This window comes from Fringilla coelebs, assembly GCF_963513975.1.
Source record: "Fringilla coelebs genome assembly, chromosome: 21".
NCBI lineage: Eukaryota > Metazoa > Chordata > Aves > Passeriformes > Fringillidae > Fringilla > Fringilla coelebs.
In genome coordinates, this window is record NC_140047.1 from 4,137,029 (window position 1) to 5,290,461 (window position 1,153,433).

Consider the following 1,153,433-nt stretch of genomic DNA (forward strand, 5'->3'; position numbering starts at 1 on the left):
AATCCTTTAGGTTGGAAAAGACCTCTAAAATGGAGTTCAGCTGTTTACCCAGCACTGCCACATTCACCATTGAGCCACAGGTCCAAGTGCCACATCCAAGTGATTTTCTTAACATTTCCAGGTGTGATCATTCCACCACGTCCCTGGGCAGCTTGTTACAATATCTGACCGCTCCTTCAGCGAAGAAGTTTTTCCTTATATCCAATCTCAGCCTCTCCTTGCACAACTCCACAGAATTCACAGAATGACCAGGTTGGAAGAGACCTTCAAGATCATTGAGTCCAACCCAGCCCCAACACCTCAGCTAAACCCTGGCAGCCAGTGCCACATCCAGGCTTTGTTAAACACACCCAGGGATAGGGACTCTACACCTCCCCAGGCAGTCATTCTAGAACTTTATCACTCTTTCTGTAAAAAACCTTTTTCTAACATCTAAACTATATTTCCCTTGGTGCAGCTTGAGACTGTGTCCTCTAGTTCTGTCAGCTTGAGGTCATTGCCCCTCATCCTGTAACTTGACTCAGGAGAAGACCTTGACACCAACCCCACTGCACCTTCCAGCTGCACTCTGAAGGGAATTATCAACCCACAGCTCCTACGTTCAGCATAAAATTGCTGCTGGGGCAGGAGAAAAAATGAGACCTTGGGTTCACCAGACAAGGTAAATAATCCTTAAATCTCTTCAAGAGAGTAGAAAACAGAGCCTGCTTTGTGGGAAGGGCTGAGCAGAAGCTGCGGAGGGGATGGGCAGAGGTGGCGATGTCCCCTTGTGTGGAAAATGGATTTGTAGAGAATTCTCAAAGCCTGACAGAAGGCTCACACTGTGTGCATCTGTGTGCAGACCTTGAGATAAGAAATGCTGACTTAGAAATGCCATGGAATAGGACAGACATTGTTGGGAGAGAAATGGAACTAGAAATAACTTTCAAAGGATGACCTTGTAAAAAAGACTGGGTACTTTGGAGACATAGAACTGTGAAAGATGCATTGTAGTGGGACCCACGAGGGGTAATTTTAGATGATTGGCTTTAAGGCATTTACAGCATGGTGTGGCTAAAGCTGACAGGACAAGAGACACTTATAGTGTATTGTAATTAGGAAATAGTTGGCTTCTGATTGTGATGGAGTGAATTATAACATCTGTATTGTCTCACCCTGCACATGAGACTGAAAATAGAATAAAAGTTTTTTAAAAACCTCTCAGTAACCCCATCTCGGGGCCAGAAAAGGGCACAATCTGGGTCAGCAAAGGGCTCTGACCGACACCCGCCTCTCCGGCGGCGCTCGGGGCGAAGGGCGCTGTCCGCGGTGCTGAAACACCGAGCGCGGCACCGACTGCGCACCCAGGAGCAGTGCCCTCATCAATCCTCATCAGTCTTCACTAATCTTCATTAATCTTCATTAATGTACAGCCACCGTGACCCAGAGTCGTGTGTCCAGTCCACTCCAGTTTTAAAAGAGCTGTATCCCAACATCTGCCCACAAAGAAACTGCTGAGATGAGACAAAATCCATCTTTCCTCCTGTCATATCTAGAAAGGGATTCCTGGGACTCATCACCAAAAGTAAAACCGAACCTTGGAGCTTCATCCATACCCCCAAATGACCTAGTGCACCTGAAACTCACAATTTCCCCAGGGCTGCAGAGGTTTTGACACCAGGGAATCACAACATCAGAATGTTCTTTCAGTGTGAAATTTATCTGTGTCAGCTTTAATGTGTGGCACTTGAGGTGACGCCTCAAGGGCCGTAAGAGCATCAGTAACAAATGAAATTGTCTGATGCATCTTCAACATGAGGAAAGCAGAGACTAAAACCAGTCCAGCTTTTCAACTACTGTTCACATTGTAACAGTAGAAGTAGTTATGGAAACAATCCCAATTTACCAAAGATCTTAATGAATCTAATCACAAACATTAAGATTTAACTGAAAACAAGGCGTTTTATTAATTGGCTAAAAAGTCTAAATTGCTTTCATTCCATGTTGTGATAAATTTTATTTAAAGTTTTGCTCTACAGCTGAAATATCTGTTGGACTAAAGATGAGTAAAACACAAAAAATCCAGGATGGAAAATCAGCTCAAGCAAATACACAAGGCAGTAAATGTAAGTAAAATGTACTTCTGTTCACTCCAGTGAAAGCACCAGGAGCCTGACCAAGCACGAACTCTTTGACACTGCAGCAACTGTGGCTTGAGCAAAAGATTCATTAAAACCATTCATGGAAAATTCACATCTGCTCACAGCGATAAAAATAGAAAGGCAAGAAACAGCTTGTTCCTAATTCTTTCCCTGTTTGCCAGCCAAACCCTCTGTAGTTGAAATAATTTCTCTGAACTCTGCCTTTAAGCTGGATTTTATATGTTCTTATATCACAACTGCTGAGAGGCTGTTTTCAATATGATTTAAATGAACAGCTGAGTGGGTCCACAGGCTCCACACGCTGCTGAGGGGTTTCTCTTGCTTTTGGGCTTCAACCACAGCATCATCACACAGCTCCAAACTGAATAGAACAGGATCCCCTTGTCTTTCTCCTGTCCCTCGATGTTCCTTGGCACCACTTAAAGGGGCTTTAAACACAAGAAGTAGATCTGGAAAGACAGAAACTCCTTCAGAGACTTGAGCCACTGAAATTAGAATCTCTGAAGAAATGAAATAGAGATTCTAATGAGTTTTTTCTCACCAAAGAAAACAGGGCTCCTGCTGTGGTAACCACATGCTAAGGGCTGGGATGAAGACATCTGTTATCTGACAGGTTACATTTGCACCTAATTTCATTATGTTCTCTTTCTCCAGCCATTTTACCCTCTCATTACTGCACACCTGAACATCTGTCTCTGCAGAAATAAACCTTGCATTGCCATGGAAAATAAAAGGCAATAGCAAAATATCCCAGCATCATACACATATTGCCAGGAGGGTTTTAAGGAAACAAAAATTCTGTATAAAATGCCATTGAAACTGATTCTTCTCCCTCTCCAAGAATACACCTTTTGGAAAAACAGAGATTTCTCAGGTGTAAAACTCTTTCTAGTCATATATATACACATATGTGCAGATCAGGAAGGAATGGAATTGATTATGTCACATGTTTGACATGTCATAAATGAGGTACACTCATAAATCTGTACATTTATACATCTGTACATAAATCTGTGGTACATTTGTAAATCTGTAGAGCTCTTTTTTTTCTTTTACTTGAACTTTACAATGAGGATCAGAGTCCCAGAGATGAGGAAAACCATTTTATCATCAATTCTTAAGATCTCTATACCCCAGACAGTCCCACACACTTGGAATGGTTGAGAATTCTTACAGTAAAATTGAGAACTCTTACAGTAAAAGGAAAGGAGTTATAGAGTGTTAGACAAGAATTTCAGTCCAGGTTTGAAGGTCAGAACTGTGGGTGCTGTGAAGAAACAAAGCCCCAGTGAAATTCTAGATTTTCAGATTTTTTTTGTCCTTTATATCTTTACTTTCCTTCCTAAGAGTCACAGTAGATCCCTCTCTCTACACCACCTACATATGTTCCAAACCCTCTTCCATTGGTTGGTTTTCAATACCTCAGCTGTGTCCCTAAACACAGATACTGTTTAATTTTTCTAATCAGCCCTTCCTCCTCCTGTTGGTTAATTTGCCACAATAATTACTCACCAGATAATCTGGCAGACAAATCCCAGAGTCTCTCCTGGGTGTGCTGCCTCACAACAAGAGAAGAGCTGGGAAGCCAACAACAATAATTGTTTTTCCACAGGCAAGATATCAACTGGAAGTCAAGCCAGTTATCTTCTGATAAACAGCAGCTTCTCACCCAGAAGTGAGGAGTTTTATGGGACTTTATCTACACCACTGAAATCACTGCATTTACTTCATCCCAAATTAGTTCTGACTGGGAAAATTAACCCTTTCAAGATAACATTTGTGGTTAGAACCACACAATCTCCAGGACCTCACACATTTTGGTTTCTTTACGTTTCCTCCTGACTTGGGCACTGTTTGTGCTGCCCAGGCAGCAAAGCTGCATTTGCCAAAAGGGCCAAAAAATGGCCAAGCAACATTGTCAAAAACAAGGATCAACTTTTATTGCTCTTTATGGGGCTTCAGAGCTTGAGAACATCTCTAGAAGTGGCATAAATAACTTTGTGGTAGAAAAAAACCCCCATAAATAGTTATTCCTGTGGGGCTTTTTAAATTTGCCTTATTTGTTTTAGGGAGGTGGGGGAGTGTTTGCTATTTTTGTTGTTGTTTTCCCTAGAGAAGAAATTCTGTGGCATCCAGGGCAAAACCCCACAGCATCAAAATCTGGCCTAAGAACTTCCAGTGAAGATTGCGCTCAGAAACTGCACATTTATATTTATTATATAACAACAGCTTCTGACCAAACTATGCAGGACTAAAAATAGCTGATCCCTGCCCCCTCTAAAAAAAGAAAAGTAAATGGCTTTTTATGAGCTCTTCTCCCCACCTCATCTCTCCCTCCCAAACTTCTACTTTTGAGATAAAACTCCCTCCAGCTGCACTAAGGCTGTTCTGTATGTCTAAAAATTGGATTTTTCTGCTAAATCCAACAGTTGCATCGAAACCAGGCAAGGTTGAATTCCATCATCTTGGAGATCTCTTCCAACCTTAAAGATTCCAGGATTTTCTGAAGGCCCCCAGCTCCCAGGAGCCAGTTAATGATCCCAGCTTAGATCCCAGCTTTTTAGAACAGTAATTGAAGATCCATTATGGTGACCAAGCTTGCTGCCATTAATATGTTCACTCAAGCCATGAAGTTAGACAGGAAGGAAAAAAGGAAATGTAAACAGTCATGGGTGTAAATAATTCCTAGAAATTTCCATGCAGGGCTTTCAGCCACTCTGTAAACTCTGTGGAATAAGAAAACTTGTCATTTGGCACAATGGTATTTTATCCTGATTAAAAAATGAGTAATTCTTGATTTACCTACAAAAGCAAAAAAAAAAATCCTACTAGAGCAACACCAAAACAAGCAAACAAAATAACCAAATAACCCAATAACTATATTTTTTGCTGCCTGGGAGAAATATTGAAGTGTTGAAAAACATTTAGCCATTGGTCACTGTAACAATGCTCTGAGGGGCTGGAGCACACATTTTCCAGTTTGTCAGGCAGTAAAACCACACAGGCTGAGGTTACAGATGTCAAGTTTTGAAAGTACTTGGTGGCATTGCTGTGATCAGACATCAGTGCAGGTGGGAGGGAGTGACAGGCTCAGGGACATCCTTAGAACTGCACACATTTACAGAGACCAAAGGTCCTGAAAATTCATCTACTTCACTTATTTCAAATTTCTGCCTCCAAACTGCTTCTGTCCTTCAGAGGTTCCAGCATTTCCTTTATCTTGAGAATGGCAGCTCTGTGGAGGTCATTCTTGAGCTGTTTCTTTTTCAATCCACAACAGCTGAGTGACCCTGATTGCTCCCTCTCCTTTTGCTCCAGTGGAATGGCTCTGGGCATATTTTCATGGCCCTAAATAGCAAAAAGCTTCATCTCATATATAATAATTACATTCAAATCTAAGGAAAACTGCCTTTGTCTTAAAAAAAAAAACCAAAACAGATCAAAATCAAGAGGCTTTAGAATTATGAAAATGCCATTAAACTCCTGCTATTTTCAGTTATTAGTTATTAAAGGAAATTTATTTTGTCAGCTGTAAAAGTAGCCCTATGTGGTTTTGCACCAGTTGACTCTGACAAATGGAATAGAGAGCTCAGAAATTCTGATCTTGCAGGGCTGCAGACTGGAGCACTGCTGAGCTCCCCCAGTTTGGGTTTAAATTGCTGAATTTACCTTTGCATTCCCCACCACTGTGTATTCCTGTGACAGAAGAGTTCACAGCTCTACTTCCTTTTCCACAGGAGAATCTCTGCTTTGCACACAATTCCCAAGGAAAAACCATCTCCACACTGCTTCTGCAAAGCAGGAAGGAAAATATACATTGGAGTTCTAAACACCTAAAATCCTCAGAGTGACTGGGAAATGTATTTCTGGTGTCTCATTAGATGGTAACAAACTGGGCCATCACTTGCCCTATTAAAATTTATCACTGACTCTGAAGACAAAGTACACAGGAATTGAAGAAATTTGTCTGTTTCCAAGGTGAAATTCTAGCCCAAAGTCACAAACAAAAAATTCTGACTAGAGTTCAATGGAATTTTCTCCTTTTAATCTCCACACCTTATAGATATGAGAAGGATTTCTTTCTAGCAATTCCACATGATTCAATGTCATCCTCTCTGCAGAGGAGAGAAGCCCTTGGAGCATTAGCAGGATTTACAAAGTGAATATACTTTACTCCTGCATTCATGATGGTATAAAATGTTTAAAAGTCCTCACCACGAGCTTTTAAAACTTTTAAACCCAGAGACAGCAGACATCAACCCCTGGGTATCAGGTTTTCAGGATGCTCAGAAGGGAATGCTCTGAAGTGTTTTAGATGGAACAGGGAGCACTGAACTGGCTGAAGAGAGTTTTATGTGTCAGGAACAGTCTCCAACCAGACTCCCTGTGACCTTGTCATTTATGCAGCAAGAAATAAAAGGAGGGAATGACAACCAAGCCAGGCAGGTTCTCTCCTGAAAGACTGGGCTCATCCAAAGCAACATAAGACCAACACTGGTCTAGCAAAACCAAAATATTTACCTAAAACTAGTATTGGCTTTGATCTCAGATTGGGTTTTGATCTCAGCTTGTCATGATCTGGTTTGGAATATTCTTTTTTTAAATGCAGCTTCTGATTTATGTCGAAGAGTGAAATAGTTTTAAACTCCTAAAACATCAATTCTATCTGAATCTTAAGAGTTTCTTTATTCAAATGGACTGTGTGCTTGCTAAAAGGCTTTTTCAGCATCTAAGAGGTTCCTAAAGGTAGTTCAAACATACAAATATGGGGTATCAATTTCTAGGTAGAACAAACAAGGAGAACTTGTATTTTTTTTTGTTGGTTTTGGTGTTTTAAAAACTTGGATCTGCAGCCACAGTGGGTCAGTTGATGAGCTGCATAAAAAGCAGAGTCAAAATTTTAGGAGAGGAAATAGGTGGAATGAGTTTGTTCAATATCCACTCAGTGTCTCACATAATTTTACTGTAGTAACATCTGATACATCTGACACTGGGAACATCTGATGTGAGTCCAATTTTTTAGAGGAATTTTAATCTTAAGGGTAGACAGTGTGCATTAATGAACTCATACAAATCATAATTTTCTGGACAGAAGCAGTCTGTGGTATTACTGTAACCAGTAATATATATTATTATATATATCATGGATATAATATGATATATAATGCAGTTAACTCTCAAATGAATCACAATAATTAATTTAACTTTAAGTCCATATTAGCAAAGGCACGGGGAAATCTGGCCTCCAATTTTCACCCTGGCTAGGGAGATATAGAAGCTCCATAACCAAGGTGAGAGTCCACTGCAATAAACCAAACCAGTGGGTCTGGGATTTTTAACTGCATGGAAGTCCAGACGTGGTGGAATCCAGTTGGAGCCACTCCAGGCTCTGCTCCCTCACTCAGGCTCTAATCAGCCCCAGCCGAGGGGACCTGACTGCCCAGCCCTGACTCACGCCCCTGGCATGCACAGAATAAATAAAAAAAAGCAGCAAATTGTTCATTTAGGGGAAAGCCTTTGCTAGAGGTGATACCTTAACAAACACAGGGGGTGTCTGTGTGTAAATTCCTTGTTGCTAAGGGAAGGACACAGCACAGAACACGGCACGAAAAGCTCCAGGGCTCAGCACACCTATTCCTTCCCCTCCCTCTCCCTTCCTGCTAATTGTCTGACTATGTGTGGCTGAGGCAAGAGCTTGTCACACTTTCCCATGCCAGGAGCCAAGCTCAGCAGCAACACATACGAAATATTCGGGATATTGCAGCGAAACTCGCAGGCAAGGACGCAAAAATTCCAAACCTGAAAGAAATATTTGGACACAGAACTTGCCGACCAAACATCAGAAGAGCTTTCTACTAATTGGGTGATTGCTCTTCTCATCAGTCATAGTGGCCCACAGGAACCTCAGGAGGTTCCAGCAGGGCTGGGGCTGCCCCCAGGACCAATCCAGGCTGGGATGAGCAGCTGGAGCAGCCCTGGAGAGGGGCCTGGGGGTGCTGAGAGCTGGAGCTGCCCCAGCCCTGAGCCCCTGCCCTGGGCTGAGCCCAGCGTGGGCAGCAGGGCAGGGGGGATTGTGCCCCTGTGCCCTGTGCCCAGGTGAGAGCCCACCTGCAGAGCTGCCCCAGCCCTGGCCCAGCACAGGGAGGAGCTGGAGCTGCTGCAGAGAGCCAGAGGAGGCTCCAGGGGGATCAGAGGGATGGAGCAGCTCTGCTGGGAGGAGAGGCTGGCACAGCTGGGATTGTTCACCTGCAGAGGAGAAGCTTTGGAGGGACCTCGGTGTGGCCTTGCAGGGCCTGGAGGGGCTGGCAGGAAAGATGGAGAGAGAAGATTTGCAAGGGGGGATAACTTCACACTGATAGAGAATAAGTTTGGATTAAATAAATGGAAGAAATCCTCCCCTGTGAGGGTGGGCAGGCCCTGGCACAGGGTGCCCAGAGCAGCTGGGGCTGCCCCTGGATCCCTGGCAGTGCCCCAGGCCAGGCTGGATGGGGGTTGGAGCAGACTGGGATAATGGAAGGTGTCTCTGCCCATGGCAGTGAGATGAGCTTTTAAGTCCTTTCCAGCCCAAGCCATTCCATGATTTATGATGCTCCCTACAGTGTGCTCACAGCTGAAGCAGTGCAGGGAGGGCTCTGCAAATTCTCTTCAGAGCTTCTGTAGCCACAGCAGCACCTGCAGTATCCTCATTGCTCAGGTTCTACTGACAAGTGATCTCCAAACCTGGCTGTCCTGAACTGGTATCTGAAAGCAAAGAGATGAACCTGAAAATCAAACCAGTTCCCTGATGGAAATGAGAATGGAACAGCTTGGCACAGAATTCAATCATTCTCCCTACCTCCAGCAGTGATTTTGTAGTAAATGAATCACATCCCAGCAGAGTCAGATCCAAACTGGAGTTTGAACTCCACTCTTTTTCCCACAAGCCTCCCTACTGCTGGAAAACTGTATTTCCCCCCACAGCTACGTGCTGTTCCAGCATGTCCAGTAACTGCAGATTTCCACATGTTCCTCCTGAGTGTCCTGATGTTCCACTGCACCCTTGGCAGGGCCTGCAAGGGACACTGCTACAGATGTGTGGGAGTCCTGTGTTTGCCTCCAGGGGACACGGCCAGACAGACTAAATACACACATAAATACAAGCATATGCTAATTTGGGATTGTACACTCTCAAATATCTGTGCTAGGCAGAAGGGGAAGTCACTTCAGGAAGCTCCCTCCCCAAAGGAGTGAACCTGGCTGAAAAATCTTCAGCCTGGAAAGAAAAATAGATTCTCACCATCTCACCTAATTATAGGAAGCCAGATTCAAAACTTCAGAGAAGGAAGACAAGTTTCCAAAATTGGGGGACCTGAAACTGAGGATTTCAGCTGGCAGTGCTGGGAGTATCTCCGGTCTTTCTTGTCACTACTGATTTCTGCACTGACTGGAGCTGGCTGACATGGAAACCCTGAAACAGGATGGATCCTGTTGCTAGGGCACACACACGTGTAGGTACACACACTTAGATCCTGCAGAGCCCTCACTTGTCTGGCAGGCTGGAAAATATGGGACAATGGGGGAATCTTCCTGGATGAGTCACTGCAGGCACTGCTCAGAACCTTCCAGGGCGGTCTGGGTGCTCTTCTGGCTTTTAATGTATTCCAGCAAAGACTGGAGGGCTTGGGGGAATCTTAATGAGATTCTTTCCCTTGGCAGCTTTCCACCTTTGTGAGGTAAAGACTGAGGTCTGCAAGAGCAGCAAGGCAAGAGGGATTAGTAAAGTTATTCTCAGTAACTCCCTAACCTCCTCCATTTCTTCTCCTCTTGGCTCTCAGCATTTCTTTCCCCCCACCATTCCTCAAAATGCACTTTAATTACTCCATCATTGCCAAGCAGACCCACAAAATCCCTGCTGACTGATCTTCCACAATGAAACCCAAACACACACATGTATAACTACACACACACTCTGTAACAACTCCTTCAAACCTAGAGCTTGCAGTGATTTAAGACTTTCTAAATATAGCACCGGCTGTGGCTGGAAACCCCAGGGGTTTTATATTTTCCAATCTGGGAAACAAAGCTTTCATCAGTCTGAAATGCAGCCCCATAAAAGCAGGGAGTGCCTTTCACTTGACATTCCCACAGTGGCCCAGGTGCTGCTGAGCAGGGAAGGGTCAGCACGGGCACCTCTGGGTGGAACCTTGGGAGATCCACAGCTCTGGAGGGAACCTGGAGAGTTCCTGAGCCTGCTGGGATGTCCTGTGCTGGCTAGAGCAGAGGCTGGGCAGAGCTAAAGAATAAAGCAGGGATTTATCCAAAGGATCTCCTCCATGGATCCACCTTGGGCAGCACCAGAGCCCAGCCAGGGCTGCACCCAAGATGACCCAAAATGGCCCCAAAATGCCCGGCCGGGCACGGGGTCTCTCCCTGGGATCAGCTCTGCTCCATTTGCACCTTGCAGTTCATTGTCCCATCCCAGCTTCAGCCCCTGCAGTCCCACCCTGCTTGTTTTTCTCTCTCCAGCCCACGGGGTTTGTGCTCCTGGCCTGAGATTTGGCTCATTTGTCCTTGGTGCCCAGCTGGAGCAGGAATTGTTTTGTCTCCCTGCTCTGTGCACAGAGCTCAGCATCCCCTGATGTGAGCCCAGACCCACAGACTAAAGCAGCACAGAATGTGAAAAACAGAAAAGCTAAACCTGAGGCATCAGGTGAGCACAGTGTGACATGAAGATGCTGCTCCACTGGGACAGCAGAGATATCCCAATCACTGCCCTTGGAAGGGAAGACACTTCCTTGGATGAGGGATTGCCCTGACAAAGGATGAGCAAAATGACATTGGTGAACCCACCAGAGCCCAGCCTACCAGTGCTGCAAGAACATATAAAGGCACACTAATTAACAGCATTTATTCTTGAGAATCATAATGAGCAGGAGCACTGCTTAGCCCAATTTAAATCTCCTGAGCTGCCTTTAGTAGGAGACTCAGGTGCCTGCTACATTCTGCCCATCCTGTCTGGGCCCTGATCATATTTTCACCATGACTCTCTCATTCCACATTCTCAAAAATCCCTCCAAAGGTGGAGATGATCACATGGGATTAACAAGAAACAATAAGCTAACAAGAAAAAATAAGAAGTGTAAATGATTGGGATGCTCCCCTTCACCCCCTCTTATCAACTTCTGTAAATGCATCCAACTAATTCATGGATCTGTGCTGGGGAAGAGCTGTTAAGGAACAGAAAGGACCATGAGGCTACTGAAGACTCAGAAGCTGTTAAATGAAATCATGAGGATGGGCTGTCAAAGAAGAATTAAGCTCTCAGGGAAAGACAGTGCCCAGAAAGTTAATGGTGAGTGACACTTCAACCTTCTGAAAACACACTGTAACTTAAATTTTCATGGCTTCTCCATCTTGCTGTATCTAAAGGGTCACATAGGACTGATTTTCTACACTGAACTAGAACAGTGGACATGTGCTGACCTAAAATCCTCCTCTGAAGCAGAGCAAGAGAGACACCAGCCCTGCAGGCACTGAGCTCTGAGTGGCACCAGAAGGGCCAGCAGAGCAAACGCAGGAAGAGCAAGGAAGAGCTGCCCTGAACCCTGCTCCTTCAAACAGGGCTGAAAGCAAAGCTCAGGCAGCAAAAGGCTTCTGCAGGAGCTTTGAGAGGCCTGACTTCAAAACCTGAGCCTAAGCCCCACCACTTGCCCCACAGATCTCCCAGCACAGAGCAAACCAGCCAAGCCCTGCAGCTCCTGTGCCTGCAGCAGCCTCCCAGAGCCAGCACATTCCCAGATCTCATCCTGGCTTCTGGTCAGGCCCAAATGAAAGCAGGATGCATCCTCCTGCTGCTCCCAAGTGTTTTGTCTGTCTGCTCCTTAACCTCACTGATGTAAACTCTATTTTCCCCCTCCTTCAATGTTTAATTCCTCTTTCACCCTAATGACCAGCTCAGATGAGTGTTTGCTTTTACTTTGATTTATTGCCAAGCTGTGTCTGAAAACGTAGAGGGGTGATGGAAATGTTTAAAAACATATTAAAAGCTATTAAAGCTCATTGCTTTTGCATGTTCCATGGGTTGTTTCCTTCTGTGAAATGAAGTTAACATTGTTTGAACACTGCTCCCCCTCGTTCTGCCTCCTGCCCTGGTGGCACTGCCATTTGCAGGTGTTGTCCTTTGATGAGATATTTTGAGATCAGACCTTGTTTGCCTAAAGGAAAAAAAAAGAAAAAGACAAGGAAACCTCATTTTCCCCTCCAAAATACAAGAGCTTTACAGTTCAAAAGGATCACTGCAAAAAGGTGATTATTTTTACCCATTTGGGGCTTTTATGCAGCAATTCCTGAACTCCAACCCATAAATATTCCTGCACCAGCCCCAGTTAGGGGACACTTGCACTCAGAATAGTTCTGAGACATCCCAATCCCAGATATCTCTATGTGGAAATGGCCAGGGCTCAGGAGGAGCTGCACATGTCCACAGAAAGCTGAACTCAATCTCAAAGCTCTCTTCCAGCCTGATGGATTCTGTGTTTCTGTTCCAAATCTTAGGGTTTTAGACATAAATGAGGATGCAGTGACAGAATGATGCCAGATTTCTCACACGAGGGATGACCAGAGGAAACCTGCTTGGGAAGAGTGAATACATAGAATTTTACAAAGCAAGTTCCAATTTCATGTCCCTTTGTAGGAAGAGCAAAGAGACCTGGAGGGCTGTGGCATCACTCCACTGACTTCTGAAGTTTTTGATTTACAGCCAGTGTGGGTCAAGATAGAATGAGGAAAGAACAAAAAGGTGAAGCTTTAGATGTAATAACAGAGCTGCTGTTATGAAGTGAGTGCACATGACAAAGGTTTAACCTAAAATTTTAGCTAAAAAAAGTAAAATTACCCTTTACAGTCAACACTGCAGCCCCAGGACCGGCCTGAGCCTCTGGTACACCCTTAGAAAACCAGGAAAAACCTTTCTGTGTAGCCTTCTCTTTGAAGCACCACATTTGTATTGAAATAATGCAAACAGAGCAGGAAACACTCCCAAAATCCACACTCCAGTGTGTACAGAGTGCTGCCCCTGGGGAGAGGATGAAAGAGCAAACCATCCCAGAGTCATCTGTCATGTAAGGCAGTGACACTGCTTGGACACTGCAGGAGTGCAAGGGCACCAAAAAGAAGCTGTTGGACTTGCTTTAGAGAGCATGCTGTCCCTAAACAAGGTCCCTCTTCTTCATTTCTCATCCCCAAAGGAAAAAAAGGACCAAAATGAAGGCAGGCTGGGGTCCAGGATCTGCAGATAACTGAGCAGACAACTGGCTGTGAGCACATGAGGGAATTATCAGAGTGTTGGTTCTTGTTCTGCTGGGAGCTCATTGATGGGCAGGGACAGTTGGGATATATTCCTCATCAGTGTGTAATACAGACATGGAATTCAGAGAGGGGGAATTCCCAAATAGATGATTCTGACTCTTCTTCAAGAGTTCTGGCTCTTGAAATTTCCTTTACTGGGGGTAGATGCCAAATATTGGCTTGTTCCAGCCAGGTGGAAGGGAAGCTCTGTCTCCCAGAGCTCTCTTAGGACAGAGTGTCTGGGCTGGAAGGATGGCAAAGCAGCCAAAAGGGATCTCAGAGCTATTCCTTTAATGCCAACTGAGTCAGAGCGAATTTCAGGAGTGATATGGTGGTGGAAAATTTCTGGAATTGAACCACATAAGAACCTCCAATAGATAACAGCAATGCCAGTTTGGTGCTACTCCCCATTCTCCCATCCACAGTTGTAACCTGAGGTATTGAAAGTGCTTTGAGGCAAATTTGGCTCCATCAATTCTATACACGCACATAAAATCCAGCCTTTTATTGCCTAAATTCATTCTGTTTGGAAATATTTCCTGTGGCAGGCCTAACTTGAGTCCATCTCACCTCCCAGGCAGTGCAGGGCCCAGAGAGCCTCATTTAAAAATTGAGTTGCAGCAAGAAAAGAAAGTGAAAGGAATGGAGAGAGAGAAAATCACTGAGACTGAAAAGACCTGAAAGATCATCAAGTCCAACCAGCATGTTCACCACTAAGCTGTGTCCCCAAGTGCCACATCCACGTTTTTGTCAATGGCTCCAGGGATGGTGGCTCCACCACTTCCCTGGACAACCTGGGGCAATGCTTTACTGCCCTTTCTGGGAAGAAAATTTCCCTAAAAATCAAGCAATGTGTTACAAAATAATGCAAATTAATTATTGCAAGCGTGATCAGCTGATAGCAGCAGAGGATGGCCCAGTGATTATTACAACTTGTAGGAGCTCAGTAAAAAAAGCACAGAGACCTACCTAGATGACTGGATAGGGTTGTGTGAGAGGCACTGAGCAGCCTGAGGCAAGAAAAGTGCAAAGTGGGTCAAATCCACAAGGCCACTTAGCCTCTCCTGTGCCTTTGCAGTGCTGTTTCAGCACTTTCTCACAATATTTTTACCAGCTAGCCCTCCCTTCAGCTTTAGCAGCATGCACTGGTGGTAATAAACACCAACTGTCTTTGGAGAAAAGTGTTTTCCTGGGGCAAGCACATTGCTTAATTGGAATAACCTGAATATTCACCTCCTCAGCAGAACCACCAAGGCCAAAGCACCTCTGCCTTTGTGCACTCCCAACTGGGAAGCAAAACACAGCACTGAAAGGCAAATCCTGCCATAATGCTTCCATAAAACGTTCACAATTCCAAGTGCTATTGCTAAAACAGAGTTATGACGGTAAAACACGTGGAAAAAAAGAGTCAAAGCAACAATAAGCTGTTATGTAAAAGCAGTAGCAAGTGGAAAGTAGCAGGGGTACATCAGGACAAGCACTGAGCCACGTCCCTTGAAGCCACTACGTGATACAGCTTGAACACAGCCCAAGCTCTCTGTTCCCTGTTGTCAGGGCAGCAGCTGTTTAGCAGCCCTAGGTATTTTTCCACAACAATTCAGAGGAGCAGGAAATATCCAATCTCCTCGGAACAAATTCTTCACCTATTCCACTCAGTTTTTCAAAGAAATTCGGCACAGATACCTTCTTGTCATCCCCTGTCCCTCCTGAGCCTGGACATGCTCCAAATTAAAACCTGTGAATTGAATCCAGCTGGATTCTTCCTCAGATCCTCCCTCTGGACTAAACCTCCAAAGCATTGACTCTGCACCAGGGTCCTTCTAATTCCTGAGGGAATTCCACTGCCTTAATGCAAAAGCTGCCAGGTGTTAAATGGCTTTAATCTGCTACAAGAACTGAGAGATCAATGTGAAGGCAGGAAAAAAAGAATGTTTAATAAAAGACAACATGATTTCTTAGCAGAGGTGGTGAATGAATTTCAGGACAGCACATCCAAGCAAGTGGCAGGATTACTGCCTCGGTGCTCCAGGGGTGGGGTCAGCATCTCTCCCTTAAAAAAGAATCCCAAAATGGTTAAGGTTGGAAGGGACCTTAAAGATCACCTCATTCCAACCCCCACCATGGGCAGGGACACCTTCCACTAGAGCAGTTTGCTCCAAGTTCCACCCCTTGAATGCTTCCAGGGATGGGGCATCCAAAAAGGTTAGAGATCAAATGCCTTCGGAAAAAAGTACTTTAGGAAAAGAGGTGAGAAGATTCCAAACAGGAGGAACAGGGAAATGCCCAGCCTGCAACGTGCACCATCCCTGAGCTCTTGCAGCAGCTGAAGCCTTCCTGCTGCCTTCCTTCTTTCTGCTGACTTCCCTCCCAGCTCAGGCATTTGCCTCTGGAAAGAAAAGCCTGGACAAGAAGGGAGTAGAGTCATGAACTGAACAAACACAAGTCTGGCCAAAGCAAGGACTAGTTCCTGGTTTGCAGCAGCAATTATGGTTTTCCTGAGGATTTGGTCAGCTTTGGAAGGCCTCACTATGTACAAGTCCACCTCCTCAGGCTTTGCCAGCCAAATTATGCTTCTTAATCATCCCTGGCCAGTCCATGGGCAGCTCCCAAAGCCGCCCAGTTGTCTGGTGCCATGTCCCCTGCCAGCCATAAGTAAATGACAACCTTGTTGCTGGCATTTCCATTTCAGCCCCATCAGCAATTCCCGAGTCTGCCTGGCTGGCCAGGCTCCCAGCTGGCCAGTCCTGTGCACATCCTGCACGTCAGCTGGGCTCAGAGCTCCGTGCCCACACGTTTCCACCGTGCCCACAGCTGGAAAGCACATTCCCAGAGAAACCAGGAGGGCAGGAAAGCTCTTCACCTCAGCGTGCAAGCTGGAGAGCAGCAGGGAAGTTGAATTGCAATAGCATAGTTTGTTCATTTCTGCAGAGTTCTTTGGTCTGGCCTCCTAAAAACTCATAATGAAAGAAAAAAAAGAAAAAACGGAAGTTTTCTTGAGCTAAATTGAGAAGCTGTATAGATATGGCTGCCTAAACATAACTGTCATGGTTTGAAAAGCCAGGTGTCTGCTAAGGAGGGCAGGAGCTCCCCTGAAATGGAAAATGTAAACCCCCTCCCTCCGAATTATTATAATTTGGAAATTAAGGGGCTCTCAGGCAAAGATATGGGAGCAGGAATAACAGTTCTCTACTAGGAAACTTAAAAATTCAAATGGAATAGTACAAAAAAAAAAAGAAAACAAACCATTGAATATGACCTGTCCCCCTGTGTGTCAGGGTGGGGGCACAGCCCCATCCCATGGGGGCTCAGCCCTCCTGCAGTGCCAGCTGTGGTTCTGCTGCAGCAGGATCCTGCACAAGGGGGGAGTTTTCCTCTGCAGCTCCAGGGCTGCTGGAGATGGGCCTGCTCTCCCTCTGGGAATGCAGGGCAGGAGAAAGCTGCTCCTCTGGGAATGCAGTGGGCAAAGGCTGCTGTGCTGTGCCAGGGCAGATTGTATCCAGGTAGGAATGCTTGGCTCCTGCCCTGGGCAGAGCATCTCCCCATGGGATGATGGAATTTGATCAGCCCTGCAGGGACACTCAGTGGCCATGGACAGCAGAGATCTCCTGGAGGGAGGATTGGCTGTGGGGGAGAGAAAGCAAACTGCCCAGTGAACAGAGAGAACTGCCCCAGCTCTGACAGATGAGGACAGAACACACACCCAGCTAAATCTTTCAACCTAAGACAATGACTTCAGACAATGCAATGATCTCGAGCTGTTCTGAGTGCCCAGTGCTCCCAGGCTAACAAAGGAACACTGGCTGGACTCTCCAAACACCCAGGGACACAGCACAGCTCTGCCACATCACAGTGCTGGTGGAACATGATTGTCACCAGCCCCTGACCCCACAAAAGGCACCTCAGACACAGATCAGTGTTCTGATCTATCCACACCTCATGACAAACCCTGTGACCACCTGCACAGATCCTGCAGGTGCTGCTCTCTCCGAGCTAACAGGAATAAAAGGGATTCCTGGCCTTGCCCCTTGCAGCTGTGTTAATGCAGGTTTTGTCTCCATTTACAAGAGCAGAACTTGTCAATACAAGTCAAGTTGTTCCATGTTCCATCTGCTTCACAACAGGAAGTTCTGAAAACCTGAAGCCAGTGCAGCCAGACCAGTGTGCTTACAATTGGTCCATGTGCATCTATTAATTATTTTCCAATTAGCATTCACCTACCTGATTACTTTTTTCCTTCTTTTTGTCTATTAGCACTTTAATCTCTTAGATATGACACTGCTTTTCATTCACTCGAGGAGGGCAATAGATTTTGCTTTCTCTTCTCAAACAGTCACTGCTTTATCCTTTTATGTATTGTGCCCTACCTGCTCCAGGAACACATGGCATTCCAGTTTTCTGCTTAGAGACAAGGGCTACCCTCTGTGGCCTGAACATATATTGCACAACAAAGCAAAGCTGCTGAGATGATTTCAAACTTGCTTGAAACCATCCCAGACTCTCACATCACTCCTGCCTGATTGAGGTAAGGGCAGTTCATGTGTCTGTGTGGGACAAAGTCACCTTGGGCAGGCAGAGCTTCACAGAATTCATGGAATTGCTGCAAACTTCTACCTTAGACCTTTCCTTATTGACAGATGCTGATGCCTCAGGTTTGAGCTTTTCTATGTTTCACATTCTGTGCTGCTTTAGTCTGTGGGTCTGGGCTCACATCAGGGGATGCTGAGCTCTGTGCACAGAGCAGGGAGACAAAACAATTCCTGCTCCAGCTGGGCACCAAGGACAAATGAGCCAAATCTCAGGCCAGGAGCACAAACCCCGTGGGCTGGAGAGAGAAAAACAAGCAGGGTGGGACTGCAGGGGCTGAAGCTGGGATGGGACAATGAACTGCAAGGTGCAAATGGAGCAGAGCTGATCCCAGGGAGAGACCCCGTGCCCGGCCGGGCATTTTGGGGCCATTTTGGTTCATCTTGGGTGCAGCCCTGGCTGGGCTCTGGTGCTGCCCAAGGTGGATCCATGGAGGAGATCCTTTGGATAAATCCCTGCTTTATTCTTTAGCTCTGCCCAGCCTCTGCTCTAGGGCAGCCTGCACAAGGCATCAATGCAAACACCTCCTTCAGCTCAGGGGAGATGTTGTCATAGAATAGAATCACAGGGTATTTAAAGCTGGAAAAGACTCATAGGGATCCCAGTCCAAATTCCTGCTCCTCACAAGAATGTCTAAACTAAACCATATCAGCAAGAGCATTGAGCTCTGACAGGATTCGTCCTGCTGACACATGAAAGAAATCTTAGACTGGGGGGTAGATTTTGAGAACAATCCTTTTTTTTTTTTTGTACTGCATTTGACAAGAGAGATTTTTTGCTCAAGAATTGTAGTGAAGCATTTTAGACCCAGAGCACAGCAGGTAGGCAACTGTAGCTCAGAAGTGGTGATTTCAAGAACAAATACTCCCAGAGTTTAACAGAAATTTTGGGCAGGGCTTTCAGGTAGGATTGACTGAACCTCAGGTCCTGCTGCCAGTGAAACCAACTGGAGCTGACTCACCCCTCAGGGGAGATGGAGTTTCACCTTCAGACCACGAACCTGGAGGCAGGATGGAAAGAGTAACTGACTCCAATTCAGGAAAAGGATGTTCAACCACCTGAAGATTAAGATGGATTTGAACATTCCCCCTGTTCAGCACAAATGCAGCTGTTTGAGAAGTCAAATCACAAAAGGAAATACAAATTTCAGCTCTCATCTGAAGCTCCTACTGAGCCTGTTCTTTTCAAGACCTACTTAGAAAAAATGTCTCTAAGCAACAGAGTAGTGATTCAACTCCAGTTAAAATAAATTGAAATGTGACTTTCTGCACCCAGTTTACATTGGATTGGGCTCTAACCTGGATAGCCAAGTGGCCCAAGCCCACACTTGCAGAATCCCAGAATCACTGAGGTTGGAAAGGCCTCCAGGACCATCACATCCAACCTGTGTCCAACCCTCACCTTGTCCCCAGCCCAGAGCACTGAGTGCCCCTTTGGCCTTCTGTGGACACTTCCAGGAATGGAGACTCCAAACCTCCCTGGGCAGCCCCTTCCAAGGCCTGACCACCCTTTCCAGGAAGAAAAATTCCTGCTGGTTCCTTGATTCCATGAGGAAATTCAACCTGACCCTCCCCTGGGACAGCTTGAGGCTGTTTCCTTCTGTCCCAGAGCTGGTGGCCTGGGAGAAGATCCTGACTCCCATCTTGAGAACCTCTCTCTTTTAAAGAGCAAATTTTTAACTCCCACATGTATTAAGCTCAATCAGAGCTATTGAATAGATTTGTAAAAGAGCAGGGCTGAAGAACAGCCCTATATTTGGAAAGCTCCTGCAATGCAGATAAATAATTTTCCAAAATGAGAGGGTGGCTGGGCAGCCAGCAAGAACTTCCACAGAGATCTTTTGTGGAAGGGCAGTCATTTATCTCTATTGTCTCTCCAGAGCTCCAGGAGGAGCAAAATTCCCTGGGATTTATAGGTGGCCATAAATCCACTGAGAACCATTCCACTCCTAATGCAGCCCAGGAGGATCACACTCAGGTCTGAGACTGCCCACAGCAAACTCAGAAATCCACACAAAGGAGGCCCAAACATGCAACAGCTCAGACACTTGAAATTGCTTATTCTAACCTGCTGCCTCTGTGATAACATTAAACTACCCAACAGCTGCATTTCAAAGCTTTTTGGAGGGGCTCTCTTCCCCCCATCTCTTTTAGCTTTTTTTTTCCCCTTGGATAACAGCCAAGGTCTCAAGGACAGCACTAATGAAGCATTAACTCAAGTGAAAACAAATTGGCCCTGAACAAAGGCACCCTCACAAACTGCCTTCCCCAGTGGGAAGGAGCCAAGGTTTCCTATTTCCTCAGTGACTTCCAACTTATGAAGCTCCCACAACAAAACAAGGTTTCTTTCAACAGTACCCAACTACTTCCACCAGCTCTGGCCACCAGCCTTGCCTTACAGCTCACCCACTGCCCAGCCTCTCTGTCCACACTGATTTTCCTCATGTCTGCTTTTGTTTTTCTCCAGCTTTAATGTTACACAAGTCCCAGGTTTTGCTCTTATTTCAGGATTTCTGTGTTTCACGTCCAGCTGTCCACTGGCCAGCAAACCCCTTAATCAGCAAAAACACACAGGCATGGTCTCTTAGAATCCCAAAAAGTCCTGAGCTGAGAGGGTCTCACAAAGATCACCCAGCTCACTCCTGTCCCTGGCCAGACCCCCAACAACCCCACCCTGGGCATCCCTGGCAGTGCCCTGCACCCTCTGGGCTGTGCTCTGCATCACAAGACTGGGCTGTCAGAGATGGTCAGCACTTACAGCTCCTCTTGCAGTTGAGGACAAAAGGGAGAAGAATAACTCTAGGTTTGTAATAATCACATAATTAGTGATGGATTTAAGCAATGAAACAACTCAGATTTAAACTATGAAACTGTTCAGAAGGTACAATCTGAAAGCCTACTGCAATTCTCTGAGGACCAATATCACTCAGTGGATTATGTCTCTAGAACTTATATGCATGACAAAATATCAAAGGGTTTCTTCCCATTTAGATTCTACTTAAGATATCAGTAAAAAACAACATTTCTGTTCACAACAGGAGCTCTGTGCTTTTCTCACGGAGAAAGTGTTACTGTTGTTCTCTAAGAGCCTTCCCAGGGCTGCTTTTAGAAAACAAAACTAATCTAACTTTACTTTAGCCACTAATTCCATTGTCCTAGAAAGAAGTCGCATTAGTAGTAAATTACTGCTTCTATCTGGGGACTTGTCTGGATCAATTTTCTGTTAAAACACAACTTGTGCAGCACAGAAGCCTGCCACTTCCACTTAAGTACCACTTAAGTCTTCTAATAATATTGTGACAGGGGTTTGTGTGCCCAGAAAAACACACAAATAAACCCGTGGGCTGCAAGGGAAGAATTCAGAGCAGCTGAGCTGACTAAGAACAGCCTGCAGCTCTCCCCAGAATTGAGAAATAGATCCTTGTGTCTGCACCTACTATTGCTGGGCTCTGCTGTACACTGGTGCAATCCAGAACATTTCACCTGGAGAGAGAACTTAGGTGTAGATAAATCAGGTTAATTCCTAAATGAAAAGATTGCCTGCAAATGCATGCAGTGGTTACGCGGCAAAATAGATCCCACTTTGAGAAGTTTGACTCAATAAACTCACTGAAAGGTTCTGTCACCTTACCCAGCTGTGGATAATTATCTAGAAAAGTGTTTTGGCTTGTAAATCAGGGTAAGAAGCAGGAGAACACTTTGGATGGACAGACAAAGCTGACCAGACAAGGCTCCATCATGGTCAAACAATGCTGTTCCATCAGTGAAAAAAAGTTTCATTTTCTGGCCAAGCCATGGAAGTAATTGTTTTCAGAGTCAACATTTATTTACATAATTCTATGAAAGCTCTTTTCAGGAAGTCTCCATTTTACCTCTTCAGATTTGTTTCTACTCCTGTACATCCTCTCCCTCCCACCTTTGGTTTGTTTTCCCTCGTAAGTCTTGTATTTTCTTCTCTGCTAATAAAATAAACAAGAAAAGACAGAGCAGCTTGTGACTTTGTCAAGCTTTCCAGCACTCGAGTTCCATGACAGTCCAAAAATGAAAGAGAATCTTTTCTAACCTAAAAATCCTTGGAGAAGCTTTCCAAGCCTGGGATCAGCAGGCATTATTGTGCCAAGCAAGGTAACAAGAGGCACGCAGCAGGCACTTCCTTCAGCTTCCCCTATCACCAGCTCCAGAGGGGAATGAGGCTTTTCCTTACACATCCAGCAGCCTGCCAGGGCAGGAAACTGAGCCAGGCTGCTCAAGGGGGAAGAATCAGCCCTTGGAGAAGGTGACTGGCCGGGCTGTGCTCAGGAGGGAGAGGCAGGAGCGGTCTGAGCTCCTGTTCTGATGCTCCTCGTGAGCGGGCTCTATGTGCTGCTCCCACCCTGAGGACGGGCTGTTCCCACCCTTCCCCGCTCAGGATGGCATGGCCAAGGTTGCACAAGTGTCCTGGAAGGAGAAAGAGGGAGGGCAGGATGACTTATGAATAGAACTATTCACCACATCCCACCGTGGGCACTCTGCTCAGCCTGGAACAGCAGCTGGGCTCTCCAACCCAACCACAGATGGAGGCTCTGCCAAAAGAGATGCTGAGAAAGGGGAAAAAAAGACCTCAAAATACCTCCTGGTTAATTTGTATTTAATCAAAGTCAGCTTCTGCCAAGCCTCACACCATGAGGCTTCAGATGCCTCTGTGTGTTGAACAGTGGACTTTGCTGTTGATAACCAGGCCTGGATTGTTTTTTTTTTTTTTCCATGCAAAAAGAAAAGGAGCCCAAGGCCAACCAGAACCAGATAAATGCCAAGCTCTGGGAGTAGCTGTGGACAATTCTATTTTTAATTCAGAATGTCAATCTGTTCTCTGGTTGGAGAGCTGAAGCCAAACAAGACAGCACACTAATGTCAGGGTGCCTGAAATTTAAAGGGCAATAAACCCAGCAGCAGTTCTTAAAAGCCTGAGATGTTTATCAAGAACAGTTTGATCCCAAAGGATTTTCATTTCAGTTGAGAAATAAGCCATAAAGGAACCAAGTGATTTGTACAACTCAAATACTTCACCAAGGCATCAAGAGCCAGGGAAGCAGATTGCCGAGCACACAGCTCCTTCCCCTCTTGCACAGGGTCTGAGCAACACCCCTGAAAGACATCATGTTCCTTGAGCAGCCTCTATTCTCTCCAGAATTTCTGCATTTCTCACCAAAGTCAGGCTCTTTTGCACCTCCAAGAGCTGAAAGTTCAGCTGTTGGTGACATGTGAACAACTGTGCTGCTCACAGGGACTTGTCATGGCCTTTGGGGACCGAGACATCTGCTGCCTTGCGTAAGTCCAGCCACCACAAGAGTGATTTATAAGTTCCCTTTGCCTGAAAGAATGGATTAATCCAGCTGTTTCCAGGGGATATATGGACAGTGCCAAAATGCCAAATACTTTTCCTACAGAAAAGCCCAGTGCAGAGCTGGGAGTCACTGCCACAGCCCAGGAGCAGCTCAGATGCGGCCACATTTCTCCTCACAGAGAAAAGCAAGGCACAACTTCCCAAGAATATTCCTGGGATTCACATCCTCTGAACCTCAGAGAAAGGAAAAACAATTCTTACCTCATTTGCTGCTCCTGTGTTGTTGACAAGTGGAATGCATTGAGGAGGATTGTTTACCTGAAGGGAATTGGTGATTGGATTCTGTGTGAGTGTTTGGATTCACTGACCAGCTGAATCCAGGTGTGTGTGTCAGGAATGGCAGCTCACAGCCATGAGATGCTGGGCAGTGGAGCTGGGTGCTTGTGCAGGTTCAGTTTAGATGTAAAGTAATATAGTGTGATATAGTCTTGAATAATATAGTATAATAAAGTAATTAATTAGCCTTCTGATAAGATAGAGTCAGATGCATCATTTCTCCCTGACATGGGGGTCCCTTTGACTCCAGTACTCAGATCCACCTCATCTGGACCTTGCTCAAAAACTACATATATAATAATTACCTATAAAGTTAATTATTATAACTATAACTATAATGATATTTTGCAATGTCCAGATTTAAGAATTCAAATAAATTTTCCTTGGAAATATCTGGTTAGCTCAGATAGCTAAGTGACTGAAGTGTGATCTAAGCAGAGTTCTTCCTGTTCCCTATTTATTGTGCTGCAATATAAGCAGTTTTATCCAAAGTGAGCAAATTGTGAGCTGGCAGCAAAATAAAATTGTTTCCTAATAACTGAGATATGTTCTGTCAACATGTTGAGATATGCTCTGTCACCTAGCTAAGGTCCCAAGCCACTTTAGGGTCCAACTTAACACTGAAGCTCTTTAGAAGATTTCAAAGAGCTTGAGAGCAAATGTCAACATTGGAAAGCACAAACTGCTGCACCTTTAGCCACTCCAGGATTTCCAGTTGTGTTGTTACCACTTCACTTCTGATCATGGCTCAGCAGAAAAACCCTGAACCAGAGTTCTAGAGCAACAACTTCAATTTGAGCTGTATTTTTTATTAATAAGAAAGTTAAGGTTGAACAGCAGAAGCATTTGCTTAAGAAGGCACAATCCTAAGCTATCCCCTATGATATATCCCATGCCATATCCCCTGGATGCAGTCAGGAGCCAGGGATAGAGCATTTGAAGGACCTGGTAAAGATCTACAGGACTGGAAGATGCTGAATTTCCATTTCTGGGTGGGGGATTTATTATAACAGGTTTCTGGCAAGGAATTTGCCTCTTAGGAGAACAAAAACCTTGAGGTAAAAGTCTCCAGAGGTTTCCTAGTGAGGACATGGGGTATAGGAAATTACTGCACAAGGAGATCCAAACTCCCATTCTGGTGGTTTTTCCAGGGAAAATCAGCTTCCAGCATGGAAGCCAGAGGTGGTTCTGCAGCTGAGATCCTTGAGCTGCTCCCTGCTCTGAGCTGCAGCCTCAGCCCCAGGGCAGGCAGCTCTAATGAGCACAGCCCAGATGGACCCAGGCCTCCCATCGGATGGTTCATGACCCAGAACACAAACAGCTTCAACAAAGTACCAATTCCACTTCAAAAGGCAGGGCCTTTAATGAATTTATACAAGCCTTGGGGCTACAATTACCATCCGAATATTGCTGCTCTTAAAAAGAAAAGAGGAAGTGAAGGAGGGAGGAGGTTGCAGTAGGGTAAATCATAGCCAGGAGCACTGGCACCAGACTTGCACTTGAGCTGGTGGTTGGGACAGTGAAGCAGCTGGGGAAATAAAGCAGGATTGCTGTAAAACCTCATTGCAGCTTCACCAGAAGTGCAATATTGCAGCACTGCAGGCAGATTGGAGCTGTCAAAAAACATGAGTGGGGTTTAGAAGGGCTTAAGACAAAAAATGACACAGCTGAGAAAATGCCTCCCCTGAGGGTTTTGATCCCTGAGTGAAGGGAAAACACCTCTGCAGGTGATAGCAGAGAAGAGCCCAGGGCAGCAGAGCTGAGCAGGGTCCTTGGCTGGGGCTCCCAGCCCTGTTTCTGCCAGGGACAGACCAGCAGGGATGTTCAGCTGGCAGGCAGCAGGGTCAACACCAGTTTGGCACTGATGAGGAAAAAATAGAGACACCAAGGAGAACCAAGGTCTCATCTCTGCCTACTCTGCCACTGCCTGATCTAGGACATAAAGGCAAATTCTTGTCTTAGAATCACAGAATCACAGAGGTTGGGAAAGACCTCCATGATAAATGAGTCCAGCACATCATCGACCCTCACCTTGTCACCAGCCCAGAGCACTGAGCACTTAAAGACCTCCAGGGATGGGGACTCCAAACCTCCCTGGACAGCCCCTCCCAATCCCTGACCATCCTTTACATGAAGAAATTCCTGCTGATGCCCACCCTGAGCCCCCTCTGCCCCAGCCTGAGCCGTTCCCTCTCCTCCTGTCCCTGTTCCCTGGAGCACAGCCCGACCCCTGGGCTGTCCCCTCCTGTCAGGAGCTGTGCAGAGCCACAAGGGCCCCCCTGAGCCTCCTTTTCTCTAGGCTGAGGTACCAGGCAGGCAGAAGAGGCCAGAAACCTCATGGAGGTGATGAAAGTAAAGCTAAAATCCTGGGAACAGCAACAGCAGTGCAGGCAGAGTGAAGGATTAAATACCAGCAGACATTGTCAAACAACTCCTAAGTCTTACTGAGCATGAAATTTGAACATCACTCTTCTGGGATGTTGGAGCTGGCCCTCAGTGGATGGCAGGTTTAGAGCCCATCTGTCCATAAAAATGTTTCTTCCCAATGCTGCTCAGGAATGTTTGCCTTGTAAGGTAAAGGCAAGCAGGAGAAAACAGCTGTTACATGCAACAGATTAATTGCACTCTGAATTGTCTGCATGGGCAGTCCAGGCACAGCAGGGGTAACAAGGTAGTGAGGACACAGCTGCTGGTGAGGCTGGTTTTACATTCAGGAGAAAAAAAAAAACCAAATTCCATCCATGTATGGAAGGAACTTCACTACCTACTCCTCTCCAGGGCAGTGCTAAGATGGGCTGCTGGTGAATGCACCTCTTTTTCTTTCCTGTTTTCATCATGCTTTACCCCTAGATTGTTTTAAAGAAAAACTTCCTTAAATTCCTGGTCTCTGGTTGCTTGGCTTGCCTTCCTTTCCATGGGAGAGCCCTGAAAGCTGCAGAGTTGTGTCCACAACATGTTCAGTGATCTCTCTGCAAGGTCATTAATAATCCAGCCATTCCTCTGCCTCAGCAAATTGCATCTCCCATATCAGCTTCACTTTCTTACTACTAAACTCGAATCAAATTTGGCCCCAAACTTCAGGGATTATCCCCAGTTTAATTTCTGTTAATTCTTGACACCATCCCTATTAATGCAGGCCTTGCCAACCACAGTATTGGATGTGTTGCAACTATTGAATGCTCATACCAATTTCACCAGCAGAAAATAAGATTTTTTCCTTAAAAAAAAAAAAATTAACAATGAATTCAATTTAGTCTTAAATTAAAGAGATGGATAATAAGCTGGAGAATAAGGTGGAACCCCTCAATCCCACTGAAAATACACACAAAATAATGACTTTAGGGTGTTTAATTCTCATGCAGCAACCACATTTTCTCCAAGCTCACAGGCATGGGTATCCACAAATATGGAATTCTTCCAGGCTGCTCAGGGGCCTAAAATCAGCCACATGCTCAAAGTTGGTGGTAAGAGACACCCCAAAATATTTCACACTTTTTCTGAAAGCAGCAGTGAAAAATGTACAAACTCCTGTCAATCAGGGACCAGGAAACTTTTCCTGCTGCAAAGGATCCCAGAGCAGCATCAGGAGCAATCCATGGGCTGCTCCCAGTGTGGGGTCACATCCTGCACATCCATGGCAGAGAGGATTGCCCAGGGTGGGCACTGCACACTTTTAACCCTGGCACCCAAGTACAAAATATCTGCAGGGGGCAGAGACAAGGCATTGCCTTTCAAGACATTATTTCACTCTGCATCTGATCAACACACCATGGCCTGAAATAGCTCACAAAGCTGGCTGACTCAAAGATAAATTTTCTAAAAAAGCCCTTTATAAAGGCACATGCCTTTGTCAGACTCTTCCTGGTTGCAGTGCACATCTCCCAGGACTGCTCTTTATGAAGACAAAAGCAAACATAACGTTGGCAGGAATCCCACCCAGCCTGTATCTGTCCAAATCATCAGCTATGTTTTTGATTTAGCTGCAGTTTAGACAGCCAACCTCAACATTCTGAACAAGGCAGAGTTGTTTTAAAGATGCTCTGCAAGCAGAGGGAGAGAAAGACAAACCATTCAGAAGCAAGGGCAGCGTGGTCAGGGAAGGCTCCCGGGATCTTGATGGAAAAAGAAAGTGTTTGGTGTCTTCAGCACTCAGAAACTGCTTGGCAAGGTGGGGAAATGAACAGTGCTCTTCCTGTAAAGCTGGGGGATTTTTCTTTTATTTTGGAACAAACCCAGCATTTGTCTTTGTATTTGCCCTTGAAACTGTGCAAGCCCTCTTTGATCAAGAGTTTCTCTTTGCTTTGTTTCCTTCAGTGTTGTCAAATTCTGTCTTTTATTCATAAAACTCTGCCTATTTCTGCAAGAGCAAGCAAGGGGCTCACATGTCCCTGGGAGCACGGAAAAGAGGTGGTGTAAAAGTCTAAAGCACTTGGAAGAGGTAAGAAAACTCACCTCCAGGAGAATGAGGAGGTGAGTGCCACATATTGGATGCTCTTTACTCCCCAAAGCTCAGCTCTCATCTTCTACAAAAAGGTTTAAATTCACATTATGACCAAAGATTAGTGAAATAATTGCCTTGAAAAGGAGCAGGGAACACCTTGTTCTGAGCTTATTTTCTCTTCTAGGCTATATCTAGGGTGGGTACAGCACAGGAGAAGACTTGCACTGCTTGCAAGGTCTGACATTAATGTTGGACGTGAAAGAATGGCAGCATTGAAAGGTAGAGCAGGAGAAAGAGCATTGGAATCATGGAATCATGGAATGGTTTGAGTTGGAAGAAGCCTTAAAGACCAACCAGTTTCAACTCCTTGCCATGGGCAGGGGCACCTTCCACTGTCCCAGGTTGCTCCAAGCTCCATCCAGCCTGGCCTTGGGCACTGCCAGGGATCCAGCGGCAGCTTCTCTGGACAACAACTCTGCACTCACACTGGTGATCAATCAAGTAGAGTCTCAAAAAATGATAAAAGCTCTCAATCAATCTTAGAAGAGACTAAAAATCTAAGGCAGAGAACTGGATGTGTGAGGGAAGAAGATTTCACCTCAGGGCACGGCTGGGGCTGGGCCAGGGCAGCTCAGGCTGGAGCTCAGGGAAAGGTTCTTCCCCCAGAGGGTGCTGGCACTGCCCAGGCTGCCCAGGGAATGGGCACGGCCCCGAGGCTGCCAGAGCTCCAGGAGCCTTTGGACAGCGCTGCCAGGGATGCCCAGGGTGGGATTTTGGGGGATCTGGGCAGGGCCATCCCTGGCCAAGTTACTGAGCTGGGAACCCCAAACCTCAAAGCACCAGCACAGCCCACCCCTGCAGTGGCAAGAGATGGCAGCAGTGATTTAACTGCCCAGGCCCTGCAGAGGAGTTACCAACACTCATCCCAAAGTGATGAATGTTAAATACTCCTGTTTTTTCTGAAAGCATTAGGGACTGGCCGTTTAATGAAACAGACATTCCTAGATTTTTATCTCACTGCTCTCTCTTTACTGATCACTTTCATTTTACAGCATAGAAGCAACCTAAATGCACCAACAACTGAATTAAATTTAGGACCTGAAGCAGAACTTCACCCACTCTAAAAAGGCTTTTAACAAGGAAGAATTTCTTTTTTTTAAGAAAAGCTTATAAAGATGGTCTTAATATTTATTGGTTTTAGTAACAGGAAAAGGAGCCAGATGCATGATTTCAACATGGAGAACTCAGCCAGAGCTTTGGGGCATTTCTGAAGTGGAGCAATGGTCCCTCCAACACTCTCAGCTCTATCAGATCAGAAATTAAGTCAGGCATCCCCTCCTGCACCCAGCACCCCTTTGAAGCAATGGGCCCTGTTCCAGCTCAATAGGCAGAACACAAAGAGACGTTTATAAAAGGTGGGAGGTCTGATATCTGCTCAGCTGTGCCACTGCAAACCCGTGTGTCCAGCCCTGGAGCACTGCTGCCCTTCCTGAGCACACTCTGCTCACAAACCTGCCTGCAACGCCACCTTCTGATCCCTGATCCCAAGGAGAACAGGATTTGCTGGCAGGACAGACATTCCTTTACCATTTCATCTCGATTTCCTTCCTCCCAAGTATCAATCCTCTCGCACACTTGTCACAGCAACACCTGCCCAACAGAAGCCCCCACATTTGGGAGTCCTGACACCTGAGTTTTACAAGCCAGTGCTGCCCAAAAATACTGGGAACACCTATTGGAGCATGTAATTTGTTCCAAGATAACCCTACAGAAAGTAAAATCTGACCCTGTTCATCCCTTGCCTTTCAAAACCCACCAAACCTTTCACACTGCTTCAGACCAGAGGCTCATCCAGGCAGAGGGAAAACAAAACCTCCCTGGAAGTTCTTCCCTGCAATGCAACATCCTCTGAAGGCACTCAGGGATTCTTCTGCCAGGATCCCATCTGAAGATTCCAAACTTAAAGAGGAAAATCATTGCAGGGGCTGGGCAGGAGAAGGAAAAGCCAATCCAGTTCTAAGACACCCCAAGCCAGGTACGAGCAGAGCAGGAGGGTTAGAGGTGCCCAGGAGCTGGGTGGGATCAATCCAGCACTTCCAGAATGCCCCAAGCCCCAAAAGGACTGATACCAGAGGTACCAGCAAAACAAAAAACCCCAGGGCTTTCCAGTAGTTCAGTCTCTCAGACTAACCTGGGTGTTGGCCTTTTGGATAACTTCTCCACTGTTCTGGCACCAAGTTTTACAGGGTTTTCCAGAAATGACTGGCTTTGTTTGAAAAACCTGCAGTCAGCCCAAACAAAGTAACTGGAAGCAACATCTTTGTGCAAAGTGATGAGTCAGCCACTGGATTTCAATACTCAAAAAAATTGGATTTGGTGAGTGCTTCTTGAATTTAACACCTGGGTGTGCTCAGAAGAGAAGCATTTTTCAAGAAGAGGGAGTTTGCCAGACATGAGTGATGAGGTACTGCTGGGGCTGATGAAATATTGTCTAAATCAGGTAAAGAAGCAGAAGTGTCCCACAGAAGGGAACCCTGACAAGTGAAATTGAGAGGTGAGATAAAAACATCTCCACCATGCTCACAAGTGAGGCCACAGGCACTTAAGGAAAAGGCGAGCCCTTTTAGCATTTCTCCCCAATAGTGTCCAAAATCCAAATTCCCCAAATTTCTGCACCCCAAACCTCTCTGAGCTGCCTCACACTGCTGCTGAGTTATTGTGGCTTCTGCCCTGCACACAAGTTGTTTACAAGGGGAATGATGTTTGTAAACCTTTTAATTTCCTCAGGTCTGTTTTTCTTCTCACTCTGCAGCTCCTCAGAATCCAGTGATGTGTGTTTGCATGCTGGCCTGCCCCTCCTTGGAGGTTATTCCCAGAAGTTGCACACTTTAGACTCTTTCATCCTTGAAGTTTTCTATGTAAAACTGAAGATGAAGCAGTTTGTTTCTCCCTCTAATTGATGTTTACTTTCTGTTGCTTCACACACATCAGTATTTCCTTCGGTCTAATGAAGAATTTCTAATTCTGCCATGAGGAGTCACGAGTCTCTTATTTACACTGAGGCACACACATGTCACTCATTTGCAGTTCTCTGGTAAAAAAAAAAAAAAGAGAAATCAAAAAAGGCCCATTGAATAAACAAAGTGTCCAGTAGCATAAATATTTCGCCTCCAGGCCTTCAAAATGTTTGACTGTGAGATAAGAAGCAGCTGTCAGTGCTCTCCACAGCCTTCACTTGGAGCAAGAGATGTGGTTCTTCAGACCTAGAAATGTTCTGCTTGCTCAGGGGATGGTTCCCTGTTCCTTCCCTGCCCAGGCATCACCAACCACAGTTAGCAGGCACAGAAATGCAATTTTTAGCTGTACCCACACTGAGACATGCCCAGCTCTAAGGATCAGCTTTCTGAATGACTTCACTACAGGGATAAATTACTCTTCCCAATGCCAAATAAACCAGATTTAATGAAATATGCGAGTAAGATGAAAGTTAATAACTGGCACAAGATTTAAGGGAAGTAAGGAAACCCACAGGATAATGTAGCAATTCTTTGCACAGCCCCCACTATTCAAAAAAAAAAAAAAAAAATAAAACCACCCCTAAGAACTAGTGCTCTTCTCATAGCCAGTGCAAATGCCATGAGCAGAAATAAATTAAGCTCTTTCCTCTCTCAAAATTGATTTACCACCACGAAAATATTCTGAAGACTTAAAAGAAGCCTTGCTCATTTTCATGCATCTCTTCTGCTTCACCCTATGCTACTGATGGGGGGCAAAAGCAGCCAAGTTTTACTCAGGTCTGTTGGAAATAACTTCAGCTATCTCCTCCCTGCCACAGCCATGTCATTTACTCTGGAATTCTCATAGCTGGGACCTTGGAGCTCTAGCTGGTAATTTTAACCACACATTTTATGGCTAAGTTCATTTTTGCCCAAAAACCCACACACAGACTGAATTTTTATTAAGGATTCATCTAGAAGGTGTGAACAAGCCTGGGGCATTTGGGTCACAGCAGCAGTGATGTAGTCTGGCAAATAAATGATAAAATAGTTCTGAAGCACCAATTCTGCCTCTTCAGACAGCAGCCACTTACCCAGTGTGCTCATCTCCAGGCTGGGAGAAGTGATCATTGTTTTCCTTGGCCTTGAAGTCATCCAGTAAATGCTATTTTCTTATTTTTGTTACAGACTTCAAAGACAAACTGTTCTAGAACTCCCCAGTTTTCAAATAAGAGGCTCAAAACCAACAAGTATCTTTTCAGCTTCAGCTTGGAACAATTTTCCCTTTTCCCTGTTTGCATCTCCAGTTCATACTGCAAGCCATAGAGGATTCCAACAAATCAAGCCCTTAATTCTTCCCTAATTGGGTAAAAACTGGTTGTGTTGAGGTTTCTCCATGAAGTATTTCATAACCATGAAGTAATGAGTAAATCTTGATCCAGGTGGGAGGCAGAGAGGCTGAACATGCACAGCTTATATCAGGATTGAGCTCTTTAATGCTTAGAACTGCCAAACAATTCAAATTTACAGCCTGGTTTTGGACCCACACCTGGTGTTTAGTGCAGCAGTTTACATGACTTGAAGTTTTCCTAAAATCAGCTTCCATGGAGATATATTCCATGCTCACTTGGAGTATCCCAGGGCCACATCCCAAACTGATTTATTGGCTTGAGCCCCAAATTGCATTGCAGCACTTCCCAATGTGTGCCTGCAGATGGGAACAGGAGGGATGCAAACCTGCCAGTGCCCACCTGAGCTGTGCCAGCTGTCCTCAGATGCTGCTGCTGAAGTATTTCTGTGCTGACAGATGGTCCCACTCCTAAAAAAAGAGGAATCAGCTGTGAAGAATCCAGGGATGATTTTCCAGAAGCTTGAGGCACACAGAAACATTTTAATCAGCTTGTAAGTAATTATAATATAATTACAGGAGTCCTACTCCCATTTGTCTGAGTCACCAGTGGCCGTGTCCTTGGAAACTGAAATTTGGGACAAGTGCTGAGGATGTGACCAGTTCCCAGCCAATCCCATCTACACAGTACCCTGCCTAAAATTGAGGAGGGAGAGAAACACAGAGCTCCAGACATCCTTCCATGCTGTTAGAGCTATTCCCACCTTGCTCTCAGCACGGGGATGGGGCTGAATTGTTCTCTCCAGCAAAGGAACTCCAATTCCTGACTCTGTGTGCTCTGGGGTCAGAGCTCTGGGATGTCTCAGCAGTCCTCCTAGGAGTTCCTGAAAGCTCTAACAGCAGCTAATGGATCTGCCAGATTCTTAAAAATATCATCAGGCTGGCTGATGGAAACTCCAGCCTTCCTCTCCTTCTTGTTTCAGACATATATTGCAAGTACAATTTCACTTGTGTTAAGCTTAAACCACTGTCCCTTCCCTCACTTCTGATTTGGTGCCAGATCTCCAGTGCTACTGCTGAGGCAATAAATTAAGCATTGATCATGTTGTGTTTTCATTACTTCCTAAGGAAACATATGTGAGAAAAACCAATAACAAAATACAGAGTTTGGTGTCTCCAGCAGAGCTAGGCCTTCCCCTGGCCTGGAATAATATCTATAAAATAATGCTTTGAGCATTATTCCACTGGCTGGAGGAGAAACTTTTTGTTATTATGGCTACATACACTGATTTATATGAATACCTGATGTTGGTGCCTTCTGCAGGCTGCCCTAGAGCAGAGGCTGGACAGAGCTAAAGAATAAAGCAGGGATTTATCCAAAGGATCTCCTCCATGGATCCACCTGGGGCAGCACCAGAGCCCAGCCAGGGCTGCACCCAAGATGAACCAAAATGGCCCCAAAATGCACGGCCGGGCACGGGGTCTCTCCCTGGGATCAGCTCTGCTCCATTTGCACCTTGCAGTTCATTGTCCCATCCCAGCTTTAGCCCCTGCAGTCCCACCCTGCTTGTTTTTCTCTTTGCAGCCCACGGGGTTTGTGCTCCTGGGCTGAGATTTGGCTCATTTGTCCTTGGTGCCCAGCTGGAGCAGGAATTGTTTTGTCTCCCTGCTCTGTGCACAGAGCTCAGCATCCTCTGATGTGAGCCCAGACCCACACACTAAAGCAGCACAGAATGTGAAAAATAGAAAAGCTGAACCTGAGGCATCAATGTGAGCCTTTACCTGAAAACATCCAGGCAGTTCTGCTGCATTCCCTCCACCTATCACAGGAAACACCAAAATTTCTCTGTGGAGCTCACCTGAACCACAGCTGATGCATCAGAATGGAAATCCAGGCTGCCTGAAGAAACCTGCCCTTCCAAATTCTTCTCAGCAAATCTCTGGTCCAAAAGGTTTTTAGTCCTACTTTTATAGCTTTGTATTTCAGTGTGCAAAAGAATCAAAACAAATGGAAAACTCCTGAATGCAGCAAGAAGCCCCTGCTGGCACAGCCTGCTCCAGTAGCTGGCCTGCATCACACACACAGAAACCAATTTATTGTACTTTTATTTAAGATTTTTCCATTAAAGGAGACCTCAAGAACCTCAAGTTTCAAGAAGTTGCACTTCAGCAGAATTCAAGTTCTCAACATGGATATACCAACCATGAAAACTTGAACCCAGACTCTAAATGCCCAGGTGATCTCAAGGTCACAGCTTTTGATTTAAAATGTGTTGCTTCAGATTTTGACTTGACATCCTCAAGGACAAACTGAGTTTCCCCTTCCTCTTCCTTGAAACACTACAGCTGAACTAAGAACTGCTGCCCACAGCAGAAGCCCAACAAGCAGCTTTTAAAACCTCTGTGGTGATTCCATCAAGCTCTGAGTCACTGATTCCCTGCCACTCACTGTCCCAGGTTTGCTCAGAGCCCTGTCCAGCCTGGCCTTGGACCCTTCCAGGGATCCAGGGGCAGCCACAGCTTCTCTGGGCACCCTGTGCCAGGGCCTGCCCTCCCTCTCAATAAGTTGTTTCTTCCCAATATCCCATCTAACCCTGCCCTCTTCCAGTTTAAAACCATTCCCTGTCACCCTCATTTTTTAAGATTTTCTCAGCCTTTGGATGTTTGCATTCTTGTAACAAACTTTCTCACACACTTCCTGTAAATAACTTACTGTTTTGCATTCTTTTATGGAGGAGGAGAAATTTGATGGGCTGTTGGTTTGTCCAGTGTCATTGGACAAACTGTCACCCTCCAATCCACTGTCACTTTTGGAAATCTATAAATGTTGGAGTCAGAAAATAAACTTCCCTTTTCTTCACCTTGAGAGCAGCGGTGTGTGTGCTCGTGTTGTTTCGTGTCCTATAGTGACAATTCTCCTTGTCCTGTCACTCTCTGTCCATATAAAAAGTCCCTCTCCCTCCTTTTTATAGCTCCCTTAAGATCCTAGAAGGTCCCAGTGGCCTGGATGGTCACAAGGACAGACACCACCTTTGCTGAAGGAGCTTCTCCATCTCAAGGAGGGAAAAAAGCATCATCTGAGCAGAGAAAACAGAGATTGTGTGTGACGGTTTGCAGGGTCTTAGAATGAGGGAAGAGATGAGAAAGTTGACTCTATGTTCAGAAGGTTTGATTTATTGTTTTATGATATATATTATATTAAAAACTATACTAAAAGAATAGAAGAAAGGATTTCATCAGAAGGCTGGCTGAGAATAGAAGAGGAATGAATAACAAAGTCTTGGACTGACCGAGACAGTCTGGACAGCTGGACTGTGATTGGCCATTAATTGGAAACAACCACATGAGCCCAATCCCAGCTCCACCTGCTGCATCCCACAGCAGCAGACAATCATTGTTTGCATTTTGTTCCTGAGGCCTCTCAGCTTCTCAGGAGGGAAAATCCTAAGGAAAGGATTTTTCATAAAACATGTCTGTGACAATCGTGCCTTTCTAAAGCGCGACCTGCCTTGCCACATCCAGGAACTCATGTCTTGTGACTGCTATCTGTGTGCAAACCCTGCCAGCTTAGACACATGGAAAAAACAACTCTTTCAACACTCACTAATCCAGAGTTTATAGTTCAAACCTCTCCTTTTTTCACCACTAACCACCTCTGACTCCTTGCCATGGGTGGAGCCCGGCGAATCCTTCCATCACTGCCGGGCTGAACCTGGAGCTGTGGGAGCAGCAGCTGTGGGCTCATCAAATATCAAACCAGATGGAATCACCTCCTCCAGGCCAGTGAAAAACGGGGAACACTGAACACTGGATGTGCTTCAGCACTGGGGGTTTCATTGCTGCACTAGGATCACCCTCTGGAAAAGCAAGGATGGTGGTGTAGGGAGAAAATGTTTCTAAAATCATGGGATATCCAGGGGAGTTGGAAAAGGTTGGTCCTGGTAGGCCCTGGGAAAATGTTAAGGTTTGCAAAACTGCACCTGTGTAATCGTTTAATAGCTATGATAAATGGTGTGATTGTTAAATGCCATGTTTGTTTGGTAATTGGATATGATTATTGTTTAATAGAATCATGAGGAACGATGTTTGGAGGGGTTGGTTGATGGAAATTACAAAATCCATGCTTGGATGAGGTCAATGTATACAACAGAACAATATAAGTTTAATAATTAATATGTGGTTATACAATGATAAGGGTATAAAAACGTGTTCATCCTGAACCCATGCTGGAGTCAGATTTGGGTCTGTACTCAGTTTTTAAGCCTACAAAACTCAGGTGTGCTCTCCTTGCTAGTGTTCAGGAACACATGATCACAGAGTGATTACATGCAGGTGCTTTTATTGAAGAGCTCTGGGTGTCAGGGGTACAAACAGAAATTCAACATCTTGAGGCAGGGTTTAGGGGGTGCAGTCTAGAGTAGGGCTTTGTAGGCCAGACCTAATTCCAAAACAAGATCTCCATCAGTACTCAAGAGGGACACAGTGCCACAGGGATCCTCACAGACCACATGAAGGATGGGAAGGAAAGCACTTTGAGGAGTTAACTTGTAAGTACATGGAACTTACTGACTGCAGCGATGGCAGAAGATAACCCCATCCAAATTAAACAAAACAAACCCCAGAAAACGAACAAAAAAACCCAACAAACCATCCCTGTTCTATGCACCCCCCCCCAAAAAAAAAGAAAAAAAAAAACAAATTAAAAAAAGCCAACCCAAAGAACATCAGCACAAAGCTTCCAAGCACAGATCTCTGGAAAATGTGACCGTTCAGTTGCATCAGACCTTCTGGCTGAAAAAATGGAATTTATTGAGAACTGATGACAGAACTGATTAAACATAATTATCTTTCTACCTGAAAATGATAAGCTATTGAGATCAAGGCATTTCCAGTGCACATTTACATTTATTTATATTAAAGATGTGGATCTGAACTACCTGAAAAGCAATAAGTAATAAAACAATTCTATAATCAAGTTAGGGGAATGTATTCATTCTGGGCCAACAGCATTTGAAAAACCTCCCTAACTTTACCATGGCACAATCCTCCACAATCCCCTCACAAATAATACACTGGAAATCATAAACAACCTGCAAATAATTGTCTAAAGTTCTGCAGTTATCCTTCATATCTGCACCAGGTCACCAGGGTGAGCTCTAGCAGAGATGAGGGGGAGTTCCTGACAGAGCTGGAGCTCCCCCTGAGTGAGCTGTGAGTCCCAGGCAGAAGGAAGCTCACAGGCACTTGTGCCCATGGGAGGATCTGGATGTGCCATGGGGACAGGAGAAAAGAGGAGGAAGGAAAAAATTAAAGGTGTCGGGTGAGCTGGGACCCAGTAAATAGAGAGTATTTTGATTTTTTTCTGGATTAAGGCTTAAAAGACTCCCTGAACCTGAGAAGTTTCTGCAGCTCCTCTGGGCAAGAAGCTGATGAAAGTTCCTCTCCCATGAACAAGCACATTTGCAGGATTTCTTCTAAGTCCACTGACTGAGCATCACCCTGCTGCCTCCTGGAAGTCTGGCTTTTAGTTCTGGTGGAAGCAGCTTGTTGTGAGTATGGCCAGGAAGAGCTGAGTTGATTTGCTGTCAGCATCAGTCTTTGAGCTGATTTTTAAATAAAAAATAAATAAATATAAAATAGAAATGTATAAATAATATATAAATAAATAATATATAAAATAAAAATATAAATAAATGAATTTTAAAAGCCTCAAACCAGATCTTCACCTGCAGGAGCATTTGAGGCTTTTCCTTGTCTCCTGTACATGTGCAATGTGCAAACCCCCTTGCCTGGAATGTTGGTGCCATCACAAATCCCCAATTCTGCAGCAGCAGGAACCTCTCAAAAGGGAGAGGAGGTTGCAAACCCACCCCCAGCATTTTTCACATGTGGCTGAACCCTCCTGCACTGCAGCCAGCAGCACTGAGCTGCCCAGAGTGTTCTTCCAAGGGCAAGCACTGTCCTTGGATGAGCCTGAGAAACCACAACCTGAAAAGCAATCATTCCCACCTTCTTGTGTTTATATATATGGATAGATTAAAAAAAAAAAATAAAAAAATCAGCTGCATGTGGGTTTTGTTGTGCCAAAACTGCCACCAACACAGTGAAAGAAACCAAGTAAATATCATCAAAACTAAGGAGCCTCCAACACATGCAGCTCCCAAAAGAACACTCTGTGCTCCTCCTGGAAAGTTAGAAAATACCACACATGCACCTCTTGAAATGCAAACCAGGAGTTTCCAAGGCACACAAGTGAACTCTGCTCAATATTTTATGTAAGGTCCTACAGCCACTCCAGCTTCTTATCACATCTGTGGCTCTAGTCTATATCATATTCTGCTTGATAAGGTAATTTTAAATTAATATATGCAAGTTGTGATTTCTGTCACCTTTGCTCTTGCCCTGACTCTCCCATCACACATAGAGCAAGGAAACCTCTCTACCTACTCCTGCAACAAAATAAAGAACATCTCCAGCAGGTTTATCAGCTCTGATAGCTCAAATCTATCTATCAAAATAAGCAAAAGCAGGCACACAAAGCCAGCCTTGCATTATCCAACTTAAACAAAGTAATCTGAAGTGCAGTGATAGTGAAAAATAAAAAACTAAAAAAATGTTTACATATTGGGCATTGTGGAAATACCAGAGTAGTAGAAACTACACAGTCAGGAAGTGTAGAGGTGTGGTATTTTTGGGGTTTTCAGGATGAAGGTGGATGATGAATCTTACTCTATGTTCTTAGAAGGCTAATTTATTATTTTATGATATTATATTATATCAAAGAATGTTATACTAAAATCATGCTAAAGAATAGAGAAAGGATACAGACAGAAGGCTTAACAAGACACTACTGAAAAACTCGTGACTGCTTCCAGAGTCCCAGCACAGCTGGACAGTGATTATTAAGTTAAAACATTTCACATGAAACTAATTAAACACATACATGCTGGATAAACAATTTTTAAACTACATTCTAAAGCAGTAAAACACAGGAGAAGCAAAATGAAATCATATTATTTTTCTTTTTCTCTGAGGCTTCCCAGGAGAAGAAATCCTGGTGAAGGGATTTTTCAGAAAATATGACATTGACATAGAGGTAAGAAATGCCAGAATTCAGGAGTTTTCCCCTGATTTGTGGGAATCAGGGAGTGGGGAGTGTGTGAGTGAAAGAGAGCTTCACAAACATTGGGGTTATCTCCTCTCACCTCTGACAAGGCAACTGAAGCTCATCCAGAGCTGCTTTAAAAACAAACCAAACCAAAAAAGCCCAGACAACCAAACAGAGACTGGGCTTGTCTCAGTTAATGTCATTTTGTGACAACAGAGAAGCAGCCTCCTGATAATCAGGTAGACAGGCAGGTGTTCCCTGAAGGTTTAGAAGGGAGACACTGATTTCCAGGAATAGAAACAAAACAGAAGATGTTTTAAGACATTTTAAGACAAGACATTCTGGGACATTTTGAGTTTTAAGACACATTGGTAGTTAGAAAATAGAAAAAGAGGTTTTAAAATAACACACTTGATAGATAATTACATAATTAGATATGTTCAAGTTTATAAGAAGGTAAATAGAAGTAAGGTAAGTAAGTAAATATAAGTAAGGCCTTCTTATATGCAGCTGGTTGTCTCAGCTTCATTTAATTTAGCACAGCCAGTGCTACCAGAGCTTTAGAAATGCAACCTGCAGCAAAAACTGAGGGTGTAAGTCTGAAACCTCATTCTCTGCTGCTCAGGTCACAATAGACACACACTTTCTAACTTTAAACTGTTGGAGAGTTTTTGGATATCAGTACTAGATCAATATCCATATTGGGAATGGGATGTACCAAAGTTATGAATATGCATTTGTATTTTGGGTATTCAATACCTGTACAGATAAAAGGGCTCTGTAATCACCTGTAAATTGGGTGTGTATTTGGTAGCCATCCCACAATAAACATACACTTTCTAACTTTAAACTATTGGAGAGTTTTTGTCCCTCACTGTTGGATATCAGTACTAGATCAATAGCCATAATTTTAAAAAAATCATAATGACACTTGTTGTGGTCAGAGTAACTGTAATAATGCAGGGGACCACAGAACCTGCTGCATTCCCAGCACAGATGCTGCAGTCTGGCACCTTCAATCCTGCTGCCATTCAACTCTCACACCAAAGCTACCAGGAAGAACATTTTGCACCTACTTTATCTTTCCTTTAGAGTTTCCTTTAGAGTGTTATAAAGTTGATGAGGATCCTGCTCTCCCCTGAAACACTCCCATTACTGTCACCATCATATTTTCTGAAAAATCCCCTTGCCCAGGATTTCTCTCCTAGGAAGCTGAGAAGCCTCAGAGAAAAAGGAAAACAATATTATCTCATTTGCTTCTCCTGCATTTTGCTGCTTTGGAATGTGGCTGGAAATTGTTTATCCAACATGTGAATTGATTTTACTTAATGAGCAATCACAGTCAAGCTGTGTCAGGACTCTGGAAGGAATCAGGAGTTTTCATTATCATTCTTTGTAGCCTTCTGTAAGTATCTCCTCTATTCTTTAGTATAGTTTTAGTATAGCATTCTATAATATAATATAATAATAAATTAGCCTTCTAAGAACAAGGAGTCAGATTCATCATTTCCTCCCAACAACAGGGAACCCCAAAAATACCACACACTACAATTTTCAGTGCTGAACAATGCTCACAGCAGCAAGCATCACTCTCTGGACTGAAAACAAACATCTTTCAGAGCTAAAGAGTCATCACCACATGAATGTGAAAGACTGATTGGCAACTGCTGGGGCTCTGAAGGTTTAAGTCTAATAAAAACTCCAGGAAGGAGATGTTTATACTTTGGGGAGAAGCACATCCTCAGGCTGTGCCCCACTGAGGCTGGAGCAGAGCAGACAAACCCCCTCGGTCCTGCCAGATAAACAGAGGAGAAAAATGAGCCCAGGCGGGCAGGCAGCACACAGCTCCTCTGTTCATGTCTGAATTCAGGGCTGGCTACACGTTGTGAGAATAAATCACCACTCAGAACGGGGCTGAGGACACAGATTTTGAGAACAAAACACAAAGCTGCTTTACATGGAGCTGCCTGGTAAAATAGCACCAGGCAGGGGTGGGAGGGAACACCTGGCTCACAGATGCTCGATGCCCTGTGGAATATTGAGGAGTTTTCCTGCAACACTTAAGGGTTTGTCCTACTGATATCTGGTGAAAATGAAAGCTCTAAATGCAGCAGAGAGACTTCTGGAAGTTGCTCTGGTGTTGGGATGCCTCAAATCCAGTTAAACTCCATGAGAATGAACATTGTACCTTGTTTAATGTTTTTGTATATTTAAGTGATGTCAGACACAGAATGAATTTAATCCAACAGGGAACTGCAGAAATATGGAATCCAAAGCTGGGAACATTTCCAGCAGCACAGTGATTTCTTGGAAAGTCCTGATTGAAGAGGTGACCTTAGGTGATAATTCCTGAGAACAAGCACAACCTGAACATATTGGATGCTAGACTACCCAGGGAAAGCTGACAGTCTGCTGTGCCTTCTGCCACCCCCTGAGAACGCTCCAAAAGGTGAAATGTAATCAAATCCCTTGAAACAGAGCTTAGACACCACCCCAAGGGAGTTCTCAGTCCCCCAAAGTGCTGCAGCTGAAAGCTAATGAATTACTCTGAAACCAGCTGCAAATTCATGGTCACTTTGCCTGCTGGATTCATCCTTGGTGTTTAATGTCAGCAGAAAGAGTCAAACAGGCTGGGGAAAGAAAAAGCTCCCTGATAGTTTCTTGTTTTATTCATTAATATCAGTGCCATGGCTTTGGATAATGTACTCATCCCTGAGCCACATTCAGATGCACTAGTGCATTATTTTACATAATTTTACACACACCAAGAACAGAACCTGAACCACAAACCCAATGAAATATGATTTAGCACAACCAATTCTGGCAAAAGCAATCAAGAATAGCTGTCATCCCAGCTTGGTTCTAAATAATATCCTGATACACCTGGGAAAGTACCAGAATGAGAATTTATCAGAATTACAATTCTAGGAGGTTTACCACCTAATTAATGCTCACAACTCATTTTACTCAAGACAAACAGAGGAAGCAGCAGGCAGAAATAATAAGAAAAATTTCTACTGTATATTCCCAAAGTAGGAGGAAGAAGGATCACAAGGAGTCCTGACATAAAGGGGAGAAGAAACCTGCTTTGGGGAAGGCACAGTACAGAAACTTACACCAATAATTAACACCTAAACAGAGCTAATTCATCCAACCTTAGGAGAGAAAAACATTTCTCCATATGCCATCTTTCAGTATATGCTACTTAAATATTTGCAAGAAATTTAGACGTGGCATTGCCTTTCCACAAAAGGCTTCTCAGATCACTAAAGGCAAGGCAAGGACAGAAATTCTAAATTTATAGTCCTAACTGGAAAGACTTTTGAACAACTCTGACAGATCAGTAATAAATTACCATTATCTGGCTGCACATTCCCACCTACTGTCTCATGTAATGTGGAAGGAATGAAAAAGAATCCAGGCAGAAAGGAGCAGCACATAAAAACAGCTCCCTGGAGTCCCCGGAGAGGAAAAATGAAATGCCTCAAGAGTTGTTTTGCATGAGCAGCAGCCATGCTAAATGCAGCATCTCATCATCCTGATGGACACTGTAAATCTTCAAAATATCACCCCAAGGGAGGCCCTGGATCCCCCTCCAAAGCCAACATTTCCCTCTGTGTGTCAGGGAGCAGCCAGGGTCACTCACCCCACACGGCACAGCCAGGGGCAAAGGGAAAAGGGGCAGAGATGGGTCTGGAAATGAGGATTCAGCACAGGCACTGAGGGCTGCCAGAGCCTGGAGACAAAGCCAGGTGAGCAGATAAACCATGGACACACAGATAAGGGCCCTGCCAGACGGTGGACAACTGTCAGGAAAACTGTCAGGGGAAAAGGTGAGAAAGATGAAAAAATGTCGTTTGTGTTTTCCGACCAACTCAAGAAAATTCACTTTGCATCAATCTACACCACTTTTCTCAGACTTGAATCTGCTTCTTTTAGTTATTTCCTATTTTGAATGCAAAAAAAACCCCCAAACCCTAACAGTGACTTAAAGGATTTCTGTTGAGTCAATACATATTTATTTTCAAAGCAGAAAATACAGAAAATGCTGTTTAGAAAACAAAGGAAAGCAAATCAGGGTGAACACACGACTTAACAACATTTTAATCTTTTTCAAAGGTTTTTCCTGGCTCAAACTACCTGCAAAATTCAAAGTGCATTGGCAAAGAGCTTCAGCATCCCCTGAAAATCTTTTTCTTCTTTAATACTGGTCCCCTCACTTAAGCAGGGTCAAAGGCAGATCTTTATTCCAGCTCAACCACTACAAATGGAAATTTTAAACCCTCTCAAAGTCTTTTCCTCCTAAATCACTGATTAGAAGGGAAGACAGAGAAAAACAAAAACTATTGAATTTATGACGAGTAATAGGCATCAAATAAAAAGTTTTCTTGTTATCTGCAAAAGTGTTTGTATGAAAATGTCATTTGGACTGGAAGCTTCTCCATGCTGAAGCTGGGTCAACATAATTATTATAGCATTTTTCCCTTGGTTGGGGGACCCCTGAATGTGTTGCCAAGTGTCCTTGTCCCAGCCAGACATAAACCCTGAGCTGTTTTCCTTGCAGAAGGATTTCCTGTAACTCTTTCCCCTGTCCTTCACAGGTTTGAAGGATTGGCTGTGTGGCAGAATGGGTGTGACAGGTTATTACTAAACCACTACATCAGCAGGCAAACTTCTGGGTTCTAAAGTTCAGAATTTAAGTTATTTTTCCTGAATTTACCTAAGTTCCCAGCTCCCATAATCCATCCCACATTGCCTGTTTGAATTTTGCTTTCCAGCCCCAACTGTTGGAGTATTTGAACATTTCTCCCCTGATTTGAGGCATTAAAGCTGCAGGGAGAAATCTTGAACATGGAAATCCTAAAATTTCAGAAGCTAAAAGAAAAAAAAAACCAACAACTGTGTGATCAAGGCAGGCTTGTGATTAAGTTGTTTTAATGCTTGGGCAAAGCAACACTGACTCATTGTAGCCATGTCAAATATCCCCAAACACCCCTGAAAAGCCTGGCCAAGATTTGTGCTTAAAAGTTCCAGCTGTTTACGAGGTATTTGTGTGGGGGAAGGATGTGGCAATAATTTTGCGTTGCTTCTAATTGAAAAATGGGTGAAAGGATTTTCCTACAATTTCCCCAAAATAAGTGAGCGAAACCAACTGTGGGCAGAAAAAACATCAAGAATAATTCACAACAAAAATAAAGTTTGTAAGAGGAATCTTTCTGCGCCTTCAGCTGTGGCTGGAGCTCCCTGGGGTACTCTGGGGTAGCCTGTGGAAATAGGGGGTGTCAGGTTTTCACCACAGAGCTGCCTCAGTGTGAAATTCACTGCTCTGGCATCGTGGACTGGTAACATTTGGCAGAATTTTCAATGCCAACACCAAGGGTAAAACAGCAGTGATTGATCTTTAAAAGATGGAGCCTAAAATGGTTCCTGTCTCATCTGATTTGGATACCTCAGGTTCAGCTTTTCTATTTTTCACATTCTGTGCTGCTTTAGTGTGTGGGTCTGGGCTCACATCAGGGCATGGTGAGCTCTGTGCACAGAGCAGGGAGACAAAACAATTCCTGCTCCAGCTGGGCACCAAGGACAAATGAGCCAAATCTCAGGCCAGGAGCACAAACCCCGTGGGCTGGAGAGAGAAAAACAAGCAGGGTGGGACTGCAGGGGCTAAAGCTGGGATGGGACAATGAACTGCAAGGTGCAAATGGAGCAGAACTGATCCCAGGGAGAGACCCCGTGCCCGGCCGGGCATTTTGGGGCCATTTTGGGTCATCTTGGGTGCAGCCCTGGCTGGGCTCTGGTGCTGCCCAAGGTGGATCCATGGAGGAGATCCTTTGGATAAATCCCTGCTTTATTCTTTAGCTCTGTCCAGCCTCTGCTCCAGGCCAGCCTGCACAAGGCATCAATTTCACCTCATCTGTCCCTGTCCTTAAATCCCAGCATCCTGCAACAGCGTCTTGGTTCTCTGGGGAAGATCAGGAGGAGAGACTGTAAAGTGCATTGTCCCAAGAGATTGTCCCAATGGATTTCCATGGTCCAAATGCTTCTGTTTGCTCCCTTCCAGGCCAGAATAAGGTTGTAGCTCAATCCTTCCCCATACACAAAGGCAAACCAAGATAAGCACTCACTTTAATCATTAAGAAATTGTTTCATCTCCGCAATATTTTAGTTCTTCAAAACATGCTCATGGATCTTTTTGCAAAACTCAGAGATATCTTTGGAATTTTTTCTAGCTTTGCTCATTTGTGCCTTTGCATGTTCATTTGGTTTACACTTGCACAAGCTGTGCATCCTTCCTCAGCCCAAAATAGATTCTCCACAAATGCTGAAGCCCTGAGCTGCAGATTTTTGGGGCACAAGATGGGATTAACCTCAGTTTGTCGTCTAGAAGTCAGGTATTGAGCCCAAGTGGAATGTCTGGTTTGTTTTCCTGCCAGTGAAGAAACAAGTCCATTAAAAGAATGAAACTCACACTTCTACATTAAATAGGAGTGAATAAAAATCAGTTTTCTGCTGCAGATTACCCAGCACTAAGAAATAATGTCACAGTGGTTTAATTTCCAGATGTACAGATAAATATAAACCCTCTTCAAGGATCCCTTTAATCCCACAGGGACCAGTCCACCCTGTTGTTGGATGTGCATTTTAAGGGTACATCAGGGTTTAAGAATCCTAGAGTGCAAATAAAGCAGTTTGGCTTCAGACTTGCAGGCAGAAATCCCACAGCATGTTCACAGCAACAGCTTTTTGGCTCGAATTTCTCTGAAGGGTCCCACTTTTCGTTTAATTACATTCTGTGTAAATCACAAGTAAAGCTATTTTTAAAATTGAGAGTTCTTCTAATGTAGGATGTTTTCAAGGGAGCTGGAGTTTGTAGAGAAGAAGCATCCACCAGGCAGGGCAGAGTGAGGAAAACAAAATCTGAGCAATAACTGAGACCTCTGAGCAATCAAAACTCATTCCAGGTCCTGCTGGCTGCACAAAAGGCCCAGAACCAAATACTTCAGAGTTCCCTAAGGAAATGTAAAATATGATGAAGTCTGTGATTACTGGAGGTGCATTTCTTGCCTCTAAGATGGAAACAGAGTCCTCAGACTGTTGTATTGTGGAAGCTGGAAGGTAAAAACCAGGAGTAGAGTGGGAGAAAGTACAGCAGGGTGCCTTCACAAGGCTTGCTGTCCTTAGGGCTTCCAGCTCAGCACTCTCAGAAAATCATAAAATCAGAGAATCATCAAGGTTAGAAAAGATCTCTTTATTAATGTGATTGCTCAGCATCCCATCAATGACAATTAAATATTTCCACTGTATTTGTTATAAATATGCATAGAAATAACACAGAAGTGGCTTCATTTTCTGCTGCCTGGTACCATTTACTTTTTCCTATGCAATCAAAAGTGCAAATGCACATGAGACTTTACCACACCACTGTGTGAGTGTCCAAGATCTAATCTGAGAGTCAAAATGCAAATGGATCTAATTGCTCCTTGCACAATACAATTGTATGTTTACTGTCTTTAATTTCCTTTAACAGGGTGCCCAGAGCAGCTGGGGCTGCCCCTGGATCCCTGGCAGTGCCCAAGGCCAGGCTGGACAGGGCTGGGAGCAGCCTGGGACAATGGAAGGAGTCCCTGCCATGGCAGGGGGGTGGAACAAGATGAGCTTTAAATCCCTCTAAACCCAAACCATTCCATGACTATAAAATATAAATCCCTCATGTATGGCTCAGAAAAACCTGAAATGCAACATCTCACTTTGAGAAGCTGGAGGGACAAAAACCCCCAAGCCTGGTACTAAACTAAGCTGGCCTTTCTCAGCAGCTTAGGCAAACAGAGGCCCAGGGAGAAGAAGCAAAGCCCTGGGAGTGACCTTGCCCTGGCTGGAGGTTGTGAACAGGAGCTCAGGAGAACTGGCAGGGAGATGTGTAGGAGAAAATCTTGGACAGGACTGCCCTGGTCAGGGTGAAGGCACAGGGAAGGGGAAAAAAAAGGTGACTCAATGAGTCAGTTTGAAGGCAAGCTTTGCTCTTTTGGCTCAGAAAAAGAACTAAGCACAGTTGTTGCAGTTAAGACATCAATGTTTTGGGAAGAGCCAGTGGAAACTTGGGAATGAGGAGCAGTGCAGAGGGAGCTCAGAGGAGTCAGGCTGGTGGGGAGGGAGGTGTTGGGGCTGCCTGGTGAGTTGAGGTGAATGGCTGCACCACCAGAGCCTGCACAAGTGTTTGCAGAAGTCCTCCCTTCAGGAAACATCCCTGCAGGAGTGTGGCATTCACATTCCCTGAACATGATCCCTTCACCCAGGGTTTTTCTCCTGGGAAGCTGAGAAGCCTCAGAGAAAAGGAAAACAATTCTTCTCTCATTTGCTTCTCCTGTGCTGTGCTCATGTGGAATGTGTTTGGAGATTGTTCACCCACAGGTGATTGTTCCATTGCATTCTGCTGGGAGTTGTTTTCACTCTTTGGCCAACCAGGGCCAAGCTGTGTCAGGGCTCTGGAGAGAGTCAGGAGTTTTCATTATTATCTTTTTAGCATTCTGCAAGTATCCTTTCTGTATTCTTTAGTATAGTATAGCATTCTTTAATATAATATAATCTCATAAAGTAATAAATTAGCCTTCTGAGCACATGGAGTCAGATGCATTGTTCTTCCCTGCCACAGAGCTCACTGTGCATTTACAATACAGGAGTGTGGATGGACACAGAACTCCACTGAACAGGCACAGTCATGGTAAAAATTGTTCTGTGAAAAACCCACACAAAAGTGGCTTAAAGCTGTGATGCCTCTGTGAATGTCTTTAGCAGAAGAAAGGCGCAATTTTATGTGAAAAGTGTGGTTTTCTGCCCCTCTTCCTTCTCTTTCCTGGTGCAAGCTCAGTTTGATGTTAAATGTTCCAGGGCTTTCTCTCCACTCTGTGTCTGTGGAGCAGGAGAGCCACGGGGTCATGTCACCCAACCTGAGCAGTTTCTCTCATGTAAATGGAGACATTTCTGCTGGGAAATGGCGCCCACAATTTCCTTACCCCTAAACAAGGTTTCCTTTTCCATTGCCTCATCTTTGTCTCCTTTGAGGAAGAATGTTTTATTTTCAGAAGAGGAACAAATAGAAAATCGTGAGGAGAAACTCATTCTGGGGTCAGTGGCCTCCACATTTTGCTCCTTCTCTGAAATCTGCTGATATTTGCTTTATGTGTAGACAGTGGGGTTTGACCTTGCAGGTTTTCTACGTTTTTTAAATCTCATAAAAATGAATAAAAAACAGATGATCACCTTGCTTGTCTTATGCTTGTTCTATGTTTATTTATTTCTATTCACATCTCCTGTCTTTGTTATTCACTCATTCACCTTGTTTATAAATCCTGGTGTTACTTTGTGGTTTGTTTTTTTGCCTCTCCACACCCACTACAGCAAAGTCTCCACACCCATTAGAGCAAAGAAAATCAGTGAGACCTGGTCTTATGTTCTACTTTCTTAAGGAAAGAGAACTCAGGGAAGATAAATTGCATGGTTAAAGCAGAAGAAGGGGAGAGGAAGGGAAGCAATAATGGGACAGACTTTTGTTCCAAAAGTAAAAGGTTGACTTAGCCAGACCTATCTGCTGTTGACTTTAAAGAATTTAAACTCATAGAGCTGGACTCTGGTTAAAGGAGGTTTGAGTCACTGCTAAAAATGTGCAAACACTCAGACAAGATAAGAACCCTGAGCTTTTCCTTCCTAGTCCTGAGTGCTGGACCAGAAGGAGAAGTGCTGTGAGCAAACATCCTCCTGATGGCACCCTTTTGTTCTGAGCTTTTATTTGTCCCACTGCTCCCCTGCCTTCAGATCTTCCATCTCCTGGGCTCCTTCCTTCCTGCTGGGCAGGACTTCAGGGATGCACTTGAGAGAAGATGAAGAGCACTGGAGGCACCCTGGAAGAGGAAAACAAGAAGGATCAAAGGTTTAAAAACAACCACGACCTTTGGTGTATGAATGGGGTTTATGAAATGTGGAGAGGAGCAATGAGAGACACATCATGTTCTTAAAATACTTAAAAGTTAGAGGCCAAATCTGAAAATGTTCCCCATGTGCAGCGTAAATAAGAGCAGTAGTGAAAGTTTTAAATCACAGCAAAGGAAATGTTGTTACAGAATGTTCTGAGGAGACGGGGGAGCTGAATTGCCGTGGGGTGGGTGGCGTTGCTGTCACTGCACAGTTTTAAGAACAGAAAACTCCAACACTCTTTGGAAATGAGGTTAATTAACTCCAGTACCAAATCTCGAGGGGAGAAAAATCTGACCCTTTCAAATCAGTGGGATATTATGAAGAACATCCTCGTGTGGTTTCCCTTTTCAGTCTCCCCGTGCTAAGCAGAAGAATTTACTATAATAAAAACATTTGACTGGCAAAAAGCCCTTTATAATATTGTCATATATTATCCCAAGCTTCACAAAGATGGTGTTTTGTGTGCTCTTCAGCTTTTGGTGACAATTGAATAATGTCTATTTTCCTTTCCTCCCTGAAATAGATGTTGGGTTTATATCCAATTGAGAAGCACACGAGTACTTTCTTTCCAGCTCTCTTCATGCTAAGAGAACAGCCCTGGAATTTAAAAAAGTCCTGTGTGCTCTTTTGTGCTAGTGCATAAAAATCAGTGCTTGACTGAAGCAGCACAAAGCAGAGCTTTTTCTGACGTGCTGGTCATCTTCACACAGCAAACCCAGCCTTGGGCATAAGGGGGCTTGGGCTATGGATTCTGCCCCAAAAGTCAAGGTCTTGATCTTGCAGGGTGAGCTACTGACACAGTTCCACCAAATATCCCTTGGCTTGGGATGATATGAAGCTGTCAAGGACCAAGAGAAATGGAAAAAAAAAAACCTATTTTTCTTTTCCTCCAAACATTTCTGGTTATTGGCCAAACCCTCCAGACCAAAGCTCCATCTTCCCTCAGTGTTTAATGCCCCCTCTGATGAAGGAGCTGTTGCTGAATCCTTGTCTTTAGGCCAGTTTTGGGTACACTGCCAAACCCAGTTTTGGTTTTGGGATTGGTGTGCTGTTTGTACTTGCTCAGGGCAGCAGCTCAGCAAAGAGGGAATTTTCTTCCATCAAGGATAAGGCTGGTGAGCAGTTGGCAAAACCTGTGTTGGCTCCTGTCTGCTCCCATAGATCTGTAAGAGCCAAAATGCATTTTATTTATTTCATAATTTTTTAAAAAAATTATTTAAGTTCAATTTTTATATTTTAAATTATTTAATAATATTGTATATTTTATTTTTTACATGCAACCGTGTTAGAAAGTCTGGCTGCTGACTCAGCCCCAATGTAAATAAATGCTATATGCCTGACCAGTGTTTATGGCATGAAGGATAAACTGCAAGGCCCTGCTCAAAGCTGAAATCTGGTGCTCTTCATTAACTCTTTGATGTTTTAGCAGAGGTAAAAACATATCTTGAAATCAAATCAAATCAAATTTTAAAAAAAACTCAACTATATCTTGAATTTACCCAAGGAAGAGAAGAATTCTCTGCCTGATTGTGGTAAGGACACTCCAGAGCATCAAGGTTTGTTTGTGCATGGTTTGATGAGGCACTTAACTTCCACTGCAGTCCTGCTGGGGAATGCTGCTGCCCACAGGGCTGCAAAACACAAATTTTACAAATCATCCTCCTCTTGGGATGGGCAGCAGCAAGGCTATGAAACCAAACAGTTGTGACCTTTGCTGAAAGAGAAATTGAAATGAAGCTGTGGAAAGAGTGTGACATCTGAAACTCGGCCCTTCCTGGTGGGGAAACCTTTCCAAAACATTGCTAAAGTTTGGTTTAGGGAAGATTTCAAGCAAAGCCACCCTGGCTGCTGGATGAGAGGCCTTTGGGTCTTGCATCCAAACATGAAAGAAGGGCTGGTGCATTTCCTGTAAAGATGATTTTGCTTTTTACTCAGCTGGTGGACATGTGATGCCCTTTTGGGGCTACCTAAAACCAGAGGGCAGACAGAATGAAGGCAATAAAAAGCAGGGATATTTATTGAAGAGCCTTCAGGTACATTTAGGGCAGACAAAGCCCCCCAGGGGTACACCCAAAATGGATGATAGGTCAGGGGTTTCACACCTTTATAAGTTTGGGCCATTATTGGGGGTTCATCTGCCAATTACAGCTTCAGCTAATGAAGTCATTGACCCCAAGTTTGCTCCCCCCCAAACTCCCTTTTGTTTCCATCTCTGGCCCTGAGGCAGTGAGGTGTCCTTGAGTGCCAGGCCTGGAGAGGAATTGTTGTGTCTGCCCAAAATGGGAGAGCAGCAGCTCACACTGAGTGTGGAGTTTGGAGTTACACACTAAGGAACTGCAGGGTTACAAATGTATGGAAAATATAAAAGCTCAAATCCTAGGGGATCACATAGAATAGCTTCAGTGGGGGGAGTTGGGAAGAGCACAGTGCTGGGGTGGACACAGACAGTGAATGATGGGATGCTGCTGGAGGAATGAGGGAAAAACTCTTGAAAGGTCTCTCAAGGTCATGTCCCATCTCTATCAGGCATCCATATCATAATGGCATCCATAAATGCATCAAGATTTTCAAATCCAGGCTGAGTGCCACTGCTGCTGTGAGATTGTTACTGTAAAATCTTATCTGTAATGGTTAAAACTCTGCTTATCTCCAATTTATTGGCGTTGCCCAGCTTATGGCCATGTATTAATGAAGACTTTGAGCAAGGCTCCCGAACTTCATTTAATCAAGATAAAGTTATTGTGCCAACAGCCTTTATTTTTTACCTGGCTCTCTCCCTTTCTGACATTTATACTCATAAATGCCACTCCAAATATTATTGCCACCAAGTTTCCATTGCCAAATGACATTCCGTGCCAGAGAACTGGATTAATAGGACAACAACCTTCTTTCCTCTACCTTCCCCCTAAAAACAGCTCTTTAACCCTCTCCAAAAATTTATTTTTCCCTTTTCCTCGTTTATTTTATCCATGTTTTCCTCATCTGTTTGTGGTCTGTTGCAGGCCATCCTTTCTGGGATATGAAGCATCCCTATCACATTCCTCTCGCTCTGGCTTTGCCAGACCCAACTCCCCCTGGTTCTGAGTCACTTGTTTGCCCCCTTTCCTCAGCTCATCTCCAGGAGTCCTCTGGGAGGGAGAAACTCCTTTCCAAATGTAAAATGAGCTCCTGCTCAGTAATTTTTTTTTTTAATTGGAAATTTTGCTAGAAGGGATGAATTTCTTCAAGGCATCTTTTACAAATTCCAGCAGATCCTTCCAAGCTGTGTGTTTCATTAGCTGGAATATTCCTTTGGCACTAAAGGTAGGATTTTGTGATGTTTGCTGCCAGCATCTTGGGAAATTCTGGATTTTTCAGCCTCATGGATTTACTTCTAGAGTTCTTTGCCACTGTTAAGTCAAGCTGGAGTAGTTTACCTTCCTTTAGGCCGGCGCTTCAAATCTTATTTGTTATTTCCAGAATACCCTGGGGATATCCTGTAGCTTCTCTGGATAAAGTGTTTAATTTTGTTGATATTTTTTTTTTCTTTTTAAAAAAATGTGTTTTTATGCACTTTCTCAGTTTTTCTCCAAAGCATTCCCTCCAATATTTGATCATTTGTATTAAGGTGGGCAACGTGTTTCTGATGTGAGCCTTCATTCCCAAAGATTTCTCATTAACAAGGAGAAATTACAGTTACACCAGAACACTTCTCTACAGCAGAAGATCCCTTTGGATTCTTGCCTGCACTTTGCATTTTCAGAGGAAGAATCCAAATGCTGCTTGTCCTGATGGCATGGCAGATGGAGCTGGGAGCCTTCTGCTCCATTTCCTTGCACCACATTGCAGGAGAAGCTTCTCCACCTCACATCTGCCACCTCCTCGTGAAGCTGCAGAGTTCCCTGGGGAAGGAAACGTGTGGGAGAGCAGCCTCTTCCCTTCCCCTCACCCCAGAGATAGGGAATATCCACCAGGATCAGGCTCAGAGGGACAGCAGGACCTGGTGGTGGCATTCCAGAGGTATTTATGGCATCCAGCTGTTGGAGGTGGCATCCAGCCCGGCTCCATCCTGGTGTGGATCCTGCCTGCATCCCAGCAGATCCCTGTGCCAAAAGGCAAACAGCCTGTGGGCCAGGCTACCAGGATTTGGGGTTCCAAATATCCACAGATTCCCACCAGCTGTGCTCCTGGGGAGCCCCTGCACTGCCAGGTGGAGATCTCCCCTTGCTCAGAGATCCAAGGACACACTGTCCCCCTTGTCCTGGCTCTGGCCTGCCTTGGCTTGTGCAAATATTAACCTTGGCTTTTCCCTGGCCCAGCCTGGCTCCTCAGAGGGTGAGACACCACTGTGTGAATAATGTGACAAGAATTTCTTATGGTGGGGCTGGAAAGTGCAGCTTTCCTCGAGTTAGATCCGGAATTGGCAAGAGCCGCTCGGGTTTTGGACTTGGCAGAAACCTCTTCTCCTTTGGGGCAGATGGAAGGGGGTCCATGGTCACCAGAGAGCTGCATGTGGAATGATTTCCTTTAAAAACACAAGGAACTCGTGCTGCTGAATGAGGCTCCCTTTGTGGGGTTCAGGCAGTCCCAGGGTGGCTCCTCAGAGATGTCCAAAGGACAGCTGGGAAGAGTCCCCTGCCACACTGGGACACTAAAATTTGTATGTGGATTTTATCCTGACAAAAGATGTCTCCCTTGGCCATACCAGTTACAAACTTTGCTGATGAAATGGAAAGATTGTTTGCTTAATAAGAAAAAAAAAAATCAAAAAAGCATATCAATATTGTATTCAGGAATGTAGAACAAATCTTGACATCTCATCCTAAATCTAATTGCAGCCCTCTTTTTATAGACTGTTTAGAGCTTACTGAAAATGAAATTAAAGCAGCTTCGATTTTGGCCCAAGCATAAAGCTGAAATACTGAAATAGCATGAAAAGACATTTTTTCTTATAGTAACTTCTGACCACATGAAAATAAGGAAGCACTACAAATCTTTCAAGAAAGCCTGACTTTATGAGCTTTCCAGCATCACTTCCAGATTAAACAGTTTTGGCTCAGTGTTCAAGTCCAGGCTCATCTGAACCAGACACATTTGCTGAGATTTATGGCAGCTTGAGCTTTACCCCTTTAGTACAGCTTTTGGAAAGCTGTTTATGGGTGTATTTAGGGGAACTGCAAATGGATCAGCCAGAATCTCAAAAACCTGGAGTCAGCCTCCAGCAGCACACCTGGGATCACTGACCAGGTCAGTGAGAGCCTGACAAACCCTGCACACAGATCTGTGGAAAGGTGGCCCAGGCTGAATTTTAATTTTGACTTTTCTCGGTTTAGGGAAGAGGGAATATTGAGGAATGGGAATGCTCTGTAAAGATCCCTCGCTGTGTTTGATTTCCAGCTGTCCTGTAACTCCCACAGGCTCTTTGGGTCCCCAGAGGCTGCTGATTTTAATCAGAGGCAAGGAAAATCTGGGGATGGTGCTCTGTGCTTCCTGAGCTGATGTCAGTGATGATGCCAGGATAACAATTCCATTTTTATGTGGCTGGGATCCTGCTGGGATCATCCTGCAGAGGTGCTGCATTGTTTTTGTCTGCACAGAACCAAATTCCAGGTGCTCAGGAAGACTCTGAGGTGGGGTGAGGTGTAGGAATTTGGCTGAGGGAACTCCAGCCCTAAGGAATTCTCACTTCTCAGCTGCAGTTCAGCTCCCAGTGGGATGGTGGGTCCTACCAGAAAGGCTGTGAGGTGCTTCTTTATCAGCAGGATCATTTCAGAATTTTTATATTCCTCTCAAGAAAAAGCAGCTGAATTAAGACCAGCTGTTACAAGGGAGATTTTTTATTTTATTTGAATATCAGTGATACGCATAATCCTGAAGTTTTATCTAGGAAATCAAAATACTGCTTCTTTTGATGTCTGTCGAGGGTTTTTTTGGTTTTTTTTCTTTGCTTCTGAGCTCTCTCCAGGTTCATTTGAATGTGAATGCACCGAGGTCACTCCATGGAAAGGCTGCATTTACCTGTCCTAGGCAGAGATCAGCAGTGTTTGGTTCTCAGAGCAACTTTCTGGGCTGCAACAAAGGAGAGGAAAATGCTATTTTCTTATCACTCCTGAACTCTATCTGCTTTCTTTCATGCTGCTTTTTACAAGGTTCAGACGAAGCTGGACAGGACGTTTTGTTCATTTTGTGGGGAAAAAAGATAAAATAACTTAAAATCTACAGCAATTTTAAACAGCAAATTAGATTGTCCTAACTCAGGGAAAAAAGGACTTTCACCATAGTGCCCACATTTCTGAAAGCAATATATGTACCAGACTGGATTTTTGGGGATTTTTTTTATCATTAAAAGCAAAATAAGGTTTATAAAGGAGATCCAGCAAAGAAGTTACCCACGACAAAATCGAATCACTTTGGATATTTTTAGTATAATGAGATCCATGCTTCTTACAGGAGGCTCCTTGGGCTCCCAGTGGGGAGGATGTTTATAGTTCTGGACCTTCACGATTTTAACTTGATTATTTGCAGGCAACCTCATCTGCCTACTTATATAAGAGCCCAGCAGTTGTGTAATCACCAGTGTGAGATGAAAAGTCCCACGGTTTGGGGTTGGTTTCTGCTCAGCTGGCCCTGGTTTCTTGCTGGGTTGCCACTCTTGTCTGCACCCTCCAGGAGAGGGAGTTGGATAATTTAAAGCAGCATTTCATCTTGGGCTTTTTCATGCTTTACAACTTTGTTATGTCTTCCCAAACCTCCCAGCCTGCTGGGGAAAGAGCTTCCAGGATTAATTCCACACTTCTGCATGGGGCTGCTCTGTGTGGATGGGTCAGCAGGAGTTTTTGCAGGTGTGAGAAATAGCTACTCACTTTTCATAGTTTAGGGAGGTTTATTAAACCTTATCAAAAATACAACAGAAGACTGAATAAAGAGAAAAGGTTATGGCTCTGGGAGCAAAAGATTTTCCCTGCCATGTGCTCAGCCCCCCACAATGGAGGTTTTCCCTTTTTAACCCTTTAACCTCTCCCACAGTTCTGTCCATCAACCCCTTCTTCACTGTCCAGTGGTGGGGATCTCTTGCTCAGATCCTGACTGCAGGTCAGATGTCCCCACAGTGCCAGCCAGCCCTCCCAGGTGTCCCAACCCAGCTGTCCCTTGATAACACAACTATAAATCTATAAAACTTTTCTTAACCTATATCCATGATATTTGTCTGTTAATTGTGAGAGTCAATCATGGCATTACTCATCTGTCACACAAGGAGCTGTTTGCCCTCGTGCTTCCCACAGATCAGTTTGCACAGTCCAGCTCCTACTGAGCCCCAGTGTCAGAACCCAGGACATTCCTCTGGCTGCCCTGCAGGACTCGAGACCCTGGCAGGGGGCTCAGAGCCAAAAACACCTGTGCCTTTGATTTTAGCCCATGGAAACAATCACCAACTTTGTGTGAGGAGTTACAAGCCACAAGGGTTTGAATAGAATGACAGTGAATTTGCCACAGGGTGAAAATGCAGAATTTTGGGGATTTAGAATGGGGGTTCAAGAGGCAAGGTGGAGAAATCTGGGCATGTTCTGTCCTTCCTCCTGCTTGTTCTTGTCCTCCATCTTCTGCTGGGATGGTGACACTTCTGGGCTGGTTTAGAGTAGAGACAGACTGTCAAACATAGGTGATAGGTATTGGGAAATTATTGTAAATAAAGTACACATAGTTTTAATATAAAAAGTTAACACCACCCTGAGGGCAGTCAGTGTGCCTCAACCCAACCTGCTGGACAGACCTCAGCAGGTCAGAAGGACAATGAGTTAGATAAGAGCAAATAAACAACCTTGAGAACCAGAGCCAAGGAATCCTGTCTTCTTCTTCAGTCTTGAGACTGGGAAAAAGAGATTTTCTAACACCTCGGGGTCATCTCAACACCAGAGACCTCATCACCCCAGGGCCCTGGAGAGCTCTCAGAACAACGTGGATGCAGCTCAGGGGATGGAAGGATGGATGATCAGAGGCAGCATTCACAAGCAAACACGTGTATGTGTGCACGGCAAAATGGATTTCCTGGAGAAAACAAATCTGGCTGATGTTCCTGAGGGATTGGGAATTCAACAGCTCCCACACCAGCATCAAAGGGTTTTCACTGAGTGCATGGTTAAGCATTCAGACCCTGCAGCATTTAATGCTCATGTTTTCTGCCATGCTAGTTCCTACCAGCTGTTCTTCCAAACTGCAGCTCCTGGAAATAAAAGAACAGGAGAAGAACATCTAATTTGTCCCGGATAAGAATTGGTTTATTTCCTGCAATATTCCATCTGATGACTCTTTGTAGCTGTAGTAAAAACCATTGTTTGGGAGACAAATTGAGAGTGGCAGTAAACACAAAAAGGTTAATGAAATACATGATTTCTGGCTCACTTGTTGGAGCAGGGAAAGCATGAGGGGTTTCAGTGTTTGGAATTCATAACTATTTCCATTATCTACCCTGTGCCTCATTTTTCTTTCTCTCTTGGCTCTAAGATCCTCTTCTTTCTTTATTGTTTCTTCATCATTCTCTTTTTTTTATTTCTCCCACTGCATTTCCCATGGCCTGAGAGCTCCCTTGCCCACACCCCAACTCAAATTCCAGAAACTCCACTTGGGTTTTTCTGCTCAGTCTTGTGCTTCAGTGCCCTTTCTGGCTGATCTTTGTTAGAACGTATTTCAGATTGCTTTTCTCTTCAGAACTGTACGAGGAGAGCTAAATATGTATGGAAATGGAAATATGTATATATGAAGAGCTAAATTTGTATGGAAAACTGTCCTAGACTGGCTGGGGCACTGCAGGGGCTGCCCTGGGATGTCTGCTGGTAGAAAAGGAGAGTGGAGGTGATCTCCCAGCACAGGCTTTGTCTCCTGGAAGGTGTGAATCCCTGTTTGAAGAGCTGGAAATTGCTGAGCTTGGCTCTGTCCCTGGACAGGCTGTGACATCTCAGCAGGGTGGAAGTGGCACCTCCACAAACTCATCCTTCCCTTCACTACAAGAATAAAACTGCAAACATTTCCAAAGTTTCTGTGCCATTCTCCGTGTGGCTGTTTCATTTTGTTGAGTGATGGTGATGGCAGTGTGAATGAGCAAAAAGTCTATTCTTTAACCTCTGCTGTAAGCTGGTTTGGATTTCCCTTAACACAAAACAAGCAGAGAACAATGGGTCGTATTGTGCCTGATTAAATTTTCTGAGCAGAAGTCTAAATGTCCCCTGTGCACTATCTTAGCCAGGGTTACCTCACTGTAACCACAAGAGAAAGCTGAGTCAGCTGTGGATTGAGCCACAGGTACTGTCTGAACCAGCTGCTGGTGGGAAAGGCATTTCCCCCTCTTCCCAAGCCTTTTCCTGCAGCAGAGTCCATGGGGATGGCTGTGGGGGCAGGATTCCACCTCCAGGACACGTGTCTCATTCTCTGAGTCTTCCATGACTTCATCACTTGTAGTATAATAAAGTGAAAATCATATGTTGCAGTCACTCCTCGAGGTGGGCACGACAGCCCAGCACCTCTGACTTTAAAAAACCATTTGGAAAAAAAACCCCAGAGGACATTAAAATTAAAATAACCCAGAGGATTGTTAAGCATTATTTATGTGGAAAGAAGAGGAGTCACTATCAAAATGACAAGAGCAATCTACGAGTGCAAAAAACTCTAAACACAAATTGCCATTTGGTGTATGTGCTTGAGAGAGGCTTTATCCTTTCATTCCTTGTCTCTAAAGTCTGAGGAGTAGTTTTTAATGGAATGGGGCAGACAGGGTCAAGCCAAGACATGGATTTAATTCCTTACATCCATAAACAAAACCACATTTCATGCTGAACTCTGCACGATGAGAGGGAAGAGTTGGGGACAGGAATTTCAGCATTACCCTGTCTGTAGAGAAAAAGGACAGGAAAATGTTGACAAAGGTGATGCTGCTTGCAGGAAATTCTGTCTCTGCCTGGGCACTGGAACTGATGGGTGTTGGCATTTCTGCACTTGGCCTGAAGCACCACAGAGGGGATTATCCAGGGATCTGCTTCCCCTGGGACACAGCCTGGAGGCACAGGGTGGGAAGAGCAGCCTGTGGCTGAAGGCAGAGGTGACAGGAGAGGTTTTTGCTGCCCAGAGGAGCTGTGGCTGCCCCTGGATCCCTGGCAGTGCCCAAGGCCAGGCTGGACAGGGCTGGGAGCACCTGGGACAGTGGGAGGTGTCCCTGCCAGGGCAGGGGTGGGATGGGGTGTTCCAAAGTCCCTTCCAGCCCAAACTATTCCATGATTCTGTGATTTGATCAATTACAAAGTTGGAACTCAGCAATCACTTCAGATTTGTCCAACCAGTTGGTCTTAACAGACAGAGCAATGCCTTAGGAATAAAAGGATAAATAACCCTTTAGCAGACTCACACTCAGGAAAAGGCAAAAATTTGGGTTTTTTTGAATGTTTGTGGACCTGATAGATTCTCTTTTCCATCAGCCTTGAGTTCTGGAGTCCCCCAGTGTTACCAGCCAGGGGGGACTGGAGGTGCTGCAGTGATCTGGGGTACCTGGGACTGAGTTATTTACCAGAACCCTGCTGTACAACTTCTGGTGTTTGGCAGCATTGTCGTGCACCTTCACGAACAGATTTGTGCCAAATATTCCATTTTATCATACACCTGTACTGCAGAGCAAATGTGAGAGGACTCTATTTACTATTGCACCTCAAATTATAACAAACAGGGTGTTCAGATTGGGCTGGTGCAGGTTTAACAACTGCTACCCTTGGCAGCAATTTTCACCAGGCTCAGGGGCAGGGAAAAGAGCCATAATTTTAATGTGGAATGGTCTGTAGGGATAGTTATTCCACCCCTATCTAATTTTCATCTAACCCTTGACTAACCTCTGAACACAGCCCCATTTCTTGTCCCACTTGGGGCATTTTGAAGGGGTCTCTGAGAACTCTGGAGTTCAATCCAGCTCAGGATTTCCTCAGAGCAGGGAGCTTCCCATCATGGAGCTTGCTTGGCTGCTCTCTTCTCTCCAGATATATTTCAGCTGCTTCCCACTTCTTAGCTGATGCAGGCTCTTGATAATTTCAGAGTTAAGTAAAAGAAGCCAGAAAATCCTTATTCCTTTTGCCTCCCCTTCCTCACACACAGAGGACTGACAGGAAAATAACACTAATATGTCATCTTTAAAATAAGAAGGGGACATGCTTTCCTTATGAAGCAGTGGAAACAGTGACATCATGCTTGGAACAGCTTTTTTCCCCTTTTCCCTCCTAATTGTGTGGAGGTTTTTTAAAGCCAGGGAATCAAATCTTCCCCTCTGGAGTGGGGGGAAGGTTCCCCATAGGCTGCTGGTTGTCTGGGTTTGGTATGAATCACTCTGCCCCTTCTGCAGTTCATTGACAAATTACCAGAACCAGGAGCTGGGAACTGGGGCAGCAAAAGGAAAGAGCAAAAATGAAATCAATTGGTGAAAGAACACGAGGAGGAAACATTATTTATGGAAAATTCACTGACTGGTTCCTTATTTCTGCCTTATATTCTCTCTTTTTCCACTTTAAAGGAAATGGCTCCTATAGCAGGAGTGACTCACTGGTAGGAGTTGCCAGGAAGGAGGGTTTGCCAGTTTCTTGTTTTATTAACATTTTATCACAGCATGGTGCCAGTGCACGTGCCAGATAAGGCCACGGATGCCAAGGCAGAGAAAAGAAACAGCAGGGGGGTGGAAAAAACATTTTATTTTTGGTCAAGCACCAGTCCTGTGTGTCTGCAGCAGGAAGCTGTTCTTTGATGGCTGCTTGAGCTGACCTGAAATAGCATTGAAGGGTTTGTCCTGACTTCCACAAGGCAGAGGAAAATCCAGCAGGCACACTGACAGGCCAGGTACAACACCAGCAGCTTCCTCTGCTGAAGGTTTTTTTGGCTGTGCTGGCACCTTCTCCCCGCTCTGCAGAGCTCCTCACACATCCCCAGAGGGACTCCAGGTCCCAGCTCTTCCCTAAAAGAGAATTTAGCCTTGTGCTAATAGAGATAAGGGATGGAGAGAAGCAAGAGACATAAGGAAATCATCTTTCTGGTTTCCCCTATTTCCTTTCTTTCCACCTTTACTTAAAAAAAAAAAAAAAAGAACAGTTAAATAGAGGAATAAAACAGCTACAAGGTCTGATAACTCAGTCTGTGAGGCTTCAAAATGAGTCTGATCTCAGCAGGAAAAGATAATAGGAAAATACTTTAAATCCAGATGATTTTGCAAATCATACTTGATTTTCCCCAATCTGAAATGATGCAGAGAGCAGGTTTTAGACACAGCAGCTAACAAGGCAGAGGCTAAGAGGGTTGGTGCTGGAGATGTGATTTGACATGATCCCAATCAAATCAATCCCAATGAAACCTTCCAGCAGAGCTGTTCTGCAAGAGGAGAGCAGCTGACCCCTCTTGCTGACCCCTCAGTTACAGATCTGGAGAGGTCTCAGGGCACAGAATGCTCTGTTGGTGCAAACCTACAGCTCATTTAATCTCTTTTGGAGCAGTTCATCAAGCTCTGAGATAAGTCTGCCCTACAGAGGCCTGGCTGCCACCAGGGTGGGCACAAGCCAGGGAGAAAATCTGATTTTGGAGCTGGGTGTTGGTTCCTGGTGCGCCCTACCCAGCAGGACAAACACAGCATCTGGAAGAGGGGGTAGAGTTGGGCTGCTCTGCCTCCAAACAGAGGCATCCCAAGAGTGGTTTGGGATTAATTTGTAGTGATTTTCTCTCTGAAGAAAACAGAGTTACTCAGGAGCCTCTGTGCTTGTTTTTATAACGATCTCAGACACACAGGGGTGAAGGAACAAAAAACAAGTTCAAAGTTTGCCACCTCTCAGATGTGGGAGAAGCTCTCTGGAGTGGATCAGGGAAGTGATTTCTAAATAAAAGCTACTAAAATGCTCTTAAACCCAGGTAATTTCATTTATTTGCTTTTGAGACCACACGACCTTGAACACATCTGCAAAGAAGGTACAAAATGTTTCTCTCGGTGCTTTAGCCTTAATATGATTTACACCATGATTAGAAAGGGGTGGAGCATGTGAGGCCATGATTGCAGCTAAATATCCTACAGAAAACCCCCCTTAATTAACTTCTCAGCATGCCCCAGCCCCAGCAGCATTAGTTCATGGCTCAGATCTTGCACACATGTCAGAATCCTGCAGAAACCCCTTGGTTTAGACAAAACAACAGGAGACATGTAAGCAGGACACAGCTCTAATCCCTGCATCCACTCCATCCAAAGTTTGGGGTTGTTTTTCTTTCAGTTGATGAAATGGAAATTCAAATGTTGCTTTGACAGGGCCATAGGAAAGTCTAAAGAAGGGGCTGTAAATAGAGTTTGAGCTGACATTTCAGCTTGGAAGTTAGGGGAAGGAATGAAGCCAGCATGAATACTCACTTCAATCTTGAGGGAAAACTTAACATTTAAGAGACTTTTTTTCCCCCTACTGATAGTGTAATTTGTAAAGCCACATCTGAAGGCCATTTGTTTTGGCACTAAAGATACCAATTCAAAACACACTCTTATTTAACACAAAGCTTCTTGTCACCCTCTTTTCTTACCCCCTCTCCCCATTCCCCCCTTGGAATTCTTTGGAGTGATTCTTCCTGAAGCAGGTTGGAAATGAAGCTGTTTACCAGGCTGGAGAGATGAAAAGGTTTGCTAACAGAGCTTGACTTGCAGAGCTTGGTTGGGAGAACTCCACATCACTGCTTTGTGTGCTGGCCTGGAGTTTTTAATTAAATCTGATCTAGTGCTGAGCCAGGCAGGATCCAGCATCCAGAGGCAGCTGCTCTGCTGTCTGGGGCAGCATCCTGAGCAGCCTCTGCAGGGATGTTTTTGGTAAGAACCTGAGAGCAAAGCTCTCTGAGGTGACTGAGACACAGGGTGCGTGTCAGAAAACTCTCCAGGACTGGAAATCGGGAGAGCTGCCCATGGATCCTTTCCTTTGCATTCCCATTCCCTTCAGTATTACAAACAATCATTAGTGCCTTTAGTCTTGTGGCAGCTCTGGGAGATATTATCCTCATTTTGTGCATAAGGTCCTGGATGATCCATCTGTCTAGAGAGGCACTGGTGATGCTGGGGAACATTTGACCAAGCCAGGCTGGCAAAGAGGAGCTCAGGGCGGTTAGTCAAGCTGGCAGCCACATGAAAGGCAGTGTTGGTAGGAAATAACCCTGATTTTCTGCTCTTTGTGCTGCTGAAGCTGTGTGATCCTGAGCTCTGAGGGGGAGCCCACTCTGGGTTGTTCAGATTGCTGTGGCAAAGCTCTGTGGGTTCACTCTGCTCCTGTCCAGCTCTTTTCCACTTTCAGTTCTTGTTGTAACAAACCCATTTTCAGTGGAAAGAGAAATCTGCATCCAAAGCAGCGTGGGCAGCAGGGCAGGGGGGATTGTGCCCCTGTGCCCTGTGCCCAGGTGAGAGCCCACCTGCAGAGCTGCCCCAGCCCTGGCCCAGCACAGGGAGGAGCTGGAGCTGCTGCAGAGAGCCAGAGGAGGCTCCAGGGGGATCAGAGGGATGGAGCAGCTCTGCTGGGAGGAGAGGCTGGCACAGCTGGGATTGTTCACCTGCAGAGGAGAAGCTTTGGGGGGACCTCAGTGTGGCCTTGCAGGGCCTGGAGGGGCTGGCAGGAAAGATGGAGAGAGACAATTTACAAGGAGAACAAGGGGAATGGCTTTAAGCTGCCAGAGGGCAGGGATGGATGGGATATTGGGAATTGGGAATTGTTCCCTGGCAGGGTGGGCAGGCCCTGGCACAGGGTGCCCAGAGCAGCTGGGGCTGCCCCTGGATCCCTGGCAGTGCCCAAGGCCAGGCTGGATGGGGTTTGGAGCAGCCTGGGACAGTGGGAGGTGTCCCTGCCATGGCAGGGAGTGGAACTTGATAATCTTTAATGTCCCTTCCAACCCAAACTATTTTATGATTCTATGATTCTGTGACAGAAACAGCCACAACTTCCTCTCTGCAGCCCCAGGTGTATTTTCAGAACTGAAATCTTCCTCACTGTGAGTTTTATTTCCAGTTTGATCTCTTTTCACAGCGCAGACACAATGCCTGGGATAACCTGTGCTTCCCTTCAGAGCAGCACCTTGGGCAGCCTCTGAAGTTGGTGCTCATTGTGCTCTTCAAGCCCCCTAGGATTTGTTATCTTCCTAAACAACGACCAAACTCTTGTCCTCATTGATTTAACTCTGCTCTGACATCTCCTCTCCAGGGGAAAACACTTGTCTGTCCCAGCTGGAAAGGAAGTGGGTGATTTGTATCAGGCTATGGGACACATCATTCATTCTGCTGCCAGCTTCACCTTTCTGTTGGTGATTGCAAACACATTTAACTTGCAAGTGAATTTCCAAGGAAAAGGCAATTGAATATTCTGTTGGCATGTGTGGAGCAAGGATTTCAAGCATTTTCACCCCATTTTAACTTTTTAAACACAGGTAGTATGTCAGGAGCTCCCTGAAGTGGGAGGAGCTGGTCTCATTTAGGCTTGGAAGCACCCAAGTCACATTCTCTGCTGGTTAAAACCCTCTATCAAGTTGATGTGCAACACTTCCTTACAGGTTTTTCCCCCCTCAGCTGCCTCCTTCTCATGGCATTTCTTATCCAACACTTTATTGACTATTTTTCTCTTTTGACTCTTTTCCCAGTAAGTTCAAAGCAGCCTTCATTCCCAAGCCCTCACTCCAGTTTCCATGACTTTTGGCCTTGCAGCTCGAGGCTTTTTAGCCTTCATAAAGCACTTGACATTTTTAGTCAATGGAGACAAGGACAATGAAAACATCAACACATTGATGGGGCTTCAAAAGGGTTCTGTGGCACAATTCAATGTCTGACTGCTTTTTGGAACACCTACCTTTATTCCAGGTGATTCTGGATGCTAAAACTACGAGCAGCTCCTTCTCAGGATGTTGTTTTTTCCATGGATTGGTACACTCCACGACTGCTTCCTCTGAATTTTAATGATGTGCTGTTTGTGAGTCTTTCAGTATCAGAGAGTTCAGCGCTGTCCTGGCAGCTCATCCATCATAGATCTGTGGGTTCACTGATCTCCCTGCTTATTTCAAAAAACAAACATGTTACTGCATCTTTCAGGAGAGAAAAACACACTGAACCCTCTCAGCCCTGTGCAGAGTTCTTTCAATTCTGCCTTAAGTATCCCAGTTTAAAACATGTCCCACTGGGGCTGTTTTTTGGGGGGTGAGTGGGATTTCTTTTTTGCACTGCTGGGATGAGTTTCTGCCATCCTGGAAATAAGAAGTTTCATTCCCAAAGTCCATGGATTGTTAAGGTAAAGGAATAAGCTGTCCTGGTTTTGACTTTTGCTGGATGTTGATGTCATGTGGGACTTTCCACCCCTCAGGTCACCCTAAATGTCCTTCAGTACTGCAGGCAGCACAGATCTGTGTGGGCACCAGTAACAATTCACCCCCCAGACCAGCCTGCAGCAGAATAACCCACAATTATCATCCTTTTGCCCTCATTAAAGAAACCCCACACACATTCTGGTGTTAATTCTTGTGCCTGGCTCCATGCCTGGGTCACAGCCTGGACATTCCTGGCTGGGGACCCCGAGGGTTTCCCACCTGCAGGGCTGGAGAGTGGGTGACATCCATGGGCTGCTGAGTGGGACCCTGCAGGATCTGATTCACTGTCTGCAGGCAGTCTGGGAGGGAGCAATGGGCTCCTGCTGCCTCCTGCCTTCCTGGCTCCTGCTGGCCTGGGAGTCCTTGAAGCACATTCAGATGTCCCCTAGGGAAATCTTCTTTACTACTAAAATAAACAGATGTCCTGGTGGTTTCTGATATCATAAGTATCCTTTCCTGTGAGCTCATTCTACTATAAATAGCAGGTTTATGTCCATTCAAAGAGCTCTTTTATTCCTCTCTCCTCCTTTCATCCCACATCCTTGCTGGTTCCTGGGATCTCTTACACGTGTAAAGGACATCCCTTTCCCTGTGGTTATGTCAGCACATGGAGCTGCTCCTGATGGGCTTTCAGGGCCACCATGTGGGTCTGGGCTGTGCCTGCTCAGGGCTGTCCTGTGGCTCTGTTAGGAGCTCTGCTGACAGCTGTAGGCTGCTGGATTTCCTGAGTGCAGCTTTAGGCATGAACACATCCATCAGGCCAATGTAAGCTCGGATTCCAAGCTGGTGTGACCCAGAGGTGTCAGAAGCCATTCCTTCCACAACCATTCCAGGCAGGGAACTTGCTGGTGGGCAGGGATTTTCCTTTTCCATCTGTTTAAATGAAGGAAGAAATTAGGGATGGAGTGAGAATAATCCATGACCCTGCTCTCTTTAAACTCACACAATCACAGCTGAAAATTGCCTGAGGCTCTGTTTTTCCAGAATTAGAACAGTATGAGAACCAGCTCATCTAGGAGGACCCTGGGATTGTGACACAGGCAGCAGACACCTGGACAGCATCCTGCCTATGCATCTGAGGCCCTGAAAACCTTGCTGACCTTCCAGGGTTTGGATTCAGGATACAGCCTGTATGAGTGCAAGCTCCTGGATTTCGGCTCCAGGTTGGATGTGGTGATCTGGGAGGTCTTCTCCAACCTTGATGACTCTGTGGTCCTAGAGGGGCATTTCCTGGGGCTGGAGTTACACTGTGCTTTGGGGTGCACACCAGGTTTGTGAGCTAAAGACAGACCCCAGCTGATGGCACAGGGCAATGGCACTGCAGAGACCTTGCCCTGAGCTTGGGAAGAGCTTGCCAAGCTGAGTCATCATCACCCCTTCCCTTCCCTTCCCTTCCCTTCCCTTCCCTTCCCTTCCCTTCCCTTCCCTTCCCTTCCCTTCCCTTCCCTTCCCCTTCCCCTTCCCCTTCCCCTTCCCCTTCCCCTTCCCCTTCCCCTTCCCCTTCCCCTTCCCCTTCCCCTTCCCCTTCCCCTTCCCCTTCCCCTTTTCCTCTTTCCCTTTTCCTCTTTCCATTTTCCTTTTCCTCTTTCCATTTTCCTTTTCCTCTTTCTCCCTTCTCCCTTCCCATGTTTTCCTTAGGAGAGACACTTTGCCTTGTACAGTAAAACAACACTCTCTGGTCAGGGCTCTCCTAAATTCTTTCTCTCTTTTGTAAAACCCCTCTGCTTCTGAAAACTCCTCCTGTGTGCTTTGCTGTGACCTCTCTCCACTGAGTCACCTTCTCTCCCCATTCCCATCTCTCTCCAGCCCTGTTTTTTCCCTGCACTGTTCTGCTTTCCAGCACATGCTTCCAGGCACCATCTCCTGGAGTTGGCCAGCCCTGATCTCTGCTCCCAGCCCACCCACTGACAGATGAAGCTGCCCTTGGGAGTACCTGCTGCCCTCTGAGCAGCTTCCTTGCAGACAGACAGACAGACAGACAGACAGTCCCCTGGGGAGCATCAGTGATCCTCTCAACATCAAATCCTCATGCTCTCTGTTAGGAGAGAGCCTCCTACCAGAAGGAGAAATAAACACTTCTCTTACAGGCAATGTGTTCATTATTTGTGCCTCCTCGGGGTTCATTCTCCTGGTACTGGCCTTTGGGACACATAAATCATTAGTTTAACTTGATCTGTGTATTTTCTTGTCTTCTACTCTCAGGGCAGTGAACATGCTGGCATTTATCCAGCCAGCCTCCCCACAGCAGAGCAGTTATTTTGTTCCTGCTCTCTCGAATTCAGCATCTGTACATTTGGTCACATATTAGATTATGGTAATGGTGAAATAATTCCTTTAACCTCCTTTGAGTCGGGGCTCAGAAGAATAGACTGATTTATCTGCTTCATGGGTGGTACTTCAGGCAGTTAATTAACCCACATATAAACGATGTTATTTACCTTGACTGTCTCTTTGTGTTTGCCAATAACATTTAACGATTCCAATTGAATTGGCCAGAGAAATGGAAGAATGTTCTCAGTGGTTTATTATCCTCTAACAGGACATTCCAGGTTTGTACCTTCATAGCAAATCATGTTCCAGTCCTAACCCTGATAATCCTGGCCATAGGACTGACACTACAGCTGATAAATTAGATAAATTGAGACTACTATTGAGCTGATAAATTAAAACAAATAGTAAAGATAACCTTAAAAGAGACTATTTTATCGAACAAACAGTAAAGATGTGATACTAAACTTGACAAGTGCTCCACTCTGACCAGATGGAAGCAGCCAGGAATGGAGCACCCCTGGTTTTTAGGGGAAGGAACCAAAGCTGTGTGAGATGCCAGGGGCATGCCCAGGTCGCAGCCCCTCCCAGGCTCCTACAGGGAAGCAGCAGAAGGTTGAGATGCAATTCCCTGTCTCAGGGAGAATCATGACAGTAAATCAGGCCTTCATTTTGCAAAATCATGGGACTTTCTTCTCACATTTTGGCTTGTGTCAGCATTAGGGAAAGGAGCCCTCTGTAAAAAAGCAGTGGCTGTTACAGTGAAGTGCCAAATAAGTGTTTGGGAAGAGAGTCTTTCTTACATGGTAACAAAGTGGAGATCTACTGATGTAATGGGAACTGAACTGAACTGGAACTCTGATCTTTAAGTATCAAAGTTTCCTTTAAAATCCAGTTTGTGAAAGACTGGTTCCCATGTCCCTCAATAAAATTTAACCCTTCAGAAAAAGAAACTGGAGGAGGCAGATTTCTTCCTGTGGGAGTTGATTCTCTAAACACAAGCTGCAAGGTATCTGCTCCTGATTGTTTATCCTCAGGGTGGGGCTGCAAATAGTCCTGCCTTCAAAAATGTCCCTTGATCTTGTGCAGCTAAGGAAGCCTCATCCTTCTGGCAATTTTGCTTCACATCATTAGAAAAAGCAACGTTTCCAGCACAGCTCTCAGAAGTTCCAGTGGTCAGTAAGGCTGCCTTGGTGGGGATAATGAAAAGGTCAAACCCCATTTCTTTTAATCCCTAAGACTGAACTTCTTAGAAACGACTAGGAAATAGTCCATGTCATCAGAACAAAGAACAGCTGAAGTGGATGGGAGCTGCACTGCCACCCAGGAGCACAGCTGGATTCATGGCTCAGACAGTGACTTCTGCAAGCCTGGCTGGGCAGCTTCTCAACACACATAGCCTTGGTGACTATTATTATTATTATTATTTAATTATTATTATTAATTTGTTCAGCCTGGAGAAGAGCAGAGTGAGGGCAGAGCTCCCCGGGGCTGCAGCTCCTCCCGAGGGGCAGCTCCCATCTCTGCTCTGGGGCAGGGACAGGAGCCAGGGCACGGCTGGGGCTGGGCCAGGGCAGCTCAGGCTGGAGCTCAGGGAAAGGTTCTTCCCCCAGAGGGTGCTGGCACTGCCCAGGCTGCCCAGGGAATGGGCACGGCCCCGAGGCTGCCAGAGCTCCAGGAGCCTTTGGACAGCGCTGCCAGGGATGCCCAGGGTGGGGCTGGGGGGGGGTCTGGGCTGGGGGATCCCTTCAGTCCCTTCCAGCTCAGCATCTCCTGTGATTCTGTAACTGTCTTCAACAAGTTCTTTGAGAAGAGAAATGTGGTATTTTAGGGGTAGGTGGACCCTCTTTTGCTCCTGTATCTCTGAGGTAAAATAATGATTATCCATTCAGGATAACTGCAAAAAGCAGGGATGTTCACTGCAGAAATGATCCATTTTGCTGTGACAATGGCAGCAGTCCCTGACTGGCACTGTGCCAGTCTGGCCAATGAGCCAGAGTGGTGTTTTCCTGTAGCCAGCACTGCAAAAACCATCCAGTCCCTCTCCTGAGGAACCTTCCAAAACCCTCATGTTAGAGTTGATGGTTGAGCATGGCCTAAAACCCAAGGCACCTGTACAACTGCTGACTCCCCTGCTGGCACCCTGGTGCTGTCTGCCTGCATGGAGCAGTCTCAGGAGCAGCAAACTGGGTGCCTCAGCTCCAGCTCCTTCCATCCAGAGCTGCCATCTCCTCTGTGCTGTCACCTGCACCATCTCAGTCCCACACTCAAAAGGAGGGGAGAAATAAAGGCAGACAGAACAAGGGCAGAAAGTCCCTTTCAATGCAGAAACCAGCTGGGTACCACGAATTCTACCAGGAGATCCAAATAAGATCCAAGAGAAGGGAATCATCATCACCCTGACAAACAGTTGGATATCCATCTGGGATGTGTCACTTTAGCTGGAGAGGCTTTGGGATTGCTCTGCTCTCAGAGCTTGCCAAGGCTATGGGTGAAAGGACAGCCTGGGAAAAGGATTGTTTGGGTTCCTTTGCTAACAGCACTTCAGAAATAATGGGCTGTGAGTGATGCAGGAGGTTTGACCAGGCCTGTAGAGCTTCAGTCCTCTGATGTGGAGTCTTTATGTGCACAAGGTCAAATCAACACAGAGCCAAAGTGCTAAATGTGCCTTCATGTCCCCCCAAAAAAGGGTTAACTGGATAAATTAAATTTTTTTTGAAAGCACTTGAAGTCTGGCTGGGACTTGAGTCATAATAACACAACTGGCCTGTGGTAGAAATGCTCACAAGCTATTGTGTGTTATCAGGTACTGCAGAATTAATTTTGGTGGAGTTTGTGGACAGCAAAAATCAGCTTTGAAAATGCAAAAAAACCACCCCTCCCTCCAAATTTTAAAAGTTTAAGTAGACTACTTCCCTATAGGTTTTATAATCCTCTTTTCTTGGTTTTGAAACACATTAAATGAATCCAGCACAGCGCCTGACATCTGAACAAAACTGATTGACCTAACACAGTGGGGCTTTTCAGACTGCAAGTTTCAAAAATTAATTAGGATTTGTGCTTTTCTTTCTAATTTTCAATAGGAAGAGCATGAAATTAATTTAATGTTTTGAATGTGCAGCAAGGGGAAATTAGGGGAGAAAAACCAAATTTCTCATTCATTTCTGGAAAGGGAAAAATAATCAGACAGGTCTTCTCCAACAGGAAAGCTCATTGAGAGGAATTCAAATGCACAGTGCAGTTTTCCTGCTTTCAGTAATGCTGAGAAAAGAGTGCACAGGGCTTTGAAGGAGCATGATGGAATCATCTTGCCTAAAAATAATTTTAAAATAAATTTCAGCTTTTAGCCAGGTCAGTGTGGTTTCTGAAGGCATTGCACAGGCACACAAATGGAATGGGAATGGGAATGGGAATGGGAGTGGGAATGGGAATGGGAATGGGAATGGAGTGGGAATGAGAGTGGGAATGAGAGTGGGAGTGGGAATGGGAATGGAGTGGGAATGAGAGTGGGAATGAGAGTGGGAATGAGAGTGGGAATGGGAATGGGAATGGGAATGGGAATGGAGTGGGAATGGGAATGGGAATGGGAGTGGGAATGGGAATGGAGTGGGAATGAGAGTGGGAATGAGAGTGGGAATGGGAATGGGAATGGGAATGGGAATGGAGTGGGAATGGGAATGAGAGTGGGAATGAGAGTGGGAGTGGGAATGGGAATGGGAATGGGAATGGGAATGGGATTGGGGATGGGAATGGGAATGGGAATGGGAATGGGAATGGGAGTGGGAGTGGGAGTGGGGATGGGAATGGGAATGGGAATGGGAATGGAGTGGGAATGAGAGTGGGAATGGGAGTGGGGATGGGAATGGTAATGGATTGGGAATGGGAGTGGGAATGGGAATGGGAATGGGAATGGGAATGGGAGTGGGAATGGGAATGGGAATGGGAATGGGAATGGGAATGGGAATGGGAATGGGAGTGGGAATGGGAATGGGAGTGGGAATGGGAGTTGGGAAGGGGAATGGGAATGGGAGTGGGAATGGGAATGGAGTGGGAATGGGAATGGGAGTGGGAATGGATTGGGAATGGGAGTGGGGATGGGAATGGGAATGGGAATGAGAGTGGGGATGGGAATGGGAATGGGAATGGGAATGGGAGTTGGTAATGGGAGTGGGATGGAGGCAGCAGCAGGGAGCAGGCTGGGTGAACACAAGACCTTCCTAAATTGTCCAGAAAAACCACATATTGTCTGACAAAACTGGAAACTTCTCATCCTTATGCAACTCTGAGCAAGTGGTTTCTCAGACACGTGTCATAACACTGGGCTTTAATGGTGGTATCTTCATTTTCCTGATCTGGAAAAGTCATTAAAGTCACCTGCATTGTCCCCATGGGCTGGGGGTGACCCTGTTCCCCACCACTGACCCTGATGCTGCCCTGCTGGTTGGGAGGGACCTGCTCCTGCCATGGTCTCAAACCTGATCCACCACCAGGGATTTGTGGTGTTGGGGACTCCTGGCAGGACCTGGTCACCAGCCCTGGCCTGTGCTGCTCCCCTTACTCAGGGATGGGGAGGTTCCTGCTGCTCCAGCCTCAGGATCCCTCCTGCTGCCCATCCCTTTGGGAGCAGCTGATGCTCCAGAGAGGGCTGCAGAACACTGGATACCAGTGCCAGGGTGGCCATCACCTTGTGGGCACATGGAAAAGTTTGCTTGCAGTAGCAGGGAGCCAGCCTTGATCCTTTCCTGGCTGAGTGCTGGTAAAAGGCACGTGCAGATGTACTGAAGGCAAACTCTGAATTACCTGGAATGTTCTAAAGAAATGCCCAGTGAAATGAGGGCACTGGCTATATTGAGAAGTACCCCTTTAAAAGTGTGTGTTTGATAATTCTTCCTGGTGAGATTATGGGATTTTTTGGGAATAATTCTGGCTTGCTTAGAAAGCAAAAACTCTGGAGAGGGGATTGGCAGGAGCTGGTTTTGCTGTTAGCCTTATTCAGGTTGCTAAGCTGATTAAACAAGGCTTTGGATAACGTGTGTCATGTCTCAGCAGCAGGGGGATGAAGTGTTTCATGGCTTTTGGGAGCCAGAGCAGACTTAGTGACATCATAACAACTCAAATTTCACTTGCAAGCAGCTCACCTCTGCCTCCTGCTCCTTGTTCCTGCCAGCTGTGTCCTCCAAAGCCATTTCTGCCCGTAGGTGCTGTGCTCCAAGTTCCAGCAGGGACTGGGGATGCAGAATTAAGGGCTGCTGCTCTGTATTTCACAGCATGGAAAGGCTTTGATGCTTCACTGTAGTAAATGCAGGCAACTCCAACTCTGGGAATGACTGACATCTGACTCCAAGGCTTTGGAATGCTGAACACTCACTTTATTAAGACTATATTTTATTACATTTTATTATACTATATCATACTTCTAACTACTGAAAAATACTACAGAAAACTCGTGACTGTCTCCCAACAGTCAGGACACAGCTTGGACCTGATGGGCTAATTAACATAAACAATTCCACCAGAATCCAATTACCAAATTCCTTCAGGTAAGCAACCTCCCCAACACATTCCACATGTGCACAAACACAGGAGCAGCAAGTGAGATAAGACTGGTTTGATCATTCTTTGCTTCTCTCACTGCTTCTCTCTATTCAGAGGGCATGTGAATATCACACTTCACACCTGAGAAAGGGGGGAAAAAGCTCTGAGCAGGGAGTTATCCTCCAACAAGGCAGGAAACACTGGGGACAGGCTGTGCTTCACATCTCAAAATCTTGAAAGAAGGTTTTTTTCCAAGGAAAATGAGCTGTTATTCCTTTTTTAATTTGTTTTTTTATTATTCTCTTCTTCACTTAGTGTCCTCAGATTGGACATTGCAGTAGAGACCTGATTTCCTTCTCTAGCCACGAGGCAACAGCTCAGCCTCACCCCCTCACCTGGGTGATCAAAGCACTGGAAATGTCATCTGCAAAGTGGAAACACCTTCAAGCAGCAGGAAGGTGAAAATTCCTGGCCTCTCCACTGTGGAGCAGCCTTGTGTTTCAGGCACTGTCCTAAGGAGAGACAGCTCTGGTGTTCAGACTGCTCAGGTGAAATGAAAAATAAAGATCAATGAAATTTGGGAGTAAAAGTGAGATTCAATTCATTAAATTTTCTCCTTTCACTACAGAATACCTCACATCTTCATTAGTGAGTGTGCAGGAAGGAAGGAGACAAACAGAAGAGTAGAAATGAAAAAACATGGTGGTGTGTTCCCCCCAAAAAAATAATTATTTAGATAAGGTGCTTGGCAGAAAAGCCATGCATGACCTAATCTACCAAGCATGTCATTATTTAGCCCCAGTTATCTCCCAAATACTATTTTAAAATATGAACCTCCTGGTAAATTAAGAATAAAGACTAGTGCTGAATGTCACTTAGTGACACACTGCTGGCCTGTGGGAGAGTCACAGGATTTGCTGTACAAGAAATCCACTTCTGCTATGCAGATTTTTATACAGAATGGATTGTTTTTGCCAAACTGGACTGGGCTTCAGAATGATAACCAAAATAAAAAGAAAAACCCTGCAATTACAGGCCTACACCCATTTCTCTGTGAGTATTTTGCACATAATTAATGTGCACATTTTATCTACTGAGAAAATAGAGTGAAACCAGCAGTTCAAATAGGCCACCAAAGCACTGTTGGCTCATTTCTGTGTTCATGTGTTGTTTGCCTGTAATAAATTCACTGAGAACGTGCCTCATTTTGTTAATTCTTCTCCTTTAATGTGTTTACAGAGCTCTGTAGTTGCACAAAAAGGCCAAATTGAGATATTTCTCTTTATTTTTTTCCAGTGAAAAAGTCGAGGTCTGTTTTTTCTGCTTGTTAATCACTTATAATGAAAAGAGACTTTCCCTCTGATCCAGGAGTGTCTCACTTGCCCTTTGTACTTGTGACAGAAAAGGCGGGTTCACAACTCACTGCTGGGTTTTGAGACCTGATTCTCTACTTAGGCTGACTTAAGTTAGTCATTTCACCAGGATTATTCCTGATTTATCCTGCTCTTTCTGAGGGAAGAATCAGGATGGGTGATGTTTGGTTAAGCTGAGACATGTGGAGGAGGAGAAAAAGCCAGGAGAATAGGCTTAGAGAGCCAATACTCCCTGAAATACTGATCAGACCTCAGTGCAGTCACCTCACCTGCCACTGCACCATCAGTCAGGACAAATCACCCGAAAATGAGATTATAATGCTCTGCTGGTTTTTTAAATACTCTTATCCAAGAAATGCAAAGCCAAAGAAATTCCTTGCTGGAAGACTCCTAATCCCCAGAGCGATCTGCATTGTGTGTATTTCCCCACAATCATTTTCATATGAGTATTGGAATGCTTCATAAAATCCCTCCATTTTGCCTTTGGGGGTGTTCCAAAACTCTTCCAGAGAAAAGTCTAGAGTTTCAGGGATTTTCTTGGGATTATTTTGACTTCAACTGGAACGTGCCTCGCTTGACTCCAGACAGAAGAGAAATAAAGTCAGCCCGCGTGGGTAAACACGGCTCTTCCCCTGGGAGCCCTGTGCTGGAGGAGCCTGGGAGTGTCTGTTTGTGCACAAGAGAGGCCCCTTTGTCACTCAGGTCAGCAAATCATTATCATGAGATGGAAAAATTAATAAAGCACGAGGAAATGAGTTTATAGCACGAGGAATTGCTTTGCCTGAAGGCGGTTCAGCGGCCGGTGGTTTTCCTGCTAACAAGGATGTCCTTGTCAGAGCTGGGTTACAAAATGGAAAAAAAAATGGGGAATGGGGAAAGATCTGTGGGAGTGTCCTGGTTTCGGGCAAATTTGGGAGGAAACCTCCAAAAGGGGGCCCCTCCATAGAGCAAACCCAGATGAACCCTCCTCCCAACCAGTTCGGGAAGGATTCATTGGAGAGAAGTGGAAAGAACCTGATTATTGAACAGGCACAGCACCCCCAGCACACAAAATGAACAATGCTGGGTGACAGCACTCTGTCACTGCTCTGAAAAAGATGACAAATTCAGAAACCACCCATTCCTGGGGGTGGTTGCTCTGTTATCAGTCCCTCCAGTGCTGGGGCAGCTGCTACAGCCACAAGGTGCAAACTCTCGGTGTTCCCAGGGCCCATTCAGAGCAGGCTCCAGTGGTTCCAAAAAGGGAAAGGAAAAACAGTCCAGGGAAAATTCAGAGTGCTTAGCTAAAGTGACTAACAAGCAGAAGCAAAAAGCCAGAGCAAAGCAGGAGCAAGAGCAAAGCCAAAAGCAAAAGCTGCGCTATGAACTGCCCTGTCTGTGTGTCCCACCAGCCGTGGGGGAGCGGCTGATAACAAAACCAAAACAAAACATTTGCTCTTCAGAGCCAGTCTGGAAGGCACAGAGCACAATATCCAGCATAAACAGAACACACAAATGGGGGTGCAAGCATCCTAACGTCACCCTAGGACAAGAAGGAATAAGACACAGCTGAAAATTTCCGTGCTGGTGAAGTCCAGGGTGGTGTGTGGGGCAGTTGAGTGACATCCCTTGCCTGCCAAGACCCAGCTGGGAAAGCCACTCCCATGGGAGAGGATGTGACTCCAGCATTTATAAGCAACGTAACAAAGCCATGGTATCACCAAAGTCTTCCTTTGTAAGGAGGGATGAGGCCCAATCAATGAGCAGGAGAGGGGATGGATTTTCAGGTAAAACTGACTCTTTGAGAGGAAAAGTTTTCCTGTGAGGAAGACACATCAGCAAGGGATGGAAATGTCCACAGAGAGATCCAGAGGAGGCTCCAGGGGGATCAGAGGGATGGAGCAGCTCTGCTGGGAGGAGAGGCTGGCACAGCTGGGATTGTTCACCTGCAGAGGAGAAGAGCCAGGGTGACTGAAGGAGCCACAGGAAAGATGGAGAGAGACTGTCCAAGGGCCTGGAGGGGCAGGACACAGGGAATGGCTCCCACTGCCAGAGGGCAGGGCTGGATGGGATATTGGGAATTGGGAATTGTTCCCTGGCAGGGTGGGCAGGCCCTGGCACAGGGTGCCCAGAGCAGCTGTGGCTGCCCCTGGATCCCTGGCAGTGCCCAAGGCCAGGCTGGACAGGGCTGGGAGCAGCCTGGGACAGTGGGAGGTGTCACTGCCATGGCAGTGCTGGGATGAGATGATTTTAAGGTCCCTTCCAGCCCAAACTATTCTGTGATTTTTGATCCAAAAAGGGTTTTTTTAGCTGAAACCTGCCAAAATATTGATGTATTTAGCCAGAAATTCTTACTAGCTCTCATTTTGAAATGAATACTCCTCAAGATGAAAGCAGATGAAATTATTTTTTAAATTATCTTATTTCTCTACTGAACAATTGAAAACCACCCTGCACAGTGAAATGGAATTTTTTCACTGCACCAGGAACTGAAACTCATCAAGCAGAAGGTAAAACTTACTGAGTGATCAACAAAGGAAAACATCTGATTTAACTATTGGCTGCTCAGTGCAGATGTGTGGCCCTATCTAATTCCCTGAAGAGCTCTGTAATGCTGTGCTGATTGCCTGGAGGATGAAGTGGGATGAATCTTAAAGTCCTTCATCACAGGAATAACCGGGACAAATGATAAAAACTTAATAAAAAGGCTTTTCTGTATGTTAAGACATGATAATTGAAACTTTCTGAAGGAGATTAAAGTTTCTCTATAAAGTCTTGCTCCTGCAGAATTCCCTGGTCTCAAGAAAAATGGGGAAAGGATATACAGATATGAAGAAAAACATCTCCTCTTTGTTCAGGAGTGGATTATGTTACAAGATAAATTTTGGCAGCCGATTCATTTTTCACCTGAATGGCTGCAGCTTTCACCTCTTATCCCAAAATATGTGTAAAAGGATTTCAGAGCTTCAGAACTCCTATCTGAGCTGCACCTACTCTTTATCACAGACTAAAATACTGAACAAGCTCCTGTGTCTGTGCCTTTGGGGTGTGGAGGTCACTGAAATGATATCAGCACGGTTTTGTGGTGATCTGGAGATCTGAGCTGTCGTGTTTTCCAGGGAGCAATTGCAGTGACTGAGCAAAGCAAGGGTCTGTTCCCCCTCCCTCAGTATCTCATGGGACCAGAGGGATTTGAGGAACCTTTGTGCTGCTCCCACAGGCTGTGTCAGGGAGTCTTTAAGGTTCTTTGTTCTATTTGAGGCTTTGGGAAAGCTGCGGTGTCACAGAGCTGTGAACTCAAACTCAACCAGCAGTGAAGAGCTACGACCAAGTGTAGTGGTTTGATGATTTACTTCAAGAGCACTCAGAGAACCTTGGATTTTGGTGTTTTTGCAGATTATTTACCTAGTGGCTGATAGGGGAAAGGGCTTTGATGTCACCCTTAAGGTCCAGCTGAAGCTGAGCTGTTCATTCCCAGATCCATTACAAATTCACACACACCAGAGGAGAGGCACACATGGGGAAGAATACTTTGAAGAACAGCAGAAAACAGGATTACAAAGGACTCTGTTGGAGATATTTCACTGTATGATGGGTCCTGACCAGTGCACCTCTTGATTCCAGCCTTGCAAGGATGATGTTTTCTGGTCTGGATGATTGGCATGAACCAGGGATAGCCCAGCCTGCAGTAAAGGCTGAGGGATTGGTTATTATCACCAGGAGACAAATACAGATTTCTGTGGGCAGTAGCATTTCCAGTGACATTAATGGGGATGGAGAGAGTCTCCTTTCTAGAGGAACCTTCAGCTTTGGCCTCTGAGCATTTCTTAGCCCTGGAATTTTTCCCAGAACAAGGCAAGTGGGGCATAGCTTGTTGCTCTTTCTTGTTGGACATACTGGTCTCCCTGAGCTGAGACTCAGGATGTGAGGAAAACAAACCCAGCTAAGGTTTGTTTGCCTTACTGAATCAATAGCATAAAGTCTGGCACAAGTAACAGCTTCCTGTAGCTTATTCTGCCAAGTTTAAAATCCTCTTCCTGGATGCAGCACGCTTCCTTTCAGAGGGCATTCCTTCCTCCCAACCATTCTAATAATATTTACCCAGAGGAAGCAGTGTGTTTGCCACAGAGTGGTCCCAAGTCATCCCTTCATAAATCCATGGATTTCAATGAAATTGTGTCGTCAACAAAGAAAATGATGATCACCATTTGTTAATTACTGAGAGAAAATTGCCTACTAGTAGGAGAGAGATCAGGATGTGATCACTATGGAGAGAGTCCACTGGGCAGATTTGCTCAGTTTTTTACTCCCTGTTTCTTTGTTAGCACTTTCTACCATATTATTAATCCTGTTGTCCTTCTGTATTTTCATTGGCTCCTTCTTAGTCCATATTTATGTTGTGCAATATATTTCTCTGAGGGATGGAAAGATGGTTTTCTCAGAGATGTGGCAATTCTTCAAAGTGTTCTATTCAAAGTTCAGGATTTGGGGTAATTTAAGGCATGCACAAGGCCTGCAGGGATTCTGTACAGATGTGGGAGGGGAGAAATGTGGAGGTCAAGCTGGACTTTCTTAAGGTGCTTCCAGAGCAGTGTTGGCTGTTGTCACCGTCACATTTTCTGAAAAATCTCTTTGCCCAGGATTCTTCTCCTGGGAAGCTGAGAAGCCTCAGAGAAAAATGAAAACAATAATTATCTGATTGCTTCTCCTGTGTTTTGCTGCTTTGGGATGTGGTTGGAGATTGTTTCATTGGTTTCATGTGAATAGTTTTTACTTATTGGCCAATCAGGGCCAAGCTGTGTTGGGACTTTGGAAGGAGTCATGAGTTTTCATTATTATCTTTTTATCCTTCTGTCTGTATCCTTTCTCTATTCTTTAGTATGGTTTAGGATAGTATTCTTTTATATAATATAGTGTCATAAAGTAATAAATTGGCCTTCTAAGAACATGGAGTCAGATTCATCATTCCTCCCCTTGCCAGGGGTCTCAGAAAATACCACAGGCTGTGGCTGAAAGCTTTGTTCTCCACTCTCAAGCTTGAGTAGAAGACTGCACTGGCAACCTGTGAAAGTCTGGTTCCTGCTGTGGTGAAGCTGCAGCTGTTCTTTAAGATGAGTTTTTTTAATTAACCATCACAGACAATCGAGGAGGATGATCCACACCTGGTCCAAGTGGCATCGTTGCCTTCCCAGATCTGAGCCCAGGCTCTGCTCTGTCACCTGTCACTTCTCTTGGACTGTTGGCTTCTAAATCCCAGCTGGTCACAGGTGACCCAGGTTTAGTCACTCAGCCCAACCCCTCTCTAGACACTGCAGACAGCCCAGTTGGGCCTCCTACCACAGAGGCTGCCACACCAGCCAACAAAAGTAGGTCACTCAGCTGTCACAAGCATGAGAAAACAGCTCTGCCAGCATAGAAAATGTTTGCAGTTGGGGTTTTAAACTTTGTTAGATTGCTGCACACAAAGCAACAAATTAAAAATAATTTAAAAAAAAAACAAACAACCCCCCCTGACAAACTGGCAAGTAACGCAACCAACAGGCTTCATGGGTTTCATTGGATGTTTTAATGAGCTTTCTTAACTCAGAGAGGGAAAGCACAGACGTGTTTCCCCAAGATCCTTAGAGAGAGCCCAGAGTACTTCCAGTGGAAAGTACCAATCCAGGGATCACTCCCTGAGGTGCACTTAGGAAGACTTGCTTGGACTGACATCCTGGAAGTTGTCTGGGGATGCAGAGATCTGAGGTCAGCGGGGCTCCTTTGGGTAAGGAAGTGTTTTGAAATTCTGCTTTTGGGAAACTAACCACAGCTGGCTAAGTATTAACATCTATTTCAAAGGAGGGTGCTATCAGAAATAATTAGGATTAATATCCTTGTCTGCAGGCCATTACCTTATCTCTTACTGCTGGTTATTTCGGATGCTGGAATTTAAGTCAAGTGATTTGTCAAGCAGAGTTTACTAAACAGAAAATGGTTTATAAATGTGTTATGAAGGCAGGCCAGGAGCACAAGCACTGTGTGGGTGTGGGGATTGGACTGGTTCTAAGTTTTGCTACAGATTCATATTTCAGACACTGAGAAGCTTTAAAGCTCCTCAAATTTGATTCAGGTCTTTATAGACTGTGTGGCAAGGTGTTGCTTCCAGAGGGGGGAGGAGAGAAAGAAAATCTTTTTAAATGGGAATTTATTGAGCTCCTCTGTGCCCTGGGGCTCTGCAGAGCAGGAGAAAGGGGGGCTCATCGCTCTCCAGGCACAGCACTGAGCTCTTTGACAGCCTGCAGCCCTCTGACCAGGGACTACCCCACACTCTGTGCCTCAAAAACCTCCCTGACAAATCTCCCTGCCTCGGATTGTCCTGGGAGAGGATGGATTTCCAAAGGCAGCACCAGCCTGAAGCCTCGGGAGAGGAGCTGGTGGCAGCAGTGATGCATGGCCTGAGCTGTGCAGAGGGAGAACTGCTGGGGTTACAGAGCTCTGCACCTCCAACTCTGTCATTTCAATCCCCTTCATGCCTTTGGTGCTCTGGCTTTCAGAATGCTGCATGTGAAATCTGTGATGGAGCAGTGGATCAAACCTCTCTCCTGGCCTAAAATGTGCTTAACTGCCCCCACTCCTCAGTCAGCATCTTCCTCTTCTGTCCACTGTGCCTGGGAAAATATTTTTAAAGAAAATCTTTATTGTAAAACCTACAAAAGAGAGTTGAGATACCTTTCCTTGTTTTCCTAAAGTGTTAAAGCCTGAAGATTAAGGATTTATCTAAGAGATTTAGCTACACTACAGTTACTCTACCATCAAAGTACTCTGCTAGCACATGCATTTTTTGAGCCATTTTTAATGCAAGTGCATTAAAAGATGCAAGGCCAAACTTTCAGAAGTTTGCAGAAGTGGGAATTAGTTCATAAGTAACCTGAATTTTATCTTTTTATCTACATATATTTTATTTTTCTTTATACCTGAGTCATGTACTTTACTTAAAACAATAAATCCATTCTGAGTTTCTCTGTTTGTTATTTCCCTACTCTACCCATCACACATTTTAGCAAACACAAACCCCTCTTATATTCCTTTCCCTATTGTTGGAAACCATGGGATGGGTGAGGAAACAGGGACACAGGATGGAATAACCTCTGACTTTTGGCTGCTTATGGAGAGATCCCCAAGGGCTGTTTTCTCCCAGCAGTCTGGAGCATTTATTAATTCCCAGCTCCCACTGAGCTCAGCTGGGGCACACCAGGAGCACACAAAAAGTGGCCACCTGGCTGAAATAACTGAGCTCAGCTTGGTGGTGACAGGAGCTGATTCCAGCCTGAGTCTGCATCCAATAGCCTGAGCCATGAGCTCATCTCTTCTTTTCCAGGAAATCCTTCCTTGTGCAGCATTTGGGTCTTCCTAGAAATGAAGAAGGAGGCTAAAAGTCCCTATTGTTGTGCAGTACTAATTCAGTGCAGGGCACGTCTGGGGGGGTTTTAAATGAAATGAAATATTTTAGAGTAGGGAGGGAGGGGCGTGTGGTCATGGCAGAGAGAGAGGGAACTCAGCAGCTTTGAAGAAATGTGGTTAGAACAGCAACAGGATTGATGCATCTTTCTGGTAGGATTTGCTAAGAGGAAGGAAGGAATAGGAAGGAATAGGAAGGAAGGAATAGGAAGGAAGGAATAGGAAGGAAGGAAGGAATAGGAAGGAAGGAAGGAAGGAAGGAAGGAAGGAAGGAAGGAAGGAAGGAAGGAAGGAAGGAAGGAAGGAAGGAAGGCTTCCACTCATTTCTTGTAGGTGCCTTATGACTCAGGGTATTCTACGATCTCTGTCTTGTTAATGTTGGGTTTTTTCTACCAAGTCTTTGTTAGAAATATCTTCCTTTTCCTGATCTATTTTTCTTCCTGGGTTTTTTTTTTTTTGGGAGGGGAAGGTTCATCAATGCTCAGAGATGGAGGGCTCAGGAACACTCCCTAGAATCATAATCATCTTCCCAGAATGAGAAAAGCCAAGGCCAGCACACACCAGCTCCTGCAATTCCTTATTTTCCTTATTTCTCTGAGTTCCCACCACCAAATGCTGATGTGAAGGACACGTTTCACTGAGGACAGTGACACTTCCAGTGACTCTGAGAAAATTCACAGTGACTCCCAGTCATTTAAGTCCAGACAGAAATAGAGGAGCTATTTTGCTAATTCCCACTGTAGTGATTTTAAAAAGGTTTTTCTCTAAAAAGGATGGAGAGATATGTGGACAGAGAGCCAGAAGGTGACAAGGAGAAGAGGCAACTCCCTTTCTAGGTAAAGAATTGTGGATAAGAAAAGTTCCTATAAAATTTCTCCTCCCTGCCTTCTCTGTGTCTGTTTTCTCATGGTTTAATCTTTTGAATTAAAAGTAGGACATGGCAATGATATGGAGATGAGCTGAGAAGGCTTCTTTTATTTTTAAGATGGTTTTAACAGATTCCTCCTAATCACCAGGCTCAATTAGAGCTGTTGTAAGAAATCAGCTCTGCAGGTTTTCTTCAGGTATTACTAAAGTACCCCAAGTATTCCTTCTTCTGCAAAGATGTCAGCAGAACAAGGTGAGTCTGATGCTTCCTGAAGAAGGACTGCAGGTACTGAAGGGGTTGTGTTGGTCACTCACTTTAAGAATACTCAGAAGTTTGAATGAATACTTGTTAAAGTGTCTGCTTTCATGTGGAACACAAATTAATAGCTTTGAGTTTTCTGTCCTTTTTTTAACCAGCAAGGGGCACTGTGAGTCATCCTGATGCCTCAGGTTTCAGCTTTTCTATTTTTCACATTCTGTGCTGCTTTAGTCTGTGGGTCTGGGCTCACATCAGGGGATGCTGAGCTCTGTGCACAGAGCAGGGAGACAAAACAATTCCTGCTCCAGCTGGGCACCAAGGACAAATGAGCCAAATCTCAGGCCAGGAGCACAAACCCCGTGGGCTGGAGAGAGAAAAACAAGCAGGGTGGGACTGCAGGGGCTGAAGCTGGGATGGGACAATGAACTGCAAGGTGCAAATGGAGCAGAGCTGATCCCAGGGAGAGACCCCGTGCCCGGCCGGGCATTTTGGGGCCATTTTGGTTCATCTTGGGTGCAGCCCTGGCTGGGCTCTGGTGCTGCCCAAGGTGGATCCATGGAGGAGATCCTTTGGATAAATCCCTGCTTTATTCTTTAGCTCTGCCCAGCCTCTGCTCTAGGGCAGCCTGCACAGGGCATCAATCCCAGTATTCAGTCTGGACATCAAATCAAATAGGGCAGAAAGGTAAAAATCCTACCTGTGGTTCTGTACCTTGCAATGTCTGGTTCCATACCCCAATGCCAGCCCCACTGTTCCCAAGGTGATAACACCTTGCTGCCTGCTCTTTGGGTTTTTAATTCCTAAGCCTTTAAAGCCATGACTAACCCACCTCTTTAGTGCTTGTCTCCTGGAGTCTGGGCTCCTGTGTGGGGAAGAACTGATGAGTCAAAGTGATTTTAAGAGATAACGGTGGCCATGGAAACAGAGTGAAATGAAAACACTGGAAAGGCAGGAGTGCAGAGCCTGAAGAGCTCTTCAGAGAACCTGTGTTTTGTTTGGTTTAAAACTACTGATAAACAGGAGCCACAATGAGGCAAGACTGGATTGAATGTGTTGTGCAGTGCTCTAGCAATGAAGCAATTAATCTGCTTCATAAATTACCACTGATTGCGGTTGATTCTTTCCCTGGTAACCTTAAATTAAACTCAAGTTTGCTACTAATCATTTTTAACTAAAATTGCAATTAAATTGTGGGCAGATGAGAGCTGATGAGTGCTTTCAGCTGGAGTTCAGTGTTTAGTAGCCTCAGACACTCCCTTGTTCAAAGGCAACAACTCCAAATCCAGGAAGGGTTTTTGTTGGCTTTGCACTCAGGTAAGATCAAAGGTGTTGGGCTGGTCCTGGAGACCCAAAGCTCTGCCTGTTTGCAGAAGGGGTAAATCACTGGGTGTTAATAAAATATTGCTCGCCCCAAGAGGCTCATTCTATGCTAGAGGTTACCTAGAGGTAACCTCTGCTTTGATTAACAAAATATATTCTGAGACTGTGACTGAGGCCTTTGAGCTGATGTGAACATTTTCCCCCAAAACAGCCCAAGGAGACCTTTGGCTCATTGTTCAGCAAATCAATTATTTTCCAATGCACAGTCAGTGCAGTTACTTAGAAGTGAAAGCTGTGTCTTACTACCTGTCCCTCCTGCAGTCCATTCCTTCCACAAACAATATGAATTTGTTGGGGACAATCCTGCCATGGGGATCCTTGTCTCAAGGGAGTGCTTTAACGAGCACAGACCGATTTCCAAATCACAACCACGGTGTTTGCACAGCTGCTTTTCCAACCAGGTATCCCAACCACATTTGAACACAAAACCTTCCTAGTTTGCTTATGTTTGTGTTTTGATCTTCAAAATATCCATCTTCACAAGTGGTTTGACCTGTGGGGAAAGTTTCACCTTCTAGGTGCTGATTCAGAGTAGGTGATAGTGTGCTGTGGTGGAATAATTTCTGCTGATAACATCCATGACTTAGACAAGGCTTTGTTTTTGTTTCATTTCCATCTTTTCATGCAAAATTGTACTCCTTGAGAATGGAGACTTAGTGTGAAGACCTGACTAAAGCTCCTGCCCATTCAGCTGCTGAGTCCATAAATCCTGAGCAAAGTGGGCAAATGTGGCTGATTCCCCAGGAACCTTGGGGAATGCTTGACTATTTGCAAGATTTCCAATCTATTCTATTTTCTCCAGTACCCAAGGCTGTGAAGAGCTTGAAAAATCAGGATAAAACTCATTTCTAGTCAGAACCAAGTCACAGGGAGCTCTTACCCAACATGTTCCTCTGCGTAGGAGCTTGGATCCATTCCAGTGTTTTGTCAGCCAGTATTTATGGTCTTCCAACCTCTTCCCCATGGCAGCTGGCTGAAGTTTGAAAGCAATTACAAGTCTGGGCTGATGTTTGTCAGTTTGTAGGAGGGAGTAACTAAGTGCTAACCCTAACAACAATTCCCTTGCTCTGCCTGGAGGGCTCAGTTGGGAGCCGACCCTTTTCTCTGGGTGAAATCGCTCACCCAGTGTGAGCACCAGAAGGAGTTTGGGTGCAGTTCTGAGGTGGAAAGAAGCCTTTTCCCAACTTCTGCCTCATGTTTTCTTCTCCCAGAGTCTTTCAAAGGATCCAGCTGTCCCCTGAATATTTTCACCAAACCTTAGATACGCCCTTTTCTGAAATAGCAACCATAACACTGCCTTCTCTGAGAAGTGTCCAAATAAATGTCTTTGCCCAGGATGTTTCACAAATGACCCCCTCACCAGGCACACAGCACCATTCCTGAATTTAGAACTGGGTTTCGAAGGAGTTGCTATCACCCCTTCATTTCAGAAGTCATTTGGGTGATGTGTTTGACAGCCATGGCTGGATTTGGATGGTTAGACAGTTTGAGAGTGTGCAAACAACTCTTAACTTTTATTCCATTCCCCTTCCCCTGTCACTTTTTCAAATCACTTTTCCCTGTGTCAATATTTCTCCTCCATAAGCAGAGCTTGCTCTGAAAGAGGAAGGAGCTGTTACTGCTTCACTGTGCAAAGCAACACTGATAAATTCATGCCAAAAATGCCTCATTTCAGCAAGCCTTGAGACTGAAGCCCTCTCCTCTGCAAAACACAGGTCCAGCTCATGTATGAGCAGCAAAATATCCCTTGTTTCTCTCTTATGGCTCTTCATTCTTGAAAACAATATTGAATCACCAACAGAACAATCCTCTCCTACCCTAATTCCCTATGACACCCTCTTCTCATTTCTCACAAGCTTTGGAGTGACTTTTGGAGTGGAAACAGTTCTACATTGAGGATCTGCATTCAGGATTTCATCCTGACTTCATTTTTAGTGCCCCTTTCCTGCAGTCTGGAGTGATGGCAGTGTGAGAGCTGGTGGGTACCACTGCCTGCCCTGGTGAATCAGAAATTGCTCCTTTCTCTGACATCACCATGTCATGGTCCTGGGAAAGAAGCTAAGCATGATTGCAGGGTATGAAAAAGCCCTGAAAAAAAAAAAAGAAATTACATTGGTTTGAGGTTAAATCCATTTGTAGTCCAAAGATGCCCTGGAACTGACTGTCCCTTGTAGCAAGATGTGGAGGGGAATGGTCACGCACAAATCTGGCAGACAGAGAAACCTTGAGATGCTTTGTGATAACCAGACTGAAAAATAAGGGAGTGGGGCTGATGGAAGCTGGCCTGGAAACATGCAATCTAAAAATCCCATGTGATTCCAATAAGTTCCTTCTCCTGGCTGCATTCTTTACATGCCTCTTGATTCTGTGCTGCATACACAGCTCCACATGCTATACATAACTTATCCTGTAGCCTGAAATCATCCTGCAAGGAAAAATGAGCCCCCAAAAAACACTGACAGATGTAAAACTGCAGTCTGTGGATTAAGGGCTTAGCACCAGGCTGCTGGGCCAGACCACCTTGCCTGGAAGCTGGGAAGCAGTTTGCAAAGTTTCATGTTGTGTGCTTTTCTCTCCCCTTGCTGTGACCCTATAGCTTCACATCTGGACCCCACAGCACCTCTGGATGCCTGTTTGTGTCCCTCTGAGGAACACATTTTTCACATCTTTATTAAGAACTCCTGCAGTGGACTGAGAGTGAGGAGTTGGTGTTTTATGGTGGAGCTGACAAGAACTTCACACATTTTTTGGAGGTGTTTTTAGCCCAGCCAGTTTTTTGGGGGGTTTTATGTTTTGCTGGTGACTCCTGAATGTTGCAGGGTCATTCCCAGAGCACCCACCAAGGACTGCAGGTATGGGAATCCTTGTGAGTCCCAAACCTGCCCTCTGACAGGCTCCCTCACACACAAGGCTGCCCCCCAGCCAGTGCTCAGGTGGGGAATAACATGGGTGAGGGGTGATGTGTGCTTCAATCCTCCACAGAGCTTTTAAAGGGCTGGAGGACCATATGAGTAATGAATTGTTAAAAATGGTTCATGTCAAGAGGTCGCTGCTGCCTCTGCTGCTGCTGCAGGATGTGCCAGTGACTCAAAGAAAAGGCAAAAGGCTGATTTCTCTGAGTGAGCAGTGACTCATTGACATCTGCCTTTTTCTATTTATCCCCATGAATTCTCTCATTGACTTGCAGATTTTCCTTTCCATTCTTTTTTACAGTAAGACTGTTACTGTGTCAGTCTAATTTTGCTCCTTCTATAGGCAACTTTTTCCACTGCCCTCCTCCATGTCTTCCCTGGGAAGGATTTGCTGCTGGAACTCCTTTTCAGAGGGACTCTCTGAAGCCAGCCTGTCTGGGAGCTCTGGGGCTGTGAGATCCTTCAGCACCAGAGTGCAAAGCATTTCACAGACAGCTTTTCTTAGAGATATTTGGAAGATGGGGCCTGTGGGAGAGGTAAATCTGAAGGAACTGAGCTCCTGCACACCCCTGTCTCTCCTTGGAAAGAGGTTTCCAGCCAGGCTGTCCAGCCCTGAGTGCTGCTGATGCTGTCAATTTGCTCAGATCTATGTTTAGCTTCCCCATCTGTAGAAATCAGTTGGTTTTCATGTTTTATCAAAACACCCTGACTCAAAGTCAAGCCTGTGATTTTGGGTTTGTGTTCTTGGTTGCCAGCAGGGTGGATTTCTTTAATGACAATTTTGGGTACACGTGGTTGTGCTGTGGTGTTTTCCCCTTCCAAGAAATGCAGTGTGCTAGGGCTGGCAATGTCTCAGGGCTGACAAGGCAGTGTCTCTCCTTCCTCTGTGCCACTGTGGCCCAAATTATGGTGGACAGTTCTCAGAAATCAATCTGCTCCAAGTCTGGGCACTGGTGGGGGTCACGATCCTTAGGGCAGCTCTACATTTCATTTAGATTTCTTTAGTGCTGATGTCCATCATGAAATGGGCAAAAAGGGTTTAAAGGATAGAACTGAAGCTTTAACTCAACTGTCTGACGTATAAAGGATCCCAGTCTGCATCCCCAGCACTTTCTGGACTCTAAGCTCCATGCAGTTCAACTTTTCCAGACTCTTTTACATTCCTTCACTCCCTCTTGTCTTGGTTGACTTTGGCCAGGACCTCTCTTCACTTCCAGTTCCTTCATTTCAGACCCAAACCTCAGCCAGAGCTTTAAATGTTTTCTTAGAGATGCTTACAGTTGTGGCCACAACAAGGAAATGGTGATCTCCACTAAAATAACAAGAATCTGACAATTGATGTCTATATTTTTAGACACCACAATATAGCAAAGGTTTGTGTGGGTGGGGGGCAGGGAGGGATTGTGGGGAAATGGAAGGTACAAAAGTCACAGCCAGAGAGGAGTTTAAGCACACCCTGTCCAGCCATTTTTCACTTATTCTCCCAATAAAAGGAGAGATTTGTTCATTTTTGATGATGGTTTGTGAGTCGGTAATCAGTGCAGCTTACCCTCAGAACTGATATTCTTTTTTTCCAGGCTCCTTCTGCCTCCTGCTCTCATGCCCATCCAAGTCTCCTCTGTATGGGGACCACACTGTGGTTTTGGGAAGAGCAGGACAGCAACAGCACAATTTCTGTCTGGGAGACACAGCCTGACCCATAATTTCCAGGGAAAAGGAATAACTTAAACTGTGGTTCACACTGCCATGATGCTTTCTTTCCTTTCACTGAATGTTCTGAGCATGTTATAAAATAGTTTTAGGATGTCTTGGTGATTCAACACACTCACAGTTTAATCCATAAAAGAGAATTGAGAGTGGGGCATGGCAAAGCCTTGTGATCTCCAAGACATATTTTTCAAATGTCGTAGAGCCATAGAATTGTTTAGGTTGGAAAAGACCTTGAGATCATCCAATCCAACCTTTCCCCAGCACTGCCAAGTCCACCACTAATCCATGTCCCCAGCAGCAACATCTCCATGGCTTTCAAGCACTTCCAGACATGGTGACTCAAGCACTGCCCTGGGCAGCCTCTTCCAGAGCTGGACACTCCTTTTGGTGAGGAATTTTTTCCTACTCTAATCCAGTGATTGGCTGTTGCTTGGTGAGATGAGGCTGTGTGTCTTGGTTTGCAAAGCCAGGTGTCTGCTAAGGAAGGAGGAGCCTCCCCTTAAATGGAAAATGTAAATCCCCTCCCTCTGAATTATTATAATTTGGAAATTAAGGGGCTCTCAGGCAAAGACATGGGAATAGAAATACCAGTTCTTTACTAGGGAAATTAAAAATACAAATTTAATAGTACAAAACAACACTGCCAGAGTCAGAGCAGTCCCTGTCCCCCGTGTGTCAGGGTGGGGGCACAGCCCCATCCCAGGGGGGCTCAGCCCTCCTGCAGTGCCAGCTGTGGTTCTGCTGCAGCAGGATCCTGCACAAGGGGGGAGTTTTCCTCTGCAGCTCCAGGGCTGCTGGAGATGGGCCTGCTCTCCCTCTGGGAATGCAGGGCAGGAGAAAGCTGCTCCTCTGGGAATGCAGTGGGCAAAGGCTGCTGTGCTGTTCCAGGGCAGATTGTATCCAGGTAGGAATGCTTGGCTCCTGCCCTGGGCACAGCATCTCCCCATGGGATGGTGGAATTGGATCAGCCCTGCAGGGACACTCAGTGGCCATGGACAGCAGAGATCTGCTGGAGGGAGGATTGGAGGGAATAAAGAAAACTGCCCAGTGAACAGAAGATAACTGCCCCAGCTCTGACAGATGGGAATAGAATTCACAGCCTCAGCCACATCTTGTAACCAACTGTGGCATTTGGTTTTATCTACATGGCAGGACCCACTGGCTGTGGGGTGGAGACCTCCAGGAAATGGCTCCAGTTATCCCAGAAACACACCCATGGGAATGCACAGGCTGCTTGTCAGGGTGACTCTTTTTACCAAAGCTAAACTAACCTCTGTGCTGCTCACCTACATTAACCCCTTAATGAGCATGTGTCTGTATAGATGACAATATTGTGAGAATACTGAAAATATTGCAGTTTTGTTTGATTCAAAATAATCATTCTGGAATATACTTGGAGGTCATGTGTTGCTGGTCTTTGTCCTGCTGTTTTCATCATCCTCAGCCTGAGATGTGAAAAATCAGGACTTTCCCACTGCAATTCACTTCTCCCTGTGGTGGAAGGTGGAATGTCCTGCTGGAAACCTTTAGAAGTACACAGAGATTGAAGCAATGACCAAACAAATTATCCAGTACAGCCAGGAATTCATAGAAGTTTCAAAAGGATAGAAAACTTAACCAGCATCCCTGATTTCCAGTGATATTCTGGGACTTAATTCCTGTACACTCAAATAAATATTTGGTCTTAGTGATCCAGGAAGGTCAAAAAATCAGCTCCTGACACTCTGCAGGCATCAGCTGCAGCTCTGTGGAGCCTTCTTTTTGTTCCAGTGTGGGGTTGTTATTTACTTGAATGCTCCTGAAATGAGATACACCTGCTTTTCCTGGACTCCTCCCAGGGCCTTGGTACAGATGGGAAAATTCATCTCCCATCTGCTGACTTCTGCTGCAGGTTTGTTTCTGCTCTTTAAGACCTCTCTCTCAATCTCACAGCACCAGAGAAAGACCTGCTTCACAACAAAATGTTCAGTAAGTGGTTCTGAGGAGGGGAAGTTGAGGAAATCCCAAAGAAATGGTTTGGTTCTTCCCAGCAGGGAACGCTGGGTGCATCCCTGGGCTCACCCTGCTGAGCGCTGCTGCCTCCAAACCAGGGCTTACATAAAACTTCCAAGGAGAATTAATTCATCCTCTGCTCTGAAGGACTTGTTTTGCTTCAGGAAAGATGACAGCATCACCCAGAAATGTCCTCTGAGCTGGTCCCAGGGATGAGCTGCTGGCAGGAATCAAACATTTACAGCTCCAGAGGGACAGAGAGGTTTGTGCGGGGTGAGAGCTGCAAACACTGCAGGCATTGCACACCCCTGAAACCAGGGCAGGTGTTTATGAGGGATTGATGAGCTAAACAAGGAGTTTGGGCAGGAAAAACCTGAGGGGCCAAGGTTTTGCCTGGAGTAAAGCAGGGGGGTTGTGCTGGAATTCCTTCCTGATGGCTCAGGGTTCAAGGGCTGGTCCAAGGGCAAGGGGTGAACAGACCAGCTCCAGGGATCTGGGATAGATAATCCAGCTCTCTCTTCATACAAATCTCCTGCAAATGTTTTCACACCTTTTTTAGGTGACAAAACAAAGCTGGGAAACCCAAACTTTATTTTAAAAAAAAATATTATTTGCTTTTTTAATTCTTGGATTTTCCATGTGCCCAAATAAGCTGATTGATTCTCAAAGGTGCCCTAAACTCTTCCAACTGCAGCAGTGGGAAGCACCTGGAATGTCAGAGATACCCAAAGTGAACTAAAAAAAACCCTTCCTCAATCAAGCAAGGCAGTTAAAGAAAATTAAACATGGAAAAAGCAACAGATTAATTTAAAAGTCGCTGGCTGGGATTTGGAGAATATTTTGTACTTCCCCAGTAAACACTCCAATAGACTTGGACCCAAAGTGTTCCTAGGCACTGGCCAAGCTGCCACAGTCTCTTTTAGTTTCCATGATCCATCTCCTCTGCAGCTAATCCAGAATGTATTCCTTGCCTTCCTGACAGCTCCATCACCTTTGGACTCCGAGTCTGTGGTTGCCATGTGTGCACATTTTCAACTTTCAGCAGAAGCACCAGGATTTGATATAATGCAGGAGGAGACACTTTTAATAAGATCCTTAATTGAGTCCTCTCCCTGTCAAGGCAGCGTGAAAACAGATGCTAAAATTGCTTTGGTCCTTTCTAAAATCCTGAATCATGTCATTTTAACCAGGAGATATTTTTTTTTTCTCTCAAAGGAAAGGAAAAAAAAACCTAAAAGACAACTTATTTAGCTGATTGAATGTGAAAATAGGGATAGAACCGAGTGATAAAACTTGGTGCAAACTTTCAAATATGAACCAAATGTATCAAATAGGGATTTATCTTTTCAGTAATCTGAACCCTACAGCTTCTCTCTGTTAATCTAGTCCAATGTCAAAGGTAGTCAAGCTTGGTTTAGCTCATTATATTTTCCAAAACTTAGGTAGACTGCAAATGCCATGTGCAGGCAAATCAAGATCTGACAGCCAAGACAATGCCAGCTGCTTGGTTTTAGTCTGATTAAACCTCTCTGCCCATGTCTGTCACCCTGTGCCTGGTGTGAATGACATTAAATAACCTGCATTTTGTTATGGTGCTGCTGGAATTCAGGCTCTGCAATGCTGCAAGTCACATTGTGTTTGCACTCCCTTTGAGTGTCCAGGGCATCTGAAAAACTCATTTTGCTCTCTTCTGCCTGGAAGGTCTCAAAACTCCCTTGGCTTTTGTGTTTGGAAGGGTTTTAAGCCGCTGTGAACTCAGCAGAGGGTGAGGGACATCTCTGCCCTGGGTGTCTCTGTCACTCCTTGCTCAGCCTGCCCACCTGGGTTCACCTCTGAGCTGGATTGAGGTGCTGGACAGAGGTCCTGGGGTCGCTCTGAGACCTGTAGGGAGGCTCCAAGTGCTCTAAAAAATAAATCAAATTACACTGATAATGTGGCCTTCTGCCCAGGAGTAACTTCCTAAATATCTGCATTTAACCCGAGCTTTTTTTTAAGCAAATTATCACTGGAAGGTCAGTGGTTCTGTGAGGAAATTCATTTTGGTGCTGTGAAACAGGAGCTCAAGGTACAGTTTCCTTCTCTCTGAGGAGGATGAGTCAAAATCCAGGTTCTCCTCCTCTGTTCACAGATAGTGTTGGATCACAGAATCATTTAGGTTGGAAAGGACCTTTAAAATCAACATGTCCAGCTGGTGAGGCTCATCTGAACTCTACAAATTCTCTTCTCTCCTGGCAAGGCCTGATGGAGCCTGTATAAACTGGAGTCTTTGAGTCTATAAACCACAAATTATCTCCCAGAACCATATAAATCACATACTTAAAGACCAATAGTCATAACCAGCCCATAGTTATGTCTGTGGAAGAACTGAAATGTGAGGTCCATCCTGCGCAATCCAGCTGGTCACAAACAGATCTCACCTCCCTGGAATTATCCAACCGAGCCCATGTAGAGGTTGAGGCAGCATCAAAATTCAGGTCTGGATGTGAAATCCCACCCAGCCCTTGATGTAGTTTGGAATCCCTGCAGCACCAGGTGCTCTGGGGATGGATTTAGGCAGGAAAATGGCCCAGTTGCCTGACTGTGAGCCTCTGGGCACAGAGTCCCCCAGTGCTGTGACAGCCCAGCCTCCAGCTGCCACCTCTGGCTCTCCTTCAGCACATTGCCTTCCATTCACACCACTGGCACTGCAGAGAGCACATTCACACCTCACCACAGTGATTTGTCCTCCTTATTCAGTCTTTTTTTCACCAGTTTATCAGTGCCAAGCAGGACCAGCCCTTTGAAGGCTTCCTTTGAAAACCTTTGGATTGTGAGCGTTGGGTGTCCCCCTCCAGAGCTGCCCATGGAGCACCACACAGGGTCAGCCCTGCCAAAACCTCACCACAGTGATTTGTTCTCCTCCATTCAGTCTTTTTTTTCACCAGTTTATCAGTGCCAAGCAGGACCAGCCCATTGAAGACTTCCTTTGAAAACCTTTGGATTGTGAGCGTTGGGTGTCCCCTCCAGAGCTGCCCGCGGAGCACCACACAGGGCCAGCCTTCCAAAACCTCACCACAGTGATTTGTCCTCCTTCATTCAGTCTTTTTTTTCATCAGTTTTATCAATGCCAAGCTGGACCAGCCCTTTGAAGGCTTCCTTTGAAAACCTTTGGATTGTGAGCGTTGGGTGTCCCCTCCAGAGCTGCCCGCAGAGCACCACACAGGGCCAGCCCTGCCAAAACCCTCTGAGAAACTGCTCTTCCCTTCCCTCAGTCCCCACAGTGCCTTTTGTGGCTGCCTATTTAGAGATGTGCAGGGAAGAACAGATGGAATAAATCATCTGCTGGTAGCCAAGGGACCGAGCCCCTTCTGGGAAAGGCCGCGTCTGTCTCGGCCGCGTTTGTGCGCGAGGTGCCCGGCGGTCACTCTGCTGTCAGGAGCGCTTTGCTCTCCAATTGCTGTAAATCTCGGGGTCTGCTGTGCTTCCTGCAGGGCTCCCCAGCAGAGAGGCCTGGGTTCTGTTCACAGGGAGTCTCCAGGCAGCTCTCCTCCCGTCCAGCACCCGGCGGAGCAGCCAGCAATGAGGCCAGCCCCACCGTCCATAGATCACCTCTGCGGATGTGGAAAACAAGCAGGGGGAAACACACATTAAATCTCACAAGTACCATTTTGTTTTCCCTTCCTCCTCCTCTTCCACCCTCCTCCCCTCTCCTCCTTCCAACCCCCTGCCTTTTTTTTTTTTTTTTCAGTAGCTGATGGGGGTGGTAAAATTCCAGGGGGCCAAGACAAACTGTTAAACATTGTGATTTCTAATGGTTCCTCTTGAAAATTGCTGACAGATGCTGGTCCTGAGATCAGAACAGCAGAGGCTGCCAGCATGAGGCGTGGGGCCAGCCATTGATTCCCTCCTCTAACAGTGAAATCTAAATCTGTGCTGACTCTCCAGGCAGACACCATGTGCCACTTTTCTTAGAGTTTCTCCTTGTCTTCCTATTCCCTTTCCTCCTTCACCAGACTTTACCCTTTCCTCTCCATTTCAAAATTTTAGTTCATAGCTTTTTGCGTCCTCCCCTGGCCCCTTCCTTCCCTCCTTCCCTGCTCCTTTTTTCTGTCCTGCTCCTGGACTCTATGGACGCTTGCCCAGCTACGACTTAGAGAAAGAGGAGTGCAGGAATTTGACTGATGCAGCAAGTTTCTCTCTTCTTTTTTGGAACCTCCAGCTCACAAGACAGCTTATTTGTGTCTCAAAACGCTAGCTGGATAAAGCCAAGGAGGGAGATGGGATGGGGTTGGGGTCAGTCAGGGTCTTGCAGGAGGAGACAGAGGGGAGCTGCCAGCTCAGGGCAGGAATGTGTTCTGATTCCAGCCAGACATGGAGCTCTGTTTGAGCACTGTGTGCATCCACAATGTGCCCCAGCACCTGACATAGCAGTCTGGCCTTTTTCCTCACTTAATACCGGCTCCTTGTGACAGAATATCCTCCAGTGGAAGTGCTGCAAAGGAGGAGATTAGCCACGGTTTTGGGTTTGCTGGTAAAGCTTGGAAAAGCACTGACACAGCCCCAGACATTGTCAGGAGTTTAAGGAACAATACCAGGCTGTGGAGGAGGGGAGGTGTTTGTCCCTGGAAAGGTTCATGACTTTGGGATGGGATTGGAAGCAGCTGTTCTGCAGGGCACACACTTCTGGCACTGTGCAGGGTGAAGTCCCCAGTTCACCTCTTCCCTGCTGTGAGTGGGGAAGCACCAGAGCTGCAGGGAGGAGTACCCAGAACTGAGTCTGAGGTCTTAAGTTCAGATAAATGGGCACAGTCAGGGGACCAAATCTGCTTTCTTTGGTTCTTTCTGTGTGAGTTGGTGTGGATGTTTGTGTTGTGCATGGGGGAAAATCCTCCCTGAGAAGATGCTGCAGCATGGGGCAGGTCAGAGGCTGTGCCACTGCTGTCCCCAGGGCTCAGCCTTGGCTGCCCTGATCTAGTTGAGGCAATAATTCAACAGCTGAATGGGAGCTTGGATCAGGAACCTTCACAAATCCTTTCCAGCCACACCTCCTGTGATGGTCAGTGTCAGCTGGCCAGGCCAGGGTGCGAGCACCAGGAGGCAGAGCTCCTCCTGTGAAAAGTGAGTATCAGCCCTGAGGTACCCAGCAGGGGTATCCCTGCTCCAGCCACCTCATCATAACACCACTGATGGCTGTTCTGTATCTTTGATCTTCAGCAGCCCTGTCCATAAACCTCCAGGTAGCTCTGGGCTAGAAATGACCCTCTCAGAGCTGTGCTGCTCCTCCAAGCCTTCCTCTCACCATGCATGGAAACTCATTTTATCCCCTGTGCTGCCTGAAAGGCACTCCAGTGTCTCCCCTCCAGCTTCTCCAGCAAACAAATGTCACAGACCCAGCTGTGCCAGAGCTGTGAATGCCCAGCTCCTTGGCTGGCAGCACCAAGGGTCAGGCTTGGAGTGTTTTCTGTCTTATTAGCAGCTGTCAGCACCACTAAGGGAATGCCTCTCCCTCTGAAGGGCAGCCACGGGAGATTAATGGGTGTGATCCTGCAGGAATTGTTTCTTCTGGCTGCTGATGGGCCACAATTAGCACCTCCATCTCTGAGCTGGTACTTGCTTTCTCCTTAATACAATAATTAGGAGGATTTCCTCCCAGAGCTGTGAGAGGGAGGCTGTGGTGATGGATGGGCTGAGCAGAGGCAGAGCCTGGGAGCCCTGCAGATCCTGCATCCCTCATGTCACCACTGCCTTGCTGGTGATGGCTGCATGGCACCACCAGCACTCAGTTCAGGCAGGGAGCTCTCAGCACCTCCCAACCTCCAGGACCTCCAAAAGACATCAGCAAAGCAGCCAAGGAGGAGTTGGAGCATAAACATCCACAGGACAGGCTCTGCATCCTCTTCTGGAAAATTACAATCAGCTTTTAAAAGAGAATCTCACCTCAAAAATGGGGCTGTACAACACTAAGGTCCTCATGTCTCAGGGCTCCAAAGCATGAGAGACAGCAGGGGCTGCAGGGTGTGCCCTTACTGGTGCTGTCTGGGAAGAATGATGTGCAGAACTCCATGATATCAGAAGGATAATTAATTACTTTATTATACTATATATATAATACTATATAATATATTATAATTTATATATTATTTATATATAGAGAGAGACAATTATACTGTTACTGTATTATTCTGTATTATACTATGACTGCATAACAGAATATTACACTAACAAGAACTATCACACACTACAAGAACTATCACACACTAACTCAAAAGCCCATGACTCTCTGCCCAAGAGTCCTGGCACACACACAGGTGGATCCAATTGGTCAATGAATCAAAACACCACCACCAGAATCCAACCAAGCAATCACCTCGGGTGAACAATCTCCAGAACACATTCCACACGTGCACAAACACAGGAGCAGCGAGTGAGATAAGAATTGTTTTGATCATTCTTTGCTCTGCTCCTCTCACAGCTTCTCTCTGTTCAGAGGGCATGTGAATACCACGTGTCCTGTGAAATCCAGGATTATCTCATCTTCATCTTGCCCAGATTATGGATGCCCCAGCCCCAAAATTGTCCAAGGCCAGGCTGGATGGGGCCCTGAGCAGCCTGATGTGGTGAGTGGCCTCCCTGCCCCAGCTGGGGTTGGAAGGGGATGATCTTTATGGATCCTTCCAACCCAAACCCTCCTATGCTTCCTACCATCACCACTGTGGAAGGCAAGTTCTGCATTTTTAACAGGGAAGGTGTGAGAGGAGAGGCAGCTGCACAGGGGCATCCCCATGAGTGTTTGAACAAAGAAACTCAAGCAACTGACTCATTGGCTTGAGCTTGTTTTCACGACAGGCTGACAGACTTCCAGCAGGGGACAGCCTGCCATTCTGCCTCTTCCTAACTGTGAGTGCAATATAATTCTCTCCCAGTTTCATGGGGACCATATTCATCCTGTCACACAATAAAAAAAAAGGCAGGAAAAGCTGTGTATGCTCTGTGTGAGTGTTGATTGTCCTTCAGTGCTGTGTCACCTGTGGGTATGGAGTTATTCTCTCTCTTCTGTAGAAAATAGAACTTTCTGAGGTCACTCAGACTGTGGCAGTCACAGATATTTCACTCAGAACCAGAAGGAATTCTGTTGCTTCAACTCACAGGCTCCTAGCCACAGATGGACAGTTAATAGCTAATGACAGAAACATGATTTGAGTCTTCCACCTCTTAAAATCCAAGTGCTACTCAGAGACTGAAAGCACTTGCCTTGCTTGTGAGACACGATGAAAACATATCAGTTGAATAATTTAATTCAATAGGAACAGCAGTGAAATATACAAAGAAATTCATTGCACTTTGATATTTTTGGCAAAATACAGGATGTGTGTAATTGTGTTTTTCATTGCTGAGTTCACTGCCCGATCATAATGAATAAATAATGTAAGAGGAACTGAAGTATGGTTATGTATTTCTCTAAATGTCTCTGTTGTTGCTATTTATTATTTATAGTGTGGTAACACCTAAAAATCCCCTCAGGAGCTGCAGTTCTGTTGTTTCAGGCACTGTTCCCACCCAGAATGTCTGACACACACTTTGTGTTGACACCTTAGGGCCTGAGGAGTGCTTGGACTGGGATGATGATTATTCTTTTGATGCCTTTTTGGGGCTACCTAAAACCAGAGGCCAGACAAAATAAAAGCAATAAAAAGCTGGAGATGCTCATGGCAAAGCAACCTGTGATGGGAGAGAAATGGGGAAGGGAGACACAAATAGCCATGGTTATTTATTTAAATGGGTACCTATTGAAAGGTCCAGAATACATAAATAACCATGGCAGGGCCTCTACAGAGCCACATGGGAAGAAGAATGGGGTGAAAAACCCCTAGAGGTTAAACTCCAGGAGATTATCTGTGCTAAGGATGAACAAGACTTGTCAAAAATAATTCCTTTCCCTCTCAGGGAGCATTGAAAACACATTGGCTGCTAAAGGAGAGAGAGCCAAAATGTTTTCAGTACCTATTATAGAAAATGTAGGAGACCCCCAAGCAGGAGATTTCTGTGCAAGGAGAAGGGAAAGGTTTGGCTTTTGCCCACCCAACAGTCAGGGAGCTCTGCAGGTGGAGGTACCAGGCAAGAACTCCTTGCTGGCATCTGTTGGGAGCCACCAGTGTCCCCAGAGCTCACATTGCTGCTGTGCACCAAAGCAGGGCCTGGGGTGAGAAATCCCAGGGTGAGATCAGCAGCCTGCCTTGGACCCGAATTCTGTGTGTGAAGGAATGAGCAGGCAGCTCCCTGCCCCTGAGCAGCCCTGAGCGTGTGCTGAAGTGTGTCTAGACATCCTGCCCTCCCTCCTCTCCCCCAGATTTCCCTGGCTAACCCCCCTGCCTTTGTTCCCAGCTCCAGATGGAAGAGGAAGTGTTGAAAGGCGGCCCCGAGGAAATGGTGTTAATGTCACTCACATCCCCGTTATGTCACTGCATCTGTTTGGTGCCCAGCAATAAACTGCATTTCTTGTCCCCCTCAGGGACCTGCCAGGCACAGCCCAGAGCATTCCCAGCCTCGGGCTTGGGTTTCTCCACATGGAAACTGGAGCTGGAAGGGCTGAGCAGGGTCAGGCTGGGTTCCTCCCAGAGTGGGAGCTTTGCCAGCGCTCACACTCAGAGCCTGGAGCATTCCTGGATCCTGGTTTAATCACCACAGCCCCATAAACCTGTTTGTTTCATAAAACACCTTCTGAATTCACACCTGAGTCATGGTGAGGGAGTTAAGATCCAGTGGAGTGATATTAGAGGGATTCCTCAGGTTTTTGGGTTGCAGGACAGTTTGGACGAAGCTTGCAGAGGTGAATTCTGTGTGGTCCTACCTGGTTTTGGTGCTGATGGGATTTTTAGAATTCCAATGAAATACTGAAAAAAACCCACCCCAGTATTTTAAAGGTAAACAAAACAAGCCCAGGGGAAAAAAAAATAGGTTTTACATAGGAATTTATATTTCCCTCTTTTTAGTAATCTCTTTTAATAGCTGTCTCACATAAACACTGTGGCTCATGATCTCCACTTAATTTATCAGGTATTTTGATCAGTAACCTAAAATCCCACAAACACCCTTGGGTTGTTTCCTTTCCTTCCTAGAGCTGGTGGGTGAAGGGGCTGTTTCACTGTGGTGGTGCTTGGAAAGAGCCTGTTCAATTCCAGATTTCACTGGAGATTTAGGGGACTTCAGTGATGCTCAGTATTTCAGTGCTGAGCTGAGGTGGATTTCTGTGCAAACCCAGGGCAGTGGGAATATTTCTGTGTCTGCTCTGGGGTGCCCTGACCCCCAGGGCAGCACTGACTGTGACCCTCACTCATGGAGGAAGTTTCCTGGACTTCAAGATAGACTGAAACCCACAAAAGTGTGAAATGGATTCTAGAGAGCAGTGTGGGTGTGTCACTGGTGAGAAATTGAGGGTTTGGGATTTGGGTGTGCTGTGGATGGCAGCAAGGTGGAGGGCACAGGGTTTGTCCTGGGTTCCTTCTTCATGCTTCTTCTTCCTCCTTCTCCATGGGTTTGGGTGGCATTTTGTGACTGGGCAGAAAAGTCCCCATTGCAGCTCTGTGGGATCAGTTATTGGGTTAAAAGGGAAATAATCCAGGTGTCAGCTCTTCATTGGATAGTTTAGTCTTAAAAGCCCTTGGAACAAGAGATTGTTGGGCATTTTGTGCCTTCTAAGGAAAAGCTGCTGAACTCACAGCAGTGAGACTGTTTCACTGATCAGAAACAATAAACACCTGAGTCCCAACATGAATTACTGTCCCAAGTGCCTTCAATCCAGCCCCAGAGACACCACAGCTGGGACCCCCACAGATTTCCATGGGAATGAGGTGCTTAAATTCCTTGCAAGGGAGCAAATTGCAGGAGGATGCCTGGCCTCATGTGCTGTAACAGGAGAGTGGCTGAGGAAACCTTGGTGGGTCACCTTCCACTGATCAGGCAACACAGCAATTTCTTGATGTCTCTGAGCCCTTGGATTGGTTATTTCTCTGTTTCATACGGGCAAAATGAAGATTTCCTCTCATTTCCTGAGAATTAAGATGAAGTTGATAAGTTTGACCTACATTAAGGAATTAATGAAACAGAGGGGTATAAAACAAGTGCCAGCGATGCAACACCAAAGGGGTTGTGTGTGTGATTTATTTCATGTGCCTTGGTGCTAAAAGGTGAGCCCACATGTTCATCTGGAGAGAAAAGCTTTCCTTGTTCATAATTAGTAATTTTCTACAGATTATCAGATCTGCCCAGCACCTTTTGGAGATAGATGAATAATTCCCTTAGAGGATCACAAGTCAAGTGATTTATGTTTGCTGTTTCCCTCTTACACCTTGTCCTGTGCTGCATTGGTAAGGTTTAGAAAAGTGAGTGATGCCCTCAGCAACCAGCCACAGCTCCTGGAAGGGAGTAGTTTGGAGTAGCTTTTCCCAAATTCTTGCTTTCAAAGAGCCTCTTGGGGAGGCAGAGGCTGTGGGGGACCCCACACCTTTCAGGAGGAGCTGGGGGTTCCTCACTGGTGCAGCCAGGGAAGGTGAATCCAAGGAGTAACAAAATGCAGAGCTCAGAGGGGCAGAAAGGCAGTGTGGGGTGAAGCAGGCCATGGTGGAGGTCTGCCTGTCGTTTTTGGGGCAGCACAGAGGTGCCTCAGGTGTAGTAGGCACAGGTGAGATGCTGCAGGACAGAGGCACAGTGGTAGGTCAGGTGGGGAATAGATAATTTCAGATTTAGAGACAGTTTGTGTCCTCCTTGTTTCACAGGCAGGGCTCAAATCTGTCTGAACAAGCCCTGCTTTGCTGAATTCCTCAAGAAATTGTCCTAAAGTCTTGTAATTGTCAGAGTTATTGTGCAGGAGCTGCCCCTGGATCCCTGGCAGTGCCCAAGGCCAGGCTGGACAGGGCTGGGAGCAGCCTGGGACAGTGGGAGGTGTCCCTGCCATGGCAGGGGTGGCACTAAAGGACCTCTGAGATCCAACACAAACCATTCTGTGGCTGCACAATTCAGAGCTTTTCATCACAGCCTTTGACAGCACCTCTGGGTCTTCTCCTCGCACACAACTCCCCCAGCCATCAGGAGGAAACTCCCCCGACCAAAAGGACTCCCTTTTGTTATTCCCCTTGAAAATCCCTCCTGGTTTCTCTCTGAGGCAGGGCTGGGGACCAGGACAAGCTGTGATGGCTGTGGGGACCACGCCGGCTAGTGCCTGCTGCACGAAATGCACTCCCTCCCTCGCAGCTGCATCCTCCCCTCCCTCCTCCTCCTCCCCTCTGCCGTGCAATTAGACAGGAGAAAATTAACCGGTAAATCACGGGAATTAAGGATGTCTCCAGAGCAGATGGATCCTATTAAGCTGCACTTTCTGAGCCTGCAGTAGTTTTCCAGCGCTTGGGAGAAAGTTTGGAGTAGTTGGATTTGCAGGCGTGTGTTGATGTGGCACAGGGCATGGCAAGTGCCAGACCAAGTCTAGGAGAGAGAGAGCATATTTTATTTCATCTTCAGATTAGGAATAAATCAGTTTAGACAGACAGATCAAAAGATTACCCTCAGATTGAAAGCACAACAGAACAAAACTGACAAAATCCCCATCTCACTTTTTTCTGTCCCCACAGCTTTTGACAGTCTCTGTAAATAATAAAAAAAAACCAAAACCAAAACACATTCCCAGCCCCTGTACAATCAGATATTGCCAAAGTGATGGATTTCTCTGAGAGGGTCTTTTGGAGATTCTGTGGTTTTTCAGCTGCCAATCATTTCTCTGAGCCTCTTTAGGGCTCCCAGTTTTTTGGGTCAGTTTGATAGGTATAACATCGTGCTGTGCTGCTGCTGCCTTGTGAAAGCTGACCTAGAACAGAAACTGGACAGAGCTAAAGAATAAAGCAGGGATTTATTCAAAGGATCTCCTCCATGGATCCACCTTGGGCAGCACCAGAGCCCAGCCAGGGCTGCACCCAAGATGAACCAAAATGGCCCCAAAATGCCCGGCCGGGCACGGGGTCTCTCCCTGGGATCAGCTCTGCTCCATTTGCACCTTGCAGTTCATTGTCCCATCCCAGCTTCAGCCCCTGCAGTCCCACCCTGCTTGTTTTTCTCTCTCCAGCCCACGGGGTTTGTGCTCCTGGCCTGAGATTTGGCTCATTTGTCCTTGGTGCCCAGCTGGAGCAGGAATTGTTTTGTCTCCCTGCTCTGTGCACAGAGCTCAGCATCCCCTGATGTGAGCCCCAACCCACACACTAAAGCAGCACAGAATGTGAAAAATAGAAAAGCTGAACCTGAGGCATCACTGCCCATCCACAACTCAGTGGTACTGTTATATTAGTTTAGCTCAGTTTTATAACAGTTATAGCCACTTTAATAACATCTCATCCCCTATGATAACTGTTCATACCCACTCCTGACAGAATGGGAATGCATTCACTCCTGGACAAATTTGAAAAAAATAAAAACCAAAGAAATAATGGGATCCAAAATGTTAATCAAGTGGAGAATTCACAGAATCACTTGGAAGAGACCTTCAAGATCATCAAGCCCAACTCATGCCCCAAAACCTCAACTAAACCCTGGCAGCCAGTGCCACAATTAATTTCATTCTGTGGTTCTTAACTGGGGAAACCTCTCCTTAAACAAATCCCCTGTGAGGGGTGGAAGGCATCCCTGCCCATGGCAGTGGGTGGAACGAGGTGATCCCTAAGGTCCCTCCAACCCAAACTATTCCAAGATTCTGTGAAGTGTCTGTGCTGCAGCACAAGGCCATGGGGATGGGCACACAGGGCTCTGGGCAGGGCTGGTGGTGCTCTCTCTCTTTCTCGGTGATATTTTTGCCCCATGTCCAGGAGGAATGATGAGGAGGACTCCATTGATATCAGCAAGAGCCTGAATGAGGGATGTGGGACTCCAGGGGCTCTCCAAAATGCAGTTTATTGTACCCAGGGTGTCACAGCAGTCCAGGGCCGTGGGTGACAGAGCTGTGCCCACAGCTGTCAGCTCCAGCTGCAGGCAGGCCTGGAGACCCTTTGGTTTGGTTCTATTGCATTATAGACTTTTCTTTGCTGAGCATCTTAATTCAGTAGAACCAATCTATGCCTTGACTATTATCTATAGTCTATCATAACTGCTATCATTACCATATTCATGCTACTACTCTCCAATCACTAAAAGTCAGTACATCACAGTTTAAGCCAGAAGTTGTTTTTCAGTTTTCTTGCAGTGGAAAATTCTGAGACCTTTTTTCTACTTGCCACATTTACTGACTTGCTTGCCTGTGCTCTCTTTCTGCTTGGTAAAAACATCTTCTTGTTTGGGGTGGGTCTTTCCTTTGCTCTAAGTCATAAAAACCCCTTCTAACTAACACACCCTTTGCCTCCTTGGTTGTCCAGCAAGACTGGCTCAGCAATTCATTTCTTCTATATCAAAACTTGCTTTCATCTCTATTCCTTCTTCAGATTCTACATTCAAAAATCTTTCTGCCAAGCACACATATCTGTGAGACTTTCTTGTCAAACTTTCATCCTTCCTAACAGATATCAGAAGGCTAATTAATTACTTTATTATATTATATTATTCTATGCTATATTACATTACATCTAAACTGAACCTGCACAAGCACCCAACTCAACTGCACAGAATTTTGTGGCTGTCAGCTGACAGTCCTGACACACACACCTGGATTCAGCTGGTCAGTGAATCCAAACACTCACACAGAATCCAATCACCAATTCCCTTCAGGTAAACAATCTTCCTCAATGCATTCCACTTGTGAACAACACAGGAGCAGCAAATGAGATAAGAATTGTTTTTCCTTTCTCTGAGGTTCAGAGAATGGGAATCCCAGGAATATCCTTGGGAAGCTGTGCCTTGTTTTTCTCTGTGAAGAGAAATGCAGCTACACTCTCTGCTCCTGTGTGTGCTCCCAGACCCAGTTTGTTCCTCTGTTTGTTTGGATATTCCAGCCCAGCCCTCGGGGCTTGCTCAGCCTCCTACAGCAGCTCATCCATTGTACAACATTAGCCTCAGCTGGAAGAGGAGTCCAAGAGCTGAATCAGGAGAGAAGTAATGCTCAGAGAATAACTCAGGGAGTGCTGGACATGCCAGAGATCAGAGGGAGCTCCACAAGAGTTTAAGAAGCCCAGAAGACATGACAGCTCTGGATAGCAGAATTTCAAATAACCTTTCTGGCAGAAAAGAAGCTGTCAAAACTCTTCAGCACACATTTTAAAATCTTCCGCGCAGATCTCACTTTTCTGCCAAGACAAACTTTCTCCCTTTGAAAAGCAGAGGGAGTTTTGCAGGAGCATTTCTCCCATCATCCAGTGACTGTGATTGATTCCCACATCACCCAGGGCACTGTGCCCTTGGCTTTTCTTGTACCCATGGTGACAGGCAGGGCAGATAAGGCAGAAGAGCATCTGTCAGTGTCTCCAGAGGGACAGACTTCATCCTGCTGCTTGTGCTCAACTGCAGCCACAGCAGGATGATTCAGTTCCTCTGTACAGCAGCAGAGGGGAACTTGAAAACCTAAAATAATCCTGTTTGTGAAACTTTTTCCTTCTGACTCCAGTGGATCTAATTAATTACATGATTCCTTCCCAGCAAATCTGCCTCTTTGATGTCTTGTGTCATCACATCCCCAAAGCTCTGCTACTGTGACATCAGTCTGGCTCTGGAGGAAATGCAAAAACTTGTGAAGGAAGGTACAGAAGTTACATGAGGGCTGAGAAAATGCTTCAGAACAAGAATATATATTGTTTAAATATATTTAACTTGTAAAAGAAAATACTGAGGGGTGAAGTAAATACGTAAGTATATTACTGGGTGAAAAATAAAATACTGGGCTATGTGGAGCTCCTCAGTTATTCAGCAAAGCAGGAAAGAGCAGGTAGATCTGAAGCTGAATCAATTTGTGTGAGAAATCCTGTGCTGCTGGATTAGTTTATATGCAAAGGCTTTCTGGAAGAGACCTTTTAGGTGAGCACAAATTGTTTTATTGGGAATGATGAGGTGAAATGTAGTGCCTGGCCCCTGTGAAGTGTGGGAGTTGGTGATCCAGGGATCCCCCTGGTCACCAGGGCTTTGTGGCTGCCCACAGCACGGAGAGGGGCAGTGGGGGCAGAGGCTGAGTGATGTGCCTGAGGTCACCCAGTGCAGGAGGAAGCCCAAGCCTCTGTCTCCTCCTGCCTGACTCCACTCTGTGCTGCCCTGGCTTTCCAAACTGCATCTCCTCCTGCACACATCCTGCTGGGACACTGAAAAAGGACAGGCAGTGAAGGGGATTGATGCCTCAGGTTCAGCTTTTCTATTTTTCACATTCTGTGCTGCTTTAGTGTGTGGGTCTGGGTTCACATCAGGGGATGCTGAGCTCTGTGCACAGAGCAGGGAGACAAAACAATTCCTGCTCCAGCTGGGCACCAAGGACAAATGAGCCAAATCTCAGCCCAGGAGCACAAACCCCGTGGGCTGGAGAGAGAAAAACAAGCAGGGTGGGACTGCAGGGGCTGAAGCTGGGATGGGACAATGAACTGCAAGGTGCAAATGGAGCAGAGCTGATCCCAGGGAGAGACCCCGTGCCCGGCCGGGCATTTTGGGGCCATTTTGGGTCATCTTGGGTGCAGCCCTGGCTGGGCTCTGGTGCTGCCCAAGGTGGATCCATGGAGGAGATGCTTTGGATAAATCCCTGCTTTATTCTTTAGCTCTTTCCAGCCTCTGCTCTAGGGCAGCCTGTACAAGGCATCAGACACAGCCAGAAGGGCTGAGGGAGCTTCCTGCTCACTTGATGATTTTCTGAGCTGTGGGGCTGCCATCCTGTCCTTACAACAAGGGGAAAATCTTGATGGTCACATCATGTGATGGTGGCTGGAAGGTCAGCTGGGGTTCCTGCAGGTCTGCAGCCCTGGCAGCCCCCAAGGACCCTCACAGAACTTGGGCTGCTCCTGGCTGTGACAGAAAATGTGTCAGAGCAACACGTGCTGCACACAGCACCTGTGAGTCTTTATTGACACACAGCCAGTGGGGAAACTGAGGCATGGGGCAGTGTTTGACCTCTCTGAGCTGTTAGAGCAGGTCCTGCCCAGACCTGCACACAGCAGCTCCATCACATGGGCCCTTCTGTGAGATCTGCTCACTCCTGATCCTGACAGGAGATCTGGGACTTCCTCAGCAGAAAGGTTGGACTTGATGATCTCAAAAGTCTATTCCAGCCTAGTTCATTCTATGATTAGTTCATTCTGTGATTAGTTCATTCTGTGATTAGTTTGTCCTGTAAAAGGAGTAGAGCTGGGAACAGAAGAGTCAGACTTCTACAAGCCACCATGATTGAGGACCTGGGATTAGTTTGCAGTGAGTTTGTGGATGACTTAAGCCATTTCTATTTTCTTTTCAGCTATTTCCCATATCTCACAAGTGAAAGCTGCCAGACATGCCTGACAAATGAAGTGCCAATGCCAAATAATATGTGGTAAATAATCACCTCAGCATTCATCCTTCTTTTCTGTTTGGAAGAAAGGTACTTTCTTTTTCTTGTTTTAAAGTTAATTGAACTTGAACTTGCTTGGAATTTTGTGCATTTCAAGTTTGCAAAGGACCAGTGTCTGTGAAGTTACAGCTCACAGAATTGTGTATTGCAGTCATGGGATGGTTTAGGTTGGAAGGGATCTTCAAGCCCATCTCATTCCCCCCCTGCCATGACAGGGACACCTCCCACTGTCCCAGGCTGCTCCAGGATCCATCCAAACTGATCCTGGGCACTGCCAGGGATCCAGGGGCAGCTGCTCTGGGCACCCTGTGCCAGGGCCTGCCCACCCTGCCAGGGAAGAATCCCCCTGCTTTGCCCCACATTTCCACTCTCAGTCTCCACAACTTCCCAAACAAAGGCCAGGCTTCAATTTTGGAAATGGAAAGCACTCACAGAGCCCTGCTGAAGTGGGCTGAAAATTGAGCTTTTTGTGGGAGTTTTGCTGCCTGTGCTGGGCAAGGGGCTGAGGCACATCCCAGCTCCACAGGGTCCTTCTCCTGAATTCCTCACACCAGACTATTTATAGTGAATAGTTTTGACTTTATAGTGCACAACAATATTCACCAAACAGTTTCTCAAAAGATGCTTGAAATCCTGACAGGCATCACCAGAGCTGTTGTTTTCTTTCCATTTCTTTTTGTAAACTGACTTAAGGCCAATATCAATATTTATCTAGAGCAAGGGAAGTGTTTTGCTGCCAGGAATTTGAGTGCACTGTTTTCTTTTGACTATAAATGGGGCAATTACTAATGAGGATATTTCTAAAATGAATGAGTGGAACATTAATTTCCCCTTAGCCCCAGCCTCAAGTCACCCCACAAATAACCCTTTATATGTTTGGATCTTATGGTTAAGTTGCAGGTTCCATAAAAAAATTATGATTTTATGATGATATTTTGGGTATTGCTATCCTTCAGATCTAAGTATCTGGTTGTTTTTCCCATGTTAACTGTTGTTGCTTGGCTTGTTTCTTCTGGAGCAACAGAAAAAATTATTTTTTTAAATTACAGATCATAGAAAAATCTGAAAGGTACCTCAAGGAATGGTTTAACCAGCCCCATGCTCCGGGCTGAATTTGCTATATCCAAACTGTTCTCTGATAACAGCCCAGCCTGCTCGGAAACTGCAACCCTGGCAAATCCACAGCTTTCCTAAATTATTCAGGAAACACTTTATTCCTCTCTTCTTGCAATTCCCTTCCACATATTTGAGCACTGTTATCACATCTTCCCCTTTGCCTTCTCCAGGCTTAAATGGACCAAGTCTCTTCCATCATTCATCACAGGTCACATTCTCCAGGGCTCAGATCACTCCTTTCTCTTTGCTTTGGAGCTGTTCCAGCTGATTTTCCTGTCTCTTTTGATGTGTGGTGCTTCCAGCTGAGGAGTTCTGCCAGCTGGAGTGATGTGAGCAGCCTGGCAGGTGATCCATCAGCTCCCACTAAAGAGCCAGGAGGTATCACAGAGGGGCTGATGCCTGCATGGCATCTCTTCTGTCCCACCGTGGCCGTCCCTGTGCCCTGCCCTCGTGGGCCAGGTGACACCAACAGCCCCAGGGAGCCTTGGGTCCCTCTGTACCTGCATGTTGGCCACCTGTGCCGTGACTCATTTCCTACAGGGGGAGGTGAGATGGGTTCCAAAGCTGTTCCTGCACAGCCATCCATCACTGCTCACCCACCACGCCAAACCCAGGCATTCTTTGGTGATGGCTCATGGCCCTGGGGAGGAGAAGGTTGGAAGCAAAAATGGAGAGAATGAGGCCTTCATTAATTATCCCATAGCAACTTGGTGGGAGGCTGGATATTTTCCTAAACTCCCAAGCTGTTTTTTGCGCGCGTCCTCCCCCACATTTTTGTCTGTTGGTCCATAATTTCCATCCCTCTGCTGAGCTCTGGGTGCTGCCAGTTGCCGAGGTAAGATCCTGCAAATTCTCCCTGGCTGCTGAAATCGGGGTCAGTCCTGTGAATCACTGGGGCTGAGAGCAGCTGTCCCATGCCAAGATGGACAGACTTTAATGGAAGCTGTGACTTCACATATTTACATGTATAGATCAGCCTCCAGCTGGGGAAGGATTCCCTCTTCCCTATCAGCTCAGCTGGGGCTGTGATCTCACCACGCTTTGCTTTCTCATGGACCACCTCCAAGTCAGTCCTGGTTACTGTGGGAAGCTGTGTTGCAGGAATTGCTGCAGGAATTGCCCTCCTCCAGCCCAGCTCCCCAGCCAGGCCCTTCCTGTAAAGTTTGCACGGGGTCCCTATAAACCCCCCTGCTCGTGGTGGGGACTGGGCCAGCTCCCTCAGCACCAGTATCCCAGATCCCATAACTCCTGCAGCTTAACCCAGCAGTTCCACTTCTCTTTCTGAAACACCCACCTAAAGCTGCTGAACAAGTTTCTGATTTCCTATAAAAATTGCTGCATTAGGAGCAAAGTTGGAGCAGCCAGAGCCCCAAGAGTCGATGCCAGATTTCTAACATACTTCACTAAAGCTCACCATAAATCCCTTCTTGAATAACACCCTGAAGGATGGGGATGATCCAGGCAAGAAGGAGTCTGAAGCTCTCTGTTCCCTGCCCTGTGTCATCCCTGAGCTTCTGTTGGATGTGAAGTGTCTCCTTGATTTTTTAAGTTTTTCTGAGCCTTCTGATATTTACATTCTTGTAACAAACTTTCTCACACACTTTCTGTAAATAACTGATTGTTTTGCACTCTTTTATGGAGGAGGAGAAATTTGATGGACTGTTGGTTTGTCCAGTGTCATTGGAGAGGTGGCACTGTCACTTTTAAAAATCTATAAACGTTAAGGTCAGAAAATAAATTTCCCTTTCCCTTTTTACCTTGAGAACAGCAGTGAGTTTTCATGGTGTTGTTTCATGTGTTATACCAACAGTGAAGCTCTTCCTTACCTTCGTCCTTTTTCAGTTTATCAGGCATTTAAAGCAGGAGAAGGATGCTATTGTTAAGCATTTTCTTTCTTTAGGTATCTGACATGATGTACAGGGTAGGCATTCTGCCCTGACCAGGTGAGACCCCACCTGCATTGCACCTGAAAGGGCTGACAAGAACCATGGAGAGAGGCTGTCCAAGGGCCTGGAGGGACAGGGCACAGGGAATGGCTCCCACTGCCAGAGGGCAGGGCTGGATGGGATATTGGGAATTGGGAATTGTTCCCTGGCAGGGTGGGCAGGCCCTGGCACAGAGTGCCCAGAGCAGCTGTGGCTGCCCCTGGATCCCTGGCAGTGCCCAGGATCAGTTTGGATGGATCTTGGAGCAGCCTGGGACAGGTGGAAGGTGTCTCTGCCATGGCAGGGGTGGGATGGGATGAATCTCAGGTCCCTCCCAACCCCAACCAGTCCATAATTCTATGAAAACACTTCTGTTGTTCAGTGTATTTGCCAAAGGCTGGGAATTGATGCTTTCCCCATGCAGGAGGCACTTTATGTGTGTCTGGAACAGCCTTGGCTTCCCCTGGCTGTAAAACACAACAACATCTCCTTCTGCCACGGCTGCTGCCTGCCTGCCTCTGAGCTGCTGCAGGTTCTGGGAGGCCACAGGCATTTGTTGGCATTCCCAGGGATTATCACCAAGGCAGACCCAGGCTGAGGAGGAATCAAGGCCTGGCTCAGACAGTCATGGATTCTTCACTTGATACAAGCTTGGTCTCCAGCCCAGAACCCTCTCTGAGCCCACCAGAGGTGATAATGTCCCAGAGCTGAAGGGATATTTGAAAACACATAAATAATTAAGTTTTCCTGCCCTGGTAAAACTCCTCTGCCATCCACAGGAGCAGGCATGAGCCCTGTCAGGGAGGACAAAGGGCTGCCACCTCCTCAGGAGGGCTCCCTGGAAGAGCAGCACTAGAGAAAACAAGGCACAATCTTGTGATTCACCCTCTGAGCTCCCCAGGGTCTCAGCCAGGCCTGGATCACTGCATGTGCAAAGAGACACTAATTGGAAAGCACTTATTAATAATTTCAGAGTGGGCTATGTGCTCATCCCTGGCAGGTTTTTCACACCAGCCATTCAGCCAGGCCAGCTCCAACGTGTGACGTTTCACAGAGGTTCTTGTCTGCTCCCAGAGTGGGAAATAATGCAGAGAAATGCACCAGCCTGAGGGGAGGGAAATGCAAAGCACACAGACTGACTCTGGCACTGCTCCTAAACCCTCACACAGTGTTTGCCAGCACTGGGGATAAACCTTGGAGCTTTTCTGAGGATCAAGCTGGAGCTGCTCCACACTTTAGCTCCTCTCAAACCCAGCCTTTGGGCATCTGGGAAGTGGGAATCTGCTGCAAAAAGCAGGAGAGCACCCTCTGGTCTTTATCTGTGGAGACTGCACTCCACAGGATCACTGACTTCTCTGACACTGGGATAAGCTGGGGCTGGGCATTGCGGATCAAACTTAAGTTGCAGTAGCAAGGGTATTTTTGTTCTCAGATTGGGGTTTGGATGCATCTCATGGTCACCTGGAGATTTTCTGAGATTGTGGAATCACAGGATGGCCTGGGAGGGAGCTTAGAGAAGATCCTGTTCCAAGCCCCCTTCCAGGGGCAGGATTCCTCTTCCTTCTTCACACCTTCCATGTCCAGGTCGGCTGTTGTCTGTATGTGCCCAGACACACGTGAGATGGGTTCAGATCAGGCTTCAAAGGATGAGACTGGACTCTCTGATTTCTGGTCTTGCAGAGGAACACACCAGCCAGTCCTGGGGCAGGCCAGGGCACAGGAGAGGGCAGGATCAGCATCCCTTCCTGTGCCTCGCTGTTGGCAGAGCAATATTTAAACCACAGGGGCATTCTTTGTGCTTTCTGTTCTCGTTGGATTGTGAATGGTCAGGAATAGGGGAAGGTCTCTATGGAGGGGCTGGACAGCTGGCCTGCCAGCAAAGCTGAGTTAATAGGAGAAATAACACCTGATGATGTTTGAGTGTATCCATAGCAAGGAGGAAGACAAGGCTGCCAGCATGGAAACCATTTAGAAAAGGTACATGACAGTTTTTGTAAACTGATCTACATGCATAAGCAGATGTGTATAGGTGCCTTATTAAATTTCTGTAAAACTTCTGCCAATTATATTGACGTTAATTGCTTTGCACCAATGAATAGAATGAGTTATTGTGATGTAGTTGATGATTTCGGATGACGCTTTGTTAAGGGTATATAAGCTGGAGAACACACAGAATAAAAACTTTTTCTTCTTAAACCCTGATCCTGTGCATGTGTCATGTCTGACCTAACAGTAACAGTCTCTCTATATTTATTATTGTTGTTGTTTCATCTAGAACTTTAGAGGGGAAGGGGTTTCCAGGGTGAGCTGAGATGCTGGTTCAAAGCAGACCCCAAAACTGCTTCCAAGCCTTAAAAAAAATATTATCACTTCCCACTCCAAGTGATGGATGGAGAATAAGACAAACCCTTCCCTATCACACAATGATCTCTCCCAAACTCTGTTTCCTTAATGATGTTTTGTTTCACTGGCGACTCTCCCATTTCCATCTCCCCCACTTGGCACATTTTCTCTGCCTCCCCAGTGCCTCAGGGACTGTGTTATCACAATCAAGCAAGGAGGAAATTACCAAAATGGCATCCTGTAATATTTCATGCAAGAACCAAATGCTGCTTTACCATGAAGTCATTTGGTTTAGTCTATAAAATTCAGAGCACTTCAGGAGTTGGTTTCAGCTCCTGGACATCACTTTTACACTGGCAAATAGGAGTGATCTGGTCCCACTTTGAAGAGAACTCCATGGTTTTGTGTCAGAAATCCCCTCCAGAGGCTTGGGGTGTGTCTTTCACTGCAGGCAGTGCCAGATGTTGGGATTTGGCTCCTCACTCCCTGTATCCCTGTGGCTCTGGGCCCAGCAAAGTGCAGGGAGATGCTGACAGCAATCCCTGCCTGTAGAAAGGTGTCTGGGCATTTTAACTAAATCCTCTTGTTCACTGCACAGGGAAGTTCCCAGCTGTCCTTGGCTGAGGGGTGGGGAGCAGAGGAGATCTCTGCCAAAGGGATGAGGCAGTGAGGACACCAAACAATTCCAGCTGGGATCTCCAGACAGACTGACCTGAGCACAGTGAGCAGGGGCAGGGATCTCCCCTGACACAAACACCAGGGCTCATCTGAGGGGCTCCAGGGACCTTTCTCCAGGATTTCCACCTACTCCAGGCTCATCTCAGAGCTGAGAGTTCAGAGCTGAGAGTTCTGGAGAAAGTCTGGAGCCAGCCAGTGCCCCTGTGCCTGGGCAGATGCTGAGGCAGAGGAAGGGTTTGTGTTGGGCTTCCCCAGAGCCAGGGTAACATTTCAGCTGCTGCCTTTAACCCACACATTCAAAATTCCCCCTCTGGGTCTGCCCAGATTTTTCACTTGCCATAAATAGGCAGCGTTGCCTTCCTGTGGACAGCCTGGCTGGACTGGCTTCTCACTGAGGACAATTAATTCTGGGGGCAATCATTTGCTGATATCCTGATGGCTCTGTCAGTCACTGATGCTGGTACTTGGATCTGTTCCACGTCTGTCAAGAAAAAGCTCAGAGTCCATTTCCCCTGGACACAGAGCCAGACCCAAGGACAGACAGAAGTGCAGACACTCTCAGGGGACACCAGGGCAGAGTCCCACCAGCCCCAGCCCCTCAGATCCACCCCAAATTCAGGCATGTGCAGGGAAAAGGCACATTCAGCACCTTGCCTTCCCTTCCGTGGCAGCTGTCAGATGAACTCAGCCTGCTGCTGAGCTTTACCTCGGAATGCAGATGGGGAAGGACAGCTGATGTGTTTAATTCTCTGCTGAATAACACAGAGGAGCAGATTTTTAACAGAGGTTCAAGCCTAGGCCAGGCAGGCAGTCCCCAGCAGCTCCATCTGTAACATTTCACGGGCAGCATCTGAATCCATCTGAAATCTGAGTTTGAAACTACCGCGGGCCAAAACGACAAATAAACTTTTTGACAATCTTTGCTCCCTTTGTAGCTAAAAGTTGAAACTTGCAGCCTGGCAAATGCAGATGGCAGGAGCACTGGCACAGCTGGAGCCATGGCTTCTCCTCCTATTTTTTCCAGCCCCTCAGGGGCGAGTGAAGGTGAGCAGAGCTGTGAGGAGCCTGACTTTGTATCCCTGCTCTCACTCCTGTCATTGTCACCCCAGCAGGGTTCACCTCACAGCTCTTTCAGCTCCATCCACTGCTTTCTGCAGGACTTGGGCTTCATCTCTGGAGTTTTGGGCTGACTCCTTCTGTGGGTAATCTGGATAGAAAAGTGGGGAACAGCTCAGTGAGGGTCTGCTCAGGGGATGAGGTTGTGCTCCCCGCTTTCTGCTCTGGGGATCCTGGGGCAGAGTGTCACCCAGAGCCCCTGGGTGATGCTGCTTCCTCTGGCTCACAGGCTGCTGTGTGTGGTGAGAGAGGCAGCAGGGAGCCCTCCAGGCACAGGAGGGAATGTGAGAGCTGCTGGAGGGCTGCCAGGGCTGCTCCCGAGTGTCTCATACAATTAACAACCCCTGTCTTGCTGCCATGAATAATCCCAGCTCTCAGGCTGGGATTGTTGGAGCAGTTCTGGTGAAAGTTGCCCCACACTGGTTGCTTTTCAGTCCAAAGGGTGATTCCCTGCCTGTTAGCAGCTATTTCCTTTGGTCTGTCCTGTTTATCTCTTTGAATTGTGTATTTAAATACCTCTTCCACCTGGGAGAGATTTCATAGAGTGAGGGAAAGGATGAAGATCGAAGGAAAATAAATTCTGTGGCTGCAGGAAGGGAAGAAGAGCAGCCTGGGCTGTAGGCTTTACTGACCATGTAATAAATACAATTATGCACCCCAAGTGCACACAAAGGCTGTACCAATATTTTCAAGTGTCTCCAGTTGCACTCCTGTGTTCGGTGATGTGACCAGCAGCTTGCAGTAGGTTAGAGGCAGGAAAAGAAGGGAAATGGTATTTTTCCTCCTCATTTGGATGATGCAGGGAGCAGGAGTGTGTAAATATGATTTTTGGCATGGTGTTTTTGTTGAATGTGTGTTTGAGGCAACCTGAGCTGCACTCCATGAGTGCCTTGTCAGCCTCTTGAGGCTTAACAAGACCAAGCTCAGGGTGCTGCACCTGGGTCAGGAAAACCCCTGGGACCAATCCAGGCTGGGATGAGCAGCTGGAGCAGCCCTGGAGAGGGACCTGGGGGTGCTGGGGCTGAGAGCTGGAGCTGCCCCAGCCTTGAGCCCCTGCCCTGGGCTGAGCCCAGCGTGGGCAGCAGGGCAGGGGGGATTGTGCCCCTGTGTCTCACTCACACGCTGGGGCACAGGATTCCACCCCAGCAACAACCAGGGCTCCGTAGCCCTTTGCTTCCCGCGAATCCTCGGCTTTGGGAGCGGAGGGGGAGCTGAGAGCGATGCGAATCAAAAGCTTGCCACCTCCTGGCCACTGCGAGTGCCGTGCCTGCCGCTGGGAGAGAGAAACCCAGCGGGTGTGGAAGGGCCCGGGCACGAACTTAGGGGAGGAAAATGGGGATGGGGAAGGGATGTGATTGTAGAGTGAAGCACTCTGACCCGACCTGGGCTGCTCAGTTTATCTCTTTATGTTTGTGTGTGGTGCTGAGCTTGTGAAAATTGGGGTACAGCACGTGCCAATAATGCCAGTATCCATCCATCCATCCATCCATCCATCCATCCATCCATCCATCCATCCATCCATCCATCCAGTCTTTGTGTTCCCCCCAGGCAAAGGCAGGAATGGTGAATCTGACTCCATGTGCTCAGAAGGCTAATTTATTACTTTATTATACTATTTTATATTAAGAATGCTATACTAACTATACTAAAGAATACAAAAAGGATACTTACAGAATGCTACAAAGATAATAATGAAAACTCCTGACTCTCTCCAGAGCCCTGACACAGCTTGGCCCTGGTTGGCCAAAGAGTGAAAACAACTCCCAGCAGAATGCAATGGAACAATCACCTGTGGGTGAACAATCTCCAAACACATTCCACATGAGCACAGCACAGGAGAAGCAAATGAGAGAAGAATTGTTTTCCTTTTCTCTGAGGCTTCTCAGCTTCCCAGGAGAAGAATCCTGGGCAAAGGGATTTTTCAGAGAATGTGAATGCCACATATCCATCCATCCTTCCATCCTCCCAACCCCACCAACATGTGCTGATACCCTGTCCCCTCCCTGCACTATTCCCAGCAACAGATTCCACACCTGGGGGAAAATGCACCTGCCCAGGTGATGCCAGGCTGAGGGTGTTATAAATGTTTAGGTTTTATTATAGGTTTTTGTCTATAGATTTTTAATAAACAGGAATGGAAACCAAAATCCCATGGTGATAAAAATAATAAACTGCTGTAACTATGGGGCTTCAACAAGGGACTGAACCATGGGCACCTGAGGCACGTGTGCTAGAGCAGGGTCCAGCACTCCCCTCCCTCCCAGCACAGCTTCTCCATCAGCTTTGGAGGCAAGGTGGTGATTGCATCACACATGCAAATGAGGGAAGTCATTTAATCTGGTCTGGCATCACCCTAATTACAGCAGTGCCATCAACCTCTCTGCCTTCCAAAGCCACAGAAAGCTTGAGGGCACATGGGGCAGAGCCCTGAGAGCTGCAGGGCAGGGAACCCCAAGGGCAATGGGAACGTGTCAGGTGACTCCAAAAATTGAGTGCCCAGGCCAGGTGGTGATTTGAGCATCCCCTCCTGGCTGGGGATTCCCATTATCCCCCCAGCATCAGCCCTGCCCATGGCACAGGGACTGGAACTGGGATCTCTGGGGGTCCTTTTTCCCCTACACAGCTTTGAGAGCAGCTGGAGTAAAGGTGATAACCCAGCAGAGGCTCACAGGCACCCTGATCAGGGAGGAGAAGGCAGCTGCTGTCACTGGGCACTGTTACAGCAGGCCCAGGTTGTTTTTCCCTTCTGAAGTAGGCAGGAATTGAATATCTGTCTCCCAGTGCTGTTCTCAGTGATCACCAAATTGCTGTCTGCTGTCAGCACAGGCAGATCCTGTTATCACTCACCTTTTAGCAAGATGCAATCGATCCTAGCCATAAGACTGGCAGCTTTTGGGTTTTCTCCCACAAAATCAGCTTCAATCCCAGGATACAAATGCAGATGTAACCAGCTGGAGCAGCATCAGCCCTTTGACTCTTATTTTCAGTGCCTGCAGTGGCATCAAGGTGTCCCTTTGGCTCATCAGGCCACCACAACACGAACCTGAGGCCAACTTCACACCTCTCAGAATCAGGGCCACCCTAAACCTGCTGGCACTGCTGCTGAGCTCCATCACACAGCTGACCCCAGAGCCAAAGAGCCACCTTGCCCTGCAGCACTGCACTGATCTCTGCAGCAAAACCCCAGGAGAGCCCTGGCAATGCACACCAGACCAGGAGCCTCACCATCTGCAGGTGTCCCCTAATTAGTTAATTGCCTGAATGGGCAGCACCTGTGTCCCAGCACAGCTGGGATGGTCTGACTGGTCACTCTGGCCCAGGTGGTGTCTGGTCTGTTCCAGGCTTTCACTGAACTCAACACAACTGAAGAATTGTTGGAATTTTCCATTTGTTGCAGAGGAGACTTTAGTCTGAATCCTTGGAGTTCCTTTGATGTCTCTCTTCGGGAGGCACCCTAAAATTACCAACATTAACCCTGTTAGAAACACTCTGTCCCACCAATACCAGCTCCTGAATTTTGTGACTTGCAGCTAAAGCTCCTCACCTGTCATGAATCTCTCCCTTGTTCCCAGGATAACAAAGTAATCTCCAAAGCCTTGGAATAAGCCCGTGCTGTGCAAGGTTCAGGCTCACACCAGAGCCCTTGCAGATGTACTTGGTACAAAACTGCAGAGCCAGGTTGTTGCCTGAAATAAAACCTGCTTTTGCAGCAGAAACAACATATTTACGCTGTATAATTCTCGCACTTTTATCTTTTATCTTTGACATCCTCTCCATACAGCTCTCTCTAAAATCCTACTACCAAGCACAGTCTCTTAATTACATCCATTTTTCTCATGACATCTGCCTTTCTTTTAAAATTCCACAGAATTTTACACTATTGTCTAGCTTTTCCAGGAAAACCAGACACTTACCTGGACTCAGCCATGGAGCCCTGGAGTTTGGGTTCCTCTGGTGACACCAGTCAGTTTTGGGGACCAAAGATTCATAGAATGGGGTGGTTGGAAGGAACCTCAAAGCTCATCCAGTGCCACCCCTGCCATGGCAGGGACACCTCCCACTGTCCCAGGCTGCTCCCAGCCCTGTCCAGCCTGGCCTGGGGCACTGCCAGGGATCCAGGGGCAGCCACAGCTGCTCTGGGCACCCTGTGACAGGGCCTGCCCACCCTGCCAGGGAACAATTCCCAATTCCCAATATCCCATCCAGCCCTGCCCTCTGGCAGTGGGAGCCATTCCCTGTGTCCTGTCCCTCCAGGCCGTTGTGAACAGCCCCTCTCCATCCCTCCTTTGGCTCCCTCAGAAGGGATCCTATGTTATCCCACACTTTAGAAATGACACAATTATCTCTCATTACCTTTTTTTTTTTTTTTTAAGATGCAGCTTTCCCTCTTGTGTCTTCTCCTCAGGCCATCAGCCTGGGATTACAACTAGGATTTAACCTGAAAGAAAAAAAAGGAGCACCCACCATCCTCCTTGGGCATGACAGCAAATGCCCTCTCCATCATTTCCTCACCATTGCAATCAAACCTTGAGCCCCACACCTTCCACATTCCTTACCACGGGAATCAGGGCATTTTCTGCTTTAAGGAGCAGCTGTGGGAGATGCCCAGCCCAGCTGTCTTGGTTTGGAAAGACAGGTGCCTGCTAAAGGAGACAGGAGCCTCCCCTGAAATGGAGAATGCAAACCCTCCCCACCCCTCCGAATTGCTGTGAATTTTAAATTAAGGGGCTCTCAGGCAAAAGATACGGGAGCAGGAAATAACAGTTCTTTAATAGGGATAGTAACGAGCTGACCCTCCCAAATGTCCCAAACCCAGGCAACCCCCTGATAACAACACAAAGGGGGGTAAAACATAACTATAAATCTATAAAATTTCTCCTAACACATATACAGGATATTTGCCTTTTAATTTTGACAAAACCTAACTATAAATCGACAAAATTTTTCTTAACATATATACATCATATTTGCCTTTTAATTGTAATAAAACATAAGTATAAATCTATAAAACATAAGTATAAATCTATACAACTATAATTATAAATCTATAAAACTACTCTTAACATATATACATATTTGCCTTTTAATTGTGATAAAAGATAACTATAAATCTATAAAACATAACTATAAATCTATAAAACTACTCTTAATATATATACATGATATTTACCTTTTAATTGTGATAAAACATAACTATAAATCTATAAAACATAACTATAAATCTATAAAACTACTCTTAACATATATACATTATATTTGCCTTTTAATTGTGATAAAAAAGAACTATAAATCTATAAAACAATAATTACAAATCTATAAAACTACTCTTAACATATATACATTATATTTGCCTTTTAATGGTGCTAAAACATAACTATAAATCTATAAAATTTCTCTTAACATATATACATATTTGCCTTTTAATTGCGATTAAACATAACTATAAATCTATAAAACATAACTATACATCTATAAAACATAACTATACATCTATAAAACTACTCCTAACATATATACATGACATTTTCCTCCTAATTATGAGAGTCAACCATCGCATGGCCCATCGATCACAGGGTCTATCAGACCCACTAGATGGCGGCAGCTCCTTAAATTTGTGTGTTTGGTGTGGAAAAAGCGGAGGATGGGGCTCCCGTGGCTCCCTGCATCCTGGGCAGGCCCTGCCCGGGTGTCCCCGCGGTTCAAATCAGTTCCTTTCGTGAGCTGGAATGTGTAATTTCTCCAATAAGCGCTGCCTCTGAGTGCTCTGAACCCTCCCCACTCCTCCAGACTGGGCTTTACTGGGGGGTCTGGGCTGTGTGCGCTCCCTGGGGTGCTGCTGTGCAGGAGTTGCACTTAAAGCCCTTGAAAAATGATCAAAAAGGTGAATAAATATTGTGTGTGTGTGGTTTCCACCCGGGCTGGGCAGGGCTGGAGCAGCCCTGGGTTCTCAGCTGAAAGCCAAAATGTTCCAGCAGCCCCAGGGGCTGCTCTGTGATTTCTGCTGGGGTCAGGATTCATCTCTGGGTTATCAGAGGGAGCTGCAGCCCAGGTGGGAAGGAGATTTGAGGGCTAATTCCAGATTTGTGGCAGTGTAAATCAATCCCCCCTGTTCAGGGTGAGGAATGTTGTTCCATCCCAAACCTACACAGGCTGGGTGGTTCCTGTCCCTCAACTTCTGTCAGGCAGATTTTCGAGTTATCATTAAGAACCCTTTCCTGGGAGGGGCTGCCAGGCTGCTAGCTGCCAGTTTGACCAAGAGAATGAAGGACACAGGCTTTCAATGCTGAAAGGGGGTTCAGGAGAGCTGGGGAGGTGTCAGGACCCAGGACATCCTGAGCAGCCAAGACCTCAGAGACCCTGGCACAGAGCCCAAAATGCCTGTGGCTTTGGTTATGACCCATGGAGCAAGTTACCAACCTTAGATGATCTGCAAGCCACGACAAATTAAGTAGAATGATAGTGAATTTATCACAAGGTGAAAAAGATTTTGGGGTTTTTAGAATGGGGGTTCAGGGGGGCAAGATGGAGGAGTCTGGGTGTGTCCAGCCTTTCTTCTTCTTGGCCTCCATCTTCTGCTGTGATGTTGGCTTATTTAGATTGGTTTGGAGTAGGAGCTCACTGTCTAACACAGGTGATAGGTATTGGGAAGTTATTGTAAATATTGTACAAGTAGTTTTTAGTATAAAAAGATAACACCACCCCTGTCTTGCTGAGAGGACCTTGGCAGTACAGGAGAAAGAATTTTATAGATAACATACAATAAACAACCTTGAGACTGAGAAATGAAGAGCTCTGACTCCTTCTTCAAGCACTGGGCTGGGAAAAGAAGACTTTCCAACTTTTCTTGGGGTCACTCTGACAAGCGACAGAGAGGGGATTTTGACAAGGGCATGGGATGATGGGACAAGGGGTAATGGCTTCACACTGATAGCAGGTAGGGTTAGGTTGGATATTAGAAGGAAATTGTTCCCTGGCAGGGTGGGCAGGCCCTGGCACAGGGTGCCCAGAGCAGCTGTGGCTGCCCCTGGATCCCTGGCAGTGCCCAAGGCCAGGCTGGACAGGGCTGGGAGCACCTGGGACAGTGGGAGGTGTCCCTGCCAGGGCAGGGGTGACACTGGATGGGCTTTGAGGTTCCTTCCAACCCAACCATTCTGCAATTCGTGAGTTTTTTTGAAGCAAGCATCCAGCAGTAAGTGAGGGAGTTTTGCAGCCATCTGTGGCCACCATAAAGTCCTCTGCAGTGTTACAGGCTACTCCAAGGTTAACTTTGTCCTAATTATGCTGCCTAGTAAATGGGAGCACTTAGCCATGCAAATTGGTCAGCCTTGCCTCCTGCCCTTCCCTGGAGTGGTTTTTTTGTGGTGGAGAGTGTGCTGTACTGCTCCAGGGCAGAGCAGCTCCTGTGCCTGGAGTTGTGTGGAGCCTGGCCATGCTCACTGTGTGAAATCAGGGCTGGCTGAGCCCTCCCCTCTGCAGAGGCAGCAGAATTGTCACGTTCTGCTATTTATAGACAGGGCAGAAATGACTCCATGAAGGTCAGGTGAGAAAGTTGTGGCAAAGCTGGGAGGAAAATCAGCGCTTGGTTCATGGGCAAGGAGAGGGAGGACAGCTGTGTTGGCTCAGACATCTTTTAATTCCCTTCCCACAGCTGCTGCTGTTGGAGTTGGCTCTTCCTTTTGCAGGCTGGTTCGATGCTCAGGTGTTTTCATCTGCTGCTGCAGCTGTGCTCCATTTCAGGGGAGGGAGCATTGCTGAGTGCCTGCCTGCTGTGCTGCTCTGCTCAGGTGCAATGCTGGGAAGGGAGCAGCATCCTTCATTTCTGATTGGTTCCAGGCTTGCTGGGAAACCTCCAGGAGCTGGGCAGATTGCTTGTGCCTGGTGTTTCAGTCTCATCTGTGTGGTTTGTGGCAGAGTGTGAAGTCACCTGGGCATGTCTAGCAGTTGTAGTGGGTGACAGGAGCCATGGCTCTTGCTGCTGCCATCCCTAAAGGAGGCAATGTGCTTCCTTGCAGCACTATTACATGGAAACTGCTTTTGCTGTGATGTTTTCCTGGTGTTAAAGGTGGCAGGTTGTGTCCTACTGAGTCCACAGATGTGACAACACAACCTGGAAGTCACTTCTAAGGTGTGCAATCTGCTGCTCACCAGAGGGAATCTCTTCTGTGCTGCTCATCCCACTTCTGAAGTGCTCACCCAGCTGTGCTGGTGGGGCTTGTTCATCCAGGTTCTGCTTTTCCTGGAGCAGCCCTGTGGAATTGGGGACAGCTATTGCCCAGAGTTCATTTGTGCTCAGCCTCCTTTCCATCCACGCCGTGGTGCAGTTTAATTGGGATGCGGACTTTAACCTTTTTCTGAAATGTCATTTCCTTCCTGCTTTCCTGCTATGGCACTCAGAAATGCTGCTGTCCTCTGGCAGCAGTTACAGAGCCAGCTCCTTTCTGGAAGGCAGAAGGGAGCTTGTTAACAGCTACCTTTGTGCTTAATTAATGATCCAACGTGGTGGGGGAACTGCTCCCTCCTGCCCAGAGCAGCTCTGTCACTGTCCCCAAATCTGTGCTTTCTGCCAGTGTTAGAGTGGTGACTGTGCCTGATACCGACATAAATGGGACAAATATTGGTGCCTTGCATGGAGCTCCTGATTCCCCTCGTGTGTCTGCTCTGTGAAATGTTTGGAGGGCTGAGCGAAGGCAGGGAATTGTAGGATAGTGAATTTGAGGCCTTTTTTATTCCATTTGCTGAAGCCAGATGACTGGAATTAAATGTGACCTGTCTGAAAGCCAACCTTGTTTCCAAATCCTGCATGGGGAGCCGAGATCAGAAGACACATTACAAACATTGCAGTAGCATAACTTGAGGCAAGTGCAATCATTTACTTGACTAATGAATCCCCTGGGCTGCTAGCAAGAGAGAAAATCTCTCATTCATCTTCTTAATTTAATAAGCAGAGGGGCTGGCCTTAAGGGTAAATGAAATGAGCAGTGATCCCATGAATGTTTCAGCAAATTGATGTACAATAAGATAAGGGAGATCCAGGGAACGGCTTGCTTTGTTCTGAGAGACTGTCAGTGGGCTTTAGGGGAAGGGAGAGAAGCTGGAGCTGATGGCTCTGAGCAGCTCTCACTGCATTTCCCTCCCAGTCCTTCCCATCTGTGCAGGCTGGGACACGGGGATTTTGTTGGGATAGCACCGAGTGAGCTGAGCTCGGCGGTCAGGGCTGTTGTGCTCGGTGTCACAGGTAAATCATCATGGGAGAGCTGGAGGAAAGCTGCAAGCTGCATTCCCTGCTCAGCCTGACACACCCCTGGGTACCCAGGGAGAGCTGCTGCACCTTGGAAGGGTTCTTGGAGGAGCTAGAGGATGCCTGTGCTTGTGGGAGCTAATGAGGCTCGTTCCTGTCTTTCATGCTCTTAATTACTCCGGAGGACAAGCCCGAGGTGTGAAACAATGAGGTGCTTTAATGGCCAGAAGGGATCTGCCACCACAGCAATTACTGAGAGATCACCTGAGTGCTTGGTGCATCAGGAAACTGAGGCAGAGATTAAATCAGAGCACTGCTGTAGATAATAAAAACAGGGTAAGGAAGCTTCTGACACAGGCAATAAACTTGGTAATTTTTTAAACAAAACCCCCAGAAGGGAATGCTGCTTAAACTCCTATTAAACCGTGAACCATATAAAGTGACTTTTGGGAGGCTGACTGAAGTATAAAGAAGTTGAAAATGGGAATGCTTGTTCTTGGCTTTTGTTGGAGAGAGGATTTTTAGGATTAGATGGTCCATTGCTATTGAATGCACTTTGATAAGTACAATCTTCCAAGGCCCTTTATGACGAACACACAATGGAGAGCAGCAAACTGAGTTATCAAAAAATGAATGGCTTCTGCAGTGTCCTGAATCTCAGAGTTCTTGAGATCAAACTGGGAGGTCAGGGGCTCTGTTACTGAAGGTAAAGCACACAGTTATAATGAGGAGCATTCATTGCATTGCAATCTGAAATAATTACATTTGTCAACTCTGCCTAATTTGATGGGATGGAGGCAAAAGAATATGGATTTGTGTTTTGAATCCTCATGTATATGCATTAGTGTAGGTCTGTTATAAGAATGTTTATAGCAGAGTGCTTTTGGATTCTGGCCAGTATTTGCAGGGCTGCTCTCCCAGAGGTTGGTGACTCTAATAAGAATGTGTAGAAAATTGCTCTTTTTAATTGAGGTAAATAGTTGTCATTTTGGCATAATGTGAGCTGGTTTTGGCCCCTAATTTCAGTTCTGAACATATCAAGGATTAAAAACCTTGGAAAACCTCAATATTGCAGCATTTCTGACAGCACAAAGCAGAATGGCTCAGAAGCATTATGTTGGTGACTGGGTTTGCTGTGAACACATAGATTCTTGTCACTTGGAAGTCAAGCCAAGAGCCAGCTCTCATGCCATGAGTTCAATGTTGAAACAGTGAAAACCTGACTCAATTGGGCTCTTAAAGCCTTGTGCCCTTTGCAGTTTTGTAGCTGTGTGAGATGGATGTTGCAGGAAGCATTTTTAGTCACAGGAGAGAAAACAATAACCAGGTGTTTGAGTTCCAGCGGGCTGGGGCAGGGAGGAAGCTTCCAAAGGGGAACAGCCTCATTTCCACTGTGATTAAATAAGAGACTTGACATGAAATGGTCTGAGCTGTCAGACCTGTCAGGGAGCTCAAAGGTTTGGGCAGATGTGATGTGGTCAGGGGTTCTGCTATTCAATGGAACAAGCCCTGCCAGGTGAGTGGTGCTTCCTGAGCTGAGAGGTGACTCTGAAGGCCATTCCCACCCCCACACCACATTTCAGACATGAACACTGCTCAGGGAGAGCAAACAGAAGTGTCCTGGTCCTGTGGGCAGGTGCAGAGGGGGTGGATCTGTGCCCCTGCCAGCAAGGAGTGCCCATGGCCTGGAGCATTCCCAAGGTCCCTTGGCTGCTCACTCCTATTCCAGCTTAGCTGTTGTATCTTCATCATTTCTTGAGACAGGAACGTGGCATTCACATTCTCTGGAAAAATCCCTTCACCCAGGGTTTTTCTCCTGGGAAGCTGAGAGGCCTCAGAGAAAAGGAAAACAATTCTTCTGTCATTTGCTTCTCCTGTGCTGTGCTCATGTGGAATGTGTTTGGGGATTGTTCACCCACAGGTGATTGTTCCATTGCATTCTGCTGGGAGTTGTTTTCACTCTTTGGCCAGTCAGGGCCAAGCTGTGTCAGGGCTCTGGAGAGAGTCAGGAGTTTTCATTATTATCTTTTTAGCATTCAGTAAGAATCCTTTCTGTATTCTTCAGTATAGTGCAGTATTCTTTAATATAATATAGTATCATAAAATAATAAATTAGCCTTCTGAGAACATGGATCAGATTCATCATTCCTGCCTTTGCCTGGGACATTCCCAGCAAATCCAGTACAGGGAGAGTTTTATCACAGGAAGAACTTGGGTTTAAGGCAGGGACATGCAGTAGCTGAGCCTGAAGGATGCAGTGCTGCAGGCAGAGAGCAGCTGATAGCTCTGTTCTTGCTCCTGGTTCTAAAGTCTTCCCCTTCCTTGAAAGCTCATCAGGTGCATTGGGATGGGAATTTTAACCTTTTGGGGTTTTTTGTTTGTTGAGCAAACCAAATTATCCCTCTTGGTATAGACACTGATTCTGGATGTCCCTGGATAAAGAATTTCCTTCCTTGACCCCTTGGTTTTTCTCTTGGTGGGTATTTCACAGCCACTTGCTGCATCCTGCTTCGGCCAGACCAACCCTTGGGTGCCTGAGCCTGTTTTCCTGTGGGAATGATTTTTGTGCTGTAGAATGATGAATTTTTTTGGCTCTACTGGCAGCTGCCACTTCTTTCTGAAGAGTGCAGCATTTCCTTGGCAGTGCTGGGTGGGGAGAGCAGAGAGTGGGAATGTGAAGCTGGGTCAGCTCTGAGCTCAGCTCTGCACACAGGGCTCAGATAATGCCACAGCTCCGGTGTGAACCTGGTGAGAGGGGCTTGGCTGAGACTTGGAATTTCCAGCTCAGTTCAAACTGGGAATTTGTCATCAAGCTGGTGTCAGGCTCACAAGGCACAAACCCTTCTGACTGACAGACCCCAGGCACTGGTCTCCAAGTGTCCCATCTTCCAAGCACCTCTCTGTGTCAGGAAGGATCTGGAGCAGAGCTCTGTGAGTGCTGGGATGGAAGATGAGCTGGAAGAGCTGACTGATAGGCACATGCAAGTGCTGTAATACCAGCCAGGCCTCAGTTTGCACATTCTGGTGTCTCTGAGGGTGGCCAGTGCCAGATGTGTCTGAGAGAGGTGCCAGAAGCTCCTCAGTGTGCTCTTTTAAAATGTCAAGCCCTTCTGTCTGTTCCACAGGGTGAGGAGATCTTTATGTCTTCAGCTGAGCCCCCGTAATAAAAATGGTGGTTGTGTGCCTCATTCCAGAACTTGCTGGGTTTTCAGCTGGCCAGAAGTCCCAAGCTCTCCTGCACTCCTGCCCCAGGAGGTTTAGCATTAATGCATTTATCTGTGTGTACAAGGAGAAGGGAACATTTCTGTTTTTACAGATGGCGTGGGTTCAGGAAATCCAGTCAGCTGGTGTGGGTCTGGAAACCATTCTGCCCTTATTAACACCCTCCAATGATATAAACAGAGAATCCCCTAAGCAAGGAACAGTCTAAATAAAACTCTGGGCCAAACCAGAATGTCTAAGGTGTGCCAGATCTTGCCTCAGGGAAAGAGAGAGGATAGGAAGTGCCAGGAAAGGGAAGATCTTAATTTCTGAGAGAACAGCCCCATGACTGAGGCAATTTTGTATTCTTGCCTCTCCCAGAAGGGAGAGAGGAGAGCTGGGGAAGGGATATCCTGGGGAAAGGGCTTTTTTTGTCACTGCCTTGTCTCTTCTCTTGGAAAGGACTGGTGAGATCTAAGCCAGGGATTGTCTAAAAACAGAGGTTGGAGGCCAAAAGCCTTTGTAGATCTGAGCCTGTATTTTCTGTCTGCCTCAGTTTCCTGTCTGTAGTGAAGGGAAATCAACTAAAAATACCCAGCAGCAGAGCAGGACCCGTGCCTGAGGTCCTGCTGTGTGGGATGCCCTTCCTGGGTGCTGGAGGGGATCTGGTGGCTGCAGGAAGGTGACAGCAGGGCTTGGGGACCTGCCACTTGCCCCTGGGGACAATGCACCCGCTCAGAATGGACATCTCTGCTGTGTCCCCTCACCTTGTATTTGCCATGGGCACTGTGGGGCAGAGTGATATTCAAGGGGGTCTTTAAAGGCTGTTCCTGTGTCATCCCAAATGGGCCAGGACATTTCTTCTGGGGCTGGCATCTCTGATCAGGACAGACATGGTGAAGGGGTTGGGAAAATGTCTTGTGATGCAACTTTGAGAGCTAAATTAAAAAAACCAAACAAAACAAACAAAACCAACAAAAAGCCCTTCCTTTTCCTTTTCTTCCACTCTTATCTCTTTCTACATTCCTTTTATCTCCCCTCCCTTTCTGTTTGTGTCTGTTCTTCCCCTGTAATTCTTAATGTAAGTAAGGAAGAATTTAATATGCTGAGACAGGAGAGAAGTTGCTCCATGCGTTGCAGACGCACAACATGTCTTCATTAACTCCCCATGACATTCAAAATAGCTCGAGATAAAGACAAACTAAATCTGGGAAGACAAATATAAATACTGTTCCCCCCCTCCCTCTCGCCCTGCGCGGCGCTCCCCCCCAGGGCACGCGTTCAATTACTGGAGATGAATGGAGCAGAGTGGAGCAGCCTCGGGGATGGGGATGGGGATGGGGATGGGGATGGGGATGCTGAGCCTGGCGCTCCTGCTCCTGCCATCAGATGGCCCCACACTTCACGGAATGCGCTCCCGGCCCCGGCTCCAGCCTGCCCGCTGCTCCGTGGGCTCTGCCATCCCTCCGATGAGCTCTGGCAGCCCGGAGACGCTCGGGAAAGGCTGAGCAGGGAGTGCTGCCTCTCCCAGATGTGTGCCGGAGGGTTTTGTCCTCCCAAGGTGTGTGGAAGGGAAGGTCTTGGTGTTTAAGGTGCCAGATGTGGGGGGAAGTGAGAAGCTGAGCTTGTTTTCCTTCACAGAATCAGAATATCCTGAGCTGGAGGGACCCCAAGGATCCCCCAGGGCAGCCCCTGTCCCTGCCCAGACCCCCACCCAGCCCACCCTGGGCATCCCTGGCAGCGCTGTCCAAAGGCTCCTGGAGCTCTGGCAGCCTCGGGGCCGTGCCCATTCCCTGGGCAGCCTGGGCAGTGCCAGCATCCCCTGCCAACCACCTTTTCCCTGTTGCAGAGCTGGGAGCCAGTGATGGGGGCTCTCCCCTGGAGCAGGGACACGGCCAGGGAGCAGTGGGGAGCAGCAGAGCTCACTGGGAGAGGCTGCACCTGTGGTTCCTTCTCTCCAGAAAATCTAGATCCTATATGGGGATTACAGATCTTGAGATTGAGGTTGGGTTTTGTTTTGCAGGGTGCAGGCTGGAGTTGTTGTTCACAGAATTCACAGAATCCCTGGGTTGGAAGAGACCTTCAAGACCATCGAGTCCAACCCAGCCGCAACAGCTCAACTCACCCCTGGCACCCAGTGCCACATCCAGGCTTTGTTAAACACACCCAGGGATGGGGACTGCACCACCTCCCTGGGCAGCCATTCCAGAACTTTATCACTCTTTCTGTGAAAAGCTTTTTCCTGATATCCACCCTGAATTTCCCTTGGTGCAGCTGGAGGCTGTGTGCTCTGGTTGTGTCAGTGCTGCTGCAGACAGAGCCCAGCCCCAGCTGAGCACAGGCACCTTTCAGGAGCTGTGCAGAGTGATGAGGGCACCCCTGAGTCTCCTTTTCTCCAGGCTGGGCACCCCCAGCTCCCTCAGGGGTTCCTCTCAGGGTTTGTGTTCCCAGCCCCTCTCCAGCCTCGCTGCCCCCTCTGGATGTGCTCAGGTGTCCCAAAGTCACTCCCAAACCGAGGGGCCAGAGCTGGGCACAGCACTCCAGGTGTGGCCCTGGCCTGGGTGCCCTGGTCTCCCCAGCACACAGAGGTTTGAGCCTCGGAGCTGAGCTCCTGTGTAAGGGGAGGGACAGGGTGAGGATTGTGGCTGCCCCATCCCTGGAAGTTCCAGGCCAGGTTGGATGGGGCTTGGAGCAGCCTGGTGGGGTGGGAGGTGTCCCTGCCCATGGAAGGGGGTGGAATGAGAGGAGCCTTGAGGTCCCTTCCCACCCAGACCAGTCTGGGGTTCCATGGGGCTGATGGGCACGGGCAGGGCAGGAGCAGAGGGTCTCACTGGGGAATGTGCTTGGCACAGGCTCTCACCCTGGGAAATGGCTGTTGGCACTTTATGGCTCCTGGGGTCTGTGCAGAGCTTCAGCATGCCTCGAAGCTCCAGGGGGATTTGGGGAGAAGTTTCTGTGCCCTGCTGTTTGCAGCTGGGTCCCCTGAAGCTCTGCACGCTCTGACTCAGAGGTGCATAAAGAGTTCATGGATCCTTTCCTGCACTCCAGCTCCACTCCTGCTTTACTCGTGGAAGAGTCTCTGTGATCTCTCAGAGCTTTGCTGCTGCTGCAGTGCTGCAGGAGTTGGGCTTGAGCTCAGATTGCTGCGATCTGGGACGAGCAGCTTCCCAAGGAAGGACTTGCCATCCCTTCCCATTAAAGCCTTTCAGTTCCCTGCCTCTGTGCACAGCAGATGATTATCTTGCAAAAGCATTCTGTTATTTTTTTTTTCCCTGTGTAGTTCAAATTATCCCTTCCTAAGTGCATTACCTGGCATTTGTCTGCACTGAACTTCATCTGACTTTATGCTGTCCATCCACCTAGCTTTGTTAAATGTAATTGAAATTGAGTTTGGGCTGGGGGAGGCCTGGGGTTGATGTAGCAGAAAAGCAGTGGCCTGTGCTTCCAGGACTAAAGAACAGCGCGAGCTATTGCAGTTGTTGAGTCCTGTTAAATCCAGTTGTGTTCATGTTACAGTGAATTAAGTGAACATCAGAAAGGAGAAGGCAGGGCAAAACCTCTTCTGTGCCATGCCAGGCTTAAAATCAGAATAACTGAACAGCCTTCCTTGCATGGATTCATGTTTTATGTGAGGTCAGAATCTGTCCCTTGGAAATTGCCTGGAAATGACAACTTTCTCTAGCAGGAGCAGGCTGGGAGTGCAAAGTGGGGACTGTTCTCTCCTGTCAGAGGACACAACCCCTGAGGCTCCAGAGCAGCCTGAGCAGGGATCTGGACACTCACAAGAGGAGGATCTGCTTCTGAGGACTTGAGCCTGTTCATCTACACAGATGAGCTGGTCACAGTTTACTCTGGTTGTTTCATGGTTTAATTTACACCAAGGAAGGGGCTTAATAGGAATAGTGGGGGTAAATCCCACAAACTGCTGCTCCTCATGGACAGAATGACACAGCCCAGTCCAGAGCACAAGTGGGGACTGCATTCAGCCACCCTGAAGCATTCAACACCTGAGCAGCCCTTGCTGCTGAAGGCTTTTGTGGTGTAGGGTGACCCAGTCTTGAGAAGGACCCAGATTTCCCTTTGGAGGAGTGAATTCAACACTGTTTACCTGTGGCTTGCCTATAGGGTGGATGAAATGACGTGTACACTTTTTTACCTTTTTTTTTTTTTTTCTGCAAAGATTCCATCAGAAATAAATGCAGAGTTCAAATTCTCCCCACTGTAGGCATTTCAAAGAGGGTGCCCCTCTGATCCCACCTAAAGTGCACCCCTAAACCACCTGCTCGAATGCTGGGACCAGCTTGATGCTGAACCCCCTTGAAACTCCTTTACTCTGGAATTTTTAAGCCTTGCAGCCCCACTGTGAGCAAGAGGCTGTGCCACTGGACTGTATCTGCAGCGTGGACACCACAACTGTGGCCAGGTCCTGCTTTGCCCAGGGATCCAGAGATCAAACAGGGACTGTGGGGGATGTTTTGCAGCAGTGACCAGCCACGTTCTGCTGGACATGCCCCTGCTGTTCTTTGTCCTGTACCTTTCCTTGTGTTGGTGTTAGAGGATGTGCTCCTCTCTCTGCTCCCTGTGTTCCTTTTAATGATTTATTATGGCCTTAGTGGGGTTTTCCCCTCTTCCAGTGCCTGTGACTCTCACCATGAGCAGCTCCAGCATCCCCATACAGAACCAGCATCTTCAGGTAATGTTTAGTGGCAATTAAAAGAGATTCTCCTCCCCCACCCGGCCCTTTTGTCAAATGAATCTAAAAAGGCTTTTATGGGGGTGAGATGCAGGGGGGAAATTAAAAGGGTTCATAAAAGTGGATTTTAAGAAAAGCCTAATGAAGGAAATGAACCTCCTGAGAGATCAAAGCTGAACCTGCTATGCCAGTGCAGAGAGTTTCAGCTTTTTCTCATGTTTCCACTGGCATGAAAGCAACATGCACAAACATTTCTTCCAACAGCTTTAACTTTTAAAGTCCTGTGGGTTTGGCATTAATGGCCTGTTTTGGCTTTGTCTGGTGCTGGGGCTCAGCTGTTTCATTAGACATTGGTGTGATGCCTCCTCACGTCTGGAGAAGAGCTGGGCATCCCCGTGATCCATCAGATCCAGCAGAGCTGGCATGGCCCCTTCCCTGAGAGCCAGCTCAGCTCTGCTTGGCTTTGTGGCTTCTTCCTGCCCCTCACTACAATGAGGGAAGTGATGGAATCTTTCAGGCTGGAAAGCCCCAAATGCTGTCCCAGGTAGGGGATGTGAAGGTGGTTCCCCTCTGTTGCCCTGCTCTGCCCCGTGAGGGGGATGGTGTTTGAAAGGGGAAATGGCCAATCACCTGCTCCCAGCAAGTTATGGAAATGCTACAAAGCCTTAAAATTCCATTTTCCTTAAATTAAAAAAATAGGGGGCTCTCAATAGGCTCTGAGGGGGATGGAAACGTTGACTGAGTTACATGTAGGGGAAGTTCCATTAATCATGGAAAGCAAAACTGAAGGCTCTTAATATTACCCAATTTTTGTAGGCCAGACTCCCCATACCCATAATTTTTCCATTACACATGTAATCTCCTCTCTGGAAAAGGCAAGGCTTGTTTAGCATCAATTTTTTTTGGGGGGGGGGGTTGTTGTGGATTAAAGCCTGGATGGTTCAAATTTGTCAGGGGCTGGCTCTGGTCTCCTCTCCTCATCTCGTCACTTGTCGCCCTTGCACAGGTCCCAGGGCTCTTACTTTTAAAGTGTTTCCATGTGTTTGGGAGGAGAATGGGATCAGGGCTGCACAGAGAGCCCTGTGCACTCACAGCTTCCCCGAGTGCTAATGAGGAACACATTGGCTCTAAGTGGCTGAGTGGAGCAGTTTAGCAGGAACAACAACTTGCACGCAGCCTTATTTATTGCAGGCCTGTTTCTCTGAGAGAGGGAATGTCAACCTGGATTTGGACTTTCACCTAATCTTCCCTGAAAGTGCCCAGAGATATTAAGTGACCACCTACTTGGCTGCTGGACTTGGGTTTAAGAGCAGATCCTGCTTCTACCAAAGCAAATTGCTCCCAGGCACAGTGGTGGCTGTAGGTCGTGGCTGTAGGGCCTGGGCTTGGTATAAAACCTTTGGAGCTGAGCCTTTTGTGTGGGAATGGAGGTGGTTTTGCCATGGTTGGAGCGCTGCTGGTGTTGGATTGATGGCAGGGCTGGGAGGAATCTTGTCACTGGGAGGTGATCCTAAAGCTGCTCCAAGAGAGCTGGCCCAGAGTATGGTCTTCCCATAAGCTAGTCCAGGAGGAAACAGAGCTTTCCTCATGTCTGCATGTCAGGAAACAACGCTGCTGGCTTCCACAGGAGCCTGTCTGAGCAGGGGGGTGGGGAAGGAAACAATTGGGACCCAAGTCCAAGCTCAGTGATGTGCGCCCAGACTCGGGGAACATCATGGACTCGTACACACCCACGAGCTGAGCTTGATTTGTTGCCTTGTAGCAGGAGAAATGCTGCCTGAGTGGCCAGAAGGGAGGATTTGTTCATGGCCCAGCACATGCTGCATTGCTCAGGCTCTGCCATGGCTGAACCCCAGCTGGCAGCTCAGCCTCCCTCAGTGGGACAGGGAGAACATCAGAGGAGTGGGAAGGAGAACTCGTGGGCTGAGCTGGAGGCTGATGGGCAAAGTGAAAGCCATTCAGGCAAGCAGAGCAAACCAAGGAATTCTTTCCTGGCTCCCCACGGGCAGGAGCTCAGCCATCCCAGGGCAGTCAGGCTCCATCCTGAGCAGTGGTGGCTTGGGAAGACAAATCCCATCACTCTGCACATCCTCCTCTTCCTCCTTCCCTGCCTTTATGCATGTGCACGAAGCCCTGTGCTGTGGGATATCCCTTGGATCAGCTGTGTCCTCCAGCTCCTCGTTCTCCAGCCTCTGCCCTTCGCCTAGTGAGGGGCAGAAAAGCCCTGGACTCTGTGTCAGCACTTCTGAGCAAAACCCAACATCCCTGAGGTACCAGCTCTGCTCCCAGCACAAATCCAGGCACAGCCCTGTGCCAGCTGCTCTGAGGAGAACCAGCTGTGTCCCTGCCCAAAGAGAAGGTTCTCATTCCTCTCAGAGTTCTGAATGCAGTGGCAGTGCCCTGCTCTGTTCTGGGTTCTGAATGCAGTGTCAGTGCCCTGGTGTGTTCTGGGTTCTGAATGCAGTGTCAGTGCCTGTTCTGTTCTGGGTTCTGAATGCAGTGTCAGTGCCCTGGTGTGTTCTGGGTTCTGAATGCAGTGGCAGTGCCCTGCTCTGTTCTGGGTTCTGAATGCAGTGTCACTGCCCTGCTCTGTTCTGGTTCTGAATGCAGTGTCAGTGCCCTGGTGTGTTCTGGGTTCTGAATGCAGTGTCACTGCCCTGCTCTGTTCTGGTTCTGAATGCAGTGTCACTGCCCATGTCTGTTCTGGGTTCTGAATGCAGTGTCAGTGCCCTGCTCTGTTCTGAGTTCTGAATGCATTCTCAGTGCCCATGTCTGTTCTGGGTTCTGAATGCAGTGTCAGTCCCTGCTCTGTTCTGGGTTCTGGATGCATTCTCAGTGCCCATGTCTGTTCTGGGTTCTGAATGCATTCTCAGTGCCCATGTCTGTTCTGGTTCTGAATGCAGTGTCAGTGCCCTGTTCTGTTCTGTGCTCTCCATGGCCCTGCTCTCCAGCAATAGTTCTTGCTTAACACACAAACCAAGGAGAAGTTATTCCTGCCTGCTCTTAAATCTCTATTTGTGGCAAAAGCTGGAGATGGCAGACCATCTCTGGTCTGGCACTGAGGTGCTTCCAGGAACCTGCAGCAGTATTGAATTTGTCCCAATGAACTTTGTTACACTTTAAAAAGCCAGTTATTGAGTCAGCCCTGTAATTAGTTACCTGATGGGAGTCATGATTATCCACGTACCTCATAATTGATTGAAATACCTTTGCACTGGGCTTTCTCTGCTTTTTTCCATCTACACAGGTTCAATCAAAGCTGTGATGGAAACACTTTGGCTGTTACAGCACTGACCAGGTAGCAATTAGCTGACAGTTGCTGCAACCTAAAAACAGTATATAGCTTTAAAGGAAGCTTCTTCAAGGTGAACAAAAGAAATTTTTTTAAAGAGTGAAGTTTTTTTGTTAGAGGGCTGACCCAGCTGCTTCAATAGTGTAAAATTGACATTGCTCTGATTTACCCTGGCTGAGAACTTCATCCTCTGCATTAAATTACACAAATTACTCTGAATATTGCAAACTACAGTCAATCCCTTCCTGCCAAAGGATGAGCTCATGATTCCTCACTTCTCTTGTGAGGGTAATGATGACCTAACCAGCACTGAGGGTGCAAGTTTTTGCAGCATCTTTTGACTGCTGCTCATAGCAGGAATGGTGACTTGTCTGCAGACCAGCCCTTTGTCAGCAGCGAGGTGGGAATGGCAATTCCTTTGTTCCTCCTGGAGCAGGATGGGTCTAAAGGCCAAGTCCACAAGTGTCTGCTCAGGTTGTCTGGCTGGCAGAAGGTAATTTCTGATTCTGTGCTTAGCCTGTTACCTGTTATTGCTTCCTCAGGGGCTGGTGATCCCCTCTCTTACCTGGGCAGGAGATTTGTCCCTGCACAAACTCGTTTATTTGCCTTTTACTGCTTATGCAGGGAATGAGGGAGCCAAGGCAAAGCCATCACCTCACTCGTGCTGAAAAACCTTGGGGTGAGGGAGGAAACAGGCTCAAATTGAAGCAGATGCTATGGTGGGAACAATTACCTGAGAGAAACTCTGGGAGGGAGAGTGGAAGAGATAATGAAACACCTAGGGATTTGGAAGTCAGCTTTCCAAGGAGCAGAGGGGTTAGCAGCTTGGAGCTGGAGCTTGCAGCTGTGGTGAGAATCAGCCTTCCTTTCTCTCTGCTCCTCCTCTTCCCCCATTTTCCTCTCCCTGGGCTCAGGGAATGGAGGAGAAAGTGGCATTTGGAGCAGGAGTCACGTTGCCAATGCAGAACAGGGATGCAGTGGTGCTGGAAATGCAACTTGCTGAGCTCAGCTGCTGCCTGCAGCAAAGGCCAGGAGCTGGGTGAGGGCTCAGAGGGACAGGTCTGGGCCCTGAGCCCCCACTCCCTGCCTGCCACAGGACAAATCCCTGTCACCAGCTCCAGAGCAGCCTGAGCTCCCCATGGCTGTGAATTTAATGGTCCAGGAGAACAAGAGCAGGGTGGATGCCCAGAAATGGTTCAGCCATGGGTTCCCTGGAGCCTGAGGCTTGGCTGGCTCCCCTTCCCTTTCTCCTGCAAGCACTCCTATTCCATCAGCTCCTCTGCGTGGTCCCCAGCTTTGTTTCCAGTTTACCTGCATGGCTTCCAGTGCTGTTGATGGGAATTTAGCAGGTATTGACAGCAGGCTGAGCTGGGTAACACTCCCTGGGTGTCTGTACCTGCCCTGCCACAAGCCCACTCCTGGGGCTGTTTCTATCCAGCCCAACAACAAAACCAGAGTTTGGATGAATCTCCATCCCTGCCAAAGATCCTGCCCTGCTCAACAGGAGTTGCTGTGTGGGGTCAGGCAGCATCAGTAGCTCAGAGGTGCAAGCAGCCACCCTTGCAGTGCACCTGGAAGCAAAAACAGGGACAAATTTTGGCAGCTGGAAGCCCTCAATAGCTCCACTCACATCTTGGAACCTTCTTCAGTTTGGTGTAAGGCTCATTTTTTCCTCCATCCTCCTGTGTATCAGTTCCTTTCTGTGTCTGAGGGTAGAAATGCCATTTGCCAGGGAGTTGGGCACTAGTCTGTCATTTTGCTGTTGAATTTAGATCCTAGTTTGAAGGTTGGCTGATGCTGAAAGGCTCCTTTTCCCAGGGAACCAGTGATAGGATGAGGGAAAATGGCCTCGGGTTATGCCAGGGAGGTTTGGGTCGCATATTAGGAAAATACTCCTGGGAAGAGTGGTTAAACTTTGGAAGAGGCTGCCCAGGACACTGGAGGAGTCACCAGCCCTGGAAATGTTCAAAGGATGAGTGGATGTGGAACTTTGGGATATGGTTTTGTGGGCATGGGGGTTTCTGGTCAAAGGTTGGACTCTGATCTGGGAGGGTTTTTCTAGCATTAATGACCCCAGGATGCAATTGTATTTGCAGGGAATGCTCTAACACAGGCAGGAATGGTGAATCTGACTCCATGTTCTCAGAAGGTTAATTTATTGCTTTATGATACTATATTATAGTAAAGAATATTACACTGTACTAAAGAATACAGAAAGGATGCTTAGAGAAGGGTAAAAAAGATAATAAAGAAAACTCCTGACTCTCTCCAGAGCCCTGACACAGCTTGGCCCTGGTTGGCCAAAGAGTGAAAACAACTCCCAGCAGAATGCAATGGAACAATCACCTGTGGGTGAACAATCTCCAAACACATTCCACATGAGCACAGCACAGGAGAAGCAAATGAGAGAAGAATTGTTTTCCTTTTCTCTGAGGTTTCTCAGCTTCCCAGGAGAAAAGCCCTGGCTGAAGGGATTTTTCAGAGAATGTGAATGCCACAGGCAGTGCTGGTGCTGCCTGTAGGTAGGGGTTAGGGTTAGGGGGCTGACAGCTCACTCTCAAGCACAAGGCAAGAGCTCAGCAGCAGAAGAAACAGGCAACCATCTGCATGGTGCTTAGTTGCTATCTGGGCTTAAACCATGACACAGATACCTGTTGTTTGTCCTGTAATTTCAGCCAAGTTTTGGTTACATTATTGTTTAACTCCTTCTGACTTCAGTTTTCCTTAGTTTTGGCCAAGTGTGCGGTTCTCACCCAAAAAATCCCATTGCACATCAAGAAAAGTATTAAGGGATTTAGAGCAATCACAGCAATGACTCACCCACCCCATGGACAATCAGCAGGAGAGAACAGCATGCAACTCATTAATAAACACAGGGTTAAAACAGACACAAAACAACCCCAAGCAGCTGCAAGAGCAGGAGGAACCAAACCCCAGAACCTTGCCCAAGCAGGATTCTTTGTCTTCCAAACTGTGGCTCCTTGGAGCTGCTAAGAGAAAGCAGGAGTGTTAAAGGTGGCTGATTTGTGGGAGATGGGCTGTGGCCAGAGGTTGGATGGATTGAGAGACAAAGGAAAAGAGGCCAGGAAATAACTGAAACCTCTGGTTTTCAACCTGTGGTTTGTGGCCACTTCTCAGGAGTTGCTGAGAGATGTTTAGAGGAACCTGTCACCAGATCTGCTTTGTGGGGGAAAAACCTGTGCTTGAGGAACTGGAATAATAACAATAGTAATACAAAAAAGAACCCCCTAATTCAGTTACTTAAGTCTGTAATATGAATTTTTATATAAATCCTGTCAAAAATGTCATGTCTTCAATGCAGAGAGCTTCATCTTGTGTACTAAAACCCAGATAAAATGGGATGTGCATAGTTTGCTGCTGCCTAGGAGTGTTTTTAACCCCTGCCAAGGGGTTGCAGAGGCTGTGCTGCCTCTCAGCCAATATGCAATTTGGCCCAATTCATACCTGTTTTCTGTTCTCCCATTTGAAATCTGAGCAGAGGCTATAAAAGCCTTATTGGGTGCATGCTGGAGGAGGTTTGAAATGCTGCTTTCCAGTCCAGGAGATTACACCCTCATTTCCTCAGCTGTGATTAACTGGGGCTATCACAGGCTCACCTTGGCTCTGGGTAAAGTGTGTCCAGTGAGCAGCAAGCACAGGGAGTGCATCAGCAAGGGCTTGAAACATCTCTCTGTTCATTATTTGTTATTGTTTCACCTGCCTTGAAATGGTAATTGCCAGCACTTTGATTCATGGATCACAGTGTAATTTAGCTCCAATTGTTCCAGGCCTGTCCTACAGCCCCTGAGCCAGGCTTTGGGAACTTGCCTATCAGCACTGGGCAAATCCAAGCAGATCCCCCACTCCTGCTGCAGCCACGTGCCTTCATCAGGAAAAGATATGGGGAAGGTTATCCCTGTTAAACTGAGGCATTGTGGTGATTTTGTATTCCCATTTTCCTTTTTAATTTTTTTTTAGCTTTGTTATTTAGTATATTTTCTTTAGATTTCATCCTCAGCAAGGCAGGGGCCAAAGCTGCTTTGAGGGAAGCTCTGGCACTGTGCTGACAGCAGCAGCTGAGGATCCTGCTTGCTATTTAATCTATGGATTTAGGTACTTCCCTGTACCTGAATTATTTTCTCCGAGCTGTAGCAGAAGCAGCTTTAGCTCAGGCTAAAATTTGCAGTTGAGGCAGTGAAATGTTTAGAAATGTTGTGTTTTCACAGAGATCAGGAGCTGCAGATCAGCATTAGCCCAGCGCTCCCAGCAGGACAGAGGCAGTGCTGGGACTGGGGACGTGATTGCCAGAGAAGCACTTTGTTATTTAGCTGATGGACAAGCTCCTGCCTGATGCCCTGAAAAACAAACCTCGGTGTTAATCAGAGAGGAGCAATTCCTGAGCTGAGCTGAGCCTTGAGAAGTCATGTAATTCACTCTGCTGCTTGCAGGATGCGTTCTATCCCTGACATACCTGCTTAAGCTGCTTTTAATTTGCAATGAGGGACTACCTGAAGAGACTGATTGAGGAGATTTCTTTTGTCATCCTAATATTTCACCTTAATCTCCCATGGATCAAATTAGCCTTGTTATTCCTTGTCCTATCAACCCAAAAAAATGGGTTTTGTTCCCTCTTGCCTTGTTGAGGGCTGAGGGGAACTCGTTGATCTTTCCTAGGCAGGACAGTCCCTGATGGTTCTGCCTTGACTCTGGCAGTGTTTTCTATACATCTTATTCTTATTCAAACTTGCTCCTGTTCCTTGCTTTGCTTAAAATGCAGCACAGACACCGAACATAGCACCTGAGGAAAAAATATATTCCTCTGCCTTGGCCTCCCTGAGCAGGGGATGAGATATTCTTGTTTTATAGGGATCCTTTTTTGCAGGTTTTTATAGGGATCCTTTTTGTAGGTTTTTAGCTCTTTCCTCTCCTAGAGAACCCAGAAAAGGCCAGCTCAGGTCTGGCCAGGCAGATTTGTGGGATGCTGGATCTACCAAGGAATTCTGCAAAGTTTTTGACATCATTGAACACCCTGAGCTGGGAGGGACTGAAGGGATCATTCAGTGCCACCCCTGTCCCTGCCCAGACCCCCACCCAGCCCACCCTGGGCATCCCTGGCAGCGCTGTCCAAAGGCTCCTGGAGCTCTGGCAGCCTCGGGGCCGTGCCCATTCCCTGGGCAGCCTGGGCAGTGCCAGCACCCTCTGGGGGAAGAACCTTTCCCTGAGCTCCAGCCTGAGCTGCCCTGGCCCAGCCCCAGCCGTGCCCTGGCTCCTGTCCCTGTCCCAGAGCAGAGATGGGAGCTGCCCCTCGGGAGGAGCTGCAGCCCCGGGGAGCTCTGCCCTCACTCTGCTCCAGCTGAACAACCCCAGAGCCCTGGGCTGCTCCTCACGGGCCCCTCCAGACCCTTCCCCATCCCTGTGCCCCTCCTTTGGACGCTCTCTCACACCTTCAGATCTTTATTGTGGTACACAAAACTCCCCCAGCACTTGAGGCTGCCCCAGCCCAGAGCAGGACAATCCCTCCCAGCCTGAGCAGTGATGCTGTCCCTGATGTCCCCAGGACAGGGATGTCCCTCCTGGCTCCAGGGCACTGCTGACTCAGATCCAATTTGCCATTTGTCCAACAGAGTCCTGAGGTGACACATGCAAAGCAGACACAGGGAATCCCCAAAAGCCTGGAAGTCAGCGAGATTCCCGCTTGCACAGAAAACCAGCTCACCACATTTAACGTGTGGCTGCTACACCACTGCACATATTCCCCAAGTTCTGCTGCAGGAGAGTGGATTTGAAGGTCAAGTGCTGCAGAGCAATTCATTTCCAGCCAAGCCAAAGTAATTCTGATGCTGTGGCACAAGAGGGTGCAATAGGTTTGTGATAAAACCTAGCCACAAGGTGGGTTTGTCCCTTCTGCTGCCATGGTGTGAATGGAGAAGTTTTTTTCCCTGCTAAGACTTGCCTCACCAACCTAACATCCTGTTAATTGGTGGAGTTGGAGCTGTACACGTTTGCCTCATTATTTTCATGTCCTATTCACTCTGAGTATTCCCATAATTATGGTAATTAAACTCCGTGGGTTTTTAATTATTATTTTTTAAAAATAATCAGAACTATAGTTGAATTATGAGAGTGCCAAAACGAGCCTGGCAAATCGTAATTTTAGTTTGCTGGGTTATAAATCAAAAGCAGACTTGATTTCCCAGCTTGCTGGATGTTTTGTTAACCAGATCACTGCAGCTCTCCTGAGGACTCCTGTGCCAAGAGCTGTCCCTGAAGGAACAATCAAGCTTTATAAATAGCAGCCTTAACAAGAGCATCACTGCCAGATGCTGCTGGATGAATTCAGGGACTGGTGCACGAGGGAATCTCCCTCATCTGGGGCAGCTGGGCTGCCATCCATTACCTGGGACAGACCCTGTCTGTGCTGGGATGCTGCTGGGATGCCTGCAGATGGGCTCACAAGCTCATTCCCACATTTCTGGGCTTGCCAGCAGCTCCTCCTGGAATGCTCTGAGTTTGCTGCAGGAGTTCAGGAGCTGAGCTTGGTCTGTTCTGCCACTCAGGTGTCACTATCATGTTTTCTGAAAAATTCCTTCACCAGGATTTCTTTTCCTGGGAAGATGAGAAGCCTCAGAGAAAATATAATATTGTCTCATTTGCTTCTCCCTGTTTTGCTGCTTTGGAATGTGGCTGGAGATTGTTTACCAACAGGTGCATGTTTGATTGGTGTCATGTGAATTGTTTTTAATTATTGACCAATCACCACTCTTGAGGAGTCAGTCATGAGTTTTTCATTACCATTCTTGTTAAGCCTTCTGTCTGTATCCTTTATTTTTCTTTAGTATAGTTTTAGTATAGCATTCTTTAATATAAGTACATAAAATAATAAACCAGCCTTCTGAGAACATGGAGTCAGACTCATCTCTCACCTCATCCTGGGGACCCCAGCACACTCAGCACTCAGGGACTCCTGGTGTGGAGCTGGGCATCCTTCAACACCACAGGGACTGAGCCTGCTCTGAAGGAGCCCTCAGTGTCCAGCCACAATTCCAGGGTGTGCTCCAAGCTCCTGCCTGCCCTGAATCAATTTCTTAGCATCCTTTCTCGTGCCTGTTACCAGATTTTTGGTTGATAACACTGTCCTTTCTAAGCAATTAAGATGTGTGATGGACACCACACTCCGGGGTTTAGGTAAACACTGATCCTTAAGTCATAGGATGTTTCTGCAAGTCCCTGAAGCAGCATTATTTAAGGAGCACTGTGTGCCAAGATCTGTATCAAATAGAGTCAGAAATGTTGGTTTCTTTGGGCATCTGGGTGAGGTGATAACTGGTTGAACTCTGGGGTTTGGAAGCTGGCAGGAGTCTGACTGTCTTTAAAAGACTGAGCAGCTCCTGGATGGCTGGAGAGGGAATTTTCCTCAGCACTGGTGTTCACTCACCAGCATGGCTGGCAGGGCAGAGCTGTGGCCTGCCCAGAAGAGTGCTCAGGCAGGAAAAAAGGACAGGGGAAACATGATGGAGATGGACTCTGGAGGGTCAGACAAGTCATCTGGGGCCAGTGTCAGTTCTGTCTCTGAACTGAAGTGTGGTTAAATACTCTGGGCGAGTGCTCTACCCAGGATCTGAGTGAATGCAGAGTTTCCTGCATCCACCCCTTCCCTGAGGAAGCACTTTGGTGCAGAGGATGGAAAGGAAGAGCACCTTGCTGTGGAAACAAGTGACTGCTTAGCACAAGAAAATTCTCCCCAAAATTCCTTCTGAATGTACCATAATATGTACCAGCTGAATGCCTCTTGCTCTGTCTCACCAAAGACATAGAAATAAAGGGGCTGGGATGGCAAAATCAATTTAAATTTATACACTTCCTTCTCTGGGCATCCCTGTGCATAGGAATGTGTTGGTTCACCCCCATGTACTGAAAAATGAACCCCTTTTTTATCCAGAGAACTGAAAGTTTTGTAGTTATTTTGGTAGCTTTTTTCTTGATTTATTCAAATGTATTCCATACTGTGCAAGGTATATAATTTCTTCTATTTCCTGACTGTTCCTCTGCTAACTTGAGTTTTCAGATTTCTAGGCAGGGCAGAAGGGGAATCATGGGGGAAGTCATCTCTAAAAAAGGAGGATGATGCTGTTCCACATCTGGAGCTGTGTTTGTGAGTGAAGTCAAACAGTTTGAGGCTACCTGATTCCCAGCATGTGGCTTGTGAGGCTCCAAACATGAGAGGCACAGTCTTTCCCAAGCATCTGCTGGTCCTGAACCACAGGGTGTGTAAACACATCACCTCATGGGTGGAAATATTTGGCTAAGGAACGCTTATTTGCAACCCTTAAATACGTGCAATAAGCACACCTTGTGTTCAGCAGCAGCTTCTGTGCATCTCCTGTCTACAGGAGGCTATCAAAAGGATCAGGAAAACAAATCTCATTTCAGATGAAAGCCTCAAATGAGGTTTAGAGATGTGTATACACATTTGGGAAGCTCCAAAGAACTTTGTGTGTACTGGGGATCATTTCTGGGAAGCTGCTGTCACCAGCAGTGCTCCATCCTCACTTACTCACAGCCACTGGAGCTGGGCATGTCCAGCTGCTGGGCCAAACAAGAGCAGGAATGACCAGCTGGGGCACCACAGGGCTCTCACAGCATCCTGAACCAACCAGCAGAGCACTCCCTGCCTTAATTCACCCTGTGCTCATCCCTGATGCCTCTTGGAGAGGCAGTGCCTGCCCAGAGAGCTGGCTCTGTTCTGAAAGGGGGGTCAAACCCAGAGATGTGACACTGTCACTGTGCCTGAATGTTTATTTCAATGAAACTTTGCACTCTGCAGGCCTGGTGTGGGCACAGAGTTTGTGGTGATTGGAGTGGGGCTGGCCCAGCCCCATCCCCATGGGCACAGCTGTGAGCAGCAGGTGAGCAGCATTGACAGCAACGAGCCAGGGAGTGCCCAGGTGTGCTGGCCCAGCAACAAAGGGAGCAGAGGGCACACAGGTGCAATGCATCAACAGGAGGGGATAAAGGCTGGGCTCAAGAGCAAGAAGGGCAGATACTTGCAGCCTTCTGAAGTGATGTTTCTCTGCATGGGCAGGTGCTTGCAGCCTCCTGCTGTTGTTTGGTGGCACTTTGTGTATCCTGCCATCTCAGCTCTGATGTATGCTGCAGCAGCCTGGGAGATCAGGTCAGGTGCGTTTCAGTTTTTCCTTTCCTGTTTATTTTTTCCTGTACAGTTTGCCCACTGCAGTGACCTACTCAAACCTCTTCTATGAAGTGAAATTCCTGAGTGCAGCACACAAGGGAGAGGAATTCCATGAGAGAAACCAGGGCAGGGAGTAGCTGGGAGCTGCTGGTGTTTGTTAATAGGGGCTGCACTGAGGACAGGGAGGAAAACAGACACTGAGCTTGTAGCTGCCACGGGCTGAATTGGGCATTACTAAACCTGTGTGTCAGCACTTCTGCTCTGGGAAGACTGAGCAGAGCAATTCCTGGCGTTAGTAAAGAGCAAATGCCAGCCCAGCCTGTCTCTCCAAACTCTGGGAGCTTTGTCAGTGTGAGTTTTGCAGGGAATGCATGCACGTGTGAGCCAGAAATAGGAGAAATGTATTGGCAGCTCTTAATTTCTCACCATTAAGAATTATATATTCAATGAAGGGCGTCTAACACTTTTTCTGTAGCTGCCTCAGCCTTCACAGTGCTGGGCTTGAGTGATATGAGCTGGAAAGTTTCTGGTTGTGCCCCTTAGCTCTCCAGAATTGTTGTCATGGTCTGGGAGATGTGGCCGCTTTCAAATTCTCCTTGTGTTCTACTTTGTCCTTGCCTGTCTTCCTTCAAGCTTGCAGTGCTGTGCCTCTGATTTAGGGGTGCTCTTAAGCCTGTCTGGTTCAGTCTGAGCTGGCTGAATATGGGGAAGTGAATATGGGTGGCTGCAGGAATGTGCTCATCTGTCTTTGGTGGGGAATTCCAGGAGGTTTTTACACCATTGTGTGCTGGGTTGTGGTACAAGATGCCCCTGTACACCCTTCTCAAACAGCTCAGAGGTGGGGGATACAGAAAAATGAGTGCTCCAAGGGCTCAGACTGAGCTGCAATCCTTCCCTTCCCAATGGAATAAATCTGAGACAAACTGCAAAGGTCTCTGCTGCATGTGTGGGTACCTCAGCCTGTCCCTGCCACAGGTCTCTCAAATATCTCACCAGGCAGCAGATCCACTGCCTATTTTCCTGCCTTTCAGCATCCCCAGCTCCTGGGACACTTTTTCTTCTGCCACCCACCTCCCCATTGGCTACAGAATTTATCTCACTGGAAAAAACAGTGACTGAGCTCATCTCAGTTTAGGGCTCTGCTCCAGCTGCCCTCTCCAATCTACCTGTGCAGCTCAGACTCTGCTCATCTGCCCTGCACATTCTGTGTCCCAGGAGCAGAAGGGGCTGGGTGAAAAAGGAATTTATTTAGTAATGTAATCCCCAAGCTCTGCTTTTAAAGGATAAGATGATGGGGACAATAAAAATGTATTGACCAGGTGATGCAAGTTTTGATCAGCTCATGGTGGGTGTTCTCTGCTTTCTTCAGGCCATCCAACTACCACTTCTACTGCCCTTTAACCTAAACTCCAGCCTTTCAAAGCTCCCTAAAATCCCTCAAGTGTTACTGCATGCTGCATTCTTTTGTATACAAAATATTCTTAGCTAAAAATACACTGAGTACTAAAATTATACAGCTCTTTCCAGAGAATCCTCCTAATTTCTGTAGATTTAGTACATGTCAAGAAGCAATTTAAAGGTCATCTTATTTCCTCGTGTTTGTTTAAAAAGAAGTGCTGAGGGCTAACATTTTGGAAAAAGCTCGCTGTGAGTTGTACAATTTGTCCTTGTTTTTTTAGATAATGGTGGGTTTCAGCTTGTGGAAAGGGAGCAAAATGGAGCTTGATTTGAAAAATAGGGGGTATTGCAAGTCTTGTGCAGATAAGTAAATATAATTCCTGGAAAGGCAAGATGTATTTTGTCAAAGTCTTGAGCTAGTTGGAAAGGATTATCTTTACCAATTTTTGTCTTCCTGACTTATTTTGAAACAAATAGACTTTCTAATGGCTTGAATTGCTGCTGTCCAACACCTGACTGGACAGGTGTGGGGGCAGAGCAGTCGATTCCTGGAGGAAGGAGGTGTACATGGAAGTCAGAGGAGGCTGTTCCCAAATGTGGAATCCTGCCCTGAGCCCCTCTTTATGCCCCGTGTTTGGGGTGCACAGATGTTCCAAGATGTTCCATCCAGCTGGAGTGAGAGGTGGGGATCTGCCTCTGCTGCTTTGAGTGGCAAGAGGAAAAATCAGGGAATTTATGGACTGCTCAAACCCTCTGCAAGCAGGGATGGAGATGCAGAAGTGAAGGAGTTTCCTGCAAATTCCCTGTGCCAGACCTGGCAGTGCAACAGGACCACGGGCAGCAGGCTGGGGCAATGAAAGGGCATTTTGAATTTGGTGTATTTCAGGGGGTATTAAGGCAAATTCTCCTCTCCTAGTGGATCTGGAGTATAATTCCACTTGTCTTAATGGAGATGGATTCCAGATTTACAGTGGTGCTGGAGAGAAGAGGGAAAAGATTATGCACAGAGTGGGTGGGTCGTGGGAAGAAACTCCCCCTTCTTTTCTTTTCTACCGCAGTTTTCAATGAGAAATTATATAGACAGAAGCTTCCAGCCTGCCAATGCAAATTGAGACAAATTAGGGGGTAGATTAACTAATTATTGTAATGTCATGGTAGCAATGCTACAGTTCAAGTTGCAGATGGCTTTCAATTATCAGCTTTATTTTTCACAGTTACCTTTTTATCGGTAGCGTATTTGTGTTCAAATTAAGTCAAGGAAGCCTCTTGCCTTTGGTTTTATAGTCATTAAAGAGCTGCCTCAGTGGGTTTGGGACTGGAGAGGGAGAGGGACCCTTTGCAGTGATCAGAGCAGACGGTAACGTCCCACCAGGGGCACATTTGTAAGGCTGGAAATTCCTTTTTAGACCCCCACGGTGGAATAGGAGTTAGATACACATCTGATAAACATGCTATTTTCAATCTCTGTTTGGGGAGATGAGAAAGTGAAATGTGCAGCTGGCAAGCTCCAGCTCCTCATGTTTCACTCCTCAGAAGTAGACAGTCGCCAAACAAAGGGCCTTAGTGCAGTTATTTTAGCAATAACTAATATACATACCTGTATGTGTATGTATGGCTCCCTCCAGAGCACAGCTGCAGGAAGAAGCTGTGCAAAAAAAAAAAGGACAAAAAGACAGTTTTGTATCGGCAGTGCTTGGGATGGGACTGAAATTCTCCACATCCCAAAAAACTTTGAGGTGCGCTTTAGGTGTAAACTGAATTTCAACTTCTGATGAAAAATCCGTGGTAAATAATTAATCTGTGTTTAATGCTCTGTTTGAGGGGTGCTATAGCCTCAAAGATAGCTTTTTTTTTTTTAATTTCATTTTTTTAATAACTGTAGAAAACCTGTGCTGGAATTTTGATTCTGTTCCTATGTTGGGTTGTCTTACCTGTGTTCCTACCTTGCCTTATATTAATTATAAAGGCAGGTAGGAGCTTTGAAGCCTCACCAGTGTGTGTGTAAATAGATATATTCTATATTTGTACCTATATCTATTATGTATGTGTGTGTGTGTTGAACTGGGCTCTTGGGACCATCAGGTTTTTTTCTGAAAAATGGGTTGAATAACAGCAGGATGAGGAAAACTTGTGTGAAGAATGAAGTTTCCCTTCCAAGTGGAACCTCAGTGTTTTGTTTGAGCTTTCCAAGAGGTCTGGAGGGGCTCTGTGCACCCTCCCTGTCTGTCTGGGGAGAGCTGGTGCCTTGGGCTGCCCTGGTGCCACCTCTGGAGAATTCCTTTGGCATGGAGCACTGAGGACTTGTTCACGGTGAATAGATCATAGGAGGTGAAACTTCCATACTTGTCTAGGATTCCCTCTTGCTCTCAGCCCACCAAATTCTTTCCAAGGCATTGGACCTGGTCATCCCACCTCTCTCTGGTGCATGGGAATTGTCTTGGGACACCTCAGTGGACCAAGGACTGAAGACCCAAGGCTGCTCTGAGTGGACACTTCCTTGCTGTGTCAAGAGGAACCATTGATTTTTTTTTTTTTCCTTAGGAAAACAACAAAAAGGCTCTCAGCCCCATCCAGGCTGTGCTTGCACTTGAACTGAAAGCACTGAGACCCCTTCCTGCTCCTGGGAGCTTTCCATTCGCTGCTGTAGGAAGGGCTGTTAATTTAAGTATGCAATTGATATATGTCATCCAAATCAAAACATCTTGCACGAATGTGATTAAATGAAATTCCTCAAGTATGTTCTTGCCATCTGGAACAACTTTCCCGTATTTTGTTGTCTCATTGACTTTTCAAAATTTAACTGAAAATGTATTTTCACTTCTTTTTTTTTCCCCCCTCCTTTGGTAATGCTTAATTTTTCCTCCCCACTGCACTTCCATAAAAATCTGCAAATCATTTTGGAATAAACATTAAGGGGAGGGAGCCCTTCAAAGTCAGAGCACAATCCTGCTGGGTATTGGAGCTTCCCCTGCACTGTTATCCCATCATTGCCTCGGGGGGACTGGGCATCCCTTTGATTTTAGCCCAGCAGTCCTAGCCAATGAATTCTCCTCAGAATTCCGTGGGGAGGATGTGTGGCTGCTGTGGTGGCCCCATCCTGGCAGCTGATGCCACTCCAGCCTTGGAGGGGCCCCACTGACTGACATTTGTCAGGTCCATGTGGCCTCCAGAGGAGCAGGAGATGTGGAGTTCCCATTTGGGATCCCATTTGTGCCCTCCTTGTGTTGGACCATCCTGCTGGGGACAGAACCTTCCCAAATCTGCTCTTGTGGAAATCAGGGTAAAGCACCTGTAGGAATGCAGAGCATAAGATACAAATGAAATTAATTCCTAAATCCATGGTTAGCTTCAGCCTAGTTAAGATTGGCTGCAAACAGAAGCTCCGTGCGAGATCAAAGCTCAGCTAAGCAGAGGTGAAATCCCAAAGCAGGATTTTGGGGTTCCAAAGTTGCAGGTCACCACACTCCTCACTCTGTTTTACTGATCCATTTAAACACAGGAACATGGAGAAATTGTTGCACACACAATGCTGACTGTGAGCTGGAAATGTGCTTCTTCTCAGCTACCCAGCCTGGGATTTTCAGATTTCCCTGCATTGTTTCCTTCTCACTTTATTTCTTAATGGCATCTGATTATCTGACTGCCTTGAGACAATGCACAATTGCAGATTTTCAAGTCGCCATGTTTCTTTTTGCTAGGTTTTGCTTTGGATTATTTTCATTAAAAAACCAATGCCCTCCCACTTCCCAAGCTTGGTTTGCCTGGGCTGCTGTGTGAGTGTACTCTGGAAATAACAAATAAGAGACCCAGCAATCAGTCATTTAACAGATTTGAAAATTCTGAGGGATTCTGGCCTGTAACATAAGCAGCTATTTAAGTACTATTTTTGTGGCTTGCTACTCCTGATGTGAATAATTTACAGAAATAATAATGAGGGAAGACTAAATAAGGAGAAGTACAAGACATGAAAAGGAGGAAGCCAAAAGTTAGGGTCAGCTGGAAGTGTTTGCAATTTGCAGCGTCTATGGGTTTAGGCAACTAAACATTTAAACCACAAAGTGATGAAGAACTGACTTGAGAGTACTTGGAGCCTAATGTAGCCCAATTAACTCTTGTTTGAATTCTAGTCTTGGCCTAAATCTGATCCTGCTCAACCAAGTAGCAACATCCCCATTGCTTTATGCCTGGGCACTTAAAACTGGGTCAGTGCTGATGGTATAGATTCAGAAAAATGTTAATTTTTTGCATGGCAGAAGGAGGAATTAATTCCATATCTGCATTAATGAAGTTTTTGGCATTTCACTGCTGCTGGGTGCTGTTGGGGTGCTGGGAGAGATAAGAGGCATGGGGTAGGTGTGCACATCCTGACCTTGGGGAAGGTCCTTTGGGAAGAGGTTTTGCAGTGACCAGTGAAGGGGTCTAAGGGGGAGGATGGAATGCCGACCTGTGCTGAGGTGGTCTGGAGCCATCCCTGCCCAGGATGGGATTTCCCAGGGATGGGATTATTTCCCAGGGATGGGATTTCCACCAGAGCCATGTTTGCCTGCTGAGGAGACATCCTTTGATCACTGCCCAGCCTCTTGGCTGCAGAGATTGATACAAATAAGGCAAACATTTTTTGCAAGTTTTGGCCCACTCTCCTGCCTGTGACCCCAGTGGGTGTAGGGTGAGTGCTTCTGACATTCCCACTCTCAACATTCCAGCAACTTCCTTTCTTTTCCCTGGAGCCCTCACCACAGATCTGCTGCGAGGAAAATGATGAGAAAATGTTGCTGCATCCAAGTTCTTGGTGGTGGTGGTGGCAGTGCTGGAGATGTGCTGGCTTCCTGACAGGTCCCACCTTGCATCTGTGAGCTTCCTAACTGGGAAATCTGCTTGTGTCCCTAAAACAGAGATGGCCAAGATTGCTTTAATTAAAATATCATTTATGGGTTGAAGTCTCCTGGGTTTGGAAAGCATTCAGCCAGTTGGAGTAGCAAGTTTTCCTGAAATCTTTCCTCAGGTTTGGGGCAGCTCTGTGGCAGCTGTTGGCCTGGGAAGGGTGGGCAAGAGGCAATTCCTTGTCTGATTAAATAGACTCAAGTCTCTGTTCTCAACCATTGCAATCACCCTTGCCTGTCCCTAAATCTCCTGCAGAACAGTTCCCCTGCTCCTGCACCAGCGATGTGAAGAGAAATTTCAAAATCTTGGAGGATTTAGGGGGGCAGAATTGCTGTTCTCTAGCCAGTCCTGCTGCCATGCAAGTGGCTGAATCCTGGGGGACAATAAATGTCCATTGTCCCCCTCCTGTGCCCTCCCCTCCAGTGCCTCACTGAAGAACACCATGGAACAGGAAAACATTGTGGAACACAAAATACTTACTGAAAGACTCTTAAAAACCAGGTTCCATATTACAATTCCTAAATTGGGATTTAGGTGGCTAACATTGAACACTCATTTCTAAATCTCTGGCCTCAATGGATGGGCTTTAGGTTGTTTTTGGTTAACTTTTTAAGCTGCAGGGAGTTGAAGTGGAATTCTGTTTACCTGCCTGGCATCCCTGAGGAAATAGGATGGCAAAGCCACAAAAGGCAAAAATTGTCCCATCATTTGAAGGGTGGCATCACCAAAGAATGGTTTTCTGTTTAGGAACTTGCACAAATGTTAGTGGCTGTTTGGCAGCCCCTGAAAACAGGCTCTGGATCCACGTGGTCGCTGTTCTAGATTTGCTCTTCCCCTTTTTAAAGGAATGTTCTTCTATAGTCAAGTTGAGCACAGGCAGTATTTCTCATTTTAGATATTTTATTTATTTATTTCTCTGAGGCTTATGGACACTTTCACCTTGACCAAGCTGACTTCCTACTATTTCTCATTTTAGATATTTTATTTATTTATTTCTCTGAGGCTTATGGACACTTTCACCTTGACCAAGCTGACCTCCTTTATCAAAATTCCATGAAAAGCTGGGGAAGTTCTAGCCCAGAACTCGATCTCAGCTTTACAGCTTCATCCCTTTGCCAGACAGTGTGAAGCTTCTAAGCAGCACAAGTAGCTAGAATTTCCCTGTCAGTTCCTATTATAAGAACCTGATTTTAGTTGATTATAACTTTGCCAGACTTGTTCTGAGGAGCTGACGTTTTCCATACTTGATTTTTTTTTTCTTTTTTGGTAAGCTGTAGTTAATATGGCTCATCTGTCTCCTTGCAAGGGAGGGAGCTGGAAAATACCCTGTGCTGTTCATGTGGTCGTTTTTGAACTGGCAATTTTAGAAGTAGGGATTTTCCTGGTATAAGGAATTAATTCAGATGTCAGCTTTCTCATTTTACATGGCACTGGTGACTTCAGGAGCTGGAAGTTGTGGCTCAGAGTATTTTATATTGCTGGTGTAGAGGCTTAGCTATTTTCTGAGGGGGCCAAATTCTGGTGTGGCTGCTGCTGTTATAGAATATGAAATTTTTATTATGCTTGACTAAAGAACTTCAGCCTTACTTGATGTTTTCACTTGAACTCTGGATTTTAAAGGTTTGGGCAGGAGTCTTATCTCTTGATTATTGGGTGTAAAATATGAAAGCTGGATTTTTTTTTTGTATATGTGTTGATGTAGCCAAGTCATAAACAATTTATGGCCATAATCATGATCTTGCTTATAAAACGTGTGTGCTTTTAAATCCTATTTTGTTTCTGAGTACTTTTTGTCTTGACTACGTGTTTTGGTGGTAGACAAATCCACTTTACATGTCTAGTAAAAACTTGAGAACAGCACCCTGCCTAGAACAATTCTGAAATGGATTTGAACCATATTGTGTTTACTTCTGTCTCTAGGTTTTATTGCTGAATGCAAACACTTGTGAAAATGCAAAGCAGAAATAAGAAGGAAGTGAACTTACTTGAACTTTCAGGAAAGAGCTTAAGCCCCATTTAACTTATATAAAACGTGAGATGAGTGCCCAGGTCTGTTCTGATGCAGTTTGGACAAATGTTCCTCTCCTTAATCACAGCAGAGATCAGCCACTGGTGCTTTGTGTGTAAACTTTGTGCACCAGGGCTTACATTGGGGGAATGATGTTCCTGGTATAAAGCAATTAAACTAATGTGGCCTGGAAGAGGATAGAAAGGAAGGGGGATGTCCTTTGGCAGTTCCATCCCAGCTCTGTACATTATATGAACTGCTGGCTTTGCACCACACAGCTTTGTTGTCCCTCCACAGTGCTCTTTAAAAGCTGAGAATAATTTATCTTAGCATATGTAAGTTTATTTTTTATGTAATTACATGTACCATCATGTTAACTTTGTGCAAAGGTTGTGCCTATTGTCCTTAGGAAACCAAAGTGATTATCATTGGTTTGTTTTGTTACACAATTGTTTAAATTATAATAAGTTACCATCATTGTTTCTTGAGTCCAGCTGTGTTTATGGATTAAGATCTACTGACTCAAATATTTACAGTGTTCCAAAAATTATGAGAACATGCAGTGCTGGGGGTTTTCCATATGCTGCTTTATTTGACTTAGAGAGCTCTCCATCACCACTGGAAAAGGAGCCTTGGTCCAGAATAGTTTTGTAAGAGTTGGGTGCCTCTTGTGTCTGCCTGGGCCAGTGCTGTTTGTCACTTTGGTGCTGCTGTGGACACACAATTCCAGGTTTACAAATCACATTTCTGCTGAATCGAAGCCTATGGAAAGCGTGCCTCAGCTGAGGGCACAGACTGAGCCTTGAAATCTGGCTAAAGCCAGTGATAACCACCTCAAATTCTACCCCCAGACCACTCCAGATGAAATATCTCTTTGTGGGTCACCTCCTGCTGCAAGGAGCGTGCATGCAGGGATGTCCAGCTCCCAGGCAGCGATCTCTGCAGAGCAGATTTGTGTGTCTGAGTCAGACCAAGAGCTGCCTTTGCCTCTGTGCTGTCATTGTGGGCCAGGAACGGGTGTTCTTCACACAGGAGCTGTATTTCTGGTGGGGAAAGGCCCAGCCCTCGTGCCCTGAGCCCCAGAGCTGTGGTTCAGGGCGGTGGCTCTGTGCAGGGAAATGCTGTTCCCTGCAGTCTCAGATGTGAGCACATGCCCACGAAGCCCGTGTTCAATGCTGTGTTTGTCTCCAAACCCTTCCTTGGGCAGGCTCTAAGCCTGCTGCTCCTGAAGCCATAAACCAATCCCAAAAGGCAGAAGGGGACAAGGAGGAGCCTTTCCCCTGCCTGGAGCTGCTGTGCTTGGCCCCTGCAGCCCTGAGCAGCAGCTCCTGCTGACAGCAGCTCGTGAACGTGCTGGCCACCAACCAGCCACCGTGGCAATCCCGGGGCTTCCAGGAGGGGAGAGGACAGGATGGGAGAGGTCTCTGTCCTGCTGCCGTGTTCCTGCTGCAAATAGAGCAGAGAGAGTTTTTTTGGAAGGGTTGAATCACCCGGTCTGGTCCTGCTCCTCGAATCCACCCCGTCCAGGCTCTGGGCTTGTGCTACTGCCATTGCACACAACACATCTCCTGTTATTCTTGGCACCTCCTTTGTGTTTTTTGTCTTAGCAATAATAAACTCCCCATCATTTCCCTGTCATTCATAAGCACGAGCTGTTAAAGAGCAAAGCTGTCATGGGAAGCAGATGAGATGCACGCCTGGCTTCCCAAGGCACTGCCCCAGCATCTCTGTGGGCACTGTGATGGGACCAGAGCCTTGCAGATCCTTTCACAGGGGGTTTTTCCATGTCCTGGTTACACATCAACTTTTAAACTGAGTTCAGGTGACCAGGGTGGTCACTCTTGTGCAGCCTTTGAGTGTTCCAAGTCTCTTGAGCCAGGTCATACAAGGTGTGGGCTTTACCTTCAGGTCTGAAACCACAAATATCTTCATTACTGTGGCAAACGTTGCTTGTTTGGTTGGTTGGTTGGTTTTTTCCCGTCCTGTTTATATACTTAGTCTCAAGTGTTTTGCCACAAACTGGTCTTTCTCATGTGTTAGCACCTCAGTCATGAGCAAACCCATAGAAGCAAAATGTTCTCAAGGTGCTGGTGTCCAGACCAGCCGTGCACAGCCCAGAATCTCAGCAGGTCAGCCCCTGGGGTGAGCCCTGTTTGCACATCCTTGTGCCCTTCCCAGAGCTGTTTCACTGGCTTTCCATGTGGGATTCCCTGTGAGTCAGTCACTGGATCTCCTGACGTGTTCTGTTCCATGGCCCCAGCTCGTGCTTGAAGTTAGGGAAGAGTTAAGCCTTGCCTAGAAAGGAGACCTTGTGTGTTTTGTTTCACTAATAACACTGCAAACCCTGGGTTCTGTCTGTCTGAGGGTTTTTAAAATCTCATCTCTATTGCCTGTAGTGGGATAAAAGTTATTCCCTTGTGCATTGGGAATATCACTAATGGAGCTACAGGCACTTTATATCCCTCTGTACCTTGCTGAGAAGTCACCTCATTGTGTCTGCCTAATTATAGAGTGAAACACAATCCCCCGTCTGTCCCCATTGTTCATCACTGAGTTTGGATTAAAATATTAACCCAAAGCAGGAAGTTGTAGAAGTATGAAAGCAGCATGAAGACAAAGCAAGAAAGCCATCTGTTCTCTCCTTTTCTTCCTTGGGCATATGGAGGCATTTTTTTTCTTTATTGCTGAAGTCCACACATTCCCCATGAGATGTTTGTTTTTCTTTCAGTGATATTTAATTTTTTAATCAGCAGTGTTTGTGCGGCTGTGTAGGTGTGAATATCAATGTGGTGATACAGTGGAAGGTGGCTGGTGGAGCTGACGTGCTTCTTTTTTGAAGACCCCAATGCTAAAGTGTCCAAAATGTTTTCACTGCCTCTAGGGCTTTGCTTTTGGTGAGTCTGTGAAAAACTTCAAGGTTCAACTGAATAAAAAAAAATAACATCAGCTCTTTTTAAGTTGTTCAGTACTGTTACCAGTGGTACCTTGTGTCTGGAGGCCAATGAACATCCTGAAGTGGCAGTTGTTTGGAGGATATTTTTCAGCAATCTTTTGCCAGCTCTTCTATTTGTCACACGGACAGAGAGAAGTGGTTTTGCCCCAAAGTTAAAATTGTATTTGTAACTTTGGGGGTTGCAGTAATTGAAACAAGTAGAAGGCCCTGACAACTTGTGACAGGCTCCATCCTGCAGATGTACAAACATTCCCAGCTTCAGCCTCACCAGAGCAGGTCTGAAGCCAATCCCAGCCCTACACAATTTCTTCTTCCAATTTAATTTAATGGAGGCTACTGCTGGTGATGGGTATGATTTTCTCTCTCAGTGCCCAGCAGGCCTTTTCTGAGGTGCAGGAAGGTGCAATTTGTGAGCTACCACTCTCTAAACTGATGATTTCCAGCAGAAAAAGCTGGGATGAAACAGAGGATGGAGGCTGATGGGTGTGGAATAGATAAATGGAAGGGGGAAAGTGGAGATCTGAAGGAGGGCAGAGGAATATGTGAATATTGTTAGCCCTGAGCCTGATCCTGGTGACAGCCACTGTGGTCATGTGAGAGAAGCATTTCACAGGGGTGAGCAGGGCTGGAGGTGTGAACAGTCCAGTGTTCATTAACAGCAGTAGCTATAATGTCTATTTTTGCATGTGGTATTAAAAATAAAGACTGTTCTTGTGAAATCTGGTTCTTTCATCTGGGGGATTACAGAGAGAAATATCAGCATAACACTCCAGTAATTATCTAGCACACTTGTATTTTGCTGATTAGAGCTGTGAAACTTCTGAAAGTTTGCATCAAATTTGACTTGTTCATTAAATCTCTGTTGGAACCATGGCACGAGTCGAACCTGAAGGTGACAGATACAGCAGCTCAGTTGTGCTTGTGTAAAACTTGTTTGGCTCACCTGGAGGATATCAAAGGGTATGTATTTATTAAAAATATGGATATTTTTAACCCTGATGAATGTGTGAGAAACAAGCAGCTTAAAAAAAAATAATAAAAGAGCTATTTGGGATGATTCACTTAAACCTGAACACTAATGAGCGTTATTGTGCCAACAGTGCAGATGAGATAAAAGAGAAAAGAAAATAAGCTATAAATATCAGTGATAATTCTTTAAACCCCTGTTTTTATCAAGTTGTAGTGGATGAACATTTGACCAGCAGTTCTCTGTGAACATAAGACAGAAATAGCATTCATAGAAATCTCAGATGATAACACATCACTAGCTTCATTGTATATTTTCTGTTTCATGGTGACTACAGAGGACCAGAGACCACAAAACAGTCTGTGCTCATACAAAAGGCACCCCTGTATAGCAAATGAACAAAATGTTCTTGGATCAAACTCCAGTTTTTATTTTATTTCTTTTTTAGGCCAGAAAAAGTTATTTGAATGCTCCCACAGCTTTCCTCTTCACCTCTTGTACTGTTACATCCTCTGACATCATACTGTGCTTCCAAGGAGAAGTTTATGGTGTCACGAAAAGGGTCTCAGAAGTTCAAGACGTTGTGACACTGAGAGAAAGTGTCTGTGTGTTTTCAAACATTATGGAAATTGTAAGCTTGCTTTCCAAAGCTGTCAGGAATATATGCTTTGAAAAGATGAATGCCTGTGTGGGATTAACTCCTCATGTTACACACGGACTCTGGAGTGTGTTGTTTTCTCCCACTGCTCTCTGGAGCCCAGTATCTCAAATGGAATCTGACACACCACACCAGATGCTGAATGAGGCCTTTCCAAGCTGAGGTGTGTGTGTGTTTCGTGTGCTGAAGGTGCTCTCTGCAGACCCACTCTCTGGAAGTCTGATGGGAGCTGTCCTGCTGCTTTGGAGGGGTTCACCTGGCCCAGCCACAGCCCATCCTGCTGTGAGCTGGTGCTAACAAATGTGTGGGGATGGGTCCCCCCTCCCCCTGCCTCCCAGTCAGCCCAGCTGAGATGTCACTGGTGTGGAGAGCTGGGTGTGCACATGGAGAGTGTTTCTAGGAAATGTTATGTCAAGCAGTTCCAAAAAAGAGACAAGCATAGGAAAATGATATTAATTCTATCCCTAAAGCAGATAAAATCCATTTCATATGTTGTTACTCTTCTTTTTAAGAAAGGAGAAGTGAATAATTCTAGCAGCTGTTTGTGCTAGAAAAACCTGGCGCTGTTTATTCCTGGTTAACACTGAGCAGCAGAGCTGCTGCAGATCCCAGGACTCTCCAGAAGATCATCTCCACAGTCAGGTTTGCCTGGATAGCAAACAAGAAATGCTTCACTAACACTGGCACTCACTCACTGGGAGCACAAATGGCAAGCAGAGATGAGCAAACCAGCTAGGACACACATCTGGCTTGAGCAGGAGATGTCCCCTCTTGGAGAGGGCAGGAGCTGGAACTCACAGGTTTAGGCAAAGGACTGACCTGGTGGGTGGCACAAGGCTGGCAAAGCTCCCTCCTTCACATCTGACCCAAACACTTCTCTGGCCCCTCTGTGGAGAATTTTTAGGATAAGAAAGGAGGGGGATGGATGATGGTGATTTTATCTTTATTTTTTTCTCAGTGTTCTCGCACTGATGATTTGGGTTCTCATCAGTCTGAGCTCAGACCCACATTCCAGGCTCTGCCCCCCAGGAGCTCCTAAACACTTACAATTCACTGATATTCGAGCAGTGCAGTGTTTCTGCCATGTTCAGTGGGGCACTGCATGAATCTGTCACCTGGTGATGCTGAGCTGTCTGTTAGGCTGTCTTCTAGATAAAGTGCTGTTAACACATCATCTTTTAAAGCATGAGAGTCTCCCATGGCTCTGACAGGTAATATATACTTCTTTCCCTGGGAAAAAAAAAAGTCTTTTCCGTTAGCAATGACTTGCTGATTGCCTATTTATTTTCACAAATCTTCTCATGTCAAAATATTTTGATAAAAGTCTGGCCCACATTAAATAATCAAGAAAATAATTACTACTTCCAATTTTATTTAATTTTTGACTGTCAAATAATCTAACAAGCTTATTTTTAGATCTCAGGAATGCATCTTGTAAGGTGCTGCAGTGAGTGAGCAAAGATGGTTTGTACTCAGATTGGGGAATGGAGGGAAGAGGCTGATTTCCAAGCCTGGCACAGATGAGGAATGAAAGGGAGAGAAGGAAGGAATACTTTGTGTGCAATCTTGACCCAGCAACATTGGGTTAATGATCATAAAGTGGCAGCCAAATTGGTTAATTAGAGAATAAGTGCCTGCTGTTTGCATCTGTCTCATTAAGTTTGAAGAATAAAGCTGCTGAGGAGAGGGACTGAGCAGGGTTTGGGGTGTGGGTTTGGGGACTGGGTTTCTGGAATTGGTTCTGCAGTGGTTGACTGACTTCTGTGTCTTGTTGGGTACAAGGTCAAGCACTGACCTGTAAAATATATTTATCCTTAGTTTGATATGATGGCCTGAACCATCACTGTGAAACCTCTTCATCTGAGCACACAGCAGGAATTTCCTGGATTTATGGCATCAATGTTGAAAATGAAGGGCATAGGGTACAAGGAGGGAGGAAGAGGAGGTAGGGCAGGACAGTGGAATGGCAGAGTAAAGGTTTGATATTTAATCATGGATGTGGGGTATTGAAACAAGGCTTTTGAGGCTGTCCCCAAATGCCTGCCCCTCCTTCAACACTAGCCTGGCACTTCTGGTATTGGTGAGAGCACAGAGATTGTGTGAAATAGCCAGGGTGAGATCCACAGGGTGACTGGAGGGACTTGAGCAGCCAAAGTGCTTGGGCTGGATTGTTTTCTTATTTGCTTTGCTTTTGTGGCTGTTTTTGTTTTGTTTGTTTTTCTTGAAGATGAAATCCAATGAAAGGAGAGAGAATCTGCCCAGATCCCTGTAACCTTGCCAGGTTATGGGGTGGGCAGGGGATAAAAAAAGGGGAAGAAGAATGGGATGATACAGGTAGAGAAGAATGATGTGATACAGGTAGAGCAGGGCAGGCCAAGAATAAAATTTTGGGGAATGATTGTTGTGTTTTCCCTGCAGTCCTTGCATGCACAGGAAGCATGGGGCAGAGCTCAGGCATTTATTAGATATTCAAAGTCTGGAAAGGTGATGTGGCACTGGGGAATCCAAACTGGCATCAGGAATGGCAAACTGAGGAAAACCAGTCTGGAGAACTGGACGTGGGGCTATTCCACTGACATCCTTTTCCTTCCAAAGGCTGAGCATTAACTGTGTTTGGAGGCCTGATATGGGCAGAATGATATCCTGCTTTAGGAGAAAAAATGGTAATTCAGGGCATTTTCTGAGGCCATCAGGGACCTAATCCAAATGAGTGCCTTTCTCAGTTGACTTTGAATCAGGTTGTTGCATCCTACAGCTGAAATTTCCAACCCCCTCACAAGGATTTTGGACACTTAGTCCCCCATGGAAAATTAAAATGAGATTAGGAGAGCTCAGCCTGCCATTCTAAGTGGATTGAATCAAAAGTAGGAACAGGCTTGGGGTTTTGTTAACAATCAATTGAAACTTAATACTGCAATCCCTTTCAGCATCCACAGGGAGGGAATGCAATATCTCTGGAAAAAGACAGTATTGTATATCACAGAACAGAATATTCTGTATGGAATATTTATTGGAAAATGATTTACATTCCCTTAATTTTCCCCAACAAATGTCTGCTCTTTTCTGCCTGGAATTGTCTTCCTAGCCACATTCCTGTTTCTTAAACTGCTAATAGAGCTGATTTAAGTTGTTCACAGAAAATGCTTTTTGTGGAGAAAAAGAATTGTTCTTAAAGTGCATCTGGCTAAAATATGCAGAGGTTATTGGTGCTTCACATTTTGCAAATGAATTCATATATTATTTAAAATTTTAATAGAGCATATATGGCTTGCTTTTTTTAATAACTTTCCTGAAAAGATGATTCTCTTCCCAATAAAAACCAGACTGTGTTCACTAAAGAAAAACCCAAGGAAAATTTGAGCTAAATTACCCTTTCCCTCAAAAAAGATGTTTGAAGAAATAAAATAGAAAAATAGGTCCCTTTGGGCCCTTTTAAAATGCAAATATCTCTTAATGGGCAGGTTTTGCTTGGCTGTTAAATAGTTGTAGCTGTTCTTGCTTCATTTGGTTTGCATAAACATGGCCTAATTCAAAACTATTTATTCCTCATGTACCTCTTTGTTTCTGCTATCGCTGGATGGGTTGGAAGAAACCCTAAAAACCTTCTCATTCCAACTCCCCTCCCATGGACAGGGACGTTTTCCATGGACCAGGATGCTCAGAGCTCCATCCTCCCGGCAGCTTGTCCCCCTTGCTGTCTCCTCCTCTCTGTCACAGAGTGATTTAGGTTGGAAAAGGCTCCAAGATCATCAGTCCAACCCAAACCTGACACTGCCAATCCACCAGCAAACCACATCCCTTCATGGAGGTGCTGTCCCTGTAAGGACAAGGGACACAGAGAATGGATGAGGTGACAACCCTGTGCCCCAAAGGATGGTGGAGGGACACAGGGATGGGGGAAAGGCACCAGGCAGTGAGGTTGTGTGCTGGCTCCTTGGGCACCATCAGCAGGGATGATGGGCTTGGACACCTTGCCACTTACCCCAAAAAAAACTCATTTTGTTCTCCACCAGGACTGTGGGGGCTGAATCCACCCTCGTGTTAGCTCTGCTGGCACAGCAGTGTTGAAGTCCACTCACCCAGTCCCTATGAAAACCCAGCAAGATTAAAGCAAGGAAAGCCCCCAAAAGCGTTGATGGCAAAAGTATGAAGTTTCCAACAGAGTGGTTCTGGATTTAATTCTTGCCACACATAAACAAGGGCTCCACCAGTTGTGCTTTGGTTTTGGAATTAGCTTGATTTGAAATCTACCAGAACACTTGTCCTGACAACAGATCACTTTTATCTTGCATGTGGCTCCATTAGGAAAGATTTGATAACACTGTCAGGGTAAAATTGCTGATTTCAATCTCGTCTGGTTTCCCTCTTTGCACTTTGGCAAGTAAAGAAATATTTTGCTTTTCTGTGTGTTTTCCATTGAATAACTGGGGCATCTCAGTAGTATCTTAAAAAAAAAGGATGCCAGCTGCTGTCTTAATGTCCTCAAAGGGAAGCATCACAAACCTTTTTTTCTGCCTCTGCCAATTTGCAGCTGCTGTGTTCATTTATTAAGGTGGGACTCTGTAGGATTTAGTCTCTTATTAAATGTTGAGTAGAATGGGTGCTGGACACTTTGCCAGGATGCACAAGACCTTGCCTTGCTGGGGTTGGACTCCAGCTCTCAGTTCCTGTAAAGATGTTAGAGAAAAGGGGACAATTCCTGCTCTGGGGCCTGGGTTGGACTGCAGAAGGAGCAGCTGGAGAAAGGTGGTGTGATGGCACTGAAATGTGGTCCCAGTTCAGCACCAGACCCTCCTTCCTGAGATGCTGCAGGGCAGCATTTCATCTTCACACTGACTTCTTTCCTGCCTCAGATGTACAAAGGGATTTAGTGAATGCTCATGCGGCGTTTGGTCACTGCACTGCTGTGACAACGTTGGTTTGTGTACCCTGAGCACCCAAAGCTTTGTTTCCTGCCCCACACAAAAGTTAACTCTGTCCTGGGTGAGATCTGAGCTGGTTTTCCACAGCTCACAGGCACAGGGGAAGCTCTGGAAGAGCTGGAGAGGGGTCATGGCTTGGGACACCCCGTCCTGAGTGAAATATTCCGGTGTTGACAATATCTCTGTTAAAATTGTTCAGGCAAATCTATGTGGAATAGAGTTGGTTTGGATTTACATTTAAAACACAAAACTGAGTTGAACTCTGAATTTCTAATCATCTTCTAGGCCCTGATGCTTTCTGACTTGGGCTTAGCTCTTACGTGTCCTGCTATTATCAGTGATATGTTAAAACTTTACAGCCAAGTACCATATTCCCTGTGATATTGAAATGTAGAACATACTTGGAGTTCTTTGCTTTTCCTTCTAATCTTTCAGCAACCTAATACTTTCTGACTTGCCTCTCTCAAACCAGGGACAGCCTTTTTTCTTTATCAGGGAATTCTGGTTTCAATCAGAAGGTGTCAGCAGCTCAGACTTCAGGGATACAGTCAAGTAGTGTGAGATTATTGATAATTTTGCAAGAATGACCACACCAAAACGCTGTAAATGGTTGCAGATACTCCATGGCAAGCACAGGAATAAGTCTTAACATGCCATGAGGTACATATGGGAGATGCTTTTATTTAATAAAAAGTAAAGAAAACTAGAAGCCACAAGACAAGAAGACAAGTTATTTCTCTAAATTTCTTTTTTTTTCTAAAAGCCAAGTGTAATATTGTGAGGTTTGGATCTAATAGAGACCCCAAATCTTTGTAGATAGGGTGGATGACTTTCTTGGAGCTGAGTATCTCTTGGAAACCCATTTATTGTTGAGTATTTCAGCCAAGCCTCCATCTCCTGCAGCACTTGTGCTGTACAGAGCCCTTTTGCAACTGCTCCTTTGAAAACACTGGAATTATTTCTCAATGCAGGAGCTCCAGACCTGTTTCACACCTGTTCCTCTAAAACACCTGTGCTTCCACAATCCTCATGGAATAGGCATAATTTATACTGACAGAAACTGCTTTTGCTGATGCTGCCTGATAACCACCAGTGTATGAGAAGTGCTGAGCAATCTGCTTTTCTAGAACTGCATTGGAGGAGCTTTCACTGACAAACACCACAAAAACTGCTCCTGTTCCTCATTGATGGCCAGGCTGGCAAATTCCCTGTGTGGATTTAGAATTTGTGCTGGAGTCAGGCTTTTCCCAGACTTCCACCATGGTCCCAACTCTTAATTATTTGGTGTTTGTTTTTGTTTTTGTTTTTTTTTTTCCTGGAAAGCCAGGATTTGGGCATGGTAGGTTCATGTGTGGCAGTCCCTTGCTTGTGCCAGGCAGGTTGGCTCCAGCTCTGCACCTCCCTGGAGGAGCTTTGGTGGGTTTGAATTCTGCTCTTGGAAAATGCTGTGCTGGGGAGTGGAAGAAAAGGAGGAGTTGGGCATTTAAAGGGCCTTGAAAACAAAATGCTCCTTTTCACAGGAGGATTTTTAGGATTGGTTTGGGGGAGGGCAGCAAGGAGCTTGTTGAGAGGTAAAGGGAATATCTCATTAATGATTTACTAATGAGCTGTAAAAGTTCTGACTCTTTATAACTTCTGAGGATGGAAAATGTTTCTTGGAATGCTGCAAGCCCCACAAAGGCTGGGGCAGATCCTGGCTGCCTCTGTGTAGGGTCTTTGATAGAGTCTGACTTACCTCTTTCCTCCAGTCCCTTAGGCCTTAGAAAAGATTAATCACAGTGTGGTGGGAAGCACATGGAAATAGCAGAGAGATGAGAAATGAGAGAGGGAAAGAGGAGGAAAAAAGCCCCAACATGAAACACTGTTTTCTTTCTGGTAGGGCTCGGGCAGGAATAAATTGCCAATGATCTCACTTTGGAGCAATGTCAGTTTATTTGTACTGACTCTGAACTGACCATTTCACAGGGGCTTCTGGGCTCTGCTGTGCGAGGGAAGAGCCTTGGAATGACACAGATTTTATGGACAACAGGCCCAGGACTCTGGGCTGGGGAGGTCCAGCCTCAGCCCAGGGAAAGGGCTCTGGTGGAAGCCTTAGAGCTGTCCCTGTGAAATCAGCTTGGGTGGAAAGGTTGTGCTGCTCCTGTGCCCTCCAGAGGTGGGCACAGCACACCCTGCCCTGGGCTCTGCTGGAGAAATGGGGCAGACCAGAGAATTAACTGAAACCTGACAGCTCTGAAATCAAAATCCCTGGGCTGTTCAACAGCAAGGGCTTGGAGAGAGTCCAGGAAGGGCCAGGCCATGGTATAGATTTGCCTTTGCTGCAGTTCTAAGGCTTCCCTCTGTGTTATGTCTCTAGCTTGGAAGAACGCTAGTGTTTTTCTGCACCAGCTCTCGAGGCCTTTGTTGCTCCAGCAGTAGCTAAGGAGAGTGCTGGAGCTAAGGAGTGACTCTTGGAATTGGTGCACAATGATCCAGACCCTGGTGCTGCCTGTGACCTGGGCTGCCATCAGTAAAGTCATTTATGCCCTGGGGGTTTCAACTTTCCCCCTAGGAAATGTGGTCAATGAGCTTTGCTTTGCCCGTTGTCAGCACAGGGATGGGGCCACTCATGACCTGATGCATTTGAAGCCCCTCACAGAACCAAGGCTGTTGCTTTGTCCAGGCCTGGGGATGTTTTTCAATAAAACGTTACCAAGAACACAAGTGGAAACTCCTGCTAGAGGGAGTTGGGAAGTCTCTGTGGCTTCCAGCTCATGAGCAACCTTTGTCAAGCCCAGAATGCAGGGAGGCTGTGACCTCCCCAAAGCCCTGCCTGCACCTTTCCTTGCAACAGATTTTGCCTGGGAATGGCTCTAACCCCATAAATCCTCCTGCACGAGGCAGCACTCCCACCCTTTGCACAGAGAGGGAGAGCAGAGGCTGCACAGAGGTGCTGCACATTCCCAACCTTGTCCTGCTAAGAGCTGGAAGGTGCCCAAACATCTCAGTGAGCAGTGTTAGCACTTTGTGTTTTCTTGGTCATAAAGCTCAAGTGTTTAGTTAATGTCTGCACAGGTGGTTAAATACAATGGCTCCCTCTGCCAAGTTACAAACCTGAAATTTACTGGAAAGCAAAAAAAAAAAAAAAAAATTAAAAAAAAGAAAAATCATAAAGTCCAAGTTTATTCATGGTTTTTGCAGGTTGTAAATGTAAGGAAATGAGACCACTCATGCAGATGGGCATAATGTATGCCTAGTGTGACACCTAAAAATGCTACTCAGTAATTACACACCCTGAGACTCAAAGCAGTGGGCAGTAGTCCCCTGCAAGTGTGTGGTTTGACACACAGTTTGTTTTACAGACCATGTTCAGGCAGTGTGACTATTCTGCAAGCGCTCTGCAGGAAGGCTGTGCACAGCAAAGCATATTTTAAACTCAGCCCAAATACCTTTCTGAGGAAGAGCTGTCATGCAGGGGGAGGTGAGGCTTGGAGAGGATTCTGTACTTGGCTTGTGACAGCCTGAGGGGTGGCACCACAAATAACAGTGTTGGGGCAAGCACCAAAGTAAATCCACTCCCACTTTTGTGGTTGTGTTGACTTCATGATCCTGGAGAGATCTGAGTGATCAATACCAAGCTGAACATCCTTGGAGCAGCAGGCAAATCTTGATCTGTTTCTAGATGTAAATGTAGTTTACTATGAGTAACCTGGGTAGTTTTTTCCCATACTGTCTTGGTTTGGAAAGACAGGTGCCTGCTGAAGAAGACAGGAGCCTCTCCTGAAATGGAGAATGCAAACCCTCCCCACCCCTCCAAATTGCTGTGAATTTTAAATTAAGGGGCTCTCAGGCAAAAAATATGGGAGCAGGAAATAGCAGCTCTTTAATAGGGAAGGGAAAAAATAAAAGGATAAAATAAACCAATGCAATATACTAGAACAACACTGACAGAGTCAGAACTCAACCTGACACCCTATGGGTCAGGGTGTTGGTACCAGTCCAGTTGGAAAAGGGGCTGCAGTCCTCCTGGAGTGTCAGGCATGGTTCTGTTGGAGCAGGGCAGTCCTGTAGGAAAGGGGTGAATTCTTCCTCCACAGATCTGTGGAAGCAGAAGCAGCTGCTGTTCCTCTGAGGAGTCCAGGGGAGCAGAGCTGTGCTGGTGTGTCAGAATCTCCAGATTATATCTGGGTAGGTATGCTTGGCTCCTCCCTCTGGGCGGAGCATCTCACAATGGGATGTTATAGTTCTTATCAGCCATGTGGGGACATTCAATAGCCTCTTATCAGCAGATGTTCCCTGCTGAGGGACCTTGATTATGATCACTCAGGGAGAGAGATAAGGAGCATTGCCCACTTGACACCAGACAACTGCCATGCAGATGGCAATAGAATACATCTTGCCCTGCAATCTGGAACACATACTGATCACTCCAGAGGTGAGTTCCCTCCCTGCAAAAGAAGGCCCTAGAAATTTGTGAGTAATGGAGCCCTGCCCTGTGTTCAAGAAACAGGGCTGGGGTGTGTCCAGTGGCTGAGCAGGTGCTGGGACAGCAGTGTCACAGCCTGCAGCAGGTGACAGGACAGGGGCAGCCAACTTCATCTTCCCCAGTTTAGCACCATGGAAGGAGGAACACGAAGGTGCTGGGGAGGTGTCCCCTCAGGAAATGGTCTGAAAATCACTCCTCTGAATCATGGCTGGCATTGCTGCTGACCTGCTTCCAGCTTTGGGAGCAGATCACTCCTCTGGCTTGCTAGATAGAAAACAATAAAACCAAATATTGGTTAGGTTTGCTTCTTCACCCCAGTTTCCATGTAATTTTTAGGTTCTTAGCAAAGAGAATTTGTATTCTGCTTCTGCAAACTCTGTATGTTCATAACCTTCCTGCAGCAGAAGTGCACTTAGATATTCATGAGGAACACACGTGGCTGCCAGGCCTTTGGAAGCAAGCCTTAATTTGGGAATGCTTGAGGGTGGATGTGAACAGAGCACCTTGACTGGCTGAGTTGCTCAGGGGGCTGAGGGCACCTGTTGTTGTTTTTGTTGTTGTTGTTATCAGCAGTATCACTGCTGTATTTTCTGAAGGTAAAGTGCTCAGAGGCTCTGTGGTGTCTCTGAGGTGGCCCTGCCACCCCCTAAATGCCCAGGGAGGAGTGTGGACAAGCCCCAGTGCTGAGACAACAGCCAGGAGTGTTTTAATGATCCCCCTTCTCTGTGGGGCTGAGCTGGGAGGTGAGGAGGTGCCTCCTGTGCCCTGCTGGACTTGTGTTGTTTGGATATCAGGATCTATTTGAAGCACCCCCAAGGAAGGGATGACTAAAGCAGCCCCCAAGTGACACATGTTCCTCTCTGCTGCTTCACAGGGGAAGGCTCCAAGGTCTGTTGGTGAGATGGAGCTTCCTGCTGAGAAGACAACTCAAGCTGGCTAGAGATTAAATAACACTTTTAACTGCCTGATACTGTGAAGCTTAAAAGAAGGGGGGAAAAAGACATGCAGTGTCACCTAGGGAGTAAACCAAAGCTCGCTGAAGCCCATTGAAAGGTTTCCATTGAATTCAGCAGGTATTGGAGCGAGCTGCCAGGATCACGCTGGTGTGACCTCAGGTTACAGCTGTGCCACTGCCACCAAAGGAGACTGCTCAGGTTTGGAGCTCAGCATCTGTCCCAGCGAAGGCAAAAAGAAAGGGAAGGGGTGGGATCGAATGTGGAGCTCGTTTCTGTTGCTTGCAGTTTATAGAGTGGATTTATCACCCCTAGCTACAATGATTTCTCAGTGTTAGACACCTGCCCTTCCCCACGGCCAGCTCATAAATGACACTGCTCTTTAATATAATGCCTTGGAAGGTACAAAGGGTAAGTTGCAGCTGAAGCAATGTTTAATTTGGCTTTTGTGGCTCAGACAGCTAAGGAGCTGTGGGCATGTCAGTTCGAATTTGAGCTGCAGCCCTGTGTCAGGCACCCAGCCCCAGCTCTAGCATGTACCACTGTGCCCCCAGCCAGGGCCTCGCGCTTCAGGCAGAGCTGTACTTCAGGGAGCACTTAACATATGAAAGAATTCATTCCTGGTTTGAATTTGAGCAGCACTACAGCGTATTGTACTTTATTACAATGCTTCTGAATTGCTTTCATAATTTCCCCTGTGCCACCACCCGACTGTAATTCTCCTCCCGTGCACAGGGCTGGGGATGCTTTGCATTCCCCATCATCTCTGCACCAGCCTGAAGGAATTTCAATTCACACCAGTCCTGTGTGGGGAACTGAGTGTGATTATGTCCTGTAAGTGAGGAAAAATAGGAGGGAGAGAGAAGAAGGCTGTGCATGAATTCGGTGGCAGCCCATGGCAGGAGGGAGATGTCTTCTCAGCTGCCTACTTGATTTTGGGTTGGTTTGTACTTTAACTGCATTGTAGGGGAAAAAATGATTGACTGAAGCTCGTGGCCATCCTGGCAGAGGCAATGGACAGCCTTCAGCGCTCACATATGTTCCAGTTTTAATTACAGATTTTTTGAGTTCAAGTGTTTCCCTTGAGATGTGCTTATTCTTCTGTTTGAACCTCGGGAAAGTGAGGTCAAATGAGAAGATGAGTTGTGTTCAAAATAAATATCCTTCTTCTTGCTGTCTTTTCTGGAGCTGCAGAGCCCTTCAAGGTGTTAAGCAGAGCTATCAGTTAGATTTACTCTCATCTTGGTTCCATGAAGAAGTTTGGATTATTTCATTAGTAAAGGTGCTCAGCATCCAGAGAGCCCTATCCTCTGCTGTGATTCCAGAGAAGAAAATTGGATGCAAAGTTCCCTCTTAATGAGTCCTCATTTATCATCACTTACTGTCCTTGGAAAATGAGAGATTGTTTTTCCAAGTGATCCTGCAGCATTGGGAAGACTTCTGCAGATTTGACTCATTGTGATTATTCCCAAGTGTTGTCATCAGTTCTTCCTGTATTTATGTGAAATTGCTCTAAGCCTGTGCTTAGCTCCCAGAGTTGATCACAGTGCTTTGAATAGGAAAAGCCCCACATCCCCAATCCCTGCTTCTGCTCTAAAACATGAATTATTTCATTCACTCTCTTACTGCTGGGAGATGCCAATCTGAACCTTCTACAGAGCCTAAACATTCTACTTCTAAATATTTTTGAGGCTGTTGCTCATGGTATAGGTTATATACATTGGTTATAAATAGGGAGAGGCTGAAAAGCAAGTCCTAGAGATCACTGTACAATTATCATTAAACCTGGACCCTGCTGTTCTGTTCTCTGAATGCCTAACCATGCTCTAGCCATGAATTTCTGCTGCACTGCATGTAGTAGTTGTATCCATCAAAGCAGAAGTGTTTCTAAATTTGACTGTGGATAATTAAACTCACTTTAATGTAAATGTGCTGCAGCTCCCAGGGTGAAGATGTGTCACTTACACTCCCTATAAACATTAGGGAGAATCAGCCCCACAGAGCAGATCCTGATACAAACTCCTACACTCCAGACTCAGCAGAGTCAGGGATTATCAAGCAAAGGGGGAAATTTAAGGTCCTTCTCACCTAAACCATTCCATAATTCTATGAAAACAGGAGGTATTTTAACCCCTTGCCTCCCCATCCCTCCTGCTGCCCAGTGCCAGCTGCTGCTGTTCCATGATCCTGAAGCACAAAGTGCTGAGGCAACAGCTGAAGCCCTGTGCAGAGCCACACATGAAAAGTGAAATTTATTTCTGTCAGCTCAGTTTAGTTTGGAGCCTGAGTGTATCTGCCTGGGGCAGCCATAATGTGAGGGTGGCAATCATGATTTTCTGTATGAACAGGGCATAAAAACTCGCTGTATTCTCTTCAGCAAGTAAACACTCTCATTTCATGCCAGGGTTTGTAATAAAGGCTCCTTTCTCTGATTCCTTCCCCATCCAGATGTTTCTCAGTTACCAGTGTAACATAGAAACATCTTCAGCTCTTATGGCCACCATCAAAATATTCCCTGCACCCCTGTCTTAATGTCATCTTTTCTGTTCTATTCATTCCATTCCAAGCATGTACTGTATTTTTCTTTTTAAAAAGAGTTCAACTTCTTCTAAGAAACTTTTTCTCCCACACTGAATATCCTCCCCAAAGCATGAGAACATTCTACCCTTTCATTTTGCTCACCAGACACTGCACGATTTGCAATGGAAACTGGCAAGAACATTTAAAATAATAAAAATAAAAATTGTGCTCATCTCAGAGCTGGGAGATGAGTGCATTTGCTGAGAGATGTAGGGGTTTGGAGCCCTGTGATTGAAGTCTCCAGGAATGTTAACTGAATTTTAATTTGTGTTTTACAGAACGATATGTATGGAGAGAGTGTAGGAGAGGTCAGGGGAGGGTAAGAGAGACTGAGCCACGCTGGGTAAATGCATCATTTAGTGCACATTGAGCAGGTTTTTGGTTACTGCAGTTTTCAGATTTGTGCTCTAATCTTTATTGATTTAACGAGGGCTCTCACACAGTAATTAATGCGGCATTAGTTGTGCCCAGTGCTCTTGGAAAAGCTGTGTATTAGCACTGCTCCTGCTGCTGGGGCTGCAAGGGGCAGAGGTGTGCCTGGATCTCTGGACTGGACTATAAATTGTGGAAATAGGAGGTGAAGGGATGTTTGCCTCCTCAGCTGCCTGCTCTTTTTACGAGTAAAAGCTTGGACACCTTGTGGGTTTTTTTTCTTGGAATGGTTGTTGACTTTCTGAGTCTTTCAGGATCCCATATCAGACCTCTGGCCTGGCTTTGTGCAGGAATTTTTTTCCCTAACATCTCACAAATCCTGGTCCAAGAGCAGTACATAATTTTAGCTCCACTCAAAGGGAAATAAGGAACTCAAAGGAAGTATTGGAGACGGCCCCAAAATTGAGGATTCCTTTTAAAATAATAATAGAAAATACTTGATTCCTCTCTTTTCCCTCCTTGGGCCACAAGACTCAGCTGATAACTGCAAGCCAATTTTTAAATGCTGAAAACTTTCCAGGGAACCATCCTGTGTGTTGACTGGTGAAAGCAGCATTAGTTGCTGCGTGTGGGACCACTCAAACCAGTACTGAACTGGTTTTTAGTGGTTTCCCCTAAGCATGAAGCTGAGCTATACCTGCTCTATTCTTTAAAAGTAGTTAGTCTACAAATATATGTATAGAAGATACATTAAAATAACTATTCAATAGAAAATAATTGTGCTTTAGCTGGTCTTTCTGTAGGTTTTGGGTTTATAGCAGGGTGAGGAGGATGGCAAGGAATCCAAAGGGGAGTTCTACCTGAGATCACCCCACTGAATCAGGCAGTGGCACTCAGATTTTGTGTCATTATTTTGGACAGAGACTCTTTGCTGGGGCAGAACTAGGGGAGCTCTGGGTTGGTTGGTGTAGGTGGGTCGAGGTGAGTGACCCCTCCAGCTTTTGTGCACAGCATCCTCCTCAAGTGACATCATCTCTGAGAACACAAAGGTGTTTGGAGCCCGGGCATTTCTCCTGCTGTTTGGTGTCCCTGGAGTGTCTCCTGGCACGGGGCTCCAGCTGATGGAGCAGTGAGGAGCAAGGGTCACGTGGCAAGTGTGGATCTGAACTGATGCACAGAGATCAAGTGGAACAAGGGTTTGGCTTCCCCAGCGCTGTCAGACCTTGTTGACATTTCTCACTCAACCCTTAATCCATAAAGTGAGACTGAAAAAACCTCCCTAAATGCCGGCAGAGGGTGATTTCAGTATCATTTGTGAGGTATTTGCATCCAGATCCTTGAAGAATCCCAGCATCTTTTTCCTATTTTAAAGCTGCTGAACGAAGCATCGAAATAAATCAATCACATGGTTTGGGGCTGGCTTTATTTGCGAGGGTTTTTTAGCTTTTTGGTTTGGTAAAACCCCAATAAACTCGTTTTGGAGGAAGGCCAGGTTTCTCTTTGAAGTCCTGTGAAGCAGCACACAAAGTTATGCTCCCTTCTCCTTGCTCCACAGTAATAAGGGAGTGATGGACTGGGAGCTGTGAGCAGCAGTCCAGCTGTTCCCACACAAATCCTTCATTTGGATGAAAGGAGACTGTGGCTGCAAAAATCACAGCAGAGAATGGCATCAGAAATACAACAGACAGATGGATGTTACTGTAACAGCTGTAAAAGCCCCATATGAGCAAACTGGGATAAAGACTCATTTATTCCACTTCAGCTCTATTGCATTGTTTTATTCCTGAATGGACTGGGTACATGGTGATCCAACGGCAACATAATTCCAATTGTAAAATGATAATGCACAATTAGCAAACTGTCAGGTACAGCCAGCTGGAGGACTGGCTGCTGGCATCCTGCCTTTGCCCAAATTAAAAAGTGGGAAATTTGTTAGTGAGACCCAGTTTTGGGGAGGGGGGAGGGCTCTGGAAGTGAAAGTGCTGTTTCCTTCCTCTTCAAGTGAAAGTGCTTTCTCCTTCCTCTTCAAGTTTTTCCTGCCCTTGAAAACAGGGAGCTGCTGTTCTCCAGGTGTAAGGGAGAGGATCCAGGTCAAAGCCATTGAGGTTATCAGAGACAAAAGGACTGGGCTTGATGCCTCAGGATGGCTGCCTAGAACAGAGGCTGGACAAGATTAAGACAATAAAAGTGGGTATTTATTAAAGGTCTTCAATAGATACACCTTGGGCAGTTAAAGGCTTCCAGAGGCTGCGCCCAAGCTGGACAATGGTCATGAGTTTTTCACAGGATTATAAATTTGGTTCATTTACATATCAGGAGTTAATCCTCCAATTACAGCTTCAGGTATTGAAGTAATTTACCCCAAGTCATCCCCCCCAATTCACTGTTTATGTTTCTCAGGGCCTGAGCCCTTGAGGTGTCCTTGAGTTTCAGGGCTAGAGAGAAATTGTTTTGTCTGAATAAAATGGGAGAACAGTAGCTGACAGGCTATAGAATTTTAGAGTTATAGACTAAAACTAAAGGATGTGCAAAATATAAAAGCTAAATCCTGAGGCATCAGGCTGGGCTGGGAGGGGATGGAGCAGATCCCTACGAGCACCCAGAGCTCCTTGGAGGGGTGTTAGCCAGCTGGGGGAGATGCTGCAGTGCCAGACAGTAAAACAAGAGTGCAGGGGCTGTAAAAGAGCTGCTTGGAAACTCAGAGTTGAATATTAGGAAGAGAATTTTCCCTAGAAAGGAAGGCCAGGCCTGGATAGGCTGTCTAGACAGGCTGTGGAAGCGCCATCCTTGGAGGACGTGGAGCCTTGGCTAAACCTGAGCCAGCCTTGGCCAGGGGCCCACGCTGAGCAGGACAGGGAGAGGGCCCTCATGGCCAATAATTCTGTGATAAGAGAGACTGGAAGGGAGCAGCTGCATCTGCAAAAACATTTATTTTAATCCTCGCCATCGGACAGAATCAGTCAAGGGAGGGCAATCCTGAGGAAAGCATTTCTTAGAAGCGTGGACAAAAGAACACCTTAAAAATCCAATAAAACAACGAGACATTCAGATGCTGGATTGTACTTTAGGCTTCTTAAAAAAACCCAAACAATTCTGCAGCATCTCAAGTGATACCCATCCATTTGTGTGCACGTCAAACACCAGTGGATCTGTCACAGCTTTTCTTCAATTTGGGACAATTAAGCATAAATTCCACGGGCTCCTTATTTCCAGCACTGTATAAACAAAATTTGTTTTATTATGTTTACTCATTTGGAAAACAGCTAATACTTTGGGTGTGTAGTCTAAGATTTTTTTGAACTCACTTCAATATTTTTTCCTGTGTCATAAGAGCTGGCTTGTAGCAGCAAAGTGGAGTAATCAGTGGGTTGTGGCTGAAATCAGAACCACGTACCAGAGGCTGGTTTGATCTTGTACGTCAGTTGTTACTACAAAAAAAAGAAAAAAAAAGAAAAAAAAAGAAAAAGACTGGTTGAATTAGAAGATAAGAGGAAAATCTCCTGAGGAAAAAAATATAAAGGAATACTTGCAGGCAGTAGCAGTTATTTTGCTTTCAAATGATCAGGGTTTTTCAAAGATGTCTCTTCTCCCAGGAAAGCGTGAGCTGGCCCTGGTTTTGTGGACTCACAGGAGCAGCAGGTGGGCACAGCCTGGTGACATCCCTGTCCCTGCAGTGGCACTCAGAGCTGTGACACCCTGAAGGGGCAGATCCCCAACCCAGGACAAAGAAACCCTGCCCAAGCTTGGTGCTTGTGCTGGGGAGGTGGTCTTTGTAAGAGCTGAAATGAGGGATGTGGGACTCCAGGCACCTCTCCAAAATGCAGTTTATTCTATCTATGAGATTGCAGCAGTCCAGGGCCATGGGTGACAGAGCTGTGCCCACAGCTGTCAGCTCCAGCTGCAGGCAGGCCTGGAGACCCTTTGGTTTTGGTGCCATTGCATTATAGACTTTTCTTTGCTGAGCCTCTTAATTCAGTAGAACCAATCTATACCTTGACTATTATCTATAGCCTATCATAACTGCTATCATTACCATATTCATGTTACTGTTCTCCAATCACTAAAAGTCAGTACATTACAGTTTAAGCCAGAAGTTGTTTTTCAGTTTTCTTGGCAGTGGAAAATTCTGAGACCTTTTTTCTCCTTGCCACATTGGCAGGCTTGTTTGCCTGTGCTCTCTTTCTGCTTGGTAAAAACATCTTCTTGTTTGAGGTGGGTTTATCCTTTGCTCTAAGTCATAAAAACCCCTTCTAACTAACACACCCTTTGCCTCCTTGGTTATCCAGTGAGACTGGCTCAGCAATTCTTTTCTTCTATATCAAAACTTGCTTCCATCTCTATTCCTTCATCAGACTCCACATTTAAAAATCTTTCTGCTAAGCACACATATCTGTGGGACTTTCTTGTCAAACTTTCATCCTTCCCAACAGTCTTTTTCTGCACATAAACTTCCTAAAAGCCTCTATTGGATCTTCCCAAGCTGCAGAGCAGAGAACAGGACTTTAGGATCCCTGGGAAATGGCAGAGCTCCTGGGGCTTTGGCAGATCAGGCATTCCAGCTGTATTTTCAGTAACTCCTGTCCTCTCTGTGATGTTTCTCCTACAGGATCGCATCTCTCGAGGGCATGCTTGTCATGCCTGCCATGGGGAAATTACCTTGAAGGTGCTCTGCCAGAAATCTCATTCTAGGCTGTTCCACTTTGCTTCCTAATGGCTGAATGGTTGAGTTATCGTGGGAGCTTAGTCACATCAAGATACTGCTCAGAGCAAGCCCTGATTCATTTAGCTGCATAGGAGGTTTTGGGAGATGATGGCTTCATCATGAGTCAGTTCTTCATTATCACATTCCTGGGATGTTACACAGCAATATTGGAGCTGCCACGAGCAGGGGCAGATGAATGATGGCAGAGGAGATGGACCTTGTCTCTGATAATGGTGAACGTGTCACGCCTCAGACGGATGCCAAGAGCCAAGTGCTGCATCAGGCTGCTCATGCAAGGAGACAGGAGCCTTCCCCAGCCCTGCCTGCACTCAGCTTAAATATAGAAATGGGAAAGTGACTTTGCAGCTTGATTTCTGCTACGCCTAACCATGCCTAATCATTCTTTTTGAAAAGCTTGTTAAGGTATTCTCGTCAATTAGCACTTGTTTCAGTGAGCTTCACGGATTAATTAGATGTTGCATTACAAAAATAATTATGCCTTTTAGCCATTTTCGGTTATTTACTTCCTTAAATGTTGGGTTTGTGAGGCAGAGGCTGGCTTGGTGCCACAGTCATTTGGGTAGAATCTAACACAGATTAATGAGCAAACTTGAAAAGCAAGCAGTGAGTTCCCCAGTGTTTTGTAATTAAGCAGTTTGATTAAAAACAACTGGAACAACTCTGTGCACTGAGAAACAAAGTGGGAACAGCTCTCTGTGCTCAGACCTCTGTAACAGCAAGGATCAAACCCAGGGCTGAAAGCAATTTAGGGAGCTTGAAAGTTTTCTTGGCTACCTGATGGTTTTGTCAGAGAAGTTTTTGAAGAGTAGGCATTGAGGCAGTGCAGATGTTCTTCCCCAGCCTTCAAATCCACAAACACAATGACAGAGGGATACACTGGCTTTTTTTTGAGGCAGGAACTCAAATGCTTGTCTTGACACTTGTGCTGCTCCATGGGCACAGCTCGGGTAGTTAAAAGGAGGTGGCCTTTGAATTTGAGCTGGAAATTTGTGCAATGAGCTTTAAGGGAGTTCTGCCTCACTATGAGCCAGTGAGAGCTGAACCAAGCCCAGAATGGGTTCTGTTACCTGTGCTGGCCCAAAGGGCTCAAACTGCCCCAATTTTGGGGAAGCTTTGCTAATTTACACCCCCTGCCAGGCTGGCTCAGAGTGAAAGCCAGGCATTGTGAGAGCCCTGACTGTGATTATCCCATGGACTCATCCTGCTGGTCCCTGCAGGTGTGAGCAGGGCTGGGATTGATGTGAGCAGGGCTGGGCTGAAAAAGCTGACCCTGCAGCTGGAGTGTGAGGCAGAGCTAAATGTTGTTCACCTTGCGTTAAGGGCAAGGCAGGTAGACAGAAAAATACACATGTTCTTCTCTTGCTGGCCCAGCATTACCTGCCTGGCTGACATTTCTCTGGAAATATGCCTGTCTGAAGCCTCAGACATCAATTTTTTCTTCTTTCCTAGCCCATTTTAGCTCTCTTTCACAGGCAGATCTTGTTTAGAATCAATAGCTCCCCACTATCAGCCCCATTTAGTGTCTATTCATTTATTGGATTTTGAAAATGGAAAGTAAGAAGACTTAAAAGAGAAAATATGGGGGGTTTTCATTGAAGTGCAGTTTTTGAAATGCAGACTCTTCCTTTCAGCTTTAAGTATTACTGCATTACAAAACACAGTTGAAATGATTCATGCCCTAGCTTGACTTATAAAATCCATAAGCAGATTGCAAAGATCCCTTTTTCTAAAATGGAGGCATCAAAACTTGTTTGGACTGAAATTTTAGTCAGCTCCTTGCTCAGATTTTCCCTAAATTTGAACCAGGTTATAAAGTCTTTCATACCTGGCTTCTACCAAGCTATGGCACAGATTGAATTCCTGGAGACCCTGGCAGTGACCTGTCCCTTCACTCTGCCCTTCCTTTGCTCAAGGGTGGTCAGCTCCTGTCCTGATGGCATCTGTGGGGTTATCAAGGCTGTAGATTTGTCAATTTGTCAAAGGTTTTGTGAGGCAAAAGGGTAATCAGGAAACTGCTCTCTGCAGTAAAGCAAACATAAACAGCATGTACAGCTCTCTAACCTGGTTTGGGGATGTTCCTCCTGATTTGCCTGGATAAAGACACAGCAGTGAATGCTCTCCCACTGGGAATGGTGACAGAATCCACACTGGAGATCCAGTGAAGTTGGAACTGTTTGACAAGGGTCAGCAAGACGGGAGAGGATGTCTGCAGAGGGTGACTTACATCACATGTGGCTCCTTTAAAGCTGTCTGCTGTGTAAGAGGTTGAAGGAATAATATTAGTAATGGCACTGTCTTAAATCTCTGGGGAAGATGTGTGCCTGTCTGTAGAGCTCCAAAAAAAGATGCCAGGAAGGATCCAAAAATTCCATGGTACCTGCATGCAGTGCAGAGCCTTCCCCAGGAAACAGGCAAAAAGTTTTATTGTGGTTGTCAGAAAGGGCCAGCACAGCTCCTCTCAGCAGCCCTTCTCCTCTTGGACAAGGATAATTTCAGGGTCCAAGGAGAAGAGCTGCTTCTGCACCTGCCATTGGAAAAAGGCCTCATTCAGACCCAGTGCCCTTTCTTTCTTTCCTTTCTTTCTCTTTTAGGTGTCCAACCCAGCTGCTGGGCAGGTATTTGCTGTTGGAAGCTCCCTGTGTGTTAGGATGGTTAGTAAAAAGCAGTCTGAGTTTGGAATAGAGAAATAGAGACATAAAAATAAGTGAATGGAGGGTTAAGTAACTGAGTTGGCAAAATATATTCAGCACAGTTAGTGCAAGTCCTCTTTTCCACCCGTGGTGAAAGGGACTCAGCTCTGGAATCAAACATACAGAGTGTCTTTAGTCCAGGCAGCTCAAGGGCTGATAAATCCGTGCCTTAGTGGTCCAGGCCTCAGTGCCAGGTGCACAGAGTGAATCTGAGAGGCTTTGTGCATGTGCAGGATTAATTTTGGCAGCTCCTGCTTCGCTGCTCCCAGTATTCCAGCAAACCAGATTAAGGATACCGTGTGTATCTCAGCTCCAACACCTTCCCCCTCCTTGTAACAGATACACTTTCATGCAGACTTACAGTGGTGATTACTGTGAAGCAAATACTGCCACCTTTTCTTTCTCTTGTGTCTGACATATCCCTTTATGTTGTTCAACTGTGAATTTCTCAGAGCCGGGCTTAATCTCCCTGAATTCCTGGAAAACATCAGGCAGATCATGGATGCAAGTGTGTACAGACAGAGATAAAGCCCACCTGGGTGAGACTGCTCCCCTTTCAGTGCTTCCTACTCAGGATGGGAATCAAAACCAGGCAACATAAAGCTTCCTAACTCATGTTTTCTTCCTAAATTCCAGGCCTGAACTCATGGCTCTCAATCCTCCTGTTCCCTGCAAAGCCTTGGGAGTGCCAGGGCTGGTCAGTGTCTTGGTTTGAAAAGCCAGGTGTCTGCTAAGGAAGGCAGGAGCCTCCCTTGAAATGGAAAATGTAAACCCTCTCCTCCTGAATTATTATAATTTTGAAATTAAGGGGCTCTCAGGCAGAGATATGGCAGCAGGAATAACAGTTCTCTACTAGGAAGAATACAAATTCAGTAGTACAAAAAAGAAAACAAAATCCACTGCCAGAGCCAGACCATGCCCTGTCCCCCTGTGTGTCAGGGTGGGGGCACAGCCCCATTCCATGGGGGCTCAGCCCTCCTGCAGTGCCAGCTGTGGTTCTGCTGCAGCAGGATCCTGCACAAGGGGGGAGTTTTCCTCTGCAGCTCCAGGGCTGCTGGAGATGGGCCTGCTCTCCCTCTGGGAATGCAGGGCAGGAGAAAGCTGCTCCTCTGGGAATGCAGTGGGCAAAGGCTGCTGTGCTGTTCCAGGTCAGATTGTATCCAGGTAGGAATGCTTGGCTCCTGCCCTGGGCACAGCATCTCCCCATGGGATGATGGAATGTGATCAGCCCTGCAGGGACACTCAGTGGCCATGGACAGCAGAGATCTGCTGGAGGGAGGATTGGCTGTGGGGGAGAGAAAGCAAACTGCCCAGGGAACAGCAGAGAACTGCCCCAGCTCTGGCAGAGGGTGACAGAACACACACACCAGGCACAATTTATACCCTGAGACACATCACACCAGGGGCTCTGCAGGCATCACCATGAGGACACCGGTCAGGGCCCAGCCAACAGGAGCCTGCCACATGCAGATGAGTGTTTTAGCACAGTAAATAAAGGGAGTGTGCATGAAAGATGCAAGATAATGCCCTGCAGCAGCTCCAGTGTAGGAAATTAAAAAGCTGGAGTGGGAGCTGTTCCCGAGCCAACAGCAGTGCCACAGAGCATGGCTCACCCTGCAGTGAGGCTTCCCCTCCTTGTGCTGGGGGTTCTCCTGCCTTGGGACTATTTTAATTCTTTTCAGCTTGGTCAAAACCATTAGAATACTCCAACTAAAATACATGCAATCATTTCTCACAAAGCTTTTTTTTTTTTTTTATTTCCTACTACACAGAGGACCAAGCTTATCTGCTTTACAAAGAGGAGTAGCTGAGTCAACTCTGCAGGGATTCAACCCTCTAGGCTCAAACATCATGAGTGCTTCCTCTCCCTCATTATCTAAAACAATTAGTAGGGAGGAGAGAAAGCTGCATTAGAGCTGGCACTTCCTGTGCTCATCCCCTGGTAAGACATCTCTCAGCAATGCCTGTATTTATGTAAGCTGATCTTAAGACCCAGATATTGGATCCAGACACAGATTCAGATTGCCATCAATCCCCTGAGCTGGAGGCTGGGCAGGAGAAGTGATGCAGTTCAGGCACACCGGTAAAGGAGGCCTGAAATTCAGTGATTTGCTCCAAAGCTGGCTGGCATTTTTGGGAGAGGGGCTTTCTCTTCTCCCCTTGGGTTCATCTCTAATGAATCCCCCGTTAGCCCACATTGTCAGGCCACTAAAATTCACTACCTTCAAACCCCACAAGCATTCCAGGGAGAGAAAACACAGCGACAGCTCTGGACCTAGGAAAACACTACAGCCCAAAGGCTTTGCTCTTTGGGTTTAGCACACACCAGCTTCACTTAAACTCTGTTCTGAAGTTAGGAATAGAACAGCTTGGGCTACAGGATAATATTCTTGATGAGGTATATGTTGAGGATGCTTAGAGACGTCACTTCTCTGATAAAAAGTGAATTTTAGTCCCATTTAGAGCAATAAAACCACTTAAGCAGTATCTTTCTTGGAAGGCTGAATCATTGCTCAAGCTAAGCCAGATAAGTGTATTGCTTAAAACTGCCTCTTTCTGCATTTAGAGTTGGTAAGCAGAAAATAGAGCCTTCATTTCTCACTGAAGGCTTAATGTCCAGTCCTAATTTACTGCCTTGGAAACTGTTGTCAGGAGAGCATCAAAGGGAGGCAATGGGGGCTGTCAGAGACTGTCAATCTTCAGAACATCTCATTGACTGCCCTGCTAGGACAGGAACAATACAATTTATTCTCAGGCTCGAAGGAAGGGGATCTCCAGGCAGATCTTTAGCTGAAAGGTAGCAGGTTTTGAGGTCTCTCTGCTGGGCTTGGGAAGACTGGACAGAGTTACCTTTCCTTCAGAAAAGGGCTGATGAGGCAGGGAGCAGGATATGGAGTTGGCCTGTGGTTTGTTAATTATCTGCAGATTCCCCAACCTCTTTTTATTACCAGGACTTAAAACCTGCAAACCCAGAGCCAAAGGAGGTTTGAAGTTCACTCAGCTGACTTTGATGGGAATTACTTAAAGTTCACATAAGGGCTGCAGGACTGGACAGAGAGAGGGGGAAGCGTGGAGGAGGATATTACACTCTTGGATGTGAGTTCTGGCTGAGGAACACATGAGAGGTGAATAGGCACTAAAGAGCACATTCAGGCTGCTGAGATTTCTCCCGAGTCCCTTTGCCTCTTGGCTGGCTTCAAATTCAGGTCTTCAGATCTTCCTTTGGGTCTCCTGAGGATTTCAGTAGTGCCTGGATTTTGATAGAGCTTAGGCAGAGAGATGGAGGTGAAATTTAAACTCTGAATAAGCCTGTATGTATCATTATTTTAACCTCCCCATGAAGGGCTTTTTGCTCTTGAGGGAATGCTTAAGAGCAGAGCCTTTGCACATTTAGCAGCTTCATGTGCTTAGCAAAAAGGTGAACTTTTTGCTGGTCTATGCAGACTCTACTGTTTTGGGAGAAGCTTTGTTGTGGCCATTCCTACAATATTTTTCACACCTCTGCTGCACGTTAGTGTATTCCCTAGAAAAGGAGCAAAATATAGCTCATATTACCCATAAGAAAGGTAGAAATAAAGCAGAATACAGTCAGATTATGAACAAAATAAATAAAATAAGGCACTAACCAGAGGAGTTTATGCACAGCCTCTGTGCAAGCCTTGCCTGCAGCCTCAGACTTTACACACAGGCACTGACCCTTAGCCTATGGGGGCCAGGAGCAGCAGCACTGAAGCACAAGACATGGTGCAATCCAACATTCCTGGCTGTCTCAGGTTGGGAATGGGGCTGTGTAATCTATTTCTACCTGTCAGAGCTGGGGCAGTTCTCTCTGTTCACTGGGCAGTTTGCTTTATCTCCCCCACAGCCAATCCTCCCTCCAGCAGATCTCTGCTGTCCATGGCCACTGAGTGTCCCTGCAGGGCTGATCAAATTCCATCATCCCATGGGGAGATGCTGTGCCCAGGGCAGGAGCCAAGCATTCCTACCTGGATACAATCTGCCCTGGAACAGCACAGCAGCCTTTGCCCCCTGCATTCCCAGAGGAGCAGCTTTCTCCTGCCCTGCATTCCCAGAGGGAGAGCAGGCCCATCTCCAGCAGCCCTGGAGCTGCAGAGGAAAACTCCCCCCTTGTGCAGGATCCTGCTGCAGCAGAACCACAGCTGGCACTGCAGGAGGGCTGAGCCCCCCTGGGATGGGGCTGTGCCCCCACCCTGACACACAGGGGACAGGGACTGCTCTGACTCTGGCAGTGGGTTTTGTATTACTTCTTTTTTTTTAATTTTTATTTTTCCTAGTAGAGAACTGTTATTCCTGCTCCCATATCTTTGCCTGAGCACCCCTTAATTTCAAATTTATAATAATTCAGGAGGAAAGGGTTTACATTTTCCATTTCAGGGGAGGCTCCTGCCTTCCTTAGCAGACACCTGGCTTTTCAAACCCAGACAGATGCCAGGGAGAGGAGTGGTGTGATGCTGGGTGACAGGAGCCTGTCCCACTGTGTGACACACCTGGGTGATCTGTCCTGCCCAGAATGAGCTTTTTAAGGCTCCAGAAGAGTTGTACCAACACTGCCACAAGCAGATCATTGCTGAGATCTGTGTTACTGTGTGCAAAGGGTGAGTAACCACCAGCTGCACCACAAGAGGTGATGGTGCAGAGTGGGCAGTGCAGCTTTGCATCCTTGATCTGGTCTCACACTGGTGCAGAGCAGTAATTCCAGCATCAGAGCAAACTGGAGTAGGGAAATGTAGATTATACATGGCTGAACTGAGGGCTTGCTGCTCAAGGGATGAAATTATGCTTGGCCACACTGGCTTGAAGCTGTGTTATGTGAGGTTCTCCCTGGTGTGGGAGGGCAGAGATGAGTTCTTTCCTCCTCACACAGGTATGGATGTGGTTTAGAGCAGCTCTTTCAAGCCTTCAGGATCTGGCCATCATCAGGATGGCAGCTAGATGTAATGATGAAATGAGTTTTCTGTATATACTCAGTTGTGCAGTCCTCTGCAGAGAATGGGTCAAAACCTGGGGCTTCCTCCATGCACCTTAGGGTTATTTTAGCATTTTTTTCCAGAGATTTTTTTTACTAAAACCTCTCATTTTATTTGCACTTTATATTTGTAACTCCATTATAGGAAAACTGGGGAGCTTTTCCAGGCATCTCTCTCAATGGGCTGCTGTAGGTCAGAGGGAAAGTCCTTTTCCCTATATATTTTTCTTTATAAATATCTCATTCTGGTTATGTTGCCTTTACCCCCGAGTGCTGACGTCTCATATGTGTTTATTTTTCCCCCCATTTTCTTCAGGGACTCCCAGGAATGTCAGTTTTCAATGAGGAGAGGTGCCACTGCAGCAAGTGTCGTGCTTACCCTGTGACTCTTGTTTCTGAAAATGGAAGACTTTCCAGGGAGGAGCAGGGATGTCACTGGGGGAATCCACTTGATTTGTCCCCATAGTTTTCATGTTTTCATATCCTCTGGGAGGGGGGTTCTCCCTCTAGTCAGTTGATAAAGCTGTTTGTTATTTTTAGCTGGTTTTGAGAGAAGCCAAAAACGGTTTCCATTGCTCATTTCCCACGTTGGCCATGCAAAGGCCATGGCAGGGCAAGAACATGACCCTCAGCCTCTTGCCAGGATCCAGAAACGTGTGGGGGACTCTCCCTGCAGACTGTACATTGAGGGGAACTCCTCTTCGTGGGTGAGGGTTCACATTTTTCCTCTGGAGCTGAGGAATTTTCCTGTTTCCTCATTCAGAGGGTTAACTATGCTGGGCACCTTCCTCACCTTTGCCACGTCAGGGGCTCCCAGAATCTGAGGGACTTTTAGAAAGAATCATCATGGGTATAAGAAATACAGAGTTGGGCTGCTCCAGAATGGGGATCACCTCCTCTCTTTCTGTTTGGACTGTTTGATATTCATTATTTCTCTGTTTTACTTTCTCTGTAGCTTTTCAGTTTTTTAGGAATGGGAGACAGGCACTAAAAGGCAGCTTTTAAAGGTTCTTTGTCAAAATCTTTGCTGACCAGTCTGGCAGACAGGGATGGCATAAGGGTTGGGTGAACATTCAAGTGTTTTAATTCTGTGAGCCTGATGATCAGTGATCATGGATCATCCACCTCAGCAAAGGCTTTATTTGTTCCCTGAAGTGCTTTGATGCTCTAAAACAATAATGGCATTCATAACAATGGTAAAAAAAAGGTATTTTGAGTTGTGGAGATGGTCTCTCTAAAGCAGGGAATACACTGAGTGTGGTAGGGACAGTAGTGTTGCCAAGTGGTAGCTTGGGATGGTTGTTTTTGCATTACTGTCTGTACCTTATAGCTTTGGCTGTACTTTTCTTATTTATTGCTGCTTTACCTTGGTCTGGAATGTGCCAGGAGGCCTTTAGACAGCTCATATTATTCATAGCTGAGCAGAATCCTGACACTCACCTTCATTTCTTCACATGAGCTCGAGTTGGAGCTGAAGAGGCAGAAGTGCTTGGCCAGCAGCACTCAGTGACAGAGCAGATGTTGGAGTCACTGGTGTGTTAGAGCAGCTCCAGGCAGCCCTGGGCAGAGCTGCCCGACCTGTGCTGCTCCTGGGGGCTGTGTCTGCCACGAGAAAAGGTGAATTTCTCCCTAGGTCTCAGTCCTACCAGAAAATTCCTGATTCTTTTGTGTTCAGTTGCATCATCACAGCTCTGGAATGTTTTTCCCTTTCCCTTAGCTGTGTTTAATGTGTGATGTTACTGGTTTTGGGTGGATACTGAGCCCCTCTCTGCACTGAAATTTAGACACATAAAGCTCTGGAATAACATAAAACTGAAAGCCATAAAAGGTGGCTCCTATCCTGGTACACAGTTCTCTGCTATGAGAAGCATCTTAGCAGTGCTCAAAGAATATTTTTTTTTATTAATTCAGCAGTCTAATTTTTTTGCTAATTCTATGTTCTACAGAAATTGTAAGGAAATTTCCAGGAAGATCTAAAACAAAGAAGCTTGCCAAAAGAGCCCCATACTGAAATAGACAATTTTGAGTGCTTAACAAAAGGAAAAAAAAATCAATGAAGAGTTACCATGAAATCTCTGCAGTCAAATATATGATTCTCACTTCCTCCCCTTCCCATCCAGGCCTTTCTTCCTATTCATTTCATTCTTGCCTGCTCTTTCTAATTCCTTTTAATGGCATTATTTACCTAGCCCTGTGGCTTGCCTAACAACTCAGAGCCACAGAAACTCTGGGGTTTGCTGTTTTCCAGGCTTTGGCTGAAGCAGGATGAAAACTGATACCCCGTGTAGAAGTGAGAGCTCCATCACACAGCGAGTTTCTTTCAGCCTCCGTGGTTCCAAGTCACCTCTGTGGTGAGCACAGCACATGTGCCAGCTCCACTGGGCTGTGAATAAGGATATCCAGGGAAAAAAAAAAAAGAAAAAAAAAAGAAGTGGGACGTGAGCTTTAGCTCAGTGAAAATGCTTCAGATTTTCTGGAAGTGCAGAATAGAAGAAGTGATGAATATTTTACGTTTTAAAAAAGCCAGCACTGGTTCTCTTAATTTAAGTCATTTTTCATGTAGTTACCATTTATCACAGAGAGCAGAGACTTCAGCTGGTAAAAATTAGTGTATTTCCATAAACGAATGGATCTGGTCTGGCTTATTCCAGCTCAGCATTTGACTTACTACAAATAATGGAATTGGGAGGTAGGGATGTAAGGAAGAAATTAGCAGAGCTGCAGCTTGGCAGGGATCATGGAGCTGTTTGCAAGAGCTCTGAATGCTCAAGCCCAGAATGGGCCAAACCCCTCATTACAACCAGGATTAACAACTTTTCTTGTCGTTAAGAGGTTGCAAATCAGGGCTGCTTTGCTTGCAGAGCATTTGTTGTGCAGTTGCTGGAGGCAGCTCCGAGGGGTCCCATTCCTGCTCGGGGGCCCCAATGTGTTTCCTATTCCCCTCTCTGACTGACTGTGGAATCCTTTTTGCTCCCCCATTGGGCAACCAAAGCATTCCAAGCGTGACAGTAATTAGTACCACACCTCCCCGTTGTGCTAATTGAAGCTGCAGGTGCTTGACGTTGCTGAAACCTGGACTTTTCTGGGACTTTAACCTCCATTTGTGCAGTCACTCTGAGGGACTTTGGCCACGGACAAGACCCCCACGTTGTACTTGGCACAAATGCCAAAGAGATGCCCCCTGCTCCAGAGTTTTTACGATCGCAGTGATTTTTAATCCCATTGTTAAAAGTCACAATGCCTCGTGCCTTAGAACTGTAACACAATGTTCATGGACAGAGACAAAGATGCGCTGAGAGACACGGAGCCCACTTGGAAATCACACATCTGTCAGAAGCACTTTGGTCTGCAAATGTTACACAAATGACCTTCAGAGGTGCTGCCATGGGTTAGGGTTTAGAGGGAAAAGGGGTTTTGCCTTTTTAGTTTGCTCCTGTTCTGTCTCTGGAATCAGTTTTATATCCTAGCTCTTGGCCTCCCACCCTCGTGATGTCCATCAAAGAAATTTCTTAGCAGTGAGCTGCAATTCATGATGCATCTTTTCCAGCCTGATGTTGTGTAAACTGACTCCTGCTTCTCATGAGTGTCTCAAATTCTTTGTATTTCCATAAAAATCACAACTTAAAAATTCCAATCGATTGCTTTTTTCCTTGTTATCATTATTGCCGATATGTTTAGGAAGCATTGTGACAAATAGTTCTGCATGGTTTTTTTGGTTGAGTAGACATGAGGATTTCAGATTTGCTAAAAAATGTCCCTCTTAGTTGCCTTGGAAAGGTGCATGGGTAAATCACATTCCCATCTCTTTATTTCCTGCAAGTCTGATGTATCTAGTTACTAAGCTGCTGCTCCTCAAGTGGTACAACCTCAATTTTCCCCTCCTGAGACAGAAACAAACAACCCCAAATGGAAAAGAAAAAGGGTAATTTGGGGAAGATTTCATCTTAGATGGTTTTGATTAAAAGACCGACCTAAAGGAGTGTGTGTTGAAAGACTCACATCTGGTCATCACAATCTTCTGTAGGGAAGAAACAGATATTCTACTTGTTCCATTTCAAAAAGGTTTTTGGCCTTTTGTATTTTTCACAGAAGCATAGATAATTTCTTTTTTTACTCCTGACTTTTGTAAAAAGCTCTCTCTTCCAGAACCGTGTCTTAGAGACCAGCAAACTGAAGATGGAGGCTCTTGAGAGTAACCTGTAGTTGGGAAACTCAAAGGCTTCCTTTAAGAAATACAGTTGTGCTCCTTCATTTAATTAAATGCAGCACTTAAAATGAGGGAATCGGCTCTGTGAAGTATCATTTATCTGTCATGGCTTTGTAAAGAAATGAGACAACTTAAAGGTATGCTAATCTTTCCCATTATTCTGAAGCTCGGTTTTCAGCAAGAAAAACTGCCCTTCATAGGCAAGTGTCATAGTTAACACCTCTTTATAAAAGATAAATGATAATGGAAGAGGAAAACAATTACCATGGTGCTTTCAGCCTCCAGGAAAGCCCTGGTGGATGAAGCCGAGGTTCTTAGTGGAAGATCATAACAGACAATGCATCATAAAACAAACAACCAAGAATGAGGAAAAGCTAAACTTAACAGAAAATTATTTCCTTTTATTTTCATTTCACTTGACTTACTTTCCCGTGGCAGTCGAAATTAATGTCTCTGGTGGAATTAGCATGGTTGGGACTATCTTTTGCTGTTGTAAATGTACTTTTTAAAAGAGATTTAAGAGCCCACCAGAGCTCTGAATCACCCCGTGGACAATCTTTTCTCTTTCTCTATTGACTGTAAGGCAGAAACTTTCTCTGGTCCAGGCCAGTTTGATGCCTCTGTTGTGCCCTGCTGTGCAATCTTTGAGCTGAAATTTTCAAGAGGCCCAGTGGGGATTCCACACTTTTTTGGCAAAAATTGGCCATAAAAATACTTTAGCCCCATTTGATGTTTCCAGCTTTTGTGTGTTTCATTCTCTGTTATCTCAGCACGCAGCTGCCAATGGCAAGGGTCAGTCAGGAGACCCAGATCCAGCAAAGTGCTCTGGCATTTGATTGCATTTAAATAGTGAAAAGCAGTGGCATCAAATCCTAGGAATTAGGAGGAGGGATGATGTTGCTCAAAGCAATGGACACCAGTGCCTTGGAATGGATGGAGGGTCTGCCACAGAACCCCTGGGTGACCTTGCACAAGTCCCAACCTTGCTGTGCTCAGCTGTTGATCACTGCTTTCTCTGTATCTTTGTTTGTGAGAGATTCAAACCCAAGTATTGAGTGAGCTGTATTAATTTAGATGTTTGTCACTGCAATAAAGCACACAGATTTTGGAGTGTCTGCTACCACCCAGACCCCCCCTGCCCTGGGCTGAGCCCAGCGTGGGCAGCAGGGCAGGGGGGATTGTGCCCCTGTGCCCTGTGCCCAGGTGAGAGCCCACCTGCAGAGCTGCCCCAGCCCTGGCCCAGCACAGGGAGGAGCTGGAGCTGCTGCAGAGAGCCAGAGGAGGCTCCAGGGGGATCAGAGGGATGGAGCAGCTCTGCTGGGAGGAGAGGCTGGCACAGCTGGGATTGTTCACCTGCAGAGGAGAAGCTTTGGGGGGACCTCAGTGTGGCCTTGCAGGGCCTGGAGGGGCTGGCAGGAAAGATGGAGAGAGAAGATTTGCAAGGGGGAATAACTTCACACTGATAGAGAATAAGTTTGGATTAAATAAATGGAAGAAATCCTTCCCTGGCAGGGTGGGCAGGCCCTGGCACAGGGTGCCCAGAGCAGCTGTGGCTGCCCCTGGATCCCTGGCAGTGCCCAAGGCCAGGCTGGACAGGGCTGGGAGCACCTGGGACAGTGGGAGGTGTCCCTGCCAGGGCAGGGGTGGAATGGGATGATCTTTAAGGTCCCTATCAACCCAAACATTCTGTGCTTCCTCAACCCCTTCAGTTCTCTGGATAGATTAGAGATACATGGAAGTTGGTCTCTACCATAAAATCCAGGCAGACAGAGGAAGCTGGAGCTGTGCAGTGGAACTCCCTCACCAGGAGCACAGGGGTGTGGCAGGATGAGCTGCAGGTAGAGATCTCACCTGAGGTCAAGCCAGGTGTGCTCTTTGGGAAGCACTGGAGCAGGCTGGGCTGGATCCAGGCACCTGCTGAGGGCTGTGCCAGGTGTGAGGCTGATGAGGGAATCACAGTTCCCACAGGGTTCAGCCCCTCTGCTGCTGTGTCTGATGCCCTGTGCAGGCTGCCCTAGAGCAGAGGCTGGACAGAGCTGAAGAATAAAGCAGGGATTTATTCAAAGGATCTCCTCCATGGATCCACCTTGGGCAGCACCAGAGCCCAGCCAGGGCTGCACCCAAGATGACCCAAAATGGCCCCAAAATGCCCGGCCGGGCACGGGGTCTCTCCCTGGGATCAGCTCTGCTCCATTTGCACCTTGCAGTTCATTGTCCCATCCCAGCTTTAGCCCCTGCAGTCCCACCCTGCTTGTTTTTCTCTCTCCAGCCCACGGGGTTTGTGCTCCTGGCCTGAGATTTGGCTCATTTGTCCTTGGTGCCCAGCTGGAGCAGGAATTGTTTTGTCTCCCTGCTCTGTGCACAGAGCTCAGCATCCCCTGATGTGAGCCCAGACCCACAGACTAAAGCAGCACAGAGTGTGAAACATAGAAAAGCTCAAACCTGAGGCATCAGGTCCTTCTCCCCTTCTTAAGTTCCTGCTCAAGTCTTACCTTTAGTTTGCATCAGCTGGGAGGCAGAACACAAACAGTGTAACAGGTTATGGAAATGTGTAAACACTTGTGATTTCCCCTGAGGTTTTCCTCAGTGCAATTCGAGAGAGTGACTGAAATGAAGGAACATTGCTCAGTACCCTTAAGTGTGTGAGATCTGACCAATAATACATTACCAAGATAATACTTCCTTATCTCATATGTATGCTGGGAAGATTGATCAGATCTTTGCCTGTAAAATTCTGGGAAACTGGGAAACGTTATTTGCCATAAATGCAAAGTACAGCTCTCACTGTGGCATCTGTGACTCAGTTCCTTAGTTTTAAATAAATAAAAGCCCATGTCATTAAAAACAACAAAATAAATGCGTAAAGGCTTACTCAGCTACGGAGCTGTAGCTGACAAATTTGAATTGACAAAGCTTAAGTAATTAAAAGCATGAGCTGGAAAAAGATCCTCAAATTTCTGAATAGGTCTGAGACCTGGAGCTCTGCAATGCTGAGGACTTTGAGCTCTCTATCTCAATGTACGTTTTTCCTACCATTTCTCTGCAGCCAGGATTAATAGTTTGGCTTTCTTATCTAAACAAAGGGATATCCCAAACTCTGTGAGCATTGAGGGTTTCTAAGGACCCCAGAGCCATAAGCAGTGAATATCTAAAGGAGCCTGTATGGTTTTTTTCCATGTACAGAGGTTAAATCTGGAGCAGTGTTGTGTTGAACCCCTTCCCAGCATCACCAGCCTGGAGGGGGAATGGGATGGGCTCAGAAAGAGATGATTTTATTTGATTCATGAAGCTTTGGTGAGCAGGGAGAGAAATGCCCCCAGTGGGTTTCTTAGGTGGGGAAAGAAGATGAAGGTGCTCAGAAAAAACCTTTTCTCTGGAGCTTTTCCCTCTCTCTAGGCTGAGATTTTTAGAGAGGAGCAGAGCTGGGTGGGCAGACTTCATTGCAGATCCTGTGCCTGTCCAGCTGCTCCATATCTCCAAGAACAACTCATCCCTGTGTTCATTCTGCAGGCACCACTTGCTGCTCTCTGTTGGCTTCATGGAATTTTGTACTTCTCTGCCTCCTGCTTTGTGTCCTTTACTACCACATCAAGCTGTTAAGATCTAGTGGATTGTTTTTCCATTTTAATTCCACAGACGAATTGAAAAACAGATTCTCCACACTCTCTCACGAGTTTTTCAAGTGAGGAGATAAGCTCAGCATCTTAATGTGGTATTGATCTGAGCCCTGTGGAATTTGAATTTGCTTGACTTTGTGAAGTTTGCATAGGTAGGATATCTGAACATCAGATGCCTGTCAAGCCTGAGACTGGCCTGTTTGATCTGGCTAACTCATAATTAATTGAGCTGTTAATGTGAGTATTTGATAAGAGCACCTGGGGGTGTTTGGCACAAAAGGTGCTGGCGATGTGGAGCTTGACAGATGGATGCTTTCCAAATTTAAATCAGGTAGGTCTTAACCAATGATTTATAGCTGGGGAGAGTGGAATGTAAAGTGAGGTGATATTTTCCAAGTGAAGCACAGTCTGATCTTTCATGAAATCAGGATACAGGGTGGAAATGATCTGTCTATCAACAGCCTTCATTTCAGCTGGAACTGGCCTTGCTATTGTGCCTTTTGTGCTGAGAGCCTCTCTAAGCACTTTGCCACGACAAAACACACAATAGCTCAGCTATGGGGGCAACAAATGGAGCAGTAAAAATGCACACAGCCCCTCAGTACTGGTTTAGGGGTACACTGGGACTTGCAAATTTCCCACTCCAGGAAAACTGACTGCAGGCCCACGAGGATTTCATCTCCAGTGACAGAGAGGGGGGGAAATATGAAGAGCTGTTATTCTGCCTGAGTTGCATGCACAGAGATCATCCCTGAGGCACTGCCAGGGTTTCTGTAGCAGCCACAGTGATGTGAGCAGCAGCACACTTGCATGTTAACCAGGCCAGGCAGCAGCACCTCTCTCCTGCAGCATAATAAGTGGGACTGGAGAAGGAGCATCACGTTTTCTCTAAGGGGCATGGCTGGCTGGTGAAACTGAAGCACACAGGGGCTGGAATTCATGGCATGGTGTGTTTGGGTGTCTCCTTATTCCTTGCTGATGAAACAAGCTGGAAAGCTCTTTCCAAAGGCTTACTTGGTTATTCTTGCTGCTCCTGGTGTGAACAGCCAGCACAGAAGGGCACCCAGACAGTGCTGGGCTATCACAGAGTTCCTCCTTCCCTTCCCTTCCCTTCCCTTCCCTTCCCTTCCCTTCCCTTCCCTTCCCTTCCCTTCCCTTCCCTTCCCTTCCCTTCCCTTCCCTTCCCTTCCCTTCCCTTCCCTTCCCTTCCCTTCCCTTCCCTTCCCTTCCCTTCCCTTCCCTTCCCTTCCCTTCCCTTCCCTTCCCTTCCCTTCCCTTCCCTTCCCTTCCCTTCCCTTCCCTTCCCTTCCCTTCCCTTCCCTTCCCTTCCCTTCCCTTCCCTTCCCTTCCCTTCCCTTCCCTTCCCTTCCCTTCCCTTCCCTTCCCTTCCCTTCCCTTCCCTTCCCTTCCCTTCCCTTCCCTTCCCTTCCCTTCCCTTCCCTTCCCTTCCCTTCCCTTCCCTTCCCTTCCCTTCCCTTCCCTTCCCTTCCCTTCCCTTCCCTTCCCTTCCCTTCCCTTCCCTTCCCTTCCCTTCCCTTCCCTTCCCTTCCCTTCCCTTCCCTTCCCTTCCCTTCCCTTCCCTTCCCTTCCCTCCCTCTTTCCCTCCCATCCTTCTTTCCCTCCTTTCTGTTGCTGGTTCTTCACCAGTCTTGGCTGGTCCGGCCTAATATGGCAAAATTCAGAGCTGGTGCTGGCCCTTGAACCTGAGCTCAGGCTTTGGGTAAGGAGAGACAACCAACAACCTCCACACAGACCTTCCTTCGAGGTGGGTGGAGGGGAATATACAGTAACTACTGATTATCTTTATATGACATCATTCCCAAATATTTTTAACCTCACTTGTGCTAAGATTGCACCCAGAGCTGATTGGAACACCTGTTTTAACACATTCTTGGCTTGTTTTGCTCCTTAGACTGGAAAATTCCTCTGGGGAAGGAAGGGCTTGTGTGAGAAGGAGGGTGCAGGGAGCAGGGGTTGTGCAATGCACCCCCAGCACCACATCCCTCCCTGCACAGGACTTTATATATAACATCAGAGCTCCCTGGGAAAGCTTGCTGCGGGCCAGCCTTGAGGATGGAAACTTTACCGTTTGCTTTCTGATCAAACTCATCAGATGCTGGGCCCCCAGAAATGTTCATTTACTCCCTAAATGTCCTCCCTTTGTGCTGGCTGCTGTTGAAGTGGAGCCAGTGCCTGCCCAGGCAGTTTTGGACTTTGTGCTCTCGCTGTTCAGAGAGGATCTGAACTAACCACTGAGCCATTGTCAGGCACATGTGAGAGCTGAGCTTCTCTGCCAATCTCTCCTCAAATTGCTTTTGTTCGCCCTGTCTGTATCACCAAACCAAAGGCATCAAATTGCACTAGAAAGAGAATCCTGATTTCACAGGAGGCTCTGTTCAGTGTACTCACAGTCAGGGGCACTGCTGTTCGCTGAGCAACATCAGAGGGCTTGGGGGGGGCTGGACTCAATTGTGTCGCATTCGAGTCAAGGCATTTTCAAAATTCATTTCTCTCGCTAAAAGACCGACTCCCTCCTCTTTTAGGAAAAGTACTGTCTCAATAGAGGATGAAATAGAGTGTAACTAGGTTGGGTATGAGGGGGGAGTTTGGTGTTTCTGGCCCCAGCCCTCCTGCTCCCAGCAGGACCCCGTGAGGCTCTGTGGGCTCGCTCAGGGCTTTGTGCAGCTGGGGTTGGGTTGTCTTTAGGGACAAAGGTTGCAGTCTCTCTGGGCAGATTTGTTCCAGTGCTTGCTTTTAGAGCTGTTACCCCTCCTTTTCCAGCTGAACTTTCTCTTGCTGCAACCTGTGTGCATCTCTAGGAAGAGTTTCACTCAGTTTCTCATCATTTCTCCCCTCTTTAGTGCTTGCAGATTGAAAAGATGTGCCTTTAGCTCCAAGAGGGCAAACCTACTGCTCTCTGTACTTCTTGTCATGGAGGTGACTCTAATTTCACACAATTCCAGAATCATTTGGGCTGGCAGAAATCTTAAAGATCATCTCATTCCACCCCCTGCCATGGCAGGGACAACTTCCATTATCCCAGGGTGCTCCAAGCCCCATCCAACCTTGGCACTGCCAGGGATCCAGGAGCAGCCACAGCTTCTCTGAGCAACCTGTGCCAGGGCCTCAGCAGGGGCAAATTTCTTCTAATATCCCATCTAACTCTCCTCTCTGTTACCATCCTAGAACCTGTCCTCTGACCTTGGTTTTCCCTCTTTTTCCAAGGCTATGCCTGAGACCCATTTCTATCCGAGTATAAATTGAGGCTTTCTCTTGTCCTTTCGTTTTGCCAATGCTCAGCTCCGCTCAGATTGTTTGAAACTGGCTGTTGCTGGGAGTAGAAACAGAGAAAAGAATCAAATATAGAGGAAAATGTGCTCAAACTGTTTGTTCTCATAACTCAGTGCAAGCAGCCCAGGGAAGTAGGGATGAGCTTGCAGAAATACTCTGGGGTTTTGCACGTATCCAAACACATCCACTGTTCTAGCTTGCTTGTCAAATTCTTATGTTCAATATCCGAAATATCTCTTAATCTGATCAGATCTATCCTAAAATGTTGACAGTCTTATTTCCTCAGGCCCAAATGAGGTCAGTGGCCATGTATCCTTCTTGGAGACAATTGGGAAATAATTAAAATCTGGAAATGATCATTCAGGCAAGGATGGAAAATATTTTCAATTTCCTAAGTAGCTGTGACACTTTTCACATGAGTGCTCTCTTTCTTCTGAAACCCCTCACTTTTCTCTTTGGCCTCTCAGTGCTCTTTGTTTTCCCTCAAAAAAAAACCCAAACCAAAACAAAACAAAAAAACAACAACCAAAAAAAAATCTATATCCTGGTGGAAAGCAGAGGCAGGGCTGGAGGAGTGTGTCAGTGAGGCAGGAGGCAGCTGCCTTCTGCCCTGGCCATGCTGATCTGCTCTCATCTTCCTCCTCCCTGTAATACCAGTGCTGCAGAATCCTGCAGCTTTTCTCACTGCTCCCCATCCATCTCCCACCTCCTGGATGACAGTGGGGTTTTCCCTCAGGTGCTCTCAAAGGTTGGAGGACAGAGGCTGAAGCCAAGCTCAAGAGCAGATCAGGGACTTGGATCAGGGCATAAATGCAGCAAAATTCAGATTTGTGGGTGTGCCCTGCTGCCCCAGCTTCAGCTATCCACAGGATAACCTGGAATGGGATTCCTGTGTGCAGGCATCAGCCTCTTCTGCGGTCTCTGCACAGCAGCCCCACCTTGGGACTCACTCAGGATCCCACTGAAATCATGGTACAAACCCATAAACTCGATTTAGGGACCTGGAACAAATTTCTATCTATATAACCTTTATTTCTGGCTCTGCTTGTCAAGAGTGGTGGAAGGTGCTGTTATTTTTGGAAGTGACTTGGGTTGTGCAGAGCTCAAATACAGCTGTCCCTTACTCCAGCTGGAGGCATTTCCATAGAAAACTTCTTTAACTTGTCACTATATTCCAAATTTATTTTGGGGTTTTTAATATCACAGTCTGCCCAGTACGGAATATTAGCAAGAGTAAAATGACATGAATGTGAAATGGAGGAATTTAAACAGTCAAAGGGCACTAAATTAATTAACTTTCATTCTCTCACTGAAGGAACTGTTCTCTGTGTTTCTCCCCAGCCTTTTATGCCACACATACATTATAACTTCACACTCAAGCTACTTTAATGCATTCAGGCACTGTTTCCAGTTCCTCCTTTCCTTCAGCTTGCTTAGCTAAAAATCAATTTGTTATTATGTGAATTGCTGCAGGACATAAAGCTGTCTATGTAACTAGCCCAATTAATTAATATTTTTGCACTCTACTTTAATCAAACATAATCACCAGACTTTTAAATATGACCACTCATCAGTATTTTCCAGTGGAGCTTATTTTTCATGATTAAATTATTACTGCAATCCATCCTTGTGCCATTCATATTGAAATGAAGTGTTCTCAGCAGCAGCAGCAGAGATTGGGGAGGGAGAATAGTGAGGAGATGGTGGAGATTCTGCACAAGTCTTTCAAATGAATGAACCAGTCCTTGGTAAATATGTCATCCAACAGGGTGTAGGTGTCATGGAGGGAACTCTAATTTCACAAAATTCCAGAATTATTTGGGTTGGCAGAGATCTTAAAGTTCATCTTGTTGCACCCCCTGCCGTGGGCAGGGACACCTTCCACTGTCCCAGGCTGCTCCAAGCTCTGGCTTTGGGCACTGCCAGGGATCCAGGGGCAGAGGGGCAGCCAGAGCTGCTCTGGGCACCCTGAGCCAGGGCCTCAGCAGGGGAAAAGTTCTTTTAATATCCCATCTCACTCTCCTCTCTGTCAGTGGGAAGCCATTCTCCCTGGCCCATGTAAATAGTCTCATTCCATCTTTCTTGTCAGCTCCTTTTAAGTTCTGGAAGGCCACAATCAGGTCACCCCAAAACCTGCTCTTCTCCAGGCTGAACAATCCCGATTCCACAGCATTCAAAGGGGCACAATCCTGTGGCAAAACAAAATCTCAGAACCCTCAGGTCCTTCCATTCCTCCTTGTCTCTTGTCTCTTCTGAGATCAGGGCTGAATTTACCTGGTACTGTGCAAGCAGAGGAATAGAGAGTTTATTGCACCCATTTGGTTGTTTTCCTGTCTCTTTGGAGCAGAAGGGCTCAGACATAGTAACATGTTCTATAAAAAGAACATTTTTACCTTTTATTGTGCTTTCTGCTGCAAGATGAAACGCTGAGTTGGAAAATACAGTTGTTGGGAAGCATCTCCCTTAAATCTCAAGGCAAAAACAAAAAGAGTTCAGGGCCAAGGATCCTGCCCTTGGTGGGTGCTGGCAGCTGCTTGAAACAAAAGCAAACTGGATGTAGAAACAAGTTCCTGGAGACTGTCACAGTAGTTTGCACTTCAGCCACAGCTCTTAATGACTGTCCTCAATAACCTGAACGCTTTTGGATGTGCTAAACCCATGGGCCAGAGTACTGCAGGAAACCAGGGCTAGAGAGGGCTTTGGGAGCTTTGAGCTTGACAGTTCACCCACTATTTTAACTCGAGGACTATCTGGACTACTTCAAGAAAATATAAAGTCTATATTAACCAGCTTTGCTCCAGTTGTTTATTGCTCAAGTCAAGCAAATATTAGTCTAAACTACAAATATTTATGTATTGCTCTTGATTTGCGTGCAGATGTGCGTGTACAAGTGGTTTTTACAATTGGTTTTACCTACAGCTTCCAGCACTCTTGAGACACTGACCAAGTTTGGATTGGAAGGATTTCCTTGATGGTTTCTTCTGGTTTTGCTTTTGCTGTTCCCTGTCTTTATTTCTGCCATTTTAGGGAGAAAGAAGGAAGAGATGCATTGGTATAAAAATAAAATGGGAGAAAAGAGAAGGAATCTAAGCCCAAACTAGTAAATGCCTAGAAGCAAAAAATCCAATTCAACCAATTCCTCAGGGTGTCCTATGTCTCAATGTGTTCCTCTTGGAAACAAAAAGCAGTTCTGATTTTCAGGAAATTTGATGTTGGTGTGTTGAAACCATGAATAAAAAAAAAAAATTCTGGGAAGTGGAACTTTTTTTTTTTTTGGTCAAAAAGATGCTCTTTTGAAAAGTTTCTGGATGGTGAGGGATTCACCTGCTGCTTCCCCAGAATCACTGGGTGCAGGAGTGATTCTGTCAGTCTCAGGTAGCTGAGCTGGTGGTTCAGGTCCTTGCTGCTCCTCACACCCTCCCCAAACCCAGTCACAGCTTTTCCCTTAATTAAAAAACCGCCCTTTCTGCTTTCTCCAAAGTCCCCTCGGTGTGCACACGCAGCCTGAGGGATATTTCATTTTCCCCCTCTCCCAGAGAAGATTGCATAAGGATTGCTAGCACGTGGCTGCAGTGCATGGTGTGCGGCAGCCAAATAATCCTGGATTTAAGAGTCCCTCAGCTCTCATTCACACGCCAGACCGTAACCGCTCTGATTTTCCCCTTTCAGCAGCTGCAATACCCAGGCACAATGGGGTGACTTAAGGTTAAGGATGTCGTTTCAGCTTTAACTTGGAATGTCCTAGCTTTGATGGCCCCCAGCCAAATCCTTAACATTATTTTAATGTCGTTTTCCTTCTTCGTTTTATGTTTGCATACATTTAAAAACAGAGCAGGGGTTACTTATGTCACAGCTGTGCATACTTTCTTAGGCCAGTGGATAAATACAGGCTTTATACTCCAAGAGGAAATTTTTTGCAGGACCCAAAATGCAAGTTGGTGGAGAGTCTGGTTGGTGGATGAGATTGGCAGCTGGTGCAATGAGCTGTGTCTGCCTTGATTTTGATGGAATTGAGCTGATTTATCTCTGCTAAGGATCTGGCCCCATGCTCTTCTCGGAGCACAGAACTTTTTTCTGGCTACTTGACATATATTTGTGTTTGTATAGAATTATCTATCTCTTCCCACCCATTTCCCTCTTCCTGTCTTTTTAAATTTAGGGTTTAATTTTGCACAGACTGTATCTATTTGCCTGATTTTTCTTTCCCAAAGAAAAAATATGCATTTATTTTTAAGCCACACAAGTGCTGTGTGTTCTGCATTGGTACCCAGGTGGCTAGGTTGAAATCTCAGCTGAGTGAAGTTTTCCAGTTTGTTTACTGGAGTCGTCCCCAGCAACTTGTCTAATTTGTCCTTTTCTGATCAGGATTGATGATGTGCTAAAAGGTGTTTTAGTCTATTTTTCTGGTATGGAAGCACCGAGCCAATACTATCTATAGTATGAAGTGTAAAAGCACAAAAATACTTTAGGAGAACCTTTGAAACCAATTCCTTAGCCAAATACCAGAGAAAAGAATTGGTTTATTTTCTTTGGGTTTGTTGGTTTGGGTTTTTTTAAATCTGTTTTCTTTGTCACAGAAGGGAGATTTTTAGGATTAATGTCTATTTTTTCCCTTAGTTTTCTTGTTTTTATCCTGGGTAAAAGTTTCAGCTCTTTGCTTTCCTTACAACCAGGATGCCTTTGAAAATCTGGAAACCATTTTTTTCTACCTAAACAACTTGGAATTTTAGCTTAGTAAAGTCACGAGAACGCAACAACTACAACTTGAATTAAATGCATGAAATCGCAATGGCAAAAATAAATTATAGTGATGGTAGTTGAGATTTAGCACATTGCATACCTGGACCAAAACTCAGAGACATCAGTGGAAGGTTTTCCACTGACCTTAATAAGCTTCAGGTCAAGCCTTAGCCTTGTAAGACGAAGCTTAATTCTTTGGCATCGCTCTCCACAGCGCGCAGCCATCTCCTAAGCTTAGGGGCTCAGCCCCAGCACATCTCCCCCCTGTTTTGGGGCTCTCTCTGGTTCCCTGCAGGCCCCTTTGGAGCAGCAGAAGGGTTTGAAGGCAATGCTCATTAACAGCTGCTCCGCGCGGTTCCAGCCCGCAGCTCCCGTGGTTCCTCCTCTCCAGGGCCGCAGGGAGATGAAACATTCATGGCTCCGTGGCCCAGCTCGCTGCAGAGCTGGAGGATTTTCTGCAGTCACGCCATCCCTGCCGTGCACAGACTGTTCAGGTGAGCACTAATGCTCAGCCCCAAGGCATAATTGCAGCGTTTATGGTCAATGTAATTCTGATTTGCCTCTCCTGGCAGATGGATTTCCAACGCGTTCTCCTCCGTGTCGGCGTTAGTGCCGGGGCTGCTGCGTTCCTGGGGGAAAAGGAAATGTTGCATACTCAGTTCTTTAGAAATCTGTATTATTAAAAATACATATTCTCTATTTCTGAAAGTATGAAAGGGAGGAAGAGAGCACAAAGCAGCAAGAGGGGGAGAAGTCCTCTTCTGAGCACCAGGAGGGTTTATTCCTTTTGGATGTTCTGTGCACAAAGAATTCTCTCTGAGCCAAAGAGTGCAGAGCTGAGGGAAGTTGCAGCCCTGCTTGTGAACTGCCTGCCACTTTCTGGGGGCTGCTAATCCCAATCCCTGCATTTTCTGAGAGTCTGTGCACGAGGCAAAGCTTTGGAGGGCAGTTTCCTGCTTTGCTGGAAAGAGCCAGACAGACTTTCTGTATCCTGTCAGGCTGTTTCCCTTTGTCCTTGGGGTTTTTCCCTCTCTGGTGCCTGAACTGCATCTTGCTCACAGGCCAGTCCTAGCCCAGGGACTGAAGTGTCCCCAAGCTCAGGGCAATGATGGCCAGGCAGCCTTGCCCAAGCTGGTTAAACCCAGGCTGATTTCACAGCAGTGCAGGGTGTTGTCAATGAAAATATTCCTGTTTCCCTCATGAGCTGTGCCCTGATTTCCCCAGCAATTGCCCTGTGGAAGGGCTGGGAGCTGCGAGGCTGGGCGTGCTGGTTATCCAGAGATGTGCAAGAGCTCTTGGCTCCTGCCACCCTGCTCCTCCTGTGCCTCGGGGGGCTTGTGACCCGAGCAGCACCTCTGACAGCAGCTTTTTCTTCACATGCTTTAGTAAAATGCACCAAAACTTTGATTTCTAGTGCTGAGCTGTGTGCTGAGAACTGCACAGTTTTTTGTGATCTCAAACTGTGTTCTGGGGGATCTTACTCTGAGGCTCCTGCCCATTCTGGCAGAGAGCCTGGAACATTTTTTATATTTTAATGTATACTTTGGTCATCTATGGGGCTCCTGCCCACCACCCAGGGACTTCAGGGGGGGCACCAGGGTGATCAGAGGGATGGAGCACCCTGTGCTATGAGGAAAGGCTGGGAGAATTGGGATTGTTCAGCTTGGAGAAGAGAGGGCTTTGGAGTGGTCTGATTGTGCCTGATGGGAGTCTGCAGGAAAGGCAGAGAGAAGAAACTGGATGCAAGGAAGTGACAGGACAAGGAGGAATGGCTTCATGGTGCCAGGGGGGAACTTTAGAGTGGATATTGGGAAGAAATCCTTCCCTGTGAGGTGGGCAGGCCCTGGCACAGAGAAGCTGTGCCCAGAGAAGCTGTACTGCCCCTGGATCCCTGGAAGTGTCCAAAACCAGGCTGGATGAGCTTGGAGCAGCCTGGGACAGTGGGAGGTGAGGTTGGGACTGGTTGATCCCTTCCAGCCCAGGCCATTCTATGGTTCTGTCTCATGTAAAGCCACAGCTTTCAGTGTCTTGACCCAGCAGAGGTGGGTGAAAGGTGGATATAAAGCCTTTTCTACACATATGTGCATATTCACAGATCTTCTTAGAGGTTAGTTTTTCTCACTTCTGCAGATACCTCAGCATCTCCCAGTAGTGGTCACAGCTTGGGCGTGGATCTTCCATCACACTTGCCACTAAACCCAAGGAGGAGTCCAAGCAGTTAAAAGCAAAACAGTCCAAAATGAGCCGAGTGAAACCTTTACAGAGCTTTGCACTTTGATTTCAAGGAGTTGAAGCTGCAATTCTTCTTCCCAATGAAAACATTTAAGTGTTAAAAATTTTGCACAATATAAAACATTTATGTTTGGAAAAGCATTTAGAATCACAGAATTATTAAGCTTGGAAAAGATATTTAAGATCATCAAGTCCAACCCAGCACCACCAGCCATAAGAAAAGTGTTTAATCTGAGAAATCATTTCAGCCCTCTCTGGTATGATACAAACCTCACCCTGCAATAACCTGAGTGTCTGGGTTTGAAAAGCCAGGTGTCTGCTAAGGAAGGCAGGAGCCTCCCCTGAAATGGAAAATGTAAATCCCCTCCCCAGAAATTATTGTAATCTTGAAATTAGGGGCTCTCAGGCAAAGATATGGGAGCAGGAATAACAGTTCTTTACTAGGAAAAATAAAAATACAAATGAAGTAATACAAAACAACACTGCCAGGGTCAGAGCAGTCCCTGTCCCCTGTGTGTCAGGGTGGGGGCACAGCCCCATCCCAGGGGGGCTCAGCCCTCCTGCAGTGCCAGCTGTGGTTCTGCTGCAGCAGGATCCTGCACAAGGGGGGAGTTTTCCTCTGCAGCTCCAGGGCTGCTGGAGATGGGCCTGCTCTCCCTCTGGGAATGCAGGGCAGGAGAAAGCTGCTCCTCTGGGAATGCAGTGGGCAAAGGCTGCTGTGCTGTTCCAGGGCAGATTGTATCCAGGTAGGAATGCTTGGCTCCTGCCCTGGGCACAGCATCTCCCCATGGGATGATGGAATTTGATCAGCCCTGCAGGGACACTCAGTGGCCATGGACAGCAGAGATCTGCTGGAGGGAGGGTTGGCTGTGGGGGAGAGAAAGCGAACTGCCCCAGCTCTGACAGATTCTGATAAAATACACACCCCCACCCACATCTTGCATTTGCAACCTAAGACACTGAGTTTATTGAAAACTAAAAATTCCTGCTATCTCTTCTCTGAGACTACTGCATGTTTGTTTAAAAAGAAACAGCAATTAATTACAGAGTGCAGACAACCAGGACAGAATCCTGCAGCAGGGAGGGGTTTGAATCCTGAAACATTGGTTAAGTTAGTTTTTGGGGTTTTTTTGCTGTTAGTTTTTATCTGTTTTAGAGCCTTGCTGTTTATCCTGTATGAACAAAACCACTGGTGATGTGAGAATCAAATGGAAAAGCCATTGGTGATGTGCAAATGTCGCTTGTGAATAGTGGGATTTGGGATCAAAATTTGTGTCTTTGCGTCCTGATTTAGGAGGTGACTTTAGCTGCTGTGACTGACTGAGATTTTCCATGGCACATGGTTTGTGGGGGTGGGAGAAAATATTTTACAGACATTGGAATTATTGCTTCTCTTAGGCAAAAGAAATTAATCCTAATTTACTGAATTCCACAGCAATTCTCTTTCTGCAACAGCCACACTTGTGATGGACACAATTTGAGCTGTTAGTAGAAATTGAAACTCTGTCCAAAAGCTTGAGGCCATAACTGTGAAGGAGAAACTAAAACCATGAATTACTTGGCTTAAACTAATACCCTTTAGCAGGGAACAGGAATGGAATTGCATTTTCCATGGGATAGCCAAGTTTCACTAGGTAGCTCCTGGAGCAAAGGTGTTTGAGGTAGGAATAGTCAGGATTCACAAATAAATCCTGTCCTTAAGTGAACTAAAAAGCACTAAAATCAATCTCCAGTGTCATCTTTTACTTGAGGAAGCAGGACCAAGGACACACTGGAGATACTTCAAACATGGCAATTCCAAATGTAAATTGTTTTAGTTGCAGTTCTTTGAGGTTGTTGAACTGTATCATGAATTAAATCAAAGTCTGAACAAATGCTGGGAAGGAATACTATGAATATTTCTAAACATGAAGAAGCATTATTATTCACTCCAATAGTAGCACACAAATAGTATAATTACTGTGGCAATACATTTTTTTTTCCTTAAATCATTTCTTGTGGTGGTGAAAAGTGCCAATCATTTGCTAAACTAGTCAAGCCTTTTCACAGAATCTGCTCAGATTTATGGCTATGGAGGGAAAACTTGACTTGATGATTGAATAAATAGCACCAGCAAACTTGCTGTCATTATAGTCCTCATCAAAACCTTAACATTTTCCAGGAGGAGAGGCAGATGGATTCACCCAGAGCTCCATCCTTTTGCATCAGAGTTTAAAATGTATCAGAGTCAGAAGTTCAGTGGACAGAGAAATAACTCAACTTCTTTTTTTGACCAACAATAAAGTCATTCAGCTGAAGTGGAGACAAGTCATATCTGATATCATATTTTTATATCCTTTTTGCTTATTATAATTTATTTTTTTCCAGATTGGTATTGCACAGAGAAATATGCTGCATTCTTCTGAAATTAAATTTGAATCTGTATCAAGGCAATTTAATCCCACTCAGAGTTGGTGGATAAAGGAGCAAGCATAACCTTCAGTAATTCCCTTGCTCATTGCTGGCTTTTTCTCATGCACAACAATTTAAAACAAAATCACTTTCTCTAATGAGAGACTATAAATTACTTCTTTAATGAGACACATGAAGTTTGAAGAGTTGAATTCCCACGTTTCTCTTATCTGTAAGCCTGGGCACCTCCAGGGATGGGAAAAGATCCATCGTGCTGGGTTTCTGTGTTATAATATCGCTCAGTATTGAGATGATTATTACAATATCATTGAGTCCCAGATGGGAATCTGGCCTTTGGCATGCTGAGTATTGTTTTCATCTAATGTTGAGAGTCTTAAAATGCTTAGAATTGAAACAAAAATTGGGAGGGGAACTTGGAACTGCCCAAAACCAGAGAGCAATGTGGTGACATAGTTTCTCACAGTTCCTCCTACGCTGTTCCTACAAGTGCACTGCTTTGTGTTTCAGTAACTTATTTTTTGTATAGATATTGACATCTGCATTCTCTCTTGGAAAAAAAAAAGAAATTCTCTGGAAAGGATTACTTACTTATTTCCTTACATAACTTGCAGGTTGTAATGGGGTATAGAGAGGCAAGGATCAAACCTCCAAAAGTCACAGCATGGTTTGGGTGAGAAGGGACCTTAAAGCTCATCTCATTCCAAGGCTCTGCCATGGGCAGGGACCATCCACCATCCCAGGCTGCTCCAAACCCTGTCCAGCCTGGCCTTGGGCACTGCCAGGGATCCAGGGGCAGCCACAGCTGCTCTGGGCACCCTGTGCCAGGGCCTGCCCACCCTCACAGGGGAGAATTCCCTCCCTATATACCACCATCCCTGTTCTCTGTAAAGCCATTCTTTGTCCTGTCACTCCAGGCCCTTTCAAACAGCCCATCTCCATTTGTCTTTAGGCTCCCTCCACATTCTGGATGGATAGTTAGGTGACCCCAAACCCTTTTTTCCAGGCTGTTTTTTCCAAGAGTGCTAGTTGTGCAGCCAATCCCGTGGGTGTCCCACAGCACAGACTGTCAGAGCTCCACAGATGGGATCCTTTCTCCTCAGGAACTGGCCCCAGGGCAGCAGGAATCCTGTTCTGGCTGACAAACCGGTGGATCCTTGAAGAGGGGCTTTAGAGCCCTTGTGGCCAAAGAGGCATCTATAAGAAACCAGTATTTATGCACAATTAAAGATTTATATGTATGTTTATATATGAAATAAGCAGCACTCAATATATTGATCCTGCAGATGCTGTGCTGGTTTACCCCAGTGTGTTCTTTGCTGTTACTCCTCACTCCTAAATGCAATCAGGGGTTGGGCTGTGATGGCCCAGCCATTCTTCTTTCATAAGAAAAGGCAGTTTGTTCCATTTATCCTCTGTAAACCATCAAGTCCCTGCTCTGATAGCAGCACAATTTAAGGTATTAGCATATTTATAAGCCAGTGTGTGTTCTAAGACACCATTTCTGTTTGGAGTCACATTTAATACCAGTCCTTTGCCTCTGCCAAGCCCAGCCCAAGGCAGAGCTGTCTCAGCAGACATTCTGTGTTTGTGTTCTTTCCAGAAGATATGTTCTTTGCAAGGTGGGCTTCCATTTATTATGTATTTATACAGCTCTTAGCGTAGTAAAAATCCTGATCAGATTGATTTCTAGGACTGGGGTTGAAAGAAATGTTGTGCAATAACAATCATTGTCCCTCGTTGCCTTTCAGACACTTCAAATTTTAAGCAGACTACATTCTTAAAAGAGGGCTAATTAAATTGAGTTGTTCTGCACAGAGAAACAGTGTTTCTCAAATGCTTTCAAAACTGTAAAACAAGCTGTGAGTAGCCAACAAAAAGTATGTTAACAATGGCCAAATCAAACAGTGATTCAGAATTTGAATTAAAGGTCATAAAAACCCTGTATGCATTAATCACAGAGCTCTGGTATGAATATTAATAGCAGCTGAGAGCTGTTAAATAGCTGGTTTAGCTTAATTTTAAGCAGTAATTAAACATTTATTAGAACTTAACTCTATAAATACTTTATAGATAAAAAGCCATAATAAGGGTGAAGCTGGATCAAAGTATGGGCTTTTAGTGCCATTTCTTTTGAGTTAGATGTATCACCAGGAGGACTCAGATTGGTGTGAAAATATCATTTAAGAAATCATATTTGAAATATCTCAACCCTATATCTGGCAGAAAGGTCCTTGCAATGCCAGACTTTCAGATATTTGTGAAAAAGTTGAATTTTCAAGCTACTCCTGCTGCAGTTATCTAAATTATTTCTGCCCTAAGGTTATATCAGGACATTTTCTGTCTGCCTTAACCCAGCTCTCAAGAAATTCTTTGTGGCCAAGATCTGGTGGAAGAGATAAATGACATCTGCTCAGAATGGATGGCTTAATGGCTAATTTACTTCTCACCTTTAATGCCATGAAAAATCCAAACGAAATGCCAAAAAATGTGAGTCAAACATTGCCCAGTGTTGTTTAGGTTTATGAATCTCCTGAAAACAGAATTCCAACTGGCTTTGCAGGCAGTGAATGTTTTTCAATCTGTAGAAACATAGGCCTTAAACTCTCCTATAGGAACACAAAGATCACCACCTCTTTTTATTTCTGCTGTTCATTGTTACAGCAAACACTTTTGCTTGATTTTGATATTATGGTTTTACATATAGGTTGGATATTAGGAAAAAGTTTTTCACCAAAAGAATAATAAAGTACTGGAATGCTCTTCCCAGGGAGGTGGTGGAATCACCATCTCTGGATGTGTTTAAAAAAGACTGGACATGGCACTTGGTGCTGTAGTCTGGTTGAGGTGTTAGGGCACAGGTTGGACTCGATGATCTCAGAGGTCTCTTCCAACCTCATTATTCTGTGATTCTGGGATTCTGTGTTGATATATCAAAAATAGGGTTGATAGCAAGTTAGATCAATTTGGGTAATAGATGGAAATGACCCAGGAAGGTAAAGAAAAGTAACCAGTGGAAGCTTTCTTTAAGGTGACTGATGGAAAATGCTTCTGAGGGCTCTGGGAGCCCTGCAGCCCTTCTCACTGCACCTCTGAATTCAGAGCCAAGGGCTTGTTCTGGGAGTTGCACTCCTTGAGGATAACAGTCAGTAGAAATTACCTGACATTCCCTTTTCCCCTGAATTCCTCTGTCAGTTACTAGCTTGTTGTAGGGCTGTTTTAGCAGTGTTTCCTGATGAGCTGGGAGAATGCAAAGGGTGCAAGTGATTCTTGGTCGACCTCGTTGGCCTGAATTCACATTTGCTGGAGATGTTGTAGAGGTCAGAACTCTGTTTCATTTCAGGAACTGCTCAATAGCAGTGTCAGTAATTTACTGCTGTGAAAAGATGATTTAGTGCTTCAGATAAAAACACCTTGTCCTTAAAATGCACTGGATGCCTCTTTCTGGACACTGTGTGATTCCAGGGCTCAAAGGCTTGCTTTAGGAAGCAAGGGATTTGGAACATGAGGGATTACGTACCCAAAAGTCCGTATGCATCTTGAAAATCTCAGCTCAAACATCTGCTGGCACATGGCTGGAGCCAGGAGAAAATGTGTTTTGTTTTGCCTAGCTTGCACATGAGCCTGAACCACGGCCAGTGCAGGACTGGGACAGGAGATGTTTGCAGCATGAGCTATGGATGGGATGAGGGGAGCACGAGTTACTGAGCAGCAAAACTATTTTCCTTCTTGGTTGGGTGCTCCATCAATAGACCTGGTGGTAGGAGTTACCTTGGAAATCTGTAAAATCAGAATTCGACCTCTTGGTTGCAGAGAGGTCTTTCCAAATGTCAAGGATTTAGTCCCAGGGTACCTGCTGAGTTCCAGAAGGTACAAACTATGTTTTTACCATGTTTCCTTGGTGCAGTTTCCAGTGGAGATGATGGACTTGACCCATCCTGTTGTACCTGAGAAGCTGCTGCACTTGGCCTTTGTGGCAACTATGTTTTGATGGAAAAATGCTAAATATGGGAGTCCTTGCAAAGAAAAATACCATGGAAATATATTCTTTACATTAGATTTCTATATATCCCAGCTGACAGGATAGCAGGGAAGTGGATCCTCAGGAGATGGAAGTTAGGGAATGCCCATGTCTATCTGCCAAGAGTCCCTCTAGGATCTCTTCAGTGGTAGTGCTCAAGGTGTGAGCAGGCAGGACCTGCCTTGTCAAGCACTTGCTCATTCATTTGACCCATCCTCTGAGTCCAGAGGAGGTTTTCTTGGCTGGCCTAAGAGACAGTTACCTTTAAAATTGCTCCTTGTTCTCCACTTGCCCCTTGTGTGGTGTTGCTGTCCCCCGGGCTGTTGGGGCAGGCACAGGGTGGACTCTGCTGTGTGGAGGCTGCAGCATCCTCGTGCCTGGGGACAGCCTGGCAACGTCCTAGAGCAAGGCTGGCTGTCAGCCTCCCATGGCAGCAACAGGAGCAATCAGAGTCACAGCCTCATCCAGGTTGGAAAAGACCTCCAAGATCGAGTCCAGCCTTTGGCCAATCCCCACCTTTGCCACCAGACAGTGGGACCACAGCACCAACCCTGCAGAGCTCAAGAAGTGTTTGCACAATGCCCCAGGCACAGGGTGAGGTTGCTGGGGGTGCCCTGTAGGGCCAGGAGCTGGGCTTTGATGATGCTTCTGGGTCCCTACCAGATCAGGATATTCTGTGATGGCCCTCAGGGCCATATCCAGTTGTTCCTTGGATACTTCCCAGAGAGGGGAATCCAGCCCCTTCCAGTCCTTGAGCACCCTTTCCATGGGGAAATTCCTGCTGCTGTCCACCCTGAGCTGCTCCCTCTGCTCCTGTCCCTGTTCCCTGGAGCACAGCCCGACCCCTGGGCTGTCCCCTCCTGTCAGGAGCCACAAGATCCCCCCTGATCCCCCTTTTCTCCAGGCTGAGCCCCTTCCCAGCTCCCTCACCCTCTCCTCACACGATTCACTCTCCAGAGCATCATCCAGGGAAGTCCTGGCTGCCTGGAGTCCCCCAGGTTCCCCAGAGCTGCAGGTGAACCTGCACAACATTCAGTCCCCTCCACCCCTTTGGAGAGGGTTTTATTGACAGGTTTGCACTGTTTAAATAACTTACTGCAAATAAAAGCCTGAAGAACTGAAAGGCCATGTGGGCTTGCAAAACTGAGCTTATGAAGAGCTCTCCCTCTGCCTACAGAGGCAGGGCTGGTTTGGAAAATTTTCAGTAAAAATATTAATATCTTCATGGGCAGGAATAATCTGGATTTTTCCAAATTTCTCTTGAGAAGGGCTCTGGTTTTTTTATAGATATTCTTTTATCCCACAACAAAGAATTCTAAATTATATAATAGCTGAAATTAAGCTAAATATAGAGAAAGAGACATGAAGTAAAAGTGATCTAAAGCAAAACAGGATATCTTTAAACTTTAAAAGGAGAGCATTCTACTTTAGCCAAACTGCATTTTCTCCCTTTCCTCATCAGCTTTTTTTCCATAGAAACTTTCTGCAATCTCAACTTTTTTGGGCATGGGAATGGGGGAATCTTCAAAATGCTGAAACCCTTTTCTGTCCAGAGCCAAGAGCAAGAGAGAATTCACTTTGGCTTACAGAGAGGAGACAGGTAGGACGTGTCCACTGCCCAAAATACTCCACAAAATCTTGTCTACAGAATGGCAAAGAGAATTAACTTCCCTCTTGCCTTTGATGCTGGTTGATGGACTGCATTTCCAGCACTGCAGTTTTATTTGCATTTTAGCTTGGTGAAGTAGCATTACAATTAGTTCTTCATCTTTCCTGTGCAAGTTCCTTCAGTCTGAGGTCAGAAAATCTTCACTGTGCTGCAAAGTTTCTGAGGAAAGGGCAGGCAGCAAAGCAGGGAGCTCGTTAGCAAGGCTGGTCTATGCTTTGGATTGATTTTGTTTTCTCTAATGGCTTGATCATAACAGTTGCACTCTAATTTTTGTACAGGGTTGTGCACATTTCAGGCAATGTAAATATATACATTGGCATGCTTATTAGCTCTGCTGTTTAAATTAGGGATATTTGATAGTGTATAATAAAACCAAGTGGTCCTGTGTACCATTTGTCATGCTGAGCTTGGACTCATCTCTTTGTACTCCCACTCCACCCTTTCCAGCTTCATTATATTCCAAAGGCTCCTCCTTGCTTGGAGCAAAATCAATCCTCGTTTTGCATTGGGTGGAAGAGGAGAAATGTGTGCTGGGATTTTCCTCAGTGCACAGAGCTGCGTGCAGACTTAATTCTTGGTTAAAGGATAAGTGTGGGGCTTCCCCAGGGAGGGGGAGCATTGTAAGACAGCTGAGGTCATGGTCACAGCCTCAGCCCCCGTGTATTAAACTGCAGAAAGAAGGAGAAATATGAGAGGGCCCTTTGCACTTATCAGGAGAGAATACTACTGTGAATGCTTCTTCCCTGAGCCTCCAAAGCTACAGGCAAAATAGTAAATCCCTGTAGCTCTGAGAGGTGATTTTTTTATCTTGTTTAATCATCCCTTCATTTCAAAACCCCAGTTCCTCCCCACTGGCCCAATCTGTATTTCCCTTGCTGAGGGCTGGCCTGTGTCACTGGCCAAATGCATCAGGTCTGTGCTGGAATGATTGCACTGGATGTAATTTTCTGAGGATGAAAGTCTCTTGGTGGGATTTAAGGGATGGGATTTTACTCCACCACTTCCCTGAATGGCACTGGAATGGGCTGCTCAGGGCAACAGAGGAGTTGCTGTCCCAGGAAGGGTCCAAAAGCTGTGAGGATGTGGCCCTGGGGACACGATTCAGCGATGATTACAACAGGATTTGGTTCACCATTGGGCTTGATGATCTTGGAGGTCTTTCCCAACCTAAATAATCCTATCATTTATATCCACAGGACCTCAGAGAGGTTAAAAACGTGGCTTTCTAATTCCCCTGGGAGTCAGGTGTTGATTTACCTGTACAGCCTCCTAAGGGGAGGTGCCAGTGGTGAAGCAGAGACAGGAGAAGCTCAGGATAAATGTCAGAGGACTTTGGTCCCCAGAGGTCCTGTCTGGCAGCTGCTCAGGAGCAAAGATGGCCCATAGACCATGTCCCTGCCACTGTAGGAACAGCATGTGCAGCCTACTGGGGTGTTTGTTCTCAGGGGTGTCCTTGGTCCTCACCCCTTTTCTCCCCCAAAGACCAATGGCTCAGGCAAACCCTCAGAGTTTTCCTCCGAAGCTCTTGAAATTATCCAGCATTGCCAAAAGAAAGGATTTGCTGACAGTCAGAATCCTATTGGCAAACCTAGGTGGATTTATGATGTTGGGTGGAAACCAATTTGAACTATAATTTTACATGAATCTGATCCCTCTCCTGAGCCAGGCAAAACTTCATGATTCTGGCTGATTTTTCACACTCGGTTTTGAGCACTTCTGTTCTCATTTGAGCCCAGGATGAAACTCTGGGCCTGCAATCCTGAACAACCCAAAACTTCCAGCAAATGGATACAGCTTTGTTCCCTGTTTCCTGATGTCTCCAGATGTAGATTGGATGTCTTGAAGTCTTGGTTGCCTTTTCCCCCCAGGAGCCCATGTATGCTCACAATATAAATTGTCAGACATGTTTAAAGCATACATCACCATCTCATGTTATTCCAACAATTGTTATAATTATTAAAAGCTTTGCAGTGTTACTTCCTCTACTCCTCATAGCTCCTTCCACCATTTGAGGTTTGTGGGCCTGGTGTTTGGGTCTTTGAGGGTGTCACAGGCTGGACCAGGCTCTGCTCAGTAGGACAAGAGGAATGGGCAAGAACTGATGGCCAGCAAGTTCCACCTGAACAAGAGGCAGAACTTCTTCCCCGTGCAGTGCCCAAACCCTGGACAGGCTGCCCAGACAGGGTGTGGAGTGTCCCTCACTGGAGATATTCCAGAACCATCTGGACTCAGCCCTGTGCCCTGTGCTCTGGGATGACCCTGCCTGAGTGGGGAGTTGGACCAGATGACCCATTAGGGTCCCTCCCAGACTGACCCATCCTGGGATTCTGTGATCAGTGTGACCATGGAAAATTACTTGAGGCTTGCCCACATGCAGGCAGAAGAGTTAAGTGGGTGCAGTGAAGTTGCCTGCAGATTTTCTGCATGCTTCTGCCACTGTTTGTAAACAGGAATACACATAATAGGTTGAGAAATCAGCTCCAAAACAACAGGCATTGTTTGTGTGCTGAGTAACTCTAGTGATCTGTTAGGATCTGGAAAAAAAAAACCATATTGTGTCCAGATGAATGTAAAACAGAGTCTCCCTGCCAAAAACCCCAACTGATACCTTGGGAAGTTCTGTAAAGATTACTTAACTTTTTTCCCTCTGTTTGACGTGACTTCTGAGATTTGATGTTGGGGTTTTTTTGTTTTGTTGTTTTGTTGGGTTTTTTTCCCCCTAATTTCAGTAAACGAATGAGACATATTATAAAAAATAATGGAATATCAAGTGAGTGCTGACTGGGTGCACCTCTCAGTGTCATGGCAGGAGTGCACCAGGGTTGTGTTCACACTGCTCAGGGCTAAGCCCTGCGAGCTGCACTGGTTGGAGTTTTTTGGGCAAAGGTGGCTTTGGGCTTGATGTGTGCTGTGAAAGTGGGGCTGTGCCCATCAGGGTGGGTTCTGCCATCCTGTCAGTGATGAGGGTGCAGAAAGGGCATTACACAGCATGTCCCCTTATCAGCAGGGTCTGATTTGATAAGGTGTCGAGAACCAGAGATAAGCAGTGAATTCTGCTGGTGTAATGGGAGCCCACTGGTAGCTGGTGAGGTATTATCTCTGTCTGTATCTATTTCTGCCACTGTCTATCTGCAAACTGATGGAAATTAGTCTCTGAATCACCTGACAAGGTCCAGGAGATCTGCAGATCACCTGTGCTAAAGACACAGGTTCATACAAACTGCTCAGCTCTCATCTCTCTATTCCCTGTAATAAGATTGAACATATCAAAATTCCTTCCCTGTCCAACCACCCCTGGGCACTGGGGCTTTGTCCCCACCTTGCTGAACACCACAGTGGTTTCTGCCTGAGCTGCACCTACAACAGCTCCTTCCTCAGCTGCCTTGGTGCCTTCAGAGCCACTCAAGGTCAGTGACCATGCAAGGACAGCAGCAGCATTGTTTGTCATCTGGGGAAAGCACTTCAGTTGCTAAATGGATTTGAGTTGAGTTTGTTTTTTATCATCCTGAAATAACCACTGCTCAAACAATTGCAATTCTTCTGATGTCTTTCTGGGAAACATTTGGCTTGTTTGGCAGCGCAGTGTTGTGTAAATAAATATGTACCAAGCATCAAAGTCAAGGAGGGGAGGGTGAATTCTCAAATAATTATGTAAATAAATCCACACAGCACACTCTGATATTGGCTGCCATGTGCATTTATATTAATCAGTACGGACATTACTGACAAGTGAATCTAGCCTGCTTCATTCTGCTGAAGGTTTCAGAATTAATGCTTCATTTTGCTCCGTGCTTTGCTATAAGGGATGCAGCAGAAGGCCAGGGCTGGCTTATCTCATCATCCCCTTCAGGTGTCTCTGGGAGGCTGAGACCAATCAAACTTCGCATAAATAAGTGCACTCGGCATGAGAGAGTTTACAAGGCTGATCCAGCACTTAAAAAAAACCACATTGGGAAAAAGTAAATAGGCTCATTTGCTGGACTGGCGTTTATTTGTCGATCTCATCTTGACCTCTTTGGGGAGGCTAAAGGACGTTCAGTGACTGTAAAGTGCAGAGACTTTTGTGTATAGCCCCAGATGCACTTTTTCGATGCTTCATTGACAACAGCTGTAATTGAGCCAGTTTGAGTGGCTCTCGATTTTTCTTTATCCAAATAACTCATATGTTTGTCTAGGATTTGGCATCTATGCCTAATCACAGAATAAGTGAGAAAAAGCAGTTGCTCTTGCTGCTTCTGTGATCGCTCTGAAAGATGAAGCTATTGAAGGAGGTTGTAGGGAGCTGGTAAATATTTCAGTTTGGTGGTGCACATGTCACCTGAAATGGGAAGCTGGATCCTGGGGCTGAGCACTGCCTACCCCTGTCCCTGAAGAAAAAGAGGGCTTGAGCAGCCTGGCAGGAGGTGAGGATAAGGAATAAAGTGTGAGGGTGCTCTTTAGAAAGCAGGGAAATAATGAAAACAGTAGCTGAAGATGATTTTTCATTTGTGAAGTTTAAATTAAATGGCAATCAACCCCCTTGTTGAAAAGCCAGAATGGTCAAAGCGAGGAGTAGGTGGTGGAGGAAGAAAGGGCAGTTGCCATCTCAGAGCCCTGGAAAACAGGAGCTTTACTCATGTCTAGGGCATAAAATCACAGTAAATGGGTGAGCTGAACTGAATACCTTACTGACTTTTAATTAGAGACGAGATGTTGCTCTCTTGGAGAGGAAAATTGCTGCAGCACCAGTGAGGTGACTGCAGGGGTGGCTGCAAGGAAAATCAGAGGGGCCACCTTGGGACCACAGGAGTCTTGTTAAAAGAAGCTGGAATTTACCCAGCTTTCCTTTTCTTTCTTGACAGCCTTGTGGCAGTTCCAGGTGACACAGGAGATTGCTGGTTCCACTACAGCCAGTGAGATTATTTGCATCTGAGGAGGGCAAGTGGAATAAGCCTTCAAAGAGTAGTGTGACTCCTCATGTTTCAGTTCTGGATTGATGCAGAATAGTTTGACAAAGACCATGTGCTCTTTTAAATTCAGATTCCTTTCATTCCTACTCTTGGCCTTTTCCTTTTCTGTGGATCTGGGTATCCAGTGTACCCTAAATGTGGGCAAATTTCCTTTTAGTATCTGAAAGGGGCCACAGGGAAACCAAAGAGTGGCTCCACATCAGGAGCTGCAGTAACAGGACAAGGAGTGATGGATTCAAACTGAAAGAGGGGAAATTGAGGTTGGATATTGGGATGAAATCCTTCCCTGTGAGGGTGGGCAGGCCCTGGCACAGGGTGCCCAGAGCAGCTGGGGCTGCCCCTGGATCCCTGGCAGTGCCCAAGGCCAGGCTGGACACTGGGGCTGGGAGCAGCCTGGGGCAGTGGGAGGTGTCCCTGCCCATGGCAGGAGTGGAATGAGAGGAGCTTTAAGGTCCCTTCCGACCCAAACCATTCTGTGATTTAAACATTCACTGTGTGCATTGTTAAAATTCACTTTCCCTCCAGTTGTTCAGATGCTCAGCAAGAATAACATTGGTAAATTGATTAATTACATCAATTACTTCAGTGGGGTTTCCCCCCCGCCTCTGCTCTTGCACAGTTTGTTTCCAATATCAGTTCAGAATGCCACTGCCTGAGTTAGGGGTATGACTGATTCCTTCTCTGGGGAGGCTTCTCCTCTGGCCAGAGCACTGCAAGCTGCCAGTTTGAAGCTGTTCTCTGTGTGTGCCTAACAAATGGCTCTGGCAAACACTGCACCTTTACAAAGTCATTTATTGGTGAGCTGAGGCGCTCAGGTGTGCACAGTATCACCTCTCACTGCTCCTCACCCCTGTTCCTTCACTCCTCCTTGTTAAGCATGCATTGCATGTCAATAAAGGTTTATTGATTGTATGCCATTTATAGGGACAGTAAAAGCAAAACAGGTGTAATTATATGGTGAAAAATCACAGCAAAACTTAAGATAGCATTCACCAGCAAAGAGTAACTGGAACAGATTGTAAGAATCAGGAAAAAAAAAATATCTCCTGAGAGGGTGAGCTAAGGGAAAAGTTAGATAAGGAAAACTGGCAGAGCCTTAGGGAGCCTGAAGGCCCCAAGTTCAAGGTATCCCATTCAGAAGCTATTGCAGGTGACCAGAGAGGTTTAATCATGAGCTCATCGCTGACCTCAACTGAAAGAAATAACTATGCACTAAGGAGAAACTAGGTCAGGCTCCCAGAATGAGCACAGAAGTGGAGCAGGGGCATAGACAGAAGCAGAAAGGCCAAAGAACTAAATAAAGATACAGCATTCAAGAGCCATTGGCAATAAGGAGATCCAGCTCTGTATCAGTGTCACAGGAGGCTGTTCTGCTCTACAGCCGGGAAAAGGAGATATCAACACATCAGCACTGCAGATAATTGTTTAATGTCTTCTCTTCATTCGAGGTTCAACACTAATTAGATGATTTCTGTAATTAGGACTAGTTATAAAGCAGTAAGGTCCCAACCTAGGTGTGGGAAAATGGGTTAGGGCCAACCTGGATGATTTAGGTGTTTTCAGATGGGTTGGAATTGTGAATTTAATTTTAGAATACTTGAAAAAAAAAAAAAAAGAAAGAAAGAAGAAAAGATATTTCAGTTCTGCAAGTGGGGTTAACTTGCAAAGGAGAGAATCAGAAGCCTGTGAAAAGACCAGCACAGTGAGTGTTCCTAAAAAAGAAGAAAGAGGAGGAGTTGGGGAGCTAGAAAGCCACCAACTTAACATCAGTTTCTGAAAAAGTACATGAACAAGTACTCCAGCAACCTTTTTAAAATGCCAAAAAATCTCATCAAAGCCATCCAACTTCCTTGTGCAGGGCAGCACTCGGTTCTGTGGACGGAGGAGCAGCAGCAGATTTGTGTATTGAGATTTCAGTGAGGGCTTTGGCAGCCTCTCAGTGACATCATAAGTTACAGAAACATTGTCTTAGTCTGCCTAAGATCTTAATTACTTTCAGGAGGGCTATTGTCTCTTTATTGATTAGAGTGGGGATCTAGGAGGCTTACCCCAGGCTTTGCCTCATGGACCTTCCACTTAAAGGCTTCAGGAAGTGTATAAAGTAAAAAGGGATAAATCCAGGCCAGTATTTAGTGCTGTCACTTAAAAGGAGCTCCCAGCAGAGCCATGAGTGGAGATTTCCTCCTGCTCCATCCTTCATACAGTGTGCTGGATGCTCCCCAGGAGAGAGGAACCCTCTCTGTGGCTGTTCTGTGCTTGCCCTGCTGCCAGGGGCTGGAGGCACCTTGCTTGGGTAGAAATTGAATGGAAATATCTGTATTGAATATTGAATGGAAATCATCTGTACCTGCTGCTCCCCAGGTGCCAGGAGCTGGGAACGAAGGCACTGTTGGATTAGGGATCTGGAGTGACACCGAGGTGTGAGCTCCCATTTGTGTAAATGCCCTGATTTGCACTCTGGCTGAATTTAGCCTTGTGCTGCCTCTTGTGCCCCAGCAACCCCGAGCAATAGATTGGTTATTCAGTCTTAAAATCAGGCCTAATTGAAAACCAGGCCCAGTGGTCAAAGGACAAGAGTGTTCCAAATGCCAAATGTTTGTGAGAAGCCAGCTTGTCCCAGGGAGGGACAGCTGCTCCTAATTTTCCTGAGAGAATCATATTTTAAAGCTTAAAAATACAATAATTTTTGTGCATAGCAGGGCAGCTACTCCCTACCCAGAAGGGTTTAGTATTTGTGTGCCTTGGCCTGCCAGCCGTGAGAGGGGAAGAATACTTGTCTGCTCAAGAGGCAACTCAGAGACATGCTGAATTATTTCAAAATATGCCTCTGAGGCCTTCAAAAGAAAAGTGCTGAATTGTACTCAGATTTTTAGATACTGGACCCTGCAACAGGTTCGCAGTGTCCAGCTGGGATTAAGCCAGGCCTTGCAGTCCAGAGGGACCCAGGGCTTCTCCCAGCATAGGAGAACAAGGATTAAGGTGGTTTCTCTCAGTCTGGGATTGAGGGAACCATTAATGAAGGAAAAAACTCGTTAAAAATTAGGCTGTTTTCAGAGAGGATGGAGGAAGGAAAGGTCCAGCCTTGCTGATGGGACAGCCTGCACCCAGGAGGAGTGGGGAGGACTGGAGCTGGAGCTTTCTGTACCCCACAGCTAAAAGCTGTGTCTGTCATTGTTGCTTTTACAGGTGGAGCATCCTTGGGCAGCAGGGCAGGGGGATTGTGCCCCTGTGCCCTGTGCCCAGGTGAGAGCCCACCTGCAGAGCTGCCCCAGCCCTGGCCCAGCACAGGGAGGAGCTGGAGCTGCTGCAGAGAGCCAGAGGAGGCTCCAGGGGGATCAGAGGGATGGAGATGGGATTGTTCACCTGGAGAGGAGACCAGAGGTCTCTTCTGTGCCCCTGACAGTGGCTGAAGAGGCTGATAGGAAATATGGAGAGAGATAATCGATGAGGGAGTGCCAGGACAAGGGGAATGGCTCCCATTAGGCTTAGATGGGATATTGGGAATTGGGAATTGTTCCCTGGTAGGGTGGGCAGGCCCTGGCACAGGGTCTGGTGCTGCCCCTGGATCCCTGGCAGTGCCAAAGGCCAGGCTGGACAGGGCTGGGAGCACCTGGGACAGTGGGAGGTGTCCCTGCCCATGGCACTGGGGTTGGAAATAGATGACCTTTAATGTCCCTTCCAATCCAGTCCACTCTGGGACCCCATGATCCCATGCAATGCAATCAGCCATCCCAGGATTTATGTCAGAAGCTGCTTTTCCACGTTCTGCTATGAATTTGGGTCACTGAAACCCCCAAACCCCAGCTTGGGTAGGACACAGCCATTCTGAGGTGACCAAAGTCCCCCTCCATCAGGGGCTTCTCTTTGCTGGAATCTGTGTTCAGAGTGACCTAGAATTTTGTTCTAAGCGTCGGTGCCTCTCCGTGTTCTCGTTGTTTAGAGCCACAAGGTGGCATTGCAGATTAAAGGGAAAACAGATCTTGTTGTTCAGGGACGCGGGAGGGAGGTGGGAGACTTGGGGGGGGGAAAAAAAAAATCATACAGCCAGGTTGAAATTCCTTCTAGCTCTTGGAGAGAGGCAAGGAAGAGTTCTGCTCTCAACTCCCAGGCCTGCAGTTTCGATGGCAGCGAGTGGGATGTCTGCTGTGTTATGGTCATGAGGTGTTTCAGCTGATTCTGCATCTGCAGACACCTCGGAGCTGTTCGGAGCTGTTCCTCCCCTGCCTGGGGAGCTGACGCAGCTTCAGAGCTGTGACAAGGGTGATGGTGGCACCTCGCAGCCTCTCTTGCTTCAGTTTGTTTAAATCCAGAAGAAAACTCATTGCTTTCTTCCCCATCTCCCTGCTCTCCCCTCCTCCAGTCACATTTCCCTCGGTTCCCATGCATGCACAATTCTGGCTAGAACTGGGCTTCTCTGGAAGGATTGACCCACTCTAGAGAGTGAAGTCAAACCCTCTAACAAAGGTTTGGATCTCAACAAAGCTTTAAGGGCTGTTTATTTGTTGTCTTGCAGAGAGGAAGGTGAATTGAGCTTGCTTAGCTGGACATTCTCTGTACTTTCCAGGTTTTTCTGTGATCCAAGGCTCAGCCTGTTTTGTTCAGGGCGAGAAGACTCAGAGCAGGATATTCAAAGATTTTTGCTCCTCTGAGTCAGGATGAAATAATAAGGCATTTAGGAGATCTGAGTGAATCCTTAGGAAGCCTGTTCTGCCCCCAAACAAAGATACCAAGTTTCTCACTCTGGAAATACTTCTTACAATGAGAATGGGCTTCACTGTTTCATTTCCTTGTTTCTTTTTGTTACAAATTCCTGTCCCAGGAATTTTTTGGTTTTTCCTCCATCCCTTCTATGTTGCTGTAATATAAATGCTGAATTTCTGATAGAGTCTTCCTCATCCCAACTCTTCTTATCAACGCTTGTTGCTTTTGTCTGTATATACTTTCCATGTAAACCAGGAAAAGGAGCTCTGCTGGAAGATGGATCTTCCCAGCAGTGGAAAAAAATGCTAAATGGAGTGGGGGAGCACCCAGCCAGCAAAGGAAAATCTTACCTGTTTTGGAAAGACAGTGAAAATAATTTTATTTTTACCTCTGCTTTGGAGAAGGAGCAAAAGGCAGAGGAAATAAAAAAAGCTTGCTCAAAACCCACTAGAAGTGTTTGTTACGAATTTTGCAGACAAATGGAGGGTAATTGACAGTGTTTAACTGTCAAGGCAAGAGAAATACCCAGTTCTAACTTTTTTCTAAGAAGGAGGAAAGCAGCAAAAATTTTTCATCAACATTAACATGCGCATGACAGCAGAGAAAAACACCATGAAGTTTTGCTTGGACAGTTTTCACCTGGTTGAGAAAGCCAGGGCACATAAATACGTATAGATTCAGATATACACATGCACACACGTGTGTGCATAGGAGTTTCTGGATATATTTGACAAGTCTGATTCCATTTGTGACCAGCTTTTTTCAGAGCCCTTTCTGAAAAATATTCCTGGTGTCTTAAACCTCGTTTGCTTTGCCAAGTTGTCCATAATTCCATCCCAGTTTTCCCTGCCTGTCTGCCTCGAGGTTGCTGCACAGGGTGGGAAGGCTCTTGCACACTCCAGCTGTCCCCAGGCTGGGAAACAGCTCTCAAGGACTGTGGTGAGCCGGCCACAAAAAGTGTGCAAAAATGTTGTTGGTTTAGATGGCGTGGGAAATGCTCTTCTTGACCAGTTTCTTGCTGTGTGAAGAGCAGATCCTGCCCAGAATTTTCCTGTGCCTCCTTTCTCGACAGGGGTGGTGCTGCTCGGCCGCTCAGGCAGGACAGTTTATTCCTGCCTGAGCAGACACTGTCTCCCACTCTGTGGAGAGCATGGCCAGACTTGGACTGGGAGGCCTGATGGAATATAAACACTTGATGTTTATTAAATATTGTGAATATTCTGCCCCAAAATGTAAATAAGTAGTTGGCATTTTGATTTCTAGGACGATCGACCACGATAGAAATGCGTAAGCCTAATGAGAGAACATCCAATTCTTTTAGGACCATTTCAAAAGGTGTATATGCTCCTTCTGGATGCTGAGGACTTCTGGGTGGAAGCCAACTCCTAAATGATAGGGGTTAGGATGAGGCTAGCAAGAAAGCTCCTCTCACCAAGGTTATTTCATAACTGCCTACTGCAGAGTTTCACATTTACCACTGGAGCAGCTGGTGCTGGCTCACCTCATCTGTCAGGCAGGGAGCCGAAGGAGATGTATTGCTGGACTGACCCCAATAGTGAATCCGATGTTCTTGGCTCTTTTTTACTCTCCCGACCTGAAGGGAGAAGTGAACCTTTTGAAAAAGAAAAGTTTATGCATAAAAAATTCTGTGCAGTGCACATTTCCGGATGAATGTTCAGGCCAGCATTACTTAATGCTGAAATCAAAGCTTTGGGGATTCATGGACATTTCCAAGGCTGCTGTGATACTGCAACCCCTGTGTATAACCTCATGCTTAACACAGGGCTTTTATTCACCTTGAAGTTCTCTTTTGTTCTTCAATCAGCTCTGTTCTGGAAGGAGAGGGGGGAAGCAGTAATAAGATTTAGCAGGATCTCTGGAGATGAACAGATCCAACCCAGCTCTCCTGGAACAGAGACCTTTATTACAGTGTTTGTATTCCAGAGGAGGTGGTCAAGGAAAATGTGGGACAGGATGAATGTTTTCTGTGGAGAAGAGATGCTGTTTAAACTACCATCTGTGCGTAGCTTGCATTGCAATAGGAAAACAAAATTTGCTGCATCCTGGAGAAAATTATGTGAATGTGTTTGGTAGAAGTTGTCCAGTAATGCTGGGATCTCTTGAGTGCCTGGGAGCACCTCGGGGCAGTCTCAGCCTTGCTGAATTCCCAGGGACTGCCCTCTTAATGGGAAAGTTGTGCCTCTGCTCCAGGGGATTGTTGAACAACACATGGTCTTGCTGGGTGTCACAGAGGTTCAGACGTGTTCTGCTGCAGAACGAGATCACAAACCAGATTTCTTTTTTCTTTTCCATCCTTTTATTTCCAAAGAGAATCTTTGCTCTTTTCCCCCACTCCCCAGCCCAACAGGCTCTGTGGTGGCTGTCAGGACATTGACATATCATGGTGAACACTTGAATTCAGGTGTTTTCTGCAAATCTGACAGATCTTCAACCTGCCCAAATTTGAGTATTGTAATTGCTCAGCTACTGTTGCTTAATGTGAATGCGGGGGCAGGAAGGAACATCTCTCTGCTTCTGCAGAACCTCAGGAAAATAGCTTTGGTTTTGACAAATTGGTATTTTCTTTCAAATATTTCTAGTGAATGTTGCAGAGGTCAAATGTTAAGGCCTTCCTCTGGAATGGAAGTTTGAAAGATTTATGTTGGTCTTCAAATCCTTAACCTGCTGACACACTACAAAGGCCTGAGATGGCTGCCAATACCTCAGCACATTTTCAAAGCACAAACAGTGGCTTTAGTCATCATTAAGTTGCATGAATCAGACCATTCTTCCTTGGGCAGTCCTCCTGCAGAGGAATTTTGTTTAAGTTTCTATTGTGCATCTGCTGTTCATGCTTTCATATGGGAACAATTTTTTTATGTGCATCAGAGAGGGGTGAGTAAGGGAACAGTGACACATTGACCTCAGAAGCTCTCAGGGAATTTTCTAGAGCCTTGGCCTGCTTGCAGGAGGGGGTTTTGTGGGCTTGCTGCACTCTGTGCTCGTTCCTCTGGTTCTCCTGTGGGCAGGTCCCTCTGATCCACCATCCTGTGGGGGTTTGGGAGCACAGACAAACCTTCCCTGCACAGTAAAAACCCACAGGTATTTTGAAGGTGAGTGATGAGGAGAGGAGAGTTGATGGTTAGAGCTTCCTACTATTGCTGGTTTTGTCCTGCCTGCTGTGTAGGTGCAGAGGAAGAGACTCTCATCCACTCCTAAATTGGCAATTTCTGTTCTTGCTAGATTCACTTCAAGTTTGCAGGCAGAGAAAACTTTGCTTCCTTAGCAAGAAACCAGAAGTCTCCAAGGCCCTGCTGATGCCCTCTTGAGCAGAAAGTTTCATTCCCAGGGTGTGAAATAAAGCTCCTGTTGGCATTTGGGATGTCTCTGCCCATGAACTCTCCTCTCTCTCTCAGGCACCTGTTCAGCTGCTGTTACTGAGCTCCTGCTCAGGCACTGGTGAGCAGAACACATTGTTCAAAACTCATCTCCCCTCCTTCCTGTGCAAGCTGCAGTTGACTAAAAAGGCTATTTGTTCCCTCTTGTACTGGTGGAAGTCAGGCCAGAGGAGGTCTGTCTGTGCACACCCAGCTGGCTGGGACAACACCTGGGGCTGGGTCCATGAGGAGCATGGGGATGCAGCTCTCTTTGGGTAGTGGCAGGTTCAGCTCAGGAATCTCAGATGGACAAGAGTTACTCTGAGGTTAATAACTCTTAGGTAGGAAAGCCTTAAGGGAAGGAAAACCTGCATCTACTTTGGACCAAAACTATAGAAATTTGAAATTTTTCATGGAAGACAATTGCTCCCATTTTACTTCCTCCTCCCCATGTGTTTAAATATTGGAGTGAAATGGAAACAAGCTGGAAAACTCCTGGCTGGTCCTTAAGAAGCTAAGCAGGAGCTGACAGCATGGAAATTGTGGGGTGACAGCTGAACCAGAGACTAAATCATTTACTCCTGAACTTAGAAACCTGAGCTGAGGCATGGGCTTAGCTGTGCAGGAGCATGAAATCCCTGCTTTGATTTTTTCCTTGGTTTTGCCCATATAATTTTAGAATTGCAATTAGGAAACACAATAACTGTTCTTGCACACTTCACTGGATAATTGCCATTCGTTCAATATCACCCATTTCTCCTGTATTTGATACTCCACAACTTTGGAGTGGAGACTTTGGGCTCTCTCTCTCTTTGCTTTCCTTGCTCTTTCCAGTGCTCATGGCTCATCTGGGACAGGCTGTGTTGTTGTTTGCAGTCCCAGAGCCCCAGAGGAGGATTTTTTGGGAGCTAGTCATGACCGCAAACCTTGAGGCCTCTGAGTGACCCCATTTGTAATCCAGGGATGCTCTCAGAACTTCCCAGGCCACAAGACACCCAGACACATCCCTGAGCTGATGTCTGCCCAGCCAGTGGCTGCTGTTGGATAACTGAGTTCACCCCCACAGCTCTGCCTGTAGGAATATGGCATTGTTCATTTGGGTGACTGCTCTTGTGGTGAGCAAGGCTCTTTTTGGAATGGCCAGTGCATCAGAAGATCTCCTCTCCTCTCTCTCCCCTCCCACTGACCTTCCCCAATGTGTCCTTGACTAAATATGTAGTGCTTGCACACAAAAGGAAGGAATTTAGGAGTGTGTGAAGTCCTTGCAATTAAATGTCACGCCAGCCACATGTGGTTTTGCTGCTCCAAATTCAGCTCAAATAAATGGAAAGGATTACAAAATGAGGGAACAACTTGGGTCAACCTGGAGTGTTAAACAAAATATGTTTTCCTTCAGTAGCATCCAGGAGTGTGTGGTGCATTTTGCCAAAGAGAGAAGACAGTGTGAAGTCTAAGTCAGGGGCTCAGGTGAGGTTTAACCTACACAGGCCTAAGTAAGCCTTGCTAGTTCTGGTGCTTGAAATTAGCTTCTCCTTGCTTTCTTTGGCCTGTGCTGCTGCAGAGAAGGGAATGTTTTCCATGCCTGCTGTGACAGGACAAGGAGGCATGAAGGTAGGAGTTGGAAGTGAGGTCATGGCTCAGGCTCACTAAAGGGAAATCAGGCAGAGAATTCATGTTCAGGTTGAGCCTTCGCTAAGCCAGGCTTAGGGGTCTTTAAGACATTTGGGATTATTTTCTCATGCTGGACCATACAATCAATGAGATGTCCCCATATGGGAGGTTTTATTTCCACCTCTCCCAGGGAGATGAGTGGTTTCTCACTGAACTCACTCACATCTCTGCCATTCCTGTGATCTAGAAATCAGTTTAATCTCCTGATGAGGAAATCTTCCACTGGTTTTAATTGGGAATTGCTCTGTCCTGGAAGAACTGCTCCTCTTATTTTGTGAGCCAAAAAGCTCCAGTAAACCTGACACAGCTCTGTTGTCTTCTCAGAGGGGTTTGGTGGCATTAACTGATGGAAGGATGTGTGCCTTTTCCTGAAAAGCTAAGGAGAATTATTTTCTCTATCAGCAATGCCATTGCCTTTCCCAGTCAACCACTGCCAGCTGTGGAAGGCACGTTCCCTCCTGCCAGCCACTCATTGTGCTTTTGCAGTAGGAAGAGGGGGGATGAAAGAAGGGGGGATCTTAATTGAAAAAATAGGCCTGGGGCTTCAGGGACATAACAAAGTCAGTGGGAGTGTGTGAACAGCAATTTATTTTGTCAGTTCAAGTTACAGTCTTTCTGACATGTGAAAATTGCAGATGCCAGTTTCTCAATGTGTCACTGTGACACACAGCATCCCAAATAAATAATGAAACTCTGGACTTGGTTTGCAGAGCTTCGGAAAGCCCAAAGAAATGGGATATAAAAATTGACAGATAAATTGAGAGAGTTTTCTTTGACATATGGGACATGATCTTAGTTCAGCCTTTCGCAAGATGATCTTCATACCTTTCATTGCTGCAGCAGAGTGTTCCTTTCCTCAGTGTGGTCTTCACAGAGTTTATGGCCTTCACAGCCTCTTTGGGCTTTGAAAATGGAGCTGTTTTCATGAAGAATCAAACAAACCTTTTCCCTTGAAACTGCAGAGGATTGGATAACGTGTAGCTGAAGTGTTGATCTGAGACTGAGTAGATCACCAAAGCAACTTGTTAAAGCTTGGGTCCAATTAGGAAATTACCTGTTATCCTGACTGCCTACAAGCCTTTTAAATGTTCCATTGTTCTTCACCTGCTAAATTGGAGTGATGATGATGTTTAAATCTCCTGTGTTTTCTGACTTAGTTTAAATCTTTTAGAAGGAGCTCTCCTTTCCATGTATTTTGACAGCACTTAATATAACTTGGTTCAGCCTTTATTATGGTATCCATTTATTATAGCAGTAAAATCTCATTTTGTGCAGATCAAGTAGTTTCTATTAATGTTTGTTCATTGGGCTTACAGAAGTAGACAAATGGCCATTAATGATCAGGGGACCAAGTCAGAAGCATGAAGAGTTTATTAAAAGTTCAATTAGAAAGAAACTGTTCTGCAGAGACCTTTAGCAAGAGCCTGAGTGGCAGCAAAGACATTAGAAATCCTTAATAACATGGCAAAAAAGTGAATGGTTTCCTATCCCATTTCCCCAGTTAATCTGGTTTAGTCAGCAGGGTCGTCAGACAGAACGTTGATTTCTGAGGAAATCCTGAAAAATTAGGTTTGTTTTATCTAAGGGAAAAAAGAGGAAGAAAGAATATGACAAGCCTTCAAATGCATAAAAGGCTTGTACATGCAAAAAAACCCATGTTATCTTTGGATAAGATGAACAGGGCAGGAAGCCTGCAAATTTAAATTGCAAAGAGGTCTGTGTCCAGAAGCTGAAGGAGGCATCACCAAGGCCAGTGAGGGTGAGAGCTGGTGCTCTGCCTGCAGCACAGGGTCCTGGCAGGCTGGCATGGAAGGGAAGACACTGTCCAGCCAAGCCTTGCTCTAAAGCAGCATCTAAAAGAGAAATGCTAATCATTTTGCACAGTATTTCAAGAGGCTGAAAGTCAGTGCAGGCAGGAAGGTTCATCTGGGTTCATGACTTTGGAGGAAGTGTTAAGCTGGCACTTCTCACCAGCAGGTAGGTTGCGCCCAGGAGTGTTTGCTGGTGAAAGAGGATCCTCCTGCTCGTGGAACAGGACATTACCTTCAGCTGCACTGCTCTGTCTCGTCATGTAAACTTAAAAATAGGGGACAGATCCTCAGGAATTCAAAGCCAAACTGCCCTTCTTGTGCAGCAGCCAGGGCCAAAAGTAGAAATGCGAAACAAGCTGGACAGGGATGAGCACCTGGTGACAGATGGGGGAGCTCAGTCCGTACACTTCCCAGGACACGGTTAAATCTGAGTTCTTTTCCATGGAAAAGAATCAGTTGACTTTGCACCAGTGCTCTAAGGGGAAGCACTGCACTGCCCTCCTCACACTTTGGAGACAGCCCTCTCTGTTTCCTTGGGAACTACGGAAAGGAGCTGAATTAGGCTGCGAAGACTTTGACTTCATCCACAGCCGCCCTGGTCACACTCTTCTGAGAGCTTCCCTGGCTGCACAGACTTGCAGAGAGCTGATGCAGTTCCTTGAGAGCCCACTTACCCTGATCTTAGCTCAGTGCTTGTCTGTCCTCTCAGAACATGCGTCACTGCACACGGTAATTACGAGGAGAGCTAAACTGCCAGGGAAGGATGATTGCATCATTAAGACACTGGAACAGGAATAACTAATTCTGCTCTTAACTCTTCGTGTAGCCCTGGTTATGACGCTCAAGATCAGTTTCCTCATCTAAAAGGAATTTTTTTCCTACCTTATTCATTTTACTTTATTGCCTAATGTTGCTGTGTCAATTATATTTTGAAAGGACAGAGCTGTAAGGAAGTCGTGTCTGTGGCACCACTTGTGAGGATCACATTCAAACTGGGATTTGTGCTAAAACTAGAAGTGTCCTGCACTAAGAATATTAATGTCAATCGTGATGTTTGTAATAAAAAAACACCTACAAGGGTTTGGGAGATTAATCACAACAGAAACATCTCAAAGAAAATCTGTAGTGAACAGTGGAACCTGGTCCATTCTTTGTGTGAATTTGCAGCCCTGACATCTCTTACTGAGCATTCTGGCAAGCTCATAGCACTTTCAAGGAAAGATTTAACAGCCAAGCTAGAGCACACATCTCATGTTGCTTTTAGTTTATTATTATTGCAAAATGCACTATTGAACACTTACGAGTGCATCGCAAAATAAAATGCTGGGGAATTACAAATGAATTTTGCTCTTAAGATGAATGAGTCTGTGATTTAGAAGCTTTGACATCAATAGCACTGATGCTTTCATAGTAAGAAAACACTGCAGTTGTCAGATTTTCCTTCTACTTTGGGAGTTTGGCACAATTTTTAGAAAGTAAGTTTTGGTGAGATTCTTATTAATACTTTTTCAAAAGTTCAGCTAGCTATGAAGTAAGAGTGATTTTGTGCTTTTTCACCCAGTTTTGCCTATTTTCCCCTCTTCTAGATCTAACATCTTTTAATGAAGTCAATCTTTTTCTATCTCTGCTCCTTCCTCCTACAGCCTACCTGTCATGGACAAAATTCTACAGACCCCTGTGACTCTGTTACCCATCAATTCCCTTGGCACAAACGCCTTTGTCCATGGAAGCTCCACTTTTGTGTCTGTCACATCATAAAAAACTATTTGTGTTATGCAAAACTGTCACAGCTGAGGAGCCAAGTCACTCCTTTCAAATTTGCACTGCAGAGCAATAGGGTGGGGTTTTTTTCTTAAATATTTCAGACAATGCTTTTATCAAAATGGGTCATTCTTCTGTCTAATCAGCATGTGCTCCTGGCCATGACCAGTTCTAGGTGCAAGAACTGCTGCAGTGGGCAGTAATGGATTAAATATGTCCACTGTGAAAGATTCTTCCTTAATTGCATTAGTTTGAGGTTTATTTTATGCTTGAAATGTGGCGCTGAGCCAAAGAGACCACAATCCACCTTCCTTTCCAAGGTCCGAGCACCAAACAGTATCCCTTTACAAGAAGGGTGCTTAAGTGCTTTTCTGAATCAAAGCCTGAGTCAGTGCTTTAATGTACTCTGTTCATGCTAGGAAATGGCTTATATTCCACTGAGCAAATTTCCTTTAAAGAAGCTAAGCCTACTACAGTGTCTGAAGAATTCAATGTCACACTGAAAACTTATCCCCCAGATCTGTGTCCGAAGAGATCCTGCCTAATGGATGCTGCCTATTGCTTACTGCCATGCAGCATTCCTGCTCCAAGCACTGAAACAGTCTGTTCTCTCTCCAGGCAACGTGACAGATTTTTCTCTGGTCACCTCTGGTGTTTTACATTTATATTCAAGGTTCTAGGGAAGGTCACTCCAGTGGAGCACCAGTAGCACCTCCGTACCTGTGATCTCATACATAGGTTTGAGGCTGGCTCTAAGGCTTGAGCTTGATAGGACTCAGACTATCCAGCAGAAGGTTTAGGCAGCTGTTTCATGGAGGAATATGTGGAGATGGAAGGACCCAGAAGGATCATTCAGTCCAACTCCCTGCTCCTCCAGGGACTGCCTAGGGGAATCATAGAATGGTTTGGGTTGGAAGGACCCTCAAAGACCACCTGGTTCCAGCCTCTGCCATGGTCAGGAACACCTTCCAGTATCTCAGGCTGCTCCAAGCCTGTCCAGCCTGGCCTTGGACATGTCTGGCTATGGAGCAGCCACAGCTTCTCTGGGTAACCTGTGCCATGGCATCCCTACCCTCACAGGAAAGAATTTCTTCCTAATCTCTAATCTAAGCCTGCCATCTGTCAGTTCCATTCCCCTTGTCCTGTCACTACATGCTCTCATCAATAGTCTCTCTCCATCTTTCTTGTTGGCCTCCTTAGATAAGAGCATCATCCAAGATGCTCCTTGACCCTTGGACAGGGCCAGTGCTGTGGGGAGCCTGTTCCAGGGATCAAGCACTCTTTCCCTAATGTCTGCTCTGAACTTTCCCAGATGCAGTTCCACTCCTTTTTCTCATGTCCTCTTGCTGGCTCTAGCAAGAGAGGGGATCAGCAGCTCCTGCTCTGCCCTCGAGGGAGGTGTGGGCTGTCCTGAGGACATCCCTTGCCCTTTGTCACTGCTCTTTCAGAGCCCTGGGCCCTGTTTTCCTTTCCCCAAGTCAGAAGCAGGTGCCTGACCTGCCTTTATGCTTTCTTGTCGTTCATTTCCAGCCTTACTGCTGACTGCTGCTTCCTTGTCAGAGCTCGAGGAAGATTCATCCCAGGCTGGCTGGGCTATTTTAAGGCCAGGCTTCTATGTATCTGCACGAGCCCGTGTGCTTCAATTAGCTTTTGTCTGGCCTGAGCTGTTTTTGTTATCACCCTCGTTTTGCTGATAAAGCAGGAACATTTTTAGAGGTGATTTTTTTCCCCCTCTGCAGGAGCCTTGGGATGGATGGGAATGAACTTTGTCAGGTGCTCAGAGGGAAAGGAATTGTCAGGATACCTGGCTCCTCTGCCTGTCCTGACAAACCACTCGGGGGCCTTGTGTCTCGGGTTGTTCCCTCTGCAAAGCAAGGCTAATATTTATTTCCATTATATATATTAATAGCACTTAGTAACTTTGAACAAGGTCAGGCCTTCACTGCATTACACACTGTGCTAAGACATGCATATATTAGTGCCTCTCTCATGCTTCCTTCGAAGGAGTGATGTCAGAATGCAGTGCCTGAGAGGCAGAAATGAACCATAACGCCTGATGTGTTCCAGGGCTCTGTCCTGGCACTCTGGTTCATCCCAAGGAGTGCATTATGGACAGGAGATGATCTGGATTTGGCCTTTCATAACTTGATTATCCTGTTTCAGGTTTAGTACCCCAGATAAGGATCTGTGACTAGAGGGAGGCGATGGCTGAGGAACCTCTGCAAAGTTTTGCTGCTGGAGTCATAAAGAGAGAATAAAGCAGGACAGCCAAAGTATGGGCACCTCCAGCCCAGCTGACACGGGTTTTGTCTAGATTTAGCCTCTCATTTTCATCACAGCTCAGTTAGAGGAGTCACTCTCCAGATGATCCCACACTCCTTCAAGTTCAGAGCAGCATCTCCCTGAATTGACAGATTAGCAGACAACAACTCTGTGAACTTCCAGTATGAATTCATAAATAGTCTGTCTCCAACCGCCATTAATGCATCCCAGATTTAGGGCTGCCTGACAAATCATGTTCTCCCACTGCCACCATAACTTTGTTCTACACTTCAGATTTGAAAACCATGAAAAATAAATAATAGTTTGGAACGTCTGGTTGTTAAATCATCGCAAGCTCCTACTGGGGACTCACAGTGACACCACAATTGCCAATGTCTATTAAACTGCTTCACAGGGCTCAGTTGTTCTGGTGGGACCCAGTTCAGCGAGTGCAGCAGGGATGTGTTGGGGTAGCATTGCTGAGGTTTTGGAGATGGGAGTTTGGAGATGATTTTTTTGGCTTTTTCTACAAATGAATGTTATTGAGAAATGGTGTGTTCTGCGACCACCACGTCCGTGTATTCTGGTTTCATTCTTGGAGGCAGGAGTTAAGGGTCAGGGTGGGGACTGATGGTGGTCAGATAACTGTTGGTGACAGCCAGAGTGCACTTTGTCCAGGGCTAACCTGAGCTGGAGTGGGTTGGGTGCTTGTCTCTGAAGTATTAAAGCAGGAATTGTTAGCACTTGATGAAAAAAGTGACGTCTGAGCCAAATTATGGTATATTCTCATCCTTTCTTAGGTGTAGAGGTGGAGCTGCAAAACCAGGGCAGCAGCAGATCCAAAGCTTTGTGTCAGCAGGACTCAGGGAGACTGACACCAACTCCAACCACTTCAAATGGAGTGTTTGTCATGGGCAAGCTCTAAAACAATGAATTTGAGATTAGCAGCACTGTGGGGAGAGTTACATCTTAATCCTATATGAAAAGGTACAAAATCATTCACGAAACAAAGGCCAATTTGTGAGAGGCTAGCCAGTTGCTGAATGGTGATATTCTCAAAGTTTGTTTAATGTAGAATTAGTCAGAAGTCTAAAATCTGTGGTGATTAAAATATCCTGCTGGATTTCCGTATCTCTTTTTGTTATAGAACCCCACCTCATAAAGTTTGAAAGTCAGACAGAAGTTTACTGAAATCACTGAGTACAGTTTGAGAGAGGCTGGGTCATCATGTGGGGCAGTACTTGGGGAGAGAAAAAGGAAAATCATCCACAGCCTTCATTCCAAGAGAGTCTAGACATTAAGCCACTACATAGAAAGCTGTTGGAAATTCAAGGATTTCCTTACAAGTACTTGCATCTTTCTTTCCTGGCTACTTCTGGAAGTTGCAAAGAGGTCCATTGACTTTTTGGAGATCCATAGTGCCACATAAATTAGGTGGAGAGACTCCATGGGAAGTAGGCCAAAGGGAAAGATAGCTCTTAAATGCATTATCTATCTCACTCTTCTTCTTTATACACTTCTCCCCATGGCAACTGTACTTAGTCAAATATGCTTTGAAGTAAGTTGGATTGCCAAAAAAGTAGGATTAACTGCCAGAAAATAGTTAAGTTATATTTTTATTCTCCATTCTGTGCGAAATAATACACCAGAATTAGTAAATATGAGCATCATGTTATTTCCAGTCTTGTTGCAGCGGCTTCAAAAATCACCTCAAATTGTTTTGCCCGTCTCTGTAAGGTAGGAGGTGACAATGACACCAAAGAAGCAGCAAAGCAGGCAGAAGGTCCTGTGGAGCAGTTGGAATAGTGGGTCTATTTTAGAGCTGCTGATTGTTTGGGTGCAGGAACTCATCCTGTACAGCTGGTACCCATGGAAAATGCTGTGGAACAGAAATAGGAGAGTCACGAGTGAGGTGTCCATGGCTGGTGGCAGGCAGGGTCTGTCCATGCCTGACAGGAATGTCACTGCAAAGGTGATTTTCCCTGGCTCCCATTTCAGGGTTTCGGGGTGTCGAGTATGGCTGTCTGATTGTTCGTGTTGGCCAGTTCCCAGCTGCTTTTTGAAGATATTTATTTTTGTAACTGTTGCATTTATCAGGGTGGATTAGCCAAGTCTGTTGACTTCAGTTTTTTGGCACGGGCTGTCAGAAATTATTTTAGCAATGCTCTGCCCTGAACAAAGTGCATTTACTTTTCAACCTCTGCTCTTACTTCCAAGCAATGAGCTACTGAGGGTTTCATTTACAGTCAAACATTCAGTGGAGTTCCTATCCACGGCTCTTTGTTGTACATTGGATTTCTGTTTGTGGAAACCAAAGGGAAGGAGAAAGGAACATCTCCACCTAATGGCTTCTGGCTACCAGTAAATGGTGGCAATTCCACAAGGAGGTATAAAGCACAGGAGGATGTTTTCAGAGAAGTAATAAATTTGCTGGGATAGTCACAAGGAGTGCCAACATCACTTGAGAGCGAGGAATTTGTGGGCATTTCTTCTGTTCCATCTCGGGCATCTTCTTCAGGCTTGAAGGCTTGAATACACAGATCAAATCCTCTTCCCAGCAGATTTACCATTTTCCAGCACCAAAGAATTGGGTCCTTTCTCTGCAAACTGTTTAGGGTGGAACCATGCTTTATTTTCAGTGGTTTAGGGTACTAAAATATCATCTTTTATTGGGTAAGCTGATTGGCCAGTGAGAGTACCTTCAGGGCTGTGAAGAAGTTTTAATGGAATGTATTCCCCCTCGTGCTGGACAGGGTAAGGAAGAATTAATTCTGAATTAAAGGCTCACTGTTTAAGAGACTTTCATCAGAAACTGAATATCCAGCAAAAAGTTCCTTAATTTTCTCTCCCAGAACTCAGACTGACCTTTGTATCCATATGTAGCTTTAAAGGAAAAGCAACAACTAACTGCAGAGAGTTTTTCACTCACCTGAATTAGTCTGTTCATTCCCATAATATTCCACTTGAATGTCACCGCAACCTCTGTGCTGCCACCCCCAAACCTGATCTCGTCACTCACTTCAAAGATGCAATTCCCTGCCAAATGCCTCACCTTCATCCATCTCAATCTAAACTCAGCAAAATGACCTCTCAAAAAGTACTCTACAGAGGCACTCTTTAATCAACATCTGTTTAGAGCTTTCCCTGTTAACTTCCCATAGGCAGATTGTTTTCCATAATTAGGCACAGATAGGCTGTGATATAACCAGCTGACATATAGAATACATATTCATTTCTCCCTCTGACTCCTTGAAGGATCTGAGTAATGCACAAGAAACACCTAGTGCATTTAATACTAGTCTCAAGAGCTTCAGACTTGTCTAAGAGAGTCGCTGAAGCACTCCAGGTAAAACTCATGCCGTGTTAAATGAGAGGCTTAGGACAGTGTGATGCTCTTGATGAACTAAGAGGCTGCATTTAGATAAGAAATGGAGAGCAACTGGGAGCTGGTGTCTCCTTATTTTCCTTTGAGAAGTGGGCTATGAGGGGCAGAAATGTTCTGTAGGGGCAGGAAGATGGTGACATTAATAGGGTTTATGGGGTTTGCATTAGAGTTATGGGGTTGCTTAAGAGTTTATGGGTTTGCAATTATAGCCCTGAACAGCTACCTGGGGCTCTGTGCTGTGGACTTTGCCTGGTCTCTATTGTCCCTTTGCAGAGAGTGGTTTAGACAAACGCTTAACCAAACGCTTAAAGTTCTTCATATGTAAAATACCCGTTAAGCTCTTTCTACTAAACGTGACCTTGATCTCTTGGTGCTGCAGCTCCCCAGTGAAAAATGGAAATCCGATAACAGCTTTATCAGTCTGAAAACTCCCAGCAGTCCCATGCTACTATTTCTCATGTAGCATAACAAAACATATCTATAAACGTGATAGTATTTACTGGCTTGATTCTGCCCTTTTCTCTTCGGTGAAATTAAATAACAGCCAGCTCCAGGGGCAGCCTGATTGATTTCAGTGAAACTAATGCTACTACTCAACTAGACTGAGGGCAGAAGGAGCCGAGTCAGGCACCGAGCAGGTTTTGTTATTCTCCTGTTACTGCCACAGAGATCTGGTTATTTTGAGAGAGCCTGTCCATATTTTCTCTTTCACCGTCTCCTCCTGATCTTTTTGCCTTTTCTCAGCTTCACACAATAGTCTCAAATCTTATCAATTGACTGTCAGCTTTAAAAAATCTCCTACTTCTGGAATTTTCAGGTTCCCCTCAAGTGAGCATTTAAAGCCACTGTGTCTCAAAACCATCTGCTGTTACTGGGGAAAAAAAAAAACACCACAAAACACTTTAAAAACTGACAGCTGACTTTCAGAAGTCTTTAGTGATTGCAGCCCCAGCTGAAATTATTGAGACTAAATAGCCTGAAATGTTTTAGAAAGTCAGGGCACGAGCTGCATTCTGCTACCTCCAGCCCCATAATTTTCTACTCTTTTCAATGTGTTATTGTTGAAGGTATCAGACTTTGAAGGTGATTAAAACTCTATAGTTCATTTGGTCCTTAGCATATTGTTTTCAAACATTTCCAGCAGAAGTAAATGCTTAAATCCCATTAAATTGGAGGCTAAATGCCTTAGGTTTCTTTACAAATCCTTCTGGTAGGCATCAGATATCAAACAGAAAAAACAAAAAAATTAAGTTGAAGCCAGGGTATTTTTCTTTCCCTATGGGGAAAAGGGCATCTATTATGCAATGAATCTTTTGTAATGATTTGGTGGCTTTGACAAAACCCATTTTACTTCATTGTCCTTTTATTTTACATAATATCCATAAAATGGCAATGCAGAAGAAGTTATTACTGATCAAAACAATTAGGATAAAGTACTTGAGTTAGAATAATGTTACAAAAAAAAAAAAGGACCTTTTTGGGCTAGAGCAACTTTCTCAGGGACTGTATTCTACATGAAAGGGTAGGACTTGTCTTGCAGGCCTTTAAAGCAGATTTTGTCTGCTGTCTCTATATAAGAAACAAAAAATAATTTAAAAAAAAAGTAGAAAAAAGGAGAGCATGTTGCAAAATAGCAGAGCAAATGTTACAAGACAGTTAAAGCTTAATCCTACCATGATCATAGGGGATGCTGGAAACTCTAGTAAAATGCAATTTTATGAAATTCCAACAACTGAATAATCTTTTTTGACATTAGGCCAAGGAAGACCTGAAATAGGATCCATTTGGGAGATCCTGTTCTCTTACAGATTCCTCTGCATTTCAGAGAGGACTTCCAGCCAAGTGCAGGTGTGTACCCAAATATACCAAGTTACAAGGAGGCTTAAAGATTTTTCAAAGTGAAGAAAAAACGAATCAACCTGTAGTTTGTATAACTGGGTTTACCTTGTAGTGGAGAAGCCTTCTGTAGGTCAGTCCTTGTGCTGTAGAGGGCACATTTAAGGACAGCAGAGCCCATGCCACAGTTCTCATTGATGTTTATTGGGAGCCTGACTCTCATTTGCTTTGATTGTTGGCCCTTGGTTTCCAGTGACTGTAACTGCCCCTCTTCCTTAAAATCCCTGCAGTGTCCCGTGTGGACTGTCCTCTTCCCTGCTAGAACTCTACATTTTCAAGTAATTTAATCTTCTAAAAATTACACCTCTGATGAGGAGGATTCTTGTTCTCCCTCCTAAGCAGAAACACAAAAGAACCTTAGATATTCAAGGGTAAAGTGATAGCAAGCAACTTCTTTAAAAAAATTGCAGGCCTAGAAAGGAGGTACCGTTATTTCTAGTAGAAATATTAATTAAAATTATTTTCTATTTTCACACATTTGGTGCTGAAGAGCTGCACTTGATGACTGTGTGACCCCATGGCCCAGGGACAGAGGTGCTGGCAGGGATCTTTGGCTGCCTTGGTGTGCAGAACTGCAGCAGCAGAGACAGGAGATGCTGAAATTGTTACAGGAGGCCCTGCAATCAGCACACGGTTCTGTAGGTGGGTATTCCTTTGGAGAGCAGTCCTTAATTAATCCCCAGCCTCCAGAGCACGCTTTCTCATCTTCCTTCCCCTCATCTGGTGTCCCTGCTCATTAATCAAATCGCTTTTCTGCTCTGGCCATGGTTTGAACACTGGGTTCCTTGCCAGCCTGTGCTGGAGTGAAAGCCAAGGTATTTGGTGTGTGAGAGCTGCTGAGTGCTGCACTGCAGCTCCCTCCTTCTCCCCATCCCGAGCCCTCGGTCCCTCTGACCTCACCACTCTGATTTAAGCGCAGGGGCCGCAGAAAAGGGCAGAGATTTGTTTGGCTTTTGGCCCGGCGAGCTGGGGCCTGTCTGGACATGCCCGCTGACCGTTCGAGAAGAGGGAGTTTCTCTCTCAACTCGGATTTTTCCTGCCCCCCTCCCCGGCACAAAACTCCTTGGCATGAGCTCACCCTCCAGAAACCTCAGTATTTACACAGGCTGGGATTTACTCAGGGCCCAGCTGCTGGTGCTTATCTTCAGTTTTCTGAAGTAAAAGGGTGAAATCCAGAAATACAGGAGGGCGCTTCTGCTGGCTGTGCAATCCCCCAGCTCGCTCCACAGTGGGTCTCCCTAAACCACCTCCAGCAGCTGGCAATGGGATAAGGTGCCCTGAGGAGGGAAAAAAAGGTGTTTGGAAAGGGCATCTGTGTGCAAACAGGGCAGTTCTGTCCTTAGGAGATCTGGGAATGTTATCATTGATCGGAGATTCTTTAGATCCCAGGTTCTGCTCAGAGAACGAGAGAGCAAGTTTGTAAGATACAGATGGCCCTGAAAATCATCAAGCGCAGCTCTTCAGAACCAAAGGGCTGTGTGAAATTAGCAAATAGTTTTCATTAATATTTCTACTAGAAATAACAGTACCTCCCTTCTAGGCCTGCAATTTTTTTTAAGAAGTCATTCACTAACTATCACTTTAACCTTGAATATCTCAAGTTCTTTTGTGTTTCAGCTTAGGAGGGAGAATAAGAATCCTCCTCATCAGAGGTGTAATTTTTAGAAGATTAAATTACTTGAAAATGTAGAGTTTTAACCAAAAATATTAAATGCTTTTGTTCGGGACCCTTTAATAAGGCAAATCTTCCAGACAAGTAAGAAATCCTATTTTTAGATAATAGTCTGGAAAAACCCCACCATATTTTAATTAAATTAAATCACAATGAAATGCAGAAGACTTAAATAGATTGGCTGTCTGGTGTAGCTGCTAATCTGGCCCATGTTCAGTTCACCCTGCATAAACATCATTTATTCTGTGTGTGCTTTTCCAGACACACTACATCCCAAAATATTTTATAGACCTAATCAAATACAACCTGAAATTCAAAGAAGAGGAGAACAGTTAAGATGTTCATGCAGGAGATAAATGTATTGATTTCAGGTACAGCTTGGAAGCAGGGGAAAAAAATCATCAGATCCATGAGGGAATTTTCTCAGAGCTGCTGTAGCACATCCAGTGACTCCTGTGGGAGCTGCAGCCATTTCAGGGGCTCCTCAGCTTGGTTCCTGGATCTGGGGTCTGTCAGTTAGCAAAGAGGAGATAGAAGATGTTCCATCACCCTGCTGCAGGCCAGCAAAGCTCAGTTGCCAGATTCCCTCCGTGCCTAGGATACAAGCTGTCTGAAGGAATTAGCAGGGCTGCCTTGGAAATCAGCAGGGTCTCTCTTGCCTCCCTTCCAGCAGCATCAGTCGGCACCACTTTGGAGGAGTTCAGCCTGAGGACCTCCAAAGTGAGGCACCTCGCTTGTTTTGAGAATCTGGGATTTTTTCCCAGATGTTTTTCAGAGCTTTTGTGATTGCCTGACTCTTTTCCATTTCTCAAATTCCACGTTTTCCCCCCTGGCCTCCTCTGACCCAGCCTCATCCTTCTTTCCTTTCTCGGTGCCTCTAACCTGCTTCTTGAACCATTTACCTGTTTTCCTGATCAAAGAATATTTCAGTCTGAGTTTGGGAAGAAATTATTTTTAGTCAGTCTGTATCAGAAACACGTGGCCCTGTGCTACCAGACCACTTCACCATCATCATTCTTAGCCAGGTTTATTCAAATTTGCACACATGCCTGTTTAAAATAGGAAATCAGGCAGAAACAAACCTTCTGTTTCCAGCCAGACACAGTGTTCAGAAGTCCTTAGTTCAAATTTCAGCCATTTCTAATTAAGAGCTCATCAAACCTCATAAAACCCTCAAGGTTTCCAAGGATCTCTTGCTAATGGCCACGCTTGGAAGAAAAGAAAAGTACTTTAAGTTATTTTGCTTTCCAAGTGCACTGTGTACTTTTTTCCTCATCTTCCTTTACTTACTGTGACATCTGTGGACAAAATGTGTTTGGAGATGATTTGGTCAGTTAGATGAGAAATTATATATTGAGTACATTAGCGTGTAAATTTGGGTTTCCAAATGCTTTGGGTCATCAGCTCATACAGAGATGCAAACACACACATGGGCTTGTGTACACTGGTTAAAACAGCACGATAAACTTTCTTAAAGAACAGCAAAAACTTTTGCTTTTGTATTTATATTGTTTAAACTTCTGTTAATTTCTAAGGAAATGTTGTCCTTTTTTTTTTTTTTTAAATTTAAATGGCTCTGAGTTAATTTTGAAGCCAAAAATCGAGCATAAACTCATCTGCTCACAGTATCTGAGTTTCAAGATAATACACATCCTGCTCTCACATTACATTACCCCCCATAAATCTGTCTCTGAGTCAAAACCCTTTAAAAACATAAATGCAAATATAAAAACAATGAGAGTTAAGAAAGTTAGCCCGTGACTTAAAAAGGAAGGAGAGGAAATAACAAATGCAGAGAATGAAGTATTCAATGCCATTTTTGGTTGCTTCTCCCAGAAATAAAAAAAAAGGTTGATTGTGGCTGTGTACTAATGTATTAAGTTTTAACAAGGGGGTCATCTGAAATAGCTAAAGACTATGCTGGCTAAAATTTGGGTAATTTAGATGTTCTGCAATTCAGCAGGACCTGATGAAATCGACCCTGGGGTACTTCAGGCTCTAGCTGCAACAATCCCAGAGTGATTAGAGATTATCTTTCAGAGTTCAAGATGACCAAGGTAGAGCCAGAGGCCCAGAGAAGGGTAATCACAAGGTCTATTTTTAAATGGGGGGAAAATGAGAACCAGGGGGATTATGGAACAGTAAAACTGACTTCAATACCCAAAAAGTTTCTAGAATTAGCTGTTACAAGCACTCAGAGAATTAGAAGTTAATAAGAAACAGCAAATACAGATTTGTCAAGAGCAAATCCCGTCAAACCAGTACAATTTCTGTGCAGGGGAGATGAACTGGTAAATAAAAACCAAGAGGTGCATATGATGTTTGTTGATATTTTAGTAAGAGTTTGAATTCATGGCATCCTCATAGTCTAAGCAGAGGGACATACTCTGTTTCAAACTGAGAGCACAGCCAGGTGTAAATTAAGGCTCAAAAAGTAGTTGTGGATTGTTTCCTGTCAAGGTGGGAGGGCACAGCAAAGGGGGTCCCTCAGGGGTCTGCCCTGGCCTGGGAAGAGCTCAGGGTTTTAGTGGCTGTCTCACGTGGCATTACAAAGTGCACATTAATAAAACTACCTGAGGTCATGCTGGGTGGCATTTCAGCATTTTGGAAAAGAGAAGCAGAGCTGTGAATAATTTTTATCCCTGGTTATGTCAGATTTGCAACCTGAAATGGGATAAAACCAAATCGTTGTAGCTAGTGAAATAAATGCAAGTGCAGAATAGAATGCAAACCAGAAAATACTTTGCAAGAGAAGCAGTGTTTAAGAATGAAGAGAGTGCCGAGCGATGGAAAATGTTGAGCTGAATATAACATCATCAAACTGCTTCAGAAATTACAATTAATACAACAGAGAGTCTGAGTGGGGCTTGTGGGTTAAAGAAAAGAGGTAAATTTTACTTTTCAGGCAACCTTCATACAGCCTTGGCTATGCTCTCCTTTGGTCGTGCAGTTCAAGAAAAATCTTGACAAATTGGAGAGGGACTAAAGGAGAGCCATAGGAATGATAAGAGGTTTGGAAAACGCAACCTATGAGGAAAGATTGAAGGAATTGGATTTGTTTAGTCTAGAGTAGGGAAGACTGACAGGATGTGAGAACATTCCTCCAATATGTAAAACATTGCTAGAAAGAGAATGGTGATGAATTGTGTCTTCAGAGCAGCAGTGAGGAGAGAATTCACATAATTTTCAGCAGAAAGGATTTAGTTCAGATATTAGAAAAAGCTTCCCAGCTTTAAGGCTAAATAAGCTGTGTGAGAAGGTTACTGGAGCTGCTTCCTTGGAGGTCTTTAAAAACAAGTTACTCATCTGTCAGGGATGGCCTGGGAGGATTTGGTGTTGCCCTCTGTATGAAGGAACAGGCTGCAGCTTTGGCTATCTGCTGGCTCGTGTATCTTAGTTTGTAAATACATTTAAGCTGAATGTAATATTAGTAACTGACAGGTAGCTGGAGGCTTGAGTGTTTGGCCACTCTGCTTTCCAGGGACATGATGCTGGAGTTGCAGCTGAGTTCATACAATCATGAAAGGTTTTATTCAACCAGCATCTGTGCGAGGGGAATTCTACGCTTCTCACAGCGGGTGAGGAACAAGGCAGAGTAAGTGGTTTCATCAAGGTTAATGTGTATTATATCATCTCACTGGTTTGTGGAAGCCAGCCACGTGCCTTTTGATCTGCGTAGCCTCAGGTTTGGGAGAAGAGCTCTGCTCTTTATCTCTGGTTATTTGGACAGTAGATAATTGGGAATAGTTGTTCACTATGTTCATAGCCTTCCTTGGCAGTTGCAGTTTCCTCATGCTTCTCTACCTTTGTTTTACTTCTTCTTGTTGCTGTGATTGGTAATTAACATGGTTATGTTTTTAAACAGCTTAATTTGTTTTTTAAAGTTGACTGTGAGATAACCATGGAGAGTAGAAGGGGTGTAGGGATACATAAACAGAGAGCTACAACTCCCTGAGCTGGAGGAACAGCTCATTGCTGAAAGGAGGATAATTTAGGATGTAGCTGTGTTTTAGAACTGTAGGACTGTGACTAGAATATGTATGTTATGGGATGGGATTTGTTGTTCATGCCCCAAAGTCTAAAACGGGCACAAAGGAGACGTGGGCAGTTGTTGCACATGGTTTGGAGTCAAACCACAGGAGCAGCCTCTAGAAAGGTCAGATACCTAAAACCATCAGCACTTGAAATTCCACGATGCTGTTGAGAAAACAAACAAGAAAACACAGTTGTGACCTTTCAACATGACATGTTTGTGTGGTGTTTCCACCGTGGTGGGGAGGATCTCCAGGTGAGGTGGAGCTGAGCTGGGCTGGCAGGCTGGCACTGTTATCCCACTCCAAACTGCCTTTCCCCAGGGATCCCATGGCTCTGTGAAGCAGAACCTGTGCAGTTATGGGAAACTGAGACACAGCGAGGCTTCCATCCCCATGAAATGCCTGGAACAGCCCTGGGAGGGTGCTGGATACCTGGATGCTGGAGTTAATTTATTTTTGTTAAGAGATCACCCTAAGGACAATTTGGGAGAAGCAGCAGAGGTTTGCAGCTCCTCTGCTTTCACAGCACCCTGTCTCCCCTTGGTGGTGTTATTTGTGTGTCTGAGCAGCAGGAAGCATTTGCCTGAGGAGCAAGAGCTGAGTGCTCAGCCCTGGTGTGTGTCTTTAGCCTTGGGATCGCTGGTTTTGTGCCTGGGGAGCTGGGATCCAGCCTTAGGTAGCCTGATGGTGGCTCGGAGGGAGGTGGTGCAGAATTTCTGGCTGCCCCAGCACGACCCTCGCTAGGGCTGGACCAGCAGAGTCCAGGCAGGGCCTTTTCCAGCTGTGCTGACCTGTTCCCAAATTCCAGCTTTAAACCTGGGACCAGCAATATCCAGCATGCTCCCAGTTTGGAGGGGTAGCACTGAGTGTTCCTGGGTGTTTTGCTGCACAGCTGCATCATCCCAGAATAAACTGCCCTCACTGGAGACAGGGACTGTGGACAGAGCAGATCTCTGGATCCCTGCACTGGTGCTCCCAAGCTGCAAGACTCTCTAAAATAATCCAATAATCCCACCTTCATACTTTGCCTGGGGAACACAAGAGGTTAAAAGCCAAAGCTGTGTGTTACTTCCCTGTGGTGATTTACTGCTTTTCAGATAAAGATAACAGGCGAGATGTTCCCCCTCCCCACATACACCTTTTTTTTTTTTTATTTTTTATTTTTTATTTTTTCATTCCTCCCTGCTGATCCCTCCTTCTCACCCCGCTGCTGCACACATCCCTTCTGCTGCACTTCACGTTGGAAGTGGGGGAGATTTCTTGAACCAGGGGCCTCCTGCTTAATGCACTGAGGATTCAGCCAGGCCAAAAACGCCTATAGCACATGGGGAAGGGAAGGGCCAGCAGTGAGCAAGCTTGGACAGATGTGCTAGAGGGGGAGAGTGGTGCTGGTGGGGGTGGAGAGAGCTCTGCCCCCCTCCCAGCCGGTTCAGGGGGTGGCCAATCGGGAGAAATGGACCCTTTTTAGGACCCCAGCAGTCAGGGAGAGCCCCTGAGGCATTTTTGGCCGGGAGGTTGTGTGCACACACACACTCACACACGGAACAGTTCAGCAGCAGTCCAATCCCCAGTGACATGGAGCTTTTTCTTAATTCAGAGCATATTTCAGGCTTCAGTTTAAGGAGGGGGGGGGGGGGGAAGCAACACCAAAAACCAACCCATAAACCATAAAGAATCTATTGAAACAATTGTAAGGGGGAAAAAATAGAATGTGACTGCAGCCAAGGTTGTTAGGGAGGAGATGTATGGAAGAGATGAAAAATAAAAGGAGCATTTACCATGTTCCTCACTGCCCTCAGATCAGCCTGGCAAAGTAAGGACCTGGGAAGGCACTTTCCAAAAAACCAGAGAGGTGGAGGTGTCTCCCCCAGCATCATCACTGCTCTCAGGGGAGCTCCTGGTTGAACAGGGCTTTGTGGTGGCTGTGCTTCTGCTCTGTCCTTCTCCCTCATATGGCAGCATCTCCTGTGCTCCTCAGAGCTGGATTGCAAGCAGAAAGTTAAAGCTGATGAGCAGTAATTTACCCTCTTGTTTGTTTGTGCACTCTGAGCATCTTTATTTGGGGAGCTCAAAACATATTGGGAACAAAAATCTCCCAAGATTTCCAGTGGAGTGATGCCATCTGATGAGACTGCACAAAAATATCTTGTTCAGAGTGTTCACATGTTTTTTAAAGGGTGCCTGGCAGGACTGGGAATGGCACCTCCAAAACCCCCAACCCTCCTTCACAGAATGTCTCACAGTGGGATTTTTTTGCTGATACCAATTTGTTTATTTGTTTGTTTGCAATTAGGAATTAATGCCTGGACATCAGCATCCTTATACAAAGAGCAATTGAGTCAGTCCCTGCCCCAAATATCTTCCAGTCTTCGCTCTCAGGGATAATTTTCCTCTAAAGGCAATTTAGATGCACAAGACTCTTAGCACAGCTTGTTCATTACTGCCAAGGACCTGCAGTGCAGGATGCTTCTCCTCAGTTAACATCTGTTTTTTTGACCAAATTGCCTTAGTTGCTGCATGGGCCCACAGCTGATATAAAATGCTGAGAAATTATGACTATTTTTGTTGTTTGGGTGTTTTGATTTTATTTATTTATATATTTCCCTAAACCTGCAGTTCATTTTGGCATACCAAGCTGAATTTACTCGCAGTTGTACCCAGGCAATTATGATGTTTAAAAAATTACTCCCAGCTTACCCCAGTGCAAGGAGGTGAAAAGCAGGGGAGGGGGTGTGTGTGTGTGTGTCTCCTGAGGGGGTTTCTGGCATCAGACCAACAGGAGCAATCGGCATTTGGAGGGAAAAGATGCATGTGCACATTAGGAGGCAACATCTGGTCCTAGGGCCACATGTTCCTGCCACAGAAGAGAAATGCTGCCTCTGCACTGTCCTCCTGCATGTGGGGCTGGCTCTCTGGGGGCAAACAGGGGTCTCTGGGGAGGTTTAGGTACCCTGAGCCAGATTTTAGTTGTTATTCACTGTCAAACAAGTCGAGAAGAAAGAAGGCAGGCAAGCAAAATGCAGTTTGGGCAGGGAACTGGGCACCTGAGATTTCCCTGTCCCCATGTTTGAAATGTTCATTATGCACTCGAAGCTGAAGGGACTCTTGGACTGCTCCCTGGGCTCTGATTCCAATTCAGATCAGTGAGAAATCAATAGGGGTGAGATGCCTGGAAATTGCTCTCCTACTGAGGGCTTGGAGTGGCTCGTGTGCCACTGACAATGCAGAAGCACTTTGTCACTCAGCATTAATTGTCCCATCAGCCCTACAGCTCTGTTCCAGGCAGCTCCTGGTATGGCTCTTTCCAACCACATTTTACTGCTTTGCTGTTCTGGGTCTCTTTCTAGTTCTGACAAGGGTTGTCCAAGGCAGACAGGAAGAACTTTGAACTAAAAGCAGTAGCAGTAATTTCCTTTACTTTAGTGGCAGCCTTTGGGGGATCTAACATGGGTTGTTTCATCTGCAGTTAAACTTTGGATCTGATGGCCCTGATTTAGGAATCTAGACTCAGCTTTGAGTTACCTAAGGCAATAAAAGGCCTGGAAGACTAATCGTTGAGATTAAAAGGAGACAATGTGGCTTGCTGCCTTTTCCAGGGGATGCAAGCCATGCAACCTCAAACCAAAACATCATTTATTGTCAGAGTCTCTCTCTGGTGAATTTGGAAAGCTTGAAGGCAGGACAGAAAGAGAGCAAAGTGCAAGAACAGGGGAGCTCTTTTCCTTGCCCCTTATTTGATACTATAGAAAGAGTTGTTAATTTTTATACTCTGTATTTCCTCACACCTTTGGGCATATTATGCTGCTTTGCCTAGCTCCCCTTGGACCAAATCTGAATTACCTGCCAGACCTCCTCAGCTTAGATTTAACTCTGTGTTGTGTTTGTAGCATTAAGCTGAACTCTAACTTTTGTTTTGCTTATTTTTTCACTGTTATTTTTTCACTGTTAAGCATTGAGACAGTCTGCCCAGGGAGGTTTGGAGTCCCCATCCCTGGAGGTGTCCCTGGATGTGGCACTGAGAGGTCTGGGCTGGTGACAGGGTGGGGATCAGTCACAGGTTGGATTTGATGTTCTGGGAGGTCTTTTCCAAGCTCAGTGACTCTGGGATTCCATGACTGCTCCCATGCTGAGCTCAGACCATGAGGTGAGCAGTGCTGGCTCCTCCTGGGCCGTGGAGCTGGATGGGAGGGCTGGATGTGCCCTGCAGGTGGAGGGGAGGCAGCACAGCAGGGAAAAACATATAAAGGTGCCAACATCTTCTAGTCCTGTGCTGTGAGCAGTCCAGCCATCCTGCCACTGTTGGGCAGCAAATGTGGGTCCTCCTTGAGCACCATAAGCCTTGAGCCACCATCTCCTCTGGCAGGAGAGGAGCTGAGCCCACGGTGCTGCCAGTCCAGCACTGCGGTCACACTGCTCTTTATTACAAGAATATCTCCATTTTCTTGGCCAAATCTACATGTGGGTAACTCCATACTTCCTTGCTAAATTCCTCTTGGAGTTTTGTTTTGATTTGTGTCTGCTCCTCGCATGATATAAAGTTTTAGTTAGTCTTAAATAGCACTTGCTGAAAATCCATTTTTTTTTCCTCACTGTTGTAAAAGCCTGAGTTTGGAAAGGGGGAGGTTTTGGGGAAAGTGTTGCAGAATATTTCCCTGTTCCCAATGTGTTTAATTTTCATCCACTGTCAGGGAAGGGGTTGGGGAGCAGACTAAATGGGCCCAGTGGAGTTTAGAAAAGTCAAAGGAGTTAAAAAGCCACTCCTTTTCCCAGTTAAGGGGTGAATTTGGGTAGCCACGTATCGGGCTATGCTGGTGAAATCAAAGAGCTGTAAGTTCAAGTGAGTGTTTACAGCTCCCAAATTCAGTTAATTTACGACATGTTTAATATGTTTTCACAAATGTTTGTTGTACTCATGGAGTGACGATGCTGTATTTGGTCAGTAAAATTCCATCCTGCCTGCAGTACGCAAAGACCTGAATGTCACAAGGATGTTCTGTGTCTGAGGAAAAATATTCACTTTCATTTTAAACACTCCAAATTCCTCTGCTTTTCTTTTTTTTTTTTTTTTTTAGTAGAAACTTAAACCTGTCACTAAAACCACCAACAGGACTTTTCTCACTAACATTATGGGATATTTCTGGTTTTTCTGGTTTGCATTCTTACTCTTTACCTTCTTTCCTTTTTTTTTTCCCCTTCACCCTCTTTCTTCAGCATAACAAGATTGGAAATTAGGGCTGGCTTGAGGCCATGGCTGCATCTATGAGGCCATTTAAAGTTATTGCTCTCTAGTCCCCCTGGACCAGTAGGAAATTCAGCTGCGATCACAGAGAAAGAAACCATCCCAAAATTCTACAAATAATAATTTAAAAAAGCAAGAAAACACAGAAGAATATGGAATTGCTTTTATGCATTTCAAGTTTGGGATGAAAAGACTTGTGAAAACAGGTAGAAATACTGAAAGGCAGCTTTTTGTGCTGAGGTGATGGGATTGCTCTGGAGAGATTTGTGGTCAGAGCCAGAAGGGAAAGTCTGTTTTACTTTGGTCTGAGTTTAGGCTTCTGGTCTTGGACTTTTATCTGGGTGGAATCAGGATCTGTCCCCACTGAAGCTGGTGGGGTTCAGCTGCTGTGCAGTTGGAGTGAGGGAACGCTATGAGCATCCCAGCAGGTGGGGAAGGATTTGCAGCTTAATTCCCATTCTAGCTCTGAATTTTGCAAATCATCTTATGCAGGATCCTGGTCTGAAACAAGATTTTCAATGCAGCAGCGTGGCCTGGGCTGGGATTAGGGAAGGTGGATATAGGACAGGTTCACATGGGTTAGAATTTTAGTGAAAACCCCTGCCTTCTTAGAAAATATTCTCTTGTGCATGGAAGGTTTTTTTCCCCTGCTAACAGGGGCTGAAGGTGAAGAAATACCAGCATAAATAACATTTTTCATGTACAAGTTTGTGGCTTTTCAAACACTTTGTGCACACCTCTCAAAGCATCTGGCATGATCTAGTTGGTAGAAAAAAAGCAGATCCTGACTTATATGAGTGACAAACTCTCACCCTCTTTTCTTGGTTGTTCCTGAAGTTGAGGGAGCTGGTCCTGTGAAATCTGTCCACACAAACTTTCTTTGCATTTCTGTACAGCAGAAGCTGCTGAGCAATATTTGGACTAGTTTCTCTTGGAATATAAAGGAGAATTTTTTGTCTTTTCAGGCAGACATTTTCTAAGTGGGAATGAAAGGAAACCTCAAGCACCTTGACTTTCAGTGAAATGGGGAAGAGATTTTCAGGTACTATGGGTGAAGAGGGAGAGGTGTTTTTTAATGGATTTAAACCTTCTCCAAGCACCAAATGTACAAATTATGGCCCAGATCCATGAAGCAGGTTGTGTGCCATGGAAATGATGAAAGTTGTAAAGAAATGATCTGCTAGAATACTTTGGGTCCTTCTGATTCTTTCCTTGGAGTAGCTCTGGATTTTTATTTCTTTAAAAATTTCAGCTTTCCATTCAATTCTGAAATGATTAAATACTGATGGAGTTACTGGAGGGTCTATGTGACATTGCCCATCCAAAAGATTCCCCAGCTGGAAAGCAGAACAGGACAGTAGGTGGTGATTTAGTATTATTTTGCTGGTTTTTACTTCACAGAACCCCCACAGACTTTACCTTGGTGGCAGTCTCATTCTTGATGCTGTGCACATGAAGCTGATGTTCTTCCTTGCTCCACAACTTACAGTCAATACAGGTAAGGCAAATTTATGACATGTCCTTGGTTAATAGAAAATTCCAGCTGTTCCTCTCTATCCTACTGCTCAAACCATTGCCACATCCTCCAGCTCAGCTTGGTGCCATATCCATTTCTCAGAGTATTTTAAATGAATGCAGGTCCTTCCCTTCACTGAACACAGTAATTGTTAACATTTAGGAAGATTCCTTGAATTTCTACCCTAGTGTTTCCCATTTCTCCTGTGGTCATTCCCTGGGCAGATCCTGCATAAGAAACTCCCTGCTCCCCTGTTTTTCATGAAGGGTTAAAGCACAAACAGCGGCGTTATGTCCTGGGGTGCCAAACTTTTTCTTCTTCTCCGTCTCCTTTTGATTTAAAAGCTTTGTTTATCTCTCTGTAAAGTCACTGGCAGGCCATAAAGAGATATATTGCCTTGGTGCAGACAGCACAGACTCCGCTCCTGGGAAAGCAATGGGCTGTGAAGTTGAGTGTGTGTGTGTGTGTGTGGGCCCTCATAATTCAGGAAGGGTTCTCTTTTGGGAAGCTCCCAGTGGACACTGCCTGCAGCCGCCCGTGGCTCCTTGTAGGAGAAGCCTGCATGTATCCAGGAGGCTTGGTCAGGCTCAGTGCTTTTGATGTCCTCATAAAGCCATCACTCCAGAGCTTGGAATCACAGAGCTATTGAACTTGGTCATAATAGAGTGGGTAAAGTGCTCCCAGTGGTTTTGATTTTATGATATTTTTATTTTTTGATAGACAATATAATGTCATGTCAGATCCCAGCTTGCTCGGGCATTCCCCGTCATTGTGCAGTGAGATACAACATCAGAATTATTGCTTGGCTTCTAAGTTGCTGCCAGGAGTTGAACCTCCAAGTGAACATTCCTTGATAGAAGCTGTATTTTGTTGAGTGTTTGCAAACTCTAAATCCCCCTGCACAGCCCATGACTGCTCCCAGGAGTGCAGGGAGCAGCACTTCTGGCTGGGATGAAAGGTAGGGTGATCTAGTGGAAGAGATGGAATAGGGGAATTATTTCTGGCTGGCATTTAGACTGAAGAAACTGCTGATTTAGCTGAGCTGAGGGTGATTGGGTTTAATCTGCAATGGAATTGGCTTGTAATGTCCTTTTTACTTATCACCAGAGGAGGAATCTACTGAAAAAGAGGGCAGAGCACCAAACTGAGCTGAACCACTGCCAGCAGAAAGGTTATTGATTCCCTGCAGGAGCAGAGAGGGAGCTGCTTTCATAGAATCACAGAATGGTTTGGGCTGGAAGGGATCTTAAAGCTCAGCTCATCCCATCCCCTGGGTGGCAGGGACACCACGGCAGGGACACATTCCACTGTCCCAGGTTGCTCCAAGCCCTGTCCAGCCTGGCCTTGGGCACTGCCAGGGATCCAGGGGCTGCTCTGGGCAACCCCTTGGAACAGCAAGTCATTCTTTGCAGGAATCCCTGACCTGGAATCACAGATTTCCAGAGATCTCAGTCCAAACCTTGAGAAATGGAGCTGGGAAGCAGCAGAACCCTCTTTTGGAGAGTTTTCTCACGTGGAGGATTGGCATGAGAACAGCAGATGATTGCATTCTGCTCCTCTCAATGCATGAAGTGACACACAGCCTCGAGCAGGCCCCTGGAAATGAATGCTTTCCACAGATTCAGTTTGTTTTGGGAAACTCTACCAAGATGAGCATGGCCCCTCAGCCTGCCACCTCCTCATCCCTGGCAGGCTGTACCCACCCTGGCCCAGAGGGGATCCAGAGCCCAGTGTCCTGCACAGGGCTGGGGGGCTGCACTGCAAAGGTTGTTACCTCCAGCCTCTGTGGGAGCTCCTTTGCCTGGGGAGAAATCATTGATACCTTTTTACAGCCAGGATAAATCTGAGAATGGCCTGAAAATCTGCAGGAAATTGCTTTTCAAGTGACCGATGATATGACCTCTAATTTCCTAATGATCTAGGAAGAGTTCAAGCCCAAGTGCTTGTATATGCAGAATGCCAAATTTATATATACAAAACATCATAATTACTGTCATGGAGATTTACAGTGCTTTACAACTCATTAATAACCATAATAATAATATTTACCATAACTCTTTCTGGCAGATTAATTGCAATTCTCTTTGACCATTCTCAAACTACTCTTCTCACAACATCTTTCCCATCGGCATGAGAATGAAGTACACAAAATGTAATTTATTGACATTAAGGGTGGCTTTATTTCCATGTGTTTATTTGAGACAAAAGGAGATATTTGCTATTGAAGGGAAAGCATAAGCATTAATGAATCAGAAAATCTTTTCAGACAGTGCTGTGTATTGCTCCACTTCAATCTGGCATTAGCAGGTAATGTGTTGGTGACAGACAGGTGGGATTCTTGCTGCTCAGTTAAGGTATCATTTTCAAAATTAAGTGTATAAAAGAAAGACATAGCCATTTGCATGAGAATCTTTTAGGTCCTTAACATCTGTTTTAGGAGGAGGGAACATTCACAGATGAAAAATGTCAAGTTTAGGCTACACTGACTGTTGTTTAGCTGATGAGCTGAGGTGATAGAAATTTCTCATTCTTCTAAATACCATCAAAATGATGAGATCTCGAGAAAAGAAAAAAAGTAAGAAAATATTTTCCCATTTTCTCTGCTTTCCTACTCCTCAGTGTACAAAATTTGTAAGCAGTGTCAGATGGGATAGAAAATGTTGGCGTGCAATTGAATTTCTTTGCTTTAACTTTTGTATGCTGTTGGAATTTCTTATATTTCCTTCTATTTTTATAAGATAACAGTCTTTAAAACTGCTGCAGTAACATAGCTTATATGCATTTTACTGCCCCTTTTTCAACAGCCTATACTATTCCTACCAGTGCCATGGGTTCCTCTTTAATGAATTGTTCTGTCTAGGTCTGATTTTATCCAGTACTAGAAATTTGGGGCTAATAGACCTTTTTTCCATGGCAGATTCACAGAAACATTGAATCCTAGAGTGGTTTGGGTTGGAAGGGACATTAAAGCTTGTCTCATCTCCCTTTCTGCCATGGGCAGGGACACCTCCCACTGTCCCAGGTGCTCCCAGCCCTGTCCAACCTGGCCTTGGGCACTGCCAGGGATCCAGGGGCAGCCCCAGCTGCTCTGGGCACCCTGTGCCAGGGCCTGCCCACCCTCCCAGAGAATATTATTTTCCTATTACCTAATCTAAGCCTACTCTTTTTGATCAATTCATTAATCTGAAACGGCAGTTAAACTAGTGTTTATACTTATTGACATTGTTCTGTTGTTTGTTAAAAAAAAAAAAAAAAAAAAAGGTCAGGCAATATTAATATTTTGTATCTTATTTTCATGCTTCTCTTTGTTTACTGCTCCAAAGCACATTTTGGGTATAAAATGACCATTCCATTTATTGTGTTGGCATGACTGGGGGGTAGAAGAAATGATCTGCTGTTGTTCATAAGAATAGCACCCACTGAGTGATGGTTTAAAAAAAGTCTGGCTCCAAGACACACCAAGCACTCACATCCCTGGTTGAACTCATCGTGAGCTGGGAGCACCATGTGTGAGTCAAAGTCACAAAAACGCGTAACCTCATGTTGAAATCCTGCTTCAAATGTATTATACAATAATTGAATAATTTGTCAGACCAACACAACCTTTAACAGCATCCAGTGTTGCGGAATCAGACTCCCCACTGAGATACAACAACCTGGATATTAAGAAAACTTCCTCAGGATGACAGGCAGAAACCTCAAACACCCCCAGCCTCGGCTCTGTCTCATCAGACTTTCATCTCTGGGACACAATTACGAAAGCTCATGTGTTATAATATAAAGCACTGAACTATTAGTGCCTGCTGACATGGAGAAAAATGGTAATAGTATTTCTCTCCCACCTGCCTGTCCTTCAATTTAATTTTATAGCAGTTGTCTCATAATTTTTCGAAGTTTCCAAAAAAAAGACTTAATGAACCTTTTCTAAAAGAAAGTGCCAAGCAAGCTAAATGTAGAAGTTGCTGCCAATTCTGCCTTTTTAATACTTTTAAAACAAATACAGATTTAGAGGCACACTCATAGCAAAGCTGTGTGCCAAAGGCCATCGGAACTGAAGACATGTTTTAGAATATATACATATAAAGTGGGTCTGATGAGTCACATAATTTGTTGCCTGGAGACAGAATACATTTACACGATGTTCTTTAATCTATTTCTAATTTATATGATGTTCCTTGGTCTAATGGGTTGGTTCCCTGTGCCGAGTGTCCAGCAATAGACTCCTAACAAGGACCAGTCTATGTTTATTCATATATTCTCCGTTACGTTCTCCGTAATTCCAGAGAGATAATTACCCATGACTGTATTCTGCTTTCTCAAGTAAATTAAAGGGTTTCCCATGCAGGGTGTCCTCCTGGGACCACAAGGAGTTTTCTGAGGGTTCGTGATGGTTCAGGTACAAGGAGACTCCCAGCTTAGCTGTAACTTTTGAGGTCCTTCCTATTTTCAAACTGACACCTATGTCATCACTCCCATTACAGAAAAATTCCTCTAATCTGAAAAACCCCGCTGGTGGAAAACCTGCCCTCATCCCATGGAAAGCAAGAGGTACCATGGGGATGTTTTTGTTGTCAGTGAATCATATCTGGTAGGAGTTGTTTCTTTTCCTTGTGCCACAGCTCCAGCCCCCTCCGAGCCTCCCAGCCAATTGCTTTGGCTGCAGAAGCCCTTGGAAGCCCAGAGTACAGTAATTGCTTCATTGTGTTGCTTTAAGAGGAAAGGAAAATAGTTATTACTGTGAGCAAGTGCTTCTGGTTTTTTTCCCCTATTGCAGTTGTGTGTTTTGGTTACGAAACGTACCCTCCTCTGAAACGGGTGTTTTGAGACTTTCTGGTGTTGAGGTGGAAGGTTGAGAATGGGCATCTGATTATAATGCAGCCACTGGTAATGACAGAAAGCATTGGCTTGGAGAAATGCTCTTCATTTATAAAATGGGAGAGAAACTATTGCTGATTAATCTTTGTCCTGGTTTGTTTATGGAAGGTAACAAAAAGCAGCACAGTTATGTTCCTGGAAAGCGTGCTGAGAATTGATGCTGATGTGCTTCCATCTCATCTTCAATTACAGAAAACTTAATGGAGATTTGACTTTTCAAAAGACTGCACTTGCCTGTTTATCCATCTGGATATAGGTGCAAATATGGAATTTATGGTTGGTCAGTGGCTGAGATAAAGCTCCCCTAAATTCTTGGTGCTGCCTGTGAATAAGTTGTTTTTCCATCAGACTGTTTTGAAAAAAAACCTAACAGACAAAAGCCCAGCTCCAGTAAACTGAGATATCCCATTATTAGACATATCTAGAAATTTATGACTGGAAAAGGTATTAGGTTGTGACCTGATGGTCTCCTGCTGCTGAGGCTCCAATGGTGATTAGGAAGAAGTGATTTCATCTCCATGGGAAGGCTGCTGCCCTCATCCCTGTTTTATTTCTCATTGAGAAGCTGAGCATGGCATTAAGAATTAAGAGGCAAAAATGCCTCCCCACACATCCACACAGAGTGTTATCACTGCCAGCTCCTCTCTTCAAAGACCCCTTACTGAAGCTCTGTGTGACTAAGTCCACTTAATTCCCCCCCTAAGAGAAAAAAAAGTAGAGTTCAGAAGTTCAAGGAGCTCTCCTGAAAACCACACACTTGTGGTTGTCTGGGCTGCAGGCGGAAGAGCTCGGCTGAATCGCTCGGTGCTTGGGACGTGGTCACACTCATGTGATGTCTTCATTCCAGGCAAGCAATGGCCAAGAAGGTGGGAAGTGACACACAGTGCTGGTGGGACATGACTACTCTTGGAAATGTTGCCTTAGATGTCACCTTGGGAGCTGTTTTAGATGAAGTATCTGGAAGCCTCATCCCAAGTTCTGGGAATGTTTAGCATAAGATTGTACATTCATGGCCTTGACAGGCTCGTATATAACCCTGAATAGCATCTCCCTCTCCTCCCAACTTGTGGAACTGTTAATAGTGGTAGTCTCCTGTAAAGCTTAAAGTACATAGAACATTTAAAGCTTGTAACATTTATAGATTGCTACAGCAGCAAGAGAATCAAGCTAATGAAAGGATTGGGTGGGTGCCCTGAATTAATATGACCATAATCTAATTCATTTTAACTTCTTTCTGCTGCATATAAAACCTTTCCCTCTCCTCCAGCAGCACAATTAGGACCCAATTCACAGCTCATGACAGATAATGGGAGGGTTCCTGCACAGTGGGGCTGAGAGGGTTTGAACAGCAGGCCCTGGGCAAGGGCAGAGGGGTGATGGTAGAGGTGGACATCCAGGTCCTGATGGTAGAGCAGGACATCTAGGAAAGAAAGACTCAAAGTTTGAGGAGTCAACAGGAGAATCAGAGCCACGGGGTAAAGATAAAATGCTGGGTTTTGAAAGGGGTGCACTGCTATAATTTGAATTAGAGATTTTCTTTCCCTTTAAATGTCCATAGTACAGAGCCTACCTGCACCATGATAGAGGCTGCTCCTTTCCATATGGCATTTTACCCTCCCTTCACTGCTCTTCCTATTCCCTGGGGAAACTGTGTTTGGAGAATACTTCTTGTAGTTTTTAAGTGCAGTGAAAGACATTTGACTGCGCTGTCTCCTTTTGTTCTTTGTTTCATCTCCATCTCCCAATCCGTTTTGCTTTGTTTCAGCCCAAAAGGAAGGGCTATTTCATGTTCTGTAGCTCATCCTGGGAAGCTCAGAAGGTGGGAGGGAGATGAGGACCTGCAAGCAGTCAGGTGGAGATGCTGTAGGGGAAAGCAGGATTTGGAGAGCGAGCAACGCATTGTGGATTGTTCTGACAGAGTTTGTTGAACTGTGTTAGTGGATCACTGTGGCCAAGAAAATATTACAACATATGTCAGTGTAACAGCCAGTTCATGCTTCTGACCTTTTCATTTGCTTCTCAGAAGAGGAGTGTGACACTGGTTTCTATGTACGTGCTCTGACAGCCTTCCTTGTCTACTGGAGAGTTATGGAAAATAATACAATAACGTAATAAAGCACTATCAAATCCTTTTCCTTAAACCAAAACCCATGCATTCCATGCTAGGGTTTCAAAGCTTCTGAGTGCTCATAAGTTAAGGGATGGGCCTGTTCTAAGATGTGGAAAATTCAGTGAAAAACAAGGCGTTAAAGAAGGTAATAGCTGGACACGATTGAATGGGGAGCACTGTTCTTCACGGACCTGTCCTGAACCCGTGCACCAGCACAGTTTGAGGGCTGCTGTTGTGCTTGGAGTAAACCTAAAACCAAAGCTGAAGCCACTTGCACTCATTAAAGAACTCGTGGCTGCTTTCACTGTGCTGGATGAGCAAACCTTGCCCTGGTCAGACACATATTCAAGCGAGTCTCTCCAATGTGTTGATGGCAGCTATTTATAACACCTTATTTAGGAGGCTCTCTCCATCACTTTCTTTCTCCATTGAGTCTATGAAGGCAGAGTACATCTAAATTAAGCTTCTTTTCTTACTTCTCTCCTGGAAGTTGTTTGTTTTTTGGTGATTTTTTCCTGATCACTTAGGTTACAAGAGTCTCACAATGGAGGCTAAGGTAGGTGTCTAAATGTAAGTGGTGTTTACACCCTCTAATCATGTCCTGCATCCTCATTCAGATAAGATACATCTTGTCCCTTCCTCCTCAATTGCTGTGCCTTGTTAAAGTGTTTCCAAGGTGGCTGCACATCCATCCTGATTCCATGTGCTTCTGTGAACACCTGGGTGTGCATGGGGGTGATAAAATCTGTTTTATCTGAAGGAGCAGGAAAATACTGCCTTAAATAGAGAAATGCTTGCAGGGATTTGTGTCTATAAGAGGTTAAGAAATAGCTGCAGTTGAGAAAAATTGTGGATTCCCCTCAGGTAATACAAGGGGCAACCAGCACCTGTAGATTTAGGGCTGAATTAAAGTTTAGATGGATGAATGCAGTTGTGCTGCCCAGAGCTCCTGCTTCCATCCAGCCAAGATCTGGTTGATGGGCTCTGCAGGGACAGAGGTGTTTCCCTGCTAACAAGGGCACTACAGACATACAGCTCACAGAACCACAGAACCATTCAGGTTGAAAAAATATTCATGATCAAGTCCCACCTCTCTGGGCAGCTTCTCCCTTTCCAGGCTCCACCTGCTCCATCCTTGGTCCCACTGTGAGGTGCCCGTGTCAGATGATGCCACCATCTCCTGGAGGGCTCTGTGTGCTCCCTCTGGGGCTGCTGCTGCTCCCAGCTGACCTGCAGAGCAGAGGTGCTCCTGTGCCAGCCTGCCTGCTCCATCTGGTTGGAAGGGATGTGGTTTAGGATGCCAGCAGTGCATCCCACAATTAACATCTGCTTTGTCAGCCCTTGGTGCAATCCTGCAGATAATGCAGAGACCTCACTTGGTGCCTGCAGGGGAAAGGAAACCACAGTGCTGAAAAGGGCAGTGTCAGGATTCATGGGAGAGTCCCCAGGAAAACTCAGTGTGCTGTGGTGAAATACACCCCTGCTGGGCTGAAACCTGCTGAGATTCCTTGTGGAAGAGCTGTATTTCAGAGCCTTCTCTTAAAATACCTGCAGGCAAAGCTGATGAGATCCCATCCCTGAGGAGCACCTGCAGGGCCAGGCTTGTGCTCTCCAAACCCCTTTGGGATGAGTGGCAGAGCAAAGCTGGGCAGGCTGTAGATACAATTATTTGTTTATTTACACAGAAACTCCCTCCTGTTCCTTGCAGGGCCCTGAGGGCAGAGCTTCACTGGGGTCTGTGTATGCTGGTTTGGGCACAAAGCATGGCACAGGGGGCACCTGACCTGGTTGAAAGACAGCTCCTCTGACTCATCAACTGAAAGCAAAATGAGCTGTATATATTTAAAGCAAAGCCCTATTTTAAAAATTAATGATCTGCAAGGGAGAGAGGAGAAACTGCTTCTCTGTAATGCAGAAAAAGGCCCTGATGACCACAGCCTGGGTCCCTTTCCAGATGATGTCATCATCAGTCTAAATAATAAATTTTTAACGATGTGGAAAAAAAAAAAGGAGGAAGAAATAAAAAAAAAAAAAGAGGGGGGACTCTGTTTCAATGAGGAGTAAAAGTAGCTGGTGGCAACAGGGTCTAAGGAAAATATATGGTTGTGTGAGGTTTCTGCCCTGTGTAATTAGATTATCCCAAGTGTAGGAGTGTGCTGCAAAAGGCACATTGAAATGCCACTAATTGAGTGCTCTGTGTCTTCCCCTGCCACGTGCCCACGGAAAACTGGGGTACTTGGGATATATAAGGCAAAGGGGTATTCTATAAATGGGGTTGCTAATAATAGGCAGTGGAGATTAGAAGGGAAAGCAGAGGCTCTCATCAGCCCAGAGAATGGGGGAGACTTTCCCCTCCTAAATAAAAGGCCACAAGAATTGCACTCGAATGGATTTGTGTTGGGTTGACAAACCTGAGCAGTGTGTGACCAGTGCAGTGTTCACATGGGCTCTTTAATGCAGTTTGCATTCCTAGCAACACATGCACCTGAGATGTGCTGGGTTTTTTCCTTGCACACCCCTGGGAAGGTGCTGCCCCTGGCTCTGGGTGTGCTGTGCAGGTGAGAGGGCTCGGGGAGGCAGCAGCACGGTGGCTGTGGAGGGGCTGAGGCACTAGTGTGGGCTCAGGGATGATGGTTTTTTTTCATTTCACGCTGACTCCTCGTCGTGGGGAGCCCTCAGGCATTTTCCGTGAGACTCCAGCCAGAATTTTCACCAAAAAAAAATCCTGATCCAAACCTTAGCTAACACTGGAATTCTGTGGGATATCAGAATGTGTCTGAGGTCATTTCAAGCTGTATTTTAAGTGACCTGACTCCCAGATCCTCCTGTTCAGGGCTTGAGCTCTGGTGCCTGTGTATTCCTGCAGGGATGAACCTCTCCATGAAGAACTAGGACCTAAGGAGACAAGACAGCAGCTATTCCAACCTGGCAGGAGAGGGGGCTCACTTGGCCAAAAGCAACACAAGATTCATGCCAAAACTGTGGACCAAAGCTGCATTTCTTGAATCTCAGTCTTGTATTTTCCAAACGTATTAACTCAAATTAAGTTTTGTGTGGACCTCAGTGATCTGAAAGTCAGGCCCTGAGAGGAGCAGATGGGTTTCATGAGGCTTGGGGGTCTCTAATGGGAGATTTCAATGGTTTAATACCCAAATCCACACCTTCTCCTCAGACTGTAAGGGACAGATTTATGCCATGTTTTGTAGTGGGCTGATCCTAATACCCTTGTCGTGAGACAGATTTACTGGAGTTGTCAGGGCTGATTTGCTGTAGAAGTCAATACCCCAGCACGCCGGTGCCTGAAGGAAAAAAGGCCTGGGCGTTTAACACCGTAAATATTTTATTCTTGCTCTGCCATACAAACCTTGCATGGCCTTTCAAAAACAACTCACTTCTATTACGCCCCAGTTTCTCACGAGTTAAGTGGGGATAACAACATTTCTGAGAGTGGAGTGAGTAAGGCCGATGAAATTGGGAGAACTCTGCCCAGGAAGATGGAAAAAATTGTATTTTCTCTCCTAGGCCCTGTTATTTTGTTTAAATGAATTTGTTCCTTTTTTGCTGTTTTCATTGCTCCTGAAATAGTGACTGAATTTCCTTTCAGTTGTGTTCTGGTATGCAAGGGCACACACCTAGTAGACAACCTCCAGCTTTGTGGGTTGTTTAGTGGCTCTCTGTGTTGATGCTACTGTTCCCAACGTGAAGGAGAAAGTCACCTGGGGCAGTGTTTGTTGGGGGTTGAGGGTGACATTTCTAGGGCCAAGAGGAGATGCTGAACTTAGCAAGTATGACATGGGTCTTTCTGCAGTTACCTGGTGGTGATGCAGAGGAAGACAACAAATATTCAGCCTTTACTGTCAAGGGTTTGTGTCTGCTCTGGGCCCCTGGTGAGAAGAGCAGAAACTGCTGGGTTTTTGTTTTCTGCTGGCCAGGCAGGACAGGATCAAGGAGAATCTGAATCCTCAGGTCACTGATACATCCTGTGTATTCCACCACTGGGAAACGGGCATTGAGTGTGCCACAATCTAAACAAAACTCACATTTTACTGCTCCAATGCAGGTATTTAAAGGCTCTTTTTTGTTATTAGCTTGCCCAGAGTCTGCCATGGATGGACAGCTTGGTAAACTTTGGCTCAGCTTGTGTGTGCTGAGCCTTTTGTTTGGTTTTGTCCCCATCAGGGGTACGTGTCTCCCTCTGTACAGGGTGGCAGTGATGATAAAGATAAGCAATTTGGATAGAAAAAGGACACCAAGCTGGCACTGAAAGCTGACACTCCAAGCTGCCCCTCTTTGGTAGAAACAAACAGTGCTGCTGGGAGGACTGGAGTCACCTCACCATTTCTTGTGTGCATGGCACTGGCTGCAGTGGAAATTTTTTGGCAGCACACTGGATGCAGAGCTGGGAGAAAAAATGGAAGGAGCTGCCAGGGGTTGTGTGGAGGGGCTGAGTCCTCAGAGGAAGTGTGAGCCATCACACTCGTCTGCAGGAACCAGGCCTGCTCCAAAATGTGAGTTACACCATTTCTCAAATGCTGGATAGAGCAAGAAATGACTGGGAGGCCAGTGATTCATTCTGGGTTAATGTAAAGGTACCAGAGGGGCTAATAGAGGGGAAGAAAATTGATACTGGCTTTGCAGTGTTTGTGGTGCAGAAACGTGTACAAATGCTTCCCAGGGAAAGAGTGAAACAATCTGATGCAATATTAAAGCCAAAAAATACCCACCCAACAACAAACAAACAGCCATGGGGACACAGGGGCTGGTAACAGTTGTTTGCAGGGCTGTAAATCAGAGCAGACTACACAGGTATTTGTGCTTAGTGATACATTTCACTGCAGCTGAGAGGAAAGGACCCTTGTGAGATGGTAGGAATTGTATGGGAAGATTTGGGTTGAATTGTAGCAACATGATTATTGTGTCAAATACACTTTGGTGCTCATCCCTTGAGTCACAGGAGGGACAGATTTCACCCTTTGGGATGAATACTCTGGGCAAATTAAAGCTGGCTATTAAAGCTATATATAGTTGAAAAAGGCAATGGTAACATTTTATACACTATGAGCATGTTCTGTTTGTTACAGAAACCCATATCTGTAAAAAAGCAATTAGAAGTGCTTCCCCTAAAAAGAAAAAGGCAATTGAACACAGTGAATGAACTGCAGGAATTGTACAGTTTCCAGAAAATGGTGGTAGTGAAGCATTTGTGGGATCCATAAAGTCACCATAAATTCCTAACTGAATATGGATTCACTCTCCAACTCTAAAACCACAAGATTTATTTCCTGCTGGCAGGAGAGGTGAAGTTCTCGGAGCTGGATCTGCCTGGAGCATGCCAGCAGGTGGGGGAAGCACCAGTCTGCTCCCAAACCTCCAGTGTTCCCAACACCACCTTGACTGGCCACGTCCTTTCAAGATGAGACGACAGGGCTGGGGTTTGGTTCTGTTTGAAGACCTGTCTGTACTCTCAGTACTTACATGGGAATTTGTTAATGCACAGTATGTGCTACTGGGAAAGAGGATGAGGACACCAGGAAGAAGTTTCACTCAGGAAGATCAAATTTTGGCACCAGAGCTGACTTTGAAGTCACAAAAGCTCTGTTTGCACATGGGGATGCTCGAAGGTGCTTTCCTTGTTGTGTGGCACAAACCTGAACAGTGGACAAGGACACACGAGGACATGGAGTGACAGGACAAGGGGGAATGGCCTCCAGCTGATTTTAGGAAGAAATAGGAGTGGTGACGCCCTGCCCAGAGCAACCTGGTCTGGTGGAAGGTGTCCCTGCCCATGGCAGGGGTTGGAACCAGATGACCTTTAAGGTTCCTTCCAACCCAAATCACTCTGTGATTCCATGAACGTGGTAATGCTTTGTTTCCTTTCCATGTCATCCCTTTGTCCCCAAGACTGGAAGTTTCATGCTCTCAGGAGGGACAAGCTGTGGAAGGTGGAGGCTTTCCTTGGGTTTTTTTCCCCCTCTCTGCACATTCCCACTGGGCCTTGGCTCCAGTTCATTTCCAGCTCCTCTTCCAACTGTGCTGTGCTTCCACTACAGAAGGTAAGAGGGACACCAGCTGGGACAGACAGAGCTTTGAGTCTCTGACTGCATGCAATGGTGATGAAAACATGCATACTCCTGTGGTCTGGGGGTGGGCAAACTGCAGAAGAAGTCACCACTTCAGGTTGGATGAAGTAAGACAGGGAGATACCAACTAAGAGTTTCTGGATTGCAGTGGAGAATTCTGGGGCTGCAGAAATGTGTAATTATTTGCTCCCTGTCAGAGATGAATGGCTGTGTCTCTCTCTGAAGTCATTTGCATAGTTGGGTGAATGAGATTGCACTGATTTAATGTGTCTTCATGAGTCTTTTTACAACCACGGGAGCCAGAAATGGCTTTTGTTGTTGTTGCTTTTTTTAATGAGAGCTGACGTTCTGGAGCACAAGTCAGCAGGAAGCGAGGGTAAGTTTATTGGCTGTTTTGGTGGGGCCTGGAGAATAATTTTGCTTTTCTCCTGCCTTTTGTCTATTCAGACTGTAAATTCATTGAAGCAAGGACTGCTTTCTACTGTGTCTTTATAGCACTTGCTGCAATGGATCTGTGCTCTCAGCTAAATCCCCTAAGGCTTAACAAAATATAAATTAGGATAATGGTATAATAAGTTAAATGTTAAATGGTCATGAGGGGTGGTTTATTTACATGAATTATCACGTTAAAAAAAAAACAAACAAAGTCCTTCTGAAATCCTGGTGGGAGTTTTAGCTTTGTGGCAAAACCTGTTCATTATTCTGCAGTATTGAGAAGACAGCACAGTCTTAAAGAGGTTGTGCCCTGTTTTAAGGAAGAAGTTATGGGCTGGTTTCTTATAGCTTGGAGCACTTTTCAGTACTTAAAAGGGCTACAGGAGAGCCTGAAAGAGGTGTTTAACAAGGACATGGAGTGATGGGACAAGGAGGAATGGCTTCAAATTGACAGAGGGCAGGTTTAGATTGGAAATCAGAAAGAAATCCTTCCCTGGCAGGGTGGGCAGGCCCTGGCCCTGGTTGCCCAGAGCAGCTGGGGCTGCCCCTGGATCCCTGGCAGTGCCCAAGGCCAGGCTGGACAGGGCTGGGAGCACCTGGGACAGTGGAAGGTGTCCCTGCCAGGGCAGGGGGTTGGAATGAGATGATCTCTAAGGTTCCTTCCAATCCAAACCGTTCTGTGATTCCATGATGATTTCAGACTTCCTGTACTCCAAACTTCACTAAGCTGAGTTTGCTGTTAGCAGTGGGAAATCACTCCTTGCAATTCTTTTCCACAGACTTGAGTGATTGCTTTGTCTTCAACATTGCCTTGGGCAGAGCTTTGGCACCCAGGAATATATCCTGGAAACATAAAATAAATTCTCCCTCCTTCATGCTCCTATACAGAGTAATCTTCCATCTGTTTTATTAAGAGAGAATGCAACGCTCAGCTGGGCAGATGTGACAGAGGTGTGCAAGAGAGCTGCAGCAGTCCCCAAAGACCTAGGGCAGATTTGCTCATTTATGTTGTGTGAAAAATAATAATCCTAATCCTGTTACACAATCTGCCCAATCTGAGCCCCCACCAGCAGCTCGTTCTCCTGCAGGCAAACCCAGAGTCTGTCAGGCGCTTTGCTTGGGGCAGTGCTGACACCCGTGGGCCCAGTTCAAGGAAAACTGGTCTGCAGCTCTTGTTTTTAGTGTAGTTAAGGTTTTAAAGGAGATGATCAAGAAGAGATGACTGAGAGGGGACCTCATCAGTGTCTGTCAGTGTCTGCAGGGAGGGGTCAGAGCAGGGACCAGGCTCAGCTCTGTGGGGCCCAGCAGGAGGACAAGAGGAACCTGCAGGAAATTATACCCAGCAAGTTCCACCTGAGCAAGAGGCAGAACTTCTTCCCTGTGCACTGCCTGAGCCCTGGACAGGCTGCCCAGCAGGGTGTGGAGTCTCCCTCACTGGAGATATTCCAGAACCATCCAGACTCAGCCCTGTGCCCTGTGCTCTGGGATGACCCTGCCTGAGTGGGAAGGTTGGGCCAGATGACCCATTAGGGTCCCTCCCAGACTGACCCATCCTGGGATTCTGTGATCAGCAGCAAACCTTTCTTCCATTCCCAGATATTCTAGGTCCTCGTATAAATCAGTGGCCTGTCTGTCTGTCTGTCTGTCTGTCAGTGCTGCTGTCCCTGGCAGCCCTGGCTGCTTCAAGGTGACCTGCCAGCTGTGTTGTCAGGGCAGCTGGAGGCCTGCTCGAGGCTTTGCAGAGTGAAGCAGCCCTAAAGCTGGTGTATATTCCTACCACAAACCAGCCCTATTTGCAGCTTTCTCAGTGATGGGGTGCACATCCTGCATCCCACCCCGCTCCTTGATGGCTCCTGGAGGCCAGGATACCCCAGCTGCTTTCTAGCACTCTTTGATTCCAACTTTTGTGTACCTGCCCCTCTGCAGCACCCGTTTCTGTGATAGATCACCCTTGTTTTTCCATTTCCAGAGCAGACAGCACAGTTCAGACATGCCAGAGAGCCTCACTCCAAATATAGACCAGTGTAAGAGAGCCAGACTGAGGCCAGGGGTCTGTCAACAGATAGTCCAGCTTGGGAGGAGGCAGGAACAGGATTTGCTGTCAGCTCCATGCCAGTGACAGCACCACGGCGTTACTTGTTGTAGATTAATGTGGGAGAAGGTCTTTGCCGACAACCCCTGCAAAACAGCTCAGCTTCAAGTGGAATTACAGTGGTCCTTTTAGATCAGTGTACTTTTGCCAGCTGATCCCCAACAGCACTCCCAGCGGTGGGGAAAGCTGAGACTATTACTGTAAATACAAAAGGAAGACATACTTGGCATCCCTTTACATTAGAGCTGGCTCAGAAGAACGTCTGCGTAGCTGCTCCACTGCCAAGATGGATTGTAGTCAGATAGTACACATTGCAAAGGAACCAGAGCACACACTGAGATCTGTTGGGGTTTTTTAACAATAGTTTATTTGTGTTTCAAAGGGATAGTTACAGGAATCCAGATCAATATGCTTGTCCAGAACTGTGCCTTCCTATTTTAGGGCCTGGATGAATAGGAGGTTACTTGAGTTCACATGCATATTGAGGGACCCGTGCCTGCGGTAATGCAGCTTCCCAGGCTTGTTACTTTTCCTTTTTGAAAGTGAACGTGAAAGAGCTGCAAGGCTGAAGTTGGCATTGTTCTGGTTCCCAAAGTTTTTTTTTTTTTTTTCCCCAGCAAAGTCCGTGTGGCATTGCATGTTTGAGGCTCTTTATGAACGTGAGGTCGTGTCTCAACAGGAGGTGGTAGGAGCTGAGCCGGCCGATTTGGACCGCATCAAATGCTTCTGAAAGGGAAGGAAGATGGGGGGCTTCCGTTTAAATTCTGATTATTTCTTTTTTTTTTTTAAGGGGAAAATTATAAAAGTTGAACTGCTTTGATGAAAATAAGTTTGGCGTTTCCCAAGCCTATGTTCTGAAAACATCTGTGTGTTTTCATGGTTTCAGCACTCGACACCGTTTGCTGGGACAAGAAAAATGGTTGACTAATGGAGTTGGTTGCATGGGACCAAAAAATGAGATGTCTGGTTGTTTCCAAGATCTTTCGAAAAAAACAAACAATGAGTTATAACTTCTTGAAATTAGACCTGGAAGAGCTTTGAAAGTCTTGGTTTGTGCCCTGTTTTTCTCTTCTGATCTTGGTATTTTTTTAAGGGACAGAGGCAAAACAGGAGTTTTAATAGAGAGAGGTTTGTAGATGCTCCGTGTAAGAGGGGGATATTTTCCTATCTAGAATTTCAAGCCCTGATTTATAGCTGGCAGTACATTTCTGACAGTTTTATTCAAGCGTGTGCCACTGCTGCACCTGGGTTTGTGGGGGCAAAATCATCTCCTTTACTCAAGCATATGCTAATGATGGATTATTCTGCTTGTGCTTTGAATGGTGCCACTGCATATTTGGCGAAGTGCAGACCCAACAAAGGATATCAGCAGACAGAGCCAGTTTCTTCTGAATTTCAACCTATGACAACTTTCTCAGCACACACTGAGCCACGTTGATCCAAGGGACTGTCTTGGGGGGTGCCTGCCAGCTCTTCAGAGGTCAAATCCTGGTGTCATCTGGCACATTTCTGATGTCTCTGGCCTTACTGATGACATCCCGGTACATGAAGAATTTTGGCCGGTGCATGGTGTTCTCCTTTCAGCTGTTTTGCATAGCTGAGGAAGACACCATCCTGACTAAGTGCAGTTGGCAGCAGCGTGTCTGGTCTTTGTGTGAGAAGGGTTTCTTGGCTCCTGGCTTATTTTTCTGCATTTTTTTCCCTCCTTCCCCCATGTGTTTGTGCATTGCTGATGGATGATGGGGCAGTCACTGGTGGTGACACTCTTGGAGGAGCAAGAAGCACTGTGGCAGTCCCAGGGGAAAGCAAGAGAAAGGAATTGTGATCCCAACAGCCCTCACTGTTAATAGCATTACAAGGTGAATGGTTGGGAAAGTTATGAAAAGGATGTGGATTATTTTCTTCAATTTGGCACTGATTTTATTGATCTGTTTTTACCTGAGCTGATGGGATGGGGGAGTGTGGAAGCCTTCTTAGTCACCCCAGCACCGTGAGGAAAAGCAATGGCCTTACAGGCTTTAAAGAAGCAAAGGAAGATTTCCAGATATGCAGGAATTAGGAACCAGGCATAATTGTAGGGGATATTATGAGAGCAGAGCTCTTCCCAGATCCAGGTCACTTTAAAAAGAAACTTTTAGCATATTTCTGACCCCAGAGAAATAAGGGGCTGGTCCACCAGTGCTGTGATGAGAGGGACAAAGTGAGCACGGTCCAGAGGACTCTTGCACAATCCTTTCTGGCCCTGGCTTAGGACTTGAAGTCCCTTGCTGTCCTGAGCACAGTAGAAAACTTTGTGCATTGACATTGACTCTCAGATAACTGGCTGGGGAAAGATTTCTTTAGGGCTTATTCTCCACCTCCACCCACACTTGCAGTCCCAGAGTCACCAAAGAAAGTTTTAAAATATTCTGCCAAATGTTTTCTCAGTTAATTTCTTTAGGCCTTTTGGTATTTAACCCCTGTTTTGATTATTGATTTGCTTTGTCTCCTAAGAAAATTTCCCTTCTGGGGGATGATCCTTAGGCATTGGATGTGTGGGAGACTTGTACAGAGACTGCCTTAGCAGTTGTCACCTTGCAAGTACTCACAGGCAGTGCTTTTCTCTGTGCACATTTGTGATCTGGGAGTTCTATTTAGCACTTCTTGATGGGAATCAAATCAGGTTGGATTTCAACACCTCTCGAAGAGAGGGAAGGCATGGCACTGACTGCATTGCAGGGAAAAATCCCAGCATGTCCTGTGCCTACTCAATGCTTGTTCCTCACTTTGTTTTTACAGGACTCTGCTCCTGTTCAGGAGTAACATCACTGAATCAGAGCAGTGACTAAAAGTCAGAGAAGTTCTTGCTTTGGTGTCACAATAAGCCTTTTGCTTTCTTATGCTTTGCATAACTTTTGGTACAAACAGTAGCTCAGGATTTGTGTGTTGAGTCCACCTGTGCTTTTGGCTGAAGAATGAAGAGAGGATATTGTGCCACTTCAGGCTCAGCCCAAGTCACCTAATCAGTCCCTCACCCTCAGAGAAACCTGCTTGGGACATGCTTCCAGCCCCTCCTGGCTTTTGGATGTAGACAATCATCATCTGTCCCAGCAGTGGCTCCCCCACCCTGGGGTGATGGAACTCCAGTAACTTTGATGTACAGGCAGCAGTTCTTGCAGGAAGTTTACAACAGCATGTTCATTTATCAAGGTTTCCTATGTCTGCTTGGCTGAAGAGGGATAAATCCAGCACATTGATTCCTTTAGGAGGTGGGTTAATCTTGCCTCAGCAGTTCCTGGGCTGGGGGAAAGCAGGAGAGCTGTTCCTGCACACCCAGGGCAGCTTGCTGTGAGGTGCATTCTGATGAGCTTCACCTCAGCTCTGCAAAGCCTTGGCTTCCTTAGCAGCTCTGCTCTTCAGCATCCCAGGAGAACCCCCAAATAAATTACCAATTACATTTGGTGCCTTAATTAAACAGAAAGGTGGGCATATGCTCCAGCTTCGCTGGGAACCACAGCATTAACTAATCTGAATGATGTCAGAGTCAGCAAACTGGGCCACTGCTCTCTGCTTCTCTTCACACAGCAGCGATTTGCCTCACAGATCCCCCTGTGGGTGGCGAGTTCTGCGTCCTCCTAACCTGCCCAAGAGAAGTTTTGAGGCTTGGGGATGGTATGAAGAGCCTTGAGCACCTGGTGAAGTCACAGGGTACCCAATGCCATTAAGGGCTGCCTTGAAGATGCTCAGGATGCTATGGCATCTGAGCCCTGTGTGTAATTCCTGATATTAAAGCAAGGAGTGTATCCAAAATTTGCGCCACAGAGGGAAGCATTGGCAACATGACAGGAGCCCAAAGGTTGTGTTTCATTTGCATGTGTATTTGCATAATTTCAAATGCATGAGATGCACGTTAATAATCACTCCTGCATCTTTATCATTCTCAATAAGTACAGAGAAAATTTCTTGCTCTTGGAGTGCATCAGCAATAAAAACCTGCAGTGTCCTCATTCTGTAATCGCAGGGAATTAGGGACACCTTGGGAGGGACATGTTTTATCATTCTGTTGATGTGTTTGCCCTAAAACCTGTAGTCCATAAAATTTAACTCTGGACTAATTTTGGATAAAAGAAATTAACTGTGAAAGAAAAAGTACACTGAGTTTTTTATACTTAGAGGGGGCATTCTGAGGAGCCTAAAGAAGTTGGGACCTGAATCCTATTGAATTTTAGAGGAATTTCCACTGTCTCTGTTCAAAGCCTCATCAAAACCTCATGGGACATGACCAAGCATGTGTGTATATTTTTGGGCATATAAAGACTTCTTGGGATGGACTTGGAGTGTTGAGTTGGATGGAGCTGTTTGCTCCAGATGTATGGTCTGATACCCCAGCCACAGACCTCATTTCTCAAGTAGGCAGAACCCAAAAAAGATTGGAAGAGGGAATGCAGAGTCAGAGGGTTTTGCATATTGGAAAAAGCTCTTCTTTATCAGCTTGCCTTTTTTTTTTTTTAACCTTATCAACTAAATTTCTCTAACTCTTTAGCTTTGTAGTCATTCCTTCTGACACCTCTGCTCTGCATTTTACTGTGATGGTGTCACTCAGCTGCTGACAATCCCAGTGGCTGTTGTTTGGAGAAGGAGAGACTTCTGCAGGTGAGTACATGATGCAGTGTTGCAGGAGAGACTGGACTCTGATGGCCTGGATTTGATGGACCAGTGCTGTCTTCCAGCCTGAAAATCTTGGGCTTTGCTCATGTACTTCTACAATGTTTTTGTTACAGTTGGCCTGAAAATGAGAACTCAGTTCAACAGAAAACATTTTTTGACTTTCTAATGTTTGTTTTCATTTTTTCTCAGATTTAAATCTTTCAACATTTTTCAGGTTGGGGGAGATGGAAGGATCCAATTACATCCATCCAAAACCATCACTGTCCAGTGGCTTGGACTGAGATGACTCAAATTCAGAGTCTTCCTTTTCTTTATCTGGGCCTTGAGTCAAATCTAGGTGGGTACCTTAATCACATTAGAGGGCATTCTGGAATAGATTTATGAATTCCATCTTGATCTTCTTTTAAAACAATAGTGTAGCTGAAACTTATTGTTTCAGGAAATCAAGATTTTCTCTAAAAAACAAATAAATGTCAACAGGAATCATTGATATTCTTCCTTTATCTTCTCTGCTGTAGATGTTGTAATTATGGAATATCAGCTTAATTGGTAGAGACAGGATAGGTTATGAATTCACTACTGCAGCATCTCAGTCTAATTTCTCTCTTGGGATATTGGCTCCAGAGTTTTCTCAGTGAAAAAGGAAATCTTCATTAATTGTCCAAGGAAGCAACAGGCTGTGCAGAAGTGTTCAAGCCACTCTCAAGCCTTGTTCTGCATGAGAGGAGTCCCATGATTTTTCAACAAGCAAAGCCATGTTTCAGGCACCTGCTTTTCCTCAGGAAGATGAATTCGCTGCCGTTGATCGACTGTTCCACTGCACAGTCTCTCAGGGATCTGGGAAATTGCTGAGCTTTGGCAGAATTGTCTTTGCACTTCCATTTCAGATGTCTTCAAATGTTTCTAAACTTAACACGTAGGAGACTGAGAAGGCATTGATTGGTTTCTGTGAGGCAGAGGTCTCTCATTTTCCTTCAACGGGATTTTCGCTTTACCCTTCAAATAATGTTTGTGCCCTCAGAGTCATTGTGGCTTCTGTGCTTACTTAGAAACTGTATTGATCATGTAATTAAAGTGTCTTCTGCCCACCTCAGGAACCCAGCAAGATTGAGACCCAGGCTTCCTTGTCTGGTTTCAGAAACCTCAATCTGTCCTTCATTTTAGTCTTAACTCCCAACGTGATTCTAGCAGTTACTTGCAGGTCTTGCAGCCTCCTCAGAGTCTACAACCACGCAGAATTTAGTCAGATTTAGATGGAGCTCAGTCTGCTCTGTGTTAATTCCAGTCTTGCGTTGCAACTGCCTCATTTTAGTGGTAGTAGACTGCTGCCCAAGGGAGATTTGAAAAATCACTGTGCCAAATGCATGGAGATACATTCCCTTGGCTTTCACTCGCTTCCAGCAATGCAATGGGAATGATTCTAGTACTTTTTTATTTAAAATTATTCATCTGATGGAAAGATGAATGCAATAATCATCATTCACTCCTCAAACCCAAGATTGGGTCACTTCATATCATCTCTGGATGATGCCAAAGGTGTTTAGACAAAAAGCCCTATGGAAAAATGTCTGGTTGATTGACTAAATTAAGTACAAAGTGGGCCAATAAAAAAAAAAAAAGGCAAGACAGTCAATCATACAATCTCTTTTCATCTCTGCAATATCTTTAACAGCTGCTACTTCAAAGCCCTTCACCAAGTTATCAATATTTCTAAGAGCTGTTAGGGATAGATAGCACAATTCCAGATGCAACTAAATTATTTTGGGAAAGAAAGGGTTTAAAAAAGATGTTTTAAGGAATAAAATACACACTAGTAACTAGAGGAGGCAAGTCCAGAGTGAATGTGAGTGCACTCTGGCAGAGAGCTGAGGAATATAATGCAAAAAGCCTATTGGCCAAAAGTTTTTTGTCCAAGACTTCCAAAGTCCAGCATTACCTATAATCATGTCCAATCTCTTGCTGATCCAAAAGTCAATTTTTCAACTCAATTCTGAGTGAAATTAGAAACCCATGTAGAGATCTCAGATTGGTGAAAAAAGCCTGTTACCATGCATGCCAGAGATCATTCCTGCTGCCACATTCTGGACCAAGTGCAATTTCTTCTAATAAAAACATTTCTGGCAAAGCTGTGCATTAAGAGTTAGTGTAATCGAATCTGGATGTGAGGAAAGCATGCAAACTTGCTTCCAAGTCAGCAAGAGTTAGGCAGGATTTAATACTCCATGTATTTTTATTATGATATAAAAAGCTGTTATATTGGTATTTTTAATACATTTATCAAAAGGAAACTGCAAATCCAAAGTCACTTCCAAATTTCCCACTGATACAGGAATGAGTAGCTGAGACAATTCTGAAGTGAACTGAGGCAATGGGATTTTGTAATCCATGTTCAGCTGCCAGGAGAGCAGTACTTGGGTTTGACTTTTAACCAGTTCTCATTAGACCTGTGCAAACATTTTCACTGAGCATTTGCTGTAGCGTGAAGCTGATTTTTCCCCCCCGTCTGCTCCGTCCTTGCACATTTTTGTTGGGTTTTTCTTTCATGAACGTTTCAGCAACCCAGGAGAGCTCCTGGGATGACAAAGCCAGTCACCAGTCATGCACCAGCAGCTCCCACCACAGCCAGCACCACTTACTTAGGGGCCTAAGAATAGGAGGCGGCAGACATTTCTATTAAACCCTCTTTTTTAAAAAGAGCTTGGCTCTCATTTACTCGTCTAAATAAGGTCCAGATTTTCAGAAGAGCTCCACAGATTGCGTGCTGAACACTTGTGAAAATAGAGTCTACATTTCACGTCTACTCTGGGGCTCGAGGCTCGCAGAAAACTGGCCTCAAATTTCTTGTTCTTGGACAAACAGGAATGTTTGGGGATACCTCAGGGCTGGTTCTGCCTGTTGGTTGTGGGGTTTCCACCGGTGTGACGCCATCCAGGGAGAGTGCTGGGGCTGGTGTGGCATCCTGTGGGATGCTGTGGGAGGAAGTGGTGAGGGGCCTCCAATAGAGGAGAGATGGGCACTTCCTTCCCTGCTCTGCTTTAGGGGTCTTTGGCTGGGAGTCCCAGGCTGCTCAAGGGATCTTTTGAGGGTCAAAAGGAAGAGAGGCAGCTCTTGAGCCCTAAAAGTAAGATGCTCTGCAAGGACGTGTCTTTGAGACCTACCTCTGCTCTTTGATGTATCTCTCAAATGAGGCGGGGGAGTCAAGACACGCGGGCATTTCTCAGCCACTTCTCACTTGGTTTTTCTGACTTCTTGGGGTGTTTGTTTGCCTTCTAAAATTCTTTCCCCTGATGGATTTGTGCAGGCATATGCATGAGTGCTATAAATGTTGTTTGGGAAATAAGCTAATAGTGCAAATCCCATGCATCCCCTTTAGAGCAGCCATGGGGTATCTCCAGCTTTTTATTCCTCCTCAGTGCCAACTACTTTTGGGTGCTAAATGACCTGTCCAAAAAGGCTGCGTGTACTCCAGTAACTTTCATCCTGAAAACCCTAAAACTACACAGCAAATATATTACATAAACCATAGAGGGATCGTTTTACCCATCTTTAGAAAGCAGCTTTTGTGGGTTTGGAAACTGTGAGCTGAGAACAGCAGTGTTATGCAGGAAGCATCATTTTTAATCAGGATGTTTCATCTACAAAGTGAAAGTCCCTTGCCAAAAGCACTCTCATCTCTGACCCCTTATGCAGTGATATAATATAGTTCCTCCAGGGGTATGAGAGATACTGAGGTCAGTCTTGCCATGTAGTCTGAATTACTGATATTAAAGAGGATTAAATGGTATTTCTACCACCTGGTACAGTTAATAAGACAGCATCCAGATCAACTGTCTTGAGCCCTGTAAAATAATCATAAGGAGTATACAGTTCTTTAATGGCAATAAAAGTATAATAAGGTCTTCTAAATAGAGCAACAAAAGTTGAACAAACACAGTATTAAAACTCTATATATTATTAGATTTTTTTTTAGAAGTCCATAACAAGGAGATCCTTTGGCACACAAGTACAAAATCAAATTTAACAAGCAAGTTAAATAAGCAATTAGGAGTGGGGATTTAAAACTCCTTTCCAGTCTCAGTTGCTCTAATTCAGCACAAGTGGAAATCTGCCTTGTGTTTTGCAAACTCTCACTTGTGATGGCTGTACCTGAACAGTTACCAGAGATTGGTATTTTTACAAAAAAAAAGGGAAGTCCTGATTCTCATAGTGTGTCAGATTCCCCAAAGTGACCCCTCCTTCCATACCACCCTTGTGTCTGAGAGCTTACCCAGGATGTTGGAGACCCCCATTCAGCTGGGAGAATTCAGACCTAAATCCCCATTCTAGAAAGATCTTTGACCAGAGAGCTATTTCCTCTGCACTGGGTGAGTTTTCCAGTATGGCAGTGGGTTTTACTGGTCCCTGAATCAGAATGCAGGAGTCATTGGATAAGGAGGAGGGGAAAAAAACAAAACCTGATGCCTTGTAAGAGTGTCTTTGCCAATGACAGGAGACCTGAGTTCCAGCTGTAACTCCGAGGTTGCTAAAGCATTTCCCATGGCACAGCTGAGCATGTAAAGAAGGAAAACCAAGAGGAACTTGGGGAGTTCAAAGGGACTGAGTAAGGTGCCCTTAGGGTTGGCAGAAATGTTTTGTGCGTAGGGATCCAAATTCAGAATCTAAATGTGAAGATCCAAGTCTTATTTTGGCCTCATCCTGACGCACTCAAAACATTGCCATGGTCTTAAAAATGCATATAGAGCAAGACATATTTTCTGTTGGATGAACTCTCCCAGGAAACCATAGTATCTTCCTAGCTCAGCCAGTGGTATTTTACTGGCAAATTGCTACTCAATGTGTGAGGTCCTCGGATGCTGCACGTTGGAGGAGATCCATGACTGATACTGCTGCTATTTGTATTTGCACCACTGCCATCTGAGGAATTTGGTCACTTATAGCCATAAAAAAGATGGGCTATCTTCTCAGCTTTTCTAGCTGTTGAATCTGTTGTGGACGTCCTTAAAATAAGGTGGGAGTTTTAAACCATTCTCTTCAAATGTTGTTACAAGAGGGATTTTAGAGGGATTTTGCAAAGCTGGACTGGTGTGCTGCCATCCCTGGCAATTCTTTGTTGATAATGGACTCCGCCACCTCTGAAGTCTCTGTTTCTGCAATTATTGGAAATGTCATGGATGGCAACTGACAGACAAAGTAAAGACAACCAACTGTTTTGGAGGAGTGTGGTGCTTAAGCCACATTTTTGCTTTGCCATTTTCATACAGCATCTGTCTTGCTCAGGAGCAAGTCCTCATTTAACTCTCTGCTCAACAGCAGCATAGCAGCGACGCTGGCCCTGCACTCAGCTCTAGATGTGTCCCTTTTCATTCTGCTTTGTATGACCGAATACTTGCCTTCAGTTATTTTATTTTTCCCAAAGAAACTTTTATCTGTAGCCACATGTGCAAAACTCTGAAATGGACTGTTTCAAATCTACTCAAGGTCACTGAAAAAAGATATTTTTAAAGTGGCTAGGGCTCTTAAAAGTCCTTTTGGATTCCCCAGAAGCAAAAAAGCAGCATTTACCCTGTAAGCCTTATAGATCAAGGACTTGAGTATCTTTCAACATCCTAAGGCCCGTGCAGACTTTAAACTGGTATTCCCAGCTCATTTGCCAAAAGAAGAAGAGGAAAATGAAATGAACTGAAAGCTTTTGCCTTGAGGTCTGCTGCAATGGGCCTTCTGAAGTCTGGAGTCGGAATTGTTTCAATCTATGTAAATATCGGGAAATTAAATTCCATATGTCCCATGCCAGATGCTCCCAGCTGCTGCTGCTGTGTGGGGAACGGTAAGTAGACAGTTTAGCCTCGTCAAGGAAGGGGGGAATGAAAAATAAAAGGGGGGGAATTGTTATTTTGGGGTCGGGAGGGTAATGTGCACAAGTGGCTATGCCAGTGAGCTGACAAGCCAAATCACTGCACAGTTGTAAGTGCTGTGTGAGCCTTAGAACTGGGAGATCCCAGTGAGAACTCTGCAGTTCTTGGCGTGAGAGCTTGGGCCTAATGCACATTGTTTATTTCACAGGGTACAGAAATCGTGTGCATATGGGAAACAGTCAGGTTTGGACCATGAGTGGCTTGAGTGGGTAAATCTGACTTTGTTGTGGCCTGGATAAAACAGGCCAGAGAGGGGAAAGGTCCATCACTGAACCAACTGGCTATGGCCAGGGACTGCACATGGCACTCATCATCAGCCACTACCACCCTGTCCCTGTGCCAGGCCATACCCCACTGTCACCCTCGTTCTTCACCCCGGTTTTGCCTTTAGGCCAGGCCTTATCCCTGCTCTATGTTGGGCTCACACATTGATTTCATCAGTTTGTTATTTCTATTCCGAGCCTTGCGCCGAGGAAGGGAAAGAAGTAGAACGGCGCAACCACAACTTTAAACGACCTGTTCTTAAAAAAGCCCCACACAGCCTAATGAAACTAGAGATTTAGGAATCCTCATGGAAACTCCAGCTGCCTAAAAATAGGCAGTGCCCCTCTTGCGTCCACAGGGATCCTTTGCCGCGCTCCTGGCTGGCAGTGCCGCCGTGCCCCATCGCGGCTGGAGGCGTGTGGCAGGGCTGGGCTCTGGCTGGCTGCTCCTGCCTGCCTCCCCCTTTTTGTGTTTTTTCTAAGGTGGTGACAAGGTGGAACGGGCTCCAAGAGAGAGCGGCCTTGTGGCTTTGCCCCGCCATCGCTGCAGACGTTCAGTAAACACGAGGGAAGTCAGAGTCCCGCGGCCGGGGCGCGGGAGGGAGCAGGCGAGGAGGGCTGAGCGGTTACTCAGCATTTGCTGTCTGAGGTGAGAGTTACTGTGGAAAAACCCGGCCGTTTTATTGTTCTAACCTTTATTTAAACACAGAATCTCTAACCTGTTTTTCCACAGAATTTAAAATAGAGGGGTTTTTTTCTGCCTTGCAATCTCCCCATCCAAATTCTGAGGTATCGCATACTCATGTATTACTTTATGGAGGTGACAGAGGGGGAGTCTAGGGGAAAGAAATAGCCAAAATAGCCAATGGCAGCATGTGGAATAAACCCATGTGTGTGTAGGTCTCCTGAGGAAGGTCAGCTGCCACCAGCCTGCCAAAGCCTGCACTGGCTTTTGACTTCTCCCTCCATCCTCCTCCCAGCACGAGGGGCTCAGACCTCGGGGCTGCCAACAAAAACCACCGTTTTCCCATGCAGTGCCCGTGAGAAGGGCTTGGGGTGGCCACTGTCCCACCTGAAAGAATGATTTGTAACCTTCTGTAGCAGAGGAATATCGTTTGAAGTGATGTTTTGTAATGGTGTGCCTGGAAAAAGAAATGTGTGTGTGGCAGGGCACAGGATGGTGAGTAAGGGGTTTCCTCAGTGATGCTGGAGCTGCTGGGCCTGGAGTGGCTGTGCTGCTCTGTGTGGGGTTTACTGTGCTCAGGGATGCAGAACCTCCCCACCACTGCCCTACCCGAGACAGGCAGCAGAGCTTTGGCTTCTGGCACATCAATGGGAACTGATGTCTTGGTGTAAAATAGCAAGGGAAGGTAAAATCAAGGTAAAATTACCAGACTTTGGCAGTCTGTTTGATGGATGAAGTTAAGGAAGAGGGTTGCTCATGTTTATTATTCACTGGCCTCCTGTATTGGGTAGTAAAAAAATAAAATTTCTTCGATGCTCTCAGAGCAAACTTTCAGACTGTTTCAAATAGAGACCAAGGCAGCAGGTTAATCAATATGTTCTGGTACAGGTTCTTAAATCAGTCATGATTTATGATGACCATATACAGAAGGATTTAGAGAGTACTGTGTGCTTTCTGAGGAACAACAACCAGGCAATGAATCAAAGGAGATTGCTAAGGATCTAAACTGAACAGAAATAGAGAGATGGGAATGATATTTGAAGATCTCTCCCTCTGTGTTTCCTCTGCTGCTGTCCAATATGGCATCTAAGGTATTCACAGGAAAAAGTGACTTTTTTTTAGGTGTCCTTGTATGAACATAAGTTGCTCCAAATGTGAATGTCTTTCTGACCAAGGTCTCTAAACTTGTGGAATGTTAACTGAGCTTTTTTCAACCTCTGTAATCACACGGTATTTAGGTTTCCTTTGAAGTCCTCAGTGAAAGTTCAGGTTGGTTTTTATTTACCATAATTTATTTACCTACTTTTAACTGTGAAAAAAGGGCACTTCTACCGTGATGTCAGGGGCCCAGCCTTCCTCTCTGCTCCCCTCCCACAATGTGACCATTATATCAACATATGGCAAACATTTCTCCTATTCTGTGTTTACTCCCAGCAGTAAAAATTCAGTAAAAAGCCAAGGGCCTTCCATAGAGAGAGGAAAACTCAACTACAACCTTCAGGACAGGAAAGGCAAATACACTTTTAACAAGAAAGTTATTGGGACGTTGCTAAATATTTCCAAGAAATAAAATAACAAAGGAGCTTGTATCCAAGAGGAGTCACATATCTTCAGAAAGTATAAGCATCATGGAAAAAAAATCTTGAAGGATTATTATTGAAAGGTTAGCTGAAATTAAAAGCACGTTTATGCAGCCAAAGGAGTTTTTGGGCTTTAATTCATTAGCTCAGGTTTCATCTACCAGGATTCCGCCCCCGGCACGTGTAATAAGATTAGTTCATTAATCGTTGAGTCCTTGGGAATTAACATACTAGAGGTGCTTTGCTCCCCCTCTGAAAAGTCCCCCTGGATATATAAACACAGCAGAGATTTTGTTGAACGTGGGATCAGAGTTAGTCGTGCCAGGTTTGGCTCCATGAGAATGACTGAATCCTATAAACAAGTGAACAGTGGGAGAAATGTATTAAGGAAAAAAAAAAAAAAACCTTGTTTTGTCTTTAGAGTTGTACTGCAATGTTTGGCTGACGGCAGATGGAAATCCAGTGAATTAACTCTTTAAAAAGGGAGGAGGTGGGGGGAAAAGGAAGGATAGATGGTTTGTTTTACTGAATAATTACCTTGGGAACTCAGCTCCCTACCTGCCATCCCAGGAGAGAAGCGAGGAGGAAAGGTGGGAAGGGACCCAAGCAGCAGTGGGAGCAGTGTGGGGTGTGGGGGTGTGTGGATCCCTGGAATCAGGCAGAGCAATACAGAAGCATTTCTGCCTCCCAGATGTGTTGTGGACACTGCTGGAAGGGACACAGTCCTGGGGCAGCGCTGGCCTTGCTCCAGGGGCAGGACAGAGCCAGATCCTGCAGCAAATCCCAGGGTAGGTGGAGGCAGCACATGGTCAGCAACGTGAACAAAGGATTTGGGGACTTTACTTTCCATCCCTCAGTCAGACCCTAAACAAGGCTGAGCCAAGATGTGGCCCAATCCATCTCACTGACCCAGAGGGAAAGAGCCACCTTTGTAATAAGGCCTTTAAAAAATCCCCTGGGCCGGGCGCCCATTCACACTGTGCCATGTTTTCATGCAATTTAAGCAGATTAAAAACACATTTAACAAAGTGCAAGGAAGGAAGTGCCCTGATCTCAAGTGGCAAGGGTCAGAAGTGACATGAATGATTAGGTGCCTTATTGGGTATTTTGAGATGCCGGTGCTTAGTTCTGAGGTTCTTTAAGGATTTTGAAGCAGGGAACATAAGGCATGAGGCTCTGGGCTCCTGGGAATTTTACCTGCCAGAGGATATTCGGCTTTCCTTTTCTTGTAATTTCTGAATTGATTTTTTCTTCTTGCTGCAATCAGATATAAGCTGTTTTGTAACAGGGGCATATTTCTCTCTTGGAACTGTAGGAAAACATTCCTGACATTGGTAAAGGAGACCAGGGAGGGATGATTTATGAGTAGGAGATTAAAAAGAGTTAAATATTGTTAAATTTGGTTTAAAATGACTAAGTAGGTATATGATAACTATCTTCAAACACATAAATACTAGAAAGAAACAGAAATGTCTCATTTGAGCCAACAGAAGCAAATCTGTAGGCAGCGGAAGGAAAATAAGTGAAACTCAGGCCAAATATCAAGAGAAAACTCCTTGCAGTGAGACCTCTAAAAAAATCTCAAGGTACAACAATGCTCCAGTTGTAATAATGTCGTAAAAGCGTCCCAGTGCTACAAATATTGTAAAGAGGGCTGGGGATTTCCCATTTATTGTGCCCAGGTGGGATTAAATAACCCAGGCAAAGGAAGGCTTGATTCAGTCATTAGCCCCCACAAGGATCTGGAAGCGGTGCAGGAGAAAACAGGGTAAAACCTCTCAGTGCCAATAAGTGGAGGGAGACGATGACCAAAGGAAAGGTGAATGTGAAATTATCCTATTTGGGCTCCAAGTGCGACGTGAATGGTGAATGCTCTTAATGAAAGCGTGGCTGCTTTAGTAACCTGATCCCCCCATTACTATTTTAGGCTGTAATTGTAGCTAATAGGAGGAAATGGATTTATATTTTGCTGGAATGCATTATTTATCAGTCAGAGTTTGAGGATTCATACAGCCTTGTGGTGAGAACTGCTTGATAAAGTGACTGAGGAAGCTGCACTGTGTGGGCTGGCCTTTTGGGTGTGAACTCAAAATCCAGAGCAAAATTAGGAAAAAAAAAAAAAGTTTGGGAATGACATGGCCAAAGGAGGCTTTGTAAAGTAAAGACACCAATAAATACAAGGTGAGAGTGTAATGTCCCGTGGGATATGGATATATAGGGAAGAGAAGGAAAAGCTCCTGACCATCTTGATCAAGGGGGCAAAGTGTTGAGTAGGACTGAAAAAGCAATTGCAGAAACCTTTTCCAGACCTGTTGAGCTGATGACCAAGCTCTCCTAAGATCACAAAGGTTCAGGGGATATCTGCTCTTCTGGAGCAAAATCCTCTCCATATTTCCTTAAAAGAGAAACTTTGTCTTGCCATGGGATAAAGCGCTGCCATCCCAACCAGGTAACTCCTGAAGGATTTTCATTCTGTGCCATGCCCTTGCCAGAAAGGGAAGTCAAGAAAGGAGCAAAATAGGGGAGAAACCCAATTTTGATTATTGGGAAATGTTTACAAGCGAAGGGTGCTGGGCTATGAGGCCGTCACTGCAGCAGCCTGGTGGAATCCCATTGCTTGGGACTTCTTTAGAGCAGCTGGACAAAATCCTAGAAAACGTCCTTAAAGACAAACCTGTGCTGGCAGGGAAGCCAGCTGGATGCTCGTGCAGCTCCAGGAGGGGAGCTGAGGCCCCGCTCCCTGCCGGAGCTGGGGCAGACCCAGAGCTCCCCACGCTCCTGGCTGGGTCCCAGCCCCGCCGAGGGGACACGGCTGTGCTGGGAATTCTTCCCTGGGTAAGGAATCATTGCACAACCCGGCCCTCCCCTTCGGAAGTGAGCCACCCTTGTGAACAATCAGCCCTGCACACACTGGATGTGATTTCTACACCATCACTGAGGGTTTATCATCCCTCTACCTACGTGTTTGTGGCTGCTGCTCCTTTCAGAAAGCAAAGGAAACAAAGCGAGCTATTCTATATTTTGTTTTTCTTAGTAATTTATGATTAATGGGGTAAATCTTGGAATCCCTGCTCAGGGGTTTTCACATTGCATTACCCAGGCCTTCTGTTTATACATGTTTTGTAACAGAAATAAAAAGTATTTCCTTTTAGCCCAAGGCACCTAATCAGGATTAGGCCTGGAGCGGAATATTTGGCATTCTTGTGTTCCAGAAGTACCTTGATGTGGAGTTATCTTTTGTTAACTGTAGATTGAATATTCAATTACACTACTCCTTTTTTAAAAAGGTATTTTCGGGCCTATCTGATCAACTGATACTGAATACAGTTATTCTCTGCTCTGCATTTGGTGGATTTGGGTCATCCTATGAGTTCTCCAGCTGAAAGTTGATAATTGTAGAATTTGGTTTGTGAAGCTGCCTTACTAAGGGACTGAGGGATTTGGTGTGTATATACTACAAGCTGTGCAGCATTCTGCTCATGTCTGGCACTTAAGTTCTGAGTCTCAGTCCTGCACTGAGCTCAGACTAATAAGTTTTAGTCCCTGGTTTACCCAGTCTCTGCAGCACAACAATGTCCTTATCCCCTCCTACCTGTTGGCACTGGTTCCCTCTCTGCAGACCAAAGGGCACTATAATATTCACAAGGAAGTGTGATTTTTGTCCAAAATCAAAGCTCTCTTGCAACAGCATCTAGTTTGCGCTTGCTTGAAATAGCAGTCTTGTTCTTATTGTGAAGGGGCTGCAGGGAAGCTGGAGAGGGGCTCTGCATCAGGAATTGCAGTGACAGGACAAGGAGTAATGGGCTCAAACTGGAAGAGGGGAAATTGATGGTAGATATTGGGAAGGAATCGTTCCCTGGCAGGGTGGGCAGGCCCTGGCACAGGGTGCCCAGAGCAGCTGTGGCTGCCCCTGGATCCCTGGCAGTTCCCAAGGCCAGGCTGGACAGGGCTGGGAGCACCTGGGACAGTGGGAGGTGTCCCTGCCATGGCAGGGGTGGCACTGGGTGATCTTTAAGGTCTTTTCCAACCCAAACCATTTTATGATTCTGTTCTACAGTGAGTGAAGATGAGTGACTGGGAGCAAGACAGATGTCAAATCATGGCAGTGTGCCCTAAATGCTTCTCAGGCAGAGCCTCTTCATCAAAGCCAAGCTGCATTGTAGAGCTTTTCTGCAATTACAATAATAAGCAGCTTTATTTAAGTGTAATTGCCTTAACTGAAAATATCTTAATGTGAGGTTCTTTGTTCCATCTGGTGTTTGGAAAATTCTCCATAGCTTTGAGTCACCTATTTTGAATTTTTAAAAGGTTTATGTCTAGTTACAGTACAGACATATTATTACACATCAGAGTCTTAGTCATTTTGTTCTGCTCTTGTATCCTGGTGTGCTTATTCACTTTGGTTTATCTGAATAGAGAGGGAGGGAACCTGGAGGGAGTGGGAAGGGTACACAGATTGAAGGGAAAGACCTGCTTATGTTTAGAAACAGTTGGACTTTACTATTTTAGATTCTTACTTCATGGACTTATTTTAAATAGTGATATGATTGTCAATTGATGAAAAGTCCAGAAAAACCCTGTTTTTCCTTAGAAGCTTTGTAAGCTCTGCACTGGGCTGGAGGATCCCACTGAGTTATAACATCAGATCTCACCTCACCAAATAGCTTCTACAGCGCATTATTTGCTGTTATTTTTATATGAAGGGATTCCTTGTTTCTGTTTTATTAATCTTGGTTTCCCTTTTGCATTACCGTGCCTGCAACATCCTCAGAAAGCAGCGTTGTTACAGCAGTGCTTGGCAGACCTCAGCAGGAGCCGAGCAAAACTTCCAATCCCTTGACCTTTGGTTTTCCAAAATTAAAGTTTGCAGCAGAAGTGTGTACCTTGGGCTTATCGCCTAAAAACCCAGGCTGGTGCTGCTGGGTCTGGGCTGCAGTGAAACTCCTTCTTTTCTGCTCCCCACCCTTCCTGTTTGAGCTGTGGTCTGGTCAGCCACACAAGAGATCTTGAATCAGGGCTCCTGGACCTCCCTTTGACCCTGTGCAGGACTCTCTGTACAACATGAGTCACTTCACCATCAGCAAAGTTTGGCCTCATTTTGTCTGAATGTCGGGCAAATTACATCAGATGACATCACCGGGCTCTTGAAGGGATTGCTGCAGTCTCTGGGTCTTGCTGGCCTGGTGAGAGGACATGGAGGTGACACTGCTCAGCACAGCAGTGGCCCTGAGGCAGCCTGTGTACCTGTGTGCTCCTTGTCACAGCCTCTGCAGGCAGCGGCAAAATTACAAAGTGCAGAAAAAATTATTATTAAACAAATCCCATGTGTCAGGAGAACAACTTAAGTGCATTGTATGAAGGAAAAGCATTGGCCAGGTACAAGGATAGGACACAGGAAAATGGGGAAGGACACAGTGTAAATTAATATGAAGAAAGGAAGCTGGAATTCCTTTCAGCCTGTCCTGAACACAGCTCTGTGTTTACTTGTTGTTGCTTTTACCAACAGGGAAGTCAGCCTTTTAAATCTCTCTGCTGTGCAGGTGGCAGTGTGAGTAGAATAAAATAGAACTTGTCAAATCCAGGAATCTGGCTTGTGGAGAGCAGATCCCAGAAAGAATGAAAAAAACCCCAAACCCCTCAACCCCAAAACAAAACAAAAACACGATACCTAAACCAGACTTCCACTTCTGGGATCAGATCAAAACAACAAAAAGCCCAGAAAGATTACGCTAAGCTCAACTCAAATTAGTTTATTGTGTTGCATGTTTCTCGAGGCAAAAGAGTTTACTTTGGAATTAAAGCACACCCAGAGAACACAGGCCTCGACTGGACATTCAGAGCTAATAGCTTGCAGAGGAGTTCAGGCCAGTTGACTCTAAAAAACAGATGGGTGTCGAGAGGCACCGTCGAGGTCTCCGCATTCCTCCCCGCGCATTGACTTGGGGTTGTTATGCTGAGATGGTCAGAAACTCTGCAGCTGTTTGATTGCTCTGCCTGAGCAGCTCTGACACCCCAAGGGCCCTACAGACCGTGCAGAGCAGCCTCTGCAGGGCCCATCCTGCTGCAAACGGGGGCACAGGACAGGGAGGGTGTGGGAGCGGCAGGGGGTGGGACGGTGGGGACAGACGGACACGAGAGATCTCTGGAGCCAGGACTGGAACGTGGGGTTTATTGCAAAGGGCCAAGTGCAGGGCCCTGCTGGGGCTGCCAGGCACAGCTCAGAGCAGGACTGAGAGAAGAGAGGGGTAGAGAGGATGAGAGGGTGAGAATGTAAAAGGGTAAGAGCGTAAGGGAGGGACAAAGGTAAGAGAGCGAGGTTCCCGTTACAATACAATAAATCTTCTTCTGTGCTGAATATTCTATTTCTCACTAACCAATCTAGTACATGATACAAATCCTACAGCATTTACATACAGCCTATAGGAATCATTGCATTACCATACTGAGTTACATTTTAAACCCTAAAAACTCCTCTTTGGGCCCCTTCTGCCAAGCTGGCGCGGTCTGCTCTGACCCTTGGAGCTATCTGCAAGCAGAGGGTGTTTTTTTCACCAAAAGTAGATTACCTTCAGCCAGCCATGCCATTGTTTTCCAGTTGTTCAGTAACTAAGGTATCTCAAAGCTTGCTTTCATTTCAATCTCACTTATAGTTTCTGTATTCCCAAAATCTTTTACCAGGCAATCATATTTATAAAGCTTTCCTGTTTCATCTTCCCCAACAGGAGGGCACTCCATGGGCTGGGGACCAGCTTTGGAGAGGTGTCCAGGGAGTGGGTGGCTCCTTCAAAGTGTGTCTGTGCTCATTGTTCCTTGTGGCTGTGGGGTTGTTGTGTGAGAATTCCCCCCAAAGATTTCTCTCCTAGCACTGGTTGGTAGCATTTTGTAAGGTCTTGGCAGGCAGGATCCTGGCCACAAGCAATTAGTGGAGAGGTGGCATGAAATTGAAAAATGATTTCTGAAAATATTTGCTTTTGAACTTTCAGTGGGAGCTTCGGTGTCATGTTTGGGAATAGTTCCTGGTTTATCCCAGCTGGGCTGAAGTTTTTGTGCTTTTCTGGGTCATTCCTCTTTCGAGGTGAGAGAAGGGCATTCCTTTATGCTGGGGGTGTCCCCAGAAGTCCAGCCCCCTGTGCCCTTTGAGAGCAGGGAATGGGATGCCATGGTAAGAAAGGGTCACTGTGAACTCCCTGTGCACTGGTCCCAGGGGAGGTTGGTGTGTTCTCAGCAGATCTGGCACAATGGGTGATCATAAATCTGGAACAAGTTCCCATGAAATGATCCTTCCAGGTGGAAGTGAAGCCAATGGCAAAACATCTGGAAACTGCTGCCCCAGCGACCCTCTTCTACAGTGTGGAACCTTCTCTGTTACTCTGAGGGCTGGCCAAGGAATGGAGATATGGCCAGTCTCAGGTTTCTATTTTATTTACTTATTTGTCAGGCTGCAGCCCTGGTGATAGAAAAATGCCAGTGGCTGTTTGTGCAGGAGCTGCTGAGCTCCCTTCCAGATCATCTCTAGGCTGTCTGCCCTGGGAAGAGCATTTCTTTCAAGGCCATCTTCCGAGGACCAAGGATTCCTGTGTTCAAAGGAGGACAGTCTCTTCTCTTTCCTCCTCCAAGGCTGCTTGGCTGGAGGCAGTGCACTGAGAGCTTCCCAGTTTAGCTTACTGATAGGGCTGGGACATGATGGCTGTGAACTCAAGGACACTTTGAGGAGCTGGAAGAGTGGCTGAGATGGAGAACCAGCTGCTCTTTCCTACCACTTCTGCTCCAAGCTCCTCCTTTACCCCATACCATCACCCAGGACACAGCTACGATCCCCTTGGAGGAGGCACAGGAAGGATTACGGGGCTCTCAGGGAGCAATTAGAGGCAGCCCTGAGGTCTCTGACACCCTTCCCAGTTGCCTGCAGCAGCAAATCTCCTTGCTTCTCCAGCTTCTCCAGGTCTGAGAGATCCTGGGCAGCTGTCTGTGCTGGCTGGCAGCTGGAAGGAAGGTAAGAACCAGGGGGTGAGCAGAGGGTTGTTGGGAGAAGAGTAGCTGAGAAAAAGAGCAGTTCAGAGTCCAAGAAGAAGGTGTCAGAGGACTGGGATGCTTGAGGAAAAGACAGCCTGGTTTTCCTTAGTTTATTTTCACATTTGACCTTTTGGTTAAGGAATCCAGTCAGTCCAATTCATTCCAGCATAAAGAAAAGACGCTGAATTTAATTGATGACTGGCAGTGGAAAGTCACATTTTTGGGCTGGGGCTATACACTGAGGGAACCTATTCATCAGCTCCCCTAATATTCTGCCTATTAGCTGCTGCTGCTGCTCTCTGATTCTGGTTTCGTGTGAGCAGTGTTTATGTGAGCTCTCTCTCTGCTTTGATGGCACTGGATGTATTCCCCAGGAGCAGCCCCCGAGGTGCAGTGAAACAAGGTGGAACAAGCACATGATAAACACAACCACCTGACTCTGCTCTGGCCTCACATGCCCTCACCTCTCTGTGCAGTCAGATGAGGTGTGAGGTGGGGTTTCCTTTGCACTAAATCTTTGTGTCCTTATGCAGAGTTTGAGGTAAGAAGGGGGAAACTGCTTGGTTGGGTTTGTTTGTGGTTTTTTGGTTTCTCTTTCTAAAGGTCTCTCTCTAAATAACACGTAAGACTCAATAGAGCTGTTAGGAACTGTAGTGGGGATTATTAATCCCACTTTTGCAGAGCAGTGGCAACTGTTAAGAATGGGTGCATGGCTGGATCCTCTCTAAACTGCAGCTGGGATAATCTGAAATTTCAATTCTCAAAAGTGGTTTGCAGTAGTTATGGTGTTTTCTCCATGATTTTGTTCCTTGCTAGGACTTGGGCACACAAAGGGCTGTACTTACCAACTGGTGTGTCCAGTCCCAAAGGAAACAGAAAATATTGAGGAATCACAAGAAATCCATCCAAATCTCCATTAAATGAGAATCAAGATAGTGGGGAACAAACCTACTGATTCTTCCTAATATCACATGGCTGCTGGAGAGGTGGTCCCTGAAATCAGTTAGAAGTTGATAGAAACTGGTGGATTTGAAGCTGGAAAGGGACTTTAGTAGGGCTCTAAGGAGCAAGAATGAAATGTTTCTTTCTCCTTTACATATCTCTTTGCTGTATATTCAGAATATCATCATATTCTGAATATGGACATGCCATAGCATGTCATCAGGGTTTTTCTAATTCCTCATTGATTTGAGGGAGGATTCCTGTTTGAAAACCTCTGGTACAGGGTGGCTTGTGAGTAACAGAGAAGGAAAACCCATTTTGTGTTTGTGTAACATTTGCTAGAATTGGTTAAACAGACACACATCAAAATAAATGCTGTAACCTTTCAATAATGTTTAGTCTCCCAGAGAATGAACATACTGTAAGTATGTGTGTTAAGTACACACCATTAATAGTTTCAGTGACATTTGGGCTGGCTCCGCAGGGGAGATGAAGGGCATGCACTGAAAATGGTATCAAAAGGGAAAAATAATCACCTCAAGACACAGAAATAAAATTTACCAGAGGTTGCAGGAATAAAAATAGGGTTTTTTTTGGGTTTCCCTAATTGGGTTTGATCTCTGTGATGTCGCCATCAGAGGACACAGCTTTGGTCCTTTCAGAGCCTGGGTTTCTTCTCTGAAGTTGTTAGAGGAACGAGTCCAGAAATTCCTGGAGGAGCATCACAGATGGTGGATAATTTTGGTTTAAGTTACTGCCATTACTTAAAGGCACTTATTTATTTATTATTTGACATTCTGGCTCTCTCTGTTGGTCTTTTCTGTCTCTGTTTGGAATGATATAACTGCAAGCAGAATTACCTAAGGGCAAATTCCCACCCACCTGGTGGTCTTCATCCCCAGCTCATTCCACAAGTCAAAGCAACCCAATGGTCTGCCAGTGGAAAGAATCTGCTGCCCTAACATGAACAACAGCAGGAGGTGAGGCTGGCCTGGGTGCCAATTAGGTAATTCCATGAAGGAAAAGCAATTTTGAAGGAAAGGATGATAAAGTCAGTGAAAGTTTTGTTAACATTGATGGACTTGAATGTAGTCTTTAAGGAGCATAAACAGGATTTGTTTTGTTTTGTTTTGTTTTTGGGGTTTTGGGTGGTTTTTTTTGTTGTTGTTTTTTTGTTGTTGTTGTTTTGGTTGTTTTTTTCTTTAAGAATCAGGCTTTACTGTCCTCTGCAAAACATCCTCTGCTGCAATTATTTTGGTTTTTATTAACTCAGTGGCACTCAGGTTTATTTTCTCTTAGACTAAAGTAGAAAAAAACATTACTTAGCTGAAACTCTGAGTGGTATCAAGCTTTGCTTAGGCTCCAGAAACCCTGGTTATCCTCTTATTATCTTTTCTTGTCTCCCTTTATCTCTCAGTGATAAGAATGGTTATTATTCCTGGACTGTTGAGCTAAGAATATTTCAATTGTTTATTGGTCTTTGAGGGCTGCTGTGATTTTCATGGTGGATCACATCATTGTACAATAAACAGATAAAGAGAGATGGGAGCCCCAACGTGGTGGGTTACTGGTGAGTTTTAACAGAACAAGAGATCCACGTGATGTTTTTGGACAGTCTCTAGAGATAAGACCATGAAGATTTCTCCTCAGAGTGAATACACATTTAGTTTGGAGAAAAACTTTCTTCTCATGGTGCACTGCCCAGCCCTGGGGTGTAGTTGGGGTGAATGTCATTGTTCATCACTTTATATAACTCTCTCACATCTACATCTTGCATCAGTCACAAGGTTTGATTTGATATTTTTTTTCTGTGGCTCTTAACATAAACTGAACTGACAGAGAGGTGCTGCAGGTGAAATCTTATGGCCTTTCTGGAATACCCCTGGTGACAGCAGGACTGGGGAGTCCAATGCAGATCTATTAATTTTGTATCACCTCTGCATCAGCCACAGCCTTGGGGAATGTTCCAGGGTGGACTGGAATAGGCTGAGATGGGAGCAAACCGGGGCATGGCTCAGACAGACCTCATTTGGCTGTGGCTCTGCCAACAGACAAAAGTGGTTTTCTAGAAGATTTTATCATTGGTGTGACTCAGCATCATTAAACTTGAAAGCAATGGCCAAACAGGTGATCAGAAAGAACTTGAGGACCATCTCTCAAAGTTTGATGGTCTATAATAAGTCAGAGTGACATCCAGATGACTCATGTTCTTGCAAGTTTTCAAGCCAATGTTTTTCAAATACAGAAGGCGTTTGGATAAGCTTCTGAATTGGACCCAACCTTCCAATGGTTTGAGGTTCACCTCTTACTATTTTCTGTCTAACTCAGGCAAATGCTTAAATTTAGAAAAAAAAAAAAAGAACTTAGTGTGTAAACATTGAGCACTTTGTTTAAATATTAAGCATTAAAGTTACATGTTGGTTTTTTCACTTGAGCATGGAAATACGTAACTTAATTTGCAAAAGTGTGGAGGCCAAATCAATTTTGGGACTGGATTGAGCTCAGCTCTTATGCTGTGTGTGTTCTTTAGAGTTATAACTCCAATGTTTGCAATTTCACTCTGTGGCTTGAAATAGTCAATATTTGTGATGAAAGAGAAATTATTTGCAATTGTAATGCTCCAGTGGTAGGAAATGAAACTGATAATGTCTGATTGCATTTGAATAAGCACAGAAGAACACAAACCCCCAATTCTGGAAAGGCTTTTGTGTGTAAACAAAGCTCTGCACCCTGGGAGTAGCTGCAAGAAGCAGCAATCATAAGGTAGGTATTAAGAATGTACATACACCTTTGCAAGACTGGGGATGTAGATATTCCCCCTCTGAGAGCCAAAAGAGTATGAAATGAAAGTATAGATTTTGCCACTGCAATGTTTGTTTGGGGGAATGTTGGAAAACAAGGAACTCTTGCATAAACCCTTTCTCCTTGTTGAGGCTTGTGGTTTTTCCTCCTCCCTCCTCCAACAATTGCAGTTTCTCAAGAGCAACCTAAGAATTGTTGAGTAAAGGTCATTTATCTAGCATGGCTTTCCCTAGCATTGCTTTTCACCCTGGCTGTCACAAGGATTTGATGCCAGAAACTGCCCTAATTCATTACAGGGATGATTTGCTAGCACTGAGCTTGGATGTGGATGTTTGGAGGCAGCTGGCTGGAGAGAGGAAAGGCCTTCTCCCCTGTGAAGAAGCCATAGCCTGGTTCAGTTCATCACCTCTTTGCTTGCCATGTCAGTATGCAATGAGAGAAAACATTTCTACAAATAAGAACAGGAATGACAGCAAAATGAAAAACCCCCCTCATTTAGTTGGAATATCATCCAGATCTTCCCAGTTTGCTCAGATGTGCTGCTTTCTTATCCTGTTTGCTGGATTCTCTGCATGCATTCAACCTAACTGATGGCATTTTGAAGTGGGATTTGCCAAAGCAGACCTTCCAGTGCTGCCAGCAGGAGAAAATGTGTCGGTTCAATTTGTAAAGAGGGCTTTGCTAGCTCAATGCATTTTCCAGAAATGCCTTTTCCACCTTTCACCTTAACCAAGTGCTTTCTCACAAGCTGTCGTGTCTCCTGCAGGGTGGTATTGTTCTCATGAATGCATCCATCTTTCAGTATGTGGGAATGCCCAGGAATGAGAGCTGAATGGGGAGTGAGGTTGTGAGTCAGGGACTTGGACAGCTTTAGCAGCACATGCCATTGGGTTTCCTGTAACCAGTTTGTCATTCAAAGGCATCTTGGGTTGTTGCTGTCTGAAAGATGTTGCCAGCAGATGATTGTCCAGGCACCCAGGTGGTTTCAGCTCTGGATGTGTCAGAAGCAAACAAATCCCCTGTCATTTGTCTGGCTGCGGTTGTTGCACTTTTAGGCAGCTTTAACCAAAGACTTTTTTCCAACTTTTAGGCAGTTTGACCAAAGACTGTTTTCCATGCCTTTGCCCATTCTCAGCTGCAGGTGTTTCTCAAGGCCTGGCCTTCAAGACTAGGCTGAGGTCGTGGCTGTTTGCTTGCAAGTGGTGAAAGACACAAAAGCTGTCAGTCCCCAGATGGTCAGTGAGCCACAGGGACTTTGTGAGCCTAAAGCCCCAATGCTCCCTCAGTGCTCCAAAGGAGATGGATAAGACAAAGGCAGACTCCTGCTGGCTTTTCTGAAGGGTGAATCATTATATAAATATATACATATATAAATATACCTACATATATAAATAACTGCCTTTAAAGGAAACCCAAGAAGATTAACCTGACAAAACCATGGATGCCCTGTGTGAGCACCTTTCACCATCACCCATCCAGCTGTGCTTGAAGCCACTCTCCAGTGTTCAAGATGACTCTGCAAGGTGCAGGAGCCAGAGCCTGTGGCTGGGAGGGAGCCATGCGTGCACTGCAGCTGTCTGGGCCATACCTATTATGTGGATAAGCAATCAGCTCCTGTCTCCAGGGCTGTCAATCTGGAACCTTTCACCAGCACTAAATTCACTTTAGAAAAATAAAATAGAGAGACAGCGAGATTAGTCAGACTTCTAAAATGCTTCGAGAAACTTTAATGTTATTATCTAAGCAGAAAGTTATCCAGCAATTCCTCAGCTATTTAACATAATAGGCAGTTGCTGACAAACGACGTTATCGAGAATACGCTCCTGAGTGAGGAAGAATGATACGATCTTGCCTAAATTGTATTTTAACAAACATGCCTATCTAACAATTAAGCTGGAGCAATTTTACTCTAATAGATGCTTTTGCTGCTTAATATAGAAATTTACATGTTCATTTGTAGCCCCCAGAGATCACACAGCTGCCAGACTCCCAGCTGCCACCACCCCATTCCTCCCCCTCCGACTTCTCTCGGCTTTGGCTACGAGCGCTCGATCTAGCAAAGCACTTTAAAATACAAATCCCACTGTTTTCTTGGCCGTGGAGCTGAGCTCACTGGGCTGTATTTGAAATAGGCTGCCTGCCAGCCAGACACCCTTACTCACCTAAGCTAATTTTATTCCAGCTGATGGCAAAATAGCCATTCCCCCTCCCTCCTTATCAGGATCCTGGTGCGTTACACGTAAAGCTACAAAAGCCCAGAAAGGGCAATCCTCCTCCCCAGAGCTGTCCCTTCACCCTACCCCTCCTCCTGTGGGGCTGTGGGGTCGGGACTGTCCTGCCTGGGGTCACTCTGATGCCGTGGGGGACGGTTTTGGGCAGGATGGGCACCAGAAGGGGCAGTGGCTCGTCAGTTGAAAACCTGCCATGCGATTCACGAGGCATTTTCCCAGATAAGGAGCTTACAGTGGGAGGTGGCAACAGGCAACTTGGGTGCTGGCAGCATTTTTCCATTCTCCAGTTACTCTGTAGTTCAGCCTGGGACAGGCGCGAGCCTGATGTAATACGCTGTGTGCTATTTCAAGGAGACGGAGCCCGTGTCCTTCAGGCCAGGCCTCGGAATGTTTGGGAGATAAGAAATCCCTCTCTGAACGTTCCTTGCAGTCTCTGATGAGAGGAGTAGGTAATGCTTTCTTTTAACTCTGCCAGTGAAATATGGTTGCTCCATCTGAGCTCCCAGAAGTGAGGGCCCGTGGCATTCCATGGGTGCGCACACAGATTTTTTGGGCATGGGTCTAGCAGAAGGTGACAGGTAGGAATGGAAGTGTGACTGCTGAAGGAAAGTTGGTGGGGAAACATGGAATCCAGTCCCTGGGGGCTGCCACCCCAAAAGCCACAGTGTGTTGCAGGTACTTGGCTCACTTTTCCTTCAGGATAAAAAGCAGAGGGCTTTGGTTTACCTTTGGTCTCACCTGCTGTTCTGTCATGTGGATGAACCTTCTGGTCCTTGTGCTGGGCAGAGCTGGGTGTGGGGTGGAGCCTGGCTCTGAACATGAGGTTCCTTTTATGCAGGAACCAGCAAAACTATCCCAAAGCAGCTTCTCCAGCAATGTGAAAAAAGCGCCCAAACTCCTCCATTAACTGATTTGGCATGAATAACTCTGTGAGCTACAGACAAAGGGGCATTTTCTTCAGTATAAATCAATTTATGTTTTCTAGGGATTTGGCCTAGAGTTCTTTTCTGACTTGCATACCATTGTGTCACTTTTGTAAAACATTGTCAGAAATAATTCATTGTGGAATACCTTGTAGCATGATCAGCTGTCCACAGCATAACAAGGGGCATCCAAAAAAGTTATTTCCTCCCCCTCACCCTTGCTGAGTGATAAACCTCCTACCAAAGGTTCCTGTGAGGGTTGGAAGGCCAGGGGATCTATTCAGTTTGTTTTTCATTTGAAACAAAAACACTTTTATATCACTGTAATCAAGGAGGGAGGCAACACCACTCCACTTGGCAAACAAACTTATAAGAAGTGCACTTGCTGGAAAAATTTATAGTTTGTCCTGAAAAAGAGACTGAGTGCATTGATAGTGGAGCACAATCTGGCCAGTGCTTCCTGCATGGCAAAGGGAAGAAGCATCCTCCCTCAGTCTGGAGCTGAGCTCTCTCCTGCAAGGTGACAGATGCCTTTCTAATAAATAGCTCAAATTAGAATCAGGATGATTCAATGAATTTGGGAAATTTCTCCCCTCCCAGAGAGAAAGAAATGAAATAACTTCTGATGTAGCTTTTGGAAGACAAGAGGCTACCCCTGAAAGAAGAGATTTCTGGGCTGCTCCAAGGACAGGCCAAACACCACACTGACATGTTTTTAATGAATATCTTTTCCCCAGTCTCCTGGAAGCTTCCCAGAGATGAACCAAAATGCCCTTGCAGAGAACAGCCAGTGCTGCATGTCATGGAATGGTTTGGGTTGGAAGGGACCCTAAAGATCATCTCATTCCCCTGCCATGGGCAGAGACACCTTCCACTGTGCGAGTCAGGAGTGGAAAACTAACTTCCAGAAAGTACCTTGGACCAGCAATTCAGCCAAATATGGAGGTGTTAATGCAGATAGCAGTGCCTGCAGGATTGAGGAGGATGCCTCTGGAAAGCATCTTCCAAACCACACCCAAAGAGGGAAAGCAGAGCCTCAGATAACCAGAGTCTTGGAAATATTTCTCTCTCCTTAAGATGTGTGCAAAAAGTCCTGGAAAGAGGCTCCTGCAGATCTTGAAAAGATTTCAGCCTGCAGAAGAGTTCTGCTGATATTTGATGCAATGGCCTCTTGTCTTTGCCACCTTGTGAAGTGCCTCTCCCTCAAGATAGGGAGGGCATCTGGTCAGACAACAATTTTTGTGTAGCTCCAAATAAAGCATTGAACCTTCAGTGCTGTAAACATAAATGGAATAAATTTGGTCTCTAAACTTCATATGGACTGAAAAACTGATTCCCATCACTGCGAAAAGTTGGAACTGAAATGTTTGGACTCTTTCAAAAGCTTTTGTTTTCTTTTAATTTTCATCTCTTTTGGCCAGAACGATTAGTTTAATATTATATAGCTTTAAGAGGAATTGTGAATGGTCCAGAATTCCACTTGCAGCTTAAAACTCCCAGCAAACCAAAGCAAAACCCCAAACCTACATTAAAACAAATGCCTTCAGGTGTAGCTGCCTCTGAGCATGGGCCAGGTGCAGGACAATGGCCAAGGTTATGATTTTCTAGTGCTGTCAATATAAAACTATGATTTTTTTTTTCAGTTACTCATGCAGGCTGAAATTTTTCCTTCTGGTTCATCTCTTAAAACGTTTGAGCCAAAGTCATCTTCTCTTTCCAGGAACAAATTGGGAGGAAATTATTTTGTATTACCCATAAAAAAAAAAAAAAAAAAGCCCAAACAAGTTCACAGCTGTTTGAATGTGAAACTCTCAAACATCCACACAAAAATCCTTGACATTTGTTAATAGGTTGTGGGGGCCTCACTCTTGTGACGTGCATTTCTCTCATCCCGTATCTGCAGCTAATCCTCCAACTGTGCATTGTTGCCTGGATTTGGAGCCCCTGCTCCTGAATTATCAGTGCATGGCAGAGGAAGAGCCTCCTGTCCATGTTCATGTGCCAAAAGCAGCTTCCTTTGCCCTGCAGTGCACTCCTGGATCAGGGATCTGTGCAGGGACAGGGGCAGCCTGAGGCTGATGTGAGATCAGAGCACGTGGTTGTTGCGTTGGTGATGTCGCCGGAGCGTGGGGAACAAATTCTGCTTGAGCATAATTCAGAGATTTCCCAATCACTGAAATCTTGACTCTGCAGCCTTATGAATTTTCTCCCATCTGTGGTGGTGTAATTCAGTGCTGTAATTGCAACAGATGGCTGGGCTTTTAAACCATGATGAGGCAAAAAAAACTGAGAGAGGAAGAAATGGAGAGTCTTGGGGACTGTAACGTCATGCGCTGTGGGAAGTGTCAGGCTCTGGTGTAAACACACATTTGGCATTACCTGGCTGTAAGATGCAATCCTCTTAATCACTATTGTAAAAATCCCTGCTGGTATTTGTAGACAGCTCACAGTCTACTAGTTTCTCTTAGGTAGTGGCCACTCATTGCTGCAATAACTCTTGCAGCTCTGCCATGGCAGCTTCGTGTGGATCATCATCATCCTTAACCTGCACTGAGCTGACACAGAGCACAGGAGGAAGGTCTAAACTTGTCTATCAGCTAAGGATAGGTGGTGCAAGTTTGGAGAAAGGAAATGTTTCTTTTACCCCAAATCTTTGCTTTAATTTACTTTGTGTTTTAGAGGAGATTCATGTTACCTTTGCAGAAAGCTTCAGTTTCCATAAACCAGTGCAATTCCTGGCTTCTCAGCACCAGGAATGTCAAAACATCAGAGGGTTTTGGATGATGTCAGAATTAACCAGGGGCAATGCATGAATCAAAGGAAAAGTTTTTTGCCCTCCTTTGAATTTTGAAGAAGTGTGGAGAGCCTATAGCAGAGGCAGCGAAACATCTGAATTTTGGGGATGGTCCTTCAAACAAAATTCTGAACTTTTGGGTATGGCAAATGATTTAAGGAAAATGTCCTTATTCTCATATAAGGACAAGCAAACTAGAGAAAACTAGAGAACAAAGGTGGGGTGCAACCCCTCCCTCCCAAGTTTTGGGAAGAAATGTTCCTGCCCCAATGACTGCATGTCATAACTATCATTAAAATAAACTTTGCATTTTACCTTTGCAGAGCAATTGCTGAGAAATGACAAATTAATTAAAGATTACACTTTTTCTCACCATTAATCAATCTTCTCTCAGGCGACTAGTAATAGGACAAGGGTATCAAGTTGCACCAGGGAGGTCCAGGTTGGATATTAGGAACATTTTCTTCATTGAAAGAATGGTTAAACATTGGAAAAGGCTGCCCAGGAAGGTGGAGTCACCAGCTTTGGAAGTGTTCAAAAAATGAGTGGATGTGGCGCTTTGGGTTATGGTTTAGTGACAAAGGAGAGTTTGATCAAAGGTTGGACTTGATCTTGGAGATCTTCAACTTTAATGGTTCTGTGATTCTACGAGAAACTTCAGGCTGACGTTACCCCTCTTCTGATATGGGCATATCAGCCTCCTGCTCTTTTCCACAACTGCAGAGAATAATGTTATAAAGCCAACATCATTATTTTAAAGGGTTTTTTTTCAGTTAATACGATCACTTGAATTTATCATCAAAGCTGCCTGTGACATCCTTTTAATCTAGTAATGGTATAACTGTCTAACAGTCTGTTTGGAACGTCAGCATGAGGGAAGGAGAGAGAGACAGACAGCCAGAAAATGCGCTCATCCCTAATGCAATCATTAGTACTTCTAAATAACTCGTTCAAAAAGAGGGAGAGTCAGTTGTTGACTGCATGTTCAAAGTTCTTTCCCACCTTGGGATCCATTTTCATCCCTGGTGGAGGTGTGGAAGAAAGGAAGTCAAAGCAATGACATAACTTTTGCCTTGGCCCTTTCTGGGAAAACATCCTGTTACACCTAATACCCTTCACAGCAATCCCTTCCTTGGCCACAACCCAGAAAACTCCTGCACAGCACTCAGAGAGCTTGGGGACAGCCCCTTGTGAGGTGTGGCTCTGACTCACCCCTGGTGTTTGTGTCACTCCCTCCTGCTCCCCCATCCCCAAACACATCCATGGAACGGTGCCTTTGGCCACCTGCTGCTGAAGGCACACCTGGGGCCTCTTCCAGCATTGTCCCCCGTGCCTGAAGCTGCTCCTGGGCTTTCTCCTGGGCTTCCTTTCTTTCTCACTTTCTTGAGTCCCTTCCCCTCCGTGATCTCTGGCCAAAAAAATGGATGGGTGCCACTCCAAGGCGTCCTGGTGGGAGGCAGAGGTTTGGCTGGACACCTCTGTGGTGCAGGACAAGGGGAGAGGTTGGGAGGGTTCCATCTGCTCCTGGTGCTGGGCAAGGACTGGTAAGCATCAGGATGGATTCAGGAGTTGTCCTGGAGGCTCTGCTCTCTTCTCCCTTTGGGCATTGCTCTGAAATTTGGGGACAGAGTGCTTCTTATATGTTGATTTTTTTTTTTTTTTAACTAGTTAAGAGGCACAGGAGGAAATCAGTAACGGGAGACAGTTGGGATTATTTTTGAACCATGTTTTATTCCCTCAGTCAACTATAATGGGACTGCAGGAGGCTTTATGAGGAGCTGTAAAAACTCACTGCTGAGTGTGGTGGTTTAATGGTCACAGAGACTTTTTATTTTTATGGAGCATCCTTAAAAAAAAAAAAAAAAGAAAGAAAGGGAGAAAAGTTAGGAAAAATTTTACAGGGAGAAGGTAAAATAGGCAAGGAGTGCTTCCAAGGTCTGGATGGGGATTTGGAGGGAGAAAGGGCAAAGTGGTATCTAAAGAAGGACAGATAGCATTTACCAGTGGGAAGGATGAGGGGGGTAGAATGGAAAGTGAGAGTAATGGAAGGAGGAAGATGAATGTAGAGGAATTGGACAATACAAGACTTGAAGGATGCAATTAGAGAACGGGAAAAAGAGGAGAAGTGAATGTTAGATTTGGGGGTGGATGTGGAAGAACAGTTTTTGGCAGGAGTGGAGAAGGATGGGGTAGTGGGAGGTGGCTGCTGAGAGGGGAGGGAGAGGGGCAGGGCTGGGAGAGGGATTTTGCTGACAAAACTGGTGGGTTTCTCTGCTTCTCCTGAGGTGATGGCTGTACCCAGCTATATGATTCATGGGAATTTAGGAAAACACCATTCCAATATTAGGTTTGTTGGTGACACCACTAGTTTCTGTACCAGGAATGCATTTTCCAAAGTTGATCTCTATATGGGGTTTATATGCAAAGAAAGATTGATAAGCAGAAGAACCCTCAGGTAGACCAAGCTTCCAGACTCTTCTCTCAGAGATAAGAATACCAAAAGTTAGCCCTCTCAAAAACAGGCTTTTGTGGGTTTAAGACTGATGAAATGGCTTCTGCAATGTGCCTTGTGATGACAAACCTCAAAGAAAGGCAAGAATGCTTTTGATCAAACAAATTTTCTTGTATCCAGAAAAAATGAGAAAGTGACTCTTGTTATCCCCCCGAGAATGTGGGCCAGGAATATCCAGACACAAAATCTTGGCATGTAGCAGGATTAGAAGGACACAGAGATGTGGTGTCTCCATCTTGGCATCTCCTGCTCTTTTTATTGGATAAGAATTCTTTTCTTCCCTGTGGAGGTGGTGAGGCCCTGGCACAGGGTGCCCAGAGCAGCTTTGGCTGCCCCTGGATCCCTGGAAGTGCCCAAGGCCAGGCTGGCCTAGGATCAGGACAATGGGAGCAGCCTGGGCTAGTGAAAGGTGTCCCTGCCCATGGCAGGGGGTTGGAATTAGATGTTCTTTAAGGTCCCTTCCAACCCAAATCCTTTTAGAATTCTGTGAATCTCCCATCATTTTAAAGTCGGCAACCAACAACTAATCTGAAATCCAGCACTGGAGTATTTCAGCTGCAACCTGTGTCCACCCCTGTTAGAAGTTGGTGTTGATAATGCTGCCCCTGTCTTGGAAGGTCTGGAGCCATTGGCCAATTGAGACAGGAAATAATTTCCCTTCCCCTGAAGAATGCAAGTGAATTAATTTTATGCAAATTTTATATACTCAGTTTAAAAGAGCAACACCACCCCCTCAACCAACCAACCCAAATCCCCAAACAAACACCAGGATGTCTCATGAGTGGGGAAGGAAAGAGCAAGAGAAAATACCAAGGAGACTAAAGGCTGAAGAGCTTTTCTTCCTTGCTCTGAAGAAGAGCAGCGTAGGTTTAATGGTCTCAGGAGGAGGGATAAGGAAGCTCCAGGCAGCAGAAGTAATTATAGTAAACTGTTGTGGTTTAACCCCAGCCAGCAACTCAGCCCCACACAGGCACTCCCTGCCAGCCCCATGTGGGGATGAGGGGGAGAATGGGAAGAGGAAAAGTGAGAGCAATGCCTTTTTCAGGCTACCTAAAAACAGAGGCCACACAAAATTAAGAGAATAAAAAAAGGTATGTTTATTGAAGGGACTTCAGGTACATTTCAGGCAGGGGCTACACTCAAAAATAGATCACAGGCTCTCATACTTTTATGAGTTTGGTGCATTTGTGTATTGGGGGTTAATTTGCCAATTACAACTTGAGGTAATGAAGTCATCCACCCCAAGTTTGTTTCCCCCCCAAACTCACTTTTGTTTCAGGGCCTGAGGCAGTGAGGTGTCCTTGACTGCCAGACCTGGAGAGGAATTAATGGGTTGAGATACAGACAGTTAATAGGTAAAGTAAAAGCCATGCAGACAAGCAAAGCAAACTGAGGAATTCATTCCCATCCCAGATGGTTCAGGCATTCCCCAGTGTGTATAAGGTGAAGACAAACTCCATCCCTTGAGTGTTCCCCTCTTCCTCTTTCTGCCCCAGCTTGGTGTGCTGAGCACGATGCCCTGTGCTGGGGGATGTCTCCCCAATTCCCTGGGCACCCCAGGCTTTCCCCTGCTGGGGTGAAAGGCAGGAAAGGCCTCTGTGGAAAAGAGTGAAAGTGTAAAAAGGCCTTGCTGGGTAGTTGCTGCTTGGCCATACCAAATAAAAAAGTTTTCCCGGAGTTATTGACACCGTTTCCAGCACAAATCCAAAACACAGCCCCACACCAGCTACTATGAGGAAAAATAACTCCTCTCCCAGCCCAAACCAGCACAACTGTGCAGAAAATCAGCTGTTCTGAGAGGGGCTTTGTTTTGACAAATTGTCGGTGAATGTTCTTAACTTTTCCTGTGGTTCCTCCCAAGCAGAATTATTTCCTACAGGGTGAAACCTTTGACAGCCCCAGGCTTTCCTTGGGGTGCCACAGGGTCCCTTCAGCTCAGTGCCTCTGGGGAGCCTCGTGCAGGGACACCCAGCAGGGGCCAGATGGACGAGGGGTGAGCCGTGGGACAGCCAGGGAAGAGCCTCTCTGGATTTCCCTTCAGTGTCATTTTGCCTGAGATGAACCACTGGGAAAGAAAATTAAAGGAAAAAAACAAACCAAAATAAAAAAAAAAACAACCAACACAAAAAAAACCAACCCCAAAACAATAAACAAAACCCCACAAAACCAAACAAAATAACAACACAAAAAACCCCACCCAAAATAAAATCAAAAACAACCCAAAAAAAACCCCACAAAAATCAGAAACAAAAAGAAAAACAACACCAAAAAATGGGGAAGAAACTATCCAGGAGGGCAGCACTGTATTCCTCTGACCTGCTTCCCACCTGGGTATGTGCCTCCTGCCACCACAGGCATTAAGGCTGTAAAAGCTTATTGTCAAATCAATTCTGCTCCTACCGAGCCCAGGAGTGTGCCTTGAAATGCCTCAAATCTTGCCCCTCCCTGATGATTTGCAAAGTTTAATTTCTGTAATGGGCTCTGGTGACAGAGGCATTCGCTGTTTTTCCAACAGGAATTGCTGAATGTATGAATGAGTCATTCTGGAGGCGGGAGATATAATGGCAGCCTTCGATATCCTGATCTAAGGGTGGGGAGCTTGTGTGGGAGGGGAGGAATGGGATACTTGAAGTTAAATTATCCACCTTGCTTCCCCTTCATCAGGCAGCCCCTCCTTCCCTCCAAGTCCCTTCCTGGCCCAGGATCAGGATAATGCTGAAAGAAGGAAAGGGAAGGCTGAGGGACCTCCTGTGGGAGATGAAGTTTATAATATATGCATTTGCCTGGAAATGCCATAAGAAATTAATATTACAGAAACAGTGGGTCTGCATTAATATTTTAATATTAAATGAATATTTAATTTGAAAGCTTTGATTTGAAAGTGAATGAGACAGCCATGACATGAACAGTCGTGCTGTTCCTGTTAAGAAATGTTAATGATTTATTGACAATGTCGGTAGCAATAACTTTACACTGTTTCAGTTACATAATGCCTTTGAAATATTGGTAAAGTGATTACTGAGAACAAAAAGCAGCCTGGCTTCTGCAGCCCTTTTGGGAAGGGCTTCTGTTAGAGAAATTTGTATTTCCTGTGGAAAGAGGATCCCACCCTGTCCCTCGGAGCAGGGCTGGCTGGGGCTTTGCGCCTCCCTCTCCCCAGCACCAGCATCCCCCACCAGTTTGGGGCATCCCTCTTGTCTGGGGTGCCCCAAACCAACACGGTGCTCTGGCAGTGCTCCCTGAAGGTTAGGGCTGATCCTGGAGGAGCTGAGAGCTTCCCAGTGCCAGTTTTCTCAGCCAGCTTCTCACAGTCCCTCCTGCCACGGACCTTGGCGCCTCTTAAAGCCAAAAACGCTTTGCTCCAGGGTTTCTGATGGCTCTTCTGGCTGAAGACAACTCAGGGCTATCTGTTAACTTTCATGTTCTCGGTGATCTTCAACATCAAAAACATCTCAATAGCTCGAGCAGGTTTATTTTGTGCATTTTAAAGGGCTGTTGGAGCTGTACCTGTAGTTTCTGGGAGCTCTCTTAGGGTTTTACTCTGGGAACAGGAACACAAACAGGTCTGTTGCCTCATGAGCATCCTGAATTTGATCTTAAATTGCAGCTGAAATGAGAAGTCCTTGGCTAATTGGGGCTCCAGTGAACCTGAAGTAGGTGCCTACAGCCTGTAGGCAATTGTTCCAAGGAGACTGTATTTTAGACCCCTTGAAAACTCTTAGAAAAAGCTCTCCTCTGCTGAATAAATAGGGATGTGGAATATTTTTGTGACATGGTCTGTTACCCATTAGCTCAGAACAAGGAAAATTCATCTAAAAAATAATTAAAGAGACACTTTGGCATGGTGTCTTGAAAGCTGTACCATGCTGTAGGTTCCCAATTCCAGAAATGTGTTTCTTCTTAAGGCCAATCTTTGCAAAAAATTAAGAGAAAAATGAAACCTAAATTCACAATGTGACCCAATCTAAACAGACAGAGTGCTTTTTCTTCCTTTTCCCCCCCTTTTTTCCCTCTCCCTCTCTTAATTTCATGCTGTTGTTACAATCAGCCTTAGTAGAAGTAAGCTGGTGGAATGAGGAAACGAAACCTCAATATAGGATGCAGTTTAAAGAATTGGTTCTTGGGCCTGCTAATCTTTCTCAGTTTTCAATTGCATTTCTATGATGGCAGCCTTGGTGAATTTCAGCCTTGGTGGCAGAAGATGCTACATGTGGGATGGAGGCCTGAAATTGTGTCATAAATGTCAGCACAGGTTTTTGTCTGCTGCACCTCTGCCCTGGTCCCTCTGAATTGCAGAATGGTTTGGGTTGGGAGAAACCTTAGAGACTGTTCACTTCCAACCCCTCTGCCATGGCAGGGACACCTTACACTACCCCAAATTGCTCCAAACCCTGTCCAGCCTGGCCTTGGGCACTGCCAGGGATCCAGGGGCAGCCCCAGCTGCTCTGGGCACCCTGTGCCAGGGCTTTATTACTCTCTAAAGAAATAATTTATTCCTAATATCTGGTCTAACCCTATTCTCTGTCAGTGTGAAGCCATTCTCCCTTGTTCTGTCATTCCAAGCCCATGTCAAAAAATCTCTCTCTGTCCCTTTTTGGTTCCTTCAGGCACTGGAAGGACACAATTTGGACACCCCAAAGCTTTTCCTCTGCAGGTGAACAATCCCAGCTGTGCCAGCCTCTCCTCCCAGCAGAGCTGCTCCATCCCTCTGATCCCCCTGGAGCCTCCTCTGGATCTCTGCAGCAGCTCCAGCTCCTTCCCATGTTCAGGTGGACTCCAGGTGGTGTTTGGAGGAGGGAAGGCCCTTGATGTTTTCCAACAAATGGGGTCACACAAGGCAATCAAAAAAGGTCAGATCAGCTCCATCCCCTTGTCAAGCACAGCCATGGTTAGCAAAGACCAACTCTCACTGTGACCTGGTGGAAAATTATACAGAATATGTAAATGTCACCTTCTCCTGTTTAAATTCTTCACTTCCACTGACAGAACTGGGAAAGTAGGCAGCAGCATACCTTGAGTTTGGTTGATTTGTCCCAACCTGTGCAGCAGGACTCATCACCCCACTCACCTTTAGTGAGAAAGTTCCCCACATTCCCCGTGAAGTCATTGCTGTAAATTCCTCAGGCAGCTTTCCCTATTAAAAGCTGGCAATGCACTCCTTGCCACAAAGCTTGTGCTGAATTGGAGCACATGACATTTTAAGGGCTGAAATATTGTGAATACTCCTAACAAAATTGATTTCATTTGTCAATAAAAAGCCTCACTGTTTTTCATAGGGGCTGCTCAGTAAACTATTCTGACAACAACTCAAGGCTGATCAAATTAAAATCAGCCCCAGCTCTTTTTAGAGATGAACTGCTCTGAAAAGGTTTTGGTATCCTAGAAAGAGTTTCTAACCTTTCTGGGCAGGTCCTGTAGCATTTAATAACAAAGGGTACCTTCTTGTATAAATATTATGAACTATGGAATTTAATGAGATTTGTATTGCACTATAGAAATGTACTTTGGAGAATTAATTTTGAAGTCTGTAGGTTTAAATGTTTTCTAAAAATAGTACTGAATATATACAGGGCTTTGTGCCTCTGTGTCTATTTAGTTGGGGAGAATGTTTTCATGTATTATTTGGTGCACTTTTCATTTTCCTCATCCTTTTTTAAAGCATTGGTGGCAAAAGAATGAAAGGAGGCTATTTTTCGCTCCAGGATAAATTTTGATATTTCAATTCCAGTTTTTGCCTCCTGAGGAATTTTCTATTTTCTTGAGATTCTTAACCAGGTCATTCACTCACTGATGGGTTTAATTACCTGCCTGAGCAGCAGAGCTGAGCTGCCTTTTCAGCAGCACAGCCCGTGCAGCGTGTCCAATTCTGCACACAGATGTGCTCGAGCAATAACCATCGGCTTTAAAAGAAGGATACAGGAGATCTCCTCCAACACAAACAAGGTTGTAGCTCTCTCAGATCCCGTTCTCTGCAGCTTTTATAGCTGTCCATATGATGCTTTCTGGTTTTCTATGCTCGTGGGCAAACAGGGTCTGACACCCACTGGTGAGCTGTGCTGCATCAGAGGGATCTCGCTGCAGACCCGGGTGTCGCCTCCGAGAGCAAAGGGAATTTCTGAAACTGCTGTTAAATGCATTAACAATGAGCTGGGGATAAAGTCAAAACCCTGCTTAAACATCTCGACTGAGAGTTGCCATACAACTGCAGCCAGTGGTGGGTCTTGGCTGAAAATGTATTTATACATTTAGACAGATAGACATGGACTTCACTTGTTTAAACTCAGCCTTAGTGCAGACGAAAGCAATAGGGGGTGGCGGGGAAAAGCACAGGCTGCCACCACCCTCACATATGGCAATTGTTTCCTATAAAGCTTGCTATATTGTATTTATGTCATCCCCTGACATATCACAGGAGGCCACAGATGCCAAACTTTTAGCCAAAAAAAACCCCCAACCTGCAGCTTTTAGTGAGGGCTGTCCTCCAATTTATTTGTGTTTTGTTGTTGGTTTTCTTTTCCCTTCTGCTTTTCATCTGTCTGGTTTCTATTTCCACTCTTTCTGTTCTTCCCTCCTCCGTTTTGTTTTGTCTTGTTTTGTTTTTTTACCATGTTTGAGGAATCTCAGTTGCACTGGGAAGCCCGGGAGGTATGAGTGGAATGCTCAGATTTAATACATCCTTGCCTGAACTCTCTTTTGGCAAATCAATTCATATCTGTGGGCTCTGGGGGCAGAGCATTGGGGGGCACAGGAAGATGAAGCAGCTGGGGTGCAGGGCTGGAATGAGGCTGGGCTGGGATCAGGAAGGGAGGACTGGGGAGGGGCTGCTTCAGGTGCAAGGGGATGACACAGAAAGTTATGAGATTTTTCAAATTCTGGAGCTAAGCACATGACTGCAGAGACTGGCTATACCTTCCAGGCAGGCAGGCAGGCAACCACCTCTCTCTGCAGTGCCAGGTGCTGCCTTGCTCTGAGCTCCAGGCCTGAGGGATGATCCTCAGCTGGCAGAGGTTGGTTCCCATGCCAGGAGTGCTGTTTGGTCTGAGGGAGCCCCCTGTGCCAGCTTGGGGCAGAAGCTGCCCTTTGCTGATTTATGGGGCATCTCAGGGTGCCAGGTCTTGCTGGGGATCAGGTGCCTGGGAAGGTCTGGGAAGGTTTGAGGGAAGGGCTTGACTTGTGCTCTGGGTGCTGTGAATTCAGGACAAGCTGCTCCCTTCAGATCTGCTGCTGAGGGCTGGGAGGGTTCCCCTCTTGGCTCCATCCCTGGTGTGCATGGGACTCTGCAGCTGTGTTTTTCAAATGCCATTCAAATGAAAGCAGAGAGGGGAAATCCCATTTCACTGGGAATAGCTCTCAAATGCCGAGCAGCTTTTCCTCTGAATTCTGTCTTTTGGCTTCCTTGCTGCAGACTGACACATGGTGTCTTTCTCTTGATCAATTTGTTTATCGTTTGCTTGGTTATCATCTCCAATAGCAAGACATGGCAGGTCCCTTTTGTTAATCCTGTTAGTACTGGCCTTGAAGCAGAAATCTGGTGTAGGAAAAACATTTGGGTATGTTAAACTTTCTTGAAGATGCTGCCTGTGAATACCAAATCATGAATACCAAAGCATGGCCTGATGTATTTGAATTGTCTAGATTATTCCTCAGCCTTGCATTTCCATCTGTTTGGGTCCTGCTCCTCATCTCTCCCTGTGTGTACACACATGCCAGCACCAAACCTCCCTTCTGGCTTTCAGAGCTGCTTGTGTGGCTCTTCTGAGAGAACAGCACAAGCAGAATCCCTTCTCCATCCCCATCTCCTGGATCCAGCTCTCCCCCCGTGATGCCACTCTGCCCCATGGAGCCCACCCTGTGTGGGGGGCTGGAGAGGCACCCACTGCTTCTCCTGGGTTCCTCCTCCAGGAGAACTGCTGCTGACCTCGCTCTCATTAATGTTGTTCAAGTGATGTATGGTTGGAGGAAGATGTGAGAGCAGAGCCCTGGAAGAGGGATGACCTCCCATGTATCTTCTGCACAGGTACCCAGACAGCAGAGGCTCCCTGTGCCTGCCCAAGGCAGTCCCCTCCTCTCTCTGCACCCCTGCAAGCTGTTAATCTCGTGGGGAAGACATTAGCAGGTCCAGAGAGAAGAGTTCAGGCTCCAGAGCCCAGCCAGTCCTTGACCTCTGGGCTGAGGCTCGCTGTGGGGAGGTGACTGGTGCCCAGTGACTGCAGTGGTGTGGGTTGTGTGTGGAACATCTGCTGATGCTCTCTGTGCTTACAGAGCCAGAGCACCCCTGGGTAAAAAGGAAAACCACGTTTTTTCAGTTGCAGGGTTACTTGGCTGTCTGGTGCTGTCAGATACACCTTTGGTCCAGTGAAACAGTCTTTACTCTGACAAATCCTCACGATTTGGTCTTGGCTGCTGTGGGAGCCTGGCTACTCCTGTGCATTCCAGAGGTGGATTTGAGGTGGCCCCAGCAGATGTGCGTCCTGTCATGGACACAGCTCTCTCAAGGGAGCCCAAACACAGTGACAATGCTCATAAAGAAGGGCTCTGTCCCTCTCCTGCCAGCCATAAACTAGCTACCAGCAAACCTCCAGGAGATGGAATTCACCAGGAGTTGTTTCCTTCCTGGGCAGGTGTCTGCTTGTCATGTTCCCTATTCCATCCCAACCAATCCTATTCTCTTCAAGCTTTTGATCCAGGTCCAAGTACTGGAGGATATGTGGCTTTCAGGTGAGATGGTTTGGGAACCACATAGCACATCTTGCATGATGGAAAACCAGGGGATCTCCTCATGCACTCCATAGGGTTTTCCCTGTTTTTTCATGGCATCTCCAGAATTCCTCATGGGGCAGACAGTGCAGAAGAGATAAACACAGCATTCTGCACTTCTGGCTCGCACCATCATGATTTCATCTGGGAAACTTAAATCTCTGGGTGAGCAGACTTTTAAAAGAGTCATCATTTTAATCTTCTTAACTGAGAGGGGAGAGCAAAAAGGTTTTGTGTTCTTGTTGGGATTTTAAACTTGTGTGAGAGGGGCAGGTGGCTCCAAGCAGTGCCTTTGATGGAGGGGCCATGCCAGGAAGGCCTGGGGAGGGTGCTGAGAGCTGGTCCCTGCCAAGGGCAGAGAGGGATGCCCTGGGCTGGGGGGTGTGGGGCTGGCTGGGCAGGGTGCTGTGGGCACTTGCTGAGACCCACGAGGTCCTTCCTCCTCTCAGCACCTTTTGCTTTAGGCTGTGATTTTGCTGCCCCCAACAGTCTGCTGGTTTTGAACCTGCCTGGTGCTCTCCCACATCCAGATGTGGCCCTGGAGAAGTGGGATGTGAAGGTTCTGGTCCAAAACTCACCCTGTGGGACACACTGGAGCTGATCCCATAAACCTGGTGCATCCCCATGAGCAGGTTTTGGGTGGCAGGGACGTGGCCTTGGGGTGACACCAGGCAGGTGAGGTCACATTTGTTCTCTCTTCATGCCTGAGCAAGGATTTCAGGCAGGGCAGGATTTCAGTGCCAGGATTTCACCTGGACAGCCCATCCCGAGCACCCAGAATTAGAGTACTCAGTCCAAATCAAAATCGATCCACTAATTGAGTCAGCATTTACATGAAGCATTAATTGAAGGTTGTGCCCATCATCTACCGTGGCTTATCACTCTCACCACAATGTAGAACAGAGAATTTTGCCCCACCCACCAGAATGTATTTCAAGAATGTGGTGAAAAAAATACAAAGGGTATGTAACTTTTTCTGGAAATACAATATTTCATGAGGGAAATTTGAAGGATAAAGTAACTGAATTCCAGGCAAACAGGCATCAGTGCTGTTAGGAAATACAGCTCTCTGCAGGGCAAAAAAGAGTGGCATGCCAGGTTTAAATAGGAATTTATAGCCATTGACTGCAAATTGCCTTATAAAATTACTGAAACCTTCATAAAGTCATCAATTATGCCTTTAGTCTTGATTGTCATTTATTGCACTTCTTAATTGTTCAGTAAACTTTTCTGGATTAAAGGGTGTGTTTCAAATTGACATGGGGCTGGTTTATTGATGTAAATTAACAGAGTATTTTACATAAGGGGCAGCTGAGGGGCCAGCAGCAGAAGAGTCTCTTATCCACTAATAAAGGCAACACCGGGCTGGTGTTGGGATTTCAAGTGAGTGGAGTTGTGTGGAATGATGAGTGTGCAGGCAATAGTTATAAATCCTTGAAATCAGGATTGTTATCAGTACGGAGTGCGACAGCGGAGGCAGAACACAGACTTTTAATCACTCTGTTTAAAATAAGAGGAGGAATGACAGATAGAGAAAACAATGAAAAATCTGGTGGATTTACACTGAGTCCACATTAGGTCTTCTGTTAAGTCTTTTCCAGGACAGAACATGCCTCACATGTTTTCACTGTTGGTTTTTTTCCATTATTAGTATTTCATTCATTAGTTTTTCCTCAGGCTCACAAGGAGCTGTGGCCACACTCCACCCAATGCAACCCCTGCACCACCATATGTCACCAAGCAAGTGACTCTATTTCTCCTAAAAGGTGCTGGACTTCATGGGATTGGCAAACCAGGGTGCCCAAACCCCCTTTTCTTTGAAGCTATTCTCAGCTCTTTGGGTTTCATTCCGTGCTGTTCTGTGGAGGCAGCGTGATTCCGATCATACCATTGCTGATTGCATAAAATATGCCCTGAATCCAACACGTTGTGTTAAAATCTGGTGTCTGGGCCCTGTCTGAATCTGAGCAGAGTAGCTGTTGGATTGTGTTCCAGCCATCCTTAACCCAAGCCAAGTTGGGAGAGACTTGATTGGGATATCGGTGAGGGGTAAAGACTGTGAAACCTCTGCTGTGATTGATGGAGTTGTGCATGGAGAGGACAAATATGCACAAATACTTACCCAGAATAGTAGGGCCTCAATTCAGTTGTATCTGGCAGACTTTTCAGCTCAACTTTCAAGAAATATTGTTTTTAATTGACCTTCGTGTGAGTAATTTGAAGAGCCAGCGCCGCTTTTCGCAAGGAGAGTTTCAAGCATGGAAACTCCCATCGTATGTAAAATTAGTAATTTTACTGTATCATGAGTGATTAAACCTGACCCCCCAGGGAGCCAAAAATAATGCTGTGTGACTTCCTTGCCCAATTAACACAGAACAAATGTGAAAATGTGTACATTACAGCAAATTGTGTGCTAATTGGCCTCGGAGAAATCCTAACGACAAGGAAGAAATGGCCATGTAATTTCAAACATATTTGAGAGGTTTCGCAGTCTACTTGCAAATAGAGGGGAAAAAAGTCGAAATTTGACAAAACCATTATTTGTTATGATTTATTCACTCAGCTCCAGTCTTGAACCTGGGAGTTATTGGCAGCTTCAGCTAAGATTCCTGCTGAGTATTTCTCCTTATAATGACTGCATACAGCATTTAGCTCAATGCTATTTTTTGGCATAGTGTCATAAATATCTATTCTAATACTTCTCTCTATGTGTGTAACTAGGGTTAGATGCTTTTTTTTTTTTTTTTTGCCTTTTTCTCATGAAAATACCTCTAGATGCAAGACAATCTCCCTCTCCCTTTCCTAGGGAGAATATTGCACTCAAGTGCTGCACTAGGATTATTCTCCTTGGGCAGGAACTTCTCTGCCAGGTCTGTACATCATTTAAGTACTGGCTTAAGCAGAGAATAAATGTCCATCTGTGCAGGGGAGAATTTCATCTGGTCAGGGAAGTTAGATCTGACCCACAGACTTAAGGAATCCAAGATTTACTGACTATTCCTAAAATCAAATCTCTTCCACTTCATTTTCTATCACATCTAGAGCTTATATATTACATTTTCTCTATGCTTTCACTATGTCTTTGGAGTAAAACTGATTGAAGATGTAATTTGTGGGCTAGAGGTAAATCCCATCTTTCCATACTTTTTTCCTGTCTTCCATAAGCACAGGAAGCAGAGCTCTGGGCTTTTCCTCTGCAGCAAGAATATCCCAGAATTTGTCACTGGAGCTGCAGGCTGATGCATTGAAGTGTGATTTGGTCACAGTGAAAACCTTTTGTAAGAGATAGAAGGTCAAGTATGTCCAAAATTAAATGATGCAGTGCTATCAAACTGAAGTGTTTCAGTAATTTTCCTTGATGATTTCAGCCAAATCGTGATGTCCCTAAGAAACACCACGATTTCACAGAATTAGCTTTTTCTCCTGGAAAAAGTGGAACCAGCATTATTTTAAGAGCCTGCCCTTCCAGCCTCGACATGTGCAGAGTTCCCAGGGCCCTCAGAGGAGTTGTCATGTGGAGGAAGCAGTGTCCTGGCAGAGGGATTCCTCCTGGTTTAGCTCTTGCTGAAGTTGAACAGGTTCACTTTAAACTTTTGGATTTTTTTTGGTTGATTTGCAGTGTCCTCTACAAGCTAAGTTAGAACAGTGCAGTGCAGCACTTAGCTCAGATCTTAAATTGCTTCTGCCAAACAGGCACAGAGAGAGAAGTGTCTTTTTCATATCCCTGAGAGTTCTTCAGGACATTTATAGGAGTTTGTACCGTTTATTTCCCAGTTAAACATTTCCTCTCAGCTGTTGAGAGGCTTAATGGCTTGGAGGTCTTGTATTATAAACTTTGTAGATGCTCCCAGTATTTTGTCTTTTTTTGTAGGAAGAGCTGTGTTGGAGGGATGGGCTGGAGAATAGAGAGGGGCTCTAAGGCTGTGCTTCTAGTTGACTTCTGGTGGGACTTTGTGGGTAAACCCAGCACCACTGAAAATGCCAATCGTGTATCATGGAGTGCTCAAATTCGCAAGAAACTTAAAAAGAATTTTTTTTTGAAGACTTGTGAGCATGAAGCAGCCCTTTCTCGTTGGAAAAATTGATTTTCCCTACTGCTATAATGTATATTTTAAGTGGAAGTTGTCAGAACTAAGCGATGCTAACAGGGGAGCCTGCAGAAGCAGAGAGATTCCAGTCCCAGGAAAACTCTGGTGCTTGATTCCTGTTGAAAATATATAGGAAAGTAAGATGTGACAATAATCGATTTACAGAGGGAAGAAGAGGATGATGTGAGTGGTTTGTGACTGGGTTTGGTGTGATTTAACTTGGTTTTACTAGATTTCTTCAGAGGAGAGCAGTGGCCCGGACACTCTGTGAGCGCCACTGCCAAGTCATTTCCACTGATTAAGGACTTAGAAAAATCCTTTTTGTTGCCATCAGGGGGAGCTTTTGAGATCTTTCAAGAGTGAAAAAAAATATTAAAAAAAAAAAAAAAAAAAAAAGAGGAAAAAAAAAAGAAACGTCCCAGCTCAGAAACAGAGATCTACAAACCAGCAAGCAGCCAGGAGCTTACCTGTGGCTACAACCAAGCCAAGGAAACCAGGGGAGCTGAATTCCTCAGGCTGAAAATTAGCAATATTGAGAGAGGATTTTTTGATTCAATCCACCAATAAAATGAATAATTGATTTTTTTTTAAATTATTATTTCCAAAAAATAACCCAGGAGTCTTTGGAGCACTCAAAAGCCAAGTCCTACTCTGTTGCTACAGCTTCTGGAAGGCAAATGCTCTTCAAAAAGCTTCTCTCCTTTTAGCTCCTGATGATTCGATGGGGACCTTTGATGCAACATTTGGATTAGCTGCACACAACTGCACTGAGGGGGACCACAAAAGGGGGAGCCTGGCTGATTGCATAACTTTGAGAAAATAATAAGAGGAAAAGAAGGAATTAGAAAAAGAGAGAGAGAGAGAGAGAGAGTGGAAAAGAGAGAAAGAAAGAAAGCAATTAAAAAAAAAATATCTGAGACTCAAGTTTCAAGACTCTTTATGTGCTGCAGAGGAGCATAAGGTTTACCAGCAAAGTGCAACGGGGAGTCTGAGAGGAGAAATAGCTTTCTCTTTTGCCAAGAAAAAAAAAAATAGGAATGTGTGTTTCGGACTGGACTGAGAAAGAAAGCTGGGGAGATTGCAAAAAGGGGGGTGCAGGATTTTTGTCACATTGATCCATTCATCTTGATTGTCTTCTTTAAAAAATAAATAAGGGGGGGGGGGAAGTGATAGGGGGAAAGAGAGGAAGAGAGGAAAAGAAGGGGGGAAAAGGAAAACAGCAAAAGTGTTTGAACCTCTGGAGCTATCTGCTCCTTCAAGCTGATTGATTAGTCATGATCCCTGCAGTTTTAATGGGAATCATTCAATTGGGAAGGTGGAGCACCCTAGAGTAGATTAGCATATTCTTGTTTACTCATCTTCTGAGGGGCTTTTTCTCTTTTCTTTCATTTTGTGGAGAAGAAGGGAGGGGGGGAGGTAGGGGGAAAGGAGGGGGTTGTGGCTTATGTTATAAAGGAGGCCAAAAAAATAAATAGATTAGAGCATCTTTTGGGGGGAGGGAAATCAGTGGGTCTGAGTCTTGGAGAAAGCTGGGGGGTTGTTTTGGTTTTTTGTTTTGTTTTGAGTGTGTGTGAGTGTGTGTGTGTGTGTTTTTTTTAAGAAGAAAAAAAAAATAAAGGGAAGAAAATTCAGCAGAGAAAAGAAGAGAGAGAGGAGTTCCAGCTGTGGAGGAATAGAGGAGAAGAAGACAGATAGAGAAGGAAGAACAGAGAAATACATTTCAACCAAGAAGGAGTTTTGATTTATTTGATTTTTATTTGTTTTAAGGAGAAAAAAAACCTATAAGCAGGAAAAAGAAAGAAAGAAAAAGAAAAAAAGAAAAGAAAAAGCAACTGAGAAGGGTTATAAAAAGAGCAAATACCAAGAAGGGTGAACAAGAGAAGAAAGTCAAGGCAAGGAGGAGCCCAAAGCTGGCAGATCGGGAGGATTTGCAGGGGAGAAGGGGGGGGAAGATTGGAAATGCAGCTCTGGAGTTTGCTGCTGCCTCTTGCGCTTCTCTGTACAGCCCTAGCCAGTGGACCCGAATGTGGGATGGACGAGCGCTCCCGCAGGGCACGAAGGGACACCAGGCACAGCCGCCAGCTCCTCCACACTGCCCCGGGCACCTGTGCCACCAGGTTAGCCCGAGGAAGGCGCTCCACTGCTGGGCTGGAGCCTGGGCATGTCCCCCGCAGGAGGCAACAGCGGGAGGTAAAGGACGAAGAGGAGTCCCTTACCCCGAGCAGGGCGCTCTATTTCAGTGGCCAAGGTGATCAGCTGCGGCTGAAGGCAGACGTTGAGCTGCCCCGAGATGCCTTCACTTTGCAAGTGTGGCTGAAAGCCGAAGGCGGACAGAGATCTCCGGCTGTCATTGCAGGTAGGTCTGGCCGTGCCTGTGGCTGCAGCATCCCCGCTCCGTGCCGGGAGCCGGCTGGAGGCGTGCGTGTGTCCGGGAGCGGGCTGTGCACACCCAGCCCCGCGGGAGCGCCCCGCGGCACACGGGGGATGGATGGATGGATGGATGGATGCGTGCAGGGATAGATGGATGGATGGCAGCGCCTCTGCCAGCACGCCGGGCTCGCCTTCGCCCCGCCAGATATTCCGGGAGATCCCGGAGCTCTGCGGACCGGCTGGAAGTATAGGCTCGCAGGAAAAGTTATGTAAACTTTTGCATAGGGGAAATGGCAGTGCCCTGGGGTGGTTTCTGTCTTGCTGGGTGCGCGGGTTGAGGCGCAGGTAGAAGAGGCAGCTCTTACGGTGGGGTTTTGTCTGATTTTCAGGTTGGAAAACTGTAAGTAGAGCGTTTGAAAGTGGCTTGTTTGTAAGTATGGAAAGAAATGTGTGTGAGTGGTGTGTGGCTGCAAAGAAACGCATATCTAAGGTCCCCCTACGATTTCCTTGGTTTTATTGGCTTTTTAGTGTACTCCACTGTTCGCTCTTTAGATGCAGTGTTAGCGTGTGGTTTCCAAAAAGCTATAAAGGAACTTTTTGGCTATTGTGTAACCTCAAATGAATCAAATGAGTTTATAAAGTTCCCAACCCCTCGACACTCGGCTACGGCTGGGACTCGCACTGCAGCTAGAGGATGTGTGGAGTATTTTTGTCTCCCCTTAGAAATGGCAAGTGTAACATCAATGATTCTAAGGTCAAACAGCCCTATAAAATCATTTAGTACTCAAAGCAGCTACCAGTCTAAGCTGTCTGAGCTGGACAATAACAAGGAGTATTGCACTTTTCTTATTTAAATTTTATGAGCCCATCCTGAATTTGGGTCCCTCTCCCCGCGTTCGCTCCCTCTCCCCCTCCCTCCCTCCCTCTACCTCCCGCCCTTTCCTCGCTTTAGTGATAAAGTGCAGCGAAGTTGTCGTGAAATCGGATACTTTTCGGAGGGTTACAAACCCTTATAAATGTCGCCACATCCATCTTTGCTCTGAAGGAAGTCATAGAAAATGGAAATGCCCTTAAAAAAAAAAAAAAAAGGAAACAAGTCAGAAAGAGAAACGGGTATTGGGGGGCGGGGGGGAAGACATGTTTTACAGTTCTTTTGGCAAGGAGATTCCCTGAAAGTACAAGGTTTCCATGTCCTAGGATGCCTTAAAGAGACAGGGAGGATTTCCCCTTTCCCTTTAAGTGGAGTCACCTCCTCGCAGGAGGCAGCGCTGCCTGTGCCGGCGGCGCCGCTGCCCCGCCAGCCCCGCTCGCTGTCCCCGCTGTCCCCTGCCACCCTCCCTGCTGCCACATCCCCGGCTCCGCTGCCCCATCCCCGACCGCCGCGGCTGCTGTCTCGCAAGAAAGTTGCTTTGTCCTAAAGAAAACAAAACAAAACAAAAAAAAAGCCAAAAAAACTGAGATGAACTCAGCCGTGCTTTTCCTTAACTTTCCCTGATCGCTGCTGCTCCGCTCGCTTGGGAGGAGGGAGACGCCGTTTGTGCGGGGCTGCCGGGGTGGGCAGGAGGTGCCGGGCATGGGCTGGTCCCGTGTGCCTTCAGAGCAGTGATTTCATAGGTGAACCACGTTATGCCTTGATTTATTCCCCCTGGCTTTCTCACACTCTGCTCTTCTGGTTCCCAACCCTAACTTAAACCCCAGGGCTCAAAGTGCTTCCCTTTCAAGTTGGGGAAGGCAGAATCGGGGTTTACACAGATCTCATCGGTACCAAAACAGGGTCAGGGTATTTTTTAATGTGTTTAATGCAACACCTAGGACCCTGTGTCTGTCTTTGGTGCAAGTACCTCTAATTCTCACGAGCGGGAACCTAGACAAACACACACAAAGATCATTTGTAGTAAAACACTTTAATTGGATGGGGGAGGTTAGGTTGTTGCCTGTATAAAACACTTGACCCATTTTATGCATGGAAATAACATTCCACTGTGAAAAATGAAGAGAAATGCCCCAGTTTTGCACCGTACAGCTTCAGCTCAGCTCGGGAGGACTTTGTGATTTTTATTTTATTTTTAAGCTCCCCCTGCCCCCCTCGCACGCACTCTTGAAGAGGAGCCAGGTTTGGCTCTGTGTGTAAACACCTGGAAGAGGTCCAAGAGGAACTCACTTGGAGTATCCTCTGCACACCACAGCTTCCCAGACCTGCAGCAAGCTTAGGGAGAGATTACGCTTCCCTCAATGAGGAAATCAAGGGTTCTGGCTGCCAAAACTCTTGGCTTTCACATTCTCACTGTTTTGGGATGTGACAGACTGAGGAGCTCAGTTCTGCTGTTGCATTTGCATCTGTAGGACCCCACTGAAATCAAGAGCCCATCTGGGTGTTTGGAGGGGAAGGGACTGGGGCGCATTTGCTGGCAGTACCAGAAGTGAATTTCTCCCCAACTTTCATCCCAGTTGCAAAGTGGGAAGCCGTGTGGCTGTACAGATCTCAGGGAAGGGGTGGGATTGACTGGAATACACCCCTTTTTCAGAGTTGCTCTTGTGTCTTCCCCTACTTTCTGCCCCTCATTTTCTGCCCATGACAACTGCTCCCCTTGCCCCACTCTCTGCTGGCATGTAAGAAATTACTGCAAGTGGTGCAGGAACAGCCCCCTGTGTGCCTATAGGGGAAACCTGCTGTGTCTGTTAAAAATCTCATGCAGGACCCAAGTTGTTATCAGCTCCTGTGCCTGAGCCCTGACATAACGGAGTTCTTCTGCTAATCCAGGCTACAGGAGTTTCTGTCTGGAGCCAACTCTCCTTACGTCACCCTCTGCTGCAGTATTCAATTTGTTTTCATAAATGGCTAATTTTACAGCGCTGTTAAGTGGGTTCGTCATTGTGCCGGGCCGTGCCCTGTGTCTGATGAGAGGCAGTCCTGGTGCCAGGCTCTGCCAATTTTCACGCTGCTTGGCAGCGATGTTATTGCCGCCCTGTTTGACTCCGCTGCTATCTGCTCTGGCATTTGTCAGAGGGAAAGCTGTTGGGAAACTGGAAGTCTGACCCATTGATCTGCGTTACGCAAAAGCTCAGGAGCCCTGTCGGGGCCGGGCTGCGCTCCTCGGAGCGGCTCCCGCGGCGCGGCTCCCGGAGCAGCTCCCGGCTCCTGCGCACTCACCCTCCCTCCCTCCATCCTTCCCTCCCTCCCTCCCGGGCCGCAGAGTTCTCGGACAAACCCTGCTGGGATGTGCGCACCCAGCCCGCCGCTCAGCACATCCCTCTTGTAAACACGCACATGTGCGCCTGGAGCCGCTCAGCGGCTTCGGGCACCTTCCCCCGCGCCGCCTGTGGATGCTGGGGCAGGAAAGGGTTAAGGAGGGGCTGTTCTGGGTTAGGTAATGCACACACACCATGCGAAATGAGGGGCTTCAAAGCGCTGCTGACCCTGCTGCTGTTGTAATCAAAGGTGTTTCGGTGCCACGGTGAAAACTCAAGCCCATCCTAAGGAGCGGGATGCTCCCGAGTCCCTGTCAGGGTGTTTTCGTGTTTTTTGGGCTCTGGGGTGGCTCGTGTTTTCACAGGAGAGAGATGGTGACTCTTTGCTGGCTGGGAGCTGAGAGGAGCGGGATGAATGATCGGTAGCGGGAGCCGGAGTAAGAAGGCGTGCCTGCTCTGAAGAGGGAAAGTTTTTGTTTTGTTTTGTTGTTGTTTTTTCCCCCCCACTTCTTGGTTTCATTCCCCTCCGTCTCTCTATTCCTCAGCCTGCCAACAGGGAGCATGATCCCAGCTTAATAAGGCTTCATATGTAAGGGAGTGCCTATGTTTTCCCAACTTCAGTCCTTGATGAACATACAACTGCAGCAGAATCCAAAGGGAAAGAAAAGCCAAAATCAGCATGGTGGAGCTCACTCAAAGCCACAGCTTTTGCATGTAAGGGACTGAGAAACATCCATGTCAGGGTCCAATAATTAGGCAATTATAAAATATGTAATTGACACTGCACAGGTCTAGTCTCTCCACAGAGTTAAAGAATACATGTTTGGTTTGGGGACTTGTTTGCTTCTGAAGTTTCGGACTTTGATATTGGTTTAATACACTTCAGGTAGAATTGGTGAGCTGGGTCCTATCCCCAGAGCTGATCCTCGTGCTGGGTGTGCTGAGAACTTGAGGATGTTTTCAAAGAGATTTTATTCAGAGTTTCACTGGTGTTAAAACAATAGGCAGGTAGATTACATGGCATTTTCCACAGCCTGTTTTTCAATTGTATGAACTTTCTGGTTGTGTTGTGTAATGAAGAACTGCAATGAAGGAGAAGTCAAATATAAAACGTGCAGTTCTGTTGTTTAATTAGTGCTGGCATGTGCAAGGTCCCAGGGTGCTGGCCATGGTGGGCAGAGTGGAGTGACAGGAGCTGGAACACCTGCACAGATGTTCCTGCAAGGTGACAAATCTCTAAAACACCATCCTGAAGGGTGGGGGAAGCTGTGTTGCTTTGGCTTCCCTGTGGAGGGGTTCAAATGATTATCCACTTCATGACTATGGATCTGGACATGGCTTGACTCATAGGTCACTGCACAAAATACCCTCACAGCTTGTCATTTATTAAATATTTGCATTTGAACAGCATATTTCCTTCAGCCTGTGGAAGCTGGGACAAAAATCAGAAGCTGGTTTTTCTTTCTATAGCATTTTCAATTTAATCTGGTCCCATTCTTTTGACCAGCTACACTCTAGAGTCAGAACAGCACAGTTAGAAGAAAGCTTTTTTTTTTTTCCCTTAAAGCACTTACACGTAGGCTGCTCTAATTAATTAAATGGTAATAAAACAGCGAGGACAATTTGACTCTCTGTGTGAAGGGTGGCAAATTTAGATTCCTAAATGACGTATGGCTGTGTCCTGTAGGCACAGGGTTGTGTCCCAGGCCGAGTTTGTCTCTCCAAGCTTCATTTCAGCCTGATTTATTTCAAGCCAGGCTGTTTCAGTTCGAACAACTCGCGTGAGGCAGAAAGCAAGAGACAAGGACGGTGTTTGGAGAGAGAGAAGGAGCAGGGCTGTCCCCAGGGACTGCTGGGGATGTCTGGAGGAGCAGAGAGCAGAGCTGTGCAGGGCGGGCTCGCTGCTGAGGGCGAGGGGAAGCCCTTGGAGAGCCTTTGCACGCGAAGCCGTGGCCACAGCCAGCCCTGGGCGGGGTTGGAGCGCCCTGGGAATCGGGCTGGGGCTGCTCTCCAGGCCCCCACTGCCAGCCCACGAGGCCAGGAGGGGGTTGTAGGTGGCCAAGGGGTGCTGAGGCTGTGGCTGCACTGAGCACAGGTGGCCCCTGTCAGCCCCAGCCACACGTGGCATGGGGAGGGATGAGCTGAAATCCCAAATCCCAGAGGGGCTGACTGATGCTGGCTCACTGGGAACCCTAACCCAGACCCTCCACACAGGTAGGGGCCACTTTCCAGTGCCAAACAGGTCTCTGCTTGCACAGCTGACCCAGGTGTTTGCTGAGGCAGCTCCGTGGTCTTGGAGTCCACTCACCTTTGCCAAGGGTGGGAGAAACCCTTGGCTGAGCACTTTGACCAGCAAGGACCCAAGGGCCAGTGGACACCTCGCTGGCCACCGGGGCCTGACCCAGCTTATGGGCAGCCAGCTGAGGGGAGGAGGAGTTTTGGTGCAGAAATGCCTTCCTTGGAGCTTGGGTCTGGCTCTGCCAGGATGTGGGTCTGTCACAAGAGAGGTGAAGCCACAACGCATCCAGGAGCACCTTTAACTCAAAAGTGTTTTGTGCCCTGGCAGCCCAGGGTGCCAGTTTTGTCCTGGGGTGTGTCAGGAGGAGTCTGGGCAGGGGGATTGTGCCCCTGTGCCCTGTGCCCAGGTGAGAGCCCACCTGCAGAGCTGCCCCAGCCCTGGCCCAGCACAGGGAGGAGCTGGAGCTGCTGCAGAGAGCCAGAGGAGGCTCCAGGGGGATCAGAGGGATGGAGCAGCTCTGCTGGGAGGAGAGGCTGGCACAGCTGGGATTGTTCACCTGCAGAGGAGAAGCTTTGGGGGGACCTCAGTGTGGCTTTTCAGTGCTGGAGAGGCACAAGAGAGCTGGACAGGGACTTCTGACAAAGGCCTGGGGTGCCAGGACAAAAGGGAATGGCTTCACAGTGAAGAAAACAGGTTTGGATCAGAGCTTAGGAAGAAATTCTCCCCTGGCAGGGTGGGCAGGCCCTGGCACAGGGTGCCCAGAGCAGCTGTGGCTGCCCCTGGATCCCTGGCAGTGCCCAAGGCCAGGCTGGACAGGGCTGGGAGCAGTCTGGGATACTGGAAAGTGTCCCTGCCCATGGCAGGGGGTTGTATGAGATGACTTTTAAAGGTCCCTTCCAACCCAAAACATTTTATGAAAAAATATTGCAGAACCAACAGGGTTTAGGTGCTCTCAAGACCACAGGATTAGCCAAGTGCTTTCACATTGGGTTTTCATGCTGGCCTGAGCCAGGAAAAAAAGAAAAAAAAAAGAGCTACAGTATAGTGTCTTTTTTCAAAAAGACATATTGAAAAAACAAAAATAAACCCTTCCATGACTGGGGTCAACTGAAATGCTCCCATATAATAGTTTTGCTTCTAATTTTATCTGTTGCTTTTTCCTCCTTTTTTCTTTTCCCCAATAGAAATTACAGGAGCAGAAGCAGAGGAGGGACCACCTGGGTTGCCAAATTCAGTCCCCTGCAGTGTCAGGGATATAACAGCAGATAATTAGTCCAAACATTCACAGAAAATCCACTTTGTAGGTTCTGATATAGCACAGGCCACAGAAGATTTCCCAGTGCTCTACTATAAACCAAAGCTCTTTAGCTAAGACTGGGAGTCACCATTTTAATGTAAGACAGGAAAAGAGAAGGACAGATCCACAACATCTTAAGTACCTAAAATCCAAAACATTGGTTGAGAAAACTGTTAAGTATGAGAAAGAAAAACATTGGCTGGTAAAAGGTATCAGCTTTGTTATTTTCAGAGAGTTAAAATGAATCAGGTGTTTTGACAGTTATGAAACTTCTATTGAAATTTTAAGTTGGAATATTTGCCAAAACTGATCCTTTCCCACAGATAGTCTGTTTTGATTAATTTCCCCTTTTCCTGAGAAAAATATTTTATCAAACATTTCCCACCCTTCTCTGGTCTTAGCCTGTGTGGCAGTTCCTACATCCCTGCAGTTGTAGTAGGGATGAATGCTTGATTGTGTTTTTACTTCTTCACATCTTATATTCCAGATGATTGAGAAAATGCATTAGAAAATACTTGTTTGATCAAAATCCTCTAGGTTTTTTTCTCTCAAGCGCATCAGCAAGTCTAATATAATCTTTTTCTTCATTTACCCTCCTCTCTCAGTGCTACCCATTTTTCCATCTAGTACTGTTTACGTGGGCAGTATAGATTAATCTTCCTATTTCATAAATGCAAAATCTATTGGACCCTTCTCTTGCCTGGGTTCTGGGCATTTGCTTCATGCATTGTTCTGGGCACAGTTGCTGTGCTGTGCATTTTGGTTCTTTGTTTTCCCAAAAAAGAGGCTTCTGAAGATGAAGATGGACCTTTTCCCTGACCTCACCCTTGAATTGCTCTGTGCCCACCTCCCACCTGGGGGTTGCTGGCATCTGGATATGATTCTTGATTTTGTTTCACCTTTCTGTAGAGAAGGAATACTTGATTGTTGTGCTATTTTCTCTGTCTCTCCACATTTCTCTTCATTTTCTCTGCTGTGAGCATGCATGCACACACACACACCATTTCCAAAGCCCCTTTGATTTTCTTCCCAGATCAATAGAGCATTTAAACTCCAATGATCAAGGAGGAGCAGCTTGTTTATTTCCCCACATATCCTGACACAAGTGGCACATCTTGTAAACTGCTTTGATTTGATGTTAGTGCCTATTATAAAGTTTACTCTCCCCAAAGCCATCCATGAAGTTAAAGTACTCTTACTCTGAGCAGGAGCAGAGCAGAACTCAAAAAGGCGAGGTAAAAAGAGGACAGGAGTGAAATATCTCACCACAGAAATTTTTCTTTCTGCTATTCTTGTTGACACTGATCAGAACAATTTGAGGACCATTGAGCATCCATAAGTTTGGCAGCACCAAGTGAGGGTACATTGTGTATCACAGTTAAAAGTGAACAAATATGAATACAGGTCAATTATCCCTTGGCAGAATGGGGCTGGATTACACAGGAAGCATGGACTTGATCCTAAACCTGGTCAAGATCATGAAAAATACCACTGAGCTTGGCTGAATCTGGCAAAGGCTGGGATTTCAGAGAGTTTTCCACATCCCTCCTCTACATCCTGGACCTGTCTGTGGTCCTTGCTTCAGTATCCTTCATTCTGCAGACTTTTTTTTTGCTTTAGATATGAGAGAAGCAAAACTGTCAAGCCCTAACATCAGAGGAAGGAGACATGTTTATTCGGTTTTGCTCTACTCCAAATCTCAAATTGGCCTCTCTTTCAACCTTTCCTCTTTTTCTTCCCCCTCTCCTTTTTCCTTTTTATTTTTTTAACGTTAAAATCTCCCCTATTCCAAACCCACTCTCCCATCTTCTGTTCTGCAGGGTGATGTCATTGTGTGACTTCCCCGTCCAATCCCTCCACCCTCTCTTATCACCATCCAAGCCTCACTTTTTCCCCTTCTATCTGGTGTCCTTGATTCCCCTGCTTTCCCTCCTTCCCTCTTGCAGTGTCCCTGCTTTCCTGCTCCTCTCCCGCTGCCCGTGCCGCGGGAGGGTGGCGTCCCCTCCGAGGGCGGCCGCAGGTTGGTGGCTTTGGCCAGCTGCTGTTGGAAGCGCTGTGGGAACACGGGGTAAGCAGGCAGTGTGCTCGTGTGCTCGGCCAGGCTCACGGGCTCGCCTATTTTCTGGGAATTATTGATATTGTTCTGTTTAATATCCATCCTCGCCGTGCGCAAACAGGGAGCGAGCGCGAGCGAGCGCAGAGAGGGAGTGAGGGGGAAGTGAAACTGAGAAGCATCTGGAGTTGGCCTGGTGGAGCAGCAGCTAAGAGATATGATACCAGCTCATGAAAGTAAAAGAATTGCTGTGTTAGAGAAACAAACCGCTCTGTTCTGTGCTGGGCACCTCCTGGGGCCTGGTGGGCTCTCCAGTCTTCCTTTTGGGTGATATTTCAGGCTTTTTTATCTCTTCTCCTTCCTCCCCTCTGTGGTGTTTTTCCTCCTTTTCCTTATCTAATTTATTGTCTCTCTGTTTGCTTTAAATCACTTTCCCATATGGATTTCTCTCTTCTGACCCATCTTCCCCTCCCTCATCTGATTCCCAGGAGTCTTCTGTCGTCATGGAATTGGGAGAAGAGCAGCCCTGTTCTCGACACCGAGCATCAGCTGCAGGCTCCTTTCCCCCTTCGTTCTCTTCCTTGTCTGTTCTCTGCTGTTAGTGTTGGAAACATATTCGCAAAGATCATCCACTGGATTGAGGAAACAGATTTTATCACCATTATTTTGTTTGTTTTATTTAAGACAGGGAATGAGATGGAGAGGAAAGGCCTTTGCTGTAACCAGTGTTACTTAGTTTTGAATGGAGGTTTTTTTTCTCCTGTACTAATGTATCCTAGTGCTGTTATTTCTCTTTATCTTTTCAGCAAGGTTATGGTTTTATAGTGTTGAACTTGTCACAAAACTTTCTGATGCTGATGATGATAAATCTCAGGTGTGAGAGAACACATCCCTTAAAATCAGGGAAATTGAGGAAAGGAGGGATGATTCGATTTGTCTTGGGTGTGGCAGTGTGCTGGTGACAAAGTCAGCAATCAAACCCACCAGCAGCCCTTTTGTTACTTTTTATTATTGTTTTTTAGGGAGGATGATGGTTATTCCTCAGCTGAGATTGTTCTCCATGTGGAGTCACATGCCCTAACTCCTGTAGGATGTTTCCTTGTAGCTGTTGATGGTTCTTCAGTGGATGATGGCAGTACTGAGTGGTGATGGAGTCTGTCACCTGCCAGGTGACATTGTGCTGGTGACAACAGAGGCTGGAGGAAGAAGGCACTTGGAATTTGTGACATGAGCTCTTTGGAGATGGCAGAAAATCAGATGGTCTGGAATTTATATCTCTGAGCCAGACACACTGGTGATGGTTGAATCCACACAAATTATTCTATTTCTCAGATGGAACAGTGCGTGCAGCCCCCAATGGGAGAGAAAAAACAAATATCAGCAAAGCCCCTTAGTTCAGACTACTCCAATTTAAATTGGAATACTTTGATATTTTTTATCTGCCTGCACATTGATTATTGTATTGACTTGCTGAAATGGCTTGTAAAACATTGAAGTTGTAACTGCTTATCTTCTTAGGAAATGCTGAAAATCTGCCGCTGTATATCTCAAGTTATTAAATTAAGGACAAAAGCTTACCCCACAGTTAAATCCAGACCAGGTGAGAGGCTGCAGGAGGGGCCCCAAGGGATTTTTGGGGAGGGATCCCCACCCAGTGCACACCCTCATGGCTGAACAACCGGTGTTTCTGTCAGGAGCATCACCAGGGAGGCTGTGCATCCAATCCACGGGAGTTTGTTCTGAATGCAGCAGCATCTGTGCTTGTAAAGTCTGAGGTGCTAAAGTTGAAATCTGGAGCTTGCATTACTACTGTCTTACATGTCATCTGTCTTGTGGATAAACAGAGCAGCCCCTTGGAGGTCAAAACAGCACCTTTCACCAGTGATAATTTAATGAGAATTATTTTCAGCGTAAACTAGACAAGAATTGGAAGCCTCCTGTGCTGCAGCTCGTGAATGGAGATGTTCAGGGAGAAAAGGAGTACTGGGAGAAAAAGCAAATGTTAACTAAATGGATTACACACACAGTTTTGAAACATACTTGGCAGAGGGAAGGGCGAGCAATACAAGCCAGATTCTGCTGTTGAACACACCAATGTAAACCTAGAGTAACTCCTTTGGAGAGGAAATCAGGGAGGGGGGCTGCTCCAGACCTGTGAATGTGTAAAATCTGGGGCACAGACAGAGGGCATGCAATGGGGAAACTGACCCAGCTGAGAGGTGAATGTTGTGGAGAACAGCCTCCAACCACCGTCACCGCTGTTGGTGGTTTTATTTGGGTGTGTAATGGTTATGGTGATGCAGTGGGAAACATTTGTACAATGTGGGGTTGTTTTTGCTTTTTGAAGTATTTTCTGCATATACCTATATCGTAATCCCTGCAGACTGTGGAACTGGGCCGTGTACCAGTGTTACAGTGAGCCCTTTGTGTTTCCGGCAACAAACACTCCTGAACTCTGCTCTCCAGGCTTGTGGCCTCAACTCCTTCACCCCCGCCCGTACTGTCCCATCTCCAGCAATAATATTCCCTCCTCTGTTTATAAACAAACACCCTCAGAGGAAGTTCACGGGAAGAAAAGTTAGTTAGTGAAAATCAACCACGCACCCAGGCCCGGGCTGTGGGTTGGAGCCAGCAGGGTTGCTGGATGTTTCCTACCCTGCATCTGCTTGTAGGAGTTTCTTTGATGAGATGTTTGCCTGTCTAACTCTGTGTCTTCCTCATCTTTTCCCATCGTTGTGGAAAATATAAAAGAAGTGGGGAAAAATTGTGGTCTAAATTTGCTTTGAAATCAGCACGGACAGCATTTGGGAACCCCAAGCAGGAAGGTTGACTTCAGTAACCCTGTAGATTTTCTTCTTGGTAAATCCACTGATTCTGTTTTGTTGTTGTTGTTGTTGTTGTTTTAACATCAAAATCTAGATTCTGGCTCCTGGCAAAACCGTTGCTCTTGAGTTGCGCAAAGGCTGTAAAAGGACTAAAATAGCCCAAAGGAAAATTGTCCACTCTAGTCTGAGCACAGGGCTGATGGTACATCTGGTGTTGCACACCATTCTCACAGAACCACCCCTTCAGGAGGCAGGAGAGGGCAGGACCCAGGGGAGTGGGTAACACGGGACTGTGGTCATCCTGGGCATGAGCAAAGCATGCTAATGGTGCCAGCAGCTGGGAAACACAGGATGTTTTTTGACTCCTTCCAGAGGTCCCACAAATCTCTGACAGCACAGGGGCAACTGAATAAATAGTCCAAGTTCTTGTGGCTGCTCCTGGTTTGTGTCTTTAGCACTGCACCTTGGTCTCAGGTACAAGGTGAGTGGATTAGATGTTTGTTTCCTTCCAAGAGAAAATTGGATCCTCTAATAAATCTTTCTGACAACTCAAAATGGACAGGAAGGCCATCAGATATAGAAAGGCTCTGTCAGTAAGGGAAGCAGCCTGGTCAGGGCCATGGTTCTTCACTTGGGCAGAGGTGGGGTGTCAATGCAAGGCTCGTGCCACTGTTCCAGGCTCCCTCTTTTCCATAAGGAGTGTGTTTGGAATTTGGGGCTTTTACAGGGAGCTTTTACAGATATTATCAATGTGGAAGTTGTGGTCCCACTTTTAGTTCCGAGAGCCTCAGAATTTTAGAAGTGTATTACAAAAGGTGCTGGCAGAATCTCCAAACCTTAAAATGGGATGGTTTAAAATAGTCTTATCTATTGATTTTTTTTTTTTTTTAAGAGTAGTTTTTCTTACTGAACAAATATTTTCTGTCAAGCCTTCACTGTAAGACTACCCCAGTGTGGTCTCTCCACCTCCCATCCCAATGGGGGGAAGATAATCAGAAGTGAGCATTTTGCATTACAGCATGGGCAGAGTTTATCCATTGTTGCACAACCCCTTTGCCTGCGAGCAGGTTAAATAAAGGAGCAGGGTGGAGCAGTGGTGGAAATGGACCTGGTTTACACTGCTGAGCTTCCTCCAAGAATTCCAGCATAACTATCAACAGTTTCTCCTCGCAGGAAAGTTGAGCAATTCATTCTTGCCCTTTGAGGAGCTCTGAATTATTGAAGAGCAGAGGATCTTCTGCTGGGAAAGGCTGGAATTCCCTGCAGTCCTCTTGCTAGGGATGGTTTAATCAAACAGACTGTTTACATTCTGTGTCTCAGCAGAGGCAATGCTCAAACAGCAGTGGTCTTCAACTGGATGTTGTAGCATGGGGGGGTTTATTTTATTTTGTTTTAAACATCGGCATACCACCAGTTTTACTGGGAAATGGCCATCTGCAAACACCTGCAGGCTCCAGCAGCTGTGTCTCACCGAGGCAAAATGAGACAGCAAGGGGGCCGTGTTTCTTCTCCAGAGGTTTCTGCAGGGCTGGGATTTGGCAGCAAAGGTGGGCTGGGAGCACTTGCACTCCTGGAGGAAGAGACCTTGCAGCAGGAGGAGGCTGAATGTTGGTCCAAACTCTTCTCTGAGCCTCAAGCACTGATGGTAGAGGCAGAGAAGCAAAATTCTTTTTGCCAAAACCTTGTGTTTTGCCTCACGCTGTGAAGGCCAAACTGCTCTGTGAAGAGTCTCTGTGGTCTCAGAGTGCTCAGCCTGAATGAAATGGGAGTTGTGTATTCCATGAGAGAGGGAAGAAGGAAGTGAGATTAGGACAGTTCTTCCTACCACTGCCCAAATATCCATTCCCTCAGGAGGAACATCTTTTGCACCTATATCAACAAACCAACAACCTGTCACACTTCTGTATGTCCAAAACTGGTCACAAAACTCGAGTTGAGGTTTTAACTTGCGTTCAGATACTTTCTTTTTTTACTCCTCTTTGGTATATTCTGGGAGTGATGTATTTCCTCTCCCCACAGGCAGGATTTTCAGTGCCTCACCGAGGAGGACGCACGCAAGTAGGCAATGTGGCCAACATTCTTCCAAACCCCAGCAATCCAACCAGCTGTTCAGCAGGGCTGTTATTTATTGAGAGCTGTCAATGTGTTCAACACATGGTGTCCTTTGCCCTGTCGAGCCAACAGCCTGGCTTTTATGGGTTTCTCTGACACTTGTCACACACTGGTGACAGGACAGGCTGGAACAGGCACACGGGTTTATGTGAACATTATTCTAGCAGAGCATTACAGCAAGATGTTCTATAAGGGAAGGAGGGACAGAGACCAGTTGGCAGAGGAGAAAACAGAGGCTCTTGCAAAGGGTAGAGGTTCCTTTTTGGCTGGTGCTTTCGGAAAGAGAACAGAGATTTCCTTCAGCGATAAATTAGATGCTTGGGGAGAAAGAAAGGGTGTTTGTTTCAGCAGTGATGCAACTCCTGTGTGAGAGAAGCAGACTCCCTCTCCTGCTAATTCCAGCTGCTGCTTCTGTGGCAGAGTGGAAGTGCACAGGAGTTGCTTTGGGGTTTTAGTTGCAGCTCCGCAATTGCTGCGAGGTGCCTTCAGCTCTGTCCTTTCCATCTCCAAAGGTGGGATTTGGCTCTCAGCAGCCTGCAGAGAGATGCTGTTGTGAGGAAGAGGAAATGTCATTAGTGCAGTGCTTCATGGGTGAAGCAGTGAATGACAAATGCCACTCCTTTGCACCAACAGGTTGGAATGCTCGGCCAAGGAGCCCTGTTGGGCAGGGTCGTGCTGGGTTCCTGTGCTGCTGTAAAGGGAAGACTGAAGTTGTGGAATGCCAAAGAGACAGAAAGACAGGGGGCACATCTTGCCAATCTCCTACTTATCTATTTGTCCCATCTTTTTTCTCTTGACTTGTGTAAGCTCGTATTCATGAGTATCACAGGTATTTATTTTCCCCTGGTGAAAAACAGAGCCATTGCCTGAACAGTGTGACTCTGGCCACATTCCCTCCTATTCAGCACAATGCAATCTTGGCTCTTTACTAGTTAATATTTTCTGTCAACAACCTGCAAGGAAACAAAATCAGTGCTGATAAAATTTGCAGATGTTGCAGAGTGCAGGGAGTGGTAAACAATGACCAAAACAGGACTCTCAGTTGGGTGTTTTCAAAAGCTGAGAACATGAAAACTATGCATTAGAGTAAAGCCAAATGTGAAGTCATTCATATAGAGAGAGGGGCAGCAGGTCACACACAAAGGATGGATGGGAGGAAAGGATCTTTCACCTGGAAGCTGAATGTGGAGCAGCAACTGCCTGTTGGAATAGATAAAGCATGTAAATGTGAGCTGCCAATGTGGGGCTGTGGCCAAAGGTTTGGAGTCATTGTTGGCTGGGTAAACAAGGAGATATTGAACAGGGCTGGGGATGTTGTGTTACCCCTGTAATGACACTAGAGTGGCTGTTGCCAAAGCACTTTGTCCCATTCTGGTGTCTGCAGTTTAAGAAGGATGTTGTATGGAAGAGGATTTAGAGAGAAAACAATCAATGGTGACAATAATTATATGATTTGTGACAAGTCTTGAAGTGTTGGACTCAAGAAGATTAGGAGGTGACTTGATCACCATGATCTTTAAATGAGTGTTTTGGGAATATGAAACTGATAATTGTGGGTTGGAAATGAATACTAGAGGATATAAGTGAATCCAGTGGATCCAGTGGAGACTAAGCAACTTTAGAACAGAGTATTTCAGCAGTGTTTTAGCCTTGAGAGCAGTCAGTAATTGAAAAACCTTTCTGAGCAGAGTGGTGGAATATCTGTCACCATAGCTTTCAATATAGAACTAATTGTTTTTCCAAACTGCAAGGTCTTTAAAGAGAAATTAATTCAGTGATCACCCATATTGTGTCTAAGAACTTCTAATGTCAGAGTATTCTGAGGTTTTTTTTGCTATTACTGGAAAAATGGTTGAAGCCAACAGTAAAGTACAAACAGCACTAAGACATTAATTTAAAATCTTTTAATTTCTCTCTTTTTAATTTTTGTGAGCTCTCCTTGACACTGGTAGGCTATTTCTGATCACCACAATAATTCCAGCTGATTGCAGTGTTTCCTCACCATCACTGCAGTTGAATTGTAAGGCTCTGTTTCATATGGTATTTTTCATCCTGTTTAGATATTGTCACCTTTTTCCAGAATGATGTGCTGAGCAATGACTTGACTTCTCCCCTTTGAAACAGTCCAGTGCACTGTCTGAAAACCACCTGAAAAACAAGAATGAAATATTTTCTTACTGAAGGTTGTAAGAGTTTTATTGTTGACCTCAATGATGCTGAGAGTTTACCTCCAGAACAGATTTGGGTGAGCAAAAGTTGAGGTTTCCTTCTGGAAGGGAGACCATTGACAATGCCAGGAATGTGAAGCCAACACAGCAGACCCTTAAAAACAAAGTGGATGAGAAAGCAAAGAATAAGTTGGGGGTGACTTTAACTTGTCATCCCTTTGCTGGGTGGTCTGCCTCACTCTCAGGGCAGAACACCAGTCCAGGGGATGCAGGATGCTGGAATGACCTGTTCCTGTGACTTTAGCTGAGTAGCAAACATTGACCAAACCCCTGTTGAAGCTAATTAGTGTTCTGAGACAGGATTTCATTTCATTTGAGCCATCCCCAGCTGGAGATTGTTCCTCAAAACTCAGATTTAAGCCAAGTGCTCTAAATGCCCCAGTCTGCTCCCTCCAAGCCGTGTGCACATGTATATATAGGCCCCTACACAGAGAAAATCGTGCCTGTACATGGTATTTTGTTAGTCTTCATTGCTCTGCTTCCAAATTTAACCAGAAGTAGAAGGGCTGAAATAACATAAGAAAGGTTGGACATATGATATTTCCTGCTGCTCAGCTAAATACAAGAATTGCCAAAAATCTTCCAAGGTAGCTTGTTTCTTTTACATTTTTCTCCCAGTTCTGCAGACTTGAGAAGGTCAATTACTTTCGAGAAGGATTTAGCTTTGGCAACACTTATGGAAAGCGAAGCAGAATTGTGACCTTTTGGAGGTTTGCCCATCGCTGTCCCATCTTGTCCTTTAAGAAATAAAGGCTGAATTTTCACAGCTACAGTCTTCGGTTTAATAGGTGTGAATTTGTTTCTGTGCACTTCTAAGACGTCATGAGTATCTGTGTGAGAATTTGCTTTTAGATGTCTATTTATTTGTGCTCACAGATCAAGTGATCACTGGTATTTGTAGAGCAGAAATACAGGCTCAGGTATTTCCAGGAGGAAAATCATACCAAATCAAATGAAATTGGATTCAAACCGAGCAGAATAATAAAGCTCTAAAATTCTATACTTAGGTTAGTATGTGGTGACTCCAGCCTATCTGGAATGCATACTATAATAGTTATATCATGTTAGAGAGGCAGGTTTTTTTTTCAGTAGGACGTTTCCTAGAAAGCAGAAATCTCTCTGTGGTTTGTGTATGGGTTTGGAACTTGTGTGCAAGTATGGAACAGGGAATTTGAGGCATGAAATAGCCAGGATTAGTGAAGGCCCAGATCCCTTTCATAAGCGACAGCAGAAAACAGGCAGGATCAGCTCCCTTCTCCCCACTGCTATTGCAGCCTCCTCCTCTGTGGATTGTTTTGGAGTCAGTTCTTTGAAGGTTGATAAATGCCTCAGTTGTTTCTATTAGTAGAGGAAAGATGCAGTCATATGGGAAAGCCAGATGCAATAAGATATTTGAGTCTGGATAAGATCTAAGATATTTTTACAATAAGATATTTAATTTTCACAAGGCAAAGTCCTTGCAGGGTATAAATCAGCGTAAATGCACTGGAACTACTCAGTTTTGCACTCACAAAGTGTCTGCCCAAGAATGTTCTCAAAATCCAATTAAATAACTAGAACTGTTTCATGTGGAAATGCCCCTCAATTACAAAGACAAGTCTAAGCTATCATGATGTGATTTTTACAGTCTCCTCGCAGGGTGCCCTAGTTTGCATTCATGGAATTTTTTTGTTTTTGTTTTGTTTCTGTAATAATGTGGATGTTGGCCATCTGTCTGATCCTGGAAAGGTTGTAAGGTTGTTCCTGCTCCCCAGGTTCTCTTCCCACTCCCTCATTGATCATAATGTTTGATTTAGGTGCCACTAGATTTCCTCCTTTGTTCTCCAGCCCTAACCTCCCCCCTGCAAACACACAGGCATTGTGCAATGGTGTAAAAGCTCTCCTGGCTGCAGCTGGGAGTAGTAACTGCTCAGCTGGTTCCAGCGCTGCCCTAAAGCTGCCGTAAAGGTCAGAGACAAGGGAATTCTAAAAGGCAAAACAAGCCATGTTGTTGTCCCCCCCTTTAATCCTGGCTGTGTGTTTTGATCAGCACCACAAGCCACCTCGAGTGCAGGGCTCCACTTCTCCCAGCCCTGTGTTTGTGGCCGTCCAGGGCAGCGTGTCGGGCGCGTTTCCAGCCCCGCTCCGGGCTCGGGCGCTGCCACAGCTGATTGACTTGCGCTGCTTGTCAGACACAAAGCACATTTTGAAAGGAAATGCCATATTGAACTCCCCGTGAGCTGATGGGTATTGTGCACGGTCATCTGATGGCACAGATGTGCCCCTAATAATCCTTCCAGGAGGATATTTCCTCCTGGGATGCTCTGGCCATCTGATCTGCTCTGAGGTATGCTGACCTGTCTTGACCCAGTTTATGATCAATTCTCTCTGCTGTTTTCTAAAAGGAGCCCAGGAATATCTCTTTATCATTTAGATTGCCTGGAAGTTATGGTATTATGTGTCTGTTCTTTCCACAGAAGATACTCTGTGGTTGTTCTCAAGCATTAACTCTTACAAAGGGGAGGAAAGCCACTCAGTGTGAGCAAGAGTAAATTTCCCTGTAGAGCTTTGATAGCTAATCACTGTTTGGCAAACAGCACAGGGAGGAAGAGGAGATGTGGAAGCAGTGGTGACTTGTGTTCCACCAAACATTCCCAGGTACCTTAATCTGTGTGAGTCCAGTGACCCTTCTGCTGCTGTGCCTTTATCTTCGTGTCCTTTTTCTCAGGTCTGTGTGCTGTGCATGTGTCTGTCAAAGAGGAATGGTTTCCATGCATTCCTCCTGATGTGTATCCATGTGTTTTGCAACACCTGCTTTTCAAGTGGGAATGGTGCTAATGCAGGATTTCTCTGGAGGTGAATCAGCTGCCTCAGGTACAATGGGAGGGTTAATTTGTAATCTGGTTCTGCTGGGCAGTGAGCAGAGATAAGCTTGGGAGTTCAGAGGTGTGTGATGATGATCCCTTTCAGCCAAACCAACAAACAGAGTGCTTTCCATTCTGATGCTTGAAGGCTATCTGGGTTTTCATAAACACTAAACTCAACTTTTTAATAAGGCAGTGCTAGAAGGTCTAAATTGGCAGCCTAAAACCTGAATTCTTGTCTGAATCAAGCTGGATGCAAAGCCTCCCATATTTGTGGCACATAGCAGTGATTCCCTGATGGAACATCAGAGTTTGACTTCAAGCAGGATCCAAGAGAAGCCTGTCTCTACTATCTTCACTGTCCCTATGCCTGTGTGTGTTAAAACCATCTCTAACAACATGGACACATACTGGTTTTCCAAGCTTCATCCAAAAATGTCCAGTTGTTTCTCAGAACAAGGCAGGAGAAATAAATAGTTTGGCAGGTATTGCAATATCCTTACCTTTGTCTGGAATGTTCCCATGATCCCAGACTTCCTAGTGGGGACTGAAGTTTGACCCTTGTGAAGGATGTGCATTTTTCTGTCCATCTAAAAGGCTGCCTAAAGCTGGTTATTAGATCATAAACAGTTTATTCACCAAGCACCAGTCTCCACTGGTCCTGCAGCTTTATTGTGAAATGCTTAAGGAGATCTAGATAAGGAGCAAACCTCCCCACTCACCCTTGTTTACGCTGAGGCTGTAGATGAAGGAGCCCTTGGAAAAGCCATTCCCAGCCCTGGGCTGGCCCTGTTATAACACTGCAAGGACTCAGCTCCATCCCTGCCCTGTGCTGTGTGTTCACTTACACCTCAAAACCCTCGCAATCTGTAATTTCTCACTAAGCCCAGCCTACCAGATGTATTTGCAGTAAGCTCTTCTATACTGTTAGCGGGTGTATTCCCACAATAGGCTCACTGGAGTGTCACTAATATGATTGTCCATGCCAGTGGCTGCTCTCTTGCAGCCCACATGATTTTGTTATCAACAGGGAAGGATTTATGTAATGTTCAAAACTAACCAGCCACTATAAATTCATGTCTCGCTGCTGTAGTTGTTCTCACCTCCCTGTTTTCAGACTTCAAGGTATCTCATTGAGCAAATGAGTGACTGGGAATTTGAGAAACAGTACACAATGTATGCTTAATTTGATGCTAAATTAAACTGATATAAAGATTTTGATTTTAAAGAGCCTTGGGCTAAATTCTCAATGTTAATTAGGCATGGTTGTATTAGACTCTATATTTCTACACGATGAAGTTCTTGTCTTTCACAGCAGAACAAAGAGAACTCCCTCCTTCTCTCTCAGGTCTGAATCCTCTGGCATAGCTTGTAAAGGATAAAGCCTGGTGTGAATTCAGCTAGATTGATAGCAGCAGCAAACATCCCCTTTTTGCTCTTTAAGTAGTACGTTGCCACCTGAGCAAGCCTTAGGTGGTTTTCTTGAACCACTCCTTGTCTCAGGGGGTGACCTCAGGAGGCCTCTTAGCTGTGTTGGAAATGGTATAGACAGAGATGTTGCCTTAAGTACTCTGGACTTTGAATTATTTAACTGTTGTGGAAGGAAGCGGGGCTGGGGGAAGCACAGCAAAGGAAAGGAGAGATTATTTCTCCCCTTTGTAAAACTATATTGGGTTCAACGTCACACCATGAAATATCCAGTGCAGAACTCAAGAACTGCTCCAGTGGATCTTCACTGACTTATCCAATTGCATGGAACATGGGGATACTTAACCCAAATCTGTCGGTTTTAATTATTTTCCTCTGGACAGATAAAAGCTTTCTATAGGTTCCTGTAGAATATTTGCTCTTTCAAGCGTTCTTCTGCGCTTTGATACTGAACGATTAAAGCATGCTAAAGAAAAAAACAGCCCCAACCTTTAGCTCCCTGTTCTTGGGCCCCCTGACTGCAGCTTTGATTGTTGACCTAAATTCCCCTTTCATAACTGAGTCCTGTCACCTCTGGTTGGAGTCTCCCAGCAAAACAGGCACGGCCAACTTTCAGAAGTGCAGGGCACTGTTTTCTGTTCTGCCTTGCGTGGCTCTGACGGCTCCGCAGCACCTGATGTGTTCAAAGTCAAACTGAGCTCCCTCTTCCCCTTCCCCCACCTGGCCCTCCTGGAAATGAAACCATAACAAGGTTTGTTGTTTTTTTATACTTTTACTTTTGCCTTTCCCCCTCTCACTCTCCCCCCACTTCCCATTGCTCAGCAAAGAGAGGAAACTTTTCCTGCATGGAGAATGAAATTCTTCATTCATTCTATGGCTGGGTTGATTGCTGCAAAGATTGCTGTTATCAAGACATAAGAAATGGCACTGAAGTGAGAGAAGGAGGCCCTGGAGGATGTTATTTATAGCATTACAGTGGGTTACAGCAGCTTGTATGGGCTACTCCAGCCTCTCTTCTGTCAAACTCTGCCCACAGAGGGCTGCTTCTGGCTCCAGCAGCCTCCAGCTGGGAGTTCTGCTCCTCTGCTCCCATCCCAGTCACGGCAATGCCTCCTGTCCTCACCCAGGGCTGTCTCCCCCAAGTTCAGCTGCTGATGATCCATGCTGTGCTCATGCTGCCAAACCCTACCCAGTGCACAGAGCCCACATAGAGATGTGCTTTATTTAAATCCCCAGAAAAGTCCTGAAAACAAACTGGGTCATAAATGCTGGCGTTGGTTAGGGGGTGCTGGAAGAGGTCAGATGGACACGGATGGTGGAGCTATTGTGGGTCAGTAGCCAAAGAACTGAGATTTTGCTTGTAAAAGGAAAGAATGAGACTGTCTTTCTCATTTTCCATGTTTGGCTTTGAGCTGCTGGAGTTGAATTATCCAGCTTTCCCCACTCTTTTGATGCCTAGGAATTTACTTTTCCTATAAGGGACAAACATCATAGGACTGGAAGAAGCCTTGTGGGCCATTGAAGTCTGTCTCTGGCCAAGCATAAAGGAATGTGGCATCTTCCTCTGTGCACTTCTCCAAAGTCCTCCAAGAAGTGACTCACTCCTTTGTGGGGAAGAGAGGCTTCCAGAGCCTCTTGCTGGAAAGCTGAACTAGCACCTCTTCTTTTTTTTTCTTTTTAATTAAATACAAAATTCCATTTCAATCCCTTGGGCTTCAGGAACAAGAGCTTTAGAGGGAAAAAATCATTCAGACTAAGGAGTAAGAAGAGCTGTCAGTGTTCTCCTCAGCTGGAGCTCCATCCCTTTCTAGCAACTCAGGGCAAGCAGAAGTGAAGAAAACAGTTTGCTGCTGTATGAAACTTGTACATATTTTTTTAATCTAATTTCTGTGGGGAAAACAAACATCAGTTTTATTTCACACCATTTCTTGGCTCAGAAACTTCAGGCACATTCGCCAAATTGTGGTTTTTCAGTCATTGGCTGTGTCTCATTTACCATGAGGCCTCTTTGGTTGGTAAAGAGATATTAAGTAGCTAAAAATGTCCTTTACTGCATTATTGTAAAGAATTCTCAGTGTAAATGAGAATTGAAACTCTGTACATTTTTCATGTAAATGTTGGTTGTGGTCACAGCTGACTTGAAATTTGGAGTGTCAACCATTATGTGCGGTGATTTTGCTCAAAACCAGCCTTGTTTGGGGTAAAAGAGGCCTCTTCTTGTTTAAAATGTTCTTAATTATGTCTGAGAAATAACTCACGGCTATGGAACCTTTTACTAAATTGAAATAAATTGTGAAAACATCAAATTATTCAGTTTTCAGAAGTTCTGGCAATTATTTCACATGTCCCTCTTCCAATGGCTTTGCCCTTATTAGTTGTCATAGAAGAAGTAATAAATTCTTTTATTATGACATCCAGTGTCCCAGCTGAAATTAGTTTCATTGTGCTGGGGACAAAACGGAAAAGTGACACTCCCTTAGCCGGAGGATCCTCAGTCCAAAGCCAAAAGTAAAGGGAAGGATTGGGAAAATAGGTGAAGCATTCAAGCAAAAGAGGGTCATAAGGAACTGGTACAACTTGCAAGGGAGTTGGGTTTCTTATCCCAGCACAAGGGAGTGTGGGTTTCTTGTCCCTTTTTTTTACATTTTTTCATTTCTCTTAAGAATGAAACAAACTCTTGCTGCTGAAAGGCTTGTGCTCAATCCATCTTTTCATCAAGAGTTGGATGTCTGCAACAGTAAAAGTTTGAGAAAATAATACTGTACGTGGCATAAGGATTCAGTAATGACCTTTGCCCTAAACTAGAAAATGCAAGGAACTGGAATAGTAGAGTGTTTTAGTTCATCAGCTTTCATACTGGTGTGTTCAGTGGTGTCCCTATTGTCACTGGATTTTTCCTTTTCCTGTCCTTCTTTGGCTCCCTGTAAATCTTGAATTGATGGCAGCTGTTTGAGCCCGACTCAAGACACGTTGCATCACATCAGGGTTTAAAGGCTCAAAGGCAAGGGAGGATTGCTACTATTCTGTAGTATTCCTCCAGCAGCTTCTCATGCTCAGCTGAGGTCAATCACCAGCATCAGGCAGCACTTCAGAGAGTGGAAGATGTTCTTTAAATGCTGCCTGGGAAACTGGATTTCCATTCCACAATAATTTCAGTTCTTTGGGGGGAATATTTCTAGCCCTGGTCAGTGTAAAGAGCAAGAACTATTGACCCTTAAAAACTATCTGGTGGACTTTCCTGGAACTGGAGACCTGTTCCAGGACTTCCTGCTGTCCGTCCAACCGTGGGGATCTTGGATGCCTGAAGAAACAGGTGGAGAAGCTTATGTGTGTGCAGCTGCTTTGTGATCCACAGACCTGGAGGATTTGCTCACTGGAGATGGCAAATGAGGCTGGAGATGGTGGGGATTGTGGCAGGGATGATTTGTCCTTCTGTGCCTCAGTCAAAACAGCCCAGGGAGTCCCTGGGGTTCCCCTGGCCATGTTGAAGACATGCAGATTCTCAGAGGGATTTGTTGGGACAAGCCCATTTCTGCATCATTTTTTCTTCTCTCACCATGCTGGCATTTCCTGGCAGGCAAAAACTCTCTTACAAAATGCCTGATCAGCTCTAATGGTCTTATTACAATAAGCTGAGATTTTTATGACTTATTTGGGAGAGAGACTTGTCTTGCCAGCTGTCTTCTTATTCATTGCAGTATTATCCACCCACTATCACTGGACAATACCTTCATTTGAGATGCATAAAAATACAGACTTTTATGGGCTCTCATCCATCTGAAAATGAATGCTATGTAAAAGCATTTATTTCCTAAAGAAAAACTTAAAAATGCTTCAAAAACAGATTCCAGAAAGTTATTGGTGGCTTTGGCTCTCGTATCACAAGTTCCTGGGGTAAATACCCATCCCAGCAAATGCCATTTTTTTCTGTAAGCACATTTCTTTTTTCCTTGCCTGGTTCTCCTCCTCTCCTTTCTCATGATCAGAAGTAGCAGTATAAACCAGAAGCTGGTCTTGAAAAGGTTTTGAACTGAGTGCACCCTACAGATGAATAAACACATTACCTTCCGAACTCTGGGATCTCTCTTCCAAAGGAAACAGGAAAAGGGGGAGCTCAGAATCCCTAGCAAAATACCAGCGTGCAGAAAAAAGGCCCGTTTAAATGTTTTTAACTTTCCCATCAGAAGAGTTTTTTTTACAGGGGGAGGAGGTGCAGAGGGGCAGGGTGTGAGGAGAAGGGGAGAAGGTGGGTGCTGGGAGAGGGGAGGAAAAATACAGTGAATGCTCCTGTAACCTTTGCTCTGTTGATACTAGACAAGACTGCGCTGTTAATGAGTGATTGTTAACAGATGGCTCTCGAGCAACTTAGTCAGAAGCAGAAGATGTTATTTGGTTGTAGTGAGGGGAGGGTGAGGGTGCAGGGGTGAGGTAAGGGGATATTTAGTCTTTTCACGAGGACTGAACTGTCAGAGATTTATGATTTTCCTTTAGGCTTTTGGAAGTGGAGGCTCTGGGGAAGGATTGTTTTCTATGTGCTGATAGTAGAAAGGCCATTTGGTGCTGAAAGCTCCAATGATTTTGTTTTTGGTGAGGGGTGTCCCTACAGCCCTTGGCCTTTGAGGACTGAAGGATGGAAATGTCTGTCTTTAACTTGCTTGTGTCCCAAACTGGGGAGGAGTGGGCTCTGTCCATTGCTTGGAGCTGTCTGAGGGCTGGGTGAGAGAGCTCTAAGTATGGATCTACCCTTTGGGAGAGAAATCTTTCCATGGTGCATTGGGGTGTTAGGAAGTGTGCCTGTGAGGGGGCAGGAACCTTTCTGAATGTCCATCTTTTTGGGCATGTCCATCTGTGTGTATTTCTTGCCCTTCCCCAGTGTGGTGTATACCAGTGTATGCCATGTGCCCACTGGCTTTTATTGGGTATGACTTTGAAGGCAGCCTGAACACATCCCATTCACTCTCTGTAGGATTTGCATGCTTGAACTTAAGGTGACTGCAGCTGCTCAGTGTTTCTCAAAGTGTGCAGAATTTAGATTTTGTATATATTTCCCTTCTGGACCTTATTAGACACACAGTTCAGGGGTATGAGGGATGAGTGACATCAGCAGGGATTGGTTCTCAAGACTGTTTTTGTTTTCAACCACTGATGAATGGCTTGAGGGAAGGGAAGTACCGAATGCACAGTCCAATGTTTTGCTGATAGGAATTTGCAGAAAAGTGTTGGACTTTGGTCAGGAAAAGGGAATCCCATTTGTACACGCCACTGGCAAATCTTTACCTTTAATAGGAAGTCTTGACATGACCTCCCACAATGGTGCACTAGATGATTTAAAGTCTTATTTAAAGTCTTCCTTGTGCACTAACCATCTAACAGATGTAGGTGAGTGTGTGTATATACATTTAGAGAGATATATTTACACAATTTAAAGACTAACGCCTTCACTCTGTCATCCTTATTTATTCATATTTCTCTTTTGGGGGCACGTAGGACTGTATGACAAATGTTCTTACACCTCCCGTGACCGAGGCTGGGTCCTGGGGATTAACACCGTCAGTGACCAGGGGAACAGAGACCCCCGCTATTTCTTCTCCCTGAAGACGGACCGTGCTCGCAAAGTCACCACCATTGCAGCACACCGCAGCTACCTCCCCAACCAGTGGGTGCACCTGGCTGCCACCTACGACGGGCGCCTGATGAGACTCTACGTCAACGGTGCCCAGGTGGCCACAAGCGGAGAGCAAGTGGGCAGCATCTTCAGTCTGCTGACCTTGAAGTGCAAGGTGCTCATGCTGGGAGGAAACGCCCTGAACCAGAATTATCGGGGTTACGTGGAGCACTTCAGCCTCTGGAGGACAGCCCGGTCTCAAAAGGAGATCTTGTTGGACATGGAGCAGGCGATTCACAGGCAAGACACGCCCCTACCTCAGCTCGTTCTTCAAGACAGTTTACTGAATGTGAAAAGCACCTGGTCTCCCATGAAGGATGGCAGCAGCCCTCAGACCAAGTTCAGCTACCACCACGGCTATTTGCTGGACACCAGCCTGGAGCCCCCTCTCTGCGGGCAGACGGTGTGCGACAACACGGACGTCATCTCCAGCTACAACAAACTGCCCAGGTTCCGCCGCAACAAAACCGTGCGCTACCGCGTGGTGAACCTGTACGACGACAAACACCAGAACCCCACCGTCAGCCAGCAGCAGATCGAGTTCCAGCACCAGCACCTGAACGAGGCTTTCAGCCGCTACAACATCACCTGGGAGCTGGAGGTGCTGGAGGTGAAGAACTCTTCCCTTCGCCACCGGCTCATCCTGGCCAACTGCGACATCAGCAAGATTGGGGACGAGAACTGTGACCCCGAGTGCAACCACACCCTGACGGGCTACGACGGCGGCGACTGCCGGCACGTCCGCCACACGCTCTTCAACAAGAAGAAGCAGAATGGGGTGTGTGACATGGATTGTAATTACGAGAGGTACAACTTCGATGGGGGGGAGTGCTGCAACCCAGAGATAACAGAAGTCACCAAGACCTGCTTTGACCCGTATTCTCCTTACAGGTAGGCAGTTTCTTTTTATGATCGTATTGATGAATATCTGTCTGGGTATCGATCATCTTGCTGGGCTGTTGAAGCTTTTCCTTATTGCTATTACGGGCCTTGGAGTTTAATGAATTTATTTTTTTTTTCTCAGTGTTTGGCTCACATTGCAGTTCTCCAAATGCAGTCTCAGTTATGGTCTCAGCAGTGTCTTACCCCTGAACTGGTATTCTCCAGCCAGGCTAAGGAAAATCTGTGCTGAAGACTGAAACAGCCAATTTTGAGGGACCCATTAGTTGCTGGCTATGAGCAGCACATTGTAACAGTGCACAGTTTATTTTAACTCCAGACTCTGAGGAGTGGGGATTAGATGTCACAGAAAGCTCATGTGTATTTGGAGAGAGAAAAGGCCCTCAGGCATGAAACAGAACATGAATGCTCTTAGGTAGACTTTAATTCTGTAGCACTTTGAAGGTAGGTAGGTAACTCCATACTCTTACTGCTGTGTACAGCTCTCTGGGCTCTACTGTGGAGGTGCAGCTGAGTCTGGGGGCTGTGAGGAGGGAGGTGGGTACCAGGCTCCTGTTGCACACTCTGGGTGGGTAATGAAACTCTTCTGTGTCCCTTTCTACATATGAATGAGAACAGGGGTAATGCCACTTCATTGCAGGGCAGCTTTCTGTGGGTAGATGTGAGCTCATAAAATCCTTAGCTCCTCAGCTCAGGCTTCCTTGGGCTGCAGTTTGAGGAGTGGCATGGTCAAATAACTTGCATCAGCTGGGTACCATGTACCTACAATTACTCCAAATTCAGACAAGTTAGCATGTTAAAGTAATAAGGTGTTTCTTGTGAATGAGTTAGAAGTATAAGCACAGAAAAGGTGAAGAATAAAGCTGAAATTCTGTTGTCTGAATTCCATGTTACAGCTTTTTTAGGGCAATTCATGGAGCGATAAAGGGTAAACTTCTAAATGGTCAAAATACCCAACACTAAAGTTCAGGTAAAGGAGGAAAGTACAAGCTCTTCAGGAGTCCCTTCCATTGCAGCAATTCAGGCTATATTTATAGCTTCCTTAATAGAGAGAAATTTTTAAACAACATTATCAGCTCTACTGGAGCTTTAAATACACATAATTAAGTTGGAAAGAAAAGCCTTTATTTTTTTACTCCAGCAAGGTTGTTGTTTAAAAAATCCTTCTAGCTCAGTTTGACTTCAGTCACTTACCAGTGAACAAAGCTCAAATGAGGAAGTTCTTTAAATATTAATGCTTGAAAACATTGAAAGGAAAAATAGCAATTTTTAATACTGTTCAAATGCAGAGGAATTCAACTAAGCAAATATCATCAAAGGCATAATGCAAATTGGATTGCTTTAACACTGTAGTTCTGAGAGTTCAAGGTGTTAGCTGTAGCAACTAATACAATTTTTAGGAAAAAAATACATTATTTTTAATCTGGTAGTGCCCTTTTATCTCTTGTTCTGTGACCAGCATAATACAATTTGGAGACAACCACCTGGCTGAGCTTGTCTGGAGGACTTAGATCTCATGGTCTTGATCTCACAGATCTTCTATAGGTTCATTTTGACTTGAGAAAAACCTCCTCTTGACCTGAAAGAGTAGGGGAGGCCTGAAGATCCTCTTTCACAGTCTAGAGCCTCAGAAAATCCAAAGATGATGCAAAGATTTTTTTTTTTTGGTAACAGACAGATTTAATTTATCTACCCTTGCACAGACATGGTATTGCAGCATTGATCATTGGCAATGAAACCACAAAGGGCAGTAGGAGAAATTCCAAAATTCCATGTCTCTGGAGCCTTTATTTGGTGGCTGATGTGCTTTGGCTGAGCCCAAACTCACTGCTGTGATGAGTGTTTGTACCCAGCAAGGCAAAATAGAGCAATTAGGCCTGTGGATTTATCACTGAAGTTTGTAAGCCTGACTCACACTGCTTTGGGAATTTAGGTTAACAAACACAGGTTTAGGGCAGTGATTTTGGCAGCAAAGCCTTTACTGACTACAAGGGTGAAGATTCAAACCCTGTGTTTGGCTTTGGTATTGCTGTTAGCCTCATCCCCTGAGAGAGAGATTTCCATGTCAATTAGTGACAAAGTAAAAATTTGGTTGGCACCATCTGGGCCCATTTTGCATTCCCCAGCCCCTCTTGTCATTGCTTGCATTGGCCAAGAGTCCTCAGGCCCCTCTGGTGCAGACCTTGCACCACAGCAGTGAAGATGTTGCAGCCATGGAGAATTCACATCTCATTTCAGGTATTTCCTCCACCAAAGTTCAGTCCAAAAACAGCAGAAGAAAGGGCAAAGATCCTTCAATCTGGTGAGGAAAGGGAGGGAAAAAAGATGAAATGGTACCAACAAAAATTTTCCTGAACTTTATTTATAAAGACTTTTTAGAGTCTTCCTTGGTACTGGGATTTGTTCCTTCACACCCTCAGTGTCAGCAGTTGCAGCCAGCTGTTCACCAGGCAGAGCTTATTCATGAAATAATTCTGTCCTCTGGAACCAACCAAAAAGTGCTAATGCTTGGTTAATGCTGTAATAAACAGGAACCCTCCTCAGTGCCTCTTTATCCCCAAAAGATGATTTATCTCTTCCCAGCCACTTTCCTTCTTCTTATTACGAGTCCCAGTCCATGAAGCTCCATCCTGGGGCAGAGTTGCTCTGAGCCTTGATACAAAAAACACTGTGGGTGCTTTGTGACTAAGTGATACCACTGGAACAATTCCAAGACACCTCTGATCTGTGTTACAATTTTCTTGTGATCCTTTTGGGCACCTGGGACAAAGGGCTCAGGTACTTTGATGGTGTCATTCAGTCACTGGGGTGGTAAAACTGTGGTGGCTTCAGAGCTGATCCCAGCACAGCTGGTTGGTTTCTTTTCTGTTTCCTGCCTGTCTTTGTGGCACCTCTCCAAAAATATTTAACTCCAAAAAGCTGATGTTCCATGCCATAGTGAGGTGGCAGAGATTTAAGTTTGTCAGAGGGGACAGCAGTAATAATGGGAATTCTGCTCAGCAGAAAAGCTGTAAACATTGTGGTACCAACTAGATCATCTCTCCTCTTTTTTAATAGCCTGCAGGGAAAAAACAAAGGACTGGTTATCATTAGCCACACAGCAGGCTTTATCCAAGAATATCTGCCTCACTTCTTTTCATTAATTTCATGAGAGTGGGACAAAATGTATTTTGTCCCAGCAGAAGGTTTACAAATATTGTTCTGCTTTTCTGCAATTCCGGGAAATTAGAACATGCTAAGATCATACAGTTTGGCCCAATACAAAAGGGAAGGAGCAAGAATAAACACCCTTGCCAGAAAGACTCATTCTTTGTGTTATTTGGTATATTGCTGGTTACAAAACAGGGAAGACTTTGAGCTCATGACACCTACCATGGCTGCTTTTCAAAGAACTTGAAAGAAGCAGCAAGGGATCATAGGAAACCATGCTCGGTAAATGCCATTTGATGTGGTGAGTTCTTGCACCATCCTATGGTTAACTGAGACGTTCCTTTTATGTAATATTGGGCTTGCACATCAGGCTTCACCACAGGATTCCATGGACAGATAAGGAAGCATTCCCCTCGGTGCCTTCTTAGGAAAACGTTGATGAAATTCCTGAAGCAGTAAAAGTACTGGAGTCTCTTCAAGCTCCCTTGATCCATATGGTCTAGCAAAGAGTTGCTGGAAATCACCCCAGAATAGCTGTCCTGGGGACAGGCTTTCTCAACATCTACATGTGTGCCCCAAAGGCTCACAGCCCTTAATTTCTGCCTGAAAGAGGGGCAGGATGAGCTGCACAAGCTCTGGTCCATTTGCAGCAAACTCAAGTTGGCACCAAACCAAGGAATCACAGAACCACAGAATGATTTGGGTTGGAAGGAACCCTAAAGATCATCCACTTCCAGCCCTCCCTGAGAGCTGGAGCCTCTGTGTCCTTTTCTAGCACTTGTATTGGACAGTTCAGCTCTGTTCATATCGTGTCACACCACATCCCAGGCATACATAAATTAGATTTAAAATACATGCCTGACCCATTTGTAGGAATTTCCACAGTGGTTTTGAGCAGCAGTGGGTGTGACAGAGCTGTGTGTGGGCACACTGGGCTAGGGCATGTGGGCCAAAGCAGTAGCATCAGGAGGAGGAGGAGGAGGAGGTGGTGGCTAATCCATAGCCCAGGGCAGCCTCAGACAGGTGACTGAGCTGCACTTCAGGGCTCTTCTATGGAGTACCAGCTCAACCTCTTTTACTTCTCTTCTGCTGGAAATCTCTTCATGAGATGCACTTGAAAAATATGGTCAGCTTACTCTGGAGGAGGGAGGCACACTGAATGCCCTTTTTCAGGAGCTGAAGTTGTAAGAAACACTCCTTGATTCCCAATAAAGCACTAATTTCCACTTAATCCTAAACACTAAAAAGAACAGAAGAAATTCTTCAAAGCTCTTCAGTTCCGGGAGCTTGAGAACTTAATCCCCTGCCTCGAAGAGACCATTGTGCAGCTCTTGACATCAAGGATGCCTGCATTCACATAGGTATCAGACAGACATATAGCAAATACCTGAGTTTTTGTCTAGGGATTCAGTGTTAAATGTCCAGTTCTTTAATTAGCAGCTCCAGGGCTGTTTAGGAGGCGAAGAGTAATGCTGTCAAGGACGGAGCTGCTGTATCTTGGTAGTTGTCACCCAAAAGCCAAGTCCCAACAGGAAATCCTCTGTTCTCTCTGTTTATTCTGTCCTCTGTTCCAGATGTCAGGGATGTTAATCAGCTGGGAGGAGTTGCATCTGTTCCCATGCTAGCAACTGACATTTATAAGTCTAGTATTGAATTCTGATACAGACAGGACTGCAGTGCTAAAGAAACTATTTCTATACGATTCCACACCCTAGAAACAGTAGGAGTTTGCTCAATTTAGCTTGACCCACAGTCAACTTTTCCAACAGCTTTTTTCAAGAAACATTTTTTCGCCAAGACTCATAGAACTCATGGTTTCTTTCATGGATGTTATCCATTAAGGAAAAAAGATCACTGTCTGGTCAAACTGCAGGATGCTTGGGATGAAGGGGGCCTATAAAATCTATGGAGTAAACTACCAGAGATCATTAAGAATCCCTATGGGAGACAACAGATTAAAGTATTATTACACCCCCAGCGCTGATGCAGACCTGTTTGTCTCTGAAACATCACGTGGAAGATTTGCAAGTGCAGAGTCTGCAGAATGGACAGGGATTGAATTTGCCCCTTGTTGCTGGGCAACACCACATCCTCTAGGATCAGCTGCCCCATGGATGCTTTCCAGCAACACCTTACCAGGCTCTGGTTAAGCAAATGAGGTGGAGCTCATCCCTTCCCACAATCCACAATGTGGCCATGGGTATGAGCTGGTTTATTCTCTTTGCTGATCAATTCAAATTGTAGCACCTCTCACACAGACCCACAGTTTGATCATGTCCAACAGTCCTCCTTCAATGCTGTGGGGCCTTGTATTAATCCCCCTGGTTTTCTCTCACAGCCATTTGTGTAAAACCTCTCTTCAGCTCTGGTTGTGGGGTGACCTTTGGGTTTTTAATTACCGTGAGCTGAACCTCCTGTATAAATTCAGGAGGATACAGCTTTCTGAAAAAGATGCATAGTACAGTTCTGTGGCAAGCCTAACCAGGTGCAATTCTTACATTTGCAATTCCCATTCTATCCCTCAGACTTCTTTTCTGACAGGGATTTTAGCCCAATTCTTGCAAGCAATAGCTGTCCTTGGTGAAATGCAGAGCAGCCACCTCCATTGTGCTCCTTTCACAGCACCCACAAACAGGGCACATTTGACTTTGCCTCTCATGGATTGCTAGACCTGGGCAAAGAGTATTTCAGCTGGGCTTTTTCTTGCAGAGGCTGGTGAAACTGAGTGGATGTCTTGGTTAATCTCTCTTAACTGAAGTGAATTAATTGTCCCTCAAACACCCCAGGGTCACTGTGGAGTTGTGCCATCACTTTTGTACCTGCCCACCATGAAGGCATGCTTGTGCAGAGTGACTGGTGGGGCAAATTTCACACTATATGTGATCTATTCTCCATTAGATGTAGGTCAAGACATCCCCTGGAATCATCATATACTCCTAAAACTTTGTTTGTGGGTGATTTGAGAAGGATGGAGGGGCTTCAGAAAGATGCTGATCATAATTTCTGTAGAGTTCTGAGGGGATGCAGTGACACAGAGCCTCAAACAGACCTGGCAGGGCTACTGAGATATGCAGGAACCCCTTCAATATTTGCAAGGTGTTGGTGAAAACTGCTGTAAAAAAGCATGATGCTGACAGCCACTGTCATGTTTCCTCTCTTAGAGGCAGATTCATTGGGAAGTAGGATGGATACAACCCTACCCCCTAACACAAGAGAGTGTTTAGAGCAGGAATACAAACCACTGCTGTCAGGAGCAATTGTGAGATTGCTCCATTGCAGCTGGAGCAGAGCTCCAGCACCCACACACTGTGGAGGAAGATTAGGAGCATGTGCTCTGCTGGGGTCAATGAAATCCTGTCCTTCTGTCTGGTTCGGAGTAGATTTGCAATTTTGAAGTTTCTCAGGGTAACTCAACTGAGACTACCTAGTTTGCATGTAATTTCAGCACTCCAAATTACCATAAATTTGCAAGAAGTTGTTTTTGGGTTCATTAATAATGGATGGGTGGCTGCACCATCAGAGTGCTTGCTCTCAGCTTCCAAAAAGATCAGGGTGAGCTGCAGGAAACTTCTTGGAGTACTTAAATGCTTGGGGTATGAAACTCTAATAAACCTCCAAAAAGCCAGGAAATTTGGAGTGAAGGCTGAAACTCCATACCTAGTGCACCCTACTGGGTCTTTGTATTTCAGAACATGTTACGTTTGTTCACTGAAATATCTCCAATATGGAACTCTTTAGGGTGGAGTTTCACCTTTAACTCTAAATTTCCTGGCATGTGTGAGTTTGAAGCACATGCTTAACTTCTCCCCAGTGCTGTTTTTCATTTTTAATTTCCTTTCTCTTTTAAAGGAGGGACCCTGCTAAAAGGACCCCTACTAAAAAGGGACCCCACCGAAACCAAAATTAGAAGGTTTGCCCTAATTTGATCTTTCTGAAATTCTTCAGGAGAACAAGCTTCAGCATTTTTTTTCCCCTACCATTGTTTTAAAGACTCTTGTGGCGAATCCACCCCAGTGAAAAAGATCAATAAAATCCACACCTTGCAGACCAATTATTTTAGAAGGTACCCAGATGTTTGAGTAGTATATAAGAAATCTTGGAAATACAGAACATCTCCTGTAAATTGCAGTTAAAGATCTGGCCGTGGCCATTGACAGGGGTGAGCTGCTTGTTGTGAAATGCACTATTTCCATTAATTCAGTCATTGCAGAGGCAGGCCATGTTTGCTGTTGACACTTGTTGGTTACATCAGGGATGGTAAAAGAGTGGAAACAGCAGTGGTTTGGAATGAGAGCAGTGGCAATTACCTGCAATGCTTTTAAAAATAATTTTGGCCGTAGATGTTGAAAAGATGTGTCATCGCTGATTTGTGTGAGGGCAGCTTCAGCAGGCTTGAGTTACAAGGCTTTGGAGAATAAAATTCTTTCTGCTGCCTCAAAATGCATCTTTGGAGCTACATTGCCAGTAGATAATACAGAATAAATTTGCTTCTCATTCTATAACCTTGTTGTGTCAATAAATTGTGGGCTTCACTGCGAAGCTGTGGCAGTCAACTTTCCCAGCTCAAAATTTTCTTGGTTTTTCAAATCACTCCCATCAGCTTTCAAGGAGAATTTATCTTAGCAAGATGCCTACAGGGAAATTGGCAAAATACTGAATTTATGTGGCATTGGGCTTGTGAGTTCCTTTGGCCTCAGGCCAGGTGTGCTGGGAGTGTAGAGAGCCCCAGCCTGACTTCCCTTCCCTTCCCTTCCCTTCCCTTCCCTTCCCTTCCCTTCCCTTCCCTTCCCTTCCCTTCCCTTCCCTTCCCTTCCCTTCCCTTCCCTTCCCTTCCCTTCCCTTCCCTTCCCTTCCCTTCCCTTCCCTTCCCTTCCCTTCCCTTCCCTTCCCTTCCCTTCCCTTCCCTTCCCTTCCCTTCCCTTCCCTTCCCTTCCCTTCCCTTCCCTTCCCTTCCCTTCCCTTCCCTTCCCTTCCCTTCCCTTCCCTTCCCTTCCCTTCCCTTCCCTTCCCTTCCCTTCCCTTCCCTTCCCTTCCCTTCCCTTCCCTTCCCTTCCCTTCCCTTCCCTTCCCTTCCCTTCCCTTCCCTTCCCTTCCCTTCATCACTGTGGCATTGTAGATTTTGCATGGATAACCCTGAAATTCAGAAGTTCTTGAGGATTTTCTACAATTTTAGTTTATTCAAGTGAAAATTCAAGTTGAAATCTGGGGACAAGTCCTGCCACAGGCTCTTTGTCACCCAGCAGCAGCTCCATGCTGGGACTGGTACCCTGCAGCACCAGAGTGGAGGAGCAATTCCCTGTATCTTTTGCTAAGCTGAGTATTTCTCATTCCAACACATAAAAGCAGTTTGTCACTCCAGCAGGAGATGATATTCCTCTCCTTTCACCCTCTCCAGTATGGCCCCATCAACATCCTTGTGTTGTATTTCCAGCCTCGACTTTGTAATACAGATCACAGCTGGTTGGTTTGAATTTCCCCTGAGTTACCCAGGACGCTGCTGAAAGCACAGGAAGAGCAGAAATGCTTTAATCAGTTAAATCAATCAAACAAACAACAACAACAAAAAGGTAGAGTAGACCTTAAAATTTACCCTGCAACCTTTGCTACTCGCTGCGGTGACGTCTTTGTCCTATTTCTTTAAGTGCAGGATTTTATTGGGACTTGGCAGAAGGGCGAAGTGAGGAAGACACGGGAGGGGGTTTGCTGAGTTAAAAAAGGAAAAAGAAAATGTCAGTGAGAAAATGGAAATACCCTGATGCTCTCCAGCCTACTGCTGGAGCCAGTCTCTCTCTCCCTCTTGCAGGGAAGGGGCTCCTTTTCCATTAGCTTTCCATGGCCATATTTAATGGGTTTGCTCTGACACGGAGCCAAGAAAGGGCTTTGCTGTGTGATGCTGGGTCCTGTGTGTGTTCAGGCATCCACAGCTGCTCCCTACCAAGGGCTGCCTTTTGACTACTGAGGTATTTTTTTATAGCCACACAGGGCAACTATTAATAGATGAGATTTACCAAAACACAGAGCTACGCAGTGTGGTGTGGAGGGGAAGAGGGAAACCTGTGGGATTTATGTCAGGAAAATTCCATGTTGAAGTTATGCTGGAAGACACAGTAAAAATGAATATGCCAAGAAGGGGATTTAATCTGTAACTTTGGGCCATGCCAGCGTTTCTCCTCCATTAAGGATCTGCCCCATCACATCAAACATGTTGCTGAATTATTTCTTCAGCATTAAACAGCACAAAGTGTACTGAGGATGAAGATAAGACACATAGACATGAAATATCAGCTTTTCTGAGATGTGATTAAATAGCAAAAGGAAGCGGAGGCATTCCTGACCCTGGAGACATTTCATTTTGATCAGACATGGGATTAGGGGTAAAATGTGAAGAATTCCACATGTGTGGATGGAGGGAGGTGATCAGGACTTTGCCTCTCTGTTTATTGATTCATTTCTAATTTCCATGATACAATGTAATGAGACTGGTGGCCCTGTCAGACTCACAAATTATATTTGCATATTGAAGACGACAGGTTTGGGAGCACAGAGCAGAGAGGAGTGAGACAATTAAAGCTGCTCTTAAAGTCAGAACTCAGACATTGATTAAATATCATAAAATCCAGATGATATCAATTAATAGACCCATTCCTGTAATCATCTGCACATTTTTTTTGTGCACCTTCCAAAGACACAATGGGGAGTTACATCCCAGGCTGAGAAAAGATCTACTGACTGTTGGGAGAGTGTGGGCATCAAAATCCCCTTTACACTTTGAAAAGCTTTGCTTTAAATTGCTTTGTGTTCCCTTAATTACTTATTTTGATTTTTTTTAATTGGAAGAGAGACAGTGAGAGATTAACTGGTGACAAATTTCAAGTAAATAAAGAGTGCTACACTCATTTAGGGAATGTGGGCAGACACCAGAAAAGCCAGAGCTTAGTTTGATTCACGTGAGTGTGAGAGAGAATGGAAATATTTCCAAACTATCTGAACTGCTTAGGTTTGCACAACTGGCTGAGAACAAGTACAAAACAACATTTTTCTGTGATCTCCCGTTTCCCATGAGCTTGATGATGCTCTATTCCTGTCCTCAATCCCTGAAAATGGATCTGGAGGCAAACACAGGCATGCCTGAGGAATAGTCATAATTGCATAAACTTATATTATTCAAAACACCTGAATAAGTTTGGGCTTGGCATTTCTGGTTAAGGGGTTTTATTTTGCCTTCATGCTGATTCCTCCCAAATTGTGAGGTGTCACTCTTACTGCTCTGAGAGCTGAGGATGAGCACTGGCTATTTGTAGTTGTTTCTCAGTTCCTTAGGGAACTGTTCCTGCCATCTGTTCACTGCAGGTATAGACATGATTGAGAGAATTAAATCTTAAAAGTCTTTATAATTGCTGGGAAAAGGTAGATCCTTCCACTAGGATTTAGAGCCCAAAAACAGGAAACCAAATTCATGCCCAGTTCACATCAGGCTCCCCCATCATGCTGTACTCTTTAACAACCATTCCACATTTCCTATTTTTAAGTACGTAATGTTGTTCCAAATGGATGTTCTGCTTTCTGCCTGGACTAAGCTGCATATCCCAAGCTCTTTGAAGTCCTCAGAAAGATTGAACTCCCAAAGACCTTGGTCTTTGGCTTGGATCTCCCCATCCAGAGAACATGAGAGGCTGGGAGCCTCCCTGAGACAAAGGGTGATAGCTCAGAGCAAAGCTCCTGTAGAACAGAACTGCACTGGAGTAAGCAGGAGAAATGTTCTGGGTAAGGATTGATGGCAACAGTTCACAGCATTATAAAAATCACTTCCCTTTTGCCTCCAGCATTTTTACCACGACTGTGTCAGTGCCAAAACCCAGAACACACTCACTAATTCCTCCAGAATTGATCGGTCATGATAAACTTCCAAACACAGAGTAAAATACTTCCTTCAGACACATCAGAGTGTTTCTCCCAGTTTGCCTGGAGAAATCTGTGCTGTTTGATTTCCCTCCCTGCATCCAATTTGATTCAGAAAAGAGCTGCAAGTTCCTGGCTCCCTCCTCATACACTCAGAATTCTTCTGACAGATTTACTTTTGGGGATAGATTTATTCTTGTCTTTGTGCTATAAAATGTCCTATTTATAAAGGGTGATTAGACACTGGAATGGGCTGCCCAGGGAGGTGGTGGAGTCACTGTGCCTGGAGATGTTTAAGGAAAGACTGAAGGTGGAATTTAGGGCCATGGTGTTGTTGACAAGGTGGTGTTTGGTCATAGGTTGGACTCAAAGACCTCAGAGGTCTTTTTCAACTTAATTGGCTCTGTGATAATGTCTTAATTCAGGCTCAAACCTTCAACTATTCTCATATTGATCAGACACAAAGTTATTTTTACATTCTGCTGGGAACAATACCTGAAGAATTTCTAGTTTTTGATTTATAAAACCATCATGAGGAGGTAGTCCAGTAGGGTTGGCAGGATGCCTTCTCTTCCCCCCCTGCTGAATAAGGCAGGATGTCAGGTTTTGCAAAGTGCTTGGGCTGGCACAGAGTTGTGGAAGTGAGGGAATTCATAAGAGTCCCCTCTGCCTATGACAGGGAGGTGCAAGAGATCTCACGCTAACAAAGGCTTTGTAAGGATGGGTTTGTGTAATTCGGGGTCTGTGTGCAGGGACAAAAATCACAATCTGCAGTTTTTGCTGGACCCTTTGCAGAGTTGGTCTTGCAGCCATCGAGATCTTAAGTGCTGTAGAAGTGGTTAGTGACACATCACCAATAAATTACAGGAGCAAACCGAGGCAAAAGCTGATTTGTGGCTGAATGAGCAAATACAAAGCAAATTTTTGGGGAAATTAGACTGCACGGCCCGTCCATGGCAGTCAGGATCAGGACAAAAGTTGCTCAAGAAATTTGCCATAAAGGAAAATTAGAGTTTTCCCCCTTTTGTGCTATCACTTGACAGCAGAGAACAGATCTCTGCATTCCCACAGCCCTCTGCAAGAGGTCTGGGTTTGATTCATGTGGATCCACAGGCTTGTGGTGCCAAAACAGGCAATTTCTGCGCTCGTGTCTGAAGGCCAAATATATGGGTATGATTTCCTATAGTTTACAGTTACATGCTGGATCAGAGCTGTGTGTTTCATAAGCTGCCAGTCCAATTTAGCAGGGTCTGGGGAAATGTGTCCCCCAGGGAATGCTTACAATCAGCCTTGTGTTTTGGGCTGATAGTGCCTGTTTTCTGGTACACACGTTAGCAGATCCATATGTGAGGAAATCCAAACGTCCTTCCATCCAACTCCTGACCTGAGCACTGGCTCAGGCTGCTGCCCACTGCTGATTTTCTGCTGGCTACTCCCTCCACTTCAGGAACTGTCCACTCTGGGAAGGCCAAACACACACCAGGGATCTGTGCAGGAGCTGTGGGTCCTGCACAGGTTTAAAAACCAGACATTCTGAACGTTCTTGAGTGTTTGGCAAATGCTCATTTACATCTTTCCTCCTGCTCAGCAGAGAGATTTCAATGTCAAGAAGTTCATTATGTTTGTGGGGTCTGTTACAGACGCTGTTGGCATGTTTCTCTTCCCAGCAGTCTCCTTGACAAAGGTATGATCTACTACATCTCTCTCCTGCTCTTTTATTCATTTCTTTCTGTTTTCCTAGAGAGCAAGAGTAGAAATTAAAAAAAAAAAGTTGGCTTTAGGAAGTACACTGTCCGCAATATTTTCTTTTTGTGACTCTGAACCATTTTCACTGCAGGTGTGTTGTTGTTTCTGCCAGATCACCTGGCAATTGACTGTGGATTCTGGGAACTTCAAAGCTAAATATTCTCATGTAAAATTTCTGTTTCAGTGACTGACATTTTCTATTTCCTTGTAATCTCATCATGGCTGGGAAAGAACAAGAGTAACCAGCTTTTGTAAATCTCATAATATTTAGTAGTCCTTTGCATCTGACTATTCAGTTTTTTCTTTTCCTTAAAAAGTGTGTTCAAGGCTTCACAGCTGAAGATAAAGATTTATTGTTATGATCCATCAATATCCTCTGCAAAAAACTCCCTAGAAACCAAATAGAGAGAAATATAATTCCTTTGTTGTGACAGAGATAAAAGATCTCCTGAACCTTGAAAATGTGAGGTTTCTCTTGCAGGACACTTGGTTTCCTTGAACTGAAGTCTCCATCACCAGACTGCATTCTTTGTGATCTCACTTGGGTGTCTCCTACACTTTTCTGCATAAGATGAAATAAGAGGAAATTTCAGCCAGCCTCATTTGAATCAGATTTTTGTTTTGTTCTCACAAAAGAGGAAGATTGGAATTATCCTAACCATTGATGGTCTTCCCACTGCAGCAGGACCCTCTTCATGCACAATCCTGCCAGGAGGTTAAGAAAGGAGACTTGGAAGTCCATGGGTTGTAAAAATGAAAACAGAAAAGAAAGCGGCATCTCCAAAGCAAAAGGAATGTTTTGCAAGCTGCATATTTGGAGTGGTTATTTTGGCCCATCAACTCCAGAAGGATCTGCAATAAACATGCTAGGTCCTCTGTGATTTTATGTGATTTTATTTTATTTTTTATGTTGATGTCGGCCTGATTCCAAGTCGCTTTTCATTCCAATCTCAATGTATATCTGCCTTTGTGGCACGGGGTTTATGTGCAGGGAGGATTAGTGTCAAAAACTGGTATGAAAGGAGCGAAGAATTTGATCTTTTTCTTTTTTCACCCTGCATTTTTTGCTGTGTGGTAATTAGGGAAGATGCTGAAGGAGCAACCTCTTAAAGTGCCAGCAGCACTGGCAGGGACAATGCCACATGTCCCCTTCTTCAGGAGCAATAATTGCTCTGTGAGCACCCCATGGCCACAGTGCTCCCAACCCAGACCTGTGTGCTGCTTTCTAAAAATCCCAAATATTCAAATATGTGAAAAGAAATCCTAGAAATCCCAAATATTCCCACATATGTCACCCACGGAGCCTACCCAGCATCCTGTCCTATCCCACTCACAAAAAATTGCTGCTGCATGGGCAGAGGGCACAGGGAGCAGGAGCCCAGGACAGGGCTGTGTCTGTGGGGTAATTCCATGCTTTTCTGCACTCTTCAGAGAGGACACAAAGCATTCCCAGTGTTCCAGAAGGGACAAACCAAAGTCACTCCAGCTGTGGCTCCCACGGGTCCCACCAGCAAGGCAGATGTTTGGGCAGGCTGGAAATGGGATCTCAAGCCTGACCTAGAGAGAAATGAGGAAGACAGGCTGGAGTTGAGTGTTAATATTATAAATTTTTAGAAAATGTTAATATAGAAGTTGCTCTGAGTTAGTATCATAGTTAAAGAAAATTCAGTCTTAAAGTCACAAGTTTCCTCTATATCTCTGATTTACAGAGGCTCTACCTTACTCTTGCTCCAGTTCAATGGAGTTATGACAGGCTGCATTCCTGATTTCTGATGTTTTAATAAAAAAATTCAGGTTGAGTGAAACCAAAATGTCCCTTACTTGAGCTGTTTTGCAGTGTTGTTGTGCCCATATCAGTTGGATGTTCTTGAAAGCTTTGGGTTGAGAGGTGGTAGATGCCAAATATTAGAGCAGTGGCTGCTCCCTCATTGAAAGCAGAGCCTGGTTCCACAAGAATGAAATTAATGTGCTGCTTTGTCCTCAGGAATGGTGAAATTGAGGGATTTGGGAAGGACCAGCTCATTGTAGGGAGCGCTGGTGTTCCATCTGCAGAGCACCAGACCTTCAGGACTTTTTTGGAGATTGTAAAATACAAGCCAAAGATTGTAAAATATGAGTGAAGGCTCGTAAAGCATGATTAGTGGCCACCAGCAGAAAACTTCAAGTATCTGCAACGCAGGACACCACTTATTTAAAAGAAAGATGATCCATATTATCAGAGAATGCAGGCTCAAGGGATAGAGGAGCAAATCCTTGCTGTCAGTTTTCCCATTCAGAAGACAAGGAAAAATATTCTACTTGCCTACTTTCATGACTTCTTCACTCATGGTAAAGTTTCTTGAGGGGAGGCCCAGCAGAAGGGGTTTTGTCCTGCTTCAGCATCCCTTCGGCGGGTGGATGGGGTTTGGAGCAGTGCAGGGCTGGTGTCAGGGCTTTGACCAGAATGGAATTTCTCTCTTGATGTTTAGGAAGCTTTCTGAGGCCCAGAGGGGAAGCAGTGTGCAAGTGCCAAGCAGCACAACTGAGAGTTAAACTGGCCTGAAATTTATACACCTTCCTCCACGGGTTTAAATTCTCCTGAGTACGTGAATGAGGTTGGCTGCAGCCAAAAGAGGTTTTCATGAAGTGGCAAAGGAAATCTGTTTGAACAGAACAGGTTCCCTGAAAATATCCTTATGCTGCTTCTCTCTTTATGGTTTGACTTTTCTCCTTGTTACGATGGTTCAGGCTGGAGAGTCTGGAAAAACATCAGGGTAACCAGGGGCAGAGGGAATATCAGATGGAGATGAGGGATAGATAAGAGGCAAATTACAGTACATTTCTCATGGGTCATTTGGCTCTAGTCTTGAAAAGAAGAGAAAAAAATACCAAAGTTGTAAAAGAAAGAAAAAGAGACAATCAAAACAAATAAACCTGCCAGTGTTGCTGATTTCAAAGGCCTGTGAAATGTGCATATATGCTTCATAATGCTCTGCTCTTTTAAATGAAATGTTCCATCCTTTAATCCTACTCACTGTCTCAGAAGTTAATTGTACAGTAAGATCACAACTCTCTCTGCCAAGGCTTTCCCTTTGTTTTCTATTTTTTTTTCCTCCCTGCAAGTTGGTCAGCCAGAGTATCTTTTCCTAGTTCTGTGCAGTTGATTATTTTCTGTAGTGTATTATGGAGTTCTGTGTAGTTTAATAATTTGTTATGGTCATGCAAGGAAATGGGGCTTTTCAGTTTTTGCTGCTTGAGGGAACTCAAAAGTTGCTCCACTCTTGGATGTAGACCCTGCAAAAGCTTTAGGCTCAGATCTTTATGGTCTGTAGCACTGCAACTCTTTCTAAACCAACATAAAGGTTATCTAAAGGTGGGGTGTAACAATTGGTCAGTAAAGCCTGGAAGGATGAAGGATAAAGAGAGAGAAGGAACCTATAATGTTATATACATGAAGAGCCAAGTTTTTGCCCAGAGCTCAGACAGAACATGTTAGACATTTGAAAAGTTTTGCATCATCTTTTTCCCTGAGCCTCTGCTCTTTCTTATCCTGGCCAGAACCAGCAGCAGAAGTGCCGGGGGGGGGAAAAAAAAAGGAAAAAAAAAATCTGTTTTCACTGTATTTCTGAATCTGAGCCCAGGTTTGTGAAGGATTTGGCAAGGATTTACAAACCTTTGAGAGAATCCGTGTGGAGATCTAAGGAAACCCGCCTCCCTCCTCTAAAAAGCAAGTTGCCTTGGCCAAAAATTGGGCAAAAATTGGTTGTTTCAACTGATGTTTCCTTTGAGATTTTGGATTTGAACCTGAAGCTGCACTTTGAGAATCAAATTTTGCTCTAACTCTAGATTTACACTGGAGCAAATACATCACAGTCAGTGCTGATATTTGTGTGCAGCCCAGTGAGAGCAGAGGCTGGCTCAGAGTGCAGGCTCACATGAACAAACCAAGAGAAGACCCAGCACAAAGTCTGGACTAGTCCAGGCACCAAATTTATTCCAGCCTGTTGCTGTGGTTCAGCCTGTTAAGGAGATCCTGCATTAACAATCTCCAGGAGTTAAGTGATTGCATGAAATAAAGCTGTACCATTTATTGAAAGTCTTTTCTGAGGTCAGAGAGGGCTGGGCAGGGATGCACACTAAGATGATAATCCTGATTTTAGAACATAACAGAAAATAATATCCTTTATATACCGTGTGTTTTTCTTTCCTCTAAGTCCTATGGATTTATTGTTACAGTAGAAATTTGTGTATTTCTAGGACTGTCCTGCTGGAAAGCCTGGGTTTCAAAGCAAATGGAATGAAATTGATAACCTTACAGTTGTAAAAATTCTCTACTTTCAAGAAAGGAGGTGCTCTTAGACTCTGTTGCAGGATAAAGAAAAACCAGACCCAAAGGATTCCCATTGTACAGTAAATGTCTTATTTTCCTTCTATAATTTTTTTTACATATTTGTTTAATTGGGTGAGTAAAGCCTGAGTCACTATCCTAGTGGTAGAATTCCAGTTTGAAAAAGGGAAACCTGGCATCAATGAACACCCAGAGTTTTGTAGCCACTTTGGCTTTTATTTTGCATTATTTTTTTACTTAGGGGTCAATCTTAACTGTAAAACCTGTCAGTGATGTAAAAACCCCTGGTCCAGGTTTAGCAGGCTCAGAATGCATGAACAGTGTCACAGAGTGACACAGAGCTCAGCAGGGGCTACAAACCTTCCCAAGGAGCTGGATTTACATTTGAACAATTATCCTAAGGGGTTTTTCTTGGATCCTTAACCTTATTATATTTTTTTGCCAAAACATTTCTTCTCTCTTTAAGGGAAGATCAGATTTGGGGCCTGCAGAGGACATTTTGCTACAGCAGATAAACCGAAATACTTTCAGGGCTGCCAAGCCTGCATGTGCTGACAGTGCTTTGCAATTTATGCTTGTGGACATGACCTAGCAACTGCCTGGGTTGGATGTGGCTGGAATTACAGTTGCACACTTGGATTTCAGTGTGAACACAGGCAGTGATCTGGACCTAAACCTGGACCTGAAGCCTCTCACTTGGAGTATTCTGGTTCTGCTCTGTTTCAGGCTCTGTCCCAATTACTGAAAGATTTATACCTTTATCAATAAATTATCATGACTTTTACTACACTTACACCAGTGTCTTAAATTAACACTAAACTCAGTGTAGATGAGGCACGCTTCCTGCTGCACATGATTTATGGTGATCCATCTGAAATGAGGAGCAAAATTGAATTTGCCAGCAAAGGCAAATCTTTAACATCAGGTCAGACACAAATTTTATTGCACGTCCACTGCTAAAGAGAGTTTGTAGATTGTCTTTTTTTTTTTTTTTAATACAGGTTTTTTATAGACCTGTAACACTTCAGGTTTAAAGAAAAAAATAAAAAAGAAGTTAGAAATATTTGGAGGTCTGAAATCTCTCCTGTGTCTTTGTGTCAGGTTGGAGGTGACAGACAGGACAAACGTAGCAGTTACATGGCACTGATAAACTCTCAGCTTGAGGGCTGTGTCCCCTTTTGATGACCTGCCTTTGGGAAAGATGTGGACAGCACAGATAAGAGCATCAGAAACAAGCTGAGGTCTTAAAAGCAGTGAGAAAGGCTGAGGAAATAAGATAGTTTTAACCTAAAAATGAAATTATACACAGGAGATATAGGCTTTCTCAAATAAGTAATAGGTTTGTTAAGGCAGAAGGGAATCCAACCTCCCTGTCAGTGCTGGAATGGCACAAATACTCCTCTAATAGAGCAAAAAATATTTAGGCTGACCTTTAAAAAAAACACCAACTTTCTGACCATAAAGGAATTGAAACAAGGGCTGCAGGTTACTGGGACAGTGGCATAGTCCCTGTCATGTGTGGTTTTAAGTGAGCTAAATAAAACTTTGCTTGGTGACACAGGGAGATGCCTCAGCTCAGGGGTGAAGGGCTGGCAGCCGTGGTCTCTGGACATCCTTTCCAGACTCACTTGTCTGTGACCCTACGACAGAGGGCAAAAGGCAGCTCTCACACTGGCATCAACACTGCCTCTCCAAAAGGGCACTCAGCTGTCTAAGCACCCAGGACTGAGAAATCACAAGAGGAAAAGATAAATTACAGCTGTGCACATCTGCCAAATGGCCCCATTTCAAGGGCAGCTTTCAGGGCTGTTGCAGTCGTGGGTCTTGCCACTATCTTCAGGAAAAATATCCTTTATCTCAAAACTGTTCTTGTTTTTCACTGCAGATAGTGAGAATCTCTAGGTGTACACTGCACCCTGAAACCTTGGGCACTGTGTGGGTTGGACAGCCAGGACAGACACGTGCTGGGTGCCTGTGCACACACTGACTGCTGTGGTCACTGCTGCTCCACTGAACCCTGGGGCCAGGATCAGACCTGGGGGGACACAGGGAACACCTCCAAGACCTGCCAGCCACACCATGCTGGGAATCACACCAGGATCTGTCACAGGGTGATGGAGAGTGTTCCAGGGCTGTCCAAAAAAAAAAGCTTTCTCTTCATCTAAACCATGCACCATGGTTTGGGCTGGGCTGGCACTTCTGAGGAGTCTTGGGAAGAAGAGTGATTCCCTGGGGCCCTGTGACTCCTGCAGATTTACCCTGTCCTCCTGTGTGCTGAACCCAGTAGGTAAAGCACAGGACACTGTGTGTCAATATTGAAAATTCAGATATTTTGAGGCTGACTTCCCAGTTCCAGAGGTGCTGTTGGTTTTTGGCTGTTGTTGGTTGGGGTTTTTTTTAAGGATGAAATGCAATGCCTTCTGTTCCTAACAAACTCACCAGGCACTTGCAGACCATACTCCATAGTGAGCAGGTAGCAAAGTTCCTACTCTGTGTTTGGATGGGATCTTACAAATAATCTCTTAAGTATACTGTTTGTTTTCTTGCTGTAAAGTGACACTTTGAAGGAAAAAAACAAAACAAAACAAAACAAAACAAAGGCAAATAGAGAATAACTGGGAGCAAACAGTAGGAAATTTCCTAACAATAAGTCTGGAAGACTCTGTGTTCCTTGCAAAAACAACGAGGAGGGCAAGAGGCTGCAGCCCAGCCACATCAGGGAAACTTGGGGAAGCCACTCTCTGACCTAGAAGAAGAGAAGAAAAGGAGGAAGAGTTGCCAACCCCCAACAAAACTGATCCACTCCAGTCACCGAAAGCAGGTTTAATATGATTAAATCTGATATCAGCTGAGTTTAAGAGCCATTGCCAAGTGTGTTTGTGGCTCAGCACAGGGGTTTGTGGCTGGGTTTGGATGTGGAGCTCAGGTCCAGCAAAGGGAGCTCCTCACAGTGGCTCCCACAGGCAGGTGGGGCTGGTGGCCAAGGGCTTCACCTCATTGCCTGGGGACGAGTCACAGCCCAAATGGACAGGAAATGGGTTTGACAGATGAGACAGGCACGGGGATAATGCCTGGGTGACTGATGGGGTGGGTTGTGAGATGGGTAGGGCTGCCTAGAGACACTGCTGGGTGAGCTAAAAACTCCATTAGACTGAAACTGGAGCACTGCATGGGATCCATATCCCTGGCTGAGGGCTGGGGCTCACTGGATGACAGTGAGCTGCTGCCCAGGACAGTTTCAGAGGGCTCTTTGAAATGCAGCAGAGGGAAAAAGAATGCAAAAACTGCATTGAACAAATAAGTCGATGAAATGGGTGGGAATGTGAGCATTGCCTGATATGATTTGGTGTCCCAAATGGCCTTAAACAGCCCATAGAATTTCTATGTCTAAAACAGATTCCAGCAAAGGAGACCTTTTATGATGCACTAATAGGCTCATTAGGCTTTCTCCAGCAAGGCATGCTCACAGCATCGTATGTTTTTTCCATTACAGGAATTACACGTGTTTTGTTGTGCTTTGGGTTTTGTTTTGTTTTCCACATAGACTTGCCCTGACAGTTCCCCCATTCAGGTTTATGTTGGAGGTACCATCCCCAGCCAATGAATTTTATTAAATATGTTGCTGGCACTCACAGAGAGATGCATAAAGGAAATATTCTAATGACAGTTGGAAAGGCTTTGATCCCTTTCCAGGACTGCACTCATGTCTTTGAAATGCGAGTTTGGCAGTGCTGGAAAGGCTGGGCTCTTTGGCTCTCTCTGGCACGAGCCCATGTGACAGACATAATGTCCTCTGTCAGGGGACCCACATAACCTTGAGAAGTGTAAGCAGTGCTCACAGATTGCACTGGGTCAGATAGTCTGGGCTGATAAGGAAGCAGGGGGGAGTCAGCCTAGTCCAAAGCAATAACTGAAAGCTGTTTTGACCTGGTAACTGTTGGGTCTGCTGCCTGCGGCTACGGAGTTGGACATGAACTGCAAAAGCAGTTAATTTATGCCTCCTTGAGTGTAGGAATGTGGTGATGATGGATAGGGATGGGAGGTTATTAGAAACATGGGGAGGAAGGAGAGGAAGGAATTCCAGCTCGTGTTTTTATCTCTTACACACGCACACGCTGGTTCCTCACATTCTCCTGCCTGCCTGGCGTGTGTGCAGTGTCCAAGCCCTCACTGCCACGCTCACATCTCAGCTCCTGCACACTCACATGGGCACACTCACACACTGCCAGGGCTCTGCCAGAGCTCAGGGCTCGGGTGTGTTTACGTGCTGGGGGCTGCTGGCTGTTTCCATGAAGGAGTTTGCATTTATTGCCTTCCAAGCATGATCTACTTACACCCGGGCAGATCCTTTGCTAAAAATCCTCTTGGCATTCTGGTCTTCCACCACTGAATGCATTCTGCTCACTCACAGCCTTCCCCTGGCCAGCAGAGAAAAGTGGTCAGAGAAATATGAGAAAGTCAAGTCCAAAGGACTTAGTAGGATGGATTTGCATAAGGCATGAGTCCAGTCTCAGTGAAGCATTGCCATCACTGGACAATTAGTTAAATGTTGTCTGCTCTGGATGGTTTTTGCAAGTAATAATCCATGTAGCCCTGGATGTTGGAGCACATGGGCTGTATGGAAGAGAAAGAGCAACTGTGGCCGTGCACTGAGGAGATAAATGGGGATTGGATTGTGTAAACGATAAGCAAAGAGACAGCTGAGAATAAAGAAATATTAGTTTAGATTATTTGAAGCCATGAGGGAAGAGGAAGGATAAAAATGGTAATCTCAGGAGGGGAGTTGGATTATGGTTACTCCTACAGGGATTTGCATGTGCATAAAGCATCTGCATCCAGAGCCAACAGCACTGTCAGTCCAGGCAGCAGGACCTTCCTTCCCACTGGGATACAAACACACAAACATTGTTCTAATCAGACTAGGGGCTTCTGTTTCTGCCCCTCTTCTTGCACAAAACATCACGTCACTCCCACATTGTCTCTTACGCTTTTGCTCACTGTCAGTGATGCTGCCATGGGTGCAGGCACACACTGTCCCCTCCCCATGGTCACACCCCCTGTCACACATTCCCCCAGTGCTCTCACAATGAGAATATTTGGAAGTGCACATGAGGTCTCACATGGAATTTCAAGCTATTGCTCATGGATGTGTCTATGTAGGAGCCCATGCTTGGAAAATATGTTTTCTAAGGCACAAAGAAGATCCTGGGAGTAGATTGAGCAGAGCCTCAGAGCACTGTGCAGATCCAGGCAGGACAAGCTTGAGGAGCTAAGGGGAAGGTCTGTGTGTTTTCCATGGATGTGTTGAGAACACTGGAGAGATGAGAAATGTGTAAAGGGTCACAGTGCTGACCTGTCCTTCAGGACGTCATCCCCATTTGATTGGAAGATAAACACTGTATGGAACGGAAACATCCCCTTCCAGTGGTGTCCCCAAAGAGCACATCTTCCTCCATGAGTCAGCCAGGGCCTGGGGACACCCAGCCGTGATCTATTTTGGAGGCAATGACTTCAGCAAGTGGCAGGGGAAGCTATTGTGGAAATATGAATGTGTTTTCCATTTGGGAGTCCTCCGGGGAAGGACAAAAAGATCTTGGTGTTGAGCCAGCTCCCCCCTTTTTTATTTCACCCTTCTGGGAGCAAAAGCCTTGCAAAGTATGCAGGGAACCCTTCTGAGAGCTTGTGGGGGTGTGTGGGTTGGGAGAGCTGTGTGAGCCTTGCACACATCCATGCACACTCACAAAGGGGGACTCCAGGAAGCAGGAATCAGCCTGCTCATGGCCATGGTGGTGTTTGTTCCTTTCAGCCTTTGAACCATGCTTGGCTCAGTGGGATCCCTCTCTCTAGGGTCTCCACCTGTCAAGGGAAGATACTACAGCATGATCCCCTTCTGGCTTTTCTCTTACCACAACACTTCATATCAAAAACCAGTGAGAGCTGGAAACGGAGAACAAACGGGTTTAATCTTACATTTTGTTTTCTCCAGCTTTACTGGGAGTTGGAGCAGTGTGAACAGTGTGGCACCATGGTCTGTGCACTGGCAAATAGCTCCTGCATTCCAGTATTAGAAAATCTACTTCTTTAAAGGAGCAAAAAGTACCTCCAAGAGCCATCAAGCTTAAGGGATTGGCTCAGCTTGCCTGCAAACAGGTTGCTCTGTGATTTCCAGGCATCCCAAAAGCTAAGGAGAAATTCTGCTCACCCTGGGAGGACCCAAGGAGCCTTAGGAATTTATGTCATGGTGTGGTGGCACTCCTGGGGAGAGCTCATGCAAGGAAACCTCTTGGCACAACTTTGCCTGTTGGGAACAGCAATTCCAGCTATGGGATGTCAGGGTTAGGCTCATGGGTTTCAGCACCAGTGACTGCCTCTGGTGCTAAAGGAGTGGCTCTGTGAGCTGGTGTTAGTTGTGGTGCCAGCCTGAGGATGTGGAACTTGTTATTGTGAAGGAAAATTAGAGGTAGCAACAACAAACAGCTTAGAGGAAATGTGCAAGCTAACTGCTGGTGTAAAAAGATTTACTGACCATAATACTTGGTTAATTACATTCATAATAAATAGATTCCTATACTTATCTTGAGAATGTGGACAGCTTTATGTATTTACCTTGGATTTTGTGGCCTTAGTTAATCAATGGGTTGAAGTTTTAGATGAGATTCACTACATGAATGCAAAGTAATCAAAGTTTGGGAGTGGGTTATTAAAACATTTCAGGTGATTGATATGCAGGGTATTATAAGACCTTTGCCTGGATTGCAGCACTTCTTCAGTGTTCTGTTGCTTTCGTGTCACCTTTAGGAAAAAAATGCTTTTCTTTTTCTACAGGGCATACTTGGATGTCAATGAACTTAAGAACATACTCAAACTGGATGGATCCACACACCTCAACATCTTTTTTGCCAATTCCTCTGAGGAAGAGCTGGCTGGAGTGGCAACTTGGCCCTGGGACAAAGAAGCCTTGATGCATCTAGGTGAGTGATAAAGATGTTTCTTCTTTGCAAAGCATTCTTTTGAGGCACTAAGAAGGAAAGACAAATATGCGTTAAGCTCTGTTCTGATTTCTTATCATTCCTCTAATATATAGTCAGGGGAAAAAAAGTATTTCACGATTCCCAGATACTGGCTCACAACCAGGAAAATATTAGGTTATAAACCCAAAGCATATTATGGTATTTGTAGATGATGTCAAGCTGAAAGTATTTCACCTTTTCAGTGAAGCTACTTTACAGGGCATTCACTCCATGGGAGCAGTTTGCAGAAGATTGGGGGATAGGTGTGGGGATGAGACAGAGGTGAATCTTTAACCTCAGCCTGTTACATTCTGATCTTTAGCTCATTAGCAAGTTTTCAATTAGCTCACAGACTGTAGCTAAAATCTGCTGCTATTTTTCTCTACCAATGTGCAAAAGAGCAAACAGCTGAGGGATTGTATTTCTAATGTTCACTTGAGTGGAACTGGAAGGAGTTCACTACCCTGCAGCTTGCCTGGTGTGTTTCATAACCAGGTTGCTGCTGGAGCCTGGGGATCCAGACAAAGCTCTGCAGCTCCCAAATGACTCACTGCCACCCGCAGTGCCACTGGACCTGTGCTCCCTGCAAAACGTCAGAGGAGCCTCAAAAGGTTCAGAAGGCACTGACTGAGTCAGTATGAGCTTCTCCTAACTTCACAACCCTCCCTCAAGCTGCAAACCTGGTCTGGTCATCTCCTCTGAGCAGGAGGTCTTTTTCCAGATATTTCACCAGCTCATCCAGACCTTCCTAGGCTGGAAGTGAAGTCCAGTTTTAGCCAAGTTAAATCTTTGTGACAGACTGTTTCAGCCAGTTTTTATATTAGCCAACTCCATCTTGAGCTAAATAAAAAAGATATGGTGACTATAAACCTTCATGAGGGGAACAAGCAGAGTTTATTATCCTAAAACACACAATGGAAGTTGAGCTGTATGGAATAGCCATCAGTCAGGGGGGGCTTTTCCAAGGTCACAAACACCCCAAAGATGAGATGTTACCTTGTCTTTATGGTCACCTGTCTCTGCAGCAGAGGGAGTCTCTGTGGTCAGACCAAGCAGTTGGCACTGGCTGCCTCCTTCAGTTTATTGGATGTTTTATTACAACATCCAGCTCTGCAGCTGCTCTGGAAGGAGTGTGAGCAAACTTCCCTTCCCAGGGAGCAGCACTTACACACTGACACTCCTGCTGAGTGCAGCTGGAACTGAAACCACTTCCACTCTTGCCTGCAGCCTCCTCTCTGCAGGCTCCTGCTGGGAGCACCCACACCAGAAGGTTCTGTAAATGCCCACCAGTGACCACTCCCCAAAAAGCACCTGGCCAAATCTTAACCCCAGCCTTGACCAGCAGCCACAGTGATGGGATTTCTATCATTTTGGGATGGTGGTGGGTTTGATCCCTGTGTGGGCCATTTCCTGAAGAGTTGGACTTGATGATTCTTGTGTGTCCCTTCCCAGCCCAGAAAGTTCAGAGATTCTGTGAAACATTAGCCCCAGTCACTGCACAAGTGGGATATGGCTGCAACAGAGCTGCTCCTTCCCTAAATGAGGATTTCACAGCTTCCCTTGGTGTTGCCATGGGAGGGAGCAGAGAACAAGGGGAGAGCTCCAGAGTGCCAAGAAGAACCTTCTGCAAGAGGGCTGGGGCTCGCCCAAAGCCCTGATGAGTTCTTCTGTCACTTCGTTAAGCTAATTGTCAGCATCATGCCTGAGCAAAACAATTTAAATTCAGCTCCTACAGAGCATTGACAGAGTTCATTGACCAAAAAAAGATCTCACAGAAAAAAATAGACATTGGACAGCAGATTAAATTTGACTTGCTAGGGGGGAAAAAAAAGTAAAAAATAAATAAATAATGCTCATAATTTCCTGTCTTAATAGCCCTCCCAGACCTGTGCTTGGTTTGTAAGAATTCATCTTTAATCTTTTTTACTCTCTTCTATAAATCCAATATGTACTTAATAAAAAATATGAAATATGTCCTGTGGTGCAGATCTAAAGGCTGGGATAGAGATTGTCTGGGTGAGGGAGTTTATCTTTTCTGTAAAACTGCAATTGATTTAGATTCTTGACAGCTATAAAAAATATAAATTTTCAACAAAGGCAAAAATAAAATCTCCCTCTCCAGCTGCCTCAGGGTTCTCCAATGCCAGAACAATTTAACCAGCCTGTGCTGGAGGCACATCCTGCTGAGGAATTTCACCAATAATCCTGCCACTAGGAAAAAAAAAATCTGGAATTCTTTTTGGGATAGAGAACCCCAAAAAACATGTCAGGGTACTCTGTGTGTATAAATGGCTCCACCTGGGTAAAGAGCAAGCACCAGAGCAATCAGAGCTTGTATTGTGTAGAGGAGGAGAGAGAGGAATCATGGGTTTATTGTTGAGCTGCATGCTGGTAGGTCTGTGTATAATTAATGGGGAATGTGGAGAACTGGTGTGAGGAACAGTTCAGTGCTGTGAAAAGGAGGTGCAGAGACTATGTGTGCCATAGGAGACAAGATGCTGCAGTGTGGCAGATTTTATTTACTCCTTTGTGTACGTGTTTAAATTTTCTATTCTTTTTCTTTTAAATGATATTTTGTATTTTTACCTGCCCATGGGACTCCTCTCCACCTTGTGCCCCTGCTCAGAGGGAAGACCTCTTTTCTCCTGATATTTTGTGCATGTGTCCCTTGAGGACATCCAAAGTGCTCCTTCAGCACCGACTGTCACAGCCTCAACTGAAGTGCTGCATGTTGTGTTTTGGGCATTGTTCTTAGAGGAAAACCTGAAGTAATGGGGAAAAATCAAAGCAGAACCACAGTCAGGGAGGTCTAGGAAAAGGGTTGAGCTCCAAGGAAAGGCTGAAGGGGTTACAGTGATTCAGGCTGAAGGGAAAGAGCCTGAAGTGGGGATGATGACATTCTCATAAAAGCTGATGAAAGGGGAGGAGAATCTTCTGCTCTTCATATCTGTGTGAGGAAGGACTCGAAGTCATGAACTTATATTGCCAAAAAATCAATTCAGATTAGATGTGAGTTAAATCCTTGCAGCTGTAGGGATGCTGAGTGCTGACATTGATTGCTGGGGCAGTCATGTCATCAGGGGTTGTGAGGAGGCAACAGGCCAGAGCGTGTGAGGGATGGTATAGACCTAATTGCTTTGAGAGTGGAATTTAGAGGACTTCTTAAGAACTTCATGGTCTCATTTTCCTCTAATTTCATGGTTTTTACAACCACGTCTCCAGGCAGATGAGGATGAAGGGTCTGTGGTGCATCAGAACCCAGTGATCTCATCTTCCCTGTACTACAGCCACTGATAAAGGTCCTGCTGCCAAAACCTTTTCTCTCCTCATTGTCACTAAATTATTAGAGTACCATGCCCAAGATTTATATTCCCACTATAACTTTTACAAAGCAGTGTCCTCTTCTCATGATAGGCAGGACACAAAAAGGGTTTTAAATAAAGGGCTTGGAAAAGTTGAGATCAACAAGCTAAATAATGAAAATATCAAGCATATATTAAATACAAAGGTACATCTAAGTGAGCTAAAAATATAGTTCATATGATTAATTCAATGTACTGCAAATCCTCACTAATTTGCCATTTGCATATTTGCACATCCCTTAATTCATACAACAGAAAACACCGTTAGTTTTCTTCGCAAAAACATTTAATAACCACATAGTTATTTCAGGGTTATCACATTCCAGGATTTCTTTTTTTTTTTTTGACACTTTAGACTTAATGCATATTCATTAGTGGACTGTGCAGTTCAGATCAAGCCAGGCTTGTCTGAGTACATGAACAGCGTGTTTCTGACAGTTACTTCAAAGCTGCCTCCATGACACCCTGAAAAATCTGCTCCAGCCTTGGGTGTGCACACTTTGCTTTGCTCAGCTCTTAATTTGCAAGTATTGGTGGAGTCTTCTGCAATTCTCAGGGTGTTTCAGAAGTTAATAGGCTTTTCTCACATTCCTACCCTGGGGAATATTATACACAGAGTGTTCCAGGTGTGTTTTGTTTGACTCTTGGTGTCAAATATGTTGCTTACACGTTTCTGGGCAGAGTCACACTCTTTAAGCACGTGAAATTATCTAAAATAGCATAGTAAGAAGTAATTTCATGCAGGATTTTCCTTTAAGTTAACAAAAAAACCCTACATTGAAAGACTGATTGTTGCAGCGTTTTTCGTTTGGGATGTTGAGCTTTGTCCCACGGTTCCTCCTCCTGAGAGCCCCAGATTAAGGATGAGATGAAACTTTGCCAGGCAGGAAATGAGTCTGGTTCTGCTACAGAAGATCCAACGAACTGCAGAGGACCTACCCTTAGGAAGGTGTTCTTTCCTTTTTCTCCTGCCATCCTGAGGAGCACAAGGCAAACCCAGAAGCTGTTCTCTTTCCCCTTGCAGGTGGCATTGTGCTGAATCCCTCCTTCTACGGAATCCCTGGCCACACACACACCATGATCCACGAGATTGGGCACAGCCTGGGGCTCTACCACGTCTTCAGGGGCATCTCTGAGATCCTGTCCTGCAGCGACCCGTGCATGGAAACAGAGCCCTCCTTCGAGACTGGGGACCTCTGCAGTGACACCAACCCTGCTCCTAAGCACAAGCTGTGTGGGGACCCTGGGCCTGGCAATGACACCTGTGGTTTCCACAGTTTCCTGAACACGCCCTTCAGTAACTTCATGAGCTATGCAGGTATTGGGATTTGCTCGGGCTGCTGGGGGGATGTCGGTGGCTGAGAAGGAACAAAGAATTGTGGTATTACACCTTATCATAGAGACAGGTGATCCCCCAGCCAGGGAGTAATGTGCTCTGACTCCATGATTCAGAAGGCTGAAAAACTGCTTTATTAAGCTATTCTATATTACACTAACACTATACTATAACTATACTAAAGAGATACTCAAGAAAACCCTGTGACTGTCTCACGGGCAGCAACAACACAGCTTTGACCTAATTGTCCAATCAATCCAAACAGCCATCACCCTCAGTAAACAATCTCCATAACAAATTCCACATGTGCCAAACAACAGGAGCAGCAAATAGAGGTAAGAATTGTTTTCTCACTGCCTTCCCCAGGAAAAATCCTGGGAGAGAGAATTATGTCTCTCTCTGTTCAGAGAACGTGAATACCACAAGCACTGATGTCTTTTTGCTGATAAAGGTCTAGATCCTGGCTTGATGAAGGATCAGACCTGATAGATCAGAAATCCCTTTTCTTTTATCCCAGTTTTCCCCAAATTCACAGGGTTTCATGCGAAGACCAGGCAGAAGGTTTGGGGGATGGAACAAATGAGATAAGCATTAAGAAAACAGCTTCTAAAGGCTCTACAGCAAACCTGACACCCTATTTCTCTGAGATCTGGATGCCTGATCTATGAGGTCTTTGAAAAACTCAAATCCAGAGATTGTTTATACTCTCCCAAGGAGATATAGAATGTCATATGAATATTGATACCATCAAGGCTGTCAGATAACCCTGTGACAGGTGGACAACTAATGAGGCACTGCCCGTGCCTCCAGGTGTTTGTAAAAATGCCATGTTTAGGTTTGATTTGGAATCACACCCCAGTTCCATCTTTAGAATGTGAATAGTGGGATTCTGCCTGGGCAAGGACTGCCAGTGTGCTGTGCTGGTTTGTACTGGGAGTGCAACAACAGAGGCTCCGTATCACTGTGGTAAAACCAGCCCTCAAAGCAAAAGCTGATGTGGTTACAATTCTGCAGGCACAGCTCTGCTGCCCAGATGTGCCCAGATGAGCATTCTCCCAACAGAGCACATCCCAAAGAGGGCATTTGTTCCATTGGATGAGGCTGGAGTGGGGTCCTTGATGCACCTCTGGAAGCTCAAGGGAAGCTGAAAGTCGCTCTGTTATTTCTCAGAAGGAACAGGGGATACCCTGACTCGTATTTTCCCTTTTTTTGGGCCGCAGGGTCTCTCTGTGGTGACAATCTATGACAGTGAGCTGACAGGATCAACAACATTTTAAAGGCAACCAGTATACTAACAGACACTGAAGGGCACCTTTATACTCCAGGCAAAAACATAGATTTCCCACTCAAAAGGTCACAGGAGTGCTTATTCTGTAATAAAACTGTAGAGAAGCAAAGTGTTTAATGTCATCTGGGGCATGGATTGCAATGATTTATAACCAAAATGATTTTATGCCCTTTGTGGCACGAGCTAAAAGCAATGTCGAGTTTTCTCTCTATTTTTCTATTTGTTTAGAGGGTGCTTTCAGGGACAAACACACCAAGTCAGCTCCTCAGTGCTCAGTACTGTGGTGCCTGTGGTCAGGCAGGGAGTCTGAGCACCAAGTCCAGCCCCATGGTAACATCCCTCAGATAAGACAGGGCCACTCCAGATGACAAAATCCCCCCACCAAATCGCTCGTGTGGATGTGGTGAGGGGTGGGAAGTGCCTGTTTCAAAACTCTGAGCTCTTATCTTCCAAAGAGAACTTGCCCTGCCAGCTGACTCGGGAGCTGAGGCAGACCACAGAGATACCCATCTGCTCCTGGGAGCTACATGTGTGCTGGTGTTCTGAGATGAAACCTCTTCTTTTTCCTTGAAAAATGAAGTGAAGCGACATGATAGATATCTCTAGAGCTCAAGCATGAATCTGTTTGCTTTTCTGTTGTTGCCAGTGGAGTAAAATATATCAGGATATCAAATTGCTGTCAAAATACCTTTGAAACATGTAGGTTGAGGTCATGCAGTTCTAGGAATTGCCTTTCTTTCATTTCTGTTTTGCTGCTCGTGTACAGCTTGATCCTATTGTATTTGTCTGTCTGTTCCTGTCCCATCCATCTGTCCAGCTATCCCCAGCCCTCAGCAAAGCACAGACTTTGACTGATAATTTTTATTTTTCCTGGAATAACAAGTTACAAATGGCCAAAAGATTAGGTAGTGTGAGAAATAGGACTTGTAAATTATTTTTACAAGTCCAAATAGCTGCGGTGTTCCCAAATAAAAGATAAGTTAGTCTTTTAGATGACTTTTCATGAAATCATTACAAATTCTTCCTCTGAATTCTGTTGGAGTAATCATCCCAACAAAGTATAGAATTTCTCTAATTATTGCTTTATCTGAGGATCTTGAACCTTTCTTGATATTGAGTGGAACACCTTTCTCCCTCTCCTCTCCTCCCTTCCCCTCCCCCTGGACACAGGCTGTGCTGGTGTTTAAACAGATTGAGAATGCAGGTCATCTTTCTCCTGTGCCATTGTCCCACTGCTTTGTCCTATATATATTTTATTGTTCTTTTATGATGGCTATTAAGGGCCTTTGTCTCCTTCTGTGCTTCCGTGAAGAATATTTATGGCTTTTACAGCATGCTCAGGGGTAGACCATCGATAATTATTGAGGAAATCCAGAGATGTCACATTAAAGCAGCTTTTTGCATCCCCACAGGGATTTGTAGATATTATCAAGCGGGTGCTGTGTGTCTATCTGCTGTGCATGTTTGATCAGAGGAGTGTCACTGCTCAGTGGAATTGGGAGAACAGGAAAACACGTGAGCTGGGGTGTCCCTACTGTGGGAGGGCTGGAGTCTGAGCAGGATCCTGACCAGAGCCATCTCCTTTTGCCTGCATCTCTGGGAAGATGTGGCCACATTTTAAACCAGACAGCAAACACTCATTTGTCTTTAGAAGAAATTCATATTTTCTTCTTCCTCTGGAGTACCACAGGGCACGGACTTGCAAACATCAGGGCACCTCCTAACGCTGTCACAATGCTGAACTCCCACGAGCAGCCTCCGGTGACCTGCATCTTCCCAGAGAAGTGCAGCACTTGACCTGTGCAGAACTGTCACTGTTGTTTGGATCCCAGCTGGGACCGAGCTCTGCTGGGCTGGGAACTCTGCAGGCACATGTGAAGAAACACTCTGTGTTTTCAAGAGCTTTTCATCTGATGGGAAGAACACCAGAAAAATGGTTGAAGTGCTAAGCGTCGAGTTCCTCAGCATGGCTTTGCTGGGTGATTTTGCACAACATATTTATTCCCTCTGGGATCTGCACAATAGAGAAACAGCAATTTTCTGCTTCTCTGGGGCATTGTAGTTGTAAAGCTGTATGGTGTTCAGAGGGCACTGGATGTGTTCTTGTTGCCAAACCATGTTTGAGGAAAGCAAGATGAAATGAGAAATGGGTATTTATGGGAAGTCATCCAGCATAATTATTCCTCCATTTTGAATGAAAAAGAAATAAGAAATATCAAGAAATGTTTGTGAAAAGTTCAGAAAGGGGTTAGAGTCATAGTGGTAATGGGGGAGAATTTTATAGAACTGAAGTTATTTTTTTTGCACCAAAAACGTTTTTATCAGTGTTTGAAATGATATGGTAAATTGATTTTTCAGAACATTCTTATTTGCTCATTAGAAAATTTAGGAACTTTAAAAGTTTTGTATTTTTAAATTCTGTTGTGTTTTAATCTAAGAGATCTGACAGCCTGTTGCCCATAGTTTGCATGACTCCCAGTCAGTGCTTTTTCCTTACTCTACCATCCTTTACCCTTCCATCCTTTCTCAGAGATATTATTTTATATGTGAAATTCTTTTAAACCCAGATCTCCACTGGTGGCCCAAATCCTGCCCAGAACGTGCTGCACTGAAGCTTTCTGTTTCTTCCCCTCTGTGTCTCTGCCTCATTTAGAGATGATCTCTGGGTACTTCAGGTGTATCCCAGGTCAGGGGGAGGGAACATTTATTGATTTATTTCCTTCCTTTTTAACCATTGTTTCCTTTCACCTGCCTCCACAAGTGATGGCTGCGCTAATTCCTTCACAGACCATTAACTCTGGAGTGCTGTGGGATCCCAGCCCGGCCCTTCCAAGGAGCTCCCATTCACCAGGTCGTAATTCTTCCCCTTGCTCCCACCTCCTGCCCCACGTGGCTGACGAGGCTTCTGTTTGAATTCCAGACGATGACTGCACCGACTCCTTCACGCCCAACCAGGTGGCCAGGATGCACTGCTACCTGGACCTCGTCTACCAGAGCTGGCAGCCCACCAAGAAACCCGCTCCCGTGGCGATTGCCCCCCAGATTGTGGCTCGCACCTCCACCTCCGTCACCCTCGAGTGGTTTCCACCCATCGATGGCCACTTCTTTGAAAGGTGATCATGCTCTGCTCTGTACTTTCATGCTGGAAAAACGGGAAGGGGAGAGCTGGAGGTCCCACTCCAGGAGTGCAGCTTGGTCATGTGCTGTGCTCAGCCTGGCTTAAGGCTCTTTCCTAAATTGGTTCATACTGAGGAGGTTATTGATCTGTTGTCTGCTCTTCCTTTCTCAGCCTGTAGCGCTCAGTTGAAGGCCATTGATTTGCCATGTAAAGGGCAAATCTTTCTCCATATGTTATGGGAGGAATTTTCAATCAAAGATTCCAGCCCTGTGGTTCCTGCTGTTGTTGCTGCTCATGAATACCTGTGGGCTTCAGCTGTGTCTGCACGTTCCCCCCTCCTCCCCTTGCACATTCCCTTTGCAAGGACAAAGTGGATCTTGTTTCTACAGCACAGAGCTCATGGGCAAGGAGGTGGCTGGACTGGGGACAGGGACAAATGCTGCCTCCTCCCCTGAGCTGTAGATGTGAGATGGGAATGGAGTGAAGCAGATCAAAGTCCCAGACCCCTGGATGTGATGTGAACATCATCCTGTAGGTCAGTGTAGAGGTGTGTATTCCTGCCTGGCAGGCAGGCAGCTATGTGATACCAATAATGGAAAATGGAGGGCTTTGGGCAGGAGTTGCACCTCATTGCAGCCCACATTCAGACCAATTCTGCCCCAGCATGACCTGAGTAACTGGGTATTTCATCTAAATGCTCTTGTGCAGCTCTTGGATGAGCTGCAGGAGCTAAGGGAGTCCTGGCAGAGAACTTCCCAAATCAGTGACCTTCTCGCCTTACCGTTAGCTCCCATCCCCGTTTGCACTTCTTCTCCACCTCTTGCTTTGTTGTTTTATAGAGAGCAAACTTGGAGTGTCCTTCAGGACCGCAGCAGTTCAGAGCACAGGAGGCCAAATTTACAAGCATATTAGCACCCAAAAAGCTGCCTCAGCACTGCTGCTTTGTGCTGGGAGAGCACCTTGAAACCACTGCCTCCATCAGGGATGAAACTCCTTCCAGCACTGCTAGGACACCGTGGCCATTTCAGTGGCCAGCTTGTGCTTTATCCCACTGGGCAGAGAGCTGTTATTTTCTGCTCAGATGAGATTTTCCACCCTTATTGCAGATTAATATGGGGAGGGAAATCAAATCCTGTTAGGAATTGATAAAGAGAGGTCTTGTGCTCTGAACAGTGTTTGCTTTAATTATGGTTTTGTAACCAAATCCTTTTACTCCCTACCTGCAAAAAGGACTCATATAGTTCTGAAAATTAATTCAGAATTTTTCAGCCCATAATCATTTTTAGGTAAATTAAGTTTCTCCAATTTAATTTAGATTTCAGAAGATGCTTATTGTGTGTTAAATAAATGCCATCTGCCTCTAAAAAACACATTTATGCAGAGTTAATTGTTATGTAACCAAATATGACTTTATTACATATTTCTTATAACTCAATCAATATGTTCTTAATAACCTCTAGTTACTTGCTTCTTAAATAACACACAGTGGATAGCCTGTTAAATCTAAAATTTCATAACAGAGTTATCATATGTTAAATAAAGAGTGATTTTCCAGGAAAAAAAAGTCCTTTGGGTTTTCAAATCTGTGTGCTCAGTATTACTGAAGAGATTTAAAGAGACAGCCTCAAATACTTCGAGTCCAATTCCTTGTTAAAATGAGATTCCCACTGCTAACAGATACAGCAATGTTGCCGTGACCATTAAAAAATGTCACTGAAACATAGAAATGATCCTGTCTGAGACATGCCCAAATTTTTGATCTGCTAATCAAAACAAGGATGATAGTGTTATTCTAGTGACTAATCCTGGAAAAGCCCACGTGCTGAACTTCCAGAACCGCCGTGTCCAGCACTGCTCGGTCAGAGACTCATGCCTGTATCAATTTGTGAAATTGGGTCACTGTGCAAGACAAGTAGGAGGTAAAATTGGCCAAGTATAATCTTATCTGTGTGTGGGAATACTGTAAATCTTTGCAGATATTTTTACACAAAGTGCACACCATTGGCCCAAATTTTACTTGCCTCACTTGAATGAATAAACTCATTCACTTCAATGGGACTATTCATGTAAAAAACAGAAGACTGATACTCAGCTGCTGAGTGCCTTGGGCCTGGTTTCTAATGCACAGAGGCCCCTTCCTTGCTGTTTTGACAGTGTAAAAGGGCCTTCAAAGGATGAATGGCTCTGGCTACATTAGCAAGTGTTGTGGCCCAATAGAAGGAGATCTCCAGCGCACAACAGTTGTTAATGAGGACCTGACGTCAGGGGGCTCCCCCAGGAGCACATCAGGTGTGGTCCTGCAGCACACCTCCACGCTGGGTGAGAAAAAGCTGGGTCCAGCTTCCCTGCTCCAGGACTGCTGGGAGCAGGGAACAGGAGGAATTTCACTCCCAGAGCTCACTCCTGATCCCAATTACAATGCTGCTGTGGGCGTGCTCGGCGTAACTCAAGTTCCTTTTATGTCTCTTTTATTCTCCAGAGCTGTGCACAGGCAGTGACCTCTGCTTAATGAAAGTCAGGGAGGGAAAATTTAGCCTTCTGTTTAAAAACGTAGCACTGGGCTGGCTGTATCTGTGGGAGGTCCTGACAGGTTGAAGGGAGATGAGGTATGGAAGTAAAGAGTGTGTGTCTGTTCCCTGCTTAGATGCAAGTCTGTCGTAGGTAAATTAGATGCTTTCCTCATAAAGTGTTCAAATTACCTGATTACTTACATGGATTTAGGGGCAAAGAGCAATGTTAACTCCTAGCTCCTGTAAATTTGGGGGTGGCTCTCCTGTGTTCTCACAATTTAGCAGAAGTAGACGCAACAGTTGTGCAGAGCAATAAAGTCTTCTTCCTGATGGACCCTCCTGGCCTCTTCAGAGTGTTCCATTGATATTTGCTCTCACACTCTAGAGAGCCATGCTTAGACCCTCAGCTCCAGCAGCTGGTTGGGCTCCCAGACATCCCTAATAATCAAATATATCAAGAACCAGCCGTTCTTCTTGTAGCTCCTGTCCACAGGATTGGAATCCTTCCCGTTCTCCATCCTCCCTTTCAAAAAAAGCATGAAAAAATACACACACAATAACATGTAATAATAAAATAACAATAAAGTAAATGAAACAAGTGAAAACAAGCCAGAAAAAGAGAAGTCTCTTCATTTCCTGGCTGCATCCACTGGATGTGTTCATCTGCTGTCTCTGAACATCCATTCATGCACCTCCTGTCTGAGATGCGTGGGCAGATGTGAGCAGTTATTGTCATGGGGCTCTGCAGCAAATTTGGGCAGAAATCTTTGATTGCATCTTTCTCCAAGTTTTCATTGAGGTGACTGCATTAATTTCCATGAATCTGATTCTATCTCATTCTTAGCAAGCAAATATTTTGGTCAGTGTGGTGTCCCAGAGATGGCTGGGCTTGATAATCACTCTGTTAAACCTCACTGGAAAGTTTCAGTGCCTTAGAGGGGAGAGGACCAATCCTGAATTTCAAGTACAGCAGCTCAAATTTAGTCTGTAAACAGGCACTCTTTACCCAAAGGAATGACAGATTTTTAGTGGTTTTGAGTTGCCTACTGAACTGGTGCTGGCCCTGAAGGAAATGGTCTGTTTTTCACTAGTAATCTTTAGATTTTGAACCCACTTCACTGAAATATCATGCTGTAGGAATGAATTCCTCCTGTGCTCTGAACTTCATGAGCTGGAATTTCCCCAGTACTTGGCCTATTAGAAAACAGAGAAGTCTAGATTTTCCATTAGCCTGCACTTTGGGCAGTCATGTGCCACCGTGTATAAGGTGGCAGATATGGCTATCATTCCTAATTAATAGTGTTTTTTGAACCAATTTATGATCATTTTTTTTCCTTGTTGTCTATGGCTTCATAAGGTATAAGGACCTGGCTTAGGTTTTCATAAGCCTGTAAATGCAGCTCCATAATTAGGTTTGACATTCATGGCTCTTTATAGGATTTGTGTGCAAGAGTCTGCAGACCAAAAACTTTAACCCAGGAGTCATCCCCTGTGTAAGTCCTTTCAGCCAGTGGAGTTACATCAGGGTTGAGTTTGGCTCCCAAACTGGAAAAGTAAAAAGAGAAAGTTTGCTCATAGCCTTTCCCACATGATGCTCCTTGTGATTTCTTTCTTACCTCCAAGTCCTCACTGGTAAAAGGAAATGTTTGTCCATAAGCCTACAGTTTTTTTCCACCATGGCAGCCTGTGATGAAATTGTATAGCTGCTAATTTGAGTAAAAAGCAGTCCTAATTGTGGAAACTTGGCTTCCAGAGCCCTCTCCTCATCCAGGACCAAGTGCTAATGCAGGAGTCTCTTTGTAGAGAAACTGAAGGATTGTTATTGCAGGGACTTCTATCCTGACTGGTCATGGAAGTGTCTGAAGAACAACTCCACAACAATAATTCTACATTTTATTTCTCAGGACCATTTATTCAGGTTTCTTGATTTTTAAAAATTTTTGGTTTTGCATGGATTATTCAGGCAAGCTGAGTCAGACACCTAAACCTCTGCTAAATAGGCAGCTGAGAAATGAAATAGGGAGGCAGTATCATGCCAGTGGTGCAGGTGGGTGAAGTGAGACACGAAGAGAAGTTACTCACAACATGCCCACATTTTTTCATTACCAGTGTTGCAGACCATGAAAGGAAGAGAGGGCCACCTTTGTCTCCTTCATCTTTATTCTGCCCCATTGCCATGTTGTATTTTCCAGGTGTTTTCAGCAGGTGCATCCCTTCCTGAACTGCACAATTCAGCCAGTTACTGTCTCTCTCAGGGTGACTCAGCCACTGGGGATCCCAAATAACCTCTGCCTTAGCCCCACAGCCCTCTCTTCAAAGCAGTGCTGAAATAAATCATGTAGTGGTGACTATGATGGTTAAAATTTGCATAGCTAATTATAACAGTTGATATAAATTATTTAATAATTGACTCAAGCTGTTCTTACTAGAGTAGCATAGAGAGTACACTGTGTTACACACAAATTGTTTGCCTAAAACTTCTGTCCTTTCCGGTGCATTTGATCATTAAGATAATTAATTTTTAACTTTCCATTTCAGCAGAAAGTGTTCCTTAAAGCAAAACAATTAATTCTGAATAGTAAGCAGCTTACTGGGGTAAATAACCATGTACTTTGGGTCATTCAGAGTTCCAGATTTGTGACCCCAAGGAACGTAGGGCCGAACTGTATGAATTGCATCCTTGGCTGACATAAATCACCTTAACCTTATGGAGGATATTAGTGTTACTCCAGTCTACATCAACTTAAACCCTGATCTTGTGAATGTATTAGCAAAACTATTTAAACTGACTGAAGGTAGTTTTGGATTAGATGTTAGGAAGAAATCACTCCCTGTGGGAGTGGTGAAACCCTGGCACAGGGTGCCCAGAGCAGTTGTGGCTGCCCCTGGATCCCTGGCAGTGTCCAAGGTCAGGTTGGACAGGGCTTGGAGCAGCCTGGGACAGTGGAAGGTGTCCCTGCCATGGCAGGGGGTGGAATGAGATGAGCTTTAAGCCCTTTCCAACCCAAACCAGTTTGTGATTTGTGAATTGGTGTTTAACTGGATATCCCTGCTCAGCCAATCTTGCTGGTAGGACAATCCTAAAGATGCTACAAGTTCAAGCAATAGATAAATCCATGGTGAGAGCAGAAATAAATCTGAAAACTCCTGAGACAATTTTCTCTGCTCTAACCCCTTTTATCATGGTTTGCTCCTGTGCAGGGGGAAAAAAAAATAAAATAGGTGAATGTGATTCCCCAGGTTGCTGTCATTTTGTGTTGGATAGAGGGCTCAAAAATGCTTTCTACACTGGTTCTTGAATTAAATCTACAGAAGAACAGCATCAGAAAACACTTTTGTCAGTGCCTTGAGAAAAGGGGGTTAAGTGGACCTGAATTCTAAGTCTTATTGCTTTTAATATAGTTGAATAAGCAGCTCATTCAGCTGTTACTAAGTTGGTGTGTTTTCCTGTTTTCCTGGCCTCCTAGAGAAGTGGGATCAGCATGTGATCTGTGTGCAGAGGGAAGAGTCCTGGTGCAATACGCCTTCAGCGCCTCTTCTCCCATGCCCTGCGATCCCTCGGGGCACTGGAGCCCACGGGAGGCAGAAGGTGAGTCAAAGGGAGGGGAACAAACACATGGTGGCACAGGAGGTGGGACAGAGCAAAGGGAGAGCCCAAAGACAGTGGGAAAATCTGGGAGTGATTGGTTATACCTGCATGGAACCTGGACAGAGCTGGCGGGCAGAGGAGCACTGTGCCCTGAAGGAATGCCACTGGCTCAAACACCTGTGTTTTGGCCCTTGAGTCCTGCCCCTGCCCATGAATTAAGTGAATTCCAGGAGCAGAACATGAATTTCACAAAGCAGCAGAGTGCCAAGAAATGCTGACCATTCACATCTGCCAGATGAATTCCTCAGGGGAGCTGTTTTTTCCCTCTACTCCAGCTCCAAAAGTGAGGAGCCATTATTTATTTGGGCCTGATTGGTGCTGCCTTCACTTGTGATGAATAGCAGTGGGCTGCAGCAGCAGCCAGGCTGGAAGGAGGTTGCCCTTTGGGCAAGTGCCCTGCAGCAGGAATGCAGGTGACCACGTCAAGCCCTCTTGTTCAGGGTGTTTTGCGAGTCATTCTCTTGGAGCCTGTTGGAGGGAGAATGGTCTGCAGGGCTGCTTGTGCAGCGCCATTAGATCTCCATCATTAACTCCTCCACACGTCCCTTCCGTTGTGTCCCTGGGTGTGTGTGGTGGAGCATATTTAAGATTGTACCAGGCAAAGGTCAGTCATCCCAAATCACAGTTTGGAAAGAGCAGAGTGTTATTTCAGCCTGTCCCTCGCCAGCTTTTCCTTCCGGAGCAGCCACGCTTCACCGTGAGCGCGCAGGTGAGCTCACTGAGCCCCAAGGACAATCCTGGATTTTGCAAACTCATTATACAAATACCTCCTTATGTTAAGGGTTTATTTGTCCTGCAGCTAAAGCACACGGGAGTTAGTCTACAAGGAATATTATTTGGGCTGGTGCCCAGGAGCTCTCCCTTGTCCTAAGGTCAGCACATGCAACAAGCTGTGCCCCTGCTGCTTGATGGGACAGTGGTCAGTGTCCTCTGCCCCACACACCTGTGGGGCCCAGCAGAGGTTGTGTTTCACTCCAACTCACCCCCTAAATTTAGAACAGGTTGCCCAGAGCAGCTGTGGCTTCCTAATTCCTGAAAGAATCCAAGGCCAGGTTGGATGGGGCTTGGAGCAACCTGGGATAGTGGAAGGTGTCCTTGCCCATGGCAGGGGTGGAGCTTTAAGGTCCCTTCCAAACACAAACCATTCCATGGTTTTAGGACATCCAAGGCTGCTGGGCACAGCTCAGAGCACACCTGGCCTGTGGGTGGAAGCTCCATCCTGGGAAGCAGCACTCTGGGTATGAGGGTCATTGGATCACCCAGTAAACAGCATTAGCAAAGTTTGGATCGCTTGCAGTAGTAGTTCAGGGTAGAAGGTAAAATTTACATTTAGCCAAAGATTACAAGCCTTTGAAACCTGTTTTCATTTGCAACAAAACTTGAAACTTTTGAAATTCTCCACGAAGGAAAATTAAAAACAAAAAGTGTTTGAGGCCGGCCAAAATGTTTTGTTTAGCTCGTATGAACTTTGGTTAAATTATGACATTTTAAAATATACACTTCTAGTATAGAAACTAGGGCAAAAGCAACTTTGAATATCAAAATGGAAAGTGTTTCAAGGTGCAAAAGTGAAAAGGTTTCTCACAGAAATGTCAAAACACCGTGTTCCCATAGTGTTAAAAATTTCTTGCCATTTTCTCTTCCAGGATAAAATTTTGGCCAAATAAACCCAATTTTGCAAAGTGTTTTTATTTTGAAGGACTGTGTATTCCATTGAAATATGCAGTTCCATCAAAATTTCTCCACCGAGCTTTGATTTGAAAACTTCTAGATCTCACGCGGCTTGCCAGAGGCATCATTCCTAGAGAAACTAAGCTACTCTAAGATTTATTACTCAGCAGCATTTTGCATTTAATTTCCTCTTCTTGCTGTGTGTGCCTGCATGTTCTTAACTGTGAAGGGTGCTGTTTGATCCTTATCTGTCTCATTTAGTTGCTCCTGTGCCACTTCTGTGGAACAAAAGTTTGGTAATCATGTCCTCAGGATTAATGAGTTTTTGCCACTTTAGGGTAGAAAATATACCCAGTGTATGATGTTTGTTGCTCCATGATTTTCTGTCTCCAGTACCACACTCCCTGACATTCAGGCCCTCTGCCTATTTGCACTTGGTCTGAGTTACAAATAGCAGTTAGATCATTGCCTGGCTTCTTTAATTGTCTATCTGTGAGCACTCAAGCCATCAAGCTTTAAATTCACTTTCTGCAGGGGTTCTTGGGTGTAAATCTCCACTGCTTGAATGTCTGTGTAAAACAAAGACAAAGGAGGCACAAGCACAGCCAAAATGAACTTGTTTTAAAATCTGAGATGACACTCATGGAAAATGTTCTGTAGGACTCATCCAGCTTCTGAGCAGAAAACCACACTCCCCATGTGTCTCTGGAGCAGCTCTGCTGGTCTGATCTCATTTTCCTGAGATGTCCTACCCCAGGCAGCTGCACCAGCAGCGGTCTGGGCCATGTGGGAGCTGTGCCCATTGCAAAACCCTGCTCTGGGCAGTGTCCTTCCTAATTCCCTGTTCATTCCTGAGCATGGTGGGATCCAGCACTGAGCCTGAGGCATCTTGAGGTTCTTTCTCAGCCAGTTGTGGCCCCTGCACGAGGGGCTGCTTGCTCCTTGACAGGGGTTGTTGGAAGGCTCATGAGATCAGGCAGCTCTGATTTACTCTTTATCTTCACCGTAGAGCCAGAAGGCTCTAACCTACCTGGACTCTCACCAGCAGCACCAGCTAGGTCAACAACCTTACAGCACCTCCATAACTTTGTCAAAGGGGGGTTTTATGTAGGAAAGGTGATTTTGGCTCAAGCCCAGTGGGTACCTTTGCTTGCTGTGCAATATGTGCATATATCAGTCAGTTCCTGCTGCCTGGCTCACTGCTGACTGAGAGAAGTGTGAGATTATTATAAAAATGTTGCTGCCTTGTGCTGCTCTAGAGCTCAGCCTTTTCCTGGGCCTAATATTTCCCTGGAGAGCAATTCCTTCTGTATCTTACTTGTCCCAGCTGGACACTGGAGTCCCCTTGGGTGGTTCCTTTATCTTGACCACCTAAGAAATGTGGCAGGTGAGTTGCATTGTAGCAGGGGTGATATTCTGAGTGACTCCTGATGCCAGATGGCCTCTGAGGCTCTGTCCTTGTGCTGGGGATTCATCCCAGGGACTGCACTTAACTGCACAATGAAGGATTGACACACCAGGCTGTAGGACAGCATTTTAGGGAAAGGCACCCTCCCAACCTGCCATCCCTGCTCTCCAAACAGGACATGGGGTTTGGCTCTTCCTCACGAACCTCACACTCCTGTTTTGTCTCAGGCAAGATGTGATGCTGCATGTGATGCTGTACTGTGTCTGATCTGTCTTAAAAGGCAAAGGATTTCCAAAATCTGAGCACAGAGGGAAGAATAACTTCTACATCCGTTCTTTATACATACAAATATTTGTAATTTTCAGAGAATTTACCTGTCTCTAGAAGTCCAGTTATATGAAATAAGGTTTTTGTCCTCTTCCGTAATTAAATGAATCTTTCTTACCCAGGTCTAGCTGTTGGATAATATTTAAGAAAGAGTCTCTTTATCTCAACTTCATTGAGGTTTTTAGTTTATGAATGACTACAGTCTGCCACCTGTTTTGGGGTAATACTCTGTGTGCTAAGCTCCCTGGAGGCTGAGTCCAATTCATGCATCTCCAGGGATCGCACTCTGATCTACCAAAACGTGCAGGTTTGTTTGGAATTTAAGTCTTACTGAGCCTTGAACTGACAGAGGTGAATTTGCAGGATCCCAGGTGGGGACCTACTGGGCTGTGAGCCATTAGCTCCATTTTCTTTTCTGTGAGAGGGCAATGGTAAAATTCACACATCTTTCCAAAGCCCTCTGAGATACTGGAGTTAAAAAAGACCTTAGGGCTGCAGTCAGGAGTTTGCTGTGGGTCTGAGAAAGTCATCAGAGGGCTCAGCCAAGCACACCCAGCTGGCAGTGAGGGTGAGATAACGTGAGCTGAATGGGGTATTGCTGCTCACAGTGATTATCCACAGGGCTCACACACTTGCCAGGGGGGAAACTCGAGCGTGTTAAATGGACCTCTGGCTCTCTTCAAAATGTATCACTGCTGTGGTCCCTCCAGATGCTGGTCTTAGTGGCATTCCTGCTGCTCTGTGCCATGTGAGGAGGAGAGAGGGGCTCTGGGATATGGGAGGTGAGGGGGAAGCATGAAAAGTTGGGCATCTGCAGGACAATAACATTGAATCGCAGGAAGGCTGCCAGGAAATCTATCCTGCATCTGGGTTCATTTGGTATGAACAGGAGAATTCCCTGAGCTGTTTATCCTTGACAAAAGAGACACATTTCTAACACTTCATTGAATCACAGACAATCAGAATAACCTTCACACGTTGCCCTTTTCTCTTTAAATTAGTAGTGATGTCCTGTTTGTCCATGTATGACCAGTAGTTTATCTTGCTTTTTCCTCAGTTGCAAACAACTGTGCTGTCCTTTTTTTCCCCTCTGCCTTCTGCATTTCTCTCCTCTCATTACCTTTCTTTATCTTCTTTTCTGTACTTTGCCTTCTCCCTGTCATGCTTGCCTCCCTTTCTGTGTGATTATTTGGGAAGGAAAAGGGAATTTATAGCTCTCACTGGATTCTGTTACCAACTGTTCCACCCGTCTGACCCCTCTGGATCTTGCAGTCCATGACTCCACGCCAAGTTGTAATGTTACCATAGTATTTGGGAACCCAGCAAGCATTGTGGCTTTCATTATTTTTTAGTACTACCTCCCATGTAGTTGAACACAGCCAATGGTGAGAAGAGTAAAAGCACAAGTGCCTGTTGTTCCACCACAATGAGAGCAAAGAGACAGCTCAGACCTGTGCTCCATGTGCCTCCAAAAAAGGGGCCTTGCACAACATGCTAGATCAACCTGTAAATGCCACAGGAGTTGCCCCTGAACAGCACAACTGCTTCTTGGAACAAACAAAGGCTCTTTTCTTGTCTTTGTTAAAGGGAAAAAGATTGTATTTTCGAATGAGAGGCAAGGGAATAAGTAGGAGGTGAACTGGAGGCAAAGTGACTCTGTTTATCAGGTAAATTACCAAGGGGAAGAGGTAGAAAATACCATTGTTTGGCACAGGGAAAAACACTAGAAATAGGAAATGCAGGCCCAGCTGCACTGGCACAGAGTGTGTTGTGTGGTGTCCAGTCCAGCTGGGCACTTAAACTGGGTTTGTGTCTCCCACCTGGCCAGGAGACACTGGTGCTCTGTTCCTCCTCCCCGTGCTGGCCACACCTGTTCTGATGAAGTAAATAATTGGTTTCCTGGACAGATATGTTCTCCTGCCACCAGTCTGCCTTTAAACTGATGCCAATGAAAACTCATGTTCTCTAACTTCTACTTCTTCTGTGCCCTCTCTTTGCTTCCTTCTTCCTTTCCAGGGCACCCTGACGTTGAGCAGCCCTGTAAATCCAGCGTCAGGACGTGGAGTCCCAATTCAGCCGTCAACCAGCACACGGTGCCCCCAGCCTGCCCCGAGCCCCAGGGCTGCTACCTGCAGCTGGAATTTCGCTACCCCCTGACTCCAGAGTCCCTCACAGTCTGGGTGACCTTCGTTTCCCCAGACTGGGACTCCAGTGGAGCAGTGAATGACATCAAGCTGCTCACCGTCAGCGGGAAGAACATTTCGCTGGGGCCACAGAACGTCTTCTGTGACATCCCGCTGACCATAAAGCTGGATGTGGGACAAGTGGGAGAGGAGGTGTATGGGATCCAGATCTACACCTTGGATGAGCACCTGGAAATCGACGCTGCCATGCTGAGCTCTGTCCCCCACAGCACCCTGTGCTCAGGCTGCAAACCCATCCAGTACAAAGTGGTCCGGGACCCCCCTTTCCAGTCTGGATCTCCAGTGGTCATCTCAAACCTCAGCAGGAGATTTGTTGACACGTAAGTAGCTGCTTTCCAGAGAGCTGGTTAGATCAAAGCAATGTCCTGTTCTTCTCATCCTTTTAATGTCCAGCACTACAAGTGGTTGTTGAACTAGACAGACATGGCAAGGTGTTGAACCAGACAGACATGCCAAGAATTACCAAGATAGGATGTCCTCACAGTTTTTCTCTGAAACCAGGAGCATTAAACCCAAATGAGATAGCCTGAGATTTCATGGAGACTTTTTGAGAAATTTCGGGGATGGCTGTACAGGGATGTGTCATTCAGGCTTTCTTTAACTGGAAAGGGTAATGCAATCAACCTAAGATATGACAAATTAAGTGTTTAAGCTAACCTAAATGAGGACCTCTGGAATAACATGGTCATCATTTCCTTGGCAATCTTTTGAAAGTAACGTTTTGGTGGAGAAGGAGAGAGCAGGGCTTTCAGTGCTGGAGCACAAATTAACTGCTCAAGAAACTGCAAAGAAATACACATGCATGTTCATGTGCATAAATGGGTTTCACCCACTTCCATTTTCTGCTTTCATGGGTCACTAATCCAAGTTGTGTTGGTGTGAGATTGTTCTGAAATGGGAAACATGGCAAATGCACCAGTTTGTTTTAGAAACTGTCATCCCATATACAGTTACAGTCATCTAGTAAAAGGATGCATTACTGTTGAGGAAAGTTCAAAATATTTACTAATTTCAAGGAGATCCGTGATCTACCCATAAGCATTTGCCAGGAAGGAAAACATCTTTTGCATAAAATGATTCCCTGGAAATGATTCACTCATCTGTGGGAGCAACATGAAGCTCTTTTGAAAAATGAACACCAGATAAAAGGAAACCTGCTAAGAAAACTGCACTCTAATTTAGAAAAGATGATCTAATTAGTACAGCTAATATCAAGGAAGCATACATCATTATGGTCTTCTAAAGCATATTTAAATAGAATAAAAATGATTAATTAACAATTCAGTAATCACAAGCTACCATCCCTTTTCATAGCCCAATTATGCATCTCAGAAGATGCAAATTGTCCCTACAGATTTACAAATTTAAGGTAACTAACAATAGTGAACCTAAAAACAAAACCCAGGACATCACTAAGATTACTCAAGTGCTGAAAGTTAAGCATGTGCTTAAGTGCTTTCTTGGGTTGTAGCCTTGTTCAAACAATTGCTGGCACTTAGCATGAGATGGATATTGGCATATTGGAAATGTGGAAAGCGGTGAATTTTCCCAAGATTTTGCTGTGAAAGCATCTTTGCCTGAAACCTAGCCCACTCTCATTGGAAAATGGGACTGGTTTGGTTTGAAATATTTGCATACCTTAGCACAAGTTCCCACAGAAACAGGTCCAGTTTTGACTTCATAACACAATGTGAAAGAAAAAAAGAGAAACCAAAAACATAACTTGCATTCTGAATTCTGTTTCTTCGTCTTTTGTTATGATTTTGTGGGTCATTTCTAGCTTACAGCTAGCTCAAGTGGATGAGTGCTCTAAGAATTAAATCAGTAGCCAGGAATTAATGACAGTTTTCCTGAGGGCCATTGATTAAATCACATTAGGTAAGAGCACTGTCCCTGTCTCAGGTAGTGACACAGCCAGCTAAAAATTTAGTCTTTCTGGGCTCCACCTGTGATAAGTGGACAGAAATGGATGCTCCTGGAAGCTGGCACAGCCAACCTCAGAACCAAATCCCCTCCAAACCCTCCAGGCTAGCTGGGCTCACGTCCTCTGTGTCCTTCTGGGGACCAGAGGGAAAATCCTGCCAGTGAGCTTGGGAAGTGAAGTTTTAGTCACGGGCTGAGGAGATATGCAGATTCTTAAGCACTCATAGATGGTTTTGAGGCTGTTTTGGCTGAATGAGGGTGTGAGCCCCTGGAACAGAGTGCCCAGAGCAGCTGTGGCTGCCCCTGAATCCCTGGCAGTGCCCCAGGCCAGGCTGGACAGGGCTGGGAGCAGCCTGGGGCAGTGGGAGGTGTCCCTGCCATGGCAGAGGGTTTGGAGCAAAATGGTCTTTAAACCATTCTGTGATTGAGTGATTCAAGACTTCTGCATGGGTTTGAACTTTTGAGAAGTGAGATGAATTTTTTATCATATCATCTGGGCCCAGCACTGATCTGTGTCCCCTGGTGATGGGCAGATCCAGAGGCTGCTGCTGGACCATACCTCGAGACACAACAAATTCCTTGAAACTCTGCATGTGGTTGTGGTTTTCTGGTAGGGGCAAAAGCAAGATGAATTTCCCCTTGGAACCCTGTGCAAAGACTAGCCAGAGTCTCTGCAGTCCCTAAGCAGGAAGGAAGGGACAAGGGAATGCAGGGACAGAGGCACTGGGCTGTGCTCCTGCCTATGAATGTGTGTAGAGGTAAATGCTGTCTCTCTCCCCTGTTCACATCTGCCTGTTTACCTCATTCTGCACCGCTGGAATTCAGCATATTTGTGCTGCCAGACTTTGCAGCCCCTTTATCTCCCTGTGAGACCCAAGCCAGTTGCCCCTCCTTGGTGCCCTTGCATGTTTTCCATATTAAATGAAACAACACCCCCACATGTTCTGTGGAAGGCTATTTTGAAGGCAGTCACATATCTTTGCTCTTGCCTCCTCTGACCTTGATCTTTACTTTCTCTTTTTCTCCCAAAGAAAATATTTGCTTGCACTGTTATCTGTAAGCAAGATCCTTTCCCCAGGTGTGGCGATGCTGAAAGAAAAATTAATTTCTTCTGCCTTCTTCCTGTCAAAGAGAGGAAACTTCCTTTTAAGCTGAGAGGAGAGACAGCCTTTAATGGATAGGCCTTGCCTAGTCAGCAGTGGGTGCTCCAAAGAGGAGAGTAAATAACTACAACAGTGGAAACATTTTATTAAGAAATGCAAAATAATGCCAGACCTTCTGTTCTCAAGCAGAATTTTAATCTCAACTCTTGGCTCAAGTTGAGGGTTAAACATTAATTTCTGAGGGACAGGACCTTATCCAGGACCTTATCCTTGGACCTTACAGAAACCAGGCAAGATACACTCAATTCCACTGCGTGTGATCAGCCAGAATTGCTGGTATCTGGGGTACAAAATGAGACTCAGAGCCTAGGAGAAGAGAAGAAACCTAAATAAATCGGTGGGGGGAAAAAAGAGGTCAGGCCAGGTGCAGCAGAGAAGTGCTGAGTCTTCACACCACAGCAACTGATAAGGAAGGAACCTCATCTGCAAGTCTCAAAGTCTCAGCTCGCAATTTAATCCCATGTGTGGGTTGTGCACATGCTCAGAGGCTGTTCTCTAGAAATACTGAGTGACATGGTCACAATGGCAATTGAGGTAGTGGCTTTTTGCCATTACTGGAGGTTTTTTACCCTCACATTGGAGAGTTTTTATGAGTTCAGTGATTTTTTTTTTTTTTGAGCTTTTTTGATTTTTTAATTTTTTAAGAGCTCAGCGAGCAGGCAGTGAGCAGAGCTCTCTGGATGGTGTCAGTCCCACCAGGGCAGTCTGGGGTGAGCAGCCCATGCTCCCCATGGCACTCCCAATGTCCCAGTTATGAGCAGAGAGGAGCTGAGCGCTCTTACAAGACCTACGTGCTCTCCTCTGGCAGACCAAGCCAAGACACACTGAGGTTGGTTCTGGAAAGTTGTCAGATTAACTGAAAAACTTTCAAAGAGTTGGAAATTTTCCCAAGTTTTCTTCCACAAACTTTGCAAGAAGCCTCAAAGCATGGTGGACAGCGCTGGATCAGGTTGTCTTTGTGGTGTTAACCAGTAGGGTTTTTTCAAGACAAAGGCATTGACTGAAATAACCTGAGAAAGAATCTCAGCACGAAGCCCTGCTACAAGGTTTGGGTTTGCAGAATTGAGCTTCTCTGAGAGGCAAGTTTGCAGTCCTGTGATATGTTATTCTGAGCCCTTCCTTCCAGAGCTTTGGTACCGAGCTGACACATAGAGATCCTGCATTCAGACTTCAAAAAAGAAACCCTCAGAGAGAAGCTTGCATTTTCTTGTACAGGGAATAGGTTTTTCTTCTCAATTTTGGCTATTTTGCACTGACATTCTATGGCTAAACCTTTTCTGTTGCTTGATAATACTTGGAGGGGACTGATCATCATCTGTGTAAACAGCAGTTTTTGTTCAAGTAAGTACAATATTTTAAAACACGTTGTTAGAATCAGGACTTCCATTCAGTGCTGAACTTGTAAAATCCATGTCATTTCTTCAGTTTTAACTCTGTTTTAACACCTCAAGGTGGTGGACTAAGATCTCACTCTGGCTTCCTGGAGTGTTTGCAGAATGACAGAGAAATTGCCACCCTCAGGATGGCAGGTGGCTGTAGGGCTCCTGTGGCACTCTTTGTGGGTCCCTGGTGTTCCACTGCTCATGGATCCTCAGCAGTTCCCGTGCTTTAGCCCTCTACTTCATCCAAGACAATAATTTGTTTCCAAATTTGCCTTATTAATGCATATAGCATTTGTTAATGGTCCTCACTTGGAAGGGGCATACGGTCAGTGACTTGTCAGAAATCCCAGATGAGGAAAAATTGAGACAAATGGAAAGTGATTTTTTAGTCTGAAGGCTCCTACAAATATGAACAAGCAGAGAGGCTGGAGAATCAGCAGTAGCTCTTCAAAATGAGACGAAGGATTTTCTTTTTCCATGGACAAAGCTATTTTGAGCTTTCCTAAGAAGCAAACACCTTTCTGTCCCACCAGGTTTCTCTTACCCCTGTAATTTCCTTACAGCCATTTATTGGCATGCCTTTTAGCCTCTGACCTCAAGAAGAAGAGTGCATTTACCTGACCCTGGCCCAGCTGAATGGGACTGGGAAATGAATATCACACTGATGATATCTAAACCCAAGTCCCTGCAGAATGCAACACTAAAACTTGCCAGCAACATCTGTCCTTATTATGGCATTCCTTCCTTCACCTCAAAGATCTATTATTTCTCTTTTTTTTTCTGAAGGTCTACCAGCCAGAGGAATGTATGATCTAAAGCAGCTAAAATGAATTTCCAAATCTATCTGTCATGAAGATAATTATCACTATATTTCCACCCAAACAAGATACAGATCACTGGGTGCTTTTTCTCCCAACACCAAAAGCTGAAGCCCATATTACCACCCATCTTCTGCTCATCCCTCCTCCACAGTTACTATGCCAAATCTCTCTTGATATGCCAGGAAATACTGGGGAGTATCTAAGATGGGACTGAAATATTAAGGAAACTGTTTGCATGCCCAGATGTATCTGCAAGGTTGTCCATTTGTCCATGTGATACCGGTGTGCTTCACATCTGGATTCTCAGCTGGCTTTAGAACTGTAGGTGGCATTCCAGCTGTCCTTGTGCAGGAACACTCACCCAGCCACCCTGGAAAGGCCTTGCCTTGATGTGTGCAAGCACCTCCTATGCTTCTTCATCCCCCTGATGCTTCATCCTTGCCTTGCAACTGAATAAAACAGAGAATCATAGAAACATGGAATGGTTTGTATTGAAAGGGACCTTGAAAATCATCTCATTCCAACCCCTGCCATGGGCAGGGACACCTTTCACTAGACCAGGTTGCTCAGAGCTCCATCCAGCCTGGCTTTCCAATTAACTGCTTTCTTCCCCTCTCACTTGCAATAAAAGGTTTCCAGTTTATTCTGGCTTTCCTGGTCCTAACTAGTGTAATATCGTCTTATACCAGCATATGGACCATTTCAAGACACCCAAACCTGTAAGTTATTCATTTCTGCATTATAACTCCATCATTCTCTGCATTGACTGGACCTATTTACCAATTCTGTATGTCTCTGGATACTGGAACTTTTGGGTTTCTGATTTTTTTTTTCCTAGGAAATGTTTTTAGTCAGCCTCAAAGTGATAACTGAATGAAAAAAAATTCCATTTTCATTCAAATTTATCTTTCTATCCAACCTATTGCTGCTACTAGATGCAAATTCAAAACTCTGTGTCTGTTGTTGAGTCACTGAGCATTTATTGCCCACTCCCACATCACACACTACCAGGGAACTGCAGTTATTGAAAGCATTTTTCACTAGTCTCCAACTAGGAGGTTTCTTTCCCATAATTGCACAATTCTCCATATTATTTTTTCTTTAGTAATAGGTTAGAGATCCCTGGCTATATCCATATGACATTTTACAGCTCCTCTCCAGTAGAAACACTTTTACCAAGCTTCAGCAGGAACAGATTTACTCTTATTCACACTTTCTCACTCATTTCTAAGAGCTTCCCTATCATTAGATTTCCACACTAGCTTTCCATGGACAAAGCTATTTTGAGCTTTCCCAAGAAGCAAGCCCCTTTCTGTCCCACCAGGTTTCTCTTACCCCTGTAATTCCCAGTTTCAGGTTCAAGAACTTGCCTAGTTCTTCATCCAGAATCTTTTTGTTAAGGAGTAAATGTTTCACTTTTCCCTTGCAGACCCTACTTTCCCAGCAGGAATAGTGACCATGCTGTCACTGCAGGAAAACCTTGTCAGTGAAGAGTTTTGAGTGTGTTGGAGCTGCCTGTGGTCAGTTTTGGCGAAGTTGTGATGTTTGATATGCTGGTGTAGGACAGTGCAACAGTCCTGGTGCTCAGCAAGGGGCTGGCATTGTCCCTGTGCTGCTCTGAGGCCATGCCTGCCCTTGGCTGTGTCATCAGCTCCTTCCTCATGCAGCCAGTATAGATTGCTACCCCTGCTTAATGAACCTGGAAATCCCCCATGACGCAAGAACAGAACAATATGGGACAATTGCCTGCCCCACACCTTCCCTCCCAGCATCAGGAAACTGCTCATAGGTTCACCTGCCCCTAACAGAGGTGACGTGCTGTGGGAAGGAGACTCCTCCACACAGTAGCAACTGCACTGCCAACACCCCTTGGGGAAATTCTTTCCTTTCCCAGCAGTGGAGCCTCACCTGTGGCTTGCACGGGTCTGGACAGGGAGGCGCAGGGGTGAGTGATGCTGCTCGCTGTGCCAGGCAGGAGCACACAGCCCTGCTCTGCACTGAGGGCTCAGTGAGCCAGGGAGAGGAAAAGGATGAGAACTGCTTCTATTCCATCTCCTGTTCCTGCCTCTCTCCTTCATGTGCCGTGCTGTTAAATCCTGAGGTAGTGGTTTGTTATTGTTTATAGCTGCCAGCGGCGTGCTGGGTGTTTCACAGAGGAAATACACAGAGTGCCTCCATCCAAAGAGCTCCCAATGAAGTGTTGGGGGCCAGTGGTGCTGCTGCTCTCAGGGGTGATGCATCTCCACTTGGCTGATGTGATTTGACAGCTGGAAGCCATGTTCTGATGGCTTTCCTTCTTCCCTGCTTCCTTCATTAGAGGTGCCAGGTTATCTTTGCAACAGAAGAAAACCTGCTTCCTGACCTCACACACAGAGCAGATAGAGCAATTTTTTCCCTTACCACCCTCTGCCAAATTGCCTTAACCCTGCCCTGGAGAGGAGAAAGAACAATTTGACACTCTTTGCCCATTCAGGAGGCAGCTTTTCCGCTGAGCCTGTGCAGAGAGGCCGTTTGGTGCCAGCTGTAGTGATAGATTTGTGGTTCCTCGCTGTTGCGGTTTCTTACGTAACGCTGTAACTAAAGCTGGCACTTGACAGAATCCGTAGCTCCTGTTCTGGCTCGGCTGCACATGATGCAAGAATAAAGGTAGTAAGGGAGGGTTGATATCATTATGGTTTTGTGATCCCAAGACAAGGCACCCCAGAGGAATTTTTCAGGCTGGGTCCAGGTCTATTTTTGAAGGATGGGATTGCTCTAAATGCCCCACAGCCGCCACTCCTAAATAAATGATTTCAGGAAAGAAGGACTGCCCCATCTGGGGAGTGACACTTGGCTTTGGGATCAGCTCTGCTTCAGCCAGGGACTCCCCAAGGACTGCTGCTACACTGAATTCCAAATCTCCAAAGTACCTCTTGGGAAATACACGGATGCTGTAGAGAGATCAACCTGTAGACTGCAACTTAGCCATGTGCAAATGTCCCTAAAAAAGTGAACATAAGCAGCTGTCCTATTATTATCCAAATAGATACTATTAGAAATTGATATATTTAATCACTCCCAGGCAGGGTGGAATTTGAACTCATGACCTAGAAGTAGTAGCAGAGTTTTCAGCTGCAGGAGAAAAAAAAAAAAATAGAAGGTCAAACAGGACTTTTCCTGCTGGGTAAAATAATTTATTGCAGGTGAAACAGTCTCAGATATGAGGTAAATTAGACTGTGCATTATCTCACGGATAATAACTTCTCTCTGATGTTTGGCTTCTTGTGTGCATCTTTATTTTGGGCTCTAAATAAGATAAGAAGCACCAGAAATCTCCCAGGAATAACAAATGCATTTTCTTTGCTTGATTGAGGAAATAAATATTGGACAGACATGTGTTATGCAACAATTTAAAAATAACTCTCTTGTAAAACTTGGAGTGAGCCTCAAATACCGCAGAAGTAGCAGAAATGTGTTACCTACCTTTTTATCAGCCAGCCAATATAGCTTTTCTCAGCTACTTTTGCTGAACTATTGGCCTGATCGTTTCCTGGGCATTTTATTTTAATATATTTTCCTAGGAAAGGCATTCCAAGTCTCTGTTAAATTTGAATCTACACTCAAGCAGGCAAGGGTTTGGAAAGAATGCTGCAGTCAGACTGAAATCCCCGTGCTGTCCTTTATATCTTGTGGGACCTGGTGACACACGAGACAAAAGTGTGTCCAGGCTATGTTGGACAGGACCCTGGGAAATATGGTCTAGTGGAAGGGTTGAAATCAGATGAGTTTTAAGGTCCCTTCCAACCCAAACCATTCTGGAATTCCATGATTTTAGATCTACCACTGCGTGGTGTACAACCTGCTGATCCTGCTGCAGGCCCATCTTGTGATTGTTTCACCCAAACTTCTCTCAGTCTTTTTGGTCAGGATCTCCTTCAATGAATGGTGGCATTGGACATCTCTGTGCTGATATCCCAATTCCAGCATTTTCATGGCACTTTTGTGATTGGAAGAGCGAGGTAGAAAGAAATCTCCTTCTTTTCACATTGTACCTCAGAGATGGTGCCTGGAATTTGATACCCCAAATTATCAGTCCCTGAAAGCCCAGTGCAGTAAACCAGATCATTTATTCACAGTGCCACAGCATTTTTTTTTTAAACTGTAAGACCAGTTGCAGATGTAATGACAATAGAGGAAATTAGCTCATGATGGGATTTTAGGAAGAGGCTAGTGGAAGTATGTTCAGTAATGTTCAGTTATTAAACCATTAGAGATCCCACTGGAGACCAGCCAGTAGGATTTCTCATAATCTGCAGTGGTTTACGGCAAAACACAGAACCCCTGAGGGGGGAAATGACAAAATGTTCCTCTGGAAGAGTTGCCTCATCTCCTCACCCATGTCTGTGCTCTGCTCTGCTCTTGGTGTGAAAGCACATCCCTGTCTGTTATCCCTCCCTCCTCCACAGCCCTCCTGCCTGGAACCCCCAAAATAGGTCTTGCTGAGGTGGGATGGTGGATGTGAAACCAGAGAACTCTGCAAACATCTGTGTTCACTTGAGGCCCAATCTAAGCTCTACTGAAAATGCACAAAATAACTTCCACTGGCTCCAGGAGCCTTCGGATCAGACACTGTGAGTGTTTGCTCCCACGGCTCTGTTCACCATTTTGGTGGGATTACAGAGAAACAGGAGGGTATTGAGTTCTGAAAATCAGGGCTTGGCTCAGGCCTGTTGTAAATAAATCCAAGAACTCAGGTCTGATTCAGAGAAGGTGAAGAAGATTATTCTGCCAATCTGACCACCCTGAACTGGGTAGAGATTTCTGCCCAAACTCAACGGATTGGCACAGGGCTGAGGGCAGTGCTCCTAGTCCCAGTGGTGGTCCAAAAGCTGAGGGGTGATCCAAAAGCTGATGGGTGATCCAAAAGCTGGCTCCTTTTTGGTGATCCAAAAGCTGGCTCCCAGGGTGTGCTGGGCAAGGTGTGCCATCAGGCACTTCTCCTGCCCTGTGTGCAGCCAGGCTGGCGCAGTTACAGAGACACCACATCACAGCTGGGACGTGGGTAAGGGTGTCAGGAGCCAGGCAGTGCTCTCAGAGAGGCATGATGCAACAGGCAGAGCCTCATCAGTGACAGTGATGGCCTTGACAGCAGTGATCCTGCCCCAGCCTGCCTGCTGGCTGTGTTACTGTTTTCTCTCTGCTGCGCTGCGACACCGAGCACTGTCCTCAGGTGGAGGATACTGGCAGCATTCCCTCAAAATCAATGGAGAGCTGCTGGCTTCTGCCTGGAAATAGGGTTTTCTGCATTTCATGTCCAGGCTTCTGCCTGGAAATAGGGTTTTCTGTATTTCATGTCCCCAGTCGTTACTTCCTCAGCTTAACCACACGAGCTTCCCCTCCTGTGGTCACCACATCTGAGCCTCACCCTGAGAAGTGCTCCTATTTTGCTCAGGGTCTGAGTGCAGCAGTGAAGAAGAAAACACAATAAATTTTTTTTCCTTCCTTCATTCCCTCCTTCTAATAGCAACCAGGTGCTCTGACACTTAACCTGTGTGCTGCCGTGAAATTGCCTGTCTGGTGCAAACTCCCATGTGAGGCCCAGGGCCTCGAGGATTTACTTTATCCCGGGATTTGTAACCTAATCTCAGTGAGATTGTCCATTTATATCAGCCACCTTAAAAATTCATATTTTTGTTGTTGTTAAACATGAGAGGAGAAACCATCTCTTGACATTGTTTCTTTTGTTTCTGATTTTTTTTTAAGAACTATCTTTAAGGCCTTGGCTGCAAACTTTGTTTTTTTACTAAATATGCTACTGTGTTTTAAACTGATAGCAGGGCAAATGCTTGGAGGATTATATCAAAGTCTGCAGGAGTTAATCAGTTGCATTCATATCTATAGGTTTGCTACTTACAAAACTTAACAGTCCTTGCATGAAAGACAGAGGAGAGCAGTATGTGTAAAAAAAAAAAGTTCAAAATCAAGTATGTTTAAGGTTCTAAACAGGACCTGGGTTTCAGAGCAGAGGTGCTACAGGCAGACATGTCATCCTGCCCCAGGGCATCTTGTGCAGGCATGGAGCTGCTCTGAGCAGGAAATGCACCTCAGAGGGACAGATGAGCAGCTGAATCATCAGTGGTTTAAACCTGCAGTGTTTTGCTGAGTGACTTGAGATTTACACCAATGGAAACGAGAGCAGAGCTGCAGACTAATTGCCTGGTTTGGATTTGTAGTGATTATGAGAGTTGGTGGTGGCTCTGGTTCCTAGAAATATTCCATGGATCAAAGGATATTTTCCTTTTCTAATGCATTGGATCCTTTAACCTCTGCCTTCAGTCCCAAACCTATGGGTTATTGCATAAGTGGGTAAGGTGGCTGGTTTAGGTGTTGGTTAAACTTTCTGACACAGCCAGAAGCAAAAGTTGAGTCTGGGCTTCAGAAAGCGCAGAGTGCTGCTGGTACAGAATGTACCCACCAAGTGTCCAGCTGAGATTATCTGTTCAGGCTGTTGGCTGCTCCATGGTCCTTCCTTGAAAACACCCAGTTCAGGTTTGAGTTTGGGAGCAGAAATCCAACACACAGTCCCCAGTCTCCCATCCAGCCCCTGAGTGTTCCTTTAGTACTCCAACTCCCTTGTTTTGTAAACAAATCCTGTGCTTGTAAACAAATCATAAAAAAGCTGAAGGGCGCAGAGCGAACCCATGGCCCCTGTTGGCACCATTCTCCTCATAGAGAGAGAGAGAAAAAAGCCTCTCCAAGGCTGTTTCCTTGGCATTTGTGTCTTCTGAGTCAGCCCAGTATCTAAGAGAGAGGCAAGAGAGTTGTTTTGAGGCCTTTGCACCTGCCATGTTGCTGGGCTTATCCAAACAGGGAGAGCTTGGACCACAGCTGAAATAACAGCCCAGCGCAAGAGCTCGGGATTTTTGACGTCCTTCTGGTGTTTACAGCATCCCACCCCTCCTCTCTCCAACTGCAGAGCCAGGCAGGAATTCTCTTCATTATCTTCTGCCGTGCTTCTCATGCCATTTTTATTAAAAAAAGGCAGAGCAATGGGGAGCATGTGTGAGAGGAGAGAAAAAAGAAGAAAACATTTGTATTTGTGCAGTCAGTGGCAATGAGGGGAGAAGAAGGGAAGTTGGGGAGCAGATCTGTTTGGGTTGTCCTAAAGCGACCTCGTCCCCTTGGCTTACTCTTTATCAGCTGCTTTTGGAGCACCTGAGGATGGTGAAACCTGTGAACACCGTGGTGTTAGTGGATATTTGCAGTAATTCAGGACCTCTGGGACTGGCACTTTTGGAGGCTGTGAGCAGCATGTGGGGACAGACTGGACAGCTCCAGGCTGTGTCTGACAGGGCAAGGGATGGTGTAGACCTTCAGCTTTTCTGTTTGTGGTTGTAATCCAGTCCACCCTGGCAGCTGATCTAAGGCATTGCAATGAGGGAAGATGTGGGGTTGGTGCTGTTTGCTGCCAGCAGATTTCCTGTTTTGCTCGGCAAGGCTTCCTTGCTAGAGGAGAGGAGCAAAGGTGAAAGTGTTAGAGGGAAACAGGGCTGTCACCAGCACACCAGGGCTCATTCTGGGCTGCAGAGAGATGGCAAGGAAATGTCATCTTTTGTCTCAAGTGTTCAGTGGCTGTTTAAGGTCAAAGACAGATGGGTCCTTCATGAGGACACTTCAGGTGTAGAATTCGCCTGTTTCACACAACACTGGCTAATTATTTGGGGATGCTTAAGCCTGTGTCATCTTGTCCTTAAATAAGAGGAACACTGTCTGCTTTCATTGCTGTCTGACCATTTGTCTTTTCATAGGGCAGAAGCTGGGCTCAGCCTTAAGGATATTTTCAATTCTGTTGGATACAGGTCTTTGCTGTATAGGAAACCCTCCTCGTGTTATTTGTAGTAGGAAAAACATATATGCCATGGTAGTAGGAAAAGAGGCATAGGATGTTTGCTTTCCCTCAATGCTTTCACTGCATCTCAGGTGTGTCCTCAGATGCTGAAACCCTACAGCATGCACAGAGCAGATGTGTTTGGGGCAGTGTCAGCCCTTGCAGGTCTTCTGGAACTCAAGGGCATGAGTGTTTATTCTGTAAATTCAATGATCCTTTAAGCCCACCTTTGTCTGAGTAAAAAACAACTTCCCACAGGTATAACTTTTCCCATTAAATTTTTCAGGAGCACCCAAACTGAGAACAGAGGTCCCTCGCCTGGGGGGGAGAGAGAGAGCAAGATTATCTCCACTGCCCAGCCTCCCCAGTAAAAACAGGAAAAGAATTAGAGGGTTCTATATTCCTGACCCTAGATCACTGGCCACAACAGACAGGAAAGTTGCCCTGGTGGTATTTCACACGGCATGTCCTAATTCCCCCTCTAAGCAGAGGGCTTGAGTCATTGCTTTTTAATAAGGCTGCCTCCCCACAGGCGGATGCTGCAGCGATCAATGCGGCTTACTCAGTTCTAGAGAAGGTCATTAAAAGACCATGGATATACATTTGAAGAGTGTTTGTTCACATCCTTGATGTTAAAGATGTTTTCTTCTCTCTCACTTCCTTAAGTTGCATCTCAGAGAGCCACCGTGTGCCGGGTCCTGCCCGGCGGTGGAGTGGAAAGTGCCCCTTGTTGCTGTCACTGTGCCACCAGTTCCCAGGGAAGGTGGGAGAGGAATTAAATGGTCAATAATCACACTTTTATCACCACTTGGAGCACAGCTTGTCTTGCTGACATCTCCAGATACAGTCTGAACTATCAACCTGGGTGTCCTTTAGCTATAGAGAGGGAATGAACCCTTCCCCTCTCTGTTCTTGCATTCCTCCCTCCCTCACTATGGGACTGGATTACTGCCTGGGGTATTGCACATCTCATCCCTTCAGCAGCTATATTTCTCCAAAATGTGGGCACTGTGGAGGACTGCTGAAACTCCCAGTTGCTGCCAGTATGACACATTTAGCAGTTCATGAGGATATAAGCATCTCACGTTCCAGTTGTTGAATCGTGAAATGCCACATGCATCTCCGTCAGCTTTTTGTCACACCTTGTGTCAGGCCAGGGTTAGTTGAAAGCATGATGGCTTCAGTTTTGAGTTTCTGAGGTGTTTTTTTGATGTTCCAGTCCATCCACATCCTCAGCTCTGCCTGTGTGGTGCTGAAGAGCCCCTCTGGAGCAGACATCCCATTTCTGAGCTCCTCTGGGCACAGCTGGTTTGTTGGTGCTGCCCTGGATGTCACACCATAGGGCTCCCCTGCTGTTCCCCAGTGCAGGGAAGCCTGTGAAGCTTCAGGTTGCTCAGAAGGGGATTTGGGATGTGGATGAGGAGGATTGGCCCCTCTGGACCAGCCATTGCTCTACAGGGACCACGTGTCTCCAGGCATTTGTCTTCCCTTTCTTTGTATTTTAACCTAAGACAAGGATATTGGGGTATCATGAGCATAAATAACTTAATGGCTCTTATTTTCTACCCAAACTGCAGAGCAGTAAGGGGAACCAGACTGTGCAAATAATGTACATGGAGGCAGAGATTTTGTTCAAATTGTTTTTGGAGAATAAATGGGTTAGGTTTGTTTTTTTTTTCTTTTTTTTGTGTCACTAAATTTGAAGGGCCATTTGCCTGTCACAACACAAAGTTCCAAGAGCATTCCATCTTTGAGCACGTTGCAGTTGGATATCTCCCCTCCCTGATGTGCAGCAGGTGACAGGGTTAGAGCACAGCCCAGTGCCACAGAGCCAGCAGCCAATGTACTCCATACAAAGTTTTCCATGGTTAATCCATACAATTAAATAGGTCAGAGTTCTCCCCACCTAATAACTTTAATTTCCAGTTTTCTGTCTTATTCACTCACGTACATATTCACTCCAGCCACCTCATAATCCATAACCACCACATTCTCTCTTGTGCTTGATTTGATTCCAGGTTTTCCTCCACTGTATTCTGCAAACTTCCAAACAAATGTGAGCTTTTCCTGTTGTCCCTTTGCTTACATGTGCACACAAATACTTCCCCCCAGTAAAACCCATGTGCAAGGCACACTCACTGCTCTTAGCCTGCCTCATCATCTGGAGGTATGGGTGGAAATCACACCAAAAATCAGAATCTGCTAACTCCTATTTTTCACTCAGTGCATCAGAAAGCGGCGTGGCCTTATTTATTTGCAGCTGCCCCAACTGTTCATTTGTTACCATTTTCAAAAATTGAATCCTTTATTTTTTGTGGTTAGCAGATCCCCAGTGACAAAATCCACATTTCTGCAAGAGTACTTGTTAATCTTAAATATTTTACAAATGGTTTTGAGATGTTTTTGAGACTGAACTTAAGAAATAACTGCTCTTTAATAACCAAATCTTGGCTCTGCTTTGATTTCATCAGTATATATGAAAACCTCCTATCTTAGTAAGTGGATTTATCTGGGAGTGGAATCTAGAGGAAAACCCTCATTGTTTTACTACAGTGTGTGTTTGGCCACTTTAGTTACTTCCTATAATTTTTTCCCCACCCCCCAGAAAAACAGTTGCTTTAAACAAGCCCCAAGGGGCAGAAGTTTGAAACTTTTCACTTTGATTGAATAAACAGTCTTACCAATATCTGGGTAGACATCTCCCTAGCCTGCAGGTGAATTAAGATACAGTTTGTGCTACATGAACTCTCAAATTTAGCTAATAGGAGCCACGGACTGTTGCTGACAGGAATCAGGTGCAGAAGGAATGAGAAAGCCAGTTCTGTTTTCCTTCCACAGAGTTGCACTCCCATTCCATTGCCATGTGCAGAAACAAAGAGTCAGATCCCAGCGCTCCTGGCGTGCGATTCGTTCAATGCCAGTTTTTTTTGTAGGCACAGTACCCATGAGAAACAGCTTTGTTGTAAAATATAATGTGGGATATTGGAGTTTAAGTCATGCTTGTTAATTTAATGAATGTTGTAAGGAGATACTTATTTCATGAACCTGAAGATTTCAGTAACTCATTGATATCCACTTCAATGGCTTTGCTGCTCTGAGTAGTAGATTTATCTCCTCGTAGTACACACTTCATTAGTAGATGCTTTTTGACCAAGTTCCTGTGACAAAAAGCCATGTATATTGCTGTCAGTAATTGGGGCAATGTGAGCACAGTGAGCAGAGGACTGGGGGCTTTGGGAAGAGCTGGGTTGCCTTTCCTGCTCTGCAATTAACTTGATTGATGACTTTGAGCAAATCATTTTGCCTTGGCCACTCCATGGCTTTACAAATCGGCACAATGAGGACAACAAATAAGTTTCTTTGAGGAAGGTTTTGAGTCTTGATAGTGCAAAAGACATTGTGAAAGAGCTAAACATTTTTATTAGGATTATATTATTCCCATATTACACATGAAAAATATTATTCCTCATTTACAGATGCACAGGTTTTAGGTAATTATGGCTTTGCATAAATATGTAACAGTTTGCTAATTCTTTCTGTGAATATTTCAGTGCTAATACCCTGATCCTGTGCTGTGGTGTGGATCCTATTTTTTGCTCTGGAAGAAACCAACTTTTTAACTCTTCTGTTTTAATGCCCATATGTGATGTGGACAACTTACTTGTCCATCACTGAAACATCCTCAGCTTACACTAATCCAGGCTCCAGGTGCAGTTGGATTGAGCTCAGGGCTGCTCAGGAAATAATGAGTATTTATAATAATAATGAATAACAGTGTTTTTTTAATTCCTTAAATGAACAGACTTGCTGGTAGTACTATCCTTGATGTGGAACAGAAGTGTCCAAGGCTGAACACAGTGAGGCACAGGGCTGGTTCCTCAGGTGTTGGAGTACTGTTGACTCTTGGGGATGCTCTCAGCGTTTCCCACTGTTCATGGTGGGGGTTGGCACTGCCACAGTGTCACTGCATTGCTGTCTGTGCAGTGGGTGCAGGTGTAAGCAGCAGCTCACCAAAATGCATGGTTTCCATCAGGAAATGGTTTAGCTGTCGGGTGGTCAAGAACTGCACCTATTTCAGAGTCATGCATAAGTCAAGCATAGACAAAGGCAGTGCTGATTGTGCTCATAAAAAGAAGACACCCAACCCAAGGTAGGAACGCTGGGAGGAGCTGATTGAACTATACCTCGCTTTTTTGGCAGCCAAACCCCACTCCAGTCCCTCTTTCTCTGCCCTTTGCTGCTGTGGTGCCTTTGTTGTACCAATGACCGCCTTTCCTTTTGTCTGGCAGGGAGCTGAGCGACGGGAGCACTTACAGATACCAGGTGGTCGTTGTGTCCGGGCTGGAGGAGAGCGAGCCGTCCCCTGCCCTCGTTTATATCTCTGGGAGTGGATACTGTGGAGATGGGATTATCCAAATGTAAGTCTGGAGCGAGCAAACAGATAAATCTGGGCACGTCTCCTCAGCCAGAATCTGAGGCTAGGAAGGAATTGATGACCTCTGATGTCTCCTTAGGTTAGGCTGGCTCTCCTCTGCAGATAATGACTCACGTGCTTGATGATTACCGGGATGATGACATTTAATTGTACCGTGGGCCCTTCTCTTCTGGCACCAGGAGATACAGACAGAGATACAGATAATGGAGTCCAGACTGCAGGATCGATAGGCAAGGACGCTCTGTGCTGTTTATGCTGTTTGCCCATGTATCTGTATCTTTATACATGGATGTGACATTTCCTGCACAGACCTGGAGCTGGAAAAATTCACACAGCCTTCGATGCTGTCCCATGTGTGTGGCAGCTGGGTAAAACCCTGCCACGTGTTGGGGCCAAGGTCCTGGTGCAACCTCTTGTTTGACTGATCACCAGAGCTGGGATGCATTTGGAAGTGATAGATTTGGCCTCGGAGGGAGAGTGCTGGGAATTGCATGTTCTCAATCAACTCCCCTCTCTCACCAGTCCCCAGGCCACTGAAAATGTAAAACAATCCTTTTCAACTATGTGAGAGTTTATTCCTTTACTATGTTGGCCCTTAAGGCTGCTGCTTCAAAGCTTCCTGGCATTAGGTAATTTAATTATTTAAACTATGGAAGTAACAACAAGCAAGTGCTTAATCCAGCCAGTATTATTTGCTTGAAATAATGCTGATCAGCAATCACACAGCACAACTCTGTCAGATGATATACCTGGCAGCAAATATTTGCAGGAAGAGGCCCAACAGGCAAGGAAAGCAAAGAAAACAACCAAACAACATATGAATCCAGGGCAATCCTGGAAAGAGAGGTGGAGAAAGACAGATTAATTTTGCTTTACATAACTTTTCTGCTACTGTTATGTTTGCACATTCCTCAAACATCACTTGTGGCTTTGCAGCAAGTGTCAAACAATAGCTGAGCTGCCTCAGGAGCGAGCAGGAACCAGACAGTGTCACAGCTTGGTTGGTTGTGGCCCCACTTGCAGCTGTGGCAGCCCCTTTCTCATCTGGCTCCCACTCTTCTCCCCACACGCTGCCGCAGCCGTGTGGGTTGGCGTGAGGCAGGACTCCATCCCCAACACCCCCTGCTCCCAGTTGGCTGCTCTCCCCCGAGTGCTGCCACCTGGAATAGCCACACTCCAGGCTTTATGCCTTGTTATTCCCATGCTGGGTCACAGTCTGGCCCTTCCAGATTTAATACAAAGAGTTTCAAAGATTCCTGTTCTCTTTTTCCCCACCTGCTGAGCTACAGCCACACCAGCTATGAAGGAAGTTGCTCATATCCTCATCAGAGGACAGCAAGTGGTATCCACATGTGCAGGAGGGAACTGGCGAGCCTGTGAACCAGGAATGATGAAAAGGAGGAAGCCAGGAGGCTCCCTTAAGGAGGAAGGGAGAGCTGTTTTAGGGGTGGGCACACGAAGCTGCTGTAGCAGATATTAGGGCTTTGGGGTTCTTCGGTGGGGTTGCACAGACCGTCAGGTTGATGCTACTTTGCCAGCTGACTGCTTTTTGCCTGCAGAGAACTGGGGGAAGAATGTGATGACATGAACAAGATAAACGGCGATGGCTGTTCCCTGTTCTGCCTGCAGGAGCTGTCCTTTAATTGCATCGGTAAGTCTGACTCCGAGCCCTCAGACCCACGGTGGGCAACAACTCAGTGCAGAGTGCAGGGGGAAAACCAGCAGTGCTCTCAGCATTTCCAGCTGAAGAGTTGTCATGGGAGAGAGAAAAAAGGTGGAATTTGTAGGTTTGAAAGGTGAACATATCTTCCCAGCTTCTGGTCATTTTGATGGGAAATTGGTTCTGCTGGCTTTGAAACAGCCCAGGACTTAGGGCTAAGTCAGCCATTGTGGGACTGATCCAAAGCCCATTGAAGTCAGTGGGTGGTTTTCCCCTGGCTTCAATAGGCTTTAGATCTGACTACGTGAGAAGACATGAACTGATTTTTTCTGGTAAACAGGAGGAGGAGTGAAAGGGGAAGGGACTGAGACCAGAAGCAAGTCCAGCTGAGGTCACACCTCCTTTGAGTTGCAAATCAATATCTGAGGATCAAAGGTCTGGCTAATCCCCTTTTTCAGAGGTGAAAACTACTTAATCAGATTTCATTTGCAAGCCTGGTTTGCTCTGATTAGCAAAACCTGTAAGCACAATGGCCGGAAGATGCTCGAGCTATCGGGGCTGCAGTTTCGAGCTTTACATATTTATTAAACTCTCTAGGAATGCTGGGGACAGAGAAGGGAAATGGAGACCAATTTACACTGCACCTTCTGTGGAGTAACCCCAGGTTATGGGGTTGCTTTTTCCGTCCAGAGGTCTGTGAGGTCTGGGAAAGAACAAAACATGCAGAGCTTCAGGAACCAAAGTTAATGTTTATAAAGGGTCGGCTTTTTCTCAAGGCATTTTATGAGATTCCTTCTCTGGACTGCCCAAGCAAACACCCTTCCCCATGTAGTGACCCCATGCCTTCAGCTCAGGGCATCAGTCCTCAGCAGATACTGTAACATTTGCAAGTCTGAAATTTGCTCTTTTTGGCAATTTGACTATTATCTCTTGTGCCTGGAGCAAGGTAGAATGGACCTCACAGGCACCATGTTTCCCTTGGGTGGTAAACTGGGGACTGCTTGGCTCATCACAACAGCTACATTTTAACTTCAGCTTCCCACGCTGTGAGTGAGACTTGAGGCCTGATTTGGTGATGTACTTATTTACATATGTAAATTGTCCTATTGAAATCAGGGATATTTATGGCCGAGGCTAATTGTGACAATTGGTGGTCTTGAAGTTACATTTGTGTTTCAAGTAACTTGCTGCCTTAGAGCCTCAAGCACTGCAAGATTTTAGTCATAATATTTTGAAAGTGGGATAAACACTTACGCAAATGTTTTGGGTTCCCCAGACATCAGGCGTGGTGTGAGGCCGGTTCCAGCAAGGGTTTGGGCTGGCGCTGGATGGTTGTGTCTCTATCACCCTGCTCTACAGCAGGGCTGAATTCCTTGCTCCAGGTCTGTGCTTTGGCCATTTCCCAGCGTTTCATTAGCAGGTTGTCCCCTGTGCCTGTCAGTTTTCCAGGAAACCAGGTGATGTGGGCTGGGTGGGAGCTGCAAATGCTCCAAATTAGTCCATGGACAGGAGTAAGAATGGGGTATCCCAAGCCTTGGACCACACAGTGGTGTCCTAGGGGTATGCCACACTCTGCTTTATGCCTTTTTATATCTAATCATGGGATTGGTTATGTTGGGAAAACCTTTAAGGTTATGGAGTCCAGTCATATCATCCACCCATGATCCTCCAACCATTCATCCCCCATCCAACCCCAGGAGCGGCAACAGAGCTTCCTGAAAGTGTGGGACAAAGCTGTCTGACTAGAAAATGAAGCAACTAAAACATACAGATTTTTCTACTTCATGACAGAGGAAGTGGGTTTTCAGATTTGCTTGTGTTGGAAAGGAGAGGGGAATTCCAGGGGCAAAAAAGTTGTTTGTTTGTCATGGGCTTTGGAAGGTTGTGGTTTGCACAGATCCTGGATTACAAAACAAATGATATCAAATTCCTTGTGAAATATTGAATATAGGGACTCAGATGAATCAAATTAGCTGAATCAAAGGGAAGGTGCAGGAACAGAGACCTTAAAAATGTTTGGTTGTGTGACTTTACAGTTGTGCTGGGGTGACTGCTGTGGTAGTGATGGGCTCAGTGTTTCTGCAGAGTCTGTGAGGGCAGCCCCACTGCTGCTTTCATGCAAACACTGCCTTCAGGTCCCTAGGACAGGTTCAGAGGAGCTAATACCTGTGAAACACATCCTGTTGGCTCTTGTGGTAGCTGGACCACCATGAATTATGACCCCAAGAGCTCAGGAGACACTGCCAGTTTGTCTTTCAGACAAATGAACACTGCTGATTTATATTCTGCTTGGTATATCAAGCATTAAAATCTCACCAGAAAATATAAAGATGTTGGGGAAGTGAGTGGCTGTGCATATTACATAATAAATAATAGTAAAAAAGAGCAGAAATTCAGCATTCTCCACAATCTAACAATATCACACCTAATCCTCTGCCTTAAGCTGAACAAAAGTCTTCTTTGATATTGGTGGAGTGTTTTCCTGGAAAAGGCAGAATTCTTGGGTGCCCGTTTCAGGAGCACAGAAAAATAAGCGTAATTTATTTCCATGTTTACAAGGCTAACACATGTTATAATCCTGTAGAACAACAAGCAGTTATTTCAGAGAGTGTTATTTTTTCAGTGATGTTCTTGTTGTATTATGTAGCTCTTCAGAGCCCCGGGAATCACTCCCCTTCACCAAAGAATTCAGCGAGCCTCAAACACATGTTCAGAGGCTTTGTTGAATCGGGGGCCTCAGGGTTTGATCTTGCAAATGCTTTCTTCCAGGCATGTTTCTGAACTACCACAAGGCATTCTTTAGACTTCAGCAAATCTAACCACAACAGTGAATGCAATGCTTGTCACAAATTGTCTGCAGGATTGGGTCCCACGTGGCTGGAAAGAACTGCTAAACATTTTGTTTGCTAAAGATGGGGCTGAAGGGGCGTCGTGGGCGGGTTCCAGAGGAGGAGGTTTGATAGCAAAGCCCAAGTGGGCTCCTGCCTCCTAAAGCAGAGACCACGCAAGTCACCTCGCTTGGTAGGAGAAAAATACAACAGAGCCCGCAAGCACCACCAGGCTTTAGATTCAGAGCCATGAATCACAGAATAATTTAGGTTCAGAGGAGTCTCTGGAGGTCTCTGGTCCAAGGAGGGCCAACTTCAAAGTTAGAGCCAGCTTCAAAGTTGGAGCATGTTGCTCAGGGTCATGTTCAGCTGAGTTCTGGATATTTCCAGGGATGGAGGCAGCCTGTTTGCAGGTGTCCCTTTGCCTCTCTCACTCCCTTTGCCTTTTAGGATCATGGGGTTTATGGGCTTTTTTAATTGGTCCAACTTTCCTTTGACTAAATGGCACAAGGCTCTCAAGACACTTTGCACTAGTGCCTGTAATAAAATTACACTTCTTTTTATTTTTTTGTCTTGCTTTTGTTTTTCCTCCTTCTTTCCTCTCTAATCAGATAACAGTGGATCAATCTGCTCTGCCAGGGAGGAGGGGCGCGGGAGAAGGAAGGAGGGAGGCAGGGAAGAAAACTGTGTGGTCTCACTGTCAGGCTGTCCTGGCCTTCTCCAAGCACAAAGCCGAGCAACAGAAAACAGAAAAGATTAATAGCATTTTCTTCCTGCAACATGCTGAAGAGCGACAGTGAGATTAATTAATTAATTAATGGGAGCATCTGGCAGTGCTCCGTTTTTTAAGTTCTGCAGCACTCTCGCCCTTCCCCACTGTGAAATTTATCATCTCTACCTTTTCTCCCCCCACCCACGGCCGCTTCCTGTAGCGGATTTTGCATATTTTTATCTTTTCCACACAGAATTTGGTCCCACGGGGAAAGTTTCACTTTGCCTTTTGATTAGCAGGAGACAGGTGATTCCAAGCCACGTCTGTGTGACTGATGCACCCCTCTCCTACCTCTGGGCTGCTTCCCTTTCACCTTGATCACTCCAGGGATAACAGATTTTTGCGGTTACCGTGGATCTCGGCCAAGTTCAACCCAACGTGTCCTGTGTAAAACAGACCCCATTTGTAAGAGTTATGATTCACAGTGGTGGGAACCCGGGGCTTAGCACTTGATCCATTCCCAGAGGAGTGCTGAGAAATGGGTGTCTGAGGCACAGCTGAGCACCTTGTCCTTGGCGTGCACTCTCCCACACACCAGCGCCGCACACCCAGATAGATGTGGGACATTGAAAAAGAGCCCGGCTTTCATTTGCATTCCTTTTGTGGAGTGGGATGTGCATTATGCATTGATTTAGCTCACCAGTGCTGAAGAAAGAGAAGGATATAATAAAAAAGATGCAGAGATCAATAAAAAGGGAGGGAGGGGGAGAGAAAGTAATATGAAAAGAGATGAGTAAAGACTGATAGACACATTGAAACACAGCTGGGAAGTAGCTCCAGAACTTCTATCTCCCCTTAAGTTTGCCAGGTAATTTATAGGGGTTTCAGCCACATCTTATTGGTGTTATTATTGCTATAGTTTATCTCCTTTGCTTATAAGGGACTCTTGGCTAAAGCCTTTTTACAGCAAAACAGGGCAGCGCTTCCACTGACTTCCAGATGGGAGTGGTCACCCTGAAGAATGGGAATGTTTCAGGTTAGACACACATCTCAGTGGTGTGTGGGATCAGGGCCTCAGGGATATAAAATACAAAGAAAAGACACAGAGCAGAGGCAGAGAGAAAATAAATATATCTAGCTCTTGAATTTACCACCAATTTCTGGCATGCTTGAAACATTAGTCACCAGCGGTTATTCAGGGAGAAGTATGATTTTAATTTGACAATGATCTTTAAACACCTTTTCTTTTGCTCCTGCTTGGCCCCAAATGTTTTTCTGCTACCTTACAAATCTGGATCTGTCTTCCTCCTCCTCAGAGGCCTCTCTCTCCAGCTGTGAGCCTTACCTTTGTGGGAGCTCTATCCTTTACCTCTCCCATTATCCATAAATTAAGCATAGCACTTTCCCCTAATCTTATTGTTTGGCGGGCTGCATTGCATTCAGGGAAATGATTAATATTCATGAGCTTGCTATCTCTGTTTGGTGCATAATCCTCTGGGGAAATTGCAGTGTTAAATGAGTGACACAAACCTAATTTTATATGTCTTTTCTTTCCTTTCTTTCTTTTTCCTTTTTTCCCTTTCTGACAGAGAAATAATGTGCTTAAAATAAATTGATGGATGACCATCCATATTCATTGTGGGCATGCTTTGAGAGCTCTCCCATCCTCTCCCCCTCCCATCCTCATACTACTGCGCAGGAACACAGCTTTGGCTGCCCAAACCGTGGCCCCATGCAACAGCTAATGGTGATTTTGCCTTCTTTCACCAGCATTAAATAGGCCTTGGCTGACCCTGCCGAGGGCTTTCAGTAGAACAACAGCATGGGAGAAACAGAGCCACCTTGCAAGAGAAACTCAGCATCTCCCAGGGCATCAATAAGGTGAAAGCATTGACCAAGGAGCTTGGGAAAGAGTGCTGCTGTTGTTAAAGCAGCTGAGGTTCTATAACAGAATTTCATGGCAAATAGTCATGAATTTACTGGCCGGGGTTATTCAGATGATATTTGTGTGACTCCTTCAGCTTAAGGCAAATACTTTGAAGCTGACTGTTTCCTGCAGCTTGCAGAAGTGTGGCTGCATGTTCTGAAATGTCTAAGCACTCATTTGGCAAGTTAGTAATCACAGCATCCTCGTAAAGTCTCTTAAAGTGATTTTCAGACTGTCATCATTAATAGTGCAATCCTAGGAAGGCCAGCTGAGCCACAGAGCAGAGAGAGCAGACATCTCGGGCAGCAAAATACAAAGGACAGATGCTTTCTTGTGGGGGAGAATGTGGGCTGGAGTGGTATTTGCCTGCATTTTTCCCTAGGCCAGTGACTCCAACCCAGCTCAATCCAGCTTTAGTTTTTAGGACACAGCTACAATGAAAGTCCAGCAGGAGAACTACTCTGCTTGTTGCATCCCTCACACATTACTCTCCGTGGATCTGAGAGGCTTCCACAGCTGGTCATGCTCCCATCCTGAGAGCATCCTTTGTGACTCAACAACTGTGCTCAGAGGATGAGGCTGAGCACAGAACCTTCCTTTGCACTAACATCCAACCACATGTACAAACAGGCACTTTGTTTGCCCTGGGAAATGGCACCTTTGGGTTTTTACTCTTGTGTTCCTCCTCCCAGTCAAGTGTGCCAGGTCTCAGAGGGCCATGCTGGCCACCTTTCTCATGGTCATAATGGTTACTCCCTTGTGTGGCAGAAACCTCAAGACTTTCAGTTGAACAGTTTCCAAGTTAAGCTGATAAATCTGCATAATATCAAAATCTTCTTGGCACTGTTTTATCCAACCATCCAGGGAAGGAAACAAGGTGACGTAGGAAGAGAACACATGTGTTAGTGCTCTTGCAACAATACCTGGTTGCCAGGGCTGGGGAGGGCTGTGCTGGGTCCTGTTGGCCATGCCTGGTTGTCAGGGGTTGGGGAGAGCTGTGCTGGGTCCTGTTGGCCATGCCTGGTTGCCAGGGGTTGGAGATGGCTGTGCTGGATCCTGTTGGCCATGCCTGGTTGCCAGGGGTTGGAGATTTGGAGATGGCTGTTCTGGGTCCTGTTGGCCATTCCTGTTTGCCAGGGTTGTGGAGGGCCACTTTGGCAGTGCCAGCTCAGACAAGGTCTTGCTACCACTGCCAGCCACGTGAAATATCCTTTCTCTTAAGTGACAAAGACTCATGTTCTTGGAGGTGAAATATCAAATTTCAGTGCCGGGCTCTGCGAGGGAATTGTAATTGTATCTGTCTGCAGCAGGCAGATCAATTGCATAATTCTGGTGCTCCGACTGCTATATCATTGCGAGGAGCCGAGTCCCACCACACAAAGAAAGCCAGTCACACCCAGGAATGCATTTCCACAAGCAGCTGAATTACCAGGGAGCCTCACTCTGCAAAGGCATTATCCCTGCCCTCTCTGCTCAGGAGATGCTCAGACATGATTGTCATATTCCATGGAAAGAAAGCCTCCTGCGAGGCCCCTGGATGTTCCGCAGTAGATTGCGACACCCACGCTGCCTTCATTTCCAAGGTGTCTGTTTTATTTCATTGGAGGAAGACGTCACCATTTATTGATATGCGACTTTATTCTGAAAGGTCTGCCCAAGCTCCATGTAATGGTTTTCCTCCTTTCAATCAGAACATCCAGGAAGGAAAGTAACTCTTGAATATTTTACTGTAGCAGGAAATATCTCTGTCTCTGCCTTCTTCAATATTAAAGAAGAGATTAGCAGATATCCTGGAAGCAGGCCATATTATTCACTCTCTTCCCACTGAAGCCAAAGGTGAAACTCCCATAGAAATAAATGGAGCAGGTTCTGCGGTCACTCAGCCTCCGAGTTCATGTGATCTGCAGTGGAATTATTTCCCTTTTTGTGATAGAAACCTCTGGATAAATTTCTCCTCCTCTGTGTGAACATAAACACCAGTGCTGGAGATGCCGATTAAGTGACGTGGTGGTAAAACCCTACTTCTGCAGAAGCTGCTGACTTTGGTGAGCCTGGGATTTGGCCTTTGCTGTGTCTGAAAGCCTGCACACCTCAGGACAGCCTTTGAGGGGTTAAAATGCAAATTTTGTTCTGTTCCAAGAATTTGTTACTCTGAGACAATGCTTCTGCAATTTTGCCCCTCCTCCCCCCCTTTTTTTTTCCTTTTTTTTTTCTTTTTTTTTTTCTGGACAAATAGTTATGTGGCATGAGGCTTGTTATAGTTGGAAACATCCCTAAGTAAACAGCTGATCTTAAAAATACTCCTTTTTTTTTGTCTGGCCTTTAAAAAAATGGTAGTTACTGCACAAAAGAAGACTATGCTGATGCCAATCACTGCATCCTGGCTGAAAACAGGAAACTGCCCCCAGTGTCTGTCCCCAGCACTCTGACAGCCCTGCTCAGACATTCAAAGCCTTTTTTGAGGATGTGCCCTGTGCTATGAATTAGATCTCTTTACCTCTCTTTTTTCTTTATTTCATGAGGTGGAAGGCTGACTATCACAGATAAGTGTATATCCTGCATCTCTGCTGGTCTCTATAAGGCTTCACTCATTTTGCTGATGATTTCCCAGCTTCTCCTCAGACTGGTAAAGGAGATGGGGAGCTACCTGCTTATCCAGACCTGCTCTTGTAGGTGCTTCCCAGTGCTCACTAAACCATCTGTGTTATCTCAGGCATCCTTTCATTTCTGAACCCCAGAGGAGGGATCTGTATTTCTGTACAAAAAGCTGCCTCTTGCACTGTGCTCAGGCAGCTTAGGAAGGAAGGAGAGATGTAGTTTGCATAATTTTCTGGTGCAACACACAAGAGCCCCAAGACTATTTTGGATCTTAAGCCTGCTTCAGGAGTTAGCAAAACAGGTCTTGCCAATTTGTTTCCTCAAGTCACACTTCTCCAGGCTGATGCTACCACAGAGCCTCCTTCAAGGTTTCCCAGACGTCACAGAAATCTTTGCTGAACTGGAGACTGTCTTTTCCCAAAACAAGGGCAAGAAAGGAACTTTGGTTTGGCCCTAATGTTTTTCTGCCTTCAGTAAGAACTTTCTAAGGGAAAAGGAGCTTGGGCTGCCTGAATGAAAATGTGTTCCCCAAGTTCAGCCCAGCATCCTCCAGCATCTGTTGTTAATCCCCCAGAGATGCTCCCTCCTGCTGCCAGGTGCTATGCCTGCAGACATTTTACTGTTCTAGATTTCAGCTGGATTTCCAGGCAACTGCTTTTTAACTTTTTGAAGTCATTTCTTCCTTGAGGATAAATCAGATATCCTTTATGTTCCTTTCTTCCATATCTCCTTCAAATCAGCTCCATCTTTGGAGTGCAAAGTCCGCAGCATTGATGAACACAGTCCGTGGTGCAGGTCATGCATGACCAATCCTTGACCACCACTGGGTCTTGGGAGCCTCTGGACCTCTGTGGAGACAAAAATTAGCTCATGTTTCCAAGGCCACAGATGCATTTAGTGCCACAGTAGTTAAGAAGAGAACAGAAAAAGCCTTTTGCATCATTATAGGAATAAAGCCATTAGCTACTCATTCCTAGAAATACACCACTCCTGACACTGTCCTCTCTGGCTCTGAGCCTGTAGGACTCTAAGAATGTAACTGAGCTCTGTTCCCACCACTGAAGAAAGGGGAAAAGCCTGTTAGTTTTTATTTTGTAAGGGCAGTTTTAGGAAGAAACATTCTGGTTGTTCTTTCCTTTGCTTATGAAAATGTAAAACTCAACATGTAAACTGCCAGTCACCCAAGACCACCAGCAGAATCCAGAGTCAGAACTGGTGCTTAACTCCTGAAGGAAGAACCTCTGCTAGTTTTTGGCAGCCCACAGAGCAATGCACCACATTTGGCTGTTGAAGGTTGGTGCCCTTGTGTCTGGGAAGGATTTAATGCAATCCCTGTTTGCCATCACTCAGAATTGGGAAGCCCACTGGCAGGAAAGGTCTTCCCCTCTTCTCACCAGCACTCCCCTCAATGCAGAGCACTGCACATTGAGTCACTAGTGAGACCAACAGATCTTCCTTAAAAGTAACTAGGGTTGCAAAGCCAGTTTCATCATTTTTCAGAACACACAAAGGACAGTGGGTGCCTCAATTCTCAGCTTCTGTGCACGGTGCTGTCCCACGGATGTGGTGGCTCTCCAGGGCCAGCAGAGCTCCAGAGCTCATGACAGCGCAGTTCAGCAGGACTTGGTTAATCATTTAGGCAGCCCCCATTTAATTCAGACATCTCAGGCTCTCTGTTCAGTTCCTCCCTCGGGTTTTGCAGACTCTGAGCAGACAGATTTATTGGGGTCTTAGGCATAATCAGGAACAAATTAGCCTCTGTAAGGATCACACACTGTCCTGGTTCACAGCTATTCAAAGGCTGCTCTCCCCTCCATGTGAGTATGAATTAAGTCATTGGGCTGAAGTAGGCCTTGAGTATTCTTTTATCCCAAACACATGATCTTATCAGAAGCCCATTACGTTTATCATCGCATTAGGAGGGAGCATTTGGAGCCAGTGCAGGAGTTTGTTGCTCTATAAATGCTGTGCTTACTTCAGTGCCTGTCGTGAAAAGAAGTCAGTGCTTTGGGAAGGCCGGGAAACACTGTCTAAATGCATGTGCCTAAAATTAGGCTGTGAGTTAGTGGGTGTTTGCATGGGGGGTGGCTGAGTCGGGGATGTGCAAAGGGAGCGCCCGTGCGTTTGTGTGTCAGTGTTTCTGTCAGCGTGGGTGTGCAGCAGGCTGGTGATGTTTCACTGTACGTGTGCATATCTGACTGTGCATATGTTTATAGGCTGAAGGTCAGGTCCTTTTTAACAGGGTAGGTATTTTCCTTTCATCCCCCCACCACTTTTTTCAGAAATAAGCCTCTTTTCATAAAATGACAAAGAAATGCTTTTTTTTCCAAAAATACATATTTGCATCTGTTTGGCATTTGGTTTGGAGGATTTTTGATTGCTGATCTCAGTCTTTTTAGGGCTGAACATTTCTCAGAGATTTCTGTTGGGCCTCTCACTCTAACTGAGACACGGTGGGTAAGCCAATTAATTGTATCCTAAGTCAGGTCCTGACACCTGACTTACGCCTTGATATGGGAGAGGAGCAGAACAGGAGATGCAGAAGGATAAGGTGATGGAACCAAGAGTTTTGTCTCCATGGCCATCACAGTGACATTCTCATTCTACCCATTTCTTGAGCTGGCCAGACACAGGGCATGGCTCTCCCAGGGATGAATGAGCCCCATGGGAGTAGCACTGCTGGGTTGCCTTAGGGCCCATCAGCACATCCACTCAGACACCCCAGGAGCCATTGTCATCTCTTGTCTGGGAAAACTCCCCCAAGCCCTCCTCTGAGCTCTTTGAGGGGTGGGATATGTGTTTGGTGGCTCCCAGACAAATGAAGATGTTAAGATGTGACATGTTAGGGCAAGAAATTTGGCCACCCTGGGAATATTCATTCAGGACTGCACTCATACTGCTGAAACACTTCCAGACTTGTGCTCCTTTTCACCAGCTCAGAGCTCTGGCCTGTCAAATACACAGTTCCTACATTTATCCATGTACACAAGTTGTTCACAGAGGCTGTGATGAAATCAAACCACAATGACATTTTGCCCTGATAGACTTCTCTATTCTTTTAAAGCCCTTTTAAAGACCTGGAATCTTGCACAGGAGGAAAAGGAGTGAAAGTCATTAAATAATTGAATAGCAATAAACTGGTGTTTTCTGGCTCATGATGGTATTTCACTGTATAAACCAGGAGAAAAAATAAACAGGGGATTTAGTAGATGGAAGTAGCTCAAAGTTGAGCAGCCCTTGGATTTTCTGACACCTAGCTCATGATAGTCCAGTACTGCCGACAGGATTCTCCTTAGGGATCCTTTCCATCAGTCCAGCTAGCAGCTCTGGCTAATTTCCTACCATTTTTTTCAACAGGCTTATTTGCCAGACAAAAATACAACAGGCTGTCAGAACTGGATACCTCTGGGGACTGGCAATGATAATACAATACAAAATAGGATACCAACAGGTCAAAGGTTTCCATTTCACAGAGTACTCTAATGACTGAAAGTCATTATTGCTATGCAGTCTGTTTGAAAAGAGTAGATGGATCTCAGTTCAGTTTTTAATGGGCCAGTGTTACAGAAACAACCTCAAAAATTTGGCATCTTTGTTGGCAGTCTCATTAGAGAAGCCACAGAATAAATGGGCAAGGATAATAAAGTCTCCTGCTGCTTTTGATCCTTTCAGGTCAAATCTGAGTCATGTTGGTTGAAGCTGTGTGTTTATGTGGCAAACTCACCCTCACACTGTGTGTACTGTATCTGCCTTGGATAAACAGATCTGTTTGGCCCTTTGGTCACTACAACTGTGAACTTGGCAGTTTTCACCATCTCTACAGCCACAGTTGCTGTTGTTGTTGTTGATTTGCAGATATCTTTTAAAAACAAAAAGGGAAACATTTTAGACCAAACCCTCCGCTGGCATTTTTCCATCCCAGCTGGTGGAATTATGCCAACACCCACATTTGCCTCTCTATTTATTTTCTATCCCTGCTTTCTTCTATCTCTTTTAAAAGGAGATAGATGAAAATAAGCAGAACCCCCCTAACATTAGGAAATATCTTCAGGGAATTGCCCAATACAAAAGTTGTCTATTGTTGCTTGGCTGTATTTAAATCACCTCGGTATGACCTAGAAGTGACCAATGCTTCCACTCAAGGTGACCTGACACGGCAGATACACGACCACTGATGCTATCAGGCCCTAGGAACTACCCTGCAGACACGTGCAGTTTGTTTTCTCTGTTTCCCCTTGCAGATGAGCCCAGCAGGTGCTATTTCCACGACGGCGATGGAGTCTGCGAGGAATTTGAGCAAATGACCAGCATCAAAGACTGCGGCGTTTACACTCCCAAAGGCTTCCTGGATCAGTGGGCTTCCAACGTCTCTGTCTCACACCACAGCGACCAGCAGTGCCCAGGGTGGGTGGTCATTGGCCAGCCAGCAGCTACCCAGGTAAGGACAGCGTGTTCCTCTTCCTCTCCTGGAAGCCCAGCAAGGAGCAATGCTCTCAGGTGGAGCTCAGTGGTCAGCGTTCAGGGGTGCTCTCACCCCTGCCTGTTCACTTGTTGCTTCACCAAGGATGGCCCCTGGCAGCAGCTTCTCTCTTTCTGAGCCTGATTAGTAGTGGTGAGTTGAAATTCAGTGCCAGTCACCCAACTGGAACTGGCTGAAGTTGTGGCTGGGTTGATTCAATGAGCTGTGCAGGAGTCACCTCTCCCAACCATCATCACCTCAGAGATAGACGGGCTCTTCACAGCAAGCACAGGGAACGAGCTTGTGGCAATGAGTTCTGAAGGCTAATGCCGAATAATACAAAAGAGTGTTCTTTCTTTTTTAATAGTTTTGTGTTTTCTGCCTCCCAGTTCCATAAAAGCACCCTATTGTTCTATTCTGAGAAAGGTCCTGTCCATTCCCAAAGCCATTCATTAGCTTTAACCCCCTTCTCCTATGTCTCCTTTGTAACATAAATAGCTCCAGTTACCATAACTTTACCTTTTGTCTCTTTGAGAGACAAAATGAGTTCAAAAAACCATTAGATCGGTGTCTGGAAAACAGAGCTGTACATGATGCAGATGCAGCAGTTCAGATGCATCCTGATTTGGGAAAGCCCACATTGCTTGTTGATGATTTTTAGAGGGAAAGGATCTTCATACGTTAGAGCTGCTTTGTATATTCCTCCTTCAGCCCCCACTGTTATCCCTTACTACAGACAGAGAACTTATCACACTAATCAACTTTGGCTGACTTCTGGTTGGATGCAGAAAAGTTTTTCTAAGAATCTAATTATCCAAGAGGTGTCTTGAGTGGGCAGTGCAGAGAGGAGTGCCGTGTCACAGATATGACAAGCAGAACTCTCTGTGAATAGTAAATGTTAAGCATTTCCAGTTGGCTTGCAAGAGAAAACATTTTTATGCAAGAGACTTGGCCTTGCTCACATTGCACAAGTCTGTAACAAATTAATGACCAGGTCAGTTCTAAATGCACAAAGCATGGTTAGCTGGCAGAGAATCAAGACAGAATCCCGAGCCCAGTATTGACTTTTTGTCATTGTATCTTTTATTATTTCACACTGTAAAAGGAACTTTCCTGTGGACCCTTGCTTGTACCTTCACAACTCCTTTCTCATTCAAGCTCTGTGCAGACCAAAGGCCAGTGGCTCCAACTCAGGTGCTGCTTTTTGGGCTTGTCCCCAGGCATTCTGTCCCCCTGCAGCTGCTCCAGAGCTACCCTGGTTTTCTCTGAAGCACTGGTAGGAGCTCAGCCCCACCACACAGTAGGTAACATATGGTGCTGTGGTGGAAAAACCACCACCATGCACACAACACAACACAAAGCCCTGCTGTGTAGCCACAACTCAGGCGTGTTTGTTGTACCCAGATGAGATGAAGTTGTCACAGCCTTGTTTAGAAAAAAAAAAAAAAAGGCAAAAAAAACCTGCTGTATTTATAGGCAGAGCAGTGGCATATCACACACTGGCAGAGTGAATGGGAACATGCCTCCTGTTATTGCCTGGCCCCTGGGGAGATAACAGTGCGCTATTTACTTCCAGCAAAAAGAATTTTTGCTTTAGCTCAGCTGGTCCTATTACACCAGTTTGAGTGCATGGGGTTCATTGACCTTTTTAATCATATAGATGATGGGAAAGTTTTTGTTTCCCCCAGGAACAAGACAGTTGTCTTGGGAAAGCACCTGACTTGTCACTCTGGAGAGGTTAGGTGGGGCAGCAGGTCATCAGTCTGTTAGCTTGTGGAGATGAAAATTAACCTAAGATCTCCTCTAATCGCTGCATGTAATGATCACTGGTGTGTAAACATGTTTGGCTTCATTATCTGCACAAGCACTGAGCCTTAGGGGTTTTCTGTATTGATGAAAAGAGCACCTTTCCTCACCCAGATACCTTTCAGAGTAGGTTGTGTGCTCGTTGGTCTTGTGCAAACTTTTCGTGTTGTTGCTGGGTAGCTTCCTGATTAATCAGAGTGGTATTTGTGTTGGCTTCCCATCAGGAATGCCATGAAAGATATGTTTGAGTGCAGTGCCCAGCAATGTACAGAATACATAAGCTGCCTGTTTGTCAGCCATCCCCGCCTCTCATCCCTGCCCCAGCGTTCTCAAGGCGCTTTAAAACATTTTAAGCATGTCCTGACTTAAAATGTTTCTCATCCTTAGATATCTCAACGCCAGGTTCTCTGCATGACTGTCATAGTTCTGTCAAGGCTTTTTCTGAGGAGTTTGCATCCCAAGTTGGTTGGTTGTTGTGGTATCTCTCAGCAATATCTGCCCATGTGCCTTGTTTACCTGCTGGGGGATTGCTGATAAGCACAAGCTGGAGAGCATTTCTTGTTTTTGTAGGGCTGTTTCTGTGACCCCTTTGCTCAGTTCACTGCAGACATTGCCCGTGTCTGCAGCTGGCTTTTCCTTAGATACTTAGTTATTAGTTTGAGATGGCTCTTACATCACTTGTTAGTGTGAGGCTGCCGACTGGCAACATAGTAAAGGAGATAAAAAAGAAAGTTCTCAGTATAAGATTTGTTTTGAACAATAAAACGCTTACAAAGAATGACACAGTCTTGGCGAAGAGATACAGATTTGAAAAATGGAAAGGTCAAACAGCCCCCCCTTTAAACAATCGCCCTTTCTGCAGAAGCAAGACTGAGAGACAGCCACTTCTACTTTCCTGGCAGCCACCCTTCAGTGCTGATTAAGAAATATTCTCAGTACTGACAGCATCATATTCAGAGCCAAAGAGGGCCAGTCAGCAACATTGCACCAGCACAGAAATGCAAGCACCAGTGCAGGGTAGTTTTGCACTTTTATTTCTAATCTCGTGTCTTCCACAGACCTGGAAGCAGATGCTGCTCAGTACCTGCTGTCAGCTGCAGGAGGAATTCAGCAATAATGGCTTTCCTCACTCTTGAGCTGGCTTTTTTCCCCTCCTGCTTCTGCTGTGAGTTTGCAAAGAGCCTCTCCTTGCACATAAGTTTTCTTTTGCCACAGTTTATGCTGGGTGGCTGCATTAGCTCCTGTTAGTTTCTCTTGCTGGAGTCAGTTGTACTGAGCAGGGGGGATTTGGGTATTTTGCTAAGGCCTCTGCAGGAAGCCTCTGACAGGTCTGTTCCAGGAGGGATGCTCCAGCTGGGGTGAGCAGAGCACAGGCAGATGAGTGCAGGCTGATCACAGGACACTGGAGATGCCATTTCTCCTTTCCTCTTGCTGGTGGCACTCCTGCTTTTGGAGAACTGATTCATCTGCAGCTTCCCTTTGGGCCTTTACAACAGAGAATTGTAGGAAGGGACCAAGGGGTCGTTAGGTGGCTGATTCCTGACCCTGTTACTCCTGCCACAGCCATGTGTGCTCAAGGCTTGGCTGTTGGTGTGGCTTGGTGATTTGGAGGGACAGTGCTTCAGGAACTGCCTTTTGTTGCATTTCCTCCCAGCTGTGAAGAAGTTGATTAGACAAAGTATCCATACATCCATATGTGGATACATACACATATATATAAACTTTTTTTTTGCTCTATGCCATTGTTTGAGCTTGGTTTTCCAGTGTGTGGAAAAAGCCACACAGCTCAGGCACAGTTAACAGAACGGGGACTCTTTCCCAAGGCTGCTGGGCACAGACAGATCCTGGGATTCGTTTTCATTCCCGGACTAAAGAACACACCCTGTTCTGATCTGGGTACCCCACAGGGGCTTCTATGGAGTAAGAAGTTGTGGAAGAGGATTCTTATTACATCTTTCCCACAAACAGAGGCCCCCTCCTGCCCCATTACCATTCCCACAATTGCTCTCCTCCAGACTTGCTGCAGCAAACCTTCCACCAGCAGCAAAGATGTCTAGAATTGCACTATGTCTGGAATAGCCCACAAAAGGAGAAGACAGGAGCACAAAAACATCCTGACTACTAAAAGAAATAACATGGTAGAGCAAGGGCTCCAAGAGTGGTAAGAAAATACCATAAGAAAATTAAAGAGAAATATGATGAAGTTCTCTGCCATGCAGTTTTATTCTGTCTAATAAATATAATGCTGAAGATAATTCCCCAAAGATCCAGCAGAGCCAGCAAACAGAGTAATCTTGAACAGGAGTGGAAAGAGAGGAAACCTGCAACTTTTAATGGAGAAGCCATTCCTTTCCTTTGGGGTGATCTTGCTGAGAAGAGGGAGGGTGTCTGTCTGTCGGCTCTGCAAGTGGCCCTTTTTGAACTTCCCAATTCACAGCCAAGTCCTGTTGCTCTTCAACGGTAAGAGTTTTGTTGTGGTTGGAGGGATAAAAAATCCCCATTTTTAATAAGATGATTTGCTTTGCAAATGTCTTTGTTATTTATAGCCGAGCCAGACTTTGAACCACTAAGCTCTGGAGGATGAGGGCAGAATCCCACTAAGCAAAACCATTAATGGAGGAACCATGAGTGATCAGAGACCAGCTCTGGAAAAAGCTGAACTGGACACTGTGCACAGGCTGTCACAGGAGGAATGTAGGTTTGCTGTGCATGGCTGAGCTCATTTCCAGTACTGGCTGATCCACTAAAGGGCTTCAGCTTAGGTTACACTGTCTCCCAGTCTAAAGTTAGTTCCAGGGGTCCAAAATTTTGTCTTCATTTCCCCTGGAAACTACAGACCAGCCAATTTGGTCTTTTGCCTGAGGCTGGAGAGCTGCGTCATGAGCCTGGCCCTGACTGTCAGGCAAATTCAGGCTGGAATGCTCCTTCCTTGGATGAAGTGAAGATACTTTTCATATTTTTTTTTCAATGTGCAGTGATTAATTAAGCCTTATCACAGCCACATTGCTTGGTTTCTGTTCTGTTTAATAGAGGTGGAAATGGGAGCACAGGAAGGTAAAGCTACTGTTTGAGGATTAGACCTCAAAATCCTTCAGAGACATTGCAGGCACTGGGCATTACTGAGCCTAAACCTCCCAAGGACTAGGAAGTTCAGGATGTCTTGAAAGGGAAATGTTCCTATCTTGGATAAAAAGAAAACTGTTCAGGACTTGCTGAGAGTTGCTGCCTGGGAGCAGAGCCCTGGAGGGGTTTGAGGTCATTAAATCTGCATTTTAGCTCTGTCAGCCCCCTCACATCATCCTGTTTGGGAATTAATCAGACTTGATCCTAGCACAGTTTGGCTGCTCATTCCCAGTACAAAAGGACTGGAAAACTGTCCCACCATCTCCTTGCTTTAATGGCTGGAAACTTGCTGGGAAAGCTGGATTCTGCAACCTTTCTGCCAAAGGAACTCCACTGCTCCTCATTTGCACGTTTGCTTTGCTGCTCTGCCTCACTGGAGGAGGTGGTCCATGCCCAGGGTCCGAGGTGAGGGATGCTACAAGGATGTGTCATATGCCATCAGTGCCATGACTCAGGAATGATCTCAGCATTCTGGGGAGCAAAATGAAATGAGAAATGGGATCTCATTTGCAGAGAGTTGGCTGAGGAAGAGCGTTACCCTGAAAGTCAGTTCAGATCTGGCTGGAGGATGCTGCCCCTCACCTGGCTGCCTGCTCCCAGCCAGGACAGACAGGGATCCCCTCCACCCCCGTGGCTTCCAGTGCTCCTCTGCTCCTGGCTGGAGTAATGCTCAGACCCCATGGCTGATGTTGTAGCCTCTGGCTGATTTGTTTAAAGGGAGGATGGAGAGAACACAATGAGATGTCAGAGGAGATTCCAAGCAATTTTGACAAACACTCAAGGGATTTTTTTTTTTTCTTTCCACTCCCTTCCCCCCCTTGGTTTTTAGAATAATTTTTCAAGAGCACATATGCAAGTCATCTAAGGGAAACAGAACAGTGAGTACCAGGGGCTGGTACACTGTGTTCCCTTTGTGTACTGTAGAGAAAATAGATAAAAGAAACAAAGAATGATGCAGAGAGCAAAGCAGCCAACCGTACTCTCAGAGAGGTTCAATCTGACTTTTTCAGAGATGAAGGTCAAACCAAAAATCCTCAGGTGCCGGAAATTGGTCCCATCTTCCTAGAACCAAGAGAGATTTACCACTAATGAAACGAGAGCAGAATTCCATGCCATTTGTTGTTTCTAGAAGCAAGAAGAAAGGCAAGAAAGGAATATTGTCCTGAGCAGCAATAGGGATTATGTGCTTCTTTAGGAAGTAAATTACCATTTTATGATCATATCTGCTGTACACCCAGCCACCCACCCAGATTAGAGGCATCAATAGAGAACAGCTTGGACCCCCCTGGCATCGGCGAGCCGGGCAGCCAGACCCCCCGACAGAGGCACTGCTCATTAACATGCACTCCTCTGAAAGGAGACCCCCCCTCCTCGGCCCTTGCCCCTCAACCTGCCACTCTCCCCGTCTGCTGCTGCTGCTCACAAGCCTTGGGATGCAGAGCATGTCCAGCCGTGAGCGTGGGATAGCTCCCCTGCATCCCATCCGGGTTGTTTGTCTTGGGTCCCTCTCCATTCAGAGCAGAATGATTTTGCATAAATGCATCGACACGTCTGCTTTGTTCATGCACCAAGGGTTCTCGGCATTTCTCATCCCACCCCCATCTTCTCCCTGCCTCCCTGGCATGTGGCTTCACCAGTTTTTCCTTGATTTCCCTGTACAACAGCAAATAAACCTGCCTGAAGCGGTGCCAGGAGATCCGGCACAGTTAAAAATGCCCAGATAGATCTAAACCAAGCAATGGGAGAAGGGGATGGAAAAGGGTGCAAGAGCAAAGCCATAATGGCTTTTACACTGTAATTTGGTTTCATGTTCTGCACAAGGAAACATGTCAAATATGTAAACAGAGCTCTCCAGGGTTGTAATGTAGCTACAAAACCACGGATGTACAGGCAGGCAGGGTGCTGCTCTCCGGCAGAACGGAATGCCATCCCCAAAACCACATGGTCATTTCTTTAAGCTGAAAGTAAACTTTCTCATGCCAGGAGCAAAGAATTCCTTTTTTTCTTGCAAATGAAGGATTGTCTGCACCACTTGTTTGGAGTACCGTGGGCATTTTAGCCCACATTGTCATAAGACACCTCGTATTTTGAATGCCAGTGAATTTCAGGGTGTTCATCTTAAGATGTCTCTAAAAGGCATGGTTTAGGAGGATGGTGTTTACCCAGTACTGTCCTGAAAGTGTCTTGAGTCAATCCCTCTGTCACCACCTGAAAAAAACAACCAGAAAAAAAAAAAAAGAGGGGAAAAACCCCAAAACAACCAGCAAACAACAAAGTGGGGACCATTTGGATACCCTGTTGAGCTGCTTCAAGACTCTCCTGAGCTGTGCTGCCTTCGTTGGAGCTGTAGCTGTGGAGGAACCCCACACCTGTGCTCACTTTTGGAAGTGCTGCCTGCAAAGCGGGAGGATGGCTCTTTCCTCTGAGGTCATTTCAGTGGGGAATCTGATAAGAAGACATGATTCACCCTGGTAATTCAAATTCACATCTGGTAAGTGGCCCAGCTCCCCCGTGCTATCAGCAGGAGTCTCCTGGGGACTGGGTTTCCACTGTCGTCTCAGGGTCTGGCTCCAAGCTCTCACACGTGCCAGGAAATGGTTATTTGCAGGATCAGTGCTATTATCTGTCCCCACATGTACCTCCTCTCTGCAAGGAGCCCTCAGCTCAGGAGAACATCAAGTTCTGCCCAGCCATTTTGGTAGCTGGGCCAAAATCCAATGCGCTGCTGGCTGTGAATGTCATTTCTCCATTTTTTTTTGGTAATTAACCCTTGCATCATCCCTCTCAGAAGAGACAAATCCCTCTTCAGAGAGGGGAAGGTGAAGCACAGGGTAGAGATGACCTTCCTCACACCTCTCCATCCAAAGCACAGGGATGACCTTCCTCACACCTTTCTCCATCCAAACCCCTTTGAAACATTTGGCCTTCCAGCAGAGCTGCTCCGTCACTCTGTGAGCACACACAGTGAGCTGGACCAGCTGGAGAGGGAAAGCCTCACTCTGTGGAAATTTACCTGTTTCCCAGAGGTTGTTCCTGGTGAGAAAGGCTGAGCCTTGGCAGCTGGGTGTTCCTCCACCCCCTCTGCTGCCAGTCCATCTCCTCAGAGTCTGCTCCTGGAAGGCAGTGAGGCTGAAGAAGCTGAGTTCCTCTTTCACACAGTACTTTAATTCCTCCAGTAATTTCTTCTGGGAGCAGTTGGGAGTTCCTCTGAACTCCCCTACAAACCTGGGACATCAAGGACTAAATGCTCCAAATATTTTGGCTTAATTTGTTGGAGTTTGGGGTTTATCAGAGGTTTTGGGTTTATCAGAGCAACCAGGGTTGCTCCGAGGTGAGAGGAGAGTGACAGGCTTCCCCAGACAAGCCTTTTTCTTGGGTGGACATGTGCATGGGTTGCAGGCAGCAGCTGCTCTGTGGATCTGCCTGGATGGTCCAGCTCATTCAGAGGAATTTGTTTGCATCATGGTGGTTTCATTACTCTGCAGTTCAGTGGGAAAAGCCCAGTGAAGCAAGGGGGAACTTTTTGATTTGCATACTGCAAGCCATGTCTTTAGGTATTGAAAAACAAGCCAGAGGGTTTAAATCTCGATTAATACCCATTGATGTAGGGCTGATAGGTGGATGGGAACTGAAAGGTTTTTCCAGCTGAGGTGTGACTGCTGCCCGGAGCACAGGGCAGCTCCTCCAATCCCCCCTCCACATTGCCCTGGTGCCTCTCTGCAGCCTCCCTTTTCCTATTAAATTCAGGGCCTCTTCCCAATGCATCATCTCCCTGGATGTATCCAATTAAGGCCTGTTGACAGCCCAGAGCAGACTTACACCCTTAGGATTAGAGGCATGTGTACATCTTCATATAGGGAGGGACAACAACAGGGTGTCTGGCTGGCTCCCTGGGAGCGCAGTGGGGAAAGCTGAGCAGCCTGGAGAGGGAAAAGGAGCCAGGGAGAGGGAGATTTGCACCCCCAGTTATCCCTGCCTGTGGAAATGCTGTGTGCTGAGTGTGGTGTGTGGTTTACACAGCGTGTTTACACGGGCCATAACCCTAAACAAAGCTGAGAAGCACGGCTTTAACTCTGGAAATGAAAGGACTGGAAACCCCTGGTTTTCTGCACATGAGAAAGTTTTGTTCTTTAAACACACAGATGTTTTTAAATGAAAAATCACTCTTTTGACCTTTTCTGAGTGTGATCATGTGGTCAGGGCTGACATTAACCACTGCACGTCTGCTTGCCTCAGGCACAGGCGAAGCTTAGGGAGGGGTCTGCAGGGCTCAGGTTGGCACCTGCCTTGGCTCACATCTCTGGGAAGTGGCTCCTGTGCCCCCTGAACCCTCGGGGTGGTGCAGGGAGTTGGGGTGAGGCATGGCAATCTTTAGGGCTTCCTCCTACTATACTGGAAACAAAAGCAGTGGGGTTTTTTTCCTTGCCTGAGAGCTGAAAATTTTGTGGCTTAATTTCTTTCTTATGTATCTCTCTTTTTATTAGTGTCATTGTCCATGTGCTTCTGAGCATCTCTGTCCACCTCAGCCAGTGTGTTATCCAATGGAGAACTCAAGCTCTTGAGGGATTTGTTGTTGTTGTTTTTGTGTTTTCTCTACCTAGCTCTGTTTTTTCTTCATCCAAACAAAGGTATGGCACCAGCTCTGGGAAGGAAGGAGGGGATGTTACCAAGTGGATTGTACCCTCTTTGCCTTACAGGAGCTGCAAAAATACAATGAATCTAGTGAGCCAGAACTATGAATATAACAACAAAAATATATTTAAGATCCTCCTAAAGTGTGGCACACATTCTGCCTTTGACAGTTTGATTTTCTGGTGCCAGCTGCTCCTGAATGAAATGCTCCAGTCGAAGGAAAAAAAAAAAAAAAAAATCACTTTTGCTCTGTTCCTCGGTGATGAAAGCTGATGGGATGGGATTGTTTTGCTTTGCTGCAGCACCCCACAGCCAGCCTTGGCCTGCAGCTCCACAAAGCTGTGCTGCAGTGGACCTGGCCCGCTGGAGTCAGAGACGGGCAGCTCGGGAACCCGAGCGCTCAGCCAACAATAATGTTCTGGCTCCTGTATTTGTTTAACCTTGCTCTCCAGTGGATGGATATACAGTCTGCTAAAGCACTTATCAGTCTATAATGCCTTCACACTTCTGTGAGCAGTAATGTGGAAGTTGTAGACCGGGAGCTTGTGCTGCAGCTTGAAAATGTCTTTTAGTTTTAATGAGGCTGATACTTGCAGAACTGAAGGCATAAGTTCTTGTTTGGGTGCTGCTGCTTGATCCTGAGGTGGGATCCCAGCAGTGCTGACGTGGAAGATGCTGTTTTTTGAGAGCAGCATCTTTATGTCCTACTGCCAGGCTGAAGAAATAGCAGAGATCTGGCAGGAATAAACAGGAGCACATGTCAAATTGCTGGATTGCACTTTCATGTGCTGCACAGGAGACTGTGTTGTGCACTCAGAACCATCTCTTGATTCTGCATCCCTTCAGTTTGCATCTCTGAATGGCAAGAGAAGCAAGGGCATGTGCAAATTGCACCCAGGAGCTCCAGATGCTGGGGTTTGCTTGTGAGCTGCTGTAAAAGACGAGTTGATTTTTAAATCCCGTTAGTGCAATTATTTCTTCTTTTTCTTGATCTATTTTTCTGTAGTTTCTGGCCTTGGCTTAGCCAGCATCCTCGTGGTGATCCTTTGAACCGTGCAAAAATCATCTGGTTAGGGTTTTGTTGGAAAATCAAAACTCCATATTGTTTTTTTTCCACGAGTCCAGCAAGCATCCTGGATATTTGATTACACCTGGCTGGCTGTCAAAGCCCATGTGAGTTTGGGATAGGGCCAGTCAGAAGTGATTTACAGTTTTTTCAGGTATGCCATGTGAAGTTTATGGTTTGATGTGATTTTGATTTGAACTCACTGGTTTTAAATGAAGTTTGCTTTGAATCTGGAGATAACAGAAATTCAAAGGGAAGCTCAAAGAATGCAGGTCTGCACGATTTAAAAATGGAAATATATTGTTCATAGCAGCTCTTTGGAAGTGAAATAAGTGCATTTTTGAGAAAGCTAAAGTTAATAACACACCTTGAATACACATGCAATCTGGGCCATCATCTAATGGAAATCCCTGTAGCTCCTTTTCGCTTGCCTCGAACTAAACCAACTTATATGACAAAATGAAATAGCCCTTGCATCTCCCACTCATTTCTGAATCGCAGCCCTGTGTTACATCCAAAACTCTGAGGAAATCTCCCTTTGGAGATGAACACTATTGTTGTAAAGTAGAGGAATTTATCATCATGTCACATTGCAGGCAAACTATTGGTGCCCTGTCCGTGGTGTTTTCACAGAAAGGTCACTTTCCAGTTACTAAAAAATCCAGCCAAATCTTTAGCTGAAAATCGTGGCTCTGTGCTGAGGAAGCTGTAATGTCATGCTAATGGGATACTGAGTCTGCAAGCTCCAGACACATCAGCTGCTCCAGGTTCAAAGTGGACGTGGCTGTGCTGAGACTGGACACAGGGACAGGCAGCAGGGCTTTATTTCATCCTGCAGGAGATGTAAGCTGCTTCCCAATCCCACAGCCAAATCCTGTTCTTCATTACACAGGGAAAATTGACAGATGAGATTTCCTCTGACTTCTGAGCCAACTGAATCTGGGAGTAATATAGCATCAGTGTGTTACCCCGGGAGTTTCATCAGCTTCCAGTTGATAAAGCTTTTCTGTGGATCACCTGCCCACAGGCCTTTGTCCTGGAGCAGGACACGCTGCAGTTTTTCATCTTTTGCCATCAGACCTTTAGGGACCCCAATGAAAACTAGCAAAAGTGGACAAAGGACATGAAACAGAAAAATTGTGTTATCTGACACAGAGGATAAGGAGAGTTTTGTGGGAGAAGATGCAGTTGATGAGCATCAGAGATGAGGGGAATTTGCTGCTGTGGAAGTAGCAATAGACTGCAAGGTAAGGTGGCTGTTGAAAGAAAGAGACTCAGGTTTCTCCCCATGTTTTATGTTTAGACTCTCTGCTGCTCAATCTAAGATTTTGGTTTAGCTTTTTATTTTATTTTCTGCAACAGAAACCCATTGGTAGTCCACATAAAATTAAATATATGCACCAGTTTGGGAAAAGCAGCTTTGAATGTTTTCCTTAAGTTTTAGAGGCCAGCCTAGAATGACCCAAGGCTGACATTCATAGTTGGGCAGGCAACTCTGGACTCATATTTCTGATGGGATAAGTCCACTGACAAAGACATCTGATAACAACACTTATCCAAAAGCACTTCTGACCAGAATCTAGAAGAGAACCCAGGGCAAAATTCCTCGTGCTGCTGTGTGTACAATTTCCATTTGAGCTCCGTGGGTTTGGAATGGTCAGAGAAATTGGCTGGGGTTTGAGGTGTTTGTTGGAGGCCTTTTAATGGTTCGGTGCTCACTTGTGGGCAACTTCATTTTTCCCTAATTCCAACCCAATTCCCAGCCTAAATGAGAAAAGCAGTGCAACAGCTTTGAGAACAGATTGGAGGTCTGTGCTGCAGTCGGCAAACTGGGTGGTGTCCATGTGGCAGTCAAGCTGCCTTACAATATTGGGCAATAAACAAGCAGGAACCTTCTGATATTTAGCAACTGCACCATAGTTTCTCATCCTTGGGTAAGATTAACCTTAGGTCAGCAAGAACAATAACATATTTAAGAATAAAACCCTGGGTGACTGCCAGCACCCTGGTCTGGCAAGGGAGAGAGAAAGTTTTCAACTGTAAGGGATGTGTTAAAATGCTGCTTATGTCATGGTTAGGATCCTCTGGCATGTGTTGAGTTAAATAAAAATAACATTCTGCAGAGCAAACAGATAAATATTGTAGATTACTGTAGGTCTCAGTATTACAGCTGAAATCTGTTCTTTAGCTGGACCTTCAAACAAGAGAACATGTTCTGTTTGTGCCTCCATGGGTTTTGTATCAGTCTGTGAGTTTTCTGTGCATTTCCTCAGCCTTACTGAGGATGTTCTGCACTCAATAAATAGCTGGTACTGTGGGTTTTACCAGGAGATCTTGTTCCTGCCTGCTCCATGGTTGCAGTTTTGCCAATAGGACAGGGTTCAGCCCATTTCATCCCAGAAACACTCTGAGTTGTCTGTCTGGGTGCAGAAGTATCAGCAGCACAGTCCCCTGTAGAAAGGAGTGGGGAGAGGAAGCTCTTGGAGCCCAGTCTCCACTTCCACCCTCCTCTCCAGAAGGAGGATGCTTGCCACTGCCTGACCGAGTGCCCACGATGCCCCTCGCAGCCAGACAGAGCTCGAGGACACGGTCTGGAGGAGGCCCTTCCATGGCTCACCAGATGGGATTTTGGGAGCAGACAGATCCGTGCACTGGAGGCTTGCTCTGTTTCCAGCCGCCCCTGGGCATGCAGACAGGCACGTCCGCTCCAACCACGGTGCCAGGGCTGAGTAGGGCAGCATCCGAGCTTAAATAGCAGCTTTTCTGTCTGCATTTAGGATTATTTTGATGTTACAGTGCTGAGAACCAGCAGTGTGTGCAAAGCCTGTGGTGTCTGACTGTGCTGGCTCGGTGGGCAGGTCAGAGTGGGATGGGATCTGTGTTTAGGGAGCTGTATCCCGTGTGCTCTCAGTGACATCTGAGCATCCTTTTGTGGCTCATATCTTTCATCTTCAGCACACCTGTGTGGTGTGGGGGAACATCATCCTCATCTCCTAGACAGGGAGCCCAGGGAGAAGCCAAGTGCTGCCCAGAAGGTTGTACTGGGGCAGTTGGGCTGGGATCTAGTCCAGTGCCCAGTCCAGGGGATTTGTGATCCTTAACATGTCGTTCAGCTGCAACAGGAACCCATCCACGCAAATTCACATTGCCTGCAGTCATGGGATGGCTGGGAATCATTCACAAGGGCGCCTTCCAAAATTTGCTCTTCAGCAAATTTTCCCATATTACTTTGAAGGAAATGGAGTTGATTGCGATAGTAAATGTGTTTTTGATGTGGCAAAAAGCTAAGTGCTCCCAATATATCACTTTTCCCTTTCTGCTGACACATTCCTCGGTCCCCCTGAGTAAGGGAAGGAAAACAGGAGAGGCGGTTTGAAGAACATGTTGTGCCTTTGATTGACAAGAGGTTGTATAAATCAGTCAAAGGGAATCCTCCAGGCATTCCCTCTTGTGGGAAGATCCCACAGTGCTCCCTGGCCTTGATCGTTCTGTCTGCCGATGTTTGTGTACAAAATGTGTGGGTGGGAGACGAGCTGGATCTGAACCTCCGAGAGGAACAGACATCAGCTCTTCTAATTGAAAGCAGCTTCCTCGGGAGGGGGATGACATGGGCTTCCAGTAACTAGACACAAATAGTCGCTGCATACTTTGGAGCACACACTAAGCTCCTGTGGATATCCCACTTGCTGTGTGGGGCTGAGAATCTGGATAAGCCCCAGTGAGTGAAGTTTGGAGCGCTGTGCGATGCTGTCATTCTTCAAAGCAGACACTTCAGTGTTTGGTAACACCCTGAAATGAGAAGGCTATCGATGTGTTCTTCCCTCTGCAGCTGTCAGGTGCTTTAGCTGCTGCTTTGCATCACTGTAGCAAACTGGAGGATGTTAGGATATGGCCTGTTTCTCATAAATGTGAATTCCTGCGAATAGCAATGACGAGAGATGATATTCTGTCTTCCAGGCCGTTGGAACTTGTAGTTCTAGAAGTTTTGGTACTGCAGTAATCACATAATCATTTAACTTAGAAAAGATCTCTAAGATCATTGAGTCCAACCATTAACCTAATTAATTAACTGGGAACTTCGGGCTGCTGCCACAGTCTAGGGATGCCTTAAAAGCAGAGGTGTGAAAGTCTCTTCCAGCAGGTGTGATGTGACATTCAGTGCCTGTGCAGAATTGAAACTGGGATGGATTTACCAGGTGGGTGTTGGAGCCTGGTGAGATGGTGGTGTCTGTCGGTGACAGGAGTGTTTATCCGACCCAATTGTTTCCAGAGAAACCTAAAGAACTTTTTTTTTTTGCCATTAGCTAAGTTTACTGGCTGGCAGTGAGTGGAGAAGAGGCTCTTGTAGCCATTCATCTCTCCTGGACTTTTCCCACACTTCTCAATTAGACTGTTCCAAAGGAATCTTTTACCCCAGGACCACTTTGAAACACTTGTCTGGGTAGCGATGGATCAGCCTCAGCAGGGGGAAGCTTATCTAACCTGCTCAAACCAGGCCAGTCTGACAGCCCACGTGGCCTGAACACAGGCTCTTTATGCAACGCTCAGATTTTTGCTAATATTCTCCAGCAGAAGCAGAAAGTGCTAGGGTTCCCATACTCACACAAATCAAACAAGGCATTTAAAAGTTATCAGAGATTTCCAGCCCACCTCAGCAGGGGTTTATTTTGGGTTAGAATCAAACTTTTGGTGAAGGTCTGGGTGATTTCTTAATACAAGTTTTCACTCATCCATTAAGTGGCACTTAAAAAGCACCAAAAGTCAGTGCTGCATTTCTTTCAGCCACCTTTCTGGACCAACAGAGCAGGAGGAGAAGCAAGAATAAGAACAAAATCATATAAAAGTAATGAGACCTTTGTTCATGTCAAAGAGCTCTCTGACCATATATATTGCAGATGTGGGCAAGATAAATTCCCTGGCTGGAGAGGTATTAAAATAAAAACCATGCTCCCAAGAAGAGACAGGCTGCTGAAAACGCAAGAAGGGAGAGTTGCGAAACCGAACATGTCGAATTGCTGGCCTGGATTTCAAATGCCAAAGATAGTTTATGTAAAGCCTTGCTCTGCTGTAAAATGTAACACTATCCACTGGCTAGCCTCAATGAAGCTTGGTCCCAGTTGTTTCAAAAAATAAATAAACTAAAAATCTTCTTCCAGCCCATTAAAGCTGATTTATGTTTTGCCTGTAAGATTCCTCTGTGCTGGATCTTGAGGGAGTCAGATTTTAAAGGGGATTACCTCACTTTTAGCCAATCTGGTTTCTCATTCCCAGGCATCCCAAGCTCTCTTTGCAGTGCCCAGACTTTGCCTGCTGAGACCAAGAGGGCATTTCTATAGAATTATCAGGCGGGCATAGGATTTTGGATGGCTGCTAATTTTCTTGTTTCACTTCAGGGTTCTTTTTTTTGATTTAATAATTAAATTGCTGATGGGAACAGATTTACTGACAGCACATCAGCACAAGGAATTCTATGTATTCCTATGGTAATAACAGTCAGTGAGTTCACCAAAGGGCTGTGAATCCAACAGGTACCTTTCAGATGCTCCAGGAGCCTGTAAGTATCCTTCTAATGCAGCAGTAAACTTTCCCATGGTGGACATTCCCTTTTTTTCTGTTTGCTGGGGAGATGAAGGCTGTGGTCATTCATGCTTCATTTTTGAAGCAGCTTCACTGAGCAGTGTGTTTTCAGGGTAATTCTGACTATTTCTTGCAGCTTCATTTTCACATCTGACATATTGGTGGCACTGCAAGGCTCTCTGGTGTTTAGATTCTGTTTTTTGGGGTTTTTTTTTAGCTTTTCATCCATAACAGGACTTGGGAATCATGTACTTCATTGAGAAGAGCAGTTTGCCTCCAATCTCACTGCTGCCTGCCATGGAAAAAGGTGATTCCATTTGCAGAACTGATTGGGGAAAGAGGAAATCAATTTGCTTAAACTGGGTTCTAGAGGCAGGACTTTCCTGGCTACACCTGGTTCCAAGTTTGCAGGGCTATGTGTGGCTCCTCAGGGGTTACAGTAATGTCAGGTTTAAATGGGGCAGTGCTGGAGCACCTGGAGGCACCTCCACACTGTCTGTGCTGGGGTGTTCAGAAGTGATCCTCACCTCCCTCACTGGGAAGATTCCTGGTCCATTTGGGTGGGAGCAAAGTTGTTCTAAATGCTGTCAAATACCTGGTACCAAATTCAGAGGAGATTGTTGGCTGCCATCCTGCTGCTGTGAGTCTTGAGCTCCTGTTGATGTTTTAGTTTTTCTTACTGGGGTGGACAACCTGGAAACATAATTTTGGATAATCTCATGGCATTTAGAATCACAGTTATTGTGCATTGCTTTATCCTAGGAGTACATCTGGACTTTGTTTCCCCACTTCAAGCAGTCAGAAACCTTCCTTGCTGTCCTCTAGGTCAGTTTTGGTGTTTCTTTTTTTCCTGCTGCAGACGTGTCGTACCAAGGTGATCGACTTGAACGACGGTGTGTCCCAGTATGCCTGGTATCCCTGCACAGCCAACTTCCAGTACTCCCACATGACACAGACCATTTTCTGGCTGAAGGTAGGAAGTGCACACATCATTCAGAAATTTCCTCTTTGCCTCTACTAAGATTCTCCAGCAGGCAAAATATTGTAGGCCAGCCTTCCCAGGGCCAAGCTGCTCCTTTCTGAAGTATGTTTAGAGCAAAACAATGTTTTTGAGTGCTGCCTAGAGAGTCAGTAGTGAAGTCCCCTCATGTGGGACAAGGCTATTGAATTTCTGAGAGAGTTCAGCTTCAGGGCTGTTTGACTTGAGTTTATCTAGTTTGTGTAGGAGAGACTGGAAGAGAAGATTTCCGTGTGACCTGGGATGGGAATTCTTCTTTTAAAAGTCCTGGACTGTCTCCTGGGGATTTTTAAAAGCCCACCACAGTTCTCCACCTCAGGCTTTGTGGGGTTTGTGTTTTCCCAGGCTTATTTTTCCCAGCCTATGGTGGCTGCAGCAGTCCTTGTTCACTTGGTCACAGATGGGACCTACTACCTGGACCAGAAGCAGGAGACCATCGGTGTGCAGCTGTTTGACACCAAAGAGCAAAGCCACGACCTTGGTAAGACTCTGTTGTATTAAACTCCCTCTTTACTGCTTGCTTAATCTGGTAATGCCCCCATTCACCAGTATTCCTCCTCAGTTTCTTCTCAGAATTAGACAAATAAGGTGCCTGCTCAATGCTCCAAGCCCTGAGTCTCACTAGGGTTTGTTGAAAATGATGTGTTATTTTATACAGACATTACTCCATAGCTGTTCACTATCTGTTCAGAGGTGATTAGCTCCTCTTCAGTCACTAAAATCAGCACTGCCTCAATGCTTCACACCCAGCACTGCCCTGGAGAGACACAGATACGTGCTACAGGTGAACCCCTGGGAGCAGAGAGTGAGGGACCTGCTCCAGCTGCTGCACAAAGGCTTCTGTTCACAGGAGAGCTGGGTGATCTCCTGCTTGCAGGGAGGTCTCCAGAGCCATTTAATGGCCAACATTCCCCAGGTGAAGTGCTTCAGCTGGTGAAGGTCCAGCCCCAGGGCCCTGCCAGGCTCCTGGCATGGCCTCGAGCAGATGTTCCTGACAGAGGCAGGACCAGCTCTTGTGCTGAAGTGCTGGCACAGGCAGGTTTTGTCTCTGCCCTTGGCACAGCGCCCTAAACTGGGGACGTTGTGCCTGGTGAATTGATCCAGGCTGCATTTAAGCTCCAGAACCCAGGAGCTCTCCCTAGCTCCCAACTCTGTGTCAGAGTAGGACTTGCATAATCCCTTTCCAGATGTTCTCTGCCCTTTTTTTTTTTTTTCACTGAGGAGAAAGCTGGCCAGGTCACCTTGAGAGCAATTTTTAAGGAAACAAAGCTCCCATCCCCCTGCTTTCTGCTTTACCATAGCTTTTCAGTTTTAACAAACTGAAACTCAAATGAGCTTCCCACTAGTGATGAGAAGGAGAAGGGACAGAGAGTGACAGGTGTTGGATGAGCTTCCAGGATAATTCAGAATTTGGTGGGGTGTGGAGGAGAACAAAGGAAATACGTGTGGTGTCTGTTGTCCAAGAACAAACTGAAATTTGCAGCAAGTTGTACAGGTTGAGTCAGGATGGCTCCCAGTTTGCCAGAGCCCTTGGATTAATCTTACCCTCCTTTTGCAAAACAGTGGCACATAGCTCTATCCCTCTGAGAAATAAATGATGGAGTCACAAGCATGCCAGCAGTACTTAATGTGACATTTTATAGGGACAGACAGGGAGGCTGGGAGAGAAAGAGAACAAGAAAGAGGAGCAAAGAGGAAACTGAGGGTTAGGTTTTGAAATCTTCAATGAAGTTGCAACATGAGTTTGGCATGGCTCAGCCTGATGTCTGGATGTCCTCCCAGCTGAAATGCTGCTTTCATCATGGAAAAGCCCTTTGACCTTTCAGAAGAGGCTGCCTGGAGCAGAGGAGAGGTGTAGGTGGGCTACCCAGCAGCTCTCACTCAGGCAGAGCTCCCCATTGCTGTTCTGTCTGACTTCTGACAAGGACATGAAGTCCTTTTCCTGGATATTGTGTTTCATGTGTTTGAGTTATCACCATGGCAAGCTGGAAACTGCAGCTGAGATGCAAATGTTGGCATGCACTGGGGGCAGGACTGACTGAGACACTCGATGAGCCTTAAGTAGGAGTTCATGGCAAACTGAAAGTACATCCAAAAGGAAGTAGCAATAATTTAAATCTCAATCAGTCCCCAGTGTGCTGAAGACACTGCCATGAGCAAAGAATAGCCTATCCAGACATGCAGTTTCCTGCCTTGATCAGAACAAGTGGGCTCCCAGAAAATAATGTGAAGCTGCTTCTACGTGCTGGTAGGAGATGGAGAGGTTGGGATGCCAAACAGCTCAGAGCTGTTGGTCCAGAGCCATCAGAGACACCGGGATGCAGCTGCTAAGCTGAATAGATGGGTGCAGAGCCACAGAAACTGGGGGGACCCTGAGACAGCTCTGACTGCCCCCATGGGCACCTCTACCATCTTTGAGGGTATTTCAGGGGAATTAAGAAACCTTCACCTGTCCAGCCCCCGTTTTCCTGGTCAGGTCAGAAATAACCAGCAGTGCAGCACAGCTCTGAGGGTCTGCTCTGTTGTGGACAGCACCCGAGTGCAAGGAATGAAATAGAAGTGAATAAACAGCCTCATACCATAAGGTCTTGGCTTTCCATCAGAGAAGGCAGAAACTTCCAAGGAATTTGGGAACCTGGGATTTTGAGTATTAACTGCACCTGTTTGTATGTGAGAAACGTGCACCGTTCCACAAGGAGCTGATATCAAAAGACTTCTGGGAGGCAAGTAGACAGGGAGGTTATTTCAGGGTCAGGTGAAGACCAAAACAAAAAGAGGTTTGCTTTTTTATATTATTTTTTTTTATTACAGGAAGTTTTTTTTTTTAAGTAGAGGGTGGGAGATAGATGTTTAAAAAGCATGTCTTAATTCACAGGAAATCACTTTCTAAGGAGAAAAATGAAAGCCTTTTTATTCCTTCTCTTTTGAGTCAAGAAATCCGAACTGAGGAAAAAAAAAATAATAACAGAAATCCCTGAGCCAGTTAAACATGCAAATAGAATTTATTTTATTTTCAAATTCGTAAGTGTATCAGGGTAGCCAAGGGGCCTGGGCCAAAGCCATTGCTGGGGGAGCTCCAGTGAAGCAAATGGATCTGGAGCCAAGCTGATCCTCGGAGTGATGCCATGGAGCTGTGGAGGCAGAGCCTTGCAGGCAGCCAGCAGGCCATGAATCTCAATTAATGAATTTTGAGGGCAGCCGACAGCTGTCCGTCCTCTGCCTTCCCCCTGAGGTGGGTTTGGCCCGTCTGAATTCAGGTTGCTTCTACCTGAAGGTGGGAATTTCTTCCCAGCTGTCACTGAGTGCCTTATCCACCGGACAAAAGGGACTCAGGAGTGTCTTTGCCACCTCTCTGGTGTTTCTGTGCACCACAACCTTGAGATGCTTTCATTTCCCCAGAACACAATTCTTTTCTCTTCTAGTGACATCACCTGTAAAATCCTCAGTGGCTCCATCACCCTCATTTCTATCTCCAGGACCAAATCTGCCTTTTCTTGCAAAGAACAAGATACCCTAAGGCTCAAAACTACCAAAGAAAAAAAATCATATCTGGCCAAATTTAGTGGAAAACTCATGCAAAAAAAAAGTTTTACACTGAGTGCTAATGACATGCACAGCTCCAAACAAGCTGCTGGTGCCCCAGCCCCGGTGCACAAAGCCCCCCAGCCTGCCGGCACCATTTGATCCTGCATATAAAGGCTCCAAGTGTCCTCCAGGACCCGTTGTACAATGGTGTGACTCTGCTTCCCCCGTGCTGGTGGCTCCTGATTTACCAGAGCACAATGGGGACGTAGCCTGGTCTAAAGGAGCGGCTCCGAGGGCCTGCCGCGCTGGCAGAGAGAATGGCAGCCTTTCTTCAGCTGTCTGGAGGGATCTGCTTCTCTGCTAAGCTCTCTGCAGCCTTTTGGGAAGCCCCTCCAGGCAGCTTACCATAACTTTTCAGCTCTATAGGGCCGTTCCTCTGGGTGAAATGCCTCTGAAGTGCCCAAGGCTTCGGGAAGCAATTGTGTTAAGCCTGACCCTTCCTCTGATCTTGTCTCTCCTCTGGCAGGTGTCCACGTCCTGAGCTGCAGGAACAATCCCCTGATTATCCCCGTCATCCATGACCTCAGTCACCCTTTTTATCACACCCAGGCTGTCCTCATTAGCTTCAGCTCCCAGTTTGTGGCCATCTCCGGGGTGGCCCTGCGTTCCTTCCACAACTTCGACCCCATCACCATCAGCAGCTGCCAGCAAGGACAGACCTACAGCCCTGCGGAGCAGAGGTGAGCGTGTCAGCCCTGCTTCCCTCTGCCTCACAGCCACCACCCCCAGCGTGGGCCAGGGCTGGGGAGGAGGCAGGAGGGGCACAGCAGCTGAACCCTGCTGACCCCTTTGTGTCACGGGTAAAAAACCGGCAGTGTTCTCATTGATCAGGATGGATGGGACATTTAACCCGCACGGGATGCTGTTAGTGAATGATTTCCTCTTCCTTTCTCCTCCCTCCTTTATGCCAAGCCTGGAATTGGGGCCAGTTCGCTCTGCACACATTCCCCAGCCTGGTGTTGGGTTGGCCACTCACACAGCAGGTCAGCCTGAGCCCTGTTGTGCTGCCAGTGCCAGGGCACCTCCCAGGGAAGGGACTGCATGGACACAGAGTGACGCCTGTGCCCTGCAGGGGCTGCATCCTGCCAGGTGCTCAGCCCCGGCCATCAGCGTCTGCTGTGCTTTTATGGCTGGGTGAGGCCCTCAGCACCTCTCTGGATCCAGCCCCCATTCTGAAAAGCTCTGTGGGACCCCCCAGGATGAAAGGTTTATGGCTACCGTTTTATTCTTGTTGTTATTACAGACACATCAATAGATCACCACCAACCCCTCTCAGTCTCTGCTTTACAGCATCCCACAGAGATTGTGACCTTTCATGGCCTCTGGTGCAGCAGCTTCATGGATCCTTTCAGCGAGGCACTGAAAAGAAGAGGAGAGAATTTAGCAAAACCCCTGAAAGAATATTTTTTTTTCTTCCTTTGTGAATTCAAAGTTGTGAGCAGTTGTCATACCGTAGCAGCAGCAATAGTAAAACAAGTAGCATACCCCAGCAAACCTCTGCTCAGCCTCCTAAGCAAGCTGTCAGGTTTTTTGATAATGTTCTGCCTTGTTTTTAGGACCTGCTTTTATTCCAGGAAAGGCGGGAGAGTGAGAAGGGGGAGAGAGAAGGGAAAATAAAATTAAAAAAAAAGGAGTATATCTATAGCTAAATCAATCCAGTCAGTGTGTTCTGACCTAGATTCAAAGCGTCTGATCGTTGTGTGCAATAGGTTGTATAAATTCAGAGGCCCAAAGACAGCAGGATCAAGTTTCAGATGAGAAGTCTGGTGGTGGAAATGTGGCCAAATCCCAGTGCAGTGCAGGACAGAAAAAGGGCAAGAAAGCCCCACTGGAAGGAGATGGTGAGAAGCAACAGGGAGCTCAGGGGGACTGAGACTCAGGGCCACATTCCACTGCCCTCTCAAGTTTTCGGTAGGAATTGAACCGTTTGTTCCCTGATTGAGCTAGAAGTGCTCTGTGTTTAGAAAGTTATTTCCTTAATAAAAAATGCATCCCCCTTAGGCCAAGCTTCAGCGAGTCTCAGCAGCCCAGCAGCCCAACCTTTAGAAACCCCTTGAGGAAGAATCACCTGCCTTTTGCCTCTTTTGTTTCTTCTTGATTTTTTGGCATCGTTTTGTTTTGGAGATGCACTGAACCCTCTCAACCCCCTGCTCTCCCAAACCCCCATCTGAGCCTCACTCTTTCAAAGTAATGTTTTAGGTCTTGCAGGTTCCAGCACTGGACTGATCATAAAGCTTCCCATGTCTGACAGGGAACTAGAAACTCTCCAAAGTAAAGCCCTGGTGCAAAGGCAATTGAAATCAGTGGAGTTATTTCCACTGATGAGTGTTTCAGTGGAGAGTCAGTCCCCAGTTTGCCTTGTGCTGGGGTCACTTGGGGTGCCCAGATCTGTTTTCTTCTGCACAGAAAGCTCCAAGCAGGTCAGATACCCAAAATGTAGAAAAATTGTGCATTAAGCTGTGCAGCCAGGAAATAGATGACACCTTTGCTGTCACCTGCTGTCTTTTTCCTTGGTTATTTTACCCAATCTAGGAAGAACAGAGAAAGAGAGATTTTAAAAATGATTTCTTAACCAGCTCAGAGGCTGGAGGGGGTTTTCTGCCTCTCCTGCTCACATCTGCCCATCAGATTCCCTTGAGGTGCCAGTTCCACACTGCCCATCTTTCCCTTCTCCCTTTCCCCACTGGTAGCATTTGCCTAATATGATTTTTAAGGTATTTATTGATTTTTTAAAGGAACTTGCCTTTCTATGTGTGATCATCTCTTTTTCCCCCTTTCACTTTCCTTAGGTCAGCATGGATATTTTTGCCTGCTTTTTGGCTTCTCTCTATAAGAGGTATTATTTCTCTCTTTCAAGGAGAATTATTTTGCTTGGAGAGGATTTATAGCCAGATACAGATATTTCTAGGCAAAGGTGCAGATTTTGAAATTGTGAGGGAAAAGAAATATATTGTCCCTTAAAAGCTAACACAGTTTTTATTTTGAGGGTGAATGGATCCCTCCCACAGGTTAGCAACAACTTAATGACTGAAAGTAAAACATGCACTTAGTCTTCTTTCTTAAAATATGTATTATAGTTAATATTTTAGAAAAAATGGGCTTAAATCTAAAAGTCCAATTGAACTTTATAGGTAGTTGTCCTCAGTCATCATTAGTTGTTTTGAAAATTTTTCCATCCTCCAGAAGACATTTATAGTTTGAAAATTCCTACTCTGTCCTTTCCAGTTTTTTTCTTCCAGTTGTTGCTTTTATTCTGCTGCCAGTGACTACAGACTCTTTTTTTGTTTTCAGCAGAAGTTTACCTCACTGCTGGAGATGTGCTGTAAAAATGACACTCTTTATTTCCACATTGCATCCTGAGAGCAGATATAATGGCCTGGTTAGTTCTTCTCTTGTGCTTTATAGCTGGAATTATTATACTTTTACTATTTCCTGTGTAGCCTCATGCAGTGGACGGTGAAATTGGGTGTGCAGAAGCAGAGGTGTAATTTCCCACCCTGCAGCCACTCGAGCAGCAAGAAGGCCTGATGTGCTGTGGCTGCCTTTGGCAGTGGTTCCTCAAAAATCAGGTTTTTGTCTTTTTCACTGGGTAGGAAACATCAGCTGTGGGTCACCCATCCCTGGAAGAGCAGCTTGTGGGAAGTGCTGCTTTACTTCCCTGCCATGGTCACCAGACCTGTCACTTCCACCACCCCTCCTGCAAACTGCAGGCAGGAAAGCCAAATTTACTCAATCAGAGCTGTGCATTTCAGGAGTTTCCATCTTTCTAATCCACCATTACCTCTGTGTTCACACTGAAGACAGGTCCCCCCTGCCTGCCCACAGCTCTCCAGTCTTCTTGCCTCACATTGTCACCACCTCATGCTTTCTAATGAGTGGAGCAAAAAGATTTTCCTTCCCTTTCTCTGGTTAAACCTTGGCACAGCCTCACTGCTACGGCTTCAAAATTGCTTCTGCAGGGGAGATTTTGGGTTTTCCTCCCTCTGTAAGTGTGCATATCTGGGTGTTTGACACTGTAGACCAAGACCCACCACACCACCACCTGCTCTGGCCTCTGTGGAGAGGTTCCCTTGGAGCTGCACCCTTTGCTGCCCCAAACAAGCCCCAGGGAGTTGTAGCCCACTCCAGCTCTTCTCTTTGTCTTATTCTTGCCCACTGTCAGCTTCCCCAACAAGAAATGATGAAGATAAATCTTCAGCAGCAGAACAAATGCAACCGTTCTTTACAATTCTGGTTATTTTTAATTTTTTTTCCCCTTTTCAAAAGGGGGAAAAAAGGGTTTCCTCGTCTCTTTTTGTTGTGAATTAATGCAGCTTTCTCTTTCCCTGTTCGGTCGCCTTTCCCCTGCCCTGCATTCTGTCATTAAGCACAATCTCTGTCAGCTTGCTTCGGGTGAAATTAATGAATTTCTCACAGAACTGTTAATCATAGAAGCTTTGGTCCGTGACATGTGTTATAATTCAATGGGTTTTTAACCTTCGCCCCGTTTTGGTAATTGGCAAACGGCATCATTTGGCTTTTATTAAAGTGGAAGGCAATGCATTTTCTTTGTTTGCCTGGACAGGCTCTGGCAGGGAGACCTGTGGGGCTGCTGACGCCCAGGGACACGGTCCCACTTCCAAGCTGGCAGGGTGATGGGGCTTTGAGAGCTTTATCAGTTCAATATGGACCCCCCTGGCAGGAGCAGCTGACACCACGGGGTGCAGGCGGGCTGGAGGCAGAGCCCGTCCCCAAGGAGAATTTGCCCTGCCAGTGATGGGGACAGTCAGGGGGATGTGCTGGCTCGTGCCTCTCCTTTCCCTCAGGCTTACCTTGGGTTTTCTGTAAACATCTGGGTTTAGCTTCATTTTGACCCTTTTGGTTTGAAATAGGGGTTTGCTGGGATTGCTGTCAGACTCAAACCCAGCAGGGCTGAGGAGACATTGCTGAAGAGACCAAAGGTGACACCACTCCTGTTGTTGCTCTCATGGATCAGGTTTGAAGGAAAACACCTTTTGAAGAAAGGGCTCCATCCTTCTTCCAGTCAGCACAGGTTCACCAGTCCCCACCCAGCCCCATGGATTTGGGCAGATATTCAAGATTTTGTGTTAATACAAGGAGGCAATGTGTTTTAGCTGAAGACTGAAGAAGACAAAGTCATTGTCACCTTTTCAGTTCTATTTTTTTTTAATTTCTATAACAAGAAATATGGCTAGCAGCCTCTGCATATATGCAGAGAGAAAGAACCTGCACTTTCCTTTAGAATAACCCTTAGAGAGGAGAACACAAACCCATTGTAAGGATAAATATGTTAGAAAAACCATCAGAAGGCTACATGTATGTGATTTGTGCAGATGGTGGCATAGGACAAATCCAAATTGCACTTCAGATCTGCAGCCCAGGCTGGGGAAAAGGGAGTTATTTGCTCTGTCCAAGAGATAATGTCGTAGCCCTTCTCCTAAAAAGTGCCCACCATGAACTTTTAGGCTCACCTGAGCTTAGATACGTGTAGGAACCATCACAAAGGAAACAAATTATTAAGGCACCATGTTAAGATGAGTTCTTGGAAAAGTGCTTGACCTCAGGGTTAGGAAAAGAAAGTTTGGCTGTTGTAAGCTTTTCGAAAGAGGAAGTCCTAGATTGTTTTTATGTGAGGAAGGAAGAGCTCCACTTAATTGTTATAATTTTCTATAAACATGTTAAAATACAAATGTTTCTAGGATTGTGTCACTAAAGCTCCAATTTAGCAAAGCCCTGAGCTATTTGCTTACATCCCCCTGTAGTCAAATCTATCAGTGGGACTTAACTGTGCTTTTGAAGTTAAGCACATATTTAAGTGCCTTGCTGAATTGGGGCCAATATTGGCACAGAGAAATACAGATTTAGAGCCTAATGACTGAGCTCATTTAGATTTGGGATGGGCAGAATGGATTTGAATCAAGTAAGAACTGGCTCCGAACTTCAGCCTACATGTGGAAGCTAACTCAGTCCAGGGCTTTTTGCATCATTGAAACAGCCTTCCTTGATCTGCTTTGAACATGCAATGGAATGTGTGCAAGAAATCCACTGTTCCTTGCACTCACCTCAGCGTGAAGATGTTGTTTTAGGAAATTGTACACTGCCAGGGCAAGAAGAGGACTAAGTGAATCCTGAAGGGGACCTAGTAAAATAAACACTTGTCAGGGAATGTCCCAGGCATCAACACTTGTTCAAAAAAATCCTTAGAGTGGTCCTTGAGTCCTTTATGTAGCTTTGCTCCAGACTACTTTGTATTTTGGTGAGGATTTTTGGGAGTTAGGGTAGACCAGGGATGATTTGAAATTGGCAGTTTTGATGAAGTCGCATGATTTTGACTGCAAGAAAATGGGATAAACTGTCCTATACCAGAAGTCAACATGAGTTAAAGCTGAAGCAATTTCATTCTCAGATGCCATTATATTGTTTCTTTCCTGAGGAATGCACATTTTCTGGAACATGTGATGATTGACCACTGCTAAATGGCAGTACCCATGCAAGAGCTTCTGTAATCCACAAATGGATGTGATGGGTTCTTTGTCTAAACTTCCTACTTGGAGATATTAATTTCTCCTTCCTAATTCTGCCTTTGCAGAGCTCAATTCAGGATCATGACTTCAAAATTCATTGGGATTTATGGGTGACAGTAGCTGATACCAAATTGGAACCAGTAGCTAGAGAACCAGAAATATTTAAATTAGAAACATTTGGTGGCAGTGGTTGTTTTTTTACAAAAAGTGAATGGTTGTATTGTTTGTCACTGAAGTCATTCATATAGAGTTACAGACAGAGAGAGCTGCCCAGATGATCTGCTAACCAAGGCATAATCTGGAGCCTGGAGGGGGTGGCTAAAAATGTTCCCTGGCCATTTCAGAAGACCACAAGGGGACTTGTAAACAGAAAGAAGAACATCACAATAAGTGTTTCTTAATGCCTTTGTCTGTGGAGTTTCAGTTCTGTAGGACTTCTAAGCCCAGGCTTGCTCATCTGGTGTCCTGATCTGAACTCCAGAAACCAGATTATTTTTCTCCTTTACATTGATGGAAATGAAAAGCGATGCCACTGGCTGCGGTGACGTTGCTTCAGATTTCCCTCTGTGCAAATTACAAGGGTTTTCTTGGGCTCATCCTCCCCTCTGAAGCCATTCAAGTCTGAATTCAGTGCTCCACTAATTCACATAAGTATTAGATTAAATAAGTCTGCCTTTTTTTTCTTTTTTCCAACTTTGAAGAAGGCTTTCAGATTCTGAAGCAGTTTTGCAACGGGCAGTCGAGGTTTGCAGTATGTGCTTCTGACAGTGGCTTGGCAATACTGCTCTCTTTTTTTTCCCCAGTGAGTCAACTTCCTCAGCACTGCAGCCCTGGCACAGGAGACACTTGTGCTGCTGCCTCACCATCTGAGAAATGGAGGGGAGCAAAGTGAGAGTTGCCTCTCATGGGCCAGTCTGACTGGGATGTGTAACAGGGAGGGTTCCACAAAGCATCATCCCATCATTTATACTCTCACTCAACATCCAGCATCAAATATTATCACTGATGTCAGCTGAGGACTCAAGCAGCAGGACCATGAGGTTGGTAGGGTTAGGAAGAGGCTGGAAAGGTCCTGCTCTGCTTGAGGACCTGCAGGGTGTGAGGCTCGTGGTGTGTAAGGAGTGTGTAAAGCCTGTGGTTCACACTTCTGGGTGATTCCTGTTGGGCATTCATAAGGCAATAGCACCTGGCTGTTCTCCTCACCTTGTTTCTCAGGTGATGGCCACCTGGGCACAGGGATGTGCTGCTCACTTGTTCTGCTGCTGCTTCATCCCCAGCCCTGTTGATCCTTTCAGAGTGAAATCCATGGCAGTTTAAATCTGTACCCCAGGCTGTGAGATGCAGTGTCTGGAAAATGTGTGAAGCCCTTGGTTAGTGGGTGGGAATCCTCCTGAAAGCAGGATCCCCCTGGATAGGCCAGCTCTGGCAGAGGATCATCCATCCTGCAGAGGTGATGAGCATCCCAGCTGTGCTGATAGCCAGGGGTTTGTTGCATACAAGGGTATGGAGTTGGCCAACACAGAGGTGGAATTCTCCTTCCTCAGCTCTTTCAGCAGTGATGCTTTGTGCACCATGAGGAAACAAAATATTTCAGAATGTACAAATTGTTTATGGCCCATCACACTCCAGGGAAGGGCTACACTGAACAAGCAACCTTAAATTACAAGCAGTGGGCACTTCCCATATAGCACCAGTCGGGGATAGAGAAATGAGTTGTGCAGGTACATAAATACTGTCCTTTAATCTGATCTAGAGCTCAGTAGAGACATGTGCAGATGTGCTTCTCTATCAGTGACATGGGGATAACAATACCAGCCCAGGTGTCTCGCAGGGGTGTCACAAAAATTAATTAGATAATGTCTGCACAGTGCTTTGAACACAGCAAAACACCATGTGCATGCTAAGTCAGGGCTTACTCAGCTGAACAGGGTTTTAGTGACTGTTAACCCTTTTTTATAGTAACCCTTTTTTCTAGTAATCAATTTCAAAATATGTATGTTGATACATTGCTTTCCCTTCTTTCTATAATTTTCTCTTTCAGGTTCTTCCCTAAACAAGCAGATGGTGAAATAAGTTAATGTTTTCCCTCCCCAGAACTAATTTAACTGTATTAAAATTAAATTAATTTCTAATTTCATCAGAGAAATATCACCTTGTAGGGTTCCTTATCCCAGAAATTTGGTCTCTACTCCAGAAACACTTTGCACATAGAATCATGGAATGGTTTGTGTTGAAGGGACCTTTAAAGGTCATCTGCAGTAAACAGAGACATCTTAGATCTGATTGCTCAGAGCCCTGTCCAACCTGGCCTGGCCATGAATGTTTCCAGGGATGGAGCATCTCTGGGCAACCTGGGTCAGTGTTTTACCAGACTCATTGTAAAAATATTTCTTCCCTCTCTCTAGGCTAAATCTCCCCTCATCCTTTAAGGCCCTCAACATTTCCATTGCTGTTTTGTTGAGGGACTACCCCATAGTCACATTTGAGGATGTGCTATAATGTTTGACTCAGATCATCAGGGATAGGGAAAGATTTTGTGTCAATCAGACATCTCTGTGTATATAAAAATTAATCAAAAATCTCTTTTTGCAAGTTGTGCTAAATGTTACAATAATTTTCCAGAAAGAGAACAGACAGTTTCCATGGGGGAAAGATTTTATGGATGGCAGGAGAGCAACTGGAGAGATCTGAAATGACAGCATGCTGCTGAGTTTGATAAGAGCTTATCAACACAGCTACACAGTTGATGTTTGGTGTTCCTCGTGAAGTGGAATAAAATGAATGTGATGATTTCAATCGAGCTTCTCCAAGATAAGAGTGTCTATCACAGAAACCCCCCTCACATGTGCCCACTTATCACTGCCAATATCAGCACTCATGGATTCAGCAGATTTAAAATTGGATGGGGCATGAGGATTGCTCTTGGAGGGAGTGTTTTCACAGGAGAGATGGATGGATGGATGGATGGATGGATGGATGGATGGATGGATGGATGGATGGATGGATGGATGGAGAAATGGACATTAATACAGGAGTAGGGAGGTCATAGTGCAGTTGAATATTGCAGAACAGAAGATACTTCTGCGGGCTCTTCCCTTTTGCTACAAAAGCTGTAATTTGCTGTCATTGTCACCCTGTGCCCCCTGCCTCTGTCCTTCAGGACACTCACCAAGAGGCTGTGGAGCCTTTCCTGAGCTGGGCTCAGAACTCTCTGACCAAAGTCTGTCAGTCAGACCCTATCTTGTGGAATGGATTGAAATAATCAAATGACAACACCACCCCTCCTTGTCTCCCTCCCAGCTGTGTGCACTACTCCTGTGAAGCCACCGACTGCCAGAGGCTGGAGATCGAGAACGCGGTGCTGAACTGCACCGGCGGCAGCGGCTGGGACAGCGGTGCCCAGTGCAACGTCAGCTGCAGGGCTGGCTACATCCTGCACATCCACAGGGATGATGATCTCGTCAAGAGCCAGGTTTGTCCTGCCAGGGCATTCATTTTATGATGCACAAGACCAAGATGAGCTAACAGCTGTGGGGAAATTGAGGAATAACTCAAAATCTGAGCCTGGCCTTGGGACAAGGTCTTGTCCAAATGCTTGTCGTCAGAACACGAGCCCTTTGACTGTATAGGAAGAGTTTCTGGCAATGGGCAAAGCTCAGGTGTTCCCCAAATTTAGAAATTTTCAAACCAAAATATTTGTGTTCAGTTCTTGCTTGATCTCACTGGCTCTGCTCAGCCAAACCGCTTGGTTTGGTGGAGTAGAGGGGTTGGTGTTTTGGGAGTAGGATGCTTGTGCTTTTGCACAACCAATTCCTGGGTAAAATACCTAATTGTGAGTCCTCAGATTGAGGCTAACAACATGGTAACTCCTTTGCATCATTTCAGTCCATCTGTTCCCAACCCTGACATGTACAGCATGGAGGGAACAGAAGCACCCAAACCTTTTTGCTCCCAGACAAATCACCCAAAAACTCCCTCAGCAGGGCAGGAAATGCTCCCCATCCTCTCTAATCTGTGAATTAATAATCCAGTCCTACAAAAGCAGAACATCTTCATGCAGTGAGGGGGGTATTGAGGAAAACCAGCAAGTTGTTTAAACATCAAAAGATGGGGAGGTGGATGAGGTGCACGTGCCAGGGGAGGCGGATGAGGTGCACGTGCAGCATGGCCCTGGGAGCAGGATGCTGGGGACAAGGGGATGCAGGGCTCATACCCCACTTTGTGCCCTCATCTCTACCACTGCCACATCCTCTGAGTGAGACTTGGGGGGGAGTTTCCCCCATCAGCACCTTCTCTCCCTGGTTGTGGGGGCAGCACTCACATCTGGGGCAGCACTCACATCTGGGGCAGCACTCACATCTGGGCCGGGGGCTGGGGCAGCCACACTCAGCAGCCTGTCTGTACTTGTGAAATACTGTGTTCTTCATAAGCTCACAGAGGGGGCAGACAGAGTGGAGGGGAATGAGTCAACCCTTTCAACTCAATTACAAAACAAATACAGGACCCCGCGAGCTGGGGCCTCTTCCATTCTAATTGGCATCAGCACCAGAACCCCAGCTCCAGCTGAGCATTTTTACAGAACAGAAAACCAGTTCTCAAAACGAGCCTGAGTGGCTGAACCAGGAAATTGTTGGAAGGGATCTGTACGTGGGGTACACGAAGCACACAGGGATCACAAACCAAATAAAACAGCCTGAGCATGCTGCACTGGCCCTGTGTTATTTAAATACAAGCATTACCTTTTGGGGAGGCTCAGCCAGCTGGGCTTGGTTTTGCTGGGAGAAGTTTGGTTTCAGAGCCTTGATCAGACTCATATGACAGGAGCAGAAGATTTTAGCACCCCTCACTAATGTGATTCACTGCCTATTACAACACGCTTCCTCTCACCCTGCTCTGCTATTGCACTTCGTTGTCTTTTCCACCAATAAAACCCCCTGAGGCCAGTGGCTTTGTTTTGCTCAGTGCTGTGCATTCACTGTTCAAATCAGGGAAGGAGTGGAGCATCTTAAAGATACCCATGACCAGCTAAGCACATTAAACACATGCTTTTAAAGTTTTGTTAGTGTGCTTCAGACATCCGCTGGAAAGGAACGGACAGATTCTTTCACTATCATCTTGATAAATTTCTTTGTGTCAGGTGCTTCAAACTAGAACTTGTGGAGCATATAGACAAGAAATGAATTATCTGAGAAAGTCCAGAATCCATGGTCTGGATTTCTCATATCAAAAGGCATTGTGTTCCTTCCTTATTTGCTTCCCAGCTTCAGTTCCTCTTCCAGTCACAAGCATTTGGGGGTGAGAAAGGGCGTGTGATTTTTTGTTTCTGTCATGGCTGGAGAACCTTGCACAAAGCTGTTCCTTGTTTCATTTTTGTCACTTAATTGGTAATTTCACTTGTTTGACTAATTGGAGGGTATAGAGATACATTTTTTCTCATTTAACTGTCAGTGGGGCTGCCTGAGGAAGAGGAGGAAGGAAGCATCTTGCACATGTTGATGTTTCACACATTTGGGTTGGAAGGAGGCTGGGCTGAGGTGCAATGTCTGAAAGAGCAGACTGACCACCAGTGGTCCACAACCACTGCATGCTGGTGAAGGTGATCCACAGACTAGTGGAAACACCTTCAATTGGCATCTGAACCACATTTGTCTTCCCTATTTCATTGAAAGATGGAAAAAAAGGGGAAAGAGAGCGACAAAAAGTGACATTTTCAAAAGCACCTTGGTGATGTAAGGGCACAAGTCACATTTCAAATCAATCTTTTACATCTAAAGGGTCTTTGAAAAATCTTCTTAACAGTTTCTGCACTTTCTAGACTCTGTGTCTTCTGAAGCCACCATTTTAATCAGTTTTAGGGCAAAACATTCATTCATTCCCTCTCTGAGAAACTCCCATTCCCAAATGCTGTCAAAACCCTGTAAAATCACCAAACCCTAAAACTCGTCAGCACTCTATGCAGCAGAAACTCTTTGCTGCTTGAAAGGAAAAAAGAAAGCTGAGCTGTTTACAGACTCTTGGGCTCTCTCTCATCCTCATTTAGGGACTTCAACAACAACAACAAAGGGGTTTGCATAGTGATGGAGCAAAATCCTTCATGTATCTTTCTCACAAAGAAGATCTTGGGGATGTTTTCATTCTCCCTCCCTGATTTCTTCCCACCCCCCACCCTTGACAACTCCATTGCTCTTTCTTGTCTTCTTCCTCTTTCCCCCCTTTGTCTTTCACTGCTTTCCTCCCCCTTGTCCTTCACTGAAAGCCCTGCTCATTCAGTGACTTGTTGTCGTCTCTCCTTGAAGCTACCACCACTGCTGCTCTGGTCAAGAGGTGTTATTTAAAACCCAGCAGCTCCCTAATGTTGTGCAAAGGCATCATCAATCATGCCAGGAAAAGAAAGCACGGCTCATGTGGGTTCAATTAGAGGCACAGTAGTGGGCAGAAGTGGAAGAATACTTAGAGGGGAGGGCACAGCTGTTCATTTTTAAGGAGAGGAAACTTCACACGTGAAGCATCGCTTGAAGAAGGGGATGGCTGGGATCTTGGGCAGCAGGAAGGAGACATGAATTCTCCCAGGCTGTTAAAAAGTCCCGAGAAACAAATCTTTCTGGCACCAGATTTGTTTAAGTTTGCATCCTCTTCACTGTATCTTTGGAGGCCCCTTTTCTCTCCCCCCTCTTTCCTCCTTGCCCACCCTCCCTCCTTGCTTAATCCTCTTTTGGAAGGCAGGACATGAAGGCAAGCAGTTGCTGTGATGCCAGTCAAAGCAGCACAAAGTGCCCAAAGTGACAGCTAATAAACCAGATGAGAAAGCCAAGTGCTTCGTGTGGGCTGCTGTGAGCTGGGTGACCTTGTCAGATCAGACAGGCGAAACAGGCACGTGCCTGCTCAGCTCCGGCTGGGAGAGCTGCAAAGGCAGAGGCAGAGGCTGCCACTGAGCCCCAGCACCAGATCCAAGGCTGAGTCTATCAGAAATACCTCCAGGGTGTGGCATGGAGCTGGGGAGGGACAGGATCCTGCTCAGCAGCCAGGGGTGCTGTCCCTGGGTGCTGCAGGGATTCCACCCTCAGCTGTGACACTGAAAGAGGGGGAAGTCAAAAGCTGGTGGGTGCCATCAGAAATGATTTCTGTGGTAGGTTTGTCCTCTGTGCTTCCAATCAGAGCCACTGGTCTTTGTTTCCATTGCAGGGAATGCTCTCTGCTGTGTCCTGCTGCAGAATTACATGTGCTTCAAGTGATGACATGATAGACATGCTCTAAAATGTGCCGTTATTATGGCTGACCTTGAAAACCTCAGCTTCCATCATACCAAACATGGAACAAATTACTGGGAAAAGCTGAGTAGCCAGGGCCTTACCTCCATGGGCACAGCTTCTCTGCTGGGGAATGACCTTCCCAGTGTGCCAGGAAGAGGAAAATCCATAGGGGTCTGAGGGGACTCTTACAGATTAGGTATGGGGCTTTGTGGGGAAAGCACCATGGGCAAAAACCCAGAGAAAACGTGGAGACACTGATTATTAACATTTTGATATCAAGGTCTAGAACAGGGGCACAGACAGAGGACAGAGGGGGTATGGCTGTGGAGAGGGATCCCTCCCAAGAGAGGGGATCCCAGGCCTGTGGCACTTCCAGCAGGCTCTGGTATCCTGCTGCTTTCTGCTGACAAAGGCCACGGGCTGCAGCTGAAATGCTCTCACAAGTGGTAGCTTTGGCAAAACAATCCTTTTGTAAGGTGTGCCTGTCATGCACAGGTATTGCTTCTATTTAAATTTTTGTGTTATATTCTGGTTTCTGTTTATTTGGAGCTCTGCAGAGGTACATCTGATGTGCAACCCTGTCATTAGAGAAACTTCCTCGTGCACCACTCTGTGTTTCAGCAGTTCTAGTAGGAACGCTCATTTATTCCTAAACCAGATCACAGCAACTCCAATAACTTAATTCCTGGAGCTGAATCTCTTATTGATACAGTTTCCCTCTGTTCATCATGGATCCAGTATCCAACATGAAACTATGCAAGACCTGTGTCTTTTCCATAACATTTGGATAGCCCCTGACATCAGTAGCTTGAGTTTATTGACATCAATAACTTGGGTTTATGTTTTAAGTTCCAGCAGCCACGTTGCTGCTGTGTTATTTGATAATAGCATCTGTTAAAGGGAAATGGATGAATAGCTTTTCTGGATGCTGGAAGAGCTCATCCTGGAATGCTGATGATTTGCAAGACATGGGAATATTCTGTATTATCCCTTCTCCTGTGGCCATCACACTGCAACAGCCTGGAATCTTCAGGACATCAACTGCCTATGGTTTATGTACACTTTTTAATGGTACAGATATTCTGATAAACAACAAAGGCAGAATTAACAGCCACTGGGGAGTGAAATTATTGGGAATGTGAACACACAGTATCACTTCACCTGATGGCTCTCAGTATCCCAGAATGTGCTACTCTGAGTTTGTAGAAAAGACATTTTTTTCCATCAGCAGTGCTCCCTGTTTAAATAAACTCCACGGTCTAGAAAAGGGGTTTTGTGCCCACTTGGGAAGTGTCCAGTTTCCCAGCTCAGGGACTGCTTTTTCCATTCTGAATGCAACCATATATCAAAGGGAGACAGGTCTGAACTTCTGTTGAAACCATTAGGGTGTTTTTGCAAAAAGGGAATCCAGGTCCCTTTGATGTGTGCTAGAAAAATTCCCTTTCCTTTTATAAACCCAGATCAATGGCCGGCGGTGCAAATCTCCTGTGAGCATACCAGCCCTGAATAAAATATTCCCTGGAGGCAGAGGAGTGCTGCTGTACGGCTTGGTCAGATTCCTCGCCAGCATCTTCCCCTTCTCATGTTTGGGTTTCTCACATTTCTTAACCTCTGTCCCTCTCTTTATTCTGGCGTGAAGGGAAGAGTTAGATTCTTCACTTCTAGCTTTTAATAATTTTCCATTTTTAATTAGAAAGTGGATATGTTGTTTACTCAGTTCTCTTTGCCAACATCTGTTTGTCCTTCAGTCACTCAGTAAATTCTTCTTAGCTTTAGATGGGTGGCTTCTTTACTTCCCCCCATTTTTCCTCTTTGCCCCTAGCACTCCAGGATTCCAGCGTGCTGTGCAGTTTGGATTATTCCTCAGACCCACAGAAGTTTAGTTCCTGTGTAGCTGTGATGGTAGAGTGACTTTGGGGTAGTCGGAGCACAGGCTCTGACTCTGTGTACAACCTCTCAATTTCCAGGTGCCAGTTATGGGCAGGACACTCTTGGGTCTGCCCATGGCAAATTCCTCCTGGAAGAGGTCTGTCCCTCAGGCATTCATGTCCGTGGTGTCAGGACAGCAGGGCCCTGATTCTATGGAGCCTTGGGGCACTCTGCCAGAGCAGCCACAGCAGCAGCTCAGCTGTCAGTGTCTGCACACAATGCTGATGTGGCCCGAGGCGCTTCCCCTGAGATCCCCATCCAAGGGTGACTGACACCTCTCGGGAGAGCCTCGGATGAGAGTCCCAAATGGCTTCGTGTCAGCTTGGCTTTTACTTCAAACCCAAAAACAAGTTTGACTACTTGGAAGCACAGGGGGATCCCTTTGGAGTGGCTTTGTCACCGCAAAGGTGACAGGGATGGGGGACTGCTGTCAGCTCCAAACAGCTCAGGCTTGTGCTTCTTTCTGATGGCAGGGCAGAACAGCAGGTTCCCTCCTTGTCTCAGGAGGCCAGACAAGAGTTTGGATTATTTGTATGGAAGCGCTTTGGTGTCTTGCCCCAAAGGTGGCAGAAAATCCTTTTTCTGACACTATTCCTCATGAGCCTTGGTGGGTTTGGTAGCTGGTGTCCAAATGATGATGGTAGGGACCAGATATGGCTGTGCTTAACTTGTGAGCCAAAATAATGGCTATTAGGCTTGAAATGGTTTTGATCTCTCCCTCGCTGGCTGTAGTGGCTGTAGCTGTGTGTCTCTTTCCAGACGGAGTCCAGTGTCACCATGACTTGCATGGATGGGAAGTGGAACAAGCAGGTGACGTGTGAGCCCGTGGACTGTGGTGTCCCAGACCAGTACCATGTCTACCCAGCCACCTTCAACTGCAGCGAGGGGACCACCTTTGGCAAGAAATGCTCCTTCACTTGCCGACCTCCTGCTCTTCTGAAAGGTATTGGGGGTGTCTGTGCAGTGACCTGAGAGACACAGCTAACACAGACTGCTCCCAGGAATACATGTAGCTCTTGCTGTTGGCTTAGAGTTATTCATGATATTTTAAGTAGGAAGAATTATGGGACTCTATGGAAGGTTTATTTATATTAGAAGTTAAGTTCCTTTGCATCTCTCCATTACCTTGCTTTGACCTTTCCTTGATCGTGGCTAGCCAGGCAGTAATGACAGGGAATATTGCTTCCATACAACCAAAACATGGGAAAGTCTTGGGGATAAATCAGATTGAACTCTCTCACCTTCTTTCCCATGCTTTGTCTATTTCCACTGTTTCCCTTCTATGCCTCCTCCATGTATTTGGAAAGCCAAGGGAAGACTGAAAAGCCCCATGTCCCTAATGTCACAGACCCCCATCACTGTTTTTTTCTAATCCACCATCACTCTTCTTTTCCACACTTATTTTGCTCTACTCTGACCTTCCTGTCCTCTTCTTGTTTGGGACTCATTACCTTTTCCTTTTTTCTTTTATTTTTTCCCCTAGAAATTACACAGCTTGCCACCCTCTCTCCTTTCCTCCTCTATTTTCTTCCCTGCTACTTTTCTGCTAACATCCCCATCCTCTTCTCATCACCATCAACTCTTCTGCTCACTGGCACATTTCCCTTTTTGATCTGGTCTCAGGAAAAAAGAAAATTGTTAATTTGAAGGAACTTGTCCATCTTGTAAATGAACTTAACTGCTGTTGTCAACTCAGGTACAAACACTGTATAAACTTTTATTGTACCCATGGTATCTCCTTCTCTGCTGGGATTCATTGCAAACCCCAAAAAGGAAGGCATGGGAAGTATTCTTCATTTCAGGGAAAGGCTATATTGATTTCTTCATATAAAAGCAAATTGCTTAATTCTTTTTAATTCTGATGGGAGATAACTTAAAAACAGCCAACACACAGTCAAAGTTATGACTACTCAAAGGATAGTTAAGAGAAAATTCACAGGCAAAGTTATGACTACTCAAAGGATATTTAAGAGAAAATTCACAGTCAAAGTTATGACTACTCAAAGGATGGCTAAGAGAAAATTAAGATTACTTTTTAGCAAAAACCTCCCTTTTTCTGTTTATACATCTCACAGGGCTATCTTCAACAAAAGGTGTTATTTCATTTTAAGTGCTTTAAATATTTTTGAGCGGGCGGTGAAAATAAGTATAGTCATCATGACCAACAAGAGCTGATGACTCAGGCAGGGGTAGCTGGAGGGATGACAAGCAACCCCAGATCAGGGGCTGCAGCTCTGGTGTGTAGCATCACTTCACTTTTGTCCAGAAACACTGAGCTGTGAGGTAAAGGCTCCGTTTGGTGTAGAGCCATCACTGATGACTAATAAATGTTGCCACTGAGCTTCTGGAGAACAGCGTTGGAATGACTCATGCCTAATTCAATCGCTGACGTCATGACAGCCACTGTTGGTAATGTCACAGCTTATCGCTTTGCAGTGGCAAGTATGATATCACCACGGCTGGGCTGGGAGCTGCTGCATGAGTCAGAGCAGAGGAACATGCTGGTGCTCCAGAAAAGAGCTCCCTTCTGCACAAAATACCTCTGCAATCATCTGCAGTTGGGGAGGGGAGAGAGAAATCCGGGGCTGATTTAATGTGGCTTCTCTTATCTTTGAGGCCAGGGCAGGAGGGCTCCTCCACATACCTTCCTGAGCCCTCCAGAGCCTTTTGTTTTCTTCTTCTTTGAATTCCAGCCTCATGCCCCGGCTCTCTTCCTCCCCTTGCAGAGAGATGGCATTGCTCCGGGGTTAGCAGTTTGTCAGTATTATTTCGGATAACTCCGAAGTTGGCTCACAGCTGAAAATATGCCTTGTGGGTTGAGAAGAGTTCCTGCAGCAATGCTCAGGGATTTCAATGGAATATTAGGGATTTTTGAAGGGTTAGTGGCTCATAGCTGTGCTTTGTTTCTTAGGAAAAGCTTATTCCTTTTCAACATATGGTATAAAATAACAAAGAATGTAAAATACACTGAGACTGGGCTACTTTTAGCTTAACCTTCTGAAGTCAAGTAGGTCATAGCAGAGGCAAATAGATCTATTGTACCTTTTACCTTTGAGGTGTTGGCTAAGAAAGCTTCCTGAGGAAAATGAGTCTCTAATGAGTATTATGAATCATATTTATCACAGTAGTCCCCAAGGACTGAGAGTCCCCAGCTGAGAATGGCTCCTCATTGTGTTGGAGTAGTGACTCTAATACTAACAGATGCTGCTCCAAAAGACTCCAAATTGAAATAAAAGGGACAGATTCAGGGAAAAGATATAACACAGAAGCAGAATGAAGAATGTGATGGCACCAAACCCTCTGTTAAAGCCATGGCTTTGGAGAGGAGGGGGTTGGTGTATGAAACAAGTTTCCTTTCAGAGAGGAACAAAATAAGAAAGAGAAATACAAAAGATGACAAAGCCCGTGTGGCTTCCCCTATGCTATAGCATTTCCTGAAATAAGCACTGCCTGCCTGTCACCTGAAAGCAGAGTCCTAAATGATTTAATGACATCATCCAGAGCGAGAGAACACACAGGACATATGAATGTTCAATGCAGCTGAATTCGTCAAATCGGCTGAGGGGGCTTTTGATATCTTCTGGGTGTAACAACATTTCAAAAGAAAATAGTCCTGCTGAACGTTGTTAACTTTGCTCACTGTTCTTCTCAGGAAACAACAGCAACTTGACCTGCATGGAGGATGGGCTGTGGTCCTTTCCTGAGGCCCTGTGTGAGCTGATGTGTCGAGCACCCTCCATCGTCCCCAACGCGGATCTCCAGACCTCGCGCTGCCGGGAAGACAAGCACAAAGTGGGCTCGTTCTGCAAGTACAAATGCAAACCAGGTTACCACGTCCCTGGATCCTCCAGAAAATCAAGAAAGTACGTGAAAGACTAAAGCTATGCCATCACCTGGTTCAGAAAGCCATGAGTTGCAATGATTTTGGGAAGGGGTTGTTTGTCGCAGACTCCGTGTGCCATAGGGAATAGCATGGAGCAATTCCTTCGTGCAGATAGCTGTGCAGTGTAAGTTTAGGCACCCAGCTCACTTAGGCTGCTTTAAAAATCCTGACCTGGTCTCAAAAAACAGACTTTACCTTAGAAATACCCCTTTGATACGCAGCCTGGGGAGTCCCCTTTGAAACCCTGCAGAAAAGGGTTAGTGCTGTCGTATACTTCTGACTCTGCACAAACCCACTTCAAACCAACCACAGCCCACAAGCCTGGGAAGTTGAGTTCTTAGGAGATGTGTCCAAGGCCAAAAGAGGAGTTTAGGCTGGGCAGCTCAGTGTTGGTTTTTCAAATAATCGTTATTTTTGCTCAGAGACCTCATGACGCAGATTCACAACTTGTTCCCCAAGCGTTAAAAGCTCGAGCACACCCATCTCCTGCAACCTGCTAGCAGAGCTTGGAGGCTTTAGAGGCTCCCAGCTGACTCAGCCACTCACTAAAATATTGCTTTTTTCTGCACAAAAAGGCGAGCCTTTAAGATCCAGTGCACGCAAGACGGCACGTGGCTGCCAGGCGCCTGCGTGCCTGTCACCTGTGACCCGCCACCTTCCAAGTTCCACGGGCTCTACCAGTGCTCCAACGGCTTCCAGTTCAACAGCGAGTGCCGGATCAAGTGCGAGGATGATGACAGCCAGTCGGTGAGTCTCCCTTACCCAAACCACCACAGCCCACACACGTCTGGCTTTTTCGTATCTTCCCTAAGGACGCTGATCTTGGAGAGGTCGAGGGGCATTGAGCTCTTCCAAAACCAGAATGCAGAAGGGAAAAACATATTTAAAGTTGAGGGAGAGCCTGGAAAGATTATTTTTGTGACAGGAGTAACAGTATTAACTATTACCTGTAAGGATTAGAAGTGACTGACTTAGTGTTTCTGGACAGTAAGTGGCAGAAAAATCTGTGTGGCTTTATGACCTGGCTAGAAAATCAGGAGCAATAAATGAAAGTAGAATGTGAGTTATCTACACTTATCCCATTTATTCATTCTGTTTTACCTCGCTTTTCTCTCCAGTTCTTACCATTTTATGTCTGTGTGTCATGTGATAATTTAGCACCATAGGGTTTACAACTGTTCAGGTACATTCTTTCTAAACTTCCATGTTTTTCTGGCTGTGAAGTTGTCATTTGGCATCAGAGGTCAGATCCCCATCTGGCACAAATCAGCGTGTTGCCTTTGACTTCCTGGGAGCTGTGTTCACTGATATGAGAAGGTCTGGCCTCTACTATCTCATTTGAAATGCCTAGTTTTCCTCACCAGAGGTAATTATAGTTTGTGAGATAAGTAACTTCTCCCAGAAGTGCTGCTGCTGCTCCCTCTGCTTGGGAAGAGAAAGTGGGGATGTGGAAGCTGCAGCAACTGCAGGCACTGCTTGGAGCAGGGTGTGCTCTGACAAGGGCTGTTTCATATCACCAGAATTCAGATCATCAGATCAGAATCTGAGAACCTTTAAAAAGGTACAAACCCTGCTCTAGGGTTGGTATGTGAAAGACACTTCTGGTACCTGTAAAAGCCTCTGTTCCCTGTCCTCTGGCCTGCCTTCTGCATGGTGACAACAGAGCCCCAGTTCCTCATCAGGGCACCTGGGAAAGTTTTCCTTGTTTAAGGCTTGGAGTGAGGTTTTGAGCAGTGTGAAATGAGAAGTGGCAGGCATGGGTGCAGAGGGGGTGGGAGCTCTGGGACACAGCAGCTGTGGCTTTGTGCACCCACCACTTGCTCAGAGGGGCAGCATGGCCTGTGCTGTGTTCCAGCACTGCCAGGGTGGGGAACTGGGACATCCAGGGCAATGACAGCTGGTGGAACGAGCTTGTGTTTGCTTTTAAAAGAGGTGAACACGAAGAGAAGCTCTGGGAAGGGAGAGATACAACTCTGTCTATTCACTGTGAGGGAGAGGAGTGACTGCTCAGCTGCAAAAGCACCTTGGGCAAAGGAGCAGATAAAATCCTGAGAAAGGTATTTACAGTGAAAAGTATTTTCAGATATCTCAGAAAATAGGCTACAGAAGAAGAGCAAGGGCTCCTGGCACAAACCAGAACCACTTGAGAGGTGTTAATTATTTAAGGATTAAACCCCACTAAGTCTCTCTCAGCTATATAAGGTGATAATACACGCTGCATCCAAGCAAGAAACCCAGCAGGGGTTTTCACAAGAGATTTTGCAGGTCAGGGAATGATGGACAGTATGTTACTATAGCAATGGATATCCTGGGATCTCTGAGTATGTTGCTGAAACTATACAAGAGTACCCTCAAGCACAGCCAGCTCCAGGAACATAAATCAGGTTTCATGGCTCATCTTTGAGAATCACATTTGAACCCTGGCATGGAAATTGCAAGGGAAGTGCACCACACTTGCTAAAACAGCAAATTGTGCTCAATTATTATTTAGCAATTTATTCCTGACTTTGTCACCATGCTGGAAGACCATTACTTGGCTGCGCATACAGCATCTCTTAATCACCAGGAATGTAATGGTCATTTAAGCAGGTACCTCCCCTGGCACCAGAGCAAGAGTCTTCCATTTCTGCATATTGTACACAAATCATATCAACAGTCGGATCTAAATTAATCAATCTCTGCCAAACTGGCCCTTAGGTGAGATTCACCAAGCAGGATCTCACCCTGAGTCCATCTGCTCCATTATTCCTTTCATATGATTTCCTTATTACTTCTGGCAATGGCCAGATGTCTAGAGAAGGGGAAGCAGGTCCCACACCGTAGTCTGCTGCTAATACCACTTTGCATCTCACTAAACACTGTGTTCATTAACAAAGCTGAGCAAAAAAAGGGAAGCATTAGGACATTAAAGACGAGACTACCACTGAAGGCTGAGCTCTCTTCAAGGATGGTACCAGGAGCTTGTTCACCCCCTGTGAACAATGGGTGTGAGTTGTGGGGCAGAGCTCCTCCAAAAAGTTCAGCAGTCCTGCAGGGATCCCAGCATGGACAGCACATTAAAGAACCCCCAAGATATCCAGCACAGCATCCAAGAGCAGGGTGGGTAGATTGCAGGCAATGTGTCTGGCACAAAAAAAAAATGGGTGAAGAGAAGCAGAAATCCTGCATGATTCTCCCACCCAGTAAGGCCCCCACAGGAGTTTTGGAGCCCAACCACACCAGACATCCTCCTGTTGAATGTCCCACATTGCCCCATGGCAGTTGGGCTCGCAGATGCCACAGAACAGCTTGTTTGCACAGAAATCCCCAACGCCGTGTGGATAGATCTGACAAAGATTGCCTGTGCACTCCTTTGTTGTTTTTAAAGGGCATGATATTTCCCCTTGGACTTTGGTATTCATTCTTCAGTATCATACGAAGAATCTTTTCTGTAAGAGAAATGTCATATTCTATTCCTTGCCCATTCCCACACCAGAGGATTTTTTTTGTCCTTCCCACCTGCCTCTGTGCATGTCTGTCTCAGCCCCTTCGCCTGCTGTCACTCAAGGCAGCCAAGCTCTAAAGAGCACGTCCTGCCCTGCTAAACTCATGTCCCACTCTCCCATTCCTCCTTCAGATGGCCATTGGGGATTCTTTCTTTTTCAAGAGAGATGATGTAACTGGTTTGAAAATGCGAAGAGGAAAAAGGCTGTCTGCATTTGACACCAACCTCTCTGTAATGAGGAGGAAGGCAAATGGGGTGAAGGCACCTTTATTGCAACAGGAGTGGGGCTGTTCTGAGGTGTAAAACATGCAAGAGGCTTGTGAAGACCTTGAATTGCACAGAAGAGAAGAGATGTGTGTGTTTCTGTGTGTGTTTCTGTGTGAGTGTGTGAATACTGGAGGTTTCCTTTTCTTTATTCTTTGGAAGAAAACTGCTTGCCCCTCCTAGGACTTGCAGTCCCAACAGGGGCTTTTCCAGCTCCAACAGAACTTTGCTCCAACACCACAGCTCTGTTCTCACCTCTCTGCCTCTCCTTGCTTTTTTTGTGCCAATCCTCATGATCTCCTTCCCTCATTCCCAGGGCCGTGGGAGCAACGTGATCCACTGCCGGAAGGATGGCACCTGGAGCGGGTCCTTCCACCTGTGCAGGGAGATGCAGGGACAGTGTGCTCTGCCCACCCAGCTCAACAGCCACCTGAAGCTGCAGTGCGCCGGTGGCTACGGCATAGGTGGGTGACACCCACACCTGCCCCAGATGGGAGCAGGCAGCAGGAGAGCAGGAAGAGGATAGCAAGGAGGGAGGGAGGAGTCCTTCAAGTAACCTGTTTGCCCGAGTGAGAGCCTGCTGGGGGAGGCTTTTCAGGGAAATGCTTTTAGGAAATGTGAAGCTCTGAGAGGCCAGGCATCATGTAACATGCTCTGACTGCAGGCTCCTTGCAGTTTCATGGTGTCCCTTCTTGGCCAGCTGGTTTTCAGGGGCAGCAGCATGCCAGGCTGTGCCAAAGACACATCCAGTCTGCAAAATACAGGGAGGGATTGAACCTGGTTTTGCTTTTACGCTTTCATAATGCCCCACTCCTTCAGCCACATGCACAAACCCAGAAGCTAAAGGGCACTCCAGAAGCTAAAAGGCAGGGAGTTGACAGGAGAATGCAGCTCTGGGATAATTCAGGTCTCCCCAGAAACAGTATGAGACCAGCTGAGCATTCCCTTTGGTATGACAGTTGTTCAGGAGCTGTTTTAAAGTGTCTGTTTTTCTCCTTCTTTCTGGGGTACCTGTTCCCTGTGCAAGGGGTGATGACCCCTGCGCTCAGCTTGGCTTTGTGTCACCCAGGCACAGGGAGGGACAGACAGCCTGAGCTGTACACACTATATTGTACTTTCAGCCCCCATTTTGGGGGTCTCCCTGCTGTAAGGGCTGCAACAGGAGCTGCACTGCCTGCAGCCCACACAGGTTTGCGAGGCCCCTTCCTGCAGCCCCCCTCCCAGCCCCTGCCATCCCCCTCCTGCCTGCGCCTGTCCCTTTGAACTTGGAGAAATTTCCTCCTTGCGCGGCTCCCTCATTATATCGCAGCCATGCGCAGGACTGGGAGCCTCCTTGTGTTCCCTCCCCGGGGAGGAGAACACGACCTGGATGAGATCACCGCTCTGTAATGATGCCAATTACAGATCATATATCAAAACAATTCCGACCCGCTCCTCTCCACCAGCGTGGTGGAGCACGGGAGAGCGAGCGGCGAGGAGGCTGCGGCGACTCTTAATGTGGAGAGGCGTTTTACCCTTGAGACGAGGTTACCTCCAGGGCCAGACAGGTTTTTGCAAGGAGAGAAACCCCAGTTCCTGGTTTGGAGGGCAGCATCTCGGTGCTGGGCGCCTGCCAGCTCTGGCTCCTGTCACAGTGACTGTCAGCAGGTGCCAGTCCCAGGGACTGGTGGGTCCGACCCCAGGATGGGACCACACAGCATCATGGAGATGAGGGATTCATGGGACAGACCCCCCACAAGAGTGTGGCTCTCTCTGGAGAGGGATTTAGAGCTCAGAGAGGGCACAGTGACCGCTGGCTCTCATTCTCAGCAGATGGAGACATACCATACACTTCACAGGCTCACCCAGCACCAACTTTTGGGATCAGATGTTGGGGATTTCCTCTCTCCTTTGCATTTCTGAAAGCCTGACCAATGTCCTATTGAAAAAGCGTCCACCACACTCATGGAGAGGGGCCAAGTCATTCACTCTGGGAGTGGTGTCAATAGACCTCATCCAATAGGTCCTTGGAGCCACTTCCAGGTGTCCTGGGAAAGCAAAACAAACCTCAAGCACTCCCCATCTTCCCAGCCTAGGTCTGGCTGCTCCCACTGACTCCTCCAAGTGGAGAATGTGAGAAGGCAGAAGCAGGTGGGAAAAATAATAGCAACCAGTCGTGGTCACTATGAATCCCACACACCTTCAGTAATTCCTCAGACACCTAATCTGCCCTTCCAGGCTGAGGCGTGTGTTGAGCCAAAGGTTCAGCTCTCCAAACCAGTGCAGAGATTAATTCCTCCCCCAGCGCTGATTGGAGTGCAGAAATCCTAATGACATGTTTGCAGCAGCTGTGCCATTCAAGAGTGATTTTCCAGGGGGGAAATGGTAATGGTCCAACACACAAGGGCTTATGGTTGTGTCACCACAGGGCTCTGGGATATTGCTGCAGAGTATCACAGCATGTTTTAATAAAGAAAGGACAGGATTCCCACTGGGCATGACAGTTAATCAGAGAAAAAGCAGGTTTATGTGTGAACAAAGCCATCATTACCTTTCTGCGTACTTCTTATTGACTGTGGGACTTGGGTGATAGCTGGTCTCCAATATCATTAGGTTTGGTCACCCTTTGGAAGATTATTATTGGATGTTTGTAAATCTGGCCCATCAAACAATAGGTTTCTGCCATGTCACAGGTGAGATGAGTTTGACAGCCTCTCCCTAATCGGCCCCACTGCTTGAAAGAGCAGTTGAAATGAAAAAACCTTCACATTGTCTTGATGATCTGAAAGTGCAAAACCTGACCCCCTTCTTGGAGCTAGTAGCCAGAGAAACACTTAGATTTGCAGCTTGTTCAAAAAGGCCCTGGAAAACCTGCCACCCCCACGCTCTCCTGCTCGGTACAGGGTTGTACTCAGCACTTCACGTGTGGCTAGGAGATATGTGATAGTTATGGTTGACTGCTAATTGCAATTTAGGAAAAACGAGCTGTAATCCTGTCCTTCAGCTGGAAGGATGCTGGAAGGGTCAGAAGCTGCCTGCTTTATCCTTTAGCTTTATCCCCTTTGTGTTTTGAGCAGGCACGGAGTGTACCACCTCCTGTCTGGATCACAGTCACGAGCCCATCCTCCTGCGCGTGAACGAGACCGTGCAAGACATCCAGCACTGGATGAACCCTCAGAGAGTGAAGGTCAGTGCCTGGAGACTGCACGAACCACGTCCTTTGTTGCATGTTTGTGAGCAGCGAGTGATCAGTGTTACCTGTGGAAAATGGGGAATTTGGACCTTTAGGAAAGAATTCCTGATTTTTCTTGTGTCCGTTCCAGTAACACAGTGGCTTTCTCTCCAAGTGGCTTTCTCTCCAAGTTGCTTTCTCTCTGTGTTTACCAAGTGAAAGTCAGTTCAAGGTAGAGGCCTCCCATCAGTGGGGTTGGATCTGGAAATCCAACAGGAAGATGTGATGGACAGCCAGAGAAAGGGCACTGGCCAGGCTTTATTTTCTTCCTCCTGTTCCGTACTTTGCATTCTTTGGGTGGCAGGGCTGGATTTTTCTGTGCCGCTTCTGGATGACAAAAGAAGCTGATACAGAGGGTTTTTCATTTCCCGACCCCGCGGAGCTGGCTGAGCGCTCCCCCCGCCCCTCCGCCCGCATGCGAGAGCTGCCTGCTCAGCACAGCCCCTTCCAGAGGTCACCACTTCTCCCTCCTGCCTGCTGCAAATGCAGAGCCAGCATTAGCTGCTCACAGCTCCCCATCCTGCACACACCAGTGGCAGCGTGCACACCACGTGCAGTGCCTTGCACACACACACTCAGCCCTGCTGGCAGCAAACAGCTGCTGGGTGTCATGCCCACACTTGGGTGCCAGTGGGAGGCACACTCACCTAACTCTTCCTGGAAACCCTCATGTTCCTACAAACAAATCAGGTGTTTGTGGCTTTATGGCATTTCTGCAGGTGTGGAAGTCTAACTGGACACGCTCGGGCATGTGGTGGAAGACGGTGGCACATCAGATGTCACCAGGGTGCAAGTTACTGATGGTGCTTGAGCAAACACCTCTGGCTTCTACATACTTGGTCCTGGCTTTGCAGGAGTCTGTTTTGCACACCTGAACTCCATTAAGAAGGAGAGCAAGCAGCCAACACAGCCCCAGCATGTCTTGAGCAGCTTTGACAGTCTATTTGCTTCTCTACATGCCTAAATGTACGCCTAGGGTTTGGGATTTTTGAAATCTGGCCTTGGCTGTGGGTAGCAAGTGGCTCCAGAACTCTCCACCACTTTGAACTTCACTGTTTCATGCAGAGCAAGAGAATAAATCTGGGAAAGGAGTGGGAAACCTGAGTCCAGAGAATATGACAAGCTTATAATGTCCTTCCCAGCCTCCCATTCGCTCCAGACGCTGAGGTTCTGTGACTGCCTTAAGCCAAGGCTTTGCCAAGTTTCTGGCATGAAACATAAAGAAAACCCCTATCTCTGTATGAGGGGCAATTTCTCACTGGCCCTTTCCTGAGTGCCAGACTTTAAAGTGGTTTGTAATTCATGGGGAAATAAAGTGACAGCTTCCCTCCTGTTCTCTCTGCACTCCTTCACTTATTGATGCGGGTACGTGGAGGGAGCTGTAACGAGTTTTATACCTGCAGGTCTCTGGAGGGCTCATTAGGCAGCAGGGAAAACATAGAGTAGTAAAGGGGGAGACAAGGGGAGTGAGGGATGGAGGAGAAATCATGGTTTCCAAGAGCACAGCAGTAAATAAGCCCTTTTTTTCACCCCTGATGGTGGTGATCTCGCAAGAGCTTTAGGTCCTGAGCAGATAGATACAAGTTCCACAAATGCTTTGCGACTAGAGGGTGAGATTTGGGCTGGAGAACTCATGTTGGGAGGGAAGACATGCTGGAAGGGATTAAAAAAATCCTTAATTAAAAAATTGGTAGCTGTAAAACACCCATCTAATCCAACTCTGCAGATAATGGGATGTCACCCTTGGGAGAAGTTCCTCTTGGGTCACCACCAGGAGAAACGCTGCCTCTGGAGGGAGTGGGGACATCCTGGAGAGATGGGACTGGGATGCCTTGGGGGAAGGTCCCCATGGCAATGTGTTATATATCATTAATAAGCCTTGTCTCTGTTTATGGCCAGTGACAGCTTTGCTGCTGTGCCATATGAGCACAGGGAGCAGCTGGTTGCATTTACACGAGTCTTTGTGCACCTCAGAGCACTTGAATGACGCAAAGGAAACACTTTTTGTTGCTTTAATTTCAGGCACAAGTAAAGTACAAATGAGGGCAGGATGGGAAGAAGATAAAGGCAGGACTGATCTGTGGTGCTTACCTTTGAGGGGATGGAGACAGAGAAAACACAGGCAGAGCTGACAAGGAAAAATAAATAATTTGTCTGTAGCAGCTCAAGCAACATCTGTTATGGAAGCAAAATGGAAAGAAGGAACTATCCCTTCTCTGAAGGTTGTTTAGAGCAGAGCTGTGCAAATCACTTGATTTTTCGGTTCACTCAAAGTTCTCCTGAATTGAAAAAAAAAAAAAAATCCCTAATCAAAGGGACCCTTTTGTTATTGTGATTTTTTGTGAACCAAAAAATTGGAAGAAAAAACATGTTGGTTTGAACATAACGTAGCATTTCATTTCCAAGGAGATTTTGTAAACTTTTTGTTTAGTGAAAACGAAGGAAAAAAACAAAAACACAGCAAAGACTTAGAAATTAAATGTCCTCTCAAACAATAAACAACAACAGATATTTCATTTCACAAAATGTCTAAATATTTTTGTATTTTTCAGAATTCATTTAGGTTGAGTTGCTTTATTGGGTCTGAAACATTTTGCTGAAATCAGTATAAGCTGGCAGTGTCTTCCAAATCAGTATTTTCACCAAAAAAAAAAAACCAAAAAATAATCACCTGAAATGTTCTGTGCCTCTGCTCTGCTGTGGGATGTGTTCAGAGCACCCAGTGCTGTCCCCAAGATTTTCCCTTCACTGTGTGTGGCACATGGAGCTGCTGAAGACACCGATGGATAGAGCTGCCAAGACTGACTTTGCAGGCAGTGGGGAGAAAAAAGGGAAATATCTCCAAGAGACAGCTTGACAGCTCTTTCCCATTGACTGCAGAGAAACAGAGCAGACACCTCATTTCTTAGGTTGTCTGAACTTGGGTTCTTGCCTTAGTGCTGAGTAGGGACAGGCTAAATAGTGTGCAGGCATGTGCATGCCTGGGAGAGCCTTCAAAGGGTCTGCACGTCCCAGCTCTGCTGGGCTGAGCGTGACCATGGCCCCTCTTCCCATGCAGACTGAAAGCCCTGGGATTAAAAATGTCCAGAACTCGTTAGTGGGAATGCTCCTTAAATACTCCCATAATCACTAAAGCTCTGCACTTTTCCTCCTTCCTTCCCCTCTCAGTATTTTTTTTTTGTTTGGTTTTGTTTGTTTGTTTGTTTATTTGTTTGTGGGGGTTTTTTGGGTTTGGGTTTTGGTTGGTTGGTAGGTTTTTGCTTGTTTGTTTGCTTGTTGGCTGGTTTTTTGGGTGTTTGGTTTTGGAGAGTTTCAGGCTCATTTTGTGGCAGGGAAACCGAGTCACGGAACAGTGATGTGAGCTACTGTGGTGCAGCAGCTCCCCTCCTGGGAAGGAGGGGATCCCATTCCATCTGTAGCTGCAGGAGGAGCCCCCTTTCCTGGCAGCAGTGGCTGATCCCCTCACTCATAAAGCCCACGGGTAATTGTCCTGCTCCTTTAGTGCCTGAGGAGCGAGTTAGCTGAGAGCAGGAGATGCCAGTCCCTGGGCTCCAGCCTGGGGGGACACTTGACCCATCTAAGGTGGAGGAAAGCTCTCCACCAGCCTCTCTGGGGGAAACCTGATCCCCTTGCAGCCCACAAAGGGTTGACATCATTGTGTTAGTCCCACCACGGGAGGGAAGCTGCCACTGGAGGCACCGGGTCTTCCTTCACAAGGAGAAAATGACAGCTTGATTTGCTTCCTTGGCTCTTTGTCACCTCCTGTGGGAGCACAGCCCCGCTCCCTCTCCCTTCACAGCAGATGGAGCCCCAGCCACCCAGTCAGATGTGGCAGGGTGGCGTTCCTGGGCTGGGGACAGTCACCCCACCGGGCTGCACAGCTGTGCCTCAGGAGCTGGTGCACGAGGGGAGCCCATGTCACCGTGGGGAACTGGAGCACAGGGCAGCACGGGAAGGGACAGGGCTCCCAGGGACACTGGCCTGATGGGTTTTATTCCCCAGGCACCAGCTGGCATGTGGTGGATGTGGATGTGGCGCTTCCATGCACCATTCCATCCTTTGTTGGCATTCTGAGTCTACCTGTCTGTGCACACCGACTCCATCAGATCGTGCTCGTGTCCCACCTTCACCCATCTTTGCCTGCTTTCTATACATTTGTTCATTTCAGGTGCCCCATCCTTGCTTGCTCTCTATACATTTGTTCATTTCAGGTGCCCCATGCAGTGCCCTGTGGCACCTGTATGCCTGTTTGAATTGCAGGAGGCAGAAACAATGCCCAGCAATCCAAATAATTCCCAATTTCTTGGTTTTCTAACCCAGTCTCTCCCTCTATGCACATCCTCTCTCCCAGTGCACAGGACAGCACAGCAGCAGCCTGAGGGTACAGACAGGCTGGGTGGTAGGAACTGAGGGCTTGGAAAACCAGAAAAAGGAGTCAGGACTATGGCCTAGGGTCCTTCCCTCTGCTTCCAGCTCCAGGAATGTTAGCAGGATTGAATTCAGCTCTAATTGTCTCTGCTAGCAAAGGAAAATCCAAGAAGATGACAAAGTAGCTGGTGTGAAGCTGTTGGCAGGTGCCTCTCCAGAGGAATGGGAATGTCCAAGTGACCCAGTGATTCACCTGGCTCCTGGCTTTCCTGTGCTGTGGAGAACATGGCTCATTCCCATCCCCTGGAGGATGCTCAGCCCAAGGCTGTGTTTGGGATGGAAGATGACCTTGAGTGAGCACTCAGAGAGAACTGTCTCAGAAACTTCACCTCCCATCCATTCCTTCACGGGAGGTGCAGGTGCTTTAATACTTGGATGAGGAAAACAGTCAGTGCATCCTCTGCGAGGGATTGCTCTCATGTGGAAAGCTCCTTTCTGAAGAGCCTGGTTCAGGGCTATTTGGTTTCTTTTGTTCACTCTGCATGCTCACATACTCACAGACTGTCAGGTTTTGTAAATATTGATGCTTCTTACCAGGGGAATGTGAGGTGCTCTTTGGAAGTGCACTTCTTCCACTTATTGTCTGCTGGCCTTGGATACAGGAGACAGACCCCAGAGTTTTTCCACTTTGTTCTAATTCTTGGGTTCAAACGCTCTTGAACTGCTTCCTTTCCTCTCCCCGCTCCCACTCTGTTGGTTGGCCTTGTTTATTTTCAAACCTAGAAAAGTTTCCTTTCTTTCCCCTCCGAAGTGCAATAAACAGAAGGGGGTGGGGGGAGAGAAAAGCCCTCACCATTTGTGGCAGGCAGCCGCCTGGAAATCTCCAGCTGTCTGTCAAGAGCGCGCCGGGGGAACGTGTGACACCGCGGGGCCCCCGCACCTTGCAGCCTCCCTCCCTCCCTCCATCCCAGGGGATAAACAACATCCTCCCCTCCCCAGCCACTTCTCTGCTCACACAGACAGGCCCTGTTGCGAGGCAGGTGGGGCAAGCTGGGCTTGACTAATAGTGGAAAATCCAAGAGCATCGGAAAGATAAACAGCCCAAGTCAGATAGTATAAAAGTCCTTTTTTCTAGCACACGCCAGGTAAGCCTCAAATGACAGAAACTGTAAAAACAAGCTGAGGTTCCCCTGCAGATGGAATAAATTAGCCCTCAGATGAACAGGGGAAGGGATGGCTTGTGCGTTGGGTCTTCCCAAATGTTAATCCCTTCCTTCCCCAGGCCTCCATCCAACCCCAACCCCGCACTTTAGGTGAGTCCCTGTGTGTTCATCTTTCTTAACTGGACACTGTAGTGCTTCATCCATGGGCAGCAAACCCAAAGGAACATTGTGCCTGATGTCCTGCTGGATGGACTCCTGCTGGGAGCCCTATCTCCAGGACACCCATGGTGTGGAACCACCATCTCCACTGATCAGCCAAAGTTTTCATCCACTCTTTAAATCTAGGTGTCCCTATCTGTGCCATTGTCTAGGAGGCTGGTCGTCATTTTTGCCCAAAACTGAGTGTGCAACTTTTTTTCTAAAGACCAAGTTGGAAGAGAAATTCTTATACAGCTCATAAAATGTAGCCAAGGATGCTGTCCTGTCTGGGGGTTATTCTGAAGGTGGGTGGTGGGAGGTGCTTTTATTTAAGATGGTGCTAAAATGTGTCTGAAAATCCACCTTTAGCTGCTTCCATCTTCAAGAATCAAAGGTAGGATGGGCAGTGAAAGAAGGCAATTCTTGGCAGCAACAAAGAAATCCCTAAGCTAATTCCTAGAATGTCTCCCCCCTACCCAAGAGCAAAAGTGGACCTGTGCCTTTGCCTTTCCTTGCCACGTTCCCCCACCATGAGTGAAATATTGGGCATGACATTTTAGGAGAACCTCAAATATTATTTTAATCTCAAATGCTCTGTTATTGCAAGTGTCAAGTCCAACACTTCTTGTAAATACCTGGAGGACAGCCAGGTTCTGAGAACACAAGAGGTGTTAGGAACTGAACTTCATTGGTTAAGTACTGGAGAGCCATAGGAGCCAGCACACTGACTTTCTGTACACTGATTTCTTTGTCTTAACCTGTTGCTTTTTTTTTATTTCTTCCCTCCAGAGTGTTGTCTGCACAGCAGGACTCAAGTGGTACCCTCACCCTTCCCTGATTCATTGTGTTAAAGGCTGTGAGGTGAGTTTGGCTTTAGCTCAGGTGGTCCATGGTGACTCTCCTAAATCTTACAGAAACAATCACTGCAGGCACGTGGGCTGTAAATTCTGGTTTTCAAGTGGGGCAAGCAGGATTTTGCCCTGACCACCCTATCACACAGACTGATTGCCTGCATTGGTTCTGACACTCAGTAGGGAAATTGGTGGTTTTCCCAGAGATGATGGTTGGTGACTCTCACAGGAGTTAAATGATCAAACAGCTCAAAAACATTGGTTGACCAAAAGAATTTCCCAGAATCTGGGAGTTTCTGGGAAGTTGCAAAAGCCTTCTCTTGTTTTAACTTGATCTTGAATTATTTGAGGGACAATTCTTTCCAAGGCCAGCTAAGCTTTGGGCATTGGTGTGGGCAGAGAAAGTTTAGGAAAGCCAGAGATGATACCACTGGGTGGACAGCACAGCTGGACATGGAGCAAATCACACCTCCCTCCACTGGCCACCTCTGTCTAAACCAGAAAAGAATAATCAGAAACATGCAGTTTCATTTCAGCTGTGATAGACTTTTAGAGTCTTGCAAGTTACTTGAGAAAAAAGTAATTATTTTGAAGGATGTTGTTTCTGCCAGCAGCAATTTTTGAAATGTCTGAGAAGACTGAAGATGCTTCTGGTGGTTAAACAGGGCTGGAGCACCTCAGTCTGTGACATGGCCCTCATGTGGTTTCCATCATGCCAGCCCTTGAGTATCTCACCCACAGCAAGAAGTCAATCCTTGTGGCACCTCTGGAAGGTTGGGAAGCTCATTTTGGAAAGGCCCATTTTGGAAATGCTCACGGGCAGTGGCAGAGCTGTGTCTTCCCTCCACGTGTCCTGACTTTCTGCCACACTGACCGGGCTCTCAGCACCCAGTAACCCAAGCACTCTGAAGTTATTTGCCCAGAGTGTCAGAACATAGGGCTGAATTCCTGAATGTGACACAAAGCTCCAGACCACACTGCTGCGGGATGTGATTTGTCTTGAAGTGAAAGACAGGTTTCCTTCGCATACAAATGTTGGGCCCAAGAGGGTAATAACTCTCCAACAATGTAATAGTTTCTGTCTAGCTGTTCCCTAAATGAAAAGCATTCTGCTGTCAGTGCTCTGAATGTCATAAGCTGTCTCACGCATCGCATTCATGCAGGCTGGCTGGGTGCCCCCATTCTCCAAAGAGAGCTGAAATAACATCCAGCCACCATTAAAAAATGCCATTCAGGTGCTGATGCACCGCTGGGTATCCATCCTCCTGCTGTTTAAGGACAGTTGTTACTGAGACAAACTTTGCAATGATGTAATAATTTACCAGAAGCCATTATTACTGACATGCTTCTTCTCAGCATTTTCTTCCTTTCCATCACTGCTAATTGCCAGAGCCCTCTGCATCAACAGGAACTTTCTTCTTTTCAACATTCATTCAGCAGTGTCACTGCATCCTAATCCATCATCTGGGAAGGCTTTGCCCAGACAATTGATAATGGCCTCTAGCATCATTTTCAGAGCAGGATCCACAGATGGGCCAGAGCTTGGCATTAAGATTTCAGAAGAAATGCCATCTTCACCAAGCCTCTTTTTTTTTTTTTCCCCATGACTATGGAGACAGGGACTAATAAGCCAGTAGGTCAATAATGCTGGGCCATTAAGCTGATACAAACCCTAATGTATGAACATCCTTAGCATTAGGGAGGCTTCCCCGAGCAGGAGGCTGTAAGTGGGGCATTATTTGGCTCTGGGTGATCGCAGTGGGAACCCCTGCAGCTGCTGCAATGTGATTTTTTGTCGCTCCCTAGTGGCAGGAACAGAGGCTTATGAGTCAGCCTCGTACTTGTCCGCACCTAACTTGGGTGTTTCAGTAGCAAACGAATCCCTCTGGACTTCATGCATCGTCCTCCAAAAATATCAGAGCACCAAGACGTGCATGAAGAGCAGCAGAGACCTCACCCTCCACAGCCAGGCCTCCAGGATTTGGGTCCCAAATCAGAATAGATGCTCCCAAGCAAGGATTTTGGTCCCAAATCAGAATAGATGCTTTTTGTCCCATCCTTCTCCTCCTCCAAAGGACTGGTTTGTATACTCTGTGCCAGAGCAAATTCTTCCACGAGTTTCTTTATGGATTTTCCAGCATTCATAGGTGTAGGGTACAGGCATAGGGATGGAAATTTAAAGTCAAGATTTCCCATCAAGCAGGCACAGCCAGGCAACACAAGAGAAACATGGAGAAGCCTGCAGAATTTCCTGTGAGGTTGAGCAAAGTCCACAGTTTTAAATAGGACCAGCTTGGCCTCAAAATATCTCTTCATGTATTTATAAATCATTCCCTTTTAACTCTTGGAATATTAATTAAATTGGAAGGGGGCTTTCAAGTCAAAGCCTTTGCCTGTATAAATAAATCAATATCTGTGGAAATCTGTGGAGTTAAGACAGTTTAGAGGGTCAGGAGCCTCCCACTGTAACTCTGATTTCCTTGTCAGCATTTGCAGTATTTGCACGTAATTAAACAAGTGACATTCAATGAGTCTGTCCCTTCCTGGTAGCCCTGCTGTGGTCTGATATTGCCATCATTGCCTGGGTTTCCTCTACCTGATGGAAATATTTAAATCTGCAGCACATCAGCAGTAAAAGTGTGCATTTGCCCCGCTCCATTGAGTTCATTTCAATTCTGATGAGTGTGGCCATGGTGAGCTCTGGGGAGAGCACGGTGAGCTCTCATGGCTGCTTCTTCAGGTATCCATCATCTGGGACACTCTGGGTCTGCAATTGATGCAAAATCCTCCCAGGAAACCTCCCCAAGACATCCCACCTGCTCTGCAATGATGTCTTCTTGCAGGAGAGTCCCTGGTGTGTATTTCTCCGGGCAAAATAAGTGAATTTTTCAATGAGCAGATAAAATGGGAATGGCCTCATGAGCCTATGTGTGGAGAGTTACTGAGATATGACTCTGCTCTCTGCTGAGCATCCATTTTTCTGAGCTTTTATTGCTGCCTGCAATCCTAACACCTGGTATGGACCTTTTTTACTGTTCCTGCTTCCAAGGAAGACTTCTGTGCTTGCAGACCAAAAGGGCTCCAATGTTCAATGAAAGAATTCAGGCCTTTCCTTCAGAATCGTGGTTATTATTCAGGCCCTGTGCAGCACGTGGACTAGGGATCACATTGCCCAGCCTAATGAGCACATTTTCTTTTTCAAGGTGATTTATGAATTTCACTTAACAGCTCTCCACAATGTCCCTCTGAATAATTGCCATTATCCCAGCTCTGGGCTGTGGAGTGGAGGAAGAACACGGGCCATGGCCAAGGTCCCACGCAGTCACTGCTGTTCAAAGAACAGGAGAACATGGTCCCTGAGCTCATGGTGCTGAGCTCAGACCTCTTCCATTCCTCCTGGTGATTTGTTTTGTGCCCTCATTGCTGACACGTGTTGCAGAGTCAGGAGAACTCTGGTAAAAAGCTCGGCTATTAAAAGCAAGCTCATTTTGCTGCAATACATAACCTTCTTCTTATCCCACACAGTTTAGGAAGGTTAGCTTAAAATTATCAAAGGTGCCACAATTTTAGATGCCTGGATGCTGTCTGTGGGCCTAGTGAAATTAATATTCCTGAAGCATCCTCTTATGTGGGATGTGAAGAGGCAACAAGGGCTCATTTCCCTTCCATCTACTGTCCTTTTTTTTCTGTCTGTTTTGAAGGGAAAGGGGAATAATTATCTCTTGCTTTTCAGGGCAGCTGGTATGTTACAAACTATATGGCTCCTTCAAATTTTTGTGGTTTTCTTCTGAAATATTGTTACAGGTTTCAGGATTATAGAATCATAGAATGGTTTGGGTTGGAAGGGGCCTTAAGGTCATCCACTTCCAAACCACCTTCCACTGTCCCAGGCTGCTCCAAGCCCTGTCCAACCTGGCCTTGGATGCTGCCAGGGATCCAGGGGCAGCCACAACTTCTCTGTGACAGGGTCTACTGCCCTCACAGGGAAGGATTTCTTCTGGACATCTAGCCTAAATTTCCATTCCTTCAACGTGAAGCCATTTCCCCTCGTGCTGTCCCCACAGTTCCTGATGAACAGTCCCCCGTAGCCCCTGCAGACACTGGAAGGTGTGTGGAGGTGCTGTCTCCACACAACCTTCTCTTTCCACAGCCCTGTCTCCATAAGGAAGGGGCTCGTTTTATCCATGACCACACTCTCAGCCTTTTCCTGCTTTTTCCTTTTTCAGCCTTTCATGGGGGACAACTACTGTGACTCCATCAACAACAGAGCCTTCTGCAACTACGATGGTGGGGACTGCTGTGCCTCAACAGTCAAGACCAAAAAGGTAGGGATGCCCCTTCCACTTCTCATGGGAATTCCTTGTTGAGTGCTGCTTTGTGCCTGGAAAAATTATTTTTTCTCAAAAAAGGAAGGTCCAAGGTCTCAAAAGGAACTTCAGCCCAGGCATCAGCTCATCGAAGGCACCGAGTTCTTGCTTGTTCATTTATCATCCATCCTCAAGGCTCCAAAGGGAAACTAAAGGGTAAAAGTCATTAGGAAAACAGGAGAGAGTAAAAGGAAAACATCATTGGGGATTTGTTGTTTGATCCATGTGTACCCACATGTGCCTGGCTCGCTGCTGACTGTCCCATCCCAGAGTGGGACAGAGAAGAATGAGGAGCAGGGCAGCAGGGCTGGGTGGAGATGTCAAATATTTTTTGCACAGAGACAACATAGACCAGAGCCTTGCAAAAAGAGACAAGCTAGTGACACAGATCTATAAAATCATTACTTGAGGTAGGGATGATGCTTAGGAAAGTAAAATCCACTGGTTTTTATCACTCAGCAATGAGGGGGTGAAGTGGTAATTTCCTTGAAGCAGGATCCAAACAGAGGAAAGAACATCCTTATTGGCACAGTGTGTGTTTGAGTAATAGGATGAGTTGCCACAGAGCATTATTAAGAACAAAAATATATTTGAAGTCAAAAAAAGAACAGGCCTATTTGTGGAGCTTTGCTCCTTCAGTGGCTATTAGACACTGTGATCTGGATGCAGCTTCTGTCTGAGGAATATTTGAACCCTTGGCTGTTTGAGCCTGGGGAAGAGTCCCTCCACACACATTCCCCCTTTTTCTGCTTCTTTAACATAAATTTCTGAGCACTGTTAGAGACAGTGACTGGAGTGATAGAGCTTGTGGCTTGGAGCAGTACAACATTTTATAGGTTTCTAACTGGCAGGGATTTGGAACTAAGTTCCTCTGAAAAAAACCCCAAATTTTAGCCTCTGCCAGGTGAATATTTTACCTTATCTTCCAGATTTGTGTATAGAACAGAATGAAAAATCCAGTTGCTTTGAGTATCTGATATATATTAATAAATAACAAAACATGAGGCAGCTTGGGCTCAACATACGACACCATCCATGTTACCCAGCTGAGGAAGGAGGTCCTCTCTCCAGCTTTGGCTGTAGACTTCTTTTCCTTGGTTCTGGTCTCTGGTCCATCTGGGAACACCAGGGAAGGGAAATGGGCATGCCCTGGGCAAGTGGCAGGAGTTCATTTCTCCTCTGGGGAAAATGCAGGGGAAGAGGTTGTTTCCCTAGCTGTGCACTTCTTGGAGCTACATTCCCCTCTATTGTGGTGTTCCTTTTGAAAAAAATTCTGGCAGCCACATGCAGGGAAGCCTAGGCAGGGTAGCTCCTCAGTCCCCCATGGGTGGAATAGGGCATGGAGACCCCAAAAGGGACTCCCTGGTGAAACAACCTCTGAGGAGACGAGTAGGATGACAGACAGAGGCTCATCAGTTGTCTCCAAGAAGAGATTCCTATCTCTGGCTGATTTTCCACCTCCTTGGGAGGAGCAGCCCAAGAGCAGCACAGCTTGCTCGCTGACCTCCCACCAGCCGGGAGGGCAGAGCTGGAAGTGCCCGGTAGCTCAGCATGGTGTAGGTCTTCTCCTCCCAAAACAGCCTGCCTGGGAAACTTTATCTCACTGCCTGCAGGCTGGAGAGCAGGCGATGAAAAATCCCAAACAGTGTCAGAAGAACGAAAGCGAGGTGCCTGGGAGGGGACCAACCCAAACCAGCCTCGTCAAGACAGGAGCTGAGGGCACAACTGAAACAAGGGGAGTGTGAGAGCTGAGATGAAGGGGGGTGGGGAGGAACAGGATTAAGGTTTGGGAGCAGAATTTATTGCTGGGCAGGGAGTTGAGACCAAGTGGGATCTGCACAAAGTTGTGAACACTTACCAGCCAGGCGACTCACGCTCAAAATATCTGCTGCTTCCCTGCCACCCAGAAACCAAGTGACCTCCCAAGGAGGGGAAGCGCTTTGTAGCCCAGTGGGTTGCTGTGCTCTGTGCTAAAACTGCTTGATGCAAAGGGCAAATGGTCAGAGACGGGCAGCTGGTCACACGTCTGATGGATTTTCTCCACGGGGGGGGAGGTTTTGTAGCTTTTTGGAGATAATTCTGCTTTCACAGGCTTCCCTGGGAGCTGGATCGTTGTGACTGGGGAATTAGACTTGCCCTAGCTGGCAGTTTAGAATCCCCCATCCTCTAGATCACACAGGTGGAGGGCTGGGCCATGGAGCCCATCACAAGCCTGGCATGCATTCAGCTTCCAAAGTCTCCTCCTCTCTCCCAGAACACCACCAACATCCCAGGAGCAGAATGAGACGCCTGGGAGAAGTGAGGAAAACCACCTTCTCCTTGGATCTTCCACACTGAAAGCGAGATGCTAAGTCCCAGTTTATTACATTTATAGGGTAAAAGGGGGAATAATAACCCAGCCAGGGGGGCTGTGGGGTCAGAGTCAAGGAGGCAGCAGGAGAACCTCGCTCCTGCAAAGCGGCTGCCGACACCTGCGGCAGCAGCCGTGGGGCCGTGGGGCTTGGCTCTCCCAGTTATTTTCCCATCTGAGGCCTTTGACTGAGACCAGATTTCAGGCCAGGCTGTTCAAATACAGCCCTCCCTTTGAAGAGGTTTATGAGAGGAGCATTACAGGAGATATTCCAAAGGGAAAAACAATGAAAGGTGAGAGAAAAAGGAGCTGAATAAAAATACTCCGCATACCAAATCCTTCCAGCACAGTTTGCCACCTACTTAAAAAGGCACAGTTTTAAAATACACATTGGGTGTAAAAGCCAAAAACCTGGAGGAGACATAGGGAGGGGCGAGTCCAGCTCTGTTAATTCCAATACCAGATGACGATGTATTTTCATACACTTGTAGAGAGAGTGAGACACATGAAAGAGACAGCTTTGCTCCTTTTCTTTCAGGGTTACATACTATGTGGCAGATGTGTCAGTCTTTTAAAGCCCCTGCAAGTTTGCCCATAAATGTCCAACATTTATGCAACACCTGTTTTTCTCCCAAAATGTCACAGGACATTTTAAAAGCTTTAGATTTATCATCTTTTCCCCGCAGCAGCCATTGCTGAGGTGACACATGGTTCACATTTAAGAGAACATAGCAACTCCACACATTATTTTGGGAAAGGGCTGAAGATTAACATTGCACTATGTGAAGATTCAGGAGTTAACAGTCGAGTAAGAGCTGGCTTCAGATCTTTAGTGTCCGCAAACTGTCAAGACTTAAGTTTCACTGCAGTCCCACTACCCTCCCAAACACACTTTGGGCTGCACTGAGTGCTGTGAACAGGCTGCCTGAAAGCAAAATACTTCAAGCCAAGTTCACTTTAAATCCAAGCCCTCTTACTTAATGTGAGACTTTGCACGCTCCTGTTTTGTTGCCCTGAAAATGCACAAGGGACTTCCATGCTTATCCCATGTTTTCCCTTTGCATTTGAGCATTAGCAGGGAATGACCTTGTGGATTCTGTCAGCGAGTGGGGAATGGAGCAGTGTGACTTATCTGACCAAGCACCAACTAATCAGCACTGCTGCTTAGATAGGAAATAATGAGTATTTGCCCTGCACTGTTCACAATCAGGCTGGAGAGCTTAAAAGAAATCATTAACGGCCTCTTTTGAATGCTGCAAGTGGCAACGAATAAATTCAGTCATAATCTGGGCATAAATTCGAGGCAAGTGCAGTCAGAAAGCAGGAAAAAAAGAGACATTCATCAGCTTAATTATTTGTTGTGTGCTAATTGATGAGCGGCGCCCTGCAGTGGGAGAGGAGCCAGGGCTGGCAGAGGGACGAGTGCCACCCAAGGAAGCAGGGACACGGGCAGGCAGTGTGGGGAGCAGGGGGCTGATGGCAGATCTGTTCTGGGGCAGGGGACGGGGCCCTGCTGCTCACAGCTTGCCCTGTTTGTGACCCAGGAGCAGCTTTGAGAGACAGGAAGGCCATTGCTGGCCAACCTCCAAGGGAGAGAAAGCTTCTGTTGTGTGTCTGGAGGGGATAAAGTCTTCCGTGAAGGACAAAGCAAAATCCCATCTCCTTTTAATCTTCCTCCCCTCCTGACCCAGCACAGGTTGCCAGCTCCCTTCTGCCTGGCTGCTCTAGGAAGCTGCTCCTTGCTTTGTATCCTGCTGCAGTTAAAAGAAGACACTATTTTCTAAAACATTACCTACGTGACACTGCCAGAGTGAGGGAAATAAATAACCTGGGCATTTCTGGCTGTCTCTGGGCTCTTGGCCACCGGTGACGAGCTTGTGGGGCGTGCAGCATTGCTGAGAGAGGTTCTGGCTGTTTCCTCCGATTCATTTCAGGAAATCTTCTCTCCAGTAACTGTCTCCTCCACTTCTTTTCTTCCTCTTCCCTTTTATAAGTTTTCCCTAGACAAGACTGTCTAGAAAGGCCTCGCAGAAATCAGAAATTCTTTCTTTAGGCTCTTCTTACGTACTTTGTTCCAGACTGGGATTGCAGATTTGCCTGGTTGAAGGTCCTGCAGTCTGATCCCTGTAGATTTAAATACATTGAATTTGCTGTTTTAAAATTCCCTCAACTTCAACCATTTGTAAGGGTGAACTCTCATCTGTCTTTCCTTTTTGTCACATTTGGGATAAACCTACAGCTCCCATGAGAAAAACCTGCCTCACTCAATTATCACTCAGGTTTTCCCTCAACTGCTTTGCCCCATAGCACTTGGTAAAAAAAGAGAAAAATTGTCCTGTCCCTTCAGCCTCTTGACATTTCTGTCCAACACCTTGGAGAGGAAAACCAGCAAGTGCCTTGGCGGAAAACAAATGAGGACTTGTGGTAGATAGAAGGCTGTGTGGGATTCATCCAAAGCTTTGCTTATCTAAAAGATAGGTCAGTTATCAAAACCTCTTCAGAAACTTTATGGCCGAGAATTCAAGGCCTAAAGAAAAGAGCTTTGAACTGAGGGGCTGCTGCTGGCTCCAGCAGGGATTTCCAAAGGCTGTCCCTGTCTCCGTGGGAAGGGAGGGGAATGAGTCTGCACTCCTACCCCTAAGCCAACAGAAAAAACCACTTCTCAGTATTTTGGAGAAATAAACACCTTCTCCCAGCTCTCTGACTGCAACACAGACCTGTCTTAGGCAATCTCAGATCTTTCTCCATTGCCACAACATCTTTCTGAGGCAGTTTGGTGTCATTAGAAGCTTAAGTGACCACCCCAGCTGAGGAAATCCTGTTTATCCAGAAGAACTGATGCTCCTGCCACGATGCTGCGCCTAACTACTGGCCTGTGCCCAGCTGGGTGTGTTCGTCAGCTCTGTAATTAGCCAGGGAGATAGAATGAATGGTGGGTGAGCAGGGAGGAAGGCAGGATACAATGCTGAGTGTTGCTTCATGCCTCTGGAAGCGGCTGGGCGCTCCGAGCACGAGGGTTCTCCCCAAAGTGTGGGTGAACTCACTTCCCCACCAGCCCTCGGTCACAGGCTCAGCGGCTGTAGCTGTTTGCCATGTGAGAGGAGCATTTCCAGTCAGGGTTGGTTGGGATGGGAGCTTATTTTGGGGCTCAGAGCTTGGTTTCATAATCCTTCAGGGAGGCTTTCCAGGCGTCAATAAATTAAAAGCAGTGATGGTAGCAGCACATGTTGCCTATCCTGAGAGAACTGTTCTTGGCTTCAAGGGACATGGGGCTTCCCACAACATACGGCGTTCCCAGGGGATGTGCTGGTGGAGGGTGTTTGCTTTGCTATCCGACCTCACTTCATTAGCAAGTGTTACAAAAAACAGCGAACAAACCTTCCCTGCTCCACCGCCAGCTATTTGGCCTCTGGGTGGTCTGGCTCCTATTAAATCTTTGGTGATTATTTAGACTAATTACATTCATGTTTGCACAATCGGTAGCACGAGAGTAGGAAGCACAGCTGATTGCTGAGCAACAGAGCTCCGTGTGGTTTGGCAAGCGGGCTCCCTCGCTCTGCTCCGCGGGCAGGCGGGGATGCGGGATCCGTGCGGGCTGGGCTTCCCCGGGAATCCCTGCTGGCTCCGGGCCATCCTGCTCCCACTGGTTCTGGTGAGGCAGCTCCCAGTTTGCACACGATGGAGAGAGCAGAGCATCTGTCGGGCTCAGCTGAGCTACGGCTCGATGCGCCACAGTTTTGCTGGGGGAAAGTTTCGTTTATGGTGGGGTAGTTAACAAAAATTCAGGATTTTAGAAGTGCGTGTGCTGCATGGAGAGGAGGTTTCCTGCCAGCTTTGTCTTCCCAGGCCCTCTGGAGCAGTGCCCTAGGTGTGAACCCACATACCAGTACTCAGAGCTAAAAGGGGGTTCACTCCTGCTCCGTTATCTCAAACTGGTGACCTCAATGCTGAAAAACACTGGGAAGACCCTTCCAAGATGCTTTTTTATCCCACAAGGGCCTTGTCAGGGAACAGAATAGTCCCTGGTGTTTGAGCTGGGAGGCTCTGGGGAGGCACAGGGCTGTGACACTCAGCACAGGCTGCCACACTTATCTCCCAGGCCACGCTGGCCGCCGAGGCTCTGCCTGCAGCAGGGCCTCCGCAGCCCCAGTGAGCCTGTCTGGGAGATTTCGCAAACACTTCAGGGCTGAAATCTAACAACAGCCTGTTTCCCAACACTTTGCAGCCCTCCTCCCCTGCTTCCCCCTCCATGGGCCCGATCCTGCCTGCCCTGGTGCTGCTGTGAGCCAACCCCAGGCACAGCCAGGTCAGCCTGATACCAGACTCTGTGAGAGTCTGTGACAAGCTTGCAGCCTTTGCAGAGCTGTTTTCCATCCCTCCCTCTACCTGTCTGGGATTTCTCCTGTCAACGTTCCCACCAGTTCCCTACAGACTGGCCTTTCTCAGCTGGGATCAGCCTGGGGATGTCACCAGCCTCTTCAGATAGGTGCATGTAGCGAGGAGTTGTGACCTCTCACTCATTCCATGACCTGCATCCCAGTTCTGCATTGCTCTGTCGCATTTTTACCTTTGTTCCCACAGTTGGGAGCGCGGCATCCAGCACAAACCTAGCCCTGTTTCTAAGAGGCAGCTTGAGTTTTATCCAAAATCTCATCACCCAGTGTGGGAGAGGATGCTCAGGGCTCCCATGCCTTGGTGGAGAAGGAAGTCTGAGGTCATGCACTGTGCAGCAGTGGTGGTGAGTTGGTCGAGGTGTTTTGGATCCCCCATGAGTTACACCTGGGTGTCTGTGCCAGCCTCCTGCCCCACCTGTGAGCCCACACCTGCTGCCCTTGCCCCTCTAGGTTCAGAGCAGGATGTGTCATGTCCTGCACACTCCAGGTGACAGGAATGAGGGAGTTTGTGTCTCTTTTCTCTGGATGATGGATAGTCTGTGGTCCAGTGTGGTTGTGGTGTGACTCACATTCCCCTGAGCGTTGTTGATCCAGTGCCATGACTGTTCTGGATCATCTCCAAGAGCTGTGTGTGTAGGTGTGTGGAGCTGTGTTCTTCACTTATGTCTTTTTCAATCTACTTTAGCTGCTGTGAGTATGCAGTGTCTTGCATTACTTTATCAAATGTCCAAGACAGGCCCTAAGTTTAATTTTTAGCTTTTTCTTCTCACCCTCCTAGACATTTTGTGGGTTTTCTACAAGGGGAGATGGACATAAGTCAAGTGCAGGGCTTGGTGTTTTGAAGGAAGAGGAGCTGACTCCTTACTTCTGGCTCTACAATGGGTCCATCTGGAAATTTCAATGCAGGTCATGTATTCTGGTAATGAGTTGGGCTTTCACAGACCTATTTAAAAAGAAAAGAGGTAGTTAATCTTGGAGTATGTATATCTGGGCTTCACACCTAAATGGGCTATCATTCAGTGAAAGGATCAGCATTTATTATTTCTAGCACATCCAGCAGCTCTATTTCATGGCTGTGTACTCCAGTGGCTGTCACTGTGTGAGCCCAAGGCAACAGACAGTTCTTCTTCTAAGGGCTTTCACAGTTTTTCTGAGCTGAGTACTTCAGACAGTCCCAGCAGATTCTGTGTGTGGGTTAAATTCCCTAAATACCTATGGAAATCAGGTCCTCCGGGAACTCAAATGTGTATTTGTTGTAAATGTTGTTTAAAGTGGAAAACCCTGCATTACTGCTAAGTTTTTGGAGAATTTTGTCATGACTAATGTGACTGTGACTGTGCTTATTACCCATAGAAATCTCTGCCTTTTCACACAATAGAAAACTGATCTCTGGAGCTCACTGCCATAAGACAAAACAATTCATCTATCTGGACAATAGCACTGTAAAAATCAAATTGCATAAAAAGCCTCCATAAGGGACATAAAGTGAATAAGACTGATCTGATCAGGAAGAAACCCTTCTCCATCAGGCTACCCACTGCTGGGAACTGCTGCTGAGCCACAAAGCTCTCTGCTCTGGGGGCCACAGCTCTGCCTCAGAGAAAGCTTCTGCTCCTCTGTCCATGACCACTATTGGGAGACAATAAACAGCCAGACATTTCTTCTCTGGTTGCTCCATCTCCCCAGGAATTGGCTGTAATGCAGCAGCAATGCGCTCTCCTACGTGCACCTTTTCAGGGCGCTCCAGGGCTGAGCACATCCTGTGAGAAAGCAAAGAGGAAAACAAGGGATTCACGAGGAGAAATGGGAGGAGAGAGAATGAAGGAGGCAGAGCACTTCAGGCAACATCAAACTCATGCCAGTTTGGTGTCTAAGGCTGCTGTTTCAGCAGAAAGTAGATGAGGGGAATGTGAGCTGGTGGTTTGGAGACAGAGCCGTGCAGGGCTTTCTCTCCTGGCTCTGATGTGCCTGCAGGTGAAATGGGAGCATGTTTGGGATTTCTGTGCCTGCAGCACATCCTGCTTAAGCCTGGACAGCAGCAGAGACAAAGTGCAGTAAGCTGTCACCACTAATTTCAGACGCTTTAGCGGAATGCCTGAATTGGGTGTGTGGCTGACCTGCGTTCAGTGCAAAGTGTGGATCCATCTTCCCTGTCTCTCCTCTGAATGAAGGGGCTCCTTAATCTCCTTTGTCAGGTTGTTACAGGCAAACACAGGGAATCCAGGCCAGGGAGAGGAAAAAGCTTGATCAAGACAAATGAAAGAATCAGGTTCGCAGGTCTCGCCTCCAACCAGTAGCTTCATTGTACATCAGGGAGGATTTTTTAAGTCAAAATCATTGCCAAATCCAGATTGAACTGAATGATTCAGGATAAAAAAAAATGAAAATAGAGGAGAACTCCAGGCATACTTAAGTGTTTTGTTTGAGCATTTTCTAAGTGAAACAAGTTTTTGTTTCAAGACATAACTTTTGCTGTGAAATAGTCTTTTTTATTTGTTTGTCTTGAAGGGAAAGGTCAAACCCGAAATGTAGCAGATAATCTAAACCAAAATGTTTCCTTCTACACTGAACACAAAAAACTCAATTTTTATTTTGCATGTATCTTTTCTTTTTTCCTTTCCAGTATTTTAACTCAGTCATAAAACAATCCCTCCTCAGCCTCCTCCCCAAACCCCATTGTTTACAGACTTCTCTGTTTTCCTATCTAAGAATATTCATAACACTGTGATATGAGACAGTCCTGCTTGGGCTGGCTTCTGTTGGATCAAGTGACCCTTAAGCTCCTATTGTTTTCTGCATTTTATAAACTTATTCAGTTGCCAGTTATTTGGATTCATTAGCTTCTAACTTTTTGGACTCTTTCTTCTCTTTGCAATCTCCATATGTGTGCAATTGTAGATTCAGATTATTCACCGATTATTTAGTGCATAAGTCACAGAGGGCATGGCTTGAGGAAGAGTCATCATCCTGTTCCACCTGGAGGGTCGGGTCTTCTGTGAATGGAATCAAAAGCAAGGGGAGGAGGCTCCCTGAACTGTGATTTGGTGATGAACGTTGGCTATTTAGTGTCTCTGTCAGCATGTCCTTGCCTTAGGCTACCCAGTTGTGAAATAAAGCTCCACACCCCTCCTTCCCAAACTGTGTGCGTCAGGAGAAAGGCATCCTGGAGAGGGACAGGCAGGGACTCGTGTGGAAGGTCTAGCTGGAGATGACAGCACAATGCTGGGTCCACATTCCTAGATGGGCTGTGGGTGATGCATAGGGAACAGGCAGACTCAGGCATTGTAGCCTGGAGAGAAGTGTTTGAGAAAGGGAGAGTGAACGTGCGGCAGCAGAGCCGGGGGGTGCAGACAGAGCCTGTGCAGCCCTTGCTGGGAACACAGGAACAGGTTGTGGCACTGCCTTGGAAGGAGTGTAAAGGAGGGGAATGAGGTCATTTGTTCAGTCTGTGCAGATGGGAGAAATTCTTGGGAATTCACTTCAGGGCAAGTGAGACACTAGTCCCACTGCCTTTTCTGCAGGTAAATACTGTGATGCAAGAGGCCCAAATCAGCTATCAGTGGCTAAGCATTGCAGGCTATTGTTTCAGCTCCTTCCCACACTTCTCCAGAGGGGTCACAGGGAGATGACAGATGGTGAATGCAGCAGTCTCCCACTGCATTCCTCTGCTGTGCCTCAGTGCCTGTTAGCCGCATCTCCTGACCTCAAACACAAGAGGTGTTCTGAGAAGTCTCTGCTGGACTCTGGCTGCACTGATCTGTGAGACAGTGCTTGGTTCTGCTCCTGAGGAACTGAACCCAAGAGCATCCATAGCTGAGTGCACAAATGGACTCAAATAAAGCAGCAGCACCCAAACCACAGGCCCATAGGAACCTCTGTGCAGCACCAGCTCAGCACTAACACAAATCACTGTAAAAATTAACATGCTGAAGATTGCAGCTGATCTCTGAAGACTTCACCCCAGAGATCTTTTTTTGTTCTCCAGGCTGCTGTAGGTGTGTTCCTCCCTTCATGCCTTTGTGTTTTTGGCTTCTTTCCCAGGTGACACCGTTTCCTATGTCCTGTGACCTACAAGGAGAGTGTGCTTGCCGGGACCCCAACGCCCAAGAGCACAACCAGAAAGACCTCCGTGGCTTCAGTCTTGGGTAAAGCCAAGTGACGTGGAAAGGAGGACCACACTGCTCAAGGCAGGCTAGGAGAGACACCACATCCCTTTTGGTATTGTTTTTAACATTTAGCTGCTCAACTGGATAGCATTTCTGCACCAGGGACCCTTAGAATTCAACCAGTCTGCCTTTAATTTTTGTCCAAGGAGAACTCAAAGTAGGGGTTTATGTATTAATTATATCTTAAATAGTGATCATGAGAAAAAAAAAACAACCAAGAGTCAAGTCAAGATGACTTTCATGTATCAAAACAGCATGTTATGCCCACCTAATTTGAACAGTTCATATCTAGATTCAAGGCGAGAAACAAACTATTTATGTACACATATTTATAGAAATAAGTAGAGAAAGAGAGAGAGAAAGAGTGAGAGAATATGATCAACGCAGAAACACTTTCCCCTCCCCAGCACTCACAACTCAGACCATTGGTGGAAGAGGCTGAGCTCTTGGAGGACTCCAAGCTGAGCCTTTTCTGATGCTGAATGCCAAGGTATCGCATGCTCGGGGCACTGTGGTTGGGGTGGGATCTCCACAGGGCTGGGCCTCTTGGCAAGTGACCTGCCAAGCACCCAGCCAGCTCGAGATGTGGGATGCATCTGCTCCTCACAGGAACGCTACTTCCAGCCAGGCAGCTCAGCAGACTGCAGTGGCCTTTCTGTACAGCTCCTCCTTCTCCCCCTGCCCTCAAAGAGCCAACAAAAAGCCCCCTTGTAGCCTGCAGGGCTCCTGGGGTGTTTCTGTGTGGAGCTGGGCAGGTGGTCCCGTGGTGGAGTGAGGGAGTGGGGAGTCCAAGGGCTGGCATTGAGGAACATGGATGATTGCTTCTGAGGAGCACAGAGAGGGGAACTCGCACCCGCACTTGTCATTTGAGCATGTCTGCTGCTGCTACTCCTGCTGCTATGTCCCATACAAATAGTTTCCTTACTGTGTCAGGACAGGGTGAAAAACAACCCCATGCAACCAAACAGTCTGCCTTAAAGCTTACCTACAACCTGCCTTTCAAACCCTCTGGTCTCTTCCTCAGCACTGGGGCAAGAAAACAGGACACCAGCCAGCCAAAGGAATCTGCTTTCTGGTCTCCACCCTGCCAAGTGGCTCTCTAGCCTCCTCCACCCCACTCTTAGGGGGAGCTGATTCTGACAACTGCTTCATGCTCCTGTTGCCTCAGGAGAGGGGAAGAGGAGGAGGAGGAGACACCTGCCATGAGGAAAGGCCCTTAGGAGACAGTATTAGAATTTTGGCCATATTTGTCAGTATTAAGCTGCCAGGCCAGTGGGTTGGACATTTGGGATAGAGCAGGAGCCTAGCTGTTTGTAATCTTCCAGAAAGAAGGGCATTAGCTGCAGCAGAACTCACACTTCCCTGTCATCCTCCTGCTTCAGCCCAGAGGGCAACATGTGCCAGACCCTCAGTGATTCCCTCCCTTACAGGGTTTATTACATTGAGTCACTGAGATACCCAGGGCATCCAATGCTGCTGCTGCTGCAGCCCATCCCAGGGAAATCCCAGAGATCTTTCCAGTGTGGCTTGGGCATGTGCTTCAAGCTCCTGCTAAGAAGAACACATATCCAAAAGAGCATCCCTCCCAGTGTTAAGTTTGTTTGTTCCTTGGAACTGTTGTGACTTGCACAATCTACTGGGTAAAGAGAAAAGGATTTTTTCTAGCTCCCGCTTTAGGCACTGGAGCGAGGCAGAAGGGTAAGGGCAGGGGTCATTTAGGTCATGGAGATAGATGTAAAAATGATTTGGAGAACTAGAAATGGAAAAAATATTAGAATAATAGGTGCAGGGGACCAGGCTCTTGTTACCCACTGTTGGGGTTTTTTCTATTGAATGAACTGGAGAAGAATCTCAAGAACTGAACAGGCCTGGAGAGGGGATTGTCATTAAGAAGGTGAGGAGCTGTCTGTTGTGAAGCTCCAGCTATTCCTAGAGAAGGCCTGGCCATGGGAGCTGTGTGGATGGCTCTGCCCCCTCTGTGCAGGAGTGTCCTGGAAAGGGAGGTGCAGTGGGATCAGGGTTCCTGCCATGGAGTTAGACTGAACATCCCCCAGCTGAGAGAGCAGTGGCACTGCTCCTGCACCTTCCACTTTTGCCCTTTGTCTTCTAACTAATATGGGAAGTAAATAACGGAAGGAAATGTAAAGGTTGCTGCTTCCTTCTGGTCCCTTTGCCCTCCCCTGTTTTGTTGGCAGTTTGTTCATGTGCCACCCAGCCTATCAGTAGACCTCACAACCTCAAAAGCCTTTCAGACTGACAACATTTCATGTCCTCAATGCCTGAGGCATCTTGGCATGATTTCCCATCTCCATCCCATCCGGGTTTCATCCCAGCAGGGACCCTCAGTTCAGCTCCCGAGTGCATGCTGAAAATGCCCTTCCCAGTGCAGAGCTCAGCGTGGAGGAGATTTCCCATCTGCTTTTCCCCCATGGACAGTGCCCAGGAGAGACAGGTCTGTACAGACATTATTGCCACTTGCTGCTGTGGGCTCACAGGAGCTCAAGGCCAGCTGAGCCCCTCTGGCCAGCCAGGGCCAGCCCCTGCTTGCTGAGCTGGAGACCTCAGCTCAAGGGAGAGAGGCTTCTCACCAGCACAGCCTCACTCCTCAGCTTCCCTTCTGCAGCCCTGGTGTGCCTCAACTCCCTTTCCCACCGGCAGGCTTTCCATGCTGCTATTTGATTTTTATTTTTAACTACTATGTCGGCACTGTCTGTCTCCTCTAGTAGGGCTGATGGGATCAGGAGTGGAAAAAAGTTCTGCTCTGAGTCATGTTAAACCAAATGGTTTGTTGGGTTGTTTTTTCCATTGGGGCAAATCCCCTCTGCATTTTCAGGTGCTGTACCTGAGAGATGTCCAGAGGGGAGCTGTGAGGAATGGACGCATGCTCAGGTCTTGTCCCCTGACCTGAGCATGTGTCCAACCTTGGGCAGGGCCAGCTGGATCCTCACATCATCTACCACTGTATGGGCCTCAAATGCCCAGTGGAGTCCAAGAAAGACCCTCCCTGACTGTGATGGCCAGTGGGTGGAAGGTGAGAGGGACATCATCCCCCACCTCTGTCCACTGAGCCAGCAGCATAGGACAACACCAAACCAGAAGTTTGGGGAAGAGAAGAGGGTGCTGATGCTGGTGAAACTTAGCTGCTCATAAAGTCCAGTTCACATTAGTGCCAAGATCTTCTCTGTCATAGACAGTGAGCCAGGGCTGCACCTTATGTGGGGCCACCAGGCTGTGGGGGATGTCCATGGCCAGTAGGAGGGAAAGCTGGAGCAGAAAGCGGGGAATGGTGCACGGTGGGGTGGGAAACTCCAATCAGCTGCTACCCCTCTCCCTCCCCACCACCTCGCAGACAGGCTGAGCTGGTGTCCTCCTGCTTTTCTTGCATCTTCCGCTGTCACCCCCCCCAGGCTGAGAAAGGAGGATGGCACCAGAGGATTCTTGGAATCGGGTTCCAGCTACCTCCCTTCTAGTTTCAGTTTCACTTGGTTGTAACTGTCGGTTTGTTTTAGGTTTTACCTGTGTCTAAGAGAAAAAAAAAAAAAAAAAAAAGGAAAAAAAAAGGAAAAAAAAAAAAAGAGAGAGAGAAAAAAATAAAGCCCCCATAGCCAACAAAAGTTTTTTGCTGCAAGTGATTCAAGTGGGGAAAAAAAATAACGTGTGAAGCTTTACAGAGAGGAATAGGAGAGAAAAAAAGAAAACAACAAAACCCATTAAAAATGAAGAAAAGAGAAAAGAAAACCCACATAATCCAAATCCAAGAAGAGCAAAGCCTATTTTTATGTGTTTGAAAGGAAAACACCGATTCTGCCAGCTGAGTAGAGAGCTAGATACTAAGTGTAGATTTCCCTAGAAGTACCGTGAGGTTTTATAACATTGTCTGGTTTTGTTTTCCTCGTGTGTTGTGATAAGTCCAGGAACTAAGGCTAAGGGGTTATCCCCTGGTATATTGTTGTTTGTGGGGGGAGGGAAGGGGTGGAGTTTGTTATTTTTTTTTTCCAGATTATTTTTTTAAGTGTGTATTTGTGCTTATTTTTACGTTATCCAACTGTACATACGCATTTAATCAGTATTTCACTGTGCTCTAATTACTGCACTCAGAAGCACTGCACAGTCTGAATCCCGGAGAGCTGAGAGAGACTGGGAGTGAAAGGGGAAGGAGAAAGCTGCTACCTGAGCAGACAGGTGACTCCCATTTTGGGGAAGTGGGGTGCTGACCCCCCTTCCCACACTCCAGCCCGTTGTGCCCATTCGAGGCTGAGCTAGAAGACAGGAGGGGATGGGGTGAAGTCAGCCAAGGCTGGGATGCCCAGAGGGGTTTCAGAGCTAGAAGTCTGGCCTTTGAACTATTTTTGGATGCTGTGGAAATTCCCAGCCTTTCAGCAGCATCTTGCCCTCCCCTGCCCAATCCCTGGAGGCCCCAGTGAGAGTTGATGGGCATGCTCATATCACTGGGAGAGGACCACATGCCTTGCAGAGATATGCTCTAGGTATCTCTAGATATCTTTATGGTTGTGGGCCCCATTTTGGTCTCAGTGGTGCAGCTGAGCTGATCTGTTTTAGATTTTTTCCCATGTTACCCCATCCTCTGGGGAGGGCCATCTCCCTATTGAGGGTGCAGCAGCACTCCTGCCTCTGGGTGACCTTACATGCTGGGCAGACTGAAGCCCTGAGAACAGTCCCACTTCCCTGGAGGACCTTGACCACTGAGTTCAGTGTGAGCATGAGCAGAACATCAGCAGGAGCAGGTCCAGGTGGCCCAAGATGTATTTCCTTGGAGTTACGGTCAATTTGGGCAATAGGGATTTGGTGTTGGGCTGTTCCTGCCCCTGGAGGGGTTCAAGTGCCCCGTTCCTTTTAGCAGGAGCAAAGCGAGGCTTAGTGTTTTGTTTCTGTCTTCGTTTGGCAAACTGAGTTTTCCCCTTTTCACCGGATCTACACATCCAAGATTCATTGAGAGTGAGAATCACTTCCTCTGAGGCCACACTCGAGAGCTTGGGTTGGCTTCAGGTGTTCAGTGAGGAGTCTTGGTGCTACTTGTTGGTGGTTTTAGTCCTGTTGGGTCGAGATGCGGAGCTAACGAGTCCAAGTTGTCTTTGGTTCCCGTTCTGGCTTAGTTTTTAGTCTTTTGTTTTTTCCTTCTTTTGGTGAGGCCACATTCAACCACCAAATTTCCATCTTCTGAGTGCAAAGAACCAGGGCTTTAACAAAACATTTCACCAGCAATTCAAGAGGGAATTGGAACCATTGTGGAGTTTGCATTGTACGGCCTCTGTAATTACGTACCTGTCTGCAGATGAGAGGCTGAATTTTGCTCCCATCAAGTCAACACAGGTTTTTGTTGTTGTTGACTTCATTGGGAGCAGGATTGAGCCGTACTATATATATAAATATATATATAAATATATATGTGATATATATATAATATTATATGTGTAATATTATATATATATCAGTGTAATATTTACAAATAAAACTGTGATCTCGTCTAGAGAAAAATGTATTCATATTACCAACAGCTCTTCCATATTTATGTATCATATTGTATCTTTTTATTATAATAATTATTATTATGGTTATTATTGTTATTATTATTATTATTATGGAATCTTTCTTGGCACCTTTTGGAAGCCACGTCAACCAATACTCCAATGAAGTGCTGAGGATCTATTTTCACAAGAATTCTACTGGTCTACTGTATAAAAGAGAAAAGAAAAAAAAAAAAAGAAACAAGCAAAATACAGTTCAACCCTTAATTCTGTACCTCACGCCTGTACGTTTGCTGCTCCAATTTTGGGTTTTATTTTGCGTTCGTTTGTTTTTAACGGATCTAATTTAAGTCTCCAAGCAATATATAAAGATGTAAATAGTAAAGCTTATTTATTAAGATTGTCATCTTTTTTAATTTATATTTACACAATTGTTCATCTAATTTATTTTTTTTTCAATACAGTTTTTAACAGTTGTCCTTTTTTGGTTCATGATGTTTTTTAAATCATTTTCACAGAATTTCTTTATACAGCTTTTTTCTCTTTCTTTGAATAAGCAACAACTTCCTCTGGTCTTTCAAAAATAGGTCATGTTTCACTCCAAAAAAAAAAAAAAGTTATGTCAGATTCATCAGAAATATTTTGCCATTGTTGATTCCTATACCCTAAAGTTCTATATTATATAAATATATAATACCTTGTATGCTTAAATATTTAACTGTGTGATTTTGTATATATCTTCATACACATGCTCACACACATATGAGGGTTAATGTCCCCAGATGTTGGGAGAACAGAGAATCAGAAACACAAACAATATAAGCTTGTATTAAAGAGTTCTGAACTGGACCCCTCGCTCTTGCCACGTCTCCTTTGCTTTCGGTCGAGCCAGTCCTGAGCAAGGCCCGTGGGAGTACCCAGCCTGGGCAGTGAGGGGCTGTGGGGTCCCACATCTGGCTGCACAGCTGCTCAGCATCCTGCTCTAGCTCTGTGCTTTTGGGGCAGGGGGTTGAAACCCGCCGCGTGTTGCTGGAGGGCTGCGGAGGGTGGAGGGAGGCAGCGCTGGCCAGAGCCCTCTGAGGCCATTTCACCTCCAGTGGGTTTGGCTCTGCCAAGGGGGTTGAGGTCCCATTTGAGGTCCCATTCTCTCCAGGCAGCCTGGTGGAAGTTTTGGTGTGAGAGAGCCTGAAAATAAAACTTGTCCATATTGTTCTGAGCTTCTTCATCACATGCAGAACATGTTCATCGAAAAAAACACTCCCAGTGGGAGCCTGCCTTTCCTCAGGGGTATTACCTAGGAGGGAAGAAAGGCTGAAAGCGAGCTATGTGCAACCAGAGAGCTGAACATCCTGATGCACAGAGCCTTTGGACGCATGAAACAAACAGACAAATAAAGATAAATCAGTCTGCTGTGGTCTAGAGAGAGCCAGGGTTGCAGTCCCCCAACCAGACCAAGGCCTTGTGAGGTGTGCACTAATAATTTGTTCGTGATCAGGACAACATACTGAGGGATGAGAATAAATAATTTTTTTTTTTTTTTTTTTTTTTTTTTTACTTTGGCATAAATAAGTCAGTAAAAAAAATGTTTTGCATTTTACCTGTGAAGAAAACACTGCAACATATTGAGCAGGGAGAGAGAGAAATATCAAGAGCAAGAATGCATTGTGTTTTCTATACCATCCTTGTCTTTGGTCAATGCATTATTAATGGACTATAAGTGCATCACACACAGGCCTATCAATAGCACATGCTGTAGATAAAAAGGGCCAGGAAGGAAGGATTAAAGGGGCTGTGTCTATAGCAATGCACAAATCAATTGGCTGTGTGTTGAACTGTCTATTAGGGATTAATAAAGACCTGAAGGTGGGAGCAGCCATGAAGGCAGGGAACAGCAGGCAGTGCACTCCTGCTGGGCTCTGCTCAGCTCCACTCCTCCTGCACATGCAGAACCGCCTCAGGATCAATGGGAATGCACAGTCAGAACAACAGTTTCTATGTCCAGGTTATGTGTTTTGTCTGGGGATCAATCACTAAGGAAAGCTGGGGAAATTGCTCTGAATTCATGTGGCAAAATCCTCTCCCGGCTCAAAGTCACAGCTTCACAGACAGGCATGGCATCGGTGACTGTGGCAATCACAGAATCACAGAAAGGCTTGGGTTGCAAGGGACCTTAAAGATCATCCTGTAATGGGAAAATGGAGATGTTTGCAGCAGAAAAATTTCATGTCAAAAAGACACAGAGGCTTAAAAAACTTCTGTAGGAGGACTGGAATATAAAGAAAACTACTCGCAAGTATGAAAAAAACTCCTTTCCATGTAAACAAGGACATCTGAAAATCAAATTAATGTTCAGGCTGGCAGGTTTGTGCCCACTTGCTTGCACACATATAGACACACAAACCCAGCAAACCCTTTCTGGTCCAGAACTACCTTTTCCTGGATTTGTTTACTCCACCTCCTATTTTTTTTTCAGTTTCTAAGGCACACACATCTGGAAAGTGAAGAAAAGTGAGTGGATCTGAGGAGGGAATTCTGCTTTTTGCAGCTCATTAACTGCCACAACACTGTGATGGCCCCAGATTTTTGCCTCTGCCCTGAATTGGGGTAACAACTGCCTACATCATTCAAGTCAACAACTGGCCTAAGTTCTCTGATAGAATGCAGCCAAAGGGCCAGGGTCTTAATTTTTTTTTTAAGTACAAGTGAGGCAATACTGTGTCAAAATAGTTTTAAAGGTCTTGACAATCTTTTGGCTGACTTGTCTCAGGCCTGGGGAGGACTGTTGGTGGTTAAAAAAAACTTCCATGTTTGTTTTTTTCAGATAAAAGGTTATTCACAACTTTTTGATCATTTTGCTTATGATGAATGAAGAACTAATCCAAAGAGCAACATCATCCCTTGCAGCCACCCTCCTTGCCCTGCTTTTAAGATGTTATCTGCCAGTATTTTTAAATTTATAAATCACCTCCCTGGTTATATTTTTTTTAAGTAACCTAAGAGACCCAAACCTAAGGTCACCGCTGCTCTCCTTTATCCTCATCCAGCCCACAGGGACGAACCAACTTATGCTTCAAGTCCATTGGCATTTTTGATGAAAGAGTTGAGATATGGGGATGGTTCTGGCTGAATGCCAAAACCCACTTGTATCTTTGGGCGCTCACCTTGTAACACAGACCTGTTCTTTTCCACACACCACCCTAATAACAGGGGTTTTCCCATGCCCTGGTGCTGCTGTGTTTCCACAGCGTCTGCTAAACAGGCTTGGAGAGAAGGGAGGGTGGGCAGGTGCAGGGAAGGGAATGGGAATTCCTTTTATTGCATACTTTATTACTACAACAATGCTCAAACTTTCCACCCAAGCACGTAAAGCCCCCCAACCATCATGGCACAACAGGAGATGTTGAAGCACATCAGAGTGGTTCAAACCAATCCTTGAAGCCCTGGCAGCTTCTGGTGCCCAGCACCAAGAGTCTGTTGGCAGATTTTTGTGCCCCTCAGCCCCAGCCCAGTGCTGTCACCCACCACCATGGTGGCACTGTGAGCCATGGGCCTGGTTTAACATCATGACCACCAACACTCGGGGAGGCAGGCAGGCCACGTGTGCTCAGGAAAATAAACCAGAAACCTTTTCCTTTGTGTCTCACATCAATTCGTGCCAGGATGCTCAGCTTCTGGACAGCTAATCCTGCCCCTGGCCCAGCAGGTACAACGTGTGGTTTACATCCTCCCAGGGCAACAGGGTGTGAGTTTGCAGGCTACTGAGTCATCTGTGGCACCACAGGGCATGGCTGAGTAGTAGTGCCACTGCAAGGCTTTGTCCCCCCAGGAACCCCCTGGGATGATGAGAACCTGGGCTGCCCACACAGCACAGCCACTGGCACTCCCTTGGCTCCTTCCCCAGCCTCAGCAGAGTCCCATCCAACCAAGGAAAAGATTTTTTTTTAATTTATTTTATTTTTTTAAAGAAAGAAAAGAGGAAAAGCAGAGACCAAACAAATAAAAAAAGGACCAAACGCAGCACTTGACTCCAGAGGCCTCTGCCGTGGGAAGAAGCTGTCCCAAAGTGGTGTGTCATCAGCAGCACAGAAACCCAAACAATCAGCCCCTCTGTGTGCCCTGCCAGCTGCAGCCCGGCAGGGACCAGGGCGGGGAACAATGGCCCTGGGGACAATGGGGATTGTTCGGGCTCCTCCCGAGGGAGCAGCCCCATGCAGCCCTGGGAGGGGACCTGCAGCTGTCACCGCTCTGAGTGCCAGACAAGTGGCAGCTTTGGGGTGCCCTCAAGAAGGGCGTGTGCCGGGTGGGACTCTCACAGGATGTGGAAGTGGCAGTGAATGCTTGTTCAAGGTTTCTCTGCAGGGAAACCCTCTCCCCATGCTGAGCTGGAGTTTATGGGGTGCTGGCATGCATGGATAGGGGAAGCAGGGTCAGGCTGTGCAGGATGCACCCATGGCTGCTCTATCAATGCTGTTACGTGCACATACACTGCAAAGACACATGGAGAGCGTTTCTCCTCTTGACCTTAACTCATCCTAAAGCTGATCACTCCATCCAGGAGCCATTGAAGCCAAGTGACCCTTCCCAGCAATGCCATTGGGAAAATCATTTCAGCTTTTCAAAAGCATGTGGGTAGTTTATCTAAATACGGAGGATGGCATCTTTTTGCCCCTCTCCCCATTTGCTTTTCATGTTTCATCCCCCCCTTGGTGCTGTCCCACCCAGGACAGCATCACCCCTGGTCTGCCAAAGCTCAGGCACAGCAAAGTCAAGGTATTGACTGGCAAAAAGAAGCAGCTCTTGGGGCAACAGCAATTTGCTTTGGAGCTGGGGTCCCTTTTCCCTGAGGGAGTCAGAGGAGTGGCAGGGGTCTGTGTGTTTGTGTGTGTGTACACTATAAAGCACAGGTCCATCTGTCAGCATTGCTGGGCTATGACTACAAGTGTTTATCTTGAAAGCCAGAGGGTTACATTCTCCAAAGTTTCCAGGGAGAAAATACAGACCCTTCCTTTCAGCTGCGTGCTGGAGGATGTGTAACCTCGACGAATTCCTCCGTTTTGTTTGGCTTGGGTGCACTGTGCCAGGTAGCATCACTGGCCAGAGGCTCTCCTGGCTTTGATCTGGCAGCTAGGTGTGCTTCACGACAGGTTAATGGCCATCAAACTCTGCAGCCCAGAGTCTAGACTCTTCCACCTGCTCTGTACATATTAACACAGGCTCACACACAACTCGCTCTGTACATGTACCCATAGGAGCAGCCAGTCTCACCATGGATGTGAAGCAAAGCTCCTCAGCAGCCTTCCAAAACAAGCAAACTAAGCCTCTGCAATGGACACAGCTGCACTGTGGATCCAGGGGACAACCAGCCTGCGCTCCTGCTGTATTCCCAGTCAGAGCTACCAGAGCTGAAGGTCTCCTTTCCATCACTATCTGCAACAAAACATCCCCGTGCTGCAGCTCTGTCCTTTCCCCCGAGCTCTGTGAGGGATGCACATCTCAGGTGCAAAAAACACCTCTGTGGGGGAGCTTGCAGTGTCAGAGAGGAGAAAAACATGCTGAGGGCCAGCCAGCCAGCTGCCTTGCATTTTGGCTGGCATCTCCTGTTCCTAACACCTAGCACCACACTCACAATGGAGAGGGATCCCAGGGGCAGCATTATCCCTGTCACACCTCCAGCCCAGTCACTCACAGAAAACACAGGCAATTTGTCCCTCAGGCTGGTCAACACTGCCTGCAGTGAGAGCACAGAGCTGCTCCCCATTGCCGTGTGCTGCACGGGGCTTCCAAGAGAAATGAATCATCCCCGAGCCGAGCAAACAAAAACAAAATAAACCCCTGTGTTTATAAAGCACAGGGAACGGCACAGCTGTGGGCCAGAGCCTTGAGAAAACAGGACAGCTTCAAAGCACCTGGAGCTGCACCCGGTGAGCAGCAGGGACAGGATGGACCAGCCAAGCTCCCCGTGGCTGCTGCTGGCCCTGGCAGCCTTGGCCTGACCTGTGTCCTGCCAAGTGTCCAGGGGACCTGTCCTACAGGCAGCAGAGGCACTGCCAGGAGGGGATGAGCATAGAGTCACAGGATCATGGAATATCCTGAGTGGAAAGGAACCCAAAAGGACCAGAGCACAGCCCCTGTCCCTGCCCAGACCCCCACCCAGCCCACCCTGGGCATCCCTGGCAGCGCTGTCCAAAGGCTCCTGGAGCTCTGGCAGCCTCGGGGCCGTGCCCATTCCCTGGGCAGCCTGGGCAGTGCCAGCACCCTCTGGGGGAAGAACCTTTCCCTGAGCTCCAGCCTGACCATGCCCTGACATATACTCATGCCATTCCCTCAGGAATGTCCCTGGTCACCAGAGAGGAGAGATCACTGCCTGCACCTCCACTGGCCTTGGTGAGGAAGCTGCAAAATGTGAGATCATTTCCCCTCAGTCTCCTCTTCTCTAGGTTGAACAAACAAAGTGACCTCAGCCTCTCCTCATATGGCTTCCACCCTTCCTCACCATCTTTGTGCCCCTGCTTTGGACATTCTCCAATGGCTTTACATTTTTCTTATACTGTGGCACTCAAAACTGCACATCAGTCCCAGTCACTCTGCATCATTGCCTCCAGTTGGAGATTTGGGGGTTTGTCCACCTAAAGTGCACACCCTGTGTCCTGGCAGCACCTGAGGTGGGCAGCTCAGTCTGACACCACTCTGAGCACTGGCCAGGCACCCCCACAGTGGCATTTCAAGGCTTTTGCTGTGTGTTGTTGTAGCTCCAACCAGGAAAACCAAAGTCTTCATTTGACTGCAACAAATTGCTATAATCTCCTTCACCCCCACAACCAAACTCCAAGGCCACCACTCACCCCTAAAGGGCAAGGGGATGGTGAAGAGGCAGCAGCAGGGCTGGGCACTCAGATTTTAACACATGGTGGGGTCATGGTCCCCCTTTGGTCTTTGTTTTCAGTGTGGTACGACCCTCAGTGACACACAGGCCATAGCCCAGAGCCCTCAGTGTCATCCTCCTCCCTCTCTCCATCAGAAAAAGAAATTAAGCTTAAAAATTAAGACCTCAGGCAACCTGCAACAAGCTTTGGAGCTTGTCTTACAGGCTGCAATGTCACAGCAAAGTTTTCTGTGAACTTCAGCAGGATTTTGACCAGGTGCTGGAGTCCTTCCCAAAGCACATGAATGTGGCTTAAATGAAGACATTACCAAAGAGGGGAAAAAAAAAGAGAAGTTCAGAAGGAACAATCAGAATTATTTGAGTGGGTGCAAATCAGGCAAACAGGTTTAGCTCAAGAAGAAAAAGGTCTCTGTCTGAACCTTTTCCACATCAAATTCTGCCTCGTTGTTTGGTTTGAAAACATTTTTGCTTTGAAACTCACCTCCTGTTTGTTTATTTGATGTTAAAGGGTTAACTAACCTGAAAAACTAAACAAAACTATTTGCTTTGGGCTGACTAAACTGATTAATTCAACCCACACTCTTCTCTCTTCCCTCTCCAGGTTCGTTGTTCTGCTTTAAAAAGGAAAAAGCAATAGCTTTGAGCTGATCTGATTTTTTGTATTTTTTCCCCTCTCACCCTCCCTCACTTTTTGGTTTGGCTACCAGGCTGAGAAATCCATTACCCACAGGGAGCCCAGGCCAGCCTAACCCACATCTGACAGTAAAACAAACCAGATTCTCCATGTCTTTTCAGCCCCTGGCTTTCTTCTTGGGCTTTCCCACACACTTCCAGCTCCCACTGGGACCGGTGGCTGCGCTGGGTGTTGAGGAGGGGAGGACCCTGTGCGGAAGGCTGCACGTTTCCCTCCTTTCTGTGCATCCTTTGGGCTCCCTCATCTCAGCCACATCCCAGGAGTGCCACACCAGAACTGAAACCCCACGGACGCCCAAGCAGAGGCGAAACCGCGTCGGGAAGAAACACCAGGGAGGCAGCGAAGGTGGACTCGATATGAATCTTTAATGCACAGAACAAGCTGCCGGGAGCCTTTCCAACGAAGGCTGCACACGGAGCCACCCCGTCCACTCGGAGTGCTACAAAAGCCCAGCTTGCCTGCAGCGTCCCGGGCACCGCCTGCCTCCCTGCCCCGGGACCCTCGCTGGTGTCACCGGCCACCCGTGCCACCTCCTCCTGGCGTCCTCGGCCACCACGGCACCGGGGCCCCTCGCCCCACGGCTGCTGCCCGGTGGCAGGGCAGGCAGGGCAGGCAGGGCAGGCAGGGAGGGGATCACCCTGCACCCATCAGCTCCCCTCTGCCTGGCCCTGGCCTCGAGTGGGTATCTCCTCCTCCCAGGGTTTTGGAGCGTGTAGTCCAGGAAATTCAGTAAGAAAAGATTAAAAAGGAGAGGCTTTTTATGCTGAGTCAAATTAGGTGATTTCTTTTTTTCTTTTTTTTTTTTCACTCTTGAAAAATTAAAAAAAAAAAAAAAAAAGGAAAAGAAATTAAAGTCCAACTTGCTCATTTCTTGTTTCTCTGCTGTCGTTGTGAGAAAGTCCTGTTTGGCCTCGCTGTCCCCTTCCACCCCCTCTGAACATCACCCGACCCCAAACCCCACCAGCCACTCAGCACATCACAAGTCCTCGACTCCTCGGAGTCCCTTTGCCTCCCACAGCTCCAGGCCCGCTCCTTCCCTCACCGCCCCTTGGACTCCCCGTAGGTGTTGCGCAGCATGGAGACCATCTTCTCCTCGCAGGTGACTTTGGTGTCCTTCAGGATGCTGTACCAGACCATGCCGGGCGGCCGGACCTCCTCGCTGCGGCAGAACAGGTAGGGCATGGTCTCGGTGCGGCTCTGGATGTAGGCGCTGCGCAGCAGCGTCGAGCAGTGGCTGCTGACCTTCTCCAGCCTCCTCAGGATCAGGTGAGCCTTCCTGGAGGGGACAGAGATGGGAACAGAGCAGGGCAGGCAAGGCACAGGGGCACCAGGAGTCAGGACTTCTGCATTCTGCCACGGCAAGAATGGACGTGACCCATTGCCTAAGACATTGTCTTTCCTGTTCCAAGTGGAGAGAAGCTCTGTTTTCCCCAAAGTTCTGGGTGTATCTACCATTTCACAGCACCAAGACCTCAGGTCTGACCCACTGGAGCAGCTTGTGTGCCCTGGGGACAGTCACCACCACCATATGATCCTGGCCAGCTCCAGCACACGTGCTGGCCCCACCTGGCACCCTGGTGAGACCCCCAGCACCTTCCTGACCAGCACAGCCCTCCCTTTCCTTATTTCCCAGGACTGCAGGAGGTAAACACTCAAAAGGAGCGACACTAGAAGAGTGAGGAAAAAAAGCACAACACATGAGGACAAAACAAAATAAACCCATAAGAAACCAAGAATCCCCTTGTGGGAGTCTGCAAAGTGCTAAATCAAACAAAGGGAGGGAGGAGGGTTTACTTCAGTGGTCTGAAAGTTTCAAGATCACAGATTATTTCCTCTCTCTCTGGTGCCACCGGAAAGCTCTGGATTCAGGAATTGGGGATTTCACAGTTCCTGCAGGAATGTAAATTCCTGATAATGATATGTCAGGGGCAGCACTGTCAGTCAGCAAGGCATAAACATGGGGATTATTTGATTATGAAAGCTGAGTGGTGTTGCAGCTCAGGCTGTGAGCTCCCAGCCCAGGGGGAACGGCGGGAGCCTGATGTCTGGGGATGGGACGCCAGGGAAGGGCTGGTCAGGGTCACCTCAGCGCCACAGCAGAGGGCACAGACAGTGGCAGGAGGCGAGAGGGCAGCCTGGCACCCCCAGCCAGCTCAGACCTCTCCCTCCAGAGTGGGAACTCTGGATCAAAGGCTGTAGGAAACCACTGCTCCTCCAGGGCTGCACATGGAAAACTGTCCCGCTCCTCCCCAGGGTGATGTGCTCTGGGTCAGCTTTGAGGGCAAAGGAAGAACAAAGGAAGTTGGCCCTTCCTGGACAACACTCTATGGTATCCATTTATGGATTTTATCCAGAAAGACACAAGGCAGAGAATAAAAATTTTATAATAATTAAAATTTGAGGGCAATTTGAGCCTCGTTAGCTACACACAAATCTGTAATAATGGTGTCATGAGCTGAGCTCTGACACAGCACCTCTACTCACGTTACCCTCCATGGCAGCCACCTGACCTACAGCATCTGGTGCTCCCACCACACACCAAGACCTGACACTGCCAGGAACAGGTCCTGTGCTGCTGGATGTCTGCCTCTTGGAGCCACAAATTCCATGATGGCATTAGGTGCTTTTGGTGAAGACTGATTGATTGGAGCTCAGCTCAGCAGCAAACCAAACTCGGTAGTGATTGTCACTACAGCTGCCAAACTTCAGCAAATCAGTCACTGCAGCTGGAAGGGACCAAAAGCCATCACCTGTGCTGCTTCCTGCTGGGATCAACCTGCCTGGATTAATTTCTTCTGACCTGTTCCTAGAATCAGGAGTTGGTGATCATTCCAGTGCTCCTCATCCTCATGGTGGGAAATTTTCTTAACATCTGCACTGGTTCTCCCATTCAGGGAAGGCTGAACAAGCACAGGACCCACATCACCTCATGGGATGGACTTTTATGTCAGCTGGCTATGTTGACATAAAAGTCAGGAGGAGATCACTCAGCCAGAACACCCTCACAGAGGAAAAATCTCATCTCTCTGAGGCCACAACTCCACGACCACCAATTTATCATAAAGCAGCTCTACTACCAAAATGGGGTGCTGGCCCTTCCCCAGCCCTTTAGCTTGTTCTTGTGCTGGTGCCCATGGGCCTGAATGCTGTGCCAACACGGGGAAGTTTATTCAAAAGTCAAACAAGCAATCATTGGGCTTTCCCCCCAAACTAGTTACTATTCCAGCTCACCACAAAGCCTCTTCCAGGCACAGCCAGAGGGGAGCAATGAGGAGTGGCCATGACCAGCCCTTGAGGAAATCCCTCATGGCTGGTAACCAACAACACAAGGAGTGGATATCTCAGATGGCCAGGGGCTCTCTGCTAGCCATGTTCTCCCCTTCCTCTATTCCCTTCTCACCACCCCCTCTATCCCATCCTACCCTCCACAACTTTCCTCACCCATCTCTCACTTTTCTCCCACACAAACTGCCTTTGCCTCCATTTCTCCTGTCCTTCTCCTTTATTACTTGCTTCACTACACTTAATGATCACCTGGATAGTGCTAGAACTCTCCATGTTGTCCTTGCTTCCTGATATATACTCAGGCCTCTTATCCAGGCAAATATTCCTACATGTGAGAAGCACTTCAAGGATGGCTTCAAGGATGGAAATCCAGGGGTCAGACTACCCCAACCTGCTGGTGCCTGCTGTGCCAGAGGCTGTGATTCTCCTGGAGCTGTCTCCACACACCTGCTGCATCCACAACTCACTCTGTGCAGTCAATCCCAGGAAAAAAAAAACCTGTGTTTAAGAATGGGATGTGGAACATGATGGGCTGGCCCTGTGAGATACTGAAAACACTGAACTGTGGTCACAGAGGAGACAGGGTGATGGGGCCCAGGGAATCAGGCCCCTCACATGTGATGTCCAAAGCTCCAGTTTTGATGGGTTTCACTGCTTTGAGTCATTTATTTTAGCAGGGTAATGAAGTCATGTGTAAATGTTAGATTTAGCTTTCGGCTGTCAGCTGTTCCCTCTTAAAAAAATAAGGAGGAAGAGAGAGTGGGTGAGGGGAGGGGTGAGAAAGAGAGAGAGGCTTTCTGGTGAAGACTGGGCAATAAATTACAGGAGCAGTTCTTGGGCTGCCAATTTAACACCATAAATCAAGCCCTGGGTATTACCCAAGTGCTCCCTACGGAGGGCTGTCGGGTCAGAACGACCACCTTTTCAAATACTGGAAATGAAATCTTCCTAAATGCTGACCAGCCTCATCCCTGCCAGAAATTGCAATTTATTGCCTTATTAAAGGGCAGGAATTGGGAGGGGACACCAGGGGAGCGAGAGGGGAGTCACTCTCCTGGCTGCCTGTGGCAGGACCCAAGGGATGAAGTGACCCAAGGGATGAAGTGACCCCCTTGCCCCTCACCCCCAAGCCCAGATGGGGATGTCCCCACGTTGGTGTGAGCCAGCAGTGCCCTCTGTCCCACCACAGGAGCCAGGGACTGATTCTGGACTGCACTTAGGTGTTGGATTTAGGAGGTCACAGCGCAGTCACAAATGATGAAGAGGGGGATTTAAAAATAGTGACAGCTCTAAGCAGGCACTTCCCTCTGCAGTGGCATGGAGGGGGAGAGGAAATGGGAGGGGATGGGTGTCTGCTGCCAGGGCACTTCCCAAGGGCTCCTGCATGAACAGGGGACAGGGCCCTGAGGTCCCTGCTGCCAGCCCCAGCTCTGCAAGGATTTGCCCAAGAGTAGGAGTTTCTTGTTCTGCCCAGTGCCAGGGGTGCTCCTGCTGGGATCTTTGTCCCTTCCAGCTGCACTGGGGACAGCCAGCACTCACCTTGAGGGCTGATACGGGATGAAAACATATCCAGAGCCTGCCAAACCCTGCCCTGCCTCACCTTGGAGGGAGGTACTGAAAGAGGGTGAAGGAGCCATTAAAGAATGATACCTGAGCTGGAAGGAAGAATGATATTCCTGAGACTGCAGGGAGGGGTGACTTCCTGGCTGCCATGTTCCTGTATGAGGTGGTTTTGTCATAAATTCAGGTTTTCCACTCTAGAGAACTGACCTGGGTCTTTCAGACCCTCATGTGTGAGGACAGTGAGTCCAGGACTTGATGGTCTCTTCTTATCACAGGCTCCCATCAGAACATTGCATTCCCCCTTGTACCAGAAGGCAGCTGCTCTGGAGATGCATTTCGTGTCCCTTGGCCAGCCCAGCTGCCTGCCTGGGTGACTGGCTGCAGCAGGGGACAGGTTGTAAGCCCTGGGCTGATGCCACACACTGACCCCACTGTTGCTGGTAACCACAAATAGGAGCATGGAAAGAAGATCTTAACTTAATTATTTGCTCTGCCTCCTCTTAAAAGCCATCCCCTGCTTGCAGTGGTCATAAGAATCATCCTGAAAACACAGTAAGAGAAAATAATAGTGAAATCCCCCCGTGGCTGTGTTAGGAAGCAGGCTGGCTGCAGGGATGCAGAGGTCTAGATGCACAGTAGCATTAAAGCTCACTGATTTAGACAGATCCTTCTGTCTTGTTGGAACAAATTAACTGTGTGAGATTCACTCAGTGTCTGAGAGGAATGGGGGGAGCAGGAAAGGGGCTGCTGTTGCTAGAGGAGATGAGCAGGATGAGGCAAGCCAGGTGTTGAGATGCTGCTGACCATGGAAAATCCTGGTTTAGGGCCACCTATGAGCTAAGTTTTTAATGTCTCCTTAATGTAAACGGTCTGGTTGGGACATCTGGCTGTCAGTGTGTCTTCTTGCCAGCAGCTGTTTGCAGTAACCTGTGGCTTTCATGGAAACTGGGCTCACGAGGACCTCAGTGTGATGTATTTATTACACAGAGGCGGCCGACTCCCCTCTTGTCGCTCCGCTTTATGAGCCAGCGTTCGCTGGGAAGCCCAGGCTCATCTGAGAAACATTTCAAGGTACAAAAATGCATGTCCCCCTGGGAGGGAGAACAGCCTGTCAATTAAAATCCTGTCACGAGATGGCCTCCCTTGGCAAAAAAAAAAAAAAAAATTAAAAAATCCTGGTTGCCTCCTGCTGTGTCAGTGGCTGTGCTTCTGTCCAAGCTCCCTGAGAAGCCAGGCTGGATGGCAGAGCTTCTCTCTTGTCACGAGCCTGGCACTGGCTGCCTTGGCTTTTATAGATTCATCCCCTTGGCTGCAAATCACGTATTTCTCAGGGCAGAGGAGTGCTGGGAGGAAGTCCCCTGGCTCAGTGAGGACAACAGACAGCAGCCAAATTGGCCACAGGCTCCAGATGTAGCTGGGTCCTGGAAGTGGCAGTTTAAATGTCACCCTGCTGTCCCACAGCTTGAGGCAGGTATCAGGTTAGGCAGCATCCTTCAGTGGGCTGGATCTCAAGTAACAGGGGAAATGAAGATCTGTAAGAAGAAGCTGATGGCTCCCAGGGATTCAGGAAAAAAGGAAAAATTGCAAAGGACAAACTAGCCTGCAGTGTCATCAGAGGGAAGGCAGGGGGAAGATGAGAGTGGCTCTGTGCAGAGGCCACTGAACTACCAAAGAAACCATGGCCAAGGTCATCTCTGGAGGAGGACAAGCCCCAGGCCAGCTGGGATCTATGTCCAGAAGGAGTGTAAAGTGGTGAGGTATCATCCTGGTACTATGGAGAAATCCTCAGCCCCATCCAACCAGCAGATAGGAAACAGAGGGAGAAGGAAATTCTTTTCCAGGCCTGTATTACACCCTTTGCCCCCCACTCCTCAGTGTTTCCAAGCCCCCAGCTCACCCAGTTCAGGCTGGGTGATACAAACATTCATGCCAAGACCCCCCAGCTGCCAGGTGTCCCACCAGCATTCACCCAGGGACTGAGCAGGACCTGGTGCTCCAGGGGGATGCAGGACAGCTTGGTGAACACCAAAAGGGGGCTTCTCTCGGCTACAAGGAGGTCACATCCCCCATGGCCAAGCAGAGGGGTGCTCTGGGCATGGGGCAGGGCAGGACACAGGGAAGGGACAGGTACCTGGGCCCCAGCTCATCCTCACTGCGCCAGACAAAGTCTCCAAACTTCTCGTAGTGGGAGTTGTAGTGGTGCTGGACTCGGAAGAGCATGGAAGCAGAGACCTCCATCAGGGTGTTGTAGGCTGTCTGCTGCTCCTTCCCGCTCGTGTAGCCGTTGTAGAGGTTGTAGATTTTGTCAGCTATCTCTGGAAAGGATCAGGGCATGGGATTAATGACCAGCTGGGAAGAGGAGGAGCAGAGCCCTTGGCTGGGCTGGCAGCTGGGGTGGCCACCAGTCCCTTGGGGCTGCCTGCAGTGGGGATCAGTGACTGCAGAGCACTCAGCAGTTCCTCAGGCTGATCCTGCAGTGGTGCCCTGCATGAGCAAAGCTCTCACAAAGACTCCAGCAACACTCCATGAAGGAGCAGGAGGAGGAGAGGCAAAAAGCTGCCAGGACAGGCAGACAGCCTTATCCTCCCAGGAAGGGCAGGCAAGCTCTTCCCAGATTCACCAAACCAAAAGCTCTTGGCAGCTATGGTGCTAAAGAGTAGGAGGAGATCAACATTTGATCCCAGGAAGGCCCTTCAGCCAGAAATGCAGCCCCTCATCGTTGTGGGCATCGGCTGGAGCAGCTCAGATGTGTTAAACAAGAGCATTAACTATCTGCTGTAGAAAAACAAAATCTCTTTTCAGAGATGAGAAATGGACAAACTGCATCTCCTTCTTTCTCCTTAGTCTCCTGTTTGCTGTTTTTCCATGAGAATGCTTTTCTTATTGAACATGGAACTAAGCATTAATCAATTTTTTTTTTCTGTGTGATATTCCCAACAGAAAGCAAGCAAGAACAGGTAACATAATGGTCACATAGAGGAACCCTTTCAAATCTGAAAGCAGCCAGGTGCTCTGGTTTGGGTATAAGAACAAGTGGGATCAGTTTCAAAACTGAACAATGAAATGTGCAAAAGTAGCTGGGCTTTTATCAACATTTCTGTTTCCAAACTGATGCAGCTGCCCCCAGCATCCCTTCAAACACCCAGAGCCAAAGGTGCCCTGCATGGCCCAGCCAGGGCTGCTTCCCTCAGGTTGGTGAGAAGGGATCAGACACACAGCACCAGCTCCCACAGCCATGCATGGGAAGGATGCCTGTGGGGCATCACAGAGTCTCCAGCTGCCCAGCCAAGGAGACTTTGTCCCTGGGTACTCCTGCAATTTGTCACCCATCCCCAGATAAATTCCCCTGTGCCCATCAGTGAATTTAAAGGAGCTTTCCCACTGGGAGAGAAGGGCCTGGGCAGGTTTGTGGGGCACAGTAAAGAGTGGAAATCAAATCAAAACCAGCATGAAATGTCTCCTGGCATGGAACACAAGGCACCTGAACACTGACCTTCAGCCTTGCTGTCATCTACCAGCGGGCAGGCTGTCCTCAGGGTGACTGTGCTCAGCTCTGAGTGTCTCCCTCGTGTATCCACAGCATACAGGGTAAATCTGGAAGGCAAGGAAGCAAAAGGAAAACAATGTCTTGATGCCTCAGTCCCACACCACCAGGTTGTTAAGGGACCCAGCTTTCAGAAGAGAAAGGAAAATTGTGGTCCAGGCCCTATCAGTCAGTTTTGGCAACCCAAGGAGATGTGAGATGACCTCTTGGAACAGAGGGGAACCCAGGGCTGAGGGGACAGGCCACTTCATCCCTTTCTGGAATATGTGGGGCTCCATTTCCTCTCCCTTCATCCCAGGGACCCCTGTGGGGCTTCACCCTGAGCCCTCCTGACTGCAGAGGGATGCAAACACCTCAGGGCTGCTCTGCCATGCCCTGATGTGAACATTACAACACGGTGGTGTTTGTGAGCCAGGCTCCTCTCTGGCCCTTCTGGGAGCAGGGCAGTAATTCTTGCTGTAAGTGGGCTCTGTGCTGACAAGTGACAGCTCGTACTCATCCTGTGAACGGCCCTTGAGATGTTTGCTCCCTCATTTCCTCACAAGGGTGGGGCTGGCTAAAGGGTGGGAATGATAATTTCACACTTGAAGCTAATGGGGAGCATCTGACAGTAAAAGATGGCTTTTGTGCCTGATGGAGCATTGAATAAACAGGCTGTGGCTGCATGGAACGTCCTGGGATGCTGAGCTCAGAGTCCTGCTCAGAGCATCAAAGCTCCAAGATGAGAATGCTTCTTCGCAGCAGGGGTGACAATCTTCTGTCCCCTCTCCCAAAGGGCATCAGTTCATGTTTATTCACTCTGAGCTGGGCATGGCAACTCAAGCTGGCTTTGACAAAGTGCAGGGGCTGGTTTGAACCCCTCAGAGGTCTGAGATGCCTGCTGGTGGGGTTCCCAGCCTGAGAAATAACATGCCACCCCTCCTTAGCCTAAGGTAAAACTGACCAGCTCTTGCAAGTGAGTGCAAGGAGTATTATAAAAGCAGCTGAAGCTTAAATGGGATTGAGATCCTGACGTCTGTTTATTTAAGTAATGGTCCTAACTCCTGAGCATCCTTGGGGGTGACAGAAGCAATGCCTCCCTCATTCTCACCCCACACACGAGCACTGCCGGCCCCCTCTCTCCTCCCTGCAGGCCCTGCACATCCCACATGTGGCTGATAAGAGCTGACATCTGCACGGTAGCAATTCCCAGCACAGGACATATCCCCTCCAAGCAATTAGCATTAGCTGCCTGACAATACTTGCTGTCTGAAAGGATGCCAGCAGACTGCCAAGGAACTCACTTGTGTGCAGGGACAGCTCCCATTCTCCCAAAGCTGAGGCACACAGGGGATGCACACGCTCAGCTCACCCAAGGAGATGCCATTTAATCCTTTTGGCATGACATCATTTTCCTTAATTTACCGGGAGCATTTCTTGGAGTGGGAGCGCCTCAAGGAGACATCCACACTTCACAAGTACCACACACAGGCTGCTCCCACTGAGGGACACACATGGGGCAGCACGGAATTCCAGGCAGGACTCTGACTGCAGGGCTTTGCATCCCATCCTGAAGGTGCCTCCAGTCCTTTCCCTCCCTTCAAGGGGAGTGAGGAGTGTCCTGCCAGGAGCAGGGAAGGTTTTTGTCTCAGCAACACCAACAGGGGCACCAAGTGTTGGGCAGGGGTGCTCCAGCCCCAGGAGATGAGGAGCAGGAGAACAGGGCAGGGACCCCCAGCTGCCCACCCACTGCAGGGCTCTTCTTGCTCATCAGCAGAAGCACAACAAGCAGAAAGAGGGCTCAACATCAGGGAACTGCTCCCCATCACCATCCTGGGGGCCCCTGCCGTGCCACAGGGGCTGTGCTGCTGTGTTTGCTCTGGGAAAAGGGTGAGCAGAGCTAATGTGTAACCTCTGCTCTGCCTGCAGCAGCTCAGGCTGGCTCCATTAGCTCTGAGGCAATCAGTGCCAGAGCACTTTCCTTGGAAAACAGAAGACTTTTATCAAAACACGATTGTAATATTCAGCAATCAGTGCCCATTTCACCTATTCCACCGCCAGTGGGGTCAGGAGGATTGGCTGGGTGCTGAAGCACATCCACCCCTTTGGGTGATGCTGAAGACCTGTGTGAGCCTTTTGACTGCACTTCTCCCCTCTGCCCAGCTCACACAGGAGTAAAGTCACTCAGCTGCCAAGAGCATCTCTCCTGGTCAGGCCTGGGTTAAAAAATAGATGTCAAAAAACAAGCCCTCATTTCATTTTTTTTTTTTTTTTTTGATGTAAGGGGAAAAAAAAAAAACAACAATGTAAATGGAAAAACATCAGAATCAAGGTGATTTTGATCTTGTCAAAAATTCTTTTTTTGAGAACAAACCCAATTGCTTTACCTCACCTGGAGCCAGTCCTCTTTCAAGAACCTTAGAGGAAAATCTTTCATCTCCATTCCTTGTGAATGACATGTTTTGGACTCAGCACCAATCACCCCAGCTGAGGTGGAGGCTGGCAGCCCAGCAGCACACAGCCTCTGCACCTCTCCAGCTCCTTCCAGCCAGTGACCTCAGAAGGTTTTAACATTAATTACAGTCCAAAAGATCACCCTGAAGCACAGCAGTATTAATAGCTCTGTTTTATCGACAGTAAACAGAGACATATGGGGTGAAGCATCGTGCCCCGGAGAGGCTCAGTGACATGAACAGTTTGAAAACTCAGGAGATGATGGTTTCCAATCTTGTTCTCAAACCACTTGACCACCCAGCCTCTGCAGCAAAACACTTTTATGGCCAGTTAATGGCACTGTGCAGAGTGCTGGGGTTTGGTTTTGTTCTTTTATTCCCGGAAATGAACAATTTAGAGAAGGGAGTGCAAAGACCTGTGTCTCTGTGTCTCTGTGCAAACCCAGCATTCACATCTTGCTGGAAACCTTCAGCAGATGCAGGGAAGGAGCAGCCTAGGACCCAATGGGACATCACTGGAGTGGCCAGTGGCAGAGAGACCACCAGTGCATGGGAGGGATGGGGATGTGGCTTCAAGCTAAAGGAGGGTAGGTTTGGATAAGGAATTAGGAAGAAATTCATTGTAATGAGGGTGGTGAGGTTACCAAAGCAGGTGTGGACTCCACATGCCTGGAGGGGCTCAAGACCAGGTTGGGCAAGGCTTGGAGCAACCTGGGGTAGTGGAAGGTGTCCCTGCCCATGGTAGAGGGTTGGAATGAGATGAGCTTCAAGGTGCCTGCTAACCCAAACCATTCCATGATTCTGCACCTTCCTGACAAACCAGGGGAAAATCAAAGTGATCATGCTGAGGGAGGGAGCCAAGCCAAGGGCAAGGTGGGACTTTGCAGCACTCCATGGAGATCCTCCAGCCCCACTTAAATCTATTACAGAGTAGTGGGCCAAGGACCACGTCAGGCATCATCCCCACTGATGAGGATGGACATGCACCCCCACTGCACTTGAATGGGCCAGCCCTGGTAATTTGTAAATAAATGAGGCCAAAGATTGGTTCTGAGCACTTTGCCCGAGGCAGAGACCTCTGGGATGAAGTCAAAGCCAGAAACTAAAAGGTCTCAGACCTCCAGTCATTGCACAAACCACACCAGACAACCTGGAATGCCATATGGTAGCTACGATCTGGCAGAAGCTCCTTTATACCCTGGAGATGTTTTGTTAAGTGATAAACTTTCCTCACCACATTTCCTCATCTTCTCCCTGTGCTTTCCAAAGGAGCTCCAGGCTCCCTGCTACTGATTCTCTTCTTCACCTGTGCCTTCAGTAAGATCCTACATGAAAACTTGCATTTCTAGAAATACTAGAATGTATTTTACCTGAAGAGGTTTCAAAGAGATCCAAACACATGTACTCTTGGCAGGGATCAGCCCTCCATGCCTCGAAATGCAGCAAATCACAGCATACAAAGTCCTATAAAGTAATGCTGGCTAAATGTTTACTTCTAAATTCAAATCTATTGGGACCTGAAGGAACTTTCAGGGAGAAATAGAAACCAATCAACATTTGCCTCAGGAAATGTCAATACCTTCCTCGTAGATTCCTTGCCCAATGTTGGCTGAGGGCTGGGTTTTATCACCAGGTTCAAGATGCTTCTTGGGGGAGGAAGAGAAAGCAAGAGGGGGATGTTAATACTTCGGTTCCTGGAACCTAATGGCTGTTGAGATTGTCCATTGCATTTTAAGAGATTTAAAATCCAGAAAAGAATGCTTCTATCCTTTCTCAATGCAGAGAAAATAACCGGAAATACAAATTTTTATAGGCACAAAACTCTTAAGACTGAGAATGAAAGCTCAAAACATGTTACTTATTTATAGACAGCATGTTTTCTTAACTCCCTCTCACGATGCTCACGATGTTTGAGCGCTTTACTCACGATCCTTATTTGCGGGAAGTGAGATAAGGACTTCTGAGTCTGACCTTCCTTAGCTGGGCTGCTGAGTTCTTTATATCCTACAGAGATACCACAGGCATTTCTGGTCTGCCTTGTCTGCTCTTCCTGAGGCCTTTGGGCTGGTGCAGCTGCTCTGTGAGATGCTGTACCACATGGGCTGCCTGGGCTGCAGAGGAAGGCTCTGATAAGGAGCTCAATTAGCGCTCCCACAGATGCCAAGACCCCACACTAATTAAGCATGTGTCTGCTGGGAGCTGGCTGCATCCAGCAACAATGGCCAACCCAGGCTCTGAAAGAATCACAGAATCACAGGATAATGAGGTTGGAAGAGACCTCTGAGATCATTGAGTCCAACCTGTGCCCTAACACCTCAACCAGACCATAGCACCAAGCACCATGTCCAGGCTTTTTTTAAACACATCCAGAGATGGTGATTCCACCACCTCCCTGGGAAGAGCATTCCAGTACTTTATTATTCTCCCAGTGAAAAATTTCTTCCTAATATCCAACCTATCTGTTCCTTGATGTAGCTTGAGGCTGTGTCCTCTGGTTCTGCCAGTGCTGCCTGGTGGGAGAGACCAACCCCTGTGTGCAACCTCCCTTCAGGGAGTTGTAGAGAGCAATAAGGAGCCCATGTGGATGAAGGACGGGGCAGAGGTGCTGCTCCAGAGCCCAGTGTCACACAAAAACATGGCCTCAAGCTTTCCAAAGTGGTGCAACCACAAGATGCTCCTGCCAGTGGGGCTTGGCTTGAGCTTGGCTGATCTGCCTGGGCTTGGTGCCGTGTTCCTGCAGCCACGAGACTCTTGCTGTTAACTCCAGCAGCTCGGCGAGGGCAGCCCTGGCTGGGGTCCCACACACAGCGTGATGGATTCTCCCTTCCCTGGCAGCGTGGCTACCACCACCCGTCCTGCCGAGCCTGAAAACACAAATCCTGCCCTGGCTGAGGTGTTACACGCACGTCCTGCCATCGCTCCCTGGCTGGTCACAGCCTGTCCGTGCCTCCTGCACAGCCCAGGCTCGCGGGGCTCGCACGCACCCAGCTCCAGCGTGCTGACACACACACACATCACACCCTGCCTTGCCAGCCCTTCTCGCTTCCTGTTCCAGCTGAAAAACAATGCTGAGGCCTCCCTTTAAAAGCCCTCAGTGGAGCAGCTCTTGGCATTCCGTGCTTCCCTGCTGCCCAGTGATCTCAGCACGGAGGCCGGGCACGAGGGATGGGGGCCGGGCTCGGGCTGTGCCAGGACGTGCAGAATGGAGCTGCCAGAATGGTGCCCCCAAACACACACGGGTGGGAGCAGACCCATCAGACCCTGCACTGTGCTCATGGCACCCAAACAAAGTGTTCTCTCCCATTTCTGTAGTCTGGCAGTGTCCTCAGCTCCCGGACACCAAGGTGAGGGGCTCTCAGGAGGCTTGAGTGGGGAGTGTGTTTCTTTGTCCTGATACCCACAGGTGAGCAGCATTAGACCTTCATCCCAGCATTTCCTAGAGCTGAAAGCATCCATAAATTAAACACACATTTTCCCTAAAAGACTCTTCTCGAGCAGTGTGGGAGCCCAGGGGTGCTGTGGGGTGGAGCAGAGCTTTGGGTGTTTCAACCCCAGCCACATGCCATGGGCTGTGCGTGGTCCAGGAGCCACCCACCCACTCCTGCCTCCCCACCGTGGGCTGTACATCCCCTGAGAGCCTCCCAGCCACTTCCATTGAGGAACACGGAGAAGGAGTGGGGCTTGCCTGCCAGCAGCTGCCTGGGCAGGCATGGAAAGGGGTGTGTGCGTTTAGTGCAAGCATTCCCAATTCAGAAACCATCAGAATTTAAAAAGAAATCAAATCAAATAAAAAGCAGCCGGTCCACGCAAGCCGCAGGAATGCAGCTGAGCTTATTGACAACTCTGTGATTTGAGAAAATTAAGAGAGGTAAATGAGAGCAACCCCCCAGTCTCTGCAGCAAATGCTGAGCAGACAATTAGCAGGGGGTGGTTTTGGGAAGGAGAGGATTTCTTGGTCTATTTGTTGGGCCCTGGCTTTGGGCTCACTCATGCCATGCACATGTCCATGGTGCCAGGGGAGGGCTGGTGTCCTGGCAGGGGACTGACCACACTGCATCCCTGCCAAAGGCCCTGCTGGAGGCCTGGGATTTGGGCAAAGCTTTACAGGGCAGTGGTCACTCTTGTGCCATCTCCCTGGGGCTGGCACTGCCACAAGTGTCTTCTGCTGTTCATTGTCTTTGGTTCCAGCTCTGCTTTTCCATGGTAAGGAACACAGTGGACAGTGCAATCCTGAAAAAAATCCCATCTTTCAGAAAGCACTCATCACTGTTCTACCAACCAATAAAAGCACCTTTTATAACTGAGCTGCTTTTAACCATCTGTGACAGCTGACCTGCTCCCATCAGCGTGATGGAGGAACAGGTTAGCAGCAACTGGTGCCACACTGGTGTATCAAAACCTTGCCATTACACCAATACATGGGGCTGTCAGTGAACTGTTCTCACAATTCACACTTCTTTTCTTCCCAGGACAGCAAATATTGTGAGACTAATCGTTACCCTTCAACAGATGCCTCCCAACAAAACCAGACCACAGTTGTCAGATGTACCTGCCAGGACATGCCTCAGGTGTCTGATGCCTTTTGGAAGTGGATAAAACAGTGCCTGTCAAATACTGGAGGAAGGAGGCAGGAGGAAGGCACAGGCTCTGCACAGCAAGAAGCTGTTTGATCAGGGAGACCTTGGGAAAAGGGCAGAGGAGACCTGATTTCTGAGACAGTGAGGGCAGGTGGAGCTGCTGTGGGGCTGGGGACAGGCTTGCACAGCCTGGGGTCCATCTTTGCTTTGTGTCAACCCTGGGAAAGTCACCATGCTGAAATGTTGAATTGTAGCAAATGCCGTGGTCATGCTCAAAAAAAGTGACTGGAGAGCAGAGTACTCCTCACAGGGAGGGGGGCAGGACCAGCAATTGCTGATGAATTACAGGGCTGCAGTGTCACTTTGGTGTCACAGCATCCCACACCGTGCTGCCCCAGGTTGGCTGGGCTGGCCCTCTGAGCTGTGAGGCCAAAAGCTGGAGCAGGCAGGTTTGGGTGCTGGTCCCCCCAACCCCTGGGCAGCATCTGCCCTGCACCTGAGCCAAGCTGTGATCCAGATTTGCTCAGCCCTCCCTCCTTTGAGCACTTAATCAACCTCCTTTTGTTTCAGATCCTTGTTAAGCAGGATCCAAACAAAGGATGAAGGGGAAAGAAAGAAATTAATTAAAAATCCTGACCACTCCTTGCTACTGCCAGGATCTATTGTCTCCCTGACAAAGAAATGCCCAGCAGGGCATTCACCTTCCCAGCCTCAACCGAGGCATCTCAATTTCCCAAGATTTCCCCCAAAACCCTGTCAATAACCCATCAGAGCAGTGATTCCCATTACTGCCATGGCTGTGAAAGAAGGCCTTGATACACAGGCCACCTTCTGTTCCCAAGAACCCTGCTCCTGAATGATACCTGTGTTGGACAGCCAAGATTCCACGGGAGCCCCTCTGCCAGCCGGACACCTTGTGAGCAGCAGTGCCAAGACTGCCTTAGGTGAAAATGTGTTTCACTGGAAATGAGGGGAAAATGCCAGACAGGCCATGGCTTCATCCAGAAGGTGCAGGAAGGTCACTGCCACCCTCCTGGCTGCTGCATCCCCGCTGTGTCTTCATCACCACCCTGGGGCTGAGAGCTCCCACAGAGCCACTGTCCCTCCTGGCCTTTTTCTCTGCCTTGTGATCTCCTCCTTTGTCCCCCCGATCATTGCCAGCTGTTGCAAGAAGCAGATAATGAGTCCCCCTTCCCTTCCTCTCTGAGTACAATCCTTCCAGGATCAGCTTTACCCCACTGGAGAAGGAAGAGCAGAGAGAAGCTTGGAGCTCCTGATGGAGATGGGATGTGGCTGAGGGAGCAGCTCCTTGGCGTGGCAGCAGGACAACACACCCAAAACAGCCACCCTGACACGAGATAACTTTAACACAGCTGATGTTGCAACACTGGGGCTTTATCTCCTAGGCACCCTCCAAGGAGCAAGGAGGATTTAATTAGCTTAGAGATGCCCCAGAAGAATTCTAGGGTGTCCCACAGCGATGGCTCCCAGCTGTGAAGGCAGAACCATGGCAGAAGAAGCAGGATCATCATGGAACTACCAGCCTTGGAGAGGATGGATAGAGGGTGTTTGAGGTCTGTATTTCTTGGCAGTCATCATGTCCTTGCTTTCGTCCTGCTGGCTGTGAGGATGAAGATTTGCAGATGTGCTTCTAAAGGCAATGCAGTAAGAACTGGCCCAGCTATTCCCAATCTTCCCTGTCTGTCTGTCAATCTGTCTCAGGGCTTGAGGCAAGGTGCTCCCCCCACTGCCTGGAAAGGCCACAGAAGATCCCATGCTAGCCAGAATGTGAATTGTAACATCCTTTGGTGGAGTGAAGAACCAGAAGGAGGTGATAATAAGCCACTGCAGGCTGGTGCTTTTGTCTCCAGTGAAGCAACAGCAGCTCATTAGAGTCTGTGATGTGCCAGAGTCCCTGTTCTGCTGGAATGCCCCAACAAAGCCCTTGGACAGAGGTCAGATGAGTTGCCTCTGACTCCCTGTGCTGCTGGAACAATTCCTGCTGTGCCACAGCTTGGGTTGGTGCCCAAAGCTGCCAGTGAGGGGCTGGTCCCCCTCGGGCTACAGAGTACCAGGGAGAGCTGGTGATGGATCAGCTGTCCTTGGTGCAGCAAAGGGGGGCTTTCCTCAGGCTCTGCATCCCCCATGTCCCTGAGGCCTTTGCAATAACCATCAATCCCCCCAGCTCCTCAGGGCAGGGTGTTCCCTGGCAGCACCTGTACCCTCTCTTCCTCCTGTGCAGCACCTGCTGCTGTCCCCATCAGTTTGGGACACCCAGCCCTGTTCCCTCAGCCACAGACACCCGACAGCCCCCAGGCCAGCTCTGCTGAGCTTGGAACTTGGAGGGTAAGTTTTGCTTTTAGGGGAGGATTTGCTTGTCTTTGCAGTGATCTGTGGGTGGGGGGATTTCAGCCTCATCTTACAGCATTGGTCCTGTGTGCCAGCTGGGTTATCCCAAGAGTGACACATCCCTTTAGTGCCTCCCTTGGGCCACTTATGGGGATAGCTGCCATCCTCCTCTGTGCAGAGACAGCAGTGCTCGGGGTGGCTGTGGCTGCAGGGGATGAGCAGGAGAGAGAGAATAAATATTCATAAGGAGAGAGAGAATGAATGCTCTTCTTCCAGATGTGCCAAGGAGAAAGGAGAGACAAGCAAAGCCCTGGACCCCTGCAGGGAACTCCACAATGGGAATGTTCACAGCTAACCATCCCTGCTGCTCGACCTACCAACACTCTGCAGAGCTTGGCCATCACCGGCCCTGGGGACATGGGCGAGAGGAAGGTTGTGACCCCTGGCAAATTGGGAAATCTTTGCCCCTCCCAACCTCATAGTCCCTCTAAACAAGAACCAGACACTCCACAGCGTGCTACCCCTGGAGATCCCCTTGGTAGGGCTTGTTCTCATTCTCCTGGGGGCTTGGCTTCCATCTGGACTGCTGGTTGAAATCCAGCCCGGGCTGGTAGTGACTTCAAAAGGCAGTGTCATCTGAGGAGCAGTGGGTGGTCCACGGCAAGCGAGTTGATGGCTGACTGTTCTTATAAAAGGCACCACAGTAGGGCCCCCTGCTACAGAAGAAAGGCAAGGGCTGCACTGACTGCAGGGAGCAGAGCTGCTCCTGGGTCTGAGGGACAGTCACCTTAGTGAGCTGGGCACCCCTGAGGGCAGAGCTCTTCATCTGTCTCCAGTGGGTTTGTCCCCAGCACCACTGGCCAGCCCTGGCTTCACCTTCCACAGGCAGCAGTACCAAACAAAGCCCAGCAACAACACAGATGGGAGCGGGGCACCCTCTGAGCACTCCAGGCAGGATCCCAATGAGACAAACTCCAGCTGGGCTCTGGGAGCTCAAGGGCAGCCAACAGGGCCCTGCAATGGCCTCGGTGTTGGCAGGGAGATGGTGGCAGGCAGGGATGCTGTGTGCCAGCCAGAAGGATGCCAGCCAGATCTGCAGTGCCCACTGTCCCTGTGCCCCAAGACCCCCAAATCCAGGGGGGCACAAGGAACTGGCAGTGAGCAGGATTTTCTCACAGGTCCAGCAGGCAGACAGGGAGGGTGGAGGGCAGGATGGGGCGGGGGCAGGGGGGCAAAACAAATAATAAAAACAAAATCCCAGTAAGCATGTTAGAATTCGTTTGAAGTGCAGAGGAGCTTTCAGGCAGGGTTATGCACATCTCCCAGCCCGGCGTGATTTACACATTCCTTGCAAGCAAAGGAATCTTCCCTGATTTGAAGTAAAACAGATGTTTTGGGGTTTTCTTTCCCCCCTTCCCCACCCTCTTTTAATCATTTCTTTATTGAAATGATGGCTATACGGCCAACCAGCACCGAGCCAGAGTCCTGCTACCCCAGAAGCCAGGACTGCAGACCTGTCCTGTGCCATGGGAGAGCCCCTTGTCAGTGACTGTGCTTGGGAGCTTCCAGAGGTGTGGAGCCAGCCCTGCTCTCCTGCAAATGCTGCTCCAGAGGCATAGCTCCCTGCAGGTTTCTTCCCTTGTTTTTCACTCTGCAGGGAAGGACTGTAATTCCTGGCAGCTTTAGCTGATCCTCTATCCCTGCTCCAGCAGCCCAGGTCCAGGAGACCTCTAACCTCCACCACCAGTCCAGGAGATGTGTTTGATGGTGGGACTTGCCCTTGTTCCCACACCTCAGTGTCACAGCTCACCCCAGCTGTGCTCTGTCCCAGCAGTGTGGGTTGGGAAGGGCAGTCTGGTCCATGCCCAGGGACTGGCAGCAGCAGTGCAGCTCACACACCCCAAGTGAAACAACCCAGCACAAGGAATGGTGTAGGGCAGGCTGGAGCTGGGATATCTGTTAATTTCAGCACCATGTGATCTCAGTCAAGTTCCTTTGCCTCTATTTTTGTCACAAGTTTTCCACCCAGGAAAATTATTTGGGGAAGGAGCATCCATTTCCCAGAGGGACGCAGAGCACCAAGTGCAGTGGGGCTTCTGAGTGCTGGTTGATGCTGCAACCTACCAGCACAGCCATGCCCTTGAGTTTGCACTCAGAACAATAAGTCATGGCCAGTAGCAAATCCATCCAGCTGCCCCATCTTTCTCTTTCTTTCTCTATTTTTTTTTTTCCTTCTAAACCCTGTTGTTCTTTCTCAGTACTTCGTTGGTGGCAGGGTGGGAAGGTTTTTTGTAACACATTCACGTACCAGTGGGACTCACTCCCATCCCCGTCTGGTACAAGAGATTGCACAAGAGAGAGAAACAAATGGGGATGAGGAAATGTGTGTTTATGAGAGGCAGCGCTGTCATCGTGAGCAAGGGACCCCCCGCAGGAGAGCCGGCCTGGGAGCCAGTGGATTTCCATTCTCTCCATTCATGCCTCCTTTCAAACCTCCCTGGAGACTGGAGACTGGCCGGGGTCCCACGGACTCCCACCCCCCCCGTGCTGCCTCCTGTGATATTTGTTGTTGGGTGGAAAGAGGGAGATGTTGTTGTCTCATAAAAATGATGAGTTGAGAAAGAGCAGCAGCTTTTGCCGTTGCATGCGCTGCTTGTTTTCCTCCCGCAGCAGAGGAAGGTCTTCCCTCCTGCACCACATCTCCTTTGCCACACTCCTTGTGCTCCCCTGCTGCCCATCCTGGCAGGGCTCTTCCCTAACATCCACCATGGAGTCTCTCACAGACCTTCCTGCTCATGCTGTGGTTGCTGCCGTGAGCCTTCTCCTGACCTGATCAGGAACCCTGCCTCTAATCCAAACCACATTGCTGCCTGATCCCATACAGTCACCAGTAAATAACCTTGACTGCAGCGGTCTGGGAGAGCCAGGGATCCTATATCACTGCTATTAATGATTTAGGATTGTGCATCATTTGCACATGACACAGAGAGGGTCTCACCCCTACTCCCCCCACCCAGCCACCTCCTCCAGGACAGTGCTTGCTCCCCCTCACTTCAGGTGGCTCTAAGTGAAAGCCACCTGGGTGACAATTCCTCCTGCCTGATGCTGGTGTGCACACAAGGCTGATTTCTGAGCTCCCTTGTGCTCTGCAGAGCTCCCAGCAATGCTGCTGGGGCTCCCCCACAAACAGGTGGGGTATTAATAAAACCAAAAGTAATCGCCCAGGCACACATACTACAACCCACTTGGGTCCCTCTCCCGTCTGCTCCTGCAAGCCCCTGCCTCCCCCTGCTTTCTCCACACACCTCAATTTCATTATCTGTGATCTGGAGCTGCCCATTACATGCTTTTTGCCAACATAAATATTTAATCCCGGTGCATTGCACGGGAAGGCCCTTGTGGAGTTAATCCTTCAACTCATGTTTCCACTTGGAAAACAATTTAGCTTGTGGCAGGGCAGCAGGTACGAGGCAGGGACAGAGCCCAGAGCTGGAGGTGGCGTGGGAGAGCTCAGGAGCTGTGTGTGGGGTGATGCAGGTGGGCTTCATGCTGTGGGGTGGGCTTCATTCCATGGGCTTCACTCTATGGGGTGGGCTTCATGCTCTGGGGTGGGGTGGCTCTTCTGGAGCATTTCTTCCCTGGTGTGATAGGTAATGGAGAAGCCACAGGGGTGGCTTCTCTGCAAGCTGCTGCCTGGCAAGGGAGGGGCACTGCCAAGGGGGGCTCCAGGTGCAGCACTTTGCTGGGCTTCAGCAGGGTTTGGGACATCCTGCTCTCTGTGTGCTCTCAGTTGCAACAAGGTGGAAAGCCCAGAGTTTATCAGTTTGCTTCACCTGTGGGTCTCAGCAGCCGCGCGACCCCACACTGCTCCACCTCTAAGTTCACCTGCACACCCAGAGGCTGCTTACACCAGGACCTGGCCATGACTTTGCCTGTGGGCTATGGAGTAGGGTTATGGGATGAGTGGTGTGTTTCTGGGGCTGGTGGGTGGCACTAAGGTACCTGCTGTGGAACAGGACAGACCCTCAGCAAAGTGAGCTGTCCCAGTGCCAGCTGCAAAGCTGCACAGAGCGTGGACAGAAATGCACCCTGCTTGCACCCCAAGGAATAAATTAAAAGCCATTTAAGCTCTGGGCAGGAGGTCTCACGTATCCACCTCCATACCCTCAGGAGGGCAGCACCCATGGGGATGCAACACCACAAAACATCCACCAACCTAACAAAGCCCTCAGACCCAGAGGGGAGGGGCACAAGGGGCCAAGACCACCCTGCAATGGAGGGCCAAGAGTACAACTTGTGGCAGCTGAAATGGCTTGAAATCCTTCCCCTTGCATCAGCAGTGACGTGTCCAAACACTGAAGAAATATTTTGGTTTCAGTTGCTTTGTCTGAGAGGTTTCCCTAGCAGCCTGGGGTGGGTGTCCTGGAGACCAACCAGCCCTCCCCAACATCCCCTGCCCCATGTGAGAAACTGGGGTGTGCATCCCCACAGACCCTGCCCAGAAAGGCTGGAAGACTGGGATGTTGCAATGATGCAAACCAGAGGAAAGGAAAACATGAAAGTATCCCAGCCCTTCTGGTCGGGGTTGTGCAATGAGATTAGGAGGGGAGGCCACTCCTGTAGCTGCAGGGCACTGGGAGATGCTCAGAAGGAAGGAGAAAAGAGCCATGCTCCAGACCTAGCTCAGGTTGCTGCTGCCATGGGCTGCCCCATGGCTTCCCTGGCAAAAATCAAGAGGAGAAAAGATGGAAGACAAGCAAGAGAACCTGATCCAGGGGTATGACCGCCCAGAGATGTGGCAAGATGTGTCCAAGCCCAGCTCACTGCCCTGGTGTTTGGACAAGCATGTCCCTGTGACCCAGCTTTGAGCTCCCTTCACATCCATCCTGCCAGGGCAGAGTCTCCCCACCCAACTCCAGCCAGTGAAATCAGGACCCTACTGACCCCTCCATCCACCACCCCCTACTTTTATTCTATTTTTTTTTTTTTTAGAAATTTTACATCATGACATAAGCTTTGGCTCCAAGGGTTTTTACTGAGAGCCAGGGTATTTTTTTCCCCCTTCTCATAACAGAAACCATATTGCTGTATAATCAAATTTTTCTCATTCCTGATGAGGGAAGCAAGTGTGTGTGTGTGTGAGGTGACCAGGAGCAATGAGGGCACGTGTGGTGGGAGCAGTTGCTCTGAAGGTGCTCCAGGGAAATATGGGGGTGACCAAGCAGAGACCACTGGGCCACAGCTCAGCACAGAGCATCACCCACAGCCAGCCCCACCTCCCCACGTGGTTGCCATCCCTGCAGCCCAGCAGAGATGCTCCTCAGCTTTTTCTCCCACTTTACTGTGGATCTCCTCACTGCATTGGAAGCCCAGCAAAGGGTGTGGCTCAGTTTAATACATGTTTTACAGGTGGGAAAAGTCAGGAAGAAGCAGCTACTTTGAGGTTACTTTCTTGATGTCTGTTTTACTATGTCACAGATTCAGCTGAAGCCAACAGGAGCTGTGGCTGTGATGGTGAAGCCTTGACCATGATGCTCCCAAAATGGAGATGTCTCAATTTACTGGCTCCTTTTGCAAACACAGGCAGGGGGGAAACAACCCAAACCCCAAGGAATAAATTAAAGGGCTATTTCAGATCTGGGCAGGGGCTCCATTGCCTGCACCTCTCCTGTGACAAACTCCCTGCAGAAACTCCCTGTTTCTCTGGGAAAGAGCCATGGCCCTGAGGGGGAGAAGGGGTGGCAGAGCTGGAGAGGTCGCTTTGTGCTGATAAACTCCACTTTGGCATGAGCAGGAGGTGGGTGCTGACTGATGTAATGTCCTGCACAAGTCAGAGATTAAAAGAGATTTATTTTTTTTTTAAATAAATAACACACAAACAAAAGGAAAATGAAAATAACAAAGTGTTCTCTGGGAGACAAGGCTGGTGAAGGACTCTCTGTGCTGTTGCTGTTACAAGAAAAGGATGGGCTGGGATGTGCTGCAGGTGTCCTTTGGAAAAATGAAACAAAAAAAAGTTTGACTACTTTTATGGACTTGGAGCCATGTGTGAGAGAAATGCACATTGCTGGGCTGAGCTGGGACAGAACGTGCAGCTCATGGCATCCAAACTTTGCTTTTGAGAGTGGATGAAAGGATGGGCAGGTAGGATTAGCTTGTGACTTATCTCTTTTATTCAGAGAACTATCACTGCCAAATATCTCCACCTTTGGGGAGCTGGGGTTGCACCCAGGGTTTGTCTGAGCTGATTGACCCCTGGGCTGTGGGGATGGTCTGGGGGGGGTTCAGTAGTGACTGAATACCTGGGCAGCACAGGAGCTGGCCACCTCCTTCCTCAGGCATGTTTGTGGACAGAATTGTGCTGCTTTTGGCTGCTCCTTAAAGCTTGAATAAGCTCAAATCTTGAGTTGCCTGGAAATATCCAGTTGGGCTGCTATGGGCACAGGGCAGCTGTCAAACCTCCCACTCTCAGATACCTGCGTCCCAGACTGCACAAGGAAATTAGGAAGAGAATACAATCCTTTGCAGGGAGCATCACTTAATCACCTGACCAAAAAAGCAATTCTCCTAAGTGCTCTCCTGAAGTGGGGCTTCTGTGAAATGTGAGCATGGCCAGCCCTCACCTCTGCTCAGCTCTGGAGCTCCAGGCATGTCACACCTCTCCCTTCCAGTTTCCCTTGCCAGGACACAGCCAACAAGGACATTTGCCCTTCTCCTCACTCCCTTCTTCTTTACAAGATTAAAAAAAAAAGAAAAAAGCAGGATGTGTCCTGTGTTCCTTGTGTCCTGGAACTGGAGTGTGTTCAGACTGTGCTGGAAGAATCAAACCAACATGACCCTCAGCTTTCCAGCCTTCAGGATGAGGGTGCTCTGCACCATGGAGACCTGATGAGCAAAACAAATGGCTCCAAGGCAGTAGCACGATGCAGGTTTGGCTGGCTCAGAGCAAATCAAAGCCAGCAACGCCCGTGTTGATATTTATATCACAGCCCCTGCACTCCCTCTCCCATTAGTCCATGAGATAAGACTTGGATGTGGAGCAGCATTATGTTTCTACACGGCCAGGAATAAGAATATTCTCCAAGTTCTGTGACTAAAAGGGGTTGGTGATGGGAAAAAAGGTGGAATTGTAAAGATTCATTTGTCTACTGACAGGCAAAGAGGATAAAATCTTCCTCTCCACCCCACAGCCATTCCCAGGAAGAATCCTAAATTGACATGCTCCCCCAGCTGCAATACCCCACAAAGTAACCCCTCCATGCCTCCTCCTCCTCCTCCTCCTTCCTTTTCCTCACTTCACCTCTGCCAGCCTTCCTTCAGCCTCCTCCAGAGGGACAATGTCAGTGGGCCTGGGACAGATCTGGGATTTAGATGCTGGCAGTTTTTAGGGACAAAACTAAAATTGCTGTTTCAGTTTTATTGTCCTGAGGAAGGGGCAGAGAGGAGATGGGCATGGGAGGCAGCAATGCTGCTCTGCTGCTCTCTGTGGCATGAGGTATGAGCAGAAGCAGAGAATTTGGGAGGGAAAACCTGGTCTTTCAGCAAAAAGGTGTGAGACACCCATAAACTTGGCAGACAATAAAGGAGAAGGTTCTACTGAGGTCAGAGAAAGGCATCTCCTGACTCCACATCTGTCCCAGGTGGTTGAGCACTGGTGGCAGACACAGATCAGAAGGAAAATTCTGATTCAAACGCAACTTTTAGAAGGGTGATGGCAAACAATCAGCATAGCAACACTACAGCAGCACCTGGAGGCCTTGATCTGAGCCACCCAGGACACAAGGACAGCATGAGAGAGATTAAAACCTGAGTTTTTAAAGGGGACAGGTAACCAGGCAATGATGGAAGTGAGACAAAATGATCTCATTAAAACACTCAGCAGAGGAAATGGTGAAATTGGGAAGAGCCCTCAGGTTTTTGACTGGCCATGAAAAAAACATGAATGTCTTCTCTGTGGTCTTTAGATGTGCATCCTCCCGATGCTGGAGCCTCAGCAGGAGCCCAACCCACCTCCATAAATGAGACTTCATGGAAATGAGTGCAGAGATTGAACCCTTCTGCTGAGCCCCTGACCTCCCTGCACAGCCCATCTCTAGTAGGGCCAATTCCCCTGCAAGCCAGTGATACACACACAGCCCAGGTGAGCCCTGAGGGTTCTGTGCTGGACTCCCTGCAGCAAAAACCACCACACATCTGAGCCAGCACTTGGGCAGCCTGGCTCTGCCACAACTCCAAAGGGCTGAGACAAAATGAGCCTGCATTTGGAGTACAGGCTTAGGATTTAGCAAAATCAGCTCCTGACTTGCCTTGTTGGAGCTTCTGCAAGCCAGGAATGCCTGAGGAGAAACTACAGCTCTGCACCACTCAGCTTTGGGAAGCTGGAGAGCACGTGGAAGGGGAGAGGTGGATTCAGTGAAGCAGCACAGCTCCTGTGCACACAGGGGACCTGGCCAAGGGCTGTAACAGATGTGTTTTCACCCACGGAGCAGTTTGGGATCTGTCTCTGATTGCTCCAACGCTCACTCACGTGTCTTCCTGATGAAAGACCAACAGCAACAATTAGCATCATATAAGGAGCAGGGGACTGCTGCCAGCATGAACACACTCTTGAGCACCAAGGGTTTTCTGTTCCACTTTTATCCCAGCTATGCACACGGCAGAGGTCACTCTGCATTAATTAGCCTTGCTCTGGGCCAGCTCCTTCAGCACGTTCAGCCTGTGGGTCGCAGCCTCGGCCTCTCCATGCTCTGATGGGCTCTCCCTGCTCCCCACCTCTGCCTTTTTCCTGAAGTTCACCAAAAAGGGATGTTCCATGCTATCCCAAGCTGAGCCTGGCCATGCTGTCGATGGTCTGCAGACCCTGCAGAGGGTGACACTGCCTGGGTAGGACCTGGTGGGTCCTGGCTGCAGGTGGGAGCCTTGTGTTGTCATTCTGAGCTCTGACTGAATCCCCCTCCCTCCAACAGCAGTCCTCAATCTTCAACCCCGAGGAAGAGGTTTCCACCTTCCCAACACCCCTGAAACGTGCTCTCCCAGAGCCTTTGGGCTGGTTCATGATCACCCTGGGGAAACCCCATCTGAGCCAGCAAAGGGAATGTAAAGGCTTCCTCACAGCATGTGAACACGCTCCAAGGAAGGGCTCTGGAAGGAATCCTGATGACTTCCATATTATTTCCAGTAAATTTTGTGCTGATTCTTGGCACAAACACTGGAAATGAATAGGCTAGGTCAGGAATGTAAATAAAGTGAAACATTGGGATTTAATCTAATCTATAATTATAGTATCTGTGGCACAGGGAAGAGGTTGGTGTGTTTGCACTACAGCTCCAACGAGGAGCTGGAGGGGGTTTTCATTTCCCTTTCCAGAATTTCCCTTTTTGGCTGAGGGATAATTGGTGTCTCCCCAAGTGTCTGAAGCAAACGTGCTGGGCTGGCAGAGCTGTCTTCTGGTAGCCAAGCAAGTACAGCTCAGCCATGAGGCATTCCCCAGGCACTCCCCGAGCAGTGGGATGAGAGCTGAGGTGGATGAGCTGGGCTGAAGGCTCAGGGAGGCTGTGGGGTGCACAGGGGAAGCTCCTGCCTCCACAGCGAAGAGATTGGATGGGTTTGTGGGGTGCTCAGTCCTCTAAGCTGAGTTTGATCTCTGAGACAAGCCAGAGCACTTCCTCCTCACTGTTGTTTTGTTTTTGGTTCGGCACAAGCTGCCTGTCAAAGCCTGGTGCTCCCAAGGCTCCCAAACCATCCATCTGAATGGCACTGGCTGCTGTCCAGGCTGGCTGGTCCATGCAAGGTGAGCACTTCACAGACACATCAACATCTCTCCCTCTGCCCTCCTCACCTCATCCTCTTCCAGATCCACCTGGGGGGAAGCTTGACAGACAGCTCTGGTCCAGCTGACCTCGAGGGAGAGAAATCCCTTCTCCATTTCACAAGCAGTTAAGATTTCTGCTTTTTAAGAACTGCAACTCAACAGCCTTCAAGGACCATGCTCGGTACCATGCAGGGGTCCATGGGGGTACATTGCCATGGATCTCCATGGATGGGCACCTGTGTGTGCTGTGGCACACTGGCAGGGCTGTCCACACGTGTACACGAGCCTTTGGAGCATGTGTCTTTGTTGACATGCTCTACTTGCCCTGGAAAACCCTCTGTGCAGGGACTGGCATCTTAGCCCCAACGTGTTAAAGGCAAGGGGAAGAAAAGGGCTGACAGGCAACATATTTTCCTCAGACTGAAACTGCAGAGGACAAAGAAATTAGTTCTCCTTTTGTTCATTTATGTTTTGGAATTACAGAAGTCTTAAAAGCAAAGGAATCAATCAGACTTTGTTTATTTGTTTGCTTGTAGAACATTTTTTGGGTTTGTTTTCATACTCCAGCCCAGCTTTGATCTCAGGCTGGTAGTACTCCAAATGAATGGTCCACAGCAGAGTGTAATTGCTGTAGGTACTACAGAAGAAAAGGACAGGATGTTCGACACATTTACAGGGCAGAAGAGACTTCCACGACCTCCCAGTCCCCTTGCTAGGGTTATGTGATACCCTCAGACTACTGCAGAAGCAAATAATTTGTTTTTGAAGAGCTCTGATGCTGCAGACTGTGTGCTTACCTCCCAGCCTGGAGAACAGCACAGAGCCCTGCGAGCGGCTACAATCAGGATTATACCCAGCCCAGAGCTATTATAGATAGCTATTTTTCCACAGAAACGAATGAAACAAGCAGAAGAAATTCAATTTAAGAAATGACCCCGTGCCCGTGTTTGTGTTGTTGTTCTGTCTGTGCGGGCGCAGAGCAGCGTTAGCCTCACATTTCACTGCTCTGGCTTTCTTCACGCTGTGTTGCAACCGTGTGGACATCTGAGCAGAGGAATATTTAATGGGGCTGCCTGTGTATCTGAGAATGCTCAGTAAACACGCTGGGCAGGGCTCAGGTTGGAGCACGAGGGTGTGATTTGGGCAGGCAGGACCCACAGCGGTGGAGCAGGGCTTTATCAGTCCGTGCCACGTGCTGGGGCAGGCAGCAGCAGCCAGCGAGGAGGGGGTGCTGTGGTGTGCCCACATGCCATGTTTCTGGGTGCCCAGGAACAGGGGTCTGTGCCCCAGAGGTGCCCACAGGAACACGTGCCCGTCCACGTGCGCTGCCTGCACCGCCCCGGGAGCGGAGCGCCAAGCCCTGCTGAGCATTAGCTGTGGGACAGAGCCAGAGCTGTGCATCACCCTGGGGCCTGTCCCCACACAGGGCGAGCTCCAGAGCTCCCTGGTGCCAGGGGACAGCTGCCTGCTGGCTGCCTGCAGCCCTGGCTCCCCACAAAAGCTGCCGTCCCTCGCCCAGGGGCACGCACAGAGCAGGAGCCGCGCCCAGGGCAGAGCCCTGCTGACCACCTCGGTGGCAATGTGCCTTGGGGCTGGGAAGCAGAAGACTGGCTTTGACCACAGGGATGACAAAACCCTGGACAAAGCCCTCTGCCTTCCACCCAAGGCTCTCCCAGCCCTTTGCAGACACCAGGAATTAGATCACAGAGCCCCTGAAGTGACGGGTGAGTGCAATCACTCCTGCCTGGCAGATGGGGAAGATGACTTGGCAGCCCAGGCTGCCCAAGAGCCAGACCTGCTGGCTCCCAGCTCTGTGTGCTCACCACGGCAGCAGCCTCCATCAAAACCAGTGGCTCTTCCCTCTCCCAGTGCCCCTGGCAGCTGGGAGCTGAGAGCTCACAACAGGCCAGTTTTATGGGCGTTGGGTTACTAGCAAGCTCTGTGGTTGCTCCAGCCTCTCCCTGGCACCTTTTCAGAGCAGCCCAGCTCCCAGAGATATAAATAATTATATTTATGCATTATAGATATTCAACAAGAAAATGCCTGATATTATTAAATGGCAAGAGGTACCATTTGGAGCCCACTCCTGGAGACAGCCCTGCTCCAGGGATGTGCAATAAAGGCTTTGGAGGCTGTCAACATACTTAACTGGGGGTGGTGGAGGGAAAGTATTAATCAAGGTCTTAAAAAGTTCTCGCTGACAGACTATTTGCCAGCTCTCACTTTAAATGCTTTTGTGGTCCCATAAAAAGTTTCATTACTCACTACAAAATGTGTTTTAATTATTGCAGTCACTCTGACATTAAGCCCTGGGTGTTTCTCTCTTGCTCACTCTGTCTCTCCTCTGTCTCCTTGCCTCTTTGCTCTATTTTTCCTCTCTTACTGATCTGACTCCTGATATCCCTCTCAAGACAGAGGGTGCCCTGGCTAATTAGCCAGATTGGAAAGCCCAGACCCTGTCCAAATGTTCCTAAAGGAGAAGTTAAAATTCAGTTCTCAGTATTATCCCTTTGCTCTGGGAACTCATGAATCCACAAGATTCAAACAGAAAATTCAACCCCCAGAAAGGATTTCAGAAGAGTGAAATGTCCACAACAAGTGGGCAGTGGGCAGAAGGATTTGGTGTCTCTCTCTGAAGTATGTCCTACTAAGAGAAACACGTATGTCCTACTAAGAGAAGCAACAACTTACAAACACCTGTCACACTTTTGACATCTATTTCATCCCGCCACACACTTGGCAACTTGCTCCAATCTGACCACATCAGCTTAGTTCATCCATCAGAGACAACCCTGTCCACCAGGCATGGACCTGGAAACCAGAATGGTGAAAGTAGGTGTTATCCTGGGTGTCCCACAGACTCCCAGTGCCTCCAGACACTGCTTTTCCATTTCACCAGCTGTGTGTGACACCCAAAGCATCAGGAAGAGTCTGACCATTTGCCCTGTGTCTGGTGTAACACAGTGCTGACCAAAAGGGTCAATAACAACTCAATAACAGCTTTGGAGATCCCTCCTTGCCCCAGCTCCCCACGTGTCTCTCCTTACTTGTACAGACCATCTGGTTCCAGGCACTTGAAAATGACTGAGTAGAGGCTGGTGTCAGGGACATCTCCGTGGCTCCGACCCGCTGCCACACAGGAGGTTGCCAGGCCAGAGAGCAAATCATCTGCAAAGCTCAAGGATTCTCCTGCAGAGCAAAGAGAGGAGCGAGACCAGAACATCAACATACAGAATCACTGCTGACCGCTTTAAAATCACTGTAGGGACATCTCTACGCAGGACACACAAACTCCAGCTGGCTGTGGAATGTCCCAAGTCTGTGTGGAGAATGTCACCTGTGGACAGAGCAAGGAGGAAACACACCTGGGCCAGCAGCTGTGCAGGGATGGGGGCCAGGGCTAGGTCACTGTGTGGCCAGCTGCAATCACAGCACAGAGGGGATGTGTGGCCTCACTGCAGACACTGCAGAACCACCACCCAGAGCTGGGCTACAGAAGATTTGGAAGCCTGGCTAAACAGGGATCTCTTGCCCTTGCTGCATGTCCAGCTCTTAAACAAAGCATGGCCTTTTCCAGACATTACCTGCCACAACAAGAGGTGTTTCTGCTATGTTGTTAACAGCAAAAAATACATTTTTAGTGCTTGGGTGGAATTGCTGTCAATGTCATGGTTTTATTTTTATTTTTTTAATTTAATTTAATGATTGCCAGTAGCTTTGCATTCCCTTTCATCTGCACTCTGCCAGCTCCTGGAGCTCTGACTGGATCTCCTTCATTCACGTTGAAGAACACTTGCTTTTTTATAAGCACTCAAAGGAAAAAAACACTAATTAAAAATACTGAAAAAACCTTCCTTTTTAATCTTCTGGTTTATAAAGCCATTAAACACTTAGATCATGACCCAGCTGAAACTGAAAATGCTCCATTTATTAAGGTTTTTGGGCATGACTGTCCACTGCTGTGCAACCTGTCTCCTCGCAGTGGGCAGCCCGTCTATTGGTTAGAGCTCATTGCATTTAATTCCCATTTCACACTGGTGTAACTGAAAGCCTGAGGTACCAAGGAGGAAAATAAGACAGAGCATCTGCCCAGGCTGTGCCCTGTTCCCAGTGGTGGGAATCAGAGCAAGGCTGCTGTAGGTGAGAGCTGTGCTGGTGTAAGCCAAGCTGGGCCCAGATTGCTGTGCTGGGTACCTTGTGCATGTGGAAATGTCAAGACATTGCAGCAGAGGGAGGAGGAGAATTCCCTTCTCAGCACTTCTGTTTTTCTAAAGGCAAAAGTGACTGAGGAGTACTGAAACGAAGCACCAGTCCTTGGTACAGACCCTAAGGAACAGGCCAGTGGTGTAACCAGCCCAGAACATCCCACTGTGAAGCTGAATTATCCAGGTAGAATTAAAAAAATCCCCTCATCCCCAGCCCCCTAAACCGCATTTGCGTCTTGTCTCAAAACACACAACTCAGTAACAAATATCCCCCTTGGCTAGAGAAAAGAGCAGCAATAAATTCTTTTCCTCCCTGAAGGAATCCAAGCCTTAATTATTCATTTTAATGCTCCCAGCACGACTTGTTCTTTCCAAATTTTTTCAGGCAGCTCTGTCACCAGTCTCTGTAGCCCAACCCAGCTCCTGGATGCAGGTCTGTCCCAAATCCCAAGCCAGCTCAACAGGCAGGTCAGGTTGGCAGCAGGAAAATCCCTGCCTGGAAGTCACGAGCGCTGCCCAGCCTTCAACAAGTCCCTCAGCTCTGGGTTTATGGTTTAAGCAAACAAACAAACCCCTATTACTCATTTCCAATTTTCATTTCCATCCCTTTTCCTACAACATTGGGCTGGATTGGGGAACTCCCTGTCACCAGGAGAACAGACTCTGCCATGACTTACAAACCTGATGAATCACCAACAAAGAAAGAAGCAGGACCAGAATGTGTTGTTGAAGTAGAGCAAAGGGCTTTAAGGCTCTTCCAGCCTCAAACGACTTCCCTTCTGACCAGGAAGCTTCATGGGGGGACAGATCATCCCATAAATGAATGCTGTGGGATCTCACACCTTCCTCTAAGCAGCTGATGAGGGCTAGGAAAGAAAATAGCTGGGCAGAGATTGCAGTGAGAGCTGGGTGAGGCCAAGGGGACCTGGAGTCCAAGATCTGGACTGGGCAGCCCCCAGGTAGGAGGATCAGCCAGGATATCTGAGCCAGGGAGCACAAGAGATGGGATGGGCTGAGACTGGCAGAGGGTGGAACCAGACTTGCAGGAGACTGGAAATGAGATGGAAAATGCCATGGGTAACCACTGAATCAAAGAATGCATTAAGGCCAGGTTGGACAGGGCTTGGAGCAACCTGGTCTGGTGGAAGGGCAGGACAGACCCAAGGCAGGGTGGTTGGAATGAGATGATTTTTCAGGTCCTCTCCAACACAGACCATTCTACAATTAAAATTGCACAGCTGACTTTCTCTAGGACATGCACTAACAGCTGAAAGCTCCTCTTCCATGGTCTTTCTGGGTAGTTTTGAGGGAACAGGCTGGCAGGGAGCACTGCCCTGGCACACAGCAGCAGCTGCTCCCCACAGTGGTCTGGTTTGCCATGGGTCAGACCTGCTCAGGGAGTGGAGTGCATTTCTGTCCCCCTGCACAGGAGGAAATGAAGATTGCAGGGTCTGCCCACAGTGTCTCCACTTGGATTGAGCCAAAACCCTTGCAATAAAATCCACAAAGCAAGAGGGTGCTTTTTGCTCAATCCTGAACTTCTGGGGAACTCTCCCCTCTTGCTGGCTCTGCAAAGCAAAGAGGTTATTATGAAAACAGCAAAACAGATGCTAACAAAGATGCTGGAACCTCATCCCCAAGGCTGGGAGTTTTTCTATACCTGTACAAGCAGCAATGAGATCGCTGGGGGTGCCAGACTGCACAGACCATGGAGCAAAGACAGGGAAGGGACACCCTGGGGACAAGGCAGCTGCCCAGAGCTGTCAGTCTGCAGGCAGTGCAGGGAGCTGCTATTCCCTGCTCTCCCCTGGGCAAAGCAGAGCACACAGAGACTGCATTTGTTCATCTCACAAAAGAGAAGGCAGAGACCCTTCAGTCCTCAGTGCTCGGAGTGCAGCTGGAGTGAAATTTCCTAAGCTTTCTTTAGGAGCAGAAAGCAAGTTATTCCCTAGATTTGGACTGGGATTTTGTCAGTGGAACAGAGCTAAAGCAACAGCTGCTTTTGGTGGAATGGTGAGAGAATTATCATAAATCAGAGGATGATTTGGATTGGAAGGGACACAAAAGATCATCTCCTTTCACCTCACCCCCAACCACAGGCAGGGACCTTACACTAGGCCAGGTTTCTCCAAGCCCTCTCCAACGTGGCTTTGGACACTTGGGCCACTTGATTGACCAGCAATGTTGCCCTACCAAGAAAAAATGATCCTGGGATCATGCAGCAGCAGGAGAACACTGACCCAGCTGTATGAGGCCACGTGAGGACTAAGTGCACAGCATTCCTCAACTGTGCTCGAGACCAAGGCACAGGAAAAGAAGGAGAGAAGATTTCACAGGGAAAGAACAAAAAGCCCAAATTCCCTAATAAAAACAGGGAAAAAGAGGCCAAATAGAGACACATGACTGTGAACACATCACAGGGTAGGCACTCAGATGGAAAAGCAATAGTTAGGTTAACGGGCAGTAATGGCAAGAGGATGTAAATTGGACATGGATAAATGGTTGGTCTACTCCTGCAAAGGGCAAATAACCCAACCATCTTTTAGGAAGGAGTTTGATCACTTTATAAAAGGGATTACATGGATAAGTAGCTTGTGATGGAAAGCAAAGGGGCTTCTTTTTCCCATCTGGGCTTGTGTTCTTACACATCCCGCCAGCAAATATAAAGAAGGATTTCAGCCTCCCAAAGCAGCCCTGAAGCACAAACCTTCTAGATTGCCTGAGTATCTTTGCTTGTGTTATTAAATTTCAGAAAGAATCCAAAGGTTCTCTGCAGAGTAAATGATAGCTAAGTAGATCATCTCTGTGGAGTAGGAGATATTTTATTGACCAGACAGACATCTGTGTCCTTCATTAATAGTAATAAATAATTGATGTCACACTAAATAAAGCAATAAGCTGTTACAGATATCAAGGACAAATAACTGGCTCCTATGAGGATGCCTCACCTGTGTTCACTTCTCAGTAGTAAAAAAAAAACAGAACAGAGCTCAATATCACTATGGAAAATGCTGCACACAGAGGAAAAAATGTCACTTGCTGCTCACTGACTACAAATTATGGGGCAGTTGTGCTCAGCAACGGGATGCTGACATTCCTAAGTGCAAGGAGTTAATATCCTTGCAAGACTTTCTTTTCTCTCATTTCCATGCCTTCCCAGGGCTGATCTACCCCAAACCATCCACTTCCCAGGCAGCTTTTGAAAATCCATCTCTGCTCTACTAATAACTGTCAGGAAGATGAAGCTCCCTCCAGGTGACATCTCCCTTCTCTCCCCTGGCTACTGCCTTGTCCTCATCCACAGGCATGGCCGTGGAGTTTGGCAAATCTCCTCTTTTTGGTTTTCTAAGCATCTTTTACACTGACTCCAGTGGTGTGGCTGCCCTTAAAACAGAGGAAAATAACAGCAAACTTGGAACTTGCAGAGGGGTTCCCATTCTGGGAAGCTTTGCAGACTTCTCCTGGCCGCAGCAGGCATAGCCAAGGGTCATCCCACTGGTGGCACTCTGGGATAAACACCCAGGAAAGCAACTCCATCTCTGGAGGAGGAGAAAGAGGAGGAGGAGGAGGAGGAGGAGATCCCCAGCTCAGCTGCCTGTCTGCAAGCGTGAGCTGGCAGCGCGCTCTCCAGAGAGCACATTTCTTGTGGCAGGAGGCTCAGAGGGGCAGGAATGGGGGCTGAGGAATGGGAATGGCTGGGAGCAGGCTTAGAGCACTGGCACACAGCATCCAACAGCCTCAGCCTGCCTCAGTCCTTCCACTGCGGCCGTGCCAGCGCCCTGCAGTTGCGGACAGCAGGCTGGATGAATCACCTACCAACCATCCCACCGAGGACAGGGCGAGCTACGGCGCTGAGTTCAACCAGACTAAACAAGAGAGCCAGGCCAGCAGCCTCCAGGAGGCTCGAGGAGCAAAAGGAAGCTCTGGGACCCTCACAGGCATTCCCACACCTTCAGCCCATGTGCCTGTGCCAAGAGCAGCATGGAGAAAACCCAGGCGCTGCAAAGCAAAGTGGAAATTAAGACGAGAGGAGACCTCCCTGCTGCCATTCACCTTCAAGATTCCTAGAAAGAGCACAAAGGGGAAAGTAGGAAGGCACCAATGTCTCTGTCTTGACAGCTTCTTTACTGGGTTGGATGAAACCAACACTGCAACGTTACCAGGCGCTTTCCCCTGATTGTGGTTTTCTCTCCCTGTCTTCTCCCCTTTGCTTTTTTTCAACCTGTTTTCAATTTACTCTTGTGGCATCTCTGACTGTGACCTCATTCTGGTACTTAAGGGAAAAAAAAAAAAAAAAGAGAGAGTGTCCTTTAAAAAAGAAATGAAAGAAATCATATTTTATTTAGTTTGGTTGGTTTTGAAGCTTTAGCAGAAGAAAGATTAACCTTTTCTGCCTAACTTAATGAAAACAAGGAGAAAGGCTGTATGGATAAATAAATATCTGTGTGGGTATGGAGCAGGCACGATCGTGTTACAGCCCCGGTGGAGCTGTAATGGGGAACAGGCGCGTTCCTGCGCAGCGGCTCCCAATTCCCGATCCATTTTCAAGGAAAGAAAAACAGAGTAGAATGTCAGAGGCCCGAGTGGGCATAAATGAGGGAGCCAAGAGAAGGCAGATGGGGCCCAGCGAGGACCTCCGTCCCCAGCAGTGACCTCCAGCGCAATGCCAGCGCAGCAGATGGAAACAGAGACCTTACTCCACTTCCCCTTGCCAGGTTTTGGTTCCTGAAATGAGGAAACAAATGGCATGCTTGGCCCTCTAAGTCTGTCACCTTTTGGAGGTCCTTGCCTCACCCTCCTCTTCTTCTGGGGCTTTCCCTCGAAGGAGGGGAAGACCAGAGGAGGGCTGTGAGCAGAGGGCTTGGACCGGGTTTTTGGATGAGTGGATGTGGAGCACAGGTTTGCAGGGTGGATCCTCCGCCATGAGGTTGTACCTGGGTTTAACGTGCTTTGGATCTGGCACTCAGTGGGGGAAGGCAGTGATAGGTGGTTGGTTTGTCTTGGAAATGATGGGCTGATTTAAATTAGTGTAACATAACTTCAGGCGACGGAGCTGTTCCGATTTACATCAGCAGATGGTCTGTCTCGCTGCCTAGATCATTAAAAGCAAACCATCCCTACTGATCCTGGTGGAATGATGTCAAAACCTCCTTCCCTGCATGGCTTGCCAGATTATAAAAGACATAAAAAAGGCCCAGTTATTACTAAAAATTTTCTGCCCACATTCTGGGAGCATCCGTGCATACCAGCCTCTCATGTTAGATGGGAGCCTAAATCCCACACCCCAAAACCTTGTAGCCTCAGAAATAATATCTTTGTCATGGCTTTTCTCAAAGACACATCCATCAGGGATCCCTCTGGCTGGGCACAGGTTGTCTAGGCTGAGGCAGAAAAGCCAGTGATTATGCTGCAACTTCAGGCTCAGCTTGTGCTTCACTTCCCAACTTGTACAAAGGTGCAAATTGCAGTTCCCTGAACAGCTTCACCTTTTTGAAGTTGTGAGTTTTGGGGGAATTTGCTTCCTATGTGTGTATGCTACCTGACCTATTAATAAAGATGAACAGCTTTTCTCCGGGCTTCCATCTCCTCTGGGCCTCCATCTCCTCTAGGTTTCCATCACCAGGTTTTTGGATGATGGAAGACAGCACTTGTAGATGGCTAAATTTAAGGAGCAAGGTTTTGGTTGGGCTAAGAGCAAAAGTTGCATTCCAGGGCCACAGAAGCCACTTAAATGCATTCACTGGTGCTCTTCAGGGCTGGGACTTGCATGGAGTCACCAAGTGGAACTGAAAGATGAGCTGTTCTCATCCAGAGAGCCAGTCAAAAACAGGGAAATGATCTTAATTTGCATGAGCTGCAATGTTCTGTGATGCACAAGGTTAATCACGAGTGTGTTCTCCTTTCAGGGTCATCAATAGGACTCCCTGCTCCTTCATCTGAGCTCTTCACAGACTGCTTATCACTGGTCTTTCACAGTCAATATCTAAGACCTCAGAAAAAATGCTTTTACTGATGTAAAAACGCATCCCCAAGGTAGTGTGCTGCTGGAGGAGAGGGGGAATTAAAGCATTTCATTCTGTGCTGTGAGCCCTCCAGGATTCCTCAAGGTTCACTAGGTTGCTAAGGGTCATCCCCAGCCAGACACGAGCTGACTCTGCTACACTCAGAGACATCCAGGCATGAGCCAGTTCCACTCTCAAAGCCACGTATTCACATTAGCACGGTGGAGAGTCCAAGTGAATGTCTCTGTTCCCAGGAGTTTGTCTCGGGCTCTGCAGCATGTTAAAATAGTTATTGGATTTCAAGGCAAAGTGGGAGCCCATTTGTACTGGGAGTTGGGCAGGCACAAAGCAAAGCTCTGTCCTCAGATCCTTCTTGTCTGGCAGAAGATTGTGTCCATCACCACAGAGAGGGTTCTCACTCTCATCACCACAGATCTCATTCCCACCCTCATTCTTGCTTTCTTTTCATATTTACCTTCTTCTAAATTAGAGATTTCTAACAATGCACCAATGGTCCAGAGCACTTGTGGTCCCCAAGGCCCATAGCTGGCAGCCTGTAGCAGATCCAAGGGCTGCATGGAGCCTTACGTTCACCAGGAATCCCACCAGCCCCAGAGACAATTTCTCCAACACAGACTGACACTGCAGAGATGGCAACAAAACCTGAATAATAATCTCACTCTCCTTAAAAGCACCAGGGCACTTTTGTAGTTCCTGGGGGAATGAGCTACTATCTGAAAATTACTACCAAATTTTGGATGGAAACACTGCACCAAGGACCTGAGCTCCACCAGTCCAAAGGGCTGGGAGCTTTCACCTTCTGCTGGGATTCAGATGGCTAAATTTGAAGTGAAGCAGCTTTCACCATGAGCTATGTCTGAGGACAAATCCTGGGAAGCTTCCTAAAGAAAGGCCACAAATATCGAAATACCAGACCAGCAGGAAGGGAAAGGAACAATCCCTAAAATTAAACTCAGTGTGCAATTAATTGCTAAAACCATAATTATGTTGGGTAATTTGTCAAATCAAATTCATGTAAACCTATGGTGAAAAGTCATCAACTGGTCTGTGCTTCATATCTCCTAGCACTTATTGGGAAAGTGGAATTTTTGGGCTTTTATATTGCCACTGTTGCCTGACCCTGTTCCCAGTCCTTTCTTACATGTCACAGCCCCGGTCATGGAAAGTCAACCAAACCACTACCTGTAATGTCAACAAGTTCAAAGAAAGTCTTCTTTAAATATTTCATATATTTAAATATTTTGGCCCCATTTATTCCGAATAGAGGTCATGTGCTGATGAATTAGTGATAAGACTTTGGACCAGCACATTCCGAAGCACTCAGCAAACCTAACTGCAGCCAAACCTGCAGGCTGCTATCCAACCAAGACTTAAAAAATTGGTCCTTATGGAGGAACCTGCATGGAAGCAGACCTCTTATTTGGCCCTCCTCTGCAGTTTTGAACATTTGAGAATGGGGGGGAAGGTCCTCAGCTCATAAAATCTCCTGTAGCTCCCTTGAAGTCAATGGAACAATAACAATTTACACTTGCTGAGTTTCTGCATCCTGGCTGTGAGCTCTTTGGAACAAGGACACCATAATGATTATTACAGATATTCTTGATCACTTGTCTGAGGCAGACTAGAGAACAGCACTGTGTAAGAAAATAGAGGGTTGGTTTGCTATGATTTCCAAAGAATTATTGACCCGTATCTTGCAAACATTTACACATGTTTAGCTTTACTCATGTGAGTTGTTCCATTACACTCGTGTGCCAGATAAACTAATGTACATGCTTGCAGAACCGAGGTTAAAACTTGTGCAAACACAGCGAGTTCTAAATATTTTTGTAGATACGTTGTTACCTCAGACTCAGAGGAGAAAGCCTCTCATTTGGCTGTGCCTCTTCCCATAACTCTCCATCCATCCAAGCAGGCATCACAAGAGAAGCCAAAGGCAATACCAAGATAAAACTGAAAAAATAAGCCATTGTCTGACCCAGCTCAGAAGCTAGAAAAGACCCACTTGGTAAGAACTAAAAATATGCAAGAGTTGAACATCAGTTCTTGAACAAAGAATTACCTGAATTATTGGAGGACCTGCACAGCAGCTTTCTTAACACAGCTCATTAATCATTCACTTACTGATTTTCCAATAATGGAGTTAACACTTTTCTTCACCGTTTTCATCCATTAGAAGGCTCAAGAAATGAGGAAAGAGCTGGGACTCTCTTGTTGGTGAGGACTCTACCTCAGCACCCATCATCACCACAGCAATCCCTCCATCTTTTCCACTAAGACTGCGAGGCAAGACAGGATTTCCTGACCCCCTGCACAGACCCTCTGCCCACAAGCACAGAATATAATCCTTTATTTCTTAAATCGAGGTGATCTCAAGGACCAAACTAGTGGCAGTGAGGTGTCTGACATGTGGAGACTCCACGTAGGCATTAATACCTCTGACAATGTCATTTACACCCCTCAGCCAAGACTCGAGTTGTGCCACAGTGGCTGCAGCGTCAGGACAGAGCAGCCAAAGGAGCAGGGGTGCAGAGAAATTGCTTTTCCAATATAGCAGGGAAAAGGCAAATCTGAGGCTATAACCAATCCAGCTCTCTCCCCACTAATAGCTGATTTTCATCCCTAAAGGACTATTAATCCTTTCTTACAAGTGTGCAACCTCCAGGCACTGAGGACACCTGCCAGTGGCACACAGCAGGATGTTGGCATGGCAATGCCTTCTGCTCCCAATTTTAAGTCATCCTGGAAACCACAGCAAATCAATCCCATCCTCCACAGGGAAGGGGAGATGTTAGTGGTCAGATCTGATGGATGATGTGCCCTGGGAGCCCATCTCACCAAAGGCACTCTGTGGTGGGAGCAGCCTTTTGACTCCTAAATGTCCTTGGCAAAGTGAGGTATCTGGGCACCCTTCCCACCCTCAGGACCACTGATCCCTCTAGGATGGTTCGTTGGAGACGTGTCATCACCAGCAACTGTGCAACATCTGACCACTCTGGTGACAAAAGACAGATTTCCAGAATGAACAGAGCAGGATTAAGCCAAGTGGTAAATGGATTCCAGGGCTGTTCCAGGGTCTGTGCTGACGAGGGAAGCCAGGGCCAGGTACCCAACCCAGGGCACATGCAGTGAGGTTATCACTTCCCTCTTTTCTTCAAATCCCTAAATAGAACCCAAACATCACTTGGGCCATGTTTGAGAGATAAGATGAGTCTCTCCCATCCCTTGCAAAGCCTGAAATAGAAGCCCTGCTACTCCATATCCGAAGCATCAAGCATAGGATGTTGACATTTAGCAGTAGGGAAAATTGCCAAAACAATGAACCCTCTCAGGTCTCTCTTCTCCCTTCCCTTTCCCCACTCTCCTGGAAAATGTTCATAAAGTGAAGTGGAAAAAAAAGAGGAAAAAAAAAAATCAAACTAACCCAAACCCCAAGAACCCAAACCCAACCTCCCAACCTTCTGTGGAAATAACATGTAGAGGAGAATGAGTCAGGCTCTGTTAACAGCACAAGGATCACTGGTCCTGCAGACAGGGATGATTCACCAAGGCAGCAAGAACGACAAGGTAGAAGAGACCAAACAGAGGATGCAGAACCAAAGTTGTATCAAAGAAGAGAAGGAAATAATAAATGAAATGGTTCCATGTTACAAGACACCTTGCTCTTTATCAAACACCACTCAGCTGACCTAGGATGACTCACTTGGTAATGGTGAGGTTATTCACTGGGTGCTTTGTCCAGACTTTCCTTGTGAGAAGGAAGGCCAACAGTCTGTAAGACTTCAATCCATCCCCATTTCCTGCTCCTCTCTTTTCTCCCCCTTCCTGAGATGCTCACTCACTGAGAGCCTCATCTCCCTGTTGCTTCTGCTTCCACTGCTCCTTTCCCACACCCATTCCCTTTAAATTCAGCAGCTTTATGTGATTCTCTTTTCCCTATAAAAGATGCCTTCAAGGAGATGAGAAAAGCAGGGCCTATTTAGGAGCACAGCTTGCCATGGGGAGGCCCTCCTGGGTGCCACTGGCATAGAAAGTACATTGTCACAAGAGATGGAGAGGAGAATATGAGGCTCAGGCACCTGGGGTGAATTCTGCCTGCCAGAATGCTCTCCTGCTATTCCTCCATTCCTCCTTCCTCTTCAGCTGCCCTCCTCACCTGCCTTTTATCTAATAAGCATAAACATTCCAACAGAAAATACTTGCCCTGAAAAAAAAAAAATCAAAAAAACTAAACACATGCAAAAAAAAAAAAGGGAACAAAAAAAAAAAAAAAAGTCCTCCCTCTGCACTTCACAATGAGAGCTGTAAAACTTTTTCTGCTTGGAAAATTCTCCCGGTCAGTTTTTCCTACTGTTTAATCCCTGCTTTGAGTTACACAGAATGAGTAAACACATTTTATAAGGTTCTAATTCATACCTAACCCATACAGTTTATGGCTTAACATAGTAAAATACACACACACACAGACACACATGCACTTTTTATACACATACATATATATATACACACAGAACCACAGACACACAGGGATAAACCAGCCTTGGTCCCACTCCTGGAGCCTGCCAGCAGCAGGTCTGATCTCTCCAGCATGGGCTGTGCCTTGAGAACAGCCTGGGCTGCTGAGGTGTGAGCTAGGTGGCCTGGGGAGTAGTTTCCACCCTAGATTCCTGCAACCTCCTTTGTAATAAATGATTGGTCAGTGTTGTTAAGAGAACAGTGGGATGCACTGCTCCATCCCTGGAGGACTGAAGAATGCCACCACATGGTATCCCAGGAACAATTTCTGCCCACTCTCTGCCCAGCAGCACCTGGAGTGGAAGCCCTGGCAGGGAGCAGCCAAGGCTGGGCTGGAGGAGCTGCAGGGAGCATGTGGCCTTGGCCAGGTGTCAGGCAAGCATCATAGAACCATGAAATCATTAGGATTGGAAAAGACTTCCAAGATCATTGAATCCAAGTTATGACCAATCCCCACCTTGTCAACTGGGCCAGAGAACTGAGTGCCACTGAGCAGGCACTGTTACATCCCTGGTTTTCCTTCTCTTCGTTCCTTCTGCCCTTTGCTGCTGTTTCAATTTTTCAAGTGCAGTGATCAGCTTGAAGCCTCACTCTTTTAATTCTGGGAGCCTTTTAGATGCACAGTTCCTCCACAGATATGGAAAAGCACTCCAGGTCATCAAGGTGGGCTCAGGGGCACCATTCAAAGCCACTTCTGTGACACCTCATGACTGGAAGGCACAGACAAAAGCCATGGCTCAAGGTGGCAGTTGTCTACAGCCACCCAAAATGTGAGGAGTGGACTTCAGGCCCCTTAATGCTATTTTCATTCTCCTCCTCCTCCCCCCAGGAAAATAAACCAAGTGTTTATTTCCTGAATGCGCTGGTCTGAGGGCAGTATTTTCCTGCAGGAGCCAGGTGGCTGGAAAGGGAAGGGGAGGCAAATATTTGCCAAGTTTGTCAATGACCTGTTATTCCATTTTTCTTATTAATATTTATTTGGACATAATATGAGACAAACCTGCTCAGACCACAGAAATGTGGGTGATTCCACTGTTATTCTCCTTGTGCCAGCTACTGGGAGGGAGGGATGGAGGGAGGAGGGAAGGAAAAGCAGAAAAGTGAGAGTGTCAGGGAGTTTGCAGACAATTTTTGAGAGAGTCACAGGCTTTCATCTTGGCTTAGCAGGAGATGAGATGCCTGGAGAAAGTCAATGGATTTCCATGGACACATGATGGGCAGAGAGGCTGGATAGCCCAGCCTTCCTTGCTGATATTCAAGGCACAGGTGTAGCTTTGAGAGAGAAATTTATGTCATTACAGAGCCCTCTTTTTCTTTTTTTTTTTTTTCCCCTTCATTTAATGAGATGAAGACAAGGAGAATAAACCACAACCCCAGGTTTAGTAAACTGTGTAAGATGAGCCTGATGCATTTCTTCAGTGAGACAGTTCATTCCCTAGACAGGAGAGCTGAGGTACAATCTCATTTCTCTGGGTATCCAGAGGCTCTGTGATGCGACACAGGTAATTATTAGGTATGCTTGAAAAGATGGGAATTAGCAGAATTATACAGCAGGTAAGGGACTGAGTATGGACAGATGCAAATGGGCAATGCTGAGAAGAGAGTGATGGTAACTGAGTTATCACTGCCAGAGCTCCTCAATGATCAGCCTTGTAATCAATCTTATTTCTCACTGGAAATACAGCAATGGTTTTAGCACCGATGAAGTGGTGCATTATTAAGGCAGCAGGGGATCAGTCAAAAGAAATTAAAATAACTTGAGGGCTATAGCAATGAAATCAAATGAATTTTAATATTTTAAAAATGCAAATTAGGTTAAAGATGGTCATAAATAGTTCTTTTGTTAGCAGGAACTTCTCCAGACAGAATCAAAGGAGGAGAAGGAAGAATACTTGGATGCCCTGGCTGGTCTCCACATGGAAAAACCACAAGGAAACTGGAGAAAAGGAAAGGAAGTTCTTGGATCTCTTTAAAAGGATCTTCCAGGTGAAATTAGGAAGAATCAAATCATTTGACAGCAAAAGGCTGAATGTGGTGGCCCACTACAGAGTTTCTGCCTTAAGAGAAAATCAGAGTCTCCAGTCCAGCCTCCTCACAGTAGGACCAAATGTGGAGACAGGGCATGGCTGCTCGGGGCTGAATTTTGGAAAGCTCCAGGGACTCATCCATGAGCCACACAGCTGGTGTTTAAACCACCATTAGGTTTAAAACCACCATAAATCAGTATATCAGCAATAAGTGTTTGAAAAAGCTAACGTTTTAAAACATTTATGTATCAAGGAAACAGAGCAGAAGCTTTAAAACAGTTTGATATTCATAGCAATCACTATTCTTCTGTGTTACTTATAGAAGACAAAACCAGCAGAGACCAGAACGAAGAACCCTTCAGGAGCTGAAATCCCACTGGGCTGTGGTGTCCAGGAGGAAAGTCCAGGGCACCTCTGGGTTCCCAAACTGGCTGGAGGAGGGAGCTGGGAGCACGTCCCCTGTTGCCCTCCACTGGATAGCAGGAGAATGTCACACTGCTGTGCCATGTCTGGGGACAGCACATCCCCAAAGCATCTCCTCTTTCAGCTGGGGTAATGCTCTGGGAACACAGCAGCTGAACTCGAGCTCTGTTTTTGCTCTGGCTGTGTCTCATGTAGCAACAGCTGGGGGACATAGGTTTGCTCAAACCACAGCCAGACGATTGGAAATAAAAACGATGTTCATATATTAATTAACATCTGGTTGCTCGTCTAATTACAAGATGCAATGTGCATGAGCTTTTTGTTCCCTCCATATTTTATGCATTGGATGAAAACTAAACAAATGTTGCAAAAGCAGCGCTGCAGAAGCAAAAAAACAACCAGTGTCCAAGTCTGTACTTATAACACTTACTGACCCATCACTTTAATTAATATGCAGAGGAGGACATGACTAAACCATGACCACAAAGATGGTGGTGACACTGAGCTGGAATTAACATCCAGCCTGCTCCAACCTGGCCATTTTCCATTCCCTTTGCATGTATTGCTTATAAAAAATAAATAAGAATTTGTTAAACTGAGCACCTCAGGGCCCGATTTAGCAAATTATTACTTAACCATTTTCAAAAGCTACTTTTAATGAAAACATGCCCAAAAAGCAAGGCTGTAAAGCACTATCCCAAAGAAAAGGAGCTGATGTTGCCCTGCCTATGGAAACCACCTGACAGCAAGTGGTGCTTTCTGCCATGCTTTGGGGATGGAAATAGGAGAGAAGGAGGGGAGGAAAGGCAGATTAACTGACAAAAGTCATCACTCAAGTCATCTGCTGGTAACACATCATCCTGTGCAGCTTGCAGGGATGGGTGACAGGACAGTTGGTGGCTCCCAGAGGTGATGGGGACAGTGTGCCTCTGCACGAGGATGTGGTGGGCAGGGAAGAGAAAAGTGCAGGGAAAAGCTGAACACTGCTTTGGGATGGGTGTTTTGAGGCAGGTGTTTTTTCTCCAAGAAAGCTGGAGAGGGACTTGTGACAAGGGCCTGAAGTGACAGGACAAGGGGAATGGCTTCAAACTGCTAGAGGGCAGGGATAGATGGGATATTGGGAAGAAATTCTTCATTGTGAGGGTGGTGAGGCCCTGGCACAGGTTGCTTAGAGAAGTGCAGCTACCCCATTCCTGGAAGTGTCCAAGGTCAGGTTGGATGGGGCTGGGAGCACCCTGGGGCAGTGGAAAGAGTCCTTGCCTGTGGCAGGGGGGTGGAAGGCCATCAGATGCCATCCCACAGGCCCATGTGCCACCCTCTGAGAGACAAAATCCCAGGCAGCATAACCCAGCAGCACATCTGCAGAGCCACGTGGACATTGCCCCATAAGAGCTGGCACCCACGAGGTCAGATCTCACCACCCTGGCCCATGGGCACCAGGCAAAGAGCAACGCTCAATCCAACTCTTCTCTCCAGGGCTGTATGCTTCAACTCTGCCTTCCCTCAATGGGAATTACAAGAGCTCCCTGTCCCAGAGATGGGTGCTCAGAAAAATCAAAAATCACAAGAGACTAAATACTGATGGAATAACTCCTCAGAGCAAGAAGTCAGAAATTCATCTGCTGGAGCATCCCACTTCCCTCACTCAAATTCTTGATGCCACCTAGAACCGAGTGGGGCTTACACCTCACTCCCTAAACTGGGACATTTGGTAAGTAACAGCTTGTTCTTTATTTGTGTCTGCTCTGTGGTCTTCAAGCCAGCTTCAGTCTTCAGGGCTCCTACCCTCTGCTCCTTCACCAGCACCAGGAAACGTGCCAGGAGGAAGGAACAGAGAGAAACCCAGAGGAGACAACTGTCATGTGAAACTCTGGCACGAGTGGCGCAACCGTTTGCATGTCAGGGGGCTTGGGAAGGGGTGGTGGGAGCTGCCAGGGTGGGCAGTTGCTCAAAGGAAACCACAGAGGACTGACCAAGCACTTGGAAGATTCCACGCATACCTCCCAGATATGCCGGCGGTTACAAAATCCCTGCCCGGATAGGGTGGCGGCATGCCCTTGAGGAGAAAAAAAAAAAGAAGAAAAGGGAAAAAAGGGAAAAAACAAAACCCCAACCGACCATTCATGGGGCAGACAGAGGGCTGCAAGTCTTCTGCTTTCATGAGACACCGCAGGCATCAAGACACTGCTGGCCTGGAATTTGGGCTATGCTCGAAGTCGGTGAGGCGACTTGAAGCCTTTGTCCCATTAAGCAACATTACATGATAATGCAGCAGCACTCTCAGGCTGAGGGAGAAGGAAAACAAAACAGATGACTCTGGATGGAAAGGCATTGCTGTAAACCTGGGAGGGAGAAGAACATTCCTTCGGATACTCTTTTTGGCTGGTTGTGTCCTTTCCTCCCAGCTCCCACCTCTCTCTCCCTTTCCCCCCTCCTCCTCTTGGAGGATTGGTGACAGCAAGGGTTTTTTTTTTTTACTAATATTTCCATATTAAATAAAAAGGAAGAGTGTGAAAGGCCATGCAGAGCAGTGGCAGCTAGACAGTGGAATCTGCAACTGAAGGGTGGAGTTGGAGCACTGGAGAGGTGCCGGTTATTTATAGGGTATGAGAGAACACAAAAAATGTCTGGCCCCTTTAAGGCCCCTTAATCCAAACAACCAATGGAAAGGAAAAAAAAGAAAAAAGGGGAAAAAAAAGAGAGAAAAATAAAGAAAAAAAAAAAGGAAAGGCAAAAAAAAAAAAAAGAGGAGAAAAGGCATATCTGTACCAGACTGTAAAGTGTGAAGGACGACCAGGGGATGGCCTGGCACGGTCCTGCCCCATCCCTCCAGCTAAACCTGTGCCCGTGGCAGGGCAGCATCCTGCTGGAACAGCGGGAGCAGCAGCACGGCACAGAGCCCTGTGCTCCTGAGGCAGCCCTGAGGCACAGCTGCCTCGAGGGTGGGACGTGGCAGCTGTTTGATCCACCAGACAGCAGCGCCGGGCCGGACGCGCAGACGCGTGGTGTGCTCAGGAGATAGCAAAGGGGAAGAGTTGAGACTGTCAGGAATACAGCCTGGAAATCCCCTTTCTTCCCTCTGCATTCATGGAGCAAGCAGGATCTCTGAGCTCTGATCCTGCTGTAAGATTAATGACCTCACTGTTTTTGGGATCTATAAATGGGGGAATCATCTCTAAGGCCTCCTCGTGTATTTCAATGTCGATGTGGGATAGCTACCTGTTGGACCTCTGTCATGGCTGGTCTAAGCAGGGTTATTTGGCTCCAGAACTGGAAAACCATGACTTCCAGCTCTTTCCTAGCATTCCTGATAGATTGTAGGTCAGATGAGTAATGCCTTTCCTCTACAAGATGTCTTTCCTGAAGAGGACTGAGAGGAACCTTGGTGCAAAGAGGTGCCACACAAAGCACGGCAGCTTTGTGCTCTTAGTAAAACTCCTTTTTTTGCCTTTTTCCAAAAGAAATACATGACGTTATGCCTATTTTTTCTAAGGCATAAGGGAATTGTGAAGAGGTCCTGGAGGACACTCAGCACTTGGGTGATTTAGTGTCCAACAAAGTGGGTAAGTCATCAGCTTCAATTAATATACACCTGGAACCAGGAAAACTGAAGACAGACAATTCTGTGGATAGAAAGGGGTCAGGAAAGAGATTCAAAAGCTCGAGCAGATGACAGTGACACTAAATCCTCAGGCCTTTTCACAAGCCCTGCTCTTATTCCCTGGGATCCTGTTGAACCCATGAGCCTCCGCTAATAGGTTTCATTCTCCTCTGCCAGTATCAAATAACGAATGTCAGATCTCATATGGGAATCACTAACAACATAAAAATGAGATTTATATGGAAAAATGAAGTTCAAAAGAATAGTTACAAACCCCAGAAAGGTTTTGTTTGTACCCAAGCACACACAAATAAAATCAAAGTCAAAACAGTGCTGTTCAGATTTGAGATCACCATCAACCGTGGCTTTTTCCCACCGTCACTGTGATCTTGAATGTGGGACATTGGCTACAAGTTAATTTGCTGAAACTGAGGAAAATGCTTCCCTGATGTGTAAATAAGAAAAGGCTGAACATGCGTTAGGTAATTTCAAACTTCCTTTAACTGCATGCTAATACTCTCTTTAGCTCCAGGAGCTCCAGAGCTCTAGATCTGCTTCCAACCTCCCAAGCTTGTGAGAAGTGTGATATAAAAGTCCTCAATTTTTTTCTGGTGATCACAGAAATGCCTAAAGCATTGGAGATCTGGAATACACGGAGGCACAGAGAGGTGAAAAGACTTGGTCATGGACAAGAGGGGTCTCAACACAGCTCCTCTGACATCAGTGCCCCAGGGATGCTGGACTGACATCAAGCAGAGCAGTGAGGAAGAGGAGGGCTGAGCCTCTTCCTGCTTGTCACAAGGCGAGTCCAGGAAACTCGGACCTCAGCTCTCCTCCTGCTCTGGACTTCAGCCACTGGCTCCTCTGACTTGGAGAATCTGTCAGCACACCTCAACCCCTGAAAACTGGGGCTTGAGCCAAGGCCCTCAAAGGGGAGCAAAAGGAAGGATGGGAGACAGAGTCCAAAAGTGTCTTTCCGCCCTAAAGGTGAGCCCTTTGGAAGAGGCTGCAGTCCCACACGCCCCGCCTGGGGACGGCCTGCCAGTGGCTGTTTGATATGTGGAGTGAATGGAAAAGTTACCCCCACACAATGATGTTCCAGCACCTTTCAGCACCAACTTGCCTTTTCCTTTATCTTTTCTTCTTTACACATAGACTCTTGGGAAAGTAACTCAGCAGAGCAGAGACAGAATAGAATTGTCTTTTTTTTTTTTTTTTGGCTTCCAATGCAAGAATGCAAAGCATTGTCTCTCTGGGAGGAGAATTAAGTATGGGCAAGTGTTTTGGCAAGAGAGCCACAGAGGAGAATGGAAGGCGAGGATGAGGCGGGGGAAGAGGAAGGGAGGGAGAGCTGGGGGTCAGATGGATGGTTTCGTCTTTTATAAATCTTGGATGGGGAAGAGGCACACAGATGGCTTTGTGTTTTAAAATGATTCTAATAAATCAACTCCATAATCAAAATGCCCTTGTCTCTCTTTTTTCCCTCCTCTTCCATGGATCACAGCTGAGCAGCGAGGCTGGAGCAGGAGTCTGGTGGGAGGGAATGGCAAGGACTGGAGGTGAAGCTCAGCTGTGGAGAGGGAGTGTGCATGTGTGAGCCACCACAGCACTGGCCATGTCACCTCTGAGTGAACAAATGACATGAGCAGGAGAAGGAATGAGCATAGGGGGCTCCTCAGCCGGCAAGGGTGGGCATGATCCTGGACATTTCTAAGGAGGAGATTGCCCATACATGTAGGAAGAAGGTCTGAGTGTGAGAGTGAGTCTGTAGCTAGCTGCAAACAGAGGAGCTGCCCTGATGGTGGGGGAAGGAGTGGGAAAAGGCAGGGTCTGGTCTCTCCCAGGCAGGAGCAGACGTGCTGGGGAGGAATGCTGCGTCTCCGTTCCAGTGCTCTGACTTGGCTGTGAGGAAGGTGCAGCCTCTCCTCCTCCAGCAGGAGCCACTGGGCCTGGCCGCGGGGGGAGCGGAGGCTCCTGCAGTTTGGGTTTTCCATTTGGAGCTCCACGTGGCACAAACTCCCATCGGCTTCCTTGCCAGAGGGAACCAGGTGGAGAGAACAATAAAAAGCAGAAGGCGCGGGGCGGGGCGGGATGGTCCAGAGCGGATGCAGAGGATGGAATTAATCAGCTGTCCGGGAGGAATATCAGAGCTCTTCGGCTTGTCGTCAACGCCTTCTCCTCCTTCCCAAAGACAGACACAATGAGAGACCAAGGAACATTTCCTATTGTTACAGGGGATTTGTCCACAAGGTCCAGCCCCATGTGGAAGTCATTACTGGCTGGGAGTGGTAGGTATCCGCACAGAACATGCAGCGGGATGGGATGGGGGAGGGCAACTGGGAAAAAGTTGAGAGACCAGAGATGATGTGTCCTTGCCTAACTGATTTAAGCATCTCGAGGGAGGTGGTCACCACAGCAGCCTGGCTCCAAATCCAGGGATCACTGTGGGCTGAGGTACAAAGTGTTTTGCTTTGTGTCACCCCTTGGGCTGAGCCAAAGTCCTGAGTGCTCCTGTGAGAAGCCATCAAGGGTAGCTCGGCGCCAACAGGAATGGATCATGAATTTCACTGCTGCTACTGAACGGGGAAAAGAGGGACAGTTACATCAAGGCTTTCTTTTCCCTTCTCTGACTCTCCCTAAGCAGAAAAACAGAGTGGCTGCGGCAGCAGCTGTACAAAGCACGAGGTGAAGAGCTGACCACTGCCCACCTGCACGTCCTCCTGCTCCAGCAGAACTTGGCCTTCTGCATCATGCATGGAAGAACGTAATTACCCATGGGTGAGAGCCCAGGACTGAGTGATCAGAGAGAGTCAACACCTCCATGCTCCCAGGGGAAGGCAGATCCTTTTAGACATATTACATCTAAGCTCAGTTTTTTCCCATTAAATCATATTTAAGACAGCAGCATCTCCAGAAGCGGTGATGTCAACATCCCCAGGACAGCTGGAGGAAAGGGGCACCTCAGAAATCCATGGGAAATTTGCATCCCAACTCATTTGCTGCCATGTCTCAGTCTCCCTGATCCTGACCTGTTGGGTGCTGAGCAGGACTGAGTGGAACAGATGTTGCTGTAGGTAAAACAGTGCTGTGTACAACAGAGCTGACCTCCCCAAGTCCTCTCATGTCTCCCCCAGCCATGAAGGAGCAGATAGAAACAAAGTCAGTCATGTATATTGGGGTAAAAAATGCTTGTATGAAGCCTGCTTGGGCCATTTGTCTGTCAGGAACCGTGTGATGGACGGGAAGGAGAAATGAGAGACGAAGAAAGGCAGGCACACAGTCCAGGGCTCTGTGGGGACACAGTACATGGGACAAAAAGTGTCTCCCGGGGTTTTCAGAAGGTTCCAGACTCAACTGCCACACTTGGAGACAGGTACATGGACCTGTGTCAAACCACACCTCCCCAGCAGCAGTGGGGAAACAGGAGAGCACATCTCTGGGGAGACAGGAGGAACAAGGACTCTCAGCCACCTTGACATGCTGCAGGACATCCTGGACAGCTGCCCCAGCAACAGCCTCCTGTGCAGCACAGATTGAGCAGATTTCACCAACCTTCTGCCCTCCTGCCCCAGCCCAACCCCACCACACCGCACTTCTTGCCTCCATCAAATTTGCTGCCCACAGGAGCCCTCACTGTAAGAGCTGAAATGAGGGATGTGGGACTCCAGGCAGCTCTCTAAAATGCAGTTTATTCTATCTATGAGATTGCAGCAGTCCAGGGCCATGGGTGACAGAGCTGTGCCCACAGCTGTCAGCTCCAGCTGCAGGCAGGCCTGGAGACCCTTTGGTTTTGGTTCCATTGCATTATAGACTTTTCTTTGCTGAGCATCTTCATACAGTAGAACCAATCTATGCCTTAACAATTATCTATAGCCTATCATAACTGCTATCATTACCATATTCATGCTACTGTTCTCCAATCACTAAAAGTCAGTACATTATTACAGTTCAAGCCAGAAGTTGTTTTTCAGTTTTCTTGGCAGTGGAAAATTCTGAGACCTTTTTTCTACTTGCCACATTTGCTGACTTGTTTGCCTGTGCTCTCTTCATGCTTGGTAAAAACATCTTCTTGTTTGGGGTGGGTTTATCCCTTGCTCTAAGCCATAAAAACTCCTTCTAACTAACACACCCTTTGCCTCCTTGGTTATCCAGTAAGACTGGCTCAACAGTTCTTTTCTTCTATATCAAAACTTGCTTTCATCTCTATTCCTTCTTCAGATTCTACATTCAAAAATCTTTCTGCTAAGCATACATATCTGTGAGACTTTCTTGTCAAACTTTCATCCTTCCCAACACCTCACCAAGCCAAACGTGGTGATACAATGCTGTGCTGCTCCTCCTTAAAAAGTAAAACAAAATAAAATAAGAATGCTTGTTATACTTCCATGGAAATTATCAGCAGGAATCTCAGGATGCTCAGCTCATTTATCTCCAATGAATTTCACCTCAGTTGAGCAGGATGTTGCTCCCCACAGGACAGCATTCAGTTGGGTACTTTTACCAGCATGAACAGTGCAGCTTCCCCTTGTAAATGGTGTGAACATTCTCCTTAATTTATGTCCTACAAGACTTCATTTTTACCAACATTTATGCATCATAACACATTGCCCTCATCCTGCAAATTCTCAACACGGGCACAGCTTTGTGCATGCCTGAGATCTTCCTGGTTCCAATGAGCTTTTCAGCAGCAGCTTGCTGAAGAGGCTGAGGCTGTGCTTATGTTTTATGGATCTGGAAAAATTATTACATAGCAATAGGGTTCAAACAGGAGTCCCCAGATCCATCAGATGTTTGACTTGCTTGGTACATGCAGTCTACAATAGAAACGGGATGGGAAGCATAATAAAATGTAATAAAAATGTCTATAAATATTTCGGGTTATTGAAAAGAATCTCTCTTTGTAAGTTCCTGAACTTTTGAAATCATGAACATGTATTCTCACAAAGCTAGACTGAGAAGTAGCTCATATTCAATTTAAATTTGCATTGTTCCAATTACACCTACAAAATACACGTGACATTTACATGTATAAAATACATTATTCCACTGTAAAATATACTTTCATGTAATTTAAATTAAATTTTAAATTAAAATCATACTGAAACTAAATGTGGGGGCTTTTTTGCCATATATATTTAGGGGACATGCTATCCTCATCCTGTACTACCAAAGAATATAAAAATAAAGCTAAATATTGAACTCATGGAGCTCTCTTTTCTCTTTTAGCTGTTTTTTTTTTCTCTTTTAAAACATCAGCTGGATTTTTAGCCAATCTTTTTAACACCATATGCACACTGTGCACTGTGGCACTGAAGGTGACATGAGCATGGTGTGGATTTGCTCTGTCTAGAGGGGGAAGCCCATCACCCTTCCAGGAGAGCGGCTGTGATGGCTCAGCTGCACAAAGCCACCCCCTGTGACAGCAAAGAGGCCACAGCCACCATGGGGAAGGCAGACACGGAGTCCCCACTGTCACCAGCCCACACCAGGGCTCCTCCAGAGCACCAACCACCCTGCTCCCACCTCCTTTCCCGCTCTGCCCCCACTCCCAGCCCTCCTTCCCCTTCCCTCTCTCTCTCTCTTTCACTCTCCCACCACAGCTGGTTAAAATTACGCTGGAATTTTGTTTTTCTGTCAAGTGAATTTGGGCCTGGTAAATCCCTCCCAGCCATTCCAGTGGCCTCCCAGTGAACATCCAGGCTGGATGTAATGCACATGATTTAAGAAAGGTGCTGCTGGAGCTGTTTCCAGGCACGTTCCAAACATGGGGCTGGGGGCAGCCAGGAGGGGCTCACAGACACCCAGGGAGGGATGGCACATGAGGAATGGGCAGGAGAAGAAGTCTCAAGGCATGGCCTGTCAGCTGGACCAGCTCACCTTGCAAAGATGATGCAAAACAACAAAAAAATAAATTACAGCAAAACACAAAAACATCTCAGGCTTGGAAAAACCCCAGCCCTTTTGTCTGGAGAGATCACAGGAGCAAACAAGAAAACCCTCATGTGAGGGAAACCAACGGGGAGCTGTGGCACAGCAGGAGAAGGACATGTCCTTGGCCAACCTGGGGAGGTGGCTGCAACACATGAGAATAAACCAGGGCTCCAGGCATGTACCTGCACACCAGTGCAGTGTGGGGGCTCCCAGTTTACACCTGGGGGGCCACCAGTTCTCAGTGGTGTTTGAGTCCCCTCTGCCTCGGGCTGCCACAGCTCAGCTCAGCTCTGAGTAGCTGGGCTCGTGGGTGGTGGGATTTGGCAGGGATTTGGCAGGAATTTGGCCATGTCCAAGCCTCAGAGCCTCCCCTGCTCTGTAGCTTTGGTGGGAGCTCAAACAATCCCAAAACTGGCGTCCCACCTCCAGCATCATCCCCAAGGAACTCCAGGATCACCCAAGAGACCAGGCAGCAGTTGTGAGAAGGATTAGTTAGGAATTTGAGGTCAAAACCAGCTGCACAGCAAAAAAAGTCCTTCTATTAAAAGTAATAGGTTTAGAAGTAGACATGCAAGTCAAAGAAATCTTGGGTTGGGGGAAACAAAGTGAGGCAATCCCTCTGGTAGCATTGAAACTGCCCTATTATGACATTTTTGGAATGCAATGATGCTCTTCGAGCTTTCAAAATTACTTTTTTAAAGACAATCACCAATGGTTAAAAATACAAAGTTTTTAATAGGTCAGGAAGAGAAAAAACTTTTTGCTTTTGCCCAACAAAACCTCTAAATAAGCCCTAAGTGGGTTTTATGAGTGGGCAAGGATGGGAGGTAGGGGCTGTAAAGGGCAGATTTTATTTAATGGAATATTTTTAGTTATTTTAGAAGGCAAGAAAGGGAATTGTTCCTCTTGGTCATTATTAAATGCATTCATGTTGTGCATATATACACGTGCATATATCCATAAACACCTCTTTTCAGACTCAACATCCAGGCCCTCCCCAGGTTTAATTAATACTGGTTGTGCTGGGCATGTAGACACGATCCCTGTCCTGGGCAGTTCCTGATCCCAAAAGAACAAACCAAAAGATGAATTAGGATCTAAGGGCAAAGCAACAGCTTCAACCCCCTCAAAAGGCTCAGCAGCAAACCTGCAAGCAGAATCCAAGGAGCTCTGGGTATCACTCAGTGCATTATGCACTTGGCCGAGTGTGTGGAGGAAAAGCTATTTATAAGGTGATGACTGAACAGCTGAACATGGGCTGGGCTGGATGTGAGCATGGAAGAGAGGAGAGGGATGGGCTGTGCGTGTGTGCGTGTCCACAGGCACGTCCGTGCCCACCTCCAGCAGCCACCTCTGAAATCACCCAGAGGAGGTGTAAAGAAAAGAATGAAAACCAAAGGCTGGACTTGGTACTAGTCCATGTTCCTCCTCCCGTCACCCCAAACACAGGAGTAAAAATGGTAAATTACCTTTAAGGTATTTTTTTTTTCCTCTTGATCTTTTCTAAGGTGATAGGAGAATGTTTTAGATATAATCTAGATATATGGTCTTTTGTTTTTCAGTTAAATGCAGGGTTGTGAAAGAAAAAGAAGTCATGTTTTGGTCATAAATAGAAACTATGCAAACAGAAAATCATTTAGATATTAATATTGCAAACCTGATGCCTGCATTTTTATGTACATATAAATATGTATTCACACACACAAAAAAGATATAGAACCAAACCCCATGCTTATACATCATGTTTATACACTACATCTAAGTGTACTTATAGTGAATTCACTTACTGACTCTTTTTGGTGCTTGAAAACGTGCCAGTAAAAAGCCAAAATGTCAGTAAACACAGTGGATGTCGTCACTGTTTTCCCTCTTCAGGTTGGTTTCCCTGGTGTACAAAGGTCAGCTCCAGCTCCAGCATAAATTATTGCTGCCTATTTGACTCATAATAACATATCCAAATAATAACCAACACATGCTGGATGCTTTATGGATGAATAATTCCTATCCCAAAGAACTGGCAATTTAAACAGTTTAGATGTAGCGAAACTGGGAGAAAAGTCGCATTGCCGAGGTTGTGTGGCCAGGGGCAGAGTAAATCCTGTGCTCAAAGCAAGCCTCCAGGACTGAACCATCTCTGCCAGCACATCCACATCTGCCCTTGCTGGAATCAAGGCAGGAGAAGCACCTGAGACATCTTCAAGGTGGACAAACCTCTGCTAAAACTCAGGAAATCTTGGGGTGCTTTGCCTGGAAGAGGAGCTGTCGCGCTTTGGGACATCCAGGCGGGTGTAGAGGCGTAGAGCGAGCACCAATGGATGGGACACTGCCTTTCCTTTCCTTTCCTTTCCTTTCCTTTCCAGGATGGGGGCTGGCTGTCACCACCCCTGCCCTACAGCATCTCCTCTGGCTGAACACGTGGCTGAGACCCCTCCAGCCTCCACGACTCCCCGCACGTGACGAGCACGAGCACGAACGCGGGCCGTCCCTGCGAGCACATCCTCCTCCTCCTCCTCTGCTGCTGGCTCCCTCCCTGACATGTAAATAATGACATACCATTTCCACGGCTCTCCAGCCTATTACGCTGCTCTCTGGACCTTGCCTCCCATCCGAACAGAAAACCTGCGTCCCTGCGTGACCCTCCTGGAGCAGCCAAAGCAAACCAACGTGCTATATTTGTTTTTCAAGCCCTGGCCAGGAACGATTCCCGTAAGGCTCAGCCTGGCTTAATGGAGCTGTGTCTGTGCTCTGCCTCTAAGCCTGCTCTTGGCCACAGGGCTGGAGCTGCTTTTGCGCTGGCTCGGGCAGGACGCAGCGGGGTTTGCTGAAGGTAACAAAGCGAGGAGCGGTGGCAGAAAGGGATGGTGGGGCAGTGGGGGAGGAAGGAGACAAGAGACACGAGGGAAAACAAGAGGGAGGGGCGGACAGAGGGTGCTCCCAACCCTCCCAAAGTATTGTGTCTGTTCAAGACAAAGTTGGCCGGGCAGAGGCTTTGCAGCAAGGAGCAAGCGCAGTGAGAGGACAGCGGGGTTGGATGAGCTGTCACCAGGAGCTCCTCGCCACCTTTGTCACCACCACATTCATCCCCTCCAGCCTCTTGCCTGACCACAGCAGCCAAGGTGTTTTTCTTGGAGGCAGATGCTGCTCCCCACTTGTTTCATTTACCCCAAAGAGTGATATTCTGACACAAACACGATGATGTAAATCTTGACCTAAAATAGACACATGAGGTGCTGAACTTTTTTCCATCTTACTAAAGCCCTGTCCTCTGTTCTTGTGAATCTTCGTGCCACCCCCAATGGGTACCTGCTTTATTGCAAAATATCTGCAGTACAAAGAGTCCTGCATATCACCAGAGCACCCCATTCAAAGCCCCCATATACAGACACTCCTAGTGGCAGGGCACAGAGAGACTTGGTTTTCCAGGAGACCCCTTTTGCCAGCAGGGTTTCCTCACCAGGGGCACTCATCAGAGGAACAAGCAGGTCTGTCCAGCCAAGGATGTTTGCAGCAATAAGATGTTAATTAGGGAGGCTCATAGCAAGTCCTGCTAATTGCATCATGAAGTGCAAGTGTCCCATACACTGTCCTGCGAGGACACCCAGACGCTTGTCCACTCCCCTGGTGTGCCCAGACCCTGCACACCAGAGAAGAGCAAAGGCTGAGGCTGTGGAGTCTCCCTCACTGGAGATATTCCAGAACCATTTGGACACAATCCTGTGCCATGTGATCTGGGAAGGCTGTGAGTTAACAGGGAGGTGGGACCAGATGATCCAATGGGTCTCTTCCAAAGTGACCCATTCTGTGATTCTGTAAAGGAGTTATACCAGGCTCAGCACAAAAACCCAAGTGGTTCCACTGCTGCCAGACAGGAAAAGCTTTGGAGAGGATGAGGACAGCATGGCTATTGGACCTAGATCTCCTGCTTAGTGTTGAAATATGTCCAGAGCAAAGCAGGAGAAAGGAGAGATTGAATCTGCAAAGCTTGACTTAAGAGCCAGACCAGGAGCTGAGCTCACTCAAAGTTTGGATGTATTCAATTGGGAAAAGATTCAGCTCCTTGGGAAGAGAATGGCCATGAAGTTTGGACCCAAAACTAAACTCCTACTGAGTTTGTACTGCTGGGTTTCTGTTGGCACCCATCCTATGAGGAAGCATCCATTGCTGATGGCACTTTGGACCTCCATACTCACACTGCAGGGCTCCCAAACTGCAACCACTCCAACACACTTCATGCTCAGGACATGGGGGAGTAACCAGATGTCCCCACCCTGTGGCCAGCATCACTTTGTATTCTGTGAACAAGGACCCTCTGGGCCCACCAAACCTCATCAAGGTCAGAACAAGGAAAAGATACATCCCAGAAAGTCCTCAAAACCAGCAAGCAGGTTACCCAGAAAGCCACCACAGAGGCACATCTGGGAGGTGAGGGTGTGCCTGCACATCCCAGGTTGCTGCAGCCAGGCAGGAGGGGAGAGGAGCACTCCAAGGCCATCTCTCAACAGCAGGGATGCTCTGCCCCTGGGCAGCACAGGCAGGGGGAAGAGGCAGCTGTAAATGGTAAATGTAAAACATTTAAATGTAAAAGTAGAACCTCTTCCCAACGGGTATTGAATGACTCAGCTGTGCAAAGGAGCCCCTCACACCTGGGGATCCTGGGCACGTGGGATCACAAATCACAAATCACCATTTGTGCTGGGTGTAGTGAAGAGCATTGAGTCAAATTTCTGACCACAACCACAGCCACCCATGGGCTGTGGCTATGAGGGAGCCATAGTGACCACAGCAGCACCTCAGAAATGCCACCTCTGGCCAGGAGCTCCCCCTGACCCCCACCACTGTGGGCATCTCCCACAGTCTCACTGCACACACAGGACATCAGTCTCCAGCTGGGATGTTCTGGCATCTTTCCTCAGAGGGACACCCAGTGAGTTAAAATGATGTCCCCACCACTGATACCCTCCCTGGTCCTGCTGCAGGGACAGGGCACAGCCATGGGGAGGTGGGGTCTGCACGGCCTGGACACCATGCCAGAAGTGCCAGCCTTGCTTGGAAAGCCTTCCTGGATGGGCAGGAACACAGGAGGAGCTACAACTGCACCTTGGGCCTGCCTGCTCCTGCCTACCTGCCTTGGGAGGGAGGGAGGGAGGGAGGGAGGGAGGGAGGGAGGGAGGGAGGGAGGGAGGGATGGGTGCCACACGTCCCTTGGGATGCCAGGACATGGAAAGGCAAGGCAGGACAGGGAAAGGCAAAGCAAAGCAAGGCAGGACAGGGAAAGGCAAAGCAGGACAGGAAAAGGCAAGGCAGGGCAGGGAAAGGCAAAGCAGGACAGGAAAAGGCAAAGCAAGGCAAGGCAGGGCAGGGAAAGGCAAAGCAGGACAGGAAAAGGCAAGGCAGGGCAGGGAAAGGCAAAGCAGGACAGGGAAAGGCAAAGCAAGACAAGGCAGGGCAGGGAAAGGCAAAGCAGGACAGGGAAAGGCAAGGCAGGACAGGGAAAGGCAAGGCAGGACAGGGAAAGGCAAGGCAGGACAGGGAAAGGCAAAGCAGGACAGGGAAAGGCAAAGCAGGACAGGGAAAGGCAAAGCAAGACAAGGCAGGACAGGGAAAGGCAAAGCAGGAGAGGGAAAGGCAAGGCAGGAGAGGGAAAGGCAAGGCAGGACAGGGAAAGGCAAGGCAGGACAGGGAAAGGCAAAGCAGGACAGGGAAAGGCAAAGCAGGACAGGGAAAGGCAAGGCAGGACAGGGAAACACAAGGCAGGACAGGGAAAGGCAAGGCAGGACAGGGAAAGGCAAAGCAAGGCAAGGCAGGACAGGGAAAGGCAAAGCAGGACAGGGAAAGGCAAAGCGGGGCAGGGAAAGGCAAGGCAGGGCAGGGAAAGGCAAAGCAGGACAGGGAAAGGCAAAGCAGGACAGGGAAAGGCGAGGCAGGACAGGGAAAGGCGAGGCAGGACAGGGAAAGGCGAGGCAGGACAGGGAAAGGCAAAGCAGGACAGGGAAAGGCGAGGCAGGACAGGGAAAGGCGAGGCGAGGCAAGGCAAGGCAAGGAGCACAAAGGGAATGGCAGGGCTGGGGCTGCCTGAGTGCAGAGCGACCCAGACGGGGCCCCCTCGGCTTCCCAGCCAAGGCAGGACGGAGCAGCCCAGCTGCTCGGGCTTGGCTTCCCCTTGCATGGCAGCTGGGGGGGAGAGCCAAGCTCAGGGAGAGGCAGGGAGCGTGTGTGTGCACGGGGGGCTGCAAACGCCCTCCCCTCCAGCATTCCCTCAACTTGGGGGGGGGTGGAAATAAAGGAATAAGGAATTAGTAATTAGAAGGTGAAATCAGGACATAAAAGAAGCAGAAAATTGTCTCAAAGGGTGCTTTTTCTTTTTAAAGGTTTCACCAAGATTTTTGCTTTTCCCCAGGGTGTCCTTTGCAAATCAGGCCTCACTGCAAAGGCTATTGGATATGACTCTGACGTCAGCAGGGAAAAGGTCCCCAGACTCTCATTAGAAAGGGGAAATAAAAAAAAAAATCTATCTTTTTTTTTTTTTTTTTCCTGACCAATTTAACCTTTTCAGAACAATAAACAGAGTGGTTACAGGACAAAACCAAACAAGCAAAAGGGTCGTGTGCTTTGCTGCCTGGGGATAAGGGAAGGCGTATGGTGGCAAATGCCAAGGGCTTGAGCTGGCACTGCAGCTGGGCAGCCTGTGCTCCCCATCCTGGCTGGCTCAGCACCCAGAGGCCCCTGGGCAGCATCACTGTGCCCACAAACACAAGCAGAGGGTTGTTTTTAACCCTCTGCTAGTCTGGGAACTCAAAATTTCGTCACCTGAGACAGTGTGCTGGCATGAAACAGAAGTCCTGTGAGACCGTGGGAGACAGGGACAGCTGCCTTGGATGGGGAGAGAGAGCAGCCAGTGCACCCAAAGGCAGGGATGGCTTTTGTTCCTGAGCCTGCTGCTGACACAGCCACAGGGACAGAAACCAGTGAGCAGGCTGAAAAGCGGCTCTGCCTTGCCCCAGTGTGTGGGGACAAACTGAATTACTGTAACCTCATCTTGCTGAAGTGACTCCATGGGTGAAGTCCTGCAGCAGCTCCCCAAAAGCCCCTTGCAGACTTTCCACCCATTTTGGAGAATGCTTGGATGTCAGGGTTTGCATAAACTTTGCACTCATGTTCTGTACAGGAGAAATGTAGAGTTATCAGCAGCTCCTCACTGGAAAAACAAAGCATCAGTGTTCAGAGCCCTTCATTTCCATTTTTGGGGGGAGGATAGAGGTGTGAACGAGGCCCTAAGGGTCTATGCTGAGTCAGGAACTGTCCCAGCCATAGAGATGTGCCCAAGTCTCTAGAAAATAAGACATTTAAGATGGTGAAGGGTCACACCTGAATGAAACATCCTTTTCCAAATTATAAAGATGAGGCTGCAGTACATGGGACTGTGCTGATGGAGCCTGGGACACCCAGGGTGGGCAGCAGCCCAGGGGGAATATTTGCTCATCCCATGTCATTTTGGGTCTGATTTTCCCAGTATGGGGTGGGCAGATGCTGCTGAGCAGATCTGACAGGGCTCCTTGTGAGTACTGGGCTGCTGCCCCTGTGCAGGAAGTGAAGGAAAAATCACCTTGAAGTGGGAAAAAGACACGGTGAGTCTCAGATCCAGCTGATGGAGGGGGGAGGGCCAAAGAGCTGGACAGCTTCTCCAGACTTCCCCTTCCACCTGGAGCCATGCTGGACCTCCCTGCTCCTACCCCCTCTGTGGGTTTGCTCTCCTGGGGGATTCTGCATGGTTTCCCTCTCCTCTTTCTGGGTGCCCTTGTGCCCTGAGCAGCCCCTTCCCTTTGCCCTGCACCTTCTCCCATGCTCTCCATGGACTGAGGAGACAACTCCCCACCTGGCACAGGGGGACCCTGCACACCCTAGAGCCACAGCACCCCATCCCACAGCTCTCCCATCCCACTCAAGGAGTTTTCCTTGGTCCCCACCGCGCTGTAGGGATGCACAGCCCTTCTCCCTGCTGCCAGTGATGGAACCACGCTGGGGCTGGATACCAGTTGCCCCAGTTCAGCTGTGCTGGCGAGAGAGAGGACGGGAGCTTTGGCCAGATCTCCACCCAGCCACGTCCCCGCAGGGTGGGGAGGGAGGAAGCGCAGAGGCCGCTCGCTCCGGCTGGCTGGCCCCAGGCTTGGCTGGCCTGCGCCGGGGCGGGTGTGCAGACAGGGTTCTCCCCTCTCCCTTTTCCTTTCCATTTTGCACTTCACTGTCCAGGGCAGTGAATGTGGAGCTCAGAAAGCTGGCACTGCCTTCCCACCGCTCCCCTGTCATTCACACGGTCACGTCTGCCCTGTGGCACTGCCACACATGCTCAGGTGGAAGCCTCAGCCCTTCCCTGTAGTTTGATGGGTATGTGCAGAGCCAGACAAGCCCAAGATGTGTTGCAGGGACCTTTGTGGGACAGACAGGTGATAAACCCCGTGCAACAGGGCTGGAAGCTCTTCAGGTTGGGTCCAGGACATTTTCTCAGCTGACACTGAACACACGAGGGGGTGGAGCTCGTCAGCAGTGGATAGGGAAAGCAGTCCTGTTATTTTTGGGATTAGGACGCAATCTCCTCAATTGCCTGCCTCTGGCACAGTCCCTCCTGCCCTGGCCATGGCTCAGGACTTTCTCAAACCCCACAGAGCATCAAAAAGTGCTGAACCTTGTCAAAGGAGAGGGGTCAGAAAACAACTGGATAGTCCGAGCTGCTTTTGCTCACCTGGTCTCAAGCCTTCCCCTTTGCAGACATTCATTCCAGCTTCCCCTGAGCTCCATTCTCCCCTTTCAGTTCCCCACCCTGGCTAAGCCCCCAGCCCAGCAAGGCCAGCCTGACTCAGACATCACCTTGATTTTACCCCAAGGAGGCTCATGGGGGGGATGCCCACCTGCCAGCACCAAAAGGAGCTTTGTGTTGTACAAGATAATCCTGGGGGGTGGTGATAAAAATCTCCTCATCCCCATGGAAATTGAGCCATGTTCCTCACATACCTCCACTAATTCAATTTTACACTGTGTGAATAGACCTGCCAAACTTTTATTTTTCTTTCTTCTTGAGAAGTTCACATCAGAGGGGTACAGTGGGCAGAGGGGAGGGTGGGGGGCACAAGGGAGGGGTGGGCTCTCTCCTGAACCTGATCTCTGCAAGCAATGGTCATGCTTGGTCCTCTTCAGGCATGGTTCATTACTCTCTTTTCAAAACATGTGGCTGGGTATGAAGGGGAAGAGAAGTCTGGAGTAAATATGTAATTGCTTGGAAATACCTGGGGCAGCAGGCAGTGGATCTTGGATTGAGGTGAGAATAAGGGACAAGAGCCCATGAAAAGCATCCACTGCAGTTCTGCTATCATAGCTTAGCCTGGCATGGACCACAGCTTGCCTCACCCTTAGGTCCACTTCAGAGCTGCCCAGTTGGGACTCCCAGCCCCAGCACACCCTCCTGGAGCCCTCTCCCATTCCAGGACTCCCCCAGCATACCTTGGCCCTCATCAGCATTTATTCAGGGTCCCAGATCAGCATCTTATCAGAGAATCATAGAATGGTTGGGGTTGGAAAAGACCTTAAAGCTCCACTTTGTCCCACCCCCTTCTTGGGACACCTTCCACTATCCCAGGTTGCTCCAAGCCCCGTCCAACCTGTCCTTGAACACTTGCAGGGATGGGACAGCCACAGCTTCCCTGGGCAACCTGTGCCAGGCCCTCACCACCCTCAAAGGGAAGAATTTTTCCAAAGATCTAATCTAACCTCCCCCCTTCAGTAAGGACACTTGTGGCTTTGGCACACCAGTGCTGTGAGTGTCAGGGACCCGGATAAGGGCAATGCTTGGCAGCAAAAACATGCTGCAAAAAGTCCTTATGATCTTCTGGATCTCCTGGAGGGCTCCTTGGGTTTGCATCTGCACTAGCAGATGTTTTTAGCACCTGCAACAGCATCTGCAGCTAAATGTCTCTGCAAAACCCTGATGGATTGTGTGACATCTGACACAGCACAAGGTCTGGGTACAAGAAATCCAAAAAGGTGCCTTTACATAGAGAGGATCTTTTAAAGTCCATACAAGACCCATTCAGAGAATACACACAGGAAAACTGCTGGCTCCACATCCCCGAGTCTGCCAGGAGATTTTCTGGTGGGCAGATAACTGTACAAGCAGATACATTTTCATAGGAGATTTGGTCTGGAGCCCTGGGTCTGGTCCAGCACCAGGCTGACACTGGAAAGCAGATGGAAGTGGCCTGTTGAGCCATCAGACTGCAAGTCTCAGACTCCAACTGCAGCTGGGACTCTGAGCAACCTGGTCTAGTGGAAGGTGTCCCTGCCCATTTCTGCAGCTTGGAAAATGTGATCTCTAAGGTCTCTTCCAACCCAAACCATTCCACGACTCTGTGGTTCCTCACAAGCCCTTCAGGTGTGGTTTTCTGCAGGTAGCAGAGGAAGGCAGGTCATTATGGAGAGCCAAGACCAGGCACTCAGTTTCCAAAGGAAGTCTGATTTTGAACCTTTTCAGGAGGTTATCCCAAATGGCACATGGATTGATCAGTTCCACTGGTGCCAAATGCAACTGTTCAATTGAACCTGGGAAAATGTGAATTAGGGGTTCAAACACCAAGACACTGATGAAATTACTAATGAGGGTGTGCAGGCTTCTGGAATTCCTAGTCATTAGAAATGAGAAGCAGGAAGAGGGGGAAATTTGGATTCTAGTAAGTAAATAGAATCAAGAAATGGAAGAGACCTTAGACAACATCTTATTCAAACCCCTGCCATGGGCAGGGACACCTTCCACCAGACCAGGTTGCTCAGAGTCCCATCCAGCCTGGTCCTGAGCACTTCCTGAAATCTGCAGTGTACAGTTTATTGCAAATAAACATATTGAAAATATGGAATTCAGTAATGCTTGCAGGACTAAAAAAGAAAAAATAAATATATATATATATATATATGAAAAACCTGATAAGATCCAACAGGTACAAAAAGACTAAACCTGAGGGCATTTTTCACTTTATTATTTTGCATATTACTGAAGCTTTGATGTATTTCATAGTTCCAAACAGCCTACACTAAGTAGTTGTAATATCTACAGCCTCTCATGGCTACTTGAAATGCAAATTAACAACATATTCCAGTCTGATTTAACTTTCCCATTGAATAACTCAGGTTTTTGGCTTCTTTTCCCCCTTCTCTCTGCCCTTTTTTCCTAATTTTGTTGTGAGATTACCCACTAGTTTTCTTTTAAACCTTAAATTACTCTCATGCATTCTCTACATTAGTTCCACACTGAAGCTATTTGTTTGGGATTAGTTATACTTACCTAACTGGAGGGGTGCAGAGAGGATTACTGGGAGTTTGCAGAGGGCTCTGGCAGTGGAAAGCACTATCTAAATGCTAAGTATTATGAAGTGAGATGAGCTATTTACTGACCCCCATTGGTAATATCTCCCCCTCCAACTTGGACACAGAAATTGAAAGAGCAGAATCCTTTTTTTGGAGAGACAAATAGTAACAGAAGGCCAAGGCAAGGTCCACAAATAAAAGAAATCCTAAAACATCACCTAAGGTCAAAAAAGGGCTGGGTTTATGAATAAGCACCAGGATCCAGAGCAGGGCAGGGAGGCTGCAGAGGGGCAGAAGGTGAACCCACACCTTGTGGGACCTTCTCTCCAGCTTCTCCCCATCCATCACACAAACCAAGCACCCAAACAGCTTCTCTGGCAACAAGCTGAAGCCTGGCTCTTAGAGAGAGAGACAGACTGAGCTCCTGTTCTTTACAAAGAGCAGTTTTACTGATGCAATGTGAACCTTTTCTGGGCAGTGGTATCGACTGTTTCATCCTGCAGGTCCCAAGAGAGATTGGGGTCTTGTTGGGAGAGGTTTTATGTGCATACATATGAGCAGACAACTCCTGCCTCAGAGAGCTGGACTCAGTGATCCTTATGGGTCCCTTCCAACCTGAAATATTCTGTGAAATACTGGGAACATCACAGCTCAGACACAGAGGGAAAAAAAAAAAAAAAAAAAGCAAGCCCAAATCAACCCATGTCTTCAACAAATTTACCACAATGGTATTTATTGAGGTGGGAGGGTTAAGGGGAACGTGGCCTTTTTCCCCAGCACAGACCCTGCACCTTGAGCTGAACCTCTCCCAGTCACAGCCTGGAGGATCCAGAGAGAGGTGGAGGAATGAGGGAGAAGGGCACAAGGATGAAGAGAAAAATGGCTCTGTGTACACATGGAAGGTTTGGGAGAAAGCGTTGAGAGAACATGATGAGGAGATGGGGACAGTGAGAGGGTACTTGTTCAGGAGCCTGTTGTGGAGGTGATTACTTTGAAACTGTTGAGAAAAACCTCAGATATTAAAGAGGTCAATTTCCTAGAGGAAAAGGGATGGACTGACATTATAGGGTTGAGTGATGGAGCTCTGACCAGCCTGGTGGAGCTGAAGGTGCCCCTGCTCACTGCAGGGCAATTGGGCTACGTGGTCTGTGATGGTCTCCTACAACTCAAACTATTCCATGATCCTAATACAGGCTCTGTGGTGGGATTCTTACCCCAGTAAACAGCCCCAAGCTCTCCTGTCCTCAATTCCTCAGCTCCTGGCATGGGCAGATGGTGAGCAGAGAGTGAGAACCTCCATGGGGGGACAGCACCAGCCAGAGGGGTCTGATCATGTGTGAGGAGATAGGCAAAGGGGGCAGGGGGCTCACACCTCCAAAATGAGCCAGTGGAGCATGAGGAGGGTGGGGGAATGGTGTTTGGAATTAGCTTCTGACTAATAGAGGACTATGTGTCCAAAACCTGGTCCTTTTCCCCCCATTTTATTCTCCAGGTAGAACAGTCGGTCAAACAACAGCTATAAGCTTCCTTAACAAACCCTAGCTCATTGAGTATTCCTGCAGAATGGAACTCAGCAGGAAAAAGCCAGCACAGGCACCATGAGTGCATCTCCACAGATGCAGCTTCCACCCCATGGCTGGACAGGACAGGAAATCCTCATCCACAAAACCAGTGGAAAAAGAGGAGACAGCATCCTCCAGCCCCCACGCTTCACGCACCAGGGACCAACACAACTATGGTGTCCTTTTCCCCAGCCACAATCATACCATGAATTTGACCTTGAGTTTTGTAACAGTCTGGGGTGCCAAACATGCCATTCTTGACATAGCTGATGTTTGTGAAAGAAACAAATGAAAAAAGGAATAAATAAGCAACGGCCCGGCCGCAGACGGCACCGCTTCCGTTGTGGTTGACATTTACAGCCTACGGTGGCTGTGCTGAGGATGACAAACTGGGGTGGGCAGTGCTGGGGCCAGGCAGGGCACTGAGGGCAGGGCTGGGGGGTCAGTGAAGGACTGGAGGGCACCCACACTGCAGGGATCCCTGCCAGCCCTCAGCATCGCTGCGAACGCTCACTGTGCAGTGGGCGCCTTGGATCATCACAGTGGTGGGATGTGCTTGCCCAGCAATTATTCTGGGAAGCTGTGGGGTGAATTTGTGGGGGTAATGGCTCAGTTCAGCCTTTAATTCCCTCTGGCAGAGGTAAAGTCCTGTTAGCCTGGCCTTCCTGACCTACCCAATAACCTCAGGCAGGCGCCTCCACCACTCAGGCCATGGAGAAGGAGCTGCCCCACAGGGACCACCAGCCCCTATCAGACCCATGACACTGTGTGGAGGACTCTTGGGAAGCTCCCTCAATTATCCAGGAATCCAGACAAGCTCCCTAATTGGGAAAAGGCAATCTCTTGCTGATTGCTCCTACAAGCAGAGAGAAGGGGTATGGCTCCTCATTCTCTCTGCAAGCTTTAAGAGCATGCAAAAACCAGCATTTGCAAGATAATTTGGTGGTCACAGGGGACTGGATTTTATTCCTCAATCGAAAACTGGCTATTAAACATCATTTAAAGAACAAAATAAAAATAAAACAGCAATTTCTTCTTTTATTCTCTCCCTATCATCATCATTAACCTTCTATCTGCGTAATATCCCTTTGCCAAGGATCTTCAACGGAGCAATAAAATTTTAGTACTTAAACCTTATCAGTGCTCTGGAAGGGAGTATTCTCCTCATTTCAGAGAGAGGGAAACCAAGGCACAAAGAACTGAAATGACCTGCTCAAAGTCACACTGAAAATTATTAGTCAAGCCAGGAATAGATTCCCCAAGCCCTGAACCCCGGGAGGCAGCGGCCCACAGGTATGCTGCTCTTACAGGCCAATTAGCTTTTATGGAAACGTTTAAGGAAACATTTCCTTTCACAGACTCTGCCTGCTAATTTACTCCCGAGCTTTGTCATCTGCGAGGGAAAGTCTCTCAGTTTTAGGCTGCCATGGCTCCTTCCCTGGCTTGAGACAAACGTGCTTTCAGGCAGATCTGACAGCACAGAGCACCCTGCTACAGGCTGCTCAGAAAGGGCTGGGAGGGGTTTTTTTTTAAGTGTGATTGCAGAGGGGTCTGCACACAGACACAGCGCTGGGGCTCCCGGTGCAGAGGCAGAATTTGCTCCCCAGCACGCTGCTCGGGGCAGGGCTGCTGGGCTTGAGCTGGTTCCCCACCCAAATCCTCACTATCCCAGGCCCTGCCTTAACCAAGGGAAGGGAAATTGAGGCAGGGGATGAAGAGAGGAGGGCAGAAAGGATGGGAGTGGGCGAGCTGGTGCAGGAGGAAAGCAGCCCCTTGTTTGCTTTCCACAGCTCTCCGTGGAGAAACAGTTAATGGCTTGGGAGGTTTCCACCCTTCCAGGACGGAGCCTTTTCCTCCCCTTTCGAGTGCCCCCTGCCTTCCTCCTCCAGCGACTGGGAAGCTGTGACTGCTCTACACCGCTGACACCTCGGCTGCTCTGGAAACCCATGAACTGTTTGAGAAAGGTCAGCTGGCAGCCGCTGCATCTCTTCTCCTGCCTTCCCGGCCCGGATGGCCTTGGGCAGTGCAGGAGCCCCCTCTGTAGGCAAAGACCCACAGTTACCAGCTTATGCTGCTCCTCGACACGTTTTTCCTCCCCTCTTTGTCCACCCCGACCCCTCTTAATCCACCCCAAGCCAAGCCCCACCGCGGGGCAGAGGGACAGTGGGGTTGCAGAGCTCAGTGCCAGCTGGGGACCAGGGCTCTACAGCCAGTCCCATTGCACACGATGTGGACTCAGGCTGGACATCCCACAGGACAGCAGATGTGCCATCAGAAGAGCTGATATCTCACCGGCTTGCTGTGGCAAAATAAAATAAGCACGACCCTGTAGAGTGCCAGGCTTTGGTGTGTTTCCCAGGTCCTCTCCCCAGGCTCTCCTAAGCCATCACCTATTTTTCCCTGGTCTCTTGCCAAACCCAGCTCCCCAGCACTGCACAAGCCCTCTCCCAGCCCCTTGGTGCCGTGGTGCACTTTTTCCCAGTACAACAGGAGGAACTCATCTGCTCCTAGAGCTTCTCTCTCCTGCACCTCCTCATCCTGGCTCTGCATGCCATCCAGGTGAAGCTCCCCAGCATTGCCACATCTGCTCCAAAACAATCCTAAACCCAGTTTTGCTTCAAACTACCCCGTTTGGCCCATAACCTATGGTGTAAAATGCACCCCTCAGAACTCATGAACACCAGACTGGAAGTAGCAGAGGCAAAAATCCTGCCTGGATGTAAACAAGCTCCTTTTTTCCCAAAAGAGGGGCCTTTGTGGGGGTGGGAGGTTAGCTGCTGAGTCAAGGTCTTCTGGCAGTCATTATCAGCCACCACTCCCACAAAAGTTTGACCACAGCCTTTAAGAAAAGTGTGAATTTGCCCGTGTTTACAGCTCTCTGTCCCCAGCAGTTACAGATCCTCCTCCCTGGAGATGCTCAGCCTGTGCCCACTGCATCCCTCTCCATACTGCCAGCCCTGCCACACCCTGCACTCAGCCATACACCCAGAGTGTTTCCTGCAGCCTCGTGAGCATCTGCTAACCTACAGAATTACAGAATCATGGAATGGCTTCTGTTAGAAGGGACATTAAAAGCCACATTGTTCCAGTCCCCTGCCATGGGCAGGGACAACTCCCACTCTCCCAGGTTGCTCCAAGTCCTGTCCAGCCTGGCCTTGGGCACTGCCAGGGATGCAGGGGCAGCCACAGCTGCTCTGGGCACCCTGTGCCAGGGCCTCCTCACCCTCATAGTCAAGAATTTCTTCCCAATATTCCTTCTAACCCTGACATCTGTCAGCTTGAAGCCATTCCCCCTTGTCCTGTTATTCCCAGCCCATGTCCAAAGTTCCTCTCCAGCTCTCTTGGAGCCCCTTTAGGTACAGGAAAGGCCCTGGAACTTTCTCCTCTCCAGGCTGAACAGCCCCAGCTCTCTGTTTCCACAGGACAGCAAGAACCCCTCATTTTGGATGGTCTCTAGTTGGAAGAAACATTCTCTTACCCACCCCTGGCTCCCTCTGAAGCCCAAGAAGTGCTACTGCTCACACAGACGTGCCCCATGACAAATGTGGGGGACAAAATTAGAAAAGAAGATGATGAAGACCCAAAGCCAAGTTGTAGGCACCTGAAATAACTTGATTTCTCTAGTGTTCTGGGAGCACTTCTCTCCAAGACGTAACATTTCTCATTTTCATTTGGAGAAGTTTCAGCGTGCAGCAAAAATATCTCAGGCTCAGTAATGAGGCAAGAAATCGTGCTTACGTAGCTGAGCAAGTAACATCACTCAACTTTCCTGTCCTTGTGGTGGATGAAAAATGATTGGAGAATAAATTAATCCTAATAAATGCAGGATTCTGATCAGGCATACAAACCCAGCAATGTGCCTGCAGGATGAGCAATTGATGAAGTCATTGCTTCAAAGGTGCCTTGATGCAATTAGTCACCTGTAAAACATGCAGCAGAGGAGAAAATCCCACTCCTTTTGTTAAGGAGCAGCAAAATGCTCCACGTGTCCGAGTGATTTATGGGCTACAGTGCAGCAAAATTAGAGTGTGAGGCAATTAGGGTCGTTCTCTTGGAGATAAAAGAGGGGGGGAGATGAGTGAAGGGATGGACAGGATGCAGAAGGGCCAGATGGAGGCACAATGCCAACACCACATTTCTGTGCTGCTGGTTTTTAACAAGGATTATTTCCTCCTTGCACAAATCGTTGTGGGGGGGGAATCAGGCTGCACATGTAAAATTGGTGCCACTGAGGATGAACCAAGTCATTAATCACCGGCATGAGTATCCGTAATTAGAGCTGCCGGGAGTCACAGGAGCAAGAGTCAAAGGCTCTAACAGGATTATGGATAGATCTGGATTGTTTTATGACTGATATTTATTAGCAGATAAAAGGAATGTGCTCGAGGATGAGCACAGGGGCAGGGAAGAAGGTATTTCCCATCCTGACCCTGCCGCCCGGCTTTTGCACCCACAGCACTGTGTGCCCACCACTGGCCATTCAGAGAAGGAAAACTGATAAATCTCACCAGCTCCACTCTTCAGACTGGGAAACTGAGGCACTCAGCATTAATGGCCAAAAGTCACGTGTGGACTCTAAATCCAGAAGAGCCAGTAAAGAGCAAGCACTCTACATTTGTGCACTGCTAACAGTTTCTGTGCTGGCTGCTCTCAAGCCCCAGAAGTTCACACTTGGGCTGCAGATTATTTTCAGATCTCAGTTCTGTGGGCAGAGCACCCTCCCTGCAGCACACACCATGAGCCCAGGGCTGGGAGTCAAGGGGAGCTGGCTGACCCAGAGTGGGGCTGGTCCCAGGGCAGTGTTCCCATGGACACTCCAGCTGTTTGCAGCTGGAGGACACAGCAGATGCCGAGCAGCCGACCCTGACACAGCTGCAGTGCCTGTCCAGCCACCCACCCCTGGCACTATCCCAGCAAACTGGTGGCTTTCCAGCGTCCCCTCCCCTCTGACAGGACATCTCTCTGGCTCATGCTCTTCTCTCTCCAGTTCCCAAGAAGCCCTGACGTGCCTTGCCTGCTCTGGGGACAGGAGGGAGCAGGCAGGCTGGGAGCTGGAGCCAGGCAGAGCCAGCATTAAAAATCCTCCCAGCTTCCCTGGGAAGGGAATGCACAGCCACTCCTGAGGTCTGAGGGCTGCAGCACCCAATTTTAAGCAGCTACTGCAGCTCCTCTGAGCTCATCTGTGAGGACTGTAAAAGGGAGCTATCAAAGAAAGTCCCTTAACTTCAAAAAGAGGACAATGGGCTCATGCCTTTATCTCCAGAGGGAGGGTGCTGAGATGGGGTTGTGCTTACAGACACCATCCCACCCTCCTGGGGGTATCCAACAGCTACAAGGCTGTGGTAAGACCCACAACCAAGGATTCTAAGGAGGAACAATCCCTGCAGCCACTGCACATTGTCCCCAGAGGGTCTGGCACACCCCAGGGCAGGCAGATGGGGTGGCCATGTCCTGTTCATACAGGCTCAGCATCAGGGTGGGACAGGCAGGGTGTTTTCCTTGGAGCTGGGGGTAGCTATCCCTCCTGCTCACTGTGTCACAGCTGGATGGACACATCCACCTGTGTTAGACACTCCCCATCCACCGGAACAACTCCAAAGCTTTCCACAGGAACTCTCAACTGAGATCTGAAAAAATCTGCAGCCAAAGAGTTGAACTTCTGGGGCTTGAGGGCAGCCAGCACAGTAACTGTTAATTGTACATGAATTGTGAGCCCTTGCTCTTAACTGGCTCCTCTGGATTTAGAGTCCACACATGATTTTTGGCTCCAATTCCCTAATCTGAACAATGGAGTTGGTGAGATTTATTGACTTCCACAGATGACAGAACAGGATAAAGGAAAGCCAGGTATTATCTGCTTTACAAGCTCTCCTCTCAGAGCACAGCCTGCACTGCCCTCCCTGAGCCCACAAAGGGGCTGGTGGGGAATGGGGTCCCCCAGCCACACCTCAGCATTCCCTGACTCCACCATCACCCCAGGCAGGTGTTCAGGGCAGGCACCAGGGAAACTGCAAGTGAGCCTCACCCAGCTGCAGTGGGTCCATGGGTATCTCTGGAGCTGAAATCCCAGTGGGGGTAATCATCATACTGGGAAGGTGCTAGGACAGCCCAGCTAAGGATGGCAGAATGACTGCAGAAGCCTGGCTGCTCTGTGGGAAGAGCCATTGCCATTCTCCAAGCTCCAGTGAGGTATTTCCTATCCCAGCCTCACCCTATTTCATCAGGGTGACTCATCAGACCACCATGGAAAGCCTCAGGATCTTGCTTCTGCAGTCGTGATCAGAAACATCCTTTATTAAATTAATGACCATCCCCTATCTGTCATCTCACTGTTAATAAAAAGAAATGAGGGCTGGAAGGAGTGTTGCAGACTGGTGCCTGGAGTCAGCCTTGTCTCTGCAGAACTTGTGTCCTGCTCCCAAACACAGGAGGAGAACACAGCAGGAATGGGAGGGGGTTTTAACACACATAACCAACACAGCACAGATGTGGTGGGTATTCCCTTCTCCAGGACACCTCAGGATGCTGCTTCAGTGCAGGGTTTCTTACCAGTACAGCTCCAAAATACTTATTTAGCCACAGGGACAAGCTCATCTCACTGGCTCTGATTAGATAAACATGACACCCTTCCTCAAATACAAGTCTCACGTGGGACAGAGGGGCACCTGCACTTAAATGCTCACTAAATGATCCCCCCTGGGCTGCACCAACCCCTTCCCCACTCCTGGCACTACATGGGGAAGCAAAGAGGAAGATCTTTACTTGGCCCCAACAATGGCACTACAGAGCACAAAGGTTTTTCTATCCCAAGGATCCTGGGGACACAAACCCCTTTTGAAAAAAGACTCCCTCTCCCCTGTGAACGAGCCCCAGCAGCAGCAGGTCAGCACCACCCACCCCTCCCTTCACCAAAGGAGGGGTCATGGTCCTGTCCTCTGGAAGAGCAGGATTACAGGGGTGGGAAGAGTTCACAGAGAGTGGCTCCCAGCAAAGCCCAAGTCAACCTGATGCTGAGATAAGAGTGTTCCTTGACCCCACCATGCAGGCCCCATTAGAGGGAACCCAACAGGGGAATGCTGCAGAGTATCCACCCTATCCCTCCTAACCCAAACTAGCCACAGCAGTATTTCCTATTATGTCTCCATAACCTAATCTGACCCCCTCTAGGGTCTCCAGATTAATATCTGGGAAACCTCACAAGCCCAATCACCCAATTACAGGGAGGAAAGGTTTATCCTATCTAAACAGCACAAAATGTAACCTAGACCCAGCTGCCCCCCTACTTCTAAGAGCCAGATCTCAATCCCTGGCAAGCTGAACAAACTGGGAAGGGGTCACAGGGGAGATGGGGAGGGTCTCTTTTGAATCATATGAAACCTGCAGGAGGAGCAGATATTTTAATTGGTAAATCCCCTGACTCAGGTTTAATCCCTCTCCATTTTTACTGAACTTCCCTCCCACTGGAACAACATGGGGAATAGAGGACAGACCCCACCTTGAGCCACTGCCCAACAAGAGGAGGCCCCATCATTTTGGGGAGCAGAGGATGATGGTTCTCAGGACACACAGTGTGCCCAGCCCAGCCTGGCAGAGGCAGAGGGGAAGGGCTGGTGCCACCATGTGCCATTGAACAGGGATGTGCCTGAGGAATGGTGAGGGTTAGGACAGAGCTGATGCTGGCAGGACAGAGCAGGCACCAGACATGATCACAGCACAGGACAACTGCAACATCCCCAAAGCACCTCCTGTGCTGGGGCTGAGAGGTTTCAAACAGAATAGGCTGTCCCAAGGCACTCTTTGTGCCTCTTTGGATCTCTTTTCTATCCTTATTTCATTCCAGAGAAGCGTGGAGGGACCCTGCCTAACTTTTTGGATTGTGTTTCAGCCACCTGACAACACTGAATGCATGGGAAACCTCAACTGCAGCCAGAGGACTGGAAAGCAGATTCCCCATCCATTCAGGATGTCATCCCAGGCTCTGGCTGGAAGGAGAGCAATATGCAAAATCTCCAGGAAGATCCTACCCTGGCAGAGGATCTCAGTCTGGGCGTCATAGAGAGCCCATCCAAAGGGAAGACCCAGATTCTTTGCTCAGTGAGAATGCCCAAGTTTCCTCCCAGAGTAGCTTGTGTTGCATCCACAGATGCCCCAGAGCCTGTATTTTCCACATTGCTCAGGGCTGCATTACCAAGCACCAGCTTTGCAAACACAGACTGAGCTTCCCTCCAAATTCCAGCCACAGTTTATTGATTAAAAAAGCCTGTCTAGTCAATAAAGGCTCCTATGAAAAAGTTCCACTGCTCTGCACTCACATGCTGTTATCCGTCTGGCTGTGTTAGCAGCCTTGGCTTTTGATGCTTTCTGACAAGATGGATTTGTGGCCTTGACTTTTCCAGATCAGGAGAAACTTAATCCTAGAGGATAAAATTACAGACTAGTAAAAAAACTCCACGACTGGCCTCATTAACTGCCATGTAAGAAGTTCAGAGGCTTCTTAGCTAGAAGGCAGCATCTACAGCTGTCCTTGAGGGAGAGACAGCTCTGAGCAGACAGCACAAAGCCCTTGGCAAACACAAGTTTGCTCCTGAAGTGCATGACACACTCGTGGCACCAGCCAGGCTGCTCCATCCTCTGCAGACAGCAGGAAAAGGGCAGACGGTCCCAGGTCTCCACCTATAAAGTGATTTGGGAGAAAGCAAAGATAATGCCCAGTTCTGGCCAAAAGGTGTCTGGGCAGATAAAAATAAAAAACCCTGGAACAACCATATGGAAATGTGAATTAATGAAATTTTTCAGCAACTGACTCAACCCTAATTGAGAGTTGAGAACCCTCCACCTCCCTTCTGCTTTCCAGGATACAAAAATGACACTGGTAGGTGGAAATAACTATAGCTGTCCCAGGGAGAGAGAAATCTGAGCTTCACAGGGAGGGTAATGGCCAAAATTAAGCACTTGCTTGTTTCTATTACACAACACATCCCAGGAAGCAGCTTCCAAAAACCTGACCTTCACTTCAAAGGCTTCTTTTTGAATCATCTTTCCTTCTGCTAACAAGTGAAGTGGATTCAGCACTCAAGAGGGGCACTCTGGGTGTTGAAAACATCCTTACCCATGTGTTAGCTGCAGTAAGAGGCAGGGGTGATGTTCATGCATTTACCCAGCTCCTGGCTGGACCTGAGGCTCCTCCAGCTTCCTAAGGGCAGTGTCAACTCCTCCTGCTGCTCTTTGGGGCGGCCAGTTTGTCAGCCAGCACTCTTAAAGATGACTGTAAGGCTCACAATGGGAGTGCAACGTGGTTGCATGGAGATTGCACTGACTCCTTTCTGACAGGAACAGGATTTGCTCTGGCCAGACAGTCTTTTCTGCTCTCCTCCCAGCCCAGCCCAGGTTTTCACAGAGCAGTAGCAGCACAGCTTGCACACAAGAGGGTGTCTGGAAGAGCTGGTTGCCATAGCTATATCCATACATCCCCAGCCATCCAGACATGTCACAACTGTGAAGTTATTTATAAATAAGACACTCCTGAGCCTCAATTCAGAGCACAACTTGCAAGTGTACAAAACACTCAGCCTTCTGAGTTGACCTCTTTCTTTTATAGACATGATGCTGAGCACAGGCTCCTCTGCAGAGCAGTTCTGCTCCAGAGCAGTCTGGAATGCCAGCATGGGGATGTGCACAGGTTTTATAGAACCATTCTCTCCACTCCTGCACATCTTTCTGCCCTGTCTGGTGTCCAGACACCTTCCCAGGTTACCTGCTGGTTCTGCTCCACACCACAGTCCTGTGTCTCGAGGGTCCCAGTACAGCAGAAGGCTCTGAGCCAGCTGCCAGACTCTGCACTCTCCTGCTCTGAGGTCTCCAACAAGCTCCCACTCAGCAGGCTGTGTTCCTGTTCTCCTTTCTTTGAGGATTACAAGCTGTTCTGGATGAGGGTTACTTCTTATGAACATGGTCACTGTCCTGACCCCAGAGCAGCCAGGATCCCTTGACATCCTCAGAGTTAAAGCCTGGGAGTCTCTGCTGAGATCTCACCTGTTCTCCTTGGACATGGCATCCCAAACCAGAAGCAGGTGAGCTGTTTACCTGTTTGCTGTATCCTTTTGTTCACCCAAAACCCCACCATGTCCCCAGCTACCCCTATTCAGCTGTCAGCACACACCGAGCTGTGAAGCACCACAGAAAAGGGGCAAAACCACAGTGTGGGAGCCAGCCCAGAGCAGGGCAGAAGATGAAGGGCTGGGATAGGAGCAGAGCCCCCTAATCCTTCTGTGATTTGCCATCAGCAGCACAGAGCCAGCAGTGCATTGGGACAACACCTCATTCACACTTGCTGTCACCCTCAGCCACGGGGACAGCAAGTGATGCTTGTTTCTCTGCATCTCCCCAGCTGAACCCACTTGGATACTGAAGCACAGGCAGGAAGAGGTGGATTCATGCTCAAGGACACAGCTCTTGCCTGTGCTCTGCTCATGTCCAGGGCTGCTCACCCCAGCAGTGGTGACAGACTGGGGCATGCAGATTGGCTCAGTGCCTGAGAGTCCATGGAGGAGCGACCACAGGACAGGGCACAAAGCTGGGGCATCCAGGACCTGCACCTGTCTCTGCCCTCACAGGGGAGCACTGCCCCTGCTGAGATTATTTCACAGCTCTTGTGACCTCAGGGAAGGAATTTTATCTCTTTGTCTTGTTTTCTGCCCTCCATTTGCTGATTAAGGGAGAGTCCATTCCTATGTCAGGGTGTGCAAGGTCTGATTTATCACCAGCAAAGTTCTTTGAGATGCCCTCAAACCACCCCCTCCCCAGCCTCCTCGCTGTGCCCTGTGCAGGCACATGGCAGCCCCCCAGAGATGGGTGTTCAGAGACCCAGCAGCATCAGAGGGGTGGGCACAAGGGGAAGAAAACCGCACCAGGGAGAGAACTTTGAGAAAGGCACTGAGAACATCACAGCAGCAACATAGCCACCACCCCAGGAGCAACACAGCCCAACCCACAAACCCCAATCCATCACACAGCCAAGCCCAGCCCTTCCTCCTCCCCCAATTATCCCCCAAAATGTACAAAAAAAAACCACATTCAAAGCACTTTTTATTTCTAAACCTTGCATTACACAAGCCCCACAGCAGCCTCCCCAAATGCAGGTGGGTCTGACCTCCCAGGTGGGCACCAGAGAAAGTCCAGGTGGTGTTAAACCAAGCAGAGGTCTGCCTGTTCCCTCCTGAGGATTTCACCCTTCAGCTTTCAGACAAGGCCTCCCAGCTTAGCTCCCCAGCTCCCAGCCCTAAAACCAGGGCAAGGATCCTTCTGTCTTCCAGCACAGGCTGGAAGATGCTGCACTCCCCGTGCTCAGGTAAGGGGGGCTCAGCTGGCACAGGGGACTCCTAAGCCAGGGCCACAACAACGAGAGGCAGTGACAGCCCAGGTGCCAAGTCTGGCACATGCAGGGACACGGCCCAGCTTAGAGAATGGAGACATGAGAAGCACTTTGCATCACAGCCATGTTATCCCCTCATCCCTCCCCCTCATCCCCTTTGGAGCTTCTTAACTTCAGAAACCTTCCTCCAGAGGAGTGTTGGAGTGACAGAAAACATTTTCCAAGCCTAATATCAGTTCCAGATGTTCACAGCCATTTCAGTTTGTACCTCACCCTGTAAAACACATTTCTCCCTCTCCCTCTCTCAAGTGCAGCGCCTGCTTGGTCCATGACATAATGCGCTGGCGGGCTGGCTGCACACACACACAGACACACACACACACACATGTGTGCCTCACGCCCTCTCTGAGAGCCCCACGTTCAAACAAAGAGCATCACTCAACTACAAAGCCATCACACACATGGAGTTATGAGTAATTTCCACAAGTTTTAATAAACAGTTTGGGATGTAATTGCTCTCCGCCTTCCCGGCCGGCTCCCGAGCGCGGAGCCGCTCGCTCCCCGCGCGCTGGTGTTGAAAGCGTGGTTTGTTTCACACACAAGTTCACCTCCTCTCTGCCTCAGATGGGCCAAGGGCTGTGTTTTTCTAAGCACCAGTAACAAGCCTCTTAAAAAACCTCATACAGCTGAGGGCAACCGAGCCACGCAGGCTCCTGGCTGCCTCGGCCCTGCCCTGCAGCATCCCCGTCTCGTGTGGAGCCCAGCAGGGAGCAGAAGGGACCCACATTAGACCAGTCTCAAAGCTCCCTCCTGACTCTGCTCCAAGAGGAAGAGGAACAAATGTTTTCTGGCTCAAGGGAACGGTTACATCTTCCAGTTGCAGAACAAGGCGGAGGCTAAGGAGTTTTGCAAGGGTAAGAGACTGGAGGCTTTTGAGGGGCAGGAGGAAGGCAGAAGGCAGGTGAGGCTGGGACCAGGTACCACCCAGTTTGCCACGGGAATGAAGAACAGGTTGGCAGAGCTCTAGCCCCTGCCAGTACCAGGAATCACGCTAAGAAATATCCACAACTGCAATGAAGCAAACAAAACCACTGTCCAAGTACAAATAACCCACACATTTAAACTCAAGATTTCCAAGGGATGAGTGGTAGCATCCTCAAGAGCCCTACAACTTTGCCAGATCCTCCCAGCCCAGAGTTGGCCCCCTCTGCAAATACCTGTGATGTGCCTCCCAGCCATGGGAACAACCTGCTCCTCCCTGCCAGCAGCTGGGAGACTGATGGAAAAGGAAGATCTGCCCATATGCATTAAAAGCCCTCCAAATTTCATATCCCACACTCCCCTCCCAAAGATTCCCCCTCTGAGGCTGAGTTATTGTTTTTTGTGGATGCTGCTCAGGGGGGAGAAGCTGTGGTGCAGCAGGATGAAGGGTGATGGTGGTCAGGGGATATTCAGGACAGGATTTTTGGCTGTAGAGAGCTGTAGCAGTCAGCACCTCTGCAAACCTACACAAGGTATTTAAAGGAATCAAGTCATCTGGCATTGGAGGCCTGAAGGGTAAGAAAGGAATGAAGGCAGGAATGTTGTTTGGTTATAAACAACAGAGAAAAAAAAAAAGGGAGAGATTTAGGATTGGCTTTTCTCTTTAATTGTTAATAGGGTCATTCTGTCCCAAACAGTCCCCCAGAGCAGGCAGGGGGGAGGGAAGCTCCCCACAATGAATTCAATTGCCTGTCAAACACATGGCAGTCATAAAAGGAAAATAATAATAATATTCTGTATTTCCTACTCTGGCTGCCAGGCAAAGATCCAGCCACTTCAAAGGAGAAACCCCATGTTTCCCTGGTCTGGCCTCACCTGACTGATGTGTGAGCAATCTGGAATCCCCATCCAAAACAAAGCCCCTCATTTGGTGGCTTGTTTTCCTTCCTCATTACTGCAAGGTGCCCCTCCAAGACAAAGAACAAACCTTCCTCCATGCCACAAAACCAGACATAACCCAGAGTCCACAGCCACACTGGGCAGCTCTGGGAGGGGATGCTGGCAAGGAGGAAGGGCCTGAGGGATGGGACTGGTGTATGAGCCAGGGACCTCCTGCAGGTCTCCTGCTTGTGGAGACCCCTGCTCGTTCTTTCAGGGGTCTCCACAAAGAGCAGAATCCCCCCAGGAGGTGGGGATGTGGCACTCTCCAGCAGACACAGGCCAGCTCTTGTAGCACATGATTTTTGGATATGGTGGCCTCTATGCTGCAGAAGCAGAATAGATGGGCTTGAGGTGAACAGAGAGAGTGGAAATTTCCCTGTGGCTGTGAGGTCTAAATGATCTTCCTGAGCCTGTCTTCCCAACAGGGAAACACAGCTAAACATCTTGCCAGGGTGTCCTGGGAAACCCATGCAAGTCTGTATGTGGACTGTGAGGCTCTGCACTCCAACACCAGCCCTGTCCCAGGTAAATTTCTGCTTTCATCAACTACCCAGCTGCCCCTGACACCTTTTGGGAGCTTCTTTAAAAAGCTACGTCTAAAATCCTCAAGCAAAAAGCAGTAGGTTCTGCCTGGCCTTCCCTGCAGCACTGCTATCACTCAGGGTCTCAAGCCCTACTTTCTGAAATCCATCATTGACTCACCCAAATCAAGTCCCATCCTTCACAGCCCTCTGCCTTGTCCAGCTGCCTCTGGAGCATGGATTGAGCTGCTGACAAAGCCTTTTTACAGTGTAGAGTGCTCAGTACAAGCCTGAGAACTAAACTCCAACCCAGGGAAATTTCAGGTTCTCCTGGAGAAATTTTGTGATCTTTAAGTGATCTCCCTAAATATTGTAGGTTTTGAGTTCCTCTGATAGGTGTGCAAGCCAACTGAAAATGTTCTTTATAAGGTGGGTCATTGGTCACTCATTGGAACAGACCAGTAAAGCCCTTGAGCTGTTGAGGGATGACCTTCCCCCTACAACCACCACCCTGTGGCACTTCAGACTGATCAGATCAACACCCACTTCAGAAACTGCAACTCACAGCTCTCCTACCCAAAAAAAGGAAAATTATTTCCTTCTGCCTCACTGTGTTTTTGCAATTCCCCTTTCCCTCAAATAGCCATGTCTGCAGAAGATTCCAGAAACCTCTCCTAAATGGAGTGGGTTTGATACCTCCTCTAAAACCTTGGCTCTATTCTCCACCAAAGCAGCTGCTCCCAGCCAGGCAGGGCACGGGAAGCATGGCCAGGAGCCCTCTGCACCACGAGGAGGTTGCCCTCCCTCACACCCACCTGTGTAGAGGTCCGTGTCCGTGTACTCATCCACCTTCTTGTGCTGCAGGACGTAGTCTGACACCTTGGTCCCGATGGCAGGCTGCACATCCAGCCACTCCAGAGACACCACGGTGCTGGAGGGCTCCACGTTGGGGGAGAGCCGCAGGCTGGGCGGGAGACAGTGAGAAAACAAGATGTGAGCTCCCTTTCTGGGGAGGGAGCCACATCTCCAAGCAGCACACCCCATGAAAGGCCCACATTCACACACGTGGGTGTGCCCACAAAGCCCCAAGGACAGAGGTCACAGGGGCTCCTGAGCATCAAAAAGCTGAAGCTCACTTGAGTCAGCCCATTGTGCGCCCTTGGGAGCCTCCCCCTGCTCCTGGAGAAGGCAAGCTCATGCAGCCCCAAATATCTCATCTAAAGGGGCCTTCATTGTCTGGGAGAGCTGCTGAACTTGAGCAAGGTGAGCAAGGACCAACACCCCAGGAGCAAAACAGGAGAAGATCCAGGTTCTTGGAACCCAGCAGGGCTGAGTCCACAGGAGGGCAGGGTCAGGTCTGCATGGCCAAGGTGATGGAGGGAGAGAGGAGGAGAGGCAGAGGGAATTCACCCAGCTGCAAACCTCTGAGGGGCGTGGGTGAGAGCCAGAGCAGGGCAGCTGTGCAGGAGCTCCTGCCCAGAGCAGGAACAACGTGGGCTGGGCTGAAGGCAGAGGAGCTCTGTGCTCCTGGCTGTGCTAATGCAGAGGCGTCCACTCCCTCTGCTCCAGGGCAGATGACAGCAGCATGTACAGGGCTATGGAGAGTCTGGCTCCAAACACACAGCATGTTTGCTGGACTCGAGATGGGAAATGAATCCCTTCTGAGGATATTGGCTCACTAAGAAGGTGTTCTGCTCCTTGTGGCTCGCTGGAGCCAGTCTTCCTGCTTTCTCAGCTAATTCCCCATCAGTTTGCTCCTGATTTGCTCTTGCTCTGACAAGCCACAATGAATTGCACTGTAATTCCATTTCTTTCAGCATTTGAAATCCCATTCTACAAGCCCTGCTAATCAGGTGATGAAAACCTATAAGGAAACCTTCCAGGGCCACAGCCAGAGCCAGGATATCCTAAAGACATCAGTCACACAGTGAGGAGGGCCGGAGTGCAGCCCCCAGCCCCAAGGGCGCAGAAGGAGATGCCCATGGGCTGAGCCCCTGGGAAATGGGGTGGTTCTGGGGGCTGTGACCCACGGGATAGGGGCTGGTGATCCCTAGAGGGCTCACAGGATACGTACACAGGCGGAGGGAGAGGGCTGCAGTTCGGGAGTCCGTTCTCATCGAAGGCGTTGAGGTCGCACCTGCACCAGTCTTCGATAACATCACCTTTCCCAGAGCACCAGTATGAGCTCATCAGGGCTCCCTTGAAGGCCTGACGTGAGAACAAAGAGCGTGAACATGTGTGCTAAAGGCTCGGTGAAATCTGGCCAGGCTTTGGGGCTGAGCATCGGGGGGAGCGTGCAGAGCCCTGGGATGGGGAAACACGGGATGGGCTGGGGGAGTGAGTCCTCCCAGCTTTGCCATGGCCTCTCTGCATGGCCCTGGGCATGGCCCTTCACCTCCCTGGGTTTAACTCCCATGTGCTGAGCGGTGCTGGTTCATCCCTGAATGCTTTAGGAGTGGGGATGGGGATCTCCTGTGAGGGAGGACTGAGCTGCCCAAAGAAGCCTGAGCAGAAGTCCCTCTGTGACAGTGCAGAGAGTACACACAGTGCCTGCACGCTGCTGCTGTGTACAGTGAAACTCCTCCACTCCTCCCCATGCCCTTCTGCCCAGCTCTTTCTGTCCCTCTGAGAATAAAGTAATGCCCGAATTCCCAACAACACCCCTTCCATCCTCCTCACAGGTTTGTTATTTACACAAAGAGCCCTCCTGCAAGCAAACTGCTGCTTTATTCACTTGTCTAAGGAACACTCGCAAGCAAAGCAGCAGTATCTGCAAGGAAAAAATAAAACCTGGAAAATATTTGCAGGATGTCCTCAGGAGCCACCCTGACTGCTCCTAATAACACCAATGAATCCCTGGAATGATGACTGTGGTCAGAGTTGGCAAAGCCCTCCAGGTCTCACCCCTCAGTGTCCCTGCTGTGCTCATCCCACAGCTCAGGGTGCTTGGTGGCAGTCCCCACACCACAGGATGGGGCACTCCTCACTCCATACCCTGCTCTACTTTGGACCACACGGATTTATGGTGGTTTCTCCCACTACCCTTCAGCTGTAATTAACTTCCAGTTTCAAAAACATCTCTCCTTCACACACACAAAGCCAACTTCCAACCCAACCCTGCAAAGCCACAACACCTATCTGGAATAATCAGAACACCAAAACACCAGCCACTAGAACAAAGCTCTGTCATGCTTTTGACCTTTCAAGAGGCACATTTGGGAGCTGAAACACCTCCACAGGCCCTCATCCACATGGAGCAGCCTCACTTGTGGCAACACTGCTCTTGCCAGGAGAAGTCGCCTGCGGAAGCCTGGCCTTGCTGATATGGCCTGTGCTGCAAGGGTACACCTAGAAATAAATCTGTGCCCTTTGAGAAGCACAGGGACAGCTCAGGCAGCAGCACTGAGCAGAAAACTCTAGGAAAAGCTCCATCCCAGGGAGGTTTCTGAAAGGAGGAGGTATAAATAGAGCCTGATGTCAGGGCTGCCATTGTCCAGGGTTTTGTTGCTGCCATTGTCCAGGGTTTTGTTGCTCTCTCCAAACACCCCCAGCACCTTTAACGAGGCACCTCGAGGCTCTTGTGTCTGCAAAATTCTCTGCTTCCCTGCATTTACAAAATGGGACTGTTCCAGATGGAAAAAAATGGGGAAAAAAACCCAAAACCCAAGGAAGGAACGAAGAGGTGAAAGAAAGAAAATGTGACATTATTTTACTGTGTTCTTTAGAAAGTAATTGAAGTGCTAGGCTGGAAAGGGCATCCAAAGTAATTGGAGAGAGGGATGAAGAGAGGAGTTTATCTGACACCCAGATAAATGGATGCAGACACACAAGAGAGAGAGCAGCGGGTCCATGCAGGAAAGGAACAGCAAGGGATGTGTGCAGATGGATGGGGAAGCATGTGCTCTCCCTAGGACGCAAGACAAATACCCAGAGCTGAGGTACCTGTGTGCACAGACAGGTGCTGCAGGCAAAGACAGATGTGGGTGATCCTGGGAAGAGCTGCACTGTCACACTGCTGCCACTGCTCCACTGTCCCCCAGCCCAACCCCGTCACTCTGCACACCCCCTCCCTGTCCCCAGCTCCTCCCTGCACATCCCCGACTTAGGGAAGAAACCCCATCCATGCCCTTTAGTAAATCCAGTAGCCAACTCCTTGTTTTTTCCTTTTTTCCTGCTGTTAAGCACTAGCTGGATGAGCAATCCCCCTTTCTCTGCCTGCCCAGCCTCGAGTAGGTTTTAATTAGATCCTTCAGGTGCCCAGCTGTCATCTGCCTTGTGTCACCCTTCACACAAACGAGGTTAGGGGATGGATGCTGCGCTCATTACGGGAGCACACCTCCACCCCCTAACCAGGTTACTGGGAGCACGGCTGCCCCTGCTGGCTCCTGCCTCTGTCCTGACTCATGTCAGGGCCAGGCTGGGAGAGCCAGGCAGCCAGGGCTTGTCCCTGCCTTGTCCCTCTGTGCTAAGCAAGAGCCAGGCAGCCAGGGCTTGTCCCTGCCTTGTCCCTCTGTGCTAGCCATTGGTGAGGCTACACCTTGGATGCTGAGCTCAGTTCTGGGCCACTCATGACAAGAAGGACCTTGAAGGGCTGGAGTGTGTCCAGGGAAGGGAACAGAGCACCAGGAGAGGCTGAGGGAGCTGGGAAGGGGCTCAGCCTGCAGCAAAGGAGGCTCAGGGGGGACCTTGTGGCTCTGCACAGCTCCTGACAGGAGGGAACAGCACAGGGGTCAGGCTGTGCTCCAGGGAACAGGGACAGGAGCAGGGCGAACGGCTCAGGGTGGGCCAGGGCAGGTTTGGGTTGCACATCAGGAGGAATTTCTTCACTGACAGGGTGGTCAGGCATTGGAAGGGGTTGCTCAGGTAGATGGTGGAGTCCCCATCCCTGGAGGTGTTCCAGAAACAGCTGAATGAGGTGCTAGTGCTGTGGTGTGACAAGGGGGTGAATGGTTAAAGGCTGGACTCAGTATTGGAGGTCTTTTGCAGCATCAGTGACTGTGGGATTCTATGTCATTTCTTGCTTTCCAGGGGAATTTTGAGGCAGTGGTTCCTCAGGTTTTCCCATTGGTGCTGGGGAGTGTGTGTTGAGGGGTGGGGAAGCATCAAGAGCAAATTGCTGCGGAGCAGAAATGGGTAAGGTCACACAGAAAGAGGGAATGGCAGCTGCCACCCAAACAAGGACCCTGTGGCACAGGAGGACCAAGAGTGATGGACCAGGATGCAGTGAAGGTGCTGAGATCCTTCCCATGGGAAGCTGCAGCCTTTGGGAGGAGGGAATGGATGCACAGGGACTTTCCTGATCTCTGGTGGCTGAGAACCACCTTCCCCTCCTGCCTTGGGCCAGGCTCTCCACATCTCCTGTCCTTCCCTGCCATTCTCAGCAAGTGCTCTCCTCCCTGCCAGGAGACAGCACCTACATGAGCCCATCACAAACATGACCACTTCCACTTCGATGCTTCATCATGGTGGTCATGTTTTCACAGGCCCAAGAGGGTCTGGAATCATGAAGGGCTTCCCAGGAGTGCTTGATCCACTGGGAATGGCAGTGGCCCCCAATGCACTGTCCTGGGCTTGCCAGCCACTCCCCGGGACCCCAACAGCCCTCTGTGCCCTAAGGCAATTTTCTCTCTCATTTAAAAGTATCCAAATTGTATTGTTTCCCTGTGAGTCAGCCCATTTAGTTTATGTCCTTCGGTGCCAGAGGGGAAATTTATGAGATGAGAAACTGGCTCGAAACGTTTATTTTCTAGATGACGAGTCATGCCATTAGATATATAGCTTTATGAATCATAGGAACAGCATCTAATTTGCTCTTAAAGGTATAATAGGTCTGATTCCCCACACCCATGCACACACATATATTGGATTGATAGTTCCCCCCTAGGATGGCTAGTTCATTTGTTTTGACACAAGCAAGACTTACAGGACCATAAAGTCCCATCTTACCATAAGCTAAGCCTATTCATAAAAAAAATATTAGGGAAACAAACGATCAGCTAAGCACATTCATCCTACACTCGATTGCATATGGATCTTTCTCCTGTTGTTATTTGTGCTCAGGGGGAGGCCATTTGGCCCCATTTTATAGCTGAGACACTCTGTAACAGAATAGAGAAGAACACTTCCTTTGTCCTCTGTTAGACCTGGCTGATGGAGGGAGAAGCATTAAGTTATTTCTAATTGTGGGCTGTCTGTTGACATCCCAGGAGGGGAAAGTGATAGGACATGAAGGAAACTTTCAGATCAGCATTTGCAGGGCTGAGCACACACCACAGGGCTGGTGTGTGCAGATGGGATCCTGGAAAGGGCACGTGTTGGGTGCCTGTCTGTGAATATTTGGTCTTATCCATGGCTGACACTGACACGAAAATCTGGCTCACTGAGTCTAGAATGCACATCTCTGTTTCTGGAAAAATTAAAAAGGAAATACAGGGAGATTAGAAAAAAAACAAAACAATTCAGGTGAACATGTAGGCTGGACAGAGATGGACTGCAGATAAAAGGAGATGATCTGGAAGCTGGAACTTAGGTTCCTTTTGGATTTTGCACCGATTTCCCAATCTTTGTTTGCTTTTTTGTTCTTCTCAGTGCAGAAGGAGAGAAGGAAGTGTGGAAGCAGGCTGAGCCATGCCAGCAGACAGGCACCATCCCATGTCCAGGGACACGGCAGCAAATGGACACATCCTGCCCTTTCCTGCTGACAGGATGGAGATGGAGCCTGCACACCACCACCTTCCCTCAGGTACAGGCAGGAGGAGGATGAAGGCTCCAGAAGAGCTTTCACAGCCTGAACAGGATGCTACCATGCTGGAAGGGTGGCAGGAGGAAAAGCCTTCCATGCCCTTCCAGCAATGCTCAGTGCTGCTCATAGGAGGTAAATGCCACTCCTCAGTCTAGATATCTCTGGAAACAGGGCAGAAAAACAAAAATAAAAAAGGGAAGGAAAGCTGAGGATTTCCCAGATCAGAGACCCTTCCCAGGATCATGCAGTTCGTGAAAGGCCAGGTTCACAGCAAAGGAGGATGGAGTTTTGCTGCTCCAGGTTCACAGCAAAGGAGGATGGAGTTGTGCTGTTGGCAGGTGATCCCATCCTGTGTTGTTCACCCCCTCCTGCCTCTGGCTGCCTCTCCCAAGGGAGCAGCATCACCAGCACTTCATCCTGGAAAGGGACATCAGTGGTCCTCTGGAAAGGTCAGGGTGCTGGGAGGGACCCAGGGTGGGCAGCATCCTGGTTTCTGTTATTTACAGAATAACAGGATCCCAGGGAGGGGACACTGTAAAACCCGGGAAATCAGAGTGGAAATCAGAGCCCTGTGCGCTGCAGCGAGCCCTCCTGGGGAGCCGGCTCTGCTCTCACACCTCGGCACAAAGCTCCCCATTATAGCCCCAGCCAGGCTCCACAATGTGGCCATTCTTCCCCTGGAAAAGGGGGCTGGATTGGGCTGGACCTGCAGCACGATGCTCCAGGGCCAGAGGAGGAGGACAAGGGCCAATTAGCAGGTATTCAAACAAAGCAACAACAAATAAAAAGAAACACACCCCAGACCAAACCAAAAAATTCACCTCAACCACAAGAACACTGTCCCCTTTGGGCCAGGCTCCCTGCCAGCTTTGGCAGTGGAAGAAGAAATCCCTGGCTCTGTGTCCCCAAGCCTCCAGGGAGTACTTTGGGGAAGCTGTGTGTCCTCCAGCAGCTCTGCCATGGTGCTGGATTGGGGTCAAACTGAGCCCATGGCCTCGGGGACACCTTTCACCCTGGCTAAAAACACCCTGCCAGCCTGGGGACACTGGTGGGACAGTGGGGACAGCAGTGACCATCCTCTGCTCTGCAGGAGATGGCTCCTGGGCAAGGAGTGGGAGGAAAAATGGGGAATTTTGCTCCAGCCTCACTTGTCATCCGAGCTGGTGACCCCCAGCAGGTGAAGGAGCTGTCTCCAAGAGCCCTGCCAGGGTCCCAGCCCTACCTGGGCTCCTGCTGAGGGCAGTGGGACCAGCAGCACAGGGATGTGCCCCCCAGCAAGCCCTCCCACCATGGGCTGGGCCATGTGTGCTGTGAGGAGGCCATGGCTGCAGCAAATGCTGAGATTACTCAATTTTCGAATTAAAGCGAGGTCCTAGGGGTCTCCTAAAAATCCAGGCTCCACATCCATTTGTCTCCTTAAATACACACAGCAGGAGTTTGAGTCCATTTCCCAGTAGGAGGGAGATTGATCTCTCCTGCCTCCCTTCTCCACACCCCCCTCACCACACCACCCTCTAAGCATTTCTGCAGCTGGCTGAGCTGCTCCACAGAAGCTTGTTTCAGGGTTTTTTTGGGGAAAAAACGAACAGACCACGAACAGGAAGGGTCCCACTGCCCAACATACCTTGCCTTTTCTCCCCTGCACTGGCCACAGCTGCCCTGTGGCTCTGGACATGCTCATGTGCATCCCTGCCAAGGATGCTCCTGGGAGGGGATGGGGGAAGCAGGGTGTTCCCTGCCTGCCTGTGAGGGATGAGCACGTTTGCAGATCATGCAGATCATGCACACCTGTGCTCTCACTCAGTCTGTGCCCCTGGGCAGTAAGAAAGATGGTGCCCACCCTATGGGGAGAGGGCTGGCAGAAATATGTTTAAGGTGGAGGAGGAGAGTCACCATAACCTGGGGGGACTATAACTGGGGTGAGGAGCAGCTCTTCTCTTTGACTTGAGGATGTTCCCCAAAGGGAAAGCACCTGGGGTCACCACCTCTCTCTTCTCTCCCACCACATGCACTGAACAGCATCCAGCCCCTGAGGTGGTGAGAGCATTTTGCCAGAAGAAAGCCCCACCACAGAGAGAAGCTCTTTGCTGCTGGGCATGGCCACTGACACTGGTGGAGGTTTCCTCTGCAGCCCTGCAGTGGAGAATTTCCTCCAGCTTCATGTGGAGGGACCCCTGTGGTGTCTGCACTGCTGCAGAGCACAAAGGGAGCACCAGAGAGATGTTGGCATTGATCAAAACTGATGCAGGATCCACAGAGCTTCAGAGCAGTCCCTGGGAGATGACAGGTCACAGCTTCTCTGTCTCTTTACACCTTTGGAAGGTGAGCACTCAGACTGAGAGCACTGGAGCTGTGACAGCAATGGTCCTGCAGAACTGGATTAGCTGGATCTCACCAGGTCACTGGTGGGGGGGACTCCAGCACTGCCTCTGCTGCAGCAAGAGTCCTTCCTGTCAAACCCTTCAAGAGCTGCTTGAACCTCCAAAAACATCTCCTCCACCCTGGCAAGCTCCAGCACTGCCACAGCCCCCAGGCAGGCTGCAGTGACCAGTGATGGTCCAAATTCTTGGACCAACACTAATAAACCACAGGAGAAAACAAAGAAACTCCTAGCAGGATCTCAGTCCTTATCCTCACTGCATACAGAAGGAAAAGAGGGGCCTGATGCTTTTCCTCATACTGAGATTGCTTCTCCCCACTGCTGGGAGCAGGAGTTGTGCTGGAGCTGGGCTGGGAGGAGAGATCACACAGAGCTGAGAGCTACCTTGAGGACATTTCCTCTGGACAAATTCTCCCTGGACAGCAAAAGGAAAAACTCCTGGAGCCCTTTACATTTCAGGCCCTTGCTTCAAAGCAAGAAGAAAACAGCAATTCCCACTGACATGGAAATAAAGAGTTTTTTGACTCATTTCACGTGGGCAAAGTAATATATTTTCACCTCATCTCCTACTTGGAAATGGTCAGTTTTAGCTGAAATCAAACATGCACACAAAGAAATATCACAAATCAGTCCACAGCAGACACCCAGCATGGAAAGTGAAACCCCAGCGTTTAAGAGTCTGGCAAGGTCATCAGCAACCGAGAACACAGCCTTGGACAGGGCTGTAGTTGTAAATTTTAAAAAGTTCATAACTCACTGCACTAAGGCAGATGAAAAGACAAACCTATTAAAAAAAAATGCACATGCTGAAGAGGGCAAAATATCTTTAACTGTGTTTTGCTTCATCTTTGCTGCTCAGCTTATACAGGAAAACTTTCAGCCATGTTTATAGAAGTCAATATCCACCTTGTTAATGACCTTGTTATCTGTCTGTACAGCATTGTCTTTGTGGACACACATGTAAAGAGTGTTTACAATTTCTTTTTTTTTAGCACTACAGGAGTTGGGATGTGCCTGCAGTTCCTCTAAGGTCAGCCCTCACTGTATTGATTGAGAATCATCTACATGAAGGGGGAAAGGCATGCAATGGAGCACTCAGGATTGGAGATGCTGGACTTGGTTCAGCCCAGGCAAGTGAAAATCCTATTTATGGCACAGGAGGACACGACTCTGCAGTGCCTGGGACACCCCTGGTCATTGTTTGGTGCTGAAAATGGGGATTTCATCACATGAGATGCTCCTGGTGGGACACACCCTGTGGGAGCCTCTCAGTGCACAGAGCATGGTCATGATTTAAACTCAGAGTTGTTCTGGCTCTCTGCTGGGTCTCGGTTGACAGGCTGATGTCCTCATGGTGGTGGCAGCTCCTTCCCAGCCCTAAATCTCTTTCTCTTTCATGGTAACCCTCCCTGCTCCCAGGGGAAGGAGAGGGAGAGACGATGCCCCTGCCCCTCATGAGCACCCATCGTGCTCCAGCTGATGGTGCCACAAGAGGCTGGGGACACCTTTCCAGAGAGGCAGCACTAACCCCACACCAAACCATCCTCTCCAGGAGAGGGACATGGCCCCCATGAGCTCCACTTCTCCAGAGAGGAAAGCTACAGCTCTGTCCAGCCCAGGCTGCCTGGAAAAACCTCCAGTGTGGAGAACCAAGGTTTGTACCAAGGGGGCAGCAAGTTCCTCAGCAGTGCTGGATTTCAGCCTTCAGAACCAGGATTTGTCCCTGCTTGTGGTGCCAAGACAGCAAGAGAAGGAGAGGGAGAGAATAAAAATCCTGCAGGAGAGAAGCTGGTGGAGAGAAGGGGGAGAAACAAGCTGGGTGAAGGGATGGAGGGAGAAGGACACCCCATCAGAAGTGAGCAAGGAGGGGAAAGTGATGGAGCTGATGCAACACGAGGGATTCATGCAGAGAGAATGGGAATGACTAGGAAAGAGAAATAGGGGCAGGGAATGCAGAAAACTCCCTTGTGTCCTGCTGGAGCAAGGATGGGGATGGTCTAGGATGGCTGTAGGGAGGAAGGGATGAGAGGACCTGCTGTCAAGAGAAGCCTACAGCTGAAACAACCAGACCCAGCTAAGGAAGGGATCGTAAGACAAGAGAGCATGCTCCCACCTGCTGCCCACCCCAGCACCTTGCACTGAGATGGCACAAAGTGACCTGTCCAGGCATGTGCCACTCACTGCCAGCTCCCTTAGTGCCTGCTCTGGCAGCATCCCCTCCACCCTGCAGCTGCCCAGACCCCCACCTGTCACCTCTTATCCCAGCCCTGCCCCTGCACGGCTCCCTGGGGCCAGGGGAGCCTCACACACAGCACCCTCACACAGGGACAGGCTCCCAGGGCATGCCCCTCCACCCCTGGGTGAGCAGGTGGAAGAGGAAGAGGAGGAGAGATGCAGGGAGCACAACCCCAGGGAATATTGCTGGGGTGTCTGTGCTGTGGCTGGGGCTTTGTTTGTTTGCTGGTTTGCTCTGCAGAAAGCACAATGCGGGCTGGGCTCCAGCTGCAGCTGATGGGGCCAGGGGAGCAGGGGAGGGAGGGAAGGAGGGAGGAAGGGAGGCTGCTGGTGGAACAGACTGCAGCTCCTCAGGACAAGGAGGCGCCCCAAGTGAGCCCAGCAGTGTTGGCAGGACTAGGGAGACAGGTGAGGAGGAAGATGAGGAGGAGGAAGAAGGGGGGAGTTTACAGCCAGGCACAGAGAGGCAGGGTGGCATTGTCACCTGGGCACTGGGTGATCCATGGAAACACTTCAGATCCTGCTGGGCTCTTCACTGTTATCCCCTCCTTGCTGGCTAACCTACCTCTTGAATCCCTAAAAGAATGTCTTCTGGCAGATTGCTGCTGGGAAGCACATCTCTCTTACCTGAAGGAAACCAGCTGCCTGCTGCCCTCCCTGTACCTCATCCCAGCACTGCCCTGGACAAACTGGCAGGGCAACCTCTACACAAGGACTGGCCAGGGAGGGAGGGAGGGAGGGAGGGAGGAAGGAAGGAAGGAAGGAAGGAAGGAAGGAAGGAAGGAAGGAAGGAAGGAAGGAAGGAAGGAAGGAAGGAAGGAAGGAAGGAAGGAAGGAAGGAAGGAAGGAAGGAAGGAAGAAAGGAAGGAAACAGTGGGAGAAAGGGAGCTTGAGGAAAAGACCCAGAAAGAGAGGCTAACTGAGGCGTGGAAGTCAGGCATGGCTTCATGCAAGGACCAAGAGGGCTGATAGATGGGAAAGCAGGAACCAGATCAAGAGGTAGGCAAGGAAGGAGTGCCTCCCCAGAGACAGCACCCAGACACTTGGGTACCGGGAGAAGCATCAGGACTCTCCTCCTCATGGATGTGGGAAGGGGATGACCCATCATTCCTGGTGCTCACACCTCCACGTGCCAGGATTGTTTCCTGACCTGCAGCCCACCCACAGCAGCTGCTGCACGCTGGCTCACTTGGGACATCCTAATCAAGTACAGGCTCAGTGCCAACAAGTGACTTTAGCAGGTCTGTCATTTCTGGACTTGAGATTGGGGTCAGAGGGCTGTAAAGGGGGGTGGGAGTGGCAGTGAACAGAGAAAGTGGGAACTCAATCTCCAAAGGACTAACACTGAAGCTCTTGCAGGAGCCCAGCCCCAGGGACCAGTGACCTCCAGCCTGGTTGGTCTCTCCTGGAGTAGCAGAGAGCTCCTGTGGCTGTGGGACTGTCCCAAGGGGATGGTTCTCCCCTTCCTCTGCACCTTTGCAAAGCCACACTGGAGCCCTGGAGTCCTTTGGTCACCCCTCAAACAGGAATGTCCTAGACCTTGGAGCCAGGAGTGAGGGTCTGAGCTGGTGCTCGGCTCCTGAGAGCTCTCCACAGGACACATCCTGCACACCAGTGTGGACACTGGGAATGACCACGGCCTTGGCATTGCCTTGAACCTATTGAAGATAGGGAGATGCAGGTCTGAGAGAGCTGTGGGCAGCAGGACCCGCCAGCTCCATCCCCAACACCATCCCACACACGAAAACACCGCCTCACTCCAGGGAACCTGCAGGAGGGGACCTGAGAGGGGACTGGCTGAGGTGACAGAGGTGGGGCTGGCCCGTCACTCACCTCCCTGGTGTCGTTGTCCTGGATCAGAGCGTACAGAGGCACCACCCTGTTGATCTCCAGCAGGACCGGGGTGGGGCTGAGCTGCTCCTTGCCGGGCCGCCGGCACAGGTGGCAGGTGGAGGGGCAGCGCCCCTTCTCCTCGCAGTGGATCTCCACACCTGAGATCAGGTGGTCATCAGACAGCATCTGGGCTGTCAGCAGGCCTGACAGGTACGTGATGAAGGGCATGGATTTCAGCTCCTTCTTGTTCCCAAGCTCGGTTGTTTCTGGGTTAGGGAGAAGAAGAAACCAAAGAGAATTAAACAAAGCTCAGCTCAGGACTCTTCCCAAAGCCAAGTTGTGCTGCAGCCAGGATAAAAGCAGCTGCTGAAGATGCAGGCCAGGTGGGAGCAGAAAAAAAGTGATACAGAGGCACCACCCTGTTGACGTCCAGCAGAACCAGGGTGGGGCTGAACTGCTCCTTGCCGGGCTGCCGGCACAGGTGGCAGGTGGAGGGACAGCGCCCTTTCTCCTCTATCTCCACACCTGAGATCAGGTGGTCATCTGACAGCATCTGGGCTGTCAGCAGGCCTGACAGGTACGTGATGAAGGGCATGGATTTCAGCTCCTTCTTGTTCCCAAGCTCAGTTGTTTCTGGGTTAGGGAGAAGGAAGAAACCAAAGAAAATTAAATAAAGCTCAGCTCAGGATTCTTCCCGGAGCCAAGCTGTGCTGCAGCCAGGATAAATGCAGCTGCTGAAGGTGCAGGCCAGGTGGAAGCAGGAAAAAAAGAAAGGTCAAGGAGAGAAGGAGAAAAACAGGGCTTGCAGGTCACTCCTGGGAAGTGTGAGCTTTTCCAGACAAGCACATCTAAACTGACAGAACTGATTGGTCTTCTCTTTTCTAACTCATGTTCTTCTTTTTTCTAACTTGCATATCCACTTTCTGTGCTCCAAAATGAGACAAAATCACCTCAATGTATTTTCCCTGCCAAAGAGAAACATCCCCAAAGGGACCAGACCAAGGAGCTGAATGGCCTTTATCCCCACCCTAACACCAGCCCCCTCTAGTCCTTGTGGTCCTCAGGTCACTCTTGTGGGTGACACGCTATCCAGGGCAGTGAAACGGATCCAAAGAGGCTGCAAAAGGGCTACATGGAGGGATGGAGCCCCTTGGCAGTGGGGGAAAAGCAGGTATGAGAACAAACTCACTGCCTGGAGAAAAGACTGAGGCATTACCAAAACCAAACTGCCAACACTGCTTGCAGGAAACATTCCGGCCTTTGAAACCCACTGGGAAAACTCTTGGTGGTCTTAGGCACAAAGGAATAAACCTGGAGAACTTTTACTTTATTCTGTGTTCCTCCAAACACTTGTTAAGGCCAAGGGAAGTATCACACTTGAGCAAAGGAGATACGACTCCAATGCCTGCCTTGCACACTTCCATTTAAATTCTTTGTCTATAGCTGGGTTGACCCAAGATGGCCCAACTTTCATAACCTGGTGACAGACCTACAGAAGAAAAGGCTTTCTTCATCTTATGGCTGTTGCCTCTAGCAACAAATTCCCAGTCCTGAGAGGAGTGGAAGAGGAGCAAGGGTTGTCTCAGCACGCTCGGCTTGCAGTGACATGCAGCTGATCTGGCAAGGCACAAGCCATTTGGAAATACAAGTAAACAGCATTCATTCATGACTCCCAGGGCCCTCAGGGTAGGGACAGCCCTTCCCTGCTGTCTGGCTGTCAGGGAACACTTCTGTGCACAGGAACAAAGCTGTCATGGGGAGAACGAGCAAATTCCAGCCAAGCCGTGTTTTAGTGGAATAGAAGGGGAGCAGTTGCTAAGATAAATTAAAAGAAGGTTGTAGGGAGATGTTTCAGCATCTAGGGAGACACTGGTGTACACAGACATGGGAAAGGGGAGCTGGAGCTGCTTCCTGGGGAGATTATTTTCTAGAAGATCAGCTCCAGGGCAACTTCAAGTCTCATAAGGGAAAGCCATGAAGCCTTGAAAAACAGGGTGGCAGAGAAAGATGGAATTTATAGGGGGATACCATGAGCCTCTTCTCATTTGTCAATAAGAGTAGCATCTTCTAACATCACTACTGAAGTATGTGTAGAAGAGAAAGGAGATAATTACACTTCTGGGCTGCAAAGCTTCTTCACCAGAGCTGAAGCAGCTATAGAGACCTTTCATGGAGAAGGAAGTTTTGGAGCCATGCTTTAAGGGAGGACATGAACACAGGGCTGAAAAGACAGTGGAATCAGTTATCTCGTGACTGGCAATGGGATATCAAACCTTCCTTCTGAATTATTTACCTTATAGCTAAGAATTATAGATCACTATAATCCAGCCAGTGGGAACAAAGCTATTTCAGGAGCAGCAGTGCTCAGGTGGAGCTGCACAGGGGAAGGCCCAGAATTCTGAAAATGAGGTAAGGTAGAAAACTGTGAGCAGAGCAGCTGCTCTTCCCCAGCAGCCATGGGTTCAGTGACAGATCAACCCCAAAGCTGGGTGATTCATGGCAGACCTGTGAGCAGAGCAGGCTTCATGGCTGAGGTGGAATTGGCTGTCTGCAGTTAATCCTCTTTAGAACAGATCCCAGCTGCACTGGGGAAAAGGATTCCTTTGCAGACTGACAAAGATCCATGGTGTTCCCTTGCACAAGGGCTCTGGGTACAGCTCCAAAGGAGGAAATGAAATAGGACGTGGGTTTGCAGAGGGAAACTGGCTGCATTGTCAAATTTCCAGCTCTCATCCAGACAAACACTTAGATGGCATCAGCGCTGGATGGCAGCTCCTGGTAGCCTTTTTGGGATGTGTTTGGGGTGCTTACATACAGTCCAAACAAAACTAACAAAAGAATCCCCCCATTTCTGCTATTGGGACCCATCTGGGAGCACCAGCAGCACACCCTGCTTGTGAGCCAGCTCCTCCACAGCCAGAGAGAGGCACTGAGGAGGAGATGCTCCTTGTCTGCTTGCTCAGGTCCCTCATCCCTGGAAACTGGAGGTTTCCTTGCTGGACACTGGACTTCCCTTTCATCCCACCCACATTCCCCATTCACCACTCAGGGCATCTCACAGAGGAGCTTTGCAGATCTGAGAGGTTTTTTCCCTCCAAAACATTTACCTGCACTTGTCATTGCAACTATAGCCTGGGAAGATGGGATTGGGGTCCCACAATTTCCCCCTGCCCTACATCTGACACGAGTTTTGGTTCTCTCTTCATCTCCCTGCTCGCAAAGAGGGCTCAGCAGTGAATTGGAGAAGCCCCACAAGTTCTTGTAGGCTCAGTCTGGCTTTTATTACCTATATAGAACAGGACAACCACCAGGACACTCCTGAAAACCCTCTCCTTCACTCCTGGGGAAGGGCTTTGCAGGTGACCCCTGCCAGGACGCTCCCAAGGTCCTTTCTGGGAAGAGGAGGAGACTCAGGTGCAGCAGTGAGGATACAGGGATCCCTTATCAGCCCCTGGATCTGAGCATGCTGTCAGTAACACTGCTGGCAACTCAGCTGAACCCTGGCAACATCTGTTTGGGAGCAGGGAGCCTTGGATGCAACTGGACACATCATGACAACTTTGTGGGAGCTTTAGTTTGTTTGTCTGAAATATGGATTTTAAAAACAACCAAAAAAAAAAAAACCCCACAAAAACACAAAAAACAACCAACCAAACAAAAAACTACCACCACCACCAAACAAACAAAATAACAGCCTCGTGCCAGGCATCAGGCCTTGTGTAGGAAAGGGGGAAAGAGCAGAACAGGGTGTGCAGAGGTACTGTTTGCTTGCTGGGGTGCCTGGCCCCGTTTCTGGGCTCCACCAGCGTTTTACAATCCCACAGCACGAGGTGTGTGCCTGCACAAAGGGGTCCCTGCTCAGGATGCAGCAGTTGCTGATGTGGGAAAACGCTTCCAGCATTACCAGCAGCACCTCCTGGTGCCTGGACATGAGGGAGCAGGGTAACACCAGCACTACAACAAAAACAACAGCATAATGCCTAATTTGTACTGGAGTGCTGTCCTGTCCTGAGAGCTCCCAGGGAAAGATGTGCTTCCTAGTGGCTCAGCATTTCATACAACACCTCTTCCAAAAGATTCCCAAGTCATCCCAAAACTGGGAACCATTCCACTTGCCACAAGAATGCAGCTATAGCAGGGGTAGGATGTGATATCTCCTGAAGAGCAGAAATGCTTGGAACAAGGACAGGAGAAGGCTCTCCAGCTGGAGTTGTAGAGGGAACAGTGGGAACAGACCCAGGTAGGGATTCCTACAGGCTCAGCAGGTTAACCCCACCAACACCAGCAGGCTGCTCAGATGGGCTTGATTTAGGACCTGGGATTTGCATTTTATGCAAGGAAGAGGGAATTCTGGTCCACCTTCCCCATACAGCACCCTTCACTGGACAGACCTAGTGGCACCACAGGTGGGACAGTGGGGACTTGTGGCCAGGACACATCCACTGACACAGGCTGCCTGTTTATCACCTGGTGGAATAATACCCTTTCTGCTGGCAAATCCATCCAAAAGGAGTTAGAAAGGAAATCAATAGATGTGTTTGCCTGGGAATTTCTCCTGCACTGAGATATTGTCAGTGCAGTGGCCACCAGGTCTGTGAGGAGCTTGGACAGATTTAATGTTGCCCACTGTTAGTGATGGCAAACACTGCTGGGGCTGTGAGGAAGGCATGGGCACAGTGTCCAGGGGAGTCAGTCTGGCACATCCATCCATTGTGCAGGAAGGATGGGACAGGACAAGAGGGAATGGCTAGCAGAGATCAGGGTTAGATGGGATATCATAAAGAAGTTATTTCCAGTGAGGGAGGAGAGAGCCTGGCACAGGGTGCCCAGAGCAGCTGGGGCTGCCCCTGGATCCCTGGCAGTGCCCAAGGCCAGGCTGGACAGGGCTGGGAGCAGCCTGGGACAGTGAGAGGTGTCCCTGCCATGGCAGGGGTGGCACTGGATGGGCTTTAAGGTCCCTCCCAACCCAAACCCTTCTAAAATAAGGGGGAAACACCGCCCCAGCCAAACCACCAAACAACCACCAACACCCCAGTCCCGGAGCTCAGCGCGGCTTGGGCAGGGATTACTCCCGAGGAACCGCGGGGAGCTTTTGGGACTCGCGGCACGACTCCCACGCGGGAATGCCGTTCCCAGGTGCTCAGCGGAGCCGGGGGTGGCGGGATGCGGAGCTCGGGATGGGCGCGGCGGGGGCTGCCCGCGGACCCTCCCGCGGCGGGGTCCCGGCCCGGCGGGGCGGCCGTGACCGTGCCGGTCCGTGGGGCCCTGCTGCCCTCTCGTGGCACCGCGGCGGGACGGCGCTGCGAGCCCGGCGAGCGGCACACCGGAGCACCGGCCGGCTTTGGGAGCACCGGCCCGGCTTTGGGAGCATCGGCCCGGCTTTGGGAGCACCGGCCCGGCTTTGGGAACACCGGCCCGGCTTTGGGAGCACCGGCCCGGCATGGGCACACCGGCCCGGCTTTGGGAGCACCGGCCCGGCTTTGGGAACACTGGCCCGGGATGGGCACACCATCCCAGCTATGGGAGCGCCGGCCCGGCTTTGGGAGCACCGGCCGGGCTTTGGGAACACCGTCCGTGCTTTGGGAACACCGTCCGTGCTTTGGGAGCACCGTCCGTGCTTTGGGAACACCGTCCGTGCTTTGGGAGCACCGTCCGGCTTTGGGAACATCGTCTGTGCTTTGGGAACATTGTCCGTGCTTTGGGAACATTGTCCGTGCTTTGGGAGCACCGGCCCGGCTTTGGGAACATCGTCTGTGCTTTGGGAACATTGTCCATGCTTTGGGAGCACCGGCCCGGCTTTGGGAACATCGTCCCGGCATGGGCACACCATCCTGGCATGCAGCACATGATCCCGGCTTTGGGAACACCATCCCGGCATGCACACCATCCCAGGATGCAGCACACCATTCCAGCTTTGGGAACACCATCCTGGCATGGGGACACCCTCCCAGGATGCAGCACACCATCCCGGCTTTGGGAACACCATCCCGGCTTTGGGAACACCATCCTGGCATGGGCACACCACCCCAGCTTGCCAAACATCTTCCTGGCGTGTGGCACATCATTCTAGGATGCAGCACACCCTCCCAGGATGCAGCACACCATCCCAGCTTTGGGAACACCATCCTGGCATGCACACCCTCCCAGCTTTGGGAACACCATCCCAGCTTTGGGAACACCATCCCAGCTTTGGGAACACCATCCCAGCGTGGGCACACCTTCCCCCACATCCTGCTGCCCTCACCCCGCGGCCCCTCCGTGCCACCCGTGGGGTCTCATCCTTCCATCCTCACCCCAGCCTTGGGGAGGGGAGTGCAGAACACAGAATGTGTCACATACCCTGGGTGTCAGTGCTTGATAAACTCCCGAGTGTGAGGCTCCGTGGTCTCTTTTAATCTCCTGCTTTGAGAATATGGAGTGGACCTTAAAGATCATCCCATTCCAACCCCGTGCCATGGCATGGGATGTCTCCCACTAGACCAGGTTGCTCCAAGCCCCCTCCAATCTTGCTTTGAGCATGTCCAGGAATGGAGCAGCCACAACCTCCCTGGGAAACCTGTGCCAGTGCCTCACCACCCTCACAGTAATAAACTTCTTATCAATATCTACTCTAAATTTCCCTGTTTCAATTTGTGCTCATAACTCCTTGTCCTGTCACCACAGCTCCTGGGGAAGAGTACCTTTATGTCCACACTGCCTCTGCCCCTCTTCACACCCCCTCTCTCTGATGATGCTGTGCTCCCAGCTGATTAACCAAACCCAATTAAACACAATCCTGAGGTCCAACACCAAGGTGTGAACAGCGAGCTGCACCACCGTGCTTGTGACTGGTGGCACGTGTGACCCCTGGCCTGCCACAGCCTCACTGCCCTGGGGATGATCCCAAAGGCATCCCCTTGGGAAGGCTGCCCTAGAGCAGAGGCTGGACAGAGCTAAAGAATAAAGCAGGGATTTATCCAAAGGATCTCCTCCATGGATCCACCTTGGGCAGCACCAGAGCCCAGCCAGGGCTGCACCCAAGATGAACCAAAATGGCCCCAAAATGCCCGGCCGGGCACGGGGTCTCTCCCTGGGATCAGCTCTGCTCCATTTGCACCTTGCAGTTCATTGTCCCATCCCAGCTTTAGCCCCTGCAGTCCCACCCTGCTTGTTTTTCTCTCTCCAGCCCACGGGGTTTGTGCCCCTGGCCTGAGATTGGGATCATTTGTCCTTGGTGCCCAGCTGGAGCAGGAATTGTTTTGTCTCCCTGCTCTGTGCACAGAGCTCACCATCCCCTGATGTGAGCCCAGACCCACAGACTAAAGCAGCACAGAATGGGAAAAATGGAAAAGCTGAACCTGAGGCATCACCAGAAAAGAGAATCTGGGGGCAGATCATCTCTGCTGCCTGCAGGCTGGACAGGCAGGATCTCACCTCAGCTTCAGATGAGACATTTACACACTTGCAAACCCGAGGTAGTAAGAAAAACAGAGACCTCTGATAACCAGCTGTAAAAGGGGATTTCAAAAGTATCCCCTGTAACACAGCTTTGGCAAAGGACCTTTGGCAGGGTGAGCAGGGTCCCAGGCTGGACAGCCTTCCCATCCTTCCTTGTCATGTAGGGTCCCCATACTGGCACATGATGGATAACATCATCAGCTGGTCATTGTCACCTCTAATTAAATCCAGAGAGTCCTTTGTTTTCTCCCCAGGAAGCATTGAAAGATTATTTCCTATTTCTACCATTGTTTTTTCCTCACCCTGTTCATTTTCAGGTGGGGGTGGCCTCACAAGATCTGCCAGACCACCCTGGTTTCAGTGTTTACATCCATTTTTCTTCCCCATATATCAGGGACTGAAAGAGCATTTCCCTGGTGAGGCCAGGAACTGGGAGTGAACCCTGTGTCCTCTCCCTGGGCACAGCAACACCCCCAGGGAGCCACTGGGGCTTGAAACAGGGGAGTCATTAGAAAAAAAGAAAAAAAAAAAAGAAAAAAAGAAAGAAACTCGTTTTCCTCTGCAACCCTGGCCAGGCTTTGCATCTGCTTCTGCTGCCTCTGAGTGCACCCTCTGCCCATACTGCTGATCCAGGGATGTAGATCCTTTCCAAATGAACTATTATTTTCTAAACAAAGTGGAAAAACCCCCAAGAGCAGAAGGTGGCCAGGCTTGCTGCATTATGCAAGTGCTCCCTTCGGCCGGAGCAGGTGAGCAGTGGAAAAGCGCTGCAGGCAGAGAGGCCACAGGGAGGGATTTTGGGAAATGGTTAAACTGAGGGCTTGCCCCTTCCCCAGGCACTGAATCCCTGCCAGCCTGAGCCTCCAGAGCTCCAGCTGCACCTCAGCCCTGGGCTGAGCACAGGATGCTCCTGTGGCAGGGGGGTGTGAAGGACACGGTTCCCGTGGCTTCCCCTGATCCCAGAGGAAGCCTGAGACAGAGTAGAAATTTTCCAAGGTACAAATCCATTTCCATTTGAAATGTACATCTTTAAGTTAAGCCTGTAGTTTGAAAACATAGCTATTTAGTCTGACTGCCTGTTCTTGCAAAAAAGCCTGAGCTCAGAGGAACTGCTTCAGCAGGGGACAGAGATAGATAGAGAGAGACAGAGACTGCTGAGGAGGCAGGTCAACCTGAGCTAGGAATGCTTTCTAATAAAAAAGAACTAGCACCAAATGTCGGGCGAAATTTGTACAATGAATATGTATGAACCTATTGTGAAATTGTATGCATATGTATTTAAGAGAGAGATAAAAAGAGATGTGAAGATCCCAGAGGTACGCGTGCCTTTTGAGGGGAGTAATCTCCTTACGCATCCCGACTTTACAACTTTCACAAAGTTGTGGGGTTTTTGGTCTTCTCCACAAAACAAGCCCCAAGACACTCCTCAGTTTGCTCTGCAGCCCCCCAGGGTCACAGCAGAGGGGTCTCTGCCATCCCTAAAGCAGGTTCACCCAGCAAAAATGGGGCTGGAATGGAATTTCTTTTTGTTTTCAGTGCTGCTGATGGTGACACTGGCTTCAGGAAACACGGGGCACAGCACAGCCACATCCCTGCCTCAGCTACCACTGCCAGCCTGCAGCTGCACCCAAAAATTGTCCTTTATGTGCTGGAGCCCACGGGCTGCTCCAAGGGACGGTGCGGAACGAGAAACACGCGTTGTCAGCAGGGGATGTAAAAGCCATCAAACACTCAGGGACCGGCTGGGGAAAGGGAAAAGGGGAGAGAAAAAGGGAAAAGAGGAAGGGAATGGGAAAGGAAAAGAGAGGGGAAATGAGAAGGGAATGCAAGGCAAGCAAGGCAAGGGAAATGGAAAAAGGAGAAGGGAAGGGAAAGGGGAAAGGGGAAGGGAAGTGAAAGAAAAGGGGAAGGGAAGGTGAAACAGAAGGGGAAGGGAAAGTGAAAGAAAAGGGGAAGGGAAGGGAAGGGAAGGGAAGGTGAAAGAGAAGGGGAAGGGGCTTATCCCGCAGTAGCGCTGCCTGATCAGCGAAAGGGCATTGAATAAATAGCTCGTGTGTGCCGAAATGACACATAACAACCGGATTAAGCAAAAAACCAAACCAAACCAAACCCAAACCCCCAAACAACCAAAAAAAAAAAAAAAAAAAACCAAATCCGAAAAGACCTCCCTGTTTTCCCCCTTTGTTACTTTTAACCTTTCCTTTCACCACGAGCCGCAGCACAGGCCCGGCAGACCCAGCTCCATCCCGCAGCCACTCCTCTCTGCCACAGCCCCCCTCCCGTGCCGGTGTCCCCCCGGTGTCCCCCCGATGTCCCCCCGGTGTCCCCGCCAGCCGCGGCGCGCCCGGACTACATCTCCCGGCAGGCCCCGCGGGCGCGCTCACGTGACGCGCGGCGCGCGGCGCACGCCGGGAGCGGCGCGGCCCGGAGCGGCGGCAGGTGAGGAGCGCGCGCGGGGCCGCGGCGGCGGCGGCGCCCCCTGCAGGGCGGGGCGGGCACGGCGGGACCCCCGGGCGGGCGGCGTGAGGGGACGGAGGGGATGGCATGGAGGGCATGGAATCGAGGGGATGGAAGGGGGCCACCGGGCCGCGCCCCGCCGCGCTGAGCGGTAGGAGCGAGGGGGCCGCCTCGCCCTGTCCCCCCCGGCACCGGCGCGGCGGCCGAGGCAGAGGGGGCCCGTACCGGGCCTCGCCCGGCCCGCTGCCATTGAGCCCAGCGCGGCCGCGGGCAGACGGAGCCTGGGCGTGTGCTTTGTGCGCTCAGACAGCAGCACGGGTCACTCCATGGCCGCCCCATCCCTGCAGTGGCCAGGGCCGGGCTGGACCGGCCGGTGGAACGTGTTCCCCCTGCCCATGGCAGGGGTGCCATCAGGCCAAGGTTACGGGCCTTCCAACCCAAACCCTCGGATTTCTCAGTGAAACCCTCCCTCCAAACCCAGGGGTTGTCCTGCTGGTTTTGTTGTTGTGATAACTCCTGTCAGCGGCGCTTATTTTGCAGCATTACCCCATTATTTTCCCTCGTTAATGACACGAGCTCTGAATTACAAGTGAAGCCAGTGTTCTCACCGCAAGCTCTCACTAAAAACTACCGGGTGACAAGAGAAACCACGGCAGGAAATTTCTTCCCAATGTAAGGAAACCAAACTCGCATAATTCACAGTTTTATGGCTTGATCCTCAGCTGAGGCTTTCTGTAATACCCTACTCTGCGTCAGAGGAACTGCCCCGGGAGGGACCGACACGCTACAACAACTCGCTGTTAAGGAAACTTCCATAGAGGCACAGCCGAGTGTGAGAGGGAGATAAAAGGAAAAAATAATGTCCCATTACTGAGGGCATGCTGACATTCCGATAAAGGGGGTTATATATGAAAAGAATGTCATACAAATCAGCTCTCTAAAAGCCCAGCCTGTCTTAAAATCCCATCTACCGTTGTTCTTTAATGAAAATACTTGTTTTAAAGAGAGCTTTTAATGTAACTCTCAGTGCTTGGTGCCTGTGCTGCTCCCTTATCCTTCCCTAAGCGAGTCTTTTGACGTGTTTCCAAGGAAAGTAAGAATAATGAACCTGGTATCCTGTGTTTCATTTTTTAAAACCATTTTAAATCATAGATTTTTCCTCCCTCAGAGGAAGGTTTCTGTTCTCCATGGCAGTGCCCAGGTTTCTGCTTCCCCAGGGCCAGGGCCGTGCTACTCAACCTGCCACTGTTGAGCTGATCCCAGCATGGTGCATGGAGATTCTGCCATGCCACTGAATCTCTTCCTGAAATAGGGGCTTTAATGATTCTGAACTGCAGCTGACAAATTAAAATTAGGGGGCTTTTTTTTTTTCTTTTCTGTATGAGCATAAAGAACTTTTCTTCCTTGCAGCTGTTTTTCTGCATAGGAGCACACAGCAAACTGAAATACACAGAATCCTTCCCAAAGAGAAAGGCAGCAGACCCAGCAGGGAAGTGAGAATGCTGTGTGCATGCAGCCATTTCTCAGAGAGAGCTGTGTGTTCACATCCCTCTGCCACTGTCTCTTCATTTCAAAGACTTAACTACTTCCTTCTCCTCCTCCTCCTCTTCCCTAGAAGAAAGGTTTTCTTCCCTATTTTTTAGTGGCTAAGCAGTACAATAACAAAGGATTTGAAACCCAGTCTAGTGAATAATAACTTAATGATGTGAGCCCTGTTCTGTTCCTTTTGAATGGATGGCTGCTTTGGCAGGAGAGCTGCTGGGATCTGCTCCCTGCTGGGAGGGATGTGAGGGTGGAGAAACCTGGATTGAAGCTGAACAGCAACCAGAGTGGTGAAAAACTGAACCAGGGGACAAGAACGAGGTCAGCGTTGTGAGATTGTGAAACGAGGAGAAATTAAATGGAGTTAAGCTGAGTTCAGGAGCTAATAGCGAACACTGGGACTGTGTTTGGAGTTCAGATGTTTGGAGTTGTCGGTTAGCTCCATTATTGCTAATACCTGCCTGAGCTGTGTTTAATTGGCATGAAGCATGGTGCAGCATGGCAGAGGTTACTGAGATGCACAGGCATCAAACCTTCTCTGTGTGTTTTCAGCGTGCACGGTCACCCCCAGAACGAGTAGAAGCTGACAGAGCATTCCTGCTACTTTCACTTCCTCTATGAAAGCAAATGTATGAAACCTTGAAAATGTGTTTGGCTCTCTAGCAAAGCAGAGTGAACCAGGCACATTTATTTTGTGGGTATCTGATGTCACATCTGAATGCAGGTCTCCAGAGGTGATCTATTAATGTCCTAAAGCATCGCACCATCTGGTTCCTTCTTTGATGTGCAACATTTTGAATGCCTGGTTTAATCTCCCTGGGTTTCAGTAAATTATGTAAACTCAGAGGCTTGGCAGCAGGAGATGGGCGCCATGAGGAGATGATTCAGTCATCAATATCTACTGGGCTTCCATATTGGTGCCATTACACTTCTTTCAGTGCTACTTTACAAATCTTGCAAGTGAATAATTCATCGCACTGGGAGCCGCAAGTTAGTTTTGAAATTTGCCCACCCTGAGATTAGCTATGACTAATCCATCCTTCCCAACATGGAAAAGCTAACTGGGTTTCTTTTTCTGCAGGGTTAGGCGATAAGTCAGAAATAAATTGCATTTATACATAACTGCTGGTGGTGACATAAATCACATTTCCCTTTTTTCTTCCTGGACAGAATCAGAGCACCTTGGAATAGATGTGAGCACAAGGCACCGTGCTGGATAAAGCTGCCTTGGAGCACCATGGCTGCCGCCCCTTATCTCAACTCGGACGCGCTGCGAGAGGTCCTGGAGTGCCCCATCTGCATGGAGTCCTTCACCGAGGAGCACCTGAGGCCCAAACTGCTGCACTGTGGGCACACCATCTGCAAGCAGTGCCTGGAGAAGCTCCTGGCAAACAGCATCAACGGGATCCGGTGCCCCTTCTGCAGCAAGATCACACGGATTACCAGCTTGGCTCAGCTCACTGACAACCTCACCGTGCTGAAGATCATCGACACGGCCGGCCTGGGGGAAGTAGTGGGACTCCTCATGTGCAAGGTCTGCGGGAGGAGGCTGCCAAGACACTTTTGCAAGAGCTGTAGCTTGGTTTTGTGTGAGCCGTGCAAGGAGGCTTCGCACATGCCCCCAGGACACAGAGTCATGGCTATCAAAGAGGCTGCTGAGGAGCGTAGGAGGGAATTTGGAACGAGGCTTGCCAGGCTTCGGGAGCTCATGGGTGATCTGCAGAAAAGGAAAGCTGCTCTGGAGGATGTTTCAAGAGACCTGCAATCCAGATACAAAGCGGTTCTGCAGGAGTACAGCAAAGAGGAGCGCAAGATCCAGGAAGAACTGGCCAGGTCACGCAAGTTCTTCACCACCTCTTTGACTGAGGTGGAGAAGATAAATAACCAGGTGATGGAAGAGCAGGCTTACCTGCTGAACTTAGCAGAAGTGCAGATAATGTCTCGCTGTGACTATTTCCTTGCCAAAATAAAGCAGGGGGATATAGCTCTCCTGGAGGAGACAGCAGATGAGGAAGAACCAGAACTGACAAACAGTCTCCCGAGGGAGCTGACTCTCCAAGAGGTGGAACTCCTCAAGGTGAGCCACGTGGGACCACTGCAGATTGGGCAGGTGGTAAAGAAACCCCGCACCGTTAACGTGGAGGAGTCTCTCATGGAAAATGCAGCATCCTCCTCTATTCCATTTAGGGAGCCTGACCTGGTGCAGGAGGAGCCCAGCTGCACCCCCCATTCCTCACCAGCCAAGCCAAGGATGCCTGAAGCAGCCACCAGCATCCAGCAGTGTTCCTTTATCAAGAAGATGGGCTCCAAGGGCAGCCTGCCAGGGATGTTCAACCTCCCTGTGAGCCTGCACGTCACCAGCCAAGGCGAGGTGCTCGTGGCAGACCGGGGCAACTTCCGAATCCAGGTTTTTACCCGCAAGGGCTTCCTGAAGGAGATCCGCCGGAGCCCCAGCGGCATCGACAGCTTTGTGCTGAGTTTCCTTGGAGCAGACTTGCCCAACTTGACCCCCCTTTCTGTCACCATGAACTGCCACGGGCTGATCGGTGTGACAGACAGCTACGACAACTCTGTCAAGGTGTACACCATGGACGGCCACTGCGTGGCGTGTCACCGCAGCCAGCTGAGCAAGCCCTGGGGCATCGCTGCGCTGCCCTCGGGCCAGTTCGTCGTCACCGACGTGGAAGGGGGCAAGCTCTGGTGCTTCACCGTGGACCGTGGCGTGGGGGTGGTGAAGTACAGCTGCCTGTGCAGCGCCGTGCGCCCCAAGTTTGTCACCTGTGACGCTGAAGGGACCATTTACTTCACTCAGGGGCTGGGGCTCAACCTGGAGAACCGGCAGTACGAGCACCACTTGGAAGGAGGCTTCTCCATCGGTTCCGTCGGCCCAGATGGGCAGCTGGGACGCCAGATTAGCCATTTCTTCTCTGAGAATGAGGATTTCAGGTGCATTGCTGGGATGTGTGTTGATTCCAGGGGAGACCTGATTGTCGCTGACAGCAGTCGTAAGGAAATCCTTCATTTTCCTAAAGGAGGTGGCTACAACATCCTCATCCGGGAGGGACTCACCTGCCCAGTGGGTATTGCTGTTACTCCCAAAGGGCAGCTGCTGGTGCTGGACTGTTGGGATCATTGCATTAAGATCTACAGTTACCACCTGAGAAGATACTCCACCCCTTAAAGGCTTGGTTGCAAGCAAAGTCTTGGCAGTGGAGATTCTTGCAGCCTCCTTGCAATCCAACGGGAACCAGTGTCAAGCCTTCAGGAAGATTGTGCCATAGCTGAAGGGGATTTGGCATAGAGATCATCATGTTCTGTGTTTAGAAACAAAATAGCTTTTGTGGTGGTGGTGGTGGTCTGCTTTTCCTTCTTCTCTTTTATATAAAATCCCTACAAGTAAGAACAAGCGCGATGGAAAGGATCCATCCTTTGCAGTCTTGGTTCTTGTGACTAGTCACTACATAAACCTCTTCACCTCCTTATGCCACACATCTCCTACACTTCCAGCTTCAACCATTGTGTCTTTCTTTGTGCCATAAACACTGACTGACTGCTCTAAATCACCTTCCCTTAGAGAACTAGCAGAGGCAATCCTGTGGCACTTGCAAGGAACTGGGTAGCAGTTGTCTGGGCAACTCCTAGAGAGAGCAATTTGTGCTTGCAGCACTGCATAAAACGAAATGGCCACTTCAGCTGCACGGAGATGAAGCTTTGCTTCCACCCTGACGAGGCAGGGTTGTCTCTCCCATTTTTCTGGTGTTCAGGAGATTGCCCCGTCGTGCCATTTGTGAATTGTGTCTGTTCTGTGTGAAGTGAGTACTGTGCAATCGTGGGAGACCGAGCTGAGCCAGAAAATTGCCCTCTTTTTTTCCTGAGCTGTAAGGAGACAGGGGTTTTATTACTAATCAGAGTTCTGCTAGATAGAAGGAGGTAAAAAGGGACAGGGCTGGAGAAAAAAAACAAGGGAAATTTAGGGTTGCTATTTACTGTTGTTTTATTATTAAATGTATCCTGGAAACTCTCTTTGGAAGGTCTATCTGGTATCTAAAACTTCCTGGGGAAGCGGGGTAGAGCTGGGGGAATATGAATGGGAAATTGTAGGAAATTAGATTAAATGCAATGTATTGTATGTTCACCTGCACTTCACTACGCTGCATTCCAGACCAATGCATTTAGCAATAGGTTTCCACTTATCTGCACCTCCTCTGTGCAAGTTACTCACTTCTGAGATAAGGATGGGCAGGGGGAACTATTTCACTTCTGGTTTTTTAAGGTTTGAAAGCACATCCATTGGTGCACTGCCTTTTTTTCCCTTGCACAGCAAAACACTACATTCCTCAGATTTTTTTTTTTTCTTCTTTTTGGTAATTCTTTTTTTCCATTACACCAGCAGGCACCAGCGTTTCTGCTCATCAAGGCTTTGAGCCAAATGAAGCACAAAACTGCAGCTGTGTGAACCAAGGCCCCCACAGAGCTGCTCCCCTGGCTGATAAATGTGTACCTCAGTGTGGTGCTGCTTGCCCAGAATAGTTTATTGAAGGAAAGATGCATTTAAATAGGGCACAGTGGTAGCATGTTAATCTGCCACAGATAATAGTTACACTGCAGTGCATTTATTTGTTGCCATCAACAGCGTAGTTGCAAATTTGGGTCCACGACAGACAATATAAAAGCTGATTTTATAGTGGCTGCCATGCTCCAGCAAATTGTTTGCTACTTGTCCTACAACATGTTTGCAACAGGTGATTTTTTTTTTTTTTAAGCCCATATACTTTTCCCTGCTGAAACAGCAAAGGAAAACAGGTTGGTGAGCTGCTGCTGCTCTAGCTGGATGTTTGGCAGTTAAAGGGATTGCAGAAAAAATGCTGGAAGCAGATTTTGGTGGGATTTGGGGTTTTTTCCCTCTCTTTGTAGTGCTCAGCCAGTGCTGAAGGAGAGAGCACACAAACACAGCTGTGTGATGGAGCTTCCATCAGGGCAACGTCCAATTTCTCCTGCTATAATGTACTGGAAAAAGCTTGTGGAGAAGGGAGCTAAGACACGAGGTGGTTGATGGTGCTGAGGCAGCCCAGGGGACCCAGCTCCCCTTCCCTCCTGAGCTGCTCTGTGTCCTTGCCAAGACTACCAACTTTTACATTGCTATTCACATTCTCTGCTTCTCTTTTTTGGTGGGAGGGGGCAGTTGCCCAAGGCATGTGACAGCAATTTGAGGAACCTTTCTCATCTTGAATATATGTTTTGGGGAAGTGGTGATGATTACTGGGCTGTGCTGCAGTTCATGACATTCTAACTGAAGGCATTTTTCCAATTTTATGGCAATGGCAGTTCATCTCCTTCTGGTTTCTTTTAAACATTTCTCCTGCTTCCAAGAAGTGCTCCACACAGGAGGCTACTGTGGACCTGAATAATTAAAGCAATATTATCTATGATAATATGTGTCTCTGTAATTTTCTGTTCCTGTGGATTTTTTTTTTTTGCAATAAACAGCACAACTACTAGCAATAACATTTCCTGGAGTGCTTGAAAAAAAATTTTAAAAAAATTAAAAGCTGTTGCAGTAAACTGAGCAGTTGGTTACTCCAGCCTGTTCCTGGTTACAGAGTTCAAACAAAGTGTCTGTCATCTGTTTCTCACTCAGAGGATTAAGAAAAATAGCACCACCCTGTGAGGCACTGGTGGGCCAGGACACTGCAGTCAGCGCCTGGGGCTCTGTCTTGCCTGCAGCTCTTCCAGTCTGAGATTTCAGGAAGAAAAGGAGAAAAAAAAACCCTGCTGTCCCTCACCCAGGGTCTGCACATCCCCTGACAAAACTCGACTGAGATGATTTTACAGAGCTCTACTTGCTGTGGTGCTCCCACACAGTGTCATGATCATCTGCCAAACGAGGTGAAATGGAGTAATTAAGGATTATGTTGAAATAGTTTGGCTCCTGCTCTGTATCTGGAGGAAGAGCTTGTCTGGTCATACGTATGTGTTTGGTTTTTAAAGATTGTGTAATAAAGGAAAAATTGATCCAATTAAAAGTGCATTGCAAACGGCTCATTTTCTTATTAAAACACTTCATCTTCTCCCCTCGGTGGCAGATTGGATTTTACAGCCAGCAGGGATTAGATTGGGAGCACAGTGGCTACAAGACCCTTTTATGTGTCAGGTTGCCAAGGAGAAATCTGATCCTGGCAGGCTCGTGGAACTTTTCCTGACACTTCCCTACCCACCTTTATAAACAAATGCTGTGGTTTTGTACCTTCACTCACACTGCCTCAAGGGCAATATCTCCTTGTCACCTGATGTTTCAGAACTCTGGTTTGACTTCACTGGCTCTGGGAGCTCAATTGTATTTGGGAGCCTGGTCTGCAGGAACCTTTAGTTTTCCTTTCCTAGATGCAATCAGGTGCATTAGGAAAGCTGTAAAGCTACTTTTTAGCTGTTAAAGGACATAATGGGTTTTCCTTCTATGTGCTTGGTCAGAAGTAGAACACGCAGAATTTCCCTGGTTTTGAGATCTGTCCCTATGTACAACCACTCTATTACCTTTTTAACACTCTTAATTGCTTGGTTTATGTCATTATTTCAAACCCTCAGATTTCAACATTTTGTTCAGAGGAGGTAAAAACAATCTAGCTGGTTGTCATGAAATTTAGTTTAGACTAAAACATGTGCTGTGAGTAATCTGTTATCTGTGTCCCTGGCTGATCCATGGTCTGCCAGTGGGAGCTGTGGTGCAGCCAGGTGACTGGACACATCAGGAGCCATCAGCTCACCTAGAACACCTCAGGCTTTACCCTGTGTGGGTATAAAACACCTGAGTGTTCTCTGTTTGTAGTCCCTCTCCTTGGAGGCACCAGCTCGGACTGTTCTGATGTTGCACCATGACTAAATTATTTTTAGATCAAAACTCAGCCATGGGAGCTGAGCTGGTGAGGAAACCTGCTGTGACTGAGTGGGGGGTGTAGCTGTGAAGGTGCCTCGACCCCAGCTCGGGTGGTGGCAGTGGGGCTGCCAGAGGGGCTCCTGGATGGTCACAAGGACATTTCCTCAGCAGGTACACCCACAGCACGTGCAGGTTCTCCCCTTCCCTCCCTCTGCAGCCGCCTGGCTGATCTGGGTGAAGGATTTCATCACTTGGGCTCATCTCAGCTCTTTAAACAGGTATGGATTTCTGGTTTATCAGACATTATTCAACCCTCGTGGTGCTGTTAGACCTACCCTGTAGCTTTATCACAACTGTCTTAGGGCAGAACAGCTGAGCTATGAACATTGTCCTGGGCAAAACCACGAGTCAGGAAATGAAGGGATGAGGAGCTGAGGCTGTTCCTCATCAAAGGGGTAGAGCTACAAAAGTGAAAATGAAGCCAGATGCTTTGAGTTGTTCCTATTGTATAGCTTAAGTGTTTTTTCTGGGTCATTACTCAATGTGAGGATTTAAAGTTATTTCATTTTGCACAACTAATTACTCAACTTGCCTGGCAATTCTGGATTACAATGAGAAGTGCATAAGGTCATTTAGCAGACTTACTCACAGCACATGTTTTAGTCTAAACTAAATTTCATGACAACCAGCTAGATTGTTCAGCTCCTCTGAACAAAATGTTGAAATCTGAGGGTTTGAAATAATGACACAAACCAAGCAATTAAGAGCGTTAAAAAGGTAATAGAGTGGTTGTACATAGGGACAGATCTCAAAACCAGGGAAATACTGTGTGTTCTACTTCTGACCAAGCACATAGAAGGGAAACCAATTATGTCCTTTAACAGCTAAAAAGTAGCTTTACAGCTTTCTTAATGCACCTGATTGCATCTAGGAAAGGAAAACTAAAGGTTCCTGCAGACTAGTTCAATCTTAATTGTGTTAATGGCAGTATCAGACCTGAAGGGAGACAAATGGAACCTTGAAAGGACAGGAGGGAGCCACAGACCTCACTCAGAGGAATATGGACTGCTGTTTTAGCAAAGCTCCAGGCTCTGTCCTTAATTTTTAAAGGATATTTGTGAAGATCTCCCATCAAAACTGCTGAGTTCACAAGAAAGCATGAAAGCTGTCACCTCTTACAGGTAAATGCAGTTCATGGAGTGTTGTCCAAGAGAAGAGAAGCAAGTACTGGGGAGGGCAGGGAGCAGAAAGGCTTAGGGAATGTGACAGGACCTGCCAGAACAGAGCCCCTCCATGGACTATTCCCATAAATGATCGATTACTGAGAGGAACATGAACATCTCTCCCATCTGCAGCAGCCACAGGCTAAGCTTGCTGAGCACTCAGTGTGGCCAGGGAACCTCAGCCAAGGAAACTCTATCTAGAGATCATAGGAAATTCAAGAAAAACAAACATTTCCCTCACTGCAGACCTAAAGTAACCTCCCAGCTGGGCAGTGAAACCCTCTGGATCTCCCCACCCAGGCACACACATCCTGAGCCCATCAGCATCCCTTTCTGCTTCCCAGCTGGGCTTCTCCAGTGGGAATAAGCAAACTGGAACAGCTCTTGCAGAAATCTCACCAGGGCTGTCAGATTTTGCTCTCAGAGCAGCTCTTCCCCTTCTCTAAGCAAGCTGTTCTCCTCACCAGCCAGAACAAGGAACCACAGACCAACCAGCTCTCTGATGAACTTTCATCAGTGAATGAAGTGGTTCCCAGCAGGGGGATTTGCTGGATGGAGGGATCACTCTCTTCCCTGAAGTACAATTTCTGAGTCTCTGAGGTGGGCTGACTCCCAGCCTCCACCTCCATGTTTATTATTATAGCATTGTGTGGTGAGGAATGACCCAGTTTGAGTCAGCTATCCTGGCTGTGTCATCTCCCAACACCTCATCCACCCCAGCCCAGTGACTGTGGGGACAGAACAGACAAAAAGAAGTGTGGATGCCATGGAGGCACTGCTCAGCAGCAGCCAGCACTCCGGGGTGTTCTCCACACTGGTTTCTGCAGAAAGCACAACACCACTGTGACAAAGCTGGCTCCCTCCATCCCACCAGGCCCAGCACTTTCTTACACACAGATGTTTGTCCCAGCTGCCAAGTGAAGGTCCTCACACAACTGCTACCAACTTAATGAGGCACCATCGGTGTTAAATGCTGGCTCCACTGGGGAAGAAAAGCGATGCAGGCTCCCATGGCACAGCTCAATGGCTGGGTCGATCTCAAGGTCCCTGCTTGGAGGCCACTCAATGTGTTAAAGCATTGCTTGGCTGCACAGGGCCAGAGCAAGCAGCCCAAGAAATGGCCTTTTAATCACTCTGCATGAAGTAAAATTGGAGTTTGCTTTGGTGTGCTCACGGACTGAGGCTGTTCCTGCGAGGGAGCCCGGGGGATGCTCCCACGCCTGCCCTGAAGGAGCACAGTGCTGGGTGTGCCACAGCTGTGCCACCATGCCTGTCTGGCTCTCCATTGCAGGATTCACTCCTGCAAACCCTCAGCAACAAGGGCAGGCTGCTCTGTCACCTCATTTCCCCCACATCCACCTGCAGGAGGAAGGGAACACTCGTCCCTGCTCCAGCAGAGCGGGCTGCCTGCTCTGTGCTGTCCCTGGCCAGAGGTGGATCCCTGTGCCTGCCCTTGGCAGCAGGCACAGCTCTGCAGATGCTGACCCACGTCACAGGCTCTGGGGCAGCTCCAGGCCAGCTCAGAGCCAGTGCCTGCCCTGGCACCAGCAGCGTGAGCTTCTCTTCAAAGCCATGTTTTCAATTAGGGCTCGGCGCGCAGATTGTGCCTTTATTGTTGGAGGCCTCCTCCTGAGGCCTGGCGATTGATTTATGAAGTTGATTAAAATATTAAAATAATTCTGTGCAGCGCTGCAAACACCCTGCGTTTTTCTCAGAGTTGGTGCCGTTCCAATTAGCTTGAGACTCTCCTCTCTCCCTCCTCTTGTGACCTGTTTTGTCCACTAACAAATTGCAGTTATTCTGGCCCTACTTTTATATTTATTAGAGCTGATGCATATGTGTGCTCACTGAGCAGTTCAGAACGGGCTGGTGAGCAGTGGGGAGCCTGGCAGGCCAGAGATGTTCTGAGTGGAGAAGGCATCCAGAACTGTCTAGCTGGAGCTATTTATTCCTATCTGCCTTATGTCACTGGCAAAATGAGGGTAAATCAGTAGAGAAGTTGGGAATAAAATCCATCTACCATGAACAGCAAGCTCTTTCTCTTGGCTAACTGGAATTTCCCTGGGACAGAGCCCAGGGTTTCCCATGACACTTTCTCTGTCCACAAGCTGATCTCTCCAAGAGTCCTGAACATCCTTAATGTCCTTCCAAGAGCATTTTCTGGCCATCAAAGAGCTGAATACAACACTGGTCACCTCTGCATTGACCACAGCCCCAAAGTCCAACCTCACTGACCCCACCAGCCACCAAAGCCACTGATGGAGCCATGCACAAAACACAAGGTCAGGACCAGCACCTGGTGCCCAAATGCTGCATCATCAGCAGTGAAAGGTTTATGTCCAGGCATTACATGCAGCCCCTCAGGGGATCCCTGAGTGCTTTGGTGCTTCATAGGCCTGGGAAAGGATGCTCTGGATGCCCCACAAATGCCAGGGCAGCCAGGCACAGCTTCAGGAATGGGGGCAGGACCCAGGTGGGGAGCGAGGGATCCACCTCAGCCAGCTGCATACCATGGACTAAAAAGGAAATTATTCTGTCACTGAGGCCCTGTGCCACCCCAGGGCTTTGTGGCTAAGCCCTGAGCCACAGTTGCCCCTGACATGGGGAGAGGTGGGACTGAAGGAATGGGAGATATTCCACCACCAGATCAAGCACTGTTTATGCCCCCTCTGGCCCCAGCATCGTAGAACAGCAGCAATGCTTGAGCCAGGCCTGGACTGCAGCAGTTGTCTCCCATTCCCACCTCTCATTCTCCTGAGAAATCCTTGTCAGGGTTTGGTTTGGTCCCAGGTGATGGCACTAGGACCACGGGGTCTGCACCCCATCAGCACCTTTGCCCCTGGATTGCAGGGAGTGCTCCCAAGTGATTAATAACATCATGAGTACATAAACACCCACCTCCACGTGCCTTCTCCTGCTAAACAAGGGCATTGCTATGGCAAACTTCATTTAGCACTATTTAAAACCCAAACAAATGAGCACAGGCTGTTATAAATATGCTTACAGGACCAGCTACACTGGGGAAACAGAGAAGAAAATGAGCCAAGAGCAAGGGAGGTGGTGTGTGGGAGAACACCTCTCTCTGCTGGGTTCCAGGGAGTGAGGCTGCTCCTGGCAGTGCCACAGAGCAGGATGCAAGTGCCCTGATGACCTCTGCCACCATCAGCCCTAACGTGGGTTCTGTGACACACCACAGATATGTTTTGAATAGAAAAATATCAGACCCAGGGCATATCCCCAACTCCCTGGAGGAGAGAGATGAATTGGCAAATGGAAGGCTACAGCGATAAGGGAGTTTTTATAAACATAACCTAATTGTATTACTTCAAAGTCCTGAAGTTTATTGCCCTGTTTAATGATGTGTCTCGTTATTTATGGTGTAGCACAATGAGTCTGCTATTGATTTAATGCACTTCCTTAAAGACTGTCATTGTCACAAGCAATAAAACAAAGCCATTCTGAGACAGCTCATTTATGTCACATCTCCATCAGCTGACCCTGGGCATGGCAGGGCCACCGTGGGGAAGGGGGTCACCTTGGGCAAGGATGGAGCCAGAGGGTGGAAGCTGAAGGGCAGGAACAAGCAGGGTGGCTCAGGGATGCTGCCAATGACATGTGCCACCTGAAACTGGGCACTCAGTTTGGGACAAGCCTCCTGCCTGAGCCTGCCAAGCAGCACGGTGATGGTGTGTGCATGGGAAAGGAGGTGATGGGTGAAAACCAGCACATGACACCTGATGTTTGTGCCCCTGCCCACTCCCATCACCCTCCTCACCTTTCTGGTACTGGAGCCAGAGCTGCTGCTGGACCTTCTTGCTGGGGAAGTGGATGGTGCAGCTGAACTCGGAGCCGTACAGCGCCTCGGCGATGTAGTGGGAGCCAAACTGCTGGATGAAGGAGAGCAGCTCCTCCCGGCTGCTGTCCTTGTTCAGGATCTTCAGGATGTTTGCAAAGCCTGTGGGAGGGAGGTGGGGGTGGGCAGGGCAGCCAGGCAGGGCTGGCAGCCACAACACAGGGAAAAGGAGCCCCAGAGGTTCCCTGCTCGGGTCATACAAGGCCCCGCAGTTCCTCCTCTTGTGCCTCCCCCTGATCCTTTGGAATCCACAGGCTCTTATTACCCCAGGCTGTGGCTCTGACTTCCTTCTATGATTGCTCTCCCTAAGAGACTTCTCAGATAATTTTACAGGGATGTGCATATGAACACATGTGCATGCACAAACACACACACACACACACAAAACTTCCATGCCAGCTCATCTGCTCTTAAGCCTGCTGGCACATCATTAACACCCTCCTCAGAGGATGTGCTTGGCCTTTGCTTGGCTGTATCCACAACCAGAGATGTTCCATCCCTAGTGCAAACACACTAGGGGATGTTAGGGGTGGCTGTGTATATACAAAAAGCAGACAGTCCCTTAAAAAATGTGGTTTCAGAAGGAACTGAAGCACTTGAAAAAGCAGCTCATATAAAGCAGGGAGTCACACAACTGGTGTGACTATTTTTTGGCTGCACAGGGCCAGAGCAAGCAGCCTAAAAAATGGCCTTTTAATCACTCTTCATGAAGTAAAATTGGAGTTTACAACTGAGCACAACTGGTAACTATTTTTAGGAAAGTTGGAGACAGCCCAGAGGGACATGCAGGGCTGGGCTGGTGGCAGCTCCATGGATGTGCAAAGGTCAAGGCATCACTTGAGCAACATCCATACAGACAGCAGGGACCTCTGGCATGGGACAAGGACATGATGGACCCTTGCTGCTCTGTGGAGGTGAAATATCCTGGAGACACTGGTGACTTCACAGCACTTCAGCATCACTGAAAGCACCATTTTGGTTCAGTGCTGGAACGGAAAACATACTGCAAGAAAATACGTCATAGCTGTCACCAAAATGAGATTATCTGGCTGGTTGGTTGGTTGGTTTATTGAAAGAGAAGGTTGTTCTAATAAAAAAGCCAGAAGAATTCATTTTGAGCTGAACCCACATATTTTTTTTTCAGCTCTGAGCAGGTTATTTCATTTTGGGGCTGTGCAGCCTGTTAGCACTAAATCTTTTTTTTTTTCTTTCTCTCACCATTTAAAAACTCGTTGATTTTTAAATAAAAAATGCTACTTTGAAATGAAAAGGCAAAACATTTCAGGTCGCAACAAAATGTTTCAGCATTTCTGAAACAAAATGTGTAGCTGTAAAAATGTGGCAGTGAAATGTTTTGACATTTGCAGGATCCTCCCACCCACCCCTTCTTCATCTGTGACTCCCTGCTTTATATGACCTGCTTTTCCAAGTGCTTCAGTTCCTTTTGAAACCACCTTTTTTAAGGGACTGTCTGTTTTTGGTATATACACAGCCACCCCAAAACAAATCCTTCCTGATCGTTGCTTACTGGCTTCCTCCTGGCTTTGACCTCACCTCTTGCTGCACAGACTCCCTGCCTCAGTTTCCCCCCTGTAAAAGAGGAGGTGAATCTCCCTGCCCGCCTCTGCAGAAGCGCTGGGAACAGAGCACAGAGGGGGGAAATGTCAGGGGCATGCTTGGGGCAGAAAACCACCACCCCCCCATGCAGACACACATCTCCCTGCCCCTGGAATCCCTCACCTGCAGAGAGTGTGATGGAGCTCAGCTTCACCCTGTAGAGGTTGCTCCTGACCCGCCAGTGCTGCACCATGGGGTACCCCATGGCCTCGTCGTACTTGATGTCCCCTGCAAAGACAAAGCAGGCAGGTGACACTGCTGAGCATGCTCTGGGCAGTGCTTAGTGCTCCCTCCCACCTTGCTGTGTGCTGCAGGTGTGAGAAATGGGGTGGTGGAAGGGCTGGAAACCTCACTGGTGATGCTGTGGGGTACCGGAACCAGCATTGTGACTGCTGGGAGCTCACTGGGGTGGAGATGATGCTGGGATGGACTCACACATCCCCCAGACTATTTCTGCCCCTGGCACAGAGGGGCTGATGATGCCCCTCAGGAGCCACAGGCTGGGAGAAGGGGTTGTTCCTCCTGTGCCCTCCCCTGGGCCACTGACCCCGGGGGCAGCTCGTACCTGTGAGGAGCTGCAGATCAGGGAGGGGCTCCGAGAGGACACCACGGCACTGCTCCTCCACGGGCAGAGGGATCACCAGGAGGCCATCAGCCAGCTGGGGGAAGTCCTTGATGAAGTTATTCTCCCTGCAGAGAGAAAAAGACAACTGCAAAGCAACGATGCAGGGCACGGCCGGGCAGGGGGGCTGAGCAGCCCTGGTGGCACCGGGACAGGCGGCTCAGGAGGGTGGGGGACATCTCGAGCAGGAGCCCTGCCAGGGGATGGGGTGTGCAGCCTCCCCACCAGCCAGCCTGGCTGTGCAGCCCTCTGAGATGATGCTTAATGAGCTCCCAAAGGAATGCAGCTCCATTAGTGCTCCAGAAATACAGAACTGCTCTCAGCCTGGGGACACAGCCACTGGGTTTGGCCCAGATTGTCAAAGTGAGCCCTTGGAGAGGGGGCAAGGAAAGAGGAGTGGAACACCCCAAACTGCCCCTTTCCACACCTGCAGCACTTTCATGTGGGCAGTGACCAAGCTCTGCTGGGGCTCCCCAGGCAGCATCATCACCTCTACATTTTTCGCCCCTCCCAGTGACTCGCTCTCCAAAAGGCAGAAAAAGTATATTTTACAGACAGACACAAAAAACCCCACTCTCGTGTACAGCTCACAGTACAATTTTACCACACATGCAGGATCTTTTCTAACCTTGGCAGGTAAAACATTGTATAATAGGCCCCTAATGAATTGTTTCTAGAACAAGGGTAGCAGGGAAATGATTTGAAATGGTGAACAGACAGGTCTCAGGGAGACCAGCCTCCCCCGGTAAGCGAAATGCCTCGCGCCTGCGCCGAGGAAACAGGAGGGGGGATTTTAAATATTGATCTTAGAGCCAAAATATAGGCCAGGAGGCTTTGCATCCTCCGGCTGTGGAGACAAAAGGGCAGCAGAGCAGAAGAAAGGGAGGTTCCTGCAAAATCAGGTCAGCCCCAGGAGCTTGGGGGAGGTTCAGACTGGCACAGCCTGCCCCAGCTGCATTTTTTGTAATATATTTTCCTTTAAACAGCTGCTGATTTCACTCAACTTCCCTGGTTTTACCCCCTGTAGCCTGTGCCTGGGTGGATTATCCATCATCCTGTGGTCATCTCACAACTGGAGACAGCCTGGCCACCTCCACAGGTCCCAGCACAGCTGATGCTGATTTCAGGGAACACTTCCCTGGGATCCTCCCATTGCTCTGGGGCCAAGATGTGGCCACTGCAAGCTGCACCAGAGGGGAGCAGGAAGCCACAGCCCTGTGCAACCAGGCTGGGGATGTTCCCAGCCCCCAGGCAGGACAGGAGCATTTGAAGGTAGGGGCACAGGAAGTGTTCAAGGCCAGGCTGGATGGTTCTTTAAGCAATGTGGTCTAGTGTAAGGTGTCTCTGCCCATGGCAGGATGGTTGAAACAAGATAATTTCTAAGGTTCCTTCCAACCCAAACCATTCCATGATTCCCTGGCTGCACAGGCAGCCTGCCTCATGTTACACCCCCATTTCAGAGCCAGCAGCAGCTGACTGCATCTCAGGAGCCTCACTTTCTGCACTGTCTTAATGCAAAAAAGAGCTTTATTTTTCTGAGGGGAAAAGCCTCTCACTCCCAGCTTGCTCACAAATCTCCGATTGATCCCGCTGGGCACGGGATCCCCATGGTGGAATGTTCTGCTGCTCTGAGCCGTTTGCTGTCACAGCAATTCCAAATGGGGAGCTGCAATTACTGCCAGAGCTGGGAGCTGTGTGGGTGGTGGGAAACTGGGCTGCAAAATAAAGCAAGTTGGTATGGAACAGGGGGAGAAGCATGCTGGTGTCTGTGCTGCTCTGCCTCAGCAGTAAAGGGAAAACATCAGCGCTGCCAAATCCCAAAGCCACGGAGAAGCGTGATGGAAAAGCAGGATGCAGCTGCACCGAGCCTGCCTGCCATCCTGGATGTGGGACTGTCCCTGTCCTGACAGGTCAGCTCCCCATCCTGCACCAGGATCAGCACAGGGGCCAGGAGGGTCATGCCTGCCCAGCCCCACATCCCACCTCTGAGAAGACCAGGATTCCCAGGAGGAGGCTGGTGAACCTTCCCAAGTGCTGTCCCACAGGAGGGGATGGAGCTGGCATGCCCCAAGGGACACAAAGAGATGGCAGGGCAGGGGCCAGAAGCTCATATTCATCCAGCACCCTGCACCCTGACACAGGGCAGAGGAGACACAAAGAGGCAGCATCTCCTCCTGCCCCTCCTGAGCCATCTCAGCAGCACCCACCCATGCCATGAGCCTGCAGAACAGCTGTCCCTGGGCATGCCCCAGCTCATCCACGAGGCAGGACAGACCCAGGGGCAGGTGGCCCATCCCTGGGCAGCTCAGGAGGGAGAAGCTGAGGCATGAGGGGACCCACAGACAGCAGCTGCTGCTCAGAGCTGCTGCCTCTATGAGAAGGCATTTACTGAGCAGCCACATTCTGCAGGATCACTCTTGTTATCCATTTGTTCAACTGTTCCACACTCAAAAGGCCAAGGAAAAAACAGGGGCAAGTGGGAGCCAAGGAGTGGGCACGTGCCACAAGGTGCTCTTGTCATGGGAGGGAGCAGCAGTGCAAGGCAGGACTTCAGGAGCACTTCCATGATGAATTCTTGCTACCAACCCTTCCTGCATCTCTTCCAGCTCTCCCTGCCATCCCAAGGCAGGGATGAGCCAAAGCCATGCAGGGGGAGCACCTGCTGGGCAGAGGGTCTGGACACTGTCCCTCTGCAGAGTCCTCACTGCCTGCAGGGGCAGGGTGGTGATGGGGACCCTCCAGGCAGGGCACAGGGCTGCTGGGGTGTGCCCAGGGCACAGCATTCATTCCATGGACTGGCAGAGCTGCAGCTCCTCTTCCACAGGGCCTTCTGAATAACCCCGTGGCTTGTGCTCACTCTGGAGGCACAAAGGAGCTCCTGCCAGACTTTTTTCTGCTCTCTGGAAGCTGTGATCAAAGCCAGAGGGCTCTGTGCAAGGGGCAGGGGTGAGGGGAGGGATGTGACAGCACCTGGTGTCACACGTGCCACCGGCACCTCTGCAGGGGTGCAGGGCCAGGTGTGGGGTCACAGGGTTATTGCAGAGGGATCAGGCAGGATGCAGACAAACCTGCCCGCCCCACAACATCCTCCTGTGTCTCTTGTTGTGCTCCTGGCATCTCCCCAGTGGAACAGCTGCCCAGGACTCACTGGAGCAGTGAGCAGGCAGCTCTCTCCAGCACGATGCACATGGAATCTGCTCCCCAGCACTCTCCTGCTGGCCATCTGAGCATCTCCCAAGGCATTTTGCAGATACTGAGTCATTGCATGAGGAAATGCAGTTTCTCCCAGCAGCATCTGACCCAGAGCACGTGCCTGCCTTGGAGGGAAGGGAGTCCATATCAACGAGCCTGATGCTGGGAAAGGTCAAATGGCCAAAGGCTTTAGCGAGCTCGGGTGCTGGCAGGGTGGGCTGAGGAGGAAGGCAGCTGCCTGGATTAAACTGCCTTCAAAATCCTGGCTTTGATGGACACTTGGTGTATCCTCAGCCGAGTCCTACAATGCACCCATTGCCTGGGTGACACAGACAGCTGAGAGCAGCTCCCACATCTCGGGGCGCTGCTGGGGTGACAGCAATGAGTGACTGCTCAGGCACCAGGAGCAGGGCTCAGGCAGGAAGAGCCTGCTGTGGCACTGTTCCCCTGTCCTCCTGAAACCAGATGCACAAACCAGCTGTGTTTTGGGGACTGTGACCTTTAATAGCACAGCCAAGGTGATGCAGCAGAGCCGTGGTGCTGCACTGGGCTGCATCGCTGCGCTCTGCAGTGCTGGCAGCAGCTCACACAGCCCGTGGGAAGCCTCCAGAAAGGACCAGAAAAGGCAAAACGGGGTTTGGGGGGAGCAGGAGAGCTCAGTGCAGGCCCAGGGAGGAGCTGGAGTGCTGTGGTCTTCCAGGACTGAGCCTTGGCTGCTGGATTCTGCCCCAGGGCATGGTTCTGCTGGCCCTGGGGCACCACGTCTCCTTGCTGAGATGCTCAAAGCCAGAGCCAAGCTGGCAGTGGGATTTTGGCCTGCAGCAGGGAAAGATCAGCTGGTGGCTGACATGCTTTTCATTCTCCTGTTAGCAGCACCGCTGGGTGAAGGAGCAGCTTCTCCTCTTTAGCTCAGTCAGCTGTGGCTTCCTCCCTTGGCACTCTGCTCCCACAGGACATGGCCCTGAGGATGCACTCTGCAAACCAACCCTTCCTTGGAGCTGTACAGCTCCCACTGCATTTTCCAAGCATCAGCTGACGTGGGGCTTCCTGCCTCCACCCAACACTGACAGAGGATGCACACCCTGCACCACAGCACCTGGGCAAGTATATTCATGAAGGGGTAAATATATAAATGTTATATATAAAGTGACCCCACAAGTGATTAGCTTATGCCCTGAAGCGTGAGATTTAATTACCCTTATCTGAGCCAGCACAGCTACAAATGTTAATCACATTATCATCCAGCAAGCTTATGTTCAGCAAAGTGACTACTCCTTTCTGCTATGCAAGCCTGAGAGGACGCCTGCTCTGGCAAAGAATTAGTTATTAATCTTACTTCTCTCTGTCCCACAATGGCTCAGGGAGAGCACGATGGATTTGAGATTATTCAGTGCCAGCTTTTCACCCAAATTTCCCTTGGAGAAGCTTCCTGCTGGGGTGGCTGCAAGATCAGCAGAGTCCAGCCTGACACAGGGACATTGAGAAATAGCTTCCTTTTAGCTTGTCATCACAAAAAAAAAAAAAAAAAATTGATCTGGAGTCACTGGGAAACAGAAAAGAGGGTGTCCTGTTGCCACAGCCACTTAGGAGAAGGTAAGCACACTGTAAATCTGCCCCAGCATGTCTCCATGACCTCAGGCACTGGTGAATTATAAAGGTTTAATGCAAACCCTGTGAAGCAGCAGTTACTTACTCCAAATTTACTGAGCATTAATTTCAGCGAGGCCCCGCTCCTGTAGAACAAGGCAGGATAAAAGAGGAGAGACCAGCTGGATTTTGGCAGGTTCAGGAGCCCCTTCAGTTCCCCACCTCTCAGCCTTAACCACTGCTTGCAATGAAGTGTGGTTGGACCAGGCTGCAGGGAAAAAGGAGAGCAGCAATATCATCCCCCCAGCAGCCCCTGATGCTGTGCACAGGACCTGTGGGAAACAGCTCCTCACTTTTCATAGTTTAGGGAGGTTTATTAAACCTTGTCAAAAACACAACTGAATAAACCTTATCAAAAACACAACAGAAGACTGAATAAAGAGAAAAGGTTATGGCACTGGGAGTAAAAGATTTTCCTGGCCATGTGCTCAGCCCCCCCACAATGGAGGTTTTCCCTTTTTAACCCTTTAACCTCTCCCACAGTTCTGCCCATCAACCCCTTCTTCACTGTCCAGTGGTGGGGATCTCTTGCTCAGATCCTGACTGCAGGTCAGATGTCCCCACAGTGCCAGCCAGCCCTCCCAGATGTCCCAACCCAGCTGTCCCTTGATAAGCTCACGACACAACTATAAATCTATAAAACTTTTCTTAACCTATATCCATGATATTTATCTGTTAATTGTGAGAGTCAATCATGGCATTACTCATCTGTCACAGACCTGTCCCTGTGTCCCCCTTCAGTGCCAGCAATAACCAGCCTGACAGTGTCCAACAGCTGCCTTACCCCCTGGCTCAGGGAGAATTAGCATTTAAATTGAGGTGTTTCAGGAGGTAAATCACACCAGCCATCCCTGGTGCTGCTGGGCTGCTGTGAGGTGTCTGCATGGCTGCTGCTCAGCACCATCCCTTCCACACACCCCCAGGCTGAGCCCCAAAATCCTCCATGGGGCTGTGCTCCCATCAGCACTGTGCTCTGTCAACACAGCCTGATCTTCCCACAGAGCATCTCCCAACATCCCCCACACACCATGGCCCTCCTCAGGACCACACAGGCTCAGCAATGCCACTGAGCACTGAAGGGAGCTCAGCCACCACTGGGGGACTGAGAGTGAACGTGAGCTTCATCAACCACCATCATGGATAAAATGTGCATCCTCTCCTGAAGCCATTTCTAAAGGAAACACAAAGGAATTTGCTCTGAGAGAAGAGATGGAGAAGCTGTGAGCAACAATCAGAAACACCTGTGGCTGGAGAAAAGCAAAATAATCACAGGCTCACAGATTTGTGATTCCAACAGGGTTGGAATGGACCTTAAAACTCATCTCATTCCAACCCTGCCATGGCAGGGACCCCTTCCACTAGCCAAAGTTGCTCCAAGCCCCATCCAACCTGGCCTTGGACACTTCCAGAGATCCAGGGGCAGCCACAGCTGCTCTGGGCACCCTGTGCCAGGGCCTCACCCCCTTCACAGTGGATCAGCAGCCTTGTCCAGAGCCTAGAATGTGGTAGCAGGAGCACCATGACATATCTGGCCTGTGTGCCATTCCTCCTTGAGCAGAAGGTCTGGGGAATACCCAACACCTGTGGGTGGAGAGAAATTTGCCCATCTGCAAGGAGCTGGAGCTGCTCAGAGTCTGCCAGGAGGATCCATGTCTTGTTCCATGTGTCTGCTCTTCAAGGTGTCTCCCTGCATTAGCTTTGTCACCACTGACAGCCAAAGGCCCTGACCTTGTCAGCTTCCATAAATTCAGCAACTCCCAGCTCTTTAGGACTCGATGGAGACGACAGCCAGAGCTCCTGGAGCAGCTCATGGAGCTCCTGCCCACCAGGCTGTGGCCACTCTGAGGTGACCTGGGCACAGCTTCCCTATGGGAACATTTGTCCAAGCTGAGAGAGAGCTGGAGCCAGGCTGTTTGGGTCCTGTGGGTGCAGATTGCAGTGCTGAGCTGAGCCATGGCTGTGGATCCTCTCCCACAGGCTGTTTGGGTGCTGTTTGCAATCCTTCCCCAAGTGCTGCTCCTCCTGCCGCTTTCCTTGGCATTGTTTGTAAGGAGACAACAAATGCAAAACTCCCACTGACTCCAGAGGAGCCAGGACTACCCACTGGGGCTTCCCAAGGATGCTGTGCCTGACTTGATCCAGTTCCTCTGGGATTTGGGCACAGCATCCTGCAGCTCTGTGCACCAGCAGCCCCAGTTTTCCAGGGAAACTCACACCCCAGCTGTGGTGCCCTGGGAAGCACTAGCACAGCCTTTTAATATTAATATTTGCCTTTCCAATGTAAATTCAGACCCAGCTCTCCACTCAGCACACACATCCATTCTCTTTAACAATTTGAGATCTTAAACATTTCTCTTTTTTTCCCCCCTCTCCTAAGCTTCATTGTTAACCTTTAAGATGAAGATAAGGCATAAAGGTTTGGAAAGGAATCAGGAGGGACCTTGGAAATGAGCCAGAAGCAGTGTTAATACTGGGCTGCACATCATATCTCTTCACTTCTTCTCTCCCCCCAGGGTGACTCGGACTGCTCTTGACTACCACCATGGTATTACAAACTCTAATGAGGTTTGGAAAATAAGAAACCCACTGCGGCGTGGGAGAAACTAATAGAAATTGTTTTGTCTTCTCTCTATTAGTCATTAGAAGCAGAAGAAAAACAGCCACAGGCAATGGCAGGGCTGCAATACCACCACACTTTTCATATACTGGCACACTGACAATGTCATTTCAGCAGTTATTGCTCCCACTTCCCCTCCACTCCAGACCTCCCATACACCGCTGTGGGCTCCAGCTGTGCCAGCATCCCTGTGCCACCATCCTGAGCCCAGGGTGACCCCAGTACCTGCCCAGGGTGCCCATGCAGTGTGTCTGGCCAGCCCATGGCTCTGCCAGCACAGACCATCGCCAGCCTGCTGTCCGCAAGGGACAGGGACAGGCAGTGCCCAGGCAGGGGACACTTCCACAAGCAGCAGCACTGCCAGGCAGCCTGAACACATGGAGAATTAGCTGGGATTTGTGACTGCAGCTCCAGAGTTGCGTTTCTGTGTGTGAACTTAATTACAGAACCACAAAACTATGCACAGGGTGAGGTGACAGCTCCTGCAGTGACCTCACCCCTGCCACCCTCCCAGGGAACTGTGGCGCCAGGAGCCCCAATCCTGGGCTCAGCAAGGTGCCTGGAGCATTCCCACATCCCTTCCCTCCTGCCAGCTCTGTGGCCATCGTGCCCTGGGTGCCTGATGGCAAGGGGCAGTGCTGGAAAACCCTCCAGATGTTAGCCTGCTGCCCATGGGCACAGATGGTGAGGGGCAGTGCTGGAAAACCCTCCAGATGTTAGCCTGCTGCCCATGGGCACAGATGGCAAGTGGCAGTTCTAGCACACCTTCCAGATGTTTGCCTGCTGCCCACGGGCACAGATGGTGAGGGGCAGTGCTGGCATACCCTCCAGATGTTTGCCTGCTGCCCACGGGCACAGATGACAAGGGGCAGTGCTGGCACACCCTCCAGATGTTTGCCTGCTGCCCATGGACACAGATGGCGAGGGGCAGTGCTGGCACACCTTCCAGATGTTTGCCTGCTGCACAGATGGCAAATGGCAGTGCTGGCACACCCTCCAGATGTTTTTCTGCTGCCCATGGGCACAGATGGCAAGGGGCAGCATTCCTGCAAGGCTGGGGCCAGGCACACAGACTGTGCTGGGCTCTTTCAGCCCGTGCTGGGGGTAAATGAACTGGCACAAACACCTCGAGCTTTCATCTCCAGGGAGGCGTCATTGAAGGCAGCAGCACATGGGACACTCCTCCTGCAGCCCAGGCAGGGCACCACAGCAGCAGAGAGCATCTTTGGGGCACAGGGGAGAGGTGAGGGATGCTGGGGCTGTCCCCACCCCTTGTTCAGAGTCACCAGCATCCAAACCAGGTCACACTGCTCAGGGACCAGGTGCAGAGGAAGATTTAGGGGGTCTGGATTATGCTGCAGGGCTACCAGCAGAGCTTGTCCACCACTTTTGGGACACTGGGTACAACTGATGGGGCTCAAGCCCAAACCCAGCACTTGCTTTCAGGTTTATGCAGTCATGAGCTACACTGCAACAGGCAGAGCAGCAAATCCTCCACCTCTGGAGAGCACACTTGGGATGGGAAAGAGGAAGACAAGATTTTCTGCTGCACTGAGGACGGCATCCAAGCCCTGCTGCTACCTCAGAAGCAGGTATGGCTTGACAGCTGGCATAGCTGTGGAGTGCTCAGATGTCCCCACGCTGGTGACTGTTCCTGACTGCATTGCCTGGAGCAAGGATTCACATTGCTAAGTCAATGTCAAGCTGATTTAGTCCTTGGATGGGGAATCTCCATCAACCAGTGCTTGCACTAGCAAGGAAGAGCAGTGACAGGCTGCTGAATGTCAGCCTTGTCCCTGGAGGTGACACTGAAGGGGCCCCGTGGTGTGAGCAGCACAAACCCACAGCCCAGCTAGTGGGGACCAGCACAGTGCCCATATGACGGTGGAAAAATGCTGCTATCACAACCTAAAGTCACAGTTGACTGCCTTGAGCCTTCCTGTCTCCCTCTCCTCTTGCTTTTCAGCTGTATTTTCATGTGTCCTGAGTGGGCACAGAGCTCCCATGGCCCAGGAGCAGCTGCAGCTCTTGTGAGATGAGGAAGGAAGAAGCAGCAATTCCTCTCTGCAAGGCTATAAAGCCCATAAGGACCCCCTGGGATGAAAGGCACTCCATAAATCTGAGCTGTTATTATAAAACCAATCTCCACCACATCTCTTAATAATGCAGATTAACTGTGCAGTACCACCACTATAATTAATATCATAAAAGTCAGAGATGGGAAAGGCCAGTGAGGCCATCCCATGGACTGCTCCCCACAGCACAGGGAAAGGGGGAAACTCCTGGGTGCCACCAGAGCCTGGGTCAGGGAAGGTGGGCTTGGCAGTGCTGGGCACCATGAAGGGACAGTGACAAGGAGGGGGTGGCACATGGATCACCACATCTCTGCCAAAGCCAGGAGGGGAGCAGAGCCCAGCTCTTGGCTCTGCAGGTACCCAGTGCCAGCCTCTCATCCCTCCCCTCCTGTCCATACAATCAGGGAATTATTTAGGTTGGAGAAGACCTTTAAGATGACTGAGTCAAACTGTTAACAGAGCACTGCTAAGGCCACCACTAAACCATGTCCCCAGGTGTGACAGCCACATGCCTTGAATCCTTCCAAGGATGGTGCAACTTCACTGCTGACCTGAGCAGTCTGTGCCAGGGCTTGGCACCACTTTTGGGTGAAGAAAGTTTTCAAATATCCAGTATAAACATCACCTGGAGCAACCTGAGGCTGTTTCATCTTGTCTTATTGCTTGTCACTCAGGAGAAGAGACCAACCTCTCAGTGTCCCCTTAAACCTCCTTTCTCCAGGCTAAACACCCCCAGCTCCCTCACTGACTTGTGCTCCAGAACCTTCCCCAATTCTAATCCCTTTTCTGGACGCACTTGAGCACCTCAATGTCCTTCTTTTTGTGAGGGGCCCAGAACTGAGCCCAGCATTTGAGGTGCCCTTCACCAGTACAGAGTACACAGGGACAATCACTGCCCTGGTCCCTCTGACCACACTATTGCTGGTACAAGCCAAGGTGCCACTGGTCTTCTGGGTCACCTGGGCACACTGCTTGCCTCTCTGCCAGATCCTTATGGGTGTCACCAGGTGGACTCAGAAGACCTCAGGGAACCCCCAGTCAGCTGTATGGCGACATGGGTCAGGGGACATGAGTGTGGACTGACCATGGCAGGGCAGGCTCTTTGCAGGAAGAGCATGCAGGGATGAGCATTCCCCCACACCCTGCGCCTCCCATCCCACCAGGAGCTTTCACAGCCAGGAGACACAGCCCTGCCATGCACACACAGACAGCTCAGCAGCATTCCCAGACTCAGATCCCCCTGCCCAGTGACCAACACTGCTCCTCGCTGCCTCCCAACCCCAGGGCACTCTCCCTTCCTCCACATCCCTCTCCCATCTTCCTCCTCATCCCTCTCCCATCTTCCTCCTGTCCTTTGTGCTGCCTGCTCGTGGCCCTGGCACTGCTCCCTGCCTGCTCATGGCCCTGGCAGCATGGCAGCAGGCAGGGCAGGTGAGGGGCTTGGAGCACAAGCCCTGTGAGGAACGTTTGAAGGAGCTGGGCTTGTTTAGCCTGGAGAAGAGAAGGCTCAGAGGTGACCTTATTGCTCTCTACAACTCCCTGAAGGGAGGTTACAGGCAGCTGGGGTTGGTTTCTTCCACTGGGCAGCACTGACAGAACCAGAGGACACAGCCTCAAGCTATGTCAGGGAAGGGATAGGTTGGATATTAGGGAAAAGTTTTTCACCAAAAGAATAATAAAGCACTGGAGTGCTCTTCCCAGGGAGGTGATAGAATCACCATCTCTGGATGTGTTTAAAAAAAGCCTGGACATGGCACTTGGTGCTATGGTCTGGTTGAGGTGTTAGGGCACAGGTTGGACTCGATGATCTCAGAGGTCTCTTCCAACCTCATTATCCTGTGATTCTGTGATTCTGTGACACAGCCCTGCCTGGCACAGCCCTGCTGCTGCTGCGTGGCAGCTCCGTGGTGTGTGCTGCGGGATCAGCTGTGGGAATGCAAATCTGCGCTTCCCCCGCCGCAGCAGCGCTAACAGGATAATGAATATTTTCATCAGCTGTGGAGAATACAAACATCTGTGCAGGCTGGGGGAGTGGGGAGCAGGGCTGGGGGGGAAGGAACAGCTCTCTGGCATCCCTCACTGCAGGGGCAGCAGCTCCACTGCCAGGGAAAGGAAAGTTCTGGTCCCTGAGCCAGGAGAAGCCCATGGATGACATTCCCTCAGCTCCAGTGGGTGCTGGCACTGGCTCTGACAGCAGTGCCTTGGCTCTGGACTGTGCTGGGGTCTGTAAGAACCTTCCACCCCTGCCATGGGCAGGGACACCTCCCACTGTCCCAGGCTGCTCCCAGCCCTGTCCAGCCTGGCCTTGGGCACTGCCAGGGATCCAGGGGCAGCCCCAGCTGCTCTGGGCACCCTGTGCCAGGGCCTGCCCACCCTCTGACTGAGTAACTTCTTCCTCATCTAAATCTCACAATCACGGATGTACAATTGGATTTAGGCTCTGGCTGCAAGGCAGCTTCCACCATGGCCATCCCTCTTCCTCTTCCTCTTCCTCTTCCTCTTCCTCTTCCTCTTCCTCTTCCTCTTCCTCTTCCTCTTCCTCTTCCTCTTCCTCTTCCTCTTCCTCTTCCTCTTCCTCTTCCTCTTCCTCTTCCTCTTCCTCTTCCTCTTCCTCTTCCTCCCTCTCCCTGGGGCTGAGGCACTTGCTGGGAGCACTGGGGCTCTCACAGGCAATGACCAAAGAGCAGAGGCTGACTCTCTGTGAGGTTATCCTGCTAGCTGCACAGACAGGGATGAAATGGAGCAGCTCAGAGGTGCATCCAGAGCTGGGATGGGGCAGCAGGAGGTGGCTGCAATGGCCATGTCCATGTTCACCAAGGATGTGATAGCTCATTTCCCAAATCCTACCTGCAGCTGGTGCAGAACCAGCTGAGAACTCCAGTATTTGAACAGCCTCTCTTACAAAGCATCTCTTCCATCCCAGACCCCTGCTCTTTCTGACACCACACCTGCTTTTTTTTTGAAAAATTAAATATTCTCCCAACCTGCTGTAGAAGCATGTGGCTGCAAACTGGGCAACATCAGCTCAAAGCCACACAATCTTTCATCCTTTTCAGAGGCATGAGAACTGTGAAATGGAAAGGGATGCAACAGTGACCTAACTGATGGAATGCTGTGCTAATTGCATTAGTCATTTATACACTGGATTGGAAAAAAAACTCACTGCTGAGCCTGGCCAGTGAAGATGTGCTCAAAACACAGTGTGTGTCTGTGGGCTCTGAAACATCCCATACATCCCCCAGCAGATCCCACCTTCACAGAGCTGCTGAACTCCTCATAACCCCTTAGCTGCTACTCAGGACCACAGCATGAGGTGTTAGCCTGGCTTGGAAAGACATCATTGCTTCCAGCTAGCGTGTCTGAGGCTTCAGAGTTGTGAACAGGTAATAGAACTGCAGCAACAAACAATAAAAAGATGAATGAAATGGAAGGCAGCCACTGGAAAAGAGATCCATCCATTATCCTGGCCTGAAGGGTAATAGGTAAACAAGGCACTGGTGCAGGGCTGGTGCTGGGCTCAGGAATAATAAACAGCACAATTATAACTCCTGTGCTTGGAGGTTTCAAAAACAGGGAGGAAAATAGGGGGGGCAGGAAGGGTGTTAATGTAACCACTTATAGACGTGATATTCATGTTGCTGAGGGGAAGCAGGATGTCCCTGCCAGGGCTGGCCCGAGCCAGGGGCACCAGCAAAGCCCCTCCAGCTTCTCACACCCAGGGGTGATGCTGAGCCCCCATCCCAGGGCCTGGCAGCACCCATGGGTGGGAGGGCACCAGGTGAGCAGGGGATGGGTGGAGATGTTTTCCCTGAGCTCTGCCAGCTCACCCTGCCAGCACTGTGCTGGTTTATGGAGGGATGAGAAGCATCGAGGGGAAGAAGAGACAGATTTAAAATGAACTGGCCAAACTGCCCATCAATTCTGTGAGAATTTCCCACATCATCTCAGTGGCCTGACAGCACCAAGGGGGCTGTGTGGAGGCAGAGCCTACTGGAGGCAGCTGGGGCAGTGCCCATCCCTCCCTGCAGCACCCCTGGCACCTCAGCACCCCCTCCAGCCTGCTCCCTTCCCTTCCCCAAGGCTGCAAAGAAGCAGCAGCCCTGTTTTATAAATGGGAATGGGGGAACAGCATCCTCCAGGGCCTGAGCTGCAGAGGGAAGGGTGATTCCAGTCTGCAGGAAGGTGCTCAGCATGGCACAGCACAGCACCACTGGGTCCTGCAGAGCCATCCTCCCTGGATATGGAGGAGGGAAACCACTCAGTGCTCAGCAGGGAGGGAGCACCAACATGAATGCTCTCCCTGCCTCCTGCCACCAAACCCTTCTGGCTCCTTACCTGCCCTCAACATCTCAAAACTCCCTGGACTGGCTGCATCTCTGCTGGGAGGAATCCAGCAGGGGCTGTGTGGGTGTTCCTGTGTCCTCCTGGGGCTTTGCCAGGCTGGAGCAACAGCCAGGATGAGAGGCAGAGGTAGGGGAGGAAGGGACTCTGGTAAGGGGAGACAGCTGCTCCCAGCTGCCACACATTGCCCTGACATCCCATTTGCCATGCAGCAATAATCCAGCAAATAAAGCTGGCTCCACGGGCAGTATTTTGGGATTTCTCCATATTAATGGCATAAAGGCAACAGTCTGAAACTGCAAACAGCTTTTTAACAAAAATATCTATTCCCTCATGGCAAAGAGACAACACAAAAACAGATAAAGAATGAGCAAACAACCCATTTGGAAAATAATTCCTCAGTGATTTGGGAACGGCACAGGGCTCAGGCTCTGCCCCACCGTGAGGCAACGGGGGGAAAATCGCTCTAATCTAGTCTTTAGTGAGCTGCATCCATGGCTGAGCCTCCCAGCCAGACCAGGAGGTGTGACTGGAATAGATCAGCTCCAATCCCATCTACTCATTAACCTCACAGAGCACTCTGCCAACAGAACAACCTTTTCTAAGGAGAGGAGAGGGCTGCCCGGAAGAAGATGGGTCTGAATGTGCTTTGGGCTCAGCAGTGGAAGGACAAGTGATGGAAGATCCCTCTCCAGTCCCCTCCCAAAGTGCCCACGAGGGACTGCACAGCAGAAGCATCACTGGAGGAGTGCTTTGATTGAAACCCTTGCAATAAGGCAGCAGCAGCAGCAGTGACGGTGCACTCCTCCAAGCAGGAGCCTTGATGCTGGCGTGTCCAACAAAGCAGCCGAGCTCCCCAAGCTCCACACAAGCCATCAGTGGTTATTAAACCCCCTCAGTACAGGAGAAGCTGCCCCCAGAGCTCCTGGCTGCTGGAGCAGGGATGCTGTGGAGCTCACATCCTGCTGGGCTGTGGCTGCATTGTCACTGATGGATGGGGAGAAGGGTCCTTGGCACCAGCACGAAGGGCCACAGGAGCAGGGCCAGGCTCTAGGCAGCACAGGGAGGAGTTCCATCAGCGCTGGGTGCATGTGGAGCACGTGTGGAGCACACAGCAGGAACCAGGCTGGCTGCTGCCCAGCCCTGCTGGGGCACTCTGGCCTCAGCAGCCAGAATCTGCTTCCTCCACCCATCCCCTGGGTGTTGCCATCTCCTCAGTCACACAGCTGAAGCCTTTGGATAAATGCCTGAGCCCCTGGCATAAAATGACATCTATTAAAGGGGAACCACAAAATCTGAAGCAGCACTGACTGCAACCACAGACTGGTCTGAGACCTCCACATCCCTCAGTGCTCTGCACCCAGTGCACATCCCCAGCCTTCCCAGCTGGTCAGGTACCATCCAGCCATCGCTGCTACTCCTGATCCACCCCACTGGTGTGCTGAGCACGGCCAGGAGGTGCCAACAGGATGGACCAGGCTCTGCTCAGTGATGCCCAGCAGTGGGACCAGAAAGAGGGGATGGACAGAAACTGCTGCCCAGGAAGTTCCATCTGAACATGAGAAAGAACTTCACAGTCCAGTGAGCAAGCACTGGGATGGACTGCCCAGGGAGGGTGTGGAGGCTCCCTCACCGGATTATTCAAGAACTGCTTGGACCCAATCCTGTGCCCTGTGCTCCAGTTGTACCAGATAACCCAAAGGGGTTCCTTCCGTGGAACCTGGCCCATTCTGCAGCCACCAGAAGGGTAGAGACTCTAATTAATCAGCACTGCAGCCCCTTAGGTGGTAAAGAGACATCCCTGACCCCCAGGGGATGGAAATTCTGCAGTAACTGATAAGTGTTGCCCTGGCCAGGGTGTGCAAGGCAGCTTTTCCCAGCACAAAGGCTCCCTCCCAACCCCATGCTGACATGCCTGGCAGATTGAGAATATCCTATTTATTAAAGACACTGAAGATGTGGCGACATGGGAAGCAGACACCATTCAAAAGATTGTCACATCTGCATAGCTAAAGGATCCCAGCAGTCATAAATCCCTCTAAAATACTCAGCCCCTTGTTCTGATAGCAGGTTCTTGCTCCTACTTCGCAGAAACAGGCTTTTAATCCCTAGTATTAGGCAGCTTCCTGCTATGTTTCAAATGCACCAAATTAAGGGCTTCTCTAACAGCTGGTGTCTTAATGCTCAGAGAGGTTCTTGAATATCTATGAAAATCAGAGGCAAATTACATCTTTTAGTTAATAATTTCTTCTCCATTAACCTCCTTCTCTTCCCTTGTTAAGGGATGATGTAACGGTGCTTCTCCACCGCGACCTGCCAGCACCCCTGGCAGCCTGGCCCTGGGGGAGGACACTGCAGGCAGGGAGCTGAGCCCTTCTCATCACTGCCTGCTGCTTTTGGAGCCTCACTCAGATGGGGAAAGGGCAGCTGTGCTGACCTTCCAGGCTGCTGGAAGCATTTTTGGAGCACGATGTGCTGCGAGCTCTGCAGAGCCGCTCACGGCACGGCACAGCCTGCAGCACGTGGGCAGCTTGGCAGGATGCTCCTGCTCCAGTCCTGCTTCCTCCTGCCCCTCACTGCTGCTAACTTAACACATAATAACAAAACAATTGCAATTATAAACATGTTAGACACAAGCACAAACATAACAGTTTCTTCTTATGTATTTTAGCCTGAAAAATAAAAATTAATAACACCTTTAAGCTCCCTCACAAAGATTAAAAGAACTACCTTGTATTTACAAAGTAAACATATAATTCTCATTACAAAACCAGAAAACAAAACTACAACTATTCATCCCTTCATTATACAAAACCCATCACAATGTAAAGAAAAAAAATCTCGTCCCAATAAAGAACAAAAATAAAAGCGCATTTTTTAGTAGAGTCACAAAAGCACTCACTACCCTAAAATTAACCTAGAAAATAAACAACCTAATATAAATAAACTAGTAACCCCTAAAAAAAAAAAAAGTACTTTCAAAAAATTAGTAAAAAACAACTACAAAAAAAAACACATTAAGAAAACAAAGAATCCGTAGAATTCTCCAGTGTTCATCATTCACAAAAGAACCCTCTAAATTTTAAAATAATTCTATTTCTGGGACTAAAGAGACTGAAACCCAGCAGGTTGTACAAAGAACTTGGCTGACACTGCACAGCTCCTCGCTGGGAAAATCTTCTCTGAGCGGCACACCCCGGCAGGAGTGGTGCCAGCCCTGGGAAGGAGGAGGACTAACAGCCCTTTTTAACCACAAAACCTGTCAGGGAGCGCATTCTGCCCCCTGGAAGGTGCCATCCCAACACCTCAGGTGTTTCATTCCAAGGGCAGCCCCAGCAGGAGCTGCCCCTGGTCCAGCTCTGCCCAGAGCTGCCATCCTCAGGGTGCCCTAGGGGGAAGATTTGAAGAAGCCACGTGCCCCAGGACAGACCAGCCCCACAGACAGCCCTTGTGTGCTTTCCAGATGGAATTCAGCCCTGACAACAGGGGATAAATTTGCTACCTGGAAGCAACAAAGCATCCCTTAGACCCACCAGCTCATGGAAAACTTCACCTCTGCAGCCCTGGCTCTGCTCTGATGATTCCACTGACAATTCTAACTTGAGGGAGAGAAAGCAAAGAGGAATCTGCTGGGAAAATTGCCTTTGTGTCCTGTCAGTTCTCACTCCCAGCAAAAGCTTTTGCTGATGCAGCTTGTAATGCCTCTGTCATTAGGAGAGCAGAAGGCCAGAGCTCAGCTCAAATCCACAGCCTGGGAAGTTTTGGTCAGCTGGGCAAAAACACCTGGAAAAAACTCTGTGGGCAGCAGGGGTGAGAACCCACAGCTCCAGCTGAAATCAGAGCAATGAGGGGCTGGTGCCTGAAGAGGAAATAGAGAGATAGAGAGGAGCTGGGCAGGGAGAGCTGTGTCTGGTGGGGTGTGGGCTGGAGCCTCTCCTGACTGTGATTAGTGCTGCTGCTGCTTCAAAACTCACAGAGCCACCCTGGCTCACACCTGATCAAAACACAGCTGCATTCAGAAGACCTGAAAATAAATACCTCAATAACACACTGAATTCAGCAAGCTCTCCTCTGTGAGCCCTGCAAGGTGAAGGCATTCACCTTCAGCTCATTTGCATTGTTCATCATGCTATATCCACAGCTCCTCCCAGTGCTGTATGGGGGCACTGAATAAAACCAGCTGGCACTGGCTGAAAACACAGCAAAGGGAATGCTCTTTCACACCACACACAACCCAACAGCTCCTTGGTGCAGGTTATCATGGAGATGGAAGGTGTCAGTGCTCAGAAAGAGAGCAGGCAGCACTCCTGAGAAAGGCCACAGAGCCCAGCTGGATTTGTTGCATCACACACCAGCCCAGGAGGGTCCTGTGCTGCTGCCAGAGGGAAGGATAAGCAGGTAGGAAAGCCATGGATGCTCTTGTCCTCTTGCTCTCTTCCCCTCATGAGCAAGTCAGGGATGCTGGCTCTGTCCCACCAGACCTCTGTCCCATCTCCCCACCCTGATATTCCCAAAGCTGAGAGCAGAACCAGGACGTACCTGAAGGTCATCTGGAACACCTGGCCTTGGTTGACGTGCTGGCTCCTGTTGTTATAGCCGTGCAGCATCTCCCCAAAGAGCGTGTCATTGAACTTGGCATCTGCCTTCAGGCACTTGGGGCCCTCACAGATGTCAGACAGCATCAGGCAGGACTTCCCATCCGGGGCCAGCTTGTACTCCTCCACACACCTGTGGGGCACCACAGCCCACGTGAGATGAGACAGGCACAGAGCAACCCACCCCACGAGCCTCTGCCAGCCCAGCCAAGCCCCACCAACACTGCAGCACTTGTCTGGACATGTGAAGGGTCACAGAGCCCAAATCCTCTGCCCTGGCTGGGCTGGGTGACCAGTGAGTGGGGGCTTGGCTCCCAACTCCCCTCCCTGCTGGAGCAGTGTGGCCCATCTGCCTGCAGTGAGGTTTGGAGGGAGCTTGGAGCACCCTGGTCTGAGAGAAGGTGTCCCTGTCCATGGCAGGGGGGTGGAATAAGGGGAGCTTTCAGGTCCCTTCCAACCTAAACCATTCCATGATTCCATGCTGTCCTGCCTGGAGCTGCCCCCGTGCTGGAGCTGAGCAGAGCAGAGCTGAGCCCACTGTGTGTCTGCTGCTTGGGTACAAACATTCCCCATGCTACAGCAAAGTAAAATCAAGCTCCTGCCCCTTCTTCCACCTAGAAATACCCTCCTGCAAGGAAGCAGCTCCAGCCTGGCTGCTCCTCTGCTCTTTGATCCCACTTTCAAGGCTATTCTGGGCAAGATTCACATGTTCATCTTCAACTGGCTGGAAGGGAAACTGAGGCAGGCAGCAGGGATGTGATTTAACTGCAGACACTGGAGAACTCGGTGGAATCTTTTGTAAATGTGCCCTCCTGCCTCTCCTCCTCTCCCAACAGCCTTTTGGTCAGTTCCCACCACACTGGGAAACCTCTGTTCCCTCCCTGCTCCTTCCTCCCCACATCCCCAGTGCTGTAACACCAACCCCTCCTCTACCCAGGCTTGCTCCCCTTTTCCCCTTGCTCTGCTGCATTTTACTGCAAGCAGAACTCCCACCCGTCTGTCACACTTTTCCTCGGCTGTTCCCAAAGCACAGCTCAGCCTTGGAAAGGGATTATGAAAAAAGAAGGGAAAAAACAAAACAAAACAAACAAACAAACCAAAAAAAAGAGTCTCTGTCCTTGAGGATGCAAGGCTGAAATGAAGATTTGTGTGGGTGGAGACCATGGAATGTCCCAAGATTTTCTACACCCTCCCCACAAAGGGTGCTGGTGCCCACATGAATTTCTAACCCTTTCTGCAGGCATGGAGCAGAAAGTGTGCTCTGTTTTGGTGACCCAGTCACTCTGCACTGCTAAGCAATAATAAAAAAAGGTAGTGGGGGGGGGAAAAAAACAACAAAGCAGCAAAAAATGGGATAAATAAAGGAGAAGCTGGCACAGGCAGAGCTCCCTGGGCTGCTCTTCCCAGCAGTCAGAGCTGTGTGAGGTCTTTGCTGCACCTGCAGGCATCGGGACTTGACGGATGCTCCTCGGAGTTACTGCTAGCAATTCACTCCCCTTCTTGCTTGTGGGCATTTTCTTTCCAAAAGGGCTTTTTTTGTTTTTGGTTTTTTTCTTCCCTTTCTTCATCCTAATCTGTCACATTGGGACATGGAGTAAGTTCCTGAGAGTGCCTGAGAGTGTGAGCCAGCCGTGGGGCTGGGGCAGGCTATGGATGGCTGCAGCTGTGCAGCATAAAGCCAGATCATCACTGAGCTCCTTTTAGAGCACACTGCAGCCAGGGAGATTTTCCTGAGAGAAAATGCTAAATTGTGTAGGATTAGAAGATCCTGGCCAAAATCAGGGATGAGACTCTATTTTTAAGAGAGGCACAGGGGAGGGGAAAAAAAAGTAATTTTTAAAAGTAGTGTTTTTTAAACATATCCTACACCTTCCCCTCCAACACACAATGTACAATTTTTGGGTCCTTTCACAGTGAATCACAGATCACACTGTACTGTCACACAGTGGGGGAAGAGAAGGAAGGTGCATCTGCTCACACTGCTCCTCACACTTCCCCCTCAGGAAAACCAGGTGCCTCTATTCCCTGCTGGAAATCAGCTCCATCCACAGCCTTTTTCTTGGACACTCAGCTCCAGGCTGGGCTGGGATGTGTGGCACAGGAGGTGGCAGGGATGGAGATTCACAGAATTCACAGAATGACCAGGTTGGAAAAGACCTTCAAGATCATCAACCCAGCCCTGACACCTCAACTCAACCCTGGCACCCAGTGCCACATCCAGGCTTTGTTAAACACACCCAGGGATGGGGACTCCACCACCTCCCCAGCAGCCTTTCCAGAACTTTATCACCCTTTCTGTAAAGAAACTTCTTCCTAATATCCAACCTAAGTTTCCCTTGATGCAGCTTGGGATGAGATGAGATGAATGAAAATCATGCAGTAATTCCCACAGGAATCACTGGAATATCATGGAAAAGACAAGAATTTTTGATTATAGGCAAAGACAGAAGCAGTATTTTGGGGCTCATAATTTATCCATCCCTTGTTTTAGCAAATTGTAATGAAGAATTAACAGTTTTAGCTCAGGCTTTGAGCCCATCATTGGCAATTCCCAGGAATACTCCAATGGCCAAGGCTATTGCTTTACCAGCAAGTCATGCCAGTACAAGAGCAGCAAGTGTTGTTTGAACATGCAGATATGGAGACTGCTGGTTTTTGGGTGAAGGAACATTGGCTGTGATCAACCACAGAGAAGCTGCAGCTTGATGTAGAGTAACAAAGCAATAATTATAGGAAGGGGTTGCTTGTTGAGGAGCCTTGGAGGGGACTGACTGTGCAAGAGGTTTTACAGCAACTTCCGTGAGCCAGAGAGAAGTTCACCCCTGAAAGAATTTTCTACCAAGGTTGTTGACACAGAAACCAAGAAAGAAGGAAGGAGGAATAAGAGAAACCTGCAACTGCCTGTTCCAATGAGCACTTTGTTTTTGTGACCAATGAGTGAAGTGCAAACTGATGAGTTTTGTAAGAATGCATAAAAAGCACGCAGGCTAGAATAAAAACAATTTGAAGCCTGCTGAAAACGGAGTGCTGCTTTGCATTGTGACTGTCTGAACTACAACAACTGACTAGAGGGGACTCACCCACAGAACATGAAGATGGTGCTGGATGAGGGGTCGTGGGGCAGAGGCAGGGTCTGCTGCAGGCAGAGCTGCTCGCAGCCGCCGTTGAAGCCGTCGGAGCAGTCGATCCCTTTGGAGTAGTCGTAGCAGCCGGTGCCATCCTTCATGGGCCGCAGGTCCTCGGGGCACTGCAGCGAGACAGGGCACAGGAAAGGTCACCTGGGCATCCTCCCCCACCCTGCAGTCCCTGTGCCCCTCAGGGAACAGCCCGTCCCAGAGCCAGTGCTGCTGAACTCCTTTTCCAGCTGAAGGAGGGGAGTTTGTCCTGAGAGATGGATGGGGTAGCATCATCTCACATCATCTCACACAGTCATCTGCATCATCTCACACAGTCCTTGGGAAAGGGGCAGGGGACATGGGGCAAGGATTTGGTCTGTTGGCAATGCCTTCCCCCTCATCCTCCCTCTGGAAGAGGGTGAAATCCTTGGGGCAGCAAAACTACACAGCAATAAAGCCTCAAGCCAGTGTGAAGGCAAAATTCACAACCTTCTGTTTGCTCCCTGTCCCTCCAAAATGCAGGAAAATCCAGTGCAGCCCAGAAATAAACACTTCAACACCTGGAACCAACCCAGAGAACCATCTCAGTGCTTGGGAATGCCCCAGAAATCCATCTCAACCCATGCCAGGCAGGTCAGCAAGCACAGCCCTGGCATCATGCCCAAAGGGATCTTGATGCCCACTCTGGGCAGGACCAGCCCATGGCAGAAGCAGGACTGGGGGCAGCCAGGATGGCAGCCCAGGCTCATCAGTTTTCCACAGCTGAGGGAACCATGGCTCTAATTTCTAATTCCAGTTCCCCACCTTGTTTGCCTTGCCCCAAAAGGTAAAAGCCAGCAGATGGCAAATGCCATCGATAAATTGTCACCCAGATTAAAGCACACTTCCACTTTTGTTATTTATCCCTTTTCGCCAAACAGACATGCACACAAACAACAACCAAAAGGCCAGTCCTTGAAAAAATAAATAAATCTTGTCTGGGAACAGCTCACAATTAAAAATGCATTATGGAATTTCTTGAAGGTGAGTTAGACTGGAGATAGCACAGGTAGTGATGAAGGCAGCTTATAAATGGCCTCTGTCAAGCAGAAGAAAGGTTATGAAACTGCTATACTTCATGCTTAAAAAAAGAAAATCAGTTTTCTATGTGAGCAAAATGCTGTACATATTAATAAAAGCTCAGGAGACCCTGGACTTTGTGTTCACTGACACCAGCAGGGTCCTGATGGGAGATGGGCTCCTGAGCCTCCCTCACTCTTGGCTACTTAAGAAGGAAACAGAGACAGGAGAAAGGGGTTTTAGGGACTCCTGGCCCACTCTGAGCAATCACAGAATCCTAGAATGTTTGGGTTGGAAGACACCTCTCAAGACCATCCAGTTCCAGCCCTACTGCCACGGCAGGGACACCTTCCACTGTCCCAGGCTGCTCCCAGCCCTGTCCAGCCTGGCCTTGGGCACTGCCAGGGATCCAGGGGCAGCCACAGCTGCTCTGGGCACCCTGTGCCAGGGCCTGCCCACCCTCACAGGGAAGAATTTCATCCTAACTTTTGATCTAAACCTGCCTTCCTTCAGTTTAAAACCATCACACTTGTCCTACCCTGCTGTGAGCTTCATCCCCATCTTTCTCTCCACATCCGAGAAACCCTGTGCCACTTCCCTACAGCAGCAGCATCAAAACTGTTTCTGCCCCACCTGCAGCAACTGGGATGTGTTGATCTTTGTGCCAGCTGTCCCTCAGATCCCCTACTGCCTCCCGTGCCCTCAGCCCTGAAGTTTGCAAACCTCAGCAGCATCCTTGGGGACACTGGCTAAGGCAAGAAGGGAAGGCACAAGGCTTTTCCATACAAAGAATCTTGGCAGCAAAAAGCTCTGGAGTAGGATGCTGTCCATCCTTGCAGAGCAGACAAGGTCCCAAACAGCTCTGGAATTAGCAGCAGGAAGCAGCAGAAGATTTGGGAGCAGGAGCCTTTCCAGATGCATACACAGAACAATGAAGGAGGAGAGGACCCTGAGAACAAGCTGTGCTTTCCACCACCCCAGAGCTGCCTGGGAAACAGCACCAGGAGGAGAGTGTTTGTGAATCTGCAGATCCAGCTCTTATCTCCCGTGCTCTCCTCCTTGTCTGCTGCAAGAGCAGAGCTGTGCAAATTGGCAGAGAGGATCTCCCTGGAGGGCACGGGGAGCTCTGGCTGCAAACAGCATCTCTGCTTCACGGCACTGCATCCTCCCCTCTGCTGCTCTCCCCACATCCACAGGGATGGGGGGCCAGGGCTCTGCCCCAGTCCCCTCTGGAGATCCTGAGGGATATTCCAGGGTGCTGAAGGCAGCTGGATGGGAGTGTAAGGCAGCAGGAGCTGCAGGACCACAGCCAGAGGATCAGTCACGGCTGCTCAGCGCTGTCACTTGGAATTCTTGCCTTGGCACAGATCCATGTGCTGAGCTCAGCACCTTCTCCAGCCCACAGAGGAAGAAGATGGTTCTTTCCCTGTGACTGGGTTAGTGGGTCAGCAAAGCCCTCCCTCCCTTCCTCCTCCTCTGCTTGAGGCCACCCTTGGGATATTCCTCCAGTTTTTGGCTCTTAACCACCACGAAACGTGTTTCCTTTCAGTTCGTAATTATGCATCCTAATAGTCATTAATTACAGCAGGCAAATAGCTCAGCACAGCATTTGTAAAAGAAAGCACTCCTGTCTCTCCACATCCATCCCTGCTCAGAGCAGAGCTGGCTCTCCAGTCAGCTGCTGTGCTGCAGCATGGAGCTCTCCAGGGACAGAAAGCTTTGGGAGCCAACCTTGGGATGTGTCCTTGCCCAGGAGAGCCAGGGGAAGCAGCAAACTTGGCAATTAGCACTGGCCAGGCAACGCCAGCCTATCAGGCAACACCAGCCTATCCATGGAGGGTTTTGCAGGGATGAATAGGTGGATGAAGCAATTACTGAGCATAATAAACCACAGGGGAGGGGTGGGAGGGGACCTTAAAAATCAGCTCAACTCCCCTGCCATGGGCAGGGATGCCTCCCACTATCCCAGGTTGTTCCAAGCCCTCTCCAACCTTGGATACTTCCTGGGGCAGCCACAGCTTTTCTGGGCTTATAAATCTTTGTAAAACACCTCCCTGCCCCTGGAGCAAAGGATTTCACATTGGGATGCCCCACCAATAGATCAGAGTGGGGGAAAACTGAAATCCATTTGAGTGCAGCTATGTTCCTGCCCACAGGAGTCAGAAACGCCCATGGAAAAAGGCAGTTTGTGCTAATCCTGACTCCCTGATGGATCAGCTTGGGCTCCTGGAGGGGCCTGTGTACACTGTGCTTTTACAAAGGAGCAGATCTGTTCTTGCTGACATTGATTTGCCTGGCTTGGGCAGCAGAGAACCAATAATTACGGTGAGTTTTAATCAATGCCCCATCAATTTAGGTGCAGTTCAATTTGCAATCTGCCTTGGCAGTGACACAGGACGGGGGGCTCTGTTGGAAAATGATTACAAAATCAATAAGCAACTGGGTCAATAACTCTGTCTGGGTGAGCACAGGTGGCACGTCCCACCCTGGTGGGAGGAGAGCTGGTGCCCCAGCAGGTCCTGGGCAAACACCTCTGCACACCCCTCATCCACACATGGATTTATTGAGCCACAGAAGCACAGGGATCCCACACACTGTTAGCCAGAGATTGAAAAGAAAAAGCAGTTTGTGGTTTACCACCTTAGACTCATATTGCAAGTGTTCACTTCCAACTCCCAGCCCGTCCTTTATCCATGGAGCTGAACAGGAAATATAGCTCAGAGCTTGGGAAAAGGGTCTGGTGCTTAATCCACGCTATGGAGAGGAAAAGGAGACCTAGGGGGAGACTCCTGCTCATGGTCTGCTCAAAATTCAAGGAGAGAGAAGCTGTTACCATACAAATATAATTCCACGGTCTTGCAAATCCACTCCATCTATGCAGAAGTGAACTGATTTCTCTGTGCCGACAGACAACCCTGAAAAATTGCTCTTGGCATTGGAAAAGAAAACTTTCTTTTCTTGTTGTGCGTTAGCACTGATAACACAGGTCCTGAGGGCTAAACATGACCCTCAGCTCCAATGCTCTGACCCTGCTGCTGCCAAGGGGTCTGAGGAGAAGGAGCCACCAGCAGCTCCACGTGCTTTGGCTGATGGCACAGTTGGACAGCAGCCCATCCCCTCCCATCCCAGAGCACACAGGTCCTTATTCCTGTGACTGCAGTCAGCAAGTGAATTCTGAGTACTCACAGGGAATGGATGTGCTGAATAGGAAGTGCTATTTTTATCTGTTGTTTTGCAAAACAGGCATTTTTCGCTTTTAAATGACATCTCCAAGGTGACACGGAGTGGCAGATTTGGCAGGGCCTGCTGCCACATACCCACAGGCACCCCTGGGAATAACCAGATCCAGCCTGACCCATGCACAGGGGCTGTGGTTTGGAACAGAATGGGATGTGCCTGTGCCCACTGTGCCCACTGCTGTCACCCAGCACAGCGTGTGGCACCGTGTGGCCTCCTGCCACCAGGACTGGGCACAGCCCCAGCACAGCCAGGGCAAACACAACAGGAGGAGTGTAAAAAATGCATATTTTATGATTGGCTTTTCTCAAATATTAAAATGAATATTATATGTGTTGTGTTAGAAAGTAATGCAGTATTAATTCTCTTAAGTAGTGTGTTAAATATAGTTTTGGGTTATAACAAAATGTTAAAATACAAACTATGCTATGTAAAATACTTTTTTTAAAGAAAGGACTTGCAGTGAGCTAGCAGCCACAGGACACCTCAATCTTTCAGAGAAAAAGAATTTATTGCCCTCTTATCAGAAGAAAGGAACTTCTTCCTGCCTTGAAGGCACTGTTAGGATTAGGAGGAAGAAGGTGAGGATGACCAGACCGAATCCTTTATTTGAATGGAATTTATGCATCATGCATGGAGTGTATGAATATGCAACAGGCTGTTGTTTTTAAGGGTTAATCCTCTGTTAACATGTGTCCTTTTCTCCCGGGCCTGTGCTGCCCTGAGAAAGGCACCCGGACGTACATAACCCTTTGTTTTTTGTTGTCTCATATTGTCCTAATTCAAGTTGTCCAAATTATTATTACTCTAACTCTATTACTATTCCTATAACCATTTTATTACTATTAAACCCATAAAATTTTATAAAGAAGTGATTGGCGTTTTTCACAAGGAGGATCACCTCTGGGGGAAGGAACACAAGCACACACCAGAACCCGTGTGAGACCGTGCCTTAGGAAGATAAATACCTGCACAAGTCCCTGCTCATGTAAAGCAAAAAAGGAGCCTTTGCTCGCTTTCTCGTTTGCAAAGCTCGTTAGCAGCAAGATGGGTGAGGGGTCACTGGAAGGCAAATCATTACTGACACAGATCCCCCAGGTGGGAGCACATCCTCTCTCCTCCATCCGAGCTGCCTGCCAGAGCTGCTCAGCTCAGCTCCTCTCCTCCATTATTAAGTTTAAAAAACCAGAATACTTTATTAAGTGTTTCTGTAGAGAGTAAACTGCCCTTTTTGTTATTCCACTCTGTTTTCTCAACAACAGCAGCCTTCTAGTCAGAGCCTTCTCTGTCAGGTGCTGCAGGTGATGCTCTGGGTACAGATGAGTCTGCTAAAACCACCGAGGGAAGCTGCCACCAAACCCCACTCCCAGTGCTGCTCCAGACACCATTCTCATGGGTGCTGGATGCTCCAGAAGTGAGACCCAGGACCCCAGGCTGCATCCCCAGCAGCGCTGGCTCGAGGCAGCACAACCAGCTGGTGGTTCAGTGCCACAGAGCACCGAGGAGCATTTCCAAAAGCCCTAATGACCCCCCCTTTGTGCTGAGTCCTCACCCAGGAGCATTTCCAAAAGCCCTAATGACCCCCCTTTGTGCCGAGTCCTCACCGAGGAACCTCCTCAGCGTGAGACAAAAACATTAATCCCAGACACTGCTAAGGTACAAGCAAGTGCCAGCATTTTAATGAGCTCCTGTCTATGCACTGGCATGTGTTTATTTGCTTGTTGGAGCTCAGAAATGATACAAATGCAGTAAACCCTTCTGTGTCCATATATATGTATTTATGGACAATTCTAGCTAATTCTGCCTTGTTTTCTTGACCCAGAAGGCCCCTGGTGAGCAAAGCTCCTCAGCAGCAGCAGGACAGAGCCTGGCTGTATGCTGCTCAGTTCTCTGTGTGTGAGATCTATCCCTCCTCTACCAATATTTTGATAAAACAGGGCCAACATGCTGGTTGCTAAAGGGCTCTCCAGAGCCTCCTCAGGGCAGGGATGTCCCCACCAACCCCAGCTGTGGCAGAGTCCTTCCTGACACCCCACAGAGGGGGGAACATCCTTCCCAGAGGGGAACATTACAACCATTTTCTGAAATAACAGTCATTATCTTCCCACTCTTTCCCCCCTCCTCCCTCCTTTTCCCCTGCTTCCTTTTCCCTTTAAAGATCATCAATCATTATTTTAGCCTCAGAAAATCAAACCCATCTGTCTTGCAGGCTCCTGAGAACATGCTGCTTGTGCATCTCAGCCTGGTCCCTCTGTGAAAGTGGGGTGGGGGATCCATGGGGGAGATGAGGCAGCATCTCCTCACCCCTGCAGTGAGCCCTCCCAGGCAAGTCACTCTGTGTGTGTGTGTGCTCCTCAGTCCCAAGAGGGTGGGATTTGTTTCAAGCAGCTGGTGGGATGCCTTGCACACAGGAAGAAGTGTTCCTGGAGCAGGGAAATCTGCTTCCCTTCCAGAAGTCACCAACAGCCCGTTTTGGGGTGTGCTGGTATCTCCTGCCTGCCAGGGCATTTTCAGTCACAACAGAAGCTGGCACCTCCAAAAATCTTCATGAAAACAGGAATTCAACCCCTGCCCCACCTGACTCACCCATCAGCCACAACACTACAGACCAAATCCATATCCCAAAGCAATCCCACAGCCCCAGGCCAGCTGTGATCACAGCACACAAAGCATCCCAGTCTGGTCAGGAGCAGAGGGGCACTGGCCAAGCCCTCCAGGAACACTGCTGGAAAAGCCACAGAGCTTTTAACATCCAAACCACTCCTTCCCTGTGCAGGCAGAGACCTCCAGATCCCCTTGGTGCTTCCTGAGCGATTCCCCTTGCTTTAAACCAGCCACCCCTCGCCCACAAGGTGCAAAGCAAAGCACCACCAGCCCTGACCCCAACAGCCTCCTCCTCTTTCCTCCTCAAATCCCATTTTCAGCACAGGTATTTACCTGGATTAATGAGATAAAATCCAAAACCACAGGTTCCTTGGAGGGGGACTTGCTGTTGAGCTCAGGGGGCTTCTGCTTCCAGCCACAATCTGCAAAAGCAGTCAGCTCCTGCTCCTGGGAGCCAGTGAGACTCTAAAGGGATTAGGAGAGGCTGTTTCCTCATCTCCCCCCCTGGTGTGTGCATCTCTCCCATAATTAGCTAGGTGCCTCTCAAGGCAGGGACGGGTAAGTTTTTATTTTTCAATGAACAATTGTCTGTCAGAAAAATGCAGATTTGATGAAGCTTAAGTGCTTTGTGGGATTCCATCAATTACATCTCAAAACTCATTGGGAAATTAGGAGAGCATTTAATTTTGACAAGGTTGAAATGTTTTGGTTTCCATCACCTAATTTTGTTTTTATTTCAGGCTGTACACTGGGATAAGGCAATATAAAACAAAGCTCCAGATGATAACGGTGGAATTAAACATTTCCCTCTCCTTTATAGAAAGGAAATGTTTTCAACCAAAGTATTTTGGAATTTTCACATATGTGAGGCATTTCTGCACAGCAATTTGGTTTTTGCTGAAACTCCCAATCACCCCATTGATGCTCAGGAAAAAAAAGGTCTCAGCATCACCCACATAATTCCAAAGCATTTCTCCATGGTCCCTAAGCCACCTCTGGGTGATTTCTTTAAATGTCTCCCATGCAAAACCATGGCACTTGTGCTGGAAGGTGGAGACAAAAGCAGTAGCCACTGCTCTGCTCCTTCATTTCTAATCCCATTTCTCCCCAAAATGGTTACACTCCTAAATTTAGCCATTTCTCTGCCACACTCTGCAGCAGCGGGGAACAGCCCATCATTCTGAGGGAGGGAGCAAGGCAAGGATTAGCCCTAAACAAGCTGTGCTAAGGCTTATAGGCCTGTGTGGACCAAATTCCTCCTCCCTCTGTGTCTAAAGAGGCTGGGACCAACACCACACCAGTGTCACTGCAAGCCACAACTTCATTAAGTCACTCTCTGCTGGATGTTCTCCCTCCTGCACCCTGCTGAGCCAAATCCCCTCCTTGGTGATGGGCTGACCCCACCACTGCAGGGAGGAACAGCTCAGGTCATTCTTGTAGGCAAACTGCGCTGTTTTCTTGCTCAGGCTAGAAATAAATCTCTGCCAGAGGCATCTGAGCCTGTGAGGATGGGCAGAGTTCCATGTCAGCACAGACCAGCAGCACCCAGTGCCCAGGCTGGGCGAGGCTCTGCCAGCTGCTGCCAACACCTCTCCCAAGGTGGGGTGGCTCCTGGAGCACAGCCCCGCTTTAGCCCTTCCACCTGCAACCTCCTGGGCTCCTGTAGCACCCTAAGGTGATTTAAGGAGCCAACTCACCAACCTCTGCAGGCACACAGATGCTGCAGAACCCACACCACCTGCCCCCTCTAATGCAGTCAGGCTCTCACACCTTAATCAAACAAGGGACTAATTCTGGTAACTCTTGGCCCAGGACCCCGAGCTGCCTCCTCACCCCCAGTGAGACAGCTCATGCCCTTCTGCTTCTCCAGCTGGTCCTCACAGTGAGGAGACCCCATCCTGGAGGCACCACGGGGCTCAGACACCTGGACCTGCTGCTGCCTCCTCCTGCAGTGATGCTGAGGATGCCAAAATGCACTGGGAGGGAACAGAGCTCCCCTGCCTAGCTCCCAATCCTTTGGGAAAAAAACCTCACCCCTCTTATTTTCAATGAGGCTGCAATCCTGCCTTTGTAGCCTCAAAAATGCACCTGGTCATGGGACAATACAGGAAGGAACCCCCCCTTCTCCTCAGGTGGGTGAGAGGACTGGCACCAGGGAGCGAAGCCAATCTGAGAGACAGCTGGGGAAACCTGAATTTAAGCCATGATGCAGGTGTTTCCTTCAGTCTCTCAGGGCCAATTCACAGGTTTTCATCTCAAATTATAAATCACCAACACACGAGGGTTAAGCGTTTTCCCTCCTTCAGCATCCTCCCTCCAGGCTGTGCAGCTACCACAGTGCCAGCAGAAAAGTTCAGTAATATTTCCTTTATATAGGATATAGCCTGAATTATTCCTCTAGCACACTTTCTCCTGGTTTGCTGTGATCCCTGCAAGATGGTGCAAAACACACACAGGACTCGAAGTGCAGAGTCACTGGATTCAAAGAAATTCAGTGGGGTTTTGTTTTCTTGGGAAATTCCCACAGCTTGACCAGATCCATCAGCAGTTCAAGAGCGCAGCAAGAAAAAGCAGCATGGAAGCAGGTTTTCTAGAGCTTGGGGGCTGTTTGGTTATGCTAGGGCTCAAACACAAGGCTCCAGTTAGCCATGCCAAGGTCTTGGCAAGGTTGCCTCTGGTAATTCTTACAATTACCTGAATAAAAAAAGGCCTCCGATAAGAAAAGAACTGCAGAAACCCTTTATGCACTCATGCCATCTACTGGGTACACACAAAACTAACACAAAACCACGAGATGGGGGGAAAAGGGATCCCACTGGGGTGGGCAGGTGGGGAGCTGCCACCCCTGTGGGTGGGAACCCTGCTGGAGAGGCTTTAGGGTCTTCAGGTGAGGCCTAAAAAGGAGGATTTTAACTGAGCCAAGTGACTCACTCCTTCCTCACCACCATCAGCCCAAGGAGACTCAGCCAGGCTCCTGCACGAGCTGTGAGCAATTCACCCTTGACTTTTTAACTGAGACCTTTTAAGGCCAAACAATTATGTGATGGCAGAGCCCACACCACTAAAAACCCAGAGATAAATTCATCCCAGTCCTTGCAGAATTACTGGAAGCCATATTAAGGGCACGAAGGAACTGGTAACAGATGATGATTATACATAAAAGGAATAAGAAATCTCTGAGATTTGTGCTGCTCTCTGGTTGAGCCACTCAGCTCCAGCTCTGTGGTGTATTAATTGCTTACAAGGCTGCATGTATATTTTATGCTCAGTACCTGCCTGGAACATTTGTTGGATTTAGCCTTGATTGATGAACCACTGATTATATACTTCTGTGGTCCTCAGCAAATTAATAAACTGTTGACTGGTAAAGATTAACAACATGTCATGATTTGTGAATCTGCGTCCAGAGTAAAGCTGGAGCAAACCTAGAGCTAAAATTAGTAGGCAAATGCTCCCTGAACTCTATAAAAAGGGGATAGCTTAATTAAATTACATCCCGATATTGCCCATAGCACTTACCAAATTGGCAAATTGAGTTCACAGCAGTTCAGCTTCAAAACTAACTGACATCCCTGAAAATTTGCAGCACATGACCCCATCCCTTCTTGTGCTGGAAGCCCAGCTCACACCCAGCAGGCTCCAGGAGCGGGGATGAGGAGGGGCAGCACAGGAATGGGCAAAGAAAGTACCAGAATGTCTCAAACTGAGCCTGTGTGAGCTCTGAGGCTCCACTCCCAGCCCCTCTGATCCCACTCAGCACCATGAGCACACCCAGGGCTGGGGGCAGTGCTGCCAGCCACCCATTAGGCTTTTCCCAGGACAATGGCCATGGAGCATGGTCAGAAACATGGGGACAGTTCCTTCCACACCTCTCCTCACACCCCTCCTTTGCCAGGGACCGACAGCAGGGGATGAGAATAAAACACTGCACAGGGCTGGGAGGGCTGGGAAGCAGCATGGGCTGCATGGGGAGTCCAAAGGGAAGCAGGGAGACCAGGGCTGGGCTGGGGGTGGGATGCAGTGGCTGTTCCCACACACTCCTGGGCTCCTCAGCTCTGCTGTGCTGGGGAGCTTCACCCCAAGACTGGAGAGGGACAGAGCAGCCTCATGCTCCTGCAGTGGGGAGAAAAAGGGTGAAGAGCCCAGGGGGAGAGGCTGAGAGGCTGTCTCCTGTCCCCATGGCATGCACAGCCCCAGGAGCCTGCTGTGATGCACAGCATGGGGGATCCTGTGGTCCCCAAGTGTCACCTCTCACTCAGGGAGGGGATGCCCTCCAGGAGAATGCTCCTGCTGCTCCTCACTGTACATGCTCCATTCTCTTTACACAACCTCAGCCAGGCATTACAGAAGCTGGGGTCTGTTTTCCCCAAGTGACACAGTTTTCCTTTTCTGCCCCTCCACATGCCAGCACCAGGGCTGTAATTTATTGACAACTTCTGTCCTAATATGTCCTGACTTTAAAAAGAGGCACCACTTCACAGAGGTGTGAGGTGACCAGAGCCCTGATTCCTTCTGACAGTGCCTGGGCAAGGATGTTGGTATTCAGAGCAAAATAACACCCCAAAAACAGAGGGACACACCCCAAAAAGACTAGATAGGCAGTTGTTCCCTGGAAAAGGGGGCAAAGAAAAAAAATAGCAATGGGAAGAGAAAGGAGGAAGGGGAGAGGAGCAGCAAGGGGGAGATGGCACCAGGTTGCTGGTGACACATCAGACTGTCATGCTAAATGGCCTTAACAAGCAACCTGAGAAGGGGATAATGAAAACGCCTCCCCCCGGGACAGCGCGGCTCCAGCCTGACCTTTCCCAGCTGCCGTGTACAAACATCTTCAATAAATAAAGAGACATTTAGCTCCTGTCTCTGCTGAGACGGGAGGGACGTGGGGAGGGGGCCCTGCCTGCAGTGATGTGAGGGGTTCCAGGGGTTTAGGAGCAGTGAATGTCTGCTGGAGGGGCTGGTGGAGGGGGTGACAGCTCTGGGGTCACCACGGCTTCCTGGCAGGAGACACAAAGGGATGCTCCAGGTTTGCCCCACTTCCCAAGGCTCTGTGCTGTGTCTGTGCACGTCATCCTGGATTCACACAGGCTCCTCAGGCTGACTTTGATGTCTGGGCGAGGTGCTGAGCTCTGCTGCTCCCAGCTGGAAGCACAGCAAAGCCCCTCTGGGCATGGGTGCCTGGAAACACCTCCCTGGAAGGGTTCACAGCCAGGCTCTGGGTAGCCTGCTCCAGTGGAAGTGTCCCTGCCCATGGCAGCACAAGATGACCTCTAAGGTCCTGTCCAACTCAGACCCTTCTAGGATTCTGTGATTCACAGCCTCTGCCCAAAATGAATGGTCTGGGTCTAGAAGGTCTCTGGACTCTGCAAAACCCAGGACTCAGTGGATTGTTTGGTAAGACATCAGCATGTTCAGAAACAAATCAAGACTCTGGGGGTGTCAGAGATGCCCAGAGGTGGGTATGCTGGCAGGGTGGTTCATCTTTCCTCTGCACTGGGAAGCACAAAGCAGGAGAAGAAGCAAGGCAGCTTTCCACCCCTGCTCCCTGACAAGCAGAAAAGTGACCACCAGCCTCAAGCAATTTTTTTTTTTTCTTTTGCTCATCTGGGCACCTGGGCTGCTTTCCTGGAGTCCTTAAGGCATTTGTGCTTTGCCATGAGGGCCCCAGGACTGGGGGAAGTCCACCTCCAGCACACACATGCCCTCAGCCACAGGAAGCAGGAGCAGGTCACATCTCCTTCTGGCTTGTCCCCAAACCAGAGGACGGCTCTGAGGACCCTACAGCCCCAGCACGTACCCTACTGCCTCAGTACTCACCTCACAGCCCCGAAATGTACCCCACAGCTCAACACCTGCTCTACAGCCCCAGCACCTACTACACAGCCCCAGTACCTATCCCATAGCCCCAGCAACTACCCCACAGTTCCAGCACCTACTCCACAGCCCCATTATGGACACCCCAACTCCAGCACCCATCCCACAGCCCCAGCATGTACCCCAGAGCCCCAATATGTACCCCACAGCCCCAGAACCCATCTCACAGCCCCAGCAGCCACCCCACAGTCCCAGAACACATCTCACAGTCCCAGCATGTACCCCAGAGCCCCAATATGTACCCCACAGTCCCAGAACCCATCTCACAGTCCCAGCATATGCCCCAGAGCCCCAATATGTACCCCAGAGCCCCAGTATCTACTCCACAGTCCCAGCACCCATCCCACAGCCCCATTATGGACTCCCCAACTCCAGCACCCATCCCACAGTCCCAGCATGTACCCCAGAGCCCCAATATGTACCCCAGAGCCCCAGCACCCACCCCACAGTCCCAGAACCCATCTCACAGTCCCAGCATATGCCCCAGAGCCCCAATATGTACCCCAGAGCCCCAGCACCCACCCCACAGCCCCAGTATCTACTCCACAGTCCCAGCACCCATCCCACAGTCCCAGCACCCATCCCACAGCCCCATTATGAACTCCCCAACTCCAGCATCCATCCTACAGCCCCAGCATGTACCCCAGAGCCCCAATATGTACCCCACAGCCCCAGCATCCACCCCACAGCCCCAATACCCATCCCACAGCTCCATTATGGACCCCCCAACTCCAGCACCCATCCTACAGCCCCAGCATGTACCCCAGAGCCCCAGCACCCATCCCACAGCCCCAGCACCCACCCCATAGCTCCAGCAGCCACCCCACAGCCCCAGCACCCACCCCCCAGCCCCAGCATGTACCCCACAGCCCCAGCACGTACCACACAGCCCGTGGAGTCCACCTTGCGGTCGGACACGCACTTGAAGTTGCGGGTGCAGCCGCCGTTGTTGCGGGAGCAGTCGCGGACGGGCCCGAAGGAGGAGAGCAAGTCATTGATGGTCTCGAAGTAGGTGGACAGCATCGCTTCTTCCCTTGGAGAGAAAAGGCACCGTTAGGGCTGCCAGGGGGCTGCCAGGGCAGCTTCCCCAAAGGAAGCTTCCTGTGAGAAATGTGTGTTTTATGATTGGGTTTTCGCAAATATTAAAATGAATGTTGCGTGTGTTATGTTAGAAAGCTATGCTGTATTAATTTTCTTAAGAAGTGTGTTAAATATAGTTTTAGGTTATAACATACTGTTAAAATAGAAACTATGCTATGTAAGATGCTTTTTTTAAAGAAAGGATTCACAGCAAGATAACAGCCACAGGACACCTCAGTTTTTCAGAGAAAGAGAATTTATTGCTCCCTTCACAGAAGAAACGAACTTCTTCCTGCCTCTCAGCCCTGAAGAGCTGTCAGGATTCAGAAGAAGAAGCTGACACTGACCAGACAGAATCCTTTGTTTGAATGGAATTTATGCATCATGTATGAGGTGTATGAATATGCAACAGGCTGTTGTTTTTAAGGGTTAATCCTCTGTTAACATGGGTCCTTTTTCAGGCTTATTTTGCCCAGAAAGAGGTACCCAGACTGCCCATAACTCTCTGTTTTTATTGTCTCCTATTGTCCTAAACCCAAATTGTCCAAATTTTTATTACTCTAATTATATAACTATATTTATAACCATTGTATTACTATTAAACTTTTAAAATTTTAAAAACAAGTGGTTGGCATTTTTCACACTTCCCAAGGAAATGAGGGGTTTGTGATTATGCTGTACAATAAACTTTCTGCATAACTCTGGCATCCTTCACAGAATCAACCAGTCATGGGGTTTCAAAGATAATATCCACCAGTTTTACACAAACTAGCAACCAGGAGATGCTTTATTAGTAGCCTGGAGCTGGGTGTGAATCCAACCCTACACCAGACAACAGCAAATGCAGGGCCATAAAACTCTTCCTGAACGTTTCACAGCTGGGCCAAGCCTCCCTGAACATCCCCACCCTGTCCATCACCATCACCCACATCCACCCCAGGGACACTGCCATGCTGTCACAGGCCCCCAGCCAGGTAATAATTAGCACTGACTCCATGATTCACAGAAGGCTGATAAATGTATTTATTATATATATCATTATTAAGAAACACATTGCTTTTATAGACAGGTACAATACCCCTGGACCAAATTGGTTCTCCAATCCAAATACCATCACCAGTGGCCAATCAAGAAACCACACTTTGGTAAACAAATCTCCATAGCACATTCCACATGTACACAACAACAGGCGCAGCAGGTTAAGATAAGAATTGTTTCTCATTCTTTCCTCTGATTTTTCACAGCCTGAGAAAGGTGTCTGTTGCTCTCTGTAGCCAGAGAGCTGCTGCCACACTGCCAGAGCTGGGCAGACACACGAACCTTGGCTCTGAGCTTGCTGGGACGTGCGTGCGGAGCAGATAACGCAGGGGTGGGTGCAGGCACAGCGCTGCTGCTCTGCTCCAGCCCACCATGGGCAGAGCTCCAGGCACTGCTGTGCTGTGACACCCCTCAAGCAAGAAGCACGAGCACCCAGGAGTGATTCCAAGGCCATGTGAAGCCTTGGGAAGCTCCCAGCCCTGCCTCTCAGAGCTGCACACGCAGCAGATTTTGCCTGTGACAAAGCATTCAGGCACTCTGCCTTCTGCTGGATTCCTGCAAAAGGAACACACATGCTTGTCAAGAGCTTTAAGCCTCTCCAAGATATTTTTTTCATCTTCAAAGCACAGTTTATATGTTAACCAATACCCACAGTGCATCCTGGGCAAGAGAACCCATCACCTGACAGGAGAGAGACAAAGTGATCAGAGAGAGAGGGAGGTCACAGAACAAGTCACTGATAGTGACAGACTTGACCTCCACAGGCTGTTCATTAGATCTCTACCCACAGGAGGCTGCAAATTAACCCTGACCCCTCTGACCTCAATACCCCTGAGGCAATGCTGGGAGTCACAGCATGGTTTATTCTCCTTGAGCCTCTCTCCTGCTCTGCCGTCAGCACAATGACCCAATGCCCATCTCTGCTGTCCCTTTTTTGGGGGGTTTAATGTGAAAACAATCTGCTAGGCAATGAAACAGCAGGAGAGGAATATTCAGCAGCCCTGGAGGGCCAGGGTGGTGCTGCCTGGAAGCAGCCCTGCATTCTCCATCAGCAGAGGGCCCCTGAGCTCACACGCCGCCGTCACACTCACGCACACAGCCCTGCCAACAGCGAGCGCTCAAGAAATCATGAGTCAGGCATTAAAAAAGAATACCATGCAACTGGCACCAAAATGATGAGATTTTAAAAATAAATCAATTGCTGCGCTGCTTTGGGTGTTTGCATTTTTTTAAAAATATTTTTCTCCCCTAAATTTGCTTTAGGGTATAACCAAGCTTTTCCCTGCAAATTCAAGGGCTAGAAACTCCTCAGAGACCAAACCCAAATAAAGCCTTATGCAGTATTGACATCATGATTTTTTTACATTGAGGATTTCAAGGCAATCACAGGATTCCAAAAGTTGGAACTGTCAATAAGGAAAACACCATTAAAAGCAGTGAGAAATAGTTAATTGTCACATCCCCATGGGCTGGGGTGGATGAGTTATCTCAGCACTGGGGCAGCTCTGTGTTCACTGTGGTGTCCCACATAGCAAATTCACGTCTGTGCTGCCAGCTCTCACCCCAATTAATGCTTCCCAATTAACTTTTCACTCTAGAAATCAAGCTCCTGATATTCTCCCTTTCTTGGCCCACCTCCTAGATTTTCCAGCATATTTGGAGACGAATCTCCCTCTGTCCTTTCTTGGTCATATTTCAAATATCTTTAGAGGCCGTTTTCTATTAGCACTCTGTTCCCTCCAGGATCTGCAGCTCCTCTGAAATGAGGGAGTGAGAAAGGCAGGATATATTACATCAGGGCACTTATTTCTGCTCGAGAGAGATGGGGGGGAGGAAGGGATATTATTTACTAACTAAACCCACTGTTTATTAATGTAGGGAGAATTATTTTAGAAAAGCCAAAACCAACAAACCGTGACAGCTCCTCCACCACCCACCCCAAAAGCTCAGCCCCATCTGGTCCTCCCTGGGGGTTTCTCATTGTGGGTGGACAGCAAGGAGAACCATGCTCCCATCCTCCCTCCTGGCTCTTCCACTGAGCCACCAAACAACCCACACGCCAGGAAGGAGAAGGTGAGGAGCTACAGCTGCTTTGGGTGGTGGAAAGGAGATTCTGGGGCTGGGTCCTTGCACAGGATTGCTCCAGAGAGACAGAATTCTGTCAGGAGACATTGGCTCATCCCACATGGCACCAGGCTGGGGCTGGCAAGGGCAGCTTGTCACGCTTTAATTAAAACTTGGAAGCACAAAGCAACCTCCTGCCCTTGGGAGGGCTGAGGATGGGAATGGGAAACTTGCTCTCCAAAGCCTGGCATAATGGATGACCCCTGCCAAAGCCCAGGAAGGGCTGGCAAGCTGGAATGAGCCATTAAGCACATTAAAATATTAACCTCGCTGGGAAGTGTTCAGGTGTCACCTGTGAGAGGAGCAGGGTGAGGGCAGAGCTCTGCAGGATCAGTTCTGCATGGCCATTGCTCCATTAGAGGAGCTTCAGTTCAGCACAGAGCCCTGACAGGGATGGCAGCCCACGAGAGCCTGATGTGATGCTCAGAGCAGGCTGGCAGCAAACCTCACTTTCAGCTGCCTCTGGAGGGGCTGGAGGAGCCTGGCTCAGTGCAGGCAGGTGCTGCCTTGCCCCTGGCACTGCCAGCCTCAGCAGCTCCTTTTCATGGTGGGAGTGAAGAGCAGTCATTAATTAGCTGCCTTCTGCAGCGACACGTGGCATGGAGCAGATCCCTTTGCACCCACACAGCTCTGCCAGGGACCCCTGCCTGTCCTTCCCTGTGAGAGGCTTCTGCTCTCACACTGCAGAGCCAGCCCTGCAGGGAAAGCAGTGCCAGGAAAACAGGGGACACTTGGGGAGTGATGGCAGCAGCATCTGGCCACCGCTGCAGGGAGCCCACTGGGGACAGCCAGCCCCACCACTGCCTGGGTGCCAGATCAGACCAGCCCTGATGGATGAATCACTTGCCCTGCAGTAACAAGCTGCCTGCAAAAGAACAGCTCTGGCTCTCCATCTCTTCCTGCTGGATTTCAGTGAGTAAGCCCTGGATCTGTTCTGACAGGGTGGGATGGAGAAGGACAGGCTCCATGTCCCGAGTACATCAAAGAGCCAGGGAAGCTGCTGGTGGGTCTGGCTGGACCCAGGTGCCAAAGCCCCAGGGAGCAGGCAGGGCTCAGCACCTGGGGCACTGGGAGGATGGGGAAAGCCATCAGTGACCCAAAGCCAGGTCTTGTCAAAAAGGGCATTTTGCAGAGAGCGACCTAATTTCTGCTGCCAGATCCTCTCCACAAGCCCATGATCATCTATGAACACACACATACACACACACTTTAACTCTCCAGCTCTCCCAAAGACCACTGCAGATACCCAAACGATATAGTTACAAATGAAACACACTCCCCTCCCTGCCAGGACCCTCTGAACACACACCCAGCATCACTAAAACCCAATTTTTGTATCAACATCTCGTGGCACAAATGTCCAGCGTGGTGCAGCACAGCAGGGCTCCCCTCCTGACCCTGCTCATGGGTGCAGACCATGGCACCCATCCTCACACAGCCCCATTCCACCTCCCACCACCTGCACTCGCCTGGATTTCCTCAAAAACACTTTTTTTCCACTCTCTCCCTTTGTTCCAGGTCTCCTTAATGAAGCAGCTTCGCTGACAAATACCGCTGGGGGTTATTTATTCATGAAATACCAACACCAAGCTATTCTCAAAGCCTCCAAAGCACTCATCCCAGAATAAGCTCCAGAGCTTTGCAGTGGCTCTTCTCTCTAGCTCATCCTGAAGGGGATTAGTGGGTGTTATCCAACTCTGCTGCCCCTTTTTATTGCCTGCTAATGGTTAAAGACTTCAGTGCCTTACAAAGTTCACCATCGATGAGAAAAATAAAGAAAAGAATGTGAGCTGGGTAGTAAGCCAGTGCCATCTGCTCCCTGAGCTGGGTTTGGAGGGGGATCAGGGTGGGAACTCGAGGTTCAGGAGTTTCTAGAGACAGGATCCACTGGCAGCACAGGGTGTGATGCTGTGTCACCTGCAGCTCCAGCCAGAGCTGCCCAGCACAGCCCAGCCCAGCCAGGAGGGCTCATGCCCAGCACCTTGAGCTGTTTTCTGCTTCTATTGAGCAGGGAGCTTCAGAGCTGCTGCACTTGCAAACCAGGACAGAGCAATTTTCACCCAGATTCTGCGTTTTTCAGTCCAGCTGCTGCTTGCCTGAGCAATTCTGAGCAGCTCTCCCACGATGCCCCTGGAAAATTCATCACAGAAATGGGCACGAAGGGTGAGTAACACATGGGTCCCAGCTGAGGGTGTACTGCAAAGCTCATAATCACATTTTTTTCTAATTGTATGTAACCAATAAAACCCCAAGCTGCAGCTGCAATGCCCAGATTAAGAAGCAAAGAATTGATCAGCACATGGGACTGGGACCTTGGCTGCAAGTGGAGCCTTCAGGACCCTCTGGTGCCATCACCTGCAGCCCCAGCACCACACTCAGCACATGGCATTCCTGCCCTCAGCAAAGGCAGAGCCACCCCTTCCCCAGGTGTCACAAACATTCATTTTTGCTCCCAGCTTCTGTACACTGGGGGTGGTGATTTTCTTCACATTGTTTTAGAAAGGCAGCCAAAGCAACAAGAGAAGAGGATGGAAAGTGCTCACCGCTGCTGGATAGCCAACTGGAGATGCTTTCCAAGTTATTTTTAGTACTTGTAGCACTTCCCACACTCAGACTACAATTCCAGCTGGGCCTGCTGCACTACAGGCTCAGCTGTTCTGTACTGAGAGCCATGCAGTTAAACACCCAAATTATAATGAACATCTAATAAATGATCACCTGAGAAAAGTGGTCTCCAATTTAAATGCAACAGAATATGTTTTTTCTTCTGGGATTTCAACACTTTTAATTTATTTTCTGCCTGCAACAAGAGACCATTCTCTCTACAGCCCTTTCCTGCATCCCTACAACATTTAATCATGGATCACAGAAGGGTTTGGGATGAAAAGGACTTTAATGATCACCTCATTCCACCCCTGCCATGGCAGGGACACCTTCCACCCTCCCAGGCTACTTCAAGCCCTGGCCTTGGGCACTGCCAGGGATCCAGGGGCAGCCCCAGCTGCTCTGGGCACCCTGTGCCAGGGGGCCTGCCCACCCTCACAGGGAAGGATTTCATCCTGACATCCATGGAATGCAGAACCCATCTCCTACAGCACTGAGCCATGAGCCAAGCAAGTCCATTCCCACACTGACCAAGCTGGAATGCTCTGGAAAAGTTAATGCCCATCCCCAGCACTGAAGGAGCTCGTGAGGTTTTGGCAGCTTCTCACCTGAAGACTTCACAGCCTGGAACTTTGGCACGCTGCAGCTCCTGTCTTTAACCAGGTGTCCCAGCCCTGTGCCTGCATCAGATTTATTATTTCATGTAGGAAAAAAGTGATTTTCTGCCCAGTACACCGACAACCACTTTTCAGCCACTGTAATAGTGCTGGAAGTTTTGAAGCAAAACCACTATCCAGGTCCTCAGCTGGGAGAAATCATCCTCACTTGAGTGACACTGGAGAAGGCATTTCAACGGTGCTGTGCTGACATTCCACAGCTGATGAGCTGCTTGCTATAAATTTTCTGGGTAGTCTCGCTTCTGGTGGCAATACTATAATAAACACTTGCAAAAACGCTCTCCCAAAAACCTTGAGGTTGAAAGTGTGAAAAATTCCCCACCAAGCATCAATAATTTGCTGGAGATTCAATAAAACCACCCTTCCGCCGGAGCGTTTTGAAGCTCACTTCTGCAAGCAAAGGGCCAGGAATTTAATTACAGCAGAGCAAAGCAAAAACAAACACACTGGGACAAAAGTGAGCTGGGAAAGCACATCCCAAGGGATGCTGGGGTTCACAAGGACCCTGCACCTCGCTGCAGAGCCCTCGGAGCCAGCACAGCTCTGCAATGTGAAGGAGCAGGGTATCACAGATGAATTAAACGAGATAGTTTTAATTCTGAGTATTTTTCTTGCTTCAGGGAAGGTTGTGGCTGCAGTTTCAACCCTGCACGAGCCAAAGGAAATGCAGGAGGTGCTGGCTCAGTCTCCCAGGCAACGTCAGTGCTGGGAGGGTTAAGAAAAGGCACATGAGCCTTAAGAGGGATGGCAAAGCACGGTCAGGAAGTGTGCTGGGAATTACATGTGCTGGTACCTGCTGCAATCTGGAATCCATCCCAAATGCTGCAGGATGCATTTCCAGTGTGCTGGATGCTCCTGTGTGCCAGGAACCTCAGCAGCAAAATGTGGGGTGGGATGGGATGGGATCCATGGGATGGGATGGGATGGGATGGGATGGGATGGGATGGGATGGGATGGGATGGGATGGGATGGGATGGGATGGGATCCATGGGATGGGATGGGATCCATGGGATGGGATGGGATGGGATGGGATGGGATGGGATGGGATGGGATGGGATGGGATGGGATGGGATGGGATGGGATGGGATGGGATGGGATGGGATGGGATGGGATGGGATGGGATGGGATGGGATGGGGTGGGATGGGATGGGAGCTTGGAGTACAGCAGGTGTTCTAAGTGGGACAGAAATCCCACAGCAAGTACCTGGGGACACCAGTAAGGAGGAAACCCGGCACTGCCAAGCATTGTGTCCCCCCTGACCACCCCAGCAGATAGGATGGGCACTGCCAGGGAGACACCAAGGTCCACCAGGCATGCCAAGACAGAGCCAGCACACTGGCCTGGGCACACAGAAAAGGTGCAATACATGAAATTATCGGTGATGCCAAGACAACCTTAATGCAGTCTGCAGTAGTTTTGCCCTTGATGAGGGTGTTGACTCCAAGACCACATCCAGGAGGGCTATCCTAAGGAACTGTCTCTCCCCAAATGCCAAAGGTGATGGTGCCAGGCTGCAGCCAGGAGCCCCAGGAAGCCTGGAACAGTCCAGAGCTGTTTAGGCATCCCAAAACCCACCCCTGGGTACCTCCAAACACCCACAGCTTCTCAGCCCCCTGCAAATGACTTCCTCTGCAGCTTCTCAGTATCTTGTTTTCTCTTCCTTGGAGGACACATAGCTCCTACTTTATTGTACTCTATCCAGGCACTGTTCTGCATGCACAATTACTTAGCTCCTCGTGGCTTGCTTATGCTTTACTCAACACCAAGAAGCAGCAGTATTTCACAACAAATAAAGTGATTAAGTTCCCAATCTCCCTGTTATCATTCCCATTTTACAGACAGGGAGCCAAGGCAGAGGCACAGTGATGTAAAAAACATCCACTCTGTTACATGCACCAAATCTGAGACATTTAGATGTGATTTTTCAGAGTGCTTAGCATTAAATGACACTTTCCCTGCTCAAAGTACAGCTCTCATTGACTTCAGCTGAAGTTTTTACAGCTTCACATTAATGCAGATCATTCCCAGAGCAGGTTCATCAGCTGTGCTGAGCGAGGCAAAGGTGAAAAACTGGGATATGATCATGCCATTAAAGATGATTCCATAATGCATATGCACAAAGGGGCTGCACAGCAAACCAACCCTGGCACTTCCAGCTCTGGAGTTCTACAAACTTGATAACATTTGCTAAAGAGGAGCTGTTGGGGGTTTTATTCTGGGCAGGGAGGAAGGTGTTCAGCCTGGAAAGAAAGAGGACATTTTCCAGCAGGACACAGCATCACTGCACCTGTGTTGGGCAGGGCAAAATCACCTGGGCAGGCTCCTCCTGAGCGCTCCCTGCCCTCCCACTGCTTGTCCAGTGTGTCCCATTCCTCTCCCCCACCCTCCCAGCTCCCCCAGCAGCCCCAAACTGGGTGGTTTTGGCCAGCTGCTTTCTCTGTGCTCAGGGATGGACAATTGCTGCTGGCTTTCATGGCTAAAGCCAAACAAGGCTTCACGCTGTGTGCAGCGATTCAAAAAGCAAGTTTTTCAAAAGGCACTTCTGAGCTGGACAAATTAAGGCAATTCTTTGCCTCTAAAAGAAAGACCTTCTCACAAAATGCCTGCCTCAATCCTCTGCAACAGTGTTGCCTGGGTGGGGGGAGAAACAGAAATCTTAGAAAAAACGAGCAATCAAGCAAAAGGGAGACACAAGGCCTGAGATTTCTCCCCCTGAATTATTACAGGCTGAAAACATCATGAGATGGGTCAGGCCACTCCAGTACCAGGCAGTGATTGCAGCCCTGCCTAGGCAGGTTCAAATGCAGCACAGATTCACATGGATTCCACGTGACACGGTGAAAAAAAAGTCATTAATGGCAAAATTGCCATTCTACTCAGTGCTGTGAGGAGCTCTGGACATCTCCTCACCACCTCACCTGTATCCACTCCCAACATGGGAGGTCACATGCTGGAGAGAACAGGAGCATCCAGCCACCCTCCCCCTGTCTTTGCCCTTCCAAGCCATCAGCAAACCAGGATTTCAGGCCCCAGCTCGTTCAGCATTCCCAAGGCATGAGCTAGAGGATTTTCCCATTTAAACCAGCTATATTCTAGCCCAAACAGGAACTTGGCTGTGCCAGTTTCCACCTCTCCACCCTGCTTCCCTGGCTGAGAAATTGGCAATTTGCATGCTGGTGGAGCCAGAAAGACAAGAGAGGAGGTGGAAGGACCCCAGCCCATGTACAGCATCCATCCCCTGCTCCTGGGCCCCATGGCCCCCCCACAGAAGCAGGGATGTCCTACAATGCCCCATGGGGCAGATCCAGTGCAGGGCTTTAGTCATCCCAAGCATTTTGCAATGGCAAACTGGAAAATCCCAGCTTGGAACTCAGAGTTCTGCCTCTGCTCAGGCATGAATGACTCACTGGGGTTCTCCTTCCCTTTGACACCTTCCTGGAGTATTTTGGACAAGTTTTTTGTCCTAGTGGGCTCTTGTGGATCTGATTCTAGAGCAATTCATGAGGGTCACGAGGAAAAGTTGGATTTTGCAGGGAAACTCGAAGAGGGAGGGGGCACAGCCCAGACTCAGCCCCTCTCATTGGAGGGGGCTTCCAATACACAGATAAAGTGTGGAGATGTGGTGCTGATAAGCACTTCAGAAATGCTGGTAGAATTAGATGGGATAAAGAGCAAACAGCCAGGGCTGCTGGATCAGATACCCATGTCCTGATTTTTCACAGCTGTTCCTATCGATCCGCTGGGAACAGACAGCACCGAGCTCCTCAGGAACTGGGTGCCAGGGACCAGCCAGGCAGGAATGGCTGCTGGGAATGCAGATCCCTCTGGAATGCTGGCTGCAGGCAGGACAGCCCTGCAGGAGCCAGCTCTGAGCACCACAGCTCTGCCATAAAGCTCCATCCAGCTGAACCCTGCTGAGACCCTCACACCTGGGTGACCTTCACCAAGCCCTCTGCATCCCCAGGGTCACCGGATGCCAACTTTTGTAGCTTCCAGCCATGGCAGAGGGTGAGCAAGCAGCCCACGTCAGAGAACTTCACACAGCTGCAGAATGAGAGGGGTGAGAGCCCACAGGAAGCAAAAATGAAGCTTTTTTTTTGGGAAACAAACCTGTCAGCTGTGTTATAGAAAACATCACACACCTGGGTCAGTTACTAGGGATACATTATGCATATGCATCCATATATGCATAGCTTTGCTGCTATATATAGCACCTTCCATCAGCAACACTCACTGGCTCAAAAAAAAGCCAGATGAATGTCCACAGACAGAGGAACTGAGGCACAAGCAGATTATTTACAGCTCATTTCCAGAAGTACTCTTTGAAGTTAGAATCCAATTAATTTTATACCTGGGGAGAGATTTGCATTGGGTTTTCCGTCTGTCTGGCCAGGTTTTCCAGAAGGGCTTGGCTCTTATCTAGGCACCTGAGGCAGACTGTGTTTCCCAAGGTGCTCCCAGCATCCAGGAGCAGCTCCATGGGTTTGTCACAAGGGCAGCACTCTGTTCTGGAAGCCACTGGTCACTGAGTTCTTCTGAGGACACCACCTCCATGGGTTTGGTCTGCAGAGGTGAGGATCAACCTGATCTGCTGCTGCCTTTGGTAGGCACCCATCCCATCCCACCCCTCCCTGGAGATGTTGGGGCAAAGAATTTCCTATCCTGGAGAAAAACAGAGGTTTGTGCTGGTTTGGATCCCTGAGCAAGCTCAGCCACCACTGCTGGTGATGGGCATTGGTGGCTGGGCAAGGGCTGGACCACCCTGTGCAGGGGGCACATCTCATAAAATCCCTTTGGGTATTACCTAGAACTGCACCCACACTGCCAGGAGGGTTCCTCTTCTACCTGCCCTGCAAAGCTGTGCCACTCTGGCTGTGGGCACTGCCTGGCCACACACTGAGCAGCCCTGCAAACTCTTGGGGCAGAGGCTGTGTTCAGCCCTGCACTCACTGCAGGACCACCCTCCTTCTCCTGCACATCACCCTGCACTCACCACCTTTATTTCAGTGTCTGTCTCAATTAAGAAGAGTAAATGGAAAAGCTAATCCATGCTAATCCAAGGTCTGCATCAAGGGGCTGAGGAGGATGCCCAAAATGTAATTTTCTTTCCTTTAAAAGACATTAGAAGGGCTTCAGTTCTCGGGGAATTGGCCATTCCTTCAGTGACCTGTAACTCCCTCAGTGACACATGGGACACCTGCCACTATTCCAGGGACAAATGTCCCCCCAGTGACCCTCACATCCCTGCAGCATCACCTGGAGGGACACCTCTTCCTCAGTGTTCATTGTGCTCCTTACAGATTACCTCCGATTTTCTTTCCAAAATATTCCTTCAGTCCCTTGCAGATTACCTTAGATTTTACCCCCAAAAAAGTTCCTTCCAGCCATTAAAAATGACCTCAGGTTTTATCACAAAATTTTCTCTCCCCAACCTCCCCAAATGACCTCAGACCTTTCCCCAGAACCAATTTTCTCCCCCTGAGAATCCTAAATCACCCCTTCAATTCCCTTCAGCGAGCCTTTCCTGACCTGCAGTGCCACGAATCACATCCCACATCCCACCCCCAGCACAAACCAGGAGCCCACAGCCTGGGCAGCTCTGATCCAGGCTGCAAAGCACCACCTTTGGACTTCTGAGGAAGAGAGAGAGCTCCAAATGCACATGAAAGCCCCAGAGGCCAAGGTTTCCCAAGCAAACAGCTCCCACGGGAGGGCAGCCCTGGCTGCAGCATCCCCTGCCTCTAATGAGCTGACCCACAGGCTCCCTCCTGGCTCTGCAGCTCGTGGGGTAATTGCTGCACATTTTTAGCCTTGCCTGCAGCCATACCGTACAGCAAAGGCTGCCAAGCTGTGTCCAGGGCCAGGTGTGTTCAGGAAAAAAAGAATAATCAGCATCTAAAAAAGGAAGGGAAAAAAAAAAAAAAAAGAGAAAAATCTGATGCTAAACTCTGTTGCATCCAGGGTTTTTTTGGATGAACCAAATTGGCTGCCATTGAAGCAAATGGCAGATGAAGAAAACATTGACTTTCTGCTTGGGTCAATAAACAAGATAAATTGAGTGGGGGCTGGACGTGGAACAGGGAACATCATCATTTCCCTGAGGAGGAGAGAGGGTTAAAGGCAGGGAGGCTGAAGCAGGGCATGGTTGTATTCCATGTAAGGGTGTTTCACCTGGGAGTTCAGCACTGGCAGGCAGGAATTGTGCTGGCTCTGCAAAGGCTTGGATCTGTGCCATGGGACTGGGTCTGATGTGTTTAAAACAGAGGACCCCAGACCTAAATCCTGAGATGAGGGGATTGCATTCCTGCAACTGAGCATCTGCTGGTGCCAGGGCTTTGTCCAGAGTGGGTGCACAGCCTGTGCAGGGCTGAGAACTGACTGCTGCTGCTCCTGGAGTGGCCAAACCAGCCCTGCCCCAGACCCAAGAGGCCAAGCATGGCATTCAGCTCATCCACAGGTACACACAGGACTGGGTGCTTTGGGCTCCTCCAAACTCACAGGGAGAAATTGGCTCATTTGTGGATGATCCCCCTGCCCTAAGGCAGTGAAAAAGAGCTGGTCCATGCCCTGAGCCCCACAGAGCAGATCTCCAATGGTTAGAGAAGGCAGCCTTGGGGATTAACTTAGATACAGACCTAGAGGTGCTCCAAGCTACTCCTGAGCACCATCCAACCAGTCCCAACCTACAGCCCTGGAGCTGCTTGTGATAGATGCTAGGGAGATGGAGGAGGAAGGCCTTGAGATCACCCACAGCATCAGACAGGCAAAACACCACTTGGGAGAGACATGAACGGCCTGCAGTGGAGCTGCAGGATGGCAGAGGTTGCAAGGAATGCATCAGGGAGCCAGTCCCACAGGCAATGATGACAGCTACAGGCAGGTGTGCATGTGATGGGAACATTCCTCCCCTCAGGCCAACCAGATCTCAGCCATCAGGTTCCTTTCAGCTGCCACAGTGTGTCACGGTGAAGGATATTAGGTTTGAACCACAATTCACAGCGGTGTAGGACGTGGTTGTCACCATCCCTGCCTGATTAGATCTGTCAGAATCCATCAGCAGGAACTTTGCCTAGGAACCCTCTCTCCAGCTGCACATTTAGCAACAGGAGATTGATGACAGCAGATTAAAAAAAAGGGTAAAAAAGAAAGACAAGAGCATGTTTGCACGCTGCAGGACCACCCTCCTTCTCCTGCACTCACACACTTCCCTCTCCACCTTTATTTCAGCATCTGTCATAATTAAGAAGACTAAATGGAAAAGCCTCCATGCTAATCCAAGGTCTGCCTCCAGGGGCTGAGGAGGATGCCCAAAATGTAATTTGCTTCCTTTGGAAGAATTAGAAACAGCCACACAGACACGTGGCTTTCCATGGTCCCACCCCGAGCCCTGCAAACCACCAGAGCAATGGGAGGAGATCTGGTGGATGCCAGGAGCATCCCTCAGAGTCCAGGGCAGCCTGCAGGCAGAGAGGGGAGTGTGAGCATCAGGAGGGCTCTCAGAGAGGGCAGGGAGCGAGGGAGGGCTGGTCCCCTCCCCAGTGTCCATAGCAGGGTGAACTCACTGCTCATCTGGGGGATCCCTGACTCTCTCCACACCGCAGCAGCAAGAGCGACGCCAGCCCAGTGCCCTGGGAGGAGAGCTGAGCATTACCCAGAGCCCCACCAAAATACAAGCCAAGGCTCCCCTTGGGCTACACACACAAGGGCCAAAACATTGATTTTTCAGCCAAGAAGCAGCAGCAGAAGCAAATCTCTGCAAATGTGACTCTAGGAAAGAGTCAAGCTGGAGGTCTTTGGAGGCAGAGCTCACTGGAGAGACAAGCCTGGGGATTTCTGAGCAGGAAAACAGTCAGTGGTCCTATTTTTGCCATTTCATCCAAACCAACTTCTCCAGACATGTTAGTGAAAAGGGGGGATCATAGCAAAGACTGAGCTTTACATGTTTCTCCAAGTTTTTCTCCTGATGGAAGGAGCACTGCGGAGCTGGAACACTGCCTGGTCACTGGCCTGAGGGCAAGCAACTTGCTTTTGGCATTTGGACTAATTCATATTAGAAGATTCTCATTTGACTTCAGCAATATTCACCTCCATCTATCCAAAACCAAACTGGGTGTAAAGAAATGCCAATGACATCAGAGCTCCTGAGGGCCTGCCCTGCCACAGGAGAGCATTCCCAAGAACAAAGCTCCGAGCAGGAGCTGGCATTTTGGGATCATCTACAGACCCAGAGGGTGAAACACTGTCTGACTGTGGGCAGGCTGCAGGATGTGCCAGTGCTGCAGCCTCCTCATCTGTAAAACGGGGACAACAGCAGCTACCTGCCTCCCACTGTGCCACACAGTTAATTAATGTTCCTTTGAGTTGTGAAGATTAAAAGCGGCGTAAAACCGCAAAATAGCGGTTTATTATTATTATTATGAATGAAGCCTGCACTCGTTCCATCAGTGCCCCTTAGAGCAGTGCTGCTGCAGACACTGGGAATTGCTCCCAGCAGCTCCACTACTGCTGGCATTCAGATGTTTGACTGTAGACTTCCAACTAAGAGCTTTGAACATCTTGGGGAAGAAGAAAGAGAGAGAGAACAGACAGAAATTCCCACCATGTTTTGTGCTTCGTGGTTGGAGATGATGCTCCCACAACACTCCCACCATCCTGGGGGCTGGAACAAAACAAACCACAGACAGCAGCATCTCCTCACCTCCTGTTCTCTCCCTGCTTCACCTGCACAGGCTGCCATGTGCTGGCATGGGGAATGTCAGAACAGGTTGTGCTGCGAGGGCACAGAGACACCAAACTGGGGTCACACTGCTTTAGGAAGAGTTTAAGAGACTGCCTCTATTTTTAACAGGTGGGAGAGGTGTAGCACAAGAAGCAAACCAGAGGCAATGTGGCCTAATTATGCAGGGGCATGGACAGACCCCTTGTTCCAGCTGTTCCCAGATGTTGGCATCACCCAAATCATGTCCTGTCCTCCCAGGGGCACTGAGGCCACAGGAACCCTCCTCACCCTGGGGCTCTCAGGCCCCTACAAACCCTTGTTTACCTTTATCCAATGCCATAAGCATCAAACCTGGAGGATCAGCTGCCCAGTGCCCATCACAACCCCTGAGCCAATCCCCAGTCCCTGTCACAGTCCCATTTTCTCAGTCCCTGCCCAGCCACAGGTGTTTTTGAGTCAGTAAAACCAGATTTACACACAGGAAAAGGAAGTTCAGATCCTGGTTCAAGTACTTCAGGCAAATCTCCTTTTCCCACCTACGTTCCCTGCATTATTTAACAGAGGACCAGCATTATTTCTTTGGCTGCCCCTTGCACACTTTCAACCTGCATCCCCCCAAGGCAGAACCCCCTCCTGGCATTCTGCTTTTCTGACCCTGCAGCGAGTCTCTCCACGCCCTGGCACTGCAGTCCTGACCTGGCAGAGCAGCCTGTGGCTCTCCATGCCCCCAGCCCTGCCTCTCACCCTCTCCAGACCCTTCCAGCACTGGCTGAAGGACTGAGAGGTGCCTGCAGCACACAGTGGCTGTGCTCCTCCCGACACGCACCTTTCATGTTTAATTCAGAGCCTGCTTTAGTTAATCTATGTTTTAATAATTCATCCCTTCCATCTTAATTTTGGTAGTTGTTGAAAATCCCTAATAAAACATTTAGGGGCTCTTTTACTGGAGCAATGGCATGATTTACTTGATGGAATCCAGTCTTTGATGTCCTGTCTTAATTCCCTCCCTCCCACCGTGCCTCAATCCTGTTTATCACTGCGCCGGAGGTAAGAGGTTCTTGTCGAGTTTTGTAGCACTTGAGACGCTTGGTCAGCGTTAATAATTCAGCTGCCCCACACAGCTTAGACAAATCTTGTAGCAAAACAGCCTCCTCCTTTTATTAACAGCTCCCTCTGCCACCGTGGACAGGGAAATGGGCCGGGATGCAAAGCAGAGGGACCAGGCTGAGCATCCCGACCTGGCAGAAGAAGAAGGAAAACTTCACAGGTGCCAACTGCATTGTTGGGAGAATATACACCCTTTTACAAGGCTTGTATTTCATCCTCTACAGCCCGAATGGGGAAACATGCTGGGTTTCTGCATCTGTAATTGGGGAAGAACAGATGGTGGAGGCACAGTTGGAAGTAATACGGCCATTAAAATAATCTATACAGCTTGTAATTTCCCCTCATGTGGAGACAGAGGAGGACCTGCCTCTGCCCCAGTGCCCACCCAGGCTGTAGGAAGGGTGGGCACAGGTTTGGGCTTCTTTCTGTTGTTGGGATGTTTTGGTGGGTTTTACCATTTCCCTTCACCTGGGATGCTCCTCTTGAAGTGATCTGAGGAGCCAAGAGCTGAACAAGACCTCCTTCCTCCCACTGGGTAGGTTTTAACTCCCATGTGCCATTTCCTGCCCATGTCACTCACTTAAAGCAACTTCTAGCTTTATGCATGTCTTAACGATTGAAAAAAGAGCAGGAGAAAGCCCCAAGCACTTCAGAGAGATCAGGGCATCTCCACAGTTAAATTTCAAATGAAGATGATATGAGAAAGAATTATGGAAAAAACCCTGCTGTTGATTCATGAAAATCGAAACCTCTCAAGGGAACACACAAGCTTTGCCATCCCCTCTGTCACCTGCAGGTCCTGAGAGTGAGAAAATGTAAAATAAGAGCAGGAAAGTTGCCCAAAAAAGCCCAAATGTACAGCCAATATATGAAAATTTATGTCCTTGTTCTTCTTGAGGTAGGTCATGATTGCAGAGACCTCTATGCCCTCCAAACACCCCAAACACCACTTGCTATGTACCTCTTGATAGATGAAGGTTTTCCTCCAGGGTTTGATTACAGCTTTGTGGCCAATTGTTTTTCCACAGAGTTGTACTATGGAAAAGGTCCTACTTCAATACAAAATTGAGAAAATGGGTGAAATCTTAAAAAAAACCTCACACTGGAAGGTGTAATCCCCTCCTGCTCAGACACAGAGGCATCCACATCCTGATTGATGGAGGGGAGAAGGAAAAAGAATTGCAGCAGCATCCCCTGGCCCTGAACCCAAGCACCCCAGGTCCCTTGGGCACCCTGCTTCCCTGCAAGACCTCCCCAGGCAGGACAGAATGATTTTCTCAGGTCGAAACCTCTCTGTTAGGCTTAAAATCCTCCTTGTACTCACAGAAGCAAACCCAAATCCAACCTCTCCAAATCCTTACTCTGCGCCCAGAACACGAGGGAGCCAGCAGGACGTTACCTTGGCAGCTGGCTTTGCTTTATGGAACTGTAAATATATTTTTTTAATGGGCTGGAGGCAAGAAAGATGTGTTTCCAGGCTCAACAACATCCAAAATTAACTGCAATTCATTTCAGAAGGGGAGAAGGGGTGGAGGAAGGGGGAACGCAAGCCTGAAACCCGCAGAATATAAAAGCCTTGAAAGAAATTGCCAAAAAATCCCCTGCATCGCTGCCTTCTGGCTCTGGGAAAGAGATTAAAAACCTGAGCAGCATCAGGCTGAAGCAGACGTCACAGAGGCCACCCCAGGCCATGCTCACACTCACAGAAGCCTCTTCCTCCTTATTATTTCCCAGGCTTTGCCAGCACAGAGCTCTGCCCTGCTCCTCCCCTCTCCTGGCACACCTGAACCAAGCAGGTGCTGCTGCCTCTGTCAGCAGGGATTCCCTGGGGCCTGGGGGATCTCTGACTTCAACATCAGCATCTCCCCCTTCTCCTGGTGCCAGAGCATTTCTCCTGGTGTGCCTTTGTTAGCCCTGGTGCAGCTCTCTGGCACCTAATTTGAGTGACCCTTTAGTGACTAATTTAATTACCCCGGCCCACAAACTGACAGACAGCTGTTAAAAATGGTTATTGCATTATTAATACGCTCCAGTAATTTCCCATTAAAACTATACTGTTAATAATTTTTTTCCCCCTGTATTTCTTCCCTCTTAATTAGTCTATTTAAAACTTTGAAGGAATATTCTTTTTATGGTAAATGGGAGCGTCGAGCAAATTACATTTTTGATTGAATACTTCTGTGATAGGCCAGCAAATAAGACCGTTGAGTTGTTAATTATTGTCAGAGTTTCACACGATGCCTGCTAATGAGGCAGTCAATCTTCTCTGCCATTCCCAGAATATTAATGGCAGCCATTGGTATTGATTTTGTCACCAGGAAAGGTAGGAACTCCTCCTTCTTGGGGGACATCTGCACTGGGAGGGGACACTGAGGGGACCGGACACCTTGGGATGGGGTCAGGCTGGAGGGCTTGAAGCTGGTGGAAGCTCTGGAAGCTTTTGGATGTGCCAAGGGCAGCCTGAGCAGCTCGTGGACCCAGCAGGGGGGTTGGCACAATCCCACAGGGGTCAGTCCCATCCACAGGCACACCCAGGCAGGACGAGTGACAGAAGGGTGACACTTGGTCCCTGTCCCCTCCTTCTGTGTCTACCTCTTGATTTTGAAGAACATCAGATTCACCCCTTATTTTCCTGTTATAAGACTTTTTTTTTTTTCCTTTTTTTAAGGAAAGGGAAGTACCTGATCTGTCTGGGCTTCAGCAGACAGCTCAATAGAGCTGTGCATGGAAGTTACGAGTAAAGCAACGTGGATAAGGACTGACATGAAACCACGAGGTGGCCCAGAGGCTGCACAAAAACAGCCTTTGAGTTGTGCTGGGAGATGTGACAGGGAGCTTTTTGTACCAGTTTTCAAGCCCTTTGGGCCCTGATCCTGTTTGATTTTCACACTAATGATCTCACTGGAGAATGGAGGAGCTTGGCAGCAAAGTCTGCCCATGTTGAAGTCAGAGGGATTCCTTTCCCCACGAGGCTCCCAGTGCCCAGCTCAGAGAGCAACAGCAGGGTGGGGCAGTGCCCAGTGCCATCCCCAGTGCCAAGGCCATCTCCCTGCTAACAGCATCTTGGCCAAGCCACAGGGAATCCCACAAAAACTGATTTTGTCACAGGATAACTGAGACTGAGGCCACCCAGCCCAGGGCTATGCGTGTCTGTGACCAATGTTCTGGCTGTCCCACTAATTCCATCCCCCTGGCTGGGCAGGGACCTACAATTCCCTGAGTTCCTTGGCACAAATGTGCCATTGAAAGATGCCACAGGTGTTCTGCTCCTGCATCCAAAGCAAGGCTGAGCAGCACAGACCTGTTCCCTTGGGCTGGGGAGGCTGTCCCTGTGGCAGAGCCCACCCACAGCTGTGGCCTCATCACCCCAAGCTCATCCACCTGAGAACTGTGGGGCTGACATTGCCAGGGCTGTGCAGCACCAAGTCCAAGCAGAGCCCTGGATTTCCTAAATAGGTCACCCAGGCCTTGCTGTTAGGTTTTATTTCAGTGGCTTTGCTCAGAGGCAGTGCCTGTCTGAGTGCTTGACCCAGAGACCTGCAGGAGTGATGCTGAAGGCAGACACTGTGCTGGCCCTGCAAACCAGCTCAGCTCCCTCTGAGCTGCTCCAGCCTTCCCAGCCCAAACCTCTCCCAGCCCTGCTCCCACTGGGAAAGCCAGGACAGACTGAATGAACCTTGCAAAACTCAAAAGTCCATTTTAGCAGGTGACCTGCTGACACAGGTGATGCTGTCACAGCTGCTGCCAGAGGCCAGAGCTCAGGGACATCACTGCAGCTACTCCAGATGGGCTTTGCACAGCCAAAAATGAGATTGTTTGGGCTCTTCTGGGAATGCTCTGCCTGACCTGGTGATTCAGGGCTTTAAAGATGTGTGTGTGTGTGTAGGAGGGGTAGTTGGAGTATCTGTGGGAAGGCTCCCAAATCTCTGCATGCCCTGTCACCCACAGCTGCACAGCTGGAATGGCACCAAGAGACAGGGACAGATGGAGGACAAGGTGCAGCCTCCACAGGAGCAGCCTCCCATCCCTCCCATTCTGAGGCAGGATTTTCTGTGGTTTGTTTTCCACCCTGGAAAGCAGCAGATTTGCATTTCTGCTCCCCAATTACAGGTGGTATCCCCCCACCCAGCCACCCCTGCTGCTTCCAAGTCCATCTGCTGCCCACTTGTGCTTTTTTAAGCAAGCCAGGTGCTATTTTTACTGCAGTGAAGTTTTCCATACTAAAAGCTCCTTTTTTTTCCCCTTTATATAAAACAAGCTTCAATAATTCCTTGGGGTCCACTTCCAAGCTGGTATTTTATGATTCTATAACAAGAGGAGGTTTCCATTTCTAATGAATTGCCTGTGATGCATACCCCAGTTTTACCAGGAAGAAGGGATCCTGTATTCCTCCCTGAGCTCCCAGTGAGATGCCATGAAAAGCCCTTCAGGTCAACAACATTGTCAAGGCTATTCCTCTATCTGTATTACTTATTAGATGTGTTCAGGCAAAAATTATGGCTTTTACCCCCAAAAAAGCCATTTTAGCTCCCTGATCTGGTACTGAGGTGAATCAACACAAGCCCAGGAGTGCTCCCTCCCCTTGGACCCAGCTCCCAGCACTCAGGCAGGAGGCTCTCCCTTCCCTCAGGGACATGCAGGAGTGGGGAGTGTGAGCCACCCTGGGCAGGGGGGTTGCACAAGATGATCTTTGAGGTTCCTTCCAGCCCAAACCATTCTGTGCTTCTGTGATTCCATCAGCTGATGAGCCATTTATATATCCAATCACAGCTTTATCAAAACTCTTTTAAAACTCCTCAACTATGGCCCTAGATAACCCACAGTCCAAACCCAGAGCACCCACAGTCAGAACTAACACCTCCAGTCTGTGTTTGATACACACTGATTTAAAAAAAAAAAAAAAAAGGATTAAAAATAGGGACTGAAGATAATGAAGAGACTTCTCCTGCAAAAGCTCAGTGCATATTTACACAGCATCCTGCCTTAATGCCCAGCTGCTTCATTTGTGTCACTCTAAGCCCTGGGCAGAAGCAGGGGAGTATTAGCTGGGGTTTAATTGTGTGCTGCTGGGTTCTGCACAGCTCCCCACGAGCTGCTGATGGGAGAGAGCCCTGTGGCAGCTGGGGTGGATGTGGCAGGCAGTGACAGGGGACAGGACAGCAGCAGGGGACACTCCCCAGCCCGGGACAGACAGAGCTGCCTTACATACAGAGTGAAATATCAGTCTGCATGCAGCTACGCAGCCCTGTGGCACCTGGGATGAACTCTGCAGTGCACTGCCCAGACATCCTGTTTGCAGGAGGCAGGGGTGGGTTCTCCCCCAAAACTCATCCAGCTGCTGAGCCAGCACTCCTGAACGTGTCACTGTCATATTTTCTGAAAGATCCCTTCACTAGGATTTCTTCACCTGGGAAGCTGAGAAGCCTCAGAGAAAAAGGAAAACAATAATTATCTGATTGCTTCTCCTGTGTTTTGCTGCTTTGGAATGTGGTTTGGACATTGTTTACCAGCTGGTCATTGTTTCATTGGTTTCATGTGAATTGTTTTTACTTAATGACCAATCAGGGCCAAGCTGTGTCAGGACTCTGGAAGGAGTCACAAGTTTTCATTATTATCTTTTAGCTTCTGTCTGTATGCTTCCTCTATTCTTTAGTACAGTTTAGTGTAGTATTCTTTAATATAATAGAGCATAAAAAAAAAAAAAAAAATTATCCTTCTAAGAACATGGAGTCAGATTCCTTCCTTCCTCCTCCATCTGGGGAATCCCAAAAATCCCACAGTGTCCCAGTGCAACTGGGGGCTCTTCATCCACTGCAGGCTGCTCCATATGAGCCCCCTCTGTTCCCTGTGCTGGAGGTGAAACAGGCACTGCCCAGGTTACTCCATCCCCATCCCTCCTTCCCAGCACTGCCAGCCCAGCCTGCCCTCAGATCACCACTGCTGGAGTCCAGCCCTGAGCGTGGCACAGCCTGTGGCAGTGGGTCCCCAACTGCACCCATCTAAACTTTTGATAAAAGGCACTTGGTTGCAGTCAATAGCATCTCATAATATCAAAAACACCGCAGGAAACATCAAGAGCTGAATTGATTATGGCACAGTAATTCTTCAGGCAGTGAAAGCAGGGCAATTCCCAAGATGGGATTATTTTTTTGCAAGGCTTCACCTAATTTTCTTGATGTTATTTTCCCCCCGCTCACTCCCCAGCCCTCCTTCCAAACCTCTCCAGCTTTGCACTGCTCTTTGATTTAGTCCCTGAAAACAATATTTTGCTTAACACAGTTAAGTTTCGTGCCCAGGAAAACATCACCACCACCCAGACTGCCGGGACTGAAACATGTGCAGCAGGAAAAAGTCAAGGAAGGTTTTGCTTTTGGCTCTGCAGTCAGCAACCCACTTTGGGGAGACTAGAAAAAGCCCTGACAAGAACTCAAAACATCTAAATCAGGAAAGGAGACCAAATACACAGACCAAAAGGGGAATGATACAAAATCTGTGCAGAGTGGAGGCAAAGGGCAGTGGATTTTCAGCCTGATCCAGCTTTGACAAAGCATGAAAAGGTTTTGTGAGCCAGTGGGCAAAGCCACACAGGACACACCATTCCTGCCCTGTGCAACACTGGAATTGCCTGTAAGCCATGAATTGAACTTCTCGTTGCTTCTAAACTCATTTTGAGCTGATTTTGCTCCTTTGCCTGGAAGTGAGAGGGTCAGGGAGGGTCTGCAGAGCCTCTCTCCTGCACCTGGAAAATATGGAATGAGAAGGAGCAGCACTGCAAAGTTACTCTGAGCTGCCTGCAAAGTGCTGCACTAAAGCCACAAAGGGCATTTTTTCCTAATAAATCACCCCAAGAGGCAGGGTGACATCCTGGAGTGGAGAAAATCCCTGGAGGGCAGCAGCCAGAGCAGCAGGGCACTGCAGTGAGGAGTGGAAACATCACCCTGGCTCTGCTGCCCAGGAGCAGGAGCTGAAACTCATTAACTTCACTTGTCTTCAGGGAGCACAGCCGTGCTGGGTCACTGGCTGTGCCCAGCCCTGGGGTGAAAATCAAACGGGAGCTTTGCCCCTTGGCCTGAGCTGCCGTCCCTCATCCCTCCACAGTGAGACCATACTCCTCTGCAGCAGCACCTGCAAACACTTTTTTCCTTTAGCAATTAATAAATCCCCATAAAAATCAACCTGGAGGTCTCTCTTCCATGGTGCAGCATATCCTGGCTTTACCAGGAAAAAGGGAGTCTGGGACTCTCCCTGAGCTCCCAGCCCTTTCCAAGAGCCCTTTCCAAGCCTGCCAGGGACAGCACCTTCCTGCAGCGCCCTAAAAGAAGGACAAAGCTGCCCTGCTTGTGTCCATCTCCATTCCTGTCGTCTCCACAGAGGTGGTTTTTCCTCCCTGGCTGTGGAGCCTGTCACAGGTTGCTGGCACACTCCCAGGAACATTTTGGCTCCACTGAATTTTATTAGTTTTGTCCTTTGAAGTGATCCAGCAATCGTTACAGGAAATAAGAACAGGAAAGGGAGTAGATCCCGTCCACATCAGGCAAATTTTAGGCAACTGAAATCTCATCAGAACTGGTTTTTGGATAGTGTCAGTTCTTTCTACTGAGTTGTGTTAAGAAATAGCTGAAGAAAAGGCATTTCCCAGGGTCACTGCCCCACCCAGGCATCATCCCAGCATCCTGTCTGGGCCAGGGTAGGAGCTGCCTGGTCCTTCCTCCTGCAAACCTTCTAGTCTCTTTCTCAGGCAGGAAATGCAAACAAAAGCAAAGGTAATAAAACTCAAATAGGGGTAAAAAATTGTAAAAAATTCAGGAAAAATAGTACAGAGAGGCTGTATAAAGAGAGAGGCCAAGGGGCTGTGCTTTGAACAGGCAGCTACAAAGCACACTCCAGCCGCTGGTTAACAGAAAGCAAAGGCAGCGACATAAAAACAAATAACAACATCAAACAGGGAGGGAAAAACACCTTTCAACACAGGAAGCCAAGGTCTGAGTTTGCTACCTTGCATCACCCTTTTTGCTAAGCATTCACAGCGTGTTAGAGCCCAGCCTCCCCCTCCAAACCCTCAGTACCAGGGCTTGTCTCAGCCCTGGCAGGATCCTGCTCCCCAAAAATCCCACACAGACGGATGGATGGACACAGCTACAACAGCAGATCCATATGGAGAATGTGGAGAAGCTACAGAGCCCAGTGCCAAACCCTACTCTGTGGCAGGGGATCCCAGAGACATCAAAGGGAATCATTCTGGGTGTGAGACAGCATTTGCAGATTTGGCAAGTGTGGGGTATTTTTAATTGTCTCAATAAACATATAAACAAAATCTGTTCACTTGCTGGGGTTTTTTTTCCCTCCTGGGCTCTGCAGCACCATGGACGAGAGGAACTGCAATCACTCAGCTGCCAACTTGTAGCTGGTGCTCCCTGTGAAGGATTTGCCCACGAGCCAGGCTCAAATTTACATCCCCTGTCCCTAAGAGGTTTGATCATTCTCTGTGCAGTTTTACGGCACAGCATTAAGACCTCAAAAATGCAGTGAGTTCACACAGCAGAGCACAGAGAGTGAAGCTCAGCATTATTGCAGCAGGAGTTACTAAAAGCCTGGTCTGAGGGAAGGCTGAAATGTTCCCTGGATTCTGGGGATGAAGGATGCCAAGGGCTGATGGACCAGGAAGAGACAGCTCGAGGGCAGTAAAATTCCTGCACTGTCCCAGAGATGCTGGGCTGATCCACATTTCAATTCTGACCTACCCTAGATCTTTCCTGGGTGATTTCAGCTCCATTTTTTTGGGGAGGGGAGATTCCCCTCTATCCCCATCACACCACTCCCCTAATTCTCTTCTTTTGCTGCTCACACCCCTCAGTGGCTGCTGCAAGATTACATCTCCATTTAGTCACCCCGTGGCCAAGTGAGACGTACCTGACTCTTCTAACCTGCTCTCATAAATCACAGTGGGAGGCAGGGAGGAGGAAAAATCCTGGTAAGCAGCCAGGACGAAGCTCAGCTGACAGCTGCAGGGCAGGGGCTGATGGCTGCCTCTCTGTAAAGCATCTGTCCCTGCTCTCCAGAGGGTGAGGCCAAAGGATGCCTCTATGCTGGTGTTAAACACCAAAAAATGCTTCTCCACCACTTTCTGAAAGACAACAGTGTCTTGGGGTGGTGGGAAGAGCAGGCCAGAGCCCAGGGATGTTATCTGTGGGGATGAGGGTGTCTCTGTGATGTGCACAGTAATGAATTGCCCTCTCTGCAGAAATGAGTACGTTGTGCCTGCTGATGCAATGATCAATTTGCTCCATCATGCAAAGCTGTCCATTCATCATGGCCACTGACTGCCACTCACACCTTTTTATTGGCCCCAACGGAGCAGGAGGCTCTGCAGGAAAGCCATGGACCCCTGCTCAGGAACAGCCTGGAAAAGGGGCTTCTCCTCTTCCCCAGCCTCCTGGGCTAGGGTCCCCATGGCACTGAGCACCCCGAAATCACAGCCTGTTCTGCTCCAGGGGGGCAGCAGAAAGAAAAGAAGGGGAAAAAAATTACTTCCCATGTCATCCCCTGCACAAATGGCAAGAAGAGCTGGCAGGGTACCCTCTGCCTGCATCCCACATCCCATCCCACATGGACCTCCTGACCTTGAGGGATGCTCACCTGCAGCTGCACCCATTCATCTGTGCTCCTGCAGGAGCAAGGAGGTTAAGGCACAGACAGATGAGTTTTGCTGCTGCAAACAGCAGGAACAGCAAAGCTGTTTCCACACTCTGCAGATACCCTTTGCCTTTCTCATCCACTTCATTTTTCATCCTCCTCCACTCCCAGGGAGCCTCACACCACAGTGATCACCACTGACTTGCAAAATCACAAGTGCCCAAATCACTGCAAAACCCCTTCAAAATATCAGTCAAAATGCCTGTAAGGCTGGGGCAGCAGCGAGGCTGCAAGAGTATAGCATGGCTGAGCTGGCGAAGGGAGAAAAAACCTTATTCCCATCCTTGACAGAAGATGGGACTCATGAGGGCACAGAGAGGGGGAGCAGAGTGTTCTTCCTCTGAGAGAATTGAAAATAAAAATAACAAACAAATAAGGGAAAAGTAGAAATAAAAAATCCAGTTGATTGTACTTTGGCAAAGAATTCAGAGAGCAAAGGGGCACACTTGGGAGCAAAACGAAGATAAATCGACAGCGAGTTCAAGAGAATTCATTCTGCTGCTGAACACTTGTCTCTCCATCAGGACATCTCAAAGGCTTGTCAAGCAAAGGCAAGGCTTTTATTTGTTTCTATGGTTGCCATAACGATAGAGCTGTATGTCATGTCAGGCAGCAGCTGAGGCTCGTGCCTCTGATTTAGAGCTGCTCAACAGAAATTATCAACTTTTCTGCAGAGCGGGTGGCACACTGAACCGTGACACTGGGTGTCTGCTTGTGCCCTGCTCTTGGTCCCCCACAGCTCTGTGTGCCCCAAGGGATGCTTTCATTATCCCCTGCAGAGATGTTTTTATTATCCCCTACAGGGATACTTTTATTATCCCTTGCAGGAATGCTTTCATTATCCCTGCAGGGATGCTCGGTGCTGGGGCAGCAGGACCTGTGGGCTGTGGGTCCTTCCCATACACAGCCACAATGACAGCAATTCCTGACCCACAGGACAAGCTGTACCTTCCAATGGCCCAAACAGAAATGGCAAGGTGTGCAGGGAAGGCCAGCAGAAGGACTGAACACCTAACAGTAGTTTGTTTAACAAAATTTTATAGACTATTGTGTTTAACACCAGGATATGGGAGAAATACAGGTAAGAGAAAGAGATGGGAAGGGAAACAAAGAGAGGTCATGAAAACAAGCAAGACAAGGTGGGACTGGGATGTATTTCTTGTCCTGGCAGGAGATGTGCTGCCGGGACTGCCCAGCCTGGGAGCCCTGCAGGGAGAGCCCTGCAGCACTGCTGGCCAAGCTCATCTGAGCAAAGATGTCATCGTGAGCGTGGCTGTCACAGTCCCAGGCTGTGACTGATGCCATCCTTGTGCAGAGGATCAGACTCTGGGGTTGAGGAAGGGATGCTCAATATGGTCACTGATAAATTATATATGCAAGTTTCATTAACTCTAAGCACTCTCATTCCTAATTTATGACGCACAGCCCTAAAACCTCCAGCACCAAGTTTTGCACACTGCTGTGTCCTGTCCCCCAAAGCCCCTGGAGCATCCTGAGGGGGATGTCTGCACAAAGCCTGTTGGCTCCTGTTTGCTGGAAGTTTCTCTAATGACTTGGCTGCAGCAGGGGACGGTTTGGGCCCTTCATTCCCATCCACCAAAGCACAGCTTGTTTCACTGCCCAGCCGTGAAACACACAGAGAACAGCATTGGAGTCAGCATTTCCCCAGAGAGCTGCTGAAAGGCCAAGCCCCACCTGTCCCTCTGCATCTCAAACATCTTCATAAAAACACAAGACCACATTTGAACCTTTAACCCGCTGAGTTGTAAAGACTTCATCACTTGTTTTCTCCAAAGCAGGCTTTCTGCCATTTCCCTCCATTAAACTCTTCAAGACAAGTGACCCCAGAGCCAAAGGTGTCAGACTAATGAAAGGTCTGCAGGAATGCAGCACGCTCGTTATTACAGACACAGGAGGAACACAGCCCTGAGCCACCATCACAGTGACACAGGACAGCAAACGGGGCACAGCTGTGCTGCAGCTGGAGGAACACAGCCCAGGGTCTGCCCCTGGCATGGAGATGGGGCTGTATTAAAGCCCAAGCACTGCAGGTTCAGGAAGTTTCTTCATTTGAAAAGGGTTGTTAGGCATTGGAAGGAGCTGCCCAGGGAGGTGGTGGGATTCCCATCCCTGGAAGTATTCAAAAAGTAACTGAGTTTGGCACTCTGTGCACTGGTCTGGGTGACAAGGTGGGGATTGGTCACAGGCTGGATTCAATCCTTGAGGTCTTTTCCAACCCAAATGATTCAGTGATCCACCTGCAGGAGCTCCCAGCATGGAGGGACAGCAGTGCTGCCACAGTGCCAAAGCCAGGAAACCCCTCCAGGCAGAGGGAAGGATGGCCGTGCTTAAACACCTACACCTTGGATCACCTGACATGCTGGATCACCACCTGAACATCTGAACCACCAAAACTTCTCCCCTGAGAAGCTCCTTGAGTCAGTCCAGAGATAAAGCAAAGAGGCTGCAAGATAAGCAGCTCTGAAGGCACCTTTCTCATTGCATGAAAGCGCCCAAGAACCTCAGAAGAGGGTTCCACCCACCCTGGGGTGCTGAGGATCCAGAGTTTGCAGCTGCTCGTTGGAGAAGTGTTTCAGTTCTAATGTAGAAATAATAGATTGCTTTTCACTTCTCACTGTATCTGTGAAACCTTCCATAATTCAACATCAAATATTTATTATTGCGTTTATTAAAGTTTTAATAATTCAGCAACTCCCGTGTGTAAGATACAAGTGCCATGAACTCACACCTCCCGTATTCTACCTGAGCCACTCCAATATTTATACCTGGAGTTCTCAGTTCAGGTTCCATTTATGAGGGGAGCAGACAACAGCTTTGTGCCAAAAGCTCCCCTCCTCCTGCCTGGCACTCATCCATCCCAACAGAGACTTTTCCACAAGGAGCAGTGCCCAGAGACAATTATTGCACTGGAGCAGAAAACAAGCTTCTGAGCCTCTACCTTCACTGAGGCACTTTTAATGAAGATGTGAGGAGGAAAGAAATAAATAATGTTCTCTTGGCACTTTGGCTTGGAAAATGTTAGCATAAACCCCTTCCTTTCTCCAATGAAAAGCAGAAGTTGTTGCAGACAAGAAAAGCAATGGCCCCACAAGAGCCAAACTGTGATGGATATGTACCACTGTCTCTTTTCACAGGAAAGGGAACAAGCACTAATTAGCAACAAAAACACACACACTTGGAAGTGAGGACACCTTGGATGCCAGTGCTGGCTCTGCCACAGCTTTTGTAGGCACTTACTTCAACTACAGCCCTGCCGAGATGATGGGAGAGAAGAATGGAAATCCATTCCTCATCACTTTGGGGAAAGACAAGACAGGAGGGGCTGGGGGACACGAGGATCCTGCTGGTGCCCAGGGAGATGATTCATAATACAAGCAAGGATTTTCAAGTCAGGAAATTATGTCTGGAGTCCACAGGAGAAAGCAGCAAGAAGGAAGGGAGGGAGGGAAGGAGGGAGGGAGGGAACACGGTGTCTCCCTGGCACCCAGCAGTCACATGCTCAATCTTAATTTACTGGGAGAGAGGGGAATACACACTAAGTGCCTTCAGAATTAAACCCTTATAATTTACAGTTAAACCCTTGTAAACCAGACCAAAGAGGATAACCACCACCAAGGTGATCAGCAAAATGTCTAGGCATTCACTGAACTCCAAAAAGGAAAAATAACCCCTCTAATGTTGTAATTATTGGATGAGCAACATGGCCTTTCACCCTTCATGAGCATCCCAGCAGATACCAGTGCCAGGTGGATGTGATATAAGTATGAGTTTCAGAAAGATGACAGCCCCTCCATCCCAGTAAATGCATCCATTTAAGCACTGCAATCTAACATTACATTTAAGCCACTCTCAAATTGCCTTGCCACAGGTTCCTACCAATTCACCTGCCTGTACAGGCAGATTTCAGAGTTACACATTTAGGCCTGGCCTAGACCCATCAGCCCAAAGAGCCTGGAGAGCAATCACATCATATTTCTTATTGGAAGGAAATTAATCAAACCTATCATCACAGAAATTACTGCATCCTCAATAACAATTTAAAGAGCAGTGTAGGCACTCAAGCATGAAGAAAACGAGAAATCTGCTTCCTACCTGACATCTGCTGGATCTTCAGTCACCAGAACATCTGTCTTGCAGCTGGCAAGGGGATTGATGGAGAGCTCCACAGGGGGCACCACAAAGCTCTTACTGACTGGCAGCCACAGCCCTTGACCCAAACTGTAGGTGGACCTGGAGAAAGGACAAACATGTCACACAGGAGCAGAGTGTCCACAGGGAATGGTGGAAGGCAGAGCAGTGGTGGCACCATGAGATGAGTCAGTGATTTGGTCTCGTCCTGAAAGCCACCAGGGAGAGGAATAACTTGAGATGTGACAGGAGAACGTTGGGACGGGAAAAATCTTCTTTTTGTTCCAGGAGGAGTTTCTGTACATGCTGTCCTCACATTTGCTGAATAGGCAAGAGGGGAACCCTTCTTTGCCTGCCAAATATGGACAAATCTTTCAGGTCTGTCACAGACAAATGACACTTGTCCCGCCACCAGCACAAGAACGAGATGGGATTGACCAAATGTTGCACCCACTGGGATGTCCTCGTGGCTGTCCCTTCCAAATGCCCCAGCTGAACCCTCCTCTGACTCACCTGAGTATCTTCTCTGGCGCCTGCTCTCCCGTGACCAAGTCATATCCCCGCTCCAGCGTCGTGTAGGGCCAGGGCCTGGCAGGAGAGAGGGCAAAAGCAGCTGAGCACATCACTGGGCTGGGCACAGTGATCACCCAGGGCGAGGAGAACTGGGCTCCTCACCACCAGGGGAGCCAGGGCAGCCCCCCAGCCCGGTGTCCCCACTCACCCCTCGCTGTGTCCCCAGTCGCTGCGCACGCACAGGTGCCGATGGACGGGGTCCGGCGCGTACCCTTCGTGGCAGCTGCACTCTCCTAGGACAGAGCGGGCAAGCATGAGATGGCTCTGGCCCAGGGGCATGGCAGTGACTGCAGAGGCAGACCCTCCTCCCCTGCTGCCCGTCTCTGGTCCCACTTTGGACTCCAGAAGCCCCCAGGAGGTGTGGAGAAGGAGATGTGGAGAGCTGTAAGAAACCCATGGCTTGTCGCCACATTTCTCTACCCAGAGAAAAGCAAGGCACGATCCTTCCCAAGAATATTTCTGGGTTTCACACTCTCTGAACCTCAGAGTAAGGAAACAATTCTTATCTCATTTGCTGTGCCTGTTTGTGCCAAAGTAGAATGGAAGATGGAGATTGTTTACCCACAGTGATGGTGTTTTGTTTCCTTGGTCTGTCAGGGCCAGGTGTGTGTTGGGACTGTCGGGTGACAGTCATGAGATGCTCTGCAGGTGTGTGCAGAGCTGAGTGCTTGGCAGATTCAGTTTAGATATAATGCAATATAGTGTAATATAGTATAGAATAATATAGTAAATAAAGGCATTAATTAGCCTTCTGATAAGATGGAGTCAGATGCATCATTCCCTCCCCTCACTGGGGGCAAAAATATCCACTGTCGTAGTTATTCTCAGAGAGGGGATTACATGGTGCAGCACCCACAGTAGCTGGGGATGGGGGTTCATGATGCAGAAGGTCTGTCCTTAGCCAGAGTTCCTGTGCAGTCCTGCAGCCAGGGGTTCACTCCTCAGCAGGGATCTTGACCTTCCAGGGTCCACCCTGTGCAATGCCCAAGGTGGGCACCACAAACCCATCCCACATCGCCTTCCCAACTCTGCTCTGCCATCTGGCACCAGAACAAGAGAGCAGAGTCTCCTGCAGCCACAACTCCCACTGAAACGTGCAGAATTCCCCAATTTCACCCTCCCCAGACAGTTCCCATGCTGTGTCCCCATCCCACAGTGCAGGGGCTCTCAGCCCTGCTCCCCTCTGCTCTCTGACAGCAGGAGAAGACATTTCCCACACCAGAAACCCGACCACACTTGGCCCAAATTGATTCAGTGTTTGGTAGAAATACATAACCCGGAGCAAGAAACAGCAAAATCAAAAGATTAATTGGATTTGCACGTGGAGTTTCTGCTACAAGCTGCTGCCAGTGTTCCCCCCCACCCTCCCCTCCCCTCCCCTCCTCTCCCCATCGTGCCTGACAGTGCAGCAAAGCTGAGCTGTAAACACTGCTGAGGTGAGGATCTGGGGAGGATGCTGGGGAGGTGGGGACCCCCCTCACAGGGGCAAAGCAGAGTGGCAGCTACCTGCGTGCTCCTCCTTAAGCAAGTCCTTAAAATGCCTCACAAGGATTACAGTAAAGAGCTTTATTGTCAGGAGGGAGTGAGATGGGGATTCAACCACTGAGATTTTTGAGGAAGAGACGCCTGGGAAGGGAGAGGCAGCAGAAAAAGGAAAGAGTGGGGGGAAAAAAGAGACGGCTAATGATGTGCTAAAATGCAACAGCACCTTCATGAAATATTCACTGCCTCAAACGCGTCTAATATTAAAGATTAAATGTCCTGGGATTTGTCCTAGCGACTTGGAAGCACTGATTTATGATCTGTCAAAAGCTGCTAACCTCATGATTCATAACAGGAGCGGCAGGAACATTGCTGCTCCAAAGGGAAAGAGTTGGGAGAGAGATGGCAGTGCTTGGCCCCGCTCAGCTCTGCCCTGCCTGGGGGCTGGGGCGGTCTCAGTGCAGGAAAACACAGGTCCTAATGGCTCCATCAGTGATTTTAAAAAAAGAAAAGTTATTTTTTCCTTGGGTGCTTAGTACGCAAGTTTCCCCAGCCGTGCTGTGGATCATTAATTCCTGGCGCTTATTACATAACAAATATGTGCTCTGCAAATGAGAGACATCTCAAAGTGCTTGCGAAGCAGAGCTGGGAGTCTTGGGGCACCGGCTCACTCTTGGCTCCTGCCACAGAAATTAGAGCAAGAAGAGAAAAAACACCGGCAGAGATCAGCATCCCATGGCCCAAACTCTTCCCCCCGTATCTGTGGCTGGGGGTGCTGGGTGGGGAACCCCCTTGCCATGGTGCAGGAGGGTTTATTTTGCCTGCTGGCTTGTTTACTGCTCCATCAGTTTGGCATCAGAAGGAGGAACTCTATCAACCAGGGGAAATATTGATTTTATCGACTCCAATCCTGGAGGTTCAGCAGCTACAGCCGGTGCTCAAGACTTTATTGGGAGGTTTATTGGGAGGTTTATTTCAGTAAGTGAGAGGGCAAGTGGTGCCACCAGCTGGGGAGGAGAGCCCGGGCAGGAGAGAGTGGGGATCAGCTTTCCACAGGTTTCCCAGGGAGATCTACACCCCTTTGGCAGGGTTTTGGAAATTGGATAGGACAGCTCCCAGCACGGGATCAGCTGAGTGCTGCAGTCTGCTGGAACACAGAGGACTCCATCACCTCGGGTCAGATGCTTTAGGATCTATTCCTCTATCAAGAACCACGAACTGACAATAAGTGGGGCTTCCAAAATATTTCAGCAGGACCTGCTGTGCTTTTGCAGGTCCTCAGGAGCTTTTGACCTCTCCCCAACAGCATTCCTCTGGCCCCCCAAACTACTCTGCTATTTTCAGCCTGTCCCCATCCTTCCCAGAGACAATGCTGAGCCAGGGAGGATGCTGATTCCCCATGGAATGAGAAACACCTGATAAAGTGCCTGGAGTGGGGGGAACAGGGCTCCCATATCTCTAAGCCCTCTTCAGTGTATGCTTTTCAATATGCTGCTAAAATAAATCAAACCATCAAAAGGCCAAACTAAAGAGTCTTTGTTCAAAGCAACTGCATCCAAGATGGACATAGTTATCCACTCAGCCCTGCTGCAGCTGAGTTAGGATTCAAGCTGAGCCTGCAGCCAAAGTCAACCAAAGTAACCAAGTTTGACAAGTAAGTGCACCTGGAGCTGGATGCAATTTCCACAGGTCCTGCACACGCCTCTGTGCAGCATTCAGCTGCTGCAGGAGCTCAAATGAATCAGGATCTACCAACCCCCAGGACAAGAATCCTGCTCCCACTGCCACCACCCTGCCCCTGGCATGCATGGTCCTTCCTCTGCCTTTGGATTCAGAAGGCACAAGCCAGGCTGGCTAATCCATGGCAATCACTCAGCTGTTACAGCCAAAGGAAGGATCACTGCTCACTCAGTATAAATGAGGGCAGGTCCCAGTGCCCAGCTCTGGAGGTCCAATATTGGATTTTCAGTGTGTTATTAAACAGGTGGAGGGTTTAGCTCTCTTTTTAATAGAAAAGCTGGAAATTGCTGAAGTATTCCTTCACTGCACTCTCCACGCTGTGCTGCTGCTTCTGCTGGCATGGGGAATGGGGTCTCACCCTGCACCCATCCCCTCCCTGCCCATCCCCACAGAGCCTGGGAGCAGAGAGCAGGGCTGCAGGATGAGCCAGGGTAAGCCTGTTAGCCTCATGATGGAGAGAGTGATCCGTGGTGATAATGCTGCAAGAATCCCCCTAATCCACCACCCAGTGCACAGCAGGAATGGAGGCTCCCAGAGTCCCTGAGCTCCCAGGGAAGCTGCTCTGTGCTGGCACTGGCACTTTCATTGAAGGAGCTGGAGGAGTTCTGGCAGTGGTGGAGCAAAGCTGTTGCTTGTCAGCCTTCTCTTGGCACTGCTGTGTCTGTGATTCTCTCCTGGCAGCACCTCCAGTGCTTACCAGGAACTGACCCTTGTCCTGGAGGAGTGCCCTGCAGTGCCAGGGCTGTGCCCCAGCTGCACAGGGGACAAGTCCAGAGCCCAGCTGGGGTGGCAGCCTGATCCCAGAGGCTCTGGGGCTACAAACACACACCTTCCCAGCTGTGTGAGCATTGCACAAACACACTCACACCTGTTTCAGGGCTGCCTCTGCCACCCAAAGGGATACAGAGCTCAGGCACAGCTTTTGTGTCCACTCCTCTCTGGACACACACACTCCCAGCAGAGCATCCTCAGTGCCACTGAGCCTCAGAGCTGCAGCACCACATTCCCAGTCTCCCAGTAAAACTCCCTGGAAAGCTCCTCTTCTACCCCTGGCACCTGCTGGCCAGGGATGGCACTTTCCAGAGAAATGAGCCTCTGCTTCATCCTCATCCATGAGAATCCATGAGAATCCATTCATTCTCATCCATGAGAAATGCAGCTTTGCCAGAAGAAGTTTAGAACTCTAGGAACCAAAGAGAGTGGCTCCTGCCCTGCTGGCCTGGCACAGAACATGGAAGGAAAACCTGGAGTGAATTTGACAGTTATCCCTCCTCTACCCCTGCTGCAAGTCACCCTCCTCACCCTCATCCATCACAGCACCTAAGTGCAAGCTTAACCTCCAAGGACTGTGCCTGAGTTTAAGCTCTGCACAGATTTAATTCTCATTATCATCTGCTCAGCTCCTACACCACACCTCCAAGGAACACATGAGCCGATGCCAGGAAGCAGAGAGGTGCTGAGGGTGGCTTGTGTGCCACAGCTGTCACCTTCTGGGCTGGGCACTGCCCCAGAGCTGGCCATGGAGGGGTGAGAAGCCCCTGCAGCACTGGTGTGATGGCCCAGTCAGGCCCAGGTCAGGAGCAGCACCGTACAGCAAAACCCATCCCTCTTCCCTCCTCCCTGTGCTCTTTAGACAAGCACAGAAAATGCCATTACAAGAACATTAGCAGCTGCAGGATTAAACACTCTAATGGCAGAAAATGAGAGTGCAAAGACAGCAGAGATAACCTTAACTCGGCCCCTGGCAGGCACGAGTTTTGATTGCTGTTTATGTATAACACTTCAGCCTGGAGCTAAATTAGCTTGGGAGTTAACTGCCTCCTGCCCTGCTTGGTGCACGAGGCAAGCTGTGCCACCACAGGAAAAGGAATGGGATATTACATGGGTTTTGACCAAGTTATTAAACTCCATACCTTAGAGAGACAGAACCTCGTCCTATAAAAGTCTGAGTCAATAAAGGCACCAGGATCCTCCAACAGTGAAAACAGCAGAAGAGCACAAGAACAAACAAACATGACTTGATGTGCACAGAGCCTGCATGGTATTAAATTCAACTATAGGACGGGGTGGCTGTTTCCATAAACACAAATACACCCTCGCCAAGGTTGGTCATCTCCTGATTTACATGCTCAGCTCTGCAACCTCCAAATCCCCTTAACAGGTTGTGCTTAAAAAAATAGCTGTGTGTAAAATGACTTTCATCTGCCTCCTGCCACAACACACCCCTGTCCTACCCAGACAACAGCACCATCTGTGGCTCTGGTGACAAACTGGCCTATTTGGATGATGATGGAAACCCCTTTTTTTTTTTATCTCCTCCTGCCAATTTCCAGAAAAGAACCTTTGCTACTACATTTCATCTGGTTCTTTCAAGCTCTTGCTTTGGGGAGGGAGGGGCTACCAATTGTGGATGCAATGAGAGAATTTTGATGAAGAAAAGCCTGATTTATAGATGGGGGGAAAAAAATTCAACACATTTGCACCTGCTAATCAAGGTAGCTATCCATCTCATTTATGCCACTGCTCCAGCAAGCCTGACAGCACAAAATCAGAGGCTGTTTCTTCCAGCATTTGGCCCTGAGGGACTGATTCTCCAGCAGGTCTCTTCAGCAATGCCCACAGAATGTGCAAGTGAATTGGTTTTGTGCATACAAAGCAGGTAATTGTGCTCACAAATCAGGATTTGCATATGCTGCTGGAAAGGGATGCTCTCGTGGAGGCTGGTGAGGGAGGCCAGCGAGGCAGCAGGCACTCCTGGATTTTACCCAGGGGTATCCCAGTGCGTGGCACGAGCAGCAGCACCGGCAGTGCTCCCACATCTCTTCAAAATACAGAGAGTGAGGAGAGCTGACAGCCAGTCCCACAAGACAACAAACCCTCCCTGTTCTGGTCTCAAACACCACCTGCCAGGAGGATGGGGGATTTTGGCTGAACATCCCCAGCCAAGGAGCACATCCTGCCCCAGAGACGTCCCTGTCCCATCTGATGTGGCAGCTGGACGTGGTCACTGTGTCACATCTCAGCATGTCCATTTGTCTCTGCATCTGCAGTCAGACCAACCAGCTTGGCTGTTCCAAGGCAGGAGGGATGAGGGAGATGACATTTTGCTCATGTGCAGATGTCAGTGCTCCCTCTGAAAAGCTCTGATGAGCTGGGGCTTCACAACACAGGTTTCAAATTTGTCAGGGGGGGCAGCAATCATTTAATTACAGAGTGAGTCACACGACAGAGACGCAAGGGAAGGCAAATTAAGGTCAGGCAACAAAGTGGATTTTGGCATTTCCGAGTGTTTCAGAGCCTCTGTTTTCACTGGGAATTATTCTTCACACTGAAGGAGTACTGAGTGCCCAGGGTCACCAGTCAATACATTTTGCAGACAAATCCCACCCCAAACTCCAACCCAAAGAGCTTGAGTGTCACCAGAGAGAGCACCTGTGACCTGGGGCTCTCTGTGCAAAGGTGCTCCAGGAGCCCATGGCACTGCCACCAAGGATAGGTCCTGCCCACAGAGGTCTGTCCACACCCAAGGGAGCTTGGGACAAGGCTGGATCCACACTGCCATGGCTGAAGGCACATTAGTCATAAATGTGCTGGAGGACTTAAGTGCTGCTCTTTACAGGGGCAACTTTGAAGGCTTTCAGCCTCCAGAGAGAACAAACTTCAGTCCATCCTTCTCATGGATGCTCTGTCCAGCCTGAGAAGGCAGAGGACAGGGGAATCCCTGTCACCCATCGCTTGGGATGCTCACAGAGAGGATAAAATCCCTGACCTGAAAAGGTTGAAATCCAGACAGGATTTATGTGCTGCCATAAAACCACAGGCCTTCCTCTCTCGTGGTGATAAAAATAAATCACCCTTAAAAATAGAACGACATTAATAAAAATAAATCTGAAAGTACATGCAGTGTATCATGGGGTTACAGTCTGCCTCAGCCTGGTGGGGAAACTTCTCACCAGTTAAAGGCTGGTCAATGGTGATGGACAGACATGGTGCACAGGGTTATGTCCTGGGGTACAGGGTTGAGCAAGCACTTCCAAAGGCCTAATTTCAGTTCTTGTGAAGTTTGGGCCTCTTCAGGGAGTTTTAGATTTGGGCTATGAAGGTCAGCAGCACCATCAGCCAGTCCTGCCCGATCCATGCAGATCCAACTGGCAGAAACAGGAGAAAAAAATTCTGGTTTATCCATGTGCACACTGCCAGGTTGGAGAGAGGGGGAAGAAGCCCATGGACAGATATCAGGAGAGGGACCTGAAGGCTGAGATGCAGGCTGCTCTGCCCTCACCGTGGGCAGGCAGGGACCATGGGCACCAGGGCTGGGAACGCAGAGCAGCTGCCGAGGTTCAGCTCCGGCACAACTCCCGGGATAATGAGCATCTCTCCCTTCCCTGCAAACGAGATCTGACACATCCTGCTCAAGCGTGGGGCATCCAGCAGGAGTGACAAGCTGCTCTGGAGCCGGGCTCACAGCAGGAGCAGCAGCTGGGCTGGCATGGCAGAGCAGCAGCTCCTCACCACCGAGGCCACAGCAGGATCAGCCAGCCCTGCTCACTGCCAAGGATGGGGCTGGCCAGGGGAGCCACGGGGCTCTTCCAACAGGGCACTCGTGGTCTGGCTCCATACGCTCTCCCCGTGTTGTTTCTCTCCTCCTCTGGACCAGGGGACAGCTGAATGCATCTCCCCTCTCCCACTGAGGTGGCTGCGTTTTGCCAATGCCTGAAACAAAAATCCTCTTGCTCTGTGACATCTGGATGAGAAGAGCCTCCTCCTGCACCACCTCCATCTGTCAGCGTGGCTGTTGGCACCTCCCTGCCCTCCTTGGGGCTTTAGGTGGTGCCCAGGGCTGTCCACACAGGGAATTCATGCAGCATCACCCTCCTGCTGCAGCCATGCCTGCCCTGCCAGTGCCTCCATGCAGACAAGCCTTGAGGAAGAGGAATACTAAGAAGAGAAGATGGTCTTACAAACTAATTTTCCTGGTCAAGACAAAGTTCAGTATTTGCATCTCAGCTGAGCAGGGAGGGATGAGAACAGGGTCACCCCCACCACCCCATGAGGTGTTCATGACTCTGAAGGATTTCTTGTTTTAATCCATGCATTAATGACAGTCAGGGGTTTTTGGAGGCTTAGGAAAAGCCTTCTCCACAGTGAGCCATCCTTTAAACCCTCTGGCAGAACCAACATCCTTACCTGCAGCCATGAATCTTATACACACATCAAGTGAAGAGGCTCATGGCTGAGGGGGTAGCAGCTCACATGGAGAGCTGGCACTAAGGTGGGATGACACCCCTACCCAAGGAGATGGGGTTTGGGTGGTCTTCAAACAACACTCAGCAAACCAGGACCACCAGGGACAATTGTCTCCACACCACCAAGAAGGCATCCAACCCAAGGCTGATGAGCCACTGGTGACCCAAAACCCCAGCACAGTCCCCAGGCCCCCCTCTCGTGCAAGGTCCTGTCACCCAGTGTGGTTTGCTGTGCTCTGTGTTCTTGGCTCACTGCAGGCTGCAGCACTCCCATGTGTCATCCAATACAGACAGAAGGCAAGGTGACACTTGTCCTTTGCCCAGCCCCACACCTGGGTCCCAGCAGGGCTGGCTGCTGCTCCACAGGCAGGCCCTGCACACCAGCAGAACACACTCAGCAGAGCCCTCATCCAGAGATGAGGAAGGGTGGCAGAGTTCACAACTCCACCAGGAAGGGCTGGAGGACAGATCCAACCTAGGTAACCACCAGGCAGGAGCAGGCACTAATGGGAATTGTGGTGCTCTGCAGTGAAAATGGCCAGAGAAGAAAAGGGATGGAGATGGGGTAAATTCATGAGTTGCTTTTCCAGACTGGACAGTAGAACAACCCAGCTTAGAAGCAGAAAAACTCCATGTGCCTGCAGCTGTCACACCAGAGGTCTGGTAGATCCACCATTTCAAATCCCCATCTTGTGCCCATCTTCTTCACATTTTGCTGATAGGGGTCACCACTTTGTGACCCTGCTAGCACCTCTCAGTTCCCCATGCCCACCACTGGGCTAGAGCAGAGGTGAGCCATCAAAACACCCAGTGACAGACCTTCTCCCTCACACCTCTGAGCTTTCCAAGGTTTTCATTCCCCTCCAGCCTCCCTTACCTGTGTCTTGGTCACACAGCTGCTCACAGGCATCAGTGGTCCTCTGTCCACACAGGTCCCTCACCCAGGGGGACGTGGCATTGATCTGATAGTACAGGGACAGCTTGGCTGGGTTAAGCCAGTCAGAGATGTCCAAGTAGCTCCCCTCACTCACAACGAAGCTGCTGCCTGTGGGGAACGGGGGAAAAATGTGTTAGGTGAGCGTGGAAATCTGAAAGAAAAACCCCACATGTGCATCATGGCCCAGCATCAGAGCACTGCACTCTTCAGGAGCTGCTGTGATGACAAGATCTGTAAAATAATAATAAGTTCACTGACAGCTGCTCCCAAAGAGCTTCATTTGACCATTCCTCTCCAGAGCAAAGTGCTCCAGCAAATGGACCAGCAGCTTCCCTGCCCAGACACTTCCCTACCCTTGCACTACTGGGATCTGATTCCCAGGTCTCTGCAGAAATGAGGACCAGTGTAATTATTCTGATCTGTAATCAGAGCATCACTGCCCCAGCTCAGGGAGGAGCTGTCCTGGAGCTCAGGGCACAGATGGGCAGCAGCAGCAGCAGGGCCTGTTCACCTTTTGTTGAAGGTGAGTGGATTGGCCCAACACACAACTTCTAGTGTGAGTTATCCCATACCAGACACTCCCCCACCCTCTCCCTCCTCCGAGTTAGAAGTGAATTCCTGCCAAAAATATTTTCTTACAAAATCTTATGCTTCTTTATTTTGCGAAATGTATTTTTCCCCACTGGCATCTGGGAATATGCATCATCTAATTAGCCAAATAGATTTTCAGTTCAGCCCAATCATTTCCTTATCTAACATCTGAGGCCCAGCATTGCTTGGGGGATTTTGCAGGCACAGAGGTCCTCATTAACTCTGATCTTCAATTACATTGATTATAAGACTGCCTCCATAACAGTGCTGCACAGATCAGAGAGGAGCCAAAAAACCTCTGCCATTAAGTGGTGTTTTGCAAAACTTACCATGGTAAAAGCCTCTAAAAAGAGAGGAGAAGAAACCTGTAAGGAGGAGTGGGCAAGGGGAACTGCCAGGTAGTGCAGGAGCCCACAGCCACCTTTCCACTAAGTCTGAGGACTTGCAATGTGGGTGAAATGTCTGAAGATTGAAATCCTTCTCCGAGATTACCCAGGGATAGCAAGTCTACAGATCCAGGGCCTGTTATCATGAAACTGTAAGGCTTATGGCCCTTAGTAAAGGACTAGGACACCATTCTTTGAAGCACCACCTTACTCTGATGAAAGCCAAAAGATTAAAAAAGCAGGACAACAAGCCTGCAGCAGCAGCCACCCCACATGAACCTGCCTGAACACAAACTCTGGATCTCCTTTTGAAGAGGATCCCTGATGCTTAGCAAGAGGGAGCCCTCCTCACCCTCATCCTCACCACATTAGCCATGCAAAGGATAAAACAAGCAGAGCCTCGAGTCAAGCATCCCAGTGAGTGACCTCATTTTCGGGCATCCCAAGATCTCAGCACCATCCAAATCCAAGCCCTAATTTCCCATAAACGTAGGTCTTTGACACTCAGGGTGTTTATATACCATAAACATATTCACAGACACATGTCTACACTCAAAGCCAACGGAGGCTGCCAAGCTACTGACTGCTCAAGCAAATGAGAACTAGACATCAGAATCCAGCAGCTCTGGAGACACAGCAAGGCAGGAGCTGCCCCACCAAGGCTGCAGGATACATCTCAATCAGACACAAGGCAGCAGTAAATCACTGGGTAAACCCCCCAGCACACTGCAAAGCAGAGAAATGCTGAGCAAAAAGAAGTTTCTTAGAGCCACGTGGTTTTAGCTCTAATTATTCTTTTCAATGAATTTTTAAAGATAGCCTTACATACCAATAACAACAATTGCTGGTTTCTCTTCCCAAACAGAAATGCATCCTGCACCCTTTGGGAGTGTTTACTATTTACATGTAGGTGTCTAAGTAGTAACCTGTCAATTTTGTTTTCCTCCTGATTTCTGCAGCTCCCTAATAAAGAGCAAGGCTTGGGAAGCACGTCTGGTTGTTTTGAGACTCAGCTACAGACAACTCCCTCTGCACCCAAGGACTGAAGAGCAAAACCAGCAGCTCTTGATTAAATCCCTACTTAATGAACCCCACTTCTGGTTAAAACACAGCTTGGAAGTCACAGAAGTAAAGCCAACACAAACCAGACACATCATTTGTACTCAGAGGATCTTGGCCCAGGACCTGCTGCTCCGTGGGCAGGTGGGGTGACCTCTGGAGCTCCCCAACATGCAATCATTCAGGTGGAAAAGACCTCTCAGAGCACCAAATCCCACTGTTCCCCTGCCAAGGCAACCAGGCCATGTCCCCAAGTGCCACATCCACACACCTTTTAAATCCCTCCAGGAATGGGGACTCCATCGCTGCCCTGGGCAGCTGTGCCAGGGCTGCACAACCCTTTACTCTGAAGAAATTTTTCTTTCTATCCAACCTAAACGTTCCCTGGCAGAAGAGGCCAAACCCCACCTGGTTCCACTGCCCTATCAGGGAATTGTAGAGAATGAGAAGATTCCCCCCCCAAACCTCCTTTTCTCCAGCTCCCTCAGCTGCTCCTCATCAGACTTGTGATCCAGCCCCTTCCCTGACTCCAGGTATTTTGAAGATTAATTACTTATTTTGATTTTAGTAAGTCTGATTGAGAAATCATCCTCATTATCAGGTTTTTATGGGTGTTTGTTTGTTTGTTTGAAAGGCAGTAGTGAAAACATTTCAATCCAAAATTCCTGATTTGGGCTCCATATAAAATGGAGGTTTTTCTACCTCAGTCTGGGAAAAAACAAAACCCAGGGAAATTAAAGGTTTTAGTTTCCTTCCTCCTTTCTCTCCTTCTTCCCTTTCCTTCCTTAGGGGAGGGAGGGAACAACTTCTAGCAAGGAAACTTCTCACATCTCTGAAGCTGAGTGTGTGGCAAGATTTTGAGAGACATTCACAGACACTCTCATCACCTTCGCTCCCACTGAAAACACAAACAAACAAACACCCCAACCTTGATCCCTTTATAGCTTGCCTGTGAAATAAAAAACAGGAAAAGGCACTCTACAAATATTTTGAAAGCTAAAATTCTGATGATTTCAAAGCCTTTTCACAAGATTTTCCTTTCACTTTCAAAGAATCCACACATAGAAAACAGTTTTTCAAAAGTCACCATCGTGTACATATCAAAACCACCTTGAAAAGCTCAGAAAGGGCAGGTTGAGGAACAAATCCTTTTAGAAACTACCAAGAACAAACATTTTTCCAAGCAAGAGCTGTTTCAAACATCTTCAGCTTGCTGGGAACATCAGCTGGATTTGTTTTCCACAACTGCAGTCACTGGATGGAGGGAAGGGAAGTGATGGGGAACTGGAGGGGGGTAGAACCCACAATAAACCAGCCTCCTCAAAGCTTCCTCGAGGACCTCAGACCCTACTAAATCCCCCCACACCCAGTTTGAAGCACCCCTTCAGCTGCAGTCCCCAGAGCAGGTCCCAGTACAGACACTCTGAAGACACCTGGAGGGACCGTCCACCCTGCTGTCCCCACTGCCAACCTCCCAGGTGTCCTCCTTGACACAAATTTCAAGCTTCCCACTCAAAGTCTTGCTGAAATCTCCCTTGAATGGAGACATTTAGGCCTCAGGGTAAAGGAGCCATCAACCAACCAAGTGAATACAGAAACAAAATGACAACTCTGCACCCAGCACCCCCTCCCAGGAACCGCATACCTGTGGCATTCACATTTTCTGAAAAAATCCCTTCAGCCAGGGTTTTCCTCCTGGGAAGCTGAGATGCCTCAGAGAAAAGGAAAACAATTTTTCTCTCATTTGCTTCTCCTGTGCTGTGCTCATGTGGAATGTGTTTGGAGATTGTTCACCCACAGGTGAGTGTTCCATTGCATTCTGCTGGGAGTTGTTTTCACTCTTTGGCCAGTCAGGGCCAAGCTGTGTCAGGGCTCTGGAGAGAGTCAGGAGTTTTCATTATTATCTTTTTAGCCTTCTGTAAATATCCTTTCTGCATTCTTTAATATTATAAAGTAATAAATTAGCCTTCTGAGCACATGGAGTCAGATTCATCATTCCTGCCTTTGTCAGGGCATTCCCTGCAAATACAATACCCTATACCAGGACATGTCCCTCAAATGCTGTTGGAATTACATGGAATGCCACAGAGCAGTGTGGAGAACACCAGGACACAGCTACAACGCCCTCCCAGCTCCACAAGGTCCAGCAGCCCCTCAGGAAATTGATTTGTTTGGGTTTCTGTGTGTGTGTTTTCCACTCCCCCCATTCCCTCCCCAACGCTGATCAAAGCCAGATGAGTTAAGGCAGCGTCAGAAGTTCATGTCTCTCATGCTGGGGTCTCCTTCAAAGTTCAGTGGAATTGCTTAAGCCCTGACAAAAGAGGCTTGAAGTTTTGACATTTCAAAAATCATTTTCAAGAACACAACAGGATAAAACAGCTCAGAAGAGATATCTAACAAGGGAAAAGAACAAAGCACCCAAAAGGCAGCCAAAAGGGTTTGGCTTTTCCTTTCTCTTTCTTTTCAAGGCAAAAGATCAAAATATAATTTTTTTTGAAGAATATCTATTTATTCCTCCCTCTGCTCTTTTTTGTCATCTTTGGTCCATTCACTGTGTCTTGGCCAACAAAACTCCTTTTCATCTAAAATTAGTATTTTGTGTTGGGAAGCGATGGGAGGTCATACTATAGGTTGCTATTAATGTATCCAGCCCTATGCTATCATACAGCTCTAATCCTGTTACAGATAGTTTTTATAAACACTAGAGGAGAGATGATCCCTCTGGCTTCATTCTATAGGTACAAAGAATAACCCTATGTGATTTCTTTAGAGACCTTTTTTTTCCCCTTGTTAAACTTGAAAGAACATTGCCCAAAGAGACAACTCCTCCCCTATCAGCTCTTCCCCTTGATCAGCTCTCCCTCTCCTGTCCTGGGCCCAGGGAATGAAAACTTCTGCTTCTTGAATTCCTCCCAGGAAATGCCAAAGAGCCAGGCAGACTCTGGATGCCCAGGACACACATGTACTGACTTAAGCAAGGAAATGTGTCTTGGGGCAGGACTGCACTCACAGACTAACACAGTGCTCAGATTCACCAGCCCTCTCCAGCCCAGCACAAAACCAGCTGATTTGGGAATAATTTAAATAGTTTTAAGTCGAACTCTAAGTTCTATAGTCTAGTTTGAATCCAGGGACAGCATCACACCAGGTTAAAATCCAAGACAACACTCTGTACTCTTTGTTTTTTTAAACTATTTCTCTCTTTGAACAAGATGAAGTTCTTAAACAGAAAGTTACAACAGAAAGATTAGAAAACAGCACAAGCCTATGGACACATCTTTCATTCAGTCCTCCCTCAAGTGAAGCACTCACAGTTTATATCTCACAGTGCTTGACTCCAGGGTGTATTTTCAGCACATGAACTGCACCCATGGGCTCTCACCTGCCCAGCCCAATGATGATCAAACCTGGAGACCTCCCTCCCCTTGAAACCCCATTAATCCTGCCAGAGCTTTTCCACCCTGGCAAAGCAGAAGTCAATTAGCAGTACATGTCTGTGTGCAATTACAGCTCAAAGTGGCACCACCTTTCCTGTGGGAGGAGCAGGGCTACAATTTAAGTGTTAAATTGCACTTGATCATTCTGACAGACTCTTTCTTTGGGTTTTCTTGTCAGTCAGCCTTGATTTCTCCAGGGCTGAGCTCCTGACAAACAACAAACGTATTTATAAGGCAGGTGATGGCTCAGCCAACTTCTCCTAAACTTAAGCAAGAAGGAATCTGCCCACCCTGCCTTGTGGTCAAGCTGATGCTGCCATGAGATCTCCCATGGCAGCTTTAGACAAAGTAATTGTGGAGGTGTTGGTAAGAGCACATCTCTGTCCTCAGAAGCCATCTGGGCCAGCAGTGGCTGAGACAGAAATGAGACTCCTGAAAGAAAAAAAAAAAAACAAAAACCTCTTCTCCTGAATGCTCTGCATCTCCCAACTCCCACGCTGCAGCCCGGGGCTCTCTAACAGTGATGCTCTCCAGATATCAGAAAAGGGTTCAGGGAAATCCAGCCCAAATCTTATCACATCACAAAGCACAGAGGAGCTGTGATAAGCTTGTTGTATGAATGCAGAATTCAATGTCTGCATCTCCATCTATGGGAGAGAGAGCGGGTTAGCTGGTCAAAGATGTGCCATGCCTCCAAAATCAGAGGGTGAATGGTGCTGGCAAAGCTCAGCAGGTGCCAGGAGGTGCCCACCCCTGTGGGGAGGGGGCATCTCTCAGGGTGCAACACGTCCCAACTCTGAAGCAGCTCCTGCTGACACCATGCCAATGCCAATCCAAAATCCCTCTGGCTTTGCTCCAGTGAATCCTGCAGAGGAGAAGGAAGAAGCATTTGGCTTCCCTTGCAAGTGGAGCTGCCCCAGGAGCTGGGAATGCCTCTGGCAGGCACAGGGCTGGGGAGCTGGACAGCAGCTGAGCAGGTTCACAAGCCTGTCAAAGCCACGATAAAAACATGATGTACTTCAGCCTCCAGAACCTTATTAGCTCTTCATGCAAAGAGCGTTCGTGCTGTAAAACCGTCTTGGAATCCCTTTGATCCACGCTGATACAGTTCATAAATTGATGTTAATATTTAGAGTTCATGTCTGGTAACACTGCAGACATTTGCTCACATTTTCTTGCCAGGCAAGCAGACACGGGAGCGGGAGTGAGCTGTAACACAGGCACGGAGGTGACCCTGGTGATTACGAGCTGCTGAAATAAAATGCAATTTGTAAAGCTGCCCCCAAACACAGCCACCTTACATGAAACACACAGGGCCTGGAGCAGCCAGACGTGACACTGAGTCTGCAAGAAAGTGTTGCTTCTGTCAGAGCCATGACCCAGGTCTCCAGAGAGCAAAAACCCTGGGAGGAGAAAACAGCACAAGAAAAAAAATGATTTGAAACCAATTCCTTCTGCTGATTTCAGAGGGGACTTATGGATCTGGGAACAGCTGGTGAACAAGGGAGACCCCAAATTCAGAACCTTTCTGAAAGCCTGAAAAGACCACAGCATCACAGAAAGCTTTGGGTTGGAAGGGACCTTAAAGATCATCTTGTTCCACCCCTTTCCCACAGGCAGGGACACCCTCCACTGGACCAGACTGCTCAGAGCTCCACCCAGCCTGACCTGAGAGAGCTTTGAGACCAGATCCCTTTCCCCATCCTGGTACAAACCTGGGGAGCTTCACCTGGAAATCAGAGTGTCTCCTTGCTGCCAAAGGGGATGGGGACACAGCCAGCCCCCCACCTCCTGTGGCTCATCTCTGTGTGACCACACGTGCAGCACATCCTGAGTGCCCTCAGGGCACGAGGCAATGCTTGGTCACCTCCAAGAGCTGCAGAAGACTGAGCAGGAAATGTCAAAAACAAACAGTTTAAACCAACACATTTAATTAAAACCAAAATGAGAAGTTGTTGTGCGTCCCAACAATTGCAGTCTGCAGAGCAGTCTTCAGGGAAAATTAACACAGGCTGCTAATAGCAGCATCCAATTCACCAGCATCTTGGAGGAAACAGTGGTGGGGGAAGGTAGGAAATAATCTGCAGATGAAACAATTACTGATCAGCTGCGTGGCAAGGACAGCACGGCATCGTTCAGGCAGGCAGACGCAGATGCACGGAGATTAAAAGAATAAACAAAAAGAAGCTCCCTCCACCTCTGCCATCTTGTCAGATGCTCCAACCCCAAACACAGCCTTGAGTAGAAATTCCACTTCAGCTGGCCTCTTGGCTTTGCAAGGGGGAACCTGGGTTTGCTCTCAGGGCAGCGTTCATCTGGGAGAGGAATCCACACTTGCAGGAGGGACAGAGCCAACACACGGGCAGCTCGTCAGGGTGGGGACACTGCTCACACTGAGCTCTGATCCCACACAGGAACCCTGCTTCCCACACTGAGCTCTGATCCCATACAGGAACCCTGCCTGCCCACTCTGAGCTCTGATCCTACAGAGGAACCCTGCCTGCCCACACTGAACTCTGATCCCATACAGGAACCCTGCCTGCCCACACTGACTCTGATCCCATAGAGGAACCCTGCCTGCCCACACTGAGCTCTGATCCCACACAGGAACCCTGCCTGCCCACACTGAACTCTGATCCCATAGAGGAACCCTGCCTGCCCACACTGAGCTCTGATCCTACACAGGAACCCTGCCTGCCCACTCTGAGCTCTGATCCCATAGAGGAACCCTGCCTGCCCACTCTGAGCTCTGATCCCATACAGGAACCCTGCCTGCCCACACTGAACTCTGATCCCATAGAGGAACCCTGCCTGCCCACACTGAGCTCTGATCCTACACAGGAACCCTGCCTGCCCACTCTGAGCTCTGATCCCATAGAGGAACCCTGCCTGCCCACACTGAGCTCTGATCCCATACAGGAACCCTGCCTGCCCACACTGAACTCTGATCCCATAGAGGAACCCTGCCTGCCCACACTGAGCTCTGATCCTACACAGGAACCCTGCCTGCCCACACTGAGCTCTGATCCCATACAGGAACCCTGCCTGCCCACACTGACTCTGATCCCATAGAGGAACCCTGCCTGCCCACACTGAGCTCTGATCCCACACAGGAACCCTGCCTGCCCACACTGAGCTCTGATCCTACACAGGAACCCTGCCTGCCCACACTGAGCTCTGATCCCATAGTGAGGTCCCTGCCTGCCCACACTGAGCTCTGTGCACCCCTCTACACCCATCCCACAGGCCAGCGAGGTACAGAGGGATCACCAAAACTTCCCTGGCACACATCCCAGAAGAGGAGGGAAGAAGGCTGTAAACCCTGAAATGTCTTTGACAAAAACCTGCTTTCTGCCCTTTGCTTTATTTCCACTTATAAAACAAAGCCCTACAAGCCCCTCACTAAACGCAGTTCTTGCTTCCCTCTGCACCACTGGAGGATCTCACCCACCTCTCCCACTAAAGTACAAACATCCACCCACACTGTATATAACCTCTCACAGGCTGTAAAAATGGGAAGCTTTAATTGATACTATATTTCATACTGTTGTGCAGCAAGGACGTACTCCAGGCTGAGCCCTCCAGAGTATCTTTCTCCACCCTGCCTTCCCTGCAAGCCATTCCCATTGCTCCAGCTCTACTTTTTTGAATTATTACTTACAAGAAAAAAACAAAACAAAAAAAACCAACTATTGAATGTAGAGCTGAGTGGCTCCCATATTCATAAGAGGTTTTATTACTCAGATGGAGGGACTCTCTTTCCTTTCTTCCCCCCTTTGACATAGCTAAAGGGTCCTCTAAATAATGCCTTGCATTTCCATATCCTCATAAAAGCCACTACGGTTCTTTCCATAAATCTGAGCCACCTCTGAAATCAGAACAATTCCTCCTGCTCAGCACGGGCAGAGGCTGCCTTGAAACACAAACCCTGGAGCAGCAGAAGGGAGGAGAGGATGCTCCAAGCCCTGTGTTCGAAGGGAGAGGATTTAGAGGCACCACCTCATTTCTGGGAAGCAGGAGGTCCCAGCCCTCCCCACCAACCATGCCAGCTCCTGCCAGGCTCTCCTTGAGCCAGCTGCTCCGTGAAGTGAAGGCACAGCAGCTGTGCAAACCAGGCAATAACTGCTCAGTGGGGAGCGAGGCAGGGGCACCCCATCAAATGAACAAAAGGAAGAAAACAAACCGAGGGAGAAATAAGGGCAATAGAGACAGGCTGGTTATTATAGAACTGCTGCTTGGAATATATCCTCCCAGCTTGGCTGCCAGTTGGCTTCTGGTCCCAGTCTTTCCCCTCCCCTTTCCCACCCTGCCACTCCAGCAGGCTCTGGAGCTGCTTTTCTAACGCCATTCTTGCTGCAGCAGGAAAAGCTGCTCTTCTCCAAAGCTGGAGACATCTGGGGAGGCTTCCCCCCTCTTTCTTTTCTTGGCTCTGGCTGCTGGCACGCCAGAACTGGCTGGCATCTATTTAAAGTCTCCTTCAAAGCCGAGTTCTCATCGTCTAGGAGAGTGATTTCTTTCAGCCTCTGCCTTTGTTTGGCTTCTCCTGCAGAGGTGCCGGTAGCAGCTCCGCTTTCAGATTTTCCTTGGCTCCTGGTGCCTATTGAAATTCCACATTTCAAAAGGGAATGAGAGGGCACCGCTCCCTCGAACGGGAACATCTCCCGTGAATGCACCATGGCTGCCTTCTCTCAGAGCCTGCCTTATCATCCTGTGCAGCACCAAAGGGAACAGCTCCGGGAACCAGACGATTTCAGCGCGCGGCGACACCCGCGAGACACGGCGCCGCTCTCGGGTGCCACACCAGAAGCTGCTTCAAGAATGATCAAAGCTCCCAGACTCTGCCAGGCCAAACACGTCAGCTCCGTTGTCACCTCGATGCCACAGGGATGCTGATGCCAACCCCCTTCAGCACCCTGTAAAAAGCAGATTTCATCCCCCACGGGAGATCTCCAGGGAGGAGCAGGTCCCCTCTTCTCCATCAGCATCAAACTGCAGGTGCTGAGCCTTGGCAAACACATCCAGCCACACTTTTCCTGGGTATCATTGAAATTTCCCAACCCAGCTCAGTTCTGTGATGTCTTTAAATGCTTTGTAATGTTTTGCTGCCAGTTGGGTGGCGCCTTGGGATTTGTTGTTATTCAAAAAGAAGGGACAACTTTAAGAGGTTTTTCTCTTCCCAAGCAAGACGCTGTCATCGCATAAAATGCTGAGATTTCAGGGAAAGTGATAGCCACTGCAAAATGTCTTGGCTGCTTCTATGTGAAGAATTTGACTGTTTCTCATAAAAAATATTTAAAAAGTTTTCGCAGTTTGTAATTATATTTTACAGTTTCATTACAAAGCTCATTTTAATTCTTCTGCAAACCGTTGTTACCAGTCCTCTTGCCACTTTCTCTTCAGAAAAGTCATTAAGTCAGGACTGGAGATCATCCCATTTCCCCCAGTTTCAAGGATATTAATCTGCTTTATTGGTATTTCATTGTCATTTTCATTCGAGTGTTCCCTGCATTTGCATAATTTGCATTGCCACCCCTTTCCTGGTGACAAGCACAGGTTCAGCTTTCCACTTTCATTCTATGGAGTCTCTTTGCATTTTGTTTATTTTCTTTTTCAGGACATACTGTATTCCCTGGGCCAGAACCCCAAGCTGGGAGCAGGATGCTGAGGTCCTGGGGTCTCCATCCCTGCCTTCCTGGCTGACCTTCAGCAAGCACCAGAACCAGAGTGAGCTCCCAGTCCAAGTGCTGAACTGGCCAGTGCTCATCCCAAGGGGATACAAGCTAGCACTGGAGCAACCTCATTCCCCAAATGCAGGAGTTTCTGTTCTCCAGCTACTGAACCATCTGTGAAGATTTCAAATATTCATGTGTGGCTTGGACAATTGTAAAAACCTTTTAGAAACAGGTCAAGGTGTAGACAAATCCCGTTTCAAATCCTTAAATCACAGAATGGTTTGGCTTGGAAGGGACCTTAAACATCCTCTTGTTCCAATCCCCGGTCATGGGCAGGAACACCTTCCAGCAGACCAGGTTGCTCAGAGCTCCATCCAAACTGGCCTTGAACACTTCCAGGGATGTGGCATCCACACCTTGATGTTATCTTCATGTCTCCACTCCACTGAACTCATATTCAGTTCCTCCAGTGTGTGAACACAAAATAGATGCTCTCCTCCTCTTTCCTACAAGGGCCAAGCTGTGACCACTGGGCTATCCCAGCTAGCCAGAGACCACTCTTAGCAGGGCTAGTCCCACTTCAAACACACTGGCAACTCCTGTTCTGCCATGGAGTCATGATTTCAACCCCTCTCCACTGGTCCCTGCAGCTCTCATGCCACTGTGTGTCTTTAACCATCTTCCCCTCCCCAAAACAATAATCCCCCAGGAGCTGCCCTCCACTCCAAAGCTCCCAAAGCAGGGGGCTGTCCCAGAGCTGGCTGCACCAGGACACCCCAGCAGCTGGTGATGCACTGTCTGCATGCAGCACATTTCTGGCAGAGAGAAAGTGCCCCCTCTGCATGCCCCAAGCAGTGAGACGAGTGCAGGAGCTGAGGAATTGGAACCGACTGAATAATGGGTCCTGTCTGCTGGAAGAAAATGAAATTTGCCCTCATGTTACTGAAAACTTGCACTCGATGCTCACTGCACATTATAAAGAAAAGGTCAGTGAAACACAACAAATGCAAGGAGCCCAGTTGGAGAAAGCAATAAATAGTGACAGCAGCACTTGTCTAATTTATCAAAGCATCTGTGCCTTTGCTCAAACCCCAGAAATTTCCCTCCATGCTGCTGCAAGGGCTGGGATGAGCAGCTCTGCTGCTGCCTGTCTGTGCAGCTCCCAGGGCTCCTCAACGAGTTTGGAGGAGAACAGAAATATCCATCAGACACAATTAGCACCAATGATAACAATGCTAATATTAATTGACATGACTGAGATTTTGGCCTCAGGCTCGCAGATGTGCTTGTGGAAAGGGAGATCCCTGCAGCCAAACACAGCTGGGGCATTCCTAAAGAGAGGAATCTCCATGTCCCAAACACACCCACAGGGGCAGCAGGAGAGTGTGGCCACAGAGAGCAAGGCACAACTTTCCCAGGCATTGTGCTGGGGAAGTCTGTGAGAAGATCAGAGGAAAGAATGATAAACAATTCTTATCTTAACCTGCTGTGCCTGTTGTTGTGAACATGTGGAATGTGTAATGGAGATTTGTTTACTAAAGGGTGGTTTCTTGATTGTCCAATGGTGATGGTGTTTGGATGGATTGACCAATCTGCTCTGACTGTATCAGACTGTCTGTAAGGGCGATGTGTTGTATTTGCGGGGTGCCCTAATGAAGGCAGGAATGATGAATCTGACTCCATGTGCTCAGAAGGCTAATTTATTACTTTATCATACTATATATTAAAGAATACTATACTAAACTATACTAAAGAATACAGAAAGGATACTTAGAGAAGGCTAAAAAGATAATAATGAAAACTCCTGACTCTCTCCAGAGCCCTGACACAGCTTGGCCCTGATTGGCCAAAGAGTGAAAACAACTCCCAGCAGAATGCAATGGAACAATCACCTGTGGGTGAACAATCTCCAAACACATTCCACATGAGCACAGCACAGGAGAAGCAAATGAGAGAAGAATTGTTTTCCTTTTCTCTGAGGCTTCTCAGCTTCCCAGGAGAAAAACCCTGGGTGAAGGAATTTTTTCAGAGAATGTGAATGCCACAGGTATGAGTTTCTTAATTAGTACAATAAAGTGATTGATCAGCCTTCTGGAATCATGGAGTCAATGCTAATTATTACCACAACAGGGATGCCATGCCACGACAGGAGGGTCTTACCATCAGCAATGAAGTGCTCGGGGACGTGGAGCGTCACCTTGACGGTCAGCGGGCAGGAGAGCTGCGAGCCGCACACCACGGCCAGGACGCAGGAGCTGACCGCGATCAGCGTCAGCGCCGTCTTGTTCACAGGGCTCTTCATGGAACCTGCAAGGCACACACAGGGGTGGGTGGGGGGGCAGGAGGGAAAGCTGTACCCAGGGTTTTGTCAGCAGAGTTAGGGGAGAACCAGCACGGGGAAGGCAGGCATGGAAAACAAGGATGGGAACTCAGCAGGAGTCTGTACGCCCCAGACTCCCTTGGCACAGGGCTTGGTTTGGCTGGAGGAGGGAACCTCTCAAAAATACCTGCTCAAAGCCCTGTATAGACCCCCTCCCTGGGAACTTCTCCTCCCTGCAATATCTCATCACACCTGCTGTGCTCCTCTGCTGAAACCACCATCACTTCTTGTCAACACTGGTAGGCTTGGCAACCCACTGTGAAACGCTCGTGGGGCAGGACAGGGTTGGGATGGCTGAATCACCATCAGCAGCAGCTGGGTGGGACAGAATCCCCAAGATTCATAGGGAACGTGGAGAAGCTGTGCAACACAGAGAGACCTGGCTGGCCCAGAAGATTCAGCTGCTCTTATTGGATGCAGACTGGGAATGTCAGGTGTCCAAATGAGACCCTCTCTACTGATGGAGATGACCAAGAACTGTCCCAGACCACAAACAGGTCTTCACTGCCCAAGCAAGGTGTGCTTGGAGCCTGCCTCCCTGAGGCATCTCTGCTCCCCCTGGACCTGGGGGTGTCCCACTGCTGCTCTGACTGCACTGCATCACCCACGGCCCCCTCATCCAACACCTTGTGCCAGCAGCCCACTCTGCTCCAAGATAACAACGGACACCTCACAAAGTTCCTTCTCCAGGGCTTGGGATGCTCCACTTGGAGAGTGTGTCCATGGCAAGGAGAGGGCACAGCCCATTCTGGTGCAAGCTGAGATGACCCAGCTGCTGGCAGAGCTGACCACAGCCCTGCTCAGGATTCGGGTGAGGACACCTCTTGATTTTTGGAAGCAGCCTCTCCTCACTTGCGCCCCAGCCCTTGTCACCTCATCAGCAAAGTTAGATTTAAAAAGCATCAGTTTGAAAACTGAGTTGGAAATGGATCCAAGCCACCACTTGCACACTCTGTGATTTGCCTAAAGCTGCTGCTGGAGGTGCTGGGGCCAGGCCAGGGACCTCATGCTCAGCACAACCTCTGCTTCCCAGGCAGGCAACCAAGCCCCAGCACAGCATCCCCAGGTTGGAGCCTGCACAGGGGATGCTCCAACCTGGGTTTGTAGGACAGGAGAAGTGGCTGATCTCCTGGAAAATACCCCCCTCACTGAGACCAAGAGGAGCAAGTAAATTGATTATTTATGAAGCATCTTTCCTTATGCATGGATCATCTAAACAGCCATCCCACTCTTATTTCACAGCTTTACTGCCAATCCCCTGTGCCCCTCACCTTGCAATCCTCTTTTTTTTCTTTTCCAATCTTTATTCATATCATCAGCATAAGTTAGCACTTCCACGGGAGGCAAAATCCTCCTCTTGCTGGGCATACTGTGCCTGCCACAACCCCTGCTTGGCTTGAAGTTATGACACAAATGCAAAAAAGTAAAAAAGAGGGAGGGGAAAAGGGAAAAAAAAGGAAAGGGAAAAAAGCCCCCATGAGGATAAGTGGACGAAATCAAATATACAATGGACCAGACAATGCTGGATTTCACCCTTATAAATCACCTTTCAATCCAGGGTCTTAAAGTGCTTTGCAAACATTAAATCATAAATCCCTTATGAGTGAGACAAGTATTATCCCCTTTTCACAAAGAGCCCAAATCCCAGGTATGATGGCAGCTTTCACCAAACTGCAGCCAGAGTGGAGCTGGAGGAATTAGGATTTCACATCCCCATTGGTCCATGTGGCTTCTTCTCTCCCCATGACTCAGAACAGAGCAGCACAGGGGCTTGAAACAGCAAAAATCCCTTTACAGTTCCATGAGTTTGAGCTTGGCTGCCCAAGGAAAGGGAGAATTGCTCCAAGTCTCCTGTAACTCCCTTCCCTCCTGCACTCTCTCATTTCCATCACTGCTAATCACTGACCTCTAGAAGTGCCTGATGTTTGGTTTTGACCAACTGAACCAAAACAAGGGGGCTTCTGCTCGAGCTGAAATTGGGTTTCCAGCTCAGCTCTTTATTGTTCACGACCAGTTAGCTGCCAGGTTTCAAGGGAGACTGCTGGAAAAGCACTTAAAGAGAGGGACTGGGCTTTTGTTTTCCATCTCTTTCCCTGCTCTGCAGACCACTGATGCTCCAGCACTGCTGTGCTGCATTTAAACACCTATCTGGAGATAATCAGCTTCACTCCAAGCCTTTGAAACCACAAGCAAATGTGTTTTCAGCAAGGCCCTGCTAACCAAACCCACCTCAGCAGGTTCTCCAGGGCTTCACCCTGGTCCAGAGGTGAGACAAACTGATCCCTTCCTTCTTCAGCCCAGGGAGGGGATCCTAACCCAGCTCAGTAGCTCAGGCAGCCCCAAATAAACCAAATGCCACAAATGAGAGGTTGACCTGGCTAAGCCTGGGCTTTCCCTCCTCTCCTTGTCATCTCCAGGCTCCCAGGGAAGTGTTTGAAGAGCAGATTTGAAATTCCAGATGCACCAAACAAGCTGTGTCAATGTCCTTTACCAAGAGGAGGAAGCTGGGTGGGGAATACAAGACCTTTATGGATGGCTGAGAGCTCCAGCACCCAACAGAAGCCCTGGTTTGGGTCTTGTGGGGTTCAAAAAGCCCAAGAGGAAGATGGTAACCAGGCATGGCTGAGCCTAAACTCACTCCCCAGATCTCTCTCCCCTAATAAATGCTTCATACATTAAGATGATCTCTCTATATCCTTAATCAAAGATGTTTCTGTAGTGTTCTGAGAGGTTGCAATGAAGTGAGTGGATTTCTGAGTGCTCACCCAGGCAAACGTGGGCCCTGAGGATTCCCAGGGAGTCTGCACCCAAGCAGTGGGCAGGGCACACCACCAGGATGAAAAACAGGAATAAATTACTTCTATCCAGCGAGAAGTAACTTCTCCCCACAGCCCACAAAATCCAAGGAGAGAGAAGCAGAAGGGAAGGGCAAAGTGCTCCATTTCAGGGCAGAATCATACCTGCCATGCTCCCTGCTGGTGATCCAAGGGTGGCTTAATTAGACTGGAAAACAAGAGGAGTGTCCAGCACTGTGGTCAGAAGGACTCTGGCCACCACCACCTTCCCCACCCAGGATTCTTTTGTCTCCCCTCAAACCCCAGTGCAAATTATCCTGGTGAGGATGTGAGTCCCTGCTCAGAAAACGCTTGCAAAGCACCACATTCCCCTGAAGATTTTGCACCTGCTGCAAGATGAAGATAAATTCAAAGGCACTGGTGTAAACACTCAGCAAACAGCCCCTCCAAACGCACCGTGTCTCCTTTGAAATATCATTTCCTCGTGCATTTAATTACTCACTGCTTTGTACACTTTCCTTTGCCCAAAAAAAAAGGAGGGGGGAAAAAGCCCAACAAAACTCTGGGCTCAATTCTTCTTAATATTGGCAGTACTGCCTAAATTTAGGGGGGAGAAGAAAAAAAAGAAAAAGAAAAAAAGAGAGAAAAGGTGTGTTCAGAACATGTATGGATTTATGAGCAACACAAATATCCCGTGTTCTCAGTAATATGCTGTTTCTAAATCAGGCTCATAAATACATGCTTGGGAGATTAGTCTATAAAAAAAAATAAACTTTAATTACCCCCTCTTTATCAGCACACAGCCCGTGGTGTTAACCATATGTGGGTGTTAAACGCCAAGTGCTTTGCAATCTTCCCCATCCCCCGGGAGACAATAGCACCACGGCATCGCAGGGAACGCTCCGTGGCCACTCGGATATGGAAATGTATTCCCAGCTCCCGAGGAAAACGGGGCTGGGGAGAACAGCCAGTGCTGGGAGTGCTTAGCAACCCCCGCCGAGCTGTGCTGCACGCAGAGCACCCAGCTTGGGGACAGCAGCACCCCTGGGGTTAGCACATCATCCCCAGGGGACAGCAGCACCTCTGGGGACAGCAGCATCCCTGGGGGACAGCAGCATCCCCTGGGGTTAGCACAGCATCCCCGGGGGACAGCAGCACCTCTGGGGGACAGCAGCACCCCTGGGGTTAGCACAGCATCCCCTGGGGGACAGCAGAACCCCTGGGGACAGCAGTGCCACCGGGGGACAACAGCATCCCTGGGGGACAGCAGCACTTCTGGGGGACAGCAGCACCTCCGGGGGACAGCAGCATCCCCTGGGGTTAGCACAGCATCCCCTGGGGGACAGCAGAACCACTGGGGGACAGCAGCATTTCCTGGGGGACAGCAGCACTTCTGGGGGACAGCAGCACCTCCGGGGGACAGCAGCATCCCCTGGGGTTAGCACAGCATCCCCTGGGGGACAGCAGCACCTCTGGGGGACAGCAGCACCCCTGGGGACAGGACCACCTCTGGGGTTAGCACAGCATCCCTAGGGACAGCGGCATCCCCTGGGGGACAGCAGCACCTCCACGGGACAGCAGCATCCCCTGGGGACAGCAGCATCCCTGGGGACAGCCAGCCCAGCTTGGGGTCAGCAGAATCCCCTGGGGGCAACAAGCCCAGCCCAGCCCGTCCCAGCCCAGCCCGTTCCAGCCCAGCCCGTTCCAGCCCAGCCCAGCCCGTTCCAGCCCAGCCCAGCCCAGCCCAGCCCAGCCCGGCCCAGCTGGCACCCCGGGATGCTCCCGGAGCCCGCCGGTGTCGCTGCCGTGCCGGAGGAATCGGGCTCCTAATGATCGCCGTTCTGTTCCAGCAGAGGCTCATTAACAGGATAGAGCGGCGTTTCCAGGACAGCCTCACACACAGACACGGCCCGAGGCGTTCCACGAGGGGCAGCTCGTGCCCAATCAAGTCAAACGCCAATTAAGATGAGCTGTGGTTGTTGGCAGGAGGTTCTGGATATGGAGCAGCCCTGCACGGGGGAACAGCACTGCCTGTGTCCCCTCCTGCCCTGCAGCCTCCTCTTCCTCAGCAGGATGGTCCCTCTGGGGGATGGGATGTGAAATGGGATGGGAAATTGGGACAGGAAATTGGATTGGGATGGGATGTGATGTGAAATGGGATGGGCAATTGGGATGGATGGGATGTAAAATGAGATGGGAAATTGGGATGGGAAACTAAGCTGGGATGATGGGGTGGCAGATCCTCCTTCCAGTCAGACACAGCTCTGCTGCACCATGACCCTGCCATGCCTTCATGAAATACCCAGCCCCAGAGCCCCTTCCTTCTAAAGGGGAGGCATGTGGATGCAATGAGCCCCCCTGGCAGGGGGTGAGAGCGCAGGCAGGTGTTTCATCACACACCATCTACACCACACCTGGTCCCAGCCTCTTCTTGAGGCATCTTCTCCACTGCAGTCCTGGACAAATCCCAGTGAAGGTGCTCACAGCTCCAGCCCAGATCTGGGTCAGAGCTTGGGCACTGGGCAGTCTCCAGCCTCATCCCAGAGTCAGCAGGATGTGGATCAGCCCTGAAGTGGCAGCTTTGATTCCTCTGTGTTGGGGAAGAACCCTGAGGAGACCCTCCAAGGACACAGAGGGTGCACAGAGGAAGGGCTGGGGGAAAGGAGGAGGAAAGGCAGCCACGTTGTGCAGCAGAAGGGTGAGATCAGTCGCTTCTGGATTTATAGAGGATTAGATCTTGCTGAGCACATGCTGAATCAGATTAATACTATTAACATTTATGAATTATCCTCTAGCAATTAGCCGAGACGTCCTCCAGCACAGCACAGGGAGCTGCAGAAAAGGCAGCCCTGGGCTGTGGGTCAGGGGGAGTGGGTGCCAAGGGGTGGCTTGGGCACTGTGGGGAGGCTGGGGTTGGGCTGCTGGACCCTACAGCAAGGTCAAGGGCTCATTGACTGAACTCCCAGCGAGCTCTTGTGCTCCTCCAGCAGCCTGAGCCTCGGCTCTTCGGGTGCTCCTGGAGTTATACAGCCTTATGTACTGAATAAATGTATTTGCTTCTTAATTATACAGCTGTTGGTGGTGCTCCCCCTTTGCTCTAAGGCATTGTGCTGCAGCTGGCAGGGAGACCTCGGCAGCAAACTCCAACCAAGAGGAGGAAGGGGGCAAAGGCAAAGCCTTGAAGGCTGGGCAAGGAATGAGCAGCTGGGGAGAGGGGGGGATACAGGTGACCAAAGTGGTCCAGGCTGAGATGCTGATCCACCAGCCCCATCAACACCAGGGTCACCACGGGCAGATTCTCCTGCCCACACATCTTAGATTAGACCTTCTGGCACAGCAAAGGGGGGGAAGAATTTGTGCAAACTCAATTTGCTCTCCTGGCACTGCTATATTTTCTTTTTGCATTTCTCTGGGCAGGGACAATTAAAATCAATGAAGTCAGTTTTGCTTTCATGTTCTCAGTGCTGAATTGGTTGAGATAAAATCACATTAAAGAAACAGCTACATATTTAAAGGTAGATATTGCCTGCCCTGGAATTTTCTTTCATGAAAATCAATGAAAGCACTTCTCCTGGAATTAAGGCCCGATCTTTTTTTGTTTTACACTCCAAATGAGTCCCAATTTTACAATATACAAGCACAAAGGCAAATCTGAGTGGAAGGTTTCATTTTAAGGAGAAGGGAAAGCAATTTTCAATACAGTGTAGCAAAAACATTATTCCTACAGGAAAAAGGGGAAAAAAGTAATCATTATCTATGAAATAGTTTGTGTTGAGTCACAGCCCAAGGAGGATTGTGCTCAGCAAGTGGAGGGCTGGTCAGACAGATAAATTGATGTTAGAAACCAGGAGGAGAGAGAAGTGATGGAGGCCAGGGTGGCAGGGAGGGCTCAGGACCTGGCAGGAGATGTCCCAGGGGCTGGTGGCAAGAGATGTCCAAGGACTCAAGTTGTTCATCCTGGCTGGACCTTCACCACACACGACACTGCCTGCTGTCCCATTGCCATCCTGCAGGCACAGCTGGGATTGGGGAATTGGGCTGCAGCCTCAAAAAAAAAAAAAATAGTCCCAAACCATCATTTGCCTCCATCCATTATTTTTGGAATAGATGCAAACTGACAGAACAGGATGAAACACAAATCTCTGCTCTGCAACAGCTCCCCATGCTTGGGGCACACCCCTCCGTGCCTCAGTTTCCCCCTGCAGCCAAACATCAGGCGGGAACAAACGCGACATCCACCACCCTCTGCTCCCTTTCCTGCTGCAGCCAGGAGACAAATCCACGGTGCCACAGCAATCCACAACCAAAAGCATCTTCATTTTCCAAGCAGCTCCAGCCCTCTCCCTCCTCCTGCCTGCATCCAGCTCCGTGTTTATGTTCAGCTTCCTGGGAAACAAGAGGCTCGTTACCATGCGGAGGGCGACAGCAGAGCGATTAGTGAAATTTGTTACCCACATGCTCTGAACAAAATTAAATTAAAAGTGCTGCTTTGCTGTCAAGATAAGGGCCAAGCCGGAGAGATAATTTTTCACTCTCAAACACTCAATTACTCGCTGAGGCTGTATCAGATACAATCGGAAAATAAATAAATAAATGGGAAGACCCGCACTGCCTCCAGGAACAGATGTAAAAGCCTTTATCTCCAGCGCAGTCCAGGGAAGTTAAAGTGCCTGCAGCTCCACCAGCTTTTACCTGCAGCCCCTGGTGCTGCCCAGCTCCAGCTTCCAGCAGAAGCCCCTCTCCCAGCAGCTCAGTACCCCTGGAATGGACAGGAGCATGAGTGCACCCCCACACTTACAGCCACCAGTGATTAAAGGAGCAAAAAGAAGGCTGGAGCAACCCCAGCCAGCTTTCCTGCACAGCCAGAGTCCAGCAGGAATGGAGAGGGACTCAGAGTGGGTTTTATGGGCTGTGGCAGTGCCTCATTGCTCTGCAGGCAAAATAAGCCATCATAAAAAAGCACCACATTTGTTCACTAGGTGGAAAAGCAGCATCCATGACAGAGAGCAGAGAATGGTTGGGAATAAGGAGCATCCCCCACTGTCACAGTGCCCTGGACATCACAGTGTGAGCATGGCTGTGGTGCTGGGGTGCAGTCTGCAGGGACGGGGGGATCCTGGTGCTCTGGGGCGTAAAGACAAGATTTGTATCATGAAGACAACTCATTCCTGACATCTGGGGATCTGCAGGTCACATAGGAGCTGTGGTGTCTCCTCTGGGCTGCTCTTTCCTGGCCTCACAAAGAGCAGCACAGCTCCATGTGCCATGAAGCAGCTGGGTGTGCACCACCCAGGCTGGCCTGTCCGTCTGTCCCTGCAGGGAGCAGCTGTGTGAGGGATTCTAACAGCTCTGTGTCTCTTCCTAAGGAATCCTAAATGCTCTGTGTCTCTTCCTGAGGAATCCTAAGGGCTCTGTGGGGAATCCTTACCTGTCCATGCCATGGGCTGACCACACAAGGCGGAGATGGACACAGGGCAGCCAGGAAGGGAGAAGCATCCCCAAGGACAGACAGACAGCACCAGACACAGGCAGAGCCATTTTTCCTTCATGCCCCTGGAAGCAGCCCGAATTGACATGTTTGCTTTATCACCTTTTGTCTCCCCCTTGATTGCCAGCAGCATCTCCCCCAGTCTGAAGGCGAGTCAAGCCTAAGGCAGAGCAGGAAGGCAATTCCCTGAGGAGTATGGAAGAGTGAGGAGACGTCCTGCCTGCAGAATTCACTCAGCTCCAGCGAGGCCAGAGGCAGCAGCAAAGAGAGCAAAGAGAGCAGTACCCAAATTTCATTCTGCACCTCGTTTAGTTCCCCATGAAATAATAACTGCCTGCTGCCTCTGGAGATGGGAGAGGATCAAAGCCACGCTTCCTCATATGTAGTAGACTCCGAATACCTAATATTCCCTTATAAAAGGCCTTGTTTTAACCACCAAATACAGAGGCAGATCAAAGCTCAGCTTCTCATTTCTCTAACAGCCCTCAGAAGGCTCCGCCAGCCAGCCCAGCACACGCACACACGGGGCTGACACCAATCCAAGGTACATAATTGAACTCTGCTAATTTGTCAAAACCATCACCGCCTGCTATGGAAACAGCCAGGTGCCTTGTTCACAGAGACCTCAGCTGAGGAGCATCCCAAAGCCATGCCCTCCCTTCCCTGGGCTGTGGGGAGCTGGAACAAGAGCTGTGCAGGAAAACAGAGTGGGATGTTTTCCCCTCTTCCTCTTTTAACAGGCCATGCCAGGAGGGGTGAAGCAATCCCAGACCAGGCTCAGGGTGATGGAGCTCAAGATAGATAGTCCTCAAGACAGCTTGAGGACACTCCATGTGACACCCCAGGTGGGTGGACACTGTGCTGGGTGCCCTCCAGCATGCCTGAACCATCACAGGAACAAAAGCATCCCTTTGCCTTTGCACCCCAAGCTTTGTGTCTGCGTTTCCAGCAACTCTGTACCTGATCCCTGCTGGATGAGGAGTGACATCAGCCCCAGACTCAGGGGTTTGGCAGCAGTCATGGGAACCTCCTGGCAGGTCCCAGGGGCTCCCAGCAGGTCCTAGAGTGCAAGGGAGGGCAGACAGTCTGTGGGTCTCCAAACAAATGGGCTTGGGATGGCTCAGGGTCTCCATATGAGACCATTACCTTCCCTGCCTCAGTTTCCCCCAACCCAGGAAGCTGAACAGCATCTATTCCACATTTCTGTGTTAACAGAGCAGCTGCTCTGTTGCCTGAGAAAGCAGAGGGAGGTGCAGGAACCGTGCCTGTGCCTCCCCTCCAGCAAGGAGGGGTTCATTATACTCAGGGAATCCTCAATGAGATGGGCAGGGAGCTGACACAGCCTTGGAGTTACAGTGCTGCTGCTTCCCCCATGCCTTTCACTATTTGTTTCACCATCAGGAAGGTGCTGCCTGTGACCAGGAGAACTTGGGGCTGCACAGTCAGACCTGGAGCTGAATATATTTTGCTGAGCACAGAGCAAACCCCACCACAGAATGAGAGGGATGGAGCAGGAGTGGAGCTTGTGCACAGGGCTCTGCCTCCTTGCTTTAGGGGGATTTTTGCTACTAATATTTTCCTCTCCAACTCAGAGTGGAACCTGACTGAACACATCCCACCCTGAAGCATCAAAGCTTTGATATTGCCCTGCTGGCCAGCGGGGGATGTGGATTCACATCCTTCCAACACTGTCAGGTTCTCTCTCACAGACACTTCGGCGCTGGTGGAAGGTGTGATGACCGATGGCCCTGGAGACAAGAGCCATCTGTGCAGCACAGCCAGAATGCCAAGAGGTTCCCACAGCTCCTGGGACTCCCAGGGGAATGGGCAACGGGAGCCAGCAGCACACACAGCAAGCAGAGACTTGCAGTGCACAAACCTGTTGTAAATAGGTTGCAAGAAAATGTGATTTCTGGAAATCCTCGAGGAGTCGGTGCTGAGGGTCAGCAGGAAGGAGCAAACCAGCCATCCCTGGCCCTGCCTCTGAGCACAGAGCTGTGCACAGCCTGACAGCCTCTCTCAGGACTGGTTTCACTTGGAAAAGCAATCTGAATGCCAGCTCCCTTGAGACTGCATGCCACAGAGCCGAGCTCACCCTGATCTGTCAAAGTGGAGAGTGAGGAGCTGGTGTGGGCACAGGCAGGGACTGTGGCACAGAGAAAGGTGTCTCACTGAACATCTGGGTGTGAACAGAACGCTTGGCATAAGCCAGCAATGCCTCTCCCAGCTCAAATCTCAGAGATGGGGCTGAGCCCAACAGCAAAGACCAAGACTCCAAGGGAAGATCTCCCCTGCTTTATTACACTCTTACACTCTTCTCCCCTGTAATTTCTCTGGAGACTTTCCAAAGACATGTAATATCAGTGTAAGGGCTTCCCACAGCCCTAGAGGCTGGGAAGGTGAGCAGTGCAGCGTGCTGTGACCACAGAAGGTGCTGCCTCTTACTTCTCCATGCATTCCTGCACTGAAAACCAGGTACCAGTGGCTCTGCTGCTCCTGAGCTACCAGAACAAACTCACCTTGCTGAATATTGTCCTGTGGGAATGTCTCTCTAATCTGCCTTGCCAAAGCACTAGAGAACCTGCTGTCCTCCTTCTCCAGGAGACACAGGAGGCCACTTAACTAAGCTCAAATAAAAGCAAACCTGCACACCTCCTAAGTGGAAACTTCCCATCACATCATCTGGGATCAATGCAAGTAATTAGGCTCAATCCTACAAAATCTTATCCGAGGAGAGAAACCCCAAGGAATCCCTCTCCTTGGACCTGATAACTACCCAAAGGCACCTGCAACGACACGCAAGCCTGGCGAAATCGATAGGGGAACATCATTGTAAGAATTAACTGTATCTGACGATGCATCCTTCTCTATTAGAGTTACAATCCCGTCCAATTATGGATCTTGGCTGAACTTGTAATTATGAGTTCGGTGCTACGACTTCCCACTACGCTATTGCCTTGCTTCCATGAGGGAGAGGAGAGTCAATGAAAGGATAATGGAAAATTCCTTTTCAAGGATGCAGCGATGGCCAAATTTATCCAGACAGGAGGGGAAGTACAATGGGGACTTTATGCAAGACAATTCCCTCAGTTAGCCCCCAGTGAACATGAACAAACCGGGCTCTCACAGCATTGCTCAAACACTAAGGCAGATCTAACAGCCAGCCCTGTGCGACGGCGCGAGGCAGCTCTGCCTCCTGAATTCCCTTCAAACCCAGCCATCAAAGCTGCCCAGGTGAACAACAGCTTATTCACTGGGAAAGAAAGGAATTCTTCCCATTCATCTGCTCCTTTATATTTGCCCTACAAGGAAGCTAAAACCAACAACTGAAAACCAACACAGATGTCAATAAAAATATCTTTGTACCCGACATCCAGTATGAGCCTTTTTCAAGAGACTTACAGAGCCATTGACCTCAAGGGGAATGGCAGCAAGGCAGCCTTGCAAACATTTATCTGCCTCTCATTAAAATACAGTTTTCCATACCCTCCCTGTGCCCTATCACCCCTTTCCTTAGTGGAAGCTGAAAAAAAAAACCCCAAACTTCAGTGACTTTTCCAAAGTACCCAAGGGCTGTGACAGCCTGCCCAGTATTCCTGAATAAGTCACTGAAAAAGCTACTCCAGCACCTGGGAAATTTGATCCCTGTACCAGAAGTGTTTTGGGACAGCTCCTTTTGTCCCTCTTTGCAACATAACCAGTTCCTTCCTCCTGTAACACAGGCACGAAATGATCAGAGGGATGGAACACCTTTCCCATGAGGAAAAGCTGAGAGAGTTGGGATTGCTCAGCCTGGAGAAGAGGCTTAGGTGTGAATAACTGCAGCCTTCCAGTGCCTGAAGGGAGCTGGAGAAGGACATGGGATGACAGGACAAGGGGAAATGGCTTCAAACTGACAGAGGGCAGGGTTAGAAGGAAGTTTAAGCTTATTGGGAAAAAATTCTTGACTATGACAGTGGGGATGCCCTGGCAAAAGTTTCCCAAAGAAGTTGTGGCTGCTTCTGGATCCCTGGGAGTGTTCAATGTCAGGTTAGACAGGGCTTGGAGCAACCTGGGATAGTGGAAAGTATCCTTGACCATGGTAGGGGGTGAAACAAGGTGATTTTAAGGTCCCTTCCAACCCTAACCATTCTGGGATTCTGATTTTATCATTTTCCCCTGAATGTAGCTGTGTTTGTACTGCAACAGGTAAGGAACTCACGAATCCTCTCATCCTTTTCATCAAAAGCTCATTTTAAACATGGTGATGATTTCTCTTGGTTCTAGAACACATGGGAAAAAAAAAAAAAAAAGAAAAAAAAGAAAGACCAATCATATAAAATTGAATGCCCAGCCTTTGAGCAGGAACAACTGCAGCACACCCCTGTTCATGTGTGAGCTCATTCCTGCGTGCGACCATCGAGCTGATCAGAGGTGTTGAGGCAATTTCCCATTCAAATAAACACACGGGAAGCATTTATGGGAATGGCTCATCATGGAAACAAATGGGGCCGCGCGCTGCTGCGGTGGGCACCGGCATCCATCTGGCTGCCGCGCTCTGCCGAGGCCCGGCTCCCTGCGCAAAACAAATGGAGGGAGCAGACCCACTGTGCAATTTTTAAATTGCTTCCCAACAGAGTTATTTCCCGACAGTGATTTTTCAAACCCAGCGGCGGCAGAAGCAGCGGAACTCGTCCTCTCCACCGCCAAACGGCTCGGGCTGAGCATCCCGAAAAAAAATGGCAAAAAAATGGCAAAAAAACCGATCCGGCGTGATGTGATGAGAGGAAATGCGGACACTAATTTCAAACTCCAGATGATATTTCAGTTTCTTGGCTTCTCTAACTCACAAAAGAGCCTAAAGGGACTTGGGTCTACAAATCCCTGCCCCAACCCTCGTTTTGAATTTGTTCTTTTTAATTGCCTTTGTGCCAAGTGGAAGGCTGGGCAATTTTCATCCAATGAATGCTTTGCATGGGAAATAAAGGGCAGAAAGCAGGAGTTTGGAGCAAGGAATTGCCAGGGTAACCATCCCTGACAGCTGCACCGGTGCCAGGATGAGGACAGACACAACCACTCCCCACTGGTGCAGCTTTGGGGAAGTGCCAGGGCATGTGGAGGGTAACTGATATTAGAAACCATCAAAGAAACCCAGAACCTCAGCAACATCACTGGGAAATGGGATTTGTGGCTTCTGCACGGTGCTGCATCACACAACCAGCACATCTGGGGGTGTCCTTACCACCACAGACTGGCGTGGCTGTCCTTGCAGAATCAGACACCATCACCCATGGGACAGCCCAAGCATCTCTTTTCCCCTGACAGCAGAGTGCAGTCACAGGTGTGACTGTGACTTTTGTACCTTTGCTTCGCCTCCGGCTCCGATACTGCTCCGTGTAGAAGGTGAGCTGGGTTTCATCGTCCGCCTCTGAGCCAGAGTTGCCTTTGGCACGTCCAAACCCGATCCCACCTGCAGGCAATAGAGAGGAAAAAATCAGCCCTGGCAGCTGGGACGCTCAGGAGCAGGGGGAGCCAGGAGCTCCTCAGCAGAGCTGAGGATTTGGCCAGCAGCCCCCTCTCCTTGCTAAGGTTCTTTGCTTGGGATCACCAGTAGCGATCTGGAACTTTTACCATTCATTATTTCATCAAAAATCAAGACCCCCCACAGTGAATATAGTGATGTGAATGTAAGAAGACACATTCTACCCTCAGTAATAAAATACAAATCTATTTCAAGGGACTTACAAAGAAAACCCCCTGAGTGTGACAGCTGCTCTCCCCAAGGACACCTGCATGGTGGAATGCAGTAAAATTTAGCAAGCCCAGCAAGAACAAACGGTACAGAGGGAATACAGCCTTTGGGGGGCACCCAGGACCCCCTTGAGGGTTTTTCCTGCTCCTCAGTACCCAGTCTGGCCCATCTGCTCCCCCAGCTTGCTGTGACAGCAGCAGTCAGGACCGACAGGAGCAGGGCTGGCCCATGGTTCACCCGGCCTCCTCCTCTCTGGATATGGTGTGGGATGCAGCAGGAGCCCAGCTGGCTCCATCCCCAGACCCACCAAGAAGCAATGGATACTTAAAAAGCACCACAGACTGTAATTGGCAGAAGTCCTTCAATCTTTGCAGAGCTTAAAGAAAAGAGGCCTCTGGGGGTTGACAGTGGCCCTTTAAACTGCCATTAAAATATTTTACTGTTTTTAAAAAATCTTTTATTCTAGGCAGCAGCACAATTTCCCCATTTCTTGGCAGGAGAACAGAAAATGAGCGGTGCCTTCTGCCCTCTGAAATCCTCCATCACGGCGATGAGAGGTGGCTGGCAGGAGCCAGAGGGACGCCAGGAGCTCGGCACGTGGCTCCTGCCCTGGCCATGCCCTGGCCTGGCCGAGCAGTGCCCTCCAGGGCAGTCTCAGCAGCAGGGCAGGAAGGGGCTCTGCTGGCTCCTTTCCTCCTGGAAGCAGCAGGAAGGGTCAGTGCGTGCACGCAGCAGCATTTAGGGCAGGGGGCTGGGGGGTTAGAAGATCCCAAACCATGACCCATTATCAACCCCTCTTCAGCCACAAACACCACAAAAGCATCCAGTGCCACGATACACCCACACCAAGGGGTTTGAGAGACATAGCAGAGTGGTAAGGCCAATAAGGCTTATTTGCTTGAGTGAGGAAAATCTTAATTAACCTGGGCTTCTAACGCAGGCCCTTGGGCAACCAGCCAGGGCTGCAGCCCTGCTGCAAATCCCCTTCTCACTGAGCAGGGGCTGCTGCAGTGGCCAGGGCTGGGGGGCAGACACCAGCTATGGGAGAGTCCCCCCAGTGCTGAGAGCTCAGCACAGCCCTTGCCCCTGCCTGGGAGAGGGACCCGGCCACTACCTGTGCAGGTAGGACATGGCACATCCCTCTGCCACCTTCCCACGCACCAGAGCTGGCCCCTTTTGCACAGGCAGATGGCTGGGGTGGACAGAGGGAGCCACGTGGTGCTCTCTGCGCTGTCACACCCCTGTGAGGTGACCAGGCAGCTGGCACAGGCAGCAGCTGCTCTGCCAGCCACCGGCCCAGCCCCCTCCGGCCACTCCGCGTTTGTGTGCCGGCTGCGTCTCCGTGATGGATGGAGCTGACATGTTAAATTACTCAGGCTGGATGTCTTCAGAGAGCTGGTGACAGCGATATTGCATTTTCTGATTACCCAGCACTGAGCAGGATGTATAAATACAGCAGTTGTGAGACCCGGCGCGGGTCCCCAGCCCGCAGAGGAAACGTTTCCTCTGACCCAACATGCGGTGCCAGAGGTCAGCCTGGCAACACCAGCCTGGGGCACACACGGCTGCCAGGGATGTGCTTTTACACCTCTGTGCCATCAAGGATGCTGGACCACATCTTAGTGGTTGTTTGGAGGATCTCAGAACCCAGCTGAGGCAATCTGGAGGACTAATCCTCAAGTAATCCTGCCATGAACCTGATTTCATGTTTAACTGGCCCCAAAATCTGAACAAATTAGCCCAGTGAAACATTTACAACTGGGGCAATGCCTCCTTTTCCAGGTCCATTACCAGCCTTGGTCACAGGCTGCTCACCAGGGCACAGGGCTGAGAATAATCATGATGGGGCCAAGGATGCTCATGGCAGAGAGCACCCACGAGCAATTACTGATGAAAAAGGACAGCATCAAGGTAAAGTCAAGCAGTCCTGCCTGGCCAGCATTCCCTTTCCTTCTAAAACAGGGAGAAAAACACCCAGTATCAGAAAACTAAAAGATCCTAATCACTGCAATCGGTTACAAACTGGAAAAAGATGCTTTAAAGACAGAGAACAGGGAAATGGCAATTTTGAAGGGCTGGGTATCAGCAATGCACTGGCAGCTCTCTCCAGCAGCTCTCACAGGGAGATACTCCCTCCTTACACCCAGTTTACTCCTGTTTTGGAGACTGGAGGAAAAACAAAGCTCCCCTTCCTCACCCAACCCATCTCCTACCCTGCTGGTTCAGCAGGCAGTGGGGCAGGGGAGCTCAGGGAAGATGCTCTTGTTTCTAATCCTGTTTGCAGATTTACAAGCTCGTTAATCCCTTCAAATAGATCTCAGCTCAGGCAGGAGCCGGGGCAGGGCGCTTGTTCTGAGTGCAGCATTAATTTAGTGGGGAGCAAGGCAGGGTGCCAAGGCAAACACCTCGTTATGGTGTAATTAAAGACGGGCCCGTTAATGCAGAGTGGGGATAAGGAAATCAAATTCAGGAACCAGAGTCATCCCCAACGACTTTTTGTTAGCTGAAGCCCTGTGTATATTTTTTAAAAAGTGAGATTTTTGTCTTTAAAGAGGAAATAAAGAACAAACATGACATTTTTAATCCTTTCCCTGAAGCCAGGAGGTCATAGAACATCTCAGGAAAAGAGTTATAGATGTAAAAGGAATCAAAACTGAGTTAAAATAAAGAAATAAGCAACAGTAGCTGTTTGGATAACTCCTATCTGAGGCCAAGCTGACCTCAGCTACTTAATCCTGCAAAGTTGGATGTTATAATAGAAGTGGAAGCTTAGTTTTGTCCCCAGCGATGCCACCTTGGGTGACATCTTTGTGATCCCTCTGCCCTGCAGCCACTATCAATGGAAAAAGGATTCTCTGCTTCCATTTCCTCCAGAAAAAGGGCAAATCCCTGTACCTACCACAGAATTCAAGACCCACAACTTCCCTCATCAGCCACATTGGGCTGACCCCATTCCATGCTCAGTCACCCCATGCAGTGTTGCCTTCTGGGGGTCCAACAAGGCCCTCTGTTCCCAGGCTTCCCAGGAAGGAATGCCATCCCCAGCACAGCACTAAGAGCTGGCAGGGCAATGCAATTAGCTAAGTGGAAATTTTCAGTTCAATTAATTTAACCCTTAAAAAAGCGCCAGAAAACTGACCAAAAAAAAAAAAAACAAAACAAAACAAAACAAAAAAAGCAGCAAAGCAACCAAATGTGGTCAGACAAAGGTAAATTAGATGCAGATTTAAGGAGGAAAAAAAATAAATAAATACACAAACATTTTCTTTTTAAACTTACCCAGTCAACCCCAAAACCATGAAAGTATAAAGGAAAAAAAGGCCTTTAAAACAAAGCACCCTGTGGCAGGGGTATGTTCACACACACTGGCTTCACACACAGGTGAGAAAACTCTTCCACCTCACCAATCTTCCCTCTTCCTTCTGTCTCCACCCAAAACACCCCAGCAGTGCAGGAGGTGACAGAGCCATGGGCTCCCACTGTGAAAATCTGGGATCATGCTGATTCCAGAGAGCAGCCCTTGCACAGCCTGAAGGGTTTTATTTTCAGCAAGGAGCAACTCAAAGAGCTGGACATGATATTATGGCTCAGGTGAGGTGAAAGCTCCCAGGTAAACTCCAGAAAAGCCTCACCAGCAAAATGTGACACTCCACAGGCACCACAGGTCAGTCAGACAGGGCAAGGTGAAAGCAGAGGTGTCCTGACAAAAGCAGGGACCGAGGATGAGCCCAGCTGAGCTTCAGTTCTCCACCCTCAGGGAGCTCTGGCCAGCTCAGGGCACAGCCAAGACCTCCACACCACAACAACTGCATCATCCCTAGCAGGCAGCACATCCCGATGAACAGCCCGCGGTGTCTCAGCAGAAGGACCATTATGGGCGATTTCTTCCCAAATCCAGAGTGTTTTTAAAGCCCTGCCCCAGGAGAGGGCACCAGACCCCCTCTCTGAGCACCACAGCCACCCCCAAGGGCACTCCCAGCCCCGGGGCCGGGCACACAGCAGGGTCCACCAGCCAAACCCACAGCCTGTGCCCCTGCCCTGCTGCCTCTCCCCAGGGCATCGCTCCCCAGCTCTGGGGCAGCCGGGCTGGGATGCTCCGGGGCTGCATTTCAGGATCAATAAACGCTCTGGAATGCAGCATCCCTCCCTCCAGGTCAGCCAGCCCCCAGCAGAGACCTCTTCCTTCCAGCCCACCCCTCCCACCCTCGGCTCTCTCCATCCTCGCTCTCCCTCAATTATTGATAAGCTCTGAATGTGCTTCAGAGCACTCCATAGAGGTGTTTAGGGAGAAAGGTTGTATGAAAGAGTCATTAGACAAAATAAAGTTATATGGCACTGTAAATAGAGAGGGTGGTGTGGTTTGGTGTTTTGTTTTTGTTTTTTTTTAAATCAATCTACTTGGGAAAACAACACCTTTCCCAGAGCTGCTGGAAACACTCAGGGCTAAATCAGATTTAATGAGGAGCAATGGGCAGCAGCTTATGCACACTCAGAGCAGGGAAGTAAAGCAAGGCAAAGTTTATCCCAGATTTGTTTCCCTTGGGCTGGGGATCAGGTTTGGATGGTTTATCCCATCCTTCTGAAGGAACAGCACTTGGAAACCCTTTCAGAGCCTTTCCATAGAGGAGGAAATCCTTCTGCTGTTCAGTTCCTGCAGGGAGAGTGCTCCAGCTGTAGGGCTTTGATGAGGTTAAACATTAATTAAATCAAACTACAAGAAAATAATTACACACATGCATCCATCAGGCTGACTTGTCACTTCTCAGAAACAAAGTTGGATGCAAACTCCATCAGTGGAACTGTCACGAGGCCGTTAGGAGGAAATGAATGGATCCCAAATGGACAATTTCATTTAGGGGGAGGAAAAAACAACTCTCATGGATTGCAATGGATTAATGAGGCAAAGGGTTTATGCTTGCAACTGGATGGAAAATGTAAACATCCCGAGTTGTGGTATCATGCTTTACCCTGAGGGGTTGTTTGCACTCCAGCCCCTTGCCTGCCAGAGGCACAGGTAACCACAGGCTGTAAAAACAAAACCTCTGGCACAGGAGAAGCCAGGGAATGGGCAGGGAAAGGCATGGATCAGCTCAGAAACAGCGCCCAGCCACCACCTCTACAAGCAAAAAGATATTTAAATTAAGAGGAAAAAAGGATGGATGGGCTGGGGCTGTGCAGAGCGAGATCTCCACTGGAGACTTTGGGACTACCTGGCTTTTGGGGATTTCTGAGGACTGAGAGTTTAAAATGTCTTTTTTAGGATGTGCTGGTGATGGATCCCCGTGGCTGGGGACACTGGGAGTTTGAGTCCCCTCCTGAAGCCTGTGGGGCACATTCTGCCTCAGGCTCCTCATCCCTCACAGACTCTGGGTACAAAGCAATCTCATTTTCTCACACTGAGGAAACCAGTGGGGAGAGATGGAAAGAGACCAAGGGTGCTCTTGTCCTGATAACCACTGATTTTCCTGCGGTCACTAATAGGCAAAGGAAGCCTGGGGAGGTGGGAAATGGGGTGGGGGGTGTCTCCAGAGACTGGGGGCAAGCCAGGCTGGCTCAGGGCCACACTCTGCTCCCACTCAGCCAGAGGCTCTGCCTGCAGCTGGGCACTGTGTCTCCTCCTAAGCTCAGCTGCAAGGATTAACTGACTTGTTCCATTAGTGACCAAAAAGCCTCTTACCTCCAGTTCAAAAATGAAATAAAAACACACAAAAAAAAAAAAAAAAAGGCTGGAACGGGGAATCAGGGAAACTTTCCCTGACAGTCCCCGTGGACCCCAGAGCACCCACACTAAAATCCAGAGACCTGTATTTGAATACCTACTAGAAAACAAACCAAATAATTTAAACCAGTTAAAGAGTCAGAACATTTTCTTCACACTAAGTAAATAATTTATGGGCAGAGCTATAATAAAAAAAAAAAAGCCTTCTCCAGGCCTGTATCGCAGGAAAACATATCAGGAATAAAAGATCACATTTCAGACTCATAAATAAATGAAAAACAAAACCAAGAGTAAACAAAAAGAAAAGTATTTCCTTCCCAGCTCCCAGAGCTGACACAGAGACCCTCAGTGCACTAGGCAGATCATGGCCAAGGGACCTTCATCCCCATCACCCCTGAAGGAATCTGATATCTCCCCCTCCTGCAGAGATGGACACCTGGACCCACACCCTTGGCACAGCCTTTTGTGTGGTACAGCCTTTAGATCCATGAATGCTGTGCTCCCACTCTCTGTGTAGCTCCTAAAGCCCCCAAGCACTGGGAAAGCAGAAAGAAGAGATGTCCCAATAATGTGACTGACAGGCAAAATGAATTTCACCTCTTCATGAAACTAAAACCTGACCAGAAATTGTTTCGTTGTGTTTTAGCTGGGGCAGCTGACAGGGAATTTGGACTTGCAGAAGGATCCCTTGGAGGGGACACGGTGTGACACAACTCACAGGGACCTCCCAGAGGGTGCTGTGGGGGGTTTGTCCCCCTCTCATCCCACCACAGAGGAGCTCTGGTGTCCCCATGCTCAGCAGTGAGGGTGAGGAGGCTCCCACCTTCCTCCCCAGCCAAGCTCCTCTGGCCATGGCTGATACCTTGGAGCAGCTGATGTCTAGAACAGAGGCTAGACAAGATTAAGCCAATAAAAGTAGGTATTTGTAGTAATTGCATATCGTCTGAACAGAGAGAGACATTCTTCTCCCAGGAGTTTAGAAGCTGTGGAAACTTAGAAGAATTCAAGCGATTATTATCTCTCTTTCTGTAACCATTGTTTATAGGTATGATTCTCCAGAGTGTGCTATTCATAGTTCACCAAGAGTGTGAGAGAAGATTCCTAAAGGCCAATCAGGTCTTAGGTCCACCCTTGTGTCTATGAGAACTGTAGATTTCTAATAATAAAGTGTTTTTTCATGCCTTCTGATGATGGAGTCTCTGAATCACCTTTTGCTGTCCCTGATACCCCTTTGGTGATAGGTATTTATTTAAGGCCTCCAATAGCACACCTTGGGCTGTCAAAGCCTCCCAGAGGCTGCACCCAAGCTGGATGATGATCACAAGTTTTTCAAACAGATATAAGTTTAGTCTATTTGCATATCAGGGGTCAATCTTCCAATTATAGCTTCAGGTAATAAAGTCATTTACCCCCAATATACCCCCAATTCACTTTTGTTTGTACTTTTTGGGGCCTGAGGTTGTAGGGTGTCCTTGGTTCTGAAGCTCAGAAGGATTGCTTTATCTGACCACAACATGAAGTCATCTTCCAGCACTCCATGCAGAATGTGAGAGATGGTGCCAGTAGTGGTGGGGCTGGGATGCCTTGGGAGAACTCCCCAGTTTTTGTTACAATGAGAAGTTGAAGCACTCTCCCAGGGTTCCTTGCCCTTCAAAGTAAATGAAGTCTGTTTATCATTTAAAGTTCACTCCCCCATTCCAGAATGTTCTATATTCCTGGATTCCCCATTGGTCTTCTCCAGAAGACCACACCCTCCCTGCTCCCTCATTGGCCAGAACTCCATCACCCCACTCTGACCCCTCCTCCCATCCCTATCCCCATTGGTGTGTTCGTGTCCTGACCAAGCCTACCCTTCCCCAGTTATATACCTTGGACCTTCCCTTGTTCTTGGCTCTTCATCCCTGCATCCCTTCAACTGTGGTTGTTCTCCTGCCCTGTCCTGTGCCCTCATTTCATCCCTAAATAAACCCTGTTGGATTTTCCATATGAAGAGTCCTCTCAGCTCACTGGTGAGACATTAAATATGACATCTGGGCTCAGGTGTCTGGTGGGCTGAGGGAACTGTTCACACATCCCCAGAGCGGAGACACTCTTGAGAAGGCAGGCACCCCAACAGCACCTGCCTGGGGTGTTGTATTGCATTAAATAGTTATTTTGTCGTTTGCACTGTGTGTTTTGGTAATATGCACTGTTCGTGTGATTTGTATGTTGTACCACATGGTTTCTCCCTCACCATTCCTGTCCCCAATACCCCCCTGGGGGTCTATTCCCCGGTCAGTGCCTCCCCTCACCCCTCCCTACTGGTATCCTATTGGCCATGGTCCTCCTCCACCCCTCATTTCCCCCAGGAATAAAAGTCTCCTGCCAGCAGACCATGCCCTCTTTTCCACCTGGGAAATGACCAGAGTTTGAGGTGTCCCTGAGCAAGTCAATAAACAGAGGATGCCCATCCCCACGTGGAGAAGAGCGCATCTCAGTCTTTCCCTTTCATCAATGTAAGACCATGTGGGTTGGGGTCTGTAGCTGGCCAGAGCCGACCCAACCAGCCCAGTCTTACACTGGGGGTCTCCCACAGTGCAGTTTGGAGTTACACACTGATTGCAGTACATGGTTTGTAAAACATAAAAGGTAAAGCCCTAGGGCACCGTGGCCACGTACCTCGGGGCCGGCTGCGGCGTTTCCGTCTGCCCACGGAGGTGCTGCGCAGCGCGGGCTGCAGCTGCCCGATCTCGATGGGCGTGTTGGTGCGGAAGCTCTCCTTGAACTTCTGCATCAGCGACTCCACCGTCTCCTGCGTCACCTCGGGAGCTGCAACACCAGCAAAGGGGCTGTGGTTACAAATCAGCTGGGCCACCGTGTCCCCACTGCCCGTGAAACCTTTCCCTGTGTAAGATGGAGCTGAGTCCTGTGGTGTTTTTGGGGTCCCCTGTGGCAGGAAGGAAATGATGAATCTGACTCCATGTTCTTAGAAGGCTAATTTATTATGATATGATATAATGCTATACTAAATTATACTAAAGAATAGAAAAAGGATACAGACAGATGGCTAAAAAGATAATAATAAAAAACTTGTGACTCTTTCCAGAGTCCCGACACAGCTGGACCATGATTGGTCATTAAGTCAAAACAATTCACATGAAACTCATAAAACAATGACCAGTTGGTAAACAATGTCCAGTGCTGCCATGCTGGGAGACAGAGGAAGAGCATCCACCCAGTCATACCAGGCAACAGAGAAACAAGGATCAAACTGCCTGCCTGGGTTAAGTGCCAGCAGTGGAAACCATTTCAGGAAAGCTCAAGAAAGAGAGGGAGCTAAAGGACCAGCTGTGTAAATGTCTTTGAATTTTCCAGTACCAGGCTCCCCCAGGAACCACAGATCAAAGACAGAGCTCCCCAATGCCCCTGACGTTTACAGCAGGCACAGCTGAATCCTGCAGTGTCAGATGCCCCAGCAGGCAGCATCACATGAGGAAAAAATACATCCAGAGCAGGGAAAGGTCTCCAAAGAGCATCCAGTCCCATCCCACAGCACACATCCCTCTGAGGTGCCAGGGAAGGGTGCTGTGGCAGCACTGGGGTGGCTCTGCCTCCTGCTGCTGTGTTCACAGGGGGAAGCCTGACCCTGCAGCTCCCCTGCCCAGCAGAATGTGTGTCAGGCCTGCCCTGAACAGATGGAGAGTCAGCCAGACCTTGGGGCTGTGTGATGCAGGACTTGTGGAGGTGGAGCAGGGAGCTCTGGAGTGGCTTGCACAGCTGAGGCTTATTTACCAAAAGGAGGCCAGGAGGAGGAGGAGGAGGGAGGAGCAGGAGGGGACCGTGCCTTCAACGAGGTCACAGCAGTCCCCTGGCCCCTGATGGGACCGTGGTGACTGTCCCCATCTGGCCACCACGCTGGCACAGCCATCCTGGGGCAGCTGCTCCCACACCTGTCAGTGGAGCAAACACCCAAAGGGAAGGAGGGGGGTCCTTCAGCCACTGGCTGTTTGGGATGATGCTACAAATACTGCAGGAATTGGGAGCAAGGGCTGGTGCAGCTCACTGCTCGGCACAGGTGTGCCAGCACATCGTTGGCTTCTCTGAGCCCCTGAGCTCAGGGGTTTGGAGAAAAGGAATGGGTAAGGGAAGCAGGAGGGAGGAGAGAAAAGTAAAGCAGGGGAAGAAAAGGAAAAAAAAAAAAGAGGGAGGGGGAAAGAAAAAAAACCCTTGTTGACATGATATCAGCAGGAAGAGTTTGGCATGGGTGGGTAGCATAGAAAAAACCCTCAGTGACAAATGAAAAGACAACAAGAGCTTCAGCTGTGTGAGCATGAGGGGTGAAGGATGAAGGGAGAGCCCTTCATGCACTGCCAACAGTGCCAAAAGGGAGAGAGAAGACACCCCTGCACCATAATGGAATGAGACAGCGCTTGCTGGGGCTGTTCATCACATCCACGAGAGAGACTGCAAACCAAACTGCCCTCTGGGCCTCCCCACAGCAGCCCCTGGAGGTTCCAGCTGGTCAAAAAAGGATGGGAAGAAGCACTACTGTGGGGTAGACAGTGGCCTTAATAATTTGCTTTAACTACAGGCCAACCCTGAATTGGTCAGGCAGTTGGATTAGCCGATCCTTGTAGATCACTTCCGACTGAACTGCTCTATTCTGCACAACCCCGCAAGCCCTCCTGGACTGCCTGTACCAAACACAGGCTCAGCCAGCAGCTCTGGCACCTCCACAGCTCCCACATGCTGCTCCCCAGCACGACACAGCCACGTCAGCAGTGCCCAGGCACCAGCTCCTCCCAGCACTGACCGAACACGGCACATTTCAGAGGAGACAGGACTGTCCTCCCCTCCAGCACAGCTTGCCAAACGCCTTCTCTCCCCTCCCCAGCTTCCAGGATAAATCCACCCGGGCTGCTGAGCTCACATCTTCGTCACTGTGCTGAGAGATTCTCCACCCAACCAGGCAGAGGTGGTGGGATCCACCCCGAGGTTTGGCACGAGGCTGTGAACCCACTCCCCCCAGGAGCACGGGAATCACGAGGCTCTCCAGCCCCCACAAAATCAGCTTCCCTCTCTGGCAGCACTTTGAGGACGCAGCTGAAGGTCACCCTACCTTTGCAAAGCACAGCACACATTCCTGACAAACACCTCCCTCCTGTCCACCCCCATATTTTATTTGAAAAGAGATTTGCTCTCCTTATGGCTCCCCTATTCGTTTGCACGTCTCCCACAAAACAATTCCTACCCAGAGCCATTCTCTCCCCCTTCCTTTCTGCTGGCACAAATTGCAGTGGGAAAATATGTTGTTTGGCTTAAAAATTACAATGACAACAACAACAAAAAAAGTAGTCATCAGCTGAACAATATGAGCAATGTTTGGGTAAAAAATGCGTTGCAATGGAGATGGGAAGCAGCAGCATTCATTCCAGCACAGCCAGGAGAGCTGCACCCTCCCGGACTGGGTGGGTATGGGGGGCTGTTCTGGGGACATGCCACAAGCAGGATCTCACCATCCCAGGAGGGATTTCCCATCTCAGAGTCCCAGGCTTGGATCAATACAACTACTCAAAAACCCTATTTGAGAGGTGAACTATTTGTGAGCCCCCACCAGCTGCACTTGGGTGTTGTCTTCGCTATTCCAAGACATTCTCAAGGCACTACAAAACCTCTCTGACTATGCAACCTGTTCCCAGCCAGCAAAGCCAGGCAGTGATGGAAACACACCTTAGTTCTCAGAAAAAAGCTCTCAGATTTGCTGAGGTGTTTTAGTCTTCAGATGTGGCCTTGAGAACCTCAGTGGAGCAGCTTCTTCCCAAACCGGGCTCAAACTTTGTGGTGCCATTGGGTGGTGGAGAGCTGGACAATCCTACAGCTTGGGTTTTGCATCTTATTTAAACAGAACAATGAGGTTTGTGGTCTGCAAAGGTGACAGCTTCCCTGAGCCTCAAAGTCTTTGGGTCTGGCTTAAAGGTTCTTTTTCTGGAGCCACAGCCACCCGTGCTCTTCTCACACAACACCTGCATGCCCACAGTAGCTTCTGTCAGAGCTTCCCACACTAGGTATGGGCTCAAACCCATTTCTATAAAATACAGGTTTTTAAGCATCTGGTTTTCCCATTTCTCTCTTTGATTTCTGGCTGTCAGAAGGCAAGTTATTGATCCCTCAATATTAACAGTGGCCACAACGCTCCCAGAGTTTCAGGGAGAGGAATAACTCCAGAGCATCTCAAGAGCTGCCTGACTGAGCATTTTGCAACAAGACAAACTCATTCAAGGATTAAATGGAAAAAGTTTGGGCACAATTAGAAGGAAAGGTCAGTGGGGTTTCTACCTCCTGCCCTGCATGGTAACGCAGAGGATGCAGCCTCCTTATCTCAGACACTCTTCTCAAAGTCTCTCCTGCCCTTTCACTGAACACTTCCAGTATTTATCAAATAATCTGCTTTTTCTAGGCACAGGGCAGGGGGCTCTCCTGGGAACCACTGACGTGGGCTCCAAAGGTCCAATACATCATCATGTCCCTAACACACCACGGGAACACCAGGAAAGTGCCAGTTTAATAACGTTATAATTGTTTCCTCCAAATCAACTCCCTGATATTCAGCAAGCTCATTTTGATGTTTCTCGATCAATATTTTAGAAATTTCTGTTCCACAAAGTATTTCAAGAAATTGACTTTCTGATCCTATTTTGGAACAAGCATAAATTTCACAATACTGGAAGTTTTCCACATGGTGGAAACCCTGATTTCTCACCAGCTCTAAATAATGGGTGTTTGTTGCTTTCCGAAGCATGAAATAACTAACGGTGTTTGTTCTGAGCCTGGGATGTGGACTGATTTTCAACAGTGCCACCCTGAAGGTACTGAGCTCCACAAAGCACAGAGCTTTAGTAGCATAAAATTAGGTAATTACACTGATGCTGATGTGATGACAGTGTGAGAGATTTGTACAACAGCTTTGCACGTACTCAGAGGAAAACACATCTGGGGAGTCACACCCTGCCACAGAGCAGGGGAATATGGCAAAGGCAGGAGCAACACTGGGAACTTCACCTCTCCATGTGTTTCCCCAGCCACCAAACCTCTCTCGAGCAGGAGAACCTGTCCCCTTTGGTCCCCTGATCTCCAGCAGTCCATGTCAAGTGCCACACGTAGCCACGGTGTCCAAGAAACGCAGGGAAGCTGCTGGTTGCATTCCACAGCCAACTCAGGACATATATATCTGTTTTATTTAAATACATATATATAAACATATCTCCATCTATATAATTTTATTTAAATGTATATAACTCTCTCTATATATGGATATATACAAAAAACATCAAAAGCAAGGATGAAGGAGGATCTCCAAATAGCACTTTTATGAAGTGGGGCTCACACACAGCAACAGAAGGAGAGAGGAACCCAGGAGCATTTTGACAGCCTTGTATTCCATGTTGGCTTTTACTTTCTTCTCTCTCCTGGCCCTTTTTGTTGAGTTTTAAAATAAAGGCTGTATACATCTTTTTTAGCACAGCTAATAATACATAGCTATTAATACACAGCTATTAATATATTAATAGGTTATTATATACATTAATAAATCTGTCGCTATAAAAATAGATCTTTATACGCAAAAGTCTGATTTCAATTGCAAATTGGAGGGGGAGGGAAGCAGAAGTAGAGATAAAGTTTTATTCAAGATGTCTCCTTTGAAGGAAACTGAACAAATGTACTTTCCTCCTTCATATATTCATGAGATGACTGCTTCCCTACCCTGTTCTCCACCACCCTCAGCTCCGGGCTTGGAGCCAGCACAGCCCTTATCTGGTACGAGGCAGGGAAAAAAAAAGTCCTGATAGGATCAGAAGTTTTCAGTAGTTTAACAAATCTGGGAAAAAGTCTCCATTGGGTTCTAATAAAGCTTTAGAAGCGTGACAGGAGAGGGGGTGCCAGGAAAGGCTGGTGTGCAGTGGGACGGAGAACAGCATCCTGCAGTGGGGCAGGGACCCCAGGGCGCCCCAAAACCCTTCTGGACATGCACCCACTCTTTGCTTTTCACCTTTATTGCCAAGCTTTGCCATTTCCCCCACCTGCACAGAGCGGGAGAGGAACATCTGCAGCTCCCCTGCTCACTGCAGCTGGGTGGGCAGGAGCTGGCAGGACCCCCATCCCACTGGGAAGGGATGGGCAGAGCCAGAGCCCACGGCAGCGCCCACCTGGCACCGGCTGCCCTGACCCTTCTTCATCCTCTCCCCAGTCACGGCGCTCAGTCACTTCCCAGCTAATTGCCTCCACTCATGTGTGCAAACTCGCCGTTTACCAGGAAATGTCACGGAATGTTAATTTCATTCGGAATGCGCTTCCATGTTTTTTATGATGGGAAATGAATAAGCATTGTATTAATAGCATCATTTCCAACTCCAACCGCAGTCGCGGCCCCATGGATGGAGGCTGTGAGTTACTCATCACCCTGCACCTTCCCTGCCTCTCCTTTCCCTCCCCCCTGCTCCCCCCACTTCTCCTGTTGGTAATTAAGATAATGCAATGTAATTATAAACATATTAGGAAAGATCAAACGCTGAAGAGCTGCGGTCCAACAGTCCCGCCTCTGCTCACACCTCTGCCTGGAGAGCACCTCCCGAAACTGATGGGTGCCTGCACTCCTGGGGCTGCTCCAGCTGCTCCTTCCCAGGAGCTGATTCTGGCCAGCAGGCCCACAGCTCTTCAACAGGGCAAAGACTTTCCAGCACACCCCTTCCCTAGCATGTACAGGGCATTTATTTCTTTATCCCATGTGTCCTGCAAGGAAAAACCTTTGGTGGTGGGGTGCTGCCCCACCTCCCCCCAGCCCAGCACTAAGGAGGTCCAGTCCAACAGAGACTCAATTTCCCATTTTTTCAGCCTAATAAAACCCTTAACTTAGGGTTTTTTATGAGACATCATAACTTTTTTTGCTTAGGCAGCAAGCAGAGAGGATGAGGGAAGATGGGCAGACCCTCAGTATCAACTAATGCTCCTCAAGTTATCAAATAATTGAAAAGTTAAATAAGAACCCTCTGGAGGAAGCTTCCCGATTTGGTGCTAATGGGCACAAGGAGCAGTTGGGGCTAATGTTGCGTGGAGGAGAGACACTGGCTCGAGAGCACAGCACTGACCTCCAGCTCCCTCCCTTCACCACACAGCTCCTGCAGCTCTGCAGAGCCAGAGGAGACATTCCCCACGGAGCCAGCTGGGGCAGGGACTCACTGAGGGCAGGAAAAAGTCACATCCCCATCTGTCTGAGGAGCCACTGCTGGGGATGAACCTGGAGGCAGCAACACTTTGTTATGTGAGTGTGAGCAAGTGTCAGCACCCCAAAGGATGGATGTGGGCAGAACAGGGCTCCAGGAAGAGCCACAGCTGGACAATATGGGTGGGAAATGTGGCACAGTGGTCCCTGGCCAATCTCCACCACTCCCCAACTCCGTGCTCAGCAGCATGGTGCAGAATTAACTTTTCAGTTAGAAAATACATTTCCTCTGCCCAGCAGACAAGGTGACATTTTTCACAGTACTGACAATGCTGTGCCACATGCCAGGATGAATGATGAAGTGACACCAACACACAGAAGAAGGACAAACTACCAAAATCTCTCAATGTGGCCAGGAGCTTCAGCTCCAAAAGCAGCACCAAAACGACCAACAACCTCCTGCACTGGGCAGGGGGGAGGCAGCAGAGAATGAGCTGAGAGTTGTTTTTTTGACTCAGGAGAAGACCTGGGAACACCCAGAAAGCCCAGGCTATCAAAACCAAACCTATTCCAAGCCACACAGGTAAAGAAGCGATGCTGAGCACTGCCACACTCACAGGACCCAGTGGGAGAGTCGCAGCCATCGCCGTAACTCAGCGGGGCCATCAGAAAGGATTGATTTGAAGCACCTTGTTAATAAGTTTCCTCTCCCACTGGTCCTTCAGGGAGGTCAGTGCCTAATGATAAATGGGGCTGGAAGGTGCCTGCAGACCCAGTATCAGCACAGGTGCCCAGCCTCAATCCATCTTCCTTAGGAGCCAGCTGACAAGACCGTCTCGGTGCCGTAGCCAGGTGAAACACAAGTGGGAAGAGGACACGCAAACAGAGGGAAGAGGTGGTGCTGCAGCTGCCCTCCCTGCTCCCTTCCCCATAAAACCCACAAGTCTGGGATGGAATGATGGGGGAAAATCTCCACATGCCATCTGGTGGAGGCACAATGCCACTAAAAGGCAAGGAGAAAAAGGTCCGAGTTCTCTGGTTAAAGACAAAGCCATCAGGTGACAGGATCCAGCTCTAAGCCCCACATCCCAAGGGCTGAGTCCTAACCAGCATCTATGTACTTCCAGTAGAAATGGGGGCAACATTGTGGGATTGTTCTCCTTCATCCCACATCCTCTTCTGATCAGTCTGACTTCAGAAACCAATGCTTCACTCCATGCTGATTCCATGGAAGCACCATCCCTGGAAGTGTCCAAGGCCAGGTTGGATGGAGCTTGGAGCAGCCTGGTGTAGTTGAAGATGTCCCTGCCCATGGCAGGGGGTTGGAACCAGATGGTCTTTTAGGTTCCTTTCAACCCAAACCCTTCCAGGATTCTGTGACAGCCCCAGTCAGAGCTGAAGCTCTCCCAGGTCCTCTGCATTGCACACAAGATGCAACCCAGAGAAACTCAGGAGAGACAAGGACACCTGAGATCCCCCAAGGCAAGTAAACAACCATCATATTGTTGTTTTAGATCTTCCATCAGGGGAAAGAAAAAAAAAAGAGAGGGAAAAAAGAAAGAGTCATCTTGATGCTAATCTTGGTCAACAACTGTCCCACAGCCCAGCTACACTTTTAAATAATGTAGTGCTTTATCAAACATTCATAGTGATGCACAAAGTGATGAACAATGTGTGCCTGGCATTTATATAAATATAGTTCCTGATGGCTTATTTTCCTTGGACAGCCAGCACTTCACAGCTTATCTTCCATGAGCTTGTGATTTTGCCTGGATGGAAAACACTTTGGACATCTGGGGAATCAGGACTACTGCACATGAAACTGCCATGACATCCCCACTGGGCATCTGCAGCCCCACAAAACTCCACAAAATTCCTCATTCAAGAGCTGCTGCTGACTTGAGGTGCCAGAAGTCACCCAGCTGTGGCTGGAAGAAGAGGAAGCCAAGGGTATTTCTTCAACTTGGGATGTTGTGGAGTATCCAGGGTGAGACCAGGCCAAGCCTTGCAAAGCAGGAGGACTTCACAAATCCAGCATCTCCTCAGGATGCTCAGCAAAATGCTGGCATAATAAACCACTCTGCTTCTGTTCCAGTCCCTATGGCACCATTCAAAGCCACTTTTCCAGCTGCTTCTTCCCTCCTCTGTCTCATTAAATTAATGAGCAGGTTGTAGCAAAGACAGGGGAGAAAAAACATTAAAACTTAGCAGGAGCCCACTCCACCAGCCTCTTCTCCACAGCAAAGCTGCCATGAGCCAGAAAGAGCCCTGGCTGACCCTGGGTGTTTAAACCTTAATTAGTCATTAAGCATGGGCCACAAAACCCATGAGCCAGGGGCTGCAGGACAGGAGGAGAGCCCCAAACGCCAGGAGGTTCCCTGTCCCTTCTGTGCCATTCCTAGAGGCAGGAGTATGTTGGATATGGCTCTTGTGGGAGGGATGTCCTGAGTGTGCTCCCACACATCCACAATGCTGCTTTGATCCACTTCCTTGGGGATCTAAGGGAGGGAGACCCCGTCCTGCAGCCCTACCATTCCCTCTCCCCACACTGGGGAGGACAACCCAGGTTTGGGGTGGAGGTAACCATTTCAATGGGATGAGCAAAACAAACCTAAAATTCCAGCCTGGCACCTCTCCATTGAGATCTCCAAAGACAGTTAATACATTAATATATTAATCAGGACTGTGTTTATCTCTGCAAAGCACAGCTTTTCCCTGGCAGGTCAGGACATTTTCAAATCCACACTGAAGCCTGAGCTGGCATCACCACAGAACCAAAGACCCAATGGCATGGCTGGTGTAACCTCTCTAACTGGGGCCCTCATTCCCTTCCTTAATACATTTAATTCAGTTACAATTGAACATGCTGGGCCTGAAAACAGCTTAAACATCTTTATTAACTAGAGACACTACCTAAGCATGTCTGGAAGTGCTTCCCTGAATTAGGAGCCAATTCCTGCCCTGTTGAGCCCCCACTTTTTTTTTTCTTTTTTTTTTTCATTTCTTTAAACCTGAAAGTTGCAGCTGTTTTTTTTTTTTTTTTCAGACAGGACTAGAGGACTGCGAAAAACCACTTTTCACTGGCAAGCCTTGAGAATATACATTTTCAAAGGTCCCTATAAATTACAGAAGGAGTTGGCTGGGATTAGAGCTGGGAAAAGCTGATCACGTACAAAGAGGGTCACGATCCCATCAGGTCAGTGGAGAGAAGAGCCCCAAGACACATCAGATGCTGGCCTGATGCAGTGTCCCATTTTAGCCTCCAGCTCCAGCAAACGTTAAGCCATCACTTTATTTATTAAAGGCTCAGAAAGCCTCTGGTTAATGCTGGAAATCAGGGTGGAACTGCAGCTGACTCCTCGAGCCAACAGCAGACGGGGGTCCCAGCCCCAGCAGGGACAGCAGGGATGGCACACCTCGGCACAGCCTTCAGCCCTGCCAGGTACCAGTGTCCTCTCAGGGACACCAGGCTGTCCCCTCAAGGACATCATCATCAGGCCAGACATCCAGTTCCTGTTGGCTGAGTGCTCTCCCTTCTCCAGCATGGAGAGCAGCACCATCACCTGTCCAATGTGAGGGCATTTCCCCCAGCTCACACCCATCTCTAAATCTCATCTCCAACACACTGCAGAGCTCAGGTGTTAGCTAGGAATGGCAGCTCTAGGGAACAGCTTGACTACCTGGCCTCCTCTGGAACAGCTCAGCACCCAAAATATCCCTTTCCACAGCCCCAGCATCCTTCCCTCCAGCCACAGCACTGCCTTACCTCTCCCCAGAGAAGTCTCCACTGGAAGGAAAAACAGTTCTGAGATGCAGCTGCCAGAACAGCTCCTCCAGTGCTGGTGGGGGACATAGGAAGCTCTCTCTCTCATCATCAGGATCTTTTTTGCTGTTGCCTCAAAGCCATTTGTCTTCCCTGCCTAAATCCCTTCTCCCTCAGTTCTCCTGGGCTGCACCACCCAGGGCAGCTTGGCTGCAAGGCTGGGGGAACCACAAGCCCTGGCATCAGCAATTCTCAGTATTTCCTAATGCTGCCCTGCCTGCTGTCTGGCTTGGCTCCCTCTCCAACCCCCAGATGAGGACTGGACCAGTAAATGACATGGCCAGGGCTGTCAGAGCAGCCAGTGGCAGAGTGGAGCTGGATCCACATCTCCAGGTGCACTCTAGGAGCCAGACCATCTTTCAGGAATGCTCAAAAGCATCTCACTACCACTACTGAGAAAAGCATCCATGGATTAAGTAAGAGAAACTTCAGAGGTTTACCTGAGCCAACACAGCAGGGGAGAAGTAAGTCCAGGAGAGGAATTCAAGATGAGTGCCCAACCACACCTTTGATATGCCCATGGTATTAATCATTGGAACCATCAGTAATAAGTCCTGTCTCCTGTCTAGACTTGGAGGCCATACCCAGACTGCAGAGCCTGTGAAGCCAGCACAAAGGCCTGCTTGAAATGTTCTTTTTTCAAACGTGAAAGAAACTGAGAAATAAAGATGGGCCCTTTGTTGCAGGAGTGGAATTGCAGACAGTCGATTTTCAAGTCTGATTTCTCCTCAGTTTTCACCAGGCAGAAGTTCTATTTCTTGCTGATCCTTAGGAGATTTGGTTTGGCAAAATCTTCTCTGAGGAACTTGTGGGTAATCCCATGCTGAGGTTGCTGGACTTTACCTTTGTTTGCCAACTCCATCGCTGTGCATCCAGTGCATCCCAGACGGAGATGGAGCAGTGCCACCTGCTATGGACTGGGACCCAAAGTCCCTCCAATTTTGCTTGGTGGACAAAACAAAGGGCTCCTGCTGCTGTAGGATGAGGCTGTGTCTGTGAGGATGAGAGCTGTGCATATTGAAAGAGAAAAGCACGTGAGGAATTCCCAAAGGGATGAAGCTTGAGGCCATCTGCTTGGGCAGAGCAGGAGAGCAGAACTCATGAGGAGCACGGGCTGGAAACTCCACAGTGAAGCGAGGACAGAGGCAATGAGGAGGTGACACCAGCTGCACAAATCTACCCAAATTCCCATAATCACTGAACCCCATGTACATACTGGGGCTGAGTTCAGAGAGGGAGGGTCTCCCCAGCAAAGACCAAGACCCCAGAAACTGCACCCCACACCAGCAGACCCCACTTGGCACCATGCACACCCCCTGAGCACAAAACCCTAGAGACCTTTCAATTGCCAGAGAGAACCTAAACCCACGAGGAGACAGAGCAGCCCCTGCTCCATCCCAGCTCAAGGGATCCTTCTGGATAATTAGGACAGCCTGGCTATTGCTTCCTGCCTCGCTCCATTTCATTTTATTATTAATAAAATTAAAAAAAAAAAAAAAGACTACTTTTCTACTTTTCTTCCTAAACTGCCTTGGATTTTTCTTCTGTCTAAATTCATCTGGGCTCTGTACAATGTCACCAGGTCAGCTTGTGCTCCTGCTGCAATTCTAATTTTGTCAGCTTTACATTTTCTAGGCAGTTGGGAGATTTTTCTTTCTTTGCTCTTTTTTTTTTTTTCCCCCCAAGTCAAAAATGATTTTGCATAACAGTAATAACGTTAATGGCCCTGCACAGTGCATCCAGATTACAACTGCAGCTAGGGAGAAATAAACATCTCATCTTTGCCCCGCTGTTTATCTCCCCACAGCAGAGCCTGGTATCAGGTCAGAACCTGTAATTTCATTAACTTTATCACTCAGACACACTTGTTGCTAGATGTCATTATTCAGCACATCACTCCTGTGTTTTGTTTGTGCTGGGATTCACTTCAGATGCTCTGCCACCACACGGGAGCATCCCTCCCATCCACATCACTGCCTGAGCTGGGGAGGAAAGTTTGGCTTGCTGAGCCATGATCTGCAAAACATTTGTGCTGCTCAGGCCTCCTGGGCAGGGACTGCACAGAGCAGAGCCATCCAGAGCAAATCCCTGCCTGATTCCCTGACTTGATACATCCAAAAGTGGTGAATAAAAAAAAATAAAAATAAAAAAAAAAAAACCCAAACAACCCCACAGACTCGCTCATAGAAAGGAAAATTGACCCAACAGCGACCAAGGGAGGGGTGTGCAAATCCCCAGTGCTGGGAAGAGCACCTGCCATCAGTCAGTGCCCAGCACAGGCAGCTGGGGGTGAGCAGAACTGCTCCATCTCCATTGGATTTGCCATCCCTGGTAATTAATGCTGGGAAGTGACACTTGAAAGAGCCTCTGCTGACAGCCCCTGTGACGACAGCATTTGGAGCCCGCTGACAAGTCCCAGCTGATGCCTTCTCACAAGGCAGCTCAGCAAGAGCAGAGAGGAGAGCTTTTCCCACGGGAGCTGCTGGATTCCCTGGGATGCAGGCACAGCTCCACAGCCATCCCCAGTGACCACAGTGAAACCTGGCAGCGCCAGCTGGGCACCAGGGGAAGGCTGATCTCATTGTGGCACTGCATCCACACTCCAGCTGGGAGTCCCTTAATGCCTCCACCTTCAATCCAGCTGCAAAGCCATGCCCCAGCTGAACTGGCTTCCAGTCCCTTGGGATCTCCAGGAACCTGGTGTCTGCTCACCCCACAGGAATCCAGCTTTGACTGCTGCTCCTGTGCAGGCCAAAGCACCTGGGAGCAGCATGTCTGAGTCACCACGTTTCCCCTGCTGTGCCACCAGGTCAGAGTGGAAAGCCCACAGCACATCTATTTATGTCTGCAGTCTAGAAATCCCAGATCTGAGCCACAGCCAGCTCATCCTGGGCAATCCAGGCTCTAAGCAGCTTCAGCAGGGAGGAGTAAGCAGCACAAACCATAGCTTGGCTCCTTGAGCACAGCCTCATCCAAGAGGGAAAAGTGCCCATCTGGGAGGAAGCATACGGTGAACTGGCACAGTCTGGAAGGATCAGACTAGGCAAGGCACAAACCTGCCTCGATCCAAGGCACAAAGCCTGACAGCATCACAAGCAGAGCTGGTGGGAGCATTTGGGAACATCTCTCCCAGCTCAGGTGTCCCACAGGCAGCTTCCAGCTTGGGGCAGGGGGTTCAGTCCGTGTAAGTTCATTATTGCCAGTTCCTGAAGCCCTTGGAGAGTTTAATATTCTGCTCCAGATCTTGTTTGCTGTTTTGTTTTGAAGAGCACTGAAATGCAGTTAGTGCTGTCCTCCCCACTCACACAACTCTAAATAATTTATAGAAAAGCAAAACAAAGGAGAGAATATGAAAGAAGAAAGAAGGTAGCTCGGTTATGAGATATGAAGGCTTTCATTTGTTCATTCTCACTGAGCACAGGGTTGAGGAAACATCTCTTAACCCCATGGGCGGGTAACAGCCAGACACACACCAAGAGATGCCAACAGGGATGCTCAGAGCAGCACTTGAGGATGGCAGATTGCTCCCTGGGCACCTCCAAATCTGTTTGAGCAACAACACCCATCACAATCAGCACAGCCTTGTTTAAAAGGAGAAAGAGTAAAGAGCATTTTAAGGGTGGAAGATTATCAACCTCATCTACCATTTATGACCATCACAAGGGCAGGGAGCTGCTTTCCTGACCCATTGCATCACCTAGGCTATCCCTGGCCAAAAAGAGTCTCTGTCTCCATCCCTGCCACTGTGGCTGCCAGGTCTGTCTGGAAAGCCTGCACAAGACAGGAAGGATGGTTCAGCACCACCCCAAGATCCCTTACCTGCACAGAGCAAGCCAGCACATCCCTTCCTCGCTCCTGCTGGAATCACTCACAGCACTAATATGCTTTGCTTTTGTTTATTCAAATGCATTTTACTGTGCATTGCAGGTGAACAATATTAAATGGCTCATAATAACATTTCAATAAGCAGAGGTGGGTGTAGCAGCTTCTGACAGACAGATTTTAGAAATGCAAGCAATCAAGTATGCCTTAGCCAAAATCCCCTGGGGACCGCGCGGCTCCCCAGCACAGCAGAGAGAGAAAAGCCACAAACCTTTCTTCTCGTAGTCAGGCTTCTCCTCCCCGCCCCTGCCCAGGCTCTCCAGCGTCCTCGTCACCTGGCTGCCAAACTCATCCTCCCTGGCGCTGGGCTCTGCCCGCCGCGGCGTCTCCTCCTCCTCCTCGTCCTCGTAGTCGTCCAGGATGGGGGTCTCGCGGATGGGCACGCCGATGACGGAGTTGTGTGCCTGCAGGCGCGAGTTGCGGAAGCTCTCGCGGGCCTGGGGCCCCAGCAGCACCGAGGGGATGTAGTGGATCTCGTGGGTGGCCTCGGTGCTGGCGCTCTTCTGCGGGATGCGGCGGCGCTTGTGCCAGCGCCGCTGGGCGTACAGGGCCACCATGAACACCAGCAGCAGCAGGAGCAGCGCGATCAGCCCGCCCTGCAGAGAGAACAGGGCACTGTCAGCAGGGCACGGGGTCCAGGGAGGGGTGAGGGGGTGCTGCAGGGTCATGGAATCACAGAGTGATGGGTGGATGAGATCCTAACGCCCATCATTTCACCCCCCTGCTGTGGGCAGGGACACAGAATTCACAGGATTCACAGAATCACTGGGTTGGAAGAGATCTTCAAGATCATCGAGTCCAACCCAGCCCCAACAGCTCAACTCAACCCTGGCCCCCAGTGCCACATCCAGGCTTTGTTAAACACACACAGGGATGGGGACTCCACCACCTCCCTGGGCAGAACATTCCAGAACTTTATCACCCTTTCTGTAAAAAACCTTTTCCTAATATCCAACCTGAATTTCCCTTGGCACAGCTGGAGGCTGTGTGCTCTGGTTGTGTCAGTGCTGCTGCAGACAGAGCCCAGCCCCAGCTGAGCACAGGCACCTTTCAGGAGCTGTGCAGAGTGATGAGGGCACCCCTGAGTCTCCTTTTCTGCAGGCTGGGCACCCCCAGCTCCCTCCGGGGTTTCTCTCAGGGTTTGTGTTCCCAGCTCCTCTCCAGCCTCGTTGCCTCCTCTGGAAGCACTCAAGCATCTCAACATCCTTCCCAAACTGAGGGGCCAGGACTGGACACCATCCACTAGGGCAGGGTTGCTTCACACCCTATCCAAACTCGAACACTTCCAGGGATGGTGCACCCACAACTTCCCTGAACAATCTGTTCCAGTGCTTCAGCACCTCTGAGTAAACCTCCAAAGCACCTTTCCATCCACACCCCCTGACCCACACACAGGTGGATTCCTGGAGCAGCCACCTCCCAGGTGTGAGGTCATGGGCAGGGAGATGAGGATGCCAGGGATGGTTTTCAGCTGGGAATAGCACAGTGGCACCCCCAGCTCAATCCTGACCATTCTGCCAGGGACTTTGTTCTTTCCACCTCACCCCTTGGGACCCCCAGGACACCCTACATGGGGAGAAGGGAATGGGGATGATCACAGTCCACCACTTAGGAGAAAAAAACTCATTAAAACAACCCAACAATCACCCACGAGCAATAAAGCCTTAGCAGAGACACACATTTCCCAGAAATGATGGTGCAACAAATGGCCCCTCACAGGTGATGCTCCCAAGGTGGTTACCCCAGCTCCAACATTTCTGGTCTGATTTCCCTGTGGTTTCAAGACCAACTGCAGAGCTGGGGCACAGCACAACATATTCCAGACCCAGATATTCTCTACAAAGCTCTTGTGTTTCTTCTCCTCCAAATTTTATTCAACACACCTCTCAGCAACATTAATATTAAAAATAAAAACAAACCCTTCCAAATATCTGTATGTACATGGAAACAGCACATCCTCTCAAGGGAGCCTGGCTAGGGAGTACCACGGGGAGCCAGCCCTGCCTCTGGCTGCTCTGGAAGTTAAATTCATCCCCACACACACAAGAGCTGTGACTGTGCCAGCTCCCAGCCTCTTAATCTCTGCAGCATCAGAGCAATTTTATCCCGTGGCAGACAAGCAAGGCAGGGCATGTAAATCAGGAGCAGCACGAGCGACCAGGGCTTTGCAGCATGACAGGCACAGCCAGGGCAGGGCAGGCGTTCCTTGGGCACCTGGGATGCCAGGGCCCAGAGCTGCACCGAGCTCTACAGCAGAGCAGAGGCGTGGAAATGTTCCCTCTGCATTCCATACAGAGCACCAGGCTGCACCTGAGCACGGCTCTGACTCCTAAACAGGAGCAGCTGTAAGGAGGTGAGTTGCTCTAGGACATGAAATAAAACTACACGGACACTGGAAACTCCAAGGTAAAAAAAAAAGAGGGAAGTTTAATTTCTGACTCCAACATTTATGGATTTTCAAAAGTGACAGTGGACTGGAGGGTGACAGTGCTGCCTCTCCAATGACACTGGACAAACCAACAGTCCATCACATTTCTCCTCCTCCACAAAAGAATGCAAAACAATGTGCTATTTACAGAAAGTGTGTGAGAAAGTTCTTTACAAGAATGTCAACATCAGAAGGCTTAGAAAATCTTAAAAAAATCATAAAAGTCTTGCAGGAGGAGCAGCTGTCCCAGGTAGAGCCAAGGAAGGGGTTCAGGCACCCATGGCAGACCTGGGGCTGTGAACCTTCCTGGCTGTGCTCACCTTATATCTGCCCCTGGGAAATGTCCTGGAAAAAATAAACCTGGAAGACCTACAAGAAGACATAAAGGCACAGAGGTTCCTGGTGTGCCATTCCCCCTAGGACTCAAGAATGACAGGGCTGGCTGAAGGAAGTCAAGGGCTCCCAGCTCAGCTACAATTCCCACATCCTTTGGGGATGAACCAGAGATCTCTGCTCTGCCAGTCCCTGGGACAACAGCCCCTCTCTGCCTGGGAAAGGCTGGGGGTGCCTGTGCCAGCCCCCTGGGTGAGCACCAGGGGCTCATCACAGGCAGCTCAATTCCAATGTGCTCCTTTAGTCCCTGACCCCTTCCTGGCAGCTGCTTGTTTAACACCACCACACACGCCTGGAGAGCTTCTTGGGAAAAAAGGGAAAAAAACCAAAAAAAAGAGTCAAACTTAGGAGGCATTCTAGCCAGCCTCATTTTAATCTGTTTTTCGTGTTAAATTATCCAACTGAGGGAGCAGGAGAGAGAAAGGGGAAAGAAGGGATAATATGAGAAATGTTTTATTTGACAACGTGTCATTGGGAAACTGATTATTTCTGTCTCCGAGCTTTTTAATATTCCCAAACAATGGCCGAGCCGCGTGGGGATTTGGTATTCTAAGGCTGGATTTATAATACTCTGTTCTGCAGTGATAAGAACACGGGCCTTTAATCCTCTGAGCTGTGAACATGCATATTCTCCCACGTAATGTCCTTCCTGCCATGCTCCTGCTGCCCTGGCCGGCCGAGCAGGGGCCACCAGCACCAGAGCATCGCCGAGACCCACGGGAGAGGAGAAGGGAAAATGGTGAAAGTGCAAATATTGACTTAGAGGAGCAAAAACAGTTATTACAGTCAACAGAAGGGAGAGGGAAGATGGGGGAGAAGAGGGATGGTGGGAACAACCCACGTGTGTAAAGAGCTGCAGGGCTTGTGGCACCAGAGTGAAGCTCAGCTGAAGCTGAAGAGCAGCAAGGCTGGGAGTTATTTGAGGCCCAGAAGGAAAATCAATGGGAGAGGCCACGCTGAGGGCCAAGAGATTGGACCCTGACATAAATTATGAAGGCTGCCAAGCTGTTGGATTGAAGGGCCATCACTCTGTAGGAGTCTCTGAGATGCTGAACAATTTCTGGGCAGCAAGAGGACACATTGCTGCTTTGAACACAACCCCCAGCCTGCCCTACCAAGCCAGGGAAAGACAAGGGAGTCCCACTGCTGCTCTGGAGTCCAGACAAACCTCCTTGCAGCAGCCTCTGGCCTTTCCAGCTCTGCTCCCCACAGTGTGGGATGTGGTGTGATCCCTTGCAGGAATCCCCCATCCCTGCAGCCTGGCAGTCACCCAGTGACAGCCCAGCTGTTCAGAAATCAGTCTTGCAGCAGTCACACCAAAAGGGCTGAGGTCACAGAAGAAAATCCCAGGCTGGAGGGGATAGTTTAGGCTGGGCAGACCTCTTATACCACAGCAGAGTAAACCCAGTGCTAAACAGCGCAGCACCCAAGGCTGTGCTGACCTGGGCACCTTCCTCCCAACACTGATGCAAGTTTCTGTCCTCAGGCAAGAATATTCCTCTTTATTTCCTAACTTGAAGGCATTTGTTGTCCGACATTGCACTGGCAATCAACCCCATGGCTGCTGCTGGGGCTCCAAGGACAGTCCCCAGGACAGCTCAGGGATGCTGAACGAGCCCCCAGTGCTGGAGCATCTCATCCCCTGCATCGTCCCAGCAGCTGGATTAAGGTGAGCAATCAGGTACCAGCAATAACCACACAACCCTCGGGGCTCTTCACACTGTGTACTTTTCCTTTCTTTCCTTTTTGGCTGTAAAGGTAATTAAACACTAGCACAATTTACCAAGGGGTGTAGTGGATTATCCATCACTGTCAATTTTAATTTTTTTTTTAAATCAAGCCTGGATGCTTTTTGAAAAGTCATACTTTATTTCAAATGAGAAATAGAGGCTTCAGGGCATTCTTGCACCCTGTGCAGCTCTGAGGGAACAGCAGATGATCCCATGGTCCTTTCTTGAATTCCCCTCACCCCAATTTTGGCTTTCCCATAATTCAGCTCCACAGCACCTTATCTCTCACCTGGGGGCACTGCATCCCCTCCCAGGCAACCCAGACTCACAAAGCACCACCAGACCCTGGATGCAGAGAGGTGAGGCAGAGCCCACCCCCATCCACAAACCACAGCCACCCCCTGCCAGCCCAAACCCCCACTGCTGCAGGGATCAGGGAGCACCAGGCAGGGAAACTGAGGCAGGGCGTGGGGGTGGGCCCAAGGACAGACAGCAAGCCAGCATGAAGGCTAGAGAGTAAGAGACAAACACCAGGGTTAAAGTAGATACATATTTGTACTCCAAAGAGATCTGGATCCAGTCCTGACTCCAGACCAGTCAGTCCCACCTCTGTCTCTAAGACACAAAGATGATGCACAGGGCAAATCTCCTAAAATCCAACATTTCCTCCCTGTACATTTCCAATCCCCATTGAAGCACAGCTTCACCTAACCACACACTCAACTTTAAAAATGTGTTTAATTCCCATTACAGTCCGTGAGCCTAGAGCACACGCCTCAGTGCTTTGCTGAGCAGGGACAGCTCCTTGAATTGCAGCCCAAGGAGAACTGTATTACATCTCTTTTTTCCCTTCTTTCCACTGCTCACCACCTCACTGAGCTACAGATATGACTGGGGCACTGCCTTCTGGGGGTGTTGTTATCACAGCTGTGTCACCTGAGCCTGCCCAGAGGTGACAGCAGCCCTGACCACCCTCTCTGAATGGCTGCAAGGAGCACAGGATGTGGCCCAGGGGTTTGAGAGGAAGGGTTCCCACAGGATGGCTCCATCCAGACCCTGCTTTACATCCACACACAGGGCATAAATTTCATAGTATATACAGTCCTGTAAAGTACAACACACACACAAGCAATGAGAGTTACAGTTGCTGTGGGAACCATAACTTTAAAATCTCTGACTCTTCCATGATAAAAAAAAAAAGAACAAGTCAGACAAGTCACATTTTCGTACAATTTATATTTTTTTTAAGCCACGCTCAGTTTTGTTTTGCTGTTTCATCCAAGAAGGGAAACAAAAGAAGGAGTGAACCTGCCAATCAGGCTTTCTGTGCTGCTCAGACATGCAATGTGATGTTCCAGTAAATGTTTATTTGAAAGGTCTCCCAGGCACCGGCTGTGTGCAAGCACCAAAACACACAACCCTCAATCACAGCCAACGTGCCTGCGTGTCCTGAACTGCACATCTCGCTAGGATAACAATTCAAAATGACTCCTAATCCATTTTTATTATGTAAAAAAAAGGCATTTATTTGCAGCGAGCTGAAAGAGGAGGGCTGGAGGTGATTTTATTAAGTACCTGATTGCTGGCTCTTTTTAAAGCCGGGGTGCAGATTGCATAAATTGTGATTTTAATGCGCGCTAAACGGTTCACCGGAATGGGCTGACCTGCTAACCCAGAGCCTGCCCTCAGAGAGGGAAGATTTTAAAATTCATAAGGTCTCCTGCGCTTGCGCTCATGTTTTCCTAATGTGGGCAGCCTGGGAGCACAAAGCTGAGACAAAAACTAAAGCTTTTCCTTCCCCCCGAGGAGTTTGAGTTACAGAGCCCCAGTCCTGCTCCACGCTGAGCCAACAAGAAACCCCTGAAGGTGTTCATGCCACTCAGCTCATTTCCACCCCACCCCGAACTGTGTGTCATCCCTGCTCCAAAGAGGAGGGAAAATTCACTTGAATTAAGGAAAAACCACCTGGATTTTCAATAGAAGAGGCCACCTCATCCACAGTAAGTGTTTCCCAGCGCAGGGAAGTTTTTGCTGACCAAGACAAGAGTGCCCAGGGCTGTGGCAACACAAAAAGCACTTCCCAGTGAAACACAGGGCTAAAGGAAAGTCCCTCAGGACCACCCTTGACACAGTGTCCCTCCCTGCACCATCCTCAGCACAAAGCCCAAACCCTGACTGTCCCCAGGAACCCAGCTGTTCCAGATTGCAAGGCAAGACTATTCTATTGCCATCTGTATGGCAGTTGTCTGGTATCAAGTGGGCAATTCTCCTTATCTCTCTTCCTGGGTGATCATAATCAAGGTCCCTCAGCAGGGAACATCTGCTGATAAGAGGCTATTGAATGTCACTGCATGGCTGATAAGAACTATAACATCCCACTGTGAGATGCTCCGCCCAGAGGGAGGAGCCAAGCATTCCTACCCAGATATAATCTGGAGATTCTGACACACCAGCACGGCTCTTCTCCCCTGGACTCCCCAGAGGAACAGCAGCTGCTTCTACTTCCACGGATCTGTGGAGAAAGAATTCACCCCTTTCCTACAGGACCCCCCTGCTCCAACAGAACCACACCTGACACTCCAGGAGGGCTGCAGCCCCTTTTCCAACTGGACTGCTACCAACACCCTGACCCACAGGGTGTCAGGTTGAGTTCTGACTCTGTCAGTGTTGTTCTAGTGTATTGCATTGGTTTATTTTATCCTTTTATTTTTTCCTTCCTTATTAAAGAACTGTTATTTCCTGCTCCCATATTTTTTGCCTGAGAGCCCCTTAATTTAAAATTCATAGCAATTTGGAGGGGTGGGGAGGGTTTGCATTCTCCATTTCAGGGGAGGCTCCTGTCTCCTTTAGCAAGCATCTGTCTTTCCAAACCAAGACACCAGCTCAGGTGAGGAGCATCCCCATGCCACAGTCACAGCCCAGCAAAGGCAGCTCCTGCCAGGGAAAGGGCGAGTGGGAACCCACCCAAACTGACTGTGTGTGGCCCTAATACCTTCCCAGCTGAGAGTGAAAAGCAGTGAAGCCCTCCAAGGTTCAGTTTAAGCCTGGCTTCACTGAATCCACCAGTAACACCTCCAGGGATGGGAGGCACTAGGGACCTCCCAAAGTCACAGCCACTGCAGGATCCCTGACCTCCCCAACCCTTTCCAAACAAAGGTTTAGCAAATGCTAAAAGAAAGGTTTCAAATTAGGAGGATTATTACAATATCCGCCAGCACAGCATTTGCTAGCAAGTAATGAAACATAATTAAAAGTAAAGAACACTTGTCAGATAAATGACAAACACGTACTGCTGTTGCAAAAGTACCTTTGCTTGTTTTTTTTTTTAATAACTGTGTTTATCCGCTTCCTCACTAATTTGCAAAAAAATGCAGTTAATTCTCAGTGGATCTCACAACCATTAGTGCGAATTAATGCTGTTCCCACTGTATATTCTGCATATATTAGAAAAAAGATTAATCTAATAAGAGATGCACATCTCCGGGTGAGGGAACACAAACACGATTCGCATCGTGCCTGCAGCTCCCGAGCCCCCGAGAGGGACAGGGTACAGCACCCGTTCTGCTCAATTAACCAGCCACTTCTGGGGTGCCAGACCTTGGCCACTTGTCCAGAAAGTGCAGAAATTCACCACAAGTACAGGGATTTCTTAGAGAGCCAAACCCCACTGATGGACCAGGTCTCCTCTGCGTTGGTTGTGCTGCGGCTCTACCCACGGTGAGGATGAGAGAGAGTGGAAAAGGGGTTTAGCATTTATTTATGGACTTCTCAAACAATTTCTGGAGATGATGAGAAGGTGCTATTGTACATACAGGCATGAAGGAAAAGAGTTTGGTTTTTTTTTGGAACAATCCAGCCTGTTGTGAAAAAAAAAAAAAAATCAAAAAGCACCACCACCACAGAAATAACAACCCACAAAAAACAAACCCTGCCTTACCATATTTAAAGTGCAAACATTTCAGCATAATGAACATCCACAGCTGAATGAACACAAACCACAGCTTTCCAGAAGGAGAGGGAGGGTATTCAAACACGTCATCAGGGATAAAGCCACTGTGCACATGCCCAGGTGGCATTTGGCATCTGAAGGTACCTTGGAATTCTGGCATCATAAGTCACACTACAGGAGTCACACAGCACAGCCCCACAAAGCCTCCACTGATCATCACACAACAAAGGGAAAAAACAAACCAAACCTTAATTTTAATCAATTTTCCTTTATGATTTGACAAGAAATTTGAAAACTGTGCTGCCCCTCCATGTAGAACAGAGCAGGGAGATCCAAGAGTTTGATTTAAAGAGAAGATCCAAGACCTCAGGAACTCTACAAGCCTCCTCTCCCAAAACACCACAGCTATTCCCAGCAGGCTCTTAAAAGCCCAGTTAAATACAGCACTTAACCACACACTTAACTCCCATTAAGTTCACTGGAACCTTGCACACAGATAAAATTTATCCCGTGTTTCAGGGCTTTTTTTCATCTCCCAGGGCTTTTTCATTTCCCTGACAAGAACTGAGAGTTCCCTCATCCAGCTCTCCATGTGGTGCCTCCAAACCACCTCGGGGCTCAGCACAGTGGGAAAACAAACCCATGGGGATGGGATTTCCTGCTCTGCAGCTCCCACAGTCACTGCTCACATGAGTCCACAGAAACCTTTTTGTTCTGCACACATCTTGATGAAACTGCTCCTTTCTCACCCAGCCTCTTGCTGTATCAATTGGGAATATACAAGTATGGGAATGCACCAGATTTGGGTTTTTTTCTTGTTGTTTGAAGGGTGTGAGAGCAGCAAACCCTCTGCTGGGACAAGGGGGGACAAGGCACCCTGTCACTGGGCTGGGAAGGGAAAAGCTGGATTTGCACCTCCCAAAGAGCCCTTTGAACCCCCAGCTCTGAGGAGCTCTGCACATCCTGGGGACAGTCCCCATCCCCAAACTTCTGAAATTCAAGGTGGATTTTTTTCTTTTGTTTGTTTTTTTTTTTCTCCCATATAGATGCAGAACATCCAAGTCAACAGGAGGAAAGCAGAGGTGACAGCATGGCAGTGATGCCACCTGTGTGCCACCAAGATGACCTGCCACGCTCCCTGGTATGCTCCAAGGGGCTGAGACAACCTGAGACTCACACTCTCCATCCCAGCTGGGAGCAGAGGGTTTGGAGTGGGATGCAGGGATAGAGAAACAAGAACTCCTTCGCAGATGGAGTGAGGATTGCAGGGCATGGCTGCTACAGCTGCTTCACCCAGCTCAGCTGCCCCACACCATGAGGGTGGTGGTGGAGAGGCTGCAGCCCCCCTCCCCAGGCAGCAGCAGCTGAGGAAGTGCCTGTTTGGAAGGGGGAAAGGATTCATTTCAATTAAACGTGCCTGGTGCTCCAATCGAAACCAATTAATTCTCCCCATCTGAAAGCTGATTAGCTGGGCTATCTGGGTAAATGGATAATAACGGGCTAATAGCCCCCTCCCTGAGCACACACCGGGGCTGCTGACAGGTTTTTGACACAGGTTTTTGACACTGTGTCTCCAGCCTAATTGCAGCATCTGTGAATAACTGTGGAGCAGATCCCAGCTCCATCCCCGGCAGCAGGCAGGGACCAGGTGAGGGTGGCCACCCCAGAGCCAGTCTGAGACCCCATTACTGCTCCCAAGAGGGCTCTGGGCAAGGAAAGCTGCTCCTCCAACCCCAAAATCTCCCTCAGCCCCCCGGAAGCTCTCCCAGGCACTGGGATGGATGGCATTCCCAGCTCTCCAGCCCCATCCCCTCCCCTGGCTGTTATTAGCCAGTGTTTAGCTGTACTGCCCATCTGCCTTGCTGATCCTTCTCCCTCTGGAATGCTCTCCCACCCAGCACAGCCTGGGGCAGACACAGGGAATTGCTGAGATCAATGGGCAGAGCTCTGCACTTCACCCCAAAGCAGCCCAGCACCCCCCTGAGGCATCCTCCACTCATCCAGGCTCCTGAAGCTGCTGCCAGGCTCAACCCCTGATGTCCTCAGGGAGTTCCAACAGCTGAACCCAGCCATGGGGATGGCAGCCAGCAGGGAAGGCACAAAGACATGCCAGCCTTCTGGGACCTTCTTTCCCCCCAGTCCCTCGTCACTACCTAATGCCACCTCAGCCCTGGTGGCACAGCCTGACTCTGCAGGTCCCAGAAAAGGGACAACAGCCGGGCAACTAGTGGCAGGAATTCTCCATCTCTGCTCCCTAGTTTTTTCCCTCACAATTGGGAAGTGTTGACTAGCTAAAACCCACTTTTCCAACGATGTATTTTTGGTGAAGAGCAAACGCTGAGCCAAATTGTGAACTGAGAAAAACAAAGACTCAATCCTGCTGCCATTCTCTAATCAAATTTCCTTTTACTAATTTGACAGGCCTGTTTTGAAAATTTAAATGTAAAGCTAAAATGAAGTTAGAGTCTACAGCTTAATGGGAATGGAGACAGACTGTTTCAAATGGAGCTAATAAAGTCCTTCTGCCCACACCTTTGGGCTCACAAAGCTCCTCTCCACTCCTTGTTTGTTGAGCACTGAGCTTTAGCTTGCTCACTCCCCCCACCATGCACAGGCATCCCCCAGCAGTTTGTTTTTAGATTTCCCTCTTTCCTTCCTGTAGGAGGCAGGAAAACAACTTCCACCCAGCTCCATCTCCTGGATGTGCTGCCTATCCTGTGGCTGGCCTGAGTTCACATCCAATCTAAATTAAGCCCAGTTTATTCAATGCTCCCATCTTCAGAAGAGCCCTGCAAAAGAAACAGCTTGGCCTTTGGGGAAAGAATGATTGGGAGGTGAAGATCCAGCCCTGTGTGCTCCCAGAGAGGCTCACCTGGGTGCAAGGGGAGGAGGGAGCCCTGGGGTGGAGATAAGTGCCCTTGAGAGGCAGCACTGGCCTGCACAAGCTCCTCCACCTTTCAAACCCTCCTCTACCTCCAAACAAAAAGCCTCTCACTCTCCAGGGACTCAGCTGTTGTCCTCAACATCTGACCTTCTTTCAGGCTTTCATCACTCAAGAGTAATTTCCCACAGAACAAAGGAAGCCAAAAAAATAGAATGGAGTCTCTACTTCGTGCTACAGCCAGAGAGCTGCAGACTTGGTGGTTCAGCCTTTCTGGTCCATGGTCCTTGGACAAACCTTGGAAAAGTTCCTTCAGGGAGCAGCCCCACACGTGTTTCATGGCAGTGGGACTAGAATAAATCCACAAATCCAAGGCTAAATGCAGTAGAGTGTCTGGGAAGCACAGAAGAGCAGCACTGTTACTGATCTCAGACCAGGTGTCCTCACACCAGCTGGACAGGAGTGTGGGTTTTAAAACCAGAGGCTGAATGTGTCTTGCAGGAGTTCCAGGGAATAAAATCCCAGAATTCAGAGCCTCAGCAACCCAGATGTCCTGTTCCTGCCTCAGGCACCAAATGTCCCTGTCACTGCAGGGACAGGCTGCTGGACCTGCATTACAGAGCAGGGTCATAACACAATGTTCAGAGGGAGCTTGAAAAGAAAAATGGAAGTGCTTAGACCCCTCCTCTTCAAAATCAGCAGCTCTGGTCACCCTCCACCCCTGGGGGGATGCCAGCCTGCATCCCTGCATGCTGCCAGGGGCCAGAGACCTGCAGCGAAATCCTCAGAGCAAAACATTTACAGGAAAAGGGTTTCCATCCATCCATCACTTCAAACCTCCTGCTCATTCAAATCTGTGCAAAAGTTATCTGAAATCTTGGGCTGGAGGCAGAGCACTCTTGGGGCTGCTGGACCCTGATCCGTGTCAAACCAGGCAGGCTGAAACATCACCCACAGGGACCAGGAATTCTTGCAGAACAGGACAGAGAAACATCCATCACCAGTGACAAAGGGCTATTGATCCTGCCCCAGGGCACTGAGCTGGATTCAATGACTGCTCCAAATCCCTTCTTCCGCTCCACAGATCCCATGGAAAAGCAAACCTTCATCCTGGAAGCCCATGAGAATGAAGTGCTCCTTCAGTGTCCCCAGGGATGGCAGTGCCATGACAGGACAGGACTGGCACTGTGGAAGGGCTGGGGTACTGGAGAAGCAGCTCTGCCACTTAAACAATCCAAAAAGGGCAGAACAAAAGCCAAAGAAACAAAAGGGTGTCCCCACGGATGGCAGTGCCATCAAAGGACAGGCACTGCCATCGTGGCACTAAATTGGGGCACTAAAGAAGAAACTCCCCCACTTGTAACAAACAAACATGCCAAAACCAAACAACCAAAAAATAGCAGAACAAAAACCAAAGAAACAAAACCCTGCAGTCACACTTTCTGCAGCCAAACCACCGCAGCATTAACCTGAAAAACTTGTTTAAGACAACAAGGAAGAAAAAGTTATCAAATGCAGCCTGGGGCGTGCAGGTGAACCTTCCATCCACACCCACACATCCACCCCCCAGCCCCAGGGAGCCAGGGCAGCATTCCTGAGAGCAGGGAGAGACACTGAGAGGTGCAAGGAGAGCCAGGGTCATTGGCTCCTCCACTCAATGCTCCAGTTTTCAATATTTGCACTGTCAGGATGTTTTCCAAACACAGATAATCGTTTCAACCCAAAACTTCTTAGGAGAAAAAAAATGCACGATTTGCAATTATCCCATTAATTAGGAAAGGAAGAAAGAAGTCCAGAATTTGTCTGCATGAAACAGAAAGGAGCAATGAAGTAGCTACATATGAATATAGTTAAAATTAAAGTCATGGTTCTTATTTCTGTGCGTGGCACCCTTCAGATCCCAGCCTGGTAAAAAACAAAATAATAAATGTACATGCAGCTGGATGGAGTTTCTATTTGATGGATATGCATGCACACATGTGAACAGAGACATGGAATATCAAGCAGGGCTCTGGTCCCAGTCAGCTCCTGAAGGGTCCTGGTGGGACCAGGGGACCCCAAAGCTGAGATGCTGAACAAGGGAACTGCTGTGGGAGCACACATCAGCTGTGCCTCAGAGAAGGTCAGGGAAGCACATGGCTGCACACAGGGTGCTGGGAGAGGATGACCTCACCCTCCTCAGCAGTTTTAGGGCTGGTGAATCATCAGCCAGGCTTCCAACTGCCCTCCCTCCAGGGGACCAGAGGATCAAGTGTGTTTTTCTCTGCTGTTAGACAAGACAGGAGCTTGTGCACATCCTCTGATGTGATACAGCTTGGAAGCTACAGTCAGCCTTCCAGGGCTTGTCTCAGCTCCCAGAGCCCTTCTCCAGGTCAGCCACACTGCTGTCACCTCTCTCAGGGACAGGCCTTTTTGTGGGCAAGAGACCTACTGGGACACACTGGGAAGACAACCCACCTTTCAAACTGGTATGTCTCCCAGAGAAGGTCAAGCTGTTCCCAAAATCAGGAGGGGTTTCACACTCCAGTTCTCCATATATTCATTCTCATGCTCTACTCTTCTCCTGCACCCAGCCCCATTTCTCTCTTGCATTTACACAAAGCCTGAAATCCCTTCCAAAGCAAACTCTTCATCATCACCACAATCTGTGAGGGGGATCACAAGAGCCCCTTCACCTGTCTTCTCTGCAGAAACCCCCCTTGCCTTCCCCTGTCCCTTTTCTGCTCCTCATCCCTGTTCATGCCAACCAAGGATGTTCCACAGCCTTGCCAAGTGCTTTGGGAAGAGCCTGAAGGACACAAGAACAGCTCCTGAAGAGCAGCTTGGTGCTGGCTACTGCATCAGCTGCTCTCCTGACCAACATCCCACTGCTGCTGCCTCTCATCTACAGGATGGGGGAAGCCAAAAAACAGACAAGAAGGACAAGAGGAGAAATATCAGAAATATCTACCTGTGTCCAGCTTCCCAGGCCCAGGAACCAACAGAATTTGAGGACAGACACAGCTCCAGCCCTGCACAATTATTTCACAAAAGGGGGAGCCTGGAGTGAGCAGAAGCACCCCAATAACACGAGAGCTCTCCCAGCTTTTTGAAGACATATGGCTCCTCTCCATACTTCAAGCAGTGACTCCTCCACGCTTCCAAATTACAGCTGCCTAAGCTGTTTCTGCAGATATTTCCTCTTTCTATGCAATCATTTGGCTAATAAGATGAGCAGGTTGGGCTCATTTATTTTGGACACTGTTCGTGGGTCATTAGCAGAAAGGCTAATCATTGCATTGGCAGAAAATATCACTTCTGCTTCAGAGCTGGCTGCACAGCACGGGGAGGGGGAGAGAGCAGGAGCCTGACAGAGCCTTTGAAAAAAAATAATAATAATACAAAACCCAAGTTGCACTGCTGTAGAAGTGGAATTTTCCTCTGCTGTTTCCCAAGGTGCCTGCTGTTAGGATGAAGGGACAGACTTCAGTGCCCGAGGCAGCTCTGCGCTCCTCTCCCACACACGTGCTGCCTCCAAGGGCCTGGAGAAGGAGGAGAAAGAGGAGAAAGAGGAGAAGGAGTGATGCTGGCAGCAGCAGCCCGGCCTCCCTGAGCCACAGCAGCACAGTAACACATCCTGGAGATGCTCAGCCCTCCAGGGAAGCATCCTCATTCTCAAAGAGCCCCATGGCACAAAAGCCATTCCTGGGATGGTTTGGGGTTAGCAGAGCAGATCAGTTGTGATGCCTGTGCTCTGCCCCGCAGCACCTGAGCACTAAAATCCACCTACAGAGACATTTAGAGAGCAATTTGCATTCAGTGTGAAGGCTGCAGTGCCAGGGGGGATGCAGAACCTCAGGGCATTTGCAGAGCTGAAGCCTGAATTTCCAGGAGAGGCAGCAAAGCCGAGCCCTTCCCGTTTCTCTCTTGAGAGGTGACAACAGAAGCAGAGACAAAGTTCTGAGACACAGCCATACCAGAACAGCAGCCCTGAGAGCCATGCTGCTCCCCAGGCTCAGCTGCTGCACAGCCAGCTCTCCCCAAAAGCCCTGGGACCAGCTCTGCCCTGTGGCTATCGTGCCCAGGCAGAGCACAGGGCCACAGAGCTGCTCCTGCTCCACCTCACTGCAGCTGCTGCCTTCCCCCACCGAGCTGGCAAGGACAGAAGTGAGGTGTTTGAGGGGAACAGCTGGCCAGGGCACAGGCTGTCCCCCTCCCCAGTGTGGGAAATCACCCAATCTCTAGGTCAGAAAAGGGCATAATCCCACCCCCCAGCAGACTCACAGCCAGCACGCCTCCTGCTTGCCTCCTCCAGCTTCTGCTGCCCCAGATGTCCCTGCCCTGTGTGCTGCCAACAGGCCACGACCTTGGCTGCCCTCAGCAGCATCCTTGGGGCCAGCACAGGATGGGGCTCCCACCTCCCCTGGGATGCTTTCAGCAGATGTCCCTCCAGCCTGAGCTTCCCCTCCTGCCCTGCAGCACCACAGCCAGGAGCCCCAGCACGCTGCCCAAGGGGTTATAGCAGGAGGGAGCTGGGCAGGGGGCAGCAGGGACATGTGGGGAGGAGGGACAGCAGGAATTTGTCCCTGGAGTGCTCCAGCTTGCCTTGAGGCTCTTCCTGCTGTCCCCATGGGAGCATCGTGCTGCTTCTCCAGGCCGAGCCTCTCCAGCCCCACAGCAGAGCCCCACCACAGAGGGGCAGCTCTGAGGGGCTCTCCAGCCAGGGAAAAGGGAGAAGATGATTTGGGAGCTAATTTAGAGCTTGTATTTCCTAATTCTTTTCAAACACTGAGGCTATTGGCAGGCAGTGTTACAGCCCCTGCCAGCCTCAGCAGCTCCACAATGTCCTTCCCTTGGCAAGGGCAGCAGTGGGGAAAAAATAACACACAAAAAACAAGGGACATGTGATGGAGAGCTTGGCTGAAGGTCCCCTCCCCCTGTTGATCTGTGTGCCAAGGAGGAAGAGCATGGGGGAAAAAAAGTTTTAAAATAAAAAAATCAAACAGAAAAAAAAAACCCCACACCACTTGTTTTGCTATGTCCAGGCTGTGGCAGGAGGTGAGCAGATATAACCTGAAGTCATTGCTTTGTTCAGGCCAGGATGAAGCCATCACCCTCCCAGGCAGCAGAGGGAAGGCAAGACAGGAGGGAGCACTTGGGCACAGCCTCCCTGCACCCCATAGCGCTGTGTGGAGCCCCCAAAAGCAGCACTCACCCCCAGCAATCCCTCTGAGATAATGATGAATGCTGCTGGGTGCACACTTGTGCTAGCAGGATTGAGTGCATGGGGGTGAAACAGGGATTTTGCCCAGAAAGGCAGGGCCTCTCTCCTCCCCAGCACTTGCAGACCCCGTGGAGGTGGCTGAAGGTGCTCAGGAAGGAGCTCACCAGCACCCAGAAAGCACCAAGGGTGAAAAACCTGCTGCTGGAGAATGGCAGCAGCTCAGGGAATAACAGGATGGGTCCAAATATTTAATTAACCATGCTTTTCAAAGGAGGAGGGAAGGAAGGGACCAATCAGAAGAGCATGGGGACAAGCCCAGGAACATCCAACCCAGGAGCAACCTGATGGCAGCACTCCCACAAGGGGGGATTCTCCTGAGGAGGGGTGTCCATCCCCCTTAACAGATCACAAAACACTCCAGCATGGAAAGGAGGGAGGCTGGATGCCAGCAGAGACACGAACACCAGCGAAGGCATGGTCAGGTGAAACGTGATTATTTTGGCAGAAGCACACAGCACATGACTGTCATTGACCTGCTCGTTTTGCATCCCATCAGCAGGCTGGGCACCAGCTTCCTCTGCAGGCTCAGCTGTCCCTGCCACACCTGGGGTGCTCCAGGCAGCCCTGGGAGCACAGCCTGCCCACCTGCACCCCACCAGCTCCGGGCTGGGGGACACAGGGGTACAGACAGCCAAACCCAAAGCAGTCAGGATCCTGAGGCAGGAGCAGCTTGGTTGAAATCTCTCTGTGTGTGTCACTAAAATCTCTCTGTGTCACTAAACCCTCCCTGCAGAGCAGACTGAGCTGCAGAGATGCTCACGTGAAGCCCCTGTCCCTGTGGGGAGGGCACAGCACAAACACCAGCCATGGAACAGCCCTGCTCATCCCTCCCTTCCCAGCACAGAGGGCAGAGGGGAGAGAAGAACCAGGTCACCTCCCTTCTCTGGTTTGACAGGGCTATTCCCCAGCTCCCAGGGCTCAGCAGCAGCCACTGGAACACCTCGGACTCCTCCTCCTCCCCTCGGCCCCCAGACAGCCAGAGGAGGAGCTGGGCTCTGTGGCAGAGGCAGCTCAAGCACACAGAGAAGAAAAGGAGAATCCCAGCATCCATCCCAGCACAAGCCACAGGGGTCCCAGGTAGATCTGGTGGCCCTAAACCAGCCCCAGGGATGCCTCAAGGTAAGGTCAACTGCCTGTAACCCTGAGCCCGAGATTGCTGCAATGAGGAAAATCACAGCAGGGCAGCAGGAGAGCTCATATTTGCCCCAGGAATGGCTGGTGAGGAGCTGCTGGCCAGCTCCAGCTCTGGGAGGGGACATGGAGACCCCTGGCACTGCTAAAGCATCAGTGGTTTTGCTGCCATGCACCTGCAGGGTTCCTCACCTGCCATCTGAATAAAAAGGGAGTGGTCTCCTCTCTCCTGAGGAGCTAAAAAGGAGGCAGCTCGAAGGGAAAGCCACCGGTTTTCCTGTTGGATAAAGGGGAACACAATGAAAAAAAATATCCAAGCCCTGAAATCCAAGTTCACCCCAGCAGGGCTGGGGCTGATGCTCCCACTCACTGCCTCTCCAGGCACTGCCATAAATCCAGCCCCAGAAGCACCCACCTGAGGCAAAGCTGAGCCAGTCAATCAGCTCCCTTCATAAACAGTTATTTTCCTGCAGCTTTATATAATTGGATTTTAACAATAAGCACAATTCCATTTTTATTTTTTTTTCTCTCTCCCCTTTTCCTTCGCTGCACATCCTGAGACTTCTTGAGGAGGCTCCTGCTTGGAGCTGGCAGAGACCTTTTCAAAGCTGAAACAGAGCTCGTTCCCCCTCACCCCTGGGGATGGAGGAGGGAGGGAGGCGGTGGAGTGGGAGCAGCGACAGGTAAAAATAACCATACTTGGCCTGATGTTGCTCCCAATTAAGCCAGTGGGAATTTTGCCCAAGTTCCAAAGCAGCAAGACCCAGACACACACAGAAAGTGCTCTGCTGTATGAGCAGCCAGAGAAAATCATGGATATGTGAGCTCCTTCCCTCTGTTTCCTGCTGGTGGGGGTCTGAGCAGCCAGAGAAAATCATGGATATGTGAGTTCCTTCCCTCTGTTTCCTGCTGGAGGGGGTCTGAGCATCCCTGCCCTGGTCCAGGCACTGCAGGACCCAGAGGGTGGTGATCCCTCAGCACCACATCTCCCCTGCTCCAGGCACAGCTACTCCACACACAGCCTGGAAAGGGTTTTTTTTATGTTTTTTTTTTTTTTCCCCAGGAAGGGTTTATCTGCTCAGACAGTTTCACATCAGCTGAAACTGAAGTGTAAGTGGTTTTGGGGAGGATATAGAAAGTGTTGAAGAGTAGAAACATTTCATTCTGACACTTCCCTGAACAAAAAGCACTCTGCCTTTTCACGGCACCGCGGTGCCTTGTGAAACCAAGTCCAATTTATTTTTAAATGGGAAAAAAAAAAGAAAGCCCAAACTGAGAACAAATATATTTCTGGGGACAAATATGATATTGCATTTCATCCTGTCATTAACACTTTACTCCCATCTTCGGGCTTTGCCAATCAAATGCGAATTCAGCCTTTTGTGGTGCTGTGATGGAACATCTCTCACAAACACCTTGAAGCTGTTCTGCATGAGGCTGGGCACAGTTCACCTTCACAGGAGCCAGAGCCTGACACTGACAACACTTGAACAGATGCAAACATTTCCAGCTCACATCCAAACACGAGGAACAGCTGAGAGGAGCGAGAACTGCAGATAACACAAGGTTTGAAAGAAATTAGAATAGAATAGAATAGAATAGAATAGAATAGAATAGAATAGAATAGAATAGAATAGAATAGAATAGAATAGAATAGAATAGAATAGAAAAGAAAAATAAAATAAAATAAAATAAAATAAAATAAAATAAAATAAAATAAAATAAAATAAAATAAAATAAAATAAAAGGCATTTTGCTGCTTGTCTGAAGACCAAGCCAGCTTTCAAGCCCACAGGGATGTGAGAGCTGGGTGAGGCTCCTCGCCCTGGGTCAGAGCCCATATTGTACCAACACAAAAATGGAGATTATAATATCCCTGCTGAGACTAAAGCACAGCACAGCCTCACCAGTGAGGAGACAACATCCTCCACCCTGCCAGCATTCCCAGGAAAACACTCTCCATTGTGAGGTACAAGCTCAGAGCCAGGGGACACCCACACCCAGCCATCACTGGAGAAGGAGGCAGCATCCACAGGAGTTTTCCTGGAATAACATTTCCTGACAATTTTAATGCCATATGTACTTTGGAGCCTGGCAGTTTCAAGCAATTAGATCCAGGCTGGGAGCTGCAAAGTATTTCTGTGTTTACATCAACGTTTCAAAGGTACCAATCCAGTACTCCCAGCACTTTACACACAGGATTATAGCACAGGCTCCCACGTGGAATTGCTCTCTCCAGGAGCCCAGCAGCTCAGTGAGAAGCAACCTGTGGAGGAGAGGGATGGAAACCAGGAGCTGAGGCAGAGCCACCCCACTGAAGCTTGGATTTCCATCTGCTTGTTCCACACTGGGGAAAGAAAAAAACACCACCAAAAGGTCAGGCCACCAGCTACACCCTGCAGTGCTGGGGATGTGAGTAGTTTTCCCAGACAGATGGTGGGAAGGGAAAAAGTGAGGAGGAGGAAGGAAGGGAACAAGTTCAAGACAAGCCTCTGAGATCAGCAAACTGATAAAAATACCCTGGCAGTGCCTGGCAGCACAGAGGGACCTGGCCAGGGGTGCAGGCAGGCAGAGTGTGTCCCCCTCTGTCCCACAAGTCCACACTGCTCTGCTCACCCCACTCCCAAAATCTTCCCTCTGGTGTTTTTTCCTTCATCTCCTCACGACTTCAGCATCCTCCTTGCCATCTCTCACACCCTCTGACAGCCCTGGCCACTTTTCCACTGGGAGTTTTTAGGTTTTCCCTTCCGTGCTCGATTCTCTGCACGTCGAGGCTGGGGAAATCTTCTCAGGCTGCAAATCCCTCCCACACCCTCGATGCCATCTGCAAAATCCAAACCCCTTCCCAGTGCTTCCCATGGCTGCTTTCCCCCCCAGTTTTCAATTGCTTTGGGGATGAGATGAGAAAGTCAAGTGTGCTGCTCAGTTCTGATGAACTGAGAGTATTTATCCAGCCTTCCTTTATCAGAGATGCAAATCAAACACTCCAGTTACATATTTTAACACAGTGGGGTGGAAAAAGTCTGATGGAGAGAAAGCCATAGAGGGTCTAATGTATTTACTGGAGTTAAGGTGGAAAACAGAGAGAGACTGGTGAAAAATTCTCAGCATAACAGGTGTCATTGTCACAAAAGTGACAATTTGAAGACAAATCCCCCAAAAATTAATTCCCTAAATATCAGAGCACATCATTAACTACAATTAGTCCCTGTTTTACACCAGCTCTGCAAAGGACAGTGGAGAGGAGGGGGAAGGTGGATGAAAGAGGCTCCTTCTCCCAGACAGCAAGAAGTTGGTTAATGGCACATTAAAATGGAAATGGAGCTTGGAGACAAAGCATGTCCCATCCTGGGAAAGAGCAGATGCCACCACAGTGCCAGGGTGACAGGAGTGGGACTTTCTTCCAGCATGGACCAGCAACAGCTCCTCAGTGCTCCTCAGTGCCCCAGTTCCAGTGCTCCTGCCTGACTGGTGGCTGCAGCTTCCAGCTGGGCTGAGCTCCAGCCCCCTGAGCCAGCAGAGCTCCATCCCACCAGCCCCTCAGGAACCCTGAGGAAGCTCAGGAAAGAACTGAGGGCCACCTTCAGCAGCGTGGGGAGGATTGGTGAAGGTGTGAGGGTCGTTTGGTCAGCTGTCAGCACAGAGCCTGCAGCTCCCATCCCCACCCCAGGGATCTGGGGATGCTTGTCCACCTCCACATCAGGGTGGGCAGCTCCTCCTCCTCCTCTCCCAACATGTGATCCTCACACAGGGACATGCTGAACCCAGGGATTTTGGAGCTTTTCTTTCAGGTTTTGTTTTTTTTTTTTAAATAAAAACAGCTCATTGGAGATCAATTTAGCTTTTTAATACCTTTCAGATAAGAAAATCTGCTGCTGCAGCAATTCTCTCCCTATCTTAATTAATTTCTAAACACATCACAAGCTGGAAGTGCACGTTTGATGAATCTGGTTGACCTCCTGGTGCAGAAATGATGACACAGATGTTGTGCCTTCTTCACTACCTCATTACTCATGTCACACCAGGGTTTTTTTCTCCCATTGAGCTGGCTGACAGGAGCTCCAGTGCTGCCATCAGCAAGACAAGCTGCAAGGAGCCAGAGGAAGGTTTTGCATCTCTGGAGAAGCCAGGTCCTCTGGTGCTGCCAGCAATCCCACAGCACCATGCAAGCACAAGGCAGGGAACAGAATCCACTGGGAAGTTTTGCACCAAGGAGGCCAAAATACTGCAGGGTAGGGAAATGAGAAACAAAGAATGGCCAGCCTGAGGGGATGCTGGGGCTGAAGGAGCCCGGGTGGGATGTGCCCACAGGAGCTGGGGTCACCCCTGAGAGCTGTTTGCTGGGGACAGTGGGAATCAGCCCAGCTCTGGGAAGGGTTTCAGCCTCCTCTCCCCTCCCATTCAAGCTGGCAGGAGCCCAGCTGCACTGGGATGATGTTATATCCACCTGTGGGAAGGAGAGCAAACACAGAATCATGGAATGGCCTGGGTTGGGAGGGAGCTTAAAGCCATCCAGTGCCACCCCAGGGACACCTCCCACTGTCCCAGAGGCTCCCAGCCCTGTCCAGCCTGGCCTTGGGCACTGCCAGGGATCCAGGGGCAGCCCCAGCTGCTCTGGGCACCCTGTGCCAGGGCATCACACCCTCACAGGGAAGATTTTTTTTCCTAAAGGTGATCAGAGCTCCCAAAAACCTGCTTGCCCTTGGAGGTTCCTTAAGGAACCCCAGCCTGGGGCAGCCCCAAGGGCCCAGGACACACCAAAGATGCCCTGGGGCACAGGGCTCCTTCCCAGCTCCACCTCAGAGCAGGATGTGAGAGCAGAGGAAGAGTTTAGGAGCACAATTTACACCCAGCTCAGGGGCTGATGGAGCACAGGACCAGCAGCTGATCATTAGGGAAACATTAGGATGTATGGGAAGGAGAAGAAAAAGGGAAACTCCACAAATATGAGTTAAAGAAAATCCTCTGGGAGACCTAGAAGCCGTGAGATAACTTGCCTGCTGCCAGCACAGCCAGCAGAAAGTGGGCATTAAAAATAAAAAATTGTAATTTTTTTTTTAAAGCAACCTGATGAGGTCTGGTCACCTTTTACTCCAGACACTTTAATGGTCCCTTGCAAGGTGATGGCATGAGATGCACCAAGGCTTTTCCTCATGACCACTCTCCAAAAACCCAGCTTATTTCTGCTGGAGCTGGAGCAGAAGCAGCACAGAGCACATTTCTAAACCTCCCAGCATGCAGGGATGGTCCTGGCTCTGGTATCCCATGTAAGAGAGATTGATTTGCTTTACTGGCATCACTCACAGGAGAGGAGATCCCATCAATCCAAGCAGGATGGGATGGAGCTTTGCATCCTCTTCCCAAACCTGCATCCCCACACTCACAGGGATCAAAGGGTCAGTGCAGAGATCAAACCTGTCTGTCCCACCCAGAGCCACCCCTCAGAGCCTGACCAACAACCCCTCTTTGGCCAAAGCCTCCAGACACAGCCCCAGGGCTGGCTTAAACACCACACAAAACAATAATTAAACTGGGACATGAGGGAACAACAAAAAAATAAATCTCTCTTATGTTTTGTTAAATTCAGCAATTTACAAGGCTGGAATAATTAGTGGTTTAAAATGTTTTGACACAAGCAGCCCCAATAATCATGATAAATCATATCAGGCATATGCCCAGATCCTTGAAGTGACAGATGACAAACAGAGCAGTGACAAGATGCTCCATCACACAGGGAATCATTGAGTTAATGGAAGAATTATTGCTTCTGAAATCCACTCTAGTCCCATTGTGGGGAACATTCCAATTTATCAAAGCCAAATGAACATTAATTGCTGCAGCCTGGTAAGTTTTCGAGCTGCTGTGACCTTCATTGAATTTTAATCCAAAACAGATAAGATTTACTTCCACACAACAGGAAACAACACAATTAAACCCAAATGACAGCTGAGATTATGGTGAAAAAACACAACAGGCATAATGACAAAAATATTGATTCCTTTCTACTTGACACTGTGCTTAAAAAAAAATGGGTAAATAAATAAAATCTTGCATTTACATATTTGTTTTTCGTTTCCCTTTATCCCTTCTTTTCATTTGGGAGACAAATTTCAGATGCTCAAGCCAAGAGGAAATGGGTGGCAGAGAGTAATGGAGACTGAATTCCCTTTAACTGCAGTAATTAATGTTATGTCTCATTGGGGAGAGATTAAGAAAAAACAGTTAGGAAAGGAAAAAAAAAATAAAAATTAAGTGTTATCTTGCTGTCAAAGATGCCCTTGAGCTGGGGAAGGGAGGTGTGAAGAGGGTGACAGCTTTGCAGGGGTAGAGGTGGCCACAGGGACACGGGCCATGGACACTTTCCTGCTGCACTGGAAGCAAACCCATCCCAAAAAGGCAGGGACTGACAGCCAGAATCACTGGAAAGAGGAATAAACCCAGGATTTGCACCTCCCTGGAGCCCCCATGCAGCACAGAGCGGGTCTTGGCTTTAGAGGCAGAGTAGGAGCTCCCAGCCAGGCCATAAACACCTCCAGAAACCCAACCAGGTCCTGCCTTGGAGATGTCTCACTGCCCAATAACTGTGCCAAGTGCTCCCTAGGAGAGGGATTAACCAAATCCCCCAGGCAAACCTTCCCCAGCTCCTCTGAACCACCTGGAGCACAAGGAGAGAGGTAAAACAAGTGTTAGAGCCCCTTAAGGGAGATGAAGGGAGCACTTTGTCACCTGCCCTCCTGTCCCCTGTCCCCTGGGGTGGGCTGCTGGGCTGAGGATGGACAGGGCACACCTGAGTGCCAAGGCAGCACTGGGCTGGAATTCTGTCCCCAGCAGGGATGGTGGTTTAGCTCATTCAGCACACAGGAGACACTGGGCTTCGTGGTAGGAAGGGCAAGGAAAAGTAGTTGGGAAGGAGGACACAGGTTGTGTCCCAAGGCAAAAGGGATATGGATATAGAGGGTGTGGGGACAGGAGGGGGACCCAGGGCTCCCTGTGCCAAGCACAGCACAGCCAGGGAACCCCACTGCTGGGGTAGGAGGGCTCAAGTGATGGGAAACCTCTGGGATGTGCTCCAGCTGGGGTCAGAAAAGGAAATAAAGGAGTGGGAAAGCAGCCCAGGGACCTGGGTGAAATATTCCACCCAAGAAACAAATAGCTGTGCCCATTTTAGTTCCCCTACAGAACTCCATGAGGCCTCAAGGAAGGTAAAAAAAAAAAACATAAAAAGCAACAACCAACAAAACAGAATCATCTTTGCTGGTAACTCAAAACTTGGCTCAGGTTCATTCAAAAAGTTAAGGAACCTTCTGAAAAATCTGGGCAAAGTTTCAAGCCTGTGCTGCAATCCTGACCCAGGAAAGGGATCTGCAGGGCTCCTGCCTCCCCAAGGACACATGTGCAGCCCAGACCCCATCCCAGAGCCAGATCCATGCCCAGGACCTCGGGAATGGCAGGATTTATAGAGACAGTGGAATTTCAGCTGACCATGTGTGGCAGGAACAGCTCCTTCTCCCCTGTTGGTTTTGCAGGAGGGAAGAGAGGTACAGGGCAGGAATTAGCTCTCACAACAAAGCCATGGGTGCTCCCAAGCCACTGGCAAAGCACATCTTCCCTGGCTAAGCTGGGATTAGAGGCCAAGCCCATTGCTGTGACATTTCTGTGGCATGGCCAGCAGTGCTGTCAGCTCCATCCCCTGCCACTGCTGCTCCCCCATTCCCAGGTGCAGCAAAGGGAGGCTCTGGCCAGGAGCTTCTCAAAGGAACTCCCCAAGCATCCACTCACCATCATCTCCTGCATTTTAGAGATCATCTTCAGCAAGGGCTGAGGACCAGGACTGAATCTCTCCCTACTACAGAAAATCTGCATTTCAAGCAGAGAGCACCAGGCTGCAGAGAAAGTGTCACCTGGCAGACACAGGACAATTCTCCAGGGCCCAGGGTTGCCCACAACAGCCAAACAATTCCATACTCAAACCTCCTGCCAGGGATGGAGCTCTCCACACCCACACATGCTGTGCTGTTTTCTTTCTTTGTTCTCTCACTTGTATTTTCAGGCTCATTTTCCAAGCACATAGTTCTAACCCTTTCCCCCTCTCCAACATCCCAGCCCACTGACAATTCAGCAGGACATAAAAACATTCCCCAGCCACCTCAGCAAGATGCAGCCCCCAACTCCTTTCCCTTCTGTCATCCTGCATCTTATCTTGCCCAACAGCCTTAATGCAAAGCCTCTCTCCCTTCTCACATGCATTCAGTGCCAGATCTAAAGCCCCGTTGATGAGACACTCAAAAAACCAGATTTAAGTTGTAAAAGCCAAATAGCTGCTTGTTCAAATAAAAAAATAAAATATAATAAAAATAAAGGATTTGTGCAGCCATTGCCTCTGTTCCTCCCTCCAAAACCAAGGACAGAATCTGAGGAGATGACCCAGGTTCTAAGAGATGAACAGCTTCACCTTTTGCAGAGGGTCGCTGTGTGGGATCCTCAGGCCCTTAAAACATTGCTTTGGCAAATGAATGGCATGCACACACACCCTGGATATACCAACCTGACTTCTTTTTTTCTGTATCTTATCCCAATGGGACTGAAGGGACAATGCACTGAATCCCATCTTACAGATGGAGCTCTAAAACACGGAGGAACCGTGGACCAGATCCAAACACGTAGGCAAGCACCTCATATGATACTGAAACTTTAAAAGGCAGCACAGCACATAAACAGTGCATTATTAAAAGGTCACAAACACCCCAGATGGAGACATTCAAAGCGCTGGATCATCTTTTTACTTTTAGGTCAGACTTGTCCTTTGCAAGGAATGCTGCAGCCCTTACTCACTTGAAAGATAAACTTCAGCTTCAGAAAGAAATGGCCAAGCCCAAAATCTTGCCTTTGCACAGAGCCCAAACACAGAGACCAAGCAGAAACACTCCATTGGCATTTCACCCCTTTCCAGCACAGACAGGAGGAACTACAAAGATCCTTGTTATCCTCCCAACAGCTTCTTCCCCACACTCTTTTCCTTTGTTTAATTTTCCCAGAAGATCAAGCACTGTGTTGCTTTTTGTTTGTTGGGTTTTTTTGGTTTTTTTTTGTTTTTTTCCTGGCCCATTCAAACACATCTCTCCCTGTCTGGAGACCCAACCAAGAAGGGACACAAACATCAGCATGTTAGCGTTCAGGAACACATAATCACAGAATGATTCCATGCAGGTGCTTTTATTGAAGAGCTCTGGGTGTCAGGGGTACAGACCCAAATCTGACTCCGACCATACAGTTGAGATGAACATGTATTTATATTCTATCGTTATATAACTTTCATGTTGATTATTAAACTTATATTGCTCTATTGTATACATAGATTTCAGCTAAGCAAAGCCCCCCTTAAATTTCCAACACAGTTTCTCATGATTCTTCTTATGCTTATATAATAATTATATTTAATTACTAAACAATCATCCCATCTAACAATTATATCATTTATCACACTGCTTACTAGGTGCAGTTGATCTGGGAAAACACAAAGCCTAACATTTTCAGATTCTACCTTTAACATTTTCCAGGGCTCCACCATCAAGCACACCAGACTCACCCTCCCTTCTCCTCACCCCCCTCCTCCGAGGGCGTCCCTCCATCCCCTGGGCAGCTGGGACTCACCATGACTGAGATGTGAAGGATGTGCATCTGCTCCTCCACGATCTCTGAGGGCTCCTGGAGGCTGGGTGGGGTGGCCCTGGAGAGCTGCTCAGCGCTGCTCATGGACACGTGGAAGTACAGGGTGCCGTTCTCCAGCCACTGCTGCTTCCAGTGCACCAGCGAAATGTCCGACACCGTCCCCGACATCTCTGCAGGGACACAACACACAGCTCGGGGTCAGCATTCCCCACCCTGCCCAAAGGTGGCATTTTAAATTACCAAGGAAATTGGGACTTTTGAGTCTCACCCCCAGAACTGCTTCTATTTCATTTCAGCCTCTACCTGGTACTTCCCCTATATACGAACAGAAATGTTTGTCTTCATTAATAAAAATCAAGGGGCTGCAGGGTGCCTGGGGGTTTCAAGAGTAGGGAGGCAAGAACAGCAAATCACACAGGGTGCCCTGAACCTCCTGTGGCTTTCCCAGGAAGCAGGCTGGAAGAAGCTCCCAGGGAGCTGCAGCCAAGCCCAAGGGAGTTTCATGGCTCAGGGAGTGAGCCACTCACTCCACTCAGTGCCAGACCAGGCAGGGTGCACACACCAGTACACACTTTTCTGCCATTTACAATGGAAACCTGCCTCCAGCTGTGAGGCAGCAGCACAGCTGTATTTAACAGGGACACTCTCAGCACAGACTGTGAGGTCCAGCAACAAGGGAAAACCTCCAGGCTTGACAAATATCTGTTGGTATTGGAGCTGCTCCTGTCAGTCACCTTCTGCAGCTTCTGGTGGTTTTATGTCCCACCAATCCTGATTTACAGCACAGGCACCCTGGATTACAGCACACATCCTGGATTACAGCAGGGGCACCCTGGATTGCAGCCTTCCCTGACCTAGGGCACGGAATTGGGGGTTTGGAGAGCCCAAAGGGCACCCCCAGACCTGCAGACCTGTGGAGGCAGCAGCTCCCAGCTCCAGCTGCAGCTCCTGAGTGGGCCAGGGGCACTGACAGCTCCACAGCTGCCCAGCACCTTGCACAAGGATCTCTGCAGAGAATGGGTTTGGCAGCTGAATCAAAGCCAAAAAAATAAAAATACTAGTACAAAATGAGCCAAAATATTTCTCCTTCCACCACATCTTTTTTTGTGTGTTTGTTTTTCCAGTTCCAGTCTAAGCAATGGGAAGAAAGACAGGTCTTCTTAGTCACCGAGCCCACAGCTTCAGCAGCTTTGAGGAAGACCCAAATTCAATTCCCTCCTATTTGGGGAGAGAGCAGGTCTGACAGCCCCTGACCCACTGTCTGCAGGTGTGTCTGCCCCAGAACAGTCAGGAACACAAGCTCAGGTACAAGAACAGAGACAAGGTTCTCCTCCTCCTCCTCCTCGGCTGCAGAGGGTCCCTGGGGAGGACAGCCCTTGCTCCCCTGAGGGCAAAGCAGCCAGGAAATGCTGAGGGCATTCTGCATTTCATTACCCTGAGCCCAGCTGGTCAAAAGCACATCCAGTTCCAGCTGCCAGTGCAGAGGAAGGAAGGAACAAGCCCAGCTGAGGTTGTCCTGAGGAGCCACCCACACCTTGCAGGACACGATGCTTCAACAAGACACTTGCGTGGTGAGCAGCCACTCAGGTTACAAGATCAGCCACTTGCACTTCTACAAACCCAGCTGGACAAAAAAACCTCTCAGTCCTTCAGGAAGAGCTTTTTTCACCCCTGAAATCAATATATTTTCCAGGAGCAAGCTCTTGGCTTTGCAATATGAATCAAAAGAGAGCCAAGCCAGCTCTCATGGAGAAGACCCCCTCACTTCAGAGGTGCTGATGGCAGGGCCAAGGCCACCCCATCATCACTGCCAGGTCCCTGACTCAGCACCTCACTGGTGACACTCCCGAGCCACCACTGCGTCACCTCATCTCACCTGAGGGGTTTGCTCAGTGCCTCTGCCCCCCAGCACTGCACCTTCCTTATCCCCAACCCCTGTGCACACCTGAGCACTCAGAGAAAAACCAAACAGCTCCTGGACCCACCAAGAGCTCACACTTGTGCCTGGGAGGGGATGCAGGAGCTCCCTGTCACATCCCTGTCACTGCCCTGACATCCTGCTAATGACCCTGCTCTCCCCTGACATTAAAGGGGATTTTTGCAGCAAATCAGCACCAAGAGGGTGCTGCTTGTACTCTGGAAACTGTAAGTCACAGCAGCCCTGCAGCTCCTTCCAGACCTGGGAACCTCATGGAAGGAATCCTGGCTCTCCCCTCCAAACAAGGCACAAGCAGAAGGTTCCTTATAGCAGTAAAAATAAGAATAAAATGAGAGAAATATCAAGGCTGCTTAATTGCAGTCATCTTCCCAGCAATACTTCAAAGGTCTGTACTGAAAAGCATCTCCTTGTCTAATTAAAATCAAAACAAATGCTACTTTCAGGAGCAAAAACACTCACTCAGCTTTGCAGCAGAAATCCAAGATCATCCTCAGAGGCAAACAGGCCATGGGAGAGCAGGGAAGCATCAAGGGAAAGGCTCTGTTATGCAAAGCCATAATCTTAATTCTATCCAGAGGGACAGTCAGCCACAGGAGGGGATGATTTACAGCATTACACACTCATCACACACATATCCTGCAGCAGACCTTTCCTAAAGAGCTCAGCAAGGAGGTTATATCACCCAGCCCACAGCACAGACCACGTGAATGCCACCAGGACCCCTTTGCTGCAGTTCCAAAGGCTGCATCACATTAGGGAAGCAAGGAAGAATCCTCCAGGGTCAACCTTTCTCCAAGTTTTTTCCCTTACACACACATTTTTTGCATGGGATGTTTAAAAGGATCACAGAGAACATTTCTCTGGAGTTCTGAAATATAGGCAATTTTTTGGATTTTAGCCTAGACTGAAGATAAGCCTGTTTCATTTTCAAAAGGTCTCTTCCAAAAGTAGAAACTTCAATTTAACATTCATTTCACAATTTTAAGCAAACCCAGCAGCCAGGAAATTTGTGACAAACACGGACTTGCCAAGCCTGGGTGCCCATTCCCACACACTTACAAACACTTGTGTGCTTCAACTTTCATTTCAGGGCACCTGGTTACTACCCCAGCACCCCCAGGACACTATGAGCCTTCAATCAGATTCACCACTCACAATAAAAATAATTCAAAAAAAAGCTTTTTCAAGCCCTGTAGCTGCAGAATCCCTCAATTCCCAAACACAAGGAAGTTTTTTGGCCTCATATAGCTGACACTAATATTCCTCTGCCTGTGTTTCACTGGACACACATTGTCACTCCACTATCTGCTGTAGTTACAGCAGTGAAAACCCATCCATCAGACAGAATGTAATAGTCTGCAGCAAGATTGCCTGTTATCAGAGCTTTCAAACGCTTTTGGAACAAATTAAGGGCATTCCTGCACCAAAACTGAAGGAGATACAGTTAAGGTTTTAAATGTGCAGCAATGGAAAAGCACTTGTGGTCTAGAGCTGTTAAAAATCTCAGTATCTAGTGGATGGGGAGCTATCAGATGGGGTTCAAGCAGCCCTTTGTGGGTAAAACACCAAGTGAAACAGCCAAACACATCATCAAACATCTGCCACGCCACCTTCCTACCTGCTCGCTGTGCTCAGCAAGAGGAGGCAATGAAGAAATGAGGAGGATCCTCCTTCCCCACAGCAGGCAGCCAGAGTTCTGCCCTTCCCCTGCTCAAAGACCCCAGCCAGCACCACCTCCAACCCAGAGGGGCTGAGGGATCTCTTCTCCCCAACCCCAGCAGGTATCTCTCCCCTGCCAGCCTCCCCCAGGTGTTATATCTGCCTCCTCCAGCCAGGTCTCATCAGCTCTCAGAGGTCTGTAACACACCCAAGATAACTCAGCTACCCTTGGAGGCATAAAAATCAGCAACATGGCTTCTGTTGCAGTGGTGGAAACAAAAAGGTTTAATAAAAGGCAAAATAACAAACAAAAAGAACAAGCCAAATGCCAGACGTTCTTGCTTCTAGTAAAACACTTAACAAAAGCAGTTAGTTTCTCTGTTCACTTCTTTTTCTACTAAATTGCCCAAACAAGACTTTTTGGCTTTTGTCCAATGAGGCATCCTTAATTTTGAGGTGAAATCCCCCAAGTCCTATGAATTGTCTTTTCACTTAATCCAAGAGAAACTTCTAGGTTTCTTTCCTTTTAAAAGGGACAAAAAATAGTTTTTGTCGCTCTGTCAGCAGAGAGCACATTCCTACGCCCAGGTGTCTCCCCAAACCCTGACAATTGCCATCATCTCCCAGCACACAGCTCAGCCAAGCCCATGGTACCAGCCTTTGGTACCAGCTGAGGATGGTCTGAAAGTCAGAAAAAAGGCACACAGAGCATTTCTGCCTTTTCTGCTCTTCCTCAAGATCTGTGCCTGACACAACTTCTACAGTCTTTAACATTCTCCTTGGAAATCAAACAAGCAATCCAAACAAAACTCTCCCCAGGGCTCAGCCTCTGACCTGGGCTCGTGGCCATCAGCAGGTCACCATCCAGGACAGGGCAGGGGACAGCAGTGACCACAGCAAGATCCCTTCCCACCAACTCTCTAATCCCCTTTTTTCCCCTCTGCTGTCGCTACAACCCTTCCATATAAACATTTCATTGAAATCTTCAACTTGTATTACAATCAAACTTAAAAGCAAAGGGGCCTAAATGCATTTGGTTGGGAACCAAGACGATTCCCATAAAAGCAGATTATGCTGGCGTGATGAATACAAAATGAAACTGCCGATATTAAAGTTGCAGAATTGTTACTCCATGCCTTCAGGCCACCCTAGCCATCTCCTCCCTCCTCTCCCTCTTGTCTCACTGAAGCCAGGGACAGCCTTTTCACCTCTGTCCTCTCCAGGGCAGCCTGCCAGGCTTGAAATATTCACCAGCTGTCCCCAGCCCCCACCCCAACTTAATGCAATTCACCAATTCTGGGGAGTTTGCAGCCCTGCCTTATCTGTCATGGTGTTTTACAAAGCCTGTGTTGTATTTAATTGGCTTGTTCTTGCTAATCTACCGTGATTATTGTATTTTTTATTTCCTTCTTGAAGGCCATTATTAAAATAAGCCCTTTTGCTTAGAGCAGTTCATCCCCACGAGGTTCCCCGCCCCCGGATATCCAAACACTCCCGGTGCTTCCTCCTGGCTGCCCAGCACTGCTCAGACCTGCTGGGCACCTTTCCTGTCAGCACCAACTGCTTGGGGAGATGGGTGAGGAACCCCTGAGTAATTTCCAGTGCACAGATCCAGGCTCTTCTTGCCTCCTTCCTCCCCACCTGCTCCATCCCAGCAGGAGCTGCGCCCTGCAGCCAGGCTTCCTCATCCCACCTGCACAACTCAGCATCCTAACCTGGCAAAGCTGGAGATCTGGTGAGTGATTCTATTTCCTTTTAGAGAGGCACAACTCCAGCTTGTGCCCCTTTCTTCCACACCCCTCATCCTGCCAGCCACCCCTTCCCATCTGCTGTTACTCCAGGGGCTCTCCTGAGTTAACGTTCTCCAGAGGCACCAACCTCAGATAAAGTGTTAGTTTAGAGATTCTTCAGTGCTAGCTACCACTTATGCTAATAAAGCAAATTTATGCAGAAAGTCATAAACAGAGAGCTCTCCCCAGTGCCCTTGCCAGCGCAGGATTGCTCCCTGCGGAATAGATTATCACACTCACTGCAGACTAGTTCCAAAATTACTGGAGAAATGGGGCTTCCCCCATGCTCCCAGGGGGGCTATTCTGCAGTCAAACAGGCCCTAAGAGTTCTAAGAGTTTGGGTCTTTTGGTGGCAGTGTGGTGGAGTTTTTTATCCCAATCATTAGCTCAGGTTTTTTTTTTCCTCCCTTTCCCTTACACACCTCCTCCCCTGCTCTCCCCTCTCAGAGCTCCCTGGGGCAGCACACAAGCACAGCTGCAGATCATAAAAAGTAATAGAAAATCTCAGAAATTTAAGAAAGGGGGAAAAAAAAAAGGATGACAACCTGGCTCTGATCACCTCCTTTCAAAGCCCCTGTCTGTGAGAACACAGTGCTGCACCTGCAGGGCATTTTTCAGGGGTGGCTCTGGCACTGTGTGGGTCTGCATGGACACAGAATCAGGGAATGGTTTGAGTTAGAAAATCTCTCTGAGACCATCGAGTCCAGTCGTGATCCCAGCAGTGCCAAGTCCAAGGCATGATGCTGGATGGAGCAGGGCTGGAGACAGCCTGGTCTTGGGGTGGTCCAAGGGGGTCCTGCTGGCCCCAAGTGCAGGCTGGAGCACTCTGCTTTTACAGCCTGCAGCATCACATGCCTGACCTTGGATAAGCCAAATGGGATTTGCAGTGAAGGGGGTTTGGCTGTTTAGGAAAAATGGGATTTGCAGCAAAGGGGGTTTGGCTGTTTTCAGGCTCTGCTGGAAGGACAAGAACAAGCAGCTGGGTTCAGGCATGCTCCTGGGACCAGTCACCTCAAAACCACAGAGATGTGGGAGGAACTGAGCTGCCACCAAAGGGGTCATGACCACCAGAGCAATGCAACTGATGGTGAGGGCAGATCCCAAGCTCAACAGGAACCCCAAAACCAAGAAAACCTCCTTGGTTTGGATGGAGAGCTTGCAGTCTGCATCATCCAGGACATGAGCCAGGGTGAGCAGGGAGGGCAGAGTCAGCCCCTTCCAGGCCCAGCCCCTGGAAACACTTCAGACAATCAGAGGGCTGGGCTGCTCCAACTCAGCTCTCTTGGTCTTAGCTCTAGAGCCTTCTGCACCATCCCCACATCCCTTTGGCCTCTCTAATCCTAGCTTTAGGGTCCCTGAACACATCAGGGAGCAGATATTGATTTGCCCATGCTGCCCACAGATCTCAGTCTGATTCCACAAGCCCAGAGAAGCTCAGCACACTGTGTGCTCCTGCAGCTACTTTGATTGCAGTTCAGGCTCCAGCACATTACCCTTATTTATAATGCCAGGGCTTCCGTGTGGTGCCTCAGGCACTGTGAAATTATTACAGGGCTCTTTGACTTTCAATTCCCTTCCATTCAATTCCATCTTCACCTGTCAGCAGAGGCTCCCCCTGGCCAGTGGTGGGAGCCAAAGGCAGACAGAGCTGGAATCTGATCCTGCAGGAATTGCTGGCACGTGGGTGAGACATCTCTGTTGGGATGAGAAGCACCAGGCAGGGCAGAGCAAGGGGGAGAGCACTCCTGGGTGAGGCTGCCTCGGAGACAGGAGACAGCAGGGGTGCTCAGCCACAGCTCACAGCTCCTCTCTGGTGTGACTGTGCACTGGGATCATCTGTCCAGGGAGGTGGTGGGGTCACCATCCCTGGATGTGGCACTGGGTGCCAGGGTTTAGCTGATGAGGAGGTGTTGGGTCATGGGTTATGTCGCATTCACATTCTCTGAAATATTCCTTCACCCAGGGTTTTTCTCCTGGGAAGCTGAGAAGCCTCAGAGAAAAGGAAAACAATTCTTCTCTCATTTGCTTCTCCTGTGCTGTGCTCATGTGGAATGTGTTTGGAGATTGTTCACCCACAGGTGATTGTTCCATTGCATTCTGCTGGGAGTTGTTTTCACTCTTTGGCCAACCAGGGCCAAGCTGTGTCAGGACTCTGGAGAGAGTCAGGAGTTTTCATTATTATCTTTTTAGCATTCTGTAAGTATCCTTTCTGCATTCTTTAGTATAGTTTAGTTCAGTATTCTTTAATATCATATAAATTAGCCTTCTGAGAACATGGAGTCAGATTCATCATTCCTTCCTACCATGGGGCACCCCACAAATACAATAACGTTGGACTTGATGATCTCAAAGGTCTTTCCAACCTAGTTCACCCTGGGATTCTGTGATGCTGCCATGAGGAAAAAGCAGATGAAGGATTGAGCATCAGAGCCCCTCCTTTGTGCATTCTGCAGAGCTGAAGGCCAAGGTGCCAGGGAGATGGGTGTGAAGGGGGTGCCTTGATGGTTGGATTTTGCTCTCCTTCCCCAGTCCCTCCGTTAAGGCACAGTTTTCTTTAGGGTTTTAGCAAAAACCTTATCTTTGCCACTTCTCTGGAGTGCCACTTCTCTGGCTCAGCCAAGAGAAGTGCAGGATTTACTTCTGAAGCAGCACCTGAAGGCACAAGCAAGAGGAAAGAGCCAACTCTTTCCTCATGTCACAGAAAGAGGAGCTGGTCCATGGGAGCTGCAGCTGTGGCAATGCCTGGGGAAAGCTGGGACAGTCCTCTGCTCCCAGTTACTCCAGCTCCTCAAATCTAACACACCCGATTAATGGGGAGGAAAAAAGTCTACCTAAAAGGCACAAGCATCATTTTGTGATGGCCCAACTATCAATCTGTGTTAAAGAAATCCATGTCTTTGATGGTGAAGCTTTAACAGGCACACGACACTGGCCCGGCTCTGTGCTCAGGGTGGATTAAGTGAGACAGGTTTTCATGCAGACTGTGGGGATTTCCTGGCTCAGAGAACCCAGTGATGGGCAGGGAATGAACAGATCTGCTGTATCAGCACAGGCAATGCTGCCCAACCCTGAGCCCTGCAGGTGCCACATGGGACAACTCTCCTCCCTGCCCCAGCCCTGTGTGGACTCCAGCCTGTCTGAAAACCCAGCCTGGCTCCTGCAGCACCACTACAAGCCTCAGAGGGTCGATTCCCACCACACATCCAGAGGAATGGCCTTTGAAAGCCTTCACAAGGCACTTGGATAAGGAAAAAACCCCGTTTAATCCCCAAGCCCTGGCAGAGCTCAGCCGTTTGTGCCTCTAAGGTGACACCAGAGCTTTGCTTGGAGCCTGCATGGATCTGAAGTGTTTAATGACACAACCATGGGCTACTGGGAAGAGCTGCTGCCTCTGATAACAACAAACTTGAATTTCCACTGCAGCCAGGGGAGCACAGGGCAGGCGTGCTGCATCACCTGCAGTGGCAGCACACAGTTCCCAGGTGCACAGGTGTCACTGTGATATTTTCTGAAAAATCCCTTCGCCAGGATTTCTTCTCCTGGGAAGCTTCAGCTTCTCCCTGTTTGGCTGCTTTGGAATGTGATTTGGAGAATTGTTTATCCAGCTTGTGAATTGTTTTAATTTAATGACCAATCATGGTCCAGCTGTGTCCAGGCTCTGAGGAGTCACAGGGTTTTTCTTTATCATTCTTGTTAGGCTTTCTGATGTATCCCTTTTCTTTAGTATAGGTCTAGTACAGCATTCTTTAATACAATATAATAGCATAAAATAATAAATCAGCCTTCTGAGAACGTGGAGTCAGATTCCCATCTCTCACCTCATCCTGGGGACCCTCACAAACACCACACACAGGAAATGCTGGCACATGGAGACAGAGGGGTTCTGCTGGTGTCATAACCCACAGAAGGAGAGGGAAGGAGCCCACTCAGCCCCACCTGCCTGTACTGCTGGTTCCCTTCCCTGGGCACTGGGAGGGCTGGGGATGCCTTTTCCCAGGACAGCACAGACACCACGGCAGCAGGGCAGTGTCAGGATGGCACTGATAAGGCTTGTGCAAAGAGAAAACATTTGGAAAGCCACCCCTATGGCCTCTTCCTTGTGCAGGTAACAGCAGCAACAGCAACTTTCCCTTTGTCTGTGAGTTTCTGCAGGAGCTGAGAGCCGGGAGCAGGGCGGGCATCAGGGCAGAGCAGAGCTGTCACAAAGGGACAGAGAGGGAACGTGCCTGTCTTCCCTGCAAGCTGTGACAGGAGCAGAAGGGCAGCATGACATATTCAGGTGACTGGAAGAGTGTGGCAGAGCCAGGCAGGCTCCAGGACAAAGCAGGGAGGTGCATTTGCTTTACAGCTGCTGAGGAGCAAGAGCCAGCCTCGAGGGGTGAGCACTGCTCCAGCTCCATTAGAGCCAGCCAAGAGCTTTATAAGTCCTCTGCATTTTTAAACCTCTCTTTGGGAAACAGACCTCTTAAAATGATAAGGCAGCTTGATAGCTCAGGGCTCTGCTCAGACTGTGGAGTAATTTTTCTACAGTGGTTCCTCCACAGACCTGCCCTCCCAAAGGGGAGGTGGAACAGGCAGAGGAGGAGGAGAAAACAGGAGAGAGGAGGTCTGGTTGCCTTCTACAAACACACTAAGATAGTTCCACCTGCTGAGAGATGGATGCCCTTTTCCAAGGAGAAGGAGCTGGTTGGGTATTTTCAGGAGAGAAAAAAAAAACCAGCAAGTGCATTACTTGAAATCTTCTGCCTCTGTGTCACCTGGAGCACCAGGTGGGTGCATCCAAAGCCAAACAGCCTGAAAATTCTGGGTATGCCCTTGCCCAAAAGGGCAAAAATATCAGTTACCAGGAATGACCAGCTGCCCCTCCACCTGGATTGTGATGGGGGCTCCTTCACTCACAGGCTCCCTTCTCTGCTGCCGAGGCAGACATCCACAGTGGCTGCTAAAGGATTAAGAATCTTACCCCTTCTCCAGGACAGGCTTTTGAGCACTCCCTGAAACACCCCTCGAGCCTGCCAGGTATCCAAGGTACTACTCAAGTACCCTGGTTTGTCTGGGCTGCTCAACAAACCCCAAATCCAGCTCTTACCTCCAGAAATGAGTTCCTAAAACCTCACAGAAAATGTGTTTCCCTCTAAGACTATGACACCTTAAGGAGCAACCTTGCATGTTTGTCTGCCCCAGCAGCCAGCGAGGATCCCAGGACACTGGGACAGGGATGGCCCAGAGTGTCCCAGCCCAGGACACTGGGACAGGGATATCCCAGAGTGTCCCAGCCCAGGACACTGGGACAGGGATGGCCCAGAGTGTCCCAGCCCAGGACACTGGGACAGGGATGGCCCAGCCCAGGACACTGGGACAGGGATGGCCCAGAGTGTCCCAGCCCAGGACACTGGGACAGGGATATCCCAGAGTGTCCCAGCCTAGGACACTGGGACAGGGATATCCCAGAGTGTCCCAGCCTAGGACACTGGGACAGGGATATCCCAGAGTGTCCCAGCCCAGGACACTGGGACAGGGATATCCCAGAGTGTCCCAGCCTAGGACACTGGGACAGGGATATCCCAGAGTGTCCCAGCCTAGGACACTGGGACAGGGATATCCCAGAGTGTCCCAGCCCAGGACACTGGGACAGGGATATCCCAGAGTGTCCCAGCCTAGGACACTGGGACAGGGATATCCCAGAGTGTCCCAGCCCAGGACACTGGGACAGGGATGGTCCAGAGTGTCCCAGCCCAGGACACTCCAAAAGGAATGGCCCAGAGTGTCCCAACCCAGGGCACTCCAAAAGGAATGGCCCAGAGTGTCCCAATCAGGACACTGGGACAGGAATGGCCCAGCCCAGGACACTGGGACAGGGATGTCCCAGAGTGTCCCAACCCAGGGCACTGTGACAGGAATGTCCCAGCCCAGGACACTGGGACAGGGATGGCCCAGAGTGTCCCAACCCAGGACACTGGGACAGGGATGGCCCAGAGTGTCCCAGCCCAGGACACTCTGACATCCTCCCACTGGCCAAGCACCACCAGAGTTCTGCAGGAAAGAAGCCCAGCAAGGGCGAAGGGAGGGCAGACTGCTGCTCCTAAAGGTGCCATCCCAGGGTGCCAGACCCCGCTGAGCAGGACAAATCACCTGGAGCCAAGGGCTGCCCTTGAGCTGCAAACCCTCAGGCTGCCAGAAGCAAAAAGGTTTACTGAGATTAGCTGTGAAAATTCTCACCTCTCTCTGGACTGACTCCCACTGCAGTGCACTGGGTTCAGAGCAGCTGATGTAAGAGCACAGCAAAGTCGCTGCAGGGCTCAGAAAGTGGCATCATAAGATGAGGAGACATTAAAATCCAAAATTATAAAAGCAACCACATTTATTAAGGCTTCTCAGAGCCTGGGAGCAAAACAATTTTTCCCCATTTAAAAATGGGTAAGGCATGAGAGAAGCTGAGCAATTTGTCAGAGATTGGAAGCAACAAAGTGGCAGAGACCAAAGCCTGAAGCAGACACCACACACAGACACCACGCTGCCACCCCATTCCAGCCTTTTTCCTGCAGCTTCCCCAGCAGGAAAGGCTAATCCATGTCATTATCTGGTTCTCCCACCATCAGATCCAACAGCAGCATGGTCTCATTTGCTATCCTAACAAGAGCCTCAGTGAAAGCTGCACAGGAGCTGCCCAAAAAGGGACACCTACACTGAGACAAAAGAGACACAGAGCACTTTTCCCCTTGATCTGCATACACAAAGGTCATGGGAAAGTGGCAGAGGGGGATGAATCCTGCAGCCTCATTAGAGGGAAAGAAACTGTTTCTGCAAATAATTGATTTCTAAATTTATCCCCTAATTAAATAGGTTCCCTGGACGAATCTGCATGCAGGATGCAAGGTGATGATTTAGTGCCTGGCTTCCTCCAGGAACGCATCAACACATGTTTGCAAATTGTCTCTCTGCCAGACTCAAAGGAAGGGTGATCATCCCCCCACACCCACCCACTCTCCTGAGCCCCTCCTGACACCTGGAGCTGGGCACACCTGGCTGAGCCCCCTCTGAGCCAGGTTCATCAGAGCCACGCGCAGGGACAGGGATGTTTGTCACCTGTCCCCGTGCTGCAGAGCAGGGCACCCATCCCTCCCCACACCCTGCCCCATGGGAGCCCAGCCAGGGGGGTTTTTGGCAGGCAGCAGCTGTAAAACTCCAGCAGGAGTGGAAATGCACCGCCCAAACTCAGCACGTAGCGCGGCAAGAATGAGAAACATTATCTCCAAAACACGCTCTTGCTTCCTACATCAATTCCATGGCTGTTCCTGTCTAGTCGCTTTGACTTTTTCCTACAGACACCATCAGCTAATAAAACCTCCAGAGACGGATCCTGGGATAAAACCAGGCTACAAGCTCTGCAAAAATTAAGCACATTTATCACTCTTGCACGGAGAGCTCCTTTTGGAAAGCAGAGAGCCCCGATGCTCTCAGACAAGCATCAAAGGGCTTGGGACGTGGAAACTCCATGTTAGCTTGAAAAGACGGAGGTGGCAAATGTCCCTGCTGTGACAGAGCCCTGGTAATTAACTCCTGCTGCCTGGGACAGCGAGCAGAGCCCACAGCCTGTCCATCTTTGCTGGATCAGAGCTCTCCCTGCCCAAAAAGGGAGGCACTAGATGCATATTTACACACTGTCCTCTCTCTGGAAGCAGCAGCAGCACATTTTCCATCCCCTTCTCTTTCCTCCCTGCCAGCTTTCCACCCCACAAGGTCATTTGTGCACTGGGTGTGAGGTCCCCCCTCCTTCAGCCCTTTGGTGCTGAGCCTTCAGGACCTACAGATGTGATTGTCCCCCCCGATGTCCACACACTGGGGTTCCTGCTCACAAGGATTTAGCCATAGGTTTAGATTTAGACTAAATATTAGGAATTCTTTGCTGTGAGGTCCTGCACAGAGCAGCTGTGGCTGCCCCTGCATCCCTGGCAGTGCCCAAGGCCAGGCTGGACAGGGCTGGGAGCACCTGGAACAGTGGGAGGTGTCCCTGCCATGGCAGGGGTGGCACTGGATGAGCTTTAAGGTCCTTTCCAAAACAAATCATTCCATAATTCTGTGATTCTGTAAGTGCAGCCTAGAGATGCTGTACAGTGCCCACCCCTGTCACACTGAGCAGATGTGATTTTCTCCCCCCCCCTCCCCTGAAAAAGCCTTCAAAACTGGAGCATCTCATGGCATTTTGGATTTCTCAACATTTCTGGATGAAAACTACCTTATTAAGTGAGTTCTCCATCAAAAAATCAGTACCACAGATGGAGCTCAGGCCCTAACCTACTTCTGCACTCAAAAAATAAAAAGCCATTAGGTGGCTAAATACTTTAGGAACTGTGTCCCTTCATCTCCCTGCTGTGGTTTTCTGTCTGTAGCAGAGCATCCTCCTTTATAAATTGCCTCCAAGAGCCTCTGATCTTGTCTAAAAGAAAACAATATTATCCACAGGATGGGGAAGAGATGGAAGAGAGCTAATTAGTCCTCGTACAGAGGAGTTTGCAAGATATGACATTTAAATGAAGCCTGATTTTCAGATGGCAGTACTAATATCTTCATGTTATGTCATTGGCTTTTTCTTCCTGAGGTGCTTTTTTTTTGCTCACCTTGAGCATTTTTAAAGGCAAAAAAAAAATTCTTTAGGTACCAAAGCAAATTCTTAATCCAGCTCTCCAGCACTTTCCAACCTGAGCAAGTTAAAACCCCTCTAAAAGCAGAGTCCTTGAGGCCCTGTTCCCCAAGGATGTGTGCACATAAAGCAAGGAAAATGTGTGGTTATTAGAGTTTAGCTTTATTGTTTCCAAAAAACACACTGAAGATTGTGTTTATGATTCTGGAGAAAATAAAAGCCTCTCTCCAATTGTTAAAATAGTGAACATGAGATACTCCAGTGACTTCTAAACAATCAAACTGCACTGCACTCTCTACTTGGATTCCAGAAAAGTCTGTGCAAGAGTGAGAATGAGCCTGAGCAGGGATAGGAGACAAACCCACACCTCACCTTAGAGCCAAAGGAAGCAGAATTAGCTTATACAATCGTTTCATGAGTTACATGGAGGACAAGAAAATAGTTCAAAACTCATTGCAATATTCTTTAAGAGCCAGTTTTGCTGGCTTTTAGAAAGATCTTAGGTTCTGAACGATCAAATCCCCTTTGAAAGCCAGACTTGAGCAAGAGAATCATTTAGACACACTCCAAACCAAACAAAAAAAAGTGAAATCTTAGCTGGAGCTTTCTCTCTGGCCCTTGCACAGGTTTCTTGCAAAGCCTTCCCCACCCAGCACAACATCCACACCTTCAGAGAGCTTTTCCTGCCCCACATCCCTACCATGCTGAAGGTCTGCAGGGAAGGGTTTGCATCCATCAAACAGCATTGCCCAAAAAAACACCAAAACCCAACAGCCTCCACCCCTTCTGCCCCTCCACCTTCAGCCTGGAGGGAGGACAACCCACAGGGTGTTTTTTATCCCCCTCCTTTATCTATTACCAAGACTCTGTGAGGTTATGAATTATTGAATGGAGCTGTCTCTGCACTTTAGGGTGATGATAATGATGGAAGGGAAATGCAGGTGGCAGAGGGGCTGTGTCCCCAGCACGGGAGCAGGGCAGGGAGCCCAGGGCCACGTCCAAGGGGATCCTTACCCAGCTACTCAGCATCTCTGCCCATCCATCAGAGCCTGACACCTGCCTGGCACAGTGGGGATCAAATTCATCCTGGAGGAAGCCAAGGGAAATACACCTTCCACAGGGAAGGGAAGGAAACTCCTCACACCCTGCTCATAACCCCAGCTGAAAACCCTGGTTTGAAACCCTCCTGGCCATGCCTGGTGGGGAAGCTGGACTGGCTGAGCTGGCAGAATCAGCTCTTCCTTGGAGTTTCAGCACAAAGGGGTAGGGATGGAAAAAGCCAGTGAGGACAGAGATCCTGAGAAGGTGGTGACAGAATCCAGCCTCCAGACAATTTCACAGACACTTTCTGGAACGTATTACTGGCAGCTCTAAAACAACCTGTTAGCATGGGCCTCTGGGGCTTGCAATAAAAACCAAGATGTAGTTTTCCCAGGTTAGATAGATGTCTGAAAATTAAAGGAACAGCTTGAAAAAAATGTATCAATTCCTCCCATCCCTTTGTGTACATTTACTTGCAAGCTCCTCAGAGATGGGGGGGTCAGCACCAGAGCAGGGGAGCCACAGCTGGGAGCTGCCTTCATCCCAGCATGGGAGCAGCATGCAAACCACAGCCTGCTCCCAAATCCACCTTGCTGGTTAATGGCTGCATTCCAAGCAATGCATAACAACATCGAACTGAGTCTTAAACAGTTTCAAAGAAACACCAAATTCAACACACACAGCCAGATCTTCCAGCTGAGGCATCACTGAGTGCCCAAACTCCACAGTTTCTGTGCATCCTGCTCCAGAAACCTATCCCAAAATTGATCAGAACAGGGGAGCTTCCAGGCTCATACATTACCCTGTTCTCTAAATTTCTTCTGTGGGCCTCCTTCTCTGTCACAGTACATGTCACAGAGATGGCCACGATGCACAGATTATCACCACATAATTTCAGAAAGCCTCAACCCATACACAGTAACATCTGACCTCATCAGAAGGCTTCAGCTATCTGCCCATGCAGAGAAACATCACTTCAGAAGGCCACAAGTGTCCACCCTTCTTGTCCATCAGCCCAGCCTTTATCCCCTCCTGTTGATGCATTGCACCTGTGTGCCCTCTGCTCCCTTTGGGGATGGCTCAGCACACCTGGGCACTCCCTGGCTGGTTGCTGTTAATGCTGCTCACCTCTGCCCACAGCTGTGCCCATGGGGATGGGGCTGGGCCAGCCCCACTCCAATCACCACAAACTCTGTGCCTACACTTCTGGGAAAGGCCATAACCAAAAGGAACACGCTACCCCAAAGATGTGAGTTTTATTAACTGAGCTCTACTTGGAAAAAGCTGAGGATCAACTTTTCTTGCAAGAGTTTTGCCCCTATGGCCAACATTGGCCATCTCTTCACCCCCATGACCATCACATCGCACACTGTACTGCTTACCTGCACTCAGGGTTAAGATCCACATTTAAACCCCAGAAATTAAAAGCATTGTGTCTCCAGAGGTGCACACCAGAGCTCTGCTCATTCCAAGCCTGCCCTTCACCTCCACAAGATCCCCAGCTCATCCCCTGCCTGTGATGGCAATCGATCTGGTCCCTGCTTGGCTCACAAATCCTGCCTGCTCACGCTTTTTTTCACCCTGGATATTAAGGGAAGGAAATATCTGGATCTATTTGAAATGAATTATACTGCAGTAATTGCAGCTCCTATAGGGCAGTATTAGGTCAAACTGCCCTTTTTGTGCTCTGTCTCAAGCACTGGAGATGATGAATGGGCTCATTTTCCACAGGGCTGGATGCTCACAGCTCCAGGTGAAGCCCAGGCAAACCACAGATGCTCATTGCCCTGATACCACAGCTCCTGCCAAGCCCTTCCTTTAATGAAACATCCAAACTCACACTGTACAAACACAATTCTGGCACACATTCCTTACCACTTGTCACCATCCCACGGGTCCTCAGCACACGGTGCCATCCCCACTGCTGTCCTCTCCAGGCTGCTTAAGGAATCTGTGCCACTCTCACCCCAGAAGGACCTTTTCAGCCCAAAACAGACTCTCCCTTCCCATTCTAGCTCTGTGTTAATTATTAAGATAGGGTGGGATTGCAGAGGATAATTACCACTGTAAAGTTACTCTCCTGAAGGCTGATAAGGGAAATAATTAGGATGGACAAGCGTGGATTACAGAGCCCTAAATCTCTCTCTCTTTTGTCAAGATAATTCTACTACCCAAGCTCACAGATTACAAAAGAGTCCATTGGCAAGCACAAAGCAGTGGTGGGGACCAAACAATGGTTTGGCTTCACAGAGCACAGACCCTTCCTGCTGCAGCACAAGGGGGACTCTTCCCCAGCAGCTTCAGACTGGGACAAGCCTCCAACAGGCAACTCCAAGGACCTCAGCACAGACACCCGGGGAAAGAGGCACAGAGCTGGGGAAATGCCAACAGGATCAGCCCTGTGCACATCTTCCAGTCACCTCCCATCCCATGTTCACCAGCTGGTGTGTCCACGTGCCTCACAGGTGAGGCACAGCTGTGGCAGCTCAGGGGATGTGGTCTCAGGTGTGACCTAGTGGGTGGCAGGGGGTTGGAGTGAGATGATCCTCAAGGTCCCTTCCAAGCCAAGCCACTCTCTGATCCCGTGGTCACCATGAGGTCCATCCCACAGGACCTTGCATGAGCCATTCTGTGGCTCACCAGAGCACAGCCAGGTGCAGGACACATCCCTGTGCTCTGCTCAGGCCCTGCAGCTCTCAGTTTGTGCAAAGCACAGCAGAAGTGAGGGTCGAGCTTGGGCAGAGCTGCCAGCACCACTGAAATGAATCTTCATGCAGCCAGCAGAGCTGAGCAGGAGCCAACTCACCCCAGCTGCAGGCAGCCCCCAGCCCACCCAGCTCTGCTCCCTGCCAGCTCCCAGGGTCACATTCCTCAGCACATCTCACATGCATTCCTCATGCAGTCACACAGATTATTTTCCTCTAACAATTTCAGGCACCCTGCGCTAGAGCATTTATACCTAATACATATTCTAATGTTCCTGTTCACCTGAGACACTCTAAACTTTCCTGGCTCATTTGTCAGGTTTATTTATTTATTTATTTTAAATACCTTCTTCCCCTCAGGCCAGTCAAATGAGTCCAGTTAATTTTCATTTCCACGGACATGGAAAGTCATCTCAAGGTCATTTTTGGGTTATTTTACAGCTTCAGATCTGGAGGGTTTTGCAGGATTTGCAATTGAGGCTTCTGGTTATCTACTGCATATTGAAACAAAAAGGAACCAGCTGAGGAAAGACAGTGATGAAGCACCCCATTGACACCCAAGTAATTAAGGAGAAACAAACATGTTTGTTGGCTGAAACAAGGGAAAAAATGATGCAAACCACTTTATTCTAGCAAAAGAAGAGAGGAGGGAGGAAAGAAAAAGCAGCAGCTAATGGGTTTCCATCAGAAGGGCATGCTTAGCTCAAGCCAAAACCTTCCCAGTGTGTTTGCATTTCACTGGGAAGGTTGTGGTGTGCCACTGGGAGGCTTTTGTCACTTCTGATCAGAAAGAGAGCAGCAAAAAGAATCCCAGCAAACTGCAAAACACAACCTTTGAGATGCAGGAAGACCAACACAGCCCCATTCTGAAAGGAAAATACAAAATATATCCATGCACATCCCGAGGGTTTGGAAGCATTGAAGCTTTGCCACGGGACAGCCCCATCTCCTCCTGACCAGCTTTGGCACTAAGCTCCAGTGTCAGTGATGGATTCTCTGAAAAATCCCTTTGCTAGGTTTTTTCTCCTGAGAAACTAAATGTAAACAATAATTATCTGATTGCTTGGAATGTGGTTTGAAGGTTGCTTGCCAACAGGTGCATCTTTGATTGGTTCCATGTGAATTGCTTTTAATTAATTGCCAATCCCAGTCCAGCTGTGTTGGGACTCTGGTCAGTCATGGGTTTTTATTGTCATTCTTTTCTAGCCTTCTGATGTGTCCTTTTAGTATAGTTCTAGTAGATCATTTTCTTTTAATATAATATACATCATAAAATAATAAATCAGCCTTCTGAAACATGGAGTCAAGACTCATCCCGTCCCTTGTTGGGGTTGCCTGCAAATTCCACATTTGGTGACCCCGAGTGAGTGACACCCCACACTCCAGGAAATTATTCCCTTGGGAAATGGTGACTCCCAGTGTCAGCCAGCCTCGTGGCCAGGACCAGATGATGCTGGAGCCAAAAGGGAAAAAAACACAAAACAACTCCAGCAGTGATGCTCAGCACTGGGCTCCCCGCGCTCGGCGGCGCAGGCGCGGCAGCCCGCGCTCCAGAAGGGTTTGTGAGATGTTTTTAATATCGCCTGGCAGACGGAGAAATGCAATCATGACTGAGCCACACATCTCCCCAAGTCCTCAGGGAGCTCGGGTACAAGGCTGGCTTTGTTTCTTTCCCAGGGAACAATCGAGATAGCGGGCTCACAGCTCTCCTCACGCGAACTCTCCTGGGGCTGGGGTGGTAATGAGTTTGTGTGCATGGAGGCAGTTTGGGTTTCAGGAATGTCCAGGCTCTGGGGCAGCAAGTACCCTTGAGAGACCTAGAGCTGATGGTGGGTGCTGAGCTGGTGCAACACTGGCTTCAAGTTCCCCAAAGCTGGCTTTGTCCCACTAATCATGTGCTATCCAAAAAGCATTGCTGGTTTTGTTTGGTTCCAGAGAACAACAGCTATGAGAAATAGCTTATTTTAGTCTCCTTAAAAAAAACCACAAATCCCATTACTGAGGAGTGATTAATTCTGCTCCCCCAGCCCCAGGAGATGATGTTTCCCTCCCCAGGCAGAGCTCACCAGGTCTGAGGTACCAGCAGCCCCTCCCCATGCTCGCAATAGCCTGGGGGCACTGGGGACAGGGCAAAGCCACAGCCCCAGTGGCACCAGGACCCAGAGGAGGCTGAGGAACATCAGTGAGGGCATTGCTGGGCCACCAGCTCATAGGGTGACAGAAGGGTTTGGGTGGGAAGGGACCTTAAAGATGATCTTGTTCCACCCCTTGCCCTAGGCAGGGACACCCCCCACTATCCCAGGTTTGCCCAGACCCCCATCCAACCTGGCCTTGGACAATTCCAGGGATCCAGGAGCAGCCACAGCTTCCCTGGGCACCCTGTACCAAGCCCTCAGTGCCCTCACAGCAAAGAATTCCCTCCCAATATCCCATCCATCCCTGCCCTCTGGCAGTGGGAGCCATTCCCTGTGTGCTGTCCCTCCAACCCTTGTCCCCAGTCCCTCTCCAGCTCTCCTGGAGCCTCTTTAGGTACAGGAAGGGGCTCTGAGCTCTCCCCAGAGCCTGGCTCCAGAGCAGAGGGGCCCCAGCCCTTGGAACAGCTCCGTGGCCTGCTCTGGATCTCTCCAGCAGCTCCAGGTCCTTGTGTGCTGGCCCAGGGCTGGGGCTCCCACCAGAGCAGAGCAGAGTGGGAGAATCCCCTCCCTCAACACACACTGGCCATGCTGCTTAGGCTCAGTTTCAGTTCTGCTCCAAGCTAAGCTCAGATCACCTTGGAGAGGTTTAAACCCTTTTGTAGAGAGCTTTCCTCCCACAGCTGCCCCTCTCCCTGGTCTTGCAGGGAGCCCTGGAAGCACAGAGATGCAGCAGTGACCTGACACCTCCAGCTGCTCGGGTCAGGTCCTTGCAAGATGCTAATGCTGTAAGAGTAGAGCTGAAGTCAGGGCTATTTTCCTGCTGACTGTGAAATCAGTGTTAAAAAAAAAAAAATGGAGAAATGTATTGCCAATGTAGACTTGTCCAGCCACAGCAGTACCAAAGGCACCCTGTACAGCCTTGAGATTTAGTCTTTTTTTTTTGGTTGTTGAAAGCACTAAGGAAAATAATAAAACATCAAATGTTTTGCTGTGAACTCAATGTTTCATTTGACAATTAGTTCTGAAATACTGAATGTCTGAAACCAAGCCAAAACCAGCCTAAATTTTAGAAAAAGATCATTAAATCACTGTTGGGCCAAACCTATTAAAAAAAGAAATGCTGGAGTCAGAAAAATCTCAGCTCTGCTGTGGGATCAGCCCAGTGGGAATGACCCTTGTGCACCAGCAAGGAAAGAAGGATGGAAACCCCTCCAAGCTTGGCCAGTGGAAGGAATGGCCCTGCCCTTCCCAGAGCACAGCTCCCACCCTGCCAGAGCTCCTGAGTCCATTTGTCAGCACAGATCTGGCCACAGCACCCTGCCCAGTCAGGATTTTCCAAGCTCACACATCCAAGGGTTGGGTTTAACACTGGTCCACAGGCCCCTGTGGGTCAGGGGATGAGGTGAGCTGACACAGGGTCCCACTGAGATGCAGTGATCAGCAACCCAAAATAAACACAGTCCAAATTAAACACAGTCCAAATTAAACACAGTCCAAATTAAACCCCACTGCTTCCAGCCCCTCAGCTGGACCACACTCCCTGTTCTGAGCCAGAACGAGCCCCTTCTCCACACACCAGTGACCACAGGAAAAAGCTGCTGTTTCAGCACCCTGCACAGCCAGCCAGGAGCAGGGAACCCTCCCCAGCTTCACCTCACTGCTCCTGCTCCTTCTGAGCTCCCCTTTTGCTCACAGCTCCCCAGGCACTCTCTGCTGTCTTGTTTTTTTAAGGGAAAACTACAAAATAATCCTGCACGAAGAGATGTGACTTTCCCTAGCAGCAACCCCCAGGGCTGTGCATCCCTCCTGCTGCCCAGCTTGGTGCTGCAGGGATGTACCAGGGCCCCTGGAGCTGGAGAGGCTCCTGGTTCAGAGGGATCTGTGCTGCTGGAGGGGAGAGAGAGCAGGGAGGAGATAAGGACTCGCTCCTGCACATGGTGCAGAGAAGGATTAGATACTTACAAATATTTTATCCTAGCTAAAGTAATTGCACCACTTGTTCTTATGAGTCAGAGCTATTTATTTTCATGCTTCAGGGCATCAGTTGATCACACCAGCTGAGGTCAGGCAGAAATTCCCACTGCTCCTGTAAGCATTTTGCATATTGCAGGGATGTGCATTAGCACCAGTCCCTGCAGCCTGGCATTCCCCCATCCCAGTCACCCTCTCCGCTCCCATCCCATGCAGGGGACACACCTGTTGAAGGGAGATGACAAAAAAGGTGGGGAGAGGCTTTTTTGCAAGGGCATGTAGTGATAGGACAAGGGTGAATGGCTTCACACTGACAGAGAGTGGGTTTAGATGGGATACCAGGGTGAAATTCTTCTCTGTGAGGGCAGTGAGGCCCTGGCACAGGATCCCTGGAAGTGCCCAAGGCCAGGTTGGACAGGGCTTGAAGCAACCTGGGATAGTGGAAGGTGTCCTGCCCATGGCACAGGGGTGTAACAAGATGATTTTTAAGGTCCTTTCCAAGACAAACCATTCTGTGATTCTATGGTTTTAAGAAATACAACACCACAAACAGTCACTGCTCTCACCAGCTTAATGCCTGTCTGTGGAACAGCACATCCCAGACTCCTGCCCTAGGCAGGAACCTCTTGGTACCTCTGGATTTGGGCCACATCCAGCTCCTCCCCAGCCTCCAGGCAGGAATCAGGCAGAGAGACCAGCAGGAAGAGCATCCAGATGAGAAGGGATGGTACGGGTTGTGCAGGAGGCAGAAATGAAAATAACTCCTTTTGACCCTGGAGCACAGGAGCCAAACTGGGGTCACTGAAGCTCATTTTGGTGGCCAGCAATGCCATGGCCTCTGCTGGGAGCAGACAGGGATAACTGCTCATCCCTGAGTGCTCGTGGACATGCAGCTCTAATTGTGTCACCAGCCAGAACCCTCCCCAGAACAATATTTGGCCAATATTAATAAATAAAAACTAGGCAGCATGTGCTTGGAAGGGGCGGAGGAATGCAAGAAAACAGACATGAGCATTGGACTGGGAAAAATACACCTCCCTGGGCTAACCAAGCAGTTCCAGTACCCCAGAAGCAGTTAATAAAGGTCTGGGAAAGGAACAGCCCTTGATCTCTGAGCACTGAGCATGAAATGAAGCAGCAGAGGCCAGCACACACCAAATAAAATGTTCTCTCCACACAAGCACCACACTGGCAGCTCTTGGAGGAAAACACATGGATGTGGCAGCAGGACTGGAAGGTGCTTCAGCATCCCTGAGTGCACACACAAACCAGGTCAGAGAGTGTCCCCTACCCTGCCTGCAGCCTGAAACACCTCCAGGAGCTGCAGCAGCACAGGATCTCCCCCTTGTCCCCTTCCTGTGCTGCTGCTCATCCCCTAAATCCCCCCAAACCCACTGTGCTGCCTGCTCAGCCCTGCTCCCAGCTCACCACAGCCAGGTATCTCCACATTTCCTCATCTGCGCCTCGCTGATCCCCATTAGTAATTACACTGCAGCAGCTCCATAACTTTAATTATAAGACAATTTCTGTTCTAATCCCTGGTTTTCACTCACTGCTGCAGACCCCCCCCCCCTTCTCCCCTCACCTTCTCATTTGGTCATTTCAAGAGTGAAATCATGCGGCCAAGGAGGAGTTGGAGCAATTAGGGATAATGATCATTCCCACATGGCTCCCATACAGATGCCTGACACGGCTTCAAGGGCAGCACCGCAAAGCCAGCCGCCCTCAGAAGCTCTGCCGTTCCTTACGTGGTCAGGAACACCACCAGGATCCTTCCTGGAAGCTTGAACTCATTTGCTTTTCAAGGAAAAACACGTGCTCATCATTTCCAAAGCCCTGGGACACCCTTCTCTCACAGCTGGCATCCTCACCTTCAGCAGAGCCTGTTGAGAATGCAGGCAACCCCAGCGAGGGGAGAGAATGATGCATCTGACTCCATGTGCTCAGAAGGCTAATTTATTATTTTATTATACTATTTTATATTAAAGAATACTATACTAACTATACTAAAGAATACAGAAAGGATACTTACTGAATGCTAAAAAGATAATAATGAAAACTCCTGACTCTCTCCAGAGCCCTGACACAGCTTGGCCCTGAGTGGCCAAAGAGTGAAAACAACTCCCAGCAGAATGCAATGGAACAATCACCTGTGGGTGAACAATCTCCAAACACATTCCACATGAGCACAGCACAGGAGAAGCAAATGAGAGAAGAATTGTTTTCCTTTTCTCTGAGGCTTCTCAGTTTCCCAGGAGAAAAACCCTGGCTGAAGAAATCATCTTCAGGGAAGGTGAATGCCACAAGAGCCTACCAAACTCAGCAATCCCTCCACATCCAAAGCCCTCCTGACCCACATCCCACCAGCATCCTCTGGTGACATTCCCTGCAACACAGCTGGGGTACAGGGAGAGCATCAGCAATGTAAAACCCCCCCAAGTCACAAGCCCCAAGTTTCCCTTCCAGATCTTCAGCTCAGCTCCCTCAACGTCACCTCTCACCCCCCCACCTGTCACCAGGGATAACATTTTTTCCCTGACATGCTTTGTTATTCAGAGATAGAAGATTCTGTAAATGCTGAATTATTATCATCAAATTATAATAATACTCAGAACACTGTCTCCCTTTGGGATTGGTGCTGCAGGAGGAGAGAGCACAGCACAGGCACCCAGAGCTGAAATGTGCCACGTTTAGTTCCCTTAGAGATAGCAGGGATGGATGCTGCTTTGGTACTTTCTCTCTTCCTCAGCTGTCCTAGAAGAGCTCCTCTGACAGGTCTGCTGGAGAGAACTGAACTATATTTGAAAGGTAATTTTTGAGCAAATGGAAACAGAACTGTCAGAGTTGTCATGATGAGATTTTTTGGAATTTCCTTCCCATTTCAAGGGAGGGAGGACGGAGAAATGATTGTTTCCAAAAATGGGATAGCTCCTGATGCTGCTTCCAGCTTCCCCAGGCTCCTTGCAGGCTGGAGGCCTCCACAAAAGCCCCCAAAACTGAATCATTCAGCCTCACACACTTGGTTCTCTCTCATTTTCACTTTCAGAAGTAAAAATAAAGCAGATTCCAGATGGAAACACTCACAGCCCAGGACAAAGGGGCAACCACTTGAGGTTCCTACAGGGGAAGGCCTCCTCCTGCCTCTTGCTGGACCCAGCACTCAAAGGCATCCAGCCCTGAACCCTGGGACACACACCTTCCCCAGACATGCAGAAAAGCCAGCCTGCATCTCTGGGGCTTCTCAAGCTCCCAGCAGACAGGCACAGAGCCAGCACCATCCACTCCTGGCACCCACAGGGCTCTCCCTGCACTAACCCACAGGCTGGGAAGAACCTTCAGGAAAGAGCTTGGAGAAGGACCAGTCCCAAGCCACTCATTCCTGCTCTTTGTAAGCCTTCACTTGGTCATCTTCAAGAAGAGGAGAATTTTTTTTTTTCAGGATTTTTCAGGAATTATTTTCAGGAGAAGAGGGAAAGACAGCCAAACCTCTGGAGCTGGGCAAAGGCTAATGAGAACAGGGAGATTGCCCAAGAAGAGCCCCACAGAGCTGCTCCAGTGCCTGCCTGTTCCCATCCCTGAGGCCAACAGCCCCAGAAATAGTCCGGAAAAGCCACAGGGAAAACACAAATGCTGCAGGCAGCATCAGCAGCAGCGTGGCACAAAGCCATGGGGCTGGTGAGCTGGAGAGAGGCAGAGCTGCAGCTCAGGATGGCAGGTTCTGCTCCTTGGCTACAGAACTCACAGCAGCTTTGCCCTGAATGTTTTTGGTTGGTTTTTTTTTTCCCTCTGAAACTTCCCCTGTTCCCCCTCCCAGAAGGAGTTCTGTGCAGCAAAACCCCAGCTCGTGTGGGCACTGGGAATGTCAGCCTCAGCAGCTCTGCTGGGAAACTGGGCTGTGCCCACGGAGCACTGTGCCAGCACCCCTGCTCCCTGTGGGCATCCCAGCTTGGGTACCACCTCCCAGCTCACCTGAAAGCACCATTGCATCCTTCCCAGCTCAGCCCAAAGCTCCACTGCAACCTTCCCAGCTCAGCCCAAAGCTCCACTGCAACCTTCCCAGCTCCCTGTGGGCATCCCAGCTTGGGCACCACCTCCCAGCTCACCTGAAAGCATCACTGCATCCTTCCCAGCTCACCTGAAAGCATCACTGCATCCTTCCCAGCTCACCCCAAAGCCCCACTGCATCCTTCCCAGCTCCAAAGGGCCCAGGCACAGCACCCAGCACAGGCTGCTCCCCCATCTCAAGGTGCAGCCTGCTCCCCTCCTCCCAACACACTCCTGCTGTCACATCCAGAGCTTTTTTCCCCGGGAATGATGACAGCAGATGATACAAGACCTTGAATTTAATTGCAGCAGAGGAAAAAAAAAAAAAAAAAAGATAAAATTAAAAAATGCTCAGAGTGATAAAGAACTCCTTTCATAAACCACATTATTTGTGTCTCTTTTCTAAATAATTTTAGAGTTTGCTCAGGGATTGGTTTTTGTTTTGCAGTTCAGGACTGTGGCTTGCAAAGAAAGAGGTGGACACTTGGGCAGGACAGGGTTTTCCCAGGCACCTTTGGGCTGTTCCTTCCACAGACCTTGTGCTGCCAGAGAAGAGCTGGAATGGTCATGCAGCGGTCATTAATAAATTGACAATTTGGGCATTGCAGGGAAGGGTCTTAACAGAGGAGGGGAGAGCTGGGAGGGGAAGAGGCACCATGCCAGCCTCACTGGAGGGCAAACAGTGATTAAATATTTATAGATTTTAATGCATTGATTTGGTAAGTCGGGAAACAGTTCTTTAAGAGTTTCAAGATGCCTTTCAAGGCAATTCTCTAATCAGCAACCCAGGTGCAGCAAAGAGGAGCTCAACAAGAGGCAGAAAGCACTCCAGAGGAAAGTGTGGCAAGAGGAGCTCTCCTTGCTTTCAGGGGTCTCTGTGGCCAGGGTGGGATGGGGGGCACAAAGAGATTTATGTTTCTAATTAAGTTTCACCTGTAAAGCATTTATTTTTGGATGGCATTTCTGCAGGAGAAAATTAAATGGCACGCAGCTCAGGAGAGACAAACGGCAGGATTCAGTGCTGCCCTTCCAAAATGTGCATGATCTGACCAAGGAGAGCTGCTGCCCTCACCAGCCTCTGCATCACCATCCCCACACCAGCTCCCTGCCTGGCTTTGGGGGAAAACTCCACTTGAAAAGCATAAACACCCCAAAAGCAGGGGTGTCCTGCAAGTGCTGATCTAGGTAAGGCAGCTCATTGCCCTACTGGGTCTGGCACAAGGTCCTTGGCACCTACCCCTGCCTGAGCTGGGACAGACCTTCTGGGGGGCACAAGTGTCCTCTGGAAACCTTTCAGTGCCACAACAGCGATGGGGTACAGGCAGGCATTGCCCCTGATCAGGTGCTACTCACCTTCCCTGGCAAACTGCCCCCCCATCCCTCTTTTAGGATGGAGCAGAGCTGGAGTAGGGCACTTGCCCAGCAGAATCCTAAACCTCCTTTAATTCAGCCATGAAAAACAATATTTCAAAGTAAAATTGTAGTTTTACTTCTAATTCAGCCTAGAGTACTGGGTACAAATTAAGTGTTCCCCCATGTTCCCTCCCTTTTCCCAATGAAATTATATTTTCTGAATGGAAAGCTGTGAGAAAAGTTTTGGATGCTCCTCTCTGGCTGGGTAACATCAAGAAACCCCAGGGCTGCAAATACAACATCCCACAGCCCATTGACTCCATTAGCTTACTTATCAATATCAGATTAATTACTCCAGTTCACAAGATGTTTGGTCGTTTTTTAGTGCTCCAACTACAACATCCAGAAGAGCTGAGATGCTCTGCCTTTAATTAGCTGCTCCTCATGGTCACAGCTTTTAAGACAGGAGGTGATGCCTCTTCTGGGCTCACAAACAAAATGACAAATGAAACCCCATTTCAGGAGCATCTGCTGATGCCTGGGCTGATAAGATCAACTCCTGCAGCCCCAGGAGAGTGTTGGAATCTCACTTCCACTGATGATTCAACAAGTGCAGCGAGTGTGCCTTGAGTTTGGGTTTGTGCTGCCGAATTTGAACAAGAGAAGGGAGGAGTGGGACAGAATAGGGAGGGAGCACACAAACAGGAGAGCGCAGGAAACCGCACACATTTTGTTCCTGAATCCTCCAAACGTGACTCACTTTGCTCTATTGTGACAAACTGAAACGCCTCTGAGGAGTTCATTTCACGTCTCATCCATTCTCTGAATAATGGGAAAATCCCTCTTTGTTTCTCTAAGATATCAGCAGGCACCACGTGCACCCGCTGCCATTAGACATAATGGAACCAGATTGTCCCAGAAGTTGTTTTCAATTGCTTGAGTGCATCCTTCATTTAGGGAAATGAGAATGTATGAGCTGCTGTGCCCCAGCTGAAGTGAGGACACAATCTTTAAGCTGGAGCCAGGGCCATTTGTTTCCCAGCTTTGGCATGGGAAGAGGGTTGGTCATTTCCCCAGCTCCAGGACAGGCTTAACCAAGGTCTTGGCCATGCTGCTGAGTGTCCGGGTTGGCTGTTGTCTGTCTCTGCTCAGACACACGTGAGATGGGTTGTTCAGATCGGGCTTCAAAGGACAAGACTGGACTCTCAGGTTTTTGGTCTTCAAGGTTGTTTATTATTTCTTATCTACAAAGTTTTCTCTCTGCCCAGCTGGGATCTGACCAGCAAGGCAGCCAAAGGCACTCTGACCGCCCACGGGGCAGTCGTGTCTTTTTATAACAAAACCTACGTAAATCTTATTTACCTTTTATCCCCAATACCTTTCACCCTTGTTGGCAAGTGCACCTTCACCAAGAACCTATCCAAAAGTGCCTACATCACACAGAAAATGGATGACAAGAAGAAGAAAGAAGAACCACGAGATAGACCTAAATTCCTCCATCTTGTCTCCATAACCCCCCTGTACCAAAACCTTAAAACCTGTGTTTTACCTTGCAAATATACTGTTTTTACACCATTTAAACCCCAGTGATTCTCATATCCTCATATGCAGGTGGCACATCCCTAGAGGGATCAAAGTCAAGCCACCAAGTGCTTTTGGCAACATTCCAAGACCTCTGAGCCCCCTAGGGGTTCTCTGGGCAGCTCTGGACATCTGGAGCGATGTGCTGAGTTCCCACAGCTGGGAATACTCAGGCTCCTGCCAGCAGGAGGTTAAACTAGAGCTCCTGTGCCAAAGTGTCCCCACGGATGCTCCCATGGAGCCTGGAGATGCCTTTGTGCTGTGGGATGTCAAGAAGGATGCTGTGGGATGCACCAGGGATGCCTCTGCTTCCCTGGGCCTTTCCCAGTACATCCCATCATGCAGCACATCATGGTGACAGCTGCACAATCAGAGAGCTCAGGAATGCTGGAGACCTCAATAAGGAACAAACCCCCTGCTGATCTGCCAGGGAAAGGATCCCCCAGGGATAGTTCTAGCTGGCTGCCTACGATTTACTTTGACTTCTTGGGACAAAAGAAAGTTTGAAAGCCTTGGAGAAAAACCAGTCTGCCTTAAAGACTCATCCTGTGATAACGATGTTGTTAACATTGCTAACATCTCTTCTGCATTCAGAGGGAACCAAGGGAGAGTGATGGATCACAGCAGCCAGGTTTGGAGTTTTGTTATTTTTAATTGACTGCCACCTTGAGAGAGTTCCTCTTCCCAACATGAAAAAAAAAAATAAAATGGGGAAAAAAAATCCAAACAAAGCAAACGAGTCTGTCAGATCTGTTTCAGCAGAGCATGGACCTGAAGCCTCAGTAGTGGTGGTGCTGAAAGCTGAGCAGGTGCCTGGGCTGTGCTCCTGAGTGGGGACGAGCAAATTCACCCCATTGCAGGCCAGGACAATCATTCTCCCAGCCACACTCTGGGGACTTCAGACCTCTTAATTTAACAAGCTTTAGGTTTTCCTCTTGCAGAAACTGTCAGATGTGAGAAAAAAAACAAAAGGACAGAATCCATCCCCTTCCCTCAAGCTCTTCTTTCCCACTAAATACTTATTCACCTTTCAGATTCACCTCTCCAGCCCTTCAGAGAACAGAGCAACCTCTGACAGCAGCCAGACCAAATCCAGACCAGCAAGCTCCACCAGTGAACACTGAGGACTGAGAGGAGTGAGGGTCTCAAAGGGAGGTGGTCCCAGGGCTCTGCCACAGCCAGTGTCACCTCCCTGCTGTCCCCATGCCCAGCAGCTCATCCCAGCCCCATCCTCATTTCCAGACAGATGAGCTCTGGGTCACACTGCATCATATCTTTTTCCCTAGAGCTGGCACCCAGCCCTCCCTTTATAGCTTCTCCTGGCACAGTTTCAACAGCAATAGGTTTTATTATTCTGCCTTGCTGCCCTAATTCTCTCTGCACTCAATTTTCCATTGACCCTCTGCTGCGTTTGCTCGCTCTGGGCAGGAATCAGCAGCATTCCCTCCCCTGCTCACATGGAATGGGAATAGAGGGGCAGGCCAGGCACCTCCTGCTCCTGCTGGCATCAGCACAGACACAGCCCTGGGGACAGAAACACCTGGGAAGCCTCTGAAGGGAGCAGAACCACACTGAGGGGGAGATGGGGAACAAAGGGAAAGGCAAGGAAATAAAAAATGATGCAGCACAAAGACAGTGAAGGGTCAGGGGAAGAGAAAGAAGAGCAAGAGCAGCAGAAATCCAGCCAACGACATAGCAATGCTTGATAAATGGGTGATAAAAGAACTGCATGGCACCAGGGGGAGGCACTGGCAGCACTGCCACAGCCTCCCCTCAGGGGAACACTCCTGTCCCCAGGAGCCACCAGTTCAGCCCTGCACGGCTCCTGGTCACGTTTTCCCTGGGACACCCAGCAGAGCAGCAGGGACAGATGCTCCAAAGACAGCAGAGGCTCATTTCCACTTTCTCTTCTGGCTTTTACCCAGCCCCACAGGCTGGACAGAGGGATGTGATTGCCCTCTGCTCATGGCTGGAGCCTCCCCCAAAAAAGTGGATTTCTCCTAGGAGAGGGCCCACCCCAAAGCCAGGATTACAGCTCTGAGTGCTCCATCCCTTTGCCTCGAGTGGCACAGCAGGCAGGGCAGGAGCCTGGCAGCATCCCCATGTTAGCTCCAGCCGGGACTTTCCCCCCTTCCACATCAGAGAGGGATGCAGATCCACAAACACAGCATCCCTAACCTGCAGCCTCTGTCCCCAGTGACACTGGCTGTCCCCAAAAGTCCCCTCACCTGCTCCCACAGGATTTTCCATGCCATCCCTGCCCATCTCTGCCTTATTTGCAGAGACCATGCAAACTCCTGCATCCTGACTGGAGTGAGAGCGAGGGGATCGCTGCCAGCACAGCCCAGGGGGCTCAGGGAGGAGGAGGAGAAGGAGGAGGAGGAGAGGCAGGCTCGCAGCTGGCTGCCGAACACAATGCAGAGATGCAGAATGGCCCGTGATTACAATTTGAAGGGCTTCTATGCACTGAAAGGGAACTGATTCAATTGTGCCGCAACTCCTGAGAAGCTGTCGGCAATCAAGGCATTCTCCCGGCCACAATCACCGGAGGCAGGGTGGAGAAAGCAGCAAAGTGTCGCTTAGGTGATGCTTAGGTACCGCAGCCAGGGCCATTGGCAGCTGTGATTTGGGACACGGTGGGGACACAGGAGATGCTGGCTCGTGGAACGCTGCTCTGGTGAACGCTGGATGGCCAGGGAGCCACCAAACCGGGATTGGAGGAGTAGGGGATGGATTTGGGGTGAAGCTTTTGTGATCACTTGTTCCTGTGAGCTCCCCTGCGTGCACCACATCCCCCTGGGCTGCCAGAGTGAAGGAAGCCAGTCATCCTGCTCACAGGCACATTCTGCATCCCAGTTCCCATCCCTGGATGCAGGTAATGGGCAAAATTCCAGCCCAGCCTCCCTGTGCAGACTACTGGAAACAGCTCCAAGCCCAGCACCCATCCTTTCACATGGAAATCAGAAGGAATGGCCTCAGAGCTGACAGCAGTCCCTCCAGAATTCCAGATGCAAGTGCCAAAAACCATTTCTACCACCTTGCTGCAAACCACAGACCAGGCCAATAAAACTTTTGCACAGATGAGTGAGAGACAAAGCTCCCCCTGGCCCTGCCCTTGCCTGTGCACCACTCTTCACAGGGAGGGATTAATCACAGGAAGCATTCCAGGGGAAGGTGACAAAGCAGGAGCAGCCAGTGACAATGACAATGACAACCTCTGCCTGTGCCCACAGCTCCCTGCAGCTGGAGCTGAACACTGCTGCTCAAGCCCAAAATTCAACATGCAGGGCTGGGAAGCCACTCAGAGAATGTTTCAGAGATCAGAGTTCCCTTTAAGAAGGCAGCACCATGACAGAAACTCCTGCTTGGCCACAAGCTCCACTCAGCCACTAACCCCAAACCCAGCCAGCACTGTGCACATTATTTCAGAGCTTATCTCCTGGCCATGGACAAACTCTTCCCACTCAACAGCAACTTCAGACACACATCCAGCTCCACTGGGCACTGCAAAGGGCAGAGAGCTGCAGAAGGAGATGTCACAGCAGCCCTGAGCTCTGTGGAGACCCAAGGAAACGGCTGGAATTGTGTCAAGGGGGTTTAGACTGGATGTTAGGAAAAGATTCTTCCCCCAGAGGGTGTTGGGCACTGCCCAGGCTCCCCAGGGAATGGGGCTGCCAGAGCTCCAGGAGTGTTGGGACAATGCTCTCAGGCACAGGGTGGGATGGTTGGGGTGTCTGTGCAGAACCAGGACTCTCTGAACCTTGTAGATCCCATCCAACTCAGGATATTGTATGATTCCAGGATTCTCCCAGGACTCAGGATACTGTATGATTCTAGGATTGTCCCTATTCACCCAGCTGAAGGGTTTTTCCTACCTTTGCAGAGCTACCACTAAAGAAAATGCAGCTCTCCCAATCGTCCTAAAATCAGCAGAGTGCATTACATGCATGTTGGTAGGTAGAAGCTATCCTATTATCCAAGGAGATTATAATTACCTCATTTGCCTATTAAAAGGATACTGTGACAATATTTAAGTTAGAATGCTTTGGTTATTTGCTTAAAAATTATGTGGTGGCAATCAAGTGAAAATTGAGGCTCTAATGCAGCTACAGCAATATTGCCAGTAATTTGTGGAACCAATAAAAATTATTTTTAATGTATCAGCCAACATGCTTAAATACTCTTTTTTATATACACACACATATATATGTGTACATGTACACACACACTGATGGGCAGCATGGGCTCAATTTCCCTCCACTTTCTGAAAACTGAGACCCATGAAGCATTTTTCTTTGAAGCACCACACGCTTCCAAATGGCTGCAGGAGACAAATTCCCCCATCAGCTGATGGCAACCTGTATGATCAGAGCAGAATAATTCCCTGAGTCCCACAGGAAAGGGTGGGAGGATGTGGGACAACACAATTTTCCCTCCTCTGCAAGCCCACCTTGGGATCAGTAGCTCTTCCACCCTGGGATCCCCAAGCAAAATGTCTTGAATTCTTTCTCACAAGGATTCTGTAGCTCTGCTCCTGGTCTTTAACCTCTATTTTTAATGTAGAGCCCACCCTGTGTGCAGGGCACAAGGTTTTGTTATTTCTAAACAATAATAAAAAAAGGAAATAGACTCATACATTTTTCCTTGGCATTGCCCTCGGAAAATGGAAATCTGATTACTTATTGCTTGCAATCCCAAATCACCCCTGCCAGGCCAGACACAGTGAATAAATCCTTGCTTTTAGAGATATCCTCTCCATTACAAGTGCATAATGGGACCAGTATCCCATTGACCTGAGGCCACCAGGAGCTCCAGCTGCAAGCCCCGGGGTGTGTGTCACTGCCTCCCAGGCACCAAGCAATCCCCAGGAGGGATTAGCAGCAGAGCCCAGAGGGATGATGCATTTCCCTAGCTGAGAGCACAGACACTGAAACTCAATTTCCTTCTCTGCTGTGGCATTTAACCTGGCAGAGAGGAGTGAGAGGATGGGGGAGAAGGAGGAGGGATGCAGGGGAGGGTGGATGTTTCCATTCAGAGACAGCACTCCTGCATCCCACCCTTCCTGAGGAGCCCAGGAAAAACCTGGTTTAATTTGTAGAAAGCATAGAAAAAAAGAGCAATATGCCAGTCTGTTGAGGACTCCCAGCATTTTGAGCCTGGGAGGGAGCTGCCAGCTGAGCAGCACTTCCAGGATCCAGCTGTTCCCAAATACAGGATCAACCACAGCGCAACCTCCTGCCCCACAGCAGCCTCCTGATTTCAGCTGGGGATTGGAGCTTCGTTTTCCACCTGAATTTATCTAATTTCAGCTGCCAGCAGCTGGCTACAGCTCTGCCCGAGCTGCAAAGTGGGGGCTTTGCTGTGAGCAGCCTGATTTTCCCAAATACAAAAAGCTGCTCAAGCAGTGTGATTTTTTCCCCAAGCTTTCACAGCAGGTAAAATGCCACAGCCACGTGCCTTGAGAATGGGCAGCTTTTACCACCCAGGGAAGAAAATAACAATTCCCTCCAGCAGTGCTGGGCTATGCTGCAGCCTCCCTGTGCACAGGACTGACCCAAGGCTGCTGTCTGTGGGCAAACAGCTCTTTCACAGCTCTGCCTCTCTTCAGGGGTCAGCATCTCCTGGAAAATAAAGCCCCTCTTTGTCAAGTGAGGCATGAACTATCAAAAAAGCTTCACCAGAGGTGTTGGGAGGTCCAGGCAAGGTTGGATGGGGCTTGGAGCGACCTGGGGTAGCAGAAGGTGTCAGTGTTCATGGCACAGGGTTGAAATGAGGTAAGCTTTAAAGTCCTTTCCATCTCAAACCATTCTAGGATTATATGTACTTAGCCAAACTTGTGCATCTTGGCTGCCAAGCTAATTTCACTCCTACACATCTGAAAATGCTTCTTAGCTCAGGTGCAGAGTTGTATCAAACTCTAATACAATTCCTGCGATATCTGCCAAGCCCTGGATGCTTTTCCTAAAAGCTGGGTATATAGTGAAACAGCTGCAGCATTTTTTTTTTATTACTGTTATTTTGTTTGTAAAAAGCAGCAGGCCATGGCTCCAGGACCAAAGAACTAAATACCAAACTGCAGGAGCCCAAGAGCTTCAGAGTGTAATTAGGGGTCAGCCAGTGTAGAAGGCAGCAAAGTGGAATCTGAGCAAGGTCAAGAGAACTTCCTTAAGGAAGGGTGGAAAAGAGGTGTGCTAAGCAACCTGGCAGTATTATCAGCAAAAGAAAGCATTTAAAATAAATGAAGGTGATTTGGAGGGTCTCATTTCAGCGGATTTTCAAAGAGCTTATGATAAAAGTACTTCATAAAAGATTAAGGAAAATAAACAGCTACCCAGGAAGGGGCAGCAGCAGGCAGGGATTACAGCTGGTAAGGCAAAAGGAAACAAAGACAGCACTTCCCAAACTGCTGAGAGGTTTGTGGGGGACAACTGCATTATGGGAACACTGCAAGAGGCAGAGAGCAAGTCACAGTTTGTGCAGCATCTTGAGCATCTTGGGTTTGCTGTGGCTACGGGGGCCGAGCGTCTCCGGCTGGATCCATTACACGCCACGGGAGGTGGACGATGAAATTTTGTTTAGGCGAGTAAATGAACATGTTCTGCCTGCAGAACCACGCACCAGGGGGAGGGGGATGTACTGAATAACCATGCTGAGCCTGTGCTTTATTTGATTTACCTCCCATACTGCCAATAAAGGAGGCTCCGAAGGTGGATGATGAGGCTGCATCCCTGTGGTGGGATGTATCAAGAGCCCTGGACAAGAGGGAATGGCTTCAAACTGACAGAGGGCAGGGTTAGATTGGATATTAGGAAGAAATTCTTCCCTGTGAGGGTATGAGGTGCTGGCACAGAGAAGCTGTGGCTGCCCCTGGGTCCCTGGAAGTGTCCAAGGCCAGGCTGGACAGGGCTGGGAGCAGCCTGGGACAGTGGGAGGTGTCCCTGCCATGGCAGGGGGTGGAACGAGGCGATCTTTAGTGTCCCTTCTAACCCAAATCATTCTGGGATTCCATGATACATTTTAGGAGGTTTTTGGAGGGGGCTGCCAGCTCAGACAAATTAAACTGAAGACAAGCTGGTTCAGTGCTTTTCATTAACAACCCTCCAAGGGAGATGGGGAATGTAATTCCCGAGTCTCAGGTAAAAATTGTAAAAAAATATCCAGCAGTTTTGCTCACAAGAACCTAACACAGAGTGAATCAATCAAACCCTGCTCCCCCATGACAAGGGAGGATGCACCATTGGGCAATTCTCATCGCTCCCCATTCCAGGGCCGTGCAGGACATGCACCTCCCTGTCCCACCCCACAGCTCCCAAGCACTGCAACGTCCCTGAGGCACTTCACTGACACCACCAGGAGACACAAATCAGTCCTTGGGCAATTTCAGACCTTGCCATTTCCCCAGGCATCCAGGAGGGTGCCACATTAGCAGCCTCTGCTCACCTATGGAGAAGCTATTCAGCTACAACTTGTGGAGGAATCCAGAGACAGAACGTGTCCATCTTCGAGGGGTTTTCAGCAGGGAGTACTAATGACATCAATCACAAAGCCAGTTGAGCTTCCTACACCCACTACCCTGTGACATTTCTTCATCAGCATCTCTAGCAGCATTTGACAGCAGGAACACACTTCCAGCAAATCCCAAGCAAGGCACTTCCATCCTACCGACAGGAAAATGTGGGGCCTGAGATGTTTGATGCCCCAGCACAGCCATTTGGTCAAGGAGTGACCAAATATACCCCAAAGGCCACCTCCACAACTCCCTGGTGGCCCCCATGGTCTGTACAGCACCAGGGATGTCCTGCACAAACACCCAGAGCCAAAAAGTTCAGGCTTTTAAATGAGCACTGAGACTGAGCAGGTAAAGCCAGCACTGCCACATCTCTATATAAAAAATCTCTTTGCAAGCACATGCAAATAAAGGCAAAACAATTCCTAAGTAACCCCTTCAAGTGGGACAAACTGGTGCAGAAACAAGGAAATTTCCCCCCCTGCACTCTCCTTGCTGCGGGTGCATCCCCAAGGCTCTGCGCAGAGAGGCTTCTAAAAAAAGCACAGAGGTTATAAGGGACAAAAGTGTTGGCATTTAGTCTGAGAGGGGACTCAGACTCGGCTTTACACCCCAGAGGCATCACTGGGCACCAGAGCAGAGCCCTGGGGCAGAAATTGGGAAGAGACAGGCACTGGCTCTGACTGGAAGAGGGAGAAAAATCACTGCTCCACAGGGGCTCCATCCACAGGAGCACCCCAGGAACGAGCATGTCAACCCCTGATGGCAGCACATCCCCAGCCCAACTTCATCCTAACAGAGACACAACCAACAGGGAACGTGCCTGACATGTCCCCAAATCCCTCCTGTCAGCCAGAGCCAGCAAAGTATGGATTGGTCAAATTCACGTCTCCATGCATGACCACCGTGCACTGTCTGTGGAAACACTGCCAGGGAAAACCCCTTCAAATGGGATTTCTCCCCACTGGGGCTTTTTCCTCCGGTACAAATCTATTTGAAAAGAAGATAAAGCATCTACAGTTGGACTGAGGTTTTATTCAGAGAAAGCTCTGGCTCAGAAATAATTGCCGTTTGCTATAATTGGTGAGATGCAGGAAGGGACTAGATACAAGTGGAGTCTGTGCAATTTTGGGAGATTTGTTACGCTTAGCTCGCTTCTATCAATTTCAGTGCCTCAGACGCTTATGACCTGTTGCTCGGCTTATTGTGAAAATGGCTTTTATTTACTGCACTTCCATTAAAAGATGAAATCCATGCATAGGGCTCACAGGGCAGAAAATCACAGTTTACGTCTCAGCTTATCTCCCTTCAGCGGCCTCAGCTCATTTTTGCCCTGGCTCACTCCCAGCTGCTATAAAAAAGTGTTTCCCAGCACTGGTTTGAGTAGCCAAAGCCCCTTCCAGAGCCCACGGGGCAAGAGGAGTGCTCAGGCTTTAAGGCAGGGCTTGGTGCTGCAGCTGCAGGTCAGGTGAAATGGGAGGGTGAGGGATGGCGAGGAAGATGAGGGATGGGGAGGAAGATGAGGGATGGGGAGGAAGATGAGGGATGGGGAGGAAGATGAGGGTGGGGAGGAAGATGAGGGATGGGGATGCTGTGGCACAGCCATGCTCCAAGACCCAGCACTGCACTGATGCCAGGCCATCAGCTCCCTCCACCTGCAAACTAAGGAGAGGGATTGTCCAAGAGCATGGCCCACACTGTGCTCCTGGAGGGCAGGCTCCTCCTGCTCCTGGACAGGTTCCTCCTGCACCTGGACAGCAGGTTCCTCCTGCTCCTGGAGGACAGCTTCCTCCTGCTCCTGGAGGGCAGGTTCCTCCTGCTCCTGGAGGGCAGGTTCCTCCTGCTCCTGGAGGGCAGGTTCCTCCTGCTCCTGGAGGGCAGGTTCCTCCTGCTCCTGGACATCAGGTTCCTCCTGCCCCTGGAGGACAGGTTCCTCCTGCTCTTGGAGGACAGGCTCCTCCTGCTCCTGGAGGGCAGGTTCCTCCTGCTCCTGGACGGCAGGTTCCTCCTGCTCCTGGACAGCAAGTTCCTCCTGCTCCTGGAGGGCAGGTTCCTCCTGCCCCTGGAGGTCAGGTTCCTCCTGCCCCTGGAGGGCAGGTTCCTCCTGCCCCTGGAGGTCAGGATCCTCCTGCTCCTGGAGGGCAGGTTCCTGCTCTCTGCAGGTCCAGAGCTCCTCCTGATGCAGTGCAAGACCCCAGTCCCTGCAGCTCAGGTTACAGCAGTGCAGCAGCAGGCTCAGCACCTTCTTCTGCACCAGTTCCCTCCCAGTACTGCACCAGTAGCTCTCCCCAGAGCTGAGGCAGGTAGAATTCCCATCAACAAGAACAGAGCAAGCAGTGAAGGGACATTGGTGCCTCCTCCTGTGCCAGCTCCTGCTGCCCATGACAGGCACCACCAGCCACGGGGAGGGAGGGCAGTGTGCAGGCATCCCCAGCTCTCCTGTCCTGTGAGAGGCCGTTTGAACACCAGACACACCATCTCCAGGGGTATCTGAGCAGCGTGGAGTTGCTAAGGTTACCTCCTTGGCTGCCTAATTAGAGGAGCTGTCACTGTCTCAGAGATCAGGAGACGCGGGTGCACGTGGGGGAGCTTTCAACCACACAGAACATTTTTAGCTCATTAAAGCAGAGAGAAAACCCCATCTCCTCACGGGACAGTGTGTCACAGCCATGGACAGCCACATGCCACTGTCCCACTGTCCAGCTGCCTGCTGAGCATGGGAAGAGCTGCTGGATGGAGCAAGAAGCTTCCCCAGCTCAGAGAAGCAGCAGATCCTGGTCTGTCGAGCCCACTCACCCACTTCTTTCACTTCTGGCTCTGCACTTGTCCTGATCTCCTCTCCTCAGCCCTCTCTGCACCACCAGCCTGCAGGCAGTGTGGCAGGAAGGGAGCCAAGAGGGTCTGTCCCTCCCTCCCACCTCCACATGGGAATTTCACACCAGCTCAGTAATGCCCCTGCAGGCTCCTGCAGGCAGAGGGTAAGAAAGAGGTGCAGGAACTGTGCTCAGTCTGTCAAAGTCATTTCATGAGGAAATAGCAAAGCCAAGAGGAGAATGCCAGAATGACCCAGAAGTGCTGGATTTTGCACCAGATGAGCCCGCACACCCCTGGATGTTTCCTTTAACTGCAGCTCAGGAAAGGAAGCTCATTCCCCTTTCCAGCCCAGTTAAGTGATTGCTTTCACCTCCTGAAAACCAGATCCCAAATCCCATAGACAAGGCCAGGAATCAAACTGGGAGCACAGAACAAGACACAACAAGAAATACATCATCCCAAGAGGCTGAGGAGAGCATCTTCTGGGAATCACCCAAGCATGGAGCACACATCCAGCTCCAGACACCTTCTTGCCCATGTCCACGAGCAGAGGACCCCTCTGATGATGTAAAGGAGGTAAGATCATCCCCATCCACAAATTTGGGAGTGCTGGGCAGAGAAAGTCCAGGACTGGCACCACTGGGAGAAGCCCCAGCCAGGCAGTCCCTGTGACCTGACCTTCCAGGAATGGGAGCAGATATTCCTGGATGGCAGTGCTGCCAGGGCTGACTTTGCTGGTTCAGAAAAGTTTAAGAGCAGCAGGATTAAAAGGAGATGCAGCCAAAAATGCAAAGAGATCCTGGAGCTGAAACACTTGCCAAGTTTCTCCCTTACACTTCAAGATACCCACTCATCCTCCCCAAGGGCTTGTCAGACTCACATGGCAAAAAATACATGCTCTGCACCTACCCAAGCCCAAAAGAAAAGACCCTGAAATAGACCTGGAATCCAGGGCTGGCAGAAAGACAAAGTTGGGGGCGGAAGAGGAATTTTTGGTGTCTCTTTTCTAAGGAAGGAACTGCCTGACAGCTCTGCTGCAGGAGACCACAGCTCACGGCCCCGTAGCTCACACAGCCCCCTCAGACATGGCAATAGATTGCTTTTAATTACAGAGCACCCACTCAGAGGCCCCCAGGTGTCCAAGGGACTGTAATGGAAACTAGAGCTTTATAGGAATAAAAAAGAGCCATCATAATGAGCTGGTGCATTCAGGTGCTCAGGGAAGAGAAAAGCCCAAGACAAAGTGGTCAGTGTGCCATTTGCTAGCCCTGACAAGAGGAACTGCAGGCAGCTGGCAGAGGGGAGGTGGGCTCAGAACAGCCTCACACCCTGGACACCGTGGGCAGGAGGATTTAAAGAGATGATCATTAAATTCCTTCCAACTCAGGCCATTCTGTGCTTCCAAGATGTTGCTCAGCTCAGGCAGCAGCGAGAGGGAGACTGGGTTAGGCTGGGGCTGCAGCTCCAGCTGGCAAGATGCAGCAGTGGGATGGGGAGCCAGTCACTGGATGGAGCCCAAGCTGCTGCGTGTCCCCAGACACCCCAAGCCATCCCCTGTGGTGCCAGCAGTGTGCCATGCCAGCCTCCACCCCCAGCCCAGCTCCTGCAGGGCCACTGGGTGAGCTGGAACAGCACAAACTGGCAAGTCCTGTGGCACAGCTGAGGGCAGAAACAGCCCAGAGCTGCTGCCAGGCATGGGCAGCTCCAGCCTCCCCTTCACTCTGCACTAACAGGGTGATGTTTGGCTAAGCCATTAACAGATGCTTGCTAAACATGTGGAAAATCTGTTTTTTACAGAGCAGCTCGAAAGGGCAGCGAGTGCTGTGGGGTCAGAAGTGGTGAGGGCATGGCTGGAGCAGCAAGGATGGGATTGGCAGGTGTCCATGCTTCATCCACATCTCATCTTTGTGCCCTCCTCCTGATGATATGTTGGTCCATCATTGCACACACTCACTGCTCCCTCCACCAGGGCTGTGCAGATCCCACCCTGCCCAACACACACCAGTAACACCAATAAAAACCACCCCACCATGCTGGACACGGGGTCACCAGCAGCACCTCAAAGTGCCTTCAGGGACAGGACATTTGATTGTGGCCAGGGAAAGTCTTGTTGAGAGCTGTCTTTCATGAAAACTTTCTTTTTCTTTTCTTTTTCTTTTAGAAATGTGTCAGTTTAAGATTGTAAAAATACTTTCATCTTCAAAACAGTGTCACAACTCCCCTTCAGCATTTTCATAACAATGCTGCCATTCTGGCTTCAAAACATCTTCCCAAACTTATTGTTCACACATTCACCAAACTTTAAAGCTCAGAACTGAGGGACTGCGATGAAACTGGAACAAGCTGCTCTTTGAATAAAGACAAGTTTTCCTTTCATCTTGTGCTAATTAACAGAAGCATCCTTCCCTCTGTGCCAGCCCCTGGTCAGCACTTGGCACATCCCTCAGACCTCACAGAAAAACCTACCTCTTCCCTCATTGCATCCCCTGTGTGCAGGCACAGTGCAGCATCCCAAGGACCAGAGGGATTTCCCAGAGAAGCCAGGGCTAGGGAGATGCAGGGGGGAGATGCAGGAGCCCCTCAGAGCTGCTGTGGGACCCTTTCAGCTCAGTCAGGACAGGCATTACTGCAGCAGGAGCAGCCAAAGGCCAGCAGCATCCCTGAGGCTGGCAGCACCTCCAGCTCCTGGAGCTTCCCTCCTTCCCAAATCCCAGCTCTCGGGGCCACAGCATGTGAAGGAACAGCTCCAGGGGTGTTTCAGAGACCTGTGTCCTGTTCCTCACCTTCTGCCACCACAGCAGAGACTGCTGGATGAGGTAGATCTTGCTGACCACTCTCCAGCCCAACCTTTCCCTCTAATTCAGTTCATGCCAGGAATGAAAGCGTCCCTGGGCAGTCCCCTAACTGCTGTAAATGTTTGCAGAGTTGGAAGAAGGAGAGCCTGGAGAAGAGTGGGGAAGCTGCAGAGCCACTGACAGCCCGCTCAAGGCTCATCCTGTCCCCAGCCAGGTCCTGCACTGGCCTCCTCCCACCAGGTCTCACCTGCCCTGGTGCCACGGCTGAGAGAAGCACCATTCCAACCAACAGCTTGCCTACCATCTAAGTTCCTTCCCCCACCCAACAACAGCAAAAAAATGAGCAGAATATCAACATTAACACCTGCTTGTTTGCCCTTAGGCACATCCAGAGCAGTTTAGTAGAGAGATGATCAAAACAAGCAGCGATTAAACCCACAGCCCAGAATCCACTGAAATGCCTTTGCCTTTTGAGCTACAGCAAAAATATCACCTTCCTTCCCAGCCAGAACAGGGCCCTGGAGATCCAGGCTGCAGGACAAGGGGGGTTTGGAATGCCCTTCCCAGGAGATGACCACAGACCTGCTGCAGCTGTGGCCAAGGTATCCACGGATAAATTTGCACCATTTCTGCTGGAGGAAAGCTTTGGAGACTGCAGCCTAGTAAAATTTGGCTTTACATGACTTAAAGCACATCTCAAGCCAGAGAAGCCTTTGAGCGGTGAGAAACATGATTTTGGGGAGGAAATGCAGCTGAGAGATGCCACAGGAGAAACAGCAATGGGTTGTTTAGGAAAGATCAGGCTCTCACAAGGCTCAACTTTCCTGCAGCATCCCCTACAACCACCCCATATCTCACACCACGGCAACTCAGGCAGGAGGAGTGTTGCAAACAGGATTTTTTCCTCCTGTTTTGCTTTTAAGTGGCTCATTGCAACACACTGCAAAACCCTTCATCACCAGGGAAGGAAAAGGTTTTACAACAGTCTTTAAAAAGCAAGCCCAGGCAGCAGAGGATACTTCCTTCAGCACACACAGTTTTGGGCAGCACATGGGATTTCAGGCAGCACTCCAGGGGAGCAAAATCCGAGCTTGGCAGAATCCCTGATGCCAGCAGCATCCCTCCAACCTCCATCTCCCAGAGCCTCCATCCTGCCCAAATCCCAGCTCCTGTCCCTGTCCCCACACACCGCTGGGCCACGGCACATTAAGGACCAGCTTGTCAGCCGAGCAGCCAAGGCAGCTGCTACAAAAGCGGAATAAAATCGAGTACAACGAGGAGCAGCGTGTCTGCCGTGCTCACTGCTGCTCCCGCAGGACCCCGAGCTGGCTGCGAGCAGCCCCTACAGGCAGAGTCCCCGACCTCCCTCCCTCCCAGCTGCCATTCCCCCGATAATGGATTTCCTCAGCCAGGAACACAGAGGGGACACCGGCACTGCTGGTCTGGGAGAGCAGCAAACACGAGCAGAGGAATCAGCAAGGGCTGGGAGATGTAAAGCAATGTAATGGAGTTTGTGTCTTCAAGCAGCTCTGGCTTCTTGAGTCCTGCTAAAAGGCAAGGCTGTTGCTGTTGGATTAAATGTGCTCCCAGCCCTTCTGATCACGCTCAGGAAAATTAAAGCAAGGAACACACACGGCTGTTGATCCAGTACCAGGGATGTGACTGCAATGGCTACAGTGAGAACAGCCACAAACCTCTAATGCCTGCTTGAAACTCCATCCATTTTGAAGGTTTTTAACGTCCAGCATCTGTGAATGATGCTGGCAAAAGCACATCCCATTCCTTGTGGCCTGAGGAACCATCTCAGTGGGGCTCAGGGAAGCAAGCAAAGCTAAAGGAGAAGCGGGAGCCAACACCTGCACTCCTCGGGGATGAACCTGGGAAGGTTTGGAGCGAGAGCAAAAGGACAAAAGGGCTGGTGAGCTCCTGAGACATCCCTGCTCCATCCCAGCAGCGCCCACAGCAATTCCCATACTCAAACCTGACAGGATCACCTCACTCAGTGCTGTGTTTCCTCCTCCTGAAGAGAGGACCTGAGGCTGGCAGGCACCACGCGCCCTGCGATGCACTTGATGGAACACATAGAGGCTGCTTTTGATTTTACACTTTGTTTATAGCACACATTTGGGGAGCTACACAGAATGGGAAAATACATCCCATAAACAAACTGCTAAACAAAACAGGCTAAATATGTACCACTCCAAACCAAAATAGATTCCAGCTACCCGCCGTGCTTCAAGCATATGCCTCTGACAACAGCTTTGCTTGGGCCCCTGGTCCTGCATTCTGTTTTGGTTTTTAGGCTCTGCCACCACTGGCAGCACCTTCAGATGCCTCCCACAGCTCCAGATAAGGCAGGAACAGTGAAAATACCCCTGGCTGGAAGTGGAGACCAGCAGGGTGATGGAGGCATCACCCTTCCCTGCTCCCACCCCACAGACAGATGTTACCTGCAGGATCTGGACCTGAGCCATCAGCTGGCTCCGGGACTGACTGCAGAGGCAGAAGGGAGCATTAGGTGACAAAAGACTCACACAGCAAGTATTTCAGGCAGACATTTAGTTTCCCTCCCAAGAACTGCCCCGCCAGCTGAACCCTACCACCCTGCTAATGCCCAGAAGCAATTCCTCAAGCGTTTAAACTTTATCATCCCCTCTCCGGGGCTGCACGGAGGGCACATTCCCCTGCGAATGCCTCTTCTGTCAAGATGCAAAGCTGTTGAAGCTGTGTGAAAGTAATTCCCACCCACTCCTACTGCCCCAGGAAAAAATATTTCTTTGGTGGTTTTGCATAACAAACAGCTACACGGCTTGCCTGTTTCTCCTGAGAAACTCGGGCTTAGAGGAAAACACCATCACAGCGCTACTCTGAGACCAGACTTCATAAAGTTCCCCCTGCAAGGGGGGGAAATACTACCACAGAGATTAGACTGCCGCTGCTCCTGATAACATTCAGTCACCCTGGCAGGCTGCAGCACACCGAGTTTGTAAAGCTCCTTGGGAATCCTTCAAGATGAAAGGTACAGTATGATACGGATGTATTATATCCATGGGCTTTGTTACAGCACACATTTCCTAGCAAGGTTTTATTGCTGGAACACAAAGTTCAGCCCAAGCCCGGGGGCTCTTCAGGTGACAAATGCACCCCTGCAGCCCTCCCTCCCCTCTCTGGAGGAGGAAAAATGGCAAAGCCCCTGATGGGAAAGCAGCAGCAGGAGCAGCCACCGCCCTGCCAGCAGCAGTGGGCGAGGACCTGCCTGCACAGATAAGGCCAACGTCACCTCTGCTGGATGTGCTTTCAGCCTGCAGCATGTCTGACTCCCAAATATACCTGTCAGCTTCCCAAAATGCCACTGCTGTCATTGGCTCCTCTACAGAACCCCTCCTTTCCTGCTGGACCTTCTTCACAGCCTCCTGTCCCAAGCCACCCCCAGTAAGGGCCAGGGGGGTCCATCAGCTGAGCCAGACTTAAATAAATGGCACCCAGCACTGGAATCCCCGAGCTGCCCACCCTGAAAATCTGCTCCAGGCAGAAGATAATGGCAGAAGTTTGCTGTGGACACAGCTTGACCATGGGCTGCCCAGTTTGGATGGCATGGAAGGGAGGGTGGGGAATACAGATCCTTTTGGATCGCCTGCCCAACACACTGCTCTGCCTGGGCACCTCTCTCTGGCCAGATTTCCCAGGATATTACAGGTAGGGGAACAAGGAGTGTGGCTGCAACAAGAAAGCTGGGACGAATTCCCTGGGCAGGGCAGAATAAAAGAGTTTAAACCCCTCTAATTTAAATGGGTGGGAGGTTGAAAGGACATGGAAGAAATGTGATGGGGTAGAAGGAAAAGGCACATATCAGGATGTCCCAATAAGCCCCCAAAGCTCTCCACCCAAGCTGAACCCACCACACAGGTGACTGCTCAGGCCCAGCAAGCCAAGGTAGAGGGTTTCCATCATCCTCCACCCCATGGAGCAGCCTGGGCAAGGCAGGGTTGAGTAACAGAGTGAGGAGGGGACAACTGGCAGCACAGCACCTGCCATGGGAGCCCCATCCTCCCAGGAAGCCCATCGGAGTGGGAAACTGCCTGGAAGAGCAGACCTTGCTCTGGGGGCACCTGCACCAGGAATTCATCAGGTCAGTGGCACCAACTTCTACCTCATCAGGCCCCCTGGTATCAAAAGCAACATCCACAGCAAGAGTGAGCTGAGGGAGAGGCTTTTCTGGCCAGGCTGGATGAGCAGCAGATCCTGCTCCAGCCCCCCTTCCCTGCTCACACACACAGACCACCCCTGTTCCCCATCCCAGGAGCAGCACCCCTGCTCCCAGCACAGGAGCACTGCAGCAGGAAGCTGATGTTACTGAGCACTTGGCTCGAGGCAACAAAAACATTCCTATGCTGCTGCCAGCCCTGATATTCTGTCACTTGATCCCACAGGTTAGGGATGTGCTGTGCTCCCTGAAGGACATTGCTTGAGAACCATAGAGAGCAGGGAGGGAAGATCCAGGCTGTGAATGGCCTTGGGACAGCCCCAGGCACACTCAGGAATGCCAGCTCATGTTGGGCAAGTGTCTGGGCAGCCAGGAGCCCTGGGGTGGCCAGGGAGCCCAGCTCACACAGCACAGCCAGGGCAGGCATCCAGCCACAGGCAAGGCCACCCCACTGCAATGGAGAGAGAAAAGGGAGGGGAAAAAGGAAAAAAAAACCCAAAGCCTCAAAGGCACCAGCACAGCTGAGCTCTTGGTGATGGCTGGGTGCAAAGTTGGGGTCCCCAGAACCTGCTGGGGTTGCAAACAGGATTTTTATACAGAGCTGGAGCCCACAGCAGAGCAGGGCAGAGCCCCTCTGCAGGCACATCCCATCCCACAGAAAGGCACCATGCACCAAACCCCCAGCCTGGCCCCAAATCCAGCTGGAGCCTGATTCCCTCCTCCACTCCAGGATGTTCCTGCCCCACCCTGGGGATCCCCCTCCCTGCCCCCTCTGCAGCCCCTGGGTGCAGCTGGCAGTGCCCCTCCTGTGCCACTGCCCTGCTCTGGAGGAGCAGATGGTGGAGCACAGCAGGTGCCCGGCTCCAGGGGTCCCCTCCCTGCACAGCTGACCTTCAGCAGCCCATCTCCCTGTGTGTGACCACCCCTTGCCTCCCTCTCCTAACAGGATCACTCCCTTGCATATGCCTGGGAGCAGCACCATCAGCTCAGTAATCTCCCTAAATACAGCAGTTACCAGGTGACTGGGAAAAAATCTCTTATACTGCTGATGCTGCTAATGGAAAATTTCTCTCCTTTTGCTGCTGCTTTCAAAGCCAGTCGAGGTTTCCTACAGACTTTGTCTTGCACTAAGACAGGAGAGGTGAAAGCACAGAGAAAGGAGTGTAGGAGTGGTGGGGGACAGAGAATGTGAAATGGAGGGAACTGGTGCTTCTGCCCCCTCCCCACAGGCAGAGCCCTGGCTCCAAATCTTGTCTGCCCCATCTTCCCACAGGCAGCCACAGCCCAGCCTCCCCCTGCAAGGAGCCCCTTCTTCCCCCTGACCTGCAGCAGGATGCTGGAAGCACTCAAGAGCACTGCTTCCTGCAGGGGAAATGGGAAAGACACCCAAAGGGACAATGGGCCAAAACTCTGTGATATTTTTCTCCACTTTCCCCCTTCCCAGGAGACAACCAGAAAGCCTCTCCCAGCCAGTGCAGATGCAGGCAGCCAGGATCCCTGCTCGTCCCCTCTGCAGGCCATTCTGCTTCTTCAATACCATTAAGTGTCTCCATACTGTCTGGACACTGGAAACCTTAACTGCATTAGCTGAGACCCGAGCAGCAGCACAAGCATTCAATTCTTTTAAGTGGCCCCATTCTTAAGCTGGTTATGCACAAGAAGCATCTCTGCTCAATGCCATCACAGGTAGTGATGGGGCAGGGCTGGGGAGCAGCACGGGAACACAGGCCAAGGTTCATCACCCTGCACTTCAAACGGTTTCTACAGGAGGAGGACACTTGGGCACAGGCTGTACTGTGGATATTTCAGACGATGAAAGGCATCAATCCAGACATCTTCTTTCCTTTCAGCTCTAACCCCAGCCTGCCCCACACTCTACATGGCATTTTGGTGTGATGGCAGGTGTTTCTCAAGCCACCTGCACCTGCAAAGGTGTTAAAGAAGCATGAGATCAGTACCTCATCATTCCCACACACGGCATCAATCTGTTCTCCCGTGGTCCCAGCCAGCCCCGTGCCTGAGCTCCTGTCACACCAGGCAAGCCCCAGGGCTCAGCTGTTTCACAGCCAGCCAACACCACACATCAGCACCGTGTCAGCGAGGCAGCACAAAGGCCAGCCCATCACACAGCTGAGATTCTCACTTTTAGGGCTTAGGAGGGAGCAGGCAGCAAGTTTGGGAGGTAACGTCCATCTGCGTGGTGGCACTCGGAGGTCATTCCCCACCCTACTCCCCATGGAGGACTGCAAGCTCTCTGCATGATTCTGAATAAAAGCTCATTATTTCTTCCTGGAAAAGAGCAACAAAAGCCTCTGGCATGCAGGCATCGTGGAAAATCAGCTGGGAGGAAGGGGGAGCAGGGGGGATCCCCAGCCACCAGCCTCCTCCCGTGGCAGCTCAGCTGCAGCAACCAGCTCCTCTCTCCCTCCATAGTTAATCTTCTGTTGCCACTAGCTGGTCAACGCGGGTACTCTTGGAAAGCAGCAGCTCCCCGAGCACAGCCTGCACTCAGCTACACATTCCCAGCTTTAACTGGGATAATCAGCCCAGAAAATACCTGAGATGAAGCAAAATCCCTGCCAAGTCCTCACCCCGCCGTGCTGGACAAGCCATGTTCGACCTCGCCTCTGGGGAGGGAAGGGATGGCCCAGGACTGACCCATTTTCCTGGGCATGTTTTGCCTACAGCCTTTTTTGGGGGTTATAGTGCTTGCAGACCTCCAAATCACCAGTACAACCCCACCCTGAGCTGGGCTGTCCCTCCCCTTCCCAACTATGAAATGCAACATCTTGGAAAGCTGGAGCAATCAAATAGCAACACAAGGAGGGGAAGAAATTACTACCAGAAGGTTTTCCTCTTTCCTACACCCTCCCCAGGCAGCTCCCACCACCAGGGACCTGGCCCAGACCCCAGAGCACACATAGCTGTGGATAGGAATGGAGGGGCTGGGAAGCAGCCCTACTGTCCCAGGGTGCCACCAACCTGTCTCATCCTCACCACACCATCTCACTGAGGCTTTTGGGGTGGAAGATATGATTCTTTACCCATTGGATTAGCTGGGGAACAGAAACAATATAAACAGAAGGGAAAAAAAAAGAAAAAAACTCCACAAAACAAAACAAAAAAAAACAACACTTGATTAACCCAACCTCTGAGCTGATACTCCAGGCATCTCAAGCCTAGCAGGAGGCAGTTAATGCAAAGGGAGGTGCAGAAACCAGACTTTGCTGATCAGCTTTTCTGCAGAGATGACCCCACGTTATGGGCCAAGCCCTGACCATGGGGTTGCACACTGGGCACCCACACAGTGCTGCCCCAGACCCCAGAGGCCAGCTCAAAGCAGGGAAGGGCCCCTCTGAACAGCAGCATCAGTAAGCTGCAGTCACACCCAGGCTCCTCAGGTGACCCTTCAGCCTCCCCACATGCTCTGCACAAACAGGAGTTGGTGACCAAAATGAGAGTGGCAAAACCTTGCTCAAGCCTTTCCAGGAGCAGCAATAAATACAATCAGCCCATAGGGAACTGAGTGCTTTTAATGTGTTAATAGAAACTCAGAATGATTCAGGGTGGAAAAGGCCTCCAAGATAACTGAGTCCAGCCTGTGACTGATCCCCACCACACTGTCACCCAGCCCAGAGCCCTGAGTGCCACATCCAGGTCTTCCTTCAAGCCTCAACACTCCAACCCTACAGAGGAGAAGTGCAAGTTACAAGATGACTTTGGAAAGAGTTAAGAAAGAAGACAGAAGTGGCACTGAACTGCTGAGGAGCTGGAAGAGCAGGGGACAATCATCAACCAGCCACACACAGGGGCCACAGGGGGACACCAGGAATGCAGCCACACGAGCCTGTTTTGTGACAACCACCAAAACAAAGCCTCTTGAAGCACTGCAGACATTCAAACAGCATCCATTAAAGCCATTTATGACAAGTGTGTAGTAAACTGTTCTTATGTAAGCCACTACAGGGTAAGAGCAGTGGTGAAAATTGGTCTGCCTCTTCCCTTCTCTCTCCTCTATATAAAGCTGCTCACACATAGACAGAGCTCAGCTAAATTAGCTCGGAAGCAAAGTGCCTCATTCCCTGAATTGCACTCGGAGCCGGCTACGCCGTGGTGGAGCAGCTTCTGCAGGGAACACATGGCTACTGATTGAATCAAGATCCACACCTCAGAGAGAGCTCACTGGGCAAGGATAAAGTCAGTGATGGGCTGCACTGATTGCAGCAGGGTAACTCTAGGAGAATTAGAGAGGGGGGGAAAAGCCACAAAGCATCAGTAGTATCCAAGGTTAAGGAAAGGGCAGGATGCTTTTTCAGGAAAGGGGAGGCACAGCAATTCATAATGCACTGGTGGCACCTACATTTGTCATTTCCTGCCACCACTGGGCTTTGCTGAGTAATTTTATAGTAACGTAACTGGGGGGTAGTGGGAGAAGCATCCTTCTGGTCTCCAACGCACCAGGGAAAAAATAAACCCAGGCGTAGGAAACACAGAAGCTGTGACACCCCACTGGAGGAGGGACACAGGGAGCTGCCAGTGGGTGTTCCAGCAGCAGGTCCCTGCTGCAGCCCAGGAAGGATGCACAAAGAACCAAAGTTTCCTGCCTTTTTTGGGAGAGGATGAAGCCACCCCCAGCCTGGGCTCCCCACCTTCCTGCAGGTGCCCTCTGAGGCACAAAGACCTGGAGCTGCTGTCCAGCATCCTGAAGTGCCCACAAGGGCACACAGGGAGAGCATGGAGCATCCCCAGGTACCCTCCTGTGGAGCATCCCTGGTACCCTCCTGTGGAGCATCCCTGGTACCCTCCTGGGCACACAGAGAGGAGCTGCTGTGGAGCATCCCCGGGTACCCACCACCCCCTAGTGGGCTCCTGCCTTCCATGAGTAGCTGCTGCTGCTGCTGTTGCTGCTGCTCCTGATATTGCCAGCGTGCCACAGGCCCAGCTCAGCTGTGTGGATGTTTCCTAGTGCTGATTTCTCCTCTGTCTCAGCCATGCAGTGGCTCCTGCAGACCAGGCAGCCCCGCAGGCAGGGATGCTGCACTGGAAGCCCTCGCTTTATGCACTTCAGAGAATATAATTTCATATAGTCAGGGAACAGATAAAGTTGTTTCCTCCCTAGAAGGAGGAATCCTTTAAAGAAAAGGGACATGGAGCACTCCACGTGCTTTGTACCAGCCACCAATTCAGGGCATCTACCTGGAGGATGTGGCACTTCAGGACATGGTTTAGTGGTAGACTTGGCAGTGTTAGGTTTAAAGATCTTAAAGATCTTTCCCAACCTACATGATTCCATGAGTTTAAGTTTCACACCACTGCAGACAAGGCTCTGGCACCTGCCAGCCTTTAGCTACAGATCACCCACCCTCCTTTAAATGCCAAGGAGTGAGGAGCAGCTCAGGAACCATTGCAGCACTGGGAGATTTACTGAGCTGGGACTTGCTGAGCACAGCCAGCACTACAGCCCTAGCTGCTTAAACTCACTGCCACCAAGAAAAGCAGCATTTTCTTTCCTGCCTCCTGGCCTGAAGAGACTTTGAGCCCTGCAGAATGGAGTGGCCTCAATTTTTTCTCAACTTATTTCACTTCAGAATCAGTAGCATCAGCAGCATGTCTCAGCTCTCCCAGCTTTATGCTCCCTTTTCTTTTTTTTTAATCATTTTTTCCTTTCAAAAACCCCTCCAGGATGCCAGTCAGGGTGGCTGTCCTGACTTATGTTCTTTAGGAGGTCATCCTGCCCCATCCTTACCCCGCTGAGGCCAGAAAGTGATCTCTGCTCACAGCAAGATCCTGCACTCCAAGACATTCAGGAGTCCTCAACACATTTGCAGCCGGCAGGACGTCAGCTCTTACGTGTCCTCCTGAGCTCATGCCCAGACAGCCACTGAACATGTCCAGCAACACGCATAAAGGGATACAATCATCAGAAATCAGCTAAAGATAAGGACCTGCAAAGATTCTGCCAAACAGAATCTCTGTCCCCACCTCACTCCCAAGCCCTCCTGCATGTAACGTGATTTTCACCTCCAAGAGCCCATTACGAAGCAGCAGCTGCTCTCGGGTTCCCAACCATCAATGGAGTTAGAAAAGGATGGAGAGGGGGAAAAAAAACCACCACAGAGAACTACAGCCTTAATTCCTGCTCTAGGAGAACCAGCCAGCAGAAATCCTGCACAGCTCTCACCCAGAGAAGAGTTAACTGCGAGCGAGACAGTTGCCACACCAGGAGATGGGGAGAAATGCAACAAATTTCAAATATCAGAACATCCACAGCAATTCATGACCTAGACCTTGGGGAAGGACAAGAGTTTAACCTTCTTTGGAGGCAACAGACTGATTAATTCCAGGACCATGATGAAGCCATCCCACCATGGGCACAGCCTCCGTTTGTCTTCCAGCCTGCCTGACGCCTGTGAGTCCAAGGGAACAGGAGGGGATCTTTTGGGGTCTTCTGTTCATGAAGGAGCAGGAAAACCCCCACAGATTTTCTCAAGACATGCTTCATATTAATGAGTGCACACATAACTAATATGCCAGGCAAGTAAAAGAAATTTTTAGATGAAGACATGGTCTCTTTACTGGCAGGCACTCACAGAAATAGGATTTGCTATACAAGATCGTGCCTCTGATCTATCAAGACAAATTTCTCTCCTTCAACTTGAGCTATTATCTAAGCTCACACAGAGGGGTTTCTTTGCTATCTGATATATTTAGATCAGTGCGCAATTCACACCCAGTCCCTGAAGAAACTGTACTCTAATCTGAAAATTAACTCAGTGAACCATGAAACTTCTTGTTACTTTTAACCACGGTATGGAAAACGTCATTCCTGCTGCATCAAACCTTTGATTTGTCACTTTTGTTAGTGGAAACAGAGTATCTGGTCTGCTTCAGATTTTTGCAGTTGACCAACCGTGTCTAAGGAAACTGCAAAGCTGGAGCCCGAGAGCCTCAGGAAGTACCACCAACTTATTTATTAGAGCGTTTGCTACAGCAAAGATTCACCCAAGGTAAAATGACAGCACTGGGGGACACAGACAGGCATTTCCTACCCCTGCTCATTGCACCCAGTGAAAGGCAATCACTCCATGAGACCGGGAAGGGACTTGGAGTCGGCTGTCCCCAGTGAGCCTGGACATGGGCACACCTCGACACACCTGAGACACACAGAGAGATGCTCTGGAAGTCACAATCCCGTGTGTCAAGAGATACCTGAGACCCGAGTTAAGCAGGTACTCAAATTATCCTTGGTTTGGGGGCCGAAAAACAGGGCAGCTGATGGATAAAGAAAAGATCAACCAAAACCCTTGGGTGACCTGGCAGAGTAAACACTGCACTGCCCAGGTGACATTCGGAACAGTTCTCCCGGAGGACTGGCTGATTACGGCACAGAAATGGGGAAAAGTGACACCCTACCCGAGACAACAGGATCCGGCATCGGGACCGAAGTACGACCACGGAATTATTTCTATTCCCATCCCCCTCCCCACAAAGCTGAGAGCGGAGGAAAGTCTGCAGCGTTCGCACAGACCCGGGCGCTGGAGTTGTGCGTGAAGCGAGAGCGAGCCTCGAGAATTAACACGAAGCATTTATAAAACCAGGCTCTGGCTAGAAAAAAAACAAACAACATCCCCTCCCGCTCTGCCAGGCTCAGCGGCACCTCCTCAGGGCTCAGAGCTCAAGTTGGAGCACACGAGGCAGCCCCCATCACTTCCAGCCTGCGCGGGGTTGCTCTCCTCCTCCCGGGGAATGCTCCGCTCCTCCCGGGGCTGGCAGCGGCTGCAGCCTCAGGCCCTGCTAAAAAATCCCTCCCCGGCAGGAAAGGCAAGAAAAAAAATAATAAACCCAAAAACCAGGATGCAGCACAGGGGCAGGGTTAGAAAGCCCCAAAACACATCGAGCTGCCCGCGGAGCGGGGAGGGCGGACACAGAGCCGGCACGGCGGGTGTCGGATGCTTCGGGGATGCTCCGGGATGGCGGGGCGGGATGCGGGACGGGACGGGGCGGGAAGCGGCTCGGGCGCCTACCGAGGGTGAAGAAGGGCAGCTCGGTGTTGTCCAGATCGTCCTGCACGGCGACGCGGCCGGGCAGCTCGCTGCGGACGAAGAGCAGCAGGCGGGACTCGGCGGCGGCGGCGGGCGGCGGGGCGCCGCTCCAGCTGATGTCGTTCTCCCGGAGCACCGGCAGCGTGGACACCGTCACCGTCTTCACGCGGCAGGGGCCGGGGGGCTCCCGCGACGCCGCGGCGCCGGGCCCGCCGCCGAGCAGCACCGCGGGCGGCAGCAGCAGCAGCAGCAGCAGCAGCGGCAGCACCGGCGGCAGCACCGGCGGCAGCACCGGGGGTGGAGCGGCGGCCCGGCGGCGCGGCGGAGCGGCCATGCCGGCCGGAGCCAGGCGCAGGAGCGGGAGGCGAGCGGAGCCGGGCGCTCTGAGCCGCCCCAGCCCCGCCGCCGCCGCCGCCACCGCCCGGGCCCGCCCCCCGCCCCGCCCCGGCCCCGCCGCCGCTCCCCGCGGACCCTCCGCCCGCCCCGCGCCGGGGCCGCCGCTCCCCGCGCCGGGAGATGCGCTCGGCACCGGCACCGGCACCGGCACCGGCACCGCGCTGCTGCCGCGGCCGCACCGCTCCCGCATCGCCGCCGCCGCTCCCGACCCGCGCAACTGGAGGAGAGGGGCTCTGGCAAGGACGTGGAGTGACAGGGCGAGGGGGACGGCTTGGGAGGGACGGAGAGAAGGGTTAAACGGGGTGGGAGGGAGACATTCTGCCCTGTGAGGAGGGAGAGGCGCTGGCACAGGTGGCCCAGAGGGGCTGTGGATGCCCCTGCATCCCTGGAAGTGTCCAAGGCCAGGTTGGACGGGGCTTGGAGCAATCTGGGATACTGGAAGACCGTGCCCATGGTGGAGGGGTGGAATTGGGTGGACTTTAAGGTCCTTTCCAATCCAAATCATTCTAGAATTCTATGATTTTATGAAAATCCCGCCGACCCTCCCGCCTCTCCCCCATCCAGCTCATTGCCACTCTTTCTTTAGGCTATTCCTTCCTTTCAGGGAACTGCCAGGGTACAAGGGCACAGAAAATGAGTTTCCTGAGAGCTTTTACTCATTATTACCCTCTCCTAAGTGAATAGGCAGAGCCAGCATCCAGGGCACACAGGGATGGCTGGCAATGACAAACCTGGAGGGGACAAGCTTGTGACCCAGAGCAAAGATTTTAGATTTGGTGTTTACCAGCCAGCATTTAAATGTGGGCCAGAAGGATAGATGACCCTGAGGTCTGATCTCAGGTTCTATATCCCTCCATCACACGGATGCCTCGGTGCCACCTGAAGGCTGGAGTTTGTGCTTGAAGACAAAACCAGGTGAGCTCCACCGCCGTGGTTTTGCTCACACTCTGCCTGGAACCGCGGTGGAGCCACCTGGCTCTTCCTAGTGGAATGATGGGGGTGAGTTTGAAGGCAAACCCTGTCCCTACAGACAGAATAGACATATTTGACCCCAGCCCCAGAACCCTGTGAACTCCTGCCCACAGTCGGGCATGACTAACAAAGGCAAGGAGAGACAGCCTACAGGAACTGTGAGTCAGTGACTCACAACAACAATTTCCTAGTGACTGCTAATCTACCTGATTTTATTTGTAGATGTACATATAAAAGAAGATGTCAAAACCCTAACAAAGCACGCTTAATGCTCAGGCTTATATTATTTCCACAAGCTAATTAAGAGCAATTCATCACATGCCTATTGAGGCAAAACAGCCTTCTGAGATACCTAGGTCATCAAATGTTAAAACCACAACAAGGGCAGAATGGCAATGAATATGGAATCCAGCAAACAAACAGCTCCAGCCCCATTCCCAAGGGCCATTCCCAGCTCCAGCTTCCAGCCTTAACAAGCTGTAGCCCTGCTGTGGTGTGAGAACAAGGACTGTTTCCAGCTACAGGAATAGAGAGAAAGCAAAAAGCTCTCACCAGCAAAACAGGCAACTTGTTGCAAAACATTAAATGTGGGACCCTGGATATATCTAAGTTGGAGGGGTGAAGTTTTCTAGGCATGCTGGAAAAAAATAATTAAAGAAAAATGCAGTCCTGCCAGGTGTACGTTGAGAAAAGTGTAATACCAAGAAAAAGCTTTCCTTTTCCTTTTCCTTTTCCTTTTCCTTTTCCTTTTCCTTTTCCTTTTCCTTTTCCTTTTCCTTTTCCTTTTCCTTTTCCTTTTCCTTTTCCTTTTTCCTTTTCCTTTTTCCTTTTCCTTTTCCTTTTCCTTTTCCTTTTCCTTTCCCTTTCCCTTTCCTTTTCCTTTTCCTTTTCCTTTTCCTTTTCCTTTTCCTTTTCCTTTTCCTTTTCCTTTTCCTTTTCCTTTTCCTTTTCCTTTTCCTTTTCCTTTTCCTTTTCCTTTTCCTTTTCCTTCCTTTCCCTTCCCTATCCTTTTTTTTTTTTTTAGGAGGAAAGGGTAGATTTTGGACTGTCTCAGTCTGTTATTGGTACATGGGGTTCTTTCTTTTTCTTATTTTTAAAAATTTCTTCTAGGCAAGGAGTGCAAAGAATGAGCACAGCATGGATACATAAAGGGGCACACAAGTAACCAATAGAAGTAAATTTTAAATATTTTTTTTAGAACTGGAAATCCTGAAAAAGAGAAACTTCTCTTTCTCTTTAAGGCCCCATCCCTGTTACCTCAACCTCCTGGTAGCCACTTGCTGCACAACTGCATCCATTTGTCATAAATAGAGAATTTTTGCTTTCAAGTACCAGGAGATTTTGGTAAGGGGCTGCCCTTGGGCTAGGAAGGGGATCCAGAGATCCCCCCTGCTGCTGCCCCAGCTCTGAGCAATGAGGTTCCTTCTCTCAGTTTGCTGAGGATGCAGCTGAACTGGGGGGGCAGGACACATTTTGGGTAAACCCAGATTTTCCCTGACCTAGCACACACCATCGAGCAGTGAGGTGAAAATGTTCTCCAGGGCTTAGAGCTGGAAAGCAAAGGTCAGGAGACACAGCTTGACACACCTGCTTTGCTACAGACTGTCTGACTCCAGGCAGGTGCTGAGATATGAGAAAGCAGAGGTCCAGCAGCTCTGCAAATACCATTTGGTGCTATTTTGCATTATTTTTTAGATTGACAAAGTTCTGCTAACAACTCTCTGCTGAGCAGCACACTGAGATTTTCTCAAGTCCTCCTGTACAAGCAGGGACAGGATGATCAAGGGGAAGGTTCTGCAAACCACTGCCTGCAAATGGGCACATTCAGCTCCCATTGAGTCTGGACCCTTCCCGGTGTAAATGCAAATCTCCGCTCTCATTTTGGGGAGAAAAGGATTCCACCTGCTTTTTCCTTCCAAAGAATTGAGCTAAAGGCAGAACTTCACTGTTTGAAAACCATCAATCATATTTTCAAAGGGGAATGTGCTAATCCTGCTTTACAACTGAGGTAACAGGTTTCTATTATCCCCCACTTTTGCAGCACCAAAGTAAATGGCACGAACAGGCTTCTGAGAGTTTCACTTGCTGAAAAAATATTCTAGGAACACTTACAGAAGTTTGTCTAACTTGCAAATTTGGAGATGCTTTAAATCTGAACGAACTGGGGATTTTTCAAGCCAATTGCATAGCCCGTAACCCAGATTGCTATTTCTAAATGAGGCCTATTTTTAATATCTTTTTCTTCTGCTTCATGGATCCAGCCTTTCCTTGGGGATGCCAGAGCCTGCCTGACCGTCAATTTCGATAGCACTGGGGCCAAGAAAGCAGCAAAAACTGCACTTCCCAGCAAAAACTCCGGATGGAAATGGAAATTGTCTTACAAGTGAAAATGCATTGCACTGACAGGACCCATCTGGGCAGGGTGAGATGGGGGACCTGACGGGTTGTCAGGAAGCACCAGCTCCATTCTCACCTCAGCTGCTGAGTGTGCAGCTTGGGGGCAAATCCCTTCTTTTGTCCCCAATCCTTTTTTTTTTAATTTTTTTTAAATTTTGTTTTGGTTTTTTTTATCCTCTCACACATACCGGAATGCAAGGAAAATAATTAGCTGCTGGATAAAAACGGATAAAAAGACATAGCGAGGGCTGTGGAAATTCTATCTGTGCTGGTCCCAAGCGTGGGGGTTTCCACACAGAAAGCAGAAACATTCTCAGTAGGAGCTGGGAGCTTCTCCACGACTGAGAGGCAGCAGTGGGCTGCTCCCGGGTGGAGCAGCCTCTAGGAGAAGGCAGAGCATATGTTGTGTGTCATGCAAAGCAGGAACCTTGGCTATGCCTCGATCTGCCTTATGCCTCTCTCTGCCCACATTCAGGCCTGATTTTCACCTGAGTGGATTTTTTTTTTTAGCAGGAGCTTTGAGACATTCAATTTATTTCTTAGTCCTAAGCAGAGCAGTTCAGCCCCAGGGTTATTTCCTTCTTCATGACAATAACCCAAATGGGATTGAGGCAAACCCAGGATTTTGTGCCTCTGTGGAGAGCTTTGTGAAGACATTTTGCTGGAAAGTGCTTAAAGTATCTGTATGATCTAAGTTTAAAATGGATGGTGAAAGGCAAAAAAAAAAAGTAATTCTCATTTAAAGGGTCACAGATGAAGCATTCTTTGACTTTCAATCCCGTGAGCTGTATTTCTGGACACCCAGAACTAATGCACCTTTTATTGGCTGGCATAGATGAGGAGGTTATTGCAAAGATACCAATAGCAGCTTTCTTAAGTGGTTTTCAATTGGCCCTATTACTAAAGGCATGTACATACAGCAGGGATCATTAAAATGCACTATGTATTTACAATACAGAGAGCAATTTGTGTTTGTAATGGCTTTATGTTGAAAATCCTGCTGCTTGCAATCAGAGGAGAAAGTCACTGGTAGAGCTCTGATGTAATCAGTGGTTTATATTTCACCCTGTCAGGGTCACATCAGCATCAATAACTCTGCTGAAGGAGGAAGAAAGATTTTTTTATTATTATTATTGCGAAGAAAATGCCACAAAATTAATTTCGTTTCCAAGCTGCAGTGTACAAATGCTGCTCCCCAGCCACAGGGTACCTGACTGTGGTCTGTGACAGGGCTCAAGCTGTGCTTTTGCCAGACTCAGGAGACAGGCTGGGTCAGCAATTCCAAGGAACACCTCGGGAGAGAGGAGGGGGTGCACTAAGTGCCCTTTGCAGTTCTGTTTTTGCCTCTGGGTTAGCAGCCAGCCAGGGCCCCTCGCTGTGCTCAGAGCTGCAGGAGATGCTGCTTTCTGACACAGCATCAAAACCGGAGCTTCCTGACCACTTGCCCAGAAGTGCCCTGAGGGGACACTCTGCCAGCTTTAGCCTCCCTGCTTTGGCAGCCAGGGGAGGCTGAATTTCCTCCTCCCTCCTCAGGTACAAGTAGTTGTTTCCTGCCTTTTACAGGAGAGCTGTGAACCAGGGCCCTGGGCACCAGCCCCTGACTGGGCTCAGAAGGGCTGCAGTGGGAACGGGGAGCTGCAGCTCCTGCACAGCAAGGAAACAAAGGCTGCTGAGCATTTGGGCTGAGCTGCAGACTGAGCAGCTGTGTTCAAACCAGCAGCCTCACTCAGCCAGGGAGGCTGGGCTCAGGTGCCCATGGCCATGGCAGTTCCTAACTGTGTTCCTCTGACACCCTGCACTGCCTGCCTCTGGGGTTTCTGCCAGGCATCTCTTGTGTGGCAGCATCAGGGTTTTAGGCATGTCCAGGACCAAAGCCACACTGGAAAGGGACCTTGCAGACCCCAAGGCTGCCACAATCCCCCTCCCACACAGCCCCCGTGCCAGGCACGGCCAGCCTAGCTGCCAACAAGCCTCACAGAGGAAGGGAAAACCCAAGGAAAAGTGGAAAGCAACCTGTTGCTTGAGCCAAAAATCCAAGGAATGAGGCTGTCCCATCCCCTCCTTCAGAACCCCATAGCTACTCCATCACTGCCTGCCCTCTGACACAACTTCATGAGCAGCAACAGCCTCCAGTGTGGCTCCTCTCCTTGCCAAGATGAAAGAAACCTTCAATGCAAGTAACTCTTGCACTCTACTTAATTAATCAGTTTTTGCATTACAAGTGAAACTTCTTTGATGCATGAAATATTAAGGAGCAGCACAGGGAGGGGAGGGAGGGGGGAGGTATTGGCTTTCACTGCCTGGGAGATGGATGGGCTGAGGGAGCCAGGGGCTGAACTGCAGGCAGCACATCTGCAGCAGGACAGCCTGCCCAGGTAGAGAGGTGCCAGCCAGCAAAGCCATTCCCTGCACTCCTTGCCTCTCAAGCAGGTGATTTTTGCTCCATGTTCAGGTCCTACATGCTCATCAAGGTTTGCTCACACAGGCATAGGAAGGGGACAGTGCCTGATTAAACTTTCATGAAAAATAATCTCTGGTTGATTCATTGTTTTTAGGGTTTTTTTTTTTTTTATCTCATGATGGCTGCAAGAAAGTGAAGTGAAATGAGTCTTGGGTGAAAAGAAACAGCTTTTTTTCTGGAAAAGCCAGACAGGCTTTTAGTCAGATGAGGCTCTCCCAAAGGATGTGTGAGTAGTTATCTGTGTTACGGGTTTGGAAGTGCCATTTCCACGCTGAGCTCTGAAGGAGGGAAGGCAGAAATCCACCCAGCCAGAGTGGATATTCCTGCAGCCCTCCCTCGTGCACAGCAGGGACTCAGTGCCACGGTACCAGGTGTGTTTGGCACCAGAGAGCCACTCTGCTCTTAGACAAAACCCCAAAGCTCCTTTCTGTCCCAACCCATCACATCTGATCAAAGTCCCCTGGCTACTCTGCCAAGGAGCCCAAAGCAGAACCCTGAGTCTTTGCTTTCCTCCCTGCTCCTCCCCAGCTGACTCATTCAGGAGCTGTGTTGGCTCCTGGAAAGGAATCCATCAGTTCAGACCTGCTTGTATTGAACCATCAGCCCCTCCAGAGCACCACCATGGGCCTGGCTGCCACAGCCCGAGCCAAGCAGGCAGGTAACACATTCCCCATAAACAATGGCCTGCATTAGCTGCATAAAGGGTAATAAATGAATAAATCTGTTAATTATACCCACCACAGAATTTAATTAGACCACCTCTGTTCACTCTGCTTCAGCCAGCATCTCAATTATAAATCTTTATTTTCAAGGTTTCACAGCTTGGACATAAAAATTTGCTCTGGGCTTAAACATGACACACAAGGTCTCCTGTTCAGGGACTGCTCCGGTTTTTTTAACCAATCTTTCTTAAAAAGGTCAGGTTGGGAGACCAGATGGCTTGAGGGGAAGGTAATGAAGATGCAGGGCTTCTCTGAAAGAGATGGCTGGATGAAATTGTGGGCAGCTTAACAGAGCTGAGACATTATTGAAGGCTGCTGGGTGAAACCACACTCGACTCTCCCTGATCCCAAAGTGGAGTCCTGGTTGTAAAACGCGACTGGGGCTCCTGCTAAGTGGCATCCCCACTCCCCAGCAGCAGAGATCAAGGGCTGCAGGGGCTGGGGAGAGGGACCCTCGGGCCCCCGGGGCAGGGCCAGGCAGGGGGAGCTCACACACCTGGCTCCTGCGCAGGGAATGTGCTCCAGGGCTGCCAGGTGTGTGCGTGCTGCTTCCCCCAGCAGGAATCGCTCCTCTGCCTCCTCCTTCTCCAGGGAGGCCAGCTGGGTGACCTGGAGTAGCTGGAAAAACAAAAGGCAGATGAGAAATGATTCCACTTTTTAAATTGTTATGATTCTGAAGGTAATTTAGGACCCACCTTTTGCTTTCTGGAGTTGACAGTATTGAAATCCAGTACTCTGTCTGGTTAAATGTGCTCTGAAATATTCGGATCATTTTAAAATGTCAATAGTGTTCCAGGAAAAACAGAAAAACTTGTTTACCAGCAGCAGAAGCATCTACAGTCTCAGGTCATATCTTCATCCAATCCAAGGCATGCTATCCCATATTCCCTCACTGAGTTAATTAGTTGATTTGTTTTCCATGCCCTATGCCAAGCCCCCACCTCCCTCTGAGGGAAAGCAGGGATTGTCAGCAGGGCCCAGATCAACAGCCAGCCCTGAGAAGATTTTTCCAGGCAGTCCCACTGTTCATCCAGACCACTGGCCAGCCCATCTTTTGGCTCAATATATATATTTTTAGGAGCACTGCAGGTGCCTGTTCATTTACTACCATGACCACCCTGGCACATGAGAACTTTGACAATATTTTCTCCACAAGCCTGCCCCTAATTCCCCAGTAATGCTGCTCTGCACATCCTACCTGTCCTAAATACTCACAGGAAAAACCAGAACAGACCTTGGGTAAGCCAGACCCCAGGATTGCTGATTACATCTTTGGCCAGCAGATCACAATGGTTCATTGTCTGGCTGGCTCACCACAGAATTTAACCCTTTGGAAGCACTGGCTGCCTGATCCGTGCCAAACTCCTGCTCAGGAGGTTTTGATGTATGGCACGAATTACCGGTAATAAAGAAAAAGATCTATGGGATGGATTAATCAAATCATAAATTTCTTAAATCTCTATGGCAGCCCATAAATCAAATTTGGCTGGATGCTACTGGCCCTTTCTTAATGTATAATAGGAAGTAGAGATGACCTGTACATACAGAACAGGGCTTTTTTTGTTTTGGTGGCCTGAGTTGGGAAACTCAGGTTAAATGATTAAAGAGAGTGAACACCTTTTCTATAAGGAGAATGTTTATGTATTTCAAGCTTCACTATTGAGAATGTGTGCACTTTTTGGAAGGTAAAATGTGTATATTCCCACACTAAGAGTGAAATCAGACAGAGAACAGCTTCTGGATGAGGCTAAGCATGGCATACCTTGGGTTAGATTAAGTCTGATGAGGCAGAGCAAGCACTGATAACTATCCTAGTCAGACCATTCTGATTTTTTAGGGTTTTGCCCCATTTTGTGTGCAAAGCAACTGGAAACCCTGGAACAGAACATAGTTCTGGGAGCCCAGTAATCAGCATCCCTTCCCTGCTGAGGTTCAGCTGGATCCCAGAAAGGTCCTGCTCCGTCTGAGATGATGCACAAGAAATACACAGCTCAGAGCAGCAGAATATCAGTTTTACCCTTATTTTATTCCCAGTAAAAACTATCCCTTGGAATCATCCCTTCAGACTAAGCCCTGGCCCAGCTCAGACTGTCCCTTGTCTCTAGCCCTCTTAGAGGCACAATTCCCAGCTCCTGTGCCCATCATCCCTCTGCTGGTTTTATCTCTGGGGCTCCCTCCAGCCCTCACACAAGCCCTGCCTAACACCAGTCCCCCCCTTAGGATCTTTGCTGTCCCCCTCAAAACTGGATTCATGATCTTGCCATCAGACAGGCTCCCTGGCCTTTGGACATCTCAGGTGTTTGGGTGTGAGGTATCCACAAAATAAGAGTGATGATGTGCCCAGGGTGAGCTGCCCCACAGCCCAAACACCAATACCAGTTTACCAGAGGGAACAGCAGGCTTCAGAAGTTCCATTTCTTTTTGGCTGTCCACAGAAATGAAACAAGGAGATTAAACACCAGGAATAAGCACCTATAAATAAAGCTGACTATTTAAATCCACCAAAGCCTGGGCATTCATTATGAAATCTCCTGCTCTTCTCCAACACCAGCACAGCAGTGCTTCTGATTTTGTTTACAGCTGCACAGGACAACAGAGCATCAACCTTCACTTTGAACCTGGCTGTTGCTCTGCCAGGCTGTGGGGAGCCCTTAGTCACTAATTATCAAAGCCCTGCCTTGACCAAGGCACTGCAGCTGTGGATTATTGTTTCCCTTCCCCAAAGGAAAACGAAAGCACTCACCGAACAAACCCACCCACTTAAAAACCTCTGACAAAGCTGAACCTGAGCCTAAGTGGGAAAGGGTTCCAAAAAAAAAAAAAAAAAAAAAGAAAAAAGCCCTGAGATGCTCTTTATCTGGAGCCAGGAACGGGGGATGCAGCAGGAATTTTCAGGCTGTGCCTGGCAGCGGATGCCCTCTGTTGGCATCTTTCAGAACACGATCGGGCGCACGGGCTGGCAGCTCGCATCCCCGCAGCCCGCCCGCTTCTTTCCCCCGTGCCCTCGCTGCCAGGCGGCTGTGCCCCGCAAACAGCAGCAAAGAAACGAACAGAGAGCAGCCCCCGGCCTGGGCACCCGCCGGTGCTCTTCATCTGGAGCCAGGAACGGGCGGTGCAGCAGGAATTCCAGACTGTGCCAGTAGCGCTGCCCCGGAGCGCCGGAGGGGATCCCTGCCCGCCGCGCTCGGTGCAGCGGGACAAACGGCGGGACAAACGGCGGGACAGACAGCGGGACAGACAGCTGGAGCTGCCGAGCCTTCCCAGCAGCCTGGATGTTGGAGATGCTCATCCAGCCCTCCCGGCCGGTGCAGGGGCGCGGAGCAGCAGATTCCCGCAGGGATCTGTCAGCAGCATCGGGGCTGCGGCGGAGCAGGGGGAGCGCAAGGAGGGGAGGAAGGCGGCGAGGCACGGGCAGGGGATCGCAGCATGCAGGAAGGGAGTTTGCAGGAGAGCGTTTCTCCTCTCTAGCCCTTGGATCACACCTATTAAAAAACCCTGAACATGCAGCGTTGCCTCTCCTGCCACACAGGACAGCAGGCTGGGAAGCTGCTGAGCTGTGATGGAGCTTCCCCCTGCCCCACACACCCCCAAAGCAAGGCTGGTGCCTCCTGGCAGAGAATGAGCACTGCAGGAGGACCAGGACAAATAACAGGTTTAGGGAGAACCTCTGGGCCCAGAATAATGGAATTTCCTGACTTGGAAGGTAGCCACAAGAATCATCACATCCTTGACACCCCAACAATCCCACCCTGTGCCCAAACATTGTCCAAACACTCCTGGAGCTCTCTCAGGCTTGGGGCTGTGACCATACCCTGGAATAAACCAGCTCAGCGCTTCTAGAGGTCACCATGACACATCTTGAAGGACACATCCTTCCTTGGAGCAAGGCTGGGCATGAGCAGGCGACCTGGAGGGCTCAGTTCCAGTGTGCAGCATCACCCTGGGACAAGAGCCCACTTGGGGACTCCATCCTGGCTCAGGCCCATCCATGGGTGACAGTGCTGCTGATTTTGCCTTACCTGCCCGCCCAGCCCTGCTGGTGGTCAATAAACAGCGATGCAAACGGCACTTCTGGCTCCAAGATCCAGGTGCCTCCAGGGCTGCTGCTCCCTCAGGGGCAGAGCTGAGGAGCTGATGGCATTCCCAACCCACCCCAGTGTGCCTGAGCAGGGCCAGCTGCTGAGAACCTGCAGCACTGGAGAGGTTTGCAGGGACAGGCAGGTGCCACGTCCACCCACGAGGCCACTGGGTGGGACACAGAAGAGCAGCAAAGCCATGACAAGTGTAGGGACAGCCCCAGGGTGGTTCAAGTACTCAGACTGGGGTTAAATATCGCTGTGATGGTGGCTGGGGTGGGGTTGATCAGGCTGTGAGAGCACATTGACTTGCCCTGCCACCGCTGCAGAGGCCACAGGTACATCACAGATGGTGGCTGTCATTCTGTCTCTGCTGAGGAAGATCAGTCATTCCCAAGGATTGTTCTCCCAGCACAGCCTGGCCAGGATTTGGAAGGGTCAGTGTGGCTTTGCAGGGTCCTGGGGCTGTGGGCAGCACTGCCCTGGGAATTTGGGGGTGCCACCAGTGTGATAAGTGACATCACTCACTGGCATTCCCTCCTTTGGCAGGGGAAGGTTTTTAAGCTGTTGGTGTTGAGTATCCCCTTTCCCCAGGAGCAGGGAGAGGGAACCTTTCAGGCTGGGACTAGAGGTGATGTCTCCAGCTGCTGGGCTTTGCCTTAGACACTGCTAAAAGCTAAAAGCAAGAGGCACAGGAAAGCCATCAACTCTAAGTTTGCCTTTCATGGCAGTACAAAGTTGTGATGCTAGCATTCACCCCATCCTCAGCAGCTGTCTTTAAAATAAAGACAATAAAAAACAAACACAACAATTTTAGTGAATGATTTGTGGGTATTTTATTGCCAAGGAAAGCAAAAGCAAAGTCTGAAGCAGAGGAAATCATAAACAATAAATGATCATTATTCCAGTTACAGTCTCCACTGTACTTCTCTCTGAGGACACTTTGTAACAGAGATTATATATGGTAAGAGTGGATTTACCCTTGGAGGGGATCTAAGTACCTCTTTCCTAAAATGAGTTGTAATCTTGTTTTAATAGTAGATAAAAAACAAGGCATAGGCATGGCTTGTCTATTTGTAAGCAGGGGGAAACTTGCAAATCCTATTTTGGTATTTTAAGGATAACCTAAATAGCTGATAATCAGAAACATGAATAATCTTAAGTAAAACCTGTGAATCCAGTGCAAATACTTAAGTCACTTATTCAAAAGAAACAATAACAAAATGGACTTTAATAAAGGCACATCAGAGAAAATAACAATGCTTATATCTGAATAAAATCACAGTCTTGCCCTGTGACTGAAGTTTGGGCAGTCTCTCAAATGCAAGAAAATAATTCTGAATCAATTTGGTGTTTCCTGGATAAACTCTCAGTATGATGAGTTGCAAAAGTATCTGATTCCTCCTTAAAACTGAAACATGGGATGGTCTGGGTTGGAAGGGGTCTGAAAGATCTCTCATTCCAACCCTCCTGCCATGGCAGGGACACCTTCCACTGTCCCAGGGTGCTCCCAGCCCCATCCAGCCTGGCCTTGGACACTCACAGGAATCCAGGGACAGCCACAGCTGCTCTGGTAAATCCTCAAAGTATTTTAAGAGTTTTTTTTCATTTATTCAGTCAATTTTCTGAGCAGTTCTTCCAGTTTCACCAGAGTTAAATAGTAGCTGAAATTCTGTTTCCAATATGCTCAGACAACCTCCCTTTCATGTATAGAAACCTTCCAGCTCTCCAAATAGATTTTAATTTAGTTAATTCCTAAAGAGTGCCTTGAAACTTGACCAGCCAACTAAAGAAGTTATTGTCCCTTTTTTCTTAACAACATTTATGAAGGTGCCTCTTGACAGAGGGCTAATTCCCCAATTAACATAAATCTGCTTTTCATATCAGTGCCTGGCTGCAGCAGCACCTGACCTTGCTGTGTGTGCCTGGAGCATCTCCCCAGCACAAAGCCAGGGCAGGTGGAGGTGTTGGCAGTGTCTCTCCCAGATGCAGAGCACTTGTCATTTCCAATATTTAAGGAATCACCCAAGCTTTACAGCAGCAAGAGGGAACAGAGCTGAGCAGGAGGAACAAACACCTTCCACAGCCTCGTTTCCTGTCCTCGCTTTGGTTTGCTTTGAAGTCTTGAATGGGTTTATAGGCAAAGTTACTTTCAGTTAGAATAATAGATCTCACTTCTTTTGACTGAATTTAAGAATATATTTTTCCCTAACTGAAAAAAAAGCCTGTTTTTTTTAAATTAAATGGCTCTGATAACACATTTTCCTAAATTTTCTGTAATTTTTTTTTTTCAATAAAGCCCACATTTATTCTAAATTACTGTCCTATATGCTGTGCTGGTTTGTTGTTTTTTTTGTGGGATTTTTTTTTTCCCTCTTGTTAGTTGTTGTGCATTGACCAAATGGTTTCTGGCTCTACAATCTGTCACCAGTGCTACATTTACAGCTTGCAATTAAGAGCTTCAATTAAATATTTTGCACAAAGCTGCATGTTCCAATAGCCAAACCTTATATATTTTTCAAAATATAACAAAAAAAAAGATAAAAGTATTGAAAAGCAAACCAAGATTGAAGTTAGAAAAATGGCTTATAGGCCTGGATAAATATTCAGAGTGTTTCCTAGCCACAAATGTTATCTCTTTTGATACTGAGGTTGCCCTTGGGTGACAGAAGGCAGAATCTTTCCTGGATTTCCATAAATGAGACTGAAAGTCTTCTTTGGCAAAGCTGGGCTGATATTCACGGCAAGCATCCCGGATATTTTTAAAATGGCATGTTTTTGATGACTTAGCATATGTTAGCATGGCATACATTAGCAGTGCTCCAAGGCATTTCCTTCCTCAGCACAGATATCATCCCCTCAATTGCTGTAGGAGCCCCTGTGCTCTTCTCTGTCCCTTACAGGGGCTCTGAGGTTTCTCCTGGTGCCCAGGGTGTGATCAAGGTGTGCCTGATGCTGGCTCACCCTGAGGTGTGAGAGGAGCAGGTCCCCACATCCTCTGTGCTTGTGCCACCACCCCAGAGCGGATTTCACACCCACCGTGGGTTTGGTGGCTGAGTGCCAGCAGCTGGGACCGAGATGTAAGGACAGAGCAACCTGCTGGGTGACTGGAGGTGGCCAAGTGCCACCAGGAGCAGCAAAGCTGGCACCTCCAGCCCAGCCAGGGTGGGAGGGAAGGAGGGCAGCACGCTGTCCTGGAGCCTCCTGCTCTGCTGTGGCCTGAGCAGAGCAGATGTCAACCAAGCTGGGCTCCTTCCCGCGCCCTGGCCGTGGCAGCAGGGCCTGGCAGCCTCCCAAGGACACAGACAATGGGAGGCTGAGCGTCTGCACACCATTCCACACTGCCTTGGCACGGAGCTTTCTGCTCTGCCCGGATCCTGGAAGCAGCTCGGGCTGCCTGGCACCGCTCCTGACACGGGGCAGGGCAAGGCTGGGGCTCTGCTCCTCTCCTTGGCTTCTGCCCATCTCCCAGCATTGCTGTGCGCTCCTGATGCTTCCCCGAGCAGGGATCCCGCCGAGGAAAGCCCAGTTATTCCCTGCAGGCACACGGCAGGGAGGCTCTCCGTGCCGGACCCGCTCTGTGCAGGGCACTGCCGCCCCAAGGATTCTCTGCTCAGACTCTGGGTGTCCAGTTGGGATGGCCCAACAGGATTTTCCCTGCTGTCTGCTGCTCTCTGGTGGAGATGCTGCTTCCAGGCTGCCTGCCAGACTGAATGCCTTCTGCTGTACCTCTCCACCTCCTGACCCAGAAAACCAGGTGCTGGAGGATGTCTTTCCTTAAAAATAAAATACAAGACCCCTAAAACCAGCAGATGAACCCAAAGTTTTTCCTTCTCTGCTCAAATCCCCCTCTGGTGCTGCAGAGCAGCCAGCAGCAGCTGGGATGCTGGCAGGGGTGAGGACTCACATCCCACCTCAGAGGGTTGTCACTCTGTCACCTCCCAGGTGGCCATGGCTCTGGCACTTCCCCCTCCTGCCAGGCCTGAAAAAGCTGCAGGAGCCATTTAACCAAAGGAAAAACATTAAATGGAACATTTTCCCTGCACTGTTTGCAGCGCAGCAGTGAATGCTGGGGCCACACAGGGCAGGTTCCAGGGATGCAGAGCCTGGGGAAATCCTCAGCTTTATTTACATCCACACACCCATCCTCAGATAAGTCTTCAGTCTCTTCTCCCAGGTCTCCTCTGAGCTGCTCATCCCACTCCTGCCTTTGGCTAAAAACTTTAGTCCAATCCAAACCCCAGGCATAAAAGAAATTACTGTGAACTTCTCCCTCCAAAACTGTCTCTAGAAACAAACCTTTCATTCCACCCAACATTTCCCACTTTCCTTCCTTTCCAGAATGATTTTTTTTCTTGTGAATAATTTCTTCCAATTCTCATCATTCCTGTTGCTTCCCCCTGATTTCTCTGCCATTCTCCCACCTCTTCCTTCCCACCTGGTAACTCCTGCAGCCATGGAGCTCTGCTGTGGCATCCCCAGTCCCTGGGATTAATGATGTCTCCTGCATCACCTGCCCTCTTACACAAGCTGGTGATGCCATTTTTGTGCCATGTTTGTCATTTTTGTACCAGCACAATATCACTGAGTTTTTCACTCAGCAGAGCAAAAGAAACTTTAGATCTTTCCCTGCTCAAGTGCAGCCTAAGCTTAGCTGTGCACTCCATCAGGGTATTTTACTTTCTGTCTGTCCCAGCTGGATCCCAGCCTTTTATTTTTTTCAGTCCATTACTTCAGTTTGTCACAGAGGTGGTTAAGGAAGAGTGTCCTTGGCAAATCCGTGGTCTCCAAGATTGTTGTCCTCAGCACCTTCCAGATAACTGTAAATAATGCATTTATATCTTTCCATCAGGATTTTTCATGAACTGAAGAGAAACTGGTGGATCTATAATTCCCCATATTCCCAATACTTTATAAAAGTTAGGCTTTTTTTTTTGGTCTCTTTTCAATGTTCTGGTGCATCCAAGGAAAATCACTATTGACTCTGAGATTCATAACCAGTTCTGCAAGTATCCATGGCTTAAATTCACCAGGTTTGGAATAATCTTCCCAGGAAGGTTTTCCTCCTTGCCTCTGTCAGTCAGCAGCTGGCTTATCACCAGGAACAGAAGGGATTATATCCCTTGTAAACATTTTATCCCCTTATCTATGGATGTCCATTATCTGTCCATCACTCTGGAGCCCTTGCACCAGGTTCCACAAGTCAGACTCTTCCTCACACCCAAATTTCTGTGTGATCAGAGCCAGCAGCACAGGATGAGTGGCATCAGGCACAAGAAGCAGTAAGGGAACTTTGGATATGAGGAAAAGCTTTCCCAAGGGTGGCTGAATGCAGCTGGGATGAAGTTCCCACCCTAGAAGTGTTCAAGACCAGGATGGATGCAGCTTTGGACAGCCTGGCCCAGTGGAAAGTGTCCCTGCCCATGGTGGGGGCTGGAATTAGATGATCTTCCAGGTGCCTTCCAACACAAATTCTGATTCCAGGAGAGTCTACAACAGGGGTGGTTGAATAGATCTTGGATAAAGCTCCAACTTTGGAAGTGTTCTTGGCTCAAGTGGGCCAGGCCTGAGATGCCTGACTGCTTTGGGCAGGACTGGGACCCTTCAGAGGTTCCTTCAGTCTGTGCTTTTGCAGTGCAGCATTTTCCTTCCCCCAGCAGTGGTTGGGGCTCCTGCTACATCCCTCCTTTTTGGTTTGACCACATATCCCTCCTGGCCAGGCTAAACCATCTCATCAGGGTGGAGATGTGCTTTGGGAAGGTTTGGGGATTGAGAAGTTGATAGAAAAGGAGACAGGACTAGGAGAAAGTAAGAGACAAACTAAAAACTTGTTTTGTTGAAAATTGCAGAATGCCTGTCTCTGCTGGAAAGGAATCTTTGACAACAGAGCTGCTTTCCCCTGAAGTGAAGCCCTTCAGCTTTCTCAGCAATGGGAGATCAAAACCCAAATAAGAAGCGATTTTTAGGTATCTGAATATCTTAATGGGAAAGTCTCCAAGAATTGCTCATCTACTTTTATCTGCAATTACACATTAACATTGCAGACCAGAATATTTTCCAGTGTAAACATCACAAGGTCTTGTCATCCAGTTTTGCTATCACAGTCCCCCATTTTTTAATTTATTTTTTTTCCTTTTTCCCCCCTTATCAGCATCATCAGGGACCAGATGAGGAACACAAGGGAGAGAAATGCCCAGGAAGGGCTGTGAAGGGAGATAATAGGAAGATCTTTGCACTCCTGTGTGCTTGCCTGGCCTCTTATTGACAGAGCCTCCAAGATGCTCACAGATAGCCTTGCTGCAGGTCACAGTTCCCTGAGATTTATTCCAGTGCCATGGAAAAGTGAGGAAGGTGAAGGCAGAGCAGGCGAGGGCTGAAAATGTTGCTGCAGGTAAAGTGATTATAAAAAGAATTTCTTTTTTCATGCAAAAACCTCTAGCCTGACAAAGGCTCCATCTCTGGGAGAGGTTTTTCACCATCCAGTCCCCCACCCCTTTGCATCAGAGCGCTGCAAAATGTACTTGGAAGAGCAGTGAGTTCGTTTTAACCGATAGCATTCAGTGCTTTTTACTGTGCTATTCATCCACATGACAAAGCTGAGAGGGGAGCCCATACTTCTTCCTGACTTTTTATTGCTTTTCAGCCCAGTGGGAACCAGCAGACATGAAAAAAAAAGTGGTTTAACCGCAAAATATGTTTAAGCTCTTTTCTTTTCTTTTTTTTTTTCCGTTTTTGGCGTGTCAGGGAAAAGGAGGAGGGGGAGTGAATAGCAGTGGCAGAACAGCCAGGAACTAACAGTCATGAAATTAAACTAAAATCCTAATGCTTGTGAGCCTGATCCTGCACATAAAGGGTGAGGTTTTGAAGCTGAGGATTGGTGACAGCCTTCAAATGTTGGGATCACCATGTTCTCATAGAATCCCACAATGGTTTGAGGGATCTTAAAATCCCATCTCATCCCACCCCCTGCCATGCAGGGACACCTTCCACTATCCCATGTGGCTGCAAATCCTGCCCAGCCTGGCCCTAGACCCTGCCAGGGATCCAGGGGCAGCCACAGCTGCTCTGCCAGGGCCTGCCCACCCTCCCAGGGAAGAATTTCTTCCTAAAATCTAATCTAAATCTGCACTCTCTCAGTGGGAAGTCATTTGCTTATGTCCTGTCATTATAGTTCCTGATAAAGGCAGACTCAATGTGACTTTTTCTCTCAATTCCAAGTCGATTTTTTGAATATATATTTAAACATTTAATGTTTTCTAAATTAGAGAAAAAACCCTCTGCTTAGCAGAGCTGTTGCTCATGTATATCACACCAGGAAAGTCTAAGAAATAAAACAGTATTTACATGATCCCAGATGTTCCTTTTATTTGAAACTAAACCCTCAGATTGACCTGAAACACAAACATTTCTTAAAAAAAAAAAACCTTTACATTTTATCAAATAACAAAAAAAAAAAAAAAGAAAACTGCCTTTGATTTGGGAAATACTTTTGTGAAGAACAAGGAGGTTTCCAGCAGTTCCCCATCAGAACAACATCAAAAGTCGTGCCTGGCTGCACAGTGCCCCCACCTGCCCCCACCCCCAATCCCCAGCTTCACTGGGGAGCAGGGAGCACCAAAATCTGCCCCTCCAGGAGAGCAGCAGTGACTCCAAACAACACAACTCCCCACCAGCTCCACGCTCTGCTCCAGAGTCTTTCAAGAGTTTCTTTTTCTCATAACCCCTCCTGATGAAGTGATTCTCTCCAGCTGAGCCCAGCCTGGCTTCAATCAGGCTTCTTCAGGCAAACAAATTAACTCCTTCCCTGCCAAGAGCCTGGGCAGGGTGGCCTGGGGTGCAGGGCAGGGTTTGGAGTGTGCTGGGCTCAGTGCTGGGGTAGAAGGAGCTTTGGCACTGAAGTCACTCTGAATAATTGAAAGGGCTGTTTTGGGGAAATAAGGTTTATTTCTGTGAGGTCATTTTTTAATTGCAAAGTGTGCCTTGGACAAGAAAGTTGGGAGAGCTCATCCAGTGTCTGCAGCTGAGAGGGAATTATTGATTTCTTTATTTTTTACAAACAGGCATCAAAAGCATTTGTTTCTCGTGAAGGCACAGTTGTGTTTGTGGGGTGGGGGCTGTGGGCAGTGCCAGGCACAGGCAGGACTGTTCTGCTTTCCATTCCAGAACTGCCTCAGATATTACCCCTGAGCCCCTTGGGAAGGGAAAGGCTGCTCTGCTTTTAGGTGATGCTGAGTAACTGGGCCTTCTGCTGGCAGCCACAAGCAGTGTCCTCCTCCCCACTGGCCACTTTGGATGGCAGGTGCCCCTGCCCATGGCAGTGAGGTTGGAACCAGATGATCTCTGAGATCACTTCCAACCCAAATCATTCCACCATTCCCTGATTCTGCCATTGCTGAAAACCTGGTTCAATATATGAGAGATGTGATCATCCTGGGGTACTTTTCTTTGTGTGAGAAACAATTAGAAATATCAACCCAGGTTGGAGAATGAGAGTAAATGAAGAGCAAATTGTTCAGAGATGATCTATTTTGGCTCAGAAATCTGCTCAAGAACTTTTTTTTCCTAATGTCTTTTTTCCCAACCAGGCAGCACTCTCCCAGCCTGCCTCCTAATGACCAGCATTAGTTTGCATTAGATGGATTTGTGATGATTTCTTTCTGCCTGGCTGCTAAGCCTGCGAGCAATTCGAATGAAGCTCTGCTCCCTGCGCCCCATCTGGCAGGAGCAGCTCCCCCATTTGGGTTTGAGCCTCCTCAGTTCTCTCCCTCCCTCTCTCACCCCACAGGGGTTTGATCTGCCTGGGTTTGGGGTCCCTGGGTGCTCACAGTCCCACTCATTCCAGCAGTTTGCTCTGGGAGGCAGGATGGGGACACCCAGGAGAGGGCTGGGGAGGAGAGGCTGGTGCTCAAGGAGCAGAAAGAGGAGGTGCTGTGGCTCCCCACTGGTGTGCTGCCAGGAAGTGGAACCCAAGACACAGAATAATGGAACTGTTTAGATTGGAAAAGCTCTCAAAGATCACCCAGTCCAGCCATTAACCCACCATTCTCCATGTCCCCAGGTGCCACATCTACACAGCTTTTAAGTCTCTCTGAAGATGGTGACTCCACCAGTGCCCTGGGCAACCCGTGCCTGCACTTGACAACATTTTCAGTGAAGAAATGTTTCCTAAAATCCAATCTAAATCTTCCCTGGAGATCTCATCTTCTTTGGCTTGGTACTTGGGAGAGGAGACTGACCCTGACTTGATATTTCCTCTTCTTTGGCTTGGTACTTGGGAGAGAAGACTGACCCTGACTTGATATTTCCTCTTCTTTGGCTTGGTACTTGGGAGAGAAGACTGACCCTGACTTGACTCCAGCCTCCTGTCAGGGGTTTGTAGAGAGCACCAGCCCAGGAGAGGTGGCCTGGTCACCCCCTGGGGATACAAGGAAGATGTAGGGTGGGACCAGAGCGTGACCCTGAGGTGACAGCTGATGGTCCCCACCCTCACTGTCTCCTCTCATAGCCTGTTGGTGTTATCACCAGGGTTAAGACAGGTTTTTGGGGATGTGGCCAGTTATGCTGAGGTCTGTCCATTCTCCCTGCCAGGACAAGGTCACAGTGCCCTCACAGGGTGAGAGGAGACGGGGCTTCAGCTTTAGAGATTGAAAATATATTAAATAAGGTGAATCAGCACCTCCTTCTGCTCTCTCTGGCCTCAGCTCTCACCTGGGGGAAGTTATTTAGGAGGAGGAGGGGGATTCTTTTGTGATGCTAAAACCAGAGGGAAGTACACTGGGGGCCAGGGGAGGTGGGAAATGCACCTTTATCATATTTACCCAGTGGCTGGCTCACTGCTACCAGGAGACAGCATCAAGGTTCATCTTGACCACCCACCAAGGTACCCTGTCACCAGGGGATCTTAAAACATGTCAGGTTATGCATATTTCCATATTTCAAAGCACCCTGTCTTTTCTGGCAGCAGAGACAAGGCCGGAGGGCCTGGGAGAGAAATGGCATCAGGTTTGTGTCCTTCTCAGTGCTTCTTTGAAAACATTTGGTTTCTGCACCCTTGAGGTGACACTGGGTTGCTGTCAGATGTGTCTGATGGCCGAGGACAGCGTGGATGGCTGTAAAGAGGTGTCACATCAGAGCAGCAGTGATTCTTCTCTCTTCCCCTTGCCCCTCCTCATCCTTGGCACTGGGCTAATGACACCGCCAGGTACCCTGCCACAGGGAATTGAGCTCCTTGTTTTTTCAGTGAAAATGAATGAGAAGTGCCTGCTGGGTCACATAAAACTGTCAAAAGAACAGTTGGGGCTTCCTGTGAGAGGGATAATAGTTAAGAAAGCTGAATTTCTGAGAAAAAGGGATTATGAATCACCAGCAATATTTACAGTGCAAATCCCTATTCCCTATATTTCCACTTGATTCTTTCTCCTTTCCAGGGCAATTATTTCCAGGAACACACAGCAGAGCCCCATGGTAGGTAAATAAACCGAGCCTGAAGTGTCTGACAGACACCTTGCACCCCTGGCCCTGCCACCAGCTCCAAACAGGGTGGTGAGAGCAAACAGGGTGTCCCTTGGAGGGTGGCAGGGTGTGCAGTGAAGCTGCTTGTGGCTTGGCAAAGCATCCTGCACCAAATCATGTGGGGCTGCGAAGCTGGCAGAACATCTGGATGGCTGTGCTCAAGCACCGCCACTCTGAATTAAGTTTAGGCTTTATATTCTGGAGTGATGAGTCCTCAGATGGTGCACAGACCTTCTGGGGCTGTCCCACCTGGGGTTAAAATGTGGCTGAGCACATCACAGCACGAGCAAAGCGCTCCCCTTTATGAAGCTCATCAGCACTTCTTCCCTGGAGGTGGCCAAAGACAGGGTTGGGCAGGTGCCAAGGGAGAGCAGCACATCCCTGGGTGAGAGGGGGCTGGGAGATGGGACCAGGAATATGCAAAGAAGCAGGAAAAGCCAATGGTGGTTTGTGCTGGGCAGGTGCCAGGTGAAAATGTAAGAGGAGATCAAACACAGGTGGGTTAATGAGAGAGCCATTCCCAAAGAGGGGAGAGCAGGGCCAGGCTGGACGGCAGGCACTGAGTGATATTCTGTAATTAGCTGGCAAATAGAATATGATCTTCAGTGTAATTGCTCGGAATAATGTCTGTCAGCCCGATCCCTGCATCCCAGCTGCCACAGCAACTTTGCTTCCCTTTGTTTCCCCTCGCCTGTAATTTCTGATCACATCCTTCCCAAATTTGATTGCATCATCGCCGAGCGTTGGTTGCCAGGGCAACCCCACAAAGTCATTACAGGCATGAGATGAATACCTTACCCCCTCTGAGGACAGGTTATCTGGCCATCCCATTGTCACCCCCAACTTGGATCCCTTTGTCCCTTTTAAAGCAGATGTAAGACCAGGTGAGAGGCTCATCCCTGACTTCCATGGGAACGAGAGCAATGCAGGGAATTGTCACTCAAATGCTGGACAAAAAGACCTGAACAAATGGAGCAACTCACCATTAGAAGTGAGGCCACCAGCCAAGCCCTGCTGCTGCTGAAAGCACAGAGCTGCAGTGATGGTGGCTGCACAAATCCCTGTCCCAGCCCTCACCATGGCCATTCCCTTCCATCAGCACAGGCAGAGCTGTGGTGAGTGGGATTTCTGCAGCCAAGGGGAGTATGTGTGCATCTGGACAGGGGATGGCACACATGGCCTGTCACACACGGCCTGTCACAGCTCTGCTGGCCAGAGAAGCAGCAGTGGAGACTTCAGGCCAGGCTGGATGAGGCTCTGACCAAGCTTCTCTAGTGGAAGAGGTGGAAGGGGGTTGGACTAGATGGCCTTTGGAGGTCCCTTCCAACCCACACCAGTCCAGATTCTGCCATTCTGTGTCATGGAAGAGGCTTCAACAGGGGCCACCAGAGCATGCAGCTGGTGCTGGCACGGTGTGTGAGTGCTGGGCAGCAGAGCCACCTCCAGCTCCATCCTTCCCATCTTCACTGCAGCAGAGCCACCTCCAGCTCCATCCTTCCCATCTTCACTGCAGCAGAGCCACCTCCAGCTCCATCCCTCCCATCTTCACTGCAGCAGAGACACCTCCAGCTCCATCTGCCCCATCTTCACTGCAGCAGAGCCACCTCCAGCTTCATCCTTCCCATCTTCACTGCAGCAGAGCCACCTCCAGCTCCATCCCTCCCATCTTCACTGCAGCAGAGCCACCTGCAGCTCCATCCTTCTCATCTTCACTGCAGCAGAGCCACCTCCAGCTCCATCTGCCCCATCTTCACTGCAGCAGAGCCACCTCCAGCTCCATCCCTCCCATCTTCACTGCAGCAGAGACACCTCCAGCTCCATCCTTCCCATCTTCACTGCAGCAGAGCCACCTCCACCTCCATCCCTCCCATCTTCACTGCCACCAACCCCTGTGAGAGGGAGCTCCCACTGGACGTGCACATCAGTGCATGCAGCATTCAAACTTCACTCTGGGTGCACAGGGGAGCCTCAGGGCAGTGAAATCTGTGCCTGGGAGAGCTGCAGGGACAGAGTGAGAGAGCTGCTGTGGCCCCTCATGAGCCATAAGGATGTGGCAGGGTTCAGCATCACCCTGAGCCCCAACATTTCAAGCCCTTTCTCTCCCAGCAGAGTCTGAGGCTCTCCTCACCAGCCCTCGCTGTCTCCAGCACCATCCTTGCAGCAGAGACAGCTTTTCCCTTTTCCACCAGCACCTCCCTGAACCTGGAGCCAGGAGGGGTGTGCTCCCAGCCCCCAACAGAGCGAGGCAGAGAGATGGAAGATATTGTTTTTCAGGTGGAATAGCTTCCAAAACGCTACATTTGCAGTCAAAGTGTTGTTTGGAATGCATATGAACCACTGCCTGCAGCAATCAGAAACAAAGCCATTAAAGTTTAGATAGCAGTGTTTTTATTTTTAACCAAATGAGTCAGTCTCCCCTCCAGCTCTGAGCAGGAGAGGGGAGAAAGTTGGGCAGGGAGAGTTCAGAAACCCTTAAACCCCACTGGGACCCTGCTGCAGAGAAGGTTCAAACAGTCTGCTCTGTTTAATTTCACCCAGAAAAAAAGTATTTAAACTGAATTCTTGATGGTGGAAATTTAGTTTGTTTCCCTGGATTATAATTTAAAATAACAGTTTCAGGATACCTAACTGATCTCTCTTCCCACATCCAGAGGGCCTCACATTGCCTTTCCTTCTCCTGCATCCCAGGCCAGGCTGCAGCTCCTGAGCACATCCAGCACCAGGCACCAACTGCATTTCAACAAGACCATGGTCCTGGCTGCTCCTCCAGCAGTTTGTCTCTCTATCCCAGCCTGTTTCCAAGGTTCCTATCCCAGCAGCATCTCTAAGAAGATGCATCCAGCTGTTAAAAAATGCCTGTGCTCATGCTGTCATCCTGAGCTGCTGCAGGGGGCTCAGCCCTGCAGCCCCAGACACCTCAGCACATCCTTAATTTAAACCTCAGACCCTTGTGCCTGAATTGGGCAGAGAGTGCTCAGCCACCTGCAGGAGAAAAACCCCAAAATCCATGGAAAATTACAAAATTACATTCCTGCCTCCATTTATTGGTTTTCCATGCCATATGGAAATTTATGTAAATACACAAACGAGAAAGAAGCCCTGGAGCTCTGGTGGGTTTGCCAGTGAGCCACCAATGCTCCAAATATTGGCCATTGTTGATGCTTTAGGAGATCAGAGAGAGAGAAACGAATTCTGGCTGCAAGAACTGTCCAGAGACATGGTTTCTTTTCTTTTTTTTCCAGCATGATACCTACTGTTCTCCTGAAAAGCCATCCCAGCCTCCCCCAGCTGCTCCAGTGAGCCATGGCTGTTCAGCCCATCCCAGGCAGCCTCAGAGAGCCAGGCTGCTCGTGTGCCTTTGGATGCAGAGCAGCATTTTTGGCAGGCAAAATCTGTTTACCAAATTCTGCACGTGAGGTGTGTGAATTGGTAGAGGAGCAGTGCGTGGCAACGTTAAAACTCAAGGGATGTGAATATTCCTACCCACTGATGGGGGGTTGAGGCTCCTCCACACCCCACTGGAATAAGGCTTGATCCCATATGGGCTTCTCAAATGACTCCAGTGCTTTTCTGGATGTAGAGGTGGCAGCAGGAGGCAGAAGGAGAAGCTTGCCAACCCTTATATCTTGTAATCTGCTCTTTCTTTTTTTTTTTTTTAATTCAATTTATGGGGTAATGAAAGCTGTTCCTTTTTGGGTCCCACACCTTGAGAAATAAGAAAAAACACCATGAGCTAGGCACCATTATCTGAGCTCAGCTGGATCAAAGGTTCACATCCAAAATGTGAGTTTTGAGGAGCTTTTTATACATATACACACATTTACATGTCTATTAAAAATGTATGTCTGGCTATGTATGTGACTAATTTGTATACATCAGTTTTAAAAAGTGGTTCACTTATAGAATCACATCTTCCTCTCATTTTCCTTGCTTTTTCTGAGACTCAGCAGTCTTTTTTTACAGAATGAGGCTTGTTTTTATTATTATTTCTTGACTCAGCTTGGGAGGAAAGCTGGGATCTGCAGAAGACCAGGAAAAGTCTGAGCAAAATATTCCTAGTAAAAAAAAAAAAAGCTGATTCTATGAATTAAAGCTGGAGAAACACATCTCAACTATACAATTTCCCTGCTTGCTATTAATTAAGTTCAAGTTCAAATATTTTTGGCATAAACATTAACATTTGTGCTTTGAACATGTAAAATGCTTCATATGCGCTAGACGCTGCTACTGTTTCGAAAGATTTATGTCTTGAGTAAATGATGATTTGGGTAATTGCATTCTGTCCACTCAAATCCATCCTGCAGCTTCACTGGGGTGTGGAATCCACCTTCCCTCCCTGGCCTGCTGTAAGAGCCTGAATGAGGGATGTGGGACTCCAGGGGCTCTCCAAAATGCAGTTTATTGTATCCAAGGTGTCACAGCAGCCCAGGGGCGTGGGTGACAGAGCTGTGCCCACAGCTGTCAGCTCCAGCTGCAGGCAGGCCTGGAGACCCTTTGGTTTTGGTTCCATTGCTTTTCTTTGCTGAGCATCTTCATACAGTAGAATCAATCTATCCCTTGGCTATTGTCTATAGCCTCTCATAACTGCTATCATTACCATATTCATGTCACTGTTCTCCAATCACTAAAGTCAGTACATTACAGTTTAAGCCAGAAGTTGTTTTTCAGTTTTCTTGCAGTGGAAAATTCTGAGACCTTTTTTCTACTTGCCACATTTGCTGACTTGCTTGCCTGTGCTCTCTTTCTGCTTGGTAAAAAAATCTTCTTGTTTGGGGTGGGTTTATCCCTTGCTCTAAACCATAAAAACCCCTTCTAACTAACACACCCTTTGTCTCCTTGGTTATCCAGTCAGACTGGCTCAGCAATTCTTCTATTTCATGAAGAAATAGATGCTTCCATTTATATTCCTTCTTCAGATGCTACATCCAAAAATCTTTCTGTTAAACGTACATATCTGCAAGACCTTCTTGTCAAACTTTCATCCTCCCCAACAGCCTGCCCTGCTGCCCGCTCCCTGTGGGACAGGGGATGTGTTTCAGGGGTGGCTCAGGGCTGCTGGGGTGACACTATTTAACAGAGGTGTGCCCAGAGCAGGGAAAGGCAGGAGTGCTGAGGCCACAGTGGATGGAGTGGTTGGAAATGGGTTTGATTTTCCATCATGCTCACAGCTCCACGTTGGGCTGGGCAAGGAGTCCATAAGGAGCTCCAGATTTTGTGTGGCCAATGTCTGGCTCCTCACCTGTTGCAATAGGACACAAAATAAAATGACACAGACACTGGAGCTCCAAGGTAAGAAGAAGGGAAGTTTATTTCCTGACTTTGAAGTTTATTTCATTGACTTTCAAAAGTGACAGTGGATTGGAGGGTGACAGTGACACCTCTCCAATGACACTGGACAAACCAACAGTCCATCAAATTTCTCCTCCTCCAGAAAAGAATGTAGAACAATAATTATTTACATAAAAGTGCCTGAGAAACTTCATGACAAGAATATAAACATCAGAAGGCTTAGAAGAACTTGGAAGAACAGGGCAACACTCACCAGCCTCTGCCATGCCTGGGCTGGAGAACAAACACACCCTCAGCTGGTGGATCCTCTCTGGGAAGATGAGGGGAGTCCCACCACAGTGGTGCTTCCCAGGATGAGTTGAACAGATGTTGGAATTAGCAAGGCACTCAGACTCTCGTGGTATTTCTCTTCAAGCTGCCCATCCCTGCCCATTACACTTTGCAGTTTTGGCAGATAAAGCCAAGCTGGTCCAGATCTGGGCTGTGCTGGGGCCAAGCCTTGCCTGCATTTCACTGCTGAGCTCTGTGACTGTGGGTGCATGGGAGTCCATGGGCACATCACCTCTGCAGGTGCACAGGGAGACAAGCACAGGTCCTTGTGGTAGGGGATGGAAATGGCTCAAATGGTTCTGAAGTGTGGGCCATATCAAACTCTGGAGCTCAATTCTTTGGTGGAATTTCTTTGGTGGAAACAGCCCTAAACCCTTAAAAAATGTTGAGTGGAGTGTGTAAAGTCACTTTTCACTTGCTTTAGGCATCTCTTAGCTCTGCAGTGGGCATTGGCTCAGACACAGACAAAGCAAAGAACGCCACAGCTCTGTCTGAAGGGTCCCTTGAAGTGCCTGCAAAAACTGGAGCATTTGGAGTAAAAAAAGGCAGAAAAGCTTCCATTGAGACAGATTTCCTTCCCTGGTGTAATTTCACTTGTGGTATGAATGGAAACAGCAAGTTCCCACTTCAGTCAACAGCTCTTGGGAGGGATCTGATGCTCAGCAAATGCTGAGGCTCCTTCAGCTCCTCCAGGGTCTCAGCAGAAACATGGGGTGTTGCTCAGTGCTGTGAGCACCCAGCTCTCCCACACAGGGAGGAGAAAAGAAGGAGCACAGTGATGTGTTTGCCTTTTAACTCTGAGTAGGCCAGGAGCAGGTAAATGGAATTTCAATTTCTTTTTTTTTTTTTTTTTCCATTTTTACCACAGTTGCTTGGGTCCAGAGCTGCAGCTGTAAGAGGAGAGACATGATTCTACTGATAAAAGCAGGAGAATCAGCCTTCAAGGGCTCTCCAGTGGGCTGGGACTAACATGAGTCATCAGTCATGGTGGTGCTGGGAGTATTAAATCACTTTTTTTGGCTAATATTTGCCAGCACGAATGCAAAGCAGAATGAATCTGACAAACCCAGAGTCATCCTGCTCCAGGGAGTCACCAGAATGTAGAACTCAGAGCTTCTGCTGGGGCACATTTTGTGTTCATCCTCAGAGTATGTGCAGCCCAGGATGTCCTGTGCACAGCTGGTTCTCCAGGCAGGACTTCTTTTGCAGAGCTTGTTGCATCACAGTTTGTTTTTCTGTAAAACTAAGGAGGTCTCCAAGAAGTCTAATTTTATATTAGATTAATGCAGATATAATTACTTCCCACGTTTTTTCAAAGGTATGCATTCTAGAAGACTTCAGATGATTGCGTGTTTATATAAGACCTCACTCATGGGTATTTTTAGATAATTTTCCATCTTTTTCAGCTTGGTGTGGCTGTCACTTCCAATGGGTCTATGGATACATGGATGCAATGGCCACAGTGCATTCACCAGGGAGCTGGGCAGTGCAGATGTGAAAGGGCTGATGTGTCCAGATGTGCAAACTCACCTCTGCTGTGGAGGTCATCTGTGTGTTTGGAATTCTGTTGTTGTTACTCCAAGCAGTGAGTGAGCAGACAAAAATAAGTCCACAAACTCACCCCAGATAAGTTCTCAGGCAGAGAAAGAAATTGCCTTGTACCATTCTCAAATGTACAGTACAGGTTGCCCAGAGAAATTGTGGGTGTCCCATTCCTAGAAGCGTTCATGGCCAGATGGATCTCTGAGCAATCTGGTCTGGCACAAGGTGTCCCTGCTCATGGTGGAGGGGTTGGAACCAGCTGATCTTTAGATCCCTTCCAACCCAAACCACTGTGAGATTCTCTGCAATGAGCCTGTCTTGGGGTGCAGATTATGTCACCCCACTGCACTGGGGGATGCTGTTGAACACCTGTGGAACCAGGAAGAGCTACAATAAATGTGGGCAACAGAAACACTGAGAGCTGGCTTTTCCTCTGCCCAGAGCTGGCTTTTCAGTCCTTGGGAATTACTGTTTTTCCTGGTAAGTTCAGCAGTTTTTGAGGCTAGGAAACGTGACCTCGCTGTACTCACAGAAATTTGCTATTTTACACGTTACTGCCAGCATGGATCTTAATCAACCAGAAAAACTCAAAATGACAAACAAACAAGAGACAGCTTTGCTATCTGAGGTTCATTAGCTCCTAGCGACCTTTCAAATCCGCAAGAAACCAAAGAGAAAGGTTCAGAAAACGGGAGGGCTTTCAAGGCATTTTGCCAGTAATTTCCACTTATTCCCCAGCTCCTGCTCAATAATGAATGGCATTTCTTGATTGTTTTCCCAAGATTTGCTTTTATCTGAGCAAATGTGGACTGGAACTTTGACCCACACCATACGAGGATGGGAGGCAGAGTCTCCCTAGAGGACTGGCACACATGTTGTGTCTTGCAAAGTTATTTGAATCCGACTTTCAAGGGCATCGTTGTCTCCATCTGGGAGGCTGCAAATGTGAGCAAAGGGCAGTCTGGCTCATGCTTGGCACAAGCACACACCAGGGAGCCATCAGCACTCTGTGCTGCAGAGGTTACGTGTGGGTTCATGAGGAGCCAGCACAGACCTGGGCTCTGGAATGCATCCAGCGCTGGGAAAAGAAGGAAATGTAAGAGCTGAATGATGATGCGTTCTTTGGGGTGCCCCTGGGCTGTGTGAACAGATAGAAGAGCAGCATCATTTCATGGGTACAGGCCAGTTTCAGGGTGCTCCTCCTGGCAGGCTCCCAGCTCCTCAGCAGGCATGGACAGACCCCACTTTTGGTCTGCCTGAGTTCACCCCTCTGCACCTGGAGTGGCAGTTGCTTTCCTGGGGGATTTTGAACTGGTGGGCTTTCCTGCCTAGCAGAGACAGCAGATGAATTCCTTCATGGAATCAAAGACTCATAGAATAGTTTGGGTTGAAAGGGACCTTAAATAATCTCATTCTGATGTCACTGATATGGGCAGGGACACCTTCCACTATCCCAGCTGGCTCCAAGCCCCATGCAGCCCTGGCCCTGGACACTTCCAGAGATCCAGGGGCAGCCACAGCTTCTCTGGCCACCCCTCACAGGGAAGATTATTTTCCTAATACCCAATCCAAACCCACCCTCTGTCAGTTTGAAGCCATCCCCCCTTGTCCTGTCACCCCAGACCCCTGTAAATAGTCTCTCTCCATGTTTATTGCAGGCTCCCTTCAGGTCCTAAAGGGCTACAATTAGATCACTCCAAAACTTCTTTTTTTCCTGGCTGAACAATCCCAAATCTCTCAGCCTTTCATGAGGCACAGAATCTGTCCTCTCACCAGTCCTTCATCTTGAGACCTTGTCACCTTGTCCAAGTAGAGCAATGACAAGAGCACCATTGCTGGGGTGGAAAGAAGAGGGCTGTTTTAACTATAAATAAAACCACTTGAGGCCATGTTGTATCTTCTCAGAAAGTGCTGCTCTGCTGGGACCACAGCTGAAGAACGACTGAGAACGATGGAGAACAGAGAGAGGCAGACAAAGCGTCAGCAGGAGATGAAATGTTCAGAGTAGGCAGAATAAGGGGGCCCTGAGGGCATCTCTGGAAGATGTTTTCTGTGTTTTACTGACTTGTTTTGATGGGGGGAAAAAAGGATTTTTCAAAGAAGAGACATAAGATGTCACACATGTATTTACAAGACTGCAGTCCACCCTGACAACCCCTATGAACTCCGTGCATCCAGGAAAGAAGTTGAAGAACTTCTGAAAAGAGATGAAAACTAAGAGATGAAAACATAGGCTAGAGGATGGAAACTCCCTTTCCTGCTGGCAAAAGAGAGCTTGTGCTGGGACCTTGTCCTTCCAGCTGGAATGCAGCCCCCACCAAGACCACAGGGAGTTACTGAGATGCAGCAGGACTGGAATCCAGTCTCAGCCAGGCCGCTGGCAGCGTGGAGGAGCAGGAATGAAGAGTGATGAAGCCAGAGAAGGTCTACGTCACACAGGAGCAGCTGGGCAGGATAATTTGCCATCTGTGCTGAGTGGTTTCACCCCAGTGCTGCCGCTCACACCAGAGACACCTCTTATTTATTGTGGGGAGGGGAGGCAGGGGAGGGGGAGAAGCCATCTGTGGTCCATTGCCCATAGGCAAGGCTCACCATGGGCTCCTGAGCTTCCATTTTTACCAATCCTTTTAAATCCTTCCCGACAGCCACACGCCATGTTCCAATGGGATCCTGCTACAGCCAGCCCTTTACTTATCATTGAATGGATATTTTACCTCATCAAATGACAATATTGAGTGATAATTCATGTTACTCAACATGAAATATTTGCACAGCTCATTATTAAGGCACGGCAGCGATTACAAACATTGCCAGGTTGTGATTTTGAACAAATCTGTGTACCTATAATGACTGTCCAGCAGGATGTGGCCTTGGAGGGTCACACCCAGAGGGGGCTGAGCTGGAAAGCACCTGACATTTACCTGGCAGATGTGGGAGTGTGCAACAGGGATGCTGAGAGCAGCTGTGGAAGCACGTGGCTTGGGCTGTGAGGGGACAGCAGGGCCAGGCTGGGGCTGTCAGGGATTGGAAAGGGCAGGGGGTGCTGGCTGTGCTTTGTTTCTGCAGCCAGAGCATCAGGGTTCTCAGTCTGGGGGTCTCCCAGCCTGCCTGCCCTGCTGCTACAGGGATTGGGATATGCAGTGGGTTTGGTTTTCCACCAGTGGAAAGTGGGAGGAGACAGCTCTGGGTCTAAACCAGAGGGTAAAAGTTAAGTTAGCTGAAAGGTGTGTAGGGGTTGGAGAGGAAAAGTCACCTGTAAATTCATATGGGAAGCCGAATGGGCTTTAATTTCTCTAATTTCCAGGCCCACTGTTCAGTGCCTCTCGTCATTCCCCTCCCAGCCTGGAAGACTTGTGAGCAGAGGATCTTCTGAGCAGAGGTTAATGCACTGCAGCCCTGGGAGCAGCATCCTTGAGAGGATCAGCCCCCTTTGTCTCCCAGATTCCTGACAGCACTACAGCCCTACAAGAAACCAAGGGGAAAACAAAGAAATGTTGATAGGCTTCTCTGGACTTGGGCTGTTAATTCAAATCTGGCTGAAGGCCATTAGTGTTTTCACACTATTACCTTCTAATGGCTTCTTGCTCTTGGCTCAGCTCTTGCTTGGCGAGTCACAGCTGTGAGCTTTGCTAGCTGTAGGCTCCCAGTTAGCCTCTTGCTGGGAATCTCACTCAAGATTATGACTTGTGTCCATGTTAGGAAAATAGCCTGCCTGTAGCAGCTGCTGTCAGGCCCTGCTCCTTCCAGCACTCCCTCAACAGGTGTGAGGAGCTGTTTTGCTGCCTCCACGGGTGGATCAGCTGTTCCAACAGAAGGTGCACTTGTAATCCATCCCCCCTGGCTGTGCTGCCAGGGCCACACCGAGCTGCTGCTGAACCCCAGGCAGGTTTTGCTGAGGGAGCTGCAGCTTTCATCTCAGGCTCTGGGGACTCCAATCCACTGGAGCTCCACGCAGAGCTGCAGTTTTGCCTCTGGATTTTGTCCCTGAGCCTGTGCTGTCCCCTCAGGAGCTGCTGAGGGAGCTGGCAGGACACAGCTAGGTGAGATATCTGCTGCAAAGTGTGACTCCTTCCCATGGTGCAGGAGTAGAAGATTTCACACTCTCTAGTCCGTGATTTTTCCATCCTCATCCCTCAAGACTGGTTTTTTTTTTTTTTAAGAAGAAAGAAAGAAAAATAGAAAAAATATATATTTATACTCCAGGAAAACTGCAGGAAAATCCCATGGTTTCTTACACCAGAGGTCAAACCAGGTCACCCTTTCTCATGGAAATATAAAATCTATATTTCCATGAGAAGAATACATCAAAGAGTGTGTAGGGCAGTATGATTTTACCATTTCCAGGGCCAGATCCCTGTGAATCAATAATCTCCAGTGTTTACCCAGCTTCTCCTCTGGGATTCAGGAAGAGCTGTTGGACAGGTGGATTCAGAATCAGCCCTACTGTCTCTTTTCCATGCTTATTCTGAGGATGACACAGGAGACTTCAACGTGCAGGTCCAGCTGATGGGTGTGAAATTAATTTAAAATTCGAAAAGTAAATTGGGGGAAAAGAAAAAAAAAAAAGCCTCTAAGAGTTCCATGGAAAATCAATTACCCAGCACATGAAGGTGATGATGAGAACACTGCTCTACAAAATAAGCAAAATTCCCTGCAATTCTAATCTCTTCTTCCTGCAATTTCCCTCCCATCCCTTGTGATGCTTTAAGAGATGGATGGCTTTCTTTCTCTAGTTTTAGATATGCTTATTGGGGCTGGAGGGTGGAGAGACCAAGAGAGAAAAGACTGTTCCAAAAAATGTAATTAAGGTAATATTACGATGTGAATTACATATTACATTTTGTTTAGAGCTATTATTGGCTGGAATGGCTCTGAAATTGAATTGTGCTGCAGATTCCTCGCTGATTTTACCCACACTTGCTGACGGGCAGGGATTGCATTCGACCTGGGGAAGAGGGAAGTGTGGATGGAGGAGGGGATCCAGCTGGAAGGGAGGGCTCTGAAAGTCATTTCTTCCCATGCAGAATCTCTCATTGGACACACAAAGAACCACACTAAAAATGACTCTGCACCCATTGAGCCAAACTCAGCCCAGGTGCTCACCCTGAACTGGTATTTGGGGACAGTGAGGATGTCTCACTGTCCTTGCTCAGATCTTCTCTGCCAAAGTGCTCACCTGTGCTGGAGGGGCTCAAGGGGTATTTGCTCAGCACAGACTGTCTGAGGAAGGCAGAGGTGCTGTACAGCCACTAAAAGCTCTGACTTTCTCCTGCTTTCACTCAGGTTTAATTGAGCAAACAGCACATCAATCTCACTTCTGCTCACTCCAACACCCTGAGGTCCTTCTGGACTGAGGGATGGGCCAGGGGGTGACAGCATCCCCACCCAAGGGGTGACAGCATCCCCACCCAAGGGGTGACAGCTTCCCCACCCAAGGGGTGACAGCATCCCCACCCAAGGAGTGACAGCATCCCCACCCAAGGGGTGTAGTGAGAAGGGGAGTGTGAGAAATTCACTGCATGGGCAGCAGGACAGAGGATCCCAGCTCCCTGTGGTGCTGCTGATTGTGGCCTCCCCAGTGTCTGACAAAGCTGCTATCTCTTTCCCCCAGTTGGGCACCTATTTCTTATGCAACCTGTAGGAATGTGATAGCTTTGCATTAGCTCCTCTTAAATTGGTTGACACTGGCATTCAGGTTCAGAAATTATGAGGAAGGGAGGATGGGAGAGAGAGAGAGAAACATCCTGCCAGCACAGCCACTGTAATTCAGAAAATGAAAAAATTATGAGATGCTGTGGTGCAAGAAAGAGCCAGAGCTGAGGGGTGGGGAAAGGCAGGTGAGAGGACATAGAGCTGTTGTGTGTTAACACTGGTGTCCTCGTTCTGCAATTCCTTGTTCCAGCTTTCAGGTCTTTGTGTGTTTGTTCCCTTTTGCCCTCTCTGTTGCTATGCTTTGGTGTCTCAGTTTTGAGAGATGAGGATGCTGCTGTGGGGGGAGAAGTTTGCAGGGTGATCTGATGTGCTGGTGTGGTTTTGGCAGCTGACAGATGTGTCCTGGGAGGGCTGTGCCAGGGAGAGGCTTTAGATGAGCTGCAAAGGATGAGAGGGGAACTATTTCTTACCTGCTCCTTCCTTAAACCATCTCCCATCTGAATAAAGTGGGGGAATTAGAAGGGGATTATCCACCAGCAGGAGAGGTGTAATTCATTTCTGCCACTGTCCATGCGTCAGGTTTGATTTTAATTTCAGATAATGTCAAAGCCAGATTAAAGCCCTATCTTCCAGGTAGGAAAGGAGACCCATCCTTCCCCCTCACCTCCCTGAGCTGCCAGGACAGGGAGTGCCATCCCTCCATCCCTCCCTTCAAGCTCTCTTGGGTCAGGGCATGCCATGAAGGCTCCTGCATGATGCTGGACTCCCTTCTCCATCTGCTCCCAGGTCCTGTCCCTGGACACCAGACCCTCCAGAAATGCTGCTTGTGTGGTGTCAAGGAGCTTTACCTAGGGATAGGGAAAGGGATCTGGGAGGCAGAGATGTAGTGCCAGCCGTGGACACCGGGAAAATGAGGTTCCAGTGCAGAAGAGGGTGAGAAAAGCAATGAGAGGTGAGGAATGACTGGGTCAGCCACTGGGGAATAAAGTGAGAACAGCGTTTGTAGAGCTCCCTGCTGTGCCTGGCTGTTCCCCAGCGTCCTTCCAGAGGTGCCTGCCGAGCAAGGAAGGGTTCTTGGTTTCAGAGGTGTGCTCCTGGCTGTGCCAAACACACACAGAGATTAGGAACACTTAGAATGGCATCATCAGGTGAAAAATACCCCTAAATTAGACACCTCTCTCTGCAGTTGACAGCTAATGAGAAGCAGTGTGCACAGAGGGTGTTTTACCTTTCTGGGAAGTCATTCTTTGGTGGTTTAATGCAATTCCTCCCTCAGCCTCTCCCTTGTGCACGCTGGGTCAGAGTCAGCTCTGCTGAGCTCCAGGAGCCTGCTCCAACTCCTGCTCCTCCTGCCTCTCCAGGTTTGCAGTCTGGGTCCTGTAAAAACAGACTTTTGGCTGGAGTCAGGATGTTTTTAACAGCTTTGAGATCGTTGTCTGGAAGGAGTGGACATGGCTGCTTGTACCTTCTTCCCTGAGTGAATGCAGACACGCAATTCCTGCTTCTGCTCATGCAACATTTAAAGCCAAGTGCTTCTGACAAACAGGAGGGAAGATAGACTTTATTAAAAATAAAAATAAAATCTCCTGAGATCTGATCAGGCACTGATAACTCTTCCTGGGCTTTGCTAGTATTTTGTTCTGTTTCTCAGCTATCACAGGTGGCAGCAGTGAAGAAATGCTGCTCTGATATTGATATAACAATCCTCTGTGTGCAGGTGGAGGGGTGATTTTGATGTTTATCAAGACAATTAATGTGCTATTGCACTCTTTTTATTACAACTGTATTGAATCCAAGACAGAGTCAATCCAAACAACTGACTGGGCCTTCCCACTGAAAAAAAAATATTAAAAATATTATTATTTTGAAATATGATTAAAAAATAGTGAATATAATGGAATGACCCTGATGCTTTATGTGCTTCTTCATCCATTGTTTGCTCTCTCCATCCTTCCCCAGATGAAGCTCAGCAGCTGTTCCCATGTGTGCCACGTGTACCAGCACAGCCCCAGCCTAGAGCAGGACACTGCCCTGGGGAAGGTAATCATAAACTCATCTTGGTTTTACAAAATTCAGGTTTAAGAAAATGCAAATAACTTTTATTTTGCTGCATTCTACCACGTCTGCAGCGAGCTGTGACCCTAAAAGAGTGTCCTTGGGAAAAGGCCACTTTGCTTTTCCAAAATACCAATTTGCACTGTGGCCTCCATGTGACCTTTTGGCAGCAACAACAATCCATGGAGCCACTCCCATGTGCCACACAGTCACACGGGGGGGTCAGAAAGCAAAGAGAGTGATGTGAATAAGGTCAAATTTGGTTCATCTGGCCCAGCTAGTGTGAGATTTGCATGCCTCACTGTGGGATCCCAAAGAAACCTGAATCCAGCTCAATTTTTTTTTTCTAATAATTCATCATGTTTTGCCCACCAGTACCAGAAAAACCATGTGTGTCTGCCTAACTCTGCCTGGCTGGCTGCTGCATGTCCCAGAGCAATGGGAGAAGGGAACACCATGGATGGAGGATGTGGCTTGGTGGATTGTTCCAGAAGAAGATAAATTCTATGCCTCAGAGCTCTGCATAAACCCAAGATTTGAAGGATTACCAGGTGCTGGGGAGACCTAAAGGCTAGGTTTGGAAACAGCTGGTGGTGGCTGCTTCTCTGTGCTGGTGAGAAGTTGGGTGTGGTATTTGCTGGGTCCCCAGGAGGAAGGGAGGAATTGAGAATCTGACTCCATGTTCTTAGAAGGTTAATTTATTATTATATGTATTTATATTATATTAAAAAATACTATATTAAAACTATACTAAAGAATAGAGAAAGGATACAGACAGAAGGCTTAACAAGAATGATAATGAAAAATTTTTGACTCTCATCAGCTGATGGTGATTGGTCATTAATTAAAAACAATTCACACAAAACCAATCAAACAATGACCAGTTGGTAAACAATCTCCAGACCACATTCCAAAGCAGCAAAACAGGGAGAAGCAATCAGATGATTATTGTTTCCATTCTTTTCTGAGGATTCTCAGCTTCCCAGGAGAAGAAATCCTGGCAAAGGGATTTTTCAGAAAATATGACAGAAACACTTCAGGCTGGCACTTCCTATTTTTCCATTGGGGTGAGAGCCCCAGGATCCCCCCAAATCTCTGCAAGGCCTTTGGTACCATGCTGAGAGTGCAGGCAGTAAATGAATTGACAGCACCACACACCCAGTGCCACTGGACTCTGTTTTGGGGCACATCCCTCCCTCCCAAGTGGGGTTTGTGAGCTGGCACTGCTGGGTGAAATGCCCAGCAATGGCTCAGCCACAGCTGGTGAAATGTCTGGGATGCACAGCTTGGTCAGTGAGAAGGGCCTGACGCTAACTGAGTTAGTCCAGGGATGGGCAAAAACCTGTCATGAGCCAACAGATCTGATTTGTGTCTGAAAAAAATCCCCGGTGTGCCATTAATCTGTCAGCTCTCAGGGAGACAAAACTAAAGTCAGCAATCCCCCTGGTCTGATTTAAACCCAGGCTTGTCTCTCAAACAAAACCCTCCTGCCTCACGGCCACAGGGGATAGGGGAAACTGAGGCACAGCCAATCCCCAGCCTCCACCCTGTCGGAACCCAGGACATCCCTCTGTCTGTCCTGCCTGGCTCCAGCCCCTGCCAGGGGGCTCAGGGACCTTGGCACAGAGCCCAAGACCCCTGTGCCTTTGATTTTGACCCATGGAAAAAATTACCAACCTTGTATGAGGATTTACAAGCCATGAAAGTTTGAGTAGAATGATAGTTAGTTTGTCACAGGGTGAAAAGTAGAATTTTGGGGTTTTTAGAATGGGGGCTCGGGGTCCCAAGATGGAGGAATTTGGGTGTGCCCTGTCCTTCTTTCTCCTTCTTCCTAGCCTCCACCTTCTGGGTGATGGTGGCACTTTTGGATTGGTTTAGAGTAGAGACAGACTGTCTAACACAGGTGATAGGTATTGGAAAATTATTGTAAATAAAGTACACGTCGTTTTTGGTGTAAAAACACAACACCAACCTGAAGGTGGGCAGTGTGCCTCGGACTGACCTGCTGAACAGACCTCAGCAGGCCAGGGAAAGAATGTTATAGAAAACAGAACATAAACAACCTTGAAAAGCCAAAGAGAAGAATCCTGACTCCTTCTCCAGCTGCCGGGCTGGGAAAAGAGACTCTGCAACACATCTCGGGGTCATGCTGACCACAGAGACCCCCGAGACAACCCCTGCCCTCCTGTGTTATTATCTGGCAGGGCTGAGAGAGCAGAGGCACACAGGGGAGCGCTGGGAAATGTTCCTATTGATCGGAAATGAATAATTATCACCCGCTCCCTGTTCCAGGGCCTCGCGGTGAGCGGAAGAGCGGAAGCACTAAGCAGGATTAATAACTACTTTTCATTACTTTTAATGCAAACTATTGATTTTAAAGTGTTGTAGGGTATGACAGTTTATTACAATAAGACAATAAAACAGACTATATGAAATAATTGAGAATAATCTCTTCCCTTTTCCTGCACGACACAAGGACATTATGTTCCGTGCATGTGGAGACATTTATGGCAAACTCTATCCAGCAATGGCAGCTTAAGCACTCTATAAAACAGCACTTTGGAGCTGGAGTATTATAAATAATAGGCAATAAAACTGGTAAATGGGGCTTTAATTTGATTCCATTATGTCACGGAATGACAGGAAGGAGGGGGCAGAGCAGGGAGGGGAGGTGATGCTGAGCTCTGTTTGGGAGCCCTGCGTGCTTCGTGCTGGAACAGAGCACAGCGGGGTAAGAGGGCCAGGTGGTGCCAAACCCCAGCCCTGCCACGGGCTCAGTCCTGCCAGGTGACATCCAGAGAGTCCCTGCAGGGCTCCTGGCTGCAGGGACACTGCTGACACTGCTGTCACACACAGGGCTGAGGGAGCATGGTCAGGTCCCTACTGAGCCAGGCACCAAACATCTGGGGTACCACCCCAAAACCTCCACTCTGTGCCAGGTCTCTGACTGCAGGTGCTCCCTTTTTCTGTGCCTCCTCCTGCCCCAAACTGGCCAGCACTGCCCTGCCCAGCCCCAGCTCTGGTGAGCACAGTGACCATGGGGAGGTTCCTGCACAGCTCTTACTGTTCTCAGCACAAACTCTCCTCAGGAAGAGCTGCTGCCTGCCCAGGACCAGGGTACACCTGATCATCAGCCTCAAATCAAGGATGCCCCAGAGGGTGCTCAGCTGAAATGACCACCAGGCAGAGATGGATTTTATTCCTCATCACTCCAAAAACTCCTGTGAAAGGGGGAGTCTCAGCAAAGAATGCACTGTGGACCTGCACAATGCCCCTGGAGAATGCACTGTGCACCACCACTGCTTCCCAGCAGGAATGCCCCTGGCACAGAGGGTATTTGGGGTGGGATGAGGGTGCAGGGGAGCATAGCAGAGCACACAGCCCTGGCTCAGGGCTCCTGGCTCCCTCTGGAGTGCTCAGGCTGGGCCATTACCCACCGATGGCTTTGCAGGGCCAGCCGCTTGTGAAACGAGCTGGGAGTCCCAGCCCAGTGCTTTCCACTGGAAAGCTGTTCCTGCTAATTGGGCACCTCCTCCTCGAGGCTGGGGAGGGAATGTACCCCAGAGATCGAGGGCCAAAGGTGGAGAAGGGCCTGGACATGTTCCAGTGCCCTGTTGCGTGGTTTCCTCCAGCCCATCAGGTCATGTGTGGAGCTCCTGTGCTGCCCATGCACCCTCTGCTCATCCTCACCCCTCACACTGCCTAAAAACACCTCAGAAAAAGGACTCAAAGGCTCTGGTGCAGAAAAGCACCTGGGCAGGGGCTGACCTTGATGCACAGCTGGGTCTTTTCCACTCCCTCAGGTCCTTATGGACCCAGAAGGATCTGAAAGGTGAGAGAGGAGGCAGTTCATCATATCCCTGTGCCTGGAGTGTGAAATGAGGCTGGTCAGGACCTGCGTGGACCTTCCATGCCTGGTAGGATCCTCCTAAATTGCTGTGCACTGGCCCAGGTAATGTGGAATTGGGAAGGACTGGAGAGCAGTGAGCAGCCAGGACCTGGAGGCATGGTCACATCTGGCCCCAGCTCACTCCTGCAGATGTAGCATCTGCATTTTGGAGCCCTGGAGAGCCTCCAGCAGGACAGTGCTCCCCTGGAGATGTGCTGTACCAGCTCCCCTCCTTCCCACCCACCCTGTCTGCAGTGGCCCCAGCTCCCCAGACACATCATTACTGCTGTGAGGATTTCTGCACAGGGAGGGAGAAGAGAGGCAGTGCTACTTCTGCACTTTGTTCTCAGTTCCAAAACCCCAGCTCTTCCCAGATCCTTCTGCAGAGAATTTTGGTGTCCCTTGGGCTTTTCCAGCCTCTTCCCTAAGCATATAATCAGGGCTGTTTTAAGAGAGGGGATTACACACACAGCAGAGCAGAGGAGCCCCACTGAAGGTATTTGGAGCTGCTCTATACCCAAAATAAGCAGTGCAAGAGGAAGCACTGAGCTAACTTTGCTGTGGGGGCAAGAAGGAGGTGTAGACTCTGGATTTTAATGGGATTTTCTTTTGCTCCCTGTATTTTGATTGCATCAGGATGTGCATTCCTATCCCATGGCACTGAACACTGCTATGGAATCATGGAATGTTGACTTGTTGCACACTGGGTAAAAATATCAGATTTTTTGTGGATAACAGGATCATTAAGACTGGAAAAGATGATTAAGATCATCAAGTCCAACTGCAGACAAGTGCACCCAGGACTGGCAGCTTGGCGTGGAGGAGACAGATTACACAGAGGGCAGGGAGGAGAGAAGGAGCTGCTGGCTGGGACTGGTCACAGGAAAGGCTTTGCAGTGTGTGAGGGAAGGCTGGAGATGGGAAAGAGACCTGCCAGAACAGGAGGGCACAGCTCATTCCTGATGCAGGCCCAGGGAAATGACATCCAGGATTAATGGGGGTTGGCAGGAAAGGGGAGGAGGCAGGAGAAGGGGTGGAGGGGAGCAAGCTGGCTTTGGGGAGAGGGGGAAGCAGGGCAGGGGGACAGGTCTGTGATGGTCTGGGTGGGGGGACACCTGCCTCCACTGGGAGCCCTCCTGGGTCGCTGCAGGAGGATGGGCAGATGATGCTGCTCCTGCTGGGTGTGAGGTTGCCACGGCAACCAGCAGCATCCCAGGAGGAAGGGGAGGAAGAGCAGGCCAGCCTGTCCCACCACAGGGTTTGAGCAGGGAGAGTTCTGTCCCAGGAGAGGAAAGAGCAGCATGAACCCCGTGAAACTGTGGGTGTGTGGTGCCCACTGCCCCCTGACCATGGAAGGGCCTGGTCCTGCTCTCCCCCTTGACCAACCACCCCAGCTCAGCTTCCATGGCACCTGAACATCACAACGTGGCTCCAAACCCTGCCCTTCCCTGCTCCAGACGGACACCCATGGAAAAATCACCATTTGGAGACATTCTTGTGCTGGGAGAGCTGGTGAGGAGGAAACACCCTGCTCTGGGTTATTCCACTTTCATTCTTCCCCAGGAAAGGGCTGCAGAGGGGATACAGATTTCTTCCCACCCTTTTGTCTGAGTAGTAAATCTGCCAGCTAAAGTGTTTCAGGAAATAAAGGGTGATATGCTCTGCATGCACAAACTCCTGCACACTTGCACACACAGATGCAACCACTCCTTCCAGTGCTTGGGGAAATTGGTTTCATTTCCTAATGGGATATCTGTACCTAGGTCCAGAACTGGCTTTCCACACATTTTTCTAGTGCAGCCCTGTCATACACCTGCAGGAATTAAGCAGTTGCCTGTAATTACATAGCTAATGAGGGGAATTGATTAATGAGATGGGGTCAGATAGCTGCTATGTGGGGCGGGGGGGCTGAGCATGACCCCATGATAGGACAAAGCCCCGGGGAGGGACCCGGCTGGACAAGAGGAGCTATGCAAAACGGAAGGTGAGGCAAGGAGAGAGAGAGGGCTTTGCCAGGAGGCTCAGCCAGACTCTCTAGCTGAGAAATGAAGCTGTGAAAGCAGTGAGAAGCAGGTGTGAATGGTTTTCTGCCTGCCTCAGGATGGGGTTGGGATGGAAAGCTGGGGTGATGCAGAGGAAGAGATATTTCTGCATTTAATGTCTCTCCCTGCGCTGGCTCCAGGCCACCCTGGCTGAACACTCACAGTTTGTGCTGAAGTGTTGGAGAACTGAAAGGGCCTGAGGCTGTGCTGGCTGGTCCCTGGCATCTTGCATTTCAAATGCCTTGAAAATGTGGATTTGATGCTTCCCCTTTTTTTTTATTACATTTTAAGCAGTTTTGCCAGGGGCGTAGCTCTAGAGAACAGGCAACTTTCTTTCCTGGGCATCCCAGGAGCTGCAAGGCAGGCAAGGCAGGACCCCACCAGCATCCAGCTGTGCCAAAATGTGGGTGCAGAGAGGGGCTGGGGAAGGCTGGAGTGGGATGGGAGGAAGAGTGTGCCAAGCTGGCTGAGGAGCAGGAGGAAGCAGGGAGTGTGATTCACTGGCTGTGCTCCCCTCCTGCCAGCCGGGCAGTTTTTATCAACACCAGGCAGCTGTAAATGCTCTCTCGGTGGCAGGGACCTGGGAGCTGAGAGTGCAGCTCAGCTGAGTGTGTTATTGGATTATCAGCTGATTAGAGCTGTTAAGAGCCCACTCTTGAATAATCAACGTGGTGCTTTTTGGCTGCTGGGTACCAGTGGGAGGGGAAGGGAGGCAGAGCAGAGCCTGGCTGACATTGATTCATGAAGGAACCCTCATGTTGCCATCAGCAGGCCCTGCTCCTTGGGGAGCTGGGGTGCCCCACCTGCCCCAGCTCCACAGGGGCTCCTCCTCTTTCCCTGGCACAGGTTTCAATCCATAGGGGCTGGATCTGGAGAGCCTTGACCACGTGGGGAGGTGTCCCTGCAGCCTGGTGATGTGCTGGTACCTGTGGTATGCTTGACCAACCCAGGGCATGGTGGAGGCTTGGCTGTGAGCTTGTGGTCCTGCAGAAGGGGAGGGGTCCAGGTCTTGTAGGTGGTGATGGAAGAGCTGAGTCCCTGCTCTGGCTGAGATAAGGGGTGGGGATGTGGGTGTCCAATTCCAGTGGTACAAGGGAGGTCAGAAGCTTAGAAGGAGCTTGCAGTGATGCACTGGAGTGGATTCCAGTTGAGACAAGGCCAGACAGAGGGCCAGGGATGGAGCTCTGTTAGCAGAGATTATGCTGGGAGCATTCTAAATGAAGACAGCACAATGTTCCCTTTCCTCTGCCTCTCCTTTGTACTGACTACAGCAGCATTTGGGCTACAGACAGAGCAACAGCAATGTGCCTGCTGGCCCTTCTTTCTCTTTCTTTTCCCCTTCTTTCTGCTTTTAAAAGTTGCTTTGGCCTGCTGCTGAGTCCCAGTTTCCCCTGGAGAAGCTTCCTATAGCCCCCCTGCAGCAGGAGTCATCCTGCTCTCCTTTGAAGTGGATTTTTTGCTCCCTGGAGTCCTTCTGGTGGTCTTTGGCTTGGATACCACAATCCAACAGTAACTTCATGAGACACGTTCTTCCTGTCAGTCACAATGTTCCTGTCCCCAGTAAAATCAATGGCCTGACACTGGTGTGAGGGGAGAATTTGATATTACAAGGAATAATAAATCACAAGGATATTGACTGTACCCTGATATTCATGGGTCCTGAGTGATAAAGACAGAATATCCCTCTCTCCAGACCCTCCTCTGCTCTCTGTGCCTCTCAGCTCTTGGACATATTTCCCATGGGATATATTCCTTGAGTTTACAGAGCAGTGAAACCAAACAAGTTCCAGGCTGGAAGGAACAGATCTCAAGTTCATGCACAAAAGGGTTTGAAGAAGAAAGACTTTAACAGGAGTGTGGGATAAGGGAGAAGAAAAGAAGCCATGCATTAGATAACATGATTTATACATGTACAGTACAATTCAGGGAAGAGAGCGTGTCCTAATTAGAACTTGCAACCTGCCAAAGAAGGCTCAGACTGAAGACTTCTGCCTCCAGGATTCTCAGTGATTAGTAATTCTGTAATTATACAATGGTTTGGGTTGGAAGGGACCCGAAAGATCATCTCCTTCCACCCTGTGCCCTGGGCAGGGACACCTTCCACTACCCCAGGGTGCCCCAAGCTCCATCCAACCTGGCCTTGGACACTTCCAGGGATGGGTTATTACTCCAAATAGCCTGATCCTTTTACCTTTTTGTTTTTTTTAAGTGGTGCCCAGTGACAGGACAAGGAGCAATGGACATTAACTACTACACAAGAAGTTCCACCTCAACCTGAGGAAGAATTTCCTTCCATGGAGAGCTGTGGAACAGCTGCCCAGGGAGGTCATGGAGTCTCCTGCTCTGGAGACATTCCAAACTCACCTGGACTCACTCCTGTGTCACCTGCCCCAGGTGACCCTGCCTTGGCAGGGGGGTTGGACTGGGTGTTCTAACCCAAATGGTTCTGTGATTCTGCACAGAAGGACAACTGAAAGTCTCCCTCAGCTGAGCCTCACCCAGTCTCCATTTTCACTCTCCAAGGTCCTTGTGCAGGCTCTCCTCCCGGTCACAGTCAGACCCCTCCCCACGTCTGCACTGCACAGAGCCCAGGGAGGCAAAGGAGGATCTGGCTGTGCTGCTCAGGAACACGGACCCTTTCCATTACACAATAATTAAATTGCCTGTAATTATGTTCTTGACAGTGAAATGCAGGCAGTAAATGATCCTAACATTCCACGCTCCTTCCCTCTTCCCAGGACTCCCCCCAGCTGCCCCTCCCCTCTAAATGCTGAATTATTTTACAGTTGATAGTTCCTTAGATTTGCCGACCTTTAAAAACTGAACACTACATGCCTGTTGAATTTTAATCAATTTATTTTTTTCAACTGGAAATGTCAGACTTCTGTACAGAATTACTTGGTGCTGGCTGATGTGACAAAGACTCAAAGTTCAGCATCTGAAGGCGCGGAGGAGCAGAGCCTTGCGTGCATTAGCACAGATAATTTGCAGGATGTGAAAATGAGAGCAGGAGTGAGGGAGCATATATTTTTCATTAGCTTTGGTTTCGAGGGTTCAGGAACCTGCATTTATTTCATCCGCCGAACTCTGGCCTCATTAAATCCAGACAGTGCCTGGTAATGACTGGAAGTAAGAAGCTGCCAAGGCCACTAAAGGGCAGGAGGCAAAGCGAGGTCACCGGTGGAGCGTGGAGGGGACCTTGGTGGGAGAGCTCTGCTGTGCCCACTCAGGGGTACCCAGCGTGGCACAGGAGCTGCCTGAGCCATTTCCCAGCTCCACTGGCCCGGGTCATTAGAGCTCCTCGTGCCACACGCTGCTCTCTGGCCCTGCAGACCCCGGGCTGTGACCTGCAGAGCCCAGCTGGGGCTTCACCTGCTGTGCCAGCCTTTCCCTGCTGAAGGGCATTAACCCTCTCATCAGAGCTTCCCTGAAGGACATTAACCCTCTCATTAGCCCTTCCCTGGAGGATTGCACATTGCCCAGCTGGAGCAGAGCCCACCTGCAAAGCAGGAAAGAGCTCAATGGCAAACACAGTCCTGCAGGCTGAGTGCTGCTGCTGTGGCACTGAGTGTGCACCTTCTGGTCTCTCCTGGGCTTTGCTGGTTTTCAGCCTGACTTTGGCATCGTGTTTGTGAGCTGCAGCAATGCTGGGGGTTCTCTGCTTCCTTGCTGAGCAGAATTTCTCTCCCATCACTGGCTAGGACACCCCACATCAGTCCTGTCCCACGTCACCTACTTGCCCACTATCAGTCATTCAGGCATAAGTTATCACCTTCTGTTTTCCTTCTGTCAGCAGTCATTGGTGTTTCCCTTCAGTGCTCCAATCCTGGGCCATGACAGCCCCAGAAGCATGTTTCTGTCCTATTAAAATTTAATTCCTCCTTTGGAATAGAGACTTCTCATCACACACAACCGGATGGATAAATGTTTGCTAAGGTGACAAGGATTGAGTATATTTAATCTTCCTTCCTTCTCTTTAAAAAACTCTGCCCGTCGTTGCCTCTTGGCACAGGTACATTAAAATCAATAATGAACCTTACAAACTGATCTGTGATAAAATATGGTCTATCCTCCTCCACTGAACTGTAATAATCAGCTTTTTCAAACCCATGCACGTACTTGTGTGCAGCAAAAGTGATGGGATGGCTGTGTGTTGGTTCAAGGAAAGTTCCAGGAGACTCTAAGGATTGAGTTGCCTTTAACCCAAGTGTCCTTCCAGTGGCACAGACCAGCTGTAGTTGGAATTGTACTTGGGATCTGCCTGACCTCAAGGGTATTCCTTTATTCGTGATCTTAGACCTTCTCTGAAGCTTTGCTCTGTGAGGCAGGGGCCAAGGAACCTTTGGTCTGACACAGCACCAAAGATCCTTTATTATGACTTCATTTCTCTGAAATGGATTTTAATTGGAAAACACTTGTGGGTGGACATCAGCTCTTTCTAATGGGGGCTGAACCAGCTTGGATGAGTTCATAACTGGAGCAGGACAAGTCCAATGGACAAGGATGCAGAACTGAGTTGAGGTGGGACACAGAACAAGGAATGACTGAGGTGTGATTGACACCAGCTTTGCTCTGAAGCAGGTGGAGGCAGACCTGAACCTACATTTATCTAGCCTTAGATGACTCTGCTCATCACAAATAACTGACTCATCTGAGGGAACCTGTTCTATGTGCTCCCCCTCTCGGTTCAGCCCATAAAATATTGAGATCTTATTTTTGCCTTGAAGAAGACAAAAAAATTTCTTTGGATTTTGAGTTTTGCAAGAAAGGGAACCATCCCTGCTGCGTGGCTTTTCTTTATTTAGCTTAGAGGTCCTGCTTCTCAAATCTTTGTGCGTGAAAAGCCCTCAGAGAAGACAGAGCCTATGGAAAGCAGCCCAGCCCAGGCTCACTAACTATTCATCAGCCTTCCCTTTAAAGGAGGCAAATGTTATTATTCCCTTTGCCAAAAGGGAGTGTGAACACATCTGCTCCCCCACCCACCCTCTTGGCACCCCCTCCCAGTGCAAACTCCCACAGCTCACCCTCTGTCACAGCTCCACAGCCACGACACGAGCCTGTGTTTCAGCGAGGTGCTGCTCCTCATCCACAGCCCTCTCAGCGGCTGGGATGGGCCCCTTCCCTGCCCTTTGTTTCAGGTTAAGCAAATGTCAGCCTCATTTGCAGGTTCCTCGCCCCCCTGGCTGTGCTGCAGACATTCGTGGTCCTCTCCCAGCCGCAGGACTCTTGACATTTACATCCCAGCCAGGCAGGATGTAATTGTGGTTCCCTCGGATTTTGCTAATCACCGGTTATGTCCAGCTTCAGAAAGAGGCTCAGGCGGCCAAAGTTTATTTTCCTCATTTCCTCTCTCACATTCTCACATCCCCACCTATCCCTCGTCCACCCGTGGTCATTTGATGAATACAAATTGACATTAAAAATCGCATATTTTGTGGAGGAGATTAGAACAGGCTGAATTTCCTTCTCCTTCTTTCATGGCCATCCTTCCCGACTCTCCCCATCCATTCTGAACCCAGTGGGGAAGATGCAGAAATCTACTGGCAGAGCAGGTGATGAGGAAAGTCTGAGTTTGGGATCTGCCCTGCTCATGTGGGAGATCCTGGATGTGCTTTGTGTCAGGGCTGAGGTAAACTCAATAAAGAAAGCAGGTTCTGCCCCTTGCACCTCTCTATCCGAGCACAACACCAAGCATAAAAAGGACCTGGCTTTTCTCCCTGCTGGAGAATCTCCTGTAAATGGGGCTCTTTGACAAGGGGATGGATTTGGTGCCTTCTGGAAGCCCTGCTCACCCCCAGCTTGCTGTGATTCTGCAAGGCTGACATTTAAGGATCAGATCAAGGCTGAAACAGTGACATCTGCGGGGCTCTACTAATCACAAACTTCATTCAGATTTGAAAATGAGTTTTGACCAGGGCTATCGATCCCCCTCTTTGTTTTGCTTTGCTGGTGTGTATGCATACGTGTGTGTTTGCAATTTGAACCTGAAAGACAGAAAGGCACCACTCCCTCCTCTTCCTGACTCCTGTGCACCTCCCCTTTGAAGCCCCAGTAAGGGACTTCATTAAAAAAAAGCAAACTGCAGCAGTCAGGAAGTGCAAGGGGAGGAGAAATCAGAAGAACTGATGAGGACAGCAAGTGTTTGAAAGCTGAAGAAGAGGAGGAGCTGTGGCAGATGTTGCCAGCTGTTGCTCGGTGCGTGGGTGTCACATCAGCCCACCCCGACAGAGGAGAACAAGCCCACAAATTAAATCTTTGTGCTGTGACCCTGCTGCTGCTGTCCTGTCCTATTTTAGCTGACACCTCTCCCCAGGCCCTTGGCTGTCCTTAATCCTCATCCACCACTCAGTCCTGGCTGCTCCATTCTGGGCTCTGCCCCTCACTGCTGTGTCCAGTGGCTGCCAGCCAGCTGTGAACAACTGGGGAAAGACATCTTTATTCATAGGACTGAAGCCCTCTAAAATCATGAAATCAATCCAGTCTCTGTTTTGTGTGTAAAAAGAAAAAAAAAATCTACTTGTTTTATAGGCTCTCTCTTTTCCCTCTTTCAAATTTGCTTGTTTTCCTGGAATGACACTTTGTTCTATCATCAGAAAGGGATTGCTGACATATATTTTTCCTTCTCCACATTACACTGTTCCCTGTGTAAGCTGTCTTTTACCAGCCTCCAGAAGGTTTTCTCTGAGCTGTCAGGATATTCTGAAGCTCTCCCATGCAGAAGCAACTTTCACCTCACACCCAAGCCTTGACTATCATGCAAAAAAATCACATGAATCCTTCTAATGCCTTCCTTCCTCTTCTTCTCCCATTCGACCGAAGAATATCAGTAAAATATAAAAATATTATTATATTAGTAAACTACAGACTATTATTATATTAGAAAAATACAGAATATTGTTTTTAAAAGGAAGGAGTTGTACAGGCAGAACTGAAAGGCCAGCTGTCCATCTAACCTTAAATCTACCCTGGATTTAAACTCATTATTCCATCTTTATTCTTTCAATTACTGAATATTTTCTCCCCAGGACTTTCACCTTGTCCTGTATCTAACACTGGAATTTTTTGAGAGTGGACTGACAGCAGAGGAGACAGTATTGTGGGACAGCTGTTTCATTTTGTGCAGACAGTGATCTTTTCTCTTTTGATCTGTGCTGGCTCCTCTCTGACCCCTTGGCTCCAACTTTTATTCCTGCTCCTGCTTTCAAAAGTCAGCAGAAGAGAGTGAAAACCCCACAGCCCCTGCAGTTCCAAAGGTGTGACCCTCCCTCCCCAAACCCCCCAGCAGCCCTTCCACCACATGCAAATTTTTACAGCCTATCAATAAAAGGATCTGGAGGCCAAATGGAAATTGAGCAGCTGCTTAAATTGCTTGAGGGGAAAGAAAGCCATTCAAAGAGAGTTATTATTATTATTTTAAACATTCAAATGAATGACCCAATCGATTTCAGGCCTCTTTGTTCTGTGAGCCCTCGCCAGGAATCCCTGAGAGCTCCAGCTGCAGGACTGGCAGCTCTGCCTTGGATTATTCAGAGCGTGGCTGAAGCCCCACATCTCACCCCCTGGGGTTGTCATTTCCCCAGTCTCCTGTCCCTCCCAGGCCACAGCATTCCGAGGATTTTAGCAGACAAATGTATTTCCCTGAAAATCCCTCTGCACTGGCTACGAGGGGATGAGTGCTGGGAAATTTTCCCTCTTGTTGGGGCAGAGTGCAGGGTGAGTCCTTATCACACCCATGGGGCTGTAAAAAACCTTTTGTGGGAAGAGGCAGAAACAAGCAGGTCACCAGAGGGGCTTCTCTTCAGCCCATGACGGCAGAGTAATCTGAGTGTGCCTGTGTCTAATATTGGCTTGGCCTAATGTGATTAATTGATGGATTTTCAGAGAGTGTGACTAGCACTGCACTGGACTTCAGTGCATTTCCACTTTGAAGACTAACTAGAGACCCACAGCTTAATTTTAGTGATCAATACCCTGACTGCAGCAAGGCTAAGCTGGCCACATTCTTCCAAAGACACCCGTGCCATTCCTCATCTTTATTCTCCCTCTCAGTTCCTTGACCGCTGACCTCTCCAGCAGCAATCAGCCTCTCTGGCCCATCATTATCCTTGCTGGAGTGATGAAATAATAGCTCACTGCCTCCAGCAGCCATCAGGATGGTCCTGAGTGCAGATGGCCTGGTGTGCTCTCCAAGGGGATGCATCACTGCCTGCAGGAGCATCCGCAGCTTCACTGGTCCAGCTCTAATGTCCCTCCTCAGTGGCACTTCTGCACAGCCCTCAGGGACACAGCTGCCAGCAGCCAGGGTTCCAGAGCCATGTGAGAGCACAGGTCCATTCCTTGCCTCAGTGCTCCACAGAAAACTCACTCTGAATGGGTTTATTGAATGGGTTTATTGCGTTTATTTATTACTTTTTTTGATGAGGCGCTGGATCCTTATCAGGAGATTCTTTGGATTCATGCACTGCCCTTGGGAAAAGTACTTTTTGTCTCTGTGCATCTGTTTACCTGTGTTATCTTCTCTGTGTGTCTGTATCTTATTAGTGCTGACTGCAAACTTCATTAAGACTGAGGTTGTCTCCTGGAAATATTTGCATAACACTCAGAAAGAGACACCCACAACCATGAGTGAGTGCACAGGCTGCAAGAACAGGGCACTGCAGGGCATCACACACTGCCCTCCCTCCTGAGCAGAGCCTTTCTGCAGAGTTCAGCACCTGCAAGAACCTCACTTCTACCTGCAAGGACCTTAGTTCTACCTGAAACGACCTCGTTTCCCCCTGAAATGACCTCGTTTCCACCTGAAATGACCTCGTTTCCACCTCTTTCCAGACTCCACAAAGCTGGCAGCCTCTGCAAAACTCAAACCGACTTCCCTGCTCAACCACCTCTTGTTTGTTTGTTATTTTAATCTTCCTCCCAGTCCGCAGTGTGAAGAGAAAGGGCTGATTGACAGCTAAACTGTTTCAAATCAATAGAAAGAGCACTTGGAGATTAAAGCAATTTAAACAAGGTGTTTATGTGGAGCTAAAACTGCACTTGAAGGAAGCAGGAGCAGGAGCTGAAGGAAGTGGGTCAGGCACAGACACAGGGAACCTGCCTGAGCAGAGGTAAGATTACAGCAATGGGCTGGGATGGCTTTTCATCACAAAGAGATCACTGCTTTCCATAAAGGAGGCCTAATCTCGAAATTGCTTTAGCTTTCCGCTGATTGTTCCATCGATTTAGACGTGCGGGCCCTGCCCCTCCTTCCAGCCGGGGGCTCTAATCTCTGGCACATCTCTCTCGCTCGGGCTGGGATGCTCCTCTGTTTCAGCCATCCCCGAGAGCCTCGGAGCTGTCCCTGGTGCTCAGGTGCGCTGGGCTGCAGGGCAGAGGCACCTCTGCCCCTGCCTCATCAGGCACCTCGGGGCAGCTTTGAAGCCGCTGCAAAGCTCCCATTACATTTTTTTAATCAATGCAAAGGCCCTGTCCCCTTGCTAAATTGCTTGATCTCCTCCCCTCGCCAGGCTTTTAGGTAATTGCTGTGGATGAGCCCTACTGCCTAGCAAGGAGAGCTGAGCCAGGGCTATTGATCAATCCAAATGTGCTGTTGGCATGGTTTAGAGGAGCTTTACTAACTCACCCCAGGGGCAGATCGGGTTTTTCATGCAAATCGAGCACTTTTCCTTGCCCTAATGAGGTGGTGCCTGAACCCTGCCTTCCCTAACACCCGCTGGGTGATGGCAATAATTTGGGAAATGCCAACCTTTCTCCAGTGATCTTGGGAAAAGACCAGACAGTTGGTTTATATTTAATGTGCTGGATTTCTGGACAGGGAGGGATCCCACGAGGGAGCAGCACTGTGTGAAGGTGATGGGTCAGTTCTCCCCACAGCCACTGAGGATGTGACCCTGCGTGGAGACAGCCCTGCAGAAGGTACACAGCAACCTGCTCCAAAGAGCTGGAACTGGAGAGAGAGCAGGTGCTTGGGGAAGCTCAGTGTCAAGGACAAGAGAACCTGTAATTACAATGTTCAAATCTCCACTAAATCTGCAGGTGTAGATCAGCAAAGCCCCCTGGACTCCCACCCAAACACAAAGGATGACAGCTTTTGGGGCCACCACAGAAGATAGGAAGTCCTCAAGCCAGTTTGAACCAGGCTGCCATGGAGCAATTCCCTATTTCTGTCAGTCTCGGGGTCCCAAGTCCCAGGCAGGGACATGAGAACAGTGTGGGTGGTAAATTATTGTTTAGTTTCTGTGTCCCTGGGAGCATGCAGGGGGATTCTGCCTCTCTGGCCTCACAAGAGCATCAGGTAGCAGCACCTGCTGCTTTGCTGGGGAAGCTGAGTGTGTTTTGAAGGCCACCACAGCACTGCTGCACCCTTCTTCCAAGTGTTTATTATTTCCTTGGCGACAGGTGACCAGCTGACAGGCTAACTCAGGTGCTGCCACAAGAGCTGTCACTGTGCAGTTGCTGTGCCTGACAAGGCAAGGCCCATCTCACTGGGGGCTGTGGTGACTGCTCTGAGGCTCTGTCACTTGGCTCGTGAGCTCCATGTCAAAACTTTCAGCTGCCCTGTCCTTGTTGGACCCCAGGACATTCCTCTGGCTGCCCTGGGTGACTCGAGACCCTGGCAGGGGGCTCGGAGACCTTGGCATGGAGTCAAAAACACCTGTGCCTTTGATTTTAGCCCATGGAAACAATCACCAACTTTGTGAGAAGATTTAGAAGCCCCAAAAGTTTAAGTAGGATGATAGTTAATTTGTCACAGGGTGAAAAAGTAAAATTTTGGAGTTTTAGAATGAAGGTTCAAGAAGCAGGATAGAGAGATTTGAGTGTGTCCTGTCCTTCTTCCTGTTTCTTCTTGTCCCCCATCTTCTGCTGTGATGGTGGCACTTTAGGATTGGTTTAGAGCAGAGACAGACTGTCTGACATAGGTGATAGGTATTAGAAATTTATTGTAAATAAAGTACATGTAGTTTTGAGTGTAAAAAGTTAACACCACCCTGAGGGTGGTCAGTGTGCCTCAACCTGACCTGCTGGACCGACCAAGGCAGGTCAGAGAAAGAATGGAATAGATAAGAAAAAATAAACGACCCTGAAAAGAAAAACCAACACATCTCAGCTTCTTCTTCAGTCTCAAAGCTAAGAAAAAGAGACTTTCTAACACCTCGAGGTCATCTCAACTCCAGAGACCCCGTCACGTCCTGTGCTCCAGGCAATGCTCTGGGGCACAGCCTGCCGAGCTCCTGCTCTTCCAGGAGCGGGGCTGAGTGCATTTATCATGGCATGGAACCTGACCAGTGCCAGCCTGGAGCAACCTGGTCTGCTGGAAGGTGTCTCTGCCCATGGCAGGGGCTGGAATGAGATGATTTTTGATCTTTTCCAATCCAGACTGGTTTGTGTTTCTATGCCTCAAGTAACTGGACAGGTTTGCAAGAGTTCATGTTCCTCCTGCCACAGACACAAAGAGCTGTACTGTGTTGTGAGTGCCATGGCTGATCTCTGAGTCAGGGATCACCGTAATTACTTGCCACAGCATCTCTTGGAATATGTTTTGCTGGAAGTCCTGCCTGGTGCCTGACCCACGCCTTTGAAATGCACAGGGAGGGGACAGTGGCCTGTGTGCAGGGGCAGGACTTCTGGACATGATTCATTACGTGAAAAACGCCAATCGCTTCTTTTTAAAATTTTAAAGGTTTAATAGTAATAAAATGGTTATAGAAATAGCAATAGAGTTAGAGTAATAATAATTTGGACAACTTGAATTAGGACAATATGAGACAATAAAAACAAAGAATTATGGATGTCCAGGTACCTTTTTCTGGGCAGCACAAGCCTGAAAAAGGACACCAATTAACAAAGGATTAACCCTTAAAAACAATAACCTGTTGCATATTCATACACTCCATGCATGATGCATAAATTCCACTCAAACACAGGATTCTGTCTGGTCATCATCACCTTCTTCCTCCTAATCCTAACAGCGCCTTCGAGGCAGGAAGAAGTTCCCTTCTTCTGATAATGGAGCAATAAATTCTTTTTCTCTGAAAGATTGAGGTGTCCTGTGGCTGCTAGCTCGCTGCAAGTCCTTTCTTTAAAAAAAGTATCATACATAGCATAGTTTCTATTTTAACATTTTGTTACAACCCAAAACTATATTTCACACACTACTTGAGAGAATTAATACTGCATTACTTTCTAACACAACACATATAACATTCATTTTAATATTTGCGAAAAGCCAATAATAAAATCTGCATTTTTCACAATTATAATGAGCTTTATTTAACCAGAGGCTGGAGGTGTGAGCAGGGTACTGGTGGCTGTGCAGAGCCCAGAGTCACCCAGGCGCTGACAGGGACTCACAAACGCAGCCCTAGCACGGGCTGGCACTGGTGGAAGGTGTCCAGCTGAACCAGTGCCAGCTCAGGCTCCTGCCATGCAGGGTCCAGCTCCTCTCTGCTGGGCAGGTGGGCTGGAGCTGGGGGCTCTGGGTGGGTTCTCAACACTGCACCAGTCTGACACGGGGACCCTGTGGCTGCAGATCCTCCCACCTGCAGCAGCGCTGGGAGCCGGCAGCAAGTGCCACCCAAATCCACCCAGGAGAGGGGGAAATTCACTCCTGCAAAGTTGGCTCTGCCCCAAACACCCTGCAGTTCTTGGCCATGCAGGCTGCACAGAGGGCAAGGGGGACTTTTCATGGAAACAGCGAAAATTTGGGATTAGTTCAGCATCAGCAGATCTTCTAAAAAACCACCAGCCTCCTGTGGGCTATTCTCTTTGAAATGGGCTGGGAGCCTGCTGGAAATGTGGAGGGAAAAGCATCACATTTGCAGCTTTAACCCCCTTCCCTGAGACGTGCATTGGAAATCCTGGGCCTGTGCCATCCCTCCCTGCCCACCCGGAGCCAGAGCACATCCATTATGTGCCAGCTGACAGATTCAGCAGTGACAGATTAGCTGAGCTGGAGAAAGGCCATTTGGACCCCGGGATGCTGGCAGGAGAGCCCAACATCCGGGGGCAGGAGCACATGGAGCAGAGAGGTGTATGCTCCTCTGGGAGTCTCAGTGCTGCCAGAAAACCCATGGAAGCAAGAAGGGACATTCAGACCATGGGGATGGATAAAGGATGTTTTACTACAGGTCCTGAGCTGGCTGCTCCTGCCTAAGGACATTTGGGTGATTGAAAGGTGATCTCCCACCTGGGCAATGCTCTCCAGCACATTTGCACTCGTGGCATCCATCCGTGTTTCCCCATGAGCACAGGCAGTGGCACAGCAGGTTTTAAGCCATGCAGAGCAGGAGGGGCTTGCCCTGGGAGCCCCTTCCCCACATCCCACATGCTGGCAAGGGCTGCCACGTGGCATGGAGAAGCTGTGGGGAGATGCAGGTGTGATTGCACGGGTTGGGACCAATGTCAGGGAGACGTGACAGCAAAGCAAGGTCAGCTCTGATGGCTCTGTGCAGCATCAGAGGATGCTGTAGCATTGCCAGCCACTCATCTGTGCCAGTTTGCACCAGCTGAGCACTTGGGCCACGAGTTTTGTGTGCTCATGGCATATAAAATGTTTTACGTTTCACTGTGTTGCTTGTAAAGATGAAAAAGGATTGTACTGGAGCTAAGGATGGGTCTCTTCAACAACATGCTGAATAAATACTGTGCCTTATTTATGAGACTTTAATTCTCCCCCAAATTAGAACCTGACTAAAACATGAATCTATTCCCCAGTTCCTCACACAGCACTGAAAACAATGCCTGTTTAAATGCAGATTAATTCAATTTTTGAATGTAAAGGCAGGTGGAAAAGACACTGAATTCCCACATGATTAATTCTTACAACTGTGACATTCTTAAGAGTGTGATGATTGTAGGAATGTCTCCATTTAGCTGCTGGGGAGAAGGGGCAGCTCAGCACCTGATGGTGCAGATGAAGCACAAACCAAGGGAGATGGAGATACCCAGCAGAGTGTCCCAGTTGCTCAGTGTGCCTGCCACACCCATGACATCTTTCCTGGGTTCAATATGCCCTCTTGTCATCGCCTTCCTCACCTCAACACGAGGAGTTTTTGTGTAGACAGCAGGGGCACGACATTGGGAATGAAATGCCATGGCTCTCCCTGGGAAAAAGCAAACTGTGACAGGAGCTCCAGATTTCCCAGCTCATCCCTCTCAAGGATCTGTGAAAATCTAGAGGGGGATAGCACAGAGGTGTTAGGGGGATAGCACAGATGCTCTTTGCCTCTATGGAAATGGAGTTCCCTCCTTGCTTTTATGAAAACCTTCTGTGGAGCTGGTTCCCTGTGGGGACAGTGCCCTGTTCTCTTTCAAACCATGAGGCCCAGGCTGTGAGATGCCAACTAAAATCCTCTATAGGAAGATGGATTTTTTAGTTGGAGGCCACCAAACCAGCACTGCCTTTCTCCTTGTCTGCTGCTGGCCAGTCCCACTGGGTCTGGAGCACTGGGAATTCTGTGGCTGCTGCATTCCAGGCTGCAGGCAATGAGGATTGCCTTAACCCAGTGAAGCAGGAGGCCACGGGAGCCTGCAAGGGAAGCCAGTGTTGTTCAGCAAACTGAAGGAGTCGAGCTCCTGGCTGTGCCTCACTGCACCCCTGAGCAGCTGTGCACATTCTGAGGGCAATTCCAGGGGTAATGGCAATAACCCAGCCTGATACAGCTCCCAGGCGTGGGAGAGGTGATGGAAGAAGATGGGGGAATTTCTTTCCTAAGGCTATTCTTCCTGTGCATTCTCAGGTTTGAGATTTCCATTCTCCCATTCACAGGTATAATGACATGCTCTTAATGGCTGTAAAATTACAGAGCTCTTTCTTAACTCCAGCTCCAGCACATCACTCTCTGACCTCCTGCAGCAGTGAATTACATGAACTGACTACACAGTACATCAGCTCTGGTGGAGGTTTTTATTTTTTTCTTTTGACCTGTATTAAATTTGCCTAACCATTAATCTAATCGAATAAGACCACAGTTTCCATATTATGATTCCAAGGCAAGAAAAGCAATAAATTCCTTTTCACTAAGACTCTCATAATTCTGCAGTACTCCTGCCATTAACATTCCTCCCCAGGCTAAAAAACCTTCTGAGAATTCCTGCCACATGGGGTGCCCATAGACAAACCCCATTTAGGTCTTCTGATACGTTTTGTTTCACTTCAATTTTTCAATCTCAATTAAACAATGACATCTTCCCCAGTGAGAAATGACCCAGAACACCCTGTGCTAGAGCCTAAGTATATGCAGGCTAGATTTGGCCAAACACTTCCTTCCACACCTGGGAGCTTGGGCACAGGCTCTTTACCCCATGGAGAAAATTCAAATCCAGTTTCCCAAATTCCTTCTGTTCCCTGAAGTAGCAGAGCTGTCCTGTGACTGTCCTCATACCTGGAGAAACACTTGAAAGCCCCTTTGCTATCATAATTTTGATGATCTAATGTGATCCAATCAGTAATGCTTGCTTTGAGTGGAATATGTTCCTGGGCTAATTTTACAACAGCCCAGTACTACTCTGGATGTTTCCCCACTTTGGAGTATGAAACCCAGAACTCCCAAAATATTCCAAAAAGCAGAAAGCGACCCCATCCTCTTCTTGGTGGATAACACATTGGAAAGATTATTCCTGCCATGTATTAACCTATAATAGAATATTTCCTTTTGCTCATCCTCCTGCTCTGATCTTTGCTGATCTCAGACCTCTCCTATCCTGTCTGTTGATCTTTCACCCTCTGCCCTTCTCTCCATCAGTCAGCAAACCCCTCCTGCAGCACAATCAGGTCTCCTAAAAGCATTTCTGAGCTGGGCAATCCAGTGCTGTCCCTACAAAAACACTGCCCTGTGATTGCAGGGAATCTCAGAGCAATCTGAAAAGGCAGGAGAGTGTCATTAGCCACGTTTCACAGCCGGCAGGCACAGGGAAGGAAATGATTTATTTGAAGTCGTCCCTCAAGGCGGAGATGGAGGCAGGGAAGGAGCCCAGGGGTCCCAACTTGCAGAGCCTTTATGGAGTGTAAGTGAGAGCCCACAGGGGGCTTTAAAGTCTCTCCAGGTACAGGCAAGGCCAGGGCTGCTCTGGCAGGGCTGGCTGCTGGCCAGCCAGAGAGAAAGAGCACATGTGGGGCCCAGCTGAAAGAAAAGAAATCCTCCCCTGGGAGTTCCAGACTTAATTGGCTGCTTTATGACCAAGTCAGCTAACAAAAATCTTGGGCTACATCTCTTTGCTGCAGCTGAGCAGGTTGTGAAGCCCAAACCAAGTCCTCTAAACACTGCCTGAGCCTCCAGAGACCCTATTTCTGCTTTGTGCTTATCAAAATGCATCCCTTCTTTTATGAGATTTGAGTTTTTTTCCTTTATTATTTTCTTCCTTTCTTTTTTTTTTTTTTTTTTTTTTTAATGGACTCATCTCAGTGGCATTCATAAAGGAAACAACCAAGAAAAGATTTGCAGGGGCTCTGAGGCTTCTGTGTGGGTAATGCAAATGTTTTCCCAGCACTCCCCCTGCATACACCTTCCAAACCAGCTCCAGGCCTCCAAGAGACACCTTTACACCAGGCAGGCTCTGAAAAGCTCCAGCAAGAATCCTGCTGACCCTACCAGAACATGATACATGCCCATGGTTCTCTTTTCTCTGCCCTTATCTCCCATTTGCTTTTCAGGACTGGCATCATTTCACTTATGAATTTCCTTTTTCTCCCTCTCCCCTCCCCTCCTGTGCTGAGCCTCAGCCCCTCTCTGTTTTTTGGCAAGGCCAGCTGTACAAATGGAGTATGGGGAGCCATGGAATTTGAGTTATTATTTAGCAGCATCATTTTAGCCCTTGGAGAACTGGGTTGAATCCTGGGGTCCATCGCTGAGCAGAGCATCTATTCCAGTCCAGGGGGAGGCTGTGGGGACCAGAATGTCCTGCACAGATGACAAAAACCAGGATAAAATCCAGAAAAAACAGCAGGCAGGATGCAAAGATCTCCTTGGAGCTGGTTGCTCTGACAAAAAATGTGCCAAATATGTGCCTTTCTTAGAGCAGAGCCCTGTGGCCTTATAATTGCAGGAGCTGGTGGCACAAGGGACAAGGAGGAGGGGAGGGACAAGAGGAGGTGATGGAGAGGCAGGAGAGGGGCAGTAGAGGGAGAGGGAGCTGCATGGCACAGGGAGGATCCGCACAGAGAGTAAGGAAAACAGATATCCACCGTGCAACACCCTTGGGGCCAGCCTGTACCCCCAGAACAATGAACACTGCTGTCACCAGCTGGGACACGACCCTGTGCCACCCTGCCTCCCCCTGCCTCAGCTCCAGGTGAGCTGTACCCTGCTGCTGGAGACACCTCTGCTCCCAGGCTAACCCCCCTGAATGCAGATCTCTGACTGCCAATGAGAACATGCCCCTGTTCTTTTTTTCTTTTCCCATTTTCAGGGCTGCAGGGAGCAAATCAAGCCTCTTCCCAAGTGGAGGGTCCTGGTTTAGGGCAAATTTGGGAGAGAGCCTCTAAAGGGGTTTCCTCTAGAAAGCAAATTCGAGCAGCCCTTCCTGCAGCTGGTTCAGGAAAATATTTCCTTGGAGAAAAGTGGGGAAAAAGCTGTTTATTTAATAGGCAAAGCATTCACCAGCCCAAAAAAACCCCCAAAAAACCCCAAAATTATTAAACAATGTTAAACAATAAAACTTCTCGCTGTTCTGAAGAGATGACAAATTCAGAAAGTCCCCTTGGTGGGCTGTGGCTCAGGTCACTCAGTCTCTTATCAGTCTCTTATCAGTCTCTTATCAGTCCCTCTGGCTCTGGAAATGCCATGGCCCAGGCCCAGCCTGGTGGGATGCAGGTGGAGCTCCTGGTGCTCTTCTGGTGTTCAGGCCAGAGCAGGTTTAAACAGGTCCAAGGAAAAAGGAAAAATAAAAGAAAAAAAGAAAAAAAAAAGAAGAAAAAAAAAAAAGAAAAAAAGAAAAAAGAAAGAAAAAAAGAAAAAAGAAAAAACGAAAAAAAGAAAAAAAGAAAATCACAGTCCAGGGAACTTTTCTGCCTTAGCAAGCTATAACTAACTAAAAGCAAAGGGGATCTCTGTCCTGATGTCTGTCTGTCTGTCTGTCTGTCTGTCTGTCTGTCTGTCTGCAGACAACACAGTCCAGGAGCAGGGATGTGGAGGAGTGAGTGCAATATCTGATACCAAACTGAGCTTCTTCTTCCCCTCCTTTGCTGTCAGAACCGGTCTTAAAGGTGCAAAACTCATTTCTGGGCTAAACGGGTGAATGGGGATATAAGCCTCATAAAGTCAGCCCAGGACATGCAGAAATACAACCTGCAGAGTTTGGTGGTGGAAAGGGCAGAGCAGGGCCCTGCCTCCCACAGTTTGTTTGTCTCAAAATGCCTTGAGTGTTTTAGACTTTCAGTGTTGTCAAAGGTGGCAGACAGGGCAGTGCTGCTATTCTGCCGAGGGAGAGAAATAAAAATATAAATATAAAAATAAAAAATAACAACCATGTGCCATCAGTGAGACTCAGAGTCACAGGAGACAGTACAGGATAAAGCAGGACCTGGGACCTCATCTGCTGCCACCCTGTGTGAATCCAGAGGGTGTTGTAACATCTTAAATATCAAATACAGCCTCGGGTAGTCTGATGAAGTCTGATGAAGTCTGATACTTCAAGCACTCAGATATCAAGGGACCAAGTCCTTTCTCTGCACAGGTTTGGGCTGTATTTTGGAAATGGTTAAACCATCAGTGTTACATTTTTTTTATTATTATTTTTTTCCCCCCAAGGTCCCTAATCCAAATGCTTCAGCACCTCCAGAAATGATACTCTGAGCATCTGCTTCATCAGGCAACACAGATACCCTCAGCAGTGAGTTATTTGCTCTTCTTTTGCAGCCAGGGGAGAGAAACTGATACCTCTGGGGTGCAATCCATCCTGTCCTGGTGTCCAAGGCAGGTGAAATGAATCATGCCCTTGAGATGCCCCGTGCAGCCATGGGCTGGAAAAGGCAGCCTGGTGCCATGGAGGCAGACAAACAGCACTGTGGACATCCAGAGTGAGGAGAGGAGACTGTCTGGGCTCTTTGTGAGAGACACTCCAAAAGAATGCAATCAAGAAGGATTATGTGGGCACGTTTACACACTTTTGGATGGATAGTTTGTGCCACTCCCCTCTCCTTTAGCTGCTGCCACTGTGGTGCTGACACAGGTCTCCTTTTTTGGGGGGAGCCTCAAAGGGGGCCAGGTTTGGGCTGCAGGTCTCTCCACCCCACCCTCCCAGGGACCTTGGCAAGGATGCTTGGCTAGGTGTCACTGACATGTTTTATGAAAAATCCTTTCCTTAGGATTTTTCTTCCTGAGGAGCTGAGAGGCCTCAGGAACAAAATGCAAGCAATGATTGTCTGCTGCTGTGGGATGCAGCAGGTGGATCTGGGATTGGTCTCATGTGGTTGTTTCTAATTAATGGCCAAGCACAGTCCAGCTGTCCAGACTGTTTCAGTCAGTCTGAGCCTTTGTTATTCATTCCTTTTCTATTCTTAGCCAGCCTTCTGATGAAATCCTTCCTTCTATTCTTTTAGTATAGTTTTTAATACAATATATATCATAAAACAATAAATCAAGCCTTCTGAAACATGGAGTCAAGATTCTTGTCTCTTCCCTCACCCTGTGACCCCTGTGATCACCGTCACAGCTAGGGACCTTGGCAAGGACACTTGGTTAGGGACCTTGACAAGGACCCTTGGTCAGGGACCTTGACAAGGACACTTGGCTGCTCTTGCAGTGGCCTCAGGATGGAGCCAGAGCCCCGGAGAGCCGGGGGATCCCACCTGCCAGGGATGGGGCAGGAGCATCCATGCAGCTCTCTGTAATTCCTCTAATGGCTTTCTTTGGCTTGATAGATATTGAGGGAAGCTTGTTGCCGGGGCAATTTCCATGGAGAGATAATAAGAGATCATTTTCAAGTGAGCAAAACTTTAATGGCACATTCTGGTAATGAGGCAGCAAGGAGAGTAATGACCGGAGACCTGGGAGTGCGAGCACATTGTGAGAGGGGGGAGAGCTCTCAGCTCACTGCCCAAGGCAGACTTTGGAGGCCTGATCTGGGTCCCCTCCAGCTCAGCCTGGTGTGCTGCTGACTGCAGTGAGAGGAGAATTAAGGTCCAAGCGTTGATAATGGGGCTGGGTGGCTCCATGGAAATGGCCCAGTGAATTCACTGGGTGCGAAAAGCGCCGATCACTTGTTTTTGGAATTTTAGAAGTTAGGTAGTAATGAAATGGTTATAAAAATAGTAATATAATAGAGTAATAAAAGTTTGGACAATTGAGATTAGGGCAACACGAGACAATAAAAACAAAGAGTTATGGACGTCTGGGTACCTTTTCTGGGCAACATAAACCCGAAGGAAGACACATGTTAACAGAGGATTAACCCTTAAAAGCAACAGCCTGTTGCATATTCATACATCTCATCCATGATGCATAAATTCCATTCAAACACAGGATTCTGTCTGGTCAGTGTCAACTTCTTCCTCCTAGTCCTCACAGCGTCTTCAGGGCTGATCAAGGCAGGAAGAAGTTTGTTTCTTCTGATAATGGGGCAATAAATTATTTTTCTCTCAAAGATTTAGGTGTCCTGTGGCTGCTGTCTCAGTGTGAATCCTCTCTTTAAAAAAGTATCCTACATAGCATAGTTTATATTTTAACATTATGTTACAATCTAAAACTATATTTAACACACTAAACAAAATTGATACAGCATAACTTTCTAACACAACACATATAATATTCATTTTAATATTTGCAAAAGGCCAGTCATGAAATACACATTTTTCACACTGGGGAAGTAGGAAGACTCTGTAGGGCTCAGACACTAAATGCTCCAACCTTTTCCTTCAGCAGAAGACAAATTGAATAAAAAAGTCAAAAGAGAGCTGGGTGCTCCTGTGCACAATCCTGTGCTTTCACTCTGAAAACAAAAGGAAATATTTTAGCCTGTGTGTGTTAAGAGGCTCTGTTCCTGGAGAGGGGAGGGAAAGAGCTGTAACAGAGGGTGGAGGTCCTGTCTGGTTTGGACTCTGTGTTCTGACAGACATCTGCAGGAGTCCTTAGGAAGCAGGTCTGAAATTCAGGGATGGTGGTAGAGGCAGAGGGTGTGAAGGCAGAGACCAAGGGTGCATGGATAGGGAAAGACCATGATAAAGGAAGACTAAAAAAAAGCCCACTTATTCCATTAGGTTTTAGATCCAAGGAGGATCTATGACTATTCCTCTGGTGAATTCTGTGAGTGCAAATATGGAACTCAGCAGCCAGCATAAACATTAAAGCCACTTCTGAATTAGGAGAGCAGAACGTCCCCATATTAGATCACTGCAAAGACATAGATTAAAAAAGACCATGGAGAATTTGTGTGGGCCCAAAGCCACCTAAGGTCCAGGACAGTGCATCCTAGTCAGCTCTGAATGTCTAAACTGTGGAAAACTTGCCCAGGAATTAAAGCCCAGAAGAGGCTGTGGGTTTCCTGCCTCCTCCTGGAGGTATGAAGCACTTTCATGCCTCTCCATTCCTTGAATTCATCTCTGCAGCTTGGCTTGGCAGTGATTTTAAGGAAGGCTCTCAGTCAGCTGCCTCTTAAGGGCAGCCAAAGGCAGTCGCTGTTTACCTCCTCTCAAAAGAAGGAAGGTGAAGGGTCTGCTTTGCTCCAGCCTCGTTAACAGTTGTTCCATTAATCACAGCTTTCCCTTCAAAACCAGAGACAATCTGTCCAATTAACATTAAAGCTCTGGCAGCCGCTTGTGATGCTTGTGACGGTGGGGAACTTTGCAAGCAGCACTTTGACAACCATCACTGTAAGTTTCACAGGTTTTAAAGCTGCTCACAAACAAACCAGCCTAGTCTCACCTCGTTAATCCCCTCTGCTCCCTGCTTGCACAGAGCCAGCCTCCTCCCCATTCACTGTGACAGTGAATCCCAGCAGAGCTCGGGTCCCACAGTGCTTCTCTGGGGTTATGAAGGCATTCCTTTGCGTTACACCCTGACACTGGTCTGCACCTCTGAAGTCAGAGATGTGAGAATCATGATATTGAAGTGCAGGTCCAGCAGAAAAGGTCATTAAAAATGTCTTGTCTCCAAAAGCCACACGATCAGAGAACTGTAGAAGTAGCAATGCACAGAGAAAAGTTACCCAGTTAACTCCAAGCCTCTTAGTCTAACCTTGACTGGAGATTTCAAAGTGAATTTCGAAGGGAAGAACAATTAAACACGCAGAGATAAAGGGGAAATGAGATAAGATGCAACATGGGTTTACGAAATGTAGATTGTGTCAGACGAACATGATAGCTTTGTTTTGATAAGATACCTGATTTTCTAGACAAAGGAAATGCTGCTGATCTCCTTTATCTAGGCTTCAGTCAGGTATCTGATAGGTGCCACGTGGGAAATTATTAGTGAAGCTGAAGGAAAGGAGGATTAGTGAACTGTAAGGTGAGGTGCAATTCTCTGGAGGGAATTTGCCAAAAGACTTTCTCACGGAACAGTTTGGGAACTGATCTTTTCTTCTTGTGGATGATCTTGGCAATGAAAGCAAGATCCTGAGGCTAAAATCACCCAGGACACAGAAGTGGAAGTTTTGACAACGCAGAGAAGAATGAGAGTACAAGTCTGAAAGAACTAAGTGACCTTGAGAATCGGTATAATTGAAATGAGAGGGCAAAGAGAAAGTTTGAGATGACAGGTCGGGAATGTGAGCACTTGTGATAGTCTGAGATATAATATAGGAGATGATGAGCAGCAAATGGTCGAGGACTGTGTGGTCTGAGTGACTGCAGCCTGACTGAGATGTCAGGCAAAAGAAGGCAAATGCTTTCCTTGGATCTATCAGGAGGGATATTTCAGTAAATAAAGACAAAAAAATGGAGTCACTGACCATGTCTGGCTTCTTAAGGTCAGGGTGGATAAGCTCAGCCTTGCTTGAATGCAGAGAAGGGTTGGAAGACGGAAAACAGAACATTTGCAGGAGGTCAGAAGAGTCAGGAACAGCGTGTTCAATTTGGTAAAAGATGGGTTGACACGGGGGAAGGTCCAGAGAGGTAAAATGGCTCCATAAGCTGTTGGGATGCAGCTCCTGAAGCAGCTGTGGCATGAACACAGTGAGAACACATCGGGGGAGGAGGTTCCCTGCCTGCCGGTGGAAAATGCAGGGCCAGAAGGAAAGGTTTTGAGATTTGAGCTCTTCCTTTCACACCTGCCATGACAAGGAGCACCCTTGCTAGCCAGAATGTCCTTGACACTCCCCTTACCCCAGGCAGGGCTCTTTCCCCCAAGTTTTTCCCCAGTACTCTGAGCAGCTTTCTCATTCCTGATGCTCCCGAGAATCCCTCCAGGCTCCTGACAGAGACTCAGAACATCTGCGTGGGAAACTGAAGTGATGATTGCAGCGCACATAAGAAAATCTCAAGTCTAATGTAGCCAGAACAGGTGAGAAAAACAGGAAAAGCAGGTCAGGAGAGGAGTTAGCCGGGTGTGAGAGCACAAACTGTCTGTCCAGGCTCCTGGTGATCTGCCTGCTATCCTGTGCTATCCTCTTTCACTGCTCCCTGTTAGCATTTCCTGCCACATTCTTCCTACTTTACATCAACACAGGACAATCCCCTCTGTATTTTGCTGTCTAAAGCTGCCTAAAGCTGCAAACTGGCATTTGGAACCCAGCGTGCTGATAACATTTGAGCAGCGCATGTTTTCCCCTCCTGCCTGTTGCTTCTGTATTAGAGTCATTTTAACTCGAACAAGCTCTTTTCTTTGGCTTTCTGTTTGCCTCATTTTCAGGCCTTTTGTGAAACTGGGACAAGTGCTTCCTGATGAACTGACTATGGATTTGCAGAGCTCGCTGGGAAGGCTATTTACCGGGTGGGTATGAACTGGGCTTAAATCTAAAGGAACTGCTAATGCCTCGTCTGGCACAGGGCTAGCACACGTGTCACAGCTTTGATTATTGCTTCCTGCCATGCTGGGAGGTCAATGCCAGATGAAAGAAGATTGGGAAACAGTCAGATTTGAGCAATCAAGGTGATACATCCCTGGATGGGGCTGGGAGGGAGAGAGGGGAAGGCTTTGGTGAGCCTGCGGGTTTTCCTTCTCAGCTTTGGGCCAGCAGCAACATATGCTGTAATTTCATGTAGATGTCGGTGTCCTGGGGAGAAAGCTGTTTAAGGGAAATTCTTGCAAAGTTTTTCCCCCTGCTGGGATGATTACATTAACAGGTGCCAGGCACAGGAGAGCCTGGAGGGCCCTGAGGGAGGAAGAGGCAGGAGCTGAGGTTTAGAGATGCTCAGTGGGTGACTTGTTGCCTATTAAATAATACAACTCAAGAACTGCATCATGCCTTGGACATGGGTCTGTCCATCTGTCTGTCTGCCCCACCTCTTTAACATGACGCCCTTTTGGTGTACCTGCTCCCCTCCGTGCTGGGAGCTCTGCTAAATCCTAATTGTCATTGTTCTGTTCTCTGTCTGCAGCTCCCAGCCTCTGTAACCCAAGTTCTTTTCATGCACAGCACAGCAGAGAGGCTGGGGTTGGGGTCTCAGCTTTGGAGGGGCTGGGGACAGGCAGTGAGGGCAGCAAGGGCACCTTCACTCCCACACTGTGCTCTCATGCTGGGCCAGTTGTCCCAGCTGGTGGCAATTCTGTGCCCACAGAGTGGGTTGTGCACTCTCCTGGATCCGTCCTTGCCACACCTCCTAAAAACCACCATAATCTGTATTTTTCAGAGCAGGAAAATCAGGCAGAGGCAGTGAAAGTGGTCCAAAGGCAGTGCTTACAAACATAAAAAGTACTCTGGATTTTTTAGCATTTGGTGCTTGAATCAACATTAAATGAATCCAATTCCCACGTGACAGGAGCATCCTTCCCCTATTGAATTTGCAGGGTGCCTTGATGATGGCAGGAATGGTGAATCTGACTCCATGTGCTCAGAAGGCTAATTTATTATTTTATGATACTACATTATATTAAAGAATACTATACTAAAGAATGCAGACAGGATACTTACAGAATGCTAAAAAGATAATAATGAAAACTGCTGACTCTCTCCAGAGCCCTGACACAGCTTGGCCCTGAGTGGCCAAAGAGTGAAAACAACTCCCAGCAGAATGCAATGGAACAATCACCTGTGGGTGAACAATCTCCAAACACATTCCACAGGAGCACAGCACAGGAGAAGCAAATGAGAGAAGAATTGTTTTCCTTTTCTCCGAGGCTTCTCAGCTTCCCAGGAGAAAATCCTGGCTGAAGGGATTTTTTCAGAGAATGTGAATGCCACACTTCCCCTACTCCATCAGAGGTGTCCTAGCCCAGCCACAGGTATGTGCCTGGTGGCTTTTGTGTCACCTACTCCTGCCCTGACATTGTCCCTGCCCCAGCTCTCCCTAGGGCAGGTCTGGGTGGGGAGCACAGCTCTGCTCCTGCCCAAATCCCCTTCCAGATGCTCATGCAGAGTGCTAGGCTATCTCTTCCTGCCTGTGAGGAGCTACCAGAGCAGGCAGCCCTACTCCCTTTCCTCTGGGATCTCTGTGTTGGCAGATGGGTGGTGAAACTCTGAGTATCACTATTTGTCCCCTCCAGCAGAGGCCAATGCCCAGCACTCGAGGGCCGTGGCACCACGACCTTTCCAAAGCTGGGACAGATGGCAGTGTCTCTGCAGGGAAAGGCCAGGGCAGGAGGGCAGCTGGCACCTTTCCAGGAGCCTGCTGCTGTGCCAGGATGTACAAGGCTCCAGGCACAGACATGTTCATGGACAGCTCCTCAGTGGCTCAGAGCTGCTTTGCAGCCAGTGCCTTCAGTGGGGCTGTGCTGTTGGAGGCAGCGCTCAGCCCTCCATGCTGAGCCCTCTGCTTCTGCCTGAGCATCATCAGCAGTGCCCTGGCAGCCCAAAGGGCCACCCCTGTCCTGGGGGGACACCAGGCCCAGCAACACAAGGAGGGAATGGTCCCACTCTGCTCTGGGCTGGGGTGGCTTCACCTCGAGTGCTGGGGACAGTTTTGGGCACCACAATATAAATAAATATCTAAAGCTGTGAGAGAGAGTTCAAAGGAGGGGCACTGGGATGGGGAAGGGTCTGGAGGGGCCATAAGAGGACTGGCTGAGAGCCCTGGGATTGTGCAGCCTGGAGAAGAGAAAACTGGGGGGAGATTTATTGGGGTCTGCAGCTCCTCCCGAGGGGCAGCTCCCATCTCTGCTCTGGGACAGGGACAGGAGCCAGGGCACGGCTGGGGCTGGGCCAGGGCAGCTCAGGCTGAGCTCAGGGAAAGGTTCTTCCCCCAGAGGGTGCTGGCACTGCCCAGGCTGCCCAGGGAATGGGCACGGCCCCGAGGCTGCCAGAGCTCCAGGAGCCTTTGGACAGCGCTGCCAGGGATGCCCAGGGTGGGCTGGGTGGGGGTCTGGGCAGGGACAGGGGCTGCCCTGGGGGATCCCTGTGGGTCCCCTCCACACTCTTTGAGAGCACTTCACTCATTTTCTAATCACACTCTAGAGATCTGGCTTTCCCCTCCGTGGTGGATCCATTTCTGCCCTCTCCCTCTGAGCCATCCCAGATCATTGTCCATGCTGACCTGACCCGAGGCTGTAGGGCAGAGGGGACAGGTTTGCTGCCTGTGTGTGTCAGCCCACTGCTGGGGAGCATGAAAAGAGCTCAGAACTGAACTTGCAGGTGATGCACAGTGGTGCCCCTCTCAAAAAGGTGCCCTGCTAAGATATTTCCTTGATATGAAAGCAAAATCTAAATGATATTTGCTTTTCAGAGCCTGTGTCAGGATAAAAATTATCTTTTCCCCCCTCATCAGTATTACAAAAACAGGCTGCAGGTGTATGGATCAGAAAATTAAAAAAAAAAACCCAAAACCAACAAATTATCTAGCCCAGGGTTCTAGCAGCTGCATTTCCCATGTGATTTTTGAATGTCTTGGTTTCGGGGTGAGACATGGAGGTCTTTGCTGTCTGTGTGAACTCAGTGAAATGCTGGTTTCCACCCCACAGATTTAGAGATGCTCAGATGCACAACAGAATTGGGACCCAGATCCAGAGCTGTTTCAGAGCAAGGAGAATACACAAAGCTCTCTAGAGAACCCACCTGGGTAAAATTACCTTCCTGGCCAAACGAGATGAAGCATGGAGTATGTTTGAGTGTTACATTCTTGTTAATAACAGTATCTAATTAAACCATCTTGTGACATCTTAATGGGCAGGAAAGCAAAAAAATCAAGGAAGCTTTGTTGAATTTTTCCTTCAACTCCAGCTCTCCAGGTTTGAATGAATCCATCATTGGAGACAGTGCCTTGTTTGTCTGATTGTCTCTTCAGCACAGCCATGTAAGCTGGAGCTTTATTGTCTAGAAACTATCCTTAAATTAAAACTCATCATTCTTACCAAGATGATTGCTTGAAGGGGAGATTAACCTTTATGATGTGATGATGGCAGTTGTTGTTCATTTCAAGAGCCCCTGAAGATTGCTGGGAGCTGGAAGTGAAGGAAACTGGACTGGGATTTGGCACCACAGATGAGAGGTGGGGAAGGAGTTTGTCTTTAATTGGGCTCCTCATGCTGATTTCATTGCAGCATTATTATTTAGGGTAGTAATAATAATAATAATAATAGTAGTAATAATAATAATAATAATAATAATTTATTTCATATTTATTTATTTATTTATTTAAAATTATTTTATTTATTTTAGATCCTAAGTACAATTTGTAGTATTTATATGTGTTTGCAACAACTCATACAATAAGATCCCTATCTCTGTCTGGGAACTTTATGTGGTCCTAAATGAGAGCAGGGTGATTTATCAATAGCAGAGTGGTGAGTTTAGTTTGTTACATGCTGAGCATTCCCTCTCCTTCTGCTGCTGGCTTGGGGAAGAGACAACCACATTGTCCACAGCCTCTTGCAGATAAAAAGCCCTTGGGATTATTCTTCCTATTATCTTTTAATCAGGAGAAGATGAAGGCTGTGCCTTTCAATATTACAAGCCCTGGCCCCTCAGATTGTGCCACCCCTAAAGCCCAAAGGATGAGCTGGATTGTGCAGCTGGAGCTGTGCCCTCAGGCAGGGAAGCAGAGCTCCAGGACAGTTCAACCACAGCAAACCCAAACCCTCACAGAGGTTACACAAACCCAGCAAGGACAGGAGTGCAGCCCTGACTAAACAGTTCTGTGTGAAATGACACAAAGTTGTTTTCAAGCTCTTCTGTGTGTGATTGATCTCCTGTAACAGGACATGTGCAATTAGCCAGCAGCTCTGCTATTAATAACCGTCCCCGAGCATGTCGATGAAATGAATTGGTGTCTCTGTGGATTATTGCCTTTCTCCAGCTGACACTTCTCTAGATGAGTGATACAGAACAAAAAGGGAGTTTTAAGAGTATATAATTGAGTGTGTATCAGGGTTTATGAAGAGATTCCTACAATAACTGTCATGTTCTACCTGATGGAGTAGCTGTTATGTGAACATGCCAAAGAACCACTTTCCTTGCTGTGATCTTTGTTCTCGCTTGCTTTGCCTGCATTATCTGAAAATCTCCTTCAGCTGATGCCACTGAATGCAGCCTGAGTAATGACCTGAGTGTAGAATAAGGACAGGAATAAAGAATGAGGTGAACACTTACTGTCAGAGGCCTCAAACTGGGCACCAAAGTGAAAGGGGGCCCACAGTTTCAGAGCCAGACAGCGTGTGCTGCTTCCACCAGTGGCAGATCCTCTGGAAACCTTGATTTCTCTCCTGGTGGAAACTGAGGATCCAGGCACCGCTGCACCTCTCCAATGCATCAGCAGAGGAAGCACAGGGAAGAGAATGGGGGCATGGAGGGGTGAAGTGATTTGCTTTGTGTGCCACAGCAGGTGGGTGGCACAACCAGGAAAGCAGCTCTGGGTGCTGGGTGTCCCACATCCTCAGCTGGGGAGTCCTGGCAGGGTTGTGCTGCTGTCAGTGTGAGGAAAAGTGTTCCTCAGAAGTGAGGACTTACCTAGGGTCTCAGACATGGCTTTGTGGAGGATCCAGCAAGGTGGACACTGAACCTTTATGTGCCAGTGAGCAGCCTTTGCTGAGGGTGTACTGCAGCCCTGAGACCCCAGGACAGAGCTGCCATCCTGCTGAGATACCCAAGGGCAGCAAAAGCTGTGGGGTCTCTGGGACCACCCCACACCAGGGGGAGATTTGCTTTCCCACTTTTTGAGGACTTGTTGTGTGTCACTGACCTCAACAGAGATTGCTGCTGCTCTCAGCTACATGCCAACAAAATATCTTGGCTCTGAGGAGTGGGGATCCTGCTGGGATTTGGTGGTGTTGGGGTGTTGTCACTACATTTACATCCAGCAACACAGAGAAAGCTCCCTTTGCATCCCAGCTTTCCCACCACCAGCCCAGACATTTTCCCATTGTTGCCCTGGATTTTTCCATCCTATTTTCTTTCTCTTCCTTACTTCCTTCCCCCCTCCATTTTTTAATTGGGTTTGTCACACACACACGGAATCACACCCTCAATCCTCCCCGAGCCTGGGGCCTGCCAGCAGATCTGGAATGCAGTGGGGCTGAGGGATGCCCTGTCACCCCCTGCCCTATTCCCCACTGATCTATTGCACAGGACAGGTAACCTCAGACAGAAAGATGGATGCCACAATTACATCCCCCTTTTCAGCAGCTCTTTCCCCTTGCCTCTTCCTGATGGAAATCGTGGGCAAGAAAAATCTATTATTACTCTCCAAATCATATCAAATATTTATCAGGGTAATTCTCTAGTTATCACCAGCGATTGCAAGGCTCAGTCACGTACTAAATCTTGTTAGTGTCATCCCTGGGAACGTGGCTCGTCTGTCTCCTCAGCCCAGAGCTGCATAAACCAGGCTGCCCCAGGGGAGCTTGGCTTGTGGAAAAGCTGGGGGGAAAGAGGAGTGGAGCTGATCAAAGGTGGGTATGAGCTTCCCACACCCCCAAATCCTCCCAAGGCATGAGGTGAGCTCTGCTCAGGACAGGGCTAAGAGCAGGAAGGTTGTGTTGGCTGTGGGAAGGGAAGGGCAGCTGGGCCACATTTGATGGTGGTGTTCAGATGAGCTCATTCCTAATCTGAAACAGCCACAAAAAGAGAGGTGCATTCCTGCCCAGGAGTTAGCCAGGGCTGTGTGGGAAGTCAGTGGCAGAGACCAGCACACAGCTCAAGGTCTCTGACACCATTGCTCCTTTTGCAGCTCTGTGGCTGGTTGGAAGCAGCATTGTCCTGGGGGTCCTGTAAGTCAGGGCAACCTTGACAGTTCCAGGGAGCCTCCCCTTCCACCCCCTGTGTGCAGGGCTAGCAAATGCAGCCACTCGAGCTGGGCTTTTGTTGTCATGGTTCTTGGCACCAATATGTTTCCAGATTGTACCTATTTTTAAACTCTTTATTGGGTCAGATCTGGACAGCTTGGAGACTTCAGCTCTTCCCTCTCTCTACCCCTGTGCACACAACTTCTTGCTGCAAAGGGAAGAAATGAGCAGCAAATTCCCTCTGCCAGAACCAATCAATCTGGCACCTGTCATCAGCATCACAGCAGCTATAAAATATTTAATTTCTTAATGATGAATTGGCAGATTGTTTAAAAAAGACAACAAGGAAACAAAGAAAAGGAAACAGACACTCACAATCTGCAGTCACACTCTTTGCCAGGCTGAGCCTTTGGAGCTGATAGCAGGGATGTATTTTTCCATCCCAGCTACCTGACAGTGCTGTCTGTTCATAAAACCCTGCTGGTTGTCGTGGGAATTTTCCTGCTCAGTCACTGGACCCTTGATTTACCATCCTAGTGTCCCACCACTGATTCCTGAGCAAATTCAGCCTTCAGAGGGGGATTATTTTTCAGAAAACAAGCAAACAGCTTCTCAGTGGAGCAGATTTTACCTCCTGCAGCGCTGTACACTGGAATAATTAAGGAAATAGAATGATCAGGCTAGGTCAGAGCACAGGTACATCCAGCTAGGTATTCCAGTTCCAGCAGTGACCCACAGTTCATGTTCTGGGAAATGTCTAGGAATCATTCAGTCATAAAGTGCTATTTCTCTTACAGCCTCCAGCAATCTGCAGCTCAGGGGGATCCTTGTGGTTTCTAGCTCCAACTGGAATTTTCTTCTGTGAGCTTGCCTAGTCATCTTTTAAAGTTATGCAAACTTTGGGCATCCACAAAAAAAAAATCTTCACTCAAATAGTCCCATAGTTCCCCTGTGTGAAGCTGAATATCTTATTTGGTTTTCAGCATATCTCCTACTAATTTAACTCAATGTTCCCAGTTCCTGCATTAAAGAGACAGTGAAAAATCATTCTCTCTTCACCTCCCATCCCTTGAACATGTTTGGCTCACAAAACAGGGAGAGGCAGAGAGAGGCCTGGGTTAATGGAGAGCAGGATTGGGAATTTGCAGAGCTGACATTCCAGAGGATGTCAGCTCGTGTGTGCCTGTGGATTCCTTCTGCCTCCAGATCCTACAGCTGTGAGCTTGGAGGGGAGCCAGTCCTCACCTGGATCATGGATTTTTTGGAAGTGCATAAGGTAATGCTGGTGAGAGTCACCTCAAGGAATGCTGTAAATACAAGCAAACCAAACTAAATCCTGTACCGCAAATATTGTGATATTTGGTGGGATATATTTTGTTTTATTAACTTGTAAGTCCTCTTATTGGAACCTTTTAATTACGGCAGCACCATAACTTCCCACTGCACCAAACACAAACTTTCATCCATCACAGAAAAAAAAAAACTGGAAACCACCTTTAACAGCTTGTGAGAACCTCCTGAACCCCAGGGGAAATGCAGAGGAAGACACATGTGTCACTTAGCACCATTTATTATTTTTAAGCCGGTCTCATGACGGGGAGCGCTGACGCTCCTCGCCGGCGTGACCAAACCTACACTGTTCCTCCGGGCTGCAGCTCGGCAGCCGTGGGTGGCTGGCTGGCAGCTCTCAGGCACAGCCTTCCTTCTTCCTCCTCTGCCTCTCCCAGCAGCGTGTGGGGAGCCAGGGCTGCAGCAGAGCTGCTGCTGGGGTGGCAGCACGCAGGGCATGCCAGGGTCATGCAGCATCCCAGCTCAGTCTGCCTGCCAGAACCCTCCAGCTCTGTCTGCTCTGGTGATTTGGTTTAGCTCTCCTGTGTAAATATGCAAACCAAAAGCTGCTGCTTGTACAGAAAGGGCTTGGCCTGCTTTCCAGAGGGGTTAATGGAATTTAGGAGGGCTCCTGTGGTGGCAAAGTGACCCCTCCCTGCTGCTGTGGGTCTGCTCCAGGGCAGAGCAGGTTTCCCCCAGCCCCTGTGCAAATTCTCAGCCCCAGAAGGATGTTTGCATTGTGCTTTGGCACAGGGATAAAAGGAAATCAAAGGACAGCACTTTGGTGTGACTGTGTTTGCAGGTGTCTCAGGGTGAGGGAAGAGATGAGAAAGTTGACTCTATGTTCAGAAGGCTTGGTTTAGTATTTTATGATATATATTATATTAAAAACTATACTAAAAAATAGAAAGATTTCATCAGAAAGCTTAGCTAAAAATAGAAAAAAAATTGAATAACAAAAGTTCAGACTGACCAAAAGGGTCTGAGACTGCTGGACTGTGATTGGCCATTAATTAAAAACAACCCCATGAGAGCAATCACAGATCCACCTGTTGCATTCCACAACAGCAAATAAGAATAGTTTACATTTTGTTCCTGAAGCCTCTCAGCTTCTCAAGAGGAAAAATCCTAAAGAAAGAATTTTTCATAAAATATCATAACTACACTTTGGTGTCAGGCAGCTCTTTCCCCTGTTGCCTCTGTCATCTGCAGCTGGTGTTTAAAGAGGAGTTTGCTCCACTGATCCTGCCCAATGTCTCTTTGGAAGTTCTGCATGGAAAACATCCTGCTTATCTCTAATCAAAGCTGGGTTTTCTCTGCCTCTGGGCCAAAACATTGCAACAGGCTTGGCCCTAGTGGGAGTAGTGAATGCTGAGCAGTGGAGCTGCCTGCTGCCTTTCCAGGCATGGGGAGAACCTGGAAACCCACCTCACCCCTGCTGTGCCACCAGCTGCAGCTTTTTGGGGTGTGGAAGGGGAGATTTGACAGCAGCAATCCAGCAGCTCTGAGCTGAAGCACAGGGAGTCTGGAGAGGCATCACTTTCCCATCTATTAAAATAGATCCCACTGCCAGCAAAAAAAAAAAAAACCAAACTGGGAAGTGTGACTCAAAGTGGGGGAAGGAAAAGGGATGGGGCTGATCAGCAGCTAGACACCCACATCAGGACAGCATCTCAGCAGCACCAGTGGCATCCCACCGTTGTCAGCGTGGTAGAACACGTGCTGGAGCAGAGAAGGGACTGAGGGAATGTTGCCTGTGGGAAGTTTTTGGCTCACAGTGAAGGCACATGGGGGATGTTCGTGGGCTGGGCAGTGCCAGAGTCCTCTTCACCACAAACCTTTCTCAGAAAGCTTTAACAGAGATGAGCTTAAAGAGATTGTCTCTTGCTACCCAAAATCAGCCCTGGACACTGCTCTGAGGATGTCCCTCTGCCCTTGACTCCTTGCCAGCCATGCCTGGCTGGAAACCTTCCTCCAGATGGAGCAGGCTAGGAAAGGTATGGAAATGCAAAGAGGAGGGAAACGTGAATGTATGAGCACCCCTAATTGTGTGCTTTTTGCTGTCATTTAGACTGCTCTAAAATGAATAAAATATCGAGTAAAATATTGTGATTTCTCTCTAATACTTTTTCATCCACTTATGCTGGAATACATTTTCTCTGAATTGAAATTCTTGTCAGAATGTGATTGGGGCAGATCCTTTAGTTTATTATTTGATTGCAAAGAACCAACTTTCTCCCAAATATCTTCTTCCTTTTTTCATTAAAAAGTGATAACAGAAGGTGGTGAGCCATAGCCACGTGTTGCAGTGCAGGCAGAGCTGGGGTGTAAGAGGGAAATGGGAATATTTTGGGTGATGAGGTGGGGGCATCACCAAAACTAATTATAACACTTTCAGCCTAAATTGTTTGGCTCCTTGTTAGCTGGATTTAAAAGGTCAGATTTTCTGAGAAATCTTTGACAGAGGAAGGGTTTTGGCTGAGTTTCTTCAGGGGAACATTGTCCCTGCCAGCCCACTTACTCTGGATGTGAGGTGGGGTGGCCATTTGCCCCTCTGCCTGCTCCTTCTCACAAAACCTGGCTGGGGATGAAGCAGCAGAGCCTGGAAAAGCAGCTTCTCCTTAAAATAACCCCCTTGCTTTGGTGGGTCAGTGTTATCAGCTCCTGGGATTTCATCCCCCAGCCCAGGCAGTGTGCCCTGAATGGTTGGGGGTTTCTTGCATGAGCCCATTTTCCCCCTGCAATGGCTCGTTTTGTCCTTGCAGAATTTTCTAGAGCTTGGTCAGGATCCAGGGCTTGCTTGCATCCTTGCTGCCTGTCTGAGGTTCAGGGGGAAGGCAGGCTGGAGCTGCAGGAGGGCAGGAGGGATTGACAAAGCTCTGGGCTGCAAAGCTGGCATCAGAGCAGGTAGAGAAAACAGGAGGATGGAAGGAGGCTTTCACTTGGAATTGTGCCTTGGAAGGGATTTGGGGAACAGGAAGAGGCAACAAGCCCAGCCATGGCACCACAACATAAAAAAGTCATGAAGCCATTGGAGAGCATCCAAAAGAGGGACACGAGGGTGGGGAAGGGTCTGGAGGGGAAGCCAGTGAGGAGTGACTGATTTGACTTGGTTTGCTTAGCCTGGAGGAGTGGAGACTGAGGGGAGAACTCTTTGTGGTCTTCAACAACCTCAGGAAGGGCAGCAGATGGGCAGGCAGTGATCTTTTCCCTCTTGTACTCAGTGACAGGACCCAGGGAACAGCTGGGGCTGGGGCTGGGGGGTTTAGGCTGGAAATCAGGAAAAAGTCTTTCCCCCAGAGGGTGCCCAGGCTGCCCAGGGAATGGGCACGGCCCCGAGGCTGCCAGAGCTCCAGGAGCCTTTGGACAGCGCTGCCAGGGATGCCCAGGGTGGGCTGGGTGGGGGTCTGGGCAGGGACAGGGGCTGCCCTGGGGGATCCCTTCAGTCCCTTCCAGCTCAGGATCTCCTGTGATTCTGTTTCTATGATTCCATGATTCTGTGATTCTGTGACAGGAGTGGGGACCTGCCAAGGTTGGAGCAGCTTTTATTAAACAGCAAGAAGGGCCTGCTAAGAAACCCCCAGGACAGGAAATATCCCAGATGAAATAGAAGGCAAAATCCCCATTTTCCAACTCCATGGCTCCTCTGCTGAGGCATCCTTATGGATTCCTCTGTGAGATGTCCACAGCCTCCAACCTCTCTGTGGGGTGTGGGGTGATTCAGCCCTGTGCTGAAGGATTGCTGCCACGCTGTGTCACCGGAGCTGCCCTGCCAGCTGTCCCCGAGGCAGGGGTGACCGCAGGGGCTGCTCGGTGCCGGGAGCAGGCACAGGGAGGTTTTGGTGTCCCCGGCCGGCCCTGCAGGCTGTGGCAGCGCTCAGCAATGTGCAATGTGCACCTACAGCACATGATGGCACTGCAGGAGCGCGCAACGCCCGCTCCTCTCGCTGCCTCCGTGCCGGCGCATCCTGCCGGGATAAAGTGCGGAGGGACGCTGAGGGGTGCCGCACCCAAAGTTCTGCTGTTCCCGAGTAGGGCAAAGCTTTGTGGAGCTGGGATGCCCCATGTCCTTGGGAGCAGAGGAGACACAGAGCTGCAGAGCGGCCCCAGAGTGACACTGAGCCGGCACCTGCCCCGATGCGCCGCGGATGCTTCCCCGCTGCTCCGCACACCTGAACCTCCCTGCCACAGCTCCTGCCGTTCCCTGGCTCCTGTCACTGGTTCCGAGAGGGGACAGATCACTGCCTGCCCATCTGCTGCCCCTCCCGAGGATGCTGAAGACCTCAAAGAGGTCTCCCCTTGGTCTCCACTCCTCCAGGCTGCGCAGAGCTGAGACCTTTCCCTCCTTCCCCAAAGGTCCGGCTGCTCCCAGCCTGGCAGCAGCACAGGTCGCTCCAGGGCTAATTTGGGCAGCAGCAGCGTGTCCCAAATTCCTCCAGCTCTGAGGAAAGCTGCCCTGGGCTGGCTCAGCCCCCGTGGCTGCCAAATCTCCGCTTGCACCTCCTGAGCTCCCCAGGCTCGGAGATGGGCTCCAAAGGCAATGTGCGGAATGAAGCCCCGGTGCGGGTTTTGCATGACAATAACACACTCGGCTGCCAGCTGGAAAGAGAGAGAGAAAGAGGAATTAGTTGGGTTTTTTCTGGTGGGTTTTTTTTTTTTTTTTTTTTTGGTGGTCTGTTTTGTTTTATATAAAGGAAGAGGAATTTGTTACTTTGCTTGTTCCTGAAGGTGCAGATCCTCCAGCTGAAAACCAGGGAGCACCGTAGGGATGAAGAGAAAAGCTGTAACAGCATTTCCATACAGAATAGGCTTTTTCTTAAAATAATCCCCGCAGGAGAGGAAACTCTGTTAAAATACCTGGAAGTGACAATCCTGGTATTTATCTGGTCTTATCTACAAAGATTTTGAGATGTATAAACACAGTGAGTTGTGCCCAAATTGTTGTCAGATGGAAAACAGTGTGATCCCCTTCGTGGGGATTGTCTGGAATTGTCTGGTGGGCACAAGGTGGAATGGCTCTGCTTTTTCTCATCCTTGTCCACACAGGAAAAAAGTTCTCACTAGGACTTTTCCATAAGTGAGAAGAAATATATCCAGGAGAAAACACACTCAGAATCAGGAGAGGAAGGGGAAAAAAAACCCTATTCCAAGAGAGAAGGACAGAGGGGGTTTGATTCCTGCAGCTCTTGTCCCTCTCGCTGGATGGAGCACTCTATACTTGATCTCTCCCTGTTGTAAATGCAGCTGATTGATTTTCTTTCTGTTTCTTCTTTTGCACTTGTTTATTTTAATAAAGATAGATTTATTTTATTTGGAAGCCTGAAGCAAAATGTTCCCATGTCTCCACCCACCCTTCTGGCACCAAGCACTGATGGTTATTTCAGTGGTTATAATTTGATTTCTGCCTCTCCTGCTGGGCTGATGTGAGAGAAACAATATTTAGAGAAGCTGATTTTTAATTTTTTTTTTTTTTTTTCTGGAGTAAGAGAGATAGAGGCTGGGAGGGTTATGAGAAAAGGGAAACAGAATCAGCCAGAATCAGCACTCACACTTTCTGGGCATTTTATCTCCAAGTCTGGAATCTCTGATGGACAAAAGGCACAGGGTAGCTCAACTCATGCATTGCTCTCTGAAGGATGGAGGGTGATGCATCTTTTGAGGTTTCTGTGTTATTTTTGCTCTATTGCAGGGACTCCTTGTAGCTGCTCTTTGCCAATGATTCCAGGTTTGTAGCCTGAGCTATGATAATTTCCAATTTGCAAGGGGAAACTGAGGCACAGAGGACTAAATCAGTAGTAAAACAGTAGCAAATCAGTCCTTTTCCCTTCAGATCACCTATCACCAAGAGCAGTATCAGCAACAGGACTGATTTCCAAATCCAGGATGTTGCCAACACACACAAACCACCCCCTTCAGCACTGCCATCTCTCAATTAAACTCAGACAAAATGAGATTTTTCACCATTGCTTAGCAGCCAGACCTTGAGCAGCAGGTTTTCCAAATAATTCAGCTACTCCCCAGCTCTTGTTGTTTCTTAAAGAAAAAAAAAAAAATCCTGTATTTTGCTAAGAGGAATTTTTTTGGCAGCAAAAAAAAAATCTGACCCTTCATTTCAAGACACAGAATAAAAACTTGTCTATTACTTTTTTCCTACTTTTTAAAGGATCAGCGTCCCTCTTTATCCTTTTGTCTTTAATTTTTTCTGGCTTCTAGAAAAAGGGCTAGAGAGTGCCTCTGTGCATAGCTGAAGATAATAACTTAGCTAAAGATTTTTTTTTTCTCTTTTAAAATATATATCAAGATTGCCTGCTGCACAGTTTACATTTCCTGCTGTGGAGACAAATACTTTAATTAAAATGGAAGAAAAAAACCCATGCAAAAAAAGAAAAAGCCTCTGTGAAAAGAATCCTAAGAGGCTTGAAATGGGCAAATGGAGCCCTTTGGCAGCCAGGCTGCATTTACATATATGCAAATATAAATATTTGGGACTGATTTGCTCAAGGCAAGGAGGTGTTGGTGAAAGCCAGGCTTTGAGAAAGACCTTTTTGAGAAAAAGTCTCAAACTGCTTGACCTCCACCCCCTCCAGCCCCTGCTCCAGTCCTGGACAGATGGAATGGTTTTAGATGATCATGCCTTGAGAATAAAAAGAAAACAGAATTTTCTAAATGGTTTGGCCTTTCCTCTTTCCTTCACTTAAGCACAAAGCATTCAATTAATTCCTGGTGGTTGCTGTATTTGATAATGGGACTCCCTGTACCTGCTCTCCCTCCCTGGGCTTCAGCCTGTCCTGAGCAAAGAGCCAGAACCCCTCAGTGTGCCAGGCTGGCCCTACCTGCAGGCACAGAGCTGAGGATGGGAGCTGCAAGCACAAAATTACTGCTCACACCTGAAGTTCTCCTCCCAGTGTGGAGTTACAGGCTGAAAGATTCACATCTGTGTTTTTACTGCAAATTTTGGCAATGCAGGAAAAAGGGGAAGCCCTGTTTATAAGGGAGAGCTCAATGAGAGTCTGCAAGCTCGGTCTGGAGGAAAAAATGCCAAGAGAAGGCTTTTATTGCATTTTTAATCCAAAGGAGCAGCCTGTGAAGGGCACCCCCGTGCCTGCAGTGGGTCTGCAGCCAGCAGAGATCAGCTTGCTCTCTCTAAGATATTTCTGGGCAGCACTCCCAATATCTTTCCATCCAAACACCCTGCCTCCCAAAGCACACCAGGCTCCCAGGGCTTCCCCTTTAAAGCCAACCACTGGGGCATCACTGGAGCTCCTCAGCATGACCAGGGGAGCAGCAGCTGCCAGCCTTGAGTTCCAGAGCGTGGTAGTGAGCAGTGGATTTGCTTGGATGGATTAATCAGACTTCCAAAGATCTTCTTCCAGGCCAGGCTCTGGGTGGATTGAGAGCACCATAGTGTGCTTCCCCCTGCTAAGCTGGGATTTGTAGCGAGCTCATTGAGGATAATTAGATGATCACCATCAGATGGGGAAGCTGAGCTCTCACTTTCTGCACCCTCCCTCTCAGAGAGCAGAATATTGCTCCTGCTTTTTCCCAGCCTGATCCAGCAATTGTCTCTTTGAGCTGTGATGCTGTCCCTGTATAATTAAGTCTGTCAGTCACACTCAGACACCTAAACACTCTCAGCTCCATGGCTTAGCAGGGCTGATCACAGATTTTAGTGCTTGGCAGTCAAAGCAGCAATTGCAGGCTCCTTTCCCATGCTGGTGGGGCTGTGAGGGGGAAAGACCCCTGGGAAGCAGCTCTGTGCCTCCAGTGCTTCCAGGACCAAGGGAGGAGCTGTGCTGCTCCTGAGCATCCTTTCTGCTCCAGAGCCTGATTCTTGGGCTCAGGGTATTGGTGGCACCTGCCTGGCAGGGAGTTTGGGTGCTTGTTTATTGTCTCCATGTGCCAGATCACCCAGAAAAACAGGGAGAGAAAGGCTTGACTCACCCAGCTCCTCTACCCCTCACATATTTTATGTGGCTGGAGGACAGAGGGATGAAGCCATGGAGTCTGTGCCATGGAGATGCCTCAGCTGGGCTGCAGCAGGTCCCCTGGTGCTGATGGCCACTTCCAGAGTCCCACAGCCTGTTCACTGCCTGGTTTTAACTGGAGCAACAAATGAGCCTTACCTGAGGCCAAGGATTTTCTAAAACTCAAGCTGCTCAAGGTCCTGAACAGCTTGACATAACTTTGGCAGTAGCTCTCCATCTGTTTCCACCTAAATTCCTCTGTGCAGGAAACCTTTATTTGCTTGGGAAGAGGCTGGTTGCTCATGGAACAGAAGTGTCCTGGAGCTGGGAGACAGAACAAAATGGTCATGAGCTCAAAGCCCTGCACTTCCAGACCTCTGCAAGGGATTTCCTGAGATATCCCTGGTTCTCCTGAGCTACCCCTGACTCTCAGGCCACAGTCTGACAACCTTTAGGAAGGGCTGGTATGGAAGGAACTTGGTTTCTTTCACCAAAGCATCCTTTGTGTGGAGAAATTCATTTCTTGGAAGGTTTGTTACCCATGCCTCGTGTGTCTGGGGAATTTTGTTGAATGAGTCTGTGTCTCAGTGGTTGCTAATGGGGGGCAGCAGCCTGGGATTCATGTGCAGATAAACAGGGAAGGAAATGGGGTTAAATTCAGTTAAGTGTTGCCCACTGGCATCTGGATGTCATTGCAAGTGAGCCAACAGGCCAGCAGAATGTGGGATGCAGACAGTGAGGAAAATGTCCCCTGAAAGGCAATCAGAAGATGCACTGTCCAGCTGATCTGTGCACAGTGAAGCTTTGTCATGACTGTCAAGAGCTCTGTCATGAAATGAGTGAATAAATGAAATTAGAAATGGAACTGAACTCCCTCTCTCCTCTTGTGGGCAAACCATGGGAGGACAAATAAGTGCTCCCCAAATGTGCACAGATAGAGGAACAACCAGATACAAAACCCTGCTCCAGGTTTGGAGAGCTGCTCCTACCAGGAAGGAAAAGCTTTTCCTCCCCTGTCTCAGCACTGCAGTGTAATTCTCATTCCACTCTGCCCCACCACCACCCTGCAATCAAATCCCTTTTCAGAGCTACATTTCTGCCCGTGGTTCCAGACCTCAGACAACCTGAGAGGTTCTCTGCTGGTGAGCAGCTGTGCTGCATGAGCCCTCTCACACGTGTTCCTGTGCTTTCCCTGCCTGAAGACCATCCCTGATAATTAGTTAGTGTAAAATGAGAGGAATTTTGTTTGGCATTCCTTAGAATGCTCTCCTCTCCCAGCTCTCTGGCCTGGGGCTGCCTCTTGCTTACCCACTGCTTCTGGAGCACAGCTTTGCCATCACTGCATGATGGAGGATTATTTCATTAATGGATCTAATGATACTTTGTCTTTGGTGCTGACGATCTTTGTGGCAGTGCTGTGCAATCTTTAATTAACTTTGAGCCTGCCAGGCACTACGAGGATGTTGATAACCTGCAACAAATGCAGCAGAAGCTTGGAGGCCTGGCATGGTAAAATAACCTTGTGCAAGGTCACCAAGCCACTCTTGGCTGGGTTCAGCTTTGGTGCCAAGTCTCCTGATAAAGCAAAGCTGTAAAAAAAAATAATAATTTCCCTGCTAAAAAGTGTGAAGTGGGGTAATCCAGGTGAGAAATGTGACGTGTTTGGGGACCAGGGAGGTGTTCAGGAGTGGGGTGGCTGCACTGCTCAGTCCCAGGGCTGTCAGGGCACTGCTTGAGTTTGCATTTGGCAGTGTTGGCTTTGCAGGAGCAGCAGCAGGTTGTGCAGCACACGGGGCAGGGACAGGCATTGAATGTGTGGATTAAAGGGAAGTGTCACACCAGGGCTGCCAGCAGGGAATACACACTCACACTGGGAAGAGGGGGATGCAGAGACCTTGTACAGGCCCTGTCGTGGATGTGGATTTGTTAAAACTGGGCTGATTTCTTACAGGGTTTGTTAAAACAGTGTTGATTTCTTACAAGGTTTGTTAAAACAGTGCTGATTTCTTACAGGGTTTGTTAAAAACTGTGCTCATTTCTTAGAGGGTTTGTTAAAAAGTATGGTGATTTCTTATAGGGTTTGTTAAAATCTGTGCTGATTTCTTGCAGGGTTTGTTTAAACTGTGCTAATTTCTTGCAGGGTTTGTTTAAACTGTGCTGATTTCTTGCAGGGTTTTTTAAAAACTGTGTGGATTTCTTACAGGGTTTGTTAAAACCTGTGCTGATTTCTTACAGGGTTTGTTAAAACCTGTGCTGATTTCTTACAGGGTTTGTTAAAATCTGTGCTGATTTCTTACAGGGTTTGTTAAAACAGTGCTGATTTCTTACAGTGTTTGTTAAAAACTGTGCTGATTTCTTACAGGGTTTGTTAAAAACTGTGCTGATTTCTTACAGGGTTTGTTAAAATCTGTGCTGATTTCTTTCAGGATTTGTTAAAAAGTGTGGTGATTTCTTCCATTCAAAGCTTTTTAACTCCCATGGAGCTCTGTGTTTTACCAACCCAGAGGCTCTGTGATCATGATCTCTCACGTTCTGACCACCTTTCCATAAGATGCTCCTTGTTTGAGTTTTGGAGGTGCTGCCCACGCACCTATCCTGTTTTATTTACTTTTTTTTTTCATGAATTTATTGTGGAAGAAGCTGCTGGTCCCAGCTGCAAGGGTGTTGCTGGTGTCAGTATTGTAAAAGCATGAGTCTGAAATCCTGAACAGATGCTTGCTCTTTCCCCTTCCCAGAGATCTGCTACCAGGGGAATCATTGCTTTGGACTTAAACCCTCCATATGTGCCCAGAGGTCAGTGCTGAAATTTTGGTTACCCTGGAAACCAGGACAAAACTGCACCAAGCCATTATTGCAATATGGGTCACTCGTGGAAAAAAAGAGAGAGAAAATCCCTCCCCATCCAACTAAGGTGTTTTCCATGGGGGAACCTGCAGGTTGGACAGGTCACAGTTTGTCCTGTTTGTGGGGTGGGAGATGCAGCCCTGGGATTCAGAGCACTTTGCTGGCCCCTGGTTTCCCCTGCAGAGGTGGAGGGTGGGATGTGCCACAGTCCTTGGGCAGCCACCCTGTGCCCGTCAGTTCTTTGGGAAAAGCACCAAAATGAGATGCTAAACTCACCCTTAGTCCCTGAGAAAAGGAGGGGGCACGGGTGCCACACCTGCCATGGGATTTCAGTTTGTTTCCTAAACATATGGCAGTGAGGTAAAGTCCTACTCATCCCTTTGGAAAAGGGCCAGGTTGAACACTCAGAGATTTCAGTGATTTGCTAATTGTTGGGAAACATGACTGTCTGCAGGAGGCAAGAAATGGTTTTTTATTGTTCTGTTTGAGAACAAATGCACTTCTGGTTTCAAGGACTTGACACAGTCTTGTGGGAGAGGGAATTTGGGTGAGAACAGGTGAAAATTGCTTTCATATCTCCTCTGAGTCTTCCCATGGCTTCATGACCCTTCTGTTTTTATTTATTATTGTTTTCCTTGGTGTGGTGTTTGTGAGGGTCCCCAGAATGAGGTGAGAGATGAGAATTTCACTCCATGTTCTCAGAAGGCTGATGTATTATTTCATGACACAACATTATATTAAAAGAATGCTATACTCAAACTATACTAAAGAAAGGATACAGGCAGAAGGCTTCACAAGAATGATAAAGAAAAACCCCTGACTCCTCAGAGCCTTGACACAGCTGGACCATGACTGGTCATTAAATCAAAACAATTCACGTGGAACCAACCAAACATTCACCTGTTGGTAAACAATGCCCAAGCCACATTCCAAAGCAGCAAACACAGAGCAGCAATCAGACAATTGCTGTTTCCATTCCTCTCTGAGGCCTCTCAGCCCCACAGGAGAAGATCCCAGGCAGAGAGGATTCTTCAGAAAACATCATGGTGATACCTTGGCATACTATCAGAGCATTCCATCTCTCTTCCAGCTTGTTTTAAGCATGGATCCACCCTGCCAAGTTTTTGTGTGAGGAAGATCTTCCACATTTAAGGTGCCACCTTAAAACACCACTTACAGGTGCTGGCTCCTGTCCCCATTCCACCTCTGGAGCCACATCATCCCACACCCCTCTGCTTTCTTCCAGGATGCAGCTATGTTATATTTATGTTATGTTTCCCCTTCTTTACTTCCCTTGTTGCAGCTTTATTCCTGAACTGTCAGGAATATAGCCCCTCCAAAAATGCTGTTTCTGCAGCAGAAAGGACCAACAGTGATGGAATTGCAAACTGCTGTACAAACACCTTGCTGCTGCCTCTTAGCTGGGTGTTCCTTGCGAAGAAGACTCCTCCTGCACAACCATTTAGAGGACAAACCCTAAAAGTGGGGCTGGTTTGCTCTACATCAGGCTGTGTCTCTGACAGCAGCTTCATCTGAGGTGTGGGAACATCAGCCCAGCACCCACAGAGCTGCTGTGTCCATGGGAGGTGAAACTTCTGCTTTTCCTCACATTTCCTTCCTCCCTCCCTCCCCTTCACTGTGGTCAGGCTGGCAGGGCACTTTCTGTGCCCTTTGTGTCACTGTTTTTCCTGGGTTACTTCCCTTCTGGTATCTCAGCCTTGCTTCCTGGCAGCTTTATATAGCACCCAGTCCTGTGATCTGCAAAGGGTTAATGCTCTCCCTGTGCTCCCACTGCCTGTGGCTGCTTGGTTCCTCCTCTGCTGGAACAGAAGTGGTTTTGTCCTGGTTGGTGCAGGCTACTCAAGGCCAAAGAAATGCTTAAAAAAATCCCCCCAAAACACGCAAACCAAGCAGAACTGGGAGAAAAGGAATGTTTGAATAAATTCTTCATCAAGGACACTGCTTCAGGTTTTACCCTGTGCACAAAGCAGTCTCTGCTCTCCAAAAAGCACAGAACAGCCACCCAGGTTTTGTAGATTCTGATATACAGCCCTCCAAGTGCAGGCAAACCTGCATCTGCCTCACCAACTCTTTTGGAATTTATTGCAAGAACCAGAAGTGGGCTCTCAGCAGTGCAGCCAATTAATATTCTGTGTTCTTCTCCTGGCAAATGCCATCAAAGTGTTCATGTCTAAAGCATGCCTTGGACTCACCCCAGGGAGGGTTTGCCTTCTCTCTCTGGGTGATGTGTACACCAGAGCTTGGCTTGCAGGAGCTGGGTCTGCACTTTCTGCTGCAGCCATTGCAACATTTTCCTGTCATCTAGTGTCAAGTCATGGCAGTGAAACCACAAACACGAGGCTCAGGAGTCTTGGTAAGGTCAGTGCCCGTGGCAGGGCTCTCAGAGTTCACAGAAAGCAGGAATGCTGCGCAGCTTTTTGCTCTTGTGTTATGGTTTTCCCTCAAAGCAGGGATCTGTAATCTCTCCAGATCATCATTACAGCTGCCCCTTGTTTCAAGCTTTCCCAGGGTGTCACAGCAGTGCTGTAGGGGCTCGATATTTAACCATGCTTCAGCTGTGGCACTGAGTCCCCAGATCAACCTTTCTTGTGTCCAGTTTAAAAAGTCTGAGCTCTGCAGTGCTCCATGCCCTGCACACCTTTCATGTTTGATAGTCTGAATAAATCCTTGCCCTGCAGCAGACTCATTAAGAGAAGTGGGGGAGAGGAGGTAGAATAAGCAGGATATGTCAAAGCCACAGAAATACAAAACATATGTAAATCAGGCTATGAGACACCACAATAAGGATGTAATGTGTGGGAACTCAGCACATGGCTCCGGATGTCCAGAGCTACCGAGAGAAACCTTGGGGGGCTCAGAGGTCTTAGAATGTTCCAAAAGTGCCTGGTGGCTTGACTTTGATCCCTCTAGGGATGTGCCACCTGCATATGAGGATATGAGAATCACTGGGGTTTAAATGGTATAGAAATAGTATAATTACAGGGCAAAACACAGGTTTTAAGATTTTGGTACAGGGGGGTTATAGAAATAAGATAGAAGAATTTGGGCCTGTCTCGTGGTTCTTCTTCCTTCTTCATGTCTTCCATTTTCTGTGTAATGCAGATATTTTTGCTAGGTTCTTGGTGAAGGTACACTTGTTAATAAAAATGATAAGTATTGGGGACAAAAGGTAAATATGATTTACGTAGGTTTTGTTATAAAAAGACCTGTGGGTGGTCAGAGTGCCTTTGGCTGCCTTGCTGGTCAGACCCCGGCTGGGCAGAGAGAAAACTTTGTAGATAAGAAATAATAAACAACCTTGAAGACCAAAAACCTGAGAGTCCAGCCTCGTCCTTTGGAGCCCGATAGGAGCGAACCCATCTCACCCTTGTCTGGGCAGAGACAGACAACAGCCAGCCTGGACAGTAATGGAGGTGGAAAGAAAAGGAAAAGAAGTCCTATTGTTGCTTCAGTAGAAAAGCCAGCACCATTCTGAGGTGGCCAGTCCACCTTTCCCAGGGCTGTGGGAGGAGTTTGCACCCCCTGTGAGCACAGGGCTCCATGCCAAAGGCACTGTGAGCACCCTCACCTCCGTGGGTCAGTCAATCCCTGGCTCTGGCCAGCCCAGGGGTGACCCTGGCTCATCCCAGACAGAAGGACAAGGTGCTGTTGGGCTGTTTGGTGCCAGCCTGCCTCTCCCCAGGGGTCCAGGGAGCTCCACTGTCACTCACTGCCTGCCCATGAGTGCTTGGCAGGCGAGGCTGGATGCCTCCACCATCTGTGTGAAACCCTTCCAGCCATTTAGATTAAACAGTAAAATGTAGGGCTCCTAATGACCTGACATAATCCATATGGAGCAGCTGCCACAGATAGTGACTATCTTGACGCTGATTAATCACTTCTCCTAGTAGTGTATTTGTCCCTGGTTACTTGACACAGTTCTTCCCTAATAGCTTTGGAATAGTTCTGGGGTGCTCATCTGATCTTGGCTTTGTGGAATAGCCCATCTGATGGCACACATTGCCTAGTCCAGTGCAGGCTTGGCTGATTTTCATCAAACCAACTTGGACTCTGGCTTTTGGGTTGCCTTTCTGCCCCCTGTGTGCACAGTCTCTGTGCTGGGAAACACCTCAGCCATGCTGAGCTCTGCTAGGTGCCACAGTTGGCAGAGGGCTGTGCTGTGCAGCATGAACAGATCCTGATTCCACCTCCATGCCCTCCCTGGGCACTCAGAGGCACCACAAACCACCTGCATTGCAGCTGCTCCTTGCTCAGTCACTGCTCAGACAGAGAGCAGGGGTGCTGGGGTTGGCTCTGACACCCCAAACTGAAGGTGCAGCTTCTCAGCCTGGGTGTTGTTCTGGGAGATCCAGAAGCAGAGGCAGGAGTTCTTCCAGGCTGATCTTCCATCAAGTTGAGCTGTGGTTTCCCCATCCCTGGAAGTGTCCAAGGCCAGGTTGGATGGAGCTCAGAGCAAGGCAAGGGTTGGAATAAGATGAACTTTAAGGTTCCTTCCAATCCAAACCAGTCTGTGATTCCATTATTAAACCCACTTTGATGCCTTAAGTTTTGACTTTCATATTTTTTAGATTCTGTACTCCCTTAGTGTGTGACTCTGACTTCATATAAAGTGTTAGTATGTTCTCCTCACAGTTCAGTCAGACAGAACAATCCTTTTCCAGCCTGATCACCAAGGATCCCATTGCAGCTTCAGGCTCAAGGAGTACAAACAACAGGGAATTGAGGAGAGCAAACTGGGAGGATGGGACTGCATCACCTGGAGCTCTATTTGGACAATGGACCTCAAAATGTAAATTTATAAAAATTAAGTTAATCAAAACTTATACAAGTGTGAAAAATTATGACTAGTTATGCATTTTGTGTCCATCTTGGGCAGAGCCACAGCTGGGCTCTTGCACTGCCCAAGGTGCATCCTCTGAAGGCAGCTTAATAAATCCCTCCTTCATTCCTTTCACTCTGTCTAGCCTCTGTTCCAGGTCAGCCTCTTTGGGCATCAGCTTCACAAGGGGGAGCACCCCAAGTGAGAGTCACAGGCTCATCTGATGCAATCAGTGTCTCAGCTCCCTCCCCAGCCTCGGTGCAGGCTCTGTGTGCTCCAGCACTGCCTCTGCCCTGTGCCTGCCAGCTCAGGCAGGGCTTACTGTGCCAGGCAGTGACTCCCCAGGTTCAGGAAGCAATGTCTTTGTGGAATGTGCAGCACAAAGATCCTAAAGATGTTTTCAGATTATTCTTTCTGCCATTTTTCATTGTAATTTATATAAATTGCTTTTCCCAGCGGAATGGGTGGGAAAATTCAACTTGCTGTTAAATTTGTGCCACGTTTCCTGTCACTCTTCCTTTGCACTCAATCTTTCAGACCTGGACAGGTGACTGACTTGCTGAGTATAAGGACTGCCAGGTGAGCCCCAAGGTCTGGGTAAGCTGCCTGCACCCCCTGAGCCTGGATCCCTCCTGCCGACTGGCTGATTCCAGCCTAACTCACCACAAGGCTGCCCCTGTGACAGTTAGGAAGGGACACGTGGCCAGCCCATCTGAGAGCAATGCTGGCTCACCTGGTGCATCCTGAGCTTCTCAAGGACCTTTGGAATCTCTTGTGGTGCTCCACAAGTCCTGTGCTGTGAGAGTCCCAGCACCTCAGGAATCCTCCCCGCTCTGATCCATCAGTCTCTCCCCTCTGATCCATAGCTCACAACCAAATAATTGCTAGAGATGGTTCTTTCATATAAAATAAGACCTGGTTTTGTTTAATCTTGAAGTAATTTGCGTCGTGTTCCTCAGCCTCTGTTTGCAGACAGACTTGGGGAGCTGCTTGAGATGACTCCTGAAGCAAACAGAGCCTCTCTCCAGGGCAAGAGCTGCTCATCCACATGTGGTACTGGGTAGCTGTGACCTTGAAAGCACCCTAGGGACAGACAGTCCTGTTCTTATAGCTCTCACCACTTGTCTTGTCCAAGAGATCAGCTAACTTTGCTTTTTTGCTGGAGTTCACACATAATTTTCTTTTAAAATAAGCAAGTGTAAGATGTTTTGTCAGTCCAGCTACATTGGGGCTGTCTTATGCTCTGTGATACCTTGCTTGAGATCACAGAGGCTGCATTGTCTGCATTGTGTTACTTATATTATAATAATGTTCAGGAGCACAAAGATGACTCAGACATGTGTTTTTGGAAACACAGATTCTCTGTAACACCTCCTTGCTGAGAGATCTTAAATGATCCCACCAGTAAATTGCCAGAGTAGTGAATCATGTTTGATTTTAGACGTTATTCTTGTTGCTTTAAGGGATTCCAAACCATTCTTTTGGTGTTTGTGAGCAATCACACAGACATTAAGGCTTTATCCATGTTGCTGTGTGCCAGCTGAGCAACATGAACTTAACCAGCACTGACTTTCTAAACTGCTGGCTGGGTTTGATCTGCTAGCTTGCATGTTTTCTGCTGGTGCCCTGTCCCTTGCAGTGTCTGTAGGACTTGTCCTTGAACAAATGGTGATGTGTGCTGTGAAACTGTCCCTTGTGACAGCAGCAGTGCCTCCTTTGAATGCCCTTCAAGCTGCACTTCCCACTTGACCTCTGAGCGTGGCTGTGGGAGGGGTTTTGTGATGCTCCCAAACTCTTCAGCATCTTCAGTAAGTCTCCATTGAAATGGTAATTTCTAGAGCATACTTCAGGCTCATCTCAGCTTTAGATAAAAATTAAATGTGGATTGCCTCATTCTGCATATTGAATACTAAGGGATGCACTCATTTGTTCTCTCTGCAGACACACGATGCTCTGCCAATTTCCTTAATCCAGGCACAGAAGCAGTCAGCAATTGTTTCCATTCACTTTTGATTCCATCTATAAAAGGAAATACCTGCAATCACCAGAGGCTTTTCAGAGCAGGGATTTTGTAGAACTTGCCCAATTTCAACAAACTTTTTGTCTGCTGGCTTAATGGGCACTATCTGGCTGCACATCAGGGTGTCGGTTTTAGCTCCCATTGTGCTGCCATGTGTTTTTTATTGCAGAGATCATCAGTTATTTTAGGATTTCCCCATCTCTCCTAGGCTCTCTACTAACCTGTCAAAAAAGTCTAACCCCCACCTCTGAAATATTTTAAACTTTTCTTTATAAGTGGATTGCTGGCTGGGCTGATATCGCATCTTATATTTAATATCCATTTTCATAGACTTTCATGAGTTGTCACACTTTATTCCATCTTCCTCTAGACCAATATTCCACCCTTGTCTCAAATTTTTGCCACTTCTCTGTCTATGTGGTGTTGATAATACCCAGCAACCCTATGGTTGGATCCCCAGTAACATTTCTTAGTTATCTCCAGGAAGACAGGAGGAGATACTTGAATGCACGACCATTTATCAGACTAAATGAGGGCAGGGAGCTTCATTAGAAGGCTCAGAGCTGACTTAAATTAATATTGCCCACTGTCACGTTTTACAAAGCTTTTTTTCCCTGAAACAATAGTCTGCATTGGGAATTCAGCCCTGAGATGTTCTGCAGCCAGGCATCAAACAGAGATTCAGGCATGACCAGGGCAGGGAGCAGCTCTAAGCCCAGCTCAGGGTGTTTGTGCTTCTCCTTTTTGCTGTGACCACAGCTCTGATCACCCTGTGAATCTCCTTGTGTCTGACCATATCCCTGCAATAATTGCAATAAAGGTCCAATCAGATGGATAAAACCTGCATGTTTGTTCACAGGAGCTTGGCCAGAGATAAACCTGGGCTTACCTGGCTTAAGAAAAGCTCTGCCACAGCTGAGCTCTTCTCCAGTGCTTGCCAGGGTGAAGCTGGGAGCATGGCAGGAGTGCAGAGGAAGAGAGTCACCCTCTCTAACCAGTGCATTTGAATTATGGGATGTGGAGCACGAAACTGGGCTCAGAATTGTTCAAAATATTCTGTTGGTTTGTTTTTTTTTTTTTTGCCACTTTGACCTGAGTTAATCAGAGGCAATCAAGTCAAGTGGCACTGATGAAACCCATATTCCTCTTTAATTCCTAGCCCAAATTATATCTGTCATTACTTTTTTTTTTTAACAATTTCCAGAAGAGCAGTTCACCCAGAGGGTGTGTAGAAACACGACAGTGACCAAGTTTCACTTCCCTTCTTGCTCTCTGCAACCCTCAGAGACATGCAGCGGGAAGCAGGAGTGGTGAAACACAACTCCTGGCCCTGCAGGAGGGTTCTGTCTCCAGGTTTCTCTCTCCATGCTCCTTTCTCCTGCACTCCTGGCCTCCTGAAGATGCCCAGAGGAGGAGCCCTTCCTGTGGGGATGCTCCTGGTGCTGCTGCAGCTGGCATTTGTCCCGTCCCCACTGGCAGGTTGCCTCCTGGATCCCTGTTTGGAGGTATGTGAGCTCTGAGTGAGCACAAAATCCTTCTGTTTCTCTCCCTTTTCTTGGGAGATTTGTGCCTCAAGCCTCTTAGGAAAGCCCAGCTTTTTTCCTTTTTTTTTTTATTTTTCCCAAGGTTGTTATCAAGGTGATTGAAGTATTTGAAGTAAATTCTAGTCTCTAAAATATCTGAGAACCAGAACCAGCAGCAAGAACTTTTTCTTCTTGTTGGCTTTCTGTACCTCTGAGGGTGCTGCAGTGCAATTATTGTAATAGATTATATTTCCCTTGGAATGCATCCAAATTTTGTCTAATTTCTACAAAACGCAGATTTTTGCCTGGTTTGTGCAGTAGAGTGATTTCACCAAGTACCTGACACAGGCCAGCTGCCTTTTGCAAAGTTTTGCTGACAATTATTTGTTTGCAGAATAACTTTGGTTCAAGCTGGTTATGTGAGGGGAGGAGAGCTGAGAGCTGCTCCTGGGCATGCAGTGCACCCACGAGTGTTTGTCCTGCTGGCTCTGGTTCATCTGTAACCTCAAGCAATGCTGTCCTGTAGTTTAGTCCCAGCTCCCATCAGCAAGAAATGCAGCTCTTCCTGGGGAGTAGGACTGGTTCTATTAGGAGAAAGAAAAAATGTTTAGGGTATGTAAGATTGTTTCCTAAAACTCAGGGCAGCTCCTCTAGAAATGAGCTGCACAGGGGGGTCATTCTGCTCCTGCACTCCTGACAGTGACATTTCCTGGCACTTCATGAAGAGCAGATGTTGACCATGATGGGATCTGTCTCTGTTACAGATCACCCCTAACACAACGTTCAGATGCTCGGGACTGAACATCTCTGGAGTTCCTGATGGAGTCCCAAACACCACCCAGAACCTGGACCTCAGTTTCAGCAATCTGAAATCACTGGGCTCAAATTATTTTGCATCAGTCCCTGAGCTGCAGTTTCTGGATCTTTCAAGGTAATGGGATTTATTATGTGGATACTGGTAAATTTTTCTTCCCCAGCTGGGTTACAATGGTGGCTTATTTTGGGGTCTAGTGGTCTTGGCTGCTTAGTTTTTTTTTCTTGTGACCTTGTCCCTGTGTCTGTCATTTTGCACATCCCCCTGGTGAAGCAATGAGCAGCTTTTAGTCCAGTCACTGAGTGCACACCCTCCACTCAGAGCTGGGTCTGTCAGTCTGATCTTGTAGGCTGGAATGTGAGAAGGAGGAGGAAGATGTTTCACTTGTCTGTGAACAAGAAAAATGTCAGACTTTTCACTGTTACAAAAACTCTGAAGTGGAACATCTTGGGTGAGCTGTTTTTCTAATCACAGTTTAAAAAAAAAATAACAACATGAAGGTACATTCATTTTCTAAAAGGCTGTTTTAAAATATCAACATATTCTCTTTTGCCTTCTCCTCACATATCTGGGGGAGGAGATGGGGGAGGCCTATTAGCAAATTTGAATTGATGTATAATTTCCATTGACTTCAGACAACAGCTTCTCTGGGTAAATTGTTTCACTGAGAAATGTCACTCAGCCCCGTCACAGCTCTAGCTCCAAAGTGGCTGAGTGGCAGAGCACATGTGCTGTGAGGCACTGCCTGGGTTATTAAACTAATTCTGCTGGGATTCACTGCAGAATGGATTTGGGCCTCAAATTCTGGATCTTCCCACATTAAACAAACCTTAGGGGGCCACGCTCATTTTCCCCTCTTCCTTTTCTCCTCCAGAGCCAGCACAGCCTGGGCTCTGCTCCCTCTGAGCCTTCACCAGACACAGCTGGGAGCTCTGCCACAGCTGCACTGCTCTGGGGCCAGTGGGGCTGCCCAGGTGTGGCTGAGGTGGCAGTCAGAGGGCTGGGGATGTGCAAGGTGCGAGGGAATGCTGGCTCTGGTTGGTTCTTCCATCAGTGATGGTCGTCACAATGTCACTTTGGCCTAAACTGATGGCCAGGATTCTGCTTTCCTGCTGCCTGCATGAATTTTTGATCTTCACCAGGTCCCTTGCTTTGAATTTAAGGTTGGAGAGGAGGAGGTGAGAGGAGGTCTCCTGCTGGAGGAGAGTTCCCTTTGCACATCCAGGGATGCTGGCTCTGCCCAGCACAGCAAACCCAAGCCAGCCCCCATATGAGGCTGAGCCTGGGGGTGTCCCAGCAGCACTCAGAGCACAAGGAAGGGACAGTGTTTCATGCATTTGTATTTTCTTTCCATGCCCAACAGGTGTCACATCCATTCGATAGAAGATAACTCCTTTATGGATCTCCATGGACTTTCCACCTTGGTTTTAACTGCCAATTCCCTCCAGCACCTGGGCAAAGCAGCTTTCCATGGCTTAACATCTCTGAAAAAATTGGTTCTGGTGGAAACCAACAGGACCTCTCTGTCCGAGCTGCCTATTGGCCACTTGCATACTCTGCAGGAGCTGAATTTAGGCCACAACAGCATTACTTCCTTGAAGCTTCCCCAGTATTTTGCCAACATGACCTCCCTCAGGCACTTGAGCTTCTTCTCTAACCAGATCACATCTATCTCCAGAGGAGACCTCGATGCCCTGAGGGAAGGGAGCAGGCTCAACCTCACCCTGGTGCTCTCCTTGAACAACATAAAATCCATAGAGCCGGGGGCCTTTGCAGGGATCCACCTTGCTGGGCTGGCTCTCAGGTCAGCTTTGGAGAGCTCCACCATGCAAACTTCTCTGCAGGGCCTGGCTGGTTTGCAGGTCAGCAGGCTCACCGTTGGGGCGTTCAGCGACCGCGACCGGCGGCAGGACTTCGAGAGGGGGCTCCTGGCTGGCCTGTGCCAGGTGCAGATGGAGGAGTTTGTCCTGATCTGCCTCAGGGGCTTTGAGGATGGCACAGACACTCTCTTTAACTGCATAGGCAACGTCTCCACCGTTCGCTTGGTGGACCTGGGGCTTGAGGAGATGTCACAAGTTCCTGTGGGGCTTAAAGTGAAGCGGCTGGAATGCAAGAAATGTGGTTTTGATGATGTGCCTGCCCTGAAGCTGTCACTTTTCAAGGAGCTGAGAGTGCTTCGAATCACCAAGAACAGAAGTCTCAGAACCTTCAAGCAGAAGTTTGAGGGTCTCAGTAACCTGGAGGTCATAGATTTGAGTGAGAACAGACTCACCTTCAGCAGCTGCTGTTCCCCTCAGTTTCGAAATTGTCCAAATTTGAAACACTTGAACTTAAGCTTCAATTCTAATATCAGATTGACTGGAGATTTCATTAATGTGGAGAATTTGTTATATTTGGACCTTCAGCACACAACCTTATTTGGTCCTGGCCTCTACCCTGTCTTTCAGTCCCTTCAGAGACTGATTTACCTTGATATCTCCTACACAAAAACAGAAATTAAATCCCAGTGTACATTTTGTGGCTTGAACTCTTTGCAAGTGCTCAAGATGGCAGGAAACTCCTTTGCAGACAATAAACTGGCAAACAACTTCAAAAACCTAAGCCACCTCCACACCTTGGATATTTCAAGCTGCAAACTAGAACATGTGGATCAAAGTACTTTTGATGCCCTGCCTGAGCTGAAAGAGCTAAACATCAGCAACAATAAGCTCCTGACCTTTGATCCTGGAGTCTACCAGCCACTCCAAGCCCTCAGAGTCCTGGATTTCAGCAGAAACCAGCTGACTGTTCTGTTGGACTCAGCCAGGGAAATCCTGCCTGACAGCCTGGTGCTGTTGGATATCTCTCAAAACCTGTTTGATTGCTCCTGTGTGTACCTGGACTTTCTGGAATGGATCAGGGAGAAGCAGGGGCTGCTGCAGAACAAGGAGCTGATGCTGTGTCGCACTCCCCCGTACGTGGCCAACGTGAGCCTGCCAAGCTTTGACCTGTCCTCCTGCCACATCCCTGCGGCCAAAATTTCCTCCTCAGTGGTTGTGTTGCTCTTTATAGTGGTGCTCCTCTTCCTGGTTTACAAGTACTACTTCCAGCTCTACTACTCCGTGGTGCTGCTCAGTGGGTGCAAACACTACGCGGAAAGAGGTGACACCTACGACGCCTTCGTCATCCACTCCAGCAAAGACCAGGAATGGGTGACAAAGGAGCTGGTGGAACCCTTGGAAGGAGGGAGACCCCCCTTCCACCTGTGTCTGTACAACAGGGATTTCCTGCCAGGGGTGCCCATTGTCACCAATATCATCCAGGAGGGATTTCTCAGCAGCAGGAATGTCATCGCTGTCATCTCCGCTGCCTTCCTGGAGAGCAAGTGGTGCAGCTTCGAGTTTGACATTGCCCAGTCCTGGCAGCTGGTGGAAGGGAAGGCTGGGATCATCATGATTGTGCTGGAAGATGTGAACAAGGTCCTGCTGAGGCAGAGGCTGGGGCTGTCTCGGTACCTGAGGAGGAACACCTACCTGGAGTGGAAAGACAAGGAAATAAGCAAGCACATCTTCTGGAGGCAGCTGACAGGAGTGCTGCTGGAAGGCAAAAATTGGAATCAGGAGGAGGCAAAACTCATGTGAAGAGAAAGAAGGGTTCTTCCTGCCCTGGCTGCCATCCTGGCCTGGCCTGATGGATGGTGCTCAGAAGCTGGTTCTTCTGTTGCTGTTCAGAGCGAGTGGATGGAGGCACTGCCACATCACTACAGAAATTCCTGCCTTGCTGGCCAGCTTCCCTCAAGGGAATTTGCAAGTTAAGGAGTGACAAGGGCCAGATGAGCTGCCTGAGCTCTGTGTTTGGCCATAGTTGTCACCCACAGGTGGCCCAGCAGCACCTCAGGTTTGGTGGGTGTAGGAACAGACCAGAGCTCTGACTGTCAGCTGGCAGCTTCTGAAACTGGATTTGGGTCCTGAGACCATTTCCTCAGAGGAACTTCAGAGTCTGGTGCTTTGTGTGGACCCCAGAATCTCAAAGGCAGAGTAAAGACACAGGATTTTCAGCTCTAAAAAACTTTGTGAAGCAGAAACAAGGTTTGGATTCTGAAAATCTTGTGCCTGTCTCTGAGGGTACCACGACTCAGAGCACAAACCTTCCAGGGAGCAGTGGGGCATCCTACAGCTCAACTGGCAGCTGCTCAGGAACCTGACTAGTTTTGTCATCAGGGACGGAGGTTTCTGTGGTTGGGAAGTTTGCCCAACATCTCTCTTTCAGTTTTCTTTAGACCAAGACCAAATATTGAAACCATCACCTGAAAATCTTATTATAGACAGATTATATAGCATTTGAGAGGGCATTTTGGAGGTTTTTTTGGGGGGACAAGAAATGTGTAACACCTCTAAACTGAAATATTTCTTTGCTCTCACTCCTTCTCCTCATCCAGTATTTGTGGGTATGTTCTGGGACTGCCCTAAGCAAGGAAAACTGAGCCTGAATGAAGTGTTCTGATGTTTGCAGCCAGCCAGTTCTAGATTAAGCTTTTTCACTCTCTGGACCAGCCTTAATTCACTGGTTGGAAGGTGCTGCAAGATCTGAAATGGGGTTCAGATCTGCCTGTCTGTTTCCCCAGGGATCATCCACCTGCTCTGGGTGGGGAGGTTTTGCTTTTGTTTCACTGAGAACATGCCTGGCATTTTGCAGGGAGAAGAGATAGAGGGGAAAAGTCTGGGTTAGCTGAACTAAGTGTACCCCAGCAGAGTCCTGAATCAAGGGAAGGAAAGTCTGAATGCCATGGAGAACTGCCACAGAGCACAGCAGTGATGGGTGGGATAGGGCATGGGCAGCAGTATTGCTCTCTTTTTGCCAAAGGCCTTGGTTGGGATCCATCACTGAATTACTCTGGTGTTAATCTTGCAAATCCTTCTATGATCAGGGATGTTCTGCAGAGGTAAAACAGAGGCAACTGAGTGGTGAGTCAGATCTGATATTTATCTGCTCTCTCCTCTGAGCACCAGGCAGGGACATTTCCATGGAAGCAGGATCAGGGATCAACATCAGGCATTGTTGGACAGAGAGGGGGAGAGCCAGTTCCAGGCCTTGTGCTGGCAAAAGTTGAATCACAGCTCCCTCCCTAAGTGCAGTGTCAGACAACACTACCAAACCCCCCCCCAGCCCTTCCTAAGCTTCTTTTGTGACCCAGGAGATGAAGATTTAATCAAACTACGCTTGATGCTGCATCCCTTTGCCCAGAGAGTTTGTTCTGCATCTGCTAAATCCTATTCCAGCAATTCCCAAATTGAAGTTCTCCTCACCTCTGCTGGCATTGATGGGTCCTGCAGACCTTCCTCCTCACCTTTCCACCCCCACCTTCCTCCTCTTCCTCCTCCAGGAGGCTGCTGGGGATGGTGGGGGACAGGGAACCTCGAGGTTCACTGCACTGAGGCCAAAGGAGAGCACAGTGGACAAAGCAAAGCTCAGCCTGAATTTCACGAAGTTAAACTGGGAAACAAAAGAGGAAAAATTAAAGAGAGTGGGAGTTCCTGCTCCTGAATTGAGCAGCACTGAAGGTGCATTTCTCCTTCACTCCTTCTCTCTGCGGCTCCTCTGCAAACAATTCAGTGGATGTGTATTTCTGGCACAAAGCACAGTCCTATGATTCTTGATTGTAATTATAACAATGAGTTTCAGAAAGCCTGCGAGTGGTTCTGGGCATTTATAAAAGGGATTTAGGACAGTATTGTTTAAAAAGTCAGTGGTTTTTTTTTGAATATCAAAGCAATTTTAGGAGAGCTGGAGTGATGCTGAGACGAGGCTCCCACCAGTACAATTTTAAAAGAAACTGGTCACTTGTTTTTCTCTTCCTATTCAGAGTCTCCACAGCAGACATGAATACCTGAGTTACCCCTGGCTTCCTTATTGTCCAAGAAAAAGCCACAGAACCCATCACGACTTCAGCTGCCCCTCTGTAATTCTGTGACCAGCCCAGGCAGTGCTGAGGTTTGTGAGCCCAAGATGGACAAGGCTCTGTGAAGGATTGTATTTTCACTGTTTACCCAGCAGGGAAACTGCAGATCTTTTTTCTGGAAGACTCAAACCAGCTTTCCTCAATAGTATAAATGGGAGAATGTTGTGGCTCACACAGAAACAGACATGCACTCATTTGTCTTATTGTAGGAAGCAAATGTCCAGAGGAAAACTCAACATTCTCATGTTCCCAAGCTGCTGGCATGCACTGTTTGGAACTGCAGCAAGTGGCTTTGATAGGATTTACTCACTGAGTGAAAAAATGAGCAGCCAAGCAAACACCCCTGCAGGTCTGCATTCATCTCTCATGTAAATGTCTGAAAACATTCCAGTTATTAAAGCCCCTCTTTTGCCCAGGTCATAAAAACAGATGGAGACAAAGCTCCAAAGGGCTGTTGCATCCAAGCTACTCCATTTGCAGTGGGGGCATGCCCTGATTTCACTCTGAGCTTCATTTAACCCATGCAAACTGCCAGGGGAGCTGCAGCTCTGCACCTCCTTGCCTTGTGTGGGGTGCTCTGAGCAGAGCATCCCCTCATGAGTGTGATTGCCTTGGTGCTCTGCTGGAATCCAAAATGCAGGGAATGCTCACCACTTTGGGCCTGTAAAAAGCTTAGAATTAAACCCAGGATTTGATCTGAGACCTTGGAAAAGGCTCCCAAACTGAGGTGCTGGAAACAAGAATGTGGGTTTGTAGTTTAAAGCAGAGACACGTTAAGCTAAGTGGAGGAAAGTTTAGAGTTTCAGAGTTTAAGATATGGAAAAAAATACAAGTAGTTACAGAGGTAAACAAGGAGTTCAGAATGCAGTGCTGTGGGTTTGTGTGCCATAACAGGATTGGCTAAGAAAGCTCCCGCTGTAGGATGAGTCCATAAGACAAAATATTTAAGGATTGGGTCAAAAGCATAAATAACCTTGTTGGCAGTGTTTTATTGGTCAATAAATCCTTAAAGGATCTTGTAACTAGGGGGTCTTGTGACCTTCTGAGCCATGGGGTAAAGATGTGAGCTGAGCTCACCCTTCCTGCCTGTGTAGAAGAACAATAAACCACATCATCCAAAACAATTCAGAGGTCCCATCTCAAACTCCTTCAAAGTTCCTTCAAAAACTCCCCCCAGTGCTCCCCACGCTGCAGCAGCTGGGAAAGCTGGAAACCAGAGCCATGTGCAGCCCTTCCCACCTGGATCTGGATCTGGCTGCAGGAGCAGCACTGCAGGAATCCTCCCCTGAGCAGGAACACAGGTTTGCAGTGTCACTGAAAACCCCAGCAGAACAAGGAAAAGCAGCTGCTTTCCCTGGGCCCACCGGTACCTGACAGGAACGGGGTTGAAACTTCTCAGGGAGAGCGTTTGTCCCCTGGGAAATGCTATTTTGTCTGTGGTTTCTGCAATTTAATGAGGCAGCCGGGTGAATCTATGGAATGGGAATTGTCACAGCAGAGTTTCTGGTTTGTTGTTGCATGTAAGTTTGGAACAGATATTTTTTATGGACACAGTGATTTTGAAAAAAATGGTTTGGAGGGGCTGAAAAAGGGTTTTCTAATAAAAGTTAAATTGCTCCACAATGTAATTTAAAAAAATGTCTGCTTAGGCTTATGCTGTTGTTTTTCAGAGTACCTTTTCATTTTAAAATTAGTTTCTATGTACACAATCTGAGTAGCCTCCCAAAGCAATAACAAGATGTAAAGATGGTTTCCACACACCCAAAATAAAAAACTTGGACTTTATTTTGGGGGATTTTTTTGTTTGCTTTGGTTTATTTGTTTGGTGGTTTTGAGGTTTTTGGGGTCTTTTTTTGGGGGTTTTGGGTTTTTTTGAGGTTGTTTTGTTTTGTTGGGGGTTTTTTTGGGTTTTGGGGTTTTTTTTTGATTTTTTGGGGTTTTTTTGTAACGTGCTGGAAACTATGTTTGGCAAAATGGAAATTCCTCTTCCATGACAGCTCTTCCCCGACCCTCTCAGAGTGAAACCTTCACCTGCCTGTCCCCCATGTGCAGTTCAGGCAGCAAAAACCAGTGAGGAGCCCCTGGAATGAATTTCACTAAGTGCCTTTTGCAAAACATCTCGAGTAGGTGCAGTGGATCGATAGGACCTGCCTGAGAGCAGCTGAACAGGGGAGGAAAGAAGCAATTCCTTAATAAGTTGTTCCTTGCCATCCCCAGCTCAGGCTGGGAATGGGGACAAACGACAGCAAAGCACGATTTGCAGAGAGGAGCCCATCTGCCAGGAGCTCTCACCTTCCTCAGCCTCAAGGTCACCCAGAGGGCACAGTCAATAATTCACCATCCCAGACCTCACTGTGCTGCTCTGAACACACAGAGGAACACCTGAATGTCACCATGATATTTTCTGAAAAATCCCTTCTCCAGGATTTCTTCTCCTGGGAAGCTTCAGCTTCTCCCTGTTTTGCTGCTTTGGAATGTGATTTGGAGAATTGTTTACCCAGCATGTGAATTGTTTCTAAGTAATGATCAATCGTGGTCCAGCTGTGTCAGGACTCTCTGGGTCAGTCATGAGTTTTTATTATTCATTCTTGTTTAGCCTTCTGATGTCTACTTTCTCTTTCTTTAGTATAGTTTGAGTATAGCATTCATATCATATCATATCATATCATATCATATCATATCATATCATAAATCAGCCTTCTGAGAACGTGGAGTCAAATTCTCATCTCTCACTTTGTCCTCACAAAGACACACCTGAAAAGCAAGAAAAAGGAAGACAATGAAGAGGGAAGGTATAAGTGCAGGATCTCAGGGTGGGAAAGAGGCCACAGTTCACCTGGGTGGGTCCCAGATGCTGGAGGGGGCTTGGTCCCAGGGTTTCCAGCACTAACCAAAGCTCCCACATGCAGAAGGTTGGTGGGGAGTCTGTCAGTGCTGCTTTTTTTGCATAATGACAATCAGAGGGATGGGAATGAGCATTGCATGGGTACCAGACATGTTTGGAAGGGGACAGGATGGAGCCCTTGGGGTCCAGCTAGGACAGGTGACTGGGATGAAAGAACCTCAGCATCTCTGGAAGGCACAAGAAGCCCAGCCCAGACCTGCCTTTGTGCCTGCCAGCCTACCCAAAATACAGAGGGAGTGACCAAAGCCGTGACCAAGTCTACAAATCAAACAGCAGGGAGAGGATATTCAAACCCCACACTTCCAAAATCCTTCCGCCAGAGCTGTTCAAAATACATTTATTATTGGTGATGGGGAGATGCTCAGCTGAGGTAAAGGGGCACCCCATGGGACTGGGGCCCAGGGCCCTCCAGGCAGAGGATTTTCAAGGATAACAACTGCAGCTTCCCTGCCTGCAGCTCCTTCAACCCTTATCGTCGCATCTTGAGTACTTCTACCAAATAACAATAGGGGATTGTTAGGCAAAAGAGATTTAATTGCAGCCTACACTCCCTGAGAGGGTAAGATCGGCTTTTCTCCAGATCTAATCTTCATCCTTCATCTTTTCTTCTCTCCCTTCCCTCTCCAGGAAGTTTCTCTTCTCTGTCTTTCCCAGCCAGCAGCAAGTGACCAACCTAAAACGTAAGACAGAGGGAGGGGTGTCCTTGTCACTTCTACTTTTTCTACATTTTTGAATAGCCTTTAAATCCTTTGGAGTGTTATGTCCCACAAGAAAGGATTAGCAGTAATTCCCCTGCCATCTCTTGCTTCCAACGCTCTGACAATTCATTCTCCTGAGATCCCCTAAACTCACCGCTGAATTCATTAACCAGAGGACACCGAGTGGGCTTGGGGAGGGTGACATCCCGTGTCCCCCCTCCCTTCAGCCTCCTGCTCCAGCTGAGCACACCCACACATCCCCCACAGGCTCCTGGACCCTTAGTGACCCAAACCAACCCCAAACTTGCTCGATGTGGGATGCTCTGAGTGGTTCATCACCCCCCTGGAATTCCCTCTCCTCTCCATGTCTCACCATGGATGTGGTGGCAGCCTGTGCCCCTGCCCTGCTCCCGCTCTGCAATCCCTCTGTTTTCTTTTCCCAGTTTGCTGGAAGGGCTCTGTGCCACCCCTGCCTGGCTCTGGATGCTGCCAGGCCCCTCAGATGATGAATGCTGCCTGTTATCTCTGCCCTGCTTTGCTTTCCTGGGGGTGAAATGGGGTTCACAACCTGCACACTGTGATTTACAGGAGTGCAGCACCAACAGACAGACAGAGTCTAGATCAGAGCCCATGAAAAGGCACTTTCTATTCCTCATCTCCATTTCTTTTGGCCTGGGATTTTGCAATCCTCCTCTCAAGCTCTCCTCCAGGCCAGCAGATGTCTGTCTGAGGCCAGAGCCCTCCATCTCCTTTCCTGCCACTGGTTCTATTTGTGGTCACTTAAGTTTTCTTTCTTTAGGGGAAATAAGTGCACTGAGAGTAGCACAAAGAGCAGTATTTGGTCCCCAAGCCCCTCTTTGCAGTTCTGTTCAGCAGATATTTCTTCCTGCCATCTCTTCCCTCATACTGTAAATATTAAAATAAGCTGTTAATAAGAAAACCCACAGGCTTCCCCCTCTCAGCTCCTCCTGAGATTGTGGACAACATCCTTCTGTCCTGCCTGGGCTCAGCAGCTTTCAGTTCCACACCTCCTGCCCCTCCAGCAGCCTGGATTTTGCTGGATGCTGAGCAGCCAGCCCCACTCTCTGCTCTGCTGCTCCCCAGCTCTCAGTGCCCCAGCGAGAGCAGGTGGGTGACAGGATTCACCCCTCAGCCTCAGCCAGAAACTGATGGGAATTACAGGATGTCTGCCTGCCAAAAGGGCCCTGCTGAGAAGCCAACCTCTGCCCTGGCTGGGGTGATGGCCACAGGGGTCCCCTGGGTGATGGGGAGGTGCTGTGGGCTCTGGAGGTGCCCTCCTGTCACCTCTGGGGCAGTGACAGGGAGAGAAGGATGACAAAATGCTGGCACTGAAGCCTGGGCCAAATGTGTGAAGTTTCTTGCCCTCCTTGATAGCCATTTCTCCTGGAAAAATAAAAGAATGTTTTATAAAGAGCATCATGAAAGCAAAGTATATCATGATTTCAGAGTGAGCCGACAGCAAGAGAGATAGGAGCATCCCCTTGGATTTGCCTGCCTGAGGTTATTTACCTCAGGAAGCTCCTGAATAAAAGATACAAAAATACAGCAGAAAGTAGTATTATTTGCTCATTTCAAAGCATGATGGGAGGCAGAAAAACATTATAAGGGGTATCTTTGAGTCTTGCCAGCCTGGATTTGTCAGGGCAGCGTTTTCATGGAGCGCTCTCCGGGTGACCCAGTTTCTGAGACACAGACACAGACACACACACGTCCACACACACAGAGCCTAGCCACAATCCACAATACAAAGGAGATTTTGATGCAAAGTGGAGCTGACAGAGAAGTGGAAGAAGTATCTGCTTCTTTTTTTTTTTCTTTTTTTTTTTTTTTCCCATCCAGTGCCAAGCCAAGATTACAGTCAAGGTGGTTTCAACCTTCAGCAAGGACTGATGTTACCCTGGGTTCTGCTTTTAATGACATTTAGCAAAAAGCAGCAGCTCGGGGAGGGGGAACAAGGGTTTTCTTTTCAGGAGGAATTTACTTGGGCTGTCAGGATTAAAGGCATGGAGTGAATGCATATGGGGCTGCAAAGGGGGCTTAATGGCTTTGCTGCTGGTGAGGACAGCACAGCTCTGAGACAGGGGGTGCCAGGCCTGTCAGGCAGCTGATAAAATATCTGTGGGCGTGGAAGGGTGCCTTGAAGAGATGCCATGGCAATGTGGTCACGCTGGGGTGACTGTCACCTGTGCTTTCCTGGCTGTGGTGACATGAGGGTGTCGTTATGTAGAAATAATCTCTGATTCTGAAAATATCCCCCCGTGTCAAAACCCAGGAAATTCCTCTGGCTGCCCTGGAGGGTTTGAGACCCTGCCCAGGGGGCTCAGAGACCTCAGCACAGAGCCCAAGACCCCTGTGCCCTTGATTTAGCCCTTGGAAAAAATAATTACCAACCTTATATGAAGGATTGCAAGCCACAAAAGTTTAAGTAGAATGATAGGGAATTCATCACAGGGTGAAAAATAGATTTTTGAGGTTTTTAGAATGGGGGCTTGGGGTCCCAAGATGGAGGAATCTGGGTGTGTCCAGCCTTTCTCCTTCTTCTTGGCCTCTGTCTTCTGGGTGATGGTGGCACTTTTGGATTGGTTTAAGGTAGAAACTCACTGTCTAACATAGGTGATGGGTATTGGGAAGTTATGGTGAATATTGTACATGTAGCACTTAGTATAAAAAGAGGGCTGCTCAGCAGGACAGACAGACACACTCTGCCTGCCCCCAGGGTGGTGTTATCTTTTTATACTAAAAACTATGTGTAAATTATTTACCATAACTTCCCAATACCCATCACCTATGTCAGACAGTGAGTTTCTACCTTAAACCAATACAAAAGTGCCAACATCACCCAGAAAATGGAGGCCAAGAAGAAGAAGGAGGAAGGCTGGACACTCCCAGATCCCTCCATTTGCCCCCTGAACCTCCATTCTAAAAACCCTCAAAAATCTATTTTTCTCCCCATGACAAACCAATTATTATTCTTGTTAGACTTTTGTGGCTTGCAGATCCTCATATAAGGTTGTTAATTTTTTCCATGGGTCATTACCAAAGTCACAGGTGTCTTTGGGCTCTGTGCCAGGGTCTCTGAGCCCCCTGGCAGGGATTTGGGCAATCCAGGACAGCCAGAGGGATGTCCTGAATTCCGACACTCAGTGATGGGTGCAGAGGGATGTCCTGGATTCCAACACTCAGTGATGGGTGCGGAGGGATGTCCTGGATTCCAACACTCAGTTATGGGTGCAGAGCCACACCATGGCAAGCAGTGGGGAAATGCAGCCTTGAGCTCCAATTCCTCTGCTGGGATGGGAAGTCCTCTCCCCCCTCCAGCTGGAGGGGACAGCACCAGCCCAGGGACCCTCTGCCCTGTGGGATGAACACCCTGGGGGCTCAGGGCAGAAGCACCAGGCTGCTCCCCGTGCCTGGGTGTGATGGAGCAGTGACAGCTCCATGTTTGGTGGCTGCTCTTTGCATCTGTTGTCCCAACACGGCTGGGGGAAGTGGCAGCAATGTGTGTCCCCCTGACACCCGGAGAATAAAGCGATATTGCTGTGAAAATGAGGCTGCTGCTGCACAGCTCAACTCTGAACCTTCCCTCTGCCAAGCAGCTATGATTAGAATCTCATCTCGCTCTCTGTTGCACAGCACCTGCAGAAGAAAATCCCACCCAGCAGCACAGAACTATTTTTAAAGGCCTTTTTCCAACAGGCTGGGAAAGGGGGAGGGTGAGAATCCTGCTGGTACCGTGGAATTCTTTCAACCCCCCCTTGCAGAAGGGCATGGAGCTAGACTTGGGGAATGTGAGTCTGAGAAAGGAAGAGGCAGAATCTTCTTGCCAAGTCTGAAGCTTGTGCCAGCTCCTTGCCTTGGGAGGCTGAATTTCAGCATCTTCTGGCTCTGTTGAGGGATTTTTTTTTTCAGATTTGCTGTACCTGACCCAGTGAGACACCTCCAGCTGTCAGAAATTTGCTGAGAGAGATTAGTGTGCTTTGAAAAGAGGGGCACAGGGGTCCTTGGCAGGGGAATTGTGGGCAGGAATGTACCCCAGGGCTGTGGGAAGGGGTTGCCTGCAGCTTCTGGGCACCACGGAGTAGGAGGTGGGGGAAGCAAACAGGCAGAGAAGACCAAGAGGCTGAAAGAGTCAAGTCCTTGGGGTGTGGGATATGATGAGCTGTGAGTTCTGGGCTGTCAGTGCCAAAAGGGTTTATTCACCTGTGTTTTGGAGGTGAATAAATGCACCAAGAAGCCTCAGAAGTGTCTGGGGATGCAAAGGGAGTGAGAAGTGTGGGCTGGTGGAAGCAAAGCCCCACTGTCCTCTTGATATGCTGCTCATGGATGGGGTTTGACTCTGTTCAAACATAATTTGCTCTCCCTCACTGAATGGAACCAGGGAAGTGTATTACATTTATCTGTGTAAAACAAGGGGCTTTGGAAGCAGTGGAACAGAGGAATTCTGGTTTTCCACAGTCATCTCCCGTGTGGATTCTCTGGCTGAGCTCAAACCACACCCTGGGAGTGGGATGGAAAATGGAAGGGCAATGGCAGAAAGTGCTCATTTGAGAATATCCTCCTTTAGAAAGCTTGTTAGGACTTCATTCCTCAGGGATGCCTCTTCTTCCCTCAAATCTGATTGCAGGCCAGCAGGTTTGGACAGCCACCATGCAGTGCCCATGGGGCAACAAGCCCAACCTGGTAAACCTTCTTTCCATGGGGAATTATTTAAAAAAAAACCCCAAAACCCAGAACTGGCCTGAAATCCCTACATATTATTTGTTATTACACCCCACAGAGTCTGACCCACATATCTGTGCTTTTCACACTGGCACTTAGCACCAGGGCTGTGGAGCTGGAATGGAGCTTGGCATTAACCTGAGCAAAAGTCCCACCTAGGAGGTACCATGGACCACACAGGCTGCAGGTGGAGCATGCAGCATTGAATTGATGTACCCAGCCACAAAACCACTTCCCATTTTGTATAATACAGGCCAACAGGGATTTGAGAAATGTTCCTTTTCTGTATAGAAAGACTATTTTTAAAATTGAACAGTAAGTTAGTCCTCTATTGACTTTCAATTTTCCATCCTCTCCCATTTCCATAGCAACTCTGGCCATTTATGCATTTATCTTCATATTTAACTTTCCTCTCTCATACAATTTCAAGTGGACTCAAGTGCTACAAAAAGGGTTAAACCAGTCTTTCAAACACCTCCCTGTTTTGAAGCAATTACTTGAAAATACATATATGTATGTATATTTATATAGACACTAGGTTAAATTGACAAGTTTGTGGTTTAATGAGAAGTGTCGCTGGAATATTTGCCCTGAAAAACCCTTCAGGGCAATAACAAGAAGGAGTCACAGCCTCTCTCCTCTTCTCCTCTCACCTTTCCTTGTGTTATGGCTGTGTTCAAAATTCTCCTCTGGAATCTAAACTTGTGTGGGATTGGCTGAGCTCAGGATTTGGCAATTTGGGCTGGTTTTCATCTTCTTCTTTTTTTTTCCTTTTTTGAAGTATTTGTATGTGTATTTGGGAACAGTCAGGAGGCAGCAGCCCTGCACAAATTTTGTGCTTCTGGGCTTGGGGCAGAGATGTGAGCTCACCATAACCACTGACAGTGCACTGATAGAGTTGTCCCAAGGATCTGGAGGGGTTTGGGTGGGAATTCAGGGACTTCTCTGGGACTTTGGTGTCCAGGAGAGCAGCCAGGCAAGAGGCAGCCTTGGGGAATGTCCGTGCCTGACACCAGAGAGCCCCTCCAAGCAGGCTGAGCTCCTTGGAGAGCAAATTGGGCTTGAAGTCTTGGTACTGTCTGCATGAGGCACTGGGAAGAAAGCTTTGAGGTCAATAATTCTCTTCTAAGTCCACACTTGAAATTCCCTCCTTCTATTTTCACATAGTGTTTTGCAGTGGTTTTTTTTGCAGTGTTTTTAGCTGTAAACTCATGTGGGATTTTCATGCTGGGATTCTCTTGACTTTCAATTTCCATGTTATTCTGCCGCTCCTTTAGTGCCTTCCCAGCCCTCATCCATCCAAGTGATTATTTTTACAGGGGAAAAATATCCTCCAAGAAAACATGGATGGATTAATTTCAGCACAGAAAAAATGGGACATGTTTCCCTGGAGTGCTGGTGACACATTCCAGGGGAGCACAAGGTGACCAGGCTGTTTTGGGACAGCTCTGTCACCGTGGCTCTGTTCACTCACAACCTGCACAAGGACCTGCCCAACTGACCAAGGTGCTGAAGTGCCAAAGGCATTTTTAAATTTTTAATTTAACGGGCCCAAGAGCCTAAATCTCATTGACTTTCAAATTGACTGTGCAGATCAATGCACAATGCCCTGACAAGGCAGGATGGTTTCCTACAGAATGTCCTCCTGCACCACCCTCATTCTGCTCCAGCACCTTGGGATTCAGGGCTGATCTTCTCCTACTGGGGGATTTCTGCTGAGTCCTACAGCCACAGCTTCCAGTTGTTTTGTGCAAGGGTATGAGTAAGCAACTGGTGGAACTGTTGAAGTTATTTAAGTGCCTAATTCCCGTTGAAACCTGCTTAGATGCTCTTGAAAATCCTATTAGAGCACCTGCCTGCACCTTTAAGCACCTAAACACCTTTGAAAATGCATTCTTTGATCATTTAGGGATTGAAGGGCAGAGTTTCCACAGGATTTGTGCTCCTAACTCACTTGCTGCTCCAGAAAGAAATCTCTGGTTTTGTCTGTGTGGTGCTGATGTCCCATGTCACCTTCCCCTTTCATTGCATCACTTGTGTTGTTCCTTGGGGAAGGACTCTAAATAATTCCTCCCCCTGCCTTACTGTTGACACCTTCCTGAGTATTTGCAGGGCATTATTAAATCACCTCTTTACTCATCCTTTATCTGAGCTGTACATAATTAGTTCCTTTAATCTTTCTTCATAGGTCAATCCTTCTAAACCCTTAATCATCTTTATCTCCTTTTGCTGGAGCCCCTCCAATTTGCTGACAATTTTTTTTTCTTCTTCATTTTATTTTGCATCAAGGAACAACAAAACCTCCAAGTTCCAAGGGTTCTCTGGGCTCACTGATGGCAGTGTGGGGCTGTGCCTTTCCCTGTGCCCCTTTCTGCTTCTGGCCCAGCCTGGGGAACAAAACTGATGCTGGGAGGGAGAAAACCATCCCTGCCCCATCCCTGGAAGAGTCCAAGGTGAGGTTAGGCAGGGCTTGGAGCAACCTGGGGTAGTGGAAGGTGTCCCTGCCATGGCAGGGGTGGGATGAGAACAGCACAACCTGTTTTGCTTGGCTTGCAAAAATCCTCCTTCTGTGCTTCACATTTTTAAAAAGTCTTTTATTTAGATTATATTTGTCCTCGATTCTTTACTCCAAGGCTCTGAGAACACTTCTCAACTGCTGCCATGATCATCTTCACAAATTCCTTGGCTGGCACCAGCAGGATGAGGAAACTGAAGCACCACAGAAGGGATGGAAGGCAGAGCCCTGATCCCCAGCCTGGCAGCAGCTGTGGCCCTGCTCTGTCTGCAGGCACAGACCCCAAAAAGAGCAGAATTCCTGGGGGAGCAGAAGGGATCTGAGACCACTTGGAGTATATTTAGCAGTGCTTTTCTTGGTTTTCTTCTCCAAACAAACACTTGCACGGCTTCTTCACAGGCTGCTCCCTGGCACACACTGACAGTGTTCTATCCAACCACCTTAAGCACATGTAGCTCTGGGTAAAACAGTGGTGGCCTATTCTTGAAGAAACTAGCTTGTTTATAAGAGACAAAGCACAGAGCACTATTCATACTTAACTTTCTAAATATTTACTTAAAATAAACTTTTTGCAGCTTAGAAAGCCAAACTACACAGCTCTATTGTTCTATCTCCCATGTCTTTGCTACAGCTTAGATATTTTTTCGGCTGTTTTAGCACTTCACAATTCTGCTGTATCTGAGACCTTTTTACCTGTATCTGCTGTATCTGTCTTTTTACCACCTTCCTAAAACTCTGATTTTATGGATTCCCACAGTGGGAAGGATCAGGCTGTGGAAACGGACAGGTGGGGTTAACAGAGACTGTCCCTGTGCTGAGAGGTGTCCACTCCTGCAGAACAAGGATGGAAAGCTGCATGTTTATGCAAGTGCTCCAGGAGATGGTGGGGGAGCTGCTGACAGGGAACTTTCTGCTTGACAGGGATGTGAAAAACTCAATCAAGGCAGCAAGAGTCACCCTGGAGCTCAGGCAGGGGCAATGTCACCCTAGAGAGGAGATGAGAAGTAGCTGTGGCGTTGCCATCCCTTTCTTGTGTTGCTCTCAAAGCCCTCTCTTTGAGGGAGCCCACTCTTCCCTCCGCTCTTCCCTCCACTCTTCCCTCCACTCTTCCCTGCTCCCTGGCACCAGCATTGGACAGCCCAGGGGTGCTCCCAGCGCCCTTCAGCACTGGGAATTCCTAAAGCTGAACAAGGCTGCTAAAAAAGCAGACCTCCAGGCCATTCCAGTCTAGGAGCCACGTTGTTCCTGCCCCTGTTCCTGGAGCAAGGGGAGGTGAGCTCTGCCTGTGTCACATCCTTGCAATGACTTTTCTGGAGCCCCATCCATCCACCTCCTGCTGCTTGGAATTGCTGCAGCCATTTCCAGCCCTCCCTGAGCTCTGCTGTTTCCAGATGGGATATGAGGCTCCCTGGGAGTGCAGCTGTAAATATGTGCAGAAATGCCACCCAGGCACTGCAGGAGCAGCACTGCCACCAGCTCTGCCTGGCTCCTGCTCTGCAGTCAGGAGGGGCTGGGGCTCCCTGAGGGCTCCAGAATCAGCAGAGCTTTGCAGCTGCTCCATTAGCAAAGGCTGCACTCTGTAGGATCACAGAGTTGGGGTTGGAAGGGACTTTAAGGATCTTCTTGTTCCATCCCCTGCCATGGCAGGGACACCTTCCACTACCCCAGGTTGCTCCAAGCCCTTCTCCAACCTGGATGTTTTAAAAATAGGGGTGAATAGGGGAAGTCAGTAACTCTATTTCTTTGCAACCTGGGAAACAAATTTATTTTAATGCAAAACTTGCCACACTTAATAATTACTCAGAGGATGGATTTGTCAGTAGAAAGATCTTCCCTCCCCTTCCCTTCCCTTCCCTTCCCTTCCCTTCCCTTCCCTTCCCTTCCCTTCCCTTCCCTTCCCTTCCCTTCCCTTCCCTTCCCTTCCCTTCCCTTCCCTTCCCTTCCCTTCCCTTCCCTTCCCTTCCCTTCCCTTCCCTTCCCTTCCCTTCCCTTCCCTTCCCTTCCCTTCCCTTCTTTTCCTGTACTTGTCATTAATTAATTTATTTTTCTTTAGGTCCCAAACATATTCCCATCCCTCCTGGAGCTGCATTTCATTACACATCAAATGGATGAATGGATGGAATAATTGACAAAAAATTTAAAACTAATTAAAAAAGTATAAAAGGAAAAGCCTAGCTGGCCACATCCTGAAGGACAGAGGGATGTCTGTCTTTTTTTTTTTTCCTTTCTCCTTTTTTCTTTTCCCCTTTTCTTTGTTTACCAAAAGTACCTCCAGGGCTAATGGCATTTTCTTTGGCCGCTGGGAGCAGAGGAAGATAGAAGTCTGAAATATGAAAGCTTTTCTCTTGGTTATTAACAACTTTGGATCACTCTAGTTAACTCTCAGTCTCAGTTCAAAGCAGAGCTAAAATCTAAAAGGCTGGTTCTGTTTTTTCTCTGAGAAAAACTACATTACTATAAATGATTGCTTATCCCAGAAGTAAACATAGAGGCTTAAAATTCCTTGTCCTGGTATGAAAAAAGTCAAAATCACTGAGACTTTTGTGAGCTGTGACAAAAAATAAAAATAAAAATAAATAGTCTGCAATACTTCATTTTGATGACATCAAAGTGTTTCATGCATGACCTGTTTTTCATTTTTAAAATATATTTTTATTGTAATCAGCTTAAGTCTGAAAAGAAAATGACTTTGAATAAAAAGTGGAAATAAGTTGTCTTTTTTTTTTTTTTTCCCAGCAGAAGAAATTCATCAAACTGGGTCTCTTTCTTCCAAGAGTTTCAGCAAAGATGAATCTGCCTTTTCCAAGCTGTGAGATATCTTAACAAGATATTCCTGCCTGGCTCTTGCTGTTGCAGTAATAGTGAGTTTCCTGGAATGCTAATGCCTGCTGATGGCAGTGCAGGTGACAGAAATTCTGGGACAAGTAGGGTTCAAAATGTAAAATGGAAGTCTTAAGGAGCCAGGGGTGACAAGGATTTCTGCCTTTCCCAAACTCTGAGGTCCTGGAGGTCTTAACCAATCCTAAAATTAAGGGATGGGTGTGTAAATGCTGTTGGTCAGGCTCTGGGATTCCCAGCTTGCCTGTTCAGGTGCAAGCAGGAAATTTCTCATGAATGGCCCTTGATGTGTTATTTTGGTGTTCCCCCTTAGGATATTAAGGGGGAAATTTGGGCAAATTAACAAATTACCTTTAGCTTCTGAAAAAAATCAGTGATTTCTCTTTGGGCTGACTGGATTTTGGCCTTACCTCCACAACAATTGTTTGGCTCAGGCAGCAGCTCCTGAGGAGAAGTGCCAGCATGGGAAAGCAGGAAGGAGATTTTGCTAAATCCTGGTGTTTCTGTAAGGAACCATCCTGCTCCTGGGCCTTGCCCACCTCCCCAACAGCAGGGACTAATGGGGATGGAAAAGCAAAATATTAATTCAGTGTTAGGAGGATAACAGGTTTGGGGTTTTTTACCTCCCAGCTGATTGTATCACAACTTAATTTAAAAAATAAAAAGCACAGCTTGGCTAGGAGCCTCTCCAAAGTTCAGAGATTACTTGATGCCCTAATCTTTGCTCTTCTGACCAGAATTTGTTCCACAATCACGAGCTGCTCCTTTAATCCCCCTTGGATGTAGGTTCTTCAGGAGTAGAATGAGTATTCAAAACACCCCTGGAGTGAACCTGTCCATCCAAATGGTGATCAAAGATTTTATCACTCCAGAACCAAGTGGATGCAGAGATTGAACTGATTGGAGGAGCAGACTAATTTCTAAATTATCCTCTTCTTCCAAGCTTCAGATGTCCCAGGTGCATCAGCTTTAGATTTCATGAACTTGAGCCTTGGCAAAGTGGACAAATAGGGTAAGAGACTCTTTCCCCAGAGGGCATTTCATCAGGTGCTTCATCCTGGCCATCACAGATGTTCTTGTACCCAGCATCTGCAACAGGAGCATTTATCCAGGGTTAATACATCCATTTTTAACTCTGGTTGAGTTTGTGGATAATCTAGGTGAAGTGTTTTTTTTTTTTTAAGATGGGATGAAAGAACCCCAAAAGGTTTGACAGGGAATTAACTTCAACTCAAGAGAAGGGCAGTGCTAGGAATAGGATGGAGGATGGTCTCTGGGGAGGTGAGAAAATAGAAAGGAGAGGAAAAAGGCAGATTCTTAAGGGGATGAGGCCTTGGCCTCAGCTATGGAAACAGGTAATTTCCCAGTACAGATAGATAATAGGGATGAGGATTCAGGGAATGTGGCACTGGGGTCTGGTGAGATTCAGCCTGGCAAGCTCACACTACTGGAGAGATCACAAATGCTCTCCCTCCCCTCCTCGCCTTCGCCTTCACCAAAGTTTAAAGTTTACCTGCTAATTCCCTTATCAGAAGTTTGTGCTGAGAACTCTTATCTGGATTTTACAGGCAGCTCCTGGCACCAGACCAAAAACTGGAGGAAAGCATTTCATTCTCCTCCAGTTGTTCAATGAAAGCAACGTTTTGAGCCAACAATATTATTGTCATTAATGGGATGGGGCCGTTAATGATGGGAATGTGTGTGTTTGGCTTCCAAACCAGACTCACCATCTATCCCTGCCCCTGACCTACTGCAGCTTAGTGGGGCTAAATTGCTTTTTAAAGCTGATCAGAGTGGACCTTAATTAAGGCATTAAACCCAGGTTCAGTTGAGCTTGCTGTGCCCCCAGCCCTGCCACTGCTGGTGGCTGCCCTGGGCTGATGGGGCAGGCCAGAGGAGTGTCCCCAGAGCACAGCCAGAGCTCCAGAGTGTCTGTGTTTGGGGGAATTTTTTCTATCATTCCCCACAGCTCTCCCTATTTTTCTCTTTCAAATGTGATTAAAAGTCATTCTTTTAACTTTATTTATTTATCAGCTCGCTGCATTTGAACTTGCAGGCGCCTTCATCTCAGCATTCATTTCCTTGCCCTTTAATGTGAACCTGACTCAATTCCCCATCCCCTTCAAAGCTCTTTATGAGTTCTGCAGCACTTCCCCCACCCCAAACTCTTTCTCTATTTCCACCTTCCTCTTCATCTGCCCTGCAGGCAAACAGCCCAGGGCTCTGGGCCAGGCTTGGCTGGAGATGTGACCTGGGTGGAGATGTGACCTGGGCTGGAGATGTGACCTGGGCTGGAGATGTGATCCAGGTGGAGATGTGACCTGGGCTGGAGATGTGATCCAGGTGGAGATGGACCTGGGCTGGAGATGTGATCTAGGTGGAGATGTGACCTGGGCTGGAGATGTGACCTGGGTGGAGATGTGACCTGGGTGGAGATGTGACCTGGGCTGGAGATGTGATCCAGGTGGAGATGTGACCTGGGCTGGAGATGTGATCTAGGTGGAGATGTGACCTGGGCTGGAGATGGACCTGGGTGGTGACATCCCCCTGAGTCCCTCAGGATGCAGCTGAGGGAAAAGGCAGCCCTGACATCTCTCTGCCCACGTCTTGCTGCTGATGAAATCCCCCTGCACCTCATGGTGGAGGAGCCCTCCTTTCCCTGGTTGGAGGTGCTGCCTCCAGCAGGTTTTGGGGGCAGCTTTGGGGGTCCCTCTTCCCCTCCTGTCAGCTATAGTGTGCCTGACTCCACGCTGAGTTGGGCTTGTTGGCCTTTGTTCCTTCTTTGCCAGCAAGAACCTGTGCCTGAACGCACCAGGCTTCTGCCACGAAGGGCAGGGGATCCAGGGGAGGCTCAGCAGAGGAGCCAAACACAGGGAATGATTCAAAACAATGCCCAAGGAGTCCTTGATCTCCAACCTCCTTCACATGGAAGTCTGATGTTGATTTTCTCCTCCAGCTGAGGAAACTGAGGCTTGGAGCAAGGAGATGCTCTGCTCTGTGCAGCTGGGACTCCAACTCAGGCTTCTTTTCTTTTAAATATTTCTAATACTTCTTCTTTTAAATACTTTAATAGCCTCCCCCAGCAGGAGCTGAGGTCCAGCTGCAGAGAACCAAGGGTTTATTCCTCCAGGGTTCCAGGCTCTGGCCCTGCTTGGCTCTGCCCAGGCACAGAGTCAAAGCTGCCTGCAGAGAAAATAAACAACCTGCTCTGGATTTGTCTTGCTGGGAGTTGAGTTGCTTCACTGCCTTGTCACTGAGATGTGGTGATTAAAGAGATCAACTATGGAGCTTGGGGCACAGTGAGGGGACTCAGGCACTTTGTAAACTGTCACCTCACACTGCCAGGGTGAGTCTGGTGCAGAGGAGAGCTGTGATAAGGCAGCTGTGTGATGGGACATCAGTGCCTGAGGCACTGTGAAAGAGTCCATGGACCTCTTAGTACCGATGAAAACGAGTCTTTTACTTGCTTCCATTTTATTGATTTGATTACTTTACTTTATTTTGGTTTATTTTATTATTTTTTCCTCCTCACCGAGCCTCTTTTCATCCCCTTATCTTCTTGGGTAGTTAGTAGATTAATGCATGTCTCAGGAAGATAAATGCACTTTCAGATCTTCAAAAGGCAAGGCAGCCTCTGAAACCAGTGTTTACAACCTCCCTGGCTGGTGCCAAGGCAGGCAGCATGACATGACCTCCAGTTCAGCTCCCAAGGTCACACTGAAAAGCAGATCCTGGTGCTGTAGATTTGGGTTTACCTCCATTCCCTGACAGGACAAACCCCCTCCCTCTGCCTGCTCTCAGTCCCCAGGCACTGAATGAGAGTCTGGGGATGGAGGAGGTAAGAGAGAGGGAAGATAGAGTCAGGGAGAGGGAGCAAGGCAGTCCTCCCCAGGATTCAGCTCCATGCAGATATTGAGACTTTTATGGGCCCTGAATCCTGGAGCAGGACAGAGCAGCTGGAGATGTGCAGCTCCACGGGGCAGCTGGCTGCTGGCACCCACCAGATCAGCCCTCCTTGAAGATCCAAAGTGCAGTACAGCTGTGTCTTGGCCATCCCTGAACATCCCACTACACATCAGGATAGTCACCCCCAGGCCCCTGATCCTGACTCCAGCCTGACTTCTCCAGCCATGCTTTAACTCTGAGCCCAAGCCGCACACAAAGCCCTGAATTTCATATCTGAGTGCTGAGGTGGCTTTGAAATATCCATTTTTCACTGCAGCTCTATCCTGCCCCATCAGGAGGCAGAGCCTGGCAGCCCTGGCTGTGTTTTGCCTCTCAGCACAGGGAGGAGGAGCAGGGCTGGGCAAGGCAGGTCCTGCAGGCTCAGAGGAGCAGGGCTTTAGTCTCCAAGGTGGGAGAAAATGGGATTGTGTTTCAGCTGTTCTCAGGCATTTCCAAGCTCATCCCTGTGAATTAAGGGCCCAGTGAAGGCATTAAACCCTAATCAAAAGCAGCTAATCAGGAATCAGTGGGAGATATTCCAATTAATTGCAGCTGGAGCAGTGGAGCCAGAGCTGGGAAGGGGGGTGGCCATAAGGAAAGGACAGCAGGGTCCTGTGCCAGCTTGAGTGGTGGGTCTCAGGGTCTCAAAAGTATTTAGGGGATCTCAGAAGATGCTTTGCTGTGGGGGTTCCTCATGATTTCCAAGATGAGCTCTGAAGCAACTGTAGTGGTGTGGATATTCTGCTGCCCCATGGGGTCTTACAAGGCTGGTCTGCCTGTTGGAAGGGGAGAGCTCTCACTCAGAGCTCTTAGCAGAGATCCATTCCCCCACATCTCTTTACAGCTGAGACTCCACAAGTGCTTTACAGATTTCATAGGTAAATATCAGCATCTTGACTTTACAGGAAGTTGAGTGACGTGCAAGAAGTGCTCTGACATCCCAGGCTTTGCCTGCAGCCCAGTGAAGATCTCACTGCAGTTAAACCACAGGTTTAGGGGCTGGATGCAAAGTAGCCTCAGCTCCCCCCAAAACTCCCTTTTGTTTCCATCTCTGGGCCCTGAGGCAGTGAGGTGTCCTTGAGTGCCAGGCCTGGAGAGGAATTGTTGTGTCTGCCCAAAATGGGAAAGCAGCAGCTCCCACTGAGTGTGGAGTTTGGAGTTACACACTAAAGAACTGCAGGATTACAAGTATATGAAAAGTATACAAGCTAAAATCCTCAGGCATCACCATCCTTGTGATAACACCCGGACAACCTCAAACCAGGAGATTTCTACGCACATTGCAGGGATGGGAAATCATCCTCTGGCTGCTGGAAACCAACCTTTGGGGAAGGGAAGACATGCCCAGGTCAGAAAAGAAAGCTGCATTCCCCTCAAGGTTTTGTTTCCTACCCACCACCCTGTGCATGTGCTACTTTTTTCCTCCTCCTCCTCCTCCTCCCCTCTGTGCTGAGCTATTGATTCCTGCCTGCTCACTCTGAATTTGGGGAAGGAGGAGGGATGTCCCTAGGGTAGGTCAGGATAAATCAGCACTCCATCCCTGCCTTGGATCCTGCATCCCTTACTCGAGGTCTCCATTGCATCCTTGTTCCTGTCACAATTTTTCTGCCAAATGCCATTTTTACCCTCCCCACGCATCCCGGGGGAGCTTTTATTTATGGCCAGTGCAACAAAACTGAGCGACACCAGCTGTGTCCCAGCCTGCAGCAGCACATCCATCATGGGGGGCTTTAGAGAAAGCCTTTTGTTTAATTATGGGATCACTCCTTTTCTCTCTGCAGTCCCTTGCCCCTCCTGGCCTCCCCTTGCATCACTCCAGTGACGAGGCCAGGAGGTATTTCATTCTCTGCTGGCAACTCCAATGATTTCTGGATGTTCTCAGCTCACCTTCCTGCTGGTGCAAACCCTTTTTCATTGTTCAGAAAGCTTAACACCTGTGAGGAGAGGGTAAAGGGTCCTTCTCTGCACAGGCAGTTTGGGAGCAATAAATATCACCTACAAATATTTTTGCAGAAGGACATGTAGTGGCCCTGCTTTCTGTCTTCTTCCCTTGTATGGAGCCAGGGTTTTCTTTTGATAAAAAGGAAAGCAAAAATCCTAAAGGTTTCACCGAAGGAGCCTGAGAGCAATTTTCATGCAATCCTTTCCTATTTATTCAGTTTCTGATATGGCAGATGCCTTAAATGGTTTGGGGTTGTTTTGGTAATTTTTTCTGATTTTTTATTTTTGTTTCGTGTGGGTTTATTTTTTGTTTCTTGTGGTTTTTTTGGTTTTTGGTTTTTCTTTTTCTTACAGAGCCCACTGTCTGGAAATGCATCTTGAACTAGACTGAAGTTCATCTTCAGACTCTGAAAAGTCACCCACCAGTGACAACACACAGGTAAAACACCTTTTGGGCTAGCGCCTGCACAGGGGTGAATTCAACACCTCCCACTCCCTGGCAGAGCTTGTTTATTAGGAGACTTGTTTATTCTGAGAGTTATGAGGAGGAGGAGCAGCAGAATTTTCTTGTCTGCACCTCTCAGAGCTGGAGAAATGGATGGTGCTGGATGGAACATTTGGTTCCTCCGAGGCGCTGACATCGCCTCGGTGGTGATACGAGGCAGCAGGAATGGAAATGCACTTCTCCAGGAGAGGGAAAAGCTTGTGAGCTCAGACTCGACAATAATTCACCTGGCTGTGTGTCTGGCCCTGCGCCCCAGGATCCCTTCCCAGCTCTGCTTTGCATTTTGCAAATTGTCTCAAGAAATGCCCGGTTTTCATGGGCCTGTCCGGGGTGATGGATGGCTGGGGACGCCCAGCGAGGATATCTGTCTCCACCAGGGCTCTGTGAGTCAGCTACCCCGTGTCTAGCTGCTACTTTTCTGCCTTAAAAGCCTCAATATTCTCCACTCAGCTCACCTTCCTGCTCTTTGCTGGTCTCCAGATCCATTAGTCTGTCTGGGCTGGTACCCATTAAACTGCTGAGCGTGGGCTACTCCCAGCAATCTTATCAGAGCTGTTGCTATTAAAGGCAGAAATAGGAAGAAACTGAGTCACCAGTGCAGGCAGTCTGGCACTTGGATTCAGACAGAAGTTTTGTCAAGGCTTGTTCTTGCTTGTGGAGAGCCACAGAAGCTGCTGTGGACAGTATTTCATTGCGGTGCCAGTGGTGATTCATAAATAGTTGGCTAATAGAAAACACCTGGATCCAAAAGTCTTGAGTTTTGCAAGGTTTCCTGCACCAGTGGCCTCTGTACCACCTCCCAAACGCAGAGAGGCTTCTGTGGGGGGAATATTGCTGCCTTACCCCCCCAGGGGAGGAAACTGAGGCACAGGGGCTCAAACTGTGATGCCAGGTTGCTCAGGCAGTGCCTAGGACAGGTAGACCTGCAGATGAGCCAGGAGCTCATCCCTGACTGAGACAACTTTTAACCTGCCTTGTGTGGTTTTTTCCTTATACCCTCTTGGACATCAGGGCTGGGGGTAAAGTCAGGGGACTGCTGTGCAAGTGGCATCACTCACCTGTGCTGTGTGCAGGTGATGCAGTTTAACCAGGCTCCTCTAAGCACAGAACCCCTGAGGATCAGCACAGGGGCCTCATCCCACGTGGTGTTACCTCCCAAGCAAAGGTGACACGGATCTAATCACATCTCAGCATTAAATTCACATTAGCTGAGGAATTAGGGATTCAGGAAAATGCCCTCTGATGGCTCCCTGGCTTCTCCTGACAAACCTCAGCACCTGGCTCTTGCTGGCCCTGTCTTTAGGTTGGGTCATGCTTTATTAGAATAGAAGGATTTCCAGAGTGGTTTTTTTCTGCTGCTGTTGGCACTGAAAAAACAACCCTAAAAACCCTTTGAACCACGTGTCTGTCAGTGCTCTGGCTGGGGTGTGTTGCTGTGTTTTGGGGTTGGTTTGGGATGCAGGGACAGCCCTGGAGCTGTCCTACTTTGCCCCATCAGCTCTTGTCAAGTGTAAATGAGGCTGCAGGCAGGGGTGAGGGCACCACTGGGTTCCATGTGCCTTGAAAAAAGCCCTGCTGAGCCAGCCATGATTAGAAGCATCCTTGTTCAGCTCAGCACAAGCAGATCCCAGCGAGATCTCCCAGGCTGAGGGCAGTAATTTGATAGTTATGGGGTCTGATGGGAAGGCAGGGTGGAATCTGCCTTTTATTCTGAATTTTCACCCATATGCATTTAAGACCTAGCTGGGTGGTTTCAGCCCTGAACCTTCTGGTTGTTCTGTGCCACCCTTATTCCTGTTTGCATGCAGATTTATCTCAGATTACATCCCACCTTTTCTTGAATATTTTTCTGTGCTAACTTGTTCGCATCATCTGGTAAATTCCTTGCAATGGAAGAATTTACCAGATGATTCCTTTTCAGGAAGGAATGGCTTTTCCTTCACACAGTGTAAAAGGGAGAATCTGAGTTGATGTCTCTGAGAGCAAGAAAAGCAGTTTTACAAATCCCAACTCTACCTCTGGGTTAAGTGTAAGAGTTTGCCTGGATTGCCATCCTCGAAAGCAGCTCTTCTACCCCTGGGAAAAAAAAAAAATTGCTTTGTCAGTTTAATTTGCTCTCAGTTCAGCAAAAGCCATGGAAAACTGGCCAAGAGTTTTATTGGCACATCTGAGTCATAAAAAAATGAAATCATTAAAAAAAAAAAAAGCTATTCACCCTTTTAACTGATACAGCTCGTGCTGGCCAAACATTTACATGTCCACTTGGCCTTTATATGAGAAGCTTTAAAGCTGCAATAATGGAGTGAGGAAATGAAGATGTTGGTCCATAGGTGTGCCCCTGGCTTCAAGAGCTCCCAGGTGAGAATTTGCTCACTGGTGACATCCCATCTATCAGCAGTGCTGAGGTTTTGTCACAGTTCCCAGGAGGAAATTGTCACATAAATCAGAAAAGGTGGGGGCAGTCAAGATGTGGGACCTGTCAGTATTTCTTGTAAAAAGAGGAGCTGCCCACTGGGAAATGCTGGGGTCTGTGTCCTCCTGTTAATTTAAAGAGAAAATAAAGCAGTTAATTCCCATTTTGGATGGGAAGGAGTGACTGGAGACCCTGCTCCCCCTCACCCCCTCCCCATGGCACATGATTTAGTTCTTTTGGCAAGTGCACATGATTTAGTTATTTCACACTTGGCCTCTGGGAATTATTGGTACAAATCCCTTTGCAATGGGTGGAAATACATAATCATTGGTGCCTGAAGATGAGTTTTTCTGCCCTCCCAGATGGTGTGGGAGGGATCCTGCTGGCTGGGCTGACTTCTTGCACAGCACAAGCCACAGCCCTGGGACACTCTCGCTGTGAAGGATGCTAATTACTCATTTTTATCTTTTTTAATATATTTTTTTTTAAGGGAATCTTTTTTTAAGCACAGGGCTCTTTTGGTACTCAATGTTTTTTCCTTAAATCCCTGCAAAGGGGCTGCTTTCAGCTGATGGGCTGCTCAAAGCCCTCACCTCCAGCCAGAAAAGCAGGTTTGAAAGATTTGCTGGGGGCTGTGGAATCAGATGTGCCCAGAGAACCTGGGACTGGATTTTCACCATTAAAGCCAGTTTTCAGATGTGACCAGTCTGAATCCAGCATGAAAATTAGTTCTGAGTTTAGAAGTCCTAATGAAAGCTGGAAACCTGCCTAAAAGGGCTGCTGTGTGGTGAGTGGTCCCAGACTTTTAATTGGTGTTCATGCAAGACCTTTTCAGTCTTTGGGGAATTTGCTTTGAATGCGGATGAGATGTGGAAATTTGGAACTTTGGTATGGAACAGAAGTTGTCACATTTTTCAGATTCAGAACAGCCAAGAGTTTCATCCAGCCCATTTGTAATCCCTTCATTTAGATGGAATGAAACGTTTCGTCCTGATAAGGTCAAAGCATGAAAATATGAATATATTAAAATACCTGTCAAAATGAAGGTAATCAAAATGAGAACTGGAGCAAACACTGTTGAAATAATTCACTTGTTTCCCCCCCCACACTATAAATTTCAGTGCTGTGGACATATCCTTATGAAATGTTTTCATGGGAAAACTCTATTTTTCCAGCAGATAGCTACCCTGACCAACGTAATAAGATTTTGATCAGCTCTTGGAAAAATACAGGTTTTGGGAGAGCGATGCCTGAGGTTCCTCAGTGCTGCCATCAATCACATCCTGCCTCCAGGCTGGCTGCTGGAGGAAGCTCTGGCACTGCTGCTGTGACCTCTGTCACCCAGATGGCCCTGCTCACCCAAAGCCTGGGGCTGGTGAGAGGGGCTGCACAGAGCCTGCCTGAAATCAGTGAATCCCAGGATGGTTTGGGTTGGGAGAGATCTTAAAAATTGTCCTGTTACATGGACAGGGACACCTCCCACTGTCCCAGGCTGCTCCCAGCCCTGCCCAGCCTGGCCTTGGGCACTGCCACTGTGCCAGTGCCTGCCCATCCTCATTGTAAAATGCTTCCTTCTATCTGATCCAAATGGATCCTTTTTCAGTTCAAACCATCAACCCTTGTCCTACCACAACAGGCCCTGCTAAAAATTTTGTCCCCAACTTTTTTATAAGCCCCATTTACACACTGGAAGGTGCTAGAAGGTCTCCCTGGAGCCTTCTCCAGGCAAAACAATCCCAGTTATCTCAACCTTTCCTCACAGCAGAGCTGCTCCACCCCTCTGATCATTTTTGTGGCTCCCTCTGGACTCGCTCCAACAGGCTGACGTCCTTCCAGCATTGTCCAGGGGATCCCAATGTTGGATCTCCCCAAAGCACCATAGAGATAACGGGATTTAATCCATAATTCTCCTCTGGCATCTCCATAGAGATCTCCTGGGCTCATCAGACACCATCTCTGAGGCTGCACATGCCGTCCTGTCCCCTGCAGGACAGTCGTTCAAGAGGAGGGAATGCAATTGCACATGCACACCTGAAAATTGATCCAGGCTATAACAGTCTACCATAAAATACAGTATTTTAATTGTGGCTCTCTCCTCCTCATTCCGTGGCAATCAATTCTCCTCCGTTGAGGCTGTCTCCTCTCCTTTTCTGTCTCCACTTTGTCCCTCTTGGTCTGAATCCAAACTCGATGCATTTCCTAGCAAAACACGAACGCTCTGTTCCCTTCCAGGGCTGCTCCCTGGCTGCCCTTTCCCAGGCACCAGCAGCATTTCCAGCGTGGAGGGGGATCTATAAAACATGACTTGTAAAGAGAAAGAGCTGGCATTTGACTCCTGAAGGGAAAGAGATGCTGGAGAGCTGCGAAAAGATGGATGCCCCCCCCTCCCTGAAATATAAAGAAATATGTGCAGAAAATGAAAGAGATTTAAAGCAGCCATCAATCGGTCGCTGTTCCAGCTTTAAGAGCTGTTGAAACAACATAATAAAAGGCAATAAACAAGAGATTTATGACCTACCTGCTGGAAATTGCTCTCTGCAACTCTGGTGTGGGGTGAGCGCAGCATGCCAGGCTGGGGGGAATCGGTGTCCCTCATTTGGGGCCCTGCACGTGGCCACAGCTCTTCCCTCCATTTCCCTCTCCCTCTCCATCCCCTGTCCCTCTGAGCCCTCGTATTTATGGCTTTGGCATTTGGTGTGTTAAGACTCGGTTTTGTTCAGTTTGAGCATTAAACCCAAGAGGATTTGTTGCGATCGATGGCAGCAGGCTGGAATTTTAAGGGCCAGGTATTTTACCATGGGGGCCAGACCCTCGAGCTAAATCTTGAAGGCAGGGAAGGTGAAAACACACAGTACTGCCTAGGGCAGCGTCGGGAAAGGCTTGTAAACTGCTGGCACTATTTAAATTCCAGGAAAATCACCAGGGGGGGTGGATAAATCGACAAAAAACTAAACCTAAGTGAGAAGAAAGTGAGCGGCTAAATATGGAGATTTCTAATGCCTTCTTCAAGGCTGAAATTGTCCTTTTAAAGAAAATACAACTTTCACTCCTGCCCCAACCCACAGAGGGCCGAAACTGCAGACATTTGCAGAAAATCGTGGTGAGGCAGGATCTGGGCTGTGCGGTTTAAGGACCACGGACACAGCACAACAGCAACTCTGAAAGTTTGGGGAGCCAGCTGGAAAATGGGACAGGGACTGGACATTTACCTTCAAAACCCACTTGGAGAGAAAAGTGGTTCCACATTTCCCAGCCCTAGGTGTTGCTCTGCTCCTTTCCAAGCCACAAAGCCTCCCCTTGTAAGTCGTTTTTCTCCCTTTCCTCCTCAGACAGAGTTTTCCCTCCCGCCTGTCACTCCGGCTTTCCGGCCAAGGAGTTCCAGGATTTTGTTTCACAAAGCACAGTCCCTGAGCAGTGACATGAGGAGCTCTGGCATATCTGATGCTGTTTGTTCTTCGGGGGGGAGTGAGCAGGCTGAGAGGGGTAAATCAATCCGCTTGCTGGGAGGAGGGATGCGGAATGGCACCGGAGGGATGCGCAATGGCACCGGGCTGTAATCCAGAGGAGCCGGGGAGTGCTGGGGAGACAGATCTGGGACGGAGAGAGGAGGGGCTGCCCTAATCCTCTGCCCCTCCAAAATCCCCAGCATGGAACAAAGCCCTTGTTAGCAAATAAGGACGGGGGAGTGGTAGCAATAAGCTAAATAAGTGCCCTTAAATTCAGCTGTAATGAAAACCTGGGAGCCAGCGCTGGAGCCTTTTCATAAACGCTGGGGAACAAGATTGTTCTAATTATAAAAGCCCAATCAGGGGGACCAGCAGGCATGAAACTATGGATTAATTCAGCTGCTTGAATGCCAGTGTGTGTGGCAGAGGCAGCAACAACCTCCTCCCTCCCTCCTTTCCTTCCTCTTTCCCTCCCTCTCTCTCTCCCCTACCCTGCAAGAGTTTGAAGGCTCTTTATTTGGCTTTGCTCTGGAAAGGTCTTCTGACAACAAAAGGTAAAAGGGCACAAAAACCAAGAGAAGAAATGGTTTTGGTCCCAAGGCTTTCCCCCATGTGCTCAGAAACCCCTTCTTGGTGTTTCAAACTGTGGGGATGTGTAGGAGCTTGTCTGCCCTCTGTTTTCTCCCATGTCTGTCCATCTCAGCAGGGTCATGGACTATTCTCATCCATTCCCCTCCCTTTTGCCCCCTTCTCCCTCAAATTCGTTCCTGTCTCCATAAGTGCAGTGAAAAAAAAGAAAAAGAAAAGCTAAATTTTTGAGGGCTGCAGGTTTGAAAACTGTCAGGAAAGGATTCGGACTCCTTGAAAGGAAAAAAACAACAATTTCCCTTCATTTCAAATTCAAGGGTCATGTGCCCCCAAAGCCGTGCTTCCACTGGAAAATATTTAGGATCGATTAAATCACAACCCATGGTTTCTCTCAAACAGTTTTAGTTTCAGGGTTGGCCTTCTAAAACTTCTCTTGGAGACCCCAAAGGTTATAAAGTTCCTGCTTCACAGAGAAATGGCTCGGTGTGAGTGGTCAGGAACTGCAGGAAAACCCCCCTTTTCTCCCCTAATCACATGAAAAGATCTTCAGGGCTGGAAAAGATCTTGGAAAAGAGGTTTTGGAAATTTGAGTGGGAGGCTGTTCCACACCTGTGGATGCTTGGAGAACGCCTTGTTGATGGTGGAGGAGAAGAATCCTCAAACAGAGAAGATTCCCTCCCCAGGTCATTATTTCTATTTCCTCCTCTGCTGCCAACTCTGGGGATTTTCCTAATTTCAATTTTTTCCTTACAAATACAACAAATAAAAATAAACCAAACCCCTACTCCTGTCCCAGCCATTTCTCCTGCTCCAGCTGCAGCAGCCCAGTTTTGAGGCAAGAAGAAGAGAATTAATGGGAATTCTGTAGATTTACAAACAAGCACTCAGAGAGGAGACTGTGCCTATTTATCTCCTAATACAGTGGTTTAAAAAAAGTCCTTCTTTAATTGCATTTGGGATCTATTCTAACGATTTGCCCAGGAGAGTATTAAGATGTCAAGGCTTTTTCATTAGTAATATATCCCCAAACAAAATCTTTGTTAAGATAGGTTAAGGCAGTAAATAGACCATTAATTTACAGAACATAATTAGTAGCTTGCAGTTATTCATGGAAATAGTTGGATTTCTTTTGTTGTTATTCAATGGCAAGATTTAAAACAAATATAGAAGCATCAGGTCAAAAAACAGAGGCAAAAAGCATCAAAGGTATTGATTAAAGTTTCAACAATAACCTTAACTCTGCAGCAGTACCCAAAACAACATCATTTACACCACCCAAATACATTCTCCCAGTGGTAAATAATGAACACAGAAAACAGCAGCAAGTTTTGAGCAAATATCAATACAGAGCTGTAAAATAACTCATTTTAAGGGCGAGGGACTATAGCCCACATCTAAAATTGGAAACAATATTGAGGCTCTTCTTTTCATAAGAGATTGTTGGTAATATTAGTATGTCCAATGAAGAGATTTTATTTGTTATTATTTATTTAATTGGATCTATTATCTTTGCAACTGAGGCATCATTTTGATTAGAGGAACTGAAATAATTTATTTTGTTGGGTCCTCTACAGTCTCAGAATTTAAAACAAATAGATTTTTTTATCTAAAATTGCTCTTAATTGTAGATTATTAAAACGAAGAAGTTTTCAGTTGGCTTCAGATTGACTGAAAAACCAATTTTATGAAAATTTTGATATCTTCTTATTAACAAATTTGATTTTACATGATCCAGAAATCAAGTCTCAGCCAATGTTAATGTTTTATGTTTATTACTGCAGCTTGCAAAGCAGAATGGAATTTTCAGGGGTCAGGAGCTGTTCTCACAGGACAGTAAGGCCATAAATCATGGCCAGTGCTCAACAGGTAAAATATCCAAGTGCATTAGAAATAATAATGAATTATCAGACTGAAAAAAAATGAAAGTTTTTATGTGCTGGACTAAGTAGGTCAAAGTTTAGCTGCATCATGAGATGAAGGAACTATTGCTCTTCTGACTAGACCTCTTGGTAGCAGTAGAAATTAAAACAGAACAAATAAAATTTCACTGAAAAAAAATTAAATAAATAAATTTAAATTTCTTTAATTAGCTTCCATTACTTGTTTGTTACTCCTAATAATGCTGAGGTGACATTTCCTACAGATGGGTAGAAAATAGAGTTTCCTGTATGGGAATTTTGCCAATACTTTTTTAAATACAAAAATTAGAGCTTTTTTTCAAATTAAAAAAAGAAAAAAAAATCTGCCAGAAGAACTCCTAGAAAAAAATGGTCTGGCAGAACAGAATAGTCAAATAAATTATTGATTAGTATTAATAATAGGGATGTTATTAATCAATAATTGGTAATAGGTATTATAATTATTATTATATTAAAAGAATGTTAATAATAGGGATTAATATAATATTATATACAATATTTGATTTGCTGGAATTGCTCTTCTAATGACATTTAAAAGGGGTCCAAACTTAATTTTCTCTCCTTCCAGCTGGGAATTGCCCATTTCTGCAGGAGAGACCAAGTCAAGTCACCGGGACTGGGGAAACTGAGGCACCGAGCAGTTTGGGATTAAAAACTGCAGGGAGAGGCAGCAGTGCCACAGCTGGGCATTCCCAGGCCAGCTCCCTGGTGGCACCAGGGGTGACATTTCCCAGTGACACCCTTTCAGTGCCGGAGAGATGCTGGGATACAAATCCCGGCAGCGCCCCGCCTTTGTTACCTCCAGCGCAGCCCCGGTGACAGCAGGACAGATTCCTGCCGGGACAGGGCACAGCCTGACCCTGCAGATGGTGAGGGCTCCATCTCACAGAGCTCTGCTGCAGGCTGGAGAATTTTAATAAGGACAGGGAAAAAAAAATAGCAGGAGACAGGGAGAAAGGGAGACGTCGCAAGGAACCTGACCTTATTTCCTCGGAGTGTGTGACTAAATCACACGGCTAAAAATAGGTAAGTGATTTGCTTTGATGCTGGAGGATTTTGCTGATACCACTTTTGTTACACGTATAAGTATAGAGATTTAATATAACATTTCCCTCACTGTGCTGTCTCCTATTAAAACAGTGCTGAAGTCTCCAGAGCTGCTGGCTCTGCCTGCTCTTTTAAGCTGTGAGCTGCAGCAGAAACTTCTTGCCTCTGAAACTAATATGCTGCTGGCCTCTGGGAAAGTGCAGAAATTTCTGCCAGGAGGGATATTTAGTGTCAAGCTCTGTCCACTCCTGCTTCTCTGAGACAGCCACTCCAGCCCCAGTGGGAGCTCCCCTGCTTATTTGTTATGAGTGACTTCTTTGGAAAGTTTTGGTCCCAATCTCCCCTACCTCTATGATGGGGAGAATAAAATCCCACTTCTGGAGGGATTCCAGCAAATTGGCCAGGTGGGGCCGTGGGGATGCTGTGAGGGGTAGGGGTGAGACCTGTGAGATGGAGAGGATGGAGAGGGCACCAGAGACTGGTGGGAGCACAGAGGTCAGTCCTGGGGTCAGAGTTGTTTCACAGAGCTGGAGGATGGCACAGAGAGCGCCTCTGAGGATGCAGGAGATGAGAAACTGAGGCGTGTTTGGTGGGCTGGGTGATTGTGGCACCATTCTGAGGGACCTGGAGGAATGGGCCAGCAAGAATGCCAGAAATTCAATAGGAGAGGAAGAAACCTTTCCCTGGGGAGGAATCACCCCAGGCAGAGCACATGCAGAGAAGGACATGAGGGTCCTGCTGAGCACCAGATTCACCATCAGCAACCTGTGTGCCCCTGTGGCAAAGTCAGACAAGCTGGGGACCTGGGGCAAAGGGGGCAGAGGGAGGGGTCCTGCTGCTGCCCCCAGCTCTCCCCGTACCAAAGCTTTTCTCCTTTTCTGACTGAGCCAAGTGTCGGCTCTGCTCAGCCTCTGAGGCTTGAAGGGTACAAATGGAGAGAATTATTCAACACTAAACAATTATTCTGTTGCATAAAGCTCTCAGTATTTGTTGCTGAGGAGCCTGTGCTGAATGCAAACCTCCAGACAGAACTGTCAGGGAGCAGGGGAGAAGAGATGAGGCTTTATGTGCATTCAGAGCAGGGCATCTCACCAGGGCCTGCCTTTTTCCTTTTTACTTTTCTCAGTGCTTTCCCTCCACTTTTCCTCTTCTTTGTTAGGTGCCAGACCTTCCACCTTCTGCATGGACTCTGAGGCTGAGCTGTACGTGGGGAAACTGAGGAAATGACCCCACTGAGGATTTCCAGGCACTCTTTTCTCCTCCTGGGAAAGTCCAAGAGGATGCTGCTGCTCTCCCACATCTCCTGCTAATTCTGTACCTCAGGGACACAGGGTGTGCTCTGTGCCCCTCGCAGAGGGCTCTGTAAATAAAGGCTCCAGCTGGGGCATGCCAAGAGCTGGCATGGCAGGGACTGCCACTCTGTCAACATAACCCTGCTCCTGACAGGCCCTGCTTTGTTGAAACCATTCCTTGCCATGGACTGAGTTTATCTCTAAGTGCCTGGATTTACACCAGAGATGCAAACAGCCTGGTAAATCTGCCACCGAGGCACGGGGGTGGCATTTATCTGAGTGTCCCCGTGTGCAGCTGGGGATTCTCTGCGCTGCTCAGCCTGGACGTGACTCTCTGCCCGTGCAGCAGGCAGCTCTGGGGCTCAGGGGGACTCTTAGCAGCCATAAAATGTGCAATTAACCCCCCCCTTCCTACTCCAAACTGTCTCATCAGGCTTCCAGGCCAGCGAAGGCTGCAGCTGGGAAGAGATGAGCATGCTGTGTTCAGCCTCCAGCTGCAAGGCAGCTACTCAGTGTTTAAAAATCAGAGCTCTGCCCTCCTCCCTGCACCCAGCCCCTGCCCTCTGGCCACCACGTGCCCTCAGAAAAGCCACCTGCTGCATCCCCTCCCTGGCCATCACCTCTCTGCACCCATTTTGGGGGAACAGAGCCTCTTGTTACAGCCCTGGTGCTGAGCAGATTCAAAAGCACTAAATTAATTTTCATAGAGCCTTTCGGTCAAGCAGCTCAAAGCCTTGTAGAGACTTTAATTGAGCTTTGGAGTTAATGAAGCCTCACTAACATGCCTACTGGATAAAGAAGTGTTTATGATCCTGTTTTGCAGAGGTTGAGCAGGAAGCTGGGCAGGTTGGTGCTTGGGTTGGGTTAAGGTTGTTTTCCCCTTCAGAACTAATCATGAAGCATAGAATAGCTTGATGTATCAAAAGAAATACCTCCAGCACATTGTTCTGCAGACAGTGGGATTTTTTTTTTCCTCCTTGTTCCCTAAGGAAATTGCCAGCAAACTTTGGGACTGAAATCACTTTTTGTCATGCAAACTAAGTCAACTCTTCTAACTCCCTTGACAGCAGCAGCCCCCCAAGAGCAAAAGCCTTCTGTGTTCAGAGGTCCCAGGCTCTCAGAGCTGTCCATGCTGCATCAAACAGGAGAACTAAATAACTTCCAGACACCATGCAGTGAAACAGTCCCCACATTCCAGGCGCTTCCTTCTCCAGCATTTCCAGGGTGCCCTGGATTTCTGTGTGGACACAAAGCCCTGACCCTGCAAAGTGCCTCCCACTGATGGTGGTGAAAACCCCTCATTTCCTGAACATCCCCATGTAATTCCTTGGTACCTGTGGTCAGGACTCTGCTGTGGCTGCCCAACTCAGGCCCTGGCCTGATGCAAATTCTCTGTTTTGCTGCTCTCTGCCAGCCCTGGAGAGCAAGTCCTCCCTGCACAGCAGCACTCCTGCACCCTGCTGACCTCAAACCATTTCAGTCAGCGCCTTTCAGAGGGACCCTTGGTGGCTGTGAAAGCTCGTTCCAAACTTGCCCTCCCTGTGTGTTTAACTGTGGCCCCTGCAGCTGTGACCAGGCTGAGCAGCTCCCTGTGCCCTGCCTGCCTCCTGCCTCCAGCCTGGCCATCCCTGGGAGTTTATTAAAAACCAATTCTCCTTTCACACCTGCAGCCCTGCTGTGCACATCTGGGACTTTGTTAAAAACCAATTCTCCTTTCACACCTACAGCCCTGCTGCCCACATCTGGGACTTTGTTAAAAACCAGTTCCCCTGGACACCCTGCAGCCCTGCTGTGCACAGGGCAAAGGGGGCTCGGCTGCCTGGTATTTCCCAAGTGGGAACTTGTGGTGTCCTGTATAACAATAAAATGGATTAAGTGGGGAACACACATTTCCTGCTTCCCTGTTTTTCCCGTGCCAGGCTCCCTGTGTCTCATTTTCAGCATGGGCACAAGCAGAGGACAGCCCTGGGATGCTGTGGGCTGAGCCAGGCAGTAAAGTTGAGAGAAGTGTGCGAGCCACACTGGCCTAGAAAATACACAGAAATCACAGAGAAAGAAAAATCATTGTTTTTCCATGTGAAGGAAAACATCTGCATGGACACCATTCCTCTGGCTCTCCTTGCAGGGCTCCCCAGTTCCAGGGAGTTTTCCCACACCTCAGGGAAGGCTCAACACCCATTGCCTTTTGGGACACATTGAATTAGGATCAGCCTTCCCTCCTCTCTCCATCTGCTCTTCCTGTGGTGGATTTCCTCGAGGATTTAAAAGAAATCCTTCAGATCCATTGAAAAAAAATTACATATACATATATAGGTATGCTCATATTTATACATATATACACACACACACATATATATATACACACATGTACATGTATATATATATGTGTATGTATATATAGATATATACATACACACACAGATGGATAGATAGATAGACAGAAAGAAAAAAAGAAAATGATGTATATGTATATAAAATCATGCTTTCTGGTTGTCCCAGGAGCAGGCTGGCTGCATCCCACCCCTTCAGCTTCACATTCCCCTCCCGGCACTGCCTGAAATCGGGCTCGAGGAGGGGCTTGGGCGTTTCCTGGCCGGACTTTGGTGGCCTTGGGAGCGGTGTTCTGGCGAGCCCCGTGCGCGGCAGGTGGCGTCGCAGCTCCACGGGAGACGGGCGGCCGCGGGTGGGCGGCGCGGGGATGCGGGGATGGGGCTCAGGGATGTGGGAATGGGGCTTGGGGATGCGGGGATGCAGCTCAGGGATGTGGGGATGGGCTCAGGGATGCGGGGATGGGCTCAGGGATGCGGGGATGGGGCTCGGGGATGCAGGGATGGGGCTCAGGGATGCGGGCATGGGCTCAGGGATGTGGGGATGGGGCTCGGGGATGCGGGGATGGGCTCAGGGATGCGGGGATGGGCTTGGGGATGCGGGGATGGGCTCAGGGATGCGGGGATGGGGCTCGGGGATGCTGAGATGGGGCCCAGAGATGCAGGGATGGGGCTCGGGGATGCGGGGATGCGGCTGTGGGATGCAGGGATGGGGCTCGGGGATGCGGGGATGGGCTCAGGGATGTGGGGATGGGGCTCGGGGATGCAGGGATGGGCTCAGGGATGCGGGGATGGGGCTCGGGGATGCGGGGATGGGGATGCTGGGATGGGCTCAGGGATGCGGGGATGGGGCTCGGGGATGCTGGGATGGGGCTCAGGGATGCAGGGATGGGGCTGAGGGATGCGGGGATGGGCTCGGGGATGCGGGGATGGGCTCAGGGATGTGGGGATGGGGCTCAGAGATGCGGGGATGGGGCTCAGGGATGCGGGGATGGGCTCAGGGATGCGGGGATGGGGCTCAGGGATGTGGGGATGGGGCTCAGGGATGCGGGGATGGGGCTCGGGGATGCAGGGATGGGCTCAGGGATGCGGGGATGGGGCTCAGGAATGTGCAGAGGCTCTTGGGGGCGGGAAGGAGGGGAAGCACCGGCAGTTTCTTGTGCCTGCCCGAGTCTGTCCCCAGGCAGAGCTGGGGTTTGTTGGCCTCTTCTCCTTTGTGGTCGTGGAGTTGTTGGTGTGCGTGGGCCGCTCATCCCAGACAAAGCTGTTTGGGGATATTTCGGCTGAATTGCAGAATCACAGGACAGTTTGGGTGGGAAGGGACATTGGAGATGATCCAAACCCAACAGCCTTGTCATGGGCAAGGACACCTTCCACTAGGTTGCTCCAGCTGGTCCTGAGCACTTCCAGGGATGGGGCAGCCCCAGCTTCCCTGGGCACCCTGAGCCAGGGCCTCAGCACTCAGAATTTCTCCCTGAGAGCCAATCTAACCCTGACCTCTGTCAATTTAAATCCATTCCCCTTGTCCTATTCCTGCTTGCCTTGAAAATCTGTCTGTACTCAGGGAAATCATCACTCCTGCCTTGAGCAAGCACCCCACTTCTAAAATATGGAAACCTCCTAAAAGGGGTGTGGAATTCTCTGAGAGTGTCACCCACCTCACACAGACACACAGCCCCACTCTCACTGTCTGTGTTTCCATCCTGACTCTGCAGGATTTGCAGGCAGAGAGCCTGGAACACCCAAACCATGCTGTACCTTCATTTTTTTTATTTTTTTAAAATTTTTTAATTTATTTTTTCTTCTGCTTTTAAACACTGTTCAATTTTCAACTTCAGAAAAGCTGTGGGGACATTGCCAGAACCGCTGCAGTAGGAATTGCACTAAAACTAAATATAGAAATGAAATTTTGGATGAAATACAGGCTTGGGTGCATTTTGGCAGGAGTCTCAGTGTTTTCCTGACAGTGCTGGCTCTGTGAGGAATAGAATATTCCCAGGAATAGAAGTGGATGGCACTTGGGGCTGCTGTTTTGAAATGTGGAGGGAAAGGTTGCATCAGCATGAGAGGAGTTAGCAAGTAGAAGAGAACTGAACACAGATTTTATGTCCTGTGAAATTCCCAGGGTTTATTTAATTTCTAAGTAGAAGAAAACTTTTTTTTTTAATTGGTTGGTTTCTCTGTAAGAACAAAATAACCTGGAGATAAATACTTGTTTTTAGAACAATTAGCATCAGTGTTGAACTGTTTGGTAGTTTGGTAGCTCACAGCTCATTCTGACACTTCCATCTTGACTTCTGATAAGGTGGCAAGAGTCCAAAAAAAGCCAAAATAAATGGCAAAATAGAGCTGTATCAAAACAGAAAAATAGAAGTGAAATTGTCTTGTTCCTGCAAGCCACTTTGCATTCATGGAAAAGCATCCACTGCCTGAAAAAACCTTAGGTGGAGCAACTTTTGACCCAGCTCTGTTTAGATTTTCATTTGCTATGGCAAGAGCAGAGGTGTATGCAATTTTCAGGTCGAGGTGAATTTGTAATTTATAATATGGCTTTTAAATGAAGCAATACATAAATATTTGTGTACAAATATCTGTGTATTTATAGATTAATTTTTTTTTTTCCAGCAGCTGAATTAGGATTTAAGAGGTGTAATATCTATGGGGCATCCTGCAGTTATCCCACGGGTTCATTGCCTTCAGCCCCTCCCAAGGAGCAGGGCTTTGAGGAGGATGCTGCTGAAAGAGCTTCGAGGCACAGATGCTGCTGCTGAGAGATAGGAAGGACCTTGGAAATCAACCAAATGAAGACCTGTCTCCTGCAAGTTTAATTTTATTAAGGAAGCTCCTCATGCCTGAGCACAGCAATCACCATTCCCTGCTAGCTGGAAGGGGAAGGTGGCTGCCTGTGCTGGGTTCCTCTCCTGCTTCCATCTCACTGTGTCCCTGCCATGGCACCCCAAAATCAGAGAGGCACACACACACATGGGGGTGTGCTGATAGAGATCCATGGGGGCTGTGAGTGCACTTGGGTGGGAAAAACAGAATTTATCTCCCACCTGGAGTGGGAGGACACCGTTCCCTGTGAGGCAGGTTTCATCATACTGAGGTTTGTGTTGATTTCTTGATTTACCTGTTTTAAAGCCCAGCCCCTGGCTGGGTGTGTGGAGCTGTCTTTGATAATGAGAGACCTGGAACCCAGCACTGTGGCATTCACATTCCCTGAACAGGATCCCTTCACCCAGGGTTTTTCTCCTGGGAAGCTGAGAAGCCTCAGAGAAAAGGAAACCAATTCTTCTCTCATTTGCTTCTCCTGTGCTGTGCTCATGTGGAATGTGTTTGGAGATTGTTCACCCACAGGTGATTGTTCCATTGCATTCTGCTGGGAGTTGTTTTCACTCTTTGGCCAACCAGGGCCAAGCTGTGTCAGGGCTCTGGAGAGAGTCAGAAGTTTTCATTATTATCTTTTTAGCCTTCTGTAAGTATCCTTTCTATATTCTTCAGTACAGTATTCTTTAGTATAATATAGTACCACAAATTAATAAATTAGCCTTCTGATAAGATGGAGTCCTCCCCATCATTCCTTCCTTCATTGGTGGCCCTGCATTTGCAATGCAGCACCTCACCCATTTCCTCAACTCCTGTTCAGTGGGGAAACTGAGCTCCAGCTAAAACTAAAGATTCATTTCATGGGGAGCTGGAAATGAGGAGGCAGGATGGGGAGGGAGGAGGTGAAATCTGGGCTGAGAAGGGAGGCTGGGGTTTGCTGAGCTCCTGTGGCACAGAGGAGCCTTCCTGTGGTGACTCAGCCTGCTGATCATTTTTGGCTTGCTTGCCTCGGTTTCATAGTGCTGTGCTTTTCCTAAACTCCTTCACAGCCAACAAGACCTGTGAAATTTGAGGTTTCTGCTGGTTTTAGGCTTCCTGTGAATTAATTGAGCAATTGTGAAATAAGCTACTGGGTTGTAAGTGTATTTTCAGCTCCACCAGGATAAGGAACATGGGGCCTGATTAGGAGGAATGGCTGAGAGAGGCTCACTGTTTCTGTTGTTGAATGCAGGCTCTGGGGCCCAAAACTTGGGGGGATTCTGCCTGACTATTGGAAAAGAATTCTCATAGTTTTGGGCAAATTTCTGTTAAAGAAGAAAGAGAATGAGAGCAGAACATCTGAGAAGCTCTGGAGGGAGATGTTCACCTGCAGCACCAGAGAACCTGCTTTGAATCCTTGGTCTTAATTAGAAGAAGAGGGGAAATGAATCTGAATCTTTCCCAAGTCAGTTATTCCTCTTTATCCCCAGCACATGGATCAGTAGCACGGACAACTCTCCCTTAAGTGTTACAAGAAAATTAAAAAGGTCTCATTATATTCCACCATAGAAGTAAATAAATAATAATATTATTATTAATATCATTACTTCATTCATCTCTCAGAAGAGAAACAATTCACTTGCAACTGTAGCCAAAGCTTGTTTTGCTGGGGGAGATTTGGGAATCTCAGGGTCATCCCAGCCTCTGCTCGTGGTGCTTTGCTGCTCCCCTGAGCCCCCCATGGTCCCTGCTCAGTGCCAGGTCCGTGGTCTCAGCCTGTGCTGGAGCTGCTCACACATTCCCTGTGCTTCCCTGGGAGGTGGAAACGGCCCCTAACTGTCCTTGACCTACTCCAGAGAGGGGTTATAAAGCATAATTAATTTCACTTTCAGAAGAGCTTCGAGTTCCCAAGAAGAAAAATGCAGGAAAAGTGCAAATCATGATTAATCATCATTATTATTCCTATAAATTCCCACTTCAGCTTGGTTGGAAAACAGGATATTTAGGAGGTAGAGAGGCTAGAGTGGCCTGACTGTGCCCTTGGCCCATGGGGCTGCAGTCAGTGGAGTTACACCTGATTAACACCAGTGCAGGTGGGAAGGGAATCAGAGCCCACAGTCCCCTCTGCACTAATGGTTAATGCTAAATTGCTGCCAGTCTCTCCCTGAAGCCTCCAGGAGACAGTTCAGTACTGGCTGTTCCTCTCTTTCTCCCTTGTGGAGGGCTTGGAAGGTTTAATTCAATCAGATTCCTAAATGGAAAATAACAGTGCCATGAAAAAAACCCGCCACGGATGTCTGTGAAAAGGATTTTGTCTTCAGTGGGTTTTGATCTGGATCCTGAAAGAGCAAGACAAAACCCCGTGATTGACATCCTTGTTCTGCAAAAGGTGCCTTGGAGGAAGCTTTCAGAGCCAGAGGTTTCCTTTGCTGGAGGGGGTGTGGAGAAAGTCCAAGTTTCGCAGCTTTTTGTTGCCTTTTTGTTGTTTTTTTTTTTTTTTTTCCTATTTGCAGTGTAAAGATGTGAGATCTTCTGAAATTTTATTTTTCTGGAGACAGCAGCTCACCTCAGCAGAAAAAAAACAAGGATTTACAAATCACTGCTGGTCTCCCTCCTGACCACTGATCCCCCTGGCATGATGCTCTTACCCCAGTGAGGCCTCTCCCCTGAGAGGTCCCAAAGTCCCAAACCCCTCTCAGCCCTTCTGAGCCTGAAAATTGATGGAAGGAGGGTCCAAGGGATCCTGCCAAGGTTTGCCAGGAATCCATCCTGCTTGCCTCCTGGGATACTCCTGCCAGCATCATCCTTGTGCAGATACTAGAGAGTTTTATTTTTATTCCCCTGCTAGCCTGAACTCAGGGTTTTGGGTTTTTTTTTGACTTTTGCTGTAAATCAGAGATGTTTCCTTTCAGTGACAATGATACTTCCCTGCTGGGCATGTGGCACTGGGCTCAGGCTGGCTGGGTGCTGGGTTTAACAGCAGTTTAACTGTGAAAAACCCCCTCATTTTTCACCTTTAGGTGGTTTTGTTCAGCCCCATTCTCTGGGACATCCACAGAAATCCCACAACCTTCCCTCTCCCTCACCACCAAGCCCTGGGAAGGGAGGAGAGGGATCTTTGCCAGGGCTCCCCCTGTCCATCCATCCCCAGGAAAGTGCCAAACAACCAGATTCACCCTGGTGCCAGCCAACCATCAGTTGATTTTCTGGTTAAGGCAGCTTCTCCCAGTCTGTGTTTGCCCTAACGAGGAGCATCCAAATGCCAGCCTGTCCTCAGGGGCACACCAGGGCAGGAACCAGATTAGGGGCCCTGCTGCTCACAAGTGCCTCCTGTACTCTCTCAGCCACTTGCACTTATTTTTTATTATTATCTGGGTGTTTTTTCCCCCACTGATGTGTTCCTTCCCGTCCTCTCAATTGCTCTCTCCCTCAATTCTCAGTGAAACAAATGTGATCTGGTACACACACAGTGTGTCACCTTCCCTGTCCCTGTTTGTCACTTCTCCCCTGGTTCTGCCCCACACTGCCCAGCCAGACAGCACTGGGAGGGGACAGGGATGGCTCCACTCAGGTCATGCTCCCCAAGGAAAACCTCTGACCTTCCCCTGGTGAATCCTTTCTGTATGAATGGGAAATCAGATGAGGAGCTGCTTGAAATGGAGTAAATATGCAAACATGGTAGCTGGGAGGAGGGCAGGTTTGTGGCTGGGAGGAGAGGCAGGGAGAGCCACAGAACCACAGAATGGTTTGGGATGGAAGGGACCCTACAGATTATTCTGTGCAGATTATTCTGTTCCACCATGGCAGGGACACCTCCCACTGTCCCAGGCTGCTCCCAGCCTGGCCTTGGGCGCTGCCACGGATCCAGGGCCTGTCCACCCTGCCAGGGAACAATTCCTAATGTCCCATCCATCCCTGCCCTCTGTCCTTTTGAAGCCATTCCCTGTGTTCTGTCCCTCCAAGCCCATGTAAAAGAGGAGAAGAGGACATCCCACCCAGCTGGACACAGCCTGTGGGGCTCGAGGACAGGGAGCACTGGAAGGAGAAGAACTGGAGGGAGAGCTATGACCAGGGTAAAATAAACCAGACTGAAACACCTGCAAGGCAGGAGAGGAAGCCTCAGTGCTGGGCAGACCCCTCCTTTGGATGCAGAGAGGTTTGGGGTCAGAGCCAGGGGTGCTCAGGGAGCAGTGACAGCCCCGTCCAGCTTGGCAGCAGGGGACAGAAATGCTCTGGTGGCCAGAAGGACCCAGCCTTGAGCAATAAACCTCCCTATACTGCCCTCAAAAAACCTGAACCAACAGAACTGCTCAGCTCCTGCCATCCAAGGATGAGGAAGAGAGTTTGCTTCCCACCACACTTCACTTTTGGTTTTGATTTCCAGCTCCTTTTTATTAACCTGTGGTCACCTGCTGTACCAGGGAGCTGTGTGTGATTAACAGCCCCAGAAATGTTCTTGGGTTTGAAAGGCTGCTTGTTTGGGATTTGCAGTGCAGGTTGCTGGATTTTATTTATTTATTTCCATCTTGGCAGCCAGTTCACACCACATCTGCCTCAGTTTGGAAAGGCTGGAGGTGGAGGGGAGTGACAAGGAGCAGGACTCCTGTAGTGAGGAAAAGAGCTTGCAACTATCTGTACCTCAATCTTTGCAATGTTTGCTTTTCTTAAACTTCAAAGCCACCTTGGATATGTCTGTGGGACTGACTCACTGAGCAAATAGCAAACCCAGACCCTTTGGAGAAATTCTCTTTCTGGGAGCACACAGACTCCCCTGAACATGTGACTCAGAGGGGCAATAGCAGAAAGTGGCTAAAAAGTTATTAAACTTCTCCTGAAGCAGAAACAGGAAAACTTTCATTCTCCAAGAATTTATTTTCCTGACTTTTTAATAAAATTTTTGACCTTCCAGGATGAAGTTTCTTTTCTCCCTAGAATTCTAAAAATAACTTGACATTTTTCATGGAAGAAAATGTCTTCCATCCAGATTTCATTTGGTCTTATACCTGCAAAGAGCACTCATACCACTAATTCTTTGCATTTCTAGCCATGAAATTCACCCATGAAATGAGGGAATTATGAAATTAACTGTCTTGAGAACTCAGCTTGACTTGGCTCAGTCTAATAAGATGGTAGGCACTTATATATATTTTAAAACTATCTGCGTGGTGCAGCTGGGCTCAAACTTGGAGAACCCTTATGTTGCATCTCTGACTTCTCTAACTCCTCCCTGAGCAGCAGGTCTGATGAAAGAGGAAATGTACTGCAAAAAGTTTTTTAATTTTTTTCTTCTTTTTTTAAATTTTTTTTGCATTTTATTGCGAAATGTTTCGCAAAAAGTTATTTCTAACCAGATCTCCAGCTTGGAAAAGCAGCATGAAGCTGCTTCCCCCAGAACTTCCCACTGACTGTGCTCTCAAGGTGTTGGGGTCTGGTACCAGGGCAATGCTGGGAGTTCCAGCCCTCCCCATGAAATATCCACTGGAGCTGCAGCTGCTGCTGCTGCCCTGGCATTTCTGGGCTGTTTTTCAGGGTCTGCCAGTGATGTGAATCTGTCACTGTGATATTTTCTGCAAAATCCCTTCACCAGGGTTTCTTCTCCTGGGAAGATGAGAAGCCTCAGCTTCTCTCTGTTTTGCTGCTCTGGAATGTGGTCTGGAGATTGTTTATCCAAAGATGTGAATTGTTTTAATTTAATAACCAATCATGGTCAAGCTGTGTCGAGGCTCTGAGGAGTCACAGGTTTTTCTTTATCATTCTTGTGAAGCCTCCTGTCTGTATCCTTCTCTTTCTTTGGTATAGCAATATTGGATTGGAATGGAATGGAATGGAATGGAATGGAATGGAATAGAATAGAATAGAATAGAATAGAATAGAATAGAATAGAATAGAATAGAATAGAATAGAATAGAATAGAATAGAATAGAATAGAATAGAATAGAATAATCAGCCTTCTGAGAACTTGGAGTCAGATTCTCATCTCTCACCTCGTCCTGGGGACCCTCACAAACACCACAGTGAATCCTCCTGGACCAGCCTTTGGAATGTCCTTTCTTTCCTCTTGCTGCTCCCTGCCTGTGTGAGTTGCAATCCCCCTGGACAGATGTGATCTCTGCCCAACACCTGGATTTAAGTGGCTTTTCATTCCTCATTTTATCCCACCAGGACACCTTTTTCCCCCTTTTTTCTCCATCTCCAAAGTCTCTGACCCCACTGGAGTGCCCCACTCCATCCTGCTTTCCTTAAACCAGTGCCTCTGGTCCCCCCTCACCATCCCCTGCCCAATCCCTTCCTAGGTCTGGCAACTCTAAAGACAAAATACCTGAAGAGATGGCATTAAAATGACCTTGGCAATGGGGGTCTTGCAAGTTCTTTGGTGGTTTTAGCTCCTGCCATGGCCTCAGGAGCATCATCTGCCTTTCCTCCAGCTTATAACTGGGTATGGAATCATAATGGTCTGCACTGGGGTTTGGAGGGAGGAGGAAAAGGAAAAACAGATGCTACAACTAAGCTGGGATTTCCCTGAGTAAATAAATTATAAAATTACATTAAAGCACCATTTGAGTTGCATATAAAAGCTAGAAAATGAATGTGTCCTCTATAATTGCTGCAAAGGGCCCCAAACAGCCATTTCTATTTGCAGTTTCATATTTCAATAAACTTTTTTTTATTTCTATTTGAGTGAATGTTCCTGTTCATGAATATTCCGAGGGATTCAGAGCACTGTCTGAAACTATTGCCAATTTTTGGGGTAAAGCCACAGTTTGTGCTGATACTCCCCCCTCCATGCCCATGGAAAAGCAGTGAGGGGACTGTGACAAACACCTCCAGAGAGAATTGCTTTAGCTCAGACACAAAATCAACTTTCTGAGAGGTTTTAAGAAAACAAGTGAGCAAGCAAACAAATTCCCTTTTGCCTTTGCAGGCACCCCCTTTTTGCCCTTTCTTTTCTCACATCACCATTTCTGTGGTTGTCCTAATTGGATCTACAGGACTCCCCATGTTCCCTCAGAGCCCCAGTGCTGCTGCAGATTTATAAAAACTCCCACCTTAGGGTACAACTGCTGCTACAGACTTATAAAAACTCCTACCTTAGGGTACAACTCGAGTTGTACTTTTCTCCCTCTTTTCTAGTAGAAATCTTGTCATTTGTGGATGGAGCCTTCCCTTCAGCGTTTAAATTGAGCCCAGCTTGTGCAACATGCTTAACTAAATTAAGGAATGGAGGAAATCACTTGCTCACCTTGTCCTTAAAGCTCAAAGCCAGGAAATGAGAAGGCTACACTGCTCTTTTATTTTTTTTTTCCTTATCCAGGACTGAAATAAGAACTTGTTCCTTCAGATTTTTCAGAGGGAGAGAGTTTGGTCTAGCAAGAAATCAGCTCAGTCGGGGGTATGAAAGAGACCCAGTTTAGGCTCCTGCTGTGAATCATGCAATGGATATTCCCTTATCCTGAGAAGTTTCTGGTCCTTCTGAGTTTTCAGCAGCAATTCCCCTTTGAGAACATTTACTCTTGAACCCGACACACATCAGCAGAGAAATTTCAGTTTAATCCATCTCTCAATAAATAGAATTAATTACAGGCTGACCTATTTGATGATTGAGGCTGTGCCATGAAAAGTCGGGCCCAGGAACTTCACTTTCCCTTTTCCTTCAGGCTTGTTACACAAGGACCATCAAATTGCAAGAATTTCCCTCTCCCCATGCAAGATTTTCCTTCTCCTCCTTCAAGGATCTCCCCTCTCCCCATGCAAGGACCTCTCCCCATGCAAGAACTTCCCTCCATTCAGGGACCTCTCCTCAAGCAAGAATTTCTCTCTCCCCATGCAAGGATCTCCCTTTCTCCATGCAAGAATTTCCCTCTCCTCATTCAAGAATCTCCCTCTCCTCATGCAAGGATTTCCCTCTCCCCATGCAAGGACCTCTCCCCATACAAAAATTTCCCTCTCCCCATACAAAAATTTCCCTCTCCCCATGCAAGATCTTCCTTCCCTCCATTCAGGGACCTTTCCTCATGCAAGAATTTCCCTCTCCCCATGCAAGAATTTCCTTCTCCTCATTTAAGGATCTCCCTCTCCCAATTGAAGGACCTCTCCCCATGCAAGGATCTCCTTCTCCCCATGCAAGAATTTCCCTCTACCCATGCAAGGACCTCTCACCATGCAAGAACTTCCTTCCCTCCATTCAGGGACCTCTCCTCATGCAAGAATTTCCCTCTCCCCATTCAAGAATTTCCCTCTCCCTATACAAGGATCTCCCCTCTCCCCATGAAAGGACCTCTCCTCTAGCAAGAATTTCCTTCTCATTCAAAGATCTCCCTCTCTCCATGCAAGAATTTCCTTCCCTCCATTGAAGGACCTGTCCCCATGCAAGGATCTCCCTCTCCCCATTCAAGGACCTCTCTCCATATAAGAATTTCCCTCTCCCCATGCAAGGATCTCCCTTTCTCCATGCAAGAATTTCCTTCTCCTCATTCAAGGATTTCCCTCTCCCCATTGAAGGACCTCTCCCCATGCAAGGATCTTCTCCCCATGCAAGAATTTCTCTCTACCCATGCAAGGACCTCTCCCCATGCAAGAACTTCCTTCCTTCCATTCAGGGACTTCTCCTCATGCAAGAATTTCCCTCTCTCCATTCAAGAATCTCCTTCTCCCCATTCAAGGACCTCTCCCCATGCAAGAATTTCCCTCTCCCCACTCAAGGATCTCCTTCTCTCCATTCAAGGACCTCTCCCCATGCAAGAATTTCCCTCTCCCATGCCTTTGCCCTTTCTTTTCTCAGCTCACTACCTCTGTGGTTGTCCTGGTTGGATTTACAGGACTCCCCATGTTCCCTCAGAGCCCCAGTGCTGCTACAGACTGATGAAAACTATTTTGCTGGATTGCCCTGTCCCATGGGAGGCACTTAAGCACTGAGAGGATAAATTTGGGATTCAATTCCCATCAGGCAATCCAGTATCAGCCTGGTGTTGCTGTGGAGCAGCTCTAGATTGCTCAAACCCCCTCCTCAGGGCTTTGCCCAGCTTTCCTTGTCAATTAAGCTGATGCAGTGCACTTTGCAGAGACTATCCATGGAGTCTCCATAACCTGATTTCTTCAGGGAATATTCCCTGTGCTGCTTTGGATGGAAGGTTGTTTTTTTGTTTTTTTTTTTTTTGTTTTTGTTTGGTGCATGATCAAGACCTGCTTTTTGGGAATCTGCAGTGCTGCTGGCTCAGGACCACCAGGATGGGAAAATGCTGTGAGGTGGGGCTCCAAGGGGAGCTATCCCTGTATATTTTTATTTTTTTTAAAATTTAATTTTTAAAGAGACATCACACAACTGCCTGGCTGTGTCTCCTCCTTTGCTGTGAGCTGGCTGAGGGGAGGCTGGGGCTCTGTGCCTGCTGCCAGGGGGTGCAGGGTGCAGGGAGTGGGGGCTGCTGGAGCGAGCTGGGTCCATATGTCCGTAGGCATCCCGGAGACTGGTGCAATATGGAGCAGCTCAGGCTTTGATGAATGTTGTCATTAGTGTTCGTGGCACTTACGGGCTCCCATTTATCCTCAGCTACAGTGATTTATGTCCAGAGCACATATCCAGGCACAAAGTACTTTAAAAACTTGTGAGGGGGGGACTCTCTAAGAGCTTTAGCCTCTTCCCCTCCTCTCCTTCCCCACAAGTTAATCCTGGTTAAAAATATGCCAGGGTGCCACTGTGACAGGGATCCTTCCCTCCTCCCCATGGCTGCCTGCAGCTCCTGCATTGAGAACACCCCTTATCCCTAAAAACTTGACTTTTTCAAGTTCCTGACATTTCTCCTTCTCCTCACACAGCCTAGAGTGCATTTCCAATGCTGCCTGCTCACGCCAGGGTGGTGATGCAGGGATTGCACCTGGCTGGTGTGGGAATGAGCTTGGAAACTTCACTGACACAGAGAGACAGTGGAAAATGCAGGAGGGGAAAAGGGGTGGAGGACAGGTTTGATTGTTTGGTAAAAACCCCTAGATTTCTGTCCCCCCTAGTCCCAATTAATTTTCAGTTGGGCAAAAGGAAAACTCAAAGCCAAGGACTGCATTATGATACCAGGAAAAGTTGCCTTCCCTACTTTTGTTAGATATGAATAACTTTTTAAAGAGTCAAAATGACAAATGCCAGGCATTCAAACCCAAAGTTTTTATTGAACCCAAGCGAGGTTTTTTCCCCCTCTTTCTGTTCCATTTTAAGAAAAATAGACCATTTTTGTCCTGATTTGGATGGGGAAGCTGATCTCAATCTTTTACAGAATGGGAACTCAGCTTTCTGATGAGCTCTGCCTGAGTATGGACTCCCCAGTCAGCAGTTTAATGCCATTCTATTCATTTACACCCGTGTAAATCAGGAGTAATTGTCCTGAATCAATGTCACCGTGATTGACCAGATTTTCAGAAGAGCTGAGCTCCCAGCTAAGCCCCTGCCATACGTGGCCAGATGTATTTATTTATTTCATTTAAAGAGCTCCGTGGATACCTATCCCCTGTGAAATTGGGCACTGAGTGACAATATTGAATGCTGATTGCAGCTTGTCAGAAAATGAGGGAGGGGAGGGAAAGCAATATTTGCAAAATGCTTTGAAAAAGAGTTGGGTTTTTGGGGGTTTTTTTTCCTAACTTTTCCTTTTCAAAGAGCGTTGTGTTTTTCTCAGTTAACTTCCATCCTCCTCCCCCTTCCAAGGTTTTGTGCACATTTCCTGCTTTCTATTCCTGAATATCTCTGCCTGGGAGATGCATGGCAGCACAATATGTGCATGAGATACCCATCAGAGTGAGGGGCTGCCAAAAAAGGACTCCCCAAAGGTGAAGTGCTCCCCAAACCTCTGCTGGGGTAACAGCTCTCCTCTTTGGGTGTGAGCCTTCCTCTGTAGCCAAAGGTTCAAGCAACTCTCAGGGCACATTTTAAAGGTTTTAAGGCTTTTTTTCCTCAAGGGTAGCCCTGTGCTAGAGATGAAGGTTGGAGATGGACTTGGACAGGAGAGAGTGACATTTCAACAGCCTGGTCTAGTGGAAGGTGTCCCTACCCTTGGACTGGAGGATCTGGAAGGTCCCAACCCAAGCCATGGGAGCACTCTGTGGTTCTGTGTGCTTTGCCCAGGCTGGATTCCACTCTGCAGCTCTGCCCTCAGCCCTGAACGCTGCCCTTTGAAGCATTTCCCAGAGCAGCCAGGAGATGAGTGCAGGGGGGCAGCCACCAAAGGGAGATGCAGGGCACTCAGTGGGGCTCCAGTTTGTCCTCCTGCACACACTTTAATCCTTGAGGTGGCCTGTAGGTGAGACGGGGGTGGCACGGTTGGGACGAACGGACACGAGAGATCTCTGCAGCCAGGTCTGGAACTTGGGGTTTATTGCAAAGGGCCAAGTGCAGGGCCCTGCTGGGAGCTGCCAGGCACAGCTCAGAGCAGGACTGAGAGAAGAGAGGGGTAGAGAGGATGAGAGGGGAAGAATGGAAAAGGCAAGGGCTAAGAGCAAGAGTAAGAGAGCAAGAGAGCGAGCAAGAGAGAGAGAGCGTAAGAGTGAGAGCATAAGAGAGCGAAGTTCCTGTTCCAATACAATAAATCATCTTCTGTGTTGAGTATTCTGATTCTCACTAACCAATCCAGTACAACATACAAATCCTATAGCATTTACATACACCCTATAGAAATCACTACATTACCATACTGTGCTACATTTGAAACCCTAAAACTCCTCTTGGGACCCCTTCTGCCAAGCTGGCAGGGTCTGCTCTGCCCCTTGGAGCTGTCTGCAAGCAGAGGGTGTTCTTCCATCCAAAGAGGATTACCTTCAGCCAGCCACACCATTGTTTTCCATTGTTCAGTAGCTGAGGTATCTCAGAGCTTGCTTTCATTTCAATCTCGCTTATAGTTTCTATATTCTCAAAATCTTTTGCCAGGCAACCATATTTGTAAGGCTTTCCTGTTTCACCTTCCCCAACAGTGGCCTTGCTGCCACCTCCCTTACCCGTGGTGTGGCGTTCCCAGGCATCTTGTGTGCACAGAAGGGCTGCTTGCTGGATGGGGAGGTCCTTAATTGCCTCTCCTCTCCCTCCCTGCTGCTCCCCTGCTCTCCCTTTGGCTCAGGCTGGTGATGGGGAGCACCTCAGGGATCCAGGGCATGGGGCCTGGGGGAAGGAGGATGCTCTCTGTGTTGAACCACATGTTCTCATTTGGATCCACATGGAATATGAAAGGCAAGCAGAAACCCAATTAGTGACCTCTGAACCAGCCTGTGCTACCTCTGGGAACGTGCTGCCATCTGCCAGCTCCTCTGCCACCCCACAGCCCCCTCCCTCTGCCCAGCTCAGTCAAACAGGTGCTGGAGACACCACACAGGGGCCAAGATTTAATAAAACAAAGCCTAATCACCTCCCACCCCCCACAAAACATCCTCCAGCCCCTGGCTGTCTGCAGCCTCCTCTCTTCCCCTCACTTGTCACCCTTTGTTTGCTCATCCTGCAGGTCGACTGGGCTTGGGAAATTCTGGCTTTGCTGCCCCTGCAAGGGTTGAGAGCATCTCAGAGCGCTGATGAGGAGCTCTTTTGACTGCTGATAGCTGGGCTGACAGGGCTCAGCTCGCACCACAGGCTGCTGTCAGCAGTTTGCTGTCTGCTGTGGTCAGAGAAAGCTGCCCCCAGCTAGAAAGAGGGAGATTTCCAGGGAGAATGCAGAAAAAAAAAACCCTTGCACTTCTGGCATCTGAGACTGCCTGATGTGGGCATTGCTGCAATGAAGCCCAGAGGTGGGAGACAGGCAGAGCTGCTCTCAGAGATGCTGCTGACATGAACTGGCAAGGGAAGGCTGTTCCCTGGTGCTGACCTTGCCCTCAGTGGATGCTGTCTCTGGGATCCTTGCAGGGATCTGGACAGAGGTGGCCACGGGCTGGTTTGTCCTCTCTGCCATGACACAGCAGAAAGGGAAGCAAATGGCAAGAACATGACCTGGGTGCCATGACCTGGGTGCTGGGGACAGATGGAGCTCCCCACCAGCCCCTGCCTGGGCTCTGGGCTTGCCCCTGTGCTCTGAGAGGCTCAGGGCATGGGCAGAGGGGTTGGTGGCACCCCCAGCTCGTGTGCCACAGAGAGAAGGAAGGAGGAAAACGAAAGCTGCCTGGTGGGACAGTGAGAGGGACAATCCTCCCAACTTGTCCCTCTCTGCCACTGGCCAAGATTTTGGCTGTGCCACTTTTCCCCCCAGCAGCCTGGATAATTGTGTGTTTACAGCAAAATTGACAGATGGGAGTTTCAGTGTTTCAGGGAGGCAGATGGCATCAGAGGAGGGTGGGAAAAGTCTGGCAAGGAAATGCCAAGCGGCTCTCCTCGTGCCAAAGCTGCAGCATATGCCTGCCTTATGCAAAGCAGCCCTGTTTTCCTCCAGAAAAGTTCAGGGAGGTAGAGCTGTGAATCAATAACCTGGGTCTCCTGTCAAATGCTGCACGAGCCCATGGTGTCTGTCTTTCCCAGCTAGAGAGAAGTGCCCGTGAACATGGGAAGTGGGAAGGAATTTGACAATGGGCCCTGGCTCCAGCTGTGTGTGGGCCCAGGTGTTCTCCAGGCTCTCTGTGGTGCTGTATCCCCCTCCATCCCATCCTGCACCAAGGGGGCTCGGTGGGAATGAGCTGAACTTGGCTTTCCTCTGCAGAGCACAAGGTGCTCTTCCTTGGGTAAAACCCCCACAGTTCACCCAGAGGCTTGGAGAAGGCTCAGCCTGTCATTGCTTTGCAAACCCTGCCTCCCCAGGTCAGGAAAGGACAGGGACACTTGGCTGCTCCCAAGGGATTACCTCATTTCACTTTCTTATCACTTCTCACAGTCTGGGATTTTACATTCCAAAATCTGCTGCTGTAACTGTGTCTCATACTGGAGGCTGTGGTTTTTTCTGCTGTAAGTTGGTGCCACTCTTTGAGGAGCACTGCTAAAGAGTTTGCTTTCCTATACATATGCAGATATCAACTCCACAGATATAAAAACCTGGATGTTTTCAGCCTCCAAGAACACTCATCCCAGCCACCCACCTGCCTGAGGACAAGGATCCCCACGTGAACCCCCCTGAATAAAGATGGGTGAGTAGGAAAGAAAGGCAGAGCAAAGCTGCAGCATCATCATCATCCTCCCTGCTCCCTCCCTCCTCCAGAGCTTTGCTGAGCCTCCAGTGCCGTGGGGTGACCCAGGAATTCTGTGCACTCTGTGAGAGATGGGCTCTCAGAGCCTCCCTGAATGGGGTGCCCCAGCTCTGGCCACTCATTTGCTGCAGCTAATTGTTCTTTGGAGGGAAAGGGGCATGTCCAGGTTGTTTTTCACTCTCTTTCTCAAATCTCTGCCATCACGATGGGATGCAGGAACTCAGCATGCAGGGTAATAAACCCTGGGCCCTCAGCCCAGCAAAGGGAATGGCCCCAAGGGGAGGAAACCTCTTAATTCCCCTGACTACAGGCTCCTCTTCCTTGGCAGCTATCACTGAATTCAGCTCAATTTTTGTTCTACAACAGTTCTCCTTTAAATCCCCATTGAAGGATACAACACTGCTGGTGATGGGATTGAAAAATTTCAGTGGGATGCAGAGCCACCATCCCTGCCTTGGATTTGGTGGGAGCTGAGGGGGCCCAGCACATTGTGCTGCTTCCCCTGCATGATACAGGATCAGGCTGTGAGCCCTGACACTGCATTCCCCACCACTGCTGGGGACTGTGGTTTGTCCCTAATAGAGAAATATCCCCCTCCTTCAATGATTTATCTTGTGTTTGAGCAGCCTGATAATTCCCAAATCCACTATTCCCTCTCACAAATATGGAACCCTCCTCAGTTACCAACCTTCTTGTTGACAACTTAATATTAGGGGCTCTGAAGAAGATTTTGAAAACCTGGAAAGATCCTGAGAACCTGGATTCTCCCAGCAAGCTGTGCACTGTGCTGGCAGCCTCAGTGGAGAAAACTGCTTTCAGAGGAGGCTTAAAACACAGTCCTGGTCATTCTTGGCAAATAAATCTTCCTTTGTGGTTTTTGAGAAGCTGATCCTGATGTCTGTGCCCCAGTAAAGAGTCTAAGTTTCTTTACAGCCTATTTGGTGGCAAGGCGAGCCCAGTAATTTGAATTTAAAGGGTGCTTTGCACAAATTGTTCTTTGCCTGGTGCTTAGCCCCCACCATGGCCTAGAAGTGACAGCCCTCAGATGAGCTTGGGCAATGATGTAAAATGGAAAATTGTCTCTGCACCTGTCCCAGAGGACTCTGAGATTTCCAGGGGCAAGGAGAGGTGAGGGCAGTGGTCACTAGCAGAATAAATGAGAAAATCTATAGGTGAATGAATTGAGCAGTGACAAATGTGACATGCTCACGGACTCCTGCCACAGCCCCAGCCCTGCAGTGTGAGGGCAGCAGGTATTGGGGTGAGTGTGACCCCAAAGCACATCCATGTGCCAAATATTCCATTATGGCTTTCCATGGGCAATCCCACAGGAAGGGATGAGGTCTCTCTGAGGGACAGTTTTGACCCTGCAGCTTTACCACTGCCCTGCTCCTGCTGTACAGAGAATTCCTGTCTGAACCCAGGAAATTCCTCTGGCTGCCCTGGAGGGCTCGAGACCCTGCCAGGGGGCTCAGAGACCTTGGCACAGAGCCCAAGACCCCTGTGCCTTTGATTTTGACCCATGGAACAAATTACCACCTTTCTATGAAGAATTACAATTCAGGAGAGTTTAAGCAGAATAATAGTTAGTTTATCACAGGGTGAAAAGTAAATTTTTGGGGTTTTAGAATGGGGGCTCAGGGTCCCAAGATGGAGGAATTTGGGCATGCCTTGTCCTTCTTCTTTCTTCTTCCTAGCCTCCATCTTCTGAGTCATGTTAGCACTTTTAGATTAGTTTAACATAGAAACTCACTGTCTAACATAGGTGATAGGTATGGGAAGTTATTGTAAATATTGTACAGGTAGTTTTTAGTATAAAATATAACACCAGGGCAGGCAGAGTGCCTCAACCCGACCTGCCAGCCAGACCTCGGCGGGTAGGAGAAAGAATGTTCTAGATAAGATACAATAAACAACCTTGAGAACCAGAACAGAAGAATCCTGACTCCTTCTTCGACTGCCAGGAAAAAGAGACTTGTAGGTATCTCAGAGTCACTCTGAGCAGCAGAGATCCTGAGAATTTCCCTGAGGCACTGCAGCTGCCCTGGGCACTGGTCACAGCTTCTGGGGCAGAGGATCTGAGCTTGCTCTGCCCAGAGCCAGCTGAAGAGCAAGGGCAGAGCAGGCAGGGCATGCAGGAGAGCAGGATGCTCCTCAGATCCTGCTTGACTCCCAAAGCCACACTCATCCTTGGTGCAGCAGCTGCAGCCAGGGCTGAAGAGCACTGATGGCTGTTTCTTTGTGGGCAGCACAGAATCTCCCCAGGTCAGCCCTTCCTGCATGCTTCTGTCATTCCTTCACAGCAGCTCCAGTGTGTCCTGTGCTGGGTCACTGGGCAGGGTGAGCAGAGCAGCCATTCTTGTTCAATTCCTGACCAGGACAGCAGCAATCCTGGCTGTGCTGGGAGTGCCATGTGTGCCACAGTGGCAGGCACAGGTGGCCCCAGTGCTCCTGGTGGCACCAGGACATGTCCCGAGTGCCTCTGCTCAGCTCCTGGCTCCCAAGCCTGGTTCTGCCCAGCCCCAGATGTGGATCTGTCAGCCTGATCTGCTGCTGGCCCTTCTGCTCTCTGGCCTTTCATCCCTGCCTTTTCCCCACTCCCTTTATTCTGCTCTTATTGTATTTATCTAGTCCCTGTTACCTGCCTTCATCTGCAAAATCTAATCTCTGACAGCACTTGGATTTGGGCAGAACACATCAGCTCTAGTTTTTGTATTTTTAATTTCTTTTTTGAGTGTGTGAGACTTTAAACTGCCCGTTGGCTCTTGGGATCCCTCCTCTTCCCATGCTAATTTTGCAGGGATGATTCCTCAGCTCCTTTCCTGCAGGATGAGGGCCCTGGGTGGGGATGAAGGACCAGGATTATGGATTGGTCACTCTCCCTGTCTGTCTGTCTGTCTGTCTGAATAAATGTCATCTCCTGAGCCTGGACCTGGTACCCACTGGGTTCAGAGCCTAGCTGAGCACATTCCTTGTGAAGAAGGAGGTGGAGAGGAGCAGGGAGTGGATCTTTCCCTGTGCTGGCTGAAAGCAGGATGCCATCCCTGTGACCTTGCAGAAGGCACTGGCATTTCTCCCTCAGGCTGTCAGTGCTCTGGGATCAGGAACAGTCTCTCATTACGTGGAACATATAAATATATCATTTAGCACAGTGGTGGGTGTCTTTCCTGCTATTATAGTAACAACCTGTCTGCTCCCCTCCCATCTCCTGAGAAGGGAGAAGTGCTTCTCTGTCTCTGGGTATGAATAGCAGGATGGGGTTTGCTGCTGGATTTTGAGCTGAGAAAGAACTCAGGCTTTTCCTTTTTTTCTTTCAAAATGGATTTGGCATTTGGTTCATGAGGCTGGCTAAATCCAGGGAGTGGTGGTTGAGCTGTACCTGTCAGGTGAGATCAGCATGGACCCACCTGGCTCAGACTTTCTCCCTTATTAACAAAGAAATCTGCGACCTGTGAGCCAGGAGGGAGTGACCTTCCACTGGTGCCACCTCGGGCGTGTCCTCCCACCAAATGTTCCTCAGTTTCCCTGTGTATAAAATGGGAATATTGGTCTGGTATCAAGGTGGCTCTTAGATTGCCCCTGGGCCTTCATTTCTGATCCCCTGGGAATGCAGCACAGAGGGAATGGGACAGGAGGGTGCTGGATGCCCTGCTCAGGGCTGCAGCTGCAGCAGCTGCCAGGAAGCCAAGCAGGAGTAAATCTGCCCCTGGCAGAGGTGAAGGGGGCATGAGAGAGGGACACGATTGTTTCTTCCCCAGAGAGGGGGGGAAGAAAGGGAAGAGATGGAAAATTCATTCAGGGACTCCCAACAGCTGGAAGAGGAGTTCTGTGTGAACAGCATGGGAGCTGGAGGGAAGTGGAGCAAGGAGGAGAGCAAAAGGAACTGAAATCTGTGGGGTGACTAAATGTTGCTATAGGACACGAAATAACACGATGAGGACACGCAGCTTCCTGATGATAAAAAGATAACTCAATTTTTGACTTCAACATTTATAGATTTTTAAAAGTGACATTGAATTGGAGGGTGATAATGCTACTTCTCCAATGACACTGGGCAAACCAACAGTCCATCAAATTTTTCTTCTTTTATAAAAGGATGTAAAACAATAAGTTATTAACATAACGTGTGTGAGAAAGTTTGTTACAAGAATGTAAACATCACTTAGAAAAACTTAATAAAAACAGGGTAACACCTGAGTCTGTGAGTTGGCTGACAGAGAAACCCTTCCCTGGACCAAAAGGAGCTGCTCTGGCAAGGCTGAAATGCTGCCCTGATGCACACAGGACCAAGGGGTGCATGTGCCAGGAGTGCTGGGAGCACTGGGATGCAAGAAGGGGGAGCAAAGCAGGGAGGAGGGAGAAATACTGAGCTAAGGAGGTGGGCAGGCAGGCCCTGCTGTAGGGGAAGGTTAAACTCCTATTGATCTGTACAAGGAAAACATTCTCACTGCTTCTCATCCTCCTTTCAGATGATCCTGCATCAAATAAAAAAAAAGGCTGTTTTCCAAGCCTGGCTTTGGAGATCTTTTCAATGATATAGCAGATAAACAGCCTCTTGCTGACAGTGGAGGTGCCAAAGTGATTTTTTAATGATATAAGCTGGGCTGGGAGGGAGGAGGGACAGGAGAGGCTGCTGAACGTGAAGGAATGAGGAGGAAAGGTGACAGGCAGGGCTGGGACAAGGACACTGGGATGATGGGAGACGGCTCAACACAAGGGGTGTGATGGTGATTGCAGGGTCCCGGGATGAGGGAAGAGATGAGAAAGTTGACTCCATGTTCAGAAGGCTTGATTTGTTATTTTATGATATATATTATATTAAAAGCTATACTAAAAGAATAGAAGGAAGGATTTCATCAGAAGGCTGGCTGAGAATAGAAAAGGAATGAACAACAAAGGCTCAGACTGACTGAAACAGTCTGGACAGCTGGACTGAGATTGGCCATTAATTAGAAACAACCACATGAGCCCAATCCCAGCTCCACCTGCTGCATCCCACAGCAGCAGACAATCATTGTTTGCATTTTGTTCCTGAGGCCTCTCAGCTTCTCAGGAGGACAAATCCTAAGGAAAGGATTTTTCATAAAACACGTTGGTGACAAAGGTGGGTGGATACGTGGTGGGGAAGGGAATGCCTGGTGCCAGGAGCTGGATCTGGATTCCTCTCTCTGGAAATCCCAGCAGTGCCCCCAGCTCTGTCCCCAGGGCAAACAGGGTCTTTGCTCAGCTCTGCTCCAGGCCAGAGCACAGCTCTCTTCATTTCAGGAAGGGACACAAAGCAGACCACAAACCCCTTGCAGCCTGGGAGGTTTTTACTCCTTGCCCAACACTCTTGTGTTGGGTGCAGGATAAATGAGGTGGGCAGGGAGCTGAGCCCCATCCCATGGCCACAAGGACAAGGATGCATTTCCTCTCCTCAGCATGGCAGGATCCCCACCCTGGTGGAACTTGTGAGAACTTTAGGGGCAGAGGAGAGTCTCCCTGGCATCCTAGAGCCCAGCACAGCCCCTGCATGTCCCTTATTCCTTGGGGCAGCTCTCTCCCACACCCCTGGTGCTCCCAGCTGTCTGATGGAGCTGAGTGCTTCCCTGCACACAGCCCTGAGACATTCCCATGAAAGGCTGTGTCTAACTGTGAAGTATTATTATTGCACACCTTTTGGAAAGCGCCTTGAGACGTCTTGGAATGATAAGGTGCTATAAGGCGGGGAAGTTGTGCAGAGATAAATTCACTGTGAAATGTGTTTTGCTAGAGACATTTATGTAGCATATCATCTTATCAAGGAACTTTGCCCAAGAAACAAATTCTCATGCCTGTATAAAGAGACTATAATTGAACTGTTGACTCACAGTTATGGGAAAAGACAGAGTGGGGGAAAATTTCCAGGGCCTCTAGGACCCCAAGGAGGAATATAATTAAGTAAGACATAATTGGAAACCTAAAGCAAGCCCATTGACTCTGAGTGAGTGCTGAAACAGCAAGGCAGGAGAGCTGGGTGGAGGCTGAATTTGCAAAGCAGATGGCTGAGGATTTGTAGGTCACCAGCTCTTGGATCTGCTGGGCCAGGATGGGGTCAGGGTACCATATGGAGGAAGGGCAAAAAAGACAACACATCCCAGCAAGCCCCACTCCTGCTTCCCCAGGAAGGCTCTGCTCACTCAGGAACACCACAGACTCTCACACCATTTTTTTTCACAAATTCTCAAGGAGACATTGAGTCCCAGGCTTCTTCACTGACACCAGGGCCAGCACAGGCTTCGGTTATTTGAGATGATGCAGCCAAGAAGGAAACAGGAAGAGTTTTCAATGCTAAATGGACTTGAACTCTGCCCTTGCCCTGCTTTAGGTTTGCCCAGGCTTGGTTCTGCCAGCTTCTGCAACAGATCTGTTTTATAAACTGATCTTCCTCCTTGATGACAATTTTTATGAGCTTTAATTTATTTTTTTTCTCTCTCTCTGTCACTGGGAATGTATGTAAGAAATGCAGGAATGTAAGAAACGCTCAGGAAGCAGGAGAGAACACCACCCCTGCATCTGTAACCCCCAATTTATGGCTCACTGGTTAGCACATAGATTTAGGGAGGGAAGTGCCACACTGAGGGCTCTGTTGTGGATTACTTAGGCTGGGTTTGCTCTTGTTTAATCCTCAGATTATCCAGAGCATCAGCAAACCCTTGTGACTGTGGTGGCTCTCTACCCTAAAGCAGAAGAGGGGGCAGAGCAGATCCAAGTCTCCTGCTCAGAAGTTGTGCCCCTCATCTCACTCTGCTGCAGCTGATCTCTATTTTCCTTAAACTCTACAGACAGTGTCTTCAGAACTTAATTTGATTTTGATTGATTTTTTGAAACTTGAAACACTTGTAAACTAATTTTCAGTGTATTACTCTTGTCAACTCTTAAAGATTTTGTCAGTAGGAATTTGCTGAACAGACACAGTAATTTTGTTTCTCATTTTGGCAGATCACCCCTAAAGAGGAAAGTGGGGAGGAGGGGGTGTTATTACAGCTGCAGCTATTAGAATATACCTTCCAATTTCTCTGCTCCTATTTATGAGACATTTCAGAGCCATTTCTGAGAGCAGCCTCGAGGAGCTCAAGGTGTGCCTGTGTGTGTAACTGCATAAAACCTCCCCACTTGCTTGTTCACCCACTCCTGGAGTGACTTCTAGCTCTGAGGGTGATGCCTTAGGATTTTAGCTTTTATATTTTTCATATATTTGTAATCCTGCAATTCTTATATATATATTTTTATAAATACATAATATCTTATATATAAAATCTTATGTAATTCTATGTAAGTCTTAAGTCCACACTCAGTGGGAGCTGCTGCTTTCCCATTTTGGGCAGACACAATTCCTCTCCAGCCTGGAGATCAGGGACACCTCACTGCCTCAGGGCCCAGAGATGGAAACAAAAGGGAGTTGGGGGGAGCAAATCTGGGGTGAATGACTTCATTGCCTGAAGCTGTAATTGGAAGATTAATCACCAACATGCAAATTGACCAAACTTATAAGAGTGTGAAAACCTGACATCCATTTTTGGCCTTAGCCCATGGGGGGGCTTCATCTGCCTGAAATGTACCTGAAAACCCTTCCATAAACAGAACTGATTTTTATTCCCTTAGTTTTGTCTGGCCTCCGTTTTTAGGTAGCCCCAAAAAAGGCATCAAGGGGAGCTCATGTTGGCCTCAGCAGCCCAGAGCAGGAGAGCAGCACCCTCCAGCACTGAGCCCTGCCTGGGCACTGCTCCAGAGAGCATCCTTACTTCTCCCAGCCAGGGGAAACACTCCCAAGAGCTCCCAAGGTTTTTCCTTCAGTGACACCCCGTGGTTTCATGGATGACACCACAAAAAGGAATTCAGGTGCAGTGTTTCTTGGGATGGGGATATTAAAAACCCATCCTGAGCAGCTGGAGAGGAGCAGCATTAGGAATGCAAACCAACACATCCACGCTGGCTGGGATATTAAACTGGACTGAGGAAGCAGTGGCTGTACTGCTGCAGTCTCTGTTTTATTTCTCTTCCTCAAGGTGGTTTTCAGGGAAGTTTATTCCTCCTGGATATCTCAGTGCAACCTTCGGATCATGTACCCTGTTGCTTTTTGAGATGGGGAGTTTAACTCTTGACCTATTGTCACTTTGTGCTTTCCAGATTGCCCTCAGCAGCAGGGTGTCTGGGGGAAGAGATTTGTAGACAAAAAATGGACAAAATCCCTCCAAGCCTTAAGCTCTGCTGTTTGGGTTTTGTATTGTCAATGGCACGTTCATCCCACCTTGCTCCCTCTGCCCTTCCTTGTTTTGCTTTATTCCCTCTCAGGGAAAGGATTTTCAGCTCAAACTCTCAGAATATGCTGATTGCAAACTGGAATCTGGAAAATTGCAGTGGCCTTTTCCTAGAGAAAAAAAAAAATCAAAAAATCAAGGGAAATAAAAAGGGTTTTTTTTTTTATTTTTATTTTTTTTTCCTTCTGAAACAGCAAATGGGATGGGGATGAGACACAGCAAGGGGCTTCCTGCCATCTGGGCTGGAAGATCTGCTCAGCACTGCTCTCTTCATTCTTCCATCACTTGCATCCCTCATCAATTATCATCACAGAGCTGGTCGATATTGAAATGAAACTGCCAGGGATTGATGGCAGAGTCACTGAAGTGTCCTGCACAAATGACATTTTCCTCATTTTGGGGCCAGGGAGGATGAGCCAGGCTGGGGGGAGGCTGGGAGGGATGGAGGCTGGGAAGACATGCATGGTAAGGCATTTGCCTTCTCAGAAAAGCTGACAAAATGTCCAAACTTAATGCTCTACCCCGTGGATCACTAATGTATTTCTGGGGACAGCTTTTGCTGCTAATGGAGTATTTCTCAGAGCACTTTTCAAGCCCTCTAGTGGGACTTGCTGCTTTCTGTGCTTCTTGAAAGCTGTCACAGGCAGGCAGAGCAGGTAAATCTATGTGGATAAGTTGGGGCTTTTGAGCTGAGTTAGTAAACACAGGTTTTTAAGGTGCATCTGTGCCTGTTTAGGTTCCTTACATTTATATTGCACAAAGGGTGAACACACCCTATTGTATTTGCAGGGAATGCCCCAACAAAGGCAGGAATGATGCATCTGACTCCATGTTCTCAGAAGGCTAATTTATTACTTTATGATACTATATTATATTAAAGAATACTACACTAGCTAGACTGAAGAATGCAGAAATGATATTTTTTAACCAACTGCAGCCTGGATGGTGCAGCATTCACATTCTCTGAAAAATTCCTTTGCCCAGGGTTTTCCTCCTGGGAAGCTGAGAAGCCTCAGAGAAAAGGAAAACAATTCTTCTCTCATTTGCTTCTCCTGTGCTGTGCTCATGTGGAATGTGTTTGGAGATTGTTCACCCACAGGTGATTGTTCCATTGCATTCTGCTGGGAGTTGTTTTCACTCTTTGGCCACTCAGGGCCAAGCTGTGTCAGGGCTCTGGAGAGAGTCAGGAGTTTTCATTATTATCTTTTTAGCACTGAGTATCTTTTCTGCATTCCTTAGTATAGTTAGTATAGTATTATAAAATAATAAATTAGCCTTCTGAGAACATGGAATAAGATGCATCATTCCTGCCTTCGTTGAGGCATTCCCTGTAAATACAATACCTGTGCCTGACACACACCCACCATTGCCTCACCATATTTGTGACCCAAATATCTGTTACAATATTAGCTCCTCTCCTGCTGCTCATTGCCAGGAGCTGTTGGAAGTGGAAGGAAGGGATTTTGTTTTGAGCACAGGGATATTTCCATCCCTGGCATGGTTGTGCTGAGCTCACCGGAGCTGGAACTGCTCTGAGCTTGGCCTGGTGTGTGCTGCTTTGAAGGGGCTGGTTTTTGCCTGGCCACCCTCCTGCCTGCTCATCCTGTGTCCCCAGCGAGGGCTCCTCCAGCATATGCTGCTCCTCAGCATGGTGCTTGCACAATGTAATTATCTGGAGCTGTTTCTTCCAGTGCTCACTTTCCTATTGTTCTGTTTTATTTGGCTTCCAAGGCCCTACTTCCTCTCTCTTTTGGTCTGGGTTGTTTTCTCTTCCAGAGAAATTGGTGTATGCAGTGATTTGATCCCATCCCTAGGCTGCATTTGAAGGATATTGTCTATTTTCAGAATTCTCAGCTGTGTTTATGCTCCAGGCTCCAAACCTCTTTCTCCCACTGAAAAGAGGGAGCAAATCCTCCCTTTGCCTCCTGCCCTGCAGAGCCACTGGCTCAGGGATGTATTGTTTGAAATAACCATTAACCTCCCCAAAATGTGGGTCACTTTCTATTGCAATGACAGATCTTTCTCTCCATCTTTTCTGCACCCTTTTCTACTGGCTACAAACACACCAATGCACGAGTCCTTGAGAATGTGCCCAACTTGCTGTTGGGCAAAAAGTTCCCCAGACAGGGGAGGTGCTTTGTGGGCCACAGAAAACAAAACCAGGAAATTTCCAGGTGGGATTCCAAGGGTGAGGGAAATTGTTTAAGGGCACCAGACACTGTTTTTTTTAGGGATGAAGGTCTATGGATAAAGCTCTGCTGTTAGGAAATCAGCAGTTCCTGCACATGAAGCCAATTTCTGGTACCCAGAGGTGGGAAGTTTAGCTGTAATTCTGCCTCCTTGGAGAAACCTGCTCTGTCCCTGCCTCTACAGAGGGTCAGGGCTTAGCTTGGATCAGCTACTCCCTTCATCCAAAGGCATTTAAAGGGAGTCCCACTGGATCTGAGGGGGCCTTGTTCCATGGCTGACTGGTTAATTTTGGATCTGGGGCATTGGCATGATTTTCCACCAGATCCCCCTTTTGCATCAGTCCCCAGGGAAGGTGTGGCACTCACACTCTCTGAAAAAATCCCTTTGCCCAGAGTTTTTCTCCTGGGAAGCTGAGAGGCCTCAGAGAAAAGGAAAACAATTCTTATCTCATTTGCTTCTCCTGTGCTGTGCTCATGTGGAATGTGTTTGGAGATTGTTCACCCACAGGTGATTGTTCCATCGCATTCTGCTGGGAGTTGTTTTCACTCTTTGGCCAACCAGGGCCAAGCTGTGTCAGGGCTCTGGAGAGAGTCAGGAGTTTTCATTATTATCTTTTTAGCATTCTGTAAGTATCCTTTCTGTATTCTTTATATAGTATTCTTTAATATAATATAGTATCATAAAGTAAAAATTAGCCTTCTGAGCACATGGAGTCAGATTCATCATTCCTGCCTTTGTTGGGACATTTCCCTGCAAACACAATAGGAAGGGAGTGAATCCCTCAGGAAAATGCCAGAGCAAGATGACCCCTGCCCACTGCTTGTCTATTTGAGGTTCAACCAACCCCCAGTCACCTGCACTGGTTGATTTCGGATCAGAGAGGTCACCAGTGACCTGTGACCCTGCGGAGTGACCCTCCCTGCAGCTCTCTGGGATACCTGCTGGCCCTGTGTCCGCTCTCAGCCCGGCTCCCAGAGCTCCCTGAGGATGCCAAGCAGCCACTGCAGCACACAGAGAGAATCCCAGCCCCTCACATTAATTCTCTCTCACATCTTGAGAGGAGTATGACAGCAGCAAACCCTCCAAGTGAATCCTAGCCCTATATTAATTCGCTCCTAGGTCCAGCTCTCTGATCTGCTGTCATCTGAAAGTGATCCTAATGCCAGGTTTCCATAGCCAGCGTCCCGCTGCGCCTCCCGCTGCCGTCAGAGTCCTGCTGGGAGAGATCAGCTCCGCCTGAGAAGGGTAAACCAAGAGCTTGATTTCAAACAGCAGCCAGCAAGGCAAGAGAGAATCTGGAGAGGGGGAGAGGGAGGGAGTGAAGGGATGAATGGCTGGGAACATGTTCTTTTGAGAAGGGTGAGTGGTGATGAGTGCAGATGGGCTTCTTCCTCTCTCTGGTCTCTGTCCGTCTTTGCTGCCCACACCCCGGGTTTTTTCCTCCAGTTGTCCCAGTCCTCTCTCTCAAGACTAATTTCCTTGCCCCACTTAAACCTAACGAGGCTCTTTTCACCTCAGAGAAAGTCTGAGCTCCCCAAGGAGCAGGACTGTCCCAGCTCTGAGGAATGAGCATCAGGCTGCTGGCTGCAAATCCTCCCTTGCTATCAGCTGCCAAGCCAGTTTCGTGCTCAACTGCCCCGAGCACTGCTGGGGAGATGTAAGGTCCAGTTCACCATCAAAGCAACAGGCACTGGACAGGTTGGGCTGGGCTGTCCAGCTCTCTCACCAGCTGACAGCTTCTGACAGCCAAACCCTCTTCCTCTTCTTCATGTACTGCCCAACCTGGCGAGGGGAAGGTGAACGCTGATTTAATTTGACACTTCAAGAAAAGAATAAAGATACCTCAATATAGACATTGCCTTTCCTCCAGAATGTTCTCTGAATATTTTACTGGCCAGCAATGCTGCAATATTTTTGTGAAGGTCAGTAAATGTTATTTAAGAAAGCCAAGGAAAAAATCTTTGTAACAAGCAGCAGTCACTCCTAAAAGGAGCAGGAAAGGGCTTTCAACAGATCCAAAGTGATTTGTAGTAATGCCTGCTTTGGTTTGTTGTCTTGATTGTTTTTTCCCCCAGATGTTTTATTTACTCAGTTTCTGAGATACTTTCAGAAACCTAATTCAAAGATTTTTTAATTTTTTTTTCTCCCCAGCAATTTTAGAGAATCAGCCTCTTGAAGGGGTCTTGGATGGGGAAATCTTAGGATGATGTCTCCAAAACTACACCCAGCACACCCCACTGCAGAGGCACAGCACAGAGCCAGGAGCAGAACTTGTGGTCCCAAAGGCTCTGTCAAACACAGGCTGGAGGTGTCTGCAGGAGCACCTGGAGTGTCCCCCTCCCCTCCCTCTGTCCTGGCAGCCACAGCCATGGCTGGGTGGGGACAGTGGCTCAGTGCCTGCCCTGGGGCTCACAGCAAGCTGCCAGAGGAAGGGTGGGTGTGTGGGGTCTGGGCAGGCACTGTGGTGAAGTCTCCAGTCCCTCCTGGAAGTTGTCACAGCACATGGATGCTTTACATTCCTCCACCTCCCAGGGAAAAGTGGGAACCAGCAGGGCAGGGGCAGCACAAACCAGTGTGGGGATAATATCTCACATCTCCAGAGCTGCTCCTGATGTCTGCCTTGTTTGAGACCCAAGTTGCTGAAGGGTTCAGGGCTTGAGTGTGACAGCATCCCCTCGGAGCATCCCTGCTGCTGGGGGATGCCCCCAGCCCTGCCCAGGGCAGCCAGGGCAGGGGAGGGGGCTGGCCCTGCTCAGCCCCAGCTTTAAGGCAGCAGGGCTCTCTCCACTGCCTTATGCTGTGCCACTTCATTTGATCTTCCTTTTTCTAAATGGTAGGAAATCAGTACTTACCAAGTGCTGGCCCAGAATTTATTTGACTTTAATTTCCCTTTATGACCCCGTCTGCTAATCTCTATTGCACAGATAAAGAGAGGTAACCCAGGCATCATTACCCGTGATGTGGAGAATTTTCTGCAGTTCAATTATAATCTCTTTTTTTTCCCCTGGAGCAATAAAATCTCTCTGTCTCTCTCTCTTTCTTTCTTTTCTTTTAAACTTATTCTCATAACTCTTCCTCTCCTGCTCTCAAGATGAGGTTAGGTACTTTTGTGATGTCTTCTTGGCCGGGTGTTTGTGGCAGGCAGAGCAGTTTTCAGCTGGAGCAGAAGGCTCAGGGACGTGCACAGTTGTTTAATGCCTGCCTGGGAGATGCAGGAGGCACAGGTGAGGCACGAGGAGGGGATGGAATAGATGAGCACTTGGGAAGGGCTCCGTTCTGCACAGACAGCTCCTTATGGATTGTTTTCAGCCTCCCTCTCTAGAAATGCCAGCATGATGGGTGGCAAAGATGCTGCTGAACTGCTGGTTTAATTTGCCTTTTAGAGGCGTTTCAGGGAAGGCATCTGGTTCCAATCGTGCTGCCCCTTTGAAAGGCCGTTCTCATTTGTCTGCAACTTCTTTGAAAGGTGAGTAATTCTCAACGTATTTTTCTGGGCACCTCACCCTGGCAAGGAGATCTTTCATGTGTGCTTGTGACCTTTAGGACAGCAGAGCCATCGATACATCTTCGGTGCATGTATTGTCCTTGTCATCTGGTAATTATTTACAAGCTTTGATTTCAAAGTTTTGACCCAAGGAAAAAAAAAAAAGTATTTATTTTCTATTTCTCTTTCTCTAAACTTTTTTTTTTTTAATTAGGAAGTCTTTATTTTTATTTTTTTTTTTTCATTTTATGGTTTAATTTGACTTAAATTTAATCCAAACAGGAGATGAACAAAAAGAAACAGGAAGACATCCAAGTAATGGTGGAGCTGGCCTTAAAAAGGACGTCAAAATGACATAGTTCTGACTTGTGCATTTTATTAATAATACTAGTTACTATTAATAATAGTGACAATAATAATAGACATATTATTGATAAAATAAATTAATAAAATTAATAAAAATCTCCAGTTGGAGATGCCAACTGGACCTCCTCAGAGTTCAGTCTTGTTTCCATAATGAAAGCTAACCTGTCCATTAACAAAGATTGGTTGCACCTGAATTCAATTAGAAAATTAACAGCTGATGGGCTCTGGGGCTAAAGCCCTCCCCAGCTTCAGGTGAAGGCTGACAGAAGTCAATCTGAATGTCCCAGCTGCATGAATCCAAAGCCAGTGTACCTACAGGACTCCAGCCTTGTGGAAATACAGTCTGAATCCAAAAGGTCCTGCTGCATATGCAGGAAGACAGATGGTGGTGGAGCTTGCTGCCTTCTGGCAGGATGAAATGATTTATCCCTAAACCATCTCTAATGGAAAAACATCCCAGGGCAGCCTGAAACGCAGGCACTCTGGGAGGGAGGGACCACTTGTAGAGACCAGGCTGGCTGTGGCTGGAAATAAAATGCATCTGTCCTTTATAAAGCTGCAAGATTTTAGCATAGACAGCACAAGACACCCACGTCCTGGTTCCTAACCTCAGGCATTTCATCCAATTTCATTGTTGGATTAACTTCCTCGCCATAAGAGTGGCCCAGAGCATTTATTTCTTCAGTGCTACTGTGAGATTTTTCTCAGCACCAGCAGCAAAACAATGACTTGCTGTGTATTCTGGGGGTATTTTAATGATCCTATCTCCATATCTGTTTAAATTTACAGTACAGCAGAGCTCTGACTGGCATATGGTTGTCAGCCAAGAGAAAACTGTGCGTCTAGGAAGCAGATCAATGTTGACATTGTGAAGGTACCTCTGGAAAGAATTAATCAAGTCTGATCTTTGCATACCCTCTCAGTATGGATTTTCATTAGACGTGGTGCTGTCTCCACACAGAGAGTCCAAGGTGCTCTCCTCAAGGTCAGCCACAGAAGGGATGAAGGCTGGAGAGTCTGTGGGTTCTGGGGGCACAGGGTGATGCCCTCCAAACCTCTCGTCCTTTCTGCCAGACACCCAGCACACCCCACTGCAAATGCACAGCACAGAGCCAGGAGCAGAGCTTGTGGTCCCAAAGGCTCTGTCAAACACAGGCTGGAGGTGTCTGCAGGAGGACCTGGAGTGTCCCCCTCCCCTCCCTCTGTCCTGGCAGCCACAGCCATGGCTGAGTGGGGACAGTGGCTCAGTGCCTGCTCTGGGGCTCACAGCAAGCTGAGAGGAGGAGCTGGGACAGCAGGGCAAGGCACTGGGCCTGGATGTAGGAGTTTAAAATAGGTTAAAAGCATGTGGGAAATGGCTGTGGAGGGAGAAGGGTCGAAATTCCATAGAATCATAGAAGGCAGGCACAGGGATCCCCCAGCCCAGCCCCTGTCCCTGCAGAGACCCCCAACAATCCCACCCTGGTGCCCCAGTTCTGGCAGGGAGGAACCCAGCCTGGGATTAAATCGCTGCCTGCTGGGGGACAGGATCTCAAAAGGGATGGGAAACTCAACTGGTGCTGCACAAACTCAGAGAATCAGAGTCCACAGGAGATCCTGAGCTGGGAGGGACTGAAGGGATCCCCCAGGGCAGCCCCTGTCCCTGCCCAGACCCCCCCCAACCCCACCCTGGGCATCCCTGGCAGCGCTGTCCAAAGGCTCCTGGAGCTCTGGCAGCCTCGGGGCCGTGCCCATTCCCTGGGCAGCCTGGGCAGTGCCAGCACCCTCTGGGGGAAGAACCTTTCCCTGAGCTCAGCCTGAGCTGCCCTGGCCCAGCCCCAGCCGTGCCCTGGCTCCTGTCCCTGTCCCAGAGCAGAGATGGGAGCTGCCCCTCCGCTGATTTGAACTTGTGAATAAATTCCTGGGGAAAAAAAAGTATTCTTCCTTTAATCAGGGGACCATCAGGCCCCTGGCTCAGCTTTCATCCAGCTCCATTAGGTGGACCTGAGCTCCAAGAGGTGCCAGAGCTGAGCTCCAGGCTGCCTTTTCTCACCACCTGGCTGGCTCAGACTATGGCCACGCTGTGTCACAACTTGTCACCATCGATTTGGGCTGGTATTACCAATGTGCCAGGGCAGAGTGAGCCTGCAGCTCCATTGCTCCTTGAGGTAAAATCAGCCCTTCATTAGTGTTTGTTATTAAGAGCTGTTAGTTGAAATGGGGCTCAGTGATATGCCCACAGTGAGGCACAGAACGCTCATATTCTTTAGGCAGGACTTAAAGCACCCAAAAAGGAGAATGCACCGTGCACCACTTTTCACAAATGTTGTGTTTCATGACAGGGTCAGCTCAGACATCATGAGTTTGGGATCCAAAAGGTAATCTGATTAATTAACAGAACCAAAACTAACTAGTAAACAGATTCTGAATTTGTAAAAAATAATTAGCCATCACAGAAGTCTTCTAATGAACTATTAAGTGACTTAAGGGTGGAATTCTCAGATGACATGAAAATATCTGACACAAAAAACCTCTTTTTCAAACAAATAATGGCCTCATTAATATTGAAAAGAACAGCATGCTTTCACTATTTCTTGTGTCTTTAAGAGCTGAACAGGTTTATAAAATAGAAATCTATCCAGTATGTGCTGACTGCTGCCAGAAACCAGTTTTTTTTAAGAACTGTTATTGAGAGTCATTAATTATCTGCAGGTCCCATTTGCTCTGAATCAGTGACAAACTTTGTGAGATTTTGGACGGTTTTAATTAATGCAGGAATATGAGATGTAATACGCTTCTTGTTTGAACAATTATTGTCCTAACACAACCCTTGAATTAAAGGATTATGGGGAAAATAAAAGTAAATGAGATGCTACAGATCTGTGAGCAGAACTTGCCTGGGAAGGAACATGTGAGTCTGTGTAGGCTCACACGGTGTGCCTGGAAAAGCTGCTGTGGCTGCACACTCCTCATCCCAGCACAAAGATCTTCTGAGGACGACAGACAAGTTGATACCAAGATGCAATGCACATTTTTTTTTCCAAACTAATGAGACAAACAGCTTATGTTTCAATTTCTAATCTAATCAAGCTGCTTGGAGGGGTTCTTTTCTCTTTTTGATTCAAGGCAAGTTCCATCTCCCTTCCTATCCTGTCCCCTCCCTCTCCTCTTCCTCTCCCTTTCTATTTTTCACTCTTCCCCTCTTCCTCTTTTCCTTTTCCTTCCTCACAGAATAAATTACAAATGCACTGGAGTAGTGAGCAGGACAGGCAGAAAATCCTGGTGTCATTGCCCAGGCTGCTTTCCCCACACAGGCTGATCCAACTGGGCAGGGCCTCGTGCCTATGAGCACATCCCTCCACGGAGATTTTGTGTTTACAGCTGTCCTAACATGACTACCTGGCTCCCAGGTGGGAGAGATCCTCTTTCTGGCCAGCTCAAGCAAACATAAAAAGGACTTTGGGTCTTCCATGTTGCTGTTTTTAATGGGTGGGGGTTCTTATCTCTCCCAAACAAGGCAGATTCTTCTGCTCCAAGCTGAATTTGTGCTGTATTTAACAGGCACGAGCTGCACAGTGGAACAGACAGCAAACACTGAGCAGCTCTGCAGCATTTAGAGAGACTCATCAGGAGGGTGCTGAGCCCATCAGAGCCGTGCTTTGACACTGCCACAGCTCTGCCAGCCAGGGAGGCAGTCTGGCTTAATTCACAGAGCTCCTTTGCCTTCACTGTGGTGTAAAGAAAAAACAAAAAACTGTCTGGGTGTTGGCCTTTGATTTCTCAAGGACCACACTTTCACTCATAATTTCACTCGAAAGACTAATATTATTCTGTTCCAGTAGGATGCTGGATCCTATTTAACTTTCAGACCTTGTCTTAAGCTGCCACATTTTCATGAATATACTGGCACCATCTGAATGCTCACGAATAAGGGATAACATGACTGTGCATAGCAGATGAGTCAGAAACCTGGAGCTTTTGCCTAGGATAATTTTTTTTTTTTGTTATTATTTTTGCACCCTGCCAGCTGTTGATCTTGCTAATGTGCCACTTAGCAGCCAAGTTTTGTTCCCTCTTAGTTAATGGACTATGGCAAGAAATCACTGGCCAGTGGCTGGTTTTAAAGTTAATAGGGAAGGTCCATGAAGCAGAAATGCCCCAGACCACTGGATCTGGAGACCAAGTAGTGCTGTTGTCAAAGATGATGGAGAGAAGAAGGTAGAACAGTCTTGTATCACCCTTGGTGTAACAACACTTCTTAGACAGCTGCTGAAGTTAAATCTTAGGAGTTATTTTTTTGGGATGGACAAGGATTTGGGGTCTGGTAAAATATGATACTCTTGACCCAAAAAAACCTTGTGTCTTGCTAGAGATCCCCTGCTTCACATGGCAGAGCACAGCCATACATGCTGTCCATGCCTTTGTGTAGACAACCCTCAGCTACAGAGGGTTGAACATGGCCTCAAGTCCAGAAAATCTGTGTAAATTTTGCAAATCACCCTAATTACAAATTGTCTTGGTGAATGGGCAGTGTGAGTCCTGCAAATGTGCCCATGAGGGGGCTGAGGGATAATCCCCCTGAGTCCACACCATCAGCTGCAGGGAGTGCAGGTGGAGAAGGGATGGCTGGGTCTGGACAGAGTCCTTTCCTCTGGAAGGGAGCAGGGCTGTGCTGCAGGTGGAGAAGGATGTCTGGGTCTGTGCTGGACAGAGTCCTTTCCTCTGGAAGGGAGCAGGGCTGTGCTGCAGGTGGAGAAGGATGTCTGGGTCTGTGCTGGACAGAGTCCTTTCCTCTGGAATAGAGCAGGGCAGTGCTGCAGAGGGAGAAGGGATGGCTGGGTCTGGACAGAGTCCTTTCCTCTGGAAGGGAGCAGGGCTGTGCTGCAGGGGGAGAAGGGATGGCTGGGTCTGTAGAGAGTCCTTTCCTCTGGAAGGGAGCAGGGCTGTGCTGCAGAGGGAGAAGGGATGGCTGGGTCTGTGCTGAGTCCTTTGGAAGGGAGCAGGGCTGTGCTGCAGGAGGAGAAGGGATGGCTGGGTCTGGACAGAGTCCTTTCCTCTGGAAGGGAGCAGGGCAGTGCTGCAGGAGGAGAAGGGATGGCTGGGTCTGTGCTGAGTCCTTTCCTCTGGAAGGGAGCAGGGCAGTGCTGCAGGTGGAGAAGGATGGCTGGGTCTGTGCTGGACAGAGTCCTTTCCTCTGGAAGGGAGCAGGGCTGTGCTGCAGAGGGAGAAGGGATGGCTGGGTCTGTGCTGGACAGAGTCCTTTCCTCTGGAAGGGAGCAGGGCAGTGCTGCAGGGGGAGAAGGGATGGCTGGGTCTGTAGAGAGTCCTTTCCTCTGGAAGGGAGCAGGGCTGTGCTGCAGGTGGAGAAGGATGGCTGGGTCTGGACAGAGTCCTTTCCTCTGGAAGGGAGCAGGGCTGTGCTGCAGCCGCTGTTCCCTGCCAGCAGCCAGCCTCATTCACATTCCAGAGCTGAAACTCAGCCTGCTGCCAGCTCACCCCTCTTGCAGGGGCTGCAGGAAGAGCTGTGGTTCCCTGAAGCCCCTTCTCAAACAGGCTGGCCCTCTGCTCTGTGGAGCCAGCTCTCTCTCCTCTGCCTCTTGCTTCCTCTTTTGTTGGCGCTGGGATTTCTCGTGGACCCTCTGTTCCCCCTTCCAAGCACCTCGTGGTTATTAAAATGCAGCTCAGGATAGTTCACTTTGCCTGGTACATTATCATTCCTCGTTAGAGACCCCTCCAGGGCCTGTGATATGCCTGCACCGACTTTATAATTACAAAGTCAATTTCTAAACAGACATTTGCAAATAAGTCAATTTAAATACCGAGATTTGCAAACAATAATTAAGCAGTAGCTTCTTTTTTAATATCTATATATATAATTAATGCCCATGGGCTTTCCATTTTACCTTGCCACTGTGTAGCTTGCAATTGTTTGTTGAGCTAAACCATTCTCAGGAAGCAAATCAAATCAAATCACTGATGGGTTTTAAAGCTGTTTAAGAAAATACCCCACCTCATTTCATCCCAAATCCATATGCCCTCTCCCACACAGTCCCCAGTCCACCCCACAGCTGTAGGGAAATAGCAGCAGGTTCCTCACGTGAGCTGGGGAGGTTTCCACTTCAGCATAAGGGTGGTGACCTGGTCTGCCCAAAACTACCCAAAACCACAACAAACTGGGGAAGAGTGAGTGGATAAAGCTGAGCAATAAAATACTCAGTTAGTACAAGGACAAATGCACTCTGGAGGAGATGAACATGTCTGCCTCAGGTTTCCTCCAAGGATGTGTAGTGCTGAGAGGAACAAATGGGTTTCATCCCAAAATGGGAGGAGTGTCTCTCCTTTTCTTTCCTTGTGTTATCCCCTGCCATCCCCCCATGGCCTCTGTCCATCGTGCCAGCTCTCCTTGCCCTCCTTGTCTCCCTACAGACAGAAGAAGGTCTGGCAGGACACCCCTGCCCCACCCAAAGCACTAACACTGCCATGGAATCCATACTTTGGGATCCATGGGAAGATGAGCCATGAATAGCTGACCCTGGACACAGAGGGGTGAAACAGAGTCTTGTTAGGAGGCTCCTCTCCTAAGCCTCTCCTGACACCTGATCCATGTTACCTCCAGCTTTGTTTTGCCACAGATTGTTTCTCATACTCTGCCTATCCTGCCTTTTCTCCAGTCCCTGCAACAGGACATTTTTTTGTGGGCTTGTATAAGCTGCAGAATCCATGAGGAGAGACCACAGCCTGCTGGTTGACTGTCCTGTGCTCTCTGGGTTGTCCCAGCAGGTTGTGGCTGTGTGGTCAGAGCACTGAGCCTGGTGAAGAATGAATCTCCACAAGGCCTTGGCTGGAAAACTGTAAGAAAAGGCTGAGTGCAGACTCTTTGCATGTGCCTCATGGTGCATTAAAGATGGATTGTTTCCTGGTTCGTGCTTCTGCTCAGTAATTTCAAAGGGCTTACTCATTATTTTTGTGTTGGTTCCACATTTTCGAGCGTGCTCGCATCTTAGCTCATCAAACTTTAGCCAGCTGGGGCCAAAAATATCCCTGGCATAATCAGTTTGTTCATGCAAGCCCAAAACCTTCATTTCTCAATGCAAATAGACATCCACCATCAGCATATTTGAAGGGAACGTGGTCCTCAGGATCATTTTGGGTGACATAGCCGGGACCAGTTTTTCTTGCACCCCAGCACTCAGCATCCACTCGTTATAAATATGAGCAACAGTTACCCATCCCTTCTTTTTTTTCCTTTTTATGGATGTTCAAGGACAATAACTTAAAGCTCTTGCTGCTACTCAGCAGAAAAACAAATAACAGAACCACTCTGGCTCTGATGCATTTCAACAGCATAACTTAGACATGCCACTGTTATATGAAGTTATAAATACCTATCACTTGACAATGCCAGTGTTTTTCAGCAGGGGAAGGAGGATGAAAAAAATAGGAAAAGAGCCCAAACCTTGAGCAGTGGTTGCTATAGCAATTAACAATGCGTCCTCCAGGAGCCAGGGATGCTGATGCAGCTAAAACAAATGTTTGTGTTTGACCATGGCGGGGACGGTGACGGATTAGGGAGTGCTGGCCTTGAGCCTTGGTGTAATCCAATTCTAAATAAACCATAAATCTAAGTGCAGGCTGGCAAGCTCGAGGGAATACCAATATGAGCAGGGTAGTTTTGGTTTCTGTGAGGGGCAGGGGTGAGGAGGGAGAGATGGTGGGATGGGTGTAAAAATGCTGATGGAGAGGTTTGTGATTGGGAGTTTTTCACCAAAAGACAAAACCAGCCTAAGCCATCACCTCTCACTGGTCCCCAGTGGGATTCCCTCCTGTAGGAGCCTCTCAGCATTTTGGAGCTCTTCATTTCAGGGCTGAACCACGGAATCACAGAATGGTTTGGGTTGGAAGGGACCTTAAAGCTCATCTTGCTCCAACCCCCTGCCATGGGCACGGACACCTCCCACTATCCCAGGCTGCTCCAAGCCCCATCCAACCTGGCCTTGGACACTGCCAGGGTGATATTTTATGAAAAATCCCTTCACCAGAATTTCTTCTCCTGGGAAGCTTCAGCATCTCCCTGTTTTGCTGCTTTAACATGTGATTTGAAGAATTGTTTACCCAGCATGTGAATTGTTTTAATTTAATGACCAATCCCAATCCAGCTGTGTCAGGACTCTAGTCAGTCACAGCTTTTTATTATTCTTTCCTTTCTAACCTGATGTATCCTTTCTCTTTCTTTACTATAGTTTTAATATATAATTTCTTTTAATATAATATCATTCATATAATATCATGAGTGACCTTATCACTCCCTACAACTTCCTGAAGGGTGGCTGTGGTGAGCTGGGGGTCGGTCTCTTTCTCCGGGCAACAACAGATAGAACAAGGGGACACAGTCTCAAGCTGCACCAAGGGAGATACAGGCTAGAATTAAGGAGGAAGTTTTTCACAGAAAGAGTGGTCAAATACTGGAATCATCTGCCCAGGGAGGTGGTGGATTCACCATCCCTGGATGTGTTTAAAAAAAGACTGGATGTGGCACTGGGTGCCATGATCCAGCTGAGGTGTTAGAACATGGGTTGGACTCGATGGTCTTAAAGGTCTCTTCCAACCTAAAAATTCTGTGATTCTGTGATTCTGTGATATCAATCACCTAAAAACTTAGAATCAAATTCTCATCTCTCACCTCACCCTGAAAACCTCACAACACCACGCCAGGGTTTGGAGCCTTAAAGCCAGAGGAAAATGAGTTCAGGGGGTTCACTGATTCCTTCCCCTCACTGGAGCTGGCCTGGGGATTCCATGCCTTCCAGCTGAGCCCAGACTACGCTGTTACCAGAGCTTTGTGAGTCCTTTGGCTCCAGGCTGTGGTGAGATAATGCCAACATCCCCATGGCAGCCCTTGGTGTCAGGCAGTGCAGGGCAGGACTGCACACCTGGGGTTCCTTCTGGGAGAAAGAGAAGCCCTGTGGAAGATAACAGTGATCTGGTGTTTCCTGGCCTTTCTGACACACGGATTCAGCCTTGATATGGCATGAAAAATGAAAATGAGGACAGCTCAGTCAACAGCATGTCTCAGAAATTAATGAGCCCCTTTGCCTCCAACACCTGATAATTACATCTTTCAATTAAATGAACTCTCTCCCTGTCCAAGTTCTTATAAATTAACTCAAAGTGATGCATCTTTGTGGGATGCCAAATCTTCCTTCTGCCAAAATCTCTGCGAGCTCCCAGGCCCTCACAGAGCTGGAGAGTCTTGGACAGAGACATCACAGGAGGGTGCAGCCCTGGTGTCACAGCAGCCCAGCTCTGGGTCACTGTCAGGGCCCTGAGCTCTGCACCTCATCTCCCCGTGAAATGAGGGACAACAGGAGACCCTGGATGATCCCAGGCAATCAGCTGCCACTGTGGGAATGCCTGAGCTCCTTTGGCTCAGGTCACAGCTTTCATGTGACTGCTCAGAGATGAGAGCCTTAGTGAGGTGAAAAACGCCAATCGCTTGTTTTTAAAATTTTAAGGTTTAATAGTAATAAAATGGTTATAAAGATAGTAATACAATTAGAGTAATAATAATTTGGATAATTTGAATTAGGACAATAGGAGACAACAAAAAACAAAGAGTTATGGACAGTCTGGGTACCTTTTTCTGGGCAGCACAAGTCCAAAAAAGGACACATGTTAACAGAGGATTAACCCTTAAAAACAACAGCCTGTTGCATATTCATACACTTCATGCATGATGCATAAATTCCATTCAAACACAGGATTCTGTCTGGTCATCGTCACCTTCTTCCTCCTAATCCTAACAGTGCCTTCAAGGTGGGAAGAAGTTTGTTTCTTCTGATAAGAGGGCAATAAATTCTCTTTCTCTGAAAGATTGAGGTGTCCTGTGGCTGCTATCTTGCTGCAAGTCCTTTCTTAAAAAAAGTATCCCACATAGCACAGTTTCTATTTTAGCATTTTTTTATAACTTAAAACTATATTTAACACACTACTTAAGAGAATTAATACAGCATAACTTTCTAACATAACACACATTCATTTTAATATTTGCAAAAAGCCAATCATAAAATACACATTTTTCACAGTGAGGTGGTGGAGTGATGGATTCTGCTTTCTGGGGGGATGCACACCAGTGTGGACAGTTGGTTACAGGACAGGCACTTGCTGTGGCAAGGGACACGTGTCAGAGCACCTGCCACTGTCCTGAGGTCCATTACCATATCTCTCACTCAGTTTGGGTACAGAGGTGGACTGAGATGGGTGTTCCATTTCCTGATGAGGTAGAGAGGACTGCTGAGCTGCTGTCTCCCCCTGCCCTCAATCATGCCATGATGCTTTGAAGGCTCCCAGTTCTACCCCATTTCAGCGTGGAGAAAACCCAGAGATGAAATGGGGCCTCCTGGTCTAATCCAGTCTGGTGCCCACACAGACCTGAGTGTAGGGAGAAGGGCTGCAGGTGGAGATCCCACCTCAGCAGGGTGAATGTGACAAAACCAAGCAACTGCTTCGTTCTCTTCCTATTCTCCCCTTCCCTTAAGTAATCAAGTGCCAGCAGTGCAGGCTAAAGCTGGGTCTTTATAAGCTTGCAATAAATCCACCCAGCTTTTCTAAAGCACAGCAGGCAGCTGATGCAATCACATAATTCAGCCCAAGTCATGGGACAATGGCTGGGAAGGCTGAGGATGGATTTTCCTCTGAAACCCACACGGGCTCATATTCCCCCTCGTGCACTCTCACGCCATCCCAATTAAGGCAATTAGCAGTGACCAAGGGCAACTGCAAAGCTCCAATTAAAGCAGCACAAAGGCTAACATGATCTACAGTGTCATGGAGGAGGTTTGGAACATGCTTCCCCCTACAGCCACTTCCTGGCAGATTAAAGGGTCTGTGCACTCTCTGTTGTCCCCTCCTGCCATCTCCTCTCCTTCTCTAAACCCAAATGTTAATCTCCAGCCTCTGTATCTCCCCATTAATTTGCCCCCTGGCAGGGCCCTGGGGGGAAGATTGTGGCTTTTCACCTGTCATTCTGTCCTGTTTCATCTGCAGCCTGCAGCAACTGTGCCCTGTTCCCCTTCACCCTCCCAGGGATGGCCAGAGTGTGATTTTGGCTTCAGTGACCTTTTCCTAGCTGGGACTGTGAGAGGAAGGAATGGAAACAAGAGCAGGGCACAGACTGTGCTCCAAACAGTCTGGGGACATGAGCACACCTGGGTGTCCCAGGCACTGGTTCAGATCCAGCAGAGATGGGAAGAGGTGGCAGTGGCCAGGGGACAGTGGTCAGCCCCTGTCATCTCCCAGCAGCCTGAGCTGAATGTTCAGGTCAGATCCTGAGACAGGTTCCCCTCGGACCTCTGCTTACCTGGCAAAAGGCAGGGGCACATTCAGTGCTAATTGGTGTCCTCGTTAGCAGTTACTGCTGCAAAGTCACTTGTGGAATAGCCCCGGCCAGTGAAGGCTTTTCCTTAAAGGTGAGGGCTCCAATTAAGGGTTGACAGGCAGCTGGGGTAGGATGTTTGCTATCCTGCCTGGAGGAGATGTAGGAACTTCAGGGCTAGAGCTCAGAAACCTTCCACATATTCCTTTAAAAAAATACATCCTTTGGTTTGGGCACTGTCGTGAGGGAGGAAATCAAACGTGTATTTGATACAGAAAAAAAATCTTTTGTGGTTCTTTCACCTTTTGGCTGTGCTTAGCTTTTCCTTTCTGTTTTAGGTTTCCTTGTGTGTTAGCAGTGAGGATAAAATCCCTTTCTTAATGTTTTTGCTTTGTCCTGAGTAACACAGACAAAGGGGCTGTCATGAGCTGCTAGAATGGAAATTAATTTTAAAAGCATCATCATTTATCACTTTTATAGCAAAAAAAATGAGAAACCAGTGAGATTACACCAATTGTGGCAGAAATTTCCTGCGCAAGAATAATCAAAAGTTATTTGCAAAAGGGTAATGACATGAAAGTACTCAAAAGAAATTCCAGGAAAAAAAAAAAAAACAACAAAAAAACAAGGCTCTAAAGCTTTGGTTGAAGTTGAACATTTGCTTCTCTCAGTTTGGACCACCCAAAAGTCAGGCCCTGGCAGTGTGATGGTTTTTTGTAGGCAGCTGAGAGGGACAGGTGTGTCAGAAGGCAACTCTGGATCAGCACCTGGTGTCTGAGGCAGGTGGGATGGACAGCTCCTCCCACGGGGCTGGAAGGAGCTGCTACAGCAAAACTTTGATTTTCAACCTCATCAATAACAGCAGTAATAATATTGCTGGCAGATGCAGCTACCCCTGGCTGAAATGGGGATCAAAGCAGGGGCGACACAGGCCATGGACTCATGGAACCCTTTGGGTGGGGGGCTCCAGCTGGGGATGCTCAGGCAGCACCAAAGCCCCACAAACCCCCCTGCTCTGGCTGCAGGGACCAGGAGCAGCCTGTGGGTCCCTCCTTTGTGCTCAGTGGCCACCTGGAGAGGTGATGCTGTGACCTGGGGGTGTTTTAGTGGGCAGGAGCCTCATTTCACACCTCTGATCCAGGCTGCCACTCCAGAGGAGCTCATTAAATCGAGCACAACAGAGCTCCTGCTTCCTTTGCTTGCTTACTTTTTTTCCCTCTTCGTGGAATGAATTAAAGGCCTCGCATTCCTCATCCCTTCTTTCTATTAGAATTTTATCTCTTTCCAGTCTTCCCTCTCCTCTCACTCTCCTGCTTCCCTCACTAGCTCCCTCCAGGAAGTCAGCTAATTATTTCCTGAATGCCCCCAGTGTTATTTTGCCTTGAGAACCTCTCCTGCTGGGACTTCTCACACACTTATGATTCTCTATGTGACAAAAGGTTTCTCAGTTTAGCTTTGAATGGGTGTTTATTTTCTACATTTAGTCCTTTTCCCTCATCATCTGCACTTGGGCTGAGAATAGAAACTTCACTTGACATTATCTAAACCATTATCTATTAAATCCCTTCTTAACTGCCCTTTTTTTCCCCCCTAAGCTGCGTAAGTTTGAGGTTTTTGCTCTCCTTTTTTCCCTCCTGAACACCTTGCATTCACAGATAAAGCCCTTTGCCCTTCTACTCTAACTTTCCAAACACACCACACTTTTATTTTGCTGTTGTTTTTTGTTGCTGTTGCTTAATGTCACCGCAGTGAGCAGACAGAAACACGGGGTTGCAGTTTATTTCACCTTGCAAAGTCAGTGATCCCTCTTTGAACTGGTGCAGCCCTCAGAATGCCTGCCCTGTGTGCCACGGGGGGATCTCCAGCTGGGGATGGAGAAGGTGCTGCTGCTGGGTCAGGGCAGTGCTCCCATGGCTTGAAGTGACCCTGGCCACCGAGCTGGAGCACTTCTGAAGCCAGACTGAAGGATGGTAACTCATGAGTTCACCCAAATCTTTCCAGACTGCCTTCTATGTATTCCCAGTGGCTACATCTGGAGGGTGTGTGTCCTGGTTTAGGGCAAATTTGGGAGAGAATCCCCAAAGGGGCCCCTCCAGAAAGCAAACCCACACGGCTCTTTCCCCCAGCTTGTTTGGGAAGAATTCCTTGGAGAGAAGTGGAAAGAACCTGTTTGTTTACCAGGCACAGCCCCCCCAGCACACAAAATGAACAATGCTGGGTGACAGCACTCTGTCACTGCTCTGAAAAAGATGACAAATCCAGAAAGTCTCTCCTGGGGTGGTCACTCTGGTATCAGTCCCTCCAGCACTGGGGCAGCTGCTGCAGCCACAAGGTGCAAACTCTGGGTGTGCCCAGGTCCCATCCAGAACAGGCTTGGGTAGGTCCAAACAGGAAAGGAGAAACAGTCCAGGAAGAAATTTGGACTGTTTAGCTAAACTAACTAATGAGAAGAAGCAAGAAGCAAGAGCAAGCAGAAGCAAGAAGCAAAGCCAAAAGCCAGGCAAAAAGCAGAAGCAGCACTATGTACAGCCCCATCTGTATGTCCCACCAGCCATGGAGGAGCATCTGATAAGGAGCCAAAACAAAACATTCCCTCTTCAGAGCCAGTCTTGTGAAAAATGCAGATTTTATGATTGGCTTTTCGCAAATATTAAAATGAATATTATATGTGTTGTGTTAGAAAGTAATGCTGTATTAATTCCCTTAAGTAGTGTGTTAAATATAGTTTTGGGTTATAACAAAATGTTAAAATAGAAACTATGCTATGTAGGATACTTTTTTTAAAGAAAGGACTTGCAGTGAGCTAGCAGCCACAGGACACCTAAATCTTTTCGAGAAAAAGAATTTATTGCTCCATTATCAGAAGAAGGGAACTTCTTCCTGCCTCGAAGGCGCTGTTAGGATTAGGAGGAAGAAGGTGACGATGACCAGACAGAATCCTTTGTTTGAATGGAATTTAGGCATCAAGTATAAAGTGTATGAATATGCAACAGGTTATTGTTTTTAAGGGTTAATCCTTTGTTAACATGTGTCCTTTTCTCCTGGGCCTGTGCTGCCCCGAGAAAGGCACCCTGATGTCTGTAACCCTTTGGTTTTTGTCTTATATTGTCCTAATTCAAATTGTCCAAATTATTATTACTCTAATTGTATTGCTTTCTTTATAACCATTTTATTACTATTAAACCTTTAAAATTTTAAAAACAAGTGATTGGCATTTTTCACAGTCTTGAAGGCACAGAACATAATATCCATAATATCCAGCACAAACAGCACACACGGATGGGGATACAAGCATCCTAACGTCAGCCTAGGACAGTGTGTGAAGACAACCAAGAAAAGCAGAGATGTCTCAGAACCACAGGATGGGTCAGGTTGGAAGGCACCACAGTAGGGTCACACCTGGCCCAAACTCACTGCTCCAGCAGGCTCGTCCCAGAGCACACAATTGTGCTACACAGTTCTGGGATAGCTCCAGTGGGGGACACTCCAAACCCTCTCTGGGCAGCCTGTCCAGTTTTAACTGCACAGGGAGCTCATTCCTCACGTTCAGGTGGAATAAAATAACATCCCAGCTTCCACAGAAAGCACCCAGCTCACAGGAAAGAGCTACTGTGGGTGGAGGAATGCCAGAGCTAATTATGAAATGGGAGTGATTAAGGCCAAAAATGCCTCTGGCAAGATGTCTCTGAGGGGAAAATGTTGGGGGTGAAACAGTGACAAAAATATATGGATTTATTAGTTCTTATGCAATGATTTGTGCCTTTTTTTGACTTACTTAATCCCCCAGCCCCTGAACAAAAGCCATGCAGAATTACAGCCCTGAGAGTAGAGGACATTCAGGTCACATCCTTCTGACCCTCATGTCCTTGTCACAACTGGAGCCATGCCAAGCTTAAAACAAGCTGCAGACACTTAACCTAATCAGAATAATTCTGCAAAGGTTCATAAAGCATCAAACAAACACAAAGAGTTTTAAAAGTATCAGAGATGTATGACTTGGAATTTCTTTTTTTTAATATGAGCCATCCCCAGTTTTGCAGATGCAAAGGGCTGGAGAAAACACAGGTAAGCAGCTGAACTCCAAACCTGCAGCTCTCTGGGAGTTTGTCTTCAGGAAATGGCACAAGCAAAAGCATTAATTGTTTGCTGTTTCAACTCTTTTCTTTGTTGGATCAGCTGTTAATTCAAGGCCTGTGGCCATGTCATAACTGCTTTTATTGAGCTGTTTCAAACTCAAGTCCCAGCGAACCTGTTTGTCATTCAGGCAGTGAAGGAGACTGCTCCCAGCTCTGCAGAGGCTGCTCAGCCAGCTCAGAGCACCCTGAAATCTATCAGTGCTAATTAGGGCTCACTTAAATGCTCCCAGGCTGCCCTTGCTGGTTTGAAATGCAGAGTGGCATGTGAAAGCCCTTCTGCTTGGCTCCTGACAGGAGCAAAAGCAAACATCAGGCCCTGCTGTGACCTCCATTTACGAGACTCATTTACAGCACTGAAGGCATCAACTTCTGGGAAATCAAATGGACAAATTAGTTTTGAGCCCCTACTGGTTAAGATGGACTTCTCACTGGGACGGTGCTCCTGCCTGTCTGGCTAAATATTTCCTTAATCCTGGTGTCTGTGGAGTTTCCTCAGGGAGGTTGGGTGGATGAGTTGGCTGGCAGGAGGAGGTCTGGGAGCAGGGAGGTGGCAGCTTTCCAAGTGCCCCTGGTCCCTCACACTGGGTGGGTACCAGCTGTCACAGAACTAAAACCCCATGGCTGTTTTTAACGAGCATTAATCATTTTATTTAAGCAAAGGCAGAATCCTGTGCCCTGACCCAGTGCTGCACTGCCTTTTGCACGATGACAGGAGACCTCCACGCTGTGATGCTCTAAGTGGATGTGCCCTGTGTCTCGTCCCATGATTCATGTTCATCTCCATAAACTCAGATTTATCTTTGGGGAGTGAAGGAGATTCTAACTAATCCCTGTTCTCAGCTCTATAAGACTCCAAGACCATCTGTCTGTTCTCAGTCAAGTCTACCCAAATCCCCTGCTCATGGGCATGAAGCCACCTGAGGATCCCTGCCTGCTGAGGCTCAGCCCAGCCATGGCTGCTCCCCATGTGGATTAGCTGTTGGAAAGTGTGTGCAGAAACTTGGGAGCCTTCATGAACAAAAACATCCTGCCCAGGAATAACAACCCATTTAATTTGTCACCCATGGGATCCTTTAGTCCTTGTGGCAGAAATATTTCCTGTTCCATGTCTGCCCCACTGCAGACTGTGCTCATTTTCCTGCATTTCTCTCTTAATCTCCCTGAGACTCCAGTGCCTATCTCGTTATGAGATATTTATATTTTCCATTCCTCTGGCATATGGTTCTGGGAGCCTTCTCCTGTCTTTTGAGGGAATCTGAATTTATTGAGTACTTCTACTGCTGGTTTGTGTCTGGGTTCCATCATCAGTGGCTGGAAGAAAGAGGAAGTGGGCCATGCTCTGGGACCTCTCTGCTGCCTCTTGGGGACCCACAATTCCCTCAGGGGACAGCAGTGAGGACTCTGAACCACTTAGTGGCACAAACCACTGCAGGATTCTCTGGAACAACTCTTCCAGTGAATCCCCATCCTCAGGGGTAGAATTTTCCTTCCCAGACTGCACAGTCCGCAGCCAGTGGTGTAGATAACTCATTTGGGGAATGCTCTCAAACCTTAGTGACCTTTAGGACTCCTGAATCAAAGGGATTTTCTCCTCTCTGCAGCACAGGTGAGCAAGAGCCCTTGATGGACCTTTCCTTCTTGACTTGCTGGCTGGGGATGCTCTGAGGAGGAGAAGGGTTTGCACTAACAGGAGGCCTCACAGCCACACCACATATGGGTCCTGTCAGTCTGTCCAGATGGGGGATGTGGAGAAGACAAGGTCAAACTGAGCCCAGACCCCTCTCAGGAGCTCTCTGAAGTTCTGTTTGTCTGCTGTTGGCAGAAGCCACCTGGAGGATGGCAATGTGGTTTCTAAGGTTGTGCACAGGACGGAGAGAGCTCAGGTTTTGGAGAACACTGTTGCCACTGAGAATCACAGCAAGAACGTGGATGAGATGAATTGACTTCGTGCCTGTGAATAACATCCCTATAAATATTGCCAGATGTTTCCCACCAGCCCTGCTGACATGGCAGTGAGGTTAGGGGATCCAGCTCCCCCCTTCACTTCTGCTCCCAGCTTAAGCCCAGAGGCCAAACCAAACTGTGAAACCTCCTGTGCTCTTCCAGCTCCCCTCTAACTGCACAGGAAGGATCTCTGGGGTTGCTCCTGTGCGGGAGGAGCCCCAAAGTGCACACAGTGAATGATGACACAGACCCCAAAGTGCTCCCACAAGCTCTCCTCTCCTACATGGAGCCCTGGCCTGAGCCAGGACGGAGCAGATGGCAGCCTGGCATCCCTGGATATCTGTTTTAATAAATTGCCCACCCAGCAGATCAAACATTGCAATAGTCAGTGCTGGTCTGTTCTGTCAGCAAGCACAGCCTTATTTACAGCCCTGGGCAAGGGCCACGCTCCTCCCTGGGATGCACATTGTCAGGACAGGCTGCACTGCAAGCTGGGCTGGAGAAGAGACCTGTGGGGCACAGAAAAAATGGGGTTTCTCTGCACTGCAAAAAAAAAAAGAAATCTCACCACCTCTGCCTCCAACAGCGTGAGTGCCACTATGCACGTGACAGGAAGGGTGACATTTTGTCATCAATGCTGCTTTTCTCAACCTCCTCAAAAAAAATTTCCAAACTTTCTCTAGAAAAGTTTGTAGCACACATCTTCTAAAATTTTGAAAATATTACACACAGTAGAGACAAACCTGGTCTTCTCTTAAGTCCCTCAAGACAACATCAAAAAGTTGGACATCTAACTAACTAATGTTGGTGGGATTTTGTCTGTCAGCCCAAACTGGTGTCACTGGGTACCACAGCTGAGGTGAGGCACCTTGCAGTAGGATTCAGTGAAGGAAACAGGCACAGGCTGAGCTTCTGACTCACAAAGATAAATGTGTGTCCTGTGCAGATTTAGACCTGAAGACAAGTGCAATTTCTATCCACTTTGTTATATCTCCTGCTCCCCTCTTCCCTTTCCCCCCATCTCAATATCCCCAAGCAGCCCTTTCTGTGCAAGGCAGTGCCAAATCCAAGCCTTTCTTTTGTGTCCCACTTCTCTCTCACTCCTTTCCTCTTTACTGGGATATTGGCAGAGGAGCAGGTTTGGATTTGCTCTGTTAACAGGACTCCTGTCTGTGTGTCTGACACAGCTAGGCAGGCTCCACAAGCCCCAGAGGAGCTGTGGGAGTGCTGAAGCCAAGCCCTATTCCATTCCTCACCCTTGTGGAGCACGGTGATTTTCTGCCTCACTTTTACTGCTCTCGAGGCTTCCCAGCTGCAGGCCTGGGGATCATCTTCTCCCAGTCCTTTCCCAGAAGAGGAATTATTCATAGAGGTGCTGGTAGAGCTGGACACACTCCCATGCAGAAAAGGGGCATCTTTCCCTGAACAAGATCCTGGTGTTTGTGGGATAAGGAACCCTGAAGACACAAGAACCACTGAGTCCTGGTTTCTCAGATGCTGACTGGCTTTGGTTTCTAATAAAGTAGAAATTCCAGCTGGAGCTTTTGGGACTTTCAATACAGTGCTGCTGATGAGGAGTCTCTGAGCCAGGCATGACACAGGAGCAATGGCTTTGAAGGTGTTGCTGAGCCTGAAATCCAGGGAGAAGCCTCTCCTTAGGGCATCTTGCTGGCAGATCTCATTGTCTAAAAGCAGAAGCCTCTGTGACTGGAGAGAGAAAAACAGAGCCAGGATTTTCATCCAGCATTTCCTAGAGGGAAATATGTGCTGTGCTGGGTGAGGTTCACAGAAAGGGAGTGCAGCCTGTCCAGAGTGGCTCGGATTTACAGCCCATGCAGAGGGATGAGCGCATCAATCCAGGTCCCATCCACCTGCACTGCCTGGGAGGGGTTGCTGAGCTCACTGGGGGTTTCTGGCTGACCCCAGACACATCAGGAATGCAGCACCTCTTCCACTGAGCAGAATATTAGAGAATGGGCCGTGCAGCCCTGAGGATTATTTTTAGAACAGATCAACCTTCCCAACTAAACGCTTGTCAAATCCTCCGCCTTTCCTCAAAAACTCCAGGTGCAAACAAAACACTGGGAATTTTTTTGGCTGGGAGCAAGCACAGAAGGCTTAGATGGTTGTTTTGAGGCCAGCTGTGATTTCTTTTCCCCATTCATTCATAACTGCTGCAAACAGTGAGAACCATTGGAGAATACAGGAGCAACCAATGCTTGGGTCCATGCCCTGCACCTCAGCTCCGTGTCCAGGGAGATCTTGGGAAAGTTTCCAAGCCATGGTTATTTATATTCCCCACCTCTGGTCCTGAACTTTTTTTTTTTTCTGTGTGCTGGTAATAATATCCCAGTACTAAACTGTACTTTCTGTGGGCATCATTTGCATGGCTGAACAGCTGTGAGCCTCCCTCCACCGCCTGCCTGCCATATTGCATAGATAATAACAGCTAATCCATATTAATTATAAATACACAAACCGGCTCCTAAATAAGGCAAACTTTTGTGAGCCGTTCAAACCAGTGGGTGCCAAGAAATGTTAGTGTTACTCCTGACACCTCATCCTCTGGCTGTCATGCCATGAATAAAGAAGAGCCCCCAGCACAAGTTAAGGATGGCATCTGAGCTTTAATAGCCTGCAGCCACTGCCATCAGCCCTGCGGCGCTGATTTCATCACATCTCGGCAGCTAAACTGCGCTGGGTCAGGGACAAACCCCGGCGGGGAAGGAGCCGCGGGCAGTGGGTCCGCAGTTATTATTCCGTACCTGGCGCTCGGCGGCGGCGGATCCGCGCTGGACTAACCCCACCTTGTGGTGCTGGTGGGCTCCGGCTGACCCGGCCGGGCAGAAAACATCTCCATCCTCTTTGGGTTGGAAGACCCCTAAGGATCGGCCTGCTGGAGGTGGAAGTCTAAAATAAGCCCTTGCAGTTGGCTCACTTTGCTCTGTTGGCTTGCTCAGATCTCCCAGGGAAAGCCTGTGGATGCTCAGCAGCTATAATCCAGGCTGAAAATTCCTGATATTAACCACAAAACTCACTCTCTATCATCTTGTCCACTCATTCTCTTCTACCTCCTCACTGACAAATTTGGTGTCACTCCTATTATTCTCTATTTGCTTCTTAAATGTCTTCTCCCCTGTCTGCCTTTCACAATTTCAGATGGGTGAGTTTGTTTTTTCTTCCCTCCGCTCTGTGCTGTGGAATTTCCTCATGGAAAGGGGGTTCAGGCTTTGGAAGGGGCTCCCAGGGAAAGCCTGTGCCTCAGCAGCTATAATCCAGGCTGAAAATTCCTGCTATTAAGCACAAAATTCACTCTCTATCGCCTTGTCCACTCATTCTCTTCTACCTCCTCACTGAGGAATTTGGTGTCACTCCTATTATTCTCTATTTTGCCTCTTAAATGTCTTCGTCTTGTCCACTCATTCTCTTCTACCTCCTCACTGAGGAATTTGGTGTCACTCCTATTATTCTCTATTTTGCCTCTTAAATGTCTTCTCCCCAGTCTGCCCTTCACAATTTCAGATGGGTGAGTTTGTTTTTTCTTCTCTCCGCTCTGTGCTGTGGAATTTCCTCATGGAAAGGGGGGTCAGGCTTTGGAAGGGGCTGCCCAGGGAGTTCCCATCCCTGGAAATGTCCCAGGACATGGCACTCAATGCTCTGGGCTGGTGACAAGGTGAGGATCAATCACAGATTGGACCTGATGACCTTGGAGGCATTTTCCAACCTTTAATAATTCTATCATTTTATGATAATACAGCTGTCAAAAAGGTCCCATGTTTCTTTCTCCCATTTCTTTCTTTTTTTTTACATTTTTGTGTGATGGTTGAGAACTTTCTAGGGCAGTTTTGGATGGTGTATGAACAGGACAACATCTGAAAAGCAAAACCAACATAAATGGCAAAACTCTCAGCTATTTTTCTTCAGAATTATACTGTCCTGCTTCCCCTCCAGGCACATTAGTAAAAATGCCAATGAGCTCTTACCTGCAGGCAAACCAGGATCTTTGTAAACTGTCCAGCACAAATGGGGCTTTGATTGGAAAAATAACTTCATCACAATATTACTCAAGCTGGGGATAGCAATTTTTGTTTTCATGATGGCTAAAAATGACCATGCTCGCCCTTCCCCCCTGCAAATTATGATGTCTTTTCCTTAACAGCATTGATTTCCTTTAACATTTCAACCAAAAGAAAGAAGTAGGAAGAGTAATTTCTGGAGAGTCAAGCCACTGAAAGAGCCTAATTGTTTGCAATACAGATGATCACAGGACTCAGGGAACATTCTCAGAGATTTCATTTCATTATAGACACCCCTTCTTACAGATTTCAAGAGGCAGATTTTCAAGAAGAAAGAAACTTAGAAAATGTTGAAGATCCAGGAAGTTTAGCCAAGTTTTGTACCAAACAACCCCAATCCTGTGGTTGTTCTGTACATACAAATATTAGCAGTATATTGCAACCTTAGCCTGTTTTCTCCTCCCTAACAAGTTTTCTGGGCTTTTTTTTTTGTTTTGGTTTCCTTCTGCATGATTATTATTTGGACTGAAATATTTTTTTTATGGAAAATAACCCCAAAAAAGTCATGAGGACAGGGATAATAATTTCAGGTTGTCTCAAACCCTGGTGCAGCCTGTAGCTAAGTCCAGAGTTTTAAACCTATCTCACAAAAATTTGATTAATAGGTACCAAATAGATTTGGTTAATAGATTCTGATTCTTCCCTCACCCCCTCCCACATGATCAAGGCACAGGGCAGAGAATTCATTTGGGAATGATATATTACAGTGAGAGGTGGTGCCAGTGCCTCCAAGGCTCCATCCTGAAATCAGACCTGTGCAGGTGGGTGCTCTTTGCCTCTCCTTCCCTTCTTCCCACACCAAAAGTCCTGCAGGAAATCTTGGCAGAGCCTCCCCACAGTTCCTGGGCAGGAAAATCCCTTTTCCTGTGAGGCTGGGTGGGGGAATTGGAGGGGAGCACAGCAGTGATGCTGCACAGTGAGCTGGAGCAGATCTGCAGGAAAGCTGTGGGGCAAGGGCACATTAATTACATCAGAGGGAAACCTCGAGCTGGAGCTTTGAAAATGAGAGCAGGAGGATTACTAGGAAAATAATCAGCAGGAAGCAATCTTACCTTGGACCAAAAAAGAGCAGGAGAACACAGGTAGGAATGAATATTCCAGTGCTGGTTCCTAATTTGCAATAATGAACTGGAGACACATTTTATAAAACCCCTTCAGAGGGTCCTTGTTTCTTTCAGGGGTGTGTGCATTAATAAAGTGAAAAAAAAAGAGGGTGTTACAGTGTGTTTAGTGCTGTTTTTCTCCTTAAAAAGGAGTTTGACTCCTGTCTGCCTTGTCTGGGAGCCAGCAGAGGGAGACAAGCCTCTGAGCTTAATCCAGGCCTGCTTTCTCCTCTCCAACAACTTCTCCAGTTCTTTTTTTTTTTATTATTTTTTTTTCCTTCTGCATTATTATTATTTGGACAGACATACAGTTTTTATGAAAAATAGCTCGAAATGACCCTCACCTTGCAGTTACAGAGAGGATTAAATTAAAAATGCTGCAGGGGGATTTGGGTGAGTGAACACATGGCAACAATCCTCCTGTGGCAGCAACACAAGGAGCAGATTGGCCAGGTAGGGGCTGGGAATGCTGCAGAGTGTGTGCTTTTCTGGGTGGGAAAGCCTTGAATCCACGCTTGGGTGGAAGCTTATCCCACACCCTGGTTTGATGTCAGATGTGCAGGCATCAATTTTCTCAGGATCTGGTGTAAAATTACAGATGGGATCCATAAAACACCCCTTTCTCCTGGCTCACAGCAAATTTAGCACAGTCAGAGCAAGAATGGGGTGCAGGGGTGGTGTGGAAATTGCCAGGAGCTGCTGGCACTGTGTACAATAACCCTGGGGTGGGATGGGGTGGGATGGGATTGATGGGATGGGATGGGATAGGGTGGGGTGGGATGGGATGGGGTGGGATGGGGTGGGATGGGATTGATGGGATTGATGGGATTGATGGGATGGGATTGGATAGGGTGGGGTGGGATGGGATGGAATGGCATGGGATGGGATGGGATGGGATGGATGGGATGGGATGGGATGGGATGGGATGGGATGGGATGGGATGGGATGGGATGGGATGGGATGGGATAGGATGGGATGGGATGGGATGGGATGGGATGGGATGGGATGGGATGGGATGTCCTGGCCCAGTCTCAGCCCAAAGCTATGTAGATTTTTTTTCTTTTTCAAGCTTTTTTTCTGTGCTCCTGATGAAATGGAGGGTGGGGCTGTGGGAGACGTGCCCAGCAGTGCTGCCCAGGTGTGATGTGGCCTCTGCAAGGACAGGCAGTGCCAAAAGCCCCAGCTGCCATGCAGGCAGGCTGGAATTGGCACTTGCAGACAGCAGGTGCCTGCAGCGTGGTGGAGGGGGTGCAGAGACAGGTATTTAGTGCTCCTCATCCCCAAAAACCCTCTCTGAGGGTCAGTCAGCGTGGCCACAAGCAGCTGCAAGTGGGATATTTGAATATCCACAGACACATCCTCCTCCTGCATCAGCAGGTGGAACTCTTTAGGAGTGGGTGGTGGTGGCATCTGTGTGTCCCTGCTTGTGTCTGTGTGTCTCTGTGTGTCTCTGGTGTCTCAGTGTGTCCCTCTGTGTGTCTCTGTGCATCTTTGTGTGTCTCTGATGTCTCTGTCTGTCCCTCTGTTTGTGTCCCTGTCTGTCCCTCTGTGTCCCTCTGTGGTCTCTGTGTCCCTGTGTGTTCCTGGTGTCTCTGCGTGTCTCTCTGTGTCCCTCTGTGCATCTCTGTCTGTCCCTCTGTCTGTCCCTCTGTGGTCTCTGTGTCCCTGTGTGTGTCCCTGGTGTCTCTGTCTGTCACTCTGTCTCTCTGTCTGTCCCTTTCTGTCCCTCTCTGTGTCTCTCTGTGTCCCTGTGTGTCACACCAAGCCCCTCTGAGCCTTTGTTCATCCGTGTGTTCTGGGGAGCAGCAGTTTTCAGCCTGGGCACCTCATGTGGATTTTGACTGCTCTGCCTCTGAGTGCTGAGCAGAAATCTGAGCAGATAAGGCTGGGGAGCAGCTGGGAGCCCAACACAGCCAGGGACAACAAAGGATGAAAGGGACCAAGCAAACGAAACAAGCTTTTTGAAGTCCTTGCAGAAACAGCCCCTCACTATATTTAGTGAACCTCACAACTCCACCAGAACAAAACTGTCATCACTGGAGGGAAAAGAGAAGAAGTTGCCCTGAATGAAAATAATCCAGAGATCAGCACAGAGCAAGAGTGACTGGGAATGCTGGAGAGAGAGGACAGCACTTTAAAGGGTCTCTGTGCCTGCCACACTAAAATCAGCCCATTTCCTCACCTTGGCTCTGTCAGTGGAGCCTGGGGAGCACTGGGCACACTGGGCTGGCAGTGCCAGGGCAGCTGGACAGATGCTGCCATAGAGGACAGGCTGTGGATGTGACAGAGAGAGAGAAAGGTGGATAAGTTTGCACATTATTCAGCCTGGGAAGCTTAAGGGAACTGGAGGTAAACAATGATAGTCAAATATCAAAATAATCTGCAGGCAGTGTTTCTTAACAACCTGTTTTGCTGGTTTTTCTCATAAGGTTGTTTACAAATGGGTGTCTTGTTAATTAACCAATGATGTAAAATGTATTGATTAAATGACCAACCAGGGCCACCTGGAGAGAGCTAAGGTATAAAAGAAGAGAGGCTCAACTAAACAGGGCTTTTTCTGTTTTGCCCTCTGATATGAGTCTGTGTCATTTCTGACTCCATGGTGACAGACAGAGTGCAAGGCCAGAAGCCCTTGCAGTCCCAGGAGGTTTTCCATTTTGTAACTTTGGTCTCTGAGCATGCTGCCCTCCCTCAGCCTCCCAGTTCTGGAGAGGGAGCAAGAGGAGAAGCCTGGAAGATCCTGCCAGGAGCCTGCCTCAGCTGTAGGCAGGAGGATAAAATCCAGCCTTGGTTTGGCTGCCTTTGAGGGTGCAAATTTGCTGAAATGAACCTGGACAAATGCCTGCTTCATCTTTATCTGCTCCTCAGGGGTGTTTGCATGGCAGCCCAAGGGCTTCTGCTACCTTAGAACATTGTATTATCAATTACCCTAATTAGAGCTTGGCACCTGCCTGACACCAAGTAATTTTCATTAATTTTTAACCTTTTTCATGCCAGAGAAGCCAATACTCAGACAAGCTTTCTCCAAAAGCACAGCAAAACAGGAAAAAAAAATAAAAATCAAAAAGCAAGCAAGGTTAATGGCAGTTTGATTGGTGGCTGCTGAGGAGGCTGAAGGTTGTTCTCCACCAGTGCCTGCACAGCGAGGACCCGTGTTTGCATGGCTGCTGTTGAGTACAAGGGAGGTGGTCAGAGCCTCACCTTGTGGATTTAATCACTTCTGTGCCTCGGTGCCACACAGGGCCTTGGCAGCCACATCTCCTCCCTCCCTCACTGGGCATCTCCCTGCCCTCATGTCACTGAGAATGAGAGAGAAGACAGGCAGGTAACCATGAGCTTGAATTTGCTCTCCAGAAGCATGCATGTGGTAATTTTAGGGTCCCCCGTGGCAGGAAGGAAATGATGAATCTGACTCCATGTTCTTAGAAGGCTAATTTATTATTTTTATGGTGTTATATTATATAAAAGAATGTTATACTAAAACTGTACTAAAGAATAGAGAAAGGATACAGACAGAAAGTTTAATAAGATATTAATGAAAACCTGTGACTCTCCAGAGTCCTGACACAGCCTGACTGTGATTGATCCTTAAGTAAAAACAATTCACATGTTGGATAAACAATCACCAAACCACATTCCAAAGCAGCAAAACACAGGAGAAGCAATCACATAATTATTGTTTTCATTTTTCTCTGAGGCTTCTCAGCATCCCAGGAGAAGAAATCCTGGCAAAGGGATTTTTCCAGAAAATATGACAATGACACTTGCAGACAGCCAGCTTCAATCGTGGAGATGCCTGTGTGGTTTTAAAACAAAAAGGGACAGCAACCTCGTCAAAGGAAGCTCATTTTGAGAGAGCTGATTATGACAGCAAGCCAAATTTATCCATGATAATTTCAGGCTGTGATATTGGGCTATCACCTCCCCCTCATGGATGGGTTTATCTGTCCAAGGCCACCATTATTGTATTTGTGGGGTCCCTGGTGGCAGGAAGGAATGATGAATCTGACTCCATGTGCTCAGAAGGCTTATTTATTATTTTATCATACTATATTATAGTAGAGAATACTATATTATACTAAAGAATACAGAAAGGACACTTACAGAAGGCTAAAAAGATAACAATAAAAACTCGTGACTCTGTCCAGAGCCCTGACACAGCTTGGCCCTGGTTGGCCAAAGAGTGAAAACAACTCCCAGCAGAATGCAATGGAACAATCACCTGTGGGTGAACAATCTCCAAACACATTCCACATGAGCACAGCACAGGAGAAGCAAATGAGAGAAGAGTTGGTTTCCTTTTCTCTGAGGCCTCTCAGCTTCCCAGGAGAAAAACCCTGGCTGAAGGGATTTTTCCAGAGAATGTGAATGCCACACACCCTGACTGGGAGGGATTGTCATCCTCCTGGCAGATGGGGAGGGAAGGGGCCACCCCACAGCACAACCCCAGCCAGGCAGGAAGGGAACACCAGGAGCCTTGGCTCCACAGCAGGGATCTCTCTGTGCTCTGCAGGTCAAGGATCCCTTACTCCAAGCACAACAGTGGTGCTGCCTCTCCTCAGCTGCAAACAGCACTAAAAATGTACCTGAGATCAGTGCCCGTGCACAGGGAGGAGGTGTTTGTGTGTGTGAGAGAGAGAGTTTGGAGAGGCTGGTGAAGGAGATTACCTTCCAGTATTAGGTTATTTTCCCTGCTCTAGGTCGCTGTCAGATTTTCCACACTTTTGGAAGCCCTTGACTGTTCATGGTGACCTTCCTGATGGTTCTGACTGAGCAAACCATGCTGGGAAGCTCTGTGTGCCTGTTCCTAAAGCCTGTGGATGGATGGGCTGCTTCAGAGCAGAAATCAGGAGCTCTGAACACTTCCTTGAGGTATTTGATGCCTCTGATGTGTTGGCCATGTGGGCTGAAGAGCAAAGTCTAAACCCTGGAATCTTGGGAATGTCCTTGTATTTTCCATGCTGCTGTTGTGTGGGGTGTGTGCTGCAGCCCTGGAAAGACACACAGACCTCTGAAAATGTCTGTTGAGGAAGAGGTTTTCCACAGAAGCTATAAAACATTCATGACACCTCCATTGTGCTGTAAATCCTTAGCAGGAGTTGATAACAGTGCATGAATTTTTAATGTAACATTTATAAATGGTTATTAAAACTATCCTTAAAGTAAAGTGTCAGTTTATTTTTAATTAACTGTTGGCTATTTAAGCTCCTGATGGCCCCAGGGCAGATCAACAATCTAACAAGTTAATATTCCAGATTAACCCTGCAGTTGCTGCCTCTTTGCATGAGGAGGATGAAGATGAGTTCACAGGATCAGCAACAAGTGGTTATTTCTCACTCACTGAAGAGAAATATCATCATTTCCCGGAACAGGCTTCCTTGGTGCTCAGTTTAAGAAGTTTTAGAGGCTGTGGAAGGGTTTATTTCCTGAATATTGAAGAGATACAGACAGATAGCAGAGCTAGGTGATTCTTCTTGGAGAAAAAAAAAAGAGTATTTACATGGTACTGGTGAGAAGAAATTTCCATTGAAATCAATGAATTTGGATCAAACATTTCCAATTGCATCAAATGAAATTTCAGGCCCCCAAAATACAAAGAGCAGCAGCACTGTGTGATTTGTGAATTTAGGCTTGGTTGCAAATCTTGCAATTGACTGAGAAATTAAAAATTTGGCAGTGTGAAACCTGTGCCTGTTTATTTAGCAAAGCATTTATGGTAAATTTCATCATCAATGACGAGCAGGGAAAGTATGAGGAGGAAGCTGGTATTGACTATTAATTATTTTCTATAACATATATATTTTCAACTGTGAACTGACCATTTTTAAGGTGTTAAATTAAATTATCCTCCAGCATGCAACGTACATTTTTCATTTGTCATTGTAATTGAAATTAGTCACGGGGGTGACAGATTTTACAGATATTATCTTTTTCTGTAATTGTTGTTATTGTCCATGAGAAGCCCCTGTGGTTATCCTTTAAAAATGAAGGTCAAGCCAAAACATCCCCACAAAGCAGTTTGGTTTCTGTGTTACTGACATCCTAAAAAGATCAGTCCATAACATTTTGCCACTTAAATGATAATTATTAGCCCAAGTCTGCCACACAGAGTCATTTCTGGTGACAACAAGAGCTGGGACCAGAGGAGTTTGGATTATTATTGTGCTCCATAATGGTGAAGACCTGGGACCTACCTTCCTTCCTTCCTTCCTTCCTTCCTTCCTTCCTTCCTTCCTTCCTTCCTTCCTTCCTTCCTTCCTTCCTTCCTTCCTTCCTTCCTTCCTTCCTTCCTTCCTTCCTTCCTTCCTTCCTTCCTTCCTTCCTTCCTTCCTTCCTTCCTTCCTTCCTTCCTTCCTTCCTTCCTTCCTTCCTTCCTTCCTTCCTTCCTTCCTTCCTTCCTTCCTTCCTTCCTTCCTTCCTTCCTTCCTTCCTTCCTTCCTTCCTTCCTTCCTTCCTTCCTTCCTTCCTTCCTTCCTTCCTTCCTTCCTTCCTTCCTTCCTTCCTTCCTTCCTTCCTTCCTTCCTTCCTTCCTTCCTTCCTTCCTTCCTTCCTTCCTTCCTTCCTTCCTTCCTTCCTTCCTTCCTTCCTTCCTTCCTTCCTTCCTTCCTTCCTTCCTTCCTTCCTTCCTTCCTTCCTTCCTTCCTTCCTTCCTTCCTTCCTTCCTTCCTTCCTTCCTTCCTTCCTTCCTTCCTTCCTTCCTTCCTTCCTTCCTTCCTTCCTTCCTTCCTTCCTTCCTTCCTTCCTTCCTTCCTTCCTTCCTTCCTTTCCTTCCTTTCCTTCCTTTCCTTCCTTTCCTTTCTTTTCTTTCTTTCTTTCCTTCATTTTTCACCCAGCTCAGCTATACTCAGGGATTTTTGTACCAAAGTCTTTCTGGAGATGGGAACTCATGCAGCTGAACTTTGCATTGCTGTGTGCCCTGAGCCAGCAGCGAAAGGTCGGAGATTCCAGATAGCTCCTCAGATTCCCTCTGATTTATCAGCAGCTGCACCTGGGTGACACACCAGGGGTAGTTACCAAAAGCTGAACAGCCTGGATATTTTGCTGAGTGCAGTGAAACTGGGCTCTCCCTTCATCCTCAGTTCATTTTTGCTGCCTCTGCCATCACCATCGCTCCCACCTGTGCCCCTTCCTGCCCGTTGAGTCCCTCAGGACGAGCCAAGTCTCTTTGGGCAAATAAGAATTATTTAAAGTTGTATAGACTTCCAGATTGGTTTTTTTCCCCTCCTTTCCCAGGTGATCAGCCTGTGCTTTGGGAAAATAGGAAATCCAGATCTTTGGAGCATGCAAAGCAACAGGAGCGCCACAAGCAGCAGCATCCGTCAGTAAATGCCGCTCAACGCAGCAGAGCTTCCTGGAGATTAGAGGAATCTTGGAAATGTCACTGCCCTGACCAAATGAGATAATTTGTATCTTCTGTCACTGGAATCAAATCCTCTTTTTTTTTCTTTTTTTTTTTTTTTTCCCCCCCATAATTAACTCGCAACTGTGGGAAGGTGGGAGTGATGCTGGGGGTGGGGAAGGGAATTTCATGGCTAATCCAGCTGCACTATGGAAATGATGGTTGGGTAATTGTGCTCTCTAAATGAACTTGACTCGATGGTTGGTGTCAGGTTTTGTTAAGTGCCCTGGGCCAATGGAGACTAATTAGGAATGCATTAAATATTAAAGCTCTCTGACATTGGGGCATTGATGGTGACAGAAGAAAAGAAATCCCATAACCTAATCTGCACCCAACAGGAGTAATTTATGTTCTCTTCTTTTAGCAAAGAAAAATCCAATTATTTGGCCTGCTGGAAAAATATATTTAAAGGAAAAGTTAATTTAGAATGGGGAAAAATATATATTAAAAATAATACAGGTGCTGTCAACACAGTCTGTGACTGTCACTTCCCCTGCAGTTTTTGTCTTGTTAACAGGAAAAATATTTCCCTTTGGCGAGGCTGTTAACTGGTTTTGCCATCCCAGCAGTGGAAGGCAGGAGTGGAATATTGTCTTTTCCTTCTTCTGTGGTCAGGTCAGCTGGAAATAAGAAGGGATGGTCATCAGGGGCTGCTCGTGGCCATGCAGGGAGGGTGGGCAGTGTTGGGGCTGTGCCCTGGGGCTTTGGGGTGCTCCCATGGGGAAAGGGAGCAGTGCAGAGTGAGGGCTGCAGTCCAGATGAGTTAATGTAGGGGCACCTCTGGGGTGAGGCTCGTACAAAGCTCTCAGAAATTGCAGCAATTAAGCTCTGCTCCCGTGTCTCTAGCAGGAGCCAGCCCTCACAGCTCCACCTCCATCTCCACACTTCTCTCTACCCACCAGTTTCCAGGGCAATTTTGTCTGACCTTTAGTTAAATGTCCTGCTCTCCCAGGCAGCTCATTTCTGCTGGTCTGTCTACTTATGCAATCTAATCAAATCCAGAATGGAATATAATCAGCCTTATCCTGTAACAGCCCCTTGCACAAACACCCGGCTCCGTCTGCTGCCCTGGCTGTGCCTCTGCCTGAGCTCATCTGTCCCTCTCAGCCTTCCACTGCAGGTTTAGCCTCTTATGGAGAAATTTGGAAGAAATTGCTGGTGGGATATCCAAACCCCCAGGTCCTGTGAGGGCTGGAAAGAGAAAGGTGCTCGCAGGTGAGCAAATAGATCCTGCAGCACCCAGGGATGCCTGCGGCACCTGTCCACACAAACACACCTGGCGCCTTTCTCCATCCTCTTATTCTCTTTTCTCCCCCATTTCCAACAAGACAAAAAAGGCCTGTTCATCTAGGGAATTATGGAAGACCATTTTCTAAAGGAACTTGGTTGCCACGGGTTACCAGATGCTTATCTGCCACCCGTGTGCTCTTGCTAACTGCAGCCCTTGCAGGGAGAGGCTAAAGAGGGAAGGCCAGGGTAGCTGGGAACATCAGAGCACCACAGGGACTAGCAGGGAGTGTGTTCTCCACAAACCAGCTTTTCCAGGGCCTGGAGTTTCTTGTGCCATTGGCTCCAGGGTCCCCCAGCAGCCAGGGTGTGCAGCAGTGAATAGAAAGTTGGTTTGGAACTTCATTTTCAGTGGGAGCAGGGGAGGGTAGGTTGGGGAGGAGAAGGTGGAATATGGGAAGTGCCCAGAGAAAGAATGTGGGAAATTTTTCATTTGAATAGTTGGATTAGTCTGGAATGGTCAGGGAATGTGGGAAGAAAGATCCTGCTGCACACAGCAATGCTGCTCTGTGTCTGTGCTGCATTTTGCATTCATGTGATGCTTCCAAGCAGGACTGGTGCAGAGAGGAGAAAGTTCACCCAGGATTTTTCTGGGTGGAATATTCCTGTTTAGCACAGGCAGAGCACTAAAGGAACCCAGTCTGGGGGAGGAGGCAGAGAGGACTTGGACAGAAAGGGGCCCTGTGGTAGACAAATAGACAAATAATCAGTTGAACATCTCATGGTGTCCTCATCTGAGCATCCCCATCCCTCAGGGGTCCCTGATGCTGGGCTCTCCCCCTTCCCCACAGTCTTTTTTGAGTTGATCAGCATTACAGAGCTACCCATATTTCCATAATCCCCATTTCCCTTCATTCCTGCTACAACCCTACTCCTTTGCCCCATATCTTCAGTCCTGTGGGTCCTCAAATCCTTTTATCTCCATGGTCTATCCCAGCCCTGGGAATTTCTGAGCCCCCTTGGTCCTGCAGCCCTCGGTCCCTGCTGCAATCTCAGCCTCTCCACAGCACAGAGAGAGCACTTTGCTACTACAATAATGAGCAAGAAAGAAGCTAAAAACAATACTTTACATTTCAAATAACTCCTGACACATCCCTTGTCTTTCCCTCACGGAATGACAAGTGACTTTATCCTGAAAGAGAAGGCAGCCTCCTGGAGCTGTCTACGTTGTCAGAGAAAATAATTTGTAAATTCTCTGACTACCTCTGTCACTGTTCGACTTTTCCATGCTTTTCATTTCTCCCTCCCTCCAAAGTCCCCTTTATGTGCTATTTCCCAAAGTGCTGCACTCACTTTGAATGTTTTCAGCCAAAAGCAAACTCCTTCTCATCTAAAGGTAGGAAGAATAAAAATCCCTTCCTGAAATGAATTAACAACGCTGCTGCCTCTCTCTCTCTGGTCCCTGCATCTGCATTGTGTGTAAGACGTGAACTTTAAAAATAACCAGGTCTTTATGACTTATTTAAAATAAAAAAAAAAAAAAAGAATGCTAATGAAGGAGAAAGACACACAGAAACCCTGAAAGGAGGATTTGTTCAGGGTAAGAATAACTAAAATATTTACTAATGAGAGGGAGAAGAGAAAGTAATTTAAAAGATTTAAAATAGTTTTGTGTGTGGTTTTTTTTTTTATTCATGCTTCCTTTCATTTTCATTACATACTTCAATATTTGCCTACTTTTCCAGCAAAAGATTTACCTCAAGTGCGTACAAATTATCTGGCATTTGGTTAAGGACAATATGTCTAATTATGTCTCTAAAGACCTGAAATATTTTTAACTTAAGCTAAAAGTCAAACCAAAAAAAAAAAAAAAAGAGTAAAATTAATAATCCTTTTAAAATTCATTCCCATGATCGTAGCTGTACAGAACACCTCAATGCCAAAGATTAAACCAAGGGAAATATGAGAGCAGGGAGGAAAAAAGAGAGAGAAAATAGAATTTCCCACACTATGCCCTGATTTAACCTCCTCTGGGGACTTGGGAAACCTTGTGTTAAATTGTTCTGGCTTGGGGTGATGTTTTTGGGTGATGTCTGTCCCACACCTTCTGACTCCTGCTCTGCCAGGGAGTCTGCACCTGCCTGGGGAGCCAAACCCTCTGAGCTCTGCACTGCTAATGAGGTTCAAACTGTGGTGATAAATATCTATTTAGTAAATATAGTAAGTAGATATTTACTGTACCTCCTCATCCCTGCTTCCCCTCAACCCAAGTAACTAATGAAACTCAATTGAGCATATTAATTATTTTCCCCAGGGGGTGAGGAGAAGGATGGATGAGCAGCACCATCTCCAGAGGGTTGCCTGTGCTCCAGCAATTCATCTGTGGTTTGGAGGGCAGAGTGACCCATCCTCAGGAAGACACAGAGGTTGCAGGTGTGCTAATTTCCTCAAGAAGAAAGGCACTGCCAAATAAAGAACAGATGGATTCAGTCACTAGTTATTTATTTCTATAATTAGTTGCAAGCTGTGGTCTCAGAACTTCAAGAAACTGTGGATTTCTATGAAATTCCTTCCTGCACTGGTAGGCTGGAAGCTGGGCTGGGCTCTGGCAATATTCAAGTGTTTTCTCTGGTTGCTGGAGCACATAAGAACATCAAGGACAGGTTGGTCTCATGTAGAGGGGCATTTCAGCCTGAGTTAAACTCAGTTCTGCTTTCACCTCATGATGCTTCTCCCCCATCAACTTAATTGTCCTCAGTAATTACCCCAGTGTCACTGTAGGATATGAAACAACATGACACAGACTTGCTGCTCTTTCCAAGGTAAAAAAGGCTTTTGTTTCCTGACTCCAACATTTATAGTTTTCCAAAAGTGACAGTGGATTGGAGGGTGACAGTGCCGCCTCTCCAATGACACTGGACAAACCAACAGTCCATCAAATTTCTCCTCCTCCATAAAAGAATGCAAAACAATCAGTTATTTACAGAAAGTGTGTGAGAAAGCTCGTTACAAGAATGTAAAGATCAGAAGGCTTAGAAAAACTTTAAAAATCAGGGCAACACCCCAGCCTTCTCTCTTCTCTTCTCTTCTCTTCTCTTCTCTTCTCTTCTCTTCTCTTCTCTTCTCTTCTCTTCTCTTCTCTTCTCTTCTCTTCTCTTCTCTTCTCTTCTCTTCTCTTCTCTTCCCCTTCCCCTTCCCCTTCCCCTTCCCCTTCCCCTTCCCCTTCCCCTTCCCCTTCCCCTTCCCCTTCCCCTTCCCCTTCCCCTTCCCTCTCCCCAGGGTGACACTCAGACTCCTTTTAAGCAGTCAGGAGCAGTGAGGACTCACTCTGGAGTCAGATTTTGGTGCAGGCTGTGCTCAGGCTCAGCTCTGATAACCTGGTGTGTGTTGTTACAGTCCCTCTTATCTCTGCTCCCAGAGCCTGGCCTTGCCAACCCCAGCCATATCCCTAAGCCAATCTGTTCTCAAAGGTGGGATCAACAGATCAGGGAGGAATATTTTATTTTATTTTATTTCCTTCTGGAAGCATCAGGTAGGAAATGCATTTGCCAGCTCAACTAGGAATGTCTACTCTTTTTTTTTATTTTTTAATTTTTTTTTAGATGAAAGCTGCTAAGCTGGAATTGTTAGAAAATGCAGGTCTGCAAGACAGTGGGTGAGTAAATCATTTGCTGGGTCTGTTATAAATGTGCCAAAAGCATCTCATGACAATACTTTTTAATGGCCCAGGAGAGTCAATAAATAGCAAAAGAAAAGACTTATGGGACAGATTTATCTATGCAAAACTTTTGTGCTTTTGACTTTAAAAAGGTGTGTTCTTTATTTTTGTTTGAGTGGCTTCATACAGACCAATATTAGAACAGAATTTTTTTTTCTCAGCTATTTAACAATAATAACAAAACAACCCCAAACCCTAGACAAACTCAGAAACACTCCAACTTAAACCTGAAGAAAATTATCTGCCTCTATGGGAAAGAAACTAATGAAATCCAATCAAATCTCAGCTGGAAGAACAAAGAATGGTGGCTTTGGGCATAAATCAGACGTGGAATTAATTTTGCTCTTTATTACATGCCTTAAAAATAAAAAGAGGGCACCCTACCCCCGGGAGTGCTGAACAGATTGAAATGATGTCCAGAGCCTGCCAGCTCCAGAGTTCAGGCAAACAAAGCTGGTTCAAAATCAATATGAATCCCACTGGTGATAAAAATCCCCCAAAAGCACAGAGGGCACAGAATCCTTCTGCATTTATCAGTTTCCAGGGTGGGAAGGGGGATTGTGGGATGCAGAAGGGACCAGGTGAGGATGATTCAGAGTTTTCATCAGGTCATCAGGTGGATTTTGCCAGGCACATCCTAAAAATGCTGCTGTCCCCAGGAGTGACTGGAGTGACTTTTATCCCAGCACCACAGACCTGTGATGGAAATGGCAAAACCTCAGTGAAGATGGAGCTGGCATCTGGGCACAGCTGAAGTTTCATGCTGTTCTTCTCTAGGCAGGACTGTCCTTGTCATGCTTCTGTTCTCAGACTAAGCAGTGATGAGCCCTGCTTTGTACCTGCCCAAAATTCCTCCTAAATTCATTATTGGGAGCCCACTGTGATCAACATGTGGGAAAAGAGTCTCACTGCAATTCTTCTTTTTGCTGGGTCTTCATTTTCTGTCATCACAAAAAGCAGCACAGAGCTCCATTTGGAAATTCTAGCCCAGATTTTTTTTTTCCTAGCTTGCAATAAAAATTTTAATTAGACATTTATTATAGATGAGGAAATCTTAAAAAAAAAGCTGCAAAGTGAAAAAAATATTGTTTATTGTTAATATTTCCATTGCAACTACTACCACTTTTGAAAAATTAAAGGAAAACAAAAACCAAACCAACAAACCAGCACCAAAAGAAATGAAATATTTTGGTTTGATTGCCTGAATGTCACTGAAATGTTTCAGCACAGTTCAGTATTAAACATCTCTTTGTTTTTAATGAGGCATTCCTTGCTGGAGCTATAGAATCCCAGCTTGCTGCAAAAATAGAATTCCAAAGAATATCCAAAAAATATCCTGGAGTGCTGCAATGAGCCTGATACACTGTGAATCACAATACAAGAGGAATTCCCCTCCAGAGATCTTAGCTGGAGAAGAAGTGTCCAGCTCCCAGTTTCTATGAGGTAGTGTTTAGTGTGTCATAACTAAAATACATTCATTATTTTGTTTGACTGCTTTCAAGCAAAGCATTTGAAAGACTGAAAAAATCAAGCCATGGTTCTATTTTTAATCAGTCTTTTTTTTTTTGCTGGCTGAAAGTTTATTCTGCATGTTGATTTTTCCAAATAAACAAACCAACTCCAGCAAATGTAAATTTTTCCTTTGAGGAACTGCATTTTCCATTGTGTATTTCCAATTCATCCCAATGGAAAGTGCCTGAATAATTCAATAATACATAAAGAAGGTAAAAGGATGGAAGTGAAGGCTGAATGCTATTTGGCCAAAGCCCAGAATTAGGCTAGGAGGAGAAAGATGAGCGTGGAGTGATGTAAACCCCCTTAAGTGAGGCCTAATGATTCACAAATGCCATGAAATGCAGAGGTGGAGTCATTTGTATCCCACGTGCAGGCAGCGAGGGATTTGAAAAGTGCAGCAAAAGAATTATTGGCCTAATCAGAAAAAAAGCCAAACTCAGCTCTGTTTTATTTCTCCTGACTCTGGTGGAGCTGGGGTGACCCTGACTGCACCCAGGAGCTTTGGGGCTGAGGGTGGGGCTGGGTGTCCTCCTGGGCAGGAGGGGATTTAAAGGTAAAATCAATTTTGAGGCTCTCATCAGCTTTGGGGGTTTAACTGTGGGTTAGGGCATGAAGGAGAAGTTTTGTTCCTGGTAAAAACTTCTGCACCATGATCCCACTGGGATGCAGAGACAAGAGGGGCAGGGACCTGGGGCAATGCACAGGCACTGCTTGATTCCCTTCCTTCCTTCCTTCCTTCCTTCCTTCCTTCCTTCCTTCCTTCCTTCCTTCCTTCCTTCCTTCCTTCCTTCCTTCCTTCCTTCCTTCCTTCCTTCCTTCCTTCCTTCCTTCCTTCCTTCCTTCCTTCCTTCCTTCCTTCCTTCCTTCCTTCCTTCCTTCCTTCCTTCCTTCCTTCCTTCCTTCCTTCCTTCCTTCCTTCCTTCCTTCCTTCCTTCCTTCCTTCCTCCCTCCCTCCCTCCCTCCCTCCCTCCCTCCCTCCCTCCCTCCCTTCCTTCTTTCCTTCCCTCCCTCCCTCCCTCCCTCCCTGGAATTCTCCACACTTTTTATTCCAAATTAATTTTCTGAGACAAGGAGAAGACGCTGCCTTAGCTTTGTCCTTGGGAGTTGCAGATCTTGATTGAAGGAATAATTTTACACCTAAATGTGCAGGTTCTGGCCAGTTTTTGACAGGTGTGCCACTTCCCATGGCCCCCAGTCAATCTCTCCCCCTCTCTGCTTTGCCCTCTGATTGTGCCCTGCTAAATATCTCAGTGCTTGTGCCTCCCCAGGAGGTCAGGGCTGCTCTGTAACCACCTCACCTGTCAGCAGCCAGCTCTCCCAGCCCTGCAGTGGGTCAGGAAGCCACAAAATCCTGAGCAGGTAGAGGAGAACTTGGGGAAACTTCTTAAAATCTGCCCCAGGAGAGGGACAGCAAGAAAAGAGAAGTGGTCACTGAGAGCTCCTGGACACCTTCTCCTGCCAAGAGCAGGCTCTGAAAATGCCCCTGCCATGGAGTTGTCTCTGAGCCTCACCCCAAAAGATCCTCCACAACACAAAGAGCAGCTGGAAAAGGAAAGTGCTGTGATTTCTTCACTTGTAAGCAAGACACAGATGCATAAAGATGTTATTTACTGGGAATAAAACCTCACCCCCTGACTCATTCTTGAGGAGGTGAGAGGGACCATGGGCAGAAGTGGCTCACAGGGAAAACCTCGTGGGAGTAAATGTAAGGACAAGACCAATGTGTCACCATTATCACATAACTGCCATGAAGTGGAACCATCCAAATTCCTTCAGGCAAAACCTGAAGAGATGTGACATCAGCTTTGTCACCTGCTTAATCTGAGGCAGAGCAGGTGGAGGTGAGACCAAGGTCATCATTTATCTTAACCAGGGAGCTCTGAGCTGAGCTTCACAAACACAGAACCCCCTCTCTGTCTCCCTGGCAGCTCTTGAGAGGCAGCTCTGGCAGCGCTGGAGCTCATGTGTCACTGGAGGAACACTGTTATCTTCTTATCAGGAGATGACAACCACAAATACCTCGGCCTGAAAGACTGCTCTGCTATCACCAGGGGTGAGCATCAGCCTGCTTCACAAATAATCTAATTTAGGTGGATAACAGAGGGCTTGGATGTGGGAGGTGGAATTCAGAGCCCTGTGAACAGGACAGGAATTTCTCACATGAATGCAAACCTGGTGCAGTGAAAACACACAAACTTTTTTTCTCTGCTTGTGATTGAGGCAGGGAGGGAATAGGTCATCAAGCTGGTTCATATGCAAGAGATACATTAATCTTTAATGGGATATTAGTATCTGAAGTCCCCAGATCTCCCTCTAACATGCAAAATAATCCCTCCTGCCACGGATGGTTTGTTTCACTGAGTAATCCACTCATCCTCTGCTATAATCACAACAGGCACAGCTTCCACTGGGACTTTTCAGTGTCAACAGACTTTGGACTGTGATGTCTTTGAGACAGAGAATTGCCTTTTTGCTGTGTTTGTGCATCTCCAGGTAAGCTGGGGAGGAACATCTTTTAGAAATCCCATGCACTGAGTAACTGCAGTTAGTCACTCCTCCATCCTCCTCTCTCCCTGGAGCATTCCATGTCCTTGTGTCTCTCCCAGACACATTTAAAAGAACAATTTTTCTTGTGACAAGTAAAGCAAGAAGTGTGAGCTGGTGTCTGACAGGTTCAGGGAGAAGCTCACAATGAGGCAATTAGACATGGAAAGTGCTGATTAGAAGCACCATCACCCATAGCAAGGAGAGAAAAAAATCCCAAGTAGCAGGAGGGAAAGGGAAGTGGGGAAGAAAAAAAAAATATAAAAAAGAGAGAAAAGGAAGCATTTGATAAAACAGATTGGTATAAAAAGTTTGTGACTGATGAGTTTGTGACCAGGATTGCTCAAACCTGCTCTGGAGGGAGCTGGGCTTGGTTACCCCTGGGGACAGGAGGCTGCCCTTGGTGGGGAAAAAGGTTTAACAGCTTTTCATTGCCAGGCTGGGCTTGCCAGTCACCATCTCCTGTGAGAGCTCCCCTCTAGCCCAGCCCAAAGCTGTTCCTGCAGCCTTCCCATCCCTCTGTGGCAGCAGCAGGGACTCTGCTGCTCTCCAGATGGTCCCAGCCAGCCCAGGGGACTGCTGGAGCCACACAGGAGGCGTTCTTTGGAGGATCATGGAAAGTCAAGGAGGTAAAATACTTCATGCAAACCCACTCTGTGTCTCTTTGACTGCCATGGGCTGGGCAGAGGGAACTGTGACTGTCCTGTCACTGTGGCTGTGCTGCAAGGGGTCAGCAAAGGCTGGAGATGAGCCCTGGGAAGGGGCAGAGGGCTGGGGAGTGCAGCTAGGGTGGCTCCAGACATCCTGGTTTCAAGGAGGGTCTTTTAAAAGGTTCTTGAGCATCCTGCAGTCCTCCCTGGGAGGGAGAGGAGGAAATAAAACAGCCCAGACCTTTCTTTTTGAAACAGGTGTTCCCCATTTTGTCCTCTCTGGGGATTTTTAGCCAACAGCTGTAGCATGAGCCTGGTGTGACCATCCTAGGGAAGGCAGAAGAGGCTGCAGAGCCCCCAGATCAGATATATGTGCAGCTGGATCTGCCTCCTAGAGTGGTGACAACAAGCAGTAAAATATGAACACCATGGCAGTAATAATATCATTATAAAATGCATTAATCTCCAGGGCTGTCACTGCACTGCAGGGCCTGGCTCCAGCACATTCCAGCCCAGCCTGGCTCCAGGGACAGGGATCCTCTGATCTCCAGACCCAGAGCTGCCTGCAGAGGGGTTTGGTGGCTCAGGATGGGCCACGAGACAAAAGGCACCTGCTCTGTAAAATACATGGATGTAAAATAAATGAAACAATATTGCATCTTCCAGGACCTAAGGGAGCCCTAAGGAAACGTGGAGAGGGACTGTTCACAAGGAATACAGTGACAGGACAGGGGGGAATGGCTTCAAACTGACAGAGACTGGGTTTGGATTGGATATTGGGATGAAATCCTTCCCTGGTAGGGTGGGCAGGCCCTGGCACAGGGTGCCCAGAGCAGCTGTGGCTGCCCCTGGATCCCTGGCAGTGCCCAAGGCCAGGCTGGACAGGGCTGGGAGCACCTGGGACAGTGGGAGGTGTCCCTGTCATGGCAGGGGTGGGATGGGATGGCCTTTGAGGTCCCTTCCAACCCAAACTGTGATTCCATGATCTAACTTATTTTCCATTTTCCAATTTTCACCCCTTTGCTATGCAACATTCCCAACCCTTGCTGGCTGCTTGGGAAGGGACCTTTGGGGCTTGACCCTTTGGGTGCTCCTGGCAGCCAGGGCTGGGAGCAGCAGCACACAGCAGCCAGCCAAGGACCCAGTAAGAAAGTGCTCTGCCTCTTATGGAATTTGGGTGAATGGCCTGTAATTACCCAAATATTTATGGGTTCTCTTTATTGTATGAGTCACTGAGGGCTTGGGAGGGGGCAGACAATTTCCATTTTGTTTAGGGCAGAAATATCCCCGGAGAGCAAGCTGATCTATGGAGCTGCCATATCAAACCCTCCTAGGAAAAAAAAAAAAAAGATAATGCATTTATTAGTCAGCTCACATTGGACTGCTGTGTGTAGAAAAGGAGAGAACTGAACTGAAAAATGCTTTTAAAACCACAATTCCATAAGCATCTGTCTCATTTCAAGTACGGCTGGGGCCTTTCTGTCTCCTGAAAGGAAAGGAGAGGGTGAATTCAAATGATCTGTAGCTCTGGAGTGCTGAAGGGGAAAAAAAGTAATTTCCAAATAGAAGTGCATTCCTGCAGACAGTGACCAGGCACAGATAACCTCCTCCAGGGAGCCACACTTCCCCCAGAGTCCCTCCCCAAATGATTCACTCTGTGCTCCCTTTGCTCTCCCTGAGGCTGAGATCAGAACTGTAGGAACTGACCAGAAAAGAAACAACAATTCTTGGCCATCAGACAAGTGGAGAAAGAGGGGGGAAGGAGAAGGTTTGTCCCCATCCATGTCCTGTTTGTTGCATTTCAGCCCCCAGTCACCTTCCCCATGAGTGCTGAGGTTTCTGCAGGACACCCTGACCCACAGGAGGGGAGCTGTGGTGGATCCCAGCATCAGCAGGGCATGGAGGAGCCGTGGCACAGGCAGTGGAAATGCTCTTTGCCATGCTGGGACCTGTGCTAGGCTGTGCTTTGGGCAGGGCTGCAGAAATCCTGCAGGACTGTGGCCGTGGCTGCTCCTATCCCACAGCTCCTGTGTCTGGGCAGCTGTGAAAAGGAAGGGAAAAAGAGGAGCCACAGAGAAGGCAGGAGCAGAAACTGCCCTGAAAATTCCTCCTTGTCCTTTGGATCACCACAGCCTCTCAGAGTCTTTGTCCACAATGGGGCTCTCCAGCAGCAGAGGGGAGCAGTGCCTGCCCTGAGCTGCTGGCAGGGATGCTGGAGGGCAGTGCTGTCCCACAGAAAGGCTCTGCTGCTCTTTAGGTCAGTAGTTAACTCCACCTGGATGCAATCTACTGAGATGGACATTGCATAATTGATAATGTAGACTGGAACTCCTTCAAGAAGCTGTCTTTTCCTTGGGATGACAAACTGGGACAGCCTCTTCTCGGGGGGACAGACAAGCTCTTGTTTGTCAAAACTAGTGTAACTTTTACACTTCTTACTCAAAGAATTTTCTGGGAGATTTCTTATCTGGTTAAAATGGCTCAGTAGAATATTTTCAGGAGCACCTGGAGTGGAGCAGTGCCTGCCCTGAGCTGCTGGCAGGGATGCTGGAGGGCAGTCCTGTCCCACAGAAAGGCTCAGCTGGGCTTGTCCCTGGACAGGGAGGAGAAGCCCAGCCTTGGGTGAGGCCACAGCTCAGGACAGGCTCCTTCTGCCACAGAGCATCCCCAGGCCAGGGCTGTCAGCACTCAGCTCTGCTGTGCCCAGCCTGGGTGGCCTGGGAGGGCAGGGGAGGAGGAGGAGGAGGAGGAGGCAGGGCACACCAGCAGGACCTGCGTGGGCGAGGCACAGCAAGCCTGGTGCTGTTGAATCTGAGGATCAACATGAGAAGGAAATGGAGAATAAAGAGCAGTAAATGAGCTGGATTAGAGGAGCTGTTTTACATAGCCCTTCATTTAATCCTTTGCTTTCCTTTCATTGTTTAATTGGTTTAGCTCTTGTACTTTTAATGGTGCAGGCAGAGAGAGCCAACCTCCTCTTTCCTTCTCTTTTCCTGCCTTTCCTTTCCTCTCTTTACATCTCACTAGCTAATCCCATTTCTCTCTTTCTCCCTCCATTTCTGTCTCTATCCCTCGTTCTCATTCCTCCAGCTTCTTTCTCTCTCTCTCTTCAGGCCCCATATTACTCAAGCAGCTTTTGTTCGTGCTGTCAGCTGCATCAGCCTGTAAGTGAAATTGTACTGTAAGTGAAGTTAAAAGTATTTCTATGGTGGGATATTTAATCATTTGAATCCTTGATAGGAGCAGCTCTTTTTATTTTCACTAGCTATAAATCCAGGCTCTATCTAATCTCTGATCTCGACGAGGAGAGAATTAACCAAGGGAGTGTGTGACTAGAAAGGAGAAGGCTGGAGAGAAGGGACCACTTTATCTGAGTGTGGAGTGGAGCAGCATAGGAATAAGGCAAGGAGCCATTCCCAGCTCCCTGCCATTCTTCTCACTGCCTTTCCCTGAGTCTACCTTCGTTCCCCTCCCCAGACACTCCAGCATATTGAAAATGCCATTTTCCATTTGCAGCTTTCTTTTCCCCCTTCAGCAAGTCACTCAGCCCATGGTGGTGGGGAGGAGTTGTGTCTCTGACTGCAGAGCCCAGGATTTTAGTCCATCTCCAGCTTGCAGCTCTCTGGATGGGGATGGCTCCAGGTGTGGATGGCAGCACATGTGGACCCAACCCTCCCTCGAGGGGACCTGTGCCAGGTTTGGGCTCTCAAGGTGACCCTTCCTCTGCCCTGCTCCAGGAGCTGCCTGCACAAATGGATTATTCACCTTTCCCTCTTCACCTGGCTCTGCCCAGAGCAGGTAAGAGCCTCCCATGCTGTCACCTCTCCAAAGCACAGGGCCAAGGGCCTTTCTTCAGACACATTCCCAGGACCCTCTGTGCAGTGCAGCCACCCATCCTGCTGCTCTAAGTTAAATCTTTTTATGTAAAGCTCTGGATGAAGGTCAGATCTCAACATCTTCCCTTCCTTTGCCCTTTGTTTCCCCTCCAGGAGTGTGGGGTCAGCCCTACAGCTCATTCCCTTTCCCATGATTCTGTTGCTGGTACCCAGCACATCTCCATCAGCTGAGGAGGAGAATGGGGAGATGATCAGAAATGTTCTGACTGATTTGGGACTCTCCTATTTTTCCTCTCAGAACGTCGTGGTTTGGTGAAAGCAAAGCATTCTGCTGAGAATGATGTGGTAATTTGCAACAGAGCCCCTGACAGACCAGAATCATCTCTGGAAACTTTCCTGCTGGCACACAAGTTATGAATAAAAAGGAAATTTCCACAACAGTGGGAATCTGCTAGGAGAGAGGGAAGTTCAGTGGCAGGATTGCATCCATATCTTCTGGAAGAACTGCATATTTCTGTCTCCTTAGGGCTGAGATTGGACCAAGTGAAGGCAGCAGCCATGTGCATCAAGGCAGGCATGAAACACAGAATTCCAGAATCCTGCAATGGTTTGGGTTGGAGGGGACCTTAAAAATCATCTCATTCCACCCCCTGTCCCAGGCTGCTCCCAGCCCTGTCCAGCCTGGCCTTGGGCACTGCCAGGGATCCAGGGGCAGCCACAGCTGCTCTGGGAACAGTAGGAAAAGGTGTGGGGAGCCTGGATGGGGTTTCCATACATTGCCTAAGCCTTGCCAACAATTTAAGCTCTCTTAAACCCTCAGTCCAAGAGCTCTAAGCAGAGAGCTGCAGTCTGATTACACTCCATTAGGGCATCAATATTTACCTTGAGAATTTGTCTGAAGGATGAAAAGTGCTACAGGTGCTCAACATCTTGGCTGCATTTCCTTGCAGGGAAAAATCCTGGCTACCCTTTCTCCTCCTCCCTCTCGCTTGCAATTCTCCAGCATTTCTCTTTTATGTCTGTGCCCTGCTTGTTTGCAAAGTCACCACAGGAATTATGGCTTGCCAAGGAAATGCAGGAACTCTGATGACTCCAGGGTGAGGCTCCCTATTGGCATTTCAGCTGCTCAGAGGGACTGAGATACACACCAGCCTCTTTCCCCAGCCCGGCAGTCGAAGAAGGAGTCAGGATTCTTCTGTTCTCATTTTCAAGGTGTTGTTTATTATTTCTTATCTATACCATTCTTTCTCTGGCCTGCTGAGGTCTGTTCAGCAGGTCAGACACAGGCACACTGACTGCCCTCAGAGGCGGCGTTGTCTTTTATGCTAAAAACTACGTGTACATTATTTACCTTAACATATTACTTATTATCTATGTTAGACAGTGACTTTGTACCTTAAACTAATCTAAAAGTGCCACCATCACAGCAGAAGATGGAGGCCAAGAAGAAGAAGGAGAAAGACTGGATACGCTTAGATTCTACTATCTTTCTTCTTGAACTACCATTCTAAAAACCTTAAAATTCTCCATTTCCACTCTGTGATAAATTCACTATCATTCTACTTAAACTTTTGTGGCTTGCAGATTTTCATATAAGGCTGATTTTTTTTTTTTAATGGGTCAAAATCAAAGGCACAGGGGTTTTGAGCTCTGTGCCAAGGTCTCTGAGCTCTTTGTCAGGGTCTGGAGTCTTCTAGGGCAGTCAGAGGAATTTCGTGGGTTCTGACAGCTCCCCCCTCCTCCTCACTTCCAGGAGGGGCTGGGAGCCATGGCTGGTGCTGGGCAGTGCTGTGCAGAAGTGGACAATCAGTCACTGTCACTGGGAGGGGAGGAAGCAGGGGGGATGCAGAGTTTGCACAGAGTCCTGGCTGCACAGTGAGATCCACACAGCTCTGCTGCTCCCAGTGTAAGGACGGACAGCCCCATTCATCACCGGCCTCCCTTCCTCAGCACACGTCCAGGGAGAGGGATGATTTAGTGCCTGCAGCTGGAACAAGCACTAAGCTTCTCTAAAACAGCAACATTTAAGAATTGGGGATGTTTTGCATGTGTGTTTTGTGGTTCTGGGCAGAAGGGAGGAGGTGATGCCAGGAGCTGGGAGCTGCAGAAGAGGGGAGGCCTTGCAGGGAATCAAAAAGATTTCTGTTCCTTTCACATCTTCCACTCACAGGGATCTGCATAACACTGGCCCTAAGGATCTTCAGTTGTGGAGCAGGGTCACCCCAGGATGCTTGAAATCTATGGAGAGGGGTATCAGGAAAAACAATAAATTCAGGGGATGGAGGAACAGGAGCCAGCATGGATGGAATTGATCAGCAGGCATGGAGGGATGCACTGAGACTCAGGAGTGAGGGGCAGGCAATGAGCAGTGCTGGACACCTCCCAGGGATCATCCCTGCAGGCCTGCCCCCAGTTTCCCTCTGTCAGAGGTTTCCTCAGTCTTCCCTGCCAAAGGGGCTCCTGCTCCTCACAGCAGAGATGTCAGAGCCCCGAGGGATGGGAATGTGGAACTGTTGGGTGTGGGGGGTGTTTGCTGCAGAGGTGCTGGGAGTGTGCAGACAACCCTCCTGTGAAGGGTTCCCTGAGGATTTGAGTGAGGGAGGAAAGTTGTGACCTCTGGGCACCAAGGCACTGGGAGTACTGAGGGTCTGAAATGAATAAAAATTGAGGAAGACTTTTCTCCATCACTGAGCTGCTCCTAGCCCTTGTCATCCCCCAGGAGTGAATCTGCTCTCCTTTGGTGGCTGCAGCCTCCCAGCAGACAGCAGAGGAAGGAAATGGAGAGAGGGCAGCCCTTATCTTTCCATCCAGCAGCAGATTTACTCCTGCCACGCCAGGTCACTGTGCCGAGGCTGGCTGTCCCTGCCCATGCCTGGCTGTCACTTGTGTCCATCTTGCAGGCACGTTTCCATCCTGTGTGTGGTTTGCTCAGCCTGTGCTAATTATGCCCTTGACATATGCAGCAGAAGTGCCTGTGTCTATAACAGCACGGAGGTGAGGGAGGTTAATTAACTCGGAGGAAGGAAGCTGAGTGTCCCCACATCACACCCCCTTCCATATGCATTAGTTTTGAAGCCTGAAGACACTGTTTAACCAAACACAGCCCACGACTTGCTAACTTTCCTGATTCCTGCCTTCCTTCCCTGGAGCCTGGGATGGATGGCTCCCCAGCTGGTGCAAAGCCTCACAGAACAATGGCTTTGCCAGAGAAGATCTTGCCTCGTTCACAGGTGGATTTTCCAGGGAGTGCAGGCAGGATGCTGCTGTGGACAAGGCACTGGCACACTTCCCTGCCTGCTCTGGCTGCAGTGATCCTGATCCTCACTGCACCCCCAGCCTGGGGGCTCCTCCTCCCAGGGCTCCCAGACCATGTCAGCATCCTCTGCTGCTGGCAGCCACAGGCACAGCCCTCCCAGATTTTCCTTGCCTTGCTGGGCAGGAACAGCCCCTGCTGCATCTCATGCAACTGCAGCACAGAGCAGCTACTCTGCCCTTCCCCAACTCCAGGGAAGCCTCCTTGAGCTGGGCTCGGGGCAAGGATGTTTTCACTACTCTAAATATGCTTCACTTAGGGGATTCCTGCACTCAGATCACACCTGAGAGGTGCCAAAAACCTCAGGTGCAGCTGAGGCATCACTGCTGCCCTGTAGGGTGATCACACACATACACACAACATGTGTGTGCCCACGTCAAGCAGCACAAGTGTGTTTCTTGGAGATTAAATCTGAGAGGCTGAGTGGCAGCTGCTTGGCCCCTGGCTTTTTCTTCTGTGAACACACAGCCTTGAAGGACTCTCTGTCCTTCTTCTTCCTCACCCCTGTGCACAGCCCTCCCCTCTGCACACTTTATCTCTCAGGGCTGTAAATCCTCAGCAGCGAGGCTGCTGCCTCTCTGTTTGCACAGCACCTTTTGCACTGGGGCTTTCAGGTGCTGCTGGAAAATAAACAGCAATACAGCTTTAATTATAGACCCTGGGAGGAGATGGACAGCACAAGCCACAGGTTTGTGTCTCAATCAGGAGACTCCACAGAGGCCACTTTGTCAGTGCAGCCCCATTTTTGTGTCCACTGGGCAGCTGCTAAGAGAGGCCACTTGTGCTCCTTTCTTTCCACTCTCAATAATTACAGGTCTCACAGGAAAAGTGGCCTTGGAGCAGACATTTTAAAAGATTTTATTAGAAAGCATTTGGTTCCTGTGCAATTATTAGCTTAACAAGGCACTTTGCTCACCCCCTGCTCTAGAAATGTTATTGATCACACTGCATTTATACAGAGAGCAAGAGGCTGGCTCTGTGTTTCTCTGAAATAGGTACACTGGCATATCTTCATATTTACACACTTCCAAGGTCCTGAATGTGTGCACAGATGTGTCCAGCTGCAGATATGAACCCACAGAGCCCATGGGTGGGAAAGTCTGACAGGTATGGTGTGACTGTGTTCACAGGGGTCCCAGGGTGAGGGAAGAGATGAGAAAGTTGACTCCATGTTTCAGAAGGCTTGATTTATCATTTTATGATATATATTATATTAAAAACTATACTAAAAGAATAGAAGGAAGGATTTCATCAGAAGGCTGGGTGAGAATAGAAAAGGAATGAATAACAAATGCTCAGACTGACTGAGACAGTCTGGACAGCTGGACTGTGCTTGGCCATTAATTGGAAACAACCACATGAGACCAATCCCAGATCCACCTGTTGCATCCCACAGCAGCAGACAATCATTGTTTGCATTTTGTTCCTGAGGCCTCTCAGCTTCTCAGGAGGAAAAATCCTAAGGAAAGGATTTTTTTATAAAACATATCAGTGACAGTATGGAATGTATGGGTTTTTCTGTCCTGTTGGAGTGTGTCCTTCTTATTCACTGATGGCAACTGGGGTACATGGTCTGGGGGTTTGGGGAGCAGACATCCAACAGGCCCTGCTCAAACAGCAGGGAACAGCTGCTCTGTGTCCTGCTCACAGTGTTGGTCACCTCCCCCTGGAAAGACTGGAGTGACACAGTCACTGGAACCCCACACAAGGAAAGGCTCAAGTTTGTGCCAGATGATGAGTTATTACCCTCAAAGCAGAGAGAGCAGAGCTGTAAAGACCCAAAGTGCTTGAAATCTTGCAGTGACGAGTGCCATGTGCAACAATTATTGTTATTCCTCACATTAGCAAATTTTGCTGCTTCTCACAATCTTCATTTTCATCAGGAAGGATTCTGGAGCAAGTGTTTGCTTCAAGCCAGCAGGATCTTGAAAAATTACTTTAAACACCTGAGCCTTCTCAAAACCCATCCTTGCCCCAGCTGCAAAGCTGGTTCTGATTTCCTGGCCAGAGCTTTATCCAGTGAGTGCCTGGTGCTCCCAGCACTGTGTCTTTCCCCTCTGGATGGCAGCCTGGTACCAGCAGCCCATCTCAAAGGCTGCTCCAGGCACCTGCATGGTGGAGACAGGAGGGAAAAAGCAACTTAGGATAAAATTCTCAGCTGCTGGCTGATGCCCAACCAGCTCCTTCTGCAAAACAGGACTGGTCCAAGCAGAATATATGAGCAGTGTGTCCCTTGTTATATGAAACCTGGAGTAATGCAGAGAGGGAAGGAGCAAATCCTGTTCAACCTGTTGTACCCTGGGCACCCCTGGATGTGCTGGTGCAGAGTGGGGAAGGGAAGGCAGCAGCATCCTCCTCTCCCCAGGTTAAAACCCCTTTCCACATTGCCCAAAAGTTACCCCGCTCTCAGCTCAGGGAGGTTTAAATTGGCACCTCCCCAGCCCTGCTGGGGTCTGAAGAAATCTGAAATACAGAGAAAATCAGAGTGGAGAACAACAAACTGAAGTTGCTGGTTGCCTTGATGCACAGCCAGATTCTTGAGATATGTTTAACTTAGAGGTTTGCTGCCTCCAGCTTCAAGGATTGCCTGAGTTCAGAGGCTTCCCCAAGCCAGGGCCACAAAACCAGAGACAGCTCCTGCCTCTCACTCTGTTTGTAGCTTGGAGGTTTCATGGTGTTCACGTGGCTCACAGGGTCCTTGGGTGCCCATTACTCCCCAATAACCTCCATGCTTTTCCACAGGGAACAACTTTGGTGTGAAACAACGGGAGATGAGCAGAGGAAAGATATTTTCATTCCCATTTTCACCAACGTGAGGCTCCCCTTGGGTGGCTCTGGGGCTCTGATTCACCCTGTGGGAGGTTGGTCAGTGTGTACAGGCTGACCAACACGCTTCATATTTATTTATTTTTTAGCAGTGCAGGAGACATTTCAAATTGGTGCTGTTGCTGGGCTCAAACCTGCAGCTGAGCTTGGCTGTGCAGAGGCAGGACTGAGGCTGGAGGCAGCGCTTTGCCCAGCCAATCCATTTCTCTCCCTTTGCATGGCAGTGGGGATTTTTCTTCACACCCGTGTGCCTTTCCCTCCCGGTGCTCACACACCTCTCCTGCAGCAAATGACTCAGTGTGTTTACAGAGAAGGAGAGTTAATAGAAACCAGGCAGAATTCGAGCCTCTCTGGGACTGCTTTACACACTGACAAAATCATTCTTTCCTCCTCCGTTAAATATTCATGACGCTCAGATTTTTAGATACAAAGGTACATTTTGTTACTAAATGTGTTGATCCAGAATAGGCTCCTCAGCACAGGGAGTTTTCCACCCATTTACAGAGGGGAAAAAAAAAACTAAAAACCAAGCAGGGAGTGTGCCCCCAAAGCAATGCAGTCTGACTTCATTTCCATCATGTCTCTTTTGGGGCTTGTTTTGATTCGGGAGCAATTTTACCAAGATATTTATGGCCTGAACTGCTATTTGTACAATGTTGTGCTTTTGTGTACACGTGAGTGTGTGTCCCTTGTACAAATAACACATCAACATCTCCATGCTTTCCCCCCTGTGCTTAAGCCCACGGAACAAGATGCTTTAACAAAAGCCCCATATATTACTGCCATTCTGAATATTTGTAATTTTGAGACAATATTTACATAGCCTGCTCAGACTAAGCTCCTGGGCCTGCTGACAGATCACAGGCAGCTGAAAGCACAATGTGTGTGCTGCAGTTTAGTGCTAAGCAGGGAAAGGGAAAAAAAAAAAACAAAAAACAAACAAAAAATACAAGCAAGATAAAAAAGAGCAGACTTATGTATTAACAGACATATAAAGCAAACAGCAGAGAGAGAATCAGGTAGAAAATCAAATTGTACACAGCAGTGCTGGAAGGGAATTTTGCAGTGGAGCTTCCAGAGAGGTGTTTGGATGTGGGGCATCATCTGTGCCCACCTCTCCACCTTTTTACTGCCAGCTGAAAGCAAGGTTTTCCCAAGAACTCAACTCCAGATTTGAGGTGAGATAAATTTTCCCCCATGAAAATATCACTACAGGTAAAAAAAACCCAAACAGCCAAAAAACCAAAAAGCAGAAATTCGGTCCTCTGCTATTTTCTGTTGAAATTGTTCTTGTTTACAAGCACAGCAATGTTACAAGTTCACTTTGGTTTCATTCTATGGAATTGATCTTTGAGTACACCGGGAACAAATTGAGATACTACAAAAAAACGGGAAGAATTATGTCCAGAGTTCCCTGTTTCTTTTCCAAGGAGAAAGCCTGGGGAAGCTGGCAGTGGTGTGTGCCACGTGCCACATCCTGTCCCCAAACCTGAGGAGCTGCTTCCTGTGCCTGGAATGGCAATGCCAGGATCCACCTTGTCCTCTCTTCTTCCTGAGATATTAAAATAATTCTCACTAATTGCCCTTTTCCTTGAGTATGTTCAGCATCTGATTACTGAGCCATTCATGCAAGGAGCTGGACCAGAGGTGCCTCCTCAGCCACCCAGAGCTCTCTCTAAATAACCCTTCATGGGATTTGTCCCCTCCTTTTGTGCCAATTTATCATTTTGTAGCCTTATTTTGGTGGTATCTGGCACACACAGAGTGCACATTTAGTTGATAGAGCCAGGAATTAGGGTGTGACTTTGGCTAACAGAAATGATGAGTGAATGGATGCCACCCTGAACACCTTCAGGGCACCTACAGCCTAACCAGAGCTGGGCTGAGCAAAACATTTAAACAGGGCTGGGGGCAGAGTCTCAAATTCCTGCTGTCCATTGGGGAAGATCCACCAAGCTGCAGTGCCAGATCAGCTGGGTGTGAAACGTCCTCATGGTCCACACCACAGAAACCACAATCAAATTAGCACTAATTGGAAATTGCAGCTGAGAGACCAAAGACTGAATGGGCCATGAAGACTGAACTCCACATTCTCCTCAGGGTTCTCAAATCAGCACTAAAATCACTTGCATTAAAAAAAAAAAAAAAAAAAACTATTATTTTGCAAGTTCCTGGATGTTTTAAAATGTGTGATTCAGCCACACCACAGGAATGGTGTTCCATCAATATTCTGCATTTGCAGAGTGGTGGAAAGCCCTGGTTTGAAGTCCTGTAGCAGATGCTGCACAAAGTCAGGATTTCTTTTAAAATCACCTCACAGCCCACAGGCACTGCTGGTTGTGCCTCACACTAACAATGGGTGTTTTATGGCTTCCATCAAATGTGGTTTAAAAGAGAATATCCCCACCAGGTGAGGCTACAAAAAGAGGTCCCCAGTAGCTGCCTGGCCTCCTTCAGATTCCCCAGGCTTACACAAGGAGGGTATGACCCCTGTGAAAGAAGACAAAAGACTTTTGCAGACACAGGGGTTTGATTTAAGCTGAATTCCTGCTCAATGGAGTCCTCACCAGTTTACTGGGTTGTTTATTGGCTGTAAAGCATCTCCCTGTGTTTGAGACACACCTTTCAGGAGCCCTTGAGTCTCAGTGTGGTTTCCATCTCCACACTCCCTCGTTGAAAGCTTCACTTAGCATTTCTTTTCAGTGGGCTGCCATTGCTGGCAAAAAAGGGTGAATCTTATTTCTGCTTTGATTCCCTCTGGCTTTCTCCTCCAGCCCTGCATTCTCTGTGTGCCTGCCAGTCTGTGCTCGTCCCTGTGACTGTGCTCTAACACCAAAATCTACAGTGTCCCTTCCTTCACGTTTCAGATCTGCCCTGCAGGAGGCTGTATCCCCTCTAACATGCACAGCTTCCATGGCCCTCATCCCAGACGATGCTGTCAACCCTCTCCCTAATGCCAACTCATCTCACATCTTGGGAGAGGTTTCCAGTCCTGTTTCCTCTCTTCCTTGCCGTGATAAATGTTGGTTTTGCAGTAGCACCACACTCATGCTTCTTCTGAATACTCTGCTGGCATTCTCTTGTCCTGGGAACTGCCTGATATACTCATACCAGAGCTGCTGAGCTGCAAGTTACTCCCATGAACATCATTGATGGGTCCATTTCCAGAGGGAAAAGCAGTGGAGCTGTCCTAACCTGCAGAGAGAGCAGTGAAACTGGCTCCTGGATGAGGGAGCGTCCACTGTAGGTGGGAGCAGAGACAAAATGAGCTCATTACTGCTTTCACCCAGTGCCAGGCATTAAAAGAATTTAACTGGTTTAGTGCAATTGGCCTATTTTTGTTATGTATTTGGGCTTCGTGATGGACGAGTCGTTAAAAAATAAATACAGAAGTAATGATGGTAGCAATCACAGAAAGCAATTCTCAGATATAATAAAGAGTCTCCTGGATGTGTACAGCCTGTGCTCCACTATTGATTTCTTTCTTTTCTTTATTGCACTTCACTCCTCTCTGCTCACCCAAGCCCCAGCCCTCGTGCTGCACAGCCTGCCAGCCAACCACAGCCATGAATTATTAACATGAAGGAGACCTTTAATTGGATGAGCTGCAATTAATAATTCATTGGAGGTGCTTGCAGAGAGAGGGAGGGAGGGAGAGAGAGCAGGCGAGGTGCCGACGCTGAGAACGGGGCCCACACTGTGGAAGTTGGGATGCTCCAGCTGGAGCCCTGGAGGGCTGCTGTGAGCCTGGCTGCAGGAGGAGAGAGGCACAGAGAGGAGACACCTGCCCAGAGAGTCAGGGATGGTTTGGGAGTGTGACCCTCCCAGAGAGTGAGGGATACTTTTGGGAGTGTGAGCTTCCCAGAGAGTGAGGGATGCTTTTGGGTGTGTGACCTCCTGAGAGAGTGAGGGATGCTTTTGGGACTGTGACCTCCCCCTTGAGGAGAGACCTTCCCAATAGTGAGGGATGTTTTTGGGACTGTGACCTTCCCAGAGAGTGAGGGATGCTCTTGGAAGTGTGACCTCCCCCTTGAGGAGAGACCTTCCCAACAGTGAGGAATGCTTTTGGGACTGTGACCTTCCCAGAGAGTGAGGGATGCTTTTGGGAGTGTGACCTTCCCAGAGAGTGAGGGATGCTCTTGGAAGTCTGACCTCCCCCTTGAGGAGAGACCTTCCCAGAGAGTGAGGGATGTTTTTGGGACTGTGACCTTCCCAGAGAGTGAGGCATGCTTTTGGGAGTGTGAGCTCCCCTCGCAGACGGCGCTCCCAGCACGCCCCATCTGTGGCACGGTGCCTGGAGCTGGCAACATGAGGAGCACACGGCAGGGCACAGAGCTCAGCTGTGAGCCCATCTCACACCTGTGCCTCCAGTGCTCTCTGCAGCAGCCCCAGAATCCCATCCCAGCCCTGATTTCCCTCCCTGCAGGTGACCCAGAGGCAGAGTGGGGTGGGCACGCGGGAGTGAAGCCGCTCTGCTCGTTGTACCAACAGTCCCTCTGCTTCCAGGCTCCAAAACCAAATTAATATCCTCAGCCACACACAGCCTCGCTGGTTTCCAGCTGACAAGCAAGGCCACAGATCATTAATGTTAATTAATATTTACATTACAGTTGTGCCTGGAGGGCTCCATTCAGGTCTCTGTGGTGTGATGCATCCTACAAACATATTGAGGATGGGGTCCCCTCTTGTGCTGCTCGGTCCACAGACACATCCAGAGACACGTTCCTCTGCCTGGGAACAGCCTTCCCCTTTTGCTTTTCATAACCTGTGTTTTTTATAGCTTCAGTAAAGGAGCCTGGATAGCTATTAAAGAAAAAATGAAGAAAAGAAAATAGGAAAAACAAAGCAAGATTTAGTGCTTGTAGAAGTGGTAGGAACAACAATTTCATACCAATTCCTTTGCTGAGCTTCAAATGTGTGGATAAGAGGCAAAACAGTCCTGGCATGCAAAGACCACTATTTGAGACTTGGACAAGATATTGGGTCATTCAGCCTGACTCCTTCCTCAGCATCCCTCACCAAATTTCAGTGATTGCTCCTGTTTGAGCCAAGGAGCAGAAGGTGTGTGACTGAAGCCTGGCTTCCAGAAGCTCATCCCATGCCTTCATGATTTCCCCCTGTCAGAAGAGTGGCAAACCATTTGAAACTCTCTGCCTCTGGGACTCGTCACCAGGCTGGGCAGGGACACACAGAGTCACAGGAGGGCTCAACTTGGAAGGGACTCAGAGCACACACAGGAGTTGATCCCAGTTTCCCCATGTTGCTGAAGTCATGGGGATAACCACAATCAACAGTGACCCTTCCACGTCTGCAGCAGCTCTGCTGAGTGCATGAAGCTGTGCTTTTCCTCTCAGGAAAAAAAACCCAACAAAACCAAAACAAAAAAACCCACAAAACAAACCAGGCAAATCTGGTTTTAGGTGTCGATTTCCTCTCCAGGAATCAACCTGGGACTTCTTTCCTCAGCCTTGGCCAATCACTATTGCTTGGTCCAATCTGTGCATCTTCCCCACCACACTCTCCTGTGTCTTTAATTAACCTATATTGTACCTCCAAGCTCAGGCTTGGAGCCAGAGTAATAAATGATTTGCATAGTCTTGTGAGTACAGATATGCTCTAAATCTCAAACCTTCCACTCCTGGCTCCTTCTGAAATAGAGGCAAGCGTGGCAACATCTGTATTCCAGCTGAGCTGCTCCATTAGCAAGTTGGGAAGGTGGGGCCAGGCTTTCACCTCCTCCATCTGCTGTGGGGATGTAACAAGGCTTTGATTCACTGAGGGGCTCATTCTTCAATGAAAAATACCTGGGAGTTTGTGCATCTGCCAGGAGCCTGAAAGATAAACAGGGACTTAAATCCTCTCCTGAACCCAAATGTAAACAAATCCATGACCCTGCCAGGCTCTAAGGATCAAGCCTGGCACAGAGTTCTTATCTGTCCCAAAGGGGCTGAGTAATACCACAGATTTTAGTTTGTAAGCTGGCCCCGAGGGCAGACCAGCCTGGATTCTGTGAATATGAGCATGAGAAAAACCTTGCTCTTCATTGCTTCTGATTTTCCTATTCTCCTTCAAGAATCAAAGATATTTTCATTTTAATTCTTTTAGCATTACTGACCATCCAGCTGAACAATTCAGTCAGAAGAGACCCACAATCTAGAAAATTTCCCAGTTCCATGATTTTTTGAATATTCAATACAACAAACTCTACTGTGTAGAAACCTGAAAGCCTGGAAGAAGAGGTTGAGAAAGGAATTCGAGACTGATTTTATTTTTATTTTAGGGTGGGTTTTTTGGGGTTTTTTTGGTTTTTTTTTTTTGCTTTTAGGTTTTTTTGGTTTTTTTTTTTTTGTTTTTTGGGTTTTTTTTAATTATTGAAATAATTTAATCTCCTCATATCTCCATTTCCCCAGTTGTCCAACTGCCATCAGAAAGTCAGGACCCATCCTTGGAGTGGGAGTTTGAGTCTTAATGAAGAGGTTCCAGGCAGTGCAAATGAGAGCTGCTGCACGGCCACTCGGAGCATTAATGTTATTATAGGAGTTCCATGGGGAGCCATTCAGGATGGAGAATCATCTTAAAGGGAGATGTGGAGTCTCTCTGCTCCTGCAGGTTAACAGCTGACCTTTTAATGCTCCATCTGTACAGTCTGATCCAGTGCAAATGTTTTGATCATTTAATATCATAAACATAGAAAGAATATGGGAGGAAATTATGTTCTTTTAGCTGCAACCCAATGTTTATTTGCTCTGTTTGGCTAACTCCTATTCCTTTTTGTGGTAAGCAGGCTTTGGCTATGCAAGGCTGGGTTAAGGATTCCCCTGAGCTGCAAGTGTGGCCACACAAACCCTTTTTTCCAGAGTAAAAACTAATTAAAAAATCCTTGCCTCTGGCTGCCCTCGTGCTGCAGCTTTTCACCCCCTCACCTGTGCCTCTGTCAGGGGGCTGTGCTGCAAACCATATCACAGAAATGATCCGTGGTTAAAACCCACAAACACCTGCCCCTCACACCCTGCTCAGTCATTCCAAGAGAGGGAAATCCTTAAAAATGCCACTGCCAGTGCAGAGCATGGATCTAAACCCCACCACCCCCTGCACTGGCCTGGAGCCCTGCTCACCTCTTGTTCTGCTCCTGGTGGGGAAATCTGCTCAGACAAAGCAGATCTTGGTGGGTTTGTGTGCAGGAAAGGAGCACATCTCCAGAGGGATCACAGGCAGCTCATGGAAAAAGATGATCCTGGGGGCATCTGCAAAGGAGCAGCAAGAGGTGAGTGCCCCAGGAATGCCTCTGCTCTGGGGGGTGATTTGCTATCTGTTACACAGGCTGCCTCCACAGCCATTTTCCCCATCCCTATAAAATGTTAATGCTACTCAACAGCTGATGGCTATGAGGGAGATAAAAGCTGAGTTTTCCTCTGGGTGACAGCAAACAGGACCTGTTCCTGATATCCAGAGGGAAAAGCTGTCCTGAGCAGGTCCTGCAGGGCTGAGCCATGGCACTGTCCAAGGCAGGGGAGCTGCAGCAGCTCCAGGCTGCAGGACAGATCTCCTCAGTCATGTTCAGCTTGTGGATGGGATTCTTGGTGCCATCCAAAGAAGATCTGGCAAATTGTCCTTGAGACAAATCTGTCCCCCTGAATTGCAGGATCAAGGGGCTCAGCCCTGCACAAGATCACATTTTTGTCACACAGACCAAACTCTGAGCTCAGGCTGCCCTTTAATCACATCAGTTCTTGCTGTGGGTGATTGTAGGAACCTTCTGGGTTCTCCTCTTGCTGGGGCACCAGTCCCTGGAGCCAGATGCTGTCGAGGTGGATTGATGGATGATCACCTCCTCCTCAAAGCTGCTGATCTTTGTCCTCCACAAACACTTGAGATGAATAAGCCAGTGCCAAGGAGGGTGGTGCTCACTCCCACGAACCTCCTGCTGTGTAATGCCCACAGCACATCTGTGCTCCACTGGTGCAGGAGCTGAGCAGGGCACAAAGAAAACTGCAGCAATTAGCAGAGAGAGAGAGGGAAAGAGAGCAAGACATTCCAGAAAGATCCCTTTCCTGCGGGCACAGCAGAGAAATGGGACCACAGGAGAGGTGTCCCACCCTCTTGTAAAGCACAGCAGGGAACAGGTGACACAGTGGTCCCCTAAGCAGCTTTCACTGAGCTCTGACAAGAGGAACAAATCCTCCAGGAGCACCATCTGTGTCAATTCTGGTCTAGATGTCCCACTCCCTGAGGTCCAGCTCGCTTGGTTCACATCCTGGGAGACCACTTGGAAGGGAAGTCCCCAAACACTCCCTGGAAAAGGGGCATGAATTGCACACACACATGCAAATGAGGAAGAAGTTTCAGCAGCACATCATAATTCTGAATAGGGAAAAGAAAGGGAAAAAAAAAAAAAAGGAGAATTCTATCCAGTGAGGCTTCTGCAGCAGGAACAGAGTTCATTTCTCTCCAGCTCTGGGGAGTGAAATGTATTCAGCTCACACAGGCCACTTCAGCATCTCTTTTTGTTTTTTATCTTTCCGACGTAGGAGAACAAATTTAACAATGAGATTCCGTTTCTGTTTCCTACATGTGGAATAATTAAATTTGCATCTCACTCTGTAGTTGGATCTGCTGTTTGAAGAGGAATGTATCAATTGGACATGAGCCCAATGTGTTCTGCTCTGCAAATAAGGCAGTTTGCAAAAAAACAAGGCATAATCTCTCACCCAGGCAATAATCACAGGAAAATCATCCCTCACTGACAGTTCTCTTCAGGGCTTGATTCATATTCTTGCTGGGGAAAGAGCAGGAGGGAGGGGGTGTAAGGGGAACAGACTTTTGGCATCTCCTTGTGACAACCTTCATCAGAAGCTGGGTTCTGGTGAGGGCTGGGATGTTGCTGTGCCCTCAGTGGTGGCAGAGCTCTCTGATTTTCTGCAGGAGGTTTCACAAGCAGGAATTGTACATCTGCTGACTTCAGACCTTTCCAAAGCCCACTGAAACCACGGGGAGCATTCTGGATGGCTTTGATCAGCCTTGTGGAGAGTGATTTTCAGTGAAACCTCAGATCTTGTTCTCAGGGGTTTTGTTACCTGGAACAGAGCTGGGTGCTCAGCACTCTGCATGATCAATCCTTCAGAAAGATCCAACCCTTCCAGCTCTGCTTGGCTGGATGCAAATCCTTCGCTCTCCTGACCATCAAGCCTGTTCAGGTACCTTTCAATAAAAAAATCTCTTCCCATCCCTGCATTCTGTGCCCACAAACAGTGAAATTCATTTGTTTTCTCCACTTTGACCTCCTCCACTCCAGCATTCTCTGCCTGTGACATTTCCTTCAACCATTTTCCAGGGAACTGCTGCCCCTTTTCAACCCCATCCACCATCCTTGTGTCCAGCAGGACAGAGAGAAAACATGCCAGGCAGAAGGAGCAGAAGCCTCAAACTGTTGAAAAATGTTTGGATCTGGCATGGCAGGAAATGAATAGAAGTTTAATTCAATCAATCAGGGAGTCCAACTGCACCTGGCCCACTTAATCTAAAACTCCTCAGATTAAATACCTTGTTCTAAGTGGAAATTAATTGAGTTCGTTGAATGGTTCCTACTGCATTAAACACACTCTAGGTCAGGAAAACAGCAGAAATAAAACCAATACAATTTCTTTTCTTACAGTTGAAAGGCTGTTAGTGGAGCTGGCTGAAGCTTTGGGTTTTCCTCTCTCCAATGTTCATTCCACAGAAGCCTCTTTTGGAAAGGTGTCTCACTGGTTTGATTTGGCTGTCCCAGGGGGTCTCAGGGGCTCCTGTGTGGGTGAACACAAACTCTGCAGGGGCTCTGGACACACAAAGTCAGTGAAAAGATGATTTTTTTGGCTCTCAAGTTGGTGCTCTCTGTCTTGTGCTCCCTCCCTCTCGTACTCTTGCACACTCACTCTTCTTCCTCCCACCCTCCGCCCTTCTTCCCCTCTTTTCCTTTCCATACCTGAGCTGAATCTAATGAAGATGCATAAAAAATGTTTCCATTCTGTGAAATGCAATCCATCAACACACACTTCATATATATTGTGCAGAAATGAATCCATTTCAGCCAGGAAGGCTGATAAATCAATTTAAGTGGAAGACTTTTGACAGTTTAATTCAAATTAAGTCCACTTTGTTCAATTAGAAGGTAGCTGGAGGGGTGGTGGCAGGAAACAAACAGGATTGCTAGAACAAAAACTGCATTTTTTCCCAGGCTGAAGCCACCTGTGGATCATTTTTCTTAGAGGAGGGACACAATGATACCAATTAACACACAATCAGCAACCAGCAAATTACTTGTTTTTAAAAGCAAATCCACATTTTGCACAGCATTCCTGCCTCCCTTTTCGTCAGCTGCAACAGCTCTGGGAATATTTTAAGGTGAAGGGTGAGGAGGAGGAGGAGGAGGAAGAGGTGGCCAAGGTCTTTCTTTTTGCATTCAGGGTTGATGCTTGCTGCAGCACCCTTGGAGTCCTGCTGTGGGTGTGGAGCACCTGGAACAAGCCCAGAATGGCCCCATTGCCAGTGCCAGAGCCCACATTCCCATTGGGTCAGAACCCCCATTCCCAGTGCCAGACCCCACATCCCCAGTGCCAGAGCACATGTCCCAGTGTCAGACCCCCCATTCCCAGTGCCAGAGTACAAATTCCCAGTGCCAAAGCACAAATTCCCAGTGCCAGAGCACACATCCCAGTCTCAGAGCCCACATTCCCAGTGCCAGAGCATCCATTCCCAGTGTCAGACCCCCACATTCCCATTGGGTCAGACCCCACATTCCCAGTGCCAGAACACAAATTCCCAGTGCCAGAGCACAAATTCCCAGTGCCAGAGCACACACCCCAGTCTCAGAGCTCACATTCCCAGTGCCAGACCATCCATTCCCAGTGCCAGACCCCACATTTCCATTGGGTCAGACCCCAGATTCCAGTGTCAGACCCCACATCCCCAGTGCCAGACCCCCATCCCCAGTGCCAAACCCCACATTCCCTCGGGTCAGACCCCACATTTCCAGTTCCAAACCCCCCATTCCCAGTGTCAGACCCACCATTCCCAGTGCCAGACCCCACATCCCAATGTCAGACCCCACATCCCCAGTGCTAGACCCCACATCCCAATGTCAGATCCCCCATTCCCAGTGCTAAACCCCCCATTCCCAGTGCCAGACCCCACATCCCAATGTCAGACCCCCCATCCCCAGTGCCAAAACCCCATCCCCAGTGCCAGACCCCACATCCCCAGTGCCAAACCCCACATCCCCAGTGCCAAACCCCCCATTCCCAGTGCCAAACCCCCCATTCCCATGGGTCAGACCCCCCATTCCCAGTGTCAGACCCCACATCCCCAGTGCCAAACCCCCCTTCCCAGTGCCAGACCCCACATCCCCAATGCCAAACCCCCCATTCCCAGTGCCAAACCCCACATCCCCAATGCCAAACCCCCCATCCCCAGTGCCAAACCCCCCATCCCCAGTGCCAAACCCCCCATTCCCATGGCTCAGACCCCACCCAGCTTTGGTTTGGCTCCCAGGCAGAGCTGGCACAGACAGCTGTGAGTGCCAGCTTGGTTGCCCACACATTTCCACCCTTGCATTGTTGCAGGCACTGTGGGAGCACAGTTTGTTTGGATTTTCTGGCTGTTCTGTGGTATTTTTCCTGCAAAACACCAACTTCCTCCGTGCTAACAGAGGAGATGATTGCTGACAGCTCAGATCTAGGAGCTGAGGCTGCTGAAATGTGGACATCCAGCTAATGGGATTAAATTCAGCCCAGGTAGTTTCTCTGTTCTGTGAAATTTGGTGAATCAATTCAGAATTCCCAGTGATCTGGGTTAAGAGAGATGTCGACTCCCAGATGTTGTAACACCTGAGAAAGTTGTGTTTTAGTGATTATTGAGCAATACATTTAAAAAGTGAATGACAGACCTGGAAAGCAGCATCTGCTTTTTCCCTTTCTAACATATTTTCTCAGCCAAACTGAGGTTTTTAAGTTCACAGTGCAAAATGTAACTGAATTTCATCCAAGTCTGCAGACTCACTAATGCTTTCTACATTCACATTGGCAAAGAACTCCCAATTCTTTTTTTTTTTTTCCCCCAACAGTTTTGCAAAACTGAGTCCTTGTCCCTGACAGATGGAAAAACAAAGACTTTTGCAATTAGCAGAATAATTTAATTCATGGGATTTGGGTGAGGTTTTTCTTCTCCTTTCTTAGACATAGCAGGGGAGAAAATGTATTTTTTTTTTTTAATTTTCCTTCTGACAGAGGTTTTAAAAAAATGGGAATGCTTTGAGCAGGTTGAAGAAGTAGAGCCCAGAAAAAGCAGCCAGCACAGGGCAAAAATGACCAGATTATTTTACTGAGCAATCGAGTGGGTGCATCAGCTACAAGAGATATGGTGGAAATTTCATTTCTGTCACCTCTGACTGGTGCCTGACAAATCCAGGCCTCAAAAAAAAAGCAAAGTTTTTCATTTAGGCTTGTATAAGAACAATAGAAGGTATTTGTGGAGATAAATATTGTAGCTGAAAATCACTACCACAGCAAGATGTTTTCCCTGGGCAGTGTCTGCCTGGTGAAACTCAGGAGTCTAACGAAGCCCAGCGGTGCCTCCAAGTGCTGGATGGCAATTTTCTAAAATCTGCTTCTGCCAGCTGCCAGGGGAACAAGAGCAGGAGGAAACAAGAGGATCTCCAAAATATTTGTGATTCAGCATTTTCCCCCACTTATTTTCACACCACCCCCCTCCAAATTAGGTTATTTGCAAAATGGACCTTGCTTTCACTGGAATTATTTTTTTATTTTTCTTGTCTGTATGTGTGTGGGGAGGGGAAATCAGTTATCAAAGCATGGTAATTTAAACCCTTTCACAGAAAGGAAAATGACTAAACAAGTGAATCCTTGATAAAGAACTGCTTTAAGACACAAAAATGTCTTTTCAGATAGAAAATTGGCTTGGTGGAGGGAGGTAAGGAAGGATGGCTGAGAGAGAGGATAAAAGCAACGTGGAAAAGAACAGAGAGACTTCTGGCAGAGGGGCAAAGCCTTTCTTTCACTGTACACGAGTTTTTCCTGCCCTTCCAGCCCTGCTCTGGCAGGCCAGGGTGGCTGGGGAGGTGCGGAGATCCTGCTGGAGTGGTTCCACATCAGAGGGCTCCACGATGTGACCCCTTGGAGAGGAGCCAGCCTGGAGGCTCCAGCTTTGTCCCCAAAGCTCTGCAGCAGGTCCCCAGCCTGGCTTTGCTGTCCTTCTTTCAAATGGATTTATGGCCCCATAAATGGTGAATCACTGCGTGCAACAAAGAGCAGAAGAGATTTGAGTGGTATCCAATTTAATAATTACCTGAGTAACTCAATCATTTTCAGATATGTGGCTTCAGTGTCTGCAGACCTTGAGGACCTGCTTGGAACACTTTTTACTGCTCTGTTACCAATCCAGCTCTTCCCAGACCTTGCACACGTCTCATCCACATCTCAAAACCTCAGGAAGATGCTGGAGGGTTTTCCTGTGCCTGGATTTGGAGAAGGATGTGCAGAGGACTTGTACCTGCACTTCCCCCTGTTTGAGGGCTGCTCCTCGGGCCAATTATGAAAAACTTCTGCCTCTGTGCTGATAAATGATTCATTGAAACACTCCAGTTGGAGATGTTTAAAACCAAGCAGCCCAGCTCCCAGAGCTCTTGAGGTCTGCAGCGTGTCTTGATGGGCACTGAAAACAGGCCCCCTCCAGTTTGTATTCCTACATTAGGTTTAAACAAGGCTGAGCTGAGGTGCTCAAGGGTTATTTTGCCCCATCTCCAAGATGAAAAACAGCCAGAGCCCAGTGGAGCACCCTCACTGCTGCAGGTGGGTCCTCAACTCTGCAGCACAGCTGAGTTCAGGCTGAGCAAGTGAAGTAGAAGATGAGACCACAAGCACAGCTTTCTCTGAAGTCTTCCTGCCTCGGAACAAAAGGGAGAAATGTGAGGATTCTGTAAATCAAATTGTTTCCATGACACCAGGGGAGCAGCATCCTACTGGTGACTCTGGGCTTTAGGGAACACAACAGTCACATCTCCAACCCCAGGACAGCAAAGGCTGCTCCTTGGGGTTTCTGTGGTTGAAATGACCCCAAGGTGTTAAAAAGTCTCTTTTTTCTCAGCCCAGTGACCAAACAAGTCAAGATTTCTCAGTTCTGCTTTTCAAGGTTGTTTATTTTTCCTTATCTATTCCATTCTTTCTCAGACCTGCTGAGGTCTGTCCAGCAGATCTGCCAGGGTTGTGGCACAGTCCCTGCCCTTGGGGTGGTGTTGGCTTTTTATACTAAGAACTACCTGTGCTTTATTTACAATAATTTCCCAATACCTATCACCTATGTCAGACAGTCTGTCTCTACTCTAAACCAATCCAACAGTGCCACCATCACAGCAGAAGATGGGGGACAAGAAGAAGGAGAAGAAGGACAGGACACACCCAGATCCCTCCATCTTGCCTCTTGAACCCCCATTCTAAATCCCCAAAATTCTGCATTTTCACCCTGTGACAAATTCACTGTCATTCTACTCAAACCCTTGTGGCTTGTAACTCCTCACACAAAGTTGGTGATTGTTCCCATGGGCTAAAATCAAAGGCACAGGTGTTTGTGACTCCGTACCAAGGTCTCTGAGCCCCCTGCCAGGGTCTCAAATCACCCAGAGCAGCCAGAGGAATGTCCTGGGTCCTGACAGCTGCTGAGGAGTCACTGTGAAAGCCAGCTCTGCTCTCAGTGCCAGGGACAAGTGACAGCACCCAGGTGAGCCAGCCCCCCCCACCTGTGTGACAGCACCCTCACACCTGCACACAAGGTGCAAATTCCAGTTCCTCATCGTGGGACTGCCCAAACTTTGCTCAGTTTTAAATTCATCCCACAAGATATTAGCTGTGGGATGAGGCTGGGGACGTGGTTGCTCTCAGTCATTTGCAGCCTGCCCAGGGGCATTGCCTGACAAGGGCAATTTCCCCTTTGAAGGCTGGCGTTGGTGGTGCAGAATTCACACCTGCACTGGGGACTCTGCGGCTGAATGATTGTTATTTAAATGCTCATTTTTCCCCTTAATAAGCTGACAGAGGTTAAAAGTGAGTCACTGGAAACAAATGGGCCTCCATTCTTTTCTAGCAGAGAGTTAAACCACCGATTTTGGTGGGATAAATATTGATTTCCAGTGGCCTAAAATACCCTGAGTCCCTGGGCTGATTTGACACATTTCTGAGACTCAAGGAAGCAATTATCACCCTTCCCTAAATTTAGCCTTAGGTATCAAACCCTCCTGTTCCAAGTGCTTCCTCCTACAGGAAGAGAATGCTGCCAGTGTTGCTTCAACTCGACACTATAATTTTTTTAAGTTCATACATTATTACTCTATATTATATAGTGCACATCAATATTTTAAGTTAATAAATTTCAAAGGAGCATTTTTTTTCTTCTGAAAAATGTTGTTTTCAATATTTATCCGTGTGGCCTGTTGAGTTTCAGAGTGTGATAAATGACCAAGTGGTTTTTATCTGTGCACAGATCTTTTTGTTGGGAGAGTGAACTGTGTGATAGTGGGATCTGGTATCTCTTGTGAATGCAATCAGAGGATGCTGGTTTATATCCTTGTGTTAAATCTCTGTTCTTTAATGGCTATAAATTAAAAAAAATAATAAAATCAAAAGGAAAATAACCGCAGCCTACTATGAGTACATGATTTGTTTAACTAAGCATCAGGAAGATTTATTTTTTACCACAAAAGACTTGGATTCTCTGCTAGATCTGGGAAAAGCATGAGTATAACTTAAAACATTTGAGTCATCACATTGCGAGGCATTGGAAAAACTCACAAAGTCCTTCCTCTGTGAACTCCTATGAAAAGCAAACACATTGGGAGCTGCCCATTTCTTTTTGCACAATCACACAGAATTCAGCTTATGTGCCCAAAAGGAGGGGATTAGCACACAAGCGGTGGTGCCAGCACCAAAAGAGAATTTTGGATGGTCAGAGCTTGTGCAGGTGTTAGTTAATAGTGGCTGAGGGGGTGTTTAGGCTCAGGGGGACCTTCTTGCTCTCTAAACTCCCTGGCAGGAGGTTGTGGCAAGGTGGGCTCAGGCTCCTTTCCCAGGTAAAAGCAAGAGGATGAGAGGAAATGGCCCCAGCTGCACCAGGGCAGGTTTAGGCTGGATATTAGGGAAAATCTCTTCCCAGAAGTGGTGGTCAGGCACTGGAAGAGGCTGCCCAGGGCAGCAGTGCAGCCCCCATCCCTGGAGGGGGTTAAGGAGCTGTGGATGTGGCACCTGGCACAGGGGGTAGTGGTGAATGTTGAGTTGGGCTCCCTGGTCACAGAGGACTTTTCCAACCTCTACAATTCCATAACTGCTGTATCTGTGGTGTTTTGGGGTAGTTATGGGTGGAGTCCAAGGGTTCAGGGCCATTTTTGGATGCTCTGCCCCATGAAAAAATACAGAAGTCATCTTTGCATCCCATTAGGAATCAATTGGTTTGCAGAGAGACACTCCCTGAGCATGCAGGATAAATCAAGGTAGGCATGAGGGTTATCAGTGCTTGCACTGAGCTGTTTCACCTTGTCAAATACACATTTGACACCTGCAGGGCAAGCCTTGGTGGGAGGTGATGATGGTGGAGGTGGGGAGAGGGCTTTCCACTGGGGATTTTTTTTCCACAGTGTAAGGACTTTGGAGAAAATTAATGTGAAACATTAAAAATGTTCCTTTTTAAAAGGGGATCCATTTTTTTAAGCACAAAGAGACACTTCAGGTGGTGAGGCAGTGGTGAGTAATGCACACTGGAGTTATTTAACTTCATCTCATGCCTCACTATTCCCCAGGGGCACCCATTAATCAGCGTTACCAGGCAGTTTGTCATGTCCTTTTGCTTAAATAATATCCATACCAAACTACAAGTAATGCGTGCACCTGGAAATCAGCAGGGGATCTGCCTGTGTCAGGACTGGAGGATCTGTTCTGGAGGACACAGCAAAGCTGAAGGACTCCAGTTGTGGGCTTTGAATGGTTCTGTAGGAGATTGCTTGAGTTAGAATGAGCATCACAATGGGAAAACGCAGCAGCCAGCACTGCTGAACCAGGAGCAGTCTGGCAAATAAAGCTCACAATAAGTTCACAGGAAGATGTGGCCACAGACACCACACCACCCTTGGGTACCATTTCTGCATTTCTCTGCCACATGAGGAGGGATTTCACTTTTGTTTCGGTGTGTAACTACAGTTCATGTGGGACAAGGGTGGTATGTTCTCCCTTCCTGCCAAAATTGGGCAAAACCTGTGTCTTGGTTTGGAAAGACAGGTGCCTGCTAAAGGAGACAGGAGCCTCCCCTGAAATGGAGAATGCAAACCCTCCCCACCCCTCCAAATTGCTATGAATTTTAAATTAAGGGGCTCTCAGGCAAAAAATATGGGAGCAGAAAATAACAGTTCTTTAATAGGGAAGGAAAAAAATAAAAGGATAAAATACAACAATGCAATACACTAGAACACACTGACAGAGTCAGAACTCAACCTGACACCCTGTGGGTCAGGGTGTTGGTAACAGTCCAGTTGGAAAAGGGGCTGCAGCCCTCCTGGTGTGTCAGGTGTGGTTCTGTTGGAGCAGGGGGGTCCTGTAGGAAAGGGGTGAATTCTTCCTCCACAGATCTGTGGAAGTAGAAGCAGCTGCTGTTCCTCTGGGGAGTCCAGTGCAGAAGAGCCGTGCTGGTGTGTCAGAATCTCCAGATTATATCTGGGTAGGAATGCTTGGCTCCTCCCTCTGGGCGGAGCATCTCACAATGGGATGTTACAGTTCTTATCAGCCATGCAGTGACATTCAATAGCCCCTTATCAGCAGATGTTCCCTGCTGAGGGACCCTGATTATGATCACTCAGGAAGAGAGATAAGGAGAATTGCCCACGTGACACCAGACAACTGCCATACAGATGGCAATAGAACACATCTTGCCTTGCAATCTGGACCAACCTGCCAGGAGGACACTGCTTGGGCAGATCATCCATGGTGGCTCCTGGTTCTCATGGCTCAGACCTACCTGCAAGGATGCTGAGGGACACTCCAGTGAGAGAGGGCTTTGGGAGAGGGATGTGTGCCTGCTGAGAGCCTGAATCCTGCAGCAAAAACCTTTCCCTGGGGGGATTTAAAAGATCCAAGTAACAGACTCAAGTAACTTCTTTGTGTTTGGGTTGGATTTAGTCTGTGTTGGTGGGTATTATGTGTTAGTGTGTTGTGGGGTTTTTTTGGGTGGTAAAAGCACTGTCCTTTATAATTTTTTTCAATGCCAAGGTGCCAGTGTCCTCTCAGTGAATTGGTGTCACCTGTGTTTGGTTAGAGCCTCCCTGTTGCATTTTTTAGTTGAGTATGTAAATGTGGATGTGGAGCTTATAGACAGGGCTTGGCAGTGCTGGGTTAACAGATCCAATGGTCTTGAAGGTCTTTTGCAACCTAAACTATTCCATGAGTCTCTGATGCACCAGAAACTGAAAAAGCCTCTTTGATTTTATGAATGAACTCATACACTACCAGAACTACCACATTTTACCCACATTCTGCTAAAAGAGATGGGCTAGCATCACCCACTAAGGATGGCACGAGGAGTTCCTGTGCCTGAGGATCTGAGGGGGAATCTCCCCTCTCTGTACACAACCCCACAGCCTGGCTGCTCCAGAGAGCCCAGCTTTTCAAAGCAAAGCCTGGCAGATCTTTACCCAGCTCCCTCTCTTGTTTGTCAGGTACGTGTTTAAACTGGATACCTGAAGGTTAAATCACTGCAAGCCCTCATCAAACCAGTAAATCACCTAATTCCCCACCTCCCCCAGCCAAATGTTTTCTCTGACTTGTTAAGCAAAATACAGACAGCACGGCCTGCCATTCCTGCAGAACTCACTGCCTTCCAACACCTGAAATTACTGGCAGACCTGTCAAAAATGACCTTCTTTCAACAACATCTCTCTCTTTTTTTATTCCCCCCACCTCCAGGTAGAAGGTGGGGGAGGTAAGAAAACTGTAAAGATCAAGCCACAGCTGCATGTGGTACCTAATTAAACAAGTGTAAGAAAGCAGAGAAAGGTCAGGTTGTCAAAAATCATTGCTGTATCTTTACTGGATTGTATTTAGAGACTGATAGCAGCAAAGAAAATAACTCAATAAAGAGAATGAGACTGGAATAACAAACTGACTCCAGGGACAAGCTGGTTTTGAAATGCAAAAGGCTAAAGCTGCAAGATTTATGTATATATACACATATATGTGTGTATGTGTGAATATACACACACAGAGACACAAATGGAAGGGAAACAAGTGCTGGGAAGGAAAGGAAAAGTGTTTGCAAGACTAAACAGATGACAACATGGAGAAGGAGGTGGGGTATTAGAAGTTCAAACAGGAAATGAGGCAAGGATTAGAGGCTGAAAATACCCAGGTAAAAGCAGGGAATTTAGGAAGGAGTTCTCCCCTGGCAGGGTGGGCAGGCCCTGGCACAGGGTGCCCAGAGCAGCTGGGGCTGCCCCTGGATCCCTGGCAGTGCCCAAGGCCAGGCTGGACAGGGCTGGGAGCACCTGGGACAGTGGGAGTTGTCCCTGCCAGGGCAGGGGTGGCACTGGATGGGATTTAAGGTCCCTTCTAACCCAAACCAGTCAGTGATTCTCTAATAATTCTGTGATAAAGAGAGAATAAAATAAAAAAATAAATAAGGGAGTGGATAGAAGGGGAAAAATATAAGAAAGCAGAAGATACAGTCACAGATTCAGAGGAGGAGGCCAACTTTGTGAGGGCAGGGAGGGAATTCAGACTGGGAGTGTCAGTGCTACAAGGACTGGCTTTTGAGAGCACTGGGGAAATTTTGGGGTCACCAGCCCCTGCAGACAGATTTCCTTCACCAATTTTCCCTTTGCTTCCATCCTCCCATTGTCCTTTTCTCATCCATCCCCCCAGGCTGAGCTATGCTGGTGTGGGCAGGGTCCTGGTGGATCCTGTGACCATCTGACACGTTGGTTGGCCTGGTGGTCAGTCAGGGCCACATCTGGGCACTGCCCAGGGGGGAGACCCTGAGGAAGGAAAAAAGGAGATAGGGAAGAGAATTGTCTCCATGTGGAGGAGGAAAATAAAGCCAACCAAATCTCCTTCTGTGTTCCTTGGTGATGTGGTTTCAGAGGAGCCTGGACAAGGTAGGGAGATCAGGGAGGTTTGAGTGCTCTCTGTTATTAAACATCTCTTCATTTGTTCTGTCTGGGCTGGGATGGCCTCCAAACATTTGCTCCTGCTGGTTATATCTGCCTTCCTCTGACACCATTAAATGTTTTATAAAGCCTGCTCTGCCAGTATCTGTAGGCTGGAAGAAGCAGCACAGGGTTTAAGGGGAGGAGAAGGAGATTTTTTTTTCCCCTTTGACAGAAGAGAATTTTTCCTCTTCTATTCCCCCACAAACAACTTGGAAAAGACACACATGGCGCATTGCATTTAACAAACTGACAATGCATTTAAATAGTGTACCACTGCAAGTATAATTGCAATTTGTTGTAATTTCTTCTCCAAATTCCACCCTGACACAGTTGATTTATTTTGCAAATCACTGCATCTGGAGTGTGTGCCGTGTCACATTATGGGCCTTTGATACAGAACCTTTGTTTTATAACAGGGAAAATAATTAGCTTTCGGACAAGCTTGAGCTGTGATGTCAGAAGCTATCCATGGCTGCTGAAAGAAGTTATTAGTGTTGAGCTGATGAAGGCTCCCTGGCAAAGCTCTGCCTCTTTACTAATTTGTCTCTCTGGGATTTTAGCAATTTTCTTTTTTTAAAAAAAAAGAGGTACGTGTAAAAAAATGCATTTATTTATGTATTTAAAAGATCTATATTTGTATAGCATAAATGCCAGTAACATTGCTGCTGCTGAGATCTACAGACAGCTGAGAAATAACCAAAACAAAAGCCATTGCTTCATTCCAGCAGCAACAACACTTTCCTCCGAGCAGGGAAACATTTGGGCATTTTTTTTAATTAACTTTTTTCTCCCTCCTCCTGCCCTGCTCCTCGAAATTCACAGTGTTTGTTGGCAAGTCTGGTAATTATCAATCATTAACGGTGTCAGCTTTCCTCCAAGTGCCATCAGCAGATCCCTCTCCCAGTGTCACACGTGCCAGGGGGCAGATCCTTCCCTGGCTGTCCCTGCAGTAATTTCTCCCAGGCTGGAGCTGTTTTTCTGCTCCAAAACAAAAACACTCCTGGGGAGGAGCTGCCCCTGGAACAGCGAGTCCCCAGCATGGCTGTACTGCACGTGGGTAAATATGGTGGGAAGATGTGGAGTGGGATGAATGAAAAGTGTCTGCCTGGTCCATGGAGGGTTTGATTTGACCCAGGAGGAATGAATGAACACGGATCACTCCCAGCCTGGAATGTCCGAGGCGTAATCTAATTTCTCAATGTAGTCAACCAGCTGAAATGTGCAAAATATGGACTCTGCTGGGAATCTGGCTGAGCTGCGTCTGATTAGCATGTGCAACTGTTCACTGGCAGGTTTTTGTGAGCATTTAGTCTCTGCTTTAAACAGAATCATCACCAGCTGGTTATTTTTTACTGTTATTAGGTTAGAAAATAGCACTGAGGTATACAACAGTAATCACAAAGCTATGATGCCAGGGAAAAAATAATCACGTTAAATTGACCTTCATGAATAAAGAGTGAGGTTCCATTTCGCCTCATTTCTGTTCATTTTAAAACCAGCATTAGCTTTTCTGGCACATAGTTTTTCATTGTTTGCTGAGCATGGCTCGATTAGAATGATTCACTGTCTTTAATATTAGTGATTATGGTCCATTTCAATTACACAATGTGTTGTAGTTTGTTGTATTACTCTCCTGCCATCTCTCTGTTGACTTCCTTTGAGGGAAGCAAAAGAAGAGAAGGAAATAGATGCTGAAAGTGGGAGCTGAGGAAGTGACCCCCCCCTCTTTTCCTAAATGGAAATCTCAGTGGATAAGCAGCAAGGTCTGTAATCTTTAAATATGGGCTTCCAAACCCAGATGAAGTTACACCCTCCAACCCATAACTTTAGGTTCTGCCTGGTAGCCACTGATCCACCTGTTCCATGGATTTAAATAGAGAAAAATTAGCAAGGCAAGGAATGCTGCATGCTCTGAGCCTAGTGCTGGGATTAGGGCAGGATTTAGGAGATTTATACAAGTGACAGATTAAGGGTTTTTTGGACAGCGCTCCCAGAGACAGGGTGGGATTGTTGGGGTGTCCTGGGAAGGGCCAGGAGCTGGGCTCCATGATCCTGGTGGGCTCCATAATCCTTGTGGGCCCATTCCATTCCATTCAGAGTATTCTATTCTATTCTATTCTATTCTATTCTATTCTATTCTATTCTATTCTATTCTATTCTATTCTATTCTATTCTATTCATCATACAAGGATGAAGGATAAATTGGGTTTTCTGTAGTGCCCAACTGCACTCAAGGAGGGTCCCCCCAAGCTGCTCAGTGAGCCATGGGTGCCCCATGAACTGTTCCAGCTCACCCCTGCCTGGCTGATCCTGGTGGCCAGACTCAGAGTATCCTGAATTTTTTGGCAGCCAGAGCTGGAATGCGGAGAGAATACAGCATGGGCTTTCAAAAACTGCTTTAATCTGAGTTTCACCACAGACCTTCCAGAAATACAGAGTGATCTGTGAACAGTGGGTTTGGCAGAGTCACTGTTCAAGTGTTTTAATAGAGAGAGATGGTGTAATAAGGAGAAAGAGCTGCTGGAAAAGCTGCAAGAGCTCAGAAGAGAAAGGTGAGTAACTGACCTGTATTTCAGGTGTTCCCCCAGGCACTTGGAGTCACCATGTAAACCCTGAAGCATGAGATGTAGATCAAATTCAGAACCCTTTTCATTAAAAAGATCCAATTACTTTCAACTAATTCACCATCCTTTACCTATAGAGGTATTTCCAATCAAAGTCAGGACTGGCTCCTCCATCAGATTAAATCACCAAGGTTCTACTGAAAACAGTAATCACAAAAAAAGGGAGAAGAGTTTCCTTCTCCCTTTTCCAGGGTGGAATATGTTGCATTTAAAACACCATTACAGGGCACTTGTTACTCATTCAAGCATGAGAATGTGAGTGACAGGGGAAAACATGCCCTCTTCATATTGCATCCTTCTTTTCACCTTCTGGTTTGGTTGCGCTCTCTCACTTGCCAAGGAAATTTCATGTGCGTGGAAGAAAGGAGGAAGGAATTTGACTCATTTAATGGACATTTATAAGGGCTGCAAAGCATTTATTATAGTAGCAAATGAATTAACTAATTATAGGTGACCATTAAATCATGGCTGCACTCAGAGAAGAAATCCTGTAAAATTAGCTCAGTTTTATTCCACTGATCTGCTCTCTTGACCAAACCATGTTCCCAACCCTGTTGATGCAAATCCAGAGTAATTACTCTGACTTGGTGAAATTAGTCTCCTTGTTCTTTGGGGTAATCAAGAGCCCAATCTGGCTTCTTCCACATGTTCCCACCCCAAATGCTCACTTCCCCAGGGAAAACAAGTGTTGTTCTCTTAATACCACACAGCCAATGAAGCTGTGGGCAAGGAGCTGCAGATAGCCTGTCTTTCTAATCAGCAATAAAGTTATCAATTATGTTCTAGCTGTAAAAGCTTAATTACTGAGGATTATGAAAGAGGCAGGAGAGCCCCAGTCCAATGAGCACATTCCAGATGGAGAATGCTGCACTGGACCTAAGGGGAAAAACAATGATGGTTTTAGTTTGGAAATTGCTTCCAAAGACTGGTGTGTAGGAAGAGCTCATGGCATCAGGTGTCTTTGGTGTCTTTGCTCAGTTATCACAGCTCTTTACTGCAAGTGGTGATACATTATTCAGGCTGGAGCTCTAAACCAGCTACAGATTAGAAAGTGGAAACTGAAGATGCTTGGGATTTTAGGAAGTAAGTTTAGGATCTGGAACTTTTACAAGAAATGCAGTGAATTTCTCTATTACTGAAAGCAAAGAACAAGCTCCAGCTGTAGTAAGTCCACAAGCCTTTGATGCAGAGGAGTTGTAGTGGGAACCACAGACTGCTGCTTTGCTCTCGTGGGTTGCAGGTGATATAAAAATCTCTTGCTGAATAAGAATCACACAGTATGGTGGCTGGAAACAAAGCAAAGGGGTTGGCACAGAGTGGGGGGGGATCCTCTCACAGAGCATTTTCTCTTTGGAGCTCTGCTCCCGTTTGGAACGAGCCTGGCAAAGCCTTGCTCACACAGGGAGTCTCAGGCAGAGCCCTCATGATGTGAGTGTAGTTATACCACTCCTTCTCTACTAAATGCATAGCAAAATGAGGTGATGAAAATCACAATAAAAGCACATTCTTAAAAAAAAAAAACAAACAAACTCCTAAAAATAACAAAATCTGGAAAGCACGACATGGCCAAAACACAAAGAGGAAGAGTGTGGTTTTATCTGAGAAAGAGGATGTGAACAGCAGGGAGGAGGGGAGGGAGAGAGTGAAATTATGAATGGGAATTAATAAATGTTGGTTTCACACAAGTTCTTCCGTTCAACAGGAGAAAAAACAAACCTTTGGTTCTGAGCAGAAACGCTTTGTATGTCCCATGGCCAAATGCCAGCAAAGCCTATGGAGCAGTTCAGTGGAATGATGCAAATGCTATTGATGGAAAGCCTTGGGAATGATTAGGAAAAGGAAAAGGGCCTCTGAAGTCAGCAGATCTCAGGCTTGGAGAGGAATGTGTGCCTGCCATAACACCATGGAGTTGTTTCCTTTGGAGCAGGGTTGTCTATCCAGAAACAGAACTAAAGAGGGGATCAGTGAGGGGAGGGAAATACCCACCAGCTCTGATGGAAATCTATTTTTATCTCATGAGAAATATCTTAATTTTCACTTATATTCCATGCCTGTAGCTAAGGGCCATTAAAACTAATAAAAGTAAATCATTTGTGACAGATCTTAAGAAACAGTTTCTGCAGTGCACCACACTTTCAAATGCTCATTAGAAATAGTGGTTTTCTTTTCGGAAGAATGCTTGCTGAATGTTTAAAACATGTTGCCTCCAACTTTTGACAACTAGCACAGGCTATGAGAAGCTTTGAAGCAAATGTTTGACATAAAAAAGATGGTCTGATGCTATATCAAATAAGATTGGGGAAGAAGCATCAAAGCAGAGACATTAGGATGAAATGCAGTTGGAGGAAAGAAAATCAACATACTCATTTCTGATTTTATATTTTCTGGCATCAGTATAAACAACTGATTTGCATTTTCTGAGGACAGTACAATCAATTCTTAACAAATTAGCATTGAATGGAGTATCCTCCCCAAAATCCTTTCTAGTAACATAGGCCAAAGCCAGAAAAAAAAAATCTTGGTTACGCAGTGATGGTTCTCAGGAAGAAAAATGATTGTCTCTGGTAATGGGAAGACACCTGTTGTCCTCCTCCAGCCTCTATCTTTAATGAAAACCAAGGATATCCTGTATAACACAGTCTCGTGGTCCATTCTGAGCCAAATCCCTGCTGGAAACCAACAAGATTGAAAAACCCCACCACAGTGTAAAATAACAAGCATGTCAAGCATCTTGGCTTAACTCCTTAGAGGGTTAGTGAAAGAAATGTTTCATTTGTTTTACATGGTATTTTTTGTTAAATACACTTCAAAGTCTCTTGTACATTGATCTAACCTGAGCAGTGTGATCTTAACCTCCAGAAGAGGGCTGAGCCACTGCCAATAAACACTGGATTTCCTGCAATACCCCTCAATCAGCTCAGCAAGGCTTCAGCTGCCAGTCCTGCTTAAAGGACAGATGGAATAAAAAGCATGGAAACCTTCAGGCAGGAAGGTGCAAGGGCAGGATTCACACACACAGTGTCTGGATTTCTGGAGAGGTGCTCCTCAGATGCTCAGTCTGATTTGCTCAGATGCAGCAACACTTGGGGATGGCTCAGGAGAATTCACAGTCTCAAGCTGTGTCAAGGGAAATTTAGGCTGGATATTAGGAAGAGATTTTTCATTGAAAGAGTCACAAAGTTCTGGAATGGCTGCCCAGGGAGGTGGTGGAGTCCCCATCCCTGGGTGTGTTTGACAAAGCCTGGATGTGGCACTGGGTGCCAGGGTTGAGTTGAGGTGTTGGGGCTGGGTTGGGCTCGATGATCTTTAAGTCTCTTCCAACCCAGGGATTCTGTGAATTCTGTGAATTCCAGAACAGTTTTGTTTAGCCCCTGTAGTAATCTTTTATAGGAGGGGTTTGAGTTGATTCCTGAAGTTGGGATTGTGAGAAATGGGCAGTAGGGTTTTCAATGCCAAAGTCACAAGAGCATAGAAGAATAGTTTTGTATAGATACAGGGAAGAGGCTTCCACACACCAGCCTGATCAGACACCAGCTTTGCAGCCCTGTGCAGCTGCAAACCAAGCCATTTACTTTGCACATTAAGTTCCAGGTATTCCATTCCAATTATACTCTGCACAGACCCCACTAACGCAGCCAGGCATCTTAGAAGTCCTGCAATTTACATTTCCCATCCATATTTTATTCCTCTCTTCCGTTTGCCCGCAGTCCCTCTCCATCGCTCGATCAGGTTTCATGGTCATTCAAGTCATAGGGGTGATTTGTTCAGGTAAAATGGAAAATTGAAATGGAACGGGTGCTGGATACAACCTCATCCACTTTTTCTATTTTGTCAAAGTGCTGTGGCTGCTCATTTTTTCATGGCCATGAGTTGAAATAAATTAAACTTCCCAGAGGCGAAACTTCTCTAAGATCAAATTGGAATATATTGATTAGGCTCTTTGAGGGCTGATGGATTGGACTCTTATGCTTTATAAACACATTTACCAACACGCTCTCAGAAAGAGTTGCTTAGCACTCTGCAAACTGATCGTGTTTATTTAAAACTGTGACAGTGGTCTACACCTGTAGCCCTCATTCTGGCCCATAAAGTCTCACTCACTGATTGATGGAGACAAGTTGAGCTGTCTGCCTGCCTGACTCCCAGGACTGGTCCCAAAGGTTGCCTGGCTGATGGAGTCCAGCATAATGCATCACTGTCAGGAAAACAACTTAGCATGTCATTGAGAAGATCTGATCAGCACGAGCCAGAAGGGAGGATGAAAGCAGTAAACTGGAAGAATTTTTGAGTGCTGATGATGGCAAAGGGGACAGGGAGTCCCAGAGCAAGAGAGTTTTGAAAGAGCATGTGTACTAATAGCTTTAGCTGCATGACACTGGAGATGAATGAATGTAGTTATTGGCCAAAATGTCCAGATACAAGAGTCCCAGGAAACAAAGCTTGGATGTAATTCACTCGTATGAATAGCTGGGAATAAAATCACAGACTTCACACAATTAGAGAGAAAGGTAGAACTGAGAGTCACATCCCATCAACCAGCTCCAGCTCAGGAGCGATGCACGGTCCTGAACGACCTCAGCCTGCCTTGCATTTTCCAGCCTCAATCTGCAGCCACGGTTTAGGAATTGTTTTCAGAATGAGAAATCTAAAGGAAACATAAGGTGAGGTTGGCAACGAAGGACAAAGATATGGAGGTAAGAACTGTGAACTGGAACTTCACCAGATGGAGATAAGGATTTGTGAAGATCATGTCAGGAAGTCTAATCGTCCAAGGAGAAAAATTACTTTTCTAATTTCTTATGAGAGAAAAAAAAAAAAAAAGGTTTTAACATAAAAGATATGATCTATTGCTGTATCAAAAAGCAGCAGCAAGAAGAAACAAAGCAGAAGCATTTAAATGAAAGAAGGCATCTTGCTCCCATCACTCTCTCAAGGTATCTGTAGCGTTTCCAGCCTCGGTTGCTAGTCAGCATCAGAAAGTGTGGGTGGCACTTGAGTGCTTTTCTCCCAGTCTCTCATGGAATCTGCGTGGATTAGACCATGTGGGATGCCAACCTGCTCAGGCACATCTCAGTGACATCTAACAGGCTGTTTTCTGCCACAGCCCAGAGCAGCGTGGGAGAGAGCGTTAAAGGAACAGAAGTCAAAGAGCAGAATTTTGCCTTCAGGTTTCTGCCTGAAACAAACAACTTGACAGGGGGTGTGCCTTCCAAGATGGGATAAGCAGCCACTCCAGGGAGACAGTGACGTAGCTCATTTCCCCCAGTTCACCCGGTGCTACAAGCAGGATTTGTGGCTTGCTTTGGAATACTTGGGCTACAGCCAGTGTGCAGAAGCACTGCACTGGATATTAGGAGAAATTTCTTCACCATGAGGTTGGAGAGGCACAGAGAATTTCTGGTTGCCCCATTCCTGGAAGTGTTCAAGGCCAGGCTGGGTGGAACACTGAGCAACCTGCTCAAGTGGAAGGTGTCCCTGTCCATGGCAGGGGGTTGGAACAAGATGATCTTTAAAGTCCCTTCCAACCCAAACCATTCCATGATTCTGTGATAGGTGCACACAGAGCAAGTCCCTGAGGGATCAAGGCATGAGAAGTCAGGGTGGGAGAGTTTCAACAGGTCAGTGTCTCCCACACAGCCTAACAAAGTGTTCTTTGCTGGGTTATGGTCTGAAGTGCTTCATTTTAGCCTGGCTTAGAATGACTCAAAGCCATGCATATTTCACCAACTGGCTTTACAGACTGTCTCCCTAAATCATACATTTTGCTTTTTAAAATTTGCACCATCTTCCTTTGAGATTATTCCCCAGGCTAACAGCTCTGGAGACAACTTCCCAGCCTAACAGACTTTGGTCTTTTATTCCCGTTAGTTGGCCTAAATTTTCCCTTCGCTTAATTCAAGCCAATTATTTCCAGTGATACCCACTGGAGCACCCTTAACATTTTCTTTTTTGCTTTATGGTATTTTAGCTCTTCAAAGCCTTGCAGACATTTGTCCTAATGGAGAGTGGATAGAGAGTTATCTGACATGTCGGGGAGGAGAGGTTGCTCTGTTCCGATTCCATTACAGCAGGAAACATGCTGGATATCAAAGGGAAATTTATGTAATGTATTCCTACATTGTTCACAATACAGCATCATGTTTTATGCAAGCAAAAGGAGCGTGAGGAGAGAGGGGAAGAAAACTCTGTTCAACTGGCAGTGAAATGACAATAAAACAACAAATGGGGAAGCAGCAGGAGCTCAACCACAGCTTTTATGGGCAGATCCCTCAGTCACCATCATGAGTGAAAGGCATGGGGACATCTGAGGGTGGAGAGGACCAAGGGAGGGATGCTGAGAGGGAGCAAAGGTTCTGAGATGGATTTGGGAGTTGGTTACACCCCATTCAGAGCTGTGCCATGACCTGGCCCCGTACAGGCACAGGGACAGAGGACAGAAAGATCCCTGGCATGACAGAGCTGGCTCAGCCCAGCTCCCATCATCACACAGCTCTCAGGAATAACCTGGGCAAGGTTTGGAATGAGCAGATGAGGTGGAGCAGTGCATACAAATGCTGGGCCAGATGTGGCATTTGGTCCTGGCATTTCTAGTCACAGACATGAGCTGGAAGCAGAGTAACACTGGGAACTGCACACACTTTATCCTCCAGCCTGTCCTCGTCACCTTCCCCCAGCTCTCCTCTTACCCTGCCCAAAAGTAATTTTGTTAGCAAAAAGAGAAAACTTGGATATTTTCCTCTGAAACTGAGAGTCCCAAACAGCCACCTCCATGTCCAGTGAAGTGTTTCCTCTCCAGAACAGTGGCACAGTTTCAGGGGAGCCTGGTGTTCTGCTTGCATCATTGGTTTTCAGGTGAATTCTGATCAGTAACAGGGTGACTCAACAGATATGAAGATATTGAGCACAGTAGGATGAAAAGGTGATAGGAAAAGTCAGAAGGAGAAGCTTGATTTTCTCTTTTGGGTCACCAGATCAGCTTCTGATCATTACATTTCCAGTCCTCTGGTAGAAGAATATGTTAGTACCCTCTGCTAAAAAGCTGTTAATCTGATGGCCTAAATACTAATATTCACCTAAATCAAACCTTTATGATAAAGTTTTTCCTTGATGCAAGAGTTTGAAGGATTAACAAAAACCTCACGGGGTGAGAAGGTGACTCAGTTTAGGGAACCTGCCATGAAATATAATTCCTTTTCTTTTTTATTTTTGTTGTTGAAAGAAACACACACGCACACACACATATATAAATAAGTGAACAGACTTTCAGAGACAAAAGAACATTTCCATTTTGCAGCAATGATCACAATGTAAAAAGGCTGCATCGCTATGGAAACGGCCCTAAGCCTCATCATATCTAATGGTGATTTTCTATAGAAGTCCTTGAAACATCTTTTGTTTCTTGCTTTGAAGTCAAAGGAAATGGTTGAGTGCCAAGAAGAGGGCTATCAGCTCCAGATCTCCAATCAGGGGCCTGGGCTCAGCTCTGCAGGCTCGCTTACAATAATTGCCACACGCGAGTTAGCGAGGGGAGGAAAACAGGACCAAATATACACATGCACATCCAAACACAGGTGGCTCAGGGAGAAAAACTTCCTCAACGAGTGGCAAACACACCACTTCCCTTGCCCAGGCAGGATCTTCATCAGAAGGCTGTTTTACCAACACTCAGAGCAGCTGGGCAGGGAGCTGGTCCTGCCTTTCCTTGCTGAGCCCACCTTTCCCTGCTGGCAGGGACACGTTGCTGTGGCTGCAGCTCTGGTGTGCCTGATTCAGCAATTAACGACCTAATTAGGAGCTCTGGAGAGGGGGAAAGGGAGGAGGGAGGGAAGAGGGGCTTTGCTGCTCCTAAGGGGGTTTCTCTCTGTTTGAGGGACTCACTGAGGGTTCTGAGCAAAGGGTTCCCAGCCCATTTCAGCAGCTGATGGGGTTTGGAGCTGCACCAGCAGGGAAAGCAGGAAATGCAGAAATGTGGGCATTGTGGCCTGCCCCAATGCTTGGTGATGTCCCACGTGCCTTTTTGTCAGGGATAACAGTGCCAGAGTGGGGGAAGAAGAGCCAAGACCACCAGGACAACAAGGACAGGAGACGATGTCTGCATCTTTTCAGCACTGGTGGCCTGAGGTGAGGAGTGTCAGTCTTGGGAAAATAAGAGTAACAAATATGAGGCTGAAAAGGGGAAGAGGGATCTCAGAAATATTGCTTGTTCTGGGGAACAAAGATAAAATAACAGTCAACCCCAGCTTTCCCCCATGGTTTGGTGTATCTGACCCCTTTCTTCTCTGTTCCCTTCTTCTGGTGTATTTTCTTGCAGAAATTAATTTTCCTTCAGACATTCAAGTGCAAAGGATCCTGACCTGAGATGTTGTCACTAATAACTGCTCCTAAAGCAGCCATCAGTAAAATGAGAGGGCTGCTTTCCCTTATTTGCTTTCTCCTCTCTTTTAAAAGAAGTTTATTCTCTTAAAAAAAAAGAAAAAAAAGGAAGAAAATAGAGTATTCTCTACATTTACATGAAAACCCATAAGATCAGCCCTTCATATATATTTTAAAGTGGTGCATGTCTATAGAATGTAGGTGTGCACATTATTTGTTTTTAACATATTTATATCCTCAAATCCAAATACTCAATGTCCCTCTGAAAAGCACAAAAGAACTTCATCCATTTGACAAATTCCAGTTGCCAGCTCTTGGCTCGGATCCGTGAAGGCTTTGTCATCCAAAAAAACAAGGGCTTAAATGTTAGAACCACACTTTAGTGGCAACTTTGCACAGAAGAAATAATAATAATAATAATAATAATAATAATAATAATAATAATAATAATAAGTAATGAAGACAGATGGCAAGGGGCAAGCAGCAGAGATGCTCCAGACAGTTGCCAGGTTGCTTTCCTTTCAAGAAAGGAACAGATGCAAGATGCACCCACATGAAAGAGTTCCCTGATACCATCACTGTGCATTAGTTGAACATGAACATTCCTCACCTGCCGCTCGGGGTGCAGGGGATGGGCTTCTGCCTCACATCCATCCTGGTGATACCATCTCCCATGTGCTGTTCTGAAGCCTTCAAACACTTGGCAGGCAGTCCCAGCCCTTTCACTTCACAGGGAAACCAGACTGTTTGCCAAGAAAAGGATTCAGAACTGGATAAACATTAAACAAATGCTTCAGGGAGATTTGTTTGTGATACACCTTTAGATTTTGCATTTGAACTTTCTGTGGAGGATTAAACTTTTGATGTGCCAGCCCCTTCTTCTCCCTCACCCTCCTCCTCCTCCTCTCCCAGTATCTCAGGCAATGGTTGTGAGGCAGGAAGACAGGGAACTTAGAGGCAATTTCATCCCTCAAGGACTTCCCTTGGAGCAGGTTTGTTGTCATGAGGAGCTGGGTCACCTTCATTCCCAGCAGGAGAGCAGCACTACCCCCAGTCCTCCAGAAACAGCCCAGACCTCCAGTTTCACCTTGCCATGGGAGAGGATTGAAGGGTCAAAAGGAAGCTTAGCCTTCCCCTGACACATGGGCAAGGCTGAAGCATCCCCTTGATCTTTCTCCAGACATTCCTGTGTGCAAACTGGATATTATCAGAAGCACTTTTCATTCATGTCTTGCCCTATAACAGTGCTGTGGCATAGAAGCAGGTTCAGGGCTGAGGTGCATTCTTTGAAATGTAACATTAATCATCTGTGTCCTCATCTTCCCATTTCTCTGTTTCTTTGCCTCAGCACCAAATTTCACCCATTTGGATGGAAGGGTAGAGTGAGCAAACATATATTCCCAGCTGTTGTGTGACAAAGCAGCAGCTGGATAGAGGAGGGAGAGGAGAAGATTTGGATGCTGAGAGAGAGGAGTAATTGCTGCTCTTGGCAGGCATCAGAGACTCCCCACTGGCTGTCATACCCAAGATGCAAGTCCAGAGGAAGACCAGCTTCTTAAATCCTGATTATTCAGTTGCCAAGATTTCCCTGGTTTCCAACACAGGCCCTGAATTTCTGACATGGAGGTGGTTTCTCTTGGCTGTGGAGGATATTCTGGGGCCTCTTACAAGTGGTATCCAAAATAGCAGAGCTGCCTGTGGGGCTGTTTGCTATTCACATCACATTTGCAGAAGGCCCAGACAGCAGTAGGGGAAAGATGGGAATGAATAGAGAGGATGGGAAAGGAGGGAAAATAGAAGCACTAATGTGTTTTCAGCTGGTGGGACTTTTTTTTTTTGTAGATGCTCTGTTCTGTCTCACCTTGATGCCTCATTTCACCTGCTCGCTGCCACAGGCGATTGGGCAGCGTGGTTGTGCTCCACGGGAAACGATGAACAAGAAATTACAATAACAAAGTGCGTCAGCAGCTCCCCAGCTCTGATCAGCTGTAGGATCTTTGGCAGCTGTGAGCTCCCATTTACACAGGGGGAAGGAGCTGCTGTACAAAAACGCTCCTCATGCTGCCCTTGGCCAGTGAAAGAGTTAGAAACCAGTGACAGCCAGGCTTGTTCACCTTGGGATGTGCCCTGCTTGGTTCAGTTTCTGAAGCTGTCTGTGTTCCTGGCTGAGCAGGAAGCTGGAGGATTGTTCTGTGTGTGCTGCTCTGCAGGGGTTTGAGCCATCAGGAATTGTGGCAGCTCACTCACCTGGGAGAGAGCAGAGCCCTGATGTCCCCATCCCTGTGCCACTGTGGAATAGAAGCCACCACCCTGGTGCAGGCAGAGCTACGACTTCAGCAGAGCACCAGGAGACCCAGTGCTGGGTGAGGTGGAGCAGTGTGAGCCCAGGGAGGGACCAGGTTCTGTTTGCACCCTCCACACCTGGCTCCTTCATCTGGAGGGGTTTTCTGCTCTGGGAAAGGGCAGGTGAATAAGCTGGGATCTATCCCAGCCTTCATTTTCTTCCTTGTTATTACAGTGGTAAATATTTTCTGCATCAGCCATCCTAAACTTCAAAGGTGATGGAGCAAAGGTGCCTCCCAGCATGGGAAGCCAACTTTTTGTTCCTCCTTCCCTCTCCTCACAGTGCTGTCAGTTGAGGCACATCCCTTACACCTCTGCTTTCATTTCCTGCCACAGCCCCCTCCTCTGGGTAGTCATCAGTGGCAAGGGACAGGTCTCTTTGTAGGCCATGGATTTCTGGTGAGGGTGAAGCCAGGCTTACCAGATCAGGTTGGTTCTGAGACATCTGACTGGCTTCTTTTCCACTGTCTAGAAATCCTTGGTTTTTCCTAGGCTGGATTGACATCCAGGCAGCAAACACATCATGATCCCAAGAGATAGCTGGGTGCTGTTGGCCAACAGAGCATCCCTAGCTGCTGTTCAGATGGAGCCACCACACATGTTCAGAAATTTAGCTTCCTCTGGTTCCAATTCCTTCCCTGGACCTGCAGCTAGGAGGCCATGCTAGCTTGTAATTTTCCTGTTTTGGGAAGAAAACTGGAAATAAAATCCAAGAGGGATCAATGCAAGCACAGGGGTCAACGCTCCTGTAAGTTCATGCCAGCTCCCAGAGGAGTTTGGAGCCTGCCCACTCCCGTGGCACCAAGGGAATTGGAACCTGGCACTCAATTCTGATGGTACAAGTGACAGCAGAGCCACCTCTAATCATCACCTCATTTGAAGCTCTTTTTAGGGGTGGATTGGAAGAAGGATCCCTGTAATGAACAGGAAGCTGTGTCCCACTGGGGCACGGTGACATGGTGTCATGCGGAGGACACGTTTCAGACACGTTGGTTTTGATCTCTGCAGGAAGTTTGTAAAATCAAACCCACAGGAGCCATGATTCATCTGCAAAGGTAAAATGAACGCCTCTGTTGCCTAACAGGGAATGTGAGCTAGCTCCCATTGGGAATATTTCTGTTGCTTTTGATGGGGTTTAGAGCCAGTTTCATTTAACCTTGTATTAATTTAGAAATGGGGCTCTTTGGTCCCAGTTCTGACGCTCTTCCTCAGACAAGTCTCCCATTCAGGTTATTGTGTCTTTTTGTCATTCCAAAGACAATGGACAAACAGGTATAAGAGAAGAAAAACATCTTGACACCCTAATCTGGAGGGAGAAAAGGTTCTGGATTTATCTATTTTCTTGGCATCAAAACCTGGTCCAGGGCTCACTTGGGTCAACAGAAAATTTCCTGTTTATTCCAGTGGGCTCTGAGTGAAGCTCTGAGGATGAATTTAATCATATTTGACATTAGCTGTCTAAAACCTGGTCAGCTCAAAGCCAGGCTGAGCAGCTGGACTCCTGTAAAAGCAGCTGCAAGGATAGGCACTTCTGGGACAATCCTTCTGATCCATCTTAAACACTACCATCGAGTGGGATGAAACACAGCCCTCTCCACTTGCTACAGACAGAGTGGAACTGTCTCAGAATAAGTCCCTAACTTTTATAAGGATTAAATCTGATGAGATCAATACCTCCTAAATTGTTCCACGTGGGCCTTGACAGCGAAGCAGAAAGCCCCGCCGACATCCAAAGAGATCTTTGACAGGAGAAGAGCTAATAAATGCAGAGTTCGATCCTTTATGATTTCTTTTTCTTTAGGAAGAGCGTTGCTATTCCTGCAGCTCCAACCAGAGCCTGGGTTTAATAAGACATGCTAATATGTGTGGCTTCTGGGAGCTCTGCACTGAACCCATGTTGATAACAGGCTTAGCCTCAGAATTGATAAATCACAAGGGGGAGAAGAGATATGAAAATTCTTTTCAGCCCTTGCAAATGAAAAGAAGATGTGATTGTAGAATATGTTTGGGATGTATGAGGGAGGTTCCTATAATCAATCATCCTAAATAAACCATTTTACTTAGCATCTGTTTGAAGGCAGACAATCAGCCTAGGAATAGGTTTTCTCCATGTAAAAATGCTTACAGAGTCTTATATCTGAATTTCTCTATCTTTCTCTTTATATGAACCCTCATCTTATAGCATGTGAGTCTCTGGCAGTCCTCAGAGAGGTTTTAGGCATTATATCCAAACCAGAAAGTAATGCTGCTTGCATTTTACCCACAGTGCAAGCAGGCTTGTTCAAAAGCAAACAAGACACGTATGGCAGAACAATACAAATAAAATCCAGCACTCTCCCAGCCCAGCTGGCATCAGTCACAGGAGCAGCTTTCCTGTGCTGGCTCCCTGGATGGCTTTTCTTATCCTCATAAACTGCAATGACTGCCCCACTTTAAGATGTTTTTTGAGAGGAAATTCCTCAGTTTTGGTAAATTTCTACTGCTGTAGAGGCATTATTGGTGTTTTATTTTGAGTTAATATCAGGAAATTATTGGTCAAGTAAAACAACTCCAAAACCCAACCAAACCCAATAGCATTTCTTCTGTAATCCCAGCGTCACAGGGTTGGAACAGGCTGCTGGAGTTTGTTCTGTCCCCTTTCTTTGGGACAAGTCATTATTGTGTCACTCCTGATGTTTCACCAAGCCACCCATAGCTGTCCTACAAGGCACATCCCATACTCCACCCCAGACAGCTCATTCCAGCCTCCCCATCCTTCCTACAAGAAATAAAGAAATCCCCTTATAGGAATGTTGGGCATTTAGGCAGACCATAAGACTTTTTTCCCCCTATTCATTGGTCTAACTGTGATTTCAGCTTATTTCAGCTTCCAACTGGATATAAACCTGGGTATAAATGATACACAAATGATCAGAATCAGGACCAAGATGCCTGGGATGGGAAGAGCTGCCTTCATATTTTATGGAGATTTGAGTCTGATACATTTCTCCCTCATTCCTCTGCCCAACTGAGTCCTCCTTTCTTCTTTTTTCTCCTCTTCTTGCTCATTACTAGTGCAAGCACTTACTTCTAACATGTATAATATGAGGAATATATAGGCATACATTGCTGATAATTCCTGCCTTGCACAGCAATGCCCTAAAGACTCACCATTATTTGGTTCCAGGGAGTCTTTGTTCACCTACAGGAATTTGCCGGAAAAGCTCTCACGGTCAGTTTGTAGAGTACCTGTGTTTTTCCTCATCAATTTCTGTCAAATTTCAGTTTTCTTTATGTATTTTTTCCATCCCAGGCAGGCTCTGTCAGAGCCTGGGGAGCTCAGCCTTGCAAAGGGCTGATGTAAGGTTACCCTCAGCATTTTGTACTCTCTGCCAGAACCTCCCCACCACGTGAGGCACTTGATGCCATGATGATTTTCTACCTTTTCTTTTTATATCTCTGATTCATTCTCAGTACCCTTAGCATGCATACCTATCATTCCTTAAGTCTGATGTCCTGGCATATCCTGGTATTCTGTTAAGCCAGAAGACCAGACATCCTAAAGACCTCAGATTTGGAAGCTGCAAAGCCCTACACTACCTTGAGAAAACCAGGTCCTCTATAAAACACATCCTGTAAACTAAGAATAAAACCATCTAAGGGCAATACTTTGGGATAGGGGTGTGGCAGTAGCTCTGGCTACAGAAAGCAGGCACAGACTTTCCCAAGATTTTCCTGGAAAGCTGTGAGAAAGAGAAAGAATTAAAACAATTCTTATCTTCATTTGCTGCGCCTGTTGTAGTGCACATGCAAAATGTGTTATGGAGATTGTTTGCCAAAGGGTGGTTTCTTAATTGGACACTGGTGATGGTGTTTTAATTGATTGACCAATTAGGTCAAAGCTGTATTAGACTGTCTGGAAGAGGTAGGGGTTTCTTATTAAGACAGTATGATATAGTATAGTGGAATAAAGCAATGGTTCAGCCTTCTGCAATCATGGAGTCAGTGCTAATTATTACCCAGCTGGAGGCCTGCTGCCACATAGGGGGAGGTCATGCTGTTTATTCAAGCCTCTCATTGGGACATCTTTGTTGGATATGCTAATTTGCAAGGTCTATAAAATTGTATACACAATGTATCATGTGTGCATTTTGGTGTGGTCCACCTCGACTAATTGTTACATCACCAAAATCCTAATTAAACACTGAGGTAAAAACCTTTTTTCCCCTTTACTGTGTCTGGCTCTTGATTTTAAGACCAAGAGGAAGGCATTGTCACTGTTTAGTAAGAAATGACACAGACTCAACACTAGGCTGATTGGCATAGAGTGTCATTTCCTTCAGACTCCTCTTTTACACACTGCTCCCATCCAGGTGGACTTGATTGGTCATTTAGTTAATACATTTCACCTGATAGGCTAATTAACAAGATGCCCTTTTATAAACAATCTTTGAGAGTAACAAGAAAACAGCTATTAGGAACAACAACACCTGCAGGTTGTTTTTTAATAATAAGCTTTCATTGTTTATCTCCAGCTCCCTGAAATCTCCCAGTCTGATTCTGGGAAAGCTTATCTGGGAAAGCTCTGGCCAGGCTGTCACATCCACAAGGCATCACACTGCCACGATGTGATTTCAGTTGTGCTGATGCTCCCCCAAATTTTGGAGCCGTGTTTGTGCCCATCTCGTTTTGTTCAGGTTCATCCTCTGGCCTGGCTGTAACCTCACACCCAATAAGCTGACAGTTTTCACAGCCCCCTCAGGCGGGTTTATTCCTTGTGTTTGCTCACATCCTGCACAATCCCTGCACAGCAGGAGTGTGAAGACATCGGGGCGGCTGCTCTTGCTGACAGACACCCAGTTCTGACTCTGCTCAGCTCAGAGCCATCCCACCAGTGGAAAGGAGCTGCCAGGAGCTGCCAGGAAGCTCCACAAGATGCTGCTGCTGAGTCCAGGTTTCTCCCACGGGCAGCTTTGAAGGTGACTTTTTGCTCCTCTTGTTCCATTCAGTGTCTCCCTTTTCCTTCCCCATCCCTGTGATGGTGTTGTGGCCACACCGAGATGCCCCTGCCCTCACCCCTGCCCTGCTCACAGCCAGCACAACCCAAACAGCTGCTTTGCAAGTACAAGCATTTGACATTTTCTCTTTGCAAAGAGTGTGTAAAACCAGCCCTGTGAATTACACAAAACAGGGCAGAATTTGATCACAAAACCTGATTAAAGGAGCTGCATGAAAGAGCAGCATATATTGTATGCAAACAGGAAAAGCAGCTTCCCATTCAGCCTTCATGCTCAAGAGAGATTATTGTCTGGCATCTCTGCAGTCTCCTCCTTTCTTTTGTGCAATGAAAAGGCCAATATAAACACATCCTGAAAATATTTATGATTTTTCAAGAGAATCAAAGTTTTCCTAGGCTTCAACTCCAACCAGAAGTGCCTCCGAATTGGTAGTGAACAGAAGAGTATCATCAATGAAACAGAAAAGAGGTAAATTTAAAACTTTTGTGATTTGCATTTATACAAAAGCACATGGAACTGAGTGCTAAAGATGCGAGTGAGTAAGATTCAGATAAGAAATGGAGATTTGTGAAGAGCAGAAGCTCTTGAGCAGCCAGCCCTCCCCACAAGGTTCAAAGAGATTCATTCAAGGACTCAAAGCAGCTCCTCACTATGAGGGAGCTGCGAGCCTCCCTCCCCTGTGGTGCCTTATTCCAGAATCACCACCGAGGCTTTGCAGCCCTGCTCCTGCTGATGAGGTCCTTCCCTGGGACCAGGAGCTCCTGCTGTGGGTTCCAGGGAGAGCACACTGCAGTGCTGTGGCAGCAGCAGGGCTCTCCTTGGCCACACATGCTCCCTGTGCCTCTTCCTCCCCAGCCCCAGGAGCTCAGGATGCAGAATCATCCCAGCACAGATCCCACTGTGCAAGCTCCAGAGCGGATGGATGCTCTGACACAGAACTCGGATTTCTTTGTTGGCAGCTCCTGGCACATTCCTTTTTTCCCGTGGAGCAAAGCTGACACCTTCCCTGGGTGGGATCATGGAAATCCACCCCTTTGCAGAGCAGGGGTCACCCCTGCCGTGAGTGGCAGGTTCAGCATCCTCCCTGTGCTCAGTCTCGCTGGTGCTGCACAGACAGAGCTGAAAAGCACTGCAGGGAGCCCAGCTCTGCACACTTCACTCAGCAAAGCTGCTGCATGCAGGCAGTTCCTCCCCACAGCTTCAAACCAGGCCCAGGTTTACTTTACATCTCCTTCTCCTGCCCTCCCAAGACTGGGGTTGCTTGAGCAGAGAGATTTTTCTCACTGCCCTCCCTCTGAGACATGGGGATGCTGAGATCCCCCCCTGCTTCTTTTTTTCCCTGTCCCTCTGGGGGAGGCTGGTGGCAGCTCTGGGGATGGGATGCCATTATATCAGGTGGGATAAGGCACAGGCAGTCCAGGAGTGGCAAAAGTTAGGAAAATATGGGCTCCCTTCCTTCCCTTGTGCAAAGGTTTTTGGACTGGGCTATAAGCCTGGACTTTGGTTTTAAGGGGCTGCTGAGCATTCACTGACATCCTCCAAGAGGGGTAAAACTTCACTGCCTTCCTCATCTGGGAATGCTTTTCACTGTTGCTAAAACAACTTAATCTACCTGCTGTATTTGCAAGGCATCTATCACCCCAGGATCTGAGTGCTGCTATGAAATAACCCACCACACACAGGAAGTACAGAGAGAAATCGAGTGCTGGATCCCCACAAACAGCCTGAGACAAGTACTGAGCTCTTTCAGGCTTTATTTCACTGTGCACATCACTGGTGAGCATGAAAAGCTGGAATAAAGCATGAGGGGAGAGGAAGGTTGGAAAATTGATGGAGTGGGAAGGAGCTTGGTCCCAGTTGCCATGAGCTCCCCCACCCTCCCCAGCACCCTGGGTGCTGGCTGCACACCCAAGCCACTGCATTCAGTGGGTTTATGGGGGTGGGATAGAAAAGATCCCGTTGTTTGAAGTCACTCCTTTCTCAAAAATGGAAATCTCAAGGTTATATTTGTTTAGCAGCCTCGTTCTGCAAGTTGTGTGACAGCAGGAAGAGGGTGGTTGTGTGAAACCATCAGCAGCACTACCTGGAGCTTGGAACCCACCCCATTTTTCCAAGTACTAAGATAATAAAGAGGTGGAAAATAAAAGAACTGATTCCCCAAAGTAAAGCCAAATCCATGTCCTTGGAAGGAAAACTAAGCCTCAGAGACAATCCCCAGAGATTCTTCATAAGCCCTTGTCCCAGTGGAGTGTGAGTGTAGCAGATTCCCTCAGGCACAAGGTTTCAGCCAAAGTGGGGTTTTTCTTTTTCACTTAAATAATCTTGGCTGACAGATGCAAGTTTTTTTCAAGAAGTCATTTCCAGGTGACTAAGCCCAGTCCTGGGTCTGCTTCTAAGCTTTGCTTCAAGACTCCTCACAGGCAGAGTATGATGGAAAAAACCTCGACTGGGTCTCAGAATCCCCACACATTTGGTCACAGTTTCTGGGAGTAGGTCAGATCTGTAGCCTGTCAGAAGGATGATGAAGAAATTGGTGCACAAGGGAGCTGTGCAGCTGCAGCCAGGCCAGATTCAATGCCCCTCCCAGGCAATGTGCCTTGCTCATGTTCAGTGGCCACTTGTGGGGGATTTCTGGACACCACCCACAGCTTGAATGATGAGAAATCCCAGATTTTGATAGAAGTGTGCAGGAGTTTTGTGGGCAAAGGAAATATGTCATGGTTAAAGCAACAGGCCACTGGCCTGCTCGGAATACCCAGCAGAACAAAGCAGAAGGGCAGCCTGATTTTTATACCTTAAATAAATAAACGTTTCTGATCCTTCAGGCAGAGCCTGCGATTCTGCAATGCATCCTTGTGAGCTGTTGCTTTACTGTAAATATCCTTTGCTATATTAAATCATACATCACTTCCCAGTGCAGCTAATTTTCCATTCACACTGGATGCTCGTGGGCAATATCCTCATGCCCTGATGTCCCATAAAGCACCCAAGCAGCATCCCTCAGTCACGTCTCATTTGCATACTCCCAGAAGCTCTGGGTGAGCATCTCAGCCAAAGGAAGGAAAATGAAATATTTACTTTTTGTTTCCACATGCCAGTAGTGAAAAGATATTGATGTGGTGAGGATGGGACATTAAAATCAAAATTATGTTGGGAATAAAAAGCAAGGCATAAATTAGCACTGTTTGCCTCATCTCTGTTTTAAGAGAGTTTGCATTACCCCGGTGCCATATAACATGCCAGGGATATTTGGGGAAATCTGCAGCACTGTATTTCAAGGAAGCTTTGGAGCCAAGATGACATTACTAAAGGCCACAGCAAAATTAATAAATGGCCACCAAAAAGTCTTTGTCAAGGGCTGGCTGTGGAGGTGCCATGTGAGAAAGTGGAGAGGAGAGCAGAGCAGATCCTGACAGTCTGTCAAGACAAAAGGAAGAAGATCAGCAAGAGGGGAAATGCTTTTTATGCTTCCCTGCTGGTGCCATCCCTCAGCTGCTCATTTTCTCCTTTCTCACTGTCTATCTCGGTGTTGTTTCCAGGGAATTTCTGCCACCATCTTGCAAACCTTGCACTTGGTTTGACACGAAGGTTTTGGGTCGCCTGCATCCACCCTAGATGGTGAGCTGGGAGGGATCATCATCCTTGGTTAGTCAGTCAGTGCAGCTGAACATTCATAGCCCAGAAGGTGACTCACATCAGAGGAGCTCATGGCACTGTCTGCCAGCTGTGCTTCTTCAACCATGGTCCAAATCAGCTGCCACTGAGGGCATCATCCTTCCTGAACTCCCAGAAAATTTGGGACAAAAAGGTGAAAGAAATCTGCTGTGTCATCAAAACCAGTTCTTTGTCTTCTCAGGCAGTCACACAGAGAGCCCTGATCTGAAACACATCGAACACCAACTTAGAGAGATTCCTGTCCCCTTTCCCTTATTTCAAGAGTTACTCCACTCCTTCTCATAATTCTCGTAGTATTTGGTCCACCTGTGACATTTTATATCCAGGAACTACTGTGCTACTAATGCTGCTTAACCTGAACAGCTTTTCACTCTCCTGCATTTTTATACCTTTCCCATTTTACTCTGAGGATGCAATCGCTTTTGCTTTCTGGTTCACTGAATTCCCTCCATCCTCAATCCCTAGGAGGAAACATAACCGGCATAACTGGAAAATATATATTTAAAAGAAAAAAACAAAAAAGCCCTACATATCTCCATAGGGAGGGATGAAAAGTCTCCATTTCATAGCTCTCCTTGGAAGATAATGGTGGATAAAGATGTGTGCTGGAAGCCTACAGTTCATGCAAGGACTGGCTCAACTGCTCTTACAGACAACACAGTAAAAAAAGGCCTTGGCCAAACATCGGCCCACAATGGCAAGGAAAGGGAGAAAAACTGGGAAAAAACCCACCCAACAATTCATGAAGCATAAGATGGCACGGAAACACTCGTGCTCAGTGTGACAGATGGAGGGAGCAGCCCTGATCAGAGGCTCGCTCCTGCTGCTGGGCTCTCTGAAGCTGGAGGGGGGCTGAGGAAGTTAATGGACCTGCTCGCACATGTAAAGACTCCTGGATGAAACCATCAATTTTCTATAGGTCACTGGGACCAGACACAGCTTCAGAAGCAATGAGAGAGCAGAGAAGTAGAGCTATTAGCACAAAACCTGTCACTTTTTTTATTAAATCAGAACTCGTGCCAGAGGGCTGAAAAGTGGCCAGTGTTGTATCCATCCTTAAATAAAGGTGGAAAAGGGGGTGAAGGAATTACAGGCTGGCAAACCTTGCTTCAATTGAAGAACAGATAAGAGGGAAACCATTGAAGACAGAGTTAAAATGTCCCCAAATGCTTGGGACAAACCAGCGTGGAGGCTGCCACAGTAAATCAGGATGATAATTTTAACGCATTTCAAAATGTTAGGAAAAATAATGGATATCTCTGGTCAAGCTGAGGTGAATTATTTAGGTATTCAAAAGATTTTTTTTTGAGAGGAGCCCTCACAAGGAGCTATTAAGGAAAGCTTAGTGGGTCACCTTGATTGAGGTAAGAGGCAAAAGTTCTTTCATGGATTGAAAACAAACTATGACATAAAAATCAAAGAGCTGTAATAAAAAGTCCAATTCTCAGCATGGAAAGAGGTTAATAGTGGGAGGTGCTCCAGGGACTGCTCCCAGGACAAGCATTGTTAAAGGGATGTTTCAAGAGCCTGAGGATGTGGCAGAAGAAGGGCAACATTTGTTCAAAGAACAAAATTTCCTCTCTCCCCCATCTTCTTTTTAGGTCACTCAGGTCCGGGGAAGATGGCAAGAAATTAATTTAAGAGAGACCTCAGAGAAAGATGCAAGTGGGCAAAAAAACCTCCTGCCAAGGATTGCTCACACAACAAGAGGCTTTGGGAAGAGCAATTGGAATTGTTCACATCCAAATGAATTGTGTCCTCTCTGAGATGAAAGAAGATGTTGGCTGCTGTGAGGAGTCCAGCACAATATACATGTTCAATGCACAGTGATCTTCAAAGGGCTGGATGAAATGTAAAGCTGTTTGGAGAGATATTGTATTTCCTCCCTTGTTTTCTAACAGCAGCCGCATGTTTTTGCCCTGGGAAACATCATCACATGGGAGCAGCAGCGTAAGGAAAGCATTGTAGAAATAGAGGAGGGCCAAAGGAGGTAAGGGAAAGAAAGGATTTCTGCAGATACGGGGGGAGGTTTAGTCATCCATAGGAAAAATGTCAACACCAGCGTGTCACGCTCTTGCGAGGGCATCCAGATGGTGAAAGTGCAAAGGAAAGAAAAGGTAAAGAATTGAAAAGTGCTCTTGTTGTTTTTGTTTAGGTTTTTTTGTTGTTGCTGTTTGTTGGTTAGGTTTTTATTATTTTTATTTTGTTTATGTGAAAGCAAATAGGCTGAAATCCCAGAGAAGTCAGCTGAACTGTGAGTGAGCACCTGGGTTCAACAGCTCAAGAATAAAGATATTCAGGTCAATCAGCTGCTCTGTTTGTCCTTTTCAACATTAAATGGAGAAAAGGTCACTTGAGAAAATTAAGAAGAAAACAGAGTAAATAAAAGAAAACAATTTTCCTTTTTAAACATAACTAACCTGTGCCATTTCCAGCTGCTTGTTAGCTTGGAGGCAAAGAACAACAAGAGTTTCCTGAATTTCTCTGAGGAGGAAAGCACAGGCAGCAATGACAACCTGAAACCTCAGAACAGTGGGCACATAAAGTCACTTCTCATTTTGTTACTTCTGGACCCACAGCATGGAAATGGGACAATGCTTTCCTTGGAGGGGACACATCCAGGTCCAAAGACTTGGGATAGCAGGGAAATTGGGAAGGAAATTGCCCAGGTGATTCAAAGAGATGAAGTACCCTAAGCTTCACTTTTAAACAGAGCCAAAATTGACCTGTAGCTCATGCAGGGGGCAGAGACCCATATGATCCCTGCAACCCAAATAACCCTTATAGCCTCCATAACCCTTATAACACGAGTAACCTGTATAACCCACATAACCCAAATAATCCATATAACCCATAAAACCCCTTTAGCCCATACAACCCATGTAACCCAAATAACCCCTGTAGTCTATAAAACCTTTATAACACAAATAACCTATATAACCCAAATAATCCACACCATCCCTGTAACCTCTGTACCCCACATGACCCAAATAACCCCTGCAGTCTATATAACCCTTATAACACAAATAACCCAAATAATCCATATAACCCTTGTAACCTCTGTACCCCATATAACCCAAAACCCCCTGTAGTCAATATAACCTTTAACACAAATAACCTATATAACCCAAATAATCCACACCATCCCTGTAACCTCTATACCACACATAACCCTAATAACCCCTGCAGTCTATATAACCCTTATAACACAAATAACCCATATAACCCATATAATCCACATAACCCCTATAATTTCTGTAGCCAATATAACCCCTATACCCCATATAACCCAAATAACCCCTATAGCTTACATAACCCACAAATCCCATATAAATCCTATAACTGAAATAACTTTACCCCCTTCTGGTTCTTTCCCAAATGTCCCCTGTGTGCTCCAGAACACCACTTTAACAGGAGATGTTGTCCTGAGGGATTTGTATCCATGAAGGAGCACTGGTGATGTGGGCTTTCAGAATTAACTTACCAGCCATGGGATTTAAGGTCTTTTAAACACCCTGGTGTTCCAGGTGCCCAACAGAATTCAGACCTGAAATGTGGGGTTGCCCTATTGGGGCTTCCCAATTTCACCACCTCCCTTGTCCCTCCTCCTACTCCAGACTTTCAATCTGACATGGGAAAAGTCTTAAAAACTCCTTTGAGCAAGGACAGTCAGCAACAAGAAGAGAGTGACTTCTTACTTGCCTTTCTGATACTAATGGGGGAAGAATTCCTGCATATTTGCAGCCTGGATCACAGAGATTTTCTCTTTCTCCAGCTTCTTCCACACAAATCCCCAAGCTTTTCACAAATGTTAAAGGTTGGATTCTCAGCCCCTTGCTCCTGATGAGTAATTCTTTGTTCAATGTGAATGCACTCAAGTCGATGGGATTGCTCATGGAAGAAACGTTCCTGACTGTAAGTGCAGATATCCCAATACAATTTATTAATTTTGCTTTACGGTGCATTTGTGAGGTTTAACAGATGGGAATATTGACATTAGAAGTTCATGGGATTGGCTCAAGGTCAGAAAGTGACAGGGCTGGGAACTTGGCCAGAGCTTTGATTTTCTTTTCTCTCGTTTCAGTCGCGAGATTTAAAAATATAGAAACCAGCAGCACCAGCAAGTCTGGAATTCTTCAGTCTGCAGAAAGGAACTGCCAGATTGAAGGAACAGCCCCATGTGTGCAGGCAGGGCAATCAGGCTGAGCATGGGGAGGATGTGGAGCAAAGTTAAATATATTGAGAAGCTGGGAAGAGGGAAAGTCACGTGCTGATTTTTTTCCTTATTTCACCCCCAACATTTTAAAAAAGTCTGAGAATGGGCTTGGGGTGATTGTCAGGGTACTGAGTTCTTCTGTTTGCTTGCTTAAAAACTGCATTTTAGAGCAAACACTGGGGTTTAAAGCCTCTAAAGGGATGGCAGAATCTCTTTGTTCCTATCAGAAGACGTCACACTATCGTGTTTGACCCTTCTAGGCTGAAAAGAAACTCCCTGAAGGGACAAATCTGTATTTGACTCTGGGCAACCACCCTATTGTGGGGGTCTGCACAAGCCTAAGACTTCCCTAGGATCCCACAAAGGCTCCCTGCGATATCTGTTGGCTCAAGAGGGCTCCACTTTCTCATGCTCACTCCTCCCTCATCTCTCACCTTTCCCTCTCCATTTCTCTCTTCTAGCAGGAGAAAACCCAAACCTCTCAAAGAGCACTTTTTTCCCCACCCCTCAAAGGCTTTCTCACACCTGCCTTGATACTCCAGCCACCACTTCCATCCTGCAACATCTCCGTCCTAAATGGTTTGGGAGCTCTAGAGCACCTGCTCAAACACCTGCTCTGGGGTGATGAGGGCAGATAATTAGCACCATTTTTCTAATGACCTATTTGTAGCTGATGAGGCAAAGCAAACAGAGGTATCCACGAGCCCTCACTGGAGCCATGGCTGCAGGATCTGCCCCAGGTGAGCCATCCATTCATCTCCATGAGCCCTCACTGGAGCCATGGCTGCAGGACCTGTCCCAGGTGAGCCATCCATTCATCTCCATGAGCCCTCACTGGCTGCAGGACCTGCCCCAGGTGAGCCATCCAGTCATCTCCACCAGCCTTTACTGGAGCCATGGCTGCAGGACCTGCCCCAGGTGAGCCATCCATTCATCTCCAGCAGCCCTCACTGGAGCCATGGCTGCAGGACCTGCCCCAGGTGAGCCATCCATTCATCTCCACCAGCCCTCACTGGAGCCATGGCTGCAGGACCTGTCCCAGGTGAGCCATCCATTCATCTCCATGAGCCCTCACTGGCTGCAGGAGCTGTCCCAGGTGAGCCATCCATTCATCTCCACGAGCCCTCACTGGAGCCATGGCTGCAGGACCTGTCCCAGGTGAGCCATCCATTCATCTCCACGAGCCCTCACTGGAGCCATGGCTGCAGGACCTGCCCCAGGTAAGCCATCCATTCATCTCCACCAGCCCTCACTGGCTGCAGGACCTGCTCCAGGTGAGCCATCCATTCATCTCCAACTCATCAGGCTCCTGCTAAAACCTTCATCCTGCCTGAGACCTGGAAGGTCTTGCTTCCATCGTGTGCCAGGCTTTCCTCTCGTCTCCAGTGGCACGAGGGCCAGGTTGTCATTTCACTGAGCAGCAGTGAACAGAAGGACCCAAATGTAGCTGAGACAAATCCTCAATCTGGCATTAATCACCTGCTTGGAGCTGGCGGCAGGCAGTGACATTTTCTCAGTGGCACACAACCAGACATCTGCTGAATGAGCCAGCAGCTCAATCCAAGGGGAGGTGGATGCCTTTTTGTCTCCTCCCTGTAGGAAAGGAAAGGTCATGGCAGTCCCAGGGAAGCAGGGAAGGAAAGGTTATCCGTGGAGTCAGGGTCCCTGGGCAGCCAGGGGTCGCTTGGTGGGGAGCCCAGTGCCTCCATGAACAGCACTCCGCACACGTGGGGGTGAATCAGCGTCACCTCAGGAGCTGTTGGGAGAATTAGATTTAAATAGAGAAGTTAAGGAATGTGAATGGCTCTCCAAAGGATGCAGATTCACTCAGAGGAGGATCATGGAGACCTGAAGCTCATGAAGCTTCAGCTGCATCAGGGCTGTCAAGAGCAGGCTGGGAAGGAAATTCACCCAGAGGAGGAAACTCCATCCTGTGCTTCTGGTGATGGATTCTGAAATGACCTCTCTGCTGCACTGTCAGATGCAAAATATGAATCCAATCGACCTATGGATCTGAGCCAGCACAGCAATTCACCTGGTTCTGAGGCTGCCCTGCAATATACATTTTTCTGAAATATAACACTGATCAAAAATAAAATAAGAATAGGCAGACAGATTTTCTATTGGAAAATGCTGATTTATTGGAACCAAGATGTTTAATAGGGATACATTGATTTCTTAAAAAATTTTGAGGACTTCCATTAAAAGTTACAAGATGCAAGGTGGAACAAAGCAAGAAGCCAAATTTAACTCTTTAGTGTCATTTTAACTGAGCCTGAAGAATAACATCTAAATAAGGGTTTTGAAGAGGGTTGGAAAAAATGCTGATTTTTCATTTCCCAATCCAGATCACTTCCTTTCACTTGCACATTGGCAAATTTGTGATCACATCACATTTGACACTTCTGCAGTAACTTCAGCTAAAAAGACTTAGGAGGCTTCACCTTACAGAGAGCTATGAAGATGATGGAGAGACTGGACCATCTCTTGTGAGGAGAGGCTGAATGAGCTGGAGGTGTTCAGCCTTGAGAAGAGACAGCTGAGAGGGGACCTCATTAATGTACATAAATACCCTCATTAATGTGTATAAATACTTAAAATGGGTGCCAAGAGCATGGCTGAGGCTCTGCTCTGTGGGCCCCAACCATGGCACAAGAGGAACGGGCAGGAACTGATGCCCAGAAGTTCCACCTGAACATGAGGAAGAGTTTCTTCCCTGTGCAGTCACCAAGCCCTGGACAGGTTGTCCAGAGAGGCTGCAGAGTCTCCCTCACTGTGGATATTCCAGAACCCTCTGGACATACTCTTGTGCCCTGTGCCCTTCCAACTCTGGTCCCTTCCAACCCAACCCATGTTGGATTCTTACCCATAGCAAAAAAAAAAACAAAACAAAAGAGCACTACAGCTGTTATAAATCCTGTTTGCCAGGGCTGGTTGAAAGGCCCCTGTTGCTTTGAGGGTGCTGGTGCTGTGCAGGTTCCTTACAACAAGAATGGGGGTGGCAGGTAGTGACACAAAGTCTCTCCATCCTTGGGCTTTTCCCAAAATCAATCTGGAGTGTCAGCCAGCCTGGCACCCCTTGCTAAAGAAGACTGCTTTGTGTCAGCTCCTGTTTTTATATCATCCAGTCTTCATTTTGATTTTCAAGGGACGTTCCTGTTGATTATTTTTTTTAATCACAGATACATATCATGCCAAACGTCAGCCCCAGCCAAAGAAAACCTTTTTCCTGGCAGGGTTTGTGGATTTTTATCACTCTTGCTCTGTTGATCAGATTAGATAGGATGGGGCCAAGATTTCTCTTGGCTCTGGTACTTTCACATCATTCAGTGCACCGCTGGGAAGGGAGCATGAGGGACAGGATGCAGAGCGTGCTAGAGGAAAGCTGCTACCTCTAGGATGGCCTGAGAGGGTTTTAATGAAAATCAGCACTTTCCCACAGGCTGGGTGCAACCCTGACAAACTCTAGAGAAGATTCTCTGTTTACAGCATTCCTGCCATCCTTCAGGAGCTGGATAAAATGTAAAATATGGACAGGGAAGCAGAAGAGGGTTTCTTTATGAGCAGCCATCTTCAAGGAGCAGCAGAGGGAGGATGATCCAGTAGCTGGGAGCAACACTTTGTTGGGCAGCTGGAAACAAGAGTGACAAACATCACTATGCATTTGGATTACATGAGGGATTTGGGGACTTGGAAGGTTAAAACTTGGCTGGTACAAATTAAAATTTGACTGCTACAACAGCATTGCCAGAGTCTGTTCTCAAGAGCAGTGGAAGCATTTCCTTGGTAGTTGCAGTTGGTCAACACTTTGATGTTCTCTCTAATTTCTAAAAGGGTAAAATAGAGAGTCAGGCATCATTTAAAGCAACATGGGCCACAAGTAAATGAGAATGAGACCTTGTATTCCCACCCATGAACAACATACGAATAAGTAAGTGTGTATATATGTAAGTTACTTTATATATAGTTATATGTATAAAATATATATATTGGAATCAGAGAGGTGAAAACCTTGGATAGATTTCAGACTCCTGGCTGCTTTCCAACAACATTTGAGAAATACAGTACTAAATTTACATTGGTTTCAGTAATGCAAGACTAGAATTTGCCCCTGGAGATCCCATCTGCTCCTCACTTACACGAATCCCCCAAACTGGTGAACAGCAGGGCAGACATCCTATTAAATCACTGGTTTTATCACACCCATTCAGTTTTTCCCCTGGATCAGATGATCTGCCAGGGCAGAATGCTGCATCATTTGCTTCATCAAAATGTACAAGGTGGTGTGCAGTAATCCAGGCAGCAGTGAGGTGTAGGCACAATGAAGGATGCAGCCCCTGAAGGCTTTAACTGCTGAGTTCCTGGGAGCTGACACACACTGGGGTCTCTCCCTGATATCCAGGCATTAGTAAATTAACTATTCAGACTAGCTGGGGATAGGGGAGGAAGTAGCTCAGAAGTTTTCTTGGATGTTAGTAGAGGGAGAATAAGCTTGTGGAAAAGAAGTGAGTCAGGGATGAGACATGGCCAGGCTTCCACAGAAATGGGAAAATCAAAGGCCAAGGTGGACACCTTCCAGGACCTGAAGGGACTTTCTACAATGGCATGGAGTGACAGGGCAAGGACGAGGGGGAATGGCTTTCAGCTGAAGAAGAGTAAATTTATATTAAATATTGATAAGAAATCCTTCCCTGGCAGGGTGGGCAGGCCCTGGCACAGGGTGCCCAGAGCAGCTGTGGCTGCCCCTGGATCCCTGGCAATGCCCAAGGCCAGGCTGGACAGGGCTGGGAGCAGCCTGGGACAGTGGGAGGTGTCCCTGCCATGGCAGGGCTGGGATGGGATGAGTTTTAAGATTCTTTCCAATCCAAATGATTCAATGATTCTGTGATCAATATGAAGCTCAGGTGACAGCAGCTCATTCAGGGGCCACACTGTTTCTTATAGACTCTGCCTAAATAATGACTCATTTTATCCTTTGACTATTACAAGAGATCCTGAAACATTTCCCAAACACAAGTGCAATTTAAACTATTAAAGTACTGTTCCTTTGGCACTGTGCTCAGCCAAGATCAAAGCAGAAAGAATCAAAAAAATGAAAAATCATTGTCTCTGCATGTGCTGGTGGGGACACCACGGCAGGGCAGGGATGCACGGGGTGGTGAAGACGGAAAACACTGAGCCCTACAGCGAGGATGGAAAGAAAGGGAGAATCCTTTAAAAGTGTGCCTTTTCCACGGCACAGAAGCCGGGGGAAGGCGGGGGAAGGCGAGAGGCAGCGCCCGGCCGGCGATGCCGTCCCTGGGCTCACGGGGGCAGGTGCGATCCGCGGCTGCGGCTCCGCACGGACCCGGACACGGACACGGCTCGGCTGCTCCGCGGCTTCCTCCTGCACGGAAAGGGATCCAGCCTCCAGGCAAGGCTGTACCGGAGGGGAAAAGGCCACAGGGTTCTTTTTATGGATGCCCATGTCTATAAAAGTTACGCAGCATCATAGCCCAGCCCTCCCATAGCTCCGTGTGGCTCTCGAGCAGTGCCCAGCCAGTGTTGAATTTTCTTCCAGCATCTCCTTGGCAGTTTGATTCCTCAGCTCAGCTGAGGGTGCTCAGTTCAGCTGAGGACCCACCCTGGAGGAAGTGGGGGAGATCAGGTCCGTGGCACCCATGGCTGACACACCACAGGTGCTCTGAGGTTATATCACCCTGAGCGTTCTTCTGGCAAAATCCATTGCAGTGCCTGAAATAATCCAAAGGCAAAAGAATTAGAAATACAACATGTGAAGAGCTCAGAGTGTCTCCACCTAAGCCCAGCTCTGTTTCCTGTCCTACCACACGTTGATGTCTGACCTTGACCAAGTTGGTCACCTTCTTCTTGTCTTCAATAAAATCAGCCTCGTAAAATCTGGATAATAGCATTAAACTTATCTTCATCAGATGAAGGTTTTGATGCTTAATCAATAAAGATTTGTAAAAAGCTCTGAGATCCTCTTAAAAAATGTCCACAAAAGGTTTCAGCATAAGCCAAGACTAATGAGTGAGTGGGAGGAGGCACGAGCTGCCCCATTGCCAGGTCGGTGCTGGCAGGGCTGGGTGTTGAAGCACATCAGGGGAAGGCAGCCATGGCAATGCCATAGGAAAGGAGACAAATTTTGAGCTCCAAAGGGCTCAGCTGGAAGTGGAAGCCAAGCTGAAAGTGCCAGCCCTGCACCAAGCACGGGCTTTTACTTTTGACAGGGTTTGGATCAGCTGCTTTGAATTTCTGACATGCCAAATTTCTTTCCAAATTCACATTTCACCCTACCTTTCCTTTCCTTTACCCCCTCAGGCTCTGGAAGTTTGCTGTAGAGTCCAGTGAATTATTTCTTTGGCAGCATAAGAGTACCCCCAAACTTGATGCAGTGCTGGGTGATCACCAGATATAACATTATATGAATATCTAAATATTGTGTTTACCCAGGCATGTTCGGAGAGCTATCCCTAATTTTTTACCTTTGAAAACAACAAGAAACTGAAGAAAAGGAAAGATTTTCAGATCTCAAATCCAAGAAGAAAAAAACATCTGCAGAGCAGAGAAAAGGTCTATTCTTATCATGTCTCTTGTCTGAGCAGAATTAGGAGATCTCAGGGCAGATACCAACCTGCTGAGAGCAATTTCAGCTCAGTCTGAGATGCTCTGCTGAATTTATACTATAGAGAGCTTCTGATTAAAGCTATCTGAATTAAACCTCTTATTCCAAACCTTCCTTTGAGTTGCCCATGTCCCCTGTACCTGGGTGCCACCCCTGGGATGGCAGTGCTCAGTTGCCAGCCTTGGACGCCCATCAGTCAGGTCCCTCAGCTCAAAAAGAATTTCCCTCTGCAAGATTTCACTCCAACATTTTTTTGGAGGTGTAGGAACCAGGCAGGTGATGTCCTGTTCCTCAAACAAATGAGTCCTGGGCCTGCCTAACCTTCCTGCCAGCAGCCAGGGGAGCTCTGCATGCTCTAATTCCCAAAGATGAGCTGGGGATTCACATGTTACTTACTGAGGTATTACATGGAATTTTAATAGGCCTTTAACAGGACTCTTGTGAGTTCCACAGCTGATCCAAACAAGATCTCTGCTCCAAGGCCTAATCCCCTCATAGCCTGAAAGGATCTCCTTCAGAGAAATTGTTTTGTCTTCAGGCAGTGCTGCTGAGAAAGAGGAAGAAAGGGGTGGACAGAAAGAAGAGAAGGAGAGGCAAGTTTAAAGAAAAAAGTTATCTGAAAAGGAAAAAGTGATGTTAATGCAGGTAGAAAATGCTAGAAAGATTTTTTTAAAACAGAAGTGTACAGCTTTTTTTTTTTTAATCTCACTAGTTAGCACTTTATGTCAAAATCTCCTCATCTTAACAATCACTAGAACTGAGTGAATAATTTAAAAGGAATAATTTATTCAAAGAACATGGCATACTGATGCATATCCACATATTGTCTGAAGAGATCACAAAGTTCTCCAAATTTCATATGTTACTCAGATCTATTTGCCAGTTCCTGCAGCTGACAACTCATTGCTTCCAGATACTTTGTGACTTAACCCATGAAAGGAAATAATTCATTCTAAGCACAGTTCCCTTTTGTTTGTACACAAGCCCTCCAAAATCAATTGTTATTTCAGTAACCACTCAAGTTATGCTGCTGTACAGTCAGGAGTGTCTCACAAGGACTCTACTGCTTTTCTTCTCCCCAGAGGTTAAGTATCTGAATTTTGTGTGACTACATTCATGCACTTACTTGCCCATACAAAATTGAACAGAGCTGCATTTCTCACTCCCAGACTTCCCAAACCCAGCCAAGAATTCTGACAAAATCTTGTTGTGGTGCTTAGAGATGGCACAAATGTCAGCGTGCTTTAGGAGGTGGGCAGGCAGCAGAGATCTGTGCTCATGCCCCTTCTTTCTTTGTGGTTCTAACCCAACCTGATGGGGCTGCTGCAGCACCAGAGCAGCTGTTTGGATGAACAGATGTCATTCCCACATTTCCCAGGGCTGAGGAGCTGGGAGCTTTGCTCTGATGATCAGGCCAGTTGTCCAGACATCTTAAGCACAGCGGTGTCTGCACGTACTGCAAATGAAGACACTTTAGTAAAGAGTTAGGAGAGCAATAATGGACCTGAACCCACAGGAGAAGTCATGGATCTGAATAAAAATGCACATATGGCAAAGGTCTGGCCTGTGAATGACGTGCTGCACCCCTCACCCCTCACACTCACAGGTTTTGTGGCTCCTGCTTTGCCTCTGGTGCCACAGAGGAGCATCCCCAAGCTGGTCCCCTCTCTGAGCCAGCCTTCCTGGAGGTGCAGCTGCAGCACATCAGAGCTGGTGTTTCTGGGGCTGTTAGGACTGGCAAAATGCACAGATGACAACTTGGGATAAAGCTTAAACTCCCTTAGGGATCATTCACACATTAAAATGAAGTGAGACATCTTGGCTTGTTGGATTAACCCACTCAAAAATCTGCGGCTGAAGGTTTAGTCTGTAGGGAGAAATAACCAAACTGAGTGCTTTGTCCAGAATTCTTTGTACAGCAACAAACCTCCAAATGAACCCACCCCAAATGAATGCCAGTATGGGAATTCAGGTCAAAAATAAGCTGAAAAGTTCCCTGGTGTCAGGAGAGGCACGATTTTTATTTGGCAGGCAGTAGAAGAAGAGAAGGTGAGAGATTTGGGAGCTGAGTGAATCGAGTAGCAGATGGGCTTTTCATTAAGAGGAGCTCCAAAACCTAATGAAATCAGTCAGGGCCATTTTTTACTGGCTTTGGTGGCCTCTGGAGGAGGCCCTGATTCAGGCACCCCGAGCTGCAGGGGTGAAATCACCCCCTTGATCTGGGGGCTGGATGTGAACAAACAATTCTGCCACACTCAGGGGGCTGACAGGGATCTGGGCATCATTTCTGAGTCTCTTTTTGTTCTGAGACTGGCTTGAGCTTTGAACTCCAGCCTCAGGGCAATGCATAGAGATAATGGATTTCCCTTCATCTGATAGATGGAGGTTGCTGCTCCTTTTCTGGCTGCTGTGGTATTTGGTAGCTGCAGTGTCCAACCATAATGTTTACAGATTGCAGCTCTACTGTACCTGCCCAAAAAGACTGAAGCTGTTTTGGAGTGTTACTGCGATCTGTGGGCTTGATTTTGTTCTGCTGGAACTAAAACCAGTTGTAAAACTAGCCCAGCTTCCTGAATAACCACTTCTGAATTTAACTGAATTTGTGAAAGTGCAGAAAAATCTCCATCATTGTCATATTGTTCCCACTGGCATTTCTGAACAAAAATGGATTGACACTTTCTGTTTGGAAATTCCAGTTTATAGCACAAAACCCCCAAGCTGGGATGAAGGTCAGCATTGGTGTGGAATGCAAAGCTTCATCTATCTTGATCATCCATAACCTATGCCCCCACTCAATGCAGGTGTTTTTTGTTCATGGCAGTGGTTAAAAAGTTGAATTTTCAATTTACAATTTCTTTTTTCTTTAGAAGAATTGTCTAGAAATGCACAAATTATTTCTCTGCCATCCTAATTCAGATGACACTTATCTTCTCACTTCTTCGTATTCTGATACCTCAAAGTAAACTTCTGTTAAAATGAGAACAGCAGCTCTGGGGTGATCTTGGCCATTGGAGTGGATGAGGAAGGAAGGGAGCAGAAGAGGGAGGCTGAAAATAGACTGAGATGTCCCTGCTGCTGCAAGAGAACAATGTGCTTTGTCAGAAACATGGAGCTGTGTTCTATTTTCATAAGAGCCACGACCATCACAGACACTAGACTTGATTTTTTCTGACTTGCAGGAAGACTGGAAAATAAAGGAAACCCAAAAACCTCCCTTACCACAACACAACAGTAATTGCTTGGTGTAAAATAACGTTTGAAAAGAAAATTAGCAATAGCAGCAGAGAGAGGTGGCCCACACACCCTCCTGTTCATCCATCGACTGAAAAGAGAAAAAAAGGAAAGAGAAAACCCTAACAAAAAGCCAATATAACATCCCCAAGCTGCCAACACATTCCACTAAGCATAATTTCTTGCCTGAAGTGAGCACAAGATGGATATTCACTGTGTGTCATCACCTTCCCATCAGCCCTTCCTCCGTCTGGCAGAATGTCTCAGGGCCCAGGGACCAGGAGTGACACGTCCCAACAGCTGTTGTATCGATTTTAATTCCAAGTCAAGCTCTCTGTTACATACCTGATCCTACTGTAATATTAATTACAGAGCCTCCCTGGGCTCCAGCCCCACTCTGTCATCCGTTATCAAAATGCAGCCACGCAAGTGGCTGTCACCTGCAATCCATTTTTCATTAACACGAGTGACCAGCCCCGTGTTCAGCATCTCTGGGTTCTGGATGACATTGGTTAAACGCTGCCTGGTAGATCATAAATCACTGCAGTGTTAAAAGAATCCCCACTCTGAGCAGCAGGGAGCTAATCTGTGTCTGCAGGTTTTTAATTGAGTAAAACAAACGAGGATGAAACCCTCTTTAGGTGCGCTCCAGCCTTTTCCTCTGGATTAAAAGGAGCTGGGATTGTTTCCTCTGGGACCATGGGCTGGCTAGTGAGGTGTAGGAGTGACCAAATTACCCTTTGTCTCCTTAAAAAAGGAAAAAAACCAGAAGTTTTTCTCCTCAATTAGGCGAAAAGACACCTCATAGGGTCTGGGAGCTTCACCTCAAACTTAAGGATAGACAACTGGACAGAAGCCACAAAGTCCCACCTAAGCAATTTACTAGAAAAGGAAGACAAAAAAGGAAATAATCACTCTTGTGAGGTACTTTACCAGGAGCAAGAACCTCTTGCACCTAGCTCAGTTTTTCTCTGTAAGGAGCTTTGTTTTTTTTTCCTTTTATTAGAACTTTTCTGTCTACAACACTGCCACAAAAGCCATCCTGCTGATTTTATGCCATCTGAGGTGGCTGAGCTATCTCGGGTGTAATATAGATCTCCAAGAGCTTGTAAGAGATAGGATATTTCTATAGGATATAAATAGGATTTTATATAGGATATAGGGTCTCAAAGAGACCCTATATCAGTGAGGGAGGGTGAGATCAGCTGAGAAGGGGCTCATTGCAATAATCCCCTTTCTGTCCATCACCTCTGCCCGTTCCAAGGAGCAGAAGATAGTTTGGGATGGAGCAGGAGCAGAGCCAAGAAACTCAACAAACATTTCTGAGGAGACAGCCCCCAGCACTGAGCTCCTTGGATCCCTCCCATGATCTTTCTGAGAGCTTTTCTCCCCACAGCCTTGAGTCCCCCAAGGATATGTGGTCATTATTCATTCTGAAATTAAAGCAGTGCACAGGGACTTGAATACTAGGAACTAAAAAACAGCATCAGCACCGTTGTCCAGAAGATGAAGAACTGGAGAAGTTTTGTAAGTGGCCCAAAATGGGAGAGCAGAACCACCTTTGGTGCCTTTGAGTGGTCACCCCGAGTCCCAGCACACACCCAAAACACCACACGTGGATTTCTGCCTGGGCTCAGAAGCTTTTGTGGCCTTACTGGAAAAAAAAAATGTTGCTGAAGTGGAATAGGTTGGAGGAGGACAAGGTTTAGATGTAGAGAAATTGGCTCGAGTAAGGATGGGGATAAAGCCCTTATTTTAGGGGGAAAAAAACCAAGTTGCTCTGTCGTGCACTTTCAAATTGATATTTAGGGCAGGAATTAAAAGTGCATTCCTCACCTGTCATCCTGCATTCCCAGAGCCACAGTTTCACTAACAGGGCCTGACAGACCCAGACCCTGAGAGAGCAGCAGGAGGTGCTTTCCAAGAAGCTATAACCAATGTAGTTGGGAAAACCCCTTTTCCTCCACTCTGGAAGGAGATTCTCGGGGTTATGAGCTCACAGGTTTGCTGGATTTTCCTTCAGACATGTTGTTGCTCTGCATTATATAGAGAGGTAGGTGCTACAAGAAATAAATATGTTTGCCTTTCTAAACATCTTTTTGATATTGATGTGGACCAGAATGATGCCATGTGGGGAACCCTGGGCATATTTCCCAAGTGGGTAAGGTGCAGTTTAAAGGCAGGAAATTATGAGAGTAGTTTGTTTTATTTTAAGCCCTCAAATTCCATGTTCAGAGATACGTAGCACAGCTCCTTTTTATGATCTAATTAATCATCATTCCATTCAATGGAGTAAGAGGATCTAATGGGATATATTGTCCCATTTTAATGATAAGCACGTCAGATAACATAAATAGGTCAATTGACGTAATTGCAGTAAATACAGGAAGAAAAAAACCCCTCAATATTTCGAGATGAATTATGCAATTTACATAATTATGGCTAAAAATGGCATGTCACCACTAAGAGTGCTTATCCAGCCCTACCCTCTGCCTTCCTCCCTCCCGTTTGGCAGGGGTGCACTGCTTCACCCTGTCATGTGTGACTGGAGGTTTCTCCAGCTCCTGCAGCTTTGTCAGAGCAGTTTAACGTTGTTTGGGCAGCAGCACTGGCCTGACTCACTGGGTGCAGGAGAATTGCAGGCTCCCCAGCTGTCCAAGGCATGCAGGAGGCACGAGGGAGGATGGTAATGAGGCAAGGCAGAGGGCTCAGCCAAGAACTGCCTCTCCTGGAACAGCAGAGCACTTGTAGCATTTTATTTTCCCCAGATTTTCCCCAGCCACACTGATGGGGGATGAAGGAAGGTGATGCCACTGTGGGATTCACTGTCTTCTCTTCACAGAGCAAAGGTAAAAGTAATGCAGCCAGATTAAAATTTAAAAATATAAATATTCAAGTGGCTGAGCCCAAGGTGCCCAGCAGGAAAGATTGCACTGAGTCCACTTTGTGGACAACATTCAGGCAGCTGTTGGCAAACTTGGGGTGCTGCCAGCCTCCCAATTTGTTCCTTGATGGTTTCAATAATCCTAAGGCCTTTCCCTAAATGATTCTATGGTTTGCAGCTGGTTACAGACCCAAGATGTCCCAGAGCCAGCAGGAAAAATTCTGCCCCAGATTTCAGTGTCTCTCTCTACTCAGGTGAAACTGCCTTGCACAGAGTAGGGAGAGAAAGGTTGGTGAGTGTCTCTGTGTTGACTTTTATTAGGACAAATATTTGATCATGGTAACTTCCCCCAAGTTATTCCACATGTCACTTTAAAAGTACTTCCATGCAACACCTCCAGTACACCCTTAAACTGGGTTTGCCTCCTTCTGCCTGGGCCATACAAAGAGGATTTACCCCCTTGGGTGTATTTTAGCTCAAGCACATCCTTAGAGCCAGAAATCCAGGTGCAATGGGATGCTCTAATGGGGGAAAGGGGAAATGTATGACCTGTGTAAGGATAACGTGATCCAGATCTCAGACTGTTTGGAGAATTAGTCATTTGGGGGAAAAATAATAATCTAAATCATGTTTAAAGTTTAGGCAGACGGGTTGACACGGGTCTGCTCTTGCAGCACACACAGCTGGAGTCTCCTGGCTGGGGGAGAGAGGGGGGTGAGGGGGCTGGGAACGATCCCCCCTCCCTGCCTGCAGCTCCTTTTGACTTTCTCCTGCTCTGACAGTCTCTGGGCATGTCCTTGCTCAGTTAGCTGTGCACAGAAAGCCATTTCCATTGCCCCTGTACATTTTACCCAGCCACGTCTGAAAATCAGGAGAGAGAACTCCAGCTGCTGAAGTGCACAATTTGCTTTTAGCTACAGCCCAGTAATTGAAAACTGTCATTCTGCAGGAAAATGGCAACGGGAGCAAGAGCAGGAGCAGGCTGGAGTTTGTCACGCTGCATCTGGAGGTTTTGTAACTAGTTTCAGCTGAACTTTTCCCCCTCTGGGCTCTGATAGCTTGGCTGCTATTTACCAGCCCCTCGGAGAATTGCTTTAGTTATTTTGTTATTGAAATACTTTAGAGGTTGTTGTGTTTGTTTACACTTTCTCTTGTTCCAGGGCCGAGGCAGGGGAAGGGGGGGAGATGGAGCTGGGGTGGAAGACAAGGAATATTGGGCTGGTTCAAGATCCCTGGGAACTATTTATGGGTGTGAGGGGGCAGGACAAGGGGGAATGGCTTCACACTGAGGGTAGGTTTAGATTAGATGTTAGATATTTATTGGATATTGGGAAAAGAATCTTCCTTGTGAGGATGGGCAGGCCCTGGCACAGGGTGCCCAGAGCAGCTGGGGCTGCCCCTGGATCCCTGACAGTGCCCAAGGCCAGGCTGGACAGGGCTGGGAGCACCTGGGACAGTGGGAGGTGTCCCTGCCAGGGCAGGGGTGGGATGAGATGGACTTTGAGGTCCCTTCCAACCCAAACCATCCCAGGATTCTGCAATTCAATGATTCATCGTTTCTTTCTAAGTACAAAGAGACATTGGAGGGATCAACATCAGCTTGTTAAAACCCAATACAGGTGTCATCCACAAGTTAAAAGTTCCTAATTTGAAGCTGAGATGGAGCAAAATGATTTTTATTGATGGAGCAAAATTATTTTTATTATTTTTAAGAATAAACTGGGGGATATGGTTTCCTTGCCCCCTTTTTTTTTTTTTTTTAAATGTGTGCTTTCTGTCAGGAATTTTGTTTCACAGCAACGTTTGACTTCAATAATTATTTTTTTTTTAAAGTGAAAAGAATATGGCAAAACTTTAAAACTGGAATAACTTTCCTACCTTTAAAGCTAAGTAGCAACCTGCCTGGAGGGCTGCCAAGCCCTGATGGCAAATACCAGGTGATGTCTGTTCAATTCCATACAACACTCGTGATAATGTCATTTCTCCACGTTGAACTGTTAACCATAATTGACATTTCTTACAACTTTTTTTTTTTCAATTTTTCAATAAAAAGCAGAAATTTATTATCTAATCCAGATTTTTATTCAGGCACTTTTTTAAAAAGAAAAAAAAATACCAAAGAGTAATGAAAGAGCTACAAATCTATTCGTTCTCAGTAAGTGACCCAAGACTCTGGCTGGAGGTGACTGCTGGGAGGCAAGAAAAGAGTTTGGGCTGAGATTCTCACCTTAAATCCCTTGATGGGGAGGAGGAGGAAGGAGGGAGGTGTGTTCCCATTTAGGACACCAGGGTTTGATGCAAGGAAGAAGGTAAGCCAGGAACATCAGCCCTATGCCCAAAAACTGCTCAAACCTTGCCACTTTCAAACCCTGACAGGTAAAGCTCCTGGCCCAGCAAGGGAACTGGCTGAGTTTGGTTAAAGGTGCCTTGGGCTGTGCAGGGTTGAGAGCCTGGGGCAGCTGTGCAGATTTGGAATTATCAAAGATATCCCTTCTAAGCCAGATGTGTCAAAACCTGAGCTGCTGCACTTCCTTATGTGTTGGTTTGTTTTTTTTTTATCCCTCAACAACTGTTTTCTCCTTGCTGTAGTCAAAATAAGCTTCTCAGAGCACACTTGTGGCAGATAAAACTGGGATCAACAGGTTGCCTTCTGAAGTGCCATTCAGTGTGGAGGAGAGATGTGGCTGCTGACGTGTGATAGCTCTTCTCCCCTGATGGGAGGGAAGGGCCTCCCCAGCTTGCTGAGCAGGGATCAGGGAGAAGAGCTTTGTACAGCCTTTACAAGTTCCCTGTCTCGAGAGCTGAGGGGGCCCTGCTGTCTGCCAGCTTTGTCATGCCCAAATCCTGCTGCCAGGAGTAAGGATTGCTTTGACTGCTGCAGTTCATGTCCCCAAGCAGGTGAGGGTTTTTTCCCCCCATGAACAAACACCTCCTCTCCTCCAAACCTGAAGTGGCTCTTTTGGCCTCCAGTGGGACAGTCAGTGAATCCTGCAAAGAGGGGACGCAGGCAAGGCAAAGGGAAAGGCTGTGGCAGGAGCCTGGCAGGAAGAGAAGGTGATGCACTGTGGCAGATGCCCTTTTTGATGCTGTTTGTTAACCTTTTTTGATGCTGTTTGTGAAACACGCTGCCACTTCCTTCTGTTCAATTCCCCAACTTGTCTGCGTGCTCCTGACATCTGCAGGGCCTGGGGAAGGAAACTTTTCCAGAGATGGAGAGGAGAGAGGGGCTTCTGATCACCTCTGACCATCCCATCCCAGCAGCTGAGATAATGCAAACTTCCAAAACCCATCCCCTTCTCATCCTTACCTTGTGTGGTCTGTAGTGGATAAATCCCTTAAAAATCTTGGTGCTGTGTCCAGCTCTGGGCTCCTCTCTCTAAGAAGGACATGGAGGGGCTGGAGAGAGTCCAGGACAGGGAATGGAGCTGGGGAAGGGGCTGGATCCCCAGGAGGGGCTGAGGGAGCTGGGCAGGGGCTCAGCCTGGAGCAAAGGAGGCTCAGGGGGGACCTTGTGGCTCTGCTCAGCTCCTGACAGGAGGGGACAGCCCAGGGGTCGGGCTGTGCTCCAGGGAACAGGGACAGGAGGAGAGGGAATGGCTCAAGGTGGGCATGGGGAGGGTCAGGGCGCACATCAGGAGGAATTTCTTCACTTGCAAGGCTTGTCAAGCATTGGAGAGGGCTGTCCAGGGAGGAGGTGGATTCCCCATCCCTGGAGGTGTCCAAAGAATGCCAGCGGCACTCAGCGCTGGGTGACAAGGTGGGGATTGGGCACAGGTCGGACTCAATGATGTTGAAGGTCTTTTCCAGCCTAAATGATCCTGTGAAAATAAACTGCAGGGCTCCTGTCTTGAGAGAACCTCCTCAGGATGCTGGGCTATTTACCTCTGTACCTTCAGGAGAGGTTCCACCTCGTGTAACCAGCTCCCTTCCATCCATGCATCTCCTTCATCTCTGTTACCCTCACTCTGAGCAGGATCAGTGCCTCTTGCTGTCCCTGAAGAGCAGACAACCCCCCCTTCTCCCTGTCCCCATCAGGAGAAAACTCCTGCCAGCTGAAACAGAGGTGCTGGGAAAAGCCCAAGCAGCTGCCTGTGTCTGTGCTTTCTTCCTTCTCCCTGCTTGGGGGAACACAGAGGGAAAAAGCCATTGTGGCTGGCACCAAGGCAGATGGCAGCACTAAAACTAAGAGCATTAATTACTACTATTATTTTTAGTAGAAACATATTGGAAGCAGTGTGATTCAGAGCTGTCCAAGCCCCTGCAAGAGGCTGAGCACTCCAAGCCGAGCAGGAGGCAGCTGGCAAGAGCAGGGAGAAAGGGTTGGATGCTCCTCCAAAACTTGGAGACAGCAGCATTTATTTGAGGTGCATCCTAAAACAATTTCAAGGAGCAGGTGTGGGCTGGATCTGAATTCAAAATTTAATCCCCAGAGTTAGGAATTGCAGCTGGGTGGGATCGCAGCGTTGCTTTCACTGGCACGGTTCTGCGGGCAGCAGTGACGCACAGCTTTGGTGCTGGAAGTGGGAGACAAATCAGTCCATGTATTTAAATTTCTAGCGTTTTATTGGCCTCATAAAACATGGAATGAGGTGTTGTGTGAACAAAAAGTGAGCAACAGTCCTGGCTGGAAGAATTTACAAGCAGAAAGACCAATGGTTGGAAAGAGAGGGAATACTTTTAGAGCTTGTGATGGCTCAGTGACACTTGTGCAGCCCCTGATCCCAGGAAACTTGGAAATAATTTGCAATTTTTGCTCCTAATATACATGGAAAGGTTATAAAGAGGCAACAGCAGAACTGGTAACTGCAAGAAAATCATCACTGCAATGAGTTAAGCACAAAGTTCACCTTCCTGCTAAAGCAGCAAGGTGTTTCAGATAAGATCTAAAGGTGAGCTTAAAGCAAACACCTGTTCAGGTGTCTTTCTAAAATAAAAATAAATTCATGTGAAGTTATTGTCAAAGTGTGCTCTTCATGAGTCTGTTAAAATGAGACCCACCCTTGTTGTTGGAGTCAAATAAAGGACTGAAAGCAAATAGTTGTCAAATATATTATTATGAGAATTCTGTGCTCCCTCATTAAATCATTTATTAATGACTCCTGGAGAAAAAAAAAAAAAAAAAGAAAGGAAAATATCACCAGATGAGTTATTTAACAGAACCCCACAAATTCAGCATGTAACACATTCATCAGAATCTATTCAAGCAGCTTCAATGCTTGGATAAACCACTGTTTTTTAATCTAATTTCCCAGGCAGGAAGACTGCCAAAAAGTGCAAATGATGCTGTAAGAATGAAGGGAAGCTTTTTGTGGCCAAATACCTCAGTGATGTTTACACAGACACTCAGAATCTCACTCCCTAAAAGTCACATTTCTCTGTGCCATTTGGACACAGGATTTATTTTTTTTAATGCTTATTTCAGAGTAGGGGGCAGTTAAGGGTGTATTTGTCCACAGGACTGAACATATCACAGTGGATTCATTACAGAGGGATGGATTGGAGGCAGCAATTCCTCTGTGCTGAGCTATTGAAAGTGAAATGGGATAATTGCCACAGTTACAACGAGCCTGATCAAGCTGAGAGAAACAAGTTTCAAATTGTACCAATCAGCCCTAATCCGAAGGAGTTATTAACAGAGCTCTACCCTGGTGAGCCCACATCTGCTAACTTGAGATAATGATTTGTAGAACCCTTTATGAAAGTTCCAATTTGTTCTAATTCAATAAGGGAAAGGCAGCCAGCACGGAGGGAGCTGGGGACAAGGTACCAGTGGGAGCCCCTTGGCCACTCTGCTCCTCCAGGCATCCTGGTGCCATCCCCTGGAGGACAAAAGGAGGAAAATAATCCAGCTTGGAGTATTTTTTTATTTTTAATATGAGACATAGACCTGCAAGGTGCTTGCAAAGACACCTCAATAATCCATGGCCTCCTGGAGAATTCCTTATCACAGCCCAATCCAGAGCTGCCCTGAGGCTGCTCCAGCTCATACAGGACAAATGTCCTCACTGCCTCCCCCCTGTCCCTTCCAGGTGCACACACACAGAGAATTGTGATTCCCTCAGGAATTTAAAGGGGTTTAACATCAGGACACAGCCATTCCCACTCTCTGCTGGGCCCTGCACTCAGAGAACAAAAGCATCAAGATTTCTGCATATTGTTCTTCTCCTGAGGGGAAGCTTTATGCTATTTGCTGTGTTTGCACAGTTCCAGTACCTGAGATGTTTGCTTGGCTTTCTTTTATTCAAACACATTTGTTCCAGTTGTGTTTCTGACCTATTTTACTGTTACTCTGTGAATACTCACTGAGTGAAAGTTTTTTTGCCTTTCTTTCAAGTAAATGCCAAGAAAGTAAAAGTACCACAAGCACTTCAGTGACTGCTCTTGCAAAGTTTCATGGGCAAAAGGGTTTTTCTCCTCTTTCTGTGCTTTCAATCATGCCTTAATATTTGACAGACTTCTAATTGTAAAATGTTTGATTATCTGCTCAGAGCAGGAGCACCACCTGAGAATTGACATGGTCAGTGGTGCTTTTTTGGGAGTGACAGAGCTGGATACAGAGATGATCACAGGCAGGCTGGAACATGAGATTTATTTGCTGACCTAGGAGTTACTATTCAGTCTTGTGCTCCTAAAAATGCTCAGTGAACAATGTTTCAATGGGAGACATTGCTGATACCCATTTGTAGGCCAATCCCAAAGAGTTCCTGCTGCCTTCTCTTTCAGAAAATACAATATTAGTCACAATTTCATATATAAGCTCCAGATTTTCTAGGTTTTACTGATATATATATATATATATATATATATATATATATATATATATATATATATATTATGGCTGCAACATCTGCCTTGCACCTTCCTGAGGTTACTGCCTTGACACCAAGGGAGTTCATGAGCTGCTGAGCAGGGAGTGTGCTGCCTTTCAGGAGCAATGCAAGTTTTCTGTGTGTCTTCTGAGCAACCTGTTAAAATATTGACAGAAGACTATTTTAACTTGAAGTTAAAACCATCAGTCTTCCTTTTCTTTCCTTTTTTTTTTCTTTTTCTCCTTGTTGAGGACTTTAAACAAAATCTGAGTGAGTCCTCAGCTGCCACTGTGGCTTACCCTGTTTGTGTCAGGCTGTGTGGGAGCATGATATGCTACCCCAGAGCTGGCACCTCTTAAATTCACACATAGAGTCAGTCCTGAATTCCAGCTGAGCCTGGTTTCCTGCCAACTTCCACATTGTGAAAAATAGGGTAGCAAAGTTTCAACAAAAGGGAAAAAAAAAAAAAAAATTGAATGTAGCAATGGAGAGGGAAAAGAGTCACTGTCAAATGTCAATGGCACGTTCCTTGCAGTGTGAATGAGACAAGGATTGGATTGGGTCAGGGGGAGGAGGGAGGCATGCACAGCTCTGAGTGTGGCTGAGTGTTTAGAGGCACAGGCTGAAAGGAAAAAAAAAAAAAAGTGAACCAAATTCATGTTTCTGTGCAAAGAATATAAAAAAGTGACTTGTTTTAAGGCCAGTTTCTGCTCAGGATAGAAGCAGCATCCTGGAGGGTTTTTAGGCTGCTGAGATGGGGATCTCAGCAGGACTGATTGCTCCTCAAGGGGGGTGATGTCTGGCCAGGCCCCTACCTTGGCATTTCTCACCTGCTGCTCAGTCATGCAGAGCAGTGAGTGTGGAGCTGGATTCTCCTCCTTTTGTCACAGTGACTCATTTCTAACTCAAGGTCATTGGTTCTCCCGTATGGAGATCCATTCCTGCCAGCCATTTCCAGAGCCCAGCAAAATCCTTCCTCCAGGTTCTCCATGGAGTGAGAATGACATCAAGACTTTGTGCTGCTCAGTCTCAGAGCTGAATTTGCCTATGAAAGTGTGAAAACCACGTTCCTCTTTCTCAGGGCACCCTGAGTTTTGTCCTAATCCCAATGAATCAGTGCATGGAAAACTGAAGAACTCACACAATGTTTTAAGTATTCTTCTGCTGGGGAAAGATGGATGATTTCTTACCAGCTACAAGGAGGAAATGTCCAGCTCACTTGATTGCCAGCAATCCTTTAAAAGCACAGCTTGCATTTGCTCTGCTATAACCACCTGGCTGGCTGAGAGGATTCTGAGGTCAACAATATCACCACCAGTCTCATTTAATCTCCCTAAGACTTGCTGCAGCCTGGAGCTAGTCCAGGGGAACCCACCAGGGCAGAAATCCATCTTCAGTCCTGTGATAAACCCACTGAGCCAAATATTCCCTGCTCCTCTAGAGGAGGAAGTCCCACAGTGACCCCAAAGCCACCAATCCTGGCCATGGTGCATCTGATTTTCCTCTGTGCAGGTGGTTTTTAATGAATTCACTCATGATGAAGGCACCCAGGGCCCTGAGGGTGATTTATTGGAGCTCACGTGAGGCCTCTCTGAGTCAAAGCAGATGGGGGTTTGCTGGAAGCAGCTGCTCCTGTGCAGCTATGGGGATTTTTGAAGGAACTTTGAATGAGTTAGAGATGGGACCTCTCAGTTTTTAGATGATGCAATTTATTTTTCTTATCTTCTACACAGGCAGGAAGGGTGAGCTCGGCTCACATCTTTACCCCATGGCTCAGAAGGTCACAAGACCCCCTAGTTACAAGATCCTTTAAGGATTTATTGACCAATAAAGCACTGCCAACAAGGATATTTAGGCTTTTTGACCCAATCTTTAAATATTTTGTCTTATGGACTCAGCTCCTACAGCGTGAGCTTTCTTAGCCAATCCTGTTATGGCACACAAACCCACAGCACTGCATTCTGAACTCCTTATTTACCTCTGTAACTACTTTTATTTTTTCTGTATCTTAAACTCTAAAACTCTAAACTTTCCTCCACTTAGCTTAACGTGTCTCTGCTTTAAACTACAAATCCTCATTCTCCCTTCCAGCATTTAAGTTTGGGAGCCTTTTCCAAGGTCTCAGATCAAATCCTGGGTTTAATTCTAAGCTTTGGCTTACGGGCCCAAAGTTGTGAGCATTCCCTGCATTTTGGATTCCAACCAGCCAGGCTCTGCAGGGGGATGGAGGGGGCTGAGCTGGTGCCATCAGGCTCCAAGGGACAGTCCCCCCACCATGCCCTGCCCCAGGTGAGGCTGTGTGTGCTCCCTGCCCGATGTCACCAGTGTCAGACATCCAATCTGTGGCAATAAGGGAGACATGAAACCAGTAACTATTAAATATTTATCAAGATTATCAGCTCGACCTTTACTTTTACTGCTGTCTGCACACCTGAGAGGAGCTGTGGGGGCTGGCTGCAAAGAGGGGCTGTGGAAGCAGCTGTGCCATGGCCCAGCTCTTGCTTTTACCTCCTCATCTTCCTCCTCTTCCTCTCACCTTCTCCCTTTCCTCTGGTTGTGCTGGGAATGAGCCCAAAAGCCTGGAGTGGCTGCTGTGGTTGGCAGCAGCAAAGTGAGGGAGATTTCATCTTTACTGTCCAGTTTAGCCAAAGCACATCACAAGCCATCCAACAAGGCACCACTTCCCAAGCTCATCCCATCTTAAGGAGGCAGCACAAGAGCTGAGCAGGACTGAGGAAAGATCCATCCCCCATCCTGCTGTGTATTCCCCTCCTTTTCTCCTCTTTCCCTCACTGTAGCAAGGATCTCCTGTGCAAGCACCCTCCTTCTCCCATCCTCACCCCACAAAAACTTCCAAAACGGGGATGGACCTCTTCACCTCCAGACTGGAGATGAAAACAGAGAGGAGATGGTCAGGAGGAGGGAAAAAAGAGATTTCAATTGACCCTCGGTTTCTGTTTGACCGTCACAGCTAATTGAATTGCCTTCAGTCAGTGCCAGGGTTTGATGGCTGCCGTAAGAACAGGGCTGGCAGAGTAACAGGGGATGACAGCTGCTTTCTGCAGCTGGTTCCAAACCAAGGAGCAGGTCAATGAGCATGGATGAACTGGGGCTTGAAAGCAAAGAAGTACATGCGTACTCTACTCCCAGCGCGGGCTGAGAGATGGGAGGAATTGCCATTTCTCTCTTTTTTTCCCCAATTCAGCACAAAATATCTGGACAAATGTCACTGCGTTGTGGAAGCTGTTGAATTTTTGAGCATTTTTTTTTTTCCCCTCTTTCCTGCCTATAATTTTCCTAAGCCCATTTTTCTGCCCAGTGACTAGGATGGAATCAGTAATCGAAAAGCAGCGCTGCTGAAATCAATTGAAAAAAGTCATTAAGCAGCTGTGGTGTAAAAAAAACCTCCCCTGCCCTGAACTCTGGAGCTGGTCCCATTCAACCAGTTCTCCTCCTCAGCCTGGTCCAGATGCCCAGCTGGGACAGCATGTCCTGCAGATCCACCAGCTGCAGCCAGGAACGGGGGAAGCAGTGGCCTGGTAAATTTAGATTTCTTGAATCTGCCACCAGGCTGACACATTGATAAACAGCCTGGTCTGAGCAAAGGTTTGGAGCCCTCGCTGCCTGCTGTTAATTGCTCCATGGGGCTGAACCAGGAATCATGCTGGGACTCAACCTGAGCCACTTCCCCGGGATGAGGTGTTACTATAAAACACAAAATAACTCGACGTGGACACGCTGCTGTTCTCTAAGTAAAAAGGGAATATTTAATTTCTGACTCCAACATTTATAGATTTCCAGAAGTGGCAGTGGATTGGAGGGTGACAGTGCCACCTCTCCAATGACACTGGACAAACCAACAGTCCATCAAATTTCTCCTCCTCCATAAAAGAATGCAAAACAATAATCATTTACAGAAAGTGTGTGAGAAAGTTTGTTACACGAATGTAAACATCAGAAGGCTCAGAAAAACTTAAAAAATCAGGGAGACAATGCTGGTGGTGAGCAGCCCTGGGGACATCAAGGTCCCTCCATCCCCCTTCAGCCACTTGATGATTCCCAGCACAAATCCCAGCTGGATTTACGGCTGGGCCAGCTGCTGTGTCAATAGAAACAGAAGCTGGGGCCACCAGGCTGTCACCAACAGCCAGGTCACCAGGCTGTGGGTGATTCAGTGCCACAGGGCAGAGGTGCCCTGAGCATGGGGAGTGCTCAGGTGATGGAAAAGGAGAGCAGAGCTCTGTGGATGTGCTCTGCATGTCGAGAACTCCTCACTCCGGCATCTCAAAATGAGCCTGTGCTGTGAGCTCAGGGAGGGAGTGAAGGAAATAAAGTAGACTTGGTGGTTGGGTTTCTGAAAAGGAATAATAAAAAGAAAAATCTTGTCCTTGTCCAGCTCTGAACTCTGGCCCTGAATGCTGAAAAAGTTAGGCTATTTTTTTAATCTGGCCACAGATATTTTGATATGTTATGCGAGGACTATAAAACATCCCACCATGACAGGCTGTTCCTCTCTAAGCTGATGCTCAAATACTTTATGGAAAACAAAGGCATAAAACACAGGGAAGTGATATCTAAAGAAAGAGAATGACCTAACTTGTCAGTGAAAGTTATCATGGCTTTTTTCAACAATGAGTATTTTTTTCCTAGCTTTCATTAAAAATGGAACAAGAGCAAACCCACTCTTAAAGGAGACAGTTTCCTTTTTTGCCTTTTTTCTTTTTTAAAATGGGGTATACCACACATTATTTCTGATGGAGCCGATCTAATTCTCAAATGGAGGAAATTAGCATGACAACAAGTGACTTCTCTATAAATAGAGCAATTATCAGGAGAAAAATAAGGTCAAAATGTATTTACTACTAATTCAAAATCTTAGTGAGCCACTGAACAAGTGATTTGCTATAACATGGAAATGTCCTGGGGGGATGAGTTGAGAAGCAGAGCTGTACATGCGGCTGCCTGCAATTTTATGAAGTGAAAGTATTTGAAAATGCTGTTTTTCAAGGCTGTGGGCAGAGGGCCAGCTGTCTTTCTGGCATGTAAATCATATCTATCACTTTAAACTTTACAACCCAAAGGTACCCCTTTCATCAGGGGTAATTAATTAATGAGAGGACAGAGACTGGGCAACAGAAGATACTGATATAAACTGAAGAATGTCTCAGCCTCCTGTTTAAGCACTCATTACTTTTATTGTCACAAGAGGTGTAACAGGCTGGCTGGGTTTTTGGACAGCACTAACACATCTCTCACTAACAAATTTCCACCTGGTCCAATGGGGTGAAAGGACAAATCCAAGGAACCACATTTCACTCATACTCATCATAACCTACTCTTTTTATGGGTTCAAGCACTGTGGTTACTCATTCTGTAGGGATTGGTAAATAATAGAGATTGATCCCAATACAGGGCAGATTCCTGTCAGGACAGACACTGGGAGGGGCTAAGCTGTACCTGGGTTTGTGTCCATGCACACACCAGTTAAAAGTTAAGGAGATGAGCAAGAATAGTCTAAAGTCAGCCAGAACACTCGCTCTGCTTCCCTCTGAGAGTGAAAAGTGGTTTTACACCAGACACTGAGTTTTTGGAGGTGCCCTGAAATTTTCTAGAGCGTACTTAGCAACAAATGACATCTGGGAAGACTTAAAATGTGGATGGTGGGAATAGAATGTTCCTTCTGCTGAATAAAAGGATGAATTTTCCTTTTTATCCCCACTGGCAATCGCGGGTTCCTTGGGGTGAGAGAAAACCAACCCTGAGCATCTGGTGGGGCTCAGCAAAGGCACTGCCTCGTCCACACTGTGTGTATCCATACTCCTGCAAATCCCTGGGATCAGAGGGTCCCCAGACCTCCAGCAGCACTGCTGGGCTGTCAGCAGAGCCTGTCTTTGTGCTCAGGATGATCAGGAGGACCCAGCTCAGGCTGCAGTTCCACCACAGTGTTCATGTCGGGGAGGGAACTTTTCCCTCTCCCTGTCCTCCCTGTCACCGTGCCAGGTCACAGACTGTGCATAGCCCCAGTAATTAAGCCAGATAAATAAAATCACATTGCTCATAATTACTGTGGACAATTTTGTATAATTAGATGTTAAGTGTGGTAGCCACTCTCCTTTATGGCCCTAGATAAGTACCTGCACCTTGACTTAGAAGAAGCCTGGTAGGAAATATAACTGCTTTGTTGCTCTCTGTGTAATTAACTACCATTAAAGCCACTAATTAGATCATAAGTTTTAAATAAGATGCTCTAATAATCTTTGGTACACAGCGAACTGATTTGCCGGGGCAAAGCCTTCCAAAAGTAAAAAAGAAAAATATATCTTTTGGCAGCTCTCAGGGTTATTTTTCTAAATATCTGAATCTGCAGGTTCCAGGTGCAGAAGGTAAATTTGGTGGTTCTTATTGTACTGGAAAACCCAGATTTGGGGAAGAAGGGCAAAGCAGTGAGTGGAAGCCCCAAAAGCAAGTGATCTACAAATATGTGCAAGTGTGTGCACAGGCAGGGGACATTCTTTCCTCCAGAAAGGAATGAATTTTGTAGATGATCATGTTCTTCATCTGCCTATTTTGTTTTTCTTGGTGACACTGCACTATGGAGGAAATTTGGAGGAGGACAGTGAAGTAAAATGTGTCTTAATTCTGATGTGTTTTAGGCACTCCCTGAATTGCGCAGCCAGCAAACTTTCTGATCTGCCTGCCCTAGGAACAGAGACCAGTGTGCACAGCAAAGAGAGTATAATCCAGCAAACACCTGCATCTGAACCCTGATTATATAAAAGTTTTGCCTGGTTGAAGAACAAATATTCCATGTGGCTTAGCATTCAAAGCTCTCTGACTTTGCATTTCATGAGTTTCTGCTGTTTGAGCAAAGGTGAGGCAAAGCCAAGGCAATTCGTGGGGTGAGGACCTGCACAGAGATTTCCTGGTGTAAATTCCAGCCATACAGACCCACTAAATATTCTCCCTAAGCTTTTCATCCATTCTAATTGGGAGAGAAATGTATGCCAGCCTGGCACTCCACTGTTAGCTCAAGGTTTAAGTTCAATCCCATCTTGGATTTTGAAGAATGACAACTGTGAAAGCCAGAGAAAGCTAAAGCAGGAGGCTGAGAAGGCAAGGGAGGGCAGAGCAGAGCAGCAGGAATGGGGGAAGGCTCAGAAAGAGCAAGCACATCAAGCCTGCAGCCCGTTTGCTGTTTCCCAGGGTCAGGTGAAGCTGGAAAATCCTCAGGGTGGGACTGAGTCAGGGCAGGGTCGGGCCGCTCTGAAAAATTAAAACCCTGTGCGCAGTAGAGTTGGAGAGAAACTGAGATACAGAGACAACTCTAAATTGTTTCATAATTTTGTGCTTGTAGGACCAACCCTCTGCCTGGCCAGAGGTGAGAGGAAAGAAGAGCTGTGTTTGACACCAGCAGTTTCCCCATGGCAGACACAGAGAGCTGCTCAGCCTTTGTCCCAGTCACTCACAAGTTGGGCTTTTCCAAAATCCTTAAATCAGCCAAAATGTTGCAGAACTCAAACTACTGACCCTTTCCCCAGGCAAGTGCCCTCTCCTACCCCCCCTCAGTGAGTGTCAAATGAGAGGAGCTCCTCTGCTCTCAGAAAATCATGGAAATCACTTTCCCCTCCCATCACATCCAAGCAGAGCTGAAGTCCATTCTTCACAGAGCCTGGGCTACAGGAGATTCCACTCCTGCCACAACCCAAAGTTTCTCTGAATAAGAGAAATATGAGGAAATTTTTTTGATCCCTTTGCAGATATAACTGTCAATGCATGAACCTTCAGGTTCTGAAAGAGGCAAACAACTGAAGATAAATCAATCTTTCTTTTCCTTCCAGGTTTGCCCATGGTGCTGGGCTGGCTTGGACCTAATCTGTTTATACTGAATTAAAAGAATTATTTCAGCTTTCAGAAAGGTCTGAAGATCCAGGGCCATTTCTGAGAGTGCTGGGTATTATTTGCCATTGCTTCCTGCAGCTGCCAGACCCTTTCAGGGGTCTGAGCCATGGCTGTAATTTAATGTTTCTTTCCTGTGCACACCTTTGGCTCCCAGGAACACTTTGAAAGGTCAAAGGAAATTTTAAGCAGTCCCTCGCCTCTGTTGCTGCACCCAAAAATAAAAACATGTATAGAAACACAAAGATAGTCCCTAAATAACAATACTTGGTCCTGTGGCTCCAAAGACCAAACAGCTTGTGGCATTTCCTCTGGGGTGGGGAAGCTTGTCCCCTCGATTAGCTGTGTGCAGAAGTCTGAGATGGTGCTGCTCTTTTATTCTTAAGGCAGCTCCACTAAAAGTCAAATAAAAATGAATCTTACCTACTCCAGAGTGGAACAATCTTCCTCACCACTCCTAATTTTGCTTAGAAATCTTTGAGTGTTGGAAAAAAAAAAGGAAAAAAAGGACCCAAACTCATCTGGCTGTTCTGTTTTTCTTCTTGCTTGCCCTGCTCCTTCTCTCTCTCATCCTTCCTCCCACAATTTTATCCTGCCAACATCTCTCCTTTACCTGCTGCCTGAGCACAGGGAGAGCAGAACCAAGCAGAAAGCTCTGCACATAGGTAGCAAAAAAAAGAAAGAAAAAAAGAAAAAATCACTTTTGGTACAACCCAAAGTCTCACAAGCCATTTGCTACACCTTTAATTCCCTAAATGAATCAAGGGAAAAAATAATCTGGTGTTTTCATCCTCTGGTACTGCCCAGCCAATCAAGCCCAGCAGCTTCATGTCTCATAGAAAGCTAAAATAATGCAAGAGATGAAGTTGTGTTTGTGAATAACCAACAGGAGCCTGTGCCAAGCACACAGAGCAGCAGCAGCAGCAACTCCAGCCCCTCCTGCAGGACCCTGAATTCCTGCTAGGAAAACTTTTGACACCCTCTCTCCAGGCTGTTGCCTCCTTGAATTTCAATATAAAATTAAATTTGAAAAGTGCAATTAGTTGGCTTTAAAAAAAAAAAAAATCCCATTCTCTACAATTAACACCAGTCAGTTGGGTCTTTTCTGAGCTGCTGCAGCTCCTCTTTATTTGAGGATAGGTTTTAGGACCTTTTGAATAGATACTTTTCCAATATCCCCATGTGCTAATAATAGGCATCACATTATTAGCAGATTGTATGGATGGGATATTCAGTGAAAGGAGCTTTTACAGGGATAGAAGGCAGGAAGAAGCCTCGGAAATAATATTAACTTTTGGAAAACTACCTAATAAAGCATTTTCTTAGAATAGATAGGGCAGAGCTTTTCTGGAAACTTGACTTGTAACACAGAAGCTGAACCTCTTTTGAATAAAGCTTGATATTTAACAAAAATGTGCCACTTTGCAGAATTGCTGTATGAAACCTACCATTTAAATTTGGTAGTGAATGGGATGAAAATCAGAATTAAAAAAGTTGAGGTGTTGGGGTTTTTTGTGGGATTTTTTTTTTTGCTTTGGTTTGAGGGTTTTGTTTGTCTGGTTTTGAGGGCTTTTTGTTGGGGTGCTGTTGTTTTGGTTTGGTTTTTGGTGTTTTTGTTCTTTTTAGATATTTGGCTTTTATTTTGAGATTTTGGGAGAGATTGTTTTGTTTTATTCTGGGGGGAGGTTGGAGGTTTTTTGGTTTCGTTTGGGTTATTTTTGTTTTGTGGATGTTTTGTTTGTTTGCTTTGTTATTTCAAGTATTTGGTTTATTTACTTGCTTTCTAGAAACCACACAGAACAAAACTGAATTGGAAGCAGATTCATCCCTGGCCCCAGAGCAGTTTTCCCCCTACATGCCATCCTCAGCAGCCCAACCAGAGCATCACTTTTTGTCCCCCCTTCCCTTCCTGCCCATCTCACATCAGAGCTGGTTGCACATTTTGTGGATTAAAATGATCCCTTTGAAATTTCCTTAAAAGACTCCACAGAGCTCAAATATGTGGCAGCAGCTCTCTGGCCACAGAGAGAAACAACTTTCCCAGGCATTGTCCTGAGGAAAATTCTGTGAGAAGATCAGAGAGAAGAATGAGAAACAATTCTTATCTTAACCTGCTGTACCTGTTGTTGTGCACATGTGGAATGTGCTATGGAGATTTGTTTACCAAAGGGTGGTTTCTTGATTGTCCAATGGTGATGGTGTTTGGATTGGACTAATTAGGTCCAGGTGTATTGTAACTGTCTATAAAAGTAATGGGTTTCCTAATAATAATAGGTATAATAATAAAAAAATTAATCAATCTTCTGTAAGTCATTAAATCACTATTAATTCTTGATTAACAATCAATAATTATAAATAATCAATAATTATTAATCTGGGGGCCCAGAGTGATGACACAAATAGGTGTGGGACCAAGCTCCATTGCCTCCTGCTGTCACCAAGGCAATCACTCAGCGGGAATGAAGGGAGGTGATCCCTGCACCTCTGCCTTATAACTCTTGCAGGAACAGGCAGAGCAATTACACACAGCTCATCCTGCTGAAAGGCTGGGCACTGAACCCTCTACAAAGCACTGGAGTCTCAATATCCTCCTACAATTCCTCCTGTGCTATTAAATGTCCATTTCTGCCCACTGCACGGGCAAGACAAGGATGTGGATTTGTCAGAACCCAGGAAATTCCTCTGGCTGCCCTGGAGGACTCCAGACCCTGCCCAGGGGGCTCAGAGACCTCAGCACAGAGCCCAAGACCCCTGTGCCTTTGATTTAGCCCTTGCAAAAAACAATTACCAACCTTTATATGAAGGATTGCAAGTCAAAAGAGTTTAAGCAGAATGATAGCGAATTTATCACAGGCTGAAAAATAGATTTTTGGGGTTTTTAGCATGGGGGTTCAGATGCAGGGATCTGGGCATGTCCAGCCTTTCTCCTTCTTGGCCTCCATATTCTGCTGTGATGTTGGCACTTTTAGATTGGTTTAGAGTAGAAGCTGTCTGTCTAACATAGGTGATGGGTATTGGGAAGTTATTGTAAATATTGTACACGTAGTTTTTAGTATAAAGAGATAACACCACCCTGGGGGCAGGCAGAGTGTGTCTGTCTGTCCTGCTGAATGGACCTCAGCAGGCCAGGAGAAAGAATTTTATAGATAAGGAACAATAAACAACCTTAAAACTGAGAACTGAAGAGCTCTGACTCCTTCTTCCATTGCCAGGCCGGGAAAAGAGACTTTCTAACCTATCTTGGGGTCACTGTGAGCAGCAGAGACCTGAGATGGATTGCAGGGACAGGATGAGGATGGGGATTGCAGGGACAGGATCAGGATGGGGATTGCAGGGACAAGATGAGGATGGGGATTGCAGGGGCAGGATGAGGATGGGGATTGCACGGGCAGGATGAGGATGGGGATTGCAGGGACAGGATGAGGATGGGGATTGCAGGGACAAGACCAGGATGGGGATTGCAGGGACAGAATGAGGATGGGGACTGCAGGGACAGGATCAGGATGGGGATTGCAGGGACAGGATGAGGATGGGGATTGCAGGGACAAGATGAGGATGAGGATGAGCAGGGACAAGATGAGGATGAGGATGAGCAGGGACAGGACCAGGATGGGGATTGCAGGGACAAGATCAGAATGGGGATTGCAGGGACAAGATCAGGATGGGGATTGCAGGGACAGGATGAGGATGGGGATTGCAGGGACAAGATGAGGATGGGGATTGCAGGGACAGGATCAGGATGGGGATTGCAGGGACAGGATCAGGATGGGGATTGCAGGGACAGGATGAGGATGGGGATTGCAGGGACAGGATGAGGATGGGGATTGCAGGGGCAGGATGAGGATGAGGATGAGGATGAGCAGGGGCAGGATGAGGATGAGGATGAGGATGAGCAGGGGCAGGATGAGGATGAGGATGGGGATTGCAGGGGCAGGACCAGGATGGGGATTGCAGGGACAGGATGAGGATGGGGATTGCAGGGACAAGATGAGGATGGAGATTGCAGGGACAAGATGAGGATGAGGATGAGCAGGGACAAGATGAGGATGGGGATTGCAGGGACAGGATGAGGATGGGGATTGCAGGGACAAGACCAGGATGGGGATTGCAGGGACAAGACCAGGATGGGGATTGCACAGGCAAGATCAGGATGGGGATTGCATGGGCAGCCCGCCCTGCAGCTAGCCGGGCTGTCAGCTCCACAGCGCTCCTGCTCGCTGGAGCAGCCCCAGTAATTACAGAGGAAGGGTAATTGAAATAAGGGGAAAGTAACACTTGAAAAGGAAGCAAATGATTCAGAACATGCAGAGCCATCCACCCACATCAGCAGGGTCGGGAGGTCTATCAAGCTTGGAAGCAGAAATGCTTTTGTCTGGAAGGAAAGAAAAAGAAATCCTAATAGGATGCATTTATAATCTGGAACTTTTTTTTCCCTTAAAGCAACCCCTCTCACTTTGTAAAATGAGAAGCAAGGGATGTATTTGAGAGAGAAAAAGCCTCAACCAGCAGTCACAGGCAATTCTGGACAGCAAGGAAGGGACCAGGAGAGGAGTCTGGTGCAGACCCCGCTTCAAAGGATTTGTTTCTGCCCAGTCCTCCTGCCTTTTAAACAGACACTTAGTCCTACTCTTTCTTCCTCCAACCAAATAAAACTCAAGAAAATCTCTTTCCTTCTGCCTCCACCATAACAAGCCAGAGCCTCCTCTGAAACCTATTCCTTCAGGATCTGCAGTCCAGGTGTTGCAGCTCCTCTGCCCCAGGTCTGCAGACTAAGCAGGAGCCTCAGAAGCTGTAAATTGACATTGCTCCACTGATCTCAACAGAGCCAAACCCATCTGCACTTGCAGATGATCTGGATCACTGTTTTATAGACCCATTTTCCCCTCTGCTGCTTTATAATCACACCCATGCCAGAAGTGTTGTAGACTCCTTGTCTCTCTTGGAAAGATTTCAGAATACCAAGACCCCTCCATTCATGTGACACTAAAAATAGGGAGAGAAACTGGAAAGGTCCAGGTTAACCAGATGAATTTGGCAAAGCTGGAGAGCAGCACAGACCTCCCAGGCCATAGCATGACACATCTTCAAAAACATTGGAATAGTCTCAAATTTATCTGAAATAATTTGAACATTATATTTACATTTGCTGGACCTTCTGTTATCAGCTACAGATTGAACCAGGAGAATCAGCAATCAGTCTGATTTGCTGCATTTTGGCATTTTGAATCCAGTTTTCCCATTCATCCCATCAGAGACAAAGGGAAGCCTCTCAGAAAAGTGAGAGTTCAAATGTTAAAACCTCTGAGATCAAAAACTCTTATGAGACAAATCCAGAACACATCAACTGTGAATTGGAAATCTGCTTCTCCATGATTTTGACCAGCTTAGTTCAGCCCTTTCCTCCTGAACATGGATGGATGAGATCAGTGTCCATGCTTACCTGGACAGGATTACCTCCCTCTTCATGAAACTCCACATTTGGGACAATTTTTTACCACACAGAAATGCAGAACTTGGGAGAAAATTTCCTTCTCAGGTAACACTTGTAAAAAAAGCAGTGATGTAAGTTTGGGCCAACCAGCTCATTTGGTGCCTTGTGAAGTATTTTATGTACACCAGGAAACTTCTGGCTTTCCAATCACGCCTTTTTCATAGTCTGATAGTTTTTGTTTTTAGAAAGAACAGATATTCTGGTAACATTTTTTTTCTTTTTCTCACTTCAGCAATTTTAAATACATCTTGTCACAGGCCAAATATTTTTCCCATCATTCCACTTTAATAATTTGACAGATCTGTGGGGAATGTTGCCCTCAAGTTAGATTATTTGTCCCAGGAGTTAGAAATAAAACTAGAAAGTGCCTTCAAATTGTTGATTTTTTTCTGCCCAATTGTTTTCCCAGCTGGCACCACTTCTGCTCATCAGCCCTTTAATTCCAGGAGGGATGGGCAGCAGTGCCTCTAGAAAAACAGGGAGTAGCAGGTTTTTTTTTTCACCTGGTCTTTTGGTTTTAGTGGTTTTTAGCATTTATTTTCCTTAGGGTTGTATTTTCTATAAGCAATGAATTTTAAGACTTTCTTGAAGTTCTTTCTGTATCTTTTAAGGACAGTTAGATTGCCTATTACTCAGTTTATTTCTCTAATATGAAAATTTATTTTTTCTATCAGGTTTTAGCCTGGAACTAGGAGGTGTTTTATGTAGGCTTCCTTTTGTTGAGACCTGAAAATGCAGGATTTGCTGGAAGAGGGTGCTAGGGAGCTGGGATAAGCAGGTCATGGTTGCTCACATTTAGTTCATTTTAGGGGATGCATTAAGATGAGCAGTGAGGTTTATTAGTGCCTGAACAGGTCACTCCTATTAATGACTGCAGACCAGGGACTTGTAGTCCACATTCTGAGCCCATCACCAGCCAGGCTGCTGCTTTCTTGATAGTTAGGATCTTTTCAGTAGCTGTTACAAATTCTGGGGTCACTGAACTGGGGACTACCAGCCCTTCCCAAAGAGCAGCTCCTCCTCAGGAGGGATCCCTTACTCTGCTTCCTGAAAGGAGGGAGCTGAAGGCTCCCAGGGACGTGCCTCAGAGCTGGGTTTATTTCCCTTCTGGGGCTCTTCAAGGCAGGTCAGGGCAGTTCTGAGATGGGTGACACCAAGAGCTGATGCCTAAGAAAACTCTCTCCACGCTGCAAATGAAGAGAGGAGGCGGCTGTGGCACAATCCAGCCAAATTATATTGATAATATGTAGTAATTATGTAGCACTTCACACAAGCAGAGCACTTTACAAACATTAACTAATTTACAGCATTTGCAGAAAACAGATGTGCTTTTTTTCCTGGGAAAAGAGAGGGAAACACTGGCTGTGCTGGCAGAGGGGAGCAGTGGCCAGGCTGAAGGCTCTGCTTTGTGGAGGAGCTGGGTGGTGGTGCAGGGCTCATGGAGCATCTGCCTGGACCTCCTGCTGGACCAGAAAAAGGGAAATATCTTCCTTTTCTGTAGTTACTGAGAATGAAGGGCGATTTCATTCTGCCAGGTGATCTTTTAATGACCAAGAAGAACACAGGCTGCAGTTGAGGGCAAGAAAACTGCTCTGCTGTGGTGACCCTCAGCCTGTGATGCCCACGGAGCAAGGCAGCTGAAGGAGCACACCCTGTCCCCTGGGGAGCTACAGACAGGTAGGATTGCTTTGCTGAGCCTCAGGCTCTATTCTGATCTTTGAGTCCTGATTTTTGTCCTCATTCTTGGTTCTAACACCCTGTGTGCACCTGCCCAGCCTTCTGTGCTTGGAACACCAGCAGCTCCTCTGACATGGTGCCTTTTATTAAACCACTATTAATGCAGCTATAAATGACACGATGCCAGGTGTCCAGAGGGGCACAATAAGGATGGGACTTTGTCCCTTCACCTTCTGCAGCCTGTTTGGTCACCAAGATGAGAGGCATCTATAGGGAATCATCTTAGAACATGCTGGAAGAAAAATCCTACCAGCCATGGGTATGAGTGCACGAATAACCAAAGTTCCTGTGATAATTTCCTTTTCCTGTTCTTGTGATCAGCCACTGTTTGCTTTGCCTCCTACTTTCTTTGCAGAGTAATTAAAAGAAAGATGTTTACATGGATAAGTGTTTTGCTATCAATGCCATCCATATTAACCTTATAAATTAGCCTTTTATGTGGTACTGTATCAAAGGGCTCTTGAAGTCTGGTTGAATTATGCTTTATTTCCTTGCCCAGTCCCTTGTCATTGTCACCTCCTCAAAGAAATTAATCAAGTTTGTTAGGCATGACCTCCTGTTGGTAAATCCAGGACAACCCTCTAAAGTCTGTACTTGCCAAGGGTGCTCTGATGTCCCTGAGCAGGGAATGTGGACTTGTGCACAAATACTGAGATTTTAAAGCTGTGTTTAAGGGGTGGAGAGAGGGGTAAAGCTCATGGGACTGGGGGATAGGATCTGGCTAAAGGATGAGGGGTGCCTTGAGGCAGGAGGGGAATCCTTGTAGCACCATGGGTGCGGGTTAAAGAGCATGAAAAATGGTAAAATAAAGCTGTGGGATTCTCCAGCAGCGCTGCAGCCTGGTGTTGAACTGGGAGAGCAGAAGGAAAATGGGAGCTGTGATGCTCCAGGGCTGGGCTGTGCCATGGAGGTGGGAGGGAGGTGGCAGAGCCAGGGGATTGGGGGGGGCTGTGATGGAAAAGCTGAGATGGGGGAGATGGAGGGGATGGGCAGGGGAGCAGGGAAGGCTGGAGGGCTCCAGGGTGGCACAGAGCTGGGAGTGCTGGGTTTGGCAGTGCTGCAGTGGAGCAGGGCAGGCTGGAGGGCTCCAGGGTGGCACAGAACTGGATGTGCTGAGTTCTGGCCGTGGAGCAGGGCAGGCTGGAGGGCTCCAGGATGGCACAGAGCTGGATGTGCTGAGTTCTGGCTGTGGAGCAGGGCAGGCTGGAGGGCTCCAGGGTGGCACAGAGCTGGATGTGCTGAGTTCTGGCTGTGGAGCAGGGCAGGCTGGAAGGCTCCAGGATGGCACAGAGCTGGATGTGCTGATTCTGGCAGTGGAGCAGGGCAGGCTGGAATGCTCCAGGGTGGCACAGAGCTGGAAGAAGGGCTGGGAGTGCTGGGTTTGGCAGTGGAGCAGGGCAGGCTGGAGGGCTCCAGGGTGGCACAGAGCTGGGAGTGCTGGGTTTGGCAGTGCTGCAGTGCAGAGGAGCTGTGCAGAGCCGGGGGAGGGAGTGCAGGGAGGGAGCCTGGTGAAATGATGCAGTGCAGAGCGAGGAAGAGGGAAAGCTGTGCTGCAGATCCTAGAGCTCAGGTAGGATTTGGGGAAAGAGCAAGGACTGGATGGATGCTGAAAGGCTGGAGCACAACAGCTCTGGGCATTCTCTTGCCTCTACCAAGTACAGCAGGAGGGGAACAATGTTTTTTAGGGAGGCTCAAAAATAATTTATTTCATAAACTAGTCTTTATATTTTATTTTTCAACATAATTGGGGTTTTTTCCAAGCCTTTTTTCCTTTCCTGAGAGGGTGAAATTTGATTTGACATGTGACTCTTGTGTCATCAAATGACTCCGGGATCTGGGGATTTAGGAGAAAGATGAATGATGGGACCTGCAGATGTGCTCTTAGGAAGCACAGCCACAGTGACAGCAGGAGCAGAGCTGTGCTCCTTTGATACTTGAATGACTGCTTCCTTTAATTTCAGTTTTCACTTTCATTTTGTGTTTTGCTCAAGAAACCAATTTTTTTTTTTTTTTTTTTTTTTTTTCTCCCCTTAAAACTGCTTTCACCCAATCTTGCATAGGATTCTTCCATCTGAGTGTGGTGTGATAATGGCTTTACTGGACAAGGAAACATTCAGTGTTGCTAATTCTTTTCCAACTACATATGTATTTATTTTGCATGTTGTGTATTCTATTGGTGTTGATGCTTGGGTGGAATTCCAGCAGAACATGAAGTCAACCTACTTGAAGTCAGGAGAACGTGATTATTCTTTTTTACTTGATTTCTGTTTCCTTTCAAATATCTACAGGGTTTTTCTGCTTTAAAGATTATGGGGTTACAAATTCCCAGTTACAAATTCCAGTTTAGGAGAAAGGCTCTGCTTGAGGGACAGGAACAGATTTTGAAGCACAAGTGTGTTGCTTCCTCCTATAGCACTTGTCACAAATTAAGACATTCACTGAACAAAAAATGCTGAGCCTTGGAAGTTACTTAGATTTTAAACTTAGAAGAGAGATGTGTTTAAAAATATCACATGAGATCTGTGTGAGGGTATCTGGTTGTGTGGTGGGCAGGAGCTCTGCTGAGGGTGCAGAAAAACAAGAACTGCTGATGGGGCTGGGACTGTGGGCATCAGGTCCAGGGTGGCACCTAAACACTGAAAGGACTGTTGTCTTTTCCACATGCCCAAACTGATGTCAATCCATCCCAGAAATCTCATCTTGCACCTGAAATGCTCCTCTAAATTTTGCCTGGAAGTGCCTAGACTCCCTCACTGTGTTTCTGGATAGGAAATGGCATTTCTCCTAATTAATTCCAGTGCTTTAAAGTTCTAGTTGCTGCTGGCTGAGACAGTTTCACCAGGAATCAGCACAGGAAATCAGCACTATTCTAACAACACCCTCAGAAGCAAACCCAGTGTTGCCTGAGAGCAGGTTGCACAACCAGCTGGGCAAAGTGCTGTTATCTGCTGTCACCTCCCAGAAATTACAGCTGGAGTTGGTATTACTCCCTGGCACAACATCCCAGATTGTCAGAGGGACCCCTCCCCTGGAGCCCTGTTCTGCAAGGAATTATCCTGGACTCTTCCAACAGGTTGGGGTGAAAATCACTGTCACCTCACTCAACCCCTCCTGAAAGAGGAGCAGGAAATGCCCCACAATTGAACTGAAAAAAAAAAAAAAGCAGGGAGGTTGATCCCTCAGTTGATTATTCCCCAGTTTAAACATCACCCAGGTCTTTCCTCTATTCTGCTTCCTGCTTTCCCTCTTCTCTCCTCGCCAGGATTAGCAGATGAGAAGATGGAGTGCTCAGTGAAAACTGAGAGGTTTTGTTGGTAGATCTGTTCATCTATCAAAGTCCAGGCTGCAGCCTTTTTTTAAATTGACTCTGCTACTTTTCTTCTTTCATAAATTACTCTAAAAAAATAGAGACAAAAGGCTGCCAACTGTGTTAGTTCCCGGAAAAAATCCTTCTTCTGTTTAATATACAACTCTGGAGAGACATTTAAAAGTGAGATGCAGCCATGTGTGAATGCCTGCATGCATAGAGCCATATCACACCAAAGAATTTCAGCTGCTCACAAGTTGACTTTGCTGAAGATTCCAGGTTGTTTTTTTTGTTTTTTCCCCCAAAGATGCTTGTTTCACTTTGGGCAGGTCTTTGTGGTCAGCCCTTCAGAGACAAGGCTGTTCACTCCCCCACACTGACTGCAGGGGGATATTGGTACCCAAATCTACAACCTTTTCCCAGTTATTTCAGATGGTTTGGGCACAGGAGGTTTGCAGACCCATTTTTGCCACGTCCTCAGCCTTGTGGTTTGGGAACGTTGCTATAATGACCAAAATTCTGAGTTTCTTTTTGTATTTATCTATTGCCATTGCTATAATGACCAAAATTCTGAGTTTCTTTTTGTATTTATCTATTGCCATTGCTATAATGACCAAAATTCCGAGTTTCTTTTTGTATTTATCTATTGCCATTGCTATAATGACCAAAATTCTGAGTTTTTTTGTATTTATCTACTGCCATTTCCTAGGAGCTTTTCCTAGGCCTTGGGAGCTCTGCAGAAGAAATGGTGTTTCTGCTGGTTCTACCCATGTGCACACCTCTTCAAAGCCCTGTTGCAATGGAAATTTCATTAAACACTCGTGGTCATGGCACTGGAAGTGTGGGATTGTTGCTGTGCTTCAGGTGCTATTCCAAGGGTGGTGGCAGGAATTCAGCTGGTAGCTCATAGGGAAAGCCCAGAGGCAGCTGTTAGAGCAAGAGCAGTCTGGAGGTTCATTGATAAAAAATCTTACACCTTCTGAATGTTTAGGAAGCACTCTGACCTCCAAAATATCACCCAAACTGGTAATGCCATGCCACAGAATTGTGTTTTCTTGCTTTTTCCTCTTTGTCTTTCCCCACTATTAAGTCACTGCTGCTGTCAAACATCCACAGGGAGATGGGAGCTCTGAATAACTCATCTCTCTGCTGGAACAGGTGGTGATTCACAAGTTCTTTAAAACTTGAAGTCACTATTTCTCTTTTGCCTTTCTCTGTCAGAGGATTTTTTTTAATACCTGGCATGTTCCTATTAAGAATCTTCATTCACTGTCATGAGGCACATGTCAAGAGGCACCACCTCTTAATCTTTTGCTTTAACACATTAAGTGTCTTTAACTGCTCTGAAAACAGATCTTTCAGTGAGTACTTTGAACCTCTGTCATTTTGCTGGGCTCTAACACGATGCAAAATGTCAGTGGCAAAGCACCAGGAGCCCATGATGTGAGGCTGAGAACCCCAATGAGGTGAACAGAAAAAAAAAAAAAAAAAAGGCCAAGCAAAAGTATTTTAAATTCTTGATTTCTAATGTCTCACAGAGTATATAGGAAACTGATAATGAGAGGGAAGCAGAAACAAGAATTTCTGGTGCAAAAAACACCTTGAAGTAATTGCAGAAACTGGCAGGACTGGTCCTAGGACATGGTTTGGTTGACACTGAGCTGTGCATGAGAGCAGTGCCTCCAGCTGAGATAAATTAACTTAGAAATTTCTGAAAAACAGAGGGATGGGAGCAGAGCCTGAACCAAAACTTTCCAGCTGGAGCAGTTTCTTCTAATGGTCCCTAGTTTTGTCCCAGCACTTCAACCCCCCTCTCCCAAGCAGGAGTGAGAGGACTTTGCCAAGTTTGCTTTCGTTTTGTCACCTGGGGGAGGCACAGCCCTGCTCAGCTCCCCCATTGCAGTGGAAAGGAGCAATGTTTGGGCTCACACTTGACTGTGTTCTGATTTGGGAGTACAGAGCAAAAAGTATAAAATAGGCAAAAGGACATCAAATACCCAAGGTGTCCAAAGGAGCAGGGAGTGGTCATTACAGAGCAAGAGATGAGAAGAGAAAATTCCTTCATCTTTTGCCTTTAAAGAACATATGAGAGAGCTGAGTGTTTGTCCCCTCTAATTTGCTTCCATTAAACCTCCCTGTTTGAGGGAACAGGACAGATTTAACCTGCAGCAGACACACAAGGACAGACGGGCGTTTGACCTGACTGAAGAGTTGGTGCCTGACTCTGAACACTTGTGGCTTCTCCTTGCGAGCTCCCCATAAACAGGCTGAGATTTTCCTCTCCCCAAAGGAGTTTTATCCTTCAGAGCTGCCCTGGAGGCAGCAGCCCAGGCTCCTGGCTGCCAGCCTTCCCTCTGTGCCCATGTCACAATATTGGTCCCCTCCATCACACGGTGCCACCTCACCCCTGCCCCACCACCGCTGGGGAGTGATGCCTGTGTGCCATGGATTTTGTCACAAACCTTGGTTGTAATTTATGCTCCAGTGCATTCAGTTTACAAGGGCAAACCGCCCCCTTCTCTTGGCACTTAGCACCAGGCAGCTTTCCCTTACAGAAATGGGTTTTTCAGCAGGAACAAATAGATGCAAAACCAAAGTTGTTCTCTGTTACCTGCACTGCAAGAAGATTTTTTATTTTTCTTGCTTTTTGCCCAGTCCAAGCTGACCAGCAGAACTGAAAATATTTATCAGGCAGTTTTTCAGAATATTTCCTTTCACTAAACACTGAAAAAATTGCAAAGGTGAGCATCAGAGTGGGGAACTCATCTGTGTTACCAATGAGGAAGACTCATCCTTTCTAGCTGTCATGAAGTTTCCAAAGTTGCTTATGTTGGCTTTGGTTTCATTGTCAGACGACTTAGTTCCAGTTGAGCTCTTCCATTTAAGCTGTTAAACAAATGAAAAGGAAAATTGTCACTTTTAAATAGAGTCCGCACATAATCACATTTTGAAACGGTCCTCTGTGGTAGGAGCAGGAGTTGTGTGCATTATGATATTGAATTTTAAATAATATATTACACAAAATAGCTTCCAATTTGATTTGGGAGGGATATATTTTCATGAATTATTGAGTATTTGATTATTGTAGAAAGCCTTTGCTGTTATGCACTGAAACTGTCACTCTCCCAGGCCTATGATAGATGAGTTTGGTTATCAATATTTAAAGTTCCGGTCAGCCCGTGTGCCTGGCTGCTGATACTGGTGACACAGACTAATCAGTAGTAATGTATATGTGCCTCCTGTCTCTTGTTTGCCAGGCAGAGCTGGAGCAAATTGAGTGCAGAAGATTCCCAAGTGATTTGTGGACGGGTTTGTCATTCTGAGCAGAAGCCCCTTTGACACCCCTGCATGGAAATGAGGTGGAGAGAAGTTTGCTGGGCTCTCGGAGTGGAGGTGAGCAGAGCCCAGCAGGCAGCAGATAGGAACCTTTCTTTTCTGGGGTGATAAGAGCTGAGCAGCATTTACAGATAGGAGTACTTAATGTGAAAAAGAGAAACTGGTGAGCATCAAGGGAGCAAAATTTTACTGTCAGCTACCAAAATATTCTGAGTTGCTGAAAATGAGCCCAAACTTCCTGGAGGGTTGTTAACCCCAGGGACACCTTAGAGACTTGTGCAAGTAAGATTGGGACTTTTTAAGGTCTTTGAAAACCTCATGTATTTTTGTGGAGAAGCAGCCTGTGTGCACAGGACCTTTATTTTTATTGGTGTGTCCAATAAAAGCATTTTGTGAGGGGGATTGCTGGCACAAATACTCCTGCTGCACTTCCAAAGGATTGTGCAAAGCAAATATTCCACAGGAATGAAGAGGTTCATCATCTGCTGCTTGAAAAGCAAAGCCTGGTACTGAGTGACCTCTGTCCCTTGCTCTGGATGGTGTGGAGATGACAATGACTCCAAACAGGTTAATTAAATCCAAATTGCCTGGCTCCAGTGGGAATGCTGCAGGAGAAATATGCACGTGGAGGTTTGCAGTGTCGGGCTGTGGTTGCAGGCAGGAGAGAACCAAAATAAAAGAAGCACTGTTGCAGTTAATGTGCTGACTTGTACTTGTCTAATTAAGGCTGGATGTGCCAGTGGGTAACAACAAAGCAGATGACAAATATTGTGGTAACTGTCACTCCGTGCAGTCCCTGTAAGATGTGAAGAGCGCTGTGGTTTGGCTACCTGCTTTGCAAAAGGGGTATTTAGCTTTAATTCAGCGATTTAGCTGAGATCAGAGGCCAGAGGAAAACACAACAGTTTAATTTCTGTAGCTCTTGTGTAAGAATGGCTGACAGTTTTGTTTTCAAAAGGGAAGGGAGAAGTAGGATAAAGGAGAAGTTGCTGCTACACAAGTGTTTAAAAAGGTGAAAAGAGCAATACAAGTTTGTTTCTTAGAGCAGGATGCAATGCTCATATTATGAGCCAGAGGAGGCCAAAAAAGACCCCTGGCTTGTCCTTGTGTTCCTCCTGTATTTAGCAGGTGTTATTAATCACAATGAACAGCAAACTGCAGCACACAAACCCACCCATGCCGAGCCCTTGGGGGGAAGCTGTTAAACACAGCCCAATCCAACTGCTCATCACTGCACCTTGGCAGCCACTGAAAGGCAGAAAGATGTCACAAACCACACCAAAATCACTTCAGTTCCCAGGGGCCTTTTTGAGTGACCTCTTTCATTCTGCAGTTCCATGCAGGGAAGGTCTCAGAGCAGGCTGTGCTCTTTCCTTTGTGGGTGAGCAGAGAGCTGGGGCAGCAAGGCAGAAGCAGGATGGTCTAGAGGAGAAGGATGGCTCAGGAGGGTAAAGATTAATTTTGTTATGGCCTCATTTCCCCCTTATTTCTTCTCATTTCCCTTTCAAGAGTCTCATCTTCTCTCCTGGAGAAGAGAATAGCTTTGGGTAGAGCTGTAAATCCTTTATCATTTCTGCTGTCTCTCTCCAGAGATGTTTTCCCGCTCACCACTGATTGCAGTGACACTCACAAAAGTTAAACATGTTTCAGGTTAGGAGATTTAATGAGTCAGAAAAGCTTGGTGTGGTCAGAGAGAGGATTCTCAGGGCATGCTGTACCACAGATGTTTCTCTATAACTGCACACCTCCCTAGTCCAGATCCTCCCCTTGCCTCCCCCTCCTTCCTTGCTGCTGTTAGATGGAATTATTCTGTGTCTGGGGTCAGTTCTGGCTGTATTTGGTCCATTTGCATAAGGCTGCAGTGAGGGAAGGAGCTGACAGGGAGGTGTTCCTTTCATTGCTCTTAGTCTCGTAATTTAGCTCAGAGCTCTGCTTGGCCTTTGGGGATGGCAGGTTTCCAGCTGATGTGCTGTAATAACATGCACACAGGTTTCATATTTAAAAATTCACAGAGGCTGAATAATTACAGTGTCCTGCCCAGCAGTGGGGTTGGTGACATGTCCTGAAGAGCCTCGCTGACCTGAGATGTTTTAGAGCCCAGGGAAGGGCAAAGATGCTGTGAGCTTTTGTTTCCTATTAACTTTGTGCACTCAGAAGAGGCCAGGTTGTGCCCCCAGGTGACTAGCAGGGGCACAATAAAATCTAGAATTTCTGTTTCCTTGCTCACATCCCTTATCTTCAGCAGGGTTTTAAATAAGACCACCTGCATTTATAACCTGCTGTGGTTCCTGCCTGCCTTCATCAATAATGTATTTCTCACCCATTCTCCTGGCTTGGGGGAAATGTGAGATTTGCCTCTTGAATACTTGAGATTGGACTCATCTCTGGTTCCTAGACAAGTTCTGGAACAGCTTTTATCTTTACTTCATTACAAGGGTTGTCATTCATGCCTGAGAAATGACAAAGCCATCCCTTTCCCTTCAGCAATGCCTGGCCTCTGCTGTCAGAGTTTGCCCTGAGCAATCAGCAGCTTCTGGGAGGGGGATACTTTTCTCCCACGTTGCTCTAAATATTTTTAAGAAAATTTTTCCTCCCCTGCTGCACTTTCCTGGATGTATTGGGACTGCTGGGCTAAAACTTTACTTGAAAGTTCCAAGAACATCTGAGGAGAATCTTAGTCCTGACATCATGTGCAATGACAAGTTAGAGCTCCTAGAGCAGCTAGGGACACTCTTAGCTCTCCTAATTATCAACAGCCAGGCTAAAAGGGCATCCCTTGATGTACTTTGGAAGGAGAATTCCTAAAGTCCTGTCAGGAACATAAATCCAGTAAGAATTTGAATCCTTACACCTACTGTCCTGCAAAATGCTGATGCTGCTTTGTCTTGGAGTATGGGAGGACTTGGGCAGTAACTGTGCAAATAACGTTGTCTGGTATTGTTCTAATCACTCATGTGCACTCAGCTTAGTGCTGTAGCTATAAATATTTCAGCCCTGTTCCTCTCACCTGGGTTCATTAAGCACTTAAAGGCTCATAAGTGAGGCAGCAGTGAGGGAAGCAGACCCCAATCACGCTCTGCAGAGCGCCAGAACTTCTGTGCTGCACCACAGCCTTCATCAAACACTGCCTGGCTGAGGAGATGGCAGGGGCTGAGCAGTCTTTAGGACACCTTAACTCCACTGCTGTGCTTTAACAGACCTTGCTTTAGTGAGCAATTTCTTGCTGCACTAAGTGGAATTTTTGCTGTTCCCTTTGTCTTGGCTCAGCTGACATATGCACAGCCTTAACCACAGTTTAAACCAGGGCTCTTGGGCTGCCTGCCTGGGTACCCAGCTCTGTGCCCACATGGTAACTCCAGGGACTGAAACACAGAAGTGCCAGCTGTGTTTTAATGCCAAAGGGCCATTTTCTAGCAATTAAGGGAGAGAACTGAAGGCATGAGGCTTTTCCTAGCAGATATTAACCCCAGCTGCCCTTTGGCTGGTTGGGAAGCAGGCTGCTCCCACACACAACTGCAGAGGGCATGTGTGGCAAAAATATTAGAAGAAATATCTCCTAAAACATGGGGGTGTTTTCCCTTCATTTGTGGATGTTTGGAGTGGTGTTCCCTTATGGGTGTTGTCATGGTCCCATTCTGGAGGAGGAATTTCCTTGGGTGGTCTGGAGGGCGAGGCTGTTGCTGGATGTGTCATTCTGGTTATGATGGTGGTGGTTGCAATGAAGGAAAAACCTCACTGTGGATAAATCACAGCCATAAATCCTGTCTGTGCTGCAGGGATCACATGGGATCTTCTCCAGGGAAGAGTCTCCTGGGGAATCTCCTCTGAGAGATCAGGAGCAGCCCTGATTTCTCTGTTTGAGAAGTCTACTGATTTCTCTGTTTGGGACAGTCTACTGATGGCACAAAGTGAGCAGAGTTTTATTTGCTGGGGAAGTGCTGACTGGGCCATCAATCAGCCCTCATACAAGCCTGGAGTTATTAATAAAAAACCTGGTAATCTAACACCTGCTCTCAATCTTCCTTTCGGAGGGCATAAAAAGCCACAAGATCAGCCTCAGCAGTTTTGTGCATCTCTTGGACTTGTTAAATCTCTCTCACTTCCTTTAACTCACTTCCTGAAATCTTAAGCATCAATGCTTTATGCTCTGCCTTGTAAATGAAGCCTGTTATTATCATTGAGATAGTGTTTTTATGGCATAAATAATGAGCTGAAACAGGGGAAGAGGCGTTGTGTGGAATTACTGCCTGAACTGAGATGGAAATAATCAATATGTCCTCACTTACAAATCTCATCTGCATGTCTGCTCCATCTCCCTGCCTGTCTCACTCCCAATTCATTGCACAGGAGGCCCCATAAAACATGCTGGTGTCATTGATCTGGTTTATTCATGGCTGGAGATAGAAATGCATCATTCAAAATTAATGGAAGGCCTTCTCCTTGCTGCCCCATCCTGGTGGGAGCATCCTACACCCCAGCATGGCTGCAGGGTAGAGGTGGGGTTGAAGATTCAGGGTTCATCTCTGCTGTTTGGAACCTGGGTCACCATGTTTGGTCCCATCACGTGTGCTAGAGCAAAAGCAAAAAGGCTTTTTTTTAAAGTTACTTGATCTTATCCATCACTTCATTTTATTGAGAAGCTTGCAGTGGGACATGTGTCTGCAGTTTGAGTAGTTTGATCTGGAAACATTTAAGAATTAACACAGGGCAGGACAATAATGGCTTAAATTGGGTATTTGTATTGAGAAAATTAGACTCATGATATATTGAACATATTAAAAAACCCCATGGACATTGTGGTGGCAGAGGAAATGTTTACCAAATAGCAGGTTTGGACATGAGCAAGTGGAAGAAAAGCCAGCCCTGAAATATTCCATTGGGAGGGAGAAATTCTTGTGTCTCTCCACACTTGCAGCTCCCTCTCTCTGTGGCAGAAGGTTCGGGTTCTATTTCTATAAGAACACCTAATTCTCTTGAAGAAATATGTCTGATTTGAAGTTCAGCTGGATGAAAAGAATTATTTGGGATTTGCTTCTAATGGATTTAGGGACAAGTGTAATTAAAAGGTGAGCACCTGAGCTGGTCTTCCATTTCTTCTGCAGTCAAAATGACTGATCCACCTGCAGCACTGCTTCTTGTCTCTATAGGTTCTTTGGCAAAGAAATTGCCAATTATTTGCTGAGGAGAAAATATTCCTTAGAAAGCAGTTTTCTTTTTTTTTGAGTATCTCATCTGTGACCTAGTTAAAGCCTGCCTATTGATCTTGGAGGTGGAGAGCAAAGAAAATCATCTATTGGATCTTTTGCCTCCGAGGGGAAGGAAATTTGGTTAGTAAGCACAGCTCTGGAAGAGTTTCCACTCTTGTTTGCTTTGTCATCCCTTTTTCTGTCCTCAGCTCTAGTCAGTACAACTGCTGAATCCCAGAGAGTCTTTTTACTCTGATAATCCAATATTTATCCAGAGGAAAACATGGTCTTGCAGTGTGTAAGATCTTCAGTCTCTATTTTGGCCTTTGCAGCCAGTTTTGAGATGCTGCAAAACCTGAATCTGTCCAGCCATAACAGTTTTACAGATGGAGCAAAGGGAAAAGGAGATCAAGGGAAAACAGCTGAGGAAAAGCCAGTTATCTCTTCATGATAGAGGGGCTGGAAATGGTTCAAGTTGCTCTTCCCTCTGAGAGGGAACAAGACCTGAAAATAGCACAGAGAGCTGAAGACTTGAGTCAGATTTACAGGACTGAGCTGGCTGCCAACAGGATCTCGCAAGCAAAGCCTAATTCCCCTGGCAAACAGCACCAGCAGGACCTGGGTTCCTCCCAGCCACCCCAAAGCCCACCCTGACCTGCCCCACAGAGCTGTTCCTAAGCTCAGATTTCCTGGGTCCCTGCAGAGAAGCAAGCCAGGCCCTCTGGCATATTGGAAAACCAGCTCTCAGACACAAACAGAGTTCAATAATTGCTCAGCCAATTGTTATTTTCTTTAATTTACTGTGCCCAGTGCACAGAGAGTAATTTAAGAGTTTCTCTCTAAATATCTGCCTTATTGGGAGCTCAAACCCCAGCCTCTATGGAGGATCTAAGCTGGAATAGAGCAAGGGATGCAGTTCAGCTGCTTTCATGGAGAGCGTGGCATGAGGGGCTGATAAAACACTTTGGTACCTAGACAAGCTCTTGTGTCTTGGATCTCAAAATATTTCCTGGTTTAATCTCATCTCCTCCTCCTTCAAGCTCCACTGATTTTGATTTCTACTGAACTTTAAAATTAAGTGGAAAACGAAGGGTAAGGACTGAGAATTTTCCCATCTCCGTTGTGTGAGAGCTTGAATGCAGCAAGGCAAGAGGAAGGTGCAGGGGAGAAGGGGAGGGAATAACTGTGAATCACAAAGTTTGTTCTTTCCCTGTTTTTGTTAGTGCTTGTCAGAGTAAATCAGTGCCCTTGCTAGGTCTGCTGGAAGGCAGCCCCCTTGGCTGGAGCCTTCCCCTGCTCCCTGCAGAGTGCTCAGGATCCATTAAGGAGCTGGGTTTGGAGGGAAGTTTCATCCTTTAACACATTTAATATTGTTGAGAGTCTTAGAGGAAAGCCAAGTTGGGGCTCTTGCTGCTTTGTGTAGCTTTCTGAGCAGTTTTCTCCCTTATTCCCTAATTCAGATTAAATTAACCTGTCATCCAGAAGGGGCCCACTGCCAGCTGGGACTTCATCACAGATCAGGTGTGTGTGCATTGGGTTTCTGAGGAGTTTTAGCAGAGGTGAGCTGTGCCTAGGCACCAGCTTTAGTCTACCTAAGACTGGCTTTGCATTCCAGCCTGGCCTGGCCCACAGCCTGCTCTGTCTCCTAAACCTGGCAGGATGTGCTCCAATCCAAGACTGCTCCATAGGAATGATGAAACAGTTAATTTCAAATTTTTTTGATGTTACAATTTATTTTTTTTTTAATTTTTTTTATTGTAACTGATCCTGCATTGAGAAGTTTGGGGTTTTTTTACCATTCCTTGAAATATTTAGAACAACTGGAATGGTTTGGGTTGGAAGGGACCTTAATGATAATTTTGTTCCATGTTCAGGGACACCTTTCACCATCCCAGGTTGCTCCAAGCCCTGTCCAACCTGCCTTGAACACTGCCAGGGATGAAGCAACCACAGCTTTTCTTGACAAACTGTGCCAGGTCCTCACCACTCTCACAGGAAAGAATTTCTTCCCTGTATATTTGGAGAAATGAATACTGGCAGAGACACTCTTAGATACCAGAGTGAATAGGACAATTAATCCTGTGGATTTTAGCCTTTCTTTTATGAACCAGTCTGAGGAAATAACTTTGAAAACAAATCTTTTTGAATCATTTCCCTATTTCCCTGAGTTAATTTTTAGTATTAAGAGAACTGCCTTTTATAAGTGTTTGAGCACTAGAAAACATCAGGTGGGCTTATAGAGATATTTTAAGGATAATCCTTTGGGTTACATTTTGCTTTCATGAAGCTATCATAACCCCTGTAAATGTCAGTGGAAATTAGGTATTTATATTAATGGAGGCTCTCCCCTCCCTTCTTGGTTCTTAAAGGTGGGATTTTTGCATCAGTGATTCAAAAGCAAGATTGAATTTCATCAACATTTCCTCTGAAGGAGCTTGTGCTTGTCTGAGATCTGCTGGCAAGCAGCAATTGTTTAGAGGGGCTCCTTAGAATCTAATTTACAATGAAACAAACTCAAATAATATGCAAAAATAAAATTAAAAAGTGCATCAATTAACATACAAAAGTAGAACTACAACACATTCAGCTTTAACAACTCCTCAGAGGGTACAGCAGCCCATGGAAGGGAAACAGCACTGAGCATGCAGAGTGAGCAGGGGAAATCAATGGGAAAATAAACTCAGGGGTCCTCTCAGCCAAAAGCAAAGGTTTTAGAGTGAACTTTGAAGGTGAGGTGCAAAACCAGGCAAATAGTCTTTGGAAAATAGGCTGTGCCTAAAAGAAATAGCTTGGGTTGGCTGGACAGAATGCTGCATGGAAGTCTGGGGCTGTCCCTGGGGATCAGCCTAATGTTGTGAAGTCACAGCTGAGTGTGGATCCTGCATCTTCAAAGGTGTCATCATTGCACTGAGCGAGCCAGGAACTGGAGTTTTCACAGATTTTCTGAAAACCAACATGAGACAGACATTACTACTGCCCAGAGCACAGACTGTGCCTCAGAACCACAGAGCGGCTCAGGCTGGAGGGGACCTCAGTGGGGTCATCTGCTCCAGCAGGGCCATCCCTGAGCTCCTGGCACCTGTGTCCAGGTGAGTCTGCAACACCTCCAGTGGGGGAGACCCCACAGCCTCTCTGGGATCCATCCAGGGCTCAGTCACTGCACAGGGAAGAAGTTCTGCCTCCTGTACGGGTGGAACTTGCTGGACATCAGTTCCTGGTCCCTGCTCTGAGCCCTCCCTGCAGACATGGATGGGATCCCCTCTCAGCCTCACCTCTCCCCAGCCCTCAGCTAGAAGCTGTCACTCACCTAAGCCTGTGCCTCACCATGGGGCACAAAGCAGGGATGTTGTGTTCTCCTGCAAGCTTAGAACAGCATCAAATCTCAGGTTTGGGGTGTGTGCCCTCAGAAAAGCTGGCAATAGGTGGATTTGGCCATGACTGTAAAGCACAGGGGTGACATTGATTTCTGGATGTTGTGGAAGTGTGGGATACCTGTGGAGATGCTGTCATCTGTAGGGGGATATAGTATGGGAGAATGAAGGTGGTGTAGAAAGTAATCTTATCCCCCAATGTGTTGTAGCTGGACCAATTACTAAAGATTAGAAGCAGGCCTGATTTAACAGGCCATACCTGTAAATAATAAGAGCAAGTGGTATAAAAGAGTGGATCGGTGGGATCTGGAGAAAAAAAGAGTCAGATGACTGCTGCAAGGAGCAGGAACAGGCAGTGCATAGAGGAGCTGCTTGCCAGAAACTTTGAGGAGGTATGAAGAAAATATCAAGGAGGTGTGAAGCTCTGGTGATGTGAAATCCTGGCACTATAGTGACGTTAGAACTCGTGCTAAGACAACAGCCATCCTCATGTGAACTCGGCTGTCTGCACCACTTTGTTCCAAACTGAGCTGAGCCCACCTCTGGGTGGATCAGCCAATTAGTTAAAAACCCTCTGCTGGATTCAGGAGGATTACAAGCATGGGAGCACAGCTTTGCAAAGTCTGGGGGCAAGGCAAGGGGGGAAGGATTCCTCCAGTGTGTAGCCAAGCCCCAAAGGAAGTGCATTGGTGCCTGTCTGAATGTTCAGAGCTTGATTAAGCACTTTGCTGATCAAAGCTTTAGATCATTCCTGTAGGCCAGGATTGTGACTGTATTTTTATCTCTTGCACAATGCATTAATACGTTCATGTGTTTTTTAAATTGCAGCAGATTTTTTTATTGGTGTTTTGGTATTAGAGCATAGCTTCTAGGGATGGCACTAGGGATCCTGAAACGTCTTGGATGGCAGTAATAATGTCACTGTGCAGTGCATACAACTCACAAGGAAGTGATAATTAAGGTTTATGCCACATTTATGTTTTCTGTGGACTTCACTGACCACTTTGGACGATTAATGACCCAATACACCTTTTTTTTAATGTTCTGAGAGCATTTACTCAATGTCAGATTTCATCTTGGAACATTTGTTTTATTCATTTCTCTTTCTCCTATTAGTATTTCAACCCAAATTCATCTCTGCTTTTCCTTTTTGCTGTATGGAAAGCACAGAAATGGGGTTCCTCCTTTACCCACAAGTGCCTGCAATTCAATAAATGACTGAATGGTCTTTATAGGAAAGGTTTGCAGTAGGCTTTAGGATCTGTCTGCTTGAGAAGCACTGTGTATTATGTGCTGTTATTAATATTGCTCATCATGCTGAAATAGTTACCTTTTCCAGATGAATCACCACTGGCATAGCATTATTCAGGATATTGAAACTACCAGAAAATAGTGTTTTTCTAGGAGTAATATTCCCTCAGCACATTAGTTAGTAAATGTCACACACAAATTGCTCATGATTTCCCTTAGATCAAAGGAATATTTCATAACAGGTGCAATATGCTTTTTTTGCCTTCAAAAGAGAATGTGAGAGTCAGCATGTGATACATCCTATGGAAAAGCTGTCTGGGATAAATCAGATTATGATGAGGGATGTGTAAAAGGAAGGACAGTTTCTATTTGAGATCAGGCATGTTGTTCATGGTATTGAAAGATGAAATATTCTGCTCTGCTGAAGGGCAGCTGAATGCAGTGACTGCAGACGTTCTTGCTGGCAAGTCAGGAAAATGACTTTCCATCCTCTTCACACCCAGTCACACAACAACACAGAACTGATGATGCTGTTGTGTCATTCATTCCCCTTTCTTTCCTTCCACCCCATCAGCAGGCAGTGCTAAATTGCTCACCCCGCTGCATTGTGGGGTGCAACTGAAATGGGAGAATAAATAAGGATTTTTGTGGGTTTCATAGTGGGACTGGAGGTGTGCACTGCTGTGTAAAGGGTCCTTAAAGCTGAGGATTCATGGGATGATTCTAGCATCCATGTTTGCATGTGAAACCCTGGAATGCTTCAACACGAGGGCAGGGAAGGAAGAGGATGGTGTTTGGGTCAAGCTATGGGATGTTTGGGCTTGGAGCAAGGCTGGATATTCCTGTGAATAAAGGGAAGGTTCAGGAGTGAATTTCACCAGCTGAAGAACAAGATGTTAAATTTCTGCATGGTACAACCCGGCCTGGGAGCCAGCAGCACATCCACCCTGAGCACAGGTTTGCTCTGGATGAGATTCTTGGTGTTTCAGAGGTTTGGGGGTTATTGCTGCCAAAAAAGTGTGAATCCAGAGTGAATGGCAGTGTCTGCAATCCAGGGGCAAGTTTGTGGTCTGATGACCATAAAGGGCAGTGAAAAGCAGCAAATCTCATCATTCTCTGTGCTTCACAGGTGGGGAAACCTCAGTGCTCAAACTGAGAGGGGCTCAAAGCTGCAGGGTGGGATGGAGCCAGCAGCTCCTGAGACCCAGATCAGCTCCTTCCTCCCACAGCAAAAATCTTCTTCCCACCCCAGTCCTGGAATTATTAACAGCTGTTTCCAAACTGAAAGAGGCTTTCTGAAATTGGAGCACAAAAATAATCTTTCTCCTTCTACTCAAGCTGAATGCAAACCCCTGTGGATGAAGGGTAACAGAGAATTAGGGAAAGCAGAATATTCCTTTCTTTAATTTAATCCTAGCAAAAATACATCCTCCTTAAAACCATCCAACAAACAGAAAACCTGTGCTGTCATAGATCTTGTTGCTAAGAAGGAGTCTATCCCAGCAATCTGTCCGCCTGCCTTTCTTGCTGTGCTGGTACTTTTCTGAAAGCGTTGAGTCTGCATTTTTATTCCTCCTCACACTCTGTACCCAGAGTAAATGATGCCAGACTCTATCAGCTCTCTGGACATCTTTCCCATAGTATTTGCAATCTTGGCTGGGGGGAGAGGGGTGGGTAGTTATCTCCTTCAGTTTAAACACCACAAAGCAAAACAATTCTTTCCAAGAAAGCCGCAGAGATCATCTGAATTTACATAGCTTAGGTGGGGAAAAAATAACTTCACTGTCATTGAGATTGCCTATTCTCCTTTCACACTTGGGTTTGTTGTCAAGGGATCATTTACCAGCCTAAAATGCAGGTGGAGCAGAGAAACATCATCTGAAAAGCTGGCAGGGAGGAAATGAGCATCATTGCTTGTGCCTCAGTGTCTTCCTCACCCCCTTCCTAATATCTTTGCTTTGATGGTGAGATCCTGGCAATGGGGCTGTTTATAGGGGCAGGTTTAGTATTTTAAAAAGTCTCAGTTCTGAACAGGACCTAGGAGGTGGGGCTATTCTAAGCTGTAACAAGGTACCAATTAGGCAGGTCACAGAGAGCAAAATTTGCCTTTTCTCTCCCTGGTTTTCTCCAGATGTGACAAACAGCAAATGGGAGATCCAAAAAATAAAGTTGAAGTTGATTTCTCAGCAGACAGAAGTGCTGTGCACCATGTGAAATATTCCTGAGTGTTTGGTGTAAATAGTGATTTATGTTCCCCCATTACCATGGCACCACTGAAACTCCTGAACTTGGTCAGCTGTGGATCCCTGAACCCCTGGCATACCAGAAATCCCCTGTGTTGCCTCATTCTAAATCAAAACATAAGACCTTGATATTTTCCTAAAAGGAGGAAAGGCACTCTCCTTTATTTAATGGTAACTTCAGACAAGGCTGCTTTTCTTGAACAGCAAATGTTCTTGAGCACATAGAGCACAGTGTGCTTTTATATCAGGCACAGCCGTTTGTCCTTTGCATTTAGCTCTCTTTTGGCTGAGATCAGTTAAGGAGGAAATTCATAAAGGTCAGTTCTCAGAATCCCAGGCTGCTTTGGGTTGGAAGATCCTTGAAGATCACTTTATTCCAACCTCCTTCCATGGGCAGGGACGCCTTCCACTCTACCAGGTTGCTCAGAGCCTCTTCCAGTCTGGCCAATAGGACAGGTAGGGGCTTATTATTCACGCAGCCCCAAATTTGTGAATCTATGAGTACTTTCCAACTAGGACAACTGGAAAGTACTGGGGGCTTTTATTTTAGCCAAGGGTAGGTTCTGTCTCATCTTCACATGCAAGACCTTCATGGCACCCTCCTGGAAATTAGCCCATATTCCCATCCCGTTCATTCTGGGAAAAGTTCCCCATGCCACCTTGGGTCTTTTATCAACTTATCTATAAATCCAAATAAAATAGAAATATCCAAATAATATTTTCCTGCCTGCTAGTGGGCAGGTGGCACAATCTTAAGGCGATTAAAGGCTTTCCCTCCTCTTCAGAAATAGTAATTTCCTTCTATTTTTAGAGGTGGAGGCTGTCTCTCTGTGCCTCTACCCGGAGAGCTGTCCTTTACCCAACGTATGCAAATAACAGCCAGCATTAACAGGAAAACAGAACCAAACCTCTTAAGTCCTGCACAACTGGGACACCTCCACAGCAGTGACCAAGCCCTGTGGTGACATGTTGTCCCCTCCTGGCAGGAGGGATGTGGCAGCAGCTCTCTGGCCACAGAGAGCCACAGGCACAACTTGGGGAAGGCTGTGAGATGATCAGAGAGAAGAATTCTTACAATTCTTATCTTCACTTGCTGCACCTGTTGTTGTGAACATGTGGAATGTGTTATGGAGGTTTGTTTACCAAGGGGTGGCTTCTAAATTAGCCTGTTTTAATTAAAGGACAAATTAGGAAAAACTGCATCGGACTGTCTGTAAGGGCGATGGTTTCTTAATAAGTACAGTATAATAAAGTGATGGATCAGCCTTCTGGAATCATGGAGTCAATGCTAATTATTACCCAGCCAGGACACCCACTATGACAAAGGGAGTCTTGGGGATGTGCAGGGCACCTGGAGCATCCCTGGTGTGCCAGCTCTTCAGCTGGAATCCCGGGAAACGGGCAGCCCTCGTAGTCATTCGGCTCACGCCACATCCCTGTCTGGGAGTCCCTCATTTAGCGATTTATGGGCCATGTCAGCGTAATTTAGTGTCTTAATACTGCTGGTCAAGGACCATCAGCATCTTCAAAACCCCTGTTGTCCTTGGTAGGGAATGGAAGCAGAACTGGCCCAGAGTCAGCTCTCTGGGCAGCTGAGGGACAGCTGAAGGCAGAGCTGATATACACCCTTGGAGATAAAATTATTTCCCTGCTGGAAAAAAACGGCTTTAAAAGCAGCATTAAAACCAGTAGCGAGGGAGAATGGGCTCTGTAAGATCCACTTCACGGGGCTGTGCTCTGCCCTGAAGGCAGCAGAGCTGGGGGTGTTGCAGGACAGGCACAGGAGCAGGTGGGCTGTCCCCAGACCCTGCTCCCTGGCCAGCCATCCCTGCTGGACAATCACTGCATGCTCAAGGACAGGAGATGGATGCTGAAGTGTTTCACACCTGCACTTTGGGGTAAAATACTGGTTTTATACTTTCCATGAACCCTCCTTTCAAGGCAAAGAGGTGGTGCCTGATTTCTCAATCATCTGCATTCAAGACTTTCACCACTTCTCTAAATATAGCAGAGATATTCCCTGTATTTCAGAGGTTCACTCACCAGGAAGAATGCTAGAGGTTGACTTTCTATTGGTGAAAAGGGACATTACAAGAAAGAACTGCCTAAAAATCCACATTAAAAAAAGAATAGGAGCTCAAATGAGATATTTGTAAGCAAAAGGTAAGGACACAGTGGACTGGAGCTTGCCTGAGTGTATGGCTTCTGAGGAGTATTGCAGGGAAAATGAGATTTGATTCTCTTTTTGAAGGTTTTGTGGGAAGGATTCATCCATTTTTTCTCACACAGAGTGTGCACACCCTGAAGTCTCTGCTGGTGCAGTCTAGCCCTTCAGTCTCTCCTGCCAGATTCCCAAGGATATTTATTTTTTTGAGGGCTTTTTTTCTGTTCAGATGCTGAGTAACTTCTGCACTGGATGTAGCAGAGTGGAGATTCACGTGTGATTGTTCTTTCTGACTTCTAATAAACAAAATACAATTACTGTCATTATTTACAGCAGTAACATCCTATGATGAAACCTTTCTCTGTCTGATCCCCACTTCCAGCTCCTCTGCTCCTGTGCCCCTGCTGCTCTTCACAGAAGGCCCCAGAAGGAATCACTTTGCAGGTTTTTAGAGATGTTTTTCTCCTGCTGAAGCTTGCTGCTCTTCTCTTGTCTTTTTGCAGGGAGTCCAGGCCAAGGACATGTAGGGAAACTGTTTTCCGACCAAGCTTCTTAAGTGGGGGGACAAGGAGAAAATAAACAACCCTGGCTTTGAAATTCCTCATGCAGTGAGAAGCCTTTTTTTTTTTCTCTCTTTTTTTTTTTTCAGTTTTCTTCCAATAAGAAATTTTCAAGGAAAGGAGTGAGGAGCATTTTATCTTGCTGATAGGAGAATATTAAAAACACAGGAGGATGCCGTGAGAATGTGAAACCTTCATTGCTCTGAACCCAAAGAGAGGCAAGAGATAAAGTGCCAGTGCCTTTGTCCTATTAGCTGCTCCTCTTTACTCCACTGTGCCAGTCTGCTGAGGTGTTTAATGACTTTTCACATCACCATGGGGGCACTGAGACAAGAGAAGCATTCATTTCCAGTCTTCTCTCTTTCTCCTCCCTTTTTCCACTCCTTTGCCTCAGCCTCTGATGTGACACATTCTGCCAGGGTGCCCCAGTTCCTGTGTCACCTTTCTATTTGCAGTTTATTTGTTGCAGGCAGCACCTCTGGGGCAATGGTGCAGGACAAGGAATTGGCTTGGGAAGCCAATTTGGAAGCAAAGGAATAGGTGCAGGTAGGAGTACCAAGCAGAAGGAATTTCATGGTAAGAGAAAGGAAAGCATCAGCTGGTGTTACTGCAGCAGAGACGTCCTGGCAGTGCATCCCCAGGTCCTGGGGGTTTCTCCTGTCCCTCTCCAGTCCCTGCTCCTGGTGAGCTGCCTGGATTTGCTGGTGAGAGCCCCGGGCTGGCTGAGCTGCTCTGCAGTTTACAAACAGCTCTGCACTGCAAAGTTCAGCAGGATTTATAACGTGACAGCGCCGTATGAGTCACCAGAGCTGGGGACTGACCTCGCAGACCTCACCATCTAAATCCAAGGGCTGCCACAGCCTGAGGTAAAAGGCCACATCTCTGAGATGAAGGAGAGCCATGAGATACCCTTTGGTCCCCCTCTTTGGTGTGGAGGACAGTGCTGGCTGTCCCCTCAGAGCAGCAGGAGGTGTGGGGGCTCCATGCCCTGCAGAGCAATAACAGCCACGTATAGTGGAAACAGGTGACCCCCAGCTGGGAATAATGTGCTCTGACTCCATGATTCAGAAGGCTGAACAACTGCTTTATTAAGCTATTCTCTATTACACTAATAATATGCTAAAAAGATACTGTACTATACTAAAAACATACTATACTAAACAAATACTAAAGAAAACCCGTGACTGCCTGTTCCAGATTGCAAGGCAAGATGTATTCTATTGCCATCTGTATGGCAGTTGTCTGGTGTCAAGTGGGCAATTCTCCCTATCTCTCTTCCTGAGTGACCACAATCGCTCCTCCCTAGCAGGGGATATCTGCTGATAAGGGGCTATTGAATGTCACCACATGACTGATAAGAACTATAACATCCCATTGTGAGATGCTCCGCCCAGAGGGAGGAGCCAAGCATTCCTACCCAGATATAATCTGGAGATTCTGACACACCAGCACAGCTCTTCTGCACTGGACTCCCCAGAGGAACAGCAGCTGCTGCTACTCCCACAGATCTGCAAAGGAAGAATACACCCCTTTTCTGTAAGACTCCCCTGCTCCAACAGAGCCACGCCTGACACTCCAGGAGGGCTGCAGCCCCTTTTCCAACTGGACTGCTACCAACACCCTGACCCACAGGGTGTCAGGTTGAGTTCTGACTCTGTCAGTGTTGTTCTAGTGTATTGCATTGGTTTATTTTATCCCTCTTTTTTTTTTCCTTCGGTATTAAAGAACTGTTATTTCCTGCTCCCATATTTTTTGCCTGAGAGCCCCTTAATTTAAAATTCATAGCAATTCGGAGGGGTGGGGAGGGTTTGCATTCTCCATTTCAGGGGAAGCCCCTGTCTCCTTTAGCAGGCACCTGTCTTTCCAAACCAAGACACTACCTTAGACAGCCAGGACACAGCTTTGAGCCAACTGGCCAGTCAATCCAAACAACCATCACCAGTGTCCAACAACCAAATCACTTTGGGTAAACCATCTTCATAACACATTCCACATGTGCTAAACAATGGGCACAGCAAGTAGACATAAGAATTGTTTTCTTCTCTGAGCTTCTCCCTGCCTTTCCCTAGGAGAAATCCTTGAGAAACTTGTGCCTGCTGCTCTCTGAAGGGAGCTGTGGCCACAGCCACGTTGCTCATGGCCCATCCCTGCCTTGAGCATGCTGAATTTGATGGACCAGAACTTCCCAATGGGAAAATCAATAAAGTCTGCAAGAATTAAGGGGGATTTCCTCAAGGATGCCCATCCCAGGGCACAGAATCTCACAGAGGTGTGGATATTCCTAGTCTGCATTAGAGCACTCTCACTGTAACCAAAGCTAACAAAACTATGGATTTGACTCAGTTTTCTTTTAATCATAGCTCAGATCATGGCCAATATCAAAGATATTTTTGGTGTCTTCCACTCTGGATCTTGAGAAAATAGTATGTGGTCCAAGAATTTTTGTTTTGTCAAAACCAAAATATTTTGCTGGAAGGAGTCTGTTTCAATGATAGTTCCAGCTGGGAATAGTTGAAACAAATCATTTAGATTTTGTTTTGATGCCACTCCACTGTTTTGATGAAATAAATGTCAACTGCATTTATTATGACAGTTCACACTGTAATAAATATAAATGTCTACGGCCAGTGTTCTGTAATATATTATGCTGCTTCAATGTAACCAAAATGGACCATTTCCCTATTAAAATGTAATGTTGCAACACAATTGAAATAAAATATTTTAAGCAACAAATCATCTCTAAAAATTTTATTCAATAAGAAATATAAAAATTCCAACTTCTTTCCCTGAGTCAGATATAAAAAGACAGATGATTTTCTGTATAGTTCGTTCTCCCGCCCAAGTAATTTTGGTTTGGAGAGAGAGGTGAGAAATAACTTACTTGACAATTCTGAAATAATTTATTCAACAGATTAGAAACTGATGGAACTTGTGCTTCTGTAAAGTTAAGTGGTAGGGTAAGGCCACAAATGTTTGTGTGAATATAGGAGTGGATATAAATATTATCACTTATAGTAACTGGCATTTGCTGAACCCCTTCTGTGCTAAATGTCCCATGGCTCCAGTGTTTAAAATCGCAGGAGATGAGGCAAAGGAAAGCTGGAGCTGCCCAGCCAGGTGCAGGTGTGTTTGTGACAGGCTTTAGGATGCCTAAAAGCTTAGCCTACATATTGCCATTGAAAAATGGATTTATTGCAGGTGCTAGGGATGAGTTTGCCTGACCCTTCTAGGTGGCAGCAGTGTGTGTAGCACTGATGTCTCATCAGCTTTGCAGCAGGTCAAAAGTTGTCCCCACATCATCCAGGTTCTTGTGGTGTATCTTGGCCACGACATCTCTCCTGCATGTGTGGTTAGAGGCTGCTCTCTTAAATGGAAGAGGGTTTGGGAGGTGATTTCAAAAGCTGCTTTTAAATATTCTGAATTTTTATTGCAGGGTGGCAACAAAGGTGCAAGCTCTTTTTAATGAATAATCTCAGCACACTGTGGAATATAGAGGTTTCTAAGAATTATAGGGTGGTTTGGGTTGGAACTGATCTTAAAAATCATCTTGTTTGACCCCACTGCCATGGGCAGGGACACCTTCCACTATCCCAGGTTGCTCTAAGCCCTGTCCAACCTGGCCTTGGACACTTCCAGAACATTTCCACAACTTCTTTAGGTGAGAGAGGAAAGAAAAAGGACATTAATCCTCCTATGGCTGTGTCAAAGCACAAGTTCTGTGTGAATGTGCTGGCTGAGCCAGTGGTATTCAAACACAAGTGTATTTTGTCAAGTACATTGCTTCAAGGCCCTGAGTCAAAACAGGAGTTATTTATGCACACATAAAATTAATCCTCAAATTATTAGCTTGGGAATGCATGTCCTGCAAGTAATCGCTGGTAGTATTTTAATAATGAGAAGCTAAGTCAGGAGAAATTCTGCTCTAAGTTATGCTGCTAGAGAATGTGGCTGCTGGTAATGAAATAATTCAGTGAGTTATACATTTGCTTTATTTATGGATGTACTCTTTACTTATACATATTTTTATTACTTAATATTTAAAATGCACTAAGGGCATGGAAGATGCAGCAGCAGAACCCTGGTGCTGCTTCCACCCTGTGCCAGGATTCTGTGGAGGAGCAGCAGCAGGAGGGCTCAGATTCCCCAGGTTACTGGACCTGCCCTGTGGTCACCTGAGGGATGTCTGGGTGGGAATGATGATGAAGTTTCAGTTCCCCCAGGAACCAGGAAAGGAACAGAACACAACTCAAAACAAAGCTGCTTGTCTGTGCTGAGAGTGACACATCCCTGCTTGCAACACTGCCAGCCCTGAGCACACAAAGTCATGGTGTAAAACATCAGAATCATGAAATGTACCAAAAAAAAATATAACAGCATATGGAAGATTGCTTTTATTTGGCACAAAACGCCTCGGTAAATGTAGGAGCTGCATTTTTAAACCTTTCCCCTTCCTCTTACTAAGTGAGGAGGGTTAGAATTGTGCTGTTATTTTTGCAAAAGAGACAGGCAGAAAATCCTTTAATGCTTTGGTTTAAAAATACCAGGTTATTACCCAACATGTGGCACAGGGAGAACTTTTTACTCACATTTGCACCTCGATGTCCCCAGGTCTGTTTGTACACGTAAAGAGTTGGCCCAAGTAGTTTTTTTTTTTTCTTTTGAGATACAAGGCAGTATAATCTATCTGCAAGAACTGAGAGGAAAACAGATGATTTCTCTTTTTCCTTTTTTCATTATCCCAAGAGGTTTACTGTCTGGTCTCTGTGTGAAAATAAATGGGTGAGGCCAATAGTCTGAAAGCACCAGTGAATGATGCAATGATGTGTCTTAAAGCAGTAATATTTCATGGCAAATCATCTTGCTTTAAAACAGAGACAAGATGCTTCTGTTTTTCTCCAAACTACATCTGTTTTCTTTTTTTTTTTTTTTCCTACCCTTCTCTTCCAGAAACCTGGTTCAAATCCAACCCATGGCTTGAGCTCATTCTGGAAAGTGATTTTAGCCTTGGTAGTGTGAGTTGGGTGGTTGCAGTTCCCTTGCTTGATGGAAAGTCATTTCTGGCAGAGGAGAGCAAAAACTTGGGGTTTTGGATGCCAAACATCCTTTTAGTGGTAGGTTCAGCCTCAAGAGCTGGTGTCTGAAGGCAGAGCTGAGCTCTCTGATGCTCAGGACATCAGGCCTGGCTGCTGTGAGAGGAGCCAAGCAGTTGGATGGCATGGCATGAAGACACTCCAATATTTTCCTGCTAAGAAGATCCTGAGAACAGTGCCATTTGGGATGGGCAGGGAAACCACAGACATCATAGCTGAGTTTCCTTCCTTTCCTTCTTCCTCCTTTTTTTTTAAAATATGAAATACAAAAGAGTTGTTTCAGCAGCTTCAGAAAACACCTATAGTTTTGTTTTTGTTTTTTATTTCTCTTCAATAAATCATTTGATTTTGAGATAATTGCTTTGGAAAATTATCAAACTCTAAAGAATTGGAGGGATAAAAATCAGCAACAATATTTTCTTCTGTATTTTTTAAAATAAATGAAAAAACTAAAAAAAAAAAAAACCTAATAAATATTTTTAGAAAAAGTTGCTTAAATAGTTTTTAGTAGGGAAATAAGAGGTGAAACTCTTTCAAATTCTGCTGATGGGCTCCTCGGTGACCGGTGCAGGTGGACACATTTTGATGTGTGGACTCAGAAAGGTGGCAGTGGGTGGCTTTACTGAGGTTTGCTTTCCTCCAGCTGCAATTCTCACAGGGGTAAAACCAGGGACAAATCTCCCAGTCTGAGCCCAGCTGACTGAAGTGCACTACAGGTTTATTTGCCTTTCCCATCAGGGTCAGGTGTTTGCCACTGCCCATGGCAAAAACCCACCCTGAGCTGCCCAGCAGTGAGACCCTGTGCCTGTTCCCTGGCTCAGGATGGGATTGGATTGCTCCAAACCCTCTCCTTTATGATTATTATTGGTTTTGGATGGACAGAGGGAGGTGGATTAGGAGAGGGCACTGTGGAGCCATAAATCTGTGGCTGCAGTTGGGGAAGGAGGGACAGGCAGGGGGTGGCACAGCTCCTTCACAGAGCTGTTGGCTGTGGGGGTTTAGCCCTGCAGTGAAGTGCAATAATGGATGCAATAATGAGTAAATATGACTGGCAAGCTCCTCACTCAGAAATATTGGTGCTTTTATTCTTTTCCTCACCTTCCTGGGCGTTGGGTCCATCGATTGCTCTGTTCCAGGGGTCCTTCACCATCCTGCCCGTGCCCAGAAAATTACCATGGCACCTCTCAGTGCCTCTCAGTGGCTGCCTGCTTGTCATCATCCAACTTGTGAAGGGAATGAAGAAAACCAGCCCAGCCCTGCTCTGCACGAGCACTGGGGGCTTTATTGTCTCCTGCTTCACCTAGCACCGCTCATTAGCCTGAATTTTTGCGGCGTGTTCGGCAGCCTGGGCAGAGGGCATTGATCTTTCTGCTGCCAGGCAGTGGAAAAGGGGGAGAAGCAGAGAGGCATGGACTGGCCTGCAGTAGTGACTCAGCTGGAACTGCTTGGCAGGGCTGCTTATGAGCTTGGGAGAGGTGATTGCAAGGCACGTTTTCCAATGAAATTTGCAGGAGGGCTTCCTTTCAGCTTGGGAGACCTGTGGCTGTGCTGATTGTTGTGGGTTTTGGGTCAGAGCTTTTGCAAATCTGTCTCGTCTCTAAATAGTCCAAAGGGTTTGTTTTGCCTCCCTGCTCCAGCCAGAAGGGGTCTGGGTATTTGTGTGTGTGTTTGTGTGGTTTTATCTCCAGCCCTGCAGTGGTTTTCAAAGCTGAGAGAATGGTAAGCACAAGTGCTTAAAAGGTGTTGGGATTTTTAATGCCCCTCTGGTTAAAAGAGAAAGAAGCAAAAACGAAATAGAAGAACAAATGGGAACAAAAACAGAATAGAAGAAAATGCCCTGTGTACAAGGGAAAGAGAAAATGTAAAGAAAATGGATGTTTAAAATGAAGTGCCCCAAAAGAGTACCTCTGCAGACGGGAAAGTGTCTACACCACAAGCCTCTCTTCTTCCTTTCTTTTTGTCTTTACAGGGATGTTTCATTTGTAGCTGATGGACTGATGGTCCATTATCCTTATTTACACTCTGGCAGGAACAAGTCAGGGTCACTCACAATGTTACCCCCATCAAAGGCCCTTAGAACCACCAGAGCAGTACAAAAAGGATGTGGGGGTACAGAAGGCTGGCTTGAGAAGTGGCACTGCCACCACAACACACCCCCAAAGCATCTGGAATGCCCCTTCAGTGGCTCCTTCCTGTGACTCAGTGCTGCTGCCTCCAACAGCCAGTGCAGCCCTTGAGATTTATGGATTTGAATGAGTTTGAGGTCCCCATGCCCTCAGTGGGGGTGGGAGAAGGGCCATCCTCCTCTGGCTCACAGATCCTCACTTTATTCCCCCCACCCCACAGCTCTGTTTGTTTTTTCTGCACCAAGCAGGCTCAAAGGCAGTGATTTGGCCAGGATCTCACCCCATCCTTCCCTTCTTTTGGCTTTATCTGATGAGCCAAGGCTGGGGAGAGGGCTTCCAGCAATGGTGTCATTTCTCTCTGGTTTAGTGTCTCCTACAAGCACTGCAGAGCTCCTTTGCCATCAAAAGACTTTTTACCACAGGGAAATCCCTCTGAGACCACTCTGGATGGAGTCAAGCCTCCTCTGCACTGCCAAGACCACTGCCAAGTGACCAGATGGCACTGGAGAATCAGGCCACCAAATATTAGTCCAAAAGCCCGTCTCCTCCTCCCCTTCAATTCCTTATTTGGCTGCTGGCACAGGGAAGATTCCAGAGCTGGAGGTTTGTCAGCATCCTCCCTGCTCACCCTTCCTCCCCCACCCTGAACGAGCTGCTCACGCTGCAGATGTGATGTGTCTCCAGCCACAGAGTCCCCATTACTGAGGGATTTGTATTCAAGCAGGGTTATACATTTTTTTCCCCCCTTTTCTTTAGCACACCTTGTATTTAATTTGGCAGAAAGCTCTGTTGAAGCTGCTTTACCTTTCCTACATTATTATTCAATTGTATTTCCCCTGATGAAAAGCCTGGCAGTCTGCTGCTCGGTGACAGATGTGCTAGCTTTGGTTGAATCACCACCACTAGGCTTATTATGGGTTTTACTAATGTTTGCTGTTTTACACTGTAACAGGTAGGGTGATTCACTCAGTCAAGGCAAACACACAGACACACATATGCACACACAATTTAGAGACGCCCACACACACACACACAGAGGTGAATCAGCCTAAAATGATCCTTCCTTTTTGCATCTCTTTGGCAAAAAATGTTCCTGAATCCCCTGCCTGTGTGTTGGTTCCTCGCTGAGCAGCCACCCACCAGGAGTTATCACTGCCCAGAGGGGCTGGGCTGCAGGGGCTCTGAATTTTAGTTACCAGCACAAAAATTATCCTGACTAATCACAGGCAGCTGCGACTGGTGGTTAGGTCACCTGTGTGGAAGATTAATGGAATGCTTCCTCAGTTAATACAGGCTGCAGGAATTCATATTATTCAATCCAGAAGTCCTGAGGTTGGTTTTAGCAGAGGGCTTATCCAGCAGTCCCAGTGCCTGCCATGGGCAGCAGGGATTTGTGGCTGCTGAGGTTAATTGTGTGGGGTTAGAGGGGTGTGAGCCTGAGCCTGTTTGAGCAGAGCAGATCCCTGTCCCTTGCAGTGTAAACCCCAAAGTCTCTGCACATGGCAGCGTGTCAGCAGCACAGAAATGCCCCTGCCCTGGGCTGAGCCCAGCGTGGGCAGCAGGGCAGGGGGGATTGTGCCCCTGTGCCCTGTGCCCAGGTGAGAGCCCACCTGCAGAGCTGCCCCAGCCCTGGCCCAGCACAGGGAGGAGCTGGAGCTGCTGCAGAGAGCCAGAGGAGGCTCCAGGGGGATCAGAGGGATGGAGATGGGATTGTTCAGCCTGGAGAAGAGAAGGCTTTGGGGTGACATAATTGCAGCCTTCCAGTAACCAAAGGGAGCCAACAGGAAAGATGGAGAGAGACTGGTTACAAGAGCCTGGAGTGCCAGGACAAGGGGAATGGCTCCCACTGCCAGAGGGCAGGGCTGGATGGGACATTGGGAATTAGAAATCCTTCCCTGGCAGGGTGGGCAGGCCCTGGCACAGGGTGCCCAGAGCAGCTGTGGCTGCCCCTGGATCCCTGGCAGTGCCCCAGGTCAGGTTGAACATTGGGGCTTGTAGCAGCCTGGGACAGTGGGAGGTGTCCCTGCCCATGGCAGGGGGTGGAATAAGATGAGTTTTAAGGTTCTTCCTTAACCCAAACCATCCTGTGATATGCCAAGGCCTCTGGGGAAAGTGATGCAGCCTGGATAGAGAGCCCCAGCATCACTCCAAGGTTTCCAATTCTGCCATGAGATGTGTGCAGGTTACAACCCAGTTCAGTGCTCCAGAGAGCTGCCTTTTTTATAGTGATTCTCTCAACTTGCAATGCCAGGGAGTCTGAAGTGTTTGCAGATTTAATTCTACACATCCATACACTGAAATCTCCAGTGTTGTCCTGAATTATGTAAATCTCCAGAGGCTGCAAAACTGGGCCAGGAGTCTCCCAAGAATAGTTTTTCCTTGAGGGCCTGCACCCTCCAAACTGCTTTGTTTCTCAGCTTTCAGGGTGGAATTAGCCATGTACTGTGCAGCAACAGGAAAAAGAATTAAACTAGGAAAACTTTGGATTCATATTTAGTGAGATATTAAGGTACAATATGAGGCAGTTTATACACAAACTGCCTGGTCTCTTTAATTAAAACTCACAGGGACTAGGTGTAAAATAATGAATGTCCCACTCTGCAGTACTGAAACTTTCTCTAATGAATTCTTTGCCTTGTGTGCCTCTGTTCCCACCTGACATCCTGTATTCATTCACAAGGTGTTCCTCTTAATGAAAACAAGGTCACTCTTTCAGCATTTGATGGCCAAGAAAGGAAAAGGTGATGGAGCTGCAGCCTTACAGAGTGTGTTATGTTTTTTCCCTCCTTCCATAATTGCAAAAAGCTTCCATTGATGTCGACAGGACTTAGGCTTGAATAGGAAGAGGAGAATAGTTGCCAGATTGGACACCAGGACAAATTGGAGTTTAGTCCGGATATTCAGCTCCTTACATCGATTTTCCACTTTTGTCTGTCAGTGCCTTATGGGACAATAATCCCAGTTTGTATGAAGGAAGCATTTGTTCCTCTCTGCTTACAGGCTGGTGTCTAATGCTTATTAGGTGGTAATATTGATGTCACATTCACAGACTAAATCTGAGTGCTGCACCTTGCAGGGCTGCTCTCTGCACAGAAACTTGATAGCAGGAGGTGTGGGCCCTGGCAAGTAGAACAGCCAAAGCAGAAGGAGGAGAAGGAAAGTTTTATAAACTTCTCTCACAGGCAGGGAGCTGGGGAAGGAAGGCAAAGTACTTTTTCATGCTTTTCATGTGGCAGTCACAGAGCCTACATCCCTGTCCCCCCGTGCCTGAGGGTACAGCCAGCACTGACTGGAGAAAGAGGGGTATAATTAACCCAGCAGTTTTCCTGTCACCTCCTTCCTCAGGGTCATTTCTTCCACCACTTCTTGGTGCAGAGCTGTGCTTTGAAGCGGCGCTGTGCAAACTCTTCACACTGTGGGGTTTCCTGATCTCCTGCCTCTCTCCGGCCCCTGTGAAGCTCCTGAGCATCCCCCCAGCTGCTGCCCTGCCGGGTGTGTGCTCCCTTTCCCAGCTCCCCAAAGTGTAAAAGGTCATTCTCACCTTCCCCCCACAAGGCACAGCCCCCAGAGTGGCTCCCCACTCAAATAGGAAAGGATGGAACCTGAAAGGGGCCCACAGGAAAGGTGGAGAGGGATTATCTGCAGGGACCTGGAGTGGCAGGACAAGGGGGAACTGTCGCAGGCATGTTTTATGAAAAATCCCTTTGCCAGGATCTTTTCTCCTGGGAAGATGTGAAGCTTCAGCTTCTTCATGTTTTGTTGCTTTGGAATGTGATTTGGAGAATTGTTTACCCAGCATGTGAATTGTTTTTACTTGATGGCAAATGACAGCCACCTGTGTCGAGGCTGTGAGCAGTCACAAGATTTTATTATTCATTCTTTTCTTTGCCAGCCTTCAGGTGAAATCCTTTCTTCTATTCTTTTAGTACAGTTTTAGTATATCATTTTCTTTTAATATAATGTATATTACAAAATAATAAATCAGCCTTCTGAAACATGGAGTCAAGATTCTCATCTCTTCCTTCATCCTGGCACCCTGCAAACACCACCACGGGGAATGGCTTCAAACTGAGTGGGTTTGGAGTGGATATTAGGAAAAATATCTTCCCTGTGAGGAGGGGAGGCTCTGACAGAGAAGATGTGGATGTCTGGGAGCATCCAAGGCCAGGCTGGACAGGGTCTGGGATGGTGGGGGGTGTCCCTGGCCATGGCAGGGGGTGGGATGGGATGGGATGGGTTTCAGGGCTGTTCCAACCCAACCCAGCCATGGTGGCATGGTGAGAGCCCTGATTCCTTGTTCCAGATCCCATCTACCAAAGTGTGTGTGAGGCTGGGGCAGAGAGCTCCCACTTGCAACCCCACCTGGTGTCTCCCCACTGAGCTCTTAGGAGGTGAAGTAGAGGGAGTTTCCTGTTTGTGAGAGTCAAGGTGAGTTTTTTCCTGCTTCCTTGGAAACCTGTGCTTGGAACAGATTATTTTTTAGCATAACTCCACAGAGCTCCCTGATCTGATTCTAAGAAAAGTAAACATCCCAGCACACGTGGTGGCTGCAGGAAGAGCTGGCCTGCACTGTTTTCCCCAGAAACACCCTGGAAAATAACACGTGATATTGAAGATTGGAGGGGGAAGAGGGAAATCACAGTCTGCTCACTGATAGCTGGCAGAAAACTGGGAAAAATTAATAAAAAAATATCATTACGAATTATTTCTTGACTTTTTTGGGGTGAATACAAACACTGGCATCTCTGGGAAGCCCCAACATGTAACCCCTGCTCACTGTAACAAATCTGGGAGCTAATCTGTCCCAGGA

The 1,153,433-nt window shown here is 47.6% G+C and overlaps 4 protein-coding genes across 4 annotated transcripts; 3 read left to right on the forward strand and 1 right to left on the reverse strand.

Annotated features, from left to right (window-relative positions):
* The first annotated feature begins 311,537 nt into the window (after positions 1–311,537).
* On the forward strand, positions 311,538–485,165 carry PAPPA (pappalysin 1). The gene is made up of 22 exons (XM_084219498.1): positions 311,538–311,991; positions 337,707–338,775; positions 362,732–362,877; positions 367,303–367,596; positions 371,823–372,015; positions 377,998–378,119; positions 383,602–384,109; positions 401,235–401,363; positions 402,940–403,031; positions 415,347–415,543; positions 432,628–432,741; positions 433,132–433,267; positions 436,838–437,051; positions 446,196–446,367; positions 452,834–453,017; positions 455,727–455,937; positions 456,533–456,704; positions 460,022–460,169; positions 462,762–462,871; positions 469,435–469,506; positions 473,723–473,821; positions 484,649–485,165. Exons 1-22 carry the CDS (start codon positions 311,595–311,597, stop codon positions 484,754–484,756), a joined length of 4,887 nt encoding a protein of 1,628 aa, XP_084075624.1. The 5' UTR covers positions 311,538–311,594; the 3' UTR covers positions 484,757–485,165.
* Positions 485,166–498,874: 13,709 nt separating this feature from the next.
* Positions 498,875–825,339, reverse strand: ASTN2 (astrotactin 2; the record flags this gene model as incomplete). The annotated part of the gene is made up of 23 exons (XM_084219630.1): positions 498,875–499,112; positions 504,816–504,999; positions 506,178–506,278; positions 528,445–528,586; positions 579,661–579,809; positions 580,920–581,053; positions 592,036–592,301; positions 615,341–615,520; positions 617,159–617,263; positions 617,601–617,725; positions 636,069–636,257; positions 639,205–639,371; positions 652,894–653,044; positions 683,168–683,305; positions 683,717–683,791; positions 683,925–684,009; positions 693,122–693,289; positions 706,487–706,633; positions 720,331–720,438; positions 729,098–729,247; positions 743,552–743,936; positions 770,767–770,954; positions 824,988–825,339. The coding sequence occupies 23 exons, from the start codon at positions 825,337–825,339 to the stop codon at positions 498,875–498,877; spliced, it is 3,927 nt and encodes a 1,308-aa protein (XP_084075756.1).
* TRIM32 (tripartite motif containing 32) lies at positions 601,774–609,371 on the forward strand. The gene is made up of 2 exons (XM_084219595.1): positions 601,774–601,911; positions 604,642–609,371. The coding sequence occupies exon 2, from the start codon at positions 604,709–604,711 to the stop codon at positions 606,650–606,652; it is 1,944 nt and encodes a 647-aa protein (XP_084075721.1). The 5' UTR covers positions 601,774–601,911; positions 604,642–604,708; the 3' UTR covers positions 606,653–609,371.
* A 92,640-nt stretch (positions 825,340–917,979) lies between the features above and the next one.
* Positions 917,980–922,536, forward strand: TLR4 (toll like receptor 4; the record flags this gene model as incomplete). Its single annotated transcript, XM_084219722.1, has 3 exons — positions 917,980–918,084; positions 918,867–919,033; positions 920,280–922,536. The coding sequence occupies 3 exons, from the start codon at positions 917,980–917,982 to the stop codon at positions 922,534–922,536; spliced, it is 2,529 nt and encodes an 842-aa protein (XP_084075848.1).
* Between the last annotated feature and the right edge of the window lie 230,897 nt (positions 922,537–1,153,433).

Excerpts from the sequence above, each read along its gene's own strand:
- PAPPA (XM_084219498.1), top strand. The coding sequence starts at position 311,595 with ATGCAGCTCTGGAGTTTGCTGCTGCCTCTTGCGCTTCTCTGTACAGCC. Across the intron at positions 437,052-446,195 it reads TACAGCCCTGCGGAGCAGAG|CTGTGTGCACTACTCCTGTG; the intron begins GTGAGCGTGTCA and ends TCTCCCTCCCAG. Across the intron at positions 460,170-462,761 it reads CGCCGGTGGCTACGGCATAG|GCACGGAGTGTACCACCTCC; the intron begins GTGGGTGACACC and ends TGTTTTGAGCAG.
- TRIM32 (XM_084219595.1), top strand. The coding sequence starts at position 604,709 with ATGGCTGCCGCCCCTTATCTCAACTCGGACGCGCTGCGAGAGGTCCTG.